The 1,126,858-nt window shown below is 45.3% G+C and overlaps 3 protein-coding genes and 1 long non-coding RNA gene across 23 annotated transcripts; 2 read left to right on the top strand and 2 right to left on the bottom strand.

Annotated features, from left to right (window-relative positions):
* The first annotated feature begins 260,480 nt into the window (after window positions 1–260,480).
* Window positions 260,481–313,554, top strand: LOC308494318. Its single transcript, XR_013992909.1, has 3 exons — window positions 260,481–263,272; window positions 278,831–278,930; window positions 303,074–313,554. It is a non-coding gene; the product is annotated as an uncharacterized lncRNA (long non-coding RNA).
* Window positions 313,555–329,717: 16,163 nt separating this feature from the next.
* Window positions 329,718–847,729, bottom strand: ANOS1 (anosmin 1). Of its 6 annotated transcripts, XM_081042144.1 has the most exons (18): window positions 847,676–847,712; window positions 809,251–810,099; window positions 714,781–714,885; window positions 653,075–653,152; window positions 490,700–490,845; window positions 452,990–453,037; window positions 393,221–393,283; window positions 378,430–378,652; window positions 370,171–370,355; window positions 367,596–367,725; window positions 357,493–357,698; window positions 353,899–354,043; window positions 345,413–345,559; window positions 339,729–339,823; window positions 337,338–337,509; window positions 336,332–336,552; window positions 335,062–335,203; window positions 329,718–333,958 (listed from the first exon to the last, which is right to left on the bottom strand). In XM_081042144.1, the coding sequence occupies exons 6-18, from the start codon at window positions 453,023–453,025 to the stop codon at window positions 333,900–333,902; spliced, it is 1,824 nt and encodes a 607-aa protein (XP_080898270.1). In that variant the 5' UTR covers window positions 453,026–453,037; window positions 490,700–490,845; window positions 653,075–653,152; window positions 714,781–714,885; window positions 809,251–810,099; window positions 847,676–847,712; the 3' UTR covers window positions 329,718–333,899. The 6 variants fall into 6 exon arrangements, with proteins under 6 accessions (XP_080898270.1, XP_080898268.1, XP_080898267.1 ...); XM_081042142.1 differs by lacking the exon at window positions 490,700–490,845 and having other exon boundaries at window positions 847,676–847,729; XM_081042141.1 differs by lacking the exons at window positions 490,700–490,845; window positions 847,676–847,712 and adding an exon at window positions 811,980–812,043.
* A 63,585-nt stretch (window positions 847,730–911,314) lies between these two features.
* On the top strand, window positions 911,315–1,096,475 carry TBL1X (transducin beta like 1 X-linked). Of its 15 annotated transcripts, none has more exons than XM_081042585.1 (19): window positions 912,918–913,053; window positions 936,554–936,644; window positions 986,278–986,351; window positions 1,019,726–1,019,828; window positions 1,032,884–1,032,968; window positions 1,045,560–1,045,667; window positions 1,068,102–1,068,247; window positions 1,070,992–1,071,271; window positions 1,073,411–1,073,543; window positions 1,074,046–1,074,187; window positions 1,074,901–1,074,964; window positions 1,075,084–1,075,181; window positions 1,077,621–1,077,681; window positions 1,081,813–1,081,934; window positions 1,084,536–1,084,610; window positions 1,085,014–1,085,141; window positions 1,090,077–1,090,242; window positions 1,091,834–1,091,935; window positions 1,093,196–1,096,475. In XM_081042585.1, the coding sequence occupies exons 6-19, from the start codon at window positions 1,045,610–1,045,612 to the stop codon at window positions 1,093,220–1,093,222; spliced, it is 1,602 nt and encodes a 533-aa protein (XP_080898711.1). In that variant the 5' UTR covers window positions 912,918–913,053; window positions 936,554–936,644; window positions 986,278–986,351; window positions 1,019,726–1,019,828; window positions 1,032,884–1,032,968; window positions 1,045,560–1,045,609; the 3' UTR covers window positions 1,093,223–1,096,475. The 15 variants fall into 15 exon arrangements, with proteins under 15 accessions (XP_080898718.1, XP_080898717.1, XP_080898720.1 ...); XM_081042593.1 differs by lacking the exon at window positions 912,918–913,053 and adding an exon at window positions 913,141–913,286 and having other exon boundaries at window positions 1,032,880–1,032,968; XM_081042586.1 differs by lacking the exon at window positions 912,918–913,053 and adding an exon at window positions 913,153–913,286.
* Window positions 1,096,476–1,099,814: 3,339 nt separating this feature from the next.
* GPR143 (G protein-coupled receptor 143) lies at window positions 1,099,815–1,123,604 on the bottom strand. The gene is made up of 9 exons (XM_081042223.1): window positions 1,123,247–1,123,604; window positions 1,120,627–1,120,736; window positions 1,119,659–1,119,753; window positions 1,114,792–1,114,884; window positions 1,112,368–1,112,477; window positions 1,110,758–1,110,866; window positions 1,109,116–1,109,233; window positions 1,107,711–1,107,954; window positions 1,099,815–1,100,205 (listed from the first exon to the last, which is right to left on the bottom strand). The coding sequence occupies exons 1-9, from the start codon at window positions 1,123,512–1,123,514 to the stop codon at window positions 1,100,111–1,100,113; spliced, it is 1,242 nt and encodes a 413-aa protein (XP_080898349.1). The 5' UTR covers window positions 1,123,515–1,123,604; the 3' UTR covers window positions 1,099,815–1,100,110.
* Between the last annotated feature and the right edge of the window lie 3,254 nt (window positions 1,123,605–1,126,858).

The following is a 1,126,858-nucleotide window of genomic DNA, read 5'->3' as shown; positions in this document are numbered from 1 at the left end:
AGGGCGCCTGGGAAGGAACATGCAGAGAAGCGCCTGAGGCGTTTTCAGCACTGCTGTGCAGGGATTCTGACTTGCTGGTTATCAGTTCGATTCCCTTGTGAGATATCATCACCTCTTACCATCAAGTGTGACCCTGGAATATAAAAAGAGCTCCTCCATTTCAGGGCCTTGCTTTAGACCCTCACCATCCCATTCCGACAAGGGACCTCCTACTCCAACCCGCTCTCTTACTAAAACCCTGTGAGAACGTGATCCGTTCACTACCCCACTGGGGCAATATAGAGAACATGGCAGATCCTCAAAGAGCCAAATAGCAATACACTCTCCCTTGCATACTGTGTGTATCTCTGATTAGGCAAACGTGGGAATGTCAGCATAGATTTCTCAGTAGATAGCAAGGATGGAAAACTTGACAACTGCTTTTAAAGTAGATTGCAAATATAATCTAATACTAATTCACTACATCAAATCGTTGTGTTTTTGGCATTAGAATATGACTGAACCAGACATCATGTTTTATAATTAATTTAAAGGGATGTTTTCAAACCTGAAAATTATAAACCAACATTTATAGTGACAGAGATCATTTGGTCTCACGTATTTTTCCACAAGATAAATCCTTTATAAATTAATGTTAAAGTACCGTGTAAAAGGGCATAAGATTTTCAGTTAGACGTCTTGGGTTTCGGTCCTGGATTGTCCACTCACCGGCACATTCATTTCCATGCAGGACCTGCAGCTGAACACCTATAAAGAGGTCCGACTAAGAGCAGCCCTCCCCACTGCATGCCTGTGAAGAGCCTCACGGAGAGCTAATAGGTGGGAAAGCACGTAGTGAGCCGCAGAGTCAAATGCAAATTCAGACGTCATAAAAGTATATAGTCCTAGCTTTACATAGCAGTATATATACATTTTCCTTTTAGAACTTTATTCATGAGAAATGAAGTACTCCTCAAATACTAATTTTAATTCCTTGAGTAGTAAAACTAAGTGTCATTTCTTTTCCTGTAATATGCCATTTGATAGCCAGACAATAATGTTTCAGGCTTTCACAGGTTTAATGGATAATGGAGATTGGAAGTCTTGTTAAAAATGGTCACATTTGTCCTTGAATAAAAAGACATTGCAGTCAATTAGCATTCAGCGGGCATGTTTTATCCTAACTTTCTGTGCTGCTTCCCCAAGAATCACTGAATATTCGCCACCTCTTTTGAAATTCACAAAATGGTACTTAGGGAAGAATTCCATTTTAGAAAGAAAGAAGAAAGCAACATTGAATGGATACCTGAGGTGTGCAGAATATCTAGCCACTGTTGTACAACGGGAGTTCTGATGGGGCTTACAGAGGGAATACAGTGGAACTTTCTGCTGAACCTGGTAAAGCTTCACCCTGTCCACACACAATGATTTCACTTGTGTTAGCTGCTTTATTTGGGAGCCTAAGAACACTAAGACAGGACAGGAAGCCTCAGTGTCCACAACTGCAACATAGATACAGGTCTGGGGGACTAAGGGTGAGGGTGGGGGATGGAAAAAGCTGGGGAGGAGGGGACTGAGACAACTTCCTGAGCCAAATCCCCAAAGGAGACAGTAGCCCGTGAGGTCACACTCAGAATAAAGGGAGGGCGCCTTCTGCCACTTGCTGGGGATGTTGGAACAGCGACAGTTCCAGGTTTGCCTCTCCTTCCTGGTGACACTCGAGAGCTTTGGGAAGAAAAACTCAGTAAGAGATCAAACAGTAAGTGAAAGAAGTGTCTAGAAAGCAATAGTCCCGCTTTCCCCGGCTGTGAGCCAGTGTGCAGAGGGTGTGTAGGGGTGCCATGGCTTGTCCTGTGCCCTGAAGGGCCAGGGTTGTCTCTGAGCTGCTGCACTTCCATTTCCTGTGCGCCGCAGCCATAATTTTCCTCATTAGAAAAGCCCTGTAGAGTTAAGACTTCTTGGCCACAGCTCAAAGCACTAAACGTCCTATTTCGTGGAAAAAGAATGAGTTTTTAGAAGAGCCACGCAGAAGGGACCAGGGTAACTTGAGTGGACACTGCTTGTGCCCTCTCCACCACTCTGTGGGTTTCAGGAGAGATGGGCAAGAGAGCACTTACGACATTGTTTCTCCTTGCTTTTCTTGGTTATCCCTGTTCCTTCATTCTCTCGTACCGTCATTCTCAAGGTAAGCAGTATGGATTCCTTGATGATAGTTTGACCTATCACAAACCCTGGTTAATCAATAATCCATCTGCAGACAGAATTCACTATATGCCGTGTAAAAGTCTGGGTGGCTTGGCTGGGGAATCATAAATTAATGAGTAGATGCAGTGCCTTAGACCAAAAAGCTTAAAGGAAAAATAGAATAGAAATCTCATCTGAATGAGTGTATTCTTTCTCAACCATTTAATATTCTCACAGGATTTTCACGAAAGGATGGGTAGGAAAAGCATGTGGTATGTGCTGAGACATGGCAGGAGAACTGGAAATTCTGGGAGAGGACTGGGCAACTGGACCATCACACTCCTCCAACTGGCCAGGAGTTCACCCACCTCGTATGATGAAAAGTAGATAAAGAAGGGCTTGCTCTCCAGCACAGCATGAAGCATTGCCAAGCCCCCCGGGGCCACTTTAGAATTGGCACTTCCTGGAAGCAATTCCTTGAGTTTCCATCCAACGCAATGATTTGTCTGCTCTACCCTAGCTTTTTTTTGGCAGGAGTTTTACCCAAGCTGATAGTATCAGAATTAAGCTCAGAGCTGTGATGTTTGCCTTCCCAGAGTGACTGGCAAACACCATTTCTCGGTTTGTGTTCAGATTTGTCTCTTGGCTGACCTCCAAGATTGTCGATCAGCCCGAAAGCTTGTGTTCTGCAAATCACAACTGAGCCCATCGCTGGGACAAAGCCCAGCCACCCATTGCACAAGATAACGCATGTGCCACTCGGGAATCACATTTAATTTTGTGGAATGTATGCGTTTTGTTTTTCGTAACTCTTGAGTGTTAAGCCATAGATGGGAGCTAATGAGAGAGAGAGAATGTGCGTAAAACACCTAACAGGGTTAGGCAGTTAGTAGACAGCCAAATCAAATCCTTTCCCTGCCTCTTGTACTGCTCCCCTTCGCAACCAGAGGAATAACTTGGGAAGAGGTGGCTCCCTGATGTAAGCTCTGAGAAGCTCGTCAGTCCAAAATGGTGCTCGTGTGTGTGTACGTGTGTGTGTGTGTGTGTCAGTGTGACTGAGAGTATGTGTGTATGTGTATATCTGTGAATGTGAGTGTATGTGACTGTATGTGAGTGTGAGTGTATGTGTAAATGAGTGTGTGAGTGTGTATGAGAGTGTGTGAATATGTGTGTGTGTGTGCGAGTGTGAATGAGTGTGTCCTTGTGTGAGTGTGAATGAGTATGTGCAGGTGTGTGTGTGTGTGCGTGCGTGTGTGTGTGTATGAGTGTGTGTGTGTGTGCGTGTGTGTATGAGTGTGTGTGTGAGTGTGTGTCTGAGTGTGTGTCTGAGTGAGGGTGGCGAGGCAGGGAAGAGGAGAGTGCTCAGCGGTAGGTTCGTGCTGACCAAGGCTACGCTGCACAGAATAGTAACTGTTTCCGTGATAGGAACCTAGCAGGGCGTCTTCATGGGAGAATCGCTGTCTGCTCACACTGGTGCTACTTTGAAACCTGATCGTGAATGTCTGTTGCAAATACATTTTAAGAAAGACCTGAGGAACATGTGAAGTGCGTGAGGAGCAAATACGGACAAGAGGAAGACGCACCCAAGGCCTCCGTGACTCCCCAGCCCCCGATGGATGGGTTTGGAATTCAACTGTGACTCTTCTGCCGGTGCTTGAAGTGTCCAGTCATTCTAGGTTTTCCCTTGTCTGATTTGGAATGTAGAAACTGCTTCTACTCTTAGCATTAAGGAAGAAGCAAAATAATGTAAGCTGAACACAATGCTTGTGATAAACACACCGGGGTGAGTATATGCCTGGTGTATTTATGGACTTTCAGCCATACTTTTCTTTCACTGAACTTTAGAAAAATGTTAATTTGTCAAATGGGACAACGAGGTCTTGAAGGTGAATGTACGTGGATTTGGGACACGTGTGTTCTGTGCTTTCAGTGCACCGTATATTGCCGGACCCAGAATTCTTTGGTTTTGCAGTGCATGGTGTTATTGGGTCTGCTTTCTGGACTGCATGGCGGAAGTGAAAAAGAGCAGAGGCAGAGATCAACGGGATATGATTAATGTCTCAAATGGGTTCCAAGTAAAATGTAATCATTCCGTCATCAGTTAACCTGCCAGCTGAAGAACACTCCTAAACACGTTAGATAAAGAGGAAGGTGGGACATTCATCCATGACTGGAACGAGTACATAAGCTAGGCTAACGGCATGAGATTTTGAGATTTTGCCCAGTCACCACCAAGAATGATGCCATGCCCCATCAAAGAAGGCGCGTGTTAAATCGAATGAAACCACGCTGTCAGCCCTGAGCTGGACCGAGTTAGAATAGCACCAGGTATTAACGTCCCTTGGTATCTGCTTTAAACGCTTTGTGACGCAAGCCGAGTGAGGGAGACCTGTGGGGAGACCGATCGTGCAAATGCTACAGAATGTTCCTGAGGGAGATTATCAGAGAGCTACGCTGATACAAGATGTGTGTTCAGACATCAGGTTTACGGAAATAAAAATGCTGGGAATAAACGTCTTAGTGATGCTTTCCACATGGCTGTGAGTTTCTTCATTAAAACACAAATTACTGGGGATGTTATAAGCTAGAAAGGACAGAATCATCTAGACAAAAGCGGAAGAAAGCATTTATACGGTGTCACTCACTTAAATGAAATCAAGATTGAGGTGCAGTGTTTAGAGAATTGAACAGCATTTTCTCATCACCTGGATTGTTGCCTGAGGATGAACCCTGGAGCTCCCCGAGGCTGGGACCATCCCCAATCTTTCCACCCTTTCCTGTTGGAACCCGGCCTATGTGACCTGCCATACGGTTATGCACGTTAGTGGGCCCTCAACAAATCGGATTACGCGTTTAAGGGTCCGCTGGACTAATTTTATGTCATTCCCTTCCAATTCCTTACTCAACAGACGAAGAACCACATAGAAGAAGAAACTTAATCTTTTTTTCCTCTCCCCTTTTAGTTCTCTCCTGGGAGCCCCGTCATAAAAGGCAGACTAACGAGAAAGAAGCACACAAATTTATTTAGCATAAGTTTTACGTGACGTGGGAGCTTTCCGCAGGAAATGAAGACCTCCAGAAACCGTTAAAGCTGAGTGTTTTTACACTGGGTTTGATGGAAAGTGGGAAGTCGTGGAGAGACGTGATAGGACAGAAGGGAGTAGAGTGTAGTGACATGGGAACCTTAATGAGACTGTGGGTTCTGATTCCTCTCTGTGTCCCTTTGTCTTTGGGGCTATGGACGCTCTTTTCTGGGTGTAGGGAGGGCACCTCTGCCATGATGGTCTGCGGACCTGCTTCAGGGGAAGGTCAGAAAGTCCGTCCTGCATCTGCTTTTTCTCACATTCCTTCAGCTGGAAATATTTAATATGCGAAGGTGCCATATTTGTGGGTAGTGAGTCCTATATCCGTCAACTGAAATGCAAACAGATGAAGCGATTCAAATCCCATTCTCACCCCAAGTGTCTCAGTGCTGTGTGACACCCTCTGTGTATTATTTATATTCTGTGACTCCTTTGCTATCCATACGGAGGTAGAAACATCAAAATCTCATACTCAGATCTTTAATAAGAGAAAAATGGCATTTTCTTAAACGGAAGTCCTGCTTTTCTGTCACGGTGTTCTAGTATATTCCAAGAGAGTGCATTTATTTCTGTAAGGGAATTCTGAAGGCATGTTCTATCACTTAAAATACTGGTTTACCTCCATAGCTTGGGAACACATCTGTTCTATAAATTAAGGCAAACTGTACTCACCATGGTTTCCTGTTTTATTGGGTCACATGACAGTTGTGACCATTTATGGACTTATTTTTATTTGTTTTGAGATTTCTAGGAGTTTTGGAGGAGTCTACCAAAATAGACAGGACAGGTGCAAGAAACCATGCAGCATCTAACTTGGAAAGAGTGAAATACGAACCAAGTGGGGAAAATGCCAAAGGCTAATAAAAAGCCCCCATTCCCCTTCTTCCTGATCTCCATACCACTGTGCTTTTTATGTCTCTTTTTCCTTGTTTTCATGAGATAGGATAGAATGAATTTGAGTATTGTGGACAGGAAAGGGTCGTAGGTTAAAGCTGACAAGCTCAGGAGAATGAAAATAACCACATGGGACGGCGTGAACATAAAACTCCCTACCTCAGGTGGGCCATGGCGGGAAGTCACATCCTCGGCCTGTAGCTTCCTTGACAAAGGTCAGTGTTTACCTTCGGTGAGCCTGTCTGTTGTCTTTTTGGGTCTAAGATAACACACCCCTGGAATGTCAGAGTAATCCCTTTTTCTGGAGCCCCCAGGGGGCACAACCCACTACACCAGAGCAGGAAACTACAAAATCCCTCATTGTTACCTTGTTCCTCAAATACCATCTCTATGTGCTGTAAAGTGCTATTAACTATTCTGTACTCACCAATGTAAAAGAGGTACCTGTCTCTCCCATTTACTTTTATCCAATCCCAGTGATACCCCCTCAGCCCCCGCTTTGCTTTCTCCTACCCCCTTAATCTACAACCAACAGATTTCATGTAACCTTCCTCCTTTGATTCTAATGTATAAAGTAAGTTGCACAACGGCCCTCTTCCAGAGCATTTTCTCAATCCACTGAGACTTTGCTTCCCAGCAATTGTCATCAGTTTGGCTCAAATAAACTCTTATAAGCTTTCTCTTAGGCTGGCTGTTTTTTTCGTTGACAGTATGCTTTCGTGGTTTCACTCACATTCTGGTTGCAAGCTGCGCTATTTCTCCTTTAGGCACATGTTGACAGAATGTGTCTTGATTCGTTGCCACAGTGGCTAACAACTTCAGAAAACGTGCAGATGGTAATCATTTCACTTTTAGGGGTCTCACTGTACCTCTCATTTCCAGTGTCTCCTAGTCTCCAGATTTAGGGCTTGTAGACTAACTGGCCGAGCACCTTAGTTTTGAGGCTTTTACTCACGTGATGTTGTTTGAGCCTAACCTTTCCCCCTATCTCTTCTCACCAATGTCCTACCCTAAAAGTCCCATTCCAATCCCTCAGTCATTCCTGGCTCTCTCCTTATTCCCCACACCCAGGTATCCCTCCTTTCCCTCACTGATATAATTTGGGTTTTTATTGAAGTAACATGTTTTGAAAAATCTTCCTGTGCTCTCATATACCCTTGAGCATAGCTTCTCCCCGAACCCTCCCCCGTGAAGCAGAGATGTCCCTTATCTAAAATGCCGATAAGGTTTTCTCCAGCAGGAATGGAAAGAAGAAATAATGAGCTCATTGTTTCCCTCTGCTCCCCAAGCCCACTTGTTTTGGAGAAGCTGAGGTGAAGCCGCCCATCTTGAAAGTCAGGCTTTATCAGAGAGAAAGGGGATTTATAGCCAACTTTACATATCAAAAGGAAAGCTGGGCCCCTGAAAGGCAGTCTGACCTAAGTCCCAGCGTGCAGAGAAGGGAAAGGCCAGGGAAGGATCCTCGGACTTTCTGGAAGACTTCAGATAGTAAATATTTTCAGCTTTACGACCTCTGGGCTCTGCCTGTCTAGTGGGAAGGCATCCATGCACAATACTTGAATGTGTGGCTGCGTTCCGATAAAACGTCTTTTAGGACATTGAAATTTGGATTTAAATAATTTTCATGTGTCAGAAATGCTTGGGATTTATTCATTTATTTTTAACCATTAAACATGTTGTAAAACTCATTCTAGCTCTTTAGCCATTAAAAAAAAAAACAGAAAAGAAAAAGCAAAGCCAAAAAACACACAAACCAAAAACAAAACCCCCCACATGATGGAGAGTAGGTTTGGCCCTTCTCAGACTGCAGTTTGCAGACCCCTGATTTAAAGGAAGATCCCCCAATTCCTACTGAAAACAACTTGCGGTGGCACAGAGGGAAGAGGGTGGCACAGGGGACAAGCAAGCTTTGCTTGTCCTTTGGAGTCACGTGCCAGGAGGAAGGGCAACGCAGAGATTGACAGGAAGGGAAGCTGAGGCAGAGGGGTGTTCGCCCGGCTTCCACTGTGGAATTCTGGAAGACGAGCGAATGCTATAGAGATTGGCCCACCGACCATGGGGAGAGAGGCTCCTGAGCTGAGTGGAAATGCTGGATTGTTGGTGGAAAAGGGCGGGACCTCCACTGGGGGCCGGACTGTTCTCTGTGGCCCCCAGGGGACCCTGGTGGGGCCCAGGACGTGGCTACGGCTGGTAAGTCCGTGGGGTGATGTGGCAGGGGAAAAGGGGACCTCAAAGCAGAGGCAGTGCCGTGGAGGGAGCGTGACCTTGGGGGCAGGAGGAAGAGAAGGACAGAAAGGAGTTCCCATCCGCATTGAGCTTGAAGGGTCTGAAGGGCATTTCACGCGTCTCATAACCCGGATGCGCAGAAACTGGGCAGGGCTGCTGCAGGTAAGAAGAAGGCTTTTACTAAAGTCCTTGTATGCCTGGAGGAGACGACCCACCATGACCTGCCCAGGTAGGAATTTATGATCACGTCGCCCTGTGAGGTTACTGCCACAGCACCCCCTTTTTCATCCACAGACACGAATTGTAAATGGAAGTTAGGCTCCTCGTTGATTTGCTAAAATGTATTTAAACCAGAATATACATGGAAGTAGTAAATAATTCAGCAGCATTTGTTTGATTTAAATATATCTGCATTGGGAAGTCCAATTACCATTTATAATTGTGTCTGTATAATTTTGTACTGTGGAGTGCACGTGCCGTGTTTTGCACGCTGGCCAAGGGGACAACACGGCTGGAAGTTACCCTTTGTCACTCCTTCAGCGTCACCACCGTACACAGTTTCTGGCTTCTGTGCTTGGCCCACGGGAATTGGTAGCCTCTCTTTAGGTATGGAAAGAGGGCCTGCCTGGCACCAAACACACATTGTGCCTGTAACACGGTTTTGAACATTGGGGTGAAGATCGGTGTCCCTCAAAAGAAATCTCACGGTGACTACTTTACACATTTATGGAGCTCAAAACCAGAGATGAGGCGATTCTTGATTTTTCTGACTCACTTCACAGTCTGTGCAGGGTCCCACAAGACTGCTTCCTTCTTTGATATCCTTCCTTCCCCAGGGGTCTCTTCATCATTCACGAGCAGAGACTTCTCCATAAATGGGGAGACAGCAGGAGGAAAAGTCCTTTTCTGCCTCCTGCCTTTCCTTCCTCGTGGCCCCAGAGCTACGTGCCCTAGCCCTGAGGCCCGGGGCTGGGAGGGTGTCTGAAGGGTGTGTGTGGTTCTCTCATTCCTACTTGTTGGACTTCACGAGGGACACCCCTGAGGGAGAAGGATGTGGAGACATGCAGTCATACAGCAGCTCCGGGTGGCCCGAGGCTAAGCAGAGGGCGAGCAGATGTCAGGGCAGCTTGGAACAGGCCATGAAGTGGCGGGGGGCACTGATTCTGCCATCTCCTCCTCTCCCAGCCTTGGAGCACCCCCATGCCCCCCAGCTGTTTGTCCAAGACCCTCCTAAGCGGCCAGTCATATTTGGGAGGGAGGGAGTGGTTGAGGAGCTGCCACAGCTGGCTGCAGCCCTGCTCTCCGTTATGTGGGGGGCCAGGTGCAGAAGACGGAAGCCTGACACGTGGATGAGAAAGGGGGTCAGAGAGGGAGCGTCTCACTGCCTTTTGGCTTGGCCTGCGCAGGAGGGAGATAGAAGGTCTTGTCCAGCCCTGAGCAGCTGGAATCCCCGGGTGCTCATCTGAAGACGGAAAACCCTGCAACAGGCCTTGCATCAAACCAGTCCACTCATTGTCAGGGGTCGTCACACCCAGCTCAAGGGGTCGTCACGCCCATCTGTGCCCGATGTCCCGATCTAGGGCTTCCCCCATCGGGGTGCTCCTGTCCCGATGACGTTCTTGTGCCCGTCGTAATGATGGAGTATGTTGAGTGTGCCCTAGAATACAGACTTCCGCATACCCGAGATACAAGTGACACCTGCACATGGCAGCTGGAGGTCGTTCCAAGGGTTTCTGTCTTTCAGCCGCCACCATCAGACGTGCGATTTGCAGGGTTTGCCTGTGCCTGACAGGCACCAGATCATCTCCAGTAAGAAGGAGCTGCTTGGATGTTAACCTTGTTTAGTTCCTGGACACGATAATCATTACTAGTATCATTTATTACGGTTTATTTGCAGTATGTATGACTTTTGTATGAATTCCATTCTATGGCCGTGTAGTTCCTCTTCAAGAGATGAAACCATCCTTGAAGACAATCCACACCCATAATAACCATCTTTAAGAGAAAGCCTGCAGTGGTGGAATGGAACAATACTAAAAATAATCATTTAGGAATACGTTCCTGAAATAAAGATGATTTGAATCGCAATGCTGAAAATGCACACTACCACGAACGATAAATATTGGGGTATTCTCTCAAAATGATCAGATGTTAAAGAAATTGGGGAGAAATTGCTCTCCCCCAGCACCCCCAGAAAGCAGCACACCCCAATCAACGTTTCGATTTTATTACCAGGAGATCTTTTTGGACTTTGGATACCCAGAAATGGAAGATCGTAAGCTTGTGTAGTCTTAAGGCACGACCTTGGTGGTCAGTTGTTCCAGCAGTCCCAGGAAACCGATACAGTATCCATTGTGTTTTCAGGGGCTGTCTCTAGTTTTGCAAAAAGGATTAATGGAGACCTAAAAACCCCACTACTGGCATCCCACCTTGGTCTGAGATGTCGCTTCCTAAATGATGATTCAGTTAAACTTGAGAGCACAGGGCTAAGTGGAGTACAAATTGTCCAGTATTTTCCTCCCCTAAACCATGCTTGGAAGCACTAGTTTGTGGGTAAGAATATGGGATGCTTGACACTGCCTCTGAAAATGTCTGTTTGCATAGAAAATGTTCTGGGCTTACTCACTGTATACCAGAAGGGAAAAGGAAATTCGTGTTTAACGACTCACTTCCTTTTACCAACACACTCGTTTTATGGATATTGATCATTCCTGGGTGTCTTCCCTGTAAGTAACACGTGTGTGTTTTTCGAAACCCATTCTGGAGGTGTCAGAGCTATGGGCTGGCTAGTGGCACCATCTGTTTGTAAGCGAGCAGAATTGCACCACAGGTACCTTATTCTTTAGGGTCTGCAGTGTACGGACCACTGATTAGAAACTCTAGTAAGAGAGGAGAAAATCTAGTGACTTTTGGAGTCTGTCCTTTCAAATGCAGTGAGTGTAGATGTTCAATTGGTAATGTGACAAATGGTCCCACATGATGGCGGACTGAGATAATTAACTGTGTGAAATTGCCTGTGGCATGGACTTAATAGACAGAATGTTCCTTTCTAACGTCTCCCTAACCTCTTTTATTATGTTCAAGCCTTTTCGCTTAAAATTGAAAAAAAAGAAAAAGTCCTGTGTCCTCTAACCCATCTTCCTGTTTGCCGGATAGGACACCGTCTCCACCACACCCTCTCAGAGCTGTGGTCCTCTAGAGGATTTCTGTGAAAGGATGGCGTGCTGTCCGTGACCTTCCGTGGTGCCTGTCACTGAAAGCCTGTGGTTGCCAGTGATGCAGAACTCCCTGTAGTCGTCCTCTGGACCTTGGAACGCCCTCGTACAGCTCGGTCCCTTTTCTTACTGTGGTAGACATCTCAGATGCGTCACAAGAAGCCCTGGAGGGCACGACGCTGAGCCTAGATTCCCTCCGATCATATCTCAAATCAAACCATACGCAGCTTTGGGACTTGGGTGCCCGTTAACTTGCCCAGCAGAGCAGCCTTGGCCAACGAGTGAAGGCTGAGGGGTCAGTAACTATTGAGATGCTTTCTCCTGCGTCCAGTGCCTAAAGCACTGAGCGAAATGGGACGTTAATGTGAAGTGGCTCTGTCCCTCTCTCTCCCTCCCCCCTCCTTCGCCTCTGCCTCTGCCTCCCTCTGCTTCCCCTGCTTCCTCTCTCCCCCGTCTTTTTTATATTGCATGTGTTTTTTTTTGTGAAGATCTCTAATGTCCTCCAAATACTATTTCACTCACCCCTTTCCATCAGTCCAATGCACCAGCCATGCAAAGGCGTCCTATTTCGACAGAGATTGGACAAAGAAGGTGGACAAAGACTTCAGAGTTCTACTGTAGGAAATTGGTGACGGTGTCACCCAGCCTTCCTCACTGCCAAAGCCACAGCTTTGTTTTCTGCTGTAGTTCAGGGCCACGTTAGTATTTATAAAGCTGTCATCAGCAATGTACAACGCAGTCAAATCGACGGTCACCCGAGAGGTCCTCCCTTTGCCCACCCCTCCGCCTCTAGGCCAGGAAATGACCTCACTCCTTCCACATGGTCTGTCTTCCTGCTTCCAGGCCCAGCCTCTGTCCCAGCTGTAGTTGAAGCTTCCTCTGGGGCTGTGTGTGTGGGAGGAGGGGCTCTCACCGCTCCAGGCCTGCCCTGCACAGCTGATGGGTCCCCGTGTCACACGTTAATTGTCACTTAGTGTGCATAGGGCGTCTCTGGGAAGAGGGTTGCTGGGAAGTGTCTGAGGCTAGGTGTGCGTCTCACACTTGAGAGCACCCCCATAGGTTACCGATTAGGACACTTTGAGTCTAGTACATGTTTAAAGACGACGCGTTACTTGTTAGGTCGGTGCACAAGTCACTGCGGCTTAAAAGGTTTAATTACAAAATCACAATGACTTTCGCACCAACCTAATAGTGGGTTCATTGAGTTAACATGGCTGAGCTGCAGAGGCCAGAGGAGACATCATCTTTTCATCAAATACCGGCAACGCTAGGCTTCCAGAGACTCTGGTTGTGGAGATCTTGGGTTTTTGCCTTTTTATAGCTCATACTGCATCTCTTTAGACACACATGGCCCCTGAAATAACCCACCAAAGCACACGCAGTCAAACTTGTTCTAATCAAGCAGCTGCCTTAATGCAGTGTGGATATTACTAGGATTTTATAACCAAAGTCAGTCTAAAGGCACACACGTCACTCATTGTATGGGAAAGGTTGAACTGAGAATTGGTGGATCTGGTGGAGAAGCCCAGAAGAGACGGAAGGAAGGCACCTGTGTGTAGGAAATCACAGTGATAAGCGTAAGGGGAACACAGTACTATTAATCAAACTTAAAAGGGAGGAAGCACGTAGCTTTGGGCAGAAGTTCTGTTATCTTCTCGTGTCATGCTCATAAACACTGTATGAGATCTAACTCCATAAGTTGTATTCAAGCCGCAGCTGACCAAATGCCACTGAGACAGTTGCCATTGGTATGTGGTGGACCTAGGATCCTTACGGTCTTTTGCAGCCAAATGCATTGCATGTTCTACTTGTACCTGGGCTGCCAGATTCTAAAATCCATGGAATCTTCCAGAATCTGTGGATGGGCTTCAGAGAGTCATAAACGCCTGAAAACTATATGTGCACGTCCATAATTGCAGTTTTTCTCAAGGAAAGTGCCTCGGTATTTCTCAAAGGTTTCATAACCCTTACAAACCATCAGAGAAAAAAAAGCGTAGGAAATGGAAACTACAATACTTAAGAAGAAGCAGTTTCTCATCTTTTCTGTTTAAAAAAATATGCTTATCACTCCCAAAGAAGGGACCTTCAGAAAAAACCCTTTTTTCCACGTTAAGTGACATACTGATTTTTTTTTTATATTGGCAGTGGAGATAATGATAATTAAAGGACATAGTGTTGCTTTACTTATATACGAAAGATATAAATCATATTGCATTTTCAATCGTCAAAGATTAGATCATTTGTCCTGATGAAAATCACCAGTGACATTCATGTCTTTCTATCCACATGACAACCTGTCAATATGAAAAGGCGTTTTTGACCTGCCCTTATGGCGTTAGAAATACGTGTTGTATTCGGTAGGGATGGCAGGGTGCTGTGTCTAGAAAACAAGTGTTACCCACCAACTATTGGGAGGAATCCTTTAGAACGCGTGCCCTCTGGTGGTGAGAAGTGCAAAAGTGTACAACTTCCTGCTGAGGGCTTGATCTCGCAGCAAGAACGGAAAAACAGTATCAGGGCAGGAATAGGAGACTAGCCGAGCTCAGGAGTGAGAAGCTAAACGCTGGCCGCGGCTCAGGTAGAAACCAGACAAATACACACTTGTCAAAGGACTAGATAGATTGACAAATGAGGCGGCAGGCAGGCTGCCCGCGAAGATGGGGTGCTATCCTTCCGCGTGTAGGGTGCACGGTCAAGCAGAGAGGGACTGGATGCTTTCTGTCCCTGCAGCTCAGCTTTGCAGGACTGGAGGTGCTCGCCAGGGGACAAGAAAGAATCGCATGAAACTATAAGCTGCAGCTGCTAGCAGCGTTTCTGTTTCCAATAGGCAAGGAAGGGAGGGGGTCCCCATTCTGACCCTCATCATCAGAAGAGAGGGGTGCTGTTGTGTAAAGAGGGCCGGGACAAAGAGGTGTGTCACACCTGTGAACCACGTGCCCCCAAACGGATGGGGGCGGAGCCTAGCACCTGGCTCAGCCCTTCAGGGGTGACACTTGTGTCCTCCATCAGGGAAGCCAAGGAGGCAGTGGCCCCCGATGGGTCTCTCTGCAATGGGATGGAAGCAGCACAGGCCACTGCCCTTTGCCCTGCTCACATTTCTGCACTAAATGCCCCCCAGGAAGAGCAGCTGGGATGCCATTTTTTTGGCACCCTCTGTATGTGGTTGGGGAATGGCTTCCCTTTGTGGAAGTCTTTATATATATAATGTGGTATAATGCCTTCGGAAGAAATTGTTTTATGTTTGCACATTGTAGGCCTCATAATCTAGTGCTGCCAACATACAGTGATGTCATTAGGAAATATCCTAACAGGCTTCTCACCTAGTACTTTACGAAGTAACCAAACCTGACCCAAGAAAAGGAGAGTTTGCAGAGAACCCTAACTAGGAAGAGAAGAGCCTTCGTTGTCCCTGCAGAGGGCGCTGCCCTACAATAAAAAAAGAAAAAGGTCCGTCTGCGTGCTGCGATTTTTGATTTTGCCCTGCTCTCCTGTTCTGCGAATACGAGGCTTCTTGATCAGACGTTTTCAAAATGCATTTTCCATACTGTGAAGACCGACGTGCTTCTTGGGGGTGACATTTCCTAGCAACTGGTCTTGGTCCTTCATTGAAAATATATGTATATGGTTTGAATTTTTTGCTGTTGAACTTCAGATTCTTATTTTTAGTGCATTTTTTACAGAAAGCATCCAAATAGTAAAATAATGCCTTAGCTTTCTAGCGCTGTGTTATCATTGTTGTTATTAAGCCGACGAGCCGTAAGGTGAGTTGAGCCGTCCTGAATGGAGCTGAGTGGTTAGTCCTGGATCCTGCTGTGTCCGCAAAACGGGGGAACCTTGGCAAAGGGTCTCTGTTTAGCAGCACACAGGACTTAGCAGCTTCGTCCTAGGCCCAAAGCCTGGGCGCCCATCCCCTTGGAAAGACCCAATGATTGGCTGTTATTGCCAACCTGAATTTCCACTCGGACTGAAAAAGAGAGCTGGCCCTTCTCAGTGTCCCTGTTGGGACTGAAATACAAATCTGACTCTGCCTGCCCAGCTGGAGCCGGGAACGGGGCCTTAGAACCCAGCGGTTCCCATACTGGGTGGAGGCCTGCATTTTCCCTCCTCCTTTCCAACCCTTCCTCAATGTGTAATTCAGTCCGTCTGCTCAGGCTGTGCAACGTGCACCCTGGACAGAGCTGCCGAGACTCAGATGTCGAGCAGTGAGCTGGGGCTCCGTGGCCCCAGGTCTCATCCAGCCCTGCAGCCCTCATCTCTGTGTGGTGGCTTGCTCTTCCTGGGAAGTGTCCCTTGCGGTGACCTCAGACACTGCTGCGTCTAGGCGGGTTGTCCGTTGCTTTCATTTGGGTCAGGGACTCGGGGGGGTTAGAGTATGGCAAACCCACAGAAGGCTTGCAGAGACCCCAGCTTTCAGGGCTGCTTCTCACTTGCCGTGCTCTTGTTTTTTCTTTTCAGCTCTTGGGAGGTACCAGGGACAAATAAGATTGTCAGATTTTTAAAGGGTACAATGGAACGATTTGATATAATATAAACTGTGAAAGGATTTGCCCCCCAGAGTTAACACATCCACTCGCTCCCATATTTACCTTTTTTGAGTGAGACCATGTAAGTGTTACCGAGTTAGCATGTTTCAGTTGTACAGTACAACGTTAACTAGTCTAGTTAACACGTCAGGCCCTCAGACCTTACTCATCTTATCACTGACAGTGTGTACCCATCTATCAGATTCTTCCTACTTCCCCCACCCTGCGGACAACTTTCGTACAATCAGTTACTTTCTGGCTCACGTGTTTTTAAAAACTTTACATACAATCAGTGCTGTGTAGTATTCGTCTTTTTCCTCTGACTTATCTCACTTAGCACAGTGCTCTCAGGGTCCATCCACGTTGTCATTGCAAATGGCAGGATTTCCTTCTTTTTTAAGGCTGAGTGATATTTCTATTTCGACATGATTTAGTCTTGGGAGGTTGTATATTTCTAGGAAATTATCTGCTGCTTCTCCGTTGTCCAGTTTGTTGGCAGATAATTCTTCTTGGTTTGGTCTTCAGAGTATTCAGCTCGGGCCTCCAATTGTGAGGGAAATTCACTTCCTCTAAAATAATTCTCTATCATCATTTGAAGAGGATTTTTTTTTTATTTTAAGAATTCAGATTTAGAAATACAATGCAAATATTCTGAGGATACCAAAACCCGCCTGCATTCTGTAAGGAAACTGTAGCTGTTGAGTGAATATTCAAACGTTTATATATCTATTTTTCTCTGGATGCAGTGGGTTCTATAAGGTACGCAGGGGGTTATATGTAAGATTCCAGGTTCCCCTTACTGTAGAGATGGCCCCGTTTGTGCCAAGCGAGCCTGCTGTGTGGGTATGAGTTGATACTGAAACTCCTGTTTGTATCACCCCAGGCTTTGAGCGAAATACCTTTACAGTTCCTCTCACAGTACTAGGTCTATTTTAATTAATTTCTTTTGTTTTTCAGTTTGCTCCATTTCATCTAGGTTATAAAGGTCAACACCAATACCCACACCTATCACATTCTGAACAATTTCCATGCAGAGGCTGTGGACAGGACCAGCCCACCCTCATTTGTAACGAACGGGAGAGACAAGTGTACCTCATTTCCCATCCCCGCTGCTTTGTCATAGAACCAGAGATGGCTTCATGCACCCCAAAATGAAAAAAAAATTTAAAAATCAAAAGAAAAAAGAAAAATTTAATTCCAAAGAAATGTACCTCTTGTCTCCTCATCAGGGAACCTGAAAAATGGGGGAAGAGAGGCAAAGTAGGGGAGAGCAAAAGAAAGACCTAGACGATGCTTTTTGGGGAGAATGTGACAATCTGGCACCCTAATCACCACAGCTGAATGCTTTCGTGTAGGTGTGACATAAGCCAAGAGCAAAGTGGTGTTTCGGACGTTTCCAAATACCTCAGACCCCGGGAACCTGCAGACGTTGTAAAACACAGTTTAAAGGCACAGAGTGTTTAGCTGAATACACTAAGCTGACCCCCTTCAATATGTAAAGATGTGCTCACGGGGGTGGCAGAGACTGAGCGTAATCCATGTACGTAATTCCCATCATTTGCTCACTCACGAATGAGCCTTGATGTGCGTGGAAAACGCCAGAGGAGGGTACATTTGAGAGCTAGCCTGCCATGTCCGTTCTTCCTCCTGCTGGAGTTCAGCGTTCACCGGCAGGGTGTTTGCTGACCCAGTGAACAAATGAATGAAGCGAGTACATTGTGTCATCTGCAAATTACGTAAAGGCAAGAAAAATCGTACCTGACACTTTTTAAAGAGAGCGTAATTGAGATAAAGTTCACGTACCATAAAACACACCCATTGGAAGTGTACAATTCAGTGGTTTTTAACACATTCACAGGTACGTGCAGCCGTTGCCACAGTTTTAGAATATTTTTCATTTAGCTACCACCCCCTGTGTCCCCAGTCCCTTCCCTGCCCTCGACAACCACTGATCTACTTTCTGTGTCTATTGATTTCCCTAGTCTGGACATTTCGTACGAATGCAATCACATATGTGGCCTTTTGTGTCTGGCTTCTTTCACTGAGCGTAGTCTTTTCAAGGTTCCCCCATGTTACAGCGTGGATCACAAGTCCGTTCCTTTTTATAGCTGGAAAATGTTGACTCTGTGGATGTATCCCATTTAGTTATTCCACTCATCAGGTGATGGGCATTTGGGTTGTGTTTACCTGTGGGCTCTTTTACCTGTGGGACGTCCCTGCCTCATTTAGTGGTCAGGAAGGTATTCTTACGGGAGTAATTTTAAGTGAACGCATTTCGTGTTATTGCCTTACTTTGATGGGGTGGATACTTTGAATATTTTCCCCTTGACTAATGTGGCCCTGTTGGGGTTCCGTTGGTACCAACTCATATGCAGAGGGTGCCAAAACAATGTATGCACATTTTAAGAAAGGGAAAAACTGTATTGAAATTGTAATACTCAGTATATACCGATAACAAAAGATGAACACAAGTCACGTTCGACTTCTGCAATTACAAGAGGTGCTCAGAGTGGTTCCCATCAGCATAATTTTAGTACAGTTTTTTGCTTTCTTAAAATGTGTATGCATTTTTTTGGCACCCTCTATATGTATCTATGTATCTATGTGTATGTGTGTGTATATATATATATATATATATATATATATATATTTGAAATAATTTGTAAATTTGTATAATTTTGAGGTGAATTATTACACATATTACTTTGAACCAGTCACCAGCTTACAGAAAGTTTGTAAGTAAATTACAAAGACCTTTCTTTTGTCCTGAAGCATTTGCAGGGTAAGAGACGAGCCCGACGCCTCAGACCCTGCGTTTTCCTTAGAGAACATTCTTGTACATCGACACCAAAAGCAGGAAGTTGACACCAACTTGTCACTCTCTTCTAATGATCAGGTCCCATTCACGGTTCACCCGTGCTCCTGGTAATGCTCCTTTTTCCAGCAGAAGCGGGCAGTTAGGAGTTGTCATGTCTCCTTGCTCTCTCCTTGACTCTGCTCCCACGCATCTTGGACTTTTCAGCTCTTGGCACAGTGGAAATTTACAAGTCACCCCCAGTTTGGGTTTCTTTGGTTTTTCCTCGTGCCTGTGGTTGAGCTACACGTCTTTGTCGGAAGCAGCACACACGTGGCACTGGTCTTTCCGTGGCTTTCCACCTGCAGGGAGCACAGTTTTGGTGTGTCTCATTCCTGATGGTGATTTGGTTAATGTGGGCCCCAGTGTCAGCTGTGTCCCGTTAAACGAGGTGACAGCTTGACTTGATGCTTGCTCAGTGAGCAAGCGAGCTTAGAGTCAGTGGTCATTCCATGTACGTTGTCGACATGAGAAACGTCCCTTCCCCTTTTAATAGTTGATACGTACCCCTAATTCTCGAATGTAGAATGACCACTCCCTCATTTCTCACCTGTAGTTTAGATTTCACCTTTAATTTTACTATCCATGTGGCATTTTACAAGAAATTGAGCAAAAGCTCAGTGTTGCTGATTAATTTTCACTTCACTCTTCAGTCTTTTTTTCTGGAACACTCATCAAACGGAGATGCCTTTGGAGTAAGAACTTGCGAAGTGTTTCTGTAGGAAAACAGGAAGCTACAATTTGTGGAAGGATACAGAAGATGTTACTTTCCAGAGACCTATTTCCTATACTCTATCTAGTTTATTCATATTATTTGGGATATCCCAGAATACGTTGTGTTTAATTTAAAAGTTTCCGTAAGGTAGTTCCTCAAGGTGTTTCAGACTTGTGCTACCAAGAGAAGATACATACTCAAACTAAACTATAGTTTTTTAGCCTTAGCACTGGCATCATTTGGGCTGGGTAGTTGTTCGTTGTGGGGACATTTCTGTACATCATGGGACATTTAGCGGCATCTGGAGCTCTACCCACTGGCACCCAGATGCCACTGGCATCTTCCAGTCCTGACAACCAAAACTATGCCCAAACATTGTAAATGCCCCTTTCTAGGGCACCAAAGGTAGAGAAACAAAGTTGCCCCTGGTTGAGAACTACAGAAACAAATTAGAGAATTTTTATATCATTTAAAAAAAACTTTCCTCTGAGAAACTGTGGGAGTAAATTATAGATGGTAATTGAGATATGTTCAAGTAGAATTTTCAATGTTTACATTATTAAAGGTACTGGATTTTAAGTTTAACTCTCAAGAGCAAAGACGACCAGATAGGGTTTAAATATTTCTGGAGATGTATTTTTAGTATAACATATATTAAAATAGATGCTAAAAGAATGACACTTTTTTATAAATGTCATCAGAGTTTGAACCAAGAATCGTCCTTTTCCATAGCAATTAAGCAAGTTATCTGTGCATAGACTTCGATTGAACTTCTTGTCAAACACGAGGGTGAATTTATTCTGTGGAATGGCAGTCATCAGATTGGTGCTATGCTTGTTAGGACCGGTCAACAAGCACCCATTCCTGATAAGAATTCAGGTGGGAACCACCCACCCCCTCACCAGCCCCCCAGGCAGTTTACAGGCAAATCACGACCTGCTATAGCTGCTTTTCAGTGATGCCAAGTTTCTTTTTTCAGTCCTTTCCTGCCAGACCACCACTGTGGCGTACTGAATTGCAAGGGACTGCGAATGATTTGAAATGGGTGTGTATTAACCACGAAAATCCTCTTTTTGGCAAACAAACTATTTTCACTCAATTTACTGTGCGTGGTCGGGAGGAGTGGGGGAGCCAGTGACGTCACCCCGTATCTATGGAGTTCTTAGATGGCTCAGCAATGAAGCATGGAGCAAGGGCAGGTGCACAGAAAGGAATGCAGAAATATTTCTGATGTGTTGTTGACCCAGTGTGCGGGTATTGGTTTTATTGAAGCTCTTGAAATGCCTTTACAAATATTTTCTGGCAAAGTAAGCATTTATTTTGGAAACATTTACTTGGCTCTTAAGATTGCTGTTATTCGACTGTTTGCTTAATAGAGAAAAAAAAATGTGTTTGGGAAATGCGTTTCAAGTTCGTCGTGCCTAATGGCCCTCTTATTCCCTTCAAGAAGAAATCTGGGGTTATGTGAGCGTTAAGATGTTTGGGCATCAGAGAAATACCCGAGAATGTTCGAATAAGCCAGTCTGATTGTTGTGAAGATGACAACCCTTGGCAGAGGGTAAAGAATTAAAGAAAACAGATGAAACCTGAAGAAAAACCACAGGCAGATATGAGCCCAGTGGAAATGAGCAACAGAGGAGCTTCCAGAGAAGCGAGGGAGCTCAGTTGGCTCAGAATGTTTTTCCACATTTCCCGTCTTGCTGTCAGAAGCTATCACAGAAAGTTAGTAGATAAGAGTATGATGCAGGCTTTGGTTAGGAGTGAAGAGTCTGCTCAACTAGATTTAGGTGCAAAGGAGAGTATGTCCTAAAATCAGCAACCCAGTCAATTGGGGCATGAGATTTCATGAGTATCTTGGGTAAGGAACAAGAAAAGAAACCCACGTGTGAGATCGAAGAGTTGGCAGTCGCCAGTGGACGTGAGAAAGGAGTGATGGATTCTGGGCCACAGACCGGGCCTGTGTTCCATTTGTAGGTGTGTTTTTAGTTCCGCGGCTACCTCCTTTGTCCTATGATACAATCAGGGCATACGAAGTGACAAAAGTCAGTACAACAAAGACCAGAAGACAGATATTTCATCTACATGACAGAGGCATGGGAAAGAGTAAAAATAACATCACTTTGTTGATAATTTATATCTCTGATGCAATTGCCTCCAAAGAAATGGTCAGATCCCCTCTTAGCCACAGCCATCTCAGCATCAGTTTTGAGAGTGGCCAAGAAATCCAGGTTATATCCTAGTTGGGAGTCTGATAACCTACAGATTTTATTAGCTTTACTCGGAAAACTAACGCGTACAACTTCCGCTTCTAGAAGCCCCTGTCCTGGGACCTGGAGAGCCATAACAGAGTCAGGAGCTTGTTTCCAGAGCTGACATGGCGGTGCTGAGTTTACCCCTTTCTGTGAGCGTCGTCGTCGGCCTGGCCCCGCTCTGCTGCCCTCTCTGCCTTTTTGCACCCCGTCTTCTCTGGATGTGTGTGGCCCAAGCTCATTTCTCGTCTCTTCGGACTAGGCCGGGTATCTCATTTCAGGTCTCAGCTTCCCGCCCTCTGTGTGGTTCTCATGTTGTTTATGCCCCTGGTCCCAGCCCTGTGGCCATTCCTGCCTGTGCCCAGGACCTTCTATTTCCTCTGAGCTCTCTTCCTGGTCAGTTGCCGTTTCCTTAATCCCTTCCCTTTGGCCACCTCCCATGCATGGCTGCGAACAAGGGGAGATGCTTGAGCAGGAAATACTGAGAAAAGCCACGTTGCCGGATGGTGAGATGTGTGACCCTCGTGCCCCTCGTTGGCACACATGGGGCCGTGGACATTGGCTCAGGCCTGTTTCCAGTATCACAGCCACGGCCGCTCGTTGGAGCGGAAGGCGCCATGGCGACACTGCAGATGTGTATGGGCAGCCACATGCTTGAACCCTACGCTCCAAGACTGTCAGCTGACGTCATCGAGTTGCTTTTCACCGGGCAATAAAACATGTGACTGTCTGGAAGGAGAGTCAGAAGGCTGTTGTTTACCTCCGGTTTTCCCTTCAGTCTCTGGATCACGCTGCGGCCTGTGCGACCCCTGAGAACTTGGATTTGACAGTCTTTGTCGGGCCTTGCATTTCTCAGACAAAGCATCACACGCCTGGGGAAGGGACCGTCCCAGGAGCTGTGGCGTGACCAGGAGAAGGACCCCTCTGCTGCTCTCACGCAGCTCAGCACACGACAGGTGCTGTCGGCTCACCATTGGAGGGCTCTTACTGCTCTCATCCCGAGTGGTGAAAACACTCAGCTGGGTCGTCACCAGCGTGGGTCCTCACGCGTGGCCATTGACCCCTGTTTTTGGTATTTCCGGAGGCTTTGTGCAGTGCCTCGCACGTGGCTAATGCGCAATCAATATTTACTGAAATGAGCTCACCTGAGATTAAATCTCTGTCCATAAAGGTCCTGGGAGCGCCCGGTTGGGGGTATGAGACAATGCTGACATCTGTCATCAGGCAGATTAAGTATTTCTCATAAAGGTTAAACTCTTGAGGAATTCGTCTTCATTCCAGGCCTTCTGTTAGGGCTCATTCATAGGTTGGGCGAAGCTGAGAAGTCTTGTCAACACCATGTCGGTGGAGGAGAAGCTGAAGCCTGTGCACCCTGAAACGTTATACGTGATTGCAGTAGTCATTCATGGCAGCTACACGGCAGCATTTGAGAGCGAGGCCAGAGCTACCCTGTCCTGCCCTGATACGATCAGAATTTCATTAACGGAATTCCCAGCCTGGCGGTGCTCTCACCCCAAGTAAGGCACGCCACGGCAGCCTATTCCGGGATGGACGCGGCCAAGTTCATTCATCCAGAGGAACAGCTAAGTGCTTTATGCAACGAGAACACAAACCGCGAAGGCCTCAGATGAAGTTGAACTCCTCTAACACAATGACTGACTATTCTGGCAACTGTGATACAGAGACGTGTTAAATAATGTCTAATGGCATTTAGGATTTAATAAAAATCTTTGTGTAATACCAGTTCATGTTACATAAGCCAATAAAATACGGGGGCTTAACATATTGTATTTATTAAGTTTTTATCGGCTGAGTTTCCCTCAATTCTTTCTACCCAAGTTCTTCCAACTAAATACATATTAACGTGGCTAATAAAAATACCACCTGTATTTCTTGCCTCAGAAATGGAGCTATGTGTGTGTCACTTAACATAGAATTTCTTTGCAAACATTAATCCGTAGAAAGGTCAACACAGGTGTAGATAGATGAAGGGCTTATAGGGGAGGGGATAAAGCTGAGACTGGGAACAAGTTACGTTTCAGAATTGTACACATAAAGGAGAAGGAAAGAGCAGAATAGGAACAGTCTGCAGCAGCATTCCAAGGCGATGCTGAGAGAGAGAGAGAGAGAGACTGGAAAGGGTTGAAGGAGAGTGGGTGGCTTTCCTTTGGGATGTCACCGCTTCCTGCAGCGTATTTTTGAATTTCAGAGGGTGGCATGTTTTAGTGATCATGGTTATGGGGGAGGCTGCATGGCATGGTAATGCATGGGGCAGTTCTGCGCCCCACGTCACACACCGCTTTTCAATGACCCGCAAGAAAAACTGCGCAAGATTCTCCAAAGCTGAGCACTAACTTTGTTATACACAGAAGCTCAGGGCAGTCACTTTATGAATAGGTAGAAAGAGACACCATTCTAGGAATGCAACCAGCAGGTAGCCTGAAGAAATACTTTACTTTGTTTCATGGAGAATGTGGCCTAAAAGAGGGGTTCACTGCTTGACAAAATCATGCTGTTTTGTCAGTGCCCCTGGGTGTCTGGGTTTTGGTAGATACTCACGGGATCAGGCTACGTGTGATGTTTATGTGTTTGGGGTTGATTTACGACTGGGCACTAATATGCTTATCTGTTTTCAAAATATCAGGTTTCTCCCCTCCCTCAAAGGTATCATTATTCAGTTGAACTATGTCCTCTCTTATATCTAAGGTTCTTTATGAACAGAAGCAAGCAAGCAGCAACCTCATGCTGCATTCTGGTCTCATTGTGCTCCAGCATTTAGATACATACAAAAATAACTGATAATAAGTTATATTGTCTCTATGTCTGCTTCATATTCCAACAGGCATCTTGCCTATAATTTTTATAATAATATATGTAGGTAGACTGCATGACCTATGGATTTCATTTCAGGAGTTAAAAAGGCAGGACAAAATACTGATGGTAAAGAGAAAAGACCCATGACACAAAGGCATGTGGGAGTGGGAGAAACTGTAGGAAGTGGGAAATGCACAGATCATTAGTGCAGCTCTAGAAAAAGCAGTGGAGTCTATTCTGAATAAAAAGAAAAAGAAATCCACGTACAAGTATGGAAAGGAGGAAGTACTCAGTGAGGCCCAGCGGCTTGCAGGAAAGCAGAGCAATGAGTAACTCTGAGATGGACTGTTAGCAGATGTTGAACATAAATTCAAAGTAAACACGTAGGTGTTTTTGTAAACCTAAATAAAAGCCACCTGTTTGTCCCAGAGCTGTGTCCCGTGGAGTAGGCAGAGTGAGAGAGAGAGTTCCTACATTCTAGTTTGCGTGAAAATACAGAAACACTGACGTAGGAGGAGACAGCTGGCTCACAAGTTTAAGAACAGAATTCAACTTCCTAGGACATACGACCGGTAATGAGGCTAAAGCTACTGATTCTCGAAAGAGTCAGAGAACCTTTACAAGTTTCTAAACATACTTTTTATATTTTTTGTATTTCACAATTACGAATACTTAGATATAGAGAGTGCCAAAAAATGTATGCACATTTTAAGAAAGGAAAACTGTATTAAAATTGCAGTACTCAATATATACCGAGAACAAAAGATGAATACAAGTCCTGTGTGACTTCTGCAATGACAAGAGCTGCTCAAGGTGGTTCCCATCAGCGTCCAGACACTTCTGATCACGGCAAACGACTGCTTGAGCAACACTGACCAAAGAGTCCACTTGTATACATATTTTTGGCACCCCTGATATTGACAATCATTTATATATATATATGTGTATATATTTATATATATATGTGTGTATATATATATGTGTGTATATGTATATATATATATACACACACACACATGTGTGTATGTGTATGTAATTATAGTAGAAAATGGATCTTTTTCTCTACTACTGAAATGGTTAAAAATCATTCACCCTGACCCTCTGGGCTGAATCAATACCAAGGCTTATAACTAACTAGCCCCTAGTGTGGGCGACCTGGCCATTTACACTGAACAGCGTGTGAGATCCCTGGAGAGACCAGTCACTCTAACGTACCATGTGTTTCTCCGAAGATAAGACCTAGCCGGACCATCAACTAATGCATCTTTTGGAGCAAAAATTAATATAAGACCCAGTCTTATGTTACTATAATAAAAGACCAGGCCTTATCTAACATAATATAAGACTAGGTCTTACATTAATTTCTGCACCAAAAGATGCATTAGAACTTACTGTCCCGCTGGGTCTTATTTTCGGGAAACACAATAGCTACCTGCACAGTTTCCGCTCTCCCTCACTAGGCACTTGAATTTAATGCGAAGTCAGGGCAATGGTAAACCCAAGGTGTGTGACAATCATTAACATACAGCTGTCCAGATTTTCCTAATATGTGTTTATACACACACGTCCGTTTAAAAGATCAATTCAATCACAGTTATCTTTAAAAAAGATAATTGTACCTGAAATGTAGCTTTCTATGCTTTGGCTTTTTTTTTTCTTTTTAAATTAAAAAAAGGTATTTTTCCTCTAAGGCAATATTCTTTATTCCTACTCCTTAAAACATCCAGTGTCTTTGAATACTAAGTATTTTTATTCTGCAGAAGTGAAAGTTTACTTCCTTCCCAAGTTCCGCCTGGTGTCTGAGAATGTGTATTCTCACCAGTGTATTACCAAAATATTTCTAATTATTCCCAACTACGTTTTCTGCAGTCCTTTAAAGTCGCCATTGGTTTCCAAAACATTTAATCCATGTATAATAATTTTTATTTTGAAACCATTTTAAACTGAATCATAGTTGCCCCAAAAAATCCCTGGGACTTATTTTCTTAAGCCTTTTGAAGTCAGCTGTTGACATGATACTTCGGCGTGTGTGTGTCCCACAAAGATGGACATTGTCCTACAAAACCTCAGTACAACCATCACAACAGGACATTAAGGGTGGGACGTGACCACCACAGCCCCATTTGAGTGTTGCCAGCGTCCTAATAATGTTTATGGCAAAAAGATTGAATGTAGAACCATGCACTGCGTGTAGCTTTCGTGTTTCCATGGTTTCTTTCAGTCTGAAACAGTCCATGACCTTGATATTTTTGAAGGTTACGTGTCAGTGACTTTGTGTGCTCAGCCTAGATTGGAGTGAGGCTTGTGCTTCTCCGTGACTGGGTCTGGGTTACGCATTTTTTAACAGCACTACCACAGGGAGGGTTCTGGGTTCTCCTTCCATCCTGTCTGATGGTACTTTTGTTCTGTGACTTGCGTTGTCACTTGGATCAGGCAGTGCCTTCCAGGTTTTTCCGCGGTAATCAGGAAGTATTATGTGTAGAAAAACTTTGAGACCACGTAAATAGTCCGTTCCTCGTGAAATTTCCCCTGCTGGTTCTGTCATCCATTCGCAACATTTCTTCTAACAGTCCTTACTTGACATTATCCTGTAAAAAGCTTTTCTCCTCTCCCTATTTATTTATCTCTATGTGGACTCAGATTCCTGTTTTATTTAGCAGATTATAATCTGTTTGTGTCATTATTTATCTGATGCTTCTTTCTCACTAAATCCCAACAACACATTCATCCATTCTTTCATGCAGTAAGTCATTTTCAAATTGATTTTCAATAACAGTTGACATTCAGTATTATTTTATATTAGCTTCTGGTGTGCAGCATAGTAGTTCGACATTTATATGATTTATGCAGCGATCCCCCCAATTCATCTCGTCCCCGCCTGGCACCGTACATGGTTGTTGGAACATTAGTGACTGTTTTCCCTGTGCTGTACTTTACACGCACGCCCGTGACCAGTTTGTAGCAGTGCCTTTGATTTTTCCTCTTACGTGTTAGTACCTTGTACTGGTTGACATGGTCTGCGTTTTACGTTTCATGTGTACATTTGACAATGGTCTGCCCCACGGGGTTCACGCAGCGAGTCTCCCCACGTTCGTTCCCTCAGCCCTGCTGTCTTCACGTGCATGAAGCAGTGATACACGCTCCCCTGGGGTCTCCCAGGGCCATCTGGCGCCCCCTCTTGAATGTCTCATGACCTCCGGTGCATAGCAGCCTTCGCGTGTCAGGCCGTCCCCAGCCAACGACGTGCCCATCTCCGGCTTTCTCCTGCCCTTTGCCCTCGGACCACTTGGGGACAGGGCTGTCACTGCCGAGGGGAACCCAGTGTTCCCCACACACACGCACTCGCCCCGGCCCGGCTGACCTAGATTCCGGTCACTGTCCTGCCGACAGCGAACTTGGTGATGGTTACCCTTCTCGTCACGTAGGAAACTCACCTTGGCCCGTGAGCACACATCCCCACTTCCCGTCATCTATACCGGAGGTGCTCCTGCAGCTCTAACCGGGCTCCTCTGAGCCTTCCTCGGTCTGTGTCCCTCGTCCGCTCAGGACCATGTCCCTCCCAGGTCCTGACGCCACCACACATGCAAGGCCACAGTGCTGCTGGGCATCTATGGACCAGTCATGATTCACTCACGTGCTCCTGCTGACTGCCGCAGCAAGCTCTCAACACAGAAAGGAGTATAAAGACATGCGTAAGAGGAAACGGTTGGGAGAACTCACTCCCCATGTTTTGTTTGACCTGAGACATTTGAACGGCCACCGGAATAGCTGTGCCTCAGTGGCTCTAAGCTGGAAGCGACTCCCACCGCAGCCCTCCAAGGGCACACGCTCATGGTATCTGCTGGGTCGTGGCCAGGCCACTGGTAACCAGGTCCTCGCTGCCCAAATCATCACAGACATCAACAGCTCCACGTTTCCCAGACCCCGTTCGCTCTAAGTAGTGTTGTCTTCAAGTAATTTTACTTTTCGCAGTTCTTTTCATGTTTCCAAAACCTTTCAGAAACTGATTTTCTTAATTCATAACTTATGATTTCAAGATACTCATCGCTTTCAAGATACTCATCGTCTGAGACTTAATTCAACCGTCTTTATTGCATTGTTTAGTAGAAGGTCTCTTCCTGACAGTCACCATTCACCCTCAGTTTCCAGTTGGAGAAATTATGGTCAAGTTCAAGTGTATTTGGGGTCACGGATGGCGAAGATGGAGGCCTGAGCTTAATTATTATTAATGTAAGTTGTAGAAATAGCTCTTTGTATTGACGGCTGCTGCATTTATTTACTTATTTTGGAATATATGAATCTTATGCAGTCAACATGCATCGTAGGACTATATCCTTCTCTTAAAAAAATAGCCAGCAGTTGACGGTCCAGCTTTCCGCACGCTCCCCTTTGTGGACAGTTGGACTTCATAAGGACATGGAGAGCTGTCCTCTGAAGAGAAGAAGAGCTACCTCCAAACTAAGACAGAGGAAGTCTCAGACTGGAATGTTCTCGTGCTGCTCTCACAAGTCTTAATGTCCGGCCCCGTCTGCCTCTCTTCATTGTTCTTTGCTGACATTATCACTTCATTGTTTTCTCTTTCTTTGTGAAGACATTGTCTGCTTTTGGGCAGTATTTCATCCACAATGTGGGCTCACCTGTTTTCCAGAATATTCGTATGTTCGTTGCAAAGTATAGGAACCCAGGAACTTTTAAAAATAAACACAGACACCTGCATTTAAGAAAGAAAGAAAAGCTGATGAGAAAATGACCCACATTTAGATCTCAGCACGGTTGCAAAATCTGTGGGTTTGGGCTGATTTATATCACAAGCCATTAGAGAATGGCAATTTCCTGTTTTCTGGCTTCCCACTGTGCGCCAATGAATAATTTGTAACTTTTCCCCAGGCAGCGGGAGACCTATACCTAAAGTGTCAGCTTCAGCAACTCTGTCCCCTGTTCTTGTTTAAACAGAGGCCATGAATTGGTCTGGAATTTGTAAAGACATCTATCTTAGAATTTCGTCCTTCCCAGGTTTAGAGCAAAAATTAATGTCACACATTTGTCAGTTGTGAACTCAGCAGCTCTCCTGTGAGGGTCTTGGTGGATAGTCGAAGATGTTTGAGATTCTAGTAATAGATGATGAAACAGCGAGATGCCCGTTCACTGTTAAGTGTTTCCTGACACCCACGTAACAGCTTCCACTTGTGTGCATAGTTTTACATTTTATTTCGATGCGATAGCGTCTCATTGGATTCTCCCAAACGGCCACAGTGCATCGCAGTTATTACTTTGAATGTGGATAAAATACAGTTCGGATAAACTGTATTTGTTAAATCAAATAATTGGGAGGTGGCCTCCGGATACTGGAACTCCTGCTGTCCAAGCCTCTGGAATGCTCTACCCATCCCTGCCCCCTCCCTGGATATTCCCAGCCTGCACGCCACACTTGTTAACTGTTTTGCAATGAATGCAGCTTTGCCCTTGGAGGCCAGGAATATGGCTGTGGGGACAGAGTCCCAGAGAGCATTTTCCAGGCCTCACGTGGAAAGGTGCTGGCTCGGGTAGTAGATGGCCGTCAGCTGTGACTAGTTGGCCATCAGCTGTTACCAGTTAGCCATTAGCCACTGATGTAACTGCCGCAGATGAATTATCAGGTGAGGTTGGTTGGCCGAGAGGGGGATGGCGGGTTGCTCATTGTGCGGCTCCTGCTTCCTGCGTCTCCAACCCAGCCGCCAGCGAGACTATAGTGGTCTGACTCCCCTATCTATGGCTCCGTGGGGGTGTTCCTTTTTGGCCTCACCATGTCCTGCGTTCTTATGTGGGGAGCGGGAGCTGAGACCCTGTATGACATAAACCAAGACTGAATTTCCTGTACTCGCAGCCGTAAGTTTACCTAAATTCTCTGAACTTTTCGGTATACACTTTCTGTAGTTTTTGGAAGAACAATCTGGGGAAAGGAGTTTGAATAGATGTTGTGTGGGATCATTTTCTCGCATAAATATCTAGGATTTTAAATGTAAGTGAACAGAGTGGAGCTTTAATTCAAAAGCTGTCTGTGATGTTATTGAAAGGGAATCCAGTTTTTTTTTTGTTTTTTTTTTTTTTTAATTTTCAAATTTTTTTATTCAATTTTTAAATTTTAATTTTTTTTTTAATTAATTTTATTGGGGTGACAATTGTTAGTAAATTTACATAGATTTCAGGTGTACAATTCTGTATTACATCGTCTATAAATCCCATTGCGTGTTCACCACCCAGAGTCAGTTCTCCTTCCATCACCATATATTTGATCCCCTTTACCCTCATCACCCACCCCCCACCCCCTTACCCTCTGGTAACCACTAAATTATTGTCTGTGTCTATGAGTTTTTGTTTCTCATTTGTTTGTCTTGTTCTTTTTGGTTTATATACCACATATCAGTGAAATCATAGGGTTCTCTGCTTTTTCTGTCTGACTTATTTCACTTAGCATTATTCTCTCGAGATCCATCCATGTTGTCACAAATGCTCCTATATCATCTTTCCTTAACGCCGAATAGTATTCCATTGTGTATATGTACCACAACTTCTTTATCCATTCATCTATCGAAGGACATTTTGGTTGTTTCCATGTCTTGGCCACCGTAAACAAAGCTGCAATGAACATTGGAGTACACGTGTCTCTGTAGAGAAATGCTTTTATATTTTTGGGGTAGATACCCAGGAGAGCGATTGCTGGGTCATATGGTATTTCTATTCGTAATTTCTTGAGGAACCTCCACACTGCCTTCCATAGCGGCTGCACCAGTCTGCATTCCCACCAACAGTGTATGAGAGTTCCTTTTTCTCCACAGCCTCTCCAACACTTGTTACTATTTGTTTTGTTGATGAAAGCCATTCTGACTGGGGTGAGGTGATATCTCATTGTGGTTTTCATTTGCATTTCTCTGATGATTAGCGATGTTGAGCATTTTTTCATATGTCTATTTGCCATTTGTATATCCTCTTTGGAGAAATGTCTCTTCAGGTCCTCTGTCCATTTTTCAATTGGGTTGTTTGTTTTTTTGTTGTTGAGTTTCATGAGTTCCTTGTATATTTTGGATATTAGCCCCTTATCAGAGGAACTGTTTGCGAAAATCTTCTCCCATTCAGTTGGTTGCCTCATTATTTTGTCAATAGTTTCTTTTGCTGTGCAGAAGCTTTTCAGTTTCATATAATCCCATTTGTTTATTTTAGTTTTTACTTCCATTGCCTTTGGAGTCAAATTCATAAAATGCTCTTTGAACCCAAGGTCCATAAGTTTAGTACCTATGTTTTCTTCAATGCAGTTTATTGTGTCAGGTCTTATGCTTAAGTCTTTGATCCATTTTGAATTAATTTTGGTACATGGTGACAGATAGCAGTCCAGTTTCATTCTTTTGCACGTGGCTATCCAATTCTGCCAGCACCATTTATTGAAGAGGCTGTCTTTTCTCCATTGTATGTTTTTAGCTTCTTTGTCAAAAATTATCTGTCCATATTTATGTGGTTTTATTTCTGGGTTCTCAATTCTATTCCATTGGTCTATGAGTCTGTTTTTCCGCCAATACCAAGCTGTTTTGATTATTGTAGCCCTGTAGTACAAGGAAATATCAGGGAGTGTGATACCTCCAGTATTGTTCTTTTTTTTTAATATTGCTTTGGCTATTCGGGGTCTTTTGTGGTTCCAAACAAATCTGATGATTTTTTGTTCTATTTCTTTAAAAAATGCCATTGGGATTTTAATGGGGATTGCATTAAATCTGTATATGGCTTTGGGTAATATGGCCATTTTAACGATGTTGATTCTTCCAATCCATGAGCACGGAATGTCTTTCCATTTCTTTGTGTCTTCTTCAATTTCTTTCAAAAATGTCTTATAGTTTTCAGCATATAAATCCTTCACATCCTTGGTTAAGTTTATTCCTAGGTATTTTATTCTTTTTGCTGCAATTGCAAAAGGAATTGTTTTTTCTATCTCTTTTTCTGAGATTTCATTGTTGGTATATAGGAAAGCAATGGACTTTTGTACGTTGATTTTGTAGCCAGCAACTTTACTATATTCATTGATTGTTTCTAATAGCTTTTTGGTGGAGTCTTTAGGGTTTTCTATGTATAGCATCATGTCATCTGCAAAGAGTGACAATTTAACTTCTTCATTCCCAATTTGGATGCCTTTTATTTCTTTCTCTTGCCTGATAGCTCTGGCGAGGACTTCCAACACTATGTTGAAAAGCAGAGGTGATAGGGGACAACCTTGTCGTGTTCCTGAACGTAGAGCAAAGGGCTTCAGCTTTTCACCATTAATTATGAGGTTAGCTGAGGGCTTGTCGTATATGGCCTTTATTATGTTGAGGTATTTTCCTTCTATACCAATTTTAGTAAGTGTTTTAATCATAAATGGATGTTGTATCTTATCAAATGCTTTTTCTGCATCAATTGATAGAATCATATGGTTTTTGTCCTTTATTTTGTTTATGTGATGTATCACATTGATGGATTTGCGAATGTTGAACCATCCTTGTGCCCCGGGGATGAACCCCACTTGGTCGTGATGAATAATCTTTTTAATGCATTGTTGTATTCGATTTGCTAGAATTTTGTTTAGGATTTTAGCATCTGTATTCATCAGAGATATAGGTCTGTAGTTTTCTTTCTTTGTGTTGTCCTTACCAGGTTTTGGTATCAGGGTAATGTTGGCCTCATAAAATGAGTTAGGGAGTACTGACTCTTCTTCAATTTTTTGGAAGAGTTTGAGCAGGATTGGTATTAGATCCTCTTTGAAGGTTTGGTAGAATTCACTGGTGAAGCCATCTGGTCCAGGAGTTTTGCTTTTGGGAAGGTTTTTGATGACTGATTCAATTTCGTTACTGGTGATCGGCCTGTTTAGATTTTCCACTTCTTCTTGGTTCAGCCTTGGAAGGCTATATGTTTCTAAGAACTTGTCCATTTCTTCTAAGTTATTAAATTTGGTGGCATATAGTCCTTCATAGTATTCTTGGATAATCCTTTGTATTTCTGTGGTGTCCGTGATAACTTCCCCTTTTTCATTTCTGATTTTGTTAATTAGTGTCTTCTCTCTTTTTATCTTAGTGAGTCTAGCCAAGGGTTTGTCGATTTTGTTAATCTTTTCAAAGAACCAGCTTTTTGTCACATTAATTTTTTCTATTGTCTTTTTGTTCTCTATTTCATTTAGTTCTGCTCTGATTTTTGTTATTTCCTTTCTTCTGCTGACCTTGGGTTTCGCTTGTTCTTCTTTTTCTAGTTTTTTAAGGTGTAACATGAGGTTATTTATTTGGGATTTTTCTTGTTTCTTGAGATAGGCCTGTAGTGATATAAATTTCCCTCTTAAAACTGCTTTCGCGGCATCCCAAAAATTTTGGTAGGATGTATTTTCATTGTCATTTGTTTCTATGTATCTTTTGAGCTCTCCTCTGATTTCTTCTTTGACCCAGTCGTTCTTTAAAAGTATGTTGTTTAATCTCCATGTATTTGTGTTTTTTCCTGCTTTCTTTTTGCAGTTGATATCCAATTTCAAAGCTTTGTGATCAGAGAATATGCTTGGTATGATTTCAATCTTCTTAAATTTGCTGAGGCTGATTTTGTGTCCCAATATATGGTCTATCCTTGAGAATGTTCCATGTACACTAGAAAAGAATGTATAGTCTGATGTTTTAGGATGAAGTGCTCTATATATGTCAATTATGTCCAATTCCTCTAATGTGTCATTTAGGGCTGCGATTTCGTTATTTATCTTCTGTTTGGATGATCTATCCATAGCTGTCAATGATGTATTTAAGTCCCCTAGTATAATTGTGTTTTGGTCAATTTCTCCCTTTAGTTCTGTTAGTAGTTGCTTGGTATATTTCGGTGCTCCCTGATTGGGGGCATAAATATTGATGACTGTTATGTCTTCTTGTTGTATAGTCCCCTTTACCATTATGAAATGTCCATCTTTGTCTCTTGTTATCTTTTTCACCCTGAAGTCTGTTTCATCGGAAATCATTATGGCTACACCTGATTTTTTCTGGGTACCATTTGCTTGAAGTGTCAATTTCCACCCTTTCACTTTGAGTCTATGCTTGTCCTTGTAGCTGAGATGTGTCTCTTGTAGGCAGCATATGGTTGGGTTTAGTTTTTTGATCCAATCTGCTACTCTATGTCTCTTTATTGGTGAGTTCAGTCCATTTACATTTAGGGTGATTATTGATATGTGAGGATTTCCTGTCATTCTGTCTTTAGTTTTCTGGTAAGGCTGTGTCTCCATTGTTTCTTTGCCTTTTTGTTGTTGTCTGTTATTTCTGTGTGGTAGTATTCTATGATGTTTCCCTCTGTTTCTTCTTTTATTACAGTATATATTTCAGATTTGGATGTTTTTTGAGTGGTTACCCTTGAGTTTATGTAAAAGAAAGTTTGATATTTAGAGTATTCCAGTTTCTTCAGTCCGCTTACTTTCTCTATTCCCATATTCCAGTTCAGGCCTTTACGCTCCCCCTTTTTATGTTTTGGTTGCCACAAGTTGTCCCTGTTGATGGTGGTCTAATAGCCTCCTTTAGTATTTCTTGTAGTGCAGGTCGTGTATTAGAAAATTCCCTCAGCTTCTGGATGTCTGGAAAGGTCTTTATTCCTCCTTCATATCTAAAGGAGATCTTTGCTGGATATATTATTCTTGGCTCATGATTTCTCTCTTTCAGTAGTTTGAATATTTGGTTCCATTCCCTCCTAGCTTGTAGAGTTTCTGCTGAAAAATCTGATGATAATCTAATGGGCTTTCCTTTGTAAGTTACCGTCTTCTTTTCCCTGGCTGCCTTGAGGATTCTTTCTTTATCATTGATTTTAGACAGCTTCAATACAATGTGCCTTGGTGAAGGCCTGTTGGGATTGAGGTAATTAGGTGTTCTATTTGCTTCTTGGATTCGAGGATCCAGTTCTGTCCACAAGTTTGGGAAGTTCTCATCGACAATTTGTTTGAATATATTCTCTGTTCCCTTCCCTCTTTCTTCTCCTTCTGGTATGCCCATTATTCTTATATTGCTCTTTCTGATGGAGTCAGAAAGTTCTTGTAGAGTTCTTTCATTTCTTTTAAGTCTCAAGTCTCTTTCTTCTTCCCTCTGTGTAAATTCCAGGTTCCTATCTTCGATGTCACTGATTCTTTCCTCCATCTGGTCAACTCTACTACCTAAGCTGGATATTTTATTGTTAATTTCTTCTATTGAGTTCTTAATCTCCAGAAATTCTATTTGGTTCTTTTTCAAGATTTCAATCTCTTTTGTAAAATGCTCATGGTGTTCTTTGATTGTGTTTCTGAGTTCATTAAACTGCCTTTCTGTGTTTTCTTGCATCTCGTTCAGTTTTTTCAGAATTGCGATCTTGAATTCTCTGTCATTTAAATCACAAAGGTCCATATCTCTAAGTTCCTTTTCTGGAGACTTTTCACTTTCTTTCTGAGCTATCTTGTTGCCTTGGTTATTCATGGCAATCACTGATTTACTATTTCTCTTCCTAGACATCTACAGGAGTGTCTTCTGCAACAGGTTGATAGGTATGCGAAGAGCTTTTGGAGTTCCAAAGCTCTTTCTGCACCAGATTCAGAGCCCGTATGTTTCAGCAGTTCTGTTTACTCCTGCAGGGATCCGCCCAGATAGGTGGGGCCAGGGGCGGGGTGAGTTGTGAGAGGTGGCCCAGAGCAATGGCGGCGACCACCACCACAGCCAGTCCTGCTTCCACAGCTCCCTCCCCTTTGCCCGAACTAGTTGAGCTGCGAATCTGTGTCTGCGGTCCACAGTTCTCAGAGCAGCAAATATTCTGTCCTTTGATCCGACACTGCTACTTTATCGCTTCTAGCACCGGGCAGGTGGGGGCGGGGCGAGCTCTGGGAGGGTAGGGAGGGGGCGGCTAGTCTCCGTGCCTAAGGCTTCCGTTCTCCGCTCGGCAGTGAGGGCTTAAACCACCGATTTCAGCCCTCTTCCCTCAGTCTTTGCTCCGAGGTCTGCCGTGAGCGAGCGTTGGGTTCAGCGGTTTTGTATGCTGCCCCCTCAGCCCTGTGGGCCGTAAGCGGAGCCCTAGCAGTCCGAGTCCTTCCCTCTCCCGCAGCTGCGGAAGATCCGGGAGCAGCGGGCTCCGAGCACTGAGCTAGGTCTGTGTCCTGCGCCTGCGCGGCTCCATGTCTGCACTTCTCCTCTCCCTCCTCCCCCGCTCGCGCGATTCACCCACCTGGAGGTGAATTCAGTAGTCGGCCTCTTCGTCTTGCCTGTCTGCTGTGCAAGGAGTCCTTTGTGGAGTTATTGTTGTCCGATTCGTTGTAAATTCCAGGGGAGCGTTACAGAGGCTCACCTCACACCGCCATTTTTTTCAGTCCATGGGGAATCCAGTTTTTAATTGGGTGTGTAAATCTTGTCCTCGTTTACAATAACTAAAACATTCACTTAACATACATATCAGGAGGCTGTGGAAGGTACTGTAAGTAAAGTTAGAATTGGTTCTTCTTTATCTAAAGTTCCCAGCGGCAGCCGTGTGCAGGGAACGGTGCGGTATGTGAATTATGTTGGATAGTACCGAGACTTTCCTGGGGACACCCATTTCTCGCTTTCGGGTAGCCCTGCTCAGCTGGCTGCCGAGTTCAAGGGCAGCGTACTCTCTCAGGTCTTACTGAGGGTTGGGTGATGGAAGAGCAAATGTAGGCATGATCCTTACACTCAGTCATTCAAAATTTGATTTGCATTTTGCACTCAAGTATCTCTGGAGTGCCTCTGAAGGGGCTGCTAGCGCACAAGGCTCTCCTCGTGTACGGATGCACTGCGGGTGCCCTGTGACCCCCAGGCATTGCGGTGAACGAGAGCTCACTTCTGTGTGTTTGAGATGGTCCTCAGGAAAAGCTTCCCAGTGGGGAGACCTGCACGGTGCCCGGCAGCTGGCGTGTCTCACCAGGTGATGTTTGAACTGGATCAGGATGGTCCAGGCAGCAGAGAAAAGGGGGTTGTGGCACAGAGAGCCGTACCCGAACTGCACTTGTGAATCTGGGTGACTGGAAGTCATCCGTGCGACATGTGCAGCCGTAAGGGGGGGCATGGCAAGCACGGGGCCGTGGCACCTGGGAGGGATAGACGACGGAGGACTCTGGAGGCTTCAGATGCAGTCAGGTAGACCGTGCGGGGTGGGAGGGGAGCTGTGAGACTTGGAGCTCGTTAGCTCCGTGGCCGGGCTGTGTAGGTGGTGTGTGAGGGGACATGCGACATGCAAGCCACAGCCGTCCCCCGGGAAGGCCGTTTCGAGAAGCAGAGATAACATAATGGCATGGAATTGGCACAAAGGCATGATGGGGACACAGGGTAACGAGCATCAGTGTGAGGTTTGGGGAAAGGAGCAGAGATGGCCACGTTCTGGTTGGAGTGGCTGGGGGCAGAGGGGAGAGGGGTGGATGTCACGTGGGGAAGTGAAAGCTTTTAGCTCAGAAGTGGACTCAGTGTGGATAGAGCATTTCAGTATTAGCAGAGCACCCTGAGGAAACAGAGCTGAGTAAGTGCCACCTACGTTGTGTTTGGTTAGCATAGGACAAGGGATTCTCAGCTTCAGGGAAGAACCCCGGAGACAGTCATTTCTAGGACTGTGGTGCCTGTGTTCCAGGCACGTGAATCCACACGTGGGTCAGCGTAGGGAGTGGTGGCAAGCTGCAGAGGGAGGTGCTGAGAAGGTGGGCCGTGAGCCCGTCTCCTGCTTGGCGTTCGCACTTGTGATCCAGAGCTGGGCCGTGCTTGCTGCGAGCCGCCACGTCTCCACGTGCTGGGCGGCGCTCTGTCCCAGTGGTAGGGCCTTCATTTGGGCGAGAGCGAGGACCCGTCCAGTTGTGAAGTGTGACCCCTGAAGTGTCCCCAGGTATACCAGAAAGCCCGCTGGCTGCCCCCTCTGGTGAAGGCAGGCTCAGTCAGCTCGCAGGTGCCAGCTAAGCCACCGGGTGACATCCCTGAGGTCACCCACCTTCCCGGATGAGATTGACTCCTGCTACTTGGGAAGTAGCCTGGGTGTGTCACCGTCCTCTTGTGGCTCTCCTGGGGATGCTAGTGCCTCTAGCCATCGAGCCTGCCTTCCTGTTTATACTCCTGGCTCCCAATTCTTTAGCCCTGAGGCCCTGCAGGACTGCCACCTGCCACCTTACATTGTCTCTTTTCAAAAGCTGCACAGTGTGAAGGTTCAAAACCCGGTCACTCCCACGTGAGCCCCCCTCACAGAAACGTACTGGCCAGAGCCACTCACTCTGTGGGTCATTCTCTCTCTCTTTTTTTTTAATTTTAAAAAATTTGTATTTTAATGAAAAACAAATTTAAATTCCTCTTTGGTTTAAGCTTGTCGTCGGAGCTGTAGCCAGGGGCTTCAAGCAGCCGTTGTTCGAAAACCCTGACGACAAAAGGGACTAAGAGTAGACGTGTGCTTTGAGAGGGTCGCTTACGTTTTGTCCGACGGATGTGGGGGAGGCCAGTCAGTACCGACACGAGTGTCACGAGAGACTCAAGACACGTCCGTCTTTGTCATCACAAAGCTGAGAGTCTGACTGCAGGAGCAGAGAGCTTGTCTACAACATGACACGCGTTTTTCGCTGTTCCCAACGTCGTTGACCTGTAGCGTGGAGCCTAGACTAGGCTTAGTGTTGACGCACATTGGGCACAGCATTGGCTTCAGAAAACTCTTTCTGTTCACTTAAGATCGTAAAGCGTGTTCGCTGTTTGGACTTGACCACTAGCCTTGGAGACAGAAAATCAACTTTGGACGCCCTCACTAATTGCGTGAAACTCAGCCTAACAATTGTATTTTATTTTTTAGGGGGGGTAAAGTATGTTTCCAGTCAAATGAAGTGAGTTTAAAAGGTAACTGGCACATAAAACGCAGAATCGTGGCTTTTCATGTCAAGTGCCAACAACCGGTGAGGAGAAGGGAGCTCAGAAGGCGTCCCCTGGCCAGGGGCCAAGCCAGAAGCACAGCCCGCCAGGCAGGTGTTCACTGAGTGATGCACTCTGCCCCCTTCCGCCCATCCGTTCTTTCTTTAATTAATGAAACATTTCACTTGACTGAGCGTGTGTCGATTAGCACAGACTGTCGGGAATTGGGTTCAGTCCTGAAAAGCGAAACCAAAGCAAGACGTAACTATTTTTACACCAGCTGTTCTAAAGGTGGCCCCTCAGAGCTTTCTAGATCAAGACGTCCTGGGTGGAATTTTGGCGACTCAGCATACTATTCCCCAGACAGGCTTTTATTACATCTTCCTAAAAGGCGAGGATCGTGAGGGGTAATCCACTCACTTGCTTCGGGGGGGAACTGACCTGCCGGTCACTGGAAGAGGCCCGAAAGGAGCCTTTTTTGTGTCCTCTTCTGATGGCTTTCCCTGCCGGGCGAGTGCCTGAGAGGCCGCTGGCTGAGCGTTGGAAGGATGGATGTGTTTGCATCCCGGAGCCCACCTTGGGGACACACGTGCAGGCCCCGCTGCAGGTGGCAGAGTAAGCCAGACACGTGACAGGGGAATGAGGTGTTTAGCCTTCGAAAGGGACTGATGTGGCCCTCTCCTGTGCAAGGGGGAGGAGAAGCGTGTGTTTGTAAAATCGAGATGGCAGAGCAGCCTGTGGCAGAGGGAAGGCATGGGGTGGTGAGCGGTTACCGGGAGAAAAACGCTCAGTGCCGCAGAAAACCTGGGGAGAACAAGGATAATTCATTGCTTGAAGTGAGCCATAGCTCTAGTAAAATGGCTGATATTCATTACATTGGTAGTTTGTGAATTTAACAGACTTCAGTAGTCCCTGAAAATTATGTTTTTAAGATGAGAAATACGAAGCCTGTCATATATTCCTGTTCCTTTTAGAGCTTTCAGTAGACATAAAGGACTCCCTGTATCGCCCAAATACAAACAGCAAATACATATAAACAAAGTCACTTAATAAGAGAATACATTTGAGAAAATTAGGTTTTCAGAGTAAAGCTTTTATAGATTTGCACAAATTTCTTGTTTGGCAACATCGGTTCTCAGCCTGGTGGTGAGGAAACAGTTTCCTGGTTTTAATAGGTATCTGCAGGGCTGCCTGGGTGAGTTTCCAAAATTATTCAAAGCATGATGTTGGAAACTCTCCTGCGATTACTCTCGTGTTATTTCAAGAAAACATTTCATGATTTTTTTCTTATATTGAAAATTGAATTACGTGTCACAGTAGTCCACCATCTCTACCAGCCTTTCTTGTTCCAGAATGACTGTTGTTTGTGTCCGCTAGTCAAATCCATCATAAGAGACTGAAGATGTTCCGCTGATAATATTCTTACAAATAGTTCGGGTGTAAGGACGCTGTAAATGGGGAGAGAAACCAGAAATGGTGGAGGGAGAGGAGGCGTTCTTTTATAAGTACAGCCTGCAAGAGGACCGCTTCGAAGGCTGGGGATGAAGTGGACGGGTAATTTCAGTGTGTTTGCTGAAAACAATCTCCGGCTCTAGTTAGAGACACACCCTGTTCGCGTTTGGAAGTCTTGATGGGTCATTGCGCGACCCTGGTGGCATAAAGGACAGCTCTTTGAAAGGGAGCTGTGTCCCTCCTCTTCTTCTAGATGATCTTCTCGCCTCCCCCATTTCTTCCATGCTCCTCCCCCAGCTGTCCGGACTAGCGGTCATTTGGCTTCATGCCACCCAATGCCACGGAAGACCTTCATATGCTTACAGGAAAAAGACACACAGTTGTCAGATTGGATAAGTGACCGATGAAATATTTTTGAAGTAACTTTGGAAAGTTCTAACTGGTGAATGCCGGTCTTCTGTACCCCAACATTAAAAAAATAAAGATGACGGTGTGTTTCATATGGCGCCTTTTTGTCAGGTGTTTCGTATTGCATTTGGCTTCGTGAGAAGATTGGGAAGTTTTATGATTGCCCTTACAGTAGGAAATTTCAAGGGAATCATTTTATGGCGTATATTTCACTTCTTACTCATAGCTTGGCTTCTAAACCCAGAATGTCCCCATACCTTTAACTTTGTGAATTCAGTTCAAATATTTTCAAAACCCTCGCTACGTCCTAATTGTTCTTGGCTTCCATTGGTGACAGCAGAGCCAAGCAGAGTAGAAGTGTTTCAGTCTTAAATAAAAATCAGAAAATATCGGATTACCCAAATGCTTTTCCCTTCGTTTCGTTGGGGAATACTCTTGTATTTTGCCAACATTTGAAACCAAATTCTACGGTCGTCTAATGCTCTCGCTTTCATCACTTGATGAAACGTTCACCGTTGGTTGTGTGAGTTGGAAGAGAGGGACATGTTTGTGCTGTATAAGTAGAGTTACGTATTCTGGTCTCTCCACTTTGAAAGTGCTGCAGCCACAGGTTCCACAGTTCCTGGATTCTGGCCCAGAAGGCATGGCATTCATGGATTCTGGCGTTCACTTTGCACAGATTAAAGTGTGTGTGTGTGTGTGTGTGTGTGTGTGTGTGTGTGAGCGGGGGAGAGGTGTAGAGAACAACACAAACATTTAATTTTTATTTTTTGAACATCTGTATCTCGCAGGCGTAAAGATGACAGAATGTTATATTTGGAAAAGACTGAGTTTTTCCAATCTAACCGTCTACTCAATTCTTCCTTTCCCCAGAAACCCTGCAAAGACCTTCATTTAAAAGCGAGGGTCTCACTACGTGCTCAGGCACTGCCTTCTGAGGTTCCCTACTTGTTCCCGAGCAAAGAGATCTCTCTCGAGTGCCCCTATCTGGTTTGGGGGGCTGTCCTGTTCCCAGCAGCACTGAATCATTTTTAAAGTTCTCTCCATGAAACAGCTTCTGATGTTGTTGCATTTGTATTGGGGCTCCACTGCAGGTCTTTGTTCCATTCCCCCAACTCTCTTTTCCAATGGAGGGCTTTCCGTGGCCCAGCTGCTAGCTTCACCCTTTAGAACATCCGTGCAAATCGCCAATACCTGGGTACTGATCACAGCACATGTGGAGCTTATAGCAAAGTAACTCTGTAATTTTATATGTGACATCCCCACATCTAGTACTTATGGATTTTTCTTAATCATAAATTCACGATTTTATATATTTTGCCATTACGTTAAAATAATATCTTTGAGGAAAATAAGGTTTATGAAAATCGGGTCCAAAAATGTAAGCATATTATGGGATGGGGTAGACTTATCGTTTTTATTGTTGTTTTTGAGTTTCTATTAATGTGGATAGACTAGTTGTGTCCTCGCGTTAAAAATAAACATGTTGGTCTTCAGAGCTTGTTCCAAACCATGGACATCCCAATTCTCTTTTTTAACCCTTTCGCTCTTCTTCCCAAATGACGTCCCTGGGGACATGCGTATTGTCATCCTGGTGACCAGAACCACTGTCAAAAGGGACTAAGTCGAGGAAAGACTCCGTGGCCCCCTGAGCCACACCTTCCCACAGGCCAACGGCGTTAACAGTGGCCTGTCCATCAGCAGTCTTTCTTCGGAGTCGGATAAATATCTATCAGAGGAAATTAGCGGTGTTCATGAACTCATGGTTATGAGTTCAAAGACTTACGCCGCTCAGGACAAGAGTTGACATATCTGTAAAATGAATACTCTCCGTAAGAGGGAAACAGGAATTCCCTGTTTCCGCGTATTTGGAAGGTACCATACCTGTGTACCCTAAGACTTGCTCAAGCCCATTGGAGTGCTGGGGGCTGGGGCCCCCTCAATTCTTTGGAGGTGGAACGAGTACCAGCTACTTAGTTGCTGCTTAGCGAGTATAGCCAACCACTACATTTTTACTGTTTTTATTTTGCATTGATAGTTGTGCGTTGGCACTTGGGTTTTTGGTTTTTAACCCCTCCTTCTGCAACTAGAACCTGATGATTTGAACAGATGTCTTCCTTCAATTTTTACATGACTATCCCAGACAGTTTTAGTCACGTTCCACGTTATTTGAAAAAAGATAAACGTTTAAAGTTAGGTTGGTGGTATTTGCAGGCAGACACACAGACTGGTGTGTGTGTGTCTGTGTGTGTGTGTGTCTGTGTGTGTGTGTGTGTGTGTGTGTGTCTTGACTGGCGAGTCCCGTCCGTGGATGCTTGGCTCTGTGTGCAGACCTCCTCCCTCACTGTCTGCCTTTTCACATCCCACCTCAGAACTTGCCGGGACGGCGGTAAAACCATTGGCTTGGGACTGACGTGGGCTGCTGCTCCCACAGAGCCAGTGGCCACTGCTCAGCAGGTCGCAGCACCCTGGCAGGGACCCCTGGTGGCAGGTGTGGGCTGGGCCGGGCTTCCTCCTGAGACCCTGCATGAACAGTGCTCCTTTCCTGGCGGCCCTGTTCACGGAGGAGTCGGTACACAGGACAAACCCCCAGGCTGGGCAGGACAGCTGACGGTTCCCTGGGAAGATGACTGATGGCACCCTCAGAGCTCTCCTTGGAAGGGCGACAAAAGGATTACGTGTCGGGCTCGGAGCCCGATGGGAATGTCTCCTATCCCTGCCAAGCAGTGCCCATCTTGGCTGCAGAGGAAAAGACGAAGCAAAATCACAGCAAGGAGTCCTGGCCTTCTCCAGCCCTGTCTCCGCCTGCTTTGCCAGTGTACCTTCCGAAAAATCTGTCACCTTCTTATTTGCAGTCACATTGTCCTAAGGAAGCTGCATGGAGGAGTGGAAAGGGCTTACGGCGTGGCCCTTCTAGGGAACAGCAAACCCACCCACACACTAGACTGGACCCTGCGTGTAAGGGATACTTGCTGTCACTGGTCCCCAGTGAGCAAGGTTCGTCGTCCTACAACACAATAAGAGAGGGCGTAGGATGATGTCCCACAGAAAAAGAACATTGTGTAAATGGCTTAAACGAATACGCTTCACTACATTGCCCCAAATACCCAGAGTACTTAGGCTCGAGTGTTGGATAAGGATAGGTTGGTAATGATTAATTCAGCAATACGTCCAGATCATGTGCCCAAATTTTCCATTGCTGTGGTCAGGCTAAAGGAGATGCTTAATCACATGACTCGCACTGTTGACAGAAGTCACTCGTTGGCTTCTGGACTTTGGAAAACCAACACCATTTGATAAACCAGCTCCAGAGTTGATGGATGAAATTGAGCCGAAGGAAAAGAGCTAATGGCAGCCTAGGAAGAGTGTACTGATTGCGTTGCTTTTTATTTCTGATTTTGATCAGTTCTTGTCATATAATTGGGGACACAGTGTTACAAAATGCATGAAATTGGTAACAGTGCACAATTGTCTGGTGCCCCCAGAATATGCTGTCGTCCAGCTGTGAGGAAGCACATAACGGAGTCGGATTTTATGTTTCTCACATGACACAACCCGGGACGTACGCAACCCAAGACTGCTTTGCAGGTAGACGACTTGGGGACGTAGACTCTGGGACTTGTGCTGCTCTGAATTGGAAATTCTTGCATGACGGCTCCTGCATGTCCAAGGTGTCGGTAGACAGACACTGACAGAGTCGAGAGCAGGAGCAGACACCTGCGATCCTGCGCCCTTTTCTCCGTGGCTGCCTCTCGCTGCAGGGGAGTGTGGGCCGGCGACTGTCTTAATAGGGTACCCCGCCATCTGCACCGTGATGGCTCTGAGAACAGGAAGGAGGAGAGGGGGCACTTTGGGTGGCAAGTAGCATGAAGGGACGTGCCATCGTACCTCAGGAGTAGTCTGGGACAACACGCACAGAATCAAAGAGGACGCCCCCAAGGGTGGCCGCGTGTGGAGGGCGCAGAGAAGTACGGACATGACTTCTGGAAGCAGAGAGGTTTTTCAGAGCAGCTGTTGTGGGGCCAAGCATGTTACACAGGAGATCATTTTATACCAAAGACAGCTTTACAACAAAGGGCATTTATATCAAATGAAGCAAACCCCTTGTAATAGAAATGAGGGATTTCTGTTACGATAAGGAGAAAGCTGTAACTGGAATGGAGGGTCGATCAAGGGGGTCACAGGGAAATTAGGAAAAGACGTGACATACAGGAAGGGGTATGGGGCTTGATGTAAGAGGAGAGGCCTCACGTGGCACTTAAAGCTCTCTGTGGGTGGGTGGGTGGGGTGGAACTACAGCATTTCCACCAAGGGGAAAAAAGGATGGGTTGTTGAAATAAATAGAGGAAAGAATCACTCAAAGGAAGATTCCAAACAATCTTGCATAGATTGCCTTATCTCAGTAGGTATGCAGCAAACTTGGGCGCGCAGAATTAAAAGGAACCATCAAAGAAAGCCCCACGTTCTAAATTTTCTAGCAACCTAGCAGAATTGAAGTGTGACCAGGAAGAAAGTTGGAAAGAAGCAGCACATTCTGCGGGAAAAGCTTGGTTTGAGTCTGTAAAGATAAGTTGATGAAGAAAGTATCGAGCAGTCTGTCAGCACCCAGAATGTAAGGGAGAGACGCAGGTGACGGGTGGGTGTGCAGAGAATTCAACGGGAGTTCCTACCCCCGTTGGCGATGGAGGTGGTGATGGAAAAAGAGGATTTATTCTCGAAAGGGAGGGCTGTAGAGAACTGGAGAGAAGGCCCAAACAGAACGTTGGATGGGCTCGGCATTAAGGAACGGGTGGCTGAAAATGACAGACAGTGAGTGGGGACATTAAGGGGGCAGCAGTGATGGGGACGATGGGTGCCAGAGCAGAGGTGGGGCGGGGTGGGCGGGGCTCAGTACGGACCAGGCGTCCAGAAAATGGGCACTTACAGACAACCAGGTGCAAGCAAAGGGGGCAACTAACTGCAGGAAGCTGGTGTCTGTGGATGGAGACAGAAGCCGTCTCACAAGCATGGGACGAGGTAGCGTGTGGACCGAGAAGAGAACTGCAGTCTTTTGTGTTTGGCTTTTCCCTGAAGGTGGGTGTGATCTGATGACGCATGAAGACAGAGGAAAGGGCCAATGCAGAAAAATTGGATAGATTTCTGGAGAAACAGTTTGTCTACATTTTCTAACAGCCTGGCAGACGTTGATAGACACCGGTACAGTTCTGACTGCAGTATTGTTGTGAAAAACGAACACATTTTTTCCCCCTAAAGATCGGAAGTTACAATTTCTGCACAAAATATATTTTTGCCTTTAAAAAAAGGAAAAGACCCCCGTCCTCCTGGGAATTTTCACGGTGCTCTCTGTGTGTGGAACGTGACATTCTTCAGCAGTCTTACCTGCATGAGCTAGGAATGTGGCATTTCAAACATGGATGGAATTTGTGAATGTATACTTAACATCAGCAAAAGTCTCACTCTGGCCGTTCGCATGTCAGCAGGGGCTGTCGGCTGGGTCCTCTGCTTGGGAATTTCTCCTTCGTGATCTCTGAAGTCATGCTTGGGCCTCTGAGACAGGTATTAGGTGAGCCCAGGACACGGGACCCACTTTTGTGATGGGCGGGGGTGTGCACGTCTGCACCCAGCCCGTAGCCAGCAAAACCAAAGTGCGATTCTCCTGTTTGCGTTTGAGAATTTAGTTTTAGCAAGGAACTTGGAGGGGTCTCAGCAGAGTGTGAGTCTATGGCCCGTCTGCTGGGGATCCAGTGCACACTAAGGTCTAGGAGGGCTGCTTGGGTCGCTGTTGTATTCCAATGCTCATCCCTCTGCCCTGCACAGAGCAGGCCTTCCATCTGTATCCGGGGAAGGAGAAGGTCGGGGGCGAAGAACAGCACTGTTCTCGTTTATCTGTCTGGTCCTCTGCTGCCAACCCTTTTTGGGGTCTATACTGTCCCATCCCGTCCCGATCATTACATGTGTCCCTTTGTCGTGTCACGCTGCTGTAATCACTCCAGAAGTCTTAGTCTCCAACTTAGAGGTTCTCCAGCTTAGAACCTGAAGTTCACACTCTCCCCTGGCTGCATTTCTGTAGCTTTGTTGTACCCCTCTTACCATGTCTGCTCCAAAACAAGACCTAGCCGGATCGTCAGCTCTAATGCGTCTTTTGGAGCAAAAATTAATATAAGATCCGGTCTTATTTTACTATAAGACTGGGTCTTATGTATCATATCATATCGTAGCATATAATATATCATATCATCATATTAGGTCTTATGTTAACTTTTGCTCCAAAAGACGCATGAGAGCTGATGGTCCGGCTAGGTCTTATTTTCGGGGAAGCGCCGTACAGCGCCCGCACAGAAGCACAGACACAGCACGTAAGGTGGTCCGTGCAGGGGGCACATGTGCAAAGAGAGGTTCTCCAGCCCCCTGCTGCTGGGAGGGACCCCTGTCTTCTCTTCACGCTCTGTTAGAAGGCAGGGGGAGAGCTTGACATTAGGAAGATGGAGGATTAGAGAGCACCTTTCCCTTTAGATGAGGAGAAACAGCTTATAGGTTGACTGTCCTCTAAAAAGTGCCACCCGATCATTCCCAAAAATACGTCGTACGCTGCTCATGGTGTCATCCCACTGAAGTCTGTCTTCTGTTTCCCACCCAGGACTTCCTGCCACGTGCCTCTCCGACCAGGTAACCCACCTCGCATCGTAGCAGCAAGAGAAAGCTTTAGCTGGTATTTTGAAAGACCAGCTTTAGGAGTGGATTTGCAGTGCTCTGATGATGCGTGTTTTTCCTTCTTCACATCAACACATACTAAAGAAAGGAGGCAAAGCTCTTGGAGGAAAACATTTGTGTCTGTGGGTTTCTGAACCTAAGTCTCAGAGAGAAAAAAAGTAGATTTGTTTCCTAAACAATATAATAAGTGCTTTGTGGTTAGTTGCCTTCGTAGCTTCTCAGGCTCCAGTGATGTTGGACAGGTAGCTTGTTGGAAAACATCAGTTTGATGTCAGCCAGCCATTTGACCCTGAAGGGTGACCTCTGCACCTTTATGGAATATAAATTCCTCTGAGATTGGTACAATAAATGCTACAGTAAGGCTTAGAGTGTCTCAGGAGAGGTCCCCTTTGGCCAGGCCGTTACTTCGTCTTGTGGTGGATAGAGCCAGTTGCAAATGCTCCCAAGGCACTCGGCTCCCCAGATGCACTGCTGATGAGGACAGATTAGGTTTGCAGTTAAAGGAGCAGCTGGAGGGAGCTGGCGGATCAGCTCAGTGCAGGAGACTGAGCAATCTCCGGCGGGGAGTTGGCAGTATGTGCTCTGAGTGTCCCTGCCGACTGCCGGGTGCTTGCACGCAAGGACTGCTGAGTCCAGAACAGTCTGGGGAAGTGGCCAGACAACATTCCAGACTTTCACTGAAACCACCAGAAAAAGCCATCTGCACCACCTGCCAGGCGGGGCAGGGCGGGGCGTTGGAGAGGGAGGGCAGGAGCAGGGTGGGCGGGGTGGAGGGACAAGTCTGGCCACACCACCCTGAGGCTCCCGCCAGTCTGGGAATCCCCTAGTTGAAATTCATCAGCAGTGGAGTGGGGCAGTCCCCGGTGACCCAACTTCCAAACTGTGTACTTGTGTTCCTTTCCTTCACTGCGATTGCACATCAGGGCTTCTCCTGAGCTGCTCCTGAAAATGTACATACAAGATAAACCCGTGTTTATTCTAAACAAATCTAAAATGTCATTCAGCAGCTCATTAAAATTGTGGAAGAAAGTTCTCTCTGTGCTAGTGCATCGAAAGAGATCTTTTTATTCCTCAGTTGTGAGAGCGTCTCACATCAACTTTATGAGGATGAAGGAAGTCTTTGCAAAAAAATATGTATACAGAGGGTGCCAAAAATGTATACACATTTTAAGAAAGGAAAACTGTATTAAAATTGTCATACTCGATACCAATAACAAAGGATGAATACAAGTCCCGTGTGACTTCTGCAATGACAAGAGGTGCTCAAGAGTTGTTACCATCAGGGTCTAGACACTTCTGATGATGGCCATCTCCTGCTTGAGCATAGATAACATCTCTTAAAATGTGTATCCATATTTTTGGCACCCTTGGTATGTACACTTATGCCCACATATATATGATATTTCATACATATATCATGGTGGTAGCAATTTTACTGTAGAAGGAATCCATAGTCCTAAGCTATCTCGACTAAGCATAGCCTGTGAGAATCTGCTAATTGTAACCCCACTCTTGTAGGAAACAGAAGAAAGCAGGTACGTGAGTCATGCAGCCTCAGGAAGCGTTAGGGATGGGACTCACCTCCTTTCTACCGAGGTGATCCCATTTTAACATCCGTGGGCTTCAATATCATCATCTGGACAAGTGAAAAATAGATTTTATACAGAGCCGTTGAGACTTTGCAGCGTTCAGTAAACACTCATTCCCGTTATTCCTACCTGTCTGTCATGTATGTATGCGTGTATGTGTGTGCGTGTACCTATGTATACATGTATGTATATGTCTGTCATCTATATCAGTCATCTATTTATTAGCCATTCATCTGTCTCTATATAGCTATCATTTATTATCTGTTTATCATCGCTACATATCTATCATCTATGTGTTATCTGTTAATATCTACTCTTATCAGCTATCATCTATATGTATCATCTATCTATCTATCTATCTCTCTATCATCTCTCTATCTATACGTCTATCTACCTGCATACCTATCTGTCTATCTATCTATCTATCTATCTATCTATCCATCATCTATCTATCTATCTATCTATCTATCTATCTATCTATCTATCTATGGCATTTCTGAAGATACGGAATGTAGTGAAGACACGCCCTCAGTAACACAGCACAAGTCATACATTGTCATCTGGAGAGTTTTTCATGGATTCTGCAATTATTTAATGAGTATCAGCTTGGTGGAAAGCTCAATAGCAGAGGTTACTAAATATTAGCCCCAGTTATCAAAGAATTATAGTGCACACTCCTAAATTTATGCATCCAGAAAGCAGTCCAGATTTTGTCATTGTTTTCCCCGGGTTTTGTTACATAAATATGTTTTGTTTATTAATGAACAAGGAAAAAACCAACCTGAGTGGAGGCAAGCATAATATCACAGCTATGTAAAAGGTTTTTATAGGCAAATCCATGCCCTGTACCAAGCCCTGAATCTGAATAAAATCACTGTGATTGCAGAAATACTTGTTTTTCTCGATAAAGATGAGCTTTGTTTGTCCCGTGTCAGTGGAAAATTCTTAACTATTTTCTTTTAATATTGCGTCTTCCTCATTAAAAAAAATAATTCTCCAGTATAATTTTTCTACTTCTTCCCCTCTCTGTAGTCCATTCTCCATTATTTCTACACATCTGTGTTATAACTCACTAGTATTCTCTTTAATAACTCAATCTGTCTATAATCCTCTCCATTGATTTTTAAAACTTCATCTATCATTTAAAAAATTGTACCTGGTAGTCTTCCAAATATCTGCCTGGCCCTTTTTCTGGTATCTTGTTCTTTATTCATGTTGTTAAGTCCTTCTATTATTATTATTATTATTATTATTATTATTATTATTATTATAGCTATTTAATATACGCTTACTTTATATTCTGCATTGACAATTTTCATGTCTGATGTCTTTGGGGATTTTATCCTAGTATTTGATTCTAATGGGTAGCATACGTGGTGGGTAGACAGCACACATTTTATAATTTTTTATTGTAATTTTTTTTTCCCCCACTGGGATCTATTTCCACGAACTATCCAGGAGGCTTCCCTTGAGGGTTCTTTTCCTCCGGAGAGCTTATGTTTGCTTCTGATGTCTTGGAACATTGCAGTACTGAAGCGTCTTTCAACAGAATTTCTCCCTGGAGCTTCTCTGGCCACTTAGAGAGATTTCTGGCTAATCCTGCTTGAGGTCAGTTTGTCAGTTTATAATCTCAAAGGAGGTTTTTTTTTTTTTTGGTGCTTTGTTTGTTTGTTTTTGTTTGTTTTATCATTGTTATTGACTTTCATGCAAAGCCAAGAGGGCAGCTGTTCTATAGATTAGGAAGAAGCAGCCCGAAAGAGATAGCTGTGCTGTGATGTGAACAATTCTGTAGGAAATTCAGTTCCCTTCTCCTGCAAGGTTGAAGGCAGACGCCTAAGACAGTTGTGCCGACCTGAAGACAGCCAGAAGTCTGCCCTCTCAAACACACACACACACACTCACAGACACACACACTCAGATACACACTCACATACACACACAGACACACACTCACACACACACTCACATGAACACACACACTCTCAGACACACACACTCACACACACTTACAGACACACACACTCACAGACACACACACACTCACACTCAGACACACACACTCACATGCACACACACACACTCACACACACGCACACGCATTTATAATTACCGGGCATGCAGAGCCCAGCAAATGCTGCTGAGTCGGGTCCCAGCTGTTTAATCTGTTCCTAACCTGGATATTCTATTGTGCCCTAAATCCGTGGCTCATGGTACAATTGTTCTAGACTTTCCCCATAAATTTTCCAGTATTTGGAAAGGACAGAATCGTGCATGAGCTGTTTACCGGATGGGGAAACTGTTTTATAAAGGTGACTCAGTTTGGCTTCGAGCTGAGAAACCTGTTTATAAACTATACATGATTGGTGCAAAGGCTCAGATGCAGAGACGGCAGGCACCGCTGTTCCCCTTTAGGGACCTGGTTTAGAGTGTGGCCTAGGATTCAGGCTGTTTTAAAGTGTAGGTCGTGTCACCTGGGACTCAGCCACCAGCTACCCTGACAACTGTTCTCCAATGGGTGGCATTGCATTTGTAGAACAAAGATGACTTTGCTTCTCTGTACAAAAGCAAGTTTTCTTCAGGGTAAATCTTGGGCAGTTGAGACTGGACCATCCTCAAGCTTAGAAAGAGCTCACATAATTATCTTTTTCTTTGCGTCCTTTGAGGCACGATATGGACGGACATATGAAATTTTACAAAGTGACCTATATGCCCCAGGGAGATTTTCCTCTCTGGTGAAGCACTCAAGGCAAGTTACAAAATTAGTTTATTTGGTCCTTGGAAATTTGCTGAATTGCTGTTGCCACACATGGATGGGCAAGTGTCTGTTTCCATCTGCTTTTTGTGTTTTCAGTGAGAGCTAACTTCGGGACCTCAGACTAATCTAACAATGGTTTTGTTTTGTTTTGTTTGTTTGTTTGTTTTTTGTCTGTCTGTTTGCTTTTGTTTCTGGGTGTTCCTTTCTCTGCTTGTCCTGAACTAACATCGATTAGTTGACTGAATACACTAAGCAACGATGGGAACTAATGCCTTTAAGATACTTTGCTTTAGTGTTCCCAGGTTGTGTACCTAAGAATCAGTTCTTTTAACAAGTTCCCCAAGTTCCCCTTATCATCAGGCAAGTCATGAAAAGACTAATTTAGAGAATTCACCCTCCATTAACCACACACTCGATTTACAAAATGACCAAAGTGCTTATGGGAATAATTTTTCTTTTCCAATTAAGCACCAACATCAAGATAGAAAATAAATATAGTTGATGCTTGGAAATGTGTAAAATTCTCATATGAATTCCTACATAATCTTCTCATTTGTGTATATACATTGAAATGTTTAATTTGCTTTCTGTTGCTTGTTCTTAAGTTTTTACCCCGGTGGGATAAGAAAAGCACCTTACTAATTTGAATTTTGTTATCCTTGTAAAAATGTTATTTATTGGCTTAAAACTCGTTGTGCACTCGCTCTGCCCAAGACACACATATCGTGGGTACACAGTGGGGAAGAAGTAATAGCTCAGGTCCAGAGTTGTAGATTCTTCGGCTCATTGTCACCAAGTCACGTCCTGGATGAGTACCTTGGGCAGCTAGGTAAGCTCTGAGCATCTCATCTCCCTCTTGTGTAAAATGAAGGAAATGATCCTGTGAGCACCATGTGGTGATATTAAAGTAAGGTGATTTTCATAAAAGGCTTCCATCATGTTAAGCATTCAAGAAATGGTACTACCTCTTAGTGGTATGGTGAGTATTGGTATAATTCTCACGTTGCCGATGATTTCTGTTATCATTAGAAGACATGGCCGTTGTCTGTGAAGATGACCGAGTAGGGCATCATATATGAAAAATAAATAGAGATCAACAACGTATTAGATGAAGGTTTTGCACAGTGCAGTGGGGTAGACAGCAAAGGGGATGCACTGATGACATCGGGACCCTTCCTACATCTTATTTCCTCCCAGTAGACCCATGTTCTTCTAACCCAGTTTTGAAATGTGTCAGTTCGTCAGAGTGGTCCCATAATTTAGTCATTATTCATTGGTCAATCAGTTTAACTTTTCATGGAAAAGCCATTGAAGAAGATTAAGTATTTGAGAAGCTCAGACGGGTGGGCAGATGAGTCCACAAGAATCGCCGAGAGTTTGGGGTCCCTGATTCTAGCGTTGAAGACAAATGATCTCAGAAGCCACGGGTCACTGCCTCCTGGGGGCTGAGCGAGTCTTCCCCGAGGGTGGGGGGGGGTGCTAAGACTGGCTGGGTCTCTGGAGTTCTGGTTCTCACGCGCCGTAAGTGCTCAAGTGAGCAGGACTTGTTTTCCAAAGGAAGTCGTAATCGTGAGATCAGACAGACTTATGACTGGTGAAGGTTTCATGGGTGTATGTGTATATAGGTTCACGTATACGTTTATGTTTCATGTATGTGTATATGTTTCAGGTTTTTGTAGCTCACTTTATACATATGTGTGTACGGAAAATATGGGAAACAATCCTGTGTAAGCCAATAGGCTGTGTTTTTGCGCCTCCTTGGACGCAATCGGAGAGCTTGTCCTGTATTCACTGTCCTGTGTCTGGATTTCTTTCTTGTCTTTTCTTTTTTTGAGTAAGGACCAGTAAGAAGAGGACTAATAGAATGGAAGATTTCAATAAATTTTCTACTTAATAAAACAACAGGGGACTGAAATATATTTGAATTTCCCCAAAAGAATGACTACAATCTGGAGTATTAGTATTAGTATTAGTATTCAGCTCTTTAACAGCAAATCATGAAATTAATCTTCTTCTTCCCGGATTTGGCCTCAATTATAGAATGAGTAGATTGGGTGGGTGAAAGTATACGATACACAATGCTGGAAAACACAGTGGCATCACGCAGAGAGCCCGGTCAGTTAGATGCAGGCCACATAAAACAGCAGGGCTGTGACACAGAAATGCAGGCCATAAAATAGTTCAATTAGCTGTCTGTGTGTGGGTATTAGAGGGCCAGCTGGCGGACTGACTGTGGGCAGACAAACGCAGTGAACCTTCTTCACTCGGGACAGTGAGTTTGTAACGCCGAGAGGTGAGTGAATCACGCTGAGTGTTTACCATCCATTAAATGAGATGGGGCGATAGGAAAAAATCCCGGTACTTTTTGGAAATTGCTTCAAAGTAGTAAAACTAATGAGTGTGTCTGCAGTATTTCATTCAACCAAGGATACACTCTCTGTGGCTTTTAGGTGAACGGGACCTGATAAGTTACAGGCGACCTGAGAAGTCGCCTGTCCTTGTTTTAAGAAGAGGAGAATAATGTTTTAAGCAGAGTAAAACGCTTGTCTAATGTCATGTCGCCAGTTAATGAAAGTACAAGGGCTGGAAATCATTTTTTACAGATTCCAGTGATGATTTTATGCACCACTCTGCCTCTTTATATATATATAAACTTATGTATATATATATATATATATATATATATATATATATATATATATATACACATAAGTTTATAATTGTTATATATATATACATATATGTATATGTATATATATATATATATACATAAGTTTATAATTGTTACTGAAAAAAGAGCTAGAGAAGCAGTCGTCTAGTCTTTGTTTCATGTCCATCATTGCTTTCATGGTGGAGTCCATACCGTAACATTTCTGTACAGTATTGTAGGGCAGAGCCATGAAGGGAAGAGTGGAGATGCTTTTCCTTGTCATTGCTAGAAAGAATGAGTCAAACAGGATAGTATCCGATAGTGAAAGACACCAAGAGGTGGGCACTGTCGAGAGATTTGCTTCAGGGGACAAGAAAGACTGAACAGGACGAGATGAACCAGGACGAGACAGAACCTTGTCACACCAGCACGGTGGAGAAAGTCCGGAAAAGGAAACAGATGCAGAGGAACAGTGTTCCTGTGACTCTAGCAACACGTGTTGAGTGCCGAAGGAGCTAATTGAGTGAGGATTGTGTGGCATAGACTAGAATGGAGGAAGCGTGAAAGAAACAGTCCCCCCCTCACATAACAAACGGACCCGCTGTAACCACATTCTGTAGAATCCCACCCAGCCCTTCTCTGTCATTGTTTTCAGCAGCTGTTTTAAGTGTGTGACTTTGTGGAGAGACAGTTTGAACTAAAGCAGAAAGAACATTGACGTTTCTATTCCTTCATCTATTGGTGCTTGACTTAAAAAATATACGTATGTGTATATCTAGTAGGTGCTCCAAGAATGCAGCCAGGCCAGAGGCTCCCGTAGCCCGGCCAGGGTCTCCATCTGCGAAGTCTCTTCATCCGTGAAGAGACACAGTATTATTGTGGGCAGATCAGCTCTCACAGTGCAGCTCCTCTCCGTGTCGCCATGACACGATTTCTCCAACTCCACAGAACGGAAGGGTCCCCTTCAACATCTGGCCTCGTTCCTCTGAGTCACGAGTTGAGACCTGGTAGAAGTCTTCATCTCCAATGTTTGGCAGTTGCTCTTTCTGCGTATATTGTAAAGACATGAAGTCTTTGCAGATGCTCGATTGGTTCCTACTCTCTTCCCTGCCAGCCCCTCGTCCATTTCATCCAGCTCCCCTTTCTTGCTCTTTAGGGCATGACGTCACCGCATTGTTTGAACGTAGTGTCAGCTCCTTGCGATTCCTCGCACCCGTGTTCACCTGAAAACGTGGTCTGGAAGTGAGTTTCATCAACCGGCAGTCTTTACCAGTATAGACTCGTTTTTCCATTTCGAAGTTGGGGCCTTTAGGTCACACTCGCCCTTACAAGAAAACAAAAAAAACATCAGCTTGGAAGTTTAGTTGGGAGTTATGGCAGGCTGCCTTCTAGATGCTCCTACGACTCCGTCCCCGGGTGTCACTGCCGTTATTCTGTCACATGAGGTACATAGCGAAAGGAATTTTGCTGGCCGTAAGCCCCCTAACCATTTGGCCTTGAGAAAGGGGAGTTTGGGGGTGGTGGTGGGAGGGGGAGATTTACCTAATCACATGAATGATGTAAAGGCAGAGTGTTCTCGTGCTGGGAAGAGAATGAAAAGTCAGGGACGTGTGCAGAGGAACTGGGTGCAAGAGGACCCTGTGACACGGAGAGATGTGGCAGGATGTGGGAGCTGAGAGGGACCCCAGCCGTCAGACAGACAGAAGATGGGGCCTCAGTCCTGCTCTCACGTTCTCACGGAGTGGAATTCTGCTAAGAACCGGAAGGCCCTCGGGAGCGTGTCTTCCCGGGGCCTCCCGATAAGAGCCCAGCGCTGCCAACTCCTAGATGACAGCCTGGGGAGACCCTGACCAGAGAAAGCTGCTCAGGTTGTGGCAACGTGTGACGCAGCCACAGAAAAGTAATAGTTTTCTAGGGGCAGGCAAGACTTTCATCATCATTAAAGAAGAAAGAGGAGGACAGACAGAGAGAGAAGGTCAGAATCTCCTAGAGTATTAAGTGTGCTAGGGAAGAGGACTCTCATTGAGCTTGGGGCCCCATGAAGGAAAATGTGGCCGTGGGGGACCACCAAAGATGAGAATTGACAGCAAAGATGAAGGACACCCCTGGCCTCGGTAGGTCCGTAAGCTCTGGGAGGAAAGGGTGGGCTCCACAGGAAACCATATCATCAGGAGAGGTGAAGTTTGTGTCAAGGAAACAAGGCGAGGAGGTGCGAGCAGCTCTGAGGATGTGGAGAGGAGTTTGCTGAGGGCAAAAGCCCTGAGGGTGTGAGAAGGAGGGGAGGGATGTGCAGTCAGCATCACGGAGTGCTGGAGTCATTCGTGTAAGAATGCGGGGGCGGGTGGAGGGGTAACCTGATGGCATCTGTCCTGATAGCCCCTTAGGTCCCAGTAGGGGAAGGACTCAGTGGGCGACGGCTTCTTCCCTGCGGCTTTTGACCGGCAGATCATCAAGCACAGGGCCCATTGCTGAAGGCATCATGAGTTCGCAGCCTCTGAACCACCCTCCATCCTCTGGGATGTGCTCTGTTTGTTCAGCGCGGGAACCCAAGGTCAGGGAACAGTGCCTGGCACACGGGAGGCCTCCACGGGTGTCGAGTGAACGATGAGACGCTCTTCTCTGTCTTCTAGCCTTACACCTCCTGCAGTGAGGGAACTTGAGCAAGTGCCTCTTCTCCCAGGCTTGTCAGCTGTAAACTTAATCACACTGCCCAGAACGTCTCAAAACCCTTAGCTTATATCAGAGATACTTGGATTTTTTTTGTTTTTTTCTTTACAGGGAGAAAGGGTCCATCTGTGAGAACTTTTGATTTCCATCCTCCTCCCCACCCCTAACCCCACAAAAGCATCTTGACCCTCCCCCAGGCTTCCCCGTTTTAGCAATTGGCAGCCTTTTTCCATTTGTTCCATCTCGATAGCTGAAATCGATTTTGAGTTCTCTGCAGCTCTTACACTGTATAGCTAAATAATTGACACATTTTGTAGGCTCTGTCTTCCAGCTACATCCAGGATACCACCTTCCACCCCTACCACCGTAAACGAAGTCACCGAACAAGCTTCCCAACTCACCTTGCAGGCTGTGAGCACCGTCTCACTCGTCTACCTGTTTCTACCCGTCTTCCTGTGCAGTCAGTGGTTCTGTTAGAGTGTTAGGCTTGGTATTTCCATATTACAGCATGTCGTTACACTTGCATACGAAAGTATCAGTCACAACAAAGCCCTACATTGCTTTCCTTCTCAGTCAGCATGAACCCCAAAGTGTAGACCAGCGCCAGTGACATGATGTTGTGCCCAGTTAGCGCTCAGATCTAATCTCCCCTCTCCTGGCCTGATGTCAAGACATGAAGCCATCCATGCTGCCCTTCCCTGGTGGGCATTTCTGCTTCCTATTTTCCCATGTGGACATTGTCCCTCCAGAGACCTGCAGTGCTTCCTACTGTACCCCGACTTTCAGAGAGATTGTTTTCCACGACTGCTTCATTTCAAATTCCACCCTCCCCGTCACTCTCTGTCCCCACGACCTGGCATCATTTCTTCCTGGATGTCACACTGTCACCTTCCCTGTCGTACATTGATCTGTCCCACCCTTTTCTGTCTCCACATCACAGTTGACGCTCCATGACAGTAAGGTTCTCTCAATCTCTGGAACCGTGCCTGTTACTTAGTAGCTATTTAATCGATGCTAAATGAAATGAATGAATGGCTTTCTTCATTTTTATAAGTAATAGTCATGAGGGACAAGGCTTAAAAATAGTCTCTCACAGAGAATAGAGATGTATTTTATGAAGGGGACCAGACAAAGGGCAGGGAAACAAGGTGAACAGGAAATGTTGCAATAATGCTATGAACACCTCACGGAGTATGGAGCTGAGGTGCACCTGAGGTCTCTGAAGACAGAGCAAAGAAGTCAATGCCTGTTGAAGGCCAGACACCTACATGACAGCCTGGCCGGGATTAGAACAGTCCTTGGAATGTCCAAGACGTAGAAGAGAAAGAGACCCGGGAGGCAAGTGAAGGCTAGAGCTCTGCGATTGCACGCTTGCCAGTGAGCGGGTGGGAACCGACCCATCGTCTCTTTAAGTGGATTCACTTAAGAGAAGGTCAATGTGCACACAGAGACTAGAACAGGCTGCCCCTTTGTGTTCTTTGTGACTGGCGACATATCTTTGGGTTGAACCATGAGCCCAGGGTTTATTTCCAGCTAAGTTTGAAGAGGCAAAGTGTATGACTTTTTCCACACCTTTCATAGCCATGAAGGAAGAAGCATAAATAAATACTACAAGTAAAAATTGAAGACAATAGCATAACGTGAGGGGCAAGGGTTTATTCATGATTGCCGAAAAAGGAGCAAATACTGGATAGGTCATGACGAAATTCCAGCCTCCGTGCACGTGAGACTCACGAGGAAAGTTCAGTGTGTAGGTGAAGCAAACAGATAACTTGGAGTTTAATCCTAACTGAGGGCTGGGATGTGCCCAGCTACCATTTTGACCAAGTCAGCCTCGTGTGTCATCACAGCAGATGACATATTTACAATTGCGGGTCCCCTACGGGGTGACTTCTAGGGATATGTCTTACTTATCATCTCTTACCAACATATTGCCTCACATGAAAATGGCAACACTGCCTCCCTCCTGCCCTGTGGTCTTCAGGTATCTTTAGCTTCCTCTGAAAGCACATTTGGTTATGAGCGAATAAGTTCCTTACGCATTATATTTTAAAAAGTTTTCAGTGACGTACCATGTTAGTGGGTGCCCCTTTCTTTCACTGTCATGTAGGACCAGCTAACCTCTAGCAATTGGGACTGTGCAGATCAGAGCTAGGTCTTCTGTCCATCAAAGGGAGGTGTCTCTGCCACCACCTCTGCCCTGTGGGCTGCTGGTCTGTGTTTCCCACCTTCCTCTCCTCCACTGGAAGGTCTGTGAGTCTCAGGTAACCACGTTACCTGCGTTCTCTTTTTCCGGTTTGAATTGGTGGTTTTGCTGTTGGGTCCTTCTCAGAACCTGAGGATGAGCTCAGCGTTCCTCTGCCTGATTCCTTAGGCCTTTCTGCAGTGAAGTCCTGCTAATTTGATGGCTTGGACACGTAACATGTCTGCTCCTATTTTTCCATGTCCCTGTTCTGACTTGTCACGTTTCTCCAGAGCAGTCACGTGACTGTCCGGGCCTTTGTCTCTGCCTCCAGTCTTTCCCTGCTCTAACCCATCGTGAATAAAGCCCAGAGTTACCTTAGTAGAGCTGGGACATTTCACTGCTTCTCACAGCACGGAGATCACTATTTCAGAGCGCAGCTCGACACGTGGACGCCCCAGAGGAGCCAAACTCCATCCTTTATTCTCATTTCCCCTCCCCTGTACAGAGGTGGCAGCTGGGCCGTGTTCTCACCTGTGGGCTTGACTGGGGAAGAACCGACTTCCAGGAGCACTGAGGTTGCAGACAGAACTCATGTCCTTGGGGCTGAATAACTGAGGGCCCCACTTTGTGCCGAGTCTTGGCTGGAGGTCCCCTGCATCACCTCAGGGCTGCCTGTCGGCTGCTGGCACCCACCTCTCTCCCTATGTGCTTCCCAGCCTGGAAGGAAATTTGCTGCCTCAAGGCCCCCGGGACTCTGTTTGGGACTCTGAGGGGCTCGGTCTGCTAAGATGGGATCTTAGCTAGTGAGACAAGTGGCTTCCATTGTCTTGGCTTTTCTTCTGGTTGCAGGCCAGTCCCAGCGCCCTCCCACTAAAGGGGAGGGGGCCACACAGATGTTTCACACTGGAGGCGGCTGGGGATTCTGCCTGCAGCAAGCAGGTACCTAAGGAGAAGGTCTCTCTCTCTCTCTCTCCCTCCCCCACCACCATATTTTTCTATATGATTTGTATATATTCAAATATATATGTAGATAATTTCTATATATTAGTCCAAGACTTGTATTCTAACTAAAACATTGACTATTCCTTGAGTTTCTCAGTATAGCACACGTGTCCCCGACCACAGCTTTGGATACTGAATTTAATCCCGTTAGTCTTCATCTTTGGCTTTTCATTCCATGAGCCCTGAATCAACTCTGCTTCTCTGTGTGTGTGTGTGTGTGTACACTGTACACATTAAAATAGCAGGACCAAGTTACCTAGATGTTTTAATGACTTGATGAGGGAGAAATAAAAGCAAACTTACAGAGCAACAAGAAAAGTTCACCTGCCCAAGGGTTGGTACCTCAAACGACAGCTACGGGACAAAACTTTGGTTGGAGCTAAGCAGGACTGATTATCCGTCTTTCATCGAAAGACGTTTCACAGGAATGGGCTGCATTCCTCTGAATGAAACCACACAGATTTGTGTTTGTTTGTTTCAAGTTCACTGCCTCCAGCCATAACTCTGTGGGAAGTTCTCACTTCTAACAGCTCTCCTCAGTCAGACACTCCACTTATGGGTACAGGACTTTACATGTCATCTGGGCAGGATGAGAAATGTGAAATGTGTATGTATGTTTGCCGTGGGAGGGTGACATGTTTTACACGAGACGCAGGAATGTTTGATGTGCCTTCGCCATGACTCAGAATTAAGAGCTGTTACTTGTGGAGCGATTTGGCCGGCGTTCCCCTGCTTACAACCAGGGCTCACACCTTTCCCCTCGCTCCTCATCTCTCCCCTGCCATTCTGTCCTGGCTCCCTCTTTTCTCCTGCACCTGTTCTTTCTCATTGTCTCCGTGGACGACGCCTCTTCCTACATTCTGCACATTTATCCCGAACACTTCCCATTTTCCTCCTCCTCCTGGGAAGTCTTGGCTTCTCTCCTGGTTCCGGTTTTGCACTCTGTGCCGTGGACTTTCCAGTTTGCTGTCCTTCTCCACGGGTGGGATTCAGAGCTGATGGGAGAGGGTGCAGCGGCAGCCCCCGGAAGTGTTGATGAGTCTGCTGGGCTGTCCAGGAGAGAGCTGGTCCAGGGGATTGGATGAAGCTGTGGGCAGAGATATCTGGGCTGGGATGCACTCACAGAAGTTGCTGGAACGTGACCAATGCTGGGCGCCCCACGCTTCGCCCCTGGAAGTTACATCGCAGGAGCAAATGGAGGGTCCTCAGCGGAAGGCAAGGGAGCAGCCCCTTTTCCTTGCAGGGTCCCCCAGAACTCCACTGACAGAGCTTGACGTCATGCCGGCTGCCAAAGAGGCCTGTTGGGGGGTCGTGCTCCGAGGTCTTCATGGCAGAGCAAGGGGGCGTTTGGGGCCGACAGGCGAACCTTGATTCCTGACATGGGAAACAACCTTGGGAACCAGACACAGACACTCTGTGCTGCGGGGGGCTGCCCCACACATGTCTTCCTGGTTAAGAGGGTGGAGGGTACGGCTGAAAGGTCAGTATTACATGTGTGATGTAAACCATAGCTGACTCAAAACTAGCTCTTTGTGCCCAAGAGTCAATATTCCACACCGCTGTTATGATTTTTTTAAAAGCGCTTTAGATCTGACCTGTTCCTGGATTTCCTGAAGCCAAAAATGACTACTGAGAACAGGCTGGTCCTATCAATTCTTAAGCCTCGCTTATGGGATGAAGACGGCCGTGCAGGTTAGAGGAAAAGGCCGTTCCCTGGGCTGCAACTATTTCCCCATCGGGCTCACTGTAGCTTTCCTTTGGTGCTTTCTGTCACAGTGAACGTTCTGGTTGCAGCTATTGTCAGGCTTTCCCCCCAGAATCGGGGATATGGAATATAAAACAGTATCCCTGTATTTATTCACAGAAACTCCATAAAGTTATTTGCCAGAATTGTAAAATATTTTTATGGCCCAGATTTCTAAATCTGTGGAGAACTAAATGCTCAAAATGAAATCAACATGAGTCAAATATTGGTCCATTAAAATAAAATTTTTAAAAATGAAATACTTATGACTGGAGAGAGTGAGGGATACATAGTCTGATGCCGGTCTTGGTTCCTTTATACCTGTCACAATAAATAAGTAGATAGATAATAGGTAGATAGGCCAAAGGCAGACAGCTGTAACCATGATATTCCAGCACTGTAACAGATAGAGGGTATTTTCAATACTTTTCATAGATGCTGATTTAATCTTTCATTTTGACTCACAAAATCTAATTTGGAAACAACATGTTCAGGCCAAAACAGCCTTGTTTATTTTAGTTTTCAACATTCCCATAACTTGCATGTGTTTGATTTCAAACAGTATAAAGCATTCAACTTGCAGATGAATGTGTATTTAATGCAGCCAAATTAATACTAATGCAAAATAGCCATCTGTCTTTTCGAATGGGCTCCACACTTTTGAACTCGAGGCTTCGAAAGACAAACAAACAAGGGAGGAGGAGAGATCGGAGAACCCCTTTCAGATTTCTAGGTGTACAGGAAATATTACTGGTAAAAAACTCCAGAGATCGTTAATTTATTAGCAAGAATAACTTCTTTCCGCTTCTGAAGGATTAGAAAAACATTCACTTTGGCAAAAAGATGAGCGTCACCAGTCTTCTCAGCACTGTAAGCAGAGCAGTGCCCCTTCTTTCCTCTCCAGTTTCATAAAGGATTTCTTAGTAGCTGTTCTTAGGACCTCTGCCCGTGTCCACATTTACCATTTGCTAATTCACAGAGAAGTAGGATAGATGTTTGTCTTTAAGGGCCTGTCCTAGAAGAGACTCCCCCTTTGCTTTCAGACCCTAAGCATGGGCCCCTCTGTGTCTCACTTTAAAAACATACTCATAGAGAAAGGAAAGAGGGTTCTTTATGTTCAGGTCTTGTGTGTCTTGCACACCCCACACGTAGGTGGGCTTTCTCAGGTGAGTGTTCTCTCTCCCTCTTTCCGGGTTAACAGCGGAGCAAATAAAGGCAGCCTACTGATTTTCAGAACAAATGAAGAAAGGGAATGGACACCGGTGGCGCTCTCTAATTGAATGCTTCCAGTTGCTGTGTCTCTGGGCCACTCAACCTGTGTCAGCTGGACATTTGTTTCTAATTTTTTTCCCCTCAAAGAGCCTCATGTCTCCCCCCATGAGGATCCCAGGTGCTTCGTCTGGTGTGAAAGGGCCTGGAAAAGCGAGCTTTTACCAGCAGTGACCTCGCCTAGGCTGACATTCCAGTGTCACAGAAGACCAGGGACCGCCCTGGTGATGAAGGCAACTCCAGGAAAAACGACTGTTCCTTTCCGTTCTCACAAACACGGGCTTTTGTGTGGGAATGGATGTCCCTTTCTGTCTGCGTAAGGACGCGACGACAGCTAGCTCCGATTGGCTGCATGAGCCCTCATTCTTCTGTCCTCACGTGAGGGAAGGTGACTCTTGGAAATAGCATCGTTCTCAGGGTCAAGGCCAATTTGGGGCTGAGTTTGCATGTTGTATGAATCCCCTTCCACCAGGACAAATAAGGCATTTGGCTTAATGAACACCACATATGAAAAGCGAAGATTTTCCTCTTGTGTATTTGCTGCTTTGTCCAGGAAACAAATGACTACAAATGAAACAACTGAAGCCATCACCATACTCTACCCAGTCTGGATTGCAGACTCGGTTTATTGCAAGAAAGATTGGACACATACTGTTGTCCTTCTCAGCAGACATTTAAAACTACATCTGGATTCGAATGCAAACAACTCGTGAGAGAACCCTTGGTTGATTTTTCGCCCCCAAACCCTAGAGCATTCGCAATGAGTTAATCTTCTCAAAAGGAAACCAAGAGTTTTATGGTCCCCCACAGTTAATTCAGTGGGGAAGGAGTGAAAAGGTGAGTTGAAACGAAGCACAAAATGGGAAACCGTGGATTCCCACAAACCACGCCACAGGGGGGGCCCCACACCCCCAGGACTGGTGGACTTATCAGGTTAATTTATTTCCACGTCTATTTTTGTAACAGCAGCCTGCCGTACTCAGCACGAATCCTACCTCTGAAATATAATTACCAGGATGTGAAAAATGATGGCATTCACTGGAATGATAAAACAGCATCTGTTAAGATAACTTTTGGCAGGGTTCCCAGCTTTTCATTACTTAAGAAAAATAATGATGTGTTAGTCACCGTGAAAAGAGAAAACGCTGAGAAAATGTGAATACCGACCAAAGCGTAACACCATCGTATACATCTGAGAATATACCCAGTGACTCATCGCTTTTGGCCTTGGCCGCTAGTTCTTGTACCTCCGAGGTGCAATTTCACAGTGGAAAAAAACCTTCTTAAGTGCAGTCTTCACTATTTGCCAGTACATTCCCTTTCTGGTTGATACCTTATCATGTGAGGGTGCAACTCAGTGAGGGAGTAAATAAAAAGGAAAAAAAAAACACCTGGCAAAATTCTATGTGTTAAAGTCACGTATACGTAAGGGACACAGTGGAAAGAAAGTTCAAGGCTACGCAGAGCTGATGACAGTTTTCAGAACGGTGAGGGTCTGTGTGAGTCTGCCTTCCCAACGCGATATATTTCCAGTTTCCGTTGTCCCCACTACGTGACATTGCTCTCCCGTCTTTTTATCCTCCAGTATTTAGGATTTTCAGATAAAGTGCCGGGCACCCAGTTAAATTCGAATTTCACATGAACACATTTCTTTATTTAATCATTTGACATACGCCAGACAATTCCCCACTCTTCTCTGAATTCCTACCCTTCACGTGATATCTGGTCGGTTTATTTGCTAAATCCGGCCACTCGCGCAGCATTGCCTGTGCTTACCAAAGATGAAGTTATTTGATCAAAAAATATACAGGAAGTTGATTGGATGTCACATCGTAGCAACTGGTCAACATGCAGGAAAACCCAGGACAAAGTCATGTTTGGAGGGGGGAAGTCATGTAATTTTGGGAAATAGAGCATACTGTCATTCATTCTGGAAGATTCCAAATTCACATTAGTATATTCACGTCCCTAAGAATTTCTGAACTGGGGAAATTTAACAGTTATCTGTAGCTCAGAATTGTATAATCTCAGGTTACTACACAGCCAGCTTTGCTGCCTTTACTTGGGGGAGGAAACGGGAGGCAATTCGTCTGTGTGTGTATGTGTGTGTGTGTGTATGTGTGTGCACACTAGCAAAACGTGCCTCTGGAGATATTAGGGAATCAGATAGGAATGAAGATAAATTCCAAGATTATAATTGCTGCGCTTTATTCCAACAAACATTGAAAACGACCTGCTGCCTTCAATTTCTAGTCCGCCAGGCGTGTCCTGATATGTTGGCATCGGATGTTGGTGAAAGGGAGGAAATGGTCCTGTCGGCCTTTCCAGCCATTGTCAGGACGCGTATAAAGTTGCACCTTGCTTGAAACTATCCTTCTGGCAAACACTGAACTAACTAAAGGGCGAGTAATAGCTGCATGACAGGAGCTACTAATGAGAACACGTCGAACGTTAAACACGCAACAAAACAACGAGCAAGTGTCCACTTTGAAAAGACTCACCCCAGCGTTGTGGTTTTCCCGACCCTTTCTGCTTTCCCGGGCCATCATCTATCCCTGTAAATATGGTAGGGAATTCCAAGGGGGTGAAAATTTCAGCCTCTGTGACAGAGCCTTCTCCACTCCTTTTCTGGCCTCTGAAATTCAACAGTTGTGAGTGCATGCCATCGTTTTTCGCTCTTCTTACTGTAGTGGCTGTGGATTTGGACTCAGACCGAAGACTCAGGGTTTGGTCTCGTCACTAATTTGCTGTGACCTTGAGCAGCATATGCAGCTTCTCCAACCTGTTGGCTCGTGCGTGTGTAGCCGTACTTCCCTGGGAAGTTCCTGTGGGGATGAAATGACACAATACACGTAAAGCACTGGGCCTTAATACAAGGGCACTCTCATGAGTTGTGTTGTGTTGCTGATTGTGGTCTTACTCCGTTCCGGCCACCGCTGCTGCATTTGCATTTCGAGCTGTCAGATGCAGGCACCCTTGTTGGAGTAACACATTGGAAACTGAGGCATCTCTTTCCAAGCATGGCCCCAATAATTCACGGAGACAGTGGGACCCCAGGTTGTACTGTGCCTTGCCCACCAAAGGTGGCTTTACAGTCTCCCAAGTACAGGTTTGGGTGGACATGGGGGATTAGAGGAGAGAAGAGGGAGGAGAATGCCACCGGAGGTTAGGAAAGAAATAGGGGACAAACGAGGACAGACGTTTCTTATGTGATCATTTGCCAACACACAGTGTGGCCTCCATAGCAGCTTTCATTTCAGAAAGTCTTCTCAAGAGGGGACATGACGGGTTTCCTTCAGGGTGATTTACAGAGCCAGAACCAGACCTCATCTATCCATATCTGTAGCTGTAGTGTGTCTCTCTAGAGGTGTCATATGTAGAATTGGCTCGTGTAACCGTGGCCTGCCATCAGCCTCCTGGAGACGGAGAGGTGGTGCTGTAGGTCCAGTCCCAGTGGGGACAGCCAGGGGGCCGGTAGTGATGGCTCTTTAGCAGTCGGGAGTCACATGCTTACAAAGGTTTTCTACAGAGCCAACACAGACCTTTTGGGGAGTCATCTCTGTCTGTCTCTGCATCCACCCCCGCCCCGCTCTCCAAGCCTGTGGAGACGAGGAGGGTCTTCTGTGTCTTACAATACCCGTGACACCTGTCAGGGCGTAGCCCTGGAGTCTGACCTTCCTGCGCAGCATTCAGCTCCCCCTTTCCTCTCACCACTTTCCTTTGGTTACCATTTCTCTGCTCTTCTCCAAAAGTAGGGATGTTGTTAAGAAATCTCAAGAAGTTATGGAGTCTCTAGTATGTTCTTAGACAGATGCGTATAGACAGATAACTACAAGCCAGTCTTGTTCCTTTCCAGATTAAATACTTTTCCCCCTTGTCTAGCACTTTGTGAAAGTGTGTAGCGTGGCTTTTGGTAAATTTGGGATGTGGTCGGTTTTCACTTTTTTTTTTTTATTTTGCATTCATCATTAGAATTTGAATAAATTTTGCAATATGACTTCATTCTACTCTCGTTCCCTGGAAGGGAAGAATGGATATTTCAAAGATATAAAGAATAAATTAATGGATTTAACGCAATTCTTACTGAACTCAACATGTCCCGACCTGAATCCATTATCTTCCCCACTCTCCATCGACTCTTCTTTTTCTCTTTCTGATCTCAGTTGGGGAAACAACTCTATCTTAGACATCTAAGACTGAAACCTGAGAATTGTGTGGCATTCATAAACACCCTGAAGTATGGCCAGATGTTTGCACGAAATGATATATTTGGAAGATGGTTTATTTGTGGAAACACACATTGGTTAAAGGGAGGAGTTTCATTTTTCTGACTATGGTATTAAAAACCACTATAAAATACCATCATACTTATGGTAGCAATTGAGCAGTATATTTCTATAATCTGTGTACCTATCTATACATTGGCCAAAAATTATTAAGATTCCTATTTATGGTACAATTTCGGTGTATTGTCAAATATCCCATGTATATATTAACCAAAAATTCTATTTGGTCAACTTATGGACCGCAGCCTCCAGAGAGTATCACTTTTAAATTACTCGGGGACTTCACACTCAAACTGTGGAGAAGGACATTCACTATTTTATGGCTTTGCCTTTCACGGGATGTTCGAGTTGTGAAATATATCCAAAGTCAGAGAGATACACAGAATCTAATCAGCAGCCACCTCAATGATTTTTAAGAGGGATGGTGCCTCCAATAGAAAGACTCTATAAGGAGCTGAAAGCCAAGTGTAGCATGAAGTACATGGCTTATCCCAGCGAGGCAAGCGGAATGGGTGTTGTCACCTGTAATCAGAGTAGACTGAGTGAGCTGTACCTGAGAAGAAGGACTAGATGTGAGAGCACCAGGTGTGGAGAGTAGCTGTCTGTCTCACCACAGACACGAAGGACTCAGAACGAGTCTTGGGGAATGACAGCTCCGTGTGTCTGTGCTCCACGCCTCATATTGAACACCTGCTTGCTGGGAGGACACACCTGCATTCCCAGGGAGATGAGTAAACGGCCTGCACTAGCATAATCCCACTGACAGCGAGTGCCCTGAGCTGGGGAAGCTGAACAGCAAGTATGTGAGTGAACTCTAAGAACCCGTACTATTCCTATCCATCCTGCGCCAATTTCAGGAGTTATTCGGGGCCACGTTTAATAGAACGGTGCCCACTAAATAGTGGAACATGTTAGCCCTGTAATTCTCATGTAAAATGGACAGCCAAGCCATGGATTCTAGATGAAAGCTACAAACGTGTTTTACCAGGTTCATAAAAAGTAGTGGAATCATTGCAAAGCGGAGATCTCACAGATTTACAAGTTGAACGTATTTGACTTGGAAAGAAGTAAATTTCTTAGCGACGTTTTTTGTTAGAACATCAAAGTCATTCGAATGATTCAAATAGGAATTCTGTCAGTGTTGACAATACTGCTTTGTTGGGCTTCTGTCCGGAGCAAGCTGACCACTGAGACAGCACGTTCACTTCAGCCATCCCCATCCTGACCCTGTTTCTCCCTCCAAGGTTATCAGAGGTCAGCATCTAGCCATGCCCAAGCCAGGACAGGAAGACCCATTCTTGCCTGAGCCTTTCTTCCCCTCAGCACCGCCCACCCTCCACGCACCCATCAATGACCCTTCATTGTCCCCCAGCATTTTCTCAGGATCCGTTTTCTCTTCTCTCCATTCTCTGTCCCATTCCCTGGGATATAGTTACAGCCCAATTCCTCTGCTGGGGCCCAGACTCCTCCTTTTGTAACCCATTGTCCCCGCTGAGACCAACAGCAGCTCTGGGATATGGGTCGTAGCGTCTCCAGTGTCAGAACCCTCGGTGGGGGGCTGAGGAACTTCTCACGCACGGCCAAGGGCCACCCTGGCCCTCCTGCCGTGACAGCTGGGGCTGGCCACCTGTGTGTGTCGCTCCCTCCCAGTCGGCTGCGTGCCTTTTGAGGGGAGGTGTCTTCTTCTCGGTTAGCTCGCTTGCACTGTGCAGTCTTGGCCCTCGAAATGTGCTCTGTAAATGTTGAATAGGCTCGTGAATCACCGTTAACAGGCAGACTCCCAGGTTGGATGTCCTGTTCTCTGTCTGTCCACAGAGGCCAGTGGTTGGTTGTCCACTGGTTGTGGTTGGCCCTCAATGGGACGAGTGGTAGTGTCTGCAGACTTTGTCACGGTGACAGCTGGAAAGGGGTTAGTGCTGAGGTCCTGACGTGAGCAGCGGCCGGGGCCTGCTAAGCGCCCCAGGGCCGTGCTCACGGCAGCTCAGGTGGCCCAGAGCACCAGTCTGCCGAAGCTGGCAAACCCTGACAGGCACAGGCTCCTTGTGAAATGAACCTTCCGTGGTGTTGACTGGGTTCTGTGCCCTTGTCATCCACCGTAATTCACGTGGTTCCTTTTGTTCCTACTTAGCCGAGAGGTGTCCACATTTTAACGGGGGCTGGTGAGTAGCACTTCAGGTGCACTCTGCTTTTTATGCCCCGTGGTGAATGGGAAGAATCAGCATCGCTGCATACGCTGAAATGCACCGCAACTTGCCTGTAGATTTCCAGGCAGAATCCATTCAGCTTCTTTTCCATACGTGAAGTGCATTCAAATTAAACCTGTACAGAAATTGTGATCATGCGAACAGCCTTCCTCTTTGGAGAATGTTAGATGTGTTTGAAGACTGTGAACTGGTTTGCAAAAGTTGAAGTGGGATGGGGGGCTCCACCATAGGGAAGTAACAAAATGGTTGCCGTACCCCTGAGCGTCAGGCTCAATGTAAATCACTAAACCAGCACATTCAGTAGAATACTTGGTTTGCTCGTAGCGGTGGAGCTGAGCGGCACTGGGTGTCCCATCAGTGTACATGGCTGAGAGTAAGCCGGCTGGGAGCCCCACGTACCAGCAGCTGGGTGGAGTGCCAGGCCGTGTCCACAGTGTACGGATTACTTACTACCAACAGACCCAAGCTGTGTACCTCAGGGAACCAGGACCACCTAACAGCTACACAGCCTTGCTCGAAACAGAGGACGTCTTAGAGGGTCACGCGTTCCCACGAAAGGGCCAGGATGATTTGGGACTTATTTTCTACAGGAGCCAAAGAAACCACACGTGTGTGGTTGGTAGCTGCCCGTCCTGATTCAGGCGGGGACCCAGTTGTTGCTGAGAGTGGTGAGTGGGTGATGGTGGGGAGTGCTTCCCTGCAGCCTGGGACTAGAGAACGTAGCCCATGACGTATTTACGTGAGTCTCCATCACTCCGGTGTAAATCCACCCTCCTTGGCATTTCATGGCTTCTTCTCTTTGATTCTTAAACCTCCACTAAGTCGGCAGAGAAATTTCAGCCATCAGCCAGTCTTAGGGCTAATACAGGTACTCAGGACATGAGTCGTTAAAATGTAGAAGCGTTTTCATGCCGTGGAGTCACTCACAGCGATGCATGAGTGAGCCGGTGCAGCCGTGTGGAATTCGTTCAATGTGGGCACGTGTGGGCGTGTAGATAAATGGCTGCAGGGGAACTGGCTGTGCATTTCTTTCCTGGTGCTGGTTTTTGTGAGCTGGCATGAAGTTGCTTAATGCTTTCTCTACGTGTGCACCATAGAGAGAGAGACAACTTTAGTCTGACACACTCACAAAACAAAACTGCGTGCCCGTGTCATAGTTACTTACTGTGATCACTGTTCTTTTGGGTCCCTGATGCTTTAAAAGCGGAAGTCCTGATGGAGTCTGCCTCTCTCACCTGCCCTGAGTGAAAGCGTGGAGGACCTCCGGTGTGGCTGTGGGTGGTGTGGTAATGAAAGCTCACGCATGCTGCACGCTGGGGATATTATTGGATGAAACAGGACGTGGGAGAGATGCTATCATCCCTCATGGCTGCAGATGCTTGGATTTATCCGGGGAAACTGTCTTCCAACTTTGAGGGAAAGGCAAAAAGAACTACGTGTGTGGACGTCCTGTGGTCTGGTTTACCCTCACCTTGTAGGAGTGAGATAAATCCCACTTCTTCTCAGATGGTCCAGGAACAATGGAGGCAGAACTGAAAATAGGGCAGCACATTATCTGTAAAGAGCTGGGTCCACACCAGGGTTTTGCTGTCACCATACAGTTTGAATTTCTGGTGGGTGTGGATGAAACTTTGGGAGGAACAGCAACTGCTGCCCAGAATGCAATAATGAATCCAGGTGGGAGACTGTGTGCAGCTACCACCACCCTGAATGATCACCTGGGTGGGTGTCCTTTACCTTCAGGGCTGAGAGAGCCAAGCAGGTACTTAGGGGTGGAGAGACAACTGTGAATAGAGGAAAGATCAAAGAGGGCCGTGCATGCAGACACAGCAGGTGCCGGTCGGCTAATTAACACTCAGCAAACATTTACACGTTAGCCATTTCAGTTAGCATTTGCAACAGCAACGCTTTGAAGCTTCTCTCTCTTAGGTAAGAGAAGTTGACCTTCCCCGTGGAATTTCAGATGCCAAAACAGCTGTTGAAAAAGGAGAGAAGCACGGTGGACACGTCCTGGCAGTTTTGAGCCAAACACGATAAGAAAGCACTGAAGGGCATACGCGTTTGGCCCCTAAGACAGCATGTTGTAGCTTCATGTACAAAGGGCAGACAGCCTGGTGCCCTGCGCACTTGGGGGTCTGACATGATGGTGGAGCCAGTACCCTGCTTTCCTGGCCTCTTCTTTGCGGCAGTTGGCCGGTTCATTTTGTGTGTGGAGTTCAGTCTCCTTCCATCTGCAGGACCACTGCGGCCCTGTGCCCCAGACCCCCACCTACTGGTCCCACGCTGCTCTTGAGCAGACCGAAGTCTCCTTTCTCCTTGTCCTGTGACTTGCCACCTGCCTTTCCTGCTTCTGATGCCCACACCCCTGATCTGTGACATCACAGTTCTGCCCAGAACCCTAAGCTCCCAGAACTGGGCCGTCTCCCAGACGTTGCCCTGAGGCGAGGATCCCGGCCATGGTAATGGTGTGGGCGTGGCTGGGAAGGAAACAGTTACATGCAGAGCTCACGTGCCTTTCGTGCTGAATTTGCTGCCCTTGGTAGGGGCGCAGAGCTGTAAGTGGGGATGGAAGACTAATGCCCCGGTGCTGCCTCTGCTCCCACAGCCCCGTGAGCCCCTGGCCGTCCTGCTGCAGCCCCTCCTGTCTGCGTGGCTCCAGGGGACTCTCCATCGGCAGTGGAAATGCCTGGGCGCAGTACTGGGAGTCCCTATCCTGCCGCAGACACAGCACTCCTTGGCCCACGGCCTCTCCTACAACTTTGTGCGACTTGCAGTGTGAATGCCATTTTACAGAAGGAGAAGCCCAGAGGCAGAAATGTCAAGAGCAGGCATAGGCTGGTAGCTGCTGTGCGGCAGGCAGTCTGCACGTGTCCTCACGAGCGACCCCTGGCAAAGCGTGAGCTTTCAGCCGTGGCGCTGCTCTCATCCTTCTGGAGACCTTCTGCTGACTTTTCTTCTGTACCTGACCGACTCTCAACTTATCGGTGGCTCCATCTTCTCTCGGGGAAATTGGGCTTCTGAGTGTCTGGGGTTTTGAGCAGCCCCCCTTCCCCAGAGGGGCAGGTTTCATTTCTGGTTGTCTTCCAATCTTGTGTCACCTGTCCCATCACTGATAATCACACCACCTACCCGGCCGAGTCCTGAGATAGGATGCAATTTCTCTGTTTCAATTCCCAGAAGCCAGTGCGGTTCTCAGGTACGTTCGGATGTAGACCTTTACCTTGGTCGGTCTTTTGTGGCCCCTTCCAGCTAAGTACACGTCCTTGTCACTTTCCGGTTTTACAGGATTCCTGTCATGTGGCCGAAGCTCCTCTGAAACCACTGTTCCTCTTTCCTGTAAATAACAAGATTCACACACGTCGGGCAAACTTTCCCAGTTTCATAAGCGTTTCACCCAAGGTGACTACACTCCTGTTACTACCACGTGACTATTGCAAGCTGTGTTCTCACTGAAGGTAAAATGTCAAAGGTCAAGAAAAGACACCCCCAAATGCTAAGCGACATTGTATGTTGTTGTGTGGATGTGCTCATTACATAGGGAAGGTCCATTTGTAAGAGGTCGTTTGGAACTCAGAACAGGCGTTCTCATGTGAGTTAGGTTAGATCTCCTAGGAGACATCGCGGGACAGCGCGTACAAACCCACCAAGTCCATTCACAGCTGTCCTAAGGGTAGAGGACGGTTTCATTTCATCTAGCTCCATTAGGGAAACCGTGTGTGCCAACTACAAACAGCTCTTTGAGAAAATGGTGCCTATGCCTTCAGTGAAAAATGCGATTACACTTGAAACTGCTTTGGATACGATACTGTCCTCGAAAATATTTCCCATCCCATCTTAATCAGGTTATTTTGAATGTGCTGTACTCAGGCCATCCCATCTGGAGATGCAAACGGTCCTTGCCTTACTGGAAAAAAAAAAAAAGGGTTGCTTAATTGAACCTGTTTGTCTAAGTGTTCTGAATTTGTTCTCCTGTGAAGTGAAAATATGCTAGACTGCGAGTGACAGGGCGATTGTGTGCAGGGATCCCGTCACGTACATGGAATAGAACCATCTTTCCTGCTTTTTGAAATGAGAAACTTAAGATGTTTTTGGTGAATAAGGGCTGTTTCAACTTAATGCTGTAGCCTGACCACCTCCCTCATTGTAACTCGGTTGAATCGTACTTAGTAACACGGTCCGATCTCAGAATTATCCATTTGGATAACTTTGCAGAATGATTTCACTGTACTGTGATCTGAAAAGGTACTAAAATGCAAATCAGGGAGTTTTCTTGCATTTGTTAAATTAATGCCCTCCACCCCGCCCCCCAGCGCTTATGTTGCTTTCGGGAACATTAGTCATTTCAAGTTTGTATTCCAACATGGTCAGACTAGGTGAATACTCAGATGACTTCGATTTTGTTTCATCTCCCGTCTGTGCTTCATGCAGTGCTTGGAGCTGGGTTTTCCCCCCCACAAAATCATCTTCGGTTACTGTGAGCACAGCTGTGGGACTGTGGTTAGTAGCCAGAGAGCCTTATTAAGTACTTCTGCAGCTGCTTTTTTTTTTTTTTTTCACTTTAACACCAGCATCTTTTTTGCCTGCATCGAGCTAGTAACTAGATATAAGATTCAGGAAGACCAAAAAAAGAAATGCTTTAGGTGACATCTTGGGCAGGGTGTTTGGTCAAACTAAGTAACACACGGCCTGTAGAACAGTCTACTTGGTCAAGCATCTAAATGTCCTCAGTGGAACCTCTCTCTCTCTCTCTCTCTCTCTCTCTCTCTCTCTCTCTCTCTCTCTCGTACACACGTGTGTAGTTTGGCTGAATCTGCACTTGCATGAACAGACAAGTCACCCCGAGTTTTTTGAGTTCAGTGAATATGTACCTCCAGGTTTATAGATAAACACAACAGAATCTTCCAAGTAAACAGACCAGTGTGAACAGCTGTCTGAATGTGCAAATTACATGTTTATGTTTTTCTCTTGATTCACCAAGGTGTGTATAACGGTGGAGTCTTGGTTTGAAGTTTATTTCGCTAAACTGTTTATTTTGATTTTTTGTTACGAGAAGTAGTATAGTTAATGTGATTTTTGTATCAAGAGGTTTACTTAATCAAAATGAAGATGGAATAAAAAGAGGCAACAGAGAGCCAAGTTGGATTAGCACCTCTTAATGAATGAATTTCCCACCTTAAAACATGGAGCTACGTATACGTAATTCTTTTTTCCAATTCCAGTTGATATTCAATATTATATTATTTCAGGTGTACGGCATAGTGGTTAGACATTTATATAATTTATGAAGTGATCCCCGGATAAGACCAGTACCCACCTGGCACCATACATGGTTATTATTGTATTATTGACTGTATTCCCCATACTGTGTTTGACATCCCAGCGACTATTTTGTAACTACCAATTTGTACTTCTTAATCCCTTCCCCCTTTTCACCCAGCCCCCTAAACCCTCCCCCCCATCTGGTAACCGTCAGTTTGGTCTCTGTATCTCTGAGTCTTTCTGTTTTTATTCTGTTCATTAGATTCCACATATCAGTGAAATCATATGGTATTTGTCTCTCTCTCTGTGTGGTTAAATACCCTCTAGGTCCATACATGTTGTCACAAATGGTCAGATTTCATTCTTTTTTATGGCTGAGTAGTATTCCTTTGCTTATATGTACCACTTCTTTTTTATCCAATTGTCTGTTGACAGGCACTTAGGTGGCTTCCATATCTTGGCTGTTGTGAATAATGCTGCAGTGAACACATGGTGCATTCATTCAGCCACTCTGTGTCTTTACATTGGACCCATTTATTATTTATAGTTATCGCCATTTTATTGTTCATATTTTTTTATTTTCTTCCTCTTCTTCTTCTTCTCCTCCTTCCCTTTTCCCTTCCCCTTTCCCTTCTCCTCCTTGAAGATCTCTTATAATACTGGTTGGGTGTTGATGGATTTGTGCTTGTTCTTGTCTGGGAAGCTCTTTCTCTGTCCTTTGATTCTAAATGATAGCCTTACTGGGTAGAATAATCTTGGTAGTAGGTCCTTGCTTTTCATCACTTTGAATATTTCCTGCCACTCCCTTCTGGTCTGCAAAGTTTCTGTTGAGACATCAGCTGACAGTCTTATGGGAGCTCCCTTGTAGGTAACTAACTGCTTTCCTCTTGCTGCTTTTCAGATTCTCTCTTTGTCTGTAACCTTTGGCATTTTAATTATGATGTGTCTTGGTGTGGGCCTCTTTGGGTTTATCTTGTTTGGGACTCTCTGCGCTTCCTGGGCTTGTATGTCTGTTTTTGCCAGGTCAGGAAAGTTTTCTGTCATTATTTATTCAAATAGGTTTTCAATTCCTTGCCTTCTCTCTTCTCCTTCTGGTACCGCTGTGATGCGAATGTCAGTACACTTGATGTTGTCCCAGAGGCCCCTTAAACTGGAAGTACATATACTTGGCATATCTTTCACCGCTGGGATGGTAGACGGATGAAATGACACAGCTTGTACAAGTGCATTTTGAAAATAAAAGCCAAGAAAATACATTTTTAAATATTCTGTAATTAAATCAACGTCTGTGGGCCTCCCACAAGCTAATGATCATAAGTTTAAATGCACACATGGGAACACCATAACAGATGAGATCACAAATTACTCACTGAGCCCTGTGTTACTTCAGACAGCACGGAGAGGGGCTGTAAGATACAGACGTAAATAGAATGAAATAAATACAAGGAGCCAACGAGTCAGTAAATAGGAATTCAGAATTGGGACAAGTGGCACAGTGGCCATACGACAGGGGTCAGTGAGGGAGTGAGAGCCGTCAAGAGGAGCCCTAGGAATTCCGACGGGAAGTTGGCTGAGGCTGGGATCCATAGCACAGGCTGTGCTTGGGACCGGGAAACTGACTTCAGTCTGGAGAGATGAACGTGCTGTGAATTCAGTGGAATGTGGACAGATGTCTTCAGGAAGGGCAGTAACGAGCAAACCTGCTGACAGCTCAGCCCCCTAGTGACACACATGGGTGGGTGCGTCTTCCCTGAAGGACCTTAGAAAGTAATGTTCCCTCACTGACAAGACACCAGTGAGGTGTCTTTGCAACCTGTCTGCAACTCAATGCCCACAGAATCCCCCTGAGCTTCCATGCCTCATCTGCTCTTTACAAATGGGGACATGGAGGGAAGAGAAAGACGGTCCACGGCATGCAGTTAGCAGGGGTTTGAGGGCTGGCAGTCTCCTCTGCCTCCCAATCTGCTGTGTTTCTACAGCACTGCTCAGCCATGTGGCTTCCTCAGGATCACGTGGCTCGTTCAGGGTGAGCAACCTTAGAACTTGGACCTCTGCCTGCATTCTGGTGCCTTTCTCTGTTGCAGTCCCCTGACCGTCGCTCTGTGGGACTCAGAGTTCCCTAAGTACTTTCACAGATCTCGTCTTATTTTACACAATAAAACTTCTCGCTGAGAGTTGGGGCAGATCAATAGGCAGCTGGGAGGTGGAGAGAAAGACTCTAACCACGTCAGAGATGCTGCTGGTAGACTTTGGAATTTTAATCCAGACATGCAGACCTTCCTTCCCATGCTCATTCGATGGCATCATCGATTTATTTTGAAATTGGTGATCGTACGTCGCTTTCTTTGGAATATTAATTTGTGTAGACAGTGTTTGATAAAATCAAGAGAGTACCAGATGCAACAGAGAAAGCAAGAGAAACGTATATGGACAGAGCAAAGTCACTTTGTAGCAATTGAGGTAGTCTGGAGTAGACTGGGATCTACAAACACACACACACACACACACACACACACACACACACAGCAAATCCAGAAGTGCCAGAGGAATGCCACAGCCCCAGTACACAGGTGACAATGGCTGATGCAGAATGCATAGCGTTTCTCTGCTCCGGACAAGCACACTTTCTTTGTAGGTACATTGCACCGATTTCCAAAAAGTTTGATGTTCCACGAACCACAAACATGCCCTTTTTTCAACTTTTTTTTTTTAAGACACCATCCTATGACTTCGGCAGAGGGGCTGAAACATTTCTGTCATTTAAGAACTGACTCTGCTGAAACCCTACTTTTCCCCATCTGTGTCTTTTGGGGATTTTTTGAATTTTATTTCACATTTTTCTGACAATCCTTTATTTCTCTATGTAAATCTGAAACTCCTCTGTGCTCTCGGCACTATTGTGAAAATAGTAATCAAATCTGAGACCCTACAATATTACAAAACAGGACCCATTTTCAAAAATTTCATCTATTTGTTTTTTCTTCTCAGAGTTAATTTCTGCTTTTTCCATCATTCTTACCTTGCCAGCATCTACCTGAAATAAAATCAAATTCATTTGGACTGTTGATTCTTCATAAAAGTAAATCAATTATTGAAATCCATACCTGAAGCTCTGAAGGAAGAATGTATGTTACTAAACAGAGTAGAGGGGTTTAAATTTCTCACTGATCCCAGATGTACATGGTTTAGTCCCTCTTCATCCTTCTCCAGACTGCCTAAATCCCTATAAACTCACGAGACAGTAGGCACATATGTACTTATTAGCAGGGAGATTTTAGCATAGTGTGCAGATTTCAGCATCGGGATTTCCAAAGGTTTCCTCAGTAGAGGTAGATTATTGTACCCAAATTTAATTTTCCTTCAAGGTCAGTAGTTAGGAACAATTTTATCCGTCATTCTTTTTGAATTAGGGGACTGGCATATTCTGTTTCCTTTTAAGACATTCTCTTGTTCAATGTGCCTTGGTTAAATTACTTTTGATTGACTGTGAGATCAAAATTGCATTTGTTAAAACCTTGACTGAAAAGCAGTTTTGACCCATAAATCAAACTTAGTTCTGTTCACAATTGTCACACTGACTTAGCCTTGGATTTTAAATTGTCTTAATGCGTCACGGCATAAACACATTGTACTTGCAATATATTAATGGCCCTTTTTACAATGATTTAAGACAGTAAGCCGTGTTCTAGTACATGATGCTAAAGGTGGTTTGCTCCTTTTGTACAAGGACTTTCTCTGCATCGAGGCCTGTTCTGAACTGGCAGAAGAAGGTCCAAATTTTCATCAGTGGAATCAAAGAGGTGTGTGTTTCCCAAGGAGAACAAAACTTTTGAGAAGAAATAACCCATATTAACGTAGAGAATACTCATGCTAAAGAGAAGGAAGAATTTTTTACTATTAAAATTCTGAAAAATAGTAATATTTTTATAGTAAACTTTAGTAATAATAGTAAACTTTTCTTGCAAAAAAAAAAGCTATCATGTCTTGATCCTCGATGATTGCTTGTTACAGAAAAGAAAAGACTGAAAGACTGTTTATGGACTCCATCTTATTGTTTGAGTTTCTCTTCACCTTGATTTTAAGGAAGATGTTGAAAGGAAGTTACCTTAGTTTGTATACTTTCATCGAACAAAGTACAGGCGTGGTCCATAGAGGAGCAATAGACTTGCACTGTATCAAGTTAATTTTCCTGCCCATGATTCATTAAGTCACTTAAGAAAGTGTGTACAGTTTCTTTTTGACGTCTGATACTTTAAACTTGGAACTCGCAGTATTTCAACATGTAAACAGTGACAGGAGTATCAAAATTATTCTTCATTTTCTTACATTCACATGACCATATGGGGTCCTTCATATACACCAGGGGGTCAGAAAACGGCATCCCTGTGTCGAATTCAGGGTGCAGCCTGGTTTTGTAAATAAAGTTTTATCGGAACACATCCAAGGTCGTGCATCTAACAGATTGCCTGTACCCGCTGTTGCTGCAGTGGCAGAGCTGCCCTGGGGCCTGCAGAGACAAACGCGTGAATATTTACTGTCTCACCCTTTACTGAGCACGTGTGCGGATATCTGGTATGGATCAATTTCCATCATTTTTATGGGACCCTGTTGTGCACGCAGGAAATGTCTCAGAAACGTGCAGCTGATTTATTAGCCTCCACCTTGTGCCGATGGGGACTGTGCTATAATCCGGGGGCGAGCTCTGCTAAAGAAAGCGCAGAAAGTGTATTTATGGTTAGCAGTCAGAAAACTCCACTTAAAACATTTTCCCACACGATGTATCCATGTCCACTTTGCAATGATTTAATTTCAGACGCGAATAGTGCTCTCCTATCTAGTGCTAAAGCTGTTTTTAAAAAGCCATTTTATTGCAATAAACATTTTACTGCGCTTAATATATAGATGCAGCAGCCGAACACTAAAGGGTTAAAAATTGGTTTTTAAAGATAGGTTGGTGCAAAAGTAATCGCGGTTTAAGAGGTGAAAAATAATTTCAAAAACTGCGAATTCTTTTGCACCCACCTATTAGAATGGATGGTAGACCTAACCGGGTCCTTTTTTCAACAGAGGAAAACATGCTGGAGAAGTTTTTTTTTTCTCACAGTCAAAGTGTGATTAAGTAAGAGAATTGAATTTAAATCCTGTGTCCACTACTGTTCCCATTTCTTTGCCTCTGAACCCACCTGAACATATTCCTGGAAGAAATGTGAAAATTGTGCAGTATGGGTCCAGCTGTCGTTGAATCCAGTCTCAGGGTCTCCAGACGAAGCTTTGGTCTTGGCCCGTTTTTCTGCCATGTTGTTTCTTCTTGTTACTTTTTCTGAGTTTCCATGGTAACCTACAGATAAATGAAGGAGGACTTCTTATGAGGTCTCCGTCCTTTTGTCTCTGTTCCCAGCCGTCCGGCCACCGTGTCCTTTGCTTAGCTCAAGTAATGAGGACAGAAGAGAGATGGGCCAGCTAGGTGGGGACGTGTTTGTTCTCGTGGATACTGAGGACCTCAGCACGGCTGGTTGGGGTGAACTTCTTCCAAAAATAGAGGAACGTGCGCTTGGTGGATAGTTCCCACGACAGGTTCTTAGCAGCCAGGAGCTTGCAGCAAAGCAGCAGCTTGTATCACCTTAACAGTCATGTGCATTTTATTGGTTCTGTGGTTTTGCTTGCTTTTTTAATTTGGAAGTCTGGGTTGGTTTTGTTTTGTAAGCACTAACGATGAAGGAGTTTGTCATGGGTGTACATTTGCATATATTTTCGTGGCGTGCAGGTGGGAATTGAAGTCAGTGCCGGAGGTCAGGGAGAACTTGTTTTTCCATTTGTTATTATTTTTCTTTATTAAGACTATTTTTAGAGCAGTTGTAGGTTCACAGTAAAATTGAGGGGAAGGTACAGAGATTTTCCTTGTAGCCCCTACCCTACTCTAGCACGGCTTCCCCCATCATCAGCAACCCACCAGATGGCACATTTGTCACAATTGATTAACCTACATTGACACATCACTGTCACCCACAGTCCACGGCTTACACTAGGGTTCCCTCTTGGTGTTGTACGTTCTATGATGACAGGCCCCTACCATGACAGTGTCAAACAGAGAAGTGTCACTGCCGTAATCATCCTCTGTGCTCTATCTGTTTATCTCTCTTCTCTCCTAACCCCTGGCAACCCCTGATCTTTTCTCCGTTACCATGGTTCTGCCTTTTCCAGAATGTCACAGAGTTGGGATCATACAGCAGGTAGCCTTTTTTTCGTGCTGGCTTCTCTCACTTCATATGCATTAAGGTTCCCCCCATGTCTTTTCATGGCTGGATGGCTCCTTTCTTTTTAGCACTGAATACTATTTCATTGTCTTGATGGACCACAGTTTAGCCTTTGACCCGCTGAAGACATCTTGGTCATTTTTCTTTGACTTAATTTTTTTAAATTGGGGAATAGTATATACATAACCTGAAACTGGCCATTTTAACAGTTTTTAAGAGTACAATTCAGTGGCATTAAGTACCATCCCACTGTCAAACACCATCCATCTCCAGAACTTTTTCATTTTTCTACAACTGAAGCTGTGCCCCCAGGAAACACTAAATGCCCCTGCCCGCCGCCAGCCCCTGGTAACCACAGGTCTACTTCCTGTCTCTAGGACTTTGAGTCCTCTCCGTACCTCACACGAGTGGGGTCCTGCAGTGTGTGTCACTTGGCAGAGCTTTCCTTTGGGAGAGCACGCATGTAGTGTGCCGATGTGGGATGTCTGCTGTGGCCGGGAAGCGTCTCCACCCAGCTCTCTTTCTTCCTTTACTCAGACTCTCCTGGAAAGCTGTTATTCCCGAGACAGAGCATGGCACATATGTCAGAGCCGTGTTTATTTCGCCTGGTGATTTGCGGGCAGACAGCCGATGAGACAGCCCTGCCCTGCTCTTTTATTGAATTTATCATGAGAGGTGTAGCTGGTAAAACGTAACCACCAGTCTGGGTGGGCTGTCAGGTCAGATTGCTCATCCGTCTGGTCAATTGCTGAGTGCCTCTGTTGTGTCAGCCTTCAGCGTGCTTGGTACCTGACTCACTGTCAGCCGCGGGCACACTGTGTGCTCGGGCTGCCAGGACGAGTGCGCTCCCTGGTGCTGAGCCCAAGCACGGACTGTCAGAGAGGGCTCGTGCGATGCTTCCAGCTGACGTCCTTTCTAGAGTGTTCTGGAACACCCCTGTCTCCCACCCCTGACTCACCAATGGTAAGAATGGTGGCCATGGCAGCAATGGTGACTCACGTGTTCTAGAAGAAAGGATAAGTGTGAATTCATGCCCTACCACAGAGACACACTTTCCTCTCTTTAGACTGTAGAATTCCCACAAACAGAATGCAGTGAGGTTGTTTGTTGTGATGTCACCAGCATAAACACATCATTCATGTAACTGGCCCATCTCCCCTCTTTTCTCATTTCCCTGAGATAATCCAAGGGGACAACTGAATGTCAAGATAATTGTCTGCACCCCCAAGACCCGGGTCCTGAGTCCTTGAGATGGGTCTTACTTAAGCTGTGATTGTTTCAATAAGCCTTAATTAAGATGGGAGAATTTAAAGTCATCTTTGTTGTGCTTATTTTTCCCCCTCTTGTAAGCTCATTTGCTTTCCTGAATAGTGTGAAAGTCACCATTTATTTCCCAGTGATTCACATAGAAAAGTTTGGAATGATTTCTGACCATTTTTCTCCTTACTTCCTTGAGCCCCTTATTGAGCAAGTCCCAAAGAGTCTTCCAGCTCAGTGTCCCTTGCCGAGACCTCTGTTTCTTCTTATTACCCATATGCTAATCGTGACATTGCGCTTTGGCAATAGTGTAAGAACCTAGGTCCTACATCACGTACCTGCATTGTGAAGCTACTAATGGAGTTCACCTTCCTAGATGCAAGTCGCCTCAAAACTCCCATGGCTCTGACACTGTAACAGATAATATTTAGATTCTTTGGCCTCCAAGACCCTATACAACAGGGTCACTGTGTGGATTTCTGGGACCTGCCTCACGAATCCATTTAGGTGGTTTTCCTCCTTCAGCCTTCCCATGTCCAAAGCTGTCATGTCGGGCACATTCATAGTCTCCTTAATTCTTCAGCATGACTTCCTTGCTCTGTGTGAAGCAGCCCCTTTCCTCCTTTCTAGTCTCATCTCATGCCAACTTCTCCTTCACTTCCCACCCACCAACCCCACGATCTTCTGTATCTGAGCCCACTGAGCCACCCACCTCTTCGTGCTGTTGACAGGTGACATTCCCTCTCACTTCCCCCCACCCCTCCCATGCTTCATGGCTACTATCAGATGAAATGTCCTCTTCTTGGAGAAGCTATGGACATTATTTAAATAACTCCCTTAGTCTCTTTGCATGGTGCTGCCATTTATAACTCTTTGGCCTTTTTTTCATGGTACATACTTATTTTGTCTGTTGATGATAGTTTTTGTTGTCTTTCTCCACCTAGAAGGCAAGCTTTCTGTACGTCCAATTCCCAGCACATGATAGGTACTCAGTAAATAGATGGGGAGTGAATTAAGGAATAAATGGATGCCTTTGCTTTCCCTGTGTGGGAAGCCATACCCTACTCACCATAAACCCTGTCTTTCTCTCTGAAAGGTGTTCCTCGTCTACGAAGCCCAAGTGTCAGATTCACAGTGATGCCTTGTCACAGTGGTCTGTTTGGGAGTGCATCACAGACTGACAGGCACACTCTTCTGTTTTTATAACTACATTTGGAGAGCCTGGCACGAGCAGTCTTTGCATGCCGGTTGGCTGTTATTCTTCACATCGCCTGGACCGAGAGCATCTGCACAGTAAGTACTCAGTAAATGTGTTCACATTGACTGACTGACTAATGTAATGGCCTTGCGAGTCAGCTGAGGGAGAAGACAAAAGTGTCTCCTCCTGGGCTGTGCTTGATGAGGCAGCTGAAACAAATGTTTGCAGGAGGCTCTAGGACTCCCCTTCTTAACTGGCTGTGTCTTCAGTGTGGTGGAATCACAGCAAGAGAGTGAGGGGATGCTTTCTTTAGAGGAATTTGTGTTTTCCGTGGTCCCAGAAGCCTCATTTTAGGGGTCCTTTTAAAGTGATGGCGAGCAACTATAATTTTATATATATAATGTGATGGCTCGGTGTGAGGTCGGAGGGATAATGGATGGGGGGAGGGGGGTTCACAGTGTGAGGGATATAAATGATGAACGTCTAAGTATTACCTTGTCTTGTACAACTGAAACTAATTAAAAAAAAAAGTGATGGCGAGAATGGCTGGATCCGCTGGGGCTCTTTGCACTCACAGTAATGGACACGGGGTGTGACGCCAGGCAGAAATTAGCTCATTATCTTTGTAAAGACCCAGTTCTCGTGCTAGTACTGAGGTCTTTCAGCATCTTTCCTGACTCTTACTGTATTAGAAGCTAAGTAGCTACAACAGAAAAGACAGACGTGCGTTTCTCCCTCATCTGGTCCTGTGGATAGGCAGGCCCTGTTCCAAAGGGTCATCAGAAGCCCCGCAAAAGTCGGGAGACACTCACCCGCATTGCATGGCCGCCAGCACCATTCCCCATGTCACAGATTGTACCCAGCAAGAAAGGACGGGGAGTCCGGCACCAGCACCCCTGAGGACCTATGAGTTTCATGCATGATTCCATTCTCATCCTCCTTCTGAGAACTCGGTACAGACCCCACATGTACCTAGAGCCTGGGAAATCCAGTGCACCCCGACCTGAGCCATGGAACAGAGGACGAAAAACATTGGGTGAACATCCGGAAGGCAGCCAGAGGCCTGCCTTCTGTGTACCTGAATATATGTGCGTGGCTTACTTCCCTTGCACGGAAACACCGGGCCGCCGCCATTCTCAGGGGAGGCGCCCCAAATTCCGAGGTGGTGAGAGCACGCAGCTGAGAATACCGGGTCCCAACAGAGGTGTGGTTTTCTACCTCGGGGCCGTCTGAGGCTCCTCACCACCCACTTGTTAGTTTGAGAATCAAAGGCTGAGTTCTCTGCCATCTGCCACAGAAAAGAACCATGTGTTAGGTAATGACAGGGTATGTACGAGTACCTTCGTGCAGGAAAGGGCAGGATGAGCAGCAGATACAGTCAGCCGCTGCCCAGTGATTATGACACCTTCCTCAGCCCCAGTGACAGAGAATTAGCTGCTTGGTGTCCTGGCGGCTGTTCCTGGTTCGTGGTTCTCCCGGCTGCGTGTGAAACGGACAGTGGGCGTTACGTCCTGCTCGGGTTACTGTCCATCTGTAGACGTTCTCTCTGACGTTCAAATGAGAGCTTTCCTCGCTGTACCTGTGCAGACCAGGCCGGCACTTGCATTGAAGCTATCCATTCCTCAGACATTTTGCAGGTTTCTTGTATATTGACGGACCCACTACGTTCATGTGTCTGTCCTCATTCCAGAGTTCTTTTCTGCAAAAAGGTCTCCAGTCTGCCTTACAGATGGGGCTTCTCAGTTTAACCCATGACTCTGTCTCTCTCATCTCCTTTTATGTAAGGCCTCAGCAAAAGCACTTAGGGACACTGAGCACAAGAAACTTCTGGCTTCTTCCGTTCACATCCTCCAAAAATGACATGTGCCACCTTTTCATTGACCATGTGTGACAGATTTACAAATATTGCAAGGTTTGTGGGAGGTCATGAGCTTTCTGCCCTGACAGATGACTCTCCTCGCTCCCTGCTCCCCAAACAATACGCCAGTGCCGTTTTTTTGTTGTTCTCTGGCACCGTATTCGTACCAATTTCCACGTGGGATAGTCTGACTAACTTCTCATAGAGAGACTTGCCATCTGAAGATTTGAAAGAAAGTCATTGCGTAATACAGGACTAGTTGTTAGAAAAAGCTGGGGGCATCTTGCTGATCCCATTAAATACCATTGACCTTTATTTAGCAAGTAGCTGGATCCGTTTATATTTGAAATATCCGGCCAGGACAGCTGAAAGCATGTGGAAAGAAGTCAGTACTTTGAGCCGAAGGATCCGAGGCCATGAGGAAAGCAGAAAGGGAGTAGGCGGTATAAAGGTTAGCAGCACTGCCCCCCAAGGTGTACAAGTTGTAAGGTAATGGCCACAGGTCATCGTCATCCCCTGGGAATGGCGTCGGTGACGTATAAAAGCATGGGCGCAATTTGTTCGGGCTTCAGGAGCGTAGGTCTAATGTTTCCATGTAGAAACGGCCTGTTCACACTGGACTGGGCTGAGATTCTCAAATTCCTCTGGGGAAAGTGGACGAAACCTGTATGAAGGAACGTGGGAAGAAGGCCTGCGTAAGTCTCAGACTTGTTCAATCTGTCCTACCTGAGGTGGTGCCAATTTTTTACTTGTGGTTATTGAAATAGAATGTTGTCGTGGACGTACAGTTTCCAGTGTGCGTTTCAGATCATTTTGTTTATTTATTTGTTATTTTTATTTATTTTTTTAAATTAAAGTTTATTGGGGTGACAATTGTTAGTAAAGTTACATAGATTTCAGGTGTACAATTCTGTAATACATCATCTATAAATCCCATTGTGTGTTCACCACCCAGAGTCAGTTCTCCTTCCATCACCATGTATTTGACCCCCTTGCCCTCACCAAATAATTTTCAAGATGAGTCATTGAAGGAGTTTATCATTGTCTTGTTACTTTGTGGCAACTGACAGCCTAAGATAAGCAAATATTTTCTAAATGAAAAACGCATCTCTTCAGTTTTCCCAAAGGGAATAATATACTATAAGTATATTATTCTTATATACTTACTAACAATAGTAAGTATAGTATAGAATACGATACTATAAGCATATTATTTCTTACAGTGTACTAGAAGAAAGAGTACTGCTTCTTTTTAAACTTCTAATATTGGGGTGATATTGTTTTCCTTTCCGAGTCAAAAGTTCTTAAGGATTGACCATAATATTCATTGCAAAGGTCATTACGGCAGCAGGGCCGCCTGGCTGTTCTTCTTTCTTGTGTGTCCCCAGTTGGCTGGATGATGGGATTTATAGCGTATTTCTTTTGTTCTGGACACACTTGTATGGCAGTAGGAGCGCCATCTTATTTGTAACCTGCTTTCGGATATTGGAAGATTTTCACCCTTTCTTGACATTCTGAGTTGGAGTTCTTACCTGTGTAAAGAGTACAACTAGCATCCATATGACTTCCTAGACTGACGGTGGCATGAAGGGGGTGCTGGTGGCAGAACGGAGTCCCCTCCTGCTCCCTGGGTGTTTCCATAGGAAGGGCACCAGTTAGCACAAGACACCTGGTCTCTCTGCTCCCCGCTCAGTCCGCCCCTCGGGAAGAGGCATCATGTACCTACTTGGCTTCGGGATAAGGTTTTGGGTGCATACGTACCTACTGTTACTTTGGGACAAGGAATTGGGGACATATAGGCACATACTGTGGTTTGGGACAAGGTTGGGGTACATATGTACCTACTCTGGCTTTGGGATGAAGAATTGGGGGTTCCCAACTGTGCTTCTCCCTCCTCCTTTTCCTTCCCTGGAGGCAGCCCGCCCCCTGCGAGCGTGTGTCCTGGCACCTTTGCGTCATGCCACCAAGAGAATTAGCACAGTGGGTGGTGAGAGGTTTCCAGAAGCCATTCCTACGCTGGGATGTGGCAGAACATAGCATATCGGTCCCACAAGATGTCCCCGTCCTAGTGCCCAGAGCCTATAAATGCCGTTCTGCTTGGCAGAAGAACTTTGCAGATGTGATCAGGGAAGGACCTCGAGATGAGAAGTGGTCCTGGGTTATTCAGGGGTTACTGTGTCATGACAAGGATTCTTCTAAGTGGAGACAGGAAGTCAGTCACAGAAGGAGGTGTGAGGACAGAGCCAGAGGTTCTAATGATGGGGGGCTACTAGCTGAGGAATGTGGGCGCCTCTAGAAGCGGGAAAAGGCCAGGAAATGGAGTCTCCCCCAGAGCCTCCGGGAAGACCAGCCCTGCCCACCCATTGTAGACTTCGGACCTGCAGAACTGGCAGATAATAAATTTGTCACGAGATATGTGAACCTTTGTTACAGCAGTAATAGGAAACTAACAGAATTGAGCAGCCTTAACGTAACTACGGGTACAGTTGCTGAGATCCTAAAAAACATTCCATTAAACAAACCAAATGATACCCCACCTCATCCATCTCTTAACATGTCTCCCTGCTACGCTCACGCTCGGATGGTCCAGTCCTGTCTGATATGATTGTAACTGATCGCCGCGAAAGGATCTTCCTTTGCAAATGTTACAATAACAAAAGGCCATGGCAGCTGAACACAGTATTAGGGCCCAGGGTCAGGATTAGGTAAGCCACTGAAGTGCTCACTGTAGATATTTTGGACACCGTGGGATTTTTTCGCATTTTTTTAAATAATACATTAAAATATTATTTGTCTTGTATACTTACTTTTTGGCCCTCCCTTAAATTTTCCAAAATCTGTGCTCAGAGCGCCTCCTTTGGGTCAACTTCAAATGTGAAGGCAGAGCTTTAGGTTTATCAGCCTCGCAGCATGTCCACACGTCCACCTGTGTGCCAGGGGAAGCCATGTGGGAATGAGAGGAGTCCCTCCACAAGAGGTCAGATTTCAGGCCCAAGCATTTACATGGCAGGAGGCAGTGGCAGTCACAGTAGGACCCCAGATTGAACAGCTTGGTGCCCTGAGGGCAGCCTGGGGTCCCAGAGGAATTGGAAAGGGGGCAGGTGTGCAGGCAGAGAAGGGGGTGTTCACTGGCATGGCTTGTCCGTTAGTCTAAATGCTGCCCCCAAGAGGAAAAGCACAGTACCCAGATTTTGACTGTCATTAGAAGATTCTCGTGTTCACCAGTCAGTATAATAAAGACAGGAGTATTGCTGGGAGATGTGTGTGGCGTCGTGCGGCTCGTGCGTGCACACGTGCAGTGAACATGGGGCAGGTCCGTGAGGCCTGAGAAATGCATGATGAGTAGCCCTTCCGTGGGGTTCAGGTGCACTGATGCTGGGCTGTGTACCTCCGGTGTACAGACTGAATGCAGACCAGGTGTCCACCTTCCGCCGTCTGTAGGCGTCTCATCATCTCACCATGGTGGTAGCCGCTGTCTCCACACCCCGCGAACCCTACGGTGTCTGCAGTGCAGAAATGGGTTCCTACAACGTCTGACAATTTAGTTCATGAACTTGTTGCAATGATGTTGCTAAACGTTTTTTTAATATCAGAGGGATTATTCATTATGAAAATTTGTACCAACTGGACAAAAACTTAACCAAGTTTACTATTTGGAAGTGCGGAAAAAGCTGCGTGAAAAAGTTAGACAAGCTGAACTTTTCGCAAATAATTCATGGCTCTTGCATCACAACAATGCACCAGCTCACACGGCACTGTCTGTGAGGGAGTTTTTAGCCAGGAAACAAATAACTGTATTGGAACAGCCTCCCTGCTCACCTGATCTGGCCCCCAGTGACTTCTTTACCTGAAAATAAAGGAAATATTGAAAGGAAAACATTTGAATGACATTCAGGACATCAAGGGTAATATGACGACAGCTCTGATGGCCATTCCAGAAAAAGAGTTCCAAAATTGCTCTGAAGGATGGACTAGGCGCTGACATAGGTGCATAGCTTCCCAAGGGGAGTCCTTCTAAGGTGACTGTAGTGATATCAGCAGTGAGGCGTGTAGCACTTTTTCTAGGATGAGTGTGTGAACTTCATTGTCTGACCTGGTACCTGCCCTGGCAGAGGAGTGGCGTGCCCCTGAGTAGGTGCGGGATGAAATGGTCTGCTTACCATTCCCCTTCCGCATTCCCTGTCTGTGGTTTGGAGGCAGCCTGTGCCCCCAGAGAGCAGGCTTCTGGTCTGCCTGCCCCACCTCAGCGCCCCAGGGCTCACCCCCTGGGGACACTGGAGCTCCAGGTCTAGTTTGGTATGTTAACTATGAGGAAATACGTCTCTCTGCATTTCTAATCTATGTCTTCTATTCAGCTTTTATCAGGTATATTGTACATTTTATTTCCAATTGCCTGACTAGGTTATTTTCTCAGGTAAGAGAAAGGCTACTGTTAATTTAGTAGGTTCCCTGGATCCCGGTCGTGGATAAGCAGTAAGTCTTTGCTGAATCAACAAGCAGTCTCATTTTTAGAGTTGGCCTCAGTTGTATGCCTTTGGGTAGTTTCAGAAAGAATGAATTGTTTAGTCAAGGTGACCACAGGGCAGAGAAATAATGTATATTACTAATCTTAAGCGTACTTTACACCCAAATGTGACAAGCTTGATTTCTGGTGAATACAATAAAATCACTTACATACATCCTTTCCCTAAGAAATATAATGTTTTTTATGCATCTCGTTTTGTGTGTGTGTGTGTGTGTGTGTGTGTGTGTGTGTGTGTGTGTGTAATTAAGGGCTTTTAGCCTGCGTTGTGTTTGGTTTGATTTGTATTTGATCTGTTTCAAGTTCAGGGTGAGAATTAAAATCCAACTTTATCTAAGAAAGAAAACCCAAAGCATTATAATTTCACACGAATCCTTCCTTTGGATACAAACTCAGAACCAACAGTGATTCAAACAGAGAAGCCTCCATTGATGGGTTTGGTGTTAGATTCCCCCAGGTTTTCCAGACTCGGAGCCCTTTGTTTGTCACGTGGCCCGTGTGCTGATTAGGCAGGGTACCAGGATGTCAAAACCCAGGAACCCCTTCACATCGCCCAATTCCGTGGAAGGAATCTGTGTGCCACGTGTCTGGGTCGATAGTTGTAGCCCAGCATCCGAGGCTCAAATCGGAACCCGAAGACCTCAGACTTTTCATTAATGCATTTTGACTTCATACCTTCAAGATTCCCTGTTCTGATGCATTCCCCTGCCACGCCACCAGCCATTCAGAGCTGGTTCCCAAACCCTGTGTAAGGATCCAGTCGGACATCACCTGCAGGTCCACAGCTTTTAGAGCTCCAGAGCGCCAAGAAAAGGATTCCCGCTCAGAGCGTGCAGAAACTGTCAAAGGGTCACGCATCGACGAAGTAATATCACAGTTTAACTGGGGAAAAAATCAAGGTATTAAATATTGCGATTAGATTCTTAAGTGTTGATTGATATACTAAGGAACAATTCTCGTTTTAATTTAGCACCTTTTTCTGCCCCAGCACCCTGGCCAGGGTTGTCAGGGGTCGTGAGCAAGGAGGGTGCCCAGGCGGCCAGCATGCCGTCCCACTGTGGACACTCAGAAATGACACTTCTGCCAGCCACAGACCCCTCCACGCTCCCCTCTACCCCACCCCTGGGGCATTCCGTCACCAGCGTCTCCTGGGTGATACCTAGGCTTCTGGGAAGCAGACAGAAACAGAACGTGGCCCTCCCACCGAAAGCGGAGAGGCCCCGGGTGAGGGACAGCACCGAGAAGTTACCTGCTAGGCTCTCCCTGCCCACGACGTTGGTGGCATTTAATGTCCTCGACAGGTGCACCCGGCTCGCCCTGCCTGCTGGCTTCTTGCCCCCACACTGCACCCCCACCCCCCAGCTTAGAACGAGGCCATGGGTCTGACTGAATTGGTTACGGCTCCTACAGCTGTGATTTTACTGTTGGGAGAATTGAGACGAGGAGTGTCAGTCGCTTCCCACAGTGTCCCTGGTGATCGTTGTTCAGCCTTTCCCTTGAAGCGTGGGACCCACATTTTCTGTAATCCCCTTGGAGTGCAGGTTTTGGGTTACAGTTGGCCTAACATCGTCAGGGCCGTGGGCGCCTGTGCTCCTTCAGCAGAAGGGGCAACAAACTTCCTACAGTTGCTCAGTGGCGGGTGGAGGAAGTTGCTACAGTGACCCCCACCAGGCACCTTCCCCTCCTTTCAGCCTTTCCTGGGCCTCCTACCCCTTTGGAAACAATGCATCTTAAGCGAATTCCCCGGGTTTGGATGCCCAGTGTGTTAATGTGCTCCCATCAGCCTCTGGCAGATGTGCTAGGCAAAAGCTAACTCTGATCTTATCGGACATCTCCTAAGACCTTGGCATGTCCTTGACCTCCTGCCCTCCTCCCAGCAAGGTCAAAGAATAGGAAGGCCCCTGGAATCAGGTCACTCGGGATCTTTAGGTAATCAGGTGCTTTTAAGAGCCTTTTATGAAGGCTTAAACTAATTCCAGAAACCGTTTCCTTGTCGTGAAGGAATTCCCGAGTCAGGAATGTGCTGCAGTAAGACTTCAGTTTACCTTAGTGGCTGTGGTTCCCCTGGGAACCTGTGTTTCCAAATGCTGCAACGTTTTGTAAGCTTCCCTGGTGGGTCTTCTAACAACCTGGTGAATTATATCTGTATCTGCAATGGAACATAGGAAATGCCCCAAGGTTCTCGAAGATGCTTTGTAATGACTTAGAGTAAGAACCGTGTCTAATGGAAAAGATGGGCGAATTTATGTATGAAAGCAGAAATGAGGCTCAACCTTGACTACACTTGGGCTAATTTCCCACAGTGCCGTGGCACTCTACCACTCATGACGTAGGTGAAATTGTGGGGTTATGATATAAAAACCCGAGTTCAACTTTAATTCAGTCACTCGGCATCTGTATACAAATGTCTGATAAATACAATCCACTCAATATATATTCATTACTCCTCAGGTTCACCTCACGCTATCATTGCCTTTTAGGGCAAGCGTGGCTTGGATGCATATAGAAATGGAAAAGTGAAGCTTGCCTTAGAGGGTGATAGTTTCATATTCTCACGTGCCAGGGTCCAGAGATCCCGACTGAATCCTTCTGGGTACACAGTGCAGCTCTCGACGGTGCAATACGTGCAAATGAGCACGCAGAATGTTTGGCCTAGCAGACTCTGGACAAACAAAGTGATGGGAAAGACATGCCCTGAAGTGTTTTTAAAGCGATGTGGGGTGTAAGAAGCATGTTTTGTGTAACCTACATAACTGGCCAAGAGGAAGATTCACAAATAATTCATAGGGTTGTTACGTCGCGGACGTAAGACCGGTTTTAATTTACCTGTGCATTTCGCTTGATGGTTTTCCATGTGCTTTCTGGTCGGTGTTTTATCTGGATGGCAGGACAGATATCTCCGTCCCCGTTTCCTAGGTGAGGAACGTGCAGGCTGCAAGGTGAAGGCAGGATTCCCCCTGCTACAGTGGTGCTGTTCCTCTTACCACACTGCTACCTAAGAGCGGTTACTTTAACTCAATAGCAGCTTTCAGGTTGTCCAGCAGTGGTGGAAAAACAGCTACTAAGTAATCTCAACAAAATCAGTAAGACCTCAATACTTTTTCCTGACGCTACGTACTGAATATTCTATTCTATATGCTGAATATTATTCCACAAACAATGGAATGTCTTATCTTCCCATTGTCTTGCTTCCGGATGAAACATTCTATCCTGACATGGCTTATTTACAAAAGTCTGCGGAAAACGGTGTTGGCGGGATGCTCAAACCTTTCTTCTGTCAGTTAAAGGTCTGTGAAATGAAAACACACGTCCACACACATGTGCGCGCACACGCGTACCACAGGACATTGCAGTAGCGCCTTTAATTGTGCAGTTGTGTAAACTGTGGCCTGTGATTCTTAAGCTCTGCCTCGTGGTCATTCTGATAAGGCCTCCCGTTCTCGGCTGGGCTTGGAGGATGGGCTGTCACCCCCACCGCCCACCGCTTTTGCAGCTGTGGGTTTCTGTGAGCTGGCGTCCCAGCCACACCACAAGCTGCAGCTGCCTCCCTTCGGGTACCTACCAATGGACGCACGCTGCTCCCAGCGCCGTTCCTGGTCGGGACCCCTTGTCGTGGTCCTGTTCCAGGCCGTGTCCTCCAGGAAGCATTCATTCTGTCATTGCGCCAGCCAGAAGGGAGCCCTCAGTGGGACGATCACGCAGAGCCTTTCTTTGAGCCCCTGATTGAATCGTGACACAGGGCTCTCGGCCGCTTTCATGAATGCGCGTGTCTGACCTCCCCTAACACATGCAAAGTCCTGTGGCTGCAGACGTCTTGCCGGGACCTGCAGCGGCCTTCACCTTCTCTATGGAGTCATAGCTGCCCTAAGCCTTGTGGAGCCTCAGGACACACTCGCGGAAACTGTCATGAGGACAGATGTCCTGTGCCGTGTCACTGGGCCTTCTCTGGCCCTCTGCCTCTGTGGATACCTGGCAGCCTCCACTGGCCTGTCTGTTACGCTGCTCTCGGGGGCTCTGCTTCTGCAAGGAGGACACCCACACGCACACAAGAAACAGTTTCTGTCCCAGCGACCACAGCTGAGCCGAGGACACACGCATGTTTCAGTGACACAGCAGAGCTGGGCTCTGCCAGGTACAGCAGACGTGCATATGTAATTCTGTTGAACAGAGAGGCAGAGTTCATTCATTTTGACTCTGGGGAAGGATTCAAGGAAGGCTTAATAAAAGAGAATATTTGAGCGAAGATTCGAAGCAGGTGTGGGTGCTTGGCAGAGGAGACCAGAGAGCATTTTTAAGGAGCGAGAGCCTTGTGATGAAAGCTGGGGGGCACGGTGGGCAGGAGGCAAGCGACGGAAGAGGTCCAGGGTGCCATACGATGGGGGGTGAGTCAGAAGGCTGAAGCAGCGAGTAAAGTCTGCTAGGAACAACTTTGAATGCAGGGGTGAGGCAGTCAGCTTTGAATCTCAGTGAATGGGAACGCAGGGGCACGTGGAAAACGGGCACGTGGGAAACATGGACACATGGGAAACGGGCACGTGGGAAACTGACATGCTCAGCAATTTGTTTTCAGCAGGCACATCTGCTGACAGACAGTACGGTACGGATGGATGGAGCGTATCATGTATGTGACACACACACGTAGAAATGTGCGTTCAAAACTTTCTACTTAGACATCTCCGTCTGCACATCCATCCTGACCGAGTGTGAGGTAAAATGTTCATGTTTCGAAACATCTTCCAAACTCCTGTCAGAGCAAAGTAGCTCTGAGCCACTGTCTCTGTATTTCTCCCAGTTACGTTTTAGTCTTTTTCAAAAGTAAACCCTATATCATTAAGGAATCGGGATTGATTTAGGAAAAAAAATTTTTTCATCTCACATGGTTTCTGGAAATGACAACTTAATATAAAATTATAAATAGAAAAGGGTTTCCATCAACCCGCTGGTTTCCGAACCGAATCCTTTGGCAGTGTTTTGCTTGCTTGTCTGTTGCACAAATATTTCATGTTTTCGTGAGATAAAGATCAAGGAACTCTTGACGGGGCAGCAGGATGAATCCTTTGTCGCCACCCTAACAAAGAATTATCACTGCGTGTCTCAGTGCCATGTGCATTTTACCCATTTGTGCAACTGTATGTAACCAGGATTCCTTTTCCAGATTTTGTCCCTCCCGTCAGTCGTCTCGTTGTCTCTCACAAATGTTCTGTCTTTCAAGGATCACTCAGATCCATGAGCACCTTAGGCGTCATTAGAAAAGTGTCACAGTACAGTGTACATCGTTATACATTGTTTCCTGGTCACATCCCTCCACGTTGTCCCTGTAAGAACGCTTTATGTTAAAGCAATTATCACAATCCAGAGAGGCGACTACAAAACCCCCATTTTCCTGTTCTTCCCCCAAACAGATAAATGTTTGCTTAAACATAAAGTTCCAGCAATCGGGGAAATGATGAAAGAAGTGACAAATGGAGACAAAAGGGCCTACTCGGGGCACAGATCTATATAAAATAAAGCAGGTCACAGCCCTTGTAGTGTCAGGTCCCCACGTGTAGGCTGGTAGTTGCGGTTCCCGTGTCAGAGCTCGAGCGGCAGGACCTGCGGCATTCGTGTGCTTCTCTAAACTTGGCTTCTGCGTCTCTCCGATCGCTCTCGTTACTCGTCACGTGAGAATGGTGACCTTGGCCTGCGTAACCTGTGCTGGGGAAACGTCGGCAAAACTCAAGTCTGAAGGATTTCGGAACAATTTTTCTCTCCTTTGAATGATGAGAAGGGTGAGACTTCAACAACAGTAAGGTCATGTTCTGTCTCTGTAGAACCCCTCTGACGGTGACCGTCCATGTTACAGACGCAGAAAGAGTTGAAGACGGTCTTTGGTGGTGCAGCTGGGCGCGTCTGGAAGAGAGAGGCCTTTGCTTCCCTTGCAGGTATGACTGGCATGTTTGTTTATAACCATTCCCTTTCCTGCGCTCATTTTCTCTGAAGACACGCATGCAGCGCCTCCTAAATCAGAGGAAAGAGGCAGTCGGGAGAGAGATGAGTAAATGACAGATAACGACCTTGCGCCTGAAAGAGATGGATCAGACAGTGCCACAAACTTGGCATTGCTTGTGCCGTTTTTAGTAAACGGGACGTATCTTGGAGATGGACATTAGCCAGTCAGTAAGAAGGCGAGGGATGGGTAGAGAATCCCAGGCATTTGATTCTTCGGACTTCAGGAAACCCAGTATCTCCAAACATGGATAAGAATATCATTGATGATTTAATGAGTTCCCAAGGATTTAAATCTGGTGTTCCCGCTGTTCGGTGCTAAACTTTGTACAGACCACATCTATGTTCTCAGCAGCTAGCACGCTTCATTCCACTTTTTCTTTCTGTCTCTTTCCCTTCCCTTCCCAGTTCTCTGTGCGTGGCATCTCTGACACCTTTCTCTTCTTAGCTGTTCAGTTTTTCCTTCTTGAAGCATTTTCAGAACTACGTACTTCTGGTTTCCTTCTCTGTGCACCTCTCCCTCTCAGCCCCTTCGCGCCCCTGCCATCTCCGTTCCTTGTATCCTGCTTGTTCTCTAGAAGTCCTCTTTTTCTTCTCCCATGAGTTTAATTCTGCTTTGCGTTTTCTGCGGAATGGTCCTCTCCTGGTCAACTCAGCCGGAACGCGTCCTTCTCCATTCTTTACATCAGAAATGTCCCTTTTAGGATGTGTCCTTCTTTACACGTTCCCCATCTTCCACATCGCTGCTCATTCCACACTGTCCAGTCCAACCCTTCTCTTTAGGGCTCTGTTTCCCCAGCCTGGGTGCCAGGACTCTTCTCTCCAGGTGAAGGCCCTTGGCTGCTGACATTTCTGATCCGGAATCCTCAAAGCCTCTGAGCAAACATTGACACCCTTCTCTCATTCACAAGGTCTTGTCTCCAATCGGAAACTGGGGGAGCTGAGGTGTTTCCATAGACAAAATTGTGTATCCCAAATTCATATGCCGAAGCCTTAATCCCCAAGGAGATAGTATTTGGAGGTGGGTCCTTTCGGACATGATTAGGGACGTGAAATAAAGTCACGAGAGTGGGACCCCATGATGGGATTAGCGATTTTCTAAGCAGAGGGAGAGCAAGGTTGTGTTCTCTTTGCTGTGTGAGAACTCAGTGAAAAGGTGACCATTTGCAGGCCCGGAAAGGGCTCTCAGTAGGAACCCAACCAGCCAGCACCTTGCCCCCAGGCTTCCAGCCTCCAGAGCTCTGAGAACTGCATGGCTGCTGTGCAGGCCGCCCAGGCTGTGGTATTTTGTCGTGGCAGCCCTGGCACACTAACACAGCTGCCTCCAGCCCCCGACCCCCACCTACTACCCTGGCACCACAAAGTCACCGTGTCCCAACACCATGCCCATCCCGGGAACATACGGAGCGTTTTCTGTTCCCTACCTGACTCTATGAAGTGATCTTCTTCTTTGCAGAATATTCTGAAGACCACGTGAACACATTCTCAAATTAGTTATGATCAAAGTGGGGAAATGGGAGGTGGTTTATATTTTTTGTGTGTGCTCGTTTATTCTGACCTTTATATTCCGCATATAAGTGAGATCCTATGGTATTTGTCTCTCTCCATCTGACTGATTTCACTCAGCGGAATGCCCTCTAGGTCCATCCATGTTGTTACAGGGACGTGGTTTATATTGTAAGGGACAGAAAATCCACACTGGAGGTTTACAAAGTGCCATTTAGTGTTAGAAAGGTTGTTTTGTTTTGTTTTTGTATTTCACAGATGTTTGTAAAGTTGTAAGCACAGTAAACACGAGAATAAGAGGCCAGTCGCTGTAAATACTGACAACTACCATTGGCTGTGACAAAACAATTTAGAGTATTGTCTACATTTTCCATTTCTGGTTTGGACTTGGTATAAACATGCAGAATTGTACAATTCGTTGTTTATTCGTATCATTCAACAAAGAATGCTTCAGCCCATGCCACAGGGACGGGTAACTTTTCCGAGGTAATACCTTGTCTTAAAAAAATGAAATGGGCTTTGCACTTCAAAAGAAACATATGTACCTCAGTTATTGGTTTTCTGGTGGATTGGAAATTGCAAAAAGGCGATTGTGATGTCATTGCCTCCGTTTTTAAAAATTAATTGTAATACTCGTTAAAAGTATCATCACAGAAGATCCAGGTGTTCCCAAGCAGAGGTGAACTCTGTTCCTCATGCCTTTCACTCCGTTCCAGCCACTCAAACCCGGCAGCGAGGTGAGGCCAGGCCATTAGTTATTGATTACATAGGAGAGCTGAGGGAATGTGAAATTCCATGAATCCTATGTGGATTACAGGTTAGCAGGCTACAGTCACAGTGCTCATACTCAGAAACACAACCACAGTCACATAGCTCATTGCGCAGAAACACAATCTCATAGAAAGTTCGGCTTTCCTGAGTGTTTGTCCTTGAAAGTGACTGACAGCGTTTTCTGTCTTAGTCCAAATATGTTTCCTGTTGTTTTTACAACAGTAAGACTGAATCCCAGAGTCCATTAGATTTCAGTAATTTGAATTGTCTTTAAAGATACAAAACAATTTCCTTGACTTTTATTTCAGTTAAATCAGAGTGAAATTCAGTGTAACGTTCTGTGGCTGTTTTCTAAGGCACAAGTATGGACAGATTCAAAAAAGACTTCTTAAAATTCAGGATGGAGTCTTAGCAGAACACTGAATGAGCTATATTCAGTCTTTTTTTAAAAAGACAAAACAACAACAACAAAAACTCCCCCGAAATTCTGAAGGCTTCATCAGGAGATTCTTTGCACAGACTTCCCTTGAGTGAAAGGTGAAAGGAATTGAGGACGATTTCAGCAAACTCTCTTGGGTGCCATGACTCATGCGGTGTGAACGCCAACGATTTCTGACTCAGGCCAACCGACTTTGAAGTGCTTTTGAAGTCTGAAGCCCTTCCCTGATGAGGACACAACATGAAACAGTCTGGCAGGTCACGCGCTTCCTAGGTGGAGGCCAGATGCCAGGAGAGTGCTCTGCGGTCTGGGCGTCTTCGACATGAACCACACATCTCATCCTCTGATGTGTCTCCTGTTTGCAAGGAGCCGTCGCTGACACCACCCTTTTCACAGTACACTTGGGTCGTTTTCACCGATGTGCCTCTGCCCTTTCTGGAAACCTGCCTGTGGAGGAGAGTGAAAACACATGTGCTAGACAGTATTCAGTGCAGTTCTGCAAAGGAATTTTGCTCCCACTCTGGGTGAAACCAGGTGAGGCGACCGCTGAGGACATCACAGGTGTAGCTTTGAAGGTTTTTCCCGTGTTTTCCGGCAACGTTGGATAACCATTACAGTGATTGGGTTCATCAGGCGTGACGGCATGGTCTGTGGCAGCACGATATCCCCAAAACAAATTGGGAAAAGGGACCTCATGCCTTTGAAGCTCTGCTGTCTGTCACTGCATTTGTTGCAAAGCGACACACTTGCAGGAAAGGCCTGTCATCCTTGTGCTGGGCCCTGTCATCCTTGTGCTGCTGACACTTTAGCCATTGCTTTGGGGACCAGTCTTTGGGAGGGTGGGGCGGAAGTGGCAAAGCAGCGGAGGCAGGTGGGCAGGAAGAAGTTGGGGCAGACCAGATTTCTGCAGATGGAAAGGCACTGCTGCCTGAGGGCCATGGGCGCACGGCAGGTCAGTGGGCGCCCTGCAGAGCAGGAAAGTATATCAGGAGAGTCAGAGGAACAGAGCAACGGAGAGGCCGTGTTCTTCCTCAGAGATGACCGCCCAGGGGACAGAGACAGCAGGTAGAGGAAGGGTGAGAGGTGGGCAGCATGAGGCCGAGGCCACGGGCTCTCTAGTTAAGCAGAATCTCAATCCCAAGTCCCCACTGCCTTCAGGGTTGGGGGTTTCGGAGGCAGGGCCAACGCCATTCACCACACTGATTTCAGCGTCTTCACGGTAGACCACAGGTAATAACAAATACCTCCTGAGACGGGCCACGTTTGTTCACACACCGGGTTGCAGGCATAATATAGAGAATTGGTTAAGCATATGGGGTCTGCAGGCTGCCGTCTGTGTGGGAATCTCAGGCCTTCCCTTCAAGGCTCTGTATCTGAGCTGCTCTCCACGCTGGAGGAGGGTGTAAGATGGGGCAGTAATTGTCTTTACCCCATGGGCCTTGATAAGTCATACATGTAAAACACATAGCATGCGGATGGCCTTTCTAAATCTGTCATATATCTGAGCTGTTATTCCATTAAAAGTGATTGATAAAGGGCCGTAAGGAAATAAAGGGGGATGAAATACACAGGGCCCATTGCTGATCTGTCAGCATCCCATGAGGGATTTAGAGATAAAGGACTAAGGGGTGAAGAGGTGGTACCGTTTTCCACCAGTAGAAAAGTAGGAGCAGAAAGAACAGAAAAAGACTCCAGATACTCTACGATCTCTGTTTGCATCTTCATGTGACATTGGTCCTGATTCCCTTCACAGTGTCTTCCTTTCGGCAAGCCTGTCTCATGCCCAGTGTCCCCCTTTTTATGGGGGGGGGGCACTGGTCATACTGGAGTCATCCCACCGTAATGACCTCGTTTTAACCTGATTACCTCTATAAAGACCCAGTCTGCAAGTAAGGTTACATTCTCAGGTGATGGGGGTTAGGACTCCAACATAGGAATTGGGGGAACACACAATTGAACCCGTAGCCGTAACCAGGAGACAAGGTCTAGTGATGATTACAAAAAATAATGGGATAAGAGGAAGAGAGAGAGATTATAAATAGATTTCATGTGTCATCGGAGGAGGTCGTTATGTAGAGTTGACAAATCAAAAAATTGCAGTAGAGATGTGGCATGGGGTGATACAGAGGTTAATTACTGAAACAAATGAAAATGCAGAGATGGTTCTATAGTCTCACACCTGAGGATTAGAATGGGAGTTGGCCAAATTGGGTTCAAAAACTTTGGGGTCTGATTATGAAACTTGGGTCTTAATGTTTACATTCGCAGAACTCATCTCTCTCTTCTCACATTGCGCCTACCCTCTCATTCATTGAAATTCGATTTTTAGTGAAAACTTAAAGCCTGATGGATTCCACTGATTTAAATCACAAAGCAGTGTCTTTGAAAGCCAGGTAGTCAGCTCTATGGCCCTGTGACATAGGCTGCCCATCTCTGACTGTCTTGTTGCTGTAGTAACAAAGTGCCCCAAACATCGTGACTCAGAACAACACGTGTGAGCTGTCTTACTGTGCTGGAGGTCAGAAGTTCTGCGAGATCTTAACGGGATGCCATCAAAGGGTGGGCAGGGCTGCCTGCCTGCTGGAGTCTGGAGGGAGATGTCTCTTTTCTTGTCTTTCTGGTTTCAGAGGCCACCTGCTTTCCTTGTGTTCTGACTGCAGCACTCAGTAAAGGACGAAGGATCGGTACGTGTCACTTTGATCAGGATGTGTCGCTTTGCAAAACTCGACCGAGACAGTCTTTGAGCTGCAGGTTACCACCCTGTTAAAAAGAGAACAATTTAAAATGCAGACCCCGACCAAACAATTGAAAGGAAAGGTAAACAAAGTTACATTGAATATATTTAATAAACTGGAATGGGGAAGAGGAAAGAAAGAAAGTCTTCATTAACGTTGAGAGTATCAAACAAGAAAGAAACGGGTGCCCTGAGTAGGACTGGCCGAATGTGGCAGGTACCCTTGATCTCTTGTTTCCGAGGGGCATTTATTTAGACAAAGTAAGTGAATGTCCCTGCAACTATAGATGCTAACTTAGCCATAAATTCAATTAAAAAGCAAATGTCTTGCAATTACAAAGGTAAATTGTTTTCATCTGGGTCCTATGCAAACATGTCACAGACAATTACATGCAATTTGATGTCTAAAGAAGGCACGCCAAGCGGTTAAAAGCAGCCTGTGGTCCTTCATGTTTCTGAAATTACACACGAGGGCATTTTTCTTCATTCAGATCTAAATGGGAAGATGCCATCTGTGGACTGTTGCTTTCATGTTTCTTTCTGGAAGACGTAGAAACCTGAAGAGTTATATATATTAGGTTGGTGCAAAAGTAATTGCGGTTTATGCAGTTATTTTCAACCTTTTAAACCGCAGTTACTTTTGTACCAACCTGATAATTAAAACCATTATTGAGATTTATGTCAGAGGTATTGGTGCCATTGGTTGCCTGGTCTTTACCAACGTAAAATGCATGCAAAACGTGACTGTCGATTTTGTTCTAATTACGTCAATCTAGGAAGAAAATTGTGTGTCCATGTCTCCTGAAGGTCCGCTTCTATAGACAACACATTTGATCGTAAAAGGAAACCACACCATCTATATGGGGTTAGTTAATCCTGGCACGTTAGTTGTCTGTTGATCTGGAAATCTGTGCTTTCAGAAGACAAGTGAAACTCAAGTCTGGTTACCTGGAGACAGAAAGAGAACCTTTCGATTCCCATATTCTGGAGGGACCTATGTCATGTCTTGATGTCCCATGGGAATGCCCTGGACGTTTTGTGGGTATGACTTATTCCTGAAGCTTGTTCTTGCGCTCATGCCTTGAGAAGTGCCACCACGTTCAGGCAAACTATGACCAATCGCTGGTCTCTCATTTCAGTGCCTCATTAACCAGAATTATTGAATGTCATCCGTCAACTCCAACCCTCAAGTGGCATTTACTTGGCTAGCTCTTTTATTGGAGCTTCATTATTAGAAATAAAAGAGAAAAAACAACAACAAATTGCATTGGTGTTGCTCTCTAGCAATGAAATATGTACAGCATTCTGTCAGTGCTGGAGCGACCCTTGCAGCTAAGTGGGGTCCATCAGCGTGGTACTGATGTAACGAGGGGCGCAGGCTGCTTTTACAGGTAAGACCCTCAATGCAGAAAGGAAACATGACTTTGGTATTTGTCTAATACAATTTAACGCTTCCGATATACCAAAACAAAGAGCTCCTCATTTCTCTTCACACAGGAGAGAGTAGTAAATTGTTTATTCTAATTGGACCAAAACCAGGTGAAATTTGTAAAGATACCTAAAGTGCGATATCCATCAATTCAAATTATTAAGGGCCCTATATTCACTTCAGACTCCTCTGCAGCTTAACACTGTTCAAGCGTATAACACTTATTTTCGTTGTAATTTTGGTTTTGGAATTAAGAAATGGATTTTGGGTATTGAAATGGTCATCATTCATTGCATTTTGTCCTTAAGTCAGAAAAATTGTGCACATGTTTTCCTGTACATTTCCCCCTGCTTAACATTTAGAAGACTACATGATAAAACGTACCAATCGAATTCGTGTGTCTTAACTGCAATCCCTATAGGAAAACATCCCCAAATTCTCAGAGAATGCAGAATTATGGATAACGCCCAGTCTTCTTTGTGGAGAGGTAATACATATTCATATTTAATGCAACAGGCCGAGGCATATATCTCTTGGCAGTGGACAATTTTGTAAGGCTAACTCTCAACAGTAGATTCTGGAACTCAGTCGTTTCAGCAAGCTCTCAGAGGTTTGGTTTTGCCTCGTCCATGGTGAAGAATCGCCATGGTTGAGTAAAGCATTGCATCTTTCAGCAAGACAAAGGACCCATTCATTTCCTGTGTTCCCATGGTGTCAGGCCCTGTATTAGGTCCGCTCACCACGTACCCTCCATCTCACTCTCTTTCCACTCCTTTGTGTTGGAGCATTTAGGACTCTTGCAATCGTCCTACTTGGCCTGTGCACAGGAAGTAAATGGAGACAGAGAAGCAGAAGCCAGGTCAGCACCAGTGTAGCCAGTCTGTCACCTCTGCATGGAGGGGCGGCCATGCAGCCTAGACGGGCTGAGGTGATGCCCCATGTTGTAGACACGACCAGGGGTCCTGCTGGCCCTCCCCCAGAGGGCGGGTAGCCTCTTCTGGGTCTCTGAAAACCACACGCTGCGTGGTGGGTTGTGCTAACACCCCCGTGAGCTGTGGGAGCTCTGGGTTCAGTACACCAATGATCCTGCATTTAAACGGGAGGCCCAAACGTACGAGTCACTGCCGTGAAAAGGTTAGAATCCGACTGAAACTTTTTCTTAACCAATGCGATAGACCTTCCCAGGTTTACAGAAGGCAAGGAAGTCAAGGAAGGAAAATACTGATAACTGAAATGGGCCAAGGAAGGAGCTGTAAGAAATGTGTGAATAAATGTACCCATCCTAAAGCCCCTCCCCCTTTTCTTTATCATGTCATGCTCTTCTCTTAATGGTTCACCAAGTGAAATCATTCATTTCCCTTTTTTCAGAGAGGTTTTCCAAAATCAAAACCAGAAAGTGGGATGGCACAGGAGTGCTAACCATGAATGGAGTTGAGAACGGTCTTTGTCAGTGGGTATGTGTGTTTAAGAGATATGCTCACGTCGTTACGAGGACCCACATGCGCCAGATCAATGCACAAACCATACGTCAGCATCTGTGATTTTTCAGAGAGCAGGGATAATTTTCCTACATTCATACATGTGAAAACACACAATCATGCATGAGTGTATTACCTATTTCATTTTTATGTGTTCCATTCAATACGTAATAAATAGACAAATAGACAATTGATGACTGACAGAGGACGCCAGGAGATTTTGGCCACTGGGTGTCATGGTTTTCCCCTGTAGTGGTTAACCCTTCGCCCACCGGTGTTTGAAGGGATCCTGTGTTTCTGGAAGAGAAATATTCAGTGTTGGTGGTTAGCCTGTAAAGGGATCGTTTTAGTAACATGTGCCCCAATCCTTTTTCCAGATCACTGTGCTCTATTAAAAACACATGATCGATACTAGTTTTCTAGCCAGAACTGATGGATAAGAATTAAACCTCCAGACATTTAAATGCCAAGGACTGGTACCATTGTGTGGTCGTACTCCAGTTTTATTGTGGCCAACCCGAATCTGAAGAATTTGTCCAGGACACGTATGTCTGTGCTTGAGTCTGGTTTCTGAAGATCTCCTTGCTGCACAGAACTCCCACAGTGTGTATGAGATGTTCTGAGGATTAGAGAGAATGGTTTAGTGTCTAATTGCGCTCATCCCGGCCTCAGGTATACGGAGGTGAGGGCACACGTGCTAGGAATGTGTGCCATCATTGTGTCTAGACAGCCATATTTCTTCCTCGTGGATGTGGTCCACTCTGCCAGGTGTGATGGAAGCGAGTTGTGACAGTTGAAAACAGTTGTGCTTGTATTGTGTCAGAAGTGCTACGGAACTTGTAGAAAAGACCTGGAAGGATGGAATGTGCCACAGGAGAGGACATAGGAAAATGCTCTGAGGGCACCATGGGAAAATTGACAAAAACTGGTTATTGCCAGAATTGTAAAGGTGAATCTAAAACGTGGTTGACTCGCTTAGAAGTCTGTGATGGGATATGTGTTGGAAATTATGAAAATGGGCGGTTTTATTTTTGTTGTTGCTGTGAAAGTCTAGAAAATATTCAAGTTACGCTCGAGCGCATAACACGAAATCTTTGAATCTTTAAATGACAGTCTTTACACATTGTAATTGTCGTGGACATTTCATAAATCGTCTTTTGCTAGGAATGCAGACACCTTCGCTTTTTAAGTAAGGGGTTGATGGTGGTGAGTCTCACTTAGGGGTTAGTGAGAAAGGTACAACACCAGGAGTTAGCAAAATGTGCGGGTTAATGGAAGGTCTGCTTTCCTTTGCATGAAAGGATTTTTTTGAACTTGAAGGTGTCTTTGAAACTTTAGTGGAGGTAAATATTGAGTAGACACTTCGTTCCTGGTCTGAAACTCACAAGGGAAAAAGGAGCCAGGGATGGTGTAATGGGTAATTTTATGTGTCAGCTTGGCTGGACCATGGTGCCGGATATGCAGTCAAACATAATTCCGGATGTTTCTGTGCAGGTGTTTGTGGATGAGATTAACGTTTAAATTGGTGGACTTAAAACAGAGTGCCCTCTGCAATGTGGGTGGGCCTCGTCCAGTCATGAATGCCTGAACAGAAGGAGACCGACCTCTCCTGAGCAAGAGAAAATTCTGCCAGTAGACGGCCTTCAGGCTTGAACTACGAGGTCAGATCAAAAAATGCAGTGAATGTTTAAATTTTAAAGAATCATTACAGTAAAAGACACATTGCCATTAATCCCCCTCAAAATGCTCTCCCTTTTCTCCCTCACTTCAAACACACTTATCTCATCGTTCTTGCACTTCCTGAAGCAGTTCTGGAAGTCCTCTTTCATGAATGTCTTTAGTTGCGCTGTCGTGGCTGCCTCAGTGTCCTGAATCATTTTGACTTTGGGGAAGAGCCAGAAGTCCCACGGTGCCAGGTCGGTGAATAAGATGGATGAGGACACACTGTAATGTTTTTATTGGACATAAATTGCCATGTACCAAAAGCAATGTGTGACACGGAGCGTTGTCATGATGGAGGATGATTTATGGCACACTTTAAAACACACCTTGTCTCAACCATAGCTCACACCGTAGCTCACACCCGACTGACTGCACCAAACAAGTTGAAACTTGTCACACACTGTTACTAAGTTTTGACGGGCCGCTTCCCGTTTGAAGATCCCTGCCTTTCCATTGGATGGCACTCGGCAGCAGCGTTCACCGTATTTGTTGATCACACCTCGTACAATATCTGCCTTCCTGGGGCTCCAGCCGACTGGCCCATCATGAAGATTTTGGACTTGCCAGCATCTATAATCACATGAGCCAATTCCTTGAAATAAATCTCTTTACACACACATACACGCACACACACACACACACACACACAGACACCCCTTATTGGTTCTTTTACTTTGGAGAATCCTAATTAACACACATGCTAGTTATGATGACATGGGTATAATTCAGTTGCTTAGGTAGAAAGTATAGATAAGACAGGTGGTCAGGGAAGGAATTTTGAGAAGCTCCAACACTTTAAAGCTCATCTAGCAAAGGTCCAGTGTGTGTTTACTCAGCATGTTTACACCTTTTCCTGCATTGCAGAAACGGGCACACATCTCTTCTTGGAAATGGATTTGCCCTAAGGTGGTTTTCTTGTAGTCTTCTGTATTCCACCATTCTGACACCCTCTTAGTTCAGTGGTACAGTAGGATCCAAGAAGACAGCTGAACGTTCTTTCTGGAAAGTTTCCAGGTGGAGCTCACACTTTCACATAGATTTGGAGAGATGAGGCATGGGCACTTGAAGGTCAGAGACGTCTGGGCTGCCATGTTTCCAGCGGGATCCGTGCATCTGAGAGAATAAAGCCAGTGTGTGGAGAGAAGCAGAGAGTCCTGTCCCGAGGAGTGGAAACACACCGCAGGCTGAGGCCTGGCAGAATTCCACCCCCTGCCTCCAGCTACACCAGCCTCCCTGCCTCCCCTACTGTTGTGCTTCACCCCACCCCCCAAATATTCTCCTTTCGCCTCAGTTCATTAAAACCGGGCTTCTATAATTTGAAACGTCAAGAAACCTGACTCACAGGGATCAACGGAGACAGCCAACCTAACAAAGCAGAATGAGTAGAGGACACTTGAAGTTGAAGGGGGGATTTGGTTGGTGTCAGAGATTTCCAGAAAGCAGAATCTTTCAGACTGATCAGTAGTACTGAGCAGTCTGAAAGGAAGAACACTGGGAACTATCCGTCAATGTTCGCAGGGTGGATGGACAGCACGGTAACCTTAGCAGGAGCCACTTTTTTGGAGCGACACGTTGGAAGACAAATGGGAATTGTATGGGGAGTGAGCTGGAAATGCAGAAATGAACATAGTAATTGAGGAAGTTATATCAGGAATTCGTAAAGTGGGAACTGGAGAGGGAAGTCAGAATAAAGGAGAGTTCTATTTTTTCTTATTCCTTTTCTGTATTCTCTTTATTTTTTCCTTCCTCCTTGTCTTCCTCCCTCCCTTTTCTTTCTTGGTGAGAAACTTGAAGGTATTTAAATGCTTTCATGAATATTCTGGCAGAAAACGGGAGACTAAAGCCAAGGTGTAGTAGAGACTGTATTACTGTTGCTGAGAAGGAGAGAACTGAATCCAGAGGACCCATGGCTGGGCAGCCCTGGCCGACACGGGGGAGATGGACGCTGGACTCGTCCGTCGGCCTGTGGCCCTGGAGGTGGCATGTTGGGGACTTTCTACTTGATGGATGGTGTTGTGTCTTTGATGAGGCATTGTGTCCTCTAGTGAGGATGTGGAGGGAGGCGGGAGTGGATTGGAGAGTCATGAACGTTTCAAAGGATAATTGTGAAACGTGGATATTGAGTTGAACTGACACGTGTTCGGTTTTTCCCACTATTTTTAAAGCCCCAAGTTGATTTTACTGATCAGCAATGCTTGTCACGTATCTGTTGTGTGGGTATGGTGTTGGTGTCTGGGTGAGAGGAGCAAGAGCTCAGAGACTTGGGGTGTGACTGGTGCGCTCGTTGGGTGTGATACAATGCAGAGCCGAGGAAGTTGTTAGGAAGAGTAGCATTTACTGTGCCCAGGGGGATACGCAACCAGAAGAAACAGCAAGGGAGCATGGGTACCAGGAACGGCTAGCTGACAGAGCTGTTTGGACCCCACGAGATCCGGCAGTATTTGCAGTGCGAGTGGTCAGTGAGTCAGGCCGTCCTCGGGGACAGAAGATGGTGGTCTGAAGATGACATACCTCTGTGTACTATGTTGGAGAGGCAGCAATGAACGGAAAAGTCACACTGGGAAGTAGGTGACCACGGACGCAGCCCAGGCCTGGGCAGGTCCGGAAGATGCCTGGGTGAAACAGACGTGAAAAGGAGCGTGCCCTCAGTTGAACAGAAGCAGCGTTGCCTATTGCATGCACTTGGCACCCGGGAAGTCCTGTCGTGCCAGCAAACAAAAGCCCATCGGCGAGGGGACAGGGTCTTTCTTCCAGCACGTCTCAGTGTGACATCAGGATGTTTTAGGTGGGGAGTGTCCTTTCATCTGATGAATTAGGTCCTACCTGGAGAACAACCAGAAGAAAATTAAATCATAACAGAGTTCAGTGTTTGCAAGCGGGGAGTGAGTTATTTCACCATGTGTGAACATAGTAGCTCATTACTTGACGCCTAGGAAATCATACCTTGAACTAGGTTCCAATGTCCAAGTTGCATTCCTCACCATGGTGGTAAGTAAACAGGAAGAAAGAAGCCGGGAGAAGGGAGTTGCCAGGCTGGACCCTGGTGCACGTGTTGGCAGGTCTTATTTGTTTCTTTGCTCAGATGTGTTTAGGCAAAATAGGAACCAAACACATTCTGTACGACGTGACCCTGAGGGCACCAGGAGGAAAGCAAAGGTCTCTCCTGTTTTGGATGGCAGCAAAGGCATCCCATGGAAAATGGATTCAAATAATTCCCTGTCTCGTGGAGGAAAATTCAGACTAAATATAGATGTTGGACAAATCGGCAAATGGATGTGGGCCATCAGTTTTCGTAAGATAAGTCACCCGTTGCTTTTGTGATCCTGTGTTCATATCTCGGTTACATCTCAACCTTTCTCACCTACAGGGTGGCTGTGTCTGTGTTATAGAGAATGATTATAGACAGATCATTCTCTTACCAAAGTTTCTCGCTGTGTCTCCCCCCCCCAAAAAAAAAATATATATATGGCCTTTGTAAGCAATTTTTCACATTAAAACTTGTTTTCAGGGTGTGTTAGTTTAAAATAAAATCTTGTGTGTATGTGCAAAAAGCCATTTTCCCTGCCTCGGGTCTTGAAAGCAAACGTGTCAATTATTTTCTCCTTTTGGAATCCTGACCACCCTGAAACACAATGGGACCCTCCACTGAAGAGAGAAAGTGTGTCATTCCACCAGGTCATTATAAACGAATTTGGGGCTTCCAGCTGAGAAATAACCCAATCAGACCATTTCTGCAGTCGCGGATGCTACGTTCCATTGTCCCGATGAATCAAAAGTGAAGACCCCAAAAGCTGCTCTGCTCTTAGCGCGTCACCCCATGGGGGCTGTTGTACCATTTCAGACAGGACGCCGTACATGTGTGTTCTCAGGGTTTGTGTCTGTTGTTGCAGGGCAAAGGCAGCGGAGAGCCCATCAGTAAATTCCGTGACAGATTAATGCATGTGTCCCTTGATGAGAGTGGCTCAGTGAATTGAAATAAAGCTCGTTGGCTCAGTAGGAAGGGTGCCGTGTGTCGCGGGGCGTCCCATGAGGGGGTTACTGCACCTTCTCTCACAGCCCCCTTTGAAAAGCCCACACGCAAAGCTGTTTAGAGCACACGTGGATCACTGTATTTGGTTATGTATTGGCCGTGGGGGGGTCAGCTGGGTCATTTATCACACACACACACACACACACACACACACACACAAACTGACAAAACTGTAAACCTGAGACGTCCCCGTTTAATTGTGTCTCATCACGGTGTGTATTGTAGAGCTAATGTAAGCCCACTGGAGCAGTGTGTGCAATGCTGAACAAGCCCCAGGCACCCCGGAATGCCCAGACCCCTGCAGACACCCTGAGCTTTTGATGTGTTATTTATACAGCAGAGCCATCCTTAGCGGCCTGAGCTCAAAGCCCAGGGGCATTATCTCCTGCCTTTCTCTGACTTCCCAGCATTCCAACCTGAAAAGCTCGGGCTGCGGCAGAACTCATGTCTGAGTGTACCTTCCGTCTTCCTGATGTCAGCTGGACGCTAGCCAAGAACAGAGCTGAGGAGGGGCCGTCTTCCCCACACAGGGGTAGCCCAGGTGCATGTCTGAGGAAGGGAGAGAGTATCCTGAGTGACCATGAGAGCTGGGCTGCACGGGCCACAGTGTGTGTGGTATTCAGGCACAGACAGCACGCAGGCATTCAGACGGAGGGCAGTCGGAGGTGTGAGAGGAGGAGAGGAGAAAAGAGGATCAAACACGGTAGGGCGCTTAGCAGAAGACTGAAGAGCATAAAAGGATTTGTTAGGACAGTAAGCATAAAAACAAGCAGAATGGTGGGTGAGGGAGGAAAAGAGGAAGGGAGGGAGGAAGGGAGAATCAGCCAGAGAGAACAGTCACAAACCACAAAGGTAGAGAAAGAACGCTGTGTGTGTCTGTGTGTGTGTGTACATGTGTGTATGGAGAGAAAGAAATGCACAGTGAGAGAGAAACAAAGGAGAGCGTTGTCAGCCTCGTACCAACACATTCCTGATTCCCACAAGCAAAGCTTTCTCAGGAGGGATTAAAAAGTGGATCATGCTACCAACCATACACTCCATTATCTATTTATAAAATTGTAACGGTGGGCACCTTTTTAATGCTTCTGTAGTACTGCCCTACAGAAATGGGAACAGTGTAAAGTTAGCCTGTTTTAAATTTAGCTTGCCTTTTGAATTCCACGTGACATTCAGTATTGCTTTGTGTTCGCTTCTCGTGTGCAGCCCAGTGCTTAGACATCCAGACACCTTACGGAGGGGTTCCCCAATCGGTTTAGCACAGCTGGCACCCGCAGCACTCATTTCTCAATGCGGGGGCTAAGGGTGTAGACCAGACGACGTTTCCAAAGAGTCATGTTGGCGTTTCAGAGGCCGCCAATCCCAGATGGGCTGATGGAAAGTCTCTCCGTGTCAGGCACACGAGCCCGGTGCTCGGAGAGGCTCTGAGGCAGGTGGACTGTAAGCGTGTCTGCTCATCATGGGGCGCAGCGGACAATGGGACACATGTTGTAAAGGAAAGCCTTTAGTGACTCCGGGTTCCAGGTAGGGGACACTTGTCTCTGACTCCGGTGGGCCAGTAAATACTGTGTTAGGAGCAGAAGCTGAGACGGAGAAGCATGCAAGGGTTCAAACGTGGGAAGAGTGTGCTGTGTCCTCTGCCTACAGCACTTAGTGCGCCTAGGTTGGGGGCAGAGACCGATGTTGGGGGGCTTGGAGCCATCTGGGAGGGCTGCATGCCAGCTGCGGGGCAGTGTGGGCTTTGTGTGGGGAAGGGGGACCCCGCAGGGCGTGGAGCTGAAGGGGAACGCTGCAAGGCACTGCTGGACACAGAACGGTTCCTTCCTTATTACAGCTGGAGGTACTACCTTTCGGGGAGACCATCAAAGGCTGGCCCCACAGGACACAAACGCCCTGAGAAGGAGCCCCCCTCAGGGGCAGTGGCGTCTCTGGTAGCAGAACTTTCTGTGGTGATTGAGAAGCTCCCTGTCTGTGCCATCCGCTGTCGCCACCAGCACCCACGTGTGGCGTCCGACCGCTAACTGGCCAGTGTGGCTGAGACCTTAGCTTCATTGTAATTCATGGAAACCTAAGTGGAATCGCCGTAGGTAGCCACCAGCTCCTCTCTTAGCCAAGCTGGCTACCTAAGTGTGTCATGTGAGGCCGGGGGAGGTTGTGACGCCTGGTAAAGACCATACGGCCGATGGGGGCCCTTCGACGTCGGGAGGTTTTCTCCCCTCGCCATTTCCGATACACCGTCCGGTTCGCGATTGGGATTCTTGGCCTTACTGGGAAACCTGATGTGTAGACCGTCGTCACAGATTACCAGAGGGTGTGATGGACCGGGAGTCCATGGCCTCGTCTAATGTGGGTTCCGCAGTGTCTGTTTTTCTGTGTGTTGCCGTTACTTGACCAATTGTCATTCCCCATTTTCGTGGGGTGAGTGTCAGATGCGCTCCACCCTTTAAAATGCGTGGTTCGGGGGCGGCCAGTTATCTCAGTGGTTAGAGTGCCGCACTCATAACACCCAGGTCGCCGGTTTGATTCCCCCATGAGCCAGGGAACTGCGCCCTCCACAACTAGACTGAAAGACAACAACTTGCCTTGGAGCTGCTGGGTCCTGGAAAAACACACTGTCCCTCAACATTCCCCAATAAAAAATTGAAAAAAAAACTAGAATTATAAAGACCACAGACATGCAAAAAAATTAAAAAATAAATAAATAAAATGCGTGGCTCGAAAGCTGCTCCATCGGAGGGTGCATTTCCCTCGGTGGTTTCACAGTCATTTCATGGTCACACAGGCGTGCTGCCGTCGTTGGTTTCGGGGTTCGGCTAAAACATGTGCACAAGCACCACAAAAAGGAAAAGCTGCGTTGAGACACTTAATGGCAGGCAGGAGTAGCAGTCACAGGGAGGGGCTCTTTCAGGAAAATGTCACCTCAATGCGGGCCTCCATCCACAAAGCCAGGTGGAGACCTTCCGGGGGTGCCCATGGACGGGGATCGCTGTGCTTCGAACGGTCTTCCAGGGGGAAGTCCCACTTCTCCACAGTTACCCTGAGGTCCAAGGACCTGGACACATGCCTCCCGTCCCCGTCCCACGAGGCCCCTTCCTGGAGCCCAGACTCTGGAGACAACAGAGCTGGAGAAAGAATGATGGTGTTCAAAGTGGAGGACGTGACCTTACTGCGGTGTTGGAAGGAAGCAGAAATGCCTGTTTGCACGAAGCTGGCCCCAAGTAGGGATGGGACTGCCGAGGACAGTTCCAATTTGTGCCACTAAGACCGGAAGAAGCTGTCGTGGTGACGGTCCCAAAGGGGGTGGCTGCAGGTGAAGGCACGGAGGGCCAGGCTGGCGTTGGATGGGGAACTGGTTTTCTTATTTCTGTGGATTGCATTTCCCAATGAAAAAATGAAGGTCTGAGAGATGAAGCCAGTGAGAATTTGGGTCAAAATTATCTTGATGTACCACACAAAGTTTCATATCTCAATAACAGAGAAGACGACAAACCAAGAAAGCAAACCACAACCCACCCCGTTTCTAATTCCAGTTCAAGCGCCTTAGTTCACAGATGGGATGTGACACTCTGACATGTGGGGACCAGTGTGCGGGGAAACGCCGCGGAGGGTTCATGTTATGACCTCAGTCCTGCGTGAATGCAGGGCGCCCATTGGTGATGGGACGTCTTGTCCTAGCAGCGTATTGAGAAGGAGAAGAACGGTCATACGAATAGGTTGCAGTTTCCACTCATGTAGTCTTGGTGTTGTATGGTTCGCAGAAGAAGAGAATTCGTCCTCGGGAAATGTTTTCAAATGGTGGCTTTTGTTGATGATGTTCTGAGGACGGTCATTCTTGGATGCCTGGGAGGGATGGCGAGGAGAGCATTTCGGGACTCGGTCGCCACCTGGTCACAGAGGAAACTTTCTCACCCCATTAGCCCAAATGGGCCCATGGCACTCCTGAATGTATCACACGCAGAGGCATTTGTCTTAGTCTTATGTATTATTATTTAATATAAGACTGATAATATATTATAATATATTATCAGTCTTATTATATTATACTATACTATATTATATTATGCTATATTATATTATATTACATTATATTATACTAATATATAATACATATTATACTAATATATAAATTATATTATATTATACTAATAATGCAATATATTATTAGTATATTATAATATATATTATACTAATATAATATATATTATATTATACTGCTAATATATTATTAGTCTTATATTCTTATTATTTTTTTACCTTTATTGAATTGTTCAGGGTGAAAATGGTTAGTGAAATTACATAATTTCAGGTGTACAATTCTGTCTTACATCATCTATAAATCCCATTGTGTGTTCACCACCCAGAGTCAGTTCTCCTTCCATCACCATATATTTGATCCCTTTTCCCCTCTTCTCTGCTGTAGACTTTTTCCCCATGTCTGGCACACAGAGAAAAGGACATTTGCATGGCACGTGGCGGTGGTCCCTTGAGACTGCTCTCCCGCTCCAGGCAACCAGCCTTATTGCAGTCAGACTCAGGCCTGCGGCTAGAAGTGTGTGCACTTCTCCTGGAGCCCAGGGCCGCAGGTAGCAAGGGCGCCTAGAGGTGAGCATGTGGACGGATTGGGGAGTGGCATACCAGGACAGCCGGGCAGGGCAGACACAACTGCGCTCCGCACGGACACAGCAACCCCTTCCCTTAATGTTTGTTCTGCACAGAATAGTATGTATTTCACAGAAAACGCAGTTCAGGAGTGTAGCGTGCTGAATCCCATATGAGCATGCCCAGATCTAGAAGGGACATGGTTTTGTACGTGAATCAGATGTCGGCAGCAGGCATAGCAACGAGAGTGACAATGGAGGAGTGAGAGGACGTGGGGTGCAACTGCTGCTATGGACGGAAATCCAGCGGATAAACATTCACTGACGCTGTGCTTAGCACGTGAGCTCCACGCTGAAGGGTATTTGGGGTCATTTGTAACACGTAGCAGTTGCCGTCATGTAGGGTATTTTCAGTCATTCGGGTCATTTTTTACTGCAGACCCCGATAAGGATCGCTTCTTTATTATTAAAAGGCGTTAGTGTTATCCTACAGAAGTGCCTGGTGCTCACGCTAGCTTGGAATTAAGAATTTTTACTTATTTAAGGAGGCTGATACCTATCTTTGCCTGAAATGTTAGAGAAATCTTTTTAGTTCCTAAAGAAATAGAACACCTCAACCGTTCCTAAGTAATATAGTTATTAACATGAGTATTAAAACAACCTAAGTGTTTTCTTAAGCAACTCTGGATAGCAGCATAATTTTTCTACCTGGATACAGGATTATATCAGCACATGTTATAAACACATCAGTTTCTAGAAACACAAAAAGAGCAGGGATGAATTTCAGTGCTCTAATCACCAGACACCAAAATTGCTTTACTTCAAACTCTTGAAATCAAGTAAAAATGTCTACTCGGGTGCTTAGAGAGTTATTTGTTCTAGATTTAATCTAATAGCTACTTAGGCGGGGGGAACTGAACTTAAAGGTAAAATGTCACTAGATGTATTTTCAGATCTTTCTCAAAGCATGACTACTGTGTTTATGTTTCGTTATCTTGAGAATAAAGTTTTAATGCCTACCTCATGTTCCCTAAAAGTCCCTCGTACATTTTTCTGAGGTGACTTCTGGGAGGAGAGGGCTGCCTCTGTCCTCAGAGATTCAGGAATGGGCAGCGGGCCAGCTGCACTCCAGGCTGACCACTGCTCCTTCAGACGTCAGTTTATGATGTGTGCGTCATATATGAGTAAGGGTATCATAGCAGGTGTCCACGCCATACGACGTGTCAGAGCTGGGAATGTGGAAAGCAGGCTCACACACAATGAATAACTAAGGAAACGCACCAGAGACATCTAAAGCAATTGCTTTAGATCAGAGGAGAAGGAGGTACGAACTCCCGCGAGATTCTGGCAGGCAGTGAGGGCCGTCAGTCAGCCGTCAGTGTTTTAAGGGGTTGGAAGGCGTGATCTTCTCACCAACCTCTCAAAATCCTTTGTGTCAGACACCGTCCGTGTTTGTTTTCCTGTTGCATTGAACTGGGCGTCTTTCTTTGCCTGAACTCTGTGCAGGGAAGATAAAATACTGGTAGATCGCATTTTATCGTGTTAAGGGGATGCAGGGGGAAAGAAACACAATATGCACATGAGAAAGGAAACGGCCGTACCGCTCACATGTAATAACTTGCCGAAGCAGTGGCCTTTTGAGTAGCCTGTAATTCAGAGCCAGGAGACACAGCAGGGACAGGGGGACGTGAGATCTGAAAGAGCCAATGGGAACAGAGGAGTCAGAGGTCCGGGCCGGGGCCGAGAGAATTTCCTGATACTTTTTCTCCAGCTTTATGGAGACATCATTGACATGTGCAGAGGTGTGCAGTGGGCTGGTTTGATACACTGATTTGTTACCATCCATTGTCCCGATAGCCTTAGCGAACACCTCCATCAAATCACACAACTGCCTTTCTAGTTTGTGGGAGGACATTGGAGCTCACTCTCTGGGCAGCTTTCCAGAATAGCATACGGGATGGGTAGCCATATGCACAAGGCTGCGTGTTGTTGTAGAAATTGGAGGACAGACCACTAGTACCATTTCTACCTACCGCGTTTCCCAGGGTCTTACATTAAGTCTTGCTCCAAAAGACTCACTAGGACTTATGTTCCGAGGATGTCATCCTGCAAAATCATGCTAGGGCTTATTTTCTGGTTATGTCTTATTTTCGGGGAAACATGGTACGCATGGTTCCCATGATAGTTAAACTAGGATTTTACCAAAGGGGATTTTATTCCCTGGTTCTTCTCAGAGATTCGACATCTAAAAAAAATAGAGGTGCTGAGTAAGAATCGGAACGGTGTTTTGGGTGGCATCTGGTACTCCTGCGGTGTCTTCTAACATGAAGCCAATTTGTATGTTGCTGAAAGTGGTTCCATGCAATCCTCCAAGCGAGTGGTGGTTTCCTAGACCAGTGACGTCTCTGGGCCTCTAGACAGCTTAGGGGCCGTCACAGGGGGGAGGGAGGGTGGTCAAGATCACACTTTAGTTCCTCTTAAATACCAAGGGTGCCAAAAAACTGTGTACACTGGACTCGTGCTCCTCTTTTGTTATTGGTCTACATTGAGCATTACAACGTTAAGACCGTTCTTTCCTTTCTTAAAATGTGTATCCACGTTTTTGGCCCCCTCTGTATATCTGAGATGCAATTTCAGAAGAAGATGTCTCTTAACCAAGGTACCAGTAACCTAAGCGTACTGGGTTTGCAGGAGTGCTGGGTGGTTTCCCAGGCGACCTGCTAAGTGAGGCTGACTCTTTGGTTTTTGGAGCAGCTCTCTGCATCAGCCAGTCATCCGTGCTACTGATTGAAATGCAGGCGTGAGAAATACCACTGGCTGCCAACAAGGAAATGTGCCCCCTGCCTGCAGACTCTGGTCAGATGACGTCGGCACCAAATTCGGAATGAGGTTCACTGTGCTCCGACTTCTTCAGGATGTTTAGAATGCCTCAGAACACATCTTTTATCAGGTACCCATCTCCTCCAGCGGTCAGGCGTAGCTGGAGGCCAGGGAGTGAAGCCAGTGCCTCGTTCATTTGATGAAATGGTACAAAGACAGCACGACTCATTGTGGCCCCCAAATGCTCCACCCCCCCAGGGGAAAAAAACCTCATTTCACTGCACTCTGTTTATACAGGTATTTCCAAAATATGAACTCGGCGTGACCTTGGCAACCGCCAGATAACGTGAACCATTATGTAAGTGAAAACATACTGTAAAAACATATGGAAGACAGACAAGTCATAACTTCTGCAAAGGCCAATCGTTTCATCATCGCAGCATTTTTCTCATTATTGGCCGGAGTAAATAAATATCGAAGCCAAGAATAACGAACTCCTTTAACCTGAGTAAAATGGCCAGCTCCCCCAACGAAAAAGTCTTACAACGAGGAGTTAGGTTGAAAGCCCTGCCTCATGAGTGTCACTGAAGTGGCGGAAAGCTCAAGTTTGCCCTTAAGTAAAAATAAGAATAATGTCACAAACTGTCTCGTGGTGAGGAGAGCGCTGCCGTTTTTCAAGTGGGGAGCACTTTTTGCAAAGAGATGCCGTGTGACCTCACAGACTGGCGAGTTCATTGCAGGCAGTGGAGCATGAGAAGGCTGAGGACCTCCTGGGAAGGCCACAGGGTGTGGTGGCAATGCCAGGACAAGGGGCGTGTATTGTTTACAGCAAGGTGTGAAGCTGGGTGCTCCCAGAGAAACTGAAGTTCAGACAAATGCCGCCCACTTTTTACGTGAACGGTGGTTTTACTTGTTTGTTTTCTCCACACAAAACTGTTGAATTTTTAAACTAGCTTGGAAAGAGTATCTGTGTTACTCTACATTCATATAAGAACACTTAATAGGAAAATTTCCTTTATTCTACTTGGAAGTTTCCTATGAAAACACAAAATGATACTTGGAAAGGTACGTGAATTCTTCCTCTGGTTCTCCTCCATCGTCTCCATCCAGTAGAATTTCGACAGAAGTCAAAATCCGAGGTGCCCGTGTAATTGTAAAAGTTCTAGGAGCCACATTAAAAGATAAAAAGAAACTAGTGAAATTCCTTTCACCGGTCCATTTTATTTAAAACAATGTACCCAAAATATCGTAAGCTCTGCGTGCAATCTGTATACAATGTTAAATGAGATGCTTTATAGCCCCTTTTTTTTCACATTTAGTCTCTGAGATCAGTGTGTATGTTCTGTTTACAGCACCTGTCCGTTAGGAAGTGCTAAGTCCCCACGCGTGGTGACTGGTGATGGGGTGGGACAGTGGCTGTACCTACAGCTGGTGAGGTTTGGCACGTTGGCGAGCCCGGGCTTTTTCTGGGCTCCCCCCCTCCCATGTCTACCATGACTAGAACGGATTCTCTATGAAAGGCGTTGTTTCCATTTTATACACTCACCTAATACCTCCTGCTCTGCAATAGCAGGTACGTACCTGAAGTAACCGTGGCTTCCGGTCTGACTAAATCACCTGGTTTTGTCGTAGGTCTTCTACATACTGTGGGGTTAACAACTAAATGTCGGTCTTGGGCCACTGGGAGGAGAACCTTCTAAATGCTCCCTTTTACGGCCACCCCTGCAGGCTGCTTAGCTAGGTCAGGGCTCCTTTATGGGAAAACAACACTGCGCTGTCATGGGGCGCGCTGCCTCGGAAGCCACCCTGGGGACACAAGCGCTGGCTTGTTACATGTGCTCCTCTTCCTGGAAGCCGCATTTGGCCATTTGTGACAGCTCTGCAAATTAAGGAAAGGTGCTGCTTGTTCAGTACGTTCATAACTTTTTTTTTTCCCACCGAAATCGGGATTGAAATACTTGCCTACTTTTTCTATTCTTCTTAATATTGGTGTTACTATTACTCCCATTTCTAACAGTGATATGACCAAACTCTGACAAGGAGTGGATCTGGTTTTGTACCCGTAGAAAACTCCTTTTTCTACCCCTTTTGTAGCTCTCTGGAAGTTAAATATTCAGTCCTCATTCTGCCAGATGGCAGACAGTTTAGGCTGCTGCAAAACTGTAGGTACATTCAATTCACTTTGCATCAATTAAATGATTTCCTGCTCTTCCCGAAATCCGAACCTGTCTGTAGTGATGGAGTTGGGGTGAGGTGTCATTTCCGGTCACTTCTGACTTGTCCCAAGGTTGCCCTCAATTCCCATACATTGGTCGGTCCCATGACAAATGCCATCGATTATTCTGTTCCACCTTAACCAGACAGTACCTGGCTGCCCGTGCCAGCTCTCTGTCTCAGCTAAAATCTACAACGTTTGGGGTATTGGATTTGTGGTGGCCCTCAGCTTGTTTCTCAGAGCCCAGGGGAAGCATGGTGGGTGGACGGTCTGCCCTTGTCCCCTCCTCTCTGCCCTTTCTTCTCCGTTGCTCCTCGAGCATACCAGACAGATGTGGTCGACTGACTCACCCTTGGCTCCTGCACCCCGGGATGTGAGCACGTGTTCCCTCTGCCCCTAGGACCCCTGAATTCACTCGGGGGTCCATCGTCTGTCCCCCTTTCCTTATCTAAGAGAACCAAGAGGCAGCAGCCTCTCGTGTGAGCTGATTGGGATCTCATTCTCATTTTTCCCCCCCAACTCTTCTGTTTTCACTCCGGCGAGGAGTTTGTATTAATAGCTTCTCCTTTATGGTGAGAAAAGAGAAAGAAGGAAGAAGGAAGGGGAGAGGCAGGAGGAACAGAAGAATGCACTCAGCACTTGGGCTTGTTCTTTCTAAATCTTTTTGTCAGATGTTGGCATTATTGCTTTTTTCTTTCTTTTTCTGAAAAAGCAAGCATGATATTTTGGGACTCTGGTTGTAGAACAAGAGTTTCCCATTTGGACAATCGCAGCCCCGTACCTAATGATGACAAACCACACGGGTGAGGAGTGGGGGTTTGGCCTTTTGGGGAGAGAGCGGCCTGGGCTCAAGGAGAACGAACATACACCTGTTGTACTTTTCCTTATAACCTGGACCATGTCCACTGCAGGACGACAGCTCAGGGATGGAAATCCTAAGCGCCGGAGACATGCTCCTTCCTCCATGGAGCCAAGGAGAGTCCGAAATACGTGACCTCCGGGGCGGACTAATAAATGGACAGGCCTTGCAACTCATATTATTTCAACACATTTCATCAAGTATTTTGTGACGGTGCATAAATCTAATCTTCATTTCCCCACTGTTTTCTTACAGTTTTTTTTTTATCAGAAGTATGTGTCATGCATGGTCATTCCTTATGAAAGGACAGAGAGAAAAAGTAAATACTTTCTTACACTGGACCCCCACCCCCAAATCCCCTCCCACCTCTTCTCGATGACCTTGCAAAGGTCATTGTCCCTTCAAGCTCCCAACAGCCTCTGCCCCCTCGCCTGATTTGCTCTTTGCAGAAATTTCACCGCCGACAGACTGTGTACAGTTTTGTTTATTATTTGTCTCTTTGCACACTAAAACCTGTCCTTGGGGAGAACTCATTGATCTTTTTGGTCATTGTCATGTCACCAGGCTAGTGTATGGAAGGCTCGGTACCATTTCCTGGATGGATGAGTTGGCTTGCGTTTAGATATTCATTGTTTCCTGGACTGATTTTTTTTTTTTTTATACGTAACTCTCGACACAAAGCAGATACCCAGTCCGTAGTGATTATTCTGTGTCTGGCATGTGGTCGTAACGTTCTGAGCACATTGTAGCAGGTGGAGAAAATCACTGCAGACCCATCCTCGCTCTTCCGTGGTTTTCACTATCGAGGGTATGGGGTATTTAACGGGGTGCAGAAGGGAAATGAGAAAATGATGACTATGTCTGACGTTTTACGTGACAGTGCTTGTGTCAGTGGCGCTCACGAGACTCGACTTGTAACCAAGCATCGGAGGGAATGCACGGGGCAGGTACCACGGTGCTAAGCTCCTCACGTATGTTAGAGAGCTGCTGTCAAAACTACCCTGTAAGGCCGGGACTGTTATTCACTTCCAAAGCTTGCAAAGGCCAAAGAACTGATTCCAAGGCTAAAGAAAGAGCAATGGTGGCGACCACCATGGTGAGTGACGGGGGCAAGTTTTGGGAGCAGTCCAACTTTGGTCCCGGTTTCTTGAAGGAAAAACTGTTTCTGGAATCCAGAATAGGGTCTGGATACAGAAAACGTTCAAGATTCGTATAGGGGGGTCACGAGTGGGTCGGAGGCTGCTGGCTTCGTATTTTCCCATTGAGGTAAGATGTGGGGTCTTCGGTTGAGAATAGGTTTTGGGGAGCTTTGTAGAGAAATCATTCAGAAGGATTCCAAGTGTCTCTACAGACAGATACGACCCAAATGACAGAACAGATTGGAGCAACTTTGTGGAGTCCCAGGGATATCAATTAAATCCCTTCAGGAAAAAATGACCGTGTGTGGGGGTTACAGGAAGCTATGCAAGTAGCCTCTGGCTTAACTCCAGCAGAATCAGGATTCTGCTCCTAATTTTGATAAAATTGAGGATACAACGGCTCACATTCAAAGAATGACTGTTTTTTGTTTGTTTTTGGTTTTTTCCCCTGCTTATGACAGGGGTATGCAAGCCACAGAGCACACTGCAAGCCGTCTGTGTATTTCTTTGCCGGGATGATAACATTATTTTGTTTGGTGTGCTTGGCGTCCCCAGCGTTGGCTCATGTCTGTATTCCCAGCTCCTCTTCCTTTTCCACGCTTTCCCCACTGCGTAGCGGCTCGGGGCATTGTTTCAGCCCCAGTCCCATTAATCAGGCCCTTGCCAGCTTTTCACAGCTTGGGAAGAATTTTTACTCAAAACATTGAAAACCAGCAGTTTCATGGAATTCAGCTGAGGTTAACAATGGGCGGCCTTGTTGGTGGAAACCACATTCAAAGTTAATGGGCTTGAAGGAGCCTCTCGGAGCCTGTTGGAAAGCAAGGGAGCTGGAGCCCAGGCTGCTCGGTTATCAGCAGCCAAGGGTGTCATTAGGGCGCTCGGGACCTGTGCCCCAGCCTTAGAGACCCGCTTCGCCAGCTCGGAAATATTCCCAGGCCTGGGACGGGGTGCAAAGCCGGCTCCATACGGGCTACGGTGAACACGCCCCATCAAATACGGGGCTTCGCCAAGTCAGGGATATTGGGGGTCATGCCGCTGGGGCTTTGTGCTCCCTCAGACGGAGGTCACACCGGCCTTATTTTCCCCCCTTCCATAGGACAAAGCCCTCTGATAAATTTATTAAGTCTAAGTTATTTGCAATTCATGTGCTCCTGGCAAAGCAAGAGCTCACGGGGACGCAGCCGCCTTCACAGGAAAGCATGGGTGCATGAGGGGGAATGGAGGCTAGGAAGGCCTTCTAAATAACCTGAAGCGTTTCCGGTAGGTTCCCATGCAGACCTGGTGTAACAGTCCCCCTCTTTGATGTCTTACTTTTGGAAAACTCCATTTTTTTAAAATTCATGATTGTTAAGCTGAAAATTGTGTTTGCCGTGCTGTGACACACTGTGTCATTCATTTAGAGGACATCCTAAGGAAGGCATCTCTGAAGTTTTCTACCCTCATAAATCAACGTTCGTTTTGTGACTTCTATGGTTGGGATTTTTTTTTTCTTTTAATTTATTGGGGTGACAATTGTTAGTAAAGTTACATAGATTTCAGGTGTACAATTCTGTATTACAGCATCTGTAAGTCCCATTGTGTGTTCACTCAGAGTCAGTTCTCCTTCCATCACCATATATTTGATGCCCCTTACCCTCATCTCTCACCCCCCACCCTCCTTACCCTTTGGTAATCACTAAACTATTGTCTGCGTCTATGAGTATGGTTGGGATTTAAAAAGAAATTGATAGATTGCAGGTCTAAATTTACAGGAAATTGAGCAGAAAGTCCAGGATTCCCATATATACTCCCTCCAGCCAATTTCCTCTGCGATTAAGATTAAGCTCTTACCTCAGTGTGGTCCACTTGTAACAATTGAGAAACCAATATTGACACATTGTTGTTAACTAACGTCTCTAGTTTACCTTAGGTTCAATTTTTGTGTTCAGCTCTGTGGGTTTTACCCAGTGGGTAATATCCAACGTCCACCATTACGCTGTTAAATAGTTTCACTTCCCTAAAAATCCCTCCCACTTTCCCCTAATCCCTGGTAACCACTGGTCTCTTCACTGTCTCGACAGTTTTTCAATTTTTCAATCGGTACTTTTTGTCATCTGAATATCTTCTTTTATCAAAACTGGATTAATTTCCCTGCAATTGAGTGACACCCAGATATTGTGACAGTAGTTTTAGATTCAAATCACATATTTGGTTGTCACATGTAATACGGTTTTTAAAAAAATTTCCACTGCCATCAAATATTAATGGACTCATTGGTTTCTTTAATGGTAACGGAACTTATTCAACATCCCTAGACAAAAATGGCAAAAACAAAAGATTACATAAAGAGTACTCTAGAAAGAAAATATGTGTAAGGTTATTTGTGGTTTACAATTAAAGAAACCTATTAATGAAGGACTTAAATGAAATGTGGTTTTAAAAAATATGGGTATGAACCGTTCTGGAAGTGTCATTGGGTTTAGAAAAGCACATAATTCTAATTCACCTGAAATGAATGAGGAAAAAACCAAGTTATATTCAGGTACTTATAATTGAAAGACTGATGACTCGGAATGCATAATGATGTTTAAAAATGTGTTTACACACCCATGCCTTTCCTGGGGCCGTCAGTGTGTGTGGAGGTGGGTAGTTGTGTCTCAGAATAGCCACCTTCGGCGTGAGGTCAGCCCCACCTTGCATCTGGGTCTTGCCCGCAGAACTCGGTTGGACCCAGTCCAGCTGCGGTGTAGGGGTGACGGGGCAGGCAGCTGCCATCTGCTCCTCCCAATATACTTGCCTTTCCCCTGCTCTGTGCCCCAGCAAGGGACCTGTTCGTGGCCGGATGTGGCAGTGGTGGGAGCCAGCTAAGGCCTCCTGGGGAGAAATCCAGTCCCGAGCCCCTGGGGAGCTTCCATGCTCCTCCCCTCCCGCACCCCGCTCCATGGCTGCTGCTCACGAGCCCCGTGAGGCTGGGGTCCCCCGGTTCCTGAGTTCCTCCGGTGGCATTGACATGGGGCATGAATACATCCACACTCTGACATCTCATCTCCATCCACACATCTCTTCCCCAGATAGCCTTACCTCAGCCCTCCAGTCTTGTTCTTCCCAGAACCTGAGCCCCTGGCCAGACCAGTAGCCACTGTCCCCGAGTCCCGTAAAGTGCACACCTGAGGCTGTTTCCTTCCGAACGAAAGGGCCACGGGGTGTATTGCTTCCAAGCCTGCTGCGTGGAGGATTTCCTTCAGCTTCGACTTTGTTCCCATTCCGTAGTGAACCCCACTGTGCGTGTGCAGTGACAGTATTTGGGGGGCGTCTTATTATGCACTCTTTATATTATTGTTCAGGTACAGGCAGGCCACCGGATCAGGAGGCGACTGCCGCTGAAAAGACAGTTTGTTACTCTCTTTTCCCTCGAGGAGGGGTCCCGGGGGGAAGAGCCCTTCTTGTGGGAAGGAAAGGGTGAGGGGAGAAGCTCCACTGGTTGGCTGGTTTGAATAATTGCAGCAGGCTCGGGGGTGCAGAAGGCACCCCAGCTTTCTGACTCCTGACTCTGGTGTTCCCAGGGAAACAGGGCCTGGAGTGGGATCCTGGTAGGTGGATGAGTGAGTAAGGGGTCTGGGCTGTTGGGTTTCCATGTGAAAGTGGGGCTCCTGGGTGCGTTGTCTCGGTTTGGGAGCTGGGTGACACTTCCCAAGGGCCAGTAGAGTCCCTAGATGTCAAAGTACAGAAAAGAAAAAGGTGTGATTAGCGCCTGGGTGTCAGATGGCACCCGCTTTACAGCGGGTGGCTTCTATGTCGTGGCCACTGGCCATCTCATGGCTGTGTGGGTGATCAGCTGTGCCAGGATTATGCAGAGAACCCAGACTGCTCCTCAAATGGATGTAAAATGCAAGAAGGAGATGGCATGCGTTGGTTCTGAAAGACCACTGGGCTTTCTGGAAGTGTCGTGCAGCTTTGTGTCATCTGCTGGACAGCAGCTGCAGGCCAGAGGACAGCCCGCGTGGGACACATGGGACGAGTGGTGGTGACAGGCAGGGAGTATCAGAAGAGCCCTGACTACAGCTCTCGTGTCTTTCTCTCTTGGTGTCCCTCCATCCAAGCCTTGTATTATCAGGAGAAAGAAGATGATTGGTCAGTTGTTTGCCACTGTACCTATTGGGTCATGGGCCAGAGAGGGAAGCTCTCATCTTTCTCGGGGCTTCAGGAGAGAGAAGGACAGGGAGAGAGGGGCAAAGAGAGATATCATGCGCCATGTGTCATGGGAATTAGCCTTTTCTTGTATATTGAATGGTTAAAAGTCCGCAGTGATGTCAGCATGCAGCCCGGCCGACTTGCGTCACCCACCCTCCAGTGTACCAGCCATGGGGGGCCCGTGCTGCCCCCAAGACGAGGGCCACCCCTACCCTGGAGAAGGTTATTCTGTGTGCCCACCACAGGTTCCAGTTCTGACTCCAGCCACGAGCCCCCGGTGCTCCCTTTGCAGTTAGCATTCCGCATGTCACTAAGTTCTGACCACTCATGTTGAGAAAGGGACGAAAGCCGCTCCCGGTCCTGCCTGGAACCGCGTCTCACACATGCTTCAGCTCTCGGGTGCCCTGCTCTGGGGACCTGGGAGGTGACAGCTGGCAGATGGAGGCGGACTAGTGATGATGACATGAGGAAGAGATACGCCTTAGATGAGTGAGTCGCTGAAATGTGGGGCTTGTCTGTCACCATGTCGTACTCTTTCCTGCCCTGACTAGTCATAGTGTCATACGAGGTCTGACAATTAAGTTCGTGAACTCTTCCTAGAAAAAGTGCTACATCCCTCATTGCTGAATGTCACTATGGTCACCTTAGAAGGACTCCCTTTGGGAAGCTATGCACTGATGCCAGCGCCTAGTCCACCCTTCAGAGCAATGTTGGCACTCTTTTTCTGGAATGGTCATTAGAGCTTTCGTCATATTACCCTTGATGTCCTGAATGTCATCCAAATGTCTTCCTTTCAATATTTCCTTTATCTTTGGGTAAAGAAAGAAGTCATTGGGGGCCAGATCAGGTGAGTAGGGAGGGTGTTCCAATACGGGTATTTGTTTACTGGCTAAAAACTCCCTCACAGACAGTGCCGTGTGAGCTGGTGCATTGTCGTGATGCAAGAGCCATGGATTGTTGGCGAAAAGTTCAGGTTGTTTTAGTCTAACTTTTTCACGCAGCCTTTTCAGCACTTCCAGTCAATTTGGTTACCTGTGTGTCCAGTTGGTACAAATTCATAATGAACAATCCCTCTGATATCAAAAAAGGTGAGCAACAGCGTTGCAACAAGTTCACGCACTTAAGTGTCAAACCTCGTAAATAGTTTGTGGGTTTTTTCTTTGTATGTTTGGGTCATTTTCCTACGCAACTATGAGTCACGTGAGGATAGGTTTCCAAGTTACCGTTCCCAGGAACTTAAAGTACTTTTCTGCTTTTCACTTACTAAGTTCTGAGCAATGAATTAAGGAATAAACCAAGTGAAAAGCGTGATGATGAAATATGTGTTGTATATCACGTGCGTACATGCACATCTATGTATCTCGCAGAGTAGGAAATACATCTGTGGAATAAAAAAGGACGAAAGTAGTAGGTTATTTGTTTCCTTGCTCATCTAATAGCTTGTCCTTCTTCTGAGTTTTTGGATGATTTATTTCTAGCTTTTGAAAGCGTCAATTTAAATTGTGATTAAATTTTAGATCAAGTTTCTAAGTTTTCAAGGCTACAGTGTTAACCGTAATGGATGTTTATAAAAGTCATGAACAGCAAATTGAAAGTCCGTTGGCACGTGCCCTGAATCCTGGTCTGCAGGCCGAGTGCCGCCGGGACCACAAACGCAGCCCATCTGTGTGACGAGGGTTATCGAATGGAGGCAACGAGGCCCCGAGTAAAAACAGGCGATTCTGGAAGGACAAACAAGGACACGTATCCGGCCAGCTTTAATCTGTCTTTGTAAGCCTTGTTCCTTTTGTGTGACATCTGTGACGAGATCCTTTCTAGCAGCTGTGAAATCATCAGCTTCTTTCCTGGGGACGGTAGCAAAACAGGATTCTGCCGGTGAAAGAAAAGCGTGGCTCCACTAACGGGGAAGTTGGAGGTGGCCACCGTCGTTCCCATCACCTTCTTTCTGTCACCACGGCCGGGCTCGTCTCACCTGGGAGTGACACCGCTACCGTGGGGCAAGAAGTGTCACTCATTCCTCAAGGGGAAGGATGACGTGACGAGGTCAGTGAGATCTGAGGTCCCCTCTGAGGTCCTCATCCAACTGGAGGTCGGATGTTTCGATAAAAACCATAGCCTCCCGCCAGTTCCACGGGGCCAAGAGGATCAGACCATCTTCCAGCTGAGAAAATGGAAGCCATGGTTCAAACAAGTGTCTGAAACGTACACGGCTCGGAAACTCACTGCATGCTTCCCGTGGTACTGAAGGAACCAGAGCAGGAAAGGAAAGCACAGAGAGACACCCGACACTCCACAGCAGAACATACATTTAATCTGGCTGCTTTTGGCAGCACATGTGAGGAAGGCCTCCATTCACGTAAAATCACACTCGTATCCACTTACGATGAAGTGGTAAATTATCTACCAGAGACACACGTAAAACAAATGGATCCAGGCGTTGTGATTGAAAAAGAATGCTACGTCTATTAGGCAGAAAAGAAGTTAATATTAAAAAAAGGAAAGAAAATGGAAACACAAGCCAACAGCAGTGAATGGTACTCAAAGTGTCAATAAGCATAAATAAACCATGGTTGTATTTGAGTGTCGTGATGAGGAAAACTATTACACACTCGAGGAGAAGGCTTTGACACGCTTCTCGGATCTCAGAGATCATGCAAAGAAAATTAGAAAACTTTACAGGATAACCCAATGAAATAACTCTCGGGATGTACTATATATATATATATATATATATATATATATATATATATATATATATATATATACACACTTAATACCGATGTGTGCGTAGCCAAAGTCAGGCAGACCATGACTTCCTTCTCAGGACCCACAAAACATTTGTAAAATTTGGCCTCCTATTTGGCCACAAAGAAAACTCCCAACACATCAATAAAGGGCCCCACGTTATGCGGAGGGAACAATAAAACCAGAACTTAATAACCAAAAATGTAATAAAATCCTGAGTCGGTGTGTTCTTTTAGAAACGGCACTCTTTCAGTGACAAGCATTAAAGAGGACATTTAAAATGTAATTGCCAGTTATGTAGAAAATAATTTGTAATGGGCAGGGTATAAATCAGACCCCACCGGGATGGTCCATATTGCTGAGTTGACCTGCGGATTCTCTAAGTGTCTGTCCAAGCCTGAGTGTTGTTTGAGTGTTTATGTATATGAAGAAGGAAGACAGAAATAAAAGAGTGAAGGTGTACGTCAGAACTTCAGTTGTGCTCAGTCCCTAAGCACTTTGCTGAATTGGAGAGTTACTCCACCTCCAATATTGGATATTGGAGGCTATTTCCTCCATTTATTTTATTTTATGGTTGTTTTGTTTTGTTTTGTTTTGTTTTTGGTAATGGCCATAAACTGGACACTCACTTATGGTTAAGCTGCACCATTAGGATTTTCTCCAACATTCCCGAAAGGCTAGAAAATCAACAGAACCATAAGTGCAGCCCTGATGGGTAGCACTGGCTGGTTTCTGTGGTCGAAGAACTCCCAGTGTGACCAGCTCCAATCTACCAGTATGCTCACTGACCCCAAACAAGTGAGTGCTAGTGTCTTTACCACGACACAAGTGACCTCAGACACAGAAATGTTGTGAAACCATAAGGGAGTTAGAGGTTTGAACATGTCCTCCTCTGGTTTTCGTACAATTCTAACTGTAAGTTTACAGAATGTGTTTCAATAGTGACAGCACTGAACAACACGCCCGGAATTCCCGAAATTTCCACAAGCCGGCGTGAGCCGTCTGCCTGGCCGCCCGTCCCATCCAAAGTGTCCTTAGAAGAAAATTCACAGACTGGAACGTTTTCATTTCTAACCCAATAAAATCAAATACAACCCTTACAGTCATTGAACGAGTCAACGTGGAAAATAGGAGGAAGGAGAAATGAATCAAGTTAAAAATAAAAATAGTAGTTGGAAGATCAGAAAAGAGGGTCGAACTTAGAAACTTATAAAAACTACTGTAGCCGTCTCTTCCCACTTGCAGGATATGCAGGGGGTGTACATCTGTGAAGACAATACAGCGGCCTCGTAAGAGAAGGTGCGGGACATGAGAATGAACACAGCCCAGGAAGCCGACCGGGAAGGGGGATTTGGGGGGAGCCAGTGGGGATGCAGCCGTTTGACCCTTAGGCTTGCCTGCTGTCCACCTGTTCTGGAAAGAACGTCAGCTTCAGTGCCGGATGTTTGGCCTCATTCTGAGAGCTGGGGGATTGTCAAGTCCCACTGTGGTGGCAGCATTCAGTCAGGCTCCATATGGCTTCGTGGGGCTCACGCTGGGTGAGGGCTTCTCACCAGACGCCAAGTCCTGGATCCGGCCCCGAGGGTGTGGGAAGACCTCACCCAGCAGCAGCAGGACCGGTGCATACCGGTGCCCACGGGAGCTGACCCAGTGACGTACGAAGGAATCCAGACTCTGTATTTGGGTCAGAGGAAAGAGGGGCACAAAGGGACCCGAGCCATCACCTGTCCCTTTCAGTCCTGGGAACCCGCACGAAGCAGGGCTTCTCCTAGGGCTGCAGCCGGCAGGTGGTGGGTGCTCGTGTGACACTCTGTGTGTCACGTGGCTGGGCGGCAGCCGGGCGCCCACCACAGACTCACATTCACGAAAATCCGAGAGCAAAGGCTGCCTCAGGGCTTCCCCTAAACCCAGGGTGTTGGCAGTGGCAGCTGGGGTCCTGCAGGAAGCTCGGAGCTCGTCTGTCTGTCTGTCTGTCTGTCTGTCTGTCTGTCTGTGTTCTTGGCCCTTGTCCTTCATGTGGGAATGTGCTTCCTATCTGCCTGTCCCAGGGTTAGATGTTAATACAAGACAGTGTCGCAGGTTGGCCCCCGGAAGTTCCATACTGGTTTAGTGATTCTCTTACTTTAGCTCCCGTCAGTTTCTCGGGGCAACATATAAGCCAAGAAATACGTGGGCATTTGTAGGTGGGGACAAGCTACATGCCGGCTGCCTGGGAACTGGCCCTGTACTCTAGAAACAAACCTGATAATTCCCCATAGGGTCTCTTTTCCTAAGGTATGGGGCACACTGCCGAACGTATAGCAAAAATCCTGTTAATGCAGCAAGTGAGGAAAAGAGAGAGGAAAGAAAGGGGACAGGTAGGGAGAGAGGGGGGATAAAATAGAAAGGATAAGAAAAAATGTGAAATGGTCACATGTGGTGGAAACAGCAGAATATTTATACATAAGTGAGCACGAGGCGTGTCTTTTTCTTGGTCCTATTTTAGGAAACTTGAAACACACTGATAGGCATGGTCTCCAATGGAAAAGGTTGTCCAAGACTCCCTCCACTCTCTCTACCCACCCAAATGGGTGACATACGAAGGTCGTTTTGTAGGTAATTTCCCCCATAATATAAGGAAAGTGAAATGTCAGTACCATTGAACTTTAAAGCAATGATTAATCCCTGTGGTACTAAAATGGACCAAAGCCATAAAAAAAGAAGGAATACTTGCATTAAATATTATAAAGGTAGATTAACTCTGATATTAAAGTCTGACAGGGATTAGAAAGTAAAGTTATATGCATATATACGTGTCATCACATTTATATAAATATTAATGCACACTCTTTCTTTAAGAGAGCATTGAAAGCAACGGTATATTACCAAGTAATACTCCAGGATGACATATCTATTTTAAGAATAGCAGAATGATTTAATATTAGGAAATGTATTAATGTAATTCATGACATTATTAAGTTAAATGAAAAAAAATAACTTCCCTATTTCAATAAGTGCCAAAAAAGAATTTGATAAAATCCAACCATTATTTTGGATAAAAGTTCTAAGTGAAATAGAAATGAAAGTAATAAAAATAACCAGCCAAACGCCTACCTACGTCTCGATGAATGTGAGAGACATTCTGTCGGCGTCAGTAAGAAAGAAGGGTGCCTGCTCTCACTTTTATCATTAACAGCAGTGTGGACGCACTAGCCAGTACAATTATTTGAAATTTTAGAAATCAAAATTAACATTCTCCGGAGGTGGGAAAGCCAAAACAATGAGTAACATCCAACTAATAGAAAACACAAGCATGTTAAATAAGGTAACCAGTTACAAAATAGGCATACACATAGCTCGCTTTCTTTTAGGGAAGCCATGTTGAACTTGTAGCAGAATTAAAAATTCCACTTATAATAGCACCGACTGTTATCAGCATTCAGGAACTGAAGGAACATTGTTCCCATTCGTCTTTCTTGAGGAACCTGTGGACCAGGGGTCCATCTTCGGACAGCAGAAGTTATTAGAGACAACACCTTAAGAATAGCATTGACCGTAAATTCCAGAGTAACATGTAAAACTGAAACGAAATGGGTCAAAGGGGAAAGAATTAGTGCAATTGTCACATAATCTGACACTGCAGTGTAGTGATTGACAACAAGAGAGAATGGCTATGGCATAGGTAGAAGCAACTGAAGTGTTTTTACCAGTGATAAGTGGTCTTATGCCGTTAGACTGACTCATCGTGCTTGCACAGTGGGACACAGCCCATGAATAATGTTGAGAGGCTTGAGTTCTGCCATCCTGGGTGCTTGAGAATGAAGATGGTCAATGTGGAACGAAGATGTGACATGGAAGAGATTTAGTAAAAATCTGGCACTCGTCAATTTGCATGGGATATATCATGGGTTTCATATACCAGTATAACTTCAACTATGCAGAAAATTCTTAGAAACAGTGACCAACCAAGTGCCAGTGGCAGTTTTAGCCAAGATTTTGGTTTTGATCCACGATTTCCTACTCCAAGGAGCCAGAGATTCTTGGAAAAATAAACCATCGGAGCAAAGAAGATAGTAGAGGTTATGTCAGTAGGACTCCGTGGCCAGTTTAATGGGACTTGCACTGGTCAAAGCTAAGCTAGTCTGAGCTTCAGTAATAAGATTTGTCACCGATTGAAATCCATCAAATGTGTTTAAAGCCATGAATTTATTAAGATATTAAAAAAAAATTAGTCGGTCACACTGTGGAGATGAGAGGTGGCCAGTATAGGACATTGAAAATCTAACATGTATCTTGATTTTTGTGCATAAGCAACAGAGTGTTCCCTGAGGGTTGTACAGTGACTACAGTTAGATAAACAAACACATAAAAGGATAAAATCAGGACAGCACCATTTTGCCGCCCTCAATGAACGAATGGGTGTAGGCATCGAGCAATGCTGATGACAGAAAACAGTGAATGCCAGAAAGGATGGGCCTCCCGGTGGAATAATTCCGTGCTGACCATAGTCTTGCCAAGTGGATCAAATCCGATTTGGGTGGGGCTTCTGAATTCCACTGACGAGTGTCAGGAAGTGCAGACACCGTTGCCGCCTGTGAAACCACAATGTAAATACGCTGCGTCTGATGTCCAGAGGGCGAAAACTACACCTCAGACCACCCGGCTCCTTCAATAGATAAATCACAGTGGAAGGAACGAGAGAGAATAAGCGAGAGTGCAATGTGAAAGCACACAAACCAAACACTAGCCAGCGTCCTCCCCCAGCCAGGCCGCATGCGGACAAAGAAATTGATGTACAGCCAGTGTGGCCTGGAGCCTGACGTGTCCACTCGTGTGCAGCGTTCAGCTTGGCGAGACTATGTAGCCGCCCGGTTCTGCCTCTTTTGAATTGCTGTGAGGAGAGCGGCTACCACATGCAAACCTGTTACATGACTAGCAGTCACCCTCCACTTTTCCGAGTGGTGTGAGGCGAGACAAAGGATTTGTGTACCCCAGGATGGAGTGGAGGCCATTTTCCAAGGAAAAGCTCCCTGACAAAGGTCCATCTGCCATCCAACACATGAAAAGACCAATAAATAACACAGTAAACTAAGAAAATGGCAAAAGAATAAAGACTACTGTCTACTGATCAGGTCTCGTCTTCCTGTGCCCTGGGTAGCTACAATTGACTACATTGGAAATAGCAAATTTCTTATAACATTGAACTAGTTCAGGAACAAATTGCAAGAAATAACAAAATGGGTGTACTGAACATTTACTTGCCTCTGGCCCCTTTGCATTCGCAAAAGCAGAAAATCCTACACTTTCCCTGTAAGGAGAATCACCTTTAAAAAACAAACACAAATAATAATAAAGTGGAAAATTACCAGCCCTCTCAATGAATCCGCCTGTATCGTTGTACACTTACATATCCAGACTGTAGTTCTATCGCAGTGCAATTTTATCAGCAGAGTGGGTCGGTCCCTAAGACTCAGTCCTACACTTACTGGATCCTTAGAAATAAACACGAGACCTTTCTTTCTCCAAGCAGGATTCGAAATTTAAGTCAAGCCAAAAGTACAGACCCTTACACTCCCAGAACCTTAGACCGCATGAGCATTTGGAAAGAAGTTCAGCGTTCTCTAGACGCAATTTTGGCACTGTTTGGAAACTTCCTGCTGTGTCCCTTTCACACGGATGTCCAGGGGTGTGTGAAGAGTTCCAGGATTCACGGCCCTTCGCTCCTGCAAAATGATCATGCTAAGTGCCAAAAAAATAAAACTGAGCACCCAGATAGGAATAATGGGCCTTTGAAAAAAGTTTCTTGCCTTACAGGTTTCAGGCACGAATGCACCAGAAAATGAATCGCATGAGCTTCATGCAAATTGCTTTCCAATTAAAAATTTTTAAATTCGTAACGGCCACGAGAGAATCAGTATCAGTCCAACACCAGTAGTTACATTTTTCTCATGTTTGAGAAAGGTCAAGAGACCACTGAGTGCAAACAATGAAATGATTGATATGTTGGAAAAGGAACCCTTTGAAGACCAGTCAGTTGAAAGCCACACTAAGAAAACAGACTCCAAAGATGAAAATAAACCAACAAACCAAAATCAAAGTTGTATCAGAGAGAAAGTCAGCATTCGCTTGAGTTTAAAAGAGTGAGATGGGGACTTACTTTGTATGATTCGATTAAACGCGATTAGGGATGGTCGGAAAGCTCAGATTTGGAAGTCTTACAACACATTAGCAGTTTCTCATCTGAAAACCTGCAAATAGATTAAACCTTCGCTGTCACTTTTCATTAAAACAAACAAACAAAAACAACTTTCCGCCTCCGTCACCAGCATAACAGATACGTAGCTCTGCCTCTGGAGTAGCCCAAGTACCCAGGGGGGGTGTGTATTTGTTGAAAGAGTGACTGTGGGAACTTTCAGAGTGATGCCCTCGAGGGAGGTGACGATGAAGAGAATATAGTACATTACTGAACGGAATTGGAAAGGTCGACCATCATGGTCATGTGACACGTTCAGACTTGAGGACCTTTTCTGGAACATTCCACATGCGAGACAGTTGGTGTTCCTCAGAAGGCAGACTGGGGGGAGAGTTGGGCACTGGAGGTGTGTGCTGTCTGAGACATGTGTGTTCCACGAGGACGCCACTAAACTGCAATAGCTGTTTGGTTGTGAGATACAGTCGGACGTGTTTAAAGCTCATCCTGTGCTCTTCAAGCGGTTCCTGTAAAACTTACGTAAGTTAGCCCGTTCTAACTTTACTTCTTAGGGTCATTTCCTGTTATTTCAGTTTTCAGACAGGATGAAATTCCATCGCTTGAAAAAGAAGTTGCCGGGTAGGCTGCTACCCAAACTCAGAATTCCGGAATGACTTTTCTTCTTGGCTTCTGTGGCAACACGGGTTGGCCAGTTCATTCTTTCCCGTAGGTCCAGGAGCATGGATGGGGACGGTGGTTTAGGATGCTTGTTGATGACTCTTTAGAACCTCCTAATATTATTACCTCTGAGGCCCGGATGCCATCTCCGGCTGTGCCCTGCGTGTCCTGGCGAGGTAGGAGACAGGACGTGATTCTCATCGAAGCCCGGAGAGAGCAGCATTGATTCAGCAGGGTGGGTGTTGGTGGTGGTCGCTAGAGGGGTACTTGCAGAAGCTGTGTTTGGCCGAAAACACAGTCTTGTACATCTAGATGGAATCGTATTTGGTGTCTTTGAAGTGTCTGTGGAAGTTGTGGTTGTGACAGATGGGAAGAATGTGAAAAAGCACTCGGAGAGAACGAGCCTGCACGTAGAAGAGTTACATGCGTCACGTGGGGCGGGCAACTCCTCGGTTTGCACAGCTCAGAATTGATTTCCATCCTTAGCTCACATGCGCCACAAACACAGCGGCATAGGCTACGGACCGCCCTGGATGTAAATGGTTTGAACGTATCGCTAGGGACAAAAGAGCAGCAACGAAAAAGGGGTTCACGATGGCAGACAGGGTTGGAAACATTCTTTCTGGGTGACTGCATCTCCGTCTTCCACCTGACGCCTCCGTCTCGGCCGTCCTTCACTTGTATGAAGCCAAGGGGTGAGGACGCACATCAAGGACAATTTTCCAGGCTGAATTTTTTGATTTGTCAGCCCCCAACGGGAAACTCCCCACGTGTCTATCAACGGGAAAATAAATCATCTGGGATTCGCTGCCTGGCTCATGACAGTGGACCCCCCCCCCCGAAGGAGTGGATAACACGGATCATTTCTACCAGCCTGACAATGACCATAGAAGGACACGACACACGGCTGCTGTGTCTGTTGGGCAGCAGGAATCTGGGGCCACATCTCTCTGAAGACGAGCTGGCGTGGGTGGGGCGAGAGCTGAGACCAGGGTGGGGTGAGGCGGTCCACGTGCGGTGCTGGGGACCGAGAGCCGGGCGGGAAAGTGCAGTGGACTGTGCACAGGAGGAAACGGGGGAGGCCGGTGGGACCCTCCGGAACCTTCCGGCCTAGGGCGCTGGACAGCCCAGCACTGCCCTGTGGGAGCATCTCCCCAGAGAGCAGCCGTCCGCTGGACCACAGAGAACCCATCTCTGTGTGTGGGCCACGCCTCAGTAGTTTCCCCAGGCAGGCAGGCCGGCAGGCCAGGCCCCTCGGAGGGAAGCCGTGGCATTAACACATATTTCCGGGCAAATACCGTCCTAAAGGTCACCTGTTTAACCAGCTGCGTGTATCACAGACTTTTCCACCTGCCTAATAACCTCCTACAGATCAAAAACGGGCTGTGCAATAGACCCTTAGCTGAAGTTGCCCAGGTCTGGTGTGTTTTGGAAGGTCTCACTTCTCCTTTCACAGCCGTTCTCTTATTATGATGCACGGTGCCATGGCAGTGGATTTAATTTCCTTCTTGTTTTCTGTTTTCTTCCCAGAATCTGTAAATTCACAGACTGTGACCACAGAAGGCAATTTAAGAGATCGTCTCCGAACTCACCCTTTTTCAGGTAAGGACACTTCTGTTCATTCACAGAGCTTACACCAGCAATCCCAAAATGCAAAGGCCGTCCACAGCAGTTCTGTGACGCTTTCTCCAGGGTTTGTTAAGTGGCAGAAAGGCGTATTAATAGCCAGATTATTTCTGTTTCTGTTATAACACGACAGGCTCTGTGGTCTGTGTTCTGGTAATCTCATCGAAATTGGAGTCTCTGAAGATTTTCATTAAATTCACAATGCAACTCCTACTAATATTTTCAACGACAAAAGCTATAGAAGGTGTAAATTGAAAAAATCAGAATTCTCACATGCTAAAATCACATTTTTAATGACTTTTAAATGTTGCCTTCGAGTTACATTTGATAGGGTAGAAATTGCAGTCTTCATAACATGCTTCTGTCTACTGTTTCATTTCACCGGTTATTAGCATCATTTCCCATAATACCAAAAGTGTTTCTGAATCACAAATTCTAAGTTACTGGTTCTCTCGTGGTGAATACCCCCAAGACTTATCTACTAACCCCTTTTGTGGGCAGTTCACAGTTTTTACTGCTGTGAAGATTTCCACGCACATAGCTTTTGACTTGTGAAACGTTTCCTTTTGATAAAGCTTCAGGACAGAGGTTATTGGAATCAGTGTATCAAAAATGAATAAACATTGACATAGGACACCCAGGAGCTCACAGGTAAGGGACAGGCCTGCGGCGGAGTCCACCTGCTCCCTCCCAGGCCTGGGACTCAGCAACCCAGGTAGCCTTTCGAACCTCATCGTCTTATTCTTAAATTGAGTGTAGTCACGTATATCTAACCGGAATGATATTAAGACAATTTACAAAGAAAATATTCTGTTCAGTTGCAAAATGTGCGAGTGTTCTACAATGGTTAACAGTTTCTTTATGTGTGTTAAAATATTAGTTCCAAAATTGTTACAGTATTTTCCTCTTCCACCATCTGCCTGGATGGAATACATCTCATTTTAAAAGTTACAGTATTTGTTACAGTATTTTCCTCTTCCACCATCTGCCTGGATGGAATACATCTCATTTTAAAAGTCTTGGGCCTAAAAGTATACCTTAACTTTGTTCTGATTTGGATTTCTCTGATTTTCTCTGAGTTCATCCTTCTTAAATGAATGGGGTAGTTATCATGCTAGTCCAAAAATAAAAGCAATGCGTAAAGACAATGTCCATCCCATTAATGGATTAAAACACCAGACAATATTTCAGTGACTATGTATCAGGCTTGAGTGGCCCATTAGAATCCCCGGCTGACATGCCATTCCTATGAATAGTATGGGTCTTACACATTGGGAAGCCAGAAAAACACACTGACAACCCCGGAGAATCTGTGGAGATATTTGGGGGTTTCCCCCTTGCATGGGAAAAAAAGTTGGAGCTACTCTAATGAAGGGGAAACATTGTAATGTGTCCATTCTGAGAGATTTAGGGGAACATTGTAATGTATCCATTCTGAGAGATTTAGGAAACATTGTAATGTATCGGTTCAGAGAGATTTAGAGAAACATTGTAATGTGTCCATTCTGAGAGATTTAGGAAACATTGTAATGTATCGGTTCAGAGAGATTTAGGCTGACTGTGTCTAATGGTGAGTTTAAGAGGACTGCTAAGGTTTGTAAATGAACCAATTTCAGCACATGTTAGAGAGAGGATGGATAGAGAAAGGATAGCGCACCCGTGACTCTATGCTCCTTGAACTCAAAGCCACCATTCCTGGCACTTTTTTAAGACTTTTAGTTTTTTTAGGGTGGTTTTAGGCTTACAAACAACATTTGGAGGGAGGTACAGAGATTTCCCATGTACCCCTACCCCTGACACATGCACAGCCCGCCCCACTGTCAATATTTCTCACCAGAGTGGGGCATTTGTCACAATTGAAGAACCTACATTGACTTGTCATTGTTACCCCAAATCTATAGGTTACATTAGGGTCACTCTTGGTGTTGTACGTTCTATGGGTTTGGACAAATGCATAGTGACAGGTTCCCACCATTCCCGTGTCACACAGATTCATTTCGCTGCCCCAAACACTCTCTGTGCTCCGCCTGTTCACCTACCCCACCCTTAACGTGGTACATTTATTAAAAACATTTTTTTCATTGAAAGACACACACAGTAATGAAGTACAGAAAAAGTATCAGAAAATCGTCGCTGCCCTTGCTACCTTTAGAGTCTGTTAACTCCGGGATGGGTTTCTTTCCTGCCTGTTACATATGCATAGGTTTGACCAGGTGGGCTCGTGGATTTACATGGTGTGGTCATGGTTGTGGGGTCTTCCTCGAGCAGCAAAAGAAAGGCTTTCACACCAACCACTCTAAGCCAAATAACATCTGTGTGGAGAAAATATAATGTAGCATTGTAATTCTCTTTTCTTTTTTTGTTGTTACTCGTGCTATATTTTCTTGTGGGAATATAACACAAAATATTTCTATCTATTGGGGATGTGTATACAATGCAGCATAATGCATAGTTACTGATTTTACTCTTAAAATCTCTGAGTGTAATTTGTGATTTTTTCTACAGTCCATCGAGAACATTTTGTATTGTAGTATATTTAATGCAATGTGTCCTTTTCACAGAGTCATTTTGTTTTGTAAAGATACAGAGATTTTAGTATTTTGTAGAAAGTTAAAGTAGAAAAATTAAATCATAGTCAAATGAATAATTACATATCGTCCACCTCCTACTTAAGTGTATAAACGAAGACATATATTTATAATTTTTAACTTGCAAAGAAAAAGAAAGTTTTCTGCCTCAGGATGCTGATAAAACAGGCTTTTTTTTTTTTTTTTTGGCAATGCCTTTTGGGTGGGTGCATATTTCTGTCATAGTTGGAAAGAATTGAATACCAAGTGGAAACTAAGTGAAAAGAGAAAATGCCACAGAAATTGCAAAGGAAGACTTAGAACTTGAAAATTATGAACGAAGTTGCCAAACATTATGATCTCTGCATTCTTCAGTCTGTCCTTGGACATAAAGCATGAATCTCAGACATCTAAGATTAGTAGAATTAAGATGGGCTGGTACATTCCAGATGAATCAACTCCGCAGATCCTTAGATAAGATTATGTGAACAGGACACATTCCCAGTAAATTGGTCAGTCACTTAAAAGTGCTTAAGTAGGTGCTACAAAGTAATATTTTATCAGTACTTTCCAATGTGAAAGATGGATGGAGGTGGATGGAAATACAAGCAGGAAAGACTCCCTCGATCTTTCCAAGGAATAAGGAATGCTCACTTTAGTTGCATTATAATGTGTAAGACAGATGACGTGCTAATTAGATGTTTGGAAATCTGGATAACCTGAAACCGTGCCAGTGATGGGGGGAGAGGGGAGATGGGCAAAGTCACCAATTCAATAAGCAACACAGACGACATTCTATTATACAAAACACCACGTTGTCCAGATGACTCTGTCCTGGAGGAAAACGTTCCACAATCCAGACAGCAATTCGATCTTTGGAGGAGACAGGGACTAAAATTTAAAAAGTTAGTTCGGACCATAGTTTTACAAGGTTCTCTATTTGGAAATCAGCTTTATTTATTTGTGATACTTGTTCACCTGGATTGATTGAAGAGAATGGCTGGTTCGTTTGGAAAATGAGTTCAGTGTCATGAGTTTTTCTTTAACTGAAATATTTTAAGGTCACTGTAACTGAGTTACATTTTAACAATAATCTGTGTACGTAATTGCAGCTTTACTGTGTTCTTAGGGAGGTCCAGTCTTACCATTTATAAGCAGACCTGAAATGCCCATTGCATGTTTACAAGTCAGTTTCAAGGGTAACTTGTGGGGAAGGATGTAGGCTTATCTGTGACCACGTTTATGGAGCGTGTGACATGTGAAAATCGATGCCTTAAACATTAGGGGTGGCGTTCCCCTGAAAGGCAGAAGGAGGTATTCATGCTGGTGGCACAGACGCCACACCATGTGGCCACAAAACCTGTGTGCTCATTAGATAACATGTCACGTGGGTCGGGTCTCAGTAGCTTAATTACTGGAGGTCATCTTTCTCTCGTCTGGGTGCCCATATGGACTAGAGAGCTGTTTGTAAAGGCTGGCGCAGGGTGGGGGGGTCATGCCCTGTCGGGTGCGGGGAGAGCGGAGAGGACGCCTGTCCGCTCCTTAAAGCTCCCTCCGAAGATCTGAATGTGCGTCCAGCGCGGTGACCCCCGCCTGGGGTCGTAAAGAGAATCGAGCTCCATACTTATGTCTGTTCTGTTTTGCTGCTATGACATGAGCGGGACCTGGCTCAAGCTGTAAGGCAGACCTATGCCGTTGCCTTCCATGTGTTAGAGAACCATCTCGGCATTTTGCAGTTCCACATCAGGAACCCTCGCAGTGCGTCCTAAATGGGCATTTTCCCTGAGAAGCCCCCCACAGTCACGGGCTGAGGAAAATGTTTCTGGCACCCCCGTTTTAAATTAATCAAAGGTAGCTATGGGACCACCTGAGGTCTTTTCTTGGCTTGCAGCTAAGGATTTCCGCTGGCAGGTCCCTTCTGGAGGCCGCCTGCATTCCCAAGCTTGGCCCCTTTCCTCTATCTTCAAAGCACATCACTGCCAATTTTGCTTTCTTCTTCTTCCATCGTATTTCCCTCCTTTCACCTCCTGCATGTCTGTCGTAAGGAGCCTCGTGATGACATGGGGCCCACCCAGAAACTGCAGGACCACCTTCCCATCTCAGGATCCTTCACTCACTGCCACCTGCAAGGGCCCTTTGGCTGGTAGGGTCGTCACAGGTCCCGGGTTGAGGGTGTGGGCCTTGTGGGGCGGGCAGGGGTCTTCTTTGTTCTGTCTACCCGTAGGCTGCAGGCACTGAGTAAGCACTTTCTCTCTGCTGACTGCACTTGTTTTTATTGATGGATATTTGAACGTAAATATATTTTTCCATCTGATACATTATTTTAATTCTCCCATTTAGATGACACTTTCAGGATCCCGACTTTCCCCTCCAATTCTTACTTGACCTTCTACCTCTTGGGGATATATATGTGTATAGACACATACATACACATACATGGATATTTACATGTATGTTCTGAATGTCAAGTGTTTATGACACCTAGGTTTTGTTCTGGAAATGCAGTTAGATCTCTTGGGCTTTTTCTATAACCTGGTTGTCACACGTGACGACAAGAGAAAAATAAGAGAAAAGTCAGCCCCCAGCATGACTCTTCCAGGACATAGGAACTTCTCCTTGGAGAGCCCATCCCACCCCCACAGATTATCCTGCTCCCAGAAAATTTCAGGGTTTTCTTATGTGCGGGGGGAAAAAAAATTTCATTTGACCCTCACTGTGTTGTTTTTTTTTTTCCTTCTGATTTTAAAGGGAATCAGTATGGTTTTGAAAATGTTCTGAGCCCCCAGACGCTCTGTCGTCCCTTCTTTTGGCCACTTGTACTGAGAGCTACCTGGAGACTGTTTACGGCTCAGAACGTGTGATCTGTGTCTCTCAGGTTCTATTGTACTCTGCACAGGTCACGCCCCATTAGCGGAGTTCAAGGTCACACATGCGTTCCAGTGTCTTCCATTCGCCTGCCGTTACTCACTTCATACTCGACACTCGGTTCTTAGGTGGCCATGCGCTCGTTCTGGAATTTTTGGTGGTCCTTGTTTCTTGTGAGAATAAGCACATGCTTTCTAAAGCACACACTAAGGTAGGTATCGTTTTTATTCATTGCATGTATTTTATGGCATCTGTTCCATGTTTCTTTTAGTTGTTTTTCTTTTTTTTCCTGAAAGGTGTGTGAATTTTCAGTCCTAATTTGGACTGTTTGCTTTCGGAGGTCCTTTGGTTTAAGACTGCTGGGTTAGTTCAAGCATTCCTAGAAACCCATAATTCTGTTTTTTATTTGTCTCACTTGTTTTCCTAAAATTGTCTTTAAGTGATGTCATCAAGAAGACTGCATAGGACCTGAGGTTTAGGAAGCCTGAATATGTGTATGCTGTGCCTCAGAGTTGATGAATGCTTTGGCTGCGTTCAGGTCATTTTGCCTAAGAACTCTGAGATTTGCTCTGTATTTTCCACAACCCGTCACAAAAGAAATGTCTAGAGCAAATCTTAATCTCATTCGTTTGGAGATAATGTACGCCGACTGCATTGTCCACCGTTTGTGAGGTTTATTTCATTCCTGGCATTCTCAGCTTTCACAAGGAAGGATGTGAGTTATTTTTCATTCATTTTACCTTTGACCCCAAACTACGTGATTCTGATTTTACTTTTTAAAATCAATTTTGAAATGTGTTTTTATTCACTTGTTTCCTTGTCGACTGCGAGACCAATTTTGTTCATTTGAGATTTTAAAAAATAATTGATTCCTTTCTGTTTTGTGTTTCTAAAGGTCCTCCTGGTGGGGTTTAAGTGCCTTGACTGAGCAAGTCACTCACTTAGGTATCAAATTGTATATATTTACCTTTTGCTTTACCGTCTAGGAGTTTCCTTACTGTGTCTTCCATTCTTCTAGTGTCCATCCTTGCATTTGTAATTTTCAGGTATTTGTCCTGGCTTTCTCGTTACTTCCTAGTCCTAGAAATCTGATTTTTGTTCACGGAGCAGTGACATGACTCTTGCTGAGGGTTAGATCAATGTGTGTGCGTCTGTGTGTGTTTTACATTCTCTTCCTGAAACCATGTCTGGTTTCCTTTGAGATCAGTTTTCTCATGAAGTTACAGTCTTGACCCTGTGCCTGGTTTCTTTTTGACTTCTGACGTCTGGTTTTGAGAAGAGGGTGAATGTGATAGGCTTCTTTCCACTGTGGTTTCCTGACGTTCTCTTTCCCCAGGAGTTCTCTCCCGTGACAGTGAAAGGAATCCAGCCACGCAGTGTAGATGAGCGGTGTGTGTGCACCGCCAGGTGTGGCTGCATGGAGCTTGAGGCTTGCTTTAAGTGTCACAGAGTGCCTGAATGATGGATGTCGTTTAGTCAGGGGTGCCTAGGTACTTGTTTTCTTCAGCTTATAAAGAGAGGGGCCCTTTGGCTTGTCAGTTAGTTTGTTTCTTTGTTGTTTTGGAGCAGGCATGAGGAAGGCAGGTTGAGAAGCTGACCTGGAACCCCCCCCAGCCAGGCTTAATCATCTCGCCCCTTTTCCCCACCCACCCGTGTCTCCCCCTTGTTCTCTGAGCCTGGCTGTCACTAAGTGACGAAACACGTGTCCTGGACAGTGCTCGCTCTGCCCGGTTTCCAATACTCCTCCCAGAATCCTGGTGCCATTTGTTGTGCAGAGAATGACCTTCTCCCACTTTTCTTTCCTGTTTTCTTTTTCTTCTTTTCAAATGGGCACCTGGGACGGAGTGAAGACCTATCATTGTTCTCCGTCCACAGTGCTGAACTGGAAAAGACTGAGAGTTTATTTTTCAAGAATTTAGCTTCTAAGACTGTGTGACTCCATCGACACCTTTTCATCCATGCACTGCAGTTTGATGTCTCAACGTAAGACTCAGAGAACTCGGTTTCCACGGTAACCTCAGATATCCCTGCCTTCTGTGTCTTCTCCTGTAAAAGGAAGAACTTGTATAAAGGACGCAGAATGTCCCTTCTACACGAAGATTCCTTGACTTTCCACGTCACTAGTATAATGTAAGGAAACGTTTGAGACACAAAATAGGCCATTTTTGAAATTTGATTCACAAACATATATAATTACTAATGAAATATTTCCATTTTACGGCATGTATGCTAATCAGTCATAATGTGCCTTCATATTAGAAATGAATTTCATAAATGTAAATATTGCCTTCTGAAAGGGCAGAATCTGAAAATATCTTTATGTAGACTTTAGGGAAACTATTTTGATTTTGTAAATATGAAAGCATATCACAAACACCTACTTTTTCAACAGCTTTAGTTTAAATGCCAAGTGTTTTGTTTTCACGGTCTTTTGGAATGATGGAAATGGACATTTAGGTCACGCCTAATGAATTAAGGCCGCCAGATTATGTCCTGTCTCTCTTCACATCGAAGCAAAGCAAATGTCTTCTGAGTTAGGACTCTGAGAGTTTAGAATATTTGCCTCCATTCTACTTCCATCAGATTTCTCGTATGACCCCTACTGTTTGCCTAAATTAGATTGGAAATGAAAGAGCAAAGTATGCCTGTGGCAGTGATCAGCACATTTTGGAAAGTTTGAGAAAAACAGCAGAGTTGGGCATTTTGACCTGTGAGTCATTAAGTGAGCCTGCAAATCGCTGATAGAAACAGGCGTAATATGTGCATTAGCCATGAAGACTTAATTTGTGAAATATGTACAACATAAAAATAAGATAATTTGTATTTCGTATAATCCCATGAATAGGTCGTACCCACTCTTAGCATTTGGTATTTTTACACCATTTGAGTCCCATCTTTCTTTATCCTTTCCATTTTCTTCCTTTCTCACAAAAGTGACCCAAGAAAGAACAATCAGCACAACAAAAACCCAGGTCATCGCGTGCATGATATTTTGTAATTGACATTTTTGAACAGACCCCCATCCCATTAGCCATCCTTTATGCCTTGCACAAATGAATCACGTTGGGGAATCTTTGTAACATACGGCCTGGAACCCAGTGTTTGAAGGAACACAAAGATGAACCTAACACAGATTTGCCTTCTGGGAGCTTGTAGAGGCTACGAGACCTGTTCGTTCGCGAAGCATAGACCTCCCAGGGCCACGTTCTGATGCCGTGGAGATTAAAAGAAGAAAAGGCGGTCATCCCGTGCCAGAGGGCCTCGTGAGGTTGGTCACATCTGCAAAGACTGTCCGGTATCTGCCCTGTAGAGTGCTGACACAGCTGTGCAAAGGCACACGGGAGAACATGCTTGAGGAAGAGCTAACACGTCGGTTTGCCTGGAGAAAACCGTGATGTCGGGAGAAGGGAAATGGTACTAGAAAGGCTGACTGGAGAAGGTCTTGGGGAACTCGAGTTCCAGCAGAATCGTTTCCCACGAGATCAATTAGATAATGATGGTGCACAAATAGCTGTTGATGAGCAGCATAGCGTGGTCTGAAACCGATGAAACCGATGTTGTTTCTGGACTGTAGCAGTGGAATTTAAGAGGGAGCTTAGAGCAGAGATCGGAAATGAGAAGAGACAGGAGGTTGTTACAAAGATTTAGATAAGTCACCAGGCTGAAAATGCAAAAGAGATGCATTTGAGAAAGGCAGAGATAGTAGAAGCAGTACGCCTTGCTAACTGTGAAAGTAAGCAGAGAACATTAATCCCCAAAACGGACGTTTATAGCCCACATTGATCTCAAAACACCAGATCCTACTTTTTAATAGAAGATAGCGCCATTGGTTTTCTGTCACTATGTAACAAATTACCACCAATTGGGGGACTTGAAACAACATCTGTTTATCAGCGCACAGCTCTGGATGGAGGTCAGAAATCCAGCCAGACGTTGCTGGATACTCTGCTCAGGGGGGTCTGACAAGGCCAAATGCACAGAGCCCTCCCCACAAGGTGGGTTCTTACCTTCGGTCCTCGGAGAAGCGCTCTGAGCTCCGGCACGTGGTTGCAGAATGCAGCGCCCTGCCCCTGTAGGGTGGAGGTCCTGTGTTATTACAGGATGTTAGGCAGGGGCCACTCTCGCTTCCTAGAGACCCTTCCCCTGCCCCTACCTGTGGCCCCCTCCACCTTCCAAGCCAGCAACGATGCAGAGTCGCCTTGTCATTGAAATACTAGCTCTGAGTTCCCCTCGTGCTCACTGACAGAGGAAAGAGTGTTTGTTGAGGACTCCTGTGACGGGGTGGGGTCCATTAGAATAATCTCCCTTCTAATTAACTCAGACTCAAATGGTTGGACCGGAAGATCCCTCTGCCTGGTACAGGGCGTGATATGGTCCCCGTGTAGTTGGGGAGAGCAGGGCAGGGAGCTCTGAGTACTCTGCCTGCCTGAGAGGTCACTGACTCAGCCACAGGCCAGGTATCTGTGTTGTTTTCTCCTTCACACCCTATGAGGCTGGTTGTCTTGTCCATTTTAATCCCAGAAACAAAGGCAAAGAGAGGCACAGGTGAGGAGATAAAGGAAAGAGCTGCAGGAAGACGAAAGCGGTGCCATAATATCATGCTCTCTTTGTAACGTGTGGGCTGACCGCACGTGCTGGGAGCTGCTGCAGAACGGAGCGTGGCAGGGGCTGGGAAGAGATTCAGGAACGGGGGAATCTGTCGCCGCTCGGCTCATGCCATCACAAAGTCCCGACCGCAGCAGGAATGAGTGCACATGTGAACTGGGCCCCAGCGAGGCGATAAAAATAGAGAATTATAAACACAGAAGAAGATTTGAAAACTGACCAGATGTAGGACCTGAATTCAGCAGGGCTTGTGTCGTGGCTGCCGGTGTGGAACACACGGCATTGAAATGCGTAACGCTGGCAAGGGTAGAACTCTGAGTCGGTGTGTGTGCGGCTGGGGTCACGACTTCTGTCTGCCGGAGACACGTGAAAACCCACGGACTGTCCCCTCCACGCGTCTGGGCCTGAGCTGGTGGTGTTCCAGGCTCACTGCATGTCACTGAATCTGCCTGTGTCTTCCTCTCCTGCCGTGCCCCGTAAGAGAAATGACTCCATCAGTTCTGTCACAGGAACCAACGTGGCTCCATATTTGTAAACTGAAAGGGAGCACGCAGAGAATCAAAAGTGGAGCTGTCGTTCAATGGAAACAGAACTTGCAGTGCGACTCGTTCCTTGGGGTTCTCTTTTATGACGGGCACAATATACCAGCCCATTGCAATGGCGACTCGTGGTGTTGGAGCCAGTGCTATGAAGGCATGGGGGGGCACGCTGAGAGGTCGGGCAGCCTGGGGGGGCACACTGAGAGGTCAGGCAGCCTGGAGGGCATGCTGAGAGGTCGGGCAGCCTGGGGGCCATGCTGAGAGGTCGGGCAGCCTGGGGGACACGCTGAGAGGTCGGGCAGCCTGGGGGGGGGGCGTGCTGAGAGGTCGGGCAGCCTGGGGGGCATGCTGAGAGGTCAGGCAGCCTGGGGGGCACGCTGAGAGGTCGGGCAGCCTGGGGGGGCACGCTGAGAGGTCGGGCAGCCTGGGGGGCACGCTGAGAGGTCGGGCAGCCTGGGGGCCATGCTGAGAGGTCGGGCAGCCTGGGGGGGCACGCTGAGAGGTCGGGCAGCCTGGGGGGGCACGCTGAGAGGTCGGGCAGCCTGGGGGGGCACGCTGAGAGGTCGGGCAGCCTGGGGGGGCATGCTGAGAGGTCGGGCAGCCTGGGGGGGCATGCTGAGAGGTCAGGCAGCCTGGGGGCCATGCTGAGAGGTCGGGCAGCCTGGGGGCCATGCTGAGAGGTCGGGCAGCCTGGGGGGCGTGCTGAGAGGTCGGGCAGCCTGGGGGGGCATGCTGAGATGTCGGGCATCCTGGGGGGCATGCTGAGAGGTCGGGCAGCCTGGGGGGGCACGCTGAGAGGTCGGGCAGCCTGGGGGGGCACGCTGAGAGGTCGGGCAGCCTGGGGGGGCACGCTGAGAGGTCGGGCAGCCTGGGGGGGCACGCTGAGAGGTCGGGCAGCCTGGGGGGGGCACGCTGAGAGGTAGGGCAGCCTGGGGGGGCATGCTGAGAGGTAGGGCAGTCTGGGGTTCCCCACAAACATCCACACATGTCAGAAGGCAGTATTCCTAGTTCCTAATTTTGTTCCTTTTGTTCTCCCTCTCTCTCTCTCTCTCTCTCTCTCTCTCTTTCTCTCTTTCTCTCTCTCTCTCTCTCTCTCCCCCCCTCCCCCTCCATCCCTCCCTTCCTTTGGCTTCTCTCAACCCCGCTATTTATTTTTAATGAAACTTTTATCACGTAATCGTATAGATTTTCCTGGAGTCTCCAAACTTGCATTGAGTCCTTGGTTTTTGTCACACACTCATACGAAACCTCTTGCAGTTCTTTGGACCCATATAGATGTATTTATGGTCAACATACTCCTCCTGGGGCCCAGAGGTTTCGTAGCGAGTTACGGCCCTTACGAGAACGGGTTGTCACAGAATCACCAATGTCACCGGCCTCCAATAGGTGGTCTCCAGTCAGCACATAGGGGTATAAAACACTAGGTTTGATATTCATCATTGACCTGCACATAACAAGAGCTGTACAGAACTACCAGCTGTTAATGTTTTTGCCCTTCGTGTCCTGGAAACTAATACGTGTAAAGACCGGTAAACCAATAAAGTCGTGGTACCATGAAAGATACTTTTGGAAAGTGTGACTTTGTCTTTGTGGGAAGACACATTTCACAGCTACATGCCCTGGAGCTCAGTATGTTTAAAAATAAATGTAGCTTTTATGGTCCACCCTCCTTAATCTGAGAATGCAATGCAATTAACAGAGTTACGTTACAGATTGAGTCACGTGGTTTCGGCTCGTGTCAGATCTTGGTTTGGGCATTGAGTATTTAACTGAATGAGTGAGAAGGCAAATTATTTAACTATAGATACTTTCTCTATAAGCTGTATATAATTCATAAATGCTGGCATAAAAGTGACATTTGCTAAATATTGTAAACATACCACTATCCAATATTTCTTAGCTGCCATGAGTTTGGATCTGAGATAAAATGCCGGCATGAAAGTTGCACTAGTTCCCATGCTGCGTTCTGCATTTTGTTCTCAGCCCAAGGGAAAAATCACTTTGGAACACTGTCAGTTTTTTACTTGTGGGAATGATGAGAAAGATGTGTGTCGGGGTGTGTGCCTCCATTTTCCCAAAGTAAACTTTAAAACCTCAAATGTAGCCTCCAGCTCCTGGCCGTCTTCGTTTTCTAGAACTGAAGTCCAGATAAATGGTGAACCCAGGAGGGGTATCTTCGTGCCCAGAGAGGAGCTGGCTCCAAAGCTGGGAAGTGCGCTGGCATTCATGCTTAGATGCCTGTGGTTGGGAAGGAATGGGTGAGTGAGAGGAGAGAGGGGAAATTCCCGCCCGTGGGACAGCCAGCACGGAATGACAGATGAGCAGTCAGTGCTGCTTAAGGCAGGAGGTGAGCCCGGGGGACAACTCAATCTCTTCCTTCTCCATACTCCACAGAACAGCCGAGAGCGAGGTACCATTCCATGGTGTCAGAAACGGTACTTTTTTCCTTAAGGTGACATGAAACGTGTCTTGGTGGAAAGCTAGACCCCCATTATGTTTCTGCTGTGGCTGAGAGGAGCCGGAAGCAGCCTCAGAGGACAAGCAGCGTTTGGGAAACCAGGGGTGTGAGAAAGTGGGGCCACCTTGCTGCTTGTAATCCTCAGCACCACAGGAGGTGGACAGAGCCAGGCACCTGCTTATCTCCTGAAAGGACGACAGCACCTGAGACGGAAACGGGGAATCCCGCACACCCGCAGGTCTGCTGTGTAAGTAGGAAAGCCTGAGCTCACAAGTGCTTGGGCACGACCCCTCCCCAACACACAACTCAGCCACAGTGAAAAACATTACCCAGCATTTATGGTGTTAAAATACGGTGACTCACGACGACAGATTACTGATATCATTTTGCATGTGATCTCTGAGTTTGGTCCTACACCAAACTCATGAAAGCGTCGCCCATTCAAGAGTGAGCCACCTCGTGTGACACATGTCTCATAAAACATATTTCAGGGTCATACAATGACTGACCTGCATTGTAGGAGTGGTAACATATCTCTAAGTAAGGAGTGTGTAAAATGCAGTCTTCGAAAGACACTTTGTGACCTGAATATTTAGCAGTCCACACCCCAGGTTAGAGAGCGTCGTGTTTTATGGGGTCACCATCGAGCTGAGGATAAACTGAGTAGGTGATGGCTCGCCACTCAGTTCCGGAATCTGCGTCTCGGTTTCTAGCACCACTGGGCACCTCTGACATCATCAGCGCATGTTTTATATTCTCTTCTCCATTTATTTCTTCACGTATCTGATGCAGTCAGCAGAGATCCATCAAAATGTCTAATCTGGTGTTGCCTATCACGGTTTATTCAGAGCTGCTATTATGTGTTTTTATAAAATAAAAAAAAACCCGCCACCAACAACTGTTCAGTCCTTTTCTTCTTGTTATTTTGGCAGAAGAGTGAGTCGATCAGTGTGTTTCATCTGTCAGATTTATTCACGCTCAGAACAGAGCGCTGTCGCTTTTTCTGTCCTTTTTCTATCCTGCTGAACTGTCTCCACATGCTTTGGGTGCAATACCCAGGGTGTTCGTTATCTGTCGCTGGGGAAAGAATGACCACGACAGCTTATGGTTTTTAAAACAACACCCATGTATTATCTGCCATTGTCTGTGTGTCCCAAGTCTGACATACAGAGCGTCTGCTGGCAAGATGCAAGTTACCGTGCTTTGCTAGCTGGTCACAGAAGTGACGTCCCCCACCCTTTGCCAGCATGACTCGGCATCCAGTCCCTGGTCAGGCTGTCACGTGACCAGGAGGGGATGACACGGGGCACAGACCCCAGGAGGTGAGACTCACGGGGGCTGTCTTACCGTTGGCTCGTGCACTTGGGTTATGGTCTCTTCAGGTCACGGTGAGGTGTTACTGTAGACATCTCTCTCTGAGTGAAAGCAATTGGAGCCCTTTCTTCACGCCGATTTTACTGCAAGTACTCCGGCATGTTCCTAGAATCAGGATGCCGCTCCCCGATGAGGGCCGTCGGACCCCGTGGTACTCAGCCTGTTCCTGGGCGCCGCTTAAGATACCGCATCTCAGGGTTCACCCCAAACTGGAATCGGCAGTCTGCCCAGGTGCCCGGGTACTCGTTGGAGGTGTCGTGAGGGAGCCCCACGCTTCTCCAGCAGCTGCACGTGGCCCTCACCTGAGAAGTTCTGCAGGTGCAGTGCCTGGGGCACCCTCTCCCGGAGATCCACGTGGTATTAGCCCAGGCCTGCCCGCGGCAGCTGCCTCACTGGTGCCCATGAGCAGCCAGGACCCAGAAGTGGTAGTACGTCCGAGCCAGAAGCCTCACCCTCCATGGTAGGACGGAAAGTGCCACAGCAGTCTTGCATGGGCAGTTTTTCTCTATATTTCTGTAAAATGAAGTGCCTTTCAAGGTTATTTGTGTGTGTGTGTGTGTGTGTCAGATAGAACAATTGAGGGGGTCTGACGCCAGTCTGGTATAATTTCAGTGTTTAATGTTGATCTCCAGTGAGTTAAGATGAGCGTTTCCTGAGAGTCTTTATAATTTCCTTGTGTAGTGAAGATTCTCAATTCCTAAGTGGCCCACCCAGCCATGTTTGCATTTCTTATGGCTGGTAGTACCTTGTCAGTGCAGAAAACCCTCACGTGCAAAAGTGGCCCCATAAGAATTGTTGGCCCCTTTCTATAAGAATTAATACGTTGGATTTGCACGCGTCCGAGAGACATTGAAATTCAGGTCTGAAAATTCACTCAGTGTGAAGGAACAGTTACCATCAATTGACAGCAGAAATTTGTGCTCCTAAGAATTTATGTAAATGGGTGTTACAGAGATTTGAATTCAATTAGAAAAATATCGTGAACACCCACCGTGCCGCCCTGACTCTGCTTGGGGCTTCAAAATAAAGAAAACCACGTGCTAGAAGTGTGTCCACTTTTAGGGAACGTACAGTCAGTGTGGAGACGTAGATATGACTCATATCATCATTAAGTTCTGTGTTACGTGAAACGTCATGACAAACGCTGGGCAGGTGTTCTCAGGACCACACAGCTGGGTGCCAACCTACTGGTAAATGGGGAACCGCCCAGAGAGCCTGAGGTTTAATTGGGGACAGAGGTAAGCACGGGTTAGCAGGGTGGAGTGAGAGGGAAGACCCATTGCCAGCATTGGCTGTTTGGAGTGGAAAAGGACTGAGGTGAAAAGGAGCCATGACCCCTGGGAGTGGTGATGGAACAGGCCAGACCAGACGTGCTCTTTCGGCCACTGGAGGACGTTTGCACTATTTGTAAGACTAATGAGAAGCTACCTGAGAGCCAAGAGAGTATTATATGATCCCGTCCTTGGGTCTCCTCAGACTTAGGGGCAGAAACATCCCGTAAATATGAAACTCTTCAGGGAGGTGATGGATACCCCAATAAACATATGTGAAAGGACTTGGGCACAAAGAGGAGCTGCTGACCAAATTTGCCTCAAAGGCATGTGTTTCCCCAGAAGCTCACCGCCCTGTTCAGTCATCCATAGGAAAGTCGGACCAGCTGAAATCCCAGGAAACATTTGAATCTCACATGTTTAGAGAGAACTCTGCTTTTTCTGGATTTGTGTCCACTCTGTCTTACGTTTATGAATCTCAGCTTGATTTTTATGACTACTTTTGAAGTTCGTGGTTTACCTGTTTCTATTTTAGTTTGGTATATGTTTTTTGTTTTCTCATTCCTGGTATTTTCTTTTAATTTTGAAACACCAGTTAGTGGTGATCTCCAGGAGCCAACCGCTTCTCAGGGGTAAGAGTCTTCAGGAAATAATTCAGAGACACCCTGGGAAGACCTTTCTCTTGCCCACGAGGAGGCATTTCTGTGTTTTCCTCACCCCTGCCTGAGCCTTGGGTCAGTAATTCCGTAAGAACGTAATAGTCTAGATGGTCTTAGTTGCAGGTTGCCTTATCAGACGAATCTATGAATCTCCGTGTGGAGAGAGGCCGTCTGTTATTTCTTGGTCCTTATGCCAAGTTCTTGGGCGCCGGGCAGCTTCTCTGCAAACAGTTGTCAATCAAACCAGGCCTCAGCCCTGGGAACGCAGAAATAAAACTCAGTCCAATTCACTGGAGACGCCTTGGAAACCTGAGAGAAAAACACCAAAATCCCAGCACAACTCAAGACTGAAAACAGTGGCCAAGAAGGAGCCTGCTCCAAGTCATGCAGAATTTGGGGGAAGTCGCAGATATATTTCTCATTGGCAGGGTACCCTATAAAAAAGCAGGTATGCACCTTTTAATCTTTAGCTAGGAGAGTATTTCTTGATTGTTCCCTCCCTAGCTCAAGTTGGCTCAATAGTACAAAGCGAATAGCCAGGAAGTAAGTCAGACTTTTACTTCTGCATTTTTCAAATTAAAGAAACATAATTCAAATGAGTGATTAATATTAAATTAGCCCATTGTTTCCATGGGAGGAACATTATCTGAAATCAAAACTGTTCATACTTAAGTCTTTATCTTAATATGTTTATAGAGGTTTTTTGTTTGTTTTTTTTTTTTCATTGAGGCCATTCTTGCAAATGTTGCTATTTTCCCACTTAAAAGGAGATGGTCTATCTTTTCAAATCTGCCGGAAGAAAAAAAAACAAAACAAAAAAACCATGACGTTTCAAATCCTCATCAATATCTTCTGGGTCATGCATACGAGGATGAAAATACAGCTTTTATGTATCAAAGAAGAAACGGCCAAGATGATTTGTCTCACATGGTCTCCACCTGTCTTGAAAAACGAGTCATGTGTTAGAACATAAAGAGACTAGAGTGTGACGAGGTGGCTAATTTTAAAATTACGTAAGGAAACGTAAGAGGCAGGAACAAAAGGAGCACCAGCCACAGACGGCTGCGTGGAAATGCACATTCCCAGGAGTCAGCCCTGGAAAACTATTCAGAGAGTCTGAGGCAGGTCCTGGGAATCTGTGTTTGAAGACGAGGCATACCCTTCCCTCATGAGGCTTTGGTGCACCCACACATTTAGGGGCCTCGAATGTAATCCCAAATTCTCCTTCCCCTGAGGAGGGTGCTGAGAGGCCATTCAGAGTCCGTGCCTTGTTCAGCATGGCTGTCACTGTTTGGCAGAAAACACAAAGCCCCGCGTTGGAATTCTGGTGTCGTTGTCAGTTCTTATGACCACCTTCCGGGAGCAGACGTGTTGTGGACATTCCATTGTGCAAATGCTGCAAAGGATGGAAAAACACAGAAATCTCTCCCTCCTCCATTGAGATATCCACATCACAGCCAACGGGAATACATGTGTACGAAAACTTACGCCTAAAGAAATTTGAAAATACACAAACCACCGTGGGAATAGAGGGTGGAGCGTGGTTTGACCAGGATGGGAGTCCCAGGCGTCTTGAGGGAGAAGGGGCATGAAGCTGAGCCTGAGGGGAAAGAAAACACGCAGGAGAAAGGGAGAGGGTGTCCGACTGGAGCGTGAAGGATCGTGAACTGGCCCGTGCTCGGGAAAGTGGGGATCCCAGCGTGGGGCAGGGAGCTGAGACTACCCCCACCCCCACAGGAAAAGAAGTGGTCGGATGAGATGTGCGTGAACATTAGGTCACAGGGATTCAAAGCACTGGTTGGAATTCAGTGGCCTGCAGGGTCCAGGGAGGGAACAAAGAGCGGGGCTGGTGACGTCAGGGTGACACTGGGACCTGTCAGGTCTGTGGTACATGGGAGCTGGTGCGGCCCATGCAAAGCTAATCAAAACACACCGTGTTTACGGTGCCCTTCTGGCCGAAGGCAGCGCCCCTGCAGCCAGATGTCACCCCGATGCCGTCTGACCCTCCTGAGAGCAAAGCTCAGGACGTGACGCTTTTCCTCCTTCGCATTCTCTTCCTGAGCAGCGTCCACCATGCCCAAGGCAAGCGACTGTCCAAATATGGATGTCCCCCAAATTGTCATCTCCTTTCCTGACATGTGCCCTCGTGTCTCTACTCAGACGTCTCCATGGCACCTGGAACTTAAACCCGACTGCATGAACCAATCGTTCACTCAAAGAAATCCCTTGCAACCCGTCCCTCTTCTGCCAGCGCTGCTGCGTCTGTGGCCTAGTCCTGCCCATTGGCCAGCTGATAGCTCTCTAACCCGTGCGCCACAGAACGTCCGGGGCTGCAGCTCAGGTGGCCAGTAAGTCCTTCCTGGGAGGGGCCACCCTGCCGGCGGTGATCATGCCCTCAGTACTGCAGGAACAGTGGTCTTTGCGAGGGGGCTGCCCCACTCTGCAACCGTCACCTGGCACCTGCTGAATTTCGCACAGCGCCGTCCACGGGGTCTGCCCACGGTTGGGCTCCATGTTACTTCCCTAGGTGCTGGGATCTCCGTTTAGAGGTCAGCTTCCCATAAAGGTACTTATTGAACCCCTAGATTCGGCTGCAAGGCTACGTGCCTTTCACCAGTACTGTTTAGTTGTCTTTGTACTACTTATTGTCATCTATCATTTTTTTGGTTCTTTTCATTAGTGTTTTCCCTTAGTATGTGCACTGATTATGATTACCTCGTGATGGTAGCAGTTGTGTCTGTAGCGACCGAAAGATTTTATTTGAAGGAGCTCATCAATAAACAAATATATGTGTTGGAGGCTATTAGATATAAAGCAAGAGAGTTTGAACGTATTCTGGGAGCAGTTTTTGTGCATTGTGTTTTGTGCACTTTTCAACAGAGTAGATTATGATTTGATGTGAACTTTGGGAAGAGAAATGGTGACAGCGTCTTGGGGGATATAGAACAGAGGCTGGTGGGTGTTGAAAAAGCCGAATCAGAATCGGATAGAAGATTGAACCACCGGAAAGGCTGCGGGGAAAGACAGGATAGATTTCAGCGCAATTGGGGGTTTCAGTCAACAGCAGTTGATGGCTCTGTGTATTTATGGGGTGAGGGAAGAGACATAATGTGAGTCTAAATGGCTTTCCAGCATCGAGGCTGGATATAGAAAAGGAAGTGGCACCATCTCCTGAATTCGGAAAGTCATAAGGAGCCCCCAGAACTGGACATTGCAATTTCCTGTCACGGTCATAGCTACAGAGATGGACCGACCTGCTGTAGCTCATATACTTCACCAGACGCTTCTCATTCAATTAAACAAGACGCCAAATGATCAAAACCCACATTCGTTAACTCGTACTACATTTTCTAGCACAATTTTACTAGCCTATCCATATCAAGCAGACTATGTGGACATTTGTAGATTGGTGTTTATTTACGTGCAGTTTATATTTGTAAACTGATAGGCACAAACAGTCTTCAGCTATTTCCCGTTTTCAAAAATCTCTGTGCATCAGCCAGATAAATGCAGTAGCATTGGCCTTAGAGCTTAAATCGTGTCCATTACTTGAGAGGAGTTTTAGATTATCACTGCCTGGTTTTCCTCGTAGAAGACTGGGTCAGCTTGACAGAGTTCCGTGTTAGCGGGTACCACGCGTTTAGGCCCTAAGAGTACAGAGCGGGAGAATTGTAGCAATGCTATTAACAGCTGAACAATTAGAAAAGCTATCTGGACGGGCAGCCAACGTAGACAATGCGTATCAGGATAGAGACCGGCCAGTGTGCCTGTTTCTCCAAGTCTAGAGCTGAGCTCCAGGATGGTAACCTCCGGGACTGCGTTCAGATGGGAACCTGTGTCTCAGTGGTACCAGCCACATTTCGCCCTGTAATTTCATCTTGGAAAGGACCGTTATGAAACGTTTCCATCACCGCGGAGATGTGTGTTGGACAGCCCCTGGACAGGGTTCTGCACCGTCCAACTCAAATAGCCAGTGTTTGGCACTAACATTATTCAAAGGAGCAATTACTTTCTTCCTGTCAAGTCAACCTCTTGAAGCCAAGAGTTGTTTTAAGGAGAGTTTCTTTTTTTTTTCTTGATTCAAGAATATGAACTGGACTAAATTATATCGTTGCCAAAATGTTACGTATACATCCCGATGGGAAAAACGATGCATTTCCCGGTTTTCAGAATTGAGTTGGGATTCTCTGAGGGGCACAGGACCTGAAAATGAGAGTATCAACTTTGCCCTCTGCCTGGGTTTTCCAGTCTCAATTTCCTTGTATTTGAAAGGTTCTTTCCAAGGTGTATTTCAATGCATTTTACATAAAACCCGTGTTCACATATTTTCTATGATTTCAGAGTTTGAGGAGAAGGAATGAACGAAAAAACAAATCTCACTAGTTCCCGAAGGGCAACTGTAGTCTACAGTTCCTTTTCTTATTGGTTCTAACTCATTTATTCAATTAGGTTTACTTGGCTTACCTCATGCTAAAACAATTAGTGCTAACTTACAGAAACATTTACAATAGTCTAGGGAAAAATAGATGGAATCAGAGTAAAGGGAAGGGAGGTCAGGATAATAAAACCCACGCATGAGCCAAATGCTTGTTGGATCGCAAGCCATGCAGCCAAAGCCCCTTTCTAAAACCTGGGACCCATGAAAACCAGAGATAGCAAGTGTCCCCAGCCTTCCAGCAACACTTCATGACTATTAATAATGTTCACGGCCCAGCTTGGGTGAGCGTCGGGCAGCAGAATGTTCGGCGACAGCCACTGGTAAAAAGATCGTTTAGCGTGTTTGCTGTTAAGTTAATGGCCAACCTGGACGGCTTTCCTATCTTTGAGACGGAGGGCCAACTTGACATAGTCTTGAGAAAATTAAGGGGCCAGGTGAGGAAAACCCATCTGTAAACGTATCTTTAAAAAACATATCTTTTAAAACATATCTTTAAATAGATGTCTGCTCCGTTGTCGTCCCCATAAGTGTATTCTGAAAGGGCATGGATCCGAGCAAATTCAGCCCCCTGCTGGGGTTTTCACCTGCCCTTAATGCAGAGCACTAGTGACCTGCCTCAGCAGCAGCTGCCTGGAGATGCAGTGTACTCTGGTTACCGGGGCTTCTCCTGTAACGATCTGTCAGCGTCATTTACTTACCCACCCGGCCTTCTCTTCCAACAGAGCACTCACGTGGATGATTTGGGCCAGGTTTTATTTTCCCTGTTAGCTACATAATTCCCTTCCTCTCCATGATACCTAGACAGTCAAGTATAGATGCTAAACTCGAGACCTAATAGGTCCCAGACAAACTACACTGAATCCTCCGGCGTCTGCCTAGACATCAACTGGAGTGCTTCCCTGGGGTGAATTACAATGAGGAAGTCATTGGTTGTTCTGCAGAAGCTAAAGGGACCGTGGTCCGTGAAGTTAAGCTTACGTGAAAATACGACTTTTTCTTCCTCACAAGATTATGTCTCACTCACTTAAATTAGGAAACCACGTGATTTTGAATTTCAAGCTTACGACATTTCTAATCGTGTGAATTAAGACTGGGGATTTCTTCTTCAGAAAGGGGAATGTTGTTTTCGATGTGCCTATCAGCAGATTGGCTGGGAAGTTTCAGTATAAAACTACTGACTCAGAAAGAAGCACACCACACACCGCAGTTATTAAATGTCATTTCAAGGATCAAGAGTGTGAGTTATAAGTGAATATGATTTTTCAAGCTATAGTGATATTTTCCACGAGCTGGACATATTTAAAAATAAAATGGTAGTTTAATCCAACAACAATATCTTTTTTCCATGTTAGCAGAAATAGCTATTTTTGTTTTGAAGACAAATCTTCCAGTTTGGGGGCTAATTTTTTTGTGAATGTTGGGCAGACCTAGTTGACCTTTGTCAGTTACTTGAGAATCTAAAATTATACAGTTTAAAGGAATATGTTTTTAAGATGCCAGCTGAAACCAGGGACTTTATAAATGCGACCGCAAAGCACTCATATTTTTAAAAAGTAAAACTAAACACAATTTTTTCTAACCAGCAAGGTGTGGTATGCAAGTTAATCCTATTAAATTTGCATGTAGAAATAACACATTTTATTTTGTAGCACGAACAGCTGTCAGGAAATTTCTGGCCAAAATACTTTCATAAACATGGTAACTTCGGATATTTTATTTGAGAGATTTCAGTGTGGATTTTACCAAAGACACGTTCATCCTGTGAGTTGACGTGAATTTCACTTCCATTTTGTACCACATCAAGAACCGGTGTTTATGTGTGTTTTCCATGGTGGTTTCATGGCTCTGAGCCAATAACTTCGGGCCTTGGTTTTGTCTGGAATGTGAGCTGTTTGAGCTCGTCCAGGATCTCCGAGGTCCTTTGACTGTGAAGACGTCTACAATTCTAAATAATAGAGGGAATTCAGTGTTCGAAACAGTAGTCCTTAGGACTTAACAAAATGGACAGTGATTCCCCCAGATCAGTTCATCTATTCGGGGCAAAACACTGCACTGAAGCTAACCTTTCCGAGTTCCAGTGGGCAGACAGAATCACTTCTACACGCACCCATAACAAAGGTGAGTGTAAAATGGGTATCACCGTCAAAGTCCCACAGGTAGAAGAAAAGGAGAGGTGGATTTAGAGCATGGAGGTTCTTGATTGCTTTGGGGATGAAGTACGAATGGGCGGGGGGAGAACGGCCAGAGGATTTGAACATGGACTTGAGCAGTCAGATTTCCATCCATGCCCGTAACTGTGAGAACCGTATCATGTCAGCCCTGTGCTCTAGCACGGATCTCAGTGGGAGTGTTTAGGTGGAAGTGAATAGGCAGAGAGTCGTTAGGATAGTTCTGATGGGGAAGGTCTCGGAGGCACACAGGGGTGGGTCCCGGGTGAGGGCCTTCCGGGCTCCGTTTTCTTTAAGTCTTCCCCATTCCTTCTTTCCCATGAGCCCATTCTTATTTTCTATGGTGACGATTTTTTATTTCCTTCTCCCTGTTTGTGTGCACCATCTTGACTTTCTTTTCAGGCAGTGCTTCCTGAGGAAGCCCTATAAATAGTGCTTTCACGAGAGTGTTGTTCTCAGCTGCATTTTCACTCATAAGACTCTGAAAAATGTTCCGTATTTTCCCACGGATGGCAACTTTCTCAAATCCCCATAGTTCCCAGTAGTCCATACTCAGCAATGACTGATAACTCTGAAACATGGAACTCCACCACGAACTCTCTCACTTTCTCATCCTTATAAATCTAGAAATGATTCGACTTCTCCTCTGGTTTTACCAAGGGCCCCTCGAGTTCAGGATGCTCAAAATTCAGTTTTTTCTTCTCCTCCTCAATGAAAGCACCACCGTCCACATGAGCCAAGCCTCCAAGCCTTGCGTCTACCTTCTGTCTCCCTTTACATTTAAGCAGTCGACATCTACCCACGTACCACACCCTGAAGACCCAGCCTGCTACTTTTCTCAGCCGGCTCTTGCTTCCACTAGCAACTGCCTTTTAATTTATTGTTACGGCATCACACTCCAAATTTTGTTTCCCTACACCTTTGCACTCCCCACACTCCAAATCCTACTCCGGACCATTGTTGGAAGGAGTAGCACAAAGATCCTGGTTACATAAATCCTTTCGGTCGACTCTCCTTATTCACTTAAAGACGAAATCTAACATCTTAGAAGACGTTTCATACTTCTTTCTACCCCTGCCAATCTCTCGATCTTCTCCTGTCCCTCCCTTCCTCCCGTCTGGAGCCCAGCCTCCTGGCCATCGGCCTGTCATGCTCATCTCAACTCCCCACTGACATGTCCCCTCCCCTGGTTGGCTTTCTTGTGCTCAAACATCCATGGTGGCTCCATGTTGCCCGACACACGTCTCCATACGTGTCTGCACGAGTGTTTCTAACTGTGTATTTACTCGCCTGTCCCTTCTGTCTCTCCCTTCCATCTTCTCTATCGAGAGCCTGCACTAATACAGGGCAGCGTCTTGGCTCTCGGATAACCCTTGTGGATGAAGAAACACATCCATAGGAAAGGGTTCATGAGAGTTGTAATGAACATGAGTGGGCGCCGTCAGGGTGGCTGTGATGAAGGAAGAGGTGAGCCCCGAGACGGACTGCAGACGCCCGCCTCTTAGCGGGGAAGGAGAACTCACAGTGAGGGGGACGTGTGGGGTTTATCTCTTTGGGGCAGGCATGTTCAAAGGTTCTCATCAGCAAGACATGCACCAGCAAGAATAATATGTTGGGGTAGGGGAATGTGAATTCACTGTCCAGTAAAACGCATCTTGGTCATCTGGGAAACATACGTGTGCAAATGCCCAGGAGGCATTGGAAAGCAGTCTGGGATGAAACAGTGAGATGTGAGAGGGGGACGTTCCTGGCCCAGAGATGTTGTCGGTAGAGGTGGCAGCCTGGATGCTGCCAAGAGTTTAGAGTGAAAAAGATGACGATGGCTGAGGATAAATGCTGAATAAATGTCAACATTCAGGGGCATGTGTGGACAGAAGAGAGAGGGCCCAGCGGGAGAGATTTGCAAGTGCAGATACAGAGGATAGCCAGCAAATTGGAGAATGGCAGAGACGAGAAGTATGCTTTCAGATGCTGCAAGCCGAGCAGGTTCCAAATGGTAAAAACGTAACATTAAAAAAAAAATCATCTGCTCAGGCAAACATCCAAAAAGAGGAGGAATCTGTGTGGCGAGAAGCGGAAAGTGCTGGGGAGGGGAAAGAGGAAGCATTACTGATGCTCGGTTACTTCACAATATTAATTTTTTCTCAAAGGGAAAAAATATTTAAGAAAAATGTGGAATTGGGGTGGGGTTCTTTGAATTGTGGAAGAGTTGAGCGTGTCTTCAGATGTGGGGACATTTAGTAACGGAAAAGTAGCAACTGAGGATAGAAGGAGAAAGTCAGATCACAAATTGAACATTCCATAGAAAATTGAAGGACCAGGCGATGAGAGTTAGTGCAGAGATGGAGTTTTTGTACTGATGTGGAGAAGGGCTGTGAATTTTGATCACACATGAAGAAACACGGAATAGCATAGGGAACATTTGAGATGCAGGGGACAGCCGCGAGTGAGGTGATACTTGATGGCAATCATACTAAAACACAAAATGCAAAATATGAAAAATCCATTTCTTGTGGGTGAAAGACATGGACAAAAAGGAGACCTCAGGCATAAAAATGGGGATGAGTTTTATATCCAATATTGGGCACCAATGATTAGCGCTGCATGTTTATTTATTTATTTATTTATTTATTTATTTATTTATTTATTTATTTATTTACAATGATGTAAAAAGTGGTCATTATTGTGCCATGCATTAAGATACAAAACAACACGTGCTCATTAAAGCAGTAGTTTAGTAATAAAAAGAACTGCTGCTAAGTATTAGATTTCTCGGGGAGGTGGTAGAAGAGGGTAAAGGAGGTCAAATATACAGTGATGAGAGGAGAACTGAGTCTGGGTGGTGAGCACACAATGGGATTTATAGATGATGTAATACAGAATTGTACACCTGAAATGTACGTAATTTTACTAACAATTGTCACTGCCAATCAACTTTAAGAAAAGAAAATTAGACTTCTTCAAGAGCACTATTAATTTATTCCACTTGATGTGATAAGAGCAAGCATGAGTAGGGGAAATTGGCCCAATTTCTATAACAAGATATTCAGGCAGTATTGTGTTTTTGGAAAAAGGAGAACTAGATAAAGTGATTTTACTTCGATGTGTGTCATTTTCTTAGGCATTCAGTCAGCTGGTAGCAACATATTTTGATTTCTTGTCACTAATTTGCAGGAATGATGACGAGGTAGGAGGCCACTGAAGAGATTCATCCCCTCGTTAGGAAGGAAACCTATAACATCCTACACCGAGGAAGCCTACCTAGGAAAAGCAGTCATTACCTCACACACTGGGGAACTGTCAGATAGATGAGAGCTGTGGGCCCCTGCCTTCTAAAGATGGATCAAAGTGTAGCGTTTACAGCCTCACAGCATTGTGACACACACAGAAACAGACTTCAGTTGTAAATCAGAGGGCAATAAATAGGGTCTTTACTGCTTCTGAGCAAGAAGCTACCTGTTTCTACCCCCCCTCCAAAAAAAAAAAGTTAAAACACACAGGAGTATTCATCTAAAATACTCTCTTTATAGAAATTCCTCAAAGTGTCTTTGTCAGATTATATCACACATTGAAAAGCTGGACGTGTTTAGGCCTTCATTCGTGAACAAAGGAGACATAGTTTACTTTCCCTAATACCCAAATCAAATTAGAGAACCCTAAACATTTAGAAATCCACATTATATTAAAAATGCTAAAATCCAGTGTCTACATAGTTTAAGAAACTGAGACTCGTTGATATAAAGGGACTGGGCCCATGTGGTCATTTCACAAACAAGATGAGAACACACTGCTATCCTTCATTCTGTCTCCATTTTCGAAGTACAGGAGGTTACTGGTGTTTATTAGATAACTTCCATGCTAAAATGTAGGACATTCATTCGTTACTTCATTGAGGCTTTGTTTCAATGTTCCCTTCTCTGTTTAAACATGACGTTAAGTTCACGTTGTATCATGGGTTGGTCGAAATGTGCTTTAATATTACCTTGAGTATTTCAAATCAAGTGGATAGGATTCCCTTATTCACGTGTGCTTTTGTTAAATTTTGCAGGAAGGGAGCACTCATTAGTATTTAGGAGAACCTGCCCTGTACCTTTTAATCCTATTTTATAATTAATGCAATTAAATATTATGTCCCAGTGTTACATATCAGAAGATTAAGTCTCACAAAACATAAGTTATTTCCCAAAGTTTCTAGCCAAGAAAAGATAAAACTAAGTTGAAAAATCAGGACTATCTGATTTTATAGCCAATCTTGTTTCTGTTACACTCCTTAGATTATTAAAGTTTATTAATAACTATCTTGAAAGATAAAAGTGCATGAGATTAGAACAGCTCAGGTGCAAGGAAAGTGAAGGTAGTCATTAACTCCGGGCCCTATTCAGTTAAACACGCAAGATAAATCCCATAAAATAACCACTAAAATAACATAAATGAAATAGAAGGAATAATCGAGGAGGCAAGTAAAAGAGAAGTGAAATCAAAACAAAGAGAAGTCACAAACAACAGTATGGTTTTAAGCCCAAGATGTCAATTATCAGAATAAATATATGCATCTCAGCAAAGGAATGAAAAGCACTGGAAATAATAAATATACAAGTAAATATATAATTTATTATTTAAATATCTTTAAAATGTAGTTGGCTGTTTTAACTAAACAAAGAAGAATTTATTATGAGTTGTTTAAGCCCTGTAAAAGGAGAACGCACAACAGCATAAATTCCCGAGTGGGAAATGAAAGTGAATTATTTTAAGGTTCTTACAGTGAATGTGAAGTGGTATCATTCAAGGTAGATATCATAAGTTAATAATGCTTAATAGCAATCCGACAGCAACCACTAAAATAAAAAATTTACAGCAACTGCCTTTAAAAAATGACGTAGAGTAGTGAAAATAATTAAGCTAAAATGAAGGTAAAGAGGAAAAGGGAACAAAGATAGAGGAGACAAACACAGACGTAGAAGATGGTAGCCTAGCACCTGAATGTATTAATTTACCACACTAAATATAAATGGCTACATGGTTGGAGATATTTGTCAAAATTCTTTGAACACTACACTTGAAACGAGTAAATTTTATTGTATATAATGTATGAACTCAATTTTTAAAATGACAGCCACAAAAGCAAAAAGCCACATGCCACGAGGAAATATTCACAATACATATTGCCAACAAAAGGATTGTTCTTCCAAATAGACAAACAAGCTCTACAAAGCAATGAGGAAAGTTCAGAGAAAACTAGGGGAACTTAAAGATACATGAGAAAACATTTCATGGAAGAAGAAACACAAATTACCAATACATATAAGAAAAAAATGCCTATTCTCATTATTAATGGGAGAAAGGCAAATTAAAACTACGATGAGATACCATTTTGGATTCATTCAATTGGCCAAAATCGAAATGTCTGATCCGTGGGAAAGAGGATGTGGCCTGGTGAGACATAGCTGTTGCAGGAATAAATTCTTACTAGCATTTCGGGAAAAAGTGTTGAGTTACCTAGTAAGTTGGAACAGCACGTAATGTTCAGCATATTTCATTCTACTCCTTAAATCCGGTGAAGTGAAAGACACCTCTGAACCTGGGAAGACCTTCATTGCACTGGAAATGGGACCTGAAGTCAGACATCAGTAGGAAGCAGAAGAGAGGAGAGGGAGCTGCGGGTGAAGGGTAGGAGTGTGTGTGAGCTGGGAGAGAATGAAGCACTTGGTGAAGTTTCGCTGAGGCCATGTTTATAGTTGGAACCACCATAAAGGATTTAACGTGCAGAGGGGGCGGTTATGGCTGATGTACCTCCTGGGCTCCTGGGAATAATAGGATCAGTTTTTGGAAATGTGTGTCAGGGAGATGCTGCGATTCAACCTGGAAAACCCATAATCTCACATGAAATACTCTTAGGACGTTTCAGACATGAAGACGGCCAGGCTGCAGGATAAAGCAGGCTTCATGCTGAACTAATCAGAGACACCGGTGTTTAAACCATGACGTCAGAATGTTTGCACAGCGTGCACGAGCCAGTTTATGAAATGGGAGCTTGAGCAGAGATCTTTGGGAATCTTAGAAAACCTCTCCATCCATGAGACATGATCTCAGAACCTCACGCTGGTGAAGAGACTGAGTGGATGAGCGGTCAACCCAGCCAGAAAGCACATGTGGGCAGAAGCCAGGCTGATGTCACAAGCTGAAACTGAACGAGAGCACATGTCACTGTTTGCCACTTGGAAAGCCGCAGCTGACATTTTTAAGAGGAAAATCATAATCAATGAAATGACTATTGTCATACCTTACACTTTATTATCTCAAAGAAAAGTTGTATGGGCACTATTTTGCCTACAAATAGATACCAAAAATTGAATTCAAATAATTTAAAGATTTATGAAGCCACCTATATCCATTGAATTGTTCTATGCACTTAGAGTAGCATTTTCCTCAGACATCTAGAACTTATATTAAAAAAGGTAAACAGTTATGAGCATGATACAAAATTAGAATGTCCACATTTGCTTTTCTTACATAGTTTTTATTAGTTTCACTTTCTATTTTAAAATTGTCCCAAACTCGTCTTGAATGATAGATTGTACAAATACGTATCGTCTGGAAAACATATTTGCACTAATGCCCTGATGTGGATGAAATGCTGCTGGTAACAAAAATCAATAAGAGATATTTGTGATACTAAACATGAAAGTATTAAAAATTGCCTGTAAGTAGTTGCATTCCGATATCTGGTGTAATATAATAACTGTAGTGTAAGTTCCGTTTTTAGAGGATTGGAATTTTGAAGCATTTCAAAGTAATACACGGTACTTATCTCTTCCGGTTATGGTAGTTAAATGGTGTGATACAGAGCAAAGAAACGTCTCATCTACTTGGAGTCTGATAGTGAAAGCCCCTGGCTTCAGGCAGTAAATGTCCTTTATAAATCAGTATTCCAGTTAGGTGCACATTCAAACCACTTCCTAAAGAACCTAAAGGAACAGATAAAAACTTTACTTTTTCTTTTAACTGTTCTCCCAATGTTTAATTTTATTATTTACTCTCTCCACTCTACCCATCAACAAGATTTGTCCTGATAGAACGAGTGAAGAGAAGTTGAACACCAATCCCTTTTGAATGTTTAAAAGAATTTTATAAAGTATAAATGTTAGAATTAAAGTCAGCCACAGGCTCAAACATTTTATTTTAAAACACATTTTTGTCGTGATGTCATGTAGTATTGTTTGTTTCTGCGAATTGAAGAAGAAAATTGATTAGGTGTTTTGGCCTCTAAGAAAATATTAACAAGTACAGGAAAAACAATACAAGGTAAAGTAAAATTCAAAATGCTTCGAATTTAACATAGCTGCTATCTAATATGTATACTGTATAGCGCGTGAAATGTGATAAGAGTGTATAATCTTACATATGGTATTATAATGAGATATACACATACAGCATCTGTGCTCGGCCAAATCCCTAGGAAGGATGAGGAAAGGGGGCTGGGTATGCGCTCATCCCTGGCTACCAGTAGAAACAAAAGCTTATGTCAGATGGGGACTTCAGAAATTCTATCTATTGAGGTCAGCAGTGAGCTCACCATTGGAGGTCGTTGTGTGCGCATGAAGGAAAGCTACTATGGTAGGAGCCGATTTCTTACAGATTTTAGGACCTTTCCAAATAAAATGCAGTACCAATGGGTAAACAATGCTTAAAAAACTAGGAAAACAGCAGTCGCAAAAATATGGATGCAACTGGATGTTATTAAGAGTGAAGATAAGCATTTGAAATTTTACCAACGGACTCCTAGAGATGTCAACTCTGATTGCTGAAATGAAAAGCTCCACTGACAGGATAAATAGCAGACTAGACACAATTGGAAAGAAAACTAGAGCACTGGGAAAGATACGGCATTCGCCTGGGTTCTCCAGGGAAACCCAATCAATAGGGAAGCTACAGATACACAGAAAGAGATTGATTATGAGAGACTGGCTCCCGTCAGTACGGAGGCTGGCGTGTCCTGCCGTCTGCCATCTGTAAGCCGGAGAGCCAGTGCTGGAGCTCCATTCCTCACCTGGACGTCTGAGGACCAGAAGCCCTGCTGTTCAAGGTCAGGAGAAGACTCAGCTCCAGCACAGGCCACATTCACCCTTCCTCTGCCTTTCCCTTTGTTGGGGCCCTTGACAGATAGGGTGAGTGACGCCGTCCATGCTGGTGACGATGAATCTTCATGGTTCTAACCTCTTCCAGAAACACCCTCGCACACACACACACACAGAAATCATGTTTTACTGGCGATCTCGGTATCCCTTAGCCAGTCAAGTCAACACAGAAAATTAACCATCACACTTATTTAGGGAAATTCCCCCAGAAGGCGTCACAGAGAGAAAAAGAAATGGAAACTACCAAACACAAGTTAAGAGATTTCAGGGTATCAAATGAGAAAATCTGGCATTCATGGAAGTGGAGGGCCCCACCCAGGTGGAAAGACAGACAGTGGAGAAGACATAAGATTTAAAGAGAGAAAGCTGAATTTTCCAGAACTGATTTCACAGATGCAGTTGATTTACCTGTCAGTAACATCAAGATATGTTCAGAAACACCCACACATTTGGAAATTAAAGCCATTTAATACATGCACACGCACACACACACACTCACACACTTGCACACAAGTAAAACAGGTACCAAAAATATATAGAGGACATTAGTAGAGATTTTATAGGTGTTAAAGGAATATTACCATTGAAGATACACTCTGCTAATGAGATTTACATCCGAGGTGATATTGACAAAATCGTAGAAAAGGCACAACTTCCTAAAATTGAGGGGGTGAAAGGCACTCTGAATATTGTTCTATCTGCAAAATAAATTGAATTTAAAAAGTTTTTTAAATAAATCCTGGCCCAGACGTCACAGTTCAGCCGTTCAGTTTGTCACTGGAGAACTAAAATGTAAGAAAACATTCCAATCACTTCCATATAGTTTCAGAAAATAGAGAAAGATTCATTCTCGAGCTTGTTTAGGAGACCAGCTAAAACTCAATACCAACACTTGACAAGAACTTGGCCAAAAAACAACCTTATAAACCAATATCTCTCATGAACAAAGACATAAACATCCTAATAAAACAACAGCAACTTGCATTGAGTGCGTAAATGTAAAAGAATGTACTGTGACCCACTAGGCTGTATCCGGGAATGGAAGGTTGGTATAGCATTTGAAAATCAAGCTATATGATTCACCTCATTAAAAAATTAAAGAAGGAAATTGTCAGTAAATGCAGAAAAAACCATTTAAGAAAGTGAACACCTGTTGATGATATAAATTCTCAGAAAACTAGGGACAGAAGATAATTCTACCAGTCTGATAAAGGATGTCTTTTAAAAAGCTACCCTTATATATAATGTTGAAATGTTGAGTATTTTATTCTTAATTAAGGGAAAAAGACAAGTGTGTCTACTTTCACCACTGCTACCAACATTTTTTGAAGGTACTAGCCAGTGACTAAGGCAAAAAAAAAAATTACAAGGGCAAATTTATGAAAGAAAGAAGTAAAACTGTCATTAACTATTACTGCGGCCAACATATGCCCATAAAAATGATATGTATATTCCAAAATGTTAAGTGCATTTATTAAGGTCACAGGATAGAAGATCAATATAAAAATATAAAACATCCATTGCTTGCCTTAAGAACAGCCACGAACTGTTGGAAAATGGTTCAAAAACGGTATTCAGAATTAAAACTATTCACAGCATCAAAACCTGTAAGTATCAAAGATCCAGTTTAAGGGAAGATGGCAGGGTTTGCACACTTAAAGGCTAAAAAACGTTTTAGGGATGAATTGTCGAAGACTGAATGAGTTGAGAGATATTAGAATGCTTGACGTTTTATAATGCTGTTTCTCTCCCAATTGATGTAGGTAGGTAGGTAGGTAGGTAGATAGATAGATAGATAGATAGATAGATAGATAGATAGATAGATAGATAGATGACAGATTACTATATGATAGATAGATAGATAGATAGATAGATAGATAGATAGATAGATAGATAGATTAGATAGATAGATAATCTAGGTAGATGGATAGATAGATGGATAGATAGATGATAGATTAGATAGATAATCTAGATAGATAGATAGATAGATGATAGATTAGATAGATAATCTAGATAGATAGATAGATAGATAGATAGATGATAGATTAGATAGATAATCTAGATAGATAGATAGATGATAGATTAGATAATCTAGATAGATAGGTAGATGATTGATAGATAGATAGATAGATAGATAGATAGATAGATAGATAGATAGATAGATAGATGATGGATGGATGGATGGATGGATGGATGGATGGATGGATGGATGGATGGATGGATAGATAGATAGATAGATAGATAGATAGATAGATAGATGATAGATATAGACAGTTTGATTCAGGGCAGTCCCAATAATTTTCAACATATTTCATGGAAATAGAGAAATTGATTCTCAAACTTATGCCGACATGGGAAGGAAGTACTTCAGAGTATGATGAGGAAGAGGAGTGAAATGGGGCCCATTGATAGTGTGGTTCCAGGACTTACTACAGCGCTCCCGCCAGACGAGGTGTGGCGTCCACCTAAAGATGGCAGTGAGTTGACGCATCAGGGGAAGGCGGACGTAAGAAGAGCAAGCGTGGCAGTGTCCGACAAAGCAAACCCAAGCTCAAGCATCATACACACCAAGGAAAGATGTTGATGACAATAAGCATCAACTTACATTCAAGCAGTCCGTTCTGGGAATGACTGGAACAATGAAAGAAACACAGGCTAAAGGCGTAGTAACTCTCTCCCAGACAAGACCAGGTCCAGTGACAACTAAAAGACAACCCCGGATGTACAGCTTTGTCTCTACCTTGTTCTACAAAAAAAATTAAAGTGTCGGAAATCATAGAGCCATCTCACATGTAAATTCTGTTGAGCCATCTCACTGATACACGTAGATTTGATAGGGACATATAAATCAAAACAGTCCAGAAATTTGGGGGGGGGGACATAATTGAGTGTGTAGTAATACGGTAAGGCTGCTTTTTTCTGCCATGTTATTTTTTGTTTTCTGTTTGTTCTGTTTTTCACTTCTCTATGTACTTCTGCCTTTCTGTGGCTTCTTTGAATAATTTTTTTTTTCTAATTCACTTTTTATTTCTCTGTAGTGTTTGTTGAGCATATTTTTTGTACAGCTATTTTAGTAGTTATTCAGGATATTATATTACACACACATAACTATCTCAGTTTATTGGCATACCATTTACTAGTTTGAATGAAGTATAGACACCTTACCTCCTTTCTGTCCCTTTTCCCTCCCTCATTTATAATGTAATTGTCTTAAATACCAGGGGTGCCAAAATGTATACAAGGGGACACTTTGGTCAACGTGGCGCAAGCAGTAGTTCGCCATCATCAGAAGTTTCTGGACGCTGATGGGAACCACTCTGAGCACCTCTTGTCATTGCAGAAGTCAGACATGACTTGTATTCATCCTTTGTTATCGGTTCATATTGAGTATTACAAATGTAATACAGTTTTCGTTTCTTAAAAAAAAAATCAATCAATCAATCAATCAATCAAAACAGTCCCTTTGTTGGCTCAGACGTCTCCACTCCCTGTACATGGGCGTGTTCCCAGCAGTTTTCTGCCACCAACCTCTGTTTCTGAGAGTTTCAGGAAACCCCCCTGCCACACCCTACAGGATTGTTTTCCTTCCTCCATGCAGTAGATAGAATTGCCTCAGCAACATACTCCAACGGTTTTCTACAACATAGAGCAGTAAAGAAAGAGAATGTGCAGTAAGGGGAAAGGATGTGTGTTGTAATGTTTCTGTGGGAAGTGTCTTCTTAACAGCCGTGCAAGGGCTTCCTTGGAGAACAGAGAAAATTTTGCCCCTGATATTAGAATTCTAACGGCTTGGAAGGATGAGAAGCAGTCTTCAAATATCTCCTGTGGAGGTTACATCATTCGTGGACAGCGTCCGAGGGAAATACGCTTCACTGAGGTCCTGGGTCACGGTGGCAGCAGGCCCCCTCCTTCACAAGGAATCTGCAAGCAATCAGGTCCTGCAGCCTAATTCCTCAGCATAAGATGTAGAACCATTCATGGTTCCCTCACTCCTGGTAGCCACAAACATCCACTTCAAAACAGGAAGGTCCTTCCAGGAAGGGAAGGCATTCCTCATTGTGGAAGGTCCTTGAACCCCCTAAACTATTTCAGGTGACTAAGAATTAGAAACTGCAAAGAGGTTTAGACTCTCGCAACCTCCCTTTTGGATGCCATGAATAGCAAGCACATACCAGTTCCATGTCCACAGAGGAGCTTTCTGTTCACCTTACATGATGACTAATTAAAGAAACAATGTGAGAACTTACACACGCAAAGAAGCGTTTTTCCTCAAAGTGGTCCCCTCAAGTGTCTACACCTGGATTCCAAAAATGTTCTGATGGCCCCCAAACAATGTTAAACCTTTTTGTTTGTTTGTTTTTTTCATTGGTATCGGGACCTGCTTATGAGTCACATGAAGAAAAAGATAACATATTCATTGGAAAAACATGTCCCAGACACCATTGAAATACTTTCACTTACAATATCGCCAATGAAGTCATTGGTGTTATTTTCTGTTTTCTTCGAAGGAGAAAACAAGTCTGGAGACTTTCCATTGTCAAAAAAAGTCAAATTGAAATATTTCAGTTACTCCTTTTCTGTTAACAGAATTAAAACCATCAGATAAAATCGATGTCTTCATTGGCCTGTCCGTCTTGATGCCAAATCAGTGACAGTTCTTTTGTAGGTCCAGCTTGCCTCAAAGGATCAAAAGACCATGCCCCATAAATTTCAATCCTAGTATTTTGCACAATCTAGTGTGTTACTTAAAAGTTAATTATACTCACTAAAAGCAGAAAAATGAGTGAGGATAAAGTCAGGAAATTCTGTCTGGGGATGCTGGATGATTCCAGAAGGAACATTGAATTGTTGAGGTCTAAAAAATTCACAAGTAATTTCTCATCTTAATATTTCAATGAAATGACTGTTAAAGTTTTCTGGGAACTTGAAGTGACTGGAATCAGGAAATGGCACACTTTTTTTTTTGAGTCCTTTGTGTTGCGGAAAACTTCGAATGTACTTATTGGTCATTCAAACGTCTCCTGGCATTTGACTTGAAAATATTGACTTGAGGTCAACAAAAGGCAATGACGTGACCTGGGCTTTCCCTTCAGAGGGAAGATTGGAAACGCTGAACCTTCTGTGAATATGGACCACAGAAGCTCTTTCACTAAGGAGCTCTCACTGAGACCCTAACTAACGAATAGCCCACTTCCAGGAAATGGTACTTTCCTCATTGTAGTAACATTATCTTGGCTGTGCTGTGCCATGAGAAACAATCTCTTTAATCAGAAAATAACGAATTGTGTTTTGTGTCATGAAAATGATGTCAACCCTGTCATCTGATCATAGTGGCACCTTGTAATAGAAACCCCAGCCTGCACTCAGTACGGAATGTCTCTTCTCTCAGCATGGGATTCAACCAACACTTTATAACACACTTTTCGGGCACTTGGCACAGTGATGGTTTCTTTCGTCTTTGAAGCCGCCGAAGGCTAGTTTGGACCACATTACCCAGATCCCGAGTGAGAGAACTGGAATTTTTTTTCCTGTTTTTTTGGCAGCAGAGTTAGAATGTTTTCACCCATGGTCTATGGGGATTTGGATAACTTCGTACCAGGGGGAAATCAGTGATAAAGGAGAGATTCAGGGCTTTGGTGGTGATGGTGGGTGGGGGGTGTGGCTGGGACAGCTGTGGCAGGTGTGATATCATGTGTGCCAGCATCCGCCAGCTCAGTGTCCCCTGCTTCCTCGGATGTCTGCCTATACAAACACCCAGCTCCCCATCTTCCAAGAAGTAATGGATCGCCTTTACCCCATCCGTCCTCTCAGCAGGGCAGGTTCAGACCCAAGACACAGACTCGGGTTTCTAGTTACATTGGAACGAGCTGCCTGGTGTCTTATCCCACTCGAAAGTCCCTAAAGTCTCCTCAAAAAACATTCACTCACTCAACTTCAGCTTCAGTGTACAGTGCAGTGGTCAGGCATGTACATCGTCCCTGAGGTGGTCTCCCTAATGGTACAAGTGTCCATCGGATACCCTACAAAATCTAATGAATGTCAACTATAATTTAGTATAAATGTACATAGTCACAGGAAGTGGAGCACAGCTTAAGGAATAGAGACAGTGGAAATGTAATGGCTGTGTGCGATGTCAGAGGGGTAGTAGATGGGGGGAGGGGGTTATCACTTTGTGAGGGGTATAAATGTTCATTACATTGTTTTGTACACCTCAAAATAAAAAAAAATGAAAAAGAAAAAAACATGTTCATTTACTGCATTTCAAAAAACAATATATTTCATAGGTTAAAACAACTTTTAAAATTCCCAAAAGAAGGAGGAAAAAACTCACCAAAATTAGAGGATAAGCAGATATTCTGCAATAAAATCCTTAATAGGTACTTAGGACAATTTATTTTATTTTCCTCTGGGAAAAGTGCATTTCATTTTAAAGGTCAGGTTTTAAAACATCATTGGTTCTGTGATATGATGGGGTTAGAAAGGTTGCTTCCCGTTTTAAACTTACAGCATTCAATAACCATCGAATTGAAGCTTTAGAAATGGTGACTCAATATGGAAGTACTATGTTTTTGTTCTTTTAAAATTGTGCTCTGGAAATCCTTATTTTCATATTCTTTTTCCTAATTATGTTGTCTTCTGAAGGAATTTTAATACCAGCAAATACCATTCAAATCATTCACCTGATTCCAAAAATAGGAAAATCGAAAGTCTCCTTTGTGATGACAGAGCCAGCTGGGAGGTAATGAATAACAAAAAGAAAAAAGGTTTCAATTTACTTAAAAGGACAACATATGGCATGATTTATTCAGTCTAATTTTATATTAGTTTTCTTCATTAAATTCTAAACTTGTACTGCTTTTCAGACATGACATTTTATGTTCCATTTTAAGTGATATATAATTTCAGAGAGTTTTAGGATTAAATAGAAATCAGAATACGCTGTTTTCTCTTTTATTACTCATAATATTCCATAAGAGATACTTATAAAGATTGGAAGCTCCTTCTTTTACATACATGTGGGGAAAAAAATGTTTGTGAACAATTGGATTTTACAGCTCTTTCAAGGAGGTCAAGGAAAAATTATGAAATTGCAAAAAGAAATTTTATTTTCAGATCAGTGAGTCTGAGAACATTTGTTTCCACGTTTTTATTAAATTTATTGGGGTGACATTGGTTAGTAAAACTATATAGGTTTCACGTGTACATCTCACCCACTGCTGTTTTCCATTTGTCAGAGAAGGTATTTCTTAATCATACTGATGAAAGTAGATACGTTTCTTCTGATCTCCTGTGCTAAGAAAAATAAAAATGACCCTGTGGTTTCTGTCTTTGAAAAATCACATGCTAACGCTGTAACATGACAACTGAATTACCCAGTGACCGGACTTTAACAGGAATCTGTAATTTTATTGTGGACAATTTGATAATAGTCTACCCTCAGGTTCATAGCCAACCTTTACTCCAGAAATACCACCTGTTTCAAAATAAGTCATCAGTCTGATGTTTACATAAAGGTATACTTTACCTCAAAATATAATAGCAGTTCACACACACACACCCTACGAATGGGGACTTGTATTAACGTGCTTTCATTCATTTTCGAAAGAAAGGAAAGCGTACTGACCCATAATCTGATTCCTCTTGTGGGAAATATAAACTGGTCTGTGGCATGCTAGTTTATGTGGCAAAGACAAGCATGTATCTTTTTTTGTTTGTTTTTTTTTGTTAGTTTGTTTTGCGTGTGTGTGTGTGTGTGTGTGTGTGTGTGTGAGAGAGAGAGACGTATGGTTTTAAGGCTGGGATTATGAGTTTGGTGCCCTCAAAACTTCAAAAACAACCAAAAAAAAAAACAACCCTGCAAAAACCACCAAATAATATCGCTCAATTTTATGGTTAATGTGTCTGCTTTTTGTCCCCACAAAATCCTACACGTGGATATTCGTAGCAGCTTTATTCATAATCACCAAACTTTGAAAGCAACTGAGATGTCCTTCAGTAGGTGATGGATAAACTGTGGTCCATCCAGACAATGGGATGTGATTGAGCACTAGAGTGAAATGAGCTACCGAGCCCTGAGTGGACCTGGAGCAAACTAAGTGAAATGCACGTTACTAAGGGAAAAAAGCCAATGTGTAAAGGCTACATGCTATAGGCTATCCTGGAAAAAGCTAAACCATGGAGACAGTAAAAAGATGAGTGGTTGCCAGGGCCGATAGCGAGATAAATAGGCAGAGCACAGAGGAATTTTAGGGCAGTGAAAATCCTGTATGTCTGATTATGGATATACATTCTGTACGACCCCAGAACGGTGGGCTCATATCATTACACATTTGTCCGAACCTGTAGAATGTACAACACTCATTAGGAGTGACCCTAATGCAAACCACAGACTTTGAGGGACAGTGACGTGTTAATGGAAGTTCATTGCTTGTAAGAAGCGAACATTGGTGGGAATGTTGATGGTGGGGGAAGATGCATGAGTCCGGGCAGGGGGTACGCGGGAAATTGTCATATGTCCTGCTCAATTTTGCTGTGGACCTAAAACTACTCTAAAGAATAAAGTCTATCTTGTATTAGAGAATTCTGTCCACTTCACAAATGGAGATAAAATGAGAGCTTTATATACCATGACAATGAAATGAAGATTTCTTAAGAAGACGAAAAACATCTTCAATCCCTGATTGCGATTCAGGGAGTATGGAGGGCAACGCATCTCCCTTCCCTTTGTGACTGATTTAAAGTCTCTGGACTTTATTTTGCTTAGTTCATTTTGCCACATGTATTGATTTTGAAAACGCTGTGGATTAAGTATAATCCAGCCCTTTCCTTTGACGCATTTCTCTTGGGCACTTAGCTTTAGAATCAGGTGGCAATGTGCAGGCTTCGGAAACAATCAAAGGCTTCCGTTTTTCCATAATCTGTGCACGTATCGTTTCTTCTTTTCTAAAAGCAGGAGGTATTTTGAAGTGTTGACATCTATAGGAAGCAGAGGAATAATTTACTCCTTCTTTCAAAAGTAAGTTCTCTCCAGTAAAGACATCAGGGAATGGAGGTGGAATGGGTAGTTGCTCGTTGCTCTCTCTGTCTCTCTGTCTCTCTCTCTGTCTCTGTCTCTCTATCTCTGTCTCTCTGTCTCTCTGTCTCTCTCTCTCTCTCCAGCAGTTTTGCATCAGATACACCCAGCTGACCACAACGAGGCTTTAATGTCCTAATTAGTTCAGTTGAGGCACACAACCCACTTTTGGAATTCCTTGTTGCTAAGCACCTGGATAGATAATTGTGTATCTGACATTCCTTGCTACTAATTGACAACCCCAGCTCTTCACTTCCCCATAGTCAGTGGATTTTTGTAAAAGCCTATTGTAAAGTCCTGTTATCTAATAATCATTTTGTAGACGCCTGTTGTAAAGTCCTGTTATGTGATATTCATTCACACATCCATCCACTAATCCCCTCATGCAGCAAAAACTAACTTGTGCCGTGAGTGCACTTTTCTGTCTCCAACGAGGATGACAGCAATGACTGACGTGTTGCTTGTCTTGAGAAATGCTTGTTCTGATAGATTTATAACATCTGAAGCATACACAGTCCTATTCCGAGTGTGTGATACCATATCTGGCCAGAAGTACACCCTCACTAGTTTGGTAATTCCTGTTCTTAGTAAGTACACACAAGCTCTGTAGACATTTACAGAAGTGTTGTGTATTTTACATACTATCTCCTTCACTACTGAATGGTTCCTTCATGTGTTGCATTCTCATAGGGAATAATATTGTCTCCAAGGGGGTGGACATTGGTTCACGGAGATGAAAAAGGCACACTCTTTTTTTATGAATAAGGTACAGGTATACATAGAGTACATAAACACACATACAGAATTTCTAAGGTATTAACATTTCATCGGAAATGGCCTGTTTTTGTTAATATGCCTAAAGAGGTTTCTTGGGCAAGCAATGAGACAGAGAGAGAAAAAAAAAAGACTAAGAAACACCAGTTTATATACCGAGACTCGAAAAGCTCATTTGAAACGATCTACATAAACCATCGAGGGTGACCACCATGATTCTTCCAGATACCATTTTCTTTGGTGATTTTCTTGGCAAGTAATGGAATAAACAGTTTAGCATCACACTGGTCTTGATGGTCAGTAGTGGTCCAATGCCTTCATCCTCCCCGAACGTAATAACCTGGCTTCAGAGACATGACCAGTGCAAGGGAATTCAGACACTGTAAAACCATGGGACAGAAAGAAGACAGGTTTTATGATTTCATTCAAGTGACAGTTCCATGACCCATTGGGGATTGTACTTCTAGTTTTATTCAGTTAGCTTAGTAGCTGGCATTAGTCACGTTAATTGGAAACACCCAACTTTTAAATCATGCTACATATGCACGCACCAAAGGAAAAGCATTGTTTCTTAGAATCAATAACCTTCAACGACATGTTTTATTTAAAGTTTGGCATACTTTAATGAACTACATATTTATTGTCGACTTTATTCTCTAAACGCAAGGACTGTAATTTATTAAGTCTCTATTTTTCCCGTTTTTCTCTTATTTTCCTTACATACAGCTCACTCAGTAAATTTTAGTTGAATTGACTATGCATAACCAATTAGCCAGAGCTACATCTAACCCTGTTCTTAATTCCATGCTTGGAGTAAAGTTATTTATTTTCATGTAACGAATTCTGTCTTTAACTCAAATCCATCCTGAAATTGATATATAATTTGAGCCCTTGAGGGCATTCGACGTCTTTAATATTTGCTGTCACCACGGTGCTATACACCTGAAACTAATATAAAATAATGTTGAATGTCAACTGAAACTGAAAAAAATTTTAAATAAATAACTAAAGTAGATTGAGCTGACCGGACATACTTTCAAGAGATGGGTTCAGCTGCGTTCGGGGGCTTTTACGGATGAGTGAAGCCTGTAACTCCCATGGCTGCCGACGTGCGGCAATGGTTCCTTTACATTTCATAAGACTAGAGCTAATACCAAATAACTTAGGTCAGAGTTCAGAAACCTGATCCACATTTTTTTCAAAACTATGCTTTAGATAGATTTTTCCATTTGCAAATGCATTCATAACATCTTTGCGGGAAGCAGAGGTGTAATTTAATTGGGCTCCTCATTTTACAGTTGAGGGAACCATGATTTAACAAGGTTATAAAAAACCACATAGAAGCTAGCATTCAGAGGGAAATAATTATGACTAAGCAAAGTTCGGAGGCATTTCAGAGCAGCGATACTATGCTGCCTGATATTTTAATGATGGACCTAGGTCATTGTGCGTTTCTCGAATCCCATAGAATGTAGTACGCAGAGAGTGAACCCATAATGGAAACTGTGGACTTTAGCTGATAGTAACATGTCAGTGGAAGTTGATTGATCGTAACCAATGTCCAGCTCCGGTGGTGGAGAAAGTGGTGTGGGGGAGGGTTCTATGGGAACCTGTACTTGCGTCTTTCTTTGTCAGTGAACCTACTACAGCTCTACAAAATGAAGTCGTTTCTTATGGTTCACAGCCCATCACGTAAGTGCTGGGTGATAATTGGGTGTAGACTAGACTGATGTTTCCAGTACTGTTTGCAACTATCTCAGAGGCCACGTGCACCTTGGTGGATAAGTTCTCTACACGTCCACAGCTGCAGACCTCGAGGACAGTCGTCTCCCCACCCGAGGGCCTCCTGTGGCTGCTGGAAGAATTCCTGGCCCCTGGCAGCCCCCAATCTAGCAGAAACACTCAGTTACAGAAGGGCAGGAGCTCCTGGCTAGTACTACTTGTCCCTCATGGAAGACAGTTCTGAGACGTGTCCCATGCATCTTGCCGAGGACCCTGAGGGTGGAGCCACTGTCCCCATAACAGCTCCCACTCACCAGCACGCCGATTCTTAGCTCTGCTCCTTTCCCGTCTAACCCCATTGCTTTGTCATGGTTCTCGGATTGTCTCCTGTATGAGTTACTTGTCCTCCAATCTTTACTTCACGATCTGCCCTGAGAAGAAAACCCGAGTAAGGCAATCCCTCCCTACACAGTGTTCTAATCCCTGGGGAATCGACAAGTAGGGTTAAAATGTGGTGGTCATAGCGCTACTGAAGACTCTGTATTATGTAGCTCTTCTGTCGTGCTTCTCAAACCAGGCGGCCATATTCCTTTGTATCTTTTGGTACCTGGACCACTGTCATCCTGTCAGCATCATTGGAGGAAAATCTCAGGAGTTTAAAAGAAATAGTGGCATCTTGGACAGTGACACTTCAGGACACTTGACTGCTGGCTCATCGGGTGCCACTGAAAAACAAAAACCCACGAGATAGTGCATTGAAAGTAACTGTGTGCCGACAGATGATGAAGTGTAGAACTCTTTGTGTGTTACCTAAACATGGAACCACTCCATTCTGAAAGTAGTGGCGGAGGGACCTCAATCCACTGAGCCATTTCTCCGTGGGGGCAGCCACTCCATTTAAGGAAATGTCACCAAATGCCCAGCTGACTGAAGTGATGATCCAGAAACCATCATTAAGTCCTTCTACCATTTAACTTACTGCAGATAGAGACCTCCATGGTTACACGGGCTCCTGAAATACTTCGCTACATTATTTAGAGAATCCAAAAATGACGGGGAACTGCACAAAGTCATCTTCTGTATTTCTTTGCTCCAAGGCAGGACTCTTTAACTCTGAGAAGACAAATGGACATCCATCAAATTCTTGAAGATTTGCACGCAAGAGCTTGTAGCAGAATCTCTGTAATTTTGTGTCTGAATTTCAGTGAAAAACAGAGGCTCCTATTTTGAAACAAATGTGTATAAATATACGAGATAATTTTTATATCATGCCCGTCTTTCTAAAATCCAGACAAAATAATACCATTACTCTCTTTCTTATTTATTTTATGTCTCCCACACCTTTTTCATTCTTCTTGACTAACGGTCCCGGCATCCTGTGGAGACAGAATCTTAATAAGAACTGAAAAATGCCTACCAATAAGTTTCAACCTTTGAAAAATATTAATAATCTTCCTGTTTTTTGATGATGCACAAAGTAATATCAATCCTCCTGGTGGCTGGTGGAGTCTAGACTAAACACGATATATTTGCATTCCTGTTTGAATACTGAACTGGAAAAATAGATCAGTGGTTGTTATGCTTCTTTTTATTGTCTTAAAAGATGACGTGATGAAAATATGTCCTCCATGTCAGAAGATGTCTTAGGTCATCATTGCTGAGGTCACTGCATGGTAACGCAGACCAATGATACTACAGAAATATCTATCAGTTTTAGTGGCTAGAAAGTACAGTTGTCACCTCAGTTTTCTATTGCTGGTACACATGGCTTAGCAGGATGGCACAGAAAATCTTCCAGAGGCACCCTGACCTTTGCCCTCCCTAGTCGGAGCGGGAGTCTTCTGCTGTGAATGGCGACTTGCAAAGAAACCATCTCCAACATGCAGTCGTCGTGCCAACACCGCTGTCAACAGGAAAGCTACCTCTCAGGAAGCAAGGAACTACCTTTCTGCGTCTTCTGTGTCCGACCTCCGTTTGGGCAACCAGACATCCATCGGCCCCACCTGGGGGCCCAGCCCTGATGTGCTGAGAGTTCCTTGCCCGCTGGGTTGACTCTTTCCTGATCCTATTGCCCTTCAAGTGTACATTGCTTGTCTTCCACACTCTACTGTGGACTTTCTCCAATGTGTGCTTTGTAGGATTCCAGGGGTGACGTTGAGCATGCTTGCTCATCCAGAATGGAAGTGAATGGACACCTGGGACAGTCCACAGTCCCCAGGGCGTGGGAACTGTTGGATCAGTGCTTCTCCCTGTGATGGAATTCCTAAAGTCTACCTGAACATGCCTAAGCAGATAGGGAGCAGCAACCCCCTGTACCCCCAGCTCTTTCCATCCTTACCCTAATTCCCGAGACCACCGAAATAAGCCACAAGCACAGAAGTTCTTTTACAGGTTTGGTCTGGGGAGAAACCCAGAATGACTCACATTTCCTCCCTCCCTTCCTTCCTTCCTTCCTTTCTTCCTTCTTTCCTTCCTTCCTTCTTTCCTCTTTCCCTCTTTCCCTCCTTCCCTCCCTCCCTCCCTCACTCTCTCCCTACCTACCTACCTCCATTCCTTCTTTTCTTCCTTTGTCCCTCTTTCCCTCCCTTCTTTTCTCCCTCCCTATCTCCCTCCCTTCCTCTTTCCCTACTTCCCTCCCTCCCTCTTTCCCTCCCTTCCTGTCTCTCTCTCTCCCTCCTTCCCTCCCTTCCTTCCTCTCTCCCTCTCTTTCCTTCCTTGTGTTCCTTTTTCCTTCTTAATCTTCCCCTCTCTCTCTATAAGATATATATGTAATCTATTACATAAGCTATCATCTTATTTATCAATCTTACCTATTATCTATCATAAAACAGGATAGAGATACAATAACTCCTGAAATGAGATTTTAAGGGAATGTTTATATATGAAAGACAACATTTTTGAATCAATGAGAGCAAATGATTTCTACTCAGTGATCCTTCTTTTCATTATTGAAGGTTATTAAAGATCAAGTGTTATTAACGGAATGTTTGTATGCCCCCCAATTTCTCTATGAACCAGGAAGAGGTCCCCACCAGAATCCGGCCATTCAGCCACCCTGACCTTGGACTTCCAGCCTCCAGAACTGTGAGAAATACGTTTCCGTTGTTCACAAGCCACCCAGTCTGTGGTGTGTCATGGCAGCCTGTGCCGAATGAGACAGCAAATGTCTCTGTATTTGAAGAAAGATGACATGCTGCCTGCAATAGGAACATTTGCATAAGTCGGGAACAGAAAGCAAATGACCGCACCTCTTTATAAGTTTGCTTGTCAATATGCTGTACATCAGTTGTTTAAAGAAACAGCACGAGCCACGCAGGGCGCTATAAGGCATACCCTGGCCAAAGCTCGCTCTGGAAATCCACACCCTGATGTCAGTGCGCTGTGCACAGTCTCACTCTTCTAGACTTCCTTGTCAGAATCACAGCCCCACATTGTTTTCCTACCAATTGTGCTATGGCCTGCCTTGCTGCTTGCTTTCCCACCTATCGGTACACGCAAGGTAATGTCTTCGATTCGATGTGTGTTCCAGTGATGAGCGTCCTGTTCTGTCTGGTACAGGAGGAGATTCTGCCAAGCCCGGCTCACTTGGCTTCTCCCCATGTCATTGCCACGTGGGTGAGCTCATCGAGGGGTAGCCTCCAGTCCCATATGACGAGCGTGCACCCCTGCCTGCTCCTCTGCCAGAGGTGTGTCACCTCCATTTACCAGCAATCAGATAGGCCGCTCCAGTACATGAAGCCGTTTAGCCCGAGTCATGTCCAAACCCTGGCCTGTAAGCCTCTCGGGAAAGAGATGGATGGAGAACTTTGGATTTGGACCAGGCCCCTCTCTCCAAGCTATTCCATCAAACCGTGCACTCAGCGTATGCTAAGTACCTTAGAAACAGCATCTTGATTGGGCCGTCGGGCCGTCATAAGCAGCTGTGGGCAACATCTCGTAGTTCCCTCTCTCTCAGTCCCTATGGACAGAAGGTAAGAAGAGACGCCGAGGGCTGTCAGAGCGTCAACACAGCCTTTACGTGTTTATGTTAAGTGTTTACTTGATGAGACGATGCAGTACATGGTTTCCAAATCATGAGTTTTAACTCTTTCCATATGCGTAGGCACCAGATAAGTTCAGTATTTCAAGGAATCCCGCTCCGAATCTTCCCTTCGAGTAAAAAGGCTTTCTCGCGATACACTTTGCTTTGGTTCCCCTGGATGTAATTTTCTTACGGAAGAGCCACTTCAGAAATGCACGCGATTTGAATAAAGCTCAAAATGCATACGATTTGAATACAGGTTTAGTGTGGGAAACTTCCAGTTTGCTAGATATCGGCCAGAAACAAAAATCTCTACTCTCGTAAAGAGAATAATACTGTTCAGGAGGGTTAAAAGGGTGATGTGTGATCGATCAGTCACCCACGTCATGGAGCTTGTAGAACTCCTTCCCCCAGGGGCAGCCCCTGTCAATGCCAGCCTGTGGGCCTGCCATCTGCTTGCAACTGGAAAAGGTGCACGTGGCCCTGCTTCTATCATCACTTGACGTTATCTATGAAAATATGAAGTAAAGCACGTCATCATTGGCATTGCTCTCACAAATGCTAAGGGATTTCAACACAGTACATACTCATGTTGGGATCGGATTTATGGAAATACTGAGATGTATGCTGCCAAACAGTGTGTGTGCTATGGGCAGTGTTTGCTGCTGCCTAATATGGGCGGGCAAAACTCATACACTCGGTGTGTTAGCATGGAAACAGGCGAAGAGGACGGAGGCGGCAGTTGGCACACGCTATGTTTAGAGCAAAATCTCTGTCTCACTCTCTCTTTCCCCCTCCTCCTTCTCTCTCTCCCCCTCTCTCTCTTGAAGACATGATAAACTTGCAGCTCATAAGATAATTGCACAATTGCATTCATGAACATTCAATCTAGTACCTAACTCAGTAGAGAATAAACGTGACCTGAGATATGTGGGTTGCTGATCTTTGTTTTTTCAATCCTACCATTTTGAAATATCTTTAGGAGTCTGCCTGAATTATTCTTTTGAGTTCGATATTTCACTGCTCTGGTTTCTGATTTAAATTGTTTCGGTTCATTCAGAGTTCAAACCCTCTCCAATACATTTACAAGTGAGTTAAAATAGCATAAAATCAGTTATTTTTTAAATGCAAGCACAGAGATCTAGATATTCTCTCTCTATCTCTCTATCCATTATCTATCATCTAGTCTACCTTGTATTGATTTATACCTATGTCTGTGTGTGCATATATGTATGCTCAGACTTAAAACCAAATATCGGGTCACTTGTATCTAAATAATTTGAAATGACTTTATTAGAAGTGGAACGTAATCGTATTATTCTCAATAGCAATCCTCAATAGCAAGACTCGGCTCAGTGCCATGCTCATCTGACTAACACCGAGTCTAGGACATAAGAACGGCCAACCGTAGCCTCAGGACAGCCACACGGCAGGACTTCTCACTGTCTACGTCTTGTACACCTTTGGACTTGCCAGTGTAGTGAAGAGCAACAGCTCTCCCCTGCTTAAAAATTCCCGAGACAGGCCGTTCAGCATGCCAGCACTATCGTGGATGTCTTGAAAGTCAGGAGAACATATTTCATGGTTTCTTTTCTCCCCCAGACCTACTCTCATCTCCCCCTTTTCTTGCTGTGATTCATAGAAACTTTGCCTGAAGAATCCAAGAACTCGGTTGACATCCCAGACACTGTAAGACTCCTGGGATGTGTTAATCAAGTTACTTCCTGTATCTGGAATCTTATTCCTTGCTCTTCTTGGCAAGACCCTACAAAAGCCAGCTCCAAAGTCCCCCGACCCTGTCACAAGAGCCTCTAAGCAGAGAACGTCACTCTCCCCTCTGTTTTCCCGTAACATGTCATACATTCACGAGTCATCATATCCTTCCCCGTTTCATGGCTCTCCACAACGGGACAAGAATTTCAGCTGGCCGCACACCATGTGTCTGTGGGTGTTGACAGTGCTATTCGTTTTGTGTCAAACCGGATGATGCGATGTATTGGATCATTTTTTTGGCACCCTCGGTGTATATACATATATTTATTTATTTTAGGGGGGAAAATTGGCCTGTCATATAGTATGCAGCTTTTTCAGACTTTATACATTTTATTCAAAGCAACACAAAGGGGCTAGCTGAAATTAAAATGGGACAACTCTTTGAAATTTGATAATGATACATTTTGTCCTTATTTCATGGAGGACAAGTTTCACAAAAGAGGTCGAAACCGTAATAACTCTACTGTTCTCCCAATTTGTATCACTTGTATTTTTATCTTTTGTTCTTGGTGTATACAGAGGGTGGCAAAAAAAAAAGTGTACACATTTTAAGAAAGGACAACTGTATTAAAATTGTCATACTCAATATATACTGATAACAAACGATGAATACAAGTCCCGTGTGACTTCTGCAATGACAAGAGGTGCTCAGAGTGGTTCCCATCAGCGTCCATACATTTCTGATGACGGCGAACGACTGCTTGAGCCACGCTGACCCAAGTGCCCACCTGTGTACATTGTTTTGGCACCTCCGGTGTTCACATAAAAGCTGTAAATGCGCATTACTGACAGGACTCTCTCGCATGGGTTAATGGAGTAGGGCTCACCTACCAACTGCCGATGGGAGCAATTTGGGGGGCACACAGAACAATCATCATGAAAAGTACTTTCTTTCTGTTTCATGGCATCCCACCTGGGTACATGCTCGCCTTTCTATTAAAATTCCCATTTGCATTAGGACCTTAGTAACTCCAGAGCCAGAACGTAAATATGTAGGGGTTATTCGGTTACATGGAGACAAACCACTTTTCACTGTTTTAAAACCCTGAACCGCTTTTATAAACTGGCATGTTGCATAGAACCCTAACACTGAGACATCTCAAAACAGAGCCTTTCGGTTTGAACCAGAAGGGCCGGTGCATGGTATTCGTGTCCAGTACAGTATGGACGGTGCCCCTTCTGGTGGCAGCAAGATGGCACCGCCTCTGGTGCCTCACCTCATGCATTTGGGGGTCGTGCACATTAGTCTGTGCCACCTACGGCTGCTCCCTACACAACACGGGAAACCATCAACTTCAGACTCTCTTGTTCATCTTACCCGAGTCAGGAGGAGTCTATGAGTTCTCGGAGGCAGAAAGTCTCAAAAAATGTTCTTGGGGGCGGGGAGTGGCCAAAAGAATCCTACTATGTTCATGTGCAAAGCAAGATGTGATTTAGTATACGGACAGGTCTATGTGTGGCCTTCAAGTTTCATGGGGTGTTTTTTAGGACACTGTGTCAGAAGCCTCCTTGGGAGGTGACAATGCTCACAAAAAGTCCTTTGTCTGATACCACAGCGCATGAGGTTAGGTGTGACCGCATAGTAACCGTGTTTCCCCGAAAAAAAGACCTAGCCCGACGGACAATCAGCTCTAATGCGTCGCTTGGAGCAAAAATTAATATGAGACCCGGGTCAATATAATATAATGTGATGTAATGTAATGTAATGTAATTAATATAAGTTGGGTCTTATTTTACTATAACACCATGTCTTATATTAATTTTGGTTTCAAAAGACATTAGAGCATTAGAGCTGATTTTCCAGCTAGATCTTAGTTTGGGGGAAACATGGTAGGTGGCTTGCAGTGAGAATGCCAGCTGCTTGGAGAATTGAACGGATGGAGAAGAAAGAAATAGTAGAGACACAGATTGGGGCCGAGGCTCTACTAGCATAAAATGGAGCTAATGAATTGTGCAGTTCTGGCAACACAGAGGAAAACACCTCTGTGTTTCTTTAACATTGCTCTCCACGTGTTACTGCTCAACGACGTTTTCCCAGCACTCCAAGACGTCTTGACCATATCTCATGGATATGGTCAAACAGACATGTCTCTTTGGAAAGAGACATGCCTCTTTCCAGACATGTCCAGTTAGGAGAAGTCTCACTTTCATAGTGAAGTTTCCTTTTCTGCTATTAAAAAGGCCTGTCCAGTCGCAAGTTTGGGTCCAGTACAAAGCTTCTCTTCTTCCCCGCAGCCTGTGGCTCATGCTGATGGAGGGTATATGGTGCAACTCTTCCCTCTGCCTCTGCCTTTCCCACTTTGCCTCTTGCAGATTTGGAACAGGAGAGAGAAATATTTAAGAAGGGGGTGGAGGGTGGTGTTGGTTCATGGCACCAGTCTTGCTATTTCAGGACTCTCTGTGCTTACGTTGGCTGGTGATCAGGGCAGGCTTTGTGGCAGGTGTTTTTGAGTGTGCAGCGCCTGTCTTCTCTTGAGTTGCCCAGGCCAGTTCTTGGAGAGACCGGGGAGGGGGTCCTCTGGATTCCACTGTTGCTATATGGACGACACATTCTCCAGCTCGCCTCCCACTGGCCTTCCGCCTCCATGCTGAAGCGTCCCACCCAGGCTTCCACTGCGGGAGCCCTCTGCAACTGTCCCACTGGGACACACTGACTAAGAAAACAAAGCCCGATGCCCCTTCTCACTGTCCATGCGACCTACAGAAAGTTGTGTCCTTGCTGTCCCCGCCTGAGCGGTGCAGGCGGCCCCACCCATACAGTGTCTCCTTACGTGGCTCTCCCAAATATCTGCGGCCCTCAGCATTTGCCAGCCCCTCAGCAGGCACCACCCACAGTGTCCCTGTAGACCCTCAGACTCTCAGGGACAGGGCAGGGCTCCCAAGGAGGCTTGCACACATAGGGCCATGCTCAGATGGCAGAAGAAGAAGTCGAGTTCTGCACATCTGCAGGCATTCTGTCAAGATGCCCGTCTGTCACCGCTCAAGGCCTGGGAAGGGCTCTTGGAACTCCCCGCTCACAGCATGACATACCGGACGCTCTCTCCTAATGACACAAGACGTCTCTTAGAGTGACAACCCATTACAAGCTCGCAGCCCGTGAACCAACTTCCCTGAAATTTCCAGTCTTCTCAGTTTGATGGACTGGAGGTGGATGATTGGCAGGTGGTCACAAAGTCTGCCATTTTTACTGTGCGTAATAAAAGGTCATGCTCAGAAATCCTTTTTATGAATGCGGGGGTACTGAGTGACAGCAGCCCTCAGCCCCATTCAGCTCCAGGTATGAGGACATCCATGTGTGGCAAGGACTGGTTTTCACGTCAAAGTTTGGATGAAAGCATTTAACTCTGCCTTACGTAAAATATTAGTTATGGGTTGGGGGCGAGAGAATGACTTGCCTTTAATTATTTAGGCCCAGTGACTTCACTGTGAATTTCCAAAGCCAGTTTTTGAAAACCTTCCATTATGCCACCTGGAAGCATTTGAGCCCATGGGCCAGTAACTTCTAAATTGGTATAATAAAAAGAGGTCCACTGTACCCCAGCTAAGTAAACTTCTTTTTATAGTTGTTGAATCTAACGTATAGAGTGAGTCTTTGTGAATGGAAATAAGAACACTGTACTCGTCACGCACGGTGAGTTAGGGTTCATCCCAAAGGAGCCCAGCCTCTGTCCACGGCCCAAACACAGGGCAGAGGGTTGGCACCTCCGACCTTGGGACTCCGGTTCCACACACACTTCCTTCTGACCAGCAGCACGTCCCGTAGAGCCCAGCTCCTTCCAGCCAACTCCGTGGTCTCCCCTGAGCCAGCTGCCTTTGGCAGCACCCACCTGTCATTGTCCCAGTCCTCCAAACCAGCTTCCCTGAGTAGGACCTGTCCTCTCAGAGCCACCACATACCTGCCATTTGCAAGACAACTCTTAAACTTCGGCACAGAGGGCGTTCCTGTGTCCTCACTGCTTCTTCCAGAAGCCACTGTGTCTCCAGGTTGGCAGAACGACCTCCGAGAGACCTGCTCAATGTAAGACTCCAGTCCCAGTGGAAGGGTACCTGCTTATGCAGCTTCAGGCCTCAGGGAGATCTGCTCTCGTATCAGGAAAGTGTTCGGAGAGAGCTTTCCTTGGGAACCCTCAGATCCCATCTCAGAATGGAACCCCCTGTTGGTCATCTGCACTCAGAGGCACGACTGGAGTCCTTTTTTTCTCTATCTCCTTTAGGTGTTTTATTTTTTAATCTGACTCTAATGATTGAGTTTCTTGATTATGCAGTGGGGGGCAGTTTTCTTCTGTGTGTTGCATAGGATTAATAGTTTATTTTGAAAGAAAGGTTTTTGGTTTGTTTTGGTTGGTTGGTTTTTTGTTTTGTTTTGTTTCGTTTCTCTTTTTAGCCTGAAAGGTTCCAGAGAAAGTAATGGGTCAAGGTTGCTTCACTGCTCAGCTCTACCCACTAGAGAACGAAGGAGAGATGAGTTCATGATTACGGCTAAATAAAGACAATGTAACTTCACACAGGGCTTCCGTCATAGATAGGGTCCAATAAAATGTTCTTTCAGAACAGTTTGAAATGGTTCTCTTAGGCACAAGTTCTTTTTCTCTTCAGTGAGCGTAGCAGGTTATCTAAGATCCAGGAAGGGAAACATTCTTTTGTTCTGAGTTAGGACTTGGAGAATTCGTGTGTTGGCTGCAGGGTCCTACACGATTTGAGTAATTACCTGTCATCCATTGCATAATCCATCCTTTTGTCAAAGTGGTAAGATCACTCTTTTATTTCTGTTTCTTGATCTCCTGATTGCAACAAAATTGACACCATCTGAAATGTCCCATAAGATAATACCAGTTGAAACCTACCACAAAACTTTATTGTGGGGGTCACTGCTGAAATTATCAGGATACTTTTAGAGTATAGAAGAGGGGGTTTTCCCTACTGGAGACCCACCTACACAAGGGAGCCTAATCAACCTCATTTGAGAAGGTTAGTGGAATAAGAAAAATCATAGGAAGCCGATGGGCGTGTGTTCCTGCTTCTTCTCACTTATTCATTTCATATTCAACTCTGGGTTGTGTGTTTCTGCAAGTAAAGGAAGGCTGCAAAAAAAGTCTACTTTAAGGAGATATAAATGAATTATTACAGAGGGGCAAAAGGAGAAGAGGCATTTTCTTGAGAGAAAGAGACATTTTCCTCCCAAATAACAAGCGATTCTCCTTCTTCTGTTGAAAGAAATGTGGTCAGAACAGCCAAACTACTGTCACCCACCTCGCCTGCCAGGGCTGGGAGTGAGGTCGCCTCCCAGCAACGCATTCTGAGCGACGTACAACAGGGGGAGAACTTGGCGGACCCTGAATATGGTCTCTTCACAGCTCTCATAAATCAAACCAGATTTGTCTGCGACCGTGGCATGGGAGAGGCCAAGCTCAAACAGACCTGACGGAAAGTGTGTTTCACAGCATTGAAGCACTGCAGCTTGAACCTATTCTTACATGTAAATGTTGGATTAGAAGCTGCATGAAATTGTTCTAATTAGCAACCTGCCAACCTTGGTTGGCGATGGGAGGAATGAGTTATCTAAGTTTCATGGGAGCTGTTTCCTTTTTCAGTGAGGGTGTGTGTGTGTGTGTGTGTGTGTGTGTGTGTGTGTGTGTTGACTGTTAATTTTGTTTTGTAATCTCCAATGTTTACGGCGAAGGGTGTTGCCTCCATATTGCAAATGGTTCCCATCAGCATATGCTCTGCTAATTCCAGAGTTTTTCCTTTAGGGTACTATTCATAGAGGTAATTTTCCATTTGAAGGCAATGGCTCTCCCACCAAGTTCGGTCATTGACCTAAAAATGCATAGATACGAACTGCCACTGAGTCTTTCCCAGTCTCCTAGTTTGCAGGTATTCTGGCATCAGTAGAGTTCCCCTCCCCCGATCTTTGGAAAGTCTCGCCTTCTGGGCACTGCCTCTGCTCACCCAACAATGCTGTTTGTGTCTTCACTACAGTGGAACAGCCTGGCACACACTCAGCCTGGCCCAGTCATCCGGGAGCAATTGTACACGTGCCAGACGGAAGCCAAGGTAATGTCTTCATCCCAGACTTGCTCGCTCAGACCCATTCCGGTAAGTTCATTCAGCGAGGCCATTGGTTAAGATGAGAGGGCGGATAGGAACATGTGTTTCTGATCACTGAGTCTGTTCTTGCTCCCAGAGCTACCTTTTGGTGGCGACTCAGTCATCCAAATGGAGAGTTAATAAGGTGACATGTGTCCAGCTGGACTTCTTCCAGTGGGTCAGCAATGGCGTCACCTGCCCTGATGGTCATGCTGGCCACTGCCAGGCTCGACCGAATCCCGGCCAGCAGTTTCAGTCTGACAGCCATTGCCCAGGAAACTCGAGAATGCCCCATTTTCCCCGGCCACATAGTCTGCATAAACTGTGTCCTTGGAGCTGGCCACGACTCATGGCGGTTGTTCACATATTGACGAGCGGTGCTGGACAAGTGGTCCTTTCCCTCGCCACCGTGGTGAAGGTCATGCATGTGAAGGTCACCGGCGTGTCCAGGTGGGACCAGAAACGAGGTCTGACTAGGAGATGGGGGTCTCAGGCTGAGTGCGTGAGGGAAAACCCGCTGGGTTCAGGCCAGGAGGCTGGAGGTGGCGTTATGAAATGGGCAGCAGACGTGTGCAAGGCGGTGCCACCTTCTGGGTGTCGCTACTAAGACACACATGCGAGCACCACATGTTTTACAGGGCGGGAGTGGGTGGGGGTGAGAGTAGCAGAGGCTACTGGATGATTGTCCGTAAGGCTGTTTGCAGAAGGACAGACTGGTGACTCACCCCAGCTTCTTGTCCCACTTTCGGTCCACGATGGACTGCATTTTCGACTGTGGGCATGTACGATTATGATGGATTAAAAGCAAAAAAGTGTGTTCGCGATGTTGAGAGAAAAGGCTGGACCCGACCGAGACTAATATGTTGAATTTACAGCTGGCTCTTCTGTTTCAATAGGCAAGGTCCCCATCCCTCCCTCCCTCCATTTTTCCCTCCCTCTCTCCACTCTCCTCCTCTCAAGCCTTATGTCACTGGGTCTCTTTCGACCTCTGCTGTCCCTTTCTGTCCGCTTCCTTCCTCCCTCTCTGCACCTCTCTCCACAGCCGCCCCCACGTGGGCACACACATACTTTGTCTTTTATGCCGTATTCTTACTCTATGTTTTCTGTGCTTACCGACGTTTAGATACACACATACTTAGATTGGTGTCACGGCTGCCTACAGTATTCAGTACAGCAACCTGCAGTACAGGTGTGTAGCCCCGGAGCCCAGGTGTGTAGCAGGCTGGAGTGTCTTGGTGTGTGTAAGTGCCCTCTGTCATGTTCACACTACGACGAAACCACCCGACGACGCATTTCTCAGAACGTATCCCGTCGTTCAGTGGTTCATGACCGTATAGCAAACTATAGATGCCATGACACAAATTGAGCGCTTTCTTTCCTATTTATTTTATGGTGGTTTAGTAACTTTGACTTTGCAGTTCTCCTTTGTTCCAAGAACAGTGTCCCCTTTTCTATTTCAATTGTACCATGGTGTTTAACATCAACGATAAAGCGCATAGGACACCCATGTCGTGAGGTTATTCTCAGAATCCCAATCTCCTGAAGATGTAGAATTAGTATTATAGGTTATCCAAGTTGATTTTCCATCATCTCTTTACCTATATTTGGGATCAAAGTGAAACCAAATTTTCTTCTCCAAAAGTTATGAGAAAATGTAATGTGTACCTATCCCGATGGCATAATTTATTAAACAATATCCTAGCTGGTACATTCTTAGTTGAACCTTCACTTGGTGAATATTCTATGGAAAATAACGTAGTTGGTCCATAGAGAGGCACACTGGTCCATCACATCTTTTGCTGTTTCCTCTTCTCTGAGAGAATACCCATCGAGAGTCTGGACACACAATGATTTGCTTTTTTTATGATCTACATAAGGGATGGAAAAATACTGCCATTTGGAGAGTATGTGTGATGTAATGGGTGCTAGTTCTAGGCATTTGAATCCAATCAACAATAGCAAAAATACAACATGCTGTTACTAGCAGTAATGGAGATTCCAGAATGTGCTCTGTCGCTATGCAAGGGATAGTACATGTTTCCTGTACGTGGTCAGATCATAAATACATTGCATTCTGAACCATACAGTCCATTTTAGCTTCTCAACTATGCTGTTTTAACAACTGAGCATCCAGAGATACATAATATGTGGTTGTTCTTGTGTTCCAATAAAACTTTATTTGCAGAAGTAGATGGGGGCCCATATTTGGCCCAAAGGCCATAGCTAGCTGTCCATTACTTCTCTCCAAATGAGTACATTTCTTTTTTTCTTTTTTCCTTTGAGCTGTCCTCATTTTCTATCTTTCCAGCACTGTGGACAATGGTTCTACTTCCTCCCACACTGTTGCTCGTCATTTCCAAAGCATAGAACCGCCCTCGTCAGTTTCTGCTGTCCCCATACTTTGTTATGTCAGAAATTTATGATCCTGTTTAAAACGGCCTATTCATCAGACTGCTTTTGGGTTTTCTTCGGAGAAGAAGTCCTTCAGGTGTGATTGCTGGAGAAATCAGAGAACTGGAGAACTCATGACAATGTGAGTTTGTTGCCAACACAGGGTGAACTAGCCATACCCAGAAACCAGAAAGGTAAGTGGCTAGTGTTGGAGTAGAGGTTCTGAAAGGAAAAGGTGAAAGCTGCTTCGTGTCTCCGGGAGTTGAGAAAGAACAAAGATGGTCCATCAGGCTTGTCCGCAGTTATTATGGGGAAAGTTTTTATATGAATAAACACAATTTTGTAAATGTACACAGTTCAGGGAGGAATTGCAATCGTCCACATTCCTGCTCACGGGTTTTGCATTTTGAAATTGTAGCTTCTGCAGCGGGATAAACCTTCTCGACCAGAATAACATGACGTGGCCAGCAGGGTTCCATGTGAAATTTCTGTCTGTAACCCTCTGTTCCATGGCCTCCATGGTGGGAGAGGTGTCCTCTGGTTGATGACGCTGTAAGTGCCTAATGTTAAACATGAGGAGACCTCATGTTCAATTTTAAATGAGGCCAAGAGGAAACCAAGTTCAGTCACCCGTCGTGGAACGGCTTGCTATGTTCCTTTCGTTTTCTTCAATCAGTGTCTCCTAACTCTTGTCTCATAAGGTCGATGTGTCCTTCAGTTTATTCACTTTAGCTTGTATATCCATGTTCTACGAAGCTGGTGTTCGCTGTAGCACACAAGCCCCTCGGATTGGATGTAGATTAGCAGCAATAATTCTAGTGGCGAAGGTTTTCTGAGCACTTGTGCCGGGCGATGCTCTGAATATGTTCACGGATGATGTCGTTTAATCTTCTCTGTGTAAATACGGGATGGGCAGTGTCACAACCACTGTGAAACAAGGGCAGTAAATTGTTCGAAGTCGCTGGTTGAAATCAGAACACTACAACTTCATGAACCGAGCTGTAAACTTGATGTCAGACTCAGGGGGATTCTGTGTTACGGAGCCTGTGGTGCCAGGGATTCTCAAGGGACAAGGGAGGACAGAGCCTTTTTTGCTTCTGGTCCCACAAGGGTGTCCCGGGGACATAGGGCTGACTTTGTGACAGGCTGAGGCCACCCTTGGGGGCTGCATCTGTTATCTGCTGCTGTGTAAAAATTGTTATCTGCTGCTGTGTCACCACAACTGGACAGCTTACAACGCATTTGTTACCTTGCAGAATCCATGGGTCAGGAATCCAGACGTGACTTAGTAGGGTTCTCTGCAAAGTTCTCTGCAAAGTTCTCACAGGCATCACCCCAGGTGTTGGCGAGGGCTGCGTTCTCATCTGGCAGTGAGACTGGGGAAGGCTCTGCTTATACGGCTCTCAGGTGGTTGGCAGAATTAGTTCCTTGTGGTTGTGGAACTGCGGGCAGAGTGAGAAAGCAAAACAGAAACATGAAGGTCACATCGAGGTCATTTCAGAGAGAAGCTAGCAGCCTTTGGCTGAGCGATTGAAGGAAAGAAGTTGGGATCGTTGTTTAAGCTACTAAATGTGTGATAATTTGTCCTCATGAAGGTGACTAATACACATAGCAACCTGGATAGAATTTAAAAGCACAGTTTGGGGTAAAAATATTAACACATAATAGGATATATGAATATCATTTACATAAACATGACACACATGAAATAAGGCACAGTTCATAGAAACAGATGAGCAAATAACTTACGGACCAGGGAGCTGTGTCCTACACAACTAGACTGAGAAAACAACGGTTTGAACCAGAGTTGGGGGAGAGAGACAGAAGAAGGGGGGGGAAGAATTTTTTTTAAAAAGTAAGTAGGAGCTCGTTCACCTTCAGTGTACTCCTGAACCCATCCGGACAGCTCGCTGCTCACAGCTGGTAATTGCTCTTTGCACGTAATCAACTGTCCTCCATGCTGACGCTCTTGTGAGTTCTCTGCTGTCTGTCTAGGTAGAAGAGGGCACAGAGACACCATTTTCCTTGTGAAGCCAAAAACGAGTTACGAAAAATGGGTGTGTTTGGCTAGTGATTTTGGTAACAAGGTTCTCTGTTCGGCCTTAATTACCTTCACCTATGAAAGTCACAGCAACCAAGTGGCTTTCTGCATCTGGCAGGTTTCATGAGTGTCCACTCGTAGCACCGTGTCAGGGGAAACCAGAGCAAGCAGAAGCAAGCTGCATCTGGAATGCATGCTGGGTGAGCCATAGATTCCTGAAGCAGATGCTCAGGCTCCTTCTGCCGGCTCCAGAAAGTCCCGGGCACTCAGTTTGTTCCCTGGCGTTGAGGAGAGCACCCTACGAGCCCCTGCCTGCCCTCATCACCAGAAGAGGTTTGAGAAAATGAGTGAAGGACGCGTGTCTGTGTTTCTCTTTGCAGACGGGAGCTCTGAAGCAATGAGCATATTTGCACTATTCCAAATCCCTTTTACGTGGAACTTTCCGGAAATACTAGAGCCATGGCTCATCGCTAAGGATGCTTTGGAAACCCAGCTCTGTTTGGACTCCTGGGTCTTCAGAATGGATTCCTTTGCCACAGCGACTCATTTACTAAATCTAGATGCAGATTAAACAGGAGTTGCCCCCCCCCCCGTGAATGTTTGGGAACCGGGGGGCTGCAGAAACTACATGCACTCTTCCAAACAGTTAATTCCCTGCCTTCAGTGTATGAGCTAGAAGACACTGCCGGCTTTAACTAGGAAAAATAGCTTCTGCGCTTAAAGATATCTTCATTACCAATTAAGGCAAACTTTTCTGCTGGTGTTTCAAGCCCAATGTCCATTCAAGCTGAGAGAAAACCCCCAATAATCTGTCAATTCAACATCCCTTTTTTTCTGTCTAAGCACATAGCATTGTGTTTGTCACACAGAAAACAAAAGGTGACCTGAAAAGCAAAAGGTCCTTTCTCCATATAATGTGGTCTTCAGTTGGGACGATTCCTCTGAAAACAAATAAAATCTGAAAGGATAATTACTCAGTTGCAGGTATGTTTAAGGTGAAGAGAAAACATATGGGGGATACAAAGTCAGAGAGAACGTCGCATAAGAAGAGATGGTTTTGAGCCAAGCCTTAAACATACAACATTGGCCAGGGAAATGCGTTTTAAGATGGTGGTTGGCATATCCACCTTAGCTGTGGGGTCTGTTAAGCCCTGGAGACTGAGGGATAAGGAGGCATGCCCATGGCACAAGCACACAGCCACACGAGAAGGGCTTGGATAGGCCTGCTCATGAAAGATATGCTACACCAGAAAAATCCGTCTGGACTTACAGTCGGCAAGCGCTGAAGAATTGTGAAGCAGAGAACAGCACGGTCCTATGTGCACACGAGCGGTTCTGTTAGAAGAACAGGGGGTGAGCTAGCGAGAGGCATGGAAGACCTGGCTGGCCCCAGAGAGCAGAGAGAGCAGACAGTACCAGCGCAAAGTGAGCAGGAGCCCTGAGTGCAGGCGCCGAGAAGCTATATGTGTCCTTTAGGAGGCCATTTAATGGGGCGTGATGACTGTAGGATTTGGAGTGTTTTGAATGGGGTAACCACTCGAACAACACAGGAGGGAGAGAGAGTGTGTGTGATGCAGGGAGTAGACATAAAGGAATCAGCTTTAGCCTATCATGAATGTGAGACCTATTGGGGTTCAGGGAGAGACACCTTGTGGAAAACGTGAAATATGGCTCTGGTACCCAGAAAAATGTTTTAAATGTGTTTAGAAGTAAGAATGTATAGGGAGGAGGAAAGAGATTCGTGGGCCTCAATTGTGCGGGATGAGATGAGAAGAGCAGCGTGACGAAGGAAGAGGAAACCCACACATGACCCGAGAAGGAGCAGTCAGAAACAAGAGAGGAAAGACAGTCGTACTTGAAACTCACGGGGCCTGGAAACTAAGGATCCATTGTGACTGAGTGTAGTACGTTCTGCCGACATGACTTTGTTCCAGCCCTCTGGTCAAATACCTGTTTGTTTTGGTCACAGTCGTAGTTGTCATGCCAGCAGCAGTCTTTCCGTACACCCTGGTTCCTGATATTTTAAAAAATGACTTCCCTTTCATTTTTTTTATTGTTAATTATAGTTGGCATACCATATTATATTAGTTTCAGGTGTACACCATAACGAGTCAACATTTATAGACCTGACGAAGTGAGCTCACAGTAAGTCTCGTCACCATCGTCACCACCCATAGTGTATACATAGTATTTGTGTTTTTCTGTCTAATGTATTTCACTTAACATCTTTCTAAGTTCATTCATGTCGCAAATGGCAAGATTTCATCCTTTTGTATGGCTAATATCTGACTTCCCTCTTCTTGACCCTTAGGACCCACAAATGCTTGTCTCTCTCATCAGTCTCATTATTGGGAATCAGACACTTTGCTTTTTCCAACTGTTGTTTTTGCCGTGTTTGAAAATTCAGCCGGATAGTCAATGGGCTTGTCTACACTACAAGCTCTGTTTGACTTCTCGTGTTAAATTCTAAGCTGCTGTAGCTTCATACACACGAAAGAAAGGTACGCCTAGGGAAAGAAGGACAACGTTTGTTACTTGCCTTTTTGTACATGGTTAATTCAAAAATAATTCTTGAGACCTATGACGAATCAGTCGCTGATTATTGATTTAGCTAAGCTGCGAGAATTATGGGAGAGATGGGAGGATGATATAAGGAAGCTGGAAGGTATCTCCTGATGATCAATTAATAAATGGCCATATATGTATATTTAGAATTAGGGAGACAGAGTCATAGATTAATTAAAAATATTAATTTTTAGTGGTCTGTGTCCCTTGGAGGGGCATACAATCACAGCATATGTAGGGTAAACGGATGTTTTTGTCATGAGCAGGCCTATTTTGCTACGTATGATTTTTACGCATACTCTGGTTCCTCATGCAGCTACTGCAAAAGATTAAAGAGCGTTAATTTCTTTAGTCTGTCCAAAGCAGTGTGGACATGAATCACGTAACTCCCAGGTCTAACCGAGTTGCAGATTTCCTTCCCTAGATGCACGTGGCTCTCAGAAATGCTAACAACCTTTTGTTTGTGCAATCCATCTCATTGTACCTGTAACCATGCAAAGGAAGTAGAGCATTTATCAAGATTACGCATTTCCCAGCATAATAGATCAGCGGCCATTTCAACAGTGCAGTTCTCGTCGTTTCATTTTACTCCTTAAACAGACAGTCTCTCATTATAGCAATCGAATGTTATCTTCTCGTCGTTCTTCAGTGTGCACTGTGGAATAAATGCAATCGACACTGCTGAACTTGCTGCAGTTTTTAAGCATGTGTCCGTTCACCCCCCACCTTTATTATTATTGAAATTTATTGAGGTGACAATGTTAGTAAAGTCACATAGGTTTCAGGTGTCCAATTCTGTAATACATCATCTATATGTCACATTGTGTGTTCACCACCCAGAGTCAGTTCTCCTTCCATCACTATATATTTGATCCCCTTACCCTCATCTCCCACCCCCCACCCCCCTTACCCTCTGGTAACCACTAAACTATTGTCGGTGTCTATGAGTTTTTGTTTGTTTCTTTGTCTTGTTTGTTCATTTGTTGCTTTCAGTTTTATATCCCACATATGAGTGAAATCATAAATTCCCGACTTTCTATCTGACTTATTTCAGTTAACATTATACTCTCAAGATCGATCCATGTGGTCACAAATGGCACTATTTCATCTTCTCCTATGGCAGAATAGTACTCCATTGTGTATATACACCACAACTTCTTTATCCATTCATCTACCGAAAAACACTCGTTTCCATGTCTTGGCCACCGTAAATAAAGCTGCAATGACCATTGGAGCACACGTGTCTTTATGGATAAATGTTTTCAAATTTTGGGGGGTAGATATCCAGGAGAGGGATTGCTGGGTCATATGGTAATTCTATTTGTAATTTCTTGAGGAACCTCCACACTGCCTTCCATAACGGCTGCACCAGTCTGCATTCCCACCAACAGTGTATGAGGGTTCCTTTTTCTCCACAGCCTCTCCAACACTTGTTACTATTTGTCTTGTTGATGATAGCCATTCTGACTGGGGTGAGGTGATATCTCATTGTGGTTTTCATTTGCATTTCCCTAATAGCTAGTGAAGTTGAGTATCTTTTCATGTATCTGTTGGCCGTTTGTATGTCCTCTTAGGAGAAGTTTCTGTTCAGGTCCTCTGCCCATTTTTTAATTGGATTGTTTGTCTTTTTGTTGTTGAGTTGTATGGGTTCCTGCTGTTATTTTTCTGTATGAATATACTGTAGCAAATTAACACACTTCCATCCATCTCAGTCCGATTTGGAACTGGAAACATCTGTATTCTACACTCTGTATGGAAGTCCGGAATTACTAATTTAAATTTAAACTCTGCTATTGTTTGGAGTTTGTGAACTCTGGGTAGAGATGAGGAATCCCTAGGTCTGTCTCATCCAGAGCTGTTCCTCCTGAACACACCACTGAGTCTCCCTGTTGTCTGGAATGGATGTCATTGGGACAGAACCTGTCCCATTGTGATCACCGCGTGTCCTCATTCTGTTAGTTACTCAGGATTCCAAACCACGTCTGACAGCTAGTACCCATTTCATGCCTGTGGTCTCACGTAAACCCTCTGAACTGAGTCCAGAACACATGAAGATTTGGCGGCAGAGGTTCCCAGAAGAACTGAGACAGAACAACGTTATGAAACCGACGGACACATCGGAGAGAACAGCTCCGAGTTACATAGTGATGGCCATTTTCACCACACCGAGGAAGGCTGTCATCCCGAACTTACCTTGGTGGCTCCCACAACACTGATTTATGAGACATAATTCTGTGCATACCAGGCTGTGTGAAGTCCAGGCTGTGACGTAATTGGATTTATGAGGATTACGTTTTGAGAAAGAAGGCCCTGTGGCATGAGTTTTGTTCAAAATAAGTGGTGCTGGTGAGCAGGAAGCAACTTTTTTTTCTACCTGTACCAACCCGGGGAAGAGCCAAATCCGCCCCCGACCCCAAAACACAAACACACACACACACACACACACACACACACACACACACAAGCAAACTTTAGCTGCATTTTATACTCACCCCATGAATGTGCTTTTCAAAGCAAATAGTATCAGATTAAAAGGATTGATACTCTAATTCTTTTGTAATTGCTTCTAAATGTTTGCATCCAATGAGTACAGAAAGCCTATCTTCCAAAGCTTTTACTACTGGGACAAACTGAGTAGTCTGCCATCTTCCAATTATAAATGAGCTGTAGAAAGTTTCCAGGAGCAGAGGGAATATTGACCTTAGGTTGAATCTTTCATGCTCCCCCATCTCCATGTTAGGAAAAGTTCTGGAAATCTTTGATGTAAATGGTGTCATTTATGTAGCAAAATTGTTCCGTGTACATATGCAAATCTGGTTCATTTTTAAGTAAGAGCAAAGTTTGCATATTAGCATTTTGGAAGGATTCTAAAAGGAACAGTACCCAGTATTCGTTCAACATGTATTATGTACTGGACAAGGTAGCGTGCCTGAGTGATGTCATCTAGTCCTAACAACTTTGTCAGGGGAATATCAGTTTTTATTTTCCCAATGGGACAGATAAGGAAACTGAGATTTAGGTGGTTTAACTAATTTACTTCCGATTCCCCGGCCAAGAGTGTTGAGTTGGAATTGGAAACCAGGAAATCTCTCTCTGTCAGGCAGCCCAGGTCTGAGCCTTTGAAGATTCCCTAAGTGAGCGGAAACGAGGACATTGGGCGTGGAGCGTATAACAACCATCACTGTCCTTGCTGAGGTATCCTGTTAGCTGCCTACACGCCTGTTTCCGCCTGTAAGGTGTGCGAGGTTCTGTTTAAAATGCTTTCGAAACGTTTCATTTGTTTGCAGCGAAGTTATTGGATGAAAGCATTTCCACTATTGTCTCTGTAAGTCAAACAGTATTTTTATAGAGCTCGTCTAAATACCTTTATCCCTAACCAGGATTACTTCTTTAAAAAATGGAGTTTTGTTCTGTCTCGTATTGGAATCTGGTTAATGTGGGCTTTTTGGGTGAATGTAGGAGATGGGGGAAATGTTCCCTGCGTTTTTCTACCACATTATTCTTCGTGGTCATTCAATAGCAGACACAGTCTTCTTCCTGAAACGTCCCCAAATCTCCTCTTCCATGCCCCTTTCCCAGCCTCGTCGCCAAGGGGTCTGTCTGGCTCGAGTCAGGAAGAAAGCTTTAGAGATGGGGAAAATGCTTTCATGAAAACACAGGTAAGAGAACAGAATTCTTTGTACTGAGTCACTATGGTGACATCATTTCGGGAAAGAACACCATTCCTCAGCCTTTTTGTTTGTTTGCTTGTCTGGGACTGATGACATGTGGCATTCATGGTGTGTGGGGACCATTCTCTGTATCTCATCAACATACTTTTTCTTTTTCTTACTGACTGTATCCTCCTAGCATCATAACACACTCACGTTTGAGGTTGTGGCTATTTTCGGCTAAGGCCTTTTTCTCTTTTTGCTAAAATATTGATGAAAGTGATAACTCAAATATGTACCTTTTCTCTGATGACTGCTCCCACAACCCTCAGCCAATATTGTCTCCTGTGTTAAGCATTTTTTAAACTGATCAACTAGTTCAGCCTTCCTTGTAATTCTGAGTATTGGAGAGAATGCGTCAACGTGTGAGGCTTTTCAGCTCGAACCTCTGCATTGTGTTCTCCCACCGCTGCAAACACTCCTGGGATGTTTATGGGTTGTTTTTTCCCCCGTCTATCTGGCTGTTTCGAAAGACAGATGGATGAATGTGGAACTTGTCCTCGTTCTCCCACTCCCATGTAGATGGCTGTTGCTCCAAGATGAGCATAGTCAGCAGAGTAATTCACAGACAGACAGAGGAAGCACTGCTGAGCTCTCGTTTAAAAGGGAGAAAAAAAATTCCCTTCCATCCGAAACCCCATTCACAGTGTCTACCTCTGATGGCTGTCGTATTGGGTTGTTTGGGATAGGTGGCAAAGCTCGCTGATGTGAGAGCTGACTGCTACTCTGGAAATGGGATTCTTAAGAACATTTCTAATTTCAAACAAACTGTTCTCTAGATGTAAGGAGGATACGGAAGGGGGAATGAAACTACCAACTAAAAAAATGGTAAGGTCTTTAGTCTTACTTGGTGTGACTTGCTAATTGCTGGGTGTAGGTTGGCTGTGGGTAGACGTGCATGCAATTGGTTCACCGCAGAGCCCCGTCCAGCTGCAGGGAAGATGTTCAATTACGCGACACAAAAATGTCCATAGACTTCATGTTTGCTTGTGATGGGTTTGCCAGGTAGGCAGGAGGTTCAGGAAATTCTCTCAGTCAGAAGGAAACGCAGCTGGGATAAGCCAGCAATGAGGCCACAGGGGCCCGGACCAGAGGTGCAGAAACTCAAGAATACATGAGACTTCCTTAGCGAGCAGTCAGCCCTTCGAGTGTGAGGAGAAAACAGCCCAGGTGCCCACCGGGGCTCTTGTTCCTTGAAGAAATCGGAAAGACCATAGATGATGGGAAACGGCGATTTCCTTGTAACCCTCAGAAAGGAGGAGGCACTCCCAAAGCGAGTACAGACCGAGGAAGCTTACAGTCGTGCTTTGGAAAGCGTGCGTTATGCTGCTGGATTGGATAACATCCCACAGAACTCCACGCCTGCCTGGGACCTGTGGATGCGGTTGCATTTGGGAACAAGCGCATGGAGTTCCCTTACTGATGGAGTCAGGATGAGGCCCTGCTGGACTGCAGTGGGCCCGACCCCATGAGCGGTGTCCTGAGAAGGAAAGGTACCTGTGCACACAGACACACAGCACCGTGTGACACATCTGAAAGCCAGGGACCACCAACAAGCCCAAGAGTCAGGAAGGTGGGAAGGACCCTTCCCAGAGCCGTGCCCGCCCCTCCATGCTGGCAGGACTCAGAGAAAGAAATCTCTGTTGTTTTAAATGCCCCGTGTGTGATCCTTTGTCAGCCCTAGGAAATGACCGCAAAAGCCAAAGAACTTTCCACTCTTTTATCTCTCACAAGAGCACTCTGTGTCAGATGCAGGAGGCCTGCATTCTCCCGTTGTCAGCCATGGCCCCTGTGTCCCTGGCACACATGCAATGTGACGTGCTGCCTGCCTGCCCCGTACGGAGATGCCGTGCCTGGCACTGTCAAGATGACGAGCGACTCCTGTTTGGACGTCTTTTCATTTCCTCCCCCCGGATTAGCTCTGCCAGGGAGCCCATCGCCTCCTGAAGGGAGGAAGTGAGAGTCAGCGAGAGCTACCGCGCGTCCATGGTGGATCCCTGACCGCGGCCGTTTCTTGCACACGTGACATTCACCTAAGCACAGAGCTTTCCAGGCACTGCGCAGGGTCAAAAGTACAGGACACATGCTGGCAGGGACAGGGGCACATGGTTTGCAAATTTTAAAGCAGGTTACAGCTGATCTGTGTGAGGCGAGAAAGGAACACAGCCCCTCTAGGCATCGGTTTTCTTATCTCGGCAATGGGAATAAAATGTGCCCGTTGCAGACTTATTTCGGGAGGTTACTGGAGTTGATGTGTGTCAACCCCCAGTGACAGCCTGGGGGTTAGCAAGCCGTCAGTGTGTGGGGGTCACTGCCTCGCACTCCTCCCCCCTGCTGACGGGAAAATATTTAAGGTAAATCTGCTTAAGCAACACTGTTTACACTCTTCCACACAGTTTATATATACGAGGTTGGACAATTAAGTTCGCGAACTCATCCTAGAAAAAGTGCTACGTGCCTCATTGCTGAGTATCACTATGGTCACCTTCGAAGGACTCCCCTTGGGAAGCTATGCAGTGATGCCAGTGCCTAGTCCCCCCTTCAAAGCAATGTTGGAACTCTTTTTCTGCAATGGCCATCAGAGCTGTCATCGTATTACCCTTGATGTCCTGAATGTCATCAAAATGTCTTCCTTTCAGTATTTCCTTTATGTTCGGGTAAAGAAAGAAATCATTGGGGGCCAGATCAGGTGAGCAGGGAGGGTGTTCCAATACAGTTATTTGTTTCCTGGCTAAAAACTCCCTCACAGACAGTGCCCTGTGAGCTGGTGCGTTGTTGTGATGCAGGAGCCATGAATTGTTGGTTAAAAGTTCAGGGCGTCTAACCTTTTCACGCAGCCTTTTCAGCGCTTCCAAATAGTAAACATGGATAACTGTCCAGTTGGTACAAATTCATCATGAATAACCCCTCTGATGTCAAAAAAGGTGAGCAACATCGGTGCAGCACGTTCACAAACTTCATTGTCAGCCTTCATATATATGAAATTTCCCAGGGCTGCCAGAACAATTTACCACTAACTTGGTGGCTGAAAAGAGCAGCAATTTGCTCTCTTCCCTTTTGAAGACCGGAAGTCCGAAATGAAGCTGTCGGTACTGCCGGGCTCCCTCTGCGTGAAGGTCTGGGCGTGAGCCCGTCTACGCCTGTCTCCCAGCTCCCGCTGCAGGCTGGCCGTCCGTCCTTTTTCTCCTTGTCCTGTAGACGCACCACTTCTACCTCTGCCTCTGTCATCACTGGTCTGCTTCCCTGTGTGTCCCTCGTCGTCTTACAAGGAGACCACTCACTGCAGCTTAGGGTCCACCCTCATTCAACAGAAACTCCCTTTAGTTTCCCTGATCACGTCTGCGAGGACCCTATTTCCAAAAGGCCCCACTTGGAGCTTCAGGGTGGATATGAATTTGGGGGCCACTGTTCAGCTCAGGACACTGCATGCACGGGTCCCTGGGAGGGGCATAGCTTTGGGAGACATGCTGTCCCCTGGCACGTCGCCGTGTCTTTCTTTGCTGAATAGACTGTTTTGGGTCTGTGTGTTTTGCATGAGTTGGTTTTTACTTTTGATTAAAGGAAGCCCTTCAGGATCAGAAAACTTGTGACCTGCCAGGTTTAGGATGGTGCTACCATGTTTCCCCGAAAATAAGACCTACCTGGACCATCAGCTCTAATGCATCTTTTGGAGCAAAAATTAATGTAAGACCTGGTCTTATAAAAATTAATATAAGACCTGGTGTTACGTTATGTTATGTTATGTTATGTTATGTTATGTTATGTTATGTTATGTTATGTTATGTTATGTTATACCCGGTCTTATATTAAAATAAAACCAGGTCTTATATTAATTTTTGCTCCAAAAGACGCATTAGAGCTGATGGTCCAGCTACGTCTTATTTTGGGGGAAACACGGTACATTCTTACGGGATACAATGCCGCTTCTGTCCTTCCACTGGCATAGGTTTATACAGTGGTTTCAGCCTCTAATTCTTACAGAACGGTTACAGTTGTGTGTCTGCTCTGTACAACTGTGCCGTCTCCTGTTGTTACATCTAAAAGGATGTGGACACACAGTATTTCATCACTTAGCAGCTGTCCCTGAAATCCAGACGTTGCACAAAGTATGCCTCTGTTCTCACTGAGTTGTCTCTCGAGTATGGGGTCTACCTCACAAGGACTCCCAAAAGTTACCTTCTCTTTGGGTTTCCAACTGCCCTGTCTGCCCCCATCGTCCCCCTCCCACCTTGAGGCGCCCCTGCCATGCCCCTGCTGCTCAGACCCTGCTTGTAACAGACCTTTGGTGGGACCCCACATTCTAAGAGAGAACCCCATCATGTAAGCATCTCCCCCCATTGCCCCTGGGGCACCTGTGTACTGTGAGATCCCCACCCTCCGAGGGGAAGGCTGGGCAGCCGAGAAAGACACTCTCTTTGAAGATTCACTCCGTGAGACCATGGCAGCGGCCGTTTCCCGTTTGTTGCTCTCCGTCTACCCCACCTATTATGAACTCACCTGAGGCTTGTTCAGTGAATGCATACGTGGCCAGAAACGACTTCTGGGGTTTCAGCCATGCCATTTCCGTCATCGTGTGTCACCCGGCATCTCTGTGTTTTATAAGGACCTAGCCCCGAGCCCAGGGGGTCAGGTCGTCTCCACTCCCTGCCATTCGTGGAGAAACGTGCAGAAACCCCGAGAGAAGGAAGCACATCAGTACATACAGTACACTGCACAGCTAACTTTTGCAGTTGGATGGTCTTCATAGAAAAGGTGCATGTGAGTGTTTAGCTCCCTAAGTGTCATTATGTCGGAGCAGCTCGTATTAGCGGTAAATACAGTGGATAGACATGTCATTCAGTCGTCAAAGACTTTGTTCATTCTTGTCCTGGCACAGAAACCAACAGGTATATTCCCGGCCGCTCTCGAATCCATTCATCATCTCTCGGATGCAGGGTCGTCCTTAAAAGCAGATCCAATGACGTTCTCCTCCTGCCCCGCTCTTCACAGGCTTCCAGCGGTCGCCGGGACCACGCTTCCGCCTCTGTCCTCCTTAAACCGGGTACCTGAAGGTCATCAGATGTAGGAAGAACACATATCATGCACACGTACTTGATAACTGAGAGCCCAGGTCCCGTCACAGACTCCACGTCCAAGACCGTTCCGTGGCTCTGCCCAACACTACAGCTTATGAGGACGTGTTCTCTATATTTCCTGCAATGGCTTCCTGAGGACGGGGTTCTCCAACCCCGTTTCACTAACCTCCAGCATCTGACAGCACAGAGAATAGTATATATATTTGTATACATATGACAGTCTCAAACAGAAGTATTTATAATCACCATCCGTGTTCATCCAGAAGTTAATCTATTCACATAGAGCTATGAGTACAGAACGTGGCCGATGTGCTCTCTGAATCACTCAGTTAATGAGTAAATGCATGAGACGCGAGGTTCTGACCATCTGCATCAGCCTCACGCACCGAGGGGGTGAGTGCAAGAGGACCCTTTCCAAGTCCTGCGGTCCTTTCCTGCATGGAAAGTGGGCACGAGTGCTGGAACCCTGTAAGGACACAGCTCTCCAAGTTGAAGCGGTATTCACGCCCCAGCGTGCCTCACAGGCTCAGTGCCAGGGTTTCCGTCATGTTCGTTGCAAGGAACCACACGTAACTGCAGAAGCAGGAGGGTCCCTAGTGTGTGCCCATAGGGTACCAGTGGTGTTGTCTGACCCTAACAGCTGCCCGCGGACAACTCACCTTGACTCGTTGCGTCCGCCTCTTCCTGCCCCTGCCCCAACGTTCCCCCTCTGATTCCTCCTCCTCCCGCTGTGCTCCCTCCTTCTTTCCCCATCCCTCTCCTTGAGTCATCACCTTGAGTCATTGCCTGCCCCCCTCCCTGCTTCTCTCCTCCCTTCCCCTCCTTTCCCTCCGGCCCCTTTCTGAGTCATCACCTTGACTCCCTGCCTCACCCGTTCCCCCTTCTCTTTCCCTCCTCCCCTCCTTAATTCATCACCTTGACTCATTGCCTTCCCCTCCCTTTCCTCCTGTTCCTGGCCCTCCCCCTCATTTAATTTCTAAGGGTCCTGGCCCCCAGCACTGCCTCGTCCCACCTGGTTTCTTCAGCTGCTACTTTTGCTGCTTTCCTGTCTACTTTACAACTCTGTAATTAAAGGTCCCGAGAGGCTCCCACCCCCAGGGAAAGTTCAGGTCCTGTTCCTGTGCCTGAGCCGCTGTGCCAGGTGGCAGGGACCCATCAGCCTTCCCTGGTCCACCTACTTCCATTTATGTCTGGCACACATCACCTCACCAGATCACCGCGTATTTAGCTAATACTCCTGCACTCTGTACAGACACCCCAGGCTACACCCATCGCCGAAATACACGTCCCAACCCTGACCCGGACCCCAAGTAGCTGGCTCGGCGCGGCCCTCGCCTCACTTGCTAATTACAAGGCAGGCGCCGAATTTCCCTGAGCTCTGCTGTGAACACCGGCCGCTCCCTGTTCACTCAGCACCTTCCAGAGCACGCACAGCCCTTGGACTTGGAACGTGTTGTTCAGGCACCAGGATAGCGTCTGGTCGCTCACGAGCTCTGGTCCTACTGCAGCCACGAAATGATGCGAACCGTGGCCTGTCAGGGCTGCCCCAGCGCTGGGCGCAGACCCCACGCAGGGGATCCAGTTCCGGGCTCATGTCACACCTTCCCTCCCTGGGATCGGATAAAGAGGGGGGCTGCTCCCTGACGCCAGGGAGCTAAATACCATGTGGAGCAACCCACTGCCTCCCTGTCACCACTGTTGTCCGCTTTTACTGCCTCCGCACTTGCGGTGTTTTCTCGCCTTGCCCTTGGGGCTCACCAGAAGGCTAAAGTAATTATTTAAACAAATGCTTAAGTGCAGAATGGGATGAGCCAATAGTTAAGGATGAGGAGGGAGCCACCCTGCGGGTTAGAGGGACAGCAGTCCAGGGGAGATGAGCAGTGTTTGCATGTGATCCTGTGCCCACAGAACGTTTGCATATATTTTATTTCAAGCCGAGGGAAGCCTGGGTGTCGGACTGAGAGAGGGTAGGCCTGGGAAAGGGGGCCAGCTTGAACCCCGTAAATCACCGATCTGCTCAGACTCATTCATTCACCACTCACCTTTCAATTTCGCTCTGTCTGTATTGACATATCCTTAAAAGTATTTGATCTCAACAAACACACCTGCTCAGGAGGATTTTCTCGTGTGTCTTACTTTATTTTTTCATGAGCTAGTTGAACAACCAATTTTCGAGTTGCCTTCCACCCAGAAAATTTTAGACTACAAAGAGTCCTGCCGCGATGTACTTCAAGAGAAGAGAAGAGAGCTAGTATTTTCGTAAACCTTCTCCACGTCAATCACCGAAGTTAGAGATTCACATGGGATTTGTCAGACGGGCCCCAGAAATGATTGTCGCTTCCAAATCAAAACAACAAGCTACCTCTCTTTGTTCAAGACAGAGGTTGTTTGTCGTAGGCACAAGTTTCCATATTTTCTCCTGGATTTACCTCTTTGATTTCCTTACACGTGAATTCAGCTATTTCATTTGACAATGCTCTTCTTAGCTGCGCTAGTAAAATCATGTCATACTTAAACCCACCATAAATTAAGTTCCCCAGGGATTTGTCACCCATGGGCTATGATTACGTTCCCGTTTCTCAAAGCCATCCATCCACTCTCCAGAAGACTTCAGGCTTAGACAAATCATCAAAGTTTATGTTACTCTTCTGTGTGCATGAAATCACACTCATAAATTGGAAAGTTTTTTTTGTTTGTTTTTTTTTTTCAGAACTATGTTTGGCATTTAAACAGCTAAAAAGCAAGCAGTCCTTAATTGTGTGTGTTTGTGTCCTCTCCACATGCAGTTTCTCTCGGCCAAGTTCTGCAGGCAAACTTGGGGATGTGTGTTGAGTAACAGCACCCATGTCCCCAAGGGCTGTGCTGTTCCTGTGTTTCAGTCGCCTGTTTCATTCTTCCGTTAGGACACCTGGAAGGAAGGGGCATCCATGCTGCTTTCTGCGGGGGTGGGGGGAGATCCATGTGCCTGAATTCAGACGTTTCCATAACCCATTAGGACCAGACGCTTCCTGCCCAGGCACGTCCGCTCACCGCGGCTCGCTCACACAAGATCAGACAGGGCTGTGGCGTCCCAGTTTGTTTTTCTGCGAACCCCAGTCCTCCCAGGGGCGGGCCCGGCTGCCTTCTGTGTATTTGTACCTTCCCCGTCTAAGCCTGGGACTCAGAGGAATAATAAGGATGCCCTTGACATCCAAGGTCGGACGTCAGTGTGCTTTCCCAGCGAGCAAAGAGGCGCTCGCAGTGGAAGTCTTTCTTGGGAGGAAACCGTTCTGTGATTGAATTCTGCGTAAAGCGGACATAGACACCAGCGCCCAGCTGAGCTAAAGGCTGAGGATGGGCGATGAACGGACCAGTGGGAAGCCCATTCCTCTCTCCATGGCAGACACCTCCTCCTTGGGGAGCCTTCTCTGTCCGGACTTCTGCTCATCTTTCCGGTACAGGCATCACGAGGGCCATTCCTGTCACCACGTGTATATGTGTAGTTGGTCTTGTCTGCTTGACCTGCTATCTGGCTGCCAGCTGACAGCCACCACCACATAAAAGGGGCCACGTAAATGCTCCTAGTGGAAGGTGGGCCCTCCTCTCTGCATGACACACTGGGGTCCAGAGGCAGGACAGAGCCTCCCCGGCACCCCGCCGGCTCTGCCATGGGGGAGGTGAGGCAGCGATGTGACAGCTTGGGGAGCTGAATCAGGGCTCAGACAGACCATCCTGCATCTTAACAACCTGCTTTCCCTCAACTGGGCTGCCCATGAATAGCCCCTTCTACTCCCCACCCATTCTTTGTGTTTGTGCATCTTATTGGTGCCCAGGGCAGTGTGGGGATGGCTCAGCAAAACCCCCAGGTGACTGCCTTGCTGCTCAAAGTCTTGTCCCCGGGCCAGCAGCCGTATTCCTGGCTTCTAAGAACGCAGAGCCCCAGGCTTCCCCAGCTAACCCTCCTGGGCTTTTGCATTTTAACACCATCTGGCCGCTGGAGCTGGAGGGTCATCGCGTGGCTTCCCACCACGCCTGCAACCAATGTCTGTACTTTGAATTCCTTCGGGATCCATTTCCAGGATTGTCTCAGTCCAGCTCTCCCTTCTGTGTTGCCTGGATGAGAATAACTGCACGGGGCAGACGTGTGTGCACGTGTGGCCAGGGGCGGTTGGGGACAGTAACTGCTTCTTGCAACTAGCCTGACGACATTTGCATCTGCGAGTCCTTGTCACAGCCGGAAGGCAGGCTGGGTGGCAGCTCTGTGCTGGTTGCGATACTGACACAAGCAGCGCTGTGATTGTACGGCCTGAGGCACCTTTGTTTTCACCACCCGTTTGCAGAAAAACCCGCTTCCGACCCTCATAGTGGTGTCCCAGGGACCCCTGCTGCATGACAGGAAAAGTGGTTGTCACATGATACAGTCTGACCCATACTGACGAATAGCTGAGAACTAAGAGATAAGACGAAGCCTTTTCTGAAACCCTCACGATGGATGTGGATCCCTATTAAATATCGCTTATTACCAAGTGTCTACTTCTTTTTACTTCAGCTTTCTTCCACCTGAAAAAAAAAATCATCATCAGCTTCCCGTAATTAGCTTTTTATGTCTTGTCCGCTAGACGGTAAAGTCTGAAAAGGCAGCCATAGTGTCTGTTTCTTGTTCCGGATCTAGCGTTGCCAGATTTAGTAAACAAAAAAGCATAGGACTCTGAAATGTGAAGGTCAGAGAAGCATTGATTTGGATTCTTTGATTGTCTTTGAAGAAGCGTATACTCCATGCAGTATTTGAGTGATGCCTGGATGATAAAGACATTTCTCATCGTCTCAGGTCCTGTGGGATAATCCCGGGTCATCTCCTCGTCTCAAGACCTTCCATCTCTTCTGCAAAGTCTTTGTCATGTCACGGAACATTGAGAGGTCCCAGGGATCAGGGTGTGACATCTGTGGGGACCCTTATTCAATTCAGACCTCTCCAGATCCTACTCCCACCCTAACACGTGGTGAGAAACCAATCGATGTCAGACTTACCAAGAATAGATACTCACCTCAGAGAAAGCCAATCAACCATTCAACAAATATTTATGGAGAACTTCTTAAGTAAGACTTTGATATATATATTTTTTGGTGTCTGTTTCTCTTCTTTTTTAAAATTCCCATGCTCCCAACCCCTGCCCCCTTGGCAATTATCAGCTTGTTATCTCTATGGGTCTCTTACGATCTTTAAATACTGACCCCTCCAGGTTTAATCACTGTGACATCATCAACACCCAGATACCTTTCGGTCCCAAATAAACATGTCTAGTCCAGGCTCGCCTCTAAACTGCAAAGGTACACGTCCACGTGTGAACTCAAAGATACTGCACACTCCGCCTTTCCAAAAAGGAAACGGGGAGCCTGCACGTTCTTCCCTGCGCACAATGGCTGCTCAGTAGACCAGACTCTCGTTGTGGCAGCTGAAGGGTCACATGTCAGCCCCAGCGCGACGTCCTCACCAGCCTCGGGGAGAATGAGCATCTCTTACAGGTCATGGCTGTAGCAACGTCCTGAACCATTTTAGGACTGGCCACTGCTGTTAGTAGCACATGATCTACTCATTGTCCAAGGCACGTAAGGTCACCTTCTAGATTCAGAAATGGGCTTAAGCCTCTCAAACCATGTGGGTAACTAAGACTGAGGAAGGAGTCCGTTGGCCAAGGAGAATCCAAGCACATTTAGTAAGACATGCAGTGGGGTGGAGCTGAAACGGGGCAGGAAGGAACACAGTCCACACCCCACGTGTAATAGCGAGGCGTAATAGTCAGATGTCTTCAGTCCCATCTGTTGGTTCCTAACCGTCAAAGGAGAGGCCCATTGGAGGCCACCACAACCATGGAGCAGCAGGTGGGAACACCTACGTCATTGTTGTCTGGGGCTGATCCAGTTATTTGTAGCTGGGGACATCTATGACCCGATCCTAGCTCACTAATGCTGAGTGCCAGTGGCCGCCTTGAATTTCCACAGACAGAGGGAGCCTCCTGAATGTGCAGAAGGATAGAAAATGTAATTGAAAATATACCCACTCCTATGTGACCAGGAATGATAGAAAATGTAATTGAAAATATGCACATGCCTATGTGACCAGGAAATAATTTCACATGGAATGTGTGCTGAATCCCTAACGTGTCACTTGGGATGATTGTAGGAACGAACACTGAAATGCTTACTATAATCTTAAAACTATTTCTTTCCTTAAAGGACAGAATTCAAAATTCTATTCTTTCCTGATGTTTGAGGTCATCAATCTTTCTAGGGAGTATTAAATGAGTATTACTGGATTGGGTGGGTCTTACAAAATTATTTGGGTAAAAATTCCAAGTTTGCAAGAGGCCAAATGAAGTAAAAAGAATTCCTTACAGCTGAGCTAACCTAAAAACCGATCCAGGTGTACTACATATTATTTTATAATGGAACCATTTTTAAAAATTATGTACCCATATGGAGAAAGACAAGATGAGTTTTTTTTTTGTTTTGTTTTTTTGTTTTTTTTTAAGAAGGGATTTATCAGGGTGGAAAGATTATGGGTGGTATTTTTGCCTTCAGAAGTCTGAATATTGATGTTACAAGAGCATTTGTGAAACTTTTAAAACAAAACATGTTTCTGAAATCAGTGACTCACAGCCCATTTTAGCAGCTTCCGCAGAGTTTGGGACTTGGGGGTGGGGGGGTACGTTGTGACATAGAGGCAAAGGGAGGAAAGAGACTTTTTTTTTTACTGAGTCTGTCACCATGTAATGTGTGTCCGCTTCCAGAACTTGGCTGGAAACAGAGTGAACTTATCCAAAGGCATGTGCAGTGAGGAACAGCATAGAAATGTCCACAGGATGGGGACACCGGGTTTCTTTCAGTATGGAGGAAATAGCCTGTCCTGTTCCTATATAAGTGATGGTCATTTGATCTTCCAATGGATAGCTGGTGGCATGTGAAATGTTCTGCGTCTCTTAAGTATATTCTAAGGCCCCAAATTCTTCTTCCCAAAGCAACTTTTCTCACACTAAGAGTCAGGAGAGAGAGGGCGAGATCTTTCTATTTCAGCAACCAGACGAGATGCTCATCCTGCTTGAAACTCAACCCAGACTTTCCCAAGCAGAACCAAAATAGCTCCCGTAGAATTTCAGAAGATGAAAATGAAGCCCAGATGGTCCGGACTGAAAAACAAAAAAGTAAAGTCCGGTGCTATTACTATGGTCAAGCAAGATGACATATTTGCATTTTTCTGATTCTATTTATAATTAGTCTTTTTAAGAGGCCCATCTGCTTCAAAATAGCTTTCCCACTGCCCTGCGAGTGCGTGAAGTTTCCATTCTGAGTGAGTCATGCAACTGGGTAAAGGAGCTGGATGTGGAGAGGCCCTTGTTGAATAATAAGTATGTCTGTGAGTAGATCGGGTAGTACCCCAGAGGTACCCAGGACTAAATTCCCACGGTGCTTCTCAGATGGCCAGGAAGTACCGGGACACGTGTGGCACCCTTCTGGGTAGACTTAGAAAGACGGGACGGGAAGGCCCTCTCCACTTTTGTGAGCACTGACTCCCATGTGCTAAAATAACAGCTGGGTTATCTTCTTCCTTCGCGGTCTTCTCTGGATGTCCCATTCCTCCAGAAGGAGTGACCTCTAGTCGGGTCATCAGGGTCTTCACCGTTACATAAGTGAGACAAGTCGTGTGCAGGGTATCTTCTCACACCGTCGTCTTTGTGTAAGGCTAGCCTTTTTTATGTCTGTGTCTGATAACAGGTTTTCAGACTCCATGCCTAACTTTTGGCACTTCACACCAGGATTCCCTGTGCACATCACAGTATCGCTAATCTAATCGTCTCCTAGAAGAAGAACTGTCCTGCTCTTCCCCAGATGACGAATGGAGACATATAGATCCCCATTTCTTCATAGTGTTTCTTCTCCTGGTAAACTTCAGGGAGTAAGACCTTTTCTTAGCTGTGCAGGCAGAAGACAGAGTGGATACGAAGTGACCCTCCTCTGGACCAGGAGAGGTGTACCCGCCTGGGACAGGGTGGATTCCTGACCCAGGACAGACCTGGTCACCCCAGCAGCACCCCCCTGAGTGCCCCAGGCACACGCCCCAGGACACAGCCTCACTTATAAATGCTGCGCCATGCTTATCGTCTGCACTCTCTTCTTCATTCGTAACAGGTGAAAGAGCGGCTTTGGGGCCCACTTGGAGTCTCACCGCCATTCATGATCTGTGTTCATAAACTCAACAGTCCCTCTCTCTGCAGTGATTAAAAGACCAACAGGAACTCCTTCCCATGGTTACAGGCAGCCTGGCAGCCCACAGAAGCTAATTCTGCACAATGAAGGCAGCAGTCATGGCAGCTAACAACAGAACATGGTCAATTCTGTACATTAACACAGAGGACTGGTGTCAGGCACTAAATAGAAAGACCCGTTAATACACAGCAGCTGTGATGTACAGCCGGTGTGACTGTCCCCGCCCTCCTTCCGTGGTATCAGGCCACAGTGTGGCGGACTTCACACCAAACACTCCAGGACATGTGGATGTGTGATTGGGTTTGCTGTTGAAGCGTGGCCCCCGACCGAGCCTGCTTCTGTGGGCAGACTTGGCTTTCGTCAGGTCCAGCCAACCTCCCTTTTCCCAGAAGTGACCCCTCTGGGTCCCAGTGAACAGGAAGCTTTGCTTCTGTCTGTCCTCGGACGCAGTGCACAGACTGAACTCACAAGTAAGTGTTACAAGGATAGACAAAAGGAGAGAGATGGCCTCATGACTGCCATCTCTTTGTGTGCCAAACCCTCGGAATTTATGAATACTCTCAACGCAAGTGAAAGATTTGGTGTAAGGCGCTCCTATTTTTAGTGTGAATTATTAGCATATATGGAAAATTCACATGAATGAAGATGACTGTACATTAATAGGTTGTCTAGGTATTTGTATAATGTAAATATCTACCTATTAACAAAGACGCAACAGCAAAAAAAAAAGGGAAAAAAGAGCAAGCAGATTACAATGGGAATTTAGCCACATTGCAAGCACATAAATTTAGAGTCAGCATAATTCTTGAAATCATTCTAACTATGCAGGACTAGCTCATACAGGATTCCAAACACTAATTATAGAATTTTTCCATGTTGCTACAACTCTCCCTTCTTTACGTTTCGAACAACGCAACGTGGTGGAAGCTAGGTCTCATCAAAGTTTTTTTTTCCAATTGTGTACCTGTATTTCTGAAACCGCTCTATTGAAATATATTTATATACCATAAACGTCACCTCTTTAAAGTGTACATTCAATGTTTTTAGTATGTTTACAGAGTTGTGCGACCTTCACCATAATGTAATTTTAGGATATTTTCATTAGCCCCCTAAAAAACTCCACCCCTTTAGCAGTCCCTCCCCATTTTCCCTCCCCGGAACCCCTGGCAACCACCAGTCGGCTTTCTGTCCCTATGGGTTCGCCTGTTCTGGACATTTCATGTAAATAAAGTCATACCGTACATGGGTTCTCGTGACAGTCGTCTGTCACTGAGCGTGCTTTTCCGTCTCATCTATACTGTTGGAAGCGCCAACACTGCATTCCTTTTTATGGCTCGATACTCCTTTGGTCAGCCATCAGTTCATTTCCCGTCAGCTCCCAGGGCACCCCTCAATACGTGTTCAGTGATAAACTATGGAATCCCTGTAAACATTTCTCCATGTAACGTGAGCACCATGTTCCGCTTTCTCAGCAGAGGGCGCGGGAGGGACATTGCAAGAGGAAGGAGTTCTTACATCTTCCGAGGCAGGTGGGTGGGGGAGATGGGAAGTATGGCACTGCCTCAGCCAGGGACTATGACAGCTGTGCACCTTCACACTTGGGCATGGCAGTGTTCTGTCCCCAGCCTTCTAGTTTAGACACCTGTGTCCCTACAAAGGGTCCCACACCAAGCCTTACCCTGCTGCCAGCTCCCCACGTGGCCTCGCCGGCTGGTTGCTAATTGCCTGCTCACTCACCTGCACTCCAGGGGGTGGCCTACGGTTTTCCCAGCAACACCTCATCAAACCAGCATACATCTCCACGCTTTCGGTCGGTAGTTTGTCTTTGTGAGGCCACTAGGAGCCCAGGGACCAATATAGAGTTTCCAGATACCTTATAGTCACTCGTCCATCGTGGTTCATAATTCTTACATCAGACGTCCCCTGTTTAACCCACTGCGTGGTTTCCATCTCCTCATGGACCCAGGCTGCTACAGTATTTCATTGAATGGCTACACCATTTATTGTGGGTCCGTTCATCAGTTGATGGACATTTACGTTGATTGTATATGTGTGGCTCTCGGAAAATGCTGCTGCGGACATTTGTGTGAAAGGCTGTGTGTGGACACATTTTCATATCTCTTGGGTAGATACCTCGGAGTTGAATTGCTGGGTCACCTGGAACATTTATAGTTCACTTTTTAAGAACCTGCCAAATGGTTGTCCAAAATGGCTGCCTAATTTTTCCTTCCCACCAGCAACGTATGAGGGCTCCAGTTGCTTCCACTCCCGTCAACATCCATGATGGTCTCTCTTTTTTGATTGTAGCCATTCTAGAGTACTTTATACTTGAAATTCAAGGTGCTTGAGGGCAAAAATGAAAGTTGAGTAAAGCAATCAGAATTGTGTCCCGTATTCAGGAAGAAATATTAAGGTCTTGTCTATTATTTCATTCATGTCCCTTAGTAAATGTTAAGGGACCGATACCTTCGGGACTGCAATCGTGGTACCATGGGACTCCTCAGATGCTGTGGAGTAAATGAGAGCCAACTCACATTTTCTCTGGGAATCAAGGCCACAGAAAAATTTATTTCCAGAAAGACTTAATATGAACCTCAGTAAAATAATGTGAAGAAAATTTGAGCCAGAAGACAATTTGATCTTGTGGGGTTTTTTTTGTTGTTGTTTGTTTGTTTGTTGTTGTTGTTGTTTTGTATGAGGGTAATTTTTTTCTTTCTTTTTTTATTGTAACAGCTTTAAAACTAACTCATGAATTGGTCCAAAAACAGCATTTCATCATTATTTTCTGGGCTACATACTTGAGTCCAGTACAACTGCAAGGATTGGAGAAATATTCTGTTTCCATTGGAATTCAGGGAATGTCTCTGGCTATGGTACAGATTTCCTATTTTGGGTCAAGGGTGGTAGAAATTTTGGCATTTCAATCAGGCTCAAATTATGTTAGAACAGCATTTACATTCTAGATGTAGCTTCAGGCTTTGAATTTCCACTCAGTCCTTCTTGGCTTGACCAACCCTCCTCATCAGTCTAAAGAGATTTCAATCTTTCAAGCAAGACAAAGATGAAGGAAAGGTTTGGCTGAAAGAGAAAAACTTAGAAATTTCCCTGATTAGCTTAGATTTTTCTAAGATGTCCAGGTCACAGGCCACCTGAAAGCCCTCCAGTTTGAGATTCCACTAAGTACGTAGCTACAAGTTAACCATGATGAACTTGTAGAGGCTGTAGATTTAGAAGGACAAAACACATGCTTTGGAAGCTGTTCCTTTAAATGTTACTGGATTTCTGACTGGTCAAATATCAGACACCGAGTCTGGATATAAAGACGTGAAGTTTTGTGGTGGTAGAAACTGCTCAATGTACTAAGATCTCCTGTTTCATAGCCACTTTGTTCTCTTATAGGGAAATATGTCAATTCATTGAGCCCTTTGGGCATCAATATGTATGTAAGCCAATAATATTTAAGATGGTTTGCAATATTATGGTTCTTAGCAAAGTGTGGAGCAAATTATCATAATGACATTTATAGGTAAGACTATCCCAGTCCAAAAATAACGGCATTTTATGTAACTAATTTGTCACTTAACAAAATATATCCCCTGTATGTGATCCTTCAAGATATACTGTTTATTCAATATATTCATAAAGTATTTTAAAAAGTTAAATATAAAATGCAGATTTTAGTGGAAATGTTCTGATTTGTAAATCATGCTATTTGTTTGGATTAATTACAAACATTTGCATGATTCATTTTAAAGACTCTTTGCAGGTATCACTGGTTTGTTCAATAAAAATATTATCTTGAGGGTTTTATAATTAGTTTTTACATTAAACAATACAGGGGGTTTGGTATGCTGCTGTTTCAGTGTAAGACTTTGGTTTTAGGACACAAAAAGGAGACATGTGGTATGTAATTGGTTAGTCCAGTATGAGTATGTGATAAATAATTGTGTTTAAGACAGTATGGCGTTTGCATGTTATCTTGTCGTTTCAGCAGAAACAGTCTTTGGGAAGGTGGTGAAGTGATGGAGGAGAGGAACACAGAGACCAGATTTCACAGGCAGATTTCCACACAGGAAAGAGTGTATAGACAACACCATGCTTTTGTCCACTGGCTGGTGTTTCCAGATCTTGGTTGCCAGACTACACCAACAGTTGATCTTTATAAAAGCAGAAAATGAAAGGAGCATATATTTTTGCATGTTTTGTCCTTTGATTGGAAAGGCATTATTATTTTAGGAAAGGGGTTTCGATGACTAGCTCTAAAGTGCAACAAAACAGAAGTGTCATGAGGAAGGCACATTTCTGGAAAATAGCATAATATGTGTCAAGCTCCTTAAATGTCTTCTTATGTTTGGCTTGGAGATTCTGGATCTAGGAGTCTGGCCCTATTACAAATGTGGACCAACATTTAAGTGCAAAGGTGTCCTCTACATAAAGATTTGTAATTTTAAAAAGTACGTCAAGCAAAATAGCTAACATTATACAGCTCATTAAGTAAATTATGGAAATAATTTTGTTGTTTATATAGAAATTATGCAATTCTACAAATTTTAAAGTACTGGGGAAATAAGATATTGTAATGACTTACCCAGAATGCACCTCAGTCATAATCTGTGTTACTGTTTAGAGGGCTTAATTTCAGATTTCTTTCCATATATAGATACCAGGATATGCAGCTAGACAGATACAGGTAGATGGATTCTGCTCTTTAAGTAATAATTACTACATACAGTTTTCTTAAATTTAGAAAAGGAAACTGAAGTGATACCAAACTGTGATACCAAATACGTGTGGAACTTCACGAATTTGAGGTTAAAATGTGGGATATGACTCCTCAAAGATGAGCTGGATCAACTGCATGTCTCAAACTCATTTCCCACACGTATGCTTTGAAATCCACTGTTTGATAAAACTAACAGTCACATGCAACACGCAGTATGGTCTTAGATTAAAATAGAAACTTTGTTGTCTTCCATGTCTGCTACTCCTTCCCAAACCTTCTCATCCTATCCTGTCCCCTCTCGACTTACCTTGTCCCCCTTCCCCTTACCTTGACAAATTGTCTGGGGAAGAGGAGAGCTCAGCCCACGTCTTCCAACCTGGAGGAATCAGACACACTGGGGCGAACTTCCTAGGTGAAAAATGAGAAATGCCAACTGAGTGGTTGGTTGTCAGCCAAAGAGGGGGAAGTGCAGGGTCGGAGAAATGAACAGCCTAGGGCTAGTTAGTTATTCCTAGAGGACTGGTTATGGTATGAAAACAAACAACCAGGAGCAAAAACGGACCTACGATTCATGTAACCTTGCAATCAACAGCAGTAATTTAAAATTAACTGATCATTCGTGTTCATTCGTCTTCATTGGTGAAGTCAATACCCATTGATAACTAATCATTTATCATGAAAATATTTGGTGGATGAAACTCTTGTATCCTACAATAACAACCTCAGAAACATTTCTTTACACTTCAAAATTCAAGAATAAAAAGAAACAAGATATAATAAGGATTTTATTCCAAGACTAATTCTCATTAAAGATTTTCCAAATGAATGGGATGTAAATAAGGAAATCTGGAGTTAGCACACAAAATTCTCTTTCCATTTAATCATAATGAAATCTCATTTGTTTTGAGATAAAATTTGCAACTATATTACAATAGAAAGTTACACTCCCAACCGCTCCTCCAAAGATAATGTTTTAAACATATCTTCTGCGCCTGAAAGCTCAAACACCAGAGTTGTGTTTTGGCTCTGTTATTGCAATAAGCATAGACCGCAATTGCAGACGGGCCTCAGTGGGGTGGTGAGGGGAATACCTTGGGACTTCCTCCCTTAATTTCCACCACGCAGTTTTGTGAAAAAGACTTTAGTGGAGATTTAGGAATATTTAGACCTAAAAATGATGAGGAAAGCTTCCCCACCCTCAGCTGCTAACTTTTGCTGTCCAAGAGAAAAAAAAAAAAAGACGACAGCTTTACGTGTCATCGTTGCTTGGTATGCCCCAGTTCTAACCATATTTTGTTTTAAAAATAAATAAATAAACAATTCCACCAAGTATATTGTAAAGATCTTACTGGCTTTATTCAGCAACTCATGACTCGGGCAGCATCTTGCAGGGAAAATATTTTGATCCATTGAAGACCAAATAATTAGTGTTGCTCAATCCAAAGTATATTAAAGTAGAATAAACTAAAACAAAAGCCCTGAAGTATGAAGAGAAAAAAAAAAAAATCAAGATATTTTCCTTCCTCGAGACAAGGCCCAAATGTCTCTCTTTCTTACCAATTATGATATTTTATCAAAAGGTAATAGAACCTCTCTGAGTAGGAAGCATATTTCGTATATAATACAAATTCAATGCCATGAATGGATGTCAAATGTAAAAGAAAAAGTACTCCACATAGACTTTAAAAATGATAGCATAGATAAGGGGTGAGCTTTTTTTTTTTTCTGTTAATGGTCAGATAATAATGTTTCATGCTTTGCATACTGTGTCAGAACTGGTCAACCCAGCTCTCACGGCACAAAAGCAGCCATGGCCAACACATAAAGAAATGAGCATGGCTGGCTGCCAATAAAACTTTATTTACAAGATCCAACCAGTGGGTCAGGACTTGTCCTAGTACAATTTGCCAAGTGAGCAATACTTTGCTGAGTGTCAGGAGTCGATGAAAAATGTGAACGTGTCTTGTTGGTATATACTGGCCGCATATCCACTAGAAGAACAGGCATAGAAATATCTCAGTACTGTGAGCAGTGGGAAAGGAAAAGACTTTAAAGAGGGAAGCTGCATGCTTTGAAAATTCTGTTATAGACAGGAAACAGTGACTATGTAAAGGGAATATGTGGTGAAGAGCTCAGAAAGGGGTAAACACAGACGCGGGGAATTTGGAGGACACCTGCGTCGAACAGGTTTGCACAACACCTGGTGTGGACTCAAACCCAGGCTTTTATCTCACTGTTGTAAAAAGCCTACAAAATGCTGTGTCTAGCGCCCACGTTTAAAAAATGAGTGTGGAAGGGATTTTCTTAAAGGACACTTGCAGAAACACGGTAAGAAACACTTCAAGGAAGGAGACTTTAAGGACTATTTTCATTATGGGAATTTTGATCACACACGACAACAGAGACAACAAGATAATGGTGTCCTCGTTTCCACCCGCGGCCACTGACCCTTTCGCAGTTCTGCCCCATCCATACCTCCATCCTACCCCCATAACAGGAGGTTGAAAAAATAAATTGTCAGGCATTGTGTCATTTTGTCTATAACTATCTGAGCATCGTGCTGAGATAAGATATATCTGTTTACGCAGGGTCACCCTTACATGTTCATACGTTTGACCAAAATCTATCTTTTCATCCTGTGTGTTAAATTCATTAGAACAGATTTTTGCAGGAAGTGGGTCCAGTGGTCTAACAGAAAAACAGGTTGATTTCTTTGCTCCAGGTTTTATCATAAACATAAATTCCTTTTCCTCTGCTATCTCTCTGTACTAAGTTCGACTTCACAGAAATGTTCTCATAGCGTGAACCCACCTTTGGTAAAGTTGACGAATTCTCAGAAAGCACAACACTTGTTCGATAAAAGAGCAACGCAGGGCCTTCTCTTCCCTCGCTGACTCCCAGAACAGAGGTCACAGACGTGACCTCCAGCGGCAGTCTGAGGAAGCGTTACTCCCTTTATTCAACAAGGAAAAGTAAGTAACTTTGTCTTACGGGAGGAACGCAGCAGGCAAAGTTAGGTTAATGGACTCAGGTCCAAGGCAAGGGACTTGTTATAGAAATCAGAAAATAGAATGATTAGAAACAGAAAGAGTGCACTTTCCTTGGCCCGTCCATCTGGCCCTGGATTGCCACTCGTCCATGAGACAGTGCAGTAGATACCAGCTCGTGCGGGCAAGGAAGTGATCCTTCTACCAGCGTCATTCACAGCAGGAGCTGGTCATTTTTCTCGAAGTAGAGCTTTAGTCTCGCGTGTTAGGCTCACCTTCAGCGTCAGTGTGTTGATCAGTCATCTCCGCTGACACCTGTGCTGGGTGGGGGCAAAGCCTGCGTGACACCTACAGGAACGGGGGAGGGGCAGGCCATGGGGCAGAACACGTGGGATGGGAAACCGACGGAAAATACAAAATCATGAAATAATGTGGCCTATCCATGAATGGTAAAAAATAATCTAATAAGTATTGGTAAAACAAGCCAACAATACGTTTTTTGAAAGACAGCTTTTGTTTTTGTGTTGCATTATCTTTCAGTTTGCTTTAGTTAGGAATTGGCAGCATCAGCCCTATTCATACTTCGGAGCCCGGTCATTATGGGGGGAGGGGGTGACCTGTGGAAGGTGTTAGCAGTGTCCTTAGCTCTATATACAGGAGCTACCTAGCATCCCCTGCCCCAGCTCTGTCAACAAAAGCCATCCCCAGACATTGCCTGCTGTCCCAGGGTGAAGGAGGAGGCGATATCTCCCCAGCCGAGACCCACTGCTTTCGAGGCACATGAGGGAGTGGAGGGGTTTTATAGGCGAGATTGCCCCCAAAAGACAATATATATTCAGATACCACAATTCAGTGACCCTCGGTGATTTCGGTAGGAACTACGCTAAAGGTGGACCGTCCTATTGTATTTTTTTTTTTTTAATGCTAGAGTCAACATCCAAAAGTTCAATATCCTTTGGATTTTAAAAGGTCGATTTTTAACCCGCCTTTCCATGCATATTTACATTGGACATCGTGGATCTTCTGCGTTTCATTCTCAGGACCACCATGATGGAATGATCTGAGAGCGGCACTGAGACTGTCCCATGGTCCCAGTGGACCTTTTGAAACTTGGCTAAGTTGACATGCATGTGGTGTGGCTTGGAGTGAGGTCGAAAGATTTGATGGGCAGACAACAAAGTGAAGGTAGATCTCCAAGGAAGGGAGGGAAGCCAGTCTTGGCCAGAGGGGTCGTCTTACCAAGAGGCATTGAGACTCAGGGCCATGAAAGGAAGCACTCAAGGTTATTCAATTCTGACATTCTTCTTAAATCATTTTTGTATCAAACCAATTCACCGACTGGTTTGGAGTGGGAGGAGGAATACACTGCGGGAACTCCAAATAGGTTCCCCAATCTGCTTTGAACGCAAAAATGAAATGACGAGCAGTACATCCACTATTATGAGTACTGCATTTTGATCAGATGACTGCACATAATGTGAGCACTGAAAATGATCTTTTCATCATTGATTCCGCATCGTGCATATAGTTCCCTCGGCCTTCACTCGTTCTTGGTGGACCCGGTTCTTTAGATAACCCTATCGCCTCTTAGAATTGCAAAATTGTGTCATTCACGTGACTTCCCCCCAAAAATGCTTGAACTTGTGCTGCGACAAGCTAAAGGAAACACGAAAAGCCTACTTTGCAATAATTTTTTTGGTCAAAATATAGTGTCTTACCCCTTTGTAGTGAGTACAGGACAGTAGAAATATCTGGCGTGGTGGGGTTAGGGGGAGATGAAAAGACTTTTCAGAAACTGAAACAGAAGATGTCATGAAGGCACCAGTCTGCACCTTCACCTTGGTCATTGAGATGATAACAGGTGTTCTGAGGACCAGGACGGAGGAGGGGAGGCAGTTGTGGGAAAGTGAACCCGGGCCCCGGAAGTGGAATCTGCACTGTGCTGCTGTAAAGCATGGGCCCCAGGCTACACGACAGACGAGGGCTTCCTGTGCCCAACTTCTGGGGGAGTGAGAGGTGGGCGTGTCATCTGCATTGGAACTAGCTCACACGACTTATATACACCAGTGTTTAGGCCCAACCCTTTGGAATGACGCTCCTTAGCTCAGCGCTTGAAATTTTGGTGGGATTTTCGATGGGAAATTCTGCATTGCATTTCTGTTGACGTTTCCTAGATATTTGTCACCACGTACTCATGGGTGACACTGTTGTTTTCTGAGAGCCTGTTACAGACACGGCTCTGTTTTCCGTACTCCTCGGCCAGTTCTTGGTACCACGCATTGCAGGAGAGGAGCAGAACAAAGCAAAAATTTAACGTGTCTGCTCGTGATGAGAGCTCTACAGATGAAAGCCGGCTGGGTGAACGGTGGTGAAGGTAGGGGTCTGAGGGTTGGGAAATGGGCGTTTTTCCAGGAACAGCAAAGAGGTGAGCCAGGATGGAGAAGTTCAAGGGAGAGAAAGAAGCGCATAAGTAAGCGATGTATGGAGGCTCGACCGTGGAGGGCTGCGGGCCAGTTTAAGGATTTGGCTTTCTACAATGAATTACTTGAGAAGTCATTGCGGGGGTTTGGGGAGTAAGATTTGACTTCTGTTTTAACAGTTTTACTCAGACTTCAGGCAGAGGACAGGTTGAGGGAGGCAAGAATGGTCCAATAGGCAAAAGACTGTTGTCTCGGTCCAGGCGACAGATGGGAACAGCCTGGAACCCCCTGTTGGGAAAGCCGTCCAGGGGTGTAGGAATTGCTGTGAAAGCCTGAAAACTAAAATCCGTGCAGAGGCAGTTGAAAGCAGGAGATCAGGCTTCCTTGAGCATATTGCAAATATTAAGACAGGAGAACTGAGTATTCCTAGTGATGTATGTTTTGGCTGTACCTCTTATTCAAAGTATACACACTCTCTCTCAAGCACACAGTTCAAACATCAACTGTATTACTTCATATATTGTTTAAACATAAACCATGGAACCCAGCGTGCCCACAAATGTCTTGAGTTCCATCCTTTGAATTCATTTAACTCTTTATTAATAACTATTGCAATTCTCTGGGTGGCTCTTTGTCCTTGAAGAATAACCTTAATTTCTCTTTGTATTAGTAGATACTGGAGACTCAGGTGCTGACAGGTGACTTGTGAGTGGTGACATCTCAGAACCATCACCATTTCTCACCAGAGGCGCATTCCCAGCCAAACTGCTGAGATGAGCATAACGCAAGTGAGGTGGGCGTACAAACAGTGTCCCCGCTGGACCAGAGGGAGGCCTTTCTTGTTACCCTCAACTCCCAGGTGCTTTGCCCTGGCTTGCAGTGAGCTCACTCACGCACACACGCATGCAAAAACAAATACACACATGCACACACACATGCACGCACACATGCATACATACATGCACACATACACATGTACACACTATTACACACGTGTGCACACACATGCATGCACACACACACGCCACTTACCCGAGAGGATTGCTGGGGGCCCTATTGTGATTCCGGCCCCAGTGGTTTACCGTCATACACTTCAATCAGAATACAATCAATGCATGTCTTGTTTTTTTCAAAACAGATAAGGGGAGGCAAAAAAGCATTGTCACCTTTAACCAAAAAGAGCACGCGTGTAGTTCCCTGGAGGGGGACTCATGGACTCCACACCTGCGGTATGAAACCTGCCTCACGAGCCATGCGTCTGCTTTCAGGGACGATGTCCAACTGCTGGGAAACTCTCTTTTCTTCTGGGTTGAGTATGAATCATATGAACATCCAAACCCTAGGCAATTGGTGAGGTTTCCAAGAAACCATCCATGCCAGACAGCATGGCGTCGGTCCGGGCGCAGCCATTACGTGGCGTCGCCATGGTCATCCTGAGGCTGGCGATTCTGTGTAGTGGTTTGCCCCATTTCTGCGTTCTGTAGAGAAGCCGTCAAAGAAGAGACAGTCTCGCATAAGCATAGACATGCCACACTAAGTAAGTAATTAGCCAACCATAATACCCAGGAATTAGCCAACCATAATACCCAGGAAAGCGTCCTCTTTCTTGCAGAGCAGATGAGCTTTCACTGTGTGATGCAAAGATGGCCAGCACAATGCATCACTGTGTGATCATGTTCCAGAGCAGCGGATACTCTGGATACCACCTGGGGCAGCGGCTCTGAAACCACCCCCACAGCTCCTGACTGGTGGGTCAGGTGGGGCATCGCATGGCCGCTTTAAAGGGTCCCCAGGTTACGCTGCTGCTGCTGCTTCAGGAAGCACATTTTGAGAATCATTCATCCAGAGAACGGGTTTTACTCCCGTTACTACAATATCAGTATTTGTAGGTGCTGAAAACTAAATTCAGCCCAATACCAAAAAATAAAAATGTTGCTCTTTTCACTGCACTTCCCGTTAATTATTGTCTGCATTTCCTAAAATGTGCAAGAAAAAAAACAAAAATTAAAAGGAAGGTCAAAGGGAGATTGGGAACATCTGAAAAGTAATGCATCTGATGTGCAGTGAGGCCACCTCGGGCATCAGCCCTAAAGGGACCACATATCGTGACACCAGGAGCTCAGGCTGTGGGGAAGACTCCAAATTATAAGCTTTCCACTTTTGCAGAAGGGGACAGAACATCGGTGTTGCTGGCCATCGTTTGTCTCTCTCAGCAAGCATATTAGAAATCATGACGTGACCTAGCCCTGTTCCTTTCATGGTGATGTACCTGCCTCACTGCATGGAAGGGGAAACTCCAGTTGCCTATTGAAGTATTTGATGGGCCTTTTGAAAGGGAGAGCTCTAAAATTCCTGCAGGCAGTAAACTAAACCCAGACAACTTTAAACACATCTGCTGTATGATAAGTATCCTTCCTCCACAGATAACCTTCTCCACGAGGGAGTTGACATTGGAGCAGGAGTCCTCCCCTGACAGAGACGAAAATGTCACCTCATTTGCAAACAGCTGAGAAATAGGAAAATAACAGAGAGGATACCCGGTGACCTGAGGCCGGGTCATTTTTTTGTCCTGTATTCATTCTTTTCAGTTTCACACTCAGCCAGTGGCCACGGGAGAACCAATATTACGGAATCATGGGAATTTAAATTGCCTCGTGACCTAATTTGGCTTGGTCCTGTGTCCTAGCCGTCACTGCTGCTTTCAGCTGTTCCAATTGTGTTTGATTGAACAGCTACAATGGGGTTTGTCCACCTGAGAACTTTCGGTCTGAAGGTCTTTGAGGCCACAGGTCTGTAGTTCTCGCCATGTTACTGAAGTTCAGCTTGGTCTGTGTTAGAGCAACCTGGTCACTGCCTGTGCCCTTGGTGTCCTCAAGCCGCTTTGGTGAACAGCAGGTTGTGCTCACAGTGTTGTTCGGTGAGTGGGGGGGTGTGCGTGGGGGTGATTTATTTCAAAGCAACTGACGAGTAGTATTTTGGTAAAAGTGTGTCCCAGACTGCCACAATTGGTCAAACTCTGTCGGTCAGGTTTAATCGTATTAGAAAAGTACTATTAGTCGCTTTTCTCAAGATCTATAAATATGTATATATATTTCTTTCTTAGATGTTTTCATGTGTTAACTAACCCTCTCCTGCCCCCCTGGAATTCCACTCAATTCAGAGTCTCAACTCCTCCATGCATGATTTTTCATTCAACTCACGTGAATATCTCTCTCTCTCTTTCTCTCGTTGTTTTTCTCCTCATTTCATCCTGACCACAACCGTCATCTTAGATTAAATATTTAAACATTATCTTAATTCTTTTAATATTCGTATTTAACAAAATCGTATGTGTTAAAATAAAGTGTCCATTTTACTTCTTTTTTACATCTCCTAAAATTGTTAACAGAGGAGGAGAACCCGTGTTTGTAATATATTATAGATTAAAAGGAAAGCTGAAAGCATTGTAACACAGACATTGTAAAAAAGGTTCAAAGAGGTAAAAAGGCAGAAATTGAAAAGTAAAGACCCTTCCGCTTTCTGTATCTCTTCCTCTCTCCTGCCTGCCCCCTAAAACACTCACTGTTCTGAGATTCTTTTCACTTTAAATGTTTTGTCCATTCTCTTGTTTTCTTTGAATTTGCCCCTCCCTTCTGTTTTATAGCTGCAGATCCCACCGTTTCATGACTATTTCCCAATGTGTTTAGCTGTGGCAGTGATGTGATTTCCAGTGTTCACTCAGTACAACTAGCACAGCAATGGGAATACCAGAATGCACGTGGATGGAAAATCCAAGAAAATAAACTTGTTCCAACTGTTTAGCACGTTTTAATTTCTGATTGCTCGTTTTAAATCACCCATTTGTAGAAATAGAGAACTCCCACTACAATCTTAGGGCTATGTCTACATTACAGAAAGTAATATAGTTGTATTGTCTGTAATGGTTTTGTAAATAGTTACGATCACGGTAATATACCGTGTTTCCCCGAAAATAAGACCTAGCCGGACCATCAACTCTAATGCGTCTTTTGGAGCAAAAATTAATACAAGGCCAGGTCTTATTTTACTATAAGACCAGGTATAATTAATATGATATGATATGATATGATATGATATGATATAATATAATGCCAGGTCTTATTTTAATATAAGACAGGATATAATATATAATATATTAATAATATAATATAAAATAATATATAGTATAGTATAATATATTTAATATAATATAGTGTATAGTATAGTATAGATAGTATAATATAATATAATACAGTATAATATATAATATAGTATAATATAGTTAATATAATATATAATAGAGTGTGTAGTATAGTGTAATATAGTTAATATAATATAATATAATACAATACATATATAATATAGTATAATATAATTAATATAAGATATAATAGAGTGTATAGTATAGTATAGTATAATATACTTACTATAATATAATACAACATAATACCGGGTCTTATATTAATTTTTGCTCCAAAAGACGCATTAGAGCTGATGGTCTGGCCAGGTCTTATTTTCGGGAGACACGGTAGGTACAGTCAGACTGACATGTGTGAATGTACGCATAGTAATTAATCCCCTCACACACCTCAAGGGTGGCCAACCTTTGGAGGACTTCTACGAAGAATTCACAGTTCAGGGCTCACTTGCCAGGGACCGCCCCCAGCGGGTTGCCGCCGTTCAGAGGTGCTTACTTAGCACCGAGACATTGCTCCTTAGAATGATACCGGTTAATCTGTCAGATAGCATGAGCAGCATTAGAGACAACAGAGCCTGATTGCGGAATGCCTGCTGCTGGTTTGAAAAGCCTGTGCAGGGCCAGTGGCCTGAGAACCTGAGCCCTGGCCCCCAGCCCCCGGCCTTCTGGTCCGTGCTCAGGAGGAAGTGCAGTGTTTCTGTGGCGTCTGCTTCCTGGTGGGATCCTGTCTGGGAGACGGTCCTGTGTGGCCACAGGTGACTCTGAAGCCAGCAGGACTCTGAGTGCCTCAGAGTGGAAGGTACTGCTTTCCGGAGGCTGCAGAACAGCCCGGCACTCATGAGTAAATGTGTGTGTGTGTGTGGCCCTGATGGGGCTCAGAAGCTTGATTATCTTGTACCACGTCACGTGGTGGTGAGGTTAGGAGGGAGAGAACGTGTAGCTTCCTCCTCGCCCAGTGCACAAGGCTGCTCATTGCTGCATAGTCACATTTTCAGATCGGGTATTAGAAGGGGAAATGGGCTAAAATGCTGAATTTAGTGCAGGGTGCATGGTTGTTCTGCAAGTTCTAGCGTGTCAGTGTTGGCTAGTCAGCAAGCCGCTGTGTTTGAAATAAAAGGATGGTCATTACATTCCTCTCTCTCTCTCTCTCTCTCTCTCTCTCTCTCTCTCTCTCTCTCTCTCTCTCTCTCTCTCCCCTCTTCTCTCCTCTCCTCTCCTCTCCTCCCTTCTTCTTTCCTCTCCTCTCCTCTCCTCCTCTCCTCTCCTCTCCCTCATTTCTAAACATGGGCAAATTCTGCCACATCCAACTTCATGACTTTAGAAAAATCATCCAAGCTCCAGTTCCTCTCCACCTATGGTGTGGCTATATAAAGATGTTTTCCACTCTCTCTTTTTTAAAATGTAGTTTTAATTCCCGACTCAGAAATAGCATCAATCTACTATGGGGGAGGAGGCCATTTCTGTTCAAATAAAACCCACATCTCTGGGATTAGTAGTAGTCTCCTGTTTAAACAAAGGCTTTGAAACACAATTAAATTTGTCATACACCTTAACACACATGTGATTTACATTTATTAGTGTGCAAATAAAATTGAAAAGAAATGTTGTACTCATTTTAAGAATATGCCCTTGAAGGAACAGAGAGCGTTTCCATTAAAACATGGTACATTAGAGATAATGGTAATTTTGCCTCAAACAAGTTGGCCCAAAAAAAAGTCCTTTCAATATTGCTTTTGTTTCCTGCTTTGAAAATTTTTGAGTATAACTCAAGATAAACCAAACTGTTAATACTTTACATCTTTCTAAAATAAAATATGTTCACACGAACAGTTAACAATTAATGAGAAACTTCCCTCAAGCAGGCAAAGGAAATGTAAATATTTTTTGTGATTCTAGAGACACTAAAAATAATAGGATACGGTCCTTGTGTTCCAAGCACCAAGACCAATCTCAGAACAATTCATCTTTGTCAGGGCGCAGGCTTCTTATGGAAACAGGGCCTGGAGAAATCTGAACGCAAGCCGCCCAGTTATTAGCTGGTTGCGATTCAAAAGAATAATCCTCTTTACAAGGAACACTGGTTCACCTATCTTAAAAATGAAGGAGAAGTTTCTAGAAGGGCTCTGCAGAGACACGCACACTGTGAGCTGTCCGACCATGCTTAGTTACGGTGCGTTTCCCCATAGAATCCACAACGCAGGTGCCGTATTCAGGGTGCTTCTCTTCTGGCTCTGTGTCTCCCAAGTCAGGGAAACAGTAGAAAAGGTGCCTTGCCGTGGACGTTGGAAGCTTGCGTTTTAGAACCTAGCAACCTCCTCAAATCCTCCGCTTTGTGAGTGTTCACGATCCTGCTCACCCTAGATCACTGGGCTGTCACTGGTGCTGACAACACAGCTGTTCTACGATGTCGGACAATGAACGACGTGAACGTGTGGCACCTTTTTTGTTATCAGAGGGATTATTCGTTATGAATTTGTACCAACTGGACAGGTAACCAAGTTGACTATTTGGAAGTGATGAAAAGGCTGCGTGAAAAAGTTAGACGACCTGTACTTTTCACCAACAATTCATGGTTCTTCCATCACGACAATGCCCCAGCTCACACGGCACTGTCTGTGAGGGAGTTTTTAGCCAGGAAACAAATAACTGTGTTGGAACACCCTCCCTACTCACCTGATCTGGCCCCCAATGACTTCTTTCTTTACCTAAAGATAAAGGAAATATTGAAAGGAAGACATTTTGATGACATTCAGGACATCAAGGGTAATAGGACGACAGCTCTGATGGCCATTCCAATAAAAGAGTTCCAAAATTGCTTTGAAGGGTGGACTAGGCGCTGGCATCGGTGCATAGCTTTCCAAGGGGAGTCCTTCAAAGGTGACCGTAGTGATATTTAGCAATGAGGGATGTGGCACTTTTTCTACGATGAGTTCGCGCATGTAATTGTCAGACCTTGTGTGTATAAAACAGGGACTCACCACTGGGGGTGATTTAGCACCCCTCTCAGGTCAACAACCTGTGGAGACATTTTTGGTTGCGAGGAGAGGGGGTTTCTACTGGCATCTGGTGGCTAGAGGCCAGGGGCGCTGCTCCATGTCCTACAATGCAAAGCCCCCCCACCACCACCACCACCACAAAATTACTCAGCCCCAAATATCGGTAGTACAAGAATAAGAAACCCTTGACTGGAGGTAGGCTGGTTTCTTACTTTCTGAAGCTTTGGATTTTTGTTGGCAAGACACCACTTCATCTGGGATTCAATCCCTACACTTCCCAGGAAGAGGTTGGTGTGAGTCCAGACCTACCCGCTATTCAGCGGAACCATAGCAAGAAATTCCCAGCATGCTTCACTGTAACTTGCGTCTGATGTCAGGCCAACTCAGCCCAGTCAACCTGGGCCGGGCGGCCCACCTGAGTGCAGCCCCTGTCTACCAGACGCTGTGTTGTGCAGCTGTGTTTTCACTCAGGTCTTTTGTTTGAGAACACTGGCTGTGGGGAAAGTCCTTTCAAAAGATGGGGAACTGCTGAGGTGCGTAGAATTGCAATTGACTCTATGTTATCAGGTGATTTGTAGGGAGAGAGACTTTGTTATGAAACGAGGTTTCTTGACAGAGCAGATCTGAGGATTTTTTGTTGTTGTTGAATGGAGATGATTGGCAGCCCCTCCCACGGGGTCCCAGATGTTGGGAAGGAGGGAGTTTCCTACTGTCTCCTGCAGGCTCTGCGTGAGGCTTCTGTACAGACACTCAGCACAGTTTATGCGTCATCTACTGCTGGCCAACATGCTTGCACAAGCCACGGCAAATCCCCAAGACGCACGTGTGATGAGCTACCCCACTGAGGATGTGGGGTTTGAACCCAGCTTCTCTGGCAGGCAGTCTCCTGTCTTTTCAGGTTACTGACACTGTGGGCAGCATTCCTTCCCCGTCCCACACGTGCCTGTAAAACCCCGTTGTTTTGAATTGGGGCTGCACCTGTGAATACGATGGGATGACACTTCCTGTGCCCGAACTCCCGACCCATAGAAACTGAGATACTAACTACATGTTCTCATGAGTCACTAAGGGGTGGTTACATCCTGGGAGCCTCTGTTGCCCTGTCTATAAACTGATGCCTTCCTCCAGGGCTGCTGTGAGCATTGAATGATGGGACATAGAGAGCTTGGTGTAGGACCACAAATGCTAGTCCCTTGCCTCTCCTACCTAATTCCTTTCCATTCTGTGTCCCTTACAAGGAGAAAGGGCAATGCTAGTAACAAACAATATAGCAGTAAAATTCCATTCCATCGTATTAACTTGCACATTGTACTTTAGAGTGTAATAAAATTGTTCCTGGATGCTAAAATACGTGATTGCCTAGAAGTACTCAATCAATACATGTAAGAAGGATATAAAGGGCAATATAATTTATAATGGAATTTAAACAACAAACAGTAATCAGATGAGCAGCAGGCTCCCTGCAGAGGGAACAAAAGGAAGCCTGCGGAGGGAACAAAAGGAAGCAGGCAGTGCAGTGTGGGTTCAGTGTCATGGGCATCAGACAGATGGGCTAAGAGGAGGAACCTTCTACTCCGTCTAGGTGGGTTGGGAATGTTTCTGACGTAAGCTGAGACTTGGACCAGTAAGTTGGGCAAGAGAAAGGAGTGGAGAGAAATGAGAAGGGCTGCTCGGGCGGAAGGAACCTGCAGGCCAGAGCCTCAGAGATGGCAGCTGTAACTAGACCAATGGGTGGATGAGGAGATATCAGGACACAGGTGGGGATGACGTAAGCATCTTCCCCAGGGACCAGAGTTGAGCAGAGCCACGTGGTAGAGCTCTGTAGTTTGGACTTGATCGTGACGACTTGGAAATGTGTTCAGATGGGAAGGTGTTTGCAAGGCACGGGCAGGCTTCCGCTTTACCAGGATCACTGGTTGCCTTTAGACTAATGAACATTGAAAAGAAATGGCTTTAGGAAGCTGTGGAGCCCAGTGCAGGAGAGACAGTGGGCGCCAGAGAGAAGGTGGGGAGAGAGCGAAGGTGCCGATTCACGAAGGGCGATTGGAGGCACCTGGGCTGGAAGAGACGTGGGGTGAGAGGCCCTGCGGCCCAGGACGGGTGACTTGAGCGGGTGGGGGTGCCATGTGCTGAGGTTGGGCATCTCAGGAGCACACACAGATGGAGAGAAGGTGAGTCCATGTGTGCAATGCTGAATTTCATCTTCCTGTGCTTTGGGGGGATGACCAAATAGTGCTGCAGAGTCTCCTGCTCAGGAGAAAGGTCTGGGCTGGGAATATAAACGTGGTAACTGTTGACTCATGGATTGTAACACAGAAGCTAATGAAAGGATGGGGATTATGTGAAACGGAGCTCAGCCACAGTGATTTTACCCCCAGGGGACACTTGGTGAAGTCTGGAGACAGCTCAGGTCTTACAGTCATAGGAAGGGGTGCCAGGACGCTGCCACACGTCCGACAGTGGATGGGACGGCCGCCCCACAACAGAGGGTCACCCAGGCCCAAGGTCAGTCAGTCGTGCTGACGTTGAGAAACCCTCATGCAGAGCTGTAGGAGTGCAAGATGGAGGCATGAGGACAGCATCCCCCTTGCTTTCAGGTGGAACGTGAAGTGGTAGGAAAGGCTCCCACATGGGAGACTGTAAAGAAACAGAGAGACACCGAAACTCAAGACACTGTGGTGTCATAGAAGCCAAGGGAAGACACAGAGACAGCAGGATATCATGGCCCAGAGAGATCACATCAGAAAGACCAAGAAAGCAGCCATTGGGCCATAGTTGGAAGGTCAAAGGGGTCATCGGGCCACAGAGTTGGAAGGTCAGGGGTCATTGGGTCACAGAGTTGGAAGGTCAGAGGGGTCATTGGGTCACAGAGTTGGAAGGTCAGAGGGGTCATTGGGTCACAGAGTTGGAAAATCAGAGGAAACTGTAGGAGGAGGAGTTGATGGGCATAATGGGGCATGAACATGCGACCGTGGACTTGCGTTGAATATATTGTGAAGAAGGAGAGATGGAAAATGGAGACAAGTCTTTGATCCTGCATGGGGGGCGGGGTGGAGTGGACATGGTGAGAGGATCTAAGAGAAGGCAGGGTGCAGGGTGGATTTTTCTATCAGGGAAAACATGTCATGTGTAGATACTCCTAGCAAGGAACAGACACGGGGTAGAGATGAAGATACAGGAAAAGCGACTGAGTGAGGGGGTTAGATGGGCTAGAGTCCTGGAAAAGGAGTGGGGCATCTCGCCATGGGGGAGGAGGGAAGTGAGAAATTCCTTAACGGAGAACCACGTAGAGTAGGCATTGAAGTTCTGAGTGTTTCAGTTCCCAAATCCCACCTCAGATGTGTTTTTGCTGAGTCAGGTGGCCTGACGCGCCACCACTTCCCTTTCTGTAGCCACCAAAAGGGATAATCCGAGGCCCTCAGGGGTGCGAATAACGACTACGTATGTGAACCTGTTATATCTGCTAACAGTGCTTTTGGCGCTTAGTAGGAATGCACTACGTACTGTGAATCCTTTTCAACGGCTGAGCCTGAGACGGACATAGTGATGGAAAGTTGAAAGTGTAGAACAATTATGAAGCAGCCTCCAGCGGTGAATGAGTAGATATGTAAACGAGGGGGGGGAAAGCAACCTAAGTAACAGGGAGGCCGGAGCCCAGTTCTGCCTGTGCCTCACGAGGGACGGCGGCCAGACACAAGCGCCTGTCCTGCCGACCGACTGCTCTCCCTCCCTCCTCTCAGCTCCTTCTTCTCAGTCCCTCAGCAGATGCACCCTTGGTACCCATCCTTCACTGCTCGGAACACGACAGGGTCGGCAGCTCCCGGCTGAGCTTGGCCCCTTGGTGGCAGGGACTCACGGAAGGCACGTGTCCCTCCTTTGCAGAAGCAGGTTTGTGTCACTGCTGTGTGCCAGGCAGAGGAAGAAGGGCAGTGATCAGCATGGACAGTTTCCCTGGCGTCCCGTATTTACCTTCGTGTGGCGCCGAGACAGAGCTGGACAATGGAAACAGGGAGGCAGAAAGGTGCGGGGCATTGTGATGGGCGATTTGCCGCTCGTCTCAGGGAGCTGGGTCCTGCTCTACTGACGACAGCGCAGACATGTGGGGAGAATTCACGCGCAAGTGCTTTCCAAATGCTGAGACTTTGTGAGAATTCCAGTTATCAAGGTTCCCAGGACGTGGGATGGCTCCCAGCTGTCCTCCCCAGCACGCCCTGCTCAGGTCCTTGTTCAGGGGATAAAACGGGAGTCTGTAGGGGAATTGGGGAAAAGGACAGCGCTAACACTTTTTAGAACTTTTTAGACTGTGGCCCGAGTGATCTCCTAGCTTTGGTTTAAAGCCTCAGGTCATGGCTCTCTGATACTATGCTACTTGCATAGATTCAATCATTTAGATTTACCTCTTTCCGACAGGTTTCAAATGCAGTCATTTGTGCCTCCTAGAAAGAAATGTGGTAGAGCTACGAGGTCACACTGAAAAAGAAAGGAAGGAAGGTCATGACATTGCCTGTTGTTTTGTCTCCGACATGCGCAGATGGATGACTATTGAATTCTTGTATCCAGGGACCCGATGGACAGTCAATAAATACTGTTTTCTTGACAGCTTACATATTTCCTACGATTGAAATAACAGTTACAAATCTGTACCATGAGTTCTTCTTTCACCACGGACACATTTTCTCTTCAGCAACACATGACGGTATTTTGTTGGCAAATTGGGATGATACATTGAAGTCATGGCTTGGAAGCTGAATCCAGATGCCGTATATACAGTAAGACTGTAACTCGTGGGGGAAGGAGAGGGCTTTTAACAGTTATTTATTATTGTTATTATGATGTTTATGACTGTTGGAGCAGTGCGGCTCTCCAGACTTTGCTGGCAGCAATTACGAAAATCGTACTTCATAGTAAGATCGTCTCAGCTGTTTATTTAGTTTATATATTAGCTCTCAATTACGTTCAAAGTTTCTCCCTTCTGCCAGTTGATCTCAGCAGATGTTGGGTTCACTAGTCCAGAGAAAGCATTCTTTTGGCGTGCTTTCTGTGGGAGGAACAATTAAATTGCCCCAGGGCCCAACCGAATAAAAACTTGCTCACAGCCATGCATGGGAGGTGGGCTACACCGGTTAGAATGCCCCTGAACTTGGATGTGATGGGCTGCAATATTTACCACCTGCTTTGCAGCCCCTGATGCCAAAAGCGGGCACCTATTGCCCCATCTCTTCAGGAAAGGCAAAACAGAAGTATGTTTTGTTTCTGTTTCTTCATTTAGCAGATTTTGAGCTCACGCGTTGAGCTCCGCATTGAGAGACATAGGGGCATGGGGGAAAAGGACAGCGCCAAAGTTCTGTTCAATTTTCCTGGCTCTTCAGCGTTTAGCATTTATTGAAAAGATAAGACTGTTATGGAAGCAATAGAAGCCAACGAACAGATGAGCATAGCAGAATTGGGGGTTAATTGTTTTAAAGCACGGTTTACTGTGTACTTAGAGACACAGAGTAATTTTCTCCGCCCCGTATCCTCTTCAGGGTTTGTGTAGAGCCTGTTGCTTGTTAATTAATTGTCAAAGTCAACATTTGTCTCTCTTAGAAATTTTTTTCTCAAAATATAAATGCATGTACAGAGGGTGCCAAAAAAAAATGTAAACACATTTTAAGAAAGGAAAAACTCGTACTAAAATTGTCATGCTCAATATACTGGCGGTGCCAAAAAAATGTATACACGCGACCTGTATTCATCTTTCGTTACTGGTTACCATATAGTGAGTAATACACATACACCGATCAAAATGTATATATGTAGATATCGTAATAGGGACACATGTGCGGATGGGTATGTAGTAGGTGCATACACAGTCCTGTATCTGTGTACATTACATACATACACACATCATAATTTTTCATACCTACAGGGATGACCCTCAGGGCTGCTGTGTCAGCCTGGCTCTCTCTCTCGCACTCTTGTATTTGGAAGCCATCGCCATGTTGTGACTGAGCCCATGTGGGGAAGAATCAGGGTGTCCCCTCCACTCCCCATCTAAACCCCCAGATCTTAGCCAACTCACAACCTGCCACCAAGGGGAATTATGAAAGACATGCCCTCGATGACCCCCGTCAGCAGACACCGTGGGAGCAGAGACAGTCGTCCACTGGGCACTGCCCACATGGCTCTATCAGCACCCAAGCCGCCCTGGGTTTAGGGTAGACCGAGCTCAAGACGTGTGTTCGTCACCTGCTCACCGGAAACTGCATATGGGTCATTACTGTGGAAGACTGGGCTTTCCCAAAAATGGCCCAAGTGTAATTTCTAGTCCCAGAAACTCTTCCAGAACCTTCTTCCCCCTTCCCCATCAAGCCGGGGCGTCCTTGTCTGCTTTGGCTAATAAAGGACAGTGGGAGTGACACAGTGTGACCGCTGAGTCTTACGACGTACACAGTGATACAGCTGTAGCCTTGTTTTCTTTGAGGACCCTCAAGCTGGGAACCAAGCCGCCATCTTGTGAGGAACCACAGGTCCCATGCAGACGCAGGTGTGGAGGGAAACCGAGGCTCCCCGCAACCAGATGTTAACCAGGCAGGGGTGTGAGGAAAACATGGTCTCGGAAGGGCTGCTCCAGCCCTCCGTCAGACCGCTCTGGTGGCTGCAACACTGAGCAGAGGCGACCTTCCAAAGGGAGCCTGGCCCACATCGCATACGTGTGAAAAACAACAACAACGCAACACAAATCTGTTGTTTTCACGTAGATTAGTGTCATGACAAAGCCTAAAAGGTGGCTTTGGTTTTGGGGGTGGGCAGAAGTCAGAAGGTCCTTGAAGAAGTTGCTCGTGAAACCTGATAATCCTTGAAGAGAGGTTGTGAAGAGCTCAGAGGAAACTGAGAAAAATGTCACTGGAAACTCAAAGAAAGGGGTCCTTTGCTATGTGGAGGCAGACGCTGTCCCCTGAAATACCTTGGCAAAGAGAAAGTCTCCCCATTGAATTGGATAATCTAGCTAACATCAGACTGCCAGAGTGAGTGCCACCTGCGTTCTTCCGTCTGCCCATCATAAAATGAAAGAGGAGAGATGGGTTCCAGAACAAAACATTAACTATAAAAAAGAGCCAGGTACTGCTGAATGCAAGCTTAAACTATTTCTCATTCCCAGGCTTTCCAGATGGCAAATGGTTCTCAAATTAAGAAATATCTCCCAGCCAAAGATCAAATCCAGGGTGCTGTCAGGAAAACATGGCCTAAAAATGAACAAACAAACCAAAACAGAAACAGACTCATCGATACAAAGACCAAACTGATGGTGGCCAGATGGGAAGGGGGGTTGAAGGTGGGTGAAAAGGGGGATGGGATTAATGAGGACAAACTGCCAGCAATAAAATAAGTCAGGGTACAATATACAGCATAGGGCACGTAGTCAATGCTATCATAATAAATATGGATGACGTCACATGGGTACTACACGTATCAGGGCGATCCCTGTGCAAGGTTGACATGTCTAATCACTGCGTTGTACACCTGACACTAATAGAATATTGTATGTCAGCTGTCATTTAAAACTTTTATTCAGTTAAGTGTGTTTTTCCAGGACCCATCAGCTCCAAGTCAAGTAGTTGTTTCCATCTAGTTGTGGAGGGCCCAGCTCCCAGTGGCCCAGGTGGGGATCGAACCGGCAACCTTCTTAAGAGCACCGTGCTCTAACCAACTGAGCTAACCGGCCGCCCTGTCAGCTGTAATTTAAAAAAATAACTTAAAAAAGTAAATATGAATGCAAGGGTGAATATAACACCTTTTGTTAGATTGATGGTGGTTCCTCGTAGAATTTATCAGATTTCTGTAGCAGTCGTAAGGGCATGTCCCACAGATCTTCTTGGTTAAATACTAGAAATGCTAAGAATCCATACATAGGCTGTTGACCCACAGTAATTCCACAGGAAATTCAAGAAGGAAAAGGGCTTACATCGGGGAGACTTGGGCGTGAGGCCATACATTGGGGGTGAGGCCTTTGTTTAACAAAGCGTGAACTCCAGTAGATTCATGGAAACCGTAGGAAAATGTAAAGGACTTGTGTTGATGGACGTACCTCCAACTCAGAATAGAAAAGACAGAGATGGTACAGAATGAAAGGGCTTTGGATTCTGGGTGTCCAGGCTGAGAAAAATACTCCGTGTGGGAGCTGGGCAGCATTTTATGGGAAGAGAAAAACTGACTCAGGGGGAAAAAAAACAAACTCCCAGAAGGTGGAGCCCCAAGCTGCAGGGAGCCCTGCTCAGACCGTCGGCTTTAGTCGAGGATGTGCTCAGCTGCATTTCCCATGTGCTTTGCTGCATTTTCACGGCATTAGCTGCAGTGGTTATCCTGGGACTGGGACTGTCCCCACTGCACGATGGGTGTGAGTGTTTGGAGAGGGGTCAGCTGTTTGTGTCCCTATGTCACTGATCTTCAGATGAAAAGGCACCTTCTCTGCCCCCGGTGCTTATTTAGATGCCAGGATCCTGGGCACTCACCTTCAACTTGATGCCCTCAGAGACGAGACCACTAAGGGATTTTGAGAAAGGATAAGTCTATAGAAGGGCATGTAGCACGTGAGACAAGTGTAAATTATTTACCACCAAAGAGCAGACTGTGATGGTTTTCAAATATATCCACAAACTCTTGACCTTCTTCCACATCCAGAAGCAGGAGTTGGGGTGGGGGGTCCCTCCTACAGAGCCTGGGTGGGCCTTTGTGAGATCCTCAGTGGAAAGAATGCAGCAGAGTGTCCAGACTCTGCTTCTGAGGTCTGTTAGAAAGATGCAGGAGGCCGTGGCTGCTGGCATCTCTTGGGAACATGGCTCTTGGAGCTGTGACTCATCCTGTAAGAAGTCTGGCTACCCTGAGGTTACTGCACGCAGAGACCATGCAGAGAGATGGGGGGCGGGCAGGGGGGCAGAGGGAGCAGCCTCCAGCTGTTTGCACCACCCCAGCCTGGCTCCCAGACACACGAGTGGAGAGGCCTTTGAGACCATCCCTGGGCCGGCCACTGTCTGATGGCAGCTGCAGGCCAGGGACCTGCTTCAGCTTGCTCAGCCCGTGTCCCTGAGCAAAGCACTTGTGACCCTCTAAGTCCGGGTGGGGGATGGGGCTCGTTGGTCACACAAGGACGAAGTGGAGCAGCTGTGTTCTTTGGTTTGTCGTCTGGGCCAAACGCCACGTTTTCTGGTGACGTGCCCTTCTCCTTGCATTAGTGGAGCAATTAGTATTTTTCAGGGTCTGCTTTGTATCATTCGGATGAATCTGGACGCCTTCACATGACAGACAATTTGATTATATTGTTGTAATGCTGAGTATAGTGTAACCTTCCTTTCCTATTTAAGCTCTCTTTGCTTTAGCCTACGCGTCAGGATGGAGGTTTCTTTTATGCTCACTCGCTCGGACTTCTTAGAAACAGCCCATGGCAGTGACGAAGGCCCCGTCCCTACTTGCTTCTCTGGTGACCCACTCCGAGACTGTCCTTGGTCCCACACGGCCATTCTGAGGGGGCCGCACTGAGCTGGTTGCAAAGTACAGCAAACCGCCCCCCTCAGAGGGACGTGTGGCTTCACCCGGTGACATGTGGGGGCGCTGTTTGTGCGTGTTTGTGTGTAGGATATCAGGGCAGGCTTTGCTCTGCGTTTTCATCCCTTCCATCTGAGGGGACCTCACTGGGCATGAAGCCGGCAGCTCCCAGGGGCAGATTCCAGCATCGACGCTGACCCGAGCACAGCTGTCCCAGAGGTCAGCTGTCCCAGAGGTCGGCTGTCCCAGAGGTCGGCTGTCCCAGAGGTCGGCTGTCCCACCGGTCTGCAACACGGCCGGCTCCCGGGGGTCTTATAGGAGCTGCCAGAGCTGCCATTGAGCGTCTTCATGGGGGAAGGGAAGGGAAGTGGAGTCACTGGGCTGGTGACACCTTTTCTCCCCTGTTCAGCTCAGTCCTGTTGCTTTTTCGTGCTGCTGGTTGCAACCTAGGCTGGCACCTTTCTTTTTTATTTTTCCAATGCTCTTACTTCAACCAGAATGTTTTGGTCTGAGCCTGAATACCAGATATTGAAAATCCCGACCAAAAGCGTAATACGGACCTCCAGAGTTAACCTCTTTTCTTCATCCCGCAAAAAGAGCTCTGTCCTGAAGCAGCCACATTCCATTAAATGTCATCTCTTTTATTTCTGGTGCAGTGAGGAAGGCCCCTCCGGAGGACTGCACAGGGAGGCCAAAACCACCTTTACCTGACTTTATCGGAATAGACCACATTCATGGGGCGCAAAAATAAAATTAAAAATACAGCACGATTCACAGAACTCTATGAAAGTTACGCAAGGAAAAAAACCAAAAGGATTATGTTTTAAAGTCTGGGGACATCGACTGTTTTTCCTTCTAAAATACGTCCCGTGGCATTATTTCCTGGAATGCCCAGAATTTTTTTTAAACGACCTGATGCCTAAACCACAACCATGCAGATCATACAAGCTGCAGAGACAGTATGTTGGTATTTTCCCTTAATCGGGTTTACTTGTAGCCTCGAGCGTCATTCCCCTGAAGTGTTACATCAGAACAATTAGTTCTCCAATGAAAGTGTAATGCAAAACTTGTAAAATACTGTGTAATCCCCAAAGCACTATAGGTCTCACCCCAACTCTGTGCCGGGGGTCCAGGCTCATCATCGAAATGCAATTAAAACTCAAACGTCAAACAGAGGAAGTCCCAACAAGAACCAGAAACGGGTTGCGAAGTATCTTCTCATGTCATTTTCCTCCTAAAATATGCTCTTGCAAAACCCACAGTTCCTGGTTATTCCACACCACCGAAGAATAAGTAGCTTTTGAGTCATCCCGATGCCCTGACCTTCCAGTAACGCACCCTCGTCATATCCACATCCTGGCTTGGCTGGGGGCCTGTCACTGCCATGGGCTCTGATGGAAACCAGGTGACGACAGCCAGGCCACCGGTGTGGTCTTTTCCGGCTGCCTTTCCCGGGGCCCGGCCTTCCGTCCTCTCCTAGCTTCTCCTGTGCGAGGGGTCTGGTCTACCCGGAACGGCAGGGATACGCTAAATTCAAGAGTGAGCCAGCGAGATGGGGGATGGAGGGAGGAACCAAAACCAACTTTCTTTCCTTAGTAAAAAGAGGCAACACGAGTGACCAAATTCTCAGTAAAGGCAAAATATAAAAAAGTTTTTCTTGAAAATATCAAGCCTTTCTTAGACAGTGTGATGGGTACGGTTGGTGGGACCTAAAACAAGGCAAGGGTTCTTCTACGTTTGTCTCAGTCAGTTTGGGAATGAGTCGTTCTGTATCCTGAGAACCAAACGTCGTGAATCAATTATAAACTGCACGTTTAGTTTCCATTTAATACAGCGGAGAAGAAGCAAATACATGATGGGAAGGGCTTGGGACGCTGGTGCCTTCTGATGGCTATTTATAGGGCAAAAGGCAGCGACGCTTCCACTTTCACTGCTTGAAATGCATTGACCTGTCGATTATTTGATTTTCCTCCATTGAAAGACCATGTGTACGTGTTTGCTTTGGAAGTTTGCGTCCTTCCGTAAGGAAAAGCAGCTTTCAGAAACCAGTCTGAATTTGCGTTACCTAAAGTAACAGGATACTAGACTGTCTTTTGTATTAACACAGACTTCTGGTCTGTGTGATGTTGTGTAACTGGAAGAAGAGATACAGGTCTAGGTGTAGGCGTAGACGAGGCACGTCTAAACAGTCACATTGGATGGCGTAACTTTCAAAGAAGCAGATGCCGACACATTTACCTTCACTCTCAAAATCCCTTACCTGGTTTCGTCCTCAAACAGCTCTGCCCCGGCTTTAAAGGAGGGGGTGTACGTCAAGCAGTTATGAGCACACCCTAAGGCACAGGATGGTCTTCACATCTTGTTTGCTGTGTGGCCTCAGGCAAGTTCCTTAACCTCTCTGTGCCTCGGATGTTCTCACGTGTAGAGTGGGGATAATGACAGAACACCTACCTGTGGAATTGTTAGAGAATTAAACACACGAAATGAAAGGTTAATGGCACGGTTCGTGGCATATAGTGGGTGCTATAGAAGGGGTATCTGCTGCTGCTGTTATACTCTTAGGGGATGAAAACAGTCGTCCTGGGGGTCAATTGATGTCCCCAGGCCCACAGGAGCAGACGTGGTTTCGGTCTAGCTCCTCGGGACAGCTTTGTTAGTGGGGATTCAGGCATGACAGGGGCTCTGGAGCCTTGTCCCAGCTTTCCAGAGGCCACCAACTCCTGGAACGAGGGCTGCGCTTCTCTTACACCTGATTCCGTTTCCTGTGGGCATCTGGGGTCTCAGCGGAACGAACGCCTGTGCTGTCAGAGTGAGGGCTAGAATCGCATCACTTACAAGTACTTAGAAATGACGGAGGCCTGCGGGAGGTTCAGTGGGACAATGATTTCCCCGTTTCAAGTAACAATTCCTCACTTACGTGAATGCAAAGATGAAATGGAACCATCATCCCACAGTTAGGTCTTTAAGACGAGGAATTCAGACATCCATGGAGACCCCGCAGAGTGGGTCTAAAAAGATACTATGTTTTGTTTTGTTTTTATTTCTTACATTTTATTTCTGGATTGATTGGGCTATTCTACTTGTATTTTGCTTGTGTTTTTCACTTTAAGAGAGAACACGAACAGACATCTACATATCTAGGAAAGACTTTTGACGGGAAGCAGAATTCGTAAAGAAATAATGCAGGGCCAGCCTCAGATCTCCACGCAGGTAGAAAATACAAACCAAACCCCAAATTCTGGGTGTATCATTTGATATATCCCTGGCAAACGTGGCCTTCTGTCTGTAAGAAATCAGACGTGAACAATTTTTGGACATTAAGTAGCTTATAAAAAAACTATTTTCTGAGGAGTTGAGTGAAGGAATGAACAATAGCCATCAGATTTAAATTTCCTGAAAATCCTCTAGAGTTTAAAGTAAAAGCAATTTTGACTTTGGCACGATGCATCTCAGAATTGGCTGAGCCAAACATATTTCAAAGACAATTGGAATGCTCAGTTAATCCTCAACCGTGTTGTTTTCCGCCAGCCTTAAAACCATGTCTTATTTTATCCAGAAATTTTAGTCTTTCCAGCGTGAGGAAAAATGTCAATTTGGACACATGCAAAATGGAGGAGAATTTTCAAGTGAAGATGAACGGTCTGTGAAATATATTTATAAAGTCTGTTAGCCGACCTTCAGGACGGCTCTGACGAGTCCTATGTCTGAGTGTTCCCGGTCTCGTGTGGTTTTCTGCCTCGTGGAACCATGCGTGGTCTGCGTGACCAAAAGAAGGGACAGTTTGCTTTGACGTTTCCGTGTTCTGTGTAAGAGAGGAGCTGGATTCCATACCCTGGGGACACGTTTCCACATGAGTTGTCCAAGTATCGGGTTCCTACTCTGCATTGTAATCATCTATGACTGCATGTACGTGAGCGTGAGCGAGGCAAAGAGAAACCAGCTTTTTGATCCCCCAAAAAAGTGTTAGTTTGGCAACCTTATCCTTGCACAAAATCAGCACGTGAAGTTTCAGTATGTCAAAAATTCAACCTTCCTGTATCTTTTCCTTCCCTTTTACAAATATTAGAGTATGCAGCCTCTCCAAACGGATATTCTGTTTTATATCCTTTGTGTCTATTAAGTTGGGAAAGGTGTGAAAGACACAGAGGTAACAGAATAACGTTGCCTCCTGGGGAGAAACAATCAACACAAAAGCTCTCAGTTTCCACCATGAATATTGGTGGTTGAATATCTCATAATTCCCCCCTTTGGAACAACCTTAGGGGAAATATTCCCCAGAACTTGCACAAACAGAGCCTAAAAGTCCCAACCCACTGGCACGTAATCAGGGTCTCACTTGTTTCTCTACACTGAACATTTTGAAGTTCCTGGATGGCAGCGAGATGAAAAGTACCGTTTTCCCTTAAATGACTACTTTGTATCAATGAATATACCCATTGTCCTGTGGACTTCAAACACATGGGGGTAGTTCTTATGGAGCTTTGAAGTCAGACTGCTGTTTGGCACCGTTTGCAGCGTAGCCACTGGAAAATTTTTCATGGTCCTGTAGGCGCAACTGTAATATTTGACACTGTGGTTTTCAGCAGACCTGGTTTCCTGGGAAAGATGTGCAGACCGACCACGTCACACCTGCATCTCCTTCATTTCGTAGCCAACATTGTCTCCAGGTGTCTCCGTTTCTGTTGGCGCCTGGGCAAGTGTGTGCTCGTGCTGCCTTTTTCTCCACTGCTAGAACATTCCGTGGATGCTGTCCAAGAATGAAACCTATGTTTCCCACTTGTATTATGGCAAATTGCAGTCACCCGTCTTGCTCATCAGAAAAAAAAAAGAGAGAGAGAGAGAGAGAGAGAGACAGAGAGAGAGACAGAGAGAGAGAGAGAAAATCCCATTTGTTTAAGACAGTAAAAGTTTATGTACATTTGAGGGAGGTGGCGGGAAGAAATTAAACACAGCAGTAAATCCCAGCAGACAAGGATACTGAATGTTAAGTGTCTGCTTTATTTGCGTATTAGGCGAATAATTGCAGTGCTGTCCTCAATTTTATTATCTTTTAGGAGAGGAGAAGACTTGCAAGCTTCACATGATGCCAGATTTTCAAGACTAATAATCTCCTTCGCAGCAGGTGGAAGCTACCGGACTTCATATATTCAGGTACTTGATTTTCATTCTCAGGTAGACCGCGTGTACCCCATCTGCGTCAAATATGTATATGAGGTCATTTCATTAATATGTATTGGCATCTTTTTTACATAAAGGTTGCAGTGAAGATTTTATAATGCACCCTGCTGAAAATGAAACCCCTGAACGCAATAATACGGGAATAAATTATGTTGCTCTCTAGACAGCATTATTGTAGTTTTTCCATTGTAGCCATCGAGCCACACTTGATCATGTCGCTATTTTTCTTTTTTAACATTTGGCCATTTTATTATTCATATTGCTTTGTTTTGTTTTTTTCCATCTTAAAGAAGTCCCTCTAAGATTCCTTGTAATACTGGTTTGGTGGTGATGAACTCCTTTAGCCTTTTCTTCTATGGGAAGTTATTTATCTGTCCTTCGATTCTAAATGATAGCCTTGCTGGGTAGGGTAATCTTGCACGTAGGTCCTTGCTTTTCATCACTTTGAATATTTCCTGCCAATTCCTACTGGCCTGCAAAGTTTCTGTTGAGAAATCAGCTGACAGTCTTATGGGAGCTCCCTTGTAGGTAACTGACTATTCTCTTGCTGCTTTTAAGATCGTCTCTTTGTCTAATTAACCTTTGCCATTTTAATTATGATGTGTCTTGGTGTGGGCCTGTTTGGTTTCATCTTGTTTGGGACTCTCTGCACTTCCTGGGCTTGTATACCTATTTCCATCCCAAGTTAGGGAAGTTTTCAGTCATTATTTCTTCAAATAGATTCTCGATCCCTTGCTCTCTCTCTTCTCCTTCTGGTACCCCTATGATGCGAATGTTGTTACACTTCGTGTTGTCCCAGAGGCCCCTTAAACTAGCCTCATATTTTTGGATTATTTTTTCTTTTTGGTCTTCCGATTGTGTATTTTCTGCTACCTTGTCTTCCAAATTACTGATTTGATCCTCTGCTTCCTCTGGTCTGCTGGCGATTCTTTCTAGTGCATTCTTCATTTCAGTTATTGTAGTCTTCACTTCTGACTAAAACTAAAATTAACCCCGATGGACCCTCCAAACACCTGTCAATTTATCTCTGCCTTCCTCTTTCATCATATTGTTTCTCTTCCCAGCAGTAGCCACTATGTTGAATTTTTGTGCTGCTTATTATCTTGGGGTTCTTTTTAATAGATTTTTTATTACGTATGTATTTGTACCTAAATAGATATTTCTGAGGGTTTTCTGAATCAATCATATATGTGTGTATTCGTTTTGTTGAAGTTATTACATATATAAGGAAGTGCATCTATTTTTGGTTGTGATGGATACACACTCATGTAACAACCTGCATAATGAGACAGAGCGTGTTTCCATCACCCCAAAATATTATTTCATCCCCCTTCGGAATAATTCCCGGCGTAGCCTTCTTAGCCTTGGGAAGCTGTGGACCAAAAATCCTCACTATCATTCAACCTTGGAAAATGCAAATTAAAACCACAATGAGATATCCATCCATACCTACCAAAATAATCAAAATGAAAGACTGGCCATCGGAAGTGTGGGGAAGATGTAGAGAAGCTGGACTGGTCACCCATGGCTGGTGGGGATGTAAGAGGTCACCTCCCGTTGGCAAAACAAACTTGGCGTTTTCTTAAAAAGTTACACATATATCCACACAAAGATGGATGCAGGAGGGTCCTAGCAGCTTCCTTCAGAACAGACGTAAACTGGAAGCGACATCTGTCAACAGGACAAAAGAGAAACAAACTGACAAGCACTGATGGATAGTCTGCAATGAAATGAGGAAACTATGTTACCTGCAGGAGGGTGGACCATTCTCAGAATCCCTATGCTGACTGAAAGAACCCAGATGGAAAAGCACTTACTGCAGGATGGCATTGGGGTTAAATGCCGCAACAGAGGACATTTATGCTGCAGCATGACACCGGGGCAGAGCTGTTTGTGAGCTTCTGTGCTTCATAAAGAAGGACATTCAATGTAGTACCCAATGCCTTGATTTTATTTCCAGACTATCACGTACCTAAGATACTGTTACATGTTGCCCTGGTTCATTCATTCTACCTTATTTATTCTGCTAGTCCTGAAACATTTCACTGCTAACCTGGTAAGATGTGGCCCACAGACAGCCGTTTTCGAATCCCATTGGCTAAGCTGTTACCCCAATGCTCAGGGCTCCAGACGCCAGAGCAGGGGCCAGCCGACTAAGTCCGTGGGCCACAAGTGGCCGGCCCACCACTTGTTTCCTTAAATAAAGTTTTATTGGGACAGAGTCACCTTCATTTGTTTGCGTATTATTTATGGCTGTTTTTGTGCTTCGATGGCAGCGTCCAGTCATTGCATCAGAGACCACATGCCCCACAAAACCAAAACTGTGTCCTTTCGAGCACTTACAGGAACATTGTATAGAAAACTCTGTGGGCCAGGGTATGAATAAAAATCTGAAAAGTCTGAGCTGAACCCATGCAAGCGAGGACACCCTTCAGGATGGTAGTTGGGGAGAGTGAAGAAAAAATGAATTCCTTAAATTATCCCAAAGCGAAGCTATTGGAAATACCGCAAATGGAAGCTACTGGCCACACTGAAAATCGCGTCCCTGCATTGCACAGAATCAGATCTTCTCAGCCTGGACAGCCCAGGTGGCAGTGGCTTCATGATACACCCACCTCTTAGGGGGCCAGGAAGTCGTCTCGGCATCTGCTAGCTCTTGTGATGCTTTTGCCTGTCAGCTCGGAGTTGCCCGCGGCTTGCATGAAGTCAGAAAACCCCATACAGACCCCCTTCAGTCTTGAGACTGGTTCTCATGAGCGATGGGGTCCCAGGGTCCAGGTACAAAGACATGTGCTTCCAGCTGATGGTATACTTCGGTTCGTGTGCAGAAAATACACCTATCCAGACCCTGTTTGCCTTTTTTCTTTTTTTTTTTCCACTGACTTAATTTTACATGGACAAACTCTGATTCATACCAGTGAATGCTTCCATTTCAGGAACCATCTGCCTGGAATGAAAAAGCGCTCATTTCTTAAAGTGTAAGAGGGAACTGCTCCCAGCTCAGCAAACAGACCTCTTTTCTTTCCTTTAACATTTTAAAGAAGCCATTAGCCAAAGTCATTCTTTAAACACCTCGCCCCTCGCCCCCCCCCCCCCGTTTTTTTCTCTGGCTTCGTAATAAAACCACCTTCCACCCACTCCATTTCTCTTGCCCTAAGAGGGGGCCCATTCTCTAAGCAAGTAGGCGGCTGGCATTTTGCCGGGAATGTTCTGGAATGAGGACCAACATCCCCACGGCGTTCCTCTCAAAATCACAAATCCAGGGCGGTGTCTCAGGAAATATGTAAGAGGACCATCTTTCCATTCAGACATTCTTTCCTTAAATGTAACCCCAAAGGGTAACCTCTGAAACAAATATTATTTTGGTTAAAAAAAAAAAGGGATCCAGGCTCTTGTTTTAAAACTCTCATCGTCACTCTGCCAAGCCTGCTGTGTACAAAATGCATACCTTGATTTAACGCTCCCTACCCACCGTGATCTGCAGTCTTAACATCGGGCAGGACGTCTGTTGAAGGAGCCGGCTGTGTTTGCCGAGCGGAAGGGAAATCCAGATTAAGAGGTGAAAAGTATTCCAGGCCTCAGTGCCAAGAAGGCAGCAGAGACTATGTCCCCGTTTCTCAGGTGTCCTGATAATGGGGTGGGGGTGCTGTGCCCGGAAACCGACACTCAGAGGGCGGGCCCCCACACAGAAGGGAACTTGTCCGTTGTTGCCGGCTGCCCCCCCCCCCCCCGGGGAATCACAAGCACAAAAATGCTGGCGGTTTGTGAGCTTCTCAGATGACAGTTCTTAGGAGCTTGTGTTAACCACCTACAAATCCCAGAGGTTGTGCCAAGGAAAAGAAGAATCTCCCTTCTCTGTTTGCGTGGAGCTTTCCAGGTTGGTATTGAGGCCTGTGGGCCCCTGTTACAGGACAGGAAACTTGCAGCTCACCGGGGAGGTGGCAGGAAGTGCCTCTTGGCTGCGGGGGTGAGGGGGTACCAGGGGGGTTCACAGAGACAGGAAGCCTTTACTGTGGGTGCACAGCTTCAGCACAAAATCCCCTCCTTCCCGCTCAGAGGCCGAGCAGTCCTGGCTCTCGGCCTGGCAGAAGCAGCTTTGCTTCTTCTTATGCGCGAAGACCAACTTGTGAAGTCCTAGTTTGGCTGCTGGGACAGAGGGAGATCCAGAATGATGTTTTCCCTGGCTTAAGGCAGGCAAACAGCGTGCCTGCACTCTTGTTTCTCTGGAGAGCCTCGGGGGGAAAAAGAAAGGCTGTCATCTGGATGCAGGGCAAAGGCGCATGTAACTAAACGAGAGACTGCAGCACACGTTGTCTCCCCAAAGGTGGTTATTTGTTCGGTGGGGCGCTGTTTTCTTCCTCATTCCAGGCATTGCCCCTAGAAATGTGGGTCCACGCAGTTCCGTTTTTTAAATCATTCAAGCGTAACCCTGGCTGGTCTGCGTGCTCTTCTGGCTTTAGTAATTATCTTAGGACGGCGGACACGTTCCCTGTACACACAGTATTTCCTCTTCATCTACTTTCCTGTTTATAGGGCAGCACGTCCCTCACGTCCCCCACCTGTGCTCATGTAACTCACGCCCCCCACCAAACACACACACAGACACACACACACACACACACACAGACACACCTGAGCCTCACACCTGCTCGGCCACCCTGTGCCTCACTCCATCCCAGTCCGCAGGGCAGGTGACTGTGGGTGAACACACTTTCCCCAAACCCTTTGTCTCCCCACTTGGCTCCATTGGATGCACCTCGAGCTGTTTCCCTGTTGAACCGTGGTTGTCGCAACTGTGTTGAATGTCACACAACTGGAGAACTGTTGTTTAGAAGGGTCATGGCATGTGGCTTCCACCCAGCACCGTACACCTGCAAAGATGTGCTTCTCTCTGCAGCCAGTGTGTCGCCTGTCCCTTCCCCTTGGGGAAGAAAATGACTGCAGTTGCTCCCTGTGGTAGCAGACGTTTCATCTGTCAACTTTAGAGGAAGCCATCACTGACTCCTCCCTTGTACGTGTAATTTATTAAAACGTAACACGTGCTTCTCATGCACCGCTTTTCATCCCTCTGGCACGTTCTGGAACTTTCGTGTTGGGCAGGCAAATAAAATCCTCCATATACGTTCCTTGCATCAGCAGAGTCTGCCCCATGCTCTGCACAAAATCAGAAGATGTGTCTAATCGTTTTTCATGATCGAACTTCTTCTAATCCGGGGCTTTGAAATAAAATGAAATCAAACAGTGAGAAGTCTTTTCCACCACCTGTGCAGCACCTGTCCTCAGTTATCAGATGTATGTGCATTTATATTTTCGTTATTTCAAGGTCCGAAATCGGACTGGCAGAATGTACCGGTAAATGATAGGATCGTGTGCATGAAAGAAGGTGACCGAGAGACGTTTCGGAGTGAGGATTTGCTATTAAGACACGTGACTTAAATTCTAGGGACTGCACCTCTCAGAGAAGCCTTCCCAACAAAGTACTGACTAGTGGTTAATTGAAAGGAATTTCAGGATCCAAAAATATTCACCTCCCGCCAAATAGGGTTACAGGCTGAGTGCAAACAGGAGTTAGGTTGTCGGAGAGTTTGGGCAAATTTTGACACACTGAATTTTGAGACTCAGCCCAAGGGGGGGAATGACTGTACGTGTGATGAAATTGTATCTGTGTGGAGTTGGGGAAATGTGAGTAAGGTTGGTGTGTGTCCATTTCTTGCTGCCGCCTTTGTAAGCGTGTGAGATGTCACCTTGGGGGAAGCGGGTAAGGAGACCTGAGACCTCTCTGCGTTATTTCTTACCTTGGCATCGAATCTGCGATTACCTCGGAGTCCAGAAATGTCCGTAGAGGAACGATGTGGAGGAATGCAGAAAGATAAAGAATCTTGTTCGGTCTGACAAGCATGAGTAACTTTCCCCGGAGGGTAGGCAGGCAGAGAGGTGGGTGTGATCTCAGGGTCCAAGGAATGAATGTCAGAGGGCTGAAGGAAGGTGGCAAAGGCTGGGGATGGTGAAGGGAGAGATCAGACCAGGAGGACACAGTTCTGACAACTCGGAGGAATCTCTGCAGGGTTCCCCACCATACATGACACAGACACACTGTGTTCACGCCTGCCTTGATCTGAGGACACCAGCACTAACAGGAGACCACTGGTCCCCCACTTCACTTCCTTTCACACCTGTGAACGCTGGAACCAGGCTCGTGACCTGATCCCAACTGCAGTGAAAGATTTCTGTGTGTCACCGCTTTGGGAAAACCAACCCTCGGGTCAAAGTGCTCCTTTTAAGTCCTGAAAAAGAAGGGAAATAGGAAACCGGCAGCATACGTAGACCCGTTGATTCGTGTATGGTCAGTGATTGTTCACAGCCTGGCAGCGCTGTTTGGTTCCCACCTCGGGGACGTCTGGCATCTTTGCTGTCTTTTCCTAAAGGTCCATCTTTCGTAGACAACACAGGTGCCACTGAACTGTCGTTGGCTCTACCGTGACACCCTCCCTGTCCCCTTTCTACTGGGGAGGTGGGGGTGCTGCAAGAAAAGGCTCTGTTTCCCAGCAGCACATTTTTGAAATTCAATCACAGCATTGCTTATTGTCCCCGGCATTCAGGCACTCTGTCTGCCATTTTCATTCCCTGTTTTCTTTTGGGTGGGCATTTGCCATTGCAATTCAAGGTAAGAAACAGTTGATTACTGTTCAGTTTATCAGCTTCACTGTTTACTCAGTACTCAGGTACATAAATGCTTTCCTTTTGCCATTGCAATTCAAGGTAAGAAACAGTTGATTACTGTTCAGTTTATCAGCTTCACTGTTTACTCAGTACTCAGGTACATAAATGCTTTCCTTTCTTCCTTTGCTTAAACCTAGAAAATACAGTGTTTTGGTCAATGTGACCCTGTCATCGCAATAAGAAAGAAAGGCGTGCGTGTGTGTGTGTGTGTGTGTGTGTGTGTGTGTGTGTTTGTAGAAAGTGCCTGCTCGATTGGCAGAATCTGGTGCTAAATGTCCAGGAGCAGCGTCGGGAATGCAAACCACCTCGGATGCATTCAGCGTCAGCTTTCCAACAGCTGGAAAGAGTTCTGGGGAAATCGCTCGTTTCTTGAAGGATGGCCTTTACAATTCTAAACTTAGGAAATGTGACTTAATGTCACAGAACACATTTTATTAAGAGTTGGCGAGGTGAACCACTTTCTCAGCCATTCTGCTCTTAGCCACGCTCTGCGAAATGTGTGTGTTCATTGCCTCACCAAGTCCAGCATTAGATGAGAAAAGAATCTGGAAATGTCGTCGTAATCTTTGCAAGGAGGGAGCGTGCTATCGTATGACATGGAACAAGCCTGAGCTCTGTTTCATTACAGGCTGCGATGCCAATAGCTTAGCCGTTTCCAGGGTGTGTGTCAAAACACACCGCGTTTAATCAGCTCAATCAGAGTAACATTATATTAGCCCAGCAGGCTGCCATCTCAGCAGGCCCTTTGCTCTGTGAGAAACATTTTGCAAACATGGTAAAACCCAGAATTTCCCTAAGTCTCTAGAACGTAATCAGGGTGGCTAACAAGCCATGTCAGGAAGAGCAGAGAAAAATCTTGGAGCTGTAATGAAAAGGCAGGTTTCCTCCCCCACAAAGAATTCTGAAGAAAAAGGTTACAAGAGAATCGGCTTATGTTACCCAGTGTTTGCCGTGTATTGAACCTGTGTTTAGTGTCTCTTCTCCAAGATCTGACTTATCCTTATTGCTTGGAACAACGTAGCCCAGTCCCCACTAACCTGAGGAGTTGGGTGAAACAGGCCTTACTAAGTTGAGTGATACACAGATGGGTTGGCTACCCCACCTCTGTAAGGAGGCAGAAATAATGAACCTCAGTGGAACCCCACCCGCAAGCCTTCATGGAACACACTCTACGTCCAAGGAAAATACAGCTCTCTATATAAAGTATCTGGTGTGTTGCCAATCTGTCTTATTCTTTGGAAAAAAACAATCACTTAACTTGACATTGATCAGATTTCCAATAACGCAAATCCTATCATTCAGATGCCTTCTCGACAGCACAAAGCCGGGACACTTTCTGACATGTTTCAGTATTGTCTTGCCAACAGTGGATACATGTTACCCTCGGGCATACCCTGGGCTGTGACGATGCCATGGGTTCTGCATTAGTCAGCCATAATGAAATGATTAGCTCACAAGATCCCGACTGCAGATTGGCAGAGAGGTGTGAAAGCTACTGGACGGCCCCAGAGCTTGTCTGGTTAGAACAGGGAAATCTACTGAGATGATGGAAATAATATAACATGGTGGCTTGGTATCTCCTGTGTGTTCTTGAAGATCAGAGATCCATACAACCATCCTCTGGACCCTGAAATCTCGGCGCATCTTCTCAACACAAATTTTGACCCACAGTCAACCTGGTCGGAGGTGGTGGAAGCACATGGGAAGCACTCTATTACATCTCTTGTTTTAATACCAAATTATTTTTCTTAAAATAATGCGAGCGTGTTTCTTACGATAAGAGCTTTGTGGAGTATACTTACTCAACATCATTCGGAACCGAAAACTACCGACCAATGGGAATTTTCCAATGATGTGAGTGTTTTTTACATTATTAGATGCTTTAAATTAGTTAAATTGGAATCACTTTGGAATGTGAGCTCTCAGATCAGCCAGTGAGTTTCCCATAAATGTCATTAGATGACAAAGAGTGGAGAAAAGGTGTAGATAGTAAAGAGAATATCAGCCCGTCTATTTAACACGTATTAAAGCTGTTACGAATTTATTCCAGTCAAAATTACCCATCTTTGCAAATTCAGCATATGATTTCGTGTATATTGCCAAAGAACCATTTTCTTTCCAGAGAGAACTATAAGATATATTAGAAATGAAATGAGTGTGCTGATTGGTCCGGTACAATGGAATTCTATGGGGTAACATTTCTTTTGAAATACCAATATGTAATATGACCAGGACAATCATTTTTATAAAAGAAGATAGTTCCATTTTTATGCTTCCAATTATTGCTATGCTTCTTAATAGCCTCAGGGTTCCTTTTTTTCTTCAGTAAAGTGAAGAATATATATTTCTCCACTGTTTTGCTGAAAGGCATAATATTTGAAAATGTATATGTGAATGGGATTCTGCGCGAGGGGGGTGGGGGGAAACAAAGCAGAAATTGATTTTTGCCTCCTTAAGGAAAAGCCTTTACAATCTTTTTGTTTTTGTTTTTGTTTTTGTTACAGTGCAGCATTTTAGCACATTCTAAGGAAGGGGGAAGTATTAGGGTTTTGAATGTTACCATTCTGTTTTCAGCATAACAGACACAAACGATACAAGTCCTAAGTGCGACTTCACTTACGTATTACATGTGAATATATGTATGTTACCAGCACTCTGGTCAAAAGAGAATTATTTGCAGGAGCCTCCCTTGTCCAAACTAGAAATTGCCATGATTGTCACACCTATTATCACATATTAGTTTAGCTTTTCTTAACATGTACCTACATGGGCCTTACAGTAGGCACTTTTTTCTTTCTGTTTTATTTTTGTTGTCGTCATTGTGTCTCCAAGATTCATTCATGTTGTTCCATGCAGTGGCATTTCATTCTAATTTCATCATTCCTTGGTAATATGTTTTGTAACACTTAACTGCGATATTATTTCATCTGCGTATTGTTAATGATATTCAGGTTGTTCCAATCTGGGGCAATCGTGCCTAAAGCCACGATGAACACTTTTGCACTTTCGTTGGACAAACACATTCGGATGTCTTTGGTATACACCTGGGAATGAAACATGCACATTTGTGGGCGAGGTACTTGTCTGGCCTAGCTGACCCTGCTAAGCAGCCCTCTGCAGTGATTGTGCCAATTCACACACTCGCTAGCCGTGTGGTTGGTTTCAGTCACTTCACAGCCGTGTAAATACTTGAGGTTTTCATTCTTTGTTTCGTTACAATGGCATCTATCCTAGTTGCTGGTGGGGGTATGCACTCTGGCTCTCATTTTTGTTTTCCCACAGAATAATGCTGTTGAGTAACTTTTCATAAGCTTATTGACCATTTGGAAGTCCTCACTTGGAAGGTGTTCAAGTCTTTTTGAAAATGTTTAATTCAGTGGTCTTTTTGGTACAGATTTGTAGGTGTTCTTGATATATTCTGCATACTAGAATACATAAAGACTCTCATGTCCTGTTCTCTGTGTTATTCTTCCACTAGTGTACTGATGTCTGCTCGTGAACAAGAGTTCTTAATTTTAATGAAAGAAAAATACTTATAGTTTTTTTTTCTTTTGTGCCTAGTGATTTTTGCGTGTCGTTTAAAAATTGTTGTATATACCCTAAATCTGTAAATATACTCTCCTGTTTTTTTCTACAGGCTGCACTAATTACAGTTCACAGAATGGTCTGTGATCTATTTCATATTAATTTATTTGAGGTAGAGATAAAGAGTCTTTTTTAAAAAATATTGATATCCAGTTGATCCAAAATGATGTACTTAATTGGCAGACCTTCCCCCAATGAATTGTTGGGGCGCCTTTTCATAAATAACTTGCCTGTATAAATGGGTCATCCTCCAGATTCAGCTGTTTTCCACAGGTCTTTTTGTCTATTCTTGTGCTACTTTTTTTTTCTTGTATGTGTTTTACACGTATTGTGTTACTCTCTTGATTCCTGTAACTTCAAAGTATGTCTTCATCTCTGAAAAAGTAAGCCCTTGGTATTTGATCTCATTCAGGTTACCTTGGCTACCAGTCACCCTTTCACTTTCCATATAACTTGGAGAAGTCAGCTTCTCAAAGACCACAAAACAGCCTGGTGAAATATTGATAAGGATTTCATTAAACCTATAAATCAAGCTGGCGAGAGTGGTACCTTAAAAATATTGAATCCTTCCATCTATAAACACGCTCTATTTAGGTCTTGTTTAAATTCTCTCAGCATGTTTTGTTATTTCCTGCATAAAAGATTTCACATTGTTCATTAGATTTATTTCCTGCAATTTTGGTATCCTTGACGGTGTTGCATATTATGTGTTCACTTATTTGTTTGTTTCCTTACATGTAAATTTCCCATTCATTCATTGTTGTCTGCATGGCATTCAGGTTTACTGAATCATGAGACAACTATTTGACCTTACCCTTTGGTGCAACCAACAATAAGTGAAGTAATTTTTAAACTCTTCTCTCACTGCACAAACATTAATCAACGTATAGACATCCTTCTCCATCCTTCTTCTTTTCCATCCTCACTTGTTTCTCAAGGCTGTTACAGACACAATGACATCTCAGTACATTTTTAGGGCAGTTTCCCGATGCGTCTCCTGACACAGCTCACACCAGTCCCACCAGACGTACAGCCCTGAGCCTAGCGTTTTCTTATCAAATCTCGACAGCCTCCGAATAGTTTTCATTCCGTGCCAGTACTCCTCTTTCCCAGCGTATCTCTGTCTCTTCCTCTGTGTGTAGTTCAGACTGCGTTTCCCTTCACACAGCTTAGATTTGACTTCGGCTGACAGTGTTTTACGCTCCTGGAGCCTTGCTCCATATTCATCTTCTCTGTATCCAGCCCTCAAGAGACATGTAGACCGCAGTTGGGTTTTAAATAAGATGTTTTATGACCCTCCGCCCACTGTGACCAAGTCCTTCAGTGAACTGCGGTGATACTTTCTGAAACCACGCAGCCCCATTGTTCAGTGTACTCTGTAGCCCTGTCCTTGCAACACATTTTCCCCCAAACTTCTTCTGACATTGTTCAGTCTACCTTTATATCCCCAAAGTACCGAGCACGGCTTTGCCTGATAATACAGTTGACTTCAATGTCATTGTAGTAGATGCACATAGAAAACCGTCCTTTACTGCACTGCCTTTTCTGTCAGTGTTTTCAGCAATAGGATCCTGAGAAAACCTTTTCAGCAGCTAAAACAAAAAACAGGCAAAGCTCCATTCAGGTCTGGCTAGAGTATCGTGAAAGAATTGTGAAGCTTCAGGGTTGTTTTTTTTTTTTTGGGGGGGGGGTGGGTTGTTTTTGTGTCAAGTTCAGCTTTTGCCCACCTACTCACCCATCCAGAAGTCCCAAGCAGGCACAGACTTGGTGTCATTTTAAGTGTACTGCAAGGAAGGTAACTGAGCTTGAAAACGCTGAGTGCCTCTAGTTGGAGCTACCATGGGAATCTCTCGTTGGTGGAGACCCCATGACCGGGTGTCAGTTAGTTTTGAAATGACTTTTCCATATGCAGGCGTTGGTATAGCTCATAAAACCTCTGCAAACTTTCTTAGAATATTGAAAACAAAATCTTAGCTTCCCTCCCCTGCTAGGGGTGTAGTGTTCTGTGAAAATGTCAGAAAATAAAGTAGTAGAGAGATCCAGCTCTTCTCTCTGCCCTAACAGGAGCCTTTGAGGCATTGAGCTTGAGCCTAAAAAAAAAGCCAGCTTGTCTCATTATGTATCTTCATACATACGTGTGTTTGGCCGTGTGGGTAGATGAACAATCCACTCTTACACATGCACATGTTTAGAGAAAATAACTGGTATCTCCCTTTGGGACTAGCCAACTGCAGAAAGGGTACCACCCAGCTCACTCCACTGTCTCCGCCTGATTTGGTCAGGTTTAGCAGGAGCTGTTTTATAACTGGTGTTTCCTTGTGCAGAAAGATGAAAATGAGGTTTATGAATTAAACCTACAAAATTCTCATATAACACAATGTCAAATAAAGAATAAAGAAAGATAATTAGTGATGTTTTTTTCTTATTGTGTGTACACGGTTAGTCACGGTGACTTTTTTCTAGCTAATGGCTGGTTATCAGTGTCAGCCAGATTTTCTCTTTTTCCCTCCAGCTTTCACCAGGATAAAAAATGCCCTTCCCATAGAGCAGCTGTCAGAATGGTTTTGCTCTGGCTCTGAAACCCATTGCTCAGGATTTCTCTCCAAAGCTTAGGAGGTGACATAAGATGGATGTCCAGATCTGGTACACATCAACAGGAAATGTGGCAGGGGGAGAGCGGCTGCCTAGGACCTACACTGGCGGAAGGAATAGGATGCCCTGGCTTCCCAGGGAGCTTCTGGAAACCCCACAGGTGGCAAACCACAGGTGCATTCTTCCCATGGTGAGGCTTTGATCACCGGAATTTTCTTTAATGCTTCCTAGTATCTCCAGGAGAAATTCCACATCTCCCTTTGAGATTCAGGGCTTTTCTGAATGATGGGAGAGAAAGGAGAACTAGGTTCATGGAGTTTAACTTTCAAGATGGGCATAGCTTGGTCAGACCTGGTACCCACTCTCGTCCCTACGGCTCTCCCCATGAACGGACTGCTGGGTGCATTGGAGCAGCCTACCAGCCCCCAAAGCCATGGTCATTTCGTTACATGTCCTGAGCATGACCTTCCAGCCCCCACACCACACCCAATCCCGTGAGTTCCTCTCCACAGGGCACAAGCCCTCCTCTTTGGATCGGGTGCCCCCACCCCACCATGGCCCCTCTCTCGTCTGAGGCCGTAAGGGCTTTCCCCAATGATGGCCTCCTCAGACGAGTCTGCCTTGTCTATGAAGCCATCCTGTGACTCTTTCCAGGCTGACCCTGGGTCCGGAGGCAGAGAAGCCCAGAAGACAGCACCGTCTGATGTGGTAATTGCTGTCATTGGTTGAGTCACAGCTTTGTCTCTGAAATGTGGATTTTTTCGTTCCAGGAGGATCAGTATAAAATCCATGGTGATGGAAGATGCTGCATTGTCTAGTGCTTGTGTTTGTACAGCTATGTGCGTCCTGGGGTGAGCAGTTGTTTCCAGTGGGGAGGACCTGAGAAGGACGTGCTGGACCCTAAAGCTCTGTCTGGGATGCCAAGCGACGATTCAAACCCAAACGGCCCACACCTTTGCACTTTGGAGAACCTGCTGGTGTCACACCAGCGTCCCTAAAGCCCCGGGCTCTGTCTGTGCTGTTCAGTGTTGCACTCGCAGAGTCGAGTGTCAGATATGGGCTTTCCCCTAAATATTCAGTAAATACTCTTTGATTGAGTGCGTACATAGGGATAGATGAGCAGACTACGGCGTTCAGATCATCCTATCCAAACCGGAACCACAGGCCACCTGCTGGGTGTGGTGGGACGCGTCTGTCCCAAGGACACAGGGGTTTCCATTTCTCTCTTGACCTTGAGAGATGCAGGTCAGGGGCAGAAATGAGAAGTTAGGGGGAAACGCGTGACGCGGTTGCTTGAGCGTAGCATTCCTTCCCTTTGGTGGTTTTATGGAATTCCATTCCGAGACCAGAGACATATTCCAGGGACACTCCTGTAGGTGACGTTAGCCCGTTTGTGACATCATACTGGCATCTGCTTTGATAAAGGAAGTTCAGCTGAGCTGGTCTCTTCACATGTCCAAACTAACTGGCTTCAGAGCAGCGAAGCTGAGACACTTGGTTCCTTGCTCCCGGCCCCATACAGAGGCCATTCAGCCTGGAGCCCTCTGTGTCACTTCCAGCTTGTTATTTAAAGCCTCCTTGGGCATATGTGGCCCATCCTTCCTACTGAGATGCAAGGCCCCAGAGGATTGGGGTCACGGTTTATTCTCTATGGCTCACATGCCTGATCCAGCTACATCTGCCTTGGTGCGTCCTGAGGCACGCTCTTTTTTTTTCTCCTTTGTTTAGGTTTCGCATTTTGCTTGCAGTTGGGCTCCTTATCCAGGACAATTAGGAAAGCCCACGGCTTCCTGCATCTACAGTCATTTCATGATCAGCGTGGGTCAGCACTGGACAGGTAGGTCCTGCTACTTTTTTTTGAGTATACGCTGGGGTCAGCATGGGCACAAGTTTACGTAGACCTGCCCGGGAGTCTTTACGGTTATCTGACATCTCCACTCTTGTTAACTTTGGATGAGAATGCTGGCTATGGGTGCAGCACCCCACAGACCTTTGTCAGAACTGCTTTCACCGGAACAGGAGGGAAACCGGGAACAGGTAGCGAATGGATCTGTGGGCCACCTTCCAGTTCCGCAGGCAGCCCTGCTCTGAGGCTGGCAGCCACTGTGCTGTCCTTGGCATCACAGTCCGGTGTGGCTAATATTTATCTTCTCGAAGCTATGCTCCCGCATGTGCTTTGCATACTCACATGTGATTAGAATTTGCAACAAACACTTTCAATTCCCAAGGTTCCTGCACAGTACAGAGAAGTATGGGCATAGCACGGTGTGGATGCAAAGGGTTGGAAGGGCTTTACGAATTTGCAGCTGGGGGACACTGCAAAGCGATGGTAGACAATAGCACACGTCCCCGGTGATTGGAGAGCTGCTCTGTGTTTGCCTTTTACATCCATGTGCTCGGCATTCGGTCGATGTATCATGACTCAGTTAAATTCCAGAGGGCTCAGACCCTTCAAATTGGAAGGATTGAATGAGATTAAGTAATACTGCTCCCCTCATACAGATCTGTGATTTATGGGTGAACAGTGAAAAATCCTAAACCTTAACTGCTTTGGAATATAAAGCATTCCTTCTTATCAGACAAATACCACACTGCTTCTAGACCTCCTGGTTTCATGAAATGAGCTGCATTTTTTTCCCATTATAGAATATTTGAAGCCAACGCATGACCTTAGCAAATCCATCATGGCCAACATTGCACTGTGCGATAATACTAAGACTTCAAGATACAATATTTTAATTGTTACATTTAAAAATAGTTTCCCAGGCACTTAGATATGAGCGGTACTGCTCTGTAAGTAAACACAGGTTCACAAACGTTATCTTATCTTGGATATTTCACCACCTTGAACGATGATTCATGTCAGAATAGCTGGGGGCTTAGGTAAATATTCAGGATAAGCAATATATTATTTTGTAGATTTGTATCGAAATGCCCCAAATTGTTTTCCACACACTAAACAGTTACGTACTTATGTGGAAAAGTCCTGTTAGACTCTGGGAAGTGAATTGCTGGGAAATTTCAGCATATTCCAGGAGACCATGTACAGCATGATTTCATTTGAATGTGGTTTTGTTTGTTGTTCCAAAATGTTGCAATCTAGAGCCAAGTATACAAGAAATAAGATTGGACAACATTTGTATTTTTACATGAATAATATGAGATCCCAAAAGATTCCTCTAAAAGTAGATTACAGGCGGTCATCAAATTTGTTACCCGTATCTATGAATTTGTTTGTGTTTATTCATTTATTTAGTTCTTTAGATTCCACATATAACTGAAATCAGGTGGGTTTTCTTTTCCTCTGTTTCACTGATTTCACTTAAATAATACCCTCTACATCCATCCATGTTGTCACAAAGAGTAAGATTTCATTCTTTTTTATGGTTGAGTAATATTCCATTTATTGTATATGTACCACATCTTCTTTATTTTCTATCCATGGACAATTAGGTCGCTTCCATATCTTGGCTACTGTAAATAATGCCGCAATGAACATATTGATGGCAGCCAGATGGGAGGGGGTTAGGGGGTTGAGCAAAAAAGGTGAAAGGCATTTAGAAGTACAAATTACCGGTTATAAAGACAGCCAGGGGGATGTAAAGTACAGCACAGAGAATATAGTCAATACTATCATGGTAACTATGGATGGTGCCAGGTGGGGACTAGACTTATCCAGGTGATCTCTTCATAAAGTATATAAATGTCTAACCACTGTGCTGTACACCTGTAACTAATATAGTATTGTATGTCAACTCTAATTGAACAATAAATTTTACAAAGGTAGGTTACAAGCAAATATACATATGATTTCATCCACATGTATATTTTAGTTATAACACACATATCACCCTGTGTAATACATATTCTAGCATATATATGATCTATGATCCCTTCTCTATATAATTTTACTCCTGGTGACCAGCAGGATACACATTGTGGAAAGCCAGTGCTGCTGAACAGCCAGCGGCATTTTTCTCTGCACGGCCATGCTCAGAGACCCATGACCCAGGGGTTGTAACCGACATCAGCACGTTGGCAGAGGTCAGGTTTTCTGTGCTTCTCGATTCCTGGCCTTAGTCTCAATTCTCAGGTCCCCCTCAGGCCTCCTCACTTGCACTGAGCACAATGATGAAACGTTTTAGAGAGTGTGGCTGAGCCTGTCGTAGCCTCTCCCTTCCAATATAAGTTAACACAGAATCAAAAGTGGAAAGAACAGAACACAGATTGTCACAGTTCCAAACCAATGCCAGGACTTGGGAGAAAGCTAGAGCAAGCAGCTTTCAAACAGTAATTGCTGGAAGCCTCCACACGTGAATATCCAAAAAACGAAATGAAAGCTCAAAGACCTGAATTAAGTGAGTCACTAGAAGGGCCGAAATGGTCGTTGACATTCTTAACTGATTATTTGCGTGCCTTTAAAGACCGGGACTAAATTACCGTCTCACACGTGAAATGAGTGTTCAAGAAGGTAAATGACTGTAGATGTTTTTTAAGTTGTACATCATTGTTTTTTATATACGTATGTCTTGAAATTATAGAATGCAGTCAGTGAGAAAAAACAGATCGAATCAAGCTTGACTAATGACCAGGATACGAATAAATAATCTACCCATGTTTCATTTTGTCTTCAAGCCCCGTGAATATTCTCCGCTATAGGTGGTCATTCATAATACTTTGCGTTTGTACACAGAGTAGATGCAGGGGCTATTCTGGATGATAATACTACGGAATTGTCGTAGTCCAGTTGCGCTGGTGTAACAGAGAACCATAGACTTGTATCTTACAAACAACAGTTCATTCCTCCCAGTTCTTGAGGCTGGAATTCCAACATCAAGGTTCCCATAGATTCAGGGACTTGTGAGGACTCGCTTTGTGGTTCATAGTGTTCTGGCCGTGTCCTCACATGGCAGAAGGTTTGAGGGAGCTCCCAGAGGCCTCTGTCAGCAGGGCACTAACCCCATTCGTGAGGGTGCCACCCCCATGACCTCATGACCTCCCGAAGGCCCCACCTCCTCCCACCATCACATTAGGGATTAGGATTTCAACCTATGCGTTGGCTGGGGAACTGGGGTGTGGGGAAGCAAACAGTCAGTCAGTAACGGTTGTATATGGTGCTTTGCTTTGAAAATACTGCTGATTCCGTTACCACAGTTCCCTCCCGACAGGCACGGACAGACACCCATGAGGCAGACAGCAAGGGCCATGAATGTGAACACAAATATCCCCAACTGGGAAAGTGAGAGTTAGCGTTACGTGAGGTATCCTGCCAGGGACAGTCTAGCAGAATTTCCAGGCCAGGACAAAGTCTGAGACAAGTCTGAGACACAACAGATATGCTCCCTCCCTCTGGTATTCCAAATTCTAAATAGCACAGTGGAAAGATTTCCATTTTTTAAAAGTATATGAAGGCCTATGGTTTGGAAGCTCCATAGTAAGGATTATTTGCTCTTCAAACTAGCAGACGCACAGGTCGGCATACAGAAAGGGCTTTTAACAAAAGGTGGAGTCTGTTGTCTGGACAAAGACCGCATACGTTATTTCCTCCACGGGAAAAGGGGATGACTGTTTCAAACAGTATGTGTTAATTCACTCATCCATGTTACAAGAACTGTTTCTTAAGCATCTCCTATGTGCCAAGGGTTGGGTGAAGCACTGGGGAAAAATAGTGAACAAAATAAAAATCCAAACAAACTTCATATGTCCTGCCTCGTGGAATATGTAGTCTCTTGGTAAAGAGAAATTTTCTTAAGTATATGGGTTTTTTTATATATAAATTTAATTGGGGAATAATGGGGAACAATGTGTTTCTCCAGGGCCCATCAGCTCCAAATTGTTGTCCTTCAATCTAGTTGTGGAGGGCGGAGCTCAGCTCCACGTCCAGTCGCCCTTTTCAATCTTAGTTGCAGGGGGCGCAGCCCACCATCCCATGCGGTAATAGAACTGGCAACCTTGTTGTTGAGAGCCCGTGCTCTCACCAACTGAGCCATCCGGCCACACCAGATGTTTAAAATGTGAATTACATGTCTGTTATGTGACGTGATGGAGTAATTCATGTGGCACGTACTTGGGCCTCATGAATCAATTCTATAACCACACAGTAAGACATTGAAGCTCGGAGGTCGCTGAGTTAGATGATATTAATTTAGGACTAAGATCTCAGTCTTCCAACTCTTTCAAGCTAACTTTCTTCCCGTCACAACATATTTTCTCTCCCAGTCTACTTAATTTAATAGTTTAAAATGTTTTATTAAGTTGCAATTTCTTTGACCTAAGTTTCGGGAATTTTCATTTGTTTTTCTTTGATGTTGATGTAATTTATATCCCCCTGCCTGTTTATCAACTGATTGAAATTAATTGTTATTTAATCACAGTCAATTAACCAAATCCTTTAACTCTCCCATTGTTTTATATCATTTCAACCTATCCTGTTAAAATAGCAAAGGGAAATTTGTCCCATCCAAGAAAAATCATAGCTCAGAATGAATCTGACCTCCAGGAACACAGTTTAGCATGCTGAAATATGTGTAATAGTTGTTTTTCTTCTGACAAGAACAGAGACAGAATTATCTAGAGATTTATTAGCACAACATGATTTTGTGTCAAAATTAGCTTGAGTCTAACCTTTGAGATTTACAAAAAACAAAACAAGCAAAAAAAAAAAGTTCCAATTAACCTGCCTTTCACAAGATTGAGCATTTTAAAAAGGAATATACAACACAATAAACAGACCTAGATATCTGTTTAAATGTTAGTTGACTTCAGGTGCTGCAATAAGAGGATTTTTAGGTCTACTTTAGACATTAAACCAAATTTAAATTGTAAAAACTGGAATTCCTAGAAACAACATTTATACTTCTGTTTTTGAGCCTATTGACATATAAATGGTAAGATTAGTTCAATTTGAGAAGTAAACAAAGAAGTTTAATATGTTTCTTCTCCACTTTTCGACTGCAATGAATTGCTTAAGACTAGAGAATGAAGAATAAGCCAGGTGCTCATTTCCCTGTTTTGGGACTAACATTTTCACTGTATGTCATGGTTTTTGGCTCTGCTAGAAGTTTATTGCCAACTAATGCTGAAGCGATCATACATACAGAGTGGGCAAACCCAGGAAGCAAACATCTCTTCAGTATTTATTCTTAGCAAGAGTACTGTGTCTCCCTGAAAATAAGACCTGCCCTGAAAATAAACCCCAGTTAAGATCGTCAGCCAGACAGACGCATTTAGTACGTTCTGACAATGTTGCAGAAGAAGATGACATGACTGTATTTGAATAAATGAAGATTGTTGTACATGAAAAAATAAGACATCCCCTGAAAATACACCCTAATGCATCTTTTGGAGCAAAAATTAATATAAGACCCGCTCTTATTATCATTGTCCAGTGTTGAAAATACAGTGGTACGTCGGTTTTCGAAAGTTTCCATTGACAAACATTTTGGTTTACAAACGCCATAAATTTTATTGGCCTACAGTACCATTAGATAGTAAAATTCATGCTAAATTTGCACTTTTAGGGGTTGATTTTAAAGGTCTGGAATGGATTCTGTGGGGAAACCGTGCCTCAGTTTTCGAACGTTTCAGAACTCGAGCGCTCTTCCAGAAATGATTACATTAAAAAACCGAGGTACCATTGTACAGTAGTTTTATGTTACCGTGTGAGTGCCAGTCTCCTAGATCAAACGTTTATTTTGAGTCCTAGAGAAATTGTCTGCTTAGAGTACTCTTCCAGGAAGCTGGTTTATTTCCACGAGAAGGGAAGTAGAGGAAGATGGAGCGGCCGTTGGCCCTTCCGGTGAGAGAAGGAACCATGGCCCAGCGGCTCTGTCCTGTGTTCTGAGTGGCCTCAGAGGCAAGAGCCAGCTTCAAAGGATACCTGAGCCAGTCCTGACTACCCTTGGTGCTGCTTGAGAAGCCCAGCCCCGCGCTGCCTGGGGCTGGGATTTGGAACTGATCTTGGTGAAGGTGCCCAAAGGGTCTGCAGGAATCCATGTGACTGGTGGCTCTCCCAGGCCTCCCGTGCCAACCAGGTTCCCTGGTGACAGTGGGCGTTCTGATGTCAACCCAACGGGAATGCGTTGGAGCCCAGCTCTGCCTTCCCCCACGCACTGGCCGTCTGACTTTCCCATCCTCCCCATCAGTGTACCAGGTCTTCCTTCATTCTCAGCAGCTCCCATAGGAGCATAGCATTAATACCCACTGATTTCCTGGTATTTTCACACCAGGAAACTCCAGACTTTTCCACGTGTGGGTTTATAGGTATTGGAAGGCTGAAAGGACCCACTGGTCATCTCTCCTGCAGCCAAATTGTTTATGTCAGGGGACCTTTGCAAACATCGGGCTTGTGAAAGGGGGTGTGCACCCACAGACAGCTTCTGAGGTCCTGGGCCATGGGAACTCTTCCTGTCACAGCCCTTACCGGCAAAGAGAAGCCAAGCTGGCAGACATGTGCAAACTCTTGGCTACGTCACCCCGATTGCGGGGACAGAGTCCCAGAGAGCAGTTTCCAGGCTCTCGGCCTCACGTAGAAAGGTGCTGACTTGGGTAGTAGATGGCCGTCAACTGTGACTAGTTGGCCATCAGCTGTAACCAGTTAGCCATTAGCCACTAATGTAACTGCTGTGGCTAAGCTACCAATCGCGGATTGCAGCTAGCTAGTGGGTTGCTTGGTTGGTTGACAGAGAAGCGGATCATGTTGATTCTACTTTCTGTGTCTTTCCGGGCTGCCAGCGAGACTGGAGTGCAGGAAGAACCCTCGTTGGGGTACTGGCAGATGTTTGCTTTTGTGTCTCAACCAGCTGCCATCGAGACTATAGTGGTATGACTCCCCTATCTATGGCTCCGTGGGTGTTCCTTTATGGCCTCACCATGTCCTGCGTTCTTGTATGGGGAGCGGGAGCTGAGACCCCGCATGACACCTATTCTCTGCCAGAACCAGGGACTGAGTCTGTGGAAAACTTCATCAACTTGGTGTTGACACAGATTAAGGTCTAACTCTGCTTTGTTTTACGTGATCCAAGGTTTAAGTATGGTTTTCCTATACCTCCATACAGGGTGAGTTATGAGACAAAAATGCACTGAAAACGCTCCCAAAGACGTCCCACGTGGAGGGTTATGTCAGTGCCGGATTTCTATGCAGGCCCCTTTAAATCATGCATCTTAACTGATCTTGGGGGCTGCCATGTCCCTAACAGGACTCCATATACAGCAGAGACTAATTCTTCCAGGCAGCTCTTTTACCAAATAATTCCCAGGGGGACAGAGGCCATTGGAAATACCAACTGGACAATCTACAGTTTGTGGTGAGATACTCATTGTGGCATCAGCTGTTCTATATTAGACATTTTCACACAGCAGAGAGCTCAAGGAGGACACGTACGTAGTTAGGAATCGTAGGTGCTGGTTCATCGCTCATTTTCTAGGAGCGGAAATACCCCTGTCTGACTGGAAGAGCAGCTGAGGAGTGAGTGAGATGGCGTTGGGTAAGGAAAAACGCCCTGAACGGAGGTTCTAGAATCTGAAAAGCTGGATCTCTAGAGTATCTGCGCTTGCTTATCATCACGTGGTGTTGCTGTTGAGGGCAAGAGGAAGGACAAAAATCAAGCTGAGAAATAAAACTCAACTGTTATCAAGTTCATCTCTCGTACCTGGGTTTCAGGTTTACGAAAAAGAACGCTGTAATTTTTGTAAAGTTTGAAAATAATGTAGTCCGTGGATTTGCCAAGTACAATGCTGTCTCCACTGGAACAGGATGAAAAATGTCTGAGTCCTCCCCTCCGAAAGCTCACGGTCCATCGTAAAAGGTAGTGTCATACACAAGTGACCCTCATTATTTATAGGTTCCGTGTGTGCAGGCTCACCTAACATTTACCTGTAATGCTCACATCAATACTCGTACTGCTTTCTTAGTCACCCGTGGACCTGCACAGAGGGGTGAGACTTCTTAGTGGCATGAGACTCGTACCTCGCTGAAGCCAGTGGTCGGCTTTCCCCTTTTCAGCACTCATACTGTGAACAGGTCTCCTGTGCATGGTCTGAAGGGCTTTCCCATGTTTGTGCTTTTGGTTGGTGATTTGGTTGCTCAGAAAGACCCCTGTGCGCAGGCTGAAGTACTCAGTGGTGTCCCTAAATGTGAAAAGGCTGTGATGGGTCTCGGGAGAACAAGCCGAAGCTTGTAGGAATCAGGCATGATTCCTAATGGGACAGAGGTGTGTGCAATGCTGATCAGTAACACAGAGGGTGCCCCCAAAATGTATGCACATTTTAAGAAAGGAAAAAACTGTGTATTCAAATGGTAATAATACAGACCGCTAATGAAAGCTGAATACAAGTCATGAGTATACATTTTTTTGACCCCCCGGTATATTGAATGAGGTGTCCTGAAATACACACACATCAAATATGGTCATGTACTAATGAGTTGATAAAAATGTCACTGGGGGCTGGCAGACACCTAACCCTGTATTTCTCCTAGGAGCAATGGTTCAGGATTTGCAGTCAGTATTTATGGTGATTTATGGGAGACTACAACCAAAAATAATGAAAATCAGCTGTGTGTTTGAGAGAGATTATGCTGCAGGAAGTATCCATAGGTGTCACGGGAACACACAAAACAGCCACTCCCCAAAAAGGAAGGGTACGTGAGGCCCCAGCGTATCTCTGTGTCACGGCCATTAGCACACAGAGGTGGCCATGTGCTCATTCTGGTGACCTGGACACCCTCTGGTTTGGTTCTTCTCCCTGCGGAGAAGTTACATTGTCTCGTTCGTTTAGGTCCGCCAACCACCAAATGATGGATAGGAGATTCAAAATATTCTCCTGCATACTGTAAAGCCAAAGACTTTACAGGATGTAGCCTCATTTCTGAGAAACGGCTTAAACCTCCAACTTCTGAAAGCTATTTTAAGCATCAAATCTCACAACAATTAGAATTCGTTTCGTTTTTTACAATAGTAACGCAAGAAGCAAAACAAAATACCAACTCATGGAAACTTGTTTCCTTTCTTCCAGTGTTCCCTTTGTATAATAAATTACCTGAGCAACAACCATGATGATCTTTTATACATATATATAGACACATATATACATATATACCACATATATATATATATATATCATATATACATAGATATATCCATACATACATCATATATATATGTGTGTGTGTGTGTGTGTGTGTGTATATATATACATATATATATATATATATATATATATATATATATGTATCAAGCTATGCCTCTGTTTATAAACTTCCATTATTATCCTTAAAGGAAAGTCTAGATTGCTTAATTGACTGGGCCAGCAGTTTATGAAATCTTGTTGTTTATCACTCACTATTCTATTGCTAGAAGAGGCAGATACAGCTTTTATGAGATGTGAAGCTTGAAGAATTATTTCAGAAAAGAATATAAAACTACGAAATCTGAATGTAGGTGCAGGCTCTCAGACTGGAATAGCCTCGCCAAGATTCATTAGCTTTATCCTAAATCGAATACTGGTTTTTAAAAATGAACGTGGCAAGCTGGCATTGCTTTTGCTCTGTGCAGGCTGGATCCTTCGCATCCTTCCTTCATGGAAATGGTCAGCTTTTCGGAGAGATGGGCCCTGGGTGCGAATGCGAGGTACTCACACACCACCCTGCTCCCAGGTCAATATGCATGTGTTTAATCATTGCACACTCTGCAATTACATGAGGTTATATCACTTACGTTACATTACATCACGTTACATACCCACATTACGCTATGTTAGATTGTGTCATCTCCTCACATTATGTTGCGTTTCCTTAAGTTGCATCACTTTTCAACATGTTACATTACATGACATCACATTACATCACGTTACAGGTATTGGGATGGAACCAATTGAAGGCAGAAACGAACCTATCGTCCTTTTTTTAATGCATGTGACAGTGTTCCATGGCAGACATCAAAGGTTACGTTTAAGTTCACGGTAGTGAACACGTTGGCGAGATTCGTCAGGAGGGCAAAGTCAAAGCAGTGAGATGCTGTCTCTACTGCACAAAAACAGACACACGGGAAAAGTTAGCATTCGTCTTCATCAAATTCCTTCGTGAAAGGAGAAGGGTTTACTGCTTGCTTCATCTGGGCGATGATAAAACTAATCTCAGCCTCGTGCTAGACAATGCAATAAGAAGCTTTCCTAAGTACACTCAGAAAACATGACAAGTGTTCTGGTATCACCAACATGTTTGCACAGACCCATGAAAGTGCTAACCACTAAAAAATGTTCAAGTGGAGTGTGATAGGATTGGGGGAAAAAACACAAGAATTCACTTAATGAGAGACACTTACAGAAAAAAGTTTCTATACTCATACCTCTCCGAAGACAGCATGTAAGAAATACTGATTCGAAGTAGCTAACACAATAATTACATTCCCAGGAGTAAACTTAGCAAGGACCATGGACGAAAACTATGAAGAAAGCCGTAAGGCTAAAGAAAATTAAAGCTTCAGTAAGTCGAGGCATAAATTGTCAGGGAGACGGCTCACTCTGGTAAAAATGTTGGTACTCCTTAACTTAATGTACAGAAAGTCAAAACAACGCCAGCCAAAAGTCCTTTGTTGGCTGTTTTAAATCATCTGGAGGGAAAGAACAGCCAGAACAATACTGAAAAGGGAAATTTATGGGGTATTGGGACATAGGACTGTGAAATTGAAATGGGATAAACACATGCTGGAATAAAATGGTAACAAAACCAAGAACGGAGTAAGAAATAGAAGTCGTGTCTCAGAAAGCTAGTATTCTAAATGTCATTGTAAGATGGATGATTCTAATAAAAACGGGAGGTTGTCTCACTCCACACAACAAAAATACGTTATAGGTAGATTTTTTTTAATTACATGTAGTGAAACTATAGCAGTACAAAAAAATACAAACAAGCATGGGTGGCTATCGCAGGTTCTGCTGAAGAAGGCATTTTCACGTATGGCAACCGGAAATGACAGCACACAGAAAACCGTGATATATTGTTTGTTCTGTGTGCAAAGCGCACTGCATAAAAGTTGAAATGACACAACTATCTGGAAACAAATGATTATAGAAATATATAAAGACATGTATAGAGCAAAAAGTTGATACCTGGTATTTACCCCTCCAATAGTCTTCACAACCCACAAAACCTAAGTGAGGGGAGACGTGAACAGACAATGTCCAGAATCAGAGAAGAAAAGTAGACAATAAAAATATTTTAAAAATCAAAACTCACGACTATCCCTCTTGCCAAAAAAAAATAATGCTGCAAGACTTTTGTTTTGTTCTTTTTTTCTGGCAAAGATTTAGCAAAGTGGAAGTATCACGTTTTTCTAAAACGGGGCTGAAAGACTGAAACTCACGTACAATCTTGGTGGTATTATAAATGGATGAATATACTCAAATGTCCATTATATGTGTTCACTGTATGTTCAGTTTTAAACTATATGTAGTCATTGATTGTGTGATTTGCTTCAAATAAGCTAGTTTATGGAAATACTTGCAGAAAAGCTCAAAGGTGTATCTATCTAGAAAATAAGAGTGTATATATATATATATATATATATATATATATATATATATACATATATATATATATAAGCTACGCAAACAGGTGTTTATTTTTATAAAGCAAAGCATGCACTCATGGTTGTTCGCAATGGAAATGTATTAAATAATTGATCTTACCTTGATCCAGTGGAATAGCATTAAAGCAATGCTATGGAAATGACGTGTGCCGTGGAAAGATGTGCATGATATATCGGTAGGTGGCTATATGATAAAATCCAGGGTCACAGATACACATCTCCGGTAGGTTTTCTGGCTCTGTCTGGGAGCTAGAATTTTAAGCAGGTGTTTAGCATTTTCAAAACCTTCCTTTATGTACAAATCTATTGCTTTGAGAACAAGGAAAATAAGTAATAGCATGTAGACTTCAAGTCAAAGTATCTGAATAATAAGAAAAATCATCTACACGGGAAATATCATTGGAAAGACAAAGTTGTTGTGAGCCAACTAGGCGACTAGTCCTTACAGAACCATGTCCAGGTGAGTCCCACAGAGTAAGAAAGACGTGCCGAGGTGAAATATAAGAGATTCCTCATTTGCGGAGGGAGCGTCCACCTCAGATTGCTGCCTGTGTGTTAAGATCGACGGGCATAGAGAATAAATGCGTGTGCATAGAGAATAAATTTCTAAGTATTCCTCTTCAACTCAGACCTTTTTTTTCTATTCAAGTCAAGAATAGCAAGGTTTGGGGGGGCGGCCAGTTGGCTCAGTGGTTGGAGCGCAGCGCTCCTAATACCCAGGTCGCCGGTTCGATTCCCACAGGGTTCAGGTTGCTGTGCCCTCCACAACTAGATTGAAAACAACGGCTTGACTTGGAGCTTATGGGTCCTGGAAAAACACACTGTTCCCCAAGATTCCCCAATTTTAAAAAAAAGAATATCAAGGATTCACACGCAGTAAGTCTCACTTAACTGCTGTCTATTTCCCCTGAATAAGTGATGCTGTTTTATGTTAATCTTTTTGCCATAAAAATATCCTCACGCAGTCTGGGGAGAGTGTTGGAAGGCTGTCATCATGTCTCTAGCATGTTGGAATGGCATGTGACTTGCAGGGTGGAGCACGGGTCTTGGTGGGTCCCAGGAGCAGGTTGATTCTGGAGGTTTCAAGTCTGGAAGAAACAGAGCAAGTGTCTGCCAAGGCTGAGGTGGGAATGACAGGAACAGATGGGGGAGTGCACATTTCGTGAGGTGTCTGTGTTTCTTGAGCAGTGCATGTGCCATTTCTCCCGGATTCCCGTGGAATTTCTTGAGACATGTAAAGACCTTTCTGTGTGAGCCGAACTAATGTAGTTTCCATTCCTCCCAAGCAAAAGAATTTGCGGTGCCATTCATGTATTTTTTTCACGCGTGTGCAGCAGGAGACAAATAGGTCCTTTCTGGGACAGGTTGAAAAGGGACAGCAGCAAGTGACTTGGGCCAAAATCCGTCTTCACGTGGCCCTGCTCAGCTCTGTCATACTCCCAGTGTTCTAGGCACCATGGGAACGAGAGCAGTCGTGATGCCACTTTGAGGAACGGCTGACACACGGGAGCGTGAGGATATTGTAGGTTTTGTGGTTCTTAGCTAAGGAACACATTCAGTCAGGTTTACAAGCAGTGGATTCCTTAATCACAGCCAAAAAGTTTTATTTCTTTTCTGTGAAAACTATATTCACAGGTTGCTTCCTAATGGCGGCTAAATTAAGTGGTACCGCAGATGGCAGATGATATTAAGAAACATTTCCTGACAGCAAAATATTCTTTCTCAATTAATACTAGGGAGTGACAGCAAGGGACATATTTATAGGTGCCGTGCAAGTTGAAGAAGTACTAAAGCCATTTGCAAAGTGTGTCATGCAGACGTTACATATATTCACAGAAGCGTGCATTTGACACTCAGTAGTAATTTAATTGCTTAACATTTCTTTGGCCAGACTTACTGTCACAGTTTTATCCTCAACTATACCTATTTCTTATAATACCATCAGGATTAGAGAGTTGGGAAAAGGTGATTAGTAGTTGTCTTTATGTACAAATAGTGTGGCTACTTCTTTTGCCTTAGTTAACAAATGTGTGTCACTGAACTTGGTTAGTGTTTTGAGTATTGATGATTATTCATTGATTAGACAGGACACTAGGCAAAGCTTACCACTCACTGTACCCCTATCCCTGCATCACTGGGAAAACAAAAATAGTCTGGCCATTTATAAGCTGTCACACAAATGTCACTCAATGATTTTGAAGTAGTCCTGTTCACTTAAAATACTGTTCACTTAAAAATAACTCAGACAAGTTCCAATTTAATTATGTACACTGTGCTGCCGCTTAGGATATTTTGAAGAAACATTTTAGGCCCACGATTTTTAACACTAGAACCAAAGTACTCGCAAATGTATGTATTTTACCGTAAGATTGAGCCTCTTCGGTAGGCGTCAGCCATCATCATGACGTAGAGTTTCCCTACTTTTATTCCCCAACCCCCCACTTCTGTTTTGCCTCAGGAAAGAGAGGCCCACCACGTTCCCCTCTGTGGTCTGATATGTGAGCTGCAGGCCATCCTCGTCTGTCTGATTTTACTCACGTGGACAAATTGTAGTCTGGGAGTCGGTCACTCATGGTAGCAAGAAGCTGAACATTCTCATTATCAAGACCAAAGGGAGTCATTTATAACTGTTGCCTGCATTTCCCTCCTTCCACCGCCAGACGTTTTTGTAACAGAATATGATTGACCAATTCACTGAGTGAAATGAACTAATTCCACCCGGTTGATGGTTGGTTTTCAAGTAACTTGCCAAAACCCTATTAGATGATTTTTAACTTCATCTTCTGGGTGGCTTTTGTGTTTTCACTGGCTTGTTCATGACAATTCATATATCTCCTTTAAAAAGAAAATCATAGAAATAAATTGAGTAGAAAGCTAGAGGTTGACCCGGTGCTAGCATGTACACTAGCGTGTAATAAGTATGAGCTTTGAGACCAGAGTTCTGAAGAAATTCATGGCCACACTAAAACGCTAAATGAATGTGGGAAACAAACATAGTTTTTTAGTGCCTGCTTTTAATTTTGCTGCGACGTGGGGATGTTTTCCTGTGGCTTGCACAATCATCACCAAAGATGTGTTGAATGCCGTATTTTGTAACATTTTATAATAAGTTTTTTGTGTCATCAATGCCACTGGATTCTAATTTATCTCGACTTAAATCTACTTGATGCCGCTTAGTATGTTTTGAGTATTTTTGGCTAAAATTCAATATAATGGTCAATTTATTACCATATAACAAAGGTTTAAAATAAACATAATGTCATTTATGTACAAAGCAGCTCAAACTGTTATCAAATGCATAAAATAGTCAAAATATCAGCTTTTTCTTCTTTGTGGATTTTTGACACATTTTGCAAAAAACTTGAAATCAATGCAGTGAAAGAGTTAAATGAAGTAAAGAGCAAATGAAATAATTTATGTCTATGTTGCTGAGTGATAAAATAAATACATATTACGTTTTAAAATTGCATTTATTTTTATTTTTCAATTACAGTTGACACTCAATATTATATTAGTTTCAGGTGTACAGCATGGTGGTTACACAGTTACAGAATTTACAAAGTGATCCCCGTAATAACTCTAGTCCCCACCTGGCACCTTACAGATATTACAATATCACTGACTACTTATATTCCCTGTGCTGTACTTTATATCCCTGTGACTATTTTGTAACTGTCAGCTTGTACTTCTTAATCCCTTCCCCTTTCTCACCCAGCCCCCCAAACTCCCCCCATCTGGCCACCATCACTTTGTTCTCTGTATCTATGAGTCTGTTTCTGTTTCGTTTGTTCATTTATTTTGTTTTTCAGATTCCACATATAAGTGAGATCCAATGGTATTTGTCTTCCTCTGTCTGACTTATTTCACTCAGCGTAATGTTCTCTGGGTCCATCCATGTTGCTGCAAATGGTAAGATTTCGTGTTTTTTTAATGGCAGAGTAATACTCCATTGTATAAATGTACCACCATTTCTTCATCCAATTGTCTATTGATGGGCATTTCAGTTGTTTCCATATCTTGGCTATTGTGAATAGCGATACTGTAAACATAGGGATGCATATGTTTTTTCGAATCAGTGTTTGGGAGTTCTTTGGATATATACCCAGGAGTGGAATTGCTGGGTCCATAAGGTAGTTCTATTTTTAGTTTTTTGAGGAATCTCTATACTGATTTCCAGAGTGGCTGCACCAATCTGCAATCCCACCAACAGCGCACAAGCGTTCCCTTTTCTCCACATCCGCGCCGACACTTGTTGTTCGTTGATTTATTGATGATAGCCATTCTGATTGGGGTGAGGTGGTATCTCATGGTGGTTTTTATTTGCATTTCTCTGATGATTGGTGAGGTTGAACATTTTTTCATATGTCTATTAGCCATTTGTATGTCTCTTTGGATAAATGTCTCTTCAGGTCCTCTGCCCATTTTTTAATTGGATTGTTATTTTGGTGTTGAGTTGTGTGATGTTTTATGTATATGTATATATATATATATATATATATATATATATATATATATATATATATAAATTATATACATTTCTATATATATATTTATATATATAAATTATATATATATATAAATTTTAGATATTAACCCTTATCAGATGTGTCATTGGTAAATATCTTCTGCCATTCAGTAGGACGTCTTTTTGTTTTGTTGATGGTTTCCTTTGCTGTGAAACAACTTTTTAGTTTGATACAGTCCCATTTGTTTATTTTTCTTTTGTTTCTCTTTCCCAAGGAAATCAGTAAAAATATTACTAAGGGTAATAGCTGAGAGTTTACTTCCTATATTCTAGGAATGTTATGGTTTCCGGCCTTACACTTAAGTCTTTAATCCATTCTGAGTTTATTCTTCTATATGGCATAAGAAGGTGGTCTAGTTTCATTTTTTTTGCATGTGTCGGTCCAGTTTTCCCAGCACCATTTATTAAATAGAGTTTCCTTACCCCAATGTACATTCTTGCTTACATTGTGGTAGATTAAATGACCTACAGGCATGCATTTATTTCTGGGCTCTCTATTCTGTTCCATTAATCTATGTGTCTGTTTTTATGCCAGTACCATGCTGTTTCGATTACTGTAGCCTTGTAGTATGATTTGATATCAGGTAGCATGATATGTCCCCATGCTAAACATTTTTTATAATTGCATAGAATAACATCTTATGTTTTTACTGACACATTTTCTGTTGCTAGATATTTTTCTATTTTTAGTTAACGTTTAGTATTTTGACTAAGACTGATAATTTTTTACATTTGTTAATTTTTGTTACAGTAGGCATATTAAATATTAATATTTGTAGGATAACTTTTTATGTTTAATATCCTTAGGATAAATTTCCAAATGTGAAATTGCCGATAAAGAGCATATTTTAGGTCCTTGGCACGTATTGCCGAAAAGCTTACCAAATTACAATTCATATCCACCGCACACACTCAGACAACACACAGTCTTACCTTTTCAAAGGTTTGGCCCATTGAAAGCCTGGTATTTACTTTTTTATGCAATATGGGCTCCTTTCAGTAGTGAGGTTCAATACTGCCTCAGGCTTTTTCAAGCCACTTTAGTGACGTGTCATCAAGATGTAAAAAGCTGCACCTGTTTAACGTACACGGGTCAGTGGGTTTGAGGACAAGTGTACACTTGTGAAATCGTCACCACCATCAAGGCCACAGACACATGCATCATCTCCCAGCGTTTCCACCCACCCTCTTGATGGTGACGATAATGATGGTGAGTGGTTATATAAAGAATACATGACACAAGACCTACCCTCTTAGCAAGTTTTAAGTATCGATGCAGATGGCTAGCTGGAGGGTCTGTGCTCCATATTGGACCTCCAGAACTTATTCAACTTTACAACCGTGAATAACTCGCCCTTCCTCTCCACCAGCCCCTGACAACCACCATTCCACTTTCTGCTTCTATGGCTTTGCCTAGTTCAGGTTCCATATGTGAGAACATGCCATATTGTTTCACCACGTCTACTTCTCAGATTTATTTTAAGACACAGAACCCGCTGTCTTCTCTGTAGTTGTCTGTTTAAAGATAAATTTCATGTACTCGCTGGTCTATGCTAGACATTTTGCACAACACTGTTACTTAAGTATGAAAAAATTGATCACAATAAGACGTGACTATGTTATTCTCCTGCAATGCAGTAAATGAAGAGCTAATAAAACATGAAACGGAGTATGTTGTACATGCAAGAAAATGGCAATTAATTGGACTTGAGCAGTGGATAGCAGAATGTTTCGTTTAAGTTACATAATTATTTCAGTGACGCTCAGATAATCCAAAATACCTTGGGAATCTTATTTTAGAGTTTAAACATATTGCTTCAAGTAAGCATTCGAAAACAAGTCTTGTAAAGAAGGGTTTGGAATAGTGAAAAATGTCGTAAGTTATCTGGAGACTATTCCATGAAGGGAGAAGCGTGAGAAATATCCAGAAAAAGTACTTTTTCTTATCAAGAAATAGAACTATAGTTACATATCATTATGAGCCATCATTCTAGTAAAATTTTGGATTCACATTCATCCTAGTAATGTCTAGTAATCAAAGCTGCACTGCGTGGGTGAATATCTAAGTTTAGCAGCTCACCTTGAATCTTGGAATCTTAGAAACTAGAACGGACCCCAGAGATTGTCTTGCTAAGCCTTGTGTTTTGAAAGGAGGCAAATGGCTTTACAGGGACCTGAATTAATCCAGTTTTGCTCTTCTGAGGGAAACTAAAATCTCCAACCACCCAATTCAGTCCTTCAGGGAAATACGGAGGCGTCAAAGGAATCAATATATCCTATGTGCGGTCATCAACTAATGAGAAAAATCAGAGTTAAGAAATGAAGATGGACAGTAATGAACGAAAACTTAGAAACACTGTAAAAAAGAATTAATAAAATGATGGTGTAAGGAACAGAAACACTTAGAAACACTCTAATCTACTGAATCAAGGGATGATGTTTTGTGCATCTTTGAATTTCAAGTGCCAGGCCTGTTACCAATTCATGGAAAGTTCTCAACACTGTGGAAAAACTGCTTCACGGTTTCACGTGGTGTTTGCAAATGACGAGGATGAGTTGCATTGTGGTTATTCTTCATCAGAAGTAGAAGTAGGTAGGTAGGTTTAGCCATACTGGGCAGTGCACGTCTACATGCGTATGTACACCTGGGGAAATCACCTTTGACCAAAATAGCTAGGAGAGAACTTTCTGAAACATTTGGAACCCTTTGCTCTCACGTCATGTGTATTGAATACAGCTCCCCTTTTGAAATCTGCACCTGCTGGTTCTCACAGAAGCTCATGGTCCAAAGCTCAGGACACATGGGAGTGTCCAGTGTCCAGTGTGGGTCCCAGTGGCAGTGTCACCGTGGTCCACTGCTGACTTTGTACATGTCCGATACATCCCAGGTCACCTTGGGCTTCCGGCAGCATTACGGTCGCAGAAACGAGAGAGTTGAATTTGCCTCTCCTCGCTTTCACGTGTTTTCAATAACAGAAAACAGATGCAGGAGCTGTGATCTTTTGCAGCCCATAAATTTCACAGAGACTGCATTCCTTTTTCTTCCCTTCTCCGTGAAAGGCTGCCGAGGTTTGCCAGGCATCCAGGAACTTGCCCTTGAAGCATAACCTCTGAGCCCCATGCAGTCCTCAGCAAGAGACCCGTGCCCACCCACCAGACAGTGCACCTGCTGAAGCCATCCACAGTGCCCAAACAGAATAAATTCCCCTTGCACTCAGTTTATACTAACAGAATTCCCATGCATGAAGCTGAATTCTCCAATCACGAGATCCACGGAGACACAGCTGGGTCTCCCCCAACTAACCTGCACACTTCCTACCAGCACACGCTACTGTGCGGACGTGCCTTAGAAATCTTGTGCAGATGAGCTCATTTCAGAAATGAAGACGCTAGAGCTTGGGATCAGATAAAATGACCTGTCTCTCCGAAGATAACTGGCAGAGACAACTGTAAAGCATTTTCAGAGTAATTCAAGTAAGAGTGTTGGTCAACTCCATTTCCTTCCGTTAAATGTGTCCATTTGAAGACGGACTAGTTGGCTGTATCCTGAATTGGCGATTTATGTTAAGGATCTGAAAGCAGAGGTCAAGCCGACAGTAGAAAAATACCAGGGTAATGATACAGCGTCGTGTCCGTGTTGTGTAAGAATAAACCAGCCTCCCAAATCCATCCATTTAGGAAGTCAGATAGTTCTTAAATGACAATCGGACGACACGCCATAACTGCTATGATTACTCTGGACTCACACTCCACAGTTTGGACATGTGTATGTGATTATCTTTATTCTGAAGGAAAGAATAAAGCTTTTGGAAACACCCTCCGTCTTGAGCAAACCCTTCCTCTATTTCACTACCTCTTACCTCTTATCTAATGTTATCAAGACCAGTTATTCCCGTTTTGCTGTCCTCCTCCTGGTTCCTGCCTGAACACGGATTCAGATTATGCCAAGACCTAACCTGGGAGTGGATTCAGTGTGGCCCAGTCTAAGAATGCCCTTCATGTGTGTAGAAAAGAACAGAAGAAGAAAAATACAAGAAAGGAGGAGAAGAAGGCAAATAGAGAAAAATGAAAGAAAACCATTAAGAGTGTGCGACAGGTCGTATGTGACCCACAAAACCTAAAGTCTGCACTGTGTGGCCCTTTACAGGTAAGTGTCTGCCCCCTGCTTTTCACTATATACCAAATAAAAGCGGAAATGTCAAAAACATGAACAATAAAAATCTAATGAAAATTTGGGAGAGAAGGTTTGGAAACGTATGTGTCAAACACGTGTCCTCTTTAATGCAAGAATAAACAACCAAAAAAAAGCTGTCACTTATCGTTTAGCTTTGCCATTATATATTTGGAGTCTAAGAATGGGATAGACTTTTAATTTAACTGTTGTACTAATGCAGTTTCTGTGATTAACTTTACTTATGATTTACCCCATTTTATTTTATGAGAAAAAAAAAAAAAGATTTTTCTAGAGCGAATCAGTGGCCACAACATGATCACTTAAAAATCTACTTGCAGAACCGGAAAAGAAAACACACACACACACACACAAAACACACAAAAAACAGAGTCTCCACATTAGGAGTCAGGCAGATCAAAATAGTTGTCTACTTGAATTCTTAGCTAGTATTCGTCACTGGTTTTGGTGTCTGGAGACCACACAGTGCAGGCACATTTCGGATGGCACCAGGGTCCTGCATGGCCTGAGGAGAGAGACACTTCACTCTTGTCCCTCTGAGGGGACTTAGGTTAAAAGAAACGATGGAGGTGGACACTCAGGACTAAACGTGTAGGTGGAACATACATGGGGGTGTATACTGGAGACCCCTCCTAAGGTGGCTGCATTCCCAGTGCTAAGAGTGGTCACCGGTGAGTCCCTGATATTGTTCAAGATATTCATTCCTTCATACGAGGTCTGACAATGAAGTTTCGCTAACTTGCTGCACCGATGTTGCTCACCTTTTGTGATATCAAAGGGATTATTCATGATGAATTTGTACCAACTGGACAAGCAGTTAACCAAGTTTACTATTTGGAAGTGCTGAAAAGGCTGCATGAAAAAGTTAGACTAAAACAATCTGAACTTTTCGCCAACAATTCATGGCTCTTGAATCACGACAATGCACCAGCTCACACGGCACTGTCTGTGAGGGAGTTTTTAGCCAGGAAACAAATAACTGTGTTGGAACACCCTCCCTACTCACCTGATCTGGCCCCCAATGACTTCTTTCTTTACCCGAAGATAAAGGAAATATTGAAAGGAAGACATTCTGATGACATTCAGGATATCAAGGGTAATACGACGATAGCTCTGATGCCATTCCAGAAAAAGAGTTCCAGAATTGCTTCGAAGGGTGGACATCAGTGCATAGCTTTCCAAGGGGAGTCCTTCGAAGGTGACCGTAGTGACATTCAGCAGTGAGGTATGTAGCACTTTTTCTAGGGTGAGTTCGCGAACTTCATTGTCCAACCTTGTACATTCATACATACTGTGCACCTCCCAAGTCACAAGATAGTTTCCATCCAGGCAATGAAAAATCTAAGCTACGACCGCATTTCTTGCTCAAGCAGCAGTCGTACATGTGTGTCCTTCAAAGCTAACCGTCGGTCATTCTGCAGCTGTCCCTTTGCTCCTCGTGTCTGAGGCATGTACCAGTGTGTCCCTTGGATCAAGCCTGGGGGCATCCTCAACATTTTTAAAAGGGGGGGAGATAAATTTAGTTTAAAAATATTAAATATTGGTTACTTTTTTTTATTCATTCCACTTTCCTTACCTCACTTTGTGTATGGGTTTTACATCTGCACACACAGAAACCTAAGCTATGTCCCATCTTGCTTTATAAGTTGGAGCACTCTACTATATTATTGTTCAGTGTCTATAATTAAATAATGCATAGTGATTGATGAAAATGCATGTCCACCCATCAACATACACGACTTCAAAAGTCACCCAGAAAATACAAATTTAAACCATTTAAGACACAGATCACTTATTTTCCACTTATTAAGTGACGGTGTGGATTTTTGGTTCGTCTCTTTTTTAAAAAAATAAAAATTAGCTTCCGAAGTAAAAAGGCAGCACTTTTGACACTGAGGAATTATCCGATGTTCATTTGATTGGACTTGATGTGGACGACCCAGCTACTTTAGACCGTTAGAAGCGTTGGACTCCTTTAATGTGACATTGATTTCCACAGCATAGGATGCCTTTTCAAAATGCTTTCATTTTGAAAGTAAAGATCCCGGCCCTTCAGTTTATTTATTGACAAGCCAGGCCACCGAGGGGGCTTTCTGACCCTGGTCACACCAGCTAGCTGAGGTCCACAGGGCCATTAAGTGAAGCCCGGTTTTAATTAACCTGAAATCATTAGAGCGTCACCCCTGATTTTCTAGGAATCGCTGTCTTTCTAAATTGACTCATGGACTCTGCTGCTTCTCCAAGACCCCACGTCATCATGTCATTGTGATTTCTCCACTGCAGTTCAGAAATGCCAGTTTCCTGTTTTAAAATTAAATGTCATTTTTTAAGGCACGCCGGTTGGCATATGCTTCATTGGGAAGTTTTAACGTGTTTTGGTTGATGAGAAAGAATGTCTTATAAACACAGCATAAGGCATGTTGTTCATAACCGTTCAAAAAGAGACTTGAAGTGGAAATACTTTGTAAACTAACAGCTATGCAAATAAGTCATTAGCATACCGCCTCGATTTTCACAAAGGATATATCCTGAGATCTGTGCAAACTTCCAAATTAATGAGAACCTCTAGAATGCATACCTGAGCCTGAAAAGACAGTGACGAGACTGCCAGTGTCCTTTGTCAGCATACGGACAGTCGAGATAGAGCAAATTAGAGATGGAGATAGAGCAAATTAGAGATTCTCCCTAAGAAAACCAGTGTCTACAATGAGGAGTAGAGAATGGCGGGTTGGGGGTGGGGAGTGATGCCAGACTGAGGAAGGAGCCCCGGAGCTAAGTTATGGACCAGATTTACGAAGATCTGAATCCATGACTCAGCAGAATTCCTACCCGTCCTGGCTGTGAGATTTAAGGTCACTTGGGAGACTCCAGCATGCGGGTCCAAGTCAGCAGCTGTCACACAGAGCCCTCTGTGTCGTCTGTGCCAGGAGGGCGTCCAGCTCCCCGACAGCCCTGGTCCGATCACCCACGCCCTTGCTAGGTCCAGCGAAAGAGCCGTGCATTTGGAGGGAATGACGAGTGGAGTTTAAGGCCACTGCGAGACTGTAGAGAATGGAAACAGCATCTCTCCCTGTTTGGAACAGGCTTTACCTTCGAGCCCCTCACACAGGACACACATATCAACTCACAACACCTTCCGTTTGACAATGGTACTTTGCCACCAACCTGTTTTCTCGCGGTGTGACTGAGAACTGTTCCCATTCAGAGCTCCCACGGACGTGGCACCTACAGGAGAGTTAACAGATTGGTGTCCCAGCATCCTTCTTACGCATAAATTCATTTAGTTTTCAGGTGCCAACTGACCACATTCAGTCATGTGTCACCCACACACACGTGGCGGGGAGCTGCAGTTACGGCTGTAAAATATCTCATAAACCTGGTCAGGAAAGGACATCCTGGATAAGTGTGTGTCTGCCTCGATTCTTTGCTGAAAGTGGGAAAGCACGTATCCTGACATGGGGGCCAAACATTTCCAGGTGACCAGACGAAGTGAGCTACTCATTTCCTGTTCTATTCAGGCTGTGTGTACTGTTTAAATATTACATTCCACCTGTAAATATGGAACATGATTTCAGAAGATTGATCAGTGGCTTAGAGGATTAGTCGTGTACTTATGGTAATGAAGTATGTATTATCTCTGATATAAAGCCATTTCTGAAAATTCAGTATTTGGTGTTGATCCGTTACCTCAAGAATTTTTGTGCATGTAGATTTTAATTAAAGACTACATTGCTGGCCTCTGCTTCATATTCAGGTTAGATACAGTAGTTCTGCTATCTTTGTATCATGTCTTTGTCTCATTGTATTTAAAATATGAACATTAAAGTGAATGCTTCAAATACATGAAAATTAATTGCATTTTAATAGCCAGTTACCCCTTCTACTGCCCATGTAAAAATTTAAATCTTTGTTTTTATTTTTTTAACCTTCACTTTCATACTCAAATCACTGATAAAAATTACAGTGTTTTTTTTTTTAATTTTCTAAATTTTGGTCTCGAATCTCCACTTTTTTGTTCCTATACAGCTGAATGTGAAAACACAAATGTCAACAATTAAAATTAGAGCCGTGTGCCATCAGCTGTTTCCTGCTGATGGATGGTTTCTGACCAGGCATTCGTTCGTGTGACAGGAACTTTTGTGACAGTTGCAAAGATTCAGCATCATTTTGTGTTCTGAGTGGGACAGAATTTTTCTCCCAAAGCTAACCCTATGAATTTAGGTAGGAACTGCTATCTTACGTGAGACGTTTCTGGGTTACCCCAAACTCTTGAGTTCACACATACAGATTGAGGATTTGTAGTAGGTGAAGCCTGGAAAAGCATGAGGTCAAAGGTTGAAAAGTCACTCAAAATAGACTCAACATTTAACACATGCCGTGTCTTAAATAGTGAAATCATTCATGTAATCATTAAGCGTGAAATATGGTGTTTGGAATTAACATGCTCTCAGCTGTACGATCACAAAGCCCACTATCTCCTTCGGGGTGTAAAGAGAACATACTTGGAACATGCTCAAGGATATTTGTATATTGTCCAGGTTTGGTGATGACAAGCAGATTGGAAAAGTCTGTGGTCGTTTTCATGATTCATGGAGCTTTTGCAGTGGTGGGGAGGTTGGGAGAAAAGGAGGTGGCACAGGACACAGACATCTTTGGAACATTCACTCTTGGGAGGAGGCGTGGGCCGTTGAATGCAGATACTACAGGGAAATCAATTCATCAGTCAGTAAATGGGTATTGACTGACAGATTTCAGGTTAAGACCACATCCCGGACTAATTTTAGAAGAATTGTGTCTTCCAGCCGTGATGGCATATCTTAGGAGAAGAAACGTGTGATACGAAAGGCTATGTATGGGTTTCATTCTGAAAAGCAGCCCCCTTTGCTTCAGCCAGCGTCCCCGTGTGGGGGTGTTTTGGGTGTCCCTGCCCAGAGGGGAACAGCTGCTGGTATTCCTGCATATCCAAGGCAGCATGGCATGTGGATGGAAGCAAAAGGGAGACGGGAGTGTAAGAACTGAAGGGACCCAGTGATAAGGAGTGGAGGCGCGCGGACAGACGTCTCTACGATGTCAGTGGATGAAGAGATTGGTTCCCAAGGAGATCATGAGGAAAGGCTTTCTGGCAGATGTGAAGCTGGCCTGGGCTGCGGGGTGCATTTCCGAGCCTATGCCACGCAGTGTCCAGCAGTTGCTGAGGCCCCTTTGGCATATAGGTAGGAACTGCTCTGTACCCCGCTGCCAACCCAGGCGTTCACCCTCTAGAAACTGACTCGCTGTAAAGGAAAGCATAGCTGTGTGCTGGGTGTCTGCCACATGTTTAAAACTGGGCTGCGTTTCCGAGCCCTTGCGTGCTTCTAGCTTTGCAACCAGAAGGTTTTCAGCATTGTCTTAATTAAACCTGCATTAGTCTTGCTTTGGTGCAAGAAATACGATATTGGGAGTGAGGACCCCAGCATAAGCTCTCCGTGAATGGCTCATTCATTCCCCTCACCACATGTCTTTGGAGTGTTTCTGATGGACACAGTTCTGCACCAGACCGCACATCTATTACAGAAAAGCAGGACGTCCTAGAGCAGAGGCAAGGAGAGAACAGTGAAATGCAAAACTCTTCAGTGAAACGCAAGGCAACAAAAACTTCAGAGAAGGCTCTGGGATGGAGGGACGCAAACATCCTCAAAATATGCTGCGTATAGATAGGACTTATGTTCCAGGTAACACTGGATTCTCCAGAGAAACAGAGCCAATAGCAGATGATGGATGGATGGATAGATGGATGGATGGATGGATAGATAGATAGAGATGGATGGATGGATGGATGGATGGATGGATGGATGGATGGATACATAGAGATGGATGGATGGATGGATGGATGGATGGATGGATGGATGGATGGATGGACCAACAGACAGAATATAGAGATGGATGGATGGACGGACAGACAGATGATAGGGATGAACGGATGGATATAGAGAGATCGAAGAGATAGATAGCTTTTAATATATCTATAATATAAATATATGGAGATTTATTATGAGGAATTGGGTCAGATGATGGTGGAGACTGAGAAGTTCCCAGACCTGCATGCTGGAGCCCCAGGAAAGCCAGTGGTGTCGTTCAGTCTAAGAGTGTAAAGTCCTGAGAACCAGGGGAGCTGCTGGTGTAAATTCCAGTCCGTGGACAGGAGGAGATGAGACGAGATGTCCCAGCTGACACAGTGAGACAGGAGAAAAGGCATGAACTCCCTGCCTTCTTTTGCCTCTCGTTCTGTTTGGCCTTCGGTGGATGGAAGCCGTTTCAGAGGAAGGACTGGTGGGCGTGGATGGCTGGTTGGATGGGGAATGACAGAGGGCTGACTCACACAGAGATGAAGTGTTGAGCCTGGAAGCCCGGGGAAATCGCACTGCTGTGCCCAGAAATAAAGTTGGGGTGGCGGACAGGTAAGGTGGGAAGAGAAAGGCCTGAAGTGGGGGACACACAGACTCAACGAAAGGGGAAGACGTGCAAGCAGAGGTGAAGCTGGTGTCGAGTAATTTCAAAGGGATGTCTGATGCAATAAAGACAATAACTGGAAACCTATGTAATTTTACTAACCGTTGTCACCCCAGTACATTTAATTGAAAAAAAATGAAAAACAATCACGGAAGTCGTGAGAAATGTGCAGAGTCTCAAGTTGGGAGCCTCTGCTGGAGCTCGTCCAACACCGTGGTGAAGCTCGGAGAACGAGCTGGAGCTGAACGCACGCAGGAACCTACAGGGAGGCTGGGTGTCAGGAAGACAACGGGACAGAGCCCGGGGCATCGCAGGGCAAAGTTGCAGCCATAGTCACGGGAGGAAGCCATGCAGCGGACCCAGGGAGTGGTGAGGATGGACTGCGATCAGAAAGTGTACAGGAGGCATGAAGAAGACGGGGCAGAGACAGACGCATTAGGCTTCGGGATTTGTGGAGACTGGAACAGGTGAGGAATCCGTGTACCCCAGGGGTCTCACCGTGGGTAGTGTGGGCACCTGGGGCTGGGACACTCTGATGTGAGGTGTCCTGTGCCCTGTGGCACATTGAGCAACCTCCCTGGTCTCCACCCACCAGATTTCAGGACCACCCTTCTGCAAGGGTGACACAAGTGCCCACATGTGACCAGATGTCCCCTTCGGAGGACAGTGAGCGTGGTTGAGAACCACTGACTTGGAGTTAGACTTCAGTGTGTGAGGGAGAGAAGAAAAGAGTGGGGCGAGGGAAAGAAAGGAGGAGAAAGATGCTATCTGCATCCGTTTCTGCTTTGGGAAAACCTCCAACTCTCGCCGCCCGCGTCCCTACACTTCCACGCACCACTCCCGTGCTGTGTGTACACAGGAAGCGTGCATTGTATGTGTCCTTTCAACCAAGCTAGAATTCCCCAAGTACTAAATCCCTCTCAGAGTGGGAAGAATGATTCTGTTTTTGCAGGAGCAGGTCCCAGGCTCAGCGGGGCCACCCACGCAGCCTGGGAAAGCTCCTTCTGTGTGCCCATGAGGTGGCACTGTTTGCAGAAGGGCACAGCTGTTTATAACGGGCGTTACGGACTTGGAATTGGGATGGAAGCTCCGAGCTTCGGGCCGGCACAGCAAGGGGCATTTGGCAAAGTAGCCGTTGCCACCCTGCTTCTGGGGGGTGCACTTTGTACCCAGCAGCTCAGCTCACATGCCCTGTTGGAAACAGCTCACATCCATGGTCCAGAGCCGCTGAGAAGCTGTGTGTGATGTGGCATTCTGAGCAATGCCATTCTGAGGAGAGGGTCATTTCCAGGAGCTTCGCGGATTCCTGGCAACAGGACAGGTGTCAGAATAGGGACATTATGTGATGGCTCCAGGCTCAGAACACAGCCTCCTTACCATGTCCCCTCTGGTGGAGTGACAAGAAGGGCGTGTCCCTCTGAGGAGATCTCCCCCATAACCTTTAACCCCAGACTACTGGTCACAAAAGCATCAGGCAAAGCCGCAGGGAGGGACGTTCTAGAAAATCCTGACTGGTAGTCAGAATGCTCAAGGTCATGAAAAACAAGGCAAGACAAAGAAACCACCACACATGGGACGAGGCCCATGAGACGTGACCATCACTGTGTGAGATCCTAGATGGCACCGTGGGACTGGAAGAGGGCGTTCATGGAGAAACTGAGGAAATCCAAATAAAGTCTGGAGTTTAGCTAATGGTGCCGTGGCAGCATTCATTTCTTAGTTGTGACAACTGTCTTCTAGTGGTAGAAGACCTTACAGTGAGGAGACACTGGGTGAGGGGCACCCAGGAATGCCTCTCTATGAACTAACTTTCCAAGTTTGCTGTACGAGTCCAGAATTATTCAAAAATAGTACGTTTATTTCAAGAAGTCTGCCTTCTTAGAAGAGACTGGAAGTATATAGGGTTTAATTCAAAGAGCATGGACTGGGCGACTGTTCTCTATCCAGTCCTGAATCTGATTTTCAAGTTTAAAACCAGGCCAAGACAAGGAAGGTGTGCTTGGAAACCATAGGACGCCCTTAGAAGTGAGGGGGACACATGTACCGGGTGAGCCTGCCTCTCGGTTCTGCTCTCACAGCAACCTTAGGTAAGCAGAGGTGGTAGTTCCAGGTGAAGAGACGTCTGCTCTTGGTGGGTCCGTAGTTTCTGCTGTATCACACAACTGCAGGGAGCAGACATGACCTCAGGGTAATTAATGCCTGCGGGAGTAAAAACCTCATCGTTTTGGTCCTGGCATCTTCACAACAGATGCAGCTTTGGTACAGAAACATTGGACGCAGACCCAGACATTGAAGAGGCCCGAGAGAACTTCCAACATCCTCGAAATCAGCAGGAGCTGGATCAAATGGACAGACATGAGATGCAGAGGGAGTAGAAGGGGACCTGGGAGCTGGAGAAGCATGGCTGTGAGTAGAAGGAGCTGGAGAAGCATGGCTGTGAGTAGAAGGGGAGCTGGGAGCTGGAGAAGCATGGCTGTGAGTAGAAGGAGCTGGAGAAGCATGGCTGTGAGTAGAAGGAGCTGGAGAAGCATGGCTGTGAGTAGAAGGGGAGCTGGGAGCTGGAGAAGCATGGTTGTGAGTAGAAGGAGCTGGAGAAGCATGGCTGTGAGTAGAAGAGGGGCTGGAGAAGCATGGCTGTGAGTAGAAGGGGGGCTGGAGAAGCATGGCTGTGAGTAGAAGGGGGGCTGGAGAAGCATAGCTGTGAGTAGAAGAGGGGCTGGAGAAGCATGGCTGTGAGTAGAAGGAGCTGGAGAAGCATAGCTGTGAGTAGAAGGAGCTGGAGAAGCATAGCTGTGAGTAGAAGGGGGGCTGGAGAAGCATGGCTGTGAGTAGAAGGAGCTGGAGAAGCATAGCTGTGAGTAGAAGGAGCTGGAGAAGCATGGCTGTGAGTAGAAGGGGGGCTGGAGAAGCATGGCTGTGAGTAGAAGAGGGGCTGGAGAAGCATGGCTGTGAGTAGAAGGGGGGCTGGAGAAGCATGGCTGTGAGTAGAAGGGGGGCTGGAGAAGCATAGCTGTGAGTAGAAGAGGGGCTGGAGAAGCATGGCTGTGAGTAGAAGGAGCTGGAGAAGCATAGCTGTGAGTAGAAGGAGCTGGAGAAGCATAGCTGTGAGTAGAAGGGGGGCTGGAGAAGCATGGCTGTGAGTAGAAGGAGCTGGAGAAGCATAGCTGTGAGTAGAAGGAGCTGGAGAAGCATGGCTGTGAGTAGAAGGGGGGCTGGAGAAGCATGGCTGTGAGTAGAAGGGGGGCTGGAGAAGCATAGCTGTGAGTAGAAGAGGGGCTGGAGAAGCATGGCTGTGAGTAGAAGGAGCTGGAGAAGCATAGCTGTGAGTAGAAGGAGCTGGAGAAGCATAGCTGTGAGTAGAAGGGGGGCTGGAGAAGCATGGCTGTGAGTAGAAGGAGCTGGAGAAGCATAGCTGTGAGTAGAAGGAGCTGGAGAAGCATGGCTGTGAGTAGAAGTGGGGCTGGAGAAGCATGGCTGTGAGTAGAAGAGGGGCTGGAGAAGCATGGCTGTGAGTAGAAGGGGGGCTGGAGAAGCATGGCTGTGAGTAGAAGGGGGGCTGGAGAAGCATGGCTGTGAGTAGAAGGGGGGCTGGAGAAGCATAGCTGTGAGTAGAAGAGGGGCTGGAGAAGCATGGCTGTGAGTAGAAGGAGCTGGAGAAGCATAGCTGTGAGTAGAAGGAGCTGGAGAAGCATAGCTGTGAGTAGAAGGGGGGCTGGAGAAGCATGGCTGTGAGTAGAAGGAGCTGGAGAAGCATAGCTGTGAGTAGAAGGAGCTGGAGAAGCATGGCTGTGAGTAGAAGGGGGGCTGGAGAAGCATGGCTGTGAGTAGAAGAGGGGCTGGAGAAGCATGGCTGTGAGTAGAAGGGGGGCTGGAGAAGCATGGCTGTGAGTAGAAGGGGGGCTGGAGAAGCATAGCTGTGAGTAGAAGAGGGGCTGGAGAAGCATGGCTGTGAGTAGAAGGAGCTGGAGAAGCATAGCTGTGAGTAGAAGGAGCTGGAGAAGCATAGCTGTGAGTAGAAGGGGGGCTGGAGAAGCATGGCTGTGAGTAGAAGGAGCTGGAGAAGCATGGCTGTGAGTAGAAGGGGAGCTGGGAGCTGGAGAAGCATGGCTGTGAGTAGGAGCTGGAGAAGCATGGCTGCCATAGACGAGAGGCTGAGGACAGAGAGTGTCCTTGGGCTGTGGTATACAGAAGCAGCTGGTGACAGCAGAGACCGAGCTGCAGAAGCAGCTTTGACAAGGAGAGGTACGGGCTGCAGTGATCCAGGCCGTGTGAATACAGGGTTTTCCTCTCACGTGCTGTGTACAGGCGAGCAAATGAAAACCTCTCATTCACCTTCTTCTTACTTTGAGAAAGGGCTCAGAATGCCAGTTTCATATTATTTGGGGCTTCAATCTAATAATACATGAAATCGTGTCGTCTCCTGACCTGCATGCAGGATGCATTTAAATGTGAGTCTCCCCCCTTGGAGAAAGATTGTAGGAACTGGAATGTGCACGGAGAGACCTCTGTTGCAGGCTGTGCCCCCACGGCTACAACAAGAAGCAGATGGTGTGGTGGCCAGCGCCTTTCATTCCAACTCTGCCACTCCGCTGTGGTTCCTCCTGACAGACTTCCCACCTGCAGAGGGGCATGGCAGATGTACGTGTGTCCTCATGGAACAAGCAGCCCACCGGAAACCTCCCACAAGTTTCTGTGTAAAAACTGCTACGCTTCAGGTTTGAAAAGGAGCGAGCGTGCTGAAATGCGTTTTCCGTGCCAGACCTCGTTCTCCATCTCCCTGGATTTCCCAGTTAGCATATCAGCAGGAGGTTCACAGCTGCAAAGCGACATTTCCAAACAAGCCAAGAAAACAAGGCACGGTTTGCATCGATTATTTAAATCGTGTGTTGAGTCCGAGAAACCAGTTCCATGTGATGGCGAAGGCGGAGGCTTTCTAGGTGTTTGAGTGAGCCAACAATCTCCTTCGGGAGACATTTCGGTGCCAATAACCGGTGACCACAGAAGTTGAGTCTCTTAAGAGGCGTCCTCGTTTCACACTTCATCATGTGGGGTGTTAGGATCTGGAAGCAATGATGACCGGACCAGATTGCAACACTGAGCCGACGTGTTCTGTTTGGCTGGTGAAATCAGATCCTGTTATCAGCGTTTTTCTCTAAAGAGGAATAAACCATGTAGAAAACGCAATATAGTTAAAACGTGAGTGTGTGTGTATGTGTGTGCTATTTTCTCCTTTGCTTTTTGTATTCCTGTTAGAATAAGTAGGAAAAGCTGGAAAAGGAAGGAATTGGATGGAAACTGGAAGGAAGACGGGGTGAAAAAAAATGGAGAGAGTTGGCATAGAATGTTGTGCCTGGAGAAAAAAGAAAACCATTATTACAATAGTAATTGTGTTAATGGGTTTGGTTATGCACCTTAGTTCTGCCACTTGCTTTGGGTTAGATTTTTATTAGTGTCTACTATATATACTTTGCAATCATAAACTACTTTTAAAACACACACAAAAAGAAGGATAGAGAATTCATACTAACAGTTTGTCACCTTGTATTAAGTTGTATTTTTTGCTTCAGATATTTTGAAAATATTACAGACATAATCATCCAGCATGCTATCGCCCCCTCTCACCTTACTCTCCCTCGGTCCCAGCCGTAACTAGTCACATTTGCTTGCCTTTTCTTTTTCCCCACATGAACTTTTATCATACGCCTGATCTGTAAACTGTATATAGTATGGTTCACTATGCTTATGGTATGTAAATGCCAATTATTCTCTCTATTTTTTTGTGCTTTTTTTTCACACCAAATTATGTGTTTCGGTTTCCCTCATGCTGTACGATGAGGGTACGGATTCATTAATTTTAAGTGCAGGATAGATTTTATTTCCCATCTAGACTGCCGTATACATTCTATATTTACGCACTTTCTGACCAGTGAGTACCTGAGTTACTTCCAGTTTTTCACTATTCCACGCAATGCTGTTTTATGCAATGCTTGGGGCCCAAACCCAGAGGTTTTGGATGGCAACCGGGGTTTCAGATTTCCAGGAGTTCCCCAGGACACCCTAGTGGGCCCAGCCCCTGCTGGGCGGCCCCTCACGGCCTAGGAGTTGTTGGCTTTTACTGATCCGCATGGTACGTTTGAGTGGAATACTCTTGGCTGTTGTCAATTTCCAAAAAATTGCCAGACATTTCTTCCTAAAATGTTTATTTTTGTTCTAGAACTTGAATTAACATTACGTAGTATCTTCCCAATCCATTCTCCATATTGCCAAACCTCTCTTTTATACTTTTTTATTCCTCTGTCACTCTGCAGACTCAGCGTAACGCGGTACACACTACCTTCCTGGTTACAAATTCTCTATTTAGATTTTCCCAGTCTGGTATTTATCCTGTCCGTTCCGTTTGTTTTCTTGTTTTTGTGTTTTCTTTTAATTTTAGAGAATGTTTTTCATCTTCAATATGTCCAATTTTCTCTTTTTTAAAAATCTATCTTCATTCCATCATATCTGGCTTTTTTTTTCCAATTTCTTTTTTATTTCAATTTTCTACTTTCATTTATCCTTTTGCACATCCAAAATAGTTACTTCAAAATCTTTGTCAGTTTGGGGACACAAAGAAAAAACCGAGAGTTGTTAGATGGGTGTGGTGGGGGGGTTGGGGATAAGGGGAAAGGTGAAGGGATTTGGAAGCAGCTGGTAACCACAAGATGGCCTCAGGGTTTTTTTGAAAATTAATTTGGGGAAGGTATTCAATAATGTTGTAAAGATTTTGTTGGGTATCCGATGGACATGCGTCCTATTTGGGAGACCACCTCAGGGATACTGTGGATACCTGATCATGGCATTGTACACCAGAAGCTAAACATTAATGAATGCCAACTATAATTTTATATATATAATGTGATGGTTCAGTGTGAGGTCGGAGGGATAGTGGATGGGGAGAGGGGGGTTCACAGTGTGAGGGATATAAATGATGAACGTCTAAGTATTACCTTGTCTTGTACACCTGAAACTAATAAATAAATAAATAAAAAATCTTTGTCAGGTTTCTATATTTTCAGTTTCATGTGGACTAAACATAACCTTACAATCATTGGTTTCACTGGCTGCCCTTTTCGTATCTCTCTATGAGTAGGAATCTGTATTTGTCAGTGGATTTAGAGAAGGAGCTGTTCTTGTGCAACTTACATCTCCTAGTTTTCATTTCACAACCTGTGCCATGCCACCAGAGTCCACAGTGGGGAGGGGTGTCCTGCCCGCAGGCCCCCCATGGTGACCTTGGGAGTGGGGGCTGACCTTCACACAGCTGAGCAGGTGTGGCAGTTACTTTACCTCCTGTGTGTCTACCCAAGGTGGGGTCCCAGGCCACCCCCGTAAAATAAGCTAGAGCCACCAGGTGCCACGAGGTAGCCACCACTCGCCCAGGGCCCGGCGGGTTTCCTGTAGGTACAGAGCGCAATCCCCTCACCTGTGTCGGACACTCAGTCCTTGCTCTGTCAGGGCACACACACGTCTGGGAGCCGTGCGTGCCGATAGCAGACCTCGGCTCTAACCTATGGACATTTACAGCTTCCCTTTTCGTGTTTACCTGCATCGCTGTGTGTTTGGACAGACGAGGTCAGAGGACTGAGCCGGCTTGACGGAATCCGCGTGCTGTTTTGTTTTTGTGTGCTGCAGTAAGACGGCCGTCAGGTCTGTGAGAAAGGAGTTGTTCCAGGGCAGCTCCTGCCCTCGGCAGTGGTTCTCTCAGGAGATTAAGGAGTTCTTGTCCCTGCAGGGCCCATGTCCCCTCCCCAGCAGAGGGTGTAGTGGTTTCGTTCCTCTCATTCCTTCTCTTGCGTCACCGTACCCCCTAAGGACGGACAAAGTGCCCTGTCTGCAGCTACAGCAAGTGAAGGCTGACGTTTGCTCCCTGCTGTTTTCCGACAAGGGGTGGGATGGAGCCCGCACTGGAAGCCCCTCGCAGCTGTGAGGACGTGTGCTTGTGCTGGCGGGCTGTCTCCTGTCCATGGGGTAGGGGGACCAGAACAGCCCAGCTGCTTGTTTTGTCCTCGGCGGGAGCACAGGGCGGCCAGCCCAACCTCTGGCTTCTCTGAAAAGCCTTCTTTGGTCTGGCCATCTGCTAGCTATGGAAATGGACCATAGCACAAGCACGGCCGATCTGCTCATGAGAACGGTAACAGAAGGGAGTACTATGCAGAAAAGTGGTTTGGGTTGAGGTGCTGATGAGATCAGTAACACAAGAAGGAATGTGATGCAGAAAACTGGTTTGGTGGCATCCATCCACAGTTGTTTTTGCTGAGTCGCTACCATGAGTCCCAGACATGGATGAGGAAAGGACTCCCTGCCCTGAATGAATGTGTCATGCTTAATTGCTGAGTCAAGAGTCAGGAAGCTTGTCGGTTACATGAAATCGGACACAGGAGTATACCTCGCCCGGCCTTAATGTCCGTTCCTTTGCACATACTCAGAATGAGCATGGACTGAGCTTTTCCGCAGGGCTGAACAGTTTCTGAAAGCTTTGTGTGGCCTCCCACTGAATCCTCACTGCTTCCGCACAAAGCTGGCCCCAACGCTGATGCCTTTTATTACATGTGCAGCGTCACCCAACATGCTGCCTGGTCCAGAGAGTGACAAGGCGCCAGGCAGCCTTGCTCACGTGGTTCTGTGTTGTGTCCTGCGCTCAAACAGGGGTCATCGTTTCTGCCTTAGCAGTCAGCTCAGACTACATGAGACTTGTGAAGGCCCTGGCTCCTACGTAGCACACGCTCAGACAGAGCAGAAGTAGCGTGGAGGCCACATCTGAGAGTGTGCAGCTCTCTGGGACACGTCCATCCCATTTTTCCTCGGGACTCTTTCTCCTTGGCATGTCTCCTGCGGTCCTCATATCATGCCTGTCCTTCACACAGCTCCATGTGCCTCGTCATCTGCCTCTTTTTGTGCACATTTTATAACACGAGGTATTTGCTGACTCAAGGGCTCGGTCGAAAACCTTGAACTCTTTGAAGGAAATGTCTTTTGTTAAACCAAATGTTAAGACTTAACATCCAGGACCGAGGTAGGGTACAGGCAGGCTTGAGATGATATTCTGGCTCGTGGATATGGAGTCCAGGACACTGGTGTAAGAATGGGGGGAAATTGTGTCTCACATCTCACCGAGGACACAATGCTTGGGACAAAAATTGGGGACACAGGCGTGAAGGGTGGCCATCAGGCCACATGCCTACCGTGAGTAACAGAATGCCATCAAATTGATGCCAAGCCCCAGGCTTCGTAGCTGGAGCAGAAGTTGCATCTCTGGCCGACCCACATCTCTGGCCGGTTCCCCCAGACATAGCCACTGGCACCTGTCAGAATGTCTGCCACATCCTCATAGCTCCCGTCCTGTTATTCCCTAATATTTTCCTTCAACTTGCTTTCGAATGTAAATAACTATCTTTAAAGGTAGACTTTATATTCTGACGATTACTTTGATCCTGTTATCACTTCTCACAAACAGAAAGTTCAATTGAAATATTTTCCTAACTGTATTAACAATTCGCCTGCAACTCACGCATGTCAGGGCCCACACTTTGGGAAATAGAACCTTCCACATCTGCTGACATCACTGGTTCCTCTTCCTGACGACAGGAAATTTGTCTCATTGCAATTATCCACTTAGAGCCACATAAAAGAATAAAGCAGTGGGAAGAAAATCTGCACTTCAATGTAACTCCAAGGTGCTTTACGCTAATTATAGATGAGACCAAAAGACTTTTCCAAAGTGGGGTGGGAGGTCAGCTTGAACTATAAAATGAGAAAAACCCAATAAACCTCAAGCGTCTTTTCAAAATGAATTTTTTTTTTCTTTTTAATAGTTGATGATCAGAAAAGTGTCTTCCCTATGTTGGTGTACTGCCCCATCTCCCAAAGTCGTTGGTAGAAAGTGGCTGACTCCAGGAGACAGCCCACGGGGACAGCCCAAGGTGGTATGCATGGATTAAAACACAGTCCAGTTTGCTTTGTTTGAACCCTAGAAACATGTCCTCTGTGTTTTTTTTTTTTCTCTTCCCTTTTTCCCTTTTCCCTTTTTTTTGGTAACTCACCCTCCTCTGAACCTTGACCAATTGCAAAACTCCCACAAACAGTTCTCAAAAGAACCCTTCTGCCCAGAGCCAGAATGGGATTCCATCAACGACCCCTATCTAGGGACAGGAAAAAGTGGCAACAATCTCCAGTCACTCCACCTGCAGGGTTGGGGTCCCCATGATGGGATTTGTGCCCTTACAAGAAGACACACCAGCGAGTTTCCTCTTTTCTGCCCAAGCCCACACGTAGAACAGGTCATGTGAGCACACAGCAAGATGGCGGCCACCTCCAAGCCAAGAGAAGAGGCCTCTGGATGAAACCTACCTTGTTGGCACCTTGATCTTGGATTTCACAAGCTCCCCAACTGGGAGAAAATAAATGTCTGTTGTTTAAGCCCCCCCCAGTCTATGGCACAGCTCTATGCAGCCCTAGCAGACTTATGACATGCTCCATTAGTTTATGATATTCCACCAACAGGAAGCGATAGTCCTCTCTCTGAATTTCCTGTCTTACTGCTATTGTAACCTGCTTCCAAAGGTAATCACACATGCATATGGACTTTCGTAGGGAGAGGAGTTATTTAAGAACAGGGACCATGTGTTATGTATGTCTTAGCATTTATCACTGTCTTATTTACAGTCAGTAAACTATTTTTTTATTGCTGAGATTTGCAGTGAATGGAGTTTTGCCTTTTGTTTGTGTGGTGTGTGTTTTTTGGAGGGGGGTGGTGAGGATTTCCTCTCTTACTAAAATATTTCTGGCTGTGTGCATTTGAAATCCAAGGGAGAAACAAAGTGAGGTATATGGCATTTCAATACACATGTAAGAAAGGAGTGAAGAAGGGATCCATTTAAAAAACCATCTGTGATTAAAGTAATGAGCTCACTCAAACGTATATATCCATTTCGAAAGGCTGGCCTTCTTCTTCTCTTCCAAATATGCTCTGCGCATGCTTACCTCTGCACCCTTACCCAACACCATTTCCAAAGTTACGTCCTCCCTTCTCCCCATTTTCCATTGAATTCCATCATTTTAAGAATGGGGACGATTCATATCTCATATCTCTTTGAGAACACAATGCTTGGAGACCTGCTTCCTGGAAGAAAGTTTCTGAGCTCATACTCCAGGCACTAGAGATCCCGTTGTTTTCTCTTTTCATTGGAGTAAACAATAGTAAATGAGCCTCAAGCGTGCTCCTAGGTGGATCCTTACTGGATACTCATGCATTGTACGTTTTGTAGATTCTACTAGTTTGCTGTTGAGCTAATTCAGAGCCTCAGCTACACCTCTGTCTATCCCTGGAATCCCCATCCAACTGGGTACTGAGCCCTGTTTAGGGTCAATAGTTCCCTGTTGATGTTTGACTCATTAACTTGGTCTTGGGATAATTTGGTTCCTTCTTATCAGATATGCCTTCCAACATTTTTATTAAAGTATTTTGACGTGTTCATGGTGCAGATTGCACATAAGAAGTAATCGGAGATCCATTCCATTCTCTTACATAGTGACTGTTTGGCATATGTCTTTGTCGGTTCCTAGAGAGGGTCATTAGGACTCTGGATCTGGTTTTCTGCACTTCCCTTGGTTTCTCTGACCTTCATCTCCCTGCTTCCGGTGCCCCACCTGACCCGAGCCAGGAATTTCCAACATAAAGACAGGCACCGGTGTTAATACTCTCATCACTGGGTCAGTCCCATGGCGAGGAAAGCAGGTGTCCTGGGCTCACTCTGTCTGGGGTACCTCAGTCCCTCTCTGAGGGAAAGACAGCAGGCTTTGCCTGGTTGGTGGTTGCCGTGGAAATCAGGACCCACCCCCATGCTGGGTGTGATGTCATAATGGGTAAGGTGGGGCTGTGGAGGGCGTGTGGGAGATGGGGAGACAGTCCGGGTGCCACCACAGCTCTACAGTTAGGCAGGGCGTGCTGCATTATATTACACTTGGCATTTTTAAGAAGCCAGTCAGCAAATTTAAGAAGAGATCATTCATAGATTTTTAACTTCAGTGAAGTCAGCGTGTGCCTTTAATCTCCGCAGAAATCTTAGGAAGATTCTCACGGTCGGGTTTGGGCATCTTGTTATTTGCATTAAAATTATAAGTAGTACTTAAGATAAAGAAAGGTATACATTTTGGGTACATGTACAAGATAAAAATCCATTTTGTGGAATCCCGTTTATCTCTACCATAGGATTCTTAGACATACCTCTTTTAATTAATATTTTACTTAATTAAATATCTTAATTAACATTTTAATTAAAAATACTTTGCCGCGGTTACTCTAGTGTTTACAATGCATCTGTGATATCTTCAAAAAATAGTAAAGCCATGTATATTATAAGAAGTGCCAACAGTATATACCCATCGCGTGGTATTAAATTTTGCTTTAGACTGTTAATTATCTTTGAAAGAAATTTAAAAACAAGAAAAGCCTTTTATATTTGCACAGAGTCACCATTCTCACCCTTCACCTTGTAAGGATTCGGGTTTCCTTCATGTATCCTTTCCATGGAGCCTGAAGAAGTTTGTCTAATATTTCTTGAAGGGCAGGTCTGCTGCAGACAAAGTTCTCAGCTCTTGTGTGTCTTAAAAAGTCTCTATTTCCCCCCCACCATATTTTTAACTTTTGTTTTTCAGTTACCATTGACATTCAGTATTATTTTATATTAGTTTCAGGTATACAGCATAGTGGTAAGTTATATAAATGTCTTCCGTCGTTTTTAATGATATTTTCACTGTATGTAGAATTGTACACTGACAAGTTGTTTTGTTTTTGGTTTTTCTTTTCAGAACTTTCTGCATACCATTCCATTACCTTCGGGCTGTTTTCACGGGGTAAGGATGTGTGTCTTAATTCACAGAAAGAGAACAAAGCTACAGAGCAGTTACCAGATTGACCCAAATTGACTCAAAATTGGAATCTGCGTCAGGTCAGCTGACTCCAACTCAAGTTCATATCAGCGAGATAGATGTCCAGTGGTCACCTGGGAGTTTGTCCTCCGGTATATTTGGGGTGTTGGGGGGGAGCGATGGACATCACATACACAGAGGGAATTTGACCAGCTTCCAAGGGGGAAAATGAGCTAAAGCCTTAACTGGCTACTTGATCACAGTAACCAAAGGGTTTTCGAAATGTCAGTGTCCCCAGAGATGTTCCCGCCTCGTTAAATGAACCCTGCACACTCGTTACACTGTGTAGGTCTCAGTGCTTTGATGGCCCCAGAAACCACAGCTGGGGACGTTTCTCCAGAACCCACCAGTCAAACGTCTGACTCACTCATTTATCTGGTTCCGTTGAAATACCTACCGGTGAGTGGAGTGACTGTAGAAGATTCTTTTCTGTATTTAACTCAGCAAACATCTAATTGGACTAGAATCATTTGGTTCCTTTCTCTATTTTTAACATCCTATGTATACATCTTTAAAAACAGTCTTAAATGGAATAGGTGTTATTTGTATTGTCAATATTTGCCATGAACAGTTTTACATTCTATTTTTTTTTCCCTAAGTAAAACAGCGCTGCCATTTAGTTTTAATTTTACAGGCAAATACTGACATTTCAGGTGAGAAATATGTGAAATTTATTTAAAAGCTCACAAATGAATTCCAGATTTATCAGAAAGTCAGGGTCTCGGTTTTCTTTCTCTCGTGGTTGCCATGTTAAATGCTCCCAAATTATCAAGGGTGAAAGGTAAAATTATTTAAAAATAAACTTTAAAAGACATGGGATTTAAAAAAAAAACTATAAAAAGTAAAGGCTATCAAAGGTTATGAAGCAATGTCAAAATCCTCAAAAAACAAATTATGTATTTCTTCCAGGAAAAGAAAGTGAGCGTGAAAAACACCCATTACTAGTTTCAATACTTGATTGCCCAGAAATATGTTACTCTGAATATAAAATGGAACAGGGTGTTTGTTGCAAACTGACTTTGCAATGAACTTGAAGGTCAGGACATAAGGAAACTGCTGGTTAGCAATTGGTTCTCAATGGCCAGGGTTCCAGCCAGCACTGCGACCTGGGGGCAGGCCAGGACTTCCAACTACCTGAGCTCATGGGGGCCATTCTGGTGGTCTAGAGGTAGACAATAGCCTGGCAACTCTCTCTCCTCTCAAAGCTTGTCATCATCACCACGCTCTTTGCCAAAGTCGCTCATAGGCGTTCAGATTCCGGGAAGGTAGCACAGCACCCAATATCAGATTTAAGTGAATGCAACAAACAACGCATAAAAAGTCATATAAATGAAGGCAAAAGATGACAAACTGAATTCACGTAGAAAACTTCCTATTTTTAAGCACCTGATAGGAAGTGACGTATGCCCTGTTCCAGGCCGTTACCACAAGTATGGCAGGGACAGACGAGCACATAAGGTTTGCCACAACCATTCCTTGGTTTAATAACGTTAATGGGGCAGCCACAACATGCTGGGCAGTGATGAATGCTGGGGATGAATAAACATATAGAAGACACATCCCCTGTCTGCTCCGGGAACAAGACAGGTACACACAATGATGCCCGTGCAATGTGGTCACCGTTGTGGGTTCTGTAAGCATTACTCTCTGAACATCTTAGCAGATGACTTGTTAGGTAGGTCAGCGTGACTACCACGGAGTAACTCTCATGCGATCAGTGGAAAAGAGTTTATATTTTGGAAGCGGGAATGATTTCTTTGCAAACCATTTTAATTATCCGAAACTGGAAGATGGACCCGAAGTTTTTCAGGAAGGTTATAACTCATTGTCGAGGCTTGGTGACAAGATGGACGTCTGCAGTATAAAAATATGTTTTTTTTACACCTATGTTTTTGACACAACGGAAAAAAGCACCGATACTCTACTCTCAGGACTGTGGCCTTCACTTTATCGATTTCTGGAAACAATATAATTTCAAACAAAAACTAATATTTATGGAGCATAGATGTCACTTTTACATGATATTCAGGTGACGTGCCATAGGATTTTACTTCCTCCTTTCATTCTAAAATTGTTCGTCTCTACCAGTGCCTATGATTGTATGTAATTTCTCTATTTGTGTAATATTACATAAAAATGAACTTGACTAACAGACACTACTCAGAATTATTTCTCCCGCTTTGTGTAATGCAAGTGTTAAAATTTTAACCTGGAAGTTGGTCTAACTGTAATGTGTCTGTCAGGCATCGGAGGAGACTTGCTAAAATACAGGGGCTCACACACAGGCTGGTTGGAGCCTGAGAGTGTGAGTCTCTCACCGTGTCCCAGGGGGTGTGGACATGCTGGTCCATGGGCCATACCTGGAACAAGGAATGTAGTCCACTGCGTCTGTGGCATGTCGTTTAAACCATCTAGGCAGCTGGTCCTGGAATGTCCCATCACACAGCCCCGTGACACTTTCCATCTGCTCCACGCTTGGCTGGAAGAGATCAGTCAGGAGAGCCACAGAATGAAACTGCCTTTTACCCCAAATCCCATTCTCTTACACAAGTGGGTGTTGCAGGGGTTTCTCCATTTCAGAAGTCACGGGGAGCTAGGAATGGCTCACCATGTATCTCCGTGAGCTTTGCAGCTGCCACTGTAAAATCATGGCTCTGAAGTTAACAAGAGTCCCGGAAATGGGTTGGAATGGTTCGTCGCGTGTGTCGTTTAGTTTTGCTGGAATGGCGGCATGTGCTACTAGTCCTAGGGAGAGAGGATGGGCGCAGACTATTCTCATCTAGTTAAATGTGGGCACAATGATCATGGTGAATGACCTGCATCCCAGGCTTGTTTTTCTAACAGGATGATCGCTGCCGTAATAGTAACTACAACTTATTGAGTGCTTGCCACTTGTCATTTGCTTTGCACTTGGGTCAAACCCTAGCAACGACCTTAACATGTAGGGGTGACTGTATCCCCGCTTTGCTGCGAGGAAACGAACTCTAGAGAGATTAATTCGTTTGCTCTTGATAGCGTGCATTGCTAGTGACGTGGAAGCGAAGATCCAAGCCCACACACGTGTTTCTTTTCCTCTGTATCTGGCGGCGGCTCAGCCCCTCACGCCCCCTTGTGCCAATGCACGGCTCTCACTTCCTGGAGGGAAATGGATTTTCAGTCTTGTTCCTCTTGAGGAAGTCTCCATTTCCCTGAGCTTCCCCATGGTTCATTTCAGCTGACTTGGGAGGGCCTGGTAGCCCCCATATCTCTCTTGTTCGAAAGTTCCTGACCTCAGTGGGGCCCCAGAGAGTCCAAAGATCGCCTCCATCCCTCTGTCTAAAGGCCATTCCTACTGTCCTACAGCCATTTCCTACACAAATACTTTTTCTTTTGGAGGAAGACAGAGATGGCCGCTGGCAAGAGTTCCATGGGAGAAAAGGATGCCTAAATCTATCTTGAAGTCTCATCTGCTTCCTGGGAAAAGACATTCACCTGCCCACCAGCAGGTAACGTTCAAAACATCCCTTCATCCTACTGGTCTCTGTTAAAATTCATCCCCCCGTGCATGGGGAGGCACTTGTCTCATTGTGCGTTTCTGTCACTCTGGGGTGAAAGCTATAATGTTTGCATTCTCTGGGATTTGCTTCGACATTTAAAAGCAAATTAGGAATTCAAAAAAAAAAAAACTTTCTGAAGCCCCCTTGTCTTGGAAGAAATGCTTTGATTTCGAGACCAATATTTCTTCTCTGAACCGAAGGAGAGTTCTTTCAGCTTTGCCACTCAAAGCCACAAATTTCACTCTGATCTTTGCAGGGTTTTTTGTGCCCATCGTCTTGTGGGGCCATAACCTTCAACCCAAGACTGCAGAAAAAGAAGTACCAGGAAGGTAAAAGGCATCCGATATTATTGCAAGAAAATTAAAAGAGGGTACATTGCATATGGTTGGAAATAATAGGACAACATGAAACGAGATGCTTTTGGTTGTGATTATTCCGAAAATCAGCAGCTGACAGACGTTGTTCCATGTACCCTTGCCGCTGTAGAGTTTCCCTCAGGAAGCTAGTCTTACCAAAGATATTTGGGTTTCTGTAACTGTCTGAAGTCAAAAAGAGAAGGGATTTATCCGATAAAATGTCACCAGAGTTTTGTAGGCCTGAATGAGGGTCTTGAAACACTTTGGAGGTGTTGATACGACAAATGAAGTTTTGTTTTGGTTTTGTTTTCCATTCTCTTTTATTAAGATTTTCTTATTTGGATATAATCTCCCAAATGGAAGATGAATCCCTTATTTTCTCTCTTTGAATTGCTGCTAAAGGAAAGTATCATTTAAAAAAGAAAAAAACAACTAATGTGTTTTCTAGACGTTCTTATAGTCCCAAGCTAGGGAAACTCAGATAATTTATATTAATAGCATAAACCTTGACAATGTTGTTTTTTCCCCCCCAAAAAGGCATTTTTTAACTGAAGTTATGAGTGATAGAAAACAGAGATGTTTTGCTAAAATGGACAGGAAAATTACATGCACACTTGAATTCACACGGATGTGTTTGCAGAATGTTTAACCTGAGGCCGCCTGGAGGGGCCAGGAGCCACAAACATTGTCGTTTCACAGAGTTATCCTAGAGGAAACTGCTGTTACAAGTGTGACTTGTAACACTCCTCGAATACCTTTGTGAGCTACGGCACACAGACATCTGAGGGAGCAAACAGACCCCAGAACACCAGCCGCTCGTGAAATCTCCACACAAGCATTTTTAACTCGCTCGAGATTTATGGTTCCTGAAACGAAAGACAGGAACACAAATCTCGTGACTCCAGTTCCTTGCACAAAACAATAGCCCCAAAGGTGCAGGCTTTGAGTGTTGAAAGCATTCGCATCTGGGGAAGTGTGAAAAGTCGCTTAGCACTCCCCATTCTACTGGCGGCCGGAGGATGCTTCCGGCTGCTCCAGGTAAGGACAGGACCAGGAATGAAACCGGCAGGCGTAGGAAGACACTGCCTCTTGTTGGAAAGTCTCCATTCTTTCTACACCAGGAAATGGATACTGCTCGTGTCTGTTGTTATGGACTGTGTGTCTCCTCGTGGGTATTCTCTTAAGAGTAAAGAATTCTGAGCTCTTGAAGTCTCCCAGAATACTACACTTAAGTGAAGGATGAAATAAGCACTTCTCCATTACGCCATCTCAGCATTACCCATATTTTAGATGAAAAAGTCCATAGTCATAACGTCCTAAAGAAAGAGCCAAGACGCAAAGAACATCATGGAGACTATCTCCCGTTGTCCAAAAATACAGTGAGAGAGAGGTTCGTGGTGTCACTCCTGGTTTGTGGGAAGCATAGAAGCTGTTCAGCCCAGCCCGGGACGAATTGAGCAGCCGTGTTGAAGGTCCTTCTCATGTTCACGGTCAGTTTCTGGGATAACGAACTTGGTCGGCGAGCACGGGGTGTGACTGAGGTAGGGCTTTCATGCGCAGTCGGGTCACAACTCAGAAAAGGAAGCGATTCCCTGACTTGTTACTTTTCAAAGTAACAGGCCCCACTGCACAGAATGGAGCCGGGGGTGGGAATAGTGATGCAGTGAGCAGGGCCAGGTGGACAGATGACCCACCTTGACACAGGTCAGTGTTGTATTTTAGGCTTCATTGATGTGTCGGCACCCGACAGTCTCAGCGAGTGGACGGAACCAGCGGTGAGGAAAGTGAAGTCCTCGTGGAGTGCCCCTCGTGTGAGGACCACCCGCTCTGGTGGGCAACCCGTGCGTGACTTCCCAGGAATGAGGTTTGACTTCTAACCCGATGGCCTCTGGACTCGAGAGACAACCGGTCACTTGCTAGCTGGGAGAAGAACCGTGTCCTCCACTTTTGCTTTCCAAACTGAAATTCTGAAACGCGTGCCGTAGTTACCCTTCTGGTTCTCCCCAAGGGCTGCCGGAACGGACAGCCCTTCTGTGACATTGTTGTCCACCTGAGGGGACTAGTGGCGGCATTTCAGAAGCCTGAGGAGAATGAGGCCGTGCTTGACTTCGAATCCTCTTGGCCAAACAGTCTCTGCTCACTTACCATCTAAGACCCAGGGCTTCAAGGAGACACGAGCTTCTGTGTTTCTTTGCAGGACAGAAGAAGAAACCATTCTGGACAAAGTGTCATGTAGCATGGTCATTTATCACCAAATAGCATGACATCCACTCTTTACACTGAGCGGACAGAAATTCACTTCTAATATTCTTAAAACCCATTCAGGAATACAAATGAGAAACGCAGTGGTCATTTGTTTTATTCAAACCCATTTTCTGGCCCTAGTCTTTCTGCTTCCCCTCGGACGAGGGGAGTAAATGATGCATTTTTCCCTGTGGAGACAGGTAATTGGCACCAAGGATTTGGGGCCAGAATTCCTCAAACATGTAAGTCATGTTGATTCCATTTCTGAAAAATCAGTAATGACATTGAACAGTTAAAGCAAGTTGTATATGTATAATTGAACTTGGAGTCTGTCACTGGAAGCCAAGTGTGAATTACTTATTTTTTTTCATATTTTGTTGGCTAACATATTGTATGTGAACCTTTTACATAAAACTTGGACGACCCATGGAATGAAGCTTACACGTTACGTTACCGTTCACCATATGTAAATAAGCACATCCTGAAACATGTATCATTCAAAGTAGACTAGAAATGCAGGATACTTCCCAGCTTGTACACTTGGCACGGAGCACCCCAGAAATTTTGCAGCCGCTGTTCAGAAGTCCAGGCACCCCAGGCGTTATGCAGGTGCCAACGGGAGACTCCCACACAGCTTGAGAAGCCAGAATATTATGGGACAGCTTCCTGGTTAAGGTAAGTTTCACGGCACTTCGTCTTACAAAGTAATCTGCTGTCATCTTGTAAAATGTTTACCCTCATTTCTTGTGCTTTGTTTCTCCTGTTTTAGAGACTGACTTTTGTGTCTGATGGCCTGGTTTGTCAGATGACAAATCTCTTAGAAAGCAAGGTCCACCACTAAAGTCAATGCATCGGAAAATTTGGTCAGGAGGAACTCAAGATCAACGTATCAGTCACACAGAGATAGACAATTTTTAGGTTTATTTTTTATTTATCTCAATCCTTATCGCACTTTCTCTTTGATTTTTTGGTCACTTTTTATTTTGATATATTTTGAAGGATACAGAAAATGTCTAAGTATAGTTCAAAATTAACTGGAAACATTTACCCAGAATCCAGATATGTTAAAAGTTTTCCACATTGGATTGCTGTATCCTGTCTGTCTGTTTGTCTGTCTGTCTGTCTGTCTGTCTATCTATCTATCTATCTTTCTATCTATCTTCTATCATCTGTTATCTGTCTATGTATTAATTTATCTAGTTATCTGTTACCTATCTATCTACCTACCTACCTATTCTCTCCCATGTGTTTTCATGCACGCACACACACAACACATATACATACACCATTGTACACAAAATACATACACAATTTTTGATATCAGATATCACATCCACATAGCCCTAAATGTTTTGGTGCGTATTTCCAGAGGGTAAAGACTGCATACACCTGGCTCAGTTAGGGGAAGTGGGCACAGTGGTATAAGACCGTCACCTGACTCGCAGCCCTAGTCAGCCTCGGCCCATTGTCTCTCTCATTTTCTTTCTATCTGTTTCTCCTTTTCCAGGATCCAGTCACCACCACGTACTGGTTACGTGTGTTTCATTGCCTTCCATCTGGACTAGTCCTCGCACCTCTTGTTGTATGTTAGGATATTGGTTTGGCCACGTCAGTGAGATTATGTTGTTGAATGCCCTTCAACGCGTGTTTATCTGAGTCCCCATGACTCCGTTTATTTGTTTGGGGCAAGAAAGCCACCTCAGGAACGCTGTGTGCTCGCCAGAACCTCACATCAGGAAGCCTGCATGGCAGGCGTCCCTTTCTCCTGTTTTCAGTGATGTGAAACTCCGTCACTTGGTTCGGTGGTATTTCCATGCTGTTTTCTGCCATACAGTTACAGATTTTCCCTATGCAAGTTATAAGAAATGTGTGACATTAATAAGAAACCAGTGAGCTGGTTGGAGGCTATGTTTCTGTCATCTTTACCATCAAACGCGTTTGGCAGCCAGTAGCTATTGATGGCGATGGGATGGCTGCAAAATGGTGACTGTCTCACTCCATTCCTTGAACAGTTATTAGCTGGCTGAAGAAGGTCATTCCGTTGTGCTCCACTATGTTTTTCACCACCCAGATGAGCTCGCGGATGACGCATAGTTTTGAAGTGAGCCCTTCCAAACGGGCACCTGTGGCCTTCTGACACGTTCCCAGCTGCTCCCCATATTTCCAACCCCACAAGCAAGAAGCTTCTGGCTCTACCTGTGTTGTTTGCGAGTTGTAATGGCTTCCCCTCAGCCCACTGAAGTAGCGTGGTATTGATATAAGGCAGCCAGTCAGAAAAAGAAAAAACCAAGTTAAATTTCTCCCCTTGTAATGGGTTCAGCTGCAAAGGTAAATATCTGGATAACTACGTGGTGGGAAGGAGCTGGAAGGTGAGTAATTCACACTGCCCAGTGAAATCGAGAAATGCCGCTCAACAAACGTTAATTGAGCATCAAGACAAAGCGGTTTGCCATAAGACATCTTCATGAGGTACTGAATGATGCCTTATCTAAATTCTCATGTCCTGAAAGCTGGACTGAAGAAACGTTTAATGAAGCTTTTCATACCAGGCAGAGCTGGCACGTCTTGTCAGACAACACTGTACGGTAAATTAAGGACAGCCAATCATTAGCGAAGGAGTGTGTGTCTGTGTGTTTCAGATAAATTCTTTGCGTTGCTGGCAGTTGACTTACAGACCAAACACATATGTTCTCTTCCTCTAAGTCGACTTACGAAAACCCAAGTATCATTGATAAGGCTGGCCGCACTTCAGAGCTAGCCAGTGAAGCCTTGCTAAAGGGGAAAGAAATTGTAGTCCTATCCATTTTTCCCTTTCTCCTCTTCCGAGGCAATCAAATAAAGGTGTTCTTAATATTTAGAGGAAGGAGGGGTTGCTCCTTAGCTGTATCCCCATTGTACACTGAATCCACTTCTATTAAACCACCTACCATATGTTTCCATAATCATTTCTGCCTTTTTTATTGAATTAAGTGCTCCTTGGTGACTGGGGGCATAATAATACTACTTGTGGTGAATTAACGTCCCTCTAGATTTCAGGTCTCCCGTAGACATTATTTTAGTCTCATAAAAATGCTCCACGGTAGGTTTTGTCATTTCCATTTTGTTAGTAAGACAGGCTCAAAGAGCCCCAGTTGCCTGCTCAACATCATATCAAAAATTAGTGGTGACTTTCAGACTTGAAACGAGTTCTGCCAAAAGTCACCATCGGAGACATTTAAACAACCATCATGGATCACATATATTAATCTTAGTATTTCCAGGAACTGACCTATGCTTAATCTATAACTAATGCCCTTTCAACCAATATCTAATAAATAACTAGTGAATTATTTCCAAGAGAAATATAGCGAGAGATGGGACACAGTGATTTCTATTTACTGATGATGGATTTAGTCAAGGAGATTTTGTGAAGTTTTACGGTCAGAGGTGTCGTATAGCGAAGATATCAGTTACCTGTTGCTGCATAACAAATTATCCCCAAATGTAATGGCTGGAAACAAGTGCATGTCTGTGGGTCAGGAATTGTGGCACAGCAGAGCTGGGTCCCCTGGCCCAGGGTTTGTCATGAGGCTGCAGTCACCTGGGATACAGTCTCAAGCCTAGCTGGCCTCTCTCCCAGGCTCTCATGGTTACCGGAAGGGTGTCGGGATTTAGTTCCCATGTGCTGTTGGCCAAAAGGCCTTTGTTTTTGCTGGCTCTTGGCCAGAAGCTGCCCTCAGTTCCTCGTCTACCTGGGGCCGCTCAGAAATGACGTCATTAAAACAAGCTAGTGAGAAGAACCCGAAAGAGAAGACCAACAAAATACAAGTCATGATGTTTTGTAACTTAATCTCAGATCTGTTGTCCTAACAGTTGGCACTATTCTCTTCCTTGGAACGAAGGCACTACTTCCAACCACATCAGTAGGAGGGATCTGCACGAGGCGTGAAGATAAGGAAATGGGGATCCCCAGCCGGGGCGCAGGGGGAGGGGAAGTGTTCTCTCCAAAGGGTGCCTACAATGTTGAGTAAACAAGGAAGGATGTGAACATTCTGTCTAGATTAGGAAAATTACAATTTACCATGTATGAAAGGGTTGAGTGAATTTTTTCCAGAGATTGTAATTGCAAGTGACTTCCAAATTTGCAACATTAAAAGTTGTCTTCTAGGCAGACTTATATCAATACCATTAGATAATATGCAAGCGTATTCCTTGCAAGCAAGAGCTTTTTTTAGACATTTACTATAAATGCATATACTGGGGTGCCAAAAAATTGTATACACGTGACTTGTGTTCATCTCTTGTTATCAATATATATTGAGCATTACAATTTTAATAGTTTTTCCTTTTAAAAAATGTATATACATTTTTGTCACCCTCTGTATATTAATAAATAATATTAATTACTATAATACATACTATTATATAGTATGTATTATATATTATACATAATATATATTATGTATTACATATCCTATATCATTTAATTATATATTATATATTTATTATGTATTACGTATTACGTATTACGTATTATTACATATTATATATTATATATTATGTATTACATATCATATATCATTTAATTATATATTATATATATATATATATATATATATATATATATATACACACTCTTCAGAGCACTGGGCGTTACACAAATTAAGTAAGCATTGTGATTATTTCCTGTCACTACTGACATGTGAAAAGTGTGAAGCAGCTGGCAGTACACATTCTGCTTTGCAATCTTTAAAAAACTTTACAATGGGATTGATAGATGAGTTAATACAGAATTGTACACCTGAAATCTAGGTAATTTTACTGACAAATGTCCCCCCAATAAATAAAAAATAAATTAAAAACTTTAAATAAGTGTGAGGTAAAAGTGCGTGTGTGTATGGAATATAAAGTGAAAAAAATAAACTGCCTGGGTTTGTTTTTCAACGACGTTACACAATTCAAACCTTATCTTCACCTGTGAGAAATCCCTTTCCATGAGCAACAAGGCATATTGGTCTAGAAAGTGTTAAAATATGTCCCGCTGAGGTTTTCACTAAGATCGGCCTAGAACCCAAACACGTGATAACAGAACCCAGGCTTATAAAGTCCATTTGGGAATATGCTGACGTTGGGACATGTCACAGAGACGGAGCCTCACCATCTTTTGTCGTTTATACTTACGCGCCACTGGTGTATGCGTTACTATATATTATTAAATTTCATTTTAAATGGAAAATGATCCTATTTTAGCTCAGTAGTTTAAATGCTATTAATACTAATGTTGTCCTTCTACTCTGTCTTCCACTTCCGTTTGAATCTTGACTTTCATTTCTGCACGGTTGGGGAAGACTCTTTGGTGGCATGCGTTATTGTAAATGTGTGATGATGACCAACCAATGCATGTCTGACTTGATTGAGTTTCGGGATTTGTTTGAATGTGCATTCCTAATACATGAGGAATTCATGACAATTAACACACCCGTGTGATGTGGCGACGGGACTCAGGCCAGCAGGATTTTTCAGCGTTTTGGTCTACCCTCTCTCTTTTCTTTGTTAGGGTCTCCTCACCTCCGAAGCACATCCAAGGGTCCATCCCAGGAGGAATGCCTGGAGCTTCTGCTGTGTAATTTGTACTTCTGGTTCACGCTCAGAAAGCCGGTATAAATGCGCTACAATGAATGACTGATTCATAAAGAGACGTTGCAAACCAGTTGTTTAAAACTCGTGAATTCCAACAAAGCTGCTGCTGTGCCCCTCTTCTAGAGTCCCGCGCTCCCAGTGGGTACAAGCATTTAATGCCCTTCATGGAAACGATCTTGTATACGTCTGTATGTGCAACCAGATTCCCTGGGAAAGGGAGTCGGTGTCTTTGTGCCCCAGGCACAGAATACAAAGCCTGGCACGACGGGGTGTTCAGATGTCATAAAACCATCATTCACCATGACAACAAAAGTACACATAATGCCCAGCCTCTCGCCAGAGCAACAGGAGTGGGGTTTTGAACTCACAATCTAGATGTTTTCCAGGAATAACAATGATATAGAGAGAGCCATGGCCCCTTGACAGAAAGGTCTCTTGTTGACAAGCGTGGGAATAAGGTTTTCCCAGCTTTAAAACCAGAACATCACTCCATTTACCGCAAACAATGAGATGCATGAAAATAAGGAACCTACAGTGTGTGGGGACAAAACCCCAAAAAAAACAGTTTCCAGGCTCTCGGCCTCAGATAGAAAGGTGCTGGCTCGGGTAGTAAATGGCCATCAACTGTGATCAGAAGCCATCAGCTGTGGCTAGTTGGCCGTCAGCTGTAACCCGTAAGCCATTGGCCACTAATATAACGGTTGTGGCTACGCTAGCAGGAATGGAATGGGGGCTGGCAAGAAGATGGGGGCTGGCAAGCGCGGACTGCTGTTAGGCAGATTATGTAGATCCTGCTTCCTGTGTCTCCAGCCCAGCCGCCAGCGAGAATATATTGGTTTGACTCCCCTACTTATGGCTCCATGGGTGTTCCTTTTTGGCCTCACCGTGTCCTGCATTCTTATGTGGGGAGTGGGAGCTGAGACCCTGCCTGCCACCCTGCACGACAAATGGCGCAGCGAGCAGGGTCCCCTGCGCGACACAGTGTCTCTGTGAAGAGGCTACGTGCTGAAGAGGTAATTCATATGGAATTGTCCGCACAGGTTTCACTGGAAGAAGTTGGACCCAAATATCAGAGAATCATGGCGAACAGAGTGACAGGCAGATCTCTCCAACCTCTCTGTGTTGCTCTCCCAGCCTTAGAAGTTACTGGTTTTCACTGCTTTTGTCTCCTGCTCCCTCTGCTGCATTTTCTCTTGTCTCCAACACAGCGGCTGTCCTTTGGCCCAACATGTCCGAAATGTAGGTCACGGACTTTTGTGTAAGAAATCACCTGTGTTGGATCAGGAGGGCACAGTGGATAATGGAGCTCCCTTCACAGTGGGTGGGGTTGTGTGCCAGCACCTGGATTTGGGCCAGACAGTTATCTTGTTGGAACTCTTACGCTTTTAGCCAAATGGCTCTCGTGCAAGATGTGGTCGAACTATGTGGGCAAGCCATGGTTAAGGCATCTGTTAGGGAGCATTTGTCACAGAAATGCTAAGAAGAAAAAAAAAGTCATCCCCACACCCAGCCAACAACAACAACAAATATTTGAAAGGTCACACACGGTCATACAGGTGAGTTGAGCCCAGCCCGGCCAAGTCCTGTCGCCAAGCCCAGCGTCTGCAGAGCAGACTGAATAGCTCACATCCTGTGGAAACGGGTGACATTAGCATAAAGAGAGCTGGAAGCAGTGAGAACAACGCTTCAGGTTTCCACACATAATTACTTGGCATCGTTCTCCAGCGGCCTCTGGAAGGTTGCTTGTTCTCCACAGGTGTCTTGAGAAAATATATTTAAAAAACAAAACAAACCTTGAGTTAAGCTACATTACATCCGAGAAAATCAAAACACTGTTCTCTAGCATTAGAGAGATCGATAGCTTTTGTTACAAATAAAACAGTACTCATCATCATCATTGCTTATATCTGCATACATCCCATGTATGCACTGAGAAACTTTCCATAACAAAGAAGTATAAGCAAAACACTTTAATTATTTCAACATCATACCCTCATGGTGGCAAAGAGTAAAGCTAATTAATCATTTTGACTAGGTTTTCATGGAATCAGGTGACTCCGATGAATAACGATGATGGTACCCACACTGGCACACAGGTGAAGTCTCGACCTCTGAAATCATTCTTGAAGAAGAAGTCCTGAAAAACCCCTACACACCGCGTGACTAGATAAGCCTGAAAGAAGCTCCGGAGCTTGAAAGTAGAAATGCTCTCGGGATCCTTCCAAATACCACTTGAGAAAGACCAGAGAATGTAACGTGCGTTTCATCTCAATTTGTAGCCACTTCCTTTCTAAGCACTTAATCTCTAGGAACATTTCACACATTACAGGACTTACGATCTGTGTGAGTACGTCGTGTCATGAGGAGAGAGAGGGTCATTTACCCGCCCTCTGTTAAGCTGCCTCTGGCGTATTACAGCCGGAGCCCCAAACCATTATTTAGGAACTTCAGAAAGGATTACACCCCGGGAATCCCCAATTCATGTCAGTTTGAATGCTCCAGACATGGGAACCGCTGAGGCTGGTTTCCAACCTCATTGCATCCAGCCTGAAATGATTACAGATCTCTAATTCAGCAGCTCACGTTATATTTACTTGCTTTGTTTTGGCTGTTTTGTTTTCTCAAACCAGCAAATGTGTGTAGACTCAGACCAAGCCCTACTACACGTCACGGGGCTGCCACACTTTTCATGCTCGTTCTTCTTTTCTCCAAGTAGAGGCTGCTCAAATACTGATTTGGGTCGTCCCACCGTGGTTTCCTGCTCTCGTTGTTGAAGATGACACTGAACTGAGTAGAAAAAATGAGCTCCTCGCCCAGTCTAACTCATCGCCTACTGAAAGGTAGGGTCCCAGACACCTGTTGGCCATTGCTTTTGGAAGCATTACCAGACATGGGAGGAGAAGGGGAAGGAAGGCAAGGGAAGAAGCTAATAAAAAGGTGGGTTTTTTTTCCAGCAAACTTGCTGGAACGTGGGAGCTGGCACTCCGTTCCACTGAGGGCCTCTGGGAGGCAGTGCAGGACCCACGCCTCAGCCTTCCCCGCGGGGGAGGAGGGAGCCACAGCTGTGAGAGATCAGCTCCCATCAGCCATGGGTTGAAGCCAAGGAGGGAGGTTTGATCCCCTGGCACTTCCGGCACGCGGTGTGCTTTGCCAGAGCAGGCGCTGGGAGCCAGAGAAGGTCCTTCACCAAGGAGACACAGGTGCAGGGAGCTGGCGACACACACGAGCCGTGCTCCCGAAAACCATAAGGACTCAGGGAATGTGGCAGGATAGCTATATCTGTGTTTGTATCAATGTGTCTATATCATCCCTGTATCTGCGTATCGTATCCATAGCTATAACTGTAATGGTCTATGTGTATGTATCTCTATAGCTCTGTATGTCTCTATATAGAGCTATACCAATAACCATATATCTATGTCTCCATCATACATCTCTAGATATCATATCTATAACTATGTCTATATCTGTATCTAATCTATACATATAAAACTATTAGTATCTGTATCTCCAATTACACCTATATCTGCACATTTATATCTATAGATACATGTGTTAGGCATATATTTACCTGTATACTATTATGACTTTGCAACAATAATCCTCTTTCAAAAATATCCAGATCTTACCAATCATTTTCATAAACAAAACTAGGCAACAACACCAAACGACCCCTGAAACCTAATCATTTGTACATCGATTGATTCATTTGTAAATTGAAAAAGAGTATGAACCATCACCAAGATCAAAGGGAAAAATCGTAACAGAGGCTCCCTGGTTTCTTGATCTTTTCAAAGAACCTGGTCTTGGTTTCATTGATTTTTCTCTACTGGCTTCCTGTTTTCAATGTAATTGATTTCTGCTGTAATTCTTCTTCTCCTGCTTACTTTGGATTTAATTTCTTCTTTTTTTTTCTGGTTTCCTAAGGTGAAAAGTTGAATTACTGATTTTATATACATGCAAGGCAATAAATTTCCCTCTAAGCACTGTTTTCAGTACGTGCCACAAATTTTGATGTTTTGTTTCATTTTCATTTAGTTCAAAAAATTTAAATTTCTCTTGAGAAAGACAGACTTCAAGTGACATCTGCTGAAGTCGGAACCAAAGCTTTATGCACGTCCCACGGTCTCATTGGTAACGGTGTTTGTGGTTGATGAAAGAAGCCGGCACAGTCTGCTTTCACTCTTCCCCATGGTTGTTTCTTTACCAGCTGATTAAAGTATGTTAGAATTATTAGACATCCTTTTCTTAACTCAATATAGTCATTTTCTCTAACATTTAGCCCCCAGGATTCCACATGCGTTTTGTGACTTTTATTGCCACGCTTTAACCTAGGTAATTTGCACACTTGGAGATGAAAAACATCATACAATTGTACGTAAAAACTCCCCAGTAATACAAAATTTTAAAATGCCTCTGTTGTCTATAAAAATCTAGATGTGTAGATGATTTCCAATTAAAAATCTACATTTTTTTTGGCACTTAGAATTACATCTACAATTCTGTTTTTTTAAGGAAAATGAGAAATGAGCACCCTTACAATACACATTTAAACTTTGCACACAGGAGATGTGGCTCTCCACTTGATAAATGGCTGCTTCTCGTTGCTTTCTGGCACAGACACCACGGACGTTTTTCTGAGAGTCTGAAAATGCTTGGCACACAGCAGCCAGTTTCGGCTATCTCGCCTGGATTCATGTCACCTTGCCAAACAGCATCAGGATATGTTAGCAGGCTGTCTTGCCTCAGAACTAACGTGCATTAAAGTGTATGTTCTAAATATGAAAAAGAAAAGCCTGTCCACAGACATAGGAGACCTGAAAATGACGCCTGCCCAAATCAAAATTAGACCTTAAAGAAAGACATCTCACTCAGCCTTAGGCCATTGTCTTTCATTGACCCGATGGATGCATGACTTACGGTCCAAGGATTTCAAGACATCATGACATTTACTGAAGTCAAGGGCAAATCATCAGATCAGCAAGGAGCTTCCGTCCACAGAGCCCTTGGATGGTAATTTGGACATTGTGGCATTTCCCACACCCATTGGATGGAGGGTAAATAAGACCCACTGGATTGAGAAGCCTTGCTTAAAATAGAAGCATTGAAATAAGCAGAGCTGTGCCAACGCAGGGCTTCCAACCCAGCTCAGATGACAACGCTTTGGGCACGTCTCCTGGCAGGAGTTGTTTGCCTATCCGAGATCACTGTGCCATCTGATGCCTTGCGCTCACTGTATCACGGTAGATGTCGTTCCAGGTCAGGAGCTGCTGAGATTGGGGGGGTAAACTGAACATGCATTCTGTGTGCTGGTATCAGCAGTCATGCTCTTGTGAGAAATTCAACTAGATTCCGTAGGAGAGAAGAGTCAGCGTTTCCCATTCTCTTTTTGTTAAAACAGCGCAGAGAGTTTTGTGTTGTTTTTTGTGTGTTTTTAATGCCGTAAATTCACTGTGCACATAAATCCAATCTTTGTATTTTGTTGCATACCTCGTGTCTGTATCATTGCTTCAAAAATAAAACGGATATTTGAAAACAATGAGATACTTGCAGGAAAAAGCGAACTAGGATTTATGTCTACGTAGGAAAATGTGTTCCCCATGAATTAACAACCATGTCTAGGGACATTATAAAACTGTCCTTAGTTTTACAGTGATAAATGAAACATGTTCAGTCCTTCAAAGAAAGTATTGTTTATTGTTGTGGTAAATAATGAATGGTAAGTAACTTATGGAAATATACAGATAACACTTGGATAAACATGCCACTAATGGAGAAAGGGAGTATTTCTTCAAGAACCAGTATTTCCTCCCCTCTCCGTTTTCATCTGATGTTGATCAAAACAATCCTCTGGCAAATTTAGTTTTTTAAAAACAGACCATGTGTTTTATAATATATAGAGGGTGCCAAAAAAATATCTACACATTTTAAGAAAGGAAAAAAACTATTAAAATTGTAGCACTCAATATACACCAATGACAAAAGGTGAATACAAGTCATGTGTATACATTTTTTGGCACCCCCAGTATATATACATATATATTGAACAATGGAAAAATGGGAAGAGGGAAATCAACCCTTGTCATTCAGCGTGAGCTCTCATACTTTTTCCTCTCCTTACATCTCTTGGTCTTTAACTGTACCTCAGAAACATCCTGTGTCCACCATCAGATTCGCATGATTTTTCTCCTCGGTCTGTATTGCTTCCTTTGGTTGTCCTGGGCCAGAGTGAGAATCAGAGTCCGCTCAACACTTGCTGAACACACGTGGTACCTACTCCATAGTGAGCGGCAGGGAGAGGGCCAGTAGGAGAGGACGGTGGTGTCTCTCATTCGTAATCCTCTGTACTGGGTCTTTTCATCACTAAGAAGTATTTAGCTTTAGCAGGCATTCCACAATGGTGCAAGATAGAAGTTAGAAAAAAAAGAAGGAAACGATGACTGAAAAAACAGAGCTCTCTGAATACAGCGATGCTCTTTGCTGCTAAATAGTGTGTAGGACTATCTGATGCACGACACATCTACATGCCACCAGCACCTCTGCCCGAAGGTGCTGGTGCCCAAACCAGATCCCACTCTCCAGGGCAGCTTTTGGTGGCCGCCATCTTGAAGGCTGGAATGCCCAGTATGGGTCATGTGAGAATTCAAGCAAAAATTCTTCTCTTTCCTTATGAGTCATTGATTCATTTGCATCATGAATTCATTTCTTAAATGCTTACGCCCTTGCATTAATGCCTGGAGGATTGCATAACCAAAATATCGATTGCCCCAGATAACCCTCATGTCCAAATACTAGAGTCGGTATGACCTGTGGAAATGGAAATACCACTGATGGATATTTCCTTTCTTGATACCCGAAGAAGTATTCTCCTCCCACAGGCGTCACCCATCCACAGAGTGAAGTGAAAGATGCTAGAGTTTTTTTTTACAATTCCTTCCCGGAGGTAAAATTCCGCAGAGGTAGTCCCGGTCTGGCTGTTCTCCAATGATGGTTGTCTCACTTGATGGTGAGGTTCGTAAGACAACCAGTCTGGATGTCGGAAGAAAGTACTAGAACTTTCATTTGTACTTATTTCTACCTACATGAAAAAGAGAGTGTCTAAGACGTATTGATTTGTGACAGTGGGCTTGATGTTGAGCCCCCCGTGATGGAAAGGATGTGCCATGTCATTGGAGGGTGGGAGCTCCTCAGGGCCAATTGGGAGTTTGTCCAGCACAGAGAAGCTCAGGACTGGCCTCCTACCTAACCCCCACCTTTTCATCAGTAAGACCCTATGCACCACTCAGTAGCTTTGTAGATTATTTTATGTAGGTTTAAGTAATCTCGTCCCCACCCCACCCCACTTCCCCCAAAAATGGACATGTAGCTGAATTTTCTTGCAGAAGAACTGTGGACTGAAAATATTTTTCCATACCTCAAGTCCAGGGTAAGAGCCAACAGTCTTTTCCTGGTTAATCCCCATAGAAGCTTTGCATTCGCCTTTTTATGAGGTCAGCACCACCATCCAATGAAGCAATCACCTACCAGATCCGAAGTTATCAAGAGCATTATTTGAAATGTGAATTTACAGGTCAGCCATGAACCTCCTGAGTATATGTCTTGAGGTCATCAATAATTGTTATTATTAAGCCATCCAAATTAGCAAAGTAATTAAAAGTCAACCATCCTGGACATTATTAAAGCTAATTTATATTTTAATGAGAATAAAAGTGAATATGCGTCCTTTATACATAAAAATATGTGGAAAAATATTTTTCCATTACAATTTTAGGTGGACCCCAGCTTTTTTCTATTTCTGCATTGGTTTTACAGTTTTAAGTAATACATGAATACAATAATACATGCCTATAATTTGCAAAGTAATGAATAGCAACAAATTGAGGATGCGTGCTTAAAACTGTTTACTAGGGGGGTTGTAAGTGAACAAGAAAGTGATTGGAGACTGTGGTCGCACTCGCTGGGAGATGGGGGTCTGGGAGAGTGAAGTCCAGGTCCCCTAGCCCATCCGGTGAGGTCGTGCTCTGTCGGCCCCTCTTTGTGAAACTATTATGTTGTGGTTCAGAATAGTTATCCTTCGGTGTTTTGTAGTGTGCTTCGTAAATTGTACGACAAAAGATTCCCAAGGATGAACCAAAACAATTCTTAACGTCCTGCTCCAAGATTTCCCTGAATCCCCCAAAGAACTCCCTGGGATGATGGCCTGTCTCTTTGGCACTAGGGAGCGGCCATATCAAACAGGGAAGCTCATTCATGCATAAGGTCGCATGCACTTGTTATAAAAATAGGCCTTAGGTAGGTAAGTGCTTTCACCCACATCCAGCTTGCCTCATTTAGAACTGGGAAGGGGCTGAAGAAATAGCCTGAAGAAAGCCCTTACTTTTCGGATATATGATTAAATTGTTGAACCCAAAAAAGCATAAGAACTCACCTCTTCTGAAAGACTGGCTTTTGCACAGAAAGTATCTCTGGGATTAAGTACTGGCTTGGACCCCCAGCTCCATTTTGAGGTTTCCCCGGGTGGTCCCCAGGGCAGGGCTGCTGGGTTACTTTGCATGTGGACTGTTGTCTGCACTCGTAAATGAGCTGGGGCTTCCCAGGTGAATTGCTGTGTCTTTGTCATCAGATATGTTCCACCACGCACACCCAATTAACACCCCCCCCCATGCAGGTAGCCCTGGGTTGACAGAGTTCTGTCTGAGGAAGCAAATAAACTTCCCAACTGTACACCAGCATTGACAGGAAGGCCCCCTCCCAGCCCCAAAGCCCAGCCTTAGTTTCTTGCCTTTGGATTCCGGACACCCATCAAGAAAACAAACCGCGCCCACTGCTGAGAGTCCTGCGGGGCTGTGAGGGCAACGGACAGCAACCCCACAACACAAAGCCACCCTCCCAAATGACCAGGAGGCAGTAAGAAAATGCCTGCAAAGGGTCACATCAGGAAAGCTCTGCAGGGACCTCACGGGGATGGCCGTCCATCTCCATCAAACAGATTTCGGGTTCTGTGTCGTGCCTCTGTGCTGGAGCCTGTGTGCTGATTTCAGCCCATCCTGGGTCGGGCAGCGGGGTTGTCGCTGGGTGCTGACGGGCGATACCAAGCCAGGCTTGGATATGGCTGCCCGTGTACCTCACGCAGCATTTTCCTTTTCCTTCGCCAGGTGCTGGGTTGTTCAACGAGCGGGTAAATATGCACGCGTCGGCTTTGGGCCTCCCGTGAGAAGGCTGGCACTTGCCCAAATGACAATACAGCACTTGTAAAGACAGAAACGGAGGTGCAGAGCTGCAGAAGACTCAGGCCTGCCTTGGGGTGGCAGCTGCAGAGGCAGCCTTGGTTTTCACACCCTGTGTCAGAATGTGGCCTGGGCTTCGGCTTGGTACCACTTCTGGGGACCTTGTGTGAGGACGCCAAGGGCAGGTGTGATGGATGACCCTGGGAGAGGTGACAGCTCATTCGCATCTTCTCCCACACCCTGCTGCTCGGGCTTAAGGAAATGTTGTAAGTGAACGTGATAATAAAGAAGGTGCAAAAATGCTTTGCATCACTGCCCATGGAAACCCTGGGGCACCTTTTATCAACCTTTCCCTCCACCATGATGACTCTGTGAGCAGGAGACTAGTAAATACTTTCAGTATAAAATCCTCAACCTTTGCATGCAATCCATTTAGGAAAAAATACAGAATTCTCCTCCTGGGGACAAAGAGTGATATGGGGTCTTGCATCTACTCATCAGTTAATAAGATTTTTTTAAGTGAAGGGAAGGACTTACTTACTGAGACTTAGGTTTAACATTTGATCAAGTTCATTCGATAATCATTTATGTTGATGTATAACTGTAGGGCAAATAAACTGGAAAATATCTGCTCATCCAAAATGCCCACAAAAGTGCATGTTCGATGCACAATCCCATTGGAACTGGCACATGACTGCCCACAAACACAGCACAGAGCTAAAGGTACAGACCGCACCCCCTGTACGTATTACCTTCCAAACCAGAACACTGAGTCCTATCAAACCTCCCAGAGGAGCTTCTTTTCCTTGGCTTGCCAAAACCTCCAGCCTCACCTTCCCACGGGCCACTTGACAGGAAGTCACTGACAAGTGGGGACAATGCAGATATTTGCCAACCCCAGGGCGGGCAGTCAGTGCCAACAGAACTGTAAAAACAGAACTTTGGCTCAGTCTCTAAGTCTTTCAAAGTGTCTCCTGAGTTCAGTTTCTTAAATTTACTCAGAAACTAAAATGTAGGGATTGTTTTCTGTGTAAAATAACAAAACACGTAGGACCCCTCCTCCATTGCTGTCGGGATAAGGGAGGGAGGAGAGAGAAAAAGGGGATTTTGTAAAACTTCCACGTTAGCCATAGTCATTCGTGTACCTGCCATTCGCCAGACCCATGTGACATCAGGAGGAAGTTAGGTTGTGGGCAAATTGCCAAACACTTCCATCCACACTGAGAGTGGAAAACCCCAAAAAGCGGTGGTTCCCTCTGCGGCTGCAAATTAGAATCAACTCAGCAGTTCTGGAAACATCCCCCTTTCAAGACTGTGATGGAATCAGTCAGATAAAACTCAAAACACAAAGCAGAATAAACAAAAAACCCTCCTCCATCACAAGTCACATGATGCTTCACTTGCCCTAGCTATACGTAGATAAATATATGTAGTAGCTTACACAGTTTGTAGCAAATGCATTTCAGACATACACATAGTATTTTATACATATATACGTAGTTCATATACACATTTCATACATACGAGGTCTGACAATTACATTCGGGAACTTGTTGCACTGCTGTTGCCAACCTTTTTTGATATCACAGCGATTATTCATAAGGAATTTGTACCAACTGGACAAAAAAACAAATTTACTATCTGGAAGTGCTGAAAAGGCTGTGTGAAAAAGTTAGACAAAAACAACCTGACCTTTTCGCCAACAATTCATGGCTCTTGCATTACGACAATGCACCAGCTCACACGGCAGTGTCTGTGAGGGAGTTTTTAGCCAGTAAATAAATCACTGTATTGGAACACCCTCCCTGCTCATCTGACCTGGCCCCCAGTGACTTCTTTCTTTATCTGAAGATAAAGGAAATATTGAAAGGAAGACATTTTGATGACATTCAGGACATCAAGGGTAACATGACGACAGCTCTGATGGCCATTCCAGAAAAAGAGTTCCAAAATTGCTTTGAAGGGTGGACTAAGCACTGGTGTCAGTGCAGAGCTTCCCAAGGGGAGTCCTTCAAAGATGACCGTAGTGATAATCAACAATGAGGTTGTAGCACTTTTTCTAGGATGAGTTCACGAACTTCATTGTCAGACCTCATATAGTTACACACACAGGTACAGGCACACTCTGTCATGCAGGGTCTCAGCTCCCGCTCCCCACATAAGAACGCAGGATGTGGTGAGACCAAAAAGGAACACCCACGGAGCCATAGATAGGGGAGTCATACCACTGTATTCTCGATGGTGGCTGGGTTGGAGACACAGGAAGCAGGAGCCACACGAGCCGCAATCTGCTGTCTGCTTCTCTGCAAACCAACCAACCAACCCTCTAGCTAGCGGCAGTCTTCTCCCCTCCTGGCTCTGCTATGGCGGTTACATCAGTGGCAAATGGCTAACTAGTTGACAGCTGATGTACACTAGTAACTAGCTGATATAACTAGGTTACAGCTGATGGCCAACTAGTTACAACTGACGGCCATCTGCTACCCGAGCCCGCATCTTTCCACATGAGGTCGAGAGCCTGGAAACTGCTCTCTGGGACTCTGTCTCCCCACGCGCACATTTCATACACATATTTACACACACATATAAAATCATATATTACTCGCAGGCAGCATCATAGCTTTCGTTCTTGGAGGCAGGCAGGCAGGAGAGGCTATTGGTTAATTGCATAGATACTGCCTGGTGGTCATGCCCGGGGCTCATTTCCAGACCGTGGCATTCAGCAGCCACCTGAGCTGCGGCAAGTGACTGGAACCATTTGTGTATCTCTGTCCTCTGCCTCCCGATGCGGCTAGCCCAATGCCCGCTTTGGCCCTCGGTAAATGTTAGGTCCAAAGGTTCATTCCGTTAGCTATCTCCCTAGCAAAACACAAAGGGGAGCTCACGATGGACCCACTGCAATGCCAAATGGCCCACTCCAAGGAAGGACAGATGGTATCCATTTTTCATAGTGGATCCTACTGCATTTGACGGGCGTGGCTGGAGATGAGGTGGAGCCTGTGGGATGAAAAGGTCCGTCCCAGTCGGCGACGGGTTGCACAGATTGGTGCTGTCAACAGGCCGACTGACAGATTCTAAGCAGCCATGTGACTACATTTCAATCACGACAAGCTGCCTGCCCAAGAGCCATTGCATAAGGCCAGGGAAGAGACGTTGTGGGGACAGAGTCCCAGAGAGCAGTTTCCAGGCTCTCGGCCTCACGGGGAAAGGTGCTGGCTCGGGTAGTAGATGGCCATCTGCTGTGACCGGTTGGCCGTCAGCTGTAACCAGTTAGCCATTAGCCACTGATATAACTGCCGTGCTTGCGTTGGTTGGTTGGTTGGCAGACAGAGAAGTGGACGGTGGATTGCAGATCGTGTGGATCCTACTTCCTGTATCTCTCCCGGCCGCCAGAGAGACGGGGGCAGGAAGACCCCTTATCGGGGTACTGGCAGATGTTTGTTTTTGTATCTCCAACCCAGCTGTCAGTGAGAATACAGTGGTCTGACTCCTTTATCTATGGTTCCATGGGTGTGCCTTTTTGGCCTAGCCGTATCCTGCGTTCTTACATGAGGAGCAGGAGCTGAGACCCTGCATGACACCCTGTGTGACAGATGTAATCTCTTCTAACGACACCGTAGAATGGCTGAAACCAGCTTTGACTAGCCCTGCGTTTCATCAACATTTCCCCCAATAAATCCCGCCCAACAGAAGATGGAGTAGGCAATGTCTACGCACTCATGCAGCTGTCTACCCCTGTGTGTATAGGCATGTGTCATACTCACGTCTACAGCCGTACCTTGACGTGGAATGTAGCACGGCAGACGGTGGGGAGGAAACATCAGCGCACGGCGTGATGCTTCTTGGTAGCTTTTCACTTCATCAGGCCTGCAAGCAGGGATGTTTACAACAGCTATCATCCCGTATCTCCACGTGGTCCGCAGCAGTCGTTCTCAACACGGGGTGCCTGTTAGAATTCTCTGGGGACCCTTGAAAACAGCCCCGACAGGCACCACTCACTCCAGATCTGAAGGTGCCAGAAGACACTGCTCTTCTTAAAAGCTCCCCCAGGCATTCTGATAAGAAGTCAGTTTGGACTGCGTCTGACCCGCGGCTTGTGCGCATAATCAGAGGTCATTGTTCAAAAGCCAATGTTTAAGTGTCACATTAATCAGAAGCTGGAATCACTTTCCTACTTTGGGCGCTGTCGAACTTTCCAAACAATAATGAATTCACTGTTTTTTGTTTGTCCCCTCCCTCAAATCGACATCCGACCATAAATATGTCCTTGAATTTCCCTGTTTGTGAAATGACTTCCAATCCACAGATTTTACTTACATATAAATTTGGTTTCATTGGACAAGACGGATTTTTTAAGGCAGACTTGTGAGGCATACAGCCATCTTAGCAAAGAATGCATCACGTGAAATTCAAGCCAACATCAAATGCAGATTCAGTGGGTCATTTCTGTAGCATTAAACGTCAAATGTGCCTAAAACAAATGCATCAGCCTTAGGGAAATGTGCAAAAATATGCAGTATTGCCTTAAAACTAATTTGTGTCTTTTAGATGTCCTTCTGCCTAAACACACTGCCATGCAGACGTGATCCAATTACACAGAACGAAATGCATACACAGTGTGAGCCCGTAACACCCAGTGAGATCCGAATAAGCTCTGTCAGGGGGTACTGATATCAGTTTCCTAGAGCTGATATTGGGCTGTGGTTTCAGAAACTGTCACCACCGGGGTAAGCGTCTTCCCATTGCTCAAGTCCGAGCTGGACTGTCCATCCCACACAGATCTTACTGCCCACCTCATACTCAGGTGCCTCTGTCACTCCCTGCCAACAGTGTTTTCTAGAATGGAGAACCAATGCATCCTGGGAGCTCCCCTTCTTGCTCAGTGTGCCACCTCTACACCTGGACCAGGCACATAGCAGGAAACTGAGGACATGTCTGTTGGATAAACGATAGGTAAATAAAGAAGTGGTTTCGATGGAGAAAAGAATGACTCCGGTTGCCCCGGAAGACACCAGTTTATTTGTCATGCTTTAAGGAACAGCATTCTTCTAATTCTCCAGTAGACAGGCCGCATCCATTGCCTCTCGAAGTGGAGAATACAAGAAGCTCCCCACATGCTTTTTGGACACTGGAGACTTGAAGCTTTCGATGTCATGAGTAACATTGAAAAACACACGTATGGATGAATGCTTGTTTGCACTACCCAGCATTCACATTTTATGGACACATCAGGGAGGGCAGAGGGGAGGTAGGAGGCCATTTAAAACTGCAGACTTGCTCCAAAAGAATGCCACTAAAACCTTTGGGACTAATAGTTATAAATATGACCAAAGAACTCTGAAGTGTTGATTGTCAGACTCCAAAATACTTTCATGAGGATGACAAGGTCTTGTTACATTTACCAGACCTCAAATTCCACTCATACTGACATGGAGAGTTAGGCTTTTTAAATCTCCCTGGCAGCGTAGAAAACTGCTCATTTTTCTTCTTAAACAGGTTTTTTTTTTTTTCTCTTTTGGAAATAAATGAGTCTAGTCCAGTGGGCGGATTTAAGGATGCTTTATTACTGAATTAGTATGTACAAACTCTAACATGAAAATAATGAGTCACAGAATATCAGGCTATTTACAATACGTTTTTGTTTTTTTACAAAATGCTTTTTGTTTTTTACAAGATTATGTCTCTCTAAATAACATGACACACACATGAAAATCAAACTTCTTTTATTACATACATAAATAAATATTGACTTTAAATGGCCGCTGGTCCGGGACATGATTCTACAGACCATCTGGAAGAGAAGGTGGCAGTTCGTTATCCGCACACTACAATATAATTAAGAAGAAAATAGTACCTTTACACGTAGACCTCTGTTAATCACACTGTCCATTGTATAACTTGACAGGTTCCGTAGAGGTAAGACACTGAGTCTGGCCATGCACAACCACAGATAAGAGTCACCATCTCTATGTATTTCTCTGCATTTTAAATGAATTTTAAAGAACATGCAACAGATAGATAGCGTCTGTGTTCAGGTTACAATGCGGGGCTTGTATAATATAACGAGTTAGAAGCAGTCCACGGCTCCCGGTGGAAGGAAGGGCATTGTATCGGGAAGGCATCAACAGATGACGCTGACACATGAGATTTCACTATTCGTACTCGCATGATGCAGACACACATTAAATTCCAGTCTCTTAAAATGGTTTTTCAGTGGACATAAAAGACACAGTTTCAAGCTTTGAAGTCAAATGTAACTTCCAGCTGGTCCCAGCTCCGGGGCTTCCTATTGCGTTTTACTGGCCAATGATACTGGGTTTTACTCCTTGTACTGTGCAAATTCTCATCTGTAAAGATGATTCTACCAGGCAGTGGTTCTCAACTGGGGGTGACTTTTTTGTCAATGTGTGGACAATCGCTGGTTGGGGGAGATGCGACTAGCATCTGGTGGGTGGAGACCAGGGGTGCTACTTAAGCTCCTACAGGGCCCAGGACGGCCCCCGACAGGCAGAGTCAACTGCGGGGAGAAGACCGTGGTCTACAGACGTGGAAGTCTTATAGGTTTCTAGGATGTAGACATAGTTTTATTCTTTGAATTTTGTTTAATAAATGTTGCCTGTCCAACCTGATTGTCTCTAACAGGTCATGTTAAAACACTAAGTGACTTGAAAGGGCATCCATTCATGTATAAAAATCGCTCCCTGGAGTGCGACTTATAAAAAAGAGGGAAACACAGACAAACTCATCATTACAGTGAATGTTGTAAAAGAAAAGAATGCACGGAGCTGCAGCCTACGTCAGGTCAGCCAACTGCATTTGATGAGTTTAGTTTTTTAAAGAGCAAATGCTATCACGGAACATATTTTTTCTCCTGCGAGAGAAATGCATCTAATTTCAGTAAAACATGAGAGAATTAGCCAGTAAAACTGTTTTTTTTTTTAAAAAATAAAAAACAGATGTTATCCCTTTATTAGGGCACTCAAATTTTTATAATTCAAAAAATTATATTTTTGCTCATTTGAATGTTATTGGAGATTGTTGAAATTCATAAAAGAAGCTTGTGTTTCTTTTATTGCCTAATAGCATTTTTCTTCCAATGATACTAATAAAATGGAAATTACGGAACATCATAGCAAAATTAGATGCTCATAAGAGGGCTTTAGATTTTTTAAGGAAGGGGTATGCTTCAGAACCTTCATCCAAAGTAAAAGTATGTTTGCCCAATCTTTATTACCCAGACAGAAGGAACATACTTACATTTTATAAAGTTAAACCTATATAATGGTAATATGTTGTATCTATGTACATACTCCTGCATTTGAAACTCTACAGCGGCATAAAAATTTGGTGGGACAAATACTAGGATTTGCTCATGACAAATTAATGTAAAAGACACACTGGTAGCTGATAATTAGACATCTTCAGTTTTGAAATTTTAGGAATTTGCAGTCCAGGTGCTGTAGGGGCACTAGAAAAAAATCATAATTTTAGAGACGCACTCACCATGATTTGGTTTTGGGTTTTTGTTTTTGTTTTTTGGAGTTTTTTTTTGTTTGTTTTTCTCAAGCTAGGGAGTGATTTAAATGAAGGTGGTTTCTTGATTTCTCCTTTCAAAATTTATAATTCTTGGAACCAGGTATTTCACAACACTGGCCGTACGTCCATCCCAGACTACATGCAGAGCTACAGAAAACCTTAATCTGAACGCACGTGCACGTCTATCCTCAGACTTCCACTCCTGTCACTTGCATAAAGCTCCAAGACATTTCCTGCCTTAACCCATTTTTAATTTTAACACACAGGAAACGGTGTTCGGTACCAATTATCAGGTATCCATGCTTACAGACTGTGCTTCCTAAAGATAGGCTTCAATATAATAATAAAAACAGTTTCTCTCCCTTTTATGTGGCATCTGCTTTGAGACCCGGCAGTGACGCTTCCTGGAGTGAAGGCGTCCTGAGCTGGACAGCTGTCCCAGGAGTGGCCAGTGCACGCTTTCAGGACACCGCAATGCGACCAGGACCAAGTCCCACCGGCGACAACCTAAGAATAAGGTTACTGAAAATGTCGCCATTTTACTTGGGTAGATAATGAAACAAGGAAGCTTTTCCTTCACAACGTTTAATTTTGATCAATTGCTCTTTTCTCATCAACATTGATGGGGAAAATATATTACCCATATGACCTTTATAAGAACTATGTCTTTATCCACCGTTGGTGAGCTGTGAAAACAATTTCCTTAGTGATTCATACTGAAGGTGTAGGCATGTATACCTATACATACGTATATATGCATATATACACACACAAATACATGCACACGCTTTTAACTATATGCACCCACATATGCATATCTCAAACCAAACCACGTATGTGGATATTCCCTCAAGAAGAATGACTAAATGAGACACTTCTGTGTTTGAGTTTGCCCCAAAATACACTGCAACACTAGGTACAGATAACATGCTTTGACTTGAGTTCATGCTATAAGGCGGAAGTTTGGAGCCTGGGGAACTTTCCAAACAAAAACATTTAATAGATTTGAAAATGTTAGGCTAAAGCCAAACAACTCCTTCTCTATGAATCAAAGCCTGCTGCCCCCTTTTATATCACTGAGAATATTCTCCTATACAAGTAGATTCCTTTGATTAAGAAAAGGCAAATCTTGGTAAAGATTTGAATCCATAGTTGAGATGTTTTCCTTTTAAGCAGGAGGTTTTGCAAAATTTTAGATACATAAAAGGGGTAAACAAGAGTTCCACTAGCTGTTTTCCGCATTAAGGAAAAAAGGTAAATATAAATAATATATCAGGGAAATCCCTCATATTATAGGATGAAATATTAAAAAGACTTATCATTTCTCCAAGGCAAAATCTGTATAGCAGCTTAATTCATTGACTCTTTCCCGCTTTGGAGGTCTCTCATAAGTCATAATTTACGATGGAAGACTCATTTTTCTTTGTATAAAATGAAGCTCATTCAAATATATGGTGATGGAAGAACTGACTCTGGGTGGTGAACACACAATGGGATTTATAGATGACGTATTACAGAATTGTACACCTGAAATCTATGTAAATTTACTAACAATTGTCACCCCAATAAATTTAACTTAAAAAAATAGAATCACAAATTATTAAAACTAGAAAAATAAAATGAAGCTCAGGGTACTTGAAGTAGGAGTATTTTTAGATGTGTTAACTGGTATGTTTCTGGTTAAATATTCCAGTTAAAAGTCACATGTAATAAAAAATCATCTTATGCTAGATTTGAATTAATGGGGGGCCTAAAAACTGTATAATGTTAGCTGGTTTTGCAAATTGAATCAATAATTTAATAAAAGTTTCACGGGTTACCTTTACGCATACTGTGCATATGAATTGAGTCTCTGTTACACGGATGTGTCTTGAGAATTTGCTGCTCCAAACTCAGGGAAATCTTAGTTCTGGAATAATCGAGATTAGCCAAACCACCTATGAAGGCAGAATTTGCAGTTAAAATAGGCTTAAGGGTTCGTTTTCTCCACTGTCACGGAAAACAGGTCCGTCTTTGCTGGCTGACGAGTTGATGCCTCAGTGATGGACGGAAGCCCCCAGTGCCCAGAAGTTGTGTGGGTGAGTGACATCCGTGGGAAAGAGTGCCTGCTTCCAGAGGTGCGCATGGCTAGGCCTGAAGTTCAGCGAGCTTCCACGTTCCTTCAGTTCCAGACGTCGCTTGGAGCCCTTTAGTACCTTTCTGGAGAAGGCTTGTGGCGATGTGAGTGGTGGTGCTTCAGGTGAGGTCCTAGGACAGAACATACGTATCGGGCATTTCGCTTTCTATGTAGTGAGTAAACGGTCGGAGTAAATACGTTCATGGGGAGTGAAAGCAGGAGACCCAGGCGAATGAGCCCTCCCCCTTCCGTGTCTTTTCTGCACCGGAAAGGACAGACATGCATTTTCCTTCCATCTCCCTCTCCTTTCCCTTGCCCGTTACCCCTCTTCCCTCCTTTGCTTCCTTGTAAACCCATAAAATCACGAAAGAAAGGGATGAGCTCCTTCCCTGAAGCTTAAGTTATGTAAGCAAATGAAAATCCTCTATTCCCTCAAAAAAGTTTAAAAATTAAATACTTTTAACTCAACAGAATTTCGATGGAGGAATATTGGGAAAGCGGTCACCCAATCCTTACAAAGATCAGGGGCCGCCAAGCTCCTATGGTGATAGGTTTTGGTTCTCTTTAGATGCCACACAAAGGGGGAATTTGATCCACCATTTAAAAAAAGAAAATCAGAAGTAAAACTAGGATTACTTCGCAACTATCAACATGCAAACCTTTAGAAGTGCCTTTTTAAGCTGGAAAAAAATAAACAAAATACATATTTAAAAATCAGCAAGAGCCTCATTGTTTGGAAACATAGGTTTGTTTTTTTTTAAATTTACTTGGATTAGCAATAAATCAAGTAGATTGATTTGGATCTTGTTTGAAGAAAAGTTATGACATATATTACCGTAAAATGTATGTAATAAAAAGCTTCTGAGCAAAATGTTATAAACGTATTTCAGATTGATAAGAGAGTATAGATTTTTTTTCCACGTATGTACTTATGGTTTCAAGGACAAAGGAAAAGCATGCATTACATAGAAAATAAATGGAAGGAAGGAAAGAAAAAGGGAAAAGGAAAAGAAAAAAAGGAAGGAAGGGATGACAGTGAGCCCTTAAGTGTCAGTCATACAATTGCTGCTAAAATAACATCCAATAAGCAGATACAAGTGGGGAGGCAGAATTTTCAGATAAGGAGAATGCCCTATGTCACAGGACTCTCTAGTGATTTATTTCGGTTTTTCGCCAAGTCGTCTCTCTGACCGGGAGCCCTGGCAGGGGAGGGACCTCTGTGCCCGGCACTCACTGTGTGCTGACGATGATGGGAAGTCCGGGGTCCTAAAGGTTTTGATGGTGGCGGGCCCTTCCCCCTCTGCGGTCAGCACTTGTACTTCCAGTCGATACAGGGTGGATGGCCTCAGACTGGGCACAGTGAGGACGTAATGATCCTGAGAGAATCACACAAAACGAGCAGCTCGTCAATGACCTTCTACACCGCCCCCAACACACAGCGGATACACGTTGTGTGACCATTTCCTCCCCGTAGGAGGATAATTGCACAAAGGCACCGTCTGTGGTGTTCAACACTGCAGAGGGATCCAGAGAATATGTCTCCGGATTGCCAGACGTCTGGGCCGGGCAGTCCCGGCACCCAGCTCCGTTCCTGGCAGCCTGACACCCTGGGCAGCGATACACAGCGCCGAAGGCCCAGTTCCCAGGCTCACCCTTGGGAGTGCGTGTTTCATTCCTTACCCTAAGACTTTCCCATGGTCTGCACTTTTCATCGGCACATTTCGTGATGGGAATTCTTGATAATTCAAATTTCTGCGAACGGGCCAACTCTTTCCCTTACAACACAGTATCTGCCAGTGCCCATGACTGAAAATGTTTATTTTTATGCCAACAGCTTCTTCTCAAAACTCAACAAAACCTAACACATTCGAACAATAACTACTTTCTAATTCCACGGCAGTTTTCCTTCCAGGATTTAAGTTTGTTTTTGTTTTTTTTCTTTTTCGAGAGAAAGTTGGATCGTTTAAGGGCATTTTTAAAGAGGGTAAAAGCCCATACATGGTTTTGTTTTGTTTTGTTTTTTTCCAAGCCAAGGAATGAAGTGGCCTGGAAGATAGGCCAGCTCATTATGCGCTCTCGCCAAATTCGAAGGAGGCAAAGAAGAGGAACAACAAGCTTCTTTTAGCTCCTTCCTTCCCCCACCCCACCGCCCCAATTTAACACTTCAAACAGGGCAGGTCTGCTTGGCCAGAGGGACACAGGTTAACCAAGACAGAAGAAAATGGTTAACCGACTAGTGTACAATACAGACAGGATAAGGTCTCCTGAGGAGCTGGCTCTAGTCATCAGAACTCATGGAGAGGACAGTTCCTTCTACTCACAATACCACTTGCGATGTGCTGTTTCCTTGCAAAAGAAAACTTTTGGAAGGACAAAATGTGTAAATGAGACTCAGCAGGACAGCTCTGAGCATGACAGAAGCGTACGACCCAACGGGCATCACCCACGAGCAGCGGGGACCCGTGAGGGAGGGACATGGACGTGGTCACTGAGTTGGTACCTACAGAAGGCAGGATCTGGGACTGTGAGATGATGCTATTTGGCAGGCTGTTCTGTCTGCTCTCCGTCGTCACCTCGGCCCACGTCACCTGGAAGCCCGTCATGGGCTGGTACAGGTTGGCCTTGGCCATCTTCCAGGAGAAGTGACCCGTGATGTTTGCATCGTGGACGACGAACGAAGCAGAAAGGTTCTCCGGTTTGGCCAGCACGTTGTAAAGAACAGGACCTGTAGCGACGTGAAGACGGAAAGCAGGGTCAGGCCACGGGAGCAAAGGCAGAAGTGGGGCCTGTGTGATCGTCAGAGTCGGAAGTCTGGGCAGACTCTCCGCGGAGCAGGGGGGACAGTCTGGCCTCAGTGTGGAGCATGGTTTCCGATGAACCGCGGACACTGGGGGATCTAGGGGAACAGGATCTGAGCAGTATGCCCATCCAGGCAACTAGGGGCCAAGAGCTTCTGATCCTTTGGGGATGGTTTTTAGGCTCTGGCTGTGGGGATGGGAAAAGGAGAGTTTTGCAATCTGGCAAGATTGGCCATTTCTTAGATGACAGAAATGAGTGTGATGAAAAGGACAGATATTAAAGTTATCAGAAGAGTTATTAGAAGTTACTAGAAGGAGGTTAGGGGGCTGCCTAGTAGAGGGAATGCAGGAAAAGGGCTTTGGCAGGAGAAGGGGATAGAAGGTGAAGACATGGGGTGTGAAAAGTGTGGAGAGAGAATCCACGTGGCAAAGAGGCGGCATTAAAACGAAATAGCTTCCATGAAGGACGCCCAAACACAAGCCATATATAAAGGTTTGGCTGCATTTCTAAAGGAGTAATATTGCCAGTGATACTAGTATTTCCAGTGCTGTTAGAATTATAAAATAATGCTTGCACTCATGTATCTATATATAAAACCTCCAAACGAGGCTATCTTATCATAATACAATTTAGAGAGCAGGTTTTGTGAAATGAGGTTTGGCTTCGGAAGTGGCCAAGATGAGAGCCGTCAGAACTGCCGGTCCCACGTACCTGCCTCTCCAGGGCAGCTGATGTGCTCGTGGCTTCTCCCCTTAAGAGCAGAGCACGGTGGAGTCGTGAAAAAAACGATTTCTGCCTTCAAGCGGCCCTTCGGCCGCGCGGGTTGGACAGTCACCTTATATTTGCAGGAAAACGCTAGATCTTGAAGAATGATATAATTTTCCTAGAGCAAGAGAGAGAGTATGCTAGTGATCAATCTCATTAGGGATACAAAGAAAATTGGCAGGAGATGAAATCATATTCCAACAAGGGTGTTTTCCTCTGTGTGGAATGGGTGCGACATGGGCTTTTATAACAAGTGGGACCGCTGTGTGTGTGGCCACTCACAGCGGTGACACCCTCCACGGCGTGGGACGAGCAGCGTGTGGGGACTGGCAGCAGGGCAGGTGCGTGGAAAGCTGTCAATACAAACCGAGTTACTTTCAAGAGAAAAAGCGAGCTCAGGCTTCTCCAAGACACAGGCTTAGTGTGTGTGTAAGTTTTTCTTTTGAACAAATGAAGATATTCTTGAACGCTGTGTTTTTCCCCCTTTTCGGAGTAGCTGTTGTCACTTTGTGCCATAACAGGGTGATTCACTAGAAATATGAAAAGACAGGCCAAACTGCTGAGGATTACGAGGCTTCGAGTACGACTTCACAGGTCCATGGAATGATGACACGGTGGTAACACGTTTTGTTAGTATGTCCCTCTCACACTCGTCTGCTATGCTTATCCATTCTAATTGATGGCATCATCGCTATGTGCCCGTGTGTCACCGATGCAGATGGGGTTCTTTGTCCGCTTCTCTTGGGGTGGAGAGGAGCGGTCGCTGCCAGACAGTAGCATAAAGTAGTGAAAAATGGAGTCAAGAATTAAAATAAAAACTGAGGCGCCTGAGTCAGAAGAAGAAGTCGCTGGGGTCAGGAAATGTGGAAATGTGTGAAGGGGAGGCTTGGCCCTGGATCGGGAGGTGACAGGTAGACCCAGAGCAAGGCTGACACCAAACGGTGACCAGTGAGGAACTCCAGCCAGCTGGGTGTCCCTGGGAACATGAATTGCTTTTTCTTAGGGATGAATCTGCACTTTACACGGGAACATATTGGAATCCCCAGTTAGCCAGCAAGGTGACTGCTTCTCAGATATTTCAAGAATGCTTTCATGTGTCCCAGAAGACAGACGTCTGTAGCAACAGGTGAATTAGCCATTGTGCCGTCCTGACAGGAAAATCAATTAAACGGGTCGACGAGTCGTTTAGAAATGGAAACAGACGCGTCTTAAACTTTTCAGCAAAGTGCCTTTTCAGGATTTGGGTTCTTATTTCTACCAGAGATGTCATCTATGCTCGGTAAGTAGGTATTACCACCTTCAGAGTTTCTAAAGGGGACGAACCAGGATATCTAGGCCCCTGAAAATAAGCCAGGTTCCATAGGAGTCCAAGGCACGCATAAGCAAAAGAAGTAAAAGCCTCCTTGCTGCCACCCACTCACAAAAAATTTACTACATCTTGCTTCTGTTTCTTTCTCTGCTTTTCAATCACGCTTCTGCTTTTTAAATTTTCCCTTTTTTTTTTTTTTTTTTTTTTTTGTCGCAGGCCATAAGCTTTGGGAAGGGCATAAAGATAAATGAAAGGAACAACTTGGGCAGGAGAAGTCAAATCCAGTCTAAAAACAAAACTGAAACTAAAACTGTGTATTTCTGCAAAGCCAATGACTTGTTTTATCTTACTACCTTAAACGTATGTGATCAGATACGATTCTAAAAACACTGCACTTGTTGCTTTAGAAAATATCCAAAAGAAAAACGTTCTAGTTAAATATTATATATCCATATATTATGCGTTTGGGGCCATGCTGCTGGATATTTTCAACTGCCCTATACATTGCTGTCATCCACCCTGGGCATAATTCAATGCCGTCTGAGACGTTTTTTGTTGGTCTGTGGATTCTGCTCTGTAACTCATGCATTAACCCCAAATATTTGGAAGAATCTTTTGTGTTGTACAGATGGGGTTACCATCCCCAAGGAGCTTACTGTTCTCTTCAAATTAAAAGTTAAATGTCAGTGCATGGTGGATGGGACAAGTCTCAGTAACTGGATGAGATAGGGGGCGGTTAGGGACCCAGAAGGATTTCCCTCTGATCTGGGACAGCCTTAACAACGGTGTCTTTCATCCTTGCATTCTTGGACCAGGTGGACAGCAGAATAAGTTCTCGATGTAACATTGAGAATGGGGGACGATCAGGACGGTTGTGTTTTCAGTTTTTCTCCAGTGGCTTATTCAATAGTGAGAGGGACTTATCCATGGGACACACATTTGGCACATGTTTCGGTCCATCTTTATTACACATGGATTAAGTACGTTTAAATACCGTTCAGAATCGAGCAGTGCGACCCTGGACTTACCTGGGTCATGGCCGATGACGTGTCTGGTCTGGCAGATTCATTGTGGGTACAGACTTGTGGAAACCACTGCACATGGTAGAGGCCGACGCTGGCATCTGTAATGTCAGAAAGCAACAGTCTGGAAGGCACATTCCACATGGTCTAATGTGCTTAAGAACGGGAGAGAACAGGGAGGGAGAAGATAAAATTCTGCAGGCTATCTGAACATGGGTAAGAGAACCAAGGGGGCACGCGGCTCTTGCAAACTTGTGATGACAGTTCCCTTAGTAACAGTGAACTCAGGAAAATGCAATACACAGCCAAAGGAAAACTGCTGAAACACGAGAACGAGATAGAAACCATGATTAGTAGAGTCATAGCAAAATGACTCCCAAGATGTCATGAGAAGGACCTAGCCACGGTGTCTCCCAGTTCCTACAAAACAGGGTGAAACTTAGAAGTAGGCCTATTTCTTCCTATAAACAGGTGGGGGGCTGTTAAAAATCTTTGAATCTTCCAGTTTTCGGACAGAGCTGATAGGCTAGTGAATCCACCCACGGAAGAACAAAAGCATTTTCCTCAAACTTGAGTTGGCCATGGAGACGCAACCCTCCCTTGAATGTTGGGGTACAGAGTCCCCTTATCAGAAAACACCGGGCGGGCAGCCCCCCTGCCCCTCACACAAGTACATCCTGGCATATCCATGTACTTGACCTCTACTGAAATAGGCGCTGCAGGCAAGAACGTGACCCATTACACACACGCGTGTGTTCTGAACAAGCCTTTCCTTGGGGCAACCAAGTGGGAAAAAGACACAATGATGATGGGCAACCCATGGACTGTGGGAAAGGAGGCCTGGGCCGTCTCAGGCTTACTAATGAGCCCCGAGTGTGCAAGGGGGGGTGAAAGGCGTCGCTTCTGCTGGTGATTAACATCTCGTCTGAGCGTCCACGCCAAGTGTTTGATGGAAGCTTTGGGGGGCGAGAGGGGGAACTCTTTGATGGAACTGGGTGGGTCAAGTGGGAACTCGCTCCGAGCACTTTGGAACGAGAAAAGAAGCTTTAGCTTTGAATCAGAGAAAACGCACAGCAAGAGGGCACCGATGGTGTTTCCGTGAAAAGGGGAACCCCTGGCAAGAGGTTTGAACTTCCACACAGCAGACATCAAGAGGGTGTGTGAGAGTGTGTGTGTCTCTGAAGAGAGAGAGAGAGAAGGATTTGATACCGTACATCAGTAGGAAGTAAACCAGTGAATGAATCTGTATCCTGTCATTCGGCGAGTGCGGCTGTCCTGGCACAGTAGAGAGGTGACCACACAGAAATGGCTGCTCTGCAGTGTCTTCAAGACTCATGGGCAGACGAATCACAACCAGAGTGCAGGAGGAAGCCCGGGTTTAGGCGGGAAGGTAATGAGGCTACAGGTAAGGACGGGAGGGAACAGACGGTCATGTATTGACAGTCACAATTCTCAATGAGGCGGCTGGCGTCGCCCCTGCAGAAGCTGACTTTTGAGTAGAAGAAGGTTTGGCAATGGGAGTGGGCGATGCAGGTGGCACTGGGCAAGGCGTCCGGGCCAGCGGTGTCCCACAGAGCCAACTATGGTGACCGAAATGACCCCCAGCCACTCATGCCCAGAAGCAGGTGAAGTGGTTCTAGTGCAACTGAGGACTCGAATTGTTCATTTTAATTCATTTACTGTAACTGAGCAGACTGGCCAGTGCTGCTGTCGCCACAGGGAGTGATACGTGTGTAGGTCTGTGATGGAAACGGAGCGTGACTGACACTCTTCGCGCAGGAATGGTCAGAGGACTGATCGCAGTTTGCGACAATACAATTGCAGGATGGATAACAGGTACCTGATGATGCCAGGTGGCCGGAAAATCCCACGCACATCTCACAACGTGATTGTCTTTCCATAAGAGGAGGCATAAAGAGGGACACGCTGGACACCCCCTTTGGGGTGCATTCTCTTCGCACAACCCTGTTCAAGGCCCCCTGTTCTTCTCTCTATAAGCCTCCTCCACAAACCATTTCATCCATCCCTTTGGCTTTCAAACTCATTTTCCTGTTGACACCTCCTGGATTTCTACCCCCGCCGAGCTGTTCGCTTTAGCACAAGCTGCTCCCAACTTCCGGCCCCAGGTAGAGGCTTTCCAAACCCAACCCTTACACAACGACTGGATTTGTGCCCTCAAATTGCATTCAGGTTGCCTTTTATTGAATCATACCTGTTTAGTTTTTGTATTTGTGATCTCTTGCTGACCCTGGAGAGAGTCGCCAATTCCTAGAGAGGGTGGACATGTCACCTGCAAGCACACCTTTCACATGAAAACCAGCCAATCCAGGGCCCACACCACCAACACGTCCCCTCTCAGGTTCTCACACCATCCCCTGTCCTGTCCCACAGGTACCAGGCACGTAGGGGCAGCCCAGCACTCCAGAGCCCTACACTTTAAAACACAAGTCTTTTTGACACATTTTCAAACGTACATAGAGCAGCCGATGCTTTCCCAACCTTCATCAAAAAACTGCATGCGTATTGCATGGAAGTCGATATATACCATCGATTCTCATTATTCGCAGTAGTTTGGGTTCATAAAATCGGAATTAGCAAATACTGAATCACTGCTTCCAGGGGAAACATGGGATTCGCTTCCTGGGAGCGTGTGGTCATCACATTTTTGTCAGAGAATCGATATGTAATCTTGTTTTATGTGTGTTTCTGTTTAAATAACCTCATATATTTCTTATCCGTTCATAATTGTAATATTTCTCTATTAAAAATGCTGGTTGAAAACATTTTCGAGACGGGATAGCATGACTGTCAATTTCTTTAGTTTTTCAGCTTCCTAGTAACGCTGTCCACTGCCCTCCTATTTCCTATCAGTCATCATCTCAAGAACCACAAATTTGGTGACTTTTTCTCCTTTTCCAAAGGTTCGTCACACACTATCGACATTACAGGCGGCCTTATGTATAAATCGGCAGATTCTCTCTTCCATTTTCCAGATGCACCACCTTTTTTACTCCTTGGCACTGAACTCACCGCCCGCACAAAACTGTACCGTGAAGGAAGCTTATCGAGCCACGCGGTGATTTGCACGGTGCTTGGGGGCCACTTTCCACAGTAAAATCCCCCCCACAAAGCAAGAGAATGAAACACAAACCAAAACAAAAGCCGTGACACTAAATAGACCAGGCTGAGGACACGATCACAGCATGAGCGCCAAAAACAGAAGGCAGAGTGTCACCTTGTGCGACTTCCGTTGGGACCGTGTTTGAAGGGTGACTCGGATTTGTCATCACTATGTGCGTTGGGTACATCCGGCGAGTGACCACAAAACCGGCCTGGGTGGTGATTTGGGGACGGCACATGAATTGTAGTGAGTGGACGGACCCATCAACACAGACTCTGAGCAATGTGACGCGACTTCTCTCCCTTCGTTTTCTAATTAGTGGCACGAGGTAGCTGGTTTTCAAAACCAAATTCCACAACACGCTCACTTCTTGCCTTGCAGCCCATTGTCATGCTTTGGTGCAAATATATTGGACTGGAGTGGTTCCAGTGCCACCACTTTGTCTAAAAAGTGGTTGCTGCAGAGCCACGCAACCCAACAGGGGTTTCCATATCTTCTTCACCTCCTCAGCATGGTCTCACTACCCATCCCTGCTTCTGGAAAGCCTTGGGCCCCTTGGCTTTCCGTTTCAAATCGCCTTGTTTTCTCTAGTTGCTCTGGGCACTCACTACAAGTCTTCTGGGAGGGGTCATCTCCGGGCTATCGTCCACTCTCTCCTGGCATCCAGCAGGGTACGGCCAGCAGAATGTCCCCTAGCCATCTCACAATGGTCCTTCTCACACCGGTCCTCCACAGTGCGGCCAGGCAACCACTCCACAGCCAAGCCTGTCGTGCTACGTCCAGCTTAAAATGAGGCAGTGGGCTCCCTTCACTCTCAGCTGAAGACATCCTCCTAGTTGGCCTTCTGGTCACAGGTGGTGACGGCCTCCGCTGCCTCTGACTTTGCATGTCACTCAGAGTCCCCTCTTGTTCTTAATGCTTTGTGTTTCCTCGTGGTTACGGGACTAATCTCTAATTTGGGCACAGCTCCATGAACACAAAGGTTTCATGTGGGGTGTACTTGTGTATAAACAAAGACAGCACGGTTCTGGCAGGTAATACTCAGTCACCATTTATGGAATGAATAAATGAGCAAGTCCATAAATACTCATATTCAACTTCACTCTTATTTCACTAATTATTCAGATAATAATGACATAGAATGTGCTCTAATCTGTTAGAGATAAAGAAAGTGTGAAAAGCAGATATGACATCACATGGGAGAATTAGAAGTGATCTGAGAAAATAAAATATCAAATAGATTTAGATGACACATGCACCTCCCCCATATATGTTCACATTTTCGATACTATATGAATAAAATATGTTTTATCAATATTAATATAATATATTGATACATGATTCTAATTTAAAATAGATAAATACAAAAGGTCGATTAAATTTTATAATTTAATATTTCTTATACAACTATTATTGAACTTAGTTATATGCATATATTAATTTTAATTGAATAAATTGAATAAGTGAACTTTAATTTTAATTAATATGATGGTGATAAAACATTAATATTAATGGTGACGCTACTTTAGCTGCAGCATGGATGTCAGCAGCTTGGAAAAAAATTCCGGAACGAGAAGAGTGCCAATCAATACTCTCCATGGCACACGGGCTGACACCCTGAGTGAAATAACACTTCAGAAGAATTACAAAAACTTGTAAACTGAACTCTTGAAACAATCTATTTTGCTTATGTTTCAAATGCATAGGGGTAATAAAGATAAAAACATATGTCAAATAATTCTAAAAGTATTATTTCAAAAATGCCAAAGAAATATCCTAAGAATAAAGGAAAGAAACCAACAAAATGAATTTATCCGAAAGATAAATATTCAAGCACACAAAAAGAATTTATTCTAAGATAAATGTTCACTGCAGTATGAATTACAAAATGGAAACTGTTTTTCTGTGGTGGAATAGGACACAGAATATGTTATGGAAAATTCATCAAGGCAGCAATTTAAAATATAAAAAATATAGGACAATATAGAATGATCATATAATGTTACTTGAAAATATGTGTGTTTTAGACACACACACACACACAAACACACACACACACACACACACACACACACACACACAGTGACAGAGCCTTAGCAACCTGAAAGGAAACCCATTGAAATGCTGTTTCTATGAAATAATAGTGAGAAGATAAGTGATTTTCCTATTTTCAAAAGTATCTGTGTTAAGGGTCTTTTTGAAACAAAAAATTGATTTAGAGCAACAACAAAAACTCACACTGCAAAATAATGAATATTTTGTGTAGTCTGGGCCCAAGATGAGCCTTCTAGGAAAGAAATGAAGATAGATAGGCCAATATCCCTGAAATGATGGAAGGTAAGCCATTGACTCTTGCCGATTTTAAAATGCGATACAGATTTCTGGGAGCGAAGAACCCACCCAGAGTTCAGAACAGCCAGGCATTTTAAAAAAAACAAAAACATGGCCGTGTTTTGTGTAGCTACCGTTTTCCTTAATATCAGTACTGCGGCTTGCTCCCAACTTTTTCGCATGTACCTTGATAGACCTGAGCTACAGAAAAGAGATAACAAGGCAGCCCTCTGCGTACCTTCAGCCTTTTTCCAGTACACCTTCACTTGCAGTCGGCCGTCTTGATAGAACGGGGTGCCAATTTCCAACAGGCGAGTGGGCCGTCTTCTTTGAAAAGGGGGCTGCATTTCCATCACGCCCTTTCTAGTTGTCCCAAGTTGTTCTTCTGTAACAGAGTACTACATTCTAATTGACTAGTTAAAAAATGAGTATACAACCTGACATTAATCCCATTAGTGTTGAATTTCATTGTTATTTAGTCATACTCAGTGACTTTTAGAAAGTAAAATATGAGTTCCCTGCAGAATCTGACACACTCCAGTGGTAATTTTACCCCCACCTCAATATGTGAGAATAACTAAAAGTATCTTCGATGTAATCCCCAGAATGTCAATTGGTAATTAATACATTCACCGGGCCTAAGAGAGCCTCCCACGTACATAACACGTATTTCATTTATATAACGTACTATTTCTCATTATAGGTTTTTTTGTCATTGTGAAGGAATGCAACAAAATAATATTAGAATATCATTTCATGTAAACAATATAGATAACTTTCCACAGAAGCACGGTCCTTATACACCAATACCTGGAACACAGCCCTAAATGGAAATATCGCTCAACTCTGTGGGTACACATTGCATCACCCAGCTGATTTCCAGACTAGATACAGCCGTCAGGCCTATCTATGCACTGTTCATGTTAATTACAGACACCCCAAAACCCTGACAGATTAAGGAGAAACATTCAAATACTCAGCAAAGGAAATGAAACTGAATGGCAACAATACACTAGGTTGGGGGAGGGAATACAGGGATAATTCATTCATTCACTCATTCATTCAGTAAACAGGTAGTGAGCACACAGACATTTAGGGGCCGGAGATGTGCAACTTTCTACTTGAGGGCTCCTGAAACAGTAGAAGACACGTCCACAGGTAATTACTGAAGGAGAGTACCCAGGGCTGGATGGAGGGGAGGAACCCCCTAAGTGTAAGGAGCCACTGTTCCCTGTTTTGGGACAAGGAGCCAGAAACTTTCCCAGGAAATGAGGAACAAGAAGACAGCACCGGGTTGTTTCAGTATGAGCTGGGGTACTTTAGGGAAGACAGAATGGTAACCCGGGTGCGTGATCATTACCACTTTTAACGTGATTGGTTTTTTAGTCTGTTTACACTATATCCATCACATACTTGCTGCAAAGCAAAGACGATATCAAAGCGATTCAGAATGATCCCAAAACTTAAAATTCCCGTATCCAGTGGGATGGAGAAAGGCAACGATTGACCAAAACCCCAAGAAGTATTTCTCTGAATCAGGTATGGAATTCAAGCATTCATTTCAAACTGTCCGAACGTTGTCATTTCTTGTGTCGCTGTTTCTAGTCATGACCTGGCTATAGTCTCACTGTTCTTGTTAAAGTTTTGCTGTTTCAATTTGGCTACGTTGGGCTCCTTGGGCACTATTTTTCCCATTCCTTGGGCTCAGAATGTTCCAGCCCTCCTTGTTTGTGCCAGCACCACCCTCTCTGTCCTTCAAAGCTTCCTTAAGCTCTCCTTGCTGAAGATTTCCCAAGATAAACAGAAAGAAAACCATTTTCAGTGCTCCTATATTTCCCCAGTTTTAAATAACTTCCCCCCCCTTTAATTTGTTCTTCCAACTACTAGCAAAAGAGCCTTATCTTAATCTCCTTTGGATTTCTACTCCCCAGCTCAGGGACACACCCATCGGACTCCCTGAATAAGTATGTATTGGATGGAATACGTGAAGAAATCTATGAACTGGTGGCTGGAGAGCTGTTACCAATTCTTTCTGAGCTGTTTACTTATGTTTGCACAGTGGTCCTTTGTCACAGATGCAAACTTGTTTGTCTGGGGTACATTTATTTTCCTTTGTTACAGCAAGGGCAATAAGCCTAACCATGATCCAGGTGGGCTTCCATTTGTATGGCGGGCTTTCACACCATTTTATTTCTCCTCATGCAGTCAGCCTATGAATCAGAACAGGCCTCAGAGAACTTTCCAGTAAAGGCCGGAGGTAAATAGTTTTGGTTCCGTGGGTCACACAGTCTCGCTCCCAACTACTCAATTCTTATTACCACACAAAGGAAGCCATCAATGAGTGCTGGGTGCCAATAAAATTTTACTTACAAAAGCAGATGGGGGGCTGGAGTTGGCCTTAGGCCACAGCTTGCAGACCCCTCAAGAAAGAGTGAACTGGCATCCACACTAAAGACATAAAGAGCAGGTCCCCAACATATTAAGAACCATGTCCAGTTTCACCCAATTCAAGCATTAGTGAAATTGAGATTTAATCCCAGGGCCATCTCATGTCACCTTTATGTTTGTCCATCACCACACACCATTACCCTTTAGAGAGTCCATTTATTTACAAGTGACAATTTATATCACTTAATAAGGGCTGTCAAAAAGTTCCCCTGGCCTCCAATCTCTCTTTTACGTACTCCCTGATTTTAGAAGTTGCATAGCTTGAAGTGCTGTCCTTTGATGCAAGACGTTTCTGCCTTCTGAATTCCAAGGGGTCTTCTGAGAGAGGATAGGTTAAGCTGAACTGATTAGACACCGATAGGAAATGTGCTATGGAAAGTTTTCTAGTGGAGCTGCAAGGTTTGCATTCTTGGGCAGGTAGGAGGGAGAGGGAGAGATGAGGATGAATGGGAGTGGACGCCGGCCTGGAGTGAGGCAGGATTAGGAAGAGAAAACCGACAACCCGGGAGAAAAATGGTGTCAGGTGTCCACTTTTCCTTTCACTGTCTTGCCGATTAAATCATCCATCTAGGGCATCTGATCAAAAGGAATGGGTACATATATTAGTTGGATTCATAGAGGATTTTAGTTTAAATAGTTCAAGTAAATGTTTGGACAACTGAGAAATAGTTGTTAGGCTTAACGATTCTTCATTCAAATCCAGTGTGTATATGGGGATGGGATGGGATTCCCACATCACCAAGCAATTCTCCCACACCAGGTGGATGCCATACAATTCAATCAATTACGACAGTGTGTACCTGCAGATAGCATCAGACCCCACAGGTGAAGGGCTCAGCCCTACAAGACAGCCCCCGCCCACTTAGACACCAGTTGCCAAGTCCAAGTTTCCACTTGGGATTCTGATGACCCGTTACAGATTGGAGAATCCCAGACCTTCTCCTTGTGTTGGATCTGGGAGCTAGCACAGCAACCAGAACTCAGAGAAACATTTTACCCACTAGGTCATCAGTTTATTATAAAAGGATATAACTCACGAATGCCAGATGAATTGAAGAAAAAATTTTTAGGGGGGGGTGTGGTGAAGGGGGAATAAGAGGTTCAAACTTCCCGTTATAAAATAAATAAGTAATGGGATGTAATGTACAGCACAGGGAATACAGTCAATAATATTGTGATAGTGTGGTAGAGTCAGATGTTTACCAGACTCATCATGGGAATCACTTCTTTAGGGACATAAATGTTGAATAATAAAGGCATACACCTGAAACTAGTATTGCATGTTACCTATATTTTAATTTTTTTTTTTTTTTTAAGGAACAGCCAGATGGAAGAGACGCACAGGGCAAGGTATGTGGGAAGGGGGTAAAGCTTCCATGCGCTCTCTGAGCACGCCACTCTCCCAACTCTCCACGTGGTCACCAACTGCACACCTCGTGAAACCCTGTCCTTCTGGGTTTCTATACAGACGTCACTACATAGGCACGAATGATTAAACATTGGCATCTGGAGATTCAACTCAACCTCCGGCCCCTCTGCCCGGAGGTGGGGCAGAGGGTGGGGGTGCGGTGGCCCTGGAAGTTCCAACCCTCTGACCACAGGTGGTTCCCCTAGTGAAGAGACTCATTGTAGGTCCTTTCCGAAAGTCCCCTCATTAGCACAAGAGAAGTCACCTTTATCGCCCTCCTCATGTAGGTAATTCCAAGCGTTTGAGGAGCTCTGGGCCAGAAACCATGACGCAAACCAAATATGTGTTTCTTATTGTAAATAACAGCATCCCAGGCTACTCCGTTATGAGGCGCTACCTCCCGCCCTATAAACAGCCCGGATAACCCACAGCACAGCAAGCCTGCAGCCCAGACGAAGAGACTGCTGGGACAGGACCCAGAAAATGCAGAGCTTCCAGCTCAAGCTCACACCTTTGCTGACACCACCATGGAGTCAGCGTCCCCCTCCCCCCGTCACACCCAGAGTGTTTCTGAAAGCACCTAACAGAGGATTTCTGATTTTCCTCAGGCCCATGGAAGGTTCTAATTCCATGGATAATTTGAGATGTTGAGAAATCACCAGCGGATAAGCACAAGGGGAGCTTAGATGGTTTGAACTTCCATCTCTATGCGGATTTTGTTTATTCTCTATGTGAAATTTGTCTGCCTTTCTTGCATATCCCATGCTAACTTTTATTTTTCATTCTAGATGTAAGAACATAGTTGTTTTTTATTGACCTGAACATACGTGAACCTGTAGTGTCACCAGTGCATGCCACCTGTAAAGGACAGGGACGTGCATGCTTCTGTCCTAGGGCTGTGTCAGCGACCCTGAGAGTGTGTCCTCCACTTTCAGCAGTCAACACAAACGGAATAAAATCATTTCTATCATATTCTGCGAAGGCATGAGATCTCATTTATACTCTCTAACAGTCCTGAAAGTTCAGAGAAGTCGGCTACTGTGCATGTGTATTTTACCAACTGTCAAAATTTTGTTGACTTTTGGAGATGGAGAGGTTCAGAGTATTTTCTCTGCAGTCCGTTTTTACTTTGCAGAGCTAGAATTATATTCCAACTATAAAACACTTGGAATATGTCAGCCCCAGAAATATTCCTTTTGCCTCCCCAAAAAGCAAGCTATGTTTCCATTAAAGGCAGGGTTATGTCTTTCTTCCTTGAAGGGACCATTTTATAAAACTGCATGAACATTTGGCCTTTCCTTACATTGAAATATTTATCATTAAAACACCTCGTAGCCTGCAGACCTGGAAAGACATAATTCAAAAAGTAATTTAGACGTTGACATTCACTACTCTCTTTCCTATAAAGTATAACTTCCCTTGCTTATACCATAAAGTTGTAATTATTCTGTACTTCTAGTAGGTTCCTGATGAAATATAGAGTGTTCTTATAAAAGTCATACACCCGTGTTTATGAGATTATATATCAACACCGGGATATAAAATACTCAGCTGTACCCTGAATAATCCTGTGAAGCCCGAGTCTTCTCAGGGTCCCCTGAGACCCAAGCAGTACGTGTTACATGGGTTACTCTGCAGTATGGCTTCTTTTATTTTGCGTTCCTTTTATTACTTGACTGACTCCATGGGACAGGACTCAATTAATGCTGAGGATAAAGTGGTGTTTGACAAGTTAACTATCATCTCTCTTTATTGGTCAGGTAAAGCATTATCTAATTTTAAAAGATGGTTAGAAAATGACCTAGACACCGAGAATCAACATGTCCAATGCCGAAGGCTTGATGGAGGCTGTAGGTAAGAGAGGGAATAACTGATTAACTCGGTTTCACAGATGTCTATGGAACAATTCTATAGAGTATTTGCACGCTTGTGGAGACCAGTGATGGACGTGATGACTGCTCACACACACACACACACACACACAATCCACGTTCTCTGACATAGGGGAGACTATGGCCCAATGCATGTTGGGAAGGGATGGGTCTAGACCCCACGTAGTGGAGTCTCCCATGTGCATAAGAAAGGATGCATCTGCCTTACAGTCCACAGGATAGAAGAAGATTGCAGGTGAAGGGGTAGAGACATTTATGTGTATGGGGAACTGTGTGGCTTACTGAGAGGGAAGAACTCAGATGGCTTCAGGTCAGAGAGAAAGGACAGTAATCATCTTGGGAGGGTGGGAGATGGAGCTGATGAAAGAGGACCTCATAGAGCTTACGGGGTTGTGTGGAGATGCCCCTGGAAGAGGGAGAAGGCCTTAGAGGAGATGTGGAGAGGCAGCGATCCATCCAAGTTGTGTTTGGGCCAAACCATGACAAGGTTCTAGATGACATAACCTCAGCCATGGCAAGCTGAGGTTGGATTCCTTTCTCTTTGTTCATGGTTGTGGGAGGTCACCCGTATTCAATTTGGGGAGTTTGCAATCCCACACACCAGTTTCTAATGGGGAAGGAATGCTGTTTATTGGAAAAACCAGAAGGAGACTGGAAGGCAAATTTATCTCACACAATAGAGGAAATCCTCAGCACGAGGTCGTGGATGAAGCTAAAGTTTAAAGAATTTTGGTCTGAGAAGGAAGCTGGGAGGAATAAGGAGGAAAGCAGTGAAGGACGAAACTTCGGGAGAAGTGAAAAGAGGAGATAAACAGGCGATGAGCCAGTGAGAAGAACCCAAGAGAGGGAGAAATGTGTTATACGATTAATATTTCCATCTACAAAATGGATATTTAAGAAAGAGTGGAAACAGAACTACTAATCAGGGGGCAATTTTAAATGTGTAAGAATGAGGTGACAATGGCCTGAACAAGGGAAAGAAATGGACAGATCCCACATGGAACTTGAAATCAGAAACGAAAGGAGCTCCTAAAGAATTGAGTTTCTGGGGAGAAAGCAAAGAGAAGCGTGGAGAATGATCTCTCCGTCTTTGGCTTGAACAGAAGGCTGAATGGCAGAGACATCTGAGGTAGGAGAAGATGGGAGAGGAGCAGGAGAGAGAGGGAAAAGCAGAGTTGGGTTTCAGACGTTACATTGGAAATACCCGTCAGTTATCCGAGAGGACACGCTGGGCAGGCAGCGAATATATGAGTTCAGGGAATGGGGAGACATGGGGTGTCATTAACACATGGATCTGATTCCATCCACGGGTGTCCCTGGGAGCCCCAAGGGAGAGAACTGCCTTCCTCTCGTCCTCCATTCCCCCCAGGCTGAGCTCTCTGCACACTTAGTGCCCTCTCCCAGCCCCTTGCACTCACACATGCTGCCATATCTGTGGGGTGACGGCTGGTGCCTCGTATATCCATAGAGCCCTCACGCACTCTTCCTGCCTCAGAGAGGAACCCTGAGGCTCTCGTCCCACCACCACGTTGGGGTCTTCTGCTCCCAGAGCTCTCTCCAGCTCTGTGTGGGGCAGCCTGTTCATTGTGTACGCGTGTTTACACGTCATGTCCCACATTCAACACCAGGCACTTCTAAGGCAGTGATCCATGAAATGATTGTAATGCTGGCATGAGGTACACGTGTGAGTCTGTGTGCATGTGAATGTTTGCATATGTGTATGAACATACATGTCTATGCGTGTATGTATGCACACCGGTATGCATGTAAATACAGGGTGTATATGTACTATACAGCGTATCCATGGTCTACGTACTCTGCCTATTATATAATGTACATATGCTTACAGCACAATATAGTAAAACATAGTAAGTGGCCCACCACCAGACACAGTAGTGTCATAATTCCTAGGCATATACTTCAGTTAGATGAATGGATGACCAGATTTTAAATATATATATATATGTCAATGAAGTCACTGAACACATAGACACATGTCCATGAGAATTTTTAGGTAAAAGTTGTACCATATCCAGAAATACTAGAACACACACAGTAGAACAGAATATAAAGATTATATACATAGAAACAGTAGCCTTTTCGAATCTCCAAAAGGACGACTTGTCCAATAGGTAGAAAGCTCTGTTTCTAGAACGTTCTGGAAAGCACCATTTGGATCCATTTTTTCCCAGGTGGGAGAAGATAATTCTGAGCAGTCAGCCCATCTAACTCTGTGGAGTTGCCTTCCCTAAACCCAAACACGCATCTGGCACGGTCTCCTTCCCCTTCTGAACCAGGACCGCTACCCAGACACCATGGGTCCGCTAGCCTCGGGCTCAACACTCCCCATCCTTGGACGCCCAGCCTCTCCCTCTCTTGACCGGCAAAGCCAGAAACCCCAGGTAACTGATTTTCTGGCTCACATAGGAGTGTCCCATGAGACTCTCCTCTTGCTTTGCTCAGTTGATGGCAAACATATGAGTTTAGAATTACTGGACACAAGGAAAATCAAGAGGGGCCCAATTTAGGCACTGCACTCAATGGAGATTTGGGAGCTTCTCACGTATCACTTATGAGCACTGTGTCAAACCCATTAAAATGGGCGTACCATGGTTTTAGAAGGGAAGCAACCATTTGTAACAGTTTACGTATGTGTAAAAACAAGTATGCATAGGCACAAGGGCCCCAAATTATGTACGTCTCAAAATGTGCTCGAATAGGACGTGACAAGTTTTCCCGTTCGGTTTGCACGACGACACCAAACGCTTCCATGTCAAGGAGACACAAATCATAAGAAAAAAATCAAAGGTGAAACTGTTTTGTGCATGGTCGTTTGAAGGACGTAGTTACACGCTTATGAGTGTGAAGATCTGCCAGGGGGAGATTGCAAAGAAAACCCTCGCCCTGCCCGTGGTCTGTCTCGCTCTGATGGCTCGGTGGGTGGAAAACTCCGCGATAAACCCAGGAGGCACTTACTGTTGTTGGCAGCGTGGGTGGACGTGAAATGAAGGGAGACCTTGGCACTCTTGAGTCGCGTCTGTCCCCAGTAGGCGATGGCCTGGAGTTCCACAGTGTAGTCACAGTCTGGCTGAAGCCTCTCCAGAGTCACAAAGCGCTGAGACTGCAAATAAGCAGGACACACGGAAGCTGCATCACAAGCCCTGCCTGCCGCCTACCTTCGTGGCAAATCCTCCTGGCTCATCGTGAAGCAGCAGGCCAGCTTCTCCTGACGGAGGCCTGTGATCTGCTAAGATCACACGTGGTTTTTCATTGCTAGGATCTCAAAACCCAATTTGATCATCATCAATTTCACAGCCAGGTCAAAACACATTTGTTGTTGTTTTCTTAAAATTGTATCCCCAGTCTAATTATTGGATCCGCTCCGTAAGCATGGGAATGAGCAAGTCTGCCCCCACCCCCTTCCAGATACCACCTCACAGAGACAAGAGAGCTGTTTGAAATAAACTCACAGAGGCACATACTGGCACCTCCCTGGAAAAATTATGAATGGCCCTGAAGTGTATTCCTTTGACATTTTAGTCCAAATCTTCTACGAGTAAATTTCCACCAAAAATCAGCCTGATAGAATGCTTTAATTTTTTTTCTGCGGTTATATCTGTCAATACCAAACACTTACCCCATTTTCTGTGTGTGATGCCCAACATTAAATAAAACCAGTCAAAACAACGTCATTTCCCACTAGCTTGAAGCCAGACAGGGATTCTGCTATGACTGTGAGAGAAGGTGACATTCCAAGTGAATCAGGTATCCCATGGTGGCACGAAGATGAAAACACAGGGCTCCCAACTCTGAATCCAGTGCAACTTTTTTTTTTTTTAGTGGATTTTTATGGTATAATAATAAAGCCCCATGCAACAACTTGTAATTAACAGAAATGAGGATTCGTGGGGGTTTTTGTCGTTGTCTTAAAATTCAAAACATTTGTCAAAATATAATGCATCTGATATTAAATGGCTCCTAAGCTAAAGGAGACTCGTCTATAATGATCCAATTGGCAGTGGGTCCAATTTATGAAGGGAAAACGTGTCCGTCACTAATGCCACACCAAAAGCATGTAGCAGCACATGCTTTCCAGCAAAGATATTCCAGTTTGGGGCATGCCCTGTGCTTATAGTAAGGATATTGTCTGAAGTCATCCAACACTGAGTCACCTAAGTACTAGGTTGGTGCAAAAGTCATTGTGGTGTTTGCAATTATTTTTCACCTTTTAACCCGCCATGACTTTTGCACCCACCTAATAACTCCTTTGTTTAAATTCCATAATCACTTATTAGCATCCTGATTATAATTTTGGGTCTTGTGAGATCTCTTTTCAGGGAGAGGACATGATTTTTTTCATGGACATTCCAGAACTGTGAGCTTAAAGCTCACCGTAAATTAATAGATGGCAGCATTTTATGATTCGGGCTTTTGAGGGATTAGGTATCAGACCTCGACCATCTCCCGTTGGTCGGCTCTGGAAGGCTAACTAAAGGGATGGCTGAGAGCAAGCCTTCTCCCAGGTGGGGCTGGGACAGCTCTTAGCATTCGCCATCTGGTGTCTACGTGACAGAGAAATCCTCTTTGGGCCTCATAATGGATTTTTTCTTAATTAAAGTTTATTGGGGTGACAATGGTTAGTAAAGTTACATAGGTTTCAGGTGTACAATTCTGTATTAAATCATCTATAAATCCCATTGTGTGTTCACGACCCAGAGTCTCCTCCCATCACCATACATTTGACCCCCTTACCCTCATCTCCCACCCCCCACCCCCTTACACGCTGGTAATCATTAAACTATTGTCTGTGTCTATGATTTGTTCCTGTTTCAACCTATGCAATGTCTGCACACCCCACCAAGTCTCAATTTCTTTCAGTTAGGGTCTCTTGTTGGAATGCATATCTCTCTCCCGAAACTATTATCTTCAAACAAGTAAAATAAAATTCACATCGGAAAGAGCATTTCCTTGAAAAGCCCCACTCCTTTTAGCTACCCATAATATCAGGATGGTATCTTAGGAAACAAGAAGCCATTGATCCCCAGGAAAAAAAAAATTCTATAATTTCTTAGGTCCTTTTGTGTTTTCTAACCCTAATTCTCAACGGGTCACATTTTAAATGTTGAGAATGCTAAGGGATTCATGTGACCTACATCTTGCCTCTGTGGACCCCAAAATATAAGTCACTCATAAGACAGTGACCCATGGTTCATGTTACTCGGGGCCTATTAACAAGTATATGTTAAATTTTCTGTTCACGTTTTATCTAATTGGTATATAATAGGAATAAATTGCAAACTTCCCTACTAATGCCTTCCTGCTGTTTGGTTACTGATGCATGTGGTGTTTGCCAGCATTCCATCACACCATAGCTACTTTAAAGCCCACTGACTGAACTGTTTCAGCTCTTGCAGCTCTTTCTATGAGAGAAGCATGGGTTACAAATGACCACTGGTCTCTAAGTCTTTCAAAATAAAACACGGGACTGTCAGAAAGTTTCTTAACAACAAAACCCAAATGCTCCCACAGCTAACTATGAATGATGACTCTTGGAGACAGGTTTTATAATTCTAAATGATGCAAATACTGGAATCTCACGTGGGAATGAAAAAAAGGTCTTGCTCTCCCTTTTAAAGCACTTTTAAACACTTGTTTATTAATGGAATTCAACTTTTTAAATTAGGGAGAAAGGTGTTTATGTAAGTTTCCTAACAACACGATAAAAGAATGTATACTGAAAGGAAACGAAATAACTCCTCGTGCACCAATCATTCCATATGATGTAAAATATTGACGCCCATAGAGATCTCACTGCAGCAATGGTTCGGTGAAGATTTTATTTCTTGGTATCTGGAGAATAAACCATTCCAAGTTCTTTTAATGAATGAGAAAAACACAGATGGTGCCAAAAAAAAATGTATACATATTTTAAGAAAGGAAAAAAACTGTATTAAAATTATGCTGATGGGAACCACTCTGAGCACCTCTTGTAATTGCAGAAGTCACGTGTGACTTGTATTCATCTTCTGTTATCGGTATATATTAAATATTACAATTTTAATAGTGTTTTCCTTTCTTATAATGTGTATAGGTTTTTTTGGCACCCTTTGTATATGGCCAGACATGTATTTTCTAAGCTGTTTGCTGTTCCACTGATTATAGATGGAAACCCCTTGCAACAGAAATGCCACGAATACTGGCTCTTCCAGTTAAAGGAGTCCCTAACAAAACAGACGAAAATCACAGGTAAAGGCCATTTTGAATCATCATGCTTCTATCAGTAGATAGGTGAGACGAAAATAATTTTCGTTCCTTTCATTTCTGGAGTTGTGACGACCATTTGGCCATGACTACGTCAGTGGACTCAATTCAACTGTTTTCACCGACAACGTCACAGGCAAAAACCATTAGCCACCATTCTCTGAACCTCCTCGGTCAGAACGAAAGAGAAGGGAATCTTTCCTTCACCCACTCCTCTTAGCTCAGTCGAGGCTGCTTTTCAGATGGGTTGCCTTGCGTTCAAGTGCCCCCTGCGAGAAGCCACCACTCTTCCTTCTAGCTCTCACTTACCCCATCCGTAGTCTTTCTCCGCTTCTTTTTTGTTGGGACCAGTGACTTGCGGCTGACTGCCCAGCTCCAAAACACTTTGTAGTGATGTACTGGGATATCTGGTTCCTCGGGGACATCCCAGATGAGAGTCACGGTCACGCTCCCATCGCCGTTGATGGTGGAGTTTGCGAGCCGAAGGTTGGCTGGAGCTGGAGGTGCAGACGGATCTGAAATCCCAGTAGAAAGAGGAACCGTATGACTCAAGGACCAAGCATGACAACAAAATCCATTTCTCTTTGTGCGTCTATGGACCACATGGTCGGTGCATGGAGATTGCCCTTTCTACGTAGAATAGATGAAAACAAGCAATAAGTAAGATGCCCCTTATAAGCCACAAATTAATATACAGTCTACCAAACAATAAGATAAATGCATTTGGACCATATTTGTATTCTAGAAGAACCCTCCCAGGCATTTGCATGCCACTACAACCCAGACAAATTTCCATTGTACCAAAACGGATACATTTCTCTAAGACACGGTAAATTCAGTTTAGGTTGGTTGACCTAACATAGGCAAGGAGATAGAACGGCTTTTGAAAATTCTGAAAAAAAAAAAGATATCTGGCTTATATTTGTAATTGTTTTATCTAACTGGCCCTGCAGCTTCTGATTCTCATATCAGATAAAAGCGGTGACAGAGATCAGCAGAAACACCCCATTTTTTACCCACATTGCCAATGGGATCAGACAAAGATGACGAAATATGTCCTTTTCTGCCACAAATTGAGCAAGGGGAGATGCTGGTAACCACAGATGATTTACAGACGGTTACGTTCCAGGTGGCCTGACCCGGAAACCGCTGTCAAGAATTCTAATTATAATACCATCGGCAGCAGCTGCAAAGAAGTTACATCTAACTTCACATAAGTGAAGGAGACGGAAGGAAAAAAACCCATGTTTTTTACTCAGGACCATTCGCGTTTTGGAAATGATGGAAGCATGAATTATTTTTTTCAAATCTCTTGCTTTTCTCTGAGCCATAATAAGGGCTGGAGGGCTGGTTGGTGGCTTAATTTATTTTCAAAAAATGAGAACATTTCTTAGTTGCTTTTTTAGGTAAGTGGCTAACCCAGGCACATTACGCCATACTGTGATCAAGTGGGTGGTTCTCAGTCAATCAACATTAGCAAGCTTCTCGGGACCCCCAAGACCTATACTGGGATATGCTAATTCAGCGAGTCTGGGTGGGGCATATACATTACATGTTATATGTTACATAGTACATGCCAGATACCACATACCCTAGTCCACCCCTTATTTGCAGCGGACACATTCCAAGACCCCCTGTGCATGCCTGAAACCGAGGGTAGCTTAACCCTATATAATCTTGTATAACTTCCATTACCAACATGAGACACCCCCATCTCTTTCTCCCTTCCAAATAATCACTATAAAATTACGAAGCCAAAAAGGAATTGCAAAAGCCACCTGTTTTATCACCCTGATTCTCCTCTGTAAACCAGCTATTCGTTTATCCATTTATTCCCCGCAGACTTCAGGTGAGAGCCTATCCTGTGTGTCTGCTCTGAAGGATTGTGTTCCCTCCTCACAGCTTCCCACGGCCAAGCCGTTTCCTGCCTTGCGAAATGGTCCCCTACATTATGCAGTAAAGTACATGCATGCTGTTGACTTATACAAATTATTTCCTCTCGATGTATGTGATGTAGAAAGGAAACATGTCAATGCCTTTAATGGGGAAAGTGTCTGTCATAACAGTCGAGCGCAGAGACTGACAAACTTTTTATGTAAAGGGGCAGAGAGGAAATATATAAGACTGTGCAAACCATACAGTCTGTGTTGCAATCACTAGCTCCGTCATTGTAGCTGAAAAGCAGCCACAGACAGTAGGTATGCAAATGAACACAGCTGCGTGCCAGTAAAACTTTATCTGTTTATCTGAGTTTGGACCACAGGCCACCCATTGAGAACCTGGACCCAGAGTTTTTCAAAAGCAGTAGCTTTTTGAAATTTGACATGAGCACTGTTTAGTTCTAATTTTATAAACATATACTTGTACTTTGTGAATCAAGTGTTGGCATTTTGTTCCCATTTTACAGATGAGGAAATCAAGGTCCAGAGAGTTTAATTCCCTTGTGCAAGCATGTTAAATGGGAGGGTCAGATACACATCACAAGAGCTCTTCTGACCTCTCCCCTGTGAGGCTTAAGTCACAGCATTTCTCCCCGATTTCATGTCCCTTTCTGCTTCTTCCACTCCCTCTGTGATCTTTGCAATTATCCATAGAAACACATTTCAGAAAGCAGAAAACAAGTACATTTTCAAAGATAATTGAAATGGGAATGGTGTACTGTCTCCCAGTCACACAAATTTGCATGATGTCCAGGGCAAGATATCCTGAGTATTTAGGGTGAGTAACCAGCATCAGCCTTGGAGAAAAATAGTTATTTCGATTAACGATCGTATGTGGTGTTCTGGGCAAAGGAAGGTGGAACGTTTGGGTTTCAGAAAGGTAGGTTTCAGGTTTCCCCCCTTAACCGTTTCTGGTTAAGGCCACAAGTGACAAAGTAACACACAGGAAGGTTTATAGCAGTGGAATGACTTCTGTCCATGGTTGGTCAAGTGACCAATAAAATCACTTGTCGTCAGCCTTGGAGAAACGCAGGTCTGTGACATCTCGTGGGAAACGAGCGCCCCTGCCCGGCGCGGGGTGGGGGGAACCCCATCACTCATTGTGAGGCAGCCTCCTCCACGTTTTCAGACGATGCCTTCTGTTAAATATGAAAAACTACCCCTGTCCATTAACGGAACAAGTGAGTGGCACACGAGGGACAGCAAGAGGATGACCATTACAAATAAGTAAAAATTATAACATATAAAAATTTTAAAAATTACAAACCAGTAGAGAGAAAGCAAAAATAGATATTCAAAGAAAATGAATGTTGATTTTATTTGATTTCCTCTAACGATGGTCTCCATAGATCAAACTTCCCGCTGCAATGTATCATGGGAATATCTCTTAAGGTACATAACAGTGATCAAGGACAATCATATTTTTAAAGCAATGATCGAACTAGTCCCCAATACCCCAACTCAATAGAAGATTGGCTCTGAGATTTAAACTTTTTTTTCCTTTTTAGGCTCCGTAGTTGGGATAGTTTTCTCTCCCCCACTAAAAAAGAGAAATCATTGTGCCTTCGCTGGACATGCAGCAACACGAAGTCTTTGAGAAGCTGCGATGCAGACCAATTTCTGGCCATTAGACAGTTTCCAGCAGACAGACAGAGAAGTGTTGTCCATCGGAAAGGGCACAAACGGAGCAGCTGCGGGTGCGCGTACAAAGTGACGGGTCTTATGCAGGCCCCACAGGCACCTTACGGCCACCCAGGATGTGTGCTCTGGACTAACACTCAGTCACATATGCGTGGAACAACGTCCACTGCTGCTACATGCTGTGAAAACAACGCTGCCTGCTTCTTCTTTCGTTTATCACATATCCTCTACACATGGCGGAATTAGGGAAAAAAGATGGATGAACGACTCTGAATTTGGAGGGAAGTGAATATAATAACTAAAAGAACTTAGATAGCAGACTTGCACAGCGAAAGCGTGCTGGGCCCATAAAAGTACTATAATAACTAAGGATAACTAAAGGTAACATGATAACTAAAAGATGAATTAGGTTAATCACAACGTAAGGTGGTTTTAATTCTTTTTCTTTTAAGATCCCTTAAAAGTGCCTTGTTTCATAATGTTCAACTGATGTTGACTGATGTTAAACGTTCCAACAAATGTTTGCCTGCTTTTGGCCACACACAAAACAATGAATTCGGATTTTACAAAATACAATCCACAAAATTGGAGTTCTTCCTTGTTTCACTTCACAGGTTTACATATAAATGTTGTCTCGATAGCCAGAAGCAGTTTATTCCCCCAGATCTGTAAACCTGTAAATAATATTGTGTCACAGGTAGTGAGAGTTAGTAATACATACAGAGGGTGACAAAAGAAATGTATACACATTTCAAGAAAGGAAAAAGCTGTATTAAAATTGTAATACTCACTATATAGTGATAACGAAAGATGAATACAAGTCATATTTGACTTCTGCAATTACAAGAGGTGCTCAAAGTGGTTCCCATCAACGTAATTTAATACCATTGTTTTTTTCCTGTCTTAAAATTTGTATACATTTTTTTTTGGCACCCTCTGTATTTCCAACACAAAGTATGCAATATATGCACTTCCCTCACCCCGTTGAATAAAGATGGACGTGACACAGAAAGAGTAAAGCATCAATTTGCTCAAGAAGAAAACCAAGTAGAACATAGAAGCCAAACGCGCTTTTCCCACTGGCACCAATGTCAATCCCGATAGTTAACCCACACGCTGGGCTCTCTGTTAGTTAGAAATCAGTGGTTTCCTTATTCTAAGGAATGGATATTGATGTACAACTTGTCTGATGTTGGGGAAAAGTGACAGCAAAGGACAGAAGAAAGTGGACCCAGGAAGGCAGGCTGGTCTACCTTTAGGACGTGAGGAAGAGAGCGGGAACATTCAACAGCATTAGGACGTCTTCCATGAAATTCCACTCATGAACCTAATCATGTATTTCTTTTAAACCACAATTCGAAGTTCATGAGATGCGTTCTACAATGGGAATCATGCGGCGATTGAGTAAAACAAGAGGGACACAGCAGACCCTCTCAGGGCCCCAATCTTATTCTCTCACACTCAGTCATTTCAGGGCACGACAGCTCAACTTCTAAATGCCAGCCTCCCTCCCTGAGCCTTCGTCTGGACCCACAACAAGCTTTGCCCACGTAAAGGACACATATGCCCCGGAACAGGCTCCACAATGGGGGGGAGTTCCCCGTGGGGACGAACCTCAGTGCCTGCTGGGTAACTAGCCTAAGAATGAGCCTTTCACTTTCTTCCTTCTCTTCCCTGACGTGTGTCCCTCTCCCCCATCTCTGGGTCCCTGGGTCACCTCCTAAATAAACCACTTCCCCTCAAAGCCATAACCTGGACGGGCTTCTGAAAGAGCCCCGGCTCCGATCGGTGATCTCCATGTGTCCCATTCTAGGGCAACATGTGCCCACCTCCTTGGGAATACACCCCATCCTACACCTGGGGTTCCGATGCTTCCTACGGTTTGCTCCACCTGGGATGGGATAGGAAGGCTGCACAGGCTTGTGGACTAGAAAACCAGTTGGCCCAGGAGTCACCTAGGAAGGGAATTCACCATGGGAAGGACTGCCATTTCCATTTCTACTTCTTTTGTAAAGAGACAAAAGGAACAGAGGGACATTGTCTATGAGGCTATGAAATTATTTGTAATTTTGGTTTCTAATGTTGAAGTCCATTTTCCTTCTCAAGTACCGGGAGGAAAGAGAATAAACAGAATTGAAATAAGTCAATGTAGAAAGTATCCCAGCTTTTATTTTGGCCTTTCTGCTGCCAGCAAAAATTACTGACTTTACCCATTCTGCAATCACACATTTCCTTTGAGGGGGGAAAGGGATTAGCAATAAAAATAGCCCAAAATGGTATGCACCTAGAAAAGAAAAAGCATCTATGAACAACTTGGAATTGTCTATAAAAATAAGTATTCTAAGGGTTAAGTTATGGGAAAATAAGTGAGTTAAAAGGAAATTAAGTTACTTAGTAGCCAATCCATTCTGGCAAACCACAGACTAATTTTGTATTTAAGCATAACCATGAAAAAGAGAATGACAAATTTTGGTTTTCCTGCAAGAATCAGGATTATGGCCCCTGAATACAAGGCAGTGAGCCCAAACTGAATGAAATGCATTTTATCAAGTTTTTCTTTCCTTTTCCTTTCTTTTTTTTATTAAAGTTTATTGGGGTGACAATGGTTAGTAAAGTTACATAGGTTTCAGGTGTACAATTCTGTAACACATCATCTATAAATCCCATTGTGTGTTCACCACCCAGAATCAGTGCTCCTTCCATCACCATATATTTGATCCCTTTTACCCTCATCTACCACCCCCGTCCCTTTCCTTTTTCTATTTAATTTCACATTTATTTTCAGAGGTATTCATGGGAGATGGAAAAAGTCCCATCCCCTTTCTCGATCCACCTTTTCAGCGATCAATGCTGGCCGTCTACCCAACTCAAATACACTAGATAATTGCTTATACTCTGGGCAGAGTATTATTTTGGAAGTAATAATTCTTTCTCAAAGCAATTGTAAACCATTAGAAGACTTACAAGCGGTACAGTTCCAATTCTGAAGCACAGCGGGAATAAATGGGCTTTTATTAAATGAAAATGCACAATTTTTGGAAACACTGCAGGTATCCTTAAAAGGCTGTTCTATTTCCCGCTTATACAAACACACCAAGAATCCGTAGTCCCATCCAGCTCTTTGGGAGAAGGCTCCAAGACTTTCATTCTTGCACTTCTTACAAACCAAAAATGTCTGCAGAGAATTCCTGGGAGGCTCTACTCTGGCTTCTCTGAAGGTGCATCTCAGAACGATGGGAATACAATGAATCCACTAAAGAATTCAAGATGTTTCTTCCAGGACACTGCGAAAGGATACTTCACCATTTACAAGACGGTACCACATCTTTCCTAATTTACTCCAAGCTCATCGAATGCAGAAATGTGCCTCACTGAGGGGAAAGCATTTTAACAGTCGTATTGAAATATAGTTTACATACCATAAAACTCACTCTTCTTAAGTGTACACGCCAATGATTTTGAGTATTTACTGAATTGTGTTACCGCCACCATCATCCAATGTCACACTGATTCCATCACCCCAATGTGACCCTCCCCGCCTCACTGGGAAACGGTAAGGTAGAAATAAAGTTATTTTTGTGTCTTCAGCTTATCCTTTTATTCGTCACATTTCTCAACCACATTTATTGGAACGTCCAGTGTCCTTCAGCTCAGTGTATCTACTTACAAAAGCATGTGCAATTCATTCATGATCACCCCTCTTCTGGAAAGACGTGTATGCCCAAAGACGTAAAGTTCCCTTCAGTATTCCCTTCTCTCAATAATCTCCATTTTATTAATTCGCAATGCCATCCTTTCAGCGGTTTGCGACAAAGAACTCTGGAGTCATTCTTGACCCTATAAACCACTGGCAAAATGTCCAGCCCCATCAGACTTACCTGTCCGGGTGTATCTCCGAAGGAACTCACTCTGGCTTTGCAAACTTACCATCATCTCTGACCAGGAACACTGTGTGAGCTTCCCTGCATGTGGGTCCCCTCCCCTTTGGCCTATTCTCAGTAGTCTGAGTGGTCCTACCCAAATTAAGCCCCATCAGGACAGCTCTTTGCTCTCTACCTCCCAGCCCCTGTCTGACTCAGAGTAGAGCCATGCTCTTTACAATGCCTGAGAATACCCCACAAATCCACCTCCCTCCTTCTCTCAATCTCCATCTCCCTCTATGGTCCCCTGCTCCCCTACCTAGTCCTCAGGCTACTCTGTCTGCTCTTCTAAGAATGCTGCAAGCTCAGTCCTGCCCCAGGACCTTTGCACCGGCTCTTTCCTAGAACCGGAATGCTCTCCCTTTCCATTGTTGCAATGCGGACTCCTTCACCTCCTTTATACAAACACCTCGTTCTCAGCACAACTTTCTTGAGCCACCCTCCCTAAAACTGTAAAAAAGCAAACACCGACACCTACATTGCCTATTCTGTTCTTTATCTTTATTATTCTGTGTTATTGCTCACTGCCATACTAGAATAGTTTATTTATTAATATTCTTTACTATTTCCTGTCACCCCAAAGTAGAATGAGTGTGTGTGTGTGTGTGTGTGTGTGTGTGTGTGTGTGTGTTCCACAGAGTAGACATTTCTGTCTCTTTATTCACTTAATATCTCCAGTGTCTAGGATAAGGCCCAACACATAGTAGGTGCTTAACAAATATGCATTGAATAAAAGGCATGCAGCATGACTAATAAAATGAAAAGCTGAAGACACAAAAATAACTTTATTTCTGCCTTACTGTTTCCCAGTGAGGCGGGAAGCGTCTTATTGGGGTGATAGAATCAGTGTGAAACTAGATGATGGTGGTGGTAACACAACTCAATAAATACTCAAACTCGTTGGATTGTACACTTAAGATGAGTGAATTTTATGGTATGTAAAGTATTTTTCAATAATACTGTTAAAATGCTTTCCCCCCAGGAAGGCACGTTTCTACATTTGATGAGATTTAAGTAAGATTAGGAAAGATGTGGTACCGTCTTGTAAATGGTGAAGTATCCTTTCGATGTGTCCTGGAAGAACCATCTTGAACTCTTTAGTGGATTCATTGTATTCCCATCATTCTGAGATGCACCTTCAGAGAAGCCAGAGTAGTGCCTCCCAGGAATTCTCTGCAGACATTTTGATTTGTAAGAAGTGCAAGAATGAAAGTCTGGAGTGCTCGATGTTGAACGTATTTGTACAAGCAGGAAAGAGAACAACCTTTGAACGGTAACTGTCATGTTTCCCAAACTGGTGCAGTTCCATTCAACAAAAACCCATTTAAGTTCATGGGCTGCAGCCCTAATTCTAGGCTATGAATGGGTCACATATTCTAGCAAGGATTGGGACAGCCTGGCCCTGCCACTTCTCCAGAATGGATGCCTGGTAGGCAGTTAGCAGTCACGGGGCTGGCCCTGGGGACTGTCAGAGGAGCTGTGTCCACGTGCCACCCAGCTGTTAAAGGGAATCAGTGTCTGTCTCCAGAGGCTGGGAACGGTTTCTGTGTGATGTCCGAATCCCTGGCTTTGATCTGAGAACACCAGAAGGGACCCTACAGGCAAACAAGCAGATGGTATCATCGTGTGACCACATCGTGACCGAATTGCATGTGAACCAGAAAAGTCCAGATGAAGCATTCCCCAGCCTTGGACTGAGCCTCGCCTCCGGACCCACCGGTAATTCTCTATTTCACTTGTCTCTCTAAGTCACATGGACACAGTCTCACGACAAGCTTTGACTGTGTTTAATTTTTCTTTAAAGTCTGCTTAGTGTACTTGCCTCTGTCGAGCATGGGGAATGGGAAACGCACCTTTTCTTTCTAAAAAGCGCTTTGTTTTTTTCCAAAGGAAGAGTTAAAAATCCACCCCATACTCTGTCATTGAATCCAAACATGAAATGATTTTGATCGCAAGTTTTCCACTTGAGACCTCTGATTCTGCAGAGAAAGGGGTGGTAATATTATACAGTGAGAAATGCACACACTGGCTGAAACACATACATTTTCCCCAGCCTCGTATAAACAGGGCAGTTTATAGCAGCCAGTTCAAACCTTCCTGTAATAAAAGACATATGATGATGGTATACGTCTTACATTATTCATTAGTATCACAATGCACTTTGTTTAAAATAAACCTAAATTCGCGTCCCTGTAAGAGGACGGGTCTTGAGGAGGAAGGTGAACAACACACCAATCTATGTCTGCGAAACAGGATCTTAATGACTAGCCGAGCGGGTGTATCATTCATTCACAAGGCTCCCAGCCATCCCAACACAAATGGAGAAATACACTGGGTGGTGTTATTAATATCTAGTCAAATGGGCGTCAGCTATCACAGACTGAACTCACCACATGTGGGAAATAGTTAGTATCCACTGGATTATTCCACGGAGGTTTTAAAATAGCAGTGAAGTTCGAACAGAACCGAATGAAAAAGGGACTGCGGAGGGGTTTTGATTCTGGATGTTACAAAATGAAAGAGATTAATTCACACTCAATTTCACAGTTGTTTCAAGGAAACCTGCACAGTCTAGCCCTGACTAAACCTTTCTCTCCAAAAATGAACTGAATTGGCGTTGACGCAGAATATGAGAAGGCAACAACTCGACAGGCGTTGATAATGGAAAACCACAACTTCAAAGTTGGGAAAACCCTGTTGTATTATCTTCTACGTCTCCAAGGCATACGCCCAATGACCGCTTTAATCATAAATTCACAGGTACCTTCAAACACACCTGGTCCCGTTCTCCAAGAACAACAAAGACACCTGTTGAGCAACCATAAATATCACCGTGGAGACATGACTAATCAGCGTCCCACGTGTACCTGGGAGGAAGGCGACAGTATCCGGGCAGCAAAGCAGGACTGACCTTTGGAGGAGCGGAAGTGTTTGCTGGGTGCCGTGAAGCCCCGGGTGCCATGCACGTTGACAGCTGCTACTCGGAACTGGTACCATCTGCTGGGTCGTATGTCACTCAGTGGAACCCGCTCATCTGTGGTCTGGGGAAATGGTACAAGAGCACAGAGCACCCTTTTACTGTGACACATCCAATGGGTGCGTGTGTGTGACACACACTAAGTCATCAGCCAAGATGGCACAGCCTAGGCCTCCCTCTACCCCTCTGGACAGGGGCGTCTAAGGACGAGTTTTGGGACCAGTGACTATAAAGGAAGTTTTAGTCAACTAATTCCATTTATATTGCACCCCAAAGAGTGCCTCTGGAAGTCAACACCTTAGGACGTTTCCTTGGGTTGTGCTTAAATCTGGTGCTAAATACAGCGTTCAAGGTATTTAATCAATACAGCGTTCAAGGTATTTAATCAATCAATGATAAATACAAGTAAATATGTATCTGAGCTAGTCATTACAGTACGACAAGAAAATAAAATCGTCTTTAGAGGACAGAAAGTGCCTCTTTCACTTGCATGCCTGATATAATTTTGGAAGTAGGCATGAGAACCCACACACTTAAAGCATGCTAACAGTTTCTGGAAGTCCATTGCAACCCAAGACCTTTTTTTTTTTTTTTTTTTTTTGAGTAAATCATGTAAAATCAGCAAGAACCCAATTGGGTTCCTGAGGGGTGAGGTGTGTTAATATAACTTGCCCAACAAAATATCCAAAGTCAAAAACTGGACACGGGAAGGTCCATAGGTTTTGCTGTCGACGACTACAGTTCCCAAATATCACATAACTTTGACAGTCTTCCTGCTTCCCTCCTTCCTCAAGCTAAGGGAACATCTACCTGCTTTCAACAACATTCCGTCGGAGATCTGAACATCTTTGCCTGGAATCACAGGAATAAATGCCCCCGACCTGTGCCTCACCTACGACTACTGATGAACTCGACTTGAGTTCAGTGGATACAACTGAGGAAGGAGAATTGAATTGCAGCCTCCCAAGCGTCAGGATAATAATGTATTGAAAAAAACTGTCACATTTTCTCATATCTAAAAGAAGCCAAACGTTTCCGAGATCAAAGAAAGAAGAAGAACTCACACGTGGCTTTCTGCCTCATTTGGCAGAATTTGAGACAATACTTTTACCGACTTCATCATTGAGAGTTTTAGCCTTGAATTTAGAAAACTAGAGTCAGCATAATATCCACAGCATTTAGCAGACAAGAAAAGGGAAATGTTACATGTGCTAGCTAGTAAAAATGCTAATGAAAATAATTCAAGACCTTTCCTCGTTCCAAAAACAAAGAGATGAAAGAAACGATCTTATCAGTTACTTTCATAAGTCTTAAAATAGTTTCAAAAATTCACGAATGATACTGTACCTTTGTTTAAGGGAGAGTACCACGTAAACCAAATGAAATTTTAGGCTGTTGTCTGTACAGTTTTACATTTTATTAAAGCAAAGTTTTTTCATAAAATAGGTATAGAATAGAATTACTAAATTTATAATTCTATTATAAATTTATAATAGACATGACCAGTTTTCATATGACCAGTTTTTCTCTCCCCCTAATTTAAGTAGTTTCTTTTACACCAAACTTCTCATTTATTTTGCAGTCTTTCAATTATTTTAGTGTTTATTCTCTTTGGGATCCTACTCTTGACAAAAGAGCCAAATTCATGTCCCAAACACCTGAAAATTAAAATTTATATTTACTGAAAAAATAATGGGAATTTTATCCTTGGAGAAAAGTGATCTGATCGCCTCAAGGCGAGAATGTTTGCCTATGGACATACACACGGGAAGGCATTTTAGTTGTTGAAAAGCATGAAGCCGTTTTCTATGGAGAACTGATTCTTTTTCTATCTCTGCATCGTGTTCTTGCAGCTGGTACTCCATTTAACGGCTCTTGAAAAGAAAGAAAATATTTTGCTTTTCTCCTGCACGATACAGAAGAGGAAAAAGCACTGCTAAGATAAACGCTGGGAGGGTTGCCATCCAGGGGGCGTATCAGCTTGTCAGTTGACCAAGACGAAAAAGAAAGCACTTAGAAAGATTTATGAGCTGTTGGCTACTTCCCACTAAGTAGTTTGTGATACGAATCTTCCTCAGTGCTACTAAAGGTCTTTTGTGGAATAAAGGCTTAAATTTACGAGAAACAGAAGAGAACTCCCTTCCAAGATCAAATATCACATTAACTCATCCTAACTGGGTTGCATTTCCCTTGGTCTAGTTGGTTTGAAGCTTATCTCAAGGAAATGTAGTTCTTGGAGGAAATAAATGTGAACGAACACTCAGATTAGAAAATTATCTCCCTTCCACATGTATTTTGAGCAAATTAAGCGAATAGTCACAGTCCTAAATGTATTGGGTTATATCCACAGAGATCTCCTGTCTTCAGCAGATACATGTGATATGTCCACATTTAAATTGTTTTGGTAGTCAGGCTATTTTGACTAAGGCATGGCAAGTTAATTTTGTATCTGTAGGTGGGTAGTAGGCATCTCCTCAAGGGGGGAAAAAACCGTCTTTGAAGCACTGACCTGGGCTACCGTCTGCCAATGTGTGGCGTCGTCTTCGCTAGGATGGATTCCAAAATTCCATCTTCTTTGTACCACGTAGATCACAGGCTCAATTGAAATATTGAATTTCGAGGACCACTTAATCTCCAGCTGCCCAGACTGTAGCTCTGTGAATCGTAACTCTTTTCTGGGCTTCAGAGGGACACCTGAAACAGGACCAATGTCAATTAAAACAATCTGCATGGGACTCAAACCGAGGTGAAAGTTGAAGAAGAAAATCTGTAGACAAGACAAATCTCATCTGATGAGAACTGATACTCGACTTTCTTTCATAAAAGTGGCTTCTCCCTATCAAGGTTTCACATTTGAAATGTTCTAAGTGCATGCAGCCCATCATATTTCAAGAGTCTTAGCCCCTTTCTTTTAAGAGGGTCTAAAATTGATTCTTGATTCTGCATGAGATTTTTTTTTCTCCCCAGTAATCTCAAGAGCAATTTTTTTTTTTTAACATGCATTCTTCTGAATAAACACTACCACTTGCACCACCGGATTCCATGTTAACCAGGGACACACAAGGCGATATTCATAAAGAGTTTGAAGTCATTTTTGCCATGTTCAAAATATGTTCTAAAGTCTTTACAACATGGGTCCCAAGTTTGCTGTCGTCTCTCTCTCAGGGAGTTTTCCTTTCAAGGAAAACATTCTAAAACTCAATCCTCTCCTACGGTCACATCTCACAAGAACAACTTCCAAATTGTGAGTCTTACAGACTCCACATCACCACTGAGGTGGCTCTCTTCTCCCGACTTAATGGTTTAAAACTGGAAAATGATGGATTTACAATGTTTGCATTTGGCACACGTGTGTTGCTTCAAAAGTGCCTCACAGGTGTCTCACTGCAAAGCAGTTAATCATTCTGATTTCTTTTCCCCCCATCCTGTGCATGCAAGTTGTCTGGTGATTGAAAGATTAAAGAACCACCATTCAAAATTGTAGCCACCATGGAAAAGGAATTTAGAGCAAATTTGTGACACTCACAGATATGGAAAACTAACAGAATTGGGTAGAGTTCATGGCATCATGACATTTAATGCCATCAAAACCAAGGACACCAGTTGCCATTAATATCATTTTCCATTGAGAATGCGCATTTACCTGAAGTGCGGACAACTCATTTGAAAAAGCCCAGAATGCCCTATTTCTTAAGTGTAAACACAGAGGAAACTGGAAAATATGCAACTACAAACTGTAGGTAAGATCCGATGCACATTAGTGATGTGGCTGAATTTTAACTCTTATTTTGATCTTAATTCAAGTTAACTCTTGCTTTGAGAAATTTTAAGGTCATTAAACATTTCGATGGATGGAGTTGGAAAATTTTTAAAATGGCATGTGTGTATCTGCTCAAAGGGTCATTGATTTTTGAAAACTGTTTTCTTAGAGAACACATTCCCCATACCTTAGTGTTTTCAATTTGGATCTGCTGATGGGTGATATCTATATGGTGCCCTTTACTTCCCCAAAACATTGTGTTACCTGATCCTGGTGTCTTTGAGAAGTGGGTGAAGAGTTAAGTATGTACAGTCTGAACATCAGCGAATAGTCTCAGGATGATTAAGTAAGTTGCCTGATGTCACATTTCTCTCTGAAATTCTCTGATTCCTTCCACCTTTTGCATTCGTATACGCCACTTAGGAAGGAGCAGAGAAGAGGTGGTTCCGATAGATCTGCAGGCCCCTGCGGCATTCTGATGCTGTGTCTTTGATGTCCCGGTTGGTGTGGGTGGGACATCTCTGAGTCCGTTGTGGCTCCAGTCTAGCCACTATGTAAGTGCTTTTCAAGTTGGTGTCCTAAACTTGCCTTACGTCCGGGATCCTTCTGACTTCCAGGACTAGAATACTGGTTAAGCAAGTGACCCTCAAATCTAGTATGCCCAATTCTACTGTGAGACCCAGGCCCCTCATCCCCCTGCCTGCTGATGGAAGATCTCCACACAAGTCCCGTCTCCAGTGCCTCTCCCCAAAATATGTCCCCTCCTCTGTGACATCTCTCTTCTCGGCAACTCTATGCGTCTGGATAGCTAACAGGTCTTGGAAACGTTGTGACTTGTGTTTGAACCTACCCACACCTCATTGTGTGACTGCAGAGTGTAATTCTAAGGATCCCCAAATCATTCTGTCTCCCTGGTGACCACCCAACCGTCCGTCTTTCCCTTTCCTGTCTGGCCTTCCATCCCATCATTCTGTCAGTCTGTCTTTGTTCTAATTCCCTTATCACAGTACTTGGTGGTTATTTTCCTAAAGGAGAGGAGAGTCCTTCACCTTCTCCAACTCTTCAATTGCATCCCATTTTCTATAGAACTTGTCTACATCTCAATCAGGGAATCTGTCTTTACGATTGACTGCCACTCACCTTTCCATTGATCTCCTCTTCCATTTTACATATTTGTTATGCAAACACAATGCTTTTCTTTATACCCGCTTTTCTACAAACACACTGCCAGGTACTTCGTGCTACCGTGGCCTGCCTACGTTATTTTTTTCACTGAAATGTCTTTCCTTCGATGTTCTGACTAAAGACCCCGAATACTTCCATACTTAGTCCAAACACCACCTCTCTGAGCCCCTTTCTCTTCACCTCCTGGGTGGACATAAAGGCTCCCTTCTCCTGCCCAGTCTCCAGCAGTTAGCCTGTAACTGTCAACAGGTGCATTGAACACCTCATGCTACAGCAAGCTCTTTTAACGACCCTGTGTTCCCCACTAAGCTACAGCCCCAGAGGTCAAGAAACACATGCCCTTCATTCCCACATCTCAGAGTGACACGAGAGAATATTCTTCAATAGCAAGTGTTTGACAAAACATTTGCTGAAGAAATAGCTGAACTCACTTTCTTGTTCTGCATGCAAGAATACACCTGGGGAAATAAGCCAATACTGGAACAATTATGCAAATCTTTGCAGCGATGGCCAATCCCTATCTGCTGGAGAGTTACTTAGGGAAGGGGAAGAATTATCACACAGACTCTGTGATGCCATCTTAATCATATATTCTTCCCAGAAACTCACATCTCAAAAAAAAAGAAGAAAAAGAAACAACCCTCACATCTCTTTTCCACCAAAGTCGTATTACTCAAATATTCATTCACTCTCACTTTTTAAGAGGTAAATACTGAATAAAAATAAATCCATATTAGTAAGTTTACAAGATGGAATAGTTCTGTTGCATTGATAGTAGGACTTTTCCAGTTTTTTAAACAAAGGACCAATTTCTGACAAATCCAGCTAGGATGAAAATCCCACAGTTAAATGATGATTGATCTTAATCCAGACATATCTCTCTACTCTTTTTAGGGAACAACAACCACAAAAATTTTGTTCATTGTGATGTGAAACCAATCTCAACAAAATAATTGTTTTGTATCATTTTTACACTGAAGATGGGCTGGCAGGTACTAGACAAATATTTCTATTGAGGAGATTTATAGATACGGGAAGAGAGGCTAGCCCCTGAGGACGTCTCAAGGTTCTCTTGATTCCTTGGGGTAGAGAGGACTGGTTCGTTCTCTAACGTCTTAGAGCATGTTGCCTGAGACGTCCAGATCCATCTTTCTCCATGGCTGCCCCATGTGTAATCCTCCAGCGTACATGCAGCTACAGTAACTACTCTAGCCCCTCATCAATTGCAAACCCACACATCCGACTCCTCCTGCTACAGGGTTTTAATGTTGAATAGCATCCAACTACTAAGGGCCTTAACCAACCGTAACTGTCAGTTTGAATTTCTTCATTTAAAAAATCTCTTTAATTATCATGTACCATAATCTTGTGATTTGCATGCTCAGAAATGGTCCATCTGCTTTGCATTAGGGTCAGCCGGCTTCCTTGATTGGAAGTAAGTCCAGCACACGGCTGTAACTATGTGCAGCTGGGGCTCCCCCCACGTCCTCCCCAGACAGACCTCCAGCCCTCACTCTCCATCTTCCACGGTCCTTACTAGGTCAATCAGCTTCCCGATTACATAACCAGATGTGTAAGACGGAGCTCTCCTCGGTGTGGTTTTGATTATGTAGATGACTAGAACTGTGCTTTTTCTACTACATTTGAACAAATTAGTCACCTGAAATCTAAACTATTCTGTTAAAAAATTCATAAATGCTATTGAATAACATCCCGAAATATGCAACAATACAGATGTAACTTCCTTTCAAGTGTAACATGTATTTTGGTGAAATCAGAGGAACAGAAACCCAATGCTTTCAAAAATACTGAAAATATATTAATAGGAAAGTCAAGATGACAGGCAACTGGCAGCTGCAAATCACCATGAGACTTGATAATTCATGCAAAATATTTGTCATGGCTCTGAATGTTATGAAAACGTAGCAAGATAGAGTGCCCTGCCTCCACAATGAACCACTACCGAACATGCCTCATAAACATAAGCAGGAATTTGGGTTTCCATCACATGAACGCATTTGGTCACTGTATTCCAAAGGTAAACATTAACTTGTGAAAAGGGGTATAAGTCCATCTCTAAAAGTTTGAATTTTACATATTTCAAATATTAAGATACTCATGGATATATTCAATCCACTCCATCAACAGATCTTTTTGAAAAGAAACACACTTGATGGGTGATTAATTCTTGGTTTGTGCATGTCAAAGAGAAACTACAGATCATGGAGAGCCACAGATTAGTCTGAATCTTTACGTTTGGGAAACAATTTCAACTTTTCTCCTTCTCTACGCAAACCAAGTGCCACCGCTGGGAGTCAGGAGAGGCAGTCGTAAAACAATAAAGCGTATCACTTTCTGGAAATCAGACTTAAAATAGGAAAGGGAGAGGATCAAAGGGAAACAAGCCCTAACCTGCAATCGTTTCTGTTTTACCTGTGGGAGGTCAGCCCTTTGAACTTTCCCGGATTCTAAGTTGCGTTTCAGAGAACTACCACTTTGGGGTGTCACTTAGCCACGCAAACATTCTCATGGATGCTGCTAATACTTTTCTTTATTTGAAGGGTGAAGAAAAAGCCTTCTGTGGTTCTCTTTTGACTGTTTCCAACTACACACTTGTCTGTAAAGTTAACTTAGTGGGGGGTATTGGCTAAGGACTATTCTTACCGCCAAGTGAATTAACTGCTCATATATAATGGAGCAGTTGGTGGATTTTTGCAAAACACACATCATGTTTTAGAAACTTCCGTTTCCAGCCTATAACGTTTTGGAAGCTGTGAAGTCAACACGCTTCCCATCTTGTCTACCACCAACACAAGAGTCCAAACAAAGCATGTATGTGTTTCTGTAAATCATTATTTTAAGTAATGCAAGAAGAGGGAAAATAGGACAGGGTTGGTACTTATCAGTTTATTGCAAAAGTTCAGACAATGACTTGTCCACTGACTGAGTGTGTGGGAATGGCTATCTTGAGAAGGAGCTACTGGATGGGGCGGGGGCAGGGGCTTGCTGTCATGTTGCCTTTGTGCCCCGATTTATTGGCCTAAACCAACTGATGTCAGTGATCGTATTAGATTAAAATATTGGATGTTGACATATCCTTTCATGGACCTCTACGATATGAATACAGTGATATCCAAGAGATCTTGAAGTTGAGGGTCCTATTCCTAGTTGGGTAGAGTCAAAATAAAAATGACAGGGGAGCTGGCCCAGGTGGGACCAGTGGTATTTATGCTCCCTACTCCCAAATCGCCTCGGACACAGTCTGCACACTCAGCGTCCGCACTTGGAGCCAAGAGGAGAACTAGTGCATTCCAACCAATGGCCGAGCGCCCTCGTCACATGGAAGAAGACTGCACAGGCGTAAGATAAGCGCAGATGGAGAGCTCACTTCCCACCTGTGGGTTTGGGCAATGTGAAGCTGAGCACTACAACTGTATGGAGTGCCGAGGTTGAAGTGTGTGCGTGGTGTCTGGGTGGGGACACGTCTTTCTCCTTCAAAAGCCAAGTGCTGGGTCAGAAGGGACCGGTTCCCAGAGCACCTGGGGCCATGGGTATCACGATCCTCTTTAGAGAGTGAACAAGCAATGTGACTCCTGGTTAGAAATGTGATCAGAGGCGGCCAGTGGCTAGTTAGCTACAGCGGTCATCGAAAGCATCCCTACAGGCTCTGTCTGGGTCCCCTCTTGGTTACACACACACTAACTTATTCATAGGTACTGTCAAACACGCCCAGCGAGAGCATTTGGGATCTTGCTTTGAGATGTCATCAATTTCACTCAAACTCTTATAAGAATTGTGAAAACAAACAAACAAACAAAAAAACACACCCAAGACATGAAACCAGCTTTCCTGCAATCGCCCCTGAGGCGAGCAAGGGAAAAATATCTACCTGCATGCGTATGAGCAGAGGGTGCCAAAAAAAATGTACACACATTTTAAGGAAAACTGTGTTAAAATTGTCATACTCAATATATATCGATAACAAAAAGATTAAACCAAGTCCCATTTGACTTCTACAATTACCAGAGGTGCTCACAGTGGTGCCCATCAGTGTACTTTTAATAGCTGTTTTCTTCCCTTTCTTAAAATGTGTATACATTTTTTTTGGCACTGTCCGTATAGTTTTCAAAATAAAAATTATTTTCCTTCTGCTCATGATGCAAAAGTCATTGTCAGGACCACAGAGTCTGTTTATTCTATTTGTGGGAAGTTCTTCACAAATTGTCTCTTTCTGTAAAACTCCCTGTTTAGAGCTACTTTGTTAGAAGACTTCAGTACTTCAAAAAAAACTCCACCATATTCAGTGTTGCACAGGTTGAAATTGCAAGTATCTCTTCATAATTAATCATTTTTGTGGACTATTTCCCCCTTATTATCAGTGAACCTGGCATATTTGAATTTCATACTGACTCTTCAGTCCTTTTATATAAAAAGTGTATTTTAATTTATATTCCCTCTTCAAAATGCCCTGCTCTTAACATACTAAAGGTTTTACAAATGGCGTTTCAACAATCCTTCTAGAATCAGCCCATTTTTATGTTAAGTGCTGATACTTAAATAGCAAATAAGCTATAAGAACAGAGAAAGGTTTCCTAATGATAGACTTTAACAAACAATTAAATGGTGTTAGATTGTGCAAAAGTGATTTTATGTAGTTTATAGTAAGAGGCAGGGAAACAATAAAACTTTAAATCCATTAAAGATATGTCACATAGTAAGAAGGGGAAAGCAGCAATTATTTTGAATTTGAGACACAGTATTTATGCCAGGTTTCCAAGGAAAACTGGATGGGTTACAGAGATTTCAGATGAGAGCATCTCCAGCTGAGAGCTAGAGGAAGGTGGGGCAGCCCATAACTTCTGGGGGATGTGAATTGTCATCAGGGTGAGAATTGACTTCTGAAAATCTTTTGCCAGCACGGAATTCAAAACCAGCATCACTGAACAATACTGTTTTACATAGCTTTTAAAAAATGAAAAATAAAAAACTTACCTAAATTTAGAACAAATATTTGTTTGCTGTGTGTGAATAGAAGTGAGAAAAACAGGGTAGACCAACAGACAGATAGATTACTCTTTCTACTCGTAATAACGGCTAGTGATTGATTCTGTTTTATTCTGCAACTCAGACCCCAAAAAGCAGCAAAATGGCAGGTCTCATGCCACGCTCCGATGGCATCCAAATGAACATGACACAACAGCAGCACTTCGGGAATAAAAGGACTTGGCCACATTGAGAGAAAGAAGCAAGTGACACTTAGCACAGAAGCGTGAAGTGCTCTAGAAAACCGCTTTTGAATGTAAACTATTCCATTTGCTCAGTTGTTTGATAGGTTCCAACCCTTATCTTCTGAAAGAGGGCAATTCCCACATCTAGGATCTCAAGATGCTAATCAAAATATTTAAAGTCCACACAGCCCACACTTGTGTTCTGGGATTCTGCCAACAGAAAATTCCCCACAATGCTGCCCCATTTAGGATGTGTTTCTCAAGTGTGCCCAACTGCCAGCTCATTTCCCAAGGATTTCAGTCTGGTTATTCCAAGGTACCCAGATGAGCTTCCTTGATTCATTCTCACCCGAGGAAAACACACAAAAGATGCCTGATCTGACTTGATTCCATATTAAATTTTATAAGAATTAACTAGGAAGGATCTGCTCGGCTGCGTCGTGCGTCGTGTAGCTGATTCCCGTGCTCTGTTCACACATGAAGGTGTTCATATGTGGCACAGCGTGAATGGTGCCATCTTTGAGGGACACCGTTTCCCAGCACACACGAACCTCGGAAGCCCAAAGGTGCGGTCGCAGGCACGGCAGGCTCTTACCTTTGTACAGTGTCTTGGGCACCTGGCAGGTGTGTCCACATCCATTTGAGCAGCACTTTCTCATCCCAGAGCACTCCGTGTCTACCTCGCAGCTTTCAACGCAGGCGGCGGCAAACCCACTGGCTTTCTCGGGGGCTGGGCAGTCCCCCTGCTTCACCGACAGGACGTACTTGAGGAACTGACAGCTGGTCAGGCACTCGTAGTTCTTCTTGGGGAACAGAGGCTAAGGAAGAGAGACAAGGCAATCATGCTTCTATGACAAACATCGAAAGGAAAGGTCAAAATTTCCACCAAATGGTGTACAAAGTAAGTGTATTTGGCCTCCTTCTGCCTAAGGAAAACGCCTTAGGGATTAGGGATTTCTGAGGGATTCTGAGCCAGCGCTTCTAACTGTACATGGCACGCAACAGACACACGTCAGTTATACACATCCACAGATTGCATTCTGAGCTCAAGGTAGCTTCCAAGTAATGGATTAGTACTATTCACGAAACATGTTAAATACAATTTGACGGGCCCTTTTGGAGCACGGTATACATTCATACAATTTTGTTCTTTAATGAGTCATTTTTTCCCTCTATACCGTAAACACGAATCAAAACAGGTTAGAGGTAACTCGGCAGAACCTTTAGGGTTCTCAGCCCACTTACTGATATTTTGTCACAAAGTGGTCTAAGCCACAGTTAACTGAACAGATTTTAATGACATCCAGCTTTTAGAATTACTCTGCACATGGGATCTCCTATCAGTATGGAATTGCCAGTGAGCTGTACAGGAAAAGCACGTGAATCTTCTTTGAAAGCCAAAGCACACGTATGCTATCTGTGACATAGGATCTGAGTAGCCCCTCGCTGGTGACATTTTGGTTGAACCCTAAATCCATCAAACATTAGTGACAACAGGTACTCCTTGGTTTATTAGAGGGGCACTTTATCGAAAACATGTGCGTAATGGAAAGCATGATTTATCCAGTGCAACTTCTTCCTTAGGAAAATGTTTCAGGACAGCATTTGGTCACCGCTGGCACGTGAGCTGCAGTCGGAGGGTATAACGGTATTTCTTTCTGCCGCGGAAGTGGGGAGCTGCTGAGGCTCCTGGCAGCAGCCCCACCCAGGGAAAGAGATGAAAGGGAAAGGTGACCTCTGTGCTCTGGTCCTACTTTAGCCTTAGGAAGGCGTCCACAAGACAACCACCATCATCCCAACTTTCACCCTAACCCTCCTTTGCCTCTTTGAAGGTGGTTGCCAAGAGAGCTACCCTAATCCTAACCCTATCCCTCTAAACCCCTTTCACCTGAGACACACCTGTCCAGCCAGGTAAAATCCCCAGCCCCAAGGTTACCCCCTTTGTAGGGGAAGCCATGTTGTCACCAGTGAAAGGTTTGGTGCCACTGTGCACCTAGGCTTTTAGGCAGCGGGAAAGGCAGCTCCCATGTGCACTTTCTCTCTCACTCGCTGAAGGTGGGTGATGCCCCCTCCCCAGCCAAGGGCAGAGCCATGAGAAGGAAAGAAACTGGGACATTACAGGACGCATGGAGAATTGCACCCGGCCAAGAAGCCTGCCGGAGCCGCGCCACGTGCACAAAGGAAACCTGCACGGTTTGCTCTCCTGGACAAGTTGAGCTGTTGGCTGTGACAGTGCAGCCTGCCCGAGACCAGTGTCTATCTGAGAGTGGGTCCTATGAATGCCTGTCATTGTTTCTTGACGTTGGAAGTAGGAAATGGACAAGGAGGGCATTGTCTCTTTATTACTTGATGTCAAATCGAGCCAATTCCATACTGATATGAGAAATAAATGTGGTAGCACTGTTGAGCACAAACCCAGGGAGAGAATCTGAGCCAAATGGCAGCTGGCTGTCCACTGCTCCATGCTGCTGACTTATCATGATTCCTCACTGGTAATACCTGGGAACACCTGGGTAACACCCGGTAAAAACCGCCCATGTGATGCCTGCTGCTTCTCAGTAATGACTGATTATGGTTCTACCATGTGCTGATACCTGGTGACACCTGCCGGCATACTGCTTGCTATTTCTCACAGATTTAGTATAGGACCCTCTACTCCGATAGGTAACATCCAGGTAACCTGGCAGGAGACAGGGTCAGCAAATGGTTGGGGCCATGAACCAGAGAGTATTTCATACAATGGTAGAAATATGTTAATTTAACAAAATAATAAAGGGAAATGAAAACCTCACCATTATCAACGTCCCTGGTTTGGGAGGTGGGGAGGAGAAAATATAAGGACTATGTCTATCTCTCTTCCAGAAAGAGTGTTCATTATAGCCCATTATTTCTCATGTTGCCGAAGACTGAAAATGACACTGAAAACCCAAAATGTGAGAACTTTAGTGAGTACGGATTGCAGGAAGCCCCAGAGAAATTCAGCACCACCGTAAAAGCTTCTCTCATGCCTCTACTTGTTCTTTCCTCCAAAGAATCAAGAATTAAGAATCGGCATGTGAGTTAAGATGGTACATCTTATGTGCATTTTACCACAATTTACAAAAAAAATCTATGTAGGAGCTAGAAATTTTTATACTATGTGCAGACGTGTTCAGCATCAAACAGGATTCTCTTATAGACACAACAGCCCTTCTGATGCCGTAAATTTAATGTATGTCAAGCTTGAGTACTCCAAGACAATTAAATACAAAGGCAAGATTTCATGTCCTTTGATTAATTAACAAAAAGAGAAAACCTAGACACACTAGCTGAGAACTGTGTAACACCAAGATTTCAATTAGAATTGTGGGTATCAAATAAAACGGATACTTAATGGTATATAAAATTTGAAAATAACATGAACTGACAGGATTAAAACAGTGTCTCTATTTAAGAACTTTCCAGGTAAATTGGACAAGACCATGATTTCAGTATTGAATTGCCATAAATTTGCAGCTAACTACAAAGTAAAATAAAATTGTAAATGGTTCTTATGGAAAGTTGGAAAAAAAAAAAACATCCACCATTACACTCTTCCTGTAATCCCGCATGGCAAGATCTCAGGAAAAAAGGCTTAATAAGCTGAACCTTGAAACATCTTATAAACATGGAAAGCATCAGCAACTCTCAAGGCTTTTCCCTTACTCAGTTTCACAGTTCATTTTTCTGTTAACTGCGAGATGTGTTTTATTTCAGTGGTGTGTGAAGTTCTAAATTCAGGTGGAAACCTAAGTTAGTAATCAAACAGGTATGCGGAGGGATCTGTAACAGTTACAGAGTGTTTGTCGGCTTTCCTCTTTCAACAAAATGCATACATCACATGCATTGAAAGAAAATACGTAGTTACCAAAATCATCAGCCCCTGCCACACGGCTGAGATTTCCCAGTAAATTATTTTATTAAAACTGGCAAGTGTTTACTGCTTGCTAACTTGGAAATCATAGTGACTTAGTTTGCATCATGGTGTCAAGTGAAATCAATTCAGTCCAGACTTTTCCACTGAAAACTGGGTATGACGCAAGAATCAGATAACAAAGTGTGGGTGCTCTGTTCACATTATTCTAATTACTTACCGACACACCAACTACCACACCCTTCAACTGAGGGACACAGGAATGAGACCATATGTCCTCATCTTAGTGACTTACGTACTGAGCTAATCGGGCAGCATTCAAAACAAACAAACAAACAAACAAACAAACAAACAAACAAACAGAAACAGTGGACAAATCCGAAGCAATTGTCCTCAATGGGTGTAGAAGAATAATCATAATCAGCACAATAATTTAGGTCTTCCAGTTGATGTAAGAGTTCTTTCTTATGTTTATTCAATATTTTTCCTTTTTGGTATGAATTCAAAAAGGTGATTTTTTTTTTTTTTTTGCGGGGGAGGAGGGGAATCATTATTTTGAGGACCATGGAGACAAATACAGAAACAAATAAGGTCATCTTTTCACTGGAGCTTTCGACATTGGTACATGAGCTTGAAATAATGCAAAACAAAAACAAAAACATTGTGGAGATCACGTGAGGTAGTGCGCACAGAGCACTATGTGCTTTGGATAGAGTCGGCGCACAGTAGGTCCTCAGCAAACGAACTGCTACAAGTTCACTGTTTAACATTTCCAGATTCCTCTGCTGTTCTCACAAAAATGGTATAGGATCCAAAGACAGAAAGCCGGCCCAGCTTCTTTTTCGGGATGACCATCCAAAAGTTTCCAACATGCTACTACCAGGTTAGGCACTGAAATCTGTACAGAGGGAACTGTGCCCTGTTGGAATTTATTTTAAAAAATGGTAGTCTATGTTTTTTCACTTAAATAAAACTCATCTTACAAATACGTGGATGTGGTACAAGATTCTTCCAGCGAGTTCTATTATATTTAACTGTTCTATTATTTATATCTACTGGAGGCAAATTTTGATGCTCTCTATCAATTACCTTAGATAATTATCTCCGTTTCAGTTGAAGAAATATGAAGTCTCAATATAATTGGAGAACATATGGTACCTCTACACAAGGTCTCACACTATGGCTTTAATTGCAGCTTAATGAGAATTTAGGAGTTGAATGGAATGAGGACAAAAATGCATACCGGTCAGAGGAAACGATGAGTGAATATTCATACTCCAGACATAAAAAAAAATGTATAAATTGGCCCCCGATTAACCACTTGGAAATTCTGTGAACAAAATGTCCTTTGGGTGTCAGAAAAGAAACTCTGACCATTAAGCATGTACTATTTCTTGTGACATTACAAGTTAATCACGCATGGACTTGTTAAGAGGGATGTGAATGTTTTAGGAAACAAAATGCCCATCAAACTTCATGGTAAATAAAAACACATGTGCCCACACAGATATATGTACAAAATGTTAAATTTCTCATTTATACAATTATATCCAGTCTATTAAGGCAAACTGTTAATTATAAAGTTAATGTAACTACAATTCCTTTATAAAACTATTCATATGAATAATTTCACAAATCACACAAACGGCCATCTTTTGCCAGATCATGGGCGCCAATTTAAAAATTCGGAAAAATCATGGTTACTATGCTCAATAATTTTTGTTCTTTGTTTGTTTTTTCTGCCCTTACCAGACACAACTAAGAATGGAATAGACTTCAAAGATCATATATTTTCCTAGAATAGCTAATATCTAATGGAAGTCATTATGCATCCAAAGTAGGGCCAGATAAAACAAAGTGGAGAAAGAAAATACCCTTGGGTGCACTGGATTATGAAAAATCCTTCATTTTTCAATTAATATTACATATAATTCTGGTTAATGCTTATAAATCTCTCCTACATCTCATCTCTTAGCTAAAATGATAAAACGTGTTTTTTAGTACCATACCCTGGGCAATATGCTAAGCTCAAATTACCTGTGGCAAGTGACAAAAATAAAATAAAATACTAACAATAGTAGGTAACCATTGTTGGATGCTTTTAAAAAAGATATTCTCTTCATTTGGTTTCATATTAAATGTGAGGTTTTAATTTCTGCAATAAAATAATTTTTGCAGAAATCATGGAATGATGAACATAAAAACACCAAATTCAGTAAATTACCTTAATATGTTAAAAATCATATGAGTCATCAGATAGACAGAACACTGCATTTGGTATTCTGTTCCATTCAACAGAACTGTATCATGTGCCAAATCTCAAACATAGCAGCTTTTGCAAAGAGACAGAGCCTGGGTATATTTTCTTTCTGCTCTAGCCACATACATAAGTGTAATCTTGAGTACAGAATGCTCTAATATGAGTTCTCCATCACCATCATCATCCACACCATAACCATCATCACCATCACCATCACCATCATCCACACCATCACCATCATCACCACCACCATCATCACCATCACCATCATCATCATCACCATCACCATCAACACCATCACCACCATCACCATTACCATCACCACCATCACAAACATCATCACTTTCACCACCATCATCATCATCACCATCACCACCATCACCATCACCATCATCACCATCACTATCATCACCATCACCATCATCACCATCACCATCATCATCATCACCATCACCACCATCACCACCGTCACCATCGCCACCATCATCACCATCGCCATCACCACCATCACCACCATCATCATCATTATCACCATCACCACCATCATCACCATCATCACCATCACCACCATCACCACCACCACCATCATCACCATCACCTTCACCACCATCATCACCATCACCACCATCACCACCATCATCACCATCACCATCACCACCATCATCACCATCATCATCATCATCACCATCACCACCATCATCACCATCACCATCACCACCATCACCACCATCATCACCATCACCATCACCACCATCACCACCATCATCATCATTATCACCATCACCACCATCATCACCATCATCACCATCACCACCATCACCACCACCACCATCATCACCATCACCTTCACCACCATCATCACCATCACCACCATCACCACCATCATCACCATCACCATCACCACCATCATCACCATCATCATCATCATCACCATCACCACCATCACCACCATCATCACCATCACCATCACCACCATCATCACCATCATCATCACCATCGCCATCACCACCATCACCACCATCATCATCATTATCACCATCACCACCATCATCACCATCATCACCATCACCATCATCACCATCATCACCATCACCACCATCACCACCACCACCATCATCACCATCACCATCACCACCATCATCACCATCACCACCATCACCACCATCATCACCATCACCATCACCACTATCATCACCATCGCCATCACCACCATCACCACCATCATCATCATCATCACCATCACCACCATCATCACCATCACCATCACCACCATACCGTCATCACTACCATAGCAGTAGCAGTTGATCACTAGTAACAGGTATTGAAGGTCTACCATGTCTCTCACCTACTCCCAGGTGTTTTACCTGCTCATTTCACTTATTCCTCCCCCGTTCCCACAACCATTATTTTTGCATTTTACAAATGAGAAAGCAGAAGCTCAGGGGTATCATAATTTACCCAAAATCACAAACAAGTGAGAGTATAGGCCACTATTAGAGCCAATGTTTTTCTAAGGGCTGCCCACATCTCAGGGTAAAATAAGAAAAGGGCTAAGCCGGTGGCTCTCAACTTGCTTCCATATTAGGGTCATCTGAGAGAGTCTACACTCCTGAAATATCATATATATGGAAATATATTTTATGTATATATGTATTTATATACATGTGTATGTGTAAATCACATATATGTACATCAGAAGGGCTGGTATATTCTAGGAATATTGACAAGAACAAGAAACATTAAAATGTAGCATATGTCATTGAGCTTCAAGGATAAAAATAGAAATTTTCAGGCATCCAGGTAGAAAAGACAAGTTGGTCACGACTGAGATCAACTCAATTAATACAGTTTCCCCCAAATTAATTTTTCTCTACAAAATTTAGTGTGTGAAGCCAATAGAGCAATGGCTATATAATAATAAGGCAAATAAAGTACACATATAAATATATAAAATCAGCTAAGTTGTTCTTCAAAAATATATGTGACAGAAATATTGTCAAAGACACAAAGACTCAGAGAAAACTCATATCTATAAATATATATATAGTATCATACATATAAAGTAAATATATATTACATCAACTAAGTTGTTATTCAAATATATACATATAAATGTATATATGTATACATTCTGAAACATTCTCAAAGACCTAAATACTCTGAGAACCAAAGCACCTGTAAGCCTTTCTTGCAAAACCACACTAGGGAAAAATATCCATTCCACAGATAAATAGAAAACAGCAAAAGATGGGCTAGTACACTATTTAGTGTGCAAAGAAAATAAAGCATATACTTATACATTATGTGAGGAAAAACAGTTTGTGTAGTTCTATTTGGACGTTAGGTATAACAGTAGACCAAGTTTGCCATGAACAATTTCAAAGAAAATGACAACTAGGGACTCCTTTTTGAACGCAAACTAAGACATGATCAAATGGAGAAAGCCAAGTAACAAAGAAATGGACATAAAAGAATTATTATTCATGTTATCATCCACATAAATATAAAACTAACATTGAATAAAGGCTAAGGAATTATGGCTAAGGAAGAGAATTTGGTGTAATAAAACTAAAAATTGAAAAAAATATATTATGTTAGAAAAGTTGGTAGGTAGAAGGACTGGTGACAGAAACATGATCTTGACTTAATTTGAACTTAATATTAGAACATCAGTAAATAATAAAGCAAATATGGAACTGAATCATTACTTCAACCTCATAATACTTTTCATAATCTTCTTTCCTCCTGAAATTTAGGTGTTCTTTTTTTTCTGTTACATTCAGCTAATATTGAAAGTTAAGCATCTCTAAAAGGTAGCTTGCACAGAGAGATGACTGCTGATCTGTCTGCCTAACGGTAATGGATCAGGGTCCCCAGGTTTGGTGATTCGCTAGAGGTCTCACAAGACTGAGCGTATTGTCATTCTCATGACAATAATTTACTACTACAGCAAAGGGCTGCAAAGCGAGATCAGCAGAAGGAAACAGGTGTATGGGGAGACATCCAGGGGAAGCCAGGGCTTCCAAGAGCCCTGTCCTCATGGAGCCACACCAAAATGCTTATTCCCAGCCATGAGTTGTGACAAACTGCGGCATGCTGTCACCCAGAGAAGTTCAGTGGACATGCTGCTCAGAGTTCTTATTGGGGGCTGGCCACATAAGCACCTTGCGTTTCACGTGTACCAAAATACCAGGCTCCCAGGAGGAAAACACAGCTCATCATAAACCGTACTGTTTGTACTCACAGCTTAGGAACCGTGAGACCCTATCTCAGTTACAGAATGGTGGAACCCTCTCGAAATCTGAGTTTTCAGACGCCGGCCAAGGCCCAAACTTTTCAGTGGAATTTCCCAGGAGGTAAGCGTTAGATTTGCTATGAGGTCAGTCGTATGTCCAGCTATTCTGGATGGCAGAATTTGGCGTAACCGTTTGCTTTTACTCTCCTGTGTGGTTTGTTATGTTAATTTTTTAAATGTGCATGTATAGTTCCCATAAAAAATAACTGCATTATACCATACAAACAAAACAGCTAGTTGTCTCTTTCAAAAAAGGCATCTAAATACTAGGAATGCATGAAATAGGAAAAAGCCTTCTCAATGGAAAGCCTCCTAATTTATGCTTAGAAATGCAATTATAATTTGCTTGGAAATTCAATTCTACATTCTAATTTATCAGCTGTGATTACAATTAATTTGGTTGCCAGGCACATTGTAGACCTTAGCCATAAATAATATAAAAGCAGGAGAAAACCAGAAGCATGCATATTAGGGAAGTCACTTTCCCGTGACTACATGTCCCTTTTGTTAAATTAGAATCATCTTTACTTATGTTTATCTCAGCTTACTCTTCCTTGGCTTGTTTGTCTATTCATTTTGAAAGCCAATGTGTCACCTTGTATGAGGGGTATCAATTGTCAGACTCCACTGGGAGCAAAACTCACTTTCAAAACACATGTCCCTTGCTGTATTTTCAATTGTTATCGGCAATCGCATATTTTCTCTCTCTAGAACATCAGAGAAGAAATCACAAAGACGTCATACACTTAGTAGACAACTCCAAGTGAGTGCTTGGTGGGGAACTCCAATATCAAAGAGGGACCCCACATCCGGCCCCGGAGAGGCTAGTGGGTGGCAGCTCAACGTCCACTGTTGGAAATGCACTCTGTGCCCACGGCTACTGATCCGAGCTTGTGTCTGACTTAGCCGGATTTCTGGGTGATCTGTGCACACAAGCCTGAGTAGCCCCGCTTCTGGTTGTCCTGGGAACTGCAACTGGCCTCCGCAGAAGCCCGAGCCTCTCCAGCTTGCTTTGAAACTGAGTCATCCCTAGAAATCTTTGTTTTCTACCCAACATACCTCCAACCTCACACTCCTGACAGTATTCTTTTTCCCTCAGCACGTAAATGGATTCAAGTCTTCCCAAGGCCAAAACTCACAAAAATCACGTCCTCAGAATGAAAACCCCTGAACACAACCCCTACTCACTGCTCTTTCCTACACAGGTAATCTTAGAGAAGAGACTCAAACTCGCAGAAAGAGTTGTGTGTATTCGGTCTACACTTCCTACCTCACATTGGATGGAGTGAGTCCTACCCCTCCACAGGAACCCCGTGACACTGGTTTGCTGTCACCTCCTAATTACAAATTCAGGGATACCTTTTAAGTCCATATCTTACTGACCTATCAGAATTCAAAGTGCGGACCTTGCCCCTGCCTTCATAATAAAAATATCTAAGACTGATCTAATGTTTGTTACCTTTGGACATTGGTTAAGTGCTTCATAGGAATTTTTTTTACCAGTTTGGATAGTTTTTGCAATTTCCATGCTATTCCTCTGACTCCGTGTTATGTGTCTAGTCTCTCTTTCCAGACAAGATGGGTTTTGAATCATTCAGAATAACATCCAGTCTCAGCCTCTTATAACTTTTCAAAACGTATCAACTGTCCTCCAATTGAGTCTCATATAATTCTATACTCTCCAGCGTCATATAAAAATTCCATGAAGATTGAGCCTCATTGTTGGAAAAACAAAAAGCCTATTAGTCAATAAATTACTGAACAATGCTAAAAAGTCATTCGATATTCTTGATATTCTCGGGGACTATTTTCTCTACAACTGTAAAATTTGATATAATGAGGACCATTTCCTCTATAAGATGAGAGGTAAAGGAAATCTCATACCAATTATAAAAACTCATAAGCATTCCTTGAAACGTTTTGCTTGCATGACTCCCACTACACCCCAAGTTGAAAACAAAACTTGGACAAAATCTGCACTGTCCACTCCACATTGCCTTAGGGTCATAATCCAGAGATGTTTTCCTTCCTCTGGCTGTTCATGACAAAAACCCTGGCAAATCATTGATTCTTCTTTTCCTCTGATCCCTCATGTCCCACCTGTAATCACCTCTGTTAGCTCTACCTTTAAGCTATTATGTGTGGTGACCGTTTCTGAGCCCCCGCTCCACCACTTACACCCCAGACTAAGCCACCCATGTCTCTCGTTGGCACAACTTCTCAGATGGTACAAGTAGATGAAAGAACCTGTGTTTCTAACCCACCAGGCATACTACCCCAAATGCCATTTTAGTGCCCCCAAAACATCAAGCCCTTCCCTAAAGGGAGAGCCCATGAGCCATACTATAACGTGGTTTTATTTTGAGAAAAACAGGAAATATTTTTAGTAAAAGTTGAGTCCATCTTTCATATCGAACCTTAATTGAATGGACACAGGACAGTTCACTAATTGGCTTTTCAAAAGAACACAGGCGATGGTATCTATGAGTCCTGTTTTTACATCTGATTTTTCTGCCAATTCACCATGGAATCTTGTGTAATTAAAGCCACTTTCTCCTTGGGTGTCAGTTCTATTGTTCAGAAGTTCACCTGATGAAATTCAGACCTAAATTCTTCTAAGAATTGTTATGAAAATCAAATGTAATAAGCTTGGGAAACATTTTGAATGGCAAAACCCGCAAAGAAATGAATCAACAATCCTACCTGTAGTAGTGTGAAAACCTCCTTATTCCACACTGACAAGGAATGGACCTATCAGAATCCAGGCTGGTACAATTAACAAGTTTGACGATGGATACTTCTCTCGTTAATTAATCCCTGAAGCAGATGTGGTCTCAGCTTTGCTTGACCCCTGATGCACATTTCACACTGGCAAGGCTGACATCCCCATAAGCTCCTACGAGGGTTGGGTGTCATGAAATCAGACACATCAGAAATAAAGATGAGCTGAGTGTCATCCAGCAAAAAGAAAAATCTCTTCCATGTGGGAAAATTCATTTCGTGAATAAAATTACAAAGAACTACACTTTATGTTTAGAAATAGGTGCTGGCAATACAGATTAAGAAATAACACTCTCCATGGTTTTTTATAACATCAAGACTGTTGTTCTTTCTCTTAGAGCAGGCGTTGGAAACCATTTTCTGTAAAGGACCAGATAGTAAATCTTTTCAGTTTTATGGACCGTGTGATGTCACAACAAGTCAGCTCTTAACACACTGGGCCAAATGTATCTAAGAGTCTCGTTTCCATTGTAGAAGAAAGTGCAGAGTCCCTCTGGGAGGAGACTTTATTACCATAGGGACCTTGCATGCACTCTTAATAAATAATGTGATAACTGGTTATATGAGGTCTGTCTCAGTAAATGACCAGCCTTAAAAATGCTGAAACAGAGACCCATTTTTTCCCCAGGATTCAGTCTATCTCAACATAGTAGTCGTACTCAACATAGATACGTACTGCAAAATAAGACAGAAACAAAAAACACACAGAGACGTGAGAACAATCAAAGCAACTAAACTGAACATTGGGAGTTGAGTTATGTGACCACTGGGTGAAACGTCTCCACAAAACTCATCACATTAACCGGCCTGTTTTGTCCACCTTCCAAGTTTCAATTAACCTTTCCTACCAGACCAGATCACAATTTTGACACACGCACCCCACTTTAATAAACTGATTGGGTAGAGAAGGCCTCACAGTGATTTCAGAGCAAACGGCAATTACAGAAGCACACCATCCCATTTGGAATTTCCACGGCGACAGGTTTCAAATGACCTTCAGGAATATCTTCCTTCTCAGGGATCAGACATAGCAATATCAACCCACAGTCATGGATAGTTAAGTAATAATGTGTTTATAAAGAACACAGCCTGGCACCTCTTCTGCCTGAGGACTCTACAACAGTATATTTTAGTTTGTATAGATGTGCGGTTTGTGGACAGAAGGCAAAATAAAAGAAGTAGCTCACATTGTAGGTCATGGAAGATACGGGGATGGCCTCCCTCCCCTGTCTTTCCATCCATTCAGCAGTTTTTGTCTTTTATTTCTGATGCCTCTGTGCTGTCTGATTTCTCAAGGGGCCTGAATCCCTTCTTTTCATTTGCTTTCTATAGTACACACACCCTAGAGTGAGGTCCACTGAGTCACTTTCTGGTCTAATCACTTTCGTGTGTGTGTGTATGTGTGTGTGTGTCAGGGGGCGGGGCAAGCTGCTTCTAACCAATAGAATTTGCCAAAATGAAGTCACGCCAATCCTGAAATTATATTAATATTATATTAACATAATAACACTCGGTCTCAGCGGACAGGAGGTCAAGATTCTCCTGCTGGCCTTAGAGAAGTAAATACTCATGTGTAAGTAGCCCACAGACGAGGCCAGGTGACCAGGAGCTGCAGGCAACTTCTCAGAGCTGAGAGTGGACTCCTGTCAAGAGCCAGCCAGAAAGCGGAAGCACCACCCTACAGTTTCAAGGAAATGAATTCTGCGAACAATGGGAACCTGCTTAGAAGCAGATTCACCCCCATTGTGCACCCCAGACGAGAACACAGCCCAACAAACACCAGGATGAAAGCTCTGAGGGACCCTACAGCAGAGAACCCCTGACCCGTAGAAACCACGAGAGAGTAAATGTGTGTTCCTTGAAGCCACTGAGGTTGGGGGTCATTTGTTACGCAGCAGTAGATAACTACTATAAAGATACGCTCAATTTAATGCCAGGTAAGCATGTTTGCTGGATCCCTGAAGGAGCCAAACTGTTTTGGAAAAACTGATGGGGGGTATGTCAGCTCTCTGGAGGGAGAACAGAAAGCATGATTATGCTAGAAAAGGTCTGGATACAAAAACGATACATGAGGTTTCTTTCCTTTGGTTTAGCACTAAATCGTTTGCTCAGCATGGAGTGTCAGCAGCAGAGAAACTGGCTAAATAACTCTGAGTACCTGCCAGTCCTACGGATTACTCAAGGCATTCTGATGTTCACAATTATCACACGCTTCCGAGGACTTCCTTCGAGCCTCAAGCGCTCCTGGCTGCAGAAATCCCCATGAAAGAGTCTGCAAATCACCAAGGCTCCAGCCAGCCATGCAATGCCGAGTAGGAACTTGCAGAGCAAACTAAAACGGACGTTAGAAGATCATGTCGGTCATGGAGAAATACTTCCTTCCAACTGTCTAACACACTACTGAACACTTTCTAGAATAACCCGTACCATGGTGACCCCTTGTAACTGTCCAAGGGAAGTCCGGCTGTGGTAGCACGTGGACACAGGGAAAGGGGTCAGAGGTGGGTTTCAGACCAGGTCTTTCTACCTGGAGCGGGCAAACCCCCAGGTCCCTAGTTAGCCCTGAGGAGACAGTGCAGCAAACTCTCTCTCTCCTCTTCGGCACGACAGGTGCTTTTTGACAGTGGCTGTCCAGGACAAGAATACTATTAATTATCTGACTGAAAGCACAGTGAACGTAAGATGTCCCCCAGAGACTTAAGTGGGCAAACCTTCTGCCCAGGAAATGGGGAGCCAATGAGATGAAAATGTGTGAGAAAGCCTGCTGCTAATAAAATGGGTGGCTTCTCCCCAATGGCATGAAAAGGTCACTAGCATGCAGAGAATTACCCACAGAAGAGCCATGAAGGAAGGTGGGAGTGCGGGATGGCAATTGTTTGTACCTTTAGAACGCTTCTGGTCTTCCGAGCGTAGGTAACAAATTTTTTTTGTTTGATTTACCAATGACGGAAGCAGCGGTTGCCTAGGTCTTAAGGAGGCTGGAGAATTTTTTTCATTTTGATGTGTATCACACACACAGACACACACACACACACACACACACGAGTAAATGAACTCTCCAAGCTGCAGAAGAACACACGTGTCCTTTCTGCCAATAATCCCTTGCAGACCTGTCCCATCTCAGCCATGAACTCGGGGCCGGTGGACAGCTAGCTCACCTCACAGAATCTCTGGCACTGCTCCTTCCGCAGGTCCCAGGACTCCTTGCAGGGCTCCAGGCACTGGGAGAGATGAACAACAAAAGTAAATCAGCACAGGGAAGGAACAAAGCCAAGGTGAAAGAACACACTTGTGGGCTGTGCTTTCCAACACCTACATTTGCTCGCTCATGGATCAGCGCCTCGTGGTAACTGCATAGAATGTGAATGTGAGCAGAAACATCCCATCGGCAGGAGAGGCACACAGAAACACAACAGAAAAAGAAGAGTTGCGCACAATGGAGGTGACATGTGGGACATGTGGTGAAGTTCGCCACCAGGCAGAACAATGTGGAGAAGAAATATTTGTTAGTCCGTGAGAGATACTTTTTAAAGGCGGTTGTTACAGATTGTTTTTTTCTCATGAAGTCTAATACGAACTCGTTTTTCCATGGGCAATGCAGAGCTATGTTCTATATACTATTCTGCAAGTAATTGAGGGAAGCTGCATTGCATTCAAACTAACACACACACTCTGCTTATGTTAACTTATGTCTTTAGCTCAGTGAATACAGCACAATTAACGTTCATCCCATTCACTCCATTAAAATATATAGAAATATACCTGAACATGAGATTCTGATATGAACATTTCGGAATAGAGAATAAAGTTTGAATATATAATTCATTAACATATATATTGCAATTAATCAAAGAAAATAGCTAGCCTCTATTGTTCAATAACAATTGTAACAATAAACAATAATATTCTTGAATAAACAAAGTACATATTGCAAGTTTTAGTAAAAATTAATAGCCATGTGTAGTTAAATATCAGTCATGCAAATATTGGTATACCCCTAGCACCATAAGCTCATGATTCTCTTACCTACATAATTTTTATTTCATTGTGGATACATTTTTCAATAAGAGTCAAGATTCTGGGTTAAATTTCAGACACGTATAATGTAGAATTCAGGATATATACAGATACTATTTTTTCAGTCTACTTCCTAATAACCTCCCTGCTTGTATAGTTTAAAGATAAATTGGAAGAACCTACAGTGAAACTTCATTTTCAAATATCCATCGCCGTTTTTTTTTTCAGTTAAAAGTATATATTTGAAAACAAACCACTTGTCCATCTGTCATAGTGCTAACTAAGGTGTGACAAATGACCTATAATGGAAACATCATTTAGGAGTTTCTGACAAATGCCAATGTATGGCCTATTCCCAGACCTAGAGTCAGAATCACTGAGATTGAGACCAAGGTGTCTCTTTTAACAAGTTCTCCTGAAAATTTTGATTATTACTAAACTTTACAAAGAACGGCCTCATCGTCATAAACATTTCGCAACATATATGTGTATCAAACCAGCCCACTGTACACCTGAAATGTATACAATCTTCTATGTCAATTTTATCCCAATAAAGCTGGGGAAAAAACTAAAAGAATTTGATGGAAACAGAGTCTGCAGTGTCTGTTTCTTGCTGCATGTAAATTTCATTAGGAATCCATCTATTTCTCATGAGATTATTTCATATTTTTTATTCTAAAAATTGGGTAGGAACAATTCGTTTTTAGTTATTTGAATTTAAAACTACAAGCTTATTACTCGTACGTTTCCAAGACCTATATGAATGAGCTTGTCCCAACTTCACAAAAGTTTAGTTCTTTCAAGCATGTTGCACAACAAAGGGACTACTTTTTACCAATATCGCAATGCTGAAAAAAGGCCATTTTCCCAATAGCAAGGAAGTAGTTTAGAAACTTGTGTACCTTACATATTTTATAAGTTCCTCAGAGTTGCTTTTGCCTGATCCTCAGAGCTCCCCTTATTTATTTTAAGACATGGGCTCACAGCCAATAAAGCTGAGTGCTCGTTTCACAAGTATGGCTGATCTAATTCCTTCTCAAGGCCATTTGAAGTGAATAAATACATTGGGATTTTGTTCAGATGGGAAAGTGACCTACAGCAAGACCACTGCCCAAGACCTGGGGTTGTTTCACCGGTGAAGATTCAGCTACTCACAAGTTAAGTCTTTCTCATTCATTCGAGAAACATCCATCCACCAAGCATTTATTCCATATAAAAACCATTTTCTGCCATGTTGCTAACACTATCTTAAAGTAAGTATGGAATTCTTGCTTTCTGTCATTGCCAAAAGTGTAAATTATGAAAACATGCTACTACACATGTACGTGGTTGCGGGTTCACATGTATAGACACGCATGCGTTAAAAGGTCTGTCCTTGGAGATGTCCACAACGCCCCCTTGTAGAACAGTCACGTACCTTTTATCGTTACAAAACCGGGCACATTTCTGAAATGCTAATGGAAGCAGTACATGACTCTTTTGTCTTCTGTTAATCCAGAATCTGTCTGCCAAATCTAGCATTGGTACATGCACTTCGCTTAAAGCTCTCCAGTAATTGCACGCTCGCCTAGTTTCCCATACTTACTACTCGGCAATGTCTAATGCTACATCTCAAAATGTTAGTAAACACAGCCAACATTTTCTTTCCACAATCCTCTGGGAAAACTACCTGACAAGAATAGCCAAATGCAGATGTCTGAGTAAATCTTTGCAGGATAAATTTGCCAAAGTTCAATTGCAGTACAGCACCTTTGGCGAGGTGACATGATTTCAACAAAAGCCAAAGAGTAAAAAAAAAAAAAATGACAGCCATTTCTCTCATACGTCAAATGAGGAGACAATGCCTTCTGTTTCTCCAAGTAATTAACAGTTACAATAAAAAGTTTTGGAAGAGGAGGATCTCCCCAAATCTGTTTTCCAAGAGAGAAGGAAACGTGAGAGAAATAATATGGGAGACAATCGCTTTAGAATTTATTATATATGGCCACTGTTACTGTCCTCGTCATGTATCATCTCAACCTCCAACACACAAAAACGACAGTAACCAAAGTCAAGTGTTTTCTAGGCTTTCGGGTTTTAGGATAATCAACTGTCTGAAATTGTTTTGTCCTAGGCTATGGCTTCAAGTCCAATGAAGAAAAACTTCAAATTTCAGAGAAATTAAAATTAAAAAAAGCTTGAGAGAGCTAATCGCATAGTTCTTCATTTGAAACACCGATACCAATTACGTTTTTACCTAATCTAGAAAGATATATTTGCACTATCACGTGCTTGGATGATAATGCCACATCCAATTTACATTTTGAAATGCATAATAAAACATGTTCATACAATATTCCACTAGAATGTAAGATACGGGAGCACCAGACTTCGTGACACTTCTTGCAACATTTGCGTAGCAGCTCAATAAACACTTGTTGAGTAAATGTATCGATCAATTTAAATGGCTTTATAACCAGTACTTGGGTTGGCACATGTAAACTTCACAGAGAAGCCAGCGATACAGATCTTACGTAAGCCTTTCCAACCGTTCAGTATATTGCACAACACTGTACAGGTCTCTATTTATTGTGATTTATTCACAGCATAAGATACTAGATAAATTATTTTAATTGCTCTAAGTTAAGTGGTTCTCAATGGGAGTGGTGTTGTGCCCCTAGGGGACATTTGGCAATATCTGGAGATGCCTTTACTTGTTACAACTGAGGAGAGAACCACTGGCTTCCTGTAGAGGTCATGATGCCGCTTAAACATCCTACAATGCAGAGTATAACAGCACCCCATGTGATAGAAATAATTATCTGGCTCCACATCTCAATAGTGCTGAGACTGAGAATTTTTTAACAAGATGCAGTTAATTAGTCATAACAGAGTTGACCTTAAGAAACAACGTCCCCAGGACAGATAAGTAAAGGCTACTCAAACTGTGACCTCTAATCATGATACAGTTCTATATACAGAGGGCGCCACAAATAGATACACACTTATTAAGAAAGGAAAAAACTGTATTAACATTGTAATGCTCAATATATACCGATAACAAAAGATGAATACAAGTCACGTCTGACTTCTGCAATGACAAGAGGTGCTCAAAGTGGTTCCCCATCAGCGTAATCTTAATGCAATTCTTTCCTTTCTTAAAATGTGAACAGCTTTTTTGGGGCACCCGCTTTATTTTGGTCACATTTATCCTTCTAAGACATGGTTTTGATAATGTGAGTTCCCTGGATAAAATTAATCAATAATTATCAAATTATGCCCAAAGAATATGGGTTTACATTCAGAACATCTGGTCAACCAGCAAATTCTGCATAACCAACTTCCTCAACTTCATATGAATTCTTTCCTTGAAGCTGGTTTCTTCTATTCTGTGTCTATATTTCTTCCTTAAAGGGAAGCTATTCTGGCCTGCTCCACCCAGATCAACAGCTGCTGCAAACCATCTATTTTTGTTTTTACCTTCCTCTTCTTAATAGACTTATTTTTTAGAGCGGTTCCAGGTTCCTATCGAAATTGAGCAGAAAGTAGTTTCCATCTACATCCCGTCAACACACGTGCACAGCTCCCTCCACTGTCGACACCTGCCAGGGTGGTACATGTTTTACAGTCAATGAACCCATACTGACATCTCGTTATCACCCAAAGTCCATCATTTGCATTAGGGTTCTGGGTGTTGTACGCTCTATGGGTTATGACAAATGTTCGATGAGAGGTACCCACCATTATAGCATCACACAGAGTAGTTCCGCTGCCCTAAACACCATCTGTGCTCCCCTCCTCGTCCTGTCCTCCCTTACCACATCCCCCATTCCCACCCCTGACAAACGCTGATCTGTCACTGTCTCCATCATTTTTGCCTTTTCCAGAATGCCATCGAGTTGGATCCATATTGTCCGTAGCCTTTTCAGACTGGCTTCATTCACTTAGCAATATGCATTCATGGTTCCTCCATGTCTTTTCATGCCTTGATAGTTCATTTCTTTATTTTATTTTTCAACTGCAGTTGATATTCAATAGTATTTTATATTAGTTTCAGGTGTACAGCCTAGAGGATAGACATTTATATAATTTACTATATGATCCCCCCGATTAGTCTAGTACCCACCTAGCACCCTCCATAGTCATTACAATATTATCAAACTATCTATATTTGACCACAGTTGTCCACACAGCATACATTGATTCTCAATCTCTGCGACCATGTAAGCATTTGCAGTTTCCCCCGCGAGTTCTCATGCTGTACTTGTGACTGGTTTGTGGAATCCATGAGTTGAACTGAAGTCCCACTGTCTCTGATTGACTGGAAACTCCTCTGACAGAGGGAATATGTCTGCTAACCATTTTATAATCCTTCACAAGGCACATGGGATTGGGCATGCAAATGAGACCGTAGATTCTAAGGAACAACCCGTGTGTATCATGAGAGTGCAGCCAGCACAGACGGAGCAATGCAAAGCCTTGGTTTGAGCCCTAACTCTGCCATGTGTCTAAGCTACAACTGGGGGAAATCACACCCACGATTAAGCCTTAGTTTGCTAATTCAAAGAGGAGAGCACAATCGTCTACACTGACTTGTAAAAACATTGCTGAATGGGAAAGAGTGCCAGAACCTTGACAGACACAGGGAGAGAGCATTTTTGAAATGATCGGTTCACGGACCCTCCTACCAAATCCATAGGGGTGCATAAACTTAGCCACTATGATTCTTACATTTCAGAGAGAGGCAGCTGCTGTTTAGAGAGGTTGAGGAAACAAAGCAGGCAACTATGGTTGAGACTGTGGGATTTGGAGTTTGGACCTATGCTTTGGCATAACCCCAGGAATATGGTTTCCATTATCAAGCACTGCCCTGTGGACGCCACGTGCCTACAAGGGCTGAATGAGATAATGTGTGTGGAAGAGATTTGCAAACTGAAAAGTGCTTTGCAAATCCATGGGATTACTAAATAATTATGATCCCAAGGAGGGTTCGGTTCCAGAATGAGCTAGGTGCTACAAATTCCAAGGTATTTACTTAATCACAATCAATAAGACCGAGTATTCCGTATCACACAACAAAGGGATACAACTCTTCCAAGCCAAAGTACTGACAAAGAGGGAAATTGTTGATACTGCTTTGGTGAACTACCACCTGGTCGAAATTCCATCCCTTACATCGAACTGCTTTCATAATTTATAATGTCAGCAAAGGAAATTATACTACCTGAACAGTAATCACAAATTCTGAAGCAAAAAAGGTTCATACAAAATTGAAATTTACACACATGTCCAATAATCAAGGAAATAGAAGCCCAAATTACATTATGTTAGGTGAACAGAAACCACACTAAAACAAAGCAACCAGCATTCCATACACTTGGACCTGTTCCCATTAACATCTGCTAAATCCATAAAGACAGATTAGTATTACCGGTGTGCAAAATATTTACCTAGTCACCAAGGTGGGGGGAAATGTGGCAAAGATTTCTTGTGCCCTGAGGTAGTATATAATCTCCACGGGGGGGAAAGCATATAAATAAATAAGTCTAAAGCAATGGTACATAAAGTAAGTGGTAGAAGAATAATGTCCCATAAGCAAATAAACAAATGATATGTATTTCCACATGGCATAATTGGAGAAGATTTCATAGAATTGACAATTCATGAATTAGATTAGAAGGATGAATAGGACTTGATCAATTATAAGTAGATTTTTGGGGTGATATTGCATGTATATGGTGGGAGTGGGGAATATGGTGTTTGGTAGCTAAAGGGGAGAAGACACAATAAAATACAAGGTGAGAAAGATGACCCCTAGAATTCAAGGAGGAGCCACTGACACTCGTAGAACAGAGTTGCTGCCCCAGTTTGTGTTTAAGAGAACTTGAGTGTTGGAATAGGAGAGCAATGGAGAGTTGAGATATTGTAGCAAACAAAACCAGAAGAAAAGTTTCTACCGTGTCTTCCAAATCTTCTTGCCACATTTCTAGTGGTGATATGCCATCTGGATGGCAGAGGACATTTGATGAAAGGAGAAAGGAAAAGGAAGCTATGAAAAGAGATAGGGAGGTATAAGCTCCTGGACATAGTTACTGGTTTGCTTCAAAAGATGGGAATGAGGGAGAAAGGAGAATGGGAAAACATACCAAAATTCCTAACTAGACTGCAGAGAGACCAATGGTATCAGAACCATGGAGGGTGCAGGAGAAACAAACATGGAAGACTAACATGTGAGCTTGAGATATCTGGTGCATGCCCACCAAGCTGCTGGAACTGTGGAGATGGACTTCTGGAGAAAGGTTAAAGCTCTTCACGAGCGTTTACAGGTGTCTCTCCTCTTTGTCTCTACATATTCCCTCCTTTCATAAACATTTGCTGAATTCTATTACCATAGCACCATTTAAATAATGGGTTTGCTGCATCTATGAAACACACACACACACACACACACACACACACACACAGCCTGCCTTCAAGTTTTGACAGTCTAGAAAGGTAAAAAAGGCACGTTCATTTGTAAGCAAAAGTCCAGAAACATGTGAAAAAGGCAGTGTATAAAATGTGATGATTGGCGTGTCAAGAATTTAGGGAGGTGGGATGGCAAGACGGAGGAGATCTCAAGGTTTCATCAAAACATTTGGGTTTGATCTGTTCCCCGTTTTTGTGTTTGTGCACCAGAAGACTGAAACAGGAGGAGTTGTGAAGATGAGGACATTGGAACGTGTTGGTAAGCACAAAGGAAAGTCACAACACGGAAACACAGAATTTTTAGAGAGGCAAGGAATCTTTGACAGCATTGCATCCAACCCGACATCTCCCAGATGTGGGGACTAAAACATTTTCTTAGAAGCAGTGGTTGGGTAGCAGGATTTCGGTCCATGACTCCATCGATGATTGGATGCAGACCATTCAATGTCACTGTTCAGCTCAGAGGGTGTGGGAATTTGGAGATGCATGATGAAGGTCAAGAGTAGCATGTGTCGTCCAGTTTTCCAATATGATGAGAAAGCATATTGTGCAACTGAGCTGGTGACTGACCTTGAAAGGTCTTGAGTGGATAGAAAATTCGGGGCGGGGGCGCATACAGAAACGGACACTTCCAGTCAGGTGTGAGGGCAAGAGACGGAGCCTGGGTCCTTAGAGTCAGACTGACCTACAGGAGAATCCTTCACGTACCACTTGCTAGATACTTTTTCTCCATTTAATTTTTATTTGAACCTCCCTGAATCTTAGATTTCTCATACATAAAAGAATGGAATAATATTTGCACAAGAGGATTCTTTTGAAATAATTTTTTTAACGACATCTTTAACGACACCTACACATAGTAGGTGCTCAGTGAATCGGTTCCCTTCCACTTGTATTGGGTTAGTGCAAAAGTAATTGCAGTTTTGCAATTATTTTTAATCTTTTAAATTGCAATTACTTTTGCACTGACCTAATAGCAGACCAATAAGGAGAATGTATTTTTACTTATTTGGTATTTCCCTGATAGCTACACTTTTTTCTTTTAATTGAAAAGGAAAATAGAATTTCTTTTAATTCCAGTCTCTCCAGCACATTCCAATAATTGTTTCATAACTGCTGAAGTTTTTGCCCAAATCGCACAGCTATGGTGGCGTGGAGTGGCGTTAATCTTGTTTGTGTGGCCGGAAGGTGGGATCAGAAGGAAAAATCTGAGACGGTATATTTTTTGTAGGGCATATGGCATGCTTCCACAAAAATATTATCTGCTGAATAATAAAAAAATTAAAAAACAGTTTAAAGATAATGTGTGTCTGGATTGTTGCCTAGATATACAGAATACGCATTGGGTTCCACAAAAAAAAAACACAAAAAAATTCAACTTCTCACTTCATTACAGGTATATCTTTTCATAGCCTATAATCCTGCTATCAAGAGAAATTTCCAAAGGCCACTTTTGTTTTGTGAATTAACGGCAGCAAGCTTCTCTGGGAAACTGTTGATCTGTTTTTGAGATGAAAGTGGTTTTTCTCTCCAATATGTCTCCTAAAATATGTGTTCCCTACTGCCTTCAGAAATATCCGTGGACTCTCTCCAGCTCTAAATTGGTATAGAAATTGTTACAATCCTGTGTGTCAAAAAGCGCACTGTGTCTTGCCAACATAAGGAAATCTCCTGGCAGACAGCCCGCAGAAGTACAGTTTGAGGAGTCATCAGCCAGAACCACATGCCAACCCTGCCTGACAATGCTGAGCCTCAGACGTCCCCATTCACAAACCAACTCTCTCTGAAATGTTTGAAGAACAGTGACTTTCCCGCCAGGAGTTCTCATCAAGAAATTGATTGCCTCGTTCCATCCCAACTATTTTTCACACGAAAGGAAACTCTGACAGTCAGATCCCTTTCAGTCTAAACACTTGCAGTTTCAGTGCAAGTGTTTAGAAACAAACAAAAATCTATTAAAATGGGGTGGGAGGTGTATGAAAAGACTTGTTCTCAGAAAACCATACTGTCATTGTAATTCTTTATCATTTAAACTATACCATTATGTACATCCTTCAGTCTCTTGAAATAGATAAGTCACGGAATCATCTTACAGTAGACCAGGCACGCTCTGTTTGTACCCCGATCTGCTGTGGCGTTTTAGCATAGTACTAAAATTTCAAATAATATCTGCACGGTTACTTCTCAAAACGTAACACTATTAGAAAGTGACCACCGTGCAGTGGAGAAACCTGGCAAACAACACCTGAGATATAAAGGTAACATCCCCAGGGATGGGAAAACCCACCTCACGTGCCCCTGGTGTGCCTGACACACTGAAAACACAGTGTCACCCACGCAGGGGTCCTGTCCCGAAAGCAGAACCTATATTGAACCATGAGGCAACAGCAAACCAATTCAGAATGAGGTGCCTTCTACAAAGCAATAAGCCCCCATCTAGAGACGATCAGTGACGGGAAAGGTAAACACAGGCTGAGAGATGCTTTCAGACGATTGATGGGTCACCATCAAACACAAAGCATGATGGACCAGATCCTGAGTCAGACAAAGCAAAGCTATAAAGGACAGTATCAGCACAATGAATGAAATTTAAATGTAGGCTACCTAGGAGATAATAGTGCCACATCAATGTTACAATGCCCGATTGGATTAAGTCCACTGTAAGGGAGGCATCCTGAAACATTTCGGATCAAGAGTCCTGATGTTGGCAACTTATTTTTAAACGGTGGGAAATAAAACGACTATAATATATAACAAGTATATAATAACAATTGTATATAAGCATATAAAATATGTACTTATAATTGTTCTAGTTATATTATTTTAATATTAACATATTTAATGTATTGTTATGTTATTGTTAATTGTTAGTATAGTTATAGAGTACATATATAAGTGTATATATATATGTGTATATAATTGAGAAGAGAGAGAGAGAGAGAGAGAGAGAGAGAGAGAGAGAGAGAGAGAGAATTGATAATGCAAATATGGCGCACACACAAAAAGTTAACAATTGGTAAATGTAGATTAGAATCAGCAAGTAGAAACCAGGGACCCAATCTGATACACCATCTGTTTTAGTAAATAACATGTACTGGGACACAGCCGCGCCCCTTCATTTATGTATTGTCTGTGGCTGCTTTTGTGCTACAATCGTTGAGGTGAATAATTACGATGGAGTCTTTTTAGCCAAGAAACCCTAAAATACATACTTGTCTTTGGCAGTCTGTTGTACCCTGATTTAAACGAAAGGTATATGGAAGTTCTTTGCATTCTTCTCATAACTTTTCCAAGTGTTTGAAACAAAATTAAAAATATATAAAGCAATCTTAAAATCACTGAAAACCTCAAAAATCACAGATTTTCTTCAGCAGGCATTATTAAAAGACTATTGTGGACATGTATCTGTCGTCCAAAGAGTCTTTACAAAATGATACAGTGGCCATCAGTGGCTTCCAGGAAGAAAGGGAGGTTTAGAGGCAAAAGAAGCAGATGTGGACACTCATGCTGGGTAGATGGCATGTGTTCCCACAGAAGTCTTTAGCGAGAATCCTCCAGGCTTTGGCAAGCTGGAGCCAGTCGGTTCTCTAAGCAGGTGGTTTAACCACAGCCCCATAGATCAGCACAGGCCCACTCATCTTGGAGGTCGACCCCCCCCTGGTTAATTCCATCACGGTTGTGTAATGACCCCAATCACCCTGACGCTCTGTCCTGGTTTCTCATTATAAAACACAGGAAACGAGTTCCCCCAGCCCTGTGGTCCAATTTGCCTCTGAAAATGTCCCCCCCTCCTTTGTACCAAATAAACCCTTCTTACAACATCAAAGCAAAATGTTCCCCACAACGAAACTAGGAAATGAGTCTAACCTACTTATTTAGCAGTTGCACACCACTCAGTGACACGTCCTGAATAATTATTAGCTTCCAGTAGTATCTGCCCATGCTGCCTAAATTCCTACAGAAACGCTAAAATCAGCAATTTCCATCCATCTTTCTTACAAATCCACTGAGGGAAAACTGAGGGTGCTTGGCCAGGGCAGAGAAGTGAAGAAGGGGTGGGTACCATTTCCTCATATGAAGAAACTGACATTCCCACATGGACATTTCCCTACAGACTGTTAAGAAGTAACCCTCAGAGGCAAGGGTTAGTTCTGCAGAAGCAGATAACCCAACCCAAGGACGTGCATGGCAAAACAGCCTTCCCTCTGGGAGAATAAAAAATGTATCTTTAATCAGAGTGTTAAAAAAAAAAAAAAAACTACCTTTGATAGAAAATATTATCTCTATGACTCATTTCAAACCCAGAAAGTATAACACATACACACACACACACACACACACACACACACACACTTTAAATTATATTTAATTATAGGCACCTTTGACAGATTCAAATCAACCACTTGTCTTTCTCCAATATTAACCCCTACGTAACCAACGAAACCTGTCTGACCATTGACTAATGGAGGCTGAATTAAGGGGAACCATCCCGTGCACCTACAATGTCAAGGTTTCATTAGATCAGGTTTTGCATAGCTCCACTGGAACCCTGGTGAATGCATTCCACAGGCTTAAACAGCCAGGCCCCACCTCCCCAGGGAACACCGGGAGTGTAATTGGCACAGCATGCCTCTGACACGGCTGAGGCCCCAGGTTAAAGAACTCCTTCACACGCTACAAGCTGAATGGAGATTAGGATTCCCCTCACTTCATGCTATGTTGAAACGCTTATGCAAGTCTCGCGCTGATCCTTATCTCCGAGTATATTTTTTCTGCACATTCTCTTAGCAGTGCACAATTCCTAAGAAATCATGTAATGGGTGGTGTCGGAGAACCATGTCAATCGTATTCACAAGCTGGGTGGCCTGGAGTTCTTCTCCCCCACCCCCACTCTGCTATTGGTCTTATCAACTATGACATACATCACGGGAGGGACTGCATTTTGCTAGTTGCCCCTGTGGGAAATCTCACAGAGCTGGTTTTGAGCCTGTCTTATTTATACTATGTGTTTGTGGCTTAATAAGATTGTTTGTATCAGCAATCTGTAACAACGACAAGCGTAGACATACGCTGTCGGCTTATTATTTCTGAGAAATTCAATCTGTTTGTCTGAGATGGCGTGATTATAGTAGGTTCTAAGAGATCCTAAAAGCGAAACAAGTCCTTACAGTTAGACAAATCAGCAAGAGTGTCAGCATTAATCCTTGTCAGATAGAAGCGGCTTGCAACACTGACAGCTTAATATCTCTCTGTGTGGTTTGGTTGTGGGACCACGCTCAGGGAAGGCATGGCATGCTCTTGAAGGGAATGGGGAGCCCAAACTCAGGACTTTCATGTTTCCTGTCTCCCTGGTCAGATCAAAACACCCCAGCTTTGTTCACATGAAGGCACCCTGAGACAACAGTGCATCCCTGAACAGACCCATTCAACTTGGCATTATGTGGTGGGTCGGCTCACAATTAATGAGTGAGCATAATATTCATAACTTTCTAGAAGCTGAAAGGGAAACAGTGTGCTGGAGGATACGTATTACTTATGGATGGCAAACCCTATTGATATGGAACCACTTCAGCCTTTAATCCAAACTCAGAACTTGCACCATCTCTCTTGGATATTTAACTCTGTTCTCTTTTTAGGCTGAAAAGAGTGATATGGAGGTTCTTGTGTCCAGTGGAATTTCATTATAATAAACTAACACGTCCAGCTACTTGTGAACCCAATGAAAACCAGCAAACCAGTGCAAACTGAGTACGTTGGGATCAGAATGAAGGTTTGTTGAATGAGCCTACTCTTCCAGGAGACTTTGTACAGGGTCTAGAATATCCTTCTCTACACCACGGGCAGTGAAGACATGACTTCTTGTGTTACTCTGCCTTCCTTAACCTGCAGCACCTCAGTGATGACCCAAAGAAGTGTCATCTGGTCGTTTTGCATTTCACAGTTCAGCTAATTCGACACTGTTTGATGAACTCTGTGTGTGCTCTCCGGACAACTTTATGCACTCATTCATGAGTTGATCTGCTGAACCAAAAAAGAAAAGCATCTGGGATCATTTGGAGCAGTGCTGCCCAATACAACACAGAGTGGAAATGCACTTTACAGGCTCTGACCAATATGGCGGCCATCGGCCATTGGAGGCTGTTGAGTGAGCAGCACATGTGGCCAGCGGGACTCAAAAGCTAAATAATTCAATCTTAGTTTATTTTAATTCATTTACATTTGTAATGCCCTACACGGCCAGGGCCGACCATACTGGAGAGGACACAATGAAGAGTGTTAAAGCACAACAGTATTAACAGCCATTACACCCTCTTTCTAGTGGAAGAGGAAATAAAAAAGAACATTTCCCAGAGGACCTTGCTGCTAAGGCTCTGAATTCAATGAGGCGGTCCCAATTAGTGCATTTATGCTGCATTTCAAGGCAGAGATAACGAAGGAAATATTTTCTTGCCAATCTCATGTTCACGATTTGTGCTGTTCAGTACCACTGTGGACGTGGGGAGGTTTTCTGGTGCAGTCCTCCAGTCTGCACTCCTCAGCTTCCGGGGTGTCAGGAGAGGCTTCATCAGGGAACATTCTTAATTCTGAGACTTAATTCTGATTCTTAATTCCAGAGGCACCTCAGAACCAGCAAGATGGTCAGCTCTATACGATGCTGGAGTCATTTCTGGAGGTTTAGCATAGAGCCCATTCATGCAAGATTTCCACTCATGTTTACAGCACCTATGCCCCGGTATTAAATCCCTCCACTATATGTTCCTAGTGTGGTTTCTTGTTCTTCACTGATGCTGTGTGCTACAGCGAGTGAGAAGAGAGATGTGCATTCAGATGGAACTTGTACACCACCACGGAATGTAGACACAGCTCGTCTATGGAGTCACCAGTGTTCATCTGCAGCCCTACTATCCCTATACTTTGGAGTAAACAAAAGTAAAGCCAAGGGACACTCTCCCTTTACTTCATTACCTTTCGCCCGCCCTACCTTCCCTGCATTCATGTTTACTGAGCCCCATCTATGCGTCCAGCATGCTCAGAAACAGTGGGGGTACATGGACACACAAGACAGCATAAGCCAGCTTCCGGCTTCGACTTCAAAGTGTAATGAACAATAAAACTAATCAAGCCGTTATAAGGCAGGGGAGCAGTGCCCGGGAGCAAGAGCAAAGAGACGCACTGATGGTGATAACCAAAGCCTGGCACGGAGTTCGGGAAACCCCTGTGGGTGAAAGGATATGTAAGCAGAAAACAGAAAAATGAGGAGGCTGAGAAAGAGGAGCAAGTGGGATGGAAGGACATTATGTTTCTGTCGGATACAATCTCCTGAAGCATGAACATAAAGCTGTACATTTCAGCCACATCGATCCACACCAAAGGTTTCCGCCGTGGTGTGAAATGAGAGACACACGTGATTTATAAGACACAGGCTACTCAAGAGTCCATATTAGCTGTCGGGCGAATGGAAGCTGGGATCTTAGCGAGCCTTAGATGCTGAATGTGTCTAGAAGCATAGCAGGCACGCAGTCAAACGGTACAAAGAAAGAAACAGCAGAAAGAAAATGACTCTGTTGTGGAGGAAATTTATGTTCCCTGTATCGGAGACAAAATGATCACGCTTCTGTTTCTCCAAATACCCAGCGCTGTGTGTAGGACCAATCCTCTCATTACCCCATGAAGATAGCATGGAGAGAGGTCTGCTTTATGAAACGGTAAAACTCCCTACGTGAGATGTCCTGCAGGTATATGTGAGGCCACTCCTCTATTATAACAGACACCTGTGGTATTTATGACATAGTTGATGCAGTTAATGACTGTTTCCTTCCATTTCGGGGGAGCTTAAATGTAGTCCCACACAGGACACTATTTCACGAACCCCATCCATCTCAATAAGCAGCTTAAACTAATTTAGGACCAGCACTTTTAACAGGATAGCTTGCCAAGGACACACAGAAGGAACAGGAAAGGGGATTTATTTCACACGTCTCAGTTCAAGAGAGTGACCAAAGCACCCTGAATCCACACATAATGGAACGGTGAAGCTCGAACCCTGCCGAGGGGTGGTAATATGGCTACACCCCCGAGAGCCAACCCCACCTGCTTTATTCCTGATGGCGCGGAATACACTTTTATTCTCTCAGGAATGCTTTTCTTCTATTTCTTGAACATGCTAGAAACACCTCCAATCTTGGTCCAAAACTTTAGAAACTCGTACCCAACGTCTTCACTTTAAACAGGAAATGTGTAGACTCCCACGCAAAGACTTTCTTGCAGAGAGAAGGCCCAGCAAAGTAACACATCAGAATGACAGCTTCTCGTAGAGTCTGGGAACTGTTTTTAGAGGTTCAAGACTTGTCCCAGGAGGCAAGTCATTCCCGGGAAGTGATGAGCTTCTCTCTTTTATTTCTTATCACTAGTATTATTATTATTATTATTTGCAAATCCATTACCAGTGGCTGTTTGGCACTGAGCAAACCCAGGGACCCCCGGGTGCACAGATGACTGTCCAATTGCCTTCTCCAGCCTATCCCCACCCAGAAGACAGAGATGTAGTGACAACAAAACACTCTTGTGCCCTGGGCTGACACTCCTCAGGAGTTTTATAGACCACCTAACAATCAAAGAAGGGGGAAAAGGCTGCCTTTGTGCCCGCTGCTACTTTGTCTTTCCTCTCTGGCCGGCACCGTCCCCGCATGGCTAAGCAGCCAGAGGCATGAGCTTTTCACTCCGAATTTCACGGCGTGATAAAACACAGGGGCCGTTTCCCTGGGGACCTCAAAGCCCTCCTTTGTGAGCCCAGTTGAGGGTCAGGTTAACTCCTGCATTCTGGCAGCTGGCATCTGTTTGTCTGCACGCCCGAGGTCGACAAGGAAGGCGGGAGGGGACGGGAAGCGCAGAGAGCAGCCAGCTTCAGAAAGCCTCCCTGGCAGGGCAAAGCCCCTCCTGCCACTCGGCAGAAATCAGGCGAGTGTCAGCGAGCTGCCTATTGCCATGATAGCCCTACCAAATCAATTTGGTGAAGCCTAAGACACCGCCTCCTCTTTCTGGCAGGCTGAGTTTCCCACTTGTTGCTCTTAATGGGGAAAACAAAAGCATGGTCTTTTGCTCAGACGTTTTAAGCAGCAGAAAGAACCTGCAAGCAAATATTGGAAATAGTGAAGATCGATTTCTTGGTGTTGTTTTTGTTTTTTTGTTTTTTTTTCTGCTGCTTGAAAGACAATCGCAGAACTCTGAAATTCATTCTTCTCAAGGCAGGAAAGCCGTTGCACTGTTAAAAGACATTTGCTGTTTGAGGATAATAAAAAGCTCATTCCAGCTAAACTCAGTCTCTGTCAAGACAAGCTTTCCGGGAGAAGATTAATAGCGATACTTTCTATAAGTTATAGCTACAATTCCTATTCCAGAAAGAAACCAATAGGCAGACGTGGCCCCTGAACACTGAAATCATTGAGTAGGATCCAAATCAGTAGTTTAAAAGCAAAGTGGGTTTTCTAACATAATTATAATTGACACAGTAATGCGTTATCATTGTAATACGATTATACTTCTCCGATGTTGTTCTCTAAGATTAGACATTCGCTTCATTCGCTCGGCCTCTATGCCAAAGAATAAGCCTTTTAAAATAATGAGAAAATCACTGGACATAAGTAGCTTAGTCAGACATAGGGAATGTCCATAGAGAAGGGAATGTTACACGGGGAAAAGCAATAAAAAAATATTTTAAGAATCTAAAGCGTCCTTGTAAACATAACAAGTACAGACACACACGCCCACACCCAATTAATTAATGCGTAAGTTACCCAGAGAAGGGCTTTATGTTGAAAACAGGTGTGTTTGCAACTTGTCATCATGGACCCTTTTCTAATCAGTCAATTTAGCCAAATAAGGTATCATCCCGCTAACGTATCATACTGGTGACTACAACTTTAAGCTTAAATCATACCCTGCACTAATTCTATGTTATATCATTGTTGTGTTTTAAGATTTAGGTTGAAGAGTACCTTTCAGCCTTAACATTATACTTGACGGGTTTCCCACATGTAATTTGGCTGCCGGGGTGCCGGGTGGAAGCTCAAGTGGATGGAGGGGGTCCGTCCACACCTCCAGCTGTCCCACGGAAGAAATGTTGGAGTCTCCCGAATCACAGTGTGAACCCAATGGCTTTCTGCCCATGTTGGCAAGGCATGGACTGATTCGATTTGCAAGTGCTGCTCTTCCCGAAGAAAGACTTTGTGTGTGGACCCTACATCCTATGTCCAAGACGCTCAGACTTTTCAGTTAGCCAAGTTTCAGTAAACAAACTTGCCTAAGGAACGCAACAGCATTAGGTTTATGTGGTGGTACTTTGTGCTTTTACTATTGCTTCCTCTTTTTATACTCCACCCCCTCACCTTTCAGATCGGTTATCTTTAAGCCCTTTTGTTTTTCTGATTTAGTTTGAAATCCATCTTATCTTTCCCTTCTAAGTAAAAAAACAAGAATAAGCCTTTTCAACTGTGCCTGAATCCTGATAGTTGGGTTCACCCGATATAGTTTTGCATAAGTTTTTCTTCTAAGACAAGAAATTGGGTGGGGGTGGGGTCGGGGTGGGGGGCAATACACAGATACACAGACTCCTTCTGATTCTGGAAAATAGATTGTTTTAAACCCCCCCGTAATTTTGTTTTTCAAAAGAGGCAAGCATATCTGTAGCTGTATCTAGGCATGTAACGTTATGGCTCTCTTACCTGGGGAAGAAGAGCAAGACGACGAAATATGTCTGTCGGAGGCTATTTTTTAAGTTAATAATAAAGAGCAATGGAGAAACTGGTGAGTTCGGGAACAAGAGCAGGAAACCTGGGATCATCAAGAAAGACACCTCCAGGCAGGTGAATTCATTGGATTCTTGTGGCCTGGGGACTTTGGAAAGTTCTAGGTGGTGGGATGTTGAAGTACTTTTGAGAATGGCCGTATTGAAATGATCTCATACTTCTCAGCATGAAATACTTGTAAACACTAACACCCATTTCCCGCCTTTCCTGGGCTATACCAGAAAGCATTATTTCCTTTGTAAGGTCCATTTATTAGTAAACCCCCCACCACCAAACATAGGGAAGGCTTGAAAATAGAACCATATTTTAAGAGGACACTTCAGATGGCATTCGCATGCTACTGAGGAGGTCAGGATTTGAGGGCTGGATCCCCAGGGGCACAGTTGGTCGTTCGTATGCAGAGAAAGCCCTGCTCTCCCTCCAGAGGCTCTGTGAGTGTCTCCTGGTAAAAACGGGACCCACCCGTGTCTCAGCCTCAGCTCTACAACTGTGGCTCGTGTATTGTAGGACGTTGGGCAAACATCCTACATTCTTGGGAAAACCCAGAATGTCTCCAAACATTGCCAAATGTCTCCTGGGGGGTGGGGAGGGCAGCGTACCCCCCACTGAGAACCTGTGAGAGAAGCTATGAGCAAATGAATAAATAAGCTCAACACCATCACCACCACCAAGGGCATTCAGGTCACATCCTACCGATTCTAAATCAGAATGCTCGTCTCCACGATACGGATTTCTCCATCGTATAAGGCAGACGGAAACTCTGATCTGAGGCTAAAATAGGCAGGTTCGAATAGAAGTAATTCAGGTGAGTCGTGTGCCGCTCAACAACACGGATACATTAGGCGATGTCGTCAGTGTGTGAGCACCACAGAGGTCACTTAGTACACCTGGATGGTCTACCCACTACACACCGAGACCCTATGATACAAGCACAAGGAGAAATGCTGTGAGAAGAGATGCAGTAAACAGGAGCTGGACGAGGCTGCGGCAGGTGTATCGTGGTGGCACATAAGTAGAAACGGGAGACTCTAAATTAATGATAAAAAAGTATAGTACAGTAAATACACAAACCACTGACGTCGTCGTTTACAATCATTATCAGGTATACATACTGTACATAATTGTAGGTGCTGTGCTTTTGCACGACTGGCATTGCGGGAGCTCTGTTTACACCAGCACCACCACACCGCCGTGAGGGATACCTTGAGCCAGAATCTTACCACATCACTGCGCTCCGTTATCATCTTATGGGAGCACCGTTTTACATGTGGTAAGTGGCTGACCAAAATGTCGTGATGCAGGACACGACTGCATAAAAAGCCACAGGATGGAAGGAAAGAATAAGAAAAACAAATAGAAATTATAACTAACACTTGAAAATAACTTGAGGGGAAAAAAAGAAAAAGAAAGAAAATAACTTGAGGCGTTTCCAAAGTATTTCCACACATCACTGCTTTGAGGAATATTTTTGTGGTACTTCTGGAATATTTATGTAAAGCAAGTCAAATCCGTGAGCTTTACAGTCGACAGAATGTTTCTAGCTAGAAGCTGTATTAAAGACATTTTTCCTTTTGGCTATAAGCAGTAAGCAAATAGAGTTATTACTATGTTCAACCTCCTTAAGAGCAAAGTTATCCACTAAGACGATTAACAGGAGAAAATAGATTACTACATTATCCAAATTCCCTCATTGTGCTCTCTGGAGCTACACAAGCACCTGAAACATATACACTTCAATTATATCTCAATTTGAAACGGACGTGCTCTATTCACCCAGCCATGTAATTGGAGGCACCAACCGTCATCGGAACTTCCCATTTCCACGAAGCGTTTGAAACCCCGTGAACTATAATGTGATGACATTGTAAATGGATAGACAAACCAATAAAAATCATGCTTCTCAGGTAAATCTTCATAGTGAAAATAATTTTTTTGCTTCTAAAGTGGACCAATCTGATACACTAAAATAGAACAATTATGTAATCTAATTTCTTAACAAAGGCAACAAATTTCATCAAGTAAATCCTGAAAGAACGCATCCGATGAACTTCCCAAGTAAATACCGGCCATAATTCTAGAGTCTAGGACAAGCAAAACTATTCAAAAATGGGCAAACTTTTTATACGTTTGCTACTCCTAAGTTGGAAAATGAAAATTCTTTAATACACATTCACCTTATGTCCTTTATATTTTGACCAGATATTGTCACTTCATAAAATTAAGAAACCATAGAAATTTGTTACTCTACTTATATCAAGCAACAATGTTATTTTTAAAGTAGTCTTACGCATCTCTGAGAGGTCCAGATATGTTAAAATAGCTCATTTCCCTTTTAATTTCTTGTATGTCTCTTTTTGCTCTAAATGTTATGTTATAGTTGTGGACATAATGGGCTGATGAGAAAGTAATTGTGGTTTAAAAGGTTAAAAATAATTGTGAAAACCGCAATGACTTTTGCACCGAGCTAATACAATATTTTAAAGGAGAGCATACCAAACCAGGTACACTTTAGTAAGTAAAAATTATTCGTGACCAAATGTTCCTTTAGGTATCTCTTCTTTAATATAAAGAACCAAGGAATGAATGGCAATCTCCCAATCAGCGTATCCTTTGTCACAAACCCTCCACTGAAATGATTCCAATAAAGTATACAGATATAAACATCCACTACACACGTGCTACATTCCCCCGTCTCTCTGTCTCAGGATGACCCCTGAATTCCTTTGGCACCCAAAGTGTTTACAGAGGGACTCGTCCTTAACACTAAGACATTTCATAAAATGCAAAATCAAAACTATCCCAACATGTCTGATGCTAAGAGGCCGAATCGGATGGAATTGTTGGGACCAGAAGGGAGATACACAAAACATAATGCAAGGATTCGTGAATGGTAAGAAAGAGCCAGAAGAGTCTAAAGGATCCCATTTTTTTTGCTGAGGACTCTGTGGCCCAGGAAGGTGATAGGTGTGGCTAACGCAAGGCTACACAGCTTGACCAAGACAAAACCACGACCTGGATCTCATGCATCTCATCACCGCCCCATCAACCATCCATCGTGGCCCAGGCAGTCCTTCACCCACCAGTCCCGTTATCTCCCTGAACCACACGCAATGGACCCACCACAACTTCCACCAAGGTGATGGCCTCCTCCCACGACCACCCCAAAACCACAACTACGTTACAGAACGACCTTTGAGAACCTGGGTGCCACAGGCCAGCTGCTATGAACGCCACCTGGCCAAGACTGGAACACATAGAAGATCTAGGTAACAGAAGGAAACAAACACAAGGAAGAAGCCCAAATGAGAACCTCCCCCCCAAAAAATGTCTCAAATGAAAGAACATGACAAAACTCCAGAGAAAGAACTAAACAAAATGGAGAGAGACAAGCCGTCTACCGGAGAACGGACCCCCACTACATTCCTCTCTCCCCCTTCCCTTTATTTGTGCCATCCTCCGTCATCCTCTTCTCTTAGACTCAGACAGCCCAAGTTTTGTCTGTGTTCCAGAGATACCCTCAGGGAAACTGGATAAGCAGTGAATGAACACAACAATAAAAGTCCACCAGTCTTCACACGACCAAGGCCTTCAGTTTCAAAGTTCTCGCCAATAAGAATGGTCATCCCAGACAACAAATGGTGCTCCTGCAAGTACCACCCACCTCTGATATTTACCTTTGGTGCAGCACGGCAGGCTGCTGAGCCCTCTGTCCCTGGGGGGCTGAGGCAGATTTTCCAGGAAACTGACTCAATGGAAAGTGCAGGGCTCCTCGCTCCATAGCAGCCCCCTCCAGCTCTGGAAGACATCTTTGCAATGCGTTCATGTACACAATCTTTTTAAATAACATTTTTTCATTCAGTTTTCTTAAATGCATGAGCTTTCGTTGCACACCTCTCATTCACATGAGGGTGACAGACTTTGTTTTGGGCAAAGGGTTGGCCTGTGTTGGTTTTATCTGCTGCCCAGGACAGCTGCCTGTAGGCTGCCCCTGCTCGAATGTCGTGCAAACCCCTTGGGGAGACTTGCAGGCCTGCAGGGTCTCTCCCGGGGGCTCTCCAGGCAGGAAGAACACAGCACACCTGCTGAGCTAAACTGCTGCCTCAGCACCTGCTCAGAAACCTGCCTGCTGAAGCTCCTGCGTGGCCCTGTGTGAGGATTCCCCCCAGCCCCACCCCCACCCCGGGGCTTCTTGGATAACAGGAAGCCGGTGAGAATCAGAGTGTCAAATCCTGTTCTGTCTGTAAATGAGACAACAGTACTGGCAGAATTTAGACTGAGCTATAAGATGGGACACACAGGACAAATGTGGGAATTATGAAACAGAAACAGTAAAAAAAAAAAAAAAAAAAAAAAAGACGCAACCAAAGGTATACTATAATCAGACGGTGCCCGACAAAAAGAGGCCCAGGTCGCTAGTGACACAAATGTCACCCTCGGAGGCTGTCCTTTCAGCCACACTGCTGAACCCAAGTAACAGGAGAGGTGTGTGGTGGCAGTGGTCATGGGGGGAGTTCAATTTGTAGTCACAGAGGGAGTGCTGGGTGAAACCCATGTGAAAAGGAGTCAAAGCTGAACAGAACCAGTTTATGAATGAAAGACATTTCAAAGCCTTAAAAGAAAAATTACTAATGCCCATTGCTAATTAATCGTCCTAGGGATTCTCATGCAAATGTCCTCTGGGTGGCTTTGATCCACTCTGACACCTGAAAGAAAGCACACAGTGTCTCCAGGCTGGAGAGCTGACTGGGAAGAAATGGCCCCGGCCAGGACACACAGCCCCGAGCCGAAAACCCTGGGAACTCGGAGGCACGGGCGTGGGGCAGCCAGGCAGCAGAAAGCAGGGCTCCCTCCAGCCAATCCAGGGAACCAGAGATGGCCCTTCACCTCTCCAAACACGGACCTTGATCAAAAGCAGATGGCCTTCCCATGCCCTCTCTTAAAACCAATGCAAATCACTTCCCGGAACTCTCCAATACTATGGCACGCAGAAAAAGGACAGACGAGGCAAAACCCTTGAAGAACTGGGTAGAAAATGTTCCATGAAATTAGTCGGAGATTGGCAAAGTAGTAGAACTGTCACCTCAGTGACGGAAAAAAAGAAAACAAGATAATGTGAGGAGAATTAAAGACGATTCCTTTTTCAGGACGATCGTCTCATCTAAGAGGCAGCCAGTGTCCTCAAATTTGTTTTTCTCTGACTTAGAAGAGGAGTGTGTGTGAGGGATGGGCCTCTGATTTGTGTGCAATAGAGTGGATGTACTAAAAATACATTTAAAATGATATTAAGTCAAAAGACAATCTCCCAAATTGAGATGTCTCTCCTGCCTTCCACGAGGCCACACAATAAAACACTTAAGAGTGGGAAATAACGCATGCCAAACTCGGCAGATGGTTGGCTTTTTGTCTCCATGAAATAAACTCCTGTCTAACGAGCAGTTTAGATGAAATTTCATTCACTCCCCTAAATGAAATTGTTTCCATCACAATTAGTGATCAAAGGGCTAAGACATCCTGAAATGTCCCCAGTGGATGTGCATCTTGGATGGCAGCTAAAGAGAGTGGGGGGTGGAGGGGCATTATTGGGGGCAGGTGACCACTTAATCTTCGGTTTCATTTTAAGTAATGACTCAAAATGACACACATATTCATAAAACAGAAAAAAATGAGCTACATTGGAAATTAATGAGAAGAAATCAGAGGAAAGGAGGACACAAAATTGAATCAATCAAGAATCTGATAGCAACATGTGTAGAGGTGTTAACACGAGCTGAACAGAGGCCACAAGGATTGGTCTCAGCTCGCTACAAGCCAACAGGTAAAGAAGAAGTGGATCAGACCACACCATCCACGTAGCATCAGTTGAAAGCAAGCAGGCAGGCGAGCGGAACGATTACTCCTGGTGTGCATATATAGTACTGGAGAGGATTTCCTCCTCAAGTTCAGAAATACCACATCCTACTAATGGAAGGTATCCAAGAGCACCTTCCTAGTAGCAACGCCGAGGGGCTTCCTGACAGCCTGGTTCACTCCAGAGAAGCATCTCCCCAGGGCTAGGTCCATATCCTCTATTCTATAGAGTCCAACAAAACGTGTGCATAGGCAGTGCTTCGGGAGACTGGATGAAGCCAGTCTGCACCCCAGTTAGATGCCTGGCACATGTCACAACACGCACACTAAGAGTTGTTTCTTTCCTTTGCACTTTTTAGCACGTGCTCACCTCTTCAGCGTACCTGTGTCAGGTTTGGTGATTTTGAGGTGATAGACCGAAGACACAGAGCTGACCTTAGAGCTGTCCAGGGGCCCACGTGATCCCACTGTCACCAGGGCTGGAAGCTCTCGTGGATGGAAAGGAGGCATCCGGAGAGTGAATTCTCACCAGCTGCCCCAGGAAGGAAAGCGGCCCCTCCATCCTTGCAATCATCCCGAAATCTGGCTTTCTCTCACCTCCTAATTTCAATCCACTGGCCAATCCTGTCAGCTCCATGGTCAAAATACTTTCCGACATACATTCTCTCCCTCGCTGCCTCCACATTAGTACTCACCCGTGCAAATACATAAAACCTTTAGCAGTCATCTTTTGTGAAATCAGCTCTCTTTCCCCAAACTCCATCTACTCCTTGTCTGGCTTGATTTTGCCCTCATGCTTTCCTCGCCAACTGCCCTATTTAAATTTGCTTCTTGTGTCACCTGTGCATTCCCCAAACTAGAAAGTAGGTGCATGAGGACGTGGTATGTGTCTACCTTTTCATTCTAATACCCCCAGAGTCTGTAACAGTCTTTGGCACATAGTAGGCATTCAATAAATGTTCAGTGCATGAGTGAAGACCAGCTGGCATAACACAGGGGGAGAGATACGAAGCCACTGTCTTGTTTTCCAGTGAAACTGTACTGAGCGCCAAGCATGGTGCCAGGTGGTGGGGATTCAGTGGTAACCAAAATAGCCATGGCTGTAGCCCTCTGGGAATTTTCCAGCTAAATCTGTTGGGACAGACCCTGACGGGGATGAAATTCCTGGCTTTCCACTTTAGCATGAGGCTCAGACCCTCCTCTATTCCATTCACCCAAAGAGATACTTATCTCAGCAACAGAAAGTATTGCTAATCTTTTGCTAAACACTCACCGTGATGGGAACTAAAAACACAAACAACAAAAAACACCTTCTTTTTCAACAAACAAAGAAGGTTTTACAGTCCTCGATTTTTGCTCTTCTGCCCACTGAAGCCACCGACCGCATGCACAGTAGCAGATTTTTAAGAATGAAACATGAAAAGCCTTTATCACATGCCCTGTAGCAATGTCAAGCCAGGGCCCAGTCTGTGATCTCTGTCGCATGACTGCAGCTCACAGGACTGATTCATCTGTTTACCCTGCCTGTGAGCTCATAACGACGGGGGCGCTGTGTGTCATTCAGACTTGGGCAAGTTGCGGCCACTGGGGGCCTAACCAGCCTGACACCTATCTGTGTGTGGCCCCTAATCTAGGCACAATTTTTCATTGTAAAATGGTTGGAAAAGAATAAGGTTTTCATAGCATGTGACAATCATATGGAAATCCAATGTCAATGTCCAGAACAAGGTTTTATGGGCACACACGTCCATTCATTTACGTAGCGTCTATGGCTGCTTTCAGGTACATACAGGCAGAGATGAATTAAACTAGGGACAGGATACCCCACAAAAAATTCTTGTTGTCTGGCCCTTCAGAGAAAATATTTGCCAACCTCTGCTCTAATGGATCCGCGACTCGCCACCGACCACCGGAATCTGCAGCAGCCCTCACCACGCTTATTACAATGAACGGAAAGGGTCAGCAGAGCTCGGACCTCTGGAAAGAACGTGAGATCTTCAAATTGCGTCCTTTTATTGCATAAAGCACTTGGGATACCAGCAGCCAAACAGGGCTCTCTGGTGGTTACAAGGCACGTTTATCTCTAGCAGGCAGTTCACCAGCTAAGATAACGGTGGTTTTATCGGGGGGATGACCGCAGAGCCATCTGCCAGCAGAGTCAGTGCAGTAAGCGGGGCGGTGAAAGAGGCTCTTTGAGTCCCAGCACCTGGAATCGATACCCAGTCCCAAGACCACACATGCCAGCCTGGGGCCCCACCACCAGAAGCACTTGGTAAATACCCATTGAGGTGAACGGATCCGAACTAAGGAAGCAGCAAGTTGAAAGAGACCAGTGTCTACACCGACGGTATCTGCACAGCCCCCGCTTGCATGTTTGCACCATGTTCGTCGCATTGCATGCCTGCAAAGGCCTCAGCCTAGGAGAAAAGCCTTCTATGTGGTACAGTGAGGCTCATCCTGCCACCTCTGTACCTGGCATCAGCCGCAGGGGGACAAATATACTCCGTCCTGCCCTGCCCAGTGTTACTGAAGGCACCCGCCTTGCTCCGTTACCCGGTAGGATGAGTCGGCCATAGCCTGTTCACTCAGCTGCTTCAGCGCTGTACCGCCCCAATGCTTCGGACCAGTCTTCCAATCTGTCCATTTCCCTCCGTCCCTTGGGCCACTGCCTCCTCCCGCCTGCTAAGCATTCTAACTGTAGACTAGAAACAACCTCCTGGAAGGAGATAGTTTGGGAAACATCTCCAGAGACTGGTGGATTATACCACCTGTGTGCCCGCCTCTTCTGCCACCCTTTTGCAGGTCAAAAGGCATGCACCAAAACGCTGGGAAACAATGACGTGTACACCTCAGCCCCCAACTCTACTAGCTGAGTACACGGACTGTGCTTCACGCTTCATGTATGTATGAAGAGGAGATGGCGAGGGTCTTAGAAACAGGAGGGCCGCAGTAGATGTTCATCAAAAATAGCAAACTCCAGTGGCCTAGAGAGCGAGTCGTGCCACTAGGACTGGAAGCTCACTAGCAGGAAGAGGGGATAAGAGAAATACTGTAGTACAAATAAAGGCATTTTTACAAAACCTGCTGTAGGTTACAGCAGCAGACACATGCCAGGGCACCAGGAAGAGGTACAAGTCTGCTCGGGCGGCCATGACGAGGTCCCAGAGACCGGGCGGCTTATACAGCACACGTTTCTCTCTCCCCGTCCTGGAGGCTGGAGTCTGAGATCCAGGTGGCCTAGGGCTGGTACCCCCGACACGTCTCTCCTGGGCGTGTGGACGGCCGTCTGCTCCCCGTGTCCTCACGAGGTCGTCCCTCTGTGTGTGTCTGTGTCCTCATCTCCTCTCCTTATAAGGACCCCAGACGTATTGGATCAGGGCCCACCCTAGTGACTTCATATTACCTTAACCCCCTCTTTACAGACTCGTCTCCTAATACAGTCCCATTCTGAGGTCCTGGGGATCAGGGCTTCAACATGTGAATTTTCTGGGAGGGTGTATGGGACACTGTTCAGCCCATACAGCAGATTGTTTGGAGTTCTACTGCTCCCTGATTTTCACAAAGCATTGGCTGACCGCAGTCAAACAGCCGGCACCAACGGAGAGTAAGTACAAGATGGTTAAAAGCAGTAAAAGGATGAAAGGACGTGCAGCGGGCTGAAGGGAAACGTAAGGGGCACTCTGAGAAAAATCAGTGAAGACGACACAAGAAAGAATTCACAGAACCCTAGTTCTTGGTAAATCACATGACCCTTATGTGTCCATATCTTTCTATTACACTCAGGACAGATGCCCCCAAAGCACAAGCCCCCAGTCCCAGGCCTGCAATTACAGCAGGGCCGACAGAACTCTGTTCTGCTAAAGGCCAGACAGTCACTATTTTAGGCAGGACTGGCTTGACGAGTGTGCAACCTGTGAAGCTCATCCAGGCCCCACCTTCAGAAGGGGCCACACTTGGTCTAATGCATTGCCATCACCATTGTAGAGTTCTTCATTTCTGAAAGGGGCCTTGCATTCTCATTTTGCACTGGACCGTACTGTAATCCTCAAGTGAAGGGTTCTCCTTTTTCTGTTAAAAAATAAATAACCCAACATCCTAATCTTGATGGAAAGCATGGTGGGAAATCAAAAAATAGAAACTTTCTGGGTTCAAACATATTTGTACCCATGGTATTGGTTTTGATAACGGTTTGATAACTGGTTTGATAAGATTATTTCATGCAATGGATAATTTGTGTTTATGCATTTAAAGTACTCAAATCTTTATCTGAAGGAAACAAAAACACTAATTTGAAAAGAGACATGCATCCCATGTTCATTGCAGTATTATTTACAACAGCCAAGATATGGAAGCAACCTAAGTGTCCATCAATAGAAGAATGGATAAAAAAGATGTAGTAAATATATGTACAATGGAATATTATTGGGCAACAAAAAATAATAAATCTTGCCATTTGTGGCAACATGGATGGACCTAGAGGGTATTATGTTAAGGGAAATAAGTCAGACAGAGAAAGATGAATACCACATGATTTCGCTTATATGTGGGATCTAAAAAAAACAAAATAAATGAATAAACAAAATAGAAACAAATACATAAATATAGAGAACAAGCTGATGGTTGTGAAAGGGGAAAGGGTAGATAGATGAGATTTTTTTCTCCTGTAATTTTTGTGGAATACCCACATTATTATCAGGTGTGTCTGTACTCCTGTTGGTATTTTTGAGGCAATTTCCCAGCAAAATATTCTGTTTGCCTACGGAATAATTATGATTTTAAAAAAAATTATGTAGTTATTAGTAGTTTCCCAGATGATAGTTCCCAATTAAAATCTGGTTTTACTGTTTTAACTAATGTTGGACTCTGTTTTCCTTTGACAGAATTCATGAGTCCATACTGGTAATACAAACATAAATACTGGGGGTGCCAAAAAATGGATACACATTTTGAAAGATGCTATTTATGCTCAAGCAGTTATTCACCATCATCAGAAGTGTCTTAACCTCTTGTAATTACAGAAGTCAGACGTGACTTGTATTCATCTTTTGTTCTCAGTATATATCGAGTATTACAATTAATAGTTTTCCTTTCTAGAACTGTGTACACATTTTTTTCTTGGCACTCTCTGTATATCATAAAGCTTTTCCTTAAGAGAGAAAGCAGAAGGAAAGAAGGATTCGGTGGTGCCCAGAGCTGAGCTGACACAGAGCTGTGCTTGAGACAAGCTGGTCACAGTGCCATAGAGCCTCAGCCACCATCAAAAGGTTCCACAATGCCACAGAGCTTCCTATTCCTAGAAAAAAAAATATGAAGGGAAATGCCACCAATGATTTTAAATTATTATTATATCAAATTTACTCATAACTAAGTGCAGTGAAATGTCTTAGGAGAAGTATAGAAATACACAAAGAAACTGCCAGGTGGAACGTACATGGACCTCCAAATGCTAACACCTGAGTACTGTAGTAGGACTATGGCTGACATTTTTTCTCACCATTTCCATTCTCTACATATTTTTGAAAGGGTGTGTATTGCCTTTATCTGAAGCAGCAGTTTTATACTATGCACTCATTAAGGCAACTGTTGAGTTCTAAAATGTCAAACTATTTCCTCCCTGAGACGACTCAAGAGGAATGTGGAATTTCAGGGGCTGAAATGTTGCGGACCCAATTCATGTCAACATTGAGAACAACAATTCTCCTCTTACATTAATTACTAATATGGGAAAATGAAGTGCTCACTTCATGTGACTTTGAAAGAAACAAAGCAAGTAACCTGGGCACTGCTCATTCTGGCAAAGTGAACAACTTTGGATGGTATTATTTAAAATTGAAAACACTGACATTTCTATAGTCCAATTCATGCAGACAGTACCAAAAACGAAAGAAAAAGATCCCAAATTCCAAGCTCTTGTACAATCTAACATATATCTGCCAGTATGAAGAGTTTCCTTGTTCATAGCTAACAAATTTTAAGATTAAAATGTGGGTATGGGGAAGTGAAAGAAATAGGAAACAGCTGAGAATGTTTGTTTTCCACTATTAGCAATTCAGTGATTTCCAAACCTATATTATGTTATGTTTTTCCTGTATCACAGATGTTAGAGTAAAAAAACATAAATAATGCTGCTACTGTGACCTGAGGGGAAATTTACACACACACACACATACACACACATAGTAACGGACTCAAAAAATTTGCAAAATTTTGATGTTTTCAAGTTTTAACTTTTAACATGTTAGTACATCATTATGGTTGGTTCCAGTGGGATTTAAGAATTTAGGAAGGTCGGAATGCATGAAATGGTGTCATGAAATGGTCTCTATGCCATGGTAAGAGCCTTAAGAGGAAATGCTCAACATTCTGCCAAGTTCAAGAAGCAAAGTGGACAGACAGGTTTTGTACTGGATGAAATGATGGCATCTATCCAGAATGTGGAGATTTATTCTGTTTGTGGTAAGTGACCTTCAAGTTTGTATTTCCTCCCAGTCTCCAGATTTCTTGATAACTAGAAAATTCAACTCTCTCACAGCTCAGTTCACCTTATGTGCCCTGGGACAAGGTCCAGGGAAAGCCCGACAGCTGACAGCATCACCCACGCCAGCAATCCACCCTCTCACTCCTCACCCCAAACAAACACATCACGTTTGACCTCAGAAACTGCCTGAGAGAACACATATCCTGCTCTAGGCCAATGGACTCATGAAAAGAATAGAAATCCCAGCCATCACTTGTGGCCTTGGGATGAATACTGCAAAACTCTAAGTACTTCAGAAATTATAAGCTATGTCCATAATCTTTCACCCAGTCCTACCCCACTGGGTGCTCAGAGTTGTCAAAATTTCTCCTTAAAATCCTAGGCTATAGTAGGCTGTTCTGGTCAAAATGGCAACATACATAAATGTTGTGCTCATCTCCTCCCATGACTACATCACAATTACAACAAAACTACAGAACAATCAACGTGGAGAACCATCTGAAGACTAGCTGAACAGAAGTCCTATAACTGAGGACATAAGGAAGAAGCCACGTGGAGATTGGTAGGAGGTACAGAGATATGAAATGGGCAGGTCCCACACCCATGTATGGTGGTTAAGCATTGGGAGGGTGACCTTGGCTATAGAGGTCCTCCCTGAAGAGCTAGGGGTCCCCGCCTGAGGCACCTCTGCTGGGAAGAGGAGCCCCCATGACATCTGGCTGTGAAAATCAACAGGGATTCCGTCCCAGTGAGATGGAGGGCTGCTGCAGACCCTGGCATCTTCTTAAAGGGCCTGGGTACCTGCTCACAAAGAGTAACCCTATGCTCTAGCAAAAGGACAGCAGCTCGAAAGGTGAAAAGCGCCTGGGACATACAAGGAGGAACTGGGTTGTCTGGCTTCTGGGCAAGGGCTGCAGGAGCAGCTTTCTCCCAGACAGAAGCGCTGGCAGAAGCCAATGTCCCTTTACTAAACTCTCCCCCCACACAGCTGGGAGGTGCAGGTGGAAGTGCTGGCAGATGCCACCGTCCCTTGGTTAAGCCCTCCCCACACACAGCCTCTGGGTTGAGGCAGGAGAGTTATAGCATGCAAAGATCTAGTTGGGGTGGGGGTGGATGATTTGGGGAGAGGAAAATGGATGAAGGTGGTCAAAAAGTACACATTTCCAGTTATAAGATGCGTAAGTTCTGGGGATGTAATGCACAGCATGCAGGCTATAGTTGACAGCACAGTATTGTATGATTGGAAGTTACTAAGAGAATAGATCTTAATGTTCTCACCATACACACACACACATACAACACACACAGTGGAACTTTGAGAGTGAGTGATGGACGTGTTAGCTCACTTTACTGTGGTAATTACTTCACAACATATACATACATCAAATCATCAATCTGTACACCTCACACATATGCAATGTTATGTATCAATTTTATGTCAATAGAGCTGGGGTGGGGTGGTGGGGGGAGATAAAATCTCCAGACCTTTTAGAAGTTTTAAATCACTTGTTTTTCTTTCTTTTTTCTCCTTGCTTCTTGTGCCTTTCCTCTGCCTCCTGACAGCCATTTACCCTGGAGGTCAGCGGAGGAGAAGCTGTCTCTCAGTAACCAGAGACATCTGAATCTGTGCGTGGGAAGTTGAGATGGGGCACTGTGCAGTGTCATTGTCCCTCAGAGGTGTAACAGCAAGTCCTTTCATTGTGGCCACAGGGAAAACTCACCAAGAAGCAAAGCAAGGGTAAGGAAACCAAAGCCTCTTACAGAGACGGGAAAAAGATCAGTGGTTGCCAGGAGTTTGCAGGGAGGGAGGGAAGAAGGGAGGACTGCAAAGGTGGAAAACCAGGGACTCCTAAGCCAGTGACATGGGTGTACAATACTGTAGGGGTAGCTACTTGACACTACACAATTATCAAAACACACAGAATGTACAACACCAACAGTGAACTCTAACATACACCATGCACTTTCAGTAAATAATAATACACGAGTATTGGCTCATCAGTTTTAACTAACGTACCACACTGATACAAGACGGTATGATAGGGAAAACTGGGCAAGGGGAAAGGAATACATGGGAACCGGCTGTAACTTCTCACTTTTTCTGTAAACCTAACACTGCTCCAAAAAACAATAATTAAAAATAATCCAACATCTAATATTCTTACATACATGGAATACATGGAAACATTTATTTAAAGATGGTATCTCTAGAAATAAATCTATCTCCTACATACAAAATCTGTGTTGATACTAACACCCACTCAAAGTAGGTGGATGGATTAAGTTGATGTGACGGATGAGAAAGAAGACACAATTTAGAATTCTATATAGACATATTTTTTTAAAGACACATACAACACTATTGTTTCAATTATCTTACCAGCATTTGTATTTGGTAAAAATGCTATTTTGTTTAGGTTATTAAAAATCTCTCATGGGAGTACCTGGGACATGAAGGTAGCTTGTCAAATAGATAATCAATGAAAGGAAAGAAGAGACTAGACAAAAAATGTTTACCTATTTTGGATTCAGAAATGCGCCACTAAAATAGTACTGGAACTATGCTATTATTACTCCAGGTGCTGATAAAGCACCAATCAGCATAGAGCCGACAATGTGCTAGAAAACAGACGTAGGTCACGATTTCCCTGTGTGGTTGAAATTTCATGGGCCTGCAGGGTAGGGTTTGATTTTTATAGCCCTCATTTAGGGGAAGACAAGGGCAGGGACATGAAGGTCATGGCCTCACAGCAGGTGAGGAGAGTAAGAAGAGGCATTAACCTAGCCTCTGCCCCACGCTGGACCAGGGTCCTGTCCAGTGTTTTGTCTCCTTCCCTATGCCAAGAGTCAAGTAAATGCCAGTCCTCAACAGAACAATGCTTGTTAAAGGACTATGGAGGAAAACAATCACAAACCCTCTCAACACGTACAAATATTGGAATTACCCAAGGGTTTTCACAGGTGGCCGTAATCGTCATGCAAATATGGCCAACTGGAATTTGCAATGCTAGTCCTGATTAAATATCTGCACTAGACACCTCAGATACCCCTGTGTCTGCTGCAGAGCTCGTCTTGATTGTCTCATGCGTCATGCTGGACATTCCAAAAAGAAATTCCAACATTGCTCTCCTTCTCCCCGCCAGGAAAAGCCCAGCTCCTCCTCCCGTCTCTGTCATCTGAGTAACTGCTGTGTTTCTCCACATTTTCCCAAGAAACCCGGGATTTAGAATGGGTGCTTCCATCTCCCTCGTAGCCCATAGCCAAACCTGGCTGGTCAGTTCTCCCAGGGTACACGTTGTCCCCAATCCATCGACTCCACCCTAGGTCACCACAGTCCCATGTTTCTACCTGAATTCGTACATGTGCTTCTGCATGGGTCCCCAATTTGCATTTTCAGCCTTATTAATCTTCCCCACATATGACTTGTATTATATGATCCCACCACTCATTACTCCTCAGTGGCTTCTACTTTGTGCCTTGTACAGAATATGAAATACTTGACTGTCTAAGGCCTTGGAGAGAGCTGGCTCCTACCCACTTCTCCTGGTCTGCGGTCACCATATTACAGTGTCATCAAGTTCTCTTAAGATAGATAGTTCTTGCCTGTCTCAGGGCCCTTGCTTGTGCCCTTCACTTGCCTAGAAGTTTCTTGAGCCTACTCTTCAAAATTTCAGAGAAATTTCATCCTCAGAGGACCTTTTCAATACATCATATCTCCTGTCTTTCGTATTATAGTTCCTTATTTTTTTCAAAACAGTTAACAAAATGTCTATAGATTTTTGCAATAGCTGCTTTCCTTACTTCGTTCTGTGTCTGTAATACCAACTTTCCATGAAGGCAGTCTGTGTCTGTATGCAGAGCATGTTACATAGAAAGAGCTTGGCGTATAACAGGTGGAAAATGAATATTTGTAAATAAATCAAGGAATACATGAATGAATGAATGAATGAATGAATGAATGAATGAATGAATGAATGAATTTAAAGTAAACATGAAAATCTTAGATATCAGAATTTATTAATTCATTTGCTAAATATTTGCCATCTCCCCCCATATTTTGTCCCAAGAAGGGGGAAGTCCTTCTCATAACGATTAGTATTTATCATTCATTGTGTGATATCAAGGCACCTGTTACATATAAGAGAACCTCAGTTCTGGAAGAGAGCATTTAAACGCTCTCTCTCTCTAATATCTCCATTTTTCATCTTATAGGTATTTATGAAAGGCCATATGTCCTACTTTGAGGAAAGATGTCTCCATCTCCATGAACAGAAATCGCTTTATTTAAATATTCCAATACCAGGGGTGCAAAAAAAAGTACACAAGTGGACACTTTGGTCAACATTGCTTAAGAAGTAGTTCGCCGTCATCAGATGTGTCTGGACGCTGATGGGAACCACTCTGAGCACCTCTTGTCATTGCAGAAGTCACATGTAATTTATCTTCATCTTTTGTTATCGGTATATATTGAGTATTACAATTTTAATACAGTTTTCCTTTCTTAAAATGTGCATACATTTTTTGGCCCTCTCTGTATTTAATATTCGAATACGTTTTTCCAGAAAAGTGGGTCAAGTCAGGTAAAAATCAGATCAGAGGATATTCGCAGAAAGGTGCAAATTACATATCCTTTGTGGTTATTACTGGTTGACACAGTGCTAAATCCCTCTTCTGATGAAAGAGGGAAAAATATGAACATTGTTGTGAAGAGTCAGTGCTGAGCTGGGATATAAATTTGACTAACTGCCCAGATGTACCATGAGGCACGTGTACTTTTCCGTCTTAGGAAGTACTTCTGCACGCTTACAAAAGCCAACCTTTTGTCACATACAGCAACCTTTATATGTATTTTACATCATACATTATGTGTATGTATAGAATGGGTATACAGAAGACCATTCACAAAAATATCCAATGACAGAAATTCGTTTTCTTCAGTTGCATTAAAAATCACTTCCCCAAAGAAATCACAGGTGTAGACTGTTCCCCACCCCTCCCACCATACACACACCCCATTTCTGTTTATACCACTGACATTAAAGAGAATTGAAACTTGAACCGACCCCGTCATGCCAATGGGAGTTCACAAACCTACGTTTATAGCAGGAATGGTAGCTGTGAGTAAAGAGCCTGGGGGGGCTTGCAGTGAGCATGCCCCACTGCTCTGCCCGCATCTCGGCATATAAACTGCTAACCTGCCAGCCCCGGCCCCCGTGAACAGTTGACAGAGGCTTGGCTTGAAGCAGCGGGAACTCGACCCACACCAGAGTTCCCTTGTCAAGTGGCCAGAGATCACTGTCACAATCTGTCGGGGTTAGGGGTGCGTCTGCTCCCAGCGTGGGAGCCATTCGTTGCTAACAAGCTCCACTGCGTCCACCAGCAGAGCCAGGTGTAGGGGGCAAGACTCAGGGGGACCCAGGGGCTTATCTCCTCTCCCCTGGATGGAGAACAGGAATGACACATGCTCCCCTCAACTGGCCAAGGAAGGAACCACCCAACCTGGTTATGCATTGCCTGGGGTCCCCACCTTGGGCATCACGGGGCTATTGCACTGTGCACACACCAGGGCACTGCTTCTACGCTGAAACCATTTTCACAGGGAAACCTAAAGGTGAGGCGACGTGATTTGAAGATAAACCCCACATGTAAACACTGTTACGTCCCACCACCACCACTCCCTTTCGGCGAGAATGTAGTAAACCCTACCCAGAGTCTCTCGCGTGCCACACTAGCACTCATCTAATATATGTTTTCTTAACTGGCAGGGGACACGACATTTGGCTCTTTTCTCCATCCACCGGTGTCATCCCACATGATGTCTTTGTTGTTCTTTTTCACAGACTGACGAGAGATTTCGTCTGGTGTGATGGTGCTTCGAACACGTGGCGGGCAGTCGAGCTTGACAGTTTGCCGTGTTTCTGCTCACCATTACTGCAAGCGAATAGAACGGCAAGGCCTGGGTCCCACGCAGCTGCAGAGGTTTTCCGTGTGCTCTCCAGCAGGCACCCGGGTTTGTGCGGAGAGCCCAGACAGCCTGCTGGCAGGTCAGCCGGGGACGGCACTGGCGACCAGGTCTGTGTGAAGGACCCCCTAACAGCACACACGCACGTCCCTCCCAACTCCCATTCCCACACTGTCCTCCCTCCGTGTTCTCTACTTTGGGAGCTTTATGGGAAGTGCATAGTAAGTTCTGTTCTCCCTCAACGTGTCACATACCGTTAGTGCATACTTTGAAATGCTCACGTTAGGTAAGTTTCCCCAAATCACTACAGAGACGTGCTCAGTTCATCTTCCCAGTGGAGGGTGGTGGGCTGTTAAGTAAGATTAGCAAAGGGCCACAGGGGCTCAGAGATGCTCAGAGATGGTGAACAGCCGGAGAGAGAGGTGAGCAGGCTGGGAGGAGCTTGACCCCTGAGAGGCAGGCCTTCATGGCGCCAGCAGGGAGCCATGTCACACCCACGCTAAGCTCTTCATTCCACATGTGCCTGGTTGTCTCTCTCTGCCCCGGGTGTCACCCAGTTTCCCAGGCTTCCACTGTCAGCACGTTCCAAACAGCAGCAAGTAGCCCAGGAGACTTGACAAGCTTCGCAGGAGGGCCCCCTAATCCAACTGGGACAGCCTTTTGGCTCATTTCTTCACGTTATAAAAGTAACTACTATGACCCAGCTTTTTGTTTTGCTTTTCTGAATGTGACAAGAGCATGTGAGGCAGGCCCCTTCACTTTTATGTGACAGAAAAGCAAGACGCAACAATCAGCATGGACATCTGTGGCTAGAGTAACAAAAGTGCTTCTTCAAAGTCTCCACTAATTCATGCTTCCAAAAAAATGACTCTTGTTGATTTTTTTTTTTAAGAAATTAAATTTAAAAAAAAGCCACCTTGCTGGTTTTGTTGTTTAGGCTAGAACTTCTGTGACCCCTCAAGTCAGATTTATAAAATCAACAAGCTTCATGAACAGAAAAATCATCCCTTTAAAGAACAAGTGTTACCAATTGAGAGATGGGATGGCTTGATGTACCTTCTAAGGGTCTTAAAGACATACATGAAGCACCAGACCTGATGGGTTCATCATAAAATGCTACGTGCTCCATTCACGTGAACTTCATAATTCACATATGTAAGTCTCTGACCAAACCCTGAAAGGAGGGAAGGGGGTCAGGAGCAACAGAGAAATTGCAAATAGATTTTCTCAGGCAAACTGTACTATTTGTCCATTTGACCTCCGTCTCTGCCCGGTCGGCTCCATGTCCTATAATAACAAATCCTCATTTCCCCAGCCCCTTTTCTATTGTACCATCATTCTTCCCCCAAACGATCAGACCAGCATAGCGGGCCACAGAAGGACGTCCAGAAAAGGAGTCTAGCACACTTGGACTAGCGGACTTCTTCCACGAGAAAATAACCGCAAAATCCACAAGCCGTGCATTTGGCATTCCTTGGCAGGCACAAATTTCTTTCCAGAAGTTGAAAGAGAGAAGCTCCCAAGTATAGTGTAGCATAATGTGTTCTACATTATCACAAGCAGAGGCACCCTTTTGGGGCCAAATCATGTGGTAATACGTAAATACAGAGATTCATCATATGCGGCCTGTAAGTCTCAAAGCAGACAAGAAGCATGGCCAAGGATTTCCTCAGAGACAGACAGACACCATCTCCCCAGAAATCACTTCCTCTGGGGGGTTGTTCAGAGAAGTCCACCCCAATGGCCAGTCACGTCTCGGAAATTCATGACAACAGCAGTCTCCATCTGAAAGTGCAGCTGAAAACACCCATGGCACTTAACCTTCGGCCGAACGCAATCATCGAGATATGCAGATATAAAATGCCTAATCCTGTGGTCTCTAAAATTAAACATCTCTGTCTCAACAATCCTGTTTAGAAATAGTTAAGAGTCTCTTCTTGGGTGTCCTCGTGTAAAGCCCTTGATGTTGTAACCTAATGCTGTTTTGACTGATTTGTTTTTTTACTCAACTCAGATGACAAAGTAGCTAAAGTTGAGTGTTGGGTTTCGTATGTCTGGTTTAATATTATACTCATATACTTTGATTTCCTCTCCAAAATCACTCATTCGGTTGAGACAGCATAACTCTAACAGTTTAAAGACAGCCACAATTTTTTTTCTTTTCAAAGTACAAGCTAAAGGAAACTAAGGCACATGTTTTATGCTGTCTGTATTTGCACAGTGACTTGGTACTTTTGGTAAAATCTGCATCATTTGTCCATAAGTTATATGAAACTGGGGAGGGAAGATGGAGGAATTCAATGAGATATTCCACCAAAAATGTATTTATGAGAACAGGATGTGTAAATTCAGTGAGATCTATAATTGTCCCACAATTGTTTGATGGGGGACAAAGAATCACATTTTCTTTGTACTTTATTTCCCTTCCAAGAATGACGATGAAAAATGAACACGTGAAATCGATTCTGGGTTTTGAGAGTTAGCCTATTTCTAACATTGTACACTGACTACTTTCATCCATAAAAACTTTGACAAAGGGGGACAACAGTGACAGACTGGGAAGGACATGAGCTCGCGAGCCAGAAGACATGGGCTCCACTCCTGTGGCATGAATGTAGCCAAGCCAGCTTTCTTTTTAAAATATATTAGTTCATTCGCGTATTAAGATGGCCTTTGACACTCTCATTTTCATCCTCCGTGAAATTGAGAGCTTTTCCGGTTTAGAGTTCTGCAAAAGTCAGATGAGACGGTTGATGATACAGTATTTGTAAGCCACGGAGGTGGCCGTGAGTACTGGAACTAATACTACTAATAGGACAACTTCCGGGAGCATCAGAATCTCTGAAAGTGAAGACACAGATTGTGGGGAAGGAATCTAGACGCTGCAGTATCTCATGCAAAGAAATCTGCTTTGTAAGATTATTACTTCTGTATCTCGTTCCTCCTGGCCTCACGTCTACTTGCGTCTTCTCTCTCACTGTAGACACTGCTGTCCAATAGAAGCATGTGCAGTGAGGGGTGGAAATGTCCTACGTTTGTGCCCTCCGGTATCACAGCCTTTAGCTATGAGTGGCTCCTCACAGCTTGAAACGTGGCCAGTGCCACTTCTCCCCGTCAGCACAAATATGTCTTTGTCGTGGGGCCGTCCTGGGCACTGCAGGCTGTCTAGCAGCATTCCTGGTCTCTACTCTCTAGATGCCAATTGCATCCTCTCCTCCTACTTGTGGCAACCAAAAATGTCCCCCAGACATTGCCAAATGTCCCTGGAGGGGAGGGGAGGAGCAAAATCATCTCAGTTTGTGTGACTGAGAAACTGAATTTTTAATTATATTCCATGTAAACAAATTTAAGTTTAAGTAGCACATATGGCGAGTGGCTAGTATATTGGACAGCGTTGCCTTTTAAAAGCTCTGAGATTATTATAAAAAGAGAGACTGACAGTGAATAAATATGCTGGGAAGTTCAGGCTATCTTTTTTCCCTGAAAGGGCTAAGCATGGGTTGAACAATATAAGCTTGCACTTTATTTACACGTAATTATTTACTCTCTGTGTGTGACTCAGAGCATTGAGACTGACCCTACCCCAGCAGTGTGTAGAAAGGAGACCAAAACCAAACCACCACAGGGGGTTTCTATCCAGACCTGCCACCAAGGGAGGAAATAATGAGACCAACAGATATCTATCAGTAGCAGGGTCCAGCAGCAAAGAAAAATTAACAGCCGTAACCAGCCCAAGCTGTTCCCGCTGGCTCCAGTCCTCGCCCCACTAACCCTCACACCGTGTAAGAGCAGGTCTGATTGTCCCCAGGCCGCAGGAGTGACCAGTCCTGGCGAGCTCTCTACCAACCCACCGTGGACACCTCGTGCTGCCATCACTGGACACTGAGCCAACACCAGGACCTTTCAAGTGGGTTACATGGGTTCGTCCGATCCATTGAAAAGTTTAGGAACTCTCCCTTAGAAATGTGAGGAGTGAAACCAATTCCCTGTCACACGGAGGGGAGTGTATTGTGTTGGAGAATCCTGTATATGACAGAGACTCCCCAAATTCAAAGGCAATATTCAAAGGCATAAAACATGGTCTTTCTAGAATCTGAAAGGCAATGAAAGCCCTAAGTGCCTAGACACTAAGCTGCCTTACCTTCCAATTCTACATTTCAAGAGATGCATGGGGATTGCTGGAAAGAAACAACATCAATAGGGTGAATTACACTAAAATTTTGGATTTCCTCTCTGAATATTTGGAAGGTGAATCTACTAAAAGATTCTGACGCCAGGAACAGTAATTTAAAGTATAAAGAAAGAATTGGGCTCTACAGACAAACAGTCCTGCAATGTAGCCCGAAACCAGCCAATTCCAGGAACCTTGGATAAACCGTTATTCCATCCGAACCCCAGCTTTCTAAAGTGTAAAACGAGAAAGATAATAGCCACTTCCTTGGTTATTGCAAAAACAGAAAAGAGCATCTTTCAGAATATACCAACAACCCATTTATTTTACTCATTTCACATTCTCTAAGCTCCACTCCTCCTTTACTGAGTATGGCTGGTCTTGGTGCTCGATGATACAGAACAGAATAAAAGATTGTCCCACTCGCCCTACAAGGAGCTCACGGAGTCCCAGAGCCTGTACCTACAGACCCTCCTCAAGGAGATGCCGGTCCCTCTAAGGGAACAGAGAAGCAGATGAGGAAGGTCCACAACAGAAATACACCATCTAGTGTGGGAGCAGTCGGGACTCCACAGGTCATACCATCGAGAGAGAAAATGCCCCTACCTCAACAGCTGCCCAAAGAGAGCAAAACAAACAGCTCTCTGCAACTGTGAAGCAAACACACTCCGGCATCTGTTAGGCTCCAGGACTTTTCCAGTGCACAAATAGCCCTGAAACCATTCATGTGTGTGAGTACTTATTCAACGCAAGAGTCCTAGAGATGAAATGATGTCACTGTCCAACCAACCTTTCATTCAACAATTCAGGGGAAAATAATAAGTAATTAACTAAAAAACGTGCGTTTAGAAGATGTGCACTACACTAAGTGACACAAGCCAGGCACAGAAGGACAAACGTTATGTGACTCCACTCACAGGAGGTCTCTAGAGGAGTCATATTCACAGAGACAGGAAATAGATGGTGGGGGCCAGGGGCTGGGGGTGGGGGACAGGGAGTTAGTGTTTCACGGGGACAGCGTTTCAGTTTGGGAAGATGACAAAGTTCTGGAGAAGAATGCTGGTGACGGTCGCACAACAATGTGAATGAACTTAAGGACACTGAAATGCACTCTTAACAGTGATGAAAACAAGAACTTTTTAATCTCGTGTGTATGTTATCACAATACATAAAAAGAGATGAACAGCACGGTTAACTCGGCACTGCTAGCCATGAGGCATGCGTGAGCACACGTGCATACACGTACGTACACACACACACACACACACCTCACACCTTGGTGACCTCTGCACTGAGATGGGAGAAAGCAGAGGACCAACATCTCACTTTCCCCTCACCCCCACTCACACAAAACCAGCAGCCCCCTGCCCCCACCGGAGATGCCCCGCTGGCATGCATCTCTCCTTTGCAGACCTGTCCCACGGGTGCAAAGGAGAGCATATTAGGGAAGAGCTGACATTTGCCTCGCTGTGGATACTCTGCTTACACTCACTCCCTCTCCTGCCTTGTGCTTATGTCCTATGGTGTAGACTGGCTTGTGTCTTGTGACCAAGTCAAAGAAGCTTTGCTGGTTGATGAACAGACTGTTAACAATACAAGACTTTTCCCTACACATAAAAGAAACTCACGTCTCAGACACAGTATGTCTCTCTTTTTTTAAATAATGACAATAAAACTTCCCGGAACTCAGCTTGTCTGACTAAATTTTAGTTTGTGGTGAAATACTATAAACTAATGGCTTGGGACACAGCATAAATTCCATGAGGAGTGGGGGGAAAACAGTTACGCACAGGCCATTGGAAAGTCCTCTCAACCTCGGGCGTAACCTTTCAACGAATGAGCAATATCATTCCCCGTAGGTGCCACCCCCATGGCTGCAGTATTCCTGATTAGCTGGTCAGCCTCATGCTATGCAAAGTGTGGTCCTTGGACCAGCAGTGTTTATTATCGGGAACTTGGAAATGCGAAACCTTGAGCCATACCCACATCTGCTGCATATGAATCTGCATTTGAACAAGATCTCCAGGAGATGTTCTTTCTAGTTGGAGGCAATCTGGTGTAAGCGAGGGCCCCCCAAAGCTGGGGTCTTGACAGAAAGGAGCACCGTAATATGTCATGTGACATGGCATCAATAATCCATAGTCTATAATAGCAAACAGAGTTATAAAGGCCAAATAAATACATTTGGGCAGATCCCAGATCATTCACCTAAAGTGCAAATCTCACTCCTTTGCAGCTCTATAAAATCCCTTGAGTAGGAAAAAAAATAGGGGGAGGAGAAAAGCTACACCTCAAGACAGAGAGCCGCAGGGCTGTACCCCAGGGGTAATGCAAGACATTAAGCAGAACAACGTGCAAAATAATTTAAAAATGTAACTGACAGAAAAAATAACTTCTAGCAGAGCTTTATGCATACAGTGTATATTAAATAAACACTGCCCAAAGTTTCACACACTAAATGAATTACAAAATTTCATCCCATTCACTTGCACAAACCCGTCCTATGTCAGCGTAGTTTTATGCTCATGGTAGCACAAGAGAACAGTTTCCATCATAGCTAAATAGCCAATGGTTTAGACGTGATGTTAAAATCACTTTTCCTACGTGTTTATTGTCATTTTAGGTTTTGCAGACGTGAGTGAGTTCATGCATTTCCTCTTATTGCCGTTACTATTAGTGGGCCTGTAAAAATGTCTAACGACTAAAATTAGTATCTCATCATTCTAACTGATTTTCCTAGTGAGGTACATGGTGTTGTACGATCCCAAATATTTTCCGCCCTCCCTAGGAGAGGATGGCACATCCATACTACATAGACTTCTTTGTCCCATTGATGTCACTCTGGGCCCTGTGATTTGCTCAGCCGATGGGCTCTGAGGAGAAATGGCGAGTGCCACATGGAGCTGTATCACTACCAACTCGGGACACGTACAGGGGAATATTTACTCATAAACATCCCAAAGAATAAAGCTAAACCTAGGGAGAGGTTGGTCAGTCTCTCAAAATCCTGACTTCCCTCATCCCGCTATTCTCTTGATGGTCAAACTACCAAAAGGAGGGGCAATCATTACCTGGAACAAATGTCTCCCTTTCCACGTTTTCTTCAACTACTATGCAGTCAGGCTGCTCTCTTCCAGGCTCTCCGAGACCCCGCTTTCAGAGCTACCACGGACACTGGAGTCCATTCCACTGTCCTCACATCTGACTAGCCACGAGACATTGAGAAAGCTACTCTCTACATCATACCTTGCACACCAGCCAAAGAAAGTTAATACATTCCCTTCCCATCTACAAACACTGCTGTGAAAGGCAAACGGTATTAATTTATGTGAAGACTTTTGCCATCTGAAATGTTAACCAAATGAAAGATATTAACATCATGACTGAAGATCAAGCCAAAGTTGCTATCCACACATTTTGGGAGGAATCTAGAAGTAATAAAAACGTCACATTATGACTCATGTACGTTAAGGATATGAAAGAATTATACTGATCAGAAGGTACTTTTGAGAGCACAGAATGTAAGAATTCTGATTCAGACTGCAAGATTTATATCCAACCCTACATCCCATCCCTTCATCCTACTTAACCCTCCATAAGCACGGGGTCAGGCACACAGATAGCATATATTTAAAGCTTAAGAAATGTCAAGTGAGCTAAGAAGGATAAAGGAGAGATAAAGGTAATGAGGTCCCATCCCTCACGAATCTTGGGTTCCACATGCAATCACATAAACGCAAAAAAACTACTAGACCCTGAATGTCAACATGAACACAGCAACTTGTTAGCACATAGGAGGGATTGATTAAATGGTCCTGGAACTAGAGAAATATAAAGGTCAGGGAAGTCTGCACAGAAGAAATTAAATCTGGCCATTGGAGAAAAAGATTTTCACACCAAAATATGGGCACATCCGGTTTCCAGTTCTACGTGTAAAGAACTTGGAAGGACATGCTCCATCTTAACAACAAATAAAAAGCTGAACAGACTGAAGAATCAACAACTCTTCTTGGATCCATCCGAGAAGGGAGGACACAGAACAAACCATGGCTCCCACGATTGGAGAGACAGACTGGTGAAGACAGGGAATCATGGATTACCTCAGCAGAAATCCACAGGTGGAAGCCACCGTGAGAAATACTGCCGGGTAGAAAAGCTGAACTGCAATTGACTACAGGCTGGAGGCTTTTTAAACAATTCTGGGAGGTTCAAACTTCAGGGGGACCCAGTTATGAAGGGGCCCCATAATATTGTGAGATTTACCGCCCAAGAGCTCCACCAGATTTCCACAGTAAATACTGGAGGAAAACTCCCTCAAGCTTCTGCAGAGGGAGGGGAAAGGAGGCATTCTGAAATATGCCAGAGCACTCTGGTCTCCTTGGCAGGGTCTGCAGGGAAATTAGTTAACCAGACCCTAAACTGCTGGGTATTATCAGAGCCTGAGTGACCTCACGAAAGGAAATCCCCAACGCCAACTGGCTTTAGCCATCCTGTCCCACCTGAAGGGGGTGGGGAGAAAACATTTCTGAAACACCTTTGAAATTCACAGTCCAGAACGCTTCCTCTCCCCACACCCCTAACCACCACTTCACTGAAGGTCTATTCATATCCGTTGCTTTCATCTGGTAGATCACATCCAGCTATCAAGAAAAAAGTACAAGGCATATCAAAAGTTAAAGGAAAAACAAACAAACAAAAACAGTTACAAGAGGAAAAGCAACCATTAGCACCAGACATGACATACATGTTAGAAACATCAGAGCAGGAATTTAAAACAACTATCGTTAATATGCTAATGGCTATAATGGGAAAAGTTGACTGCATGCAAGCACAGATAAGCAATATAAGCACAAAGATGGAAATCTTAAGAAAGAACCAAAAAGAAATGCTACAGATAAAAAGTAATGGACAACCTGAAACTAATAAAAAAAAAAAAAGTAATGGACAGAAATACTTAAAAAGTTGAGAGAAAAGAGTCACCAACAAGAGTTCTGTACCCTGTGAAGTTATCCTTCAAACATGAAGGAGAAATAAAGACTTTCTCAGACAAAAAAAAAAAAAAAAAAAATTGAGGTCATTTTTTGGTAGTAGACCTACCTTGCACAAAATGTTGAAAAGTTCTCTATAGAGAAGAAAAATAATATAAATCAGAAACTCAGATCTACATAAACAAAGGAAAAACATCGAAGAAGAAATAAGTGAGGATAACTTGTTAAATGTTATTGATTCTTAATAAGTTTGTTCAAAATAATACTAACAACAATATATTCAACAATATGTATATTTATGTATGCTTATATATAAGTGAAAGGAATGATAGCGACGAAGGAATTAGGATGATTTTTATTATTATACACTACTAGTGAAGTGGTATAATATCATTTGAAAGGGGCCTTGGATTAATTGTAAATGTATATTGCAAATTCTAAGTCAATCACTAAAAAAAAATTTTAAAAGGTATGACCAATATGCCAGAAAAAGGGGAGAAAGTGGAATCATGTAAAAGCCTCAATTAAAACCACAAAAGACAGAAGACAAAAAAATGGGAACAAAGAGCAACAAACAAAAACAGTAATGAATATGGTAGATATTAATCTAACTATGTAAATAATCACTTTGAATGTCAATGGTCTAAAAGCACCAATTAGAAGACAGACATTGTCAGAGTGGATCAAAAAGTAAGAACCAACTATCTATTGTCTACAAGAAGCCCACCTTAAACAGAAAGACACATATAGATTAAAAGTAAATCGATGGAGAAAATATACTATGATAACACTAATCAAAAGAAAGCGGATTAGCTAGATCAATTTCAGACAGAGCAGACTTCAAAGTAAAGAAAGTTATTAGGGATAAAGAAGGCATTACATAGTGATAAAGGGATCGATCCCCCAAGAAAACATAACAGTTCTTAACACGTACGTACCTAACAATCGAGTGTCAAACTACATGAGACAGAGACTAATAAATTGCAAGGAGAAACAGATGCATTCACTATGTACTTGGAGACTTCAACACCCCTCTTTCAGAAATGGACAGGTCCAGCAGGCACAAAATCTATGACACAGCTGACCCCAACAGCCATCAATCAACTGTACATAATTGACATCTACAGACTACTCCACCCAACGACAGCAAACTACACATTTTTCTTGAGCTCACATGACACGTTCACCAAGAGAGACCACATTCTGGGCCATAAGACACACCTTAACAAATTTGAAAGAACAGATATCCTACAATGTCTGCTCCCAGATCCCAGATTTAATGCTGTTAAAACTAGTCATTAACAGCAGAAAATAACTGGAAAACCCCAAAATACATGGAGATTAAACAACACACTCCTAAATAACACAGGGGTCAAAGAAGAAGTCTCAAAAGGAGTTTAAAATTATTTTGAACTAAAGGAAAAAGAAAACCCAACTTTTTGAAATCTGTGGTATATAGTGAAAACAGTGCTTAGAGGAAAATGTATAGCATTGAATGTACATATTAGAAAAGTAGAAAGATCTAAAATCGATAATCTGAGTTTCTACCTTAGAAAACTAGAAAAAGAACAAATCAAATCCAAAATAAGCAGAAAAAAGAATAAGAATTAAAGCAGAAATCAAAGAAATTGAAAACAGGATATCAAAGAAAATTAGCAAAACCAAAAGCTGGTTCTTGGAAAGGATCGATAAAATAGTTAAGTCTCTAGTCAGCTAACAAAGAAAATGAGAGAAGACACAAATTACTAATATCAGAAATGAAAGAAGGGTCATCACCACAGATTCTGTGGAAATTTAGAGGATAATAAAATAATGCTATGAACAACTCTATGCCTACAAACTTGGTAAACTAGATAAAACAGACGAATTCTTTAAAAGACACAATCTGCGAAAACTCACATAAGAAAAAGATGATCTGAATAGGTCTGTATCTATTATATTAAAGGAGTTAAGTCAATAATTAATAACCTTCCAAAAAAGAAAGCACCAGGCTCAAATGGGCTCACTGGTGAAACTCCCAAATATTTAATGATAGAATTATACCAATTATCTACAATGATCTTTAGAAAAGAGAAGCAGAGGGAATGCTTTCTCGCTCATTTTATATGGTTAGCATTACCCTATTGCCAAAACCAGACAATGATACCACAAGAAACCGGTACACAAATATCTTCTCATGAACACAGATGCAAACCCTCAAGAAAATGTTGGCAAATAGAACCAAAAGAGCATGAGAAGAATTGCACACCATCATCAACTGGGATTTATCCCCGCAATGCCAGGCTGGTCCGACATTCGAAAATAAATGAATATAGCCCATCACAACAGCAGACTGAAAGAGGAAAATCACATGGTCATGTCTACAGATACAGAAAAAGCATTTCACGACATCCAACACCCAGGCATGCTAAAAAGTCTTAGTAAACTAGGAAGAGAGGACAACTTCCTCACCTTGATGGAGACTATGTAGGAAAAGCCTACCTCTATCCTCATACTTCATGGTGAAAAACTGAAAGCTACTCTGGACTAGCAGAACCCACTGGAAGACTCAGAAATGCAGAATCTCAGGCCCCAGCCCAACTGAGTCTGACGAGAGGTGGGACTCAGGTGTCTGTATTTGAGAGCGCTCATGAAGAGACTCTTTAGCACGCTCATGTTTGAGATGCATTCCTCTTAGACGATGGGAGCCGTGAAAGAGTAACAGTCATGGCCAAGGGACTAGTATGTCTCAGGGATAAGCCCACGCTTGCGGTAGAGCAGGGAGGAGGGCAAAGTAGTTTGAGGCATGAATCTGAAGCACTTTGCAAAAGGTGTACAGGCATATATAGGTGGGTAGACAGGTAAAGGAGAGGGAGGCACTGAGGAAGATTTGGAGGGTTTGGGCTTGGAGGAGTGAGGGATCAGTCATGTCTTTCATTAACGCTGAGAATCAGGGAGAAGGGTAGGTGTGGGGAGGGCAAATGAGCAACTTGTTCCAGGTCCTGGAGCTCGTAAGTCACACCGCCAGCACTGCAGCCCAAAGACCAAATTCTCTCCCCCGGGTGGCTCATGTAAACAGCAGAAGAAATCTGTTTAAACCAGGTCATAAGAACAAAGGGTTTTTAATACGGCCACATATCAGAAATGATGGAGTTGAAATCTGGAAGTCAGGATGGAACTATCGCAGAGGTTTGTGTATGTATAGATAGCTGGATGCAGGAATATTGAGAAGATTGAAGCAGGTGAAGAAACGACATTTCATGGGCCAAAAATGGAGTCCCACTCTACCCTCCAAATATCAGAGGGCAAAGGTCATTGTGTCATTTCCATTCGCTTTTGGTGATTCAGAAAGAGAGGCATCAACTCCATAGTTTAAGCATCGTAAGGCTTGATTTTCGCTGCCATCAATGCTTTATTGATACAAGCCCAAGGCCGAGGCAGGCTCCTGTGGCCTCAGCTCCGAAGAATGACAGCGAACGTTGTAACATCAGGCTTTCAGCACCGTGGCCCACAGGCATAGGGATGTGATTCCCCCCACCTACATGAGTTTTTGTTGCCAAATCGTGGACTAGGACTGAGGGGGAAATGATTTAGGATATAGAAAAGCCTCCGGTGTGTGTAATTTAATATCCCAACAGTGTTCACATCTCCTTGTAATAATCTCCATTACCAGTTGGAAAACAAAAGTTCTAGGCGTTTTATTATCTTTTTGTCTCAATCTGACAACAAAACAAAACAAAACAACCGAAATAGGGAAACAGAGATCCAGGGTGTGCAGGGCAAAGGTGAGAAAGGTTGGGTGGGAAAGGGAGCAGCATTCCAGAGCTTTAGAATACAGCACATAAATGTATTTGCCGTGAATTTGCTCTGGGTCTTCAAACTACGGTCTGTCTTTACAGAGACGAGCAGCAGGCTTCTGGGTGATTGGAACACTTTTCGATGAGACTTCATGCAACACTTGCGAGATGGCCAAGATTTACAGTTGATTAGCCTGCATAGTTCACTTGCTTTCTCAAAAGATTCTAGGGAGGGATTATTTCTGTGCCCAAAGAGCCCTAGAGAAAAGGCAGGGCTGCCCACAGCCGTCACGTGAATTCCCCAGACACAGGACACTGTGCTCACTGAAGCAGATAAAGCAAAGTTAAAGAAGCATTTAGTTCTTCAGAATGCTAGCCTTAGTAAGTATCTTTTTGTGGCAGGATTTAGGAGGAGGGGAGGGTTACCCTTTAGTGTAGGCATTATGTCCTCCTACAAAAAGGGAAAACGTGCATACAGTGTGATGGAAAAAGCCAAAACTCGCATGCCCCCTTCCCCTCCCTCGGGGAAAGCTGCTAAACACACCCCTCCCCAACTCGAAAGCATGAATCTTCACAGCTTAACAGTCCCGAAGGCTTTGTGCAGTTTCTCTTGGGAAACGCAGCTCATTCATCTGCAACCACCCAAGTTCAACCTTTCGGCTGTGAGAACGGAGCCGAGGGGCCGTCCAAAGCTCCGCCAGAGAACCGAGGCAAGCTGGGTTGAAGGGAGAGCTGGGCAGCGCCCCCTTCTCGCGACAACGCTCCCACCCAAGCACGTGAAAAAAGCCTGCGAAAGGCCGAACTCTAAAACGGTCGTTGTGTGCATAGTGTGAAGCTGGTCCTGGCCCACGGCTTTCACAGTCCTTGTAAACAGTGTTCCCTGTGTGGAATCTGACGCAGCGTTAGTCACTTGTAATTACTTAACATGCATGTTGTTTGGGAAGGCAATGCCATGTGGTCCCGTCTTTCTAACCACCAGCAAATTTCTCCTGTTCAGCTCAGCCTTCTCCTCAACCTGCCTTCAAACGTGAATACACACACGCCCCCGTGAGCTCTGGGAAGAATGAAAATCACATCCGCCGTGAGCCCCCCACTCTGCTGGGGTGGGCTTTGCATTGTAATGCTGAGAAGGTGATACCTAGTTCATTCACGTCTATTTCTCATGCTTAGATTTTCAATATGGGCTCCTATGACCTAAGGCACATTGAGAAAGTCCTTCACAGAAATCAACATAAATATTTACTGCTAATAATAACAAAAATAGAGGATGGGGGTGAGAGAGAGAGCGCTTTGCAACGTACACACTATGTCATTTCTTCCCTCACACAAATGGAAAATGAACTCACCCACACTGGTGGCTACACTCTGAAAAGACCCAGTTGAGAGAAGTCCTTTCTTTATTGTGTAGTTTTAAAGACAATTCTTTGACCTCTGCTATTTGTGACTTGAGATCTGTGAACACAAGGCCAAACCCCTTTGGCTCCAAATGGCACACACGAACAAAAGCCTTTCACCTTTGTTCCACTTACCTCATCTCCCATCGGGACAAGTTTATACCGCACTCCCTGGTTTCCTCACTTAAATGGTACTTTCTTGTTGCCTCTGCCCAATCACCGTGGTTCCCTAAGTCACAAGAGGCCACCCTCGCTTCTTTCCAATGACAGTAGGACGCCAAACCACTGCTGGAAGGCCACTGCTATGAGTATAGGTGTCTTGTCAGCTCAACTCAGCTAACCACGAAAGTGTGGATAAAATGGTTGAGAAAGCTAAAGAACTTATCAGGCAAGTTTCAGCTACAATATGACACCTTTCTAGTTGTTTATTATTGTATGGATTGATCTATGGCATCTCTCCTTCTTAAAGGGAGTCAAGACAATTGACAAAAACCCATATGACACAGCCAGAATGCAAATCTGAAATGGGTGGGAACAATGAGATAACGGGAAACAAAAATAAAAACTGGGACGTTAAATGAACACGTGGAGTCAGGGATAAAGCTGGTGTGCTTTGTCGAAGACAGGTTATTTTACCTTTTCACTTTCCCACAGCCCGTTCTAACGTGGGCGGGAGGACACTACCAGTTAGCAAACCCACAGTACCCACAGCCTGACACGTTCCCCATCTCCCAGAGAAAGCATAAGTGGTGCCAGTGCTGCGACCAGAATAGATGTCTTTCCACATTGCCTCCCAAACATCGCGGGGACCAACAGGCCGAGGACCTCAGCAACTCCTCAGAGGGGCCTGAGTGGCTGGGCTTGTGCGATAGTGTTCTGAGAACCCCACACACTTTGCACTTTAGCAAACTGTGAGTCAGTGAAAGCCACTCATTAAGGGATGAGATTGAGATGGGGACGCCACACGGTCGCGTCTTGTAATCGAGGCCTGGCTTGTAAAGCCTCTGGAAACTATACACCCAGCAGACGCGTATAAATATGGTTTCTCTCGGGTGCCTTTTGGTACCACAAGGAAACCATGAGTTTCATGTTCCCTGGCAAGTGTCAGCAGTGCCGTGGCTTTGTTGACATGTCACTGTCATTTCATAGTTTGCAGAACTGCTCTTAGCTATGATATCCACTGTGAAAATCAAAGAGCCTGACGAGGATCTTTGTCTGAAAAAAAGGTAATGAGACCTCTGCCTAGACAAGCATCAACGGCGAGGGGAGGACTTGCCAAAGGTCCTCTTTAGAAAAACATCATTCTCTCTTCCAATCCAGAAGGAAACAGAAGGTATGATCTCAGTGGTATATCCCATACAGCATGACTACAATAATTTTAGGGTGCAAAAGAGTGTAAAATAAACGTCCAGTTTAGATATCTCACTCACACACACACACACACACACACACACACTCACACACACTACAAATCACACAAAGAATACCATGCGTTGAGCAACAGATCTTACAAGAAAGTTGTCGGACCCAACCTAGCTGCAAAAAATACCAAGGTAGTTGAATGTGATTATTTAGAAGGTGAGAGAGGTTCTTCCGAATCACATAGGTCAAAAGGAAAAACTCATGATGCTTCTATCAGGAAAGTTACCCTGCAAGAGTGTATCCTTGTTCACCCAGTAAAAAGAGAGTTGAAATTCAAACCTAGATTCATTTGCCTATAATGCCTGCTCTCTTCAAAAACATAGAGACCTGATGTTTCCAAGACAGATTATGCACAAACACAACCTAGGTTTCTAAGAGGAATTCCTGCGTACCACTACTCTGTTTCCCCGAAAATATGACCTAGCTGGACCGTCAGCTCTAATGCGTCTTTTGGAGCAAAAATTAATGTAAGACCCAGTCTTATTTTACCGTAATATAAGATCGGGTCTTACCTAACATAATATAATATGAGACCAGGTCTTATATTAATTTTTGCTCCAAAAGACACATTAGAGCTGATGGTCCAGCTAGGTCTTATTTTCAGGGAAACACGGTAGGTACAACAAACAGGCTTCACCCTCAGGTGGAGAATTGCCTATGGCATGGAGTCAAAATGATGGAACAGAAAAGCCACTGCAGACCCCTAAATTCCAGTGAGAGGTTTCACCCCAGTAGGGAATAGTATTTTGACAGACACCCTCTTTGAGGAAGGGGGGATAACACAACGCAATGCCATTCTGCCCACCCAGGCACTGAAATTCAAAGCTGTGTCCTCTCTACAACATGGCAGCTCCCTCGAGTGGGTGCTGAGGCTTTGTGCCAGTTGATGAAACCCAACGTCTTCAAGCAATCAGAGCTCATCCAGGGTCCCTGTAATGGGCCCTGGCTGACATGCTTTTCATGTGTTCAAAACGGGTTCCCTTCCTAAACCAGCTTTCAGGAGCCCTTCTTCCATCATGAACCAGAGAAGAAATTTCACTGGCCTCGTCTTTCATCGAAGGGAGGACCAATTCACAGTGAAAGATTAGGAAAGGGTGAGAATGAGGACTTACAGGGAGGTGGTTATTCCCTCCCGTCTTCGCTTGGACGTTTGCAGCAGGTGGGAGTGTTTGACACCCAGGAAAATGAACATGGAAAATCCGAAAGACATTGGGCTATTAATATATCCCACATTGAGTGGGAACCTAAATAAGAACCTGTTCTCCCTGACGTACTCATGGTGCTAAGAGCCTGGCCAGGAAGCTTTGCTGGTTTTTTCAGCAGCGCGGCTAGTTTTTAGCGGAAAACCCCTGGGATGTTCTAAATAGCTACTGCACACTAATATCACCCAAAAGTACACTAAGATGTTTGATGGAAGTTCCCAGCGTGAGGGCAGGGGACATTTACCTCAAGAATCCAGTGAGGGAAAGCCAACGAGTGACTCCCGTTCACGCAGCCGGAATGCTGGAGGTTGCACTTAGAACTGCGAGCCTGCATTCCAGGAGACCATGACAGAGGCAGGAGTGCAGCACAGCTCTAATTGTTTAAATCGTTAACTCACCCATCCACCTGCGTTATCGCTAGAAGGCACCCTGCTGGAAGCCTGCAGCACCATTCCTCACCACTGATGAAATGAGGTCTGCACACTGGGTGCTTATTTACCTACCTCATTTATAAGTTCTTTTGGGTTTTGTCTGCTTCACATTCTCTCTCATCTCTGTCTCTTCCCCCGCTCCCCGCCCCATGTCTGCCTTTCTATCCGAGACGATACCCATTTGATGTGGGAGGGTGTACCTGAGAAGGATATTGTCCATCTCAGCCCTCACTCAAGCAAGCAGATTTTCAATCACCTATAAGCTGAAATTGAAGAGCTCAAGTGTCCCTTAAGACAGGTGTCACCTCTTGGTAAGCACAAAGGACCACGGCTCCCATTACCGTGGCTGGGGGACTTAAATCCTGCCGCTTATGGGCATGCTGCGATAGGCCAGTAAGACAGATTTGCATTTGACACTTGTTATGAATGATGCTAATATAATATTGCATATGCAGATTGCTTTCTCAAGAGAACATTAGCCAAACACGAACACACCTCACAATTTCTTTTCATATGCATTCCACACGAATTATAATTCCACCACTGGCCTAAGGAGATAACAGAATAGCTTTCTCTTCTCTTCCCAGACCCTCACATCCTATTTACTCTCTGCCATGGTCTTTACTGATGTAAACCATAGCAGTGGTGTCCAAAATCATAGGAATTAATTATCCTATGTGAGAGGATTTCTGTAAGAGGCTCTTTCTTCCAGCGCACAAACCTATAGTTGTCTTTCTTCCCCCTACAGTCCTCTTGACCATCATTATCAATGGTGGCTCCACCCATGCAGTTATTGGTAATTTCCCAAAGATATCCATATTTTGGACAGGAGACTCTCAATGTACATTTACACTGTCCTGGATGTTAATTATATCAAGTCAGGGGAAATCGTATGAACACCAATAAGTATTATAATAGGCTTTAAATGTTTTACAGTAGAAAAAACATCTGTAATTCCGATCCATTGTTTCGTAGAATTGCAAAGAAATAAAGGATATTCCACATAATGCATTTCCACATGTGCCTGCGTTTTCACGGTCCCCCTTTCAGTGTATTTTCCTTGGGCTCTATGGATTTACAGTTGTTACCACATAAATCAGAGAAAGCATCTAACACAAAACAAAAACCCTTCAACAATCACATTTGGTTGTGTTTCAGAGGTCGGACCTTTATCCAGTAAATTTCACAGATGTCACATGAAGCCGTCCAGATGTTCATACAAGCAAAACCAATCCTCCTCACTTCTAAATTTGGCTCTCAATAAACCTGGGAAATGACTAAGAATTTGGAGTTATGGCCCTTATAAGAACCAAACTCCCACTGAGATCAAAGCTACATACCACTGCACCAACACTGGGCCCTAAATCACTGCTTTTCAGCACATAGCCTCAAAACCAAATGGGAGACAAACGTCGAGGGAGGGACTTATCACCCCCAAAAGGAGAAGGATGAGCATGCTTGCTCTCCAGAGACACGTGGGCTGTCACCAAGACGGCCACAGTCAGATGCAATGTTTGCAAGGTAGCTGAGCTTGATGTTAAAGGAGAAATCGTCTATGAAATAACTGTATGACTCTCGTGCAAACATGGTGTGTCCCTGATCTGATTTAACTCATGCAATACTGCAAGAAGCAGTAATGCGTTGCATCTGGGTCAAAGGAGAAATCCAAGGAATGTTAACATGGTCCAACAAGTAAGGAATGTGGGAATGGACCAACAAACAGCTGCAGAAGAGCTATGCATGGGGTAGGTGTCCATTGCACTCCCGTGGACGTAATTCATTTGCATTTCCACGGGCAAGAATCATCTACGTTATTATCTGCGTTGTACCTTTTACAGAGTAGGAAATTGGCTCCTAGGAAAAAGACAGCCAATAAGGCAGATAACCCAGAAGTGGGTAATGGAGAAGACACCCAGAAATCTTTTCATTTTGCCCACTGTGAAGTCTTTCTCAATCTTGCTGGCTCGAGTAATGACATTTTCACCTGGAAGTTTCCGAAAATGGACGATGGACATTTTCTTACTGTTGTTTCCCATTCATTCCATCATTCATTCAGCAAATCCTCACCACACAACCAACCATGATGTTAGAGCTGTCCACTTTTAACTGTCCGTACATCAAGCTATGTCTTCTGTAAAGACAGAAGAATGCAATCGTGTGGTTTCGTTTTAGTGTGCTTTCACAGATGTGAATGCAGTGACATACAAGAAAGATTGGCACACTGTGGCAAATGGCCAGGTCCAGCCCAGCACCTGTTTCGGTACAGCCAGTGAGCTAAGAACTATTCTTACGTTTCCCAGTGGTTGAGAAAATGGCGCAATGGCTCAGCAGATGAAAAGTCTATGAAATTCAAATTCCAGTGTCCACAAAAAAAGTTGTATTAGAACACAGCCACAATCCTTCATCCACTGGATGCCAATAGCTTACCAAACACCAGCGGTGACAACCCAAAATATCTACGACCGTAAACAAATGTTCCCTGGGGAGCAAATCACCCCAGGTGAAGAGCCACCAGCCTCCCCACCTTTGCTGGACAAGAAGTCACTCCTCTGTGTTATCCAGGAACTGAATGGGGCTCAAGACCCTTGCGTTGACATGGTGCTGACTTCACTGTGCTGGTATCAGTCCAGGAAAACCGCACAGATTTTCCCAGTGAATGATACATAATCCTGCTAAGCACACTGATACAAAATGGCTTGCGTATTACTTCACGCCCAGAGGTAATGCAGGAATTATGTCCTTTGGGGAGGAAAATATGGAATGTGTGGGTTTCATTCACTCGTCACAAGTATGTGTTGAGCAACTACTCTGTAGCAAACACCATTCTAGGCTCTGAGAACACCTCAGAGAACAGGGAGAACAGAGCTGATGCCCCCACATAGCTGACTTTTGGGTGAAGGAGACGGGTTCTCAGCATATAAAGGAATAAGTATATGACGTCATGTCAGGGTGTGGTATGGGCAATGAAGCTTGTAAATGGCTGGTAGGGTGACCAGGGAAGCAAGGTTAGACAGAGCCAATGTTTTAGTCTGAGTAGGATGGGGGGAGGGGGGACATCCAAAGGCGTAAGGTAGGTAGCAGCATGACTCAGCTGCTATGTTTTAAAGGGTCTTTCAACCAGGCACTTAGGACAAGAGAAGCAGCAGGGAGACCCCACAGGATACCCATGGATTGGTCCAGGTAAGAGGAGAGGGCACACTGGACAAGATGGGGGGGTACAGTTAGATGGGAAGAAGACATCACATGCTGGAGGGCTACACATGCTTCAAGAATCTCTAAAGAAATACAAATTCTATTTATCCATAAAGGTATCCAGTGATGTGCATATCCAAAGGAGATCAATTTTGTTTAACATGTAAGATTCCTTCCCAAGGATTCAGACTAAAGACAAACCTTAAATTTATGTCAGCTTCGTAATATATTCGTAATATAGTCAAGCTTCTGTTGTAGTTAGCTGTGGCTTATTGACTCCTTCTCCCTTTCAGGCAAAAGGAATTGATTTCTTTTCTTGTAAAAGTCAGTCTCCCGTGTCAGCCTTGATCGTTCAGTTACAAAAATATGGTTTAACAACGCGCAATCCGTTGCGCTGCAATTTTCTTAAATTAGGATATTTTCATAGTAGTTCAAATGAACTACTTTCAAGTGTGTACATTTCTAGTGTGCGTAAAAAGAATTAATTTCTTGATAGGATAAGAAGAAAAGGGGTGCATAAATGACAAATAATACTGATACAACAAATTATCATGTGCGTAATACCCAAGTAATACAAAACAGGACAAAAGCACACTTATGAAATTTAGTTAGCTTCGTGGCAAATATATAAATATATGTATATATATAGTGTATATTATAATATATGTAATATATATGTAATAATATAAGTAATATATATTATAATACACACGTGAGTGTGTGTATTTTTTTTTCCTGCAATGATGATATAAACAAATTACCCAAAACTCCACTTGAAGAACAATTATAGCAGCCCCTACCTTATCCACATGGGAAACATTCCAGGATGCCTGAAACCATGGATAGTACTGAACCTTGAATATACTGTCTTTTTTACAGCTACTAAGTGACCATAGGTGTGTAGGGTGTAGAGAATGGATACTTGGGACAAACAGATGAGTCATATCCCAGGTGGGACACACCAGGACAGTCCAAGATTTTACCACATCACTCTGAATGGCACACAGTCTAAAACTTAATGAATTGTTTACTTCTGGAATTTCCTATGTAATATTTTCAGACAAAGGTGGACGGCAGGTTATTGAAACTGTGGATAAGGGAGGACGACAATAATAGATACCAGAAAATGTCTTATTGGAGTAAATGCTTATGATATTTATATAAAAAGAGTGAAAGGATCATAAACCAGACATTTCATTTCTGCTCAGGGTCTAGAGAGTGAGAACTAAGCAAGCTTATTTTCACCACATTATTTCACATTCACATAACAATTCTGTTCCATTTTTAATAATATTCATGTGTATTAAGTGACACAGTGCATGCATGAATGTGGTAATTTTTCATTATAATAAAAGTTTTAGGTTTAGGAATATTATTCTACATATACTTTGAGATACTGAGCTTGACAGACCTTTCAAAGTAATAACATTCTTTATGAGTACAGTATTTTAGTGTTATTGTGTATTGCTCTGATGAAATTTTGGTTATAAAATAAAGAAATGCTTCAATTTTAGGTCTAATAGTAATAGCCATGAAATAAATCCCATCAAATGCTATGATGGTTCCAAAGTTGCTCTAATATCTTTAGCAGGTTTAACCTTCACTCATTTATATAATCTGAATGTAAAACCTACATCTAGACTGGAGCTAAAGTGCTGTCACATTGTGATGTTTTGGGACTGAGGTAAGAAACGTATGCTATTGAACATATAAATGAGTATAATGACAACTTTACAACATGTGTATGCAACATGAAATACCCCAAAATGGAAAAGAGACTATTTGCTTAAAGGATGAAATTATTTGACCAGTAATTCCTACACATAAACAAACTACATAAAAAAAAACACAGGTAAGTAGGATGTATTAAATCTTCTGGTCTAACTGGAAGATGTTTTCTCCTTAAACTTGTATTTCTGATTTAAAAAAATTACAAACTAAGACAGAAATAAGGTAGTAGACACAAATATTGATACATGTACCATATTTTACGGTGTATAATGCACACTTTTTTGCCCAAATTTGTGAGGGAAAAATAAGGATGCTCATTATACAGGGGTAGTACTAATTCCATATCTATATAAAGTGTTTTTAATTCTTTTATTTATGCTTATGCATTAAAAGTGTAACTCCGGAAATCAATAACGATATCCGTATGCAAGATAATACTCTGAATGGAATATGACAATTGCTTTTATTGAACTTACAACGAACTTGCAACTAGGAAGAGTACTTGGCCTTCTAGGATGTGTAAATAAATGTGTCCCTGGTACATAAATGTGTCCCCGGCACATAAAATGTCTTGTACCTTGTATCTGTTCTTCTGTTTTGTAATTATTTGTTCCATACAATTTCTTATACCATAATATGTTTTCAAAAAATACTAAAATTTCTTTGTAATACAAAAAACAAGTACCAAATGTAAACAAATAAAATTTTGAATTAAAATATTAAAACAAAAGATTTTTTTCCCCCTAAAGTTTGGGCCAAAAATGTGGGTGTGCATTATACACAGCAAAATACAGTATCTTGATTGCCGTGATTTCTACAACGACTGATTATACACATGTGATAAAACCTCATAGAACTATGTACATCTTACCAATATCAATTGGTATTGCTTTTCATATTGTTCTACAAACACATAACGTGTAACTACTGGTGGAACTGGGTATGAAGAGTACATGCTATTTCTCTGCACTACCTTTCCAGCTTCTTGTACCTCTATATTTACTCCCAAATCCCAATTTTTTTATTTTTTTAATACAGGATTGATGTGGTCATAAGAAACGTACCTTAGAACACTGCTTGTGATTCTGGCACCAAACCATGGAACCATTGTTCTGCAAAAAGAAAAATAAATATTGACTCATGAAATAAGTTTCGAACTGAAAAGTACACACACGTGTATGTCAATATAATTTTTAAATATTTGCGTTAACAAAAGCCCAATGATGCCTTCCTGATAGGTGTCTCTCTTCCTAAGATAAAACATGTAAGTCCAGCTTCGTCCTTCACTTCATGATATAAATAGACAGACATATAAAATCAAAAGATTTCGAGTTGTCTAAAAGGAAAAGTGAGCCAAGGTGTGCTGAGCAATGGAATATTGGCCATTAGGGAAAACAAACACGTAGACCTTTCTTTCAGAGTAAGTGGTTTTAGTAAATTTACAAGTTGGGCACCCTGCAGGCTGGTCCCAACCAATTCACAGTAATAAGAGTTTGAGTGTGGGAATCAGATCTCACATGTAAAGCCTTCTCTTGACCTTTTACAAGGATGAGGGACGAACTACCCCTGTGCCTCAGTTATCTATCTGTAAAGCAAATCGACAATATCTCACGTGTGAGGTCACTGCAATGACTAAATGAAGTAATATTCATAAACCACTCAGCATGACTTGATCTTCACTCAATAGAAAACAAATATAAAGACTATGAAATCTTACCCCTAACATTTGAATTTTTGCCTAGAAATTTCTCGTTCTACCTGACTAAGATTTGGGTCCCTTTTTTTTATCTCTGGTTGCGATATTTTAAGTCAGATTGTGCTAGGCTGTTGGTAGAGGAAGAAGAAACCATGCCCCAATAATGAAGATGCTGTGAATTCCAGGTCTTTGAAGTTCAGGTCGGGTATGAGATAAAATAGTCGGTTTCTTGCTTGAACCTCTAACCTTTTAATTTTAAGAAAGTCAGTATGGATAGACTATTATTGCGTGTGCAGTTAAGAGGAAAAAAATCACACCGATAACATAGCTTTTAAAAATATTTTATACAAGTTTATTGAGATGCATAATTCACATAAAAATCACTGATGGAAAGTATACAATTCAATGGTTTTTAGTATGTCCACAAGAGTATGCAACGATCCATCACTCATTTTGAATATTTTCATCAACCCAGATAGAAACCCGTACCTATTTAGTAGTCACACCCCAATCTGTCCTCTTTCCCCAGCCCCTGGCCACCACTAATCTACTTTCTTTCTCTATAGATTGTCCTACTTTGGACATTTCGTGTAAATGGAGCCATTCAATATGTGGTCTTCTGTGTCTGGCTTCTCTCATTTCATCATATTTTACACTACGCTAAATGGTACAATAGTTTTGCTTCATCGATGGTGTCACATATATCAAAATGTCCTTCTTTTTGATTGTCACATTCTACTGTATGGACAGGCCACATGTTTGTCTTCCTCTCCCAGTAACGTACCTGAACACATCCCATTCCCAATAATACAGGATTAATAACACATAATCATATAGGATCTTAATAACGTAGGATTCCCAAAACCACCGGATAGATTGCAACTGTATAGGATGGGGGATTTTCCTCTTCTGTGCGAAGGTTAGTAGGCTAAAAGGTCTCAGTTCCGATGTGAGGCTTTCACTATGAAAAGCTCTCTGCCCTATGTCTCTAATGGCCCTTTGTGGCCTCAACTCCCCCAAACTGCCATCCATCCCTCTGAGTTTAGTTCATCTGGTACCACCCTCCCCATCCCCCTACAGAGTCCCATGCAGCCTTACTGAGCCCTCAGCGCTCCTACAGAGCAGTGTTCTTGGGTCAGACCAGCGAGGAGTGGAGCTGGAGGAGTCCAGGAACAGCCTGGGACAAGATTCAGGCTGCTTTCTGGCAGGGTTTGCGGCGGAGAAATAATTAGATTGAGTATCAGCCAAAGCTGGACAAATAGTGGACACAGTTCAGTTACTGGAAATGAAGCGTTGGTAGAAAGGGCACAAGAAAGAGAGCATTATGTACAGATTGACGTTCCATAAAAGGAGCCGTTGGTTTGGAAACCCACGGAGAGTTCACAGGGGGGTGACGCAGGCTGAGGTGTGGTTGTAAACAGGGTGATAACGGCAGAAAGCGGGGGCCAGACACTGCAGAGCGCATTATGGAAAAGCTGAGAGCAGGGCCCAGGCCACTTTGGAGAACTTCCCAAGCGAGAGCCCCCTTCATCATCTTTTCCAGAAAGGGTCTTTCCTGTGTGCCCTGGGCATGATGTCTCCTGCTGGGACATCCTAGAACCACATCTGTCAGAGCGCCTCCTGGCCCTGACTTCAGCGCTCCGAGCTCACGACCCAGCGATGGAAAGCAGTGAGGAACCTCCTAAAGAGACTCAGGGCTGAAGAAAATGGGCTCCAACCTTGGAGACTGGGTCACGTGACCTTGGAGGGTCCCCGTCTGAGGATCTGCAGCCTCCTGGAGTCCAGTCAGAAGGTCCTATACTTGCTCTGGAAACCTCGCCATTGGACCAGCTTCCATCTCCTTCCCTCCCAGGCCTTTCTTTTCCTGGGCAGATGGGCAGGACCTCTGCAGGAGAGAAGGGAGCCCTTAGCTGCCACTGCAGGTGTGGTAGTGCTCTTAGGAGATGAATGATACTCTCCTCCGCCATGGGAGACCTTTCCTTTGATCTAAGTCTTCGCCCCCAAACTACAGCGTGGTCCAGGAAACAGGGAGGGCTTCCTGGTTTCGCTTTGCTTGAATGTTTGACACTTAGCAACCAGACGAGCTCCTGGTTCTCTCCAAGATGAGATCCATCAAAGGCCACACAAAGATGACTGGGGTTGCAAAAGTAGGCAGGGCCACTGCTGCCTGCCCCAAACTAGTGGTTGACAAAGATATTACTAATGGGGTAATAGCCTCTGAAGTGGTTATCATCAAAAATGTCATTATTATATTCTCGACCACATCTATACAGCAGGCACCCGCTTTGGTGCCTGATATATTCAACCCCTACCATGGAGCAAGCTTCATTTATTTACCCATGTCACACGTAAGAGACTGGAGGTCGACATATCCAACTAAAACATTCACCGTCATGAAGTCAATGGTGAAACTCAACTGTAAAAACAGTTAACCAGAGGGTGAGCTTCCAGCTCTCTCTCGGCTTTGAAGGAATTCTCGGATCGATAACCTTGGAAGGAGAGGTAAGTAGGGGTCCGACCGTCCTGCATATCTTAAGTTCAGGCAACAGGATATCACACTGATGGGTTGGGCGGAGGAGAGGAGAGATTCGGTAAATAGGTCGAAATCAGATTATAGTGGATTTTGACTTATCATTGGAAATAAGCTTCTTTTTTTATTTAGTAAATATTAGAAGGGTAAAAACAGAAAGAAAGAAACAGGATTAGAGCTGTGAGGAGTTCTGCGCAGAGCACCCCTTCCTTAGTTCCCTCTTGTTCCCTTTGATTGCAGGTAAAATGGTCAAACCTCAACAACCAAAACACAAACAATTCCGGAGACAATTGCCTCCAGGGGCTCTTTGAAGGCAAACTCCACTGCCTGGCTCGCGGGAAACAGTATTCCTTCTCACCAGCTCCAATGCGACCAAAATAAGAAGGAAACTTGTAGCCGCCGCTCCCAGTTGATAAAGCCATTCACATTGCGGAGAGGTTGGGAATTAATACCAGCGCATCTCCTCAACCAAAGCATTTTCATTTTAAGCAACATTTTCCACTAATCGTAAAACAAAAAGCTCTGTCATTAGAAAGAAATACTTGGAGGTAATAGCAAGCAAGCATGAAAGATTATTATGATTGAATTTTTTTTTTTTTTTTTTTTTTTTTTTTTACTGAAGACAGCACATCACAGGATATTTGGAAAGATTAAAAAGATAATCCATGTAAAGTATTTAGCAAAAAAATACAGTTAGATGTCAGTAAAAAAGATTATGGCTGTTACTTTGCTGGTTTGCCATTATTATTGTTTTTAGGAATGAAGACTAATGCTGGATTTAAAATCTCCCAGCTCTTATGCAAAAGCTCATTCTGCACTAACCGGTTTGATCTGATGTGTGAGGCCCACAAAGGGCCATCTTTTTTTTTCTCCCTGGGTGGCAGCAGTCTTTCCATGTTTGCCAATATGACAAGTGGGCAATGGCGATATTTTTGCTTAATTTCCTTCCATTGGCCATTGAATCTCCTTTAAGGGGAACTGTGTGTGCATGGTGAAATGCACACACAGTTCCCCTTTTCTATTCTGGATTGTATATCCTTTCTTATTGCATCATTTGTCTTTCTAATTTATTCATGAAGTTTTCCAGGCAGAAATTTTCTACATACACACACACACACACAAAAAAAAAAAACCCACCACATATACATTTCCCCCAAAAAGCATCTCTATTTGCCTTTTGGGTTTGAGGTTTCCTGTTTTTCTCAAAACAATCTCCCCTCAACCCGTTAAGCTTTTGCAGCTACCCTCTACTTTTGCCTCAATCAATCAGCATTGGCCCTACGATTTATCTCTACAAAGAACTTCTAAGAACCTCACCTAAGGGCATGGAGACTGTGGGTAAAGCCCCAATTAACTCGGCCTGTGTTTAGGCCAGGTGTGCGAGTGCACTGCACCATCCACCTAGGCTGCTTACCTGGAATGCTCTCTGAACAGGTGAGCAGTGGAAAAATACAAGAATCCAGTACATTTCAACATCCCGCCCTGGGGGGAGTTCTTAGATCACAATAGCCTTCACCAGGTAAGCCACTTGACAACGAAAATAAAATACTGTATTTGCAGTAAAGTTTTCTGCTGGCTTGACGCCAGCAAAATGAAGAGTGAGAGTACATTAGGCAAGAAAGACGTTCGTGTCTCGAATCATCACCGTGACCTCCTGGAAGGATCAGACAGCGGGAGTTTTGTAAGTATATAAAGATTACTTCCTGTATTTTATTGGTTTTATTAGATCAAACATGAGTGCTAGCCAACCCAACTTTCAAACAGTTTATATAAGGGCAATCCTCTGCCCCCAGATATTATTTCTATGACATTTTCAAAGTTTCTCCATTTCTAGCCTTTTGATTTCTTTTTCTTAAAAGAAAATAAAACTTCAAACGCTTCAAGGAAAGACAACACTTCATTCACTCCAAGACAACCCACAAGAGAGGATAAAGATAAATGAAAACTAGTTATCTATATATAACCATTTGAAAAGAGAAGAGAGCATTCTAACAGAGCCCAAACTTTTTTAAATATCACCAGGTTTGTGAATTCCACCAGCTGTGGAATAGTCACGAGGACTCATCAATTTGCAGTTTCGAAAATAGGTCAAACTGTTGTCCTTCAGCACGTCAGAACATTTACAACTGAAAGGATCCCCCCAAACCCACGATAGACAGAACCTTTCCCAACCCTGTGAAACTACAATTAGCTGTTACTCTCAATGGACAATTTTGTTAAACATGTTTTTTTTAAATTTAGGAATTTAGAAACCTCGAATATTTTCCTATCATTTTGGAACCCTGGAATAACATACTTGGTTTCATTTAGAACTTGAAAGGTGTTCTTTGCTAGTGTCAATACCCTCAGAAGTTTCTCATGAATGCGACAGAAGCAAAAAGAGGCAGTCAGGACTTGAAAATTCAGAGCAGGCATTTCCATGGCTTCAAATTTTTTTATTTTTTTGTTTTTAAATCTTTGCTAGGGATCGTCTCCACCGTATCCTTCATTCAAAATATTTCTCGGAAACCTTAAATGCATGCTACCAAGTGAGAGAAGCCGATCTGAAAAGGCTACGTACTGTAGAATTCCAACTCTGTGACATTCTGGAAAAAGCAAAACTATGGAGAGAGTAAAAAGATCAGGGGTTCAGGGGTGGGGGTGGGGTACGATGAACAGGCAGAGCTCAGAGGATGTTTAGGGCAGCGAAATGAATCTCTGTGACACTGTAATAGTAGAGAACATATCATGCCACATGTGTCCAAACCCACAGAACATACACCACCTAGAGCAACCCTAACGTAAACGAGGGACTTCGGGTGACAGTGACGTGCCAATGTAGGTTCCTCAGTGGTAACCAATGTGCCATCTGGTGGGGCATACTGACAGTGGGGGAGGCTGTGCACATGTGAGGGGCAGGAGTCCACGGGAAATCTCTGTAGCTTCCTCTCCATTTTGCTGTGAACCTAAAACTGCTCTGAAACAGAGTCTAAAGGAAAAATAGCGGTATGTATATACTTTTTGTTCATAAGTAAGATTTCTTTCCAATGGTATGAGTCATCTTCGTAAGTAAGTAAATGGTCTTTCCATTCCTCCCACTCCCCCCCCTCCACACACACACACAAATCCCTCTGGATTCTACAAATATCTCACACTGAACTGAATTCTACAGGAAAACAATATGGGCCCATGGAGATATAAGTCTCCCACCAAACGCAGGCCGCGGCCACACCTCCTTTCCTTCATTGGTAACGCCTAGCTGCTTATTGGGACAAAGGACTGTGCAACTGCCACCCTTCCACCCAGCTCAGCTTCCATGCGTCTTTCAAGACATTGCAAATGCCTCTTCCTCCAGGAAGCCTTCCCGGATCCCCACACCCTGCCTGTAACTGGTACCCCGAGTAGCTCCCTGCACTTCACTTCCAAAGCATTCTACCACAGTTTATAACAGACAATGCACATGTGTTGTTTTTAATTCATGGTCATCTGTCCCCCAGCCTGTGACTACCCTGAATACACCTCATCCTTCGCTCACCGTTGGCTCACTGATGACCTTACCACACAGTAGTGATTGAAAAAAACTCCATGAATGGAACAAGGGGTCAGAGAAGGAATTTAAACTTGAATCAGTAGGTCATGAGGAGCTGAAAGGAAGGCAATAAACAGCCTGAGTTGAACACATTTTTCATCTTTGCTGGTTGGAACTTTTAGGAAGTTTGGTTCAGTATCTTGTTTCCTGTGGAGTAACTGTCCAAGAGATTGGGCATGACGATATCAAAGATTGAACCAAAACTTGCATTCACAACGACATACAAATTATTTAAGAAATAAGCACGCTAATCATCTTTTTATAGATGCATATAATTTAAGTCGTCTTAAGAAAATTTATAGGACCGCATGTGCCAGACAGTGCCATCTGGGAGAAAACACTGTGTCTTACCATGAGTTTTGACATGGACTAATCTAATGCATTCTATCTGTGGGAGAGCATGAGATGACGACAGAATTTTTGCTACTTGCTATCCCCATTAGAATGGTGGGACCCACCACAGAACCTGATACGTATTCTCTAAACCATATCTGGTATTACAATGTCTATTATCAGGAGAAAATTCTAGTGAGTCGTGCCGTCTCCACAAAATTCACATCAAACCCTAGAAGGTTTCAAGACAACAAATGACTGTGTAATAAATAACTGTCCTGTCAAATAAAGAGATGTCTGTGTAAGTTTCATTCTCTTCGTGGCGGGGACAAGAACACGTGTAGATGGAGGCTGACAGTGAAAGCAGGCATGCTCTGACACCAGTTCCCTTGCAAACGGTCTGTGAATTCTCGCAACTGCAGGAACCGTCCACCAATCGCCACACCTACTGTTCTAGAAAGGAAACAGATGCTGATGGAGAAAGGTGACAACTCTAGCAGGACATGGCTGAGGGGTCCACTGTGCACCAACCCATGCTTCCAAGCTCCTAGGTTGTCTCCGAGGCAGGTAATTATAATTGGCCACACCTACTTGTTTCCATCCCTTCCTTTTGAAGCTTTCCTGCCTTTCACTTTAATCATTTGTTGGCATCTGAGTGACGGTGGCAAAAACACCCCTGGAGGAGGAGAAAAGCAGCAGCAGCAGGGGAGGAAGTGGAAGGAGTAGGGAAGAGAGATGGAAAGGGTCCCTAAAGGTCTGGGGTCTCTGGGTATAACCACAAGACTTAAAGACTCCTTTAAAGTTTGAAATAAAAGTACAGTTTGTGTTTGCTGTCACGAGACCAAGGCAAACCTCCTGCCCTGTTGAAGATTATTACAGCCCAACCACACAAAACGTCATGGGCATCAGGACTGCCACCAGCTGCTTTGGGGGAATCTCAGGGATTCCCCTTGGTGGCTGTCTGAATGGAGAGATGGCAGTTTCTGACACCAGGACACTGGACTTAGTTGTGAAGCTGTGGCTCAGTCGTCAGAGCAACTGCCAGTCCTGTTCAACCTGGGATATGGGGTCTCCAGAAAAGTCTGAGTTTCCGAACTACACCCACAATCCATGGTAATTAGAGACAAAGCACAGAAAGAAAGTTTGGTGGGAATGCGAAGGCCGCTAAGTTTTGGCAACCAGATTAGTGACTAGGATCCACTTCTCTGGACCCAGGACATGTCCTTTCAACAGCCCTAGGCAAAATCCTGAGATGGAACACCTCATTGAGACACGGAATCTGTTGCTGAAGTGGGGGTACATCTTACCCCCAAGTGTGATAGATGCAACACAATCATTGGTAGCCAGGCAGCAGACATGACAGGGACATCCACATTTCTCACACGTGACCTTGGCCACAGCAGGGCACGCTACCGCCATTTCAGCTGAGCTGTGTGCACTGCTGGTTCTACACGTGTTGTGTTTAACTGCCATTGAAAACATGCTCCCAATAATTAGACTGCGATTTGGCATTGAAAGGAAAAACTATCGTGAGCATAGATTTGCAAAGAATAAAGAGACGGGCAAATATTCACTGGAGGAAAGACAGAACTTTTGTATTTTCTTGCAACAAACAACCAATACCTTATAGGATTGAAGCAAGGAAGATGCCAGGAACGGATGGAGCCGTGCTACACATTATGACTGATGTGGGGACGAAAGCATTCATCATCTCACACAGAAACGCAAGTGAAGGCAGAAGAAATCATCAAACCTCCTGGAGCAGATGAAAGGTGGTACAGAGCAACATGATACGGGTGTGACCAAACGATGCTTCCAGAAAGACCATCATAGGGCCATGCATCCTAATTTTATTTTTCAAAAAATTTCTCGAGGTTGCAAAAAGTGGACAGCTCATTAGAGTCACCTGAAGGTCTCATAAATTTATGTTGGCACTCCACAAATCCCCTTTCTTCTCCATATCGACATATCTGGTAATTACTCCTTAGAGGTCCACCCTGGCTTTACCAAATCTGCATGACGAGTGAACTCATTCTGAGTGACCTGTTAAACTGCAAAGACTTTCTAGAAAGGGGTTTGCAGTGACACGAAGCCTCAGGCTGTAAGCGGTGGACAGATGGAGGTCTGCCCACATCACAAACCCCTAAGGTAAACCCAGTACCAATTTCATTGACGTCTACATGGAATGTGCACATAGACTTCCTACTCACGGTAAGCTGGGGTGAAAAGAGCTTGTGCCCTTCGTTTTCCCCAAAGAAATCAGAACCGAGGTAATTTTGCGAAAAATGTTGTTACTGGGGGAGGATGTTTAAAGAGTGAACATGTGGGTTATCGGCTGAAGGAAGGTGAGAATTGGGGCATCGTGGGCTTGCAACGAGACTCTGCAATAAATTAAAAGAGGAACGGCCACATGGCAGTGATTCCAAACTTCCTGGCTCAAAGAGGCGTGTGGGAAATCCGTGAAACATAGAGGTTCCAGGGGACTGGCCCCAGAATCTGGGGGTTAGCAGACTCCCACGATGTTTTTTATGATGTGGCCCATGTGGTAACTAGGAGTCCGATGGATTGTCTGAACTTTGAAGGCTTGGGAATGAAGGTCTTGAGTGGAAGGTAAACAGTGGGTGTGGGAAGTAAGTAAAGACTAAATTGGCAGGAGTCTGAGCTCAGAGTGGAACACTGTCGTTTAAAACTTGAAGGTAGAAGAATTCAGATGGATGATACCATGTTTCCCCGAAAATAAAACCAGGTCTTATATTAATTTTTGCTCTAAAACATGTATTAGGGCTTATATTCAGGGGATGTCCTCCTGAAAAATTATGCGAGGGCTTATTTTCTGGTTAGAGCTTATTTCCAGGGAAACACAGTAGGTCCAAGGTGTGTCAGGGGTCGGGAATGTGCCAACCGCAAAGATAATTACTCTCAGTGTGGTCCACACAATGACAGTAACTGTGTGTAGCAGATATAGCTAGGTATAAGCCAGATGTCCCCAACCTCTTGACTGAGATGAATCTTCCTACTGAGTATTGAGAACTGACAGTTCACAACTAAACTGGGGACTGTATTTGGCTAAAAACTGGGACCCAGCCAAGGCCATATGTCCTTAGGGAGAAGCACACCTCCAATGACTGGTCGTTGCTGGGGTACAAAGGACCCACGTCCTTGTCCAATTCTGGGTAAATTCCAAGGTGTCCCCCACTCCAGAGTGTGGGGTGAGACCCACTGAGGCGGTGGCTACAGCTGCATGGCAGCCCCCCCTCCTCCTCTGTCCCCTGCCACGTCCTGAAGTCCCCATCAGGGCTTGGTCCTGAAAATACTATCCAGTAACGTTCAGAGCTCCGATCTCCAAATCTTGGAATACGCTTCCTGAACAACCCAGCCTACAAAAACCATTCTTCTCGCCATATACAGCGAGAATGAGGGACTGAGCTTTCTCCGATTGAGACGCTTTGGGGGAAAGTCAAGTTTCAATACAGGCAAGGAGATATGAGGCCTATTTCTGGAGTGAAACACGCATGTTGAAGAAATTAACCAAGTAGGTGGCAGGGTGGGACAGCTGCATGGACGTGTAGCCCTTCCAGACGGGAAGATGGCAGAGTGAGTCCCGTGAAACAGCTGCTGAGCTGGTGAACATTGTAGCACAAGAACTCATCTCATTGCAAGTCCCAACAAGCTCTTCGTCAATCCACCACGCTCCTTCAGGACGCACTACAACTTCTTTGATACATACTTCCTGAAAGAGAATTGTGTTCTCTGCAGGGTATTCACCATAGAAGAACTTATTGTTGTTTCAGTATGTTTCAACTTGCTATTGGCGCTATTTTTCATCTGTGCTTTTAAAAGCAACTTTAGTGCGAGGCTCTGCACCAAACAATTGAAAGGAACAATAGACATATTTTTTTAAAAGAAACATGTCAGCACCATTCCAAAGTTTCCGTGAAGAATTAACACCATCATCAAAGCCGAAAAAAATGTAAGAGCGATATGGGAAAACAATTTAAAAACATTAACTTGACATGGCTCTTAATTATATCCTGTACTGTAATTCTCTGGAAAGGGTAGGATGTACTGCAAATTCACAACTTGCTTAACTGTACTTTAAGTAACACTTAATGACTAGCAATGTTTAGTAGGAGGCTTCTTAGGTCTTTTCTTTCCTTAATTGTTGTCATTGCTATTTCTTTTTATTGTAGGATGTTTTATACATGAACAAAATAGAAAATTAATCAGGAGAAATTTTAGCAAAAACTCTAGGTCGAAAGCCAGCTACGAAAACAGTGACTTGACAAGAACTCTGAGCTGCATGGGGATTCAATCTTGTCTTATGTGGTAAGGGGAGTGTACAAAAGGTGTCTGACGCATAAGCAGTTAAAAATCATTTTCTTTATGATTTTACCTAAACTTCTTGAGGGCTCTTCGAATCCTGACCTCTCCACAGTTAGTCACAGGAGCCTCGAAACTCTCCAGGACCCTCGGAGACCTTCTTCTGAATCACTACCAGTCGCCTTCCTGCAAACCATCTCCAGCTATGGGCACTGCGGTCAGTCCCTCTCTGAAACTACAGATCTATTTGAATAGGGCCAAGCCGGTTTTCTAAATACAACCAGTACAAGAAAAAGGACCCAAAATGTGATTCAAAATACCCACGCAAAATGTTTGTAAAGTGTAGAATTCCAACTCAGACGATACCATATCATTACAAATCAGAGAAGATTTTTGAGGGTCATTTAATCCATCTTCTTGCTGAAAACGAGATAAATGTAACACGTTAATGACATGTCATTGTCGTATAGTACAAGGAACTTTCCAAGGGAAAGAGGTTACAATGTTCCAGGAACACGTTACCGTCTCATTGACTTTTCCATCCCTGAATTCCTACCCAAACCTCTGAAATCCAGTGAAGAGCAAAGGAGTGAGGAGTGACTAACTTGTAAACTCTCTGTCTGCTAGTATTTTATTCTCTTATTAAGTAAATAGTCTAATAACTCTCTTTAATACAGTCGCAAGGCCTAAGAAAATAGTCAAAACCGTATGAGAAAGACAAACACAGGAGTCCACCCTGCCTGAATATTAAGAAGCAAGATGATAGACATTATTCAATTCCGTAATACTCAATGGCGGGACCCAGTTAATGCTGTAAACAAGCCACAGCCCCGAAGGGAATGGGAAATGGGGAACTTTTTGGAAAACGCTCACCAAGGTCTGAGAAAGGAGGGAAAGTGAAAAATGGGTTGAGAGGAAGGATCTAAGTATCTAATGATGAAACGAAACCTCAAAAGTACCACACTAGGGCTGTCTGGCCACATCGGGTTACTTGTTATCATGGATTTGAATAATACAGGAAAGCCATGGGCAATACAAGACCCTGAGGAAAATTCTAGATCGCGACCATTGTGAGAGTTAACAGTTAAGATACAAGTCCAACGTTCTCCCTTTGTAGACGAAGACCTTGGAGCCCAGGAAGTCTCAAAATGCACAATAATACGCTGTTGATTCAAACAAACAAGAATATCTGAATAGGAAGCACATGTAATGGGGAGTCAAAAGACCCTTTTTCACATTCCAGGTCACTTACCCATCATACATTGTGAGCTCTCGGAGAAATCCCTTTCTTGCTTTCTAAAGTGGGAAGAACAGTGTTTTCCTGAGATCATCGGAGACGTTGATGAAGACCACCTGTGATGATCTAGTTTAAGGCTGTCCGTGGTCTCGCCCACGAGAGGCAAACCCACCAACATGAAAGACTGTGAATAACTGAGAAGCTGGTCTCAGAGGGTCCTGGAGTCCTTGGTGGGTGACTAACTGGGGACAGGTCAGACTTCTGAGAGCCCTTAACAAGTCTTGATAAAATCATGAAGAAAATGGGTTTCATTGCCTATGACTAAGATCAGTCTTATGAATTTCTCTGTTATTTGGTTGTTTCAAGTCTTTCAAAAGGTACAATTTCCACGTAAAGCATAAAATCAGTACCATTCTTTAATGCAGCGATGCACTAAGCTGAAATGACAACACACGAATGACTGACAATAAGTTCGCGAACTCACCCTAGAAAAAGTGCTACACACCTCATTGCTGAATATCACTGCGGTCACCTTCGAGAGACTCCCCTTGGGAAACTATGCACTGACTCCAGTGCCTAGTCCACTCTTCAAAGCAATGTTGGAACTCTTTTTCTGGAATGGCCATCAGAGCTGTTGTCATATTACCCTTGATGTCCTGAATGTCATCCAAATGTCTGCCTTTCAATATTTCCTTTATCTTCGGATAAAGAAAGAAGTTACTGGGGGCCAGATCAGGCGAGTAGGGAGGGTTTTCCAATACAGTTATTTGTTTCCTGGCTAAAAACTCCCTCACAGACAGTGCCCTGTGAGCTGGTGCATTGTCGTGATGCAAGAGCCACGAATTGTTGGCGAAAAGTTCACCTGCGTCTTTTTCACACAGCCTTTTCAGCACTTCCAAATAGTCAACTTGGTTAACTTTCATCCAGTTGGTACAAATCCATAATGAACAATCAATCCCTCTGATAGCAAAAAAGGTGAGCAACAACGTTGCAACAAGTTCACAAACTTAATTGTCAGACCCCCTGTTGGGGAACGTAAAAGTCCAGTAACATCAAATACTATTTCTTTTGGGTTCTGGGACTCGATTCCAATGCAGGGGGCAGGTGAGGTTCCCCACACACCACCAGCAGGGTGGCTGAGAATTCATCTCATTTCTGACACTACCTACCTGGGAATAGCCTCAGACCCTACAGCTTAAAAACTCAGTCCTGTAAGACTGCCCCCCACCTTCAGAAGCCAGTGGCAAACCCAGGCTGTTATGTCTGCTTCTGACCAACTGGCTATAGACTGGGGGTTTCTAGGACCCTGTCCTTGGACTTCAGAGGCCAGTTGCAAGTACAGGTGGTTGCCTGTGCTTCTGATCAGCTGGCTAAAATCAGAGGTTCCCAGGACCCCCTCTTCGGTTTGATTAATTTGCTAGAGTGGCTCACAGAACTCTGAGAAACATTTTACTTACTAGGTCACGGGTTAATTATAAAAGAATGTGACTCAGGAAAAGTCAGATGGAAGAGACGCTCAGGGCATGTGGGAAGGGCACAGAGTACACGCCCTCCCTAGGTGTCCATTCTCCCAGCACCTCCGCGTGTTCACCACCCGGGAAGGCTCTGAACCCCTTCTCTGGGATTTTTATGGAGGCTTCATTACGTAAGCATGATTGACTAAATCGATGGCCTTCGGTGACTGAGTCAACCCCTAGCCCCTCCCCCTCTGAGGTCAGGGGGTGGGACTGGAAGTTCTGACCTTCTAATCAGAAGCTTGGTTCCCCTGGCAACCAGCCCCCATCCTTACTGCACCTTGGTGCTTTCCAAAAGTCACCTCATTTACTCAACAAAGGCACCTTTATCACTTCTATCATAGGAAATGGCAAGGGTTTTAGGAGCTGTGAGCTAGGAACTGGGGGACAAAGGCCAAATATGTATGACACATATATTTTAGTCACGTGAATGACCAAACATATATTTCTTATGAATCACATTATTGACCTATTCTTAATAATATTTAAAAATCCAAGTGAAATGTAGGGGCAAAACGTTTCCTAAGGCTGCCGTAACAAAGGACCACATACATCCTCCAGGGTTTAAACAACAGAAATGTATTGTCCCACGAACCGGGAGTCTGAGATCAGGGTACCAGTGTGGTCCTGCTGCCTCTGCAGACACTCAGGGAGGGTCTGTCCCATGCCCATCTCTTAGTGTTACCATAGGCCGGAAGAGAAGGTCCCCGGGGAGAGCAGGGAGGCAGGGAAGGAGGAAGTAAGGGGAGACACAGGAAGGAGGCGAGGAGGTCACCCTTAGGAAAAGGGGCAGCTACCAGACTGGCCAGAACTAGATGTGGGTGACTCGGGACGCCCTCTTGTCCCTCAAGGGGCCCTGTAGCTAACTGGAATAGATTACCATGCTGTTAGCATTGCGGGCAGGGAGGACTCTCCTCCCGGTGTGTGGTCATGGCAGGTCTGACAAGGGCCACGTAAGGACAGGGCATCCCACCTCCCAACGGCAAGGAGTGGTCAGCGAGGACTCGCCTGGGACTGCCTACAATGCCACCCCTAAGTCTTGAACATTTCGTGCCCTCATTCTAATGACGCCCTACCCCTCTTTGCTCTTGGGGGCAGTTGCTCTTCTCCAGGCCTGCCCACTCCCATTTTGGGGAGTGTACCCTCTTCCTGTCTTCACTTGCTTTGCTTATTGGGTGTATCCTGGAATTCTGTTCTGACACCGAGAACCCGTTTGTCGGCAACACCGGCTTCCAGCAGGTCCTTGGCTCGTGGCAGCAAAGCTAATTTTCACATGGCCTCCTACCTGTGTGCCCACACCGATGTGTGTCTGTGTCCCTGTTCCCCCTTTTTGTAAGGACCCCACGCATGCTGCACGAAGGGCTCTTCAAACAGCACACACGTCACACCAACCAGCTTCCACCGGACTCTGCTCCCTTAAAGCAGGCCGGTGATGAACACAGTCCTGGAGTTATTTTACAGAGACAGCACGGCCATGTGTCACCGCTATCCTCCAGCAGCACCCCGATGCAAATCTCGCCCCTCCCCATGGGACTGAAGGATAAACATACCCCCGGCGGCTGAACACTGGACCCCTTGCAGGCGGGATGGTCCATTTTACAGGAACATCCGATGCTGAATGAAGCCTCTCACCATAAGTGGCCAAGCTCCGAGGTCCTCTAAGTGCAACGTGCCCCACCAGCCCTTCTGCGTCCCTGTTCCGCCTAAACCCTTAAAACCCTGCAGGTGTAAGTCAGCGGGAGTCTGGGCTTTTCAGCGGTAGCTTTCCCCATCCTCCTTGCTGAGCTGTCTACAAATACAGGGACCCTCCTTTCTCCACCGCAGCTCTCCGTGTTCAGTGTTTGGCTCTGCTGGTGCTGGGCGAGGAACTCTTTCTGTTTGGTAACATTCTCAGGTTACAGCCGACTCGAGCGTGACCTCATCTTAACTAATTCTGTCTCCAGCAACTATTTCCAAAGAAGGTCCTTTTCTGAGGTCCCGAGGGTTAGGACACTTACAGAGAAAACCACAGGCCCGAAGTGGCATCACACATCCTAAAATCCATGACAACAAACCCACCCTTAATGCGTGACCTTAACACGTCCTATCAGCCTCTCCCAGAAACATAATCGTCATCAGCCTGTCTGGAGTTTTCTGGTCAGCACCAATGAGGTCGTCTGCCACATGGGCCCTCTCCATCGCGAGTGGAAAGAAGACACAATCTGCATGATAAAACCTGTTGCCATTGTCTTCCCCCAAAAGATGTCCTGGTCTAAAATTAATCATTTCTCTTCTTTTGTTAATAGCTTCCTCACCCCACCTTTCTTCCTATAGAAAGGACAACCCCTTCTAGTCGCTAGATGGGTAGGAGGCCGCCCGATTCATGAATCTCTTAAAGCCAATTACATATTCACACATATTTGGTTGAATTTTACCCTTTAACAATGTCCACATATGCATTTGGAGAAGAACAGGGATATCATTCGACTCTATCCTAAAATAAAGCCAGGGACAAACACCATGTTGTTTCAACCACACCCCAAGTGAGAATGTATATGCCTTTATATGCTTATGTATTTTCCCATTGGCCTCAAGAATCACTCTCAGTGTTTATTCCTCTCCTTGGGCCCCCTTGCCGCCCCCCAATGTTTGTCAGAGCTCGGCGCCTCATTACATCCCGCCGGTGTCTCCATCTTGCTAACAGGACGTGGCCCTATCTTACCACAAAGCACGTACATCTTACAGCGTGTGTTTGCACCGGAAGGAAGGAATTGGTAACTATAACGTAGATTCACTAGCATCGACTAGTCCCGTTTTTGGTGAAAATCGTGCACTTACATAAGCAGTCACAATGAGATGAGTTAGCCAAGAGCAGGATCTCCCCATCCCCGAGAATAATGAACCTATTCTTACAGGGCTCTTTCTACCCCGCGTCCAGACCCGCCACCTGAGGTCCTTGACCTTCGTTTCATAATTGTTAAGGATTCTTCATCCTAAACCTAGATTCCCTGAACACAGATTCAGAGGAAGCAGTGATGGGCTTCCCCTATCAACGCGTCGGAACCACAGCTCACATTTTGGAGGAGACGGCAGCCAAGAGTGACTCCAACCCTCTCCTTGGACAAACGAGGGTACTGGCACTGAGTGTGTCCTCAGTGACACTTCTGCCCAGGAAGCCACCGCTGACTCCAACGTACGGAGCGAAACCCTCATACATTCTACATGCCCGTGAACAGAGGAAAGTTGGTCGGAAGACGAATGGTGGGGCCGGGATGCAGAGCCCAGAAATTTTCAATGCTAGAACCTGGCATATCTTACCAAGCAGAGAAAAGGCACTAGACAGAACCCCTCAGGCACAAATACCACTAGCGCAGCAATTCTCAAAGTGGGGCGTGGAGCCACACATATCACCTGCACGCTTGTTAGACACGCAGATTCTCGGGGCTCACGCCAGACCCTCAGAACTCTGGGTACAGCGAGCTGTGACTTAACAAGTCAGCCGAAGATTCTGGTCCTGGAAAAAGCTGGGGAACTTCACCGTCAGAGAAGAACGGGCAATTTGTCTTCGGTACACATGCCTTCATGAACATCAGTGCACATGTTTTTTTCTGCTCTGTCTCTCTGCATTGACCAAGCAAACGGCAAACTCCAGGGGCCTTCATCCAGCTTTTCAGGTGTCTCACAGGTGTCTCAGTTATTGTAAAAGATGACCCTTCTTGACAAATCTCTCTCTCCCTTTTTCCCTCTCCTTTTCTCTCTTTCCCCCGCTCCCTCTCTCTCTTTGTTATTTTCAACCAACTCAAGTCTGCTCCTGCTTCTGAACCTGCAAGGGGGACACCTGGGAGCACAGAGCTGAAAGTAACGACATCGTGTGCAGTACCTGGGCCCCCCGTGCCCCCTCCGCCAAAGCCTGGACTTCACCTCAGTCCACGGGCAGCTTCATAAAGAAACAGCTCAAGGAAGATGTCATTTATTGCTCTGAGGACAAAGAGCAAAGCAGACTTTACAGGCACGCTCCAACCTCCCTGCGATTTTTCAAAATAGATGGTTGACAGCTGCGTAGCTTGACAGGTGCGATCTGTTGTTCATAATAGGTTCCTCTCACCAGGCACATCACAGCCGGCATCCTGGCAGGTTGACCAGCAGAGGTCAAGGATTAATTTTCAGTTATCAAGCTAATTACACACCAGCATTCACAGTAGCTAGAAAGAATGTTTCCAGATAATGGGAACTGAAATCTACTGCTGTTATCACTGTAACCATTTTTTTAAAAATTCTACTTGCAAAACATACAACACCCCATGCATGAAAAACTCTTCTCTTCAATTGCATTTCTACAAAATATTTTAGCACCACGTCTTGGAATACACTCAACAAACCGTAGAAGTACCTATTTTAATGCTAGAGTAAAATCTACCACCTTGATAGGCTGGGATAGTCAAGATTTATTCATAGTTGAGTTGAGTTTCATTGGTCGTGGGGGGAGAAATTGAAGCAGGGAAAAGAATTACTAGAAATACATGTTTTTCCCATTTTAAATGACTTTACTAAGTGGCAGATTTTTGTCACATTGTTTTCTTGTGATACATGCTTTTTCGTTGTGCTGATTTATGTGTTATTCATCAGACAGGGCAGAATAATTAATCAAACTAAAACAGAGCATCTCAGAGTGTACTATACCCTGGCTTAGATGATATTCTAGCCCATTCATCACGATTCTGAGCTATTTTAAGGTGAACTTCAAAAGAGAACATGTTTTAATGAGAGAGCCCTTGAGAAAACATGATGAATTAAATGTGAGGCAAATCAGAGACTCAAACCCCAAGAAAAGACCTCACTTTGCCAAAAATATATAAAAAAAGTCATTTCTGAGAAAAATGTGTGACCTGCAGAATTAAAAGCACCCAGGATGTGGGAAGTCAGGTATGTTTTCATAAGAGAATAGAGGACCTAGGATTTGATGGTTTCTTCTCCTTACACAGTATTAATCCAAGACTTCAAATTTCGATTAAAAAGCCCATTCCATCTATTCCTATGTATCTCAGGGGAATAGGAATCTTTGAATGAAAAGAACATATAGGAGATCTGACATTAATCCTCTGCCTATACAACTAAGCACTTTTAAAGACATTTCAAAGGGTAAGTTTTTTAAATTGAAAAATTAACTTACTGTAAATGACCTGTTTTTAAAAAATTCTTTTTCAGAGCAGTGTTAGGTTCCCAGAAAAATTGAGGGAAAGCTACGGAGATGTCCCATGGAACGCCTGTCCTCACACGTGCACAGACTCCGCCTGTCAACATCCCCACCAAACGGGACATTCATTGCAATGGATGACCCCACACTGACACGTCACTGTCACCCAAAGTCCTTGGCTTACACTAGGGCTCCCTCTTGGTGTTGTACATTCTACGGGTTTGCACAAGTATACAATGAGTCCCCACCATTACGTGTCACACAGCGTAGTTTCACTGCCATAAACATTCTCTGTGCTCCATGCATTCATCCGTCCCCACCCCCGGGCCCCTGATCTTTCACTGTCTCCATAGCTTTGCCTTTTCCAGAGTGTCACAGAGTTGGGGTCACACAGTAGGTGGCCCTCTCCAATTGGCTCCTCTCACTTAGTCATAGGCATTTAAGGTTCCTTCATGTCTTTTCACGGCTTGATGGCTTGTTTCTTTTTAGTGCTAAATACATTCCAGTGTCCAGCTGCACCACATTATTTTTTATCCATCCACCTACCGGAGGAATCTTCATTTTGGGAATTATGAAAAAAGCTGCTACACATGTCTGTGCGCAGGATTTTGTGTGGACACAAGTTTTCAACTCCTTCGGATGAATACCAAGGAGCATGACTCCTGCATGAAATGGTGACAGTGTGTTTAGTTTTGTGAGAAGCCACCAAACTGTCCTCCCAAGTGGCTGCACCGTGGCACCCCCACCAGCGATGAACGAGAGTTCCTGTGGTTCCACACCCCCGCCAGCATTTGGTGCCGTCAGTATCCTGGATTACGGCCATTCTAGGAGGTGTGTCATATATCTCACTGTCGTTTGACACATGGTGTCGCACATACTTGCATGTGCTCGTTTCATCGTATATATTCTCGGTGAGGTGTCCATTGAGGTCTTTGGCCCATTTTTGAATCAGGTTGTTTCCATGACCTAGTATTGCCTCTCAGATCAGACGGTGACGTGCTGCTGAGCATGGAGGGGAACCCGCTCTTCATCTCGGCACCCCAGGACCTGCAGCCCCAAGCACTCACTCTGTGCCGACCTCGTCTGAATAACAACGGGCAGCTCTTCTGGAGAGCTCCCCGCGTGTGAGCTTCCGCTCGGAGTCAGGCGCACACATCGTGGCAGAAGTAGATGCAATGGGGCTACCACCTCCAGCTCCTTCCAGGGGAGGACACGTGGAAAAGAGCCCACCCGTGGCCCGGAAGAAAGCTCAGCACTTTTCTCAGAACAAAAGTTTTCTAACAGGAAAAGAAGTCTACTTGCAAAGATTTCCAAGGAGAGCAGATCTTTGGCTCACCAAATTAAAAAACACACCTATCCAGAGGGTGCCAAAAACATGTATACACATTTTAAGAAAGGAAAAAATTATTAAAACTGTAATGCTCAATATATACCGATAACAAAAGAGGAACACAAGTCACATGTGACTTCTGCAATGACAAGAGGTGCTCAAAGAGGTTCCCATCAGCGTCCAGATACTTCTGATGACGGTGAACTCCTGCGTGAGCAACATTGACCAAAGTGTCCATTTGTATACGCTTTTTGGCACCCCCAGTACATATATATATCAAATATTTAAAGGAAAAGATATGACAGGATCAATTTTAAATGAGTCTGCTCATTTAAAGTGTCCATTTGTATACGCTTTTTGGCACCCCCAGTACATATATATATATATATATATATATATATATATATATATATCAAATATTTAAAGGAAAAGATATGACAGGATCAATTTTAAATGAGTCTGCTCATGGCTACAAAAAAAACCACAATTTTCTCCTATGATTCTCACACCTGCAAAAGCCCGGACGTGTCTGTAGCACCAGCCTTGTAAAAACAGAGATTCAGTTGTTTCCATTCGGAAGGCTGTCTGCCAGAGCATGGACGCGAAAGCACTTTTTCTCATTGCATGTCATAGAAACAAGTGCCTTAAATTTGTTCCCACATTCTCAAATGGAGATATAAACGGGCGCCTTTCCCAACTCCCTAATTGTAAGGGAAGGAGAACACTGTTTATGCAGCCCACTTATTGGGTGGTATGTCGGAGTCCATTGTTTCAGTTTATTGTTTCAGTGAAGATAGCTGAATGTGCCACAAAAGAATCACCCCTCGGACGTTTACACGTACATCTGCACGTCTAAATTCAGATATGGAACTGGACACACATACAGCCAGAGAGACGTACAGTGGAAAGAGATCGAACCAAACCAGCGGTTTTCAACAGGATGCTTTCACTCCGTGACACATATGGCAGTGTCTGGAGTTTTTCTGTTTTGTTTTGTTTTCTGTCATTACTGAGGGTGGGACGGACGCTACTAGACGGCATCTGGAGGATAGAGACAGGGTCGCTGCTAAACATCCTACAGTGTGGGGGACAGTCCCCCACAAGGAAAAATCTGGCCCCAAATGCGTGCAGAGCCAAGACTGACAAACCCCCAACTACACACATTTGGATAACACACATGTACATATATAGGGAAATAAAATTTTAGCTCTCGTTTCCCATGGTCATTCAAATAAGAAGGAACCACCTCCTTTCCCCGCCCCCCAATATTGTAGAGTCATAATGGGACAAGAGAATACAAATCCTGCCCTATTAAAAATAGGTTAAAAACATCATACAAATCCATGCTTCCTAACTAACAGAAAGATCAAAATACAAGTGGAGTCTATTCTTACCTCTAAATGTGTTTTTCTGTGGCGAATGTGATACTCAAGCAACGAATAGCTTCTGTCCAGAATTTTTTTAAAAATTTCTTTGCAGCTGTGAGGACATCATCTCGTAAGTCTGGACACAAAAATGTGGAAACAACAACAACAAAAATGATGTTCCCTTCTTTCTTTTAGATTCTGGCCCGATGGGAACTTAAGTTCCCAGATGTGGGCCGTTTCTGGAATGATCAGCAAATGAGTTTGGCTGTGCCGCTTTCGAAAGGCCACGGCCAAATGTCAAAATAAAGAAAGAGAGCGGGAAGGGACGGAAGAGGGAGAGCGGGAGCCAGGGGCGTGTAGGGAAAGGAGAGAAGCAGGCGAGAGAAAGGGAGCGAGAACGCACTTCTATTCCAATGGATGTTGGAGAGATGCTGGAAACCTCCGCTGAGCAGGTACTGTCTCAAGAAGTAAGCAAGGAACCTGGGGGGCCGGCATTTTAGATTTGAAAGGCAAAGTTGTTATTCTACAGGCCAAGACATGGAAGAGAAAATGGGACACAAAGTACCCACCTTCGCACGGTGACTATTGTGAATGGTAAGACGTCCTCTTAACGGACGTCTTAGTGTCTGCACTTCCTTGCCTCTGAAGAAATTAAAACGAATCCCAGTCACCAAAACGCTTTCACAGCCACCTGTCACCTAGTATTAATATCTCCTCACCCTTTCTGACGGCAACCTGTGACTTCTGCCTGAACGTGGCCTTCTTCTTGTCCAGAGACTTATTTCGAGGCGACAAGCAAGCCCTGAGTGTATGCTTTCATGCCGTGTGCGACTTCCTCTCTATTTCAGTCATGGCTACGGCAGGACCTCACACAGCGATGGGTCAGCACCATCTGAGGTCCAGAGGGCTGGTTAGTGCTCTGTGGTGTACAAAACTCTAGTCACTGGGCAGTGGCCATTGACTGAGGGGCAGTCATCACTGAGCAAGACAAAACAAGTAGCTTAGCAGGCAGGGCTGCATGGAAATCTGAGGCTCTCAACAGACAGTCTCTGCACAGAGAATTCTCGGGACGTGGGGGGATGATGAAAATAGGATGATTGAGCCTACTGGTTGCAAAGCACGCTCGCGGCCCTGAAACGCCAAGGCTGCTCGGCATCTTTGGTTACTATCACAGCACTTGGAAACCTGTCCAGGGGACCAGGGGACACGTCATTGGAAGATGTGTGTCCTCTCCAAAATCTCTCTCTCGGTTGTTTCGGGTTTGCAAGTCTTTGTCAATTTTCTTTCCTGTCCCCAAAGTATAGCCACCAGTATAAGTTTCAAAAGAGTGCTATTACTTCCCGGGGCGTAGGTGATTAAAGACAGCAGCTGAGACACGTATTTAAGTCTAGGAAGGGCTGTCTCTCTCAATTATGGGTTATTAGAGAATTAAACAAGAGTTGATAAATTTACCGCAAATGACTCGTTTATACTAACCCCATAGGGACTTGTGAATAGGTCAAATCACCTTCACTCGGAATGCTTTATTCTGGTTTGCTTTTAGACTTTCTCAACTATTTCAGCCTTTCTTTTAGAGACGTTGTCAGTCAACTCCCAAATAAGAATATAGCCCATCTGGTTTGTCTTTAGATAAGTCTGGCATTTGCATTGGAGGGAGGGAGAAACACCAAGAATAATGGCATGTGTTTCCAACATGAAATATTAGTGCAGATTATAGTGGATTGGGGGGGAAAAGATGTAAACTGAAAACAAAATATGGAGAACACATCCCTAAACTACAGAAGTAAATGAGTTCCCATCATTTCTCTTGTCCCAAGCATTGGGGTGATGAATGACAGTGGTGGAAGGAGATGAATTACTTTGCAGAATTCATGTTTCACATTCCATTAAATGCGCTCTCTGTTTTATGTTTTCATTTCTGGAGTTAGGAAGTTGTCACTTCTTTGGCTGGAACCAGCTATGAAATTTTAAACGTCGTCAGTCATAACTGGGGACTATACTGAGGGGAAACTTGCCTTTCTCTCCGATGATCTTGCACGAGACAGTTTGGAAAATGCACTTTCCTAAAATAAAGGTTCTTATCGCCGTACATGTATGGCTTTTTCAGTGGTGACACAGAAGCTGCCTTCTCTTTCAAAGAAAAAAGGCAATATGAAAGACAGAATTATATATTTTGTGGTCACTCTAACAGAACATTATTTTCTCAAGTTGGCAGGACATTATCAGCTTGGACAGTGAATAACTTGTGAAATGACAAAAGTTACAAATTAAAGCAAAAGGATAAGTAGACTTTGAATTAAGAGTTTCGGTTCGCTTTCTTTTTTCCTCTTGGTGGCTATTGTTTCTCAGATTCGTCGAAGGATAGATTTTCGCACTTTGGGGATTAAAGAACCCCAAGTCATCACCATTTTCTTTTCATGTGCAGACTTGAGAAATTTCTAAATTCTCCTACTCTCAGAATTCCTCATGGTCCAATTTTTATATCTTACAGAGATGCTGGAAAGAATCAAAACGTGTAAACACTTACACACAGTCCCAAAGCAAAACAAAAGGAAACGAAGTAAGCGTATAAGGCACACCCAGTCCTTGGACGGAACTGTCTCATGCAAAAGCACTACAATTAACAGCAGTGGAGCCAAGGCTGAAATTCAAGGCTGAAGCACCGAGTCTCCTGTTATTCCCAGACAACAAACACATCTGCGACATCCAGGAGTCCAGCTGTTCGTGGGGAATTTCTTCAACGATCAGAATGACACTCGGCTATTTTGTCAGACAAGTGGAAATGTGGGTGGACCGAAACAAAATCCATTTGTAAGAGGGGAAAAAAGAAAAACCTCTGCCTCAGAGAACTTACAATAACAGGTGAATTCATTCCACAGAGAGATTTAGAAGGTGATTCCTAATTATCATAGCTTCTTTCTTCCCTTCCACAACTCTTGGCAACTATTTGCTTCAATACCTGTCTCTCCCCATTTTACAAATTAAAAAAATTGTCTTCAGAACAGGACGCACGTCTCCCACGGGGTCCCCAGAACCTAAAATACCAGAAAGAGGAGCGTGCTTGAAGGTTCTTACTGGTGGAAGCAGGATTTGAGCACGTAAATGGACAGGGGAGAGTGTTGGCGGCCTGATATTTTGCAAAGCTTTTTCTGTCAACCAGCAACCTTTCTACCCATAATCGTGTCGCCCTGAGTCAGTAGTGTCTCCAGGAGCCAATGAGAGACTGAGAAATGTAGGACTATTTCCCCCAAAACTCTGTGAGATTCGACTCTTATCACAGTTGATATTTGTCTCCTCTTACGGTTAATATCCTGAAAAAGCGGGTTCGTTTCATATAAATATTTGGAACTATGACAAAGAGGGCTTGCGTTTCTGCCATGAAGCCTTGGTTATCTCCCTTCCAGGCCTTCCTTTTCTTTTTTATCTGTGAAAGAGAAATAACACTGTTGACCTCACAGAATTGGTGTGAAGGTCAACTCGATGTTTTATGCGAAACTAGTTTGTCAACACCAAGGCATTACAAAACGCAATGCGAAATACCAATACCGGGGCTCTGTACTTCAGCAGAGTTTCTTACTGTGGGTCCAACCCCACAAATTCACAAGTGGAAGGATAACTGGAGACACACTTCCGAGTAGGATGACCTCCAGTTAACCTGCCCGGCAGGTTAAGCTTTGTGACAGCTCCCACGGAGAGGTCCCCCAAAGCCTGGCTGCAAGCTGAGGGGCTGGGGCATGTCCACAAAAGCCACGGGGTCCCCAACAGACAGACCAAGCTGTCGCAAGATGCTGCTTTATTCCTGCTGGTTGTCCTAGGGTAGAGTCACCCCGCTTTTCAGGTTCAGCTCAAATGTCACCTCCCCCAGGACACTTTGCCTAAAAGGCTAAGCCCCCTCCTCGGAGATGTCATACAAACGACTGTATTTTCACAGTCACTTGTGGACTGAGGGTCTCTGTTTCACACGTCTGAGCCCCTCGTGAGTCTTATCTTTGACATTGTAGCAATCCATCAATATTAGAAGAAATAAACGGAAGTGATTAAAGTACTGCTTTTAAAAATGGGGAAAGGGGGACAACAGATCCAGCATGTACAGTCGGTAATTTACATGAAAATGAGCCGTGAATGCTGTTCCCATATTCCTTTCTTTGCTTATTGGCTAGCAGGACATACCCACTTTCCTTGGGCCTTCTCCCCCAGTGGGGAAAGTACCTCTGCTCAGCATTTTGAAACCATGCCCGAGGGGACTCTAGGTCCTGGGGTGTGGGTTGCCTGGTTGGCGGCTGAGTACGTCCAAAGTTGGTTAACACATGAAGTCACTGCCCTCTCCCCACTACCTGCCAGATGTCCCCCGAGTGCCAACTGCCCACCTCGCATACCGCTATTTCAAACCGGCTTTAAGGAGTCTTATCTTTTTCACATTTCACTTAGTTCTATACGGCGAAGGACATGATGGGCTCATATACTGGGCTCAGGATTTGAAATCATTTTTTTATTTTTTTTTTACTGGAATCCCCAGGAGATGGAAACTAAGTTCAAATCACAGGAAATCTGACTCTAAGTTTCTTCACTTAGGACTTTTTCAAATTTGTATCCACTCTCCAGATGTGTACGACGGGGATGGTGAGAGAAGTCTGAGTGGAGTCGTGAAGGCTGGGCTCTCTTTTTACTTCTCCCTACGCCCTGCACGTGCTCGAACGTGTCATGTGTACAAGCAGCAAATGTCTAATCGGAAAAACAAAACTGTCCAATGAGATCAGGTGTCTCTGAAGGTAGGTGTCTGACATCGGGTTTCTGAGAAGCAGAGGTGGAGACTGGGTTTCCCGAGAAGCAGGGGTGTGTGTGCGTGTGATATATTGGGGGGCCGCTGTCAGTGCAAGAGGAGGGAAGGAAGCAAAAGATTGAGCTGAGTGGGGATGTGGCCTCAGACGGAAACGTGCATGAGCCTGATCCCCAGCCCTGAGCACCAACTGAACGAGAGGAGCAGACCCCAGCAAGGGGCTGCCCTCCTGTATCCCCTCAGCAGTGAGCCCACGGTCATGATGTGGCCTCATCAAGAGGGAGGACACATTGCCTTGCTGGCAAGATGGTACCCAAAGGCCAAAGGTCAATCTCTAATGGGGAGCAGCTGTAAGCCATTAGCAGCTGATACAGGAGCCGGCGCTTGGCGGGGCAAGGGACAGGTCACGAAAAGCATCTCCGGAGAGGGAACTGGTGCCTACAACCTATTTTCAACATTTCAGAGACTCCGAAAGAAATAGCACGTTTTCCTAAGGTGAAGGTGCAAAGACAACTAAAATTCCAAGAACATCCACTTACCAGTCTACTCTGGCCACGCGGGAGCCCGCGTGCTGATCCGAAGCTTGCAAGAGTTAGGCATGTCTTTGATTAATGCAAAGAAGAAAACTAGGTCCTATTTAATAAGTGCCATATGTTGATGGACGACACACTTGCAAACTACGGGGTCTCAGGGAGGTGCACTGGGAAAGTTGAGAGGTGGCCCACTTGGGAAGTGCTTAGACAAAGCACCAAAACTATTCATACAAGTTATACAATAATTTGCACAAGGCATCGCAATGGGGCAGTTGCAATGACCCCTGTCCTATTTTTCATACACAAAAATGTCTTTCAATAATACAGACCTGTTTCACTGATTATTGCAAGCCCCCACCCTCAAAACTGTGGAAGAGTCAGATTTCCAGCAAACCAGGCCAAGTGATATATGGGAACCTCTCCATTTCTGAGTTAGTGCCGGCAGGTACCCAGGAACACGTTCGTAACTTTACCTAACCCTAAAGTTTTATACTCAGGCACTGAAACACACAACGGTAGGTTGCACAGTTGATCTGGGGAATCCATTTCAAAGAAATGCAATAACCCCCTCATTGACAGTTAAGTTTTTTAAAGTCAAAACAGTTGCACCAGGTAACAGTAACTTTTTAACAGAGGCCTCCAAACACACATACATGTATACACTGTATCACAGATGTACACCCATTTAAACATACATAAACATATACAACATAGCAATCTGTATTTCCCCTGGAATGATAGAGGGCACAGAAATGAACAACTCCAGAACTGTTTTCTAATGTGTTTTTAAAATGTTCCACCACAGTCACAGTGAGATGGGCTTTTGAATCACGTACAAGGGAAAAAAACTAATAATATATTAAAAACATCAAAATGTGCCACCATGAGGAACCTAATGTTTCTTGTGGGTCAAAAGTCAGAAATTTCTTAGAAACACAGCCAGTGACCCACACGAGGGACGATGATGGCCAGACCTGAGGCTGGCCTTTATCCCCAGGGACTCTCAAAAGGCCCGGCCACCCAGGAATATAACTGAAAACTCACGGCAGGGCACATGACACCGCAGCGCTGGAGAGACACGCCACAAATCTCTCCTCCAAAACTCTCGGAGCCTGGGGCGGATTTGTGGCTGCTACGGGTTTCTGATGCCTTAATTGTTTGTTTACTTTTTCTTGGAGGAGAGACTGGTCTTCTGAGTGGAAGGAACTAATCACCAGCTTAGTTCTCTCTTTTGCCAAAACAAACAGCTCCCCATTACCGCCGGGGGAAACCTCTGATCTCTAATCGGCTACCTAGAGAAGCCTATCGGAGGTACTTCACGGCGTGAAAAATGTCCCAGTTGGCAAGAACCTCTTAACACTAATAGAATTCTAGAATGAAGGGCCGAGCCTGCCGGCAACCTGCCACTTATCTTCCAACAAAATTCCACGCACTTCTTCCCTGTGCACTCCCGAATTCTGGCCAAGAAAGAGTCATAGTCTCCCTCGTCCACTGCACACAGACTGCTGTTTCCCTCCAGCCTGATTCTCACGAGCGGCCTTTGAGAAAACACAGGCAGGCAAAGAGCGAGTGGCAGGTGTGCTGACCCTTCGCGGGGTGAGTCTGTCCCTGAGCTGCGAGATGCAGCTCCCTTGGGTCACGGAGGCAGGAGGGGTCTCCATGAGGAATGTCCAGCTAGCACCAGAGAGGGGGTCACTCCCACGCGAAGTGGGATTCGCCTAGGAAGACACGGAGCGGTTACAGGCACCACCTCCCTCCTTTCCCTCTTCTTTCATCTTCTAGTGATGCTGAGAAAATAAGTGCAGGGAAGGCTGTTCCCAAGTGAGCATACCTGGGCAACCTGCAGCCATCCCTGTGTGGGACCGCCAGGCAGAGTGGGTCCAACCCCTTCCCAGAGCTCTGCACCCTTCACATACGAAACGTAAACCAAGGCTGGCTTCACGGACAAGGGACAGTGCACGTGGCCCCTGGGGGCTAGCGCGCCGTGCCCACCATGTTGAAATTCTTAATGATTTTCACCTTTGAGTTTGTACTCTGTACGTGGAGTCTGACGGAATACTGGGCCGTGTTCTGGGGGCTTGGAGATCCTGCTGCCTCTCACTGCCCCCTCTCCTCCTCAGGACAGGTGCTTGGCTCCCCAGCCCCTGGCCCCTGGCACCCCACCCTCACCCAGCCTCTCCCGCCTCACTCCTCGCCTCAAATGACTGTCACACTCTGCCCCCTGCAGGGATCTGGGTGTGGGTGCCAGAAGGGCCGGGTTGAAAATGCATGCCGCGAAGTACCCCAGATCTGGTGGGGGCTGTCCTCTTCCCATGCTGGCAGCACCCCGCTGTGGGGTGGGTGGCTGGCCAGAGTCCAAGAGTCCACGGATAGAAGCCTATCACCCATCCTTGATGCATGTACCAACTTGCATCCAGCGAGGAGGCTGAAACACACTTGGGGGTTGTCTGTCTGCTATGGGTTGAGCAGTAGGAGGGGGAGACCCATAGCTCAACTTCCCGAGGACCCATCTAGAACAAAGTGCAATGCATTGGTCCGGTGACGGCAGAATAGGGCACCGGGCAAGTGTCATGCCTGAGCAAACGTGTGCACGCCAGGCCCCCGATACCTACGCAGGTCTACACACATCCTGCAAGATACCTTTGTGGGGCGCCCATTGGCCACACCATACATTGGGCACTTTGGGGGTGGGGTCCCTCGCTTGCTCCTTCCCACCTTCCTGATTCTGGTTTCTGCTTGTCCTTCTGGCCATCTCAAGTCACCCTCCAGAGAGGAGGGAGAAAATCCAAATTGTGTAACGCTGGTGATTCTGCATACAGATGGAACGCGCCGACATTTGCTGGCACTGCTCAACATAAACGGTGAAGTCTATACCAATAACTTTAAAACACCAGGACACGTCGAGAGAGAAGGGCCACAGAAGAAAGGAGAAAGTTTTACATTTTAGTTCCTTTAACAACACTTTTTATCCTTGCGCTTTGACCGATGGACCGACCACGGGTTTTCATATGGCACCGGGTCCCAAAAATCGGGTAGTCAGTCCTGAAGTAAATTAACCAACTAACCCATAAAATCCTAAAATTAAAAACAAACCCCCCCACAAACCGGTAGCTGCCCTTACTGGGAACCCAGGTCCACCATCTACGTATTAGCTGTGTGACATAGATTAGCTGCCTTCTCGGCGTCTCCTTTCCTTATCCGCTGTAGGAAAGGTGTGCCTTCCTCTCCCTCCCGTGGTTATTGTAAGGATTAAGAGAGCAAGACACCCAGAAAAGGGACTGGTTGTTAGGAATGTTCCAATGAGTATCCACACATTAATATCACTACTCTCATTACCCGCAACACGTATTACGATCGCCGGGCAGCTACTGGTCCCCCAGGGGACACAGGAAGGGCTGGACGGTGGACAGCCCCAAGCCACCCCTCTGCCTCGGTGCACAGCACGTGTGCCTGGCTCCAAGGCCACGTCCCTGCTCCACACCCACAGCCCACACCTCACCTTCATCCCACTGGTAAAGGGATGTCCTTCCCACCCGCCTCCGCTGGCAGGAGTGTAACCACAGGTACATGTGATGTGCATGAAGTTGGGCCGATCATGTGCCGGGTACCTGGGCCCTGCATCACGAGCTGGCTGCTGATAACCTGTGAGGGGCTCCCTTATCCTGTTTCTTTTCATGAGTGGGAGCAGCAGTCAGTAGTGAAAGGATGCAGTTCAGCCTCCATCTCCCATTCAGGAGGGAATTCTAAGCTCCTGCAGGTCAGGGCTGTAGGTGCCGGATAACTCAGGGGTCGCCCATCCCCACCCCTACCTGTACGCACAACAGTATGAAGAGCCTGTGCTTAAAGGACTGGTTGACAGCCAATGGCCCACGGTGAGGCCGGCGCAGCCCTGCAGAGGTGGAGGCACCGGGTCTGCACCATGGACCTACGGACCTCCACGCTGGGAGGCAGGCCTTGGAGACGTGCAAAATGCATGTATTGGGGGGGGGGAGACCATTCAACGCCAGCCTCCTTTGCAGTACGCAGGCCACGGCCCAAGGCAGTCCTCTGTCTACGCCATACACTGTACAGGCTGGGTTCTTCCTAGCCAAGGCCTGGTGGCCCTCACACCTGAGTCTACACACCCAGGTGGCCTCAAGGATGGAGGCAAGTCTGCTTCCATCCTTCCAAAGAAGCCCAGAACTGTGGAACAGACGTTGGAAACCAGCGGCTGCTGCAGAAACAGCCTTCTGCTTCAGTTTGTACGCACAAGTGGGTGGGGTGGGGTGACCCTGATAAAAGGAGAGCTTCCAAAAGCGTCCTGTGGCCCAGCCTTTCCCGCCCTTTAATAAACACCACATGCAGTGTAATGAGTTGGCTGCGGCTCATTCTTCCATGTACTCCCAATTATTTTTAAAAGGGAAGCTTGGGATTTTATAAGGTGAGCGTGCTGCTGTCTTTTTAAATCTTAAGAAAGCCTTAATCCCTGCGATTTCGATAAATCAGGTAGGCATTACAGGTAGGGTTAACCCTCCGAGAGTGGCTTTGCAATTGATTGCAAAAGCAGCAGTTATTAAGTCCTAACTGAGTAATTTGCAGCTAATTAAAATGTAATCAGGATTGTCTGGCAATGTGTATTCTGTCAGCAGTTTTTCTTCCAAAGAGAAATCATGCCAAGAGACCACAAGAAAAGCCTTTCATGGGACTTGGCTTGATCTGAACTGCTTCTTTAGCCGCTGAAACTGTAAAACAAATAAATTACAGCAACTGACAATGCACTAAAAAGAAAAAAGGTACTCTTTCTCCCAGGAATGGGCTTCCCTGTTTTGATGTGTTTTCTTCCTGTTGTTGTTTAAACGATCCTGTAGCATCTTCCCCGGAGGGTTACTTGCAGGGCAGCGCAGTGTTGACACCAGGTGGCTGGGCAGGGGCCCTCTCCAGGATGTCCGCGTAATTTCACCCCGGGAGACGAGCCATCGGTGTTCCCTTCCCCAGGACCCAGAAGGGCCGCAGGGCTGCCAACTGCTCTGAAACCAGCTAGACGCTGCTTCTTGGGGAACCAACTGAACCGCACAGGCCCACTTCGCGAGCTGCGTCAGTCGCCTAAGCTCCCAACTTTGAGTGCGACGCGAGGTGTCTCCCCAGCTGTCACGCCAGTGTGCACACTCCCGAAGCTCACGGGGAGATGCGTCCCAAACTCCATCGTCGTTGCAACCGTCTCCTCTCGCAGCGTAATTCCCAGGCCCCTGGGAAGGTCCCCTTCCCCGCGCCCAGGGTATTTCTTAAGGACAGAGGGCTGAGCTTAGAAACCCCTAAGGAGACGCTCCCACCCTACCACCCCGTCTCCTTCTGGCCTCCGCGGTTTTCCCTCCTGCGGCGAGAAGTTGGGGTCTTAGAACTGGTGAGCAGCTGGGGATGGAGGCGGGAAGACCCGGGGAGAGCAGGATGGCAGACGACAGGAATAAGGTGTCTGCGCCAAGGACCTCAGAGGGCGCGCTCTCGGAGCCACTGGGGAAGGCAGCTGCGCGCCGCGCCTCCGCGGGGCCGGGGAGCGACCCCCGCGCGCCCCCGCGCCCTGCAGCCCCGGTTCCTACGCAGGTCCCGCGGGGGTCCTCGCCCTGTGGACCCCTCCACAGGCGCCAAGCGTGCCTCTCCGTGGACCTCTTACATACCCTCGTCCCCACAAGCGCTCGCCCACCCCCAAGCTACGAGGGCAGGGCACACAGGGACCCCAGGACTCCGCGGAGCACCCAGACACCGCCTTCTCGAGTCCCGTACCCCCTGCTTCGCTTCCCTTATTCTCCGCGCTGGTCCCTGGCAAGACCTGGAAGCTTTGGGCTCCGAATTGGGGCGCGCCCCGCCGCCGCCACCACGGCCCGCCCCGACACACACGCTGGGACACCCGGCGTGACTGAAACGCGCTGCCTGGGGCCCGGAGGGTGGGCCCGAGCCTCTGGCCCCATGGAAGACGCTTCGCTGCACAGATGCGGCCCGCGGGCACCTGCGGGGCTGGGCACGTCGCGCGGGTCCCCGGGCGCGCCTCGCCCGCTGTGTGGGCAGCGCCCGGAGTTCGCGGGACTCGCCACCAGCCCCCAGCCCCGAGCCCCCGCCGCGCTCCCAAGTCGCGGGAAACTGAGGCAGCGCACCCCCACCGCCCCTGGGAGTGCGCTCCCGGGGCTAACGCCTGTGGCCGGCCGCTGGGAAGAGGGGACTTGGGGAACAGGGGGCAGCCTTCTTTTCCCTCTCGGGAGCACCGAGGGGGCCGCCAGGAGGGTGCACGCCCCGAGTGTAGGTCCACGCGGAGGGGCGGGAAGTCTGCGCGCGGAGCCGGGGCGCGCGTACCTGGAAGTGCTGGACGAAGGCGGAGATGCGCGTGATCTGCAGGCTGAGGCATCTGGACGCGCAGCGGGCGCGCTGGACGCTCCCGGCCGACAGCGACTCGTCCAGCCGCCGAGCGGCAGCCGCTCCGGGGCCGGCAGCCAGGCAGCCCCCGGAGGCCGCCAGCCAGAGGCACAGGCTCAGGGCGGCCCCGGGCGCCCCGGGCACCATGGCTGCGGGTCGGGGGCGCGGGCCGAGGCTCCCAGCTCCGCGCCGGGGCCGCGCTGCCGGGCACCTCGCGGCCACCGCAACTCCGCTGCAAAGTTCAATCATTCAACTCCAGCCCCTGCGCTCCCAGCCGACCTCCCTCCCTGCGCGGCCTCCGGGGGTGGGGTGAGGGTGACAGGCGGCCGCGCCATTGGCTGCAGGGAACGTGAGTGGCAGGGGGGCCGGGCGGAGGGCCGTGGGCAGGTCTCCCCGCTTCCAGCCCGGGCGCTCCGAGGGCGGGCGACACGGCGACACGGCGCACCGGGTGCCCCCTCTGCGCCCTGCTGGGGTGGTCGGTCTCCCACGCGGCCCCCCGTCCCCACCGACTGCATTTGCTCCCTCCTGTCGCCGCCTTGTCCCTCATCCAGGTAAACGTCAGGTGAGAGCAAAGCCGGGCCCCGTCTTGGGAAGGTCTCAGTCCCCCCAGGACGTCACAGCTGCTGCAGGATGGACGGGGCGCCCCTAAGTCGTAGGTTCCTCTGCCATCCCTACCCCGGGTGCAAGCCGCGCTCATACTTTCGCATATTTCCAACTGCCCTGTTCCAAAGGAGTAAGAGCTAAGCAACGGAACTGAAATGGACGTCAGACGAGACAGAGACCAGGCAGAAACATTTCATTAACGTTGGTCCCCTCCCTTTCTCGCTCTCTCATTTCTTCTTTCCTGTCTGCACTCCTTCCTCTCTTCCTTCCTGCTTCCATCCCTCCCTTCCGTCCTTCCTGCATTCCTTCTTCCCTCCTTATTACTACCTGGGACAGGATCTGAGTATACAGCCAGTGAATGTTTAAAAGGGACCCCCACACGTCGTTTCCTTGGGTCTCTCTTTTTCTAGCAGGCACTCCTCTCCTGGTGGAAGTTATGCAAAGCTGAAATCTTTCCTAAACTCTTTCTTCCGCTCGTACAACACTTGCCCCGAGCCTCTTGATTCAGCCTTTTCAGCAGTGAAATTGCCACCCCATCATCCCTTTTCATCTTTCCAATGCGCCTTCACCCCACATGTCCTCCCTCCCCAGGTAAGGCCATGCCAAGGAAAGGGACACGGTGGCAGTTATATAGCACACCACCTGTAACAAAGCTATCTACTTCCCTGAGCTCCATGGGAAGTGAGTGCTGCAGACCACTGGCAGGCGGAGACCCCAGAGCAAGCTGTCTTGGGGCATGGGGGTGTTTATGTAATGCGATGGAGTCAGAAAGACTCATGCACACTCACATTCAGGTGCAGGGCAGCTGGTGACACTCCTGTGCACGTTGTCAGACAGAAGAGCGCTTACACATTCCCACATACACGACGAGGCATCTACATGCATCGGCCTGTCACACACACACCACAAGGCTCGATTCCTCTTTGGGCGGCAGAGTCTACAGCTTTTCCCAATTTCTAGCCCTTTCCCCTATTCTTATACACACTTTCCACTCTGCGACTTGGACATGGTCCTGTTAAAGGATGACAGCTCTGTACAGTTATCCTATTGTACCTAGGAGTCTTGATTTCAAACACTTCATCTCCTGTGGACATGTCTTCACATAGTCAAGTCAGCAAGGCCAGTACCATGAATTGCTCAGTACGTTTCTCAGTGAATGAAAAAACAGATCCATCATTGCATTCCAGCATTCTGTGGGCGACGCCGGCCTCATGGGTGGGTGACCTTGACAGTCCTATAGGGCCCCCTCTTAGAAGGATCCACACTTGGTTTCATGTGCCTTGTGTCCCCATGTAGAGTTTCATTTCGAACAAGGTTCAAATGATGGGTAGCCAGCCCCATCTGTAGGTCCCAGCAAGACGATATTATGCCTCAGCCGGAAACAGAGAAAATTTAGGTGTGAGCTCACATGCGCTCAATAGTTTGTTTAAAAAGATGCCCAAAGCTGCCAACAGAAATCTTTTCAAAGTACGTTACACATAATTAAGACAGACCAAGAGGAAGGAAGCTGACCAACGGTGACCCCAAGTGGGAAGGTGGCTGAAGATAAAGCCTTATATCCATGAATAGAAAGTGTAACGTCTGAATACAGGAATCGTTTTCTAAATGTTATCGCTCTTGTTTGGGAATTTAAAAAAAAAAAAAAAGACACTTCCAAAGGCCGTAGCAGATCCTTCCATAGTGTTTTAGAGATTTCAAGTTAAACAAATATCTGATCTTGGTGAAGTCAAGGATATTCTGAATGCCTACACTTTCTTACGGTAGCTTTGGTTTATAACTTTGCAGGGCATCTCACGAAATTTACATTCTAGAAACGGAAATCGTAAGGACATGCATGGCAACCTGTTAAAAACAGCTTTTAAATGTCCAAAGGGATCACTGTAATTTTTTTTTTAAAAGCACTGTGTGTGCTACCTATAGGACCCCCATGGCAGATTCATTTCCGTAAATCAATGCATTTTATAATAAACCACACAAGCAAGCATGCAGTTGGCTGAATAGAAAGCTGGCGGTTCAGTGGATTGGACCACCTCATTATACATATACTCAAAGAATACTTCTGGTTATATTGCTTCTTTTAGAATTGTCACAGACACCCTCTCTGATTATGCTGGCCTTTTCATGTTATTCATTTTAATTGCCGTTTAAAGTAACTTTTCAAAGCAAAATATTTTGGTAAAGTCAGAGGAACAGTTGCAAGGTAGTTTTTTTATTCTGCTCACACACGCCCAGTTTCATGCACCATGGCCCAGAAGGGTCAGCACGTGGAAGTTCTCTTTCCGCGGGGCCTGCTTTAGCCTCACCCTAAGGTCACGCAGGCCAATCACGTGAGGGGACAACTTGAAGTGTGTGTTGAACGAATGCCGGACACACGGACTGGTGGGAATCGTCCTGGGGCGTCAGGAAGAAAGGGCTTAGCTTGTCTTTCCTCCAGGTCGGCTTGAACCCCATGATTGGAATTGGTCTCGACGAGGAATGAACCTTCTGGTGACTTCAGTTTGAGTTCAACAAACACATGGATCATGGAGAGCAGACAGTCTTACCAGTAGGGGTGTCATCAAAGAGAGACCAGCATGTGCGGCCGTCTTGATGAAGTTATAGAAGAAACACAACACAAAGCCCTTGGCCTCAGTTTCCAAAAAGTTAGCTCTGCTCTTCCTTGCAGTTTACTTAGGGTATCTGTGTTTATTTGTTTGTTTCCTAGCAGAGACTAAGAACCCCCCGGGGACCAGCTCAAAGCAGACCCCAGATTAAGGGTCAACGTGTAGGGGAGGGCGCTGGCATCTCAATATTTGAAAACCACCTTCCTCAGGTGATACTGGAGTAAGTGAGCGAGAAACTGGTGTAAAGGGAATTGATCGGGAAAACATGCACCCCATTAAAACGGGGCAGAATCTTTGCTTTCAAAAACATGTATGACCTCATTTTGTTGAAATTACCTTTTTTTAGGTCTGTGTGTTGCTGTGGATTGGACATACCAATCCATTCTTAATAAACACGTATGTTATTTTTCTGACACGTTTACCCAAGACTCTCTTAGACTCATTGCTTTTTTGGCTAGTGGCTAATCTTTTTAAAGGCTTTCCAGCGACATCTGATAAGGATAAAATATGAAGGAAGCAAGAATGAGCTTTCTCTGAGCGATACGCCCATGGAGCAGTCTCTCCAAAACTGGAGAAGCCAATACTTTAATTTGATGGCATGATGAGTCTCTAACCAAATGCGGTCCCAGATCACTGGTTAGGGGCTATTGGGAACAATGCAGTGACGGGGAGGGAACTCACAGATGAGGTGCTTTCATTTGATGATGCAATACCACACACCTTCTCTCAGAAAGTGCAATGAACTTGCTGAAAAGAAAATGGGAGAGAAGCAAGAAGGGTTGCCTGGTAGGGCCTGGGCCCATACTCACGTTCACATGGCCAGTCTAAGTTGTCAGGAGTGGGCTCTTCTAGATTCTTTCTTCTAGATTCCTTCTTTAACTGTGCTTTCCTCCTCCAGACTCAATTCCCTCTGCTCAGCTTTGAATGAACGACCCAGGGAATACGGAGAGAGCTGCTAACGGAGAGAAGGAAATAGTGAAATGGGGGGCAAGGACGCCATTAACAGCTGAATGTATAAATATCAGATTTGCCTCTTTTGTAACATGATTTCAGGCAAGAATGCGGGGGCGAGAGGGAAGCTCTACGGTACTGTACGGACCTGATCCCTGATGGCCAATGTAATCATTTTACAAAGGAAAAATGTAGCTTTTTGTGTAGGATCACTGAATATACACTGCACTCTTCAGAAAAGAACACTCTCATCCATTTTTCCATCATCTGCTTTCCTTGATAATCGTGCAATGTGCGCATTCTATCCGGACACAGCTCTGGCAGGGAACACCTTTTCCTCTTCAGCGAGACAACATTTCAGGTGCACCATACGCAGGCGTAGAGGTACTATTTTTATTCATCACCCCAACGGTTGCTAAGATTCCACTAAGCAGTATTAGAAATGTGGTTGCTATTACGTGTGTGTGCGAAAGAACATCTTACATCTTTAAGCCTTTTTTTCCTGCAAAATATACAAAGAATTGTCGGCCAACACCATATCGAGCTACCACTGCTTTTCAAGAATTGGTCTCCCTGCCCATTCCCTCCCCTCCCCCATCACCACCAAACCATCCACTAGTGATACATTTTTCTGCAGTCAAACTATTCTAGGTTGACTCATTCTAAAGGTTTAATCTGTTACTGCAGTAATCACTAAAATTAAAATAATTACTAATACATGAAATATATCGGAAGTTGCATTTTCATGTTTCAAGGATCAGCTCTATAGTGATGGCTAAGCTGGAGTGTGAACGCTTTTTCCCTCCCAGCATACCACCCCAGGGATTTTTTTTTATTAGTTTCTGGTGTTCAAAACAATGTAATAAACATTCACACCCCTCACAAAGTAAAAACCCCTCTCCTCCAATCTGCTACCCCTCTGACATTGTATGGAGCTGTTACAATTGCATTGACTCTATTCCCTATCCCGTACTCCACATCCTGTGACTATATATATATTAAATTATAGTTGACATTCAATATTATTCAGCTTCAGGTGTACAGCGCAGTGGTCAGGCACCTACATTGTCCATGAAGTGGTCTCCCTACTAGGACAAGTGTCCATCAGACACCCTGCAAAACCTTTACAACATTATTGATTATATAACCCCAGGGATTTTTAAGCTTAGCACATGCGATGGCCTCTGTTGGTTTCATTGTGTCACTGAGCATAACAGCTGCTGGGCCATGCAAGGAACATTGGGTTCTGAACACATTGGTTTCACAAGACGTTCAATGCCAATAAAAGTGAACACCTGTCACAATGACTAGGCCATTAAGTGATATCACCCTAATTGTAACATTAGCCACATAAGCAATCATAAAGACACGGGGTTCTCATATCTGACTTCACATGTAAACTGGAGATGTTGGAAAATACACAAATAGCCATAAAGGAAATCCTACTTATTAGCCAAATGCAGGAAACGATTTAAAATATGAAAAGCAACTTGTGTGTTTCTGGTTCTTGAACACGACCCAAAGATTCCTGGTGTGCCCCCAAACATACATTTTGAGAAGCATAAGCAAATTAAAAGAAATTTCAAGTAATATAATTTGAACTAAATCTTAAATGATGTAACTTTAACTAAAAACCTTATTTTCCACTTCTGAGTGGCTTACTTTTCATGTGCAATTAAGGAGTTTTTCAGCAAAATATTTAAAATTTTGTAAAATGAGATTTTTTTTTTTAAAGCTTTTTGAAACGAAGCGCAAATAAGCAAGCATGCTTTGATTCTGAGTTTCATTCCTAAACATGAAAAGAAACCTACAGGTGCTCTTCAGAAACACTGAAACTCCATTCTGTCAAAAGACTTAAAGTGGATTTTTCTTTGATGTTTCCAAGCTCATTGAAATTTACAATGAGCCATATAAATACCATAGATTTGGAGAGGCGCTTCAAAAAAAAAAGGCGCTTCAGAAAAATCGAAAGAGCAGCTTTTAACAGGAAACAGCGGCACCTGCTGGCCACATAGATAAAGTGCAAAGGACCTTGAGGGAATCCTACATTAATTACTGTTAGTGCTAAATTGCCAACTCTACAGCCTGAATCTGAATGCGATAAGCAGGCAATAGACTCAGGTACTGCCGACTAGATTAATCTAGTGTGAATTGAAACATAGGAAGGTGTTCTTGTGTAAATACAGTCACGCTAACTGAATTACAGAAATGAGCTTTGCAGCCTTCAAATGCATCGTTCCTAGCTTTTAACCACTTCTCAAACTATTCACCACAAAAGTGAATGACAAAGGTGGCTGTGTGTGATCACAGTCGAGGGAGCTTCTGTTCAGAACACCTTTTCTGCAGCTCACACATTGTGTGCTTCTTAAGATTTCACAAAACATGGGAATATATGAATAAAATTCAACAGCAGGGGAAACTAAAGCAAAGAAGGTTGACAGGCTTTAGCTACAGTGATAGTGAACAAAAAGGGGACCCAGAAACTGCCTTTCAACGCTCACTGGCCACTTTCGACTAGGTGAAGTGACAGTCAAGACACAAAGATAAACACATTTAAGAACTTGAAGGAAACACTGTGATACCCAGAGACCAAGTGAATAGACCGATGAAGGTAACTAAGGCATGAATTGATACTTTTCTCTTCTGAATCCACAGGAGAGAGAAAGAAAAAGAAAGGGAAGGGGGGGGAGAGAGAGAGAGAGAGAGAAAGAAAAAAAGAAAGAAAGAAAGAAAGAAAGAAAGAAAGAAAGAAAGAAAGAAAGAAAGAAAGGAAGGAAGGAAGGAAGGAAGGAAGGAAGGAAGGAAGGAAGGAAGGAAGGAAGGAAGGAAGAAAGAAGAAAGAAGAAAGAAAAAGCAGCACTCCCTAGGACCAAACCAGAACAAAAACAAAATTGTTGGTTCCCTTCAGTATTTGCAGTATTTGCTATGGTGGCTACTTGAAACCAGGGGGAGAATATTCACCTCTCTGGTTCCATTGTGGGTGTTTCGAAAGGCCAAAAAAGCCAAGGTCATTCCCTTCCCTTCTCCATCCAATTGCTTCTGGGCGACCTAATGCCTACCCCTTCTTCACACACCCACACTCCCTTTCACACAAAATGTGGACTTAGAATTCCAGACGATGCTTGCAGAGGCCAGGCGCTCGCTTGCAAGCTGTGGGAAGTATGGACCGAGGGTGCGGAGAGGTGGGTTACTGATACTGTGAGAGGTACTGAAACAATGAAGGCCTGCCTGAAGCACGCGGAAACTCATCAGACCGCATCTGGACTCTGCCTCCCAGCCATGCCATTCGGCTGCTTTAATGCAGCAACCCCGGTTACAACGGTCTGCAGGGGACAGCAAAGGGCACGGAGCCACTACCAGCATCGCCCTGAGGGCTCAGAGGGCTGGAGCGGGGACCTGAAGCTCAGCCCCAGGGCCCCAGGTGAAGCAGCTTCCCACTCAAAGCTTCAGAAGCCAGTATTGATTGGCACTCCAGCAAATCCTGAGTGAGGTCCAAGGAGGAGAAGAAAGAAGTGCTCCAACCATCAGAGAACAAAGCAGGACTTCAACAGACACGAATCCAAGACTAGAGGACGAGTTCTTAAAGTAAACACAGAATGCACTCCTTAAAGAAATAAAATAACAACAGTAATTATACATATAGTAAACTTAAGACATGCGTTTCATCAAAAATACCTTCAAGAGAAAAAAGAGACTCATTACGAGAGTGGAAGAAAATGCTTTCCCAGTACACACAGCTGACACATAAGAGAATGAAGACTAGGGAAGGAATTCCTACAGATCAATAAAAATAGCACAAACACACCCATAGGAAAATAAGGAACGTTGGAAATGGCAGGCATGGGCAGATGAGGAAACACGTGTTTCTAAAAAGATTCAGCATCCCTGGGGATCAGGGAAGAAAACACCTACCATGCACGTGTCCAGAGTGGATGCGAGTCTGGGCCCTCTGTCCCGGGTGCAGTTTAAAGGTGACCACACTACGTTGCAGCGTTTACACATCGCTGGTGGCCGTGCACACTAACATGCTCACTGGGGAAAAGGGCAGACGTCCCCTCTAAACAACCGACCGCTCACGCAGCTGGTGATGCCAGGTTCCGTCCAACCCCAGACCCACGAGCGCACGTGCGTTGTCCAAACAACACAGCAGCAGCAAGTGTTTCAGCTCAGCTCCCGTGAACAAGACCTGGAAACCAACAAAGCATCCATGGGCAGGAGAGCAGATGCTCCAATGCTCTTGCTACTCCCATGATGACACAGTAGACAGCCGTCAAAAAAAGCTGATTGCTGAGACGCACGTGTGAAAGATCGACCTTAGTTTATAACAGCAAGTGAAAACAACCGCCCGCAGGTTGGAGCTGGCAGGATACCCTTTTGACAAAGTCAAAGCTAACATGAATAAAAACGACTTATTAGTAACCATGTATGTGCACAAATCCATCTAAACAGGAAAGAGAAGCGTTGGCATGGATTGCAGGGTCACGAAGGACAAAGCAGGCGGATTGTAAAAGATGGAGCTTTCATTGTTGGTGACGGAATTCGCTAGTACCCTTTCCACTATTAACAATGAGTAATTAAACAGCTAGCTGAATAATGTAAAACAGGCCATCGCTGGAACAATGAGGAAAATGTCACAGACCAGGAATTATGTATAATCTATCCAACTCCATGTCCCTGAAATTTAATTTAAAAATATAATGAAGCAAAAAGAACCGTGCCAAACACTACATGTTTATTTAAGGGGCAATTCAGGGGCCAGCCTAATACAATATTAAATGTATTCTTTGTTGAAAGAATGAGTCAAAAAGCAATTCTTTTTTTTTTTTTTTTTTTGTCTTTTTTTCTGGGTGCAAAGTCACAGAAGGATAAGGCCTAGTAATCCAATGTTATCCTTGGGAATAATAAAGAACAAAAAGGTAATGCTCAAATGACTAAACAGCGTTCACCTCAAGAACGAACTAGCTCCACACTTTGTGAAACTGTCTCGAAACCCTGGCAAACAGTATGTCACTGTCAGAAGAAATTAGAAGGTAAAAAGTGAAAGAGAAGGGATTGAGTCACTGGGAAAATGTGAGAACGACATGGTTTAAACCACCAGCTCCATCGGCAAGAATGGGGTCTTCGGTGGACCTCATGGCTGCCCACTGAGAGGGCAAACCTTGCTTTTCAGTTCTTCGCTCTCCCAGGAAATCAAAATGTGAGGATACAGAGATAATATGCAAAACCACAGGCTGAACAAGGTCAATAGGCAGCAAGTGTGGGTACAAAAGAGAGAAGCTACAATGGTTAAGACAAGCCAGGGACGTGGCTACTGCAATCACACGGCCTTTGTTATATCCATGGGTTGGTAAGGTCTGGGCACTACTGGGTTTCGTCATAGCCAAACCATGGGTGAGCCAGGCTCCGGCATTTAGGGAGGCTCTGAGCCCCAATATGTCATTGAGCCAGGGTCTCTACTTCACATGGGAGAGAAAGGTTCCTGTAAAGGGGTAGCAGTCGCTATGGAAACCGATTCTAGTCGCTCCCAGGCCCAAGGTCCCTGGCACAGTTGTACAGACGTAGGCACACGGTCTTCAGTTCTGCTTGGGGACAGGGGGACCTGTCCCTATAAGGATGGGGTCTTCCTGTCAAAGGCTGAGTAACATTTACATCAGCGCTGAAGGGTCTGGCAGACGTTCCCCTATTTGACTAAACACATAGTTTATTTTCATTTCCCCCCGCACCCCCATTCATCAAACCATACATACATCCTTGGAAGTCAAGAAAGTTTCATTAAAAATCAGCCAGAATTGTCTTAGAAATCGAGGTCCGAGGCAACGACGACAGTCCTGTGAGATCTGTAGATAGCTCACAGAAACCTATTTCTTTGATTTTGAAGGAGGTGGCGATTTCTCCCATCGGTAACATTCTGTGACATCTCCTGGACATGCAGAACCAACGTAGGTGCCACCAACAATTGACGGAACTCACCGGAAGTGAGCAATGGCCACGGCCAAGCGTGTGCACGTGCGGGTGAAGAGGACTGCCGCCTGCCCGCTGTCAGGCCTACAGGGATGGTGAGAGGACACTGACCGGACTGTGAGGTTAACTGTGTAACAGGAGGTCTCAGAGTCGGCAAGCGAGGTAGCAGGGTCTAGCTCATCGCCTGGTTATGAGGCTTCCATGCAGGAATCCTTATGCCCTGCCCAAAAGCCTGGGGCATCCACGGATGTCATCACACAAGTCCCCATTTAAACCTATGTGTTTCTTGTTTGCTGTATTGTCTGGGCTGGATGAATTTGTCTACACCCCGGTACCTTCCGTGAAGAAGCAGGGAGTATCAGAGAAAGGAACCCACATTTGTCCCGTTGGACATAAGAATGGGATGAGTGGTTGGAAAACAAAACAAGAGCTGCAACGCTGAGTGAACAGGTCAGTTCCCTTCAAAACCCTTAAAACGAGGCTGTGGTTTCTAATACGGGGCTCACCTACGCCTCAGCTCTGCTTTGTCCCTGGGACTCCTCCTGCCACCTGGCTTGACAACCCCGCTGGATTTCCCTCCTACCTTCGAAAGGTGTGTGGCCATTATTTCCTTCCAATCTTGCACAATTTCTAGCAGATATTTCTAAAGCAATTCTAGAACCATCATGCCACACTTTACAATTACATTGACTGACTCTATTGATTTTTATTTTCCCTGCTAAACGGCTAGTCTGGCGAATGTGAAATTTAAACTGCTGACTCAAAATAAAGTCATGAAACTGGGGACATAAAAAAATGTTGGAAGATCATTATTAGCTGGGTTTCTAAGACTAGCTGGCACATTAGCATGACCCACTAGGAGTGCATCACATAAAACGGACAGTGTTTTTTATGAGATTATTGTAATGTGTGTCCTTATAGCTGCAACGTGTGAAATCTGTCTCTATATCTACTTGGGACGTGCCAGTAGGTGGCTTAAAACATTGTGAGTTTCATGACTGTTACCTATTCACTGTATTAGAAATCTCTCTCCTTCCAGAGCTCTTACTGTTTCTGTCGCTATAAACTGGTGACATACATTTTAGCAAAAAGTTAGAAGATGTGGTATTTCCTGCTTTATATGTCATATTCTCGAAGAAGAGCCAAGTAGTTACTTATCTCTTAGACGTACCTATATTTTATGTGCTTTATTTGCATAATGTTCCTATACGGTCAGATTAAAAGCTCCCTGGAACTTTACGTAAATATTAAAAGAGCAGTAAAGTAGTCATTAGAGGTTTCACAAATCTTAACTTAGCATTTTCCAGGGGGTTAAGCACGTTATCATTTGGCTTGCTGTTCGTTCAGGAAGAAATCCTGGCTTGTTGCCTTGTACTTTGGTACTTGGGGATTATCATTTAATATTAACTAGCCTGCAAAGGAAATACCATTACCCAAGTCTTCCTGATGTAACAACAAGGTTCAGACAAATAAAGCAATATGCCCAACGCACACAGTGGGTATGTGTGGACTTGTTACCCAAACCGAGGTCCAGCTACTCCAAAGCCCAGGCGTTCTGCGTGAGACCATCATTCCAGAAGAACAGGAACAGAAGGATTTAGCGGGAGGAAGAAAGAAATGGGGAGGCAAAATAAATGTGCCGAAGGCTTCATCAGTGATGACGGGAAGTTAAAGGCTGGCGCTAAGATCATACACAGAAGTTGGAGCTTTGTGAGTGAGCGGGAAATACGAGGAACAGTAATATTATCTCAGGGAGCTACTCAGAAGGATCACACCAGCCGGGATAGTAGTGAGCCTACAGCCCAGGACCCAAGGGGCACGCAGACCAGCTCCAAACGTCTAGAAGCACGGATCCCGGAACGCACGGATGGCCATCGCACACAGCCACCATCTCATCCATGGAGCAGAGGTCAGCACATTTTACAGGCCGTCCAGGAGTCTAAAACAAATTTGCCAACCCCTGGTATAAAACACCGACGTCATGCTGCGCACACGGCCACCCTCATGTGACAAACCACTGGGCCTGCCTCCCACCCGTATGCTCTTTCTATTTTGCCCACCAATGTCATTTTCCGTAGGTCCCTGACACAGCTTCCTTACATCTGACAGCCTCTTACCAGCTGCTCTGACACACTCTGTTGCTTCCCGCTGCAGAAGCTGTGTGGTGGGTCCTTCTCCTTCACACCATCAGCCAGTGTCAGCAGAGCGAGCTCTGAATGCACAAAGTAGCTGATGGCCTCCTCCTCGCTGCCCCACATGGCCTACCCTCACTCAGGTTATGTCCAATCTCCCCCTGGCCCTCACGGCCCTTCTTTCCTGCTATGCCCGCCTCTCTCTGATCTCGTGTCATCTCCTTGCTCTGGCCACTGCAGCCCCAATGCATATGTCCTGAACTTCAAGTTTGTTCGACCGTCCGAAGCTTAGCTAAGGCTCTTTCTCATGTCAAAGACATGTTTACACTCGTCCTCTCCCTGTCCTGAGCTCTCTCCTCTGTTATCACCATCGCATTTGCCTCCGGGAAAATAATTCCACCAGTGCCAACGAAACACTCCTTGTGTTTATGAGTACTGCATTTTGAATGTCATTAAACAAGAAATGCAAATGTTCTCAACATTCTCAACACATAAAACGTGGTGTAGACGTCGATTTTCATTCCTCAACCATCAGTATTAAAAAAGTTATAAAATGGGTGGTAATAAGCAGAGAAAAATGTTTGGGTCAGGTTCTGATGTCTTGCTCTCTACCACAATCACTCCCTACATGCTGTTCCATGTTTCGCCCTAACACGTGTGTCCACCTGAAAACACCTTCTGTGTTCACGTTTATTTACTTATTTTATTTACGTGCTTGCTCCTTCTCTCTCTCTGATTCGATGTAAGCTCCACAAAAGCAGGGTTTTGTCCACCAAATTTGCCACTGTTGATCCCTAACAAGAACTCCACGAGTATTTACAGAATATTGAGACTCCTCCCTGTTTACAGATATAATGTTATTTTGTGACACATCCTGCTGGTACGTGGATGAGATTTACAGCCTTTGGGCCAAATGGAGGGACTCTGCTACTTTACAACAGCCCAGCTTTCTCTCAATGGTGTGTGTGCTGGTGCTTCTTACCGTTCCTGACCACACAGGGTACTGCTTACCCCTTTCATACTGTTTTCTTATGATTCTGGAACATTCCTGGCCTGCCTACCCTTAGGGTTTTTGTCCGTGAAGTTTCCCCCGCCTGAAATACACTGGTGGGAGCTTCTTTCGTAACTGACGTGTCACCTCTGTGCAGTGTTTGCTCAGAAGCAACCTCTGGGTTCAGCCCACCCTGGCGTCCGTATCTAAAGCGATTCGCTGCCGCCACCCCGATATGCTGGAATCCTCTTGCTCCACTGTACCTCCCCGCGACCCTCTCATGAAAGCCTCACCACTCTCTTAACGTCTAAAAACACTGCAGCATAAAACTACCACTATGTAAAATATAATAGTGTAAAATACAAATACTTACAAAACGCTAATTGCTCATTATGTCTCCCCAAAAAGGTAAGCTCCACAAGGGCAGAAATCTTTGTCCATTTGCTCCACTCCTTGAGCCTGCCTGTCTTACTCTGTTTGGGCTGCTATGCCAAACATACCATAGGCTGGTGGGGGGGGGGGTTGACAACACACATTTATGTCTCACAGTTCTGGAGGGTGGACGTCCAAGGTCAGGGTGTCAGAAGATTCTGTGTCTGCTGAGAGCCCCCGTCCTGGTTCATAGATGGTGTCTTCTAGCTGTGTCGTCACCTGCTGGAAAGGGCAAGGGGCTCTCTGGGGTCCGTTATAAGGACACTAGTCCCATTCATGAGGGCCCCACACCCATGACCTCGTCATCTCCCAAAGCCCTCACCTCCTACCACCATCACACTGAGGGGTAGGTTTCAACATATGAATGTTGGCTGGCGGGGCCGGGTGGGGTGGGTGGAGTGGGGATACACAAATATTCAGACTAGGGCACTGCCTGCCTCACTGCTACTGGGGCTGATGCCCGCAAGGTGGCCTCTGAGCAGGCTGCAGCTGGGATTGGCCAGTGGCAGGTCCTGGCAGGTGTCTCCAGGTGGCTGTGCCTTTTTTAAGATTCCAGCCCCTCTGGATATGCTGGCTACGGTTGGCAAAGCCACGGGGTTTGGAAATCACTGCCTCCTTCATCCATTCGTCCCCTGGGGGTGGAGCGGTGGCTCTGCACGCTCGCTGCTCTTTGCTTTGCCTTTCTGTCCCTCATGGGTTGTTTCCTTTTTCCATCACCTTCCCTACCTTCCTGCATGAAACTCCCTCAGTTACAAACACTCAGCGTGGCTTCTGTTTTCCTGGCGTATCTTGCGATTCTCTTTCTTCTGGTTGTTAGCAGATGTCTCGGAAGGCGGAGTTACATGGTAAGTCATGAGCTTGTCCATGTCCACTCACCACATAACTCCACCAAGTCTCTTAGCAGCTCAGCACGTTTGGCAGGGAGGCTCTGGTTTTATAGGATCCCCTCGTTATCGTAAGACAGGTGCGTCGTAAGTCACCCGCTGCAGACAAGAGCTGTCACCTGATCTGAGGGGCAGTGGCCTCACAGGCAAATATGGCAAAGTCACTAATCATGAGATTTCAATATAAAGAGACACATTAAGTGCATCTCTGCGTCCTCGTCGTGCACTGTGATGCCTGGGATATAACAGTTACCCAATGAATGCTCATTTGGTGATGAAATGAATGCATGCACTGACAATATTTAAAAGCATGCACGCTGTGTATCCCACATTGCAGAACAGGGGAGCATAAGAGTTCTGCCAACCCAGGAGCATATGAATGAAGAAAAATCCCCTAATCTGCAACAACAACCAAAAAGGGCCAAGGACGAATGTGTATGAGTCACCAGAGGAGGGACTTTCTGGAAGGATCTCACGGCACCTGGACGGCCAGGGTGTTAGCACCAGGCCCGTGAGCTCAGGTCCCAATTTCACCAGCATGCCCTCCATGCAATGAACCCCCTAGCCAATGCCTGCTGCAGCACAACTGCCATGCAATCTGAGCCTCCCCCCCCAACCAATGCTGCCTGCAGTATACCCCTCCATGCAATCTGAGCCCCCCCCCCCACACACACACACAATGCAGCCTGCAGCAGTTCCACGCAGAGTTACCCTGCAGAGTTACAAGAGGCTCTGATAGATTAAAGGGGACCCACGCTGTGCAGCCTGGGCTGCAGAGGCACAGAGTCTCTCCACTGACCCTGACCAATCATCTGTCAGAACAGTCTACTGTGGTGTCCTGGCACCGTGCCTGTCCCCCAGGGGCCGCACAGCAATGCCTGACCACACTCTGATCGCGTCTCGGTGGAATATCCTGCGATTCCTTCTGTAGCCAGGAAGATATGCCTGAAAAGGACCACCAGTGAGGGCGACCATGTCCAAGCCCCGTCTACAGCCACTTCTCCTCCATTTCCCTCAGCTCCACAGCCAGTGCTCACGGCGTCTGGCTTCTGGCCCCTTCTTTCAGTGTTGTCTTGTGGGACTGACGTCATGCGGAGCTGATGCCGTGCTGGGGTTCCTTTTACTGCCTGTGTACGTCACACCTGTGTGATTCCATCTGGTCTCCTGTCTCCTTACCCACCAGGCGCATGGAAGGGTGGCAAGCCCAACGCCAAGGCTGCTGTGCGGCTCCCCAGCGAGTGCATGACCACGTGGCTTGGTTCCAGCTTCCCGTCCATGCCTTCCTCCCTGAACGGGCTCCCATGCCCCTTCCTGGGGTAGCAAATTTCAAAATAAGTTGGTTTCAAAAATAACCAACTCCGGGCGTCCTGGTGTGCCCCAGTTGTGTAGGACTTCCTGTCAGTGAGGTGGCCACAAACACCTTTGCTATTTTTACGTGGTTTATACATTTCCCCACACACACCACATATCTGCCTGCCAAGATTCTCCCTGTGCAGCCCAGGACTCTTAGGCAACAGCCACTAGGAAATACGGGTGCTGAAACAGTTGATGTTGTTATATCTTCACATGGTTCTTAGTTTACGAAGTTACTCTGCTAGCTGTCCTCAACGATCTCAAATCCAAAGAGATATCCTTTAGGAAAAAAAAGATGAGTTCATGAAGCTGCCAGGCCAGTAATAACGTGCTGTACTTTGTCACCGAGTATGTATCTCATGCAGCTCTACAATATGAAGTTCCCCCAACTCAAAATGCTTAGACCGTGTGCAGCAGACCCAGGAGCAGAGAGAGCACTAAGTTCAGTATTAGGAGCTAGCTGTGCAGGATTGTCCTTTTGCCACCGAAGCCCTGTTCTTACGATAGCTTTAAAATAAATTAAGTAAACGCGCTGACTTTGTCAGCTATCACTCGCATGTGTTTTCGATCGCAGCTCTTGTTCGTTTCGGAATGCTATAAAAACTGAAATTCGTTTTTAATTATAACATGACTGTGCTTTGGCAACGTGCGTCCCAGATGTGATAGGCGGAGAATGAGAAGCAGATTTGCTTCAGCACGGCCTCAATACGGTCCTATCCCAACACCTATCGGATCCCAAATGTCTCGCGCTCTGCAGGGATGGATGGGAGCCCCGCCTTTTATTCTCTGCCACCAGAAAGACAAGAAGCACGGGGGTGGGCGCTGCTTGCCTGTCCTGGCAGAGCCAGGGGGGCCCACCCATTTCAGGGTGTTCAAGGACATTCTCAGGGTCATGCAATGTCAAGTTTGGTGCAAACACGGTCTTAATTGCTTATTTACGCTCTTCAGAATCACACATTTGGAGAGGGGGAGCTGGAGGGGGAGGGAGAGAGATTGGATGGATAGACAGAAGGAAGGAAGGAAGGAAGGAAGGAAGGAAGGAAGGAAGGAAGGAAGGAAGGAAGGAAGGAAGGAAGAAGAGAGAAAGAAAGGAGTGAGGGAGGAAAAGGAAAAGTAGGAAGCACCTTTACCCCATCTATAACTGCGTCATATTCAGAAGAGAAGAGAAAGTACGAGTCACTGTAGATACAAATGAGAGTATAAGTAAAATGTAGCTTTTACTACACATGCTATACACACGGGGAGGGGTGTGGAGGAAAGCAGGCCCAGAGGCAGGAACTAGCAAAGGAACACATTTCTTCAGGGAGTCTTAATGTCATTGTATGCGGCTGGGTGTGACGACCAGCTTGCACAGAACAGGCAGCCCTGATGAGTAGCTACAAGAAAACAATCACCGCAGGCACACGTGTGAGAATGGTCCTTTGTTCCTGGGTCTTTCTTCCATTTCATTATTGGGGAATTCTCCCTTCTGCCCGACAAAGCAAACACTACCATCCATTGAGTGGTGGTTACCATCTGTTGGAATTTCAAGCCTTGGTTTGGGGATTTATTCCCCATACTTGTTGACATTTCCTGCGTTGAATTAACATGGAGAACTTTCATTACTATTGCCCCGTGTGAGACTTTGGTATCTTGCGTCCGTGCTAGTGAGGCATTTCTTTACAGGTGCACTTGACCACACAGCTGGAAAGATCCGAGACGGTTTCCCCTGGATAATTTATTCCATATGTACCCAGCAGCCAAGCATCTGGCAAGGGGCCAACAGATATGATTTAGAAAGCCTGAACAGCTCATGCAGGAAATAAGTAGCCGACAGATAAAGAAAAATGGCAACTTTATGCCTTAATGGCAACATAAACTGCCTAGAAGGGACATTTATCAGTTCAACAAGAATCGATTTTCTCTCTCAATCCCCATCACCAATCTTCTCTTTCTCAAAGGCAGCAATCTTTGCTCCGGTAATTTATTTGTTTATGTATAACTAGTCCATCTCGAGACTGTCTTGAAGACGTCTTTCTCAGGCACATGTTTTATCTTGATCCCGGGTGGAAAATAATAATAACCAAGTGAACTGTCGAAGGAGGTACAATTGGTGGCAGGGTAAGATCTGATTTAATGTGCATTACCAGGCATCAGTGCAAGGGTTATGTGAATCCTGACACAGGTAGGCAAATGGCTGGTTGAACTTTACCCCTTAAAATCGTGAGTTAAAGAGACATGAACTAGCTGAACTGTCGTATTTTGTTCCACTTGATATTTTAAAATGGAATAAGCCAAAAGAGAGCTCATTAGTGAAAACCTAAACTCAAAGGGTTTCCGGCTAAGTCGCAGAAAATGGAAAGTTCAAATGAATCTCAAGACGGCATTTTAACTAGGTAGATAAAATTATTTAGGTAGGTGCAAAGGTAATTGCAGTTTTTGCAATTATTTTTCACCTCTTAAACTGCAATTACTTTTGCACCAACTTAATAATTCTCGTGTTTGCATAAACACAGAGAATGAAGAACTGCTGTTTATTCAACAGTCATTCCTTCAATTGAGCAATCATTCATTTAGGAAATGTTTGATTTCCTAAATGCCTGGGAGTAAGCCAGGTTCCATGAAAATAACTGAGTATGATCAAAATTTCCCCTCCCAAGGGTAACAGTTAAGCGAATAATAGCCACAATATGTGGTGTAAGAGGTATGAACCACTACAGACAGAAGAAAGGCCACAATTTTCTTTGAGAACCAGAGATGCTGGATTCTAGCAAAGGGAGAGTGTGAGGTGATCTCTGACCCAAGTCTCCCACGAATCGGTAGGCGTTTGTCATACGTGGGTGAAAGAAGACAGCGTAGTATAGACAGGGAATAGACCAGGTGTGATGACCAGGAATCAACGATGGTCCAGCCCAACCAATTCCTTGATTCCAAGGCAAAATACTTAGTCGGCTGTCTATTCCTCTGTTTTCCTATCTGTAACATGGAGACACTAATGAAACCGAAGTTGCAGTCTATTAAAAGGATGAAGTGAGGTCACAGATCCTAAATGCTTAGCACAGGACCATTAAATGCTGATCCCATGGGGCGTTCCATGTAGGTTATCACCCCTGCTCTACCCTGAGTGGGGGACGAATGGTGTCCGGCTCTCCCAGCCTCTCCCCCAGAAGAACGCATGTTACTCTGCAAGCAACACAGAGCAGAAAATGAAAATTCTGGTTATTTACGTGAAGCACTGCAAAGCGATGTGTAATGACCCTCCAGGCTGTATATGGATCTCATAGCTCTGATTTTTCTCTTCTAGGATTTCTTGTCATTTTAGTATCATGTTTCATGTTGTCTTTTACTGGTAAAGACAGTTTATTGAACACCTCCTGTATGCCTGGGAGTATGCCAGGTTCTAGGCATACCGTCGGTTTGGGGTGAGGCAGAATTGTGATCCAATCTCATGCGTAAAACACTGATGTAGCTTTGATTTAGATTTCTTTTGAAGTATTTCCCAATTTCAAGTGGTTCCTATTTTATGCTCTTTTGGTCATTGACTTATAATTTGAGGGGGTTATAGTGAATAAAGGTGAACCGAACAATTGCTAGATTTTTAGTTTTTACTCCTGTCACCCATGCATGGCATCATCTTGGGCTCAAGTGACACAGCTAGACCTTTGAGATATACAAAGAAAGGGACAGGAAGTCCCTGGTCATTTGCCTCGAGAAATCAGAATGCATTCACTGAGGTGATGGAAGGCCCCTTCTGGGACAGGAGCAGACATCTCCACCAGGAAGCCCTCCTTATTCATCCTACTCGTCCCCGAGACTGATAGATGCAGATACTCGGCATTACTCCTTAAGTAAAAGAATAAGGATTTCTCTTCCTTTCCTGTAACGAGCATGCCTAACTTTATAACATGTTAATAACAACAGAAACCAAAAATAAAAGGATCTTTGACAAAGTGTCATCATTTTTGGACATGTAACTTATTCCACGGTCCTCTGTTTAGGATTCAGCGTATTGTAACTTCTCTCCTGTTATTGGTGAAGTAGTTTGTGGCAATTTTACATCACCAAATAGCACAGCACAACGATGAAGTATCTTAAGTACGAGTTGTAAATAAAGTAAATAAAAATAGCACAAACATTGGGACATATGAAAGCATGATCACATTTCTTCAAATAACACAAAACACTGAGACACTAGCCTCATAGCCTAACAACGGCATTAGACTTGAAAAACCATTAACTGGAAACGCAATTTTAACCGTGGCATTCTTTAAAGTAATTTTGCCTTCTGATCAATTGTTTTTAGCCTAATCACAATGTCCTAAAGCTAAGAAGAGTGAAAAATGGAACAGCATTTCAGTGGAGTGTCAGGAGAGAGAAAGACAGGTGCTGTATCCATCCATCATCAGACATGTTTTTCACTTGTATTGGTGATGGAGTGATAGGAGAAAGTGTGCATTTCCAAATGCTTTCAAGATGTCTCTGCCGCAAGCTATTCACGCATTTGTGAACAAGTCTGCAATATTTCAAAACATTGTAAGCAGAGTGAAGAGTTACATGAAGCAAGCTATTTACTCTATCAGGATCAGTAACTGTACACGATGACGCATTATTAGCTGTGACTGGGGACTCTTCTCTTGACAGTTGAAATGCTAATTGCTGAATTACACGAGTCCTCAAACAGTCACATGACTATGGAATTAAGTGGGGTTGACACCGTTCCCAGTTCTCACTTCTCTATAAAAACTCTCATTGGAGTCTTTGCTGTGGCATTCTTTTAAATGCTTCAGAGAGAAACCTAAACATTTTCGCTGTATCTTCAAATGGAAATTCATGATTTGAGTTCTTTCCCTTTTAACTGAGATAGCATTCACATACCATGAGCTTTGCCACTTAAACGTGTACGACTCAGGGATTTTAGTGTATTTACAAGACTGTGCAATCATCACGTCTACCTAATTCCAAAATATTGTCATCACTCCAAAAGGAAGCCCCATACCAATTAGCATTCAGTCCCTGTTTCCCCCTCCCCAAACCCCTGGCAACCACTAATTTACTGTCTATCTCCATGCATTTACTAGTTCTGGACATTTAACATAAGTAGAGTCATACAATACATGACCTTTGCCTCTGGCTTTTTTCACTTAGCATAATGTTTTCAAAGTTCATTCATGGTGTAGCACAAATCAGCATTCCTCTCCATTTCGTGGCTGAATAATACTCCATTGTATACACAGACCACTTTCTGTTTCCCTATTCGTCAGTTGATTGATAAGAGAGTTGGGTTGTTTCCACTTTTTGGCCATTATTAATTCGCTGCTACAAATATTTACATTCAAGGTTCTTTGTGAACATAAGCTTTCAACTCTCTTGGGTAAATATAGAGGAGTGGAATTGCTGAATCACGTGGTAACTCTACATTTAATTTTCAGAGGAACTGAAAATATGTTTTCCCCAGCGGTTCCTCCATTTTACATGTGTATCTGCAGTGCTTGAGGATTCAAAATTCTTGACGTCCTCACCAACACTTGTTACTGTCATTTCTTTCAAATTTATCGTAAAGGAGACATGAATATTCCCTTAAAAGAGGAGTTACTAGGATAAGCACAATATAATGTTTGAATTCCAGATTACAAGGGGGAAAAACCCTAAGGAATGTAAATCTTCTTAATTAATCAGAAAAAATATATAAAATTAATGTTTGTTAGCAATAATTAATAATTACGGAACTGCATTTCCATGTGCCCTTTTAAGAGAATGATCAGAAAAAAATGAGACAAATGTTAGGACAAGTTTCAGAAAGATATTTTAATGGGATCATCTATGAAATGGAGGGGTGGTAAAGCCTGTATAAAAACGTACCTGTTTCAGAAACACATTGCAAAATACTCAGGGTCAAAAACATCAGTGTTCCAAACATCAGTGTCCAGAAACAGTGGCCTTTTGGTAACTCGGCCCATATTCATGTGACTTAGATGCAATAGTGTCTTGGATTGGCTGACCACAACACTACACACAGAAGAAGGAATAAGAGGCAGTGAGGAGGTGGGAATGAATACCGCACTCTCAGGGAACGGAAGTGGCACCTACGGATAGACACTGAGACTCATTGAGAGGCCTGGTGAAGGACGGACCTGGAGGTGTGTACGAGAAGGGCCAGACATAGGTACATGACACGGTAACACAGCAGACTGAGATTGCTCTCCTTAGAACACGCTGCCTGCAACGGTGACCCCTGACTGGCATCTGGAAACCTGGAGAGCAGGAAGGGTGCCACCACGCCCTGATAAGAATGTGCTAAATTGTTTGTACAAGCAACACCTGCCCTCCTTCCGGGAGCCTGGAGTTTTGATGCATGCTCGGTGGAGGGAGCCTATGTGACCACTTCCCAATTAAAACCCTTCTCTAATGAGCTTCCCTGTAGACATTACATGTGTTGTCTCAAATAAATAACGTGGTGTCTCTCTCTCTCACATACACACCCATCCAACCCCCACACACGCCAAACCAGCCAAAAACAACCCAATCCTTTTCCCTTATAAGGGACTGAGGAAATTGCGTGTTTCGAAACGATGGACAATCAGTACTTAATTTTGAATTAATCAGAGACTTAAAATACTGTACAGCTAAAACAAATGGGGGGAAAGAATCTAGTCCACTTGCTAATGAGAAATAACTTTTTAAAACTACAATATGGCCCCAAACCCTTACACAATCAAAAATTCCTTATTCCATACAGCCTAGAGGGTTTTTTTAAATCTAAACTTCATTTCACATATAAAGAGTGTTTCCAAAAATACTGGTGATAAACTTGCAACTTCAGCAGCCCGCATATTAAAATTCAGAAATGTTTTTAATCTAGCCTATTGACTTTTGCATCAGCTGCCTACATTCATGCTGAAAACCCAGAACTCGGTGTATTATTGGGTAATGACTTCTTGTGGGAACAAAAATCACAATCTTATTATTTCACTGACATTAAAATTAATGTTCTCTTGTTTACTCCATTACTCTTCCAAAAAGGGTAATAATTTTTAGGCAACAGTCCTGGATCACTTGTTCCTTTGGAGCTGATTTAATTAAATAGGAAAACTAATGTCACGTTGTCTTCTGGCCTGAGGGAAAAGATGACCTTCTGCAGATCTGGAAATGTCAACCTGCAGCAGGAAGAAAGGTGTCCCTGGGCACCTCTGAATTATTTCCAGCATCGGTCTTCAGAAAAGCACTGACAATTCCTCTCATTTTAGGAAGAATACAGAAAAAAAATCTGCAAAAGAAAATCCACTCCCCACTCCACAAATGTTTTCTATATGAAGAGAGAATATATGTTACTATTATTGTTTTTGCAAACTATTATTTTTTTCTTAATTTTTATTAAATTTATTGGTTAGTAAAAGTATATACCGTTTCCCCAAAAATAAGAGCGGATATTATATTAATTTTTGCTCCAAAAGAAGCATTAGAGCTTATGTTCAGGAGATATCCTGAAAAATCATGCGAGGGCTTATTTTTTGGTTAGGTCTTATTTTCGAGGAAACACGTAGAAAGAATATATTTTAAATTATATTTTTAAAAGAGACATGATCAAATAGGCCCTAAAACATCTGAGGACCTCTGAATGTACAGTCATTCTTTCAGTTCAAGCCTGAGGAGACCTCGTAATTCTTGATAAAAACTAAACATCTAGGCCAAGTCAACATGTGCTCATGCACGAGAAACTTCAAGATCCACTTACATGCCTAGAAAAGACGAAATCTGGAGATGCTAGAATGTAAAAAGATCCACTTGGGCCTAACACAGGAAACCAACATTTATAGTAAAAACCGAAAATGCAAATGAGCCCATGATGGCCTTTTCCAATGTCCAACCAGGTGAGGATGGGAGTGGGAAGTCAGCCTAGCGATCTGGCATGAGTGCCGTAATACTTTTCAATTTTCCTCCAGTGGACATGATATTGGCAGTCGCGCTCACAGTGGGGTTGATATCTCTTATTCCTGGTGGACAAAAGGAAACACAGACCACAGCCAAAGCCCCAAGTAAACCCTGCTGACCCGTTTCAGATGTTTCAGTGGTACAAAGGAGGAAAAGGACTGAAAGCCCCACTGAATGGCAACACGGGCTGTCATTTCAGGCCTTAGAGAGAGCTGTTTAGATGCAGAGAGGAGGGTAGAAGAGTAGTTCAGAGAACATAGAAAGCAAAGATTATGGATGCTGTTGGTTTTTATAATCTTTGCAAGAAATGCGGTTATGAATTTATATTCACAATGCTTGGCAACCATCACCCCGGCCAAGTTCCAGAATGTTTTCAACTCTCCGAAAGGAAACCCTGTAACCGTTACTACTCTATTCCATAGCCAACCTCTGACAATGATTCTGTTTTCTGTGTCTACGGGTTTTCTGATTCAGTGTCTATGGGTTTTCTGATAACAGTTGTGGGGCAGGGTGGTTGGCCGGTTGGTTGGTTGGTTGGTTGGTTGGTTGGTTGGTTGGTTGGTTGGTTGGCTGGTTGGTAGATTCATGGGTTGGTTGGTTGTTAGGTAGGTACATAGGTTGGTTAGTAGATTGGCTGGTTGGTAGATTGATTGGTTGGTAGGTTCATGGATTGGTTGGTTGGTTGGTTGGTGGTTGCTTTCTTGTTTGCTTGTTAGGCAGGTAGGTTGGTTGGTTGATTTAGTCATAGGTTGGTTAGCTGCTTGGTAGTTCATGGGTTGGCTGGTTGTTAGGTAGGTAGGTAGATTGGTTGGTAGGTTGGCTGGTTGGTGGATTGGTTGGTAGGTTCATGGGTTGGTTCGTTGTTACGTAGGTAGGTTGGTTGGTTGTTTAGTAGGTTGATGGTTTGGTTGGTTGATTGGTATGTAAGTTGGTTGGTTGGTTGGTTGGCTGATTGGTAGGTTGGTTAGTTGGTTGGTTGGTTGGTTGATTGGTTGTTTTTTTTTTCCCCAGCAGGGTATGGTTGTCAGATGCTAACTCAGAAAGAGAAGATGGTTGTTGCAATCTATGTTTAGGCTTGGCAAAATGAACAGAACACGTAGACAATGTGAGATCTTGAATTTATGGCAATAAAACAACGGAGGAGAGGCTTGACTGATCTTGTATATCCTTTGGTCAGATTTCAGAAATTTGAAATGTTTATTATTGACAACCTTTCCCAGTTTTATCAATGCTTTTTTTGAGAGTTGATTTGCTGAGCTCCTTCTTCAGACATTCTGGAATTTTCCACCCTCCCCTAAAAGGTCTTAGCTACATAAACCATTGCATTTGAATATGAGTAAACATTATTCAAAATAGGTTTTGGTGGACCTATCACTTTAAGAAAAGTCAAGAAACACAAAATTAACAGACTTTTCCTCCCTGATTTCAGATAAACTTTAATATAATAATATGAACTATAATTCTGTAAGAAGGGATCATGGCATTCAACAGCAGGAAAATTTACTTGATCTAAGAATTCAGGGATATGGTGAGCCACTAAAGAATGCTGTGTGTTCCTCAGACTGCACCAAGGTGTGCTGGGGTGGGTGGGCTGGCCAGCAGGTGGGTGTTGGGTGGGATCTATGATTGGCAGTAATGGGTCAGGATGTGTGCAAAATTCTGTGTGTATTGGATATTTGCTGTCAAAGGTCCATAGCTTTCATCAGAATCTCCAAGGACGCCATGATTCCCAAATAGTATTGATTGCTACTGCAGAGGAAAAGGAAGACTGACTGGGAAATGGGCAGAGGGAATTAGAGGAGGCCAGTTACCTAGCTATTGTTTATATCGTTTAATCTCTGGCAAACTTCCCTCAGTTGCCAAAAGAACACTTTCCAAACATTGATTCTATAGCCCATTGGGATGTTGAGGGCTGATGCCTCAAAGGCATGAAACAAGGTACCAGTTAAGATGGTTTCCACAACTTGAAGAAGAGGCAGTGTCTACAGAAGTGAGACCACTGAACCTAAAGTATCTGCAGAGATCAATGACACACGTGTACTACCCACTGGGAAACTGGAGCCCCCAGGTCACTGCAGGTTCAATGTGAGGTGTCTCCCTACCTACGATGGCTTCTGGAGAGCCCAGAAGTGAGGGAGAAACAGACAAGGAAAAGAGTGCTGTTCATCCTTGATGTTTTCTTCTCAAGAAAAGCTCCTCCTCAGTCCTGATACCACAGGCTACTCGGCAGGTCATTCTGATGACGCCAAGCCCGGAAGCGTGAACATCTTACTAATAAAATATACGATGAGTCCCTCTACGGTAGTTGTTAGGTTAGTTCGACCACTTTTTCTCCCTCTGAGAGTGGGCTGTGTTCCTTTCCTCACAGATTTTCTCTTTAAACGAGACATTCTTCGTGAGCTCGAGCGTCCAGAGCTTTGTAGAAAGCTAGCGTCACTGATCCTGGCACCCTGTGAATGAGCACCCACCCCCCAACTTGTCTGGCCTTTGCTAGCTAATTGTGCCTGTTGATTTTCTGTACAAAACCGATGGTTTTTCTAGTTAACTAGCAGACGCAAACCCCATTAGCTTTGAGGACATTCAAAGCGTGCTCGAAAGGCGTATTTGTCACCTTTTTGTGGTTTAAGAGACATCAAATACCATGTTCATGGTTTTAATGGATTTCACTAAACAGGGAGAAGACTTTCATCTCTGTGTGTGTCCTCAGTGCCTGCCACAGCCCGCAGTAAAAACAAATGAAGAAAAGGAATAAATAACTACAGCTATTTCATCTTCATCTACCTGAGGCTCTGGTTCAAATCAAGCCTGATCATAAAGATGAAGCTGATAAGCATTTCTATAATACTTGACAAAACAGGTACAAAGAGAAGCAACGCATTAAACCTCTTAATTCTTGCCTTAGGTATATCCACTGGCTCCAATACCTGAGGGCTTAAATGTGTCTATTTTGTGCCATCAGTATAATTATCTCTACAACCGAGACGATGTGAAATGAAAGAAAAACCTTTGCTTAATGTACATATATATTTTGACTCAAAGTCTGTATGTAAATTTGTGGCTGGATTTAATTTTAACTCTGTGCATAGAAATCTACAGACAGTTGGAATGCCGGAAAAATAGATTATCATTACGCAGCCCTTGATGTGTTGTCTAGGCAAATCATGAATTTCACCTACTCTCAATTTTCCCATCGAGGGACATTCCAACCAAGACACACCTGGGGTTCAACTAGACCCAGTCAGGAGGACATTTGCACAGGTACTGGCGATGTGTGAAACACACAGGAAACTGACATCGACTTTTCTGATCATCAGTGTCAGTGACGGAGGATGAAAGGGCTTTGGAATAACCTCGCCGTCAATTGCTTATGGAAACTTCGGAGAGCCATGCTCTAGTATTTATACGAGTCACACCGGGACCTGCAGTCTTGGGGGCAAACACTTTTCTCTGTATGTGCTGTGGAGTTCCTGTAACTTCTCCCGTCAGAACATCAAAAATTACCAGCCCTACATACTATTCCTAGTACCTGTGACTACTCAGTGTATAGGGTCAATTAGAGAAAGAAAATGCATCTAGAATGAAATCCAAAGAGCATTGCTCTCAAAAGGCAACTTGGGATATCTTCAGGAATCCAACCGTAACATTTTTAGGTAGATTATTAAAAATCTTCGGGAACTTTTGCATTAAAAAGTAGATACTCTGATATTACAGCAAAATCCATCAGGTATGGAACAAATTGAGACTGGTTTTGAGTCTGCTGCTAACTAGCGCTGCAACTGGGGGCAAGATAATTAATTCTGTTAAGTGGACGCCCTCCCCGGACTCACTAATCTTTAAAATCCCATGAGATTACTATGCTAGGTTCTATATTCTTCTAGACCTTATTAGGGAACTATATATTATTTTGCAGGATTCCTGTATGAGATTAGTTTTCCTTCCTCCACCATATATAATTTTTAAAAGTCACCTCGTGAATTATCTCTATTTCTATATTGTATTCAGATGAATGACAATTCACCCATATTTTTTAGAGAGCATCACTGAACTCTCAGGGGATTTGGTTAGCATGGATCACTTATAAAATATTTACGCCATCTACTAGAGAGCTCTGAATAATAAATGGCTTCTAGTTAAATGACGACAGGCTGTTTAACATTTTCAAGCTTGGCTTTTCAGTGGGTGTAAACTGTTCTCAATCTCATTTGATTTGTGGTTTTACTTTTTAATATCTCTAATCAAATATGTAATTTAACAGTATTATTGATAGACAACTTCCTCTGTATTTTTTGGTTTTGTTTCATAACAATAATAGGAAAGGATCCACAACAAAAACAATTTTCCAGATTAAAGCTGGAAGTCTCTGGTTTTATTTTTGAAAAAACCACAGTGTGTCTAAAAGGCATTATTAACTTGTCTGTAATGATATTTAAAATCTGGAGGAGTTTAATTCCACAATAACTGTTTCATTTTTAAACTTGACCCATCTTCGGTTTCTGTAACTCATCTGAGATTGCACAGCTGTTTTTATTTATAGTCTAATGGGGGAATTTCACTTGTCAAAGATGCTATGACAAATAAATGTCCCATTGCATTCTGTGACGTGGTCCACTTAGCCAACAAAATGTCATGAAATACTATTAAAATCCTTTTAGCTGCAAAGGAACTAAATCATTCTTCTTCTCAAGTTCTTCCTCTTCAGGGGTCTACTACAGGAGAATATCACATGCAAAGAGAGTCCATGACTTCATAGAACATGCTTATTATTAAGAAAAGAGAGTCAAACTCGTCTTCAGGCATCACTACTCACATTGATCAGTAATAATAGCCAGGTGAATGTACTCTAATGGTGCAAAGACTCCGATACACTGGCAGGCAGTGAGGAGGTATCTTCGAGGGGGTTTCTCGACGTAGTGATGGGCGTGCATAAAACAGAGACCCCCATTCATCTGCCCGCCTCTATCTAATGTGGGTTCCTCACACGACTTCTATCAATATACTGCCCAAGACAAAAACTATACAAGCTCTAGGAACTGATATCTCAATCGAGTGTGCAGTGAAAGTACTTTAGATTTATTTTCCTACACACACACTATGATCTGTAGTTGTTTCCAAGCAACAAAGAGTGAAAGGTAGCAAGTGGCAGGCCTCTGGTATTTCTTCTTCAGAAAAGATCAATTGGTTTCCTCATGGCCCTTCCACTGAGGTTGGCCATTGGACTCCCAGGGATGACCTGGGTCTTCCTTCTTATTGCTTTAAGGTAAAGGGATACAACCAAGGCATGGTTATTTCAGAAAAAAGTGGGTCGATGAACCATGGAGTGATGGTCTTTTCAACAAAGACTATTTGGAGAAGTAATGAAATACTCGTATACTTTTTTATTTATTTCTCCTTTGTGCTTGCTTGTGTCAAAACGCAATTCTGCTCATCGTTTGTGTGTGTGTGTTTAGAAAGATACATAGGAGTACACAAGGAGTGTCACCTAGTTATATGTCTTTTACATTCTTATCCATTGTACCTATATGTCAGCATTTTCAGGCATAAAGCAAAGCCAGTCTTTGACAGAGAATAGTAAAAGTCCATGCCATTCCAATTAGTACTGGGAAGATTTTGAAGAAGTTGGTTGCCTCTGACAAGAGAAACAATGGGTGTGCTTATTCACATTACAAAACAAAATTTATTGTGAGTATAAGCAAAAAAATGACTGTAAGCAGAAAATTCTATTCAGCTATTCATTCTCATAAGACTTGCAAAACATTTTTCTGCGCAAACATATTTTGAATTCAGCAAGGTAATCAGATGTTTTATTAGAAATAAAAAATGTGTTCTTCTGTGGAGATTATCTAAACTATTTCCTGCCTTTTTCTTTTACTTCATATTGTGTGTTTTTTGTTTTGTTTTTTTTCACTTGTTTCTGAAAGTTGTGTTTTCATAATAAAAGCTCCCTTTTCTAAAGATTTGGTCTTCCCTTCTTAGGAAATTACTCAAAATTTTTTCCCAATGCTATATAATCTAGACAATCAACATTCTTACTTCAAGCTAAATTATTAATTTCTCCCCAAGAGCATTCGAGTTTTCAGCAGCCACAAAACTGAAACAAATGATGGCATTGCAAGCAGCAGTGTTGCACCTGTCCATAGGTGCCGGGATGATGAACAGACATCACCGGAAAGCCCTTTCGGTCAGTTCTTTCCAGGGAAAGCAGGAAGCTCATCCTACCTGGCCACAGATGTATGCCTGTGATTCTTGACCCGTGGAGTAGTTGGGTCACCGCCTAAATCTCTCCATTAAAATTTCTAGCCTCAATAATCGCAATTCCTCTACTGCAAGCAGTGTTGGCACTTTTCCAATCTCTCCCTCTGTTTCACATTCTAGACAATCTCCAATAAAAAAGGCACTTCAGTCTGCAGTTTAAAAATAGAAATTTTCAATCTCCATTAGTAGATGGACTTGCGTGAATCTATCTGAAAATATCTTTTGTTCGGTCTATTTTCAAAGCCTGCTTCATCGTTTGAATGCAGAAATCCTTTCAAGAGAGGAGTACTGATTTTAGTAATTACCAAAAGCTACCTAATGCAGGCTCTTTGTACAAAAACACGGCTTGACATTTTTGAAAAGACATTTTGAATATTGAAAAAGAAAGCCACACCATAACCTTTGAGAGTTACAAAAAAAGAAAAAGCTAGTGAAGAATGGATTGAGATAAGCCTACTTGAAAAAATAAGCAGTACCATGGTTATGAAGCTTCTCATAAAAACGCATTCGTGTTGTTTAAACTTTATCATCCAAAGAAATGATACAGACAAATATAAAGGAAATATGGAAGTCAAATTCGGAAACAAAGCTGCAGGACCCCAATTTTACCCCAAAGCTGCAGGACCCCAATTTTCATTTAAAAATGAAACCAAAAAGAATAGAGCACACCCTTTGAGAACCTTGGAAAGCCCCAGCAGAGTAACCCCACATGGAAACAGGTTTTGTCGGGTGCCAATCAGAGGTTAGTCTTTGGATTGTCCCTGGCCGCCAAAGGATGAATCCACATTTTCCAAATCCAGGATATTCTGACACCATACTATTTCTTTCCCATTTTCTTAGAGAGTAAATGGAAGTGTAGACTTCCTTCAACAATCAACTCTCCAACAATCATCAAACACACAACTCTCCTCATTATTCGGTGCTTTGTTTGAAATAAAAAGCTCCTTTTTTCTAATGTACCGATAGCACTGGAAAATGACAGCTTTGGTACAGACGTACTTAATCTCTGCCACACAAATAACTAACATGACACTTTGGACGGAGCAGAGCTGTGGGTGGAACAGACGCCTTTCTCTGTCCCTCTGCCCTGTAAGGTCTTGCTAAGTGTCAGTGAGCAGGGAAGGGACAAGGGAAAACAATATGGGTGGTTTAAAGCTGTGGTTTTCAGGATGAAAATGTATCACACAACCTAATTGTTTCCTTACTCTGTGTATCTAATGGTATAAAACCCAAACTGCAGAGCTGTCAAACCAAACTTGAAAGATGGGGAAGGTTGACAAGTGAGAAAGCCAAACAAAACAAAAAACCAGCCCATTTTCAAGGACAGAGACTTTGGGTTCAATTAAACGTCCTTGCTATCTAAATAACTGCGTGCAATGACCCAGAGAGCCAGTGTAGGAAAGATGTCAACATAACATAATAACATCCAAAGGGTTTGCTCATTTTTCTGTTTGATTTGTTTCAGCAATTCTGTTTGAATTTCTATCAAGTGGAATTTGTGATAAAAACATTGACTGTCTTGTGGTAAAATGAACAACCTCTTTAGAGAATACCCAGTTTCGTGGACAACAAATAACAAATCACTTTTTTAAAAAAATCAATGCCAGCCAGTTCCCTGAGGTCAGACACTTGCTCGCATCGATCCTTGGTTTAAAACTCTTCCGTCTTCGAAGGCTAGAGTACTTGGGGTTATGTCCAGGATGACACCGCAGGGATGAAATCAGAATCATCGAGAGGACTCATCAAGCAAGGTGGCATTTTGTTGCCTAAAGGAGGGACGTCATCAACTCTCCTGAGTATAAAGTAGGGAAAGATGTTTTTCGGAACTGTTTAAATAAATGTCATTCTGTTTATCAAAACAGGGAAATCTGGCAGGCGTTTCTAACCAGATGGGGGCCTTTGAAAATATATGAGAAACATCTGATTAAGTGTTTAGTTGAATACTATTGAAACTGTCTGCAAACCCCCAGGAGAGCTTTTGGCCTAAGTTGCCTAAAATCACCCTCTGGAGAACCCTATTTGATACATCATGGAGTGCATAAAATGATCCCACTATAAATGAAACCGGCTCAAGGAAAGCACACCACCCTGCATTACTGAGCTGACTCCATGAACAACTGTAATTATAAATATCCGTAATAATTTACTTTGACTCTATGGCTAATGTAATAAAACCAAGACCTGTCATTTGTGAAAGTAATAGAATAAGTATAATAACGCGGGCATCTTATGCTACTCATGAAGGGTACATATATACCGCTAACCGGGAGGGCAGGTAGCTGGAGAGACTGAGGAAGTGGAAGAGGGAAGGGTGACCACCAATCAGCGTGGGGTCCTCTGACTCAGCAGGGCCTTCTCGTACAACCTCATGCCCACGACTTAAACGTCAAAGTTTGCTCCCAGGAAATGTCATTTAAACACAGGGACCATCGATGGCTTGGGAGGTCGAGAACACTCATGTATCGTTTGTACTCGGAAGGTGAACCACGCGTCTACCAAATGAACACACTGATGGGGGAACTGCAAATCAGGTTGCTAAGCAGAGTTCCAGGCAAGATATTTCAAAGTAGGATTAACAGAAGATAATTTTTATGAGTGGGACATTCCAGATGTGACCATTAATGAACATAAACGATAATATATTAAAAAAAAAAAACAACCCTTTTACTAACGTCAAGCTGAAACCCAAAGTCTCAGGGTAGCAAGTTCCTCGGACAGGTGAGATTTCATGTAAGGACAATAGTCCACATGGCAAATTCTGAGGGCTATTTTCCTTAATATTTCTTGGAGTGACCTGATAAGGGACTGTGTTGAACACTCAGATTTCCAAAAGAGATTTAAAAAATATATACTCAGTGAGCTACGGAACAGAGACGTACAAGCAAAATTTCACATTCTTTTTACTTTGTGACCATTCCAGCACCTTTTTAAATCTCTTCCTTTTGCTTCCATCAGTATGTACTGTTCAGCCACCATTCAACAGATATTTATGGAGCGCCTACCACATGCCAGACTCTGTATTAATCGTCTGCCTCCCAAGGATGGGTTCTTTCTTTGTTCAGCGTAAGTGTGCTTAATATCTATTCAATCTGGGTTACAATACAATTCCTTTCCATAAGGAATCAACTACTATGTACATAATAAGTATGTTTCTTCCATGATGGGTATCAATGCAATGACAAGCATTTGTAAACATGGGGTTTTCAATAATTTACTTCAAGTTTACTCATACTTTGCAATATGCCCCTGGAGGGCCACCACCCCAGAAAACTATACAATTTCAACTGTACTATAAATAACATACATCATATAAATCTGAGTCATAAATAGGGTTGCCAGGCAAACCCCAAGGAGCCCTGTTAAATCTGAATTCTACTCTCATGGGACATGCATCTACTAAAAAATGACCTGGTATTTATATGAAATTCAACTTTAACTAGACAGCCCGCATTTCTATTGGGTAAATCTGGCAAGGTTGGCCAGAAGTGCACATTGTACGTGCCCATAAAAGTGCAAGCACTAGAGGAGAATGATTTGTTTCCATTTATGAATAATAAAAATAACAAAATACAAATAGGATACAAGTCAATAACGCCATTGGTTGTTAACTCAAGGAAGACTTGAGTGGAAAATCCCCTTGATCAAAGCCAACCTTTGATCGGCTGCAAAATGAAAGACTGGCTCGCATATGCCTGACATATGTTAACGTGTGTGGTTAGAATAAAGCACGGTAAGTATCTGAAGAGTTAGAAAAGACCATCCAAAGCCATGATTGCAGCATCTGAAATCGCCTACAAATAATTAATCCCGCTTGGCACAGACCAAGCCAGTACCAGCAAGCGAGATAATGTACACCACGTAGAAATCTAAGGCAGTGATCAGAAATGTGTCTTGTAACGAGGCAGATAGCAAATAGTTTCAGCTTTGTGGCCATATACTCTCTGTCGCAACTACCTGACTCCACCACGATAGGTCAGAAACAGCCACAGACATAAAAGAATGGGAGTGACTGTGTCCCAATAAAACTTTATTTACAAAAAGAGGAAGCTGGCTGGACTTGAGCTACAGGCTCCAGTTTACCAACCCCTGATCTAAGACAAAAGAAGTTTGTTGGCAGCTCCTTACCTCTTTGATAGGCTTTTTACTCAGAGAAAGAACAAGCAATTGCATGAATTATTCAATGCTGTCAATCTCCTCTAATAGAATATCCAGAAAGTGAAAAGGCTTGGTTTGGTGAGTGACTCTATAAAAACTCAGACTCTCCATTAGCAATGCAATTAAGAGGCATTCGTCATCTTATTCATGAAGTCGACTAGCTTGTTAAATAAGATCTAACTTTGGAGGGTTGGCTGGCAAGAGTAGAGGTCTGCTTATCCAGGTGGGTTAACCACACATAGTATTACGTCTGCTTTCCAAAGCTCGCAGTAACCACATGCAATTCAGTGTATTAGTCCATAGACACAGAATAGGGGAGAAGACTGGAGCAGAGCTGTCAACCGATTTTGGAAGCTGGGCAGACAATGTAAAACTTTCACTGACTAGGAAAGCTGGGAAAGTTACAATCTGGGCTCTGTTCACACACTCCGTCCCCATGCCAGGAAACAAGTAAGGCTAGAAATGAGGAATTTGGGTACTGATGGCAATTTCCCTCGTCCATTGTCCATCCCACCTTTTCCAGAATCCTCAGTTGTCTTTCCAGAGAGTCTAGTGACAAAGATAAAGGAGCATCATTGAAGGAGGCTGAATGAGCACAGTCATTTCTCCCGTGTCTGGCAATGCCACCCATTCTTTTCAGAGAATACACAATCCAATGGTGTCGTGAGTTGGAAAGAAAAACACCTCCAAGCAACTGAATCAATACAGGTTAGGAATGCTGATTTTATTAAATGCAATTGAGAGGTGTCTGGATATACCAAATTCTCACTTTGCTTTGGATTGAAATGTGCAGGGGGAAAAATTCTGCGTGATTTTGTTTGGGTTTGATGTGGTAACCAATAATAATGGAAACCACCTTTATCTAAACAAGTAATACAATATGGTATTAAGTAAATATATACTTAAATTACAGTCAATCCCACCTGATTTCATCTTATAAACTGTTTAACATCCTTCTTCGCATTAATAATACACAAAACTCATAAGCTGTTGGGATGATTAATGTTTAGTTTTCTATCCTTTCTTTTTCAATAAATAAAGAAGAAAAGTAAGATAATGATGTCAACAGAATTAATGGAGTTCTGTTTGAACTTTTATAGATGCTTCTTAATTAATTTTTCCCCAAAGCCCAACACAGCACAAATATTTATCAAAGGAATATTGTGCTATTTATCATATCACTTGTTTAATAAGAACAGGCAATTTTATATAACACATCACAACACATTACTGCAAATTAAATAATGAGTACCAGGATATAGCTTCATTCTTGTTTATATAACCTATAATCAAAACAAATTCATTATGTTAGCGCTTTACAGCTTTTGGTAATCAGTCTTACAAATGCTACTGTAATTTATTCCCCAGTCGGTCTTACGATAGTCTTTGAAACACAGATTAATCATTTATTTATTCGACTTGAACTATTTCATCTGACTGTTTTGACAAGAAAAGAAGTCTGATATGATTGATTACTTTGAAGAGAGGGCTGATTTGCTAATTACATTATGTGGCCTTATACACAGATCCCAGGTTCTGACAAAGACACATGGAAGACACGTTTTCATTAAAAACAAAAAAAACAAAACCAAAAAAACATGTAGTAGTGGAAAAGGTTTATTGTAATTTAACCATTTTTAGGTTGTTCCCAACTCTGTTTATGGGTGAAAAGAATGTCTCTAAGGGAGAAAATAACATGAAAATGAATCATTTCATAAATCCTATTATAACTGTTTTTGGTTTAATTATGAGAAATCGAGAAAGTGAATGACTATAGTGATGAGTAATAAATCCTTTTGAAAATCAGTATTTCCAAGTGTATGGGTTCACAAAATTGAAGGATGACCTAATTGACTAGTCAGCAGGCGTTTTCATAGGGGTGTGGAGTGGGGTCCCCAGGGGAAATCTGGCAACAACATCTGGAGGCATTTTTGTATGTCGAAACTGGGGACATAGTACTGACATCTAGTGGAAGAAGCAACAGACGCTCTAAAGTCCCACAATGCATAGGACAGCTCCCTCCCCCACCCACCCCCAACAAATTATCTAGGACCAAATGGTGACAAAGTTGAGAAACCCTTATATACGGATCTATAAATCAATTTAAGAGGGAAAAAAACTCCATTTCTATCATTGAGATTTATTTAAATAAATTTAACAACTATCAATATTTGTTTTAATTAAACAATGTTTATGTTATTTTGATTTTTGGGTAATAATAATAAATGTAACAATAACACAAGCTAGAGGACATTTTTTTAAACTCTTAGAGTCTTACGATTAATTAGAAGGAACTTTCTGAAAGTAACATTTCAAAGAATACACAGTTTTATTTTAGGTAAGCGTCTTAATCTGTTGAAGCTGCTATGATGAAATACCATAGGCTGGGTGGCTTCTGAACAACAGAAAATTTATTTCTCACACTGTGGAGGCTGAAAGTCCAAAATCAAGGCACAGAGGGTCAAGTCAGAAGGTACTTCCTGGTTCACCTTCTCGCTGTATCCTCCCTTGGCAGAGGGGGAGAGGGAGCTTTCTGGGGGTCCCTGATTCCATTAGGAGGTTCCACCCTCATGACCTCATCACCCCCAAAACCCACCTCCTGATACTGTCCAATCGGGGGTTCGCATTTCAACATATGAATTTGGGGGTAATGTAAAGATTGACATCATAGTAGTATGTAAAATAAGTCACCAACAAGAGATTTTTCAAGCATCAAGTAATATTGCTTTAAGATAAAATTCTCTACAGAAAAACTGGAATGGAAACTAAAATTCAAGGAAGAAAACGAATGATATAACATTCCCTTCTGTTCAAGAAGGGCTTTTCCAGGGTTCTACGCTAATTATAATAGGTAAAAGTTGCTGTGGTAATTAGATTATATTGGACATGTTTAAATGAATGTGTTTAGATGTCTATATTGACAATATGCTGGAAATTTCATCCTTTCCACCTAGTTCACATGATGATGTAAAATTTTAGATATAACTGAAGTGTGCCAGAAAGTACACAGGTTGCCAAGATTTTTTTAGAATGGACTCCTGAAACAATGTTTGACGGATATGGTTGTTCAGGGCGGACCCCATTCTCTAAAACCACAGGGGACTCCAGACAGAAGGGCAGAGAACAATCTCTTCCCATGTGAAGTCCTCATGCCTTTTCTCCTCTGACAGCCTCAAAGCCTTCTGAAGAGCAACTTCTCCAATCCAAATAAACTAGCTGTTCATGGCATTCGAAACTTTTAAATAATACTTCCCAAGGTACTGGTGTAACTAAACAATATTTGGATGCAATGCGATCAAGGCAAAAAAATAAAATAAAATAAAAAATGCTGCGCTGCCAGACTTAAAGAGTGGTCCTTTTGTATGAAGACAAATGGCCGCTCGGATGCTTTGTGGATTTTTAATTTAAATATGCATTAAGGGAATTTAAAACATATTTATAATCCTCGTCTTTGAAGAAGAAAAGAAGGCATTTATCTGAGACTCAGAGCTTTCTCTGCTTAGTATCACCCCAGGGCAGGAAATGTGAAGATTTGTTCCCATTTCGACTAGGGCTGTTGAACAACGTTTTAGAAACGCGACGCAAGATGGCAGTATTTACATCCTCTATTGCCCACATATTTTCAAGTAGGAAGGGTCGGTGTTTCTATAGTCACTAAATTGGGGAAGAGCGACTTTAAAATCAATATGGGCAATAAGTACAATGTTTGAATCAGGAAATTGTCTCTGTACTTCAGCTATGTGACTCCTTGTTGCCATACTGTTCACTAAAAAAGAAGTTCACAATGGTTAATTTTTTTCTTCCTTGTTGAAGCAGCAACATTGTAAGTAGTTTTCCTCTATTGATATTGACAGAGAATAAAAAGGAAAAATGAAGAAAAAATATACACAGTACGATTGCCAAGCTAACATAATTCAGCAAATTTTGGCTTAGTTGAAGTTTTTTCCTTTGACTAACAAATCATGTAACTTTGCCCAAGCCTAATATGCTTATACACATGACTAATTTGTGACTATTTTTAGTCATCTGCTATGTCATAAAAATTACACATACATTTAAGAAAGGACCATAATTTTGTTTTTATACATATTCCATAAATGACTGCAAACATACTGTGTACACTCTGTGTGTGGTTGTCAGAATTTACATGAAAATGTTTGTATCTGTGAAGCCATCCAGACCTCAAAGCTCGCTCCTTCCAAGTTGTGTGAACTCTGTAGCCATTAAAAAAAAAAAAAAAATCTCAGTGCCTCATTTAATTGCTTGCTCTCTTAAAAAGGTATAATTCCACACCCCTCGTTCTCAAGAACAACAGAATCAGTGTGAAATTGCACAGTGGGGCAAATATCACATAGTAGGTGCTCATTAAAACAATAATAATAATCACTGATTAGTTATTACTGCTTGTTAATCAGGATCCTCTTTAAAAGTAGGCTGTAGTGTATGAATCTTGGATACAAAGGGGGATCCTAAGGAAATTAGAAACCTCCGAGTTTCCGAGCCTTTTCTTTCGATATTTTGCTGCTCCAGCAAATGGAATATGAAGCCAATTACGACATTTTTGGGAAGATTTTGTACTCATGATGTCTCCCTGCAAAGTCAGACTTTATATATTATTAATTACTTAATACAGAAGAATATTTCAGCACATCTATGTCGTGCTTTATGTATCTCATTAACTCTACAATGAATTTGCAAATTTTATTCTATTGTGCTCATTTTACAATGTAGAAACTGGGGAAGTTTTGTGACTTAGGTCATGGAGCAAGTAAAGGGTGAATCCCCAGGGTTTCAGCAAAGGTTTGTCTTGTCACAGTTCCCACTACTAACTAATCCTCCATGCTGCTCTGGGACATTTTTTTCCTTCGCAGAGGACACACAAATGCCAGCTGAGCAGAGAAGTTTCGGAGAAGGCTGTGGAGAGTTAGGGCTTGCTCTGGAACTCAGGAGCAAAGCCCAGCCCACCCCAAGTCAGCCAGCCTCAAAGGAAGTATCCAGTCATCCACTTCCACCTACTCTCCTCTCTTGGGCCTCTCCATCCCACTCAGCCTCCACACTTGCAGCCTCTCACTGTGCTCGAAGCATGCTCCTCTTTCACTTGACAGAGCTGGCCCTGGATTCCTCCCACTTTGAGTTCCCAATGAATTTGCAGTTTTGCACTGGAACCTCCAGACATTGATGTCTCCTGGCCCTAATAATAATAATGAGGATGATGATGGTGATGATGGTGAGAATGGTGATGATTGTGGTGATGATGGTGATGACGACGATGATGGTGATGATGACGATGATGGTGGTGGTGATGGTGATGGTGGTGGTCATGGTGGTGACGATGGTGATGATGGTGATGATGGTGGTGATGGTGGTCATGGTTGTGATGGTGATGATGGTGATGGGGATGATGGTGATGATGATGGTGATGATGGTGGTGGTGATGGTGGTGATGGTGGTGATGATGGTGGTGATGGTGATGATGGTGGTGATGGTGGTGATGGTGATGGTGGTGATGGTGGTGATGGTGGTGGTGATGGTGATGGTGGTGGTGGTGGTGGTGGTGATGTGGTGATGGTGGTGGTGATGGTGGTGATGGTGGTGATGATGGTGGTGATGGTGGTGATGATGGTGGTGGTGATGGTGGTGGTGATGGTGGTGATGGTGATGGTGATGATGATGGTGATGGTGATGATGATGGTGATGGTGGTGACGGTGATGGTGATGATGATTGTGATGGTGGTGATGGTAATGATGATGGTGATGGTGATGATGATGGTGATGGTGACAGTGATGATGGTGATGATGATGGTGGTGGTGGCGGTTGTAGATTACGTGTTTACTCTGCAAACTTCTCCCCAGGTGCTGGTATTAGCTCTGAGAATCATGCAATTCCCAGATTTCCCGGGTGACTGTACTGTGGACATTTAAACCCCGAACTGGTCTTTTCAGAAGGCAGGGTCCTTCAGGCTTGGGTCCCTGAGCTCTGGCCCACAGGCGAAGGGCAAGGACCTATCCCAAGCTTTGTGAACAAATGCTATTCACCATTCAACTACAGAACTCCCAGAAGCCAAAACTGAGCTGCTCTCACCGGAATGCCATCATGGACAAAGGGTCATATTTTCTCCCATTCCTTGGACTTTCAAGGAGCCCGTCATCAGGAAAATAAAGCAAAGCTGGCTGCTTCCAATAAGGACCGTGGAATCCCCCAGGCCACCGCCGGCAGCTTCAAAGAAAAAGCTCAAGTCATGCTAGTTCATTCTTATTGCATCCAAGCAGAAGACACTTCTAATATTGATAAGATGGACCTGTGGTTCTGGAGAGGTCACCCTGAGAGAACCACCTGAAAGCTTTTCATCAACCTTTCACCTGCATGTTTTGCAGTCACCAAAGAGCACTGCTTTTATGTGTGGTATCATTAGGAATGGCAAAGTAGGATATTCTAATTCTAATACTCCTCCTTCATTTATTCACAGGAGTCTCTGCAAAGAATAATTTTCCATCACTGACTATCTGGTACTGTGAAGCAAAATCCAGACAGAAAACGCAGGATAAATGTGGGACATTTTTCTTCCATTTATACATTTTTAGAATAAATAGTTGGTGCCCTAAAGATGACCAATAAATCTTTTCCAAGCAGGAGGAGAGTGCGGAAGAAATAGCATTTTGAACTCTCTGGTGCTTGTTCTTTGATGCATTTTCATAATTTCCTTAGCTGCTGTACACATGCAAAAATACACATGCAAATGTGTTTGATGCACTACCATAATTTCCTTAACAGATGTGCACCTGTAAATTTGCAAGGACCTACCATGTTTCCCCAAAAATAAGACCTAGCTGGACAATCAGCTCTAATGCGTCTTTTGGAGCAAAAATTAATAAAAAAACCTGGTCTTATTTTACTATAAGATGGGGTATATAATAAATATAAGGTAATGTAATGTAACATAACATAACATAATATAATATAATACCGGCTCTTATATTAATTTTTGCTCCAAAAGACGCATTAGAGCTGATTGTCTGGCTAGGTCTTATTTTCGAGGAAACACGGGAGAAATACATAGTACCTTCCTTCTGTCTTCCTCACCAAGAGGCCTTTTCAGGGTCAATCGTGATAGTGACCATGATGTAGGCACCGGGCAAACTCGTTCGATTGGTAAAAAGCTACCTGAATCCTTTTGGTTTTGCATTGTTATTACTCTTCCTGACCCTTGCACATTCACTTAACAAACGGCTCCTTTCTATCCGTTACATCTAGCCTTGCAATCACCTAGCCACATTATGCTTCCGGAGTTACCTTCCCTCTGCATCCCATCTCGTTCCTGTAAATGCTCCTTCTCACAGCTCCCTGAGCTCTGGCCCACAGGCGAAGGGCAATCTCATAAACAAATGGTCACTCCTTGGTAACCCGTTCTTAACTCCCAAAATTTACTTCTCAAAGGACATTAATTCTTGGGTCCAAGGAAACAAAGGCTTAACTGCACTTTTCCAAAGTGTCTTGAATTATTTATTCAGTCTTTAAAAAGGAAGGAAATCCTGCCATTTGCGACAGCATGGATGAATCTTGAGGGCATTATGCTCAGTGAGCTGTAAGCCAGACAGAGAAAGTCAAATACTGCATGGTATCACTTATATGAGATATCTAAAAAAAAAAAAAAAAATAGAAGAAGTCCAACTCAGAAATAGAGAGAGCTGTAGAAAAGTAGTTGCCAGGGGCTGAGGGATGGGGACATAGGGAGAGGTTGGCTTGGGTAGAAAGCCTCAGTTATGGAATGAGTCAGGTCTGAGGATCTAATGTCTAACGAAAGAGTATAGTTGATAACACTGTATTGTATAAAGTTTGCTAAGAAAGTGAAACTTAACTGTTCTCATCAAAAAGAAAAGGGAGGGAGGGAGGGATGGAGGGAAAGAGGGAGGCAGAAAGGAAGGAAAGGGATAGATGTGTTAAGTAACTGACATCAAATCATCACATTGTAAACTTCAAATATTTTACAATTTTATTTGCCAATTACACCTTAATAAAGGTAAAACAATGCTTTACATTTTCTTCCTTTGGGATTTTGTTCATACTTTTCAAAACTCCTAGAACATCTCCCTCGCTTTGTTCTAACAATCCATCCTTACTTCCCTCGAAATCTGTTCAAATTCCAAACTCCTTTGTCATGACAGTCACCTGTCTTTAGAATTCGCGTGATTATTGTCAGAAAATACCTCATGAAAAAGCTTCTACTGTTGTCTGAACTCATTTAGGTCCTATAATGCTGTTTAACCCTTTTGTGGGCTTAAAGTAAGATTTCCCTACTCAACTGTACTCTCCTGAAGGGCAGGATGGCATTCTATATTGTAATACCTAGTGGGCTATGGGCTCTGCCTGAATATTTGCATAATAGAAAGATCCTGGTACATGTTTTAGATGAAAATGGGGGCATAAGAGACAATTCTAGAACTTTCTATGTACCACCCGACTAGGCTGATAAGCATGGACTCTGCCTGTAGCTCAGTTTATTTCTTTTGGAATCATTCTAATATTTTTGAAGTTCTGATTTCCATTTCTGTTTCTGGAAAAGGATGCACTTCTGTGTAAACAATCTGGGTGGTGCATTTTAGGACACATGGAATTCCCAGCGTGACACAGGCTAACCGAATTGCCACAGAATTTTTATCAGACCGTCAGCATGAGTCGAGACGCGAAGTGAGATTAGGTTCTCTATACTATTAATACGAGACACAAACTGATGTATCCTTCTAGGGGGCAATGTGGGAAGAGACACTAAACACTTTAAGAGTGGAAACGACTACATTTAGGTCCCGCAGCTCCACCTCTCGAGTAATTCTAAGAAAATAATTGTATATGTACATAATTATATAGATAATATACATATTATATACATAACACAAATGATTATGTGTAAAATACATATATAATTATATATACCCACAAAACAGATGCACACTGATTCACACTATTGACATTTAAAATAGTGAAAAATTAGAAATGACCTGTAAGTGCAAAAATAGGAAAATAAACAATGATCGATATATATAATGAAATAACTACTCAACCATCAAAAATATTTTCTAAAAGAATAGCTATAAAAGAATATTCACTATTGAATACAAATGAAACGGTTTAAAAGCGCTAAGTGGAAAGAGCACATACAGAGCTAGGCAGTGAAACTCTGAAACTCTAACAGAGGCTCTCTGTGGGTGTGAGCAGCACAGATTTTTTTTCTTTATGACCCTATGAATTCTCCAGATTGTCTACAATGAACAATATTATTTCTAAACCCAAGCAGTGTTATCCTATAAAATATCTAAGCCGCATGACGATTTCATGACCCTGTTTTTCAACGCAGACATAGCTATGAGCCAGCAATTCCAAGCCCATATACATACACAACAGAAATATATACACGCATCTCTTCAGAATGCACAGAAGGACTTTCGGAGCATTTGGGGCTGGTGAACATGCTTACAACTAGCCAGAGGCGATGGGTGCACACCACTGAGAATGTACTCGATGCCACTGAGTGTTACACTTTAAAAGCGTTTATTTTATGCTGTGTAAGTTTCACTTCCATAAGAAAAGACAGAAAAATAATAATCAGAGTGGCATTGTTTGTAACAGAAAAACAGGGAAGTAACCCAAGTGTCTGACAACAGCAGAATGGATAAATACATGGTGGTATAATTAACACAACAGACTACAATACACTAATAAATGAAATCAAGAACTCGTGCTACACGCAGTCCCATGGAGAATGTCACAGTGTGCACGGAGTGAAAGAAGACAGGCACAGAGCGAACATACTGGATGACTCCATACGTGTAAAGCTCAAAACAGACAACGGTCACGTGTGGTGTCAGAAGTCAGTTTCGAGGTTGCTTGTGGGGAGGGAGGCAGGGAGTGACGAGTGACAAGAAGTGAACGTGAGGGAAGATCTGTGTGGATGGGTTACCTATTTGCTGGCTTATCTGAGTGGTGGTCTCATGGGCAAGTTCACGGCAGTGAAAATTCACCACGTTCTACACTTCCGATACGTACATTAAACATGCCTCTTTGCTTTCCTTTTACACTTGATCTCAGCCAAAAGGCCGAGAAGCGATTTTTGCTTTCGTTTTTCTCTGGTTTCCCCGGCATTTCCAGCCCTGAAGGACCTCCACTGTTGCTAGGTTTCTCCTTCCATTAATGAGAGCATTCTCTTTCCAGTTATCAACGTGGACTCTCTTTCTATAATTTCCAGTTTTAGACATTTCATTCGTAATTCTACAACAGCATTATGGGATTCTAGAATGTTCTGAACACAGTGCTGGGTGAGCGGGACACAGAGCCAGAAAGAAAGCATACATGGAATAAAGTCTTTAAGTCCGCTAGGAACGAATCTTTCTCTACAACCTGCACACAAAATGTGCACATAATTTAAAGGGCTCCGATGTCCCTGAAGACCCTTCTCCAGCCCTGAGGAAGAGCCGTGCTCTAGACAATGTTTCCTGAAGAGTTAGGTGAAATTTCCCTCATGATTTCGTTAGGTAATTACCCTGCTTTTCTAAAAATTATAAAGCAGTAATTGTAAATCAATTTACTTGGCTATGGAGCTGTATGATTTTCACCCCCCTCCCCCAATTTGTAGGCCATTTGCAAACTTTTTGACATTCAAGATTTCTTGTGCAAAGGTGTCGGATCCAGTATTCAAAATCTCGTTAGTCAAGAAGCTATAAGACCCACGTTACACTGCATTTAGTTACCAGAGCTATCTCAGCTGCTCGCGATCAAACCGATATTGTAATTAGTTTTCCTCTCAAATATCTTCCTGTAGTTTTTCTTCAGAATAAGCTACGTATTAATGATGATGCTTTTCCACAAGCAAATGATACAGGACATTAGAATTTTAAAATCAATTTCTCATTCTTAACGATATGCAGCCAAACACGTCACTGCATAGACGACAGTGCCTGGTGCTGGCGTCCTGCGGACCCATGGAGGTGACAACAGCACAACTGGTCGTCAGGGCGACCAAAGAACGAGACCGCGTGGAAATTCGTGGTGCGAATTAAACCACAGAAGTTTACACAAATTTCCCCAAGCATTTAAAGGAAACAGAAATATAGGGAAATAGGTCTCATGTGAATAAACAAAAAGATGACATGCTCTTCTTTAACGTTATTTAAAATTCAAAAAAAACTACAATTCTAGAATATACATATATGTGTGTGATGTGTGTGTATATATATGTGTGGTGTGTGTATACCTGTGAGTATGCTGTGTACATACATGTGATGTATATACACGTGTAACGTGTGTATACATATATGTGTGTGCATGTATGGTGTGTATATACATGCAAATGTGTGATGTGTATACATCTATGTGTGAGGTGTGTATACATGTGTGTGCACAAGGGGGGTATATATATACGTGTGTGGCATGCATACATATATGTGTGTGGTGTGTACACATGTGTGTGATGTGTGTGCATGTATGGTGTGTATATACATGCATTGTGTGATATGCATACATAATGTGTGCGGTGTGTATACGTATGTCATGTGTGTATACATATATGTGTGTGGCGTGTACACATATATAAGTGTGTGTATGCATTTATCTCCCCTTTCCAAGAAATCTGATGTGTTTGCTCAGGATACATCATCTACCTCCTACCGCTTACGAACTACCTTCATCATCTTCTCATAAATCAATCATTTCCTAGACTTTGCCAAGTGAAGCGTTTTATTTTTCGGTTTTCTTACAGTTTTTTTGTGTCTTATGAGCAGGGCCACTGTGATCCTGAAAGCTTCGGAACTTTTTATCTGCTATCTTTTCTTCTGCTGTGTGTGTATTCCACAAATTGCACCGTGCGGTAACTTCTCCAGGTTTCCTAGCCAGGGGGCATATCTAATCCTATACTCTTTCGGACAACTGGAAACTCCCTGCTTTTCAGAGCTGAATGAATGACATGTGTTATGCTGTGGCAATAATACGCATATATGTAAGTTCTTCAGCAACATGTCAGGCTAGGTTCTGCCGACTACTGGTCTCTCGGAAACCTGCACGCTCCACCAGCTCGCACTTCCTAATTCCCATCATGCCTCAACACCAGTGGTATTCCACAGGATGGCATTAAGGAGAATTCCATCCATGCAGGTTCCTGCATGAGCTGTCACTAAGCTCTGAATGCTGGTATTGTCACAGAAAGGGTCCTTGGAAAGCTCCTTCATGAAAGGGTCACATGCTCAGTGCTTCACAAACCCTATTTGGCAACACTCTAATGATTCATTTTGAGCCTTCCTTTCTGAATGAACAAGTATGGTTTTCATCACAAGTGATGCTATCACAAGTCCAGCAGGTAGTGCTAATAGAAGACATCCCTGCCTCACTTTGACTTGGTTCTCCAAACGGTGCCTCACTGTGGGAGAACAGCGCCAGGCCATACCAAATGGCCATGGAAACCAGTTCTCTCCTCTCTCCACCCACCTCCCATTGGGGCACAGCTGCCTTCAGGAAAAGTCAAAGCACATTGCGTTTCTAGGAACCAATGTGTATTCTGGGAGCAAAAGGAATACAGACTATATAAGACAATCATTTTGAAGGCCTCTAAAATAGATACAGATTGTCCATGATAACCCACTCCTATAATTTAAAGTTCCCCATTTGGGCATTACATACCCCTATGATCACATTCCACTCGTCACCCTGCACATGCTATCGGAAGGCCAAGAAATATGTAGCATCCCTTTCTGTCCTGAAAAGGAAAGGGTATTTTTTGGCAAAAGGTGAATAAACTCTTATCTCTGGAGGCCTGAACTCAATTCACAATCAATCACTTTGATTAAATACTAAACCCAGCAAATTAAGTCCCCCGTTTGCAGTGATCCTCTGAGGGATTACAGGTAAGAAGGATGGGGAGAAGGTGGAGAAGCAGCAGCACACTGAACTTTACAGTCATTATTGAGATTTGATGCAACAGCTAGTCACTTTCAATAGCATTAATAGAAAGTTTCCAGTTAACCCAGGCTAGAAGAGTATGAAAAAGAGTCTTGGAATATTAGAAAGACCTTTTCCTATTCAAACTAACAGATCAGAAGAGGCTGACAGCCTACTTTACACAGAAGAACGGTTGTGATACGAGTATGTTGATAAAAAGATGGAAATGACAGTGATAAGAATGAGAGAAAGAAATCACACAGAGTATTTCTGAGAACATGAAGAAATCAACCCTACATTCCTGTGGTTTTATAGATGACTCTCCTTCCTCCCTGTGGAAAGTCAGCATAGCTAAATCTTCCCATTGTAAACCTGCAACAAAAATATGTAGTCAGATAGCAGAGGAAAACAGGAAATCCAAAATCATATGATACCAAATGATACCAAATCTGGTATCATTCATATGCAATGCAAACTGTCTCCAGAATGAAATCTTGAAAGCCGGGAGAGAGAGAGAGAGAGAGAGAGAGAGAGAGAGAGAGAGAGAGAGAGAGAGAGAGAGAGAGAGAGAGATTTGCTTTCATGAGCCAGCCTTCCTCCGTCAGGAGATTACTGTCAGCAGTAATCTGAATCTGACAGCAGGACTCTGTCCCAGGTAAAAACAGTTCAATCATTGTACTTTTAAATACTGGAAATGGATTACGGACTTCCAAGAAGTGAGCCTTTATTTATTTACTTTTAAATTTTATCTCTGCTCCTCTGTGAGGTGCCACACCGTTTGTTTGGCCAGGAGCCGCAGAAGGTAACAGGGTGACGGACGCCCACCTCTCGCGGGTGACATGAGGATAACGAGGTCTCCTAACTGCAGGACCACTAGGGAGAACGCTGCTTATGGATGCGCAGAACTTATGGCTGACGACTTCCTGGGTATCTCTCTGCACATGAGTATCTGTGACGCTGGAACTGGCAAGGAAATGTTTTTTCTACTAATGTATTTTATATACCAAAGAATCGGATAGAAGGCCTAGATCAAAGATGATTCATTCTACCATTGCATACCCATAAGACACAGACACATGCATGCACCCACGCATACACTTATTAATTCACAGAGCAGGGAGTCTCTTCCGGGGAAATAACACAACCCTTTAAGATGGGAAAGGATCTTATTTTCTCTCCTGGAAATGGCAGCATCTCAGGACACAGTAACACAGTGACTTCTCCAAGCATCTATGGTGATGGAGAGGGGACAGCAAGACTCCAATTTTATCAGTCGGTATTAAAGTTTACTTCTTTAATTAATTTAATGAACCCTTACTTCTAAGAAATTAGTACTTCCATGAGTCACATCAAGGATGACTGCTGCTCTTCACAGAGACGGGAAGTAAGTTAAAGGTTATCAGCGTGCCGGAAGCTGTGGAAAGCAGGGGATGGGGAGTTCCTGGGTAAGGGGTACAGAATTCCTACGCAAAACGAAGGACAAGTTCTAGAATCACGGGTGATGGTTGCACAACACTGTGCATATAATTAATGTCACTGAAATAATTGTATACTTCAGAATGGTTAAAATGGCATATTTTATGGTATACCTATTTTACCAGAATAAAAAGAAAAGGGTAATGGTTACTAAACCCGGTCATAATGGACGTAAGACGCCTACCCACGTGGGAATACACACTGTTGAGCAGTTAAATGCATCTGCTTTGAGATCTTCCTATTAATTTGACAGTTTGTATATACAAATGTGACGACCAAAACTGGACAGAAGGGAATTCACAGTCTAGAGCAGGCCTGGTCTAGACAAAACAGTAACGTAAATTACCTTTCTTCAGGTGCCTGCATGTCTCAGGCTTCCTGTCGCGTGCCGTGGATGCGTCAGACCTACAAACCATCCTGTGGGGCTTACGTGTCCTTATTTGTGGACTCTGGTTTACAACAGATGCTCCCTTTCTGGAGCTTGGGGTAAAGCCTCGTGTGCTAGAATGGGGCATTGTTCCCCTTTAGCTGGATTATCCCGGGCAAGTATTTCCTCAGAAAAAACTCCTGGAGAGAATGGAACAGATCACTTCAACACTCAGGGATAGTCTGAGAACTAGAGCTTAAGTGTGTAAATCACTTGGGACATGGTAGCTAAATATTTACTACTTTCCAGACGCCATTCGGAGACATTAGAAAGGAGGGTGGTTCAAGAGGGCTACAGAGATCCTGTGGGGTCATTCTAACACCACCATCCCATGCTTTCCCCCTGGGGGAGAACGGGGGACTTCAGAAAGAAGCCCCTGTCCTGAGGGTTCTCTCAGGTGAGCTCAGTCAGCAACAGGATACCAATCTAGAGCTGATCTTGGCCTGTGAGAGCTGAAATCCACATGCCAGATCGTCGTTTTCCCCCCACTGCATTTTACATATTGAGCAATGATTTTACGGAGTGAAATACAAATTTAATTGTCTCGAGCTTCACGACTTTGTCCATTTGTGAATAACCATATGACCACCACGCAGATCCAACAGTAAGCTGGATTGTATCAATATACCAAGAAGGTGTTTATAAAGACTCTTCTTCATGGAGATTTGGCTCTTTCCCAGTTTGAGGCTATTATGAATGAAGCTGTTGTGAACATAAGTCTTTTTTTTTGTAGCCATGAACACTCATTGCTTTTGGCGATATACTCACAAGAGGAATTTCCCACGGAAATGTATTAACTTTATAAAAACTAGCAGTTTTTCCTAGGGATTGTACCACTGCACGTTCCCACCAGCAATGAGTGAGGAGCATATATTAAACTTACTTTTAATGTTACAATAATAAAGGATGGGAAATAAAACATCATGGAACTGGCTCACCAAGCCCTTCTTTCCTTCCTTTAAAATGTCTTGTAGGCTTGCAAAGAACCACACACGGGGTTAGGTGTCAAGGGGAAATGGAGACTAAAAGAAAACGGAACAAAATCCCTAATAGCAAAGGCCTTACATTCCAGTGGGAGGAAAGGCTCAATAAAGAAGGAGAAAAGTAATAATTCTCTGATTTCAGATGTTGCCAAGCATTATAAAAACGAGGCACACAGGATGTAGGCCATGCAGTGCTACCGTGGAGGCCCTCCCGTTGGAGGAAATCCCGAACTGTGTTGTCCTTGACCTTCCGACCTTAGCACACGTTTCCCAGATGCCAGGAGACACAGTGTCAAATATTTCCAGCCCCATGAGTCTGAAGAGGCCACTATCAGCCTCTCTTGGGTGGACTGCAGAGACCTCTGACGGGCCTGGCTGGGGTTGTGCCCCATCGCTGACCTGTGGGCTGTGGCCAATGTGCCAGCTCCACGAATGGCCACATCCAGGCCACATGCCCCCTGCACCGAAACGGCACTGACACCATACGTTACAGCCCTTTCCATGTGGAGTTGGGGAGGAACTCCAACAGGAAGGTAGGATCCTGTTCTTAGAAGAAAGTGGCTGGGTAGGTAGATTGATGTTAATACACCAACAGTGAAATCGGCACTCTGTAGCAGAAAGAAGATCAAGAAGCAGTTTAAAGGGGGGGGGGGAGGTTGTATACAGTCAAGTGTAGACAACAAGAACAGCTGACCACTGAATGAGATCAATTCAGGAAGAGCTGGATGGAGCGGAGTGGCAGTTCACAGTTTGCAACAAGCATACATGGCATGAAGGAAGCAGGAGGTGGCCCTGATAGGACAAAGAGAGCACCACGTATGTCCCCTCACCCACCCCCACACCTCAGCCCCACTGCCCAGCCCCAAGACGCACCTACAATATGGACAAACTCTGTTTCTCTGCGTCTATGTCCAACACCCTCCAACTAGATCAGTGCCCAGCATGCAGCTGGGGCACGGTAAGTATCTGTTGAATAATAAATAAATGAGGACATCTGCTTTTACAAATTTTGGTAAAGCCGTGTATTAAGAATGCAAAAGTCTTGCCTGCATGCATCACCTACTAAGCTTTGTTGATTAAGGAACTATTGACTCTTTTCTTGCTCTGTCTAGAAACGTCCACTTCTAAATGAAACTTACTCGATATCTTTTCCCACCGTTATGGTCAAGGAGAGTCTGTGATTCTTCCATCTGGCATAATAAGCTGTAGAATAGCTTGCATATTTATGGGAATTCGCTTAGTTTTACAGCTCCTAGTCCCACGGAGATGGAATCATAATAAGAAATAAAGCCTCAAGATGGGGCTAACGTATGTATAAGATCTGCAAGAATATCACGTCGGACACTTGTTATCAACCTGTGAGAAGCTTCAGCTTCAGGAGTTGTCTGTGAAGTTTTGAGTAACTGTTCAGGACAGAGTTTGGAGCAATCTGTCAAGTAGGTGATTGGGACTCCCCGTGCATTTGCTGAATAAACCAAGAAGCAATGTTTGGTGGCTTTCCTTGGAAAATGAACACAGAATTGGTACAATTAATCCCACTGACAAGGATTATACCTAACCCCATGCAAGCCATTACTGGCCACGTTACAGGTAATAATTCAATTAATTTGATCCATTAGGTATACGGTGTTTCCTTACAAGTTGGGAATAGAAAACGATCTTTTGATTTAAGATACAGCTCCATTATTCATGAAACAGTCTTGGAGAGAGGTGATCAATTCACTTAATTGATCTGACATCCTTGTTTTGAGTAGAAGTGTTCTATGTTCTCTGGTGGCAGGATATGAGAATTAAGTGACTATTTTCAGGGTCGATTTTTATCTCTGATTTTTCTGATGCTTGCTCCTGTTTTTGTCATAGTAATCGATTCAAGATACTCATTTCCGATAAGAAATGTCAGGCGGGAGTGATGACGTATAAGCCGTTTACTGAGGTGGTTTTCTTTGCCAATTTTTGCTTGCCTTGGAATCAGGTTCTCTTGTCATTTCCGACCTCGTCTCCCTTGTGATACAGGGTGCTCTTTGGAGGCGCAACATATGTAGCAGGTGCTTGCCGAGAGAAGACGACACGTGGGGTTTGGGTTACGCCTCTGAAGATGGATACAACATTAATTCATGGAGATGGAAAGAGCGGGAGAAGTGTGGGGAATGCCAAGGCTTCTGGTTGGGTATGCAGGGTGTCCGGGCAAAGGGTCAGCATGTTCCTACCTCCTCTGTGTGTAGACGTCTCTGTGGGGCTCTGGTGTATCCAACAACGCTCTTACTATGTGTCTCCCTGAGGGCAAGCATGGCGTTCCCCTGGTCTCACCTCCTCAGCTCCAGCCTGGCACACAGTGGCTGTACCGTAGATATTTTGTACCGCAGACTGCATCTATGAAAGCGGAAGCCACCCAGGAACCGTAATGACGGATCGTCTGAAGAAAGCCACTTGAGTTCGGAGCCCTACTTGCAAATCCGTCCTGTTTCCTATCTGCTTCTCTCCCCCACCTTGTGCTACAGATTTTCATTCCCCTTAAGCCCCCCAGACACGGGACCTCGTCATTCACCTTCAGCACGTGACATAGCATCCTGCTTATGAAAACAACGGAAGCCATCGGTTCGAATCACTTGCTCCTCTTTTCCTCTAAATGTACGTACAGCTGGACACTTTCCTTTTATGTTCTTTTCATAAGTGCGCTCATTCCCGTGACAGCCTCGTCCCCAAACAGCTGTCCCTTCAGCATGCTTGCTGTCACCATGAGCCCTTCTCTGTCCTGGGTTTCTCACCTCTCCTCTCTGCTGGCTGCTTGTCACCATCCCGTGACACCACCACGTAAGTATAATGATGTGTCTCCTCTCCTAAATAAACATAAATTTCTCTGGGACCTCCTCTTCTTCCAATTAGTGTCCCTTTCATGAAAAAACTGCCTAAGCTTTTCCATCTTCCTTTTCTGTGCTCTTCAACCCGCCACAGACAGGCCTTTGCTTCCACCAGTAAACAGACACTTTTGTTGCTATGGCCAATGGATAAAGAGTCATTCTAATTACACTCAATTTGTTAGGGGTGTTGCATGCAGCTGCTCAACCTGGCTTCCAAGAAGCCTCCCTCTCCTATTTCTATTTACGCACATTTCTGCTGTCCAGCCCTAAATCCAAGCTTTTCAGTATGCCCTCCTACACGGGACACTGGCGTGGGGCCTGGCCATCTCTGCATGGGAAGTCAGATTCCCCGGAGGCTGTCCCACTAAGCTTTCAGAGTCACTTCCTCACAGACCTGTCCCATGTCTTTGATTCATGATTTACAGCAAAGGGTGGCAAATGACAGCTTAGGGGCCAAATCTGGCCCATGACTTGTTTTTATAAATAAAGTTTTATTGGCACACTACCACCACCCATTCGTTGACATATTGCCTGTGTCTGGCTGCTTTCCAGCTGCTATGGCAGAGTGGAGTGGTTGCCACAGAGACCATATGGCCCACAAAACCTGAACTATTTAATATCTGGCCCTTTATAGGAAAAGCATGCCAAGCCCTGGTCTTTAGTCTCACTGGCCTGAACAGCCGTCTTCCTGTGGTTCTCTCTGCTCCCCTTCAGGTTCCTAGAGTGCACGATGGATTGGAAAGCAGCATGTGACTGCCACAGGCCCTTCCAGCTGAGTATATGCAATTGTACCTGCCATCTTCTTCCTGACCCATTCCTCCTCCAGCATGATACATAGGGTTTCCAGGCGGGAATTCCTGCCCGTTCTCAGGAATGTTTTCGCTTTCCTGTTCCCAAATCCCGAGATATAAATTGTTTTCTGTTCTCCACGATGAATCATTTCCACACGGTGATGGAGGATTGGAGGAGCCGATTTTCCCGATTTCCCGACCAACTTTTCTCAGGATTTGGGAATGGGAAAGCAAAAATAATTCCTGAGAATGGGCAGGAATTCCTGCCTGGAAACCCTAATGATACAGCTCAGAATGAAGTACCACCGTCCCCCAACTGCCCAACTCCCAAGCACCATTTCTCTCGGTTCTCCATGTCTGTAAGCTTCAACCCCGTGCTTAGTGCCGCCTTCCCTGGTCCCAGCTCACATTCCGGACATGTAGCTCATCACCAAGGGTAGTGCCATCGATCGGCTCTGGCTGCTGTGCCCAGGTTTGGTGCTGTCCTGGGGTCCGCAGTCGGGGGGCAGTTTTGATGGATGGGTCTTTCCTTGGGGAGAGTACCGAGTGGGCAAAGGGCAAATCCACAGGGTAACCCTTTCAAAAAAATGACATGGGAAGGAGCTCCCGTTATCTGCATTCGACACCAGTTACAAACAAAGCAAAGGCCAGCAGGATCGGGGGATTTGAAGGCAGGTCCACTCTGAGCAAAGCACGGTCCTGCCTGGAGAGGAAACAGAGGAAGCAATCATCCCAAGAAGTCAGGACTTGCAACGTCTTTCGAAAAGAAGGTGCATTTTCAACCCTTGGAGAGAGAAAGCACACACGGAGCTGAGAGAGAAGTTTAAATGCAGAGAGACAAGCTCCACAGATTCAAATACGAGGCAGGTGCCGAGCTTGATCCATCTGAAGAATTCGGGAGTCGTATTTCCCAAAGTACATGCGGAGTATTTTCACCGGCGCGGCCTTATTGGGTATGCAGCTTTGTTCCAGGACCCACATTACATTCTCTGTGGAAAGACAATAATCTCTGCTTAGAGTTTCTTGAAATGGGGTGTGCGGGGAGCGGAGAGGGAATCCATTGGTGCACTTTTTAAGCTGCACAATGTAAGTAATACCATTTTTGGCCCCGTGAAATCCTTCCACTGACTCTCTGAAGACTAAAAATTGTTGAAAGGTATGAGGTTCTTATTTTTGGCTTCTCCCCGAAAACTTGCTTCTGCTCGAAAGCACGGCTTGTCTTCTGAAATAACCACTGGCGGCACTGGAGACCTGCTGTCCAAGCCCTGAGCTTCAACGGCGAAAAACTGAATTTTTCACCAGTTTAAATACGCAGTGGTTTTCTATGTGTTGTAGCCACGTATTATGTGGAATCTTTTACTTAAGGAAGTAACATGCTAGGAATGTGACTCACTCACATTCCTAGCATGCCTCCTGTAAGCTAATGCACGCAGTTTGCACATTGGGGTTATAAAAGTGCTTTCGTGTTTGTGGCCCACAGCCACGGAGCGAGGTCTGTGCAAAGCTCCCATGCCGTTTTCCCCGTACACGGCAGCTCCTGTCCTCAGCACACAGGTGTTGCGCCTTGCGTGTTTTGTGGTTCTTGTGAGTCACAGATGGGCCTGTAAACCCATCACGCTGTCACATGCAGTGCTGACCGTGGCACCACATTGAGGGGGAAAAACAGCACAGCCTGTTAAAACGGTGGTATTTTCTTTAAACTGAAAATAATGGTCGTCTCTCCAGAAGTAGCAGAGAGTTTTAGATTTCAGGACTTTGTCACAGTGCACGGACCCCAAAGGAGCTGCATCGTTTAGGCCAATTCTTTAATGAAAGGGTAATAGGAGATTGTTCAATTGTCTGGAAATATGGCCCACTCTTCCTGGGAAAATCATCATGTTATTGTTAAACGAAGTGGGTGCTAGGAAACGCCGTGTTCACGTTCTTCGCCAGAGAGCCTGTGAGGCATTTTTACCCTAACCAAGAGCCAAAGCCATCAGTCACCAACAGGCTCCCCACCAAAGAGCCTCTGAAGTTGTTTATTTGCATGACTAGCTCACATTCTTCCAATAAACAGAAGCACTGTACACCAACATATATACAAGGTGAGTTTACCTGTGTATTTAAGAGTGTCAGCACTTCTCTCCATGGAAAGAACGAAAACCTCCTTCTGCCATCAACGCATGACGAGCTGGCTGTTTCATTGTTGCGTGTGGGGCGTTTCCCTGCCTGTCGTCTGGCTCTGCACTGGGGTATTAAGAAGACTCTAAGTCACACTATGGTTTGTCCTATACAGAATAATGGCCCCAAAGGTGCCCTCCTCCAATGCCAGCACCTAGGAAGAGGTTCCGTTACATGGCAAACGGGATCTTTCCTATCTGGACTTTGAGATGGAGAGACTGTTCTAAGTTACCCAAGGGGAGGCCCACATCACATGAGCCCTTAGAAGCAGAGAACGTTCCCAGCTGGGCTCAGAGAGAAGCCAAAAGAAAGAAAGAGAGCGATGCCTAGGAAAGACGCGACCTGCCACTGCTGGCTTCAAAGATGGAAGGGACCGTGAGCCAGGCAATGAGTGTGGCTTCTCAAGGCTGAGAATCACCCCCACCTGACAACCAATGGGGACCTCAGACCTCAGCATGGCACTGAATTCGGCCCCCAAGCTTGCAGGCGTCTGGAAGAAATTTCTTCCATTAAGAACTCAGCCCACCCAATACCTTGATTTTAGTGAACCCGTGGGAGAGAAGAGAAAATGTGTTGTTTTCAACAGCTAACGAACTTCGTGGTCGTTTTTTATGGCAGCGAGAGGTCACTCATGCTGAACCCCTGATACTGCTGACATCATTCCTGGCATTCCTGAATTTTAAGATACTATCCCTTGTAAATCATAGCAAAAATGTGACAGTGAAGGTTGTTAGGGAAAAAAAAAGGTAAAATAAAAATATTTCCTTATCTTTAAATTAAGGAAGTACAGTATTTGTTGGTGGTCCTATAAATAGGATCTAAGTTTATAGAAAAATATCTGCTCTCCTCATCCCCTCAAACGCATGTTTCCCCATTCATTCAAATGCTGTTCCCTAGAAATGTCTCCCTCGCTAAAATGCAGACAAAATTCAGAAGGCTATTAATATTGGCTCCCTTCCCTCCATGAGCACGGCCATGAAACGTGCCAATCCCGGGAAGGTTTGTCACTGCTCAGCTTGTTCCTTAATAAATTCCTGACACACGGGAGGAATATTTGTGTCTTAAAACTTAGTTCACACATTCTAAAGAATCTCACGTTTATGGAAAGGCACGGCCTTTTCAGTTCTCTGAATTACAATTTGTAATAATCTAAGACTGCCACAGTACTTATGTATTCATTCATTCATTCATCCATCCATCCATCCATCCATCCATCCATCCATCCATCCATCTATCCATCCATCCATCCATCCATTTATAAAATGCATTGGTTATGTTCCTGGCATAAAATGTAATTATGTAATTTATCTACTTGTGTTAGTAACAGTGTCCAGGAACAATTTCTTCTCAAAGTCAAACCTTCTATACTGGAGTTTAAAATATCAGCTGTCACCCTAAGTTGGTCCAGGTTTATTTTAGTTTGACTTTGTAACAGATATATAAACTTGGCTGAATTCTATAAACTCTACGCACATTTGCCAACCCTACGGGTCAAAGTCTGCACAAAGTAAACAATTCTTGCAACATATATAGCAAGAAAAGTCTTCTGAAGATACATAAACAATTGTGGGGGTTTTCTTCTGGCATGATTAAGCAATGGTGTTTGAATTATTAAATTTCATACTCCAAAGTCCCATCTGATGATAAAAAAAAAACAAAAAAAATCCATGAAAGTTTTTTGAGCTAGTTGTTGCATGGATTCTGGCTCCTAAGGGGTGTGTGTGTGTGTGTGTGTGTGTGTGTGTGTGTGTGTGTGTGTGTGTGTGTGTGTCTGTGTGGTCTGATTGTTTAGTGTGTATGCTCTGCACGAATCTGCAACACTCGCATGGTGGAAAATGTGAAGCAAGTGGAGGATAAGGCGTCATCTTCTATTGCAAGCAAAATTTTACGTGAGTTAGGTTTAAGATTGTGTAATATGGTTTCAAGAAAACATTCTCAAGGGACTGTTGAATAATATTATGTTCAGATGCTGCTTTCATATAAGCTTTTTTTCAAGAAAGGAGAAAAAGAAAGGGATATACTTTTCTATTGGTTTCGGACATGAGACCAATCGGAAGTTACCTCATTTATATTAAGTGAATGTGGATTATTTAATAGACTATAGAGCAGTAGCAAAAACAGAATTTCCAACGTTCACCCTCACCAATGATGGGTCTGGTTACTCAGGCCTTCTTACCATGGTTCCCCCAAAATGAGACCTAGCGGGACCATCAGCTCTAATACGTCTTTTGGAGCAAAAATTAATATAAGACCTGGTATTATATTACATTATATTATGTTATATTGTATTATATTATATTATATTAAAATAAGACCAGGCCTTATATTAATTTTTGCTCCAAAAGACGCATTAGAGCTGATGGTCCCCCTAGGTCTTATTTTTGGGAAAACACGGTAGGAGGACGCCAGTGGTTCATTTTGCGTCTACTCCACGCTGGCTTTCTAGGCTCTTTTTTTCATTGTTCACTGTCCTTGCTCTGAAGGACCAGCGTCTTTACAATATGTGCTCCCTGACCCCTCCCCTGTAACTTTAAGATTAAGATATATCTCCAAAAGTTTGCTACTGTGTGTGATAATCTGCCCCCACGTTTCCGATTTTGTTTACTACAGAACCATCCGTTGGTCCACCCATCACGGCAGTGCTGAGCCAATGAGAGGGTACCAAAGGTGTTTTGGGTGATGCTAGGTGACTGCAGTCATCTACCTACTGGTCCTCTGCAATTTCAGCTACTGTGGGAAGCCCCACAAAGCTCGTTTTCTTTGTAATGCTCTACAGGTAAGATGCCCAGGGTCTATACAGGCTTTTCAAACAGCTGTGAAAATGTTTGCATTCTGGGGGGAAAAAAGCACAGGTTCCAAAACATAAAAAGGAAACTATAAAATTTAAACGAATAATATTTTCAGAGTTAACATGAGAACCATCCTTCCACCGTGTGTTCTTGGAATTAAAAGTGTATATAAAACAGCGTGGTATGTGACGATAGCCAGTTCAGACTCCCCAAGAGCAAACGTGAGACGAGGCTCGGTCTGCCAGTTCTTTACGAAAGGGTGCTGAGTGGACAACATATGGGGTGAAGCTGAAGGAAGGAGAGAGGCACGGCATGGGTGCAGTTTCAGGCTAAGTCCTGCAGAGGAACCTTCAACCTGACCCTGCAGGGGCTCTGGAACCTATAGGAGTTGAGGGGATCCGTTGCCTACAGACCACCCCTGATGGCCATTTTTGTAACTTCAGGACACACTCCCCATCCGTGACCCCAAGCACTGGGTAGAGACCCAATGCCACAGCTCCTGCCCTAACTCCACACTCACTCCTGATGGGCCCCAAGGCCATTCCTTTGGAGCTCACGTTGTCTGTGTCTTCCCTGGGTTCAGAGCTTGGCTCTGTCGCTTGCTAAATAAATGCATTAACCTCTGGCGAATGCAAACTATTTTTCATCTGTAAGATGTAAATAAGAATAATTGCCTTACGGGAGCATCAAGAGGATTAAATCAGGTGCCTTTGGCATGTAGGAAATACTCGATGAGTATTAACGTCCTGACTTACTGAAGATGTGAAGGGAACTAAAACTCGCACGTCTTCCTTTAGGAGTTCCTTTTAGGGCATCTGTTACCACTGAAAGCGAGACATTCGTTCTTAGTTTTTGTCAGGTCTCTCTTGCCATGAGTTAACGTTCCTGCTCCTTCTCTTTCTCCTTTCCCTTCTTCCTCTTCCTCATCTTTCTCTTCTAATTCTAATTCCCCTCCCCCTTCTTCTAATATTAATTCTACAGGTTCTTCTAGTTCTAATTCTTCTTCAACCTGCTTCAATTTCTCCTCCTTCCTCTTCTCTTCCTCCTCCTACTTCCCCATGTACACACACATCTTCCATCAACTGTAAGAGAAAGGACGCTATCTCCCAGCCTTTGTGTGCTAAAAAAAAAATGCTTTGAGGGTAGCAAGACACACTCTCCCATCACAGGCCAGGCAATTTGGTAAGTGCTGGCCATATCAGGAAGGCCATCTTGATGACAATGAGCCACTACAGTTCTTCTCAAAGATATGTTTTTAGGGCAGCCACCAAATGCTCTGGTAGGTTCCTTCTCTACCAAAGAGTGGATGAGCTCCTCTGACAGCCTTTGGCTCTCAGTGTGGAGTCACCAAAAGAGTATCTTTATTTTCTCTTTCCTTTCGGGGACCCTGAAATAGATTTGTGTCATTGGGTCATTCTCATTATGGTCATGTTGTGCATAAAAACAGCCTATTTGCACGCTCACTTTTTTCTTACGCTGTTAGAACACACATAGACATCTTTGGTCCATACATTCCACCTCTGTCACTTTTTCCTTGCTAATGTTCTTCAGAACAACTACTCTAGACAACTCGTTTTCTTCTGCTGTGTTTTTGAACATTCAGAGCTGATACGCTGGCATTTTTTTCTATTGTGCCTGGAGACCCCAATCTTGCCCTCAAGTGCAAAGTTGTCAAGAGATGTCCTGTGTCTCCCTTTTAAAAATATGTTCCTTGTGTACTCCGTTATATTTGTCATAGAAAGGGTATCAGGACAAACATTTCAAAATCTGTGCTCATGCTCATTCTGCACAGTTAAAATAATCTCTTCTTGCTTCATCCATCTGCTGAGGACTCAAACTCATCTATTGAAAAATATTGCTTTAATGGGTTCCCTATCAGTCTCACTTAAAGTATGTTAACAGTCATGATATGCAAAAGTCAATATTCTTCATTACTCTAGCGAACTGAATTTCTCATCCCACTGGACAGTTTCAAATGGCCCTGGCAAGAACTTGACTTTCAAGGACAATTAAATGGCGTTTATAGTGCTGACTGATTATCAGCCTAAGCACCATGCATTTTTCTACTACAGTAGAGGAAATAATTTAATTAGTCTGTTATTGTAAATGTTCTGATTTTAATACATTAACTTGTGGCCCACGGCTGATAGAAAATAAATTAACACTGACTCTTTTTGACTGTGGAATGAATTGGACTTTCCAAGGCAAGAAAATCAATTATAAATGCTCTCTATTTAAGCTTACCAGAATTTTTTTTATGATAAATGATGTAATTATTAGATGTCAAGTATACAAATTGTCATGCATTGACATTTCAGCTTATTAATTCCAACATTCACCATTGTGTATAACATATTCTTCACATTTAATCACTCGGTAAAGGAGGGGGGGAAAAATCACTGTTTTCATGGCTCTCCCTGTGATTTTCAGGCAGTAAATTTCGGAAGACACTGAATGCTAATGCATTAAATTTCTGATGACAACCTCGCGCTTCACTTGGAGCCAAGACCAAAGTAAACAAAAACAAGGAGTGCAAAGTAGGTTAAGGCTACAGAAGTATTGACTAACTTTTACAGAATTACGAGTTAGGTGAAGTATATCGTCAGCCTCCCTCCACCTGTGTGTGTTCTGGTCTCTCGTGTACCTGTTGTTTGGCCATATGGGGGTGAGTTCCAGGGACTTACTGCTCACTTCCAGGATCCCAGGAGATTCTGCCTTTCGAAAGATGCCCTCCCTCACCAATCAGTGCTCTCATTCTTTGAGGCAAGAAGACAACATGCAGCTTCAGAAGAACTCAGGGGCCCCTCCCCCATGACCATAGATATAAGAGTCGTGACTCATGAAATGTATGTTTAAGAAATTCAGCAATGCTTTCAAATAAGTTTGTGTTTTATACATCCAATCCGTGATGGTCAGTTTTCTGAGTCAACTTACACAGGTTAAAAATCCCAGTTACCCAGTCAAATGGAAATCTAGGTGTTACACTGAAGGTATTTCATAGATGTGAGTAAACGCCATCATCGTCTAATGTTAAGTGGGGGCGATTTTCTGGGTCACAGGAGTGGACCCAATGTAATCAGAAGGGTCCAAATAAGAGGGAGGCAGGAGGATCGAAGTGAAAAAGAGAGAGGTGACGATGGAAGCGGAATATGAAGAGATGCACATTGATGCTGGAGAAAGGGGCCAGGAGCCAAGGAATGCAGGCGCCTCTGCAAGCTGGGGAAGGCTCTCCCCTGGAACCAGAAGGAACCGGAAGGAACCAGAAGGAACTAGCTGTGCTGACACCTTTGTTTTAGTGCGAGACCCATTTTGGACTCCTGAACTCCAGGACTGCAAGGAAATACATTTGTGTCGCTTAAGCCCCTAAGTTTGTGGTCATTTGCTACAGCAGCCATAGGACTAATACACTATCTAATTCACTTGAAACATTAATAAGCAAATTTAGGGTAAAACCTATTATTTATTCCATCTACATTCTTTCAATGCACAGATGGTTCATATGCTCCTGTGTAACTCTGGTGCCGCTTTACAGCCACAGACCATGGGTGGACACCTGTTGTGGTCAACCCCGAAACGTGAGGGTGAGGCTAAACACACCTCCTTCAGTCCTGGCTGCTCTGTGAGGCTTTGATAAGCTCTCACAACCTTCTCCAGGCAGCCGCTTCTCAGCAGGCACAGTGAAACTTACTGGCTTTCCCCATCACAGACCTGTACCATTTCCCCTCCCTTATTTTCCATCTAGGTGGGCAGAAGTATACGATGAACCCCAAGATTCCCACCGCTGGTATATACAGCCTACCAAATCCCCTCTTAATGAGGATGGCTGGGACCAGTGGGTAAGACGGATGTCACTCCAATGAATTAGGTCCCTAACCAGGGGAGTCTGAGTTAATCTAAAGGGAGACTATCAGTGCTGGCCTGACCTACTCTGTTGAGTCCTTCAAAGTGGTAAGAAGCAGCAGTAGATACTGTCCTGTTCAAAGAGGAAAGCAGAAGACATGCTGTGAATGGCCAATGGAACTGAGGAAGCTTCTAGAACCTGAAAGAGGCCATGGCAGATGGCCAACAGAAAAGACAGAGACCTCAAGCACAGAGCTGCCAGGAAACGTATTCCACCAACAACCTGGGCTGAGAAGGAGACCACGGGCATGAGAGTGGGATGGTTTCTCCTGGTGAAGGTAGAGGACGCAGAGAAGCTCTGCCTGGACTCTTGACGCATGCAAACTGTGAAGCCGTCATCTGTGTTGGGTTGAAGCCACCCAGCCGGAGGTCATTGGTTTTGCAGCAATGGGAAATAAACCCATAAATCCACCACCTTACCAAAAGCCCCTTTCAGTTAGCTATCACTAAACAGGCAAAATTCAACTGTGTTATTAATAGTTTGTAACCTTAACACCGCTAAAGAACAGGAGCAAAGCTTTTCTACGTGAAAGGACCTGAGCACAACGCGTGCTTGCAAGAGCTACTTTTCCCCAGAATAAACTTCCCATCCACTTTCCCCGCGTACGTGGGTTCCTGTGTGCTGTCCCAGCCCAGGTAGCAAGGAGATGCACCAAGGACATTGTTCCATTACTGCTACCCACATCCTGTCACCTCTCTGGCCTTGGTGGCCTCTGTCACTCAATGGACCTGTGCACAAAGATGGGCTCATGGGTCATGTGTCCTTTGGGAAAGGCAGGTCTCGTGAGCCCGGGGGGATGTGGAGATCCATGAAGGCCTGGAACCAGGCCAGCGAGGTCAGGCTGGAACTCAGAATAGCTGGCTTACATCCTAGTGTAGAATTTAATGTCTGCTTCTTGCACAAACAGTATTTCACTCCCTTCATCCAATACAACAGCAGTCATAATACATGAGGATGTTCCCAACGCTCAAATGATTCAGGGCCTATGCACAGCTTTTCAACTACTGAGGGGTCAATAGAGCTCCATTCACTTGCTCTGGAGACATAGCACCAAAGAGGGTAGTTTATGATCGGATACAATGTATGTATTCCCCAGAAAGGCCATTCCCAGCATTCAGGTTACGGATCAGCCTAGGGCCTGAGCAAGCCATATGTCCGTGAGCAGCTGGGGGTGGAACTGATTAGACCAGCCAGAGTCAAGGGAAAAGCACAGTTCCCTCAGAGCAAAGGCACTTTTTTCCACCTCATTAGCAAACCCCACAGAGGATGACTTTCTGAGAGTGGGAGCCAAAGAATGAGAGGAATTCAGAGGCAGTAAGCATTGCTCACTCAGAATTGCAAATCCAGAGGGAATTTGAGCTGGAAGGACCCCTCACTCCATGGACTTGATGAGAGCCATGTCTGTGAAATGCTACTGAGCAAGTGAAGGCCATTCGCAAGTAAATTTCTAGATCTTTACCCCAAAATGAAGTTCTTACAAGTGAATTAAAGACTAGTTGGCTTCTAAATAACCCTGCCTTAGTATGCATTTCCCAGCAAATTACTGTAGTCAAAGCTTGTTTGAAGGGTATCGCCTGTGGGAGAACACTCAGAGAGGATGGTCTTTCTCTCCTTTCACCATTTCCATAACTAATTCAGCCCTTCTCTCCAGAAGATAAAGCTGTAAAGGGGATTATAGGTCACCAGGAATGGTAAAAACACAAAGGGCGTTTTGTCTTACCCCCCCGAATCAAAATCATATCACACATTTTCACAATCGTCTTTTTAGATAGTGAATCCCAGGCACCACTTTACAGGTTTGGCAAAAATTCTAAGAGCAAAATGATTTTGAAAGCTACGTTTGAAGCAAAGCGTGGAGCAAAGGAGCTATGGATCCAGCGCTTGGGGCCAATGAAACGGTTTTCAGCAAAGCAGAGAGAAGCTTTAGTGTTCTATATCACTGTATCTCGAATGCATAGCTGGATTCGAGCCTTCAAAGTGGATATGCAGGAACACACAATTCTCAGGAAATCAAACTCCTAGAGGAGTGAGTGCAAGACAGTACGTGATTGTGTCCAACCAATTATGGCCAGGTCAGGACAAAGTCCATCCCAGCATACTGAGACGACTTACAGACGTGACCATAAAATCACTGTCCCCAAGTTTTGACAATGATGGAGAAAGAGTGAAATTCCAGACTCTGGGCCAACATCCTAGTTTCTACACAGAGAATGAGGGGAATTTTCAAGAAGCTGCATGGGGTTTTGTTTGTTTGTTTGTTTTAGCATCAGATTAATTCTTGTTAGGTATTAAATAAACAATGCAAATGTATTATCAAATCCTTGATTACTATGCTACTAGACAGAAAGATCCTAACAGAAGTATCCATCTAGCCAACTCTGTGTGTGTGTGTGTGTGTGTGTGTGTGTGTGTGTGTGTGTGTGTGTGTGTGTGTAGTGATGGGAGCTTGTAAATTGTGAATCTGTACAGCAAGCCGGCAGACGGGAGACTCACGTAAGTATCAGTATTGCAGCCTGGAGTCCTGAGGCCAAAGGCTTGAAACTCAGGGAGAATTTCTATATTTCAGTCTGGAGGCAGAGTTCCTTCTTCTCTGAGAAACCTGGGTCTTTGCTCTGAAGCCTTCCAACTGAGTAGACGAGACGCTATGGAGGACAATCGGCTTCCCTCCAACTCAAATGATTGTGAATGTTAGTCACATCTACAATATGCCTTCACAGCAACGTCTAGACTGGTGTTTGACCCAACAGTTGGTCACCAAAGTCTAATCAAGATGACATGTAAAATTAACCCGCAGTTAAAGTAAACCTATTAGGTGCAAGGTGACATTTCGGCAAGTCCACACTTGATGAAGGTGTTTTAGATGATGGAAATTAGGTAAGGGAAAGAGTATGTTCTCCTCTCTCTCAACTGTTCAGAATAAAATAATATTCAGCAGCTCAATATTTACCGAGCCAGGTACCACACTGGGTGCTAGGGACACAGAAGTGAACACAACAAGAAATGGTCCTTACCCTCATGGAGTTGACAGTCAACACCAGGGGTCAACAAACGACCACCTGGGGGCACATGTGGCCTGCCGTCTGTTTGTGTAAATAAAGTTTTATTAGAAAACACCACGCCCATTTACAACTGTCTATGGCTGCTTTGGCAGTACAACGCAGAGCTGACCCTATGGTCCACAACATCTGAAACACCAACTGTCCAGCTCTTTACAGGCAGAGTGTGGACCCCAGTGCAGAACAGGCAGTGACGCCATTTGGGGGCACTTCTGACAAATACCGACGTGGGATGGGATGTGTCTCCAAGAATAAGAAAAGACAACATTCGTGGAGTCTTTCCCATTTCAGGCATGGGAACTTGTCGTAGCAAAAGCATCCAGTATAGGAATGGAATGGGATGAGGAGGGGGAGGAGTTTACATGCTCTCTCGGCTCTCAGATCCACCAGGCACGGCTTCTGTGGAAAAGAGGCAGAAAGTCCACACCGAGAGAACAAGTGAAAATGAAAACATCACAGAGGGAAGTGCGAACACCAACTGAGATGAGAAATAAGCGCCATGACACAGGCCACCAGGAAGCTAAGATTACAAACGTAGAATGAAAACCTACACTAGACAGCTGACATAGAGAAAAACTTGCTCAATCAATGAGCAAGAAACCAAACAAGATATTCTAAGAATTAAGAGAAAAAAAAACAAAGAAATAAAAAGTATACAAAAAACAGAGAGGATAAGAACAGAGATTCGGTGTAAAGAAATGGATTTTCTGTAATAAGTCAGCAGAATAATTGAAAAGGAAGCTACTACAACTAAATAACCATTACGTCCTATGAGCTGTGGTCAGTACTTTCCATTTATTATCACTTTTAACCCTTACAACAACCCTTGAAGATGCAAACTAATTTATCCCTATTTTTGAAATGAAAAATGTAAGCATCACAGAAAGCATGTAATTTACCCACAGTTAGCAAGGAAATGGATAAACCAGGGCTGACTAAATTGAACACCTGGTTTCCAATATCTACAACCAAAGGCACATTTTACTAAAAGAGAAAACCGACCCATCACCACAGATCAAAATGATTGTGTCCCAAAGGAATGGAGAGTAATTTACGTGCTAAACATTTTGCTATGTTTATGCAAAACACAGAACGAAGGCACACACTGAAGGGAATGATTTTAATCCCCTAAGAGCCGATACGGCGGTGCCCAAAAGCAGCGGATGCCATTGCAAGCTGCATCCATGGGAATGCATTCTTTGTTTGTAAGAAAGGCAACGATATTCTGTGCCTGACGAGCCCCATCTAAAATATGGTCCCGTTCCGGGAGCCGTTTTTAAAGACTTTGATGAAATGACCCCACCTGAGCACAATTTCCTGACGTTGTTCAGAGGTGTGTAGGCAAACGGGGAGTCACATCCAAATGGTGACAAAATGAGTACTCCGAGGGGCCTCCTAAGACGGGCATTCTATGAACTGACCTCCAATCTGACATTGAACTTGGGCTATTCATTCACAAAGCAAAATGTAATCCTCCTCTATTTTCTTGTGCAAACATTGTTCAAATGACTTCCTGGGCAGTGAGAATTAAGTTTTGCTTGAAATATTAGAGGACATACCATTTCGTTGTTTGTCTGGGTTTTTAAATTCGCAGTTCTGTGGCTTAGAGAATCAACAGGACTCTTGATAATCAACAATAATCAACAACTGTTATTGTCATTTGGGAATTATTGCTTTATGAATTAGGCAGAAAAAAACCACCGTAGTCTAAAGATAACTGCCGAAAGCCACTGTGAATTAGTCCAGGAGGGTTTGGGACGCTGACAACAGCAGAGTAAAAGCTCAACCCAATAAAAATGAGCTCTTAAGAGGGTAAGAGTAGCCAAAATAAAGAAATGAATATGCAGGATACAGTTTCATAATTTGTGCCACTCGTGAATTAATAATATAGAATAATCAAATGGAGTATATTACAAGTTTTGCTCAGAATATGCTGAAATAATAATTATTTTGTGTCTACTCATTAACATCAATTATGATTCATTACTAATACCCCACCATCAAGTTAGAAGGAAGGTATATGTGTGTGTTCTGTTTCACTGTTGTTTCTCTCACTTATCTCATCCTAATACTCAGTTGCTTCATAACTAATTAATGACTGAATGCAACTTGGAAATAGAAATTGCAACCTAAATACCAGATACTAAAGCTGATATGGGGTGACATTCTGTTCCGTTCTCAGGTTGTTTATAAAACTTTGATGACTGGTAAATATTTGATACTTTTCTTAAGATCCACTTTCCAGTTCCAAGTAGTGTTATGTGATCATCTAATTCTTGGTATTCTGATTTTGAAAAAGAGACTCAACCCCGCATAGCCTTCAGTTTCAAAGCTTGTTGTTTCAATATACGAAACTGATGGAAAATGCTCTAAAGAGTTCCAGATATTTATGTCGTACAATCAATTGCATCATATGGAAGACCTTGGACTCTGAGGGAAAGGAGTGTGAATTTCTTCATAAGGTGAATGGTTTTCCTTGAAACACAGGATGCCATTGTTTCATATATCTGTATGTGACAAAGTTTACAAAAAGCTTTCATATTCTTGTTTAACTCTTACAAAAGTCCTATGAAGTAGCTGTTTTTAATTCTCTTATTGCATATGAGAAAACTGAGGTTTGGACATTTAGTGAGCTTTCCAAAGTCTAACAGCTTTCAAGTTGCTTCCAGACCTTCCAAGTAATGGCCAGGGTCATTCCACGTCACTCTGACGACATTGTTACTGAAGAAAAGAAGTGAAAGAACTGACCCAACACAAATGATTCCTTAGCTTCTTCTCAAAGGTAAACATGGCAAATCTCAAAGGTTGATTATGCCTTGAATTCTTTGTAGAATGCAGATTCCCTATGATTGAAAACGTTGTTTTGTGTGTGGTTTTCACTGGAAGTCTCCCTTTTCCCAGCTGACATGGGAGGAGTATAGGATAGTCTTTGAACACGGGCCCGCATCTTACACGGTGCATTCCCTCTTCAGAAGCTGGCACAGTGCCTTGTGTGAAAGAGGCATTTCGTTATCTATTTGTGGACAGAATGTGCAGCTAGACCCCGGTTTGCAGGATGTGTTAATGATGGTTGACGGCCCTCCATCCTTTGGACTCAAGCTGCACAGTGCTGGAAACAAAATCTACTGAATCCATTTAGCTTCACAAGTGATCAGTGAAATGATTTCTCATCATGCTTTCGCATCAAACTGCTGGACTATTTTTCACTAAGTTACCAAACTGAGTTCTCCTGTCCATTACGCCACCCGTCAGTTCAATCCAACCATTTTGGCTCCTTGGAATGACACAGACATGTGTCCCTGGTTGGAAAACAGGGTCTTAATCCAACAGCCCAGCACAGTTTTAGTGCTTGGGGCAGGAAAAGAACAATCTGTCCTCCTTCAGACACTTTAACATGGCAATTAACAAAAGTAAACAATGCATTCGTACCCAAGCCTTAAAAATCATCCCTGGAAATTGAGAAAAATCTAGCAACACAAAATTCGAGTCTACATTCACCAAATTCAAGGCACAAAGCCTCATAGAATCATAGAGAAAGTAAGTCCAGCCAATCAATGGAATTCAGAGCTAAGAATCCAGCCACTACGTGGCATAATTGCTGTAATTACGCAAATGGTGTAATTACAGTGAATGCATGATAAGTTGCCACTGAAGCGTGTAATTGCAGACTATAATGGTGTTATTATGATTTCTGATGATATGATATGATTTGGATATATAATAAGTGCCCATAACAATATTAAGGCATTTTTTCATTTATGAATTTTCTTAGTACTTGATTTGTTCTTCTTAAAATTTGTAGATTTAAGTCTCAGCCACACAGGAAATCAAAGCATTTTTTTCCAGTGAAAGGAAAATTGATTATCATCCAGCGTAACACCTTGGTGAGAAGGGCGATAGAGAGAGGGAAAATATGGCCCATTTTTCAGGAATTTATATTTTTACCGTAAGTTTACCGCTCAACTACCCATGGAAATGAGAACATAATGCCATCGCACTGTCTGTGGTTTGACACTCCTAGAAGACAATGTTTCTAAAGCATTTGCACATTGGCTATGCGTATGATTGAAAATATTTTTATGTCACAGAATTCGAGAACTGGAAGTATTCCCTGAGTGTTAAGAGAAGCACAACTCAAACGTTCTTGATCTCATTTCACGGAAGGTGCTGCGTGTATCAGCAACAGTGTATTTTTCTCGGAAAGGGGTTTTCACCAGGGCCTTCAGTGGATGCTTGAAGCAGAAAGGTCCACCTGGGAGAGGATGTCATCTATCTCCACTTGGACTGGAACCTTCTCTACAAATGCCCCTCAGGTCCTTTCTCCACTTCGACTTCAACCTTCAACCTCTCACTAATCTTTGAAAGCCATCGCCCCATTAGCTGGAAAACAGTCCAGTTGTTACAAGCCCATTCCCACATAGTAATCAGAGTTCTTCCTCATCATAAACGCTACTCCATTGTCTTGTTTTGTCTTCCAATGAAAGGCATCTGAAGACAAGTCGTATCGCCGACCGTTCCTTGTCTACAACAAGCGTCTATTGCTGCGATCTTTGCTCGATCGTTCTTTGGTGGGTCACCGATCCATGAAGATGCCATTGAGAGTGGGACACAACTCCCTAGATCAGGGGTTGGCGAACGTCTCCTGGAAAGGGACAGATGGTGCTTTGGGTTCAGAAGCCATACGGTCTCTATCACAACTACTCAATCCTGCCACTGCTGACCAAAAGCAGACACACACAATACATCAATGATCGGGGAGGGCTGTGTCCAAATAAAACCTGTTTGAAAAAACAAGAGTTGGGCCAGACTTGAAGAGTGTGGTTTGCTGATTACTCATCTAGATACACTGGACGCAGAAAAGCACCCTGGGAAACTCTTCTCTGCCTACGGAACCCCCGCTGACCCAGTTCAACCATTTTTTAAAGGAACAATGAAGCACACTCCCCATCTGCGTTGAGGATACCGTGAATAAAATCCCCCACATAAGCACTAACAGCTCTGTGTGACAGTGGAACATTCTGTCTGCAGTCGCACATACCTACTAGCTACTTGAAATGTTCCTGATGCTTCTTAAGGACTGAACTTTTGATTTCATCTAATTTTAATTAAGTTCTATTTCAATTATATGTCCACGTGAGTGGCAACCACGTTGGATGGCACAGCCCTCTGCCATATTGTTTTCCTGTCTGGACCCGTCGTCAACACTTCTGGCCCCACAGTTACATTTTATTACATCTACACACGAAGCGGTTCATGATCATCTAAGCAAACATATAGCTTTGAGCATCATACAAGTTCAGTAGATATTCATGATAATCAGTAAGTTGAATCATTACAGATAATGAAATAGGAGCTATGAGACTTAATTAGAATCAGTCTTGCTTTTTTGTTGACACAGATTTTCCTGGGAACGGGGAGCCATCATCACATAACGGTACAGGCTTGCATGATTCTAAATTATTTTAATGAATTTCACACTTTTGATATTTATCTGAAGTTAATTTAAGCTTTTCGGCCTTGACATTCCCCTGCCATGAATATTGATGGGTTTTATTCGAGCGTGAATTTCCCAGTGTATTTTTTTGCCTTGTACCCTGGAGATTCAGATTGGAGCGTGCACTGTTTATTGTTTCATTTAATTCAAACTCTAGAGAAAGGGGAAAAGACTGTTTCCTCCTCGTGCTCACTGTGAGAAGGAAATGAACCACAATATTAAGCAACGAAAGCGTGAAGAGCACCATCCTGCTACAACGTAAACAAGGTCACATATGGAGAACCCCATTATTACTCCAAATGCATTGCCTCTGTTCCATCCCTTCACTTACTTATTCAACAAAAACGGCTCTTAACCTTGGGGACCCGGGCATGAACTGAAACAAACGTGGATTCTATCATCAAGGAGCCACCATCTCAAGCACGTGATTAACAGACATCAATCAAGGGACCCAAAAAACAAAAGACCATTTACAAGTTGTGTGCTGGGAGATTCCACAGCCCACTGAGGGCATATGACCGTGGGGCCTGGCGACACCGCAGAAGAAATAACATTTGGGGTGACATCTCAAGAAAGAGAGCAGAAGCACAGCAAGTGCATTTCAAAGGGAGGCGGAGTGAAATGACGGGGAGAGAACTGTAAGGGGAGGCAGGGGAGGGCACAGCACAGGGTTCCGGTCCATACCCCCACTGCAGCCCAGCGGGGACAAGGTGACAAGGTTAAGGCCGGCAGGGGAAGTGAGGTGCAACAGAATTCCCACTGCAATTTGCAATGAGCTCTACATGCTACAGGGACACAGGCTGGAGGCCAAACGCAAATGGCGAGTTCAGTGGCGTCCAGGCGAGAAAGGGCTGCGTCTTGCACTGGAGTGGTCAGCGCGTCTGGAGCCGGAGAGAAGCGGGCACACCTGAGAAGTATTCAGAAGGCAAAATGGGCAGAGCTTGGGGAAGGAGGGCGAGGGGACAATGGGGCAGCTGGGCACGGCAAGGAAGCCCCCAGGTGTCTAGCGTGACCAGCTGTGGAAAGGAACAGCCATGCACTGGGAGAAGAACCAAAGGTGTTCTCAGACAACCCACGCACGAGCGGGCCTGAGAACTGGCTTTGTAGACACAAGCAGGCCACTGGAGCTGTGTGGTTTCCCATGACATAAAGCAGTCTTCCCAGGGCAGCAACACCCTCCACATCACATACAGGAAGAACTTCGTGTAGGTATGTCTGTGTGTGTGTGTGTGTGTGTGTGTGTGTGTGTGTGTGTGTGTTTCAGACGCAAAGTAAGATGCACAATAAATCCCCATAATTCTTATTCTACCTTTTGGTAGTCTGCTCAGTTTACTGACGGCATGTATCTTCGTCCGTGCCTCTGAATTACACTGTCTCTGAATTACAAAACTTACCGAGGGTGAGACAGAGGCTGTGTGACTGCGTGCTGCCAACTGTGCCTGAGGGCGGGCAGCTAGGGCGTCTCCAGCGCTGCCAGCTGAACACAAGCAAAGCGCCCACCGGCTTTAGCATCTCTCTTGCCTTGGAATAAAAAGGGCAAACAACTGCACTCTATGCTTTCCAAGTGTTCTGCTCATGCAGACAGGACGCCTCCAATCAGTCCCACATCTCCAGCCTCCCTTAGGGTGGTTTTCATATGCGTATTAGTTCCCCAGGGCTGCCTTCACAAGGACCACAAGCAGGGCGGCTGAAAACAGCAGAAATCTACTGTCACATGCTTCTGCAGGCTAGAAGTCCAAAAGGTTAAGTGTCAGCAGTGCCTGGTTCCAGCTGGAGGCTCCAAGACACACTCCTTCTTTGCCTCTTCCTAGTTTCCGGAGGTGTACAGCTGTCAATCCTTGGCCTGCCTCGGTTTGCCCCTGAGTCACTCTAATCTGCACCTGCACGCTTCCATGGGATCCTCCCCGTGTCTCTGTATCCAGGTTTCCTCTTCAGTGAAGGGCACCAGTCACTGGATCACGGCTCACCCTCATGAAGTCCTGTGAACGTGACTGTATGTGGAAACACCCTGTTTCCAAGTAAGGCCACATGCCTAGGTACTGGGGGAAGGAGTTCAATATCTCTTTCTAGGAGACACGATCCAACCCATGGCACCATGCATTCAGTTTTCTTAACTGAAGGATTTGTGGGCATTTCTTCTCTACTATCGTCCCCTGCAAGTCCTGACATGAACGGAAGAAAGACAGGGACACACATCCATTCAGCCTCATACTGGCTCTCTTAGGACTCTGCATATGATTTCATGAGTATTTACTGGTTGTAACAATGATTTGATTGCGTGTCTGTTCCCACCCATAACTTGGAAGTGAGAGATGTCAAGACATAGGTGCCATTGATTAAACAATACAGGGGAGGAGAGGAGAGGGGAAAGCAGAAGAGAGGAGAGGAGAAGGGAGGGGAGGAGAGGAGCGAGCCAGCCCTAAGTGATTTTCTGCTTTCAAGTTCAGTCTTCAGTCTTAAGCAGATTAACATGCCTTCCCTCTTAACCTTTCCTAATTGCCTCCATTAATTTCCCTCTCTAGCCTTGCTAAGGTAGAAACTCATCATCAGGCATTACTGATAAGCCAGAAAGGCAGCGATAAAGAGTAATGGTGTAGACACTAATCTGTCTCAAATCTGATGATAACACAGATTAACTGGGGGCGGGGGGGGGGGTTACGTGTTTTAAGACCTGTGATTCTGCGGATTGCTAATAAAGATTACTGTGGATTAAGTTTTCTGTGGCCACAAACTCTAGTTCATTTAGAACTGACAGCATTAGGTGTCACCCCCAAAGTATTGCAATTTAGTATCAATGACCCAAGTATCTCAAATACGTCCTCACCTACAATTCAGGATTCTCTTTGAACGTCCCCCAATCCACTTGGTAATCCAAGTGGATAACCAATCCACTTGCCGTATGGCTTGCCTATCACTGCACAATGAAAGGAGCGCAAAGTTAGAACCTTAGAACAACAAAGGTATTATTTCACAGTTTCTGTAGGTGAGGGGTCAGGGCACACTCTAGCTAGGTCCTCGGCTGGGGGTCTCTCAGGAAGCTGCAATCAGGGAACAAACTCAAAATGGGAGCTCTTCTCAGACTCTACAGGGAAGGATATGCTACCAAGTTCACATGGCTGTTGGCAGAATTCCGTCCCCAAGAGGGAGGTCTGAGTTCTATGGAATGCAATCCTGGAAGCGACCTCCCACCCCCCTGGTCATACCCTATTAGTTACATGCAAGCCATAGGTCCCTCCTACTCTCAGGGAGGCAATCCCACAACAATGTGAACACCGAGAACAGGGCTTTCTGAAGCACCTGTTCTCTACTGTTACCAACCAAGGCTAGATTTTTTTCCTAAAACCTGAACTGTTGTGTCTGCTCGCTCACGGGCTGTGAAAATGAGGCAGTCTCTTATGGAAATAACGTTGCAAGGATAGATGAGGTGTGATCCAACAATACGGTGGATGATTAAATTTTTTTAAAAAATTATTACAGTAAAAGACAGGTTGCCGTTCATCCCCCTCAAAATACTCCCCTCACTTTGAACACACGTATCCCATCGTTCGTACCACTTTCTCAGGCAGTTCTGGAAGTCCTCTTCAGTGAATGTCTTTAGTTGTGCTGTCGTGGCTGCCTCAATGTCCCAACTCACTTTGACTTTGGGGGAGAGTCAGAAATTGCACGGTGCCAGATCCAGTGAGTCAGGTGGATGGGGACACACCGTAATGCTTTTATTTGACAGAAATGGCCATATACCAGAAGCGATGTGTGACAGGGAGTGTTGTCATGGTGGAGCATGATTTAGGGCACACTTTACAACACATCTTCTCTCAACCGTAGCTCACACCCAACTGACTGCACTGCATAAGTTGAAACGTGTCACACACTGTTCCTAAGGTTCGACGCGCTGCTTCCCGTATTGAAGATCCCTGCCTTTCTGTTGGATGGCACTCGGCAGCAGCACTCACTGTATTTTCTGATCACAATGGAAAGCCTCCGTGTCACACATCACTTCTGGTATATGGCAATTTCTGTCAAATAAAAACGTTATGGTGTGTCCTCATCCACCTTATTCACCGGATCTGACACCATGCAACTTCTGGCTCTTCCCCAAAGTCAAAATGACCATGAAAAGTAAATGTTTTGAATCGATTCAGGACACTGAGGCAGCACGACAGCACAACTAAAGACACTCACGAAAGAGGACTTCCAGAACTGCTTCAGAAAGTGGCAAGAACGATGGGATAAGTGTGTTTGAAGTGAGGGGGAGTATTTTGAGAGGGCTTAATGGCAATGTGTCCTTTACTGTAATATATATGTTTTTTAATTTAAACATCCACCATATTGTTTGATAACACCTCACGCATGGCCAATGTCATGTAAATATGCAGACACCATCACTGATCAATGGTTATCTTAATCCACACTGAAGGTATGTTCTCTCCATTTGTTTAACTAACATATGAATACAGAAAGCAAATCTGTACACCTTAAACTACAAAGGGGACTTTCACGTCCAGGAAACATTCCTGGTGCAAATCATCTATACATGCTGGAATAAACATGTTTATAGATATCGTTGGCAGAATCCCGGCACAGAAAATAAAGTCAGGGCAGAAGCTGGAGGCCAGGAATGATAGGAATGCATGACCTGGGAGGTCAAGCGAGCCTGTTACCAGAGTCTGCTGAGAGCTGCGGCTTCCTGCAGGCCTGGAGCCCTCAGCACATTTGGGAGGTGGGGAGGGGCTGAGACTCCTGCAATAACCAGACCTTGTAAAGGCAGCAAGCTCGGGAACAAGAAAGTGTGCCCTGTAGGGGGTGACGGCTATGTGTCCAACCTGGCTTTACGGGGAGTGAGGAAAAGCAGAAAATAGACTCTGAAAAGTCCTAAACCAAGGACCGAAAGTCCTTACATGCTTTTACATGGGAAGACGTAGTAAATGGCAGTGCCTAAAAAAAAAAAAAAGTCAAAATTTTTATCAGAAGTGTCCTGTGGTTCTAATTCTCTAGCTGCATTATAGAAGTACACATGCCAAAGGATTGCATGTCATTTTTTGACAATTCCTACGTATTGTGTGTATATGTGTGAAATGACAACTTTGCTGCTCATGGATAGAAATGGAATTTCTATAGATTGATTTTATATTTGGGAACCTGATTAACTGCCTTATTCATTTTGATACTTTTTAAGATTCTTTAGTGGTTTCTAATGTAAATAAGCATCATTTGTAAATACTGGCAGTTGTTTCTTTCTTTCCAATTTTCAGATTTTTTTCCCCCTTTTCCTTTCCTGTGGGCTAGGACTGGTGGTATAGAAATGATTGCAGACTTCATTTTTTTTGTTCATGATTAGGAAAGAGGATTCCTTGAGTATAAATTTTGCTATTGTATTTTCGAAGCTATTTCAGCTAAAATCTATTCAATTACATTCCCAGTGTTTCAGAGGATTTATTTTAAGATCAGAGTTTAACATTATTGATTTCTTCCTTCATTTATTGACAGAAAAAAGTATACGTGGATTCCCCCATAAATCTGTTAATGAAGCAGATTAGATGAATAGGTATTCTTATCTTGAATATCAGAATGATTCCACAAGTGTTAACGGTTAAAAATCTGCCCTCAAAAAACCCAGAAGGTACAACAATTATATAAATGGCTTTCTCTAACAATGCAAAGAACAGACATTTTAATCTTACACCTTTTCGTATAAAACTAAGGAAAGCAGCCTAACTAACACAACCTCGGTACCTAAAGCAAACAGAAATAATGAAATCATTTTAAAAATCATCCTGTGTGACATGAAACGTCCATAAGGGGTAAATTTAAAGAAACAAAATGCAACTTAGCGGTTGCCAGGGGCAGGGGGGATGGAGAGAGACAGCTCAGGGGTAGCGAGTTGCTTTTATGGGGTGATGAAAGTGCTCTAAAGTTGATAGCAGGAATGTTTGCTAACTCTGAATAGACTAACAACCCGTGAACTCTACACTTTACACGGGTGCGTTATGGACATGTGGATGTAACACACACTGGGGGTGCCAAAAAATGTATACACATGACTTATCCTCATCTTTTGTTATCAGTATATATTGAGTGATTAGCCAATCTCACTCATAAACGTAGATGTAAAACTCCCAAATAAAATATTCTTAACACTTATCAGTAATGTACAATAAAAGGCAACAAGGCACATCACAGTCAAGAATGTTTCAATGCTAGAATACGGTTCATCTCATCTATCTTACAACAGAGTTATGGAGGAAATCCCCTCAAAACGCTTTCTGTAGAAAATTACAGACAGATCGGAAAACACAGTGAGGAACTGAATTTGGGGATGGAAACGCCCTTCACTGGGAAGGTCAAAATCATAGAGATGCCCATTCTCCCCAAATTGCTCTGCAGACTAATGTCATTCCAAGCAAAATTCTGGCAGGTTTTCTGTGGACCATGACACACTGATTAAAAATCACAGGGACATTTTTTGCTTTCCTTTCTCTTCTCTTCTTTCTACTTTTCTCTTTCCTTCCTTTTCCTCAAAGGGACAGCACAGCCAGGATCCAAAGGGTAAGTGGGGCCAATAAATATGTGTAAATATGTGAATAAACATATACGTACAAATCAATTCACAAAGACCTAAATGGGTAACCTATGGGTAACATGACAAGGTATTTCACAAAACAGAAAACACAAATGGCCAATAAACGTAAGAAAAGGTGCCAAGTTTCATTAGGAATCAGAAAAAAAATGCAGTTTAAATTCGCCATGTGACTTCATTTCATACCCCACTGATTATAAAAAGTTTTGTTATTGTTTCTGTTTCTTTAAATCTTAACAACGTTGTTCATGGGCCAGGATGTGAAGCTGTGGATCTCTCACATATTTCTGGTAGGAGTAAGAACAGCCTGGAAAAGTCGTGGGACAGTAAATGTGTCATACCCTAGAGAAGACACGTGAGTGAGCATGGGCTCGGAGAGAAAGCTGCCAATGTTTGTGGCCGTGTAAGATTGTTATCAGCAAAGCTCTGAAGATTCTCAGACGTTCTTTGGTCTAGCTGAGAGGGTCTACTGAAGACCAGGGATTTTAACAAGGAGCCGTAGAAACATTGATTCGATCTTTATCCCTAGGCCACCTTTCATTTGGAAACCTAGGGGAACCCGGATAAGGGCAACACTATTATTCTCCAATCCAATCCTGGTCCTCATATCACCTCTCTAAATTCTGCTTGGAAACTGTCCAGGTCTTTCTATAGCTCATCTCTTTTATCCTATTTAACATGAGCCAACTGACACTCTCAACAACCTTTTCACTTTGCAGCAAAGAAGGAGTTTCAAGGCTCTGGGGTTACACCAGTGATGTATTTTTTTTTTTCAGTGAACAGACATATAAATAAAGTAGTTCAATAAGGGTGAGTGTTAAAAAGACACACAAACGTGGCATGTTACTGTGGAGAAGGGCGTCTGCTTTCCCTGGGGGGCTAATTACAAAGCTGGTCTGATGGATCAGTCTGAGCTGAGACCAGAAAAGTGACTTGAGTCCAGGCATGTCCCATCCGAGGAAGCGACACTCAAGCAAAGGGAACAGTCCGTGCAAAGGCCCTAAGGTTGCGGACACACCGGGTGTGTGTGGGCAGCAGAATTAAGGCCAGCAGGTTGGGGTGCGGAAGTCAGACAGGAGAGAGCTGTAAGAAGTGAACTGCTGCCCGTTCCCTTGGTAAGCTCCGGAAAACTATGTTGCATGTGCAAGTGCGTACTCATCCAATGTTTTCAGTTTGTTACGTTGATCAAAAGGGGACGACAAGGAACAGATGATTTCAGGTTATGCTGGCCCGCCATCAAAATTATTTGGTTAGCAAAGTCTGTCTTCATGACCACTCTCTTCCACTCTCCGCTCCCTGTTTCCCTGTGCATTGTGTCACACAAGCTCTCCGCTCTTGTCAGGCTCTGCTGCTTCTCACTTGGGCCAGCCTGACCCAAATGACAGTACCATCCGACGATTAAGCCACGGCTATGTAATCAGAGCTCAGTGGTGAATCACTGCTTTCAGGGCCGCCAAGAACACACCATCTGTGTGGGTTAATCCAGCAATCACCCTCGATATTTGTTCTTTAAAAGAGAAGTCCGGCAGAGAAAACGCCAGCTATGTAACAGGGTTGATCTCGACAGCACCAGCGGAGACAGGTTTATTTTTCCCCCCCTCTATGACTCAGATATCCTCAAGGCAAGCATCCATGAGGCTATCCATTGGTGATAATTAAGGAAAGGCAGAGAATGGAGGGTTTATAGTTCCAGGAAGGGAACACAGTGTGTCAGTATCATCCATTCTATTCCCACGGACACCACATTAAACCATCACATCGGCAACCAACCAATGTATTTTCTGTCATTTTTCTCCGCTTCCTACACTAGATGTCACTGTATAGCTCATTATTAAATCACCTAAGGAAAGTCTTCTTAAGGAAAAGGAAACAGTAAAAAATCATGAAGGATGCCTCACAGGGCAGCACCCAAAATGCGTGGTCGCTTTCTGCTGGAGCGGATGACATCCAGCAAGGAGACAGCTCATTTCCTGTACATGATTTCTCATTAGACCATCCGGGTGTGACGCTAAGAAGACTTAGCAGCCACTTCAATCTTTTCCTGTCTCTTCGCCATTGGCATACCTGTCAGCCTGATAAAAAGTGAGAATTTGGGAAACGCAAGTCGCCTACTCATGAAATTGAATGACATGCACCCATGCTCCATTTTAAATCGTTGCAAAAGTAAGCCGTTCCCTGAATGCCTCAAAAAAAAACTTCCCCTGAAGATAATGGAGCGGGGACAGAGTTTAAGGACCCAAGTGCATGGCCTCTGCTTTTCTGGACTCCTGTTTCTGCTGTATCGTCGACCTTAAAGTCGGAAATGTGTTCCATTCGCGTTCAGTAGGTAGGGGGACCAATGGTCCCAGTTTGCAGGGGACTCAGGGGTTTGGAAACCAGGACGCGTTGGTCAATCTGCTGGACACCATGGAGATTCATTTACTTGCCTTATGACAAAGGCACTGCCCCCACTGGTCTGGGAATTCCTCCCTCCCCCCCCAAACACACACAGAACCCTGAATCCTTGTACCTCACCGAGCAGAAGACAAGCCATGTTCCTCAGCCTGCAGGCCTTTTAAATTCCATCAGCATGACAGGTTGGAGTGGCTGGCTGGCACGCAGAAGGGAAAATATTTTCCAGGATGCTGTCCAGAAGCAGAAGTATTTGGCCAAGCCTGAAGTTTTCACAAGAGGTGACTACAGAAAGGGAACGATTTGAACAATCTCTAGAGGATGCACAATAAGAAGTTTCCAGACACTCTGCTAAGGTGAACCCAATGCCATGTGGCAGAAACCACGTGCCCACGCTGAGTGACAGGATTAACTTTCTCTGAAACACGGGAAGGGCTGACGCGACGCATGAAGTGAAGGTGACAATTCTACAGCGTCCCACGCAGCCAGTGACATGATTCCAAGGCACGGTTTTGATGTGGGTGTAAAATAAGATGAGATTGTCTTTCTCCAATGACACGCAAGTCAACAAACGGTTCTGTTGTTGTGTTAGGAGCCAATAATGACGATGACACCTCAATGTCCTCCTTTCATCTTCACAAGTACCGTACAACAATGCCCCCTTATCTCCATTTAGGGGACGAGGAGTTCTGGCCAGACCCGCTGTACTTTGCCCAACTCCTGAAATACTAAATGTGCAAAGAAGGAACTTGGCAGCTCTTACTCAGCACGCCGTCGGGCTGACAAAAATGGGACAGGCTATTTCTTGCTGTCTGAGGTCAGAAACCAAAATGACCTTAAGGCTTCTTCTGTCAGAGAAGGAACTTTCACTCACAGGAGTCCCTGCCCAGGAAGAAGAATGGCACCTGAGAGAGCTACAGGAAAGGCTCAACTCAAACATGGAAAAGGGGAGCACAGAGGAAAGGAAGGAATCATTTCATAACGAGCTCCTGTTACAGAAATACCACCTGCTGTGTCCGGCCAAAAAGACCGTCCCATCCTCAGACAGGATATAGTCCAGCTCACCATTTCTTCAAAACTTGAGTCGGGTTTCAGCATGCTGGGCGGGGCTTATTACAATACAGACCACCAGGCCCCACCCCCCAGCGTTTTGGACTCCGTGGGCCTGGGGCAGGGCTGAGAGTGTGCTTTTCCAAGACGCGCCCAAGAGATGCTGGTACCGGCGGTAAGTGGCAGAGTCCCAGGATCAAAAAGAACACAAGATAGTGAGTGGAACAAGATGAGAGGGACAAGTAAGCGACAGAAGCCTGGGAGTTGCCGCTGACTGGAGATCACACACCCAGCATGGTGCCATGTGGGGCATGCCGGACTCCCAGAAAAGACACAGTTCCAGGTCCAGGAAGGGCACGTGTGCAAGCAGAGGAAATCCGTGGACAGCCTCTGACCAGAAGCGGGTTAGCAGAGCCATCGGTGGTTGTGGGTGTGTGAAGAGTGAGTCGGGGAAGTTAGCTGGGTTCGGGCTAGTTGCCTGGAACAGCACGTACATTCTATGCCACCTAGCCCAGCCATTCCTTATCACAGACCACGTGCTAGGTGGCAAGGGAACAATGGACGCACACTAGTCCTGAGGAGCGTTTGGAACCTACTTGTAGCAAACAGGGCTCTGTTGGATGACTTTGTTCAGGGAAAAGAGAAGGGAAGACGTTTTAGACAGCACTCTGAATTGGGGCCAGAGTCTGGGCTGGGGTCCCAGGTACGGGGAGGTGAAATGGGTATAAAGCAGAGACCAGAGAAGAAATAAAAAATTAGGTCAGATGGTTCCGTGCAGGTCACAAACAGAGAGTCGTAGTAGGAAGGAGACGGAAGACCAGAGTGGAAGGCAGGCAGCGGGTCCAGGCAATGTCAACAAGTCAGCTTATCCACTGACCGATGCCCTCCGAGAAAGCTGTAGGTAGGGCTGCAGCTGGCTCTCTCTCTTCCAACAGACCCTGGCCTCATATTTCATTTCCAAAAGGCCTGCTTGACTGCATTCAAGGTGCTACTGACAGGCACTGAAATTAAGCAACACTTTGATTATATGTTTCACTAGGGGCAATGGAAAAATAGGACGTATTGCTTCCTGAGGCCAGACCCCCAAATTTCTGCAAGTTGGAGAGGTAGAAATGGAGAAACCACACTCAGCTGTTTTTCTCTATTTTAGCAGGAGAGGCAGATCTCTTTTTCTTAGGAAGACTGAGCTTTCATTTTGGGAACGTGAATATCTCAATGGGTCATTTGGATGCTGAATGAAAAAGCCATCTTATTCTCAAAGGGAGGACCTGAGACTCTTGAGGAGATAAGCGATTCTGCACATTAGCATAGAAAACTGTTGCCACTGGGAGACAGACAGTGAGGAAGGAAGCGTACCCTGCTCTCTCTCTGGGGCAGACTGCAGGGCAGCCTGAATTCCCAGCGGTGGCAGAGAGCAGGGCCCTGGAAATGGCAGCAGGCCAGGAAGTGGGAAGGGAGAAAGAGGAGGTGGGTGGGATTGGGGAGCCTGGAAGCATACATGACATGCGGTGTATGCACCGGTTTGCTGCTGTATTGTAATGCCCTGTAATTCCCGTAGGCCACTTCCTACCTGCAGTGCAAGCTCATCCAGGACACGGATGAGACCGTGCAGGTGCTGGTGTGCGTACAGAAGCAATCGTACACGGAGGTACAGACGGGCACAGTGTAGGTATAGGTGAAGGTATCGAAATAGCTAGGCATGGGGATCGTCACAGATGTACACACAACTTTAGACATACGTGCAGGTACAGATGTAGCTATAACTAAGTCGTGGTCACAGCCCTAGACCCAGGAAAGCAAAAGACAGCTTAAGAAACTGGTGGGCACATAGAAATAACTCAAACATAACTAAAGATACGGAGCTTGGGACGGGCACTCCTGGGTTCTTCCCACTGAGGATGACAAACATACTGAGCAGACCCACCTCTGGGGACCTTGTGAGCCCTGCCACACACGTCTGCAGACCCACATAAAAGAGGTGCTGAAAAGAGACAAGGTGAGCATGGTGGTCTGCCCACACCTACCAGCTTCCTCAGCAAACACGGTCTTCTTTGCACGGCTGTAAACTAAGTGTTTACTTGAAAGCACAACATATGCCCCCAATTCGAGTCTGTGGTCCCAGTTCTACCAGCTCTAATGAGTCATGATCTTCATGAGGTGTGAAAAGTGTCTCTTGTATGATCCTCCCAAAACTGTTGCAACGTAAGTCATTTGAAAGCGTATTACAAATCGGGTATCATAACCCAATACCTGTGTTTATAATCGTACCTGGGCAAAGAGTTTAACACTTATCATGGCTTACCCGATTTCAGAATGATGTGTCATGTCCATTCTGTATTGACTTCAAAAACAAATTGTGAGTTTTCTGAGTATGCATGTTTTACATGACCAAGGCTAATATCACGTTATAAAATACAACATATGACTACATGCTGATTTTACACCTTCTATCATTAGAGTAAATAGACTTAGAAATACATTTAAGCTAGCGTTGATTTTAAATTCTAGAAATATAAGTGATTCCAGTTTCCAGTATACAGTACAAAGTTCTATCTCGGTGCTTATTTTGCTGGAAAATGGATCACGTGGACCCTTGGAAACCACAGACTCGACTTTATTGTCTCAGGTGCTCCCACATAACTCCAAAAAAATAAAATGGGACACAGTTTGTATTTTTCAGCGTGGGTACTCTATTGAAAACACTGACATTCAGACCCCCAAAATGTACTTTCTTTCATGCTCCGCACAAGGGCATTCTTTGTCTTCAGGACACGCATACGGGGTCAGCTTTGGGCCCTCCAGGACAGGAAGTGGCCCCATGCTGGCTCTGAGCACAAGATCAAGGTGTAGAGCTGAGAGATGTCAGCGTGGAGATGAAACCGCAGTGACGACGCAGGAAAGAAGAGTTAACAGGGCTGAAGGGTCAGTGGGAAACTCAAAGCACGGCGAAATCAAAGCGGAGAGTAGACAAGAGTTGGAAGTTGGATCAGTTTATCAAATGGAAACTGAGGGCGTAGATTTGGAACCCGATGAAGGGGGAGCTATTAAAACAGCTCCATGGACCTCAACTGGAGCTTAACGTCCTCACAAAAATCTCAGAGAATGGTGCAAAATGCAGGTTCTGGAATCATCTCACCCAACGAGTAAGGAAGCTGGGGCATTATATACCCACTGTGGAAGGCACGTTCCCAGTGCTTTGGGGTCGGTGGCATAGCCCGCCAGGGCCGTGGAAGGTCTCGGGACAGTGGTCTGGGTAAGGTCCCATGGCTGTGAGCAGGCACAGCGCCCTTTGCTACAGGGCGTAATCTTACTACGTAGGCCCTGTACTGACACCAGGCAGCCTCCATTGAACGGAGCGTCTTACCAGAAGTAGATGTGAGTACATAAACCTGAGGCTCCTTCTTTTAAAGAACAGGCAGATGTCACTGCAGCTGGAAGACACACGTCATGGGCTTTAGAGTCTCCAAGTTCATGTGCAGAAGGCGGACGGGGTAGGAGGTGGCCAGGGCACCGCTGAGGAGGAGAGCACTGAGTGAAGAAGGATCCTTGGGGCTCCCTTCACACACTGAGGTGGAAGAATTTTCACCTGCTGGCCAGTCTGATACACATCGCACAGAATCCCGCCTAGCTGACAGCACTTCGTGAATGGCGGGATTAAATAACGGACAGGTGACCACAGAGTATGGTACAGGAGCTCTCCTGCGGCACGCACTGTGTCCTCGTGGATTCCCTGCAAGCCCAGGAAGGCCCACACATATCCCAGGACTCTGTGATGGGCAACTACATCTGACAGAACTCTGTCATTCGAGGTCCTGGGTCTGGGCTCCAGCTACGGCCTTTATTCTTGCCCCATCTGGGATCCAAGACTGGGGTGGATTTCCAAGCATATGGTAAGCGCATTTAAAAGCTTTTCATTCAAGGACTCCAACGTTGCTTTTGTGAGAAGAGAGTCGAAGGAACCTTCAAACAAGACCAGCTGTGTGAAAGACAACTGTCAAAGCAGAGACAACGGTTACTGGGAAAACGTGCGAAGCACTGACTGATTCTGTACATCTGTAACTTCGGACAAGGCGTGTCACGTGCCTAAACCTTATTTTCTCCACCTGTACAGGTCCCCTTACTAGGATTATAAAAGATTAAATGAGGTCACTGCTTAGCCATCATCCCTGGGCGTAGAGAGAAGAGCCAATCAATGTTAGCTGGGATGACCGCCATTAACTTCTAAAAGAGGTCCGTATAATTTCATCATCCAGACCTGGAGCTTGTTATTAGTGAAAGGGAAAGTGCTTATTAATTACGCCAGGATGGCAGCATAAACTGCACTGTCCCAGGTAAGATGTACATAATCAGCACGTTACAGGGAAAGAACCTCACACCATCACCTTAGCAGAGCTCAGCCAAGCTTCGCCATCAGAAAGCTGACGCCTGCTTCACACAGTTGTGCCCGTGACATCTGCGGGGACAGTGGCCCCTAAAAAATACATTTGCAGAGGTGACAACTGAGAATGTCCTTGCACAAGTATCCCAAAGTTCTCCCCCAGTATGGGTTCCTGGGCTGAGGAGTCGGCAGCCTTTGAACAAAATGGACTGTTGTACAGTTAATTTCAAATACTTGTTCTGTGTAAATGCCTCCCCTCTGCATAGACACACATTGGAAGGTTACTGTTCAGTTGGTGCAAAAGTAATTGCAGTTTAAAAGGTTAAAAATGGCAAAAAACGCAATTACTTTTGCACCAACCTAATATTGAGCCAACCGTCACCTACTGCAAAGGGCCTTCATGGCATGAATTTGCGCAACAGCACAGGCGAGGCAATTGAAAGGCTGGGCTACGGTAGAGAAAGACCCATAGCGTCGATCAAGTCAAGCCCTGAGTGAGGAAACCCTGTAACTTTACAGGTTTTCCTTTAAACACTGTAAGACAAAGACTCTCAGCTTTGAAGAAAAAAATAATACCAATAAAAGATATCATTTTGAATGCACCAACGGGATTGGAAGCCTACTGCCCAGAACATGAATTCTATGTGTATTTTGAGTACGTGTGCATAAGAACATGCAAGACTCTTAAGAGAATGTTTCCATGTCTAGTGCATTCAGCCACAGCTACGTATAATCTGGTGAGAGGAGCCACAGCTAAAGAATCTCCCAGTCTGGCAAAGGGCACTCATGGGAAGTGGGCTCTTGCCGTCGGTCCCCATAGAGACCAGCTGGGAGGTGCACATGCCTTTGGGGGAGACGCTGGGAGGCTTCCAGCGTCTATCACACAGAAGTTAGGAGACCGAGAGGTAGAGGAGAGAAAGGGATGGAGGGCAGGGTCCTGACAGTGGAAACACAATGCTGCTGCTGACTCTGGCCCACCACATATTTGCATGGGTGTGTGGTTCATTTAACGACAGGACTGACAGATTGTGGGAATTGGCAGTCACTTCATGGTGGAGTGGGGATTCTACAGGCAGGGCTCGCACCACTGGCCACAATCTCAGCTTCCAAGCTGTGTTTTGCCTCTTGTTCTTGTTTTGTTTATTTGCTTTGTTTTAAATGCCTGGACTCTGGTTAAAAAAGATTCCTCAGTTTTCTTTCTGTGTATCCAGAGCATCTTTCCTCTAAATTAACTGATGGAGTATAACCAACTCTTTGCAATTTCTTCATTTTCTTGTTGTTGTTGTTCTCTTTCTATAGCAGACTTTTAAATGCTGACTGATCCAAGAATCAATTCTCAGCCCTCTTTTACTTGCTCTCTCTCATGTCTCCTGCCACATATTTACCTCGAATGGTTTTAAGTATCATCTACAGGATAATATTCAAACTTGTCCCTCCAAATCTGAAATGTTGCCCTGATGTCTAGATTCATTTTCCAATTCCCTATTTAGCATACCCCCTTAAAAGTCCAAAACTGTACACTTACTCTAGTTCCTTCATTTCTATAAATATCATTACTATCTATTCTCCCAGTTACTGAAGCAGCTCAGTCTTACTTGATTTAGCCTTTCTCCTCATATTCAATCTGCCAGGAGGTCCTATACATTCTACCTCTAATAAAGGATTTTACACCTTTCACTAGAGAGTATCAACTTTTCCTTAGGTGTTTTTCTCACACATACACACACATACACAAGCATGCACTATTTAATGTATATAGTATGCAGCATATGTATGATTTGATATATAGGCAAGAGTATGTGTTTTTGAATGTGTATATGTATGTGTTGTATGTGTGTTAGTCATCTATTGTCACATAACAATTACACCTGTGGGTGAGGAAGAAACTTTCCTTTGCCTTTCAAGTTTCTTCCAACCAGTCTAATAATTAAATCAACGTGAGACAGGTTAACAAGAGAAAATAACCACATTTACTTAAATACGTATGTATGGGAACCCCACATAACAGAATCAGAGACCCGCATACATGAGAGGTTCAGATACAGAAAGGAAAAAGGAGGTGTAGATAACATCCTGAGCTAAGGTGCCTGGGGCTTCAGAGGGCAGGAAGGATACTGCAGGAGGACAGAAAGAGCAAATGTTCAGTAATTAGTAGTCTGCCCTGCCATATAGATAGGTCGAAAAGGTTGTCTCTAATCGTCTCTTATTAGGGAAAGGCCGCTCATTTGATTTCCTCTAGGTAGTTAACCGTGTGGGGGAAAGTTTCTCTTGAACCCACAGGATGTCAGTTGCCTTTAGCTCAAAATAATCCATGTACCACAGAGACACATCTTGGGGTGACTTGTCATGAACCCCTACACCACAAAACTTAGAGCTTAAGGGAACAAACTTGTATTATCTCACAGAATCTGTGCCTCAAGAGTGGTTTCAATGGACGCCCTTCTTCTGGGTCTCTCTCCAGGCTGCAATCATAATTTGTTGTTGTTGTTTTAACTATAACAGTAGTTTTATTTAAATCCTTGAGTCTAAAGCTTTTTAATCATTTTTAAAAGGAACTAAAGAATCATCAACAGATGCTGAAAGCATTGGGTGAAAGTCGGTGGGGAACTGGTTGCAAATTATCACCCCACAATTGCATTAATTACAATGGTAGACAGGTAGCTTTACAAGAAAGAGATCTAACAAACAGCATCTTACCCAAGAGATCAAACTCAGCATAACCAGCAATGGGACAAAATGATACTATGAGCTCTGAAACGATCAATGGGAAAGACACAGCTTCATCTGTATTGTATTTTTGCCAATCTATTTAACCCGACTGTAAGCTCAAAGAAGACAGCAAGTAAATCCCAGATTGTGGGACCTTCAACAAAACCACCAGCCCAGTCATGACAGAACAAAAAAAAGGACGGGAGGAGGAATAAGGGAGGGAAGCTGTACACTGAATAAAATTAAATTAGAGACATGAAGACTAAAGTAGACTCCATTTTTATAAATAGCTGTGAATGACATTATTAGGCTAATTGGGAAATCTTAATATGATAGTATATTAGACAATATCCTGAGAACAGTATTGTGGCCAAGCAGAGAAGTGTCCTTGTCCCCAGGAAGTGACTGATGAAACACAAAGAGGTGAAGTGTCATGGTGTCTACAACCTATTGTCAGTCAACTCACCAAAAATAAGGTCTTTGGATGTGGCTGGGAACCAGGAAAAAGGAGAAAGTAAACAAATGTTCCAAAATGTTCACAATCTACAAATTAGGGTCCAGACTTTCTCAGAAGGGCAAGATAGCACTGAATTTAAGCTTTGGGGCCACCTATGCCTCTCTCAGGCTGTTGTATTTTCTTCCTTGCATCTTTTTTTTTTAACACTTTAAAAATGTAAAAACCACCCTCAGCTCAAGGGCTACATAGCAACAGGCATGATTTCCTTTGGGGTAATGAAAATGGGAAGCTGGGGAGATGGCTCTGTGACTACACTAAATGCCATTGAAACATGTGTATACTCTGAGGAGGTGACATGTGCGGCATATGAATTACGTCTCAATACATGTGTCTCAATACATCACTAAACCTGCCATGGAGACTCTGGCCATCTTGAGGCTCAACTGAGGATGGCCGTATTTCCCAGCTCATTCACGTGCCTGTGGGGAAGGTTCCAGTCCTCGCTTGCTGTTGGCCCCCAAATGCCCTTATTAACTTTCCACATGAGCTTCTCCCAAGGGCAGCTCACAGCATGGCAACTTGCTGCATCCAAGAAAGCTACCGAGGAGAGCCAAAGTCAAAAGAAAAAGCATGCACGCAAGACAGACGTCACGGTCTCCTGTGTCCTAATCTTGATTGGACAATCCATCACTTTCGCCATACTGTGTGTGTTAGCAGCCAGTGAGTAGGTGTGGGCAACACTCCAGGGGAGGAGATTACAGGAAGGTACAAATACGGATCCCCAAGACCAATTTCTCCTCAGCTCGATGAACCCCAGACAGATTTCCTCCTGACTCTAGGTCCCTAAACTCCCGTTCCTGAGAACATTTACTTTAGAAAACTGTACAAACAAATTCTTTCTCTGCCTCATGGAGACGCCCGCCTTCTCCCAGTCTCTCGCCAGTTGTGCAACCCAGGAAAGTCTTTCTCAAGGACCTGGGCAACCTGCCTTTGGGGTGTAGTCATCAGCCCAAGGTGGGCGCCTTATCTCTCAGTCTCTGGGAGGATAGGAGTCTAACTCCTACCTGTTAGTAAACAAAGACGGCCTCAGCACAGTGACCAACCTCTTCCCAATACCCTCCCAAACTCTTCCACCAGTTCACCCCACACTTAAAACCTCTCCCACTCTTATTTCAGCACAATTCATTCAGTCTCTCTCCCCTAGCACCATAGTCTTGACTAAAACCTTACTATTTTCACAAGTGTCCAATGCATTTTTTTTACAATACCAAGAGATGGGGACCACTGGAGACCACCTTAGAAGCAGCCTACGCCTGTGTGTGTGTGTGTGTGTGTGTGTGTGTGTGTGTGTGTGTGTGTGTGTGGTATGTATATCTCTGGTAACTAGATAGTAAACTTGCATGTAGATCATCTAAAGTGTCATTTAAACTCTTTTTCATTGATACATTTTTTGGTACAGCTCCATATTAAAGAAACAGAATTGGTATTCTTAAATGAATGTAGCAGATCTGAATGAACACAAGTTCACTCTTTGTATCTTTCACATGCCGTTCAGTGACCCAGGCCTTGTAGACCTCACAGAATCACCCAGAAAAATCCCATGTGGTCCAGACAGGACACCATCTCTCAGCAATACCTCCTCCAAAAGGGAAACAAAGCTTCATTTCTTACAGGTAACAAGTCATCTGTGCCCAGTTAGACCTACAGTGGTTTCTGGCCTCACTGGATCATTCATACTCACCAAACAAAAACATACACAATTTAGAAGTGAAAAAGCTCCCAGTGCCTTTACTGAGAATGTGCTGTACTGCCCTTAAATGTGACATTCACATCTGAATAGGTCCAAAAGAATCGCTTAGGAGCCCGTTTCCTGCAGACAGGAAAAAATGTTAAGGAGAAAATGTAGGTGATTGATAAATGTGAGTGAAGTGAAATGACCTTTACTTCGTCATCGAGAAATTAAAGTAATTAAGGAAGACCCAGCTGTAATAAGAAATGTCAGCGAATGAACCAAAATACAATTAGCTACAATCTTTGTACAACAAACAAACAAACAAACAAATGCAAAACAGCATTCAATATGTTTTGCGGAGGACGCAGAAGTGCTTTTAAAAAAATTGCTTTTTCAGTCAAAGAGGGTTTCTCCTGACTGGAGAATGTGTGAACTTCAAGGTAACAGTAGCAGCAGCATAAAACCACGGGACAAACACAATCCCTCTGGAATAAAAAGGTAGCATCAAAGATCTGTCTGCTGGGTCCCGAGACAGCCTCTGAGTTCCAATTAGAAGTCCCCCACAGTGTATGGTACCAACCAGGAGACAGCACTCCAAGGCAGCAGGCCACTTCAACTTCCTCTGATGTCACTCCTGGGAGAAGACGGGATAGGGAATGAGTGCACTGTCTCCCCAAAAGCCTCTGTCCTTTCTTTTGGCAGCAAAACAAGCATTGCTGTGCAAAACGCTGGGCAAGAAAGCAACCCACATTCAAGGGTTAGCAGTCAGGTTTTCCTGTATTCAACTGACCAGGGACCTTCCTGCCTTAATTCCAGCAGTAATGAAGGCTTATGCAATCCACTGTCATCACCAACCTCCTTTCCTGTTCCTTTCACGAAAACGTATCAACTGTCACACCCCAAAGGTCTCTCTTCTAAGGGCAGATTCAAGCTGTCTTTCATCTTCACACCCCCCCCATACACACACACACACACAACGACACACCCAGTCATTGAAGAGATGCTTGCAGAGTTCACTTTACAAACACAACAAAGCGTGTCACCGAAGTGTAGCTCTCGGAAAAAGACAATTGTTGGGAAGCAGGGAGCTCGTCATTGTTTTCAAGCACGCATGAATAAAGGTGGTAATGCTGGAATCCCTCCACTGTATTTCCTCCATGGTGCTACCGTGCTTCTTATTTCAAAATACTTGTAAATGTGTTCATTTCAGAGCTACAGATCCACATATCGTTTGTTTCCGAATCTTTTGTGGCCCTGACACCCGCTGTGTCACGTTTAGACGTAGAAAGGAGAGTGAGACCACCAGAAATATTGTATACGCCGTTATCAGGTTAGGGAGTCAGAGAAGGAGGGCTGTTTCTCCAGACTCTCTAAACTACCATCTGAAAAGAAATGACCATTCTATTTTTACTCATTTCATTTTGGCATACTTTTCCTTCTTTTAATAATTTCATGGTACTTTTCCACTTTTATCCACCTGCCCACATTTCCTTCCTCCCTTCTATTGAGATGTTACATGTTTGTTTTTTTTCTTTCTCCAGCTTCTGCAACTTGGTGGCTGCTTTTCCTGGTATTTTCACCCCATTCTGAACAGTCCTCCCTCCCCTTGCTTCATTCTTTGGAGTCCTCTTTTCCTTTCTATATCTGACGTGTTGACTTGAATTTATCAGTGACTTATACACAGTATATGATGTCCACAGAATGAGCACGAGCGGCCAGGGTGGAAATGGGATTCCATGAGCAGAGGCCTAAATCACCAGTCACGCCCCACTGTGACAAACACAAAGAAAGGCCGTCTTTTCGTTAACAAAGAGAGAATGAGCAGCTGCCTAAAAAGACAGATAGTTGGGGCAAATCGGCACAGGCTGGGAAGGAAATAAACAGACAACACATCATCCCTGCCAATCTTTGCCTATATGTCCGAATTTCATGCATGCCAAATTCAACTGATAAACTGTAAGCCATTCCTACTGACCTGGAGCCTCTAACGTGAAACCCTCAGAATTCTCCTTCCGCGGTGTGAATTTCCACGCCATCCCTAGGCAGTGCTCAACATGGGGTTGGTATTTCTCAAGCAAATTCTCCCACGAGGCAAACGCTGGGCCACCCCCATCCCTACGGAGGCCAGGCTTGGAGGCTTACGGATGGGTCACCCACTGGAAGATGGGACCGGGTCGAGTTCAGAGGCTCTCCCAAAATGTCAGTTTAAAATTGGGATGGTTGATTTTATGTGTCACTGACTGGATCACAGGGAGCCCGGCTATTTGGTCTAACATTATTCTGGGTGCTTGTGGGAATGTGTTCTGGGATACCATTAACATTTTGGTGGCCTGAGGAAAGCAGATTGCCCTCCATCACATGGGTGGGCCTCGTCTAATCAGTTGAAGGCCTGACTAGAACAAAAAAGGCTGATCTTCCCTGGAATCAGAGACAAGTCTTCCTGCCTGGCAGTTTTCTAACTGGAGCTTTTGTCCTGCCTTCGGACTTAAAATCAAAATACTGGCTATTCCTGGGTTTCAGGCTTTTGGACTCAGAACTAACCCATCAGCTCTCCTGAATCTCCTGTTTGTGGATGCCCCCCGGCAGACTTTGGGACTTGCCAGTATCCATAACATGTAAGCCAATTCCTTTTACCAAATCTCTGTCTGAATATATACACATCTTATTGGTTCTGTTGCTCCGGAGAACCCTGAGCCATACAAAAATCTTAGCACTGCAAGAAACGTTCACGTCATTTTCTTACATGTAAGGCAAATAAGGTCCAGAAAGACTCCATTACAGACTTTAGTCATTTTTGTTATAGAAAGAAAAAGGTCAGACAACACAGGCCTGATGAAAATGACAACAACATGTCTGTCTGGTTTTTTGCTTGAACTGGAGTAATAATAACTGACCAAAATTTCCAGTACACTCCTCGCCCAACATGCCATCCTATATCGTACGTATCTCTGTGAATGGTGGTATGGATTTGACATTACTGGATATTAAGGAAATCAGGAATATACCTGTTTTTAAAATCTGCCTGCATTTGGGGATGTAGCTAGAGGATGAAGTTGGAGACTTAAGATTAGAATGTAACTCATTTTTCACATCCAGGGACAATCTGTTTCAAAGATCCTAGTCAGTATTTCAGGTCATTTGACAGCCAGTATGATCTGATTTGGGGTCGGCATATAAAAGCATGGTGCTTTGATGGCTGTTTACAGATTTTTAACTATTTAATCTCCACCCCAAGAGACAAGTGAGCTGATTTTTTTTAAATCTCTATAATATATTTTAAGGTGTTCTCCATGCAGAAACAATTAAGCCAGAAAGGGATTAACTCTCTAATATGCACATTTTTCCCCCTAGAAAGTTGGATGTAATTTCTACTTGCAAAAGAACACTCAAAACATATAAATAGAAAGTATTCAGTATAAAAATCTCAGCTTTTTCAGAGTTGCGATTTTAATTGCGAAGATGAAAATTGAGGCTGATTTAGTATGAGAATTATAATTGACCATACATTTTCTCTTGTTTTCACAACCTTTTCTGCTATGCTGCATACAGTTTCAAAGCTGAAGTCAAGTTTCCCCAGTAGAGTTTGTTATGGGTTGAATTGTTCCCTCCCAAAAGATACCGAGATCCTAACCAGTCCCTGTGAAGGTGTCCTTATTTGGAAATGGGGTCTTTCATATGATTAAGATGAAGTCATTGGGGTGGGCCTTAATCCAGTTTGACCCATATACTTGTAATTCGGGAAATTTAGACACAGAGACAGACACCCAGAGAAGGCAGAAGGTGTGAAGACGTAGGGAGAGAGCCACCACCAAGCCAAGGCATCGCAGAGGCTGTGAGAAACTAGGAGGGAGGCAGGTCTCACATTCTCCCCGAGAGCCCTCAGAAGAAACCAACCCTGCGGACACCTGCATCTTGGGCTTTTGGGCTCCAGGACAATGAGACAACAGATTTCAGTGGTTTTAGCCACAGAGTTTGTGGTACTTGGTGACAGGAGCCCTCGGAAATTCATACCGATGTCAAATTAGCTTTGGTTTCTTTGCTGTGTTACAGATTAGAAGCCACCAGTTACATTATTCAGATGAAAATGGCTCTGAAAATTACCCGCAAAATATGCACTACCCTATTCTCCCGTACCTGTGGGTCACTAAACCAATAATCGTTACCTATGCACCAGGCTGAGGTTTTGACCCATTCAAACCCATGGAAGAGAGCAGTGCCCTTGATTTTTTTTTTTTTTAACCCTACAAGTCCTCCCTGAATATGAAATGGGCTCCAAATGTTTCAGGATTCAAAGTCTAGGACAATGATCGGTACTGAAAAGTAAGACAGTACTTGATGCAAGTTACTTCTACTTCCTCTGGCTCTAAAAAATATTTAATTTGTCAAATAGTCAAGACAGAATCTAAACCAAACTAAGGGTTCCTTTCAGGATCACTGGATTATCTGTTTAGATGACTCTAACGTACTCAGGTTTTCGGTGATGGTGCACATAATGTCAAGTCGCTGGGCTAATTCTCTCAGGAAGTCGCACTTCACCCCTGCTTTTCAGGAGTCACACTTCACCCCTGCTTTCAGGGAGTCACACTTCACCCCTGCTTTCAGGGAGTCGCACTTCACCCCTGCTTTTTGGGAGTCGCACTTCACCCCTGATTTTTGGGAGTTGCACTTCACCCCTGCTTTCGGGGAGTCGCACTTCACCCCTGCTTTCAGGGAGTCGCACTTCACCCCTGCTTTTCAGGAGTCACACTTCACCCCTGCTTTTGGGGAGTCGCACTTCACCCCTGCTTTCGGGGAGTCACACTTCACTCCTGCTTTTGGGGAGTCACACTTCACCCCTGCTTTCAGGGAGTCACACTTCACCCCTGCTTTCCACATTTATTTTACAACTTCAGGATGCCTCTCTCATTGCTTTTCTGTTGTGCTTTCCCCTCCCCTGGTCAAAGCCTGCCCTTAGGTCACCTCTGCAATCGTCACACCACAGTGTGAACCAGTTTAAGCGAGTGTGCTAACTCAGCACTGGCCTGGGCCTGTGTTTATAAGTCACGTTTTATTGTAACACAGCCAATTCACTTATTCCATGTGGTTGCTATCTGCTCCCTCAGCCATGCCGACTCTGCGTGGCCCACAGAGCAACAAATATTTCCTATCTGGTCCTTTACAGGAAAAGTTTGCCCTCTCTTGTTTTAAGGTTTCTCTCTCAATAAAAGCAAAACCAAACAACATAATCCCCACATAATATCCGCATTATATTTTAAATCCACAAGAGAGTAAATAGCATGGTGGTGTGGGGCGTACACAGACGTCGATTTCACATCAGATAAACCACCAAACCACGTGACTGTTAACTCCAGCACTAGTAAGGTGAAATGGGCTCGGAGGCCACATTTCGGGAACTATGCATGTACATGGGGTGCTTTACGTACGGCCATGCACGGCTTAACAACAGGGATACGTTCTGAGAAACGGGTCGTTAGGTCATTTTGTCATTGTGTGAACATCCTGGGGTGCACTTACACACACCAAGACGGTGCAGCCTACTGCACACCTAGGCCGTATGGTAGAGCCCATTGCTCTGTAAGGAAGGAAAAATCATTCTCCCTCTACCCTATCAGGTCCTTGGCTTACACACCCCTGTAATAAAAGAGATGAACAGGACAAAAACTAAGGTTCAATAACATGTTTCCCTCCTATATACATGGGAGAGGCCCAGGGAAACTGAGTAACTTGCCAAAATGATGGAAACCACCTAAAATACCATCTTCGGCTGAAGACAAAAGAAGATGTCGGGCTGGGGGAAGTCAGTTTTCGGGGGTTACCAGGAAAAGCACAGTAAACAAGGGTAGGACTGTTATGCAGCTTTACGCTGTAATCTTCTGCACTGACAAGAGTGTCTAGACATAAGGTCACACCCCTCTTCCTGGCACAACTAGGGAGACACCCTTACAAAGGGAGATTCCCTCAAATGTACAGGTCTTTTACAAAAGGTAACTTCTACTCGGTTTTCACAGCTTCTCCGTGTATGCTGGTTCTTCCGATTAACCAGCTTAAAATAATCCTTGTGCCAAATAGATAGTTTGCGTCTTGTTCATTTCTGTTCTCATAATCGGAGCTGTTGGTGTCAGGGTATGGAAAACATCAGCCTATCCCCAAACCTTACCAGTGAAGAGACATGTCGTAGTAACTAGGCACTGAAGTTTCACTTTCAAAGGTCGTGCTTGAGTCATTTGATTGTCTACCATGCACCAGTCCCCTGAGTCATACCCCAGATTGCTATTGTTTGCTACGGAACAATCTAGATGCTGGCACCACTGAATTCACACCTACAAACTGAAGTGTCATAAACAGAGATGGATTCCTTCCACCGTCACCAATTAGTCGTCCTCTATGCCAACTCCAACAGCTTTCTCAGGCTTTTATTACGATCATGGAAATACAACGCCTGTTACATAACCAGACAAAATGCTTTTACTGCTTTCGCACTTAAACCATCGTTCCTAGTGATAATTCACCATCTGATTTTCCTGCCGAATAAGGCACTTGTCACTCCTACTATTTACCTTTTTGTTGCTTATGAGCACTTGCAACTACACAGGGAAACCGAGTATAGAGGAAGTCAACCCAAAGCACCTCTATTCTATTTCTGGAGAAGTTTTGGAGTCTCTGACCATGTAAAATATAATTTCCAATCACTCTCTCACAACCATGTGAGATTTGGGGCACACAGCATTCCCAACGGAAAGTGTAAAATTCCTTATAAGTGAATGGGAAACATCTTGGATTAGATCAAAGACTCCTGGGTTTGCCTTCTCTCAGTAGGCTGCCTTTAAAAACACATGTGCCAAACACATACAAATAATGTAGATCAGCAGCCACCATGTCTAAGGATAGACTACGCCCAACTGCCGTTTGTTCATTCATTCAACAAACACTGATTGTGTACCTACCACGTGCCTGGCACTGTCCTAAGTTCTCAGAATACAATTGCCAGCAGAGAGAAGATTGTCCCTGCCCAAATGGAACTTGCATTCTCCTGAGCTTGTCTCCCCAACGTGGATAGCCATGATAGAGGTAAACTCTTAATGATGGCATTAGGAACCTCATGTTACAGTCTGCTAAAGCCGTCTCATAGAGGTCACACAACGGTTGGTCTGCTAACTGTTATCAGTACATCTTTTTCTTGGCAGGCTTACTTTCCTTTTTTTAAAGACAATTGTCGAGTCTTTCTCCATTGTCTAATTCTTTTTCCTTCCTCTTTTTTAAAACCGTTTTACTATTGTCTCTCCATTGTCTAGGTGTTTGTTGAAATGCTTCTGTCACGCAGGGGACCCTGCTCGCTGCGCCATTTGTCATGCGGGGCGGCCTGCGGGGTCTCAGCTCCCGCTCCCCACATAAGAATGCAGGACATGGTGAGGCCAAAAAGGAACACCGACGGAGCCATAAGTAGGGGAGTCAGACCACTATATTCTCACCGGCGGCATCCGCCTCTCTGCAATCCGCTCTTACTAGCCCCCATTTTTCTGCTAGCATAGCCACAGCAGTTATATTAGTGGCGAATGGCTCACTGGTTACAGCTGATGGCCAACTATCCACAGCTGCTGGCCATCTGATCAGTTGATGACCATTTACTACCCGAGCCAGCACCTTTCTATGTGAGGCCGAGAGCCTGGACACTGCTTTTTGGGGCTTTGTCCCCACAGCTTCAAATAATGCAAAGTTGCCTTGCTGTCCTAATTCCAGATTTTTGGCAGTGTCAGTCTCCCTAATCACTCACCCGAGTGATTTCTATGGAGCAGTGTTCCAGTATTTTACTGCTGGGCAAGAACCATCCCCAAACATCAAGTGGCTTAAAGCAATAGTACTCATTTATTTGAGCAGGCTTAGGTACTGATGACTCAGCTCTCTTCCTGGTAATATCAGGTGGGGAAACTCAGGTGAGGGCTGGGAGGATACACTCATTGGCAGACAAGTTGGTGCTCGCTATTGACTGGAAACTTACCTGGGGCTGGTGGCTAGAGGTCTCAGTTCATTGACACACGGGCCTTTCCATGGAACAGCTTGGGCTTCTACAGAACGTGGCAGCTTGTGCCTAAAAGAAGTATCTCATGTGGCAGGAAATAGAAGCTGCCAATCTCTGAATGCTCGGGCTTCACACCCTACTGGCCCATTCAAAATAGTGTATTTTAGGGGCCAGCCCGGTGGCTCAGGAGGTTGGAGCTCCGTGCTCCTAATGCCGCAGGCTGCTGGTTCGATTCCCACATGGGCCAGTGGGCTCTCAACCACAAGGTTGCCGGTTCGACTCCTCAACTCCCACAAGGGATGGTGGGCTCCACCCCCTGCAACTAAGATTGAACATGGCACCTTCAGCTGAGCTGCCGCTGAGTTGCCACTGAGCTCCCAGGTGGCTCAGTTGATTGGAGCGCGTCCTCTCAACCACAAGGTTGCCAATTCGACTCCTGCAAGGGATGGTGGGCTGCACCCCCTGCAACTAGCAATGGCAACTGGACCTGGAGCTGAGCTGCACCCTCCACAACTAAGATTGAAAGGTCAACAACTTGACTTGGAAAAAAATTCTGGAAGTACACACTGTTCACCAATAAAGCCCTGTTCCATTTTCCCAATAAAAATTTGTTTTAAAAAATGGTGTATTTTAAACGTTTATGCAAATACAGATCCACACATACAGTTAGACTACAATATGTAAGAATCCTAAGATTAAGAATCGTTCTCTCGGTCTAGAAGCTCTATACTGTTACACTGTAATTGGCCTATATATAGGGAGAAATTTTAAATGTTTACTTATTCTAAAGCTTCCTGAATGGATGCCCAAACTTCACTACCAGTCATAGTAAGAGTTATTAGGGTTGAGAAAAGAGGTTTATGAATTAAAAAATAATAATAATAACATATTTTACTCCATCACAATAGACCAATGATAGGTTTTCATTCTATAACACTCCATTCCTGAGATGGATAATTGGCCTTTTAAAATACAGTTTGTCAGAAGCATTTTGACTTCTATTTATTCTCCTCATTCATTGTGCAAAAATTGTAATTTGGAACTCGATGTCCCATTCTTTCCCTCCAAAGATGAGACGCTAACAGAAACAGCTCAGAGTTATGTTTTGAAAGAAAAAAAGCAAGAGACTTGTAGCTGAAAAGGTCCAGTGAGACCGTTTTTCCACCTGTTGCTCACCTGGGAATCCTGCCCCGTACAACAAAATATAAATAATTAACGATTTGAGATATTCGTCAATGAAAATACTCCAAACCACAAATGACAGAGCAAATTGACAAGTATTGTGAATCCTGGCCCGAGGCCCGAGGAGTGTGAGGCTGGATCTCTCACAGGATATGGTCCTCCAGTGAACTGCCAGGTCCTGAAAGGTCCATCCCAAAGGTCTTTGATTAGAGGCCTGAGATGTAGGCTTGAGGAGGGGATGTGGGAAAGAAGGAAATGTTCCTTTGAGCAGCGGTTCTCACTGGGGGCATTCCCCCCTTCCAGGGAACACCTGGTAATCACCAGGAGACGTGCTCTGGTTGTCACACTGGGAGGGGCTACTGGTGTCTCATTAGCGGGTTGAGGCCAGGGGTGCTGCTAAAACATCCTACAAAACCTAGGACACTCCCCACCCTAACAGAGAACAACCGGCCCCAAATGTCAACAGAGTCGAGGGTGTGAAACCTGATCTAGAGACGTGACTGAGCAGACGGCATGAAGGGGAGAGAGGAGATGCCATCTTGCCCGGTAGTGTAAGGTGCGCAAGCACCCTCCTCGCTCAGCAAGCCCACCAGACATGACAGTCCTGGGAGAGGGAGGGGAGGCAACAAGGAACCGATGATAACAGCTCTGCTTCTGACGGCTTTGCTGTGCACCCACCAAACCTCTGAATTTTGAAACGGGAGACATGTGTGCGGGGCCAAGAAATGGCTACTTTGGAAAGAGGGTGTTGAAGACCACACGTTCCCCCTGCAGGCTGTGGACAGCCTCTGCTGTGTCCCCTCCATCGCCCCTTGATGCCTCTTCCCAGTTTCTTAAGCTAACAGCAGGTCCAGTTCAGCAAGATACAACAATGTGGTCAAGTATAAGTGGGTCTTTTGCAGAGAGAGACAGAGAGAGAGAGAGAGAAACGGAGAGAGAGAGAAACAGAGAAACAGAGAGAGAGAGAGAAAGACAGAGAGAGAGAGGAAATGGAGACTACCAAGGAGATATATATGACCAGAAAATTTATCCAAAAGAGAGAGACAGAGAGAGAGAGAGAGAGAGAGAGAGAAAGAGAGAGAGAGAGAGAGGAAATGGAGACTACAAAAGATATATATATATATGACCAGAAAACTTGAGAGAGAGAGAGAGAGAGACCACAGATTTTAGACAAATTGTTCTCTAGAATGTCAAATAAATTATACAGGATACAAATTGAAATTAGTTTTTAAGCTATGAAACAACAAAAAGAGATTTAAAAACACAACAACAACAACCAAGCCAGTGGACCTTAGCAAAGAAATAGGAAAGAAAGAAAAAATTTACAACGTAAGTGAAAACAACTCGTGTGACTATACCAGAGTAAATTTGGAGGCACAAATGCTAGAGTTGAGTCAATGAAATACAGCCAAATGGGAGAGAACAATGGTATCAGAATAACTATGGAGATGGTTGGACGAACATAACACAAAGGGAGACCAGCGTAACCTAACCGATATTCCTGCAGAAGAGAACAGAGCAAGTGCATGGGGAAATTTCATTCAGAGTTATAAGTGACAGTTTGTTCTGGAAGAGAAGCTTGAACCTGTTTGTAAAGAAGACACCATTTCCCAAGGAATTGTCTGCAGAATTACCACCATGAAGACATGGGGAAATTCACCAACTTCAAAAACAAGAGTCATGTGGCAATCCAGCCGAAAATAGTCGTGTTATGTAAAATGGGAAAGAATTTGACTTTAGACTTAAGGACTACCACCCCGAGTGCCAGAATATCACAGAGCAGTGAGCACAAAATTTTAAGGGGAAGAAAGTGTCCTCCCCAAATTTTACGCCCAGCCAAGCCATTCTTCAATTATCAAGGTAATAGATATTCCGTAGGATGAAAAAGCAGAATATACCACCCATGCACTCATCTTCAAAACATCACTGGATGACAAATTCCAGGCATAAAAGATAAATTAAAAAAAGTTAACACAGGAATGGTGAAAGGATGATTAAAAAAAACTGAGGTTAAGAATCAAATGATTTTAGATCCAGGAATGAAATTATGGTTTCATGCAAAGAAAAATATGTTACAAATAATACAACAAACCAAAAAATCGAGGGTCACTGGGAAAGGTGCAAAAAGGAGGTTGTGTTTTAATAGCCTCATTTTCATAATAAAGAGAGATTAGATAACGTCTCATGTTGAAATATGTAGTTAGTACACAGCATTTTTTTTTTATGAAACAATTTTTTACATCTTGTGCTCCTTTGTCATAATTTATGAGTTGAATATAACTCTTCTAGGAAATGTCAACTTTTGAAAAAAGAACTATTCCTCTAACATTTAATAGTTTCTTCTCTTTTATTTCTGGTTTTGGTTAAATTAAAGTAAAATTTAATATAATCTTTGTTATTAAAAATAAAGTGTAAGTTTGAAGCCATTTTTAAACATACTTCCTTCTAACTATCATTTAGATAATAATGATATAATTTAGATATCATTTAGATAATAAAGAGCCAACAACCAATGGCTCTTTCCATCTGCATGTCTGCCTGTTACAATCATCAGTTGACCACAATGATTTCTGGGGCGGAGAGCTTTGGAGTGATTTTTCCTTAATTGTATTTTTCTGCATTGCTTGCCTGTTAATAAGTACAAGCATATCCTTTTAGTGCAAACAAAAGCGGTCTTACTTTAAAACGATCATCCCAGGATTGAGATTACTGGCAGACCTGAGCAGATGTGACAGAGACCACATGACCCGAATGCCTAAATTATTTAGCATTTGGCCCATTAGAGGAAAAGTCTGCCCCTCCCCTGCTCTCGCCCTTTGCCTGCTAAGAGGAGACAGCAGTCCATCCCAGCATCAATGATGTGACTGAAAGCAGGAAGCTGAATATTCTCGGGTGACACGTCTGTTTTCTTCCAACCTGCATAAGTCAGCAGCAACGTTTCCCCACAGATTTCGCATTTTGATCATGAGGGGGCCGCTACACAAAGGAGCTCGGGCACCAGAGGTAACACACATCATCAGCCACCCCTCCAAGGAGACCAGGCAAACACTCTCCGACGGTTCCAGTGTTGTCACAAGCAGGCTCCAGTTCTCTTAAACCACCAGCGGGGAGTTTAAAAGTCTAAAGCAGCAGCAGCAGCGTCGTAACTGGATGTGAAGAAGACACTATAGAAAATTTGAGAAGGGCTCACTAAGAGCCTTAAAAGGCTGAAGATTGTGAGTGATAAGAGAAAACAATTCCAGCATCTTCTGTGCCTAATTACAGTGAGGTACCCATCCCATTTCTTCTCAGAAACACACGCCCAACAATGTGTGTGGAGACAACATTGTTCTGGGAACATTTCTTTCATCTCTTTGTGAAATGACCCTGAGTGACTCTGAACTCCAGATAAGAAAGGAAATTAGGTAGCAACCCGTACAAAGCCTTGGGATTTTAAAAGAGAAGGAAACATGCTCGTTGCAGGGAGCCAGAGAAGGTATTATTTTGGCCTGGTGCTGAAAATAATCCAGTAACAATTTTGGTCCAAACGAGACAGCAGAAAATAGGAAATTCCCTGAAAATGTTTCTGAAAATTGTTCTTCTAAATCCAAGCTAACGTTACTCCAGGAATTCTTTTTCCAACCATGCTCTCTCTCCACCCCTTTCAGGAAAGCTCTGGCCACCGATGCTTTCTTGTGCAGAAAACTGGAAATCTTGAGTCCTCTGCGGTTTGCCACAGGAACTCGCAAAAGGTCCCATACCTGCCATCCTCATGGGGAACTGTTTGCAGTCCAAGCCCCTCCCCCCACGTTTCCATGGAAGTAGCAAATGCCCCATTGTGACAAGTGGCACCTCCCTCCCTTGCTTTTGCTCAAAGGGTTACATGTCATTTATGGCAAAGAGTCCTTAAAAGCAGTTTATGCTACAGTTCCCTATTCTCTAAGGCGGGAAATCTCTCTCATTACTGAAGATTAGTTTCCTATTGATTCTGTCATGGGCTCACTAGAGACTCATGAAGCTGGTCTTTAAAATAAAATAAGATGTTGGACGACACTTAGCAATAGCACAGAAATCCAGAACGTGGCAGGAGGTGGGGCTACAGTACTCAATATCTCTGCAGGCAGCACCGTTGAATGGAAAAGCCGCATGCAATCTATCGACAAACAGGCTTTAAGTATCATTTGTCATATTTGTACATAAAAGCCTTCTACAATAACTCAAAGTCAACGATTGCACGCGTAATGCCCATCACAGTGGTTTTTTTCAGAAACTGTTTTTCAGGGCACACGTGCTTTTGTCCTAGGAGCAAAAATGAATGCATGGAAAGTAACTCGACACAGCTGCTAAATGGAAAGGAAATAGAGTTCCACGTTGACTCATCATGCTGGCCATTCTCGCTTTCTTCAGTGGAAGGACAATCATGACAGTGTCTGCACATTGACCACACAGATAACGCGAGAAGTGATAGTCCATTAAACAATGAGTTGAAAATTGGAGGTGTTTTTCTTCCTTATTTGGAAAACAATCCCCCCCCCCTTTTTTTTCTTACTGGCAACACTATTTTATATGATGGATCTTCAAGCACTGTTGTGGCATTCTTCCATTTTGTGAGAGGCTCACTGGGGAGTATTCTCACCAAGAAACTGACACTAATTGATAAAGAAGACAGCAGATAAAATATGCATTATCGGGAAACAACTGTCATGGGAAAAACAAAAAGCATTACACGTGGATTTAGAATCCTTTTTATGACGTTACTGCTCTAGTTTATTGAGTCTTATTTCCATAAGGTAAACTTGAGCCTATGAGAAATGCAAGACACGCCACTTCCCTTCAGTTTTCGTTAGTTGGTCATGAAACTTAGAGATGCTTTAAAGTAAAAGCACTCTCATTGCTCATTGGTTGAAAGGATGGCAGTGGACGGGTGAGCCATCGCTAGAAGCTAGATATTACTCTGTAAGTATGTAACTACCCCTACGCAAACCTAATTACTCCTGAAATTTACCCCGTAAACCATCTCCTGGAAAGGACCAATGTCGATTGATGAGCCAACAAAATTGCTCAGAAATTTTCAAACGCCAGAAAGCGTGGAGGTTGAGGATACAGGTTAGTGAGGCCGACATATTTGGTTTTTACTTCCCACTGTTCCTACTACCCAGGGGCTAGCTTCTCTGGACTGCACCTTCCTCCTCCATGATTTGGAGATAATACCAGTCTACCACAAAGGGTTGTTGTGAAAAAGACAAGAACACCAACACAAACGATTTACCAAGGTCTAGAACATCCCTACAATGGCAGGTGTGGTTATTACTGAGGGTGCTGGACTGAGTCTTGGAGGGCCTTAGTCCAAGCAAGTGTATCACAGACCATGTCAACAAAAAGTTTATCAGTGACTCAGAGACATAACCATGGGGAAAAGGAAATGCAAATGTAAGGGCTTTATAATATGTGCCAAAAGAGTACTACAAACGGTAAGTGGGTTACCATGAATTAAGACAGTGAAGGGGGCATTGGGTGGTCAGCAGAATCTTCTATGGGAGAATGGCCTTGAATTTGGATACGATACTGTTCCACGTGTGTATTACCTACTGGCTTCAACGGTAGAGGAAATAGGAGAACAAAACCGGTAAGTCAGGGGAGAATGAGACTGGTCACGTAGCAAGCAGGAAGACTGAAAATGTCACAGTCAGTTATTTTTGCCACTGAAAGTGTGCTTCATGGGCCTTCATCGCCTGGGAGATTGTACACAAGCAGATTTTCTGGCCCTACTTCCGTAGGCCCTCCCGGACCTTCTAAAGGGATCGGGTTGATAGCAAGCCCCTCACGTGGTCTCCATGTACATTTAATCTTGAGAAACTGTGACCTGAGCTACACAAGCGGTAGAACGCAGGGTCTGTTTGTTATCAGTCTGTAGGAGTGAGGCTCCAAAGAGCTCCATACTTTCTCCCCTCCCTAGATGTACAGCTGTTCCTCACATCCCCGGAGAGAGCTCGTTTCCTGTGCCTTAATTCTGGCTGGTCTTGGAACTAGCGTGAACAGAAAGAATGCAACCAACACTGCTGCTCTTTGTCCGAACCCACAGAATGTACACCACCAAGAGTGAACCCTAACACCAACTGTGGTCTCTGGGTGATGAGGATGTGTCCCTGTAAGCTCATGGATTGTAACAGAGGTGCCCTGTGGTGCAAGACGCTGAAAGTGGGGGAGGCTGTCATGTGAGGGTGGGGAGGGGCTTTGAGGGAACTTTCTACCATTGCACGCAATTTTGTTGCGAACCTAAACGTGTTCTAAAAAATAAAGTTTATTAAGTAATAATAATAAAAAACCTCATTATTCTGGGAGGTCCAAACCCGGGCCATGAAAGTTTCCTGGCCCCTCGGAATCGAGCCAGCATGGTCGGGAAGCCCATGCCACATGGAAAGGCCTTGTGAAGGAGACGGGAAGCATTCCGGTTGACCACCCCAGCTGAGGTCGGGGCAACAGCACCAACAGGCAGCCATGGAGGCAGACATCTTGGATTGTGTAGCCCATTGAGCCCCGAGATGCCGCAGCCCCGCCAGCATCCCATGGAGCAGACGGACCACCTCTCTGAGCCCAGCTCCTGCACAGAATCCCAAGTGACACATGCTGCTGTGTACGCCACTAAGTGTGGGGATGTTCATTCATGCACAAAACGGAAGGAAGCAGCCTGATCTGAATAGCACGGTTTCATACCCGTGTATGTGGGGTGCTGAACCAAAAGAATGATGGCCGCTGTCTGACAACAGGCGTCCCCTAAACATAGGTGGAGAGTCAACTGTTGAGGAGTACCAGCCGATTGCTGTTGCTAAGGTTCTTGCCCAAAGTCCTGAGCCTATGCTCCAAACGTGTAACAACGGCCACCAGAGCTAGAGGGAACACAAACTCTGAGGACGTCCCCTTTCACGCGTGCAGCTCTTCTCTTTCTTTTTTGTTAAGGAGGGTGCAGCTCAGTGGCCCATGAGGGGATCGAACTGGCAACTTTGGTGTTATCAGCACCATGGTCTAACCAACTGAGCTAACGGGCCACCCCATGCAGCTCTTTTCTTAAGAGGAAAGCAGCATATCTACTAAAAATGCAGGTGAAAGAATGTGAGAAAAAAAGGTTAATAAGGCTTCTGAGAAGATGTTTTCATTCTCCTCTCAAATCAACCCAAGAAAGTAATTCCATGTTTCCCCAAAAATAAGACCTCACCGGATAATCAGCTCTAATGCATCTTTTGGAGCAAAAATTAATATAAGACCTGGTATTTATTATATTATATTATGTTGTTATGTTATGTTATGTTATGTTATGTTATATTATACCTAGTCTTATATAGTCGTATAGTAAAATAAGACTCGGTATTTTATATTATATTATATTATATTATATATCATATTATACTAATTATATTATACTCAGTCTTATAGTAAAATAAGACTAGGTCTTATATTAATTTTTGCTCCAAAAGACACGTTAGAGCTTATTGTCCAGCTAGGTCTTATTTTCGGGGAAAGACGGTTGTTCTCTGAGGCTTTCGATGATGCTATGTGACTAATTTAAAGAATTATTATCTCTGAAATCAATGTCCAAAAGAGTAAATATGTTTTATCTGTGCTCCTGAAAAATGCACCGTATGTGAAATGTGAGTTTCTTAGAAGAAAAAAGGCATAACGTGGAACTTGTTTCCCAGCCACAGAACTGTTGTCTAATGGTTATCAAATGACAACAATGCTCAGATTGAATTGGCTCTAAGTGATGTAATTTGCAGGAATAAAGCTCCTTAGAGAGGATGTATATTAACCCGGCAGCATATTAACAATAAAAAAGCAAAATATATACTATAATCTTTTTATCCTGCTACTTTATAATCTGTGCTTGATTCATGCCAAAATAAATCACAGAATTTAAAAAAAATAAAAAATAAATAAACTTTCATCAAAGGAGAGCATGGAGACAGGCTCCAAGAAGAAAGTGCCCTGAATGTGGGCAGGCTCTCAGCCTGATTCAGTCACATGTGAAACAACAGTTCATACCCATATGGCTGAGATTAGGGTTGAATAAACTAACCCCACTGGGGCTCGCTAAAGGTGGAAAACTTTGGGGATGAACAAGCAACTTTAGATGCCCCGCATATATACTGCAGACCCTCACAGGCATCAGAAAAGAAGCTGATTACTTGTTCTGCTGCCTTCGAAGCACGTCTTCCTGCTTTCTGGAAATGCCACTTGACCACAGGAAGTGGAATTCCGTGTTCATTCAGCCTTCACCACACACCCCGGGGTGGAGAGCATGCCAAGTGGACCCTGAGAGTGAAAGAGAGGTGTCAGACACGTGGTCTCTTCTCAAACAGCACGTCCTTCTCCAAGACAGATGTTTCCGTGAGTCCAGTTGCAGATAAAGCTGTGTATTCATCCATTTCCCACAGTCTTACTGGGGGTGTGTTTGGGGAAGAGAAGAGGGCTTTTGCAATAATCCAGGCGACGGAACAGGTGGGGCCGTGGCGGTGGTGAGAAATAGCTGAATTCTTGGCGTGATATATTCAAAAGGTAAGGCTGACAGAATTCCATCCCACTCAGATGTGGGGCGTGTGAGAGACTGAGACAGAAGTGAAGAATGACACCAAAACAGCAGGGGACTGGCATTGACTGAGAGAGAGGCTGGTTATCCATAAGTACGATGCAGATGACCTGTTACCGGCCGTACATCCATCTGTATCGTACTAAACACTGACTTAGCAAATCCTAACCCACTCCCCTTTGGGAAAAGCGTTCATGAACGCTGAGCTCGGGCCAACAGCCCATAACTTACTCACGCCTGAAGGGAACTTACCTAACACATGTGGGTTCTCCCTACAGCTCATTGCAGTCGGCTTGTGCCTAGGAGCGCTGGCAGCACCACCCCTGGGGGCTGGTCTTAACAGCAAAGTCTCACACGAAAAGCACAAAGGTGCAGAAAGCTGAGGCACGAGGCAAACCACCAGGAAAAGGACCTGTGCACAGCATGGGGGCTGACAGGCAAAGGCAGCTGGGAATGCCAGCATCAGGCTATTCTCCTTATCTCTCATGTGGTCCGTGCCCACGAGGGCCGTGCCAGGATTGATGGGGGAGCTAAAAACAAAAACTACAAGTCGGCAAACTCAGAAACACAGAACCCGGCAGTAGTGGGATCGAATGGACAACCGTTCGGCTCTGATAGCTATTTTTAAGGACAAATGGAAACAAACAAAAACGGATCAGGGAGAAGAATCAAAGAAGAATTCACGGAGTGGGTGGTGCCCAGGTCTCCACCTACCCTCTGTGCTGTCAGAAGAGGACTGTCTTACCCGCCTCTTAACATGCCTAAAGCGGAAGTCACACTCCCACGTGTCACTAGGGCCGGCCAAGTGTATGGGGTGGGGCCCAGGGAGCCAGCATCGACCCTGTGACAGAGGTAACCAGCGCTGGGCTGCAGTGTCAGCGAGATGTCATGAAGCCCTAGAAACGGCGGGAAAGGGGGCCGCCGGCGGGTCTGAGACAGACTGAGGGACAGCAAATCATTGCACCACGCCTGCTTCCTTGGTGTTATCAGAGTCTCTAACTTTTCAGATGAACCTGAAAATTCTGTTAGTTTAATGAAGAAAAAAAAGTCAACTAATTCCATTTTTTTAAAATATTGCCAGACAAGTGAAAACAAATACAGCCCCCACGGGGCCCCTAATTCCAACTGACCTCATTTCCACTCATGACTTTTGCTTTTGACTTTGATCTCTCACCGTATTCATGTTTCACGGAGGTGAAAATCTTCAGAGTCAGGTTTCAACAGCAGGAATCAAGAATGTACAAGAATTCAAAACTCCCCTCCCCCAAATAATGTGGTATCTGCACTCTGCTTATATCTGTATGTCGTAACCACAATTCTAATTCAGTTGGGTTTTTTTGTTTTTTTTGCTTTTTGTCTTTTCTTTTTTTGCATTAGCATGAGCAACCTTAAGCTTTATATAGTGTGACAGAAAAATAACTAGATGCATCTGAGAAATAAATCCACCAGGGCTCACATAAACAAGTGCTTAGTTTCCTTCACTGGGGTTCCCTCGAGGGCCTTCACTAATTTGCAATGTATGCTCCGACTCCGGAGTCTTAGAAGTTGGCTTCAGAATCGGTTTACCGGGGTCACATGAGGCCGCCCCTCCCTCCTCCACAGTCAAACTGATGGCACACCCGCGGAAGTGTGCACCAAAGGGTGGGAGACACCACGGAATAAGCAAGGGTCTGTCTGAAGCATCCAGTCTACCCAAGTTTTGCTAAGGACAGCTTGAACGTGTGTGCTAGGAAAGACCTCTGGCCCCAAAAGGTGCAAGAAAAAGCACAATATGTCTGTGTGTCCAAGGTGACTGAGAAAACGTGGGAGCCTTCATTATGGAGGACTCAGCACTCACTTTATGTCTATGAGAGCAAAATGTAGCCCGAATGTGGTAACAAATTATTTCAGTGACATTCTAGTTGCAGCACATGATTTTGGGAGCGTGTCAACAGAATCCTACCCTGTTTTTGTCTAAAGCTGCTTTTTATCTTATGACCCAGTTACTTTTCTTTTAAGAGGCCTACTAGTGTCCTGTTGCTGTTTAACAAGTTACCATACACTTGGCAACTTAAAACAACTCCCAACGAGCTGCTCATAGCTTCCTGGGATCAGGACTCCAGGTAGAGGGTGGCACAGGGTTTTGTAGGCTGAAATTAAGGAGTCAGGCAGCTGTGTCTTTATCCAGATGCTCGCGCTCCTCTCGAATGTACTTCCTTGGGTCTGTGTGACCGAGGTCCCGGTTTTCTTGCTATCTGTCAGCTGGTGATTGCCCTCAGCTTTTGAAGGCTGCCTGTGGGTCTTAGCTAAGCGGCCCCCTCCACAATCCCTTCTCACACTTCCAGTACCTCTGACTTCAGGAAAAGCTCAGCCCCTTTTAAAGTCTCATTGGATTAGGTCAGACCCACCCAGATAATCACCCTTTTGACTTATTCAGCGTCACGGGACTAGTGACCTAATCACAGGAGTGACCTCCCGTCCTGCTCCCAGGTCCTACGCACCCTCAGGTGGGAAGATTACACAAGGTGCACACATATACCAATGGGCAAGAACCTGGGGCCGCCTTAGAAAAATTCTGCCTACCAGGAAAGAAAAAGGGGTGTCGTTATCCATTACGCACTAAAGAATTGCTGGTTGCCATACATTATTTCAGAGTCTTCCTACAACTGGGATAATGAAATGGTTGAGGACAAAGAAAAAAAACTCTTTATGAAGTAGTCTACATAAAACTGTTAACAGGATGAAAACTTCTGGGTTTTAGGATTCGTGCCCTTGCCACTCATTGTTTGGAAGCCTACAATTTTTTTTATTCTCTGTCAGGATTGAAATAGAAAGGTTAAATCATAAATTTGAGATACAACATAACAATCACAATAAGATAGTAAGGAAAATTCAGAATAGTCTATAATCTAGAGAGATTCCAAGAGTCACGTTTCCAATAGCAACGTTTTCCTTCTGTGATGTCATTGTCCCCTCCCTTTCTCATAAACACCCCTGGCCTTTGTGTCCTCATCAGAAAACTGGGCTTCTGTTTGAATCAGTGCTTCCCGAATAGCTATTCTCATGGATCTCAAATAAACGCTTGTGGCCTCTCACTTTGAAAGACCTCTTCCTTTCACTGTAACAATGGAAATGAGTGTTAATTTATGAAATGCTGAGCAGTCACTACGTGAAAAGTCACTGAGCCAGTCAAATTTAAAACGGATCCTGCCGATATTTCAGGCATGGCTCGTGGGGCCCTTGGGAAAACTGCCTGATGCTGTCCGTCAAAGCTGACCACATACATGCCCAGGACCCAGCAATTCCACTCCCGGGGTCACAGGCCATAGAGAAGGACTGTGAAAACCAGGAAACATACCAAAGAATGCTCGGAGCGCTCTTCTTTGTAACAGCCCCACTGTGGAAATAACTCATCAGTAGATTTGAAACCCAATGACTGCCCAACCATAGCAGAATGGAGAAAAAGCACATTATGTTATATTCACCCAACGTAATGCTATACAACACTGAAAATATACAAATCACATCTACACCGAACGACATGGATGAATGCCGTAAACATAACTTTGACTGAAAGAAGCTGGACCAAAGGGTTCATACTGTATCATTCCATTTATATAAAATTCAAAAAGAGACTAGGCTACGACTCTAGAGCAGCTGAGGTCAGCGGAGGGGTTATCTGTGGGGAGAAAGGGGTTCCTCACTAGAAGGGCACTAGGGAAGGTAGGGCGGGGGCTTCTGAACTGCTGATAAATTTCTACTTTTTATTTGAGTAGAGTTTACAGAATTATGTTAATTCCAGCAAGAGTGGCCATTTATATTTTCTTGACTTGTTCCAGTTGGTTATGATTTTGTATCCTTTCTGTGTGTGCGCATATGTGTCTGGATGAGTAGTGTGTGTGTGTGTGTGTGTGTGTGTGTGTGTGTGTGTGTGTGTGTGTGTGATGGTTGGGGGCTGGACAGGAGGAAAGGGTAGGAAATCTCATCGTGCTCGGTCTCGGTTATGACTAACGTGGCACACGTCACTTCGGCTCATTACACAACCAGAATATTCACCAATGGGGGTGGATCACAGAAGAGTGTATACCATACACCCGTTCACAGAAGCAACACACATACACATATATTTCTGCCCGTATCCACATTTCCAATGTCAGAAAGCACTCAGAGGGTGGCTAAGAATTTCTGGGGAGGGTGGCACTAGATTTCTTTTCAATGCCCTGTTTTGCTCTTTAAAATTGTTACACATATTCATGTGGGTGTATTTTCTCCCAATTAAACCTAATTAATAAAAAGATAAAATTGAAAAACCAAAAATTAAAAATGTTTCAATGGGAGGCGGGAAGGCTAGGAGATGCCATTCCAGTCGTTTGTTTTGTTTTCTGTGTTGGTTCTTCCAGCTGTGCTGGTTCCTTATCCAAAAGTCAGAAAGCAGGAGGGCCCCCGTGAGGGTTATTCAGTCACCAGCAGTCTCCTCAAGGGTGACCGAGGAGGCATTTTCCAGGTAAGCAAACGGCTGGGAAACACACGTACAGAAAGGTTCTAGGGAAGGGATTCCCAGGGAAATAAAATTAAATGCTGCTGTAGGTCGTTGCTGGGAAGAGGCAATATGTATATAAAAATACAACCAGTGTAGTCCTAAAACTCTGATTTTGGGCAGCTTTCCATTGGATTTATAGGACCTCAGGGTCTTTTCAATTGTGTGTCAACAATTATGTGTCACCTGAAGGGTTTCTGAACAATGCCACTTGGTGGACGCCAGTCACACCCCCTTAAATTGCCAGGGGTGGCAAACTCGGGCACACACATCTCCCCCTGCCCCACGGAATACTGGCCAATCAAAGGCCCTCCCTGCCTTGTGATTCCCCAGAAAGGCGCCACGCAGGACCTTAGGAAGTGAGTCTCAGGTTAACAGACGCACCCACAGATCCAGAAATCCGCTCTCACGGAGAAAGACATCCGCTGCTTAGAGAGAGCTAATTGGGTTTAAAGCCACATCACAAAGCCTCTTGGTCAAAACACACAAACTCTGAAAAAGCAAAGGCAGGCAAATCTTCAAGTAAATGATGAATTCTCCAGAAACATTTGCGTTTCCCAGCTCGGGGACTGAGAAGAAGCTATGAGGGCCACCCCGTGAACACATAGATGGTTGTAGAGCACTGTTCCAGCCAGGCTGTCCAACTGGGACCATTCAGAACCCTGAAATTCTGCTGCTGAGTAGTCGACTTAGAGACTAGGAGACGTAATCACTTAGTGTTTCCTTCCCAGGTGCCCCCGCCCCCGCCAGCTCCCACACTGAGCAGTCAGACTATCTCTCCTATGCAGTAACCCCCATGATACACCCCATGTCTGTTTCTCTTTCTAAACTTAGGAGAGTGCCTGCGTGCTATCCTCAAAGCAAGTTGCCTCAAAGCAAGTCGTCGGGGCAGGGTGAGCTCTCCAGCTGAGCAGTTGTTCCAACTAGGAGTCTATGGAATAGTCACTTTCCTCGGAAATGGAACAAAAGGAAGGAGCCCGTCAGGGGTTTTCCATTGCGTTTCACTCTGCTCGCACTGAGATGAAACCCCATGTGGAATGTGTGTACCAGACACTCAGAGGGTCCGGAATCTTCTCCTCATCAAGCTAAGACAGGCTCTGTCTACCGAAAACTCAGACACTAACCATCAGGAGGCAGGAATGGCCACGTGCAAATTTGACCTCTCGAAAGATCTTGGCTTGCAGATATCAGTACCCAATATGACAGGTTTTTATACACGCAGACTCCCAATCCTCTCCCTAAAAGAGAGCATTTAAATAAATCCCAACAATGAGTCTAAAATCAGACAGCAGTCGGTTTCCCGCTACAAACAAATGCATCTTTGAATCTATAGATGTTTCTTCCAGTGGATAACCTTTCTCAGTGTTCATTAAAGTTATTTTTCAAATGTCATACAAATTTTAGGGGGATCATCCCTCCCTCCATTGCAGATATTTCATTTCAGCTGCAGGATACAACCCTAACAAAAACAGCCAGGCACTTAAAATACAGACATCAACACCTAGCTTCTATAAGACAAAATCCATGTTACAAGGCAACAATTCTACTTTAACGAAGGTTAACGGTTACCCAAGCAACCACGTCCTGTTGCTGAGAGCGGACTGTTTCCCACAGGCAAAGAATGAGCAGATCTAAAGTGCAACTGGGGGTATTGCCCTGGGTGAGGCCATCGTCTGTCACCTCGGAGGCCTGGAGTGAGCTGACGGCCCATAAAACATGCGTGGGCAGCGAGAATGTGGAGGGATCGGACACGCCTGCAAGGTCTGCTTCCTTGTCATTCCACGGGGTTAACTCTCTCTCCACATGGGCCTGATAACAAACAACTGTCTCATGCGTGTAGCCAGCATTAAACTTCCCAGCAGTGAGGCCGAGGGTGGTGGGGGGTGGCATGGAAGGGTCGAACCTAGCCGGAGAAGTGGACCATTTTATCACCAACGTTGTACAGAATGACTAGTGCGTGATGACAAGAAGCCAGCGTACGTTTAGCCTGTTTCATCATTTCATTTAGTGCTCCGGAACCCCAGCCAGGGCATTCCAGGCTTCACATAAGCTTCCCTTCCACAGGCTTTGAACGCTGGAGGGGCAGCTCCACAGCTGCTCACCCCAGACACCACCACCCAAGCATCCTACACCATCCAGATGCAATTGAGGTCCCTGCTGGTAATGTCACGTGAGGACACTGAGCCTCAGAGCTGTCTCATACTTACTCAAGGAAGCTCATGAGTTCACCCTGGGAAGGGAGGGCAGGCTTTTCCAGCAATCACCCACTGTCCACCACACCTGATGGTCCATATTCTGTAAGAGTCACCTGACCATCTAGGATCACTCATGTTTTAGCGGCACAGCACTGCTACATGAAACAATATTTTCATGTACATGAAAATACATGAAACAATATTCAGAACTCCAGTGTTCCTTTCTGATAAAAACCAAAGCCCCTTGGTTCTGTGGCCCTAGGGTCCTACAGAAGCCTTGAGAAGAAGTCTTGCTTGCACACTGGGGAATGGGCTCCAGTGACCACCCAGGGCACACTGGCAGACCACGCACCAGGACCCTGGGCAGTCAGCAAGTCCAAGGAGGGCTTCACAGGCACGACGACAAATGGAGGCTGAGTGTGGCGGGCAGCGTATCCTTCCTTTATAACTGACTCATTTCAGTCCTATATTGGGAGAGAATTCTATTTCCAAGACAATTGGACTTTATTCTCTCAGCTGTACTCCCTTCGGAGCAATTCCAAAATTTCTTCGTAAAATGTGCTTACATGTCATTGCCTTGGAATTTCTATGGCCAGAGTTGACCTTTCTATGCAACTAGGAAAAGGAAAATCATTTTCATGCCCAAGTTCAATTCTCATGTGCTTGAGCCTATAATTACTGTCCTTTGAAAATATGAGTTCAACCCTAGGACACTGGCAACCCCCCATGTTATTAATACATGGATTTTTTTCCCCTAGGATTGTGAAGGAGTTGCAGGAAGCCAGAGAGAGCTTGGACCTTCTCCAAACCTTAGCCATTTTTAGTCTCTCCACCTTTAATTTATACAATGTGGAGAGACGTACTTTCTCTGCCCAGCTTTCAGCGTCTACATTTCACTGTCTGGGCCATGGCAGGATGTGCTCTGCTTTATACAGCTAAGCCAGCCATTCAGGCTGCATTTCTTTTCCAGGAGACAAAGATAGGCAACTCTCTTGATCAACAAGCAGGACACATCTACCAGCCCAGGAGATCTTTCTCAAGGCATTCTGTCCACCAAAGAGGAGCTCAGAGGAAATCAGCGATCTTTTCCGCTCCTCTGCTCCTCTGGAATTGCAATTCTTCTGGGAGATAAGAAATCTCTTCCCGGCCATTTTTGTTCTGATTATATTATATGACTCTGGGGTGCTCTTTTGGGAAAGGCTTCCCTGGGACACACAGGTGCAGTGTTCACTTAGCCAGGGACTTCTAGCTTTGTCAACAGAGGTCCCTTGGAGATAACTGTCTTGTGCAGTCTGAACCCAATTTTTGTTGTCACAGATTTTTAGATGAGCTGATTGAGATTTTTAGATGCGCTCAGTTGGCCAACCGAGATCATTACCTTTCAGTTTTCCCCCATTTTGGAACGTATACATCATGGCACTTTATCATCCTTTGGCTGAATAATGCAGCTCGTGGTTATATGAGTTAGGTATAAAAGCATGCACAAGTGTGTTTATCTCTAACGTCCCTATGTGTTCTCCTGTGTCCACATTCGTCCTCCCACCCCCTCGGAAACGGCCATCTTCATGCATGTTTATCATATACATTCCTGTACAATGTGTATCTTTGTTTTCAGCCATAGATGTAAGTCTATACGATGTATTGTGTTATATATGTTGTGTGATGGGCATGGTTGTTTTGTGGAATAGATTACATACTGTTTGTTACTTTTCTTCACTCAACAGTGTGCTTTTTGGCTCTATCAGTGGTGCAGTGTACACATACAGTACAGGACAATGTTCCAAGGTAGACTCCTTCTGCATTCTACAATTGCCCATCCACAGGGATGGCCCAGTTCCTGCTGGGGTCACATGACTCCAGGATGGACTCTATCCTGTGTGTCTCTTAGTGGACCTGTCATCAGAATTTATGTGGGTTCTATACTCAGAGCATTTCCATAAATTTCATTCTTCATCAATGGATGGTGTAATCGATTCTTGTAAATATACTTTAATGACGTGGGATATAGTTATGAGTAGTTATTTTCCCCTGCTTTGGATACAGAATTAGTTTTCTCTTGATTCTGACAGTTGCCATACACATAAATATCTAAATGATAAGAAAAACTAAACGGTTTCCCCTTTCCGTTTTCTATTGAATACTATTTAACATCACAGGTTTTTCATTTATCTCAGGGAACAGAATCTCATTCCCAGTCCCTAATAACATTAATAACAGTGCTTTAAGACATTTAAAGAAATGTATTTTCCTTTACACACAGTGTAAAGGAAATAACAGATCTTTGGGAACTGGATACTTATCACAGTGATGGATTCCTGCTATCACACTGCCATTATTTAGCCACCAATTTGGGGAAAGCAAACTGCGTAGGATATCAAGATATTGTGATTGCAGTGTAAAGAAAAAAGCTTATGAACATTCAAAGATGGCTTTCATAGCCCAGTCCCTATTTTATTGTTAGAGATTACTTACGTGGCTTGTAATCATACGTAAAATTCAGACTTAACATTAATAATACCTTCTCATGAAAAAACATTTTTTTCACATATACATGTAATATACAATGCAAGTAATGTATTTCAGGAAAAGAGTTTAAAAACAAGTTTAACCTCTCTTGTAATTGGGTTTGTATACATTCAAATGACTAAAGGAAAAAAACAATTTTACTTTTTGTCTACCTGTATATCTATCTACTTATCATTTACTTTGGTGGTTTCATACAAAACAATTTTCCTGAAACTGCCAGTTGAGATCAAGTGGCAGAGTTCAGACAATTATCATTTATCAAGCTCTAGAAGCAATAACTGGATGCAAATATTTTTGAAAATTTTACTATAACATAAGCACTGATGAACAGAAAAAAAAATCTGATGAAAGTAGCACATGGATAATTGCAGAGTGAACTCAAGAGTAACCTGGATAAGTGTTAGCATTTTATTCAAATAAATTTAATATAGTTCTAAAAAGTATATTTTTGGACAAAAACAAGTATACAAGAATGCAAAAGTGTTGCATTCTCCAGCTAGTACAAACACTAATGAAATAAAACAATTGCCTCCTAATTAAAATTTTCCACTCTGGTCCGTTGTTTTAAACCAAGGAGCCAGCCAACTACTACCCTCACGCCAAATCTGGCCCACCATCATTTTTGTAAATAAAGTTTTATTGGGACACAACCATGTTCACTTGCCAATTAATTGTCTACGACTGTTTTCACACTACAGCATCAGAGTTGAGGCCATTTGACCCACAAAACCTGAAATATCTACTATCTGGCCCTTTACAGAAAGAGTTTGCTGATCTCTGTCATAGGCCATAAATACACACACACACACACACACACACACACACACACGGTAGGTGCTGCCATGTTCTTGGAGCCTTCCCATATCCACTACACAATGAATCTTGTCATTTGTTACTCTCCTTCTGCTGTGGGCTAACCTAAAGGCTTTTCCTGCTACTGGAGCAGCTTACGACAGCTTCCAAATGATCTGACACTTTCACTTGATCTAAAATTATCTACACACGTATTCCCTTTGCACTAAGCTTGGTCGAGAAGGGATTCACACTTTGGCTGGCAAAATGAGAACCCTGGTTAAAATCAACACTATCAAATGGTTGCCATCAATTAAAATGACTTGTAGCACAACTATGCAGACGGATAGGGTGCTGATTTATTAGGGAATGGATGGATGCGTAGTAAAAGGTATTGGTATTTCCAGTTTTTTCTCCCCAGATACTGGTAGCGTACAATTTATTTAGCATATCATTAGTGTTGTTATGCTTCGAAGCATTTTTCAGTTGTCACTGCTATTTTTCTTGGAACCTATGAGTTATTGAGGAGTGCATTTTAAAATTCCCAAACACATGTGGCTTTATTAGCTATCTTTATATTGTTGACTTCCAGTTTATTACCTTGTGGTCATTCGCCATGGAGGGATATAAATTGATGTGTGTATAATATACCAGTTTTCTCAATTTCATTGTTTATAACTTTTATCTACTTTGTAACACTCTGTTATCTTCATCTATCAATTTCAGATAAAAGCATGTTAAAATCTTAAAATACTGGAGAACCTGTCCATTTTTCTTGCTAATTCTGTCAATTTCCTTTATGGAGTTCAAGGTGCATACAATTTCATATTGTTATATCTTCTTGGTAGACTTGCCTTTTTTGCTTATTGTAATCATCTTATTTTACAAAGACAATTTGTGCATTAAATTCTGTATTGTGAGATATTAGTATCACGAAGCTTTCTTTCTATTAGTATTCTCATTGATTTTGTGTAGTGGTGTCATTTTCATATACTTGGGGTTTTAGTAGGCAAATTTATTTACTCATATCATAATTATTGATATACTGGGACTTAACTTCCACCATTTTATTTTGTGTTTCCCATATTGCCATTGTTTTCCTTTTCTTTTCTCTCCTACTTACTTTTAAATTTAACTTTTTATTTCCCTGTATTTCTTCTCAATTTTCATTGTTATTTATCGTGTTTTATACTTACAAGTATAATGGTATATTGTTATGTATACTAAACCTTAATTTGTCTAATAAAATCTGAAGACATTCTGTAATTGTATACTTCATCAAAACACTGCGTCCCTAGCTTGTTACTGTTGCCCGTTTTTTTTATTTTCAATGTTTAACGTAAAATGGTATTTTTACATTTAGCATTTAATTAAATTAATTGGTATTATTTCATCCTCTTCTGTATACTGTGTCTTGAACCCCACCTCTCCTCTCTTACCTTCTCACTTAGCTTCTTCGTGAAAAACATCGTTCAGTCTCTTTCGTGCTAGTTATATAGTCTGTATTTTATAAACTATGTGTGAAAAAAATGCCTTTATATGATGCTTGCTCTTGAATGTTAAGCTAGCAATTGCTTTTTTTCCTAATCTGGATTACTGTCGATGAGAAGTCCACTGTTTGGTTGAATTATCTGGTGTTTCTCTGTGGTAGTTTAAGAATTTCCTTTCATTCTCAATGGTTTTCCACTATTATATACCATGGAGTGGACTTGTATTTATTTATCTTTTCAGTTTATGGAGTGTACTTTTGATCTGAACATTTTAATTCTGAATAATTTGGGATATTGCTTCCATCAACTTCATCCATTCTCCACTCATTTTTCTTTGGTGGAACGCCTATTAAAGTATCTCAGGCTGGTCTCCCAATAGCACAGCTACTCTTTCATATTTTTATATTTCTTTTTAAAAATCTTTTTCCTTGCTATTCTATTCTAATTTTGTAACAACATGCAATTACCAATTGCTCCTTGAATATGTGCAATGAGAGTTTATCCCCAAAACAGATTTTTTTTTGACTGATAATTGCTAAATATTTCTAGGATTTCCAATTTTATGTATATTTCCTGCCTATCTTGATAACTCTCCTGTCCTTTTAAAAAGGATCCTGTTAATTCTTTTATTCATTTAAGCACCTTAAATATATTAATTTTAAATTCTCAGCTTGGTCTAACGCTCTTTTCAAGTTAATTAATTTTTAAAATGCTGATTTTATTGACTGTAATGGGTTCTTAGTAATGGGTTTCTTCACAGGTTTTGGAATTTGGGATTGTTGCTCAGTTGGAAGGTTGATTTTTGTATTTTCTTTTTTCTATATCTTTCTCCTTCCCTCTTCCCCTTACTCCTATTTCCCTCTAGGCTTACATCTTATATCTAATGATTTCATGATTGCTTGAACCCCGGATTCCTTTGGGATGGCTAATTTTATGTGTCAACTTGGCTGGGCCATGGGGTCCAGCTATTTGGCTGAACATTTTTCTGGATGTTCTGGGAGGGTGTTTCTGGATGAGGTTAGCATTGACGTTGGTGGACATTGAATAAAGCAGATTGCCCTACGTAGTGTGGGTGGGCCTCTTTTCATCAGTTGAAGGCCTGACTAGAACCAAAAGACCCACCTCCCGCAAGAAAGGAATTCTGACAGCAGATGACCTTCAGAATTGAAAGCTACATTAGCTCTTCCCTTGATTTCCAGCCTGCTGGTCTACCCGCAGATTTTGGATTTGTCAGCCTCCATAATCACAGGAACCAATCCCTTATAGTAAATTTATATAATTCTGTCAATTTCTTTTATGGAGTTCGAGGTGCATACAATTTCATGTTGTTATATATATATATATATATATATATATATATATATATATATATATGCAAAAAATATATATACACACACACATCCTGTTAGTTAAGGTTCTCTGGAGTGTAATGACAATACACACACCCTAACCCTATCCAGATGAAATATAATGATGACATTGCAGGGCTTCTGCTGAGTGATAGGGAAATTCAGCGAGAACAGATCTTGTTCCTGAATGCCTAGATGACTTCATCCAATCACTGGTCCTGAGGCTATGTCTGTGATCTTCAGACTCCCTAAACCCACAGCTGGGTAAAAGTCCTAGCCTCAGGCAGTGAGTGGAAGCTCTGTCCCGCAGCCTCTTCACTGGGGTACGGGAAAATCTCCCCTAAGCTCGAATGTGTCAAAGTGAACATCGTGACAGGAAATTCACAATCCACATCTGCTGACAAACACCAAGTATGGATATACCTGTCTTTTCTCTGTGATCACTAAAGAATGGAAAGAAATGATGACTTCTAGGAAAATATATTTTGGAAAATATTCTCACAGAAAAGGAACTTCGCCCAGAAGAAGAACATTCTGAAAAGATTTCGCTACAAAAGAGCTTTTATAATTGATTGACAGTATCAATCGGCAAGATGAAGTTGTGGTTTCTACAAAAACAACTTGTAATACAGGTTAAGTTAAATGGTGCTGTGATGAACTACAGAGGAATGGTGTTCCCTATACAGCACCTCTCCACCTGCCTCAATCTTCTCTCTCTCTCAGATCGCACATTAAACATCTCTTCTTGGCTTGCTCAGACTCACTCCCCCAACCCACCATTAACTGGCTTCATTTCTCTCCTACTTGTTCCTGCGTCACCCAGGGCTCACCCCATTGGCACATTTCAGAGGGTACTTCCTGTGTTATCATTTCTTTTCTATTATCACTGTCACTCACAATGAAATAGAAATCTTTTCAGGGCTTGGCATTTCTTCTATTTTATGGCTGAGTTGGTTGTGTCTGAACCAGATGAGCACATGATTAGCCCACTAATAAATATTTTCTGAAAGGCTGACTGGCTTCTCTTCATTCTGAATAGCCTGGTTAATCCTGGGCATTTGTGGTCTATGTAGAAAACTATTCCTATGAGATTTTATAGATCCAGAGTATGTTTTACAATAAACATTTGATTAATTGAGCCACTTTCTTTTGGGGGGGGGCATGTAGAGTTAGTACATCCAGCAACCGTTGTTGTCTTTCTCTGCAGACCCCTCAGCCTTTTCCTAGGTGGGAGTGAGTCCACTCAGCCTTCCACGATATTGTTTCAGCCGATGGTGGTCAAATGTTATGATTTCTCTCCCTATATTTTCCCTCAGAGGGTGACACAAATCCAAGAAGACTTCCAGATTAAAAAGACGTCTTAGTCTTTTTGATCTGACTTGGCTCTAGAACAAATTATAAACCTTACCAGCACTTAAGAAAAAGGTCATTCATCGCAGTGGACATTTGAACACATGATGACAGACAAGCAAATTTAAAATAGAAGCACTACATAAAAACTTTTTGCACACGTTCTCCAATCAGAAAGCAGTAGGGCTCAGAGAAGGAGTAAGCAGTGTGATGTGATTGCAGAAAGGTTTAGTGATTACAGCATTCTGCCTCCTCATCAGCCAGAAGGGTCCCGAAGCACTTTGCAGGAAACAGAACCTCAAGGGAGAAAAACCATTGCTCTTCCATCAAACACATCATGAGGCTGTCATACAGTAACTGATAGGAGTTTTGCAGAAACGCTACCATACCCACTCGGGTCTTCACAAATGAGCCATTGAAAACCTCGTCAGTGAACATAGAAATGCATATGTCTTTTCTAATTAGTGTTTTGGGTTTCTTCAGATAAATACCCGGAAGTGACAATCGCCAAGATATGGAAGCAACCTACATAACCATCAACAGACAACTGGATAAAGATGTGGTACATTTATACAATGGAATAATACTCGGCCAGAAAAAAGAATGAAATCTGATCATTTGCAACAACATGGATGGAACTAGAGGGTATTATGCTGAGTGAAATTAATCAGACTGAGAAAGACAGATACCATATGATCTCACTTATATGTGGACTCTAAGGAACAGAAGAAACGAACAAGCAAAACATTAATAAGCAGCTGCAGACCAGTTTCCCAAAAGGCACAGATTTGGGATGGCACACGTTGGTCCCCTTCACTAACATGGGACCTTCCGTTCCAAAGAGGCCTCCTATGTGCTCATCTGACTGCCCTACGGTCTCCACCTGCTTCTTCTTCCTGTGGCTACCTAGTCACCCTCAGCAAAAACAATAGCCAACACGGCTGCGACACCCTCGCCAAACAGCACCTAGTCCAATGAAGAGACAAGACTAGCACACACTTAATGTCTGTCTGCAAATGTTAGTGAGCCTGGTTTCAGCTGCTGGGAAGGTTTCAGAGCTGTACTAACTCATTACCTACTTCTTCATCTGCCGGGGAAGGTGAATTCCAGGCCGGCCGGGCTGGGACTATGAATTCCAACGAGTGGGTCTCACTGCCGTGAGTAGTGAACAACTCACGCACAGTGCTTTTCTCTCGTCCATTACTGCCAGTGTTATTTAATTCATGGCCAATGTGCTCGTCCGTGTGCCCAAGTCAACAATACTCACTTTTTATAATCGCTCATCATAACCACATTGCAGCTTTGGCGGAGAATTTAGCTGCCGGCAGCTCAGTTTCTGGCCACGGGTACAGATGCTATCAAATGGCAGATCCCAGAAACGTATGAATGTTCTCAGTCCTCTTCAAAGACTCTCTCTCTCTCTCTCTCTCTCTCTCTCTCTCTCTCTCTCTCTCTCTCTTCTACCCCCCCCCCCTTCTCTCCATCATGCTGCATCATGCTGTAAAGTTGAGGTCTCCCTACTTCTGGTTCCCCACACACACCCACTTTAGTCCCCCGGAAATGCTTGCTGTTGTCTCTACTATAACATTCACATTGAGCCTTTGTGCCAAGGTCTGCATTGCCCCATGCATGTGGATAACAGGTTTTCATCCCCTCATCCCCACAGCGAAGGGCCCCTCCTCCATGCAGGCCTCTGTGATATGCCAAATCCCGTGACTCTCTCCATGCCCTCCTTGTGACATGCGTCACCTTCTCCTTGGCCATACACTTGTTATTGTTATTCAAATCTTATTTCTCCAGGTGTCTTTAAGAGCAGGAAAGGAGACTACTTTCTGATTCTAAGCTCGTTTTTCCACAAGCAGTAACAGGCATCCAATCACAAAGCGCAGCTTTCCCACAACCAACTTGCCCCACTAAGGCAGGCGGACCACTGGAGAGACTGATCTTTTTACTTTCAGTGGGAGGGTGTGAGATCTTCCCACATGGAAACTGCTCCTCCTCCTGAAGCACCTCAAGCTAGAAATTCCTCGGGTGGAAATAAATTATTTTCCTCAGTATCAGCCTCTCCAAATGCCAGGTGCCACGGGAAAGATCATGCACTGGGATGTGCACATTTTGATGATCACATGGTTTTCCTAGGACAAAAGAGACACCAAGGAGCAAGCAAGGACAGTCTACTCTCTGGGGAAGACAGACCAAGAAGAAATGGGTCACAAGCAAGCAGAGAAGGATGTAAAACTAAATTAAGTGACCAGTGTCACACGTTCCCCCAGGGCTAGCTCTGCAGGTGACAGTAGCATTCTTAGGATGTCACTGCCTTGAGGTAGGTCAGGGTCCCTTCTCCACCCACCCTGCACACAAGCTGTCCTAGGAGCAAGCCACCATCCATCCGGCACGGATGATGCCACTACCTGTGTACAGGGGGTCCCTACATCGGGCTGGCCATGTTTGCAAAAGCTGGACATTCCTCCACCTTCTATTCCCATGCGAGGCTTCTGGTAGCACATTAGATTTCAAGTACTAATCTCGTTCTTCTTGTCATCCACATTGAAATTCCAGACACAACATAACTATGCGGAGAATCCATGCAATACTGAGTCTCCATGGAATCGTGAAGAAAATTAGGAAATGAAGTTACGTGTGTGTCTCGGGCATGGGGGGAAAAAAAACACGACCACCCAAACGCTACGTTGGGCTAATTTCTCAGCGCCCAGGGGACTTGCTGATAACATGAGTCCATCACCCACACCCTGCTGTGCCAGAGAAGAGGCGAGAGCACGCGTGAACTGGGTAGCAATACGTGCCAATGGCCAGCCAAATGCACAGCTATGCAGTGGATTTGGACACACAAGGAGCAGATCATCGAAGCTACTGCAGGGTTTTCTGCCGAGCAGATGCAAATAGCGCAGTTTAAAATTTTCCACTGTGTGTTTCTCTATTCACAGAAGGCGTCGATTTAATAGCTGGAACAAGAGATGGAAGCGGTTCAACGTTCAGTGACTCATTTTACGTTGGGAGAATGAGGGCAAAAGAGAAATAATTCTATACAATGTTCCTCACTGTAACCCATCCGCCATGGTGCAAAACACTGGCGCAGATTAAAAACTTTCCGGTATCTTTGAACGGGGCCTGTAACTCCGCTGACGCTGCAGAGTCCGGTGGGACCTCGGTGGTGAACAGGGATACGGGCTCTGCCAAATGAGGCGTGGTTCCAGCAGGAAGCCACTCTCTGACCACAGCGTAACTGGTCTACACGTCCCTTGTCTCGTTTACCCCATGGAAATAATAACACCAGGAACATCAAGCTCGTGGGGAGAAAAAAAGAGCACACATTAATGAAACACTAACACGAAAAATAAAACCCTATTTCATGGCACGTTGCTGTTTATCCAAAATTTACTTGGGAGCATAGCAGCTGTTCAACTCATAGTTGATACTTCTGTTGGGTGACCACCAACTTCCTGGTTGCCGAACGGAGTGTTTTCTTTACAGCCATCACCCATCTCCCCATGTCTAGCTTTCTCATGACTTTTTACCAGTCTTTCTCTGCAAAACCTTTCTTTTTAAAAAAAATTTTATTGGGGAACACTGTGTTTCTCCAGCGCCCATCAGCTCCAAGTCGTTGTCCTTCAATCTAGTTGTGGAGGGCACAGCTCAGCTCCAAGTCCAGTCACTGTTTTCAATCTTAGTTGCAGGAGGCTGTATTGATAAGTATTATCGATTGCTGTGCACAGACTTATTTTCAAGGCCGAATACGCAAGACACACCACCACAAGCCGGGATGAACGGGTTAAAGAGTTTTATTACAAAGTGAAAGTAAGTAAGATAAGACAGAGATTAGGGGAATATATTATCATACCACTAACAAGCAAGGAGGCAATTCATCATACCACCAGGGCCGGGTCAATTAGAGTCGTAGAAACAGCAACGGCCTTTCATCAGCAGGGCAAAATCCCAATCAAGTAAAGTTATCAGCACGGGTGAAACATCATGCCCAGAAACAGCACTGGTAAAATATCAACAGGGGCAAAACATCATGCGCAGAAACTGCACCGGCCCTTCATCAGCACGAGCGAAACACCTTACAGCAGCCCAGGCGGCCGGGGAACAACTGTTGCTGCTGCTCCTCCGCTTTCTGGGGTTTTTTAGGACTTCACTAACAACAGCAGCAAGGAGCCAATAAGCATACATGTTAACAACACAAGGAAGTGGTCTGGGATCTGGCTAGGAGCCGGGGCCAGTCCTTGGTACGAGATTAGATGTATCAGAGCTCAGCCCACCTGTGCTAAGGTGAAGGCCAGGCTCCACATCCTGTAAATGTTTTCTTAGTCCTTGGGAGGGTAGCCAATCCTTCCAAGGCCAAGCACGTATCCCAGCCACTGTGAGAGTTTACATCCCCAAATGTTCCCAGGCAGACCTTCATATATTCTATTCCTTACAGAGGCGTAGCCCCATCCCATGTGGGAATTGAACGACAACCTTGTTGTTGAGAGCTCGCGCTCTAACCAACTGAGCCATCCGGCCGCCCCTGGAAAACCTTTCTTCATCCATCTTTCCTGCTATCACTTTCTTCCGAGTCAAATCCGAATTGCAACTCCATGCAACCTCCGTCAGTGGCTTGTAGGTTGCTGCCTTTAGAATGTCATAGCTCTGCAGGAGTCCTGTCCCTGGGTCATGTCCTCTGCCCCCATGTCCTAAGCCCTCCTGCACTGTCCCCACCCCCCAGATCCTCATCTCTCGCCCCCATTTGCTCCTCAAAACCCCAAACTATATTTCAACCACTTCCTGGGCGTTGCCATGTGTAGCTCCTTTCCTCGTCATCTCCTTAAAATGGAACAAATCATGTCCAGACCCTGCCCCGACATGTAGGCACCCACTGCTCGAGTCCACAGGCCCCTCTACTGCCATTAGCTACAAAGGACCACGACTGTTCACTCTTTCTCTGCATCCTCTGCCCTCATCACACTGATTACAGGTCACCACAGTTTGCCTTGGACGTATTTCTTGAATCGATCCCCTCAGCCACGTACAAAGAAGACTTTCCGTAGATTCATTGAATGAGGGCAAACCACCGCTATGCTGTGTTGATTTTTGTGAGCTCCACACTTTTCTCCTTCCAATCCACTCGCTGACAGACAATCCAGCTGCAGACAGACGTTTCTGAAGCTGAAATCTGGTCTCGCGCTTCTTAACATGCCCCAGGGGCACCACTTTGCCTCCAGGAGAAGCCAAACACCTTATCATCATGTGGGCGCCATGCGATGCGATTCCACCCTCCCACGGCAGGGAGCGTAATGCACCGAGAGCCCCAGCTGTAGACTCCATCACTGAGTTTGCACCCATGGGCTGTTCCCCGCCAACGATTAAGCACAGTGGAAACAGACACACCAATTTCTGAGAGACGTGGGACCCCTCTGTTGGCTCAAGGACTCCCCAGTGGCTGTCTGACCTTCCTGAGAGTCTATGACAGTCTAGGGTGCTTTCACCCAATCTTCTCTTTCTCCCTCATTCGGGGTCAGATTTTACTGTGATCCGAATCCTGTCCAGGCTTTCTCCGCCTCCTTCCCAATTTCCTTTCACACGGGCATTTCCCGTAGGAAAATGCTGGAGAACTGAATGCTGCCTTGATGTCTGCTTGTCAGGATATTCACACGAATAGACGTTACACACACTCATTTTTCCTGTTGTCAATTCGCAGTTGTACCACAGACGGCTGTCATGTGTTCTTACATTTTTCTGTTCTGTCGTCACCACTGTTCTCTTCCAGATCAGTTTTTACTCAGAGATAGAGAATCACGTTCTTTTGGCTCAATTAGGTGCCCCTCCCTGGTAAGAAGCCATCATACATGTACCGTTCCCCATTCTCTGCTCTCACGGTGGGGTTTGCCTTCCATTTCCACTTCTATCAGAATGTGAGCTTATCAAGGCCAGCAAAGGCCATCTCTAGACTCTAATGCAACGCACAGCATCAGCGGCTGGTCCGTTCTCACAACTTGGGTTTGTTCGGTTGGCTACTGCGGTGTTAAAAGGGTCTCAAATGTTAACGGCATAAAAAGCAACCATGGTATTTTGTGCACGGTCCTACAGGTCAGGAATGCAAGCGAAGATCAGAGGATATGGCCTATCTCTGTTCTAGCTTGGGCTTCCTCACAGCATGGCAGCTCAGAATAGTCCAACTGCCTACACGAGAGCCTTACAGAGGAAAAGAAGCAAGAGCTCCAGGCAGAGGCTGCAAAGAAACTTGTGACCAAGGCTCAGAAGTCCTAGGATGTCACTTCTGCTGTGCTCTATGGATGAAAGCAGGCACGAGCCAGGCCACAGTGGGAGATGGACTCCTTTTATTGAGGAAATGTCATGTGTGTACCAATAGAGGAAGAATTGGTGGTGGTCACCTGAACACAAGCCACCTTCAAATTCTATCTTAAATGACACATATTCAGAAAGACCTCCTTCCTTAGGCATTGGATCTAAAGTATACCATCCGCACCCGCGAGCCTCTGTTACAGCATGCCTCCCTTTCAATGCATTTACCATAGTCTGCAATTTCTCATCTATAAGTTTGTTTACTAAATACCTCTCTGCCAGAATACAATCTATGGAGACAAGCTCAGCATTGTATTCCCTGCACTATATTCCCTGACACAGGACACGGAACACAATCTATACTACCTATTACATGAAGTGCACAAGCTAGAGAGACTCTGTTTAACAGATTCATAGGAAGCAATTTTTGCCTCCAAATTAGGCAAAGATTCTATGCAACGAAGCCTATGCCTTTTCGAACAGGCCTCAGTGCCAACGACAACACAGAGTTAACCGGGCACCAATACATCTCTGCTGCACAATCATGGCGGTTTGGGGCCTTATCCAGAAGGTCACTGGAGGCCCATTCTGTAGGTGTCTTAGGTGGAAACCATCTTATAGCGCCGTAGGAAATGGTCACAGGTGCCATGCTAAACTCACACTTGCTAGTTGTGCCTCATGGTAAAAGGGCCCTGACAGGTAGGTTTCCTAACATGGTAGTTTACCTCTAAGTCTCAGCTGGCACACAGGAGAGTGAAAAGATGCAGGGCAATCATTCTGGCACAAATCACGCATCTCCTCTGAGCCAATGGTCGCTCCGTTAAAATGGAGCTATGTCACCACGGTGTGGCACCGCCTGAGATCACACATACACGAAGTTCCTGCCAAGTCTAGGATGAGACGTGTGCTCAGCTCACGGTATTTTCACAGTATGTACAGCCTGTGGTTCTAAAGGTGTAATATCTCTGCCGCTGAAAGTCTCCACTTTATACATTTGACAGGCTTTGAACCTGAGTGAATGGATGGGTTTTGTCTTGTCTTTTTTAACAGAGGCAAGGAAACGACATGGAAAAGCATGACAGGAAACACAGTGTTCCAATTCCATTTGAAATAACGGGAATGAAAACACGCTTCCATGCAGACGTGTTGGATTGGCATGAACGGGATTCGCAATTGGCTGTGTCAGTACAATGAGGCCATCAGAAAAAAACCCAGGCTGACCCTGGTTCCTTTTTTTAAACTACACGGACGCATAGTAGTTACAGGGAAAGAACTGATATTGCTAAGCATTCTGGTAAGACCTAAGCATTCTGGTAAGACTTATAATATTATAACTCTGGACACCATGGAGACAAATGAAAAACAGATACCAGGGGTTAGGACAAGTGAATAATGCTGGTCTCACTGGCCTTTCAGAAGCATATCAAAAAAGGTATTTCAAGCGCATGAATAAAAATGTAAGTATTGCTCAAATACCAATGTACTCTAGTCTCATGCACTGAAGAAAGATGATAGGTTTATAAATCCCATGTCACTGGCTTATTCTATTTGTCTTCTTCCGACGAGCAAGCTTCTGACCCATCCACAAAATAATAAAAAGTTGTACCAAAACAGAGCCGGGTGAAAAGAGAATTAGAACGTGAAATTCATTCCTTTTTGCAGGTGAGATTTTTCTGCCAATTTGTGGAGCGCTGGAAGAGAGTTGAAATATGTTTTGAGATCATGTTCAGACGACATCGATTTATGTTTTCTCTCACCTCTTTGTCGGGATCTTTTCAAATTACGTGGCTGGAAGTGAAATGTATGGTGTCAAAAACCAGAACCCGCTCAAGCAAAATGGCATACACAAAGAAAATCAGAGGAGACACTCTGATTATTGGGGTGGGAGACAGAGCATATAAGGTACAGAATTTGGTGTACAATCACACTATTATTTTTCAATCTTTCTTTAGTTAGACAATGCAGGGGTATTGTTTTCGGCTACATCAAAACCATACTTTGGTGATACTGTAGACCAGTGGTCAGCATTCCTTTCCTGTGAAGGGCTAAACAGCCAATATTCTACTCGGCTGTGATAGCACAAAAGCAGCCATAGACAGTATGTTAATGAATGGGGATGGCTGTGTTCTAATAAAACTTTATTTACAAAAACAGTGGGTGTTTGCCAACCCCTGCCATAGACCACCATATAAATCTGTTTCCTAAAATAGAGGCAGGAATAGGAGCGAGAAAACTAAACTCAAAGGCATGCATGCAGCCCGAGGGAGCTAAGAGAAAGTCACTCGAAATAAAACTTAAGTTTAGCTGCATCTTTCAGTAAACCCCAAAGACAGACACTCTGTCCTGCTGTCCCCTCATCCCTAACCCCTGGCGACCACTGATGTGTCCTCCGTCGCTACAGTTTGTGTTTCTGAAGATGTCAAATAAATGGAATAATTCATCTGTAATTCTGTAAAACCGGCTTCTCTCTCATGCAGGATTGTCTTTAAAATGCACCCAAGTCGTGGCATGTATCAATAATTTCTTTCTTTTTATCGTTGGGTAGTGACGTTATCCAAGCAGTTTTCTTAATTCATTCACCCATTAAAGGATATCTGGGTTGTTTCCAGCTTTTGGCTATCCCAGAAAGCTGTGACCGACATTTAGGTACGGATTTGTGGAAATGTAAGTCTTGATTTCTCTAGAGTAGATACCAAGGAGTGGCAATGCAGTGTTGTATATTAAGTATATACTTAATTTTGTATGAAGCTGCCAATCTGTTTTCAAGTATACAGATTTTCTAACCCTCGCCCTTACTATTTTTCTATATTAGCATCACCTAACGAAGCTCCCACACGTGCTGGCTGAGGACATGGAGCAAGTTCTTTAGCCTCCGAGGCTGGGCCCTACTTTTTAAAATGGCAATAACCCTGGTTCTGAATAAGAACCAATTGTTTCGTGTGAGTTCATGAGACAATGCTACTAAAGCACTGATTATAAAGCTTTGTAAGGACTCAACTCGGCGACCTGACAACTAACTCTCTGGTACCTCGATGCCTAGCAGGGGCACGTTATCAAAACTCACGATGAATGTCTTAATGGCCTGCGGGTGGGGGAGCAGAAGGAGAGTAAAATTTGCTGGCACACATTTATCAAGCTAATAAAAATTATGGAGGAACATACAGAGCTCTGTGGATGAGCCACCTGAAAAAAAATTCACCCAGAAGGGAGCGACTTAAGGAAGAAAACCCGAGGTACTCAGGAGAAATAGCAAATGACCAATGGCCAGGAAGCCGTTGGTCTGGTGGGATCCAACATGTGTACCATGTGTTAAGACTACATGAAGGAAAGGATATGGAAAAATTCAGAGGCTACAGCTGTCCTCTCCTCCTTACATAATAACTCCCCCACCCCAATGGTTGCTCTTCTAAAATCTCTGGCACATTTGATTCGGGGTCCCAAGATGGGAGACAGATGTCCTGCACACAGCCATGTCTTAAGAGGTTCTGTGAGGTCCACACAGCTCAAAAACGAGCTCTGAGAGACACGTGCAGATGAAACGTCAACAGTTGGGTCTTTACGCTCCGAGAGTATAGGAACAACTAAGATTATTTTAGCAAATGTAGACTAAGAAGAGCAAAGAACAGGGGTAAACTGGGATCTCTCAGGTCCATGAATCATGAGATACAAGAGCCAGATGGTGCAAAGCAACAAAGAGTGTTGCAAAACAGACAAAAAGAGGCACAGGAACCAGCAGTCACTGACGTGTTGGAGTGCGTTTGTGCTCGGGATTCTGATCAAAGGTACAGGTAAGTACAGGCAGAAAGAAACCACCCCAAGTGTGACCAGTGTTTCACTCACACGGTTCCACCGGGAGCAAGAAGAGCTCGAAGCCACTTCATGTGTCACCTGCGGATGGGTTTCCTTCTCTTTGAGCCTGGTTGCCCTTTCGACACTTTTCTACCCTATTGATTTTCTGAGAGTCTGCATCATGGGTCCCAGTGCTTTCTGGCTTCTGGTTGTGTGTAGCAGCCGCTGGCTTGGGATACCTCACTGGGACTGTTCACAGCACAACGGGGATTTCCCAAAACGAGGGGGGGATGCTTGGGGTCCGACCGACACCCTCAGTCAGGCAGCTGAGGCTCTGGCTTCTCTCCTTTGGTATTCTGGCACTCATACATAAGCCTCCGTGCATTCCAAGGCTCTTTGATTCTGCTGAGACACATGACATAAAACAGGTCACCGGAACCATGGTGAAGGGTACAATTCCATGGCGTGATTTCACTGACACTACTGTGCAACTTTCAGCACCATATGTTTCCAAAACTTTCCATCACCCCAATCTTCAATTATCCCCCTTTTAAAACAAATATTGTGGTAAAAGAAAGATACCTTAAAACTTGCCATCTTAACCGATTTTCCGTGGAAACGTCAATGGCACTAATGGCACATTCACTGTTGTACAACCATCACCACCACCGTCTACGAAACTTTTTCATCTTCTCAAACTAAAACCCTGTACTCTTTAAACAACAACCCCCCCATCTCCCTCTCCCCGTGGTAACCAGCATACTCCTGTTTGTTTCTATGAGTCCGACCACTCAGAGTACCTCATGTAAGTGGGATCACACAGTATTTGTCCTTCTGGGTCTGGCTTGGTCACTTAGCAAAACGTCCTCAAGCCTCATCCATCGTGGAGCCTGTGTCAGAATTCCCTTCCTTAAGGCTGAATACATTCCACTACTTGTATGGGCCCCATTTGGTTTATCCATTCACCCATGACGGGCATCTGGGTCATTTCCACCTTTTTGCGACAGTGAACAACCATGATGTAAACACGGGTAGACAACATCTCTTTGAGTCCCAGATTTCAACTCTTTTAAATACACATTTAGGAGTAGAATTGCTGGGTTGCGAGGCAATTCTATGTTGAGTTTGGGGTTTCGGTCTTTTATTCAACGACAAAAAATAAAAGGTTACATACAACCCTTGACCTACATGTGCCCTATTATGTAATTTTAACAAATAGATACTAAACCTATAAGAATTTCCAGTGGAACTATCTAAAGAACTCTAAAAAACCAAGAACACAGCATCCAAGGAGGGTAGTAACCCAGTTCCTGGTACCTAACTGATTAACGCTGGACTCCTATGCCCTGGTTGAAAATGCAGTCATGTGACAATAAATGAATCACTCTTTTGACATTAGTTTCAGAAACGTCTTGTTCAACGTTGCTTCTTCTGTTGAAGTATTCAGTTTTATGCTACCATTTTTTACAGATATAACTGCATGTGGAAAAAAATTCTTATTTTGAACACGAAAGCCCTGCCGCACCTCCACACTGAGATGAGATGGGAGCGAGCCTGAACTCTCCGTCACTGCTTCAACCTTTGAGCACACCTGCACCAAAATACCCTCCATCGCCTCCCACCCCAGAGCTGCTCTGTAAAGCTCTTGCTTTTCCACATGAAATCTAATAAAACATCAGAGGGAACTCTGTGCTTCTGCCTCAGAAATAAGAAAGCAGTCGTTCATCATCTGGTGAGACAGATGCCCGGTCCTCCATGGGGGTGACTGCTATTTAAAGCCGGGTCAGAACAAAATGTCAGCCGCGCCTCCCTGCCTTGTGGCTGCGTCAGGGGTCGGGTGCATTTTTCAAAGCGATGATAACACCGGGAGTGCAGAGCCTGTCCGATCCATAGTGAGGACTGACACAGGAATCGCAGGAAAACTCGAGCTGCTCCTGCAGACGTCATCTGTCAAGTTTTGTTTGGCACTGGGGTCTCCACGATGACGGCAGGGGACGTGGGGAGGCAGAGGCACTCATCTGAATTTGCTTAGTAACAGGGCTTAACTAACACCCAGGATGTGGAGTCTGGAAACTCCCACGGGCACAGCTGCCCAGCCTGGCTTGGAATCAGATGCCTTCCGAGACCGAACGCAAGGACAGCAGTTCATTTCCCAAGTCAAATCCAAGTCTTAATTCAAAGGCCGGGCAAAATCTTCATCCTTTCTTTTTTTTTTTCACTTTAGGGACAAAAATTGTTGGCAGTTTTTAGATTTTTTATTAGAAATCTTTTTTTCCTTCAGAAATGGAGGATAATTTTGTAACACTAAGGAAAGCAGACACACTCACTCAATGGACCTTAGATTTCAGAGCGTCAAAGTCATGTGCTATTTGCTGGGCTCATCTGTGAACTGCTGGGCTCTCCCTCCAGAAAAATCTGAGCCCTCAGGTCTGAGCAGTAGGACCTGTAGCCCGACCCCCACCTCGGGTAGCTCTGATGGAGAGGGGTACTGGTTTACTACAGCTGCTGTCACAAGTGATGACAAACGGAATGGCTTTTACAACATGAATTTATTCTTCCAGGTCAGGGCGTCAGAAGTGTGCCAACAGCCCCACGGGGTGGAAACAATGATCAGCAGGGCTGTGCTCCTTCTGGGAGAATTGTGTCTTCACTTATTCAAGCTTCTTGGGACTCAGGCATTCTCTGGCGGTCCTATTCCTGCATCTCCAAAGCAGGCACCACTGCACCTCTGACCTAGCTTCTGTGTGCGTGTGTGCGCGCGCGCACGCGCGCGCGCGTGTGTGTGTGTGTGTGTGTGTGTGTGTGTGTGTGTATCTGACCTCAGCAGGAAAGGTTCTCTTTCTCATGCTGCATCACTCCTTGCCGTAGTCACTTCTTCCTTCTGCCTTCCTCTTAGGACGATCTTTATAATAACATTGGATCCACCTACCCTGTTTCCCTGAAAATAAGACCTAACCCGACAATCAGCTCTCATGTGTCTTTTGGAGCAAAAATTAGTAATATATATTATATTATATAAGACTGGGTCTTATAGTATAGTAAAATAAGACCCGGTCTTATATTAATTTTTGCTCCAAAAGACGCACTAGAGCTGATGGTCCAGCTAGGCCTTATTTTTGGGGAAACACAGTGTATATAATCCAGGACCATGGTCCCATCTCAAGGTCCCTAAGCGTAGCCACATCTGCAAAGTCCCTTTTGCCCTGTAAAGCAATTTACTTACTGGTTCCAGACATTAGGGTGTGGATATACTTTTGGGAGAAGCGAGTGGGGAGGAATATTCTGCCTACCATGGATGGTCTGCCCACCAGACTTCAAAGAGAAAAACTTCAAGGAGCACTGTTGATTCCATTTTTCTAGTTACCTACAGTACTCGTAAGCCAGGGGTTCTCAATTGGGGGAGGAGCTGACTTTTCTGCCCTAGCACACTTGGCAATGTCTGGAAGGCATTATGAATTAGTATGTGAAGGGACATGAGAAAGAAAGACAACCATGGGTAGAAAAGCAAGATAGTGGCCAACGGGTCGTACTAACTGAAGACCAAGCTGGGCGTGATATGGAGGCCCTTTCATGAACTGCTTGCACCTCGGTTTCATCATGTGTAAAGTGATGTATCACACCTCCGTCAGGGCCCCGTGACGTGGTACTGCTAACACACCCGTCACCTGGTCAGCTGCCCGACCATTAACTGACGTGGACGCATGTCGGTCTGGCTCAGCTGGCTTCTCCCAGCAGGCAAGGACTTTGGCTTACTTAGCTCGTGCTGCATGAGAAAGCCCCCAGACCTACCTGTGACTGGATGCTTACATCTATCCAAGAGGGGCCAGATCCAAAGGACCCAAGGGAAGAAGCAGCTCTCGCTAGGATGTAAGCCCAGGGCGGGTCCAATGTGAGAGTTAAGTCAACTGCAGCAGTTAGGGAACCTGGTGGTGGGAGACCCCACTGCGGACCCCACAGCGGCACAGCTTGCGCCTGGCACCACAGGGCACAGAAAACACGTCCCCACCATCCTTCATTCCTGAGCGTGAGTGTGAAGAATTTGCCCACACCCGTGCAGCAGGGGCAGCTGCCAGGGAAATGCCTCATCGTGGACATTTCAGCTGCCAGAACCGATACCGGGGCGCTGACTGTGACGTACTGCTAACAGTTTAGCACCCTGCCTCTCCCAGGTCAGAAACAACACCACGTGTGGTTTCTTCTCGTTCTTTCCTAAGCCAAGGAAAGGTCTTGTGCACATTAGGTGTTGATGGGAGACGCACAGTCACGCTTCTAGGTGGATGCCGGCTGGAAGGGCAGAAAGAGGATGCTTTGGGGTGCCCAGCAGGCCTGCCACGCCGCCTGCCTGAGAAGCTAGCGCTGGTGGAAGAGACCAGGCAGCTCCCTTCAGCAGCCACGGAGCTCCATCCCATCTTACAGCTATCAGGTGGCCTTCGAGTCAGCGTGACCTCCCCCGACCCCTAAGGGCTACACTGTGGGGCTTCCCCTCAACCCAGCAGTCAAGGCTTCAGCCTCCAAGGGCAGCTCTTTTAGTTCAGCTCTTGGTTGAAGGAACCAAGCACCTTTCTCTATCAGCCAGGAAGCCCTTTAGTCTCCTTTGTACAGCCAATGCTGCTAGTGACACTTAATAGTTATGAGAGTCCCAAATTGCATCTTGTTTTGTTGTGCAACAAGCTTAATCACTGCCGAGTGCCTTAGGTGACACCATATCCCAGACTCACTTGGCGTCACAAAGACACACCTGCTCCACCTCAGACCCATCTCCCCATTAAAGACCCCTGAGAAGGACATGCAATTCCCTGCTTTCGTCCAAAACCACTGTCTCTGTTAGGCTTCCTTTCCTGTTTTCCTAGCGGACGGTGGATAGATTTCTAACTTGAAGGGACGTGGGCTTTCCCTAGGCTTCAATTGGCTCTCTGGTTCAGCAACTCTGACCTGGTACTGATGTCGCCATGAGCCTGTGGCTGTCTATAAGCTGCCTCTGATTGGACACTCACTCATTGGAGTGCGTGCTCTCATTGGACACTCACGAAACACCTTTTCCTATTTCTGTGGTGAAACTAAAGCCACACTGTGTCGTCACGCTGGGGGCACACTTTCACGGTGGGGAGGAGGTGTCACAATTCATTCCAGACCTCTCTCACGCTGCCCCACCCTGCTCGTAAAGCCCTTAAATACAGCCCATTTTCTGCCTCATTTTTTAAAAAATCATCCTCATTGATTAAACTTTTGTTGAGTGAATAAGTACATGTTACATGGCTTTGGTAGAAGCGGGCTCCCTGTCGCCAAGCGAGTTATAATCACATCATGCCTTTTCCACTGGTTTTATTGAGATATAACTGACATGTAACATGGTATAAAAGTAAGATGTATGACATGTTGATATGACACATTTATATACTGAAAAATGATTACCACCATGGTATTAACTAACAGCTCCACCCTATCACATGGTTACCATTTCTTTTTTGTTGTGAGAACATTTAAGATCCACCCTCTTAGCAACTTGCAAGAGTATTAGTAACTTACAATCAGCATGTTGTACATGAGATCTCCATACTTGTTAATCTTCTAACTGGAAGTCTGTACCCTTGACCCACATCTCCCCATCTCCCCCAGATCTCAGCCACTAGTTACCACCACTCTATTTTTTCTAAATTTGTCCTTTTTAGGTTCCACATGTAAGGGGTACCATACAGTATTTGTCTTTCTTTGGCTTATCTCACTTAGCATAATGCCCCCTAGGTCCATGCCAGTTGTTGCACATGTCAGGATTTCCTTCTTTCTTGTGGATGAATGATATTGCATGGCATATCTACCACGTTTTCTTTATGCATTTGTCCACTGCAAAGGTTTAGGTTGTCTCTATGTCTTGGCTATTGTGAATAATGCTTCAAGGGACATGGGAGTGCAGACATCTCATCAAGGTACTGATTTCAATTTCTGTGGATAGATACCCAGAAGTGGAATTGCTGGGTCATAAGGTAGCTCTATTTTTAATTTTTGAGAAACCTCCATACTGATTTCCAAAGTGGCTGCACCAGTCAGCAGCCCCAGCAACAGTGCACGAGGGCTCCCTTTTCTCCACAGCCTTGCCAACACCTGTTGTCTCTTGGTCCATCTCATTCTTGGAGCAGTGTTTCACTATTTTCTATACTCTAAGGTTTTTATTTCCAAATTGTGTCCATTTTCCTCCCATTTTTAAAAATCTTGTTCTAGATGTCCACACTCAGTTGCTAACCAACATGGCAGGAACCGTGGTCTGTGGATAAACCACCCTTCTTCCTTTGAGGACTGAGCCTGCAGTCACTGTGCCCCCAGGCTGAGACCAGCGCTGTTGTTTTGTTTAACATTGCAAAGCACGCTACATTTCCAGGCTGTGGGGTTCTTCAGGGCAAGACAGACGTCTTCTGCATTCTTATGTCTTCATAATCTTTCTCAGGGCCTGGCACAGGGTGGATTCTCAGATGTTTATTGGATAAAACTACAGTAGTTTTTATATTCTCGTTGAGGATAGAGACCCCCCCCCCTACTCCTTCAGTAAATATGCAATGAGAACCAGCTATGTTTCGGGCATTGGGGCACTGACATCAGCCATGCAGGCTAGTTCCTTGCTCGCTGGATATTTAAATTATAAGGCAGAGAGACCAACAACAACAACAACAAAAGACAAACACATGAAAAGTGTGATTTCACATGGCCATCGGTGCTATGAATAACATAAAACAAGGGGTGTGGTAAAGAAGGGCCAAACAGATAGACAAATCATCATGGACAGATTCTCTAAGGAGGTGACACTTAAACTGAGAGAACTGAATGACTGAAAAAGGAACCGGTCATGATAAGGCCCAGGAAATAAAGTCTTCTAGACAGAAGGAGTAGCAAGTGCAAAGACCCTGGACTAATAATAAGCTGCCATCGTGAAGAAGGGGAACGACCACGAGTGTGGCTGGGGTATCATGTAGGGTTTGGGGGAGACAGGAGACGAGCAGAGCCCCTGGCCTAGCAATCATGTACACTCAGGGTGTTCAACAGGAGACGAGAAGACCCCTTTTATGAGAAGCAGCAGAAGGGAGCTGCGGTGCTTGCTGAGGCTACCAATGGAAGGAAGAGAATGATACAGTGTCGTCTGGGGGTCATTGCCAGTGCCAAGACCTTCTTGTTCATCCAGAACCCTCACACCCACCATATATCCGTTTCCCCAGGAACAAGGGCTTCCCTGTCTCTGGCAAGGGACCCTCTTTCTTGTGTGGAATTACGAGCCTGCTGGGGAAGGCTTGTCATCATCATTCATCGTGCAAGCTGCCTGTCCGGTGGGTTCAGGACTGGAAGGGAAGATTAAATTCTACCGGGAAGAAAAACACCCGAGCACACCTCATTTTCTCTATTCGAGCAAATCACTGACGGACGCTGTACCCAAACACTCAGGAAAGACAGACGCCTGGAACCACCTCAGGTCTGGAAATTCCAAGGTAAAGAAGCAAGTGACCTAAATACGTAAACAAACAAATGAACGAGATGTGATTTCACACGGTAACAGACTGGCAGAGACATGCAAAGTGGGATAAAAGCAGGACTATGGGGAAATGAATGGGAACACACACACGTGACTGATGGGAGAGGGTTGGTACAAGCCCTTTGGAGTATCACCCTCCAAAGTATAACTCTTCAAAATGAACAATTCTGCAAAATCGAAGACAGTTCAAGGTGGAGGGCATCGACAACCCAGCGATTCCACATCTGGGTCTGGGCCTTGCGCGAGAGTCTCCCATGTGCCCTCCAATTGGGAGGTGCAGAGATGTTTTCTACATTACTGGTTACGGCAAACAACACAGCAAACACACAACGACTCCAACATCCAGCAGTAGGAAAATGGATGGAGGGGGGGAACGTTTATAAAAGAAAATATCCCGTGGTAGTTCAAATGAAGAAACCAGAGCAAATTGTGTGAACCTGGGTAAACTCAAAAACAGTGTTAAAAGGGGAAAAGGAAGTTAAAACGGTTGTGGTTAAAACAGCATTTGTATGAATTTTTAAAAATTCAGGACAATCCACGTGTAGTAAAAATCTAAGAACAGTAATTTAAACGGCCTTGACTGGCTCTGGGAGGAGGTAAGAGATGGTGGCTGCAGAACCTTATCTATAACACTGTTTCTTTTCAAACGGCTCTGAAGCAAAAAGGACAAAACTGTGTTACATCTTTTTGCTGGGTACCCTTAAGATACCTTTCCGTAAACTAGATTTGGAAGCTCTCAAAGCCTTGTTGGCCCTAATACTGCAATTCAGCAGTGGCAGGATTTGGGGAAAACTGGAGGGAGTCACTGTTTTTTACTGATTGTGAACTCTGCCTGCTAAAAAATAAATGTGACATCTCCCGGATTGCCGAGGGAAAAAGCATAACCCTTCAAAATGAACAATGTTCACATATTATTAAGAATTTCTTGTTTTCCTGAAGAATTGCAACCTCAAGCTCTCCCAAAGCAATCTTACGGTCATCTTTAAAAAATAATGAATTCTCCAGTAACCTCAGAATGCATTTCCTATTGTTTTACCTGAAATCTTATTAACAACAGTACTTCTCTATTATTCATTTGAAGGAACACAGAAATTTCCTGACAAAAGTGTGTAACAGAAAAACCAGAAGAAAATTGCAAGGAGAGCCCTGGATTATGTAGTAAGGAATTTGTTACTGGTGTTTAAAGACAATTATGTAATGAATTGGTGAACATGAGTTAAATAAGCACTTATTACCACAGATGGTAAGAAAATCTCTTTTTTCCTCTTCTCCAAATGACCCTGAAACTGTAAATATGGTAATACTGAGGTCCAAAGTTGGTCAAACAAAATCGATGTGGGAACTAAGAAGCGTCTATAATTACTATTTATTTTTTCCAAACGTATCATTAGTAAAAGCAACATTTCTAAGAGCAAGAGATTTCTATTTACGTCCACTGGGATAATAGATAAAAAAAAACTTGCTGCTAGTTCTATAGTTCTTCATTTGAAGTTTTCCAGACTACCCGTGCTCTCATTTTGAGGGTGGTGTGCAATCACTATATTCATAAACACAAGACAAGTGATGGGGAAAGTCAGTCATAACGCAATTTCTATGCGCACCTTCTGCCTTTTCTTAATTTCCGTCTTCAGAATATCCCTTCAGCCCATCCATACCACATGACACACTGCTTACTGGCTGCACCACCATCCTACTCCAAATATTTGTGCAGAAAAGAAAGAACGCAGGAAGACAGACCGGTTCTTCCAGGCAAACAGCAGAGCAATGCCTTCAGACTGTCCAAATTCATCCTGACAGAGGTGGCCACTAGCCTCCCTGCCCAGAGATCTGAAGACTGGAGCTAAAACACAACCCAGGAATTAAGTGAACATCTGAAAATACACTACTTACAAGTGCCCTTCCTGGTTTTCTTTGGTTTCAATAGCTGTTCCCCAGTGAGAGTTTCCATTGTTCTGTTGCGTACTAGATACTAAGAGAGACTCCTAATGGCTTAGGCTTGAAACAAGTGCATGTAGATCGTTTACCCAAGTGAAACAAGGTAACCCCCTTCCTTCCAGGACCAGAGCTGCCATCTGGCAAGTGTGCCCCCAAAACTTCCTAACCTCATAGCGGGTTGATTCTCTGAGCTGTCTGTACCGGGAAATACCTGATGAAAGAACAGCCTTCTTGAGCCTCTTAGGAAATCCTCACATTTTTAATTCTACTGGTTCAATGCCATGAACCGGTTTACAACCAGGCAAACGCTCTGCGTAGCTTACTCTAATTCTAAACCTTGGCAAGCAGGGTTGAAAGTTGTGTGCAAACGGAGTTCCATTTGGGTTTCCAGCTTTGCAATCAGAGAGCTGGTTCTCCATACCCCACTGGAGAGGAAATAGCTCATTTCCCCAACACCCATGCAAAACTGAAAACAGAAGTTGCTACTGGTCAACAGCCCTTCAGTTCCTCATTCACTGGACGTGTGTGTGAGCGTCTCCCAGGTGGCCAGACCAGCAGTAGACACTGGGAACTGTGCAGGGAACGGAATCCGCGCCTCCGCCATGAAAAAGCCGAGATGGCCGTGAGGAAAGGGCAGATGGCCTGGGAAAGGAGGCAGAGAGGCTGCGTGCTGCAGAGCTGCTGACAGGCTGAGGAGGACATGTAGACACTGGACACAACTTGACGTAGGCGGTGAGTCCTGGAGACACGGCGGCAGCGGGGACGGTGCTGCTCACAGGGTCCTGGATGACGGCCCAGCAAGAAGCCAGAAGAGCTGGGCCGGGGGTGATGGGAGGCGGGGGGATCACGGGAGGGGAGGTCGGAGCAGAAGCAGGCCCAGCCATGCGAAGCCTGCAGGTCCTTGTAAGAACAAGACTGGAAGCTCTCAGAACGTCCTTAGTCACGGGTGGACATGAACTAACTTGCGGTCTAAAGGAATCACTCTGGACCGAAAGGGAAAAAGGGGAGCCTCGCAGGGAAGAAATCTGGCAGACACCACCTCAGCCAAGCCATCACGTTTAACGTCACAGTGACGTCGTGTGGACATCATGTGTCCTGGCTGCGATGGGATGAGAAGGACTTCTCACTTCGGTGATGTTCTTCCCTGAATCCTTAAATCCCAGACTAACTGTGGGGAAACATCAGACAAACACACATTCAGGACCAGTCTAATAAAGGACCTGAACAGTCCTCCTCAAAACCATCAAGATCATGAAAGACAAGGAAGGAACGAGGGATTATCACCAAGCAAAGGCTAGGAGACAAGGTGACTCAATGCAATTCGGGATCCCGCATGGGATTCTGGGACAGACTCATGGACACACACGGGAAATCCAAATACAGGCTCTATTATAGAGCATAGTATTGTGCCAATTTCTTAGTTGCACAAATGTACTGTCGCTGTGTAAGATGTTACCATTCAGGGAATCCACACGCAGGTCATATGGGAACTCTCTGTAGTGTCTTTGCAATTTTTCTAAATTCTAAAATTATACTAAAATTAGAGATCTTTGTAAAAAAAAAAAAGGTAATGTGCCCATTTCACAGAGACAAGTCTGACAGCAAAAGGTCTAGTCAGGTGTGAGAAGTGGCAGTAACTGAGGTCAGGGTAGAGAAGGAGCAGACAGCAGGGAGGGAGGGGGCGGGACAGCAGGCAATCTGGTCCAAGCCGGATAAAACTCCCACAGTGCAACTAAGCTTCCCGCAGATGCGATGGACGTGTAGCAGTCAGGATGTTGGATAGCCAGGTCTATTGAGGTGGGGGTTGGTCATGCAGGGTGTGTGTGTGCGTGCGTGTGTGTGTACTTATACATGCACGTATACATATGTATACATCTCACTCTGCACAGGGTCTTTCCTTAACATAATAGGGTCCCTTTCCAAGATCCTTGGGCATTGCTGAGATTTTTGCATCATCGGCTGCACCCATTCATGAAAACTTACTTGCACAACAAACCACAGGTGATGAAGGGGAAATGTTCTGGGAAGGGCTTCATCTGGACATTATTACCATTGAAATAATAATGGGGGTTGGGGAGTCAGGAAAAACACTTTGGGCTCAGAAAATATGAGCCCAAATAAAATCTCCACCAAAGTCAAGGCTCACAAGGGCTCAGCAGTCAGTGAAAACTTCTCCCCCGTCCATTCTAGCCTTACCATGGCTTCTGGAGTCCTGCAGAGACAGCTCCGGGTAAATCGTGCAGGAGATTGGAGAGCCCCATGTCACACTCCCCATGACACTGGCAGAGTCTGACTCAAATGAAATCTGAGGTACCTGACCCACATTACTCTTTTAAGGGGGTCTTTTTTAAACTGTTAAGTCCCAAAGAAACAAAGGGGCTACAATATCCCACCTAGACTTTCCTTTGGTCCATAGCTTAACCATTTGTGACACAGTCGTACTCCAAGCTATTTTCCTAGACTTTCAGGACCGGAATTTGAATGGAAACTGACAGCTGGCAAAAGCACCTCATCCTCTCTCCTTTTCGGCGCGTACAGTTCTCCTTGCCATGTGGGGCATGGACTCGAGGGGAAACTGCAAAAGGTGATTCGGGTAGTGTTGGTTTTAAAGGATACTGGGAAAGAAGAAACCAATCTAGATGTAGTAAGCAGTGACTTTACTTGAGAGGATTATTGCCAGGGAGGGAGGGAGGGCACTGGGGCCAGAGAAGGGAGATGACTCCCAACTGAAGGAAAACACTCTGACCATAAGGACAGCAAGGGCTCCAAAAGTTCGGCAAAAAGGTCTTTCTGTTATAAAGAAGAGTAACCAAAGCCAGAAGAATCAGATGTGAGGAAGTGGGATGAAACGGTGGCCTGACTGGACAGTACATCAAAGAATGGTGTACCCCCAAGGCCAGTCTATTCTCAGGAGAACCCATGTGCTGGTTCAGGCCGAGGGGGTCCAGAGGGCAGGTTCCTGGGGAAAGCTGAGAATCTGAATCAAAATCGGATTAACAAGTGTCTTAGTCTAATCTGGGAGCTGTAACAAAATGCCACACTTATCATTTTGCAACACATACATGTAACAAATCTTCACATTGTACATCTTAAACTCTCACAATGTTGTAAGTTAATTATATCTCACTAAACCTTGGGGGCGGGGGCATACCTCAGACTGGGTGGCTTATAAACAACAACAATTTATTTCCCCCTTTCTGGAGGCTGGAAGTCTGACAGCAGGGTGCCAGCATGGCTGGGTGAGGGCCGTCTTCCTGGTCCACAGCCAGTGCCCTCTCGCTGTGTCCACCCAGGACGGAAGGGGAGAGAGAACCCTCAGGGTCTCTGTTATAAGGGCGCTGATCCCATTCACGAGGGCTCCACCCTCATGACTTCATCACCTCCCAAAGGCCCACCTCCTAATACAGCATCTTTGGGGGGTAGGGTTTCAACGTATGAACTTCGCAGGGGACATAAACATTCAGACCAAAGCAATGACCATTTGATTCCGATTGATCAGTGGAGAAGAGCAGTTCAGCAAAATATCGTCGGTACTAAGAACTGGAATTTGGAGAGTTTGTGTCTGATAAACAGGGCAGGGGGAGGGGGTTGTCCCTAAGTCCTGTAGTCACAAGGAGAATGGCAGTTCTTTGCAGTAAGCTTTCTTCCCAAACACCAAGAACGGAGGGATTTCTGAAACATCACTATTTTCCAGGACCATGGGCCTTGGGTAAACTGTGACATTATCAGTCCCAAGGAAAGAAAATTCAAAAGTGTGTCATCAAAGGACAAGACAGGACTCTTACATGTGGCACACGGAAGATCTAAGCAACCAGGAAAGCTTGTTCTTAATTCACCGCCAGAAAAATACACAAGTAGGATGAACAGCATCTTGTAACTTCCGAAAGTCAAATAATTGCCTTTTTCTCGTGTCCCGAGAATGACAAATCCTGTGGCTAGAAATCCCACTACCCATTAAGGTGATGATAAAAATGCGAATGTGATGATAAAAATGCGAATGTCACTCCACCATTTAGTGCTTCCTGGAGACAAAAATGTGCAGGACTATCAGATATGTGAGCCCCATGTGTCGTGTGACCTTTCTAGGACAACAGATTTGAGGGAATGACCACAGAGACGAAACCCGCTCCTCGTGTTTTGACCACTGCAGACTGACTGTCTTTTACTCTTGACTTTTGAACATGTATTTTACGGTTCCCCTTTGAAAGGTCGGTGCTTCCGGAGGGACCTCAAGTTGGGAGCTGATCAGAAATTAGCAGGACCTAGAGGGTATTGCGCTAGATGAAGTAAGTCAGACAGAGACAAATACCGTATGATTTCACTTACATGTGGCATCTAGAAAACAAAACAAATGAACAAACAAAACAGAAACAGATTCATGGATACAGAGAACAAAGTGATGGTGGCCAGATGGGAGAGGGGCTGGGGGGAACAGGTGAAAGAGTGGAAGGGTTGAAGAAGTACTAATTTCCAGTTATAAAAATAGTCACAAGGATGTAAAGTACAGCATAGGGAGTAGAGTCAATAATATTGTAATAACTATGTACGGTGTCAGATGGGGATCAGACTAATCAGAGGCGAGCACTTCATAAATTACAGGAATGTCTAACCACTCTGCTGTATACCTGAAATTAATGTCATACAGGATGTCCACTGCAATTGAAAAATACATTTAAGAAGAGCAATTAGCAGGATTCACGTAGGGATGGAGTTGTGGAGACAAAGAAAGGGAAAGCAGCAGAGAGAAGCTTCCTCTTTCTAAATTTGTCCTAGAGGTGGCCCTAAAACTGAGAAGACTCCCACCTTTTGATTTTGTTCATTGTGATGACAAGTAGACAGAGGGGGTTTTTATTGTGATTTGGCTTCTATGCAGGACCTTCCCCTTTTCAAAGCTCAGGAGCTTTGTATCCGCCCTAATCCCTAGGGAAACTTCTCCTCCTCACCATTTGACCCCGTTCTCCGGGTGTTTGTGCAGTTTTCCACCTCAACGGAATCCAAATTGGATATTGTTTTTCTTTAAATGTTTTCTTTCCACATTGTCGTGCTTGATGAAAACACCAAGACATACCCTGCCTTCAACGAAAGAAAAACTTCAGAAACAAAAAATGACACTGACCCAATCATTAGGATTTTGGCGATCTGTAGAGATGAGCATGTGGATTGCCTGTATTGATTAACAAGTATCGGCATGTGTGCAGAAAATCGCACCACTTGGAATCTACTTTGCTCATTGCGAATGTACAAATAAAATTACCACCACCGAAATACAGACGTAGGATCGTCATTTTGCACATCACTTTGCTACCTACGCAGCCTGTTTGAATTATGTGTAATTTGACTTAGCTGCACTTTCAATTGATTACAGAGAAAGCAAACAATCCTATTCTCTTTGTTGTTAAATGTTCTTATGTATCTGAGACATGACTCTATTTTAAATAAGAGTTGGACAAATCAAGAAGCAACTTAGCTTCTCTTTCTAAAGGAAGTTGCACCATGCCCGAGGTCATTGACAGTGAAATCTCTAATCACCTAACAAAAAAAAAAGATAAGTCCGAAAGCTTTCTAACCATCCTGATGTGGCTTAATCAAAGCCAGTTTGATTTTATAGCCTGTGCCAATCGATCCAAGAATAGAATTCACTGAAGGCTACAAAGTGGTGTGAAAAGGTTTAAGCTTCATTTGGACCCACTTACGTTACAATGCCGTTTGATAAAGTACATAAAATGAATTTCCGATATAACACAGAATCTACATGTATTTTTTTTTAACAGAATTGAGGTTGCAAATGCATCCAGCCCCCATCACTCTGGCATGGTGGGGGGTGCACGGGGGGAGGGGGGGGCGGGAAGATAAATGCAATGAATACTGATTTTTAGTAAAGAATGATGAAGAAAAGGGTGGTGAGCAGGTGTTCACAAGCAATCAACATAATCCAGTAACTTATATCCAGTGAATCAAATATCACTTGTGCCAGTTTCATGCACATTTGAAGCAAAGAGATTCAAAAAAGATGGTGGGAGAGATGGTTTGAAGAGCCTATTGCCTAAGAATCACTCACAACGGATTCTTCCAGCTGAAATCTACAAGAGGGGCTCCCTGGGGCCACGGCTACTTAACATTTATGTACATGCATGACATTCTGTGCGTGAAAGCTCACAGAGGTCAGGGGTTGCAAGTATTACTGTAGAGAAAACTCGACCAGACTGTGTTTATGTAAAGGTTTAGTCAGGATTTATTTTTTAATGATAACATTAGATTTCAATGCACATTATATATACAGGGGATGCCGTGTCCTTAGATGAGTAACATTTTATCAAGTTAACTCTCCATTAACCTCAAGCAGATTGTCTACAGTTCAATTCAACACAATTACTGAATATCACAGGGCACCCTGCTACACGCTGCGGATAAAAAGAACAAAATATCATCCCTGTTGTCTGAGGACTCACAGTCTAATGGAAGGAAAAACACATAAGCAAACCATTAAAATGAAATACGGTCAGTGCTCCACATGGACGAATGAGGAAACACTTCTGCTGTTTGGTTTTAGTTTCACAGGAGGCTAAGGAAGGTGCCAGAAGGATGACTAGAGACAGAGTGACACCTGAGCTGGGCATACAGCTTCGTGTGGGTGAAAACAGGTGTAGATGGGGGGGTCCAGGCTGGCAGAGAGGGAGAGTAAGACACAAAGGTATGCAAGTGGAGGCTGTGCCCTGGGAACCAGGGGAAGTCAGGTGCAGGCAAGGCAGATGCATGCAGGAGAGTATCAGAGAGGAACTGGAAAAGCAAGGACGCAGGTGCCTGCCTCTGTGTTCTAAGGCCCAGCACTCCTGTGCAGGACGGATGAGAATGAAGAGATGTCAACAGGACGAAGACCATTTGGGCAGCCCCTCTTTGGAGACAACTAAGGGCTCGGCCAGAGAGCTGCACAGCAATGCCAGGGCGTGACATCGGGCTTATTTGAGAAAGAATCAAGGTTATCTGGTAACCAAATGGAGGTCTGAATTCAGGAAAGAAGGAGTCAAAAGACTCTCTCAGTCCCAGTCTTCCTTTCTACTACTATTTTCTGGATCTCAAAATCACGTAATTTTAAAAATATGCTTATTGGATTTTTTCCCTCCAAAAGTACAAAAGTAAAAATGCTCATTGAAAAAAGATAATCATACCAAAAAAATAAAAACAGCTATCACGTCCCTCTCTCCCCACCAAACTTTTCTCCACACGCTCATATGTGTGCCCCCCACTCTCTGTTAACAGTTTCACCTGCATTCTGACACTTTTTTCCATGCATTTATTATATTCCTTTCAATAAAAGCAGTTTATAAAACATATAGCAAAGTGGGTTTTAAGTTTTATAACCCTGGAAATCTTATTTTAAAAACTTCTGATTCTTCAGTTTTGAAAAATCAATTTTTCGTGTGAGAAATATGGATCAGCATAGTTACAGGGGAGCAGGAAAGAAAACATCGATATTGAAATGAAACCACTGATATTTGTGTTAAGCATTAAAATGCAATTAGTGGCACATTTCCAAGAGATTTCAACTCTGTCAGACACCACAGAAATACACAGAGAGATTTCTAACACCCCACATAACCAAACACCCTAGATCCTTCCACAAGAGTGCAGATAAGCAAATAAGTCTGTTAATCAATGTTGAACAGGTGAATGAAGTTCTGTTTGGTGACTGGTTGACTGAAAACTTTCTAAACTGGATAATTTTAATATATTTAAATGTTCATACCTACTGTCTTCCAAATGTCAATGAAATATTTTCAAGTTAAAATAACTGCCTGGTCTACACGTCTGAAACAAAGCCTGCATAGAATAATAACTGTTCCCCATTGCTTCAAGCAGATGTATTTTATTTTTAGTCCTGTTCTCCCACTTCGCCATTTTCTTGAATAGTGAAGGGAAGGGTGGTCAACCAGTGAACTTCTTGAATAGGCAGGCCATGTTGATTTTGTATTCCTTCCATTCCCCGCACTCATACTCTTAACTATCATTGGCTCTAATGACAAAGTTCAGTAATATTAAAAGCCTTATAATTTTTTGACTAAATTCTTTCAACATAATAAACTAGGAAAAGAACCCTCTAATTTCTTGTATTATGTCTTTTTTGTGGAATAGTTACAAAGGCCAGGAAGGGGTCGATTTAATCATTGATCATCCTAACAAATCACTGAAAATGTGATTTTTAGAACATCACAAGACTTTTGCAAAGGAAAAGAAATACAGAATCTGTTCTTTATGACTCACAGCTTTCTTTTAAACAGAAAGAACAAAATCCTATTGAGTTTCATCTCTTCAAGTTCCCATTCATTCAAGCACATACATCTGGCCGGAAATAACTCAGAAGCAGTGACCTTTCCATCTCTTGGTGCTTTGAGTTATGTCTCTGAAACTCTTTTGAACATCAGTGCTTCTGGGACAGAGATGACCTCCGGAAGGACAGAGCTTTTCAAAGAAGACTAGAGGAGCCGTGCCTCAGAACTGGCAAGCTTCCCACACTACTGTGTCAGCTAGCTATGGCTGTGTAACAAATGTCCCCCCACGTCAGTGTCTTAAAGCAACAACAATATATTACTTTTCATGACTCTAGGGGTTGACTGGGTACTTCTGCTGGTACTGCTCGAGCTCAATTGTGGGGCTGCAGCCATGAGCTGGATGTTCTGAGATGGTCTTACTCAAATGCCTCCAGCCTTAGTGGAGATGCTACAATCACTGGAATGGCTGGCCTCCCACTCCCCTGTCCTCCACATGGTTTTGTCATCCCTGGATTCCTCAGAAAGGGTGGTCTCAGGATTCTGAGGGTGAGAGCTTCAAAGGGGAAGCTTCAAAGTGGGAAGTTTCAAAGCCACTAGAGGTCTTGGCTGGAAGGTTCACAATGTCCCTTTCTACTGGTCAAATGCAAACCACGGGAGGACAAACAGACTCTATCTCTTGAAGGAGTTGCGAGAATCTGAGGCCATTTTTAATCCACTTTAGGAAATTAGAAATCCCTCCGCCCTGTGTCCAGCCCACTCCTATCCAAGCCTCGACAAAAATCGACAGGGGACCAAGAGTCTCCATCACCTCCCAAGACTCCGACATGAGCACCTCAAAATGGGATTTCCTAGAGTACACTTTAAATGTGAAAAGGAAGGAGAAAATACAATACAGTGTGATGCAATGTTAGACACCACAATTGTAAAAAATGAAGGAAAAGTTTAAAAGGCATATTTAGTTGGAGTAGGAATCACAGACGAGCTAATTCTACAGAGCTTTAAATTTACGGAATTATCACGATGTTCAGTGATTCCTTACCTGATATCTACCATTTTTAAATATAAGTGTTTATAAATGCAGGAAATAATCTCTTCAGTGATTCTCTCTGTATCATTAATTCCCAATTAATAAGGGAATTATTAGGCTGCTGGGTTGTGTATTCCTACACTTCTGAGAAGAGTGGACAATGGTTCATCACCGTGTCACCATTGATAAATGGAGTCAACATCACGTACATCAGAATTTACTTGACAATCAGACATGTTAATATGCGTACATTTCACCAGTCTGGATCATAATAATTAATCTATAATATTAAGTGTGACAATTATTACTATTGTCACGAATAGTTTCTTTTTTCAGCAGCAGTAAATTTTACACTTCATTTCAGAAATCGGCAAAACAATTCATCCTTGCTTTTCTGTCAGATATAATAACAAATGACGCATGTAGGATATAATAGAGAGAGAGAGAGAGAGAGAGAGAGAGAGGCAATTGGAGCTGCCTCAACCAAAACTTTCCAAGTGAAGGAGATACAGCCTGCCTTTGGATCACTTAATTTCATAAACGCATAAACAATGCTTGCCTTTATGCCAGGGACTGTTCTAGAGGGTCTATAGATATTAATTCCTTGCGTCACCATAGCAAACTTATAACGCGGGTACTTTCATCATTCACATTTTACAGATGAAGAAATTAAAGCATGGGAAGTCCACACGGGTAACTGGAAGATCTCTGACCCCAAAGCAGAAGATCCTGCCTTGACAATCCCTGCCTCGGGCCTCTGGTCTCTGCTCCCTCTCCACACACCCGCTGACAAATTCCTCGTTCAAAGCACTGCCTCGCTGTGGACCTGGCAGGATACACCATCCGTTGAATTAAAATATCGTGAGAACCAATGTGCTAGAGAGCGTTACGTGTGGCTAGATCAGCACTGGCCTAAATCCCAAGGAAGAAGGGATAGAAAACCCTATAAACAACTGTGAGGCTTTGTTCTGGATGTTCAATTGCCTTATTGTAAAATATTATGTGCCAGAAGGCACGAAGGGTAGGGCTCCAGCTGGAGAGCTGGAGAACACTGGGGGGCAGGATTACAACCTCCAACTCCTCTGTCCTTAAGACTGGATGCCGGCCAAGAGGGACAATGGATTATGTACTCATACAACTGTCCAATTCTTGCTTCTGAATCCCAACCAGCTGGTGACAAGAGGTGGCTCTCTGAGACTCGGTTTCTTCCCATGTGAAATAAGAACAAAGACAGAATGGAGGAGTACAATTCATTTGATGAATTTCATGTATTCTGAAAACAGGCCATGCTTCATAAATGTTTCTTAACGTTCCTCTATAAAACACTGAGAAACACACAGCAATTGAAACTCTGTTCTGGTTTCATTTAAAATTGAGCTGAATCCCAGCTCAATGGTTTGCTAGGGTCTCCTTCTCTGGGCCGATACATTTCTTCTTCAGTATCCCACAATGGCAAAAATCCCTACAGCAAATGGCATTCAGTCTCTCGGGAAGCTGCACCGTGTTGGGGGACTCGGCCACAAGTGGCTGACCTCCCCTAGAAACAAACTCTTCAAAAGACTCATTGTCTTGTGTGAAGAATTCAGCCCACAAGGATCAATTGAAAGGACATCCAGAAAAGTAAAGAGGGTCCTTTTCCGTTCCATGTAGTCGTGAAATTTAGAAGTGCATTTAATTCCGGAATCTGGGGGGGGGGGAGGGGGCGGCGAAAGGGGCTGCCAGTGACCTCCACCCACATCTCAACAGAATGATAAAAGGCACAATTTAGTTAAAAAGGCACAATTTAGTTAGGCATTCAGGTCATTAAATCCCAATGGTCCATTTCAAAGAGCAGAATGTTCCTTAAAAGCTTTACATTGTGATTCGGTGATTTGGGCTTTTGGGTATAAGTGGCATTTCCCCTTCAGCAGAAGTCTGCGAACAGTGAAAGACTTTTCAACAAATATTTGCCAAAAATGAAAAACCTTTCTGTTTGTTTGCTTTTTTGAGCATGATCCCAACCTAGACCATGGCATGGAGGATCTCAGCTGCTTTCAGACAGGTTGGCCTCCCCAGGTAAGCAAGAAAGATGAAAAGGCCTTTATCCAAAACTACAAGTGTTCTTTCCAAGGCAGCAAGTTTTAAGAACAAACGCACTTCCCCAATTCATTGAGGGATGAAAGACCACCCCACAGGTGAGATTCTGAAGCGCACCTCCTAGGACGGAGACATACTTTCAGGACATTGAGATACAGCCTAGACGTTCTGGTCACAATTTCACGTCAGGCCAGCCTGGTCACAGAATGCAGCCCTTTATTTTTTTCAACAACCCAAGTAAGTCTTAACTTTTGTCTCGGACAATATGGAAACGAAATGATCTGAGACACCCTCACGGCAAAGCATGTAAAAATGTCACGTAAAATAGAACCAACATTTTTTCTTTTAATGCTTCATTTTACGTGGGAAACACAAAAAGTAAGGAAATCCCTATGGACCCCAAATGACAAGGGCAGTGCAAACAAAGTCCTGGGTAAAAGCTTGAGAACGCCTGTCACTGTGACCCACCCAAAGCCAGGACAAATGCCTTGCATCCAAGATGGACGCTGGAATGTAGACACCAGTGAAGAGCAGGGGTCCACAGGAGGTGGAACGCAGGGGCTCAAACATTCGCTCTTTGGCACCCACTGGCTCCGGTGTGGAACAAAGGTTTCCGTGAGTATTACCAAGTGAAGGTCTCCCTTTGCAAGGGATTAGAATCCAAATACTAATTACATCCTGTGTGGTCTGGGGACAACCAAGCTAAGATTCTTTTTTTTTTTTTAAGTGACGCCAGGACACTGCAAATGAAATTGTCTTTTCAAGCCTTTGCTGAAAAGTCACCTTCTGAGCAAGGCTTTCCCTGGTGACAGTATTTAATTTTGTACCACATGCATTCCTCACCTCCTTGGCACTCACTGCCTTCTATTATTATGCTATGAAAATTACAGAATTATGGAGTCATTTGTTGGTCTCCACCAACACCGCTGGAATTACCCAGAGGACACAGGCTGGGCTGCGCACCTGGCGTCACAGAAGTTCCCCTTAGTGGTCTCTGCTATGACTGACAGCTGCACTGTTGGATCATCACTGGAAGCATCTGAGTGACATTGTCACATGCCCATCTGGGCGACTGGTTTGGTACTGACACTTTCCTAAAGTCATTGACACTTTTCTGTTTGGTAGAGTTAGGTGTACGGATCTGAGTCTGGCTGTAGCAAAATGAAATACAGAGATCACATGCTTGAGTGAGTAGTTTTGTGTTGTTGTTTTTTTAATGGCGATGGGGGAGCAGGAGGAGTTATAAGAATGAAGACAAGTGTCACAGATAGAGAATGTCCCAGGCCCAGCCCAGGTCTGTGCTAGGAGACAAAGCTACAGGGGAGACCAACATATCTGAAAGAAGATGACAGCACAGCGGACATCAGATAGACAAAAGGTTTTAACTGTTTTTCCAAGAGAGTCAGCTATTGATAGAGAAAGCCTGAGTAGGCAAAACTCCAGCATGCCTGGTGAAATGTTTTTTTCCTCCCCCAATGCAAAAGAAAATGTCAGCTATTCATCAAACAAGGTCATTATCTGTCTTCCAAGAGTGCCTCGGAAAGCAGCTAAAGAAGATGTAATGTCAAAACCCAACAGTCCCTAATAGACTCCAATCCTTCTGCTCAAAACACAGAACCCCATCTCCACGCCCAGGATGAGTGATGGATCTCGGCCTTTCCCGGAATTGTACAAAAACGTTAAGGATTGACAGCCCTTAACACCTGCATGTTTCACTTAATATGTTTTTTCAACTGAAGAAAGATTTATTGAAACAGAGATAAATCCAAAAACTAGTGGAGACACACACAAAAAAAAATGAAAAAAAATATAAGAGGTTATAGAGGATGGAGTGAAAAGTCTAAGATTGAATCAGCATTCTAGAATCAGAAGAGTAAATAGTGCAAAGATATTTAAAGACGAGGGTTCTGAATTCCAGGCTGGTCATTTTACTTCATTTTTAATGGTCTGACATTGACCAGGCATTTTTCTTCAACCACATTTTTCATCTCTTCATGGCAAGGTCTAGTTTCCCCTTTTATTGCTTCATTAATATTCGAGTTGTGGCTTTCCACAGGTGTCTTGAAACTCAATTCTTTCCAAGGATTGTCTTGGGAGATTTGTATGTTGCACACGAGAAAGACATTCCCTGTCAAATTCCATCCAAATTTCATCTCGGAAGTTTTTCCGAGAAAATCAAAGCAAAGATTTCAGATGTCCCTGTCTTGTTACTTTGGTGTTTGGCTTTTTATTTTAAACACTCCATTTATTTCAACTAAGCACATTCACAAAACCTTGCCTTTTTCCCATTGCTTGCCATCTGTTTCCTATCTCTTATCATCACTGAGACACAGTGCCATTACAAAAAAAAAAATCTCTGATTTTAATTGTTAAATCGCTTTCAGGGAAGGCTGTTCCAAGGTAAATGCAAATATGGAATAACTGGGTAAACATCGGAGCTTTTCACATACCATTTTACTCCTTGATGAATCACTATATAAATAAATCCCTTTGGAGATACACTCATCAAATTTAACACCACAAAATGTGGCATGCATTATTTAGCAAAGTACTTCAGCACCTGTAATCAAGAGCCATTGTTTTGAACTCTGACACACGTAATCTGTTTTTCCGTACTGCTTAACATGAAATAGCTCTTTCCCACCCATACTTAGATATACAACATTTCATGTACATTCTGCCTGCAAGAGGTGGACTGAGACTCATCCTCACCAAGCTCCCTGCATACAAATGCCGGGGTTAGAAACACAGTGTTTTTGGGGTTACAGAGGGAGGGTGCCACAGGCGCTAGCTCATTTATGAAATACAGAAAGCTGTCAGAGCACATTACCTCGTGTGGAATGCTCCGCTGGCCAAGTGAGACGGAAACAACTCGAGATTTCTTTTTTTTTTTTTTTCACTCTAGGAAGGAGATCTGTTTTATATGGCAGGCTGAATAAGAGACCCTAGGAATATCCATGCCACGCTCTCCAGATCCTGTAACTGTGCTATGTCCCTGGGTCAAAGGAAGTCTGGGGCTGTGAGGGAGTGAAGGACCTCACGATGGGGAAATGATGAGGGTCACTGAGGTGGACCCAATGTCACCGCAGTATCTTTAGAAGAGGGAGGCAGGAGGGAGATGTGACTACAGATAAATCGTGTCACAGTGTGTAGCCGAAGAGATTCAAGCAGCCATTGCTGACGGGGATGATGGATGAAGGGGCCGCAAGCCAGGAAGACAGACAGCCTCTAGAAGCTGGAAAAAGCAAGTTACATCCAAAAGAAACCCAGCCCCACTGACCTCTGGATTTTAGCTTAGGGCATTAGTCAGGATGCTCCGGAGAAACAGAACCACTGGGGGATTTATGATAAGGAATTGGCTCACAGGATTCCGGAAGCTGACAAGTTCCACAACATACCCTCTGTAAGCTGGAGAACCAGAAGAGCCGGTGGTGTGATTCCATCCAAATGTGAAGGCCGGAGACGAGGTGAGATGTCCCAGTCCGGGAAGAGAAATCTGCCTCACTGAGTCTAGGGATTCAAACGCTACCCTCGTCAGGGACGTCCGCACCATTTAACAAATGTTTGCAATGTTTTCGTCAGTTCTGCTGCTTACTGGTCACGCTGACCTCTCTTCATCAGTGACATGTTCTCTCCCCTCAGGAAAACATTGAACCCATTTGTACACTGCTGTTTTCTTCATGGTGTTATCCCCCAAACCTTGGACTCACATGTCCCTGATTTCACTTCCACTCTTGCCAAGTGTAACAAGAAATTCAATGTTTGTTCATTGCTCTAATTGAAGCTCAGACATTCTAACAACGGCACACAAAAACACACAACAATAATGAACACCACTCAGCAAGACACCGCCACACATCTATATGAACACAGCTGCGAGACACTGATATACCAAGGTTATGAAACCTCATGGAGCTATTTGTGCAGAGCTGCCAATGGAAGCGCACGGTGGCAAGTTCATGAACTTAATTGTCACACCTTGTAAAGCGAGACATGGAGCTAGTAGGAACCTGACTAGGCTAGTTCAACATTTGTAGAGATTTTCCTCATCATCTCTATGTTTTATATCATCTATTAGTAAATTCTGAAACAAGTACTTTCCTAATAAGAATATCGGCATGATACGTGATCATCTATTTGATCTTTGGGTACAAACTAGCATTTGTCTTCTTAAAACAATCTAATTGGAAATTTATTAAGAAATTAAAGGGAAATTAAATTAAAACATAATTACAAGGGCACGATTATATCCGGATATAGAAAAACAGAAGCACAAGGATGTGATAACCAGGCCCATCTATGGGGGCAGCGGTGGGGTGGGTGGGGAACAGTCCGTGAAAATAATGCTTCAGACCAATGGCTTAGCACCTGTATAATATACACGTACTTCCAATTGGAAGAATGAAAGACGAGCGTTTTCCTAATGCCACCTCCAAAGGCCCCCATATTATGACCTCACACACTTCTTAAGTTTGTCACATGGCTTTCCTTTTATTTGACTGATCTCCAGGAAAGCCAGACTTCTCCCTCCTATGTCCCTGATATTATCACTGTTCTGTCCCAGCTGATAAAATCCTATCTGATTCAAAGTCACCCCAAACGTCTCCTCTTCAACGCAACTGCTCTCCCAGTACTTTTAAACGTGTAAGACACTCTTGCCCTTTTAAACCCATTTAGGGCTGTTATCTGTTGTGGGAAATTCGCCTTATATAATGGTTATTGGAGAAGTGATATTCCCCATCAATCTCTGTCTTAAGCTGAGGGATAGAGTCACACACATCTGTATGATATGGAGTACTCACTATACACCAACCATCCTAAGTCTAACAACATGGAAAGCAACGGAGCTCTTTTTCTTAAAATAGCTCTTTAAAATGGAAGGAAGTATAATGGAAAAGCCCCAAATTACACAGTACTTGAACTCGAGTAGTTCGGCTTAGTGGTATATTTTTATGAGTCCCAAAGGCTCTGTTCCACACTCCAAAAGACGAGGTTGGAAAGAATCGCCCCGGCCTCCCAAGCAGACATCAGTAGGCAATTCTGAACTGCTAGTTTTTTTCCTCTCTCTCTCAAAACATAGAAACAGGTTTATAATTGGCATAACAGAGGCCAGCTCTTTTCTCCATTCTGTGTAGACAACACTGGTATGTATATTTTAAATTAGTTATTTCTTTATTTAATCCCTGGGTATACCCGTAATTCTTTGTTAACTCTGATGGAATTTCCGATCTGCTTTTCTCCCCTCGCAACTGCAGGTTACTACAGGGAAAGGAATTCAGAAGTCAAAAAAAGCTCTCTGTCAAGTGTGATGACAAACTAATGCAACCTATCTATATGAAATAATGTAAATGGCAACTCAAGCCCCATGAGTGGTATTATTGCTGTCGATATGATTCCCCCAAACGGTGAAATACCCTTTGTAAACAGATGAAGAAAACAAGGGACGGTCTTACCCTCGAATTCCGTAAGAGTTACAATCTGGAAAAATCCAATGTATGTAAAACATGCTTGATAAACATGTTGGTGCGTCCCAATCAATTAGAAAGCCGTCCGGTGTGAACGAGTGCCTGACACTAAGAAGTGACGCGGGCATCTGACATGGAGACAGAGACGGCAGACATGGGGCTTCTCTGCCACGGCCTGCCGCAGTGCAGCTACATTCTCCTGCAGACACCAGGCACAACGGCCACGGCCTGCACAGACGAGACTTCAGACGGAGCTGCGCATTCTTGGGGACTGAGCTTGTATTCTGCTGTCTTCATGCAGCAGGAGTTTTGTGACCCCACAACAACCCGGTGGAGCTCCAACATGAAGAACCGCCCATCGCAGTTCATAAGCTGCAAACGAACCTTTTCTGTCGGGATGGACACTGGGCAGATGGACAGGAATTCACGTATCTAACTGATACTTTCCTCTTCAGCGTGTTACCAAACTTTAGTTTGTCCCAGGCTTCGGCAAGGAAGCTCTGCGCTAAGCAGGTTACTTCCTACTACTGTACAGAACACTAGCACGTGAGAAGGAAGGGAGGACAGCCAACTGCATGGCGTAAGGTTAGACATCAAAGAGTGATGCATTTGGAGGTATTTGTGAGTCTTTAATGTTGTATCAGAGCAGAGTAACTCTACACAGTTGAATAGGAGGGAAGGAGCATTGAAAAAAGATGTCTGGTGAAATTCAGAATTCAATTAAAAATTCAGTCACTAAGAAAACAGGGGCAAAATTACGGATTGTAACATACGCTTAAGTATTATTACATGAGTGGTAACTGTATATGTTTAACGTGCCTAAAGACTTTATATGATAGAAATCTGGTGAAATTTGGTATGTCAGAGTATTGCAAATTGTGTTATATTTTACATGGTCCCGGAGTAGCTTGTTAACAGAGTTTTAAGGTGTCTCTCTGTGTGATATGTGGAATATATTTTTATGTAAAATGTTCCTTTTATCAGTTTGACAAGTAGACAGAGATACATATTCCACTATTAGATGTCCTTAGAATCCTTAGAATAGCTCTTTTCAACTAGAGAGTCTGGGATCTTTGTCTTGTCATAATTTAACAGAAAAAGTGAACTGGAAGTTTAATTTTGGTCAATGCAGATAATGAAATCAAATCAAATATCCTTATTTCTTACCTCAATAACAAAAAGTTGGGTCTAGTTTGGCTTTATTGAAGGAGCAGGTGTTTTCTGTATATCTGGAAAATTACCCAATGATCCCTGCTCATCATCTGACCTTAACGTTTGAAGGCAGCCCAAACAGTTGACATTCTTCTCAGTTAAGAGGAAATACTAAACATTATTAGCCAAGTTGGCTGAACTGACATTTATAGACGACGTCTATGCAAACTATAACTAAATAATGCGGTTTTTTTCAAGGGCGCCGGGAACATTTCCCAGGACAGACCATATGCTGGGCCATAAAACAAGTTGTAAGCAATTGGAATCATAGAGACTATGTACTCAGACCAGACAGGAACTAAAATAAAAGTCAGTAACAAAATGAAATAAATGTAATATCTCCAGATATGTTCAAACCCAGCACCACATGTCTACATAACCAAAAGGCCACAGCGGAAATGACAACGGAAGTTATAAAATACTTTGACGTGAATATTAATAAATATGAAAATTAGATTTTGTGGGTAGGTCAGATACAGCTACAGCAGTATTTAGAGAGGACAAAAATGCAGGGCCATTGAATGAAGGTACTTCACCATTTTCCCCATCTATGTGTGTGTTCATTATCCTTGAGACTTTTAGGCAAACACTACTGTCTCCTGAGTCCAATTCTGGATGAAAAAGGGGTTCTATGGAAAGTAGCCTCACAGGGGAATCTGATCACCAATTCCTAACGGGACAGGTCACGGAGGGTAGTCCCACCCAGGCATGTAACTTGTTCAGTAAAAGGTTTTAAGCCAGCCCTGCCCACTGTTCTTGTGTATCTAGGTTAACTAACCTCTGAAATAAAGGAAACCACCCTCAACAGAGCACATGGTCCTGTTAACTACCCTGTAACCCAACCCCACCTTGCTGTTTCCCCCCTCCATGTCATCTTCCTATGTTCCCTCCTTAATCACAAATGCATAAGAGAAACTGCTACACAATGGAATATTACTCAGCCATAAGAAAAGATGAAACACTGCCATTTGCAATAACAAGAATGGATCTTGAGATTATCCGAGAGAAAAAGTCAAGAACCATAACACTTGACTCATAGGTGGGATATAAAACTGAAAGCAACAAATGAACAAGACAAACAAATAAAGAAACAAAAACTCATAGACAGAGGCAATAGTTTAGTGGTTACCAGAGGGTAAGGGGGTTGAGGGGAGGGAGATGAGGGTAAGGGGGATCAAATATATGGTGATGGAAGGAGAACTGACTCTGGGTGGTGAACACACAATGGGATTTATAGACGATGTAATTGCACACAGAATTGCACACCTGAAATCTATGTAACTTTATTAACCATTGTCACCCCAATGAACATTAATTTTAAAAAAATGAAGACACTGCCAAACTGCTATTCTCCACAGCATTTGAGAGCTTGCTTCCTGGAGACTGTCGTCAGTTTGGCTCAAATAAAATCCTACAAAAATTCTCTCCAGGCTTGGACGTTTCTCACATCGACACAATTAACATAAAAATGAATATTTTTTCTCCCTTATGTATAATATTATGCCCTTCACTACAGACTTCTAACAGGCAGCTTGTGGCTATGGAATTGCCTAGCTGTGTTTTGCTACTGTTTGCATATTTTAAGATCTTAACTGTCTGTCATTTTTATGTCCTTCAGTTGAATAAAAGCTGGATTTTGTTTTACTTTCCTTCTTCTTCCACTTCATCCATTGCTTAAGGAACAAAATCTGACATCTAATCTGATTAAAATGCCGAACCCTCACATACCCCATCTTCTTCAGATGGGCTTAGAAACTATCTCTTAGAGTAACAAAAGTCACTCGTTCATCGTTGTCTATAGCCCACCCCCACAGCATAGAAAATGAGACTCTCAGGAAGACCAAAATGAAGGGCATTGTTGACTTTCCACCCCACCAGAGCCTCACAGAATGGATGGAATGTATACAATCCTTCTTCGGAAGAGTTATAAATAGGACAATAAGAGCCTTGGCTGGCACACAACATTCCTTACGTTTTTGGTGGCCCCAGTGCTCAAAAAGTTCAGTCAAGGTCTTCAACTCCCACCTAGGCAGCATAACACAAAGGTCGGCATCTCCCATAGCGGGTGACCCTATTCTAACCAGCGTAGAGATCAGGCAGGCAGCTCGAGCACCCATATTCGGAGAAACAATAAATCCCAGACGGTTACTGTTTGATGAGACCTCAGAAACCTGCTAGCTCAGCGAGCTTCACCCTGCACTCTGAGGAGATTCTCAGGGGGTCCTGCAGGAGACGGGTGCAGACACCACCACCACCCCATGCCCAATCATCCAGCTTCAGGCAAGGGTAGCTCTGGTTTCTACTCAGAGCCTTTCAGTAATACTGTGCCTGACAACAAGAATTTTCCACCCTGCTGGACACCGTGGTGGAGACATTCCACTGACTGCCCCAAGGTCATTCTGTTCATGAAACACCGATCCAGGGCAAGCATCCAGATTTCCCAAGACAGCAGGGACCTTCTTCCAGCAATAAAAGATTTAAGAAATGCTTTAAGACTCCCTTCTCCACAATCTCTCTGCCCACCACTCATTTCCTACCACATGGTCGAAATTTGGGGGTGGCGAGGGTTAAGATACAGTCTTAAGGAAACACCTGTGAAAATGCAGCTGTGTTACCAGCAGTGGGTTATGCACTCAGTCCGTGGTTTTCAAACCTGGTCCTTGATGCCCATGAGGCATGACAATGGATGTAATGAGTGGGGAACATACTTCCCCATCTCGTAGACATCCAGAGGAATTCTGCTTCAAGACGTGGAACGCCAAGGCAGGCACTGAGAAATGCGGAAGTGGAGACTTCTACGTCCTCGCTCACAGGTTTCTCTCACATAACACCACAGTGATAAACAGGAGACGTGAAGGACCCAAGCTCTAAATCACTCCCGGCTCCCTTAAACACTTCCCAGCATGCAATGTGTCCGTGGTAGAGTGTGGGTGGGAGTGAGTGTGTGGTGGCTCGTGTATGTCTGTGTGTGTGTTTAAATTCCAACTGTATGGATGTATGCACCTATCCTGCACCACCCTTTTCTCTGACACCCAGATAAATAAATGTGCACCCATTTCTGTGGGAACTGCAGGTCCCTATGAAATCTTTCTTCAGGTTCCAAGCTGGGGCTGAGAATCTCTGGGCTCTCGCCCACCAGCTCTCACTCTGAGCTCCTGCTTCCTTGCTTTCACAGTAAGACCCTTCTGTGACCTACTGTCATCACATGGCCCCTTCCACTGCCCCACCTACCGCTAGGGACACACCCCCGCCCCTCATTTCCTGAAGCAGGACTAACCCAGCCCCCACCCCATGTCGAACAGATTTTGCTAAAGACTTGCATAAAACAGGAGGGTGGTAGCATAGAATAAAAAAAATTACCAAACACTGAGCACCAGGTACTTTGTAAAAGGCCATCCTACATGAACATTCCTCATAAAATCTCTGTGTGTCTAGAGCCTGCCCTTCCTCGATAAAGGGTCTGTCGTGTATCCAACAGATATTTGTTGGAAGCTTACTTATTTACCAAGCATGGGTCTAGGTACTACAGACTCAGCAGTAAAGAAAGCAAACCGTGCCATTAGAAAATTGTGTACAAGTGTGCAGCTTACACACACCAGAATGGCTGAAATTCATTCGAGAGAGAGACAACACCAACTTTTGCCAAAAATGTGTAACAACACTCATATGTGTACGAGTACAGATTGTTGCTCCATTCTGGGGAACTGTTGGGCACTATCAAATAAAGCTGAAAGCATACAGACCTATAACCTAGCAATTCTGTTCCCAGGAATACACCCAACAGACAGGCTGACATATGTTCACCAAGAAACATGTACGGTGCGTTCACAGCAGATTTATTCACTATGACAAATAAAGTAAAAACACCTGAGTGGCCATCAGATCTTGCATGGGTGGATAAACTGCTTTATACTTACACCACATAAAACTATTCAAGGACGAGAATAAGCAACACATCGCGTGCAAAAGCATGAGTGAAACTCAAGCCTGACAGTGAGTGAAAGAAGTCAGGGACCAAAGAGAACAAACTGTATGCTCCATAAAGTGCAAAAAGGAACGCGACTGATTTATAGTTTCTGAAGGCCAGAGGGACTGCAAAGGAGTCAGAGACGCTTGTCTGGGGTCAGTGATTTCTACTTCGTCCTTTCGTTGCTGATTGCGTGGCTGGGTGCCATTCGTGATAATTCACCAGGATGTATGTGCATTTTCTGTGTGCTGAACTGCTACGAAAAGGTTTTGTTTCTAAGTGCACTTAATGAGTTTTCACAGAGTGAACATTTGCGTGGAAGTCACCGGCCAAGACACAGAGCACGGCCACCCCCGCAGAAGCCCCTCACGCTCCCTCCCCAACTCAGTCCCCCAAAAGCAAGGTCTGTTTTGGCTGCTACCCAGGTGGCACAGACCTCAGCTGTGTCCTGCATACCTAGGAAATGCGTTGGCACACTACAGCACTGGCAGGTACGTGTGGAACAAATTTATTACAAGCAAAAGTTGGGGAGTCAAAAGAGAAATTGGGGAGTCACGCCTGATATTTGAAACCCTTGAGCATGACCGAGTCTACTAGAGGATAAACTGAGGGAAAAGGAGGAAGGAAGGAAACACAGTTCTTTGGAGAATGTCTATATTTAGGAACAGGAAAAAGCGATACTTAAGGGTAGATTGAAAAATCAATCCATATTGTCATTTCGTAAACCTAATTTAGCAGTTTCTTGCCACCTTATTGACAGAGATCGCTTCTGTGTGACTAACCAATTATTGATCAATAAAAATATTTTATTCGTGGAATCTTTCTGATGACTTACAAGTATCTTTGCATTCCTACTACAAGGCTTTTGAACTGTATGACGTAGGCTCTGCTTTGTGTATTTTTAATCCATTGAAGACAGAAAGGATTTCATCCTTCTTGGATCCTTAGGATATGAGCTGTCAGCAATTGTGCAAAGATAATCAAACTCATAAAAAATGTATGACATGTGAAATGCCCAACAGCCACAAAACTGATTTTCCTCAAACATTCTGACTCGGGAAATCTGACCCTGACTGTTCACTAAGGAGAATGGAAGAAGCTCCAGGAACAGGGACAGGCTGCCTTGCCCATCCTTCTGCGTCAGAACCAAAGTTGCGTGTCCCACCTGAGCCCGAGGACGGGAACCGCCAGTAGGCAGGCCATAACCTGAGTTCTCGCAGAATGAAAGCGTACACGTGGACCTCTCCTTGCTCCGTTTCTCTGGCTGCATATCTAGTCTCTCAAGGGCCATGAGTGTCCACATGGCAGTGGCAGCTCTTTCTCCTGCGACTGCATTTGCACTCTATTCACATGTCACGTGCAGCAGGGTCACAGTCCTTCCCCTGCACTTCTGTAATGCCCAGAGTTTGCAAGAAGCGAGTAAGATTCGACTACATAACCTCTGGTGTGACTGATGCTATGCTATGTAATTTATGTTGATCTGTCGTCCTTGGCTTCAGGGTAAGGCTCTGACATTTGGCGGGGATCTCAAATGGGTGGCATGGGAGAGAGACGGTGTGTAAATACGCAAACGGTTCTTAGCTATAGAGGGCATTTTTACATTGAGAAACAGGGCAGGAGATGCCTATGTTGGATTTCCATGATGATCGCTGAACGTGGACTGGTTTGGGAAAAGGTCGCCATTACTCATCCGTACGGATGGGTAATTAATTACGTGCCATCCATGGACAGGGCTGACATGACGGAATCATTAAAGAAGCATGGCAGCTTCTCATTTATCAGCAGAGACGGGGCAAGAAGGACTCCCCCATGTGTCAAAGGCCCAGGGACGGCTGGATGCCACACAGTCCCTCTTACCTCCAACCTTTCAAGACAGAAACACAAAGCCAAGACCGCCCCCTAACAGGTCACGTGGCCAGAAATCCACATCTGCTACTCAACAGAGTACCTTCAGGCATGACCTAGGCGGCCACTTCCCATCTTCAGATGACTAGCTTTTCTTTTGTTTTTCTTCAGTACCACAAGTTTATGGAAATTAGAAAAATACCGAAAGGTAGAAAAATAGAGATCATAAACATTCCCACTGTTCGCATTTGGGTGTCGTAGATCTTCACTATGATATTTGTATGTATGAAGATTATATGGGATACTTTACATTGCATCAACTTCATAAATCAACAGGTATAACTTTATGAAAATGTGTTTGTTCATTTTCTTAATTCAAATATAACCCTTAAAGAAAAAATATGGTTAAAATCGGCCCAGAGCTTTCTCTGTGTGTTTCACTGCAGACATTCTGAATGTATCATGTTCAAAGTTCTTGACAGTATCTCATGGGTATACCCATTATCACCCAGTTTAGAGAGGTGATTGTGGGCAGAGATGTAAAATTAAGCTCAGAACATTCCACTTGTGTAAATCTCCCATCCCTAGTTGAAACAATTTTGGTGTCACTGGCTCATGTTATAGCAAGGATGACCATCTCCTACCTTCTCAGAAGGCGCTGTGGGCACAGCAGGTAATTCGAGTCTTCTCGAAGCAGATGGAGGGCAGCTGCTCAACCAGATCTGTAAACCGAATCAAGTTCTGCAGTTTGAATCAATGTTCGTAAACTGGGCTAAGATGTCAAACATTTGTTTAGGAAGAATTCATGGGTGCTATATTTTTCTGGACCCCTGTATATCTCAGAATGCCTCCTCCCAGAATTTACACTTGGGAAAGTCACCTTAGTTTGGTACAAAATTCTTAAATTATAATAGTTTTCTTCTTAGGAATTTGTAGGTGCTGCTCCATTATTTTATGATGCCTAGTTTTTCAGAGGAAAGACTGAGACTCTATGAGTTTATTTCACTTACAAGCAACAAAAACCCAACTCACTTAATATAATCGAAAAAGAAATACTGACTCACATACTGAAAGACTCAAGTGCAGAGAGAGGCACCCAAGGTCACACCATGGCATTGAAACGGTCTTATTTCACACTCTCCCCTCTTCTACCTTCTTTATTATTAGCTTGATTCCCAAGTAAGTTTTCCACAGAGAAATACAGACAGCTGTCAACAACTCCAGACACAAATGATTGTCACACAGACATTTCTTTTTCCTAATATCTTGACTAAAGTACCAGGTAGCAATGTCACTAGACTGGCTGTGGTCATGTGCGCAATTCTGTTCAGATGGTGAGGATCCAAATTGATGACCTTACACTCCATTGTCCATTTTGCACTGGATGACACAGTTTTATTTGATTGGCAACCGCAGGTAGGAAAGTTCCCAAAATAAATGAAGGCCTATGTCACCTAAACAAAGGAAGGAAGGACACTGGGCTAAGAATCCACTGACTTTTTCATGACTTGCAGATAAACTTTTTTTCTCTCGTTAAGCGCATCAAATGTCAACCCATTTTTTAGGAGTGCTTTTTGAAACTGAAGAAAATTTTTAACGCTGTCTTTTTTCCCCCCCAAAGCAATCTTAACTGCCTCCAATGCCCATTTTAATCCAGTGATTGCATTTCTAATTTCCTTGCATGCCTTTCTTATCTTACCCATCGTGTTTCACCCCATTGTTCTTTGCTTTCATCTTACCTTATTTTCCCCTTAAGAGTTCATTTTCTAGTTTATGGCCTGCTGTCATGTTTTGGACACCAGCTAAACAGTTTTCTAAGATTCTTTATATGTCTTGAATTTGCTTAAAATTAAAAGTTCACTCTCCTGAGTTTTCCGAATAACATTGCTTTTACATCTACAGCTTTTCCATATGCTCTATGTAGGTTTTGCTTTGTTTCGTCCTTATTTACTCGTCATAGGTAAAGGAGACATACCCACTTGTGGCTTCTGTCCCCAGATGGGCGACATGGATCACACCCATCTTTATTCTATATTCATCTAGAGGATTGTTCCAATTCCATTCTTTGATGAAGATCGACTGACTGCTACCCGTAGCCCCTGGCTTGAATCACAATGCGTACCAAATGTTCATTTACCGCTTGTGCGCTATCCTGAAATGCGAGATCTTCTTGGCTTTCCTCAAGCAGAGCATCCACACTCTTTGCTGACGGGAACTGTGAGCACGTGCAATCCTCCAGGAGCATTTCGGATGCTGTCATGTGACCACCCGCTCCCATCCAACTCTCCTCTTGCCAAAAGAGTCCTGTGGTCTTGGTTTCCAAACACAAGTGTCGGGGGTTGCAACAGCTACCAAAAAGCCATGTACTTCAGAGGTTCTGCCTTTCTGACCTAAGAGACAGGAAACCGGGAGAAGAAAGATCTTTGTACCTACTTTCATGTGGACCCACAGACCTGTGGTATTGTATCAATAGTTACTTGTGTCAGGTGAAATTCATGAAATGCTTGACAACTTATGGTGATGGTTTTTCACAGGTAATAGGATGAAAAGCAGAGAGGAGTCATTGCTTTGCAGGAATTACAGCTGGAAGTCATTTTCAAGTACAAGTGCTTCCCATTGGTCCATGCGGAAATCCATTCCTCAAGAATGTGGTACGATGGGTATGTTACCCTGAAACTGGTATTTTAATTCTGGAGTTATCCTCAGAAGGCCACTCGTTATGGTTTTTCCTTTTATTCTGAAAGTGCTAGAGCTCTGTTTACACCAGATGATCATTTTTCCGTAAGTTTGAATGTTCCAAAGAAATGGAATTTCAAGAGTACTCATAACGAAGCTTCCGCCAAGTGCCTGATCCACATCGGCTGGGAAATTCTTCTTTGCGTCACACCCTAAAGCTGTCCTCAGGCTGCGTTTTCAATCTGCCTTTTCAGCTTACCCAGTACATGGAACTATCCACTTACAGCTGTTAGAATGGCTGTCTTCAAACAGTAGGAAATAACAAGTGTTGGCGAGGCTGTGGAGAAAAGGGAACCCTCATACAGCGTTGGGGGGAATGTAAATTGGTGCAGCCGCAATGGAACACAGTCTGGAATTTACAAAAAACAAACAAAACAACAACAAAAAAAAACAGAAAATAGGACTACCATGATCCAGGAATCCTACTTCTGGGTACATGTCCAAAACAACTGAACTCAGGATTTCACAGAGCTTCCTACAGTCCCATGTGCACTGCAGCATTATTCACAATAGACAAGATATAAAAACCACCTAAATGTCCACCAACAGATGAATGGGTAAAAGAAATGTGATACATACATACAATGGAATATAATTCAGCTATGCACTCAAAAATTTATTGAGGGTCAATCTCATGTTACATGTTCTTATAACAATAATGTGTAAAAAAAAAAGAGAGAGAGAGAGAGGTAATTTTCTACTGAATCACAAAAAAATATAGTACATATTTGAAAAACTACAACAGATATCCACTAAGTGAAATTATCTCGGGTTTGCAAAGTGTTTAACCGTATATACCTGAACGTGACTTGTTATTCAGGCCATGCTGAGGGATGGATTGATGGAGGTCAGAGTCCTGAGCTGGCCTTCCGGGTCTCCGGTCCCTACCCACTGCTTTCTCCTTCTTCCAGTAGACCGGGTGCCCCACTGACCCCAGCTGGCATGTCAGCTTCTGGCTTTGCTCAGTCCTCTTCTTACCAAAAGTTCCTGACTGTTCTTCCTGATGTTGCTAGTGAGGGCTTCAAGTTTCTATTAACTGTGTCTCCCTGTCTGGCTACGTTCACGCCTCTGTGACCTGCTCCTATCCATCAACACGATTTACTTTCCTCACATTGACTAGTACATGCCCTTCCTCTAGGTGTGCTGGGGATTGTGCAAAAGAAACGCTCTCCGTACATCACTTGGGGCTGCGTGGGATTTCCTGACAGTCTACATACACACATTTCAGCAATGTCTATTTTCCCAAAGCTTGTCCTCTGATCCCTAATTTCTTCCCGCTTGAGGGAGTCGGTAAATGGGGGAGGGTGAAGCACATTTCTTTCTTTGCTGCTAAACATCGTCACAAATTCACTTGTCTCTTTCTCTTTTATAGGAAAGGCTAACTAGAATCACTCATTGTCATCTTAACAGTCATGTGAATGCAACAGTTTTCAAGTAATGAGCAATAAAAATATATCTGAATATTTTTATCTCTAAGTGAGTTTCCCCCTTGAGTTTTGTGAATGGTGAATTCCCAGAGTCGCATGCCAGGCTGCACGTCCCCCTCTTTAGCAATGAAAAAATGGTACATGGGAAGGGATGGGCATACACTGTAAAGGAGTAACGTCCATTGTAAGACTGGACTCAAGGGTTTAAAGTTAATATTAGAGGTTTCAGGGTGGTTTTATATTTAGTACGTAAACCCTAACGCCACAATCTGAGAGCGAGTAACTGCTCATCTTAAACCCTTTTCATAGACTCCATCTGAAGTACAGTTCCACCCAAAATTGCTGTGTTTAAATTGCCTGAACGTTGTCTGTGAATTGTGTTCACTTCACAAGAGCACGTGAGGCGTTTAAAGTATGATGATTTTCTAAAATTACCAATGATGTGCACATTCTTTTCCATCTCGGAGCAATTGCATTTATTACATATTTTCACCCACTTGTCAGGCATGGAGAAAGTGGTTAGCAAGAACTCTCCAAGCCCGATTGTGCTTTTAAAATAAAACGATCAAACCAAAATCTAAATTTATAAACTGAACCACACTGTGTGTGCCCTCAGCGAGACAAGGGAGGCCATTCTTCCTTTAAATCAAAGGACCCCTTTATAATTCGCTAACTTGACTCATCAGCTTGCAGTTCAGCAAACGAGGTTGTAGCAAACATCTCTGCCCAATTTCTGTGGAGAATAGAATATAGTCCGTGAGTCTGACTACAAGGATTAGCCATCCATCACTATTATAGCTGTTCCCCACTCGGACATTTGATCAATAGTATACAGTCTTACCCACTCGTCTTGTTGCAAATCCCCTTACGTTGCTTCTAAATGTACCCACACACAAGGAACCAAGAGAAAAGATCATACACACACACACACACACACACACACACACACACACACACGCATGTACGTATATGTGTATGTATGTGTATATATATTCCCTGGTAGATAGTGTGTGGGTTGTACTCAGGTCAAAATATAAAAGCAGCCTTGTCTTTAAATGTTGGGCAGAGAGGTCAGAGTTACATAGGTTCTTTCGGCAATATAGCTCTCAAAAATGTATAACTAAAGTACCACAGTTAACTCAATCTCAAAGGTGAACTTAAATAGTTTAGCCATTGGTGAAAAGCTACTTTTCCAGAAGTCTTCTTCTGTAAATTTGGGGTTTTCTTTAGATTGTAAGAAAGGGAAATAATAACTCTTTTCAGGTGTTATATGGAAGACATTGAACTATATTACAGGTGCGGACCAATGAGAGGGAACACTGACAACACACACTGGTCACAGACCGCTGGAAGCCACACCAAGGGACATCAGTGACAGTCAGTCCTGCCTCGTTCACAGGGCTGTGGGGGAGGAGATGAAAAGGCAGGGCCCGTGGCAGAGCCAGGCACAGAGGACGCAGCCAGGACACGTCACCGCGATCACAGCCAGGCCTGCTGCCATGGTGGGGCTATGACGCAAATTGTGTCTGCTCCACACAAAATTACGGAAAATGGGTGTGAAAACCTCAGCGCCCGGACTCTTCACTTACAACTCACAGGGAGGAGTGGATAGATAGTTCCCTACGAGGCACAAACCACTTTGGTCAGAGACGTAGCAAGAAGCACAAACACGGACAGATATGGAGGCCTCAGTAGTCATAGGCCACTTGCGACAATCAGGGTGGAAAATTCTTTATCTCCCACCACTATCGGGCCCATCTTTAAACACTAGGGAGTCAGCAGGGTAGAAACGGATAAAATTTCACGGGTGTACTTTGCTCATATGCAAGGGGGATGACACTAAAAAGAAGTTCTTGTGGGAACAGAACTATCCCATTTACGAACCGATTCCGCGAGTGTGTCTCAAAACCCAATCCTCCTGACAACACTGATATGTTCCTCAATTTTCAGGAATGTAGAATGAATGTTTGCAGGAACACACAGATCCGTTCTGTCCCATCCATCTCCACGGGCTCCTATTCCACAAGGAAATGCCAAAAGCCTCAGCTGGCAACCCGGCAACACTGCTGAGTGCTATTGCGGTTGCCATGGAGACAGCAAAGCTCTGGGGTGAAGTTCAGGGTCCAGCGCTTTGGGGAATACACAGCCACCAGCTGCAGGAGCCAGACCTTGCGCCACAGGGACGCTGCAGCTGCCAGACCAGAGGTCTTAAAGGAGGGGGAGGGGGAGGCGAGGTGGAGAGAGAACTCTTTGTTTTCTATTGAAAACAGGGGAGAAGAAAAACAAGCAGCGGGGAATAACTGATTTAGGTGCAATTACAGTACTTAATGAATGTAGCACAGCTCACAGTATTTTAAAGCACCTCAAATGATTAGGAAATTAATTCTAGCATGACGTTAGTCAAAGAACACGATGTGATGAGTTCACATGATCTGAATAATTGCAGTTATCAGCTGAAATAACAGCAGGGAGGCAAGTAAATAGGTCAGATATTCTAAGAGATAAATGTGTGTCCCCTGATGACTTCCACAGGACTTTCGTAAAAAGCAGGCGGTAGCATATTTCTAATTGCTTTTCCACTTTCCTGCAGAGCTTATATGTCTGAAATTCAAGTGCTGGCTGATGAGAACCTCCCATGACCAATTACTTCCCACAGCAAAAAGAGTGAATACATTTCAGAGATTTCTTTTCTTCAATATTAAACATTATACAGCACCGGTACACAGATAGAAGTGAACTCCTTAATCCACCTACACACATCGGCAGACGTGTTTTTACACAGTAATAGAAAATTTACTTAATGAATTGTGAAATGATTTATGAAATCATCCTCTAGTGACTTGGTATTTACCACTGAAAACCCAGGAATTGAGACCACGGGGTGTGTACCAGAAGGCTTTGTTTTGTTGGGTCGTTACTGTTGTTTTTTGAGTAGAGAAGCTATGAACTTGATGGGGAGACATGTTGTCATGTGGTAGGCTTTTTAAAAAATCTGCAAGTGCAGAAATAAAAGCCAAAGTAATGCCCTTCCAGACATGAGGTCATAGCTGAGTCGAGCATTGGCTGGCTAATGGCCGTGGTATTACATCATCTGTATGAACCATGCTGTTTCAAGGTGGTCTGTGTGGGTAGAATGGACAGTACAGCGTGGCCTCTAATTCATCCAAGTGAAGTAGGGACTCCATGAATGCAACTCCATCAATGACATCCAGGGCCTTGGACCTATTTCCATATCTTCCCTTCTAGCTCACGCTGAATTATATACTTTGCTGTTTTTAATACTTTGTTCTTATTAATAAGCACCTGTAAATTTCTAGCACTAAAACAGATGTTAGAAAACAGGGAATGAAGAATAAACCAGTTCCCTTTTCTCAGAGAGCAAGAGTAACATTTGGTTTGAGTGGTTAAAATGGGCGTTTGGGAAAACAATCCAACCCTCCTGATTCTGGCAATGGCCAGGCCTTGGGAATCATAGAATACAAGAGCTGTGGAAAGATCTCAGAGACCAAAAATACCAACCCTCCTTGGTGCACAGATGGCAAAATTAAAACTCCAGGAAATTAAGTCACTTTCCCTGTAAGTACTATTGTGTAGTCCCCTTAAAACATTACAAACTCTCATCACACAGTGAAAGAAGGACCTGTGGTTGGGTTCTCAGAGGTAACTGGCTACCCGGGATGGGTGGGCATTCCAGAAGGCTCCTCCTATGTCCTGCTGTGCAGCCAGAGTGTTGCCTCTCAAGGCTGAGCCCCACTTGAGAACAGAGTGTGGACCTCTGTGACAAAGCTGATTATGGTCCTGAATGAGGGTGGACCTACTGAAATAACTGCTGACGACCGCCGAACGGGAGTGAGAAATAATGATTCTGTAATCCAGCATCTATAATCCATCATCTATAAATCACATTGTGTGTTCACCACTCAGAGTCGGGTCTCCTTCCATCCCCTTGAAACCTATGTAATTTTACTAACCATTGTCACCGCATTGAATATTAATTTTAAAAAATAAATTAATAATAATGGACAGGTATAGTTGTTGTGTTTTCCGACCTGATTCTTGCACATTTCACCTGAAATTGAAAAGTTGCTTCCAACAGAATTTTTCCATTTAATGGCTTTACTGCAACACTTGGGTTGACCTAAATCAAGAATGTCCATCGTTCACCCAGCAATACATGGATATGACAGTCCACTCAAATGTTCTTATAATACCATGGTATTATATACAAGTATTCTGGGCAACTGCATTGTATCAGTAGCTTTATTTACGCTGTTTCATACTCTTACACCTATCCCAAAAGTTATGAGTTATTATCCCCATTTTTTAGATGCAAGACTATCTTCAGAGGGATTAAGCAGTTGGGCCAACATCACAGAGTGAGGGCAGAGGTACAAATCCAAACCCAGAGCTCACCAGCTCCAAAGTCAGACTCCACCATGCATCCCAGTTTCCACACCATGTCAGTCTGTCCACAACCCTAAAAAATTAACTGTCCCCTTACTTGGAGAAATTACCCAGAAGTCATCCTACACATCACCATAATGGAAAGATAATGAAAGCCCATGCTGCAAATTGCACACGTGCCCATGAGTCATTAGGACTTTCAGATGGCTGGGACCCAAGAGCTGACCTGCCGTACAGCTCTAGCTGCTCAAGCTGAACGTCAGCTCCGCTTGAGGGACAGTCCCAGCTTGTCTAATTGAAAAGGAAAAATGGCAGGGGATGGTCACAGAATATGTGCAGTCATCTCAAATCAGCCACACAGAGGAATACGGGATTGGCCCTCTGTCAATCGGCAAACACTGATCATGTCCACTACAGGACAAGACCCGGGACACGAAGGGCACTGGGACTTTTCCATAAAAGGGTTTGATCGATGATTTTCAGAAGAAGTAGTTAGGGCTACGCTGCAAGATCTGAACGTCAGCTCAGTGGGCTCCCTCCATTCAAACACCACATGTTCTCTCTATTTCATCTTCTGTTCAACACTGATTTTTGATTCCTGGGAAGACTGAAGAGTCAGCTTCAAACCTATCCCATTCGGTGCCTGCCTCGCTCCTCCACCAGAAAACACACTAGAAAAACACTCTCTGTGATTCACACTATTGTCACCGATGTGAGCACACTGACAGATTAATAATGCCCGCAGGATTAGACAGCAATGAAGTCACAGTGCGTGATGCGAATGTGAGGTGTCTACAGGTAACACTTTCCCAGTCATCTCCCTGGTAAGTGAGAGTCAAAAACAAACAGCTGTGGTACTCTCTTGCCATACCCTCCTCCCAGGGTGGAATTGGGTTAACCAGGCCAGGGAAGAGGCCACAGATTTAGGCGGGGGTTGGCAAGCAAAGGCTCAGAGGCCAAGGCCAGTCCATCACTTGTTTCATAAATAAAGTTTTATTGGAACACAGCCACACCCAGTCTTCACATAGTGCAGATGTGGCCGCCTTCATGTTACAATGGCAGGGTTGAATAGCTGTGACACAGACCGTACAGCCCACAAAGTTGAAAATATGTACCATGAGTCCTCCTACAGGAAAAGAGGTATCAATTCCTGGTTAGGACATACAAAGAGAAGATGTTGGCCCAGAGAAGAATCTTGCTAAAATCGTTCCCCCAGATGTGCAGGACGCTGTCAAGGAGACTCCTTTCTTCCTGCCCCACCCAGGATACTGAGGTGAGCTGCGGGACTGGATGGAGGAGAGAGGAGGGGCAACTTGCTTTCTCAAAGCCAGCAAGACAGAATCGCAGTCTTTTGGAACCCAACCACAGAGGTGGCATTCCATCACCTCTGCCGTACAGATTCTACCTGTGTGTGTGAGTGCCAACCCAGACCCACAAGGATGGAAACCACAAGGCTAGGCCTAGCAGAAGGCAGGGGTCACCAGGGCCATCTTTAAAGTCTGCTGATCACAGTGGGCCAGAGCACCTAGGGCCTGGTGGACCAGTGGAAGGAATCTGGAGTGTACTAAGGTATAAAATGGATGTTGCATTTATGAGATGCAGGTCAGGGATCAGTCGACTGAGCTGTGCTGTCTACCAACCAAGTGTCTTCATGATCACTCACGCTGTGTCCCACCCGACCCCTCAACCTCCTCCTCTCATGGAGAAAGATGGAGGCATTGACTTCTCAGAATCTTGTGCTGCCCTTACCCCCACTGCAACCTGTGCTGATGCCACAGGCTTCTTCCCAAACACTCCAAGTCTCAGCCCACAGCAGATGTTCTCCCATTTCTCTCTCCACCTGTCTCTTTCCTGCTCAGACTCACCTGTACTATGAATTACGGTCTTCTCTTCCTCGTATACCCAACAGCGTCACTACCTACCAGACTATCAATGCCATTCAATTATTAAGCATCTTGGTAAATCAATCTTTTCATCCAATTCAGAATAGGGCGACAGGGTAACCACGAAATCACTAGGTTATTCTCTGACTTGTGGTGCATGTGCGAAAAATAGCTGGAGCAGAAAGTCAGTGACCACGAATCCTCGTTAACCTGTCAGGTATCCTTGGCCGAATCATGGTTTGCTTATGGGCCTCCCCTCGTTCTTTACAGAGCCCAGACACTAGCTCTCCATCTAGCTTCCTTTTCCCCCCGCCCACTTTATACTTCGGTGCATACCTCCGTTTCTCTATGGTTGATCCACTTGATCTCCTCAGAAAGCTGGATCCATCAGGTTAATAATACTCACTGTAGCAAACAGTTTTCTCTACAAATTGATGGTTCCCCATCCAATGATTCTTTCAAATACCCTCCCAGAGACCCCTTGCTCCCCCACCTCCATTTCTGCACATCTCCTTCTTTGCACGTCTATGAAAAAACTACTAATTGCCAATATTTGGAAGAAGCTTCCATTTTTGTATGCAGACCATATCATAGATCAAGGATAGCATAATGATACCAAAAAAATGGTTAGGCCATAAAGGAACATCTTTAAATATTTAAACAAATGACAGGTGAAATCTTATTATCTTAAAGTACTTTCAAGCCATCTGACCACACTGGCCTTAAGGCAACATTTTTCGAGGCAGAAAAAAAAATTGTTATGGTAGTCTTTCCTTAATAGGAGTTCTGTCGTTGATTTTTTTGGAATGGAGGTGAGGACATATGTTCTTAGAAGTTGCTAAAAACACGTTTCCAAGATTTATTTCTCTCATGATCAAATCAGTGTGGTAATGCCTACACTTGCCAGAAAAAGTACATTGCTTTCCCCTTGAAAAACTATGTGACCTGCTGCTTTGTTTTCACAGTCATTGGAGCTCAGTTGGCGTGTAGAGAAAAACGAAGCACAGCCCAAAGACATTCCACCGCAACGCTGCACAGATTGTCCGAGTACTCAACTTTCTCTGCCTGGCGTAAACATAGCCTTTATCATGAAACTGAACAAATAGGTTTCTAAATTTGTCTCTCAGGACCAAGCCCACTCTGCACACCATGCAACACTTCATCCTCCCAAATAGACCAAAAGCTCTAAATTCCTCATTACACCGTTTAACAAAAGGAGTTCATCTTTAGTTAATGGGAGATAGCGTGGCCCTGCTCCCTGATGTAGACATACGAAAATCGCTGCTTATTTCTGTCATCTCTTCTGGGAAAAACTCTCAGTCATAAAATTTATCTTCTTGTGATTAAAAAAAAATGAGATAGCATGAAATAAATATTTGATTTGGCACTCAGAGGACATAGAATACTAAAGAGGAGAGAATTATATTTGAAAAACTTGGAAAATGTCAACTCTCCCCAAATACGTACAACCTAGTCATCGCAAAAAAAAAAAAATAGTTCAATTAGTTGGACATCCCAGGGCCACAGGAAGGGTGAGCGAGGGCTCAGTGTCCAACATTTAAAAGGCTGTCCTGTCTGCCTCACCCTAGTCCTGGACCCAGCGGGACACAAGAGCTCTACTCCCTGATGTAACTTGGAACAAGTCACTTAACTCCTCACTTGTCTTTAGACTTCTCTCTTATAATCATATGTATTCTGCCCCCTGGATCTTGTATTCAGTCCTTACAACTTAAAACACAGATAGTGGATTCCTACAGATGACGGACTACCTAAAAGGGGCATCCTGAGAAAATAAAGACCATCAAGAAACAGTTCTCAGGGGGTTAACATCCAATAGAGAGAGAAGACGCGGATTTCTTCTTCCCAAAAAAATCCTTGCTTGGACCCACCACTGCCCTTCAAACTAGGATCCTGATTGTCACGCCCTTCGCTGCCAAATATCTCCACATCACCTGCTGCTCATGCTCTAACTCAAGCACTCTTTTCCATGTACCACTTGAATGAAAGCCATGTGAAGCCATCTGAGACCTCCCAATTTATGGCACACACAGAATTTTAAGCCTCATTGAATGTCAGGACCTGAAGCTTTTTATATGATTGCATAGCCTCTTCCTTGAGCGCTCCTCCTCCAATATTCCTAGTTCTCTTCTCCTGCTACTTTGAGAGCACCTCCTTCCTTCCCATCCCCCTACAGCGCTCTTCCCAAATGTTGACACTGTTTATGATTCAGAACCCTCTTCTCTTGTTTCTGTACCTAATCACCCTGGTCAACCCCAGCCATTTGCAAGAATCTACTTCCTATGTGTATACGATTGACTTCAGAATCTGTAACCAAGGCTAAGTCCTCTCCACTGGAAACAATGTCTTTTTATCTCTTCAGATACACTGATTAAATACCTACTAAGTTCCGAGGCCTTGTGGGCGCACCCATGAACCAGATAGCCTCTGACCTCAGATTGCATCCTCATAGAGGGTTCAGAAAAAGTTACAACACAACCTGTGTTATAATGAATGCGTGCATGTGGTGCTCCAGGGCAGTGCTGCTCAAACTTCAGTGTACAACTGGAACCCTTGGCATCTCATTAAAATGAGCATTCTGATTCAAAAGGCCTGGAGTGCAGCTGGAGATTCTCCTTTTCTACCAACCTCCCAGATTCTGCTGCTGGTGGTCCAGAGAGCAGAGATAGAGTAGCACAGCTTTAGGAGACTTCTCCCACCCTAACTCACACAGGGATGTCTGGCTTAAGTCTTCAGGACAGCCTGAACTTGCCAGCGGAACACATGGGAGAAGACAGTCCAGGGAAAGGAAAGAGCATGGTGAAAAGGCAGCCACGGGTCAGCTTGGAGATTGGGGAGAATGGGAGCACTGGCAATCCACAAACATGGGGTTCACCTGTGCTAAAGCCCCTGAGGATCACGGCTCATCTCCAGTGTCCACTCCACCCCCACAGTACTGGGTCATGCCTGTCCCCCCCTCAGTTGCCCTGAGGGCATTTCTTTTTGTTGCTGGAGTAAACCATTTTCTTAAATGTCTGGCTTGCTCAAGACAATTACTTCAGTGAATAAAGATTATTTTGATGCTTTCCCAAATAGTGGGATTGAAAACAAGCCACCAAAACATCATATGAATTCACACACAAAAAGACTCTGCAAATAAATGAATGAATGAATGAATGAATGAGTGAACCACAGGAAGGTACTTTGGGCAGCAGTTCAGGAGAAAAGCATCAGTACTTTTGAAAGCAATGTTCTCCAATAGAAATACAATGTGAGCAACATATGTAATTTAAAATTTTCAATCAGATTTCTTCTGGGTAATTACTGAACATTTTCATGTTGTAGTAATGACCTTAGCCTGGCAGTAGTTGACATTTAATGCGTGTTTACTAGACTATTAGGAGGAGAATAGGGAATATTTACTTCATGTGGGGTGTTTTGTTAAATAGTTTTAAAAAAATTTCTAGTAACCACATTTAAAAGGCAAAAGAAACAGGCAAAATTAATTTTAACTATATGTGTGATTTAACCTGATATATCCAATGTATTATCCTTTCAACGTACAATCAACATAAAAGATTATGGATGAGATAGTTTATGCTTCTTTCATCCTAGGTCTTTGAAATCCGTGTATGTATTTAACACTCGTCATGCCTCAATCTAGACTCATCGTTTTGCACGAGCGCAGTAGCCCTGCATGGCGATGAGTGCCATGCTAGATAGCACAGGTGTAGAAGTATGGGTGGAGCACTGGAAGGGCAAAGGCACTGGACGAAGTCCCAGAGGACTCACACAGACAGCCGTGTCTAGTCCCATCACCGGGACGCGACGAGATGGAAGACACTTCATCTTTCTCCCCAAGCTCTAGGCCAATCACTACAGTGCTTGTTTTTCCCACCTTAAAAATGTCTTTCTTGTCAATGTATTTTATTTTACAATTTTTTCATACATGTACACATATACATTTACATCATGCCCAAATGTAATTATCTCATATGTCTTAGCTCATTTAGTGGTCTTTCATGCGCGTGTGTGTGCGGCGGGGGGGAAGGGGGACATGTGTGCTATTTTGCTTGTCTTCTGTATCTTCTACCCACACCGGTCCTCCTTACGACCCACTCTTCCACCATAGTTAAACACACACATACTCGGGAGAGGGAGAGAGGGAGAGAGGGATGGGGGGGAGGCGGGAGAGAGACAGAGAGACAGAGAGACAGAGAGAGACAGAAACAGAGAGAGGGGGGGGATTCTGTCATTGCTTTATAAAACTGGAATATTACATATACCTTTCAGCTTCTTGTTTTTCTCCCTCAACGATACATGGGAGAAATTTCTATACACCACTTGACACATTCAAATTCATTCTTTTGAATGGCTGCATAATATGATATGCGTGGTGCTAATATATTCTAATTTACTCCATGACTCCTCAGCTGAAAGGCAGGTACTTCACTTCCAGTCTCCCGTCAGCTTGCACAATGCTCATTACATATGCTGGGACCTTGGTTCTTTCCTACTGAGCTTTAGTTCTAGGGGACAGAGCTCCAGGATGGGATGGCTGGGTCAAAGAGTATGTATGTTTGACATTCTCACAGTTACCAGCAGATTAATATCCAAAACGACGACAGAGTATCCATATTGTTGTCACCAGTAGATGGAAGGACCCATTTTTGCACATGGCTTCTAGCAACATGTTATTGCTAACATTATTTTACACTATTTCTGTAGCTGAGGTGAACGTCAGGTGAGCCATATGCACTCACAGGACGTCGCCCTTTGAGGGAAAGCCAGAAAGTCCCTCTAAAGCGGAGTGCAGTAGGAAGGACACTAGAAGAGACCCAGCAAGACCTCGTTCTGCATTCACACTCTGCACCCTGATCTGAGAAACTAAGCAAGTTCTTTAACCTCGCTGAGCCTCGTTCTACATTTGCTGAAAGGACACAAATACATATCTACATACACATGTGCATTTCACTATCAGAGGGCTAAGGTGAAATTTTCAGGCCAACATCAAAGTGAGGCCAAGAATCACGAAAGAATAGTGGATCGTGAAGGCCATTTTTCCCTGAGGGCATCTGGTTAAATGTAAATTTTCATTTTTAGTTCCTCATAGGGGACAGGAGGTAGAAGAAAACACCCAGGGCTCCTCCAGGTGGGAAATCTAATCAAAGTCCCTTCTACCTCACATCTGGGCTCTCCCAAGTGCTACACCCTCGGCATAAGTTTGAGGCAAAATAGACTCACACCAAACCTGCACCACAAAGAGAACACAACGACATTTTCCTGGGTCCTGAGAAAGTGCCAAAGGAATAAATACTGAAAAGTGGTAATGAAAATCGGCACTGATGTGGATTTGCAACCCAAATTTATATTATCGGAGAAGTCCAAAAAAAAGTGAAGCTATCAATTTAGCTTAAAACAGAACCTCTAAAACTATCTATGGTGAAGAGATAGGCAGTTTGTTTTATTTCCGATTCATGGGAATTCTCACGCTTTTGTAAAATACAATAAAAATGAATTGCAAAAATAAGATACGGAAATATGAGACACAAACACATCACGCTGATGCCGTAGCAATGTCCACGTACTATAAAATTTTCCAAATGTCATTCTCAATTTGCGTACTTATCTCACAAAAGGTCACACACATTTTGAGCAGCAGGATGTGGACCCAAGTATCATCCAGTACAACCCATGCAGTTCCTCTCTGGGCAACACACCTTCCTCCTCTTAAGCCTTAGAGGACTCTCAAAATAATTGTCCAAGGAAAAAGGACGTTTCACAAGAAAATCGCAAGTAAAAGAAAATCAGGAAATTAGACAGCATGAGGCAGCATTAAAATAGAGAGTGAAAAACTAGACTTCCAAAAGCTTCAGATATCAAAAATGATCAGACACTGTATCTAAAACAAACTTGCTGATTATGTTTAAAGGAATAAAATGGAACAGACTCCCATAAAAAGTGATCTAGTGGGCTTGAAAAGAACCAACAGAAATGGAAAATAAAATAATAGAAAATGAAAAGTCAATGAATGAGAGTGACAGCAGATTAGACATGGCTGAAGAGACAATTAGGTGACAGAAAGATGGGGCAGACATTACCCAGAATGCCACACAGCAAAACAAAGTGATGTAAAAGATGAAACAGAAGTTAGAAACACAGAGGCTGGAGAAGACATAAAATGCTTTCTCTGAGTCCCACAAGAAAAGAAAGAAAATAGGGCCAAGGAAATAATATGACAAAAGACTTTTTTTTTCCCCCAGAATGGGTAAAAGACATTAATCTACAAATTCAAGAGTTTCCAGGAATCCCAAAGAAAATTCATAAAGAAAAATGCACACCTAAACGAGTCACAATAAAATTTAAGAACACCAAAGAAAATCTTAAAAAAAGAGAAAAACAGAAACATTGACCTGGAGTTAGGAACAGACTGACAGAGGGTTTTCAACAACAAAAACAGAAGCCAGGGGAAAGGAACCGAATCCTGCCATCAGCCACGTGAATGAGTGTGGAAGCAGGTCCTGTTCCAGTTGAGCCTGGACACTTGGCGGTCAAGCCTTTTGCAGCCTGTGAGAGACTTCGAGCACCCAGCTAAGATGCACCCAGATTCCTGGGTGCATGGACATGGCGACATGAGAAGTGCGTAATAAATGATAACAATGAGATTATAAGTGACAATCAATGTGTCTTGTTTTGAACTGCCATGTGTGGGGGTGACGTGTTATGCAGTAATAGGTAACTAAGACATCACTCACGCGTTCTACCTGCCATCGTGTAGAGCCACTGCTTCAACCTTTAAAAATAAAGACATAACAGGCCAGGAGAGGAAAAGTCATGGATAATCCACAATCTAGCCCACTGTTGCTGGAGAAGGGAACACTTGCCATGATGTATTAGTTCTTAGGGCAGCCATTCAAAGTACCACACACTGGGAGGCTTAGACAACATAAATGTGTTGTCTCACAGTTCAGGAGGTTAGAATTGGTTCCTTCTGAGGGCTGTGATGGAAGGATCTGTCCAGGCCATTTTCTTTGGCTCATAGATGGCTGTATTCCCTCAACAAGGTCTGCCCCTTTGTCTGAATTTCCCCTTTTTATAAGGACATCAGTCCTATTGGATTACGTCTCCTGAATGCCCTCATTTTACTTTGATGATCTCTGTAAAGAGACTATCTCCAAAAAACATTCCATTCTGAGGAACTGAAGGGTCAGGACAGCATCTGTAGGGGGCGGGGGAGATGTTTATACCCATAACACACAGGGAGGGACGTTTAGATGTAGACCGAACATTATTCAGACATAAACTCAGCATTTGGAATCACAAGTTCATTCCAGCCCAAAATAATTGCTGCATATTGTTTTAGCTGGTTCAAAGGAAGGCTATAACAGCAACGTACATTTGTCTTGCCTGTCACTTATGCGATGGTGGGGTCTGATATGGTCTGGAGGGGTTCTTTGTTATGATTCTGCCCTTTTGTTATCAGCTTTAAGAAAACATAATGAAAACCAAAATGCTGCAAACATAGCCACTTGGCATTCCACACAGCCAGCTTAACGGGGCCCTTTGCTCCATCTCATCGCGGCATTGTTTATGGAGGAACTTTTTTATTCATCCCCATACATCACGTCTAAGGTCATTAAAATCCCCAGTGGAAGTGGTCTCTCAGCTGTCCCATGGCCCAGTTCTCCCCCAAGTCTATCCGTCATGAAGTAAGAGGATAATAAAATTATTCCAGGCGCCAGGGTCTAGGGTGCACTTCCAAAACTCATGAACAACCCTCACGTGCATGCCCAAAGAGCCGGCACAGGTGCAGAAATGAAACCAATGAAGCCAGGAGCTGTGCAAGACGTCCCTATTGTGTGCAGCCTGCACAGCGAATTAAGACTTCATCTCTGGGTGGAAGCTGACTGCAGAAATGCAGAAATCCAGCTTCTGCTCCAGAAACAGCTCCATTTTCTTTCTACATGGAGAACTACACATGGCTGCTCAGGTGTGGGCCTGTGTGTGTGTGTGTGTGTGTCGCATTCCAGACAGCCCTGAGTCTCCTTAAGAAAAATGAAGCCCTTAAAAGCAAAGAGCTTGGGTTCGGGCTTCCCCCGAGGACATCTAGTAAACCAGGCTGGAGCTGGGCAACGTCGTGGACCCCTGTCCTACAGAAGGCAAGGATTCCATTCCACCCTGGCTGTCCAATTTCCACCGGACTGGACCTTCTGGAACGAAGCACAGCAATGCATTGCCTCAGCAGAGAACCACATGCAGAGGATGAGAGAAAACAGATGGAAACCAATTTGTGAAACAGCATAGCCTACTAAGTTCATTGAGTAATACTAATAATTGCAACACTGTCTGAAGTCTATTAAAGATCCATATTGTGGGAGAAAAAAAAACAATAAAAGAAAATAGCATTATTTCAGGCAAAGCAGCATACTGAATCAATGAATGTTCAAAGTGGGACATATGTCACAATCATGAAAGCTATATTGAAATCAAAGGTTCTTAGCTAATGCCTGCCAAACTCCAGGGGAGGGCCAGTAAAATAAACTCGACAAAGAGTCCTTAACAAAGATGGGGTGGGGGTGGGGGGCGGGCAGGGGAGTGGCTTGGCTGGCAGAGAACATTCTCCTCAAAGGAATTGCCTGGGGTTTTGTTCTTCAACTGTGGGCTACGCTTTCCTGGTTCTCATTTGATGGCACAGAGCCGTTCAGAGAGAGCTGGTTTCACAAAACATCAGGATGGGCTCCTGAAGAAGAAATCACGAGCATGCTTGTACACTCTGCTCCACCAAAGGAAATGTTTGGATCCACCAGGGCTTCAAAAGGCTGAAGATGGAAGTGAGCCAGCAAGAAAAAGGCACACAGCTAAACTTCTCTAAGCAAGAGGGATCTCCGTGCAACTGACGTCTGCACCACTGCCCACAAATTTCAAAAGTCCTTCCCTTGTGGGGGGTAGGTTTTACTTAATCCTCATCCATGTTTGAGATACAAACGGGGAAAAACTTAACAGAAATTAACCTAACCTGCGTATTTAGCAGACGGTAATTATGGAGATGGTAAATACATACACCTTATACTGGGAAGTAGTGGTCGCTAAAATTTAGTGCAATCCTAATGCAAGGGGAAAAAATAATAAACGAACGTAACGGCCTGGGATAAGCATGTGCATGGAATTCTAAGCCATTGAACAAATAGTTACAGAAAGCCTGCTTCAGGCCAAGCCATATCCAAACCATGGGGGCACAACGGGAAATAAAATAGTTAAAACTCACTGTCTTCCTGGCACCCATATTTCAGAAGGGTAAGATAGGTAATGGGCAAAATAAATAAAATATATTTTAGATGCGGTGTATTATTTTCAGGGGGCTACTGTAATAAATCACAACAAACTGAGTGACTTAAAACAACACAATGGAAAAACAACAACACAAATGTATCCTTGTGGACTTCTAGAAGAGCTACATTCCAACACCTCTCTGTGCTTCATCCCTTTTTTGTTCAAGAAGACTAATGTTAGGTTTGCTCAAGACTCCGTCTGTAATTTCTCCAGACATCCATTATCTGGAGAGCGGTGTTCATGGGCCCACTTGCTCGAAACATCTTAATTCTTTGAAATCACACTGCACCATAATCCGACTTCAGTCTCTCCAAGGATTGCTGGCATTGTCGATTGTATTTTTGTGTTTCTTTGTTGCCTCTAGTAGAATTGTGAGATTTCCTTAAACTCTGTAATGCTAATGAAAAATATTAGCCACATGCAGGGTTGGAATGAGATCTTCACACTCTTCACCTGTAAGTGGTCGAACCCTGACCACAAAGCCTGTCTTCTGTGTCACTATGTGTCTCCTTCAATGAGTGGTTAATAAACACATTCAAGGTCAGACTCTCCATTTGCTAGACACTGGCCTCAAGGATAGTTGTGGAAATCCTTAACCTGCCGAGGTACCAGGGCACGTACCCTTTCCAAGACCAGCTGGACAGAATCTGCGTATCTTGCTAATACACCCAAACCAATCTAACTCCATTCACAGAATATTCTCAAAAGACTGCTGGACGGGGCGACCGGTTAGCTCAGTTGGTTAGAGTGTGGTGCTAATATAACCAAGGTTGCCGGTTCGATCCCCTCATGAGCCACTGTGAGGTGCACCCTCCTTAAAAATAAAAAAAATAAAATGAAAAGACTGCTGGTGGCTTTCCCAACTGCCAGTACCTGATTCTTGAATTAAATAGTCAGGTGGGGGCTACCTAGTGCAGACATCTGCCTGTAAGAAAATGTGGCGGGATTCTTTAACTTGGGGTTTTACAAACATATCAGAATGATTAGCTAAGAATATCTAGCTTGAGTATAGAAGGCAAAATAGGAACATAATTTCTCAGAGGGTTTACCTGAATACCATGGACAACTAAACATGATACGTAATGCAATTTTGCATTAGTTTCAAACACCTCCTTCTAAAATGCTGATTGACAAAGCAAACACAAGTTCTGCGTGGAATGGCAGAAGAGAATAATTCTTCTATGAAGTACTCGCTTTCCTGTGTGGTCCAGTACCTCAGGGAATATGAATGGGCGTTTAGTGAAATAGGAGGTGTAGCTTTGGGTCTTAATAAAGGGACAGAATTAAAACCTAAAGGAGCTGTCTGTCCATAAAAGATTGACTAGAAAAACTTTGTACTAGAGAAGAGTCCTGTAACCATCTTCCTGGACCTCTGAGTTTGGGGGAAATTACTCCTATTAGAAATCATAGTCAAAATGTGGATTACCTGCATGGTGTGAGAATTCCAAAACAATAAAACTCATCAGTCACAGCAGAAGCAAATGCAAAATCATTCTATCAAGTTAGGTCCCCCCAGAACCTAACATGTAATATTAAGGGGAAAAGCTCATTTTCATTTCAGCAAAATGAAAAAAGTTCATTTTGCTGAAAATGAACTCATAATAAATATAAAGATACGTAATGAGAGAAGGTCCCCTATGAAAAAGATCACTGGCACTCTAAAAACAGATAATTACTTAATACATTCTTTTCTCTTTTCAGGGGTTTGAAAGGAATGAAATAGAATGTAACTAAGTATTATAATCTTTGAAAGAAATAAAATACAACAACAGTAAATATAATCTGTAGAACAATTAGTTTTGTTTTTAAAAACTGTAAGAGGACCTGAATTATTTTGAAATCAAGAACATTCAGTGTGAAAATCTATGTAACTTTACTAACAATTGTCACCCCAATAAACTTTAATTTAAAAAAAAGGAACATTCAGTATGAAATCAGTAATTATTTCAGGTAGAAAGGAATCATCATTCATATACGTGAGTCAGTCTCTTTTTGTTATTGTTTTTATTTTTTATTTTATTTTACTTTTTATCAATTACAGTTGACATTCAATATTATTTTATATTAGTTTCAGGTGTATAGCATAGTGCTTAGACATTTATATCATTTATGAAATGCTTAATAATTTCCTTAAGTTGCTTTTATTATGTTTAACACAAACTTTAAAAAAAAATGGGAACCACAACAAAAGAATAGGACACATCATAAAAAGAACGAGATTACTGAAAATCAATTTCTAGAAATGAGAAAATGTAGTCATTGACCATCTACTAATGGAGAGGTTTCCAGACCACCTTTCTTTTTTTTTTTTTTTTTTTTTTTCAACTTTTATAAACATGTTTTATTTGTTTTGCTTATACCATCAGAACTGAAACTACTGACTGTCATTTCCCTAAAATAGGGAAATCAATCTAAAACACATACTGGTGCTTTTCAAAAGATAGCAATTTAAAAGGGTGGTAGCAGCAGGCATTTGATATCTTTGTCTTTTAAAAACCTTCAGGCTGCAGGAAAAACATGTGACCAAGAATGTTATGATTATCCATATATAGATTTTCATCAGTACCTGTACCAATTTAGGTGACAATACAGCAAGATCCAAGGATTAGTGACAGACAATGTACATCATAAGGAATGATATATGGTACCAATCCTTACAAAAGTCATTGTCAAAGAAACTGTTACGTGTTCAAAAGGTATCTAAATACTTCACATTAAGTACAGAAGCGGCCATCCGGATTAGATCCCATGTTTGTTGCATATTTTTCAAAAAGTGCCAATCAAAGCCTAATTCTGCATTTTGGCTTTGTCTTAATACAGTATCAGCTATTAAGAAGCAATTTACATGTGTTTTTAACCACAGTCATTTGGCCAGAGGATGAACAGTGCTGTGTCAAAGTTGGTAGCCAGCCTTATATGCAGACCACCTTTCTGAAGTAGGTTAAACAGTAAACGTGATACTGTGTTTGGAACCGGTGACTTTCTCCATCACACCGTATTACACAACTCGGATGATAACTTACTTTGCCCTGTGCCGTGCTCTAGTACCACACGGGACAACCTGAGCAGCTGGAAAACCAGAGGGGAAGAGTTAGCTCTTCCAACTGTCACGGAAGCACAATTTCTCCTTGTTTTTTCCAGGCCTTTGTTTCTATTCTGTGACACGGGGAACTGCACTCAAGGTCACGGGAGAATGTACTTCATCTCCGTGGAGCACCTTCAGAATCGGGGCGGCAGAGGGGGAGGGGGTGTGGAAATCTAACTCGTAGGACTCCTGCAGCTTTTAGGACACTCAGATTTGTTCGTTTGTGCATACAGAAGCCCTGACTCTCTGTGTCTGTTCTGAAATAATATAAATGCAAAAACTTAAGTGAAATACACTGAACACATTTCCTATCTGCTCTAAATAGAATGTATGTTGCTTCTACAACATAGAAATTAAGCATTGATCTTATGAAGCAATTTTCAGTTATGTGTGCCCTACGTACGAGAAAGGATATTTGTAAATTAACAACAAGACCAAAGCTTAACAGCTGCGGGTACAGTACAACAGAATTAAAAATACTTGAACCCTGGGGCATATGCCCTGAGAAGTAGAATTTAACTAGCAATAAGAATTTTGGCAAGCCACTAATAACTGAGTAGCATTTTATCTAAGTCAAGAGTAAGTATTAAGTGGATACACTAAACCTTCTATGCTTGAAAAACAGTACTTCCAAATGTGAAGCTACAGCTCTCTCTCCTACTCAGGTAAATGTAACCCAACTTTCTCAAACTATACCCTAGACACTGGGAGTGTGGAAACAGTCTCTTTTGCCTATTTAATTTCAAGGCAATTAATTCACCCTGTTTAATTTCAAGTGAGCACAGGGAGTTGGAGAGAATGTGGCTTGTGGCTTAGGAGATTATTACTGCTGCTACATTTATAAGTTTGAATGTAAATTTCTACGAGGAGGAAGCTCCCGATGGGATTGATCACCCCAATTCCCATCAGAAATGCTTTCTGGGAAAAGCAGGACAAGAACCGCAGTAATGGTTCCCTAAGGACTCAGTTGCCACTTCTAATGAACTGTCCTTTCCGGCAAGAAGATGCTTCAGACAAAACGGGCAGAGTGAGCTTCTCTTCCTGTTTAAAAGTAGTGGGAAAACAAGTGACTGGATTGCAATGGCACAAATTGACCAATGTGTAAAACCAGGTCAAACACAGAAAGTTAATATGGGCGGATGATAAGTGCTAGATCAAAATAAGATTAAACTGATTCTTTCAGATCAGTCTGCCATACTGAAACTACCAAAGCAGGAGAAAACTCATATCCATTCACCTGTCACTTGAGTGTGTACATATTTTAGGAAAATGAATTGCGATCCAAGTATCACGACAAAAGGAACTTTCCTCTCCACCTTTCTATGTATCTGTCCTTAGGAAAAAACACAGGTATCCAGACTAAGGAAACCATCCCCTCTCTTCCTTTCCTGCCCTCCATCCTTGGCCAGAAACGGAACACCAAATACAGTGGTACCTCGGTTTTCTAACATAATCCATTCCGGATGGCCATTCGAGTTCTGACACGTTCAAAAACCGAGGCAGTTTCCCCATAGAAACTAACACAAAATGGATTAATCTGTTCCAGACCTTTAAAATCAATCTCTAAAACTGCAAATTTAGCATGAATTTTACGATCTAATGATACCATAGATCCATAAAATATATGACATTTGTAAACCAAAATATTTGTCAACAGAGACATTCGAAAACCAAGGTACCACTGTATCAGCCAGAGGTTTAACTAATAGAGCTTCTCAAATCTTTCTTCTAAGTGTCCCCAACAGCAACAGAGCCAAATAAACATCCCTGGAAAACAAGAAAAACAAGAAAACAAGAGAGCTCATAGCCATTCCACTAGTGTGAAATTTCCTTCAAAGGAATTGTATTTTTTATGAATTTTTTTTTCTTTATCTCAACAACTGAATGCAAATTTTGCCTTTGACAACTTATCCAAGCCATGATATAGGCACACATTTCATGAGGTAAGTTTTAATTTGGTAAGGATGTTTTAAATCACTCGTCGTCACGTAAACTGTAGACAGAAGTCTATGGAGAGACGGGCTGTTTATTCTGTTTTTTCAGATCCTTGGCATACGTCCTCTTACCCCCAAGGATAACCCCCATGTCAGGGTGACATACGAGGTTAATGGATTTTAAGGTCTGTTGGCTCATTGTAACAACTCACAGCATTGAAACTCAGTTTTGACAACTTATCCAAGTGTAGAACTGAAAAAAAAAATGAAACATTTTGCTAAAAATAGTAAAGAAAGAAGAAACGCATGAGCAAGCTACATCAGAGACTTTCCTTCTATGATCATTATATTACATTCTTCACAAATCCTGGACTGACACCACACCTTGTTGACGTCCCACATTGGTCTAGGTAGCTACATTTCATCTTTCAGTTGTGATAAACTCATGAAAGGCAGATACCGTGCCTTATCATTTTTTAAATGTTCTATTACATTTAGCAAAATAGACCGTCAAGAATATGTGATTAGTAGAATTAAGAAAGTACAATGCAAGGAGAGAAACCCTCTCTGAGGTGCAGGCATACAAGGAAGGCCTGAAGTTAAGGGGGCAACAGGAACATTGAGAAAAATCCTCTGGCAATTCTAAGCAAAAGATATTGCTAGAGGAATGTGAAGCCCCTGGTGCACTGAGGTTACAGCATAACAACAACAACAGAAAAGAAAAGAAAAGAAAAAGAAACCCAGCTCATCTCCACTGACTCAGTCCACACACTAATGGCCTAGCTTTAGAAGAGGTACATCATTTCCAGGCATATATATTTATCTCAGTCCCTATTTTCTTATGCATTATGTCCACCATGCAACAAAAAAATATGTATGGCACACAAAAAAACAAATGGGGAAAAAAAAAAAACAACACTCAAGAGAAAAAGCAATCAACATAAGTAGACAAAGAGATAATCATGTGTTGGAACTACAAGGAATAACTATGAATAATATGTTAAAGGTGCTAGTATAGCATGTGGAAAACACGCATGAAGAAAAATAGAGGATTTGGTTACAGAGATGAAAACTTAAAAGTCACATGGAAATGCTAGAATCTGTTTTTAAAAGCATGGTAACAGACATGAAGAATGTCTCCAACTGGCTGATCGTTGACTCGGCACAGTCAAAGCAAGAATCAGTGAACTGGAATACAGGTCAATAGAAATTGCCCAAACTGAAATACTGAGACAAAGAGGAATGGAGAAAAGCAAAACAGAACTGAGCATCCAAGAGTTGTGGGACAATATGACATCATCTCACTGGGTGACTGGATGCCTAGAGTAAGAAGAGAGACAAATAGCAAAACAACTATTTAAAAATATAGTGGCTGACAATTTTCAAAACACAATAGAAGATATCAAACCTCAGTTCCAATAAGTTCTCAAAGCAGGTTAACAAAACGCACATACATACACTTAAACATACTATAAGCAAGCTGTAAAAATTAAAGACAAAGACAAAATCTTAAAGGCAGTCAGAGGAGGAGGAATGTGCATTACGTAGGTAGAGAAATTAAGATAAGAATGACAGCAGATTTCTTATCACAAATAACAAAAACCAGAAGATACTAGAGTAGCATATTTAAAGTGCTGAGGCGGGGGGGGAAGAAAGGAAAAGAAAAGTCGCCTATCCAGATTCCATACCCAGAGAAAACATCTGTCAAAATGAAAGACGAAAAACTCTTTCAGACAAAAAATAACCAACAAAATTCACTACCAGCAGACCTGAGGTACAAGAAACATTTTAAAACATTCTCTGGATAAAAGGAGTACGTTAACAGATAGCAATTTGGTTCTAAACAAAGAAATAAAGATTGGCACAAATTCATCTATTAAAGATAAATACAGAAGACATTTTTTCTTATTTTTAATTGCTCTAAAATAGGTTGATTTTCTAAAGCAAAAGCAGAAGCAACATATTGTGTGTTTACAGCATACGTAAAAGTAACATGTATTCCAAAATAGCATGAAGGATGGGAAGGAAGACGGGATTATATTGTTGTAAAGTCTTCATACCACTTGAAATGGTATAACATTACTTGCAGGTAGATTGTAACTAATTTTAAAAGTGTTATTTTAAACCATAGGATAAGCAATAAAATTTTATGTGTATCAATAATAAGGAAATAGTAGAGATAAAACTGAACCATAAAAAAATAATTTATCAAGACTCACAAGCTAATCAATATTCCAAGAAGTAAGAAGAAACTGGGCCTTCCAAACTGCTTAAAATTATATATATATATATATATATATATGCTTATATATATATAAGTATAGAAACAAAGGAACCAGTCTAGATTCTGAGTATCTTTACTAATAGTCACCAATAAAATGTAAAGACTAATCATCTGTCATTTAAAAATTTGGTTAAACCAGTAGAACAAATGCTAATTACATAGACATGACTGAAGATTTCAAGGAATAACTGTGACGTAGAGTAACTCCTGTTTGAGAACAAACTATAATCAGTGAGTTCACATTATCCGCCTGGCAACTTCAGCAATTGCTTCAAACTTAGTTTCACACTAACTCACCCATCCTTACCTGCCTTTTTAATACTGTGTTCTCTTTGACCTTGAATTGCTGATACAAAAGGGAAAGCTTCTCTTGAAAAGCTCAGTAAAAGCAATTTCATTTCATTTCCTTTTTGTCTCTGAACAGGAGTCAAGTGGATCAGTACGAAATTAAATGGTCAGTCTGGCATGACATGCAAATCCCCCCACAAAAGAAAATGAGTCCGAAAATATCCGCTAAACAGCCCTGCAGTAATTCAGTCCCCATAGAGAAACAAAGTTCACAGTTACTACAATGTACCTGTTGGTTTACAGATGACGGTTTAGTCGTAATTCCACTTCTTATAAAAAGAATGTGCTGTTTCTAGATTCCCCCCGATAATTGGTCTCTAGTTACTCTATGCAACATATTCATATTTGAGATCAGAAGATGTCTTGGTCTTTAGAGCTATTTATAGATCTATGTAATTCTGATTCTAAATTAAATATTGTAAAATTATTTCCCTTATAGGCACGATAAATTGAAGCAACAAAGTAATAGGTCACAATACACTTAACAGAAGAACAAAAGAATCATTAAATCTACAAAGTATATCTCAATGTACTGATTAAGGACGTAGCTTTTAAAAGGCCAACTTCCAACATTCTTTTGGTACATAGATTTTTTTTTTCTTTTTTTTTCAAATAGGCCCTTTCTGGAACTCAACATGTCGTACAAATACTATTCCATTTAAAGGCTTCTGCGTTTTCTGTTAACCCATCAGCAAATACTTATGTTATAACTGTATCCATGCAAAGATTCTAGACTGAGAAGACTTTGTAGAGGTGACAGGAAGTGAAATACACCCCACATCACATGCCCCTCCTGGTTCTATCACTATTTACGTTCAATGATACGTGAAACTGCCAATTGGTCTCACTTTGTTCCACAAAAGGGATAGTTTCATAAGGTTCATAGCTGCATGACTACACAAGTGACGTAATCTCTTTCTTCTTGTTTCCTCATCTCTACATCTAAATTGTTGATTTACTAAATCATCACTGAGATTTATTCAGATCATAAAAATGTACATATGTCATGATCAACTCAAGGCGTTGACAGTCTACTCTGGGGAAGTAAAATAGATCCAAATGAAATTCCAAATACCACACATCTGGTCAGGGAGTCTAGTGCCCTCAAAGCGACATGTTAAAGATTCTGTACAGGATTTGTAGTCAGAAAACAAGAGATGAGAACATCTTGGAATTTATCTCATCCTAATAGGGCAATTTCTATTAAGATAAATGAAGTTATTTTACTAATAATTAAATTATTACTAATCACCCCTGTTTCACTAATCTGTCTTGGGGAGTATCCAGGATCATTTTTCAATGTTGGGCTGTCTGGTTACCACCTGCCAGCGTAAGGAGCTGGGATTGTCGGTAACACTTACATAACTCAACATTTAGAAGCCTCAGCTATAAATCTCCTGTCATCTTGATACACCCAAGAACACAAAATACACTTTCCTCAGACCTGCCTAAAGAACCTCTTTTCTTGATAAACCCAAAACAGTAGAATATTCTCACCTAGGACTGGTTTATCTTTCTACCATTATTTCCAAAAACTAACAATACTTTCTCTTAGCAGAACAGCTGCTTCACACCACCCCACTCCGGTTTCTCGTTTTCCTTTTCCTGTGACCAATGCAAATGTCTATAACATCTATAGTTTCTGCTAATTGCATCTTCTTACAGCAAGCTACTGAGGTTGTTGAGAGAGGCCAACTGTTTCCATCTGCCAACTTTTTATCTGCTGAAAACAGACCCAACAGAGTTTCCTCACTAAGGTAAAAATGAGAAAACATTTATGCGTAAAGATGTATGTACCCTGATGATCAATGCGGCACTATTCACGGTGGCCAAGACATGGAAACAACCAAAGTGTTCTTTGATAGACGATTGAATAAAGAAGATGTGATAATATAGACAATGGAATATTACTCGACCATAAAAAGAAGATGAAATACTGCCATTTGCAACAGCATGAATGGATTCTGGGCGTGTTTTGCTAGGAAAACTAAGTCAGATGGAAAAGAAGAAGAACCATATGATTTCACTCGTATGTGGGATATAAAACAGAAAGCAACAGACGAACAAACAACACAAACTCAGACTCAGGTAACAGTATGAAGGTTACCAGACGGGAAGGGGGGAGGAGATGGTAGATGAGGGCAAAAGGGATCCAATATATGGTGATGGAAGGAGAAGTGACTCTGGGCGGTGAACACACAATCTGATATACAGGTGATGTATTATAGAATTGTACATCTGAAACTCATATAATGTAATAACCCATATCACCCCAATAAATTTACTAAAATTAAAAAGCTGATAAATGATCTGCTAATGGGCTCACCACTAAGGAACGTGACAAAAGAATAAGTACAAGTAGTACTGCATTGAGGAGGTTCACAGGTCAGAGCTACTGAAATGTTCAACCCTGTCTCTTTTCCTCCCCTTATGTCTTTTCCAGCATTTGCAAAGTTTGAGGGAGTTCATCACTGGGAAACTTCTATGAGAAGGTACTTGTCTAGGACTACCTGACCTCAGTGTGAAGATACCTCACCCAATTTACTCTGGTGTCTTCCGCAAATATGGTGATTCTGCATGGGAGCCATGGCATGAAAAATCAGGGAACACGGTGCATAGTCAACTTTAAGCCACACGCTAGATTCCTTAGCATAATCCGGAATTCCTACTTCAGAGGGAGCTTTCGGGCATTCCAAACACCGTTACTGAGATGGACACCAGAAGGCATATTAATTAAGGACCTGAGTGCTGTTCGAAATACCTGCTTAGGTCCAAGGAGGTACAAGGATTAGCAAGTTGGGCAGGAGAACTGCTCCGAACGCCTGATGATTTTCCGATTTGCCGATCTCTATGGCTAGCTCTAGCTACTAACCATATACCTAGCATTGGGTTGCTTGACAGATTTGTCCCTTAGCCTTATACACAATCATAAAGGTATTCAATTTGTTTTCACCTGATTCCAAAGGGTTTTCTCCAGGAAAAAAAAACATCTATGTGGAGTTTGTATTTAAATGTAGTAGGGCAGAGTGTTGTAAAAGACATCTATGTTATTAATGATCTAAAGAAGATCACGGTGGGCTTCTCTCCTGCACAGTACACAGACCCTCTCATTGTTCCAGCTCAGAGACAAAACCCGGAGCAAAAAAGGTGAAATTGCAAGGGTAAAAAAAATCTTCCTAATGACCAGACCCTGAGACCCTGAGTCTAGCGAGCATGGGGCGGGGCAAGAGGTAAGCGGTTATAGCTGAGTAAGAAACTTAAGTTCTACATGGACAGCGCGAAGACTTAATAACCAAATAGGAGTCTTTCCATAAGGGGAACTAACTGAGACATCCCTAAATATTTCAGCATCGAACGGGAAACAGGTGTTCCTCAGATCCCCGAGACAGCTGCTGTTAGGGAAAATAAAGAGATCATATGCGGGTTCCTCAGCAAACGGAGACTCCTCAGACCCCCCCAGAGCTTCCCTTAGCTGCTGCAGAGGTGAGATTCCAATGCACAGACACCTCTCACTGTCTCAGCTGAGAGAGAAAAATCTGGAGCAAAATGAGTGAAATTAAGAGGATGAAAAAAATCTTCCCAAAGGCCAGGGCTGCCAAACAGAACCCTGAGCCATGGAAGTGGTGATCCCAGAAACACTGGGACATGGGGTGTTGAGCTGGGGTGCATGGCCCCCAGTGACTATGGAAGAGAATTCTTCCCTTGGGTGGGGGACCAGGCGGGCATCTCTGAAGTCCTGTCCGACTCAGAGTCTATGACTCAATCCCTCACTCCTCTCATCTAAACAAAACTCTGCAAAGCGGTTTCCTTGCTCTTGGTCACCCTGCCAACCAAAGCAAACCGTGATAGAAACGGTCCCCAAATTCTCCACGACCGACCTCAAACGGCATGCCGTTTGCTCAGTACCAAACACTAGCATCTGTGCTTACTTGGCCTTTCAAGTACAGTCTTGGGCGTAGGTTACGGAGGCAGAGATGCAGGCTTCTGTTTGGGCTTCCTCTGGTGGAGCCATCCTGTTGAGCGAAACAAGGTCTGAAGGCCAAGCCGACCATCCGACTTCCATTCAAATACCAGGAATGAGGCAACAGCTTGGGGCCGGCGGGAAGACACTGGCCCCTGGTTTTGCTTTCCTTCTGTCACCCTCGTAGCTTCCATCAGTGCTGCATGGTTTATTGCTGAAGAGGGTCTGTCCCCTCTTCTCCTTTTGTTTACTGTGGCACAAGGAAAGGTTGCTTAGCTGTGCCTTTGCTGTTATACAGTTAATTTCAAATCGCAAATGAGCCTGCTCCTGTCATCCAGCATGTCAGCTGATACAAAGTCCCTTTGGGGAACTGCCCCTACAAGTTACCAGGATTCCCCCAAGTTCAGGGCTCTCCTTATACCGTTGGGTTGTTGTTCTTTTCTCCTTATGGAGGCTGGTTTGCTGCAGAAACTTTGTATTGATAGCTTTCGTTTGCTCAAAGCCCCACAAGCCTCAGCCTGAGTTTTCCAGAGCTTGATGCTACTTACCAGTATGTAATTTTTCATCGTGTAGGCTTACCTTTGTCTACATTTGCCCAACCTAGATTGTCTTCAGCACACATTGAAAACTACCTCTCATCCTGCTATTTAGTTCCTATCTTCTTCACTTGATAATTCACCTGTATTACTCTCTGCATGTACTTTTGTTTTAAAGTGTGTTTTTCCAGGACCCATCAGCTCCAAGTCAAGTACGTGTAATTGTTTCAATCTAGTGGTGGAGGGCGCAGCTCACAGTGGCCCCTGTGGGGATCGAACAGGCAACCTTGTTGTGAAGAGCGCCGCGCTCTAACCAACTGAGCCCTCCGGCTGCCCCTCCATGTACTTCTATGCCGTCATTTTCAGCAGAAGCTTGTCTGCCACGCTACGTTTCCAAAGGGGTCCCTCAAAGTTGCCACTGTGGGCATTTGCAGCCAGGTAATTCTTTGTTGTTTGGGGGCTGTTCTGTACATCCTAGGAGGTTCGCAGCAGCTCTGACCTCCACCCACTAGACACCTAGCATCACCCCCAATTGGATCTCCTGATTTTAGTGAACAAAATCACACACACACACACACACACACACACACGCACCCCTGAGGCCACTTGCTACAGAAACACTGGGAAGAGGGTTCCTTGGATCCTTCCAATGTGATTTGCAGGGATGCTCTCATCCAGGCCTGCGAGCAGCTTGGCCACCAGTCTGGGGCTGCCACAAGGATGTGAGTAAGCGGATGAGCGATCTCAGACCACGCTGACGGTCCTCCTGAAGAGTCACAGTCAGCGGCACGCCCTGAGCGGACAGGTTCTGACATCTGCAGGCTGTGATCCAGGAGAAGCCGCCAGGGCAGGCAGGAGGAGATGGAGCGTGCATGGCGGGCAGTCGTGGGGACAGAGATTTGGGAGCACAGGGCTATGGCAGCATGGATCGCTCAGTTCCAGGGACTCGGGGCATGAAACAGACACGCCTTCCTGGGAGACAGATATGCATGATTACATGATCCAAGTGCAAGGAGGCGGGAGCCACATCACCATGTCCGAGAATCGCAGAGCCTAGAACCAACTCACAGAAAGAACTAGATGACACCCAGGACCCAAGCAAGGCTTGCTTTCCTCAGAGCCTGTGTGAGGTTCTTGTATTACGTGACCTGGGCCCAAAGGTGAATCCAAGGTAAAAGATCCTTCATGGGTGCCGAGCAGACGAGAGAAGCTTCCCTGCCCCTCCCCTCCTCGCCTGCCCCCCACACGGCTGCTCGAAACAGGTCCTCACGCCCTCCCTCTGGACAGACCCATCTGTCCACAAGGCTAGGTTTTCTAGCAGCTCACACGACTCATGCAGCTACCAGAGTAAATCACCCTTCAACCAAGACACCCCAGGAAACAAAAACAGCAGAAGGAAGAGAACCCCTTGGAGTCAGGGAGCCCCCTCTCTTGGGGAACTTATTTCCACCTCCGAAAACCTAGGACTGACTTCAGAAGCTTTGTTTTCACAACCAAGGCCGGCGGAACCAATTTGTTCTGCAGCTACTCTCCTCTCCAAGATCAAACTGTAAGGTGCTTTCCAGCAGAAAAGGGGGGAGGTACTGATCCCCACATCCACGTGATGAATGGTCCAGACGCCACACTGATGGGAAGAAGCCAGACCTAGAGGAGCTCCCACCACCGGTTCCCATTGGCAGGAAATGTCAAGGGCATAAGACCCTGCTGGATACTTCCTAATGCTGATCCGTTTTTTATCTCATTTACTGCTCGGGCACGTGATCACAATTGGAGACCAGTGTTTTCCAATGCCCACACCTACTCCTGCCACCAGGTTCCCGACTCCTAAGATTTTAGTAAATTGTTAGTGAATAGAATATTCTAAAAGCAAGAGCAAATCTGAGCGTGCTGGAGTTGTCTGTGTTCTGAGTCGACTTTCCTTGCAGTGCCCTCACTCATCCGCCTGGCATGGGAGTGGAGTCTGCTGCAATCCATGTGTACTTTGGGGCAGTGTGGGTGACTCACTGTTCTATTTTTTTAAATCCTGTGTCACCTAGTGTTTCCATCCTTTTTCCATATTGCAACCATCCAGGTTCCTCAGTACAAAGCATGAATACAGCAGTGATTCATTTTCCACAAACACACCCAAGGACATGTGTCCCAGGAATGTAAATGTTTTAGCATGCTCAACTTCAGAAAATCAGAGTGTTCCACGGAGTTTGAAGAAAGACGAAACTCAACATTTATCACTGTGAAATACAGGAATTAAACATTTTGTCACGACTCCTAAATTACCAACATACATTGAAAAGCATAAAAATCATTTCCAAAGAAGGCTCAGGGAGACCAATTCTGTGCAGGGCCAGCTGTGCGCAGCACGCCCTGTGTTTCTCAAGGTACAATCCTATGTAGTTCTCACACGGATGGTGGCTTTTAGGGCTGGGACCCAAATCCACGTCTTCTGATTGTAAGACGAGCCAATCTTGCTGACCATCAAAACCGTCCCCACAGAGCTCACGTGCTCAGTTAGCACCAGCAAGTGTCGTTTGCATGGCCAGCGCCGTAAAGCTGCACACAGCGGCTTCCAGACAGGCCAACAGAGGCAGTGCGTCTGTCTGCCCCCTGCTGGTCTCCAGGGCCATCGTGAGTCACAGATGCCGAAGGAAACCAGTGCAGTTAGGCATCACAGAAGGGTCCTTTCATGAGAAGGAAAAGTGTGGCTTCGGTGCTGAGATCCGACATGCTACGCGTCAATAGAACACACAAGCAGAAATTACTTTGACAAGATTTCAGTAGAAAGCAGGGCTTGGTCTTTCCTGCTTTTGTGTCTACCCCCCGCAGAACGTCTTCTCAAACGCGTATGTCCACAAGGGAAGTCAAAATCCCCTTATCTTGTGCACGGACACTTTCTGAGTAAACAGTGCGCCACCAGCACAGTTGGACTCCATTGTGTATGCCGAAGAATCTCAAATACGTCTGCTGGAGCTCCATCTTTCACTCAGCAAACTACACAGCAGGCCTCTCTAATCCACCCATTGGTCTCCCGCCACACGTGCCTGCCGCCTGGTGTGTCTCAGATATTGGTCTAGGACCCAGTGTAGAGGATGGTCTACCCAAACCATCAATCCTATTGTTTCATCTCCTAGCTCCAAACAGTCAATGACCTACCATCCCTCGTAAGTTCCTTTGTTAATTTTCCCTCGGCATTTCCCTAGCATATCTCCTAGCGTATCTACCCACAAGCACACCGCTCCCGACTTTCTAAGCTACTTACAATTTCCCTAAGGCACCAGGATCCCTCATACATTTACAGGAGCTTTTCCATGTGCCCTGACAGCCTTTCGTCTTCCTTCACCTACTGATTCCTCCTAGTTCATTGGGAAAACACTTAGCATCCTCCCCTCCCCTGTAGACTTCTCTGAAACCACAGACTGGATTAGCTTCCCCAAGCCTCCATCCTTCAGCACCTTGTGGAGTACTGCTCCCTCTCTTTTTATTGCTTCTTCGTTTCCCCAACTCTTTCCCCAGTTTGCGAACACTCTCAGGGCAAGGATTGAGATCTCCGCATCTTTGAAGCTTAACGCAATGCCTTCCCACAGTAGGCACTCGATAAATATTTATTGAAGAAGTGAATGAGTTTTGGCCAGACACATCGAAACCAAATAAAGTGTTGTTTTCTTTTTTTTATTTCTGTCTTTCCCAGGTGTGGCCGTTCACCTAATTACAGATTGTTACATCATTCTCAGTTACAGCGCCACCAAACACGCGGACTGTACCATTTTTGATTGTCCATCATACGTCAGTCCTTGGATGAATGTGATTATTTTTACCTCTTTTCATTGCTCTCTCTCCAAATTCTGTCTTCCAGTCACTAAAGGATGGCACATATGTATCATGATACTCCCTTGTAATCTCACTGATTTCTTTCTATAAGACACGGTAGCTCGGAAACACGCCACCAAATCATCCCAGAATATAATACTTTAGACTTTTCTTTTCACCAACAGAATTGAAAATAATAGCAGGCCAGACTGACTGTATTTCTCAAAAATTAGGACCCTGGACAGCTTTATTTGCCCGTTTGTAATGATCTGGCAGGCATTTGTGGTACTAATTAGATTTCATTTACATACAATAAAATTCCATTACAGGTGGCACATTTATAAGTAGCCCTGATGTTATGTACATAACACACACACACACACACACACACACACACACACACACACAAAAGCAATTTGTTTTATCCCAGCACAACAAATAACTAGAGGTTTGATCAGAAGTCAGATACCAGCAGCTGAGTTAAGAAAGGAAAACTAATTTCAATCTTCAGGTTCTTGTAAAGAAATAAAGTACGACTCCCTTAAAACTACATTTCTTAGAACACCACACATCTTGATTTTCATGCCTTGCTAAATCTTGGATGACTTTTTTTTTCTGTTTTTCGTTATTTCTAGAGATTTACTAACCAACTTTTTTCCCCTGAGTAGCAGAAATGACAGGTATATAGTCGCCTCGAGGTCTGTATTTGGATGAGAAAGTACAACGATTGGAAATCGAAAGCTTGAACAGCAGGGTTTATTTCTGTGACCTAACAAGCCATCAGCAGGGGGATGGCCGGAGCTGGTGAATCTGCTCACAATGCCTTCAGGACAGTGCTCTCATTCTGCCCCTCCCCCCTCGCATCTGTTCTTTGCCCATCAGTCTGTGGCCACTAGGTCACAATGGTTGCTGAGCATCCAGGTATCCACACATGAAGAAGGGAGAGGGTACTCACTGGAGTCTCTCTCTCTCTCTCTCTCTCTCTCTCTCTCTCTCTCTCTCTCTCTCTCCTCTCTCCTCTCTTCTCTCTCTCTCTCTGTTAGCAGAAGAGCAGAAGCTCTCCACGACCCTACCTGGCAGATGCCCACCACCATGGGTAGAACCACCCTATCACAACCCAACTTTTGATTAACTCAGTCAACTGATTGGTAACCAAGTCATAGGGATGGGGACCCTTCGTGTTCAAAGGTTCAGCCGACGCTGAGAGGTAGGCGGTGACACTGGGTGTGCATAGACCAAGGGGTAGGATTCTGTGGGGCCATCCTAGAATTCTGCCCCCCAAACCTCCACTTTGCCCTAACCACCTCCAATCCAAACAGAAAACATGGACGTGCGGCTTCCCTCTTAAACCAGGTATTCCTGTTGGCATATGGAAACTGCGTTCTCACCGAAAGCAAGAACTCGGATGTTCAGCGGGCATGTTGTGTGTCACGTACACGGCAGTGAGCAAGCGAGTCCAGTGCAGGCGCCGGCCAGATGCCTTCCCGGTTCCCTTTTCCCCGTAGAAGGCCCAGGAACCTTCAGAACCCACACTTCAGAGAACATTCCCATGTGTCAAGCCTCCGTTTCTGTGGTGCTTGAGGTTCCCTGTCAGCATTTTCAGACAGATCTGTGGTTTTTCAAGAACAGAAAACACTGCTGTTCAGTAGAAGGTGGCTGGGGGGTGAAGGGAGAGGGTCCTTGGCCCCACTTCTCTGGCCCAGGATGCCTCCTACAGCGGCTGTGAGTCCGCCTAGAAGAAGCCTCTGCCACGCATGAGCAGCTCAGGCTCTGGTGCCGCGTGTGGGGTGCGGGGCGATGGCACACTGCCCTTGGTCCACTGGATCCAGGTACGTCCCTTCCAAGCACACCTCTGCTCCCTCGCTGAGCTCGAGCAGCTACAGGTAACACCTCCCGCTATGCTTACAGAGGTCATTCTTTAGTGATCGCCAATTTTAAAGAAATGTGAGGGAGAGCAGGAAGGAGGAGTCTTCGAATTGAATTGAGAAATGGAAAGCCAGGAGCTAAGACTTACAAACTGTGCTCCAGTCGATCTAAAAAGACTTCGCTATGTTTGGGGAAAGAAGAATGGGAACCAGTAGGAAGAGATGCATGGCGTGGTGCAGACAGCATGACACCAGCTGATAAGAGCAAGGAACTATTAGCTATTCAGGAGAATGTTTTAAGCGGGGTATGAGTCATCTGTAACAAACTACCTCAAAACAACACCCATTAGCACACCGTTTCTGTGAGTCAAGAGTCGGGGTACAGCTTACCTGAGTCCAGTGCTCAGACTTTCGCAGGGATTTTCATCAAGGAGACGCTGGGCTGCGTTGTCTAAAGGTACAGCCCCTCCCGAGCTCATGTGGTCGTTGACAGAATTCAGCTCCCTGAGGCTGGTTGTGGGACTGTGTCCCCAGTTTTCTCACTGGCTGTCAGCTCCGAGAGGCTGCCTTCTGTTACTAGCTACCGGACCCTCTCAATAATATGGTAGCTATGTCTTCAATGTCCGCAGGACAGTTTCTCTCCAACCTGCTACAATGGAGTCTTACATAACACAATCACTGGGTGACGTCCCATCACCTTTGCCCTGTAAGGTCACCTCATTGAGGAAATGGCATTCATCATATTCACAAGTCCCACCCACACTCATGAAGCAGGGTTTATATGGCGCACGTACAACACAATATGGCAATCTTTGGGCCAGCCTAGGAGTTGGCCTACCACAGCTAGAAAGACATAACTTACTTAAGGTAGCACTAAAACCAAAGGTACTAAGAGAAATAATCTACTTTACACTCAGTTCAACATTCTAGACTCAGGGAAGGATTCCATCTAGGTCCATTAGAGTTTACCGATAGAAACAAACTACCAAGAGCCATCCTGTATAACCCTGAAATAATGGGCAAATTTCCAAAATGCTAGAGTGGACCAACTTTAAAAAAGGAAATCAAGTGACCTCAAAACCAAAGACTCGTGAGTTCATTATTAATCCTCCCCCAAAATCTAAAATAATCAACAGACTCTGTAAGCTGCAGAAAATGTTGTGCTGAATGTTGGGACTCGGTATTAAATCACTAAAACAATTCTGTCCAGTCTAACCCATTCCATTGCCAGAGGCGAATGGAGAAAAAATATTGAAAATATGGCCCCCTTTGACGGTAAGCTAGTTTACAGTGGTGCTCCTTGTGGGGAAAATGAAGAAACATTTTCCGAAGTACTTTGCTCACTAGTTGTTTCTTTGTGTCAACCACAGAGAGATGGATGTTTATCGGAACGATGACATTTTACAGGGAGACAAAGCACTCAGCACTGACCCGCTCAATACAAAAGCTATTATTTTGAAATGTTCGTGGATCGCCTACTTTGAGAAGACTGGTCCATGAGATAAATCCTAGACTGAAGATTCAGCATTGTGTCTAGAGGCTTAAGCAATGGGTGACAGGCAAGCACATTGATCACCAGTATCACAGGATGAGTAAATCGTGAACTCCATAATAGTCAAGAGAGATAAAAGCAAACACTGGACGGGTTCAAAACCCCACCTGGGAAAGTACGTTGCGAGGAACCCTGGCTTAACACCTTCCTTGGGACAAACAGTGCGTGTTCCAGGTGACGGGATGCATTCTGTTAACAACAGTTACCATGGAGTTGGCAACGGAAGTCTACTGGGCATTACAACAGCCTTTTGTACCCCTGAAAGGATGTTCTATGTGCAACCTGTGTCCATCCTGTTAACAGATGGCAAATGATGGGGAAAGTGACTCACAGGTAAACGTGTGTGGGGAAGACACAGTCAGACGAAGCAAGCAAGTTTCTATCCTCTAAGGCTCCACGATGTCAGTGCATACGTTAAACGCCTAAGAGCGGACAGGAGTGTCACAAAGAACGTCATGCAATTAGATTCTGGAGAAGCTCAGGGAAGACCTCAGTCACTACAGCCTCTGGTTGCCGTACATAACGTGCTATGTCTACAAGTGTACATCTGAAGCTGAAACTGAATAATACTGAATTTCAACTATAATTTATATTAATATATATAGTCACGGGGTGTGGAGTACAGCATAGGGAATAGAGTCAATGGAACTGTAACACCTATATACGATGTCAGAGGAGTAGTAGATTGGGGGAGGGCAGTTATCACTTTGTGAAGGGTGTGAATGTCTAACTAGTACGTTGTATTGTACACCTGAACTAATTTTTTTTTAAAAAGTAGCCAGTTGGCTCAGTTGGTTAGAGCATGGTGCTGATAACACCAAGTTGGCTGGCTCAATCCCCGCATGGGCCACTATGAGCTGCGCCCACCTCAAAAAAAACAAAAAAGCAAAGAGTCCAAGTGCCATCTGTGCTGTGCATGCTGATTTCAGTTCTGCAGCCCCTGCAAGTCCAGGGTCAGTGTGGCCAACCCACCAGAACACATCCAGGAGAGAGAAGTGGGATGAGGTGGAGGACGCTAGCAGAAGAATCACTGCCTTCCCCATGTCTCACCCCATCTGGTTCCAAGTTGTCTTGCTGCTAAGACGCTGTTAGGAGAATAAAGCCCATGGAATCCTTTCATCCTTCTGGTGAGAGCCGACGACTCAGCTTTAATTAAGCAATCCAATTTGGCAAAAGCGACGAGATGTCAGTTCTGAGAATAGGTTATAAAAGTCTGTGGCTAACACAGATAAAAGTCAATTGTGCGCTTACAGAGGGCTGGAAAGGTGGAGGGTCGGGGTGAGGGCTAAAAGGTATGGGGTTTCTTTGCAGGGTAACAAAATGGTCAAACTGATTGAGGGGATGGGTCCACAAACCTGCAAATACACTAAAAGCTATTGAATCGCACAGATTAAATGGGTGAACTGAATGGTATATAAATTACATCTCAACAGAGCTGTTACAAAACACAAAGTGGGACTTCCACCTGCTCGTACAGGTGGCAGCAGGCTGTCACATAGAGAGCTGCCCCGTGGAGAAGCTCGTGTGGCATGGAATTCAGGGCAACCTCCAGACAATGACCAGCAAGGAATGGAGGCCTCCATCCTGTCACCTTGCAAGAAAGTGAATCCCGGGGCGGCTGGGTGGCTCAGTGGGTTGGAGCTCGAGCTCTAAACAACAGCGTTGCCGGTTCGATGCCCACATGGGCCAGTGAGCTGCGCCCTCTGCAACTAGATTGAAGGACAGTGACTTAGAGCTGATGGGCCCTGGACAAACAAGCTGTTCCCCAATATTGCCCAATAAAATTAGAAAGAAAGGAAGGAAGGAAGAAAGGAGGAAGGAAGGAAGGAAGGAAGGAAGGAAGGAAGGAAGGAAGGAAGGAAGGAAGGAAGGAAGGAAAAAAGAAGGAAGGAAGGAAGGAAGGAAGGAAGGAAGGAAGGAAGGAAGGAAGGAAGGAAGGAAGGAAACAAGGAAGGAAGGAAGAGAATCCCGCCCACAGCCACGTGAGTGGGCGGGGAGCAGATCCTTCCCTAGTCAAGCCTGGTGAAGACCAAAGTGTAACTGCAGCCTATCAGAGAGCACAAAGCCAAGGAACCGGCTAAGCCACACAGAAGCCTGAGATAAAGCCCCTGCATGTGGGGTCAATTTGTTACTCACCACTAGACAGCTGATGCACTTCAAAAGAGTCTCTCTGTCCCCTAGTCCATCTTCCTGTTGTTTGCCAAATTCCTTTTCAGCTTTCACAAAAGAGCCTTGTGCAAACTTTCCAATGCAATGCTTCATATCCTTCATGTTGGATACGATAGACCATTCCTGCCCCCAGCCCAGGTCTCTCACCATTTTCCTCACCTGGAATGTCCCCTTCCCTCTTTCCAATATGGCTATAATGCTGATATCTCCTTCAAGCCCTTGTCTTTTCTATAAAATACAAAACCCACCTTCCAGCCACACTATATCGCTGCCCCAAAGAGATTTTTCCTGACTGGAAATTTCTCGGGCACAAGTAGAGTCATTAAACATCAGTACCTTATGCTGTCATGGATGAATAATTAACCTACTAGAAGGACTTCTTTTAAATCACTTTTCGGGGGGAGCGAAACGATGTTTACTGTCAATACTGATATTTAAATATACATTTTTACAGATTTGCATTTATTTTATTCCTCGTTTGCTAGGGCCCAACTTTTACTTGCCCAGAAGCAGCATGCTTTTTCTTATATTTGGAATTCTCATCGTTTGTCCTTTTCAGAGCTTTGTTACATTGCATTGTATTTTTTTCACATACTTAAGTGTATCCTTATCCAACTGAAATTAATTTACATAACCAATTGTTGGCCACGTTGTAGTATTGTAATTACTTCTAGTTACTTAGCGTTGACGTGTATATTTTTAGTTCCCTAAATAACATTTAGGGTCGGCCAGCGACCTCATCGTCCACCTTTCGGATCCTCAAGCCTGCGGCCCACCTATCTTGAAACTCATCTGCCCTCGATTTACTGCCTTTGTTAGTTTGACAAAGTTATTACAGTTTTTAAAGTCCTGAACTTATTACTAGACATTTTTGTAGCAAAGAAAAATTGGATCTAGTTTTTGGAGACTCACAGGAACGTCACTTCATTCAAGCTTCTTTTTTATCATCCTTGGGTGAAATGAAATTGATGTGAAAATGTTCTTACAGATAAATAAAGGCTGATATCCAGAAAATGAATAATGACAGAATACACTAAGACGTTAATAAGAAGGGGAAAAAACGCCAAGAAATCTTTGCTGGGCTGACGTGTCTGAAGGCTGGCCAAGGTCATTATAACAAGTTTTGGATTTCTCCATCCGTTGTTCAAGGGAAATGGTTTACATTCCACTCCCACATGCCCACATGCTCCAGCGGTCTACAATCTGATTTATGCTCTGTAAGCGCAGATACATTGGAATAGAACCTGTCTGATGTGGATCAGATAAAGAATACATTTTTAGAAAGCCGTTAATCAAATGTAAGAAAGCATAATGTGAAGGACAATTGTATTCATTCATTTTTCATAGTTGATGTTTTCAAGGGCTCTCTGGCTTGTAAAATCATCCCCACCATGCCATCCATTTAAATTCAGTTTCCATCCAGATTTCTTAAATAAAAAATGACTCTAACAGAAAAAGAAGAACAAATGGGCTCTTTTCATACCCACATGCGTGCACGCACACACCCCCTCACCACTGACTTTTCCCTCAGAAAAGCTCCTCGGGGTTGAGAACACAGCACCTCCTGACTCATCAGCTGGTGTGTCCCCACTCGGTGACCCGAGGCAGGGGTGGCATGGCAAGGGGCAACGCCGAACCCAGTCAGATGCTTCCAGGCTCAGAGCAACTGCTCAGACTCAGTGTTGCAGGAAACCAGCGCGAGGCCGTGATTTTGCTTTCACGTATTTCTTCCTTTGATGCATACGGTGTTTCACATTGGAAAGTGAAAAAAGAGAATTCACGGTTCTCCCTACAATCAACCTGTTTCCCCTCAAAGGGAAAGCAACTGAATTCCCTGTTAACAATGTGGGCACTTGAGGAACTCTTTACAGTGCCCACCAAAATTCACCAGCCAGTCATGTCACCTTCCCACCCCCTCAGTGCATCTGAACCTCAGCACCTGCCAATCTCCTGTTACGCTCACAGCCACCACAAATGCCATTCCTCAAGAATGTCCCCAAGTGGAACTAACAAAGGAAATGGAGAATTTGTTAAAAGTCAAGTTCTACTATTAACGTGTTGGGGCTTTAATGTGCAGACATCACCTACCCATTTCAGGGAAAATGGGTCTCAGGGAAGCTGGTCTCCGTGGGACCCAGATTCTGAGAACAGGGAAGATGGAATGTGTCCCAGTAGGTCAATTAAAAAACAACAACAACAAAAACCAACCTTGGTTTCCCTGCTTAAACTCTACATGCTTTTATTTTTAAGAGTTCAAGGTCCTGTTCCACTTGCAAAGCTGTTGCGTAATACTGACTCGGGAACTAACCGGAGATGAACAACACATTTTTTATACAAATCCCTCCTTTTCTGTTGTCACCCTTAAACTTCCTTCTGCCCTAACATTCCCTGGTTTCTTTTCCTATTTAAAAAAATTACAATTAATATTAGCCATTTTCTTCTGGGAAGTTCAATGTTGCTTACACTGAGCAATGGCACAGCATATATTAATAAAGAGCCAGTTAAAATTCCTGCTCTGTCACTTACTGGCTGTGTGGTCTTGGGCAAGCTACACAAGCTCTCTGGTGCTCTTCACTGTCCTCTGTAATATGGGTATGCTGACGTTACTTATCTCATAGGGACCTAAGGCGTTAAAACCTGTAAACCCCTTCCTTTGAGACACCTACTCTAGTAACACCCTGTCTTAACCATAGCTTTAAAGCCCCACTTTCTAGCTCATTTCTCCACTGCACAAAGTTAAGTAGAACTTGATGTCCACTCGCTCAAACGTCTATCTGGCAGCAAATCAGCACCAAGCCCCTGCTGGCCGAGCCGACCGTCAGAGGAAATGTATTTCTTTACATCCCGTCTCTCCTCCCAAACGATCTAAGAGCTGGGGTGGAAGCCAGTAAGTAGAGGGCCACAGTGTCCCATTAACCTTATCTAGGACCCAGCCGTTGCCTCATCACTGACACGGCTACTGGACCCGTCAGTATAGCAAATGGGAACCGCAGGCATCACTGTAGACTAAGCAGGCTAGGAGGGAACCGCTCTTTCTGTAAAGACTTTGCCAGGTTGAAAAGATGTACCTGTCTGGGCTTAGCGGAGCAGTGGGAACAGAGGGGGGACTGTATCCAGGGGTCAGACATGCAGAAACGATCGAAGCTCAAGCCCTACCCAGGAGACGGTGAAGCATGGCCCCAGCAGGCTTGCTTGCGTTGTAGGTTCTGTGGAACGGGGTTCTGGCGCTCACGAGAAAACAGCAGGCCTGTCCTTGAGGCTATGCAAGGTGACAGAGCCAGCACTGGACATCCGGAAAGCCAGAAGCTGACATGTCTGCCCCATCCACAGAACAGAGATGGGAAAAGTATCCACTGGCTCAGGACAAGTAGGTTCGCTGTCTGCCAGCCTGCATGAAGCAGGAGAAAGCAGTCACCGCAGGACCCAGAACGGAACTTGTACTTATACCGAGTGAGAGGCTCCAGCCTTCTTCATTGCTTGGTTTGGAACCCGAAGCCAAGAAATCAACAGGAAAAGTCCAGGGGGATCGGCAGGAACAAATATAATATTGCTCTGAAGGACACGTTTACAGCCCAGAAACGGCACACAGATGGCCATTACATGTTTTCTGAAGACCTTTTGAAGACGAGCTACAATTTAAAAAGGTGCCACATGACAGAAACAGAGAGCAGGGACATGCTGCAACAGAAGAGCAGCCCAAGAACGGGAAATAACCCCACCGTCTAAAACAGACGGTCAAATCAGCTCATGAACAGAGTTCAGGAGAAAGAACAGAAACAACGGTGCAATAACAAGATACTATTGATTAAGAAGTACGTAGAGAAAATATACAGACTATTAGAAAGGCACACACGTGCACACCCATAGAGGAACATCTGTTTACTGAGTAAAAAGTCGATCGAGAGATGGAGGATTCCAATTTCCAGTAACAGAGGTTAGGTGCCACTGTCCAGTGAAGACAACGAAAACCAGGATGGCTCATATTACCTAAAATCACCTGGAAACACTGAAGGGCTCAGAAACTGGAGGGAGCCTCCCAAGCCGATTTTCAGATGAACGCCTGTGACTAAAGACAAAGGCAGGTATCAGACACCAAAGCCATTTGGTGCCCTCACATCACTCTGAGACCGGGAACTCCTGCCTGGCCTTTGGTTTCCAGGCCAGGAAAAGCAGCATGAACGACAGAAATCTGGGGCTCATAGGAGATCTTAGCCTGAGAGCGGTCCTCCAAAGGGCTACGCCCGTCAGATGAGAACAGAGAGCAGAGTAGATGGACACGACCTTCCCCTCCCCAGCCCGGGGAACTCTGATCGGAGCAGAAAGGAAAAAAGAAGGAAAACAAATAACACACACACGTGGACGTGAAGTCCACTGACGCACCTTGGCTCAAGAAGAAGGAAGATGAGGACACCTGCTATGACCTTTTCCACTCAATTTTGTTCTGTAAATATCAGGAAGTGAACTAGTGTTTAAAAAGATAGATGAGATAGGTAGGGAGGTAGGTAGATGGATGGGTGGAAGGGTAGATGAATACATAGATAGATAAATAGACAGACAGACAGACAGACAGACAGATAGATGATAGATAGATAGATAGATAGATAGATAGATGGGATAGTGGATGGATGGATGGATAAATGGATATAGATAGATGATGGATGGATGGATGGATGGATGGATGGATGGATTATAGATGGATGAATGGATAGATAATAGATAGAATAGAGTATAGATGGATGAATGGATAGATAGATAGATGATAGGTAGGTAGACAGAGTCCATCAACTATCTATTTAGGTTCCTGCCTTTCTCCAGGAACAAAAATAAATTCTATCTGTATTAAAGTCCTAAATATGAAAAGCAAAACTTAAAAAGAGTGTATAAAGAACTCCTACAAGTCATATAAAAATATAATAGGGAAAAAAAGCAAAGGCTATGAAAAGGTATGGCCCAAACAACTATGAATAAAAGAAAAAATAAAATAGTACAATTCTATCTCAGTCCCATCATGTATGCAAAACATAAGAGTCTGACATACAAAATGTTGGCAAAGATGGGAGAATGGACGTTTTTTAGGGCAGTTTTAGGGTAACAGAAAATTCTGCAGAAAGCAAAGAGCATTTGCATTCTACTAAACCACCAGCACAGTTAATCTCCTGCCCTGGTGTGGTACTTCCATTACAACTGATGAACCAGTATTAACACACGACTGGTAACTAAATCTCTTAGTTTACATTAGGGCTCATTGTCTATGTACAGCGGTGAAGCTTTGCCACCCACCAAAGACCTAGTTTTCTTCCAAAGCACCCACCTGGATCACGCTCTTTATAAATGATTTACAGGTCGGCCTCAGCTGTGGCCGAACAACCCAAACCGACGACTTGAAACACACCTGCGGTTTCTGGACCTTTCACTTTATGAGAGTCCTGTTTAATTTCAGCCTCTCGGGCATTGTGATTACAGTTAACCGACTGCAGTACAGACTTGGACATTGTGAAGAGAGTAGATCCTAACTGTTCTCACCCCCAAAAAAGAAATGGTAATTATGTGACGAGATGGAGGTGTTAGCTAGCGTGACAGTGGCATACCTGTCACACTTCTGTGTATCAAATCAGCACAAGTTTGCACGCCTGAACTGAGGCACCGTCATACGTCAATCATATCTCGACAGAGCTGGAACAAATAAGAATTCCGCCTGTTGGCGGTGGGACCTTTTGTCAGAGGGGCGCCTGCTCTGCTTCCCATCGAACGACGAGCTGGTATCAGTGCATCTACATTTATCAGACAGTTATGATCAGGGCCTCGGCTTTGCTTCTGTGACCCAGAAGCAGAAACCAATAACTGAGCCGCTGGAGAAGGCGCCCCTGGCCTGGATGCCTTCCTCTGGTGCTGCTCTTCACGCCTTCCACGGCTCACAACCAAACTCAAAGAGCAGTGAGCAAACCACTCTCGCCAGCCAACGTGGACCTTCCATGTCGGCGTGACCTGTAACCTTTCTTCCTGCCTGCGGCCATGTTCTGTGAAGCAACAAATAGAACTAAGTGTCTTTTTAGGGCATTTTGATTGCGGCAGAGTTTTCTTGCTTCCTGCCATCTTATTACGTGATCTTGCCAACTGACGGAGAAACACAAAATAGATTTTGGGAACAGGACACAGCACGGCGGGAATTTCCCTCTCAGCAGCTATGACAAGGAAGATGCCACGACACCACCCCGCTCCCCCAGCGCTGACTTTGCAGCTCGTGTGAGGGCTGCACGGACCTCTGTGGAGTAACGTGGAACAAAAAAGACCAGGCCTTAGCACAAAAATCAAAAAGGGGAAAAAGAAAGTCGAGGTAAAATGTCTCTAACTGTACATGATGTGAGATAATATCCACATTTCTTTGTGGAACTGGGACAAAGATAGGCCAAAATGCTGATTGGAATACGTAGATATTTTTGCAAGCAGTATTTTTTTCTTGGTAGCTCGGCTGTGATGCATATCAACTGAGTTTCCATTCGGCAGACTTAGCACTGCGGTTTTCCGTGCTGATGTACACAGGACGTCGTACCGTATAACATAAGGAAGAAGGGGAGTAAGAATTAAAATAAGGAGTGAAAAGTAGGAATTAGTAAAGTCCCAGTTGGCTCATTAAATGTATTTAAGCCACAGCTACCCTGTTTCCCCGAAAATAAGACCTAGCCGGACAATCAGCTCTAATGTATCTTGTGGAGCAAAAATGAATATAAGACCCGGTCTTATATTACAGTAAAACAAGACCTGGTATTATATTATTATATATTATATTATATCATATTATTATATTATATCATATCATATTATATTATGCCCAGTCTTATATTATAGTAAAATAAGACCGGGTCTTATATTAATTTTTGCTCCAAAAGACGCATTAGAGCTGATTGTCCAGCTAGGTCTTATTTTCGGGGAAACACGGTATTAGATTTGTAATCTCAGGGAACTCTATGCTTCTTTTTAGAAATATAAACAGGAAATAATTAGCAACATAAACAGGAATAATTAGCAATATAGCTCACAGGCTTCCAGTTCAAGAACGCAGACCCGAGTGCATATTTTATGTCATTTCTCTCGGAAGACTTTTTTAATTGATGGTAAACGAATGCTTAAAATAACAAATCCATAAGAAAAATTTTATGGTGCAAAGTTATTAACAGTTGTGTAATTTCAACAAGATCCTAGACCAGCGTTTCTCAACCACAGCACTATGACCCTTGGGGCTGGATAATTTTATATTGTGGGGTGTTCTGTGCACCTACGAGGCTCAGCAACATCCCTGACCTCTACCCTCTAGATGTCAATATCCCTGACCTCTACCCTCTAGATGTCCGCACCATCCTTCCCTCACCCCCAATTATGACAACCGCAAATCTCTCCAGACATCGTCAAGTAGTCTCTGGGGGCATCACGGCCCCTGCATAAGAACCACTGGTCTAAAGACAGATAGCAAATGAAGACTAGTTAGTCACACAGCTGAGCCTGGAACATTTGGAGCGGGCAGGATAACGCAGGAGACAGGCAAGCCATGTTGCCAGACGCTAAGGGCAACAGCAGACCCAGTACAGGAGGAAGGAAAAGCAGAAAACACCAGGAGATGAAGGTCTATAGGCAAAACAGCAGAATAGGCACACACACACACACACACGCATGCGCGCATACACATTCTCTCACACACTCAGACACACATGCACACATGTGCACACACGTACATGCATACATGCATAGATATTTGTGCACACACTCACTCTGTTACACACACACAAACACAGCAGGCAAAAAAGCATGCAGCCAAGCATATCCTTTCCTGAGGGGGGAGAGAATGTTCCTCCAACAACACTGAACAAAGAACTCCGTCAGCTCGGATGAGTACCAAAATTCTCGCACTGAAACACCTGCCAACCCAAACTGAAGCCTGCCAGCCAATCAGCCCCTTCCACACACACACACATACGGGGTCTCCCACCTCCTTCCTATGGCATAAGGGGTTGAGCAACAGTCAGGAGGCATTTGAGGAAAGCCTGGATTATGACAGAGAAAGACTGAGATAAAGAGAAACACTGAACACAACAGAAATGGAGATAAATGGTGGGGGGGCGGGGGAGAGGTTGAAAAGATCAAATTAACATGCTCAGATGCATTTTAGGAGGCTTCAAAACAAAAATCAACATCCTGTTAATAAAAAAGAAACTGTATAAAAATCAGAAAACCAGAGACCACTGGGAAATTAAAAACATGATAGCCAAACGACAGAAGGTGAAACTGACTAATGCAGTTCCTACCAAATAAAAGAGAAATCAGAGAGATTTTCAAGGAAGTCTTTTTTTTTCCCTCTTTTTTTTTTTTTGGCATTTCCAAGAATTGAAGGCAGTGCCTCAAATCACAGGGGCTCACAGAGACCGAGGAGAATAAATAGCACAGTTTTCACCCTGGCACATCTTTGAGAAACTAAGAATGATGACCTAATATGGCACACTAAAATCTGTCGATGTAAGAAACATCCAAACCTGTAAGGAACTTTAACGAGTTTATTTAAGCCAAACCAACCACAATGGCCGGGAAGCAAAATCTAAACAGATTAAGAGAATGGCAGGTTTGCAGCTTATTTTATACATTAGAATCAAAGGAGACATAAGGAGGGTTACGTGAAATCCATTGATGGCAGGTGGGGTGCGGGCAGGAGAAAGCAAAGTGGGAAATCTGGGAGTGGATAAAAAATGAAATGGAGAGACACCTACATTTACATTGGTGGCTGCAGGATAGTTAATAATTAACATTAACAGCACATACAGAAATGTATTCGGGGAACAAGGTAACAATGAAGGGTTCTGTGGTTTCCTATTCTGGTGAGGTGGGCTGTGCCTTCGGGTCTGGAAAAAGGGATGACTCTGACATTCCAAGGGTATGTTATCTTAGACACAAGAAGACAACAGACAGGCTTACTTTAGGTAAAAATCGACTGACCTTTGTCAAGGAAGCTACAGGCCAAGGATGTGACTTCCCGCCATGACTTGCTTTCAGTTAGGAATTTTTATGTTCAGACCATCCTACGCGGTTACTTTCGGTCTCTGAGTTTGTAGGGCCTGCCATGCAGGCCTCCCCTGAGCTTGTCAGGTTTAGTCTGTGGCCCCTTTTTCATCCACAAAACAATGAGTAAATATCTTCAAAGTTCTGCTTTAAGAAAACAACTATGATTGTACGCAGTCAGACTAGTAACGAAGTACAAAAGCAAAATAAAGAAATTTTCAGATTGGCAAGAACAAAATGTACTCCCCATGCCACCCTTCTGAAGACGGATGAGCTCTCACAAAACATGTCAGTGAGCCAAGAAGAAAACACAATGTAGATCCAATGAACAGTGGTGCCTACTCATCCGAGCAAAGCAAGGAAATCCCGGGCACACGGTTGTGACTTGTCCTAAGGAGCCATGGGAAGTTGGAGGCAGGAGGACAGAGTGTGCTCTCTGAGAACAAAAGGGGTCCATGACAGTAGTGAGAAGAGCCTGGGACATGAAGACTGAGAATGCGAATGATGGAGGATGAGTGAAAGGTACTGGCAGGAAATCAGCCAGGAACCCACGGCTCCCTGCAGAAGCTGAGCCTGAGTCAAGGCCAAACTGGGGCCGAAAGGAAGCCTTCACCTGCTTCAGAGGCTGTAATACCTGAACTGATGTCTGCTCAGGTGAAGACCTATGGGGTCAACAGGAAGAGGCGAGATTCCATGCAGGACCATGAAGTTGGATTCGGAGGGCATCCTGCTGAGACCAACCCATCCAACAGACCAGCCACGTTTACAGGCCTTAAGAAATGGTCCTTCTCTTTCACCCGATTGCTCCCCGCTCCATGCACACTCTTCTGAGCCCTGCTCTTTACTATAAAAGTCCTGCTACTTTGCTATTCACAGTTTTGGCATTTTCTGGGAACTTGCTGTAAATGCAGATTTTTCTGGGTGCAACCTAGAACTATGGAAAAAGAAACTACGTCGTATCAAAATTGGGTTAGATCTGCCAACAAGGAACCTTCATCAATGTGCTTTTTCCGGTGCTGAGTCGGCAGTTGTTTGCAACACAGCACTCGATAACTAGTTCAACAAACTGATGAATCTGTATTGGAAAGGTGGGCAGGAAGCAGTAAGACAGGTAGTAAGCGAAGTGTATTACCAACCCCCACAGCAAGAAGCAAGTACACAGCGTCTAAATTTGCGATCTCCACAATGAGGATTCTAAACCTACTGTTCTAAGTGTGCAGTGATTACCAAGCAGTAAAAGCAGAAATAATTCAGCGTGGGCCAATGGACTGTGTCATTTCATTATAAGCAGTTCAGTACTCTTCGACCTTTTGACCATATCAGAAATATTCTACCAGAAGCATTTACAGAGCGACTGAAATCTTAATATTGGGATATATCAGAAAGGCTCCCCAGTCCCACATGCAGAACAAAACAGAAGTCTATACACCTCAGTCCTTTCGGGCATATGATTAGTGCCTGGATAGATATCCCAACCCACAACACAGCCTATTCTATTGCAGGATACAGCTTGTTCTTACCAAGTGTCCTCGTAGTGAATCCACAAAGCTGTGTCCCTTTAACTTCCAAAGAACTCCGCTAGTGCCCTGAGTTCCATAAGGACTACACCTTCTTCCTACCAATGTCTAACGTTCCAATTGTGCACATCTGTCACTCGTGCTGCTGAATATGGTCCAGACCAAAAGCCCCAGGACACAGAACACTTCTCCAGGAGACCTTATGCTCAGGTTCCTTCCAGCAACCCCCGGGGACCCCCAACTCCGCTTGGTGCTGTAGTGTGTGGCACTCAGGTTGGGCCCCCACACCCCAGGGATTCATGGAAAGAGTCAGAGCAGACGGAACAAGGAACTGCTGGATCTGGCCACGTGACAGACTGTATTGGTCAGCTCTGAACCACAATTACATTTCCTCAGGTCCTTTTCTCACATACGTCTCTAGGACCCGAACCGCCCTAAACATTTTCTATTTTTAAACTCAGTAGCAAACCTGGCATTTTCCCGTTACATTTCAGCAGGTGTCTGCCGATTCTTTGAGGAATTTTTTTCCTAATTAACAAACACTTGTGCAGCATTTCTTAGGTGCCAGATATGGAGCCTTTCCCTGATATTAAAACCCTGCATCTTCACAGCCATGAAGTAGGTGTTGACATTACCACATTCTACAAAATCATGCAGACACCGACAGACGAGTTGTTCAGGAAGGATCCCTTAGCAGCCACGACTAAGATTTTAACCCGGGCAGGCTTGCTCTAGGCCGTATTCTCTTCACACCTGCGCCTGGATGCCACAGGCAGCTGCCTGAGTCCCAATCCTGCCCCCTGTGCAGGCGCCCACCTTCCCTCCTTTGTATTACCGACAAATCTGACAAGCAGGCGTTCCATGCTTGCCTCCAAAATGAAGGAAAACATTGAGGAGGAGGAGACCAGGGAAGAGCCTTTTATGAGAACACAACTGAAGAAAAGCTATGAAAACCCAACCACCACTCTACCGGGAAAATTACCCTTCTTCTGAAAGGCTTCAGGGACCCCAGAGTCCTGGAGTCCATACCTACAACGAGCTATTTGATGTACAGATAGAGTAGACCAATGGATGGGGGTGATTTCCCCCCAGCGGACATCTGACAAAGTCTGAAGACAATTTTGATGGTCACAGCTGGGGTGGGGGATGGGGGGGTGCCACTGGCCTTCAGCCGTCAAAGACGACGGACACCGCTACACATCCTATAGTGCACGGGACAGCCCCCTCCCCGACAAAGGATGATGTAGCCCCCAAGTGTTAATAGTGTCCAGGCTGAGAAAACTCAGTCTAAACCATCCAATCATATCATGAAGTCAAAAACAATAATATGTCCTGTTTTGACGTACTGCACCAATTGAGGAAAAGGTCCATGTGAGTTAGTGAAATACATCGTTCATTGCAATTTTTGCACGCTGGAAAAGTGGAAAGATTGTAAGCTAGAATCAGGTATCTATCGGACGTCTGCGGGCCTCAGTTTACAATCTGCAACATTAGGGCGTGCTTAGATTGCTTTCCACTCTAAAATGCTATACACTGCAGCTTTATGGCTTTTGCAGTATGTAAACAGAATATTTTTAAGCAAGTAGTGAGTGCTCCAAAAAGCTCAGCATTAATGGCGAGTTAAGAGCGTTACGCAATTACTATTGCAAAGCATCAGCCTCATTTCCTAGGTTGGTTGGTTTGCCCCTGCATGACAATGTTTTCAGGTAAACTAACTTGTGATTTCTGCTCCTTAACAGCTGAACTTCCCATGTTATTTCTCCTGTGTTATCTTAGTACATCTTTCGTAAATAATACCAAGATGGTTTACTATTTGTTTGCAGACGGAGAACCTAGCAGAATGCCACCATGTAGTACTACCTTTTAATTATTTTTATAATGTTCACAAGAAATCGAAACGTGTTTCTTATATATCCAATTTCTACCATACTTATGGGCTACATTAAATAATAAAGAGGTAGGGAAAGAATCCATGTATCTTTCTTTTATGCTTTCCTACAATGACCTGGAATATAAGCCTAGATGGATCCAACACCTCCAACCCTCTATGCCACAAATACAAAGTCACAAATACAAAGGACATTGCCTTTAAAATGTCTCAGTCACTTCATGATGGAAAAGGACCTTTATATGTGACTCCTTTCCCCCAAAGTTCTCTAGGCAAGTGTTCTCAGGGCATTACAGAGCCCTGATGGGAATGTCTTCCACTCAAAGTCCCAACAGGAAAACAACTGTTGGGTTTACTGATTCATTGCAACCAGGGAGACCCTGTGTTTTGGGGACCCGTGGGCATCTCATGAAGACACTGCAGAACGAGGTTTGGGGTAGGTGACTGGACAGAGGAGTGAAGAAAGTGGGGCTTCGCTATGAATTGGATACTGTCCGAAAGCAGAGATAGTCATATCATTGGGCATCTTGATGAATCTGGTCCAGAAGGCAGGAGGTGAGAGTGAAGCCGTAATTAGTTAAAAAGCAGCGGCCACTCATATTAATCAGCAAAGAGGGATGTTTGGTCCTTTTGGTAGGTGGGAGAATGTTCGTGTTTTTGTCTGTGTTCAGACAGGACTATGGAGCAATCTTATTTTTTTTCCTTGACCATTGTGGTTTTAGAGTGTCCTTGTGTGACACTGGAATTCTGTGGCATTGTTTCTGGTCAACAACAGAACACCAAGATCCAGCTGTCAATGCCAGGCTGGCTCCCAGCTACCATGGATGCTTTTCATTACTCCAGCCACACCCAAGGGGAGACTTGGTCTCCTGCCATCTAAATCCACAAAGGGTTTGCTTCCGCTGGCTGATAACAATCCACCCTCCATGCTGGTTCCAAGGAGATAAGTCAGCCCAGAGACCTATGCCATTCAAAGATCAAACTGCATCCTTCATTTGATTCTTCCCTTGGGAAAGCTGAACTTCTCATCTTGCCCCATCGCCTGAGGTGAGTAGGGACTCACGTGCAGGCAGACATCATATCCACGATATTTAGCAGGGGTTCCATCCCATCAGGTTACAAGCCACTTAGGTCTTGGGGGTCCTCTGGTATGCCAGCTCTAACTCTACAGTGGATGGAGTTAGGGGGTCCGAGGTACCCAGCAAGAGGCACTCGGGAGCTGGGCTCAGTGGTTATGACCAACACATCGCATCCAGAGATGTTTCAATCATTCAACAACCCAGGAAGCTGGTTCTGGAACACAGGTCTGAGCATCAGCAGGACCCTTTCTTGAAGATCAAAACATTTGCCTTTGAGACTTTCTGGCATCAAAAATGACAAGAAAGAGTTGATTTGTCTCTATTTCGTAAAAGCATGGGCCCATTCAACTAGGGGTCCTTTAACAGTATGTTTGTACCTTATTCATTTTCCTTCCCAGTGTGGTCAATTTAAGTGTTTCAAGAATGAGGACAGAGAAGAAATTATTGGTGGATGCTTTAACGATCTTAAGGTTCTCTTTTACCTATAAAGATATTTTTCCCCCAAGGAAAAATGCCTGCGGTCATGACAAAACCCACGGAAAATTCAGTTATATTTACTAACATGGAGATTACTAAATTGGCTAATAGTTACTCAACTCAACAACTTTTTTTATTTTAATGCAGTCATTTCAACAAAGAAAAGCACAATCTGGTAGCAGCCAAGTCAGGTGTAGACAGGAAGGGGGATGGGGCTGTCCCTGGTTAAGATCTTCTGCCATATTAGGAATTCCGACTACGCAGACATCTACCAAACCCACCACTCATGATTCCCTTTCACTGAACATGCACATGATAGTTTTAAAAATTAATATCAGCTATTAGGTATTTTAATTGTTTTGTTAAATTTGAAATTGCTATTGTCCTTGGATAAAACCACACAAAGTATTTCTCAACCATGGGTTCCTTTGAGCAATTAGCGATGGTTAAGTAATATTAGGTTAAGAAAGTTCTTCTTTTCTTAAGGTCATTTTCACCCATGAATTCATGCCAACAGAATTAAAGTTCATCCTGGTTACACATCAGACTGTGATGGGGGTGGAGGGAGTGGTAAGTGATTTCTTAGTAATTTACGCTGCCATGGCTTTTTGAAACATTAAGAATTTTTGGTACAGAGTTCTTAACTTTTCATTCTGAAAGACTTTAAAATTTATAGAAGAATCACAAGATGTCCACAAAGTATTCGCAGATACCCTCAGCAAATTCACCAGCTGAAAACGTTTTGCCCCATTTGCTTATTATCTGTGTGTTTTCTGAACCATCTGACAGTGAATTCCTGACATCTAAATACTTCAGAGCATGTTTTCTAAGAATGACATGACGATCATTGCAGAAATTTATTACTGGTATGCTACTGTCATCATATTCAGATTTCACCAATTTTCCCAATAGTGCGTTTACGGAAAACGTTTCCCCTTGATCTACCTTCTGTTTAGCTGTTATATCTATTCTCTTTGTTTTGAATGACACTGGCATTTTCCAAAGGGATAGGCCTGTTGTCTTGCAGAATGCTCTCACTGTGGGCTGGCCTGATGGTTCTTCATGGTTAGATTCAGGTGATGCACTTTTTGGCAGAAATGCCCCAGAAGAGAAGCTGTGTCCCTCTCAGGGCATCACATCAGGAGAAACGTGGCATTCTGTCCCCTGTTGGTGGGGACAACAAATAACAACTGTCTTCTCAGCAGGTTTCTTGATGTTTCCTTCTGCCGGTATTGTGAATACAGACACCTGTTACTCCATAAATAAAAGAGTGACGTGCATGTCATGACTCCTTCTTGGAAATCTACATCTCTATCACGTTTCTCGTCTACTTTCTTGGAACAAGTCAGTTCTCCCCGTTCACTCTCATTTCCCTTGAACGAAATGGGAAAGAATAAACAGACTGATACAGACGGTTGTCGGTGTGGTGATGATGACGATGGAGAACAGGACTACAAAAATATCCGGTTCATTTAAATTTCCAAAGGACTGCCTGACCGTGTCTGACATGCCGAAAGCAACTGGGCTTGGAGGGTATTTATAGAAATCGATCATTTGTGCTTATTTCTAAAAGCAGCCTAGCTGCCACAATGGAATACACATTAAACAATGCATTAATGACCTCAAATTCAGAGCGCTGAACTAAAAATGGAAAGCAAAATCCTCTCCATATATAGTCATTTTACAAAAACCAGCAAGGGAATCTTGGGACCGTGGAATCATTTGGTTCTGCTCCCCAACCCCTATGCAGGACTTAACTTAAGGCTTTTCCCCAAGATTATTTTTATAACCATTGCCTAAATATCTCACAGAAAGTGATTTTCACAGCTTCCGTTGGAAATTGCTCCCATAGTCTCAGGATACTTCAAGACAAGAGAATATAATTTGGGAGCACTGGAAATCTCTCCCTTCATATTTTTACTGGTCCCAATCTGTGAAGAAGTTATAACAACTGATCATTCCTAAAAAAAAAAAAAAAAAAACCACACTGGTGAAAACACATAGTAAAAGGGAGCAGACAGAGGGCCAGAGAGGGGACTCCAATCCACTGAATTTTTATTTGGAGAATTTTTCTTTACTCCCTACAAAATTCTCACTCCAAACCTCTGGATCCTCTGCTATAATCTCCATGAGAACAGGTAATGTCTTTTCCGCTACTGTCTTCTAACAGTGCTGGATACATTTTACTTTTTTACCAATAAATGTTGTTGAAGGAAGAAATGAATAAACATCTTATTTTACATCCTAAGAGTATTATTTGTGGTCACTCAAATTATAACCTTGTTATATTGCATTAACATACTCATTTCCCCCTTTTGTCAATACATTACTCGTTCTATAATCAATTGGGGCAATATACAGGTAATATTAAACATGCTATCTGCATAGGATGGAATTTAATATGTGAGTGGAAGACAAATAATCCAGTAATTGGTTGAATAATAGTGTTCTGATATTTTAGTGTAACAGTTAGCTTCTGCTCTATAACAAGCAAACACAAAATTCCTGCAGCGATATTGTACAATAATAAGCATGTCTTAGCTCACAAGTGTGGGGGTTGGCTGGGGATTGGCTGATCTGGGTTGGACTTGGGCAGGCAGCTCTGCTGATTTTGGTAGGGCATGTTCACAAGTCTGGGAGTCAGCCAGCTTGAACTCATTCTTTCCAGCTTATTATGTCTCCTATCATTCCATTGGCCAAAGCAAGTCACATGGCCAGGCCCAACACCCAAGGCATGGCCAAGTGTGTTTCCCTAATGAAAGCAAAGGGAGGAAGTGAACACATCTGGAAAACAATATAGCCTGTGACACCCTCACAACACACAAACTAGCTCCCAGTTCTTTTTCCACTCAAACTATGAGCTAAACTTTGATTTTTCCCCAAAATATCAGTCCCTGTGCCTAAAATAATCTCCCAACTTTTCTTACCTCTTATGCCATAAACCCATCTCTATCATTTATCACACGTCAGGCTAACTCCTGCTCATTCTTCCAAACTATTATGAGGTCAGACAATTAAGTTCACAAACTCATCCTACAAAAAGTGCTACATACCTCACTGCTGGATATCACTATGGTCACCTTTAAAGTACTCCCTTTGGGAAGCTATGCACTGACACCAGCACCTTGTCTACCCTTCAAAGCAATTTTGGAACTCTTTTTCTGGAATGGCCATCAGAGCTGTCATTGTACTAACCTTGAGTGCCATCCAAATGTCTTCCTTTCCATATTTCCTTTATCTTTGGGTAAAGAAAGAAGACATTTGGGGCCAGATCAGGTGAGTAGGAAGGGTGTTCCAATACAGGTTTTTGTTTACTGGCTAAAAACTCCCTCACCGACAGTGCCGTGGGAGCTGGTGCATTGTCGTGATGTAAGAGCCATGAGTTGTTGGTGAAAAGTTCAGGTCACCTAACTTTTTCATCCAGCCTTTTCAGCACTTCCAGATAGTAAACTTGGTTAACTGTTTGTTCAATTGGTACAAATTCATAATGAAAAATCCCTCTGACATCAAAAAAAGGTTAGCAGCATCGTTGAAACAAGTTTGTGAACTTAATTGGCAGGCTTCGTAGTTCTTCATCCTTTGTGAAACATGAACATTAACATTACTACACAAATAGATCCTATATACTGACATTTTCTTTCTCCACATTTTTGTTATAGTTAAAAATTTAAAACTAATCTTACACTCCACTTATAGAGAGCTACAAGTTCAAAGCAAACACAGGAGCTCTGACTCAATCTGAGCAACCTGCCCCATTCATCTGAGGGATGTTCACTGGAATTTTCATAGCACAAAAAAATGATCTAGAAGTTGTAGTTTGAGCCCTGTGTAGCTCAGGATTAATTTTTGATACTTAAAAAAAATCCTCATTACATGGGGAGACTGACCAAATTGGAGACTCCAAATTGGAACTGTCAGTTTTATTCCAGCTACAACTTTCCCCCTTCTCTTGCTCATTCCCAACAAAACTTCTAGAACAAAATGTCCCCAATGGCTGAATATGCTTTCTTCAATAAATAATGCTCGTGCAAAGCAATGGTTGCCTGATCATATAAGTACAGTTTACGTGTGTCTTTCGCAGTTCTTTGTAAAAATATAAGCTTCTCCTTCAAATTTACAGGCTTTAGACTACACTTGAATGACTTGTCTATTTAGCATCATTGCTGGAAATGAGCATTTTGTCATAAATCCATTCACCAAAATAAACCAAGAATCCTTCTCTCCACCAGAATGCATCCATTTCCCCAACAAACTACATTAAGTTCAATGAACATTAAACTCACGAGGATGGTGATTCTCAGAGAAAGCATTCAGCAGCAAATTCTCTAAAGGGTTCACTACGGTTCTCAATACAATGACCCAGAACACTCTCAAAGGGGCTGGTAAGAGGATTTCAGCAATGCACTGTGCCTTCCAATCAATAACTAATTCATTGCTACCAAATGGCTTCTTCAGAGCACAGACCACAAAAGAATTAATGGAACGGAATGTCTACTGCAATGTCTCCATATATTCACTTAGCTCTTTAGAAACCGCTCAGCAAGAGACTGGGAGAAGTTATCAATGACTTAGCAAATGCAACTAAAGAAAACTTATTATGACATCTGTGACTTCTTGTAGCTGCGGTTCTCCTTTGGCAATGTCTGGAGACATTTTTGGTTGTTGTATCCTGGAAGGGCTGTGCTGTTGGCATATAGTGGGTAGAGGTCAGGGATTGTGGCAAACCCCCTGACATGCACAGGACAGCCCGCCCCTCCACACACAACACGGAACATACAGCTCATAATAGCAGCAGTGCTGAGACTGACAAACCCCGCCTTACAGAAAGTTAATAGATGTAATTTCTAGAACGGTGCTGCCCAATATGGCGGCCACTAACCCCAAGTCTTTGAAATGTGGAAGGTCCAAATAAAGATGCACTGCAAGTGAGAAATACACTCCAGACTTTAAACAGCTGATATGACAATAAAGAATGTAGAGTGTCTTAATATTTTTACAATGACTGGATATCAGAATGATAATATTGTTGGTATATTGGACTAAATAAAATATACTAGTCAAATTAATTTCACTTCTTTCTTTTTTCTTTTTCTAATATGTCTACTAGAAAATGTAAAATGACATGTGTGGCTCACCTAGTATTTCTTTTTTGGTCAGCACTAGGCTAGGAGCTCCTTCTGTTCCCTGGTAGCATGCTGCTTCTACCCATGAAACCTGCATTTCAGTAAGTGGTTCTCTCAAAGTAAATTTAAATTTGGAAAGCACCAGTGGCTATGCCTACATCGGGTGAATATAAGTGCCAAGTTATTTAATCAGATCAGAGACACGGGAACTGCAACATGAACTTTTCCTGTTTATGTGAATTTACAAAACTGGGCTGAATTTGAAAAAAAGAGAGAGTCACAGAACTGTATTTTTTTTCTGCCCACATGGTTAAGAATTAATACATTAGCAAAATATCCCACAGGTCAATGAATTACAACGCTAAATGGGAAACAAACTGGACTTTAACAGTAGGCAAATATTCTGGGAGAGGCAAGCACAGTACCCAGCTCATTTAAAAGAACGGCCCTGAGAAGAGTGGAAAAATTCAAGTCATCTGTTAAACTGCATGGGACTCGAAACCCCTCTATACATAGCACCACAGGGACAGTGCTGAGAGTCAACGCCACACATCCTTTCTTCAAGATCCACACAGAAGAACAATAGGACAGATGGAAGTAGTAACTAACAAGTCACAATAATGAACGGTGATATTCCAGAGGAGCGTTCAGAGTGAAAATCGGCATCACTGAGAGGTGGGACTTGGGCAGGGAAATGCAGTAGAATTGGGACCAGCAAAAGGACATGTCATGGAGTCGACGCCCGGAAGGAGAAGCAGAGTGTGGTCACCCTCAGAGCTGAAGAAAGCACGAGGCTGGTGAGTGAGACAATCACCACATCTGACGGGGTAAGGCTTTGCATTCATATGGGCAAGAGTTCAGCAGTAAGACCAACTTCTCTGTCGTAACCACCAGGAAGAGAATTTGGAACTTTATCTGGCAGGGAGCCTGGGAATGCTAGAGAGAGAGCGAGAAGGGTAAGGAGGGCAACATCTTAGGCATGCACATGAGATGAACTGGAGAGAAGAAATGACAATAGGACATGGCATCAGCCCCAAGTGTGCAGTGAGGAAGTACCAATGGGGTGGCAGCATGCCTGGAGGACAAGCCACCAAGTGGCCATCAGGAACAGAGAAGAAGCATGACTGATTCTGAGGGAACGTGCACAGACTTAACAATAAATATTACGGACGCCTTAACTCTGGGTGGTACACTGCTAGCTATTAAATCGGGGACTAGGGTTCTGAGAACAAAGCTATAAAGATGGGAGGCAAACTAATGTGGGTACCACGTTGCCTGTTGTTTTACAGGATTCTTTTTTTTTTTTTTTAGATTCCACATATAAGTGAGACCATATGGTATTTCTTTGTCTCAGTCTGACTTATTTCACTCAGCATAATGCCCTCTAGGTCAATCCATGTTGTCACAAATGGCAGGATTTCCTTTTTCCTCAAGGCTGAATAATATTCCACTTTATATTATATAAATAAATACATATGCAAATATATATTAACAGTAGTTAGAAATACTGTTAATACTTATATTTATAATTCATATCACCTCTTCTTTATCCATTCATCCATCAATGGACACTTAGGTTATTTCCATGTCTTAAGTAAGGTGGATAATGTTGCAGTGAACATTTCAGATACCTTTAGGAGACAGTGATTTTGTTTCCTTCATATAAATACCCAGAGCGAGATTGTTGGATCATACGCTACTTGTATTTTTGGGTTTTTTTGAGGAACCTCCATACTGTTTTCCATAGAGGCTGACCCAATTTACATTCCCACCAGCCAAGCAAGAGGGTTCCATTTTCTTCACATCCTCTCCAACACTTGTTATCTGTCTTTTTTTATAATAGCCAGTCTAACAAGTGTCAAAAGCTCTGATATAGAAAATAAGCAACAGGTAAAGAGTTTCACATACTGACCTTGAACTTTGATGGATGGTTATTCCCCCTCTGGCTTCTGAAAGTAGGTGTGTAACATAACACCATCAGCGTGTCCAAACACCGAGGTAACAAGGCTCCATCTGCCTGCAGGCATAAAGGAGATTGCATTATTGGTCTGGTATTTATTGTCAAGGCAACACCACGCAAAAGTACACTCTGCATTGTAAAGTTAAGTGTGCCAGCAATGAGAATGTCAGGATACCTAAGATTTATTCAGCTCCAAAATGGTAACTGGTAATGGCATTTAAATATTTTGTTACAAAACATCGTGTTTGCTAATCTCCAAAGACATCAAGGCCAACAAAGAAGTCAATCTAATTAGGATGTAGTAGGAAATCGATCTTTCTTGGAAAAACAAGAATGACTAATTAAAAATGAGGGGTAATCAAACAAAATAACCTTTTCTTAATATTGTTAATTACTTCCTGACAACCCAATATGTTCAGAGGAGAACCCAAGTTTTCACAAGATACTGAAATTCCGTGTTTCTACCATTTTCTTCATGGAAATACAAAAGCATAAAGGAGAGGAATGAGTTTATTAAAAAAAAATTCGTTTTGGGTAAAACAAGAAGAAAGTTAAACTCCAGACCTCAAAGTATCAAAAGAACCACCACTGTCATCAGAGCCTGATATAGGGTATGTTCAGGAAAACAAAAAGCAAAAGATCATGCAGACGCTAGAGATTTGCCAAAGAACCAGTGAAAACGTGCTTCTCAAAGACACGATGCCAACCAGAGGCACAGAGCTCAGATCTTTTGTTTGCAAGAAGAGCAGGCAGAGTGAACCAGCGGGCAGCAGGAACTTCTTGTGCCCCGTGCGCTTCCAGAAGCAGAAGAAGCAGTATTAAAATAAGAATCACATGGAGAAGTTGTGTTTGCAGGTATTGTGTTCTCTCCATGGCAGTGCGAAAAAGAGAAATTTGAAGTAACAAAGAAATTTTATAAAAATCAGCCTTTGTCAATGGCTAAGAAGTCAAAGAGACATCAATTTACACACCAGATATCCTGGTCCATGAGTCCTGCCTCTTTCCCACAGAAAACATCCAGAAATGAAACATAAAGCATAGATATGTATGTGCAGAAATCATTAGCCTTCTTATATGTAAACAATACAAATTAGAAGGTATAATTAAAGACAACGCACCATTTAAAAAAAGCAATAATAAATATACAATGTCTAGAAGTAAACCTGAGAAATATGTAAGAACTTTAGGAAGAATATTTTTTTGTTCTTCTGGCAGAGAGGAGAAGAAAGTGTAACCCATGAAAGGTATTCTAACTTTCTGAGTATAAAGAATCAGCTTCATAATATGATTGTTTCTAAATTTCAGGAATCAGGTATGCTTGTACAAAATTTTATAGGAACCACAAGTAAGTAAAGGTAGCCAACCAAAATCTCAAGCAACTTACTTATAGAATGAAAACAACTCAGCAAAAATAGGCAAAGATTTTAACAGACACTTCCCAAAGAAAAGATATTCAAATGGACAAAAGCACATGAAACAATGTTCAGCCTCATTAGTCACCAACGAAATGCCAAATAAAACCACAGTGTGATTCCACCATGTACCCGACTAGTATGACAAAAATTAAAAAGACTCTTGGGTGGCCAGATGGCTCAGTTGGTTGGAGCGAGAGCTCTGAACAACAGGGTTGCCGGTTCGATTCCCACATGGGCCAGTGAGCTGTGCCCTCTACAACTACGTTGAAAACAATGACATGACTTGGAGCTGATGGGCCCTGGAGAAAGACACTATTCCCCAATATGCCCCAATACAATTCAGAAAAAAATTTTTAAAGACTCTGAAATGATGTTGAGGAATTAGAGCAACTGGAATTCTCACGTTGGTGGAGTGAAAATGGTATAACCACCTTGGAGAAAGGACTAAGGGTGTCTTAAAAAGCTAACATCATACCCTATTACCCAGATATGTCACTCATATGTATTTTACTCCATCCCAGAAAAAAGGAAAAGAAAACATATGGTTCACAAAATGAACTGTGCAAGAATGTTCATCACAGCTTTATTCACAACAGCGAAAAATTGCAAACAGCCCAGGTGCTGGTTAACGGAACAAATAAAGCACACGTGCTCTATTCATACAGTGCAATACCACCACTCAGCAAGAAAAAGAAACCAACAAGAGATCCAGGCAACAACCATTAAGGCTCCAAAACACTGAGGTGGTGAAAAAAGCGTTCAACCAAAGAGTGAATGCCTCCGATAAGAAGTCAGAATAGTAGTTACCTCTGTGGGTGTGGGCATGGGTGTGGGGAGGGGCTGGGAAGAGGCATGAGGGAATTTTCTGGGGTGACAGTGCAGTTTCTTGGTCAGTTTGGGGCACACAAGCATATGCATTTGTCAAAACCCAGTGGATATGTACCTAAGATCTGGGCACCCCATTGGATGCTAATCTTAGCTCCAAATTTAAAACTTACTATAAACAAATACTAAACTCTAGTTAATGATAATGCATGCTAAAATATTTAGGGGAACGTGTACTGATGTCGCCAATTTACTTTGAGATGCATCCAAAAAATAAGATGGATTCCTGTAGAGGATAGACATGTGCTTAACGCAAGGTTAGTAAAAGATTAATGGTGGAATCTACGCGTTGGGTAAACGAGTGTTCACTGTAAAATTCTTTCACTATTTCCATACATTTAAAGAAATTTTGAATACAACGTTGAAAAGGTCTGAAGAAACTAAAATAGTGATGAAAGAAGACTCACCCCTGTCCCATGCTACAACTTACTTATGTTACTAAATATTACGTTTAACATAAATCGAGAAAAAGATCAATGTGACAGAGTAGAAAATTTCTATTTAGAAACAGAACCCCCAAAAGATGGAAATGTAGTGCTGTTCGATGGGTATAAAATGTCAGTTATAGGAGACGAGTAAGTTCTAGACATCTGCTCCCAGAGCCGTGCCTGTAGTTAGCAGTCCTGTATTGCGCATTTAAAAATGTATTAAGAGGGTGGATCTCAGGTTAAGTTTTCTTAACACAGTCGCAAAATCTATAGAATTTAGTATATGTTATAGGTAACAAGTCAAATCAGAAGGGAAAGATGGATCATTTAATAAATAGCGCTGAAACGATCCAACGTATTATTGGAAGGTTTCCTGTTTACAATAATATATTGGATCTATGCCTCATAACTTAGGCCAGGATAACTTCCAAATAGATCAAATATTTAAACATATATATATTAATGTAAAAGGAACTACTAAACAAACCATAAGATAATTCTTCTTTTAACACCAAAGGGATTCGAGAATGCCTTTCCAACTATGACCAAATGCAGAAGTAATAAAAATACTGATGAATTCGACCACACACACGTCAGAATTCTTAGGACAAAAGTACAATAAGCAAATCCAACAGACAGATGACAAAATAGGGGACGAGGGGAGGTGTATATATATCACAAAGTTAATTTCTCTAATAAACACGTAGCTCATAGACCCAATGTCAGCAACTCAATAGGGAAAAAAGCAAACAGAAAAATGATATAAACAGAGAATTCATAGAAAAGACAAATGGTTTTTGGTTCCATTAAAATATCCTCAACCTCAATACACAACTGGAAAAAAAAAATGTTCCTTCGTGTGGTTTTTAATTTGCATTTCTATCAGAAATGAAAAAAGAAAGCTGTCGAGTGTATAATTCACTTTTAAAAGGAGAGAAAGAAAACACACACACATATGCATAACAACACAGAAAAATGTGTCTGTGCGTTTTTTTTAAAGCTCCAGAAAGGAACAGAAGAAATAATAAAATGCATTGCTTGTACTTTTTGAATTTTTCATCATGTAAATGTACTACCTAATAAAAAAAAAATAGACTTAAAAAGGTGAGAGGAATTCGAGCGCAAAAGCAGCAGAGTGGAAAGCAGTCAAGCTCTAAGCCCAACTCTGCTACTAATTAACTGTGTGGACTCGGCCCAGTGTCTTGGAATCACAGAGTATTCTGGCTGCACAACATCTGAGAAATATCCTCATCCCTCACTCTTGTCTTATCCCAAACTGCCGGAAACGCAGAAATGAATAAGATGGCTTAGGTGGTGTCACACACAGTTTATGGCAGAGCCAACAGACGCTGTTGATGTGTCAGTCTCTTCTGACTTACGGTGGGGGTGCTGCCACTAAGAGATGAGAAGGCAAGCCACGGAGACAGGGAGAAAATATTTGTGAATCCCACAGCTGACAAAGGACTTGGACCCAGAATGTGTAAGTCGCTCTCAAGACGCAACAAGAAGAAAGAAAACAAGTGAGCACGTGCAAACACGCTTGTCATCTTAGACACCTGGAAGACGCCACTTAAAACCACGGTGAGATACCCCTACGCGTCCTCAGCGCGGCTAACACTTCTTTAAAAATCACGAACCCCAGTGGTGGGAAGAATTCTCATGCACTGCTGGTATATAAAATCTGCCAAACGGCCCACAGTTTGGCAGTTTCTTGTAAAGGTAAATTATGTACGTGTCACAGAACTCAGGTGTTTAGCACTCCTGGGCGTTCACCTTGGGGAAATAAAAACTTACGTGGACATAAAACCTGTCCATAAATACTTACGGCAGTTGTTTTTTATTTCTCATCAACAAAAAGCTACAGAAACAACCCAATTGTCCTTCACCTGCTGTAGACCTATATGATGGAATACTATGCAGCCACGAGAACGGAACAAAGTGCTGGACACATTAACAACCTGGCTGGATCTCAAAGGCATAATGTTGAGGGAAAGCAGCCCATCTCAGAAGGCTCCTTGCTGCATGGGTCCATTTATACGACGTTCTGGAAAAGGCAAAACGGCAGGAATGGAGAACAGATGAGGGGTTGCCAGGAGATTGGGGGGGAGACTAAAAGAGGAAGAGTGAGGAAATCTGGGGGGCACTGGGACTTCTCTGTCTCGTGATTGTGGTGATGGATACATAGCTCTACACATTTGTCAAAACCCAGAGATTTGTGTAACAGAGAGATTTTACTGCGTGAGAATTTAAAAATAAAATTTTTAAAGTGGACTGTGGAATTCAATGATTTCTATGGCCCTTTCCATATCAAAAGATATAAAGACTCTTTTGCTTTTTGAAAAGGATAATTCACTACCAACAACTGCTCGAGGTTTGTATTCTATGTGGCCCCCCAAAAAATCTTATCATTTTTCATTTCAATAAAGAAAGCCTGAAAAAGTGAAATTCACAATGCAATCATGATGTGGAGAAACGGGAAGCCCTAAAATGAGAGTGAAAATCGGGGCTCAGAATTTCATCTCATTTGGAAATGCTACACAAAGAGAAAATCAGAGCCGGTCCCACATTTCACTGTCCAGTGTTTGCTACCATAGTTTTATATCCCTTTTTGGAAACTGGATATCCCCGGACATATCCTTTTGCCTCCCGCAAAGCATGGTCTTGGGATATTTGGACTGTCTACAAAGACACTATCCTTTAAAGCATTTCTGGTGTCGCTTGGGGCCCCCTCATCCACACGTTCTGAGGGTGCATTCTGCAAACAGGAGGCAGACAAGCAACATAATACACAGCTCAGGTGTCATTGAGGAAGCCAAGTTCCCACGAGGCTAAAAGGCCTCAGGCCATGGGGCAGAGGTGTTGGGCTCAGTCTTCCCCAAGCCTGAATGGGGGACATGTGCTCTCCATTGCCCAGCTCTAGAAACCTCGCCCATGGTACAAATGTAAGGTATCATCTTCACGTCGTTATACCAAGTTCCCCGCTACTCCCAGCTAAAAGCAAAACCTTATTGCTGAGATGTAAAAGAATGCAAGGGGAAACACAGAGAAACATTTATTTAGTACTGTAAGCTTTTTAAAATGATTTCCCCTGAATAGGCTATTTTCCTCTTTCCTGTCTGGCTATTGCCATTTTTATCTGCTGGCTGTAAAATACATGTTTGCCATTGGTCTAAAGCACAATGGAACCCTCTCCCATCCATCACACACCCAGCTCTCACCAATGCTCACAGTGCATCCGGAAAATGGACACGTCCGTGAACGGGTGCAGGAAAGCTCAGCAACCTGAGCTGTGCAGCGTCCTTGGGCCAACTAGTCGCCCTCCACACACGCCCAGCAACCCTAAAGCACATGCAAAGGGCCTGAAAAAAGAGGCAAATCACTAATTTCACCAGCTGTGATTAATGCTGCTTTCCAAGACATTATGTCAACTAGTATCTGGAAGATGAATGGATGGTTTCAGGCTGATGATTCAGAAATGAAAATAAGATGTGGGGTGGGGGGGGGAATGGAAATGAATCATCAGGTGATTTCAATCTACGTAATCTCAGGTGTCTGAGATTCAATCTACGTAATTCAATTCAATCTACAAAATACAATTCAATCTACGTAATCTCAGGTGTCTGGTGAAGAGCGTAGTGTGTGTAGAGTGCCCTCGGATCACGTGTTTTAAAATAATCGTGGTCAGGTTAGAAAAACTCCCCTAGCTTAGCTCTGGGCACCAGCAGCTCAAAAATGTTACTCTGATGTGACCAAAGGGAAAATTTCAATTCAATACTGGAAATCTTTTAGTCTCAATGATGAGTGTCTCTCCATGGCTGACACAACTCAGCAAGCAAGGGTAGCAGTATGAAAACATTCAAATTAGTGGCAGGCATTCATTAAAATTCACTACGTGCCTGCGTCGTATAGTCAGCTTTGAACTGCCAATTTTTAGGAATTTGATAATCCTAAAAATGCAAGTTAGTAATACTGTATTTGAACCACATGAGAAGCTCTGTGTTACGTGGCTCTCTTGTAGACCTGGCTCAGATTTGAAATAGGCTTCCAAAGCGTTAGGACTATTTTGCTCTTTTCTTGCAAAGAAGACAAACTGGCTGATGATGTCAGTGGCTTTAGGTCACTCGGTAGCAATTAATCAAGAGCTGTTTGAATGAAAGTCGTTACATGGCCTATCACACAAGACATGATTAAGACGTAAATGGGAATAAGTGGGAATAAATGGCCTAAAATGTCAATGGCATTCAGTTACACACTAGGAACAGCCCTTAGATTCATTTCCCATCTGTATCTGTTTATCCTGGAGATATAAATTTGACTTTGGAAAACTCCGGAACTACGTCGATATTAAGACAGAGAATTATGCTTATTTACGTGTTTTAATTTAAATTGAACCAGACTTTTCAATGTTTTATTGCTGAATGTGTTTGGTTGTATCTTTGTTTTCATTTTTGTTGATTCCAGAGGGAAACTTACTCCTGAACACTAGACTTGAAGTAAATGTGCTAGGCACAAACATTCCCCGTAGTTCTCATCTTTTCAGAAACGTCTGTCCTCAGCCCTGAGTTCTCAAATGTTAGCAGGTGTTTGAGGCATTTTCATGTTAGTATAAATCCATCACGGCTAAACTCCTTACCCTCAATACGGCCCACCCTGCCTCTGACGACAGAAAACCTTACACCAGCAGCTTCACATATCCGCATGTTGGGTGCCACAGACAAAACATGGGGCCGCATGTCATTTTTCCTTTCTTTGACCAGACGTTCCAATATCACATTCATACAGCAAAGGAAAAGGATGGTGTTGGGGAAGAGAGAGGAGAAAAGGAAGCTAGCCCCATTTGTCAAGACACCTCGTGATTACGTAAGCACCAAAGGAAAGGAGACGTCCAAAATTACACGCAATTCTAGGGCCGCCTAAAGAACTGAAGCCGGAATTTGCTCACTGGCAGCCAGAGGCCAGTTTATTCACAGCCCTGTCTTATCCTGGAGCACTGCCGTGCTCTGGCGAGCTGTCTACACAAGGATTCTCTCTGTCTGAACCTCTGTCTTTCCATGCTGTATTCGGACTGACTTCTGGAATCCCATCAGAGAGCGTCGTCCTGCCCTTCCCACAGCTGACATTCACGAGTATCTCTAGGCCCATGCATGCCCATGGATCTCCCTCGCCGGGGAAAGCTAGCACCCGGGAAACCTAACACTGGGCTTCATAGTATTCTGTGAGCTTCTCCACATCAGCCTCGTTTCGCTTACACATCCACACTCGAGAAACACCCTGGGAATACCTTCCTTTTAAAGACAGAGAGACAATAGCTGGAGCTGGACTCCGTAGCTTGGCGGAGCCCAGAGCACAGCTCTGCCGCACGTGCCTGCATACCTGCCCCCACACTTCTGCTTCCTACACCTTGTCTGCCTGCTTCAGCCCTGACGTGGGTTCATGATCATTCTTCTCCCTCCAGATCCGTGGGGAATTTCACAAATCCTAATTGCGTAGCTAAAACGAAGGCAAGTCCATTGTATTGCTCACCTGCCTTGGAAACTGCGTCCCGTTTCTAGAACTTTGATTCTGCCTTGCTCACTGGTTAAACTAAATCATGAATCACACTGTCCTAGTACTTCCCTTTGGTCTCAGACATGATCTCAAACACCAGACTGTATCCCACTTCCTCTAAGATTTGTCTTCCGTTCCCTCCAGGGGCTGCCATCCAGTCTCTGACCCCAAGCACGTAGCCAAAACCCCACAACCTGTGCCCAATCCCACCCTCTAACCCTCCGACTATGCTTCTTGCCAGCCAGGACTTTTTTCTCTCCCTACTTCTAAAGCACCTGGGTTTCATCCTGGCTGTACCACTTGTTAGCAAGATAATCTGACAATCTAGTCACTTTCTTGATTTCAGACTTCTGGTGTGTGGAATACACGTAACCCTTCTCACAACGATGATTTCAGTTTTTAAATTCCATAAAATAACACTCTTCAAGTGGCTAGTTCAGAACCTGGCACGTACCCGCTCTTTAGTCAATGGTATTTTTAGATTCCTTGCTAGATATGCTTGCATGAACACGGTGACACTTTCTGAGGACCAATGTGTACACCTAATCAAGGTTTCTCAAACATTAATGTATGACATACCGGGTTATGGGGCTCGTTAGAGGACAGGTTCCTGCTCCTCTTGGAAGTTTCACTCAGTAGCCCGACATGGAACCCAGGAACCCACAATGAAGCCACCGACCCACATCCTGTTGATGTGTGTGGTCACAGGGTGCCATCAGGAGGGTACAGAGGGGCCATTTGTGCCTTGCCAAGAAATCAGCGGCCCTAAAAGGCAATGATGATCAGACACTGGCGGTGGCATTTATGTCCCCATTTTTCCTGTCTGTCAAATGGGTACACCCGGCCTACACACCCTCTTCTGCGGTGTCAGCTTATGCTCTAACCACTGAACACCCCAACTGTTCTAATTTCCCATTGCCTGCGTCACCCCACAGTGGGGTCCTGCCTCGTATGCACCCACGACAGGGCCCCTCCAGGCTCCCCATCCCCTGACGGACGCAGGTCCCACACTGTCAGCCCCGTGCACATTTGGGCTACCGTAACTGAATCCTTGGTGATGGTGTTGTGACCCCATGTGTCTCCGTGAGCACAAATGAGAGGAAATGGCTGGCACATGTTTCCACTATTTCATACAACTTCCAGGAAATAAAGGGAATGCTTGCCTGTTGGCCCTTTGCTGCAAAAATCCATCGGCTTTATTTACGTGAGGTCCATTTACAGCTGCGTCCTCTCTTCTCATTGGATTCGAATGGTTAGCTAAAGCGATTGTAGAACTTTTGACCCATTTCTATGCTGCCACCTCCGTCTCTCGGCTGCCAGCCCTGGGCACTCCAGCTGTGCACTGCATCTTGTCCAGAGTCAGACAAATCTACATTCTCACCCCAGCTCCAACTCTTCTTACTTTTGTGACCTTGGAAAAATTCTTGGCCCTCTCAGAAAGGGTGTGTTCTCCTACATACAATAGAAGCAGTGTATCACAGACTTGACATAAGAATGAAATGGGGGCGGCTGAATGGCTCCGTTGGTTAGAGCGCAAGCTCTCAACAACAGCGTTGCCAGTTCAATTCCCACATGGGATGGTGGGCTGCACCCCCTGCAACTAAGATTGAAAATGGCGACTGGACTTGGAGCTGAGCTGCGCCCTCCACAACTAGATTGAAGGACAGCGACTTGGAGCTGATGGGCCCTGGAGAAGCACACTGTCCCCCAATATTCCCCAATAAAAAAATTTAAAAAAAGAAGAATGAAATGAACAGAGATGCTAAGTGCCCAAGGGCTCCCAGAATACAGTAAGCGCTTAATAAATGTTCTTCCTCCTTGGAAGGATGCCATACACAGTTTTTATGTCCCCCCACTTCGAAGTCCTTTTCCTCTCAGAAGGAATGATATCTTTCCAATTCAAAGGAGGGCCCGACTGCCTTCAGACTCAGTGCCTCTGAGTTCATCTGTTGGTTTTCACAGTAGGGGAAAGAACACAGGCCTTAGGGGCGGGAAGGGAGCCACCCTGCATGACTAACCTTTTGCAAAGACTCCAGCTGAGTGTCAGGTCACAGTAGGTGCTCAGTAATTCTGTTAACTCTGTCCCTGACCCCCTGAGACCAGCGCTCTAACTCCACCCACCTCTCCCACAACAGCGCCCGGTGCTTTGGAATTACACGCTCCCGTCCCAAAGAAGAAAATCAAATTCCCCTTCCTTGGGTGCAGCGGCTGAAGCAATCAGCAGGAGAAAAGCAGCCTGGTGAAACAGAAATGTGTGCCACGTTATCAGTCAAACCCTTCCACCCTCCCAGCGGCATTTGCATTGTAAGAGAGGATCTTGTTGGCCCAAAGAAAGCCACCATTGGGGACACAGCGGGAAATGCAAGGGAGAGACATCCTGACAGCTCCCTCCAAGGGTCCCCCTCCTTCTTTCCTTCTTCCCCTCACATCACGTACTCCAGCTACAGGATTCTGCTCTGGCCCCGGGTGGGCCTTCTACCCACCCAAGACCAAACTGCCTTCTGGCTTCCTTGGTTCTGGGACCCAGTGAGACTCAGGATGTAGCCAAATGAACCGGAATCTTTTATAGTGGGCAGAAGACTGCGTGATCTTTGCCTGGAAAACATATGACCTTTATAATATGGAGAGGAAGCTGACCCGCCCTCCGCCCCAGAGAGAGGTGCCGTCTCCATCTTCCAAGATGTTTTCTACACAAACAACCTTGAAAATACAGTGAAATAAAAGGGCATGCTGTGCCTTGCTCACAGGACACACAGAAACATGAGGGACCCCTGCAAAGACTGACCCCCAACAAGACATACTATGTCGGTAAGCCTCCGCTTACTCCCCTCTGGGGTCTTGCTGGTGTTTCCCGAAAAATAAGACTTACCACACAATCAGCTCTAATGCATCTTTTTGGAGCAAAAATTGATATAAGATCCAGTCTTATTTTACTCTAATATAAAACCGGGTCTTACCTAACATAATATAACATAAGACCAGGTCTTCTATTAATGTTTGCTCCAAAAGACGCATTAGAGCTGATGGTCCAGCTAGGTCTTATTTTCGGGGAAACACAGTGTTTCGCCTGCCTGGGGTTTTCCTCATCCTCCCTTCACAGATCCAAAGTCTTTGCGTCATTCAAAATACAAGTTAAGGGCCCCTCGCTTAGGGAGCTTTTTCCAAACACACCAGTCCTTATAATTCTCTTCTCCAAATCCCTCCCTGCATTCGTGGTCTGTCTCATAAAAAGAAGCCATTCCTTGATTTCCTAACTGGTTCCATAGAACTCAATACCTGTGCCGCACAGCCTTGTTTATTCTGAGTTCAGGGACACCCTGTGGGGGATGTGGTCCACGCTGGTGGTGCCCCATCTGCAGCCCCCTGCACCTGGCCACTGCGTGGGGGCCTCTCACTTCCTGGGGGCTCCCAGGCGCCACTGGCATGCACACCTGCAGGGCTGAGCAGCTAGAGCATTAAGCCCCGCCCCCAAGCAGCCAGCAACCAATGACAGATGCTAGTTGGCGGGTAACTACCCCAGCTCCCTGGGTGGGTGCATGTCCAAAACTGCCTCCTAGAGTTCCCACCGGGCATTAAGCTCCAGTTAATGCCACCTGGCTTGATGACATACCCTATTGTGGATGCCTCCTTTCTCTGTCCCACTTCTGCACTCCCCTTCCAGTGTTTTCTGAGAGGACCAGCTTCCCGAAAACCAATGTGCACTAAATCCTCATCTCAGGCTCCTTTTCTAGGGGAACGCAAACTAAAAAGGGTGCCAAGAACTGATTATTCATGGATCACACGATGAGTTACTACTCATCGGCACACAGTTTTCAGTCAAAACCACAATCATATTTATTATGAGGCATCAATGGCTCATAATCCTTAAATCATCCTTACGTTTCTGACGAATAAAACCAAAACATGATAACATCAGTAGAACGATAGTTAGAACCAAGTGACTCTATCCACAAAATCAGCTAATCTCTCAATAGTTAGAGGAGATGCCCGTGGCCCCACCAAGCACCTGAAATGCTTGGAAGAGTCAGAGAATGACTCAGAAGTGCCCTTCCAGCAGCCCTCTGCCGGATGGGATGTGCTGCGGACGCTTCGGGAACACTCTTGAGGGCAATCAAGTGCTACAGGGGAGGGTCAGAAGGTCAGTCGTCTCTCCCGCGGACTTCTCTTTCTTCTTCTCCCTCCTGACACACACCCTGGGCTTTGCACGACGTGAAATTCAGACTGGGAAAATGTACCCCACCCCCAATCATTATGGCACGAGGTGTTGCCTCATTTTCCTGATGGGTCGCTGGCTTCTCACGGTCACCAGGGGCAGGAGAACTGGTGCGTGGTTAGCAGGTTAACCCACTAAAGTATGACAGGAGTCACAGTCCTGGGACATTTAGGATGCATTCCCTCCACAAAGAGGATTAGAGCAGCGCTGAAACGAAACACGGCATTACAGGTTTGAAAGCAAAGGGGATGAAGAAACAAAAAGACCTGAGCTTACTCTGGCCACAGCTGCCTGTGCTTTCCCATTACGCCGGGCTCGGCACCCGTGTGCCAGGCCGTCCACACCGGCTAACACAACATGGAAGCCATGCTCAGACCAGGGCATGGAGCTTAGCCCACGGACGCTTCCGTGTTGCGGCTCTGCGACCCGGCAGGGGTGCATGCCACTTGGCCATGTAACCTGTCACAGGCCAGCTGTGGGAGGGGACCCTGAAAGAGCCAACTGTTTCGTCCTGCTGATTTACACAGGGTCCTCTTGTTCTAATTAGTCCCAAAGGAGAAATTAAACTCACGGAACAGGGACAGTATGCCTTGCCAAGACCTGAGAGATGTCTACTGAACCGTTACCGAGTCCAGAGAAGACGGGACCCGCTCTGCTCCTCCAAACACAGGCCGTCTCCGACATGTAGTCAGGAATTGATGTTTTCATGTCCCCTGTGTCCTTTACTCAGTTGCGTCTACAAAGTGTCTGAACACAACACCACACACACACAGCACCACCACACATCACACACATAATACCACAAACACAACACCACACACACAATGCCCAGATATTACACACCACACACACACACACATACACACACACGCATATTTAATTTTTCTGAAACAATGGGTCTAAAGCCATGACGAAAGCAAGAACCATTTATCAGTCATAGTTGTGAGCACCACAGTACTTAGTCCCCTCTCTCTGGGCTTGCTAGAAAGGAAAAGGGGGTCTATTTCTGGGCCAGAGGCCCCCTAAATCCTGCCCCTTTCACCACAGAAACAGTGGAAAGCTTCATTACATCCCTAGCAGAAGGCCCGCAGTGGTTGTTTTCCTGGGTGGTTTTTTTCCTCTCCATTTCAGTCTGGGAAAGGACCAGTGTGCTCCTCGACTACTGCACACTGATGAGTCCTACGGACTCCACACCATGCTCTCCCTCAGAGAGAGCGTGGAAGGCCCCGACGGAGCTCTCCACCTGGCGGGCAGCGGCGTCTGGGGCGGTGCTAGCACAGAGCTGGTGTCAATCATTGTTTCTTCCTTTAAGTGTGGTGTTTGTCGATGCCTGGGGGCCCCTTACCTGTGTCCCCTTCTTTCCCATTCATTTACACAAACGCTGAGACCCCTGTGTGCCCCGGCTATTCTTACCGGGGTCATACAATAGTCTGCACGCGGGGCTTAACATCACTGGATTATGACAAAGGACTGCCACGCCTGCCCAGGGATGAGGTTTGAACTCACTTTGATCCATCTCTCTGCCTCTGTTCATTAAATTCATGCATGGTCACTGTTAATCAATGTCCCAATCAGACTTGGGGAAGAAACAGTGCAGGTAGCAGTGGCATAATTCCTGCATGTCCCAAAATAGCCACATAAAAATGGACAGAACAACCAGATCGCAAAACCAAGAATGCACGCACCATATTCACAGCAAACCCCAGTGGCCCCATACATCCGTGAACCCCAAGCTACAAGGCTGGAGAATCAATGTCCATGTGGGAGGGCGCTGAGGGGAGCATCAGAGATTCTGGGAGACCCAGACACACAAGATTCCCTAAAAGGCCAGTAGGTTAGCACTGGCCAGCCAATGTGAGAACAGCTGCTGGAACGAAGGGCTCTGTTCAACTCAGTAGGAAATGGGTGCATGACATCCACCCCACATGCTCTTGGAACTGGCCTGCCTGCGTCCCTTCAGGACAGTCAGGACCCCCACACTGGCTATGGAACCCAAATTAAGCAGGACAGAGATAAGAGAGACTGGTCAGCAAGATGGATAGATGGATGGATGGATGGATGGATGGATGGATGGATGGATGGATGGATGGATGACGGATGGATGGATGGATGATGGATGGATGAATGGATGGATGGATGGATGATGGATGGATGGATGGATGGATGGATGGATGGATGATGGATGGATGGATGGTTGGATGGATAGATGGATGATGGATGGATGGATGGATGGATGGATGGATGGATGGATGATGGATGGATGGATGAATGATGGAAGGATGGATGGATGGATGGATGGATGGATGGATGGATGGATGGATTTTTCATGTATGTGAAAACAACAGAACATGGACATCTGTGAAGTGACAAAGCTATTCTGAACACAGCTACTTCTGAAAGTTTAGGAAAACTAATTTCATGTGAAAATGAACCAAAAAGGATCAGAGTTGAATCTAATTTAAATTTATTGTAAGAAGAGAGGATGCAGAGCAGAGTGATATTCTACAGATGAGAAAAGCGTGCCAGAAAATACATCCTTATAAATCACTTCAAACTATAACTTGTTATTTCAAAAATAACTAAAAGACACTAATAAAAACAACACAGAACATGAAAGTGTAACATAAATCAGAAACAGAAACTGGGGAATCAGATGACAACACTCAAGACAACTGCAAATAAGAAAATTTTTTTCAGAAGTAAAGGAAAAACTAGAAAAATTCCAAGAAAGTAAACAACCAATAACGACTTATGAAAAATAAAAGACCAAAAAAAAAGAAAATTTACAATTAAAAAAATTTGAAGAGATAAAAGGATTTAAGAGAAAGTGACAAATATTTAAATGATCGAAGAGCCAACATGTTGACAATAGAAATCCCTGAAGGAGAAAACTGAAACAAGCCAACAAATACTAAAAATTATAATTCAAGAAAAATTTTTCAAACTGAAGATTTGAAAAGACATTGAGAGAACTAACATCTCTGAAAATATTGACTTAGAACAACCCACATGCAGACATTATCTAGTAAGAATTCTGAAATTTAAAGAAAAAGAATCCTGTGAGTTTACAGGCCAAAACAGAAAGTGACAAATAATGGAAATAAAATTATATCATTATCAGACTTTGACATCAAGGCTTTATTCTGATTTTTAAAAAATGGAGTAACACAATTAAGATATTCAAAGAAAGTAAACATGACTCAAGATTTTTATATTCAACTAAAGTGATATCCACAAAAGGCTGCTGGTGAGCATTAAATATATTCTTACTTATATACACAAAACCCAACTGAGAGTTAAAGGCAGAGCATATAGCATGCAATGGCTATATACTCAGACAATGTAAATATAGTTCAACCACTAAAAAGTGAGGAGAAAAAAGGTTTTAAAAATTAAATAAATAAAAAGTGAGGGGGAAAAATGAGGATGCCAGGTGTGAAAAAATAAGTTTTGGGAATCATATTGGTGATGGTGACAGCATTGGTATTATTTTGAGACTGCTGTATTCTTGATGTGAGATAAAGCAAATGGATAATTATGTGTATTCTAATTCTATCCTTCCTAGAGCTTCTGGGAATACGGATCGGAGAAAGATCCAAGATGGCAGAATAGAAAGACAAAAATAAAATAGCACCTCCCACCGAAAAAAAACAAAAAGAAAAGCAAAGAAAAGAATATGGATCATTGGTGTGGGAAAAGGAGGTAAAAATTTCAAACAGAAATGTTATTATTATAAACTCATATTCATCTTTTTTTAAAAAATTCCAGTTCTGTCCACAGTGACGACCTTGAAATGACGATTATCTAAATACCAATGGTCCTACCACCAAGATTATGTTCTTGTAATATCATTTCCCACTGGAAGACCCCCAAGGAATTTTGGAGAAATGGCCAGTTACTCGCCTGGGACACAAAATGAACAAAATGACCTCAAGATCTTGTCACAACCAGTATCAAGAAAGCCACCAATGACAAGTAGGGATGAGTCCAAATGAGTCAGTAGTAAACGTGAATATGTTCTCACTGGCCACAGATGGCCAAGCGGAACTTCAATAAAGGATAGAACCCACCTGTTCAAAACCAACAGTTCATAATTAATGTTTTTAATGAACTGATCATTTTCTGAGAATTATGAGAAATCAGTCCATGATCTTGAAAACTGATCATCAAGCATTTCTCTTGCCTTTCCTATGTGAATTATATTAATGCCACTGGGCAATGAGTACGTGAGAAGAAGCTCCTCCTTCTGTCTTATGACAGCTAACACATGAAAACAAAATGACAGAATTAGATCACCATTTTGCAACTTGCAATGAATTAACGGATTTAGCATGTTAACAGCTGCTAACATCACAAGAAAAAGCGAGTGAAACTCAGGTATTGTTGTGACCCCTGAGGAAAACACAATGGGGTCCGATGAAGTCTCTACATCCAGCGGCAGAAAACAGAGAGAATGGGAAAAAAGGCTGCACTTGACCATGAAGCGATTAGCTAAGTGCAGATTTTCGGAGGGTCAACAGGTCCCGCAATCCAGGTTCCTCCTCAGATAAATGGTAAGGAACAGAAACACTGGCAAAAGGGAATGAAGGAGAAAATTGTAGATTAAAAACCATTTAAAAGACATCAAGGTATAAGACTGGACAGACCCTATCATGTTTAGGATGAAGCATATCTAGGGGATAGGATTATACAGAAACTGAAGGAAGTAATCTCTAGGATAGTTAGCACAGCGTGTACATGAGGTTGGGGACCGAATGGGATGGGACTGGAAAAGGGCACACGAAGGGTTTCCGTGTTGGTCGATGTTCTGTTTTACAATCTGTGTGATATGTGCACGGGTGCTTGCATAGTACCCTATATAGAGCTGTGCCCTTCTTGTGTGGTTTTCCGTATGTACTTTTCATTTCGCAGTGAAAAATTCAGTTAAAAAGATTTTCTTAAACACCCCGAATGATCAAAGAATAGGAGCAAACATCCAGAGGCCAGAAAATGCAACAGAATGTGAGAAGATCTGCAGAAAAGCAGAGGGGAAGCATGTGGAGGTGGTCCCTCCAGAAGCCAGAGTCAGGGATGTGAGCGAGCTGTCCAGTGCACAAGGGCGGAAATCCCAAACCCGGAGGCAGGTATGCTGGACCGAGACAGAGCATGCAGAGACGTCGTTAGGAAAAGCGCCGTGATTCAGCTTCCAGGGACACAGCCCGGGCCGGAAATGAGCAGCCCAAGGCGGGCAGGCTGGAGAAAGAGAACACCGCAGCAAGTCTTAAATCTATGGGCCAGCACCCCACCGCCACCGCCACACCAGCCTGCGCTCACAGAACACAGACGGGCTGTAAGCACAGAAGCACTTCAATGAGCAAAAAGACTCTTCTGAAAGTGGGGTGCTCTGAAGGAGAACTATGAGCATCCTTCCCTCAAGTCGGGTCCATGTGTGTGGACCCGAGGTTAACACGGTTTAGGGGCCTGTCCTAAAACACCTTTCCGTTCCTTCCTGATTCCCATGGTGAGCCTCACATATTCCTCGGGCCCTGGTGGCTTCATCTGTTCCTGAGACCGGCCACGTACTGACAGAGCCCCACTGTGGTGACCACTGCGGGGGGCTCGGGCTGACTTCCTGTGGGCAGTCTGACAACGCCCTTTACGCCTGCATCGGGCACCCCCAACCCCCTCTGCCAAGGAAGAGAACACACGCAGTCTCGGGACATCTGTGGGGAGCCCATTTCTCCGCCTTCCCATTCCCTTCTCCCTTGTCTCTGCTTCCCTGGGATTTCTCTCCCCAATAAAATATTTCTCCAGAAGCTGCTTGCGCGGGGGCTCTACTTCCTGGAGAATCTGGCCTCAGGCAGTTGGTACCAGCAGGAGCCCCAGAAAGCAGACCCCCGGGGACAGTGCAACAGCAACCTGTGGGGAGGGCCGAGAACAAGGCCCAGGTTTCCATTTCACAGGTGGCAGAGCAGCAAGAGAGACTGAACGTTCGGCCTGACTTCTAATCAACGCCAGAGCTTTAATGAGAGAAGAGTGGGACTCAGACAGAGGAGGGGACAGTTAGCTGGACCAGGGTGGCGGGTCCCCCAAATCCCCACAGAGCCTTCCACGGCTCCCTCCACCAGTCCCCCACTCAGTGACCTGCCTTTTGGGGACAGCAGGCAGTCTCAGACAGGGCACCTTCCGGAAGTCACTTCTTTCCACACCTCATCTTCCCCGCTCCTACTTTCTGCGGGGAGTCATCTCTCCTCAACCCGCACACTTTCCCCAATTTTCTGTCTAGAAAGAGTCCTCTATTTTCCCTAGGATCTCTGGCTCCTGGAAACCAGAGCCAAGGAGAAAGCCTCCCATTGTTTTATGTTTCATGCACTGAGCTCATGAGCTGACATGAACGTGGGAAAGGAGAGATTGGGGAGTCTCCTCCTAAAGAGGGGGGACTCGCAATCTCCAAGACAATGAAAACAGCGCTGTAAAAATAAATGGGAAAGGGGGTGCAGACAAGATGAGTCCGAGACGGGAGTATTAGAGCTAAATTCTACATGGAGACATCTAATCCGAAACACTGGCTAGACTGCAAATCACTACCTGCCATCGTTTTTGAAATAGGATGTAATAAAAGCACAAATGAAAGAGAAAAACTGACTCACGCAACTCAGCACCACCTTGACTCGGTGCTGGTAATTTCTGAAAGCCTCTTGCAAAGCACAGTGACTCAGGGCCTCTGATGGGTACGTGGGCCTGTGGAACGACATGGCCTCAAACATCTTGCTGGTGAAATGTGTTGATGGTCCTGTTTCAAAAGTATGTCAGAGGTCACTGCCGCATGACATTTCTAAAACCCTAGCAAGGCACATATTTCTAAATGGCGAAAAGATATGTATATTGGACGACGATTTTCATGGGCCCTTGTAAACGTACGCTTTATCCTGTACACCTCATTCCTCGTCCCACGATCGTTTCGCCTTTACATTCTCATCCCGGGATAATACAGTCCCAGGGAGGAATGCACAATAGCCTCAAGTTTAAATGGTAGCCTGCGTACGTATACACCATGAGGCCTATGATGTGACAGCCCACATCCAAGCTGCTAATAGAAACCACCCTTTTGCTGCATTCACGTGTTCAGAGCCCAGAAAAGCAACCATGCATCAGCTATTCATTAAGAGAGATTTTAGAGCCATCCGGATACCTTCAACCACATGCTGTGGCTGCTAAGAGTGGCAGTAAATTAGTTTATCTTCAGTCCAAAGCCTTGTTTTATCCAAGAAATAATATCAGCTGATCCCTTAAAAATAAAAAAGAAGTCAGAGGCTTTCAAGAGTGGGGAGTGCAGATCTCACCATCTGGAGTATTAGTCTTCCACGCTTTCCACCACTTTAATCGTCTCGCCTAACAAACGGCTGATAGGAGCTGAATGACACAGCACGTCCTGTCCTGTTCGGGGAACCCAAAGGCCACCGTCTCATGCGACAGGTTAGGCGGCATGAATGCTTTCAGTGCCAAATGATGATGCCCTTCCCAGCCCTCGCCACATGGGAAATGGACACGTTTTCAACCTAACTGTCCGCGTACATGCAAGCTACTTCTTCAAGAGAGCGAATTAAACTGTGTCTATCAGTCCCGCTTGATAATTGTCTGGAAATAGTCTGAGATGCAGCAAAGCTCAGCAAACGCCTCCTCACGTTCACCAAACAATGGGAGCTTCAGCCAAGAAAAATAAAAACTGTATTTGGGGCTGACAAGAGCTGAAAGCCATCCGCCTGCCAATCTATCTTTATCTTTTTCGTTAGAGATGTAGGAGTGGCTGATAAACGGATCCTGTGTCAGTTGTCTGGAATAAACTAAAGAATGGGTTTAAGCACATCTCCTTTAGTATACATAACGGGGAAATAAATCTGTATGTCTTAGAGATATATATGTGCGATCCACATGGATAGTCCAATGGAGATATTGATCATATGAATGTTTCCACATTTTATTTTCAAATTTTCAAAACCTGACTGTTCGTGTTGCTTACCTTAAAATCGCGTTTCCAGGTATGCCACAGCTGTGTCAGTGGAGTGCGAATCGAAGCTATGGGCACCCAACAAATGTACAAGGAACGGAAGTTGTGCTTCTGCACAAACACAAGCCAGAACGCATGCTTCCCACTTTACAATGCCGGGGACACAGGGCTTTTCCAGTTCTGACCCAGCAGTAGACGTTCTCACCGACACCCTTTCCCACCCGACGCCCGAGGCTGGTCTGCCTTCTCGTGCACTGCCACGCACGCTCGTGAGGTAGCCTGAGACACAAAGCCGAGACACACACCCCCACCAGGAATCTGGCTCGGTTCGGCAAAGGAAAACCACCCAGCTGCTGGACTGCGTAGACAGAGCCCCAATAAGCAACACCGTTTGGGAGTATGTTGCCTGATGCTCAACTGAATGAATAAATAGCTTTTGTAACGATGTCTTGCCAGTACCCAATGGTTGGTAATTTGGAACGCTGGACCTTTGTTTCTTTCTAGCTATCTTTCTGACAGCCTTGCCCCCTGGTACCCCATGTTACCCAGCCGTGCTCATCTGTTTGCCCTGCCTGTCTCCTGCACACACCGAGGGGTTTGGGTCTTCCCATGCTTTCTCTGTTTGAGAGAGACACTGGATCTTTGGAAAGCTCTCATCTTTGAAAGAGCTGTCAGGCAGCGGTTGTGCAAACTGCAGAGCACAAATACTTCAATATTTATGCAATTTCCATCGACACTGAGTAAATCAGACTCTGGAATACCTGTATTATTGAAACCATCTGCTTCACTGCATTTTTAAAAAATGAGGAGGTGGGGGAAATTTATGAGCATCTTCTGTTATTTCTCGTTGCTAGGGAAACTAGTATTTTTTAGTAGGGATGATCCCAGCATCTTGAAAGAACCTGGAGCAACCTTCCTTTCCCTCTTTCTCGAAATGAAACCTATGTCTTCTCTGGAGAGCTTTCTCCTAAGTCATGCTGGCCACTCAGGTCCCAAGGACATTGTAAGGTTCCAAGCTAGCCGAAAATACACCGGGCTGAATGTTCGCTTTGTGTTTTCACAATCCGCCTATGCTAAACGGAGGAATCCACAAAATATGTCTCCAAACCCGAAACGATTGTGTGCACGCAGGGCGTTTTACAAGGGGTTATATTGTCATCTATGCTCAGGAAACAAGGGAGGAAACGAAAAGGTCCGTTTTGCTCCATCAAACTGGAAGCTCTTTTACTGAAAGAACCCCCTGTGTGAAGACAAACTAAAAAATAATTATGTTCGGTTCCATGGGGCTTTCCGCCTGAAGACATAAAAGAGAGCCAGCCAGCAGAGTGGGAAAGCACGCCGTTTCCATATCCATGGGAGTCTTGCAGAGCACCACTCCTCAGTGAGGGCAGCCCACCGCCTACCACAGGAGAGAGCACACTGGAAAGGATTTCTGCAGTATGGATGGAGCTTGTGGATCAGGGGTTTGCTTGTTTCGGGGCAGCATAAATGGCCGGCAGCACGTTTGGTACCAGGACGGCCCACTGTGCCCAAAAGGGAACACGACTGTGGACAACCAAGCGATATGCATTCTGCCTCTGGAGATCCCCCCAGTCCACACATATTTACAATTCATTCGTGAAACACTGGTTCTCATTAGCGTGAGCCCCTAGCTGCTGTTAGAATGGGCGTGCTCCACACCTACCTTCAAAGTCTCTCCTCCATAATCCCCACGGCAGAGCATTTCTGCACGCAGCTAAGCAAGGGGACCACATGTGACACAGGGATCCACCCTAAAAGACCTTCTGCCTTCTGCTCAGTGTGACATTCAAGAAAGCAAAGAAAGAAACGGTCAAGGATCCTGGCTGGTGATGGCCGAAAGAAGTAATCACTGAATTAGGGGTTACAAATGGTTGAGAAAAGACGGTACCTTGACCCCTCCTCTATTCACACAAAGCAGGGAAATTAGCGCAAAAGGGACCTGCGCGTTGAACTACCCTGTACACCAGCCTGGTCTCTCCCACAGCAGACGCCATCTATGATCAATGTGGTCTGAGACCAAGGCTTACTGACGAGTTGGCCTTCATTTCGTTACGAAGACCAAAGATAGGTAAGTGTGCAAAAATGATTACCATAAACCAGAAGACTCGGCTTTGTACTCATATGGCAGGGCAATGTGTGGGGTCCGCGAGCCACAGCGGCCTCACCAGCTGGGAGCTGGTTCGAAATGCATATTCTAGGTATTTGAGAGGAATATAGAAAACTAGGGAGAACGACATTATAATATTAAACTTTAAATGCAGACTACAGAATCCCATAGTTGGTGTAATCACAATCTTAGGATATAGTGTTTTGTTTTTTTAAAAAAAAAAGACTGGAAAAAGAGTGACTAAAATGTTAGCAGTCAATATCATTGGGGGGGACAGAAACAACAAATGATCCTGTTCCCCTTTCTCTTTTACTGTTGTCTGTATTTCATAGTTTTTTATCATGACAATGAAGGCATTGCTCCTTTAATAGAAAATACACGTTAAAATACACACTCCGGCAAAAACAGTCTATAACTTGTTAACACAAAGATAAAGTAGTTGTGTCCTTTTTCACGGTCAAGGTTTTGCTCTGGTTGATGTACCCCAGATACAAAGAAGAGCTGAGAGTCTCCTGAGCTTGCTCCTAACAGAGAGATACCGTGAGATTCTTTTACTAGGTCACGTCATGGAACACGTCACACACGTGAGGAAATGACCCTGACCATCTAGAAATACTCTGGAAAATATGGATGTCTACGAGGTCTGCCAATTAAGTTCACAACCTTGTTGCAACGATGGTGCTAAGCTTTTTTCATATCAGAGGGATTATTCATTATGAATTTGTACCAACTGGACACACAGTTAACCAAGTTTACTATTTGGAAGTGCTGAAAAGGCTGCGTGAAAAAGTTAGACGACCTGAAGTTTTTGCCAACAATTCATGGCTCTTGCATCACGACAATGCACCAGCGCACACGGCACTGTCTGTGAGGGAGTTTTTAGCCAGGAAACAAATAACTGTATTGGAACACCCTCCCTACTCACCTGACCTGGCCCCCAGTGACTTCTTTCTTTACACAAAGAGAAAGGAAAATATTGTGATGACATTCAGGACACCAAGGGTAATACAAGAACAGCTCTGATGGCCATTCCAGAAAAAGAGTTCCAAAATTGCTTTGAAGGGTGGACTAGATTTTGGTGTCAGTGCATAGCTTCCCAAGGGGAGTCCTTCTAAGGTGACCGCAGTGATATACAGCAATGAGGTATGTAGCACTTTTTCTAGGATGAGTTCTCAAACTTAATTGTCAGACCTCGTATGTACAGGCAGGGTGATTACCCCTTTCCGAATTCTTGGGTTCAGTGGGTGTTCATGCATTATTTAGGGAATGCAATGAAAAACGAAGCTAAGGCATGCATGGACCAATGATAAAGCATGTTCTGTTGTGTGCACTTGAATTTTTTTTCATATTATCAACGATGGGCAGAACTTTCCCTTTACAGGATGTTTCCTAGACGTACAAAGAAATGGAATCAGGAGGGGTGCCTCCCATCTATCCAAGAGTAACGGAAGGGGGGGGGAATAAAGACTAAAGAAGTGACAAAAGAGAGAAGAGAATTTTCACAGCCTACAAAATGCTCTGAGAAAATAAAGGGTGAGCAAAGTAGTACTAAGTTTTGCTTTGACTGAACCATGAGTACAGGGCCCACTCTCTCGAAAGGACTGCTTCTGTTTGTGAGCTCATTTAGTCTTGTAAGACAGGGACTCGTGGCATCTCTACGTATCAGACGAAGGAGCCATGAGACAGGCTAAATCTTTCTGAGGGCTGCCTAGGCTGCCATCCGGCCAAGTTACTGATGTCCTAGCCCATTTCCTTCTGTGCCCCACAGCAACTGGGACAGAGAGAAGGGGAGCTGGTAGGTCCCCGCTCCACCTAACTCCCTGGAATAGTCCAGGTAATGCCAACAGCACCCCAGGGCCTCGCTGGCTTCTCCCCTCCCTTAATCAAAGGGGCCGGAGCCCAACCCTGAAATTGAAAGGGAAGGAAACGCTAAACGCAGGTCCCACCTCACCAATGGGACAATCGCCTGTTTCCTTCATCCTTTCCATCCCAAATGCACACTCCGTGCCTCTAGCAAATCCTGGCCTCTCTGTGGAAAAGAAATGCCCAAACAATACATGTTCGACGCTGTAAGACTCCAACGAACTCAGGCACTGACTGCTGTGTCCTTCGAGCAAGAAGGGTCCCTTCTTTCAATCAATGGGGTGAGACAAAGAATAAATGCAGTTTGCTGAGGTTCTGACAAGCCTCGGACGATGACATAATTCTCCCACAGACTGAGATTGCTAGCACGTTACCATCAGGGAAGGGGCAAGGGGCGCTTTAAAAACTTCTGGTGCCCACGCCATCTGGCAGACTGTAACGTCACAATGTCTGAGCTGGCAGGGACCGGGACCAGGCCCCCCAGGATGCGTCTGGGCCATCATCACCCAGAAACATGGGGAGAAGGACATCAATACAGAGATAGTAACTGGAAAAGAGCTGGGCACTTTGCAGATGGTTTTCATGTACAGTGAAGTTAGGGGAACAGAATCAATTTGAAATGTTGGACTTAGTATTATACACAAGTAGTACTTACTACGGGGGAAAAGGAGAGGCTTCCTCCAATTACGGTGCTTTGAGTTTTGATTCTCGGTCCCGAGCAAGGTTTTCACTAGGGCTGTGTGGTCTGTTATCTGTACAAAGGTACCACGAAGCAGAAGGGAAACGCCGCTCACACGCGGCCCTCCCAAGCCACCTGCCACCTCTGCGGGAGGTTTATTTCCTGTGGAACTCACTTGTTTTGAATTTTATCTGTCCTTTGAATAACTGTCTTATTATCTCTATAAGTTTTCCAAAGGGAACAGAGAGACTTTCTAAAAATTGTTTAGGTTCCTAGAAAAGAAAAATAACCACTTTCCCCAAACTTTACATTATACATTCCATTTCAACCCCACTGGGAAAGTCTGTTTATTTTTTATTGAAATTACAAGTCCTTTCCAGAAATACGTCAAGCCCCAGTTCTGTACTCAGCTTTTCTTTAAAAAAAAAAAAAAAAAAACCTTTCCAAAACAAACCAGGAAGATAGTTCACATAAATATGTCCGCATTATGTATCTGCTCCGTCTGCTATATTTAATAAAGATATATTTTGAAACCTATTTTACATTGTATATAATATTTATGTAGCACTGAAAATAGCTACATCACATATAAGTTATCTGGTGATCAGGATGTTACTGGATAACATGTATATGTAACGTATGTAACAGCATATATAGATATACACATAATACATTAAATATACTTACACATTTTATATTGTTACAGATCATTTTCTATGCAGATATGTTTATGTGTGTCCATTGATACACACGTCACATGTTCAAAACGATTCCAAGCAATGAATTTTAGCATATAAACTCAGAAAATTGCTTCCTGCACGGGGACAAAGCTAATTGAATCTTAAATAGGTCCATTACTTTGATGGCTGAGCGTTCTCCTCAGTAGAAACCAAGTGAATAAAAAGTACTCAAGAAAGCTCAATTTTACAGAGTTTCAGGGTTATTGACCGAACCTGCCTATTTAAATCCGTCCCATCTGACTTTCCCATTTCAGGAAATACTTGCTTTTGAACTTGTTTTCAAAATGCCAAATCCATTCCGAGCCTCCGACCCAGCGGGCGGGACTTGTTTGCCAAGCCCCAGCGGACGGACAGACGGTGTCACAAGGGTTTCTAGAAATGGCTCTTAAGCTTGAAAAGGTGCTTTCTGGATCCTTCTTTCAGCCCCTCCCCCCTAAATGCAAGTCGCCACAGGGAAGTTCTCTTCCAACCCAGCCGGACACTGCCGGATGGGCCGTGGTACAGCAAGCCCGTCTTTCTTAGCAGGGGCCATGAGCTTCCGTGCTCACTGCTTTCTGCTCTGTGGGGCTGTGGAGGCCAGGCCTGTTCTTAACCCCACTTAAAACATTCACAGCAGACCGGAGAGGTTCAGTCAAATCACATGATCCCTCCTCTCCCCTGCACGTGCCCAGCATCCTTCCCCTCGGTCCCCACAGCCTTTGCTCACCTCTGTCTCCCACTCCTCGAGGGCAGAGCAGATTTAAGCCGTATCCCCCAGCCCTGGCGTCCGTCCTGCTCAGTACCTAAGATGCCGGGGGCACGCTGGTGGAACGCCACGCCCGCACCTTAATCAGAACTCAGAGAGCATGCCTAGTGCTCCTCTAAGCTGACAAGAGAAGGCAGCTTCCTGCAGCACGTTTCACTGCAAACAAACGCAAAAGGATGTAAGGTCCCTGGCACTTGTGCCCTTTGGACTGAGGCAAGACAACGTTTTGTACATCACAGCAAACTTGGAGGATGGATTCACTGGCTGGATGCAATGGAAAGCCACTGGCAAAGGTAAAATGCACAGTGGAGTCATCAGGTGACAATGGCCCCTCCTCTGTCTCTTCTCTCAGGCTCGATGAATTGCCATCACCAGCACTTTCTAAGGGGCCCCAAGCCCCAGCTGTCAGCGATGATGACTATTCAGTTTCAGCCAAGATGGTCAAGTGGTCCAGGAGTTGCTACAACTCATACTGTCACCCGTGGCCGGTTCCTGAGATCCCGTAAGGACATCTCTGCTCATCTCCTCAAGCAGCACGTGCTCCCACAGGAAGCACCTTTGGCCAAGCGAAGGCGGGTGTGCTTAGAACAGAACTAGTCCTATAACACCCCTGTCTCCACTTTTTCATCCTGCGAGAGGCATTCTTTCCTTCCACGTTGCTGGGTCCCTCTGCTGACCACACACTGAAAAGAGCTTGGGATGTTATGATCACCCAATGTTTTCTTTTAACTGGGAAAGCATGCTTACGTGGCCTCTCTAATGGATGAGAAGAAAAACCATCAGGAGGGCGCTCAGGACCAACACTGGCCAACTGCTAGGGGTACACATGGATGAACGGAGATACTGGTGGAACTGCAGGCTGTAGCCTTCCCCTGGCTTATGAATTGCACATGTAGTCAGAGCAGAGCGCCTGTGGCCTTCTGTTTGGAAAAGGCCTGCTAGTCATGGCCTGCTCTGCTTCCCAAACGTGGTTGACAGAATTCTCTGGGGGCCCCGAGAGTCCCACCACCCTGTTTTAGGAGCCCCTTCTAATCTCCTCCCCTTCACATCACCATGGCAGCGTGTCATTCCCGTGGTGAGCAGACGTCATATGCCAAAGATAAAGCTGCCCTTCAAGGTGATAAAAAGAAATGAGCCATCAAACCATGAAAAGACATGGCGGCGCATTACCAAGTGAAAGGAGTCAATCCGAGAAGGCTCCACACCATCTGGTTCCAACTCTATGACATTCTGCAAAAGGCACAACTACCAAGAAAGGAAAAAGATCAGCGGTCGCCAGAGGGTTGTGGGAGGAGGGATGAGCAGGCAGAGCACAGAGGATGTTGAGAGCTGCAACACTACTCTGTGTGACACCGTAACAGTGGATCCATGTCACTCACTATACATTTGTTAAGACCCATACACTGTACAATACCAACAGTGAACCCATCTCAGGTATCTTTGGAGTGAATGAATCAGGCTAAACCCAGAAGCAATGGTCTGAGAAGGGTTGCTTTTTAGAGAACAAGTGGCCACCTGTATACCAGAGACCACCTTTTGAAAGGTTGGAAATTGCTGTTCAGGTCAGGGTGAACGAAGTCTTTGAAAAGATAACTACGAGGTCGGACAATTAAGTTCACGAACTCATCGTAGAAAAGTGCTACCGTGTTTTCCCGAAAATAAGGCCTAGCCGGACAACCAGCTCTAACACGTCTTTTGGAGCAAAAATTAATATAAGACCGGTATTATATTATATTACATTATATTATATTATATATTATATTATATATTATATTATATTATATTATATTATATTATATTATATTATATTATATTATATTTTAATTGACCCTATCTTATATAAGACCCGGTCTTATAGTAAAATAAGACTGAGTCTTATTTTAACTTTTGCTCCAAAAGACGCATTAGAGCTGATTGTCCAGCTAGGTCTTATTTTCGGGGAAACACAGTACACACCTCATTGCTGAATATTACTACGGTCACCTTAGAAGTACTCCCCTTGGGAAGCTATGCACCAATGCCAGCGCCTAGTCCATCCTTCAAAGCAATTCTGGAACTCTTTTTCTGGAATGGCCGTCAGAGCTGTCGTCGTATTATCCCTGATGTCCTGAATGTCATCAACATGTCTTCCTTTCAATATTTCCTTTATCTTCGGGTAAAGAAAGAAGTCATTGGGGGCCAGATCAGGCGAGTAGGGAGGGTGTCCCAATACAGTTATTTGTTTACTGGCTAAAAACTCCCTCACAGACAGTGCCGTGTGAGCTGGTGCATTGTCGTGATGCAAGAGCCGTGAATTGTTGGCGAAAAGTTCAGGTCGTCTCACTTTTTCACGCAGCCTTTGCAGCACTTCCAAATAGTAAACTTGGTTAACTGTTTGTCCAGTTGGTACAAATTCATAATGAATAATCCCTCTGATATCACAAAAGGTTAGCGATATCATTGCCATAAGTTTGCGAACTTAATTGTCACACCTGGTATACATTATCAAGCTGTTAGGTCTTTGCATATAACTACATGCCTGGAATGAGTACTGATTTTTCTTCATAGAAAAGTTTATCTGGTCGACCTGCTAATGGTTTTTATTCTTCATCAAACAATTGCAAAAAAAATGCTATGCATGCAGAGCAGAATAATAATAATCACTTAAAGCAGTCAGGAAAATTCTAAAATCCGCAACAGAAAATATAATTGTGGAAGCATTCTGCCCTAGTATTATTACTTTTATTTCACCAGACATGTAATATCTCTTTGGTTTGATTTAGTACTTCATCTGATACCCCGAGATAAATTTGTGGGAGGGAAAAACACTCTTATGATCCACACCTGCTGTTTCATTATTAAAATTTCTTTGTGAAAGTTGTAGCATTTGCTCTATATTAACTTCAAAGGAGTAAAAAGACCAATAAAAATTGAATATGTCTCTAGCAGACAATTTATACTATATACAATATATGAAAAATCACTTTTTAAATTGTTTTACCTATTTCACACCCAAAATATAATGAGTTCCAACAAATTTTTTCACTGATTACATAAAATTTCTGCATCATATGGACGCAGTCCAATTTTTAAAACATGACTTGACTTCTAGCTCAATGCTGCAAATTTAACCCATGTATTTAGCTCTGCCCACGCTCAACACTTAGCAAAATGAGCATAAAAGAATAAAAAGATAGTCACAAGGATTTAAAGAATACAAGAGACAACTGCAGACAAGAGAGGGCAACAAAAGGTTTTGAAGGTGGAAAGCAGACACAAGCATTTAGTAGGGCTGAGTAAGTCAGATGCCAAAAATCTGGAAGAACAGGGGCCAGGAGTGATCAAACCGGTTCCTACAGCACATTCCAGGAAGATTCAGGGACGGCAGGTCCCATCCATCAGGAGGCAGGTGTGGGGTTGATAACCAGGCATGAGGTGTAGGTCAGTCTAAAAAGACGGGCCCACAAGTCGTCTCAAAGTCAACATGTTGAAAACAACAACCCACTTTCTCAAAACTTCCCACCTCCCAACCTGCCTGACTACTGCATCTCTAGTCTCTGACGACCAGCTCCAAACCCTACAAGAATCCATGGTACCTTCCTCTTCATCTGCCAAACCCATCAAGAGCCGTAGTCCTGTTGATTAGTTTCCATGAAGTTTTCCAGGATTGTGGCGACCAGCCACCAAGATGGCCTCCAATGGTCTTTGCCTCCTAGTATTATCCCCTAGCGTAGCTCCTTCCCTCTTTAATTAGGGCTCATTTGACTGATCAATACTGCAGAAGTGTGTAAAGGCCAGGCCAGCTTTCACGTTAATCTCTCGAATTGCTCTTTCTGGGGGTAGCCAGCTGCCATGTCCTGAGGACAATCAAGCATCCACCGGGAGAGCCCACAAAGAAAGGAACTAATCTGCCAGCATCAAGCTGTGAGTGAGCTGTCCTGGAAATGCATTTCTCAGCCCCAGTTGAGTTTTCAGATGACTGTAGCCCATAGGTGACATCTGTTATTATGCGTTCCCTGTTTCTGCTATGACTCTCAATATCCTACTACGGTTTTGCGCTGGTATGTTTTTTCTTTTAACTCTTTTTTTTTTTAACTTTTATTTATTTTAAGTGTGTTTTTCCAGGACCCATCAGCTCCTGGTCAAGTAGTTGTTTCAATCTAGTTATGGAGGGCGCAGCTCACAGTGGCCCACGTGGGGATCGAAACAGCAACCTTGTTATTAAGAGCACCGCGCTCTAACCAACTGACCTAACCGGCCGCCCCTCTTTTAACTTTTCATTCTGACATAATTTTATTATCACAGGAAGTTGCAAAATGGTTCCTAAAGTCCTGTTTACATTTCAGCCACCTGCCCCCAATGGTGACAGCTTACGCAAGCACAGCACGGTATTAAAACCAGAATGTGAAGCAAAAGGAAGAATAATCTCTCTTCACACGAGCTTTACTTAGTAGCTATGCAACCCTTGGCAAATTACCTATTACCTGAGAAGCTCAATTTTCTCTTTATAAATGGGGATAATAAGTCCTGCTCCAAAAGCTATGGGAGAATTGAAATCACGTTGCTAAAACATCTAGAACAATACTGGGTGTGGCACAGAGAAGTCCACAAATGACAACAGTTGTGATTATTCTGTAGGTTTCACAAGTGAAAAACAAATAGTTCTCAATTCACATACACTGATTACCACTTTCTCTATGGGATCAGAAGAAATAGCACTGCACGTTTCCTTAAAAGTTCCACAAAACTTGACATCACCAAGATTTCAAGGATAAAGGCATCATACTTCAGAACTCAGGACGAAAAGGCAAATCACCCAAAATAGAAAAAAAGAAGTCATACATGTCTGCAGCAACACTGAAAGCCAGACAATCACGGAGCAAAACCTACAGCATTCTGAAGGACATGCAGTCGGGATGTCACTCAAGCAAGAGGCAACATAGAGATATTCTACAGAGAACACAGAACCCAAAGGCCCTCTTCGTAACAGTGCCTGAAGACAAGATCCAGATACCAGAGGAGACAAAACTAGTTAGAAGAGAGAATCGCTGGCCAAACAACAGGCGGTGAACAGAGAATCCATTTAAGTAGAACTACGACTAAGCGATGGTGAGAAGTACGGCTGCAGAGCATAATGTAACTGTTTATATAAACTATCACAGCATGAAAACAATATAATAATGAAGAAAGTCAGAAGGGGAAATGGAAAGAAGTGTGAAATTACTCACATCCTCAAATTTCATAGCAGGGAGTCAATGGATACTATCTAAAATTAAAAATCGTAATTCAAAGATATATAAAGTCTCCAACATCTTAATGTTATTCATAATCTCCTTCCTTAACCTTAGATCAATCTTTTCAGAGCCAGTATCTCCTGCAGGGAAAAAAAAATGTATTTGAAATTTAGCAACTCCTCCGGTTCCAAATCAGTTTCATTTCTTTCTGTTAAAGCAAGTGAAGTTAATTATAAAATTAGATGAATAACACACCATGAAATGAAAATATATTTCGGTGTAACCGTCTGTCCATCTTTGCTTCTGTCCTTCTTACTGAATATGGAGTGTGAAAGATGTTCAGTATGATGGTTATCCAACGGAGATGTTTATTTCTAGTTGGTGGGGATTGAGGCAGGTTTCTGTATTAATCTTTATAACAAGGGTGTATTCCTTTCAGACCAGGAATAAAGTCATCACCACTGGCCTCACATGTAGCCATTTCTGTTGTTATTCCCAGTACTGCTCAAATGATGTAAATCAGAAAGGAAAAGTCGGCTTTGATCTCATTTATTCATGTTGACCATCTATGAAAACCCAACTCAGCACATTAATAATGTCCAGCCGACGTGGCTGCATATAAACGTGGCCACATATAAACGTGGTCGCATGTAAACGTGGCCGCATGTAAACGTGGCCATATGTAAACATGGTCGCATGTAAACGTGGCCGCATGTAAATGTGGTTGCATGTAAACGTGGCCGTATGTAAACGTGGCCGCCTGTAAACGTGGCCATATGTAAACGTGGCCGCCTGTAAACGTGGCCGCATGTAAACGTGGCCACATGTAAACATGGCTGCATGTGAACGTGGCCACATGTAAACGTGGCCATAGGTAGCTGTAGCTTCATCATCTGGGAATGCAAAAGGAAAAGTCATCGTGATTGGTTCAAGGTGGCTCTGTCAAGAGTCACTGTCTCCCTCACGACCCACTAATTGAAAGTCTACTCCAGGATCTCTAGCACCACACTTGCCTCTACAGATATTAAATTATCTCCCAAATAAGTTCAACTCTGAGATCCCGGATGAATCTATTCTCCTGCCTTTTTGGCTTCTACACAGAGATCCTATTCTCTCCGAAACTGAGAGCAAATAAGTCATTTTGGCAGGTAAATCCTTGGTTAATTTTCATATGAACATAAAAATCCCTACCTTAGGAAATTTTTGCAAGGCGCTCGGTACTTCAGAAAATAAAATTCAATTCTAATTTATACCTATTGTCCACCAAACTGAAATTGTCCTTGACTGTAGCAGAAAGGGACTCTTTCCCACAAGGTGCTGAGTCACGGGCTACATTTCTGTCAGAAAAGCGATCCAGAAACAAGCTGGAAATGCTGACGTCCACAGAAACCAGAAAGGATGGCTCTGCGTGGCTGACAAATTCAAACCGATGTGCAATACTTGGATGACGAGCCGGTGAGTTTGGAAGGAGACTGACCTAAATAAAACCTAAAACCAGAGTGAATCATGCACGCCTATGTGTTTCAGGCAATTCAGAGTCCAATGGTGAGTGAAAACCCTTGGAAGCTTGCAGAGGAGGCAGATAAAGTCGGAGGGCCCTGAATGCCCATCTCCTCCCCACTTCTAGGAGCCTGGCAGGAGCCCCTGCAGAAGGGGCCACGGAAGCTGAGGCGGCTCTGCTTTCTAATTGGGCACTGTCTCAGCAGGGGCTCCTGTGATCACAGTCACCCTCGCACATACTTCTAAATGGGTGGGGGTGCAGGGCTGTGGAGTCCCAGCCCACCTAGCATTGCCAAGCTAAGCACATCTCTGTAAGCTACCGTTCAGGGGTGGTGAGCACTGAGCCCATCTCTGCCTGTGGTTGCTGGGATGGCTTGATTGTCTAATGGTGTGTGCGTGCGTGTGCATGTGTGTTGTGTATGTGTGTCTTACCTCCAGCTCCCATTTTTTATTACACTTGCTAAAATAGTATTTATGTTTTGAGCGATTTTGGTTACTTGTGAATGCTTCACAAATCCCATAAAATGCACCGGATTATGAAAGTTAAAATAATGAGCGTCACTTAGGGCAACTCTGTCTCACCCTGGCAGAAACCTACAATAACCACTAAATCACACGTCAGTGTATTTCATGGGGCTGTGGCAGGATTAGGCTTTTGTTCACTCTGGACTCACATCTCTAATGTACCAATAGGTGAACATAATCGTTTTGTATATAAATGTGTGTGTCACCTGTGCCGTTGGGGGCACGCAAGTTTATCTTTCTGCCTCCTTTTCAAGTCCTTCCCCTCTTTCTGGGACCTACCCTTCCTAGTCCTCCAGCTTTCTTCTTCCCCCAGTGGAAACAAAGAGATTTTTTAAGTGCCCAGTTGAGACTTTTGCACTGACAAAGGTGCTCAGAAAACGCTCCCAGGAATTACCAGGAACTTCCCTCTCTCCCAGGAGACTTCCCATTTTAGCAGAGATGAAAGCCTCAAACCCAGGCGAGGAAACTCTAATGCAGAGACAACACCAGGCGGTGGAGAGGCCTTTTGCAGTTCTCCAAAAATGCCCCAGCGGTGGGCAGCTCCCTTCCTCCTGGGGCTGGCCCAACAGGTCCATTCGCCCAGCTTTCAGACAATCGGCTGTATCTTTTCATCCTCAGCAGTGATTCCCAAAATGCACGATGTAAATGGGTGTTAGAGGAGAAAGGGATCCGTGGCAGACACAAAATAAAGTGGGAGTGTCCACTGAGGACTTTCCAAGTGGTCAACAGCCTCGGGTGCGTTTACGAGCTTCGAGAGGAGAACGGATGGCTTGATGCTTCTGAAAATGAGTACCTCTGAGCACTGAGCCTGAAACACAGGTCTCGGGCGATCATCCTGACGTTTGGATCCCGTGGGCACCAGAACCGTCCTGGGTACTGGGACAGCCACGGGGTCCCACAGCTCTGTGCACAGCACCGGCAGTGGCCACCCCGAGCGACTGCACGTGCTTCAACAAAACTCCACATAAATACCACGCACTGGGTGGCTTATAAACCACAAACACTTAATTTCTCTTGATTCTGGAGGCTGGGAGTCCAAGGTCACAATGCGGGCAGGTTCTCCTAAGAGCGAGTTTGTATACTTGTGAAATCCCGTTATCACAAAACCATCACCTAAGCCACTGATGAATCGTCCTGTACCAGGGGAAAGCAGTGGGAAAGTGGTTTCCACAATCCTTGCAAAGATGGAACCGGAAACTGAACACTCAGTCTTCCCCTTTGGATGCTTTTCACAGCTCTCCTCTAGGCAGGGCCCGTGGTGACAGTGTTTGGATATTCTGAGAAGTGACTTTGAACACGTCTCCAAACTTTCTCTGGCAACATGGGTGGAACGTGAGAAGTCAGCTGCACCATTTTCTCATCTGTGCAAGGAAAGGAAGGTGTGTCCTGCACAGAAATGCAGCAACTCAGAATCCACTGACCTGGGGAGCCTGGGGTGGGGGTGGAGGGGTCAGAGTCATGGCAATGACCATTTAAGCCAGACAGCACATTCCATGAACTGTCTTTCATCCCTTAATGGCCTAAAACCTGCTGCTGTTACTGTGTTTCAGTTGAAAAACATTAATACACAAAGAAATTTAAAAATTTGCCCTCAGCCACACAGACTCCTGGTAAAGTGTAGGATCTAAATGAACACTCAGTCTGATCTGATCCCACAATTTACAGCCTTAACAACAAGAGTCAACCGCCAACCTTCCCTTCCCCACCCTCCTCACACCCCATTCCCAAAAGGATTTAAGTCAACTCTTTAAAGTTTTTTTTTTTTTCATTAAAAAACATGGACAGTCAGAAATACGGAGTAGAAAGAAAAATATCACCTAATGTGTATTTGTGCCCATGGCACAGAAGCTATGCTCTTGGATATGGGGTGTCTTTGCAATTTTACTCTCAAGGTTAAACATCTATTTAAATAACGTCTAGACTTCAAATAATTGGCAAGATGGAAGTACCTGTGCTGTGAAATGAAATCCACGCGATTCCTTCCTACTGCCAAAATAGGAAAACAGACAGTTTCATTTCATGGGCATGCATATTTGAAATTAAGGCAGGTACCTTTTTTAAAAAAAGCAAGTAGCACTGGGTGACAAAGCAGAAATGCTGTATGTATTCATCGTTCTCTGTTGCTTCACGTACTGTAGGTGGTCTGTAGGTATGCACAGTGGTCAATCTTTCTGACCAAGCTGGCCTCTATTTTTATACACAACACGGTCCTGAAATTGTATTCCCAAGCTCACGATGCCAGGACTGAACAATTGAACAATGGACCCACATACACAGTGTTTGTAAGACGACCTCTGTTCTTTGGAGGTGAAGAGAATGAGATACTGTCCCCCTTTACCCTTAAGACACAATCTTCAGCCAGCATATTTTCAGTACGTTATACATATTCATTAAATTTATTTTCGTTCATAACTGATTGTACGTTCTAGCTTAGAGCTGGCAGAGATTTGCTACTTCCGGTATGCGTAATTATTTTCATTTGGGTTGCAACTTTATACTTGATTTGTGAAACCTTAGCTTCTTATCATGTTATTAGAACTGCATTTTTTTTCTTTCCTATGCATATTTATAGAAGAAAAACAGTAGGGTGCCATTTAATAGAAAAGCAAACACTGTACCTCTCTCCCCAGTCAGTCAGTCTGAAAAGGAACCAGTCGTAGTAAGGGGTGTGTCTGACTAGAAACCACCGACTCCTGAGCTGACATACACAAAATGCACTACGTAAAAGGCAATTAAGCAGTGTGTATAATTTGCAAAAATGCATGATGTTTAGAAACATCAAATACATGAAAGCAGAGGACTACATATGTCAAAATAATTACCACATCGCTTGGCATCAACAGAACACGCATTATTTTCCTGGTGCTATAAGGAAGAAAACGGTGTAAAGAAAAGATCATGAAGATTAGCGACCCGTGAATGGAGAAGTCATCCCCTGCAAACATGTGAGCTCAACGAGTGAGTGCGCGTCAATTTGTGTGAGGACGGTCCATACCCTTCCCACACGCAAGTGTTCTGGAAGTTCTGGACCCACAACAACCAACGTACCGAGTTCGGTGCTTGGAAAGGAGGAGGAAATGAAAAGCATTTCTCGGCACAAATCGACCTTCTTCATCTACAAATGGATAGCTGCGTATAGATGTCCGAAAGGGAGGCCCCCTGACTACCTGTCTCAGATAAAAGAAGAGGCATCCCGTCTGTTCCAGGTAGCACACCCTTTCTCGGATCTTCTCTTTCCCTGAAAGAAAAGGGTTTCTCCACCTCGGAACTGTTGACATTTGGAGCAAATCATTCCTCGTTGTGGGAGCTGCTGTGTGTACACTCTAGGGTGTTGAGCATTTCTGATGCCAGTAACGCACTCACGTGTGCACACCTGGGACACCCAAAAATGTCCCCAGGCGTTGCTGAGTGTCCTAGTTGGGGGACAGAAGCAAAACCGTCTTTGTTGAAAGATGCAAGTACCAGAAGTGCAGCCCAATCTGTTTCCTGGCTGGCTGTCCTGCACAAATAAGCCAGTATTCCTGGAGACCATGAACCTAGTCAACCTGACTCCAGGCCTGACGTTTTCCTGGAGTCAGAACTGTACCACCACCACCCACATTCACCATATGCGTCAGCCTGTCTGTATCCGTGATGTCTGAACCTGCAATTGTGTCAAAAGCTAAAGAACCACAGTCCGTACGCTTTGCTTAGTCATTCAGCAAATTAAGTGGCCTTTTAAAGTTATTAAGATGCATTTGCTAAAATTAGAAATTACCTAAATGGCAGCCAACAGAGAAGTGATTAATTAAAATACGGTACATCCTGAAAGTGCAATAGTACGTGACCATTAATTATCATGTTCTTGAAGAATTTGTGATGACACAGGAAAATGCTGAGGACACGGTGATGGACGAACAAACCAGTATTTGCAGTTATAGAAATGTATACGCATATATCACGTTGTCCAAAAATTATGAGCCAAATTATTTTCTATAAAAACCATCTTGGATGTTACATTTCTCATCAAATTATGGTTTTGCTCAGAGGAAGTGGCGGCACCACACGGTTGGGCGTCATCATGACTGTATTTGTGAATCAGAGCTGCCGCCTCCTTCCCGTGGCACCAACGGAAACGACGAGACAACGCTGTTCTCTGCAAATCTGGCAACGCTTCCCAACTGTCTTCACTCTCTGTGGCCGTGGGGAGATGAACGCTGGTACTGACGGCTCGGGGAATCGCTGACATCAGTTTCTAAATCAAAAGCTGCAAAGGACAAAAGTCTCCACTCCAATGTGAACTCTTGAGTCAAAGAGAATGTGAAACACGACAGGCGTTTGTGTAAGATCCTGAGATATGGGGCAGACACGGAGAGGCCCCGAAGGCTGCTGGAGAAGCGGGAAGCCGGCTGAAGGCCGCGGACCTGCTGCATGTGGGCTGCCACGTGTGTCCTTGCCTTCTGACTGCCAGGCGGAAAGGCAGAACGGCGGAGGGCGAAAGCTACTCGAAGAGCAGCTCTCAAGTAAGGGCAGAGGTATGTCCCAGGTGTGTGTCGGGGGCTCCAGCAGGTGGCAGTGAAAGCTAAATCAGGCCTGAGAATGGATGAGCTCGGGTCTGCAGGCCAAGGGCAGAGAAGGATGGGGAACCATTTCTGTCATTCTCCTAATCACAGTCTTCCCTGTGGAGGCCTCCAGACATCTAAGCCAGGAACAAACAGAAAACGACTGGGAGTGATTCGAATGGCAGCCAACATTGAGTGTCACCGCCCTGGGTGACACCCCTGGTTTTGCTGTGACTCCCTGGAAAGGGGCGGGTTGGTGGTAAGTCCCTGGTAACCTCTGCGTTGGTCCGCTCACTGTTGCCTGGGAGGCGAGAAAAGTTCTAAAGGGCAGATTATGACACTTTGAGCTGCTCACCTCCAAGGTGGACACAACGGCAAGTGAGCTTGGGAAACTCGTGAAGAATTTCAGCGCAAGAATGTTCTGAAAATGCCAGCAACTAGGCCCAGAAATGCTGCTTGCAGGAGGCGTTATGCAAAACCTGGCAGTCGGGAGGCCATCAGCCTACGTCCGCGCCACAATCTGTCACGTGCTCAGCTTCTCTTGGGGTCATTTCATCCATCAGGAGAACAGAGGTCTCAGGCAAGATAAATTTTCAGGCCCTCTCCAGTTCTGAGATTCTAGGATCCCGTACACTGTTCACCACCCAGATACGACGTGGTCCACGTGGGATGACCGAGTTAGGATGGGATCCAAATTCTACTCGAGTCACCAAACACCGGCGGTGCTGAGCACATGGCTTCTGGAACAGAGAGACAGAGCTTCGGATTTCTCAAGTGGCTTCCCAGCCCGAGTCCTGCACAGCCCATCTGTCATGCGTCCAGTGTACAAGGGTGACTCGTGACTCCTCCTCGGGAGCTTGGCCTGACGCTGCTTTGGCCCATACGCATGACCTGCTTTGCCTTCTCGGGAACGAGGCTTGCTTGTTGAGAGGCAGGAGCTTTGCAGATTCTGGTACAAGGAGAGAGCAGCAGATGATCGATTTCCCTACCTTGTTTTTCCACAGTGGGGCCCAAACCAGTCAGAAACAAGCATGGCATTCAGCGGCTTGGCGTGGGCCCCACCGTCTCTAGGAAGTGCATTCCCAGGGCCAGCCTGGGTGGCGAGGGGGCGTGCAGAACCCTGTTTGGCTGGTGGAGGACTTCACCACGATCATTTTAATTCTTTGTGCAATACTGTTTCTTAAGAGCAACACTCACTGTATCTCGTTTTGGGGCTGCACTCACACTGATCAAAGAAAACGACATTCTTAGCGAGGAACAAATACCGTTTCCCAGCTTGGTATTTGTCTAGGACAGTTTGTTGAAGCAGATTGTGGGGGAGGGAGAGGTGACGGCAGCCCTCCGACTCCCGTTGCTGCGGCAACTTCTACAAAAGCTAAGGTACACTTGCTGTCTTTCTGAGCGAGCGTGGTGTTGCTTCTTAAAATATCATGCATTTCCACAGTGCAGACTTGCCATTAGAAGGGGAGGATTCTTCTCCCTTCCCCCCTCCTTCCTCCTTCCCTCCCTCATACTGGAGGCTCAGGCTGACATGAAGCCTTTTCACAGATACAACTGGAGTTTCAAAAGCTATTCCAGGTGACCCGGATGGAGCGGTGTGTGGTGTCATGAAAGCATCCTGGCCCAGAGACGGGACTCTCAGCCCGTTGCTAGGACCCCTGACAACAATCACTGGGGGAGGGCAGTCCCCAGCACACACTTGTCAGCACACAGCTGACAAAGCTACGTGCAATCCTGCCCTGTCACATGCTGCATGGGGGGTTCCTTTCACGGAACCCTTTTATGTTGCCTGCACAAGGTATGAAGCTTTGTGGGTCCAGCCTTGGACAACTGCCAGACTTACAACGAGTACAGAGCATCCCTCAGTGCAGGAGAGTGGGTGGTGGCAGTGGGTGGTGCCAGCCAAGGAAGCAGGAAGCCAAACAAAGACGCCTGGGAGCTTCATGTTCAATGGAAGAAAAGGGGAAGCAAATGGCAGGAGACCATGCCCTGCAAAAAATACACACCCATGTCCTCCCCATCCACTGGGCCTCCCAGCACTGCAAGGAGGTCTTCTAACGTGGGCTTCATACTGAGCTATGGACTGCCGTTGCCTGCAGAACAAATCTGCATTGGTTCACGTGGAATTCTAAGCCACCATGTGTCTTCGGCAAGCCTTCCTTGACATACACCCCTGGGTCCCCAAGGCCATCAGACTGTTATCTGTCCTCCAACTTCCTCCCCCAGTTTTCCCTCTGCCTACCACGGTGTTGTTTCCATGCTGGCCTTTCTATGCTGCCTCTGACCCCCTCCAAACTGGCAAATCCTCCTCGGCCTGCACCAATGACCTCAGATCCCCCTTCTTCCAAGAAGGCAACCCTGATCCTCCCTCCCTTGGCACTCTGGCCTTCTGTTTTTGTGTTTGTAATCCATTGTGTGCATGCCCTTTTTCCTCCGAGACTTTGGGCTCCTTTGGAAGTGGAGCTTGTGCCTTGTTCAATTCCACATTCTCCACAGAGCTTAAAAGTGGTTTGTACATGGCAGCCCTCTTAAAGTCCGCATGGATTGCATACACACATATACACAGACAACCCACCGAGGTGGGCACGTGTCTGTGTGTGTGATGGGTGCCTAGTCCTATAGACCCAATTGAGCTCTGGCAGTTGTGAGAGAAACTGAACGAGGCTTGGGATCAGGTGGGGCTTATCTAGGACTACATGAAGGAGGTGTCCTGAGCAGCATTTTGCAGGAGAGAAAGAACCTGTTCTGGCAGAGAAATGACAGTACATTCCAACCACAGGGGATGGACTCACAGAAAAGCTGGAGGGCAGGCACAAAGGAGTCATGTGCCAGCCGGAACGTCAACTGCTAGCTGACATGTGAAAGGCAGCTGAGTTCGAGAAACAAAGATTATTTTTAAGTCACGCTAGTGTATTTACTTTTCTTACCTCTGGAGCCTCAGTTTTCTTATCTGCAAAATGGGAGCAACACGTCACAGTATGGATTACATGTTGTATAACAGAGCTGCCTCGAATGCCACACACAGATAACCAAAAAGTTACCCATATTTCTCCCTACCGAGTCACGACTTACTAAACACATACAAGAATTTAATTCCGTCTCTAAGCAAATCTCAATGATCTCTGTAACTATTGAAACTCTTTTATTGTCTTAAACACCTCTTTTCTGTTTACTAAAGTGGTAGCTACCGCTCTAAGGACAGCAAACCAGGACTGTAGCTTACAGGCGCTACCTCAGGGCTGCCCCTGGGGCCACAAGAGGCATTTCAAGGTAATGGTCACGCCAGATGGCGGAGTCCAGAGCACAGAGTGCAGAAAAGGGACAAGGAAAAGCAACTTACCAGTGGAGGAACCCGAAAGCACTCCCTTAAACAAGTGACCAGGTCCAGGTCACGGAGGGTGACGCCTGTGGGTGCCATGGAGCCCTGATACGGGGGCTGGGAAAGGCCCTCCACCCCCGTTGTATAAAGTGGCGAAGGGCAGATGTAGACGAAACATGAGCCCCCAAAACGGGTTACTAAGTGAATGGAGGAATCTGATCATTTGCACTGCTGAAGCCAACATTACGTTTTTACTGGAGACACTGCAAAGAGTACAAATACCAGTGCACGAGGTATTTATTGAAGACATTTGCAAAGGACAGACAATGCTTTTGGGGGCGAAAGGGGGGTCCTGGACCCTGTAGTATGTTGAAAAGCACCCCTGGCCTCTACCCACTGGATGCCAGCAGCACCCCCAGAGATAGGACAACCCAAACTGTCTGCAGACATCGCATAGTGTCCCCCCGGGGAGGGGCAGAGTGCTGGGAACACAGCTGTTCCCTCCCTCATGCCTTTCACCTGGCGAAGAACCACTGATGGAAGAAAATGGGACTGACCCTTCGAAAAGGTCCATGTTGTGAAAAACAGGAGCTAAACATTAAAGGACGGGAGGTGGGGCGACGATTCTAGGTAACACACAGTAGCCAAATGCATCCCGGACCCGTGACCAGCCACCGTTTCGTACATGTAAAGGCCAATGCCACCAACACATGCTCCACCCCACGAACAGCTCACAAGAACAGCGCTGGATTCTAACAGACGTCTTAATGCCAAAATGCCACAGCGTTGCCCTAAAATGCCGGTCTGGGCGGAGCCTGAGTGACTGCGCTGCTAATGAGCTCGCAGGGGCCGTCCCATCTGGCCCACGCCTGGAGCTGGGGGACACTGGACGAACACAAGTCTGTGGGCAGAGGCGCGGGGAACCTGAATCTCACTTCTTGATAAAGTGCTCCCACAAAATGGCACTTTTTTTTTTAACCATCCATGTGTTAGGTTGCTGAGCCATTTGCAATGAATATGTTATAAAGGAAAATCATTTGAGACTAGAGGTGCCTAATTGCCTAACTGCTCATCTCCTGTGAACGGATGATATTTCTTCTGTCTTTTCAAAGTGATGGGCCAGTATCTTAGCTTATTATCAAGTGGAAGTAAGTGCCTGGCTTTAATAAATTCGGGATAAAACAGAGTCAACTGTAGGAGTATTTAAAGTAAAAGTAGGTGGCGAGTATGAAGAAATTATCAAAATAATTTCCACAAAACACCACGTTTTTCGCAAAGTTTTCCCTTGAAAACATGATTGATCTCTTAAAGAAAATGTGGGGGAAACACCAGAGAAAACAAAGCAACTGCTCGATGACTTAAACTTCATAGCTACTGACCTTTAAATATTTTATTCCAGACCTTTCCTTTGTGTTGCCTTCCGCGTAAATTGGACGCTTTCTCTCTGCCTTAGTCTTGCGGGGAGGACTGCCCGGTATTATTATAAGTTGGCAGATACCATGCTATTGACGTGCTATGCCCCTTCATCCCACGGAATGTGCCATCTTCCGAAGCGAGACGACGTGTCAGATGGCGCTTTCCTGGAAAACCACTCGGGGACACTTCGATCTCCCCCTCACCCCTCCGTGCCGTGTGTTGGTCCCGGTTGAACCCAACGCTAAATGAGTGCAACGCTTCCTTCCTTGGGTGTCACCCTGCATTACCAGGACTGGAGCCCCCCGGGGGTTCTGTCATAGCTGGGAAATGGTGGGCAGGCTGGCCCTACACCTCTCTGAAGTCTGCAGGACGCCTCTCCCTCCTGGCGCGAGGAGCACGGCCAGGTACACCAATGGGGCCAGTCTGCCCCGCTGGCCACTGGCTGGCACTCTGGCTGGCTGCAGTGCTGTGTCCAGTGTCGGGGGGGACGTCTGCCCCTGTCCAGCCAGCTACCGGCCGGGAGCCACGGTTTCCGAGCTCGGACCTGCGCACCTCCCACCATTGAAGCGAGCGATTCGCTCGCCACGAACCCACTGCTGTCCCATGTGGCACTACTTCTGTGTTTCTCCGTTTCCTTCTCCCTCCCTGCCGCCTGCTTCGTTTGCTCCCTGTGAGTTCCCTCCAACGTCCACCTTCTCAGCATCCCTCTGAAACTAGGTTCTGAAACACCACGCCGTTTCGTGACCAAGCCGCCAAAGGTTTCGTGGTTTGTTGTTTGCTGTTGGTAAGGGCAGTGCAAGCAGAAAACGGACCCAGGCTCTGACGTACACATCATGCTTCCGAGCCTGGACCAGGGCCGGCGGGCAACAAAGGGGAAGACATGCGCTTCCAGCTCTCAACAAACTGTCAAAACTAAAACGCCCGACATACAGTGAAACCAGAGTCAAGATGGTGGAACAGTTAAAACACAACTAATCAGGGCCGCCGGCTGGGTGGCTCAGGTGGTTCGAGCTCGGTGCTCACAACACCACGGTTGCCGATTCGATCCCCACGTGGGCCAGGGAGCTGCGCCCTCCACAATTAGATTGAGAACAACAACTTGACTTGGAGCTGATGGGTCCTGGAAAATCACACTGTTCCCCAATATTCCCCAATTAAAAAAAAGAAAAAGAAAAAACCACAGTTGACCAAAAAACAGAAAGACTAACGCTGCTGGCCCAAAGCAGACCCCATGAGCGTGTGTGTGCACAACACGTCTCGTTATAGGACAGAGACCCTTGGCGTGCTGTTCGTCTCTGCTTATTCCAGGGGAGACCGCAGAAGATGTCAGGGCAGCCTTCCAAAAGGTGAACAAGTTTGGGTGTTTAAAACAAATAGGGATGGGGTAGCCCAAGGAGGAAAGGGGGCCATTCCGGGAAGAACACGTCCCGGGAGTGTTCCTCACCCTTCAGTGCCCCTCCCGCTGACTCATCCAGGACTGGAGTCCTCCAGGGGTTCTACCGTCATGGTACAGAACGTGCCAGCCACCAGATGCAAATGAGCAGCATAGTTTTATGCTCTCAGGCCACTGTGTCTCTGCTTGGTGGCTCAGTGTTCACTTTTTTCAAATGGATCGAAACGATGCCTTCTTTCCCTGTAAAGAGGACACTCCCAGGTCGCCCGACAAGCTGGCCAGGCTGCCCTCGGTCAACGGACTGGGTGTGTGCAAGACCCCTTGAGGATGGACAGCCTGCCACAGGGTCCCCTGGGGCGGCTGTCCGTGTGACGGTTCCTGGATGCCATCCCAGACCTGCAGAATCCAATCCTGGATGGGGGCCAGACAAGATGCATGTCTCACAAGCTCCCTGGGGGACCCTCGAGAATGCCAGAGAGAGACAACTACAGGCTTAGTGTCTGGAGATGACATCAACCCCTTACATGGCCCCGGTGTCACCAAACACACCTCCAAGTTCCTGAGCAAGTAGACAATGGGGATGGGTCTTTACAGAAAGCCTTAGGTTATGCGAGTGTTTGTAGGATCTCTAGCAGGGGCCTGCAAACAGGGGAGCTTCTCTTTGAGATCTGCGATGAATCCTTTTCGATTTGCCGACACCTGCATACAGAGAGAGGAGGGATGGAGATAAAGAAGAGAGGAAGGCACTCAGTCAGGCCCCTGCCGACTATACAACAGGGAACCTTAGTGCCATCGCCACAGCTCAGCCCTGCGGGGGGATGTCCCCTGCTCGAGCGCCCCATTCTCTGGCTTCTGACAGGCACATCCTGGCAGGGCAGTCTTATGGATTTAACGTCTTTAATGAGCAGGCTGCTTCTTGTGGGAAAGACACCAGTGAACAGTTAGGCCCACGGCCTCACAGCTCTCCCCAGCCCTCGGCTTCTGTGTGGCGGGGAGAAGAGAGTGATACGGAAATGTCACCTAGAACGTGGCACAATTCATAGCTTTCCTTCAAATCAGTGGCTTCTCATAAGCATTCCATGAGAAAGTGCATTTGGGGGAAACTTTCGGTTGGAGGCGTATTTCTTTGGCAGACCCCTCTGCGGAAGATGGGCATATAATTTTTGCAAGGAAAATCTTGAAAGGAGCTTCTGTTCATTGTCTCATGTTAAACTTGAGGAGCGGTGACTTCTAAAATGGTGACTGGGATTGAACGGGTCACAGAAACTATGTGAGGTCCGTGTGGGGGTGGCAGACCCTTCACTGCGATCCCAGGACAGGCAGCCATCCATCTGCACGGCACTATGGGTAAGAGCACAGAAAGAAGAGACTTCTTTCCATGACTCAGTTTCCCCTAGGGCCCTCAGGGCTGGCCCCTGGTCCACTTATACCACCCTGGATAAAAGCAGAATTGAGGATTCTAGAACCCAAGGACCAGGAATTTCCTTTCCATCCTCAGACAAACCTACCTCTCACTCATCGGACACATGTCCTCACACGCCCTTCTCCTCTGTGTGCATGTGCTGTTGTGCCTCTTACGAGGACACTGTCACTGGGTCCCACACACAGACCCTCATCCTGCATGATATCATCTGCATCGTTAGCTGAACCCCTAACCACTCCTGCTAAGGCCCTGTTTGCAAATCAGATCGCGTTCTGAGGTTGGGGTGAATGTGAACATGGTGGGGGGGTCACACCCAACCTTTACAGCAGGGATATGTCTGCAAAATAATTCACCACAGCAGAGGAAAACGTGTCGAGTTTGGATATGACTGGTGTTATTTCTGTACATGTTTGGAAGTCTCCACCAGAGCAGGTATTTGGACCCGGCGTTCTCTTTAAGGAAAGATTTCTGGTTATGGGTTTAACTTCGTCAAGACACATACATAGCAGAATTCAAATATCCTATTTCTTGTTGGGTTTTCTTCAAAATTCATCCTTTCCTTCTAACTATTGAAATATATTAGCAAAAGGGTGTTATTTTCACTTATTTTTCATGCCTGGCAGAAGTGTAGTTATAAACTCTTTTTCACTCCTGATGTTGGTTTTTTGTGTCTCTCTTTTTTTTCTGTAATTAGTTCTTCTGGGGATTTATATAAGTATTATAATATTATAATTATTTTATGTTTGTAAGTAATATTGTAAGTATTATTATATTATATAACAATTACAAGCATACAAATTATAATACAGACATAAGTTTATATCTAAATTTTCTACTTATTTGTACGTAATATACAATCATATAAATGTATGTGTGGTTATATACAAATTTACATATTTATATATTTATATTCATTTAAATATATTGACTTTGATGTTTTTATGACTCTTTACATAAAGATGATTCTAATGAAGGCTGGATTATTGTCATGCCTTTTCTCCTGGTTTGAAAAGAAACTAACACACTCATGGGCCCTGAGCCCCCCAGGCCGAGGGGTCTGTTCTGCCTGCGGCTGTGACCATTGCGAGGGAGGAAAACTGTCTTCCAGAAGGTGAACTCAGTGGGGTTTCTGCCCTGGAGGAGATGAGACATCATAAACCCGGCAGGACACGGGTGTGTATCCCCTTGGGGACCCCGTAAGTGTTTAATGACGTCCCTGAGGCTATTTCTCTCCAGGCACTTTTATGCGACTCACTTTGACATGTAGCATATGCCCAAGTCCACGGAATTGAATGGAATTTCTGTGAGAGTTCAGGCACACGTGTCACCAACAGACACGTACGGGAAACCCCAGGGGAGTCGTGTCCTTCTCTGCCATGGCAAAGTGAGTTTCCTACAGCTCGATTTTCCCTCGTTAGGAATCACCCGGCTCTACAGCAGAGGTGGCTGCAGTGGGGCAGAGGGCCGCTGGTTATCTGCACTGTTCTTATTAGAAGCACATCTGCAAGATTTCAGTCCTGTGCGTCTCTAGTGATGCACAGAATCCAAGAACAAATGTGAATTGGCGTGAAAAAAAAACCGCCTCAATGGATGATTACGTCCATCGCAAATGATTTAGCCCTGGCTGAAAAGTCACTAGTCTTCATCAGATAGGAACATAGCGTTTCTTGCCAAGAAAGGTAAGGAAAACACAGAAGCAAGGGTTGTCCCTGTAACACGCGCCAGGTCCTTCTACCACAAGTGATTTCTGCTTCATTTATGTGTGGAAGCGTAATTCTACATGATCAGAAAGAAGAAGAAAAGACCATGCTTAAGGAACAGCACCGAATTGGTTTTCTTCCCCAAACAGAAAATACTCCAATAATTTAGGAATACTAGCTCATGTGAAAAAAGACAGAAGACGGCTGGGCTATGATGGCACATTTCTAATATCCCTAATTTTAGATGGGAGGAGCTACAGTTTTCACTTGCTTGAATACAAGTGGCAACAACGATACCTGCATGCAACTACACGAGTCTTGTTATTACCTACTCTTCATTTCAAATGTGAAGATAGACTATTCTGAGACAGGCCGAGCTTTGGCAGCATGATTCCTGGTAAACACTTTACAGAGCCCATTGGTGGAAGATTTTGCAAAAGTGATTACACCTTGACCTAGTATTTCTTTGTTCATACTTAGCTACAACGTTGTCAGCCCCCAGGTTGGCTTATCCTGGGACATAAAGAGTTACTCTTTGTGTGTTTCCCTCTTTCAGTAGATGGAGATAGAGGCTAGGTGAAAGTGAAACAATTTTGAAATACTTTGAAATAATACAAATCCCAGATAATATTGTATGAGTTTCCTTTTGCTGCTGTAACAAATTACCCCAAACTTAGTGGCTGAAAGCAGCACAAATTTACTATCTTACAATACTGGAGATCAGAAGTCCTAAAACGGGGATATCACAAGGCTGGTTCCTTCTGGGGGCTGTAGGGGAGAATCCACTCCCTGCCTTTCCAGCTTCTGGGGGATCTATTTTATCCGACTCAGGGCTACTTCCTCTGTCTTCAAGCCCAGTAGTGCACCGTGTTTCTCCAAAAAAAAAGCCCAGCAGTGCACAATGTTTCCCCTAGCTGGGCCATCAGCTCTAATGCATCGTTTGGAGCAAAAATTAATATAAGACCCAGTCTTATTTTAGTATAATATAAGACTGTGTCTTATATAAGACCAGGTATAATATAACATAATATAATATAATATAATATAATATAATATAATATAATATAATATAATATAATATATAATATAATAGTACAGGGTCTTATATTAATTTTTGCTCCAAAAGACACAGTAGAGCTGATGGTCCGGCTAAGTCTTATTTTCAGGGAAACACGGTACCATTTTCAACTCTCCTCCCTCTCCCTGTCCTCTTTCCCATCCGGTCCCTTTCCCTCCCCACTCCCTCTATCTACTCCCATCGTCCTCATTTCTCCTTCAGCAACTCGAGCCCTCTGCCTCCTTCTTATAAGGAGCCTTATAATTACATTAGACCCGCCCCGATTTTCCAGGATGATCTTCCCGTTTTCAAACTTAACCACATGTGCGAAGTTCCATAGTCACAGGTCGTGGACAGAATTATTGGAGCATAATTCTGTCTGCTACAAACAATGAAGAAACGACCTACATTTCTCAAAGCAGACGACTGGTAACTAAAGACTTCTCGGTTGTTTATCCAGAGACACAATGTGCTACATAGCAGGTGACTGTGCCCTGAGGCTCTTCCCTTCTAAGCAAAGCCCATGAGCAGGAGGAATGCATCTCGGATAAAGACAAGCTGAGGTGCTGGGGAGGCTGTCAGCTTCCCATGCACGCCAGCTCCGAGCCAGGTCTTCCTACACAGCAGTGCACTCAGCCCAGGAGAAGGTTTCAGGGATAGGGACACCTTCCAGGCCTGCGCTTACGAAGACTGACTCCCTTCCGTGGGCATCTTACTTGGCGTACAGTAACATTATACTAAATCCTAATCTCAGTGGTCTAACCGCACGATGGCTCACTTCTCTCGTGGAATGTCCTGGGGGCAGTTCCTCTGCAGGTGACTTACAAGTCCTCCAATCTATGGCTCAGGTGTCTTCAGCACACGGCTTCTAGAGGTATCATGCTTGTCGCGATCCCACCAAGCAGGCAAGGTCACAGGAAGTGTTCGTAGGTCAGTCCCATGGCACGCGTGACTTCCATTCAACATTCTAGTGACTAGAATTCAGCCCCATGATCGCAGCCAGCTGCAAGGGAGACTGGGAAATGGAGTTCCCAGGAAGAAGAGCACACTGATGGGACAATCTGCTAGCTGGTCGTAGCTGCACCCACGAGAGACTGAAAAAAATGCCTTCTCAGCAAGAAGACACTGGTGAATTACGGTCCCTCGTGGAGACCATCTGGGCAACGCTTGGCATGCACACTCATCTCTCAAATGATTCAAGTTGAGGAGAGATCCAAAGAAGGGAGGAGAAAGCATAACATTATTGCAGCAATAGAGAAATTTTTCAAATCAACATAGAAATTTTTCCAAATGACAATTTCAACTTTGCAAACAAGTAGGGCTGGAACAATTGGATGTTTCTATGAAGAAGGGAAAAAAAGAATTTTGACCCTTACTTCACACCAGACCCACAAGTTAACACAAGATGCATCAGATATGAAAGAGCTAAAACGATTAAATTTCTACAAGAGAAAACACAGGAGAAAAATCTTTGGGAAACTGGACGCGGTGAGGATTTATACATCAGGGCATACAAGGGCATTGTTTTTCAAAATTTTATATAACTGACATCATCAACATTAAAAATTGCTGCTCTTTGAAAAATACTTAAGGTGATGAAAAGGAAATTCACAAACTAGGAATATTTTTGCAACACGTATCTGACAGAAGGCGTATATCCAGAATACATAGGTAACTCGCACACTCAGTAATGAGAAAACAACCCAATTGTTTTAAATGGGCAAAAGATTGGCATAGACATCCCAAAAGAGAAACTATAACCAGTCAATATGCATATGAAAAGATGCTGAAAATCATTACTCGTAGGGAAACGGAAATTACAATCCCCTGCACACACACCTACCAGAAATGCTAGTGGTAAAAAGATTGACCATGACAAGCACTCATGCAAACGTACAGTGAGTACAACCCTTATATGTGGCTGGTAGGAAGGCCAGGTGCTTCCTATAAAGTGAAAGCCACACTTAACAAGGACCCAATGATCCTTCTTCTGCGTATTTACATACCTCAGGGGCGTGAACACACGTCCACACAAAAACTCAAATGGGACTGCTTACAGTTATTTAATCACAATCACCGAAAACTGGGAACAAACCAAATATCATTCACCAGGCAGATCAAGAAATGGTGGCACATCCATAAAACTGAATGTTCTTCGGGAATAAAAAGGAAAGAACCACTGACACCCGCCACACTAAGGATGAACTTGCAAAGCATTATGCTAAGTGAAAGACGCCAGACAGGAAAGCCTCTACCACCTTCTGTTGATACGACATTTTAGAAAAGGCCAAACCTTGCACAGAAGGATCCACATTTGTTTTAATGCTCTGTGGTTGCCATCTCTAAATTCTTAAAAATTTGCGAAAAGGGGGCCCCGTGCTGTCATTTGCACTGCACTCCACAAATTACATAGCTGGTCCTCCTTGGTTTGGCCAATGCAGTGTTTTTCAAAATAGAAGCAAGTGTAGCGAGTTCTCACACTTAGCTACCCCCCCACAGGGCCCAGCGTCCCCAACTCTGACCCCCAAAGCTTCTTCAAACACTAACGTGACTGCCTGACCCCAGAAGACATCTGAGTTGTCAACACTTACAAAGGTATGGTGGCCACTGCTCTTGAATCACTGAAACCGAGAAAGAAGAGGGGTGCACGTAGGAAGGCCATCTGGCCAGCTTTCCACTCAGCCCCGTTCACTCCCTGCTTCCGTCAGGGGGGTGAACTACAGCCACGTGGACTGACGCCCCAGGAGATGTGCACAGGTCAGCCTGTCATCTCCCCAGATGAGTCCAAATGTCCCAGGCCCGGCTGACTTCTTTGCTGTCTGTGTGGACGCTGCATGCGCAGCCACCCAGGAGTGCCCTGCTGGGGCATGGTGCGAGGGAGGGAAAACGTGGTCTCTCCAGGAGAAGCCCCGTCCACGACGCTGGTTTCTAACAAGCTGCCTAGTGGCCAGAATGGCTTCTCCAAGCCCCCTCCACTTTCTGACTCCCTCTTCTGAGAGTAGTTTTATATGCAAGCTGACCACCAGCCCCCAAATCCCATCTACAGAATTCCCGCAGTTGGCATGAACTCGTGACTACAGAGAAACCGGGTCGTCATCTCCAAAAAACAATCAACAGCTGGGGAAAACAAATCATGCTGAACGCTGTGAAAACGCCTTGGCTCTACTTGACAAGGAAATGCAAGGGCTCGTATTCAAATTGGCAGAGCGAACTTCCTGCTGAAAGCCACAGGGCATCCCCAGAGTAACAGCCGGCCCTGTCGGTGAGGAGAACCACTGACAACGGTACAAATGAGTCGGCAGGAGCACCAGCGGATGCCGGCGCCATCAGCACGCAAAGCTGCCGTGCCCGTGGCTAAAGCGCTCTTCCAAAGGCAAGGTCTGGTGCGTGAGGAGAGGGGTGCTTTCCGTGGGTAAACTCTGCTGAGTGGATGCCGAGATGGGGGCAGCAGTTCCAGTGGTCAGTTCCGGCGGCGTGTCCGGGGGAAGAGGAGCTATAACTGCAAACATTTCCGTTCTCATTTTAGGGATTTATGAGAATTCAAGTCACATGGGTGGCATTTTATAGTTCCCAGAAGAAGAGGGAGCAGGCCTGTCAGCCTCTGAAGACTGGTACCAGCAGACCTTGAAACCCATGCGAGGGGAAAAATGATAACTATGCTTTATGACTTGAGGAGAGACGTGTGTGAGAAGAAAGATTTCCCTGTGTCCCAGGCGGACTCGGGCAGAACTGAGAATAACCTAAGAAGGGCACACAGCCCTGCATTGGAGCAGGAGGCAGACGGTGAGGTGCACGTATATTAGGATGAGTGTGTATGCTGTACAGAGAGGGCCAAAAACTGACCAGTGTCCACTTCTGCACATTTTTCAGGCAGCCCAAGTATGTGTGTGTGCACGTGTGTGCATGTGTGTCAGTATGTGTGTGTGTTTGTGTGTGTGTGTGTGTTGACAGCCATTAAAAGTTACTGTTATGGACTATCTAACTGATCCTTTTTCCACAAAACATTTTCTTCCACAGACATTAATTAAATCCTACAAGTGATTTTTCCTCAAAAAGTATTCTTTTCATTAAATAAATCTCATCTGGTGTTGCCGTCGCTATGGTTGCCTAACAAACTATCCCAACTGTGCTCACAAATCTGCGGTTCGGACAGTGCGTGGTGCAGAGAGCTCGTTTCCTTTCCTCTTGGTGTTTGTGCTTTGGAGCAGCTCGACAGCTGGGCCTGGACCCTCCGAGGAGTCACTCACTACAGGTTTGCAGGTTGACGCTGGCCGTTGGCGGAGATCTCAGCTACAACTGCCGGCTCAACAACTTACACACGCCCCTTCACGTGACGTGGGCTTGCTCCCCGCAGGGTGGCTGGGTTCCAAGAGCAACCGGTCAGGGCAGGAGCTGGAGGCCCGGTGGAATTGGACAACCTAGCCTACAAGTCCCACTGCGGCATTTCCACCACCTCCCATTTCGGGAGGAGCTCAGCAAGCCCCACTCAGGTGCCAGGGCACAGGAAACAGATCCCACCTCCTAGCAAGGAGCAGCAAGGTCCCACAAGACCATCCGGGGCCAGAACGCTTGCTGGAAGCCAGTCTCCACCTTGCCAACTCACAGGCTGCTTGTGGAACACAGATCCCACTGCATCTCCAAGACACCAGTGCTCGGAAATGGCTGTGACACATCTGAAATGACACAAGCATCTCCCAAAGCCCCTCAGCACCCACACACCAGGAGAGTAAAGCAGCCACCTAGGGACAAAATACATTAGTTATTATTTCTCATCTGCCCACAGCAACAGCACTGGGCGGCTCGATCTCAGATTCACTGGAAAACTTAGCGTGAAAACAGATACAGGCAGACCTCATGTAAGTGAGTCGCGCTTCCCTGCTCTTCACAGCTGTTGCATTGTTTACAAATTGGGGACAAGACCCTCCATCGGCAAAAAGATTATGACTCACTTTATTGCGGCATGGGGAACTGAACCTGCAATATCAGCAAGGTCTGCCTCTATTATTAACTCAGAATAGACGTCCGATGTCCTGTGCAAAGAAATGAACATGAGATCCAGCAGGTGGTTTCCAAAGCAGGACTTCCGTTCTTGCAGGCTGGTTGTGAAACAGCAGAGCAGTGGTTTTGATTTGTTATGTGCTAAATATCTTAATTACATTTTGAAGTAAGCCACGTTCCAGAAAAGACAAATAGTCAAAGCAAAGTAATTAATTCTCGAAGGTAACGATACTAATACACAGTTTTCAGAGCAGAAATGAATTATTCCCAAGACAACTGTCTTTTCCTTTGTAAATGAGGACATTTCTCCCCTAATTAGTTGAAAATGCCTGCAGGAGATGATCACCACTGAGCTAAGGAATTTCCTTCAGCAGGTAATTCCAGTTAGCAAAGTGAGGGCTTTCGAATAGAAAGCCGAGTCTGTGTCTGTTCAGTGGGGTGTAGCGCTGGGAACAGAAAACCGTCGTCCGTGGTAATACAGGGAGATTCACCCTGTACTCAAGTATGAAGTGGGGTTGTTCCCTACAGTCAGCTGGACGAGATCCCAGCAGAAATGTCGTCTTCTCACCGTACTACCACCATCTATCTTGCCCAAACAAGATACACGGGGTTTCTTTTCCTCTGTGTCAAGATGTTGACCTCTTGGGCCGGCCCGGTGGCTCAGGAGGTTAGAGCTCTGTGCTCCTAACTCCGAAGGCTGCCAGTTCGATTCCCACATGGGCCAGTGGGCTCTCAACCACAAGGTTGCCAGTTCAATTCCTCGAGTCCCGCAAGGGATGCTGGGCTCCGCCCCCTGCAACTAAGATTGAACACGGCACCTTGAGCTGAGCTCCTGGATGGCTCAGTTGGTTGGAGCCTGTTCTCTCAACCACAAGGTTGCCGGTTCGACTCCCGCAAGGGATGGTGGGCTGCACCCCCTGTAACTAGCAACGGCAACTGGACCTGGAGCTGAGCTGCGCCCTCCACAACTAAGACTGAAAGGACAACAACTTGAAGCTGAACGGCACCCTCCACCACTAAGATTGAAAGCACAACAACTTGACTTGGAAAAAAGTCCTGGAAGTACACACTGTTGTTCCACCAATAAAGTCCTGTTCCCCTTCCCCAATAAAATCTTTAAAGAAAAATAGAAAAACATTTACTATACAAATTCAACATTTCATTTAAAAAACGGTCTATTCGAGGCTGGGAGAAGGAGAGGGAGAGAAAGAAGGGGAGAGGAGCCACCCGAGGGCAGGCACCACATAGCCCCAGCTAGACCCAGCCCAATTGTCAACGCAGAACGTGATGATAAGAAGTTCCCAGTGAATTAGGAAGTAATGAATCAATGACTGCAACTGTTGTCTGGTTTTTGTTTTGTTTTTCTTTAGCAATTGTTTTGGAATTATTCACTCATTCGCCAGCAATGCACTGGATGGTCACAGGGTGATAAAGAAAATGGACATGATCCCTGCCTCATGGAGCACACACTTCGGTAGAATTATGTGGCTTCTCCTGAGAGTTATTTGTTTGCTAAGTCCAATGTTTAAAATCCCTTATAGAATAGCAAATTGCTAACAAGACGCAATCTCTTGCAAAGCAAGGAGCAGAATGCTACACCCCCTGCACCTGTCCTCCTCCGTCAATTCTGCAGCAAGGTCACCAGAGAAGGTGAAGCTGTCGGACCGCAGGCTTACCCACCGGGATGTATCAGATTCACAGAATGTGGGTACAACATCGAGCAAACCTACCCAGGAGAAAAAGGGCACGTGCGGTATGATTGAGTTTATGTGGTCCGAGAACAGGCAACACGAACCAATGGTGATGGAAATAAGAACAGTGTCCCCCTGGTTTGTGGGGACCGGGAAAGGGCATGAGGGAAGGTTCCGGGAGGCTGGACATGTCCCAGAGTGTCAGCTGGGTGGTGTTTACACAGGTGTAAACATACGGAAAAAACCATTGGGCTGTACACTTAAGATGTGTGCACCTTATTATTGTATGGACGTTCCACCTTAGTGGGAGAAATAAAGAATACGGAAGGGAGGTGATCTCTATGAATCGATACCTGCAGGATAATCTGTTCATCAAAAAAGCCAAGGGCAAGGTCTGTGTCTACTATGCTGTCCTTCACACACAAAAGAAGGGGCTACAAGAAGGGAGGCGTGTGGTTGTTCCTGCATGCAAAAGAAACACGGGTTCAGTGAGGCTGAAACTACTGAGACTGTCACCTACAGGAGGTGGCTGGACATGGGGAGCAGGGGAAGGAAATGGGGTGGAAGAGACGGGGGAGCAACACGTTCTGTGTCTCTGTGCATATCTCTAGGTGTAGATTGGACTTCTAGGATTAAGTTAATGTTTCACTAACTCAAAACATTAATGAATAGCTAAATCAGCCAGGACACTGGTGGTGGCGGTGGGGCAGGGACCCAAACTGGATATCGCAAAGCAATGACATAGCCACACTGAAAGAAGACAGTGACTGACCTAAGTGACTTGGGAAAACAGTAGTTTGACTCTATGCTAAAATTATTAAAAACAAAAAAGAAAGGCACACGCATGCTGTACCCTACTTAGTACGTGTTCTGTTCAAGCAGTATGAGTTAGTAACTTCAAAGCTATCCATATACCGGGATTGAACAAATGCGTCATATGTGGTGAAAAATGGGAGGCAGGTTTCTCTCTGTTGGAGAAAGGAGCTACAAATACGGGAAAAGCTAGAATGAACTTCTGGTATTAGACTTGAGTCGATGTATCAGTATCAGCTCGTGGTCCTTGGGACAGAAACAGGCTGGGACCAGCTTACTGGTCCTTGGGACAGAAACGGGCAGCTCATTACGCACACAGATGGTGTATGTCACACGTGTGAGTTTTTACATATGTATCAGGAAACAGCTCTGTTCTTTCACAGGACGAAGAGCAACGACGCTTCAGGAGCAATGAGCAACCAGCTCTCAGTTTCTGAATCCATTCTCCGGTAAAAGGAACTGGCGCTCCTCGGAGACACCATTTATTCCAGGACTGAGGCAGTGGAAATATTCTGGGAATATCGTGGGGTGCCAAACATCAAAGAAGTGCTCCAAAAGGGACAGGGACATGTCAGAAAGTACATGGGAACCCAGCTGAAGGACCTCCTAACGGCCAAATCTGGGACAGTTTGAGCAACAGCAGCAACGAGAAATTCTGCCGGTCAGGAGCTGTAACCCACGGAATAACACGCTGACGGTTACCTGTGGATTCATCACTGAGAAATCAAAGGCGGAGAAGGCAGAGTTCTCCCTTCTCACAGAGCTCCAATGAATGAATGTAGAAGGACGGAAGAAAACAGGAAATCGCCACTTGCATGGGACACCGTAGTAATTGTGCCCTAAGGAATCGTCATGAATGCTAAAATTAGTGGAGGGAAAAAGTGTAAGAAACAAGATATTTGCATAGTATCTCCTCTTTGATATAATACATGTCAAGTATCTCCTCAGGCGCTATTTTTTTTTTTAATTTAAAGGACAAATAGTTCCTTTTCAGTGGAGAATCTCAGCAGACACAAGTTCCACCAAGGTGAAGGTTAATCTCACCTGTAATGAAACATGTAGACAACATGTGTCTGTAATAGGCGTACTCAGTACAACATACTATCAGTTCCGTAGTATTCCCGCTAAAACTGCATTAACGTAAATTCACTCATGAGGAGACACCAGGAGTAGCCACGCTATGCTAAAGGGGACTCTACTTACCAACCAGCCAGTATCATCACAAGTATCAAAACCGTGACAAAGAAAGATTCACAACAGCCCCAGAGTGGAGGAAACTAAGGGGACACCATAATATACAGCGTGGGATCCTAACTCAGAAAAGGGACAGTCGTGGGAAAATTGCTGAAGTCTGAATACACTCTGCAGGCTAGTGAAAAGCGTGACACCAGGGCTGATTTGTCAGTTCTGATCATTCTGGACTCTGTCAGTTCTATATAAGACGTTAACATTTTTAAAAGCTGGGTGCAGGGGATATCGGAACATTTCGTGCTCATTTTCAACATCTTCATAAGTCTGAAATCATTTCAAAATGAGAAGTTAAAAATGTGTTCTACTTTATGCACAGGGTTTACAGGTTTTAGAGACACAGGTGGAAGGAATGTTCGAAAGGCAGCCCAAGTGCAATCCCGGCTGTGATTCTTCTCTAGCCAGATGACTTCAAGGTAACACCACTACCCGTGAATGAGTCTGCCAGCTGTGTGGTCCTCACCCTGACCTCCACTTTACACAGGAGTCACTGGGGCCGTGGAATAAAGGACCCCCCACCAGTGCACGCTATTATTATTACTGTTACTACAAGGGATGAGGGCCTGTCATTATGCAACAGAAATCACCCACATCACTGATTTTTATTAAGACCTTCCTTCACCCAGATGTGGAGAAAAGGGAACCCTTGTGCACTGTTGGTGGGATTGCAGATTGGTGCAGCCACTATGGAAATCTGTATGGAGGTTCCTCAAAAAATTGAAAATGGGACTACCTTACGATCCAGCAATTCCACTCCTAGGCATCTATCCAGAGAAATCCAAAACTCTAATTCAACAAAATATATGCACCCATTTATTGCAGCACTATACACAATAACCAAGACATGGAAACAACCGAAATGCCCATCGGTAGATGACTGGATTAAGAAACTGCGGTACATTTATACAATGGAGTATTACGCAGCCACAAAGAAGAAAGAAATCTTACCATTTGCAACAACAGGGATGGACCTAGAGAACATTATGCTAAGTGAAATAAGTCAGACAGAGAAACACAAATACCATATGATCTCACTTACATGCGGAATCAAAAGAACAGAATAAACAAACAAACAAAACATAAATAGACTCAGAGATACAGGGAAAAGAAACCTGAAGGTTGCTAGATAGGAGGGGCGTGGGGATTGGAGAAAAGGTAAAGGGATTAGAAAGTATAAATTAGTAGTCACAATATAGCCATGGGGATATGAAATAGTTTGGGGAATATAATCAATAATGTTGTAAAGATTATATAGGCTGCCAGGGGCTTATCAGGGAGACCACTTCATGGACTGGAATGTCAAGTATAATTATATATATATTACATTATATATAATATATATAGTATATATAGTTACGGGATATGGAGTACAGCATAGGAAATAGAGTCAATGGTATTATAACAGCTACATATGATGTCAGAGGGGTACCAGATTGGGGGAGGGGGTTATCACTTTGTGAGGGGTGTAGACGTCTAACTATTACACTGGTTTGTACACCTGAAACTAATTTAAAAAGGGAACAAAAAAGAACTTCCTTAACCAATGAAGAGTCAAAGGAAGAAGCCAGGGGTGCAGCGAGTGGGAAAGAAAAGTAAGAAAGCAGACGGAGGAAGAGAAAGAGGGCTAGAGAGAAGGAAGAGAGGAGTAAAAGAAGAACTGCGTCTTAACTATAATATAAACTAATTTTCAGTATCATGGACAATAAGGCTTTGAAGAAAATAATGTAGAAACAACATCCTTCTTTTTCCTTTTTATATTGTGGGGCTTTAAAAAATATACCAGGGTGCCAAAAAATGTATACACATGACTTGTATTCATCTTTTGTTATCAGTATATACTGAGTATTACAATTTTAATACAGTTTTTTCCTTTCTTAAAATGTGTATACAGTTTTTGACACCCTCTGTATATACACTAATACAGCAGATGCAAGTTAATACAGTTAAGAGAATTGCTAACACAATAATTGAATTCTACATTATATTTAACCATTGTTTCTTCATTACTAGTCAATCATGGTACCTGAAAAATGATGATGGCACCCATTTCCCTCTAGAAGCTACCCCAAGTCTAACTTCTTATCTAACACTACCCAAGGAAGCCAGGGTCATCCAGCCCAGGTTAGTGCTTCCTATCTGAAACCTGATTTAGATGGATGGATGGATGGATGAATGGATGGATGGATGGATGGATGGATGGATGGATGGATGGATGATGGAGGGAGGGAGGGAGGGAGGGAGAGAGGGAGGGAGGGATGATGGATGATGGGTGGATGGATGGATGGTGGATGGATGGATGATGGATAGATGGATGGATGATGGGTGGATGGATGATGGGTGGATAGATGGATGGTGGATTGATGGATGATGGATAGATGGATGGAGGATGGATGGATGGATGGATGGATGGATGGATGGATGATGGATGATGGGTGGGTAGATGGATGGATGGTGGATGGATGGATGGATGATGGATAGATGCATGGATGATGGATGGATGGAGGGATGGATGGATGGATGGATGGATGGATGGATGGATTAATGGATGAATGGGTAGATGGATGGATGGATGATGGATGAATGGGTAGATGGATGGATGGATGATGGATAGATGGATAGATGATGGATGGATGGAGGGATGGATGGATGGATGATGGATGGATGGAGGGAGGGATAGATAGATGGATGGATGGATGGATGGATGGATGGATGGATGGATGATGGATGGGTGGATTAATGAATGGATGGGTAGATGGATGGTGGGTGGATGGATGGGTGGATGGATGGATGATGGATAGATGGATGGAGAAAGGGAGGGATGGATGAATGAAGGATGGATGGATAGAGATAGAGAGAGTTAGGCAGACGGATGGATAGATGGATGGATAGTGGAGAGATGGATTGATAGATCACCATTGAATGTATACATGCATATCATCATTGCAAGAGTCAGATAAAATCATTGGGTAGAGTGACATCCAACTAATATACGTATGATACATCACTCTAACTGAAATTACTATATTAGGAACTTATTAATTTCTTTACATAACATATGTTCATTTAAACACTCAGAATGCACGAGGTTCTAGGCACCGACTCAAAAGCAAGGAGCAAAAGAAATACCCTGCTCCCATCAACATTACATTCTAATGGAGGAATAAACAGAAAATACAGTGCGGCAAGTTGAGTGCTATGAATTCAAACAAAACGCAGCAAGGGGAGCAAGCTGGTAGAGAGGGGACCACCTGAGCTACAGTGATCAGGAAAGTCCTGTTGCTTGGGTAAAGAGCTGTGCAAGTACCTGGGGGGCAGAAGTGGGGCTGCAAGTCAAGGGCCCTGCAAGTGCAAGGGCTCAGGACTGGACTGAGAGGCGAGCCCGAGCAACAGAAAAAGAAAGGCACACTGTCTGCTCCTGGCGAGAGAAGCAGACAACAGTAGATGTGAGGGAGCGAGTGGGCCAGCAGGCCGGGGAACGCCACAGACATGCAATATACTCACGCAGCCCATCATCGAAGACTCTGATAAAATTCTTGGGTAGGATTTCACAGGAACTTGTAAATCCCCTGGGAAGCCAGCAGCCTCCTGACTTATCTCTGGAGCCCACGGGTTCCTGAAACCCAAGGCAGCCCGGAAACAGGAGCGCACGGGCCCTAAACCTTGGCAGAGCGAAAAGCTCTTAGGCAAGCAAGGCTCTTTCTAGGTCAGACACGCGGTGTTTTCTCCTAGCTCTAGTTTTCTTGATTTTCCCATTTGACTTTCTTTTGTTTCTTTCAGATGACACATCTCTGTTTGTGCAAAAGGTTCCCTCAGGGTCAGGTAAAAAAAAAAAAAAAAAAATGTCGCTTTCTCTGTTTATTTATAGGCCCAGGCCTCTTAAGATACTGATGCTCACAGATTTCCATCCTTTACCTGGAAGCGACAACGGGAAACAAGGGCTAGAGCCAAGCCCACCTCTCGGAGCATCCAAACCCCACTTAAAGCTATTCTGGAGCCAAGGACATTGTTTTGAATTCACTCCAAACTGGAAGGAAGATGCTGGTGCATGATATTTTTGCAAAATATGCAGGCTCAGGAATTGACAGACTTTACGTCAAATATGCAGAACCATTTCTGAATCCTTGCTGCTGTCTGCCAGCCAAAAATAATAGCATAAAGGAGAAGGATAAAACAAAGCTGGCACGAAAACTTGCCTTCTCTTGAAGAGGGCCGATTTTCAGTGTGATAGCAGTGACTCTTGGAACCCAAAAGGAAAATAAATTCCTACCCACACAATCTGCTTTGTTCCTCATGTTAATTTTATCGCACACCGCAAACACACGCTATCGTTTGGGTTTTTTTCTATTGAAAATGCAAGGTGTTCGTTTTAAACATAAGTTGTCTGCATTTGAGTCCATAAACAGTTTCTTCCTGCTGATTGGCAGTTTCCAAGTCTGTTGTTTTAACTGAAATTAGAGTCAAGAATAAAATATATATATATACACACACACACATACACACACATGTATATATATACATCAACTCTTCCAAAATTCTTGAGATTATATATGTGTGTGTATAGAATCTTCATGACACGAAAACTAATGCCCATTAGCTACTAAAATACATAATCCAGTATTTCCATGAACAAAAACATAATACTAATCAAAGCTGTTTGCTGAATGATGACAAAGAGCTAGAAATTTTTTTTTTAACCCCCAGTCAATGCAAAAATCATCAAATCCAGGAACCACTCAAGCCAGGTCGTATTTTAAAAGCCAGGCCTTCAATGCAAACTCACCTGGTATTTAACTGAACAACACAATGTAAAACATTCAGGCACCCAAGTATTTTGAAAGTATCTGAAATGAATTGCTTTCCATACGTACAAGAGAAGCAACGCATGCGATGAAAGAACCACAGTGTGAAGAAAGGGTTAGACTTTGAATATGTCTTTTCTGTGAAAACTGGAACTGAATTTGTACACTACCTGGGAGAAAACATTTTTATTTGTCCGTAACGCCAAAACACGTTTTTCCAATGTGAACAGTGAGAAAACTTTGCCAAGTTCTGTCTGGTGATACTTCAGAAAGCAAAGGCCTTATGTCCCCACCCAGACTTAGCTGTGGACTTCTGTAATTCTCTAACATCGTGTGTTACTTGGTTGTGGGCCTTAAAAATGAGCGACAACCTAGAATCCCGTTCGTTGCGTCCCCCCCTCCCCGCTATTTTCCAGACTGTATCAAGTCAGGGGACAGAAGGTATCCATCCACCTGTCCCTTGGGCTCCAGGGACCCGCAGCGAAACAATGAAATGAAGGAAGGACCTTGAAACTGTTACAAAAATTGTAGTTGAGAAGCAAGGGTATCTTAAGTGTAACTGTATTCACGTTTGTGTAACTTTGTTTCTGCCGAGAGCTACTTCCATATTCATCACTTCCTGTCCCCTGAAAGCAGCCCACGCACCCCCATGAACTGGGGTAGGCTGGGTATGTGTGTTATTTATTTGCCTCTTTGTCTGTCTGTCTGTATCTCTGAGGATCCACAGACAAGTTCTAAGAACAACAAGATACTGGAAAGGGGGGAAGTGGGCTTCAATATTGCATATTGAAAATTTATAGTTCTAAATAATTTAACGTAATTCTTTTGTACTACTGACATCATTTACGATGTGCCTGGAACTGGGTGTCAATGCTTTGCACATATCACGGCTCCACCCTCAGAAAACCCGGCGAAATGAGCATTCTTCTCCCTGTCTTACAGAGGGACAAAGTCACACTGAGACACAGAGAGGTTCATTTCCTGCCCAAGAGTGCACAGTGAGTAAAGGGGACATGGGGACGCAAATCCAGGCGTGTTTGATTCTGAAGTTCTGGCCTTTAACTGACAGTTCATATTGTTTCTTGCCATCTTCACCAAGGATGGGCAAACTCCCAATACCGGGGGGCCAAACTCATCATTGTATGACAAGGGGTGGCACTGCATCTGGTTCTGTCGGTGAATTAACTAAGGGCTCAATTACCCAGCACTCAAACTCCGTAAGGCGCAAAGGAATCTATTACCTACAGAAAATCTCCCTCCTAATGAAACCACTAGCTTCCAGAGATAAAGGAGTTGTCATTTAAACTTCGAAAGTGAGAAGTACCCGGTGGTGTATGGCCGTCACAAGATTCTATTCTGCTTGTGAAGAAAAAAAAAATTTTTTCTGTTTCGGCTGTGTTTTATGTGTCAGATGAAAATGGTATCGCCCAACAGAGTCTGCCTTACATTCTAGAAATTAATGGGGTTTTTTGGGGAGGAGGGGAGTTTTCTTTTTTTTCCAACCAGCGTCACAAACATATGCCTTGCGGAGTGAGCTCTCGCTCCTCAATAAACAAACACTCTGTGCAACAAAGTTCGGTTGTGAAACAGCCCAGTGTAACACGTGGAGAAACTCTTATTTGCAGGTGGAATTTAAAACAGAAAGAAAAGATCCATTTGTGTGTCAGCTTCGCAGGAAATTGTCCTGACATCGGGAGGACACAAAGCTTTCCCAAGTAAAGGTACGAGTGTGGCGGCTCCTTTGCACATCAGACGGCGCTGGCCGCCCCCACACCCTGTCCGGGCAGGCTCACAAGCTCCCCATGCAGCTCTTCATGAGCCCTTTCTCCCCATTACATCTCACAGCTCCACGTCCTGTCCCACAAGGACCAACTCCCAGTTGTGGCATCGATGGCCCTGGCCATCGACTAGTATGCCGTACGCCAAACACGAATCCCAGGCCACCACGAGCCACCCAGAGACACATCTGAAAGGGCCCTTCCGCACAGCCCGTCCAGGCCTCAGCAGAGCACGGAATTCACTTAGTTCTTGTCACGCGTGGCCTGTCCCCCTCTGCTGGCATGCCGAGCCCCGAGGGGATGGCTCTGTGGGCCACAGACATTTAGATCCACTAACACAGTTGCCCCCAGTGTTAGCACAGGACCTGGGAACTGCCGGCTCCACAAATGTGGGTGGACTCTCCCCTGTGAGTGCACATGTTTTTTAGGAGTATTGCTTGTGATTACAACATATTGGTGCCCCCAGGGGAATTAGGGCAGTTGCGATTACAAAAAAACAGAGAAAAAGGAAACAGGCGAACTAAAGAGCCTGCTAATAAGCTTGAGGTAATACGTTATCCTCCTCCATCTACACAACAGAACAACAGGCCACCGAGTGAAAACGATCAAGGTCAGATCTCAAGGACAAACGGAGGGACTCTCAGGTCTCGTGCTGTGCTCATGTGGACGCTATCTGGAGTCAGTGGGGCTTTTTATCAGCCCCACCGAGGGGGCTGCGTCCGGCACAATCATTTCTATAGACCGTTGCAGAGCTGAGCCCGCCATATTCTTGGCGTTTTGAGACAATAAGTGTCTTTACTTAAGAGGATGCTATTCATTGCACACATTTTGAAGGGAACTCGGGCAAAGCCGGGGAAATGGCAGGGGACTGTCCCGTTTGCATTTCTGAAGCTCCGATCTCTTAATGACAGTCTCATCTTCACATCCTCAGGGATTTCTCCTCCCCAGGGACAGGAGCTAACATCTTACTGTGGCGAACGGGCTCAGCTCTCCAGAACGTTTTCTGGCTATCGGTCTCCATATCTGAGTTTCCAGGTCTCACCCCCTTCCCACCTCCCTTCTTCCAGCGATCCTTATACCTGGGGCTCTCTCCCCATCTTCCTGAGAAACTGAAACAAAAGTCTCCTTCAGTTTGTCCAATTTTCATAACCCGGAAGGTCACTCTTTGCCCAGTAACCATTCGTTAAAAACCAGCTCTAACTGAGGAGCAGCTATCTATGTACCAGGCACTGGGTTTTTAAAAGGGGCCATGGGGGGAAAATGCTTTTTCATTTGAATTATTTCATTTTAATACTCAAAAACTTCAATCTATCTTATCCATCAGTATGTCTAAGTGTACCTCGCCCAAGAGCAGGAAGGCTGGCAAACAAAGCCAGGAAAAGACATTCAGCATCTTTAGCCATTAGGGACATGCAAATTAAAATCACAACGAAAGACCGGTATTATAGGGTACATGTGGTTTTTTGTAAAGTGACCATAGGCAGTGCCGGCAAAGAAACGGAGCAACGAGGATTTGCCTGCAGGGCTGGCAGGGGTGTAAAACAGCGCGGTGGCTTTGCAAAGCGGTGTGGCAGTGTTTTATAAAGCTCAGCACACACGTAACATGATGGCAGCAATCACACTCCCAGACACGTACACAAGCAAAAGGAAACGTGTGTCCACCCAAAGACGCGGCTACACATGTGTACGGTGACTGCATTTGGAATGGCCAAAACCTGGGCGTAGTTCTGCACCTGAAGGGTGGATACACAAACGACAAGGTACGTTTATCCAAGGGAACCCTCGTCAGCAACAAAAAAGAAAGGACCAATGCGTGTCACGCACTGAACGATCCTCGGAGGCCACGCGAAGGGAGACAAGCCAGACCCCAAGTCTCATTCTGTGTGATTTATTTCATAGGAGACTCTGGACAAGTCCCAACTATGGAGAGAAATCAGATCAGTGGTTGCCAGACTGTCGGATGGGGGAAGGGTTGACCACAAAGGCCCAAGAGAGAAATGGGGGGGCAGAGGGTGGTGAAACTGTCCTATATCATAATTGTCATGGCGATTACATGGTTATAGGCAAATGTCCAATCTCACCAAACTGTACCCTTAAAACGGGTGCACTTTACTATTGTAAGTTGCATTTCAATAAAAGTCGGCGCAAGGAAAAATCGAGAGAAACACACATACCTTCTCGTGGCTGTAGGGCTCCTGTATGGTGACGCTGGCGTTTTACTCGCAAAGTGTTTATTTGCAAATGACTCCTTTTGACTTCTATAGGTTGCGTCTTTTCAGACGTCCCTCTAAGCTACTTAAACATGCTGTGAGGGTTAGTTTCCCATCAAGCGAATGGCGTAGTCTCCGGATTCACTTACCCACACGTGGGTGAGGCGAGAAGCACCCCACTCTCTCCTGGGATTACGTGTCATCCTGCTTCTGCTGCGCGGCATTGACCACACAGCTCGGTGTCAGCACCAGGAATGCAGATATTAATAATGCTAGCGACTTTCTGAGATTGGCATTCATTATTTATTCTTTAAAAATGTCCCAGTGTTTTTTCCTACATGCAACAAATTATCACAGACACCCGCTGTGGAGGTTTTACTCACTCCCATTAGAGACCCCTCCTCTGGGGTCTGGCTGGCTTTCTCTCCTGAAAGTACTTACAGCTCTTTTACAGGTTCGATTTCTTGGCCAAGTCTTATTGGAAATGGCTTCATGCATCTCAGTATTCTTTTCCCACGTTACGTTTCCATTTTGTGAAAGTTACTCTCATTCCTCAGGAATGATATGTAGAGACAATTTTCCAGGATATGTTTTTCGTGGATTCCCAGAAACAAGTGTAAATGGTCTCTCACATGCTTCATCCCACCTTCCAAGGCTGGAAGTGTTTCCAGTTTCCTTTCCTGCCACTAAATGGAGTTTGGCGGTTGTCGCCCTCCCTTTATTTCGGTGACCTTTATGGTGTTGTGCTCATTAAAGCTTCAGGGCTGACCAGGCCCCACTGACCACTTCCGACGGCTGTGTTTGGACCTGTCAGTCTTCTTCGGTTTGAGTTCTAAGCTGTTCCGCTGTACGCTGGAACCTGTAACGATAAAGCAGAGACCAGGGCTCCCGCTTCACCTCCACCTGCAGGGAACAGCGGGCATACTGTTCACTCAGTTGAACGATGGGGGCACTAACGCAAGGGCCTAACTCACAGAGGTGCCAGCAGAACCCCACGCGTTACCACTGCAGGGCGTATGGTAAGTGCTTTGTCAGGAACAGCTCTACGTGATGACAGCCAGAAACGACCATCATTCAATCACTTGCTCGTGCTCTCAGTCAAATCAACGAGGGTTTATGGAGTATCCACGCTATGCAGTCGTCTGTTATACCCATGTCACCACCCCCAGGAAGGTGACAGTCTGTAAGGAGGCGATGACGGAAGCGTAAACGAAATGCGAAGGCACCAGAGCAGGTACCGAGTGTGTCCAGAGGAACCACGGAAGCCCTCCTGGAAGGGGGGTGGTGGAGCTGAGACCTGAATGACAAGACGGAATTCTCCAAGGAGACAAGGGGACCGGAAGGCATTTCATTCAGAGGCTACAAGAAAGGCTGACAGTAACCGAGTCCCATGGGCATAACATGATATTTTTAGGAAACTGAATTTCAAAAGCACGATCCACTAAATGTGTTAGCCGGGCAGTTATGGAAAATGAGCCTGAGAGGGCAAGCTGGGGCCAGCTCATGTGAAGTCTCACATGGGAAGTACAGCCTTTCCCCAAATGCACTGAGAACACAAGTGTCATGGGACGGTGACCGGCTGATTTGTGGGGGAGGCACAGGGTCACCCAAGACCATGGGAAATGCTAGGGTGAACCTAACTGAGTGTCTCGGCGGCAGGATTTCCCAAAACGCTTAAAATGCCAAAGGTGGTTATGAGTTTCCAAGAGGAAAAACTGTAGGCAGCAATTCCTAACCTTAGGTGACAAGCTCATAAGAGCAGAGCTCTGAAACGGATCAGGACTGGGAAATACGACTGAGAGAAGGAAATGACATTGAAGACCGGTCAGGTAAAGGAATTCCATCATCAGATTTGCACGCGAGAAATGTCCCTGTAACCTGACCAGCGTGGAAATAAACAAGGAGGGAGACCCTAGCGATATTCCAAAGAGGAGAACCGTACGCCCAACTGGGGCCAGGAGCGGTGGACACGGAGAGGTCGGAATGCCATGGAGCGACAGTAAGAAGTCGGAACAACATGATGGTAGGCAGTGAGCGTAAGTCGTGAGACAGAGGGAGAGAGTCACAAATCGCAGCCAATTTCCACCGTAAGCAGTAGGTGAGAAGGCGGAACCATTCGCTAAGAGAGGAATCAGGGAGAAGAAACTGGGGTGAGGAGGAAGACAGGAGTCCTGAGCCAGTGTGTGATGGGGGGTGTGGGTGGGGCAGAGAGACCCAATTGTAGAGACAGAAATTCAGGAGCTACTGCGTGATAAGTGGGTTGGAACCACTGTCATCGGGAGCGCTGGCCAGAGAGAGTGAAAGGAGAAGGTGGCCCAGATGAGACCGGCAGGACGCCACCACTGAAGGTCTGGCTGCAAGAGGAGGAGCCTGCAAAACAGGTCCCTGAGGAAGGAGAACGTGCTGTCATGTGGCAGATAAACAGGAAGGAGGAAACGGCTCCAGGGTAGAGCAGGGAAGTCAGGGAGGAGTGGTAACAAACGATCCCACACCGCATACGTCTGACCACACGCACTGAGAACAATTGGGGAGCCCTAGTTAGGCGGTTCGCAAATTGAGCACGCATGAGAACCATGGGGGCCTTGTTCAAACCCCATTATTTCTAATTCACGAGCTCCCAGTTGAGGCTGCTGACCTGGGACCCCACTTTGCGAACCACGGCTCAGGGTAAAGGAATCCTGACCTTTCTTCCCTGCCTTGGGCAGAAATGAGGGTTCAGGGAAGCCCATCCTTTTCTGTCTCTGGCCCTCGGATTCCAGAAAATGGGAGTACTTCCCTCTTACTGAATTCTCATTCCAACTTCAGGACGCCAAAGCTACCACATTTCACCGAATAGAAGAGGGTATCGACTCTAAGACACCCCTGTAATTGAAGTAAGGCTACATAGGAGAAAAGGAGACCAATAATAACGAGGTGTGGCTGATGCTAAGGAGAACTCTGATTTCGGAAATATGAAATCCTGCAAAAATGTAATTTTCACAGTTGATAAAACATGGCCAGTCCCCTGGCCCCCTGAAGCCACCTTGGGCAAGTCTCAGCAGAAGCCGGTGTGCCCACGGGCTCTGTGCGTCTGTGTGGACAGACACACCCCTGTGCACATCTACCTGCCAGGTCCCAGGTACAACTTGGCTCCTCCTAAGAGCCACGAACTGGTCCTTCACCTGCATCCTCCCAAAGCATGTGTCCCACTGTGGGGACAGAGCCAGGAGAGCAGTTTCCAGGCTCTCGGCCTCACGTGGAAAGGTGCTGGCTCAGGTAGTAAATGGCCATCAGCTGTGATTGCATGGCCATCAGCTGCGGCTAGTTGGCCGTCAGCGGTTACCAGTGAGCCATTGGCCACTACCATAACTGCTGTGGCTACACTAGCAGCAAATGGGGGCTAGCAAGAAGATGGGGCTGAGCTAGCAAGCACGGATTGCAGTTAGCACGGCCGATTGCAGCTAGCGAGTGAGACTGCGGGGCAGGAAGACCCCTAGCTGGGGTGCTCGCAGATGTTTGCTCCCTGTGTCTCCAACCCAGCCGCCATTGAGACTACAGTGGCATGACTCCCCTATCTATGGCTCCGTGGGTGTTCCTTTTTGGCCTCACCATGTCCTACATTCTTATGTGGGGAGCAGGACCAGAGACCCCGAGTGACTCCCTGCATGACACCCACCTTCCCCGGTGCAGCAGCAACTCGGACACACACTGTGCACACATGCAAGGACCTTCAGGACAGCCTCCTGCAGGCCCACGTGAGCCAGGCCAGCACCATCCACACCCGGGCTGTTCCAGCCCACACAGCCTCCTACACAGAAAAGCCACTCAGGGAACACCGTGCCACAATCAGCAGGTCGGAGGCCGCAAACACCCTCCACTTTTTCTGCCCTTCACCAGGACAAATCCTCTGAGTTGCATGTATGATTAATTCATTATGTTTCATAAACAACAGCTACAGTTTCTTACTAACTAACTACGGGATACAGGTTTCTACCTGGACATTCACTCCAAAAGAACCACTCAAGGTGATATTTTTAATGTGGAAAACAAAAGGATTCAAATGGCGGTGGTGGAGACCTGATTAAATACGCATACAGCATTCATTTCAAGAGCATAAAATGTTTGTAGACACGCTGTTTTGCACACTCCCTCTAGCCTGACACTGGCCAGTGTCCGCGGCCAAAGGACCTAGAGAAAGTAAAATACAGTGACCCTGTGGCCTTTACTGGTACCTGAAAGAAAATGTCTTTCCCTCCAGCCTACAAGAAACTTCACGGAAAGGCAAAAGAAAACAGCTCTCTGCTCGCCAGGGGGGTCTCACAGCCCTGCTCTCTCTTCTGCGGGAATTCTGCTGGAGGCGCTTTGTACCCCTCTGCTCTCAGAAGTACAAGGTGAAGGCAATCAGTCAACCTCTGTGGGGCACCCCAACGCCAGGCATCGGTGGGGTTCTCAGGCTCCCATAAATAACCACACTTTTATTTCCAACACACCCTTGTAAGACAGAACACTACATATGTTCTACAAAATGTAAAAACGGCTACATGGAGGGAAAGCAGATCAGAAACAGAGGAGACCATGAATCTGGCTGTTGAGACGCTCTCTGAGTCTAACCCCGGGGACCCCCACCTCCAAGGAGCCACTGCTAGAACGTTCATGACCAGGCATGTCCTTGCAGAGAGGGCCAATTGGTGACACACCATTAACAAAGCCGGCAAACGGGCAACGAAAACAAACCTGATACTCAATCGCCAACATCAACTCGTTTTCCTCAGGCGGGCGCTTTGAAATGACAGGTGGGAAACGGGATCCCTACCTGATTGTCCCAGGGGAGAGTCCAGTAGCCGCAAATCCTCCAACAGGGTCAAAAGCGCCTGTTATTTTTAAAACCTGAAACTTAAAATAATTCCAGACCCCTCAGCCCCATGGAGCAAAAACTGCCGGGTGAGTTATACACCTGGAATTGATTCCAACCATCCGCCCAAGAAGGGGGGTCGCTCACATTTGGCAACGTGGAATTCCCACATGGAAAGAATCACTGGAACTGGGCAGAGATGGGAGGTGGCAGCGGGGAAGCTGGGGGAGCTCTGGTGAGCCAAACCACGCCGTCTGCGGAGCAGGCCGCCTCGAATGTTGTGAGGAAGCAAGTCATTTCACATGCATCGAGGGAGACGTCGGGCAAAGGTAGTTTCATATGTGAGAGAGGGGTTTTGTGCTGGTTCTCGCTCTGGCAAGCTTTGGGTTGTTTTGTTTTGTTTTTTTAACCTTTCCCAAATCTGAGAGTAATTAGCCCTTTGCATTCCAGCTCCGGTATTGGGAAAAGTCATCACTGTTAATAGGTTGACCTGGCTACCTGCAGGATTTCAGCTCTCCCACAGGTGAGAAAATTCTGCCCCAACATCTGTTTCCCAGTAAGATCCTGTTCTCACACAATCTGGTAAGTACGTTCAGATGGCCCCCAAGTGACGGGAGGTCAAGTGATACATCCAAAGTCACACAGAAAACTAGGCTCCCTTTTAATTACCTGGATTCTCCCGGAACGGTTTCAAAAGCAGATGGGTTCCAGGAAACCCGGAGAAAGAATGAAGTCATTGCAAGAATACCCAAGTTTCTCAGCTTTGGTTTGCTCACAAGACATTCTAAATAGAGCACTCCCACCGTCTTCCTGAGTTTAGACACAGCTTTTTAGGTTCTCTCTGAAATTCCATAAAATTACGCAGCTCACTGGAATCAACACCAGCATCCCCGGTTCACTGCAATTGCCAAATGTAGGTACAAAAAGCAGACGTTATCCAAACCCTCAATACTTGAGTGTGGTTGAAAGGCCAGCAGCATCGGCATGTCCTGCGAGTTTGTTCCCCCCCCACCCCCCACCCTACCCCCACCCCCCACCCTACCCCCACCCCCACCCTACCCCCACCCCCCACCCCACCCCCACCCTGGATCTACTGAACCATGAAGTTCATTTTAACAAGTTCCCCAGGTGACCCGTATGCACAGATCAAACCAGGAGAAGGCTTGTTGCTGGCCTGCCGGCCAAATCCGATGCTGCCTGTTTTTGTAAATAAAGTTTTATTGAAACAGAACCAAGGTCATTCACTTGTCTATACTCGCTTTCACTCTATAATGGCAGGACGAAGGAGTTGCAAACATTGTACTCCCTGGCGCTTGACAGAAAATGTTTACTGACCCTTGATATCAATGTTTACTGTGGGGGGGAACGAACGCTAGATACCGGTCATGCAGGGTGTCATGCAGGGTCTGTGGTCCCGCTCCCCACATAAGAACAGAGGACATGGTAAGGCCAAAAAGGCACACCCACAGAGCCATAGATAGGGGACTCACACCACTATAGTCTCGCTGGCGGCTGGGTTGGAGACACAGGAGGCAGGAGCCACATGAACTGCAACCTGCTGTCTGCTTCTCTGCCAACCAACCAACCCCATTTGCTAGCTGCAATCTGCCATGCTACCTGCAATCCGCGCTTGCCAGCTCAGCCACCATCTTCTCGCTAGCCCCCATTGTCTGCTAGCGTAGCCACGGCAGTTAGATTAGTGGCCAATGGCTCACTGGTTACAGCTGACGGCCAACCAGCCACAGCTGATGGCCATCTACTACTCGAGCCAGCACCTTTCCACGTGAGGCCGAGAGCCTGGAAACTGCTCTCTGGGGCTCTGTCCCCATAATACCCAAACCTGCTAAAGCCACAGCAGAAAGGAATCATGACGCTAAGGTACACACAGTCTTTTTGCTAAGAGATCTGTCTGGCGCATTAGGTAAGGAAAATCGTCACACTAGTTTCTAGTAAGGCTCGTTTGAGGGCAGCTCCCCAGTGGCCAGCACCATTTTCTGCCCTATGGACCCTGCCAAAGAAATAGTCTGTCCTCAGGAAACGTGCAGGTGCAGAAGATGTCATGAGCATGGTGCTAACACAGCACCGCCCGCAGAATTCATGAATGCATTAGGACACAATCTTTTTATAGGAAGTTCTGCTTATGTAAGTCACGCATGAAATAGTTAAATAGAAACGCCTAGTGAACTAGCACGTGGGAAGTTTTTAAATGAAGCAACGCGACCGCTGCAGCTGCTGGAGTGTCTGCTGGCAGGACTCATACAGCACAAGCGTGAGCCTCAGTGCATTGACTGCAGAATATTCTCCCTGCTCCCTGTGTCCTCCCTTCCGTCCCTGCTCATCTCTTTCTTCTTCCATCCTTCCACACCCGGCTTCTTTTCACCTTCCTCTGCCTTTGCCCAGCGCTTCACTTTCAAGTCTACCACCTGCATTTCCTGGATTGCAAGAGCTCTAATGAGATGCCACCTGTGGTTTGGGCAGCACTGAGAAGACTTTCGAAATGAGCCCGACCTCCAGAACCCACTGCACAGCACGCTGTCAGCAGAAACCAGGCCAGCACGAAGCACGAAGCACACGGGGTCGGACTGAGAAGAGCGGCCGCTGGGAGAGAGGAAAGGGAGAGGAGCCCAGGGAGAAGAACCCGGCGGTGACGGAGGGGCTGAGAGTCGCACAGCCACGTGCGTGCTGCCTTCCAGATGCTCTGCTCCCGTGCAGCATGGAGCCCGTGACTACCTGCAGCACTCTGAGCCTTTGCTCTGTGCTTAGTGGTGTGTGGTTAGCTTGGCCTTTACCGAACCATCGGTCATCCGTCCTACTGTGCTGTGGGCTCTTCTCAAGTAATCATTGCTTTGGAATAACCGCAAGTACTGAAAAAGTTCCGATTTAAAACTGTGAGAGTGGCAGCGTCACAGAACTCACACCACAACTTGAAGGAGCCGATAAAGTGCTCGATGGTGGCCCATCAATAATCACGCCTTCCTCCCCAGACATGCTCTGCCGTCTGGGCCCCACCGATGGGGAAAAAAAAGTAACTTTGTGTCCCATCCAGTGGAAAGCGTAGTCCTATCCAATAATGTAGGCTGATGGTTCCCAAAGTGTGGTTCCCGGCACCCCCTGGGAGCATATGGGAAATGCAGAGTCTCAGGCCCCACCCCAGACCTGCAAAATCAGAAACTCCGGGGTAAGGCCCTGCAATCCTTATTTAAGAAGCCTGAAAGGAAAGAGAGAGAGCGGGAGAGAAAGAGGGAGAGGTAGACAGAGAGAGAGACACACACAGAGAGAGAGGTAAATCTGGGCGCTTTGGGTCTCGGCGCTTTGGGTACCTCATATCAGCAAATTTAGGGCCAGATTCATGGGCATGTGTCCTCTGCCTTCTGCTGTGCCAGGTGGTAGCTCTCATCTACCTGGTGTTGCTCTCTCAGCGGATATTTGAGCCTCAATATTAGACCATCAGCTGTGACACCTTTTCGGCAAAGGATCAGATAGTAAACATTTTGAGCTCCGTAAGGTCTCAGTCACAACAACTCAGTTCTGCCTTCGTAGTGGGAAAGCAATGACAGACGGTACGTGGGTGAATGCGCATGGCTGTGTGCCAATAAAACTTTATTTGCAAAACCAGGGAATGGCTCAGTCTGGCCCACAGGTTGTAGTTTGCTGGACCCTGGTTAGAGCACCACGAGCTGCTGTCACAAATAAGCCCAAATGTCTCAACAGCCTTTTACAATAGGAGCTGATTCTTGCTCTTGTAATAACCCGATCCAGTCCGGTATTCCTAGTGGTCAGAAGGGTTTCCTCCAAGGCTGGTCTGGACACCCGGGATCCGTCCCCGTTGTGGCTGCACTCTCCCTCACCTCTTCCCAAAGGCACACCCCATCCCATGGGCAGGGATTAGTCCCCGCACCCCACCGCAAATCAAGCCTGGTGACATCCATTCACATCAAGCCTGGTGACAGGGAAACTAAAATGGAGTGGAGAAAGCCACCAAACGGGAGGTCAAGATTTCAAAGGTTGAGACGAGAGAGAGGCAGTGTTTCTGAGAAGGCCTGTGACGCAATCCCATTTAACTAATAAAGCAGGTTTTCCTTTTAAGCTTACTTCAAGCCAACTGCCACCCGTGGGCCACTCGTAGGCAGGAATGGCGTCTGGGGACCAGGAAGGTCTACCATCTCTAACACGTCCAGTAACACTGGCCAATTCATGAACTTTCTTGCTAGACTGTCATTCTTGTATCTTGGAATAGCCGCACAGCTAAGCTCTCAGCCTTTCGGGAGATAGAAAAATACCAAGGTATGAGATCCAGCCATTGCGCTCCCTGGTATTTGCTCAAATGAGGTGAAAACTTATGTCCAAACAAAACCTGCACACAGACGCTTGTAGCAGCTTTAGTCACAACTGCTGAAACCTGAAAGCAATGAACATGCCAGGCCTTTCCGTGGGGGATGGATAAATAAACAGGGTTTCCATCCAGACAATGGAATATTACTCAAAACCCAAAACAAATGAGCCATCGAGCCATGAAAAGACATGGAGGAAACTGAAATGCGTATTGCTAAGTGAAAGAAGCCAATCTGGAAAGGCTATACAGTGCAAGATTCCAACTATATGGCATTCCGGAAAAGGCAAAACTATGGAGACAGTGAAAAGATCAGCAGTTGCCAGGGCATAAGTGTGTGGGGGACCCCCTACCCTCCAGCTCTGCCTGGAGCAAAGCCTGCATCAGATATTGCCGCCAATGTGCTAATCAGCTCCATTAGAAAGCTGGATTCAGAGACTGGCAAGAGGCGAGAGGAAATCTTTACAGGCTGCCGATACTCCTTTTCAGGCCTTCGTGTTTGGAATCTTGGTACAATTCTGTATATCAAAGGCCCTTGCCAAATGAGATTCTGGACGCATGACAAATTGTGCAAAATCATATCTGAATTGCACAATATCAAATAAGCCAATAATAAGCCAAATGGCCTGTCTCGTGGAGAGCTGGAGAGAGAAAAGGGTCAGGAAGGGAAATCATAAAATAAACAAATCAGTGCTATGAAAATTGACATGGCTCACCCCAATGCTGAAATGAGAGCTCAAAATAGAAACGCTTACTCCTTCACACGGCTTATTGTAACAAGCTGTGTTTACTTCGTGGGCTCGCTGGGTACCATTATTCAGCCGTGCTGTGTACGTTCCATGCGAGACCGGAACCATCCATTGCGTCCTTCGCTGCCTCCTCCTGCCCACCACATCCTTGAGAGCAAATCTCATTTAGATAATGTTTTGTCTGGAAGCTGCAGAGCGGCTTCATAATAAGGCAGATGCGGAGGATGCAATTTCAAACACTCACATTCAAAAGCACGGAGCTAATTACCTGTAACTGGGGAAACGAGGCAGAGATGTATCCCCTGGTCGTGTTCATGTGGGATATGAGCAGAGAGGGTTGTCTGCTAGCCAGAGCAGGGCAGGCAGGAGCAAAGCACGGCCCCAGCAGCAGCGCCCCAGGTCCCCCCAGGAGAGGGGTGCACTACAGGGTTGGGGGCTGTGCAGGCAGCCCACCACCTTGCAGGTACGGTGCTCAGGCCCGTGAGCTTGGAGCGGGTGACGTGTACAAGCAAAATGGCCATACGGCTTCACAGTCAAATCCACGCCACACCACACAGTGTAAGGAGTGCTGGCGAGAGCAGAAAGTCAAAATGTGCCCATGGTAGTCAAGACGCCATGCCAAGGAGGCCAGAAAACCCACAATCAACCAAAACAAACAAGCCAAAGCTTCAGTTCCTTAGATGATTTTCACTTCACCTTGATGTCCCCCTTTTTCCATTTCACAGTCCTTTCTGCGTCCCAGAAATAATTGGAGAAGAAAACCTGGCATACTTTCACAGCTGTGTTCAAAGGGAAACGATGGCCCAGATGGATCCTGGCCTGTGGAAATTCTGACTTCTCAAAATTAACTAATTGCATTTCAGGGGGAAATTGTCTGATGGAGAGAGAATGTCAAAAGATGACGAGCTACATCTAGGATTCTTTTGCTACTAAAGAAGTTTTAGCAAGTTCTTGGAATCTGTAAATATCACCAATCTTTGAAACGCTGGCTGGAAAGGCACCCACACTTTTCAGTGTTTCTCTCTGCCTGTCATGTCCTACCTCCCCTTCTCTGCCTCGCAAAACCTACCGTGTTGCAAATTGCAGCTCCTTCCTTCAGGCTTCCAGCCTGGAGTATCGCCAGCCCTGCCCTAAATGGTTCAGCCTACCCCTCTAATTCTGTTATCTATTTGGTGCATTTCTGTTTCAAATGCCGCCACTTCTATTGCAGGCTCCATCTCGTGTCTTCTTTGTCAAGCATCTTTGCATATGTTTCCTTACTCTGAAATGTTTCTAACTTCAGCTGAAGAGTAGAAGCCCAGTTTTCAACACAGTTAAAACATCTTTGCCCCCACATGCTTGAAGAATTGCTGAGTATGTTAAACTGCAAGTCTGAGACAGCAGAACCATTTCTCCACTGCCTAGCAGAGCTGGCTAGCCCAGGTCAAAGGACAAACAAACCCAGGAGAAACACCGTTCCACCTGCAGGCTGACATGTGCCACAAACGCAAAGCAAAGCTTCCGAGGACGACATTACTTTGAAATCCGGTTTTCATTTCTGACATGTAATTATTACCACGTAAACTGGGCTGAGTGAATTTATGCTGTTTGGAAATACAGTGAAGAAAAATTGCACGTGCAATATTGGCAGTATATTATTTGGAAGAACAGGGGGATGGCAAGCATTGTACTCTAGTATATAATGTATTAAAAACCTGGTTGTAATATCTACTACATGCCAATGTGAAAAAAATTACATATACATATATGTATACATTTATACACATGTGACTATATGTATATATGATGTATATATCATGTCATTTGTATATATCATGTGTATGTATGTACTACATAGTTTGTGTGTGTAATGCAGATGTGTATTCCATGTAAATATTATAGACGTATGTATGTATCACACACAAAGTATATGCGTGTATTGTGTGTATATAAGTGTAGACATACACACAACACAGCTTTGTTGCTCTGCTTGTTTATTTCAGACCAATTTCATTGCTTGGATTATTAGAGTTTGGGCAGTGGCCTCACCTCCCACCTTCCAATTCGGAACCAGGAGTCCTGTGAGAAATTCCAGTTGACCTTCCTAAAGTTGAACCTCTGACCCCGACAGTTTATAAAGTGTTTGTTTTTCATATTTGGAGTTGTCGCTGTTGTCATGCTCCATTAGATCCAGTGTCCCCTCACCCGCCAGTCAGGGTTTATCCATCCTTGTTGCATGGGCTCATGGTCTTCCAGAAAGGGCGTCCACATAGTTAGTGTTTGCGCCGTCCGCGACATGAAAAACACGAACGGTGACAATTTCAGGTCCACAACAAAGAGCCCATGGTGTCGGACTGCCGTGACAAGGTCAAGTTAAAGGAGTAAGGAACTCCACAGAGCAATGCAAAAGATAACCATGAATACATTAAGAGTCCAAGAGCTGAAGCAGGCCTCTGAAGGGCAGGGGCCGTGTCTGGCCAAGGAGATGATACCACGTAGGCAGGCAAGCTGAAATTCAAGAAAGGCAGCCATATGCCTTCCCCGCATACAAAACCAACCCTCAGCAGCATCAACAAGAACTCAGGCTATGATTTCAAATTATACTACAAGGCTACAGTAATCAAAACAGCATGGTACTGGCATAAAAATAGACACATAGATCAATGGAACAGAATAGAGAGTCCAGACGTAAATCCATGCCTATATGCCCATCTAATCTATGACAATGGAAGCAAGAATGTACGATGGGGTAAAGATAGTCTGTTCAATAAGTGGTGTTGGGAAACCTGGACAGACACATGCAAGAAAATGAAGCTGGACCACCTCCTTACACCATATACAAAAACAAATTCAAAATGGCTTAAAGACTTAAATGTAAGATCTGAAACCATAAAATATCTAGAAGAAAATATAGGAAGAAACTTCATGGACATTACCCGGAGTAAGATTTTCACTGACATATCCCCTCGCGCGAGGGAAGTAAGAGAAAAAATAAACATGTGGGATTACATCAAACTAAAAAGTTTTTTCACAGCAAAGGAAACCATCAATAAAACAAAAAGGGATCCTACTGTATGGGAAAAGATATTTGCCAATGATATATCAGATAAGGGATTAATATCACAAATCTATAAAAAACTTACTCAACTCAACTCCAAAAAAACAAACAACCCAATTAAAAAATGGGCAGAGGACTTGAGGAGACATTTTTCTAAAAAGGACATACAGAAGGCAAGAAGACATATGAAGAAATGCTCAACCTCACTAACCATCAGAGAAATGCAAATAAAAACCACAATGAGATACCACCTCACTCCAGTCAAAATGGCTATCATCAATAAATCAACAAACAACAAATGCTGGCGCGGATGTGGAGAAAAGGGAACGCTAGTGCACTGTTGGTGGGATTGCAGATTAGTGCAGCCACTATGGAAAACAGTATGGAGGTATCTCAGGAATCTGAAAATGGAACTACCCTATGATCCAGTAATTCCACTCCTAGGCATCTACCCGGAGAAATCCAAAACTCCAATTCAAAAATCAGTATGCACTCCTATGTTTATTGCAGCACTTTACACAATAGCCAAGACATGGAAACAGCCGAAATGCCCATCGGTAGATGACTGGATTAAGAAGCTGTGGTACATTTATACAATGGAGTATTACGCAGCCGTAAAGAAGAAAGAAATCTTATCATTTGCAGCAACATGGATGGATCTAGAGAACATTATGTTAAGTGAAATAAGTCAGAAAGAGAAAGACAAGTACCATATGATCTCACTTATATATGGAATCTAAAGAAAAGACTATGTGAATGAACTAATCAGAAACAGTTTTGGGGACACAAAGAAAAAACCGAGAGTTGTTAGATGGGTGTGGGGGGGGGTTGGGGATAAGGGGAAAGGTGAAGGGATTTGGAAGCAGCTGGTAACCACAAGATGGCCTCAGGGTTTTTTTGAAAATTAATTTGGGGAAGGTATTCAATAATGTTGTAAAGATTTTGTTGGGTATCCGATGGACATGCGTCCTATTTGGGAGACCACCCCAGGGATACTGTGGATACCTGATCATGGCATTGTACACCAGAAGCTAAACATTAATGAATGCCAACTATAATTTTATATATATAATGTGATGGTTCAGTGTGAGGTCGGAGGGATAGTGGATGGGGGGAGGGGGGTTCACAGTGTGAGGGATATAAATGATGAACGTCTAAGTATTACCTTGTCTTGTACACCTGAAACTAATAAATAAATAAAAAAAATAAAAAAAATAAAAAAATAAATAAATAAAAAAAAAAAAAAGAACTCAGGCTATCTCTGATTTTTTATTGCACCCATCACTCCTCACCTAGATGCTTTTCAGTAAGGAAGCGTGGGGACCCCAAGTCGAAAAATCAAGAATATTTCCCCCCAAATGCACTTCGTTTAGATGGCCTCCCAGGTCTCTCAGGAATTTAGCAGTGCTTCCATGCAATGCTAAATATGGTACGCAGACATCAGATACCTCAATATGCCCGGCCAACCTTCCCTACCCACCCATGCTCACCTTAAGGCTTCTGCGCCTCAAGGAGGCTTAGCATTTCCACACACACACAGGTGGTTCCCCAGCCTCGCTCCTCCCACCAGGGCAAAGGCACACGCAACGCAGATCCAGTGCAGGAGCCGTGTCCCAGCTCAACCTCCAGAGGCTCCAGTCTCAAGCTCCCTAGTTGTCTGACTCAGCGGCACTCTCTTTCATCCCCCCAAGATCACTATCGGTGCCATCTGCCTGGCATGCCATTTTGGACCAGTCTCATCACATCCTGGACAAGCTTTCGGTATCTGCCCCCAGCATTGCCCGTCACATCCACACCTGAGAACTTCTGTCTCTCTCTCCTGCCAGCCCAGCCCAAGAACTCCTTCCATATGGAGCCACTTTCAGGACAGATGGGAGCACGGGCTGTGCAGCTAGCTGCCCAAGGATAAATCTTCATCACAACCCTCAGTCTGGAGTTCTCAGCCCCAGCGGGGTCATCCGTTCAGATTTCAGCTTATGCAGGCTCTGAGGATATCTCAGAGCAAATAAGACCTGCTGTTTGGAAAAAACAATAGGATGGCCACACACACACACACACACACACACACACACACACCACCACACACACACACACGAACAGGCTCCCAGAAAAGAGGGGAAGCCTCTCTGTGTCCCAGAGAAGACAGGTGCATGTATATTCATGAAGCATTTGAGCATGGTGACTCTGACTTCTACTGGCTTTGGGTTAACAGGGAGAATTTTTCAAAGTGTACCCTTGGCAGGAAGGTAGACAACTCCCCTGTGGGCAGCAGACACACAGTGTCTCTGAAGACCTGTGGACCTTCGAAAAAATTCTAAGAAGGAATCACTCTTGACCGACTGTGACACGATTCCTGAATAAACAGTTGAAGTTTCTTTCACAGGAAATCGGTCAGCACTTGCAATGACTGACAATACCTAGACATCTGCTTTAGAAAACAACTTTTTTTTTCATTTTTGAATTTGAATATCAGAGTGTCAAACCTTTGGTGAATCTCTTCAAATCACTAACTTCAAAATCAACTTGTATCTTTCAGAAAGAAATCACTCCCTAAGCTAAACAAAGAGGCAGAATGTATACAAATGTTCATAGCAGCACTATTCACAACAGCCAAAAAGGGGGAAACAACCCTAGAGTCCACTGAAGGATGAATGCATGCAGAAATCGTGATGTATGCATACAACAGAATATTGTCCAGCTATAGAAACAAACTCCTGAGACATGCTACAACGTAGATGAACCTTGAACACGTTATGCTAAGTGAAAGAAGCCAGACGTAAAAGAAGACATATTGTGTGATTCGATTTATATGAAATATCCAGAGGTAAATCCATAGAAACAGAAACTAGATAGCGTCGCCAGGGGCTGGGGAGAATAATTGCTTACTGGGCATCGGCTTTAATTTTGGAGTGATGGAAGCGTTTTGGAACTAGACAGAAGTGCTGCTTGCACAGCACTGCAAATGTACTAAATGCCTCTGAATGGTACACTTTAAAATGATTACTTTTATTTTAGGTGAATTTCACCCCAATTTTTTTTAAACGCACGATGATATAAAAGGTATGAAATAGATTTTGCTACATTATTTGTTCCAACAGAGTTTATGTTTTGTTGTTGGGGAGAAACTGTCCATGACTCATATAAAACCTTATTTTTGCATCACTTTTTAAAATGTCTCTTAGAGAAGTTTAAGAATAAGTGGTTGTAAGCAGGGAAGAAATCTCTACTCTACGGATCTGGCAACTAAAAGGCAAAACTGGTCCCAGTCTATCTACCCAAACTCAAATAAAGAATCCATCACAGGAGGATTACAGCGGATTTGAAGTTTGACCAGGAAAAGAAATTATCCTAGCATCACCCCAGGCTATGTGAAAGATGGTCTGTAAAGACCAGCAGCAATTAAGACCGTCTCAGGAATGCAGGATCTCAGCCCACACAGAACTGCAGGACCAGTCGGCATGGCACGAAGATCCCCAACCATCCCCATTATCTTTCCAGAAACACTCCACTGGCCCGTCTCTCTCCCTGAACTTGTTCCTTTGCCCTCAACCAAATGCCCCTCCAAGACCTCCAAGTCTTCAGAAACCTGGCTACACGAGGCTCTTCTCCTGAGAGTCAGCCAAGAATGTTCTATGCTGCCCTTCCCATCAGACCCCTGAGAGGGGCCAACTGTCAAGCCGAGCTCCATGCATGACCTTGAAGCCCACGCAGAACTTTCTCACCTAATGTTTCCCAACCAACCAAGACTTTGTCCCTCAGAAGCACTTCTTTCCTTTTCCTCTCCTGCCCTCCCCCCCATCTTACCCTCCACACACAGATAAACAGAGCAGTTGGTTCTACTTCAGGTCATGTATTTCTCACAACTCTCATTCATCTGCAGATTCCTTTATCTCTCAACTTTTCTCGCTAAAAAAAAAAAAAAGGCTTTAATTCCAATTGATATGCATACAAGTCGGGCAGGAAGAAAGGTGATGGTGGCTCGGAAGCCAGGGGAAGTACAGGTGGGGAGAGAAGGTCAGATCCGTGCACGTGGAAGGTAGGGCCAAAAGGATTTCCGGAGGAATTGGGGAGGGCGGGAGAGAGAGGCAGACCCAGGACCGGCTCCAAGGTTCCTGGCCAGAGCTACTGGAAGGATGCAGTTCCCACGGCTGGGATGGAAAGAGCCGTGGGAAACACAGGTGAGGCCGGGAAGGTGCAGGACGCCATGCAGCGCTAGGCCTGGGTCCACGAGCTGCCCTGTGAGCATTTCCACTCATGGAGCTGCCGCTGGGGCCCTGCTGGCTGCAGGCTCTGTAGGCAGTGACAAATGGATCACAGTGGTTACGAGGCCCAGTCCCCGGGAGAAATGCGGCTTGTTTGCCGCATTAAAAGACCCTCGGGGCTGCTCTTGGTGGGAGGGATGCTGGGGAATCTCCGCTTTGTGCTGAATATCAGGCACACGCGGTGAGACAAAACGCTCAGGCTCTCTGCAGTCACACAATTGGACACTTGAGAAGATTACCCGTAATCTTGTGTCCTTATTTCAGGAAGTAAATCAATTGGTATCGGGAAAACCAAAGTGCTGCATCTTGAGAAAGAAACAAACAAATCTCTGCTTGTGCTTCCGTAGAACAGAAGCCAACAAATATGCATATGTGTATATTACAAAGCCATATAATTTTTATAATATTGCATAACTCTCTATCATAATCAGATTATGTAAATTATATATGAAACATATGTTTGTATATATCAAAGTCATGGTTATTATATAACATAATACTTATATACTATATTATACAAAATAATTATGCAACATAATTATATATTTTAGATAACACAATTATATTTATATTTTGTATAACATCATTATATTCAATAAATATATAACATGTTATATAAAATGTATGTTCATGTTTATGGTCATTAATATATTTTTACTAGCATATGCAATAGTCTTTAAAAGTTACCAAACCATAACATGTATATAGGTGGCAAGTTCATACTCGACCATCACATCCTGCCTGCCCTCTAGACACCCCAGGCCAACGTGAGTTGTCATCAGTGGACATTCTGACCTCATTCCTGACCTGGCTCACCTTCCTCACCCACCCCCAGTGTCCCTTCAGCCCACAGAAACACGTACCCCCAGCACTTCTGAGCCCTTTCAATGTATCTTCTGTGCTGTCAGTCATCCATTAACTTCAACATATAAAGAAAAAGATGCCAGGAAAACTGGACAGAGAATTCATCTGAGCAGCACAAATGGCTCTCAAAGACGGAACCTAATATAAGAAGGGGGCGATGAACTGGCAGATGAGCACGGGGCACACAGCACGAGGTGTGCCAGCTCAGGATGCTCTTAGAAAGCGACCGTGAGAAACCAGCCAGCGGTCTGGAGTGAGGAGAGTGGTGCTGGGTGTCCGGGTATCTACGAGGTCTGACAATTACGTTCGCGACCTTGTTGCCATGTTGCTAACCTTTTCTGATATCAGAAGGATTGTTCATTATGAAAATTTGTACCAACTGGACAAAAACTTAACCCAGTTTACTATTTGGAAGTGCTAAACAGACTGCATGAAAAAGCTAGACGACCTGAACTTTTCGCTAACAATTCATGGCTCTTGCATCACGACAGTGCACCAGCTCACACGGTACTGACTGTGAGGGAGTTTTTAGCCAGTCAACAAATAACTGTATTGGAACACCCTCCCTACTCACCTGATCTGGCCCCCAATGACTTCTTTCTTTACCCGAAGATAAAGGAAATAGTGAAAGGAAGACATGTTGATGACATTCAGGACATCAAGGGTAATATGACGACAGCTCCGATGACCATTCCAGAAAGAGTTCCAAAATTGCTTTGAAGGGTGGACTAGGCACTGGCGTCGGTGCATAGCTTCCCAAGGGGAGTCCTTCTAAGGTGACCATAGTGACATTTAGCCATGAGGGATGGAGCACTTTTCCTACGATGAGTTCACGGACTTAATTATGTGACCTCACATAAGGCCAAGTGTGAGCAAACGGCCACTAAAATTGAAGTGTTTCCCTCCAGGCACCATTTTGTTAAGTGTATCCCACCCTCAAGCTGGACATGTATGAGTCAGGGTAGGAGAGCTGCTATAACAAACAGCCCTGGGGGTTAATACAATAAACATGTATTTCTTGTTCACACAACATTCTCACGCACAGTTTCCCTCTCTGACAGTGCTTCTGACATCGCTCCTTCCAACCTGTGGATCTGCCCGATTCCAGGTCTGTAAGGAAGCGACGTTCCACGCACGCCCAGGGGAGAAAAGCGAGCGTGGAGCACTGCACACGAGGCTATCTGGGGCAGGACTGGCGATGGCGTATATCATGTCAGATGGACAGAACTCAGGCCTGGGGCCACCCGACATGCCAAGGACACTAGGAAATGTGCTCTAGCTGTGTGCCCAGGAGGAAAAGCAAGTGCAGTGAGCCTCTGCCCCAGGGCACTGGGTAGGGACCACACAGACGAGCAAATTGGGTAGAAAAGAGTCATGGAGGAAAGAGCTTTTAAGAAATGGTTTTAGGCAGTTAAGGAAGGTCTTTCGATCTACCACGGTTCTCTTAACTGTGGGCTTCGGTTATAAACAACAACACAATAATAATAATTAGGTTGGGGGGGATACACTAAAAACAGCTAAATGCACACTAGGGAACACACAAAGAATTAAAGTAACTAAACTATGGCTGTAGGGTTAACCGCTAATCGCACCGATAACAAAGAAACAAGAGCAAACTTGAGCTTGAAGCGTGTGGACAGGTACCCCTGTGTGACGTCCACGCAGACCCACTTTGCTTTACAACATCCCAGCTCATCCAGCATTGTCACCATTCTCACCAGGGCTCAGCCAGCCAGGGATCTGCAAACCACAGCCCGCGGACACGCCTACCACCTGCTTGTGTACGGTCTGCAAGCTAAGAATGGCTTTTACACTTTCACATGGTTTGAACAAAATCAAAAGAACCCGTAATACATCATGACCCATGAAGATGATACAAAATTCAAATTCCAGTGTTCACACGTGAAATTTTATTGGAACACAGCCACGTTCCGATGTTGTGCTGTAGTCTGCGGCTGCTTTCACGCGACGACAGCAGAGCTGAACCCTCACGACAGACTGCATGGCGCACAAAGCCGAAAATATTTACTATCTGGCCCTTTCCAGTAAGTTTCCCAACCCCTGGTCTAAGCCAAACGGGTTCCTTTCTGCTGTCACAAACTGTTGTCACGTATCGCATGTTTTCCCTTCTCAGGGTGCAGTATGTTCAGTGTTCATGATTGTCAGTGTTTCTGCCTAAACCAAGTAAGTAACAGGTTGGCAATGCTTCATCTGTTTGCCAATTCATTCTACACTGCAGTGTCAGTAAGGACAGAGCGTCCTTCCCACGCATGAAGTGGAAGACGTTGCTAACGCTCCAACGTTTTAAGCCAAAACGAGGAGGATCTGGAAGGTTTCCCACCATGGCTTCTAAACGCCTTCCTCCGTGACTATTTTCTACGACTCATTTATAAACACCGCTGCTCCCAGCTGTCGCAGCTGGGGTTCGAAATTACTTCCTGTGCTGGGGATTTATTTCACTATTTTATACACACCCTCCGTCAGCTTCCTAGGGCTGCCATAAGAAAGAGAAAGCCAGCATTTACCCAACTCTGTCTCAATTCAGAGCCCCAAATAATTCTCATCTTTCCAGCACTGTCTCTGGCCTGGGATAAAGGGCCATGAATCTTTCACTACCCCTCTTCCTCCAGCACCATATACAGATCCACTGGTCCCATCCTCCAGTTTCTATGTCCTTTTTCTCTGCCTGAAACAAAGTGTCTATGTGTCTCTTCAATTTTCTTCAAATCCAGACTTTAACTCCTAAACTGTACTGTCTCATTTACTCTTATCTATAGTTAACATAATTACATGCAGCAATACTGCAACTAATAAAACCTATGAACATCTTTTTATACCTGCATAAACTTTTATAATTTATCATACTGTTTTTCTTTTTTAATCACCTCACATAGTTACAATTTTTTTTCTTTTCCTTGTAATGAGAGCTTTTAGGACCTACTCGCTCAGCAACTTTCAAATATACCATCCAGCAGTGTTAACTGTAATTATCATGTTATACATGACACCCCCAGGGTTTATTTACCTTTATAACTGGACGTTTGTACCTTCTGACGACCTTCACGCAATTCCCCCATCCTCTCTACCCCCCCACCTCTGGCAACCACAAATCTGATCTCTTTTTCAACAAGTTTGGGGTGGCTTTTTTTTGATTCCACATATAAATTAGATCATAGGTATTTGTCATTCTCTGTCTGACCTATTTCACTCAGCATAATACTGTCCAGGTCCATCCCTGTTGTCACAAATGGCAAGATTTCCTTCTTTTCGTGGCTGAATCGTATTCCATCGTATGTATGTACCATCTCTCCTTTATCCATTCGTCTGTCGATGGACACTTAGGTTGTTTCCATGTCTTGGTTATTATAAATAATGCTGTAATGAACATGGCAGGGTAGCTATCTCTTTGACATAGTGATTTGACTTCCCTGGAATAAATACCCAGAAGTGGAAATGCTGGATCATACGGTAGTTCTAGTGTTAATTTTTTGAGGAAACTTCCATACTATTTTTGATAGAGGCTGCACCCATTATCACATGTTCTTACTGGTTTTCACCCACAGCCTGTCCAGCAGAGCCCTCCATGTCGGCCCCCAATTCCTAGCTTGCTTCTGCAGCCCACTGTAGCCCACTGCAGGCCAGCGGCAGCTTCCCACCTGAGGCTAGTTATACAACTATGCTTGGGGCAACTTTTGTTATCATTCGTTAACTGACTGCTAGTGGATGAAGCGACACGTTTTTCCTAAATTTTAGGTCATTTTTTCTCTTGCAACCATCATTTACATGTGGCCTAACAACAAATCTTTCACTTCTGCAAGCTTCCATGAAGTGATACATCAATGGGCAACTGGTTGATGTAATCACTAAATAGAATCTTCAAACCTTCAGGGTATTTTTTTAAATGTATTCCTATTACGCAGCACATGCCCCACCAGCACCATCCAGCACACCGAGTTGTGAGCCAATTCCTGTTATGTAAAGTTACAAATTCTATCATGAAGTGAAGACACGCTTTCATGGGAGGGCAGAGAAAGAAGTCAACATTCGCTGCCCAGATCCAGAAACTGGAAGGAATACAAACAACCACCAAACGGTCTTCAGCTAAAACGAAGACCCAACATTTCAGAATGTAGCCAAGATCCTAATCCAAGTTAACTCATAACAATAAATTAATGGCACAGAGGGTTGTCATGGTGACCGCATTTGGGCTTTACATAAGCGAGATGTCAGCTGATGCATGAGAGACGACATTAGAAGACGGCTAAAATAAGGAACAACGGGCTTGCTTTCTATTCCCAGCATCTTTGACCTTCTTAAGCTACCATTTAAATCCATCTGAAAATATTCAAGACAGTAGTTGGGCCTCTTGATTTATGCTAACAGTTTGATCATCTTTCTCTTCTCGAAGCAAAGCTAACCACATTTGAATATATTCAATGGTGTAACCACCTCAACAGATTTGTGATCAAAGCAAGTGTGAAATAATTTCCCCTGCTTTATACAACACAATTCTTTAGGCAAGTAAGTCAACAATTCAGAGAGGAGATAATGCAATTCAAAAGGCGTGAAGATAGGGCTTAGAGAGGACGCATTTGCTAATATTATCATACAAAATTGTTTCCTTTGTTTTCTTAAGTCTCAGATGGGCAGTAGTGACAACTGAAACAATATTCTCCCAGTGTAGCCCGGTCTGCACAAGGCTTTAGGGAATGAAATTACTTTCTAATCACGAAATCCACTAGACTGTGGAACAGTCTAATAAGATGCCTCACGGAATGCCAGCAGCGTTGGACCATTTCAAAGTTTCCACACGGCAGCTCTGCACTAAGTCTCCTCAGGCCCTGGAGTGAGAAAGGACACAGGAGCACGGCCTCAGGGCCTCCTGGCCTCCTGGACTCCTGTCCTAGACCCTAATGCTCATTATATTGGCCCCGGGGGGTGGGGTGGATGAGGAGCGTGTGGAGTCAGGGGAGGTGACATAGCTGGGAAGGGCAGGATGATTTGGAGCTTGTCATAGAATGAAAGCATCACTGTCTTCACTGCAGAATCTTCCAAGCTTTGATGCTTTCAGAAGACAAGTGTTCATCGTGAATAATTACACCCATTGGCAAAATCATTACCCTGATGGCAAAGAACTGAAGCAATGACGACCACATGGGGAAGCCATCTAAATTCTCGGTCGCGTGCCCTCCACTCTCCCAGGAGTACGTGGGTATTTAACCGGCAGTTCCCCTCCTACTCAACGCCCTTGGTCCCAGGTCGCGTGGGGATCATATTGTGGGAGGAAAAGGAAGAGGCCTCAGAATCTTTAGAGGGTGTAGAGTTCACCCCGGAGCTGAGGGTCCCAAACGTTCGCCCCAGTGTGAATCAGTGAGCCCTGGAGAGCAGCCCCACCCAAGCCAGCAGATCCTAGGGAGGCCCGAGAATGCACATTTCTAACAAGGTTCCCACTTTCCCATCTTTCCAGAACCACTTAGAGTTTAATTAAATAAGCCACAGGGAAGTTCTGAGATCCTGATTGCTATCTCGCCTTTAGACTCTGCCTGTTGATTTGTGCCCATTGGTGTTTTGTTGCTACATACTTCCTTTAATACAGTCGTCCCCACTTATCCACCAGGAATATGTTCCAAGGCCCCCAACAGACGTGTGAAACCTCAGAGAGCACCAAACCCTATGTATACTATGCTTTTTCCTACACGTACATATCAATGACAAAATTTAGTTTATAAATTAGGCTCAGTAAGAGATTAATGACAATAACTAATACTATAGCACAATTATAACAATATATTGTAATAAAAGTTATGTGGTATGGTCTCTCTCTCAAAATATCTTACTGCAGTGCACACAACCTTCTTACGATGACATGATACACTGCGTACGCAATGAGCTGTTTATTTCTGGAACTTCCCATTTAATATTTTCAGGCTGTGTTGGACCGAAACCACGGAAAGCGAAACCATAGATAAGGGGCAACAGCTACCTGTCTGATGCTGCACATCTTAGATAGGCAGGGGGGGAGGCGGTTAGAATCTCAGCTGCCTGGAGACGGCGGTCTGGAGGAAGTGTCCTAACTCCTCTCGGTGTATGACGAGAAGCTGAGTGAGGACATCACTGGGGGCTGAGAACGAGTGTGACAGGGCAAGCAAGGCCGTAGGCTGCCTGGTGTGTGAAGCATCTGAGAAATGCCCTGGCTTTTATTCTCATTTCCACCAGCCTGTATAGGACTCACACAGCATGACCAACTAACAACCCATGAACTGTAAGTCCTCAAAGCTCCCCAGCCCAGCTCTCCCCCAACCAGACGCACAGCTTTGAGCCTCCTTGGCTCAGAAGATACAAAACGGAAGGAGAGGGTATATATCGCATGCTTTAGGATTAAGAGGAAGGCTTGGTAAGGAATTGCAAACAGATATGGGCATAAATATACAAAAAGCTTATTTAAGGAGTACAGGTTCTGTGTCCAGGAAAAACATGCTTACGGACTGAGGAAACTACTGTGCTGCTGGCTTTTCATCTGATTGTGTGAGGGTAGCCAGGGAAGAAAGGAATTTTATAACCATTTTCTTTTCGACAGGAGGGAGGAAAGGAAGGAAGGGGCTAGGGAGACAGACAGGAGGAGGGAAAAGAGGGCGAGGAAAGGGAAAAGAAAAAGGCAATGAAAAGACAGGAAGAGAAGCAGGGGAAAGGGCAAATGAAACCAGGCCTGGAAGCCTCCGCGGGCGTTTACTTAGTCGCACACGTGGCCTGCTGCACAGCTGCTGTGCCCGAGGCACGAGGCATGGATACGAAGCGAATCCTGCTTCCAAACAGCAGTCTGAACCCAAGCAAGACTCAGGAGCCCCGTCAGCGCCGGAAGGAGCCCCACCACATCTTTTGTTCCCTTCACCCTGGTCTCCAAGCAACAGCCACCCTCCCATCCAGAGCTGGGAGGGCTGCTCCCCTTCTATTCCCCCTGTGGTCCCTGATTGCTAGGAGTTACGTTTAAATAACCTCTGTTCCTCCTTAATCAGTATGCTCCTCCTGACCCATTAATTCTGTGAAGCCGCAATCTAGTATTTGGGGCCTCGAAATCATTTCTGATTGCATACAAGCATGAGAGCAAGCAGCGATGGTGGGCAAACAAACAAGAACCAAAGTACAGGAGAGGTTACCACAGGTTATGTACAGTGACTAAATAGAAACACGGCAACATAAATGCACACATGCATGTGCACACACGTGCGCACACATGCTGCATGCATGCACATCTACATGCATGCACATATACAAACAAGCACACACATGCAGACACACAAAACACATACAAACGTGAGCACACTTGTATGCATGCGTACACATTCATGCACGCACACTGTTCCATTAATTAAACAGCAGCTATTAGACTGAGGTGGCTCTCATGCCTTCGTAAGCAAACCAAAACCTAAGCCTGAAAATGCCTCGCGGTTACAAAATCAAAAGGCTAAGGACACCCAATCGCAGCCAACTGGGCTTGAAGTTCTAGCCAATCAAAATTTTCCTTGCTTTACTTCCACCTTTTCTCTATAAAAGTGTCTCCCCAGCTCCTGTGGGTGGAGTGCTCCTAACCACTTCCACTTTGGCACTGCCCGATTTGAATCAATTTCTGCTCAAATAAATGCTTAAAATATTTAACATACTTCAGTTTATCTTTTCCCACTGCTTCTCCCATATTAACGTGCCACTAACATGCTGACCACAATGGAGCACATAAACGCAAACCTCATATATTCTGAGGTTTACTCCTGGACAAAAAGGGACCAGTCCTGCTCTGCCTGAGCTGAAGGTAGAAAAGTGTGAAACAAAAAAATAACCTGGGAAAACAATAGAATAAGATTAGATCAGCTCACCGGGAACTCCTGGCAGGTAGGCAGGTGCCCAGGTGGGGCCCAGCGGGGTGAGAGTGGGAAGGACAGATGAGGAGAGAACACCCTATTACCTTCTTCCCTGTCTGCAGACCAGGGTCAGCCCCACACGGTGTGAGCAAAGAAGAACAACTCTTTAAGGTTTTCAGGATGCCTGACGGGATTAAAACCCTCACAAGCAAATTGCCTGTCTCCTCTCCCTTTACGTCTTTAGTCTTATGTCAATCTATTCCCAAAAATGCCACTGTATTTTCAGTGAAATGGCACCCTACCCCTGCCAGTGGTCTTCTGGCCATCTGGGAGCTTGACAAACATCTTTAACATCCTTATTAAAACATGGCCTGGATCTGCAGGGTCCAAAGAGGAGATTAGCAGCGAGGCAGGTTCCCCTGGGGGACAGCTAAGCAGGGGCTGCAGAAAGGCTGCTTCTGCCCTTCATCTCTCTCAGACAATTTTAAGTAATCAGGACCAATTCGCTTGTAAAGGAAACCTAAATTTCAGAGTCCAAAGTTGAAAATGAAAAGATTTTCTTTTTGCTTATCAGTATGGTTTTAACCCAGTGAGACAACCCCGAGAGAGTTATTAAATCCATCAAGCCCTGATGTCTCACGTCCATCACTCTATGAACTTTGCAGTCGATTTTAACACCATTTTTGCTCCACATCTTCAAAAGTTAGTAAGATAAACATTAGAGATGTTCATAGGGGTTAATATTAAGTTGTTTTACTGTCATCAATAGAAAAAGAAAGCCAATGTCCGGAAGCATTGTGGTTTCAAAACTGTGTGTGTGTGTGTGTGTGTGTGTGCGCATGTGTGTGTGTGTATAAAATCCCTGTGGGTGACACACTTCTATACTTTTTTATTTCAGGGATGATAGGAAACACTATCTTTCACTTTAGCTTTGTATACCCCAGGAACAATTCATTATGTTTTAACAATAATTGAGAATCACAATGAAAAGATATTGTGTGCGAACTGTACAAGGTAAAAACTTAGAGTACTATTGGCAAATGTCACTAATATTTGTCATGCCCCCACTTTTGTTTGAATCACAGGAAGTGAGTGTGCCCGCTAACTCATTGTGGTTGGGTTAGATTAAACATCAGCCGACATTCGTCCGGCTCAGTTTCTATCTGCATTGCGACCTGCGCTGTTTGTCCCTGACAAACCACATTTGTGTTTATTAAGGCAATTATTTAATGCAACTTAATTGTATATCATAATCACGACAAAAACAGAACAGAATGGAGGAGGTCCCAGTGAATTCTCATCGAACCCTCGCAAGAAGCTTCTTCTACCGTGTTTCCCCAAAAATAAACCTGGGCCTTATATTAACTTTTGCTCCAAAAGACGCATGAGGGCTTATGTTCAGGGGATGTCCTCCTGAAAAATCATGCTAGGGCTTCTTTTCTGGTTAGGTCTTATTTTCAAGGAAACACGGTACCTCCCGTCTTACAAAGGACCACACAGGTGCAGATTAGTGACTGGCCCAGGCCCCCATTGAGCCAGGGTGGTTGCTTACCCACGCAGCCCACCTCTCCCATATACTCATATATTACCTGTGAGTCCTTCACTGTTTGCAGACGAAAACATACAATCTCTCACCTACCTCACGTACATCTCCATTTTGGCACCAGGGCAGGGCTCTGGTCTTGCAAAGATTAAACCTTTGCAAGTGTAAAGGAAAGAAACCTCACCTTCAAAAGGTACACAGCAAGATGAAGGAGACATAATACTCAATTCCAACAGCCTCCACGCTGCCCAAAAACAGCCTTCTGCACCTGTCCAGAGTCTCAGATAAACTGGGCAGGGAACTATGGGCCTCCCCGATACTCTGTACAATTTGACATTCTCGATTTGTTTAATGCAATTACATTTTTGTATATCAATTACGTTTTTAAATATTATTTTACCTGTTTTCTTTGAATTCTCACACATTTCTGATTTTTTTCCAAATTAATAAGTGCAAAGGATTAAAGTACTTAATAAATACTAATTAAGTACTAAAAAATACATAGTCATACTCCAAAAGGGAAATATTACATTGGCACTTTTGTAGCACAAACATTATCACAGTGCAGCAAAAGGGCACAGGACTTTGCAGGAACTGCTGGTGGCCACGGCTGGGCCCTGAACTATCACGTATTAGTTAGCTGTTGCTTTGTAACAAAATGCACCAAAACTCAGCAGTGTAAAATCACATGACCATTACCTTCCACAGTTTCTATGAGCAGCTTCCGTGGGCGGTTCTGGCTCAGGGTCTCCGTGAGAATGCAGTCAAGATGTCACCAGGGCTGCAACCCCCTGAAGGTGATCTGGGGATGTAGGAGGATGAATTCCAAGATGAGATGTGAACAGAGCTGGCAATTTGGTGCTGGCTGCTGTCAGGAGGCTTCAGTTCTTTACCACAAAGACCTCTCAATGGACTGCATAAATGCCTTTATGATGGGACAACTGGCTTCTCCCAGAGCAAGTGAACCAAGGCACAGGTGGCAATGCCTTCTATGATATACCCTCCAAAATCACTTCCATCATTTCCATGGTAACCCATTAGCCATCATATTGTACTGGTCAGCCCTCATCAGTATGGAGGGAACTGCACAAGAAGCTGACAATCAGAAGGAAAGAATCATCGGGCGCCATCTTGGAGGCTGGCTATTCCATTCAGTTTCCCAGAAAACAATAAGGGGATTGTCAATACCTGTAGACGTGCTGGAGCCGTGGTGGGAAAAGAAAGGTCAGGATCAAGTCTAGGGCTTGGGGACTGGATCACCTCGTACCAGGATGGCCACCAGCCCAAATTTGAGTGTCCAAAGGCACATGGTAAACACACAGTCTGTCTGAGATAAGGAAGATATCCAGGATCCAAGGGGAGCCAATCCTATGCATGGCTGAGGTAGCTAGAGATGCAAAGCAAGAGAATTGCTTGGAGTCAAACAGATGGCAATACTGTCCTTCCAAACAGTGCACTCAGCGTGGAACAAGACTCCAGGCAGCAGCTCCAGCGAGATAGTCCAGCCCCGTGAGAAACAAGTTGCCTGCAGCAGTGCAGGTCTCCAGGCTGTCAAGGGAATGAGAGAACTAATCAGGAAACAGGACGAGAGATTAGGGCCAGCATTGAGCACCGCAGCTCATTAAGTGCCTATGTCCCTTCCCCAAAATACTGGCTGTAAAACCAGGAACACCAGCACGAACTCCAAAACCCCTTTCTAGGTGCATCAAAGCTTTGGCTATCTGTCATGGAAAACTCTTTAAAAAAAAAAAATTGTTTTTGAAAAGAAACACGGTGGCCGCCAGCCTGTCCTGGAAGAGAATCCCAGCAGACCCCCAGGCGCATCAAACCAGATGCCTGTCCCCCACCCAGGAATGATCCAAGACAAGCAAACAGACTCCCTCACACCAGCGGGCCACTTCTGATATTTAGGGTAAGACCGTGTTCCAGCCTCTCCTACCTCATAGGAGTCACCCGGCTAGCTTTTACGTTCTTTGCAGAGGAAGGTGTTTCCTATGCAACTTCGCCTTCGGCGAGCTAGTGGAGGAGGTGAGTCCAGGTCCCTCCACCACCGCAGCCATCTGGAACCGGAACCGGAACCAGGAGCTCTGGGTCGAAGCAAGCAGAGCCACAGGCTAACGGGATAGCACCCATAAACCTGCAGGCGCTGAGGCCCGGACAGCCTGATGGACATGTCCTTACTAACGTCTTAGTATCAGGGGGAGGCGTCCATCTTAAGCTAATAGAGACTTATTGTTTTTTAAATAAAAAGAATCTGGAGACAGGCAGTGACTGGCATTAATCGAATGGCACGTTCCCGGAATTCTCTGAGACTTGCCCTCATTTTCGCCAGACGGCCATCGGTGTCTGTGTTCAACGCAGAGGTAGCCGGAAGGGGACAGTGCCTACGACATCTATCCCTTTCACCAAGAAAGCCAAAACTTTCCTTGGAGGTTCCTAGAAGATTTCCATGTGTGTCTAATTGCCCAGAAACCTCAGCTTCAGAGAGGCTACGAAAGTAGAAACAGATAAGGGAGGAAGAGGGCAAGAGACATAGGATTGGCCATCCACCAGGGTCTTCCACGAACCCCTATTCCTCTCTATCATAGGACACATGGCTTTCCCAAAATGACACATTAGTACAACTTCGCCCAGAGTGGATTTTGCAGAACAATAGTTCTTTGAGTTCTTCCACTTTAAAAACAATGAGGATTTATGGGGGGGAAAGGGAATAATGTCCCCCATTTGACATGCACAAAGTAAAATCTGCACTAAGTGGCTTTAAGAAACCTTTTGACCCCATGTGGTATCTCACTCCTTCCGTCATTCTTAGAAAGAGAAGGGTGACTTACTTCGCCACCATCTTGCGCTCTGTTCCAATACTCGTCTTCCCAGGTAGCCATGGGACTGCATTCTAGCTGATGAGACCTACGTAGGAGACCCCTAGACACTTCGGGGAAAGTTTTAGCTTTTCTAACAGAGGCATCTTTCCTCCCTCTCTCCCTTCCCGACGCCCTCTTCCTTGTCTTCCTACCTCCTTTCTTCTTTGAGCCTAGAACATACACATTCGGGCAAGCCATCTTGCAAACACAATGTGGTGAGCATGAGGGTTGAGGGTATATATACATAAGCTGATGACAAAAGGACAGGGGACACCTTGGGATGCTGGTGAACATGTGGAGTCACAGCCCCAACCCTGGACAGGCTGCATCCGGGTCTTTTGTAATGTGAGAAGAAATTAACTCCTGCTCCATTAATGCTGTGCGTCGACTTTGTCAGAGGCAGACAAGCCCCAACATAATTGGCAGAAATGGCCCAGGACCACCCAAACTTATTTGGACACAGAACCTCCTTTGCCTGGTAGAGTCTATTCACAACATCCCGCAGAACTTTTGTTCTGCTCAGTGTACTGTAGGAACAACTGGCCAGTAGTATTAGAAAGGACTTACTTGGGGACGGGGTGGCTCCTGGACTGTGACATTATAAAAACCCATGTCCTGCTCCTTAGCAGGGGGTGCCTGGAAGAAGAGAGTGAGTCTTAATGGAATGTTACCATCACTGAAAATAACTCCATTATGTCAAAAGTATTAGTCATCTGTATCTTCGGAACGCAAATATTTTAAATATTATGTCCCACTGTGCAATGCGGAATGTAGTTTTTCATGACTGATTTGCATTCCTTGGACAGGAGTTATACTTTAAACCATCTTCCACGAACATAATATACCTCCCCAGACGCTTGCTACCCCTGCTGCCTTCCACCTACAGTAATTCAAAACGAGCACCAGCTCCTCATGATTATTATTTCACAAACGAGGGCTCTTCAGGCTGAGAGGTAGGCTGCGGTTGCTGAGAAGAAAATTAGACTAGAGCTAAAGGGCTGTCTTAGAGCCGTTCTCTCCAAAAGAGTAGCCACTGGCCACATGTAAAAATTCACTGTTTTCCCATCCACCATCCAAATGCCCGGCTCTGTTCCAAAACTAGTATATCTGCTAGTAACTGGGCCTCATTTCCATGTGGACACTCTCTGGGGCGTGGCGTGGGGGCTCCAGGTCTCCTACACCACACCTGGCTTGCTTCCCTCTTTAAGGTACCTGTGTGACCCCGGAGATTTGATGGCCAGCTCCAGGATGAAGCCTGGGCAACAGGACTTTTCAAAGCTCCCAGGTGACTGGCAAGGGCAGCCAGGGCTCAGAGCTCCGCTCTAAAGCCGTGACACTCAATGTGTGAAGGAGCTGGTCTCTCAGAGCGTCAGCGTCACCCAGGGCCCTGTGGGACGTGCAGAACCTCAGGTCCCACCCACATCAGAAGTGGAAACCAGACCCCGGTGATCTGTCAGCCGTCATCAGAAGTGGAAACCAGACCCCGGTGATCTGTCAGCCGTCATAACACCAGGGATACCAGCCCCATCACCTCTCTTTGCTAATGCAGTTATTCCGATCACTTTCAATAGCCCCTCTACATAGATGAGTTGCAGGCTTCCCTTCCCTGGTACGTCATAACACCACGTTTATGCTAGAAGTACATGAAACCACTGTGACTTACTATGCAGGCTTCCTGTCGGTTCTGACTTTGGGAGCTGTGCATACATTTTGGAGTTGGCAGGATTTTTCCATCTCCCAGATTCACTAAAAATGTGGCTACAGGTTGCTGTTGTTGTCCTTGTAACACTGTATATTGTCAAGGAGGAGACAACTCACAGTTAAGTTGCCACCATGTTCCTGTCAGAAGTAGAAATCACTTTCTTGGACTTTTAAAAAAATTATTTATGATTTATTCCCTCGGTTTCTTGCTCTTTTTCTTTCTCTGGAACTCCTGTTACTTAGCTATTGGACCTCTTGGAGTGGTCCTCTAATTTTCTTATCCTTTCTCTCCTATTATCCAGTTCCTTATCTTTTTTTTTTTTCTGGAGATTTCCTCTATTTTATTTTGAGCAGTAAGCTCTGCCTGTGCTTACTCATATCCCCTTGGCATGTTTCAAAGACATTTTTGTGTCTCCCACGCTGTCTTCCAACTGCCAACACCTACAACTATTAGCTTGGGGACTTCTCTATGGCCACCAGATTCCACCATGCTCTTGTGAACAGCTGGCTATAAATGCCTAGGAATTATTCTGCCTTGGGACCAGGCTTCAACTAATGACTCCGTATATTGCTTAGAGACACACCCAAGCTGTTGCATGTATCAGCGGTTTGTTCCTTTTTTACTTCCCAGTAATATTCCACTGCATGGATGTATCACAGGTGGTTTCACCATTCACCTGTTAAAGGACACTGGGAGTTGTGTCCCATTTGGGGATATTACATATATAGCTGCTATGAACATTTATACACCGATCTTTGTGAGAATATGAACTTGATTTCTGGGGGACAAAAGCCCCCGAGGGCAGTTGCTGGGTCATGTGGTATTTGCATGTTTCATGGGGGTCAAGTTCTTGAAATATCCTCAAGGCTGAGGCAGAGGGGTTTGGACCTGTTCACAAACTTTTGGGCAGATAGGATGCAATCAGATTATTGCTAAAGGACAAGTCATAATGTCATGCAAGAGGGAGACTACACTGGACATGAAGACACTGAGCCACCACAGTAATCGTGAGCAGGACAAAGGGTGAGAACCACAGGGAGTTGCTGGGATAGGCAGAACGAATGGATCCAAGGGGCAAAGTTCTTTGGAATTTTACAAAGCTAATTGCACAGCTGGAAACGGATAGCCTTGTAAAATATGACCCACTGGACTTCTTCAAGCCCCAGGACGATATTTGAGAAATGTAAACAAAGCAACGCAGAAAAGAAACTAGTTGTGCTTACTGTAATTTTAATTAATGTGTCCATTAAAAATGATTCCTATCAACAAAACTATAACAAAAACAAAAAGACAAAAAAAAAAAAAAAACTCCATTTTTTTTCCTGTCTGCAGCCTCTCATCACGGCTTTTAATAAAATAAAACATGGTGTGCTTCTGTGGGTAAATTATGAGTTTCCCCTAATATATTCCAATTCAAGCTATTTTCGGAGAGCCCAATCTGAAAATTGCTCCCATATCTATAAAAAGCATGTGTATTTTGAGAACTAAAAAGATGAGAAACAAGAAGAAAAAGATACTTTTAAAAAAATGCTGTAGCCTGTCTGGCTACAGCCTGAGCCAAGAATCTGATGTCCTGACAAAAGCATTGCCTCCAACAGTTTTAGAAAAGGAAGAACCCAGATAAAAATAAGCCTCTAGCAAATGGAGCCTGGACAAGAACCCATCCCCCCAAAACCTAACAAAAACTAGTATTATCTCCAATGCACATCTTACTTCTGATACCTTAAAGACAAATTATCATTAACTCTTTTAAAAGAATTGTCTCAACTTTACTCCCCATCTCTCTGTAGTTTCTTATTACAATGGTAAAGAGGAGGGCGGGGGAGTAGATTGTTTTGTTTTGTTTTGGGTAAAGTTGCTTTTCGTGACAAACCCTTAGAGATACAGAGTAAACTCACCACTCCCTATTTGGCTGCTCAGGAAAGCCAGTTTCAGTAAAGGAGAAAAACCAACAAGGAGACAGAAAACCTGCAAGGGCCCATTTGCACTCAGATGTGTCAAGCTGGAAGGTTAGCACCAATCCTGAAAGTTGATTATAGAAAACAACTATCAACAGCCCAGTCAGAGACTATGGACTCCCGAATCTGGGTATCACTTCTCCTGTATTCGTCTTTTCCTCTCATCGCCTCTTTCTCCAGCCTGTTCCTGTGTCCTACTACGCAAGGAATGCAGGATTCCTGTTCCAAGGATGATTCAATGAGACGTTAGACAATGCCTCATTCGTGTCGTGGAGCCAGCCCCAACACTCAGAAGCCAGTTCTCATGAGGAGGCATTATTAGGTGCATTCCCTAGTACCCCAGAGCAGGCAGCGCGGGTTTTTCTGCCATAGTAAAGACATCGACATTCCTCTTCGAAGGCTGCCAACGGTGGAAAGATTTTAGGGGCTCGGACACATATCAGATTCCTTGAACTAGCCTGCAAATCCCAAATTTCTCAGGTTCTCCTCCCTGTGAATAAGTTGATTACTAACTGTAGCACAGACAAATGTATTCTGTATCTAAAGACCTGTTTACTTGAACTACCATGATAGGTGTTAAGATCTGTAAATATGCATACCTTCCAGCCAAGCAAAGGGGGAAAGCATAATTCCAACCTTGAGAATGAGTGCATACATAAAAGCTTTACATCTCTTATCCATTAACCAAGGAAGTGTCTTTAAAACTACTCTTTTGTTCAAAAGCAGATCCCCAGCATGGTTCTTGAACTTGCTTGTGTTTGAAGTCGTTTTTTTAAAACCTTAAATTCTTTTTTGTAAGGTTCAGTATGTCACGTCCACTAGTTATGGGAAAATCGGTATATTGACCAAGGATATTGTCAAGTGTCAGTACAAACATGTGATGGGATCATACGCAGTAGGGTAGCCATCCCCCTGGGATGCTCACCTGCTAGAATTCATGCCTTTCCACATACAGTCCCACACTGGACCAGGGCTGGCCCTGCATGATCGGCAGAAAAGAGCAGAAATGACACTGTGTGACTTCCAAGACGCATCAAACTTTCTGCCCAGGGCTTTTAGGTCATCCACTCTAGGAAACGCCATCCACCATGCTGTGGGGAATCTCATGCTGCATGTGAAGGGGGCACCGTGGAGAGCAGACAAGTGGAAGCAGATTCCCCCAGCCCCAGTCAAGCCATCAGATTACTGCAGCCTGGTCAACGACTGCCACCTCATGAGACAAGGAGAGACAGAGTCCTCCGGCTAAGCCCTCCCAAATTCCTGATGCACACAAACCTGGGGACATAAGAAGTTATGACCATTGTTTTAAGCCACTACATTTTGGGGGTGATCTTTGACACAGCCACGAATCAGTAGCTGAACACATGCATAGATATATAAACCAAACACAGATTACCCAGAAAAGGACGCAGCTCCAACAGAAAAAATTTTTTTTCCAAGTTGTCAGCCCTCCCTGTAGATTGTTCAGTGGATCAGGTAAAATAATCTCTTTAAAGTACCAAAAATTGAAAATGCATACATCAATTAAATTTTTCTTCTTAGAACCACCATACCTCTTCTTACAAAGCTCCTTTTTCTGATCATATTTCAATAAAGGTAATAGATATGGTTGGCATGCCTCTCCAAATGTTTCCATAATTGTCACATGGTTACCAGCAACCCATGTGAGTTAGTTATGAAATTATGTGATACAATATAATTGACAAAGAAATATGAATCAACTTGAAACTATGTGGAGCATGACTTAATTTCAACTACAAAAGAAAGCGTAATAACTGAGTTGAGGGAAAATATTGAGCTAACATTTTAAATGGTCTATCCAATATTTACATGGGAGAAGGGTTACACTATTTTTTCTTTGTCCTATGCATGTACCAGAATGAATATTAAACACTACATTATAAATAAGTCTATGCTGGATATGCCCACCCCTCTGAATGGTTAGGAAACAAATTATTTCTCTGCCTATGAAGAGAGTCCTATGAACCAGACAGCTGTACCGGGCTATATGCTCCCATTGTCGTTATATTTATGTCAAGATGAAATTCATATCATGTCAGCCAATCTCTCCTCTAGCCACATGTATCAAATTATACTCATGGAATCCAGTGTATGAGAGCTCACAGATAACTGGAATGATTCAGTTCATGAAATTATATTAGCAAATCCAATATTCAGGAGGCCTCTAAAGAGAACACAGTCTGTCATGCACAATAAAATTTACAGCAAAACTTAAGAACTTTCTCCCACTGTAGCAGGGAGTTTCCCAAGCCTTCTGTATTCTGGGTAACTAACCAAAGCATAAAATCTCTACTTGCCTAGCAGTCCTTTCTTCAACCGGACATTTCTCTACCCACAGCCAGAACCTCTGATTCCAAAGACCACTCATTTCACAAGGAAATATCCTGTAAAAAATAAGGAAGAAAATTTAGACAGTGACTACCCCACTTCCTTCTGCTTCTGGATTTTATTTTCGGCACCAAGGAAAAAGAAATGGCACACATTGACTTTTTTGTCTGGGGAGAGTGAGCGATTCTTCCCAGTCCATATAGCTAGTCCAAGGCAGGGCAAGAATTTGAACTTGTGACATCTGACACCACAGCCTACACCCTTTCCCACTACTCTATGTCCCTGGTCCTTTTTATAAATACAAGCAGCCGCCAAAGACATCTGTTTTCAGTGCCTTTAAAACAAGCTATTTTATTATCTATCCCATGAGTCAGAACAGAGTGACGTTCCCGGGAAATCTGGGAGACCCATGTGTAGGTGTTTTATATATTATACAGAGTCCCTCAGGCATCATTCCAGAAACCTAACAAAGATGGTGGTGACACTGCCACACGTGAGGAATGTACAAAGAAATCCATCGAAAGGGGCTTTTCCTGCCATACAAGATTGTCATTGCAAACCCAAGTGCTTGTCTAATTCAACGACTGCAAGAGATTCTAAAAAGCAGAGTGCCTTTTAAGGAAACGTTTGTAGTCAAGGGTTGGGATTCATGGATTGGCATGAAATCACGCAGCATGGAGACTAGTTTCATTGTCGTGCTAGCCCTTTGTATTCCAGCAGTATGTACGACATCATACACATTCTTGATGAGTTTTAAGGTGAGAGACACAGCGTGACCAATTCAAAGTCAGAATCAATTTCTAAAACAAAAGTTACCCTATGGAAATGGATGGCAAATATGTAACTAGGGCAAAGTTAGCAATTTCTACCTTGCCAAGTGAGCTAATGGCCAGCCGTCTGCTGGAAACCCACATGGGTATGGAAAAGTAAACAATAAGTTCAATTGCTTTTGTGCTGGGGACGGGGCAATTCATTACCGGAAGATTTACAGAAACTCATCATACAGAGAAAAGAATTGGAATGAATATAAGGAGTCAAGGTGATTGCTGAGGAATTGTCAAATTATCGAAATGCTGCATGGATGAGGGTGCCTGAGTGAGATCGGCACACCTCAGCATTCAATGGGAATGCTGTAACTGCTTGCCAGGGCAAAACACCTTAGAAGAAGAAGAATGATGATGATAATTTTAAAAACATCATCTTGGGCTTATGTACATTTCTTGAAAAATCATCATCGGATAATATTGAACTATAACAAAGCACTACGGTAGATTATTTACCTCTCTGGTTTGGGGGTTTTTGTTGTTTCTCAAGATATCCAGTCTACTATCCAAAAATTTAGTTAGAATCTATAAAAAGAAAAGGTTATAGCTGAATGTCTAAAGGGCATTAATGCAGTTATCGCACTGTAACGTGATGAATCTGAAGGGTAGACAAGTTGACTGCATTACCGAAGGTCCTACCTTTCTTTGATTCACATCTTTGTACATTTGTTCAGCAAATGCAAAATAAGCCAGCGATGATGCTGAGCAGTGGTTGTCTTGGCAACCACTTGAATGTCTTGGCATTCAAGTTGTCTTGGTAAATTTAGTATTAGACCCAGGTCTTCTGACTCCTAGTCAAAGAGGTACAGAAAAAGATACCTATGTCCACTAGAATGGGTGACAGTCTGTCCCTGGAGACTATCGTAATACTTAACAGCAATGTCTACAGCCAAAGCGCCATCACCAGAGTTGTCATTACAGACGCTGAAAGGATTCCGACAGCCATGGGGAAGTCCAGTCATTCCGGAAACACTTAACAATGACGTCTGGAAAAGTGAAAGCTACGAGGTCTGACAATTAAGTTCCCGAACATGTTGCAATGATGTTGCTCACCTTTTTTGCTATCAGAGGGGTTATTGATTATGAAAATCTCTACCAACTGGACAAACAGTTAACCAAGTTTACTATTTGGAAGTGCTGAAAAGGCTGCGTGAAAAAGTTAGACGAAAAAGTTGGCTGAACTTTTCACCAACAATTCATGGCTCTTGCATCACGACAATGCACTAGCTCACACAGCACTGTCTGTGAGGGAGTTTTTAGCCAGTAAACAAATAACTGTATTGGAACACCCTCCCTACTCACTCACCTGATCTGACCCCCAATGACTTCTTTCTTTACCTGAAAATAAAGGAAATATATTGAAAGGAAGACATTTTGATGACATTCAGGACACCAAGGGTAATACGACGACAGCACTGATGGCCATTCCAGAAAAAGACTTCCAAAATTGCTTTGAAGGGTGGACTAGGTGCTGGCATTGGTGCATAGCTTCCCAAGGGAAGTACTTAGAAGGTGACCATAGTGATATTCAGTATGAGGTACGTAGCACTTTTTCTAGGATGAGTTCACGAACTTAATTGTCAGACCTCATATGTCTCATTTTCTTCAAACAGATAGCATATGGCATAGTAGTCAATCATAAGACCGTAAAGATGGCTTGAATGAGCCAAGGAAGGTGTGTGAGAGTGTTTCTGTTGCAGTTGTATGTCACTCCTCAGGCACTTTCCTCGTCCTTTTTGACTCTGACCTTTGGGAGGACAGAGGTGAATAGGCAATTAGTGGCAAAAGGAAAGGTGAAAATGGCCAATATTTGGAGAGATCTGCAAAGGCCCAAAAACTCTTGTTTCGGTAAAAACTCTGGTTAAAATGTAGCCATGTTTGGCCTCTGACCGCAGCCCCCGCCCGCCGTGGGAAGGCCTTCAGGCCTCCTCGTATCTGCCATCCACGTGCGACCCGTTTCCCCCTCCGGCTAGCCCAGAGACGCCCCCATAAAAGGCTTGACTGTCCCCCCCTCCACCGCACACTCTTCGAAACACCCCAACCCCACACATTCTCCCGGGTCATCCCTCTGTGATCCTCTCGTGGCCCAAAGAATCACCCCGGCCCCAAGAAAAATTTTTTAAAAATAAATAAATAAAATAATAAAATGTAGCCACGTTGGCAGAACTGGGAATACGAACAGATGAGACCTCAAGGCTAACAACAGAGGAAGCACACACGAATGCCCTAATCGGAGACGTCACTGGTCTTACACACTAAAAGTCACACCAGCACAGACACACAGACAGCACATACTGCAGAACACACCCGGTGTGCCCCCCCGCGCATGCCAGCTGGGATTCAGGGCATCACGACTCCTCATTGGCATCCATATTCAAGACACGTAGGAAGAAATGAGGCTAAAAGATAGCCCGCACAATTCCATAGCCCATCGAATACGTGTAATGTTGAGGCATAAATATTTGCTCTTCGTTAACAGAGGTCGTTCCTTCATTTGTCACCAGTTGTTTTCTTTAGCGTCCCTTTTCTGTGGGTCTGTGTTGGTCTAACTGCTTTAGTTTGTAAGCCCCTGACGTGCAGAGATCAGCAACATCTATGAATGGAAACAAGTGTGGGAGTAGAAAAAAATAAAATAAAAAATTGATGGATGGAAATAATAAATTAGACGTCTTGAGAATTTTGTAAAAAGTCATTGAAATTTAAAGACAGAATCTAATCTAAGTTGAACACAGCTATGAAAAGAAAACGTGATACGAAGATTGTATCAAGGAATCCACTGAGAACAGGAAAGGGACGAGTTAAAAATTAGTTTAAGTGAAGGAACCTTAAGGGGCTCCCTATCACACTGAAGTTTCAATAGAAGAAGAAGAAAAAAATTAAAAAATGGAAAAAATCTTCCAATGAAAAAGTGGAAAAAGTCTTCCATGGCCCAGATTGTTCCTGAATCTTCCTGGAACCCTTCACTGCTCAACAAATGGCTTGAACTGAATAAACGGGGACTTTGTCAGTGTGACGTCCCATGTTCCTCTGCTCTTTCCTAAATGACTGGCCTCTACATAACTCCTTCGAATTTGCAAAGCTTTCTTCGCTTCCGGTTTCTCACTCAGTGCTGCAAGCAGCCTTGTGAGGTGGGTATCACCATGCTTATTTCTCACATGAGAAAACTAAAGTTCACAGAGACCTGTACAAACTCCCCCACAATCCCACAGCTAGAGAAGAACAGAGCCAGCTTGGATGTGAGGCTTTTCAAATATCCCCACAAATTCTTTGGTATTTCTCCCTTCCAAAGCTAGAAGCCAGTTCCTCTTCTTTTGAACGTGTGACAGGCTTCTAACAAGTAGAATAAGGGTGAAGTGAAGGTATGAGACTTGTAAGATTAAGTCAGAGACAGAACTGTGGCTCCCATCATTCAACTGCCATGGGGGAAGTCACCTGCCATGTTTGAAGATGCTCTCAAGCAGCCCATTGCACGACTCATTTGGGGAGGATGAGGCGTTCTGTGAAAAGCCAGAGAACAACCAAGGCCTCCTACCAAAAGCCAAGGCCTCCTACCAAAAGTGAGCCACCTTGCCATCAGATCCTCCAGCCTCAATTAAGGCTTAAGATGTCACCTCGGGTGACACCTAATGCAATCTGATGGAGACCTAGGGTCAGAACGACCCAGCTAAGTTGCTCCCAAACCCCTATCCCCAGAAACCATGAGATGAGAAATGTTGTTTCATTGTTGTTTTAAGGTGATGGGGGGGTATTTGTTATGAAGCAATAGATAACTAATACACCAGGAAATAAATTCAGAGATCTTGACTCCAAAGCCTGTGCCCCTTTCTTTCATACCATTTCTTTCTTTTATAATTTCTTGTGCAAAATCAAAATATTTTGGCCTACCCAACTTACATTTCCTTAACCATCCATCAGCTCAATCTTTGCCAATTAAGTCACCTTTTTCTGTGCCTATTTACAGTAGTTCTTGCACTCTTGAAACACTGGTCTCCCCTGCAATATTATGACGGCCACGAAAACAGGAGACGGACCAGTTTTGGTCACCATTGCATCCCCAGAACCAAATTTAGTATTCAGTAGGTAATAACTACTTCATAAAACCTTCTGGATGAATGAATGACCAAAATACATACGATATAACTGGTCTACCAGTGGAAATTTATTCCTATTTTATGCCTCACCAAGAGGGAACAGATTCTGTATCTAAGAAGGAGAGGGGGTTCTGTTGGAGTTATGATTTCTATTGATCCAAGCTCCCTAGAAGAAGGTTGTTTTATTCTGATGAAGAAAATACTTTGCAGAGCAGAATATGTTATTGTTTTTCAACAAGATGTAAAAATCCCCAGGGCAAAATGAGTATACTTTCCTAATCAAAAGCATCTTTTCTGGTCCTCCATGAGTTCTTCCGCTTCCTGTTCCAGACCGACTGGAGGTTTTGGGCAGCAGGCCTCAGACAGGAGTGGCCAGGCCTGCCGCTGACCTCACCCCACCCCCAGCTGCAGAGAGCAGAGTCAGGAGGACTTGGTTACACACAACATTTTTTCTGGGCAAGTTATCTGTTCGCACATGAACAGTAAATCGACATGTAGTAGTACTGTGTTGCAATGGCTTTTAACTTTGTGGGAAATGCCTAACCACCCAGATTTTATTTCACAGTCAGGGGAAAAAAAATAATAATAATGTGTGAGGGAAACAAAATGCAGGAAACGTCTAGGAGACATGACTGAAATAAGAAACCCGAGGAACAAATAACGTTGCTATCGCCATGCAGCTTTGATCAAGGACCAAACGTTTTTATCGTAACCGCTAAAACAAGATGCGATGTCACATGTACATTTCTAACCCAATCCTCACTCCTATCTTCGGGATTTTTCATCTCATCCAGCGCTGCCCTCTAGAACTTTCTGCAGTGACAGAAATGCTTTGTGCTGTTTCACGTGGCAGCCATGGGCCACATGTGGTTACTGAGCCCTGGAAATGTGGCTAGCGTGACTAAGAAGTGAATTTTTAACTTCATTTGCATTATGAATGCATTATTAATTATATTAACTTTAATTAATTTAAATTTAAATAGCCTCATGTGGCTGGAAGCTATGAGATTGGGCAGCCCTGCGTCACAACTATTCCCCACAGAGTCTTGAAGCAGGGACGCTCTCAAGCTACCAGAGCAATTTAGCTTCAGACAGACTGAAAAGCACTACAGTTTGCAAAGATAACCAGCAAAAAGCCCAAACTCAAAACTCTCAAGCTACTGTTAAAACACTGCGAGGGAACCCCACTGTCCTACTGTTTTCCGGAGTTTCCTGCCATCCACTCCTAATATGAGAAGTGAGAGAAGAAAGAGCAAAGAGGAAAGGTCACCAGAGCTTTCCCACCGAAGTTCCTGTCCAATCGGAGAAGGAGGCTTTGAACCCTTCTATAAAAGGGACCACCAGCACGCATCTTTGGGGTGAAATGGGGCAGCCCAGTGAAGCAAAGGGCTGCGTGGAATAGAAATGGTGTGAATTCGCAAAGGAGGTCTGGTTGGAAAACAACAAAGCCCTCAGAGAGTCCCTGAGTGAGATGTCCAGGAAGCATATCGGCTTCATATCTTGGTTGCCCTCTGCTCTGGGGACAAGTCCAAACTCTACAACCTCCCAAGGAAGCAGCAGCAGCCCCTACCCCACTTCTCCTCCTATTACCTGGCAGCCTAATTTCTCACTGCTCCCCAACCGAAACCTGACCACGGGACCCTGGGAATTCCGCACCTGTGCCGATGTGCTCTTCCCTAGCTCGCTCCAGGGCTCCCTGAGCCCATCCACAGCCATCCAACTCTGTCCAGGGGAGGCTGGGGAGCAACTGGAACCTCACCCCCTGCTGGTGGGAGTGTGAACTGGCACTACCCCTCCGGAAAAGGGGCTCTAGGTATCTGCTAAAACTGACCAACCCCCCTCCTGGGTAAATATACATGCAACAAAAACGTGTACATCTTTTCACCAAAAGACTTGCATTTCAATCTCCATAGCAACATGGTCGGGAGGACCCTAAAACTGGAAATATCGGAAATCCCCACAACCAGGGAATGGTGACGGTGGTATATTTACACATCGGAATACCACACACGGATGAAAAATGAACCGTCGTGAAGTAACAGTGATACGTGGACATGAGGACGGGCTACAGCAGGTAAACATAAAAGAGCATCATTCTATCGTGCCAGATGATTGCTTCCTTGGACACATAGAAAGCACAGCAATGGGCACAATTAATTCATGCTGTTCAAAGTGGTGGAAGCGAACAGGGGGAGAGGAATGGAGGGGTTTCAGGGTACCCGGAATGGTTTACTGATCTGGGTGCTGATGAGGTGGGAGTGTGCTCAGTTGTGAATTCAGCAAGCTGTCCACTGACGATACAGACATACACTTTCTGCGTGTACTTTTCGGTAACGTTTTCAAGCTGCAACCATGCTCAAAAGTACAGCTCAAAACTCACCGCTTCCATGAACCATGAAAGTATCTTACAGCAGTCTTTCATTTTCTCATCATTGGGAAAAATAAAAAACTCGTATCATTTCGGGCACACACATTTTACTGTATCAGTCAGAATTTAAACACTGCTTTTGTTTTAAACCTCCCTCGGTGTTTGGCACAGTATTGGTCACGAAATAAGTATTTCATAATCTCTTTTAAAGCCAAGCACATCGTTTCTGCTCTTACTTAAAACTGCTTCAATGGCAAAGACAGGTATTGTCTCATACTTTCTGTGAATTTTCAAACAGCTGAGTTCAGTTAAGCAAACATTTCCTTGCACATATAAAAATGGAAAACATTGCCACAAAAAAAAAAAAAAAAGACTCTGGAATTTTCCATCCACACAGCTGTTGCTACAGAGCGTCTGTGGTATAACCTTCTCTGAGTGGAACTTCACTCCCACAATCCCACACAAGAGAAATGATCTCATTCCATTGCAGTCCCAGCACGGCACTGGGGAGAGGCATCAGAAATAATCAAAGAAAGGAGAAAAGACTCCCCCCAAATGTGACGAGAAGCATGAAAACTGGTAGGCTGTGCTAGACCCAGATTTAAAAATATATGGTAAAGCCTATTTCCATGAGTTTCCAAATGGCAGTTGACTGATTAGAGTGCTTACTCTTTCACTCATAAATTGTAAGAACATACCGTGTTTCCCCGAAAATAAGACCTACCCGGAAAATCAGCTCTAATGTGTCTTTTGGAGCAAAAACTAATATAAGACCCAGTGTCATGTCATGTCATGTCAATGTATATATTACATTATATTACATTACATAAGACCTGGTCTCATATTATAGTAAAATAAGACCAGGTTTTATAATATTAATTTTTGCTCCAAAAGACGCATTAGAGCTGATAGTCCGGCTAGGTCTTATTTTCGGGGAAACACGGTAGAACAAGAAAAGTAAATCCATAGACTAGTGCTCACATTCCTATGTACCCTCACCGTGACCTACATAGCAAGAAGGGTTATCATTGCCAATTTACATCAATTAGTGAGGAACTCTTTCTTTCACAGCATGTTTCTTTCTTCTCCTTCCCTTCCAACTAAACACTTGCCACAAAAAGGTTACCCTCTGGAAATGTTTATATTTGTTTGGTTTCATCAGCCCTTCAGAAACAGGGAAAGCAACTTTGCAGAAATGAGAAAAAGACAGAGACTACGGATGTCCTTAAAACTTTCACCTCTGCTGTAAATAAACAGTTGCAAAGAATCTCCCCCATTCCTAGTTTCATAGGGGAAGTTCCATGCCACCAGACACAAGGTGGAGTCTGACGTATTTACAAATGCCCAGAGGGAAAGCAGAACAGAATACCAAGCAACTGCCTTCCTTAAAAAGACTCTTGCCAAGCTTCCACGGAAACGCGCGTGCTTAACACAAATACAGAAGCCACAAAATCCAAAAAACGACCAGTCCGGCTAAAGCTGGCTGGGGCTCTGTGGGTTAGGTTGACCTATGACCTTTCCCTTGGTAGCAACTACAAAATTCTTTATTCTCGGATTAAAGAACTTTCCAGAAATAAAGTTGTCATCTCAGTTCAAAGTTTCATTTCTACATCCAGACTCCCTCAGGGGCCCCAATGGACATTAGCCATTCAGGCTGCTTCCTTATGCAAATCCAACAGCAAAGAGTCTTTTGTGGCAGCACCCAGAGACAAGTCAAGCTTCTCTTGCTCAGAAGCCCTTGCACCCCATTGGCTCTGTTGTAGGTGCCAACCCCTGGGTGCATCACGATGACCAGCAGTGGTGAAAGGAGCTTCAGCTGGGGCCCAGCCCACCCACGTGTCCGATACAAAAATGGCCGAGGGCTAAACTCCTCACTAGGAAATCAGGGTTCTGCCAAGCAGAGAAATGGGCTATCCCTGCTAGAAAGACAAAGCACAAATGTCTAATAGATTGTGTATATGTGATGATTTATTTATTTTTATTTTTTACTTAAGCAGCCATCTTGATCATTTTCCTTCTGTGAAGTCCCAAGAACTTGTGGGGTATTTTTTAAATTAAAGTTTATTGGGGGTGACAATGGTTAGTAAAGTTACACAGATTTCAGATGTATAATTCTGTATTACATCATCTGTAATATATATCCCATTGTGTGTTCACCACCCAGAGTCAGTTCTCCTTCCATCACCGTATATTTGATCCCCTTTATCCTCATCTACCCTCTGGTAAACGTAATGATTTAAAATGTTCAAAACCCAAAGGCACTGTGAAATACAGAGTAAAATTTTACTTCTCTAAAACCATATATTACCTCAAATTGTAGCTTCCTCAATTTTTAAGGACCATGGAAATTTTTTACCTCTTGATTGTGGTGGTAGCTACAGGACTGTTCAAGTTGGCCAAAATTCATACAACTGTAGCCGAGTCTGCAGAATTTATATAAACACTAGATAGCAAATACTTTTGACTTTCCAGACCACGTGTTGCCACTACTCACGTCTGCGGTTGTAACCTGAAAGCAGTTACAGAAAATAAGTAAATAAATGGGAATGGCTGTGTGCCAATAAAACTTTATTTACAAAAATACGCAGTGAGCCAGATTAGACCCATGAGCTGTATGTAGAGTTTTTCCCCCATATTTTTTATTTATTTTTAATGATGGTTGACATACTATAAGTGTACTTTGAAGAGTACAACATGGTATTAGATATTTATATAACTTACAAAGCGACCACAATAAGTCTAGTACCCATCTGTCACCACAGATAGTTATTACGATATGAGCTACGTGTAGTTTGAAGACTCCTGAACTACACACTTGAAAAAGAATGAATTTTACTACACGTGAAATGTATCTCAATATACAAACAGAAAACATAAAGCAGAAAAAATATATACTCTAGGGGAAAAAACCCCTGTAGTTCCTTCGACTTATTTTAAATGAGATTTTATCAAGAGAATAGAGGTATTTCATGGTCTGGAAGAGGGATTTGCTCATGGTAAGTGTGCTACGGATGAGCCAGGTTTACAGAAAGTCAAAGAGGGAATTTTAAACTTGACTTTCGAAGGTTACATTGACCCTGGAACAACACACGGTTGAACTGCCTGGGTCCACTTATACGCAAGTATTTTCAATAAATACATACAGTACTGTAAATGTATTTTCTCTTCCTTACGATCTTCTTCATAACAATTTCTTTTCTCTAGCTTACTTTAAGAAAACAGTCTGCTTCATATAGAGAGACAACATACAAAATATGTGTCAGTCGACTGGTTATATTATCAGTGAGGCTTCCAAGCAACAATAGGCTATTAGTTACGTTTTGGGGGAGCCAAAAGTTATGCATGAATTTTCAGCTGTGTAGGCGTCAGCATCCCTGACCCCCATGTTGTTCACGGGTCAACTGTATCTTATCCGCTCACTTGAAAATTCACTGAGAAGCCGAGTACCTTACGTTCCTCTGTCTGTGACAAAGTACTGCAGCTGGCTGTGCCCACGTCCACGCTCTGAGTGGTTTTCTCGGTTCAGTTTGGTTTAGCGTGATGACTTTAAAAGTCAGCATGCTGCACTTCTAGTTCTTTATGGCTTGCTTCTTTTACGACAGAGCAATTTTTGTCAGACATGGATTGTAAATAAGAGCCAGTCGTTTCTCCCCCTTCTGTCACTAATGGGGACAACAAAGTATCCGTGAGGCTGGAAAGCCACGAAAGTTGAAAGAGAAATCAAACGATTGGGAACCAGAACATGAACACTCTGAAGGAAGAAAAAAATGTATTTTTTTTTTAAGCAGGAGAGTTCCAAATCAGCTGGCATTCAAACATCTAAATTTGCAGTAGGCCAGGTGATGTGTGTGGGGTGTTAGTGGACATGTGGAAACGCAGGTTGTAGAAAAAATATACAATCAGCCTCTAGCATCTGGATTCTTTAACGATGTACAATACATTTTTTAAAAAAATCAAAGTATTCATCTCATATTTGAGTCAGAGAAAAAAAAATCAAAGGTAGCTAGTGTGCAGATCAGCCGGAATTTTCCATGAGGAAATTCCTTCCTGCACACAAACATCCATCCTTCGGGGCATGTGTGCTAAGGGGCAGATGTCACCCTGGGCACGGCTCCAGAAAGACAAATAAGATGTGAACTGCCCTGAAACAGCTGAGGGTCCAATTAGGAAGACAGATGTACACACAAATTTTACGAAAATGTGTTGCGTTATAAGAGTCTCTAAATGCTTTCACAACTCCAGGCCAATTTAATTTATAAGAGGTGACGTTAAATGTGGAAGCAATATCATTTTCCTTTGAAGCAATACTGCTAAGAAAACATGATCAAAAGAGTCGTGCAAGAGAAGAAAATAGACACATAGTTCACTTTCCCCCTCTCTTAAGTCTTCTGTTACCACAGATAGTGGCACAGGATTTTCTTTTTAAAAAGCCAATAAAAGAGAGTGTTTATTTTTGCTCAATGTGTGTGTGTGTGTTTGTTGTTTTTGCTAAATAACTTGAGGTTAATATTCCTAAAAGGGATTAGGAATAAAATAAAGCTAAAAGGGACCATCAGAGTTCATTTTAGTAACAATCTGGTGTTAGTAACCATCAGAACATTTTAAAGACAGAATCTGATATAGTTGAAACAACCAAGAAGATAAACTAAGGTTGAAAACATAGAGTCACTTTTTCCATTGAGTAATTTCCTACAATCAGACATAAATATCCCCAGGACTCTTTGCCCTGGACGTAGGATGGATACGTTGAGACCAGTTCCTACCACTCGTTAGGCAGTCTGCAAGTTAATTTGGGGATGTGACACTTCCCATAAGGGTTCCTCAAACTGGGGGGATTCTTCAGAGGGATCACAAAGCATTCTTGTCTCCATGCAGATTGCCAGGCACCACTTCCCAGAGATTTTGGTTCAGGAGACTCACAGAGGATCAGGAATGTATTCATTCATCCCACAAACTGTACTGGATTCCCACTACAGCCAGGAGGGGCCAGGAGCTGCAGAAGCAGTAACCTGCATGCGTCACTAGTACTTCAGGTGACACTTCACCGGGAGGTTCCAACCTCACCACCTCTGACTCTTCACGGTTCCCTTCAGAGACGAGAACAATTTGGGATGGACCAAGATCTATAAAGTGGCAGCAGATGTGCTGCAACCTGTCTGGTCCATCTGTAATCATTCACTAGGCAAATCAAAATTTTTAAGAGAAAGGGGCACTTTTGTCATTACATTTCATCAATTCCATGGTTGCTTTTCCACTGTTCGTTTCCTTAAAAGGACGAACAGCTAATCCTATGTATCCGAAGCTGCCAGTTTTCCCAAGTCAGCAGAATAATTGTATCAGTGTTTCTTTTTGCCTTGCAAAATAGAATCTCATATACACAGCATAAGGCCCCTTTCCCTGAGATCATTTGTCTTTTGACAAATTAAGCAATCTCAGACCCAAATACCTACAAGAAAACAGGCCTTACATGCGATCACATAACCATATTATTTGTTGAACCCATATATGCAAAAACACTATTTTGAAGAGCGCCATTAATTGATTGCGGTCCGTTTGATTTTGTAGTGCCCATTACACTATGCGTTTATTGCTTATCTCTGAGTAAAGGACACTGGTTGACCTAAATAACGTAGCTGAAGGGGAGATCTGGCCATTGTCTAGTCCAGGGGTTGGCCTATTACAGCCTGCCACCTGTTTTTGTAAAAAAAAGTTCTGTTGCCTTTCTTGGAACGCAGAACACAGACATGCCCATTCATTTAGGTATTGTTTATGATCACTTTACAGCTACAAAAGTGACTTAAGTAGTTGCCACAGAGACCACATGGCCCTCAAAGCCTAAAATATTTACAATCTGGCCCTTTGCCAAAGAACTTTGCCCACCCCTGGTCTTGTCAGTTGAGACCACCGCAGTTAGAACGCAGCCCCAAAGGGGCCAGATGGATGAGCACGCCACATGTTGACGACAAAGCCATACAAACCTAGACAACGTGGAAGGAACTGCTCTGCATAAAAGCAGCAAAAGAAACCACAGAGAAAAGATCCATAGATTTTTCTATATTTCATTTAAATTTTTTTAATTTCGAAGTAGAAGGAAAAGCAGTGCCAACAAAAACTACAAAGAGGTTAATATATTTACTATCTAAAGAACTCTCCCAGATCTGCAGGAAAGCCACTTGACCACTCGATGGAACAAACTTAAAGGTATGGATGTCAATTGCCACTTTACGGATGAGGAAATATGCACAGCTGATAAAGCTATGAAAAGATACTCAACCCAACTAGGAATCAGAGAAAGCAAAAGTATAGTGAAATACCATGTCAGACTGGCAAACACTGAATGAAACAGTGACTCGTTTCAAGTCTGTCATCTCAAGTCTGTCAAGATAGGAGGTACCCTTGAGCCCCCATCTTGGGAGGGCATTTTTTTATGAGTTTCCGTTGTACAAAACAATGAACTAGTCAGTTCACCCCTCACAAAGTGATAACGCCCCCAATCTATTGCCCCTCTCACATCGTAAATATCTATTACCATTGCATTGCCTCTATTCCCTATGCTGTACTCCATATCCCATGACTATAGATATATTAAATTATAGTTGACATTCAATATTATTCAGCTTCAGGTTTGGGAGGGCATTTGGCAACATCTATCAAAATTTTAAATACACGTGACTTTTGACCCCACGATTAAAATTCTTGATGTTCACCCTAGCGGAGTCCTTGCAATTGTGTACAAGACTGTACGTCAAACAGAGTCTGGAAGCGCCACCCTGGAGAAACTGTGCCGCCATCATATAGGACGAACCAGAAGTGACTGCATCAATGTGGAAAGCAACCCCAGGTCGCTGTCACTCAAAAGAAGCAACATGCAAAGCAATGTAGACGTGGAAACACCACTGAGTTTTTTAAAAGTCATATCTTCAACTTACCGTGGGTTGAATTGTGTCCCCCAAAAAAGACATGTCGGACTCCTAACCCCCAGTACCTCAGCATGTGACCTTATTTGGAAATAGGGTCTTTACTGGGATAATCAAGTTAAACTGAGGTCCTTGGGATGGGCCCGAATCCAATATAACTGGTGTCCTTATAAAAAGGGAGTATTTGGACACAAAGATAAACGCACACAGAGGGAAGACAACACAAAGAAGACACACAGGGAGAAGGTGGCCATGTGACCAGTGATGCATTTCTAAGCCAAGGAACGCCAAATATTGACAGTAAACCACAGAAACTGGAAAAGGCATTAAGAACCCTCCCCTAGAAACTTCAGAGATAGCATGTCCCCAGCCACATCTTGATTTCCGATTTCTGGCCCCCAGAACTTCAAGACAATACTTTTCTATTGGTATTTTTCTTAATTTATTTATTGGGGTGACAATTGTTAATGAAATTACATAATTTCAGGTGTACAATTCTGTATTACATCATCTATAAATCCCATTGTGTGTTCACCACACTTTTCTATTGTCTTAAGCCACCCAGATTTTGGTACTTTGTTACAACCGCCCTGGGAAAATAATCAATAACCTATGTCATCTCCCTCTAAACATCTAGTCATTTCTGGAGAGTTTGTGCACATAGACACGCATCTAAGTAAATGCACGGAAAATGATTGACAAGGTTATACACCAACCAGTAATGGGGGATTCCGGAAGGAATCTGCGTGTGACCTATGAGGTGGGGACCTTAACTTTCCATACATTATTTGAAAATCCAGCAGCCAATATGCATTAATGTAGTACTTGTTTAAGTGAAAAATTCTTTTTTATAAGGTGAAGGGCACACCCAGTGCCCCTCCTTTGTCCTGGGACAAATCCCCCTCTTCTGCTATGGCCTCCCTCCATTCTAACCATTTGGTTCCAACAAACACATCTCCATGACTGGCCCTACAGGTGGGCTTTGGGACCAAGTTGGGGCCATTGGGTCTGACAGAATCCCTCTCTGTTGGCACAGCCTAAAACCTCAGCCTGGAACACGTGGCCGCCATATGCACTGCTTGGCAGGAGCAGCAGCTCCAGTCTCAGGAGTGGATGAGCTGATGGACAGGGCATCTCTGAGAGAACTGGTGGCCCCGGTTCCAGCTGCTCCTGAAACCAGCCTCACCTCTGTCTTCATTTACTTTAGCCACTACGCTGTGTCACTAATGAACTTGGAATTGCGGTTCTGTCACTTACACACAGAAAGGAGCCAACAAAACATAACAGAAGAAACACATGATTGTAAACATCAGATGGGGAAATTCTCAACCTTTTTAGTAATCAAAGGAATACAAATTCTTTTAAAATGGGATTTTTTTTTTTTTTAGTTCAGTGGCGTGTGTGTGTCCCCTGAACTAAAGTTCTTGACCTTAGGGTGGTGGAATGATACGCATATTTTATTCTCTTTATATTTTTCTGTATTTTCTAACTTCTTACCAATGAGAATCTCTTACTTCTACTGTGTTTCCCCAAAAACAAGACCTAGCCGGACAATCAGCTCTAATGCGTCTTTTGGAGCAAAAATTAATATAAGACCCAGTATTATATTTTATTATATTACATAAGACTGGGTCTTATAGTAAAATAAGACCAGGTCTTATAGTAAAATAAGACCAGGTCTTATATTAATATTTGCTACAAAAGACGCATTAGAGCTGATTGTCCGGCTAGGTCTTAATTTCAGGGAAACACGGTACATTTAAAAAATTAATTTTCCTTTACTTTTTTCTTTAAGAAAAACTCTTACGGGAAATCAAGTGTGAAACATTTAGGACCCAGACAGTAAGATATTTTCAAAGAATTCCAAATACTTGATCACTCACAGGGAGAGAATGAGCAGAGTGTCCAGGGTACTTCACGGTTTAGACCATGTTACCTTTGGCTCCTTAGCGTACCTGAAATACAGTGTATTTATTACTAATCCAGATTTCACAGGTGTGTCACTACCATAAATATGTCACCTATGTAAAGCACTTTAACGCAGTAGATCCTAATAGCTAGTGTAATAGCCTGTCTGTCGGATTACTCACCAATATTGGGGGACCCTCCCTGAGGAAGCATGGAACACCCCGCCCAATTGAAAGGTATGGCCAGGTGACTCATTTCCCCAATGAACATGAAAAACAATGATGTTTCAGGGGATGCTTTACCATGTTGTCATCATGTTTTTTTCCCCATCTCCATCAACCTCGGTCCTAAAGTGACTATAATAGCAGAGGCCCTGGGCCATGTACAGTAACATGTAGCAAGAAACTTAGTTGCAAGGCACTGGGGCTGTTTGTTACTGCACCATTACACCGCACATCTTCACTAATACAATAGGAATCCATGGAAAAGATGCCGTTGAGGATTTTTGGAAAGAAAAGGAAGATTGCATGTACTGTCTTGCAAAACATATTTTAACCTACTGTTCGATTCTCTTGCTATTTTTACACTGCAATTATTCATCTTGATATTTTACTAACTTCGCAAAAGGTCCAAGTGCTTTTGGAGGCTGATTAACAAGTAATCTAAGGGGAAATCTTGGCTGGATGAGACGCTTTAACATTTCTAGCACGACTCACACTGCGCACTAAATTACACCGCTATCATCATAATCAAGCACAAACAAGGCCACATTTCTGTACTACATAATCCAACCTGTGATCCCCTCCACCCCCCGCCTCAGAAGCCGGAGAGAATGTAATGGAAACCACACAAGCAGTTCTTGGTAATTTTTCCCAGATCCGTTTTTATGCCACTTCTAAGCCTGAGTTTAGACTGAAGATTTTTGCCTCGTGGAAGCTCACTTAAATCATTTCAATAAACTCAGGCTCAGCTTGTGAAGTGTGCCTGTCCAGGGGGAAGGGCCTTGGTGTTGCACTGGGGATATGCAAATATAAAGAAACAGCCCCTCGAACAACAGTAAAGGAAGAACATTTTCCAGCAGACATTGATGGCAACCATCTTCAGTGACCTTCTGCACGAAAGGAATGCAGGAAAGAGTAAAATTACTTTAAAAAACGAGATGGAAATCATCATGCTCCAGAGCCAAATAGCTTCTCATGAGTTCTAGTATCTTACAACGGAGCAAAGCACATTCACGGCCCGATGTGTCATCTGAAATGGAACAGTTTACACGTCTCACACACACACACACACACACACACACGAAATACCACAGGAAGTACATCAAATTTAAAATGCGATTTCTATATCGCAATGCCTTTCTTCCTGGACCACACCTTAAAGAGTTAGGGCTTTGTCTTACGTGTTGATGTAAAAACCCCTGGGGCTGGTCAGGGAATTTCTGTGGTTGTGAAATTGTCAGCACATTGGAGTCCAGACTTCAATAGGTAAACCACAATGTATCGTCAAAATACAATTTCCCTGCTTTCCAGGACAATTCCACTTAACACTGCAGTGCCACTCAGTGCCAACACTGCCCAAGATGTTCGACTCTGACGAATTAGACAGTGTGTGTAAATTCTGGCTGACGGATGAGACTGGGCAAAACACAGTGATATCAAAAACATCAAGTCCATGTGTAGTTTTTTTTAAACCACGTCACATATAGGAGGTTCGGGGTGGGGGTGGGGGTGGGGGTGTCTGCCTTTTAAGAGTGATGGTAGCCAAAAGGACTCCCATTGGTCAATTTGGGGATAATTTGAGCATCATGAAGAATAATGATGCTAATTGATGGTAACACACGTGACAAACAAAAAAAAATCAACCCATGAGGCAACAAGAATGCTCAAAAGTTGGGGTGCAGAAGGAAAGCTCTTCTTCATAGAAGAGTTTCAGCTAAGAACTTGTAGAGGACCTCAAACTCACCCAATGCTATATACATCAATTATAGCTCAACACACTGGGTGAAAAAAAAAGAGAGAAATAACTTGTCAAATAAATTAGATCAGATTAATAATTCACCATTCTTGTCCACCCATGTAATACTTCAATCAGTAAAAGAGAGGGAATGGGTGTGAAGAGATAGTCACATCGTCCCAAAATAGCACTCCCAGTTGACTCACTCATTACTCAGGAAAGAAGGCACTTGCATGATGGGAAGATTAGGCGGCATGGCCCTAACCAACTAACCAAGCTCAGCAAAACTAATTAAAGGACAATTTGAGCATTACGATCCCACCGGTATAAATGAAAAGGACACAACGTCGCCTCTGAAATGCACTTGCCAGAAATGGCCCTTCTGAACCGAATCAGGAAGAAACAATGGGACAAATGCTGACCACGTGACGTGATAGGAGGTAACGGACGTGGGCCCTTAAAAAAGGTCAATGACATAAAAGAAAATCTAAAGGCAAGTAGACTGTTCTAGATTAAAGGAAATTACAAAGTCATAGGTAAATGCAGTGCATGATTCGTAAAGGGAATGCATATTTTTTTGAAGACTCTGAAAGGACATTCTGTGCTGATGCTGGAAGACGCTGGCAACTACTGAATGGACCCAGGTGTCAATGGCATCTGCCGGTCTGGGGCCTCCCCACATTGGAAGGGTGTGGGGCAGGTGTGGGGGCGGCTGCCTTTGTGGTGGCATTTGAGCAAGGCTGAGGCACAAACACTGGCCAGGTGAGCCCCAGGCAGTGACGGGCAGGCAACACACCCACCGGCCTGCAGGGGAAACAGCCCCCAGTGCTGTTTAGCGGAATAACTGTCATTCAGTATCATTTTAACCGGGAAGTCTTTGTCTTGTCCGTTCCAGATGCTGTAACAAAGTCCTACAGACTTCCAAACAACAGACATATATGTCTCGCAGTTCTGGAGACGGAAGTCCAAGATGAAAGCGCCAGCAGATTCGGGGTCTGGTGAGACCCCACTTCCTGGTTCATAATCAGCCGTTTTCTTGCTATGTCCTCTCATGGTGGAAGGGGTGAGGGGGCTCTCTGGTGTCTCTTATACGGACACTGATGCCATTCATGAGGGTGCCACTCTCATGGCCTAATCACCTCCCAAAGACCCCACTTCCTAATACCATCACCTTGGGAGTTAGGTTCCAACATAAGAATTTTAGGGGAAAAACATTCTGTCTATAACGTCCCTTAGATGTTAACGCAGCTGCTTCTATCAAATCCTAGCATTGTTTTGCTGGTGGCAGCCGTATTAAAGAAAAGACGCCATCCACAATTTCTTAAAAGGCAATGAGTGGTTTAGAAATCATTAGACTGATCATTTGGAAATTATTAGACTGATAATTTGTGCCTCGATTTCTATTCCTTGGAAAGCAAGGGTTTTTTAAATTATTAATTAAATGTACTGGGGTGACATTGGTTAGTAAAATTAGGTAGGTTTCAAGGGTACATTTCTCTAATACATCATCTATATAGCAAGTTTTAGTGATACGCACTTTAGAGAATAAAATGGAACGTTTTTAAAATTGTTATGTTAATTTATATTACCAAGTAGTTTGTATGTTTTATATTACCATAGATTTTGTATTTTAGTACTATTCAAAGGGTAATTTTGATGATGGAATAAGATATGTAAAGTTCTGAGCTACGTGCCCATTACACAGTAGCATACACTAAATTTTACTCATTTTTCTTTCAGTAGAATACCTAGACTTTGGACAAATTAATGAGAAGTGGGACACAGAACAGACACCCCCAAATAGGCACTCGTGAGAACAAGCCATTCATTGCAATCCCCAAAGGTTGTAAAGTTTTACATTTAAAAATGCACCCCCTCACTGGCCCCAACCTAACCCCACAGGAGTTCCCAGCTCCCCAAACAATTACTTCAATTGCAGTGAAATCACGTTTGCATGCCAGCACCAAAAGGAAAAATAACACTGAAAACTGTAATTCAACTTAAACACTGTCACTCAGGCTCAAGTCATTCATGGACTGCAAAACGGAGAGGACACAAATTATTTTCAGTTTCCCTCAACACTGAAAAGAAGAGCATGAAACAGGTAATACATCAAACTCTAATTTAGAAATTTCCTGGGATTGCATTTTCATTTACGATTGTTTGATTCGGGAAGTACTTCCTAAGCCATCCTCATCAGTAAAAGAAATATGTAAGTATCTCACTAATGTACAAATCGTGACCAGTGGGGTTTAATTCCCCACCCCACACCCCAAAAAGATATCGGTACCTGTCACTGTTTTTGTTTGTTTGTTTTGTTTTTTATAATGTGACCCTGAACTGCTTTTACAATTCAGGATATTTCCCAATCGCGTGGAACTCAATCCTTTTCAATTACATCATGCCACGCTCTCAACAGAGAGAATGTTTTAACGGGGTGAGAAAAGGGACCGACTCCTTCAACAGCTCTGTGTAAAAATTCTTTAGCTTTGCCAGCAGCAAAGCCCCCACTACCGTGGCTTCATCTCTTTAACATCTGTTACACGGCGTTGCTATTTTTCAAATGTATTGTGCGAGAAGAATGGTCTTACATTCCTAGAGCACTGGAGCAAAACGTGTCTCCTGGACTGACTTTGCATGACAACTGACCTACACTTCCCCATGTGCGCATCCAGGAGGCTTTGACAGAAGTAAGGCCCCACACATGAGTGGCCATTATTCATGCTTTTATGTCTCCTTTATTAAAAAAAAAAAATTGATAGCCTGTCAATACTTTCCTATTTAGTAGCTGAACCATCTTGAGAAGGGTAAATTATCCACTTACAAATATTTTCTCACTCTGTCCAAATCCATGAGGCTAAGAGACACTGAGATACCTCATTTAAAAATTAGAAATAAAAACCCTACATCTCTCAAGCAGGGATCAGCAAACTACACCTATGGGCCAAATACGGTGTTGCCTGTTTTTATAAATAAAGTTTTATTGGCATGTGGCCACACCCATTTGTTTGCATATTGTCTGTGGCTAGAAGGCCCAAGTTGAGAATTTTCAACAGAGATCCTATCTACCACAAAGCCTAAAACACTTTACTATCCAGCCCTTTGCAGAAAACATTTACTAATCCCTACTCCAAAGTGGTGTTGTCAAACAGAAATATAATGCAGACAGCATATGTAAGTCTAAATTATTTAGTGGCCATATTAAAAATTAAAAAAGAAACACGTGAAGTCAATTTCAGTAACATATTTTAGCCCAATATATGCAACATAGTATCGTTTCAGCACATGATCAATAGTAAAGTTATTAATGAGAAATGTTATTTTTTTTCAGTCTTGAAAATCTTACGTAACAATTCACACTAGCCACATTTCAAGAGCTCAACAGCTACTTGCAACCAGCGGCCACCACACTGGTCCCTGTAGGTCTACGGGCATGCTAAGTGAGGGGAGAAAAAGTAGAAAAAGAATGGACCTGTCGATGAAGGCTCCAGCTTCACGCACATGACAATGTGAGACAATGGCCTCACGGCTCATTCTAAGTCTACCCCAAGCAGTATTTGGGACATACTTACACTAAAATATTCATTGTGTATCTGTATTCCAAATGTAACTGGGTGTCCTGATGTTATCTGACTACCCACAACTCGGCCCCTGGATTTTCCTGCTCACTAAAAATTCAAGTGGGAGGCAGCAAAGGGAGGAAGGCTCTCCTAGGTCTTCCGCTCGGGTACCTCGAGTTGTCATTTCATTCTGAAAATGCTGGCGTGTGCACACTCTCCGGCCTCGGAAATCAATCGATGCCGAGTTCATCCAGCTCAAGGGTGTTACAGAGAAGGTGCTGTACCCCTCGGAGCCGGTCAGCGATGCCACCACTAACGAATGAGTCTGCAAGTTGAAACACAGACACACTTCCTCCAGTTTTGCTTTAAAAAAACAAAAATCGGCTGTCCCACCAAGACGCTAGGGACCCCTTACACAGAAAAGAAAGAGTTAATACAATGAAGAGTCACAATAAGACTGAACTAGAAATAACTTTCCTTATTCCCTGGGTGGGAGGCGGGGGGAGGTAGATGGTCTCCTTTTTGCTTCCGGGGAAACTAGGCCAGCACTTCTGGAAACCTTGCCGTACGTGCACACACAGCTAGGGAATGCAGAGCGAGGTGACCAGAGAGTAATTTTAGAACGGGACAGCTGTCTGGGAATCCACGTAGAAATCCAAGTTGTAAAAACCAAGCCCGGCGTTCCGTTTCCTTGACTCAAAAAACCAGTGACACGAATCAATTGTCTCTATCACAAAGCCTTCTGAATGTGCTCTCTTCTTAATTCTAACACAGTTGAAAGCAACCGATGAAAATCGGATCGTGTGGAACAGAGTGTCGCCAGGGGAGAGAAGGACTGGGTTTGGCAGTGGGGGGACTCGGCAGATTGTAACATGATCGAAGCTGTCGACACAGTTTCAACTAGTGAGGACAGACCCCCAAAATGAAGGAGAAAATCATCTCGTGACAGCTACAATTATGTACTTTTCCGTTGACTCATCTTGAAAAATCATTTGGGAGCCACTTTCTTGCAGAGAGAACAGAAAACCTTTGTCGTTCTTTTCCAAATTAATTTAGTTGCAGAGCTCAAGACTCAAAGCTTCCACCATCAATCCATTCAATTTAACGACGGCTCAACAGAGGCGTCTGCAGAGGGCTACCTTTCAGTGGGAACGAAAATTGTATCAAACCGGACACCTGAGTGTGGTCACAAGCATGTTAAAATCCAGAAGACTGAAATCATTCCACGCCACCTGGAGACACCCGAGTTTTTTCTGACTTCTCGGCATTTTGCTTGTTATTTCAGCTTACAGCTCGTTACAAGTTAAGGCATTCAGAGGACTCGGAATGAGCCCAGAATTCCATGGACACCCATCAAGTTCTCCCAGGCTCTCCATTTGGACCGGTACCATGTCTTAGTCTTATTTTCCTGACAGCTTGCCCACTTTGAGGTTCTTGTCCCCTACGAACCACAAAGCTCCCTCCACAATACAAAGCGCAAACGCACTACACAGACAGCAAGAGGCCAGAAGCATGTCCTTAGGCTTCTTAACTAGTCCCTTCTTCTCTCTGTACCTGGGGACCATCGAGAGAATAGCCCACCAATCCTCAACTGTGTGACTGGACGTGAAGAGCTCTTTTTCTCACAGGTTTAAAAACAAAATAGACTCTCAAGCCAGATTTAAATGATACTACATTCATCCTAGCATTCCTCGGTCACATAAAATAAAATCACTGTAAAGGCATTTAATGCCACTGATGTATACACTCAGAGATGGTTAAACTGGTAAACTGTGTGGTATGTATGTTACCACAATAACAATTAAAAACAGAAATTTTAAAAACGAAACAAAAACAAATAGTTGTCCAGATGACACCCAGACCACAGTGTAGACGGCATGTCTGATTCCTATGTTCTTGGCATCTGCCAGAGACCACGTCTAATTTTCCTCCATGACAACAGAAAATGTCCCCTCTACTGCACGTTTCGGTCTCCCTGGCCACTTGGTGCTATCTGTGAACAGGGCTATAATTTAAATATGTTGTTAAAAGACAGGGTTATCTAGACTATTCCCAGCACGGTCCCGGTGTTTTGCACTAAGGTGCAGACAAACAGAATTCCATTTCAATATTATGGTAATAACCAGTCGTGCCTTCCAACTCCTGGCCAGGCTCAGAGCACCCGTTCTTTGTGGAGTCGTCAACCATTCCCATGACATGGGAAATCGCAGGTGTTATTTTCAAAAGTAATCAAATTCTTTAATGAGGATTTTGTTTCTCTACTAACAGGTACTTTAGGAGTAGGTGTATTTTTACTTTTTTTTTAATGAAACATTGCTTATAAATTTCACACCTTTCCAATGCGCGGCACGGGTTAGTTTGGGGGATGGTTTGTTTGGGTCTGGGATGTAACACAGTATTGGCAACTGGAGAAAGATGAGGGGACTCAGAGGGAAGGAGGGCACTGCTGAGCTGAGTCTTACTAAGACCAACAAGGTGTGTTGTGGGGAGACAGGGAGAGCGAGATCTCTTCACAGGGAGAATGTGGGTGCCCCCTGACCAGGTTGGGGGGACAGAGTCCCAGAGAGCAGTTTCCAGTCTCTGGGCCTCGCGTGGGGAGGTGCTGGCTCGGGGAGTGAATGGCCATCAGCTGTGATTGATGGCCATCAGCTGTAACGGGTTAGCCAATTGGCTACTGACGTAACCGTGGGGCTGCGTTGGTTGGTTGTTTGGCAGGCAGAGAAGTGAACGGCGGACCACAGATCATGTGGCTACGACTACGTGTGTCTCGCCCGGCCACCAGAGAGAATATAGTGGTATGACTCCCCTATCTATGGCTCCGTGGGTGTTCCTTTATGGCCTAGCCATATCCTGCGTTCTTCTGTGGAGACCTGAGACCCCGCAGGCCGCCCCGCATGACACAGGTACATGGAGCCACGCAGCCACAGGCTGGGGAGAGTGTTCCAGGCTGACAGTAGCTTAAAGGGAAATGCGGTACCACCGGAGGACACCAAGCAAGGGTGCCCATAGTGGTTTGCAGAGCACCCCCCAAAATACGTGCCCAAGTCCTAACTCCTGGCACCTCAGAATGGGGCCCTATTTGAAGTAAGGGCTTTTGCAGATGTAATGAAAGAAAGGATCCTGAGATCATCCCAGACTTAGGGTGGGCCCTACATCGAACAACTGGTGTCTTACAGGAGGAAGGAAAGGGAAATTTCAGACAGAGACCAAAAACCCCATGTGAAGACGGCGGCAGAGACTGGACAGGTAAGTCTACAAACAAAAGATGGCTGGCAGCCACCACGGAGGGACATGGGACGGATTTTCCCCAGAACCACCCGAGGGACCAATCCTGCCTACACCTTGATCCCAAAACTTGTGGCTTCCAGAACTGTGAGAGAATACATTTCTGCTATTATCACCCCTCTACTTTGTGATTATTTGTTACAGCATCCCTCGGAAACTAATACAGTCATGGGATCAGATTTGCATTGGTGGAGGCGTTACCTGGAAAAGAAAGGCAGCTGGGCCGGGGATGGCAGGGAACCAGGGTGTGCATGCAGACAAGATTCATCATTGCCAAGTTAAGAAATGAACTTTCCAGCTAATGACCTCCATCAGACAAGGTCATGTGCTAAGGGTGTGCAGGGAGAGAGCCATGATGGTGTGACGCAGCTGGGGCCAGAGGGTGGCACATTGCTGAAGGGGCACTGGCAGAACTGCTTGCTCTCATGAGGGCCCCGCGGGGGTGGAAGAGCCTTCTTGGCAGTGACGTGCGCTCACTCCATTGTGCAATTTTCTTCCAGCAGCCATAGGCCGCTTGGATGTGGACTGAGGACGGCAGACGGCTACACCGTTTCAAGACCAGGCTTCCCCAAGGGGCAGGACAGAACGTTTCGGCTTGTTTCCAATCGCAGCTCTGTTGGACTGACCGACTTCAATAAATTCACTACTGTAAACATTGGGTACAAAACAATAGTCCCTAAAGGATAAATGTATTGGGGGGCAGTCATATGCTGCAGCGTGCTACAGCAGAGAGGAATACCACTGAACGTGGAATCCGAGATGCAAGATACACACACACACACACCCCACGACACGTGCAGTATGATTCCATGAATACAAAACTCATTCTGTTTAAGGGAGCATGTGTGGAGCGACAGTGCAGAGAAAAGCAAGGAGATCATTACCCCAACAGTGCAAACTGTGGTAACTGCCAGTGGGGAAAGAAGGATGGTGATTATGGGGGCATCCTAAGCAGACGGAAACATTCCCCTTCCTGACTTGGGTGGTTACTGGTTGTTCCTTTTCTGTCATTCTTTAAAATGCGTTTACCTTGAATGCACTTGGATGGCCATAGGTCATATGTCTTAATACAAGGTAAAAGGAAAGGAGGTAATTCTCTGTGACTCGGTAGCATTCAATTTTCATTTTAATTCTGTACTAGAGGTTAGTATTTGAATACGTCGGGAATTTTTTTTTTTTCAGTGGCAAGCATTAGCAACCCAAATCAAATTTGGCTAAGACGGAAAAAAAAAAGGAGGGGGAACACATTGGTACCTATAACTGAGTTAGTTGTTCACGTGTCGCCTTCAGGCTTGCCTAGATGCAGGTGCTAAAATGCTACTGCACGGGGTCTGTCTCTCTCACTCCTTGGCTCTGTGTTTCTCAATATATCAGTGCTGGTCTTCAGTCTCAAGAACTGATAAAAATGGATTTTATCATCACTAGGTTCAGAGGCTACCACCAGCTTAGCAACGCCAGGAAGCAAACAAACCAACCAACCTCTTGGTCAGTAATTCTAGCAAAAGCCCACCTCGCTCTATCCCTGGGGCATCATGGTTCACACACTCTTCCCTGACCACTCCCTGTAGCCAAGGGATAGAGTCACTGTGTTAGCCAGGCCTGGTCCCTGGGGTGTCCCCTGGCACGCCCTCTGGAGCCCTGTATCACAGGACCTGAGAGTGACAGCCAGGTGGTCCCTAAAGAAAACTTAACTTGTTTTAACAGAAAGACAGGGGTGAACACAAGGACAAATAAAACCCACCAATGTCCACTACAAATGTTTCCTTTGGTGCTATCACCAAGTAGTAATTTCATTTCCTGTATGTCAAACACCTCCCTTCCTTTCTAGTCCTCTCCCAAATAAAGACCAAAGGCAAACAAAACATACAAAAAAAAAAAAAAAGAAAAAAAAACCCACTGAAGAATTTAAAAGGAACCGAAAGTACTGAAAGAATGAGTAAATGATTCCGTCTTCCTCAATCTTTGGCTTCTCATGAATTACCTACTGGAAGTTTGGACCAAAGCTTTGCACCAGCCCACTTACATAATTTCTAGCCACTTTCAGATAATAGACTCCCGCGGGCATGGGTCAGAATGGAATGTGATAGGACAATGAAGAGGGCCAGCCAGACCCAACTCCCTCAGCTTTCGCCCAGTGACCAGCCTCAGCGGACGAGCAGGACAGAGTACGGTCCTTAAACCGAGTAAGGGGGAAGATCACGAACGCCTTGGGAGTGTCCAAAACACAAATGGATTTCCCACTCAGGGAAAAGGACCAACGCTGCCTGCCGCTGACCAAGCCAGCCAATGGCTCCAGTACCATTCAAGATGAGCAAGAATATCTCCATAATTACGTCTCTGGATCACTGACTCCTCTAGGCTCTGCCGACACAGCAAGGCTGGACTTCCAGGCTCATCTGTGCAACTGAAAAATCATCCTGAGGTCCCCCACTCTTTCCAGCCACATTCCACTGGAATCAAACATTAACAAAGGCTGCTGAAACCAAAGCTCCAACAGACTTTGTAGCCTCAGGACATCTCCTTCCTGGGAATGAGGACAGGAAATCCACAGTATGAAACCAGCCACAGCCTGGAAATGTCTCCCCAAGTGACGGAGAAGGAGAAAAGTCTGTTTCTTTTTTAATAATTACCAGTAACTGTTTCACAATAGGTTTTGTGGCTTCTGTCACATACGATCAATGAAAATTAAATTAACATCTTGGAAACCCACTTGATGATTCCTTAAACATACCTCAGGCTCCCTCCTAGGCGCCAAAGCTATGGTAAGCCCTGGGGACGCAAACATGACTAAGACGCAACTGCTAAAAAGAGATTACTCAGGAGTAATTTATCCCTAGCAGCAGGTTCAGATGACCCCCTCAGGCTGTGGGGAAAATGGAATATAGAAGTAACCTCTTTCTAAAGCCTCTCATCTCCCAGAAAAGAATTAAAACTGCAGCTGAGTGAACCACCATCCTTGTAACACCCACCATGAGGTCCCTCCCCTCCCCCACTCCCTTCTCCCTCCAGGTCTGGGTGCAGAAGAGAAGCCAGCTAGTTCCCCACCCTCTCCCCCTTTGCAGCTGATTTGTATCACCCCGCCACCCCCCCCCCCAAAAAAAAATTCCTATGTTGAAATCCTAACTTCCAGTCTCTAGGAAAGTGACTGTTTTTGGAAACGGGGCCTCTATAGAAGTGATTACATTAATATGAAGTCATTAAGGGTGGGCCCTGGTCCAATAGGACTGTGTCCTCCTAAGGAGAGGAGATGAGGACACAGACACACACAGAGGGACGGCCACGTGAGGACACGGGGAGAAGAGGGCCGTGTGCAGGGCAAGGAGAGCGACTTCAGGAGGAACCAATGCTGCCCACCGTGCCCTCGGCCTTCCAGCCTCTAGCATTGGGACAAACAAAATCCCTGTTGTATAGGCCACCCTGTCTGTGTGCAGCTTCAATAAGGCAGCCGGCCCTGGGACACGAACACAAACCCAAACCAGCACTCCCTGTCAGAACGCTGAGACCCTTACAAAACTGCGCCGGTGTTCAGGATGCCCCCCTCCCTTTTTCTTAAACTCCCCAATTTTGAAAGCCCCAGTTAAAATGCATGGGACATCTCACTCTTTACACTGAAATGGTACATGTTACTAAAACCTGGACGTGAGTAGAACCCCCCATCCCGCAAACTTACAGGAGGTACCCAGACCCCCTCTTCACCTTCATTCCCTCTCCCAACCACAGACAAGTCCCCACACCCTTTGAAGACACTGCATACATGGGCTCCTCCTCCAAGGGGGGGGGGGTGGCTCTGACTGAATCTGGCTTCACGTGAGAGTAACAGATTGTGAACTATCCACTTGCCAAGTTTTCCCCCATGCCAGACCATTTTTAAATTACATGTGCACAGCATGGCATTCAAAGGACTGAAATATCTCCCAAGGGAGAGAAACAGGGTAGAAAATAACCCATCAAGCTCACATAACATGGGCCAGCGCAGCTGATGCAGCTTGGGGTGGGTTTCCTTTTCCGGTGTTTGTTTGGGGAAGGGGTTTTTCTGGTTGCTTTTGTTGTCTTTTGCTCTGGGGCTGAAGGAAAGGGACAGGGCACAGAAGGGAACCTACTCAACAGGCCGCTATTTAGGAAAGTTACTTCTAGACTGGGGGGGGGGGGGGGAGCTGGGGGGCTGCTCGGTTCCAAGTCTTAGGGTCTGGAAGGTGAGCAAGCTTTGGGGGTCCCCGTGCAATGAGCCTGCAGGACACTAGGCTGCGGGGACGCCCAGCCTGCACCTCAGACCCCACCCCCTCCCGATCGGTGGACAAGTGGTTAAAAAAAAAAAGATGTTTTTTTAAGCCGTACTTCCTGTTATGTTCGAGGAAGGCTTGGGCCGTTTTATTATTAAGCAATTTTCTTTCTAAGTTAACCAAAAGAAAAACGGGGGAAAAAAAAGGCCACGTTTCCACCAGGCTAAGATCTGCCTGACTCCAGCATCCTTGTTTTAAATCGCGTATTTTCGTAAGCCCTTAATTAAGCCTTCCAAGTGCTGGCCTATGTTTAATTTGCATTCCGACACAGAAAATCTAATGTGTTTTAACATTGTCTGCTTCAGCTGAAAAGGAAACTGTAAATTTATACAGTCTGGTTTTAAAAAAAAAAAAATTGGCAATTGCATCTTAATGAGTCTCTGGAATGAGGCTGGGCGGGGCCCCAACCCTCCCGGTCCAGAGCCTCCCCTCCCCCCTCCGTTCCCTCCCCCTCCTGCTCCCATCCCCCTCCCCCATCCGCTCCCTCCCCCTCCTGCTCCCATCCCCCTCCCCCTCCTCCGCTCCCTCCCCCTTCTGCTCCCTTCCCCCTTCTCCCCTGCTTTCCACCCCCTCCCCCCTCCGCTCCCTTCTCCTCCTGCTCCCATCCCCCTCCCCCTCCTCCGCTCCCGCCCCCTCCTGCTCCCACCCCCCTCCTCCCCTGCTTTCCACCCCCTCCTCCACTCCCTCCCTCTCCTGCTCCCATCTCCCTCCCCCCTCCTCCCCTGCTTTCCACCCCCTCCCCTCCTGCTCCCACCCCCCTCCCCCCTCCTCCCCTGCTTTCCACCCCTCCCACTCCTCCCCTGCTTTCCACCCCCTCCCCCCTCCGCTCTCTCTCCCTTCGGCTCCCTTCCCCCCTCTCCCCTGCTTTCCACCCCTCCTCCTCCGCACCCTTCCCCTCCCCCGCCCTCTCCGCCTTCCCGCCGCAGCCACAGGCTCCCTCCCCGCACTCCTCCACTCCCCCAAGGGCCCGGCTCCCCCAAACCCTCTCGACCGGGGTGGGGGTGAGGTTTGGAAAGGTCACGTGGCCCCGTGGCCTCCAGGGCTGGGGAGGGGCGGCGGCCTAACCTGTTCTTTGTTAAGAGGTCAGCGCCAGCGCCCAGTACCTCTGGGAGGCAGTTACCGACGACCTTCGAAGAGCTGCGCACTCGCAGCGCCCGTCCCCTCCCCCCAGCCCGCTCGGCCGGCTCCACGTGCGGTGCTCCCGGAACACTGCTCCAGCTCACCGGTTCCTCCCGGGCCCTGCGGGTGCTGCGGTTCTGAGGGCGCAGAGCCACCGGAACGGGACGGCGGGGGGTGGTGCTGCGAGGCAGCCGGCAAGGCCCGGGGATAGATGGAGGTGGGGGGCAAGGGTGAAGGGGGCGCTCCTGGGGAGAGGAAAGGCCTGGGAGCTGGAGCCCAGGGGCTCGGAGCGGGAAAGCCACACTCTCTCGGGCTCTCCGTCCTGTCGCTGGTGGCGGCAGGGTTTCTCTGAACCCAGGCCTGTCCCGCCCGGTAGCAAACCCCAGGAGGGCCTGCTGTGCGCAGCTGAATATCCGATGATGCCGCGTGAAGCAGGCCTCGGGTATTGTGTAACCATTGCCAGAGGATTGCAGAGCTAGCAGACACGCTGGGGGTCCCTTCCTAAGCCACCTGATGACATCTCTGTCCCTTTCCTGTGGCTTTGCCACTCCGATGGGAAGGAACGTTTATTCTTCCTAATGTACAGCCAAGCACCGCCAGTGTCCCCGCCAGGAAAGCACAACTTCCCAGAGAAGACCAGTTCATGTCATGACCTGCCTGTCGTTTTTTTTTCTCTGTGCAGAACATTTTTCCATCCCCAAATGGGAGGTGAACAGTAAAACTGGCCTCACACTGTATATAAATAGCTTAGCATTCTGATTTTGTTACCTAGTCTTAAAAATATTTTTCTGAGTCACTACATAGTTTTCACAGGCATATTTTTAATGATGGCCTAAAATTCCACTGGATGGAATTTCACATGCCAGAATGTTTTTAACCATTCGCCTATTGTGGCACATTCCTCGTGTTTAACCCTTAAGAAATAGATCCTGAATTATTCCACCCTGTGGAGTGACATAAGTAACCTTGTTCATCTCAACCCTCACTGCAAGACATGAATACACTTTTCACTCACTATGGATAAGTGTGTTGGCTTTTCTTGTTTTGGATTGTTTGAAGCTTTCCAGTGGTAAAGCTAGAAAACACTGACCAAGTTTCCAAGCATCGCAAATATCTGAATGTTCCCGTCTTCGAAGAAGCCTGGGATGAGAAACAGTCTCCCAAAGCATGGCCTGTCACGGATATCCGGCAAAGCATAACGGCCTATAGTGGGGAGTGGAATTTTCTCTTCTGTTATATCCTCTGCTAAATATTTAGTGTTTGTACGCATCTGCACATTTAGCAGGCTGGTGGATAGCACTTATTACATATAAATTCAGTGGCTTTAATTTAAGGGCACAAATCTCCATGTGGCAGGACAGGATGGAGATCTCTTGGTAAAAGCAATTGCCACCTGTTGATGATGACCTTCATGGGCCCAGGTGATTGCCACCTGTTCACGATAACCTTCAGAGCCCAGGTGATGGATCAGCCTCTGTGATTCCCCCTTTTTGTGCCTGTCACAAGCAAAGCATTTCCCCCAGTTACTCCTTCCCACACTCCAGTATTGAATGTGAAAAGAAGTAATGAAAGCATATACCATGCCTTTCAGAAAGGGTCACCTTCAACTCCTCCCTTTGTAGCTAAGGACAACTACTTCCAGGGTCATTCTTATATCTCTTCAGCAGGTTTTTTGTTGATGTTAATCAACAACTTCAGTGTTAAATTTTATTGATCGCATCTATCTACCCAAGAGAAAAGAAACATTCGTCCACTCAGACTCCTATACGAATGTTCGAATGTTCGCAGCAGCCTGTTTCCCAAGAGCCCAAAAGTGAAAATAACCCAAATGTCCATCAACAGACACACAAAACCTGGTCCATCATACAATGGCATGTAAAAGGAAGGAAATATTGCTACATGCTACAATGTGGTTGAACCCCAGAGACATGCTGACATACAAAAGGCTACATAGTACATGATTCCAATTCTATGAAATGTCCGGGGGGGGGGGGGGGGGGGGGGCGGGGGGAAGTAACCAAGAGAGACAAGAAGTAACTTAGTGGTTGTCTCAGGGAGGAGCGCCTGGGGAATGGGCACCTCGATTTTTTCCGGGGTGAGGGAGATTTTCTAAAATTAGCTTGTAGTCATGATTGCACAACTTGAAATATGCTAAGAAACAGCACCAATGAATTGTACACTGGCAGTGGGTGAACTTGATGGTATGTAAATTCCAGCTCAATAAAACTGTTTTGTACTGCAATAGTGTAACAATTTTTGTGGGACCTGTTTCCAAGCGAAAAGGGGCCCTAACACAGGACAATTAAAGACCAGAAGCTTTCAAAGTAGGTCACCCTAAAACTAGCACACGCCACAATCCATCTGTGTCAAACACTGGCTTTTTCTTTGAGACGTTTCTCTGCTTTCTGCTCCTACAGGGTCTAAGCCCCCGTCCCTTTCTGTATGGACTTGGGTCAGTCTTTCTACTCTTTTCTGCCTCCCTTCATTCTGCCGGACCATCCTTCTGATGGTGTGTTTCACCGCCTTTCCCACACACCCCATGAAAGGATCCGCAGATCCATCTCACTGGCGATGTGAGGTTAACCCCCGATTCCTCGGGCTACAATCCCTGCTTTCCTTCTACTCAGCTCCCTAATGAGCTCAGCACTTTGGTCTTTCCTTCCCTCCAGATAAACCACCACCCACAGGCGGAGGCACATTTTCCATGGAAACCTGGGACCCCCCGCCCCCACGCACTCACATTTGGCCCAATCCAAACACTCTTGAAAGCATTCTGACCCTTGCCGTGTGTGACAAACTCTGTCATTTCCTTGTTTATCCATTTTCATTTCATGTTTTCAATGCGGGTCACCACCTACTCCACTGAATTCACAACCAACTAATTATTTGAGCAACCTTCCGTCCATCCCTCCTTCCTAGTTTGAAAAATACAGGTCTACAGGGCATGTGAGGCAAAGTCTGGAGATATTTTGGTTGTCACAAACAGGGTAGGGTGGTGCTCCTGGCATCGAGTGGGTGGGGACCTGGCATTAGTGTCCTACAGGGTATGGGGTGGCCCCCGTCACAGAGAATGGTCCAGCCCAAATTAGGGTGAGGAAACGCTGACCTCAACTTAAGAAAAGTTTTCAGTATCCTCACCCACTCCAGAAGTCTCGTAGTTAACACTTAAATAAGGAAGGAGAACCGTCCGTCATAGATAAAAGTGACCTTGTTCCTGCCTCTTCTTCCCACTGCCCTAATAGCTTCATTATTCTTATTAATCCAGCACAGATAACGTAGGTCCCCAGGCTGCATGAACGCAGCTGCCAACCATGTTGTCAATATTTAGCTGGGGGCTGATTTGCACTCACCGTGGAACTGCACAGGCACTGGTCACTTAACTCTGTAGACCATGGGTGTCCACACTGCGGCCCGCAATCCATTTTTAATTGGCCCGCAGCAAATTCCAAAAATATACTTAGTTTACTTAAATAAACCAGGTGAGGCAATACATACTTCACCTCGAGTGAGTGGCCCGGCTGTTTGTGTATTTTACCGCATATGGCCCTTGGTAAAAAACGTTGAAAAACGTTTGCACACCCTGCTGTAGAGAGTATTTATTGTCTCCCTATGACCCCCCCACTCAGTCCCCCTAATTCTAATTTGAATTAGAATTCAGCCACGGGGACCTCCCATGGCTGGTCCCCAGGGGAGTGTGAATCCTTCAAAGTTGGGCCTGAGGTGCCTTCCTGTGGGTTTGGGTGAACACTCTTCGGATAGGAAGGCCAAGTCCCCTGCGTCAGCTTTCACTGGAGTCCTCCCGCCCAGGCCTGGCTCCACCCCCACCCCCACACCCCACCCCCACCGCATCCGCTGCTCCCCCCCCCCACTGCTAGCCTTGTCTCCAGTGAGTGGCCCCACATTGGTCCCACTTCCTACCTTTGGCCACTCCGCCCACACCATGCACCTACCTCCTCCTGTCCTACCTTCTGTGCCTTTGGGAAGGGCCCCCTCACTGGCCCGCTCTAACACTCCTTTCTCACGGGAGAACCCAGAAGCCTGTGTGATGAATCTCCCAGGCCTCGGTTGCCTTCCTTTCCGAATTGGACCCCACACCAGGTCACACGTCCCCTGGGACTCCCGCTTGGCTCCAGGTTGGAATCACTCCAGGACCTTTGGAAACTCCTATGGCCAGGGCCCCACCTCCAGAGACCTGGATTTCCCGGCACACGGATCAAACGATAACTAGCTGCCCACTCAACTCATTGTTTTAGGAACAGAATGAACGTGTCACGCACTTTTGCTTTTCTCAATGGCCAAAATTTTCCTTTTTTTTTTTAACCTTTGTTAGTATCTACACAATGACAACATTCACTGTACTTTTTAAAAAATTAGTTTCATTTTTCTTTGTGGTTTCTGCCATATATTTCTTGACTGATTTGTAAAACAGCCCAAAAGAACTAAGGAGCTGTAACTTATGTTGTGGCCAAAAAAAACCCCATACACTCCACAAAATCAGGTTGTCCTTTACCCGAAATGTAATTAAATCACTTGGCAGCATCTGGAAGGGTCTAAGCCACAGGTGTCCAAACTGCGGCCCGCGGGCCAACTGCGGCCCGCCATCCATCTTTAATTGGCCTGCAGCAAATTCCAAAAATATACTTAGTTTACTTAAATAAACCAGGTGAGGCAATGTGTACTTCACCTCGAGTGAGTGGCCCGGCTGTTTGTATACTTTACTGCATATGGCCCTTGGTGAACAACGTTGAAAAAAGTTTGGACACCCCTGGTCTAAGCGGTACACATTGCAAAAGGGAAAGCATGATAGGAGAGAGCTGTCACCGGAATTGTCACTTCCTGTCCCGTGTTTCTTGGCACAGGAACCTTGAACCTCTTGCGTCTGTCCAGCTAAGTGGATCAGAACTCCAGGGGTGACATCCTGGGAATCTGCCTTCTTAACAAACACCCCAGGTGGCCGAATGCCCCTCCACACTGAGAAGCAATCTAACACCAGCCCACCTGTCGCTCTGCAATTGTCACCAACACCTGCTCCTTCCAGAAGCAGTATGAACCCCTCAGTGTAAGCGAGGGCCTGGGTGCCCCGCCCCTGGCCCTAAGCTCACTTCTCCAGCCACCTGGGTCTGAGGTGCACACTGGGGAGTTAATGACACCCCTCCTCTACCTTCTCCACTCACCTGAGCCAGACATTGAAAAATTCCAACGTCCTAAGGCAGTGTGGAGGTTCCTCAAAAAATTACAAATAGAATTACCATATGACCCAGCAATCCCTCTCCTGGGTATCTACCCAAAGAATTTGAAATCATTTATACATAAAGACACGTGTGCTCCAATGTTCATTGCAGCTTTGTTTACGGTGGCCGAGACATGGAAACAACCAAAATGTCCTTTGATAGATGAATGGATAAAGAAGTTGTGGTATATATACACAATGGAATACTATCCATCGGTAAGAAAAGATGAAATAGGACCATTTGTGACAACATGGATGGATCCTGAGATTATAATGCTAAGCTAAATAAGTCAGACAGAAAAAGCAGAGAACCCTATGATTTCACTGATATGTGGTATATGGACCAAAAACAACAGAAGAACAAGACAAACAAATGAGAAACAAAAACTCACAGACACAGGCAATAATTTAGTGGTTACCAGAGGGTAAGGGGAGTGGGGGGAGGGAGATGAGGGTAAGGGGGATCAAATATATGGTGATGGAAGGAGAACTGACTCTGGGTGGTGAACACACAATGGGATTTATAGACGCTGTAATACAGAATTGTACACCTGAAATCTATGTAATTTTACTAACAATTGTCACCCCAATAAATTAAATAAAGAAAGAAAGAAAGAAAAAAGAAAAGAAGAATACCAACGTCCTTTTGGGTTCTGTGTTGACGCTCTCTGGAAATCCCAGCAGAAACTGGAAATACCTCATGCTCTCAGCAAACACATCCTGTCTTTTCTTAGGAGTTTTTTTTTCTTTTAACTTGAAAAAATCCTCCACATGTAAAATGTTTCTGTTATACCCTTAAGACAGAAATTTGCTAATTTGGTCATTTTTTTCTTAAACAGAATTCTTCCACCGTAGGGACAGATATCTTTCTGGGGGGGGGGGGTGGAGGTGGAGGTTAAGTTGCATTACATAGTGAGGGCATTTGGTTCCACTTCTGTGTGTCACGTCATTGTCCTGTCACTTCTGTTATATGAAGCCATGCACGTATAATAACAACTCGTTAGCTCCAGGAGACTCAAGAAAAGGGACTGGGGGTTCCTTTATCAGCCCATTTTTTTGAGGAAGGGTCCCATCTGCCAAAACTTCGCCTGTCTTCCCTGACATTTAAATGTTGCTACAGGTTATGTGTTGGTTTCAGTAGTTAAACTATAAATCCATTTTGAAGGGCAAGAAGGCAAGGAGTCCTGAGTGCAAAAGCGATATGTTTAGAGCCAAAGGGAAGAAAAGAAAAAGGTGGCACCGATGACTGCTTCGAAGCTTTCGCCGATTCTGCAAGAGGGTGACGATGGATGGTTGATAACCTGGGAAGTGTCTCAGAGAAATGCCCAGGAAGTGAAACGCACAGCATGCTAACAGTCCAGGGTTTTCACTGTGTAATGTCCCACTGCCTTCAGCGTCCTCAGAGCCACGTGACTTAACAGGAATGCCCCAGCCACCTCTGTCCCATCATCCAGCAAAGACTGCCTTGCAGGTCTCACGGGACAAAGCTGTCTTGGCAACAACAAGTGGGGGGAGGAGCAAGGAAAAACCTTGGCTCTTCCCCAGAGTCTCAGTGTTGTTGGTCTTTCTTTTTCTCTTCCCTGTCCCCCTGGCTCCTTGTTCTCCATTGTTATTTTGAGTCAGCAAAGAGGGAATGCCCAGGGTTTCGGAAGCAGCCCTCGTGATAAGGCGAATAAGCCCAAGGCAATAACCCGTCTGTTCTTTCTGTGAAGAAATCTTTGCTTGATTTGAGGATGCACCATTCGAAGGGAAAGACCCCTTGGAGAGGCTCTGGATAAGAAAGACACGCAGAGGACACCAAGTGAAGGTCCGGCGGAGCGGCTTTCTTTGGCTTGCTTTGGCAGCATGGCCCCCAGGTTCTCCAGCAAACTCTTGGGCGTGCATTAGCTCATGTCCCTGTGTATAGAGTCACTTCTCAGAAGGATCTGGAGATGCATGGGAGGGAGCAGCAGTCAGCCAAGGACGGCGGCCAAAACCAGACAACTTCCAAGGCTGCAGAGCAATTGCAAGACCAACGGAAAAGCACTGGAGTGACACCAATTACCTCATCCATGCCACACAGTGGGCTGTTCTCGGTTACAAAACATGCATGCCTGTTGGGAACGATACAAGTACAAACCTCTATGCTCCCCTAGATTAATATTGTGTCTGCATGTCCAGCCTGTGGCCTCTCGTAGCCTGGGCCCCTACAAACAGTTATTGGGGTCTGAGAAATGGTGCCTGTCAAGCTGCCCTCAGCTCCACAGGCTCCAGGAACCCAGGTGAAAGGACCTAGTTCACAGGTAGTGACAACAAAATCAAGCCAAGTGAAGAATAATTCTCCTTCTCTTGACTTCCTCAAAAGCACAAGGTGTATGCTCAAGCAAAGAGCAAACGCTGGCAAACCCGGTGTCTGTGATGACACGACGATTCCGAATACACTGAGTACCTTTGAACTAACGACATTATTCACCTAGATTTTCACATTGCACGGCAAAGGGCTATGCTAGGGATTAGGGAGGGGGCACAGGGAGGGTACCACTGGGTAACTTTCTGGAGAAACCTGCAATCAGTGAGCCGCAGCACAAACAGCAAAGCATCCTCAGGGGCAAAGCACGAACCCCTCCCCTCAAGGTTACAAAAACTGGTGTCCCCAGGCCACAGACCTTGGGGCTCAGGAATCCCTTTGCATCTGGCATCTGGCAGGGACCAAGGGTCCCGCAGAGCCTGGGGGCACAAACTCAGGACAAAGGGACTCCCTTCAAATTTCATCCCATGCATGCACACTCATCCCAGCGTGTGCACACTCCGCTGAGCCCCGTCTGGAGTTACGGCTCAGTGGATGAGAGAGACAGGTGGAGAGGAGACAGGTAAGGACAGAAGAAAAGACTGGCAGGTAAAGAGTGACATTTCTGGGGTGAGGAACATTCCAGGTGAGAAGGTGATGGAAAGTGTCGCTTCCTAGCAGTAGAAAAAAGGAAGATGCCATCCATCGTATAAAATGCCACCATTTGAGGGACACTAAAGGGACATATGTACAAATCAGGGTAAGCCAGGTTCTCAACTGCACCACCAGTGACATGTGGGGCTATGAATTCTCTACTGGTGGGCGGGGGGGGGGGCGTGAGGGGCTATCTTGTGCATAGTAGGAAGTTTAGCAGCGTCACTGGCTAGACGCCTGCCTGCCTATCCAAAAAGCATGAATTTTGTTGTAAGTCATCACGAGGAAAAGAATAAAAGCTCAATGTACACCACCCATACACGTGGGCATAAACACTTTCACGGGCGTATGTGAAATTGCTTGTGTTACCAAGACCAGAGTTTTGTCTGTGGAAGGGATTAAAGGTGCGCCTCAGACTGAGGTCAGTGGCGCAGGCTTTCACTAACTCAGTCGTACCTGCCGTTTTCAATCAATCTCGACGCTTCCGACGCTTCCGTAGGTAACAGGCGGTCATCACCCCCACGGTAATGGGGACCACAACGTGTCTCCAGGAAAACGTATTATGGAAACAGCTCACATTGATTTGATTGTAATTCATGATTACAGCAATTCCATCAGAGCTTCCTCATTTCTGCTTTGAAAGGTTCTTGCTATAATGTACACTCTCATCGGGATTGTTAACATATTTGGCTTAAGGTTCATAAACAAACAGACTAGTGAGGTTCTCATTAAAAGGGCACAATTCTGAATGAGTGAAAATCCCCCACCAGAACTTTCACACCCGCTGTCTCTTTCTTCCCTTTTGGCCTGCAGAATGCAAATCCTAGGAGATTGCAGAGTTGTTTGGCATGTGTTGTTTTGTTTGCTTTTGCCATTATTTCCTGATGATCAGAGGCCCTCTTTCCCCCTGCCCCCCCCCAGTATTTCCAATTAAATTGCTAACTTCCAAGGAGAAATGCATTGCCTTTTATTGTCACAAGCAAAGGCTAACAACTTTAATTGCTCCACCAAAGAGACTACTGAAATTGCCAACCTCAAAACATATTTTTTAAAATATTTTTTAAATCAAGGATTTTTTTTTTCTTTGCCTGTTTTTAAATCTCTGAAAACACTGCTGTTTTGGAGTCATTACTAAATCATTTTCAGGTGACTACTCCGGTCTGCTCACTAGATGAAAATGTGAGATCCTTTAGAAGATTCGTATCAGTCGACGTTTTCTGCATAACAAAAGCCCCCAATGCTTAATGACTGAAATAACCACCATTTATTTAGCTCCTGATTCTGTGGGTCAAAAGTTTGACGAGGGCTTGGCTGAGTGGATCTGCTGGTCCTGGCTGGGCTCAGTCATGTACCTGTAGGTAGCTGCCAGGTAAGCTGCACATTGACAGCTTCTACGATATGGCTCTTCTCTGCTGCACATAGTCTACTACCCTCGAGCACTGGGCAGAGAGAGTTGCAAGAGAGAAGAGAGGCATAAGGCCTCCTGACATCTAGACCTGCAGCTGACACAGTGTCCCCGTTGTGCCATTCTACCCGCCGAAGCAAGTCACAAGGCCAGACCAGATTCAAAGGGAGGGAAAATAAATGTCACCTACTGACGGGGGGAGTTGGAAAGTCACATGGCAAAGGGGTGTGCACGCAGTTACGAGTGAGAAAGGTCATGGTCAGCCTTGCAGCAGTAGTTAGGTCTATTTCCCAAATCACATCCTCCCCTATGGTGGATTTAGAAAGTTCAAGCCTATAAAGATGAAGGAGGCCAGAAGAGGTGAAAACAAGACATTTCCGTTGGATTCTGATTTGACACAAGCCTTCATAGCTGAATGTACCATGTTGTGAAGCTATGAAAAGTTTGCCTACATATCTGTCCTCAAAACATACCCTTGAACGTCAGATTGCTAGGTTACTCGCAAAGCTACCTGTTTTGTTGCTCGAGAAGATAAGAACCCGTCTCCACCGCAGTGAAAATCACCCATAATCAGTACAGATGGTGGTGCTATGGCAATGAAAAACAAGGTTTACATAGCTAAGGCTCATTGATGGGGAACAAAACAACTTCATTATTTTTGAAGTCCATTCAAAACGCAAAGAGGGAGGGAGGTAAGCCAACCTATTTAAATGGAAAAAGAAAAAGAAGCCATAGAAGAGAAACATGAATTTCTAGGTCATGAGGAGGAGCCGTTAACCAATACTAAAAATCGGCAGCATCTTCCCCAGTGAAAACCAAGCTTCTGCCACAATTAAAAATGGCCCACGGCTCAGAGCTTGTTTCCACCTTCTTTCACCCCCACGTACTTCACAAGACCAGGGACCCACTATTCACACAGGCAATGATTTTCTAAAACACACCACGGGGGGCGGGAGAAGCACCACCAAATCACTTCCTCACCAGGTGGAGCGCATTTTCAAGACATAAAAATATCCCTTCCCTCAGCCCCAGTATCTTTGGTGTTAAAATAATAAGAAATGCTTTTGGAGGTGGTGGGGATAGGTCTACATTACTAGACACAGCTGGGAGGCATAGCCCATTGAGTGGACTGAGAATGTCTGAAGGAAAGTCAAATACAACATAGAAATTACATCACGGATCTTGAACCTGTCGATACGTTTCTTTTAATTAATCTAATACAGTAGTACCTTGGTTTTCGAACGTCTCCGTTGACGAACACTTTGGTTTACGAACGCCGTAAACCCAGAAGTAAATGCTTCAGTTTTCGAACATGCCTCGGAAGCTAAACATGTCACACAGCTTCCCCTGAGTGCAAGATCCTGAGGCCTTGCTGTCGGCTGTTTTCGAACGTTTCAGAACTCGAACGGTCCTCCCGAACAGATAACGTTCAAAAACCGAGGTAGCACTCTAATTTATTGAGCATTTTGGTATGAAAGAAGGCATTGGGCTGGTTGTGGGCGAAGTACAGAGATTGATAAAATGATCTCTTTCTCTCAAGATTATAATATATCAGGAAAGAGTAGCACTTACTAAGTAACAGTCCTCCAAGGTTGAAATAGAAACGGTCACTCCTCATTGTTCACAGATCCTGTATTTGTAAATGTGCTTACTCGCTAAAATTGATGTGTAACCCCAAAATCAATGCTTCTGGGGCTTTCACAGACATTCAGAGAGACACACACACACAGCAGTGAAAATTCCTGAGCCACTTGACATGCACGTTCCCAGCTGAGGTCAGACAAGGCCGGCTCCACCTTCTTGTTTCAGCTCTCAGACTATAGACGCGCATCTTTTTCACCATCTTCTGCCATGTTTCTGTGCTTCTGGGCTTTTTCTGTTGGTCATTGCACTGCTTAAATGACCTCCTAATGTTGAAGTCCTGTGGAGTGTCCCTAAGCGCCAGAGAGCTGAGCTGTGTCTTACGGAGAAACTACGTGCTTTAGATGAGCTTTGTTCCGGCCTGAGTTCAACATAAATGAAATCGACTGTGTATTACACAAGGCGTCTCTGAGTAGGAACACACAGAAGACGAGGTTATGTACGGATCGGTTGATGAGAAGGTTGCAACCAGGGGCTGGCAGGAAGCTAGCCCCGCGTTTCCCCTACGAGCAGTGGTTCAGGATTCGCTAACTCAGCGTTTACACTGACTTTATAGAATACCACTCCTGCGAATGAGGAGAACAGGCTGGATTTGGTAGATGAATGAAAGAGGGCACGTGTGTCACAGGAGGGGAGGTAGGTAAGGTGTTCTAAACATGCAGACACAAGGTCCGGTGGAATGAAACAGGACGAGTTCATTGGAGGAGGAAACGCAAGCTCCGTGGTACAGGGCTCAGGTAATCGCGGTTGGTTCTGCATGAACCGCAGGGAAGCACAGCAAGAGCAAAATCATAGCCCTGGAAAACCTTGGCACTTGTAATCCTCAAAGACACAAGTCCCAGGGTCAGCCTGTCTGAGTGTGAAGGGCAGTTCTACAACGCCGCGGTGGTGTGACCTCGGATTAAGACCTCAGTTTCCAGGGAAGTGGCTCCATCACAACACGCATCTCCTAAGGTTGCTGTGACATTAAAATCTATTACATTTCCATCAAGAGCCTTCGCCAAGAGACTCGCCTGCACGTGTAGTATGTCCAACGAGTCGTCCTTAGGATTTGTATGACAGGGTCAGTGGATATTTCCATTTGGCACGACCATAAAGTATATGAGGCAAGATTGTGGGAAGCAAAGCTGGAAAGACAGGTTGAAGTCAGGTCCCAAGGACCTAGGATTCTTGGTGAGGAAACTGAGATTTTCCACACCACAGCACTGGGGAGAAAATCTGGCGTTTTGAATGAAGGACAGACATACCTGGGCTAGGCTGTAGCCTGCAGCTGGACGTGAGAGGGAGAATGGATGGGAAGGGCCCCGTGTGGGGCCTGAGACAGCAGCGAGAACACGGCGGGGCAAAGGGGCAGGGGAGTTTCCAGGAGGAAATGGAACAGAACGCGTTCACGAGATCTGGGAGAAGGTCAACTCAAAAGAGTCAAAACTTACCGACAGGATACTCGCTGGTCATGTTCTGCTTCATCTAACGGGTTCTACAACGGCACTCTGTAAAAATTCAGGGAGCGATTGGCGTAGCACAGCTGCACTTTTCCTCGTGTGTTGAGTTTGATGAATTTGCTGAAAAGCGATCGAAAGGTTTCAGTCAGGAAGACGGGTTGGAGCATGGACCCATCAAAATAAACAAGATACAGAAGGGGCAGAGCTGGGTGGAGAAGATGTGGACTTCAGTTAGAGGCCTCGGGAATTTGCAAAGCTTCCGAATTCGGGGTGATTTTGATGGCAGGCTGATAGCCCCGTGCTACCTGCAGGCACCATCTAAAGCCTTCCATCTCAGAATCAGAAATCTGGAAGCAGCGCTATAATTCCTGTAGCTCTTACCTGGAGCACAAAAAAGGAAGGGAGGGAAAGAAGGGAAGACTGGTTTAGGTATTGGAATGAAGAGCTGGGCCTCAGAAACATACAGGCTCTTGTGCCCTTGAAAAATCACGCTCCGTTTTTCCCCTACAAAACAGGAAATGTACCACAGCCTGACTAAAATGTTAACACTAAAAAACGTTGCCACTCTCTTAGCTTTGCTTGAAACACCAATTGACCAATGGAGGGGAGGGGTGGTAAATAGATGCCCACAAAGAAACTTTTAAATATCTTCATTCTTTCATTAATCCAACTCATTTCACCTTGGGAAATAGGCTGGGGTAGGGGTGAGGGTGAAAACCAAAAAGGTGAAGCCCTGTTTCTCATATTAAACACAAGCCTCTTTGCTACGTTCAGGTGGAAACACGCGTAATCAAAGATGGCAGCTGGAGCTGGCGTCCTCCTCTTCAGTTAACCTGCGTGCGCTCATTACGCAGCAGGGGGTACAGAGGGCATTTATTTCAATAAAAACAATTAAGCATATACATTTTGTCTGCTCAGCCTTAATGACTCCCTGTTGACAGGGCTGCATGCGGGGTACTTCTTGAGTTTCAAAGCCAGATTATTAAACAGAAATGACTGTCAAGTTTTATCATTTGGGTAACTGCCAAACAGACCAAGGATAAAAGCACAAAACGCAGAAAAAGAAAAGAGACTGGATTACCTGAGGCACTTTTTTTTTCTCCTATTGGAAAAAGTACCTGTGAGTCCCCAGTGCTTATCTGCTGGCAGGCAGCTTCCAAAATGGAACACTCACCGTCATAGTGGGGGCGGGGGGACCATCAGATACGACCCTCTCTCGCTAAGGCCGGAAAACACTTCTAAACCACCTCTAGGCTATCAAGCCCAAGACGAAGGCTTAATTAGGAAAAATGGAGAAAGTAAGAGAAAAGCCTGTTTCCGACACTGCCCTCCCTAGAGCTGAAGGAATTTGTGCCTCCACCTAACTTCTTGCCAGACCGGTTGGGCATCTGTATTTGATTTTGACAATCTCACTAAAAGGGAGAAGATAGCATTTGCCCTAAACTCCAAACATATTTCAAGCACTGAGTACTGTCAAGGAGCCAGAAGAGACCCCCATCCCCATTATGTTTTCCGAAACCTGATTTCAAAAAGAAAGTAAACGATGAAGCATGGGGAAGTCTCTGGGACCCCACGGAAAACACAACTTCCACAGTGTGTCGTGGGCCATTGGATAGAGGCAGCCCTTAAAATTCAGTGCTAGCTTTGCCAGGCAACCGGGTTGCTGGCCCCTTGGCAAGGCATGGGCTTGAGTCAAAGGAAGATGAAATGGGGCCCAGCCTGCTGGCCCCTGTTCAGAAGGGAGGACAGACACAGTTTTCGATGTTGCAACAAACCAGACTCTAGGAGTCTTTGGATGCAGATCAAGGAAACCTGAAAATTCACTTGAGGCCCACAACCCGCTCCCCAAGGTTTAAAGGTGATTTAAAACCTAAAATTGTGCTTTTATCACACTAAAGGTAGAGCTGAATTAAAAAAAAAAAAAAACCAACCTAAACAAATAAGACAATGTAAATTTGGATAGTCCAAATTACCTATAACAAGAATTATTGTGGGAAGAAGGGGCAGCCAAAAGTCTCCTGTGATTTCTGTTTATCCTCCTGTGAACGGGGCACCCCCATGACAGCAGACTGGGGTCCGGTGAGTGTCGGAGGCTGTGAAACTGATGGACTGTGGAGCCCTGAACGGCCATTGGTTGCCAACTTGATTCATTGGCTGCACAGGTCATTGATCATTTGATTGGATGTTGACCCCAACATTTGGATCTGGTTTGCACAGGGCTCCTCGAGCTCAGTGCCCTTGACTTTGGGGACCAGATCATTCTTTATTGCCAGGACCCATCCTGTGCACCGTAGAATGTTTAGCAACATCCCTGGCCTCTACTCATTAGACAGTGGAACATACCCTGCTCCGTTGTGACAACCAGCAATGTCTCCAGACATTGCCGAGTGTCCCCGAAGGGGAAGTGGGCATAATATCACTCCCCAGTGAGAACTATTGGATTTAGAAATGGGGATGTGGCCCTTCCTATGCGGCTCTCATGTTCGGGCTCAACCAGCTCCCTCAAGGACCTTCTGCAACTGCCCCAGAGAAGAAGTCCTGACAGGTGCACCTCACAGCTGCCGTTTTTCTCCACCACTGGCTCTTGGATTCCGTCTCAATCCCAGCTGTGAGACCGACGTCTGAACCCCTTATGAAAATAACTGGACCTCCCACTCAGCTCTTTCCTCCAGGTCCACAGTGCTCCATACTGGGGTCTCCAAGAGGAGGAAATTCTCATTAAACCATCCAGGAACCTAAGAACCTCACCAACCACCCCCATATCTCCACCAGCCTGCGGTCACCTCCACACATAGTCACGGCAAGATCCACCCTCTCTTCCACTGATCCTGAGGCTCCCATAACAAAGAAGCCTGCATGCTGGAGAATGGGCCCGCCATATTGAATTTCTCATTCTGGATCAGCAGATGCCTAGACCAGCTCTCTTTATATTTCTTAAGGGATAAAGGATAAAGGGTTCGGTCTTATTATGAGAAGTCAGCAACCAATAAGTGCTTATTCAAAGGAGAAGCAAGGCCAGTGAGGACTGGTGGTCTGGGAAATCTCCCATGTTTGTTCACTCCGTCACCCACTGGATCAAGACTAGTCTGGCAGTTCACCGCCGTTTTGTACACTTAAAAGAGTGTCTGAAATAGAGCTGATAAGAAATACCGGGGGTGCCAAAAACACGTACACACATTTTAGGACATGTTACCACTTTGGTCAGCGTGGCTCAAGCAGTAGTTCGCCGTCATCAGAAGTGTCTGGACGCTGATGGGAACCACTTTGAGCACCTCTTGTCATTGCAGACGTCAGATGTGACTTGTATTCATCGTTTGTGATCGGTATATATTGAGTATTACAATTTTAACAGTTTTTTCCTTTCTTAAAATGTGTCTACATTTTTGTGGCACCCTTCTATATTTGCTGAACGAGTGAATTTACGTCTCAAAAGACATTAGGTCAGTGCATATGAATTACCATTTTTACAGCATTGTGGCTGTGGTAGGCAGACTTCTAAGACGGCTGGCCTCTGGCATTCCCACTGCCCTGGCAATCACACACCTCCTGTGAGTTATTCAGTCCCATCCGTACCTAGGTATTTCTGTGAAGGCATTTTGCGTGTGTACTTAAATCCCAAACCAATTGGTCTTCAGAAAGGGAGATTATCTTCCCTGAGTCTGAACTTATTTAGGTGCGAGCTTAAAGGTGACAGGGTTTTTCCTGGAAAGAGGTTGGAAGCATGAGAGCGAATCAGGGGAGGGATTTCAAGATGAAGGGGGTCACGGGGCAAGGAAGGCAGGTGGCTTCTGGGAGCTGGAAGCAACCTCCAGCTGACCGCCAGTGAGGAAACAGGGACCTCAGCTAAACGATGGCGAGGAACTGAATTCTGCCACAACCACAGGAGCCTGCAAAAGGGCCAGCCCCTCCGCTGAGAACCACAGCCCAAGAGCCCCCGCCAGGCCAAAGCTTTGACTGCAGCCTGCTGAGAGCTGAGCAGGGAAGGTAGCCACACCTCCCCCAGACTCTGACCTTAGAACTGGCAGCCAATAAATAGGCACGGCTGTAAGCCAGTGAGTTTGTGGTGATTTGGGATATGGCTATGGAAACTGGAACGGAGTTCAAAACAACACAGTAATTCAGTAAATGGGCCACAGCGTTGATTCTCGTATTCATAGGGGGAAAGTTGGTATGGTGAGTAGCCAAGTGTCTTGGAAACACGCTTGGCCTCACACGGAGGAGCCTGGTTATTCTGCGATGTAACGACACTCACCTCTCCCCTGGTGGCAGCAGTCTTTGTCCCAGCTTGCTGTCTGCCTGGAGCGTCTGTTGTGTTATTGATGGATAGAGGAGCACTGCAAGGAAAGGGACTGATGTAAGACGAAGAACCAGAGGGAGAAAGATAGGGGACGGGCAAAGCAAGGAGCCGTGAAGCACGCCACGCATGACAACAAACGGGGAAGAGGTCAGGCGTGTGGCGGACAGATTCTGAGGACACTGCCCTCTGCATGTGACTATCAGAAAAGAGAGAGAGAGGCGGAAAGAGGTTTGAACAAGTTCTGTCACACTGGGCTACGAAGGAAAACCCAGCTGGGGCATTTTCCCAATGGAACACAGAGCGAAGTTATTTTCATTGTTGTTATTATCTTTATTATTTCGGATGCCAGATTGATTGTTTTAAATGTGACTTCATGGCGGAATGGCATTTTATGTGGTCACTATGGCCCACCTTTCTATAGATTACACTAGCGTTCTCTGACTCGACTAAAGGGAGTTGACAACTGGTCATTTCCACACCTGGGTCTTCTGTCAGCTGTTCTGAGCTCCACCTGGAAGCCACTGGTCTGGAGAATTCCCTAAAGATTCTTAAACGCAGGTCTACATAACAAATGCCTGTCTCCTTTTGGAAGCTGCCTTGCCGTGGGTCCCACCTTCCCTGGCCACATAGCAGGGGGTGAGGAAATGGGTATCATAAGAAAGACGTAGAGATATCCTGCTTTTGTACACAGCTTTGCAGCTGAAACAACGACCTCAACAGAACCATTTGTGCCCTGGTTCTCCCAGCCCCTTTTCTTATGGCAGAGATTCTTGGCTGGTGCCATTCTGCTCCCCAGGGAACATTCGGCAGTGTCCTGGCACATTTGCCTGCCACACCTGGGAACAGAGGGGTGCTACTGGTACTGGGTGGCTAGAGAGGTTTGCTGCTCAGCACCCACATACACGGGACGGTCCCCCACAGCAAGAGTCCAGCCCCAATGTCACTGGTGCAGAGGGGGAGAAGCTCAGCTTCACAACCATCGCTGCCCGAGGAGGAGTGATGATCAATGAAAGACACCAAAGAGTCACCGTAAGTAAAAAGAACTCAGGAAGGGCTGGCCAGTGTCGGTACCCTCACCAAGTGGCTTCACGGTGAGATGCTTCTCTCGAGAACTCTCCTGGGCTGCACACACTTCGCTGGCCTGGTTTTGTATTTGGAGGATGAATATACGGCTGAACCTCTCTGAGAGGAGGGAAGACAGTCTTAGGCCCCGGGTTTGGGCACCCAAATGGACTCTGTGAGTTCTCCCTCTAGAAGGTTCTACAGGAAGAGGAAATGTCATCGGTGGGGGGTGACAGGGTTTGTGATTGTTTGAGATGCCATCCAAGACCCCTTTTTGTCTAAGTGGCTTCATAGATGGGTGGCACACAGGGCTTGGGGAGGGAAGGCAGAGTGCTACGTTGGTTTTCAGGAACCTTCCCTTCTCCACCTTCCCACCAGGTACCTGGTGGTGCCCTGATGAATGATAGCCTGAGGGTCTTCTCGGCTGAGCTGGTGAAACCATGTCCAGCTGAGTCTGCACACGCATGCATGTGATAGACGCACAGAGACACCCCAAGAGACCCAGGAAGACCCACACACAGAGACACGGCGTTGGAGAGACTCGCGGGCAGCCAGATGACGGCAGAGGTCTTTTTCCCGCCAGAGTTCGAAAACGACAGCCTGTGTAGTAATCAGGAGACACGGTCCCCTCTATCAGTCTGCGTCGCCTGGGCTTTCTCGTTACCTGCTTTCTTTATGAATGCATAAATCTTGAGTTTCTGCACAACAGGACTGATGCAAGTACATGTGGAGGCGTGTGAAGAATGGTTCCTTTTATCTTGTGTTTTCCTCCTGTCACAGCAGAAGTCACCAAGCAGCCCTTTGACCTGTCCCGGAAACGCCAAGGCTCCCGAGACACTCACCCACACCACGTTCATGTGGCCCAGGGCCCCAGCACAGCTCTTTCCTGGCAGGCTTCTGCACAGGCTAGCCATGTCAAACAGCCCTGCACGTCCAAAGCAGCCTCTGCTCTTTCCGAATGTTAGTTCAATGCCCACAATTCTACAATCATCCTATGACAGAAAAAAATGTATTTGTTGGGGTTTTACCATAGCCATTTACTGGCGATTTGAGCTCTCACATGCCCCCATTCTCTATTTTGTTTTTTTAATAGCAATGCATTTTAGCAGTTATTGAGTCTCTGCTATGCTCCAAAGTCTGTGTCTGGTGTTGGAGCTGGGGGGTGGACATAAAGTTGGATCCAACAGACAACCATGGACCCTTGAAGAGCTTTTATGTTGTTGTTTTTCTGTGCTCCGCTCCAGTGAAATCAATGAACTGTTTTATTGAACAAAGAGACCAAGGGACTACAAAGTAAAACCCATCTAGAGGATAAAAGTACACAAAGAGTATGGGCATTGAGAACATGAGCGAAGCAGAACAAGATGAAGCCAGGGGGACGTAACAGGAGCACGCAGAATTCATCCCAGAGACTCTGTGTTAGGACAGGTCCCTCTATTTAGCTCCAAGCTTCCCAGCAGCCAGTGGGAAGAGAGAAACATGCTCACCCATGTACCCACAATATAAAAACAAGCCGAGCAACTATATCGGAACAAACACTGCTACTCTCCCTGAAAGGACATTCTCTTCCTTGTTCTCATAACACCGACTCCCCGGTGGTGTGATGCTAACAGTAAGGTCGGAAGACACACAGGGATACAAAGTACCTATGAACACAAGCCAAAGGGTGCAGGGGTGAGCCGGCTATAAATAGACATGACAGGTCATAGAACACTTTGTATTGAAGGTGGGTAAGATATCCTAAGAGGCACAAAGAGTAACATTGCAACAGAGGGTACAGGTTGGGCAAAGGTAGGGAGTCAGAAGGCAACAAAATCTTTTGAAACAGACACGTTGCCCCATTGCCCCGGGTGGCTCGAGTTTAGGTCTCATGGAAGCAGGAAATGGAAGTTAAGTCAGAAAGGGCATCCCGGAGCCAGACTGTGCAATTTCCTGAAGCCAGGCTGAGGGGTCCAGACGTGATTGTGTATGTTGTGGTTTGCATTGAATGGGAGCATGAAAGGTTTCCCATAGCAACCGGGAAGCCTGAGGCTGATGTCCTGGAAAAACAGGAGGCGGGAGGCCTGACCCACTGTGGGTCTGAAGATGAGAATATGAACTGGGCAGTGGCCAGAGGAAACAGGAGGATTAAAGGAAGAACGAGGGGTGACTGGCTTTGGAGAAGGACCCTGTCCTTAGCCAGGAGCCTCAGCGTGGGACACAGACACTCCGCAAAGTTCGTGAGATGAGTAACCACGAGTTGAGAATGGGGGCAAAGGGTATGACAGGAAAGGCATTGGATGTTAGAGCCTCAGCAGCCAGAGGATTCCAGAAGCATTAATTGGAATAAGGACGACTGATGCAAAGACTATCAGATGCCTGGAGCTTCAAGTGTACTTCTCACATGCAAATGGGGGCTCTGATTTGGAGGTGCCTGAAGGGAACTGGCTGCCAGGGGGTAGAAAGGATACAAAACCGTTCCACATCTTTACTGCTACCGTGAATACACAGATGAGTATATGTGTCTAAACCCACCCAGGGGCACACCCAAGAGCTACGCACTTTTTATGGCATATTAATTATGCCTCTGTAACTTGAGGATTTTAAAATGAAGTTCCCAGCAGGCAAACAGAGGGAAAGAGATACTACCTTTGCCCTAAAGAAGCTCATACAAACAAATAAATACAGAAACAGTAATGAAAACGAGAAGGCACAGAATCCAAAAGGCAAAGCTTCTCGCAGGCAGGGATATTTCAACTGGGTGTTGAGTCATAGATATCACGTAAATAAAACTGCCAAAAAGGAAGGCAGGGGCTGCGATCTGCAGGTGACAGCTGGCATTATCAAGTTCAGACACACTGATTACAATGCATGTTAAGGCTCTGTACAAGTACGCCTAGGTCTGGGCCCACGAACGAGACCGGGTCAGGCGGTGTGGGAGAACCGGCGTTTCCAGTTGCACCGTCGTTGGGGTGCCATTTATTGGCTGTGTGGCATTGGACAAGTTACATAATCTTTCTGCAGGTACAGACGCTAATATCTCCACTGTCCTGGCCTGCCGTGGCGAGAATTAGGCGAGTCACTGCAGGTGAAAGTCTGAGGTCATGCTTCGTGTCGGGGAATGTAAAGATGTGATTTGCTTACACAACAAGGGCATGTGCTTCGTATGAACATCATCGTTCAAATAACACACCCGTAGATAGCCGTAAATTAGATGCGTATTTTCAAAAACGTGAAAGCTGAATGTTTTCAGTTAGGTTTTTGGTCACCTGCGAACCACCGGAGACCTCCCGAACTTACTTTTAAATTCTCTGCCGTGTCTTGTGCTCAATCCGAACTGTGTTAACCATGTATTCTAGAGAACTCTTTCAGGCCAAGGAGATCACGGACCAGGGAATGTGTTCGTCGAAATCATTTTGTTCAGAAACTGGCAAGCCCTTCCCTGGTCTCCCTGGTGTTGTGGCTAAGACTGGTCTCGCCCCAGCTTTATCACTCGCACCGAGGAAATCCCCTTCCACCCTGGCCCTGGACCATTTAGCAACTCCAGTGACCATCAAGGGACGCATCAAGGGAAAGCTTTCTTCTGGCAAGTACATGGTACTTCTAACAAGCTGCGCCCAACACAGCACATCAGGGTGGTACCTGGGAGACAGAAGCAAAGAGTAAGCGAGCGCTCGAGCGATGGATGCTTTGTGAAATTATGGTATATTTAGCATAGTCTGTCTCCCCAGCTGCCAGCATCCTTGGCAAGGCTGTCAGGCTTCCACGTTTCTTGTGGGCGCGCATTGGTTTACTATCTTAAAAATTATAAAAAGCCTGTGGGGTTTTCTTATCTTTCTCTTGGGGGAAGGGTGGTATCTTCTCGCTTCCATATTAGTGACAGTAAAGACATGAGCTGTCTTTTAAGTGGAAATTGTGAATGTGCCCAAAAAGCTAGTGACAGACAGATGGAAGGGCGGATTAAAATGGAAGAAGCAACCTGCAAATCTCATTTGAAGGCGACATAAATGAACACCGTCCGACCGCTGCCGAGTCTGGGGAGTGCGTTCTGCAGCCGGGAAAGGCGTCTGTCAGAAGTGAGCTGCTTGCCACACCCCTCGGAGCTCGGGCGGCTTCTGCAGAAGGAAGTATTCTCGGAGGAAGTCATCATGTCTTCCCCTGAAGACGCTTCTGAAGCGTTGCAGCTCTGTAACACACTGTGGCTTTTAAACCTTCAGCATCTTAAGCCACACGTACCTTTCGGGATTTTTCATCTCTTTCAGACCTACCAAGCCCCGACTAGCCAGCAGCCAGCATTCTGTGGCTTTTCCCAGCTGCTGACGTGTTCCAGAAGTCCTTGTCCCTCGGGGCACCCAGCTTCACACCTCACACCTGTCCACACCTTTCCAGGTGCTAAGCGGCTGATCAGACTAATTCATCTATGTCAGTCTACATGGTGGGAAAACACTCCCTCCACCTCACCTCCTCCCCCCTTCCTGGGAATTGGTGATTTGTTATTTTTGTTTGTTTCCAACATGTATTGGAGTCTAGGGCTCCTTTTCTCTCCCTCAGGGGACTGAATCATGAGGAACAGTGTAAAGGAGGGATGAGGGGGCGAGGAGGGCTGCTGGAAGGTGAGACCTCCAGTTGCTGTGACACCGGCGGAGCTTGGAGGCACACTGGCACCTCTGAACACACAGGTCGCATTTGTACCACCACCAGCCTCTCCAACTGTGCTCAAGGCCGAGTGTCCCCTGCCCCCAACACATTCGGGGGCTCCTTGCTGAAAACTTGAGCTGGGACTGCCAACGTCAGCATCTGAGGAGCAGTACGCACGCTTCTGGGGCTGGATGGTTCTCGGGAGGCGTCCTTACCCCTGAGGGTGGTGAGCAGAATCCCTGGGCTTGGTCTCTATCCACTACGTATGTGCCAGTAGCACCTTTCCATCTCTAGTTGTGGCAACGCCAAATGACTCCAGATATTGTCACATGTGCCTGGGCGGCAAAGTTGTCCCGTGTTTAGATCCACTGAGCTAGAGTCATAGAACGGGACTGAGGCCACTTGTATCCACATGGCAGACACGTACTGAGCACCCATCGTTAGCCTGTCACCGTGCTGGGATGTGGAATCACAGGGCTGAGTCAAGGAGAAAGACCTATAAAGAATGAATAATATTGTGTGGTTACGTTACCATAACCAAGCGGTGGGGCGAGCGGGGGATTCAATGTGCTTGAGACAGTCAGAATTATAAAGCTCTGTGCTTGTCCAAAACAGCCAAGAAGGGAACTCACTACGATGACCCGCTGCCCTGCATGCCTCTCTGACAGCAGTGCACCATGGGAAACTCCCACATCCATCTCCTTCTCCCCATCAATATAGGCATGCATAATCAGAACCCCTCTTGCCTCAGAAGTCCCGATATATGGCCAACTGACCCTGTTTGGGACACGCGGCCAGTTCTCCATAGAAGAGTGTTTTTTCAACCCTGACTGTACCTAGAATAACCTGGGGATTTTTTTTTTTTCAGTACGGATGCTAATCCTGTACTCCACTCCCCAGGGTTTCTGATTTCATTCCTCAGATGTGAGGCCAGGTGCAGTCGTGGTTTGCAGAACAGCTCATCTCACCGAGGCGGGGTGGTTCCCTCTCTGGAATTCAGTTCTACTGGCTCTCTTTGTTCCCTCATCTCTCTGATGTTTCTAAGAAGCGTGAGTCTGCGTCATTCGCCCGTTTTCATCTGGTCGTCACGGAGGAAGCAATGGCCGGCCCCCTCACCAGGAATAGAAGTCGCGGTGAGAGCGTTGCTGTCTGTATCTGACGGCTGTACGCAGCCAGGGCTGAGAAGTCCTGTGGAAGGAAAGGCGTAGGCCAGGGGTTCTCAGACGTGGCCCCAACGCAGCAGTGTTGCCTCCACTATGAACTTATTCGACGGCAAATTCCTGGCTTCGGAAGGAAGCCCCTGCTAGACGTGGCTGCTCCATAGAACTGTTCAGTTCTTACAGGTGCGGCCTGCCTGGGCTCCGAGGCCAAGCCTCACCATGTCCAACGGTCATGGTACTGGGTCCGTCTTGCTAACTGGAGTTAGTTGATGTCCCCTTGGAGAGCCCTGGACTCCCAGATGGGGGCTACCTCACTGCTGTCTTGGCCCATGCCTCTTCTCGTGGTCCAAGTTGGATGTCCAGGCTCCCACTTAATTTTCTATTTTCTACTCAAACTCCAGGAGGGCTGTCATCTGCCCTGAAGCCTTGAGGAGAATTTGCAAGCTGCCCCCTAAAGCCTATTTGGGTCCCAGAATCAAGATCCAGGACCACCAATCCCCAGTGAGGCTTGTGCACCAGCTCAGACTCCTTGAGGGCTGATGAGGCTGGAGACCTTTTGCACAGTGAGGTGTACGGCTCACGTCACACCCTCCGGGAACAGCCCCAGAGTCCGTCTAGATGTCATTCCCCTGCCCCACCCCCACCCCCAGCATGGTGGCCTCACCCCCTCCCCAGCCAGACTCATGACTGGATAGAAATGACAAGAGCCTGCAGCCCACCTGCCTCCCCTTTCGTTCCTCCTACCTTGCTACCTACTCCACAGTTAATGAGCTGGCTCTCTCGTCAGAGAGTTTTCCCCTTACACAAGGAATAAAAGACATCAGAGGCAGAAGGGGAAAAAGAGAGTGATACAGCCAGAGGAAAAGCAGGTACGATTACGTGTCGAAGAGATCACGCCGGAAGAAAAAGGAGGCAGAAGAGACAGGAACGAATCACTGTAGTGGAGAGACAGGAAAGGAAGACGAAAGGTGGGAATTGTGCATAGATTGCATCTGAAAGCGGGAGCACAGGAAAGTGTAAATAAATGTATTTATCCAGAGGAACTTCTGATTCCTACAGACTTTCTCTACTAGTCCTAAAAGGGGGAGGGGAAAAAAAAAACAAGATAATGAACACAGATTTCAGTTATAAAATCATGTGGAAACCAGCGTGTTCTCTGTGTCTCACACATGGGAATTAGCCTTTGTGAGTTATTCCTAAAATGTTCGCCTGGCTTCTTAACCCGGGGAACAAAAGACCACGTTCTTAAAAGGGGATCATGGGTGAATCTTAATGAGGCCAATTGTATCCGTCTGGATTCTTCGTTGCAAAGGGTAGGACTTAACAGTGATGAGTCTAAACATAAAATGAATTTATTAAAGAATAATAAGTCGTTCACAGACTCTCCAAGAGGGTGGGTCAGGCAAGGTCAGAAACAGTGCCAAAACATCAGCAAAAAAGCTCCAGCAAAGACTAGACTGCTGACAAACCTGGAAATAACACCACGGCTTGCCCTGGAGTAAGAAAGCACGGTTTGCCGAGATGCAGGACAGACCACCCATTTTCCAGGCAAAAGACAGTGTTGAGATGCCTTTTAATAGCAATTCTCCCGTCTTTCGAGAGCAGTACTTTTCAACCTGGGGCGACTTTACCAGCAGGGGACATCGGGCAATGTCCGGAGATATTATTACTTGTCATAAGTCGGGGGACGGATGCTATGGCCCCCGGTGAGTGGAGGCCAAGGATGAGTCCCCACACTGTACAGTGCATGGAACCCCTGCCTGGCCGGCCTCAGTCTACATGTGAGTGGCCCAGGGCAGCACGGAACCCCACGGCTTCCACAGCCCCTAGGACTGCCCCCGCAGAAACCACAGCTCAGCGGCCCAGACCCCGGGTCACTCCCCGTCACTAACTCCTGTCATTAAATGCATAAACACTGAGAGTCTCTGATGTCAGGGGTCAGTGACACACAGCCCGTGGGCCCCCTCCAGCCCACCGCCTATTTTTAGATGGCCATGACTCATGTTTGTGTATATATATATATATATATATATATACATATAATTTTTTTAAAAGATTTTATTGGCCGCTGCCCATCAGCAATCAGTACCACCTGTCATCCCCGGCAGGGACCAGCGTTGGGCACGTGCTCTGTGGCCAGGCGCGGTTGTGGCCGTCCCCCTCCTAGGATGGCAGTGCCATGGCACACGCAATGGGCAATGTGGGCAAGGGGAGGGGGCGAGCCTCTCGCCCTCCCTCATCTAGGAACCGAGCCCTTCTTCCTGCTTCTTGAAGAGACCCCCGCCTTCCCCTCTTGCACTGGACTCTGCAATCAAGTAACAGGTCTTGCCAATAAATACTCATTTTCTTATTTCTGTGTATGGAATGATAACTCCTGTTTTGCACCCTGCCCCCGTCCATCCGTAGCTGGTCATTGCTGTGCTGCCAGCATTACAAGCGAGTACTTCTTTCTCGGGGCTTCCATGGGTCCAGTACGGTGGTGCTGAGATGTCGTTGATGGTGCTGGATTCTGTCCCTATTTCCTGGCCACTCTCTTTACACACAAAGGAGCAAGGTTAGGCTGCGTGCCAGGCAAGCTGGAGTGCCAAAGAGCTGAGGCTCCTGGAAGCAGCGCTCAATGAATGATTCCTGGGGGCTGGTGGGTAAATACCCCAGTGCCCTGACCGCTCCGGGTGGTGATGTCTTCAGTGGCTGCCTATCCCCCTTTTCTCATCGTCCCACTCCCCGGAAGGTGTCCCCTGAGATTCTCTCACACATGTTTGAGCTCAAACCCCGTCTCTAGATTTTGGGAATACCCAACTCTAGGCAGTTACCTAACTTAGAGCCCAGCTGTACGCATGAAGAAAACTTGGATTAATTAATATGTTTAAATAATGGCAATGCAGCACCACAGAGCATGGGATTTTTACACTTGTGGCTGTGGAAGGTAACAGACAGTTGTCACCCACGGTCTAGAAACAGGGTGCATGGTTGAAGCGCGGTGCTCATAACACCAAGGTCGCCGGTTCGAATCCCACATGGGCCAGTGAGCTGCACCCTCCACAACTAGATTGAAAACAACAACTTGACATCCTGGAAAACCACACTGTCCCCCAATATTCCCCAATAAAAATAAATAAATAAATAAATAAAAAGAGGGTGCAGCTTTGACAAGCATAGAGAGACTCTAGATGGGAAAACACACGCACCAAATTCGATATAATTAAAATTTACGTGTTTTTTTTTTTCCTATTTGGCTCATAAATGTCACATGTGAAAGCTAAATCGATTGCTCTACAAAACAGAAATCTGACCCTACAGAAAATAATATCTTTGTGGGAAAAAGAGCCACCGAGAAGGGAACACGTGGATAGCACCTCACAGTCTCAATGTGCCTAACGGGACCAGAGTTCTCAGGCAGAAAAGATTAAATATTGATCCTTTGTGGATGTGGGGAGAGAACCGTCTTTCAGTTCTGCCTCCCTTATCCCGGTGTCTGCACCTTTGTTCCCTACATAAGGGAAATACTCAAATCCCTCTACACGTCCACGACCACTTTCTACCTTGTATAGGATAAATGATTTTCGGAAGAACCATCTTACGGAGATCATTTGCCATAATTGTCACTGAAAAACTTATGATGTCCCCGCACTGAGAAAATATATCTTTACATAAGGGCAAGTGAAATTCGAATGTCAGAATTATTAGCTGTTAGCATTAAAACTTAATGCACGTGCGCAGGTTGAAATCACTCGTTTATTATCTCTCCTAGTCTCAGATGGATTTTTTTTTTTTGAAACATGATTTGTTTCTGTTGTAACAGATGGGGGAAGTCAGTATTACATATCATAGATAAATGACAAAAACAAACCAACTAGATTTAAAAAGAGACTTCAAAAATCCGCTTCTCACCATCCTCCTCAGGTAGAGAACCCGTTTTTAACAAGGAAGCATAACAATTTCTTGCTATGACTTCATAAAATATGACGTAAGCAACGATGGTTGATTTCAACCACTTTAATCTTTCTTATTTTTTCTGTTCAGTGATTATCCAACCCAAATCCATATTCATACTTAAAATATATAGTGGGTTTTCTCTTTTCGTTGAGGCTGGTATATTCAGCAGAGTCCTATGCTTCCTGGAACAGTCTTAGCTCCTGGAATAAATCTCCACAGGGATTTTCTTGCGTATTTGCAGAAATATATCAAATTTGCTTTACTGCTACTGAGAAGTAGGACACTGGGAGGAAAAAGCAGTTAGCTTTTACTATCAGGAGAGTTTCCAATCCTGGAAAGTCGAATTGAGAAGGGGTCCCTTTACAAGGCAGAAAGTGTGGGCTTGGGGGGACCGTGAAATAATGTCTCTGTGTCTGCCTTTCCATCATGCTAGTCTCAAAATATGAGAATCCACAACCTTGGCCTTTTATCAGCTCTTACAGTTGCTGCTAATGGTAGCTTGAGTGATTCAGTCCATACGAGGAAGAAGGGACTACCATGTTTCCCCGAAAATAAGACCTAACCGGAAAAGAAGCCCTAGCATGATTTTTCAGGATGCTCGTAATATAAGCCCTAATTCGTCTTCTGGAGCAAAAATTAATATAAGACCCAGTCTTATTCTCAGGGAAATACGGTAGGGCTTATTTTATATTACGAGCATCTGAAAAATCATGCTAGGGCTTACTTTCCGGTTAGGTTTTATTTTCGAAGAAACACGGTAGGTGCTAATGTATAGCTGAGCCCAGCCAAGACCAGAAATCACCTGTTTCAGCCCAACCCAAATTGATGGCCCGAAAACCGTAAACTAAATACATGGTGTGTTGTTGTTTTTTAAGCCATTAATTTCTGGAGCTATTTGTCAAAACAGGAAAAGCTGACCCATACAAATGCTTTAAAGGATCCTAAATCGTGTTTTCACTCCAATGAGTGCACCAGAGTTGTGACCTGAAAATTGTTCCCCAACGATTCAAACAAGCAACATGTGAGAACAATTCAAGATGGCAGAGCAGATAAACGCTCTGCTTGCCTCATCCTGTGAACACAGCAAAATTACAACTAATTTATAGCACAATCAACCAGGAGAACCATCTGGAGTCTGGCTGAACAGAAGTTTTATAACTAAGGATATAAAGAAGAAGCCACGTTGAGACTGGTAGGAGGGATGGAGACTCAATACAGGCTGGCCCCACACCTCTGTGCGGTGGATGAAAACACGGAGGGATACCTCGGCCGCAGAAGTTCCCCTCATAGGAGGGAGGGACCCCAGCCTCACACCAGTCTCCCCAGCCTGGAGAACCAACTGGTGCCAGGAAGAGGAGCCCCTGAAACACCTGGCTGTGAAAAATAGTGGGGATTCCGATCGTCTGGGTAGGACGGAAGGCGGCGGGAAACCCAGGCGTCCTCTTAAACGCCCTCCGCACAGATTCACTCATTCGCAGGCACTCACCGTGGGCTCCAGCAGAGGGATGGTGGCGCAGGGGGCATCGGGGGCTTGCGGGGACCAGAGTGCGGTGTGTGGTTTCAGGCAGGGACTAGAAGACACTGCCATTTTCTATGTGTGGGCTCCTCCTTTCATGGAGCTACATCGTTCCTGTGTTGAGCCCGCCCCCTACGCCTACGGCCAAATCTGATTCTGATTGGTCTGGTGAGCTCCACAGCTCCGCCCCCTGAATCACTGAGACCCCACCACACCCAACTCCGTACCAAAGGATGCTTTATGGGCAGCTGAACCTTACGGTAAACGGCCACCAGCGGCAGGCAGCAGCACGCTCCGTGTGTCCTGGCTTTTCTTGGAGCTACCCCAGGCCTGGTAAAAATAAACAAACAAAACAGAAACACACTCATAAATATGAAGAACATTTTGATGGTTGCCAGATGGGATGGGGGTTGGGGACAGGATGAAAAAGGGGAAGGGATTAAGAAGTACAAATTGGTAGTTACAAAACAGTCACGGAGATGTAAAGTACAGCATAGGGAATGTAGTCAATAATATGGTAATAACTATGTATAGGGGCAGGTGGGGACTAGACTAGTCAGGGGGATCACTTCTTCAATTATATAAATATCTAACCACTATGCTGTACACCTGAAACTAATACAAAATAATGTCAAATGTTTAATTGGAAAATTGAAAAGGGGGGGGTGGAAAGGTGAAGGAGAATAAGAAGTTCAGATTTCCAGTGTAAAACAAGTAAGTCACTGGGGTGTAATGTACCACATGGGAATATAGTCAATAATATTATGAAAGGGTGGAACAGTGTCAGATGGTTGCTGGACTTACGGTGATCACTTCTTTCGGTATGCAGTCAATGATATTGAATAATGAGAATAAGTACTCTTTTGCGACTGGCTTCTTTCATGCAGCACAGCCTTTTAGAAATTCATGTTTGTATGTCGTGTGCATCGATAATTTGTTCCTTTTTATTGCCGTGTAGTATTGCATTCTATAGCTACGTCACACTTTATTTAACTAGTATTGTTTCTAGTTTGGGGTGACTGTACGTTAAACTGCTGTGAAGGTTCTTGCACAAGGCTTTTGTAGCATATGTTTTCATTTCTCTTAGGTAATTATCTAGGGGTGAAATTGGTGGGCATAGGATTGATATGTATTAAACTTCTTAACAAGGTGCCAGACAGTTTTCCGAAGCAGTAGCACGATTTTAAATCCTCACCAGCAGTGGCTGAGAACTCTGGTGACCCCTCATCCTTACCCTCCTTCACTACGGTCAATCATATTAGTTATTCTAGTACTTGTGGAATGGTATTTCACTGTGGCCAAAATAACTTCTTTTTTGAAGATTTCCTTTCCATGCAGGGGTTGAACAACACTCGCCCATCATGTCTGTTTCTAGGGCCGTGTTGACACAGACTGAGCTTTTCCAGCTCAACTAACATTTAGGATTGTAATTTCTGGTTTGAACGGCAATGACAGAGAACATTGTTACCTGGTGCATGTGTCATCCCCGAAAGATGAAATCTATCTTGGGGAAACAGTCATGATCATGATAAAAGCAACCAAAGTGTCCTGCTACTTACCACACATCAGGTTCCATGATGAATGCTATACAACAGTGCGTGGATGTGACCTGCCGAGAACCTAGCATACATGGGAGAATTATTACTACCCTTTATCCGCTGAGGAAACAGGAAGGTTCAGACACAACACAACCAATATGAGCTAGGTGAAGATTAGAACCCACATCTTATGCGAAAGCTCATGTTCAAACCTTCTTGTCCCGCTGGGTATGAGACAATTTAGACCCAACTGAGTTGGAAGAGCTCATTTCTGCTCACATAGGTCCTCATAGCAAATAGACTAAGGCCCAGAGCCCACCCAAGTAGAGATAATCCAGGGCTTTGGCCTCTGGTCTCTGTTTCTCCCCCCTCCCGCCCCTCCCTGAGGTGGCAAGAGCAGTGAGAAGACACCCTATTCATGGGGTTCCACAGTGTTGAAAATCCCAGCAAAGCTGCTTGAAACTTAGGACAGACACAAGGCTTACGTGACTCTAAACCAGAGATCAGCAAACATTTTCCATATTGGGCCAAAGAGTAAATATTTTAGGTTTTGCTGCTATATGGTCTCTGTCACACGGCTCTCCTCAGTCTTGCAGCGGAATGCAACCAGGGACAATGTGTACACGAGTGTGCCAATAAAGCTTTATTGACAAAACTGACTATGGGCTGGATTTGGCCCCTAGGCCATAGTTTGGTGGCTCCTCTTCTAAAACTCATGTCTTGATTGTATCAGTAGTAAGCCTAATCCCCGCTGTCAAAAACTATCCAGGAATGATGACAGGGTAGTTGAGGAAGAAAGCGTGGGACAGAGTGGAGAGTACAACCTCTGCTTTTTAGCACAGCAGGATTGTGATCATTTCTCTCTTCCTGCCGTTATGGGCTCAGATACCATTGAGATAATGGCCTCGTGAGAGGCTGCTCAGCTGTGTTCCAGTCAGCCATGCTGAGCCCTCCCTCCAGGCAAAGGGGAAAGGAAGAAAAACTATCTGACTAATTAATTCTAGGATGCCCAGCAATTACGCAGGCCAGAACTAGTGAATTATTGAAAACTAAAAATTAATTATTCAGCAGGGGTTCCCAAGACTCCCCTGGCCATACAGCCATGCTGTCACTTCAGAATTCAGAGGCAATAAGGCAGGAAGGAGTCTGAGCTTTCTGACGCTGGCGGGTCTGGGCGTGGACGAGCCTGGGACAGGGCTACAGGCGTGGAGAGTGGGGATCACATGACCTACAGCGGACCTCGTGCTTCAAAAGAGAAAGGCTGTGGATCGAAACGTATAAACGATCTTCATGGGAAGGCCCCTCCCTGTTAACAGACACAAATGAGTTTCATTGTGTTTCGCTTTTCTTTTTCTCCGTCATAGTGGATACTTTCAGATGAAGCTACACAAACTCTGTGTCTCTCTCCATACTGCTTGCCTGATAGGACACTGGAGGGGGCGGAACGTGGGCTCCATTCCAGGGTGAACCATTTGCCGGGTGTACGAATGAACGAATCCAACAGATCTCACGGAGAATGTCCTACGAGCCAATATTTGTTTCCACCAACTTTTGTTTATGTTCGTATTTTAGAATAATTATAGACCCACAGGAAATTGCAAGACGAACACAGAGAAGTGTCTTGTTCTCACCACCCATGTTTCTCCAGCAGTGGCATCTAACATAACTATAGCCCGTTATTAAAAGCAACAAATGCACTTAAGCATAATACAGTGAATTAGTCTCCAGTCCTGGCTCAGACCGCACATTGTTTTTCCAAGCATTCATGAAATGGCTCTATTATTGCATGTCATTCTGCGACACTGTACCACTTGTCTAGCTTCATATAACCTCAGCACTACTGGGACACAAAGCTTTTCCATCACCACCAGGAAATTCCTCCAGGTAACTCTTTTACAGGTGTATTCGCCCTTTCATTTTTCCCAAGGCAGCCAGGGGTCAGGCCTCCATCTGTCTAATTTTGTTATTTTAAGGTTGTCCTGTAATGGGACCATGTAGTAGAGAGCCTGTTGAGATTGGCTTTGTACACTCAGCATAGTTCCCTGGGATTCACCTAAGTTGTTTCGTGTGTCAATAAATGGTGTGTTCCTTTTGACCGTTAAGTCATACTCCGGGATGCCAGAAACCATCATTCAGCCGTTGAAGAACGTCAGGATGGAGATTCAGCTGCTGTGGGGAGCTGTCTGTGAGAACCTAGGTTTTCATGTCCCTACGACAAATTCCCAGCAGTGATTGCCATTTGCTGTATTTCCAGAGGGCACCCAACCAACTTTTAATGAGGTTGTTACATTTGTCCGCCTACTCCCTTTCCAAAGAAGACCAGTTTTACACACAAACTATTCAGGTTCCTGATGCGATCTACCATTAGCCCCAAAAGTCATGGGCCACCGTGCCTTCCATGATGAAGCGTTATTCAGTCTCTTTAGTTTATGGAAGAAATCTAGATTAGAAATAATTAGCAATAAGCTTTTCCTGGGGGTGGGGGCCGCAACAAACTCTGTCTGGAAACAGGTAGCAACAGCATATAGGGAAAAATCCCCACGGGGAAGATAAATGTCAAGGATTCAAGTTAGGGCAGATATTTGGCAATATCTACGACAGGTTTAAACTTTCTTACCCAATGCTCTCCCTTCTAGAATTTTCCTGCTGATGTGCACATGGATACATGGGATATTCCTTATAGCATTGCTCGAACAACAAAAGCCAGGAAATAACTGAACTGTCCGCGCATGAGAGCCTGGGTGAGTTGGACCATCCATGGCAGCCATTGCAAAAAAGGAAGCATCCCTGTGGGCACCGATATGGAAACATCAACAAAAACGTATGCTAAGGGGCAGAAAACAGTTCCATGAGATGGTTTGATACCAGTTAACATGCAGGAAGACTCTTGATGAAGACGTTGTAGTCGTCAGCAAAAACATCCCATGGATATGCACGAGGACACGTTTTCCTTTCCAGATGGCCCCTGTGCAGTAAAGGGGTGGCTACACTGCTTCCGTCCTGTGGCCAGTTCTGAGTCCTTCCCTTGCTTTTAGATAATATTCAAATGAGTTCAGTCAGTGGCTTAGACAAAACACATGTTTGCTAGACAAGACTGTTTCGCTTCTGTGGCCTTTACATTCATTAAACAATTGCTTTTGGCTCGCCCAAGAATAGCCACCAAACCCTCACTGTTTCAAAATTGTATGCATGATGACTTTACCATATGTTGCCACAGTGTTCCAACTTTTGCAGCATTTTGGGGGGGGCACCTTCGGTTCTGCAATGACTATCTCCAGGGTGAGGATTTAATTGTGCAAGGCCGACATGAGATTGCAAAGGATAAAGGGGCAAAAGGAGAAGGAGAGGAAGAGGGAGAGGGAGAGGGAGAGGGAGACTATAAATAGGAGGCCTGAATTTTAGCCATTAAAAAATATTGGTTCTACAATCTACCACACTGCAAGAATCTTGCTTTTTCCTTGTCACATTTCTAAGGAAAGATTTCTTTTGTTCTTTCTCTCTTTCTCTCTTTCTCTCTTTATCTCTTTCTCTCTTTCTCTCTTTCTCTCTCTCTCTCTCTCTTTCTCTCTTTCTCTCTTTCTCTCTTTCTCTCTTTCTCTCTTTCTCTCTTTCTCTCTTTCTTTCTTTCTTTCTTTTTCTTTTTTTCCTAGTGAATACAGGGCAAATACTGTCAGTTGTGAAATCCAAGATGTGAGAATGCTTTCTCTGAAAATGTAGCTGGGGGAGGAGGGGAATGATGCAACTAGGTGGAGAAATGCCTTGAAAAACAAGTTCCCTGGTGTTGATGAAATCCTAGGAGAGAAAAGAGGACCCCTCGTGTGTCCTCCTGATCTCCGTGTGTAATTTTGGATCCCAGCTGATTCCTGTTAAAATATGCATGCACGGGTTTTATTTTTAACGAATGCAATCCCAAGCATGCATTCGTGTCTCATCCTCTGTCTCTGAAATCATCCACGGTGACCTAAATAGCTGGGGAATGGAGGGAGGAGAAGAGTTCACGGGCAGGAGGATCTGAGTGGAGGCAACATGGATGGAAAGGGGTAACCCGGTTTTGTGATGAAGGGCAGCCACGGGGCGTGAGCCTCCATGCGGAGAGGACAGGTGTGAGTGGGGAAACTGACGGTGGTGATTCACGGGGGATTCCCTCAACCCACTGACTTGGGAAATGAGTTCCCAAGAGCAGCATAGTTTTGAAACTTGCTTCTTTATGTTGTACGACGAAAAACAGACAATAGAGACCCGAAGTTCATTTCCTACACTGAAGCTCACCGGGAGAAGAATCTCTGAGTACTTTTAAAAAATTAATTATTCAATGAAACTAAAATGTGCACATAATGAAATCAACAGTCCTGTGAATGGCCTGCTCCAGCTCTTGTCACCCCCCCATTCCCTCACCCCCAAAAGCTACAAGTTTCCACTCCTCCCGTTTCTTCTAGAATTTACTTCCACATTTCTAAAGGATATGCCCCTTACTGATATTTCCTGATTTATTAATTGTAATCAGTTCATCAGCTTCTATGACGGTACTTGAGGATTTTGCTGGGTAATGACCCCAGTTCAATTTCCCCCATCCCCTCAACTTAGATATTATGAGTTTTGTTTCTACAGTCTTCATATGATCGTGGCTTCATATGTTCCCTGCTGATCAAAGTGGTGAGCTATGATTTCATTTCCTTTCTTGGACGACTCTGAATACGTTCTGGAATTACTACCTGTCTCATGCCTCTAGGGACACATGACATTTTTTTTCCAGATGCTTTCCAGTGTCTACTGACACTTGCCCAAATGCTCAGACATGCTAAGTCACCTAACTGTCCCCATGTCCCCATCCGGAGCTCACCCCCTGTGCGCCCTGCACCCTCCTGAGCTGGAAATGCACTGGTTTGATCCTGAAACGCAGCAGAAAACAACCGTGGAACCCCCCCAACGTCTGTCCTGGCTGGATCTTACCTCCTGGCTGCCTACCTCCCTCCATTGTGGCTTTACTTCTTTGTGTTTCTGAAACACACTCGCTAGCAGCTTCTGAAGAGAGCACCCATGCGTCTATTTTCTGTCCTTGTGTCATGCCTCACCTGTTTTCTGCCCTCTTTGTTCCACAAGGGAGCAAGAGCTGCCTGTGCTGGATGTGTCCTCAGGATGACCACATCTCCCCACTGCCCCTCCGGTGCTGTCCCCGGAGGACAGCCTGTCTTTGCTCTCCTGCTCCCCGGAGGTGACCTGTCACGAGGTGACCTTGGCAGGACCTCTCAGCCCGGCGCTGTCTGCTGGAAATAGAACACCAGCCCCGGAGTCATTTTTCGACGAGCCGCCATGTCAAAGGTAAAAAGAAAGAAGTGACATTAACTTTAAGAATGTATCTGATTTAATCCGGTACGTCAAAAATGTGACCGTTTCCGTGTGTAATCCCCATGAAGGGATCGACGCAATGTTTCACTCTCAGGCCTGGAACTCAGGTGTGCATTGACACATTTACATGCACAGGACCCCCCCCCCCCATGAGCCATGAGCATAAGAGAGCTTGGAATCCTTGATCCCCCGTTTCAGACCTGACATACGTCCCCTGTCCCACAGCACACGGACTGGTGGCTGCTGTCTGACCGTACGGTTCTAACGTCCTCTCTTCGTCCGTATGCTGCTCCTTGCTGGCGTCTTTATTCCATTGTCGGGGCTCCTCTCTGTCCTTGCACAATCCTTCCCGAATGACGAGCTGCCAGAGTCCTCTGCTAGCCCTGCACATCCTGCTGGTCAACCCCATGGCTACTCAAGGCCAGGGGTGCCCTGCACCCCCATACACCTCATTGTAACTCAAACTGTGAGAGCCCCAATGCTCCAGGGGCAACCTTACTAGCAGGAGGCCGTCACACACCGGGTCCTGTCACTGCCCGGGGATTTCTCCTGCCCTTGCCACATGGCCTGAGATTCGAGATGAGTCTTCGGGCTTTCAACATTTCCTGGGAGAGAACCAACAGTTCCTGGAAGGAGCGGCTCTTCAGGCCTGATTGGGTAACAGACAAGAAGGAAACTGGGTGTACAGCCAGCAGAGGGCAAGACCCAGCAGCGATGCATCTCGGGCTGGGAGACGGGTGGAAGGGCAGAGGGTGAAAGGGCAGGAATACAGGACACACCTCGAATCCTTTCGTGCTGTGGGGCCATCAAGGAGTCCAAGTTCTCTTATGCGCATGGCTCCCTCCCTCTCTCCATCTCTATCTTCCTCCCCCTTCCTCTGTCCCCTTCTTCTTTCTCCTCCCTGCCCTTCCCCAGTTCCCATGACAGACATGACCCAACGGTCCCCCCATGCTTAAATAGAATATAATCCCTTTATGCTGACTGAGGTGGCAAAAGACCTTCCCTATATCTGTCGACTTAAAATAATAGTCAAGAACAAGCATCCTTACTTGTGGTCAAACACTGACATAGCGTTTACTATCAGCCTGCCCCTGTTCTAAACCCTTCCGCAAATATGACCTCGTGTAATGCTCAGAACTACCCTCAACAAGCTGCTGGCTCCTTCCCCATTTTACAGATGAGAACCCTGAGGCCCAGAGGGCACGAGGACGTCCCCCGTGGTGTCTCCAGCCCGCACGCTCTCAGCCATTCGTGGTAGCTCCCTGTCTCAGTGAGGTATCTGCCCAGTTAGGTGGGGAACGGGAAATGTTGGGGTGTTTCGCCATGAAATGTCCAACTCTGAAAACAAAGCCTGTGGGTGTTGAGCTGAATTTTGCAGACTGGGCTTTAAATCCAGAGCTGAGCCTGAGCTCAGAGTCCGTCCAGACTTGGAAACGCTCCCTGGCGCATCCATCCTGACCAGATACGAAAGCTGAGACTGACCCCATCCTGTGTCCCCCTGAATCTGGTTCGCCTTCATGCTCACCCCACAGGATCCGCAGGGAAAGCCAGCTAACGCCAAAAGGACACGGCTCACCGTGTAGTTATGCCCTTGGCTAGGGAACCCCCACTTCCTTACACCCACTTCAGTTGTCATCCACGCTGTTTGTCAGCGGTGCACTCTGGGCCTACTTTGTCCTTTCTGCCTCATTCAGCCTTCCTGCTTGCAGCGTCTCCCACGTGCTGGTAATTTCAGATCCCTCGTCTGGGTCTTGCGAGGGGCCAGCGAGCTCGGAATTCAGAAGGCCCAAGGATTCTGGACTCCACCAATTGGCATTGCAGGATGGGTTTGACAGGAGCTGGGCGAAAGGGAACCTTCGCTCCGTGAAGAAAAGGCTCGCTCGTCATTTTCATGGAGGAAACATCGCAGGGACTAACTAGATAAATCGATTTTTCAGATCATGGAGCTGTGATAACCGTTTCCCTAGGTATCAACAGTGTGTGCGGTTCTATACAAGTTCATTTATTCGTGTGATAATCTCTGTCCTTCGGTTTCCAGGACTGTGTAGCTAGCACAGCCTTCGGTAATGCTCGAGTCGTTTTATTTATTTATTTATGTATTTATTCATTCATTCATTCATTCATTCATTTATGCTTTGTTGTCTGTCACATTTGCATTTGCCTTGTCACGGTGTCCCCTGAGCCCCTTGCAGCTCCCAAGGACCTGGGAATGGGTTAGTGCAGTCCATCTCTTAAAATCCTATGCGTCTTGCCTTGTAATAATTCGGAAATACGGGATCCTCGTACGTGACAATCAACCTTTGGTGGAGAGACTGCTAAAGAGGAACAAGGGTTTCTGAATCCATGAGCAAAGCCTTGCTGTGAAGTTTCCTGAAGGTAACCTTGCTGTGAATTTCGTGCAGATAGCGTTGACGGGACAAAGAAATATTCCAAACTTGGAAGCAGAGGCGGTCCAGAAAGATTTCAGTTTCTGGAGACGGTGCAGGAGGCCAGGGGTATACATCCAAGTCGGAGAATAAGAACTGGAAACTGTGAACTTGTGCATGGCTCAGCCGGCAGCAGCCTGCGTGCCACGGGCGCTCCAATTACCTTTGAATTCACTGTCAGGAAATAAAGGAATGCAGGTACGTGGTGTTTGAGCTTTAATACGATTTCTCGATAAGTATCTAGGAATAATTAACTAATTCAGGGCAACTGTTTCCGAAAGTCTATTAAAATGTCACCCTGGTAAATTAATTGGCACCGGTTGTGCATGATTTCTCCTTTAACAAAACGAATAAATTGTTTTTCCATGCAGTTAATAAATATTAGACAACTAGAAATTGGATTTTCCCTGATTGTGGTGCTAACATTTTTAGCAGCATCCAAAAATATAATGTTGCATATTCCAGAGATATTCCTGGATTCTAGCATGGCGATTAGTATCTAATTTCCCTGGAGTTCCCCCCCCCCCCAAGTTCCCAAAAAAGTGCCACACGCATCATGAATTTTTCCCATTTGTTCAGGAAAGCAAGCCTTCCAAGGGTAGCCTTAAGATGACAATTTAACAACCTAAAGTGGCTTGTTATATGTTGTTAACTATGATAAAAGTGTCATGGTTTTAAAATATTATCAATTCTGAACTCTTCTATGAATTCACAGCAACCTCCCCAATCATCAGACCCCTTGTCATGGTCAGATTCTTCCCAACCCCTCCTTTTGAAATCAGCTGGGATCAGCAGGACAAAGCCATCCCGTCAGCACCCACAGAGCGCAGAGAAGGAAACCCTTCTAGCAAACGATGACAAACGTTCCTTTCTGCGTGCTTACTGCACTCACCTGGACAGCTCGGGCTCAACCCACCCGGCCACCCAATAAATAGTTGAGGCCTGGGCTAAGGTTCACAGCAAAGGTGTGGCTGGGTGTCCCCCTCTGCCCTCCCGACAGGGTAAGACCCTGGCGTCAGACTCGCCTCAGTCAGAACATTTATTCTACAGATCCCCAGAACTTACAGGTCACCAGTGGGCTCTGAGGTCCCAAATCCATCCAGGGGCACTACTAATTATCCCACAATGCACCGGACAGCCCCCATGAAGAAGAATGACCCACTCCAGAATGGCAGTAGGGCCGAGACGGAAGACCTCTGCCTCAACCCAAAAAGGGGGCAGGGGACACTTTTGAGCCCTTCTCTGTGGGGAATACCATACCAAGTCCTGTGTGCCACTAAACTCTCCTCGAATTATCCCGTTTGAGGAACGCTTTCCTGCACAGACGGACCCTGTCATGCTGGTTCTTTGAGTCCATTAGCAAGGGACACAGAAGCAGTACGTGTTGAAGATGGAGACAGAAAGTGTCGGAAGGTTCCAGAATGCAAGAGGTGGCCTGATGGGACAGAACACATCCAGCAGAGAACACACGATGTTGAGCTGGTGGATAACAGAACGTGGAGATGTCAGCCCCGGTAGGGAGAAGCCAATCTCCCACAAAGGCACGGTGGAAAGCCAGAAAATAAATGTTTGTGCCTCAAAGCTCTGTTAGGGAGAGTACACCTCAATTCTACGTGGGGTGCGAAGAGAACGGATGACCCCCAGTTAGCTCTGGAGAGCATGGCCTGTCAAAATATGGCTGGTGCAAAAGACAGGAGCGGGTGAGTCGGAGGACACGCTTGGTTCTTTGCGTCATTTGCCGTTTTGAATTGTTTTGTCGGTTTGGACTGCATGAAGTGCTTCTCTCAATGGATGTCACGTTTCTGCAGTGTCCTCCCACAGTATTCCCCGACTTCTAGATGTGCTCGGTTATTTTGTTTATTTGCCTCGGATGATTGGATGTGTGATTTCTCACACACACGCACACACATCAGCAGAGCGTTCTTACACACCCAGCCTGGCTTCCAACACCAGGTTTTGTAAGCGCTTTGCTTGGAACACAAACACATATTTTTTTCCATGCAATTAATGGCCTCAAATGGTGGGCTGTCCAGAGCAGATGGTGACCACCTCTTACATGCACGCTCTGCCTACAGGCTGGGAAATAGCAGCCTAGAGCCTCGTCCACTCTCATCTCAGGATTTCACTTTTTCCTCAGGCCTCCCATTGGAACCCCCTTCTCTCCTGGTGGCTCTCACAGCTGCCCTCTAGGCCCACCACTGTTCTCATTATTCGCCCCCCCCCACCTTGTTTTAGTAATTTTTATTGTGGTAAAATACACATAACAAAATTTGCCCTTTTCACTATTTTTAAACACAACTCAGTGGCACGCAGGACATTCACAGTGTTCTGCAAATGTCACCATATCCGTCTCCAGAATTTCTTCCCCTTCCCCAGCTGAAACTCTTAAGTTTACGATTTCAGCAATAAGGCTCCATTTCCTCCCCTCCCCCAGCTCCTGGCACCCTCTAATCCACGGGTGTCCAAACTGCGGCCCGTGGGCCAACTGCGGTCCGCAATCCATTGTTAATTGGCCCACAGTTAATTCCAAAAATATACTTAGTTTACTTAAGTAAACCAGGTGAGGCAATACGTACTTCACCTCGAATGAGTGGCCCGGCTGTTTGTGTATTTTACCGCATATGGCCCTTGGTGAAAAACGTTGACAAAAGTTTGGACACCCCTGGTCTAATCTATTTCCTGTCTCTGTGAATCTGCTGAGTCTGGATATCTCATATTAGTGGAATCAGGCACTATTTGTCCTCTTGTATGTGGCCTATTTCTCCTGGCCTACCGTGTTTTCCCGAAAATAAGACCTAGCCAGACCATCAGCTCTAATGTGTCTTTTGGAGCAAAAATTAATTAAGACCCAGTCTTATTTTACTATAAGACTGGGTCTTATATAAAATAAAATAAAATAAAATAATATAATATAATACAGTAAATACCAGGTCTTATATTAAATTTTGCTCCAAAAGACACGTTAGAGCTGATGGTCTGGCAAGGTCTTATTTCCCAGGAAACACGGTAGTACTTTCAAGGCCCATCCGTGCGGTAGCAGGTGCCAGAACTGCATTTCTATCTCAGGTGGAATATGATTCTGTTATATGCACAGACCACACGTTTTATACACCCATTCATCCGTGGGTGGACAGTTGGGTTGCTTCTACCTTTTGCCCTTGTGACTAATGCTGCAGTGAGCATAGGTGGACAGGTATCTGTGTGGCTTCCTACGTTCCATTCTTTGGGGTCTGCACCTAGAGGCAGTGATTGGCTCGTGCGGTAACTCGACGTCTAACTTTTTGAGGCAGCACCAGCTGTTTCCCCCAGGGACGGCGCCATCTTCCCTTCCATTCAGCAGGGCACTGGGGTTCCCATTTCTCCGCATCCTCACCAACACTTGTTATTTTGTGTTTGTTCGTTGGCTCTCGTTATAGCCTTCCTGGTAGGTGTGAACAGCTCTGGCTCCTGGTAGAAAACACAGCTGTGCAACTAAGCTGTGTCCTGTGGAGAGCAGGGAACTGGGTGACAAGGGACCCCAGGGAAATTGCGGGAGGGTACTGTTAGGGACGAACAGAAAAGGGAAGAGAGGGGAGGAAAAATTCGATAAGTAGGTTGTGGTCTTGAGAGCCTCACGAAGGTGGCCCTTCATGGGTCACAGGCACACAGGGCAGGGAACATAAGGTGTCCCCTTCACCTTGCCAGAACATGGACACCTCGCCTCTACCCCTGGTCGGCCGGTTGAATACAGACAGGAGGTAACCTGTGAGTCTCTCACTTGATGATCTTAGCAGAGCCGCGTGGGTGGCGGGGAAAGGGGCCACTTCCTGTTCATCTGACAGGACTACTCGACGAGCCCCAGTCTCCAAGCATCACACTGGGCCACAAGTTGACTCGCAATTTTGTGCCTACAAATTTGATCAATTTGAGGCCGGGGAGTTGAAGAGAGAGGCGTAGGATCCAGAGGCCATTACACAGCCACTTAACAGAGCTAGTCTCCTGGCAACTGATTTTCTGAGGAACCATCCAAAAGAAATGTTGGCAGTGCATAGGATGCCATGTATCAGACACCATCAACCCTTACGTGGGCCATCGAGGAAGGTGGCCTGGTGGTCGCTTTCGTTTACCACAATAGACAATTAGATGAGAAGCAACTTGACCTCTTTAAGCCATATGAATAGAAAAAAATCTAAAGGACTTGGGTCTTTTCAGTTATCTTTTTTTTTTTTTTTGATTGTGGTACAATGCACGTAGCATACAATTCACCATCTTACCCTTTTTTAAGTGTACAGTTCGGTAATGTTAAGGCTATTTACATGGTTGTGAGATAGACCTCCAGAACTTTTTCGTCTTGCAGAACGGAAACTCTGCACCACTAAACAATACCCCTTTTCCCCCTCCCCGAGCCCCTGATAGCCCCCATTCTAGTTTCTGTCTCTATGAATTTGAGCACTTTAGATATTTTATTTACGTGGAATCTTATAGTATTTGCCTTTTTGTGACTGGCTTATGTCACTTAGCATAATGCCCTCAAGGTTCATCCGTGTGGTGGCATGTGACAGGATTTTCTTCTGTTTTAAGACTGAATAACATTCCATTGTGTGCACAGACCATATTTTATCTATTGATTGGCATCGGGTTGCTTCTACTTCTTGCCTATTGTGAATAATTCTATGAATGTGAGTATGTAAATGTCTTTTCGAGACCCCATTATATTAATCTCACTTCTTTTGGCTATCCATATACCCAGAAGTGGGATTGCTAGGTCATCTCAGAATTATCTTTTTGGACTACAAAATGACAAAATTATAGTACAAATACCAGTTAACAAACCATATTTGTGCACCAGGTGGGGAATTCATTAGAGGGAAGTTTTCTAGCTTCCTTTATGCTTCATTTACAGTTTACTATGAGGACTTTTTTTTTTTTACTTGTTATGGAAGAATACATACAGAAATGTACAAAATCTGAACTGTACAGTTGCATGAGTTTTCTTAAGAAAGAGGCCATAACCATACCTAAGAAATGCCTTTGCACTCATGACCTCCCCAAGGATAAACCCTGTCCTGATCTCTCAGCTTAAAACAGCATTGCTGATCCTCCAAACATATTATATTATATTATATTATAGTATAGTATATTACATATTATATTATATTACTATAGTATAAAGACCCGGTTTTGTATTATAGTAAAATAAGACCGGGTCTTATATTAATTTTTGCTCCAAAAGACGCATTAGAGCTGATTGTCCGGCTAGGTCTTATTTTCAGGGAAACATGGTACTTGTCCACCCACCATTCAGCTCAGTGCTGTTTTGCAGACCACAACACAGTTATGGAGTTTTGTTACAGCTAAGAGAAAGCAATATTCTCTTGGGGTTTGGTGTAATAGAATTTCAGGGTCCATCCTCTTCTGTTTGGGCTGGACATTGTAGAAGAGCACTGTCCGTCAGTCATGTCCCTTCTCTGAAGCTTTTTTAGGACTTTGCAGGGTGGGGAAAGGAAGCGGGAGGAGAGATAGGATCTAAAAGCCTTACTTCCTGTCCCAAGGGAGGGAGAAATGTCAAGAAAATAGGAATCTCGAAGAGTGGGTGATTCATTGTCTTGTGAAACCACCATCAGCTCTGCTGCGGGGTGACTCTGTTAGTCCAGGTGGCTCTTTAATTTCACGGCTATTTTTAGCATGACTTCTGAAAGTCTCAATAAGGGAGGGGTGGCATCTTTCCCCCACCAGTAGGTGTGTGTGAAACAGAACGATTCTCTTGCGAGTCTCCTTACATAAGCTGAGAATGGGCCCACGTGAAGAGCAGCCAGGGTGCACACACAGGCCGAGACTCCCCAGTGGCGTGAAGGAATGCTCCCCGAGTTTTGTTTTCTCCCTTTTACACTGTGAGGGGCACAACAAAGGCCCCCGTTTGCCTTACGAGGGAAAATACGTTCCCAAATGCATGGCATTCTGTGGGAGATCATACTTCATTCTGTGATCATACGGCTTCCTGGTCACCATGATGTCAACAGAAATAAACATACAAAGAGGACTCTGTACAAACAGCTCAAATTTACATGCACTTTGTACATAATAAAGACTCTTAACTTCTGCTCCCTCAGGGGACCAAGCGTATTTTGTAGGGGGAAGAAAACCCCGCTGTCCCCATTTTGCAGGTAATCCGGGGAAGGTTCCAAGAGGCTAAACCACCCAGTTGGGAAGAAGCAGGACCTGATCCTAAAGCACAGGTGTTGCATGGCATAAATGAAAAGGACCCACCATGTGGGGCACTGGCAATGCTATGGAGGAACTGGAAAGTCAGCCCCTGCAGGGTGGAATGTAAAATGGTGCCACCACTTTGTTCTTTCACGCAGTGGGTCTCTTAAAGTTAACCATGTATCTACCCTAGGACTCAGCTATTCCCGTTGTGGCCGTTCCGCCTCCTGCCTCCTATCCCTCTGCGTGTAGGTGAGTTGTCCCCTGGTGCCTGAGCACCATGAGACGGAGGGAAAGAGGATTAAATCCTCTGCCGCCATCTTTCTTCCTCCCCTGAGTTTCTCGTCTCGGTCACCGATGATTCCTTCGGGGCCTTAAAACATTTATGTTTGCAAGATGCACCTAAGAAGATGGAGACGTAAAACTACAAATCATTGTCATATTGGTTTGGGTTTTTCTATGATGCACACAATAGAATTTACCGTGTGAATTTTCGAGTATACGATTCAGGGGCATTAAGTGCATGCACAATATGGTACCCGATGTCCACCCCCCATTCTGCAGATCTTTGTTGTCACCCCCAGCTGAAAGTCAGTTCCTATTAAACACTAGGTCCCCACTCCCCACCCCACTCCCAGCCCCTGGTAATTACTATTACACTCTCTCTCCATGAATTTGCTTATTTGAAGCATCTCATATACGCAGAAGCATGTGATATTTGTCCTAGTGTGTCTGTGTCACGTTATTTTTAGAACAGGGAAGATAGTGGTAGGTGTGGGGTCAGGGGGTGGAGAGTGAGACATACAATTACCGGAAGTCGATGGCTGGTGAGCATAGGTCCTGTAGAAAGAGAATAAAATCAAGGTGTATTAGTAATCTAGTGCCCCATAACAAATGGCTGCACACGTTGTGGTTTTAAACAACATGCATTTCTTAGCTCGCATTTCTGTGGGCACAGCTTAGCAGGCTCCCCTGCTCCCAGGGCTGCAGGCAAGCAGTCAGCGGGCTGCGTTCTCACCAGAAGGTCCACCTGAGGCGTAATGGGCTCCTGGGCTTTCTCAGCTTGTGGGAAGACTCCCTTTCCTTGCTTCTCTCCCGCCAGCTGCCCTCGGTTCCTTGCCACATGATGACTGGTTTCATCAAGGCTGGAAGGAGCATGTCTAGAGTCTGTACCACTCACTCAACCCCAGGTGTGACAACCATGTGCTTAGCCATATTCTCTTGGTTAGAGGAGAGTAACAGTTCCCGCCCCACCTCCGGGGGAGCATGAACCCCAGGGGGTGGGAAATTGGGGGGTGCCAGGGACTGCCCTGGAGTCTGTGCAACATACCTTCGGTGGGGTGGGAGGGAAAAACAGTCACGGAGAGCCAGCAACGGGCAAATTTTGCTCCTTCACGAGTTTGCCTGAAATTGGTCCGAATTCAGTCAACAAACCTCGGAGAGCTGTACGCAGACCTTTTCCCCACCAGCAACCACACCCAGCAGTGGGTTCTAAGAGCATGGGGTTCAGTCTGGAATGAAGCAGGATCAAAGGAAAGATTCGTTTTAAGTATTCCTTAGGCATTTCCTCCACCCGAAAGTTTCAGCCCCAAAATAACTTGGGGGGGAAAATATCCAGACTTATTTACATTTGCTCTCTATTTTTAAACACCTTTCTGTTTAAAACATTGAATATCTTCTGAAGCCCCATCCTAGCCCTTGGAACCTGTAGCAAGATATCGTATTTATTTTTGTAGCTATTTTAATCCTTGTAGACAACTTGTTTTCATCTGTGCTTTTAGGGGAGGTGACGCAGGTCAACATGTCTGGCTGACTTGTCAACTGGCTGTGCCGGGGGGCTTAATAAAATGGTGCTAAATTCAGAGCTTCTTATCATGGGTCTCTTTGTGCCGCTCAATTTTTCCATTACTGGAAGCTCTCAAACACTAATGCACTATTTTTGGTGGGAATGGATGCACTATGCTTTTCAGAGTTGATGTTTTTACATAACTAGAAAACGTTCTGTAAGAGAGAGGAAAGTACCACCCTCGCAGGACACACATCAGATGGATTTTTTTTTTTCCCAATTGATCTGGAACTGTTGAAGCAGAGAAGCGGGGAAGCAACATAACACTGCAGAGGGAAAAACACCCCTCCAGACTCTGCCTGCTTCGACCCTCTGCGTTTTGGCCACAGCTTTTTTTGGCATGTGTTTATTTCACAACCACCAATCAGACATTTTTAAATGGCTCTAATGAATAGGGTGCATCTAGAAGACAGCAAAATGACTCCGTAAGACTCTGTAAGAGACTACATGTTATCCTTCCAGCCATAGCTAGAACAAACATTTTGCCATGGAGTCACTCGAAAGCAAAAGCCCTCATTAAAATCCCAATTAGAGCCGATACCTCTAATCTTCGGCGAGAGGAATCAGAAATGCTAGCACACCTCTGTCTGTGGGCGTATCGACCGAGATGAAGGATGAGGGGGAATGTTCTAGAAACATTCCATGTCTGGATGGGGCTGATGGTTATGCAGGTGTATGCATCGGTACAATACACTTCTTGTTTTGCACTTAATGTATACAAGTTATATGCAGCCCATTGCCCAAGGCTGGGGTACAAGGCAGTGTAACGGGATGTAAAACTAGTGAGTAAAAGTCAACAAACATCATTCTTCCTTCTCCCCTCCCCACCCCCACCACACCTTCCTCTTCCATGAGCTCTCCCCCAGTAGCTATTTTGTTGCAAATTGCTTTATTCTTTTTCAATCAGCTTCTGGCCCAACGATGTAACCTTATAAGAGTTTAATATCAGTTACTCATTTTCCCTCTGGAGTGGGTTTCTAATTCCATCCCTCTGGGCAGAGGGAGAATGCAAAATGGAGAATACCATATGTCCACCTTTTTGCCAGGCAGCTTCTTCTCGTCCTCAACGGCCACCGACCCATACTTCTGGGAACAGGAAAGCCAGTGGGTCTGTGCAGCTTTTGGTATGCTACAAATACAATCTGGCGTTGTTATCTATTAGCTAAGTTGTTATTATTTACTACTTCTCTTGAGAAAGAAACAAACAAACAGTTCTTTGCTCCCAAGAAGTTCAAGGGCTTCCAGTTTCACTGTGGATGGCTGAGAGGATGGTTCTGGCAAATGTCTGCTGGGCTCTGCACCTCCTCTTGCCAATGTGTCTATTTGCAGTAGTCTTCTTGCCCATGTGTGGTTCCTTTTGCTATCTCTGAAATGGAACTGCAGCCAAAATATCCCAGGGAAGAGCCTTTTGTGTTTGTGCAGTTTAGTGGGGAAATAACTTTCTGCTTAGCTTTTAAAATATTAGAGACATTTTATTTTGAAAAAAGAAAGCTTTATAGTTTAATAACTTTGACGACACTTTGCTTTTTTTTTTCCGTTAAGATGAAATTCACATAACATAAAATTAGTCATTTGAAAGTGTACAATTCAGTGGTATTCATAGCATTGGGCAACCTTCACCTCTATCTGGGTCCAAACATTGTCATCATTCCCAAAGGAAAGCTCACACCCATTAAACAATCACTCCTCATTCCATTCCCACTTCGCCCCAGCCCCAGGCAACCACTTACCTGTTTTCTGTTTCTAATGATCCACCTATTCTGGACATTTCATAGAAATGAAATCCCGCGATAGGTGATCTTTTGTCTTTGGCTTTCACTCAGCATGTTTTTCGAGATTTAACGTTGCAACGCACGTCATTTATTAAACTTATTTTTGCATGCAAATAATTTTAAATGAAAAGTAAACGTTTTAAGGACACTTTTAGGTGTTCAACTATTTTCTGAGCGGCTACTCTGTGCAAGGCACTGCACTGTATTTAGCATGATGCAAACGTTCTTCTCTCTGAAATGAGCCTGGCCTGGTCATGAAAGGACAGAAGCATGTGGGTGCCCCCCGCCCACTCATGCCACGGTCTCTGACATGTAACTATTATAGGTGGGTTCCCAACACAGCCAAATGCTTGTGGCTTGCAGACTTTCATCTTTGGGAGACTTATTCTCCCTCTCCTTCGCACCTTTCTGCAGAATAATGTCCATTTTCCCTGAAACCACAGGTGTCACTTTAGAATTGTCATTTTAGTTCAGGATATATCAGTAATGCAGAGCCGTGTGAGTCAGTCCTCAGGAGACACACTCATTAGTGGAGAAAGGACACAAATGCAAAATGAAGACAGCTACCATAAGCAATGGCACAGACCCCCCTGGCTTTCTCCAGGTGGAGTGGCAGCCCTGGATGGCTCAGAGTTGTGAAAGACCCCTCAAGGCCATCTGATGAGAGACGGGCCTTACAGGAATAGTCAGATTTGGTGGAAGGCAGGGACTTGGAGAGGGAGGCATGATGGCCTTCGTGGCCAAAAGGAAGTTTTGAGCTAAGACGTGATTGCAAGCATACAAGGTACAAGCTGTTTGTCTAAAGGTTTACTTGGGAATGACCATGAGGTAGATGTCACAGTTGGTCCAGGTAAAGGGGAATTCCTCCGACTGCCCCTCTCTGCTCCAGCTTTAAGAACTGCAGGATCTGGCTTCCGCTATGAGACTCCAAGGGAATTTCCCATCATGCCTCTCTTCCCATCCTGCCATAACGGGATCCCATGACTCTCAACAGGTCTTGTATGTGGAGACTTTGCTGTTGGTGTTCTTTCTCTCTTCCACGCATGTCCTCTCTTCCCTCGTATCCTGTAGCAAGCTCCTCCTCACTCCTCAAGACCCAGCTCTTTGACTCTCATACAGAATGGTTCCCTTCTCTGTATTCTTGCCAAGAGTCTTGTACTAGTTGCTCAATCAAATTCGACATGTTTTCCCTGCCCAAGGTCACCTCAGGTATTGCAGATGACACTGGAGCGTCACACACGGAGCTTCCAATCGAGCTGAAGGAAACAAGGTCGTCAGTGAAAACTTTGGTCGTTATCCAAGACAGAGTACAGCAAATTACCCCAGTGGGTAGTGCCCCTACGTGTTGCAGTGATTTGGGGGAGATAGAAAGAGCTGAACGCAATTTGAAGGCACTCAGGGAATGAAATAGGTGGTGAAGAGCTGGGAGGTCACGACAGAGCAACAGAGAATAAAGACATGCTGTAATTAAAGCCGGAGCAGACTGGGCACAGGTGATTACGAGACGGTTGGCAGAGTCCAGTTATGGGTAATGAGGTCCTGAGTGGGAATGGAGGTGCTGAAAGGAAAAGACAGATGGAAGACAGGCTGCAAAGGCAGAGGGAGCTGGAATGGGCAGCTGGATTAGATTTGTTGGGGGTTGGTGGGGAGGAGAAGTAGTCGCAGATGGTTTCAAGGATAGTGTTTGTGCAATGGGGAGAACATTATCTATCTGACAAAAACTGGAAACGCGGACAGTGTTTACCTCTTGGGAAAGGGTATGATTTGGGCCAGATCGTTACTGGGAGTAGACGGTACAGCCCCACGCCCCTCAATGTTGAGTCCCCCTCCTTTGATGCTGAGAAAGGTGCCAGTGACGGGACATACACAAGAATTATGGCCGCTGCTAGGCATGAAGCGTGACACCTGTCATTTTTGTTTATGGAATGCTTAGCTTTCTGAGGCTCCCAGGAACTAAACTGTGTACATCACAACACACCCCAGGTTGTTACGTGTTTCTGTGAGCAGGCTCAGTAATGCATTTGCCTCAGCCAGACCATCCTCACGTGCCTAGTACTAGCTCTGGTTTTCGCAGTTTAGCAAAGTGGTAAACAGTGTTGGCAGGGCTTGTGGGGCTTCTCAGGACAACCACCCGCCTCTCAGGGTGTCTTTCTCCACCTGCCATGCACTTGGGTCAAAGATAGCTGGCTGGGGAGGCCAGATGTCTCAGTGGGTAGAGCAGGAGCTCTCAACAACAAGGTTTCCGGTTCGATTCCCACATGGGATGGTGGCTGTACCTCCTGCAACTAAAGATTGAAAATGGCGACTGGACTTGGAGAGGAGCTGCGCCCTCCATAACTAGACGGAAGTCCGACTTGGAACTGATGGCCCTGGAGAAACACGCTGTTCCCAATATTCCCCAATTTTAAAAAAAAGATATCACTGAAATCCATGGCCCGCCTCACCCTCTCCAACACAAGGACCAGAAAGGACCTCTTTACTGTCTTTATTCACGAAGAACGGTGGGCATGGATAATGACCGGTAGACAGTGAACATAAAGCAACAACCCCTCTCCCTGGAACCTTCCAGAAAACCAGCCAGCAAATTAAGTCAGGTGGAAGGAGTGGAAGCGGTGGTGGAGAAAGCGTTCATGTTGGATGACAGGTTGATTCTACGTTGATTTTTTTAAAGGCCAGCAATGCTGTTCAGACTGTGTAACTTGCCGGTTTGGTAAACATAGTCTCCTCAGTGACCTGAACTGGTGGAATGTGATAAAGTCACAAGAGACATGCTTTTTTTATTATTATTATTTTAATATTTCTGCATCTCATTGAATGAAATTATAAGTAGGGCAGTTTCAAAAAGGAAGAAACACAGAATCACAAGCTTGTGGAACATTCACTAGGCAAAGTCCAAATTTAGAAAAGAGATGAATTCTTATGAGGTAATTAACCTTCACACACACACACACACACACACACAATCATTTCTATCACTTATCACACAACTTTTATTAGAATTGTTTGCCTCCTACTAGAGTGTAAGCTCCTAAAAGGTAGGGCTATGTCTTACTGTTTCATTTTTTCCCCCTACAGATCCAAAAAATGCAGTAAAAAAACCCAAGTTTGAACAGAATTAAATCTACATTACTTAAAGGGTTTTTGTTTGCAGTTTGTTTATGTTTGCTAGAGGACCCCCCACAATTGCTGTTTTAAGAGCAGCTTGTTGCTCAGGAAATTATAATGATATTAACTGAAGTAATTCCTAAACTCATTCAGGCCCAGTAAGAAGTACTAACTAATGCAAACCGAAAGGAAAAGTTGGGTCCTTCTTTTCATGCAAGTTTCTGTTTTGAATGATTTTAGTACAAACATATCCTGACAAAATGTTACCCGCTTTTTAAATTTATTTATGCAGTTGATGTTCCCTTTCTTAAGTATTTTACAGAACAAATAAAATACGCAATGTCATGCTTGTAACTCGGTTCCTGTCATATTTATGCAACTTTTGATATATGCACAGAGGTCCTGCCAGAGCAGGGTTGTTTTTTTGTTGTTTTTGTTTTCATGACAACTGGACTGACAGTTAAAAGAATCTAAAGTGTTTAAACCTGAATGATTTTTTGAGGTTGTAGCAGAGAGAGCTTCTGAAGGAGAAAAAAAAGAAACACCTTGTCTTGTCTTCTTGTGTAGACTCTGACACAAATACATAATTTAGAGGGGATAAGCCTGAATTAGCACATGTATGTTTTTGAGCTAAATTAATTTTATGCATAATCGCTAATGCAATTTTAATAGAAATCCAGTGACAAAAATAGCAAGGTGTTATTAGTTCTGCTATCATTATCTCCTGAATATTTACAAAGGGGACATCCACCGGGCTTTGCAGGGGCAAAGCCAGGGATGTGGGCTCCAGTCTCCAGGGTCTGGTGTAAACGATTAAACCTGGATCCTTCACAAACCTAACAATGCTTTATTGGGTGTGCCGAAGTGGAAACTTGGTCAGGAGACCTCAGTTCAAAAGGAAGGGCTTGGAGCTGATGTTGTCAAATTAAATGGGCACCTGTGTGGGTGGGGCAATGGAGCTGGTCCCCGAACCGGAAGTGGGAGCTGGCGTCCGGGGCCCACCTGGTCTCCACCTGTCCCAAACACACTAGGTGCAGCTGGACCAAGCTGTGTAACCATGGGAGACACACTCCCGGAATGCACTGCCCAGGGGATCTGTCAGGGCGCTGCCTTGAAATTCCTACGTCCCCTTTTCCTGCTTTTGGTCCAAATCCTCTGTCTTCTGTGCTGAGTGGGTGAGACATGGCCTATGAAATACAGAGCTCTCTCCCCTGCTCCTTTCTCTTTGTTTAACGTTGTCTTTCAGTTAATTGTTTCTCATCCTCAGCTCTTACCCTGCTTCCCCAAAAATAAGACCTAGCCAGACAATCAGCTCTAATGCATCTTTTGCACCAAAAATTAATATAAGACCCGGTATTATATTACATTATATTATATAAATTATATTATAGATTATATATAAATTATATACATAAAAATATATATTATAAATATATATTACATATGATATATAAATATTATCTGTATATAACTAAATAAATATTATATATATTATATTATAGTATTATTATATTATATTATATATTAATTATATTATATATTATGTTATGTATTATTATATATTATATTATATATAAATTATATTATTATATTATATTATATTGTATTATTATATTATATTATATTATACTATTATATTATATTATATTATAAAGAGCCGGTCTTATAGTAAAATAAGACCGGGTCTTATATTAATTTTTACTCCAAAAGACACATTGGAGCTGATTGTCTGGCGAGATCTTATTTTCGGGGAAGCACTGTACTTTTGAACCAGTAGTCTCTGCTCCTCCCTCATTTAGCATTTTTCTGGGGCTGGGGGCCACACGTGTGTTTGGTTGTCACCCTTCTGCATTGCGCTTCCACTGGGCCCCCAGCAGGAGGACAGAGGATGGGGAGGGGTGCCATGCAGGGGTCCCCGGCCTGTCTTCCTGCTGTCCATACACCTTGGGGAGCCAAGAAGGGAAGGCAGCACGGTGGCCTGGAGACACAGCTGGTCCCTCCTTCCTAGTGGCGCCCCAGCCCCAGCCCCAGCGCCAGCCCCTGAGTTCCCTGCTGCTCTCCCCCCTCCGACTCCCCCTCCCCCATCCCCACCACAGCTGGCAGGAGCTCCAGCCAAGGCTGCCACACCGTGTGTCCCTCACCCACCACCAGCCGCATTGTTCTCCACCTGAAACTTTCTTCAGCATCTACTACAAACACTTTGCTTCTCCAGCTTCTTGGACAAAGTCACTGAATAGTGTTCACATGTTGCGATGCTGTTATCCCTGCACGAGCATGTCACAAAGGCAGGAGCACGAGCATGTCACAAAGGCAGGAGCAGGAGCCTCTGAACTTGGCCGGCAGCTCAGCCAGGCTGGCAAGTTAGTGTGGCCACCATGGTGCCACCTGGGGAGGGCCTGGCCCCGGGCCATGGGAATCGGTGTGCAGCCGCCGGCCGGCGGGAGGGCAGGCACTTTTCTGAGATCTGCACCCCCTGAGCTTCTCTGGGTCTGCCGTGGCTGGTGACATGGGCAATGCGGTCCATTCAGGCTTGGGAGTGAGTCCCGGCAGGCCCGGGGTTGATATACTTACTATCTGCTCTGTGCAACTGAGTGTGTTTGATGGAAAGTAGTGGTTCTGAGCAAACTGGAAAGGTCGTGGGATTGAGAGAGGGGAAGAGAGACAGAGACAGAGACAGAGAGGAAAGGGAGGGCAGGGAGGGACAGATGGAGGGAAGAAAGAAAGAAAAAGAATGGAGAAAAAAAGAAAAAGTGACAAGAGTGACCAAAAGAAGGAGAGAGAGGGAGAAAAGAGAAAGGAAGGAAAACAAGAGAGAGGAGAAGAGAAGCAAAGGAAGACAGAGAGAGAAGGGGAGGGTGGCTTGGAAACCATCATGCCAGCCTCGCAGGGAGGGTCCCCCAGCCCCTCCCGGACGGCCAGGTCAGCTGGCCCCTTTGTCGTAGCCCATGCAGAGCTCACTGCATTGTCTGTCCTCTGCCAAGGGGACAGAAGCTGCTGACCAGCCCTCCGGCACAGCCAACAGCAGATGCTTGACTGTCGACTTCCTTCCTGTAAATAATTAAAGTGGCTCTGGGTACGATCAGACCCAGGTCGGGTGACTTTGGCCAGGCCTAGCCAGGTGCCTGCCGAGCCTGGCAGTGGCCTCCCTGAACCTCAGCCCTTCCCAACACAGCTCCAGTGGGTCAGGCTGTGGTCAGGGAGGGCAGAGACTGGAGAATCTGGGAGCACAGCCCCCCACCGCCTCTTCCATTCTGCAGCCCTTTGGCCTGAAGTCAGCAAAGTGCATGGCTTTCTTGTAGAGAATGTGCTACTCCTCTAACTCGTCACTGGTGTCTGACCCGCTTGGAATGCCTGTCATGGTTGAAGACGCTCTCCTTTATTCTGGTGGAAACAGTGTGTCTGCCAGGGGGGTGTACCTGCAGGTCTCTCTGCCCAGCAGCTCGTGAGCTTCCCAGGGTCAGCCTGCACCCAGACAGTCCTCTGCAGCATGGGTTAAGTAGCGCTGCACCCAAGGGACGGTAACTGGACGAAATGCAATGCCTGTAACCACCCATTGCCAACACAGTGGCCATAGACAAAGATGGTTTCAGTCTCCCTCTGTCATGACCGACTGCTGTATTGGGGACAGAGGAAGACCCTGAGCACTTCTGCGCACATTCCTGCCAGGGATGTGTGACACTCTCAGGTGGTCCCCAGGGAGTCACTCTTTTGTGTGACGCAGCCCTGGAGTGTCGGCTCCCTGCCTCCCTCTCGCTTGCTTCTAACCAATAGGATATGGATTCGTGCACATGTATTTAAGGCCCCAAATCAGTTGATTTGGAGGTCATTCTGGGGCCGCTGTAGGAAAAATCCCAGAATATTGTTGATGCAAAACCAAAACGCTAATGTGACTTTTAAGATGTAAGGTCAGAAGTGGTCTGAACCTTGGGGCTCAGAAACATAAGCTATGGCGTTTGTACATGTATCTCCCTACCAGTTTCATCTTTTAGCTTGGAAGAGTACGTATTTCTAGTTCTCTTTATCAATGCCTTGGTGTTTTCATCCACCGGCCAGGGGTGGGGAAGGGGTGGGCAGGACGAAGTGGGAAGAGAGAGCCTCCCACCCCATATTAATTTCTCATTTATCTTTAAATATACGAGAAGTGCGTGCCTGTGTCCATCTTTGTCTGGAGGGTTTGGATTTTTTATATGAATAGTTTTTCTTGTCTCCTCCCCCGAGGACGCTACTATGTTCAACTCACTTCCTCTGTCAGTGTGTTCAACATGCGAGTGTGCGGATGTGCACAGAGAGAAGGGTTTTACACTTTCAAATCATTCTCTGGCAAGTCAACTGACAGGGTGCATTCCAGTTGGTTTCAGCCAAGTTTTTAAATCTTAGAATAGGTTTAGAGGCAGAGACAGTGGGGGCGGAGAGTTCCCGTGTAGCCCTCCCTCAGTTTCCCCCAGTATTAATGTCTTATATCCCACGGCTCATTTGTCACCACTAACAAATCAACCTTGGTCCAATGAATACTATGGACTAAACTCTAAACGCGATTTGGATGTCCCCAGTTCTTCCACTCACGTTTGTTCTATCCAGGGCCCCATGCAGGATTCCACGTTGCGTTTATCCTTCGGTTCCTCTGGACTGGGACAGGGTCTCCATTTTTGCTTGTTTTTGATGACCTTGACAGTTTAGAGCAGGGGTGTCCAAACTTTTTTAAACTTGTTCACCAAGGGCCATATGTGGTAAAATACACAAACAGCCGGGCCACTCACTTGAGGTGAAGTACGCATTGCCTCACCTGGTTTATTTAAGTAAACTAAGTATATTTTTGGAATTCGCTGCAGACCAATTAACAATGGATTGCGGACCGCAGTTGGCCCGCAGGCCGCAGTTTGGACACACCTGGTTTAGAAGAATGTTGGTTCGGTAGTTTGCAGAATGTCCTCCAATTTTGGTTTGTCTCATGCTTTTCTCAAGATTGGACAGGGCTTACCGGTTTGGGGACATTCTTAAGTTTTTACTCACATTTCATTGCATACGTAATGTTTCAACACATATTCATAGATCCGAAAACTACAGTCTTATATTTCATGCAGTAGCTGTCATGCTTACACAAAAATACAGAGAGCTAGTCAAATATATGGTGATGGAAGGAGAACTGACTCTGGGTGGTGAGCACACAGTGGGATTTATAGATGATGTAATACAGAATTGTACACCTGAAATCTATGTAACTTTACTAACCATTGTCACCCCAATCACTTTTAATTAAAAAAAAAAATACAGAAAGCCGGGGAAGATGCACCCGTCAGCTTTTATTCTCAGCTCCTATGTGAAACCTTTGCGTGTTTAACGTCTACCATTCTGGGAAGAACTTCAACATTTAAAAATTCAAACCACTTTGGAATTATCGAATCATTTGGAAAGTTATGTTAGGCATCCAAGGGGATCTCTGCAAAGGAAAACTACCTTTTTGGAGCAAACTTCTTGTTTTCCCATTCCAGAAAGTGTGTCCTTATCTGCGTGCTCTCAGCCACTGCTCAGACAATCCCTGACTGTCTGTGGAAGTCGGGCGCTGGTGTGGGCTTGTGGGGCTGGGGGTCCTTTGATTCAAAATCGATATTTCTAACAATGTGACCTATTCTCATTATTACCTCAAAGTATAACAAATTGTTTTCCTCTACCCCCTTAGGGATAGGTTAAGAATTGTACGTGACCTGGATCTGATCTTATCAAATAGCTTATCAAACAAGAAGACATCCATCCTTCCACAGGTACTGGAGGAAAGGCCGTCTTCTCACTACGTCGAGTTTTACAGAGCAAATCCGCTGGCTTTCCTTTTCTTCTCTTTTGAAGTCATTTATTGAGGTGTAATGTACATACGGGAAAGTGGCCGTTCAGGAGTTCAGGTCTATGCGTTTTGACCACCATATACAGGACCCAAACCAAGATACAGAATAGCTCAGTCATCCCAAACATTCCCCTAAGGTTGTCTGTCGTGAGCCTCTTACCTGATGCCCAACCTTGGCAACCAGTGATCTGTCTTTGGTCCCGGAAGTTGTGCCTTTTCCAGAGAATGTTGCCCTTTGAGTCTCACTTCTTTTACTCAGCGATTGATCTCGGACATTCATCTGTGTTGCACAGGTCAAAAGCGTGTTTCTTTCTTGGGTTCATGAGGGCTCAGCCGTTTGGATAGACCACAGTTTGTTTATCTGGTTTTTTGTTGATGGGCACTTGGGTTGTCTCCAAGTTTTGACCCCTATGAATACAGCTATTCGCACACAGATTTTTGTGTGAACCTATCTGTTCATTTATCTTGGGTGTATAACTAGCAGGTATTGCTGGGGCGTATTTGCACATGATGTATATCTGATCTTACCAGGTGGCTGTTCATTTTGTAAAAACAACGTCAAAAAGCCTCAGGACAAAGGCACAGAAGGAAAATGCAAACCTTCCATCTCCATGTGTTTTCATCTGAGCTGCTGGATTTTCTTTGTCAATCTCGTATCGAGCTGACTACGTGGGAGATGATTTTTGTGCAGCAATTATTATGAAATTATCCTCTCTCCCATGCTTGGTCTCTATAGTGAGTTTTAAACATGAAACAGAAAAGTGGAAACAAAGGGAGGGGAAAAAACAAAGCACAAAATTCTTACAATGAAATATGGTTACCAAAGGAGGAGAGGGGGAGGAATGGCCTTTTGAAAATTATAATCTGTTATTTTGTAAGTATAACAGCCGTGCATTGTTTGGAGAAAATTGGAACTCTTGCCTGTCACGTGAATTTTGAGTAAACCCAGGCAGCGTTTTCCGTTGTGTTTTGGGGTGTTGCTGGGTAGGGGGTTCTGAAATTATTCATGGAGTGAGACGCAACGTGGGTAGTGCTGGAAAGGACACAGGGTGTGGAATCAGCAGAGCTGGGTTTCAGTTGCCCGTGGTCCCTTTTAGCAGAAGGCCACTGGGAGAGGCAGAATATGACTCCCTTAAAGATGCCCTAATACCCTGGGCTCTGTGAAGATGTCACCTTCCATAGCAAAAGAGACATGGCAGGTGTGACTCAATGAAGAACTTTGCCATGGAGAGATTATACTGGATTATACATCTGGCCCAATCTCATCGCCAGGAAATTGGAAGAAGGAGGTAGAAAAAGAGGAGGTAACAGGATGTGAGCACGAGTAGACCTGAGGAGGTCACATGCCAAGGAATGCAGGCTCAGGACACTGGAAAAGACAAGGAAACGTTCTCCCCGAACCAGCCCTGCGTAAACCTCCACATTAGCCCACCGAGACTCAAGCAGGATTTCCCACCTCCAGAATGGCCAGATGACACCTTTGTTTCAAGCCGCTACGTGTGTGGTAATTTGTTACAGAAGCGATTGGAAACTGATACAGCCAGTAACCTCTCTGAGAGGCAACTTCCCTCCTTTGTAAAATGAAGATGGTCCTGGGGGATCTCCCCAAGGTTGCTATGACAACAGGTGAGGTCATCTCAGAAAAGTTTAGAAAACTTTGTTAGATAGAAAAAACATACAGTTACTATCATCTCAGTTCTTCTTTTGCTCATCAGCATCTGCTCCCACTAGAATACATTTAATTCCGCTGAGCCCTTCTGATGGCCTTTGCCCTCTCTGAGTCGGTGACTATGGCCGAGTCCCCAGGCATTTTTGCTTTTCTAGAATCCATCACCATCCACAAACAGGATGAGCTTGGTTCCTAAAGACAATGTGTGTTTGCTTTCCACCATCATTTTTCTCTTCCTTTTTCTTAAGTACGAATGAAAAAGGTGTTCCTTAATTTATTCTGGAATTCTTTTGAAAACACACTCTAATAAAAGATTTTCCTAGGAAGATGTTAACACGCTACGTGAGAACTTGGAATCATTCAGTCTCCTAGGAACAAGGGTCAGCAAACTGTGTAACAGGCCAGACAGGAACTATGATTGACGATTTGTGGGCCAGGGGGTTTGTCTCAGCCACTTAACTCTGCCATCACGTCTCTGTGAGCAGTAAAGGAATGGGTGTGTTTGCGTTGCATTGAAACTTTATTTATAGACACTGAAATTCAAATTTCATATAATTTTCACATGTCACAAAGTATCATTATTCTTTTTTTTAGTGTCATTACTCTTTTGATTTTTTTTTCCCCCCTCCAATTGTTTAAAAATGTATTCTTAGCTTGCCGGGAGTCCAAAAACAGAAATGCCAACCGCCTACTCCTATCCTAGAACAGAGGCTCCATCAAGATGGCAATTTTGCCGGTTAATTCCTCCTCCCCAATGCCTGGAACAGCAGGGTCAGATCCCGTCTTCATCTAACATTTTGATACTTTAAGTATTAACAAATGGCATTACAATATTACGTATCTTAATCACAGAGTTTTGGGCACCTCCTTAAACATGCGCCACCCTGGTGTCCCTTGTCCCTTGGGAGGGATCCATCGTGGTGGCATGAATGAAACCAGGCAGGGAGAGGGGCAAGAGAGGGCCCTGATTCCAGCTTGCAATTTCTCCCTTGGCAGGAAGGCCCCAGGGAGAGATTCGAGTTGGTGGGTGAACTTCCAGGGGGAAAAGCCTGCAGCTTTACGATCACTAACCACTTACTGAAATGCAGCATTTCTGACCAACTACGACTATAGAGGATGAGTGGCACTGGTACTACAGTGTCTTTAATTCGTCACCAATTTGTCAATGACAGAAGTCTGATATATTTTCAGAGCAGGCTACAGTTGAAGCAGGTTCTGTTTACCCTCATCCCTCCTTTGAAAAGATAGAAGTTACTGGAATCACCTCTAGAGCTTACCACTGGAAGTACGTACTGAGGAAGAACCGCATGCATTAATTAGAATTCCTGAAAGATTTGATAACTCTATTTTAACGGAAATGTATTTCTTTGTAATCCTATGCAGTAGTTAATATATTTCACGTATCGTTTTATGCATTTAGAAACAATATCACTAAATTGACAAAAAGAGTCTGAAGCATAAACATGATTACCACTCCCCCACCCCCTTCATTTTTTAACCTCGTCGGTCCAGTTTTCTCCTCTGACTATTGGACATAAAAGTCCCTGCCCTTCAGTAGTACTGGGGGGATCAAACTCAATACTGTGCATGAACACCCCCATCCCAAATACAAGGTATTTTCAGGATTCTAATGATGTGAACTGAAGGTGACATTCCAAACGGAAAAACATAGCAACGACTCACGTGCATTAGCCTGCAAAAGCTGCGGTAACAAAGCACCACAGATTGGGTGGTTTAAACAACAGAAATTTATTTCCTGACGATCCTGGAGGCAGGAAGTTGGACAGCAAGGCTTGGCCAGGGCTGCTTTCTCTCAGGTCTTCTCACCTTGGATTGCAAAGGGCCTTCTCCTTCATGTGTCCTCACATGGTCATCCCTGTGTGCCTGTCTCTGTCCTCATCTCCTCTTCTCCTAAGGACCCCGGTCACATTGGATCGGGGCCCACCCTAACGACCACATTCACTTATTTACCCAACGTGAAAGGCTGTATCTCCAAATACAGCTGTATTCTAAGCTCTTAGGCCTGAGGGAAATCAGATATTGGATTCAAGGAAAACTGGGCAGTAAGTCGCAAGGGAACTTTAATACCTCTTCCTACTGTCTTTTTTTTAAAAAGACAATTTTTTAAAGAACAGAGTTTCTGTGCAGAGTTTCCTTGTTACACCCCTCATACACTGTTTGCAGTTTAACATCTTTCCTAAGTGTGGCCCATGTGTTACAAGTAATGAATCGATATTGATAAAACCCATAATTTCCATTAAAGTCCACTCTTTGTGTTGTTCAGTGCTATGTGTTTGGACAAATGCAAAACGTCATGTGCCCATCACAGGATCATACAGAATATTTCACTGCCCTGAAAAACCCCCTTGTTCTGCCTATTCATCCTTCCTCTCTCCCATTCCCAGGACCCCTGGTAACCACTGATCTTTTTAATTTTGCCTTTTCAGAATGTCACGGAGTGGGAATCTTATAGTACGTAGCCTTTTCAGATCACCTTCTTTCACTTAGCAATATACATTTAAGGTTTGTCTATATCCATTCCTGGTTTGATGGCAGATTTCTTTTTAGTGCTGAATAATATTCCATCATCTGGATGGCCCACAGTGTATATATCCATCACCTACCAAAGGTCATCTGGTTGCCTTCAGTGTCTGGTGATAAGTAAAGCTGTTATCCACATTCCTGTGTAGGTTTTTGTGTGGATGTTTTTCATTTAGGTGGGTAAATACCTAGGAGCATGGTTGCTAGATTGTGTAAGACTGCCTGCTTTGTAAGACAATGCCAAACTGTCTTCCAAAGTGACCATATCATTTTGCATTCCTACCAGCAACGAATATGTCCTGTTACCTTTTGGTGTTGCCATTTAAAACCTTTTCTGGGCCATTTTAATAGCTGTATGGTGGTGTTTTGTTTTAGTGTGCAATTTCCTAGTGGCATATGATGGGTATCATCTTTCCATATGCTGATTTGCCACGTATATATATATATATATATCTCTTGGGTGTTTTTCATGTGTTTTTTTTCCCCAGCTCTTTTGCCTATTTTCATTGGATTATTTTCCTATTGTTGGGTTTTAAGAGTTCTTTGTATATTTCGGATATAATCCTTTATTAGATATGAATTTTGCAAATATAATATTCTCACCCAGTCTGTGGCATATCTTTTCATTCTCTGAAGAGTGTCTTTTGCAGAGCAGATGTTTTTAAATTTAATAAAGTCCAATTTATCAATTTTTTTCCCCATGGGTTATGCTTTGGGTGTTGTATGTTTCCTCCCATGTTATCTTCTAGGAGTTTTATGCTTTTGCCTTGTACATTCTGAGTTAATTTTTTTTGAAAACAGTGTAAGGTCTGTGGCTAGATTATTATTTTTTTTTGCATATGGATGTTCAGTTTTTCTAGCACTCTTTGTTAAAAAGGATATTCTTTTGCCATTGAAATTCCTTTGCTCCTTTGCCAAAGATTATTTGAATATATTGGTGTGGGTTCCTCCTGTCTTTTAATTAACATTTTGGCTACTGTTTAAGGGGAATGCTGATAGCATTTGCTGCAAGCAGATTCTTATACTCCGGCTCCCTCCCGTCAGCAACCAAAAGTAATTGTTTAATACGCAGATATTGTGCTGTGTCTACCTGTGGAAATCACTGCTGCTCACGACCTCATATTTACTTTTATCAGAAAGCACTAGTCCCTTTCCTGCTCTAATTTATTTCCCTCTTTCCTTGTTTTTCTCCCATCTTACAGGAGTGCACACTTGCAAAATTTGCAAAACAGAGTAAAATAAAGTAGTCTACCACCTACCTACCACCCATCTAGCATTTCAGAAAGAGGAATTTCGGTGCTATTACGATAAACATAAGGGCGTCTCTTTTCCTACAAAGTCCCGTGGGGGTGGGAGGGTGGGGGTCCTCTGAGTCGACGATTAAAGCACTACGCTGCTTACCTGCAAGGAGACCGTTGGGATTATTGGGACATTATCAAACAGGCGAGGCAGATTCTGAGCTCACCTGCAATGCTAGTTACCCAAGAACAGCTGTAAAAACTGGTCACACTGGGTCATAGTTTGGAGCGAGGATTTCCATCCCGTTCCCACACTTTAAACGATTGGCATCCGCCAAGTAATCAAAACATACCAAGAGGCCTTTCACCAAGCTCAGTTTGGAGTTTCCAGGCGGCTAACGACAGGCAGAGCTGGCAAGACAGACCCGGCCAGTTTGGCTGCGCGGTGACTCGAGAGAGTGCGGTAGCCGAGGGCCGCGTCCGGGTAAAGCCGAAAGCTGTAATGATGTCAACTTGTTATTTACTTTCCAAATCTGAATGACTGAGCCAGGCGAAAGGAGAATCAATCAACCACAATGTGACCCTACAGGCGGAAAAAACGCCGCGCTACCCTCAGCAGGCGGTGGGGGAGGGGAAGCACGTGTAACCGGGGCCGGGTTGCATCATGAGCTCGCTCGCGTTTTCTGTTGCACCCTCGGTTTTTCGATTGCACGTAATACCTCTCGGCAGCAGCCCGCACAAGCCCAGGGAGTCCGGGAGCCACGCAGGGCCGGCTCAAGGGAAGGCCCCGCCACGTCCTTTTGGGGGTGGTCTTCAATGGCAACCGATACGTAGTAAGACACACTCTATTCTGCTGATTCACAATTATGGAGACTGTGTAAGTGTGGATTTTTTATGGATGTGCTCTGGAATAATGGTGTGGCCACAGTCGTTGTACATCATTGACCTTTTCCAGCTGCAAGGTATGGGCAGCGTGATTTCTAGGTCCGCCTTTCTGATGGAGGACCAGCCCCTTAAACACTCACCGCCGGCCCCCTTCCCTCCGCCACCAGAACAACAAATGGTCCAGTGTCCCAGAAAAGAGCAAGTGAGGTTACGGTTTAAAAGGCTGAGTGGACCGGGCCCTCAGCGCGAAGCGCAGTAGACACCAAAGGGAGGGGCAGACTTATTGTAAAATGTTCACCAAAGCAGACACTAAAGGTGCTTGGGGTGGGCGCGGATGTGTATTTAATTGAATCAAGGCCGCGTGGGGTGCATAGTGGTCACCGAACTGCAGGGCAGGGAGGCACGCTGGGGATTTGGGTGCCCCAGGGCTGGGCCCAGCAAGCCATTGCAACAGAAAACACTTTGCAAATGCCCGAGGGAGGTCTGCAGCCTGCTCGTGGGGGTGGGGATAAGGATGGGAGGAGGTTCCCCCCAACCCCCGGAACCCCCACTCCCCAGCTCCTGGCCTCCACCCCCGCGTGTCTGAGTTTCTTTCTCCCCACGCGTTTCTGGCCCTTCCCTGTAGCTGCTTTCGCAAAGGTTGAGGGCTCCACCTGAGCCCCCACCTTTTGGGGAGGGGGAGAGAACAGCGGGGCGTCCTCTAAGGCGCGGATTTTGAGGGAGATGCCCCCTCGGGCAGGTTACAAGGGTTCGGTTAGGGCAACTGGGCGGTTTCTTTTTTGGGGTGGGGGAGGGTGACACTCTAGCTCCGGCCCGGGTTCCTGTCCCCTCTGGAAACGTCGGGGGTGGTGGCCCCGGTGACGGTCCCCGCCACCCCGACAGTGGGGTAAAGACTGAGGTTTGGGACTGGGTGGGGGTACACGGCGCTGCCTGGCTCCCCGTGGAGGCCCCGGGAAAGGACTGGGTTCAGAGCTCGCGGGGAAAGGCCCGGTTTCCCCTCACCCACCCTAGGCGTGGGGGCAGGGAAGCTGGGGGTGAGGGACGTTGCAGGGTCGCAGGTTCCCCCACCGTGGGGGAGGGGCCGGATCGGGACGCGGGTCCTCCCCCGAGGCGGCGGGGGAGGGGCGGTTCTGGGGCGCGGACTCTCCCCGTCGGCGCCGTGGGGGAGGGGCTGGCCCGGCGTCCCTACCCCCGGTGGGGGAGGGTCTGGTTCGGGACGCGGTCCCCGGGGCGCAGGGGAGGGGCCGCAGGGGACGCGGGCGCCCCTCCCCCGGTGCGGGGCCTGGGGGAGGGGCGGGCCGGGGCGGCGGAGGCGGCCCCCCTGGCAGTCCTCCCGGCCGGGGTCGGCGCTCTGGCGGCGGCCGCTCCCCCCTGAGGTCACTGCCCGTGCCGGTCCCTCCCGCCGTCCCGCCCTCTGCCGCCGCCGCCGCCGCGCCCGCCTCGGCCCCCCCACTCTCCGCGCTCGGGAGCCGCGAGCCGCCCGCGCCCCCGCCCCGCCCGCCGCCGCAGCGCCCTCGGCCGCCATTCGGCACCGAAACTTTCCAGCGCCCGCGCCTCACGGGACTCGGCGGGGCGGGGGCGGCCCGGGGGCGGCGCGCGGCGGCTCCGGGGCGCCGGGCCCTCCTCGGCCGCGGCTCGGCCCGGCTCGGCGACGGCCGGCCGCAGGGAGGCTCGGCGCGGCGGCGCCCCACAAGTTGCCCTGCCCGCGGCGAGGTGAGTGCGCGGGCCCGGCCGGCGGGCGCGGCGCGGGGCGGGGCGGGGCGGGGCGGGGGGGCGCCAACTTCTCCGGCGGGGGTGGGCGGGCGGCGGCTCGGGGCGGCCGGGGCGCTGCAGGGCAGGTCCCCAAGTGTCCCCGGGGCTCGGGTCGGGGCGCGGCGCGCTGCCTGCGGGCTGAACAATACCCGAGGGGCCGCCCCCCCGGGAGCCGGCGCGTGGGGGGGCGGCGGGTAAGTTTGGGGAGCGCTCCGGCGGCCCCCGGTCCCCTTTGTCTGCCGCGCGGGGGGCTGGTGCGCGAAGCTGCGGCGCCGCGGGCTCCCCGTGGGGGAGGGGAGCCCCATTCATCCCGGCTCCGGCCGGCCCGCCCCGGACCCGGTGGCCGCGCGGCGGCGCGCCGGGCACTGAGTGCGGGCGAGGCCCAGAAACTGTCAAGGAAGTCAGAGCCCCCCACCCCCGGCCCGAGCGACGGCACCGGCTGGGGGCCACCTCGGCGTGTGGGGGTCGCCGCTGGTCTGGGGGGGGTCTGCAAAGCGCGGCCTGGGGGGTGCAGACCTGTTGCTCCGGGCTAGGGGGACGGTGACCCCAGATTGGCGTCCCGGGCCCTGCTCCCGGAGGGACTCTCCCGCCTGGGGGCCCGTCCTCGGAACCGGCTGGGCGTGCGTCTCCGGGGTCGGTGGCTGCCGGGCAGGTGACAATTGGGGGTCACCAGAAGCCAGCCCGCGCTGGGTTGGGCCTGGACTTGGCGCGCGTCGCCCGTGCGCGGTCAGGCCCGGGCCGGGGTTCGCTCCTGCTCGGCCTGGCGTTCCCCGCACAACTGCAGGCGAATTCCAGAAAGTTAGAGCCGGAGGTGATGTTGTGCATCACACCCCCTCCCCCAAAACAACAACAACAGAAGCCCCACCCGCCCAGCCCCTATTGCATCTGCAACTGTCTCTGCTGCGCATTGTCACATGTGGCTTGACCTGACTTCTGCATGTTTTTCTCTCCTGACGCGCCGCCCAAGTCCCTGGTTTAACCTGGAAGCGCAGGGGCGGGACTCCAAACCTGGAGGGAGGGGCGCCCTGCTGAGGTCCCCAGCGGTGGCTTGGGGCACACATGGCTCTGGACGATTTTATGAAAAGTTTGGAGTTAGTCAGTCATTCCTAGAAAAGATGCCTTTAGGGAAAAAAAAAAAGTTGAGTATGGAACAATTACAATGTTCAGATGACGCTTTTATTTCAAAGGACGCTATGTGTCAAATGTGCTGCAGATTTTGATGGAAAACCACCCAGCTGGGTAAATAATCCAGGGATAAAAGTTGAAGTTCCTCACTTGAGCCACTTATTAAAATAGCCCCTCAAGGGGATTCCAGCTGTTCCGTGTACACACACCTGTGGGACAGAAATGGGGATTTTTGGTGGTTTATTTATAGGTGGTGTACATTTGCCCCTTCAGTGGGCTAGTGATTTTTTCCTCTGCCAGTAGTTTTAAGGAAGAAACTGCAAAATAACAACAATAATAATGATCACCGTATTATTGAAGAGACCCAAAAGTGAATGTTTCCAAATCTGGGGTACTTTCATCAGTTGTATCCGTAGCATGATTTTGTACAACAGTTATCTTAGTAAGGAGGTCCCTCCCCTTTTTTAGTGATGGATAAACATTTATTCCAAAATGTACCCAGGTACTCTACTAGGCCCAAAGGCACACCAGGAGCACGGTGGGCCCCCTTAGGGGACAGTGGGACATGGGAGGGGGCCCACCCGCCAAGAGCAGCGCAGGTGTCACCAAATGCTCTAGGGTTGGCTCTTGTGCTTTTATCCAGGGCTTGGTCAGTCCAGGAACTCTCAACACCCCCATTTAAATGTCACACGTGTATCCCTAAATCTCCCAAACCCCACTCTTCCTGCAAGGTTGGGCGTTTGGGATAAGGAGAATGCTTGGTGTATCTCTGGGAGCTTTAGTGTTGCGTTTATGTGATGACATCATGAGTCTGCCTCCTGTTAGGAGACTTTCAATGGGCTTTGTGGCCCCCACAGTGGTAAATAGGGTCCTCGAGTCCAACTGCATCATGACCAGTGACATTTGGCTGTCCTGGTGCGATCTAACTAGTCCACCCTGTTCCTGCTCCACCGTGGGTCTGGAAGTCCTGCACCTTGCTGAGCGTTACTTTCTATGTGTGTAAAAATACAAAGCAGAACTGAAATCGCTGTACTCACTAGGCAGTGTGAGGACGGGAAGAGAATGTATGTGAACTGGGATGGAAAGCCGCCTGTAAATGTTAGCTGTTGCTCTTGTGCAAATAGAACAATTGTCTTTGTGCGGCTTGAATGCCATGCCCTGAGGAATTCACAGGCCTAACCCTATACTAGCAAGGGTCGTTTTGCTGAAAGATGTTAAGTAACTTGCCAATAGTAGTCGTGGAGAGAGGGTTGTCTGATTCCCAAAGCCCAGCTCGTAAGCTTGGCCTTTTTTTTGCCTTCCTGACTACCTAGGGTGAATTTTCCCATTTGGAGAAAAAAGCTGTTTAAATTACGAGTATACACACACACTCACAAACCAGAATCTACATTGAAATCTGTATATATGTATAAACATATCTCAATAGAATCAGGAACCCTCTGTTTTCCTGTCTAGTTGTGTTGTCCAAAGTGGTGGCCACCAGTCACGTGTGCATATTTAGAGTCGATTAGAATTCAATAAAAGGAACAGTTCTATCCCTTTTGGTCATTCTAGCCACAATTCATGTACTCAGTGGATGCATGTGGCCAGTGGCCACCATATTGGATAGCACAGAACTTCCAGAAGGTGCTGTGGTAGGGTCCTACTTTATGGTTATTACAATGACAATAAAACAAGAGAGTTGGTGTGCTTTTTGTGAGGGGAGAGGAGAGACCGTTTGAAATAATTCACAGGTATATCTTTTTAAAAGAGAGACCCATTTCAGCCAGCAATTGACCCAGGAAAGTGATTTCAGTGAATGGATTCTTCACCTGAAATTGACAGCTATGGTCAGATCAGTTTTCAATCAGAAAACCAGAGTCTGAACGTTTAACCTCGGGTAAGGAATTCAGCGTTTCTGTGCCTCAGTTTTCCCATCTGAAAAAATAGTGTCAGTCCCCATGTGCCTGCCTAAGCAGATGGTGGTGAATATCCCTTGGGATGGTTGGAGCCTTTGGTGTCACCATCATTGAGGCCCCGTGTGGCTGATTGAGAGGCTGCCACCCTCTCAATCATCTGATGGAGAGATTGCCACCCAAATCTTTGCCACCTGATTGAGAGATTGCCACCCAAATCTTTGCTTGCTGTGGGTACCTGGGGCTACCACCCACCCCTTGAAGTTCAGGTACTAAGTATTGAGGCTGTCACTTGAGGTCAAAGTCTTAACGTTTTAAATGGCTGGCAAGGAATCGTTCCTACAAAGTGAGACTTCACAATAGTCGAAGTATTTTTTTTTTCAAAAATAAATGTCTGAGTGTTCACTGTTTCCTGTACACCCGGTCCCTGAGTCAGGATGTTATTTTTATTACTTAGTTGGTGTGTCGTTTGCATAGTTCTTTTTTTTTTTCATAGCAACAGGTTAGACATTTTATTTGTAAATGAGGGTGGGGGAAAAGCCCCATTTTGTGTCTGTCAGTGAGGTGACTTCCCGCATCAGCCTTCCATCATTGGCCCTCACTTTTGCTTCCTCTCAGGGCCCTGAGGTGAGCTCTAAGCGTTGGGCTGGAAGTTCTTGAACACCTGGGACATCTGCAGTTCTCTGCCAGGGGGTCCCTCCCGAGGGAGACTGCGCCCAGGAAAGCCATCTCACGGAGGTCCTGAGTGTCAGGAATCAAGAGTCTCAGTCACATTTGGGTAGGAAAATACCCAGCTCAAACCTGGGGCCGTCCCTATCCCCGCGTTCTGCTGGGGTGTCCAGACCCCAGGCCCCACACGTACGGCATTGCCAGGCCGAACCCCAGGCCTAGCGACAGTCACAGTTGCTCTGCTGTGTGAGGAGAGAGTGTCCCAGCAGCTGTGGTTTCCCCATGCCTCGAATTCACCCCTCCCCCCTTAAAAAGAAATAGTACGTTACATCCAATCACTTGGTAATCCTTCGCCACCAAAGGCATTTTAAAATACAGTTTCAGTCAGGAAGGAAGACCACAGTCATTTTGTAAACACTTTTTTTTTTTTTAAGTTGGAAAGATAAACTTTTTTTTTCCCCGTAACTATTTTTAGTGTGAAGGAAGTAAGTGGCCTCTGGAGTGGAGACTGGATGTGAGTTGGTCCTTTGGGTCTTGCCTTCCTTGGCCCTTTGCTGTTCTCCATCCTTTCCGTGGGGTTTGACCGAAGGGACTGCCCTGGCCAGATTGGCAGAATGCGACCCAACAAAACCAAAATAAAAGCTGGCTATGGGAAGGGACTAAGAAAGTCAATGGTCTCCTACTCTGAGTTTCAAATCTCCAGAGAAAAAAATGCAATGATGAAGGAATTGGGCGTCCCGGCGCTTTCTTACTAGGGACTGGAAAACTTGACTGGAGATGATTGTTCACTGAGCTGGCAGCCTCCCTCCAGGCCATTCTGTCCATTATCATCACTGCTGTCAAATATTTATGAAGAATCCGCTGCCTGATTGAAGACTGCAGATGGGAACCGGAGGCCATTAAAAAATTGAATTGGAGCAAATTTAAAGTTCAAACAGAGGAGAGAATATTTATATCTTACAAACGAAGTCCAGTATCATTTCCTTTGGTTTGTTCTTGGCGGATGGGAACAGAGATGGAGATAGGGCATGGTGTGTGGGTTGGAGAGGAAGAGAAGTCTTGGACAGAGGGAAGTAGAGAACCGGGTGGGTTATTGGAATCGTGTTTTCAGCGTTGAACGCTAGAATCTTGCAGTCCACGAATGGTTCTTGATCGGAGGCGATTTTGCTTCCTATGTTCAAGGGGGCACGTGGCAATGTCTGGAGATGTTTTGGGTTGTCACAGGTTGGGGGAGGGGATGGGTAGTGCTGCAGGCATCTCGTGGGTCTGTGCAAGCTGCTGCATACCCCGCAGTGCACGGGACAGCCCTGCCACAGATGGGTCCGCCCCAATGCCAGTGGTGCCCATGGGGGAAACCACCCGTGGTTATACAGTCAATGCCACAGTCCTGTTTGGGGCAAGCTCGGTAAGGGTGGTGCATGCCAAGAAAAACTATATATCAAGTTCCGTAGTTCTCAGGTGCCCATGCGCTTTGTGGGGATACAGATAGTAAGAGTTTTGGGTGCTCACAGGAGACGCAGAAGGAAGAGGTGGGAAGGAGTGAATTCAGGCGTTTGAAGAGCCCTTAGAAACAAGAGCAGGAGGGGTTGGGGGAGGGCGAGGCTGCTGGGTGCCTAAACTCTCAACACAAGTACTTTTTAGAGCTCCAGATACAGGTACATCTTGAACACATATTTCTCAACTTCTTGCTTTCCGTTTTGCTGATGTCAAAGCAGATTTACTAGGTCTTACTTTCGGTCAGCTTCTTGGAACCTTTGGTATCATGGAAAACAAACCCTGCAAGCAGCACCTGTCTCTTGTATTCGCGGATTCCCCTGGTCCCCAGCAGTATGTCCTTTAACCTGGATTTGGGGTCACCCCACCAGCAGGCGGGGGCTCAGAGGGTGGAGGCAACTGGATGGAGTGTTTGCTGCTTCCGACACTGGGTGCTGCCTGAGTCACCACTAGGTTGATTAGCAAAGCGGGGCCAGCTGGGGACGGCTGTGCGGTTTCCTGGTCACGTGAGCCTGGTCATCCTGAGTGACCCATGGCCCTGTGTCATGCTGACCCCCATTGGAGCGCCAAGTCTAACCTGGGCAGGGCCTTCTGGCTGCTCGTCGTCACGGGGCACGTGACACGGCTCTGAGGGAAGTTTGATTTGTAGCCAGCTCACCATGCACTTGACTGTATCTTACGGCCAGTTACCTTCTCTAGTGTGGAGCCCACCCTGCTTTTATTTCCTCTACTCCGAAGTTGGGAATTGGGTGTGGAAATGTATCTTTATTTGTTAGGATGGTCTCCAGCGATCGCTTGCTTTCTTTTTTTATCTTTTTATTACCCCTTAAGTTAAATTTCAGGGCTGGTGTGCATATATGTGTATATACACAGGGTGCCAAAAAATGTATACACGTTTTAAGGAAGGAAAAAACTATTAAAATAGTAATACTCAATATATACCGATGACAAAAGATGAATACAAGTCATGTGTATACACTTTTTTGGCACGCCCAGCATATATATATATACATATATGCACACACATACACATATGGTTCCTCTATATTTTCTAAATTACTATATAATAAGTTAGGAATTTCAACACATGCATAGACCTGGTTAAATAACACTGCAGTTGGGATACAGAGCTGTCCCTGTCCCCCAGAGCTGTCCCTGCCCCCAGAGCTGTCCCTGTCCCCGAGAGCTATCCCTGTCCTCCAGAGCTGTCCCTTTCCTCCAGAGCTGTCCCTGCCCCCAGAACTGTCCCTGCCCCCAGAGCTGTCCCTGCCCCCAGAGCTGTCCCTGTCCCCAGAGGTGTCCCTGCCCCCAGAGGTGTCCCTGCCCTCCAGAGCTGTCCCTGCCCCCAGAGCTGTCCCTGTCCCCCAGAGCTGTCCCTGCCCCCAGAGGTGTCCCTGCCCCCCAGAGCTGTCCCTGCCCCCAGAGCTGTCCCTGCCCCCAGAGCTGTCCCTGTCCCCCAGAGCTGTCCCTGTCCCCAGAGGTGTCCCTGCCCCCAGAGCTGTCCCTGTCCTCCAGAGGTGTCCCTGCCCCCAGAGCTGTCCCTGTCCCCCAGAGGTGTCCCTGCCCCCAGAGCTGTCCCTGTCCTCCAGAGGTGTCCCTGCCCCCAGAGCTGTCCCTGTCCCCCAGAGCTGTCTCTGCCCCCAGAGCTGTCCCTGTCCCCCAGAGCTGTCCCTGCCCCCAGAGCTGTCCCTGCCCCCAGAGCTGTCCCTGCCCCCAGAGGTGTCCCTGTCCTCCAGAGCTGTCCCTGTCCTCCAGAGCTGACCCTTTACTCCAGAGCTGTCCCTGTCCCCAGAGCTGTCCCTGCCCCCAGAGCTGTCCCTGCCCCCAGAGGTGTCCCTGTCCTCCAGAGCTGACCCTTTACTCCAGAGCTGTCCCTGCCCCCAGAGCTGTCCCTGTCCTCCAGAGCTGACCCTTTACTCCAGAGCTGTCCCTGCCCCCAGAGCTGTCCCTTTACTCCAGAGCTGTCCCTGCCCCCAGAGCTGTCCCTGCCCCCAGAGCTGTCCCTGCCCCCAGAGCTGTCCTTGCCCCCAGAGCTGTCCCTATCCTCCAGAGCTGTCCCTGTCCCCCAGAGGTGTCCCTGCCCCCAGAGCTGTCCCTGTCCCCCAGAGGTGTCCCTGCCCCCAGAGCTGTCCCTGTCCCCCAGAGCTGTCCCTGCCCCCAGAGCTGTCCCTGTCCCCCAGAGCTGTCCCTGCCCCCAGAGCTGTCCCTGTCCCCCAGAGCTGTCCCTGTCCCCAGAGGTGTCCCTGCCCCCAGAGCTGTCCCTGTCCTCCAGAGGTGTCCCTGCCCCCAGAGCTGTCCCTGTCCCCCAGAGCTGTCCCTGCCCCCAGAGCTGTCCGTGTCCCCCAGAGCTGTCCCTGCCCCAAGAGCTGTCCCTGTCCCCAGAGCTGTCCCTGCCCCCAGAGCTGTCCCTGCCCCCAGAGGTGTCCCTGCCCCCAGAGCTGTCCCTGTCCTCCAGAGCTGACCCTTTACTCCAGAGCTGTCCCTGCCCCCAGAGCTGTCCCTGTCCTCCAGAGCTGTCCCTGCCCCTAGAGCTGTCCCTGCCCCCAGAGGTGTCCCTGCCCCCAGAGCTGTCCTTGACCCCAGAGCTGTCCCCTTCCTCCAGAGCTGTCCCTGCCCCCAGAGCTGTCCCTGTCCCCCAGAGCTGTCCCCTTCCTCCAGAGCTGTCCCTGCCCCCAGAGCTGTCCTTGACCCCAGAGCTGTCCCCTTCCTCCAGAGCTGTCCCTGCCCCCAGAGCTGTCCCTGCCCCCAGAGCTCTCCGCTCTCTGCTGTGGTGCCCCCTAGTCGCCCCCTCCCCAGCCCGTAGCCAGGGCACTGCCCTCAGCTCTGCTCTCCTGTCCTGGTAATCACATCCTTGCTCAGGGAGAAACTCCCCGCGGTGAAGCCTTCCAGCCTCCCAGCACCTTCCCAGACACACGAACCTCATGCTTTGGCACGCGTGGGGTCCCGGTGCTGCCCACACAACGACTCTACGCTGTGGATATTATGAAAAGCAAAGGAGAACTAAACTTGTCACTTCTTAGTACTTGGAAGAAGCCATAGTGAAAAAAATACCAGAGTCTTGTTGGGGCTGCCAAAGATCGGGTCCTTTTCTCTGCCAGTGAGTCCTTGGTGCCAGCTGAGTGGGAATGTGACGTGTTTTGATGCACTTTCCGAGAATGTTTCCCCTGAACCTTTCAAGACATTTTACTATGTAAAATGTACCGGTAGCTTAGAGTCCTGTCTTTAGTTTCAAAAACAGGATGTACATAGGGAGGCAGCCCATTTTTTCCCAACGGGGTAATGATTTGAAAATCAAATAGGTTAAAAATAGCACGTTGTATTTGCATTAGTTTGTTGTAGGAATAAAACGGATTCCTCAGGCTGGGCTTCTGTGTAGTTCTTAAGCTGCATTTTGCTTTGGGCCATCATTTCCGCTCTTCGTGATCTAAGAAATGGCGTGTGTTCTAGAAGAATCCTTGACCCGGCGTGTTGGCTCCTGGCGTCGTGCCTTGGGTGGTCTGCTTGCTTGTGTGGTGACTTCAGCCTGTGCGTGTGTCCTCACACAGGGGACTGAAAGGCTTCTTGCACGTCTCACGGGTGAGGGTTTCAGTTTAGAAAAGGGACACTCGTTAAATGTTGGTTACAGGTGATGGTGCTCTCATGTGCACTAAAAGGGTGGGTACACTGACAGTTACTTATGTCCCTTGCTTTTGACTGATTAATTAGCCCTGATTCAAATAGGCAACATGTAACTTCACGTTGATAACGTTGTTGCATGTTTAAAAAAAAAGAAAACAACCCCGCAATTCAGAAGACACTTGCTTGGGCTGCTGGCTGCCTGTGAGTAATTCTTCTGAGTGTCGTAGTTTTCCAGTCTCGCGAGACCCTTTAAAATAAACACAAATGGTGCTCGGGGCAACATTCACAGTTTATTCTTGAAGACGGTGTCTGCCTTGGAGTCCTGTCATTTTTCCCCTATCGGGTGGATGTACCCGGAATGCTTAAGAGAAAACACCAGAGTTTTCTTTGCTTGTTTCCCTGGAGCCTGGAACCTAGCATATGACACCCCCCAGCCAGCACAGAGCTCTTTCCTTTCTGCAACACTTGCCCCCAGCCCCCAGGCTGAATACAGAGGCAGGAGGAGGTAAGGACCCCTCTCCGCGCCCCGCACCTGCTCACCACCCCACTCCAAGAAATCACAACCGTCCTCGGGTGTACTGAGAACTGGATACCCAGTGTCATCTGTGCTGCAGCCAGGCTGGGAGGACACCGTCCCCTTCTCAGAGAGCTCGACGCATCAGTCTTATCTACTCACCCCTTGTCATTAGCCTTGGCGTCTGTGCACACATACGGGGTTGTTCAACTCTGCAAACCTTTCTGCTTGTTTGAACCTCCGCTTGTTTGGACAAAAGAAGCTTACTGTAGAAGATGCCATTTTATTTCTTAAACCAAACAAACACTTGACTATGGTAAAGACCATGTACATCTTCGAAAGAACTGGAGAAAAATTCAGCACCCTCAGCGGTGCTTTCCGTTTCTAGTGCATTGAGGGTAGAGGGTAATTCTTAGTCTTCACCAGGCTGGCTGTGCTCCTTTGCTTAACCTCGTCATCTTGACGTCCATTTGAAGGGGACAAATGAGAAAGTGGAGTGTGTGTGGGGGGGTCTCTTACCAGAGTCGCGTGCAGATGTCTGTAGCATTAGAATGCAAGCCTAATTCACAGCACCTATAAAGTGCCAGGCGGTTGCAGAGTTTCACGTATTTGAAAAAAGCCCTGAGCACAGAATAGACGTCCTTACTATTTGGTTCTATTTGGTTCGTGGGGGAGCGGGGAGCGGGGGGATGGGTTAAACGTGGGTCCCCATCTGAGGTTCTTTTTCCAACAGAACCGTGTAGGCATTTTAATCCCATGGAGCTTGGATGCCAGCTCTGCGTTGGGAAAGGCTTAGGTATTCACTGTTACCAACGTGGAAACCGTGGTTCCAGGTCCCGACAGTCGCAGGTCAGTTTGGGAGACACACGGTTTCGTTGAACTCCTAATTCGATTGTGAAACAAATACCACATTAGGTGTGTATTTCTAAGACACACGGGAGGTTCCCTGCCAATTTCAGCCGTTTCCTGGCGTCCGCAGAGTAAGACTTCAGAAAAGCCTGGTGGAAGGAACAATGCTGGAGGTGCGGCCGGCCCCGAAGTGGATGAAGATACGCATTCGTGATGTCTCGTGTCCAGTGCATGTAGGAATTACTGTAGACCAGCTGAGACCCAGCGGAGAGGCCTGGTGATGTTACAGTTGCCTGATAAATGTCATGGTGCTCTTTCAAGCAGCCGTCTGCACGTTGTGTGTGGCTGCGTGTCTGTGTGTGTGCACGCGTGTTTGGGTGTGCACATGGGTGTGCAGTAAGGGACTGAGACGTAGCCTTTAATGCTGTGACTTAGAAAAAACAGAACATGCCATGACACGGTACTGTGCCCATTTGGGACCAGTAGACCTGGCGTGCTTTTGAAGCTGAAAAAGTATTGTGTTTTAGAAGCAGAAGACTGTCTCAGTGGCAGGTGCGAGAGGAAGCTTTGGCACAGTGCTGTGCTTTTTTAAGCGTTTCATGACTCGGCAGTATTTTCCTTATCATTCTGTTTATAGATGAGCTGCTGTCATTGATGGAAGCCCTTGGGGCTCTCCAGATCGGGGCGTTTTGTTGAAGAAGGGACTCCGAGTTGACATGAGATGGTGTGGGAACTGGCTTGTGATGAAAGTCTTTGGGTGCCTTCAGTCTGGCTGTTTATTTGTTGTCTCTCCTCTCTCCCTCCCAGAAACATATTTCATCCATCGTGGCTGTTATTCAATATATTTTTTTATTTCACATTAGAGGCTTTTTAAAGAGAAAACTGTCACTTTAATTGATGCTGTATTACGGGTGTTCCAGAGAGTAAATAAATAGATTATATTCATGCCTCAGACCACATTGGTGGCTGCGGAGAGGAGACCTGGGACTGGCCTGTGACCTGAGGGGCTTTTGGCTCGTTTGCTGAAGATTGGTTTTCTGGAGAGTCTGAATGTCACGCACAGGGAGCCCCAGGGTTTTCACACTCGCCTTTTTGTTTGTGTGTTTCACTTGAAAACAAGTTGGTTTTGGTTTGTGTGTATCATTTTGGGGCTTTGCGTCGATTTTTGCCTTTGTGATATTGACTTGGCGAGGTAACTCGGTAGAGAAGATGGAGTAATAACCATTGTACATTCTCGGAGTACGGACAGGACACTGCATTAATGCTGGTCGGGACGTGCTGGGCATTCATTGTCCTTTGGTAAACCGAAATACTTACCTACTTTAAAACAAACAAATCTGCTTCTTTTTATGGGGTATTCCGAAGGCGCCTTCTGTAAAGAGGGGACACAGGAAGTACAATTGTTTATCATCTTGTTTTGCACCTTTGTTTACCCTCCAGAGATCAAGAATGCTGCAGTATCACGTTGAGTTATCAGCAGGGTTTTGGGAATGGACGTGGCTGCCCCCTTCCCAGGAGGAAGGGAGACCGAGTATTTGGCCTTTAAACTTGAGCCTTGGCCAGCTCTTGACTTCACATTGCGTGCAGGCCCGCAGATACCAGTCACTTCAGCTCTGGACCGGTTGTGGGGGTGTGGTCGTTGACTGACAACGCTAATAATTAGCATTTCATGGTTTGCCAGCCCAATTACCCTCTGTAATGTTTCAGACGTGCATCGAGAGAATGGCCTGCGCGGAAGTTGATTCTGCTTCCCAGAGGCTCAGGTACGCATGAAGCGTAGGTAGCTGTGACGATTTGGGGGAATTTGACGTACAGCGGTGTGAGGCAGGAAGGTGGGGGACCAGTGGGGCCAAATGGTGCAGTCCACTGAGATACTCTGTCAGGGCGCCAAGCTTCGAGGGAGAACGTATAATAAAACCAGTTCGTTTATAGCATCGTTGAAGGACCGTTTACATAATTTATATCAAGGAAGGCAGTTACTTCTCGTTAGGAAGATTGGGTTATTAAAATGAGCTATCTTCATTTTCCCACAGAAATAAAAAATCAATTGTAGTTCAAATAATTGTATGTGAAGCTTTATAATTGGAAATTGGAAGCTAGCAAAATTATATAACCCTGGTTAATTACATTAGTCGACTCAAACTAAATATAGAATGAGATTAGCTCATGGAAATATTTCATTTTTATCTCAGTGAAGTCCAGATCATACCTGCTCAATGGTCAGATAATTTCTAGTTACATTTTGTAATTTTTGGGACCCTCCTGGACGTGTTTTCAGGAAAGTCAGTGGAAACGAGAGACTGGATATTTTCATTATTCCCCAGTTTATGTTTAAATCTAAAACGGTGCACACAAAAAAGCGGTCTTTTGTGAATTCTAATTTTCTCAGTGTATATGTTATTAAACACACACACACACACACACACACACACACACACACAGCATTGTATGCCTGGCACAGTAGACCAGTGAGCTGGGGTTCCCATTTTTCTGTGTGGCACTTGCTTTAAGGGACGTTTGAGCAGGGTTCATAGTTCACTAAAAGTAAATGTTCCACCGTCTCTAATTTCCTGTCGTGTTTGCTTTTCCACTGAGTGTTCTATATTTGGACAACAAATGTATTTTTCTGTACGGGTTTCTGTGGGCCCAGATGTCCATCAGAGTGGAATTCCTCTCTGTGGACAACACTGGGTTGGACGTGCCCTAGTGTTTGGTTCTCGGTGGCTCCTGGGGTCGAGGTGGCTGCATTGTAGACTGGCCTCTGCTAAGATGTGTGTTACTTTGTTTTATTTGGGCTTGCCACAGATGTTTGCTTAGCTTTCCAATGGCTTGCTGGCGATGCCAGCGTGTGGTGCTGTTTAATTGAACAGCACTGGAAGTCTGGCTTACGATCAAGTTGATTGTCTACAACAACTTGATTGAGGTATACGTTAGGCACCGTAAAAGTCGCCTTGTGTAAGTGTACAGTTTTTAGTCAGTGATTTTTAGTCAGTGTCCCGAGTCGGGCGGCCGTCGTCGTAACCCAGGTTTTGCACATTTTCATTACCCAGGCGGCTCACTCACAGTCGCCGGCCGTCACATCCGCCACCCAGCCACAGGCACTCACCAATGTCCTTTGTCTCTGCAGATTTCCCGGTGCTCAGAACAGGCACCTGTGTGCTTGGCTGTTGCAGCTTCCCCACGCCGTCCCGACAGGGATAAGTGGGGAGAGAGGCAGCAAGGGAGGACATGAGGCTCAGTCAGCCCTCAGTGTCCTCCTCTGTGGAATGAGGATAAGGAGAGATGGGTGACAAACTCTGGAGCAGCTCAGCGTTATCAGGTCATGTGCGTCGTGGGGAATCGTGCCTAAAGGTCCCCCGTGGACAGGTGAGGGGTCAGGGCAAGGAGCTGCCTCTCCTGGGATGGCCCCGTCCCCAGAGAGCAGGACACACCGCCAGGCAGTCGTCCCTTCACGCTTCCACCCATCTTCCATCTTGAATTCCCATCCTTGTTCCTTGCGTGGCACTGACTGAAAGTTCCATCTTGACCAAGGGTGTGCATTAGCTCAGTGGTCCTTCTCCCTGGGTAGCTTTGCTCCCAGAGGACGTTGGACAATGTTGGGACACATTTCTGGTTACAGATGGGGAACGGAGGCTACTGGCATCTAGTGGGTAGAGAGGCCAGGGGCGCTGCCAGACATGGTTCAGCCCAAAGGATGGTCCCACGTGCCAACAATCGGTTACCCTGCACAGGAGGCCAGTCGTGCCAGGTCAAGAAACCCTGCCTTAATAGCTTTGTACCTGGTTGGTGGTCGTTTCAAAGGAGGTACTTGGAACTTCAGTAAAGGCTTAGAGACCCTGGGGCTTAAGGAAAGAATGCAGGCTGCCTTCAGTCTTCGGACAGCCCAGGGAATAGGGATTCTTCCAAAGCAAAGGATAAACAAGATTTGGGGAGATAACTTGAGGGAGAAAATAATGGCTTGCAAGTCCCCTAGAAGTATTTAGTCATTTACAAATAAACAGAAGTTACAGTGTAGGCAGAGAAATCTGGGGCCACCTCCTGGCTTTGATCTGGGAGTCCTATTTCCTCTCTGTCTGTTCCCCTAAGAACTGAGGAGGAGGGACGATGACCCTACCCCTGCATGAAAACCAGAAATGATGACCTTCCGTCCACGGCAGGGCTGCTTTCGGCAGTCACCTCGGCTAGGAGACTCTGTAGGCCGGGGCAGGACGGGCTTCTGCGAGCCCCACACGTTTGTGGTTCTGCTGATGGGCGCTCTTGGTTGGTCTGGGTTTCTGTAGGATTTTCCGTTGCTCCCTGAAATGTGCAGTGTAATAATCGCTGGCCCTCTGCCAGCGCCCGGGGCTGCACCGGCCCCTCTGCCACCTGCGTTTAGTTTTCTTGGGCGATCTGCCTTGGGGCGCCCTGAGAGCTCAGCCCCGCAGCCTGCATACCAACTCCCTTCTCTCCCTTTCATCTCCCGGCGAGGGCCGCCCCTCCCCCTCGCAGCTCCTGTTTCCACCCTGTGGGGCCCCTTCCCCCGCTCCCCCCGCCCCCACCCCGCCTTGCTCCCTCCCAAAATACAAGGTCTGTCCTCTGAACAGATCTCTTTCCTTGATTCTTTTGTCTCTTTAGCTCTTTTTTTCCAGGGGAATCCATGACGATATGTTAATTTCCGTGAATGTGGGCAGTTGTATGTTTTTCCTCCTCCTCTGGGAATAACCAGCCTTAACAGCCCACACGGGACATTGTAGCTCTGTCTTTGGCGTGTCGGCTGTCCACGGACAGACCTGTTGTCTTGTGTTTTTATCTATGTGGAATCATGTCACGCTTGTTTTGCTCTGTCTGTGTTCTTTCTTTCTACAACTTTCTGAAGCTGTAATTGAAGTCCGGGAAAGGAGGCCTGTATGAAGTGTGCAGATTAATCAGTTTCTCATTCTTGTGGTCTTGACGGTGGTGCTGGCCTCACACACACCACGTTGACAAGTATTTGTGTCCGTTACAGAGTTCCTCGGGCCTTTCTGCAGTCGCTCTGCTCCAGGCACCCATGGCTCACTCGCTATTGCAGGGGGGGCGAGGGTGCGTTTTCTAGGGTAGTACGGCAGTGAAAGCACACACTGTGTGCTCACTGTTTTGCCCGTTTGTCTCGCCCAGCGGAACGACCGGGGGCTCCATCCATGTTACGGCCTGTATCACTAATTTGTCCCTCTTTCAAGCGGGGTAGGATTCCATCGGCTCTGAATGCACAAGGGTCTGTTTATTCAGTTGTTGAACACTTGGGTTTGTTTCCAGTTTTTGGCTCTTATACTGCGGCTTTAAATATTTTCGTGGCCATCCCAGGGGTTCTCAAATGTCCACGTGCCAGAACCCCCGGAGAGCTTGTTAAAGCAGAGGTTGCCAGGCCCCACTCTCCCCCGCGAATTCTCATTCCACAAATCAGGGGTGGTGCCCGAGACTCTGCATTTCTAATGAGTTCCCAGGTAGTACCAGGGCTGCTGGTCTAAGGGCGACCCACACCTTGAGGGTCCCTGCCTTAAGGAAATCTTTGTAAAATACGGTTGTCCCTCCTTTGTTACTTGTTCCTAATACACCTCTACTAGACCTTTCCTTGTCTCGTCACATTGACTGTGGTTTAATCACCAGGCTTCCCATTTGTGTGTGGTTGAATGTGTCCGTCTTTTCCTTTTGGCTTATGGGTTTGGCTTCTTTATGTTAAGGGCTGATACCAATTTGGGGTTGGTCAGGTGCAGATGTCCCCAAAATGCCAGCCATGTTACCCCCACCCGACCCCATCGACGGGTCTGCCCTTCTTGGACCCACGTGGGGCAGAGTCGGGGCCCAGGCCCTGTGCCAGGGGCTCCCCGGTGCTGTCTCGTCCCCTGGGGCCTCTGGGAGAAACCCAGCTGATCCCCTGCCTTCCCCTCACAGTGAAACAAAGCCTATCCTTTCTCCATCCTGCCTCTTCCACCTAACGCGGTGGGTCCCAAAACAGACAACGCGTCTTATTTTCAATTTGCCCTTCAGGACTCTGTCCTGGGTCAGTTGCTTGGGAGCAGCTAGAAGTTATCCGTAGGCGGTTTCTCCCGTAGCCGGTGTATTTGTTACCTGTATTTTTTAATTTGGGGGAAAGATACTGCTTGTATTGTAGAGAGAAACTTTAAATGACTGCGAACGCTTCTTTTTGCACAAGTATCTTTCTGAGCTTGATCAAGAGAGCCCAGGTCTTCCCGCTCGGCTCCTGAGGCCTTCTAGTAGGCCGCCTCGGGTCACGTCTTCTCATCTTTTGCTGCTCACCTCAGCACATTGCTTCACCGTCTTCACTCCTGAGATGCTGGGCCTGTTATGCAGGAGCCCAGGCTCGTTAAGCAGACTCATCTCCTTGGGATGGTTGAATTTTAAAAATTTTGCAGTGATGGAATCAATGGCTAATATCCTAGTTTCTTCACCATCTATTTTTTAATATGACAGGTCTATTGAGCTGTAATTCACGTACCATGCAACTCGCACATTTAAAGTGTATAATTCAGAATGTCCCTTGTACTTGTAGAGTTGTGCAGCTGTCAGCACTACCAAACTGTTGCAGCCCCCCGCCCCCCAAAGAAATCCAGGCCCGTGAAACCATCACTCCCCATTCGCCGCTGCCCCCAGCCCCTGGCAACCACCAATGTACTTTCTCTGTCTGGATTTATGTTCTCGGCACGTTTCCTGTAAATGGAATCATGCAGTACAGGGTCTTTAGTGTCTGGCTTCTTTCACGGAATGTTTTCAAGGTTCATCCAGGTTGGAGAATGTGTTGTTTTAATTTCTTGGTATGTCTTTTGTGGAAACGGGGTAATCTGGGAAGGCTCGGGGTCGGGGTGTGGAGTCGAGGTGGCAGGGTGGTCCGGGCTGAGTAAACCAGATACGCCGCTCCTCTCACATGATGGTTCACAAATACGGTGTTGCTGATACAACCGATTGCCGTTCAGCTTCCATTCTGGCTTACAGAGTAATCGTCTTCCCTTCTCTTTCATTCTTCCATCTTTCCCCCCAAAGGTCAACATAGGAAACAGTTTTGGTCAATTAAAACTGCACCTGCGGACCCTTTTCCTGCACTGCATTTGGGGCAGGGTTTTTCGAGGTCCTTTTTTGGGAAAACACACAGGAAGGTTGGATTTTCCAGGCTGTTATGTGAAGTTCCTTCCATCCCTGAGGTCGTGTGGTTTCAGCCAGACGTTGGCTGCTTTCTAGGGCTTCCCCAAAGCCATAAGCCCCGCTTACACCATAACAGAATTGTGGAGTTGTTTGCTTTTCTGTATTTGTAAAGCTTCTGTCCGTGTACAAGTTACCGTTTCTGGGTCGGGTGGGAGATGATGGAGGCTGGTTTTTGTCATCATCCATGGTCCACAACTTCCCGGGGCATCCGTGCTTATAACGAGGGGCTTATTGGTAAGGCTGCAGTCATGTGTGTTTCGCAGTTGACCTTATAATTGATAGTCTTAGTGTCCCGTCACCCTTGTGACAAATGACCCCAAACTTACTGGCTTGAACAATTCCAATGTATTATGTTATGTTTCCAGAATTCAGAGGCCTGTCGTGGGCCTCTCTGTTATCAGGGCCTTGCACGTTTCTTTTCCAGAGGCTTTCAGGGAAGATCCATTTCCGTGTTTATTTTTCAGCTTCTAGAGTTCCCCTGGATTCCCTGGCTTGTGGCCCCGCCCTCCCATCTTCAAAGCCAGCAGTGTGGCATCTCTGACCATCCCTCCACGGTCACATCTCCCTCTCCTTCTACTGGGTGGAGACCAGGCAGGCAGCGAAACATCTTACAATGCACAAAACAGCCCCCCGCCCCCCAGGAATTATCCGGCCTGGGCCCACATGTTCGAGGCAGGGAAACCCTGCACAGACGGACAATTTCCAGGCGACTGCTGTCCATTTGGAAGTTTGAGAACCACGTCTTGCAGGGCCGTCCCCACTGGGAAGGGGCAGCAGAGATCCTTTCCATTTAAAGATGGAGGAGAAGGCTGTGGTGTCATATCTCATAGGTGGCTGTGCAGGGGCAAGTTAAAACCCAAGGGTCTTGGCTAGGTCTGTAGGATTTCGGTGGCTTTTTCCCATTTGCTCAGTAATGTGTTCATTTTTAAAGTTGTATGAATTCTTGACTATTGCTCAACCTAATACAAATAGACCATTTCTTTGGTGTTGAAAAATCTGTTTTTTATTAAATTTCCATTATGAGGTCACTCATTTTTTTTTCTCCCTCCAGATGGCCTTTTGCCAACTCATTCTTTTAAACACGTATGTTCCTTACCAGCGAGATAGCAAATTCTTGACAGCAAAGGCCGCACCTTAAATTTCCTTTCCGCGGTGCACGAGTGTACCTATGGTAATTATCGGTCAGTTGCTAATGGTATCCGTTGCCATCCGCCTTGCCCTCTGCGTAAGGCTCATTAATCAAGCTTCTGCAGACTGGCCTTTCTACCTCGCTAGAAATCCTGCTTGCAGGCTTCAGGGCCTGCCGGCGAGCGGGTTGACGCTTGGTTGCCGTGTGGCAGGAAGAAAGCTTTGACGTCATTCGAGGAAGGGAGCTGTGTCGTGGAGATGCAGACGCCCTCATTCCCCCCTCCTGTGCTCACATGGTTTTATTTGGGGGATTTGAGATATTGGAGGTGTGAAAAAAAAATAAAAAAGAGGGATTCCGTGTTGGTGGGACAAGCAAACAACAATGCAGTGAGTCAAAGCGTCTCCATTCCCACCTGCAAGGCACACAGTAAACAGACACAGATTTTATTTTAAAGAGACGGGGAGGTGGGGGGAGCGTTCGTCTAGAGCAGGGATGTCCAAACTTTTTTCAATGTTTTTTTACCAAGGGCCACATGCGGTAAAATACACAAACAGCCAGGCCACTCACTTGAGGTAAGTACGTATTGCCTCACCTGGTTTATTTAAGTAAACTAAATATATTTTTGGAATTTGCTGTGGGCCAATTAAAAATGGTTTGCGGACCACAGTTGGCCTGTGGGCCGCAGTTTTGACACCCCTGGTCTAGAGGGTGCTGTGTGACCTAGAATGTATTATGTCCAGATCAGCCAAGAGTCACCTGTTCGGGCTGCCAGCAAGTTATGGAAATAATTTGGTTATAAAAAACTCCCCGCCCCCGGTTTAATAATGATTAATTGGAATGGTTCCCCTTGTGTATATCTATCTGTGGTATAGTCATTGTGAGAGCAAGGCTTTTGTGCTTCCAGATGACACATGTGTGTCATCTGGCCTGCGGGATGCGGGGAGAGGGTAAGGCCTACAGAGGAGGTGTCATCCTTCTGTTGTTTTTAAAATTATTTTTAGTTGATAAAATTGACCCATAACACTGTATCGGTTTTAGGTGTGCAACAATGATTTGATACATGTATACATTGCAAAATGATTGGCACAGTTAAGTTAGTTCATACCCATCGCCACATGGTTGCAGTTTCTTTTTTTTTTTTTCTTTCTTATGATGGGAACGTTTAAGATCTATCCTGTCAGCCATTTTCAAGTAAGAATACAGGATGGTTAACTAAAATCACCATGCTGTACATTACAGCCCTCGGACTGACTCCTCTTATGGCTGCCGGTCTTTGCCTTTCAACGCCCTTCACCCGTTTTGCCCCTCCCCCACACCTCTGCAACCACCGGTCTGTTCTCTGTGTGTCCAAATTCGGTGGTTCTTGACCAACTTCTGTCCTCACCTCTCATCTCCTTGGCAGCCCGGACACCAAGTTGCTGTGTCCAACGAGCCGGTGACCTAGAAATTCACACGTAGTAAAAGAAGGGTTAGAAATAGAAGTACTGTGTGAACTGAGTCCGGGGCAGGCTGGGCCTCACTGCCCAGTGAGCTGGGCCCTGTCGGCACGTTGGAACGGCCACATTTCCCCGTGTGGGCCTAGCAATTGTAGCTGTCATTATGCTGCCGATCTTGGGAATTTCCAACCCTGTTTTTGTCAAGGATGAAGTTCACGTTAAGCTGTAGAAGTGAAGCAGTTAGAAAACCAGGGTCAGTTTTTAGGAAAGGAACCCCCACCTCGCAGGTCTGTTGCTCTCAAAGGCACGGGGAATGTCGCTTGTGCCCAACGAACGACTTGAGCTGGAGGACACTTAGGAAGAAATCAGACCTCTCTTTCTGTTCCGCTGCCTGTATCAGGACGTTTTGAGTATTAATTCCTGACACACAGCAGAAGAGGATTCCTGTTAGCGTCTTCTACAGAGAGTGGAATGAGCTTGGAAGCAGGAGTGTGTGTTTGTATGAAGGGGAGAAAACACTGGAATGATGAATCCCTTTGCAGTGCAGGGCACATGTTAAGAGACGTGCTTTCCAGGACAAACGATAACACTGCGGCAGTCAGCCGGGTTTCTGACATGTGTGACTCAGACAGTGTGATTGAGAGAGCTTCCAGCGGTCATTTACCTCCACCCTGCCATAGGGCGCTATCTCAGCTCCACTCTGCAGAGTACTCTCTAGGAACTCTTTATGCTCGTGGAAAGGGATATTTTTCTGCTGCTTTCAGTGTGTTTCAAGGAACTAGGAGCTGGCATTATCGGATAAGCAATCTCCAAGTGCCTTTGATGACTACGTCCCCATCAGTGGTGACATGCCCCGGGTGTTCTTGCCTCCTAGAACTTATTGCTGGCTGCCCACCCTCATGCTCCACCTGCGTAACAAGTATAACGGGAAACGAAGACGTTTGCAGATAGGTTTTTTTTGGGGGGGGGGGGGAGGAAACAGGACTTTATTGGGGAACACCGTGCTTTCCTGGATTATATCAAAGTTGACCCATGTAATTGTGGGTTATCATTTCTGTTTTTTGGTCCAATATACAGACTGTTGTTTCCCTGGAAAGATAAGATCCCTTGAATGGGAACAGAATTATTGAATTTCAGTCCGCGTGTTGTCATTCACCGCCCATGTGGTAATGACCCCAAGAAGAAGGGATCATCCTGCCGACTGAGGGCTTGGGCCAAATGCTCTCAAGATGGTTCCAGTGCAAGATGATTGGTCAACTTTCAAGACCGTCCACAGCCCCTATTTGCACAAGTAGAATTGGGGGAATTCCTCTGCCACTTACGGTGGTGGTCAAAATTACATATGGCGCCATCCCGGGTCCAAAAAGCTGTCTTTGGGATCTTCTCTTGTCGCCTTACAGCGAATTCTCTATAATAATTATGTCCACTGGAACTTCTAGGGACTAAACTGCCTTGAACAGGAACCAGGAAAGGCCCACCTTCCAGCAAATTCCATTCTGTGGGGTTGTCTCATGTTGAGGTCTGAGAACTTGACTTGTTGACCTGGCCAAGTGGATTGGAATTAAAGGCCGATTTGGACTGTATCGAAGAAAATCAAGTTCAGATACTTAGTCTAAATAGAAGTAAGGAATACGGTTCCTGTTATCTCATGATCTTAGTCCGTTTGGAAGATACACAAGCTTGTGTCGGGGTGGCACGCCGCACAAACGGAGGGATTTGTTTTTTCCTGAAAAGTCCTTGGACAATCAACTCAGAGGCTGTGTAATGTTTTGTTTTGTTTTAAAAGCAAAACAAACAAAATACAGCTACTATTTTGTGTTGTTAAAATATGTAGCTTAAGAATTTTTATTGAAAATTGGTAGTAATCTTTTGTGAATTGGAGTAGGCATTTAAGAAGGTTCCTTCCTGCTTGATATGTTTGATCCTTTCAGTATTTGGGTCAGAACAGTTCTCCGGGAAAGCAGAATTCTGTGGTTCTGTTAGGATGGCTCAGATCACCAAAGAAATTTCTACGTTTAGCTCTTTATTTTCACTTCTCATCTGCTTTCTTGGAAACGGTTCCACATCTGGTCTTAGAGGAGGTCTAAAACAGGAACAGAGAGTAACAGACTGTTTCGTAACCAGCATTTGCTTCTTGCCCTGAATACTGTATTCATGCCATCCGTTTCCCCCTTAAAAATGGGGATCCGTTCCAGAGCTGCTCCTGAGAGATGCTGAGCCGTGGAAGTGGGCGGATTGCTGGGACGCCTGGTGGGACAGGGGCTCGAGAGACCAGCCACCTGAGGGAAAGGATTTATTCATCCTGCAGCCCCTCGTCTGTTGTTTCCTTCTCTTTGGCTCTGGCTTTTGCCTTTCCTAGCTGCCCTTGATCTTCACTGGAACCAAATTTCACGTATTGAGAAGGGCTCTGGGCAGAGACAGGCCGACATGCGCCCTGGCTTAGCCGGCTCTCACGTAGTGACGAAACAGCAATGAGAAAGGAAGGGGTGGGACAGGGGAAATAACAGGGATGTGTCATTCTGTCGAGGGATATGTGAAATAGGAGAACATGCTAAGGAGGTTTTTGGTCTTTCTTAGGTCAAGTGGAGATGACGATGGCCACATCTTTACGTAGTTGATGTATTCCGTCAGAATTCTCGTTATCCGTGGCGGTTGTGTTTTATGAAGTCGCTGAGACTTGACAGAAAATAGAGGGTTAGGCTCCTGGGAGCCTCTGATCACAGTGTGTTTCCGGCCAGTCAGAGGATACCTTTGTGCTATACGTGCTCCCGTTGGAGACGTCTTATTGAATGTGTATTATTGATTGAGCCACATGGAGCTCACAGCCAAGCACATGTAACGCATGCCTGCTTGCAGCTCCTTCTGAACAGGCGGCTCCACCAAAAAGCACGGAAAGGTGAAAAGCAGACCACGCGAAGGGGCCTGTTTACAGCCTGGGAGCTGAAACGCGCAGGCTTGTTCAGCCTAAGTTGGAAACGTGTGTGACGGTGGTGAATCACGTTGGTCACCACTCCGCAAATGTCCGGGGGTACGGGGTCTCCTACATGTTAGCAAAAAGGAAACTTCACACATACAGTATCCCGACGTAATGAAGATCAACTGTGTGTGTCTCTGCTTTAGGCGTGTGCACACACGCGCACGCACACATATGCACACACATAAATATAGTTTTGTTCTGAGAGAGACTTGTAACAGCCGGAAAGCCGCCAGCATTGCCGTGGTTGTGTCCTTGGGCCTCTGGAGATAGCGGTGTAAGTGTGGTAAGCGGGGAGAAGGCCTGTGAACGATCAAAGCACTCGGGGAGCATGGACTTGGGGAAGCCTCTGGACTTCGATGCGTGTCTGACAAAGTGGGGGGTCAGTCACACGGTGAGCTCTGGAGCAGACATGGCCCCCTCGTTACGGAGAACGGGCCTCACTCATTCCTGAGGGGCGGGAACAAAGCCTTGGAGGGTTGGCAGGTGCTTTCTTTCTGGAAAGGAGATCTGAACGTCATACCACCCTCCTGCCACAGTTAGTTGTAAAGCAAACTGTTGATTTTGGTTTTCTATATTTGCTAGGTTGAACAGACCCGTGCTGCCATTTTGATGAGAAGCGGTCAACGACTGACTGGTGGAGTCTTACGGTGCAACCCAGCAGAATCTTTTCAAGGTACAAAGACGCTGCTTGAAATGACGATAACACCAATGTCTTATTTGCTTGTTGACAAAACGCTGCCGTAGCGCACCTGAAACGTGATTTCCGCCACGTGGAAGTCAGCTGGTGGCATTGGGACTCACTGGTGATTCTTGGTTGGTTTTATCAGGGTACCTTCTCCCACCCCCATGTGACGGTGGCAAGGGAACCACGGTCTTTATAAAAAAAGTGTTGAGCTTATGGTAGGTGTTGCTTGTGTATGTAAATGGAAGGTTGTTTTCATGCATGAAAGGGAGGATTTTCTGGGCAGCTGCTGCTCCTTCAGGTTGTGCCTGCTGGACACTGACGTCCTGTATTAAAATTCCCATGATTGAACACGTTTTAAGGACAAACAACAAACTTAGCATGACAGCTACGGAAGTGATGAGACGATTAAGGACCTTTTGGTTGAGCGTGTCAACACCAGTGTGTGGAAACACCTTCTCAAGGTGCTTGTCACATACACGAAGTTCATTTCATTAAAAATATCCTCCTGGTAAAGGATGGGTGACCTCTAATAGCAGTAGAATCTGTTTAAAAAAAACTCGAAAGTGCTTTATTCTTATTTGGACTTCCTGTAGATAAGTTCGGTGAGCAACGTGCTCTTTTTCTGTTTCAGGTGAGACAAAACCTGAGACCCATTCTTTCAAAGACGTTTGCCCTTCCCCGGCGTTCAGGGGTACAATCCGTATCCTGGAGCCAGCGGGCACCAGCCACACACACACCGGAAGTGTTTACTTGTGGCCGTGAGGGGACCATGGGGCACCTCAGTAACTGGGACTCTGGAAGGACCTAAATGATTTGGACTTGGGTGCCGTGATTCGGGGAAAGGCTTGTGGCGTTGGTGGTCTCTGAAATCGATTATGTCCCATGGCCTAGCTGTGAGTGCCAGGCCAGCCCCCAGCTGTGGGCAGCTGCTGTCCTCTTTCAGTTGATACCTACTTGATTGACAGAATAAATGAGTGATTGATCGAATGAAGGTGTGCTTAAACATCGGAAATATCCAAATAAAAGAACTGTCCTAAAAGGATTTCTTAATCCTCCTGTTTGAAATCATGGCTGGTAGCAAGTGGAGGTGTCAGCTCTTAGTCTCTGATGCTGATGGGAGACCAGCTCCTTTCGTACGGATGCTTAGCGGCCTGAGAGGTGGCCCACGACTCGGCTTATAGGAACTTCAGGCTGCGGGGAGGTCGCGTTCGCACTTCTTTGTGGTTCATAGTTTAGAGCATTGGGTGCATTCTTTTTGATGCTCTTGTGAAGGTATTTTAAAATTTTCCTTTGCAGATTATTTCCAGTATTTGCGGAATATTAAATTTTAATGCAATAGAAGGCATTTTTTTTTTCTTGCTAGTTATAGGAAGAGGGATTTTCCTACTTCACTGCCTGTGTTTGTTGCAGTTCATTTTTATGGGCTAGGAAGACCTTTATAGGGTTTATTTATGTCCGTTGGGTTTGCCATGGGTAGTTCTCCAAACCACCAGGAGGGTGCCCAGGAGCAGAGACTCTTCGGTTGTTTAAATTTTATTAATTTTCAAAAAAAGCTTTAAATGACTTATTTGGGTTAATGATAAGCTCACAAGACGTTGCAGAAATTGTGCTGCGAGGCCCCGTGTGTCATCGCCCAGCTTCCTCCAACGGTGGCGTGTGGCAGAACCTTAGAGCAGTGTCAGGAAATCATGGGGTGACGCAGTGGTGTCATCCACAGTGCTGGCGGGAAGCTCACCAGTGTTTGCATGTGCTGATTTGTGAGCTGCATTTTAAAGATAAGCGTCCATCAGAGCTTCTCTTTCGAAACTTAAACAGAACATGAATTGAGCAGAAGGGGGCGGAAAGTGATGGGGTGATAGCCAGGCATCTGGTAAGGGCCACCGCGACTTCCTTGTTGGCTGAAGTGCATGTGGCAGGTGACAGCACCCCAGGAAGGCAGGAGCTGCTTTCGGGGGTTCAAAACTGGTTGTATGCACTGTCCATGCCTGTGTGGGGCCTGCTCCTTTTGTACGACAAACCTTTTCCCCTGTCGCGCTCCATGCAGACAGATGGAGAGTATGAGGGACAGGGAGAAACCCCAACGTGGTACGTGCCGACATCCCTGGCCCTGCACGCACAGTGAGGCCACACGTTCCTTGTGTGGTAAATGGATGAAGCACTCTCCTCTCCTCCTTCAGTGGGAGTACCGCTATGTGTGCTGTTCTCCACACCCTCGGGCCTCCCTTGGACATTTCTTTCTTCTCATCTGCTTGGGCCGTTTGCCCCTTGTCTTGCTGGGAGAGTGGGAATGGAAACGAATCGTACACTGGACACGAATCTGCCGTCACACGGAATGTGGCAGAATGGCTTTTTCCCATGTGTCTGCGGGGAAGTAAGAGATTGGGAATGGTGAGTATAGGAACGGTGCCCCTGGAGTCTGTCACTCAGCAGGGGGAGGGGATGGCTGCAATATACCTCCCAGAGCCACATGACCACGCGCTCCTACTCGGGGCCTTGGGAGGGAGGCGGTGGACGTGAGCTGCTCACGATTCAGCACGGTTGCTTTTGGTCTGCGGATTGAGAAGCTCCCGTGAAGTGAGGCGTGAAGTGAAAATAGAAGCCCCTGTGACATGGAGAAAGGGGACCCAGACGTCGTGACAGGCTTGCACCATGACATGCGATAAGACGGGGAAGCTGGTGCCCAGTGTCACCCATGCCAGGTGCCTGTCTCACGTTTATAGAGGCTTGGGGGCTAAATGAAAAGGGCTTCCTAGGCAGATCTACTGAAACGGAAAGTAGGAGGTGTGACGAAACAATACGGTGAATGTTTACATGAAAGCAGTTTATGACGGTGAAAGACACATCGCCATTCATCCCCCTCAAAACACTCCCCCTCGTTTCGGACACACTCATCCTGTTGTTCTTGCCACTTTCTGAAGCAGTTCTGGAAGTCTTCTTTTGTAAGTCTCTTTAGTTGCACTGTCGTAGCTGCCTCGATGCCCTGGCTCATGTTGACTTTGGGGAAGGAGCCAGAAGTCACACGGTGCCAGATTCAGTGATGAGGTGGATGAGGACACACCGTAGCGTTTTTATTTGACAGAAATGCTGTACCAGAAGCGATGTGTGACACGGAACCTTTCTGTTGTGATCAGAAAATATGGTGAATGCTGCGTCCGCGTGCCATCTAGCTGAAAGCCAGGGATCTTCAATATGGGAAGTGGCGTATTGAACCTTCGAACAGTGTGTGACAAGTTTCAACTTGTTCGGTGCCGTCAGTCGGGTGTGAGCTACGGTTGAGAGAAGGTGTGTTTTAAAGTGTGCCGTAAATCATCCTCCATCATGACAACGCATGGTGTCACACATCATTTCTGGTACACGGCAATTTCTGTTGAATATAAACATCACGGTGTGTCCTCATCCACCTTATTCACCGGATCTGGCACCGTGCAATTTCTGACTCTTCCCCAAAGTCAAAATGACCATGAAAGGTAAACGTTTTGAATCAGTTCAGGACATTGAGACAGCACAACCAAAGATATGAAAGAGGACTTCCAGAGCTGCTTCAGAAAGTGGCAAGAACAAGGGGATACGTGTGTTTGAAGTGAGGGGGAGTATTTTGAGGGGGACTAATGGCAGTGTGTCTTTTACTGTAATAATTTTTTTGATCTAGACATTCACTAGTTTTTGATCACACCTTGTTGGTCAGTAGTTGCCTAGGGCTGGGGTGTGGGGACGGGGCCTGGGTAACGACTGCTGATGGGGTTACAGGGCTTCTTCTGTCACTACTGCAAGTATCCTCAGACTGTGAATATAGTATTATAAAAGCAATTGAATTGTACATTCACCAGGTGAATTGTATGGTATGCAGTTTATGTCTCAGTAGAGCTGTCTGAAAAAGGAGTCGGTATCTGGGAGGGTCCAGCAGAAAAAAAGGACTTGGTCCATTGCTTTTGTACTTTCAAGCGCGTCACCCCATGTACTCAAAGCTCCGCCTCGTGCCCCGACTGTGCGACTTTCAGTGTGGAGAGAGTGCCTTCAGAGTGCTCGGTTCCAGAAAACGTGTCCCTGTGTGTTGTCACCACACCACCGCAATTAGAGACCAGGCGTCCACAGTGAGTGGTGGCCGCGTTGCTGATGTCGGGAAGTGGGGTGCTGTCATCTCTGTATTTGTATGTTCCCTTTTCTCGCCTGTGGCCCTTCACCCTCCTCCAAACAAACAAACAAACAAAAGGCAGAGAAAGTGAGAGGGATCGTAGCACAGCTGAATATGCTCCTGGCATTTAGAAAAACACGAGGCAGAAGTACAGACGCCCACCCCTTCCCAACAGCCAACGCAGAGGTGGCAAAGGGCAAACTCCAAAAGCCTCAATGTGACTCTTCAGAGTTGGGGAGAAACTGGACAAATCTGGTCCCTCCAATCATTCCCATCATCTTTGATGACACGGACACGGGTGGCTTCCTTACGGAGCGCTGAGGGAGAAAGCAAGGGACATTCAGGACACACGTGGTCACCAGCGTGTGCTGGTCTCCAGGGCATCTCGCTTGGAAGTGGCTCATAGTTTTAAGGACTATGAAAGTGTTTCTCCACTCATAAACATAGCAAAACAAAAAGCATGCTTCTGGTGACACAGTGGTTTTTGAAAAAGCTGTGACATTTTGAAAAAGGTGGTCATTTCACAGACAATAATTTAGTGGTTACCAGAGGGTAAGGGGGTGGGGGGTGGGTGATGAGGGTAAGGGGGATCAAATATATGGTGATGGAAGGAGAACTGACTCTGGGTGGTGAACACACAATGGGATTTATAGACGATGTAATACAGAATTGTACACCTGAAATCTATGTAAATTTACTAACAATTGTCACCCCAATAAAATTAATAAAAAAAAAAAAAAAGAAAAAGGTGGTCATTTAACATTTCCTAACACTCAGCAATTTTGCTTTGTAGAATTGGCGGGGTGCTGCAACTAAGTTAAACCCAAAAGGAAGGGCTGAAATTGCACATCAGGTGCAAAACCACCCGGGTTTAGTCTCCTGAAGGAATGTTGTCTAAAGAGCCATGTTTTGCTATTTTGTTACTACACGTGGTAACTGTTGCCACACGTGGTGACATGTGTTTGTTATAAGTTGTAAATACATAGTTGCACCGGCTGGAGGTAGAATTGATACAATGTAGCGAGGGGGGTAGGGAGGAGGGAGCCCCTCCCTGGGGGAGCCAGTCTCCTTTTGTGTGTCTGAGAGTTTGAGCTGCATGGAAGGGACTTCTTTATGACTTCCTCCGCTGAAACCCGAGTGGCCTGTCCTGCCTTTGACCTCTGCTGCTGTTTCAACTGTGGATCCGTTCACATGGACCTGGTGCATTGTCCTTGCCAGGGTCACCTCCCGAGACGGACACCTGAACCTGAACTTGGGGTGTGGACACGAATGTAACTGAGCCTGGAATGGCCATCGGCGTAAAAATCATTAGTATTGGAGCTTGTACCTTTGTGGGTGTCCTCTCCCTTCAGGGGCCGTGTCCTAGGTACTTTGTGTAGTGCCTTTTGAGCCTGCCCAGCAAATGCAAACCATTGGACGGGCTCTCTCTGCTTTGCAGGTGGGGGAAACGGAGGCCCGGGCAGGGAAGGCCCAGGTCCAGAGCTCTGCCCTGTGCAGCTAAGGGCTGAATGGTAGCAGGTGGGTCGGTGTGAGTGTACAACTCGTGTTCTTCCCAGGGTACCACCGTGCTCTCCCATTCTGGAAGGTGTTTTCCCCCTCGTTCATGCCACTCTTCAGTCTGAGGATTCTGTGGTACCCTCGGGAGTCTGTGCAGCATGGTCCAGGGGGCAGAAACCGGTGTTGTGTATGCAGGAACCCTGAGAAAAAAGATGGTGTTACCGGTGCCAAAAAAAATCCATGAGCTCAAGCTTGAGACTGGCTTCCTTTTCAGGGAGGGGCCAAATTTGGCCCACCACCTGTTTTTGTACAGACTGTGAGCTAAAAATGGTTTTATATTTTTAAATGGCTGAAAAAAGAATAATATTTTGTGACACGTGAAAATGATACGAAAATCAAACGTCAGTACCCGCCAAGTTTTGTTGGAACACAGCTACCCCCGTTCATTTACCTGTTGCCTGTGGTTGCTTTCCTGCCACCAAGAATGTTGCACCCGAGACCCTCTGGGCTGGAGAACACGTTCTCTGAGATTAAAAAGCATTTACTCTCTGGCTCTTTACAAGACAAGCGTGTAACCCCTGCCTGCTTTAAGGTGTGACTTGCATTTTGTCCTCTCTCTCTCCATCTGCTCTCCATTTGCAGATTGCTTGCTGATGCCTGTATTCCACTATTAGAGAGTTATTTCTTTGATGCACTTTGTCCCAGTTAAAATGCTGGTAGTCTGAAGGGAGGTAATACATTAAACCTTACCAGTTGTTTATACCACACGGTTGGAAGGGGTTGGTGCTGGCCTTGGCAGAGCAGAGCAGGGCCATTGCATAAAAGGAGGGGGTGCCGGGCTTGCCTGCGTGTGGCAGAAGTGTAGGGGAGGTTGGGTCATCGGAAGGGACCTTTGTTCATTGCTTCCTTTCTCTGAATCCCTCTCGCAGTGACCCAGTGGCTTGAAGTGTTGGTGCTGAGTTCCCAGTTGGTGCTAAGCTCCTCTCTGGGAATTGTGAGCTTACGAGAGCCACCTGGCCTGAGGACGCCCCACCCCCACCCCGGAACGGGGTGACAGCTGCCTGCCGTGACGTGTCCGAGCAGAGTTGTGAGGCAGGGCCCACAGCTGGGAACGGGTAGGGTAGAGCGTGGGTTTGATGTGGACAGTCTGCTTCCCATCCCCTGGTGCTTATCTGCATTCCAGCACCTTCTGTGGAATGCTGGCTTAACATACTGAGGGAGATGAGTCATTTCTGGCCCTTTTAGCCGCTATGTGTGATGGTTGCTGCTGCTAAAGCCCAGTCCACGGTGACAGCACGGGCAGGAGCTGTCACTGGATTTCTGTCTCATCCGTGGTGCATGGTCCCCCGTCTTTGGGAAAAGCTCCCTTTTCCCCCAGACACATGACGACGGAGAGACGTCACAGTGTCCGATTGGCACCTTCTGGTGTCCTACAGTTAACATTTCCGTTACACTTGAGGGCTTGACGAGGCCATTCTAGACCAGCTGGGAACGTCACCCTGTTGATGTGGCGTTGTTTCTCGGAGAGAAACATTGCCGAGTGAGAAACCGAGGAAGACTTGGACCATATCCCATTTGTAATTTGCAGGCTGCTTTAATTTCAAGGTTTCGTCTTTAAACGTGTTCTGTTTGGATGTGCAGAGCTGTGGAGGGGGAGATACCTGGTCTCTCCTGCTGCGCTCTGACGAGATCTACACTAAGTCAGGAGGAGATGGGCGCATGGCCCTTTGGTCTCCTTGGCCCGGGCGATTTCTCAGGAGGGGCCCTGGGCTACCAGGAAATTGGGTGATCATCAGTGAGTGATCGCGAGTTGGAGTAGATGGGGGAGGGCAGTTCTGTGATCTCCCTTCTCCCCCGACCTATTTGCTCTGGCCCTGGCTTCCATTCCCTGCTTCTCTGCATATTCCGCCTACACCTTCCCTGTGTAACCGCCGTGTGGAACGTGTGTACGGAAGACCCGAATGAGACAAATCACACCTTTGCACCAAGAACCGGGGGACTGGATTTGTGGGCTCTTCATTGAGAGCCGTCTGTTCCAGAATAAGTGGAACAAGATGGACGTTGGTTTAGTTGGGCAGCACGATGGCAGGATTTGATTCCATTTATAATAGAGGTGTCCGAAGTGCCTGGAAGCCGGCATTGGAAATCCCTGGCTGAGAGCTGATGGTCTGGGCACGAGGCAGACACAGAGGAGGGGGAGAGGGGGCATCCTAGGAGGAAAGCTGTGAAGGCAGGGAGTCCCAGGGGCCCCAGCAGTGATGAGAGCGGTGCAAGGAGACTCCAGGGACAGGCGCTGGCCGGGCTGCAGAAGCGGGATGGCTATGGGTGACTTGAGCCTACAGGGTTGGTTTTCAGCACAGGAGCAGGGCCTCTGCAGGGGGCGTGAGATGGAGTCAGTCACGTAAGGAATGACAGGATGGGGGCAGGGGTGCCCACGTGTCTGTGGAGAGGTCTCACCTTGGAGGTAAAGGACAAAGACAAGGGGCTACTTGGTGGCTGAGCGAAAGTCGCAAGATGTAGAGTTTCAAGAGGTGAGATGAGGGACGGGGGAGTGTTTCTCGCAGGAGGACAACGTTCCTTTGGAAGAAGTGTTGTACGGGCATTTCTGTTGAGACAGATGAGAACACCGTCAACATGTAGACGTTTTGGAAGCGGAGAGGAAGAGGATTTGCTATCGCTTCCCCACTTCTATTTCTTATTGTTTACTAATTGCACTGCTTTGGGACTATGATTTTTTTTCTCCATCTTTCCACTGAGTCCAGGAAAGAGAGCCACTTCCGCAGCCGTTTGCTAATTCTTTGTCAGTCAGTGGTCAAAGGCCGATTGTCCAAAGCCACCTCTTACCGATAAGCGGTGGGGAGATGGGTGGAACTCACTGTCTCCTGCTCCATCTTGCAACAGGGACTCTTAGCAAGCCACCACTGTTGGCGTCTAGTCTGGAAAAAGGGAAAGACCATCTCAGACTTTCCATCTGCGAGCAGGGTTTTCTCAACACGGTGAAAACATGGGCTTTGGTTTGTGAGCTCAGGAAGCATGCGTGTGGTTTGGGATGATGAAAAAAACTGTGGGTTTTGTAAGGAAAGAAAAGCTCGCTCACCTCTGGCTTCTCCTGGCTCTGGCCTTGCGTCCAGCACTGAAAACACAAGCAAAGCATTACAAACCATCAGCGAAACAAACCCTTTGCTGGATCCGGTAGCTGATGGGCCTAATTCCATTTTTTCTCCCACTTATCACACAGCCTCGGCCCCTGCTATCCCCCCACACGCTCCTCGACCACATGCAGCCTGGTGTACCCCCTCTCCTCCCCTCCCCTCTCCTCTCCTCTCTTTCCCTCCCTTCTTTCCTTCCTCCTCCCTCCCTCTCTCCCTTTCTTTCTTTTTTGTGCACGCACCCCATTCAGCTATCCAACAAATTGTTGGAGGTGTCTCAGAATAACATTTCCAAACCCATTAAAAAATAGACAGGCTTGCAAAGGAAGTGATTAAAGGTGCTGTTATCACACTATTAAAAACAATTTATTGATTGAAGAGTGATACAGTATGTGCTGTTTTTCCTTTTCCTTTTTTTTTTTTTTTAAATTGTGGTAAAATATACACACCATAAGATTTACCATCGTAACCATTTTTAAGTGTACAAGGGCGTTACATACGGTCACACTGTTGTGCAGCTGTCACCACCATCCGTCTCCAGAACTTTTCACCTTCTCCAACTGTAACTCTGTCCCCACGAAACACTAACTCCCCCTGTTCCCACAGCCCCTGGCCCCCACCAGCTACTTCCAGTCTCTGGATCCGGCTGCTCCGGGGACCTCGTGTATGTGGAATCAGGCACTCGTATTTGTCCTCTCCTCACTGGCTTACCTCGCCTGGCGTGGTGTCCTCAAGACTCATCCATGTGGTAGCACGTGTCCTAGGTTCCTTGCTTTTCAAGGCTGAAGAATATTCCCTTGTGTGTGCACGCATTTTGTTCATCCATCTATCGTCAAGGGACATTGAGTTTCCTACACCTTTTGGCTACTGTGAAGAGTGCTGTGAACCGGGGCATGGAAACCTCTCTTTGAGACCCTGCTTTCAATTCTTCAGTATGCGCTTTTTTAAACGTTTCAAGGGACACGATGTAGAATGGCTGGAACCACCAGCATCGTTTTGAACAGGCGTTTGTAATACGCTGAGACATTTGTAATACGCTGTGAAGATGTCTGTTGTTTCTAAGGGTGAAGCATCTCGGGGGCCGGGGGGTCTGCTGATTCCACGAAAGCTTGAAAGTTCGTTGCCTCTGTTTCTAAAGGAATTCAGTGAAAGGCTAGTGAAAAGAAAGTTGTCACCCTCTCTTCCCCACCTCCTATCCGAGTTCACTGACCCCCACGAACTTTGGTCTGGACGCACATTCCAGCCAAATTGGGAGACCGACTTTCCCAGAACACACGTGAACGTTCAGCTTGTTACCGGCAGAGACCCCCTCCCCTCTGCTCTGTTACCTTCAGCCAAAATCGCACCCACTGACCGAAAATACTTGCTTAGCTGGTGGCTTCTCTCCCCACCCACTCATTTATTCATTCATTCAACAAATATTTGGTCGGGACTCTCTGATAAGTATTGCCCTAGATACTAGGCATACAGCTTGGAACAAAACAGACGGCGTTTGTGTTGCCATGGCGTGCAGAACCCAGCTGGAGAAGGAGAGAGAAGCAAATATGTGCACACAGAGATTGAGTTACAATACTGATGTGTGTCACGGGGAAATGCAGGTGGCCGTGAGAGTCTGTGATGGGACCTGAGGAATGCATGGAGGGGGGAACAGCTTGTGCAGAAGGCCTGGGGTTAACCTGGAGTGGATGAGCTGTGGGAGAGACCGATTGGCTGGGTCCCTGGGCCGAGACTCGGGCCTGTAGTAAGAAGTTAGCCCTTGTCCTGAGAGCTTTGGGTACATTCGATGGAGAGGAATGGCCACATCTGCACCTTGATGTGGGCTCCAGCTGCTCAGCAGACAACAGCTTGCAGGGAGTCAGCAAGGAAGTGGGTTCACTGTTGGCACGTTCTGGAATATTCCAGAGGAGTGGTTCCTGGGACCAGGGGTGGTCCCAGACATGGAGAGTGGGGCATCAATTACAGACAAGACTTTAGGATTATTGGGTTTCTTAATTGTCACCAACGGTGAGAGATTTCCCTCGCCTCGTCTCTTCTTCTACTGGAACTCTTAACGCTCCATGTCACTCACAAATGTTTATATTTCTGTCTTAAAGTCTAGCTATTAGGGGACTCCTTCTAAATCCTGTTAGTCTTGATGTCAGAGAATATTTGCTTTGAATATTTAAAAGAGTATCCTTGATTGTTGAATGTGTATTTTTTTCTTTTCTTTTTTTTTTTTTCTGAATCGGGCATTCCTACCTGTTTGGCCAAATTTCTCAATAAGATACGAGTGAAAACATAACTAACTCATAACAGAAGACACTCGGGAGTCCTCTGAGCCTCACGCTCCTGTCTGTAGACCTTCCCTAGCGTATCCACATGGTATGTAATTGCTTATTAAAGAGGCGTTTTTCCTGAGATTTGCATTATAGACTTTGGCTCTTTAAAAAGCCATTATCTGGATTGCAATGGAAAAATTGTCGAGTCTCCTGAGTGTGTTTTGTGTTTGGTTCTGTCCTCTCGAAGAGCAGATTGTGAGCAGGAGAAAAACACCCCTTTCGTCTGTAATGAAAATGTGTGTGTGGGTATTTAATGTGTAGGTGACACATAAAACTACCAACGGGCGAGCGTGGGACTCGTTCCATAAATCCAATCTTGGGACGTGCCTCTCTGTATTTTTCCCTATTTGTTTGCACGGGGAAAATAATTTTTCCCAGAGAGATCGTGGGTTTAAATAAGCCTTCATAGTGTCTGAAATAGAGTTTTTCCTCTTTCTGCCTGAGAGGGTTGAGTGCTGAAGTGTTTAGTGGTGTGTGTGTGTGTGTGTGCGCGTGTGTGTGTGTGTGTGTGTGCGTGCGAGAGAGAGAGAGAGAGAGAGAGAGAGAGAGAGAGAGAGAGAGAGAGAGAGACAGAGAGACAGAGAGAGACAGAGAGAGAGAGAGAGAGAACGGGAACATTCCTTTCTTGTTTTTCCTGCTTTTTCTGTTTCCTGTGTAAGAAGTAAGACTAATGAGCAGCTGCAGCCACAGTTCAAAATGAAGGTGTGTGTGTGTGTGTGTGAGAGAGAGAGAGAGAGAGAGAGCGCGAGAGAGAACAGTCTCTCTGTGAAACCCAGTTGACTCTCTCACCATAACTCTGGTTCTGGGAGCTTTACTGAACTTCTCCCTACTCATTTGGGGCGGGAGGTGGAGAGCACTTCAAAATCAGCCAACAGAAGTAGTAGAATAGAATAGAGTCTGTGTCTTTTATAGATTAAGCCAGCATACCCCCTCACCTTCTGTTTTGCATCCTCCCTGAGCAGAAGATAGATTTCAGAACGACTCAGCGTATTAAAGTAGAAGAAATATTGATGACTGCTGCGTTTGGTCTTTTCCTTTTCGTAGATGTGGAAACCAAGGGAGGCAGAGGCCACGAAACCGGTCCCGTCAGAGGCCGAGCTGGGGCCAGCACCGGACTTTCCGGCCCTAAGCCCTGGGTCTCCCATCTACACAGGGCTGGGCAGCCTTTTCTGGTCCAGGGCCAGGTAGTGCCTATTTTGGCCTTTGACAGACGCCACAGTCTCTGCAGCTGCTGCATTCAGCTCTGCCCGGCCAGGGGAAAGCAGCCTTGGGCGCTATACAAATGAATGAGGGACGTCCCAGGAAGTTTCCATTTACATCCACTGAATTCCCATTTCATATACTTTCCACGTCTCGTGAAAGATAATTCCTCTTTCAATCCCCCTCTCCCCACCACCAATCATTTAAAAAATATAAAAATCATCCTCAGCTTGTGGGCTGGGTTTGGCCTGAGGGCTGCCAATGGCGGTCTCTGCTCATAGCTCACGGGTTTCGGGCCGTTGGTTTTTCAGAGCTGTCTTTCCACATTACTTTCACTCGTGTTGGACTCCCTCTCCTTGTCCAGAGATGATGCATTTGTTGATAATGCGTGTCTGGGAGGACGTTATGCTTCATTACTTTGGGTTTGTGTTTGCTATATTAACCCTTTGGTAAATCGATTTAGTTATTCGTTAATACCTGTTGGGAGCTTGATCTGTGCACACCCCAGGCTTGGTGTTACGTAGGTCATTCCTGCTTCCCTGGAGTTGGCAGACTACTGGGGCAAGCAGGTGTGGAAAAGCAGTTACAGACCCTACAGGGTTTGCCTCCTGCACTTTCCGGGGAGAGGTCGGGTTTCTGAAGAGGAACTGTCGCCGGGAAGCACAGCACCACCTCTGAAGAATCCGTGGTTTCTTTTGAATGGAAGAGAGGGATTGTTTAAGAAACAAGGACCAGAGACACTTGTTCTACAGAACCCTTTGGAGAAAGTTACCATTCACATCTCACGACGGCTTTATTGTTGTGTGACTTAAATGACACCAAAAAAAAACAAAAAAAAGGATTTGCCATAATCCCGTTAGCCCATAGCACACGGATCCTGTGTATTTTTTTTAATTGGGGATGTTTTGGTACATTTTTGTCAGGGGTCAGCAAGCTTTTGTGGAAAGGGCCTGATGGTGGTGTTATTTGGAGCTTTTCGGACCTCATGGTATCTGCACGTTATATGGGCAAAGCAGTCATTTAATTATATATAAGCACATTCATGGTGTTTGCAACCAATCACCAGGACTCTTCATCTTGCAAAAGTAAGCTCAAGACACAACAACTGCCCACGCCTCCCCCAGCGCCTGGAGGCCTCCCTTGCGCTCTGCGAATTGGACCCCCGCCCCCCAGGTACCTCACAGAAGTGGAATCAGACCCTGTTTGTCCATCTCTGTCTGGCTTCTCTCACTTAGCATGTCTTCGAGGTTCTGCCATGATGTAGCATGAGTCAGAAGTGCCTTTCTTTTCACGGAGGGATAATATTCCACTGTGTAGCTAGGCCAGTAAGTTAACATTTTGGAAGTAGATTTTCTTTGGTGACTCGGAGTCCTTTTTAGCTTAGTAGTTTCCCAGGAACTGTCCTAATGGAAGGAAATCCGAGGAACACACTTGGTTTCCCATTTGAAGAATGAAGCGTGTGTGAGAGGGCATAGAACTCACTTGGTTATGCAACATGAATTGCAAGTAAGGTGGTATCCAGAATAAGGGCAATGTCCGAAGTAAAGACTCCCATCGTTAAGAGGGCGAACTGAGGACCGTCTGCTGTTCCAGAATTTTGTCTCCTCATTTCCCTACCTCTGGTTTCTGGGCCCCTGTGAAGGGGACTTCATTGCTGCAGATTGGATTTCCTGGAGGCAGACTGAGATGGGGATGGGCATGGAGAAAATTGGGGAGGCTGTTAGGATCAGTGTCTGAAGGTGGGGGAGGCAGGGGGAGAGGCCAGGCTGGGATGAAGTCACAGGGCTTCAGCTGACCCCAACGGGGGCCCAGCTGAGCTGTCCCACCACTCAGGTCCAGGAAACCTTTCTAAGCCCTGTCCCCCACTGACCATGACTTTGGGTGACGGGCAACTCCTGGCAGCTGGGGGGCAGAGAGGACCAGAAAGGGGGTCTCAGCAGTGCTTTATTTACAATATCCATTACCCCAGTAAAGTACAGTGTGGACCATTCCTGCAAAACCGGCACCAAAAAATAGTGACGCGGAAAAGTTTGATTGTGTCATTTCTTTGTTTCTCTTGGAAAACTCTTTAAAAGCCAGTGTATGACTTTTTTGCATCGCAAAGGAAGTGCCTGAAGTGAGATTTTGATAATGCTCTACGTCCAAGAAAAGGGCTTCTGTGGCTCAACTTTTGAAAATCGAGTTTTGTTTGAACACAGCCAGGCCGCCGATTCCCAGTGGAGTGTGCTGTTTTCTGCCCTCCAGGCTGTGAGGTAGTGGTAACAGGCCACCCCGCCCACGAAGTCGGGACTATTGACTATCTGTCCCTTCAGAGGAGGCATTTACTGCAGCTGCTGTCTGAAGTGGACATGGCTTTCTTGGATCCTAAAGTCCAAGGCAGTCCTTTGCAGCGTGGTGGTCACACTTAGTGTGTGCCTGGGATCTGGGAAGGAAGGGACCTAGTCAGTGTGTGTGATGGTCCCGGAATTCCTGTGGCTGTAGGTGCTGGAGTTCAGTCTGCGTTCTGAGTGGCCTCGGCCAGCCGTTCCACGACACAGCCAGGGTCCTACCGGTTTGGAGGGTGACACACCCACTTGCAGGAGTGGGCACCTCATTTCCTCCGCTGTAATTTGGGATAACCAGAAGGCGTTACCAGGCTCCGGGCAAAACCTTGCAGGAAACCTGTATTCCAGATGCTTTCTCTTCAAAACATGGGAGAATGGGTTCATGTCTAGAATACATCAAATTGCAGAATATACCAAACCCACGACGGAACAGAAAAGCTCGTAAATGAGAGGAAAGCATTTATGAGCTCCTCCAGCTGTAGAGGACGTAGACAGACTCAAGGTGATTTTTAAACAAGGACGTGCATAGTTGATGTGCGTAGGTTTTTTCAGCTAGATGTTACTTTAATGGGACACGGAGGCCTTTTCTCTCATCTTTCTCCTTTTCGTGGGTTAAGGCACTTCTGGGTGTGTTTGACCACGTAGAGGACACCAAGCCCAGAAAATGTGGTTTTATTGGAATGCCTTTTCCTATGTCTTCAAGTTTTCCTGCTTCTAATAAATTGGCCGAAATTAAGAGTGTCCTTACATTTGTCAGCACAATTTAAAAGCAATTAAAGCACATTCGGTTATTGCATTTGAAATTATTGTCTGGGTAAATTATAATTTAGAATTATGTTTATGCTGAACCCTACGTTTTCATACACAGACCGCAATACACACTTTTATGTTCTTAAATTATCCATGGCTTCACAGCTCTAAAACGGCACTCTTTTTGAAAAGCACCGCAGATTTCCTTTTTTCTTCTTCTTTTCTTCTTCCTACCTCTGCAAAAATACTTACATTTTTCTTTGAGAATAAGGTGAGCAAATCCCGTTGGCCTCTCAGTTTTAAGAAATTACCCATGTCTTTTCCATCACCAGTTTTCATTTATCTGGGCTGACTTCGACCCATGAAATCTTGAAATGCAACAGGAGGAAGACATTTCTGAGTGTGTCTTAAAATTCGTATCTTTTTTCAATGGCGCCTTTTATCCTTTGCCCTTAATCTCCACCCCCCCACCCTACCCATTGCATTTTTAGATGTGTTCACTTAGAAATAGCTCCCCGTCTCAAAACATGGCGTGAGTTTCACATAGAGACATCTAAACACACTAAAGCGTTTTCTCGCGGTGCTTGTAGGGCAACACCAGGTCTTCAGCAGATGGACGTGACGTGGGGATGGTGTGTACATGCGGGAATGCGGCTGGTGTTTCACAGATGGGGCGCAGTCCCCAGATCCCCATGAGGTGGATGAGGTGGCCAGGTGTCCCTTTTGGCCAGCCGTCCCCCCTTCCCTCCATCACCCACTCTTTGTGGATTCCCAGGGGGGAGGTGGTTGTGGATGTGATGTGTCCCTCTAGAACTGTAGTCGCAGCAGTGTGACCTGCGACCCCCACGCGTGTCCCCTGGGGGCTTGCTGTAAGCACAGCTCACCTCATGGATGATCTGCGTCCCCTGCGGGAAGCGCCACAGCTGTAGCCACTCCTACGAACTGGAGACTAATGCTAGCACAGACTTCACAAGGGCGTCCTGATGTTCCAGGTAAAAACCTCTGGGCTCCAGTGGGTTCCTGGGCTTGATCTTTCTGCGCTGGCTGTATGGGTTCTCCAACTCCGTGCCCACTTCCTCCCTACCCCATGGGTCCTGACCGCCCGCGCCCTCCCTGCTCCTCGGTTTTGCAGAGGAAACGACTTCTGCCTCAGTGTCCCTTGTCAACCAGGCTGCCCGTGGCAATCTCCTTGGAGTTTTCCCAAGAGTTTACAGAGCACTTGGAAAGTGTGGGGAGCTTCGTGGGGCACTGCACACAGGCACCCTCCCCCACCCCATCCCTCACAGCAGCTTTCACGTGGCCATGTCCCATTCTACAGATGGGAAAAGAGAGGCACAGAGCCAGAAGAGGAATTAAATCGAAACATACCTGTGTTTCTCAATAGGGAGCAAAAGGGCAGGGCTCCACTGGGGTAAGACAAATCGTGAGCCACCTATTCGACTGCTTTTCCTATCGAGCAGTTGGAGAGAGAATAATTTTGCTCAGTATTCCCACACTGCCTGCTGCGCCTGGCATGGAGCATGATAGCGTTTTTAGGCATGGAGCATGATAGCATTAGAGCCGCCATAGCAAAATCATACAGACAGGGCAGCTTAAACAATCAAAATTTCTCTCTCCCAGTCCTGGAGGATGGTGTCTGAGATCCAAGTGTCCCAGGGCTGGTCCCCTCTGAGGCCTCTCTCCTGGGCGTGTGGACGGCCGTCTGCTCCCCGTGTCCTCACATGGCCGTCCTTCTGTGTGTGTCTGTGTCCTCATCTCCTCTTCTTATAAGGACACAGTCGTGTTGGATCAGGGCCCACCCTGGTGACCTCATGTTACCTTAATCCCCTCTTTACAGACCCGTCTGCAAATACACTCACATTCTGGGGGTTAGAATTTCAACATGTGAATTTTGGGGAGACACAGTTAAGAGCAAACACATGACACGACTGTGTGTCGAATGTGTGTGTACTTCCTTTCTGCGTCCTTTAGGATGCTTTCTTCTGTTTTCTAATTTCATAATGTGCATCTCTTCCCTCTCCCCTCTGATTTTTCAGAAACTATCTTCTCGTCCTTAACTATCTAAACACAATTTCATAAACATGAATGCTCCAGCTCAAAGAAGTGTTCTGACGTTAGGGAGATAAGTTAGGAAAACAACTTTGGGGGAAGTTTGGGTTTCCTTCTGAGTGAGGATCTTCACCAAAAGACGTACTTCCCTTTTCCAGGTGTTGAGAACATGCACTTTTCAACTTCTAACCACAAAGAGAAGTCGTCAGGTTTCTCTGGAATCCTCCGTGGACATTCGAGCTGCTTCTTTGGGGGGAACTTAAGGTCAGGACAATTTCTAAGGCAGAAACAGACCGTCCATCTCGCTCACAGTAGACCCAAAGGAAAGCCACGATGATGATTTGGTACTTATACGGTATTGTTACCAAGCCTGAGTTACCAGAAATTCAGGCTGGACGTTGGCTGTACTTCTGTGTCACACCCGGGCTCCTTTGAAACAGGAAACATCCAGCACACTTTCTTGGGCTGTGGTTGAGTTCAGCTCAAGTCATTGCCACCAAACGCGTGTGGTGCTGGAAGCCGGTGACGCGAAGAGAAACGTGTTTGTTGAGCTGATGGCCTGGTGTGGGCCATGGCTTTGAATCATGGGAGATGAGCCAAAGAAATTACCTAGAGGCCTGTTGTCCGGAATCGGTGTTTTGTCAGACTATCTTTTTCTGCTTAGCTATCTCATCGCACGGCAGGCTACTAGCCTGGGAGAGTTGGGGATAAAAATGTGCTAGGTGACGATTTTTCATTCTCATTCGCTGTGTTTACAATGACTTTTTTCACAGCAAAGACAGAATCAGGAATTTTCATGAGTCTAACAGCATCCTAACCGTTTCGGTGGGTGAGACTCCTATATTCATAATCAAGTTATTTTTTTTCTGTTTCTCAACACATGGTTGTTTCTTGTTGGCCACATGTTATTGTATGATTCTCTACATGCTTTCTCTGCTCAAAATAACCTTTGTTTCAGTAAGAAGTCATATTGCTGTATGATTTACACAGATGACATGCACTCAGTCTTGCCTATTATTCACTTTTAAAAAAAAACAACACCACAGCTTTATGGAGATGTAATTCACCTACCATTCAGTTCACCCATTTACAATGACAGTGGTTTTTAATATCCTTTTTTTGTTTTTTCTTCTTAACGACAGGGTTGAGTTTTTCCCTTTTCTCCTTTTTCACTACGGTAGATGTGGTGGGGGAGCTCCAGTTGGAATCCTGGCTCCCATCCTCACTCGGGCCTTGCTTTCTGGCTACGCATGTGTGAGCCATTCCTTTTTTGTTATCACTCAAAAGACAGGGAGGGACCCTGGGGTCCTTTGTGAGGAAGTTGTCCTCGCACAGCACAAAGGATGTGGAGCGAAAAGGGTGTACAAGTTCCACTTTTGCAGCATGTGCTCAGAAACGTGCAAGTTGTAGACCAGAATTTGCGCTGGAAATGAGTCTGAATTCCACCTCATGAGCCCACTGCCCAAGGTCGGCTCTGCGCACTTGAATGTGACAAAGTCTTTGGGTAGCTAAGTAAGCAGACGCCCTCGCCTGGGTGTTGCGGAAACCCATACACACGTGATGAAGAATTCTAGTGGAGAAATAGATCTGGTTTTGGGGAAACAACCATGCAGTCTTTAATTGTACCCAAGAGGTGGGATGTGGCTTTGATTTCTTGTCAGAGTTAATCATAAAGGAACAGTGTCTTTTACGTAGTGTTTGTTTGGATATAAATACATCCATCTTTGATGTTTAGTATCAAACAGTATTAAAGAACAGTCTGCTTTATATTCTATTTGGATATAAATAGACTTGTCTCTACAATACAGTATCTCCGAGTACCTTTGCAGCATTGCCATGCAAAGGATATTTTAATGGAATTACGGGCTTAGGAGGAACAAACTGGTGTCGTTCAAGTCACATTAATAGAGTATTGGTGACAAAGAGTGGTGAAATTAGAGGAGGAAACATGAATGTTTAAGGTCACGTGGTGCATTTATTCCCTAAGCGTGTTTTTTTTTTCTTTTTTGAGTGATTCATTTTTTACATAAGAATGGCTTGCAATTGGTCAGCCTGAATTTAATTAGCCAATGTGGGCTTCAGGTCACCCCTTGTTATACCAGTAAAATCACAGTTGCTTCGCGTTTTTAAGGGAACGGGGCCGACTTGAAGTTGGTTGTCGCGGGTATGCTTGTATCCTGATGGCTTGCAGACATACCCTGTATGGTTTTAAAGTGCCTTGTAAAGCATGTGTTGCCGTAGTGATTATGTGGCCGTTACCTAATTACCTAAAGCTATGGCATTTGCAGTGTACTGGACAATTCTTGTTTGGCCAGGCATCAAAATCGAGCCTTTTTATCCTGCGGGATAAGTGTTGTATCATCGGTGCTCTGGAATGTTAAGTCCCATTTGTTATACACAGGTGATAATTACGAAGTGATTTCCGTGGACTCGGAGTAGAAACGTTGACCCAGCAGTCTCTTCAGCTTTGAAGGCGAGAGTACACGTTGCTCTCCCCAATGGGATGCTGTCTGACATTTCACCTCCCTGGAGAGGGAGCACAGCTGCCGGTAAAATGACGTGAAGGTCAAAGGCTGCTAATTGAATTTTCATGATAAAGGTGCCATTTCCCAGCGATTGCATTGACTCTGACTTTGATTTGTCTTCTCGGAGTGGGACTAGAGCTCTCGCCCTTTGACAGACACTGAACTGCAAAGTCTGTTTGCTGAAAGCTTTCTCTTGTTTTGAATATTCCTAGAGTAGTTTAGAGAGTGTACGGTACTGCTCTTTCTTTTTCAGTCTTGAAGCGATTACGGAAAGGTCAGTCCACTAATTCCTTCCAGAGTTAGCCAAGACCTTTCATGTAATCATCGGGAACTTGATTCCATGGAGCCAGTATTTATTGAGCACTTCCTCTGAGCAAAGCGCGTTGCAGGGGTCAGTTGGGGATCTTGATCCTGACCCTTGAGGAATCTACCATCTTGAATAATGTATATATGTTAGCGGCAAAAGTGTCCTGGCCTTCCTGTTTGGGCGCACTGAAGAATTTGCTGTTACAGGGGGAGTAAATGGAAGAAGAACACTGAGCTGACTACAGTCTGTATTGCCTTGTGACCTGCCTTGGCTGCCTTGCGAAGCTTGGGTCCCTGAGAGTTTGTCAACCCTGCTCATGACGTTCCATGATGACTGGCGATCGAGGCGAGGATAACTCTTAAATTGTGCTTCGGATGCCACCTCGGAAAAGAGAGTTCTCATTCTGGAAGAAAACCTTTCTGGAGCAAGCAACCACAGTGAACCAGGAATCAGTAGTTCTAGGTTTCTTCGGGAGATAACACTGTCAGGAAGGGAAACTTGGGGAATTGGGGGTACAGGAAGGTTACTTAACTGGAGACAAAGATTTGTGAGGAGGTGGTGGCGTTTGCACTGGACTCAGCGACAGAGGTCGGCTGTGGACGTGGAGCCATGATGTGAGGGAGAAGATGGTTCCCAGATCAATAGTCAGTATGAACGAGGCAGGATGGGGTGGACAGCACACAGGAGGCCATTTTGGGCATCGAACACAAATGTTTAAAGGTGAAAAGGGAGCTGGAATGTTTAGAGGGTGGATTGAGGTCTTGAAGGCCGTTGGAGCATGGAACATCTTCAGGACACTGATGGGAGACCATTGAGCATTATTTTTTTTGGACAGGGGAGGGACACTTTAAAAAACACCTAAGAAAAAAGCGATCTGAGAGTCACGTGTAGGTCAGAATTGGTGCACTGCATCCTGAGCACCACATGCGGCCCATGGCCTGAGTTTGTGCAGCCCCCAAGCTGAGAATGGCTTTTATATTTTTAAAGAGTTGTAAAAGAAAAGTAGAGAGCACTATACAGTGCAAACCATGTATAATCCACGAAGGCTGCGGTGTTTGTTATCTGGCCCTGTACCGAAGTTCTGAAAGGAGAAGACAACCACAAAAAGATGTTTGCTTTCCCTACGATAAGAGGAAGGTGAGCTCATTTGTTGAATGAGGTCCTTTAGAATTTCCCTTATGGAGAGACAAGGGGTGAAGATGGAGTGGAGAAAGGGAGACCCAGAACAAGCAGGAGAGAGGATGGAAGCAAGAAAAAATATTGGTGGGATTAACTTTCAGAAGGGAAAGACTAAATCTTTCTCTGAGACAAGGGGAGGGAAAACTTAGTGTAAAAAATTAGCAAGTAGGAAGAGAAGAGGGAAGTGGAGACTCTTCAGAAGTCTCAGAGCACAGTGATCGGCCATGGGTTTGGGGTCAGCCCTTGAGCAGGATAGAGCATTCTGGAATGGGTGCTGGAAAGGCTGAAGTCCTGAGACCATTAGCATTTGGTTCATATCTGCGAAATGTCTCGTACTGCATTATGTCATGATTTATCTTTGCACTGTGGGGTCCTCCAGCATCCTGTAACGTGCTCAGCTGCCAAGAATGTCTTGATCATTTTTGTTGTGCCCTTGGAGCTAGTGCCTGGCACAAAGACGAATGGTGTTCAGTAATGCTGAACAAATGAATGAATGAATGAATGGGTGCTAAAGAGCAGAGTGGGTCAGTTAAGTATGGGGACTGTACCTTTTCAGTTGTACTGGTCCGTGCGGTTCTTTAGTCAAGAGGTTAATGGCCACCAGACCAATGCTGTCCGATAACATTTCTGCGGGATGGAGATATTTTCATCACTGCTGTCCAGTGTGGGGCCCGAAAAACGGAATTTTAAGTTTTATTGACTTTTTTCACTGTGGTAAAATACACAGAGCATAAAATCGACCACGTGCCCCATTTTTTAACGTGGAGTTCTGTGGCTTTAAGTACATTCACTTTGTGTGACCATCCCCACCACCCACCTCCAGAACTGTTTCGTTTTCTCCAGCTGAAACTCTGTCCCCGTTAAACACTAACTCCACCCCCCGCCCCCCAGCCCCTGATCATCTGTCTTGTACTTTCCATCCCTGTGAATTTGACTCCGCTGGGTACCTCCTGTGAGTGGAATTATACAGTGTTTGTCCTGTTGTTTGGCCTCGTTTCACCTGGCACAGTGTCCTTCATGTTGGAGCTCGTGTCAGGATCTGCTCCCTTTTTAAGCTGAATGATAGCCCATTGAGTGTGTACACCACACGTTGTCTATGCATTCCTCTGCCAGTACACACTTGACTTGTTTCCACCTCTTGGCTACTATGAGGGAGTCTTAGGAACGTGGCTGTCGAGTTACTCTTAGTTACATTTGCGTACGCACGCGGGGGCTTGGGAGGCCTCTTGTGGGAGAGGTGGGTGGCACGGTGCGACTTTCAGTGCGGAAGGCTCTGGGCGGAGAGGGGTTCCCTGTGACCCTGAGCGGACCCAGGATGCAGCCTTTTGAGGTGGCCAGAGTGCATCATTGCAGGGGACAGGATGCTGACTCAGGGACTTGAAGAGTTAACCGCTTGGGAGGTTTGTGCTGCGTTTCATGTCTGCACGTTTGGTTAATCATTTCAACAAAGTGATTTGTGGAGACTGGAGATTAGATTGAACCCGTCTGGTTAATATTTGTTTGCTGTTTTTTTTTTTGTTTTTTTTTTTTTACTCTGTCCTCAAAAGTCCAGATCTTACTGGTAACACTCAGGCTGCTCTTTTGCTTTGAATGATTTCATTCTGGCTTTAGTTACTTTTCTTGTAGTCCCGGGTTGATGGGAGGTTCTGGCTCTGGGTCACGTATTCATTTCCTGCATGGTATTTGTTCTTGTATATTCTGTCGTTTGGAGGGTGTTGTATATCCAGAAGCTGGAGTGTATTTGTTGTCCACTGAGGAGCCTGACGTCTGCATGATTGACCTTTGGCACATAATGGTGGGGAAAGGTTGCATGGCTGGATGTGAAGTGTGTGCACCTGTTGGGGAGACACAGGCCCCCCCCCCCATGGTACGAGATAGACCCAGAACGCAGGTGCGATTGAGGAATCGCAGGTGACAGGAGACTGAGAAGGAGAAGGAATGACAGTTTTGGGCACATGACTACTTGTTTAAAATGCTCAGAGACCTTTCTGTGACCTTCATTACAATGTTGTGGTTCCACAGAGATCGTAGGTATGATGGAAATTGCATTGATCTGGTGGTGACGGAGATCAGGGTGGAATGAGGCTCCTCCATGGAAAGGCTGGGGTACCTTGTGAAGTTAACCTCTTCCCGCCTTGGTTTCCAAATCAGGAGAACGGAGTTGACAATATTTATGAGGCTGCTGTGTGAATTGAGTGAGATGGCACAGGTGAGTGGGCACCTCCTGAAGGTTGGTTTCTGTTATAAATGAGAGGTATTCTGTGATGGTCCTGACTCCCTGCCCTCTTTTCCTCATGACTAACTTCTCTTTCTTTATGAGTTGGCTCCGGTGTCACCTCGTCCAGGAAGCCTTCGTCTCCTACTGAACGAGTTTTTCATCTGTGTTTTGTAGTATGCCCAGAACAGTTTATTGTAACACATCTGAGTTATTTTATGATAGTCTTTAGATATACCTCTTTAGAGATGACCAAAATGTCCTTTGTGACGTGGCCAGGGCCATGTGACATAATTGTCATGGAGTCCTGGACACAGCATTGTGCTCAGGTAGACCGGTGAAAACCAGTCATTGAACGTTCCCATCCCACCCCTGCATGAAGTCACAGGAAGGGCATGTCCCATCTATGGTCGGTAATCCTTCTGGATTACCTACAACTAGATTGATCCACTAGGCTCAAGAAGGTGCCAGGGGACAGACTGAGCTCTGGGGAGGGTCTTAGAAGACATCCACAGTTGCCAGTGGAACTGAATGTCCAGAGGGTTTGTACATATACCACAGGTGGGAGTCATGGCTCAGGAAGAATTCAGCACAGAAGGGGGGTGGTGGTTTAACTTGAAGCCGTGGGGCCTTTCACACTGTGATCAGAAGTCATAGTAGGTCGTCATCATCACTGTCCCATTGTCACAGCTGGCACCATGTGGATAGGATTCGGGTTCTAGACGGTCTAGTGTACTAGGTAGGTTACCAAGACAAAGCACCAGGAATAGACTGCAAGTTATAAGAAATTACATACTGGGTGGCGACTGAGTGACAGGACCGACGCATGCTGGAGTCTGGTCAGTCACAGTCAGGGGACATGGTCAGAGCCACCCAGGCAGCCAGAGCTTCCCATGCCCCTAATACCTGTTGGGATCTGTTCTTCATACTGGAGACGCAGTCGTCATTCATCTGGCAGATAAAGGCAAGCCCGACAAAAACTGTGTTTCTGGCAGTGGCTTCTTCGTTGAAAGTGAGGGCTTCCTCCTGTGTCTTATTAAGGATAAAAGTGGGAGAGAAGATGTTTGTGCATTCGCTAATAATGCTTGGGGTGTTCTTTGGGGGAAAACCTCCAATTTAGTGGCAAGCCCCAGGGAGCGTTACGATTACTCACTGGAACAGCCTCAGGGTTTTTTTTGCGTAGCCCTCTCGTTGTCATTGACAGGAGGTAGCAATGCTTTTTGAATCAATTTTATCAAGTGTGAATGCAGCATTCATTTTTTTCCCAGTTCCTAACTTTGCTTCTCCTTTCTAATTGGAAGTAAAGGCAGAATTTATGTTTTGGTATAAGGTGTTAAGTAACAAAGGGAGGCTTCCACTCACCAGAATGAAGAAGTAGCTTGGGAATCAAGTGATATACAAAAGAAACCAAATCAACCAGAAAAGGAAAAATGTGTTTGGTGGAATTTAACTATAACTGTATTGATTCAGTACTGTGGAAACGAACGAACATAAGGCCATTGTGGTGTGACCCATTCATTCATTCATGAATTTCTTGTTCATTAACTGTGGGAAGGCAGCATGTTGGGTAGGGCTAGAGTTGCAACTCCGTTCTTTTTCTCTGGTGAGAAGAAAAGGTTTCTGCCTTGCTTGTGAACACACGGGATGGTTCGATTGACTTTAGCTCACAGTTGGAGGTGGGCCTAAGGGACAGTGTTGTCACAGGGAATGGCCTTAGAAGGATGGGGGGAAAAGACCCAGAAGGAGATTAAGCATTTTTCATGGGTCAGAGTGTATTCTCTGGGTGTGGCCCTCCCTTTAGGTTTGTGTGCATGTATTTTTATTACAGTACATGCTGTTTATTTTAGTTAAAATATTAAAAATTTAAAGAGTACGGAAGGCTGTGAATAGGAAGTAAAATCCTGTTTCTCCCTCTTAATCCTGTTTCCCAGAGTAGCCACTGTTGATAGTTTCTTGTGTATTTTTCCAGACGTTTTACATGCAGTTATAAGTGTATGTTGTGTGTGTGTGTGTGTGTACATGCTTTATTTGCAGTTTGCTTTTGTTTTAAATAAATATTTGCTTTAAGTAAATAAAGTACACACACGCGCATCTTAGACATAGTACGTATGTATGTATACCATACATACGTGTTGGAATGCCAGGAGACATACATCCCTATTAAATGGGTGTCCAGTAGGCTTCTTGGTTTTAAACAACAGCAACACCTCCTGCGTCACTGAAGTTCACAGTTCATGGGAATTGATGGACCCTTGGGAGTTGAGGGAGGGCAGCGAGACCAGTCTTGGGAGTAGCAGGAGTCGAGGAAGCTTACTCTCTGAATGACGGAGAAGCAGAACGCAGGTAACACAGCTTTGCAGGTCGCAGCCACGTTCACTGTGGCAGGAGCCACCTGGCCTGGAGACCATCGTGCTAGCGTGTGTAACCATCACCGTCAAACAGACGCTTGTGTCAGTCCTGCATGTGTGTGCACGGCGCTGCAGCCACGATGGGTTGAACTGGCATCACATGCCCATCTCCCGGCTAGAGCAGGGGCCACCGGGAGCAGGGATCTGGGGACAGAAGAGCAGGAAGTCACCGGGCTGAAGCAAGGTGAGGAATTGCGGTGCTACAGCCATCTACTCCTGGCCACCTTTAAGTCCTCTGTGTGTCTCCCCTCTGAAGGCACCAAGCATGCTGGATGATGTTGAAATCAATTTGTGTTTTTCTGATGGTGAGAGCTGTGGCCCCTTTCTCCTCCTCTTCCGCACGTGTTTCTCCTGCGCGCGTCCTCGATGGGGCATTGAAGCCGTCCTAGTTGATTAAAAGCGAATCAGTGGAGGCCCGATGATAAAGGGAAGCAGGGACGTTAAAACGTGTCACCTGCGTTGGGTGGTGTGTGGGTCGGTGCCCTGCACCTTAGTGACTCGCCCGGTGCATTGATGGTTATAACATCCGTTGTGGGGGGTGGGCCCCCCGTTACATTGCATTTTTAAATAATGTATTTGGTTGAACTTACCGGAAGTCTTGTAGGTGCCAGGTGTGTGGTACCTGGCAGTGGGCAAGTAGAAAAGTCCCACACAAATGTAAACTTCCAGTAAAAAAATTGACAGCCACATCTCCTTGTTCTGCGTCACAGCCAAGGAGTGGTTTTTGGTCTCATAACACCTGTGCAAACAGGTTCTAGAGGTGGCCCCTCATTCAGCCAAGCGCGGGCCGAAACCTAGCTCCTTGAAAATGAAGTGTGAGAAGGAACATTAATCCGATCTCAGAAAATTGAGGGTTTCGTCAAGACCAGTGCCCGCCAGGGTGAAGAAAGAGTGCTCTTTGTACCCGAGCTGTGGGATTCCCGACGGAATTGGAAATGGCTTTTGGAAGAACCCCGAGGCTGGCCGAGTGCGTGAGCCCAGGGCAGCATGTCGTCTGGAAGTCTTCTCTCTCGTTGAGGTGCTTGCGTCTTGTACAACCTGCAGGTTTTACTGGGGTTTCTCCTGCGGGACGGCTTTACCTGAGAGTATTGTGGACACTTACAGGTCTCCTCCAGGAAGTGCAAGAGCTGAAGGCTTACCTAAGGAGCCAGGTCACTGACCTGGAGTGAGAATGGCTGAGTACAGAAAGTTCTGCGCAGACTTGACTAGGGCTTGACTCCTGTTTAAAACGGTAGTCCGCTCGCTGTTGTTGCAAACAGCAGGAACGAAAACCCCAGCCCCTTCCATCTGTTCTCCTGCACTTTCTTCCTGGCAGTTCAAGAACTGAGGGGGCACCTTTCACCATGTCACTCAAGCAAGCAGGACCTCCTTGCACTTAGAAAAGCACGTCACTGCTGTCGTGAATTGTTATAAAATACTCCAAACTCCTACTGATCATGAGATGTTGTTGCAGTGAAGAGCATGAGAAGTACGGCTGTGCTGTGGGATCTGTGGAACATTCTGGGATGTGTCCTAGCTGGACAACTTGGGGATACATAATGCCCATGGCGATTCCGGCCCAGTTCTCGCTTGGACGCAGTTGAGCCCCCTCCGTGGTAGCAGGCCTGCTCGAGACGGCCGAGGGGACGATGGTAACCCCTGCCCAGCTCACAGCTGGGAGGATCGCGACGCGTGGAAGTGTGCAGTTAGCTATAAATACCAAGTTTGACAGATGCAAAGTCAGTGGCTTTTTTTGAGGAAAAAAAAAAGCACAAGTAATTTGAACTTTTATTTCAAGATGAAGATCGACTTAACTAGGTATTCTGTTGAAGACGAACAGGAGCCGGGTGTCGGAGAGCAGAATCACTTGGTAAAACCGAAGTTTGTGAAGTTGTTCTCTCCCAGTTTTATATTTTGACATTTTTCAGACCCACGGAAAACTTAGAGAATCCATCGAAGTATATTCTTCCGTCATCACTTGTCACCTTTTGCCAAAGTTGCTTTAGCTCTCTGATGCAGTCATTTCTTTCTTTCTTTCTTTTTTTCTCTCTCTTTCTTTTCAACCCTGAACTTCTGGAGAATAAGGATATATATATTTTTGGATATAGAATACGTTTACATGGTCCATAAGTGGAAACTCTATTAATAGGTGCACTAAAAGTGCCACTTTCATTCTGTTTCCTTCCGTACCATTTTTCCTCATCGCTGTCATCCATTTTCATTACTTTCTGTGATTGCTCTGTTCCTTTTTGTATTTGTTAATGTTTTTAAAGCCCTCCTTTCACGATCTATTGATAATTCTTTATATAAGCAGAATGTCATCTTCTTAAGTAAGTCTTGTGCACAAGCTATCATTAAGAAGCGTGAAAGTGGATAAAGACCTGGGGAGTTTTCATGGTGGGGAAGGGCGTCTTAGAATGTATGCAGAATTGAAACAGCATGTGTACGAATTTTATAAGACCTGATCAGAAACTGACACCAGCCAACAGAATACACTTTAATCTGTCAGAATCTGCTGAAAATGCACCTACATCTCATTACAGCCAGGAGCTAACTCGTGGGTACCTCCCGTGAGTTTCAGTATTAAATGTTTCACTATTTCTTAAGTTTGGTTTGCGGGATTTTTTAGTGCACTTGGAATGATAAGGGGTCCTCCAATGACACGGTGCAAAGAAATGCAACTGGGACTGTTGGTGGTCACCTGACATTCACATTTATGTGCGTGGGTGACACGAGGACTCATCACCAACCAGCAATACTAGTCTTGATTAATGCACGTGCAAACCAAGGAATGAAAACGAAGGCATAGAGAGTTCAAGGGGTGAGCAGTGTCATTGATATAAAAAATACCATGCCTTTTTTATGCTCAGAGGGGTCAGTTGTCCCCAGATGTATGTTTCTTACCACAAACAATGCAAAGGGCTTTTGGGGTGCAGGAAGCCCTTCTCTTCCCTGCTCTCAAAGTCCGGATTCCCTCTCTTTTCTCCGTCATCTTTGCCTGTTGCTGCTGTGGCAGCAGCCTGTCTGCTCCCCAGGCCCAAAGGTGGACCAGCAGTGTTTTCCTGCAGGGGGTCTCAAGCCGCAGCCCCCAGCCAAAGCCTGCCCACCACCCGTGTTTGTACAGCCGAGAATGAGTTTGACAATTTTAAATGGTTGGGGGAGGGAACATCCAAAGAGGACTATTTCATGACGCCTGACGACGACACGAAATTCACATTTGGGCATTCATGAAACGTTGAACGTCGTCAGTGTGAAATTGGTTTCTCTCTCGTCATACAATGTCTTCATCACATTCTCGGTTTTGCCTTTTGGCTCACCAAGCCTAAAATGTTTCCCGTCTCGCCCCTTCCAGGAAGAGCACCCCAACCCCAGTTCTGTGGCGTTAGACCTTCCAGACAGATGTCGGACAGCGTGTGTCCCAAGATCCACTCAAATTGTGATGTTTCACAACTAAAAATAAGGGGAATTGTTTGCTCCCTCAGTACCCAGCAGGCCGCCTCGCGGACTGGACTTCCATCCAATGTGCTCACTGCAGAATTCTCTGTGATACCCTTACGTGCCAGTTTCTGAGCATGAGTATGTGTTGAGGCTCCAGTGTGACTTGGCCACCTCACGGACTCGACTTAGTGATGGGTAGCCGTGAATTCACTTTGGAACTTTGGAGAAAAAGAGTACTGAGTCGACTTCCCTCTGCCCAGGTCCTAAAAGCAGCGTGAACAAAGCTTTCATTTTATTCTACCCCCAGCGTGGGGTAGAATGTCTGGGAGAAGGGTAGACACAGGTCACGCAGCAGCGCTCTGAGAATGCAGGGCACGGCGGGCAGCCGTGGCATGTCCCCTCACTCTGAGCCCAGCCCGGAGATTCGCTCTTAGAAACCGCTAGGAACCCCTTCCCTTCTGATCTCAGCGGTTTTCAAAAGGAGCTGTGGGCCTGGGATGCCAGAAATACATTCCTCTCTGATTCTGCCACCGGGTTCTGTGCCATGAGTGGAGAGAGAGTCAGGCGACACTGGGAAAGTCCTCCAGTTGCAGTCATACTTAAAAGGAGAAAATAAGAGCTTTGATGTCCTCTCCATTTCCAGCAAAACATTTGATTCTTTGCCCACAGGTCGAGTGAAAATAAACAGTAATTTAAAGTAACCTACAAAAATCTCGGTCAGACGAGAAGATTTGGAATCTGGGTTAATGCAGGACTGTTACCTCATTTTCTCCCTGATAGCGGGCTTCGGTGTAAAGCTAATGAAAGAAAGCAATTTCGCTTTTTTGTTAGACTCTTCAAAATCATCTTGAAAATATTGACCTTTCTTTTGCTTGAAAAAAAAACACCAAAAAGCAGGACTTCTGTAGATTTCCTTTGCGAGGGCTTGCAGTTTGGTCATTTTACCAGAATGTAGGTCAAAAAGGTGTGATGTAGAATTCATTGCATTTTTAAGACCTCCCAGAGAAGTTCATTCTGACTGCAGTTCACCACAGTCTGGGAGAGTCTGTTCTGGTTTCCGGGGTGGTGATGCCTTACGTAACCTCAGCCACCCTCCGTCTGAGGACTTCTTGGAGGCTTAGAGCAGCAGTTCTCCACGGGGGGCAGTTGTGTTCCCAAGGGAACACATGGCAGTGTCTGCCGACGGTTTTGCCTGTTACAGCTGGGGAGTGGGCAGGACGCTCCTGGTATCCAGTGTGTGGGGGGAGGGCCAAAAGGGTGCCCAGGGGGGCTGCTAGTCACCGTCCAGTAGACACAACAGCCCCCCTTCTTCCACCACAAAGAAGGACCCGGCCCCAAATGTTCCTAGTGCCAAGATTGAGAAACTGGACTGGAAAATGTCTTAGAGCCTCACTTCATGAGTTTTTTTTTTAATGTAAAATATTCTATGTGTACGGACACATATACACATGTGTGCATGGGCACACATGCACACAACACTGCTCACTGCCCACATGACGTCTGGCATGGGACTGTGACCTGGTATCCAGCTTTTAAATGAACACCCAGCATTTGTCCAAAGGGTTGTCATTTCCCGTCACCATGCCTATGCTGCATTGCTGAGATTGGGGACAGTGGTGTGAAAACCAAAGGGCCTCTTTTGTTCTCCTAATGCAGGGTGCAAAGGACAGTTGATTTTCTATGTTCAAAATGTAGTCTACAACATTCTGATCTTTAAGTGTGGCATATTTCAACAGCCTTTTCTTTGGCATGTATAAACTGCTGGTGTCGCAGGGTTCCCCGTTACGACTTCCTGGGATAAATGCAGGGATGGGTAACGAGTAAGGGGCGCTTAGGCAGCCATACAAGCCCCTTGTGTACACAGAGGAAGAACTGGAACGTGATTGTTTTTGGGAACGCTTGTGTTCCAAAATGTTGGTGGAGGGGATACAGGCTGTTTCTCCGTGTTTAGCCGTGAACGGGAAGGTCAGGAGAAGGACGGGAATACTGAATTCATGGTACAAATGTTTCAGAAGCACGTGTGTGGCAGGCACAGAACACCAGGCCTGGCTCCTCCCGTTGAGAACCTCAGATCTGGCCGCGGAGGGAGGCATACATTGGGAACCCCCATTGCAGGGGAGCTTTGATGAAGGGCAGGGCGTGTGGGGAAGGACTCGCTGGACGTGTGGGTGCCAAGCCCATAGATGACGGAGCAGGTGAGGGTCGTGGTGCCCCCGAGTGGGCAGGACCACGTCTGGAGCCTGCATTCACCACAGCACATGCACAGAGAAAAGGGGAGGGGTCTCCAGGTGGGCCTCCGTGTATGGATGTATTTTTCTTGGCTTCGGGACAATACCTTCCTGGATTGGGTGTTTTAGGAGAACGGGGATGGAGGCTTTTGGGCACTGAGCTGACCCCACAGACTACTGGCAGCGTGATGGTATGGCTGAGCCCTGGATGGCGGAGTGGCCTGCAGTTCAGAGGCCGGCCCTGGCGCAGTGCAGCTTCGGGACCTTGAGAAAACCGTTCGGCCTCAGTGTATTGATCTGTGGTTTGGGGACCACAGGATGTGTGAGGATGGAAAAGCTCCGAGTTCAGTAAGTGCCTTCCGAGGTCAAGCTCACCTGACAGGGGTTGGCCGGGCTGGCCCCCCACTTCTGGTTCTTGAGGTCACTCCAGCCTACACGAGTCCTTGACTGCAGTTGTCTGCAGATGGTGAGGTGGAGGTCACAGGCGTGAGGGGCGGGAAGTCCCAAAACAGGCACGATTTGCCTACAGCAAAGAACGGCCACCAGTGCTCCTGGCCCAAGTCACAAAACCAGCTGCTGTTCCCTGTCACTCTCCCCTCCACGATCACCTCACACCTGCATCTCATTTCACAGACTCCAGGTTCTTTTCACGTGGCTCAGCTGGGTCCCAGATAGTAGTTGTGGGAGGCAGAGTAATGGCCCGTGAAAGATGTCGCCGTCCCAGCCCTGGAACCCGTGGATGTGTCACCTTCCAGGGCAAAAGGGATTTTGCGGATGTGATGCAGGATCCTGAGATGGGGAGATGATGCAATGGGGCCCGCGTCACCCCAGACGTGTTCTAAGTGGAAGCGAGAAGCAGGAGGGTCGGAATTAGAGAAGGGATGTGTCCGCCCAAGGAGATGTTGGAGCGATGGGGGTCCCCCGGGCCAAGAAGCTGGACCAGGTAGGTAAACAGACTGTTCCCTGGAGCCCCCAGAAGGAGTAAAGCCCCGTGACCCACTGGAGACATCGGACCCCCAGAAACCGAAGGAAATAAGTCTGTGTTGCTTAAAGCAACTGGGATTGTGGTCATTCTCCCGGCAGCCATAGGAAACGCCTACAGTGGGTAAAGCAGCCTCGGCGTTAACAGTCAAGCGGTGAGTACGGTGGAGCGGGGGTTTAGCCACCACATGGCAGAACATCAGGGTTCAGCATCTTCTCTGGCTCCTTCTGTGGCCTCCTTCCTTTGCAGTGAGAAATGTCGCCTGGCGTGGAGATGAGTCAGCTCTTCCTTTTTTTCACTGATCCTGGCTGTGCCAGTGTCACATAGGCTGCCAACCGTGACCAGATTTGACCGCGTTCTTTTGAAGAACCCAGGAAAATCCTAGCCCTACAAAATGCTGACTTTAGGATGATGGCTCCCTCCGCCGTAGAAGACTGTAGTCACAGAAAGGAGCTGAAATCGCAGTGCATACATTACATACCCATCTCCCTTCTGGCGCTGTGTGAAAACAGCTCTATAACAGGTTCATTAGGGACCGGGCCGTTTTAAAAATATATTTCACTGTCATTCTTGAAGCTTTTGTCATGTGTGACGACCGAAAATTGCAGTTGTTAATCCACTTATATTGAATTTAAAATCCACTTAACCTGGGGCTTCGCTCCTAATAAGGAGATTCGCTAGTGAGCTTCATCTCCCAGATTCTGTTGTGACTATCACAAGAAACGTTTTATGTATTTCAGTTTTCATCACAAACCCGCTGAAAATCGTACGCAAATATGACTTGATTCAATAAAATCTATTGTTCAGGTGTAATTTGAATTAGAAAGCCATTCCAAATGCCTCTTCCCAACATAAATTAAGCGACTATGCTTCTGACATTAGAGGAAACGTACTTATTTAAAATCCCTTATGTCTTAGATCAAATGAAGAGCTTTCATTTAAAAGAAAATGGAAGTTGTCTCTAGTTTTTTCATTGTACCATGACACCGTAACTACGTATTTTGTTTAACATTTATACACACACCCCTAGATAACCTTTGCTTGAAAGATCTGAGAAAGCTTTTTTAATAAAACAAACAGTCCTACTAAGGCAGAGTTTCCATATCACAACATTTATGTGTTGTAAATATACAAGGCAGTGATTTTCAGTACATTTGCAGCGTGGTGAAGACAGCACCACAATACAATTTGAGAACGTTTGTCACCCCAGAAAGAAATCCTATGCCCACTGGCCTTCTTCCCTTCACCTCCAAGCCCCTGGCTTATTTGGGGTCTCTATGGATGTGCCACGCTGAGCATTTCAAATAAATGGACTCATACCACATGGGTCTTTTGTGTTTTACCGCTTTCATTTCGTATAATGCTTTCAGTGTTCATCCATCTCATAGCATGAGTCGGTATTTCATTCTTTTTTATTGTTGACTGCGTTGTTATGATGTGCTTACCCATTTATCAATTGACGGACGTGTGGGTTGTTTCCACTTTTTGGCTAGCACACGAATAAAGCTGCTATGAACGTTTGTGTACTGGTTTCAGGTGGACGTTTTCTTTTCTCCTGGGTATATTCCTAAGAGCGGAATTGCTGGGCCCTACGGTAACTCTGTTTCAGTTTTTGAGGAACTGCCAGACTCTTTTCCAAAGCGGCCACGTCATTTGGCCTTCCCACCCACAGTGTATGAGCATTCCAGTTTCTCCACATCTCACCAACACTTGTTACTGTCTCTTGTCAGACAGTGAGATTCCACTTAGGGTGAGGTGACGTGGGCCCCGAGGGCACAGAATGTAAGGAGGCTTTCGCTCTCAGCTGCCTCACTCTTATCTGGGCCCCGAGTGACACATTCATTCTTTCAAGCCGCGTTATCCCTCCGGGTCACGGTGCTGTAGAGGCCACGCATGGATTGTGCTGTACGCTCCCTGACACCTGGAACTATTTCTTAAAGTGCTTATAAGGTGTATATAGTCAACTGTTTATCATACATTGCTACGTGCCATAAAATGGCATGCATATTGTACAGGGCGAAACTCAACGGCAAGAAGGGTGCGTTAGTTTTAGTTTTAGTTTTTCTTAACCTCTCAACACGTCAGTGTGTATTTCTTAACGTCAAGGCAAATGTGTTGATAATAGGGATAATGTGTTGAAAAATAGGGCAGTTGACGTTGATAAAATGCTGTTATACAACCCACAGACTTTATTCCAGTTTCACCCCTTTCCTGGTCTTCCGTACTGAGTTTTTGGGACCCAGTCCAAAGCCACCTGGCCCATTTCAGTGACTGTGTCTCTTCAACCTTCCTTGATCAGGATGAGTCTTAATCTTTCTTTGTCCTTCTCAATTTGGAAGAGACAGGGCCACTCATTTTGTAGAATGTCCCTCGAAGTGGGTTCGTCTGCTATTTCAGTAGAACGAGGTTCTGCACAGGTGACACTGTATTCTCATTGATCCTGGTGACTTGTCCCCAAATTGGCGGTGTGAACTTTGATCACCAAATCCTGGACATGTCCTCCGAGTTTCTCTACTGTCAAGTTACTCTTGCCCCCTTTCTAATTAACAACTAACCTGAGGGGAGATTATCTGAAGCTCTGTTCCTCAGAGTCCATGGATGGCGCTTGCCCGAATCAGATTGCTATAATGATTGCCAAGTAGTGATTTTTAAACTCTTGTCATTCCCTCTGCATTTATTAGTTGACCTTTTACTATAAGGGTCTTTCCTTCTCCCGTATTTATTTACGTACTTCTGTCAATATGGATCCATGGATTCTGATTTTAGTCAATGGGTTCTACTCCATTATTATCGTTACTTATTTTGATGCTCCGATTGTCCCATATTTGGCCAGTGGGAACTCCTTCAGGCCATCTTGGAGCACATTTTTGCTTCTGCCACAAGATGGCCCAGGCTTACTCTCCCAGTCCCAGCCCTGGACTGAGACATTTTGCTAAGGACCCCTGGCTCTTGTTAGTGGGCAGTGATATTAGAACCCGAGATCTGGACGCTAGGTGTGCTCATTGCGACCGAGGTGTCATCGCGTGTGTCCTTTCAGTGGACAGACTGGGGAAAACAGCCATTTCATATCATTCTTGTCGTTCACCATTTTATAATCTATTGGTAGCTTCTTTCTCACCGTGAAAAGCCTGGCTCCCAGCAAAATCAATATATTTACTCCTTTGCTCAATTCTACAATGCACATTATTAAGTTGTTTCAGAATGAGTACACCCACACCACTATTCACACACCTACTAACCTATTAAGTCAGATTTAAGTTTTCTTTGCAGTTCTCTTGGTCCTTTTATCTTGACTCCGGAATGAAAAGCACTGTAGCTAAAAGTTACTTGGACCCTTTCATTTCCATTTTTCTTTAATATGGTTGTTACTCATTTCATACATAGTTAAGTGTATTTGTTTCTGTTTGTTTCCAACTTGGAAATCAAAACAAAAAAGCCTTGTTGATTTAACTTGGGGCATTTTAATGATGAGTGTCTTGGTGTGGCCTCTTTGGGTTCATCTTGTTTGGGACTCTCTGTGCTCCCTGGCTTATATGTTTATTTCCTTCGCCAGATTGGGCAAGTTTTCAGCCATTATTTCTTCAAATACATTTTCTGTCCCTTGCTCGCGCTCTCTCTTCTCCTTCAGGGATTCGAATGTTGTTACGCTTGATGTTGTCCCAGAAGTCTCCTCAACTATTCTCATTTAAACAAAATAATTCATTTTTATTTTGCTGTTCTGTGGGTGTTTCCTACTTCCTTGTTTTCCAGCTCACTGACGGACTTATTTTGCTGCGCCAAGTAATCTGTTGATTTCTTCTAGTGTATTTTTCATGTCAGATACTGTCTTCTTCGTTTCTGACTGGTTCTTTTTTGTGGTTTCTGTCTCTTTGTTGAAGCTCTCACTGACTTCATCTATCCTTCCGAGTTCATGGAGCGTCTTTATAACCCGTGTTTTGAACTCTTTATCTGATAGATTGCTTGTCTCCATGTCATTTAGTTCTTTCCCTGGGGTTTTGTCCTGGTCTTTCACTTGGACCATGTTTTTCTGTCTCCTCATGTTGGCTGTCTCTCTGTGTTTGTTCCTATGCGTCAGGCGAAACAGCCACCTGTCCGGTCTTGGTGGAGTGACCTTGTGCTGTGACGCCTTTGTAGACTGTGTGCTTGGTGTCTTTGGCAGGCCAGCTGGAGCTGGAGCGTGTGGAATGCAGATAGTACCGGGGGCACGCCTTGCTGGGGCCTGGAGCTGGAAGGGGCGCGCGCGGGCCATGGGAAGCCCTAGGGGCAAGCTGTGCCAGGACCACTGGGGCAGGCTGCTTGGAGTTGTAGCCGGAGCAGGGCTCAAGCCTCAGGGAGTCCCGGGAGCAAGCCACACCTGGGCCTGGAGCTGAAGCTGGAGCAGGTGTGGTCTGCAGGAAGTCCCGGGACAAGCCACACCTGGGCCTGGAGCTGAAGCTGGAGCAGGTGTGGTCTGCAGGAAGTCCCGGGACAAGCCACACCTGGGCGGGGTCAGTAGGTAGGGTGGTGGGAAGCTGAGGGACGGGCCGGGGGCAAAGCTTGTGGGCTGCCTCGGCAGGCTGGCTGGAGCAGGAGCAGGAGCAGGAGCAGGAGCAGGGACACGCCACTCTGGCCCGGACCTGTGGATGGAGCAGGTGAGGGCCTTGGGGAGACCCAGGGGCAAGCTTTGGAGCTGCTGTGGGCCTGAGGCGTACTGGGGTGGCCTTGGCCTGCAGCTGGAGTACCTGGATGGAGCCCCAGCTCAGGCCATCACGGGGACAGAGGAGGGCCACAAATGTTGCCGTTCAGTGCTTCTGACCCTAGAGAGTTCCCTGAGCTCCCTCCCGCTTGGCAGATGCTGTCGGGTTAGTAAATGGGTTGCCTTCCCGTGCAGACAGGTATCCTGTAAAGCACTGTTTTTCCGCCGCGTTTCACACGGCAGAGTGAAAACTCTCGGTGCCGGCCCTCCCACCCGTGTCCGTGGGGTCTCTCTCGTTTGTTGTGCAGAAGCTCTCTGTTCAGTCAGCCCTCAGTTCTTCCTTCGGGGCAATTGCTCTGTCTGTGGATGGAATTCGATGCAAGGAGAGGAGTTAGTTCAGCGTCTTCCCACACCGCCATCTTGGACCCGACGCCTGTGTGAGTTTTACGTCGCTGCTCTCATAAATGACCACACACCTAAGTGACTTAAAACAACACAAATGTATTACCGTACAGTTCTGGAGGCCACAAGTCCAAAATGGGTCTCATGGCGCGCAAGTTGAAGTATTTGCAGGCTGCGTTATTTTCTGGAGGCTCTAGGAGAACGTCTTTGGGGGGTGGTGGCGGTGGTTTTTTTAAATACTGGCCTTTTCCAGCTTCTAGAGGCTGTCTCCATTCTTTGGCTCATGGCTCCTTCCTCCATTTTGGAAGCCAGCAGTGGCTGAGTCTTTGTCACATTGCACTACTTTGACACTGGCTGTCCGGTCACCCTCTTCCTCCTTCAAACGACTCACCTCATTACGTTGGGCCTTCCTCTGCAATCCAGCATAACTTCGGGTTTGTTTTTTATCAAGATCAGATGAGTAACCTGAATTCCATGTGCAACCTCAAGTCCAAGTTCTGGGGGTTAGGATGTGGACAACTTGGGTATGTGTGGGGGTCATTCTTCTGCCTACCCCTGGTGGCATCTGGTGACAGTATTATAATCGTCATTGATTCTCGACCCGGAATCGGCTCCTCCCCCTGCCTTTCTGGCTGGGTGGGAACCAGCAGTCTGTGTGGGGAGTCTAGGAAGCTTGGGTTTGCACTCTGGACCGGCGAAGTCATGACATTGGTTTTGGGTGATGGGCTAGGATCAGACCTCTGCTTTAGGAAGTTGCGTGTGGTTTTGTGGGTTTGCGGGGTGGGGAGATCAAGCAGGTGGAAATGGTATGCAGTCATCCAGAAGCCGGGGTGCCAAGTGGGGGGCGTGAGGTGGTGCTGGGCATGATGAGTTGTGACAGGGACACTGTGGGGTTGGCGTGACAGGACGTGGCCTCTGTTGGGAGAGGAATGAGTCCAAGATGGCAGCAGCCACGTTTTGGGCCTGGGTGTAAAAGAGTAACAATTGGGGAATCAAAGGAAATGGTTACAGAGAGGCTGGGGGGAGAGTGAAGGTTACATTTAAAAGAGTGACCTATGCGTGCCACACACAGTTTCAGGCAGAAACATGAAGCATGCAGAGGACCGATTGCCTTGAAACAAATAGAGCTTTAGCGTTACCTGCCAAGAAAGGGCTGCCATGTTAGCTGACATTCCAGGGCAACGAAGCTAGAGGAAAGAGTGTCAGAGGCAGGGTGTTGGGTCAGTGCCTACGTTTCATGGATCGGAGCACGGAGTAAAACCAGACAGACAATCTGAGAAAGAGGAGTTACAAAACAGGCTAACTCATTCCACACAGGTTTAACGGGTGGCTAGCCTCAACAAGCATTGATGAGCTGAAACAGATGTAGTTCCTGCCATCAATTAGTTAGCCATCCAGCTAGATTGCTCTGGACCCATTGACTTGGAGGTGTGTGGCCCTTACATAAGCCAGTGAGGGAGGGGCTTCCAGGAAGCGTCATGCCCGACGTTCCTGAGCAGTGCAAAGATGAGCTGGGGTCCTTGCTCTCGCTGACTCTGTTGGTTACTGGTTATTTCACGATCGCAGATGGAGGAAGCGCCCTGTGAGCATTCGTTCACACGGTTCTAACCAAGGGCCATTTCTCCCACCTCTGCCGTGGCAGGACTTCCAGGTTTATTACTTTCCTGCTCTTCATACAGAAACCGACCTCTGGGAGATGGCCTTCCTGCTTTGTCATTCTGCAGCCTGGGCCATCTTGGTGGTTGATTTGTCACGGATTTATTGTCTAAATTGGGACACTTCTGAGAGAGAACAGCAGCACTGTGAATAATTACCTCCAGCAAGCCAAGGGGTCAGCTAGGAGCGCCTCAGGCAAAAGACACAGGAATATGTGAGTGTATTGAAGTAAGTCATTCTCGCTCCTTCGTTTTTCCTGACATTCTCAACTCAAGTTTCTGAAAAAGTCTGCGTGCCGGATATTTCATCGTTATTTCTCAGGAAGCCTGGAAATTTGTTCATGTACGCACATGCGGCATTGTTTATGGATTTCAGTCGATTGTCTCGTGTGTGCTGGTATTCTGCAAATATCTGTAGACCTACTGTGATTGATAGAAGCGCAAGTAATTTTAAAGTCATCATTGAATTTATTGCCATGAGCTAGTCTTGCCTTTAGGTACTTTTTCCCTTAAACATCAGGTAATAAAAGTACAGCTTTTTTTTAAATGTAGGTGGCCCACATAAATTTTTGACCCGTTAAAAAATGGTTCTGCTTGTTTATCAAGCCATCACTTTAAGAGCAAGGAGTTGAACACAATAGTGAAAGATGTAAATCTGATTTGGCCCGTACTGTGGGTTCCTAGGCAACCGTTAAAATTGCTGTGGTCGAATTGGTATTATTTATTGGCACCGAAACGTGTTTACAGTATAGTGCACTGGGTTTCTGCGACCCCAAGAGACCCACAGCCCAGCTGAGACTTGGAGCACTTGTGAAAATGTGTCCTTGGAGTAAACCAGGCCGTGGAGAGGTTTGCACACCGGTACCATATTGCTTATCCACTTGTAAGTGGGATTTACTTAGCTGTGCTTTGGGGTTGTACGGTAGTTAGCTAACCCTGGGGGTTGTTTTAGGAAGTGGCCAATGGTTCACCTCATGGATAGGTTTACTGACACCAGAGTTGTCAGGAGCCCGCTGTGTCCTATCTGGGACCGTGGGAGAAATGTTGGACATGTATCAAACGCTGGAAGCTGTGGTTTTAATACTTGTATCTTTTAAAAAAAATTTTGGATATTGTGACTCAAGCACCTAACCTACTTGTTTCTTGGAGTAGATGTCTAGTTGCCTTCCAGCTGATGGAAAGTTGCATTGGGTGGCAAACTTTGGGAACCGTCCTCGCCTCTCAGCTTCGTCCCGTTTTTCGCGCCATGACTGGCGTTTGCCCTGCTGTGCCCAGTTCATTATTTTATTTTTGCTGTTTTGTGTGTGTGGTTTTGGAACCCACCTCGGATCTTTTTCTTCTTGTCTGGTCCCAGGCAGGGAATGAAGTATTTCGGCGAAGGAGAGCTCTCTGGCTTCTCGGAGACTCGGCGCACAATAGCTTTTGGATTCCGATGTGTTAATGGCATCCTATTTTAACGAGCTGTTTCCTGGTCAAGTATATCAGGACAAAGCGTATTTCTAAATTTAGTGTGATGAGAACTGTACCAAAAGCAGCTGTCGAGCTGATCCAAGGTAAAGCTTTCTAGGCCTTTCAAGTCTGCAAATTCAAGTTCTTTAAAGTCAGTTTAGGAGAGAAAGATTCATAACAATTAGTAAAGCTCCTGAATCATTTTATTTTACTGGGGGAAAAAAACATTTTTTAAAAATAAATTCTTGGGCTTAACGGCTCGTTGAATGGAGCGGAAATTCTTGGTCTGCCTCCATCAGTGTGGTTAGTGCAGCAGTTTCCTCTAAACTCCACTGACAACCTGGGCCTCCGAACCTTGAATATGCTTCGTAACTTGTGTGAAAAAGCAGGAAATGAAAAATGAGGCTATGGAAGTAAATGTTCTTAAATGTCTCCCGCGAAACAAGTCTTAGGTTGGTGCAAAAGCAATTGCGGTTTAAAAAGTTAAAAATAATTGAAAAAAACCCGCAATTACTTTTGCACTGACCTAATAGAACGAGTTAGTGCAGAGAGAAGAGCTGTATCTGGGTGGATTAGAAGGAAAGATTTGGAACCACGCTTTTGGGGGAATGAGCTCAGGACCTTGGCGGTTCTCTGTTAAAAATAGCCAACAATAATGGCCTCTGATTTATAGCTCTGATGGGCCAGGAGCTTTGCTGCGGAGTTTACGTGTAATGCATGTCTCTCTTCCTCCCAGCAGCCATGTAATGGAGTGTCTTTCCGCCCATGTTTCCAGGGAGAGGGAACCAGGAGGCTCACAGGTTCTTGTCTGGAGCCAAAGCTGATTCCATAATATGACTACAGTGACAAAAGCGCTTTTAGTCAGTACTTACTTAACCTCAGTGCATCATGCACGAGGCAGGATCTCTACTCTTTCCATGTACGAACGGTGGTGTGGACCCCTAAGGTCCTCATGAACAATGTCCATTAGTTCTCCCCATTGTACAGATAAGAAGGTGGAGGGCTGACACTGCCTGGCCCAAGGGCATACAAGGGGTGGGGAGAGATTCCTTCACAGCCCGTTTGTCCCATTTCCTGTTGTCCTCAGATGACACCTGTCGTGCCCTTCATTTCGACTCCTTCCACTGCCCGATGCCCATGGAATTACATCATTTTTCCTGAACCGCCCGTTGTAGGGACTGACCTAGTTTGTATGCACTACATACCGGAAACATCTCACCACCTTTCATGACGACTTAAAATGTCTTGGGGGGACATCATCACCCCCACTTCAGAACCACTGAGGTAAAGGTTTGGGAGCAGGCCTGACCCTCAGTATCAACTAGACCAGAATTCCCAGTGGACCGCTGTCTCCCACTTGTGGAGTTTGAGGCTTAAAAAAAAAAGTCCCCATTTTTGGAAAAGTCATTTTAGATGTCCTTCCTTCGGTACAGGGAAACTGCAGTGAATGTGTTTAAGAGTGTTGGGTTTTTTTCATGTTAGTGTTTATTTTTATTTAGGACACCTTTCTGGTGTCCTAAATAAGGAGGTGACACTTGAAAAAGCACTTTGGTTTGTGAATAGGAGAGTGTGTGTGTGTGTGTGTGTGTGTGTGTGTGTGTGTGTGTGTGTGAATACTCAGTTTTGAGTTAGTTGACCGTTGAAACCAGTGTCCTAGATTTTGAGGGTTTTTTTGTTTTGTTTTTTGCTTTTTTTTTTCGGGGGGGGGGTAAGGAAATCGTTGAATGTAATTGTTTCTCAAAAGGGATTTGCTTGCTGTGTTTGTTCATGAAGCTGAAGACAGTACACTTGACCTTTCCAGGTGAGGGGGAGGATGGCGTGTTTTGCAAGTAATAGAAGCTGAAACATAATGACACCAAGACCATACGGTGTTCTGAAACTTTTGTCATTATTTCAGTGACGACATAAAAAATGTGCTTGAAAGGTGTGTTTAATATCTGGGCACCTTCAAATTGCTGTTGAGCAACACTTTGCTGAATACATAAAATGTTATCCCACTACTATATCATCTTTAAATGTTGTTCTTTTTCTCTCACCAAAGATTAGCTTCATGCCACTAAGTAAAATTTATCGCTCTGATGGAAGTAATAATAACGATAAATGCGGAGAAACAAATACTGCATGACTAATTGCTTATTAAAGTTTGCCGTGGGTTTGTTTTTTGGTTTTCCCATTGTTATTAGCTCTGGATGGATTATAGACTTTGAAGCCCAATCGGGTCATGTTATTACCTTATCTCATACCAGATTTCCATGTGCCAAATCATATCTTGGTCTTTTTGTGTGGAATTTATTTGGCATTTCGTGGGGTGAGTTGGGAAGTGGTTTTCATTTGACATGTGGACGGCTCTTACTGGCGTGGGGTGTGGGTAAATATACACATGTCTATGCACGTGCCCTCATGTACATCGATATGTGTTTATAAGTATTGATTTTACCAGTTTTCCAAGCATGAAATACTTGTTAGTCAGCCTCAGAATACATTAAAGAAGAACTCAAGTTTATAGAAGTGTCTTGTTGAGTGTCTCTCTCTTTATTGGAATAGCTCATACTTTTACACGGAACTGGAAAACCCTCACGCATAATAAAATGTAATCGTTTGCAGGAACAAATGGGTATTGAATGACTTATCTGAACAACAGATGAAGAAAATGTGTCTCCCCATTGATTCTTAAATAAAAAAATGAACGATTTCCCCCAAATGTTTATTTCTTTATACCTGCAGTGCTAGTATGTTTATTTTTATTCAGAGTTGAAAAAAAAAATATTTCTTTTCGTTTCACTGCTGCTCTTTATTTGTTTTGAATGCACACCTATTATGTGCCTGTTCTGTTCTGGGCACTAAACGTTCGTAAACGTGGTTCCCAGTGAGTCAGGTGAAACTATGGGCTCACTGGCTCTGGAGGGTGCACAGGATTTACGGGGGGGGGGTTTGTTCTGTTTTCTGCCTCAGTCATTGTTAATAGTATGCCTGGATAGCAGTTTGTTATGCTTGTGCCGTTTGTTGAATGAATGACCAAGTGCACCAATGAATGAATGAATGAATGAATGACATTCAGACAGTTTTTATGCTTGTGCCATTTGTTGAATGAATGGACGAATGAATGAATGAACAAACACACACAGAGAATTCCCTGATACGCCTTTCTAGTTCCCACCCTCTGGAGCACCCACTATACAGAAGGGGTGTTTCTTACCAAAGTGTGTGGAAAGAAGCAGGTGATGGTGGGGGTGCCCTCTGAATGCAGTGTCAGGGTGCCAAAGAAGTTGCTGTCAGGAGTTTGCCTTTTGTCTTGTCTGCCCTGGTGGTTTTCTTATTTTTAATGCTGTGCTTCTGTTTTATGCTGTGACTAGTATCCCTGTAATGCAAATTTCTGTGTTGTGAGGTACCTTCGTCTCACCCCTCAGGAGAAAGGAGGGCACTTCAGTGCCCTGTTTATACACCAGGTGTAACAAAACCCATTCTTAGCTACAGGGATGTTTCTACTTGCATGATACCACTCTAAAAAGTGCTCCAGTCCTTATAAGGAAGGAGGTACTGTAAGGAATTAAAGCATAGAACATAACAGTGGAAATAGTAATGGTGGGGATTTAGAAATTGCACCCAATCTGTTTTTCTGAACCCATGTTTTAATGTCATCTTAGAGTTGGCCCAAAAGCCAACTCCTTTTCCTTTGTTGTCTTTTCCCCCCCTTTTTCATAATGTTTAGATTTGTGCTATCTTATATGGCCACGTGTGACTATTTAAACTTCAGTCAATGAAAATTAAATAAAAATTTTGTCAGTTCCTCGGATGTACTAGCCACATTTCAAGTTCTCAGCAGCCTTGTGTGACTGATGGATACATCCTCGGAAGTGAAGATACCAAAGTTTTATCAGGCAGATGAGATACAGTTGCTCAGACTTTTGCCGGGAAAAAAGAGGGGAAAAGGAGGAAAAGGAAAAGGAGGAGGAATACTCCAGGAAAAGGAGGGGGAAAACTCTCAAATCCGAAGAGGAGAGAAATTTCACACCAACTGACTAGCTCAGTGACTAAAAATCAAGCACATCGAAAAAAAAAAATTACTGCATGAAGGCTCTTCACCATGTCGTTTTAGAATATGAGGGATAAGGGCAGTATTCTAAGCACTTTCCTGGATTCAAAAAAAGAAGGTAAAAAAGGATCTAGAATGAGAATGAGATCAGATGTCTTAGGGCAACACTGGAAGTTGGAAAACAGACTGAGCTTTGAATTCTGTGAACATAATTTTCACTCAGAATTGTGAAGTCATTCCTCTGAATGACCGCTTGTTAACTGAGGACAGAATAAAGTTATTTAGGTATATTCAGGACATCAGTGAAATGTAGCTTTTCACATACAGCACTTCTCGGGAAGCCCCCACCAAAACGAGAGAGTAAATCAAGTAAGAGGGAGATTTGGGATCCCAGACACAGAAGGAATGCTCCGGTCATGGCTGTGTTTTCGGGGCTCTTTCACAAGCCTCGTGCTGACAAGTATGAGATGAGGGGAGCAGAGACGGGAAAATTCAGAAGGAAGGTCTGGTGTGTCATGTTTGCAGGGGAGGGGAGCAGTGGAAAGCCATGGAACTGACGTGAGGGTTTGATCATGTGAAAAAGAGAAAGATTGTGGAGAATGTGGGAAGAATCACCAAAGAATATAAAGGAGACTAAGGATTAAAAACAGGCAACTCATAACCCCAGGAAAACACAAAAGTTGTGTAAGAAAGGGATCGTGAGCGCAGCACACTGCCTGCTCAGCAGTGCCCATTCCGTTGTGAAGAAGTGTATATACATTTAACCCCAAACTCCTGCTCTTTTGGGAAAATGCGGGGAGGTAAGCACAGCATTGGTGGAGGGAACTTTAAAAGCCAAACATCCTCTTCTATGTGTTACACAATCAAGGAAGGTGTGAAGTTGATAGGGAACCTTATAAGCAGATTCTTCAGAAACGCAGAAATCAATACCAGGAAACCCTGCCAATAATGCACACGGTTCTAAGATAGGAAAGTGGTTGCTTTCGGAAATAGAATTGGGGATAGATGGTGCTAAAAAGCTTGTAATTAAAAAGAGCAGTCCTTTGCCTCAGCTGTATTTTACTTTCTAAACAACTATGTACATGTATTACTTTGAAAATAAAAATGGTTTGGAAGATGAAAGTAGATAGGATATATACCTCCTGTAAAATTATGTTAGTAGGGTCCACCGTGGCAGGAGGGCTATTTGGGCCAGATAATTCTTGGCTAAGGGTGGGGCTGTCCTGTGTGCTGTAAGCTGTGTAAGCAGTATCCCTAGATGCCAGCACCGTTCTTCCTCCTGTCCTGCCAACTGAAAAATGTCTCCAGACATTGCCCAGTGTCTCCTGGCGGGGGGGTCGGGGGTGTGCAAAATCAGTCCCATTTGAGAACCACTGATTTAAAGGATGTAAAATCTGTGTTTGAATGCGCCGCCTCAAAATACTGAAATGCTGTTCGGTATGGAGAATGCAGCAAACCAAAGCCTCACTACACAGACCTTGAACCTCGTAGCAAATGAGCTGGTTCAGAATTGTCTGGCACGCGAATGTCCCCGTTACATGCCGGTACCTGTTTGAGCTCCTGGCTGTTAGCCTGGTTATTTCAGGGCTCGCTGAAAACAGAAGAGGACTCAGGAGGAAACTGCACCTTCCCTGTCTGTCATGCTCAGTGGCTTCTGAAAACACCTTTCGGATTTTTCACGTTGTTTTCCTGACGCTACAACTCGAATTTCTCTGGAGTGGAATCGCTCACCGTTACAGCAGCCTTGGAAAACTATTGCACGCTTTGGGTATATTTCTGAGCTCGGTTGTCTACGGGACAGATGGATAAATACGACCCTCCTCTTTCCCTCCTCTGGCAATGCTTTTGCAAGTTCTTGGTTCAGTTCTCTGTGAGTGTTTTCCCTTAGACATTTACAAAGGGAAGTCAACAGGAAAATGGTTCCTCGGATTTTTGGATGCGGACGAAACGTCATAAATAATGTAATACTCTCATTTCACAGCTGAGGAACCTCTGGTCCCGAGAGATCCTTCTAATTAATTAGGAGCAAAGTGAGGCCCGTAACTCTGCTCTCCTGCTTTTGTTTTTGTTTTTAACTTTTTCTATAATGCAGTGTATGTGCACAGCTGTGGAAGGAGGGCAGCATGGGCAGTAACATCTGGCTGGGTTTGTCAGCATTTGCACACAGTTAAGCATTTTGAGCAGTGTCCGTGGGGATACGTGCCCTTGCAAGCTTAGAGAAAATGAAGACAAAGAGCCAGGAAACGTTGCGTCTTGTCTTTTCATGAGGCACTTCTTTAGCCCAGTTGCTGATGGTCCGGACTGGAGCGCTCTTGGGATGGGTTGGGGCCAGGATGATACCGGCGCAGGTCAGAGAGAAAAGGCTCGGGTCTCCCCTGCGGGGCGGTCTCTGAGCCAGCACCACCGCTGCAGTTGTTCTTACTGGTCGGGCCTGGAGCTCCCCCTTGGCGGGTCCCTGCATCCTGACTTCTGGTCCCCTCCCCTGAGATGGCCCTCCACACACACGGTTTAGCAGATGGAGTATTACTGGTTGGCCCAGCCAGCTAGCAGGCTCCTGCTGCGGTGGAACTACAGTGAGTTGTCCAGCATTTGGGAGAAGCCGCCTCTGGGAGTATGCCATCTGCAGGACTGCTTTGCCCAGGCGGCTGCTCCTTCCCCCTGCTGGGTGGGGCAGCCCCATTCTATCCATTAACCACCCTTCTGGTACTCTGCTGTCAGCGTTCTCTTTCCCGAGGACCATGAGTGCGTCATGACATTTTTACAAGGCTCGGTGCTGTCGTCTTGCCCCGATTTGTTGCCTCGAGCACGACTCAAGGTGCAGCCCCTTTCTCACCTGACTTTATGGGCCAAGACTTCGCCTCTTCCGGGAAGCCTCTCTAGATTTCTTCCACACAATGTGTGTACGCGCAGAGGACGCAGTGTAATCAATCCCCTGTCATCTGCTGCCCTCCCTGTCATTTGTCTGTCAGCCGCAGTTATTTGCTAGTCCCTCCGTGATTTTTTAGAGACATTTGTCCCGGCAAGCCAGGGACACCCCAGCGTTCTGGATCCCTCCTACCTCTCACACACATACTCCTTGCATGTCTCGTTAGCAAGCTTCTCCTTCTTTTAGGGTTGGATCCTGGTCTTGCAGTCTCAGACCAGTGGTTCTCAGCAGGGCAGTTGTACCCTCCAGGGGACACTGGGCAACATCTGGGGGTCAGTTTTCGTTGTTACAGGTGGGGCAGCGGTGGATTGCTACCTCGTGGGTAGAGCCCAGGGGTGCTGCTCATTGTGCAGGGCCCAGGCAGCCCCCACCACAGAGAATGGTCTGATCCAAAACATCAGCAGTGCTGAGCTGGAGAAACCCTACTTTCCATGCTCTCGTTCCAGCCCGTAGCTGTTTTTGTTTTTATTTAATTGGGGAATCTTGGGGAACAGTGTGTTTTTCCAGGACCCGTTGGCTCCAAGTTGTTGTTGTTCAAGCTAGACATGGAGGGCACAGCTCAGCTCCAAGTCCAGCCATTGTTTTCAATGCAGTTGTGGAGGGCGCAGTTCACTGGCCCATGTGGGAATCGAACTGGCCACCTTGGTGATAGGAGCACCGCGTTCTAACCAACTGAGCCAACCGGCCACCCAAGGCCATGACTTTAAAGATCGTGGTTAGAGAATGGCTCCCAGACTTAACTGTTAACTGTGACCTCTTCCACTTGCTCATACTTGTGTATTTAATTACCTAGTTACCAGTCCCCTTGGAGATCTGAGGGGTTTCTCAAAGTTAACACGTAAAACAGTCTGGCTTTCTCTGCCCCCCAGCCTTCCTGCGTCCCAGGAAATGGTACCGCCCTCTAAGCTGTTTCCCAAGCTGGAACCTGGAGGTCGTGCTCCGTTCTTTTTCCCCCTCCCCATCACATATCCATTCCACCTGGCAGTCCCCTTTCCATTGGCTGCAGAGTCCCCTGGGATCCAGTCTTGCCGTCATTCCCTTCTGCTGCCCAGCCCACCGGCCTGCCTCTCCCCCACCAAGGTTATTCTCACCACAGGACATTTGCACTTGCTGTGTCTGCAGCCTGGCCCTTCTCACCCATCCCCATGCAAGTGCTCCCACCTCAAAGAGCTCCGTCCCAGCCTCCAGTGTAAACTTGACGCCTGGTCACTTTCTATTCCACTCCCCAGTCTGGCTTTCATTCTGTCTCCTGTTAAATGATGTCGTTGGACAATGTACTCGCTGGTTTTAATGCTCCTGCTCTTCCATCACCACCTTCCCTCTTCTCACCGCCAGGGTGGGTAAGCTCCCCAAGGCCTGGGACCCTCTGTGTCCCTAAAACCAGAGCAGCATTGAACACCGTTTCCGTTTCTCCACCAGACTGAATGAGGCGTTGTCGTCAGTGAAAAATTAGCTGAGTTGCGCCGAACCTGGTAATACCTATGTTCTCACTTAGCGTGCTTGACGGTGGTGGGGAAGAACGCGTCTGTCGTTAGAGCTGAGTACATTTTTCAGTTATGGAAGTGACAGCATCATCGTGGGTTCTGAGACCGTGGAAGTGTTGAATGGGTTTGTGTGAACGATAGTATCGTACGCTCTAAATAGAGACGCAAGCGTGAAATGCGCCACCGGTCGTAGTTATCATTTCAGCTTTCTGACACCCCGCTCGCAGATATCCGCCTGCTTATGGAGCGGTCGAGAATACGCTTCAGAATGTTTTCATGGAGACTGATGCCTCACTCTGGGTGTTTTTCATTACCAGGTAACGGAAGGCAGAAAATAGGCCTAAACATAAGCCCCAGAAGGAAGAAGGAATTGGCTGACATTTGGCTCTGAGTAAGTGAAGTTGTAAAACGGATTTCGTGTTATGTCATGAACGTCCCCTTGCCCTCTCCATGTTTTCCATGTTGAAAAATTAAATATTACTGTGTTGGCAGTATGTACTGGAAACAGGCATTTCTCAAGATTTCTTGTAAGAGGTGCCTTTGCTAGCAAAAAAACAAAAATGCTTATGTGCATTAGTACTTCGTAACAAACGCCTTTTTTATTTAGCTTCTGGAAGTCAGAAATTTTAGGACAGGGGAAATGGGGATGATGGTTGAAGTGTGTTTGCTTTATTTGAGGTACTTGTTTTTCCTCAGAAGGCTGATTGATAACAAACTACAGCGGTTTCTGACAGGTTCCCTTTGTCTTGTATGTCCCTGTCAGAATGTGTTTGGAAAATTGACAGGCTGCTGTGTCACTACGTGGGACCCAGGGAGAATTTCCTGGAAACACCTTGCCTGACACCATCCTGAGGCAGCGTGGTCTGTGACGTAGGCCCCAGAGGAGGGGTTTTCCTTCATCGGAACCCTGCAAGGACTAATGTTGGGGTAGAGGGTCCAGACGTACCAAGAACGGGGCCTCCTGGGTCTGCATCCGCCACATTGGCTGTTCTGTTTCACCCCCTTGGCAATGAGGCCATGTCTTACCCGAATCAAAAGCATCCTTTTCAGACCACTTTGCATGAAAAAAAAAAAAAAGTCAGTTTCTGGGATGACCGTTGTTTGATTCCTACTTGTGCAGCACTGTGGAATATACAAAGGTATAGGAGATATGTCTTGGTTTGGGGGTAAGGCGTTGTGGGTGCACTACAAGAGCATGGCTGGTGCAAAGCTATGCCGTGGATGGGTGTCCCGTGGATGGCGCAGATGTTCTCTGCTGTGGGAATTCCAAGGAAGGGACTATCAGCCGAGGAAGGCCGGATCCTCCTCGTGGAAGGGAGACTCGAGTTGGGTTTGGTGGTGGCTGGGATTTTGCTGTGTACGGAAGAAGTGTGCTGTGGATGGGTTCCTCAAAGGTGAGGAACCAGGAGTAAGAAAGCATTTTTTTTGGAGGGGGGCGGGGAGAGTTGATAAACCCGTCTCGAATGGAGGGGAGTGAAGGGGGAACAGAAAGGACGTAAGGAAAGAGAGGGATTCTGAACTTGACCCTGTCGGCACAAGTGTCCACAGGAGGCTTTCAGTCTGATTCTCTTCACATTAGAGCGGCCGTCTGTGTCTCCCTGGACACACCTGAAGGATACACCCCTCGGTAATGCAGGGGTAGCGTGTATATTGAAGGAGCGCCCAAGGTGAATCTTCTACCCAACGGCCGCAGGTGAAGAGAGAACAGTAAATCATGACAAAACACTTGACAGCACTTACTGTGTGCCAGACGTATTTTGGTGACAACTTTATTGAGGCGTAACTCACAGAGCAGCACTTTACCCATTTGATGTGTACAGTTCAGTGGTTCTTAGCAGATTCATCGAGTTGTGCAACCATCACCGCAGTCAATTTAAAAACATTTCATCCCTCCCGAAAGAATCTGATCCCATTAGCAGTCATTTCCCATTCCTGGCCCTGCTGGCCCCTGACAACACCATTTGACTTCCATTCTGGATGTTTCATTTAAATGGAATGCTACATTGTGTGTTCCTTTTGACCGTTTTCCTTTCCTCAGCTTGTTTCCCTCCATGTTGTAGCGCGTGGCACAGTACTTCATTCCTTGGAATTGCCAAATACTCCCCCCTGTGCGAAATAGACCGCATTTTATCAGGTCATGAATCAGACACTGTGAGCTTTCGAAGCCTTCTGTTTTGACATCGTGGTAGACACACAAAAAGTTGCAAAGATAGCACAGTGAGTTCCAGAGTAGCCGCCCGCCTTCCTCCCCCCCCGTGAGTACATCTTACGTGAAGAGAGTGCGTTGTCCAAAGTAGGAACTTGACGTTGACACTATTGAGGCAAACGCGGCCTTATCTGGGTCTGGCTGGTTTTCACGTGCGCGTGTGTGTGGGTGCACATGCATGTGTACAGTTGTATGAAATGTTCTCCCCCGTAATGATTCGTGCAACCTCCGCCACCATCCAATGCAGAGCTGTCCCCTCACCACAAGGGAAGCTTCTGTGCTATTCCCTTACGGCCACCCTGGCCGCTCCTGCCAACCACTGCGCTCTCCGTCTCGCCGATGTTGTCATTTCACGACTGTTTCATAAATGGAGTCCTACAACTTGTGGCTTTTGGACACTGCCTTTCTTCACTCAGCCCGTAGCCCTTACGATCCATCCAAGTTGTGTGTATCAGCAGCTCGTGCCTTCTTCTTTTTTTTTTTTTTTTGATTTGTTTCAGGTTTTTTTTGTTGTTTTTTTTTTTAATTTTATTGGGGACTGTTGGGGGACAGTGTGTTTCTCCAGGGCTCCTCAGCTCCAAGTCGTATTTCCATCTAGTTGTGGAGGGCACAGCTCAGCTCCAACTCTAGTCACCGTTTTCAATCTTTAGTTGCAGGGGGTGCAGGCCACCATCCCATGTGGGAATTGAACCAGCAAACTTGTTGTTCAGAGCTCGCGCTCTAGCACAGAGCCATCCGGCCGCCCCAGCTCGTGCCTTCTTAATGCTGAATCGTACGCTATGGTGGGGATGTCCAGAGTTCATTTATCCATTCCCTCATACAAGGGTGTTCAGGATCTCTCCAGTTTGGAGAGCCGCTGTGAGGCTTTCCATGTGGAAAACTGCTGTGTATGACGGAAAGGGTCAAGTTAGGGGGGCACCTTCCAGTTCCTTTTGCACCTGGCACCTCAGAAAGCCCTTGCTGTTGTCAGCTTTTGGGGTGATTAAGTCAGAATCAAGGGCCCATTGGGTGGGCATGTGCCCACCTTATTGCTGCAAAGAACCACCTAGAGGCCAGCTGTCCATCCACGCTGTCTCCAGGAACTGCCTTCAGAGGGGCCTGGATGTTTCCGTTGGCGGGTCAGCTCACTGGGGCTGAAAGCACGAGCACCCTTTTTCTGATCACGGTTACCATCAATGTGAGGACAGGAAGTGGAGGAGAGAGGATTGACTTCAAGTTCAACAGCTCTTGCTTCACCTCCTGCTTCCATCACCTGCGCCCTCTGCGACTTGGGGAAGTTGGTTAAAGCCTTTGAGCCTCGGTCTTCTCTTCTGTACAATGGGCAAGTTCATCCCTATCTCAGAGTGTTTGTGGGGACAAAGCCCCAAAAAGCAGTTTCCAGGCTCTCGGCCTCACATAGAAAGGTGCTGGCTCGGGTAGTAAATGGCCATCAACTGTGATTGGATGGCCATCAGCTGTGGCTAGTTGGCCGTCAGCTGTAACCCGTAAGCCATTGGCCACTAATATAACTGCTGTGGCTACGCTAGCAGAAAATGGGGGCTAGTAAGAGCAGATTGCAGAGAGGCGGATGCCGCCGGTGAGAATATAGTGGTCTGACTCCCCTACCTATGGCTCCGTGGGTGTTCCTGTTTGGCCTTACCGTGTCCTGCGTTCTTATGTGGGGAGCGGGACCAGAGACCCCGCAGGCCGCCCCGCACGACAGTGTTTTAGTACATAGTACAAGAAAATGGTACGGGCACGTTGTGCTGTCCTCCTGTGTTCCCCTCTCCCTTCTAGTTCTTTTCCTGTAAGTGACTGGGGACCCTGAAATACCCAGTGTTTGCTTTTGCGCTGCGTCTGTTTGTCCAGTGGATGCGGGTGTGGGTTTGTGTGTGTGTGATGTGTGTGGCTTGTTCTCAGCACTTGCCTTCTGCTTTCTTATGTGTCTCTGATTGTTTTTTTTTTGGGGGGGGGGGGTTCTAAGTAACTGGGAAGGGTAGCCAATTCTCACAGATTCCTTTTTATTCATAAAATCAAAGAAGGGACTGATCCAGGTAGTTGCAATCAGAAGGTACCACGACGCTGAGAGAAGGAATGCCTGGGACCTGAAGAGTTCCCGTTAGAATAAATTAGAACTGGACATGGTGATGAGGACGAAACAGGGAACGGGTTAAAGAGCAAACCCGTTGCAGGGTGGGGGGCGGGGGGGTCAAACTGAAGCTTGCATCTCACATGAGTTGATCAGCAGGCCTGGGGTGCAGTGGGGGTACAGTGAGGCATTGCTCATCTGTCTTATCCAAAGCGATAAAGCCTCACAGGTGCCTTGGGAACCCCAGCCTGTGGATTTCAAGACGTGAATTCCATGTGGATAACTTGAATCCAACAGGTGCTTCTTGCGGCTCCCTGTCTCTGAAAGCCCTCGATGCAGGGCTGATGGATAACACAGTTCAGCTCCTTTTTGCCCCTCTGCCTTCCAATCTGCGGTTAAGATGTATTCCGTGTGCTTTTCTTTCTTCAACTGCTTTGTGTGATACAGAAGTCACGTGTGGAGCCCCACAGACTCTCCCTGGAGGTTATCAGGAAAGCTGCTGCGTCCCCACAAGCTGGGAATTCCTTTCCTCTCGAACCCAAGCTCTCTCTTCCCAACTAATGAATGCATTGGTCGTCTAGTGCATTGGACTTACATGCACATTTATGAAGTTTTGGTTCATTAAATTCAAGAATAAACGCTTGAACTTGGTGATAGATTCTACTTGTAAGACGGCCATCAGGGGTCCTGGAAGTGATGCAAGAATTCTGTCATTGCTGACATTTTTCATTGCTTCTGGCTCTTCTACCCAATCAGAGTATATATATTGTTTTTCTTCATGTTCCCTGTTGGTTTTCTTTATAAACATGGGTGATCCCCAAAATATCTCTCGATGTAGGACAGTAATTTTCAACGGGGATGATTTTTCCCTCCAGGGGACACTTGGCAGAGTCTAGGGACATACTTGATTGTCACAGCTCAGGGGTGTGAGTGTGCAGGACGGCATCGAGAGGGTCAAGCCCAGGGATTCTGCTAAACACCCTACCGTGCCCAGGACGGCCTCTCCGACCCCCTCGCACAGCGGAGAATTGTCTCGCGCCAAATGTCAGTGGTATTGAGCTCGGCTGGTCTGGGAGATGGCCAGAAACTTTGCATGTATAGAAATACTGTCCTCCTCTCTTTCACACTAGTTTAGCGACTCTCTGCGTTGGATATGAAGCACCAGGCTAAGGAATTACATACACCCATATAGTCCTCCTAAAGGGACCCTAACACTCACCATTAACTAAAAATTCAGAATAAGGCTACAGACCTAGATTTACATGCCTAAATTATGTTTCTCTTTGCATGAAGAAGTACCTGTTTGACAATATGATCATATGTGTAACTTATAGGTATCAATTCAGTTTTAACTTCATTTAACTTATACTAATTAAGTTGGTATTAAATTAAATGAATTATTTTATGATTTAACTATTAAATCATTACTTAATAAAATTTAATTTATTTGAATTATTCATTTAATTAATTTAAATGAATTCATACATTTGTATTAAATTAAATTCCTATTAAAAAGGAAAGTATTTGTGTAATTTTTTTTATGGTCAGGACGAATTCCAAATTTTATTACTTAGCATAATTACGGAATTCTCCAAATTTCCCACCTTTACGAGACATCCATAAGCACAATTATTAGGTTGGTGCAAAACTAATTGTGGTTTTTGCAATTACTTTTTAACCTTGTAAACTGCAGTTACTTTTGCACCAATCTAATAGCAAATTGTTAGCAGAACCCACGAGATGAAAACAGTCCCCCAAGAAAAGACTATGATTGAAAAATCGTGCCTTTACTTAATACCTATTGAAGTCAGATTTACAAAAGATTCCTTTTTGTGATTAAAATATGCATAACATACAATTTACCACCTTAACTATTTGTAAGTGTACAGGTCAGTGTCACTAAGTGCATTTACTCTGTTATGGAACCATCGCCACTGATAGGTCTGCAACTTTTTCACCTTCCCAGACTGAAACTCTGTCCCCATTAAACAATGACCCCCTCCCTGCGTCCCCTCTGCTCCTGGCAATGACCATTCCACGCTCTATCTCTATGGATTTGACTCCTGTATAAATGGACTCATATAGTGTGTGTCCTGGGCCTGGTGTATTTCACTCGGTGTACTGTCTCCAGGGTCCATCCTTGTTGTAGCAGGTATCAGAATCTCCTTCCTTTTTAAGGCTAAATGATAGTCCACTGTGCGTGTGCAGACCACATTTTGTTTATCCACTCGTCCATCGATGGGTCGTGGCGTGGTTTACAAAGAAATGTTTTAAAGGCGGGCCCATTATGTCTGCCTTGTGACGGACTACTGTGTGTGTGTAGAAAGTGATCCCAGTTCGTGTGGGGTGAACACGTGTCATACCCACACAGCTAACTCGACAGCATTCAGCATAGATCCCCTCTCGTGCTGTTAACACAGCGTTCTGTTCTTTTCCGAGCTGGTGCGTTCCTCCCACCTGCAGAAGTGGCCAAGATGGCTCCCTGTGCCAGCCCTCTCCCCGCCGTGCTCCCTCACTTCCTGCCGCCTCCCGCCCCTTTGCTGACGGCCACACCTCCGTGATGGGCACGAGTAATAGTGGCCCCTGCCTGTCTCGGCCTTTGCTTTCCTCTTTCCACCTCCAGGGACTTGACTTGTCTGCAGAAGTATAAACTTTGGCTCTGTGTGTGCACACGTTTGAGACATTTTGCAATCAGCGTGATGAAGTCTTACCTTTACGGGGAAGGATTCTTGATGACTCTGAAATGAGAGTCTGTGACTTGAGCATGTCATCCGCGAAAGTCGGTGCCGTATCCTGGGGTCTGACTTCATCCTGTCATGCGATGGTTAATCCGGAAGCAACTACTGATGACCTCTCCACGCCTACGAGTTTATAACTTTACGCCGAACCATTGAAAATGGAGTTCTGTGGCCTTTTGGTGCAAAGTGGGACAACAGAATTGATACTGATTTCTCACCTTATTGGCTCAGTGGATAGGGAGTGCCTTCTGAGGGCTGCGAGGCATCGGTTTGCTTTGATTTTTGGTTGGGGATGGAAAATGTAGGGAGCAGGTGTGGAACCTTGAGTGAGCTCATTGAAACAGTTAAAAACCCATTAGGAAGTCTCTATTATTTATAGCAATTCACCTTGCTTCACAAAGTGCTCTTTCCAGTCCTTCCAAACTCACATCTACCCTGTTATTTATTTCAAACTAACTCAGCAAAGCTTCGTGTGTTGGGCAACTCCCACAGCAGGCGGACTTCCTCGCTTGTACCCTGGGATGCATGAATCTCTGTTTTACATTACTGATGAACTTGAAATATGATTCAAGTCTTCATAGCTTCCCTTTTCAATCAATTACATATATTGGGTGCTTTCGTTACAGACCTTCATCTTGGGAGCACATTCGACAACATGTTGATATTTTTTACATCCACTTTAAAGACATTTTTTGTGTGTAACCACGCAGTGTTCGATTTACAAAATATATATTCCTCCAAAACACCACATTTTAGCTGCAGAATGTCATGTGTTTCACCGAGTGCTTTTCACTGTGTTTACTTATGTAGAATATTGTCGTTTTGCACTCTGTAACCATTTGTCTTTGTCAGTGGATATAGGTAGAATATTAATCTTGTATGAAATTCAGATAAGCAGGGAGCAGATGGATTTATGGCTCTTGAAACTGCAGCTGTGGAGAGTTGTTGAACTCTGAATAAAGGGACTCTGGACTGTAGCTAGCAAGGGTTGGAGAGGCTTGATTTGCCACAAAATGACCACGCTGTCTGGGGTGTACTTCTTTGCCATGTGTCTTCTCTGCTGCGGGCCTGATGCTTTGAGACTCTAGGTTGTGCTCCGTTGGGGAGAGGGATGGCTGCCAAGGTGCCTGTTTCGCCCGGCAGCCCGGATGGAGGCAGGGCTACTCCAGACCCCTAGGAAGCTTTGGGGTGGGGGCTTCCCAGTGGCAAAAGCAAGTTCTCAGGCCTAGTTAGTCCACGGGGGTTGAGGAGAGTCTGCACCCCAGACCATGTACCAGGCAGGCAGTCAGGCAGGTGTGCAGGATTGGCCTAGCAGAGAGGGGACCCTCCCAAGAGGGTCTTAACCTACCATGTTTCCCGAAAATAAGAGCTAGCCGCACCCTCAGCTCTAATGCGTCTTTTAGAGCAAAAATTAATATAAGACCCGGTCTTGTTTTACTATAAGACTCAGTCTTATATATATTTTATATATTATAATATTATATAATTAATATAATATAATATATATTAATATACTATATTAACAATTTATATATTATATATTATATAATATATATTAATATATTAATATATATTATATAATTAATATAATATAATACTGGGTCTTATATTAATTTTTGCTCCAAAAGACGCATTACAGCTGATGGTCCGGGTGGGTCTTATTTTCGGGGAAACACGATACATGCGGAATGTGCTGGGCCATGAAACCGGTAGCAAAATCAGTGCACTGGAGAGTCACCTTTTGACTTCAGCTGATGGTCAGCATGCACCACACAATGGGTGTGCCTGATACATGGACCCAGCAGGTCTGTTTGGTGGTTTGCCTCCCAGAACCTTGGCTGGGACAGGCTTCCTGACAGAATGGGCCAGGGTTCGTGAACGTGCGGGTCCTCACTGCCCTCCTGTGTCCCAGAGTCACCAGCAAGATAGCAAGATGCAGTGCTTGTCTCCGCCCACTGTCATGGGGTTGTAACTGAGTATTATCTGTGCCTTTGTAAGTCATACCCTGTGCTCGGAGGGCGTTAGCAAAAGCCTCTTCTTTAAACAGCTTTAGTAGGATATACAGCACACATACCATCCAATGCACCCGTTCCAAGTGTACGATTTGATGGTGGTTAGTGTACTCACAGAGTATACATCCAAGGTGTGATTAATAAATTCACAGCGGTGAATGCTGCTGCCGAGTGCCATCCAACGGAAAGGCAGGGATCTTCAATACCAGAAGCGGCACGTTGAACCTTAGTAACAGCCTGTGACAAGTTTCAACTTGTTTGGTGCAGTCGGGTGTGAGCTACGGTTGAGAGACGGTCTGTTTTAAAGTGTGCCGTAAATCATCCTCCATCATGACAACGCTCCGTGTCACACATCGTTTCTGGTACACGGCAATTTCTGTCAAATAAGAACATGTCGATGTGTCCTCATCCACCTTATTCACCAGATCTGGCACCATGCAATTTCCGATTCTTCCCCAAAGTCGAGGGAAGCCACTGAGGCAGCCACGACAGCACAACTAAAGATACTCAGGAAAGAGAACTTCCAGAACTGCTTCAGAAAGCGGCAAGAACGATGGGATACGTGTGTTCGAAGTGAGGGGGAGTATTTTCAGGGGGACTATTGGCAGTGTGTCTTTTACTATAATTTCCCATAACATTCACCATATTTTTTAAAATCACACCTTGTACAACCATCACCAAAATCTACTTTCAGGGTATTTTCGATAATTGCCCTTAGCAATCACTCCCCATGTCTTCCTCTCTTCCCCCCCCCCCCCCAGCCCCGGACATTCACCAGTTTGCTTTCTGTCTCTGTGGATTTGCCTGTTCTGGATATTTCCTATAAATGGAATCGTACAATATGTGACCTTTTGTGCCTTGGGTCGTTCACTTAGCATCGTGTCTTCAGGATCCATCCATGTTGTAGCGTGTACCAGTTCTTCATTCCTCTTTATAGCCAAATAATGCTCCTGCACTGTGTGGACAGACCCCACCCTCAGTTGATGGACAGTTGGGTTGTGTCCACTCTTGGACTATGTGCGTAGTGCTGCTATAAACAGCCCAGCACAAGTTTTCATGTGGGTGTATGCAAAGTAAAATCACAATAACCCAGACAAGGTACTGGTTCTGAACACAATAACGGAACTTTTTTTAGGATGAAAGTATACCTTTTTTTTATTAGTTGACTATTTTAAGATAAAGGTACTCTTAAATGTGTTTTAGTCTTTTCCCCGCTGGCCCTCCCCCCAAAGTGTAGCATAACGGCTTATTTCATGTTTAGAAGGTTACGTCCCTTTCACTGGGTTGGGGAGAACCCAGTGAAATGTGTTCTAGCCAGGAGCCAGGCCAGGTCTGTGTGTCTCCGCCGGGGGCCAATTCCAGGACTGTTAAAGGGGGTGCAGTGTCCAGGCACAGGTTTGTGGTTGGACCTGCACAAGTGCAGGAGTAGAGAACTGGCGCCAGACTCATCGGAAAAGGTTGGGGTTACACGATGAAGTGAGGCAACTCGTTTACACAGGTCCACATCCCTGGCCTCGATGAGTCTGTCAAGAAGCTGTCAACCATTTCCCTTCCCCCCCGCAAAATCCACAGTCTTAGGCCAATCTAAATATTTTACGGGTTCAGACTTCTTTCACTTATTGCTTGTACATTTGGAGTAAATGCCTTCTCCTTTGACTCCCTGTTTTTATTTTTAAATACAGTTCTTAAGATTACGAGCTTGTCCAAGATCGAGGGGTCGGTTCATAGAAATTCCAGTTTTTTAAATCTTTGAAAAGCACCATGTTTTTTTTGAAAAATGAGTTCTCCTTCTTTTCCAAAGCCCAGATCCTCACATCTGCCTAGTGTTCATGTGGATTTGCCCTCTTTTCCTGAGGTTCGAGCCATATGCGTGGGTGTTAGAACAGGAAGGAACTTCTCAGATCTCTCTATGAACACCCCATAGAACTTTCTAGAAAGATGGAGCTACTTTATCTGTGGTCTGTAGTGGAGTAGCCCTGAGCCACATTTGGCTCTTGCATTCGAAATGTGGCTGGTGTGCCTGAGTAACCAAGTCTTAGATTTAATTTAATATTAAATAGCCACGTGTGGCCAGTGGCGACCGCTATTGCACAGAGCCGATGGATCGAGAGCCTTATTTGAAGGGTGCATCCAGTGAGGCTCTTGGTGGTGGTGTAAGCCACGCCAGGGTGGTGGGCGAGCCAGACTCACCTGGGCCTTTGTTCTGGTGGATACCTAGGAACCAGTGTGGTACCTTACCCCGTAGGACAGTGGTTGTCTAAGCAGATGCCCCCCGACCTCCCTGGGTATCTGGCAATGTGTGGAGGCATTTTGGGTTGTCTCCTCTGGGAGGGAGGGCGCTATTGTCATCTGGCAGGTAGAGACCTCGGATGCTGCTCAACATCGTCCCATGCCCAGGACACCGCCTCTCACAGCCGCAAATGTTCCCAGCGCCGTGGTGGAGAGACCCTGCTGCAGCCTGACGAGGCTGGCCTGCTCTTCAGTACGAGGCAGCTGCAGACGCATCTCATAAATGGAGCCCTGGGGCTTGCCCGTGGCGTGAAGCCTCCGGCAGGCGTCCGGCCCAGTGGTCCCAGCCCTAGGAGAGCCAGCCAGCATCCGCCTTCCGTGTGGCTTGTGCATTAAGTGCAAGAGTAGGAAGCAGGTGTTTGTGCTGAGACCAAACATGTGACACGGCAGTGGTCTTACGTGGCTTGCTGTTAAATGGGAAAAGCGACAAACTCCGTGCCTTTGCACTGTTTTTCTCTCCCATTAAATGTAGGCACATATGACCCTCGACTATAACGTGGTCACCAACGTGATGGTACATGGCTCTGGTGCCCCAGGGTGTCCTCATAAATTCCAGGTTTGTTTACCTCCCCCCTACCCCGAGGTATTTAGCAAGCATTTGGAAAGGTCCTCTTTGGCAAACCAGTCTTGGTGAGATCTGGCAAAAGCAGAAACAATTCATTGGATAATATAGCAAAGGAACTCTAGCTTCCTATAAGTGCCCCAAGGAAATTCTTAAGAACACTGACCAGTAAACCTGATCCCCCCAACACACCAGTTGGAGGTGGTCCCCCCACTTTCCAGCCCCCTGGTCCCTCCAAACCAAAGCACTTCTGTTGGCGGCGGCCCTGAGAAACATGAGTCGCCAGCGTCGTAGTTGGTAACATGCACACGTCTGAGCATTGAGATGGAAATCCAACTGTGCCGAGCTGAAGCAGGCAGAAAGGAACCCGAGAGAGGGCGGCGTGAACTAAAGCTGTGTCGCGGGTGCGAGGTGCAAAGAGACACTGCAGGAAGACAAGTGGAGTCCTGTGCTCGAGCGCAGATGGGTGGCCTGTGGCCGGACGCAGGGGTGGCTTTGGCAGGGAGAGCGCGCCTGGCATAATGGAACGGAATCGGCCGTTTCTTTTAGGGCGACTGCAGGTCGCCTGCATCTATCATCGGGACACTCAGACAGTGTGCCAAGCACATAATATTGATAACAATGCAAAACGTGATGGTTCTGTTCCACGAACCTCGTTTTTATCCTGTTGGCCAAAACCGTGGATTTAAGTAGGACAGATGTGTCTGCAGCTTCATAACATAGGTATCCAAGAAGTTAAATTGAAATTAGTCCCCCAAATAAGCTCCCTGGCAAACCCGAGGCCCCTGGGACATTTGGGATCTTATTTAATGTAAAATCCTTGAAGCCAAAGACTAGAAGGCATTATGCTACGGTGCCAGGCCTTTATTGTTCTTGTTGTTTTGCCCCCTGAATATTTGTGGATGTGTGTATTACCCTGTGTGCCAACCGTGGAAGGTGAAACCAACAAGAAGAGGGGAGGAGGTGTCAGATAAATTCCTTCTCAGGCATCTTGTTAGAGCAGAATGCATCTCGACAACATGACGCAAGGAGCTGCACCAGATCTGAAACATACGGCATATGTGTCCACCTTCATGGCACTGGGAAACCCTCGCACAGGTGTCGTCGCAAGCCTGATGTTAAACTGGGTGTGATGGGAGCGTCCGGCCACCTGACGGGGGTCACAAACGCACAGCTTCTACGATTTTGGTTTTGCCTCTTTCGGGGACTGGCTGTCACATTTCTTGCATCAGTGCTTACGGATAGAATTGGAAATTGGAACCAGAATAATTAGATTGGCTCTCCAGACGCCATATGTGAGCTGAGAAGGGATGTAGAAGCATGCCCGTTTGTTCTTGTAAGGCCAAGGATGAAAGACTGGGGAAGTGAATTGCTAAGGCACTGCTGTCCTTTTCTCTTTTGGGGATTCTGGACCCAACGGGTAGACGTCAGGATCCCTGGCTTCCACTCCTGGGGAAAATCTCAGTTTTCACCCATCCCCACCGAAGACAGCTGCGTGTGACTTATGTATGAGAGGAGCAGTGAGGGGTTCGACATGGGCACTGTTTTACAGCTGTGCGTTCTCCCATCCCATCAGCCTTTCCATTTCCGCACGTCACCCTCCTCTCTTCCCCTCCCCACCCACCCGGGAAGACAGCAGAGATGGAGCACGCAGCCATTTTTGTCACACTGGATTTTGAGTGTTGGAGAGAAATTTGAGGAACACAAATAAAGACGGGAACAACTGAGGGAATCTGTACGTGAGTTCCTGAAAATACCGGGAGCCATGCTAGTTCTGGCCGTGATGTAAATTAACATCATCTCTACGCTCAAACGACTGTCATCATTAGTGTTATTACGGCTTTTATTACCATTGGGAAAATGGTGAGTCTGTCCATCTTGAGTCTCTAGACACTGCAACGTGGATAAATTAAAATGTCAAGACCCCTTTCGTGTGAGCCTGACGTTCTAATGACTCAGAAACAATTTCTTCATCACCTTCGTCAGAGGCCGTCTGAGTGAGTGGGCTCATCTTGCCTGCTTGCACATTTCCCGCGCTGTTCTCATGGCCCCTTGGACGGTGGCTGGTTGGTGCTACCATGTCTTGTCTGCCAGGAAAGGAAGCAGAGGTCACACTTTGCCCCAGAACATTCCAGGGATTAGGCTCACCAGACTGGCTCTCACTGCAGGAGGATTTTGCCCCCCACACGACAGTGGGTGGTGTCTAAAGATATGTTCGGTTTTCCCAACTGGGGAGGTGCCACTGGCATGTGATGGGTGGGGACCAGGACGCCCCCACCGCAGAGAATGACCCACCACCCCCGCCGAACGTCAGCAGCATGGAGGCTGAGGAACCCTGCTCTCGGGTACTTTCCACTTGCTCAGTGCTTCAGGAAGGGTTTTCTGCCAAAAGATGGTCTCCTCGGAGACGGCCAAACCCCTGTACTGGCCAGATGTGCAGGTGTCTGAATTCTGAAAGGAAGTTGGAAATGTGACGGTCAAATCAAAGGAAACGGATTGCACGCAGAACAAATTAGGGACCGCCGCGAGCTGGGGAGGCCGACAGCCCAGCCTGCCCAGTCCTGACTGTGGTGCTCATTTCCATCCCTCCCAGGTTTCCCCCGAAGGAGGCTGCGTCACGGCTGCCCCTCTGATTTCCTTTCTTTCCAGGGCAATTTAGGTGAAGCGAGAACAGAGTGTTCCCCAAGGGCGGATTATGAGAATCAGGCCCGGCCTTTGCTAAATAAATGTATCAAGAAACGTCAACATCTTTACAAGAATGTGGTTAACCAGTTTCCCGGAGTATTGTCGGGGCTGGAGGCCGTGCATCCAATCACTGTGGCTTCAGCTGCACAGTTACAATGTCACAAGCTTCCCAGGACAGTGACATCCTGAATTAATGTTTCAGAACTGCAAGTTAATGTTTAAAAAGTGTTTTCATAGTAGCGTTAGTTGTGCTGTCCGATGTCATGGTGATACGTTGGCCTCGGCCCATGTTCCGTTAATTAGCTCTATTAGCAGAAGGCTTCTTTGCCAGCAGTCTCCCCTCGTAGGAGAATTCAGCGTGATTCTCCACGGAGAGCACTTAGCACAGTGCCTGGCCCTCAGCAAACGTTCGGCCAAGTTGGTGATGTTATCGTCCGTCATCATTTTCTAATGCGAAAGGAATCATTGACTGGCCCGGCGGCTGGCTGCCTTTTCTTTCTTCAGACGTGATGCTCTGGGCCTTGTTCTTCTGCTTTCCCTCGTCCCAGCTGATTTCAGCTGTCTTACTGTTGATGTATTTGAATGTTTTAACAATAACTCTGTGTTATTTTGAAAGGTGTGTCTTCCTTCGAGGATGGTTTGCTGACTGCCGACTGAGCTGGTTGTTGCCGCGTAAATGGTAGGGATGGTGTGTGAGGGCAGAAGGAGGGGGCGCAGACAGCCAGCCCCCCATCAAATGTAGAGTGCCTGGAGGGGTTGCAAAGCCCCGCCCCTTCTGCCGGGATGGGAGGAGCCTTCCTGAACTTCCTCCCGCAGAGCGATGCTGGAAATGGGGGGTGCCCCTGCCTTCTGGAGGTCAGAGAGGTGACACGGGAGCCAGTGCGTAAGTGGTGAAGGGCACGCTCCTGGAGTCCTGAGGGAGGCATCCTCGGCTCAGAGTGACCTCCTGGGACAAATCTGGGAAATGGGTCCTCTGGTGCAGCTGGGACAAGGGGAAAATGCCCAGGAGTCAGGGCTGGTGTGGAGCTGGGCCGGGAATCAACCAGCTCATTTATTAACGAGTAGAGCCAACTCACTTGGTCCCCTGAAGACCAGCTTTGATTTTACTTTAGTGCTCTCAACTGTTTTGAGTAAGAATATAACACTTGAGTTTTCATGAGACAGATGCATTTCTTTATGACTCAGGTCCTGGAACACCTTTGAATTTCCTTGTCTGTGAAGGTCGGTTTTTTTTCTTGGTGCCGGCTCCCGTTCCTGTCTTCTGTTTGTGCCTTGTAGTTAATCATCCTCAGCCTCTCGGCTTTCGTTATTCCCGACTGCTGTGTATCCTCACCCTTCCTTCCCTGATTTCCACGTAGCCACTCGCTGCCAGTGTAGTTGACCTTTTGCCGAGCGCTCTCTGATGGTGCTTTAGAGAAGCAGCGTCTCGTCAGGATTCCGGTGGTGTCGCGGTGGCTTCTCATACAGGAGACTTTTCGTACGATCACAACCCACCTCGGTCGTGATTGTTAGAGAAATCGTCACTCATGGGTCATTGTTTCTAGAGCAGGTCAAAGAGACAGTCAAGGAATTAGGACAACTTTCATGTCCGGTCACATATTCATTGCTTTTTCTTTTTTCTTTTTTTAAATTGTGGTACACTCCACATAATATTTTAACTCTTTGTAAATGTACGGTTCGGTGGTATTAAGTACATTTCACAGTGTTGCATAACCAACCATCTATACGAAAACGTGTTCATTGTGCGTCTCACCGCCTCCCCCCAAAATAAAAATACTTTGACTCTGTTAAATGGTAACTCACCCTTCCACCGTCTCTCTCCCCCCAGGGCTTCTGACCTCTCTTCTAACTTCGGTCTCCATTCTTGTGTGTCTGGCTTATTTCCCTAGACACAAGGCTTGTTAGGGCCGTAGGTAGACCAAAGTCTCACGCCTTGTTGATGGCCGCATACCATCCCGCATCCTTTCAGAATGGGGCTGAGTGCACTATTGGGGCGAGGGAAGCAGGAGCGCTCACTGTCTGGGCATTTTGCCTGTAGCACCGCGTGTGGGGGCTGGTGCTTTGTCTGTGTGATGCTGTGGGAAGGCAGTTGCTTCTGTCTTGCTGAGTCCGATTCATTCATTCAGCCGACATGTACGGAGCTTGTACTGCGAGTCGGACACTGGTGGGTGCTGCATGCAAACTGACGGCCCGACCAGGACCAGCCTCCCCGTCTGTGTATTTCAGGGCGTACTTAGCCGGCTTAGCACCCTCTTCCTGGATTGTATACTTTGTTTTTGTCTTTTCTTCTCAAGGAATTGTGACACTTGTTGATTTCAGATAAAGACGTTTAATATTTGTTTCTGTGTATCTCACCCAGTGTCTTTTAAAACCCGTATTTCCTGCTTTGCCTTTTCCGTGACAACAGCCACAGCCATGAAAAAAGATCCGTTGAAGAGTAATTGATTCCTCACCAGCATTTGTAACTGTTTTCAGGTTCTCTGATAATTACGGTGCAATCCACGTGATCCTCTGTGGGAGGGAAAAATGAATGTGTGTGTCGGTGGTGGGAGGTGGGGGGGCATCTTTCTGGTTTCTGGGGGTCAGTAGCCACCCCATCCTGGTGTTTACATATCACTAGAAAACTAGGGCACATCTGGCATGAAGGCGGTGATGCATTAAGCTGGGACTTTTCTATGTTCTGTGTCGTAGAGAAATTGGGCCTATTTTCACACTTTAAATGGTGACTGGGAAACACGATGGCAGATGAAGCAAGACTCAATGGCTGACGATATGAGAACAAATTCCTCTCTTCCTGTCTCGGTGTATCCTATCCCGAGTCCCGCTCACTAACTCGAAGCCCAAAGCGCTCCTCGGAAGTCTGGGTCTCTCCATGGGGAAAGAAGGGTACACTCCTGGTGTGGCTTGGGTTCCTGCCCCGCGAAAAACCCTCTCGCACGCCTTCGGTGCATTCAGATATATTCCGCCTGCAACATGTCTTGTTTAAAGGAAGCGTGGACGGAAGGGGTGTTGGGAAATAATGCTCCCCTGTTGGAAATAGCACCCAGATTGAAGTTCATGTAGCATATGTAGCATATTGGAGCCTTCTCGTCCCCCAATGGAACAGTCCTTTACCTACCTCAGATCTGAGGCCTTGTGTATGTGGGAAAGACCAGAACGGCTTGCCTTTGCATCTGGTCTAGAGGTCAAGGGTGGGTCCTAGTATCCTAGTCTCCCCTGCCTTCCCTCCAACCCCCGAGCCCTGTCCGCTTTCCTTCCCTGCCAGCACCCGTTTCCCACCTGTACCCATCTCTCTCCCCGCCAAATCCAGTGCCTCCTGTCTTTCTGCCATACCGTTCCCTTCCCCAAGGCCATGTGGTACCCTCCACCCATGTCCCTCCCTACTCCCCTGCCTCCCCTCTCTCCTCTTAACCCCCATCATTGCTCCCCCTTCTGTCACGCCCTCACCTCACCTGGAGCTCGTCTCCCCTGCCCACCCTGCCCACCCTGAGAGGCAGACGGGTGATGTGTGGAGTCCCTTCCCTCCTTGGCTTCCTCCTGAGAATTTCCCACCAACCCTCAGCTCCCTGGGGCTCATGGTGCTGAAAGGGCTCCCAAATCAGGGTGTTACTGGGCTGGCATCAGCAAGGAAGTGGTTTTAAAAGGGGGAGGGGATTAAGAGGGACAGACTTCCCGTTGTAAAGGAAGTCCTGGGGATGGAAGGTACAGCACGGGATAGTCAGTAATATTGCAATCACTTCTTATGTGGTGAGAGAGAATCATTAGACCTATCATGGTGACCCATCATAAGTTGCATACATGTCGACTCACAATGTCGTAATTAATACTGTGTGTCAGCTGTACGCTGAGCTCCAGGGCGGCACCTCTGGTGCCCAGTTCTTCGAGGAAATGCATCTCTTAGGGTACAGGGCACCTCTTATGTAGAAGGTGCCCTTATTGTGCCTCATACACAAGAGGCCTGAAAGCACCCGGGTGAATTAAAATTACGTTTACAAGTGGGGCGTTCTCCCCTCGTGGACTTGTTTGAGATCGCCCAGAAATCACCTTACACAGTTTTTTTTATATCAGTGCATGATATGGTAATAACCTTCCGGGTTCTAGGTTATCTGTATTTCCAAGGGAACAGAGTTGTGTGTGGGAACACACTTGTCGCTGGAGAATAACGCATTTCAGATGTCAGCGGTGCTGAGGGTGGTAGAAAGGCGGTAATGTGATAGCATGGGTGTTAATAGCTCTTGGTCTCGGGGAAATTTCTCCATGAAAACGTTTGTCCTGGTTTGCACTCTTTGTCGGATTTATACACATTTATCCCTAGCTATCTCTGCCATGCCTTCCCTGGAAAGGGGAGAGAAGCATTTTGGAAACTCACTTCTTAGGAATCCGGGGGAAATAGATTTTAGTCTCAAAGGATCCTTCCATTATCCTCGATGAGATAAGAGCTTCAAGCAGAATGATTTTTTTTAAGAGCCAAATATTTTCAAGATAGGGTGCTGATCAATTAACTTGTTGTTTTAGCCTTTCCATCACTGCTCATCCTGGTTTACGACAGAACAGTCTTTCCCCAAACCACTATGTCGTACCTGGCTGGTTTCCTTTAGTTTCCTGTCGTGAATTATGGGCGTAGTTCAGTGGTCCTGTAAGGCTTCTCCCCATCTCTTTACGCAGCAACCTGAGGACTTCAGACTGGCATTTCGTCCTCACCACGGTGTCGGCTCCCAGAATGGAAGAGTCACAGTTCCAAAGGTTCCCAAGCAAAGTGACAGTCAAATCTAAGACGTTTCATGATTTTAGGATGTATGCACGTCAGAAGGAAACAGAACAGACCGTAGCGTGCTGAGTCTCTCACTTCTGAGATGTTGTGCCCTCTCACCTTTGTATTTGCCCAGCCGTGTTTTTTCTGTTGATGAGCATATAGAAATGATGCTTTGCAGTGAGAATCGCTGGCGCAGCCGTGTGAGGGGCTTTAGGGTCTCCTGCTGGGGACACGAATGCGGATGGCACAGCCATTCCCTGACTCAGTGAGGGGCCTCTGCCCTCCACCTGTCACATACTCCGCGGTTCTTCTCCCGATCGGACACTGTCAAAATACATGGCTTGCTCAAGGCCACATAGAGCTGGGAAGTGGTCCAGGAACTCAAATCTGGAAGGTTTGCTCGCCAATAATAAGGTTAAATCAGCGTGTTATGTGTGGATCCCATTTGGTGGCAGCATGCTGACTGACAACCCTGCTGATAAGACAGAACTTAGGGTTTCGTGTTTGAAATGTAAACACCTTTTGGCCCAAATGTTAATCTTGCTTCACTTTTTCCATTTAGAGAGCTCCTATAATAAATAATTCCCTTAATAGACTCACTGATTGCCTCGCTCCCCAGAATGGCGCGTGACATGTCTCCTGTTCAAGTGTCTTCCTGGCTTTTAGGAAAAGGGAGATGAAGATGAAAGGGACTCTTTAACCATGACGTGAATCCCTGGGGCATTTGAAGAATTGAAGGCCTTCAGTGCGAACGGCTGATAAATTGAGGCTCATTTTGTTTTTTTTCTAAATTGTGGTTCATTAAATATATCAGGTGGTGTGAAAGTAATTGCGGTGTCTGCAATTATTTTTAACCTTTAAAGCCGCAGTTACTTTTCCATCGACCTAACACTTGTGTCTCTGTCCTGAACGGGTTGGTCACCAGCGTGCGTTGACAACAATGCCCGATTTTTCAGAGCTGACAATAGGCAGTAATGTCATTCACGTCTCAATGGCTGGCATACCCCCTGTGGAGAGCTGAAACTCAGAGACAGAGAGAGCCTGTACGCGTGGTCTAGACTATGTGACACTTCACCGTTCGCCTGGGCAGAAGGAAATGCTTGTGCACATAAAACCGCAAGCCTACTACGTCAGTAGCCTACAGCTGTTGCTTTGGCTCACCGGGGAGAATATCGCCGGCAACTGTGTGGCTCATCAGTGAACAAGAGAAGTGACATTGTTACGCCTGATGTGACTCCTCTTTTCAGGTCGCTTATGACTAGCAGGGAGGACGACAGATGATTATCAGTAGTTGTTATACAAGCCGACCCTCTAAATCCTACCATGCATAGGAAACAAGGGGTGGGCAAGTCAGCCGTTCCCCTCGCCTGGTATTTCTCAGTGGGGACAGTTTGCCCTCGGGACATCTGGCAATGTCTGGAGACATTTTGTTTGTCACCCCTTGGGGTGAGGAAGCTATGAGTATCTAGTCGGGGGAGGCCACAGACGCTGTAAATGTCTTACAGTGCCCAGGATAGCCCCCCACAAAGAATGAACCCCCCAGTATATGCAAGGAGTACCCCCCACTCCACTTGTGACAACCCAGAAAGTCTCCAGACATTGCCTGGGGTCCTGAGGTGCGGGGGGTGTAATCACCCCTGCTTGGGGACCACCGGTCTGAACTTGGAGGCTCTGAAATCGCTCTCTTCATGGCCTCTTGAGTTCACGGATATAAAGGGGCCTCTTGGCGCTGTAGGGCTTTGTGTAGGGGCTGAAGTCACACCCTGAGTTGTCGCGTCTCATCATCTAGAGTGTCATCTACACACACAACACCCGAATTCCATCGTGGTCTCTGGAAATGTACAACTTAGCGTCTCTTGGGGTATCCTCTCTGGGTTGTATCAATTTGTTAACCATTTTAGATGTCCCTTTCAGCTCGTTCATGGAGGCTGGTTGGGTTTGTGAAGTGTGTTTGCACAAGAAGTGAAGAAGAATGAAAAATCATTGTAGATCTTTCCTAATGTAAGTTCAAATGCACACTAGGTTATCTTCAAAGGCATACATAGCAATCCATAATGTGCCCCGCGCTGTCCTATAACCACGTTTTCTCTCACGGGACCAACAGGAGGTGCAGATGTCCAACCCCAGGAGAAAGCGTGGATGCAATCATTAAATAAACGTGTCCGTGCGTTTTCCCTGCAAGCCTTTCCAGGAAGAGCTAGGACTCAGCTGGAGGACTGTGAAGCCCTATGAGCCGTGGTTTCCTGTAAGAGTATTCGTGACTGGGGTATGTAGTTAGAAATAATTGGGTGGAGCCTATACATTTATAATACTGGTTTTCAAATATTCAGAAGGAAAAAGTCCTAAACGAGACTCATCGTTCAGGATGAGAACTCAGACCTAAAGTGAATAAAAGATTCGGGGGAAAGCGAGTTAGAAATATAGATTCAACCCCAGTAGAAAAGGAGGAAGTGTGTTTTCAAAGGCTTAGGCTTTAAGCGTATTCACTGCTTTATTTTAGAATGCAAGTTTAAAATTTAGAATGCGAGTCCTCTGTTTCCGAGGAGGACTCACGTGCCTCTGCCACTCAACTGCGCAGTGACCCTATAGAGTTCCTTGCCTTTCAAATCGGTGAGCATTGTTCCTCTCAAAGGTATTAATTTGGAACAGCCTATGGCCATTCTCTCACGGGCCTCCAGCCCACGTACATGTTCAACTACTCACTGGCCAGAATCTATTCTAAATGCCAGACACTGAAAGAATGCTGGTTTTGGGGGTTTTTGGCAAAGAAGGAAATTATGAGATGCCCCAAATTGACGGAAATAGTTCAATCAGCGGTCCTCGAGTCAGAGGTGTCTGTTAGGAGTTTGTGGTGGGCCAGCACTTGGCATAGCCTGGTTCCCAGGGCAGCAACCCCAAGAAAGGAACGATAAGGCGGCCTTAGTGCTATCTCTAAACAGCGTCTCTCTCTGTGCATATGTCGGTAAATACCGCCACTAATGGAGTTTTATGAATTAAATAGTCTGTGCCCGTTCCCCCCCCCAAATGTGTTGGAGTTTCCAACACCCAGCACCTGAGAACGTGACCTCTTTCAGAGATAGATTCTTTACAGAGATAATGGACTTAGTGAGGTCATTGGAGTGGGTCGTGATCCAATATGACCAGGTCCTCAGAGAAAGAGGAAATGTGGACACAGGTACACGTGAGCACGGAGACGGCCATCTAGAAGCGAAAAAGAAGCGCCTGGTAAGATTTTCCCTCCCAGCCCTCGGAGGGAACCAACCCAGCTTCATCTCAGACTTCTGGACTCCAGAACCACGAGGGAATACGTTTCTGGTAAGCCACCCAGCTTGTGGTCCTTTGTCACATAGCAGTACTAACGCACTGTGAGCCCTACGAAACTATTGTGCTGGTACCAGTCTCTCCATATCTTGGAGGCCATGAAATGTACCCAGGACTTGTGTGACAACCCCTCAGTTTGTGGAAACGGACAGGAAAATAAACATCTCTTTCACAAGCTGGATAATGTCTGTGGATTCACCAGCGTGAGAGATGGAAGATAAGTAGAGACCACCACCACAGAACGGGGGTGTTGTGTCCATGGATGGCACTCCTTGGGGTGCTACTTAAGCTCCTACACAGAGCCCTGCCAGCTCCAAGGGGTCCCTTAGCTCCCTGAACTCAAGGGGCCAGGAAGAAAGTGAGTTCAGAGACCCCACGTGAGTCTCCAGGAGAGTTGCACCTTGTACCATGGAAAATGCTGATTCGACTAGGGATGGAGCTCATTCCCGCCCCCATCAGGCTACGAGGAAAACACTCAGGTTCCCAGGCATGCAGTCGGCCTTGTAACGTTCACGTCTGCTTTCCTGCCAGCCTTTAGTTGCTCAGACCTGATTGGGTGTCGACGAAGACGAAGAATTAGAAGACGGTGACCAGTTTTTCTCCGCTACCTTGGAGCCCAGTGCCAGATGATAAATGCCGCTTTGGAAATGAAATATTGACGTAGCTCCAGGGAAGTGTTTGCTTGAATTAAAGATCATCAACACTAGACTTCTGGGTTCTTATTGACACTTTTTTTTTTTAAATATAAAATGGGAGGTGCTCATCTCTGGGGCTGTGGATCAGTATCTGAAGCCCTCAGAAGCCCAGGACAGAGCCAGATAACCAGTGGGAACCCCTGTTGAGAGTGTGGCTCTGCTATACTGGGCGTATTGAACGCGTATCCGTGAAGACAATATTGAGCACTGCTGTATCTCTTTCAGTTGAATCAATAAAAGCTCACTAGGGCTTCATTTGCTTTTAACTGCCTCTGATGGAAACCTAGCAGGACATTACAGCTTTGGAAAAGTACTGGAGAATAGATCGTTCGTTCCTTCATAACAGAGAGAAATGCGCACCTCTCCACTTGGGGAATGTGGGTGGTCGTTTCTGACCCCAGTTGGTTCCCTGGAAATGCCTGTTGAGAAACGCGTGAAATCTACGGAGGACCACAAGCTTGCCTGCGCGGGCCGAGGTCCCCAGAAAGCCATGCTTTTTCATAGAGTGTTAGAACGTTGTATCTGAACTTAATTCAGTGCGGCCACACTTGCCGAGGATCCGGCACATGCTGGACATGGGAGGGGTGCCGGCAAATGCAACTCAGCTTTTTATGTGATTGGGTCGGATGGGTCTGATTCTGCCGTAGGGGATGAAGGAGGTGTAAGGACAGCTGGCATTTCAGCTGGGCCTTTAAGGAGAAGTGGAATTGTATCCAGATGAGACGGTGAAGGATCTTCTTGGTAGAGACTACAAACAGGTCAGGGCATGTACACTTAATTACACGTGTGCAGGGAACCCTGGGAGGTTTTGTTGAGTGGCAAGTGATGTACTAAATCAGTGTTTTAGGGTACTACCTTTGGCAGCGGTGGGGTCCAGGTTTCATGGGACCAAATCAGTGACAGACTGTGACTGAAATCTGGGGGGCGAAGTTTAGGGTCTCAGGGTGTGGTACCCATTCTGTCCACCATCAGCCTTCCCCCACTAATCTCTGTTCTCACGGTTGGGCCAGTGGAGACATCTGGGTCAAATAGCGCTGAGATTCTGGTGGCCATATGTGGTCTCTGGGTGTCTTCAGGAAGGGGTTGTCAGTGAGGGATGGTCTCTCCTGGTAGGAATGTACTCCCTGGGCTGAGGACATGCCTGGTTATCTTTAATCCCATGGATTGCAAAGGTGGTGATAGCTGTCCAGCTCTGGGTAGCCTCTATAAGGACAGAACTTGTTTCTGCAAGGAGTGGCTAAGGCAGACTCATCCACTTATCCCAGAAGTGCGACTTGGGGGTGAAAATCATTGAAGGAAATAAGGCACAGTGATGTTTTCCATCCCAGCCCCCCATTTCACATTTCTGGGATCCCTGTTCCCTCTTCGCTCGGCTGCGGGCCCCTATCCCAACCCTCGGACCGTGGGAGGTGAGGAGGTGCCAGGTCTCAGGTGAGCAGGAGGAAATCCCATAGCAGCCTTCCATCACCTACAAATGTGCTTGTGTTAAGCGATTGAATATTTAAAATGTCTACGGGAAAGCAAAGACATAATTACCACACGAGTTTGTTTTTCTTCTTATTTCACACAAATGCTGTCTTTTTGTGAGAGGTAGCACAGCGGTATTTTATTCTGTGTATAGTTCTCATTTATAGAACTATCTAGAATGGCTCATATTTCTATTGAAGTTCAGTTAGGTACCTTCAAGGCTTAAAGATCATTAAGTGTAAATTCTGACTATGTCTTCCCGTCCCTTTCCTTTTTGTGTAGATCGGGAGCATTTGATTTTCAGCTTATCTTGGTAACAGTTTTCTGGTTTCCTGACCAAGCTAAGTAATTTCAGCAACACATGGTTTCTTTTTTTCTTCTTTTTTTTTTTTTTTTTTAATAACTCAGTGTTTTTTTTATTTTTCATTTTTACTATATTGCTGTTAGGAGCTTTTTAAAAATTTATTGCATTTTTTTTGCTGTTAGGAGCTTTTTCTTTTAATTTATTACGTTGACATTGGTTAGTAAAATTATATAGATTTCGAATGTACAATTCTATAATACATTATCTATATATTGCATTGTGTGTTCACCACCCAGAGTCAGTTCTCCTTCCATCACCATATATTTGACCCCCCCCTTACCCTCATCTGCCACCCTCCCTATCCCCTTACCCTCTGGTAACCACGAAACTGTTGTCTGTTGTCTATGAGTTTTTGTTTCTTTATTCGTTTATCTTGTTTCTTTGTTGCTTTCACTTTTATATCCCACATATGAATGAAGTCATATGGTTCTCGGCTTTTTCTGTCTGACTTATTTCGCTTAGCATAATAATCTCAAGATTCATCTGTGTTGTTGCAAATGGCACTATTTCATCTTACCACCGAATAGTATTCCATTGTGTATATGTACCACCACTTCTTTATCCATTCATCTATCGAAGGACATTTTGGTTGTTTCCATGTCTTGGCCACCGTAAACAAAGCTGCAATGAACATTGGCGTACACGTGTCTCTATAGAGAAATGCTTTTATATTTTTGGGGTAGATACCCAGGAGAGGGATTGCTGGGTCATATGGCACTTCTATTTGTAATTTCTTGAGGAACCTCCGCACTGCCTTCCATAGCAGCTACACCAGTCTGCATTCCCACCAACAGTGTATGAGGGTTCCTTTTTCTCCACAGCCTCTCCAACACTTGTTACTATTTGTTTTGTTGATGAAAGCCATTCTGACTGGGGTGAGGTGATATCTCATTGTGGTTTTGATTTGCATTTCCCTAATGGCGTTTTTTCATATATCTGTTGTCTGTTTGTATGAGTTCCTTATATATTTTATATAAATTATTATTAATATAAATTTTATTTTATATATTAGCCCCTTATCAGAGGCACTGTTTGCAAATATCTTTTCCCGTTTGGTTGGTTGCCTCTTTGTTTTGTTGATGGTTTCTTTTGCTGTGCAGAAGGTTTTTAGTTTGATATAGTCCCATTAATTTATTTTTACTTTTAATTCCATTGCCTTTGGAATCAAATTCATAAAAATCCCTCTGAACCCAAGGTTCATAAGTTTAGTACCTATGTTTTCTTCTATGCAATTTATTCTTTCAGGTCTTATGTTTAGGTCTTCGATCCATTTTGAGTTAATTTTGGTAGATGGTGACACATAGCAGTCTAGTTTCATTTTTTTTAATTGGGGAAGGGACAGGACTTTACTGGGGAACAGAGTGTTTTTCCCAGGACCCATCAGCTGCAAGTCAAGTTGTTGTCCTTTCAGTCTTAGTTGTGGAGGGCGCAGCTCAGCTCCAGGTCCAGTTGCCATTTTTCTAGTTGTAGGGGGTGCAGCCCACCATTCTTTGTGGGAGTCGGACCGGCAACCTTGTGGTTGAGAGGACGTGCTCCAACCAACTGAGCCATCCAGGAGGCAGCTCAGCTCAAGGTGCCGTGTTGAATCTTAGTTGCAGGGGACACAGCCCACCATCCCTTGCGGGAGTCAAACTGGCAACCTTGTTGTTGCGAGCTTGCGCTCTTCTAACCAACTGAGCCACCCGGCAGCCCCTAGTTTCATTCTTTTGTGTGTGGTTTTCCAATTTTTGCAGTCTTCCTCTTGATTCTGAGAATTCCTGGCTCAGAAAGCTTTGTCGGGAAGTCGAATCCATAGCTGGATGCAGAGCTCACATGCTTTGAAGTTGAATATCAACATATACGGAGGGTGCTAGAAAATGTGTACACATTTTAAGAAAGGAAAAAACTGTATTAAAACCATTTTGAGCACCTCTTGTAATTGCAGAAGTCAAATGTGACTTGTGTTCATCTTTTGGCATCAGTATATATTATTACAATTTCTGTACAGTTTTTTTTTCTTTCTTAAAATGTGTATGCATTTTTTTGGCACCCTCTGTGTATATTTATTAGATGGTAGTTGATTAATTAGATAGTCAATGGTGATATCTTTCACACCAAGTAAATGCCAAGTATGGGGTAGGGTTGACTAAAATTTCTCTTTTTTCACATGCAACCTCAGTGAATTTCAATTCTTATAAGATGTATTTAATAACTGATCATAGGCTGTGTTCTTTCCCTTTTATAAAGGTCAGGAAACTCTCAATGATTGTGAGTCTCATATTTTCTGACAGTTGGTCCTGGCCAACTTAGATGTGAATAGTAGAATCCGGAAATTCAAAAAGCAGGCTTAGTTTTTGATAGAATATTGAAGTCTTTGTCGTGAATCCATGTGGAGTTGGCATTCTTGAAGCCGTTGTGCATGAGAAGCCCCACTGTATAAATCATGGAACCACACACCCAAGAAATCTCAGAGTACGGGAAGACTCCTTTGCGTGTCAGACATCCTAAGAGGTACATGAACACCTGCAAGGATTTCTGCTTCTGCTACCCTCCTCGATAAACCTGTCCTTCTCCGTTAAGAGAAGCCATTTCAGACTTTTAAAATTAATGCTTCAAGAGGACTCGTTCCTAGGAATGGAGAAGGAGCCAGTGATGATCCTGGTTTCTCATCCATTCTGTGGTCTGATGTCACAGACCCTGGGGGCCAGGCCAGGCTGTAATTCCACTGTCTCCTCTATTGACCTGAAATCCACACGCCATCTTTGTCTTTAGTATAATTGTCTAGTGATATTAAACCCAGTAAAAACTGTACTGATTTTCAACATCTTAAAAATGGACACGAATGTCGATTCTAATCGAATGAACGGACACTTATATATGTACATTTTCAGACAACATTTTGTAATTGATTCCTAAAAAATCTAATCCGTCGGTTGGGATCTTGTACATTCCCACCTGACCCCCAGGTTGCTCCTAGGACACAGGGAAAGGTGGAAGCGTGCTTGGCTGTGGTTTATCTCGGACAACTCTCTGGATCAAGAACAGCTGAGTCCAAACCCAGGACCAGAGCCGATCACAGGGGCCATTTCCTTCCCAGGGAGTCTCTGTAAGGGGGAGATTCCAGCTTGCTCTGAGTGTCTGGTCGTGTTGGAGTCCTAGGGCTGCCATCACGAAGTGTTCTGCCACCAGGTGTCTGGAAACAGCAGGAATGTATTCTCTCCCAGTTCTGGAGACCAAACGTCTTAGGTGAAGGCTCTAGGGAGGATCCTTCTTTCCTCTCTCCTAGCTTCCAGGGATTACAGGAATTTTTGACATTCCTAGACTTGCAGACACATTACTCCATGCTCTGCCTTCTCCTTCTGTGTCAGTTGTCACTTGACCACCTTCTTACAAGGACACCAGTCATATTGCATCAGGGGCCCACCTATTCCACTGTGACCTCATCTTGATGAATTCCATTTGCAAAGACCCTGTTTGCAAAGAAGGTCCCATGCTGAGGTCCTGGGGGTCAGGGCTGCAACATACCTTTTTTTAGGGGACACAGTCAGTCCATGATAGTGGTCATTCCCCACCCCCCTTTTTCTCCCAGACCCCCGCTGTGTCCCAAGCTGGTTTCCCAACCATGCATAATGCATGCCCGTGGCCATTAGACACTTTGACTGGGCAGCTAAAGAAATCCCAGCAGTTCAGATTCTTTGTCAGTTCAGATTCTTTGTCTTTGATAAAACTCACATGTAAATACAAGTGTTGTATTTACACTGAACTTACCCAAGTTCAGTGTTCCGGAAAAGGTCAGTGTCACTGCCATCATCCACAGGAATATTCAAGCAGTGAGCTGCAAAGCCAGTCAGCAGTGGGCTTCCTGCAGGCCCCTGGCCTGCAGACCACAGAGGTCTGTCCCTGGGGAGGTCATTTGTCATACGTTACGGGGCTGAGTTGCAGGGGCTCTCCTGGAATGTAGGCCTCCTGGTTTTGTGCCCCGACTCGGAGCTCTGACCCAGAACCTGCTCTGTCACGCGTTGCACAAGCAGGCTTTTTCACATGACAGAACAGGAGGAATGCTGCAAATGAGGACGGGGTGCTGGGGACCCTCTCACCTCGTCCCCTGGAACGTTCCTTGATTCAACCATGAGCACTGACTCAGCTGCCAAGGTCAATGCTGGGACCCCCAGTTGTGAACAAAGCCCCCGTGCGGTTCTAGCCATAGGTGTATAGGGAGAGAAACACTTGTGCCCTTGGCTTTTGGTGCCTGGCGTGGAGTCTTGTTCCATTTCCTCTAAAAGCAGTGATACTGGGGACGAGTCTTTGGTGCTGGGTTAGACATCTTTCAAGACTGTCTGCCTCTTTCCAGGGAACCTATGAAACAGACAACATGTCTGCTCAGAAATGCTCTGTATTTGCAAATCTCCAAGCGTGATAGTTGAAACCTTGACCTTGGAATTTCCTCTTCGTGGGCGATGGTGGCTTCAGATGGCAAACAGGAGGTGACCTGGGTGTCCTGTCCCCGAGTTCACCTCCTGCAGACAGGCTTGGGGCCCCGGAGGAGGAGCTTCCAGAACAACAGGGAATATGAGTTCCCGCCATCGTTACAGCCCCCATACAACATCCAGCTTCGTAATTACAGCCCCACTTAGAGCACACACGCACCCATGGCTTCCTTTAATTCCGGGCACGAATGTCAGGCTCACGGAACCAAACAGAAACCAGACTTCTCGTTTGGAGGGAAAATAGCTAAATGCTGTTACGGGCAGTAATGTAAGTCGTTTAAAGCCACAAAGGGACTCTTCAGGTAAATCAATTCCATGGGAATGCAAAATCAGGCACGGCTTCTCGTGTCCTTAGGTCAAGAATTTGCTAAAATAAATCAGACAAGCTTAGGATTTGCTTCCTACTAAATCAACACCTTTAAGCAGACGCTTTTCTCCTAATCTAATGAAAAATACCATTTGTACCATTCGGATCTGGAAATGTTTAGGGGGAGCAATGCACGTGCTGGGGGCTTAGGATACAAAATATCGGTCTGCTTTCTAAGGCTGCGTGCATCTGGGGGGTAAATGATTGACCCAGATTTTACTAAAAGAGAATTATTGATGGTGGCAAGACAGATCCATTTAGTTTGCTGGGTCTTTGCCTGCTTGCTTTATAAAGGTTACAGCTTGATGGGACCGCGTCTGTGTTTCCTCCAGGTTGCCGAGGCTAATAGTTTTTGACGTGTTGAAGATTTGCAGCAAGGCGAACACATTATTGGTGGTTTTGCCAGAGTAACAGCTGTTGACTCACATGGGGTGGGTTTGTTCATCTGTGTGTGCAGGTTTTCTACCCGAGGAAGTGAGCCTCCATGGAGACCCAGGTACAAGTGCTCCTGCAATGCTTTCTGTCAATCACAGTTGAGCCATCTCACCTGCAGGATTGAGACCCCCCCTAGGTGGTCAGTTAGTTCACCAGAAGGCGTTGGGTAAATCAGGGAATCCTAAGCAATGATACGCGTGATTAAAATTTTTTTTCATCACTATATTTCAGACTTTTTCAGGTGTCACCCATTTTTCTATGAATGTCCCTTTTCTGCCCCAGGTTCTCATCCAGGATACCACGTTGACTTTAGCTGTCACTTCTTATTTCTTCCGGGCAGTGCTGGGTTCTCTGACTTGGCCGTTGTTTCATGACCCCGATCGTGTTAAGGAATCCTGGTCATGAATTTTGTAGAATGTCCTTTAATTTGGGCTTGGCTGATGTTTTTCACATGATGAGAGTGAAATGATGAGTTTGGGGGATGAAGAGCACAGACGTCAAATGCCCTTCTGATCATATCAGGGTATGTCAACGTGACTCATGTCTAATGAGTTAAACTTGATCACTTGCTTAAGGTCGTGAGGGCTGGGTTTCTCCAAGATCACATTACTGGTTTTCCCCTCCCATGTGCGATTCTTTCAAAGCCCATCCTCAGAGTGGGAGAAGCACGCTGCGCATACCCTTCACCTTCTGGACACTGTTTTCTATTTTAAGTAATGGTGTATCCATTCAGGTTTTCACTAATCTCTTGATGGAAGGGAACAGACCGTTCTTAAAATGTGGGTCCGATAATTCTAGTTTGGGGCCAACTTTCCTCATACCCCGTACCCACGGTGTACTCTCTACAATTTCCAGTGTTGGTTTCTTAAAAATGGGGTGGGGATGGCAAGAGATTTGTGAAGCCATCTCTGTGCAGAACCACCCACAGCCTTTGTTACCTTTCCCCATTGTCCGCCCTGCTACCATGTTAATGACACTCTTTTGTTTGGGGATCTGTCTTAAGCATCCTGAGTCATTTTGGTAGAAAACATTTTGCTGTACTCCTAGTTCATATATAGTATTTAATTACTTTTCGTGAATGCAATAACAAGTCACATTGGCCTAAAACTAGGTTGGGGACCCGCTGACACTGGGTTTCTGGAAAGTACACCGGTAACTGGATCCAGCAGAGAAACTGTGGGCCCACAGAGAAGCAGGGAAGGAGGCCCCAGCCAGTGAGCTCCGGGCCCTGTGGGCAGCTGTCAGCCCACATAGACAGTCGTGGTTAATTCAGTGAGAAGGTCAAGTGGAGGTCTTGGTACGAGACCTTCTTCTCTGCATATTTTTAGAAGCAGCAAATATCAACCATAAATATTTAATGTTGTGTTTATAGCTGTTAGCATCATAAAACTGTAAAAAGGTGACTCAGAAGAGGTCGGCGAGTGGATATCTAGAAAAGAATTTCCCCAACACATCAGACCGTATAAAGGAAAACCATCACTGAGCCTCTTAGAAAAGAAGTAAATAGGTAAATCATTTTCTTAGTTACCTTATTAACACTCACCAGGTGAGGAATTAGTAATTATTCTTTGCTAGCCAGGGCTTTCGTAACTCGTTTCTGATTTTTTAAAATAATGTGCTGTAAGCAATTTGAAAAACTAAAATTAATCATGAAAAGGAAATAAACTCCTCTAAACCTACCACCGACACTCTCCATGCGTGTTTTGGTAGATTTTCTCCCAAGTGTTTATATATGTGTGTGTGTGACATACTGTGTATTCAGCTTTGTAATACGTGTGTTCCACTTAACCTTACAGGTCAGCATTTGACCATCTACCAACATTTATTGGAAGTGTCTTTATGCGTTTACACCATCGAGTGCATGGATTGTGATTTATGTAACACATGTTGGAGATTTAGATGGCTTCCAATTTGTGCCTTAGGCTGCGTTGCTGGAAATAGAACTGTAGGGCTCTTGAGACCAATTTCTTTTCCTGAAAGGTTGTGCCAGTTGTATAGTATTGCCGGGGTGGGGAGGGGGTACAGTCCCCTCAAAGAGCTCACGTGGTTGTGGTCGACTGAGCTGGGGGTACAAGACGGTTTTTGGTTTTGTTTTTGTTTTTGCCTTCCTTTGATTGCAAGTGAGGTGGACTGTTTCATTTTGTTTCAGTCATTCACATTTCTTTTTGTGAGTTGGACGAAAACCGCGCCAAACGGTCTATCTCAGGTTCTTCTTTGAACATTCCGTTTTCCGGGTGTCACTCAAAGGCTGGTTCTCTTACGCACTGTGATGTCGGAGCTTCCGCTCAGCAGGCCATTTCTGAGGGATGCTGGTACATCTGTCTCCTGACCGTAGCCGAACTCTGAGTCTGCGTGTTAAACAAGAGCTGGGTCCTAGTTAGCTAAGATGGCACTTACACGAGCACGTCTGTCATTCACTCTTTGACTCCTTTCCTCAAAGGTGTCCGTGGGTGTCACGAGTTGTGAGCACTTGTTAAAAGAGTTGATGTGTTTGAATGTCACAAGGATATGTGGATTGGACTCATCTCCTGTTTCTTAGGATGTTTATCAAAAGACAGTGTTTTTCTAGAATGGCAGCTGTGGGGAAAGCACAGATTCTTATGTTAGCCAATAAAAGATTTAAAAAAAAATAACTATAAATTGGCAATCCTCTCAGTTTGTTTCTACTTGTCATTTGCCAATGTTCAGTGTTTCCCAAGGATGTGTGTATGTGTGACTGGGTGTGTGTGTGTGACATATGTGTTATTGTGCAAATGAATTAATTGAATACCTATTGTGTGACAGGCTCTGTGCTGTCTCTGAAGCATTGGGCTGTTGTGTAATATGCTCGGGACAAGCAGGGAATTGTTTTCCATGTTGCTCTGAGTCTTCAGTGGAACTTCTGTGCGTGAGGTGTTACCACTGTCTCCTTTCACTGTTTTATAACACCACACAGAAAGCTTTCCATTCCAGTTCTCTTTTTATAGTGTTTAAGTATAATTTTTACTTTTTTATTCTCCGTAGAAAGCTTTCCAAACTTTGAAATGAAACGAATGAAAGGGGAGGGAAAAGATGATTCCCAGATTATTGATAGTTGCTGAAAACAAATGCTGGGATAATGTGGGGGTACGGTATCCGTCGTTCGACAACGTAACAGATGTCACTTCTTAATGATGTTTGTGTGTTTTTGCTCAAAACTATGTTGAATAGGTAAGAGTCTAGCCAGGACTGAAATGAATCATTTCCTGCCAAATTTCAGTAGATGAGCTAATCGTGGAGAAATGGCCGTATTTCTTTAATGCCAGGCATCTTGGCAGGAGTCAAGATCCCAATTCCTGTCTGTGTTTTACTCCCACAGACGAGGCGTGTTCTTGGTTCCGCCCTGTGTAGTATGTACAGAAATCGGAGGTGGCGGAGTAGCAGCTCTCACACCCAACTTCCGTTCTGAGTGGAGGCTCAAGGTCAGTGACATTCAACTTGAACTTTGTTTCACAAGACATGTGGGGCACACACAGACAGTGCCAGTTTCACCCGTCAACCAACGGAATCCACATTTTCTCCCCCCAATCATAAAAAAACGTAAAAATGCTGTTGTAATAGTGCATCATCTCCATCCTGCACAATGAATTGCTTCTCCTCAATGCCGACCCTTCCTATGGGTGGTGTTTACGTCATTTCAAAACGGAGCTTCAAGTGGCCATAATAGTCCTCTTAGTCAAACACCGACGGTTGAGCGTTTGATTTGTCACCACCATGGATGAAAAGCGGCCGTTCCCCTGGTGCCATATGCCCAAGCATCTCTGGGTGTTGATTGGACAATGCTTATAATGGGTGGGGCTGAGTTCAATCTTAAAGCGACCGCTGAAAGTAATAGGGGCAGGATGTCATCTGTAAAAGCAGATTTAATATAACAATGATAAGAGTCACTCACAACGGTCCTGGCTAAGAGACTTGTTCTGCGTCACCCAGTCCTAACCAGGGATTTGAGCTGTAGTGTTGACCTGACCGCTGTGAAGGCCCATGAGTGGCATTATCACCTTTGCGCTCCCGTGGCAACCTGCTGGAAAGGTATAGTGATGTCACTCCCACATCACAGATGAGGCGGCCTCAGCCAGGCTGGGTCCTCAATGGAAGTGCGCTGCAGGGAGCATTGTGAGCTCACAGCCCACCGCGCTGCCTGCTGGGCCCTGCGGCTCCAACATCAAAATGTACGAAGTGCTCAAAGGTGAGTGGTGGGCGGCTGGCTCACCACGCAAGCTACCTGCTGATCACCTTGGCATTCTGAGACCCACGAGCTTTCACCTGGGCCTTGCTCAGGTGGCTAACGGAACTCCTGATCATTCTCTACGTTAAAACTAACGTCAAGTAGACAACAACCATGTGTGACTATTAATGTCTTTTGAATTGATCAAGGAAGAAAAAAGATGTGATGGGCATATAATTAAAAACTTGCAGTGCACACAATTACAAGAGAAATCATATGTGGGCCTGAAAAAAACTCCGTCTTCATTTTGCCGTCGACAATCGTTTTAGAGCCTGCGGACACCACGGCAGCACTCTAGATTTGTGCGGTCCAAGAGAAAAAGGATGGGAGCCACAAATGGAATCTACATATTCTAGTGGCCACAGTAAGAAAGTAAATAGAAACTGGTGAAATTAATATTGCAATAATGTATCTTAATCTATAGTCAGTTGATATTGCAGTACATGTTTTAATATATAATTATTCAACGATACATTCTTTTTAACTCTGTATGTATCCCAAATAGTGTCAATTCGACAAGTGGTCTATACACAGAAAGTATCCACGAGATAGTGTATGTTCTTTTTTTTTTTTGGACTGTCTGTAGAATTCAGTATGTCATTTAAATTTATAGCATATCTCAATTTGGACTCGTCACACTGGTCAGTCCAATCTGAGACCCCCTAGTGCCATTGTCTAATATTATGAAGATCATTCCAGGATATGGAAAATAGTTTCCAAGCAGTATTTTTTTTAGGAAGGGATCATTTTAAACTTGGGCAATTTGTGGTTCTTAATCTATCTGGAATTGGTTGAGGGAAAAAATGTGGGCATATGATTTTAAAATTGGCTTGCGGACCAGAGAGAGAGGGATGGTGTCACCTAGAAGTTGCCCTGTTCCTCCGTAATGCGGGTCACAATCAAATCATTTTAGCTGCTGCAGGCTTCTTAACTGCCATGCTTACCTGTACAGTTCATTAGCCACGGGGAGCTGTGGAGGACCCAAAATGTGGCCAGTGTCTTTGAGGAACAGACTTTACAGTGTATTTCCTGTGATTGATTTAAATGTAAACATCAGCACTTGATTCAGTTACTGGCAAACTTTTTAAGTATGTTGGGAACCACAGAGGTATGTGAATCGGTGTTTTCAGCTGTACGTTTCCTGAACTACTGTAGCAGTCATGTATTTCCAGGACAAATTGAGTTTCTGAATTGAGATGTGCTGTAAGTAGAAACTACATAGATTTTTGAAGACATAGTGGGAAAAAGGAATGTAGATCTCGCGAACTTTTTATATGGAAGACATGTGGAAATGATGCTATTTTTTTTACCTACCATTCTTGTAGGTAAAAACGTGCGCTAAGTATAATACATTGAGTGTTTGGGGGGGGCAGAAAACGAGAGCATATGAAAATTACTTTAATATTTGCATATTTATTGCAGTTGATAATTTTCAAAGATTGGCACTGTTTACCAAAGAGCAGATACTAACAATTCTGCACACCTCCACCCACCAAAGAAGTGCATAGTAAAAGGTGCTGAAGTACTGATTGGATATTTTTGTGTGGTATTACGGTATATTAAACAGCTTGTAATGAGAAATTGATTCATCCTGGGGTTTGTGTAGGAATTAGCAAACGTGATGCTTTTCCCTGGGCGTAATCTCGTTTAAATTACTGAGAAGTTTCTGGGCCTGCAGGTTGAATGGGGTGGGTAATGATTTGGCGGAGAACTAAGCTGATTAATCAGGAGGCCCTGATTTTGTTTTAATAACACATTCTGACCCAATAAGGAAAATTGAGACTGTGTTTTCTTACAGTGTCAGGGCTGTCATAATTTATGCAAATGGACCCTTTTATTATTGCTAAGCCTTTTATAGTCGCTTGCTTTCCAGGGAGCTTTGTAAATCCTCATAATTATTTTTTCCTAGCATGTCGGTTCTAAGTGGTCCTCTTGACCTGCCGTGATAAATTTCCAATTTGGTGAGAATTGTATTGTTTCATGGAGGTTTTTGCTTCGTACAAATTAAGAACACCCTGATCTTTTTCTCCCCTTCCCTCCCCTCCCCCTCTTCACAAAGCTTTCCCCTAGAGTACACATGGGTTCGCTGGTAGACAAACAGGATGCCTGCATACAAAGTGCCCTCCAGGCAGACTAGACGTCCGGTTTATTGAGATCTACAAGACTCAGGCCGTCCTTGGGTTGTTTTTCTATCTTCATGAAAAAGATGCTCTAAATATAAGTGTTTTTGTAGTAATTATGGCCCATCAAGAGGGGTATAATCTGAACTGTAATCAGTCTAGCTAAGTGGCACGTGTACAGTGTTTTAAGCTATTATGTTTGGGGAGAATACGTGATATTTGTTTCCCACTGGGAATCGTCTGTGGAGACCAAGGGAGTGAGCGTTATTTTTTTCAGGACATTACCTTTAAGCTTCGAAGACAGAAACATTAAAGTTTCTGGATTGCCCACCTGTGAGGTCACCTTCCCTGCTGTTCTGCTCATAACCATGTGAAGAGTCTCTAAGGGATGAAAACAGAGAAGCAAGATTGGGCTCCTACCAGTAGAATGAAGGTGTCTTGCAGACAACGTAGAGGAAGGGAAAAAAGTTAGACATGTACAGACCATGAACACTGGCTTGCAGGGAGAGCAGATAAATCCACCAGGTACATACGGGGAGAGAATGGTTTTCCAGCCTTGGCACAGTTGATGTTTGGGGCTGCATGAGTCTTGGTGTGGGGTGTCCAGTGCGATGTGGGTTATCGAGCAGCGTCCCTGGTCTCTCCCCGCCAGATGCCAGTAACTCTCCCCCTAAGCAGTTATAACAACCAAAAATGTCTCCAGATGTTGCCAGATGTCCCCTTAGGGGAAGTTGAAACACCACCACCACCACCCCAACCTCCCCAGTGGAGAACCACTGGAATAGGTAAATTCAAACAGATTCAAGAGTCTTAGGTCTTGCGTGGGGAGGGGATGTCAGAAATGGGAACAAAGCAGCACGGTGACATAGGTCTTCGTGGCGGTACACACAGGATCCTCTGGGAGCCCAATTGATAGCGAACCACCATCCCTCTTGGGGTCACAAAGGCTTGACTGAATGATCTCCTGGAGGAGGTGAGTGTAAGCCGCTCCTTAAAGGTACAGATGGGGAGAGCGGGAGGGGCTGGAACCAAAGGATCAGCATTATGTCATTTTGAAAATTATCGTATTTCATGCATCTTTCTCTCACTTCACAGATCACTGCATTTTGAAAAAAGTTTCATAAATGAATTTTTATAAGCTAATTAATGTATTCAACATCGTGGAGAATTTACTCGTTTCAATTTGAATCCACTTATTTCAAGTGCATTGTCTATCCTTTTCTAATATTAAGAAGGTAGTTTCAGCGAGAACACTCTTAATTTCTGTTATATATTCATCATTTAGACACCCGTGTTTTGTAATGGGGCTTCAGAGTATTAGGGGATGTCTGGAATATTGGAGTGGTTTTTTTTTTTTTTTTTTTTACTGCATTAATTTCATGTATTAAAGCTATAGCCATTTAACCCTGAGCCGCCATAGAATTCCAGAAAGTGTGAGTAATCGCTGTTAACTTTGTAGAACTTCATGGCGTAAGCACTGATGACTTCTTGATTTATGCACGTTACGAATGACTGTTTATCACGCAGAGATAACATACGCAGGTTTATACGAAAGGACAGAAGAAGGCCTCTGTCTGTGGCCTGAGGAATGGCCCGTTAATTGAAAAATCTGGTCGTTGTTATTGTTTTAAAATAATACATACATGTCTTCCTCTTTGCTGTTATTTTAACCCACAGCCATATGCCAGCGCTGTAAGGGTGGGCTGACCCATCCACACCCATGGTATAGTCTACCTGGTTCCCAGTTTCTCGTTCCCTCCTATGACCACTTAAGGACACCTGCACAGAAATCTCATTGCTGCATCTTTCCAGGTTTCCACCTTTCCCCTGTCTTCTGGGTCGTCTGGCCCACAGCTGATCCCACTACATGTGTTAAAACGACCCATGCCTACTCTCTTCGTCCGTGTGTGGAATGTCTTTAAAGGTTTGTAGTTACCGTCGTGTCCCAGGGGCTGCTTGAGTGCAAAAGGGCAGGAGCAAGGCTGGAACAGCTTTGGGACCCAGTGTGCCTGGGGGGGGGGGGGAGAAGTGTTTCTGAGCCAGCTGTCTGCGTGCATTCCTGTGCCTCATCGGTCCGTAAGCTTCTCCCACTGAGGATGTAAGAAGCAGGGGCAAGTGCGTGTCAGTGACCTGGGCTTCCTGGGGCCACTTCCCTGGGTTCCTGGGGCCACTTCCCATCGGTGCCTGGCAGGCGGTGAGCAGGCGCAGTCAGGCCTGGTGCCTGGAGAGACAGACCCCTTTCCCAGAACTTGTTGCCGTTTATCTTTTCCTTATTAGACCTTAGAGGAAAGAGTGAAGTGTAGTCATGACGTAGGCATGTTGGACTGACTCGGTCGTAACTTTTATGGGATGATGATGTTAAACTCTTCCATGTAGGTGACATGGGGACACAGTGCCATGTCCTTGTGACTTGTAAATTCAGAGGGATACGGTGCCACTTTATGGTGGTCATTAGCGCTCATTATTGAAGCCCTGTGAGACCCAAAAATGGCCTGCGCGTCATCGAGAAGGACAAGGCAACGCTGAGTGGCATTTTGGTGTGACGCACATCTTACCGTATTGTGAGTTTTGTTGAATTCCTATACAGAGGGTGCCAAAAAAATGTATACACGGTTTAAGAAAGGAAAAAACTGTATTAAAATTGTAATACTTAACATATACCGATAACAAAAGATGAATACCAGTCCCGTGTGACTTCTGCCATGACAAGAGGTGCTCAGAGTGGTTCCCAGCAGCGTCCAGACCCTTCTGATGGCGGCGGACATTGTTGGGGAGACTTCTGTGGCGAGCGTGTCCACGGTTCCAACCCCACAGCAGAAGCCGCAGGACTTGTAGCTGCGTGAGGCCTCCCGGATCGCCCCCTGTGCACATCACACACAGCCCGTGCGTCTCAGACTTAGCACGAATGCGTGCAGTTGTGCGTGTTGGAGGTTCTGTGGCACTGTCACGCCTCCGTCGTCGTTGTGCTTTCACAGCGTTCTTGAATTTCAAATACCGCTTCAAAATGGTCCTGCGCTCTTCGAACGACAACCGTGCTTCCATTTTCTTTGACTGTCCTGCCTGTCGCATGGTGACGCTGGCGTCCATTTGCTTCACGCCACCTTTTGAGGGAACGTCGTACTACACATTGCTCGTAATTCAATTCAACTTCGAAAAGTAATACCTAGATAACGTCTCTTAAAATGCGTTTACATGTTTTGTGGCACCCCGGTATTTGTCCTTTCACGCACGTATTAAACTCTGTTACATTTCTTTGTGTGTCAGGTAGGAGCTATGCTTTGTGGAGGCAGGGTGATGGGCTGGACCCCTGAGCGCAGAGCGGTGGGCACACAGGCCCCTGGTCTGCAGGAGCTGCATGCTACCTGAAAGACAGTAAGCACAGAAACACCTAACGGGGAACTTGGAGAGTGGTACATGCTGTGAGGGAGGGGAGCAGGATGACGTGACCCCGTAACGTGGCTGCAAGGGTTCCCACAGCAGGGGTTCGATAGCCTCTCTGAAGAAGACACACGTGTGTCGAAGTCTGAAGGGTGCAGCTGGGAAGAACCGGGAGAAGCCGGTTCCAGGCAGAGGGAACAGCATGTGCAGAGGGCAGTAGGTGGGACTGACCTCCAGGAACTTGAGGGACGAAGGGGAGGCCGGGCCAGCATGATGGCAGCAAGTGACCAACAAGGAGATGGGGAACAACCACACAGTTCCTTGCAGGACATGAGAATCACGGTGACGACTTTGAACTTGAAACTCTCCAGTGGCTTCCCACTGCCCTAACAGATGGTTGGCTGCTGGGTGGGGGAGGGACCGCAGGGCTCCTAGTGAGTCCCAGGCAGGAGGCCATCTCATCTCCCACTAGTGCGACTCAGCAGAGCCAGGAAGGAAAACCCCAGCTCAAGACACTCTTCAGCAGAGAGCGCCTGTAGACATGTAGGTGTCTTGGCCAAAACAGCGAGGGCCTTGCTCGGGACCGCTGGGTGGGAGGGATATGTCATTTACTGGAGGAGCGTGTGGGTGTGGGTATGGGTGGGCAGGCGGGTGAAGGGCTCCGGTGTGGGCGGGCCATATTTGAGATGTCCTTTAGGCTCGTCCGGGGAGGAGTGAGGAGCTTGGAGGGACTGGATGAATTCCCTGGGGAGATGGTAAGCATTGCAGCCCCACCCAGAGGTAGGTGCCAGAAGGTCAGAAAGATGCCATTCAGAAATGTGAGGTGCCCCAAAGTTTTCCAAAGTCATTTTCAGAGATGTACAAGCTTGTAGGAGTACAGAATTTGGTGCACCCATCTGGAAACTTTTTGAGAGAAAATGAGTTAATATCATGTTATTAACTCCCCCTCTCCTTTTTAAAAAAAAAAAAAAGTAAGGGAAACAGCTTCCACCAAGAATGATGCTTAAACTTTCCCTTTTTTCTGCAGCTTTTGTTGGAGGTGGGGAGCAATGATTCAGCCTAGAATTCATTAGCTCTGCATACCTGTTGTTTTTCTTGGGCTTGTTTTGCTGACAACCACAAGTACCATCCTGAACAGTATAAGGTGTTCATTTTTTTGAACGACTTTTATAATTAACCTTGATTTTACAAGAATACCCATCCAATTTCCCAACCATAAAGATTAATATCAATTCAAGTAACCAAAATTTGTCATCCTGCTACCTTGTAGCTGAATTCTCCAAGGACAGAAGCTGGCCTCAGAATGTCTGGGTTTCGCTAACATTCAGATACTCCAGAAACGACTAGGTTTCTGAGATTGTTTCTTGGGAAGGCCTCTGCTCTACCAAGAAGGATCTCAAGGCCAGCCCGGTGGCTCAGGCGGTTAGAGCTCCCTGCTCCTCAGTCCCAAGGCTGCCGGCTCGATTCCCACATGGGCCAGTCGGCTCTCAACCACAAGGTTGCCAGTTCAACTCCTCGAGTCCCGCAAGGGATGGTGGGCTGCGCCCCCTGCAACTAAGATTGAACACGGCACCTTGAGCTGAGCTGCCGCTGAGCTCCGGAATGGCTCAGTTGGTTGCCGGTTCGACTCCTGCAAGGGATGGTGGGCAGCGCCCCCTGCAAATAGCAACTAGTAACAGCAACTGGACCTGGAGCTGAGCTGCGCCCTCCACAACTAAGACTGAAAGGACAACTTGACTTGGAAAAAAGTCCTAGAAGGACACACTGTTCCCCAATAAAGTCCTGTTCCCCTTCCCCAATAAAATCTTTTTCAAAAAGAAAAGTAGGATCTCAAAATATCACTTGTGAATTTGAAGATGGCCGAGTACCTCTTGTATCTCACAGCTAAGGGTTTGAAAGTGACTCACGAAAAGAAAGGAGTGGGTCTTTATCCTGGACTTGCTCCTAGCTGCAAAATGAATCGTCTAATGCGCATTGGAACCGTCACAGCCGGTTTGACCTAAACTTTTCTTTAACCAACAGCAGGATCTTTGGGAGAAATACATTTGCAAAGAAGTTTCATTTTCTTTGAGGTTTTTTTTTTTTTAGTAGAGTAAAATTCACATAACAAAATGTACCATTTTTACCCATCTTTAAGTGTCTAGTTCAGTGGCCTTGAGTGTGTTCACTGTCCATTTCCAGAACTTGATTTCGTCTTCCCAAATTAAAACTGTCCCCATTAAACAATAACTCTCCTCTCCATTCCCTCCTCCCCGAGCTTCTGACAGTCACTGTTCCACTTTCTGTCTCTTTTTAAATTCTCGAGGTGCTTCATGTAACTGGGTTCGTACAATAGTTGTCCTTTGGTGTCTGGGCTACAAATCAGTTAATGTAATGACCTCAAGATTCATTCATTCATTTATAAACCTGGACTTCATTCTTTTTAAAGGCTGAGTGTAATGCTGTGTGGCGTATGTATATTATATGTATAATATACGGTGTGTATGTTATGTATGTTATGTCATGTATGTTATATGAATAATACATAGTATATGTATAATATACATATTAAAGATTAGGCTCTTGGGGTTTGGTACAACATTGGTATCTTTTATCATTGAGAAAACAACACACAATATTTTTTTCTACGTCATAAATACAACGTTCAAAGGGAAAGGGCCCATTTGGTCGTGTCTCTCCGGGTTTACGTATAAATAGAGAAGGACACACATTTACTACGGTGGCAAGTAATCCACCTAAAGTGAAGTTTTTAAAAAGATGCGATGTTAAGGTCTGAGGAAGTAATAGATGCATTGTGACTTTTCTCTTCCGAGTACCCATTCTCCTAGATGTGTGACTAAAAGCAGAAATGGGGATGATGGCCTGATTTTAATTCCCGTTGGAGAAAGGCTCATCTAGAACTGCCCTAGTTCTTGACACTGTTAGGATATTAAAAGTAACGTTTATTTTTATAAGTCATTAGCATCTTGGCACACTTGCGTTTATTTCAGTCATGTCTCACCATCTTTAGATTTCAAGCTTCCAAAGTCTAAGACACGCGCATCAGGTTTACATTTCTGTTGGAGAATATACCGTCTTCCAGAACATCCGTTTGTCTGTGCTCCGACTGGTCTATTCAGTGTCGGTCAGAAAGGTGTCTTTTAAAGGTCAACACGACTGAGAGTCACACTGTATTGTACAAACCTGGTGTTTGTGGTGCCTGTGATACATCTCACGCTGTGAGATTCTCTAAGGTAGGGTCCTTTCATTTATTAAAAGGACGAAAATGAGTTTAAAGCATTTACAACAGAGCTAGGCAGACAGTAGGTATAATTATATTGTTTTTTAATAACTTGATTGAACCCAGTGTTCCCGATCCGATTGGATTTCAGAACCCTTTTCAGGTGACACTTACCAAATGCCTGGAAAATATCACTCAGAAGAACGTGCTTTGCCAAACCCTCCCCGACTTATTTTAAACCTCTGGTTGCTTGGCTTCCAAATCCAGTTGGTTCTAGGTTTTCCTGGCAGCCACCCTGCACATTATTGTCCCCATTCCATGGATAATGGTGCAGAGGCCCTTGCTGAAAGGGCCCCCTGCCTCAGGTATTGGCCCTACCTGTCCTTCCCAGTGCATTAGATTCTGACAGTCAGGAGTGCTGGCGTGACTTAGCTGGGTGGTGCTGGCTGGGGTCTCTCGGGAGGTTGCCAGCAAGATGTCAGCTGGGGCCACCGTCCCCTGCCTGCTTGACGGACTGCGTGATGCGAGCAGGTGGTGCTGGCTGTTGGCGGGAGGCCTCAGTTCTGCTTCATGCTGGCTTCTCCACGGGCAACTGAGGGAATCTCATTGTACAAACGTGATTCAGTTTTAGCGAGAAATGGAATCTGCGTTTATATAGTTAAGCATGTAACTTACGATCAGTAAAAATATACTTTTGACTTAGTGATCGACCATCTATTTTGTTGTTCTGTTTTCTACATTTGGGCAACTAAGAAGGAAATGTTTTTGACAGCCTATGAAAATATCCCTGAGACAATTCTTTCCGAATCTAAGCTCTATGTGAAAGCGTTATTTCACTTCCTAATATTTCACAATAAAAATCCGGCAGAAGTCACGACGAGTTGAACTTACTTAGCCATTGTAAAATCTGTGCTAGTAAAATAAAGCTTCTCAGCCGTGGCAATATTGACATTTTGGGGTGGCTCAGTCTCTCCTGCAGGGAGGCTGACCTATGCGGTGTAGGATGTTTAGCAGCATTCCTCGTTGCCATCCACTGACTGGATGCTGGTAGCACCCGCCCCCCTCCAGTTGTGACGGCCCAAAATGTCTCCAGATGTTGCCTGATATTCCCTAGGGTGGAGGGCACAGTTGCCCCTGGCTTAGAACCACTCTTTTTAAATGTGGACACACTGCGATAACCCCATGCTTTTATCAGTGGCCATGGATCAGTATCAGATTTCAGTGTGAGAAGTATCTGGGCACCCAGTGTCAGCTCCGAGCTGGGGGAGGGGGATGAGAAGTGACTGCTTCCTGGATACAAGGCTTTGGAATGAGGGAGATGTTTCCTGACTTGACATAAGGGGTGATTGCATCACGTTGTGACTGTTCTAAGGGCTTTATACCGCCTACGTACGTGGAAGGACTGCCAGTATACGTCGCTCTACACCATGGCTTGCCTAGAGCTGAGAGCAACCAAAAAAGTGCTTTGATTTAATTAGATACTACCTTTTTTACATTTAACATGACCTTTGAGATAAGGAATGTTATTTTATTTGTTAAAGTTATTTGCATTTCCACACAAATATTTTGCGGTACATAAATTTTTTGCCAGCACTGTTTATTGATAGGGGTTCGCTTTGCGTACTAATAATGAGAAAATCAGTAATGAGCAGATATTGGGAAGTCAGATTTCTCCTTTTAATTTACTGTTTCTAGCAATAAACTAATCAATTCTGACATGTTGCATAACCAGAAGAATGTTATTAACCAAAGTCATATTTCCCATTTTTTTTGCGTATATAACACAGACGATGTTAATTACATTTAATGAGTTTCACAACATATATAAAAGATAATCTCCAATTTCAAGACTCTCATTTGTGAGTTGCCATCTGTTTTGGGACCAAAGAATAAGATTTTGATTGTAAAGCTTTTTTCCAAACAGCTTGTAATAAGAGCTTTTTATATATTAATTACTTATTGAATTATTACAGATTTTAATGTTTTCATTTTCAAGCAATTTGGGGTTTATTGTGGTGACATCTGCTCATATTTTCACACTTTATGGTATTTAGCAATTTCATCATCAGGCTATTTTTTTTTCCTCTGGTAATTTACAACCCAATCCTGAAAACACTTAATTTGCTTTCTATTTTAGGTAACTATAAGGAGTATTGGCCTGTTTCATCTCCACTACAGGATTTTTTTCATAATGAAATGTATTTTTTTTAATTTTATAAGCAATATCAGTACAATTCCCTTGTACCTGCTTCAGTCTGGTGTCCTTTCATTTCTATCAAAGACTTGTAGACCAGTTTTGTTTAAATATCATACTGTTTTAAGTGCCGTGGTTATTCCTCTTATCTTATATATCCTTATGATTTTTTTTCTTCAAATATACCGTAATGAAACTAAGAGCCTATGACCCTGCCTGTAGAATCCTTTTAATCTTTTCTTTAAACAGCTTAATTATAAACGTGAATCAGTGGGAATAAATTGAATTGCCTTAAAACATTTCATGAGATTCTGTATAATTTCACTCTTAAAAACTCCTTCATTCGTAGCTTCACTTGTGAATTTGAATTATATTAAATCTGGCACCTTTTTATTATCACTTAAGACTATTGAACAATTTAGAATTTAGAGAAAATGGCAGGCATTTTATTTCTTAAGTCTTTAAGCTGGTAGCTGATCATAGCTCATTTAAACTGTGTAGGAGGCTGCACTCATTCACAACCAAAGATATTTTATAAGGAAGATGGTAAATATCATTTAGTAAATGCGGGTTGACTGCTTAGTGTTTATATTCACTGGAAAAAAACCTGTTTTTGATAGGAAGGATTTTTTATGGGATGGCTGGCTTCTTCAGAAATCGGTGCAAATGCAATCCCTGTGAAATGGAAATGTATGAGTACAATAATGGAAAAGTTGAGATGTATTAGTCAGTGTCTTTCTTTTGCTTTATTTTAGGGAAGCCAAAGGTGGGGGCAGGGGCGGGCGGCAAGATTCTAACATGGTTTGTATGTTTTTCTGAGCAGGTATAGATGAGGTAAATATATACATACAAACACGTCTGTCGTGATTATTGTAACCATCACTCCAAGTGATGTCTAAAGTTTCTCTAAGGCTTGATTTCTGTTAAAGAGGTGTGTGGTTTAATTTATTGGTGGTATACGGTTCGGTCCATAAAGACATATCAAATGGGCACTAATTTATTATTAAATGATAACAGTAGCACTATCTAAGCCAAAATTAGTTTTATCTACTTTGAGATGCTTTGCTTTCAGAATTTCTGCACGTACAATGATACCCGACTGGCCATTTTAATTTCTCCTTTTTCATTTTGCCAATAAAACCACATAATCTGTTCAAGTTTAAGACGGAGATTTTGAAACAATAAAATGTGTTAAGTTTGAGTTGGGATGGAAAAGAAAAACAGTGTCATCGATTTGAAAGACAAAACACAAAGTAATGGGAGAGGTAAGAGGTGAATATTTCCCGAAGATTTTTCAGGTTATTTGTTTTTTTATAAATCTCCCGTTTCTCACCAGACAGGTCCCGGCCGACACTGTGCAGTTTCTATGGTTGGATGCTGGGAAGCCCACTGGTCCAAAGGTCTACCCATGAAGTCACCATAAAGGTAAGCGCCCCACTTGCCACTCGGTTCTTGTCCTTTTTCCTAAAATTCACTTGAGAAGCAGAGCGGCTGCGTTTTGCCAAAACTAAACACCTTCTGTTTTAAAACGAGTTTTCAGGAGGAAGGTGCAGGTCCTTCTCCTTGCTGAAATTGAAGGTAGTAGATAAAACATCACTAAATCATTATGGGCTAGATGGTCAATTCTGCACGATGAATTGGACTTTTACTGCCTTCCGAGAATTTTGGATACTTAACGAGCTATTATCAACTTTTCTGAGCCTTAACCAGGAGAGGATGGCAGCTTCTAAAAATCAATCTCTTGTTAACACTGCGAATTAAAATTAAGCTGAATAATTCACTGTAATTGGGCACGAGAATAGATTTTATTTGGCTCCCATATCTTAATTCTGTGCTTTATTAGTTTCTTAATACGATTTGTGTCTATCTGCAAATTGATTTGCTAGTTAACCTTGAAACTATTAGAAAAACATGGAGATTACTATTTATAAATCGAATACAGTGATAAGGTTTCCAGAAGAGCAAACAAAACAATCATAGGTGCACAGGTATGAAGACTAGAAGTCCGCATCCCAAGTTAAAACTGATGCCCAGCCGCCGCCAAAAAACAACAACCAAAAACAAGTTCTGTAAAGGTTGTTGTTGTCTTGTGGTAGGTGGAATTTTAGGATTTGATTTTATTATTTACTTTTTGTATTTTCTGGTTCTTTAATTTTTTTTTTTTTTTTTTAGTAAAACAAAAACCCACAGAACCCTTGTAATTTTTAAAACATAAAGATGGAAATTTGGAGATTTGTGCTTTATTGTTTTAAAAGAACCAAACAGAACTAAAATAATGGACCTAAATTTAACTAAAGGAGGAGTATTAATCTGAGGTATTTTTGTTTACAACCACATATATAAAAATTGTTTTAAAAAAGTAAATGTGTAAGAATTTTGTTCTTTCACTTCAATACTTGAAACATGCACTGTGTGGATGAAAACAAACCTTTATGAAATGTTGGGTTTGGGACTGGCTTTAACTTAGCATGACGTTTTCAAAGTTCGTCCATGTTGTAGCGTGAGTCTTTTTTTATGGTCAAGTAATATTCCCTTGTATGGCTAGAGCACATTTTGTTTATCCATTCCTGAATGGATGGACATTTGAGTCACAGCTCTCTTTCAGTTGTTGTGAATAACGCTGCTATGAACATCCCTGTACCAGTTTCTGTGTGGACGTACATCTTCCTTTCTCTTGGGCATGTACCTGGAAGTCGAATTGCCAGTTCCCATGGTAACGTGGTGTCTAATGCCCTGATCCGACTTTTCCAAAGTGGCTGCACCATTGGTTGGTACTGTTCGAAATGCAGCTGGACCGTATTCTGAGTGTCAGAGGGAAGATGAGAGAGGAGATCAATTGCTGGTCCATGTGGTGATTGGGTATGGATTCTGTCCTGGGAACATAAGCTTCAATTGAATTGAATGGAGCTCATGGTGAATTCCTGCTGTGTGTGAGGCATGGGTGTCTTGCTTCATAGATGAATGGCTTTTGTAGTTTATATATGCAAATGGTCATTAGAGGTCATGCTTGGAAGCTTCACTCTGCTGCCCACCTACCACCGCACCTATGGTGTGTCGGCAGGGTGGGAATCACCGTAAGTCAGACACTCGTTCTCTGTACTGGGCGCTGTACCTCAGAAAGGGGGGCCAGGATGTGTTCCCATTAGATTGGCTGGGTTTCAGCACGTGCCCTCCTTTGAAAGCCGTTCCCAGCAGACCTTGACAGTGGTGTTTTCTTGGCTTTCAGTTTAAAAGTGGTGGGTGTGTTTACACTAGGAACTTCCACATTTGGGGGCCTGGCCTTGAGATTGTCAGACAGGAAGATTTCAAGCCGGGAAGCGACAAGGAACAAGTAGGAAGGCAGTTGTTCTCTAATGAAGCAACCAACGGGAAGATCTTCAGGAAAGCAGCATCGTCACAGATTTCCTGTCACGGCCAGAGAGTGGGTGGTTCAGGCCTTATGGGCCCAAGGATCTCTGAGAGGTGCAGCCAATCAGCTCTGCATTTGGAGTGTGAAAGCAGCTGTCAATCATGTAAAGGAACGCACATGACTGAGTGCCAATAAAACTTTATTTGTGGACACTGGTGTTGGATTCCTATATCCATTTCATGGGTTGGTCCATGAAATGGACTTTGAAACTTTGACTCTTGGCCCTCTTTGGAACCGTTGAAAAATGTAAACCCTATTCATAGCTCACAGGCCTCACAGAAGGAAGCAGCCGGTGAGTACCGGCCTATGGCAGAGGAACACACCTGTTTTATTTCTGCCTCTTCTAACTGCAGCTTTTTCAGTTGGTGGATATCTGAGGGTGGAGCTCGGCGACACCCAGGATGCAGTTGAGACAGAATCCAAGCTGTGGTTCTTCCGCAAAGTCATTGCAGATGTTGGGGACCAAGACTCAGGAATTTAGGGCCGTTCCGGCTTGTAATGGGGAATGACTATGGTTCTGTGTCACTGCCCTAACTCGGGGGTTCTCAGCCAGAGGCAGTTTCTGCCTCCTCTACCCCCTCACTTCCAGCAAAACTTAAGCCATGTGTGGGGACGTTTTTCCTGTGAGGGGGTTACTGGCATCTAGTGGTTAGAGGCCAGGTTTGCTGGTGAACATGCTGCGGTGCACGGGACAGTCCCACCTCAAAGATTTGTGTGGTCCCAAATGTCACTAGTGCCGACATTGACACCCCCTGCTCACCACGACTGGCAGTGCTTTAGTTTGTGTTTTAAATCTGATCAGTCTTCTGGCTGTGGAGACTTAAGCTGCTGAGCATGTCATTACAAATCTTCGTTCTTATGTTTGCTGACATAAACGTGAGGACTGTCACCTAATAAGTGGGTTCACAATGTTGTGTTTCTTTTCTTAATTTTTAAATTTTTTAATTAGTTTCAGGTGTACAAAACAACATAATGATGAGACATTTTACACCCCTCACAAAGTGATAAGCCCCCCAATCAGCTACCCCCTGACATCGTATACAGCTGTTACCATACCCTATGCTAGGCTTTACATCCCGTGACCACATATAAATATATATATATATATTTACAGTTGACATTCAATATTATTCAGCTTCAGGTGTACAACACAGGGGTCAGGCACCTACACTGTCCATAAAGTGGTCTCCCTGATTAGTCCAGTGCCCATCTAACCCTCTAGTCTTTACAGCGTTATTGACTATATTCCCCATAATGTATTGCACATCCCCGTGACTATTTTGTAACTACCAATTTGTACTTCGTAATCCTTTCACCTTCTTCCCCAGCCCTCCAACCCGTCTTCCTTCTAGCAACCATCAGTTTGCTCTCTGTATCTATGAGTTGCTTTCTGTTTGTTTGTTCATTTATTCTGTTCTTTAGATTCCACATATAAGTGAGATCATATGGTATTTGTCTTTCTCTGTCTGATTTATTTCACTCAGCATAATACCCTCTAGGTCCATATCCATGTTGTTGGAATGCTTTTCTTTTCTCTTTTTTTAAATTTTTTTTTTTAACTTAAATTGAAGCATCAAAAAATGCCGTAACACCAAGATTTACGACATCCAGGCCCCTTCGGTGGGTGAGTCATCTGCCTTTGTATCTCCAGAGAAAGCCATAAGATTTATTTTTTCCAAACTCCAGTCTACAGAGAAAGCCGTAAGGTTTATCTTTCCAAACTCCAGAGGCCACATTCTATGAGTAAATGACCTTGCTTATGACTCCACCTACTGAAGGAAAGGGAATTGTGAGGCCAAAGGAAATCCTACATGGGTGGGTGAAAATCTTAGTGTCTTCGTGGTTTCATAACCCGTGTGTATGTATGCCTCTAATTTGTGTGAGGGCCCAGTGCCTGTTGTGGAGGATCTGTTTCCAACCTCTCAATCTTCAAGATAATTAAAGTCTGTGAATTAATTTACAAATTAATTGGAAGTGTTAGCTTAAAACCACAGTCATTAGAAAAAGCAGCAAACTACTCTTCTGTGGAGGCGGTAGCTGCCTGTGTGTCTCCCTAGGCCACGTGCTATGAAATCTTGGGTACATGAACGTGCCTCTCACGGTGTACAGAGGGGGAGGATAGAAAAGGAAATTGGTGCTGATTGTCTTATGTACATCGTCTGGCTCATGCGACACACACTTGCTTAGCTGTGGTTTGCTGTTACCAGGTTGAGCATTTTTAGGAAGGCTTCCTCCTGGGTAGGCCGAGACGATGAGTAAATAGGGTGGTGAGTAGAGAGAGTTTGCGAGAGGACGCTGTGGCCACTTGGCAGGCACACAGAGGCAACTCGGGGCCTGGACTCCTTTCCTGTCATGTCAGCGTCCTCCATTGATGTGCACGCGGGTGTTGGATGAAGTCCCCAGCCAGCCATTAATTAACCCAAAAGAGCAGCCGGGCACAGAAAGGACCCTTTCTGAATGCCTCCCTCTGGGATGGTTTGTAATCCTTGAAGAGCAGCATTATTTTCTAACACGAGACCCTCCCCTCTGCTCTCCCAACCCTGAGCCTCATTTCCTACTTAGAAGCACTGAGTCCGCTGTCATACTCATTATTTCCGAAGACTTTGCCAGGTTTTAATTACATTCTAATGAATGTGAAAACAGTTCACGTTCGTAGGAGACGATTTGGAAAAACCACACACACGTACACCGGATATAATCTATCCCGAAGATAGGGGTAAGAGGATTCTCTTATTTCTGTGTGTGTGCAAAACAAAATTTAGCGTCATTCATGCACATTCCCTATTGAAACCTCCTTTTTTTTTTCACATATAGCGGTATGTCTTGGACATTTTCCCCAGTCGTGAACTATTCTTTTAAGGACTACATCTGATGCCATTGGCGTGTTCCCATATTTAAATGGTGCTGCTGCTGCTAGGACTCTGGTCAAAATAATAGTTCTTTGATTATCTTTATAAATTTGGACAGTTTGATTGAAAGTAGATAAATAGGACTGAGATTAGTGGGAAATCTTAATGTTTTTCTTACTATAAAACAATGTATGTTTGCTCCTTGGTAAATGGAGATAAACCTATGAAAGAAAAGAATGAAGATGAAACCACTGTTAATATTTTCATGTATTTCCTCCCCAGTCTTTTCTGTGTGTATGTTTTCCTATCGTGGGGGTCAAACTATAAATGCTTTAATTGATTTAATCGTATTGTCATTGGACGACATGATGTTTCAATGGCTATATGTTGGCTCAATGACAAAGAAGAAAGATATGCAACGTGATGTAAAGCAAGCCTGTTTCGTCCAAAACCAACTGGTCCCCACGCAGACTTTAGAAAGGGTTATATGTACATGGCAATCCTACATTAACAATTTCTTCTTCAACTGACCGCCGATTGTGAAATACACTCGGTTTACGTTTGAAGAGAGAAAAACGTCATGGAGAAAGTGGATGGGAGGTGAGACCCACTGCCTTCCAGTCAGCATAGAGTTTGTTCATGTCCATGAAGAAACACAGAGGGAAAAGTGCCGTTTTAGGGTGAGGTCATTTTGAGCAGATTTTTCAGCTGCTCTGCTCTCAGTCCTCAGTCAATCTGGAAACATGTCCCAAAGACCTGAGCCTTTCCAAAATTACTGTAAGCAGTGGAGGCCTTCCTGGTTAAATGCCAGCAAGCTGATAGCAGAAACGAGAATCCAGACAAACTTTCTTCCATCCCTAGAGATACAAAAGGCCAGTTTAAGAGATTTTACGAAAACGTTTCATAATGGGGTAACTTACTAAAAGAGAAACTTTTTTCCTCTCAAATACTATGGGATCAGCACCATTTTTGCCCTCCCTTTCATTCACGTGTGGCTCTCTCAGTCTTTCAGAACGAGAAACTCTCTCCATAGGCAGGTAACTCACTTCCCCTTTCTGTCGTTACCAGTGCCAACTCCCCAGTAAGCTCTTGTGCTCATGTCTTTTAAGATAATTAACGGGCAATTAAGTTTCTGTTGTTTGGGAGCAGTCCTCTCCCTTCCCAGAGAATGATAGCATATGACATCCTGTAAGTATATGCTAAGGAAAATGAAACTGTTCAACAACCTTTCTCTTGTGACTAAATTTCTAACTGTTTTGCCAAAGGAACCATGGTGAATGGGAGCTTTTGCCACCTTGAAATGAAATCATAAAGCGGAGAAATGCTATAAATAACTTTCCCTTCCGTCTCTTGACGGCCATTATTTATGTTGGAATACTTTCGAGGGACAACCCCAGCCATGCCACATCAGCCTGCACTCGTCTTCTTTAACATGATGGCTCGAAGTCACAATGGCCGGATGTTTTTTGCGTGTGGAGTCATTAAGTCCGAGTTGTTGCACCAAATCTAATGGAAGGTGTCTCAAATCAAAATGGTCAGGCAAGCACGTAAACACGATTGCACTGATTAGAAAGCTGTGGGGCTTTGTTTGTTTGTTTGTTTTGTTTTTGCCTTCTGTTTGAGGCAGAGAAGGGCCTACCAGTGCCGCAAAAGCTGTCTTTTATTGTAGAAGTAGAGAGGCAGGAAGCGTCCATAGGAGTTCTCAGAACTCGAGCTGGGCTCGGACGCCGTTCCGGAAACCAGCTAGGTGTTAGACCACAAGGCACGTCTGCAGCTCTGCCTGCTAGAAAATGCGTACCCACACACAGCCTCTGCGGGGAGACTGCTCTCCTGGATGGGCTGGAGAAGTGCTGCTGGCGTGTTTGAAAATCACTGATTAACTATTCTGGGAACACCAGCATTGGGCCGATTTGGGTGAAGGTGGTTTGTTCCGTTCACCCCTCCAGAAGGCGCTTTCAGGTTGCTGTTTGGGATGCGTGCAGTTGGCTGAGAAGGAATAATAGGTAACTAGCTCGTCCTGGGTCGCTACTGCACCTGGGGGCCTGCTCTGCGGTACACATAAAAGGCTTTAACCCTCCCAACCTCTCCCACGTAGAGGAGCCCTTATTATCCTCAATTTGGAGATGACAAAACTGAGTGACAGAACTTGCCCTCCAGTCTGGAGCCTGAAGGGGACGGAAATATGTTGAGAGATGAGGCTGTCTGTTTCTGAGCCACGTGGCCCCCTGAGTCCCCCATTTTTTACCCTAATTCTGTTGCAGCCAGCGCAGGCATTTCAAAGCCCCACATCCTGTTTCCATTAAAATCTTTCTTGGCAGAGAGGACACAGGCCAATTCAGGATAGATGCTGACGGCATTTCACTTCGAACCTTAGCCCAGGGGCAGGCTTCCTGCCCTGAGTCCAGGGGCGCACTTGGTACTCCTTTAAGGTCAAAGTCATTCTTGGACTGTGTGCGTGTGAGAGAGAGAGAGAGACAGACAGACAGACAGACAGAGACCGTGCGCGACAGAGAGAGAGAGAGAGAAAGATACAGAGACAGAGAATGTTTAATTCCTGCCGTGTTTCCCCGAAAATAAGACCTAGCAGGACCTTCCGCTCTAATGTGTCTTTTGGAGCAAAAATATAAGACCCGGTCTTATATAATGTAATATAATATAATGTAATATAAGACCTGGTAATATAATATAGTATAATTTAATGTAATATAATACAAATCATGTCTTATATTAATGTTTGCTCCAAAAGACGCATTAGACGCATTAGAGCTGATGGTCCGGCCAGGTCTTATTTTCGGGGAAACACAGTGGTATGGCCAAACACCATGCGTTGAACATCGCAGGTACTCATTTTTTCTGTCATCTCTCCATACCTCATTTTCCTTAAACATGGAAAAAGTAGGCCAAAGCGTATGCACACGTTTTACAGTAAATACCAGGTTAGGGTCCACGTGTGCTTCTCCGAGTAGCTGGCTCTCGTCACTATGGAGGCCTCTCGATCTCGTCACAGAGCTTTTGTTTCTGAAGAAGTGTTTGTAGGAAATACTACACCGTGTTGATAATATTTTAATAACGTACACTGCAAGGGTGGGAGCTGTGGTATGATTTGTAATCTCAGAACGCCTCAGAAGAGGTCAGTCAGCCTTCCCATTTCAAAGACTTGACCTGTGGCCTCATTGCCAAGATCTGAGTCTTCGGTACAGGAACCAAACGTGAGGTGAGGGGTGGCAGACTCACCCTCTCTCGTTACTGTGGGATTTCTATTTTTGGCTGAGGTGGCGAGTGCAGGGAAAGGCTTTTACAACAGGGACTGGGGAGCACGGGCCCCCGGGAATTGTCCTGGGGCACGTCGGGCAAGTACAGGGTCTTGTCTGAGGCACGTGGTTGCCGAGTGGCTCTGGAAACTGTCAGCATGTAAAGGCGACACAATGGGGTCATGAGAGCCAAAGAGAATGTCGTGTGGCCTTGGCATGCCGAGTCTTTTCCTTAGAGCCAAACTGTCGTTCGCTCAAGGTCGTTCCATTTTCTTGACAGGAAGGGGCTAAATTAAAAAACAGGCTTGAGAGGTACCTATATCTAAAGGAGTCAGATACTTATGGACAGAGGTAGATGGAAGAGTGGGTGTGGGGGCTGGCGGGAAGGAATGGGGACCTAGTGTTCCACGGGGACAGAGTTCCTGTGTGGGGTGGTGAGAAAGTTCTGGAGATGGACAGTGGCACAACACTGAATGTCCTAATGCCACTGAGCTGCACACGTGAAGGTGGTTGATGAAATTACGTGTGGTGTGTAGTTACCGCAGTGAGAGGTAAACAAAACGTAAATCTGCGTCGGTGTGCTGTGGAGAAGCCTGGCTTTCCTGTTGCGGAGCGTGTTGTGTGGCACCTGCCTCCCTGGTGTTCCCTGTTTCTGCTTCCATCATTTAGAGCCGATTCGTCTTCAAGCAAAGGCAGGCGTGGAGGGGTTTGAGGAGTAGTGTCGTTTGAGGGGGAATCTCCTGATCTTGAAGTGATTATTGGTTTTCCCAGTGGGGAGGACGAGGACCTCCTTCCCTCGTCTTCCTTTAGACTGCCTCAGAAAATGGCACCCAGACAGGCAGGTGACAGGAGGGGCACAAAATGTCTTCCCTGTCACTCAAACCAGAAATGTTGTGTTCAGGATTGTCCCCCCACCAACGAGAGAGCTTCCCGCAGCCGCCGAACTCTGAAATTCCAGTCTAATGCCAGCACATTTCTTTACGTGAAATTGTGCAGCAACAACCTAAAACCCTGATTGAAAAAACAACAACAACAAAAAAGAAACAACAACAACAACAAAAAGCACACCAGGGTTTTATTCTAATGTCTTTCTGTGAAGTGTAGCTCTAGTCCTGCAGGAAAAAGGATAGGTAACTACTTCCCAACCTTATGAGTCGATTTTGGCGAGGTTTGCCTAAAACTATACTTTTTGCCAACTGAACATTAGCTGTTCTACTCATTTGAGTCAAGCAAGTGAAATTGACCCAGCAAAACAACCATCAGCACCATTGCGTACATTGCTCAGACGTTGGGGCAAGCATTCTGATCCTTGGGTTCTAACTTATAAATTTAGACAGAAAATGAATCTCTGCTCAGAAAGCAGAGCCAGAGCTTAAATAGAAGCTTTCCTACTTGGAGAAGGGCTAATGCATAAAGATCTGGAGGATCTTGTATTCTCGGTCTCCATAGTCCTGTGGGAACATACGCACAGTATGGAATACACGTGTCCTAGTGTATCCCATCGTGGGGTGTGGACTGGGTACCAGGCTCTCGGGACAGGCATAGCGTCTGTATGTATCGGGAGACTTCATGTTAGAAAACAACAAGAAATATCTGGATGCAGGAAAGACAAAAACCAGCATTGAATTTTCTTAAGAAAATGCTGACAGTGTTGTAGAACAATTTTACGTAGACGATTTGAAAAAGCCATCTCTCTGGTGCTATGAAATGATCGATTTCTGTTTCCTTACGAGGCGTCTGTGGGCTAGCTCCACGTTACCTTTTAGCTTTATAAATGCCATTCATTTCAGACGTAGAATGCTTATTCGTCTTCTGCAGCTGCTGTTCTCAGCGAGCGGCACTTTGGCAACTTGGAACATTTGGCAATCAGTTTTGTTGATCACCACAACTGCAGGCGGTGGGGGGACATTGTCCTGGCATCTGGTAGAGGCCAGAAATACTGCTAACCAGGGCAGCCCCATAACAGAATCATCCAGCCCCAATGTCCGCGGGACCGAGGCTAAGAGACCCTGTTAGTTAAATTGTACTATTTCTAGATACCCGACATGACAGAATAAAAGCCAAAGGGGTTGTGTCTGAGTCAGTTCAGGCTGCCTATAACAGCACCACAGACTGCATGGCTTAAACAGCAGATGTGTGTTTCTCACAGTTCTAGAGGCTGGAAGTCCAAGATCAAGGCACCAGCAGATTCAGTGTGTGTGGTGAGGGTCTGCTTCCTGATTCGTGGATGCCCTCTTCTCACGTGTCGGCACACGGCAGAAAGCGGGAATGCTTCCTGGGGTTCCCTTTATAAGGACACTCATCCCTTTCATGAGGGCCCCACCCTCCTGGGCTTACCCCCTCCCAATGGCCTCATCATTCACTGTAGACAGAACCCAAAATTCTAAATTTGTTTTTCCAACTCAGTTGTCATCATTGGTGTGGCCCCTGACATCACCAAATGTCTGCTTAGAGCTTCAGTATTCTGTAGTACGTATTTTTGTTGTGTACTTTCTCCCCCCTTAAGTAATGTGGGTTTTTCTTTTTCATCTGGTGACGCTCTGATTTCATAGCTTTTTATTTAGTCTCTAGTGTTTTTCTAATGCTGTCTTACACGTGTACCCCCCCGCCCCACCATTCATTCAAGCAGAAATCTCAGCCCACATTTGTATTTTGACTGTCAAATGTTCCTTTTGATACAAAAGTACAGAACTTTCACCCCATTAAGTAAAGAAGACAAGAGTTCTGGAGTGGCAAAAGTCTGGTAAGTACACAATAAAACTTTGTAAGGACTACGAAGTGAGAACTGGAATGACCCACAAGGCAACTATTAGTGAACCCATTGCCGCCTAACCAGTTCTCATAAATACCAGCATCTGGAAGCAACACATTTATTGCCTCGCAGTTACCCTGGGTCAGGAGTCTAGGCCCGGCTTAGCTGGGTCCTGGGCTCAGGTGTCACGAGGAGGCAGGCTGGGCTGCACCCTTATTTGGACCCTGGGTGGGGGGCCTCCCAGGTTCACGTTGCTGGCATAATTTCCGTTGGAGGACTGGGGCTCCCTGAACCCTAGAGGCTGCCTCCTAGCTCCCTGGACAGTTTATGTGGTGGCAGCTTTCATCTCCAAGACCAGCAGGAGAATCTCACCCCCCAGTCCACTAAGACAAAGTCTTACATAATGTCTAATCATTGCGGGAGTGACATCCACTCTTGGCCACAGACTGTCACCTCACGGAGGAAGGGACATCCACCTCTTTTGACATGTCCTATGGGATAGAAGTGAGTCACGAGCCCTGCCCACACACTTATCACAGGGTGGGACTCAGGGAGGGTCCCAGGTGTAGGGTGTATCCCTTACAACAGCCAACTTGAATCTGGCCTTTGTCCTTTTATCTTTTTCTAAACAAATACACACTTAATTCTCATTCAATGGTAAAAGTTTTGCTACCGGTAAAGATGGCTGAAAATGTCGTACAGGGACTCTGAACGCAGGTCCCTAGCAGCCCAAAGTGCTTGGGGTTGGTGACCTGACTGAAAGACTCTGGCCGTTCTTGGTTGTTGGCACTTGGCTATTGTACACTGATTTGTCTTGTGTGCAAACGAGTTCTCCTCTTGCACTGACCAGTGTTCTCTTTGTGCCTATGTCTAACGAGGGTCACAGGGAAGAAAATCCCTGCCTTCCTGGCTGCCACAGACACAGAGGCTCCCATACTTCTCACCATCGTGTCCCCGCCACCCCAAGTTTCCACCTGCCTTCCAGGTACTCGAACCCCCAGCCAGACCGGCGCAAAATACAAAACATGGAGGTTCTCTACTTGTGTGACCTCATCTTAACGGTGGGTTCCTGAGACCTGGCCTCTTTATAGAATGATGGCAAGGTGACACATACAGTTACGTAGGTCCTCGCTGACGTCTGCCGACGTCCTTTTCAGTTCTGTTGTATGCCCGAATGGTGGAGTGACTGTCGAGGGTGTCATTTAAACTCGTACGAGTGAAAGGTGTCCTGCTGACATGACTGCTGGTCCACTCAATTATCTCCATCTGTCTGGATGGACAGATGTCTAAGCTGCCTGTCGTAAGCTGCACGAGTCGATTCAAGCTCGTTTCTGAACACAGTGTGATCTGAAGGTGTACGCGTGTGATGTTTATTGAATAAAAAGTCAGGGTTCGTTTCGGTTTTCTGTTGCCCCTGAATTTTGTCGTCTTTAGTAGGGTTTGTGCCTGACTGTATCCCAGCCTTATAAAACACACCAGTGTTTCTTATTTTGGGGGAAACATTTCACCGGGATGTATGTGTGTGTGCGCGTGCGTGTGTGTGCGCGCGCGTGTGTGTGTGTACGCGCGTGTGTATAATTACAAAATGTTTATGTAATCATGCAATCACACGCTATAACACAAATGAGGCATGAATTACCTTTGTGGGTATAACATCGCGGTCGTTTTTTCTCTACCGTCTCAAAAAGAATGCAGGAAAATATGTATGGGCAGTATTTCAAGACTCTCTGCTTTTTTCTCTCGCCTTTCTCCCAGACGGTGGCTCCCGCTTTGTCAAGACCTCATCGCCGCGAGGTGAGGCTAAAATGAGCATAACCAGTGACGAGGTGAATTTCCTGGTGTATCGCTATCTCCAGGAGTCAGGTAAGAGGGCTGCTTTTCTGTCCACAGGAAACTATCCTTCAATATGCTGCACTAAACGGCCACCAACCGTTGGTGGAAAAACCATGCTCTAGAAAAAGAAGAGCAAAGGACGAGGGGTTGCGAGACGGTTCTGGGGCCATCTCGTGCCTGGGGCGGCATGAAGGAGGGTGTTTATGGACTGGGGTGTAGATAGGAACCTCATAGATTTAGGACCTGATTTACTGAGTGTCCTCCACCCGCCCCCCAAATGGGTCCTACCCAATTTTCTAAAACTTAGGATCAGTTCTGGTTTCTTCCAATACTTTTGATTGTGACCAAGCGTTTCCTTTATGGTACAGAATCGAACAGGCCAAGCGCGTACTCCCTGTGGTGACAGAATAGAGCTTGTGTTTAGCAGCTGCTGCCTTAGGGAGCAGTGAAGGGAGGGGACTGAAGGGTGCCTTGGAGCCAGGGATCTGACCTGACTGTCACAGACGAGCAGGACTCCTCAAACAAGTCCTGTGAGATCCCTGCGCCTTCATGTCCCCGTTATACAATATTAGGGCTGCCCCAACAGCGGCACCTAAGCCCAGTTTACAGAATTCCTTGTGGGCACTGTGTTAAAAGTCTTGGTTCTTAATCCTTTGTTTATTCACTCAATTAATTTTATATTAATTTCTAAAGAGAGGACTCCTTTTTTAACTTTTAAAACCGGAAAGCATTTAATTTGAGATGCGCAAAATGACATTAATGAAGAAACGTCCTCGTACCCACCTATCCACCCAACCTTAAGAAGTAAGCCATTGCCAATGCAGTGGGGACCCCTGTGTTCGACTCTCGGGGGCCTGTCTGAGTCCTCAGTTACGTCTCCCTTCCTGGATTTACTGGGTGTTATCCCTATGCATTTGCTGCACAGGGATGGTTTTCTGAGCACTATCAAGTAAAGGTGTTCTAGTTTCCTGGAGCTGCTGTGACAAAGTACCACAGACTGGGTGGCTTAAACAGAGATACGCGGTCTCATCGTTCCAGAGGGTGGAAGTCTGAAATCAAGGTGTGGGCAGGGTTGGTTCTTCCCGAAGGCTGTGAGGGGTTCTGTTCCATGCCTCTCCCTCAGCTTCTGGTGGTTTGCTGGCGTTCCCGGGCTTATAGACCATTCCCCGTCCCCCTCCCCCACCCCGTATGATGGGGAGCCTTCATCTTCCCATGGCATTCTCCTGTGTGCATGCATGTCTGCCCCAATTTGTCAAATTTCTCCTTTTTGTAAAGGCGCTGTTGGATTGGATTGGGGCTCATCGTTCTCCAGTGTGACCTCATCTTAACTGATTACATCTGCAGTGAGACTCTGTTTCCCAATGAAGTCACATGCTGAGATGTGCTGGGGGTAGGACCTCAACTGAATTTGGAGGGAGGGGCAACATGATGGAACCCATAATAATGGCTTTGTGCGTGTTTAAGCTTTATACACTTGGTAACGTATTGTGCATATTCTGCAACTTGATTTGTCAAGAAAGAAACCAATTTCCTGGTCACACCTCCCAAAGATGCATGTGCCGGGGTTTGGGCTCTTTGTGAGTCTGCGTAGAACGGTCAGGTGTGGCAGCCAGACCGAGAGGCCCGAGCTCTGAGCCTTGAACAGGTCATGTTTTCCATTGGAACCTCCCCTTCGCTGCGAGAAATGTTCACCCTGAGCAACAGTGGCAGAATACATTGGGCAGGTGATGAGCAAACACCTCTCCCCCTCAAAGCCTGATCTCCAACACCTGGGACCTGAATATAGGAAAGTGCATATTCGTTCTCCCTAGAGATTAGGTCGTTCGGATTAGCTGTTGCCACCACACAGTATAAGAAATTGACACACAGAATTGTAAACCAGGACAATGGCTTCCCGTGCTCTCGTACCCTCACCTGGGAACCTGAGGACCTTGCTTCCCCAGAGCACAGGTCCTGTCCTGTCACAGAACTGATACAGGCCCAGCGATGTTTGCTCATGGAACATCCACCCGCGTGCGGACTCAGGACACTGAATTCGAGATGCTTTCCTTATACCAACAGCTCCACACGAAGATAACACGAAGGCAGAAGCACATTCAACATGAGGGGACAGATCGCTAGGTGAAATGGTGGTTCCCATGATTGTGAACCTCAGGATTCATAAAGGGGATGAGAGGACAGCTCCGCTAGGGTTCTGCCGGTGGCTGGGCCCTGGGGCCCTGGGGCACGAGTTACTAGCCTCTTTAAATAAACAGAACTTTGCATCCGTCCCCCAGAAAGGCCAGACTTCCTTACTTGGTGTTTGGTAACGTTTGTCTTCTGTTTGTTGATAGTTTCTGTAACCAGGCGACTGAGGAGAATAGTGGGGAGGCGACAAAGTATAGAATTTCATCAGTGTAGATTTTATGTACGTCTGCTCGTTTGTGAGACTCCTGAGGGTATGACCCCATGTGTTGAGCAGGGATTAAGGAAGAGATGACGGCGCTTTCCTCTACATTGAGTGTTCCCCCGGAACTGAGTTCCCCGCACGGACATTTGCAAAAGGAGAAGGGAGAGAAGAAATGCCTCATGTTTTCAGTGTTCGTTTGAGGGTGGTGTGATACATCTGTCTCAAATCCTAAAGTTTTGGTACCGCAGATATTGAGCTCCCACCACGTGCAAGGAATATCTTCTCCTCAGTCTGTTAGTCTCTTTTCTAGCTCAAAGATGGAAAGCACGTCCGTTGATCATGGTTGTCTTCAGGCTCGTGTGTTTTCCCCTTCACCACTGTCAGAATTATTAACAATAAGACCTGGATTCCGGCAGGTGACGGGCTCCTGATTTCTCCCCATCTGGCTTTCTCCGCTGGAAGGTGCCAGTAGGCTTTGTGTCGTCACGTCTGCCTTTAGTCGTTACGTTGTGTGGAGAAGGCAGTGGGGATGGAAAACAGTGGTGACCTGGCAGTGAGGGGACAGATCTGCACTCTGCCTCGCCAACCAGGGGTAGACCCAGAACGTCCACCCCACCGTCCTGGGTGCGGGGAGGGACAAGTTTTGTGGAACCCCAGGCGTCCCTGGTCCCAGCCACCTGAGCAGGGAGACAGCCCTACTTCTCTGCTCAGGAGCCAGCAGATGCCGCTCCTGTCGTTCCTCCTGAGTCCACCTGTGTCTCTCTCCACGCCACGCAGCACTTGTCTCGGCTAGGATGTCTGGGGCTACGAGTGAGAGACTCACCGTGGAACACGTTCTGTCTCAGCGAAGGCAGGGCGCGCTCGCTGAAGACAACACTCTCCTGAGTGTTACGGAGAGACATATCGCGTCTCTTTAGTCTCAGGAAAGGATCTCGACAATGGACTTATTTCATTCCTCGGCACCCCCCCAAGAGGCAGACTTCAGATCACCTTGGGTTCTGCCCTGGCCCTCTCCCAGCCATGTAGAGTAGTCCCTTATGCATGGTTTTGCTTTCCGAGGTTTCAGTCACCCACTGTCAACCGCGGTCTGAAACTCTTAAATGGAAAATTCCAGAAGGAAACCACTGGTCAGTTTTAAGTGGTGCACCGTTCTGAGCAACGTGATGAAATCTCTCGCCATCCTGAGCAGGGCATGAAATATCCCTTTGTTCAGCATATCCACGCTGCGTGTACTTATAGAACAAGATGTTTTGAGAGAGAGAGAGAGAGAGAGCATTCACATAATTTTTATTACGTTCTATTATTAAAGTAGTTCTATTAGGTTGGTGCAAATGTAATTACGGTTTTGGCAATTATTTTTAACCCTTTAAACTGCAGTTACTTTTGCACCAACCTAATATTTTATTTTTATTGTTGTTCATCTCTTACTGTACCTAATGTATACATTAAACTTTCTCATGGGCATGTACATAGAGGAAAAAACACAGTACTTGTCGGGCTTGGTACTATCTGTGGTTTCAGGCAGCCACTGGGGGTCTCTGAATGTGTCCCCTGCAGATAAGGGGGGAACCACTGTAGTTCTACATTGCCCAGTAGTATTCCGTTTTAAGGATACGTGAAAGTTGACTGTCCATTCTCTTGTGGGAGAACGTTTGAGTTGTTTCCGGGTTTTGACGATTGCAACTAAAGCTACTGGAAACGTGTGTGTCCAGGTTTTCTATGTGAACACAGGTTTTTGTTTCTCTTGGGTCGATGTCTGGGAGTGGGATTGCTGGGTTGTGTGTCAGTGTAGCTTTCACTTTATCAGAAGTCACCACCTCCTTTTCCATCTCACTGGGCAGCGCTCCGTACACATCGGTGGTTTGTAGCTTTGGTTTGAGTTGCAGAACCAATTTGTGCTCGTAGCACCGAGCATATTGGAAAGTAGGTAAAAGGCCATTAGCCCCGGCAGATGTATCTACAGGATATGGATGAAGCTTTACACTTCCTCTTCAGGTTTAAAATTAGCCTTCTTGGACCCGCACGGGTCCCAGTTTCCGCCAGCCGTGACTTTTGCCCAGGACTGCTGAGTGAGAGAGACCCATCGGCACACTGTCTCCTTCAGCAGTGCAACTTTCGGTGTAAAAATAGAAAACTCTGCAGCCGGCCAGCCCTCCTGTGGATAAGACCGAGCTTCTGGGCACACATGTGCCCATCTGTGCAGGGTCCTGGACAGATGGCAGGGCTCCCGCTGGCGGGACCCAAGGTAGGACAGATGCTGAAACGCCGAGCACTTGCCCACCCACCCCAGGTACTCAGGTCATCAGAAACCTGGGAAAGCATCTTCCCCCCTCGGCTTCTGTGACCGACAGCCCAGCACGGAGAACAGGCAGGTGCTGACTGGAACAATAAAAAAGAAGGGCAAGTGACAAACTGAGTTCCGCTGATTTTTATCCGGCGCGGGTATGTTACCAGGCTGTGTCTCCCTGCTAGCTGTCATTGCAAACATTTTAAGATAATAAAAGGAGCTTAGCGATAGATGGTCAAAATTCATTTGTCCTCTATCACAAATTGGCAGGCTGATGAACTTCTTTCTTCACAGTGAGGATTTAAAGACCTCTGAGTATGATCGTAAACTCCTTATACGCTGGAATGTATTTTCTGATTGGCCGGGATGCATGGTTGAGAGGCCAATTTATTAGACGTATTTATTGCTTCCGTTCACATTACCATATATGCGTTATTCGGAGAGGGGCATCAGAGGCTTTCAAAAATTAAAGTCTTCACGTTGGACGGGTGCTGTTTTCTTAAACCTGACTAGCTGGGTAGAATTAGGCATGTGTCCTTTGCTTCACGTAATGTACACACAGTTTTGTTACATATCATCCTTGCAAATAAGGAAGAGAGTGAACCGTTATGTATCCCGACTGGCGAGATTTAAAACGGAACTTAGAGGACATTTCTCATTCGTCTCGAGGAGTTTCTGTGATAAGAGAAAGTCACAAGATCTCCTGGCCAGGTATATACCTTTGTGCCCTGTGATGCTTTTGTCTAATTTCCTGTGTGCTTAGGGCAGCAGACTTAGGGTTGGATTTAGGTGGCTTTTTGTCTGCACAGCCGAGCCCAGGCGCAGAGCTAAGAGATTGTTCCTATTCAGAATACACACAGGTTTTACTTCCCGGGAAGAATACCTAGCAGTTTAAATAAATATCGGTGCAGCCGCCCCTGGGAGCAGGTGGGAAAGAAACCTGTTTTGATAAGAGGGAGCCCAGCGGCCATGGGTGAACTAGCTAGCGGAGGTCTCTGTAAGAGAGGGTATAGGACTGAGGGATCCCGGTCACTGCCAAGAGTTTCCAAGGAAACATCACATTGTTTATTAGACGTAGAGGGTGGAGAGTTTCCCTGTGAAAAGGGACCAGGTGACGTGGGGCCCGTAAAAGAGTGCTTTGTAAATCCAGCCAGTTTGGATTGTCCATCAGTAGAACAGACACTTCCTTGAGGCCCTCTGTCATTGGTGACTTCTGAGCAGGGGGCTGTCAGTTGTCAAAAATCACCGTTACCCTCCTGGTTTCATTGTATTAGAAGCTCCGCCCGACGAAAGATGGAGCAGTTTGTATTGAGTGTCCTTTCTGTCCCCGCTTGTCAGCTCGGATCTGTGTAGCAGCTCAGAGCTGCGATAGTAAGAGGGGTGATGTGTTGAAGCAGGTCGTGGAAAAGGGGTGCCCCCTTCCTTCTGAGATGAGCTTTCAGCTTTCGGGGGGTGGGCAGTAAAATGCTCTTAAAAAATAAACCACAGAGGAAGCCACCCAGATGCCAACGGATGGATGAATGGCTAGACGCAATGGGGGCATCGTCCACATGATGGAGTGTCCCTCGGCCTTGTAAAGGGAGGATGTTATGCTACGTGCCACTTCATGGTTGAACCTTAGGGCATTATGCTCAGTGACATCAGCCAGTCAGAGAAGGACAAATACGGCGTGATTCCACTTACATGGGGCACCTAGAGTAGTCTAACTTATAGGGACAGAAAGTGGAATGGTGGCTGCCAGGGGCTGGGAGCGGAGTGGGGAGTTGTTGTGTAACGAGGACAGTTTCGGTTTGGGAAGGTGGGAAAGGCCTGGAGATGGTGGTGGGGGTGGTTACACAACAACGTGATTGTACTTAATGATTAAAATGGCACGTTTATGTCATATGTATTTTGCGACTTCTTTTGTTTTTATTTTTACCAACCACAGTATTATTGGTAAAAAGTTATGTGTACAGATTAGTTCAGAGTTTGGGAAATTAGTCTTAGAAAGAAGAGAAGGAGCCAGCTGAATTCCACAGGAACATTGGATCCCATTTAGGCTTTTTAATAGAACTGTGTAGTGGTTGGGATAAGTCCTTCACACACACCGGGCTTCCTGTGTGAGCTAGTTCAGGGTCTGACAAAATCTGGTTATCTTTTGAAACAGTGCAGAAAATGGCAGCTGTATTTGTAATAGCAGGGTACTGGGAACTTCCAAATGTCCTTCAGGGGGTGCCGGGCTAAACAAACGGTGCTGCATCTATGCCTGGCTGCAAACTCAGCAATAAAAAGGAATGAGCTATCGAGACACACCACAGCCGGGACTAGTCTCCAGAGAAAGGTGCTGGGTGCAACAAGCCGATGTCAAAAGGCCACGTACTGTGTGGCTCCATTTATACAACGCTCCGAAGATGAGAAGACTGTAGAAATGGCTGCCAGGGGCTGGCGTGGGGTGGGTGTCCCCGCAGAGGGGAAGTTTGGGGTGTTCTTCTGTGCCCTGTGGAAGTGATCACACACGGACACACGATGAAATTACACGTGCAGTGGTTATACACCCACGCACGCACGCACGCTTGCACGCACGCAGGCCAGAAATGGTGAAAACCGGAGAAGGTTTGCAGAGTGGTGGCCGCCAGCTAGATGTCAGCTTCTTGGTTTTCACATTGCATGAACGCAAGAGGAGATGTCACCTACTGGGGCAGGCTGGGGTAAGCCTACACCTCTCTGCTATTTTCACAGCTTCCCTGGAGTCCACAGTGGTTTCACAATTATTAAATCAAACATGAGTTCCACGGGACCCATAATTGTACTCTCCCCTGTCTGCAGAGCGTTGTGTGCGGGAGAGAGAATGCGGGTGGCCAGGACTACAGAGGCAGGCGAGCCATTTTCGTTAAACTCTGCAGGTCCTTAGCCAGGCTGTGGGTCTGGGTTTGGATGGAGATGCTCTTTGGTATAATGGATTTGTGTAATGGGTGTATTAATTTAGAGTTGGGTGGCCGTGCAGACCACCTGGGGCATTTGGAAACAGGAGAATAAAGCAGATTCATCGGAAGGTAAGCAGTAGCTGCCGTGGATACATAGAGCTCGGGCTTTTGCATCCCCAGGAAACGGCAGACTGGGCTGGTTTTTCCATGCCTTGTTCCCGCTGGCTGCTGCTGGGCAGGGCCCATGAGAAGCAATACTGCTTCTGGTTGACACCGTACTCCCGGGGCAGGCTGCATTTTTACTGGGGACATAAACATATGTGCATGGCTTCTTCCCACCCCTTTCCAGGGGAGTCTTAAAATGTGTTGAGAATCTCCCCGTATGAACTTTAGCTCAAAGGATTCTGTAGCAGGTATGGGGTCACCCTGAGATACGTGGGCCGATCTGAGGGTCTTACTCCCTGAAGGTACTCTGAGTGGCCATGACGTCATGCGTGGCCTAAAGGCTTTGAGCCCACTCGTTAAGGCCAAGTTTCTAAACCTCACTACTGTTGACATTTGGGGCCGGCTCATGCTGGATACTGGGGGCTGTCCTGTATTGTAGGATAGATATCGAGCAGTACCCCTATCTTCCACTCACTAGATGCCAGTAACACTTCCCTTTCCCTCCCCTCCTTCATGACAACCAAAAATGTCCCCAGACGGTGTCCCCCGGAGGGCAGGAACCCCCCATTGAGAACCACTGATTCAGATCCCTTAGTTGTAGGATGTGTTTTTCTTGCAACGAGTTTTTATTGCTAAGTGGGAGTTTTAATGAGCTTCTCATTTTTTCACCCTTTATCTTCCTCGTGGGCTGCATTTTGCTTCCTTCCACTGCAAAACTCAAACAGACTTTAACGGTGAGCAAAATGCAGTCCCTGTTTTTATTAAATTTTCCAGGGTGTTTTTCCCCTTGAGGAAGGGAGGTCTGCCAAAAGCATTCTCCTGCAGATAATAAAATAATAGGGAGAAGCAGACTTTCAATCTCATTTTTTTCTTCTTCTTCCAGTGAGGAGGTTAGATAACAGGAAAGGGGTGTTACACTTAATATCGGTGAATAATTGCGTCTACCAAAATGGTTAAGTGGCTTTGCCCACTGCAATCCTAGCAGCTGACAAATTACCCAGCAGGCTCCGCTGTGTTTCCTAGGACCGTGGAATGCCTTTTTTTATGCAAGACACGTTTCCACGGATTCGGGAAGTCATTTTAATGGTTCAGCTATCTTAATTTAAACAAAAGTTCAGGGCTTATTGTTCAGCTGAGTCTCTAAAAATATATTTTGACTGCAGCGGCTCTTTTACAATGCTAATGTGTGTTCCTGTTTCCAAAGAGAATCTTTATGAGACAGTAAGGCAAGCCCGTCTCTGAGGTCATGGTAGCCGTTTGCTTTAGAAATAATACAGGGAAATATTAGTTTTGTCAAATAACAAATAAGGAAGACCTGAGGAGTGTGTCCACCTAACCGGAGGCTGAAAGCACCTTTAAAGTCACGTGAAACAGTGACCTGTCATTTCCAGTAGATGTAAGCAGCACATTTGTGGCGCTGTGGCAGGGTCCCTGAGCCCCTCAGCTCAATGATTTGGTCCAAAGATTCAGGACCGGGCAACTGTTACCCTCGCGGTGTGTTACAGCAGAAAGCTACATGTTGTACCGTACCACACAGTGACTAGTTAAGAGTAGTGTTGTGTATCCTTGAAAGTTGCTCAGAGAGTAGATCTCAAATGTTCTCACCCCAGAAAAGGTGACGCTGTGAGCTGATGGAGGAGTTGGCTTTATTGGGGCAATCGTTCCGTGGTAGCTACATGGAATCAGGTCGTCACGTTGCACAGCTTAACCGTACACAATGTTATATCAATTGTAGCTCGATACAGCTGGGGGTGGGGGCAATGCAGGTTAAAATCAGCAAAGGGAAAAGGGGGAGCCCAGAAGAAACCACACCTTCGCCGCAGGTGTCTCTTCCAGGTGCAGTCACATAGAGGTGCTTCCTTCTCCCAGCATGCTGTGAGGTGACAGGTGTGAAGTGGTGACATCCAGGGCTTTTATTGGGGTCAGCTCCTGCTAAGGGGGACACAAGGGGAACTTGGAGAGTACGTGGCTGTCCACACGCGCCCAGTCCCAATCCAAGTGTAAATCTGGGTGCTGACTGTGCAGCTCTCACTGGTGCAAGGGTGGGTAAGTAGCTGGAGAACGTGAGTCCCGCGCTCTTCTCATGGACAAGAATAAGACACCCCCTAACTAGCTTTGGGCATCAATAATTCACGGCCGTCCGTCAACGGAGGGAGTCTACGTTCCCTCTGCAGAGCAGCCTGCAGGGCCCTGGTCCTCAGCTTATATTCATTCCCCTGCCTGGTGCCATAAACGAACCTGCACTCAATGAATTGTTTCATTACAATCCCTCTTGTAAGGGTGCTCGTTGCAAACGAACACTTCATTCAGAAAGAGTGTTTTCCTAAACTGTTCTTTCGGTTTGATTATAACCACTTAGAGTAGCAAAATGGAGTCGTGGCTACAATGCCAGGTCATAAGCCCCAGATGTCACAGCCAGCCTGACGACCCTGGTTCCCCTGCATTTTTGGTTGTGCGCGCTTTTCTAAGGGTACCGTTCTAATTTGTATATGTGTAAAAGCTAAACTTCGAGGCTTACCACTCGTTAATTTGTTAGAGGGGGGAAATACAATTAGGGTGAAAATCACTTGCGTGTTTCTAAGTTGCAGTTGTTTAAAAATGTCTTGTGCAATAGAGCCAGACAATTCCCATGGATGTTAACATCAAACAACAAAGATTAGATCCTGTTGAAGATGCCCTTAAGGCTTACTCTGTCCCATCCCACTTTAAAAGTTGGGGATACGGATGGGTCTAAGATGGTTTGAGTTTCCTTTTTCAGCTAACATGAAATAATAGCCACTTACCAAGGGGCCTGTTTTCAAAGTTCATGCACCATTTCATGTAAGGCCTGCCTGCTCTGAAATTCAAATGTGACCTTAAAAGTCTCCAGCCTTTTTCCTGCCCACTTGACTCCCTTACCTCCAGACGGCCTGTCACACACAGCACACTGTCTTTTCCCCCAAGTTCCTGTGTTATCCAGGTTTAATATAAAAACACCAGAATCACGTTCGAGCATTTCTTGAGGATCTGTTCTCCTCCCTTCACTTTCAGTCTTCTCAGCCTCACCTCTCCATCGGCTCGATCCTTCCCTTTGCCACTGCAGTGTTGTCAGACAGGCCAGCAGGTCCCCAGTAATGTCCTGTGATTACAATGGTCATGAGGCACCCCTGCCACTGAATTCTCTTGTTCACGTCACTGAGCCTAGAGTCAAATGGGTTTCCATGTCAGGGTACGAACATCGTTTCGCCTGAAGTCGCAGAGCCTGTGGAGGACGTTCAGTGAGGATTTACTGTCGCTCACATTTTTGGAGCACTTACTGTGTACCAGCCGCGATTGTAAGTCTTCACAGGTAAAGCTGTTAACGCGTAGGATGGAGACACAGCTGCCTCCGTCATTTACAGGTGACAGACCTGTGCCTGAGTCCCACGGCCGGGAACTCACAGAGCTAGACTTCAGCATGGGCCGTCTCTCCGAGGTCTTCCTCATTGCACGGTTTTTTGTGACTCTGTTAATGTGGTGAAATCGGTGATTTATTTTCTGACATTCCTGGAATAAACAGCACTAGTTGGTCTGGACTTTCTGACCTTTTCTATATCGCTGAAATTCCGTTTGTCAGTACGGTGTCTGGTGTGTTTGCAGTTCTCTTACCAAGACGAGCTGGGCTGTGAGGTTCCTTGTTGGGTGTCCTTGTCAGGTCTGAGTATTAGGGTTATGTTGGCCTCGGAAAGCCAGTTGGGGAATCCAAAACCGCTTCCCTAAGACACCCTCTGAGTCCGGGTCTTTCCCCTGTATCAGGGTGGAGGCAGCTCTCTGTAAAGGGCCAGGTGGGTCGTAACTATTTTAGTCTCCGTCACCGCTGCTCGTGTCTGCCTTTGTCGCAAAGAAAGAGCCATGGAAAATACGTAGAAAAATGAATAGATCTGTTTCGTTGTGATCCTATTTACAAAACAGGCAGATACGCGTATATATACGTAGTTTGCAGACCCCTGTCCAAGATTCTTCATGGAATATGGGGATTCCTCTCCTCCAGGTAACCTGGGACCAGTGTGGGAACAGCAAGAGTCCATCCCTCCTCCTTTCTTTGCCCCTCCCACTGTCTGATCTCCTATTTCCCAACCTCAGGCCGGTGTATAGTTGTATACACCTGCAGTATTTTATTAACGTTGATTAATATTTTTCGTTAACTTGAAGCAGTGACTTTTTCTTAAATGTACCAGTATATCTATGAGTTGTATTTGCATGATACCCATGAAAAGTCACTGTTCAATTTTAAGGAATTTGCCCCCCACGCACCCTAAAATTATATGGGGGGGTCCCATCAGAGGTCTGGATGCCAGGGGGAAATCCTTGACGTCCAAGAATAAAGCAGTGGACATGATGTTTAGTCCCAGGAATGTATCTCGATGGCTTGTCCGTTGAGTGCTGACGCTGCCTGGGTGCTGGGGTTGGAAGGATGGATAAGGGAAGGCAGGCTTATTTTTCCCAAATGAAGAGCATGAGTTAACTCTCTGACGCACAGCAATGTCCCAGTGTGTTAGGGAGAAAAGGCCACCTTGGTGGAAGGGACACAGAGACTTGATGGGAGGGAGGAGAAGAAAGTACTGGAAACTTGGATTGGCTGCAGATTCACGCCAAGCTGAAACACGTGAACCCTGTCCCCTTAGAAGCCCTCGGTTCGTGTTTGAAAGGAAATGTGAAGGCACTGTGAGTACACGATGACTTCACCTGCTCGGTGAAAGTGGAGAATCAACCAAGATGGTGGCTCTCCAGTCCCATTAGCAACCGGGGAAAATGCTCATGTTGTATCAGATACAAAAGCTCAGGGACGCAGAATTCTTGCACCCCAGGAATTCTCTGGAAAAATTCATGTGCGTAGAGAAAAGGGACTGGAGGAAGCTCCCCGACAGGAGAGCAGCAGTTGCGTCGAGTATATAATATGTGAGTTATATCCTTTATGTTCCAAATTGCTTTCTCTGTGTCTCCCAAAATTCTCTGTTACTTTGTTATTGTAATTTTTCACGATGCTATCCGTCGTCATGTCCAGTTTAGCATTCATGCTTCTATTTCCCAATTTCCAAAGATCGAATCCAAAATTTACGAGGGTTCAAAACGGGGAGGGCAGGGTGCGGCTGTAAGGCCAGAAGGAGGCTTCTCCAGGCCCAGCTTTTCGGACTGGCCAGCTACCCAGCTGGAGCTGTGCCTTCTTCTCCGGCTCTGTGAGCATTTCAAGGACAGCAGCCTTCCCGCCGAGCCCCCCAGGGAGCTGCCTCACCCCCGCCAGCTGTGGGCCCAGGAGGAAGTAGCAACCTTCCTTTATAACCTGACTAATACTTTCCCCGCCTGAATGTTTCCCATGTTTAGAGCACATTAAAAGCCTTGGCAGGAGCAGGCGATCTGTTAGAGCCAGCGGTCATCCAAGCGGTACTCTGCCGCCACCCTTGGGGTCCAGGCCAGATGTTAAAAGTGAAACCCTATTTTAACGAGGTCCTTCTGGTATTTCTTTTGGGTGCCAGCCAAAGTAGTTCCATTTGCACTAAATTCTATGTGATGGCGGGTCGTCAAGAACAGGTCTGCAGCACATGAAATGTTCCCTCTGCACAGTTTCCTGGAGCCAAGTGTCAGGGAATTAGGAGAGAAGGTGACGACTAGGTCTTGAGGATTTTTATTTATTTTTTTTTTTTGATAAACACCTTGAAATGTAAAGCTGATATGAACGTGTGCATTGAGTCCGAGTGCGAAATCGAAAAGAATTCTCAGCACATGTTTCTGGGGCGCAAAACATAATCCTCTGATGAGACTAATCCATCACGTCCCAAAAGAAGTGGAGCGGGAGTGAATTCGTCCCCAAAGATGAGGGTACGATTTCTTATTCTCCCGCCTTTTCCATTGACTGCTTCTGACTACGTGTGCGTGTGTCTTCCTGGGTTTGATTTATTTGGCCCAGCTACTACTTCATCACCCTTGGGCTCCCTTCCATCTTTATTTTTATCAGCACCCTCCCCACCCCCCACCACCTCGTGTCACCCCTGTCCCCACCCTGTGCGGAATGTGGCCATCTTCCCAGGCCTGCAGTTCTGTTGCAAGAGCCATGATGATCCAGGAAATATTGACAGAGGAGAAGCTGAACCGACTCTGCAGTGGCTGTTGCAGGAACGTCGATATTTGCAGAAACAAAGGAAGTGCTGCGTATCAATTAGCAGTCCGCGGTTTTGTTTTCAGAATGACTGTTGTCACATGCTTTCTCTGGAGCCAGTTAGGTGGGATACGTGCATTAACCAAGAGCTGTAGGGGCATCCCTGAATCAGAGGACCACGCCAACAGCCACGTTCTGTGCCCCTCTCCCACCAGGCGGCTTTGGCGGGCGCGCGAAAATCATATTACAGACCTCCCAACCACAGGCGCTAACGTGTGCTTTCACTTCCTGTCCAATCGGGGACATCCCCACCCAGCGATTCCCCCTCCGTTGTGTTCATGAGGAACTACTCCCAGTTCCTCTTTCCCGCTCTCGCGGCTTCCTGGTTCCCGCGTGTGGTAAAGCTTCTTGTGGCCACGCGGGGCGTGACGTGTCCCCTTCTCTCAGGAATTGTAAGTGACTGGGTCTTCTTTCTAGGGCACTGACCTTGCTATGTCATCACTCAGTCACCCTTATAAATTAAAATCCTGTGAGTGTGTTTGGTACAGTGAGGTCCTTTATTCTGTCTACATAGAACGTTAGAATTGAAAAAGAAACCTTGGAGGGGCGGCCGGATGGCTCAGTTGGTTAGAGCACGAGCTCTCAACAACAAGGTTGCCGGTTCAATTCCCGCATGCGATGGTGGGCTGCGCCCCCTGCAATTAAGATTGAAAATGGCAACTGGACTTGGAGCTGAGCTGCGCCCTCCACAACTAGATTGAAGGACAACAACTCAGAGTTGATGGGCCCTGGAGAAACACACTGTTCCCCAATAAGAGGAAGGAAGGAAAGAAGGAAGGAGAGAGAGGGAGAAAGGAAGAAAGGAAGGCACCTTGGAGGTCATTTCATCCTACCTGTCCGTTGGTCAGAAAAGGAAGCCAGCGAGTAGCTGAGGGCAGGCCCAGGCCTGGGGGCGCCCACTGAGGCGTGCTCTCTGTACGCGAACAGAACCAAACCAGATTTCTCCATCACCACCTGACTGTGTCTGCCTTCTCAGATTCCCAACACAGCTCTCCTGGCGTGAGTGTCGTCGCAAGATACAATTCATCTTTGTTTCATTTTTAATAGCACTCAGGCTCGTTTCTGCAATGCACACCTTATTATTTGCAACTTATTTTGCTGGAAAACCTAAGGTAAATGGTGTTACTGATTAAATGGTCTTTTTCTTCTTTTAAAAGGATGCCATTGGAATCATTTAGAAATTTCTAAACCAGTTTCGGTAGTACATGAGTGGAGAGCATGGACTCGGGTCAGCGAGCCACTTCCTGGCTGTGTGCCCTCTGAGAATTCATGTTCCCTGCTCTGTGACTCGGTTTCCCTATCTGTAACATGGACTTACTGACAAAGTCCTAGATGGTTGGCACCACTCTCAGCTAATTCATAAAAGTGCTGATAATACTTGATTACCTTTGTATTAGTTATTGTTATTGTCAAATAATGTCATAGTTTTCTGTTCAGGTATATGCACACGGCCAACAGCCCTCCCTGCTGTTTTGAGACCGTCGCTTGTATGATACTCGACTATCTGTGTCTAAAGCCTGTTATCCTTCTGCTGTGCTGTGGTACCTAAATCCTTAATTCTGATCCTCGTCTGTATTGTGTCTTGTCCTGAAAATCGTGACGCCTGAGGGTTATTCAGTTTCTCGCCACCCTCCATTTATTTCAGCCTCCCGAGTCTCTCTTACCCATTGTTCTAATCCATCTTGAGTGCCAGCTGCTATACAGAGGAGGGAGGTTCTCTGTGCGATGAAGTGGCTCAGAATGCTCGGCCTGTCTTCAGGGAGCTTCCGTTTTCTCAGGAGCCGAGACATGCACAGTGAATAAAGAGAAAGCTGCCTGCTGTGCAGCTGTATGAGGGTAGCTGGGGAAGAGAGTGGTCGCTTCCGGTGAGAGAACAGAGAAGGCACTGCTGCCACCGTGATTGTGGATAAGGAGTCAGCAGTGGAGGAAAAGGCAATTTGGGAGCAGGGTTTCTCAGCCTCGTACTACAGAAATGTTGGCCTGCTCATTCTTTGTCGTAAGAGGCTGTGCTGTGCGTTGTACGATGTTTAACACGGGGCGAGTAGATCCATCTACCTACTAGATGGCAGAAGCACGCATATCACACATATACACACACATCATTGTGACAACAAAAATATTTCCAGAAATTGCCAAAGGCCTTTCTGGGGGGGACAGGAATCACCCTTGCTTGAGAACCAGGAACCCCAGTTCTTGACCACGAGACCAGAATAAGCAGAGTCATCCTATAGGAAAGCAGATACGCGCCGTGAGGACCGTGCTCAGCCCAGGGGACTTGCCCAGTGCGGGCTCTTGACTGATTTGAGGAAGGAGAGCGCTAGGCTCTCGGGGGGTGAATCTGGAAGGTTACTATGACAGTTTTGTGTTACATGGAGTAGCACCTGTAAAGCTTGTATGCTACTGCGTGATAACAAAGCCAGCACTGGCTGATTGTCAGGGTCCGTCGTCGTTACCGTGGTAACCAGACATAGGAGAAGCGTGTTTTAGTGCCTTCGGGCTGCTATAACACGGGCCCACAGACTGAGTGGCTTATAAACATCAAACATTTATTTCTCAGAGTTCTGGAGGCTGAGAAGTGCAAGATGAAAGTGGCAGCAGATTCGGTGTCTGGTGAGGGCCTGCTGCCTGCTTCATGGATGGCCATCTTTTCAGGGTACCTTCCCGTGGTAGAAAGGACAGAGAAGCTCTCAGGGGTCTCTTATACAAAGGCACTAATCCCATTCATGAGGACCTTGCCCTCATGACCTAAGCGCTTCAAAGGCCCCCACCTCCCAACCATCATCTCACGGGAGTGGGTTTGTCTTAACAGTCCATGGCTGAAAGGAATGAAAGAGGGCATCTGGGAGGCCATGCCATTTACATGCGTGCGTCTGTGTGTGGATGTGTGTATTCAGGTTGGCACACTTTTCCTATAAAGGAGCTGACAGTGAATATCTTCAGTTTGGTGGACCCTCCTACTCTTTCTGTTGCAACCACTCCACTCTGCCCTTGTAGCGTAAAGGCAGCCAGTACAGTATGTCAAGTCCTGGGGATGGCTGTGTTCCATTAAAACTTTATTTCCAAATACAAGCAGTGGGCCTCTGTTTGCCTCCCCCTGATCTGGACAACTAGAAATAAACATATCAGACCTATCGGCTTTGGATAGCTATCAGTATTCCAAGTATGCACGTCCACTAAATACTTAATAATATTCTGCTTTTAATGCTGCAAATTGGTGCCCTTGGTATTTGTTTCAGCTGAAGAAGCGAAAACAACCACACAGCTGCCCGAGTATTACATGTCTGCTTTTCTCTGCCGAATAAGCAATATCTCTAAGGGCAGGTGGGTGATAGTTTAACAAGTTTTGCTGTTGAATCCGACTTGGCAAAAGGGTTCTCTGGAAAACTCAAATGGTTTGGGGAGCCATTTGTGAAAGAGGTATAGTGTAGCAGGAAACAAAGCATGTACGTGGTTTGTTTTGAATCTATTTTTGTTGCCTCATTGGGTTATTCAAATTCGTGTATACACTGTTTTCTTCTCTTGAGTGACTGGAGCAGCTTTTATTTCAAAAGGAAAGGAATTTAGTCTTAGAGATCTTATGCTTTATGTAAAATGGAGTGCTTATTTGAAGACATTCCCAGTTTGTCATGATTATGCCTTCTTTTCTCCCCGGAAACATTAATAGTTTCACCTCATCTCGTTATTCCCCATGACCGTGTGTCATCTGAATTCTGTCACCAGTTGCATGTAGAGGGTGACTTGCTTTTCAGTGGCAAAAATCTACACATCGTGTGTATAAGTCGAGCAGAAATGTGAGTAGAATAGACCTGTGGATGGTGTCCTTTGTTGGGGCTAGGCCCTCAAGGACATTGATTCTCACCTGTGCCCGGGTCGGTTAGACAATATCTGGAGACATGTTTGATTGTCACAACTGAGAGGAGGCAAACTAGTGCATCTAGTGGCTGCTAAACATTGTACAACGCACAGGACAGCGTCCCCCATAAAGAAAAAACGATCTGTCCCAAATGTCCGTGACGTCACAACTGAGAAATCCTCTGACACCGCTTATTCAGTAGGTGGCAGGCCCGCTGGCTTCAGCCATGGCTCCAGGCTGGCTGAGGAGTAGATACGGGGACACTGACGCTTGGCCCTCATGAATCTGTCATCAAGGTTCTACCAAGCTCTTTAATCTCCTCCTGTTTAACCCCTCCACGCCTGACATTGGGCCGGTCCTGAGTATTTCCATCTCTGTCATTGACGTTCTGTTCTTTGTTGCTACGGATATCTCCGTCGGGTGGGAGAAGAGGTGGGTTGAAAGCTGTGGGACAGCTCAAGAGACAGAAGGTTCAGGCGTTGTACCACTCTGGCAATCTGCAAATGAATAATGCTCATTAGCCTTGGGATCTCATTGGTCCAGTGGTGATGCAGGTTGGGCCAGCCCCAGAAGAGAAGCATCCTGCCTGGAGATGCCAGTCTCCGAAGATGGCACCTGGCACCACACCTTGGCACATGGCAGAGCTCCGGCCACGGGGGCCCAAGAGGAAGTGCTCAGGCATACTCCATGGACACCTCCCTGTCCCACCATGAATGAGTGTCAGAACGGGAAAGTACCCCAGCGACCTTTTCGTCCAGTGTGCTCCTTGCATGGACGAGGAAACGTGGAAAAGTGATGTTTCCACTAGTTCATGGTCTTCTCTCTAGATTCAAAAGTGTCTGTGGTCCTGCTCCTCTCACATCTGATTCTCCTGTGAGCTCCTTGGGGTATTTTTGTCCCCACCGCGTAGAAAAGGAAATGGAGGCCCAGCCAAATAAGGTGACCTGGCCCTGGCCCTCAGTTCCTCTGTGGTGGAGTAAGGTCAGAACCCAGTTTGCCTCTCTGCTCCTGGCATGTTCTCTACCTGGCCAGAAATCAAGAAGAAAGTCCTAACAACCCATGGACTGAAAAAAAAAACCATTGGTTTAGAGGCCACGCATACATCCATTCAAAGAAATGCAACTAATGTAAGGTTAAACAGGAGACCTCGTTCCAAGTCACATGGGACATTCCAGCAGGTGTTGATGAAGAAAGCCCATGTCCAGTCATGATTTGCTGTCATCGCCTAAAGAAGACCCAACTCTTAATAAAGGATGTTCAAGGTCATGCTACCCCTTTATAGCTTTCTCCTCCTTATTCATCATTCTGCTTCAGTGGAAGGAATTCGTTCTAGCAGACAGCATCCAGCTCTCTTCCTTGCAGATGTCTCAGACGCCCGTGCCCTCACTTTGTCTGCACTGCTCCCTTCCTTCTTTTAACAAGCCTTAACTGAATATCGTCATCGACATGTTCTAGAAACAGATTCGACAGCTGAAGAGCATTATCGTAGAGATAAGCAAGTTATGCAACCAAATCATAGAGTCAACATGTTAAAACCCAGATAATGAAAGAAACCAAGGCTGTAGTCAAGCCTTGGGTTAGAAGTGGGTTTGCATCCTGATTTCTTTTTTTTTTTGCAAGTTGCCTGAGCTGCAGTCGTGGCTGCCGCTGGTCGAAGCTGCCGGAGGTCCGGAATGAAGTTGGCATCTACTCAGAGAATTTAACAATCTTGGTTCCTGTGCTTGGGGCTCTTAGATTGTAAGGTAAAAGGATGAAATGTTGGAATCACATTGTCTAGAGTTGAGATTCTAGTTCAGCCCCTCATCCCATGTGTGAACCTTGGACGAATTATCTAGTGTCCGCCATACTTTCCCTTCTCGTGTAAAACACTAACAGCACTGACTATGACCAGCTGCTCTGAAGGTTGAGATCATGGGTACAAAGTCCTGAGGTTTGGTTATAGGCAGCTATCAGAACCTGCTATTTCCTGTGCCGTAAGTGGCGATTCTGTGGCCCGGTATTTCTTGTGGGGATGAAGGCGTGAATGAATGAAACGTACTGCTGTAGACTGACTGTGTGTGTCCCTCCCCAAATTTCATATATTGAATCCTAACCCCCAGTGGGATGGTATTGGAGGTGGGGTCTTTGGGAGGGGTTAGGTCATGAGAGAGGAACCTCACGAAGAGTTTTGGTGCCCTTATAAAGGAGACCCCTTATAAAGGAGAGCTCTCTCACCCCCTTCTGCTGTGTGACACACACAGGTAAGACGGCCCTCTGTGGATCAGGCAGTGGGCCCTCAGCAGACACTGAGTCTTGACATTGGATTTCCAGCCGTCAGAACGGTGCAAATCAAATGTGTGTTACTTACACTACGCAGTCTGTGGTGTTTTGTTATAGCAGCCCGGACAGACTAAGACATATTTATAGCAAAAGCATGACGTGTCTTCTACGGGGGCCCCGTCAAGCCCTTGAGACTTATTTGTCAGGAGCCCTCGCTAGCCACTGATGCTGTGCTCGGATTGAGCAGAGATGTCATAGGTGGTGTTTCGGGGGGGGCCAAGAATGGTGTCCCACTGCCTAAGCTTGGAGCTCAGCCCCAGCCGTAGGCGCTGAGTGAGTGACAGCCTGTGAGTGACCCCCACGGAATCCAGGACCCGATCCGTGAAAGGGGGAGAAGGCATTGAGGGGGCGAATGCCTGCAGAGGGTTAGCAGGACGCGTGAAGGAATTCAGTTCTTGGGCAAGGCGGGGCCAAGCGTGTTGGTGTTTTTATTATAACTGCTAGGGGTGCTGTCCTGCTCCAGACCTTTTCAAGATACCAGGAGGCTCAGAAATGGCCATCGCCTCTGCTGGTGTTCCCATCAGCCGGTCAAGGCACAAATGCAAGACAAGGCAGGAGCCAGTGAGTGGGGTCGTCAGCCAGGAAGAGTTGTGGGGGGAAGGGAGGGAGGGAGGGGGAGAGAGAGAGAGAGAGAGAGAGAGAGAGAGAGAGAGAGAGAGAGAGAGAGAGAGAGAGAGAAACTGTAGCCTGGAGTATACATAGGGACGATTCCACGAGATGGGACAGTCCGGCCCGGAAGCACTGGATCCTGGCCCGTCCGTTGACCCAGGGTTTTTCTAGTCTACCCCGTGCGGAAACCGGAGTGATGGAAGCTGGGAGATGAAACGACCCCGTTTAGTGTGGCTGAGACAGACCCAGGGAATGTGGTCATTGGTTAACACAGGCTGGGTGGTTCTGTGTGGGCAGGAGTGGGCAGTGGGAAGGAGGGTGGAGAGAGAACACCGAAGGAAGAGGGAAGGCCGACTACGAAGGGCCTCTGCTTATATGCTCGGAGAGCAGGGGTGGAGGGGGACCCAGTGGCGACACAGCCTGGGAGGGGTCTCCTGGCAAACTCAGTGAGGTCGTTCGTGCCGCAAAGGGGTTGACAAGGCTCTAGGCAACGGATTGTCAAATTAGCACAGCTACCTTATTCTCTGTGAAATAAATAAAGTCCACATTTCACATGTTCTTTATAGTCAGGCAGTGGGAAAGGAACAGGGTGTACTGAGGAGGACGACGACAGTGGAGAGGAAAGGGAAGGGCAGTGAAACCCAGAAATCTCTTTTCGTGGAGAAACAGCACCCTCTGGTGAGCGTTTCGTTTATCGCAAAGCCTGGTTGTGTTTCCTGGCCCCTTCTCCTTCTTCGCCTGAGCGAGCGATGGACAGTGTAAACAGTGAGACAGATCAGAGCCACCGTGGGGATGCCCTTGGCCCCACCCCACGTGTATGGCAGGCAGGTCGATGCTACTCACACAGGTCCGCGGCAGCCCCCTTCAGCCTGCCCCTAAGGATTGCAAGCTCCCGTGGGTCACCGGGTGGTAATAAGCGCCTCAGGGCTGGGCTGCCTGCTTGCGGAGAACACCTGTGCCTGCCCCGGCCTAGTCCTCCTGCAGAGGGAGCGAGCCCCGTCCCTCTCCTGGGGAAGGTCGTGCAGATTTCTGATGGCTTGCAATCTGCACCTCCTTTCCTGCCCTGCCAGCTTGCCTCCCTTTCTTAACTGAAACAGGTGTTGTCTGCACATGCCGTCACCAGCCTTCCTGCCTTTTCTCCCAACGTTTTCCTTCAGGCGCCTTCCCCCAGCCCTTCCTGGGAGCCCTTTCAATTGCCAAGCGTTGCATTTGTCAGCAGCTTGCCGTGGAGGTGCTCAGTGAGGCGCGCGGGCAGAGGGGCACAGCCAGCGGTTCTCAGCCAATGCAGAATTCCCAAGTTTTCGATAAAACAACTCAAGGCCGCACCGATCGGTCTTTCGCTTGGCCGTTTGGCTGTGCGGTTCATCCACCCGGCACTTGCCAACCCCCGTCTTTTCGGCTGAGGAATGGCACCCCGTGTGCTGCTAGGCTGGGGACACAGCGAGTCTCCAGCTCTGAGCTTCTGGAAAGGAGAAAGCCTACAGTCGGGTTTCTGTACTGGAGACACCTAGCCACAGCAGACTCCGTCCTGTTTTGCTTTTAATAACGCTGAGACAGCTCTACCCCCTGAAAACTGTTTTTCCTTCCTGTGCAAACATAGGTCCTCCTGGATCTGCCTGTCTCCCCGCGCCTCGGAAGCCGGGCGTCCTCCAGCTGATGAAGCGTGTTTGAGACCAGTGGGTCCCCCTGAGGTCCCAGTGGTCATGGCTTGCTCTCTGCAGCCCAGGCCTCACAACCCCTGGCTTCCCTCTGTCCTTCTCGCTGCAGGTTTCTCCCACTCGGCCTTCACGTTCGGTATCGAGAGCCACATCAGCCAATCTAACATCAACGGGACGCTCGTGCCGCCCGCTGCCCTCATCTCCATCCTGCAGAAGGGGCTCCAGTATGTGGAGGCCGAGATCAGCATCAACGAGGTAGGCGCACTCCAGGCGGGCGGTGACCCGGCCCCCATGCCCGCCACCCCCGGGGACCTACCTGGGAAAGCTCAGAAAACTGGTCCAATCCTGCAGGCTGAACCCTGAGGTCTTGGACAGGGAGTGAGGATGTTTGTTTTCTCACTTGGTGTTAGTATTTTATTGGGTTAGAGGATGAGGGACTCAGAGGGAGCAAGCTGCCCGTGCCCCTTACTTACGCAGGAGTGTTTTCCACGTGTGTGCAGACTCCCGGCTATTGGCCTGTCCTCGCAGGGCTCACAGTCCATTCCCACGCCTGACAACCACGTGGGCACGCTTTCAGCTGCGTTACCCATCAGGGCGGGCGTTCGCCCCACACGTGCACAGAAAATGCTCTGCCTTCCGCTTTCTCTGAGTGGCTGGCTTAGTGAAAGAGGGACCCTGAGTCCCGTTCCAGGTCTGTGTGTGACCGCGACAGAGGCACAGGCAGACAATCGGGGAAGCAGAGACGGTGGCTGTTGTGTTCAGGAGGGTTTCAAGCGATGGTTGCAAGATGATTGTGTTCACCGTAGAGCTGATGGCGGGAAGAATGGACACTATTTACCCATTTTAATTGCGCTGATCTGCTTGAATCGCCTCCCTCTTTTTAGACGGGGGTGCAGTGAGTAGCGATCCAATTTCACACCCATATTTTAAATGGGTGGTTTTAAATTTTTGGTTTAAGACCGCACCTCTCACCCTCCCACTTCCACCTCGTGCTTTGCTTTTGGGGTTTTCCACTGAAGATCCTCAGGGCTTCCTGTGACCTCCATGCCTTTCTCGGCGTCCCCGTTATTTCCTCCACACTTTCCACTCCTCCCCCTGCCCCTTCTTTCTCCCAGATTGCTCCCGGCACTTTCTTCTATCCCAGACTCCCCCTTATCCTGTCATCCACCCCACCCCACATAGCCAACACCGTCAGATGTCCACGCATGCTCTCTGTACCTCCAAATGTCCAAGGGTTGCCATCCTCGAGTGACGCCTTCCACAGGTCACACCACCGTCAGCCCCATCTCCTCGGATCCTTCCGGACTTTCCTCCTTCCTGCCTTCTTTGGAACCGATCTCATCCTTACAGGCCTCTTATTCATCGCGTTTAATTCCGCTTTCTCTTTGGCTTTTAAAATTACAAAAGTGTAATGTATCCTGCATTCCGTCACGTGCGCGTTCCTACGCCATTTTCCAAAAACTCACATCTGTAAAAACAAACACTTGACTTTCTGCCTATTTCGTCCCTGTTTCCTTTTCTTACATTAGAAGCCGGAGGTCTTCCACCGGTTCTTTGAGGCCCCATCTAGTCTCTTTTTCCACCAAACCAACATGTGCGACCCCACAGGACCCTGCCAGCTCTCAGATGGTGCAGGGCTGCAACTCGTTCTCCCTGCCCCCTGCCCAGTTTCCATCTTTCTTGTGTCACGCAGGTCTCATACTTTCTCTTCCTTCGCAATTCAAATTCCGATACATCTAGAGGACAGTAAAAGACCCTGTGATTTGTTACTTGGTTTTGTCATAAAAGTGAGACGTGTGCTTTTAGAGTTTAAACCAGGAGGTGTTTTTATTACTCTGGGCCTTTCCTGCGTTTTGCAAAACAGTCCCACGTTTGGGACGTGAATAGATGCTGAAGGAAGGTGATATGCAAGCGTGCTGACCAGTCGGTCATCTCCGTGGCCAGAATCGGGATAAGGGTGGCTGATGAGGTGACAGCTCCTTTGTTCCACGTTCTGCATTGTCTTATATTGTTTCCTTATTTCAGGTACTGTAACCAGAAGTCAGCTGGGGTGACGGTTCATTTACATACCGCTGAAAGTCGTGCGGTGCTTCCTACTTTCTGAAGTAGTTCAGATTCCAAACACAAAAGCGTGTTTGCACACCCAGCACACACAACCCACAGGCACTGAGCTTCGTGTGACTAATATTTGGGGCGCTAAGGAGAGAACTTTCCTCCTGTATCTCTAAGTGTGTAAGGACTTTTTTTTTCCACTGTAGATGGGAAGCAGAGACTCAAAGCAAGTTAGAAAAGAAGAATCAGAACTCATCAATGCCGTTGTGGGTACATGATGGCTAGGTTTCGTGCACACGCTGAGCCCAAGAAGAATTTTCAAAGGGCATGAAATCCTGTTAGTACAGGAATTTTTCATTTGGGTTCGAGGTTTCTGAAGACACGCTCTCCCACGTTAAAAGGTGGTTATTTGCAGACATCCCGCAGTTGTCCTGGCCTCTGAGCAGGTTTCTCAGCCTCGCCTCTCCTGGCACTTGGAGGCTGGGTTGTTCTTTGTGGTGTGGGGGCCGTCCTGTGCTCGGAAGGGTGTTTACCAGTGTCCCTGGCCTCCACCCACGTGATGCCACCAACGTCTCCTGTCCCACTTGTGACAACCAGAGCGTCCCCAGGCATTGCCAGAGTCCCCTGAGGGGCACAGTGGCGACCCCCTTTTGAAAACCACTGCGTCAGGGAGAGCACCTTTTGCATGAAATAAGGTGGAAGTGTTTACCAAATATTGGGTCTCCCCCGGGGACAGCCATTACACCCAGTTGGGCGCTGCTGCTCACTCTCGCCTGCCCCCGGCCCACCGCCGACGCCATTGGCATCACCCTGGATGCTGGCTGCCTCCACCGTCCCCGCGAGCCACTGTTTCCACACGTCTGTCCTGCAGCTGCCTCGCCTGGAGGGCGGAATGCCAGTGCTGGGAGCCACGAAGGCTGATGGCGGTCCCTCGGCTTTCTCCACAGGATGGCACAGTATTTGATGGCCGCCCCATAGAGTCCCTGTCCCTGATCGACGCTGTGATGCCCGACGTGGTGCAGACGCGGCAGCAGGCCTTCCGGGAGAAGCTCGCTCAGCAGCAGGCCACGGCGGTGGCGGCGGCGGCGGCAGCCACGGCAGCGACAGCTGCCCCCGCGGTGACAGCTGCCCCGGCAGCCACGACGACAGCAGCTGTTTCCCAGCCCAACCCACCAAAGAACGGAGAGGCCACAGTGAACGGGGAAGAGAACGGAGCCCACGCAATAAGTAAGTGCGGCCCCGGGAGCTGGCGAGCTTCTGGCGGCCTCTCTCTTGCGTCTGAGTCCACAGGGCTCCTTCAGTCCGGGTCTGCCTGCTGTGCCGCCCTGGCGTTGGCTTCCTGTGTGGCCAGAGGGACGTCACACTCTAGGTCTTCCTCAGAACCTGAGACGCGACCTGCGTTACTCACACTTCCTCAGTTTTAGGAGATCGTGTGACTTGGAGCCCTCATTTCGTACGACAAGAAGCACCATGTGACGACTACGGTCACACTCAGTGTTTCGTTTGTGGGAGCCCCCGGCCCCGTCACCCAGCCTTCCGGGGTGACGGTCTCTGGCCAAATTCTGGCATAACAGGCACTTGTGGTTACTGAGAGGCCCCGGGAGGTTAGTTCCTGTTAGGTCACCACCCAAGAGAACGCGGGAGGTAAGTCAGAGAGCTGGACTCTTTACCCAGAGAACCCGAGTCTGCTTTCGCGCGCTGCTTATAAATTCAGAGGGACTGCTTCCAGGTCAGAGTTCAAAGCGTGCTTGTGCATGCACGCATGGGGGAGTGTTTGCGTGCGTGTGTGCACATGTGTTCTGCAGTGTGCATGGGTTTTCTTATTGGAAAATGGTTTCCCTCTGAGCAGCCATGCAGCGCCACCCGTCCTTGAGGGTTGAGTTGACCGCATTGTTTGCCACCTGACCCTATGGTGTCCTCGCATGCAGCTGGCTTGCCACCTGAGATGAGGCTGCAGCCCTGTCCTCACACACCAGGCACAGGCCAACAACTTCTTCAACTCTCTCTCCAGCGAGGGAGTCAGATCTAGGGCGGAGTGGAGAGCCTGTGTAGGCAGTAATGCAGATACATGACAGTAGGGTGACTTACAGGCCATCTGTCTAGTAAAGCAAAAACGCTTCCCACCAGCAGTTCCACAATCATATTAACAAGGTCCAACATGGTGGCTGGGGAACGGAGGAGAAGAAAATATGTGGCTTGGATCACAGGTAGTTTATTGGCTGTCCACTCATGGGGATATAACCCTTGAGTTTTCAAAATTAAGTAGGAAAACAATAATTATCATTGTTTTCCTAGTCTTCTATTACAGAAAGTACCTTGTACTTGGTGAACTTTGAGCAATGCCTGCTAGATAGATAGAAACTTTGCAAACTTTTAAATTTGCACTGGTTTCTTTTAAATTCTAAGAAACCGATGGACCGTGGCCACGTAGAGAAGCGTGCGCTGTAAAGCACACCAGCAGCCCGACATCTGTAGGCTGCCTTTCATGAGTGCCTGTGGGAGGCTCTTCAGACTCGGGAGCACCACCTCCCGCCTGGCACACCCTCCAGTGGTGTTCAGTGTCCCCTTTTTTCCTGAAGCCTGCTACTACCCACGCGTTGCCCCGTGGCTGCTGCAATGCAGGCTCAGCCGGACCATGGTATCTGAAGTTACCTTTCATTCTGACCTTCATTCTGACCTTCAAGGATCATTTTTCTTCTGCCACTTATGAGGAGAAAAATAACCATTTTCAAGATGGTCCTCTGGAGGGTGGCATTTGGGGTCACGGTCACCAAGCTTACCCGGGAACCCAGAACCCAGATCTGATGATTCATCTGGGGTTGGCTTCTCCGGTTAGAAAGCCTGGTGGTTCTGCTTGGCTTGAAAAGTTTGACACGAAGGTGGCCCTAATAAGAAACCAGAGTCTGAGTCCCAAGAAAACAAGGGTGTTTGAAGACAGACGGTGGAAGGTGGTGGGCATTGTGAAAGAATGATGGCATCTACCGGTGGGAGCTTCAGAGATAAGGAGGTGACACCTCACAGAGGAGCTCCCCGATGAAATGCCTCGTTCTGTCACCAGCACGCGAACCAGAACCACCTGGTTGTCATCGTCTCTGCCCACTCTTGTTCTCGTGGTTGTTGGACATTAGCCTGGCTCTGTTTGTAAAGAATAAATCATCACGTTTATTCCTCTGTCCGATTTGCACACTGTCGAAGTAAAGGTCATATATTTACAAAATTCCACAAAAGCCGTGATTTAGTTCTAATCATCAGAGATGAGATTACGGATCGTACATACAACGGTGTGTTTCCAAAATGGAAAATGCCCTGGCGATGAGTGTCTCTTGTGTTGGTCAGCCCTGCGTCTTTTCCTGTTTCCTACGACAGATAATCACTCGAAACCAATGGAAATAGACGGCGACGTTGAGATTCCGCCCAACAAAGCCACCGTTCTCCGGGGCCACGAGTCTGAGGTGTTCATTTGTGCCTGGAATCCTGTCAGTGATCTGCTGGCTTCTGGGTAAGCATGTCAGGCTGGGGGGCGCTCCGGGGCCTGGCCGGTCTGAGGTGTAGCTCTTCTGCCTCCTGGAACAGGCACTCACCTCTTACCTGTGTGTCATCTGCCCCCTGTGTACAGACCGAAGCCGGGGTACTGCATGCTGCTCTACTCTGGGTACCTGACTGTGGAGCAGTCTTCATTCCAAGCCATGTTCTCAGGGAGGTGGGGACCACAGCAGACCTTTAAAAATCACTCTGCACACACCTGAAACTAATACGATATTGAACGTCAACTCTAATTTAAAAATTAAAAATTTTTTTTTACAAAAAGGGATTGCACCTGGAAAAATAAAGGAACGTCCTAAAATAAAATTACTCGGGGCAACAAAGATGGTGAGGAGAAAAACACAGAGAGTGAGTGGGAGAAGGAAGAAGGAAGGCCTCGTGCCAAAGATGCCTGACCTCGCCCAGTGGGGAGTAGGGGTGCCCCAAAAGCTGAATGCGCCTCTGTTTTCCTTCTACAGATCCGGAGATTCGACTGCAAGGATATGGAACCTTAATGAAAGCAGCAACGGGGGCTCCACCCAGCTCGTGCTGAGGCACTGTATACGAGAAGGGGGGCACGACGTCCCCAGTAATAAAGATGTGACCTCGTTGGACTGGAATGTAAGCCTCTGCCACCTCCCCGATGCTTTACCCTCTGTCAGACCCGCCAGCCGCCTCGGCGAGGGCTGCCGGGATGGAGCCCGTGGGTCTTAACCTCATGGGTCGTCCGTTTCTGAGTGCTGACCAGGCTGGTCGGGCAGACAGCTAGCTGGTGTTCCGTAGCCATGGCTTTCCAGCGTTTATATACGTCTGCAAGATGCGCCTGATGGTCTTATTGGGGGACCTGTTCTGCGGGGACATGTGAGGTACAACCAAGGAATGGTGACTTTCCACCTTGATATTTCAGTGGCAGGCATTACGTGCATTTATACATGGGACACACACACACACAGAGCTCTTTATACGTTCTTCGACTTTCTCACTCATCAAACTCTGCTCTTCTCTGTATGCAAACATTTTTCAAAGCTCACCAAAGTCTCCAAACGTCTCCTCATAACTTTCCGTGTTGTATTTTTAATGATGTCATCAGGGCGCATGGTTGCAGTGTGCTTTCCTTGCTCCCTCGTCTGCTTGGTTGTGATGTCTTACGTTGTCATTTAAGATCCGCGTGAGCGAAAGTAGTCACATGGGCTTGTTGAATCTCTTAGCTGGGACCCAACTGATGGTTGGCGTGAATATTTAGCCCCCGCATAAGGTGAGAGGTTCTCTTCGCTTTGTTGCAACTGCCCCTCCTAAACTGTTTCTGTTGGTCTGTGTTTCTTTCTGGCCTGCAGAGCGATGGGACGCTGTTGGCTACAGGTTCCTACGACGGGTTTGCAAGAATATGGACGGAAGATGGTGAGTCTCGTGTTGGGGTCGGGGGAGAGACGTGTTGGTATGGAGCCATGCAGTGAACAGACGGTGACTTTGAACTCAACATGAACATGTTTGCTGTTGGTTTGTTTCTCACACAACAGGTAACCTGGCCAGCACCTTAGGCCAACATAAAGGCCCCATTTTTGCCTTGAAATGGAACAAAAAGGGGAACTACATTTTGAGTGCAGGTGTAGACAAAGTGAGTATGAACTTAAAATGCATCTTTGATCTATAGATGATTGTTTATTTTTAATCTCTGGAGCACATCATGGTTTCTTTGAACTGTAAGGCTTTCCCGTAAGAAATCAAGAAGACTTGTTCAGTTCTGGGTTTTGTGGTTTTGATCTGCCCATTCATTCATCACATATCATCTGTTGATGGGTTAGACTACTCTACAGACCTTTGTACACAGCTTCTGCCGTTTATTTGCGGTATATAGCTCAGTTAAAGCCAAAAATATTTGCTCCCTGATGCTTGGCCAAAAGCATTTGCTGACCCCCCCCCCCATGCCAGAGTATAACCCTCTAGGTCAATGAATCGTTCCTTCCCTCTCTATCTTCTAAGCCAATGAGCCCTTCATTTAGACTTGGCAGCCTCGTATCTAATATTTAAAAAGCTGGGATGTAAAGGTTCTCATGGCCCTAGCATCGAGTTTTCCGCCAGACAGCCTAAGTGAGATATTACAGCGCCTTGGCTTGGATGTGGCCGCTCGTCAGTACTGCTGGTTGGCTTATTGAAATAACTTGTGCAAATGATCATGCACCTTTAATGAGCACTCTCCTGCCTGGGTCGGCCCATCCGATGCTCCATGGTGGGAGGCGGGCCCGGGTCAGATGGTTCCCACTTCACAGAGAGCCTTACTAACTTGCCCGTGGGGACGCCCTGGTGGAGTGGAGGTGGGTGGCAAGTCAGATCTCGGATCGCCAGTTATGACTGCCCTTTCACAATTCTGGAGAGTTCTTTCCTCGCTCACCTCCTTCTTGCCCCGTGGGACGTGTGTGTGTGTGTGTGTGTGTGTGTGTGTGTGTTCATTACCTGACGATCTATTTTTACTCTACCAGCTGGTGAGCTGTGTGGTCAGTGAAAAGGCACATTTGCAATTCTGTTCATCTTTGGTTCAGGCACTGCCTGCCAGTATTAGTCAGCCATGACAGGAAGAGTAATAATGTGCTTGAAAGTAATACCCCGGGAGGCAGTTGACCTTCAGTGAATGCATAACCTCAACTGGTGAAAGTCGAGTCAGGTTCTTAAGAGCTTTTGTGAAATTAATGTTTTCTTCTGTCCAGTGTATATTTAATGTAAACGTCAGCAACGTGCTATGATTGGTAATGTGATCTATGACATTGCATTAGGATTGTGCAGGGCTTTATGTACGGGGGTGCCCAAAAAATGTACACACATTTAAGAGATGTTATCACTTTGGTCAGCGTGCCTCAAGCAGGAGTTCGCCGTCGTCAGAAGTGTCTGGACGCTGATGGGAACCCCTCTGAGCACCTCTTGTCATTGCGGAAGTCACACATGACTTGTATTCCTCTTTTGTTCTCGGTGTATATGAATACAGTTTTTTCCTTTCTGAAAGTGTGTGTACATTTTTTGGCACCCTCTATTCTCTGCAGTGCCAGATTTGTTTGTGAGCGGCTATATTAAGAAGAGTTAGACTCCTCCAAACAAACCAACAGAAGCTGTTAATTGGTCTACAGCTGACCCAAAACGTACAGAACCAAGTTTCTCAGGTGCTCCAAGCATTTCCTCTGAAAATGTCTACAGCCGACACAACTTATAACCACTTCTTCCTTAGATGGGAGCTTTATTATCATTAACGGGGGTGTACAAGTTCCGGCTCCGTTGCAAACCCCAGCTGATTAAGACCTAATTCCAGCGGTATTCACTGAGCTGCCGCCAACAACCTCTTTTAAGTGTCTTCCCAGTATCCATAGGTTCATAAGAACTCATGATTCACTTCATTTTCTGGGGCACAGATCACTTTTCTCCTTAATTCTAGCCCACTGAGCCACTGCCTCACCCGATGTGACTCGATCCCTCTGCTCTGTCTAGTATCCTGGGCTCTTGGAGTGACAGTCCAGGGCATTTTCAGCAATGCCCCTTTGTGCACCTCTTCATTGGGAAACCTGCCAGAAAGACAGTTAGATGAGCTTCGTGACAACCTGTAGCGGGTGAGGGGGAATCTCACCGATTCTGGTAGTTTTCCAAGGACCACCTTCGGCTGCTGTGTCTAGTGGAGGAGCCACCAGCATGTGTGGCTGCTGAGTTTGTGAAATGTGGCCATCCAACTGGGACGCGTAAAACATGCTGGGCTCGGAAGACCCAGACGAGAAAGAGAACGCCAAGTATCTCATTAGCAGTTATATGTTGATTCCATGGTGAAATGATCCCATCTTGGCCATCCTGGAGGGGAGTAAAATACGTCATTAGAATTAGTTTTACCTGGTTTCTTGTTTTAGCGCGCTCACTAGAAGGCTGAAAACCTCGCATGTGGGTCCCATCCTGTCTCTGTTTGACAGTGCTGGCGTACACGGGAGAGGGGCTCACTGCCTTTTCTTGTGCCACCAAGTTTCGTAGACAAGACTGGACGAGAAGAAGAGTGACTAACTTTTTCTTTTTTTTTTGCGGGCCACAGACGACAATAATTTGGGACGCCCACACAGGTGAAGCCAAGCAGCAATTTCCGTTTCATTCTGGTGAGTTTCTTTGTTCTTGTTTTGTAACTCACAAGGGCAGAGTCCTATAAAGTGTCCCGTGAAGTAGCCGTGAGTGTGGAGGAAGGCGTCCATGCCGTGTAGCTGGTGGGGATGAAACCCGTTCCGTGGTCGGCGTGGCTGTTAAGGTTTGCAAGACACAGGTGCCCCAACATCAAAAGTTTAAAAACGCAGCAGTGAACCAACCATGGAGCATGTGGTCTTCTCTCTCCACTCTCCCGAGGGTGCTGTGTTGGGGGGTGGTGGGTAGGCTCCCTGAGAGCACACTCAGAGCCAGCAGTTCGCTGGGAAAACTCCCAGGAGTCGCATGTTGTCTAATTCACAGCTAAGGTTTATTACAGCGAAAGGACGCCAAGCAAAATCAGCCAAGGAAAAAGGTGTGGGGGGCGAAATCCAGCATTTGCAAAGGTCTTCTCTCAGTGGAATCACACAGGCCAGGCTGGATTGCCCCAGAAACAAGTTGTGACAGCCCACGTGAACGGTGACAGGCCATGTGCCAGGAAAACTGATTCCACAGTCAGTGCCATGGGCTGGTCCCATAAACACCCTCTGCCTTGCTCATACCCAAATTGCAGACTTCCAGAAGGGAAGCGGGGGTTTGGTATAAACCATGTTGCGCGCACAGTTTAGGTGCAGAAGCCTTTCTTATTAACTGAGAAGGGAATGCTCAGAACCTTCTGGAAGCCCAAATCCCCAGCCTTGCCAGCAGGCCTTCCTCCAGAGAACAGGTCAGCCGTGCGGTGGGAGGTCTTTCCTGCCAGACGTGTAGCTACTGCTGTGGACCTAAGCATGCCCCTTTACGTGTTGTGGCCACACCAGGCCAGCCACGTGGGACAGCCCAGAGTCTCGCGATTACACTTTCTCAGATTGCCACCTGACACTTCATGCTATGTGGAACTCAGCCCCGTTGGTGCGTGCAGCCTTCTAACTTAAAGACGGGCGACCACCCCCAGAATTATAGGCTGTTAGAAGAAACTAGCTGCAAGTTGACACGAGGGACAACATGCCACTTCCTTTCACAGGAAACGTCTTCCATGTAAAGGGCGTCACGGAACATCTGGGGTGAACGTTTACTATTATGTCGCGTGTTCCTGAGACATTGTTGACAAGGGGATCAGAATGTTTTTCCTGACAGGTAGCCGGGGGTGCAATAGGTAGTTATCAGCAGAGTAACCTGGTGACAACTGGACGGAGGGGCTGACCCCAAGCACTGCCCGTCCTGGTGCCCAGTGAGGGCTGCAAGCAGCAGCCATGGGTCCGGAGGCAGCAGACTATGAGGAAAAGTCCGCACGAAGCCTCACCACGACTGTGTGAGGTGCAGATGCCAGCGTCTGTTTTCCCACGTGGTACGCCCGATACATCTATTAGGGCTGCTGGTGAATTGTGGTAGTGCTGCGGCCCTCATATGACAGCACTGGTGGCGTGGAAATGGCTGGACGCAGTACAGAATGCGTTTCCCCAGCAGGAAGTAGCAGGCAGCTTGGGCTCTCAGCCTACGTAACGGGTGTGTTAGAATATGTATAACATGCCGTTTGCCACTAGTAAATACTAACCACACATTCACAGTGTGTGCAGTCATCACCACTGTCTACTTGCAGAACATTCTGTCACCCATGTGCAGACCCTTACCCGTGAAGAAGTCGCTCTCCGTTGCCACGTACCCCAGTTCCTGGCAACCCAGCCTACAAGTTTTGAGAGGCTGTCCTCTCCGTGCCACACGCCTGCACTGTGGGCTGTGCACATCCAAGCCGGTAGCAAAGGAGTCTAGTGGGTTTCTGTTGCGTTTGGCATAAGTGCCAAAGCGTCCCTACTTTTGTTCTCGGGAAGGTTCCAGCACCTGATCACGCGAGGCGTGCCTACCCCTGAGGTCCCCAACGCCACGTTTCTTCTGTATGGAGAGAGCAGCTCACCTGTCGTTTTGCTGCCCAGGGGGCAGACCCAGGTACCGTTGCTAGGTCAGGAAGTTTCAGGTGTTCCTGGCTTTTTCTTTTCTTTTTTTTTTTTTAGTGTCAGGCAGTGTGCTAACACTGTTTAAGGCAGAGGAAGTGTGCTCTTTTTCAAGGTGAAACACAGGTAGGGAGAGCTGTAAGGAGCACCTTTCGGTAGCATTTTAAAAACTCCTTATTTGATGGGATGACCAATTGCCTTGCCCTGTTGGGTTCCCCCCCCCAGAGTCTTGGTGGGGGGCACCCTCGGTCTCCGTCGGCAGGAAGTGTTAGCTCAGGGCCTGGCTGTGGAATCCCACTCAGCCGTGGAAAGGAACAAGCTGCTGATAAGCTGTTGATAACACACGACAATTGGACAGGTCTCAAGGGCATCCTGCTGAGGGGTGCAGGGGGGCGCTAGTCTTTTTCAGCCAAGGTCATGTGCTGTACGGTCCCATGTCTGTAACATGCTGGAAACGGCAGAATTGCAGAGACGGAGAACAGCTGCTGGGAGCCGGAGCTGAGGGGTGGGGTGTGATAACAATGGCACGAGGGAGCTGTTTGGGGTGATGGGACAGTCTGGCTGTGGACTGCGGTGGTCGTTACACAGATGGGCCCCTGTGATCAGATGGCACAGCCCTCCACACACACAACCATTGGGGGGTCTGGACGATGGCTACACGGCAGGGACCTCTCTATAATCTTGGCACGTTCCTGTAAGCATTTCAAACTTCAAAGTTTATAAAAAAAAAAAGCAGCCTTTGTGTCCCTGGGGCAATACTATTGGCCTTCCCTGCCCGCAGACCCCCCAGAATAGCTTCGCCCTGTTACTTGTCGCTCACCCACACTGAATGGTCAAATCCTGTGGGGGGAGCTGCAAGGGTTCCGGTGTCACGGCCCAATCAGAGTGGGCCCCCGCTTTGGGTGGCAAGGGTCCGCAGACATTAGTTTTTATGGCCAGGTGCTGAACCGGCTGCCAGACTGTCACATTTCCAAGTGGAGTAGCTGCACGCCTGGAAGGCAGGGGCTGGCCCAGGAATTCGTGATTTGGCTCGTGTGGGCTCTGCCCTCTGGCTCTCGGGACCATCATCCTGACCGAGCTGAGTGGTTCCTTTCTTCCCTCCGCCGGGCGTGTGTGGGAAGGGTGCCAGGCACCGTGGGGCTCTCGTGAAACACGCTGCTAGGGCTGTGACCCAAAAGCGATGCCCTGTGATGCTGAAAAAGCCAGGGCTGTCAGCCAACCCCTTACCCACAACTCCCAGGCGGGGACGGAGCTGGACTTGGGAGCTAACGGGGTCCATCCCTGCAGTTACCACCTATGGAGGACACACACATGAGGAGGGTTGAGAAGGGGAAGGGGCAGACCGATGACTAGCATATCCTCCTTGTAAGCCGGATCCTCCTCCCGGTTCACTGCTGACTTGTCTTTAAGAAACACACACGCTTACGTATTGATTGGTTGATGAAAACATGTGACCAGAGGCTTGCAGGAACTTAACCCGCTGTTTCTTCTAGAAGCTAGGAAGTGTCGTGAGAGAATAAGGGTGCTGAGTAGTCTGATGGGGAGGGGGGCTCCAGACAAAGGGGAGAGCCCCGTGAGATTGGGGGTGCGGGGGACATCACCATCCCCAAAACTCTCGACACAGCTCTTGGAGCCACCTGGGCCTGAGGAAAGACTCAGGATGTTCATGACAAGTCGTGAGCCCTCAGCCAAATTGTGTCCTCCGAGGGGCTCTTGTCAACTCTAGTTATATCTGTGGGAGATTTCTACATGGGGACAGCTGGAATATAGGATAGGAAATCTTGTTCCTCTCCTTTCCTCTCCTCCCTGTCTAAAAGAAATCAGACCATCAGTGATACTCATAGAAGTGGGAAGGTGTAGGAGCAGGTAGCACGTCACGTGCCCGCTTCCTCCCCTTTCTCACCTGTGCCCGGGGCGGTGGGCGGGGCGGGCACACCCAGAGCACAGGAAGTGTCCCCGGCTCGCTCGCTCTGGCATCTGCTCATCCCTGCACATGTGGGAGCAGATGGCTGTCAGGTCTACGACGGAAAGAGGCTGTGTTCACACTGGGAACCTTTTATCATGTTACTACCTAAGGCCCCTGGACGGGTCCTTCAACTGTGCGGAGTCCGTCGGGCCCTGCACGCCTAGTGAATGGGGTGTCCTTTGTCTGTGCCCCGCCCGCAGCCCCTGCTCTCGATGTGGACTGGCAGAACAACACGACCTTTGCCTCTTGTAGCACAGACATGTGCATTCACGTCTGCAGACTCGGCTGCGACCGCCCAGTCAAAACTTTCCAAGGACACACGGTAAGTGCCACTTCTGACGGGGGGGACTCAAGTTCGTGAGCGTGTGCTGGGAGGCGACAGCCATCTCCTTTATGCCTCGGATTAAAAGATACTGTGACCGCAGACCAGTTCTTCCGCAGCCCTTTGCCCCTTGGGCTGCTGTAGTATCTGAGGCTGTTGAATTAACCCACCTGTGGGCACGCAGTGGCAACAAAGCTGACCCAGATGAGCCAGGCGTCAGATTCTGCTGGAAAGAATTAAAGTAGCTGTTACACAAAGGTGTGAGGGCATAAAGGAAAGGATGCTTGTAATGAGAATAGATGCGGAATGTCTGCAGAGGAAGGAAAACGTATTCTTTTAAAAAACAAAGTCAAATGGAAGTCTGAGAACTGACAGGTATTATCTCTGAAATGAAAATCTTAATGGATGGGTTTCACAGCACATTGGAGATTGCAGAAATAAGGCTAATGGACCTGAAGCGAGATCAGAGAAATTAGCCAGTTTTCCTAAGTTCGGTGGGAAACGTCAGCTTTCAGTGTAAGAAGTGCAGCTGAGCCGACCTCTCATAAATTCCTCAGCACGCGCAGGAGGCTCTTGGGCGCCTTTCCGGAGCAGATCCCTGTGTCCAAAACGCCCTATGCCCGCGCTCCTGGAAGACCTGCTGTGTTAGAGCTCCTCACCTGCCGTGCTCCCCACCTTCCACTCTCTCACAACACCCCTGTCCACTAATATAACCGACATGAGTGCCATTGTCCTCAGCGCTTGCTTGTTTCCTCGGTGCTCACCTTTCCCAGCTGCTGTCCCCGCGGGCCCTGCTTCTGCAACAAGGTGCTTTTCGATCATAGGCATTCATTGTCCGCCGACATCTCATTGTGACTATAAACTGACCCTTCTCTTCCATTTTTCTGGTCGTGATGTGTTTCTCCTCTAACCCTGGGCCATGCGACCTCCAGCTGTCTCACTTGAGACTCTCCCTCCGCACACCACGTGGCTCTTTAAATGGGTCTTATTTGCAGCTCCGCATTCTGCACAAGACACGCGCTAAATGCAGTTGTGTCTGTTTTTTCCGGGGACCTGTGAGCTGTTCCTGGATGCTTTCTGGGAACTGGGACTCGGGATGCAGAGGGCACGAGAGCGAGCCCCACTCTCAGGAAGCCGTTTCTGCCACCCTGGGCACTGAAGGTGGTTTGGCTGGGGACAGTCAGTGGGTGGAGACCATTGTCACCTTCCCGGGCCCTAAGAGTTCTGTCCCTGGGTCCTGCACTTACGGTCAGAGCCACCCAAGCTGCCCTTGTCCCTGGATCAGCACCTCTCATCCAGAACCAGGTTCTCCTGGTGTTCTGCTAGGTCCACTTTCTCATGCACATGTGTGTGTACACACACACACACACACACACACACACACACACACACACCCTCCAGTCCAAGCTTCTCTGTCCCATGACTCACCTACTGGCCTGGACGCCAAACTTCCTTCCTCCCTTTTTCCTGAGCCATCTGCCATTGGTGCTACATGAACACAGATGTGGCCTCGTCACTTCCCGGCTTCACAGCCTTCAGACTCTGTGTCCTTCGCCACTAGCATGACCATAACATTGACCATTCAAATCGGAGCACGGAGTGGGAGATCAATTGTGAATGCGAAATTCCTTCACTGTTCGGCCGGGACCGCAAGCATGCGTGGGGGCTGTCCTGGGCACATGGGACCCTACAAGAAAGCCGTGTGAGCAGCCCCCAAGGCCACCACCCTGCTCGCACCATTTCTCTCACTCACCACGCCCAGCATGCCCCTCACCTGCAGACGGGCTCCTTCATAACCTGTGGTTCCCTTCTCGCTGGCCTATGGGTGGGTTTTTCTTCAGCCTCCAGAACTGAGTGTTGGTGTCACCTGGCCCCCCAGCGCTGGAGGGCCGCCTGCAGGCAGGCTTTTCCTGCCGCCCTACAGCACTCCACGCCCACCTGCTGGAACTCTCCACTCCGCGGCGTTGCAGCATTTTGTTGACTTGGCTGTTTAGTCTGGGTTTCGAGTCCCCTGCCCTCCTGGAGGATTCTGTTTCTCTCACGTGTGTCATCACAGCAGTTACCTGCCTGCGTGTGTGTTTGTGCATTTAGGTCACGTCATCTTCGGCCTGGGTCAATCCCCACTTGGACATCAGACACCTTATGTCTTTATTTCCCTCCCCCTCTACTCAGCAGCCAAAGAGAATCATGTCGGATTCAGGGAGAGTAGCTGTTGTGTTCAAAGTGCATAGGAAAGTGATGTTCAATGTCAGTTTTAAAGCACCTGTGGTCGTATAGGTTTTATGGGCTGTGCTTATTATATGTGAATTCATGGGGCAACCTTCCTGGGTGTGGGTGTTTTTTTTTCCCTCTCTCTCAGAGAAATATGGATGAGGGTGGCTGGTTTTGTACGGTATATGCCTATGCTTTTATATAAAGGAGAAAGGCAGAGTAAGAAAAAGAGGAACCGTATTTGTCATTGGGATGATGGGCTTTCATCTCCAGGGTTAAGTGAGGAGGAGACTCTGCAGCGATGGCAGCGCGCTCCTGCCCCCTGCTGGACGGTTGTGGTACATACTCACACACCTTTATTTCTTTTTAAAACCCTTTGCTCTCTTTCAGAATGAGGTCAACGCCATTAAGTGGGACCCTTCCGGAATGCTGCTAGCATCCTGCTCTGATGACATGACATTAAAGGTAACGTGGTCTGGCGGGATGGGCTCTTTGATGCGAGACAGGCCCGTGTTCTCAGGGCGGGTCTTCCGTTCCCTGCTGCTCTGGCTGATGATGGCTGTGTTACCAGCACCCTTTGTGCCCCTGTACTTTTTGCCATTGCTAACTCACTGACTCCCTGTCACCCGGTGAACTGCTGTTGATAGTCACAGGCCTGCTGGCAGTCCGTCCCATCCCTGTGGCCTTCAGCACCGATGACTGCTAGCGTCCAGCCCAATCCTCGGATCGTCCAGCCACAGGCCCCACTGGGTGCTGAGCTGCCCCAGGGGCCAGAAACCTAACGAACGCTCCTGGAATGACAGATGTCAAAAGCATTCCCCGGTGGAAAAACAGCGTTTGCTCACATTGTTTCCCGTATGTTCTCTAGATCTGGAGTATGAAGCAGGATACGTGCGTTCATGACCTTCAAGCTCACAGCAAAGAGATATACACCATAAAGTGGAGTCCTACCGGGCCAGCCACCAGCAACCCAAACTCCAGCATCATGCTAGCAAGGTAACAGGAAAGTGGCCCACAGCCCAGCCTCCAGCCTCACGGCGGCTGAGCTGGCAACATGGCCAGCAAAACTCCCTCGTGTCCAGAGGGAACACAATGGTGCTAAGGTCTGTTGTGAATTTGTGGACTCCCTTCCAAACTCAAAGGGCGCACCAGGCAGAGCTGTCAAGTGACACCTATTAACCACGAGGCTGGTAGGACGGTTGGTTATATGTGAGGCTTCTAACCCTTTGCTTTGGGCAGGGTTTTATTACAACAGAGAAAGGAAACACAGTTGAGTGGGGACCTTGGCCTTGCTTTACCCAATTCAAGTAGGAGCTACAGGTGCTGAGAATTTTGAGAGGCAATAAAGGGTTCCCCAGCCTTAGCCAGATCGGCCAAACCACTGATACAGGGAACGCTTGAAGGCACAGCATTGGAGGGAGTGCAAGGGCCAGTCACCAGTTAGTCAAACTCTTCCCAGGGGAACAGTGGTAATAAGTGGCCGTGCTGGCCTCCCCAAAACCACCTCACTTTAGGCTGCAGTCCACAGAACCGTCTGGTCCTGACGTTCATTGGACCCATTCAGGATAGAATGTTCCTTTCTCCGTCCTGTATTTTTCTTTTCTGTGCTTTTTCTCAACTTTTATAACAGTTTGTTTGGGCCCAACTGGAGATATGTTAGGAAGTAAGGTCTCAAATGCTCAGGAGAATGACACTTGTGCAGTTCCTTTTATTTATGTTATGTTTTCACAACAATTTTGTGTTTTTAAATAATTTTTTCAATTCCAGTTGACATTCAATATTGCATTAGTTTCAGGTGTACAACATAGTCACTAGACATTTATATACCTTACAAAGTGATCTCCCGATAAATCTAGTCCCGCCCTGATACCATATATAGTATTACCATATTATTGACTATATTCTCTACGCTGTACTTTACATCCCCATGACTATTTTCTATCTGCCAATATGTACTTTTTAATCCCTTCACATTTTTTACCTTTCCCCCCAACCCCCTCCCATCTGGCAACCTGCATCTATGAATTTGTTTCTGTTTAGTTTGTTTATTTTGTTTTTTTTAGATTCCACATATAAGTGAGATCTTAGGGTATTTGTCTTTCTCGGTCTTATTTATTTCACTTGGCATAATACCCTCTAGGTCCATCCATACTGTCCCAAATGGCAAGATTTCGCTCTTTTTTATGGCTAATATTTCATTGTATATACGTACCACGTCTTCTTTATCCAAATGTGTTTATCAGTGGGCACTTAGGTTGCTTCCATAGCTTGGCTATTATAAATAATGTTGCAGTACCATAGGGATGGTAATGTCTTTTCGAATTAGCGTTTGGGGTTTTTTTCAGATAAATACCCAGAAGTGTAGTTGCTGGGTTCTCATCTGTCTCTTGTTACAGCCTTTGTTTTAAAGTTTATTTTGTCTGGTGTAAGTATTGCTACTCCAGTTTGTTTTATTTTTTTCATTACCATTTTAAGGAAATATCTTTTTCCATTCCTTTACGTTCCATCTATGTGTGTCTTTCAATCTGAAGTGAGTCTCTTACAGGCAGCATATGTAAGGGTCCTGTTTTCTTACCCATTCAGACACCCTATCGTTTGATTGGAGCATTTAATCCATTTACTTTTAAAGTAGTTATGAATAGATAGGTAGTTATTGCCATTTTTTTATTCATATTTTTTATCTTCTTCCCTTTAATGTTTCTTGTAATAGTGGTTTGGTGGTAATGAACTCCTTTAGCTTCTTATCTGGGAAGCTCTTTCTCTGTCCTTCGATTCTAAATGACAGCCTTGCTGGGTAATCTTGGTTGTAGGTCCTTGCTTTTCATCCCTTTGAATATTTCCTGCCAATCCCTTCTGGCCTGCGTGGTGTCTTGGTGTGGGCTTTGGGTCCATCTTGTTTGGGACTCTGCACTGTCTGGGCTTGTATGTCTATTTCCTTCACCAGCTTAAGGAAGTTTTCCATCATTATTTTTTCAAGTAGGTTTTCATTTCCTTGCTCTTTCTTTTCTCCTTCTGGTACCTCTATGATGCTAATGTTGGTACACTTGATGTCGTCCCAGAGGCCCCTTAAACTCTCCTCATTTTTTGGATTCTTTTGCTGTTCTGATTAGGTGCTTTCTGCTCCTTATCTTCTAAATCGCTGATTTGATCCTCTGCCTTCATCTAATCTACTGTTGATTCCTTCTAATGTGTTCTTTATTTCACTTACTGTATTCTTCATTTCTGAGTGCTTCTTTTTTTTATGGTTTCTGTCTCCATTTTGATGTTTCCTATCTCTTTGTTGAAGTTCTCCCTGAGATCATTGAGCATCTTTATAACCAGTGGTTAGAACTCTGTGTCTGGTAAATTGCTTGTCTCCATTTTGTTATTTTTCTGGAGCTTTGTTCTGTTCCTTTATTTGGGACATATTTCTTTGTCTCCCCATTTTGGCTGCCTCCCTGTATTTTTTTCTAAGTGTTAGGTAGGGCTTCTATGTCCCCCAGTCTTAGTAGAGTGGCCTCATGTAGTAGGTGCCCTGTGGGTCCCAGTGGCGCAGTCTACCTGGTCACCAGAGCAGGGAGCTCCAGGTGTGTCTCTTGTGTGGGTTGTATGTGCCCTCCTGTTGTAGTTGAGCCTGGGTTGCTGTTTGCACCTCAATAGGAGGGATTGACTCTCGAGCTGATTGGTTATGAGAACTGGCCGTGACAATAGTGGAGGAGCTGTGGTGCCGGGGCTGACCCTGTGGAGCAGGATTCACTTTAGTTTGGTTCTGGTGCCTGCCCAGTGTGCCCTTTGGGTGTGTAGTTCCCGGAGGTGGCCGGGTGATGCTCTCTCCTGGTCTGAAGCCACCCTTTGGCTGTGCCAGCCCTGGGGTTTCCCACTGCAGACCAAGTTTATTATGTCCTTGGGCCCCGCTCTGGGCCACTCGGTACGAGTCACAAATCCATGTAAACTTGTCCACTTGCACGGGGTTAGAGGTGCCTGGGAGAGGCTAAGCTGTAAGCCAAGGCCGACTGGCGCTGGTGCCAGGGTTAGGGCTGCTCCTCCAGAGGTATGAGACATGCAGAATCCAGATGCTGCTTCTTGGATATTTGTGAACCTTTAACAGATTTGGGGAAAGTCTGCAGCATGAGCCAAGACAGGCCGTTTGTACATAAAAGCCACTGGAAGAAGCTTGGGTGGGCTCAAAAGTTGAGTGGGGTGAGGTCTCCGGGAATCACCAAGGCAGGGCAAAAGATGTTAGCCAGGTTCATGGAGACTGAGATATGGCGCCCATCTGCCGGACTGGGTAAGGGGAGGGCTCAACACAGGAATCATGTCTTCTGCCAGCACTTCTGTCTGGGAGAGAGCTGCCCCCTCCAGCCCTCGCCGTAAAGCCAGACAGTTCAGTCACTGCCCGTATGTTCCTGGTGCCTTTCGAGCTGCTGCCCCAGGTCTGGAGCTCAGAGGCAATGAGTCCATCAGGGAGAAGGTCCAGTGCGGCCTCTTTAGGAGGAGCACCTAGGGCTCCAGCCGCGCTCCGGTTCATTCAGCCACAATCCCCACTGGTTTTCACAGCCAGAAATTCTGGGGACTTCTCTGCCCAACACTGGAACCCTGGGCTGGGGAGGGGCTGGGACCCCTCACTCCTCCAGGTGGACCTCTGCAGCCGAGATATCTCTCCCGATTTTTCACCATCACACATAAGTGTGGGACCATCTTGTTCTGTGTCTCCACCTCTCCTACCAGTCTCCGGGTGGCTGCTTCTGTATGTCCTTAGTTGTAGGACTTCAGTTCAAATGGACTTCGGGTGATGGTTCTGGAGTTTAGTTGTGATTTTGATGTGGTTGTAGGAGGAGGTGAGCACAGCGTTTTTCGGTCCTGTGTTTTAATAAGCACATTTAGAAGAACAAGCTAAAGAGATTCTGAGGCTGCATGCTCAGATACTTGGGGGTGTGGAAACCACAATCCAGACAAAGATGGATGGTGGTTTAGCCTGGAAAAAGAGAAGGCTTGGGGGGAATGTCTCATTGCCAGGAAGCAGCAGTGAGTTTATTCTGTGTACTTACAGAGAATGGGATTTGGGGGAGAAGTGACAGGTGGCACAGTTCTCTTATACATAGGAGGACCCCTCCATCTTTGTAGCATGGCGGTGGGGCGGGCGGCCTTGCCAGCAGCAAGGATTCTTGTTGCTGAAAGGACTTGACCCAAGGTTATCTCGTAGAAAATACTGGGAGGAATTCCTACATCAGCTGAGAGGCTGAACCAGAGGCACACGAAGGCTACAACTCTCATTCAATTGTCCAAAAATGCACTTTTAAATGGCTATAATAGAGAACACACTAGAATCCGTCTTTGGCGGCTTGAAAGGTGCTTTTGTATCATGTACCTCATTACGAGTATTAATTATCCTTTTAGTCAACAAGTATAAAAAGGGACATACCAGTGCCTAATGAGCCCCTGCTGAGAGAAAGAATGCCAGATAACAGTTTTGTAATCTGTACTGTTCTCTTAAATTTGAAAATAATTAAATTTTGTAGCTCAGGAATATGATGGCATACTTGGATGTGATTGCATTTTAATTAACTTTTGTTCACTCAATTTGCTATTTTTCCAAATAGTAGTGATAAATGTGTTTTAAATTATGGGAGCTTTTTAGAAAATACAGTAAATAGTCTATAAACGTATTCATATCTATAGGAAATGCAGAAACAAATAAATATGGATATCAATTTATTTTCCCAATAACAGAGAGAGAGAGACGGAGGGAGGGAGAGAGGAAGGAAAGATATATTTTATAACTATGGCTTTGTTTTCGATATATCTTACATTTTAGAAGAGACAAATCATACCCATTTATTGTCTCTAAAATGGAAAAGCTGCAAAAGGAAAACGTGATGCCTGTTGAACGTCTTGAGCAAGCAAAGAAAGCGGTGTGTTTCTATGGTGATGTTTTCTCTCTTGTCTTTGCAGTGCTTCGTTCGATTCCACAGTTCGACTGTGGGACGTGGAGCGAGGTGTCTGCATCCACACGTTAACGAAACATCAGGAACCTGTCTATAGCGTCGCTTTTAGCCCCGACGGGAAATACCTGGCCAGTGGCTCCTTTGACAAGTGTGTGCACATCTGGAATACTCAGGTAATCAATCCCCTGATGCCTTTCCCAAAGTAACACCCAAATAGTCACATCTGTGGGGACCCGGGCTCAGAACAGGAACGTGTGCTCAGGAATGAGTCACTGAGATGGAACCTTGAAGCCAAGCCGGCTCCCCAGGGCGACCCCAAGGCGAATGCCATCTGCCCCGTGCTCCATATGGGCTGGGGGTCTTCTGTTCCTTTTTCTGAGTTTCTGGCATGAAATCTTCTAACTGCCTCATTATTGTCTTGGGCACAAGCTGTCATCTTGGAAAAGCCATACTGCCCTCCAGGTACTAAGGTGGAGGCGAGAGGCGTTCTTCCATCCACGGTTTGCAGGGGGCTAGCCAAGGGGCGAGGCCCGCCCTACCCTTATCCACTCCACACCCACTCCTATAGCTTCCCTGTGGAGCGAACTGGGGAGAATGAAGGAGTGTTTGTTTGCTGCTGTCGTGCCATTTTAATGTTTCCAGTGAAAATACTTGATGTTTGGGTAGCACGGGGTACGTCAATATTGGCTTGTCCTGACGTCAGAACTGAAGAGACAGTATTTCAATGTCGCCACCGTGGGTATTGGTGGCCACGCCTGAAGGTGAGAGAATTCTGCACATAGAGTGGGACTGGATGGGAAGTTGTAGAGTATAAGGATTACGTTGCCGAGGCAGCTCTTGGTTCTCCTGCTAACGGGAGAGAGAAATGGTGTTGTGGTAGGAGCCGTTGCAAGTAGCCAACCGTCTATTTTGTGTGACCTCAGAATAGACTACATGGCCTCCTCTCTCCCCTTTTAATCCGATCCCCCTTGCTGATCCCCTTAGCTTAGGTGACATCAGGTGGATTTGCATTAAGTCCAGGCCCCTTGTGGCAGGGGGAGGTGGTAGATGAGCCCAGGTAACTGGCATGAGGTAGGGGGTCCACAGAGACCCCAAGGCTTCCCAGGCACTGCCTCACCAGCCCCACGTCCTCTGGGAGAGGGAAAGGCGGTGGTGGGCCCTGCATGGGACCAGCCTGACACCATACCGAGCTTTACAGCCCTGGGTAGGCCACCCGCAAAACCTGCATCCGGGAATAACATGCAAGAGTCTCTTTCATGAAACACCTACTGGAAAGAGCGAGGGGTGGATTTGTAACATGACATCATAGAAAACTGACGTCATCAGTTAGGTAGTACGTACTGTAAACAGCTCATCAAATCATCTCCGTCCTTTCTGAGAAATCACAAATCTCTTTGAGACATTTTAAAGCTGCTTTGATCCTCAGTGAGACGGATACCTTTTCTGAATACATATGTAAAATGTTGGGTCGTCCTCCTTACTTCCCATCATAGGAGTGGCCGCCTCCCCGTCCCCACGGCCGGCCGTCATTGGCGGGAATGGCCCGTGGGCGGCCTGACCTCAGCCAGAACGTTGGGCCAGATCCCACAGGTCAGCCACACTCCCTTGGCAGGACGGCTGAGGCGCGCGTTTCTGCTGAACCCTTCCATGTGTTCGAATGTGTTCGTGACCACTTGTTGGGCAGCGAGAGGAGTGCGTCGACCACGTCGGTGCGCTCCTGTCCCCTGGCATTGTAAGTGACGATTGCTTCGTTTTGCTTTGCAGAGTGGCAGTCTCGTCCACAGCTACCGAGGCACGGGCGGCATCTTTGAGGTGTGCTGGAATGCTCGCGGGGACAAAGTGGGCGCCAGTGCGTCTGATGGCTCTGTAAGCAGCACCTGCGTTCGCTGCGGACGGGAGGGGGGGGCCAGGCAGCTGGGGCCTGTGTGGGCTTCCAGCGGGGTGCTGTTGGGCAAAGGACATTTCTGGGCTGGATCCCCCTGGGTTGGCACCACGTCTGAGCAGGGCCTCCCTTCCTTCCTTCCTTCCTTCCTTCCTTCCTTCCTTCCTTCCTTCCTTCCTTCCTTCCTTCCAAAATTCCTTCCTTCCTTCCAAAATTCCTTCCTTCCTTCCAAAATTCCTTCCTTCCAAAATTCCTTCCTTCCTTCCTTCCAAAATTCCTTCCTTCCTTCCTTCCAAAATTCCTTCCTTCCAAAATTCCTTCCTTCCTTCCTTCCAAATTCCTTCCTTCCTTCCTTCCAAAATTCCTTCCTTCCTTCCTTCCAAAATTCCTTCCTTCCTTCCTTCCAAAATTCCTTCCTTCCTTCCTTCCAAAATTCCTTCCTTCCTTCCAAAATTCCTTCCAGTTCACGTTTTCTCAGTGAATGAAGTTGGTGGTTCTCAACTGGGGCAATTCTGCCCCCGCTGAGGGCATGTTTTGGTTGTCACCACTTTGGTGGCGGTGCTACTGGCATCCGGTGTGGGGAGACCAGAGATGCTGGTAGGTCCCCACAGCACAGAAATGCCGGCCCCAAATGTCATGGGTGCCACGGCTGAGAAACTTGCTCCTGGCTTTGCTCCATGTTTTGTGTCCCCAACCTGGGCCCTGTGGTGACAAAGGCATGGCCTTTCTTTCCACAGGTCTCCTGGGTCGGGTCCCAGGGGCCCTGTTCTGCTCCTGTGAGATGTGTAGCTTTTTGTTTCGCCCCTGCACTCGAGGTTGCTGTGAGCTCGCCATGGGCTCTAAGGCAGGGGGCAGGGGGCTGGCTGGACGAGTTTCAGCATCACCCCCAAATGGTCTCCAGGGCCACGTGCTCAGGCTTGGATTGTCCTGTGTTCTGCCACGAGGTGTCTGGTCTGTGACACCTGCCGATGGCTGCTGCCACCCCGTTAGATCCTGGCATTGCTCTGACCTGGCTCTCCCACTCCATGCTGATTGCTTGGGGTTGGTTGGTCAGATGATCAGACACTACCCTGTTCTTAGAGCTTCTCAGAACCTTCACGACTGTGTGCCAATAAAACTTTATTTATAAAACAGGAGTGGTAGGCCGGATTTGGTCCATGGGCCATATAATTTTGCCAACCTCTGCTCTAAAGGCTCCTTTGTGTTGTCTCTGAAGATAACAGGCGCTTTCTCTTTCCTTCCAGGTGTGTGTTTTAGATCTGCGAAAGTAAACACAAAACATTACGGGAAAAAGAAAAGACTTCTAATGGACCAGCTGTGAATGTGTGGGGTTGCAGACGCTTCAAACACAATTCTGTCAGCTCCAAAACTGTAGGAACGTGACTTGCGTTAGCGTGTACTTTGAAATCAAATCATCCCTGGCCACAGGAGTCTGTATTTTTTCGTAATCCTCATCGAGAAGTTTAAAACAAAAGTGTACACACAGTCGTACCAGAGGGGGAAAGAATGGTTTCCACCTAGAACATTCCACCTGGAAAGCATGAAGCCCGCAGCTAGACAGTGCATGGTTTGGTTCCCATCCAGACAGGCTCTGACACCTGAGAGGGGAGTGGGGGGAAAAACAGCTGTGCCAAAAAAAAAAAAAAAAGAAAAATGCCGTGATAAACCAAAAGAAGGTGGAAAAGTTCTCCTCCATGTGGTGGGTTGTTTTTTCCCCACCCCGAACAATTTGGACACTACAGTTACTCTCGCAAAGGATATTCCAAGACCAGTTTGTACCGATGAGATGTGCAACTTTGTAATCCCAACACTTCCTATTTTCCAGAACCTTCTTTGTCCAGTGGTTTTTCTATCGGCTGGAATCCTGTCGTCAGGGGGCGTTCCGTCTGAGATGGAAACTGTTTTTGGTTTGTCGCTTGTTCCCTGTTCTTGCCTATCCCCTCTGCCTTTTCCCTCTGTTGCGTATGGTCTTGATTTGCAGTAAACCCTCAGTAGACCCAGCCCCGTGGACGCCATGACAAAACTTTGGAAGACAGCCTTCTCATCCCTCCCTCCATCCTCCTGCTGTCCACTCCCTCATCCCTTCACCCTCTCTCTGTCCCTTTATCATAGTTGCTTCAGATCTTAGGTCTCAAGGGCACTTTCAGCACGTGATAAGTGCTTTATGTAAGAAGACAGGGCAGGGGGACTTTTTACAGGAGAAAAAAAAATGACTTATAAGAGAAAGAGCCCGGAGTATTTTTGGAAAAAAAAAAAAATATTTTTATGTTAAAACAATTTTAAAATCCTAAAATGGCCATCAGACATAGAGAGCTTTGTGTGGTTTCATATATAAAAAAAAAAAAAAATTTTAGGAAGTCACAGCCAGGGTCCAAGGTAGCTCTTCCCGTTGCCACCGGATGCATGAAAGGTGGTGAGCGTGTGGGGTGGGCTGGGGACAGGCTCCGTGGATCGCCATGGAAATGTGCTTCAGCCCCAGGCGGAAATCCCGGCTGTTGCAGCTCGAGGACCGGTGGCAGCTCTCGGTGTGTTTACCTGCACGGCTGCAGGCGAGACGTGACAAATGAAGCGCCGGCCGAGCCCAGAAGCATGCCCCAAAGCAAACGGTATTGAAGAAGCCATCGAAGCCGACGGCTCAGCTCCCTGCGCCTGTTGGTGACTCCTTGTTTGCAGTGCCGGTCATCTCCCCAAGATGGGCAGCGGGGCGAGTCCTTGCAAAGCTGACCTAACAACACCCATAGGGCCTCACTGGGGTCGAAGAATGAGAGAAACGAATGGGGAAGGAAGGTTTTTCAGTCCTGAAGGTGAATTCACGTACACTGATCATTTCTGCCGTCTTCATCACTTCTTGCTCTCCCAAGAGACTTCTAAGAGAAAGATTTTCTTTTTTAAAATAATGAATCTTTTTACTGTTTTTAAAAAATTAAACATGGCTTTGTGTTCCTACGGGCGTTTCCTTTCATTGGATCAGGTGACCTTTGTACTCGTGTTGTCGTAACCCGACACTGACCTATTTTTAAAATGAGCAACGAGGAAGGACCCGAAGATGGGACATCTTCTCTCACTGGTTTTCCTGCGGGCACGGAAGGCACGGGGCCGTTGGCCAGGCCAGGGGTGCTGGCCCTGGGCAGGTTTCAGCCAGGTGTGTGTGTGTCCACAATGACACGCGATGTGATTTGGAGAGTGGCGTCCATCCGTGGACCCAAACATGCACCATCGGGGCAGGGTAAATGCATCCTGCAGATCTTGGAATGTGCCAGCTACCAAAGCCACAGCCCCGTCCGTCATTGTCAGGTCATGACTGGGCCCCACTGGACAGGGGACTTATCGAAGCCCCAGCCACAGAAGACCAAAAAGTGCTCTGTTTACAAGTCGGGTATTTTATTCGGGCTGTGCGACCTGAGCAGCCCGAGCCCTGTGGAGTCTCCACTCCCGTCTTGGAAGACAGCAGACACACCCCCACCCCCGGCCACGCTGAAGCCATTGGGTTTGGGACGCAGTTTGTGGAGATCCGTCCTGACCCCTCCCCAGACAGAGACGTGCCTCTCTCTGCACAGCATGAGCTGTCGAAGGTTGTGGGGGAGACACAGTGAGGGCTTCACTAGGCTGTCCTTATTGCAAGGTCCAGAGCCAGGGTCTCACTCAAGTGTTGCCTCTTGCTGAATCAGAACCGAGCTCGGAAGACAGTGAGGAAGGCTGACTGTCCACCTACCTGGCTTCCCCAGCCGGCCATCGGAGAGGAGCTTGCCGCGGGCCCCAAGGGGACCAAGCGAGAGCGTGTGGTGGGGTCCGCTCACATCCATCCTCGGTCTGGGCACAAGGACGGCCTCCAACCTTCCCTCGCCTCCGGCAAGTCGGGAGTTCACCTGTGGAAGCCAGGTGGCTCCTGTGTAACGTGACCGTGTGCCGCCGTTCGTTGTTTACAGCTCTTAAAAATGGTGTGATGCTTAAGTCTTAGCGACCAAATGTAACCTGGATTCTGAGAGCAGACGGAACACACCGGAGCCCTCGGCTGGGTTTGAAGTGACCTGGAGCCCGTCCTACCCACGGGATGCGGGGGAAGGGGGAGCCGCAGGGACCCCACACCACCCCAGGACTTGACCTGCGTTCTGCTTTCTAAAAATAGGTCATAGAGCCAACTGAAGTGCACTTTGTCAAACGTAAGGGTCTGCTCTGTTCCTGGTTGTGTTTCTCTTTTTTTAAACCTGTTCCACTTTTTTTTTTTTAAATCGTGTTTCTTGTCAAATGCAGAAATGTTCCTTCCGCCACTCACTGAGGTTTTGAATTCTGGCTTCTGCGGTTTTTATTGTCTGTGTCAGACGTACAGCCAGATGTGGTTCTCTGTCAGCACCTCCCGGAGTCCGCCCCACCCACGTCACCCCGTGCTGCCCGCCCCCCAGCCCCAGTCACACTCACGCGCTCCTCTCCGAGAAAAAGGATCACCTTGTGTGTCGTAGCTCATTTGTTTCGAGAGAGAATCAACAGATCATATTCAGTGTCTTGAATAAATTGCTCTATTTTGATATTAGAGAAGGTGGTGGCTGTGCTTTCTTCGTCTCGTTCGGTCATTCGGGGACCCAGCTCATCTCCGACGAGTGGGAACAGGACTGCGTTTCCTCAAGGGGAAAGTCACTCCAGTCCCTCTCGTGCCGGGGCTGCTGTTTAAATAGTGGGAGCTGGGTGCCGTGGGGTGGACGGACGGCCCCATCGTCCGAAAAGCTGCTGACACAAAGGGAGCACGTTTTTCAGCTTGTTTCCTTTTCATGACTTGATTTCAGGCTGGCTGTTTGAAAAAGTCAAAGCAAATGGGTTTTTGTCCTGTCCGCGGGTTGGTGTGCTGGGAGTGTGGGTTCCAGGATGAGCTTTGCGTGATCTGAAAAGCTGAAGTCACAGGACATGGGAGACTTTTGACATTTCCTTGTGCATGATGCAGACACCTTCTTCAAACATACCATCTGCTCTGAGCCAGACTCCATCAGGTGTTTACGCTGATGCCACTTTACTCATTGGTGGGTGTTACATAATGCAGTTAGATGCTGGATGTCGCTCTCCCCGTGACAGGGCAGAGGCAGCTGTCTCCCACAGAGGGGCTGCGTTTTGCTGCACAAGACAGTCATCACAGAGCAGGTCCTGGTGTCCCTCTCCTTGCATCTCAACGTGATCCTGCACGGGGGACCCTTTCCTGCCTACTTTTGATCCCAGTGCAGTCTGGCACACAGCCTGCTTATTTTCATGTTCCTCTTTCTCTCCACCCCCACCCACTTGACCAAGCCTGTACCCACAAGGTGGCTTTGGGGTGAACTGAGCACCCTCAGCCCTGCTACAAAAGCCGGAGGAAGGTCCTGGGAAGAACTTGGAGCAAACACTCAGTGGGCAGGGAGGGAAGGGCATGCCTGGGTCAGAGGCACGGGTGACACGTGGCTCTGGTGGCTCCAGCAATGACACTGTAACACCAACAGCTCTGAATGGGTTTCTTTATACCCCAGCAGAAAGTGGATGGGGACACAAAGATCATCCAAGATTGGTGTGGCTCTCATCTGCAGGTGGCTTGGAACCCTTTGCCGCAGGGATTCTAACGTGTTTCTCGGTCCATGGAGGCGACCCTTGATTGCATTTATTTGGGGAACCTAAGCTTCCTCTCCGTGAGTGGGGAGCTTTGCTGTTCATCAGCCACGCGTTGGTGTTGCTGCTCAGGGACATTGGAGAATGTGCTTCGTGTCCACGGGGAGCTGTGTGTGCGCCTGCGATGCGGGCTGCCAGTTGCTCCTGCCGACGAGAACCTGGAAATCGCTGTCAGATGCGTGGAGGGGGTGGGAGGCAGCTGTATGTCCTTACAAAGGACTCAGCATGTGGCCGAATGGTTTTGTTTTTTTTTTCCAGTCTGGCTCCTTTTTCTCTGGAGTGTTTTATCCACTTGCAAGGTAAGCTAGGCAAGGGCACGCCATCCCACGTGGAGGGGACAGGGCCGGGCAGTGTCCCTCATGGAACTCCTGCCCCTGAAACCTGACGTTCGTGCTCTGGGACATGGCTCTGAGGACGAGTACTCGTCCTCCCGGAGAGGCACTTACGGAGGATGTGGCTGGGGCGCTACGTACCTGCCACCATTGCTACGCAATCGGAAATGACAGGGAAGATAGCTTGGCAAGAGGGGACCCAAGCAGACCTTTACGTTTTTTACGCTGTGATGAACTGGCCAGAGAGCTGAAACCGAATGGGAGCTACCTGGTAGGGGCCCCTTTCTACCAAAGCACACGCCCAGCTCCACCCGGGGGTGCAGCCGACACAGACCCCTGTGAGTCCCAGTTCCCCACCTTTCCAACAGCTGCCCTCCCTTCCTTATCCCTGCCCTCCCGTCATCGTGGTCGCTTTCGCCGCACTTCGCGTTCCAGCGTTTTCTAGCCTGGGCCATCGGCAACACTAACCACAACCCCCTGCGCTGAGCATCCTTCCTGGGGAATTGCTTCAAACCAAGTGTTCTCCTTTACTTGTTTGCTCAACTGTTATTTACCTTGCTCCCTAGATGGACTTGATGCCCCACGTCTCTGAGGCTCATTGGTGTGTCCCCAGGGCCTGGCGTAGCTCAGTGCCTGGCAAGTAGCCCTGACAAGGGACGCCCTCACCCTCGCGCGCTCGGCTCACCCCAAAACCACCGTGCCAGCTGCTGACACGGACACCCCATCTAAGGAGGAGTCATTTTAACTGGATAATCAGGTTGGTCAGGGTTCTTACTTGCTAGCGTCTGACCGTGCCTTTGGCTGATGAAAACCAAAAGGGATGGGCGATGACACTGGGCAGCCTTGAGGACTCGGGACGCCGTGCAGACAGGAACAGCCCAAGTCGGGCTAGGACTGGTCCCCTGCAGCTCACACGGGGCGCAGACAGCGCTGGGGGCTGCCCGCACCCCGATCCTGGACACTGGCGGCTCCTAAGACAGTGCGCACGCTGCCTGCCACAGCCATGCATCTGGGGAGCCCCTCGCCCCAAGTGCTTCTCGCAGACCCATGTCCTTGGGCACTGCCTTCTAAACAGGACTTGGGACACATGTCTCATTGGCTCCCCGAGGGCTGTGCCTTCCTCCAGTTTCAGGGGAGGCTGGGAAATGGAGCCGCTGGCATCTTTGCCTCCAGAGTGGGGGTGCGGCTGTGCCCCCTCCGCTGGGGGGGTTCCTGAAACCGGGAGGGGCTTCCCGTGCTGGGTGCAGACAGCATGTCAACACAGATGAATGCATCTGCCACCCGGGAAAGCTGACAGCCCTTCACGTGTCCTTGACACTTTGGGTCAAGGTGTGTTGTCCTAGGGCAGGTCTGTCCTAATGGATGCATAACCCTAGTGCCGAGGCGGACAGTCGCCGAGTGCCCTGAAGCCATCTGCAGCCGTGCGACTCTCCAAAAGCACAAGTCCAGAAGCCTCTGGCCAGCTTTTCTAGAGCCAAAGGGAGTCCTAATCGTGATGGGAAAAGAGGTGTCACACAGCAGAGGGAGCCGTCCGCAGTGCCCTCAGAAAAGGGTCTTGCTTTTGTAAACACCTAGCTGGATTGCAGCTGCACTGTCCAATATTTTTGCCCATATTCCACAATGGGAAAATGGGAAGATGGAGACCTCGGCAAGAATCCGAGAATCAAGCAGGTTCCAAGGATTCCTGAGACTAGTTGCTGAACACAGCGCGGGGACCAGAGGCTCAATTCCTGACCCAAGCTGCCCTCGGGCGTCCTCTCGTGGTGAATGGCGGTCACGCGGCGCAGCTGCTCCGTGTGTCCCGTTCATCCCGCTGCTTGTCCGCTTTATTGCTGCCTTTTGGCATCACTACCTTCCTGGGGAGCGTTTGCTGGAGGTGTTTGGACAGAATCGAGGCCAGACCGGGGCTCAGTTATGACTTGTTTAATTCACTTTCCCAAGGACTTGGACCTGGCATTACATTGCAGTGTCTGCAGAGGCTGCTGAGATTTGGTTCTGGAAGGAATTCTTCCATCCGCATGTGCACACTCATGGGATCGTGCATCATAAAGACCAACCTCGGGAGGAAGCTCTAACATGGTCATGAGAGTGAGATTTCGAGGGACGCCACACACCCTGGCAGAGATGGGAAGGCGAGAACACAGTTCTAAAGGAGAAGAAAAGCAGAGTCTGAGGACATGAGGAAGGGACCGTGCCATGTACCCCTCACAGGTCTCCCTGGGTTTTTGGAAAAGGTTCAACCTCGTTTTTGTTGCGGGACCCACTGGCAATGTGGATTTCAACTGTGCTGGCGTCGGAACCTGGAGAGGAAAAGAGAAGAAAGTGGGATGGTGCTGACGTCCTGGAAGACGTTCCTAAGCTTCGCAGATATTCCCGGGTTTAGGAACACCGCACCACACTTCTGTGAGTGGCGGCGCAGCTGCCACACGGGCACCCACTTGGGCATCGGGCCTGGGGTTGCCTGGCCTCCTGCACTCCAGGACGTGCCCTCACGGAGGGAGACCAGCACCCTCTGTCAACCTCCTCGTGTTTTCATGGGTGATGCCACTTGGTTTCGGGGGTGGAGGTTATCAGTAGGATGACAGCCAAAGTCACTCCTGCCAAATGAGTCCCCCGGGAGGTCTGTGTAGTCACTCCAAGAACACACCTTCCTTCGGCACCTGTGGCCGTCCTTGGGGGCGGATGTCAGAATTGTTGTTTCATTCTGCAAATCGTCCAGCACACCCTCCAGAGACCCCGTTTCCCGGCCGCGCCTGATTTGTTTTCCTTCCTAGCCTCTCGCTAGCTACCTGGGGTATTATAATTGCTTGTGCTGTGCAGTATGTGTGTCTGCCAGGACAATGGAGCGCGTCACTGCACGGGAATCCGTCGGTCTTAGTCACCATCGTACCAGTGGTGCCCCCAAAGGGCACCTGGCCCACAGAACGTGCTCCATGAACAAGTCGTGAGTGGATAAGCACCGACGGACACGTGACTTGACATCCGTTGGGTGCAGCGTTTACCCATGACCTGGAGCAGGCAGACTGATGGGTATAAAGAAAAGCAGAAACAAGCACTGTTTAAAAAGCGACCTATGCAGTTTGGGAGGACATTCAGGAAGAAAAGAGAGCACATCAGTGTTATGTGCAAGAGTGCAGAGATGTGCTTGGAGCTAGTTATGGAAACCCGAGTTACAGGAAGAGCTGGCCCCACGAGCAAGGGAAACAAGCATGGTACCCCCCACCCAAGCCCCACTGTGGCCTGTGGGAGCACAGCATGCACGCCTCCCAGCGCTGGATGAGGACAAGTCTGGGAGGAGCCAGTGTGAGCAAGTCACAGCCAGGGTGATGAAGGAACTCAGAGGGCAGCGGAAGGCTGGTATCACGGCCGCGGGTCCTGGGGCCAGATCTGAGGACAGTCGCGGTTGCTGACAAGGCTGATGGGAAAAGACCTTTGCTTGGAGCCGGAACCTGCTTTTCGTGGACACTGGGCACCAGCTGTACGACTTCTAGAAGGCACTTGCAGTCCCACACCCCATTCCTGCTGGAGGGCTGGCGGTACTTCAGAAACACTTGATTGTCCCACGGTCCCCTATGGTTTCTGAGAGCCTCTTGGGCTCATGGGAACTCCCGTGCGATTCCTGACATCTTTTCAGAAAGACCCTGGAGGACATGCATTGGTGCCATGACAACCTGCTCAGATGCCAGTGCGGCTGCTGCCAAGGGCCCTGCGCCAGCCCTGCCTGCGCTTAATTCACGGGGTGCTGACAGTGGTGGTCTCAGAGGGCTCCTCCAGGAGAGAACGTGTCGGCTGAGGAAATCTCTGACAGTACAATCCAATGAGGCCGTTGGGGGCGAGCACTAATTCTCTGTTGGTGCAGCATGTGACTGTCCGACGAATATCCCTGCACGCAATGCGGGTGCCAGAGAACTCATGGTGCCCAAGAGCCACCACCCTCCCTAGCGACCTCTTTCATGTGCCTCGCAAGCCCAGGCAGCTGCTTGGGAACTGCCTGACCCTGCATGGAGCTGTGTCTTCTGCACCCTCAGCTGTTGTTGCATGGATCCCTTGAAAGCCTGAAGCTCTAGGTTGAAACCCCAAGTAGCGGGCACTGACCAGGAGCCCTAGGGAGCATGCGACACCTGGCCCTGGCGCCCCGTCAAGGTGTTGAATTTGACCGTGGTTCCCCGAAAATAAGACCTCGCCGGACAATCAGCTCGAATGCATCTTTTGGAGCAAAACTTAGTAAAATAAGTAAATAGTAAAATAAGACCGAGTCTCATATGAATTTTTGCTCCAAAAGATGCATTCGAGCTGAATGTCCGGCGAGGTCTTATTTTCGGGGAAGCACGGTAAGAGATGCTGGGCTCTCTGTGTTCTCATCCACACTCTGAGCAACTGCACCCCCTGGGGCCACCTGGAGTTACACTCCAAGGGAGGGCAAGTGACAGTGGAGAGAGTCACAGAAGACAAAGAATGGATATGATGAGAGAGAGCAAAGAAATGCGGAAGTTCAGCAGACAATTTGGGGACAGCAGCAATAATTACCAGACAGGACAGTAAAATGGGAGACCGGGAATTAAGGAGAGACAAGGAATTGTGGCAATGGCAGGCAACTGTGGGAGAAGCGAGTTGTGGGATTGGGAGACAAGGGATTGGGGGAAAACAGAACTGTGGAAAGGAAATGGGAATTCTGGGCAGAACGGAGAAGTGTGGGACAGATGGCCTCAAGGGACAGAAATGGAATTTTAGGAACACTGAGGTCCTGGACAGAGGGCAATTGCGGGAATACCAAGGGATGATTGGAGGAAAGGGAAACTGGGAAACAAAAGGAATCATGGGCGATCAATGGAATCGCAGGGAAACGGAGTGCTGTGGCAGAGAAATGGAATGTGGCTATGACAACAGAATTATGGGAACAATTACGTCACGTGTAGCCAGGGGAATCGTGGGAAATATAAGGGGTCATGTATCGGTAGGCGCATTGTGAGGAGGACAAGAGATCATAGGAGACAAAAGAAGTTGTGGGAAGGACAGAGTATCATGGGAGGGAAACAGAATTCTGGGAGAAAGGGACCGTTGTGGGGGGGATGGAATTGTGGGAAGGATAAAAGATGATGGGAATAATAAGGGACTTATGGGAACACCAAGGGATTATGGGAGGAAAGGGGAACTATGGGAAGAACAGAGGATCATGGGAGGTGATTGGAATTGTGGGAGAGAAAACGAATTCTGGGAAGGATGAGGTCACAGAGGGGATTATGGGAACACCAAGGGATTATGGGAGGAACGGGGGAGCTATGGGAAGAACAGAGGGTCATGGGAGGTGATTGGAATTGTGGGAGATAGAAGGAATTCTGGGAAGGATGAGGTCACAGAGGGGATTATGGGAACACCAAGGGATTATGGGAGGAAAGGGGGAACTATGGGAAGAACAGAGGGTCATGGGAGGTGATTGGAATTGTGGGAGATAGAAGGAATTCTGGGAAGGATGAGGTCACAGAGGGGATTATGGGAACACCAAGGGATTATGGGAGGAAAGGGGGAACTATGGGAAGAACAGAGGGTCATGGGAGGTGATTGGAATTGTGGGAGATAGAAGGAATTCTGGGAAGGATGAGGTCACAGAGGGGATTATGGGAACACCAAGGGATTATGGGAGGAAAGGGGGAACTATGGGAAGAACAGAGGGTCATGGGAGGTGATTGGAATTGTGGGAGATAGAAGGAATTCTGGGAAGGATGAGGTCACAGAGGGGATTATGGGAACACCAAGGGATTATGGGAGGAAAGGGGGAAGTATGGGAAGAACAGAGGATCATGGGAGGTGATTGGAATTGTGGGAGACAGGTAGAATTATGGGAAAATAACGGTTTTGGGGAGAGAAAAGAATTGTGGGAGTGATGAGGCATCATGGGAGAAAATAGAGTTGTGGGAGATAAGGAATTATGGGAAGGATGAGGTCACAGAGAGGGGATGATCGAACACCAAGGGAATATGGGCGGACAGGGGGAACTATGGGTAGAACAGAGGATATTGGGAGGTGATTAGAATTGAGGGGGACAAAGAATTACGGGAGGTGATTGGAATCATGGGAGATAGGAGGAATTATGGGAAAATGACGGTGATAGGAGAGAGAGGAATTGTGGGAGTGATGAGGGGTCATGGGAGAAAATAGAGTTGTGGGAAACAAAGAGTTATGGGATGGATGAAGTCATGGATAGGGGATTGTGGGAACACCAAAGGATTATGGGAGGAAAGGGGAAGTGTGGGAATGATGGCATCATGAGTGAGAAATAGAATTGTGAGAGAAACAGTACGTTCTGGGAGGAATATGGAATTGTATGAAAGACAAAGGGTCTTATGAGAGAAAGTAATCATGGGAAGGACAGGGACCATGGAAAGTAATCATGGGAAGGACAGGGACCATGGAAAGTAATCATGGGAAGGACAGGGACCATGGAAAGTAATCATGGGAAGGACAGGGGTCATGGGAGAGGCAATGGGAACTGTGAGAACTCTAAGCGTTATCAGAGGAATGGCGAGTTGTTGGAATCCCCCATAGAAGTGGAATTGTGGGAGAAACAGAGCGTTGTGAGGGAGAATGGGAGGAGAAAGGATGGTGGGAATGACGGGAATTGTGGGAAGACCGAAGTATTCGGGGAGGATCAGGGAACTATGGGAAGGGCAGAATAATGGGAGATAACAGGAATTGTGGGAGACAGCGAATATGGGAAAGGGTCATGGAGAAATGATGACCCATGCAGAATAGTGGGAGAAATACAAGTGTGGGAGAACTAGGAAGGGTGAGATCGTGGAGAGGGCTTGTGAGAACAGCAGTGGATTGCTGGAAGGATGGAGAGTTGCGGGAACGACGGTACCAGGGGATAGAATTGGAGTTCCGGGAGAGTCAGGAGTTCTGGGCACGACCAGGCCCCGTGGCCGACAAAGAGTGTGGGTAGCAGAGGGTCATGGGGAGATGGTGGCACTGCAGGAGGTCCTGGGGATTATGGGAGGCGCGGGAACTGGAGAGCAAGTGAATTGTCGGAGAGAACAGACAATTACGGGAATGCAGGGAACCGTGGCTCAGACGTCCTGCTGAAAGGACAGCTACACGTTTGACACGGAGCTTAGTGCTCATGGCACAAGGAACGGATACTCGAAGGCTTTCTGCGGTCCCCACGCTGAAAACCAGCCGGGTGTTTTAGTTTTCTCCTGTCTGTGAGCAGCACCGCTTTCCTTGACGCTGAGTCCCGAGGGAAACTCGGATGCCTCATTAGCCCTCCCCGAGGTTACAGTGACAGCTCTTGCGCCACAAGCCGTGCCTTATACTTAGCTCCTGTGTCACCAGCTTCCAATAAGCGCAACCGATGTTGCTAGGATTCAGAGAGCTGCCTTGTTATGAAATCAGTAACTAAATATTTGAGAAGACCCCTCCCAACTATTGTTTGTCCCAGCTTTATTGAGATGTCATTGACACTATCCTAACTCGTACGATGAAGAATTCTTTAAATCTCATAATTGGTTGCTCTTATTTGTCAGTTAGGCCTTTTGGAGCCATGAGCTGCTACCGATTTTCCATCAGAGCTTTGTAATTAAACATTGTCACCGACAACCGTTGGGCGCCTATTATGTGCAGCGGTCAAGCATTGGGAAGGAGTGCAAGACGGGAATGCGCAGCGGCGGCGCACACACATTCTGCTCCAAGGTAATTTCAACCAGCTCCAGTGTCATAAGGTGGGACGGGGACGGGGGGGGCCACCAGGACCTCAGGCGGGCCAGCAGGACAGGCGACGTGGCCTCCTCCCCAAGCAGCATTTGTGGGGATCAACCCACTGGTCCCAGACGGAAGCGGCCCCAATCGTGTGTCTCTTCTCGGAGAGAAGTTTCAATCTTGTTACCCAGTGTTCACAGCAAAATGTTTACTCAGAAAGACTCTTTCAAGGGGATAGCATCGGACTAGACGAGGGAGGGTAAAATTAATCACAACCACGGCAGCGACTGACACTTAATGAGAAATAAGGGTCATAGGTCTGACTATTTACTATTCTGTCTTCTGACCCGTCTTGATTAGGTCATAAATGTATCATAAATGTATCATAAATGTAATGCTTATTGTAATAGTAATTTCAGAATATAGAACAAATGATAAATTTCAGGTGTATATACATATACACACAAGTACATATTAATATAAATATAAACATATATATATGTGTATATATATATATATACAGGGGCAAGTGGACCCTGAGACATACTGACTGGAGAAGAGTTCAAGGGAATGCTAGAATTGTCCCCAGAGGGCAATGGTGATGACGGCCCAAAGACCCATGTGGGGATCTTCATAAGGGGGCTGAAGTGTCCTAAGCAGCAAAATACTGAAATCATTTAATTTCTGAATCAAATCCCTCTGAATTCTTTTCAGCATCCGGGATATACATTCCAGCAGAGGGTTACTAAACAAAGCAGTGACGATGGTACCTTAGGGACAAAGACTCACACAGCTCGAAATGCCCAGGATGAGGGCCTCCTCTGAAGGAAGAGGCAGGAGATGGGAAAGGGCTGGAACAGAGAACTCGGGTCCACGCCGCCCAACCCCAGCGCCCGCTGAGGAAAGGCAAAGCCGCCCTACGCCCCTGCACACACCCGCTCAGCGTTCTTAAGTGTCCTACTCTCTCAGTTCTCCTCTCCCTCTGTTCAGACAACCCGTGCGCTCCCATAAAATGACAGCTACCAACGACCTTTTCTCAAGGATCTGTTTGCTCGTACATTACAAATTGTCAGCTCCGTTAAAACTTCGTGGACGTCAGAGTGGTGATTTTCAAACCTTTGTTCCTCATGGGAAGATGCATTTTTGCTAAAACTAAACCTTACAAGGAACCCTAATACACACAGGGTAGGGTAGTACATTGGCAAAGATTTCTTTTGTAAGGGACAACTTGGATTGTATAAGAAATGAATGTCATCAGAACGATGACGGCTGCGTTGGCCTACATCAAACTCTGAAACAAAGCGCAGGTCTCCAAGAATCTGCATCAACTTGAACATCTAACTCTTTCGTTTTTGATTTGATTGCAGCATACCAAGGAAATTTCGTTATGGATAGCCGAGGAGCTGAAATGTAATGGTCTTTGGGTAGCTCATCTTGCCTTCTCAGGATAGTCTTCACTTAAATGAGGAGGGCGGGTGGACGTTACTCTGAGCTCCACACACACGCACTAACCTGCACGGGTGGGTGGCTCTGGGGGCTCCGTATTTGGTTCCCAACGCATTTGAGCATGCACAGTTTTCCTCACAGGTTTTCATACGAATTTTGGAACAGGATGTGAATCGTTTCCTAGGTGCCTGAAGGACCACATTAGGGTCTGCGGGGCACAGTTTGAAGATCACAGCACTGGTGTTTAAATGAAAATGACAGAAGAGCCTGCGTTGGCTGACTGGCTTCTCATCTTAAATGCCTCCAAGTTGCTGGACAAATCAAACTACACCTATTATCTACAGACATGACGTCATACCGTTCACTGCCTCACAGCAAATGGTACTGAGGGGTCTGGAGTGACAGGTAATCTCCTATTCAAAATACCATCCAGCCCCAGGGACAGCCACTTACAATTAACGTAAGGCTACAGTGCTTAATATGGCAATGAGAGGCAGCATTGAAATATTGAAAGAAGACGTGGCTGATGAAATGCACGATTAGTATCCGTGTCGGTCGGCTCTGGTAACTCCATGCACACCCAGAGAACACGGACACCGCCTCCACACATGTCACCTCCTTGTTTGAGAAAGGACCCCCAGGGGAGTCCCGGGTCCGCAGTCCCTACCTTCAGACAATATGCTCAGGGCCTCGTCAGAAGTGTGCCTGCTGACATGCAGCACCTTCCTGGAAGCGGGGCTGTCACGGGGCACACAGGAGCCGTCCTGCGTCGGGAAGGCCCGCTCGGCGGCCGAGGTCGTCATCGATTCCCACTGGATCTCCTTCCTGGGAGATTGGACGCCCAGGCCGCATCCTGTCCAGCCGTAGAAGGCCAGAGACAAGAGGAACCCTTGGGCTGGATTCAGTATGCCCTGGGCGTGGGGACAAACAGACATGGGCCGATGAGTGCCATGTGGCAGGGATGAGAGCTCCAGATGCTTATAGAGGGACAGACTCCACTCAGGAGGCCCACTGGCCGGCCTCGCTTGGAAGGGACCAGTTGGGTGGTTGGTTTGGAGCACGACAAAGATTGGCTGTAGGTGCCATATCTTCAAGGGTGCTTCCAAGTCAGAATTTGATCTAACCAAAGCTCCTGAGGTGAAGGATGAGTCCAGGTAACACCCCTCCACTTATGTGTAGTAAATACACGGGAAGCGAACCAAAGGAACCAGCTGGAACTGCAAACCACAGCACAGGAAGTTCACACTGGTCTTATTTTAAAGTCCTCGTGAATCAGATTTCCCCCAGTTCTGAAGCAACAGAAATATTAATTCTGTGTAGGGCCCCATGAATCTATCTCTCCGTGTATGTCCTCCAGCTCATGTACGTACTTTTATTATAGATGGAATATGATAAAAACATTGGGGGAAATCTTCCCATGGTGTTTCCACCTGATTATCATTTCGTGTATTTCTAGCCAATACGTTTTCATATGTGATTTATTATGTAGCTGTGTTTACCACAATTTTTATATTCTGCGTTTCTCACTCAATACTCGAGATCTGATCATTGCCCTTCTTAACATCTGCATAACATTCCATCAAGACGGAAGACCTTAATGTACCCATAACCATTCGCTTCTTTTGAATTCGGGTTGTCTCTAATGCTTTATAATTATGCATAACGTTACAAGGAATACCTTCATCCCTATGGCGTTTCCATAGTCTGAAGTATTTCTTCACGATAAATTCCCTGACAGCTGAGTCTGCCTGAAAGGTTTGACACTGCCCAATTGATTGACCAGAATAGTCCCCATTTAATGTTCCCCACAATGAATAACAGTAGCAGCTGGTGTACTCCGGCCAGAGGTAACTAGTCCAGGAAACTATTCAACTCATTTCAAATCAATATAGTTTTAAATATTAGGTTGGTGCAAAAGTCATTGCAGTTTAAAAGGTTAAAAACAATGGCAAAAACCGCAATTACTTTCACAGCAACCTAAGAACAAGACATTATATTTCTGAGTGGGTTTTTTTTTTCCTTCTGACTTTTTTGTGTGTTTTTTCCAAAATGAAAAGTTAAAATTGACCTACCATAATAAACCACGTGGTCTTGGCTGCATTTCTGACATGTTTCAAAGAGCTCCCATTGATATCTGGTTGCATCTCAAGGTAGAATAAAAGGCTCTCATTGATGATGTTTGACAGCCAACTGTTAGAAAGAAAACGGCCCACGGGTCAAGAGAACAGGCAGCAGATTCATTTTTCTAAAGGCTGGGACTCATGGAATGTGTCTACCAAGAGCTAAAAGCTATGGAGGGGTGGCCATTCAGCAACAAGGAGGAACCAGCACATTGAGAACCTGATGTAAAAGTAAATGTCTGGGGCGGCCGGATGGCTCAGTTGGTTAGAGCGCAAGCTCTTAACAACAAGGTTGCTGGTTCGATTCCCACATGGGATAGTGGGCTGCGCCCCCTGCAACTAATAATTGAAAATGGAGACTGGACTTGGAGCTGAGCTGCGCCCTCCACAACTAAATTAAAGGACAATGACTTGGAGCTGATGGGCCCTGGAGAAACACACTGTCCCCCAGTGTTCCCCAATTAAAAAAAAAAAAGTAAATGTCTAATGCTGTACACCTGCAAGTAAAGTCAATAACATTATAGTAACTATGGATAGTGCCACATAGTGCCAGATGGGTAATAGACTTATTGGAGTAATCACTTTGTAAAGTATATCAATGTCTAATCATTATGTTGTCTTATACATCCAAAACTGAAAAAACACACACACACACACACACAAAACAGACTTTGGAGTTAAAAAAAAAACACAATTCGATGTAAGAGACATGACTCTTTCTGCCAATCTAAGGCAGAGACCGACAAATCCTTCCAGTGGTAACACAACCTCAGGTATAAGGTTCTAGCACTACACCCAATAACCCAGAATTCGGTCTTCATTTGATGAGTAACCTAAAGTTTTGATGGAGACCAAAGCAAATCTTGTCTTGACATTTTATGTTCGAATTTTTGGTGTTCTTGTAGGTAGGCCAGCGAAGTTTGAAACAGCAAGTTCAGTGCGTTTCTAGAGAGAGATCAGCTTCGTCTCTCCTAGGAGAATGTCCAAACCTCCTCGTATCAGGTAAATTATTAACACCACGAAGGCGTGCCCCGTCTAGCCAAGTATCGCTTCACAGCAGCGAAGGGTTTTCTGATTCCAATCTGTTTTGCATGGGTTACAGGTCTATTTTCAAGGCATCCACTTGAAACGGGGGGGAAACTGAGAGAGAAATTGCTCTCTACTCTTCTGGCCTGCGCTCCGAGTCATCACACCAAAGACGTGCCCTCGGCCTCGTTCTGTCCTGGTGTCAAGACTGATGCAAATCGTTGGATTTAAGAGGTACGATCAAGTGCTTTATTTCCATGTGAACCCTGGCAGTGGGACAAAACACCGGCTGCATATGGCTGGGACGTATGGAAGTTAAACTTGGTTCTTTTTGTTCTGAGGGCTTTAAATATAATTTCAGGAGATCTGACTCACTTTCCAGAGGTTCATGGATTTAGACTTCCCTTCCTGTCTCACATGCATTTCCTCAAAGGGCTCCTAGCAGAGTTTCAGAGATTTCCTTTCCAAAGACTTCCCTTTGGAACTTTCAGGTCACGCTTGGAAGAGCAAAATGGCAAGGTGTTTGCCTATCCCTTCCCAGGGACAATTAAGAAAAATAGAAGGTTACCAGGTAACGAAAACCAGCATTATTTTAAAAAACCGGATCTTGATCATGGCGCCCATCCGTCTCTCGTTCTCTGTGTAAATGCCTTGTCGTGCTTTCAGTAAGGAGGCCACTGTGGAGAACAAAGGGGAACCGCATGTCATGTTCACTAATGCCACTGAGTGAGTGACAGGGAAGGGAATCAAAGCAGTCACGAGCCTGTGAGCAGAGCCAGGAAAGCATGGAGCACGGCAAGACACGGCCCCGCTCTCCTCACAGCGCCCACGCTGGCGTTCCCGTAGACTCAAGGGAATATATATATATTTTTTTTTTTGGGGGGGGGGAATATACTTTTTAAACTTTTACATTGAAACAAGTTTAGATTTACATAAGATTTGCAAATCTAGTACAGGGAGTTCCTGTATACTTATACCCAGCTTCCTCCAAAAGTAACATCTTACACAACCGTTTGCCACCTTTGTCACAATGACAAAAACATGGGAACAGTACTATTGATTAAACTCAGGATTTTATTTGGATTTTACTAGCTCAGGAACTAAATTTTTAAAGGTTTATATTTTCTGTTCTAAAAATAATGCACACTTGCTCTTTTAAAATGTTGCAAGATTTAAAATGTCACCTATACACGTGGTGGAAAATATTAAAAAGTTTAGAGAAGAATGAAAGACCCACGGTCCACCCAGCCACAACCACTGTTAACATCTGTGTCTTTTTGGCGTCTCTTTTCTATAAGTCATTTTCATTTGTTTGGTGTAATCAAATCACTATTTGTAATGCAATTTTGTTTTTTAAAAATGCTATATTTAATCCCCCATTTTTCAACGTACATGTGAAAAGAGTGATCTCAAGAGCCTCAATGATTTCCTGTTCTCAGCGGTAGAGTATGCTAAATGTTTAAAGTTCTACAATCATCAGCTGATCCTCAAGCGACCTTCCTCACTCTCATTCTGCCCTTGAGAGGTTCATGCAGCTCGAGGAGGTGGGAGACGTACGTGCTCCAGGTCACGCTTCCTTGAGGATGGGGTAGGGGCTGGAATGCAGGTCCCAGCCTCAACCCAGAGGTCTTTCCGGTGCATTCTGCTGACTTACAACATCCCTCTTTATCCAGTCCTTACCATTGCATTTGACTAATTTCCTGTGCTCTGTTTCCTGTTTCCTGCCCCACTGAGAAAAGACACAGGCCAAGGACATTGTGGGAGTACGAGGCCCACGACTCTTTGCTCCATAGTGCATGGGTTTACCCCTCCCCTTTCCTCTCCTTCTGCTCCTGTCTCATCTCCACCGTTTTCCAAGGCCACTCCTGAGGCTGCCAAGGCATGCCAAGGGCAGACCCAGCATGGCCCAGACGTAAGTGAAAAGTCTTCTGGGGCTGGCCTTCACCTAACAAACGTTGCCCAAGAACGGGTGTAGCCCAGAACCAAGTCAGCTTGCTCACTTGCATTCATTAAACCTGCTCACTTTCTCCAACCGTGGCCCTCTTACGTCTCTGGAAGATGACACGTGAGGTCAGTTGTCCTAGATCATTCCAGAAGGACAGTGCATGTCATTATCTGAGCCCAAGGCATGGGGCCGTCCTCATGGCCATACGCCTGGAGAACTTCCCTAGTCTTTACCTGCAGTCAGTGTCTTTCGGAACAGGATGGGGTTGGCCACGAGGACAAGCAGCAGTGGCAAGTACGTGGTGACGTAGTGGGGGATGGCGTGATCCAGGCCCCGCTCACACCTGAGGGAGGAAAAGCAAGTCATTCTCGAAAACACAGCTTTGCCTAAAATACGCCTACTTATCTGGAAGCTGAGATAAGAGGACAAAAGCAAGCTACTCCTGACTCTGCCCAAAGGAAATCTGACTTATGTCTCATGTCTGTGAACAAGCAACAAATCACAGAAGGGTAAGGGCGATCAATCATGTTTCCATTTCCAAATGAGAGGACCTGAAGGCATTCCACAGGGGTGGGGGGCAGCTTTTACAGTCCCCTGCTGGGAAAAGGAAGACCCTGGGATGATGGATCTCCGGCCCCCGGTCTCTTCAAGGGAAAAACACACAGTTCAAGTAAGACAGACACTCAATGAACTAGTTGGTTTGGAGCACTTTACTGGCTATGCCTGGCCAATACCACAAATAGATTCAGTTCCTCTTCTTGAGCAACTCAACTACCCAAGCTTCATATTTCAAAGGACGCTTGGTCTCATGGTGAATGATAACGATCACGACAGTGGTTCTGCTCAGGGAGAAGGACCACGATTTCTATGATGGGTCAGGGTAACCATCGGTCACATAGGACACGGAGGAGTGCCACACACAGGTATTGGTCAAGGTAGGAACTGTCAGCTAAGAAATACAGACTGTAGAAGAAAAATGCCCAAGAGGAAGAGAGAATCAAGAGAAAGGGGAGAGAGGACTGCTCAGGCTGGACCCAAGAAGGAGGTGGAACAGCCCCTGTGGCCACAGAAGGGGGAGTGGCAACAACCAGGCACTCTCCTTTTGATGCTCTTAAGTATGGAATGATCAAACTGGAAGGGGGACCGTGGCAGGAAATGCCAAAAATCCCACAGGGGAAATGCAAGGCCCGTCTTTTCTTGCCACAAGGAGGATTACAATACCACCCAAGGACGCCCCCTTCTTTTGAACAGAAACTCTCCTCAGCTGAGCAGGCTAAAATGTGGTCTGGAAAGGCTTGAGGGGAGAAGGGAAACTGGCAGAGGAAGAGACACCCTTGCAGAGACTGAAGGTAAATGCACCTGAGAGAGTGGGGATGGCAGCTTGAAGGGTGCCAGCGCTCTAGGTCATGGGGGCTGCGGTTGGAGAGATGCTTAACGATGAAGGTGCCTGAAAGGAGCTATGGGGGCACCTTGGGAGCCCTGAGCAACGGCTCCCTCACGCTCAGCTCTGTCTTTTCTAGGAGATTCCAGGAGCCACAGGTGAAGGTGAGGGATAAAAATTCCCTTTCTGCTGAAGTGCATCCCATTTTAACAGCCGCCGACACTGTATGTGTCCTTCTAAAGTTCCTGGGGAGAGCAGGCTGTATGGGTGAAGTTACACAGAGCTCTGTACGTGTCCAACACAGCGAGGCAACACCGATTTGGACACATCTAATTGAGTCACTGCAGGAAATCGAAAGAGAAAGGAGAGAAAGTCTGCACTGCAGGGCAGCAAACTTTGTAAGGGGACAGATAGTCAATATTGTATGTTTCATGAGCCACACAGCCTCTGCCGAAGCTATGCAACTCTGACGTCGTAATGCGAACGCAGCCACACATGCTCCAGAAACAAATGGATGTGGCTGTGTTCCAATAAAACTTTATTTACACAAATGGGCGGAGGGCCGGATGTGTCCCGAGGGCTGCTCTGTGCTGATGCCTAGTCTACGTAAGGTCAGCCTCAGGTCACAAAGAGACACTGTCCAAACTCTGATTTTCAGTTTCCTATTGGAAGTTAGAGGATATATACTTGGAGAGACCTTGAGGCTTTACAGACGGTTGCACAGATGGAATTTTAAACTTGAAAGCACGCCTGGGACAATTTCAGAAGCCACATCTCCCTGTAGCTGTGTTCAGGATGGCCGAGAGCATCGGCTGGAAGAGAAGTGAGAAAGTGTAGCCACGAGAGGCTTAGACTGAGCCCTTCTAAGAGTGACCCTTTGATTCTGCCACACCGTCTCGTGCTGTTTCTTCGAACGTTAAACTCACCTGCTCATCCCGAGGAAACTGGTCTGAAGAATACAAAGGAAAGCGTGGGCATGACAAAGCTGTATCCACGTGGAGGAGAGCGTGCCCAAAGCCTTGCACACACACTGCTGCAGAGGAGACCAACCTCACGGTGTGCAGACGTACTGTGTGCTCAGCCACCCACCCACACCCACGTGAAAGGCAGAGGTGGGAGAATGCACAAAGGTGCAAGGTATTGCCGTGAGCACTGGGGGCCCATGAGCACCAAGACAATGGGCTGACCTGCAGGTGCCCGGGCCATGCATTTCCTGGGGGAACACACACCGGGGGGAGGGACTGGGCAAGCCGCGTTGTGGGGGGTTCTGGCTTACCTGGACACAGAAGGGTAGTAGAGCATGAGGACGCCCTCCGTGCAGAGCAGGGCAGCCAGGCCCCAGGCCATGATATGGTACAGCACGATGGTGCTAGGAGACAAGCAGATGGTGCTAGGAGACAAGTCCCGGCCAGGACTGAGAAGGACTTCCCATGACAGAAACCACCAGACCGGCTCCCACACTCCAGGAGAGTCAGGAAAATACACTCAAAGAGCTGCCTTCCTTTGCCTCTGAGGTTTGTTTCTAATTGAGGTGAAATTCATAGAACACAAAATGAACCATGTAAAGTGCACAGCTCAGTGGCATTTACTAAGCATAGTCATAATGTGCGGCCACGACCTCAACCCAGTCCCAAACCGGCTGCGTCACCCCAAAAGGAAACCCTGTACTCACACCCAGCCCTTGGTAACCACAAATGCACTCTCTGTCTCAGTGGATTTCATCGAAATGGAACCATACACTGTGTGGCCTTTGGGTCTGGCTCCCTTCCCACAACATAAGGCTTTCAGAGTTGAAGGGATCGAAGCGCTGGTACTTAGTAAGTCCTCACAAGTGCCCAGCTCACCTGATAAGCAAGGCGCTCCTATCCCCAGTCCTTCCCTAATCCCCCCACCCCTGTACCTAATGTGCAAGCGTCTTAGCGCTCAGTGCAAACCAAGGTCTCGGAAGAAGTGGGTGGTTACAGGATGTTTCCAGAGGGCAGGCAGCCTTCTGTGCCTGCCTCCCACCTCTGCACTGTTCCTAAACAGTTATCACGCCCGGACAATCTATCACTCATCTCTATTCCCACACACCCCACCCTGTTCCCCCAAAGGAGTCAAGGCAGCCCAGCCCGCCTTGCCTTGCGGAGGGGGTCTGACTGTTCCAATGCAGTGTTTAATTGGCCTCCTCTGAAGGATGGGCCGGGAGCTCCATCAGAGGTGGCACTGTCACTCAAAGATCGATCAGACTCCTGGCAAACAAGAGTGCACCCCCCAACGCATCGGGATTTTAACTCTGAAGACCAGCTGTGCAGACAAAGGGAGCAGTCAGGGATCAGAGTGAAAGGACACCCTTCTACACAGAGCCCAGGAAAGAGAAAGAGACAGCATCAAAGGAACGAGCTTCAGGGAGAAGAAACATTTTGCAGTGGCTCTCTGGGACGCCGCAGACCAATGCTTCCAGCGTGTTTTGCTTCCCACATCATAACCAGTTCTGGGGCAGCTTCCCAGCGTCTGGTTTGGGAGTGCGTGGAGTGTGTCTTGTTCAGAAGCTCGAGGCTTTGCATGAGACTCAGAAAACGACCCAGCAGCTTTCTGCAAGGGCTGGGCTGCTGAATAGAGCAGTCTCCACATTCCAGACAGGAATCTTGGATTGCAGGGTGGTACTGAGCTGGGAGAGAGAGCAGGTGGTGGCGGGTGGGGAGGAGGCTAGGAAGGAAGCTCGTCCACGCCTGGTCAGCGGTTCCCTGGCCCTGAATGGCCACGAGGGATCTAGGCCAGGTCACACAGGCTATAGCCACTTCAATCTCTGGTACAGCCCGAAACCCACCCCAGGGCCTGAGTCTGAACTCCACTGTGGCCACGAGCTGGAGCAGCCCAGGGCTGAAGACCTTCATCCCCTTTTTCCGACCCCTAGAAGGTCCTCCCAGACGCCCTTTTCTCTCCCACTTTCATTTTCTTAGAGCAAGTACTGTCTTCGATGGAGGGCATTTCCCAGGGTCTCCAGAACCTTCTGGTATTATTAAGCCTGTGTATCCCACAACGGGAACCAAAGTAGCAGTTTAAATGTTAACTGTATAATGACATTTCCTAGGACTAGGATGAAAGGTAAAAATTCTCCCATGCCAAAGAACACAGCTAAAGACAGGAAGGGTCTGGAAGGACATGTGGAGTTTAATCCAGCCGTCCCTGCAAAGCTTGGGCCCCTGCCCTGGCATTCCTGGGACCCCTCCCCACCAGCCGCAGTCTCTCAATTGCCACCTGCAGAACAACTCCACCCTGCCCTTCCCGTGCCCCTGGGAGGCTTCTGCCTGTTTTGCACCCTTGGAGTTTGCCTCCTGCGTGATGGGTGGGTCCTCGGAACCCACTGTCTGCCCGCACCCTCGAGTCTCTGCGTTCTAGCTCCAGCGGTTTGTCTATCCGCATGCTGAGTTCCCAAATGAGTCCCAAACACTCTCCTGGGTGTGAAGAGGGCTCTGGACTGCCTGTGCTGGCTTCTCAGGGTTCTGCCTGTCCTGCAGGTTCCACGCAGCTGTCAGGCCGCCCGTTCCACCCCCCAGGGGTGGGGGAGGAGCAGTGCATCCTCCTAAGACAGTCTGAGGCATGCATTTGCTCCAGCTTCCTTTTGGTGCCCCAAGGCTCGTCTTTTCTCCATGACTGGTGGTCTGCCGACCTCTAGTTGCGTCATAGCTCTGACCCCTCCATAACTGAGCGAGAGAGCCATCAGACAAGGACAGACATTCGCACTGGGCATCGGGAACAAGGCCTTCTTATGCTCCTCGCTGCCCACCCAAAAACGTTCTCCATTTTTTCCCTTAGTAACATAACCTGCATGGCATGCAGAGCAGCAGCGTGCTTGGCCGACCGCTATATTTTCTACCTCCTCTTGCAGCTCAGTGTGGCCATGAAACTAAGTTCTGGCCAATCTTGTGAAAGTGGAATTGTTGTGTGAAACTCTCACGGAGGCTGCCTAAAGGGAAACCTCTTTTGCATTGCTCCCTTCCTCTTTCCTGCTGCCTGGAATGCAGATGTGATAGCTGGAGCTGCTGCAGCTATTTTGGGCCATCACACCTTGAGGATGGAAGTCAGACAACAGGATGGTGGAGCAGGAAGGTAGAAGGAGCTTGGGTCTCTGATGTCCATCACGAGGCCTGAATTGCCTAGCTTTGGCCTCTTTTAGTATGATAGAGAAATTCCTATCCTGTTGAAATCATTATTATTTTTTGTATCCAAATCTAATCCTCACTGATACACCTGATTGGCTACCTTTGACCTCAACTCTCTTCCCTAGAGAATTTTCAGAGATATCTAGGTTCTATACAAATGTGCAAGAGTTTGTATGAAGTACATAAAAAAGTAAAAAGATGGAACGAGCACAAAAATGAAGGAAGCATTAAACTTCAGGCCAGAGAGACCAAAGTTGAAGATGTGATGTAGAGAAGGAAGAGCAATGACTTCAGAGCAGGGATCTGCTAAGACCGCCCAATGGGTTCTCTTGGCCTGAAGATGATCCTTATTCAATTAGTGTGTTGGTTTTAAAAGTGAGGTTATTCAACGAATTGGGCTGAGACAACCAGCTACGTACACACAAAAGAAAAGGAAAAGGGGACCTTTTCCTCACCTACACACAAAAATTAATCCAAAATGGACCACAAACCTCAAACTGCTGAAACCATCAAACTCTTAGAAGAAAATACAGGTATAAATCTTTGTGACCTTGAGTAAGAGGCAAGGAATGGGAGAAAAATATTTGTAAATCCTATGTATAATAAGGTACTTGCAACGACAATATGTAAAGAACTCCTACGGTTCAACAATGAAAAGACAGCCCAATTAAAAAATGGGCAAAAAAATTGATTAGACATTTTTCCAAAGAAGGTACACAAGTGGCTAATAAGTATGTGAGAAGATGCTAAACATCAGTAGCCATAAGGGAAATCACTCCACATACACTAGGATGGCTAAAATTTTAAACCGCCCCCCCCCAAATACACAGAAAATAACGAGTGGTGTTCATGAGGATGTGGAGAAACTGGAACCATGACACATGACCAGTGAGCACGTGAAATGGTATAGCCCCATCTCAGCGGTTAGGCAGCATCTTACAAGGTGGAGTTATTCTGTGGCCTAGGAATTCAACTCCTAGTTATACACCCGTGAGCAAATGATGAACACACACGTGCACACAAACACGTACACAAATGTTCTTTGCACCATTATTCCTCGTACCCCAAAAAGTGAAAACACCCTAAACGTCCCTCAACTGATAAACGGAGCAAATGTGGTATTGCATACCGTGGACTATTATGTAGCAACGACCAGGAATGAAGTCCCGATGTTTAGCTACAATGAAGTCCCAAGGTTTATCGACAACATGGATAAATCTTGAACGTGTTTAAGAAGCCAAACACAAAAGGTCACACGTGGTATGATTCCATGTACAGGAAATGTGCAGAACAGGCACGTCTAGCGACAGAAATCTGATTAGTCGTTGCCAGAGACTGAGGAGAAGGGGAGGATGGACAGTGACTAATAACTAGTACAGACATTTCGGGGGGATGATTAAAATGTGCTCAAACTAGAGGATGTGATGGCTGCACAATTCTGTGACTATACTAAAGACAACGGATTTTATACATTTAAATGGGTGGATTTTATAAAGCTGGTTTTCAAACAAGCAAGCAGGGCTCCCCCCAACGGGGATCTGATTGAAGTGGACAGTGAACTCCGTGCGGGACAAGTACTTGTGGACTTGGAGCCCGAAGACCCGGACACTCTTGCTTCTGTCTGTCACGTAGGTTGTCTGTGTCTCTGTCCCCTCAGCACTCGTGCCCATGCCAGCTATCGTCGGCGCCCAGCGCTCAAGCACCACCCATAACCATTTACACACGTTCTCACGGTTACAGCCATGCCAATTCTTGCTTTAGTACTGGGCCAGTTCCAAATATGTCATTTATCGAATGACTCGTTTTCAGGGTCCTAAATCCTTGGCATTTTGATTCTGCCTTTGGCTTCTTATAAAAAGGAGTTGCTGTGGATGTGTCTGGGTGGAGAAGCCAACTGACAGATGCTGAGGGACAGTGTGTGCCACCCTGAAAAGCCTTTGCAGACCTTCCTTCCAACAAGGGAGCCGGGCAGGCCGCCCTGCTCGGTCCTCTGCCTACCTCACACCTGCCGATCTCCGGATCACCAGGTAGACGTCCACCGCGTAGCAAAACAGCCACCAGAAGCAGGCACTGTACAACAGCTGGATCCACAGCTGTAATCGGGAAGAGCCGGCATCAGAAACCCTGGCGACAGGCACCAGACTGCCCCCACGTGTGAGGTGAGCGGGCAGATGTCAGGAGGCAGCCGGGCAAGCCTCCGGAGACACCGGGGCACCTGGGAAACCATGGGCCGATGTGGACGCTCACAGGTGTGTGGCTCTGTCCTCTGTCTGCTCAGCTGACTGCACAGGCGAGCCCTGCCTGCTGGTGGTCCAGTACACACGGGGGAGCCACGTCACGGGGAGTGCGGCTTAAACCGGCGGGACGGCTCCCAGGGTCTTTGAACTAGACGCTGTTGTGCTGAGAACCAAGGAGTGTGGACAGGCCGAGACTCAGAAAGACCTTCCCAGTAGAAGGGGAGGGGAGGGGCTGCGTAGGCCAGAGGGGCCACACGCCCGAGGACGCCTGAGACAGATGGCCCGTCAGGCCAGGGCACTGAGGGGCGAGGGGGAGAAGCTGTCAGTCCTGCTATGGACCGACCTTGGGATCATTCAGTGGGCTGTTAACGTGGTGCACAGAGAAATATGTAGATTGCATTCAGTAAAATACAGCCAATAAGTCATTCACTTTCTTTCCTTTTGTTTTTAGCCAGCTGGTTCTGATTGTGGAGCAGTCTGAGGTAAGGACTGGATTGTATATATTTGCTTAAGACTCGGAGGAGAGAGAAACCACACTAAATGACAGAGGGCCCCCACCCTGGGTTCCTGATCAGTAGGTCTGGGGAGGGTGGAGGAGGCACTCTGAGAATTTGCACTTGGAACAAACTCCAGTGGGTGGGTTGCTGGGGTGGGACCTCCCTTTGAGGACCTCAGCATAACAGGAGCACAGGGCGGGAGAGGGGAGTGAACAAAGGGAAGCGTACTCACTGCACTCCCCACGCAGAAGGCGGCAGGCCAAATATCTGTCCCGTTCACCTGGGAGACGTTTTCAACGAAATCGGGGAATCCTAACCACGCCACAGACCGCACTACGATACCTAAGCAAGAATTAGATGATACGTTGTATCTGGTCCTAATCTGGATCTAAAGCTAACTTGTAAAACACTATAAAAATGATGGATGGATGGATGGATGGATGGATGGATGGATGGATGGACACAAAAGAGGGAGGGAAGGAAGAAACACCATATTGGTGTGTGCAAACAGAGGGGAAAAAAATAAGACTGAGTTACTCAGAAAATAACTACTATGGTGGCAAAGCTGTCCCAGGCATTTTGATTTCTAGTGAATCCATCATAAACCATAATCGTGTCTCTATAGTTTGTGTTTCTTTTAAGAAGTGATTATGTGAATAACAATCAGTACTTCTTGGCTGTAATTTTAATGTCCTTAACTCCTCTTCATACAAAAAAAGAATGATTGAAAAAGCACAATTCTGAAGTTTAAAAAGACAGTTCTTTCATTCTTTTAAAAAATACATTTAAGGGGTGTCCGTTTAGCTCAGCTGGTTAGAGTGCAGCGCTCTTAACAACAAGGTTGCCGGTTCGATCCCCACATGGGCCAGTGTGAGCTGCGCCCTCCACAACTAGACTGAAACAACTACTTAACTTGGAGCTGATGGGTCCTTGAAAAACACAAATAAATAAAAGTTTAAAAAAACATATTTAAGGGGCCGGCCCGGTGGCGCAGGCGGTTAGAGCTCCGTGCTCCTAACTCTGAAGGCTGCGGGTTCGATTCCCACATGGGCCAGTGGGCTCTCAACAAAAAACAAAAAACAAAACAAAAAAAAACATATTTAAGATTTTCACTTGATAATTCATCCTTGATACTTTGTTTTTGACATTTGTTATTTGTGAGTTTTTCTTCCTATTAGACCCAGATACTGAATTCTCCTCTAAACAGCACACACGATTAAGGTGCATATTAAGGTTCTTTGTTGTGTAATGCAGTACTTTTTGGTTAAGCATACACTGTGATATACAGCCAAAGAGGAACTGTAAACAGCACAAACTTATGTACTAGTGTACCTAGTATATTGTGTAATACACAAGTAAATATATATTGTGCAATATACTAAAATATACACTAAACGTGAACCATAAATACTAAAAAGCTTAAAATAAATCTCATTATCAAGCCACTGCTAACACAAATACTACTTTAGTTCTATACAGTGCCTTATCATTTTCAGCATATAGCACTCCTCTGTACTCAGTCAACAGCCTGTGAGGTAGGCCTCCACATTTCTTATTTTTCAGGCAGGGGGTCCGGTCACCAAACTGTGTGGACCTCTGCTTCTGCTCACCTTCCCACAACATCCCCCACCTCTCTTCTAACGGTGAAAGAACATGCAAATATTATTTCACTGAGTCTCAAAACATGTTTGGGTGCATCTTTATTTCCAGATATTCAAATTGCAGGAACTAAATGACTGTTAATACACTTTTCCAAAGTGAGTTAGCAGAATGGAGGAGAAACTCGTTTTTGATTTAATTATCCTGCCCCAAAATGATTCTCATAGAAAGGAAGTCCTACTCCCTCAAGTCTGAGAAAGCTTAGAGGTCTCTAAAAAGTGCCATGCTATAGTTTAAAGACTGATTGGCAAAGTTTCTGTAAGAGCCAAAGAGTAAATACCGGGGGGTACCAAACAAAAAGTGTATGTGAGTGGGCACTTTGGTCAACGTGGCTCAAGCAGTCGTTTGCCGTGATCAGAAGTGTCTGGACGCTGATAGGAACCCCTCTGAGCACCTCTTGTCATTGCAGAAGTCACACGGGACTTGTATTCATCGTTTGTTATCAGTGTCTATTGACTATTACAATTTTAATAGTTTTCCTTTCCTAAAATGTGTATACATTTTGTTGGCACCTGTGTATTTTAGGCTTTATGGGGCATACTTTCTCTGTCAACATTCAGCATTGTCAGAGGGCCATGACTGCCCCAGACCATGGGCGAATGCATAGGCCGGGCTGTGTTCCCACAAAACTGCCCTTACGGACACTGGCATTTAAATCTCATGGACTATTTACATGCTGGGGAATACTTTATTATTTTTCTTAAAAATATTTGAAAATATAAAACCGTTCTTATTCTTAGTTCATGGCCCACAGAAAGCAGGCAGCAGGCAGAATCTTGGCCTGCAGTTGCCTACCAGTGGTATAAAACCCAAATCTGGAGAAGAAACACACACACAGACACACACCTGCTATTCTCTCCCTGGTGGGATAACGATGCATCCATTCTGTTTTCTGGGTTTGGCCTAACTGCACTCAAGTTTCTCTAGTAAACGTGCAATAGCAAAGCCTATGAACTGGTTTTCTAGAAACAAATGTCCCTGGGACTTAACTTTCTGCAGAGTCCCCTAGTCTCCCTGTCGGGTCCCTGGGCAGCCACCTGTGGTTCTCCTCTGTCTGTGCTCCGAATATGCACCCGCCCGGGCCCACCCGCGGCCCACGCGCCCCGACCCAGGCCCGGAGCAGAGCACGCCCCGCGCGCCGCGCGCCCCTCGCCGTGCACGGAGCGGGCCACCCCGGAGCCGTGCGCCCTTACCCAGGCAGCCGAGCACGTCGCAGGCGGCCACCGCGCGCAGGACTCGGCTGGAAGGCGGCACGCGGGCAGAGGCCCGCGGGGATGTCCAGGGCGCCCCGGGGCCCGCGGGCCGGCGGCCGGGCAGCAGCTGCAGGAGGCCGAGCGCCAGGCGGAGCGCGCCGCTGCCCAGACACAGCGCGTGGAACGCTCGCGGCTGGAAGCTCAGCACCAGCTGGGTGGCGGCGTCCCGCGTGGGGCAGCAGAAGGTCCCCAGGCGCGGGGAGGCCATGGCTGTGCTCGGGGACGCGTCCCACGTCTGCCAGGACCCCGCCGGCCGGCCTGGGTCATGTGCTGGGCCGACTGGGAGGGGGCCATCATGTGCCCGGGGCCTCCCCCCCCAGCCCCCGCCCCCGCCCCAATCCCTGGTCGGTGCACAAAAGGCGCCAGGCGCGGTGGGGGCTGAGCGCCCTCTGCAACCGCCACGAGGCCTCACGAGGGTGACGCTCGGGGGCGAGGGGCGGGGTGCGGGTGGAAGCGCTGCAGCCTGGAGGTCAGTGTCCCCCCTCCCCCGTTCACTGAGCCTCCTCGGTGGCTGGATTCTCCAACACTGCCATCTCAACCCATCCTCCGGGAAAGCAGGCGTCCTGGGCCAGACCTTTCCCGATTGCGACCTTGACATCCCTAATGTAAGGCGTCGCAGACACCACAACGCGTTCATAAACTGTGACGGGTGTCATTGGCGTTAAAATAGTGCTTTTTTATGTTCCCTCTCCCAAACGGAAACCCAGTGAGGCAGGGTTTTCATTTAAGATCAACAAATAAATCTTAAAGAAAGGGGAACCTGCTTGGTCTAACCAGACACACACACACAGACACACACACACACACACACATTTTGCACCTTCCCTTTCAATCATGCTTTATTCAAAATGCATAAAAGTTTCCAAGTTATGTCAATACTAACGATAATCATAAACCTACGGAGTCAAGTTTTTTAAAAAAGCTCTTCAAGGTTAAAAATAGAAGATTTGCCTGCAGGTTATGGCTTTACCAACCAAACCTTTATTTTTAGAAAAACAACCAAAAAAGCCAGCTCTTTCAGATGAATCATTATCAATAAACCTAATCGGCCCATTGGCAACCCCAAAGCAGACACCCTTTGACCTGCCCCCCCCCCCCAGTCAATGGACCCCCTCTAGGTTTTTTCCCATCAACCAAAGGGAGGGTGTCCCCACTGTTCTCAGCCGTCTCTCCTTAAACATTTAAATGCAAACGCTTCTGTGCCCTCCCACCCCTGCGGCTCATCTATAATACATTCCACCATGGCTTTGGACGTGCTGAGGCTGCTGAGCTGGGGCTCAGCGCCTGCGCGTTCTCCCTGAAGACCAGGGGACTGGGCTTCCTGTCGGCCCCAGGGAAGCCAGGCAGGCGCTGCCCTGCCAGATGGGAAGCAGAGCCTGGAACAAAGGGCTGCCAACCCCGCCACTTCAAAAGGACCCAAGCCGGCCAGTCTGTAAGCGGGGCAGCTGCTTTGATTAGAAGTCCAGAACAGACTGACATTGTCAAAACCTTCACTGCTCTTCCATATTACACGCTTGTGAAACAGTAGAAAACATCGTGGAAGTGCTCTCCCCAGTGTTAATTTGTCTGTCCTTTAGAAAGCGTGAGTCCTGCTACCCACTTTGGACAGTCAATCTCCCCTTGCCTTCTTTGCGCTTGGAAAGCAGAGGGCTGCTTGTGGAGGCCAGTGTCTGGAAGGAGAGTAAAAGATAAAAATGAAAAACCCACCAGCCGATCCAGGCAAAAATGGCACTGTATTTCTTTCATCTCTGCTTTATGCCCAAGCTGCACCTATGCAACTCCCTGCTTCCTATGTGCAAACCTGCAGGCGCTGGATGACTGGGGTGCCCAGTGTTCAAGGTCACGGCTCCCAGACGGTCAGTGGTGAGAAATGCCTTGGGGAGGAAGTTGATACCAATGAGATTCCTCGGCTGGAAGGGCTTGGATGCTTTGCTGCAAATGGGCCTCAGAGCAAACATGCAAAAAGGATGGCTGGAAGACTACATTTCTTAACGGTCAAAAAAGCAAGAGAGAACTTGAAATTAGTAGAAATAAAGCTGCGATGACAGAAACTTTTTCGTGAAATGGTGCAACTACAGTGTGCAAAAAAGGAAACAGGTAAAGCACATGCATGCACAGACACACTTGAGGGCAGAAATATCTGGAAGTATCACGGTTGTGAGCACAGCCAAAGCAGGTGAGTATGAACGCTGAGGTATCTCTGCAGTAACCATCAGAGCCTATAAGTATATAAAGTTCCTTTTTCCATCCACTCCCTGGGCCTCTCCCTCCCTCCCAGTTTAGCGCCTGACTTCCATCTTGCATTTTCACAGACTGGGCTACCCAGGAAGTGCCCTGATGTCTTGGCTTTCCCTTCGCTCCACAGTTCACAATTTGCCCACCATTCCCACTTGGTCAGATCCACTCACCTCTGGGAGACGCTCAGGGGTTTTCTCTCCCAGGCAACTTACTTTTCAGTCAGCCCTGACATTCAGATGTCTCAGCCGAAAGGCTTGAGTTCTTGGTGAGACCCTCAGGTGTGCCAGGGAGCCCACATCAAGGACAAGGCATGGCTGGCACCAAATAGATGAATTAGTCATCAGTATAAGTGGGGGGAAGGTGGAAAGAGGGATTGAATAGAGTTTAAAATTGTACTTTTTCTAAAACAAAGAGGCACTTGAGTGATTTCAGACCTGAGACCAGAATTCATCACCTTTAATGTGCATGCCCTTGCAGATCTCATTGAAAAGCAGATTCTGATTCAAGATACCTGGGGTGGGGGCCCAAGACTCTGCATTTCTAGCAAGCACCGGAGAGATGCAGCTCATGGTCAGTGGCTCCTACCTGGAGTAGCAAGGTTCTAGAGCTGATATCTCGACCCGAAAAGAAAGGGAACAGTTGGGCACTATTTAAATTGTGGCGGGTGGGGCGTTATTAACCAATGTCACCCCCAATACATTTAATTTTTATAAAGTTATAAATTGGGGAGGGCTTCCTTCAAAATAGATGTAGAGAAATTGATCAACATTCCAATTAAGCCAAAGAACATTCTAAATGCAAACGACAAGTCAGGGGTGGGAGTATGAGGTTAGCAGTGATGAGTTACATCCTTCCTCTGGTTTGGAAGGCCCCAGTGAGTGAGAAATGTTTGGGACAAGTCAGGATACTGGGAGGAAGAGAAGGCACAGAGAAGGAAGAAGGCAGATAAGCGCTGGGAGAGACAAACAAAAGTGGCTTTGTGCATGTCCTGACAGTTCTGGGACCAAAACTTAAAGAACCTTCACCCTGGTGGAGATAAAAGAACAGGCCAGGGCTGTGATAATCACCCACTGACGCTCTTTTTGTACAGGTGAGCCGTTCAGCGCCCTCAAATGGGCCTGTCTAATCCCAAACGATCCCACCTCATCATACATCATTTTAAACGCTTTTCGCTTTGAAAGCCAACTAGCCAGTTGTTGACTAAACAAAGCTCAGATGGGAAGCAAAACAGGATTTGCTTCTGAGAGACTCGATTTTCAACTTACAGCTAAATTTGCTGGAACGAAACCATTCCGTAAGGAATGGTTCTTCCGT

This window comes from Rhinolophus hipposideros (assembly GCF_964194185.1).
Source record: "Rhinolophus hipposideros genome assembly, chromosome: X".
Classification (NCBI taxonomy): domain Eukaryota; kingdom Metazoa; phylum Chordata; class Mammalia; order Chiroptera; family Rhinolophidae; genus Rhinolophus; species Rhinolophus hipposideros.
The sequence above is the reverse complement of the archived record's forward strand: the minus strand, read 5'-3'. Positions and strand labels throughout refer to the sequence as shown.

Bases quoted from the DNA above. Each gene is read 5' to 3' on its own strand.
- ANOS1 (XM_081042139.1), bottom strand. From the start codon at position 486,933: ATGATTGAACTTTGCAGCGGAGTTGCGGTGGCCGCGAGGTGCCCGGCA. The intron at 378,653-393,220 runs GTGAGCTAGCTG...TCTCTTCCTTAG, and splicing joins AGTGCCAGAGATTCTGTGAG to CCTCTGTTCCCCAAGAAGAA. The intron at 336,553-337,337 runs GTACGTGGGACC...ACGTCGCTACAG, and splicing joins CAGCTGCCCTGGAGAGGCAG to GTCCTGTTCTTTACAACGTG.
- TBL1X (XM_081042592.1), top strand. From the start codon at position 1,045,610: ATGAGCATAACCAGTGACGAGGTGAATTTCCTGGTGTATCGCTATCTC. The intron at 1,045,668-1,068,101 runs GTAAGAGGGCTG...TTCTCGCTGCAG, and splicing joins TCGCTATCTCCAGGAGTCAG to GTTTCTCCCACTCGGCCTTC. The intron at 1,090,243-1,091,833 runs GTAATCAATCCC...TTTGCTTTGCAG, and splicing joins TGCACATCTGGAATACTCAG to AGTGGCAGTCTCGTCCACAG.
- GPR143 (XM_081042223.1), bottom strand. From the start codon at position 1,123,514: ATGGCCTCCCCGCGCCTGGGGACCTTCTGCTGCCCCACGCGGGACGCC. The intron at 1,114,885-1,119,658 runs GTAGGCAGAGGA...CTTGTCTCCTAG, and splicing joins CGGAGATCGGCAGGTGTGAG to CACCATCGTGCTGTACCATA. The intron at 1,109,234-1,110,757 runs GTAACCTTCTAT...TCTTTCTAACAG, and splicing joins ATGCTGGTTTTCGTTACCTG to TTGGCTGTCAAACATCATCA.